The sequence below is a fragment of the Schistocerca cancellata genome, chromosome 5 (assembly GCF_023864275.1).
Source record: "Schistocerca cancellata isolate TAMUIC-IGC-003103 chromosome 5, iqSchCanc2.1, whole genome shotgun sequence".
Lineage (NCBI taxonomy): Eukaryota > Metazoa > Arthropoda > Insecta > Orthoptera > Acrididae > Schistocerca > Schistocerca cancellata.
Genome location: NC_064630.1, coordinates 395880318 through 396848967, shown reverse-complemented (window position 1 = coordinate 396848967; position 968650 = coordinate 395880318). Strand labels below are relative to the sequence as shown.

The following is a 968650-nucleotide window of genomic DNA, read 5'->3' as shown; positions in this document are numbered from 1 at the left end:
TTTTCCCATTAGCTGCAAAATATCACAACACACATTGCTCTCTGACTCCTGCTGCTTCTTGTCGTGTGGGTCTGTTTACAAGTAGGCTCACTGCGACAACCACCAACATCAACCCAGATAAGGCACCTCCATACCGTTTTCTAGTACACACGATCACCAATCACTGGTCTTCCAGCATTCGCTGCAACTATAACTTATGCCAGTAGGTGTTCCTCAGATGTCACAAGGGTCTTGTAAATCAAACTTTGATCCAACCCCACAGTGGATTCGTGTTGGGAGAACCTGCAGGCCAAGCAGTCAGGCCACTATGGCCTACCTACTGTTGCCCAACTCATTCGTTCAGATTATCTCAGACGGTATCTGCAAAATGAGGTGGTGTGCCATCATGCTGCCAATGGCCTTGCCACAGTGGTAACATCAGTTCCCATCACATCACCGAAGTTAAGTGCTGTCAGGCTTGGTTAGCTATTGGAAGGGTGGCTGTCTGGATCTGTGAAGCGCTGCTGGATGCACCCAGCCCTTGTGAGGCCAATTGAGAAACTACCTGAATGAGGCATAGTGGCTCCGGTCACGGAAACTGATAACAGCTGGAAGGGCAGTGTGCTGACCATATGGCCCTACATATTCACATCCAGTGACTCTTACCGACTGAGGATGGCACGGTGGTTGGTCGGTACCATTTGGATGGACTGCCATCATGCTGGAACCACACATTTTGATGCATCTGCAGTAACACAAGATGATTCCTTGATGGCATTCTGCATAGGCTCTCGGAAGATCGAAGAGCCAATGCACTGTGCCATCAAGGAATCTCAAGTACATGGCACCCATGAGATATGGTGAAAGAAGGTGTGGTCCAATCACACTTCAATCCAGGAACTGTACTCAAATGTTCAGACCATATTGTGCATGCAGCATGTAGATTTTTCATCAGCCCACATGTGACTTGTGGAATTTGAGAAAACCTTCCCTGGTGAACTTGGCTTCATGTGTGAAAAGAATCCGCCATGGGAAATTGGGCTCGTCTACACAACGGTGCAAGAACTACCTTTAGAAGCTGGCTTGTGACGCATTACCTGTATCTTTCGGGGGTGGTCCTGGTCTAGCTGCTGCTCATGCAGAACCCACCAGACAGTTTGGTGATCCACATTCATTCTGCCTGCTATGCGTCAGGTACTCACCATATCCTCTTCCGTTAGATGTAGTATAACCTCCTCAAACTGGTGTGTGGCACCACAGTCAGCCCTGCTGGTGGTTTGCACCACAGTCAGCCCTGCTGATGGTGAATGTACTCGTCTCCAAGGCCCACTGGTACACTCTAGCAAAGAGGGAGTGCAAAGGTTTCTGGTGGTCTGGAAAATGCTCCACATACTACTGATGAACAACCCTCCCATTGCACAGAGCTTCTCCATACAATAGCATCGTGTTGGCATGTTCTATGAACGTGTAGTTATCATGTTCAACAGCAACCCACTAAAAATGTACAAACACCTTGCATTCTGCACTGTGGTGTATGATTACCACTGTGCAGTAGTGTGTGGTATGAACAAAGACCACAAGCACAACAGGTGCAAACCTCTCTGGGCAGATCATAAACTCAACTGAATGGCATGTAAATCGGTAGGGAGTGTGAGCTTCAGATGATCAGTGAATGACATACGTAATAGGCCAGCCATCAGTGCTGAAAGTGCGAGAGATTTGAATGTGTGTTGCGTATTTTGAGTGTAGTGAGAAAGTGGTATGTTTACAGAAATGAATTCCTGTGCTAAACTTAATTGTCTTGGTCCCACTAAGAGTCCTCATAATCAGTAAATGGAATTTGGTCACCATCTTTTTCCTGGTGGCATTCGTGGAAGTTAGAGAACTCCATGTGTCTGTTCTAGCCATAATCCAGTTGCCCTTTTATTTGTAATTGTTAAATTGATATTCTTTGAGTTGCAGACAGACATAACAAAAAGATTGTTACACATTAATCTTTCAGCCTAAGCCTTCATCAGAAAAGGGAAACACACATGCATTCACACAAGAAAGCACACCTCTCACACATGAGCATGCTTGTTTGTGTGAACCTGTGTTTGTTTCTCATTTCTGATGAAGGCTTTGGCCAAAAGCTTAATTTGTAGCAGTCTTTTCATTGTGCCTGTCTGCATCTCATCGTGTCCTCTTTATGGTGAATAGCAACCTGTCCTCCCATACCTGTTGATATTTCCATTTGGAATTTCCATTGTTTAAATTGATACTCCACTACAGTTTGATGACAGAAGGTCTTGCTTTCAGTCAAGGAGTTGAATACATAATAAGTAATGTACTGAAAACAGTGCAATAATAAGTTGTCTTGCAGAAGTGTGACTAAGGCACTTCTCTGCATCAAGATCATCTCCTCATGGGATAAAAAACTGAATAACCACCTGTTCCAAGTTAGTTTGATGTGAATTGTGCTACATGATCTGTAATTTTAAGTACCGGGACTCTATTATTTTCAATTATTGTGAAGTCTGAAACAATTAACTCACTTGCAAAGTGACCACTTAACCTAACCTAATGCATACACCTTAAGAACTGCAGCACAAGCTCTTGTTTGGAGTTCAAGTAGCCATGTCAATAAAATAGGTATCCATCTAAACAATGTTACAAGAATCATGACAGTAACTTTTCGATCCTTGCCAACACCTTGGCTGTCGGTACTCGCCAATATTGCCCCTTCAAATCTCTGATGACATCAAGCAGTAACAAGTAAATGGATGAAATACGAAAGATCCAGAGACTTATCAATTCATGAAACATTTAAAGCTTGCCACACACCTGATTAATATCTAGAGGACCAGTCTGGGTAAAAACTGCCAAATTGCCACATAGAGCTATAATCTAAGAGATGAATGGAGAAAATTAGTGGACTTACTTCCATGGTCCTATGAAATTTGGTAATATAGAACTGACCAACTCCCAGGTGCTACACAACCGAGAAATATGTGGAGCTCTCTCATACATCAACATTTTTTTAGCTACCCATTCTCCAGCTTTCATTATTACCTACAAATACATATAAATAGATGTATCTGCTTGTTCTGATACATGTCAGCTTTATTGTATGTACTTGTAATACATAATGCTGTAAGCCATACACTAAATAAAACCTAACCAGTACTATTAACTGTTCCAGGAAATGAAATTGACAGAAATGTATTAAATAAATTTATTTTTAATGTAAAAACATTGTAAAAGTGCACTGCAACAGCATTTAGCTCTTAGTAATTGGTAGGCCAAATATAACTGATCAAATTTAAATAAAAAAGTCTTACTAAAAGCTGTATTCACTCATAACAATAACAGATGCAGGAAAAGATGGCAGAACTGCTGCAGGAACATTATTTTCTGAACCAACTCTTTAATTCTCATGGCTCAAAAGACTGGTCTATCACAGGTGAACACAGAAATCTGCTTCACCAAGTGTTTCATCATTGAGAGACATCATCCCTGCAGCTTCGCAACTTCAGCTAATTTTAGGAATGAAAGGAGATGGAACTGCGTGATACACTAGACCAGGCTGCCTTGTAGATACGAAGTGTCTGACCAGTATGATTTGGTAGCAAAGTATCACAGGCCTGAAACTTCAAAGGACCATATACAGCACTATTCAGAGGTGGCAGTTTATGGCTGCAGTGTGTCCGTAATGTTAATACAACTGTTGTTTTTCTTTGAGCAATGTTATTGTTCTTACTGACATTTGGCTCCACAATTATCTGTGGTGAGAAGTGTTGGTCTTCCTAAGCTTAGTCATTCACATTTGAAAAAAAAACTTGACAATTTGTCTCCAGTCATCCATCTTGAGATGTGAGCTGCCGCTGCAGTTCCAGGTGGTGTGATGAAAAGCATATGATAATGAAAATGAACATGTTGCAACATGAAAAATGGAGGAACTGTTTTCCTGTGCTCCCTATAATGCTACAACTAGCTACAAGCATGCCTCTCTGTGTCTTCTAGTCCATATTTGATTTTTTTGAAGGCGTTCTTTGGAGTTTGTGAAAAATTTACCAGCAACTGTCCTACTGAATTAGTGGCACGGCTCAAACTAGTCCCTTCAAGGTGTTAAAGAGGATGTATATGACTCTTCATAAAAGAGTGAAGCCATTGCTTCTCAAATACTTTTTATTGTTGTCAGTGTGCCACGAGCTTCTTGTTGTTAGTGCAGATCGTATTTTACCTTCCTCATAGCTGTGGATGATAGACTATAATACATACCAACAGTTTCGTTGAAGCAGGAACTGGCGTTAAAATCTTTTTGTTTGTGCTTTGATGGCATAAAGTTTACTTCATGACCATCAACAGGTTATTATTATGTTTTAGCATTGTTTGAAGAATGTTAAATTTAATAAACATTGCATGACGGCTAGTTCCTCTTTTTAATAGCTGTCTCTGGTAGTGTCAGATCGTACACTGAATACGTGTCAGATCGTACACTGAATACAACTGGTGGTTGGTTGTACAGTTATAAACTTGTGACAGCTGAAAATACCAACTTATAACTTATCTAAAATAGGTGTGAAGTTAACTCCATTGCAGTTTTTGCAGTGAAAGTTACTGCCAACAGTATTATATACAAGATTTTTAAAAGTAAAAAACAATACCAGTAAAATGCAAAGTAGTTAACTGACCCAGCCTAAATAACCTAACCGCATTTATGTCCTATTAATCTGAACACACCTTTTTTTCCTTCTAAGTCAGTAAAACAAGTACTCAACTGACATTAATAAGAAAACAAACTGCTGTATAGTGTCAGCACTTCCATTATTTTATGCAATTAGTTTCTTCAAAATGCTTATTTAAGTAACAAATATACTGAAAACAAAATGAGTAGGAAAAACTACTGACAAAAAAAGCCACTCATCATAATTTCTTGTTGCTCTTTAACTGTTTTTAATAGCTTAAATTGTTAGATATGAGCAGTTTTTTTAGCTGTCTAGTGGAAGACACTGGAAACTACTACTGCTGGAATTTAAAAGTGGGAATCAGTTAGCCTAACCTGTCCAGTTAACCTCACTCTCCCCTGTACACTGGTGACATCTGTCATGGGGTTCAAGAGACCAGTTTTTAGAGGCAGAAGACGCAATTATGCTATAGAGAACAAGTGTATAATGGTAAGTTTTATTGACTTGTTCAGTGGTGCCCGGTGCTAAGCAATATTAATCCCCTTTACACGAAAAGATGATAAGCACTTTGTTGAGTGTGGACAAGAATGCATAAGAACAAATTTTTCCCAAAGTACAATGTAACTGAGCAAAGTCCTCTGGCACAACTGAAATCTCATCAACCAACCATGTGCATGGTAGTGAGTGCTTTCAGTCTTATGGATGGCTTAAAGGAGGTTTTCAAACAATGGAAACTCCAAGTAGGAATATCAACAATGTAGGAAAAGATAGATTGCTACTTACCATAAAGAAGATTCATCAAATTGCAGATGAGCATAATTTAAAGACACTCACTTTGCTTCTGTCCACAGCCTTGTTATAAAAGAGGACCACACACACACACACACAAATATACCTCACGCACACACAACTTCCAACTCCAGCATCTCGGACCGGAATGTAACATCACGTGGGATGCAAGCAGCAATCTGGAGGGGTGGGGAAGTGGAAACGGAAGGGATAGTAGAGTACAGAGGGGGGGGGAATATGTGAACGCAACGCGTGCAGAAACTAGACAGCCACAGGCACATCGTCAGGAGGTTGTGGAACAGGGAGGTGCGGCAAAAAGCAACAAAAAAGGTGGGGAATGGGGAAAGACAGGCAGATACGTTGTCAGAGGGGTGCAAATAAACAGTGTGGGAGACAGGAATGGGGGGGGGGGGGGGGATGATAGGACAGCAGGTGTGGAAACTTGGTTTGAGGGTGTAGGGACAGTATGTTACCATAGGTTGAGGCTGAGATAATTGCAGGAGTAGAGAATGTGTTATAAGGATTACTCCCATCTGCACAATTAAGAAAAAATGGCTCGGCTAGTGAAGCAGCCATTGAATTCAAGTGTGCAATGATTGCAGCAGAGCTGGTAAATGACAAGCCTGCTTTCACAAGTGGCCCAGCCCCTGATGGGGCAGGATAAACCTGTGACAGGACTGGAATAGGAAGTGCTGAGTGGGTGGATTGGGCATGTTCCGCACTTTTCGTCTAGTCCCTGCACAATCCACCAGACGGTGTTTGTTTCTCTCCCCATTCATATTTTACTATCCCTTCCCCTTCCCCGCCTCCAGATTGCTGCTTGCATCCCAAGTGATGTTGAATTCCGGCCCGACATGCTGGAGTTTACGGTCGTGTGTGTGTGTGTGTGTGTGTGTGTGTGTGTGTGTGTGTGTGTCTTCTTTACAGTAAATAGCAATCTATCTTTTCCTAAATTGTTAAAGGAAATTTTCCTGGACTTGTTCTGAAGAAGTAGCATTATTGAGTAATTTTTTCCAGCTGTTATTGGTAGGCTATCATCACTGGATAGGTAGCAATAACAGGCAGAGATAGAGAATGGGTATGTTTACCGAAATAGCGTTTGATGTTGCAGAAGTGATGTCCTGAATTCACACTCTTGGCTAAGTATTTACTTCCTTAACAGTGGGAAGCCATGAAGCTGGAAGCCTCTAGCCATAATTTCTATTGAAATTATTCGCAGTCTTAGAGATCTTAATTGCTTCTCTGGCTTTCTTCTATAATTGTATCATGGCTAACAATTATACATTGTTGAAATGTGGCCGCAGTTCTCCTGACGTTCTGCTGTCACACATTTCATGCTCTGTTTTAAACAAGTGTGGTGTTAATGCTCTTTAATCTGCTCTTTTACTGTCTTCCCAGTTTTGCCTATACGTATACACTTTGTCACAGCTACATGTCACTTCATACTCTTGCTGCATAAAGATGAAAAGGTACATCTGTTTTGTGTTTGAGAAATTCTTTTATTTAGTACTGACTGAAAAAATTATCTTTATGCAACTTTTTTGAAGAATTTTACTTGTCTGGCCAGCAACTGTAGAAATGAGTGGTAACCTTACACAGTCAGAATTAATGCTACTTTCTTTGAAGATAAATTGTCATAACTGTTGACCTTCAGTCTCCTTTTGGAAATTCAATTCCAATTCCAAACTGTTACAAGCACTGAACACAGTGCTTTTTGGCAGGGTTCGGGATGAAGTGGTATCTAAATACCTATTTGTGTTTGTAGGTTTTCTATACACTGTGCGTCCTCTACGGACAGGAGTCCGACTCACTTTATCTCCAAGGTGAAGCTGATTTCGGGATGATGTCATGTAATAAACTGTAGAATCTCTGTAGTCTTTCCTGTGTAGTCATATAACAAATCAATGGTAGGCAATGAAAATGTCGTAACTCCATTTTGTTAAATTTTACAAGAGAATCAGAAACAGTTTCTTAAAAAATAATACAAAGTGATAACGAAAAATTTGCTACATGTGTAACTACATAGTAGTAGCCTATTTTTTTTTTTAAATACTCCATAAAAAAGCCAGCTTTTACTGCTGACAAAGCTGAACCAATAGCGACAATGTCAGGTTGTTTATAAACTTCATCCTTGTGTTTAAAATAGCTCAATTGTGGACATAATCTGATCAGCTCAGAAACAACTAGAGCAATTTTCTTCCATATGGTGTGCATAGTATCTGTTAAGCAGGTGTTGGTAAATAAAGATTTCATGCCACAGCTTACAAGAATGTCAGTCGCAAATAGACCGGAACTTTTCGACTCCGTGAATGTAGAAGAGGGTATCAGTGATCATAAGTCAGTGGTTGCATCAATGACTACAAGTGTAATAAGAAATGCCAAGAAAGGAAGGAAAATATATTTGCTTAACAAGAGTGATAGGGCACAAATCGCAGAATATCTGAGTGACCACCATCAAACGTTCATTTCTGAGGAAGAGGATGTGGAACAAAAATGGAAAAAATTCAGAAACATCGTCCAGTACGCCTTAGATAAGTTCGTACCGACTAAGGTCCAAAGCGAGGGGAAAGATCCACCGTGGTATAACAATCATGTACGAAAGGTACTACGGAAATAAAGAAAGCTTCATCATAGGTTTAAGAGTAGTCGAATCATAGCTGATAAGGAAAAGCTGAACGAAGCGAAAAAGAGCGTAAAGAGAGCAATGAGAGAAGCATTCAACGAATTCGAACATAAAACATTGGCAAACAATCTAAACAAGAACCCTAAAAAGTTTTGGTCATATGTAAAATCGGTAAGCGGATCTAAATCCCCTATTCAGTCACTCGTTGACCACGATGGCACCGAAACAGAGGACGACCGAAGAAAGGCAGAAATACTGAATTCAGTGTTCCGAAACTGTTTCACTGCGGAAAATCGTAACACGGTCCCTGACTTCAGCCGTCGCACGGACGCCAAAATGGAAAATATTGAAATAAACGATATCGGAATTGAAAAACAACTGCTATCACTTAGTAGCGGAAAAGCATCCGGACCAGACGAGATACCCTTAAGATTCTACAGTGATTATGCTAAAGAACTTGCCCCCTTTCTATCAGCAATTTATCGTAGATCGCTGGAAGAACGTAAAGTACCTAGCGACTGGAAGAAAGCGCAGGTCGTTCCCATTTTCAAGAAGGGTCATAAATCAGATGCGAATAATTATAGGCCTATTTCGCTTACGTCAATCTGTTGTAGAATAATGGAACATGTTTTGTGTTCTCGTATTATGACGTTCTTAGATAATACAAATCTCCTTCATCATAACCAACATGGATTCCGCAAACAGAGATCATGTGAAACTCAGCTCGCCCTATTTGCCCAAGAAATTCACAGTGCCGTAGACACTGGCGAGCAGATTGATGCCGTATTCCTGGACTTCAGGAAGGCATTTGATACGGTTCCGCACTTACGTTTAGTGAAAAAAATACGAGCTTACGGAATATCGGACCAGGTTTGTGATTGGATTCAGGATTTCCTAGAAGAAAGAACACAACATGTCATTCTTAACGGTTCAAAATCTGCAGATGTAGAGGTAATTTCGGGAGTACCGCAAGGAAGCGTGATAGGACCTTTATTGTTTACAATATACATAAATGACTTAGTTGACAACATCGGTAGCTCCGTGAGGCTATTTGCAGATGACACGGTTGTCTACAAGAAAGTAGCAACATCAGAAGACTCGTACGTACTCCAGGAAGACCTGCAGAGGATTAATGCATGGTGCGACAGCTGGCAGCTTTCCCTAAACGTAGATAAATGTAATATAATGCGCATACATAGGGGCAGAAATCCATTCCAGTACGATTATGCCATAGGTGGTAAATCATTGGAAGCGGTAACGACCGTAAAATACTTAGGAGTTACTATCCGGAGCGATCTGAAGTGGAATGATCACATAAAACAAATAGTGGGAAAAGCAGGCGCCAGGTTGAGATTCATAGGAAGAATTCTAAGAAAATGTGACTCATCAACGAAAGAAGTAGCTTACAAAACGCTTGTTCGTCCGATTCTTGAGTATTGCTCATCAGTATGGGACCCTTACCAGGTTTTGGATTAATAGAAGAGATAGACATAATCCAGCGAAAAGCAGCGCAATTCGTCATGGGGACATTTAGTCAGCGCGAGAGCGTTACGGAGATGCTGAACAAGCTCCAGTGGCGGACACTTCAAGAAAGGCGTTACGCAATACGGAGAGGTTTATTATCGAAATTACGAGAGAGCACATTCCGGGAAGAGATGGGCAACATATTACTACCGCCCACATATATCTCGCGTAATGATCACAACGAAAAGATCCGAGAAATTAGAGCAAATACGGAGACTTACAAGCAGTCGTTCTTCCCACGCACAATTCGTGAATGGAACAGGGAAGGGGGGATCAGATAGTGGTACAATAAGTACCCTCCGCCACACACCGTAAGGTGGCTCGCGGAGTATAGATGTAGATGTAGATATCTTCACCGTGCATAATATTTCTAAAAATGTTTTGAATCTTTCACTAAAATATAATTTTTTTTCTATCTAGACGTCTCAATTTCAACAACAAATCACACACTAGAAAGTACATTGAAGAGTTTTCATTTCTACTCAAGACAGCTGCCTGGGCGTGCCTGTTGCCAATGAAGCTATCCATTCTGTAGCTTGATCACAGATTTTTCAATTTTCTAATTATTCCCTTTGCCTGATCACTTTCTGACTTGCAGTACACAGGGTCAACCAATAATTGTTACATCTTCTTGTGGTGTTACACAGCATCAATAAAAACTGTTTCTACTCGTATCCACTTTGGTGGGTGACCACATTGCATTCACATTCCCCTTGCCATGAGGTGGTTGTGGCAACAGTGATTACCAAAGTACAAAAGCAACTAAAATAAGCAAAAAAATATATGTTCAGTAAACTAGGTAAGATAAACCAGTAGTGTCATATCAGTGAGGAACTTAAAACTTTCAACACAGGGTGGAAGCATGTAGAGGAACTACGACTCGAGTTTAAAAGTATAGTTGACCATACACTGGACAGATATGTACCCAGTGGAACAGTTCATAATGGGAGGGAATCTCCATGCTATACAGTCATTGTAAAGAAACTTCTAAAGAAACAGAGACTACTGCATAATAGGTGTCAAACACAGCATAGAGAGATGCCAAATGAAACGTATTTGGCTGTCAAGAGAGCAGTGTGCAAAGCCTTCAGTGACTACTGTAACAGAATATTGTTAAATGACATGACAAAATGCAGTATGTAAAGGCTGTTAACTAGTGGCAGCAAAGCTAGTGTTGAGTCACTAGCGAATGAAACAGGAACTGAAATTGAGAGTAGCAAAGCAAAAGCTGAAATGCTTAACTCTGTTTTCAAATGTTCCTTTACAAAAGAAAACCCAAGAGAATTGCCCCAATTTAATCCTCATACCACTGAAAAGATAAGTGAAATCAGTATTAGTGTCAGTAATGTTGAGAAACAGCTGAAATCATTTAATTTGAACAAAGCTCCAGGATCCACTATAATCTCTGTCATACTGTATACTAAATCTGAGGCTAAGTTAGCTCCTCTTCTAACTGTAATTTCTTTTAGATTCCTCAGACAAATAACTGTACCCAATAGTTGGAAGAAAGCACAATTACACCCGTCTACAAGAAGGTTAGTATAAGTAATCCCCAGAACTTCCATCCAAAATCCTTGACATTGATTTGTTCTACATCTCAGAACATAATATTCTGAGTTCAAACATAATGGGGCATCTTGAACAGAATGACCTCCTCTATGCCAAAAAGCATGAATTCCGAAAACATTAATCATGTGAAACCCAATTCGCACTTTTCTCACGATATACTGAAAGTTTTGGAATCAAGGCAACTGGGTACATGCAGAATTTCTTGATTTTTGAAAAGTATTTGACTCAGTACCACACCTATGCTTCTTGTCAAACGTATGGTCGTATGGGTAGGACACACCATGGAGAGTCAGCATCAGATGTAGAAGTAACTTCACGTGTACCCCAGGGATGTGTGCTGGAACCCTTGCTGTTCATGTTATGTATTGATGACCTTGCAGACAATATTAATACTAACTTTTTGCAGATGATGCAGTTATCTATAACTAAGATCTATCTGAATGAAGCTACATAAATATTCAGTCACATCTTGACAAGACTTCAAAGTGGAACAAATATTGGCAACTTGCTTCAATGCTCAGAAATGAAAAACTGTGCACATCAAAAAATGGAAAGTCAACGTATCCCATGACTATAATGTCAATAAGTCATAGTTGGAATCAGTCAACGCTTACAAATACCTGGATGTAACACTTTGTTGGCATACAAAATGGAATGACCACATACAGTCAGTCATGGGTAAAGCAAGAGGTAGACTTCGGTTTATTGGTAGAAAACTGGGCTGGGGAAGTGGCAATCTGTCTACAAAGCAGTTTGCTTACACATGACTTGTGCGGTCCTTTCTGTGTGTGGGACCCGTACAAAATACAACTAACAGGGGATATTGAACATATACAGAGGAGGTCAGTGTGAATGGTTACAGGTTTGTTTGGCCATGGGAGAGGCACAGAGCTGCTGAAGAATATGAAGTGGCAGACTCTTGAAGATAAACGTAAATTATCTGGAACAGGTCTACTAACAAAATTTCAAGAACTGGCTTTAAATTATGTCTCTAGGAATATACTACGACCCCTCTGTATCACTCACATAGGGATCGTGAGAACAAGACTGGAATAATTACAGCACGCACAGAGGTACCCAAGCAATCATTTTACCCACATTCCATATGTAAATAGAAATAAATCCTACTAATGGTACAAAGGAATGCACCCTCTGCCATGCACTTCACGGTGGTTTGCAGAGTATAGATGTGGATGTAGATCACACAGAGCTTTCCTGCACCAATATGTTGCTTGTGGATGATCTCATTGTCAAGAAAATTCTCTGAAAGTCCCGTCATTCTCCTTCTGCTTGAACCTACAAAAGGCGAGGATGCTTCGGCTGCACTGAAATTTTCTTCTACAGAAATTATATTGGCTATATTTGTGAAATTTAGGCCTCTGCCCAATTCTGAGATGGCCTGTTACCAAGTTCCTCTGACAAGATGTTTACAACCACTCGTTCTGGGTGCAGGATATAGTGCCTTTTATGTGCTTGATTCATCAGTTTTGTGGAAAGTTTATGAAATCTGTGGTACCTGTCTGACCAACTGTTCATATAACATTACTTACAGTATCAAATAATGGATAGCCCAGGTTGAAATGCCAATAACGGATTGATCGCTGCTCAGCTAAAGATAACACAGTGTATTGCTGAAGGGCAGAACAAAAGGATTGTTACACAGAGAGCTTTCGTCCAGTCTTTTTCACAAAAGTAAAAACACACACAAGCAAGCTCACATCACGCACATACAGGGTGTTTCAAAAATGACCGGTATATTTGAAACGGCAATACAAACTAAACGAGCAGCGATAGAAATACACCGTTTGTTGCAATATGCTTGGGACAACAGTACATTTTCAGGCAGACAAACTTTCGAAATTACAGTAGTTACAATTGTCAACAACAGATGGTGCTGCGGTCTGGGAAACTCTATAGTATGATATTTTCCACATATCCACCATGCGTAGCAATAATATGGCGTAGTCTCTGAATGAAATTACCCGATACCTTTGACAACGTGTCTGGCGGAATGGCTTCACATGCAGATGAGATGTACTGCTTCAGCTGTTCAATTGTTTCTGGATTCTGGCGGTACACCTGGTCTTTCACGTGTCCCCACAGAAAAAAGTCACAGGGGTTCATGTCTGGCGAATGGGGAGGCCAATCCACGCCGCCTCCTGTATGTTTCGGATAGCCCAAAGCAATCATCGAAATATTCATTCAGGAAATTAAAGACGTCGGCCGTGCGATGTGGCCGGGCACCATCTTGCATAAACCACGAGGTGTTCGCAGTGTCGTCTAAGGCAGTTTGTACCGCCACAAATTAACGAAGAATGTCCAGATAGCGAGATGCAGTAATCGTTTTGGATCTGAAAAATGGGCCAATGATTCCTTTGGAAGAAATGGCGGCCCAGACCAGTACTTTTTGAGAATGCAGGGACGATGGGACTGCAACATGGGGCTTTTCGGTTCCCCATATGCGCCAGTTCTGTTTATTGACGAAGCCATCCAGGTAAAAATAAGCTTCGTCAGTAAACCAAATGCTGCCCACATGCATATCGCCGTCATCAATCCTGTGCACTATATCGTTAGCGAATGTCTCTCGTGCAGCAATGGTAGCGGCGCTGAGGGGTTGCCGCGTTTGAATTTTGTATGGATAGAGGTGTAAACTCTGGCGCATGAGACGATACGTGGACGTTGGCGTCATTTGGACCGCAGCTGCAACACGGCGAACGGAAACCCGAGGCCGCTGTTGGATCACCTGCTGCACTAGCTGCGCGTTGCCCTCTGTGGTTGCCGTACGCAGTCGCCCTACCTTTCCAGCACGTTCATCCGTCACGTTCCCAGTCCGTTGAAATTTTTCAAACAGATCCTTTATTGTATCGCTTTTTGGTCCTTTGGTTACATTAAACCTCCGTTGAAAACTTCGTCTTGTTGCAACAACACTGTGTTCTAGGCGGTGGAATTCCAACACCAGAAAAATCCTCTGTTCTAAGGAATAAACCAAGTTGTCCACAACACACTTGCACGTTGTGAACAGCACACGCTTACAGCAGAAAGACGACGTACAGAATGGCGCACCCACAGACTGCGTTGTCTTCTATATCTTTCACATCACTTGCAGCGCCATCTGTTGTTGAAAATTGTAACTACTGTAATTTCGAAAGTTTGTCCGCCTGAAAATGTACTGTTGTCCCAAGCAAATTGCAACAAACGGTGTATTTCTATCGCTGCTCGTTTAGTTTTTATTGCCGTTTTAAATATACCGGTCATTTTTGAAACAACCTGTATGATCCCCAGGCACAGTGACGGGAGCATAGCTGGGCACAAGAGCGTTAATTAACGAAGTTAACTTTTCAAGGTAACAGATGAACTTGTAAATTAATGTGAAAAATGTTAATAGGCTCTTTAACTTATGTTAATTTTTTTGGGTCCGTTAATTTAGTACCTACTGTTTATCAGAAAAATAATGCCGCGCCGCCCGCGGAAATCGCGTTCTGACAAGGTTTGGTCAAGTAGGTTTGTGGCCATGCCAGGGTGGGTTGCACGTGGTTGACGTCAACAATCGAGTGCGAAGGAAAGAATAAATAGGTAGTGCCTGTTTATTGTTGTCTGTTTACTGAGTTTGTGATAAGTATTTTTGTTTGTGGAAACTAAGTTATGTAATCGGATTCTAACACCACAACTGACGAAAATCCGTGGCCGCGTTCAGTGACCGTGTCAAAGGGGAGGGGGGGGGGGGCTATAGACCCCTATTACACTGGATAAAATGATTTCAGAAAACACCAAATACATTACTTTAACAGATTCAATCATTCGTTTTATAACTATGTAGCAATATAGGCTGCAATGTACTTCAAACACATTTTAACAAAATAAGAGGGGCAATTAGCTTACTATCTAAACCAATTAATACAGGTATCATTTAACTTGAAACGGGCGTGGATGTATATTAATGTACCACTTACAATAATCAAAAAAGTTAAATATGCCAGGTATGCCTACCAGCATTTAAATTGCTGACCCAAGACAAAAAACTTCGAAATCGCCGGATATTTGAGTCAAATCGTATATTTTCCCGGGCACACGCATTCTGCAGGCGCGTTGCAGTCCTGGCAACGCCTGTAGACGCGCCACCTACCGACCAGTAGCCATAAACTATACACGAGAGTAACAGGAATTTGTGAAAGCGCATTATAGAGACGTTCAAGTTCAAGCGTAGTACGCTTTTGTAGTAAGGAATATGAAGGTCATTTATGTGCGTTTTAATACAGCTCAATGAGTAGAACGCAAATGACATTTAAACTATTCAGTTGCCTAGCGCGCGGGGTGACGTTGCGGTGCATACGATCGCTGATTGTTGGCGGCTTCTTATTGTCTCAATAAAGACGTACGGAAAATACAGAGTGTTCCAAAACGATCTTTACAACTCCGACCATAGATATTTTGAAACGTGTTAAAAAGTGTTGGTTAATTAATATATACATAAATTAACAGTGCAGCATCCGATATTAAACTTTAAAACCAACCAAAAATTGATAACCGAAAAGGCTGAAAGAGAACGTAAATAAAATAACTCAAGCCCGGAAACTGAGTGTAAACACCCTTATAGCGGCTGCAACCGAGGGAAGAAACCGACTAGACGAAAAAATAATCAACTGACCAATCGATTGTTAAAAACAGTAGGTTGTCCTGTCACTAGTTCCAACTCTTCCACATGCTGTCAGCGACCCCTTGTCTTCCGCTTACGATTATTGACATTGTTGAAGAGTGTAACTTGAGTAGTGTGACCGAATCGTGCGTAGTGAAGTGTCAATTTTTTCAGAAATAATAGTGTATTAGTGATTGGAGTCAGTGATTAAAGACGTTGCTGCAATTAATCGCAAGCAATTGCTGTCTGCTGTTTACGGTGAGGATGAAGTGATCCAGACATCCGAGAAATATGAAGTTTTTGGAGAGTTTTTCGCTTTTAATGAAAGGAGGATTGAAACTATAGAAGAAAAAGTGTGCTGACGAAAGTAAAAGACCTGAAATAGCAGCTGATGCTTTAAAGAACTGTGACAAGCAGTTTTTCCGAAATGTATGTTTTAGGCCTACTTCAAATATTTGGGACTGTATCTGTCACCGCAAGCACTCCAGAGCGAAGCTTCTCTACTTTGAGACGAATAAAGACTTATTTGCGTAACACAATGGAGCAGATGAGACTAAATGGATTGGTTCATGCAAACATCCATAACGAAAGAGATATGGACATTGAAAATATCATTGTATCATTGACATACTCAGTAAAAACGAACAGAGACGAATGAGCATGACAAATTGGACAGAAGACAGAAATATCCAGTGAATTTTGCTATAGAATCTTTTTTATATTCATATCGAGTTCAAGTTTTTACTTTAATGTCGTCTTCTGTATCCAGAAATTTAATAAAGACTTATTTGTTGTAAGTTGACCTTTTTATGGTTTATGTAATTTATAAAATTTCCCATGTTAAAATAAGTTTTCTTTTTACTTCGAACTCCAAAACACCCAACTACTTTAAACAACACCAAATTTTACCAATTTCTCTGTGAAGGACCCAACTCTCCTTTTATTAAACGATATTCCATTCCCCCAACCCCCCCCCCCCCCCCCAGTAGCCACTCCCTCCTTGAACACCTTCTAGTTCGCCCCTGGCCGCATTTAATTAATTACATTAATTTTGTATCCAGATCGAGAGAATAAATACTTCTCGTTTGTAAACTGATTTGTGTAAAAAATCAATATTGTTACATTCTATCCTGGATTTTTCATGCTTTGAAATCAACAATAAGGTTTCATTACAGAACTGGTTTGCAGATTACGGTAAGGTTAGTTTGGGTATGTGGGCCATGATTTTACAACGTGAGGACGTAGTTCCTAATGTAGTACTAGCCTGAGAAGCACTAATACGTTAAATTAATATCTGAAATATGTTTTCTTAAAATACAACATGCAGTCTTCGAACACTTTATAAAGGAATGAAATTTAAACTTAAAGGGAAAAAAAGCCTAATGGGCCCAGATACCCTTACAAAGTGGGGCAAATGAGCCACAAGTGCCTTAGATCCATACAAACTGTTGTTTGAATTGAGGTTACTGGGCCTGTTAGCAAACATGTAAACCCCATGAGTAAATTAATACAAGTCATTTCTGTGACCCTGTAGTTGAGTTACCGACAATGTAAGATAACACCTGCAAAGTGACTAGGTATGAAATTACCTCATATTTTCGAATAACACAACTGTTATTAAGGAACAGGAGTTACAATTACTAGTAAATATCAATCCAATTACAGATATTAATATTTAATTATTATACCATATGTGTAGTTAAAAAAATGTTAATAAATATGTGATAGGTCACTCAAACAATCAGTAAAGCTAATCAAGTCCTTGAATCTAGCAGAGCTGCGGTAATGTAAGCCTCTTCTGTTTCCATAAATTTCATTATTTGGTAATGACGTCTGCAAAACATGACACCATATCCAGTGTCTGACTGGTTTGTCACTTTTGCTATGTACGGCCTGAAATTCACTTCTAATTTTCTATAGACTCTGACAACGCAATATTCACCCACTTCTATTGAATTCACATCATGTTCATCTGCTTCTTCGTCAGCATAACTTATAAAAGCCTAATCATCATCACTGTCACATACAGAAAATTGATCACTTTTTTCACTTGTCTCTTCAGCGGTATTATTAAGTTTCTTCCTCCTTTTTTTTCTGGCAGCAGGCTTAGAAAGGTTGATCTATGCCATCTCTCTCTTCTTTTCTCTTGCAGCCTGTTTGAGTGTCTTTCTGTTCACTTCCTCCTATTTTTCTGTTTCCTCTTTTTCTTTCATTAATAAATATTGTTTTGATGTAATAATCTCACAGTTGGTCACAAGTCTTTTACGCTTCTTATCACCTGTTTCAGGTTTTTTCTCACTCTTAAGCATGTCTAATAATAGGTCTTCAAAACTTTTGTGGCATACTCCTGTGGATGTACTGGCTACTCCTGGTGGGTTTATAGCTGTGGATGCAGGGATAGCAACCATTCCCAGTGGCGCTGTGTCTATAGGGTTAGAAGCTGAAGTGATTTCTGAAGACACTATGTCTGTTGAGTGGAAGTCTTATTTCTTGACGGATGGTAGCTACCTGTGGTGGCACATTTGGATTTAGGCAAATTATTATTATTTTTTTTTTTTTACTTCATCAGATCAGTTGTCTTGAATACTGAAGTTGGGATTGCTTCTTTGTCAAACCCCTGTACTTCCCAATCATAAATTCCAGTAGTCTTAAATCCATTGATAATATTTGTTACGGGCACATCTTGGGCTAGTCTGGTTAAAAGTGAGATAAATGTCTGCTTACAGATTGTTTTGCATGGATTTCCCCATTTACGTAATTCACTGTCCCATTTGGTCTCGAGGCTTTTAAAAACTGGCTCATCGAGAGGCTGTAATAGGTGTGTAGTATGGGGAGGTAGCTTCATAATGGTGACTTGATATTGTTGGGCTAGTCTAATCAATTTAGTTGAAATATGTGTAGTATGACCATCATAGATTAACAGCACTGGCCTTTCTTCACCTATAATTGGTAGAATGAAGTCACAAAACCAATTGAAGAATAAAGTGGTTGCCATCCAACCACGTGCACTTGCTGAAACTGCTGTTTGTGAAGCAAGATCTGCATTAATCCAATTCACCATTATATTTTTGCCTCTTAATACGCACAGTAGTAGAAGCTTTTGTTATGCAGCATAACAGCGTAAAAGCACCAATGAACCGAGTGATCAAAAAGTCAGTATAAAATTGAAAACTTAATAAACCACGGAATAATGTAGATAGAGAGGTAAAACTTGACACACATGCTTGGAATGACATGGGGTTTTATCAGAACAAAAAAAAAAAAAAAAAAAAAAACGAAGTTCACAAAATGTATGACAGATAGAGCTGGACAGCAAAACGTCAGTGACTGCACATGACAATCGTGTATAAAAGGAGCTGTAATGAGAGAGAGAATCAGATGCGCCAGCAGTCGCAGCATGTTGATATTACCTGAAAAGGCGCTTTTAGTGAAGCTGTATTATTAGAATGGGGAATGTGCTAGTTCAGCGTTACGATCCCATCGCCATAGGAAGGGGATTCGAACGGGTAAAGGTCCGTTTACAAATGCAGCTGTGGCGAGAATGATTTCTAAGTTCGAAGCCACGGGTTGTTTAAACGATAGACCCCGTAGTGGGCGACCGAGCACAAGGCGTAATGCTGCTGAGACAGGTTCGTCTATGCATGGGAAGGTCAGCGCACGTGCAGTCTCACCGCCATTCCATACACTACTGTTTGGTAGGCACTTAGGCGTGACCTCCGATGCTATCCGTACAAAATCCATCGGCATCATGAACTGTTACCTGGCGATTTAGTGAAGCGGAGGGCATTTGCGGTGTGGCCGTTTCAAAAGATGGCGAAAGATAACGATTGGTTGAGTAACGTTTTGTGGACCGACGAAGCTCATTTCACGCTCCGAGGGTCTGTCAAGGCCCACAACTGCAGAATTTGAGCTACCGAAAATCCGAGAACTGTCGTGGAAACTCCATTGCACGACGAGAAAGTCACGGCATGAGTTGGATTTACCACATCTACCGTTATCGGATCTTTTTTCTTCGAGGAAATGCGTGATTCTCGTTTTGGAACTGCTACCGTGACGGGTGAGAGGTACGCCGATATGTTACAGAATCGCATCATCCCCAGCCTGGCTGATTAACACCTGCTGGAACGTACGATGTTTATGCAGGATGGCGCTCCACCCCATGTTGCTAGACGCGTAAAAGATCTCTTGTGCGCGTTGTTTGGTGATGATTGTGTGCTCAGCCGCCACTTCCGTCACGCTTGGCACCCAGGTCCCCAGACCTCAGTCCGTGTGATTATTGGCTTTGGGGTTACCTGAAGTCGCAAGTGTATTGTGATCGACCGACATCTCTACGGATGCTGAAAGACAACATCCGACGCCAATGCCTCACCATAACTCCGGACATGCTTTACAGTGCTGTTCACAAAATTATTCCTCGACTACAGCTATTGTTGAGGAATGATGGTGGACATATTGAACATTTCCTGTAAAAAACATCATCTTCGCTTTGTCTTACTTTGTTACGTTAATTACTGCTATTCTGATCAGATGAAGCGTCATCTGTCGGACATTTTTTGAACTTTTGTATTTTTTTGGTTCTAAATAAAACCCCATGTCTTTCCAAGAATGTGTGTCAATTTGTACCTCTCTATCTACATTATTCCGTTATTTATTCCGTTTTCAAATTTATACTGACTTTTTGATCACCCAGTATTTTCACACCCAGATGTACTTGTTTTGCGTCTACTTTTTGCGCCAAATGACCCCAACAATTCTGGTTTTCGATGGATCATGACTAAACGAGGTTTCATCACAATTTAAAATCCTCTCTGGTTTTCTATGAAGATTCAGTTCCCTTGCAGTTTTTTCTAAAACATCAAAGAAGTTGTGTACTACCCATGGGTTGACTTGGTCACACCTTACGTGTTCAATACTTTGTGGTTTCTTGAGAGACAAGTGGTGCCTAATTTTAAAATTTATAAACCAGTCTACACCAGGCCTCTGGTCTTTAAATCTACAAGGGATGCTGTTTTGTCTGATGTAACATTGAACTAAATCCAAAACTTCTTGTCGAGATAAGCCAAAATTACTTTCAAGTAGTTCACAATCTCTTCTTGTTCAGCAGCAGACAAGAACAATTCAACACCACCACCATCCGCCGCCTTTGCCGTCTCTTGGCGTGAATCCTTCACCACATGTGCCCAGAATACGGTGTTTCAGTGTAGATCTAGGAACACTGTAGAATGTAGCTGCTCGCTCCCCTGGTGGTTTTACTGCCATTCTGAACATCTTCAATAGCTTTTTCTAAATCCTTTTCACAGTAGTTAATGTCAGCTTCCCTCTGAGTTTTTCTGACGTGTGTCCTCAACATCATCTGCAAAAAAAAAAAAAAAAAGTTAGTGAGATTGTTAAAAGAAGTTTAGGCTAGGTTAAATTAAGGTCAGATTAGACAGTCGCCGTTAGAACTCAAATAGTAGACTTCAGGCAAAATTAATTTAACATAATTCACAAGGAAATAATAAAAACTGACTTAAGTTCTGAATTAAAGAATAACAATAATGATAATTAATGACTTGGGGTAAATGGATATACTTGGGGTAAATGGGTCCTAGGTGGGCCCAGATACCCCAAGCACCTGTCCCAATTGCCCCATTTTTGACAAACCTTAGGGGTAACTGGGCCACCCCCTCAAACTTATAACCTAAAGGATCACACATGCTGCCAGTAACATAACAAGTGTTTGTCATGCTTCTACTTTACGCTAAATTACTTGTAACATTGATAATACAGTGAACCAATAGATATTCTGTCAAATTGTGATGACACCACGTAGCTATAGAAATCCAGCACTACAAAATTGAAAACTTGCACACACGAAACCTAAAGCACTTAGAAATATGAGACTGCTTGCTCAAGGAAGACGCCATTGTCCTTCAGTGCTGCCAACCACTTGAAGTGAAATTCCTCTGACAACTGTTATGGAAAAAACCTATGGCCCAGTTACCCCCTGGGCCCACATACCGCAACTGACCTTACCGGTCTCTGGCGCCCTTGATCAAATTCAAGAAGAAGCTAAAGCTGTGTTCACACACGCATCTAATGTGGCGCCACAACTTGCGGCTTGGTGTAGTGGCCTCGTCAGCTACAGTACCATTCACACAGAACGCCACAAATCGTACTTAGTTGCACAACTTCCAGCATGGCGTCAGTTGAAAACATATGGCAAGGTGTATACGCTCTGGGACAACAGGGAAATGCGAGAATTTTTTTATTCAGGAGAAAACTGAGAAAAACCTGGAAGTTTCCCAGCATTCGAGGAATTTTTCATTGTTTTAGTTTTGGTTAAATTTTTGTAATTTTGACTGATAAAAACTGATAAACAGCAAAATGTGTCAAACGCTTTAGGACGAAGACTAGGAATACTTCATAACAGAAACTGCTTCCGATGAGCGTGACGTCACAACTGTTTACATTACGTTCGTTTTGAGCAGTTGCCAGCGGGCTCATGCGGATGCGCAGTTGAGTTGTGAGTGAGAAGTGCCTTCTCCCTCTTCTGGCTAGTTGAAGTGTGAATGTGTAGTCTAGGTTTTAGCAGGGAGGGAGCTAGTGACCTGTGTTTATGTTTAGTGATTTTTCTGTTTCCTGATGTCCTGTTTCCTCTTTATTCACAGTTCACACGTCAAATGAAAACAAAACGGATGTCTGTGGCCAGGAGGTATCAAGTAAATTTAAAATACATGCACATAATTACGGAAGGCTGTTATTAGTTCCAGTTTTCTGATTTCATTTTATTTCCATGTTTTTGGCAGTCAAGCATTAATCGCCTTGCACAACAATGAAGTTATTTTTGTCGCTTTGCTAAATAAATATGGCTTTGAATAATATTTTCCGCAGATGCAGTCGATTTATAAGAAACGATGTGTTTCATCCCACACTATTGGCTAGTTTCAACTGTTCACTGACTTTCAAGTGCACATTTTCATCTTCTGGCATGTATGACATTATGCCATAACAAATAATCAAACACGAGTACTGGTACTGGTACTCCAAGAAAATTTGCAACCTGGAAAGCGCACTGAAAATCTTAATATCAGGTTGGGGCCTACTTCATCGTGGCTCTGGACATATGAATGTGTCCCTTAAGACCAATTATGCATTTTAGTATGGTTTACGAAATTCCTATGCTCTTGGATTATCCTCTGATGTCCTATTTCTTTTATGACGCCATGCAAGATCTCTTAATACTATATGTGTACGGACATACGGGCTTCCTACGTTATCATAGCTGCCTACGCGCAGTAACGCGTGTTTTCTGGCGCTCTCTGGCAGCTACTAAAACGAACCCATGTGTAACAGGTCGCAGGAAAATATTGCGAATGCTTTATCGAAAGGCGTTACTTTCAAAGGTAATTTTCTTTTACGCAAGATGAATTATGTTACATGTGAGAATGTGCAATGATTTTCTTAAATCACAGAGCGTTTGACTCTCATTTAAAACTTAAAACTTTCAGGACCAGCCACTTGAATAATTTGGAGTCCTGAAGACCAGACATTATTATCGTTGTTTAAAATTTTACTGGCACATTTGTATGATGTATCATAAAGTGTAACACACATTAAAAACACCAATGTTATATGTGAAAGCTTAACTTTTCTTGTAGCGTACAAGGGAACCTCCCCATCGCACCCCCCTCAGATTTAGTCATAAGTTGGCATAGTGGATAGGCCTTGAAAAACTGAACACAGATCAATCGAGAAAACAGGAAGAAGTTGTGTGGAACTACGAAAAAAAGAAGCAAAATGTACAAACTGAGTAGTCCATGCGTAACATAAGCAACATCAAGGAGAGTCTGGGCACAGGAGCGACGTGGTCCCGTGGCTAGCGTAAGGAGCTGTGGAACAGGAGGTCCTTAGTTCAAATCTTCTATAAAGTGAAAACTTTTTATTTTCAGACAATTATTATCTGGCTGTCCGTCCGTCCGATGCAACTGCGCCGTAGTATGGGGACGCTACACCTAAACAACGCACGGAAGAGAAGAGTATTCCTGCTAACGAGGCTCCCTGGCTGGCAGTTGACTGTTCGCTACTTTGGACGAGAGTGCATTAAATACGTGAGATGTATTCCGTGGGCAATATGAATCCAGCAAATACAGCGGACGGACGGACAGATAATAATTGTCTGAAAATAAAAAATTAAACATTTCACTCAAGGGAAGACTTGAACCAAGGACCTCTCGTTCCGCAGCTGCTCACGCTAACCACGGGACCACGGCGCTCGTGGGCTTTCGTTATCCTTAATGTTGCTTATCTTGTGCATGGACTACTCAGTTTGTATATTTTGCTTATTTTTTCATAGTTCCACAGAACTACTTCCTGTTTTCTCGATTGTTCTGTGTTCAGCTTTTCAAGGCCTATCCACTGTGCCAACTAATAACTAAATATGAGGGGGGTGCGATGGGGAGGTTCCCTTGTTAGTAATCTTCAAGACCAGTATTATATGTGAACACTTAGCTTTTCTTATAGTTTAAACAATTAACTCTTCCTGTGTGTTCACGCTACTTAACAGTGATGTTGCTATTGGCTGGCTACATCACGTGTCCAATGCTAGGAATATCTGGTGACATTGGCTGACGAGATCACATGACATGAGCTATGATTGGCTTACAATAGCACCCTGCAATCTCTGTTTCAATGCTTCGGAAACTAACGTGCTGTGTTTGATGGAATTCGAATTTATGCTTTCATAATGCGAAAATATACAGCGTATCGTAATATGAAAATATGCAGCATACATGGTGCTGTACATCAAAGGTCTTACCAAAATGCGTTTCCTTCCTCCCCACCTTGCCGAGTTTCGTTTTCTGAAGTGCCTGGAAATTCTCGCTGGTGCGTAAAGCCTTTACCATTCAAAGGATTGATGTTTTCCTGCTCCAAGGAAAAGTACACTTTACTTATCATGGAAAAAGTGTATTTTCATCTTGAAAGAAGTATATTTGCACGTAGGAAAAAGTGCGTTTTTAACTGGGAGATCCGACGAAAATACGGTTGTTTTGTTTGTTTGTTTCTTGTCCGCATATACACCCTGAATGGGCGGGTATGAATGACATAGCGCAGGTTATGCTCTTAGAGCTGTGACAAGCGATAAATACAAGGAAGACGAAACCCAAATGTTGGATCCGAAAATAGATTTCGCACAGAGATAAATCAGGGGAAACAAACACACTTATAAAAGTAATAACACGCAGAGACGATAATGCTACCTGAAATGTCAAACCAACCAACCAACCAACCAACCCACCCACACACACACACACACACACACACACACACACACACACACACACACACACACACACACAGAGAGAGACAAATCAAACGTAGGCTGCTGTTCTTGTGGGTCTAGAAGCTGCGAAAGTTATCTGCCGACCACTGATTTCACTTTTTTCAGAAATAAAATAAAAAACACCGAAATCGAATGGCATACAGCAGCAATTACCCCACGATAACTGCAACAGAATACTGTGTTTCGAAATACTGCCACCAGGGAGCAGCGGTCGTAGGAAAATGGCGTAACAAAGTACATTGAACAACCAAGTTGAACTTTTTATGGTGTGACAAAAGTTAGGTCTCTTACGTTGCTCCACTATAAGTGGGAACTCGCACTAGTTGTGGCGACACTTTCGTTGAGTATGTGAACCCGGCTTGGCTTACTCCAACTTACAGCTGTGGCAACCATATTTAAATTGAATAATATAGAGGCAATGAGTCTTGTCAACTGTACAGATTTAGCCAGTGCCTTGTTAAGTGGCAGAGATAAAATGCTTGGATCTCCACTAGACAATAACCAGTGCTAACTTGCTGTGGCTTTTCATGCAAAGTTATGGGCGATATGACTGGAAACATATTATAACAACTGAGTGGAACTAGTAAGACAATGAATGGATAAAGTTGCAGAAGCGACTTTGAGGGAAACTGTCAAAAGTTCAAAGATCAGAGATACTTTAAGCGGTGGTAGAGGAGCCAGAACAACTAAGATGTATATTTTTTGTGTCTATCAGTCAAGCTAAAGAGGTGCCTAGTAGTAACACATCTGCAATAGGCAAAGCCCAGAGTCCAGTCAAAATATGGCTGGGGGTGAAATCAAAAGACTCATTCAACGATGCAGTAATTCTTGGGAAACAGGTTTTAGTTCATTTATCTATTACATGTAATATCCCAATAACCTCGAGTGTTGCAGTCGAACAACTTTTTTCTGTGGACAAAAACATTTTCTCTCCTAAACGAGTCTAGATCTCTGATTAAAACTTGAACATGTTCATGTTCATGAGGGAAACATGCACCTTACGTAAGATACAATTTGATCCTCCTGTATTTTGGTTCTCTTGTGATTTGCCGTAAACTGGAGTGTATAGGGACAGCAGTTCAAAAAAAAGTTTTATTTGTCACTAACTCATTGTGAAATGTGACTGTAGTACATTTGCTGTCCGAAATTCCCAAGAAGGTTGGAAACATCTTATGATTTTGTTTCTCTGTAATTGAAGATTTTTCTGGCAGCGAAACATGGGAAGTGACGTAATTGACAAAAGTTAACACATCCAACTAAAGGCACTGTAAAGTACTAACTTTGAAGACGAAATGTTGGCGGATGGAAAGGTCTGTGTTCTTTTCGTCAAGATTCCGCCATGCTGCACTGAACTGTAGTAGTAATTCAGCAAAAAACTTCAGGGTACGTTCAAACTCATCAGTTATTTTTGTTGTATTTATTTTGGTGGTAATACTTTTGCTGTACATGTAACATACTTTCGTGGAATCATTTCAAAAGTTTCCAGGTAAATACTATTTATAAGACACATGTGCAGAGATTTACGCTACAATTCTTTTTGTAGAAACTGTTAAGTTTTTTTTTCTTATACCTGTAATTATGTTTTACTTTCAGGAGTAAATAGGGACAGCATGGTTAGGAAGTATCAGTCTTATCCTACAGGTCATCAGCAGTGCGGTTTGAGGCGCCATGTCACGGACTGCACGGCCCCTCCCGCCGGAGGTTCGAGTCCTCCCTCGAGCATGGGTACGTGTGTTACTCTTGGCGTAAAAAGTTAGTTCAAGTAGTGTGTAACTCTAGGGAAGGACGACCTCAGCAGTTTGGTCCCTGAGGAATTTACACACATTTGAACTTTTTTTATCGGTCATCGCCACAAACATGCCGCACCAGAGCACCTGAGATGTAAGCAAATTTAAAACTTCGAAGTCTGCATTGAAAAATAACATCAAAATATCTAATGAAAAAGTTGAAAACGGGAAAAAGAAAGGAGGCCAAACAGTCCTTGATGTACCCATCGAAGTGAAGATTGGGAAAAGTATTGTTGTTACTTGTGCAAGACGGGGATATACACTAAGTATTTTTGACTTACAATACTTTGTGAAGTACCATTTGGACAGAGAAGGAATAATAATAAAAAAATTTCAAAACAGTCTTCCAGGCCCAGACTGGCTACAATGTTTCATCAAGCTAAAGTTAACTCACACGATGTTGTTTGTTATTTTGAAGAATTGAAAATAATTCTCGATAATGTTCCTCTAGAGCAGGGCTTAACAACTGGCCGGTTTTGAGCGCGAGTACTCGCGTCTGCTCACGCACGTGCTCGCGAGCAGGTGCAATGTCGCTTGAGTAGGGTCGGAGTGTTAGGGGGGAGGGAGGGGAAATGCGCGCGCACGTTTGAATAGGGCCGCAGCGTCCCTATTGAATTCGCGCCGACTGTGGAACTTTTGAAGTACTACGATCAGCTCTAACAGTCGCTTCGCTGGTTAAGAATCATGTCAAGTCGCCGTTGTGTAACCCCAACCATGCTTTCGCAGTTCAACCCCAATTGCGAGGAATTGTATCTGTTTACAGAAAAAGAGGGTGTTGCAAAATGTTTAGTATGTCACAAAACGCTGAATTCTTTTAGGAAATTTAATTTGCAGCGACATTATATGTCGTACCACGCGAAAGACTACGGAAGTGGAAAATGTGATGGACCAGATCGTGCACAGGAAGTTATTAAACTTAAAAGGAAGCTATCCGAAGAAGATCTGGACGACGAAGAAAAATCAACTGAGGGCAGAGTGTGTTACAAAGTTGCTTTGCTTTTGGCAAAATCCCTGCGCCCCTTCACTGATGGCGATTTAATAAAAGAATGAATGGTAGTTGCAGCGGAACATTTGTGTCCATCTTAAGTTGAACAGTTTCGGATTGTGCCATTATCTAACATGACCATTATGCGTCGCATACAGGACATGGCAGACGACGTCCAGAGCCAGCTTGCAAATATCTGTAAAGATTTTATGACGTATTCCCTAGCTCTGGACGAAAGTGTTGATATCACTGGAACAGCGCAGCTTGCCATATTTATTATTGAGATCTTCAGGTGAGTGAGGAGCTCCTCGATGTAGTAGCCATGAAGAACAGTACAACCGGAGGTGATATTTCAAGTAGTGTTGAAGAAAGTGTTGAAAATATGGAATTGTCGTGGAATTCTTTAGTTTCAGTGTCTACAGACGGTGCACCAGCGATGACAGGGAAAAAAATCTGGTTTCGTTGCGCTGTTGAAGGAGAAAACGCAAAAACTGACCGTGCCGAATGAAATAAGGGGCATTCACTGTGTGATCCACCAGGAAAACTTATGTGCAAAGAGTATCACTCTAAAAAATGTGATGAGTGTTGTTGTTCGTACAACCAATTATATAAGGAAGCATGGGCTACAACACAGGCAATTTGAAAGCTTTCTTGAGGATGTAGAAAGCCAGTATGGTAGCCTGCCTTATTACAGCGAGGTCCGCTGGATTAGTCGTGGCGAATTATTAAATCGATTTTTTTGCCTATTAGATGAGATAAATATGTTCATGGAAATAAATAACATGTGTGTTCCTGAATTGAAAAAGCCTTCGTGGAAATGTGATCTCGCGTTCTTAGCAGATTTAACTAGCCTTCTGAATGCTTTGAACATTTCACTACAAGGTAAAGATCTGCTAATTACTCAATTCATAGATTGAATACGAGCTTTTAAAATGAAATTGGCACTTTGGGTGAGTCAGCTGGAAACAGGAAATCTATCTCATTTTCCTAAATTATCATCCATGCAAGATGTTCACAAAGACTGTGAACGTTATTCACATAGTTTAGTTGCCCTTAAGGAAGAATTTGATCAACGCTTTCAAGATCTGACAGCACTAGAGAGTCATTTTTATCTGTTCTCCTCTCCATATTCAGCGAATATTGAAGAGATTCGTCCTGAGCTGCAACTAGAAATTATTGACCTGCAGTGTGACAGAGAATACAGAGACAACTTTCAGAACAAAAAAAAAAAAAAAAAAAACATTTTGGAATTCTACAGACACTTCCCTCGGGATAGATTTCCTCGCTTGCACAAACTGGCGGCTACAATAATATCAAAGTTCGGTTCCATGTATGTTTGTGAACAACTGTTCTCTGCAATGAAATGTAACAAGACGCGCCTGAGAAACGCTTTGTCTGATCGAAATTTAAACTGCACGCTCCGCTTACAATGCACAAGAACAATTACTCCGAACACAGACGCAATTGTAAAACGCAAAAAGTACAAGATCACCGAGAATCCCACACTTCAGTGACACATTTTATTGTATAACAGTTCACAAATGAATACGAATGTAGAGGCATACAACACTAAGCTAATAAAATTATGTGGCACGTGTACATTCTCCTTTATTTGTTTCATTTGTCGCAGTAATAATTCGTGAGTGATATCCCTGCAGGTGGCCGCGGATTTACATTGACTGGCGGCAGCTGTTGTGTGCCTCACGTGACTCTCCCCACTCTCCGCTCTGGTCCGGTAGTGGGGGTAGCATGCTCGCGCTGCTCCGTGCTCGCGCCTTGCTGCTCACAACTAGCTCCGCGAGCACGTATGTTGTGAAGCCCTGCTCTAGAGCAAATATTAAATTACGATGAGACGAGTCTGGGGGATCGCCATGGAAGGAGACAACCTCTGTACAAAAGAGGCTGCAACTACCCTGACAGAGTTAGGAGTCAAACAAAAGCCAACGTAAGTCTGATGTATGCTGCTAGTGGCGATGGCACATTATTGCCACCTTATGTAACATGTAAAACTAAACACCTAGACGATCTATGGAGTGAAGATTGTCCTGCTGGGGCAAGGCTTAACCTATGTAAATCAGGTTGGATGGGTGGCAGCTATTTCGAAGTTTATAATGATACCTTATTTTCGTTGCTTTGAGGGAAGAAAAGTCATTATTGGCGACAACTTGAGTTCTCATCTGTCTTCTGCTGTCTCTGACTTGTGAGACGTAGATATTGAGTGTGTTTTCTTACCTCCGAACTCAACAGATTACACAGCCTCTAGAGGGCGCCCTGTTTAGGCCAGTGAAACAGGTTAGGCGAAAGCTCCTGGAGAATTGGATGAGCAAACTAACAACAAATTTTCAGGAACTGATAAGAAGTACTTTCCTCGACTTTTGAAACAAGCTCCCGACATGTTATCACAAACCCCGAAGATAAATATTTTTTCATGTTTCAAGGGGACTGGTATTTATCCTCCGAATAAGGACCAAGTTCCTGAAATGTTACCATCTGAACAAAATGGGGATGGCTGCCTTATTAATGACAACTTAGTTGACTTCTTAAAGAATCAAAGGTGCCTTGATAATAATTTGCCCAAACCGGGTAGAGAAAGGAAACTGAATGTACCACATCGCAGGAGCATCTATGCGTATCTAATCAGAATGCAGAAGAACAGTCTCTTGGTTGGGCAATGGGTAAAAGTAAAATTTGAGAACCTTGAGGGAGCTGCAGAATATTTTATTGGGAGAATTATCAATGTTGTGAGTGAAGGAGAAACACATGTGACATCATTTTTGAGACAAACCTCCACAGACGATAAAAATGAGTCAGTATAAGTTTAAATGACGTTTTTATATTCTAAAGGTTAATTTGCATTTAAAAAAAGTGTTTTTGTCTCTCTATTGACCCCAATGTCTGTCGCAATAGGGTTCTGTGTTTACATTTGTGACTGTCCCTACTAATCCCATTCATGGGGTGGGCAGGGAACTTTTTAATTGCTAATTAGTACAAATTGTTTTAAGCATTACCAAATATACTTAGTTGAGAATGAGTACCAGTGAAACGTCCCCTTTGAACAATTTATACAAAACTGTGCTTAAACTGACACACAATATTTTTAGCGCAATGCAATCTGACTATCAAAGATCCCTGCAAAAGAATGGCCCTGAGTAACATTAGACTATACCTTTCAGAAATCACTTACCTCACAAAAATCTTCGTTACTCGAACTACTGCAATACAGCGAGCGCCACTACTGCCAGCTAAATAAAAGATTCAAACTATGGAAGGCATTAACTACAGATAGAGATAGTTAGCAAATGAAAGATATTAATAGAGAACAAACAATGTATTTACCTTAATATCATCGCAAGTCATAATATATGTAATTTCAAAACTCCGCCATCTCTCTCCTCACATCCACCACTGCTGGTGGCTCACCTCTAACTGCGCAACGCTACGCGCTGTTCACATCCAGTTATAGCAGTTCATGACAACAATGGCAGACAACAATGCAAACTAGCCACAGGCTGCACACAGCACAGCCAGTGATTTTCATACAGAGCGCTACGTGGCATTACCAATATAAAAATCTAAACAGCCTACTTACATAGCCCCCATGCTCCCCACAAAAAATTTTACAAATTATTGTGGGCAGTGGCCAATAATGATTTGATAAAATTTTTCATAATTACACTAACAAAGATATCCAATGCACACACTTATTGATACAATGTTGGTCAAAAGCTAAAATTTTCTCACAGTCCATAAAGACAGTCCTGATCATTCATCATAATAGTAATTACAGTTTTTGTTTTTCACAAAGTCTCATTAGTAAAAAAAATTGCACACAGAAGTAGTGGATTTCCATGCAGTCTTGAAGAAGTAGTGGTGTCCTTCCAACAGAAAGACAGTGCTGACTCTTGACATGCTGACAGGTAATGGGCCACAATGGAGCAAACCCACAGCAGAGTCAGTCAAAGTTGATGAATATTGGTAGGTAGGTCATCACAGAGTAGACCCACTGTAGTCCTGGTAGAGATTGTGGTAGTCCTTGTAGAAATAATGGTATTGGTGAGTCAGCAAAGATGCAGACCCACTGCAGTTCTTGTAGAGATGGCCAGCAGCCATCTGTTGTGACTGTGTGGGTGCTCAATCACCACTGAAGAATCTTGCAGTTAATATAGCAAGTCCATAACCACCACTTGTGCACTCGCAAAGTTTTTGGAATTGTCCTTAAAACCAGCAATGCTGTTATCCAGTCCCTTGCTGAATTATTAACACATGTGCAAACACTAACAGTCCCTACTTCTCACATATTGTGCATTACTATGACCAACAGAAATGTGTGCAGTGAAATGAATGCTTACAAGTTACTTAAATTGATGAACTGGTATCAATTACAATATTATAACATTAGAATACAATTACAAAGGTACAAAATACATCATTAAAAACATAACAATACAGATAACATTTGTAGTACAGGCTTTACAACAGAATAGAAATAAACATATACATCAGTGTTACAGGAATTATGAAATGAGTACAAAAATAAAAGATCAGAATCACTTTCGAAACATCAACTTCACACATGAGCATTAAAACAGAACAGGGTACCTAATGTCTAAACATCTTTACAAAGAAAATAACATATTATCAGAAAAATTCTACAACATGACTCTTATTAGCTAAACACATAAAGACAGGAGAAACACAAATACACACGGGTACACAAACATATAGAGGGATGACACAAAAGGAAAGGACAGGGTTTGTTTTACTGCAGTATTTTGCATGGAGATCTCCCTTCGTTCATCATTATTCCCAAAAAGTCCTATCTAAGCCTGCTTTCTGTATTCTGTTCACATCCTCTGTCAAAAATAGTTTTTCTCCACTGTACACTACTTTTTTTTGCCAAACCTTTTTTGTATAGCTTCTCAATGCGTTTCTTTCAATTCATCATAACTCATTGTCTTATAGGCTACCCCCTCTTAAGCTAACTTAAATCTACTGAGCTCAGATGCTACACTAAGGGACAAGGCAATGCAGCAGCACATAACAAATTAACACAAACAGCAATGCAAAAAAAATGGAAAATTGCAAAGCAAGCTACAGTAAATCTAAATTACCAAGCAATGCAACATTATAACTAATATGAGCCAATGTGCAGCAACAAGAAAACTAAATCCATAGTAAAACTGGCTTAACAGCGTAATACAAAGTCAAATTCTGTAACATTATGCCTGGCAAACAGCAGCAGCAAATATAAAAAATATAAAAAATATAAAACTTATATCTATACATGACAAAGCTCAAGCAGAAAAAATATTACACTAAAGACAACAATGCAGACAAGGGAAATGCATATTCACATCTTAATGTCTATGTAATTAAAGTGGTGCACCACAACAACTTATTGTAAAAAAAATATTACCATGTACTTGAAAAGAAAATTATGTGTCCAGTTACTGTTACTAGTCCCTTCTTATTGTTCTTTCCTTTCCAGGCGCTCCTTTTTTTAAAGAATGAGGATTACAAAATTATTATTTAATAGATCTGTTGACAGAAAGTGTTCACATTAGCAAATGCATTTTATTTTATAAAAGCAATGCTGCAACACAGCTGGAAACAAGATATCAAATGAAATAAGCAACTACGAAAAGCAAAGCATAAAAATATCATTCAATAGTCATGTGACATTTCATAAGTTAGTAGAAATTCTCTCAACTCTCGTAGAAAGACGCTTGTCATAATCAGGTGTGCAGATGTACGAATATTTCCCATCAGTTCATAAGCATTTCAGTAATTAGCACAAAGTACGAGTAATCATATGTTTTCAAGTAATGAGCGTGTTATATTTGCGATGCTTTCTACAAAGGAATGTCAACAGCGAGGTTAATGGCCTCCCTTTTTTTTTTTCTACCTGTGCCTCTGGAAAGGCACGCACTCTAATGGCTTGTTCTCCAGGTGTCTGACACAGCTGTGTGCCGACGACGCACGTGCAGGTGGTCACTTAACATTCTTATGGAAATATTTACGACATTTTTCCGCTACAGAGACAGTCTCATATACAAAATTTCACGGGTCGAGAATTAGCGTTGCAAATGTGTAGAAACCAAATCTTATGAATATAACAGTGACCAAAAAATTTTCGCCGGCATTGTGATACATTCACGCATCTACACACACATTTCATAACTCTTAAAGTACGATTCTCGGTTTCCAACATCCTTTTTCACAAGTCAAGAGTCCTTAACTTCTATTCATTATTCATATACATATAAACACGTAATCACATTCCTCATATATGGTAGCATCATCTTATTGACATAAACATACCTCAACAGCATAATACACATCGTCGTCATAAAAATAACATCATAACACCTCAGACAAATCTCAAAAACGTCGTAGCTTCCTCCAATAATTTCAAAATCTAAAGAAAATTCTCTGCTCATGTCAATAGTGTCATCTACCTCAAACATACTTTAAAAATCATGATCCCATACCAAATACATCATTCAAAGCTCTCATAGTATCACAATGGTTCTGAAAAAATATGAAAGTTCACACAGTAAAGACAGAATACAATTTCATAAGTGTGAAGTTACCCAACGGTGTAATTACGTAAACATGTGTCACTGACGTAGTAAAAAGATGTTTGTTTCTCTGTTAAATGATCAGATAGCTGTGTAATTTATGTGTTAGAGAAATATGGTACCGATGTGTTAAATTGTATAAGCAAATACTATATTAGCTAGGGCTCCTTGTGCTTGCCAAACACATGGTACACAAAGTAGGCGTGTACCCCCCTGAGGTTTAATGTAATTATACCCTTAGGTGTTACAGATTACAGCGATGGAATGAAATGTATCACGGAAAACTTTCTTTGTAATTCAAAAATCTGTAAAAATAAATATTTTAAGTACAAAATTAATCACTCAAATACGTGTCCTGTAGCGCTAAATATGCGTCTTGCTGTAAGCTAATCTCTGTGGAAGTGTCGTAGTTATCGTCCTCCGAAAGCTAAGTTCTGCAGAAGTCAATGTACTTACCTCATGATAAACAAAAGTGAAATGCTTTGCGTATAGATTTCTTAGTTATTACGCTTATTGTTGTGATGAAGAAATTACTGTGCTGTAACATATTGTTGTGCTACGGAAAAGGCTGTCTCATTGTAGCTATACCACAAAAGTTACTACTAAAACATGTTTTACTTTCCAGAAGAATTCAGAAAAACTGTGCAGATATAAAACAGAAACACCGCAAAAGCAACATTGTAAACTGTCACTCATTAGTAGCGTCGTGATAAAATCGTGTAGCTGTCACATAAACTAACCATTGTCTCATCTGGTATCTCACAGAAAGTACTTTAAATCCGGAATGTATTTTCAAGTAAACCAAAATGGTGCATTAGAATCTCATTAGCAGTACTGGTAAATGTTCTAATCGTGCAACTAACAAGCAAGAATGTACACACACAATTACACTGTGTCGTCTGTTCGCAATAACAATGCATTCGTAATTTCTGTTTAAATAAGTTCTCTTGGTTCTTGACTGGATATTTAACTTCAAACATTGTTGCATAGTAACAGTTTCTAAAGCATACTAGTAACGTGAAGTGAAAATTTTTATAGCAAAGACTAAATTAAAAAACAGTTTATCTCTCAATACACGGTTTTACATGTGAGATGTGGTGTAACCCTTTGTTCTTCTCAGTACACAGAGTTTCAACTTGAATGCAATTATCATGCGGTATTCATCCGTAAAGAATACTGGAATTTTGCTCAAGGTTAGCGTCAATGTTATTTTTCCCTTAGCCAGCGGGCGCAAGTGGCTGCCTGCGGTGCGAGTCATTGTCTGTTTCTTTGTTGGCGCGCGTCGTTATTGGGATTAGGAGGCCTAACTTCCACAAATTCGCCTTGCCGAGAGGGCCCAGTTCTGTTAGAAACCCGCCAGTTCTGATGGAATTCACGTCTGTCGTTACGATCATATCGTCTGTCGTCATGTCGGTAGATTCCATAGTTTCTTTCTTGTCAGTCACGTGGTGGAGAATTTCTCCCTGAGTCGTAACTGCCCGCTGGACCGTTGCATCTAAAGTTATTCTGTCTCCCTTGATAATAATTGTTTTGGTTCCCATATTGTCTGTTTCTCTGATTGTCTCTGTGATAGTCATTACCGCGGAAAGGTGATCTTTCCCTGTAACTATTACTCTGCCAGTGGTTGTCATATGGGTGGTGTCTGTTTTGGTCACGATTTACGTTGTAAGAATAGGTTTGTCGTGGCCATTTATTGTTTCTGTCGTCACGGAATTGTGACGGATGTGACCTGTAGTGATTGTTTTCCTGTTTTCGCATCCTGCGACTGTCTGTGTCAATTTCTAATTCTTGTAACAGTCCCTGAAAAGCTTCAATGTCGTCTTTGCAACGTCCTGCCAAAATAATATGCCGTAAATGTTCAGGTAATTTGATTAAGCAAATGCGGATGAGTTCTGAGGGGCTGTATGGGTTTGACAGGTACTGATTCTTGTGCAACATGTCTTCAAAATATTTGACAAGACTGGAAAATTCAGATTGTTCAAAGTGTTTCATCATCATGATGCTGTGTTTTACTCGGTCTTGTGTAGCTTGAGACCAATATGCTGAGAGGAACGCATGGTAAAATTCTCCTTCACTATGACAATCGTGAATGACCGATCGCATTCTTACAGCTGGTTCATTCTCTAAGTAGCCACACATAAATTCTAACCTGTGCTCCAATGACCAGTTGAGAGGAAAACAATGAGAGAACTGATGGAGCCACGCTTGTGGATGAATGTCATTGGCAGAGTTCTTAAACGTTTTGAATTTACGTGTAGTAATGAACAGCTTATAGTCAAAATCAACGTGTCGGCAAGTAGCATATTGGTCATTGTTACGTCGTGTCGGCGGTTCCATCTCAAAATTCGGTGTACCTTGCCAATTCCTTTCATAATTACCGAAATGCCCTGTGTTATTATTTTGTGGCTTTTCCGTATTTCTATGGCCCTCTTCCCGTATTGGGGCGCGAGTGTCCTCTGAAATACGTAATTCTTGTATTACCTGTGTCAGCTGATCTTGTACTTCCCGGATTTCTCTTTGGTGTTGCGTATTAATTTGATTCAGATTTTGTTTCAGTTTCCTAATTTGTTCGCACTCTTCTGTGTCATTAAAGACTACCAGTTTTGTGTCATTCAGATTATCATCTACCTTCGTAGATAAGTTAGTGACCTGATCCGAAAGTTCGGCTACTTTCTCTGATAATGAACTAATTTCCTCCATGTGTCTTTCTACTGTGTCCTTTAAGTTTTCCTGAGTTTTTGCAAGTTGCGTAACCGAATCGGTAGATGCAACTGAGTCAATTTTAGCCCACAAGGTCTCATGATTTCCATGAACAATAGTTTGGAGCTCTTTTATGGCTGCTTCATGATTCTGTAATGCATTTTCATGCCGCGAAAAAATAGGTTGAAAATGCTCACAAATTTGTGTTTTTACATCATTACAGACTTTTTGACATTTCGATTCAATGTTCTGTAACTCAGTAGTTAAATCTTCACGTGTTTGTTCAAGCTTATGTTCCACTGAATCTAACTTTTGAAGCTTTTGTTCCATTGTGTCTAACTTTTGAAGATTTTGTTCCATTGTGTCTAACTGTTGCTGTGTTTGTCTCTGATTTTGTTCCATTGTGTCTAACTTTTGAAGATTTTGTTCCATTGTGTCTAACTGTTGCTGTCTTTGTCTCTGATTTTGTTCCATTGTGTCTAACTTTTGAAGCTTTTGCTGTGTTTGTCCCATTTGTTGTATTAATTGTAATAACAATGCACTGGTGTCTGAAACATGTTCCTCAGTGCTTTTCGGCAGTGAATTTGCACCGGCAACATTCACATTTTGACAAGCGGAAAATGTGTCTTGACTCATTTGAAAAAACGGTGAGAACCCAAAACCTGAGTCTACAGTATTTGCAATATTGTGTTCTGTCATTCCCGATTCCTGAGGCGAGCTGTTGCCGACCGATCGATCGATAATGCTTCCCTGTTCACTACCTGTTTCACTGTCTACACCATTATTTGACGCCCGCTCCATTTCCCTGTGCACAGTTACCAAATTACTACTTTGAACATTAGTAAATTCATTACTCGGCGGCGCTGATAAGCTACGCTCGTCGTCACTATTATTTCTCAGTTTAGTTTGGAGCCTAGTGTTACGTTTTTCACACGCCATTATTGTCACAATATTTCACACGATAACACAGAAAAGCACAATTTGAAGTGCAAAAATAGGAGAACACATTAACATAGCACTGAAAATAATATCTAGTTACTTGCAAGCGTAGCTGCGAAATACTTGGTGCAAATCTATATGCATGCCACAACTGTTTTACTGTACAACAATGAAAGGCTACAACTACAAAGGAGATTCTCTCTACAATTACGCGCTAGCAATAAACAAAAGCTACACTAAATACACAAACTACAAGAAAAAATCAGAAGATTCCAGTGAGGTATCCTAGGCTAAGGGTCGACATATGAAACGTCCCCTTTGAACAATTTATACAAAACTGTGCTTAAACTGACACACAATATTTTTAGCGCAACGCAATTTGACTATCAAAGATCCCTGCAAAAGAATGGCCCTGAGTAACATTAGACTATACCTTTCAGAAATCACTTACCTCACAAAAATCTTCGTTACTCGAACTACTGCAATACAGCGAGCGCCACTACTGCCAGCTAAATAAAAGATTCAAACTATGGAAGGCACTAACTACTGATAGAGATAGTTAGCAAATGAAAGATATTAATAGAGCACAAACAATGTATTTACCTTAATATCATCACAAGTCATAATATATGTAATTTCAAAACTCCGCCATCTCTCTCCTCACATCCACCACTGCTGGCGGCTCACCTCTAACTCCGCAACGCTACGCGCTGTTCACATCCAGTTATAGCAGTTCATGACAACAATGGCAGACAACAATGCAAACTAGCCACAGGCTGCACACAGCACAGCCAGTGATTTTCATACAGAGCGCTACGTGGCATTACCAATATAAAAATCTAAACAGCCTACTTACACCAGTACCATCTTCCACCTGAATGATTAAAAAATCTGTTGCAATTTGCTTTCCTTGTTTTATTATTTAAAACCTGTAAAATCTGCCCCTATTCACCCCTGTTCATGGTAACATTGATACCTAAATAATTACAAAACTGAATTATTAAATTATTTTTTAAAATTTATCTCCATTATTCCACCTGGTCTTTCCCAACTAAAACATTTTCATTTAAGCACTGGTAATACATTTGATTCACATGCTTATTTCACAACACCCAAAGTTTACTATTATGAGTTAACAACTAACGATTTACTTCAGCTTACAATAAATCTCCTGGAAAGTGACTCTTTGACGTTTAACGAAGCTACCTTTTTAGTAATAGATTAATAATTAGCGAAATTAACTTTTTGATTAATGCTGCCCAAGTATAGGTGGGAAGCTGTGGCAGATGGGGCGCAGAGGGAGGAAAAAGGTAGGAGCAGAGAAGGCGTAAAGACCAGTGGCTGCGTTGGCAGAGTGTGGTGCGCAATGAGGGGATGTGAATTAGGAGGAGATTATACGAGGGTGAGTCAAATGAAAATCTTAAATATTTTTTAAAATATTATCTATTGTGCAGAAGTGGTACATTCTGTATCACTTTTCAACATAATCCCCCCCCCCCCACACACACACACACAATGCAAGTCCTCCAGCGCTCACAAAGTGCATAAATTCCTTTAGAAAAAAAGTCTTTTGGTAATCGTGCAACCACTCATGCATCGCATGACGTACCTCTTCATCAGAACGAAACTTCTTTCCTCCCATTGCGTCTTTGAGTGGTCCAAACATATGGAAATCACTTGGGACAACGTCTTGTGAGTATGGTGGATGAGGAAGACACTCAAAATGCAGGTGTGTGATTGTTGTAACTGTTGTACGGGCAGTGTGGGGCCTTGCATTGTCAAGTTGCAAAAGGACACCTGCTGACAGCAATCCATGTCACTTTGATTTGATTGCAGGCTGCAGATGATTTTTTAGGAGATCTGTGTATGATGCACTGGTGACAGTGATCCCTCTAGGCATGTAATGCTCCAAAATGACGCCTTTTTCGTCCCAAAAGAGAGTCAGCATAACCTTCCCTGCTGCTGATTCTGTTCGAAACTTCTTTGGTTTTGGTGATGAGGAACGGCGCCATTCCCTTGCTCACTCCCTTCGTTTCCGGTTGGTGGAAGTGAATCCAGGTTTCGTCCCCAGTAACGATTCTTGCAAGGAAGCCATCAGCTTCTCGTTCAGAGCGCCGAAGAAGGTCTTCACAAGCATCAACACGTTGTTATCTCATTTCAGGAGTCAGCAGCCGTGGCACCCATCTTGCAGACACTTTGTGAAACTGGAGCACATCGTGCACAATGTGGTGTGCTGACCCATGACTAATCTGTAAACATGCTGCAAGTCATTCAGTGTCACTCGGCAGTTTTCCTTCACTATGGCTTCAACAGCTGCAATGTTCTGTGGAGTCACAACTCGTTGTGCCTGACCTGGACGAGAAGCATCTTCCACTGAAGTCACTGCATTTGCGAACTTCCTACTCCATTCGTAGACTTGCTGCTGTGACAAACATGCATCACCATACTTAACCTTCATTCGTCGATGAATTTCAATGGGTTTCACACCTTCACTACGCAAAAACCGAATAACGGAAAGCTGTTCTTCCCTGGTGCAAGTCGCAAGTGGGGCGGCCATCTTTATACTGATACTGCGACGGTATGTGTGCATCTGCACTATGCTGCCACCTACAGGCCATTCTGCACGCTGTTTGTAGCACACTTACCAACTTACAGGATAACGGCGCAAAATTTCGATTTGTTATTACAAATTTGAAGTTTTCATTTGACTCACCTTCGTAGAACGGAGGGGTGAAAAATATTGGGTGGAGGGTATGGGGGACAATAGTATACTGTAGGTTGAAGCTAGGGTGATTTTGAGAGCAGAGAATGTGTTGCTAGAATAATTCCCTGCTCCACTCAGAAAAGCTGTTCGTGGAGGGGAGGATTCAGATGATCTGGGTAGTGAAGCAGCTATTGAAATCAAGCATGTTACGTTCAGCTGCATGTTGTGCCACAAGGTGGTTCACTTTACTCTTGGCCAAAGTTTGCCCATTCATTCTGGTAGACAGTTGGTTGGTAGTCGCAACAGTATAAAAATCTCTTTGCAGACGGTTCTTGGCAGGGGGGGGGGGGAGGAGGGGAAGGGGGACTGCATTCAACTCGTCGACTGAAAGCAAGAACCAATATAAACAACGGAAAGCCTTGGTTGAAATATCAACAATTATGGAAAGGCTAGATTGCTACGCACCACAGAGATGACATGCTGAGTCATAGATACACTGTGTGATCAAAAGTATCCGAACACCACGCTGAAAATGACTTACAAGTTCGTGGCGCCCTCCATCGGTAATGACGGAATTCAATTTGGTGTTGGCCCACCCTTAGCCTTGATGACAGCTTCCACTCTCGCAAGCCTACGTTCAATCAGGTGCTGGAACGGTTCTTGGAGAATGGCAGCCTATTCTTCACGGAGTGCTGCACTGAGGTAAGGTATTGATGTCAGTCGGTGAGGCCTGGCACAAAATCGGCGTTCCAAAACATCCCAAAGGTGTTCTATAGGATTCTGGTCAAGCCTCTGTGCAGGCCAGTCCATTACAGGGATTTTGTTGTGTAACCACTCCACCACAGACCGTGCATTATGAACAGGTGTTTGATCGTGTTGAAAGATGCAATAGCCAACCCCACATTGCTCTTCAACAGTGGGAAGCAAGAAGGTGCTTAAAACATCAATGTAGGTCTGTGCTGTGATAGTGCCACGCAAAATAACAAGGGGTGCAAGCCCCCTCCATGGAAAACATGACCACATCATAATACCACTGCCTCCGAATTTTACTGTTGGCACTACACACGCTGGCGGATGACGTTCACTGGGCATTCGCCATACCCACACCCTGCCATCGGATCGTCACACTCTGTACCGTGTTTCGTCAATCCACACAACGTTTTTCCACTGTTCAATCGTCCAATGTTTACGCTTCTTGCACCAAGCGAGGATTCGTTTGGCATTCACTGGCGTGGTGTGTGGCTTATGAGCAGCCGCTCGACCATGAAATTCAAGTTTTCTCACCTCCCACCTAACTGTCATAGTACTTGCAGTGGATCCTCATGCAGTTTGGAATTCCTGTGTGATGGTCTGGATAGATGTCCACCTATTACACATTACAACCCTCAACTGTCAGCGGTCTCTGTCAGTCAACAGACGAGGTCGGCCTGTACGCTTTTGTGCTGTACATGTCCCTCCACGTTCCCACTTCACTATCACATCGCAAACAGTGGACCCAGGGATGTTAAGGAGTGTGGAAATCTTGCGTGCAGACGTATGACACAAGTGACACCCTATCACCTGACCCCGTTTGAAGTCCGTTGGTTCCGTGGAGCACTTAATTCTGCTCTCTCACGATGTCTAATGACTACTGAGGTAACTGATACGGAGAACCTGGCAACAGGTGGCAGCACAATGCACTTAATATGAAAAAGGTATATTTCTGGGTCCGCAGCTCGTGGTCGTGCGGTAGCGTTCTCGCTTCCCACGCCCGGGTTCGATTCCCGGCGGGGTTAGGGATTTTCTCTGCCTCGTGATGACTGGGTGTTGTGTGATGTCCTTAGGTTAGTTAGTTTTAAGTAGTTCTAAGTTCTAGGGGTTGGTTCAAATGGCTCTGAGCACAATGGGACTTAACATCTGTGGTCATCAGTCCCCTAGAACTTAGAACTACTTAAACCTAACCAACCTAAGGACATCACACACATTCATGCCCGAGGCAGGATTCGAACCTGCGACTGTAGCGGTCACGCGGTTCCAGACTGAAGCGCCTAGAACCGCACAGCCACACAGGCCGGCTAAGTTCTAGGAGACTGATGACCATAGATGTTAAGTCCCTTAGTGCTCAGAGCCATTTGAACCATTTATATTTCTGGGGGTGTCCAGATACTTTTGATCACATAGTGTAGATGCATCGAAAAGACTGTTACACATTAAGCTTTGGACCGAAACCTTCATCATAAAAGGAAACACACACGTATTCACACAAACAAACACACCTTACACACAAAACCGCTATATCAGATCCTAATCTAGAAACATGCTTTACTTGCCCCCACAGAATCAACAGTGTCTGTATAGGTGCAAGTACTGTAGAGTCCTGTCTACATAGATACTCCGCAAGCCACCGTACAGTGCGTGTTTGAGGATATGCTGTACCACTACTAATCTTTTCTTTCCTGTTCCCCTCGCAAATTGAGCAAGGGAAGAACGACTACCTGTATGCCTGCAAAAGAGTCGTAATTTCTCATGTCTTATCTTCATGGTCCTTAAGCGCAAAGTAAGTTGGCGCCAGTAAAATCGTTCGGCAGTCAGCTTCAAATGCCGGTTGTCGAAATTTTCCCAACAGTGTTTCTCAAAAAAGTACGTCGCCTTCCGTCCAGAGATTCCCATTTGAATTCAAAATGGTTCAAATGGCTCTGAGCACTATGGGACTTAACATCTGTGGTCATCAGTCCCCTAGAACTTAGAAGTACTTAAACCTAACTAACCTAAGGACATCACACACATCCATGCCCGAGGCAGGATTCGAACCTGCGACCGTAGCATTCGCGCGGCTCCGGACTGAGCGCCTAGAACCGCGAGACCACCGCGGCCGGCCATTTGAATTCCCAAGTCATGTCCATAACACTTAGTGTTGGTCAAGCCTACCAGTAACAAATCTAGCAGCCCGCCTTTGAATAACTTCGACGTCTTCTTTCAACCGACCTGGTATGGATCCCGAACACCGAGCAGTACTCAAGAATAGGTCGCACCAGCATCCTCTTTGCGATCGTCTTTACAGGTGATCCATTCTTTCATAAAATTCTCCCAATAAACCGAAGTCGACCGTTCGCCTTCCCTGCCGCAGTTCTCACATGCTCGTTCCATCTCGTATCACTTTGCAACGTTGTGCCCAGATATTTAAATGACTTGACTGTGTCAAGCATGAAACTAGTAATACTGTATCCGAACATTACAGGTTTGTTCCTCCTACTCAGCCGCATTGACTTAAATTTTTCACACTGAAGACTAGCTGCCATTCATCACAACAGGAAATATTGTCTAAGTCGTCTTTTATCGCCCTACAGTCACTCAATTTCGACATCTTACTGTACACCATGGCATCATCACAAACAACCGCAGACTGACCCTCACCCTGTCCGCCAAATCATTTATGTATATAGTAAACAACATCGATCCTATAGCACTTCCCTGGGGCTCTACTGACAACATCCTTGTCTCTTATGAACAATCACTGTCAAGGACTACATACTAGGTTCTATTACTTAAGAAGTCTTCGGGCCACTCGCATATCTGTGAACTTATTCCATATGCTCGTATCTTTGTTAACAGCCTGCAATGAGGCAATGTGTCAAAAGCTTTCCGGAAATCTGGAAATATGGAATCTGCCATTTGCTATATACCATGTGAGAAAAGGGCAAGCTGAGTTTTGCACGAGCGATGCCATCTAAAGCCGAGTTGATTCGTGGACATAAGCTTCTCAGTATCAAGAAAGTTTATCATAATCGAACTGGGAATATGTTCAAGGATTCTGCAGCAAACAGAAGTTAGGTGTATTGGTCTGTAATTACGAAGGTCCGTTCTTTTACCCTTCTTATATACTGGACTCATCTGCGGCTTTTTCCAGTTACTAGGAACTTTGTGCTGGGTGAGAAATTCGCGATAAATGGAAGCTGGATAAGGGGCCAATGCCGTAGAGTAATCTTCGTAAAATCTAACTGGGATTCCTCGTGCACCTGTTGATTTATTTGCTTTCAAATCTTTCAGTTGTTTCTCTAAGCTAGGGACGCTTATTACAGTGTTATCCATACAGGAATCTGTTCGATGCTCAAATGATGGTATGTTTTTTGAACATGAAATTAAAACTTCGGCTTTCCTTTTGCTATCTTAAACTACCACACCAGATTGGTCAATAAGAGACTGAATGGAAGCCTTAGGCTCACTTAGCAATTTTACATAAGACCATAATTTCCTCGTGCTCTCTGCCGTCTGTTGCTAAGGTGTGACGGTGGTCAGTGGCAGATCTAAAAACTTTGTGCCCCTAGGCCCAGCATATTATAAGCGTCCCCCCCGCTCAAGAAAAAAAACATGTTTTAAATAATAACTATTACCCGATCACTTCACAACTGCCGTTTTGGGTGGGAGCACTGTGAGCTGCTTCCGTACTCTACTATTCGTTGTTCTGAAGGAAGCGTCAGCGGTCTATTCGCGCTCAATCAAAATGTAATATGGTTCCTGAACTGTACTTGGTGTTCGACAGCGAATGAAACAAACTTAAAACTTCATTGTGTGGTGTCACCGCCAGACACCACACTTGCTAGGTGGTAGCCTTTAAATCGGCCGCGGTCCGCTAGTATACGTCGGATCCGCGTGTCGCCACTGTCAGTGATTGCAGACCGAGCGCCGCCACACGGCAGGTCTAGTGAGACGTCCTAGCACTCGCCCCAGTTGTACAGCCGACTTTGCTAGCAAGGGTTCACTGACAAATTACGCTCTCATTTGCCGAGACGATAGTTAGCATAGCCTTCAGCTACGCCATTTGCTACGACCTAGCAAGGCGCCATAGCATTTGATATTTATCTTGTGAAGCCTGTACAGTCAGACCGATGTACACCAATTATGGATTAAAGTTAAGTATTCCAGAAGATCCGTACTTTGTTACCAGACTAAATTCCTATAACTGTTCTAGACCTCACGCCAGCCTGCGTGAGCTTAAACGCGTACCTTTCGGCTTCCTCCAAACCCCGTGAATTGGCTACTGCCAAAACATTCTTCTGTCGAAAGACAACAGAAACGAACACAAGAGTCCTATTTAACGTTTAGCTAGTCAAATGGCCTTTAGCTGCTGGAGGCCAAATAAATAAATGCCGATACATCTACACTCTCATCAAATCGCAAGACAAAATAAGAGGTTCTTCATTACATTACCATGGCAAGGAAATTCCCAGAGTAGTGCTAGGGTTCTAAGAGCTTCGATCTCTCTCACAGATGAGTTCAGTTTCTTATTCTAAAACTAGTAAAACTGTTTGACAATAAAAAAAGGATCATTGGCTAGAAATCACAATTTACGTTTTCAAGTAAACAAATGACATCGATACAGTAGACGATATACCATAAAAAACTAATGGCCAGCCGGCCAGTGTGGCCGTGCGGTTCTAGGCGCGTCAGTCTGGAACCCCGTGACCGCTACGGTCGCAGGTTCGAATCCTGCCTCGGGCATGGATGTGTGTGATGTACTTAGGTTAGTTAGGTTTAAGTGGTTCTAAGTTCGAGGGGACTGATGACCACAGATGTTGAGTCCCGTAGTGCTAAGAGCCATTTGAACCATTTTGAACTAATGGGCAAATCACTTTACTTGGACACGAGTTTTAGTTGTTTATGTATTGCTTTTAATCTAGATAAATGCAATCAGTGTCCAAATTTAATCTCTGTCCTAAAAACATTACAGAGTCATTACCAGAACACTGCAGTGATGAAGTGACTGTTCATGAACAGATTCACGCAATTGTGGGTCAACGTCTGCCCATGTACATTTCGTTTCATCTGGCTGGACCCCACCAACACACAAAAGAATGGTTTATGTACGCACTGCAGCATTCTATCCATGCCAAGTTACAGGACAGCTAATGACGACCATTTACACTTTCATACATACTCCACGAACCATTGTGAAGTGCATAGCAGAGGGTAGTTAGCATGACACCACAAGTGGTTTCTTCTCATTCCAGTCACAATTGAAGCAACGGAATATTTCCTGTGAGCAATCTAATGAGTCTAGTAATGTCTTCACAAGAGTGATACGTGGCTGAAGGCTGTCACCAATTCAGCCAGTTTGGGTTCTGTGACATACTCTTGCGTGTCAAAAAGACCTGTGATCATTCATGCTACTCTCCTTTGGGGGTATACACTGGAGCACTAAAGAAACTGTTACAGGCCTGTGTATTCAAATACAGAGATATATAAATAGGCAGAATATGGCACTGTGGTTAGCAACGTCTATGTAAGACATCAAGTGTCTGGCACGGTAGTTAGATCGATTACTGCTGCTACAATGGCAGGTTATAAACATTTAGGGGAGTCTGAACATGGTGTTATGGTTGGGGCACAAGCGATAGGACGAACCATCCCCGAGGCAGCGATGAAGTGGGGATTTTCCCATACAACCATTTCACAAGTATACCGTGAATATCAGGATCAAGTAAAACATCAAATCTCCACTATCGCTAACGCTGGAAAAAGATCCTGCAAGAACAGGACCAATGATGACTGAAGAGAATTGTTCAATGTGATAGAAGTGCAACCATTCTGCAATTTGCTGCAGGGTTCAGTGCTGGGCCATCAACAAGTATCAGCATGTGAAGAACTCAATAAAAATTTTTTGATATGGGCTTTCGGAGCCAAAGGCCCACTCGTGTACCCTTGCTGACTCCACGACACAAAGCTTTACACCTCGCCTAGACCTGTCAACACCGGCACTGGACACTTGATGACTAGAAACGTGTTGCCTGGTTGGACGAGTCTCGTTTCAAATTGTATCGAGCGGATGTACGTGTACGAGTTGGGAGACAACCTCATGGACCCTGCATGTCAGCAGTGGACTGTTCAAGATGGTGGAGGCTCTGTTATGATGTGTGGCATGTGCAGTAGTAGTGACGTGGGCCCCCTGATACGTCTAGATACGACTCTGATAGGTGACTCGTATGTAAGCATCCTGTCTGATCACCTGCTTCCATTCATGTCCATTGTACATTCCAATGAACATGGACAATTCCACCAGGACAATGCAACACCTCACACATCCAGAATTGCAGCAGAGTGGCTCCAGGAACATTCTTCTGGGTTTAAACACTTCCACTGCCCACCACACTCCCCAGACATAAACATTATTGAGCATATCTGTGATGCCTTACAACATGCTGTTCAGAAAACATCTCCACTGCCTCGTAATCTTACTGATTTATGGACAGCTCTGCAGGATTCATTGTGTCAGTTCCCTTTAACCCTACTTCAGACATTAGTCGAGTCCATGCCACATAATGTTGCGACATTTCTGCATGCTGGCGGGAGCCCTACATTATATTGGGCAGGTGTACGGTATCAGTTTCTTTGGCTCTTCAGTTTATATCTTCTCCTCGACATACATAAAATGAAGTTCTCTGCTCGCTTCTGTCCGTATGTAAAGGTTAATATTGGGAAGTACTATAGGGATTTTGATACAATGATTTGAGGCAGACTGGGTGGTGTAGTAGCTCACACCCTCCATCATTTCCATATAAATAACGAACACTTAGCAGTCATGTCTCTTGAGAACTTTCCTGCCTTGCAATGCTTAAATCGGCTTAGTTATATTAAAATGAAGTGATTCAGTCGTCTAATGATGTTCTCTGAACTTACATCATAACTCTATACAGTGGCCCTTATGCCAAACTAGTCATCAATATACAATAATGGCTCTTTCAACCTATGTGTACTGTTCTTTTAGGCCTCTCTCGTCCAACTCTTACTTGCATACAGCGTATTAACAATGGCTTTTACAACAAATCAACAATACCTGACCACTTCTACAGATATTATACATTCATACAGTATTTTCTTAGTTTTATAATTTTTATTTTTTTGGTCATCAGTCTACTGACTGGTTTGATGCGGCCCGCCACGAATTCCTTTCCTGTGCTAACCTCTTCATCTCAGAGTAGCACTTGCAACCTACGTCCTCAATTATTTGCTTGACGTATTCCAATATCTATCTTCCTCTACGGTTTTTGCCCTCTACAGCTCCCTCTAGTACCATGGAAGTCATTCCCTCATGTCTTAGCAGTTGTCCTATCATCCTGTCCCTTCTTCTTATCAGTGTTTTCCACATATTCCTTTCCTCTCCGATTCTGCGTAGAACCTCCTCATTCCTTACCTTATCAACCCACCTAATTTTCAACATTCGTCTATAGCACCACATATCAAATGCTTCGATTCTCTTCTGTTCCGGTTTTCCCACAGTCCAGGTTTCACTACCACACAATGCTGTACTCCAGACGTACATCCTCAGAAATTTCTTCCTCAAATTAAGGCCGGTTTTTGTTATTAGTAGACTTCTCTTGGCCAGAAATGCTTTTTTTGCCATAGCGAGTCTGCTTTTGATGTCCTCCTTGCTCCGTCCGTCATTGGTTATTTTACTGCCTAGGTAGCAGAATTCCTTAACTTCATTGACTTCGTGACCATCAATCCTGATGTTAAGTTTCTCGCTGTTCTCATTTCTACTACTTCTCATTACCTTCCTCTTTCTCCGATTTACTCTCAAACCATACTGTGTACTCGTTAGACTGTTCATTCCGTTCAGCAGATCATTGAATTCTTCTTCAGTTTCACTCAGGATAGCAATGTCATCAGCGAATCGTATCATTGATATCCTTTCACCTTGTATTTTAATTCCACTCCTGAACCTTTCTTTTATTTCCGTCATTGCTTCCTCGATGTACAGATTGAAGAGTAGGGGCGAAAGGCTACAGCCTTGTCTTACACCCTTCTTAATACGAGCACTTCGTTCTTGATCGTCCACTCTTATTATTCCCTCTTGGTTGTTGTCCATATTGTACATGACCCGTCTCTCCCTATAGCTTACCCCTACTTTTTCCAGAATCTCGAACAGCTTGCACCATTTTATATTGTCGAACGCTTTTGCCAGATTGACAAATCCTATGAAAGTGTCTTGATTTTTCTTTAGCCTTGCTTCCATTATTAGCCGTAACGTCAGAATTGCCTCTCTCGTCCCTTTACTTTTCCTAAAGCAAACTGATCGTCACCTAGCGAATTCTCAATTTTCTTTTCCATTCTTCTGTAGATTATTCTTGTAAGCAGCTTCGATGCATGAGCTGCTAAGCTGATTGTGCGATAATTCTCGCACTTGTCAGCTCTTGCCGTCTTCGGAATTCTGTGGATGATGCTTTTCCGAAAGTCAGATGGTATATCGCCAGACTCATATATTCTACACACCAACGTGAATAGTCGTTTTGTTGCCAATTCCCCCAATGATTTTAGAAATTCTGATGGAATGTTATCTATCCCTTCTGCCTTATTTGACCGTAAGTCCTCCAAAGCTCTTTTAAATTCCGATTCTAATACTGGATCCCCTATCTCTTCTAAATCGACTTCTGTTTCTTCTTCTATCACATCAGACACATCTTCACCCTCATAGAGGCTTTCAATGTATTCTTTCCACCTATCTGCTCTCTCCTCTGCATTTAACAGTGGAATTCCCGTTGCACTCTTAATGTTACCACCGTTGCTTTTAATGTCACCAAAGGTTCTTTTGACTTTCCTGTACTTTCCTGTATGCTGAGTCTGTCCTTCCGACAATAATATCTTTTTCGATGTCTTCACATTTTTCCTGCAGCCATTTCGTCTTAGCTTCCCTGCACTTCCTATTTATTTCATTCCTCTGCGACTTGTATTTCTGTATTCCTGATTTTCCCGGAACATGTTTGTACTTCCTCCTTTCATCAATCAACTGAAGTATTTCTTCTGTTACCCATGGTTTCTTCGCAGCTACCTTCTTTGTACCTATGTTTTCCTTCCCAACTTCTGGGATGGTCCTTTTTAGAGATGTCCATTCCTCTTCAACTGTACTGCCTACTGCGCTATTCCTTATTGCTGTATCTATAGCGTTAGAGAACTTCAAACATTATCACGTCATTCCTGAGTACTTCCATATCCCGCTTCTTTGCGTATTGATTCTTCCTGACAAATGTCTTGAACTTCAGCCTACTCTTCATCACTACTATATTGTGATCTGAGTCTATATCTGCTCCTGGGTACGCCTTACAATCCAGTATCTGATTTCGGAATCTCTGTCTGACCATGATGTAATCTAATTGAAATCTTCCCGTATCTCCCGGCCTTTTCCAAGTATACCTCCTCCTCTTGTGATTCTTGAACAGGATGTTCGCTATTACTAGCTGAAACTTGTTACAGAACTCAATTAGTCTTTCTCCTCTTTCATTCCTTGTCCCAAGCCCATACTCTCCTGTAACCTTTTCTTCTACTCCTTCCCCTACAACTGCATTCCAGTCGCCCATGACTATTAGATTTTCGTCCCCTTTTACATACTGCATTACCCTTTCAATATCCTCATACACTTTCTCTATCTGTTCATCTTCAGCTTGCGACGTCGGCATGTATACCTGAACTATCGTTGTCAGTGTTGGTCTGCTGTCGATTCTGATTAGAACAACCCAGTCACTGAACTGTTCACAGTAACACACCCTCTACCCTACCTTCCTATTCATAACGAATCCTACACCTGTTATACCATTTTCTGCTGCTGTTGATATTACCCGATACTCATCTGACCAGAAATCCTTGTCTTCCTTCCACTTCACTTCACTGACCCCTACTGTATCTAGATTGAGCCTTTGCATTTCCCTTTTCAGATTTTCTAGTTTCCCTACCACGTTCAAGCTTCTGACATTCCACGCCCCGACTCGTAGAACGTTATCCTTTCGTTGATTATTCAATCTTTTTCTCATGGTAACCTCCCCCTTGGCAGTCCCCTCCCGGAGATCCGAATGGGGGACTATTCCGGAATCTTTTGCCAATGGAGAGATCATCATGACACTTCTTCAAATACAGGCCACATGTTCTGTGGATACACGTTACGCGTCTTTAATGCAGTGGTTTCCATTGCCTTCTGCATCCTCATGTCGTTGATCATTGCTGATTCTTCCGCCTTTAGGGGCAATTTCCCACCCCTAGGACAAGAGAGTGCCCTGAACCTCTATCCGCTCCTCCGCTCTCTTTGACAAGACCATTGGCAGAATGAGGCTGACTTCTTATGCCGGAAGTCTTCGGCCACCAATGCTGATTATTTATCAAAATTTAGGCAGTGGCGGGGATCGAACGCGGGACCGAAGACATTTTGATTATGAATCAAAGACGCTACCCCTAGACCATGAGGAAAGTTTATAATGACATTAATGATATGTTATCTTCTGCAATTTACTATTTCATTACAAACCACAAATGCAAGGAAGCACAGAACATGTGTGTGATGTCCCGGGAAGCATACCACTATTTGCCTGCCCCCTTCTAGAGACTTCTGCCCCACAGAGAGCAGCTTTGCAGCAAAATTGGCATTCATTACCTGTGCAGATCATATGCATCATCATTAACAGCAACATAAACCATAGTCTACTAGTAATACACTAACCACCAACATGTGATGATGAAGTCTGGCTCAGCAACTCTGACTGCCCTTTTGTGGAATTAATGATTTTATTAGAACACCCTTTTGTATAGGGGTGTTTTTCCACTTTTTATTTACATTTTGTGTTCTACACATTGCCTCTTTCATTTTCCTTTCCTAGATTTTAGAAAACCAGTGTACATCATAACTTTATTTCTAGTGGCTACTAAGCTTTTGTGACCATATACTTACATTGTCCTACTGTCTCAATTATTTTCAACATTTCATCTATCACAAGCATAGAGAGAGAGAGAGAGAGAGAGGAGGGGGGGGGGGGGGTAAGAGGAAGTAGGGTATGAAGTGATCTTTACATGCGAAGGCAAACATTCTACACACAATTTACATAACTTCATGCAGTTATTTACGTCTCATTCAAGAGGTTTTTTATGTCTTATTGGTGCTGAAACCTAATTTTAATTTCTACTCATCTCTTTTCTTCTTTACATTAAATTATTATTTTGTTTTCTTTAAAGATTGCTTATTTCTGTAATGGAATATCTTGAGCCATAAGCACATCCTACTATTATTTCTTGTTTGTGGGCTTTCTTCCTTAGTTTATTTCTGTGGAAATAGTTGAAAACGTTTAGCTATCATATTGTTTCCATTCTGGATAAATGTCCACGTAACATCATCTCAGACACCTCAAAACTATCAGCCACCGATTCCCTTTCCATTTCACATACTTTAAAATTTATAAATTGAACCACTCAAGATGCTACCTTGTAACTACTTATTGTTCTCCATAGGTGTTTTCTGCTTATCATGAACACACCTTTCCTATGCACCTCTCTACAATGTCTGACACTTGGTTCTCTGTTTATCACTGTAAGTACTACAATCTTTTACACCGATATCTCCCATGGCGATGGTCTTACTACTGCTGAACAACATCCTGTTAAATCAAGATTTCTTCCCTATAAAGACGACACATAATATTACACACTTTTTCCTCTGAATGTAATGCATAGAAGCAGATACACACCATAGTCACAGGCAGTCAATATCAAACTGTTCTCAACCCACAAGTTGCTTTGAACACAACCATGTTTTACTGGGCACAGTCCTATGGGGTGTTCAGTTCATATTCACATTTCGACTGACACATCCAGCCAGTTATGCGAAAATTTACATTTTAATGTGGACACTGAACCATGATGCAACTTTTCATTTTTCACCTATACCAATAATTGTCAGAGTTGAAAGAAGACAGTGACAGGAACAAATGATGACTGAAATCTTATTCTTTACATGTATAGTCCAATACTAAGCCACTGATAGGCATTCCATCCATGCAACTATTCATGCCTATTTAATAAACTCTCAAAGAGCATTTAATTTCACTTGGTAGAAAGGAAGAGTGTCTTATCATTGTTCCCGATGAAGAGCCCTCAATCTACAGTTTACAGTTTGGAAGCACAGAAATGATTTTTCTCATTTGCTTACAATAGGAACTGAATTGGCACTCTGACCACCCAATTATTCAGATATGTTTGTAGCCTAGAAGAATCCTTAGATCTGGTTTAGATTAATTTATGGCATCATGTGGAAAAATAGTGAACACTTGCAACAACCATATTAAAATGCATACTACTCGACATTTAATTCCAATACCCTGGGGATGCCACCAATACCTAAAACACCTAAACTTTCCACATATAAAGCCTCCCACATACACTGAATTACTGTAGATGCTACATATGTGGCAACAATTATTTTGTATTTAAATATGGTGAACATCTTGCCAAGACCTTTAGTAACAGGAAGTGTTCTCCACGGCTGGTACTTACAAAATCTTCTGTATCAGATTCTCCCATTCCCAATACTCCCTGTACCATTCCTAACAGCCAAGAGACAGCAGCAATCTTCTCACAATGGACAACTCTGTGTATCTCAACAGATGAATCACGTCCTTCATGAAACTGTCACCAATTCTCAAGCCGCAGAACGAGGAATCCATATCAGCCTTCCCATATCCCAAGTGTATTCTTTAATCCAACCAGTCTATATAATACCCTGTCCTTTTTTACGTCAGATTTACAAATCTTGTCCAGTGCAATCCTCGACAACAAGTCTTTCTTTCTCATCCCATCTGGTAAGTTTCCCCTGTCTCACATTTCTGGCTGACTTTTCCGAATTCTCACCACTTCCTAAACCTCATCAATCCTTTCCCTTCTCCTTTCTACCTTCCCCTTCATCCCTTCTCCCAGAAGAACGAGTTACTGGTTCTGAAAACATGCAAATTTCAATAACTTTGTGTGTGTTTTCCACTGTCGCCACTTTGTGAGTAGGTTATTTATCTACCCAACTGTTGAAACTTCCTGGCAGATTAAAACTGTGTGCCGGACCGAGACTTTAACTCGGGATCTTTGCCTTTCGCGTGCAAGTGCTCTACCAACTGAGCTACCCAAGCACGGCTCATCCTCACAGCTTTACTTCTGCCAGTACCTCGCCTCCTACCTTCCAAACTTTACAGAAGCTCTCCTGCGAACCTTGCAGAACTAGCACTCCTGAAAGAAAGGATATTGCGGAGACATGGCTTAGCCACAGCCTAGGGGGTGTTTCCAGAATGAGATTTTCACTCTGCAGTGGAGTGTGCGCTGATATGAAACTTCCTGGCAGATTAAAACTGCGTGCCGGACCGAGACTCGAACTCAGGACCTTTGCCTTTCGCGGGCAAGCGCTCTACCAACTGAGTTACCCAAGCACGACTCACGCCCCGTCCTCACAGCTTTACTTCTACCAGTACCTCTTCTCCTACCTTCCAAACTTTACAGAAGCTCTCCTGCGAACCTTGCAGAACTAGCACTCCTGAAAGAAAGGATATTGCGGAGACATGGCTTAGCCACAGACTAGGGGATGTTTCCAGAATGAGATTTTTCACTCTGCAGCGGAGTATGCGCTGATATGAAACTTCCTGGCAGATTAAAACTGTTTGCCGGACCGAGACTACCCAACTGTTTTCCACAGTTGGTGAGTAGATTATTTACCTATCCAATTACATTCTATTTTTGGCAGTTGTGGGGATGGGCACTTCTATAATTTCTGTTCACGGCAGCTGACATTCTTGGGGAACTTTCTAGCTTTTTTCAATATCATTATCCATTACCGACATTCAAAGTTACCATACTTATGCACATAATACCCAGTCTGAACTGCACAGTAGTTGTAACTGGCATAGTGCACACATGGCAAGGGTTGTGAGGTCACAAAACTAGGTTTTAGTTAGCATTTTTTCACCAATGAAACTTTATGACACTCTTTCTCTATCTAATGGGCACTTCACTTCACACCGATACAGATTTGCCCAAAGTGGTACTGCAATAACAAAAAATGGGCTAAAAAGGGTCTTAACATGCCAAACATTATATAAAACTGGAAAGATTGCAAATTCAGTAAAATATTTCTAACAATATTTTTCTTCTTTTAACACACAAATCATAAGTCAGGCATTTTTGATTAACTGACTGATGAGCGAAGTATCCAGAAAAAATGATAGGCAAACGATTTTATGTTAACCTTATATTAGGCATAACTATTTTTTGTTTATATGTGTTGAAATATATAAATAAACAGTCAAAATTTACTAACCTATAGAATTTGTTTCATACAATCACAGCACATCCTGCTGTAACACAGAAAATGGAACCAGCAGAAAAATGCAAATACGTTCCTCTTTAAATGACTGACAGAAAAGTGGGGAACCAGTTGCCTCAATTATCATTCCACCTTTCACACCAAAAATTTTGACATGCAAACATATTATTGCTTTTTTGTGCTGAAAGAGTGTAGCAGAGAGAGAGAGAGAGAGAGAGAGAGAGAGAGAGAGAGAGAGAGTAGTAGGGACAGGAGACAGCATTAGTTGGAGAGAAACAGAGAGGACACACTGACAATGGGAAAGAGAAAGTGGCAGTGAAAGTGAGACGGATATGGACGATGACAATGGGAGCCACAGAGAGGAGATATAGATTGGTAATTGACACAGTGGCAGTAAAGAAGAAAGAGAGAAGGATGGAGATAGAAGCAGTGGGAGCAAAACAAAGGAAACAATGGAAATGAAATATACAGATGAATGGGGACCATACATGCACATCATCGACTTCTCCGCCTGCCTTTGACAAATGTACAGAAACATGCTAGATGACAACGGGGTATGGAACACCACTGGAGACAGGAATGGCATCAGATAGTGTTTTCAGATGAATTCAGGTTCTGTTTGTTTGAAAATGATTGTAATATTTTTGTTCATCACACACAGAGGGAACAGCATCACAGTGACTGCGTTCACAAAGACATACGGTGCCAACTGAAGGCCTTATGATGTGGGGTGCTATTGGGTACAACCACAAATCACAGCTGGTGTGTGTCCAAGGCACTGTAACCAGTGTGGCCTATGTTAAAGACATCCTGTAGCCATACACTCTCTGCACAGCACCCCAGACACCATTTTTCAGCAAGACAATGCACGATCACATGTTGCTGCATGAACACTTGCCTTCTTGGTGTCACAGGATGTCAGCCTTTTGCCCTGGCCTGCCATATTACCAGACTTGTCGCCAACCGAAAATGTATGGGCTATTATAAAATGATGGGTGCGACGCTGTGGCCCAATGCCAACTGACACAGATGAACTTTGGAACCATGTGGATGCAGCACGGATGGCTATACCACAGGTTGCCATTCACACCTAATATGCATTGATGCAATCACACATGGAACAAGTTATCAGGGCCCATGTTGGACCCTGTGCCTACTAGGCAACACCTAATCAATCGAGGTGTTCTGTTTTTCTGAACAAGAGTGTACAAACCAAAGAGCAATGATTAAGACAACAGTGAGAATAAACACCAAAGCTATGAAGAACAGCATTTGTCACCATAAAAGTAAAATTATAAATTTGACATTTACTTTATCACTGCTAGTTTGAAATTTTGAAGTACTTCTGATTGGTTACTTAATCGCTGACAGCTAGATAATGAGAGCACAACTCTGAAAATGCACAATTATATTTACCATTAATCTGCAGCATGCTAAATAAATACAACTGGTTGAGCAACCTATGTCTCAGTTAAGTCCCTAAAATGCTTAATATTAAAATGTATTTCATTTCCTTCGTTTCATATATTCAACTTCACTTGACAGGTCTGGAATTACATGACCAAGAGTCTGAGGAGAGTAAAAGAACACCTTTGAGGGCGTTTTAACTCCTACTTGAAGCTGAAAATACATGAAACATTCTTTTTTTTCTCAATCTTTTAAAACATTTCTATAAAATGGTGGGATCTTTACAGGAGATTTATATGAAGTCTTCATGCATGTGTAGGTAATTTAGGAAATCATATTTGTAATTTAAACACAGCCCACTACTGAGCTTTTCGTTTCAAAAGCTAGCTGCATGTCCAAACAAATGTTACCTTTTCTTTTGGTGGCAATCAAAACGACAGTGGAGAAAGCAATTTGCTATTAACAGCCTATTACAAACAGATCAATGATTATCGATATGGAAGTGCAGCATGGTCTGATAAGTCTCACCATGCTTCCATTACGCTGCATGAGTGTTTCTGCATTCCTTGTTAGTTTTCATTCCTAGTGAATTCCTCCTCTAGTTCCTTGACTCCACTGTTTGTCCCTTATCCATCCAACTGTCCCCACTCCTTCCCCGTTTCTTTTTTATCTATTCAAATAACAATCATCATTATGGTCTTCAGTTTGAAGCTTCATTTGATGCAGTTTTCCACAGTAGTCTACTCTGTGCAAGACTGTTCATCCCTTTGCAAGTGCTGTAACCCCATCCATCTGAACATGCTTATTGTAGCCAGTTCTCGGTCTCTCTATAGTTTTTACCTCCCCACCACCCACATCTTTGCTCCATTAACAAATGGAATACTCCTTAATGCCTTACGATACACCGTATCAGCTTATCCATTCTTTTAGGGAAGTTGTGTCATAAATTTCTTTCAAAACAGTATCTCTTCATTACTTACCTGATCTAGCCACTGACAAGTATTTGCCTCTAGCAACACATTTCGAAAGCTACTGTCTTCACCTTATATGTTTCATCTCCAAATATGGCTACACTCCACAAAAATATTTGCTATCACTTCAGTTTATATTGGATGTTAAAATATCTTTTTCAGAAATGCTTTTGCTACTTTGGCGTGTTCGTTTTATGTGCTCTCTACTTCAGTCATCATTATTGTTCTGCTGCCCAAATATTGATCTCATACTTTTGGGGTCTCATTTCCTAATCTGATGCCCTGAGCATCATAATTTTACTACACCTCCATTACCTTGGTTTTTAATTTTGTTGTTGTTCATCTCATACCTTCTTTTCAAGGCCCTATCCATTATTTTTAACTGATCTTCCGTATCCTTTGCCATTACTAAACAAATTAAAATGTCATCAGTTAACCTTGCAAGTTTTTACTCCTCTTTTTCCATAGCTTGTTTATTGTAAACTGAATAACATCCTGGATCATCTACAACTTCCCTTATCATAATATTGTTTTCTAATACCTTTCCTTCCCTGCCACATATTCATTTTACATTTCAGCCTTCCCTTCTTTGCTTAGTACTGGCTTTCCATTTAAACTTTTGATATTCATATGGCATTTCTTTTTCACCAAAGGTTTCATTAATTTTCCCATATATGACAGCTGTCTTTCCCATAGTCATAAACACTCACTCCTTCTCACCTACTGCTTTGGTTTCATAACCATCGACTGTTTTAACTGGTCTGGTTTCCGTATGTACTCTGAATAACCTTTTCCTCCCAGAGTTTTTTACCCTTCTACTATAAAAATGTCAATGAGTGTATTCCAGTCACAATCATCAAATGTTGTCTCAAACATAACAAATGCTGAAATGTAGATTTCCCTTTCTTTGGGCTAACCTCTAAGTTGCAGGCCCATTATTGACTGACATGTTTGTTAATTTGTGTTAGTATTTTGCAGCCATGGCTTATTAAACTGATCATTTGGTAATATTCACACCAGTTCTTGAAATTGGTATTACAACGTAAGCGTGGATGTATTTTGTCTGTCTTATATGTCTTGCATAAAACAGACAGAGAGAGAGAGAACCACTGTAGATGACAAGACTGACCTGGGCACACAGCAGTGGCTCTGTGTGTGTGTGTGTGTGTGTGTGTGTGTGTGTGTGTGTGTGTGTGGTGGGGAGGGGCAGCTGCAGAGAACTTAGTCCCATAGCTGATAATATCTAATAGTCTCCTTTCAATTTAACTGTTTGCCACCAAACACCCATACTATGTGGTGAGTACCAGTCTACGCTATTTAATAGGGTTAAAAAATAATGGAAATTCCTGGATGGAGCAATACGTAAAATAAGGGAAAGGTAACCACTCACCTTTTGCAGACCAGTCTGTGGAGCACATACTAAAGAAAAACGATGTTTTCATGCTAGCTTTCAAGCTCTTGCTCTTTTTCTAGCAAAGTACACTTATTCATACACACAACCACCTAAATGCACAATTGTGTGTGAATGTGTATACTTTTGCTAGAAAAGCTCGAAAGCCAATGTGAGTGCTGTATCCAGTTGTGTGTTTCTGTGTTCTATGCATAGATCCACTAGAGGTGAGTGGATGCCTTTCCCTTTTTCATTATTTTATCGTAGATTTTCCATTATTATATCTTGCAAAAAAGGTAGAAAAGCTTTGTCATGGCCAGTTCCCCCAAGGATCTCAATAACACTGAAGATATGTTACTGTTTCTATTGCCTTGTTCCTTCTTAGTTCGTTAATGATTTTGTCAAATTCCACTCACATAATCATACCTTCAATTTCATCTATATCTATGGCCTCTTCCCCTTCGATAATATTGTCTTGTGGTATCTTTCCTTCTCTTCTATATATTCCTCCCACCTTTTGGCCTTTCCTTCTCTGCTATTAGTGCTTGTCCACCTGAATCCCTGACATTAATTTACTACTACTTTTTTATTCAAAGCTTTCTTCTATTTTCCTATATTATGATAGAATCTTTCCCACAATCATGCATGCTTTTACAGCTTTGCAATTACCTTCTTGTCATTCCTACTTGGCCATTCTGCAGAGCATTTTTTGGATTTCTGATTCTCTTTCATCTTATTCATTATCTGCATTTTTATATTTTCCCCTTCTGCCAATTAAATTCAATATCTCTATCAACGAAAATAACCAATTTTTGAAAACATAATTGGATCCTCCTCCCATGAACCATGGACCTTGCCGTTGGTGGGGAGGCTTATGTCCTCAGTGATACAGGCAGCCATACCACAGACGCAACAACATAGGAGTATCTGTTGAGAGGCCAGACAAACATGTGGTTCCTTACGATGGGCAGCACCCTTTACAGTAATTGTAGGGGCAATAGTCTGGATGATTGACTGATCTGGCCTTGTAACATTAACCAAAACGGCCTTGCTGTTCTGATACTGCAAACGGCTGAAAGCAAGATGGGAATTACAGCCATAATTTTTCCAGAAAGCATGCAGCTTTACTGTATGGTCACATGATGATGGCGTCCTCTTAGGTAAAATATTCCAGAGGTAGAATAGTCCCCCATTTGGATCTCCAGGTAGGGACTACTGAGGAGGATTCTGTTATCGAGAGAGAGAGAGAGAGAGAGAGAGAGAGAGAGAGAGAGAGAGAGAGAGAGAGAGAGAGAGAAATGGTGTTCTATGGGTCAGAGCCTGGAATGTCAAATCCTTTAACCAGGTAGGCAGGTTAGAAAATTTAAAAAGGGAAGTGGATAGGTTGAAGTTAGATATAGTGGGAATTAGTGAAGTTTGGTGGCAGGAGATACAGGACTTCTGGTCACTTGAATACAGAGTTATATATACAAAATCAAATAAGGGTAATGCAGGAGTAGGTTTAATAATGAATAAAAAACTAGGAACAAGGGTAAGCTACTATGAACAGAATAGTGAACCCATTGTTGTAGTAAAGATAAACACAAAGCCCACACCTACCGCAGTAGTACAAGTTTGTATGCCAACTAGCTACCCAGATGATGAAGAGATTGAAGAAATGTATTATGAGATAAAAGAAATTATTCATATAGTGAAGGGAGACAAAAATTTAATAGTCATGAGGGACTGAAATTCAATACTAGGAAAATGAAGAGAAGGAAAACTGGTAGGTGACTATGGAATGGAGGTAAGGAATGAAAGAGGAAGCCACCTACTAGAATTTTGCATGGAGCTTAAGTTAAGAATCACAAGAGAAGGTTGCATACTTGGAAGAGGTCTGGAGACACTGGAAGGTTTCAGGTGGATTATATAATGGTAAGGCAGAGATTTAGGAGCCAGGTTTTAAATTTTAAGACATTTCCAGGGGCAGATGTGGACTCTGACCATAATCTATTGGTTATGAACTGTAGATTAGAACTGACGAAACAGCAAAAAGGTAGTAATTTAAGATGGGGCTTGGATAAACTGAAAGAACCAGATGTTGTAGATAGTTTCAGAAAAAGAACTTTAAGGAACAATTGACAAGAACAGGGGAAAGAAATACAGTAGAAGGAGAATGGGTAGTTTTGAGAGACGAAATAGTGAAGGCACCAGAGGATCAAGTAGGTTAAAAGATGAGGGCTAGTAGAAATCCTTGGGTAAAAGAAAAGAGATTGAATTTAATTGATGAAAGGAGAAAACATGAAAATGCAGCAAATGAATCAGGCAAAAAGGAATACAAACATCTCAAAAATGAGATCGACAGGAAGTGCAAAATGGCTAAGTAGGGATGGCTACAGGACAAATGTAAGGATGCAGAGGCATATATCACTTGGGGGTAAGATAGATACTGCCTATAGCAAAATTAAAGAGACTTTTAGAGAAAAGAGAACAACTTATATGAATATCAAGGACTCAGATGGAAAACCTGTTCTAAGCAAAGAAGGGAAGGCAGAAAGGAGGAAGGAGTATATAGAGGGTCTATACAAGGGCGATGTATTTGAGGAATGGAAATGGAAGAGGACGTAGATGAAGATGAAATGGGAGATATGATACTGCATGAAGAGTTTGACATAGTACTGAAAGACCGAAGTCGAAACGAGGCCCCGGGAGTCGGCATAATTCGATTAGAACTACTGATAGTCTTTGAAGAGCCAGCCATGGCAAAAGTCTACCATCTGGTGAGTAAGATGTACGAGTCAGGCGAAACAGCCTCAGACTTTGAGAAGAATATAATAATTGCAATCCCAAAGAAAGCAAGTGATGACAGTTGTGAAAATTAACAAACTATAGTTCAATAAGTCACGACTGCAAAATACCAACACGAATTCTTTACAGGCAAATGGAAAAGCTGGTAGGAGACGATCTCAGAAAAGATCAGTTTGGATTCCGTAGAAATGGTGGAACACGTGAGGCAATACTGACCCTATGTCTTATCTTAGAAGACAGATTAAGGAAAGGCAAACCTACTTTTCTTAGACTTGGAGAAAGCTTTTGACAATGTTGACTGGAATATTCTCTTTCAAATTGTGAAGATGGCAGGTGAAAAATACAGGTAGCGAAAGGCTATTTGCAATTTTCACAGAAAAGGAAGCAATGGTTGAGAAGGGAGTGAGACAGTCTGTCCCCGATGTTGTTCAATCTGTATACTGAGGAAGCAGTAAGGTTTGCCGATGACATTGTAATTCTGTCAGAGACAGGAAAGGACCTGGGAGAGGAACTGAACGGAATGGACAGTGCCTTGGAAGGAGGATATAAGAAGCAAAACAAAGATAATGGAATGTAGTCAAATTAAATCAGGTGATGCTGAGGGAATTAGATTAGGAAATGACACACTTAAAATAGTAGATGAGTTTTGTCGTTTGGGGCGCAAAATAACTGATGATCGTCAAAGTAGAGAGGATATAAAATGTAGACTGGCAATGGCAAGGAAAGCATTTCTGAATAAGAGACATTTGTATAAAAATTAAGTATAGATTTAAGTATCAGGAAGTCTTTTCTAGAAATATTTGTATGGAGTGCATCCATGTGTGGATGTGAAACATGGACAATAAATAGTTTAGACAAGAAGAGAATGGAAGCTTTCGAAATGCGGTGCTGCAGAAGAGCACTGAGGATTAGATGAGTAGATCACATAACTAATGAGGAGGTGCTGAATAGAATTGGGGAGAAGAGGAATTTGTGGGTCAACTTGACTAGAAGAAGGGATTGATTGGTAGGATACATTCTGAGGCATCAAGGTATCTTCCATTTAGTATTGGAGGGAACTGCGGAGGGTGAAAATCGTAGAGGGAGACCACAAGATGAATACACTAAACAGATTCAGAAAGATGTAGATTGCAGTAGTTACTCAGAAATGAAGAGGCTTGCATAGGATAGAGTAGTATAGAGAGCTGCATCAAACCACTCTCTTGACTGAAAACAACAACAATTGGATGGATAAAAAATTCTGCTCACAAAATGGTGGTCAGGGAAAAACATTACAGCTATGGAAATGTGCAAGTTTTTGGAGCCACTGGCTCCTTTTTCTGGCACAAGGGAAAGGAAAGGGTTGAAGGAAGAGGAGTGGCAATGTTCAGAACATGGGACAGCTATGGAAAAGTCACTCAGAAGCCCAGATCAACAGACTTACTGAATACGATAAGAAGGAAAGTGAATTATATTATAAATTCAATATCTAATACGTTATCCAAGAGTTTCTACTGGCCATTGCCTTGTTGCCCATGTGATCCTTGGCTGCCTTCTCAGAAAACTACCAATTTGTCCTCTTTTTCTGTTTCCATTAATCATTACACAATGTTCCCTGTGAAACTCTCAACCACCTCTGGGTCTCTGAATTTGTCCAGGTCACATCTTAATTTCCAAACTTTCTGTAATTTCTTTAGCTTTATCTGCAATTCATAACTGTTTCACTGCAGTCAAGAGTCCACAAATGCTCCTAGAAATGGGCCACTATTCAAAATTTGGTTTCTAAATCTGTCTTATCACTATATAATCTGCCCGGAACTTTTCACTATCTTCAGATTCAGGCCTATTCCATCAATACAACCTTCTTTAGTGGCTCTTAAGCCAAGTTTCTGCAATGAGTAAACTGTGCTCTGAGCATAATTCTATCATGCAGATTTTGCTTTCATTCCTTTCCCAAGGACCACATTTCCAAATATTTATCCCTTCCTTCTTTTTATACTACTTAATTCCAATCATCCATTACAATTAAATGTCTCCCTCCTTCAACCAAACAATATTTTCCTTACTTTAAAAATCTCATCATCTGTAGAGCTACTAGCCACATACACTTTAACCGCTGTGGTGGCTCTTGGGTTTGATAATGCATCTACAACACTTAAATTATCAGACCTACTCCTGTTCGATTTTATATTGACAATGCTATACTGACCTGACCAAAAGTCTGCCTTTTCCTGCTATTATACATCACTAATTATAACTTCAATCTATCTATTTCTCTCTTCATATTCTCCAATCTATCAATCTTTTTAAGACTTCTAATATACCAAGCTCTGACCCATAGAGTGCCAGTCTTTTTTTTTAAAACCTCGCTCAGAGGTTGAAATGGGGAATTATTTTAGTGAAGAGAAAGCAATCATCATTCAAACATACAGTAGAGCTGCATGTCCTCAGGAAATACAATTGCTGACTTTATCCTTACTTTTAGCTGTATACAGCATCAACAGAACATGGCCACGATGGCTATGTTACAAGGCCAGATTAGTCAATTATCCAGATTATTGTTACTGCAAGTACTATAAAGGCTGTGACAACAAGAACAAAATGTGTTCTTATGGTGAAACAGAATGAAACCGGTGGAAATGAGAAGAAGCTGACTGCCCTTCCACTTTAACCTTCCCATAACAAATCTCTCTCTCTCCCTCTGGAGAAGGAATGAATAATTCCAAAAGCTAGAATTATTTTCTTCCATATTTGGATATGTCTACTGGCAGTACAAGAATTACACCTACAGGGCAGCCACTCTGTCTCTTATTTCTGTTTTTCTCAAGGCATTTTTGATTCTGATACAATTAAGACATTTGGCTTCTCACTAATGAATACAAACTGAAGCATTTAACAGGCACTACTGCTAATTTTCTGCTAATTTTCATAAAAGTTAAAAACGTCCATTACATAACTGGCTGACTATGTCCACCTCGTTACATGAATAAATTTTTCATGTGCAAAATGAAGATGTCAGAAATTTAACTGGAGAAGAGCATGACCACTGCACTGAACTAACAAGCATGTTCAGTGTTATTTCACTCACCATACGACACAGAAATTTCTTTAATTTGAATACTTGGAACCAAGTAAGTGTGCTCCTGCAGATATTCTTTTCCAGACAGGCTCCTTAAGTGGCAACCAAAGTCACCTACCAAGTGCCGCTGATATAAAAGTAACTACACCCAAGCGCAAATTCTAACATACAATAATGAAAAGGAGATATAACACAAGCCCAACTAACAAAAACTTTGTATACATCAAATTTTGAATATCTCGGGAGTTTACAGCAGCAGTAATGGCAGTAAGTATGTCAAAGATCACAGGTCAGTCATCAATACAAGGGGACAGATGCAATACACTCTACCAACAGTAGGAAATTTCAAAGAGTTTAAAAACTACTTAAAGGCGAACCCTCAGGAAGTAAAAAAAAATAATACTGGCTAGTTCCACATGGATGACAAAAGAGAAAGCACGCAGACAACTTTTGGAAGAAAATACAGAAATGCCTACAAGGGGTAGGAAATAAAACAAGGGTGTACCCAGTGAGGAGCTAGGGAGGGAAGCAGGGAGAAAAGTAATTGGAAGCTAAACTCTAATTCTGCTTCACCACACACACACACACACACACACACACACACACACACACACACACACACACACTTATATATTTAGTATCAGTTTGAAGAAAGTCAGAAAATGTAATTGATTCTGACTAGCAGTAAAAAATATCATGGCCCATTTCTCATGTAATCTAAAAACTATTTCATCAGTCATAGCCAAACACTTCCTTTCTGTGACCTTGGATACTACCACCTTGAACCAAAATAATCTTTGCAGGCAATAATATCATACAGAGAGCCTGTAACACAGCATTTTCCAATACTTTTGTCTGTATAAGCAAGCTGAATTGGGATTAAAATTTCAGAACAAATTTTCAGCATCTCAATTTTGTAAGCCTCTGTCAAATATTACTTTAGAAAGGTATAGAAATTGTGGTGTAACAGGTTGTTTCATCTCTTCCTCACAATCAGATGAAAGATGTTCATGTAAAAACGTTTACATAGTTAGCGCATAAAAAATTTTTTCTGCACACACATAGCGTTTGCCAATGTACAGACTGTGACACAAGAGCACAGAATGTTACCAAGGAACATCATCAACTGAGTGCCTTCACTTCCTGTGAATGGGTCACATATGCTTTGGCAATGAGGCTTGGTAATGTTTTGGAAGGCAAAACGACATGACAGAAGCCAAACTGAGATATATGTCTTTCACCTGTGTTCTGTTCTGAGATTCACATAAGATATGTTGTTCTGGATAATAAGAGATTTGTCACCTAATGCTGTAACTGTTAAACACATGAACAACCAAATACAGAAAAGTTCTTCAGAAGTGGTTACATGATTTTGTAGCTAGTTTATATAGTCTGGAGCTCTCTTAGAACCCATGACCCTCTGCAGACAATGAAGTAGTCCCATAGTACAAGGAGCGGCACTGCATTGCAGGTCCACTGCACCCAGAAAACATGAGAAGTACTCCTGAACAATATTTGGGTGACAAATTGTTAATGAAGTTGTTGGTTCAGTTACACCTCTTAATTTGAGCCCATTAACACTTCACAGTGCTGTCAGCTGAATACCAAAAAAATTACATTATGAATGTAAACACTTGTACCAGACAAAGGCAGCACTCTAAAATTATGCAGTATTACATTTTAAGTACTTTCAGTTAGATATTGAGCTATAATGACACCAAAAGTAATTCCCTTTCATAAAAATGCTGAAATCTTGGTGGCTGAAGCAGAAATATATTGATCCAAACTCCCAAATTATGCTTCACTACAAAACCAACTATCCTATTTGTCATACAATTGAATTTTGCACAACTCAGTGGGTAAGTAGGTGTCAGTTTACAAATCCATAAGCTTGAGATTTGGTTTTCAGTGATTCCTACAAATTTTATCACTTACTTTACCTCTGGGAATACTTTATATACATGGAAGATGCCTAGCTGCACTGTGTCCCACATTAAGCTGTAAGTCTCTATTTAGTTGGATGTGCAAGTCAGTGAAAGCAAGAGCACTAGGTCCACACCTGGTGAAGATCACTTTCTTCAAACCAACTTCTGTATTAATAGGAGCTTTACACTTAGGCCTTCTTCCTCTATGAGTCTTCACATTTTCTAATTAACACAAAATAAATGTAATATGATAGGTTTCAGATATCTGATATTAACAACATTTATTTAATCAATATTTACAATGAGAATTAACACTAATCGAGTTGATTTCCATACAATTAGGACATGTTGATAGGATCAATCTTTGGATCTGAAACAAATAAAATAAAGTCAAATATAGTCACTGCTTAAAAGTACCTCAATTAATAACTAAAATGAATAAGTTTTTCTGCTTTTCATATGAAAGTTACAATTAACACAAACCTGTGAACTTGAAAGTTGGGAATTTTGTCATATCTTCACCAGGCTTGCCACCAAACTGCTTTGCTACCTTTTCCAGTTCTGCTTTCCATTCACGTTCTATTTCAGGAGTCATATCCACTAATTTTCCTCCTGCTGCCCTGTGGAAGTATCAAAAATTAAGAAATGCAATGACATAAAGCTATGAAAATCCTGGATGAGCTAAAATACACTAAATTCATTAATAAAATCTTACAAATGACTTGCACAATCAATAATAATCAAGCACATACAGGTGACAGATGGTGGTTTAAGTGTCAACTGGTCAAAAGAGACCCAGTTTTTATAAGAAATACTTCAGCAATGGTCAAAGCTTTTATGCAACTGAAAATTGTCATTCCACCTCTCTTCTTAATGCAATTATCTATTCCAAATTTGACACTGTCATTCATTGCTCTCAGCCTTGGTTTCATCTATGTCTTCCATTTTATCTGAAAGAATCAGGAACTGGCTATCAAAGTGCTGGAGGAAACATGTACATTCGCCTGAAGTTGTTTAAGGCAACCACAAAAAATGTTAACCAGAATGGTGAGATATAAATTTAAACATGAGTGCAATGTGTTAACTGCTGTGGCAATGAATGGTGAGAATGAATGATTTCAGACATTCATACTGTTGAAAGAACTGACTGGCACTGCTTGTAAATCCAGTACACTGAAGTTAAACTGATTAATATAGGGCAAAGCTGCACGACATTCCACATTCTTTGAGCACTAACATTGTGTCACTGGAGGATAAAAAACATGTGGCATCACAATGTTTGGACTGTTTTTGACCACGTTCCAGTTTTAAACTGCATGCTATTATAATTCAACAGAAAAAAAAAATCTACTGGCTTCACTGATGGATGCATGAGCCCTGGATGCACTAGATCTGATGCCTAACCTGTAGCACTGGGAGGACATTGTCAGGTAACTACTAATTCACAACTATTTAGAAAGTTGCTGCTCTTTACTTTTGTACATGAAAATTTACATTATTTATTTTACATAAAAATGTTTTTAAGTTACATTACTTTTATCTTTATTTTAGGAAATGGGTGTTCATTTGTTCAGTCCTCTCCAGATGTCTAATTACAGTAATGTTCAATAAACATCAGGATACGCTACTATTCCAAATGTTGTCCACTATGTGCAAGATGCCTGTGCTTGGTGTTAATGTCTCGGGAACTTCAGTAACCTGTAATTTACAAGCAACACACTGGCATAGGAACCTCTGGTAACCACCTTCCTGCATTAAAGACACAATGGACAATTATACCAGTCATCTTCATCTTCAACCCCAGTGAATATCTAATCTGGTAATCACACATAATGTATTGCCATAACTAAGTAACAAAATGAACCTCAGTAAAGGTTTTCAAAAATTATAAAGCATATAATGTATTAACAACACAACAAATAAGATTAAGAATCTCATTTGTGGAAATTTATAAGTATTGTGGAATTCTCTACACCGAAAACCAAAGCAAACCATGAAGGTAAGGTAAAGCTGTCATCAAACCAAAAAGCTGGTTTGAACATCACATTGCAATCATTACCCACGGATGGCCCTATTAAAACTGGCATGCTATCGCATTCCTCCGACCATTGAACTTACTTATCCAGGCCAGTTATTTGCCAACCAACAGCAAGATGTGGTCGTCAAACCACAGCCAAACTTGTCAACTTTCACATCCACAAATCCTTGTCAGAAGTGAAACAAATGATCAACAAAAAAGAATCCTAAGACCAACTGAGAGTATAAACACAGTTTTCTTTATCTGTAATCTGACACTTACCACCAAGTCACACTGATTTTTACAGAGTATTCATTGTATTTGAAACAAGATACATTTACAATCTAACAAGACATCACCTGCATGCAGTATCTGAGAACAGCCTTATTAAAAGAGGAAGGGTGTAGATGACCTGTTAACATGAGACAGGCTCTATTATTATAGGAATACCCAAATGAAAATTTATCAAGAATCAGGCTAGATCTGTAGTATATTCTGTGTTTAACAGGGATACCATCATTCACAGCCAGTTGAACTAAAGGTGCTATACCTACACCTTCCTGTTTTGCATAAAAATTACTCAATCCAGAAACAAGAAAATCACACACACACTACACACAAAGCAAGGGAAAATTTTTCACTGCCAGTATTTATTTGGCAAGGGGAAGAGAGGCAGTGGCATTCCTGATCACTAGACTTTGCGCCAATGATCTGGTTTAAATACCAAACATCTCCGCAGTGTCTCATGAAGTGAAGGCATATGACACTATTGGTGGTGGTCCTTCCTTCTTCTTCCACCACACACACACACACACACACACACACACACACACACACACACACACGTATGTAGTATTGCAAATATTGTAACAGAGCATGCTGCAAATAAATACACTAGAAAGAAAGTGTGACAAGAAGTAGTGAACATCATTATTATAGCATTTATGGTCCAATAATTCATTTCCATACTAGTAAAAGCAGCAGGGGACTGTCTTTGAGGCATTGCAGGATTGTACCTACAACTTGCTTGGTTTTTATAGCTGATTTGTGGCTTGTGTGTAGCTCTGGAATTCCTTGAAGTTTGAAGTCAAACTCTTCTTAAAGACATTTAACATTTGTCTGCAAGCCTGTTACTGCTTTTAAACCTGCGATATTATTCTCTCTTTTTAACAGCTTTTTAATTTCCTCCTTAAACTACAGTGAATCCCCCCTTCTTTTTTTTTACTGCGCTATTATTTTAGTCCATCACTAAACAGTAACATCTACAAATACCTCACAGTACTGACAGCTATAATCTGAATAATTGGAACTGCTGTATTGTTAATATTTTTACAAGATCTCACAGGCATTAAGAGACTTCAGTTTCTATTCAAAATGCTGCCAACTACCACAGTAACCATTACAGCTGACACACCTGCATTACCACTAGCCAATTTATCACCCTGCAGAGTGAACTGAAGGTCTAGATAGAGTGGTGGCACTGTCATATTTATTTCTAAGCAACAGGGATGGAAAGCATTAATGGCATACACTGAGGTATTCTTGCAAATGAGAAAGCACCACACACTACACAGTTATAAGTCAAAGCCTTCAACAGCACAATAATTAAACACTGACTGGCACTTTTGTTTGACAATACTCCCCTCAACACTTTAACATACCAACAGTGTAAAATCTGAGAGCCACTATTAACCACTGACTGCTTCCATTGTCATATTTCATTTTTCATAAAAAAAAAATGTACCATGCCCATTTTGAAGCATCTCGTTCATGGATGTGATGACTCATTTGTTCTGACATCTTTTAAGACCAGATATCACAGTCAGAATAATTTTTCTCAGAGTTCTCCTGTTAGCCTCGAAACACACTTCTGTGCAACAAAAGGTGTTGATTTTAAATACAAAACTAGTATTTCTTTGCACTGTTCAAAATATTGCAAATTAATGCCTAACACACTGGTCCACGTCATCAATGTAATTGATTTTGAATTTCGATCATATCCTACTCAGCATCATTATCTCATAATTTAATTTTGCACAACCCTGACTTACTCTACTTAAATATTTTTTCTACACCTAGATGTTAGTACACGCACCCCTTTCTCCTTGGTAATAAATGTAATAAAGTTAACAGAAAGTATTTTCTATGAACAGTTTTCGTCTTTGCATTGTAAGATAACAATGTGCGCTACTTTGAAATGGAACATGGTTTACCCTGTCACGTGACCACGTTAGTTCCAGATGTGGCATAGTCTACAGTTAGATTTATCGAGATGTGACAACACTGAGTGGAAGCTTATTCCTGAAAAGACTAGAAGTATTCTATTTCAAGAGTGTAGATAATCCTAGTCCCTAGTTCATAAAGTAAATTTCCCAAGACAAACTAAGATAGAGATTAAAGCACTCAGTCCAAAGGGATGCCTGTAGTTACGGGGTATTGTAATCGCATAACCCTAATTAGTATAGCAAATGCAGACTGAATCCACTATCTTAGCAATAGTTCTTTAACAATATATTCATCTAGTTTAACCACTTTTTCCTCACATACTATTTGTGTACTAGAATTTACTTCATCATATTTTCAGAAGAGAGAGTAGCTGAAGTAGTGTTGATGCAGAAAAATATGCAAATGGTTGCCAAGGATAAAGTACGTGATGCCACACATAAGTACAGATATTGTGCACTGAACATTGTGATCACATCTGCTGTCTTTAGGCAGTGATTCTGTGGTGGTGAACATTGTGTTATCAGTAGCCAGATAGTGAATTATGAAGACTTTCAATCCTGCCGATAGCTGTATCCTTTTGGGACTTGTTAGTGGAACAGAGGTGACAGGAAGTTAACCTATGCAATTGAAATGAGTTTTTCTAAGGAATCAGTGGAATTTTCTTGCAACACCTTTACTCTTACAATGAACAAATGTCCCAAACATTGGCTGCTTGGCATTCTTAAGCATGGTAATTCTAAAGACACGCCACCTAACTCCTAATCATCGCTAATTTGCAGCTTGTGCTTTACAGTGCTATCTGCATTTTATTTGTTATTTAGATAAATAAACTCTGGCCCAACATGCTGGGGCTGGCAGTCATGTGTGCGTGAGATGTGCTTGCTTGTGTGTGTGTGTTTTTACTGACAAACGCTGTGGCCGTTAGCTATATGTGAGTGTCTTAATTGTTCCTTTATGCAACTTGACATGTCTTCTTTATGGTAAGTAGCAATCTGTATTTTTTCACATCCTCTGTTATACATCTTAAACTTCAAAGTATACCATTGTTCAATACATGTTACGTGAAAATTAGAAGGCAGACTGGGCCTCAAACGAGAAACACTGTCTGTCGAGAGCAGTGCACTACCAGTCTACATCTTTTCTCCAAAAGCCACATTATAACGTATGACAGATGGTAGTTCATACACCACTGTCATTTCCCCAATTCCAGGCATGAATGTTTCACACAAAGATCAACTGTTGGCAAGCCTCAGTGTGAGCTCGAATGTCTACTTCAACCTTCATGGTCTTTTGTGATACGTTTGTATAAAACAAAGGAGGAAGCAAAATCAATTGTCACCTTTCAATTTTATCAAGACCTTGGGCTCAGTATGCCACTTCAATCGTCATTTAAAAACATAACACAGAGGCAACCAAATGAACATTGGGTTATTTCAATTTCTGTTTATGGATGTATGATATCAATGATCAATACGTTCTACAATATATTACTACACAAATGGCATACTTGTCACCACCCAAACAAAGATGTGTAAAGTAATACACAAGGTATTACATACAAACAAAGCATAATCTGTACATACCATACAAGTTAGTGTATACATATTCATTTTGAAGTTCTGTGTAGATTGTTTGGAAATACATTCAATACCTCTGCTAGTATCAAGTACATTGTAATTTGGTGGAGGTCACAAGGGAAAATCTCAACAGAGTGCCGCTAATGTAAGGTACTGGAGGGTGTAAGTCTAGCAAAGGAGGGCAGAGGTAAGCTACAAAATACAGCCCACGTAAAATCCGAATATATCAAAACTGCACAAAATTTAATCTGAGTAGCGCTTTGAGCAACCACAGGCATTTGCCTTACGCAAATGGAGTTAATTTCACTTAATCATAATTTTGCTGTGATCCTTGCACTCAAACTACACTCATGCTATTTTCTTGAAGTGGTTTCATATCTCGATACCCAAAAGGTAAGAACTTGACTCCTCTGCAGCTGTTGACACATTAACAAAACCTAAAGAAATCTGGACTTTTTCATATAGTACCTGGAAGTGATAGGATTTCTGTTGCTCCAAGAACTGGCTAAAAAGATTTGGTTGACCTGTCTGATAGCTTGGTTGTGGTGACAGACTGCCTGTAGCATATCTTGAGGTCTATGATAGGTTGCAAGATGATAATTTGGTTGAGAGTTGGAGTAGCCAACGAATGTGAAAGCTAGATTTTCGAAGTTCATGCCTTTACATCCTACAGAACGAAATGCTATTATATTCATTACGTTTCTAATTAATCACTACTCCAGGAACTTGATGCATTAGGGTGCAATGTAATACAAATACATAATCTAGCTCTTTTCTATTCTAAATTCGTTTAATTTTTAGTACTTACTGGCTTTTCTTGGCATAATCTCTAACTTTATCGATGAATAACTGCTGAATCGGATCTGTAGCCTTCTGTAGGGCAGGTGCAACTATACCAAAATTGCGCCGAAGCAGAAGGGGGATGGCTTTCTTTGAACGCTGCAGAAAATGAGATGTGAGCATTCTGAAAACGAGGGCAGAATTTTAAAGTTGGAACTCCTTAATACAGCCATTAGAGTGTAATAATACAAAAGAACGACAGGGAAAGACTTAAAAGTATATGAGCTTTATTTCTCAGTCTATTACACAATTTATGATATACAATCGATTTCAGATTGTATCCACTAAAACCCACATCAATATATTTTTTCTAGTACCATACTCTTATTAAACACAAACTAATTTTCTAATAAACTTCTTACGTGCACAACTTATTTATCGCGATCACTTCCACCGAGAACGACCGCTATCAGATGCTCAGGCGCTAATGGCGGACGGCGAGCGGAACCACTCGGTTAGTGGCGCAGCAATTGTAAGAAAGAAACAACAGCTTAAATGCATATGAAAACAAATACAGAAATATATATTATTATTTATAACTGCAAAAATGCGTTCAAAACTGTGAAGTTTTGCTATATTTAGTTACGTCACTGATGTTTATAGTGTTTTCCTACGTCACAAGCAGCGTGGTAGAGGCGACCAATAGGAAACGTTGTTTCCTTTCATTCATCCATTCATTCATTTACTGACTGCGCTCGGCAGCCATAATCTTTGCGTTTTATGTTGTGATCAGTACTACAGAGCAGTGTGTGTGAGTGTGTGTGCGTGCGCGAGCGTGACGTACAAAGGTGGCTGTCATTAGCTGTGAGGACGCGTAAACCTAGAACAGTTCGAGCGACTTGCTGTGTTTGCTACTGAAAGGTGAGGCCGTTAAAAATTAGAACTAATCGTACACAACGTTTGCCTGACCGGGAAAATGGTTGTCATCTATTAATAAATTGAAAAGCCCGTAAGAAACTCGTACCATCTCTGTAATTTCCCAACATTTACATCGCTTGTCTTGTGTGATACGTAGAACATGCCTTGCGCGAAGACACGCGGTTTCCGCGTCAACAATGAACATTGTTTATCTGTGCTTCCAGGCACCGGGCGGCACCGCATACTCTCATTGTCAAAGGAACTGTATTCATTTTAGTTTCTAATATGACTGTATAGATACCAATTGTAAAATCTGAGCTTGTTGTAAGAGGTTTTTTTTCCAGTTGTACACTTTTTTGTGACCTCTTCGAACTTTGGTATATCTCTATTTGTACTGACGCAGAATTGTAAAATAGATCGGCGAACGTCCACACAGCAATAAATGAAGTAATTTGGTTTTGTATCGCTGTTGGAAAAGCATGTCGTGCACATGACGTCAGAAAAACCTGTTATGTATGGGTCTGAATATGTAAGTTTTATATCTATACTTATATACGTGAAAACTGTTTTCTGACAATAATAATTGCCGGCTGGCGCTGTCCTCGAGACGCGGGGAATCATGTTCGTAGGAATCAGAGTACACATCTCAGTCCGGTCAATCTGAATTTTGTTTTCTGTGGTATCTGACTGATAAGTGGTAGGATTCCTTTATCAGCTACATGGGCGATTCGTTCCACTATTCTTGTCCAACAAATCCACGGAAGCATCGTTAAATATAATGTCGACTTCTTGTGTAAGATTCATAAAACTGCTAGGTAACTCGAATTTTCATCCCATGTCTTCTTCAATATATTAAAATTTAAATAAAAATAAATTCACAATAAGAAATCTAGAACACACTAATTTTGATGTGGCTAGAGAATTTGACATTTAGGAAACAACGAAAGGAAATGATTCGTCCCCGTAAATAAATAAATAAATAAATAAATGGCAGTTTCTAAGCAAACAGGAATTTATGAGGAAATAAGGTAATAACGACAATTCGGGATAGACAACTGCTGTACATCTGTGTATATTCAGAGTCATTTATATTGTATATTTATGCACGATATTAATTTTGTCTGTCGAATATTAATCACCATTAAAGTTAAAACAACGATACGCAAGTTCTTTTGAACAACAGTGTTTAATCAAATGTATAAATTTGTGAGAAACAACGGTAGCAGTATATGATGACTTGTAGGGACATACCATAGAGAAGTAAGAAACATGTTATGACCACGGTTTTTTTTACGTGAGGCCAGAAAACTTATTGAATTAGGTTACAATAGATATAACCATCGATAACTAAACTGTTGGACTACGGTGTCACGTTGCATAACTTTGGCGGTTTTACAATTATCAGGTCAAAAGTCACAGGTGGTGGTTGCTACTGCGTGGAATTCCGAAGAATGTCGATATTCGACGTGATAGAGTTACATCTGCCTACAATACTGCAAGCTTTCGGTGCGCACTCTGGAAGTAGGTTCTGACGCATTATAATTGCAGGAAGCTTTGAAGGGTGCACAACAACACTGATGTTTCTTCTAGCTAACACTCTATTTAAATAATGAATAGTAAAATTGTAATGTCATACAAGCGCAAATAGTGTGTGTGTGTGTGTGTGTGTGTGTGTGTGTGTGTGTGAGAGAGAGAGAGAGAGAGAGAGAGAGAGAGAAAATTCCCTATCCCTGATCACATTGGCTGAGATGTGGGGCGTACTAACGTCCAATCGCCAAAAAGTGAAAGTCTCTGGTGTTACCGAAGTTCCGAATATTAAATTACTGATATAGGGAACCGAATCTGTTATAGCATCACTGCAATCATTTTTATGAGCTAACGCTATGCAGCCAATTCGCCCTACCGTAGCCGAAGCTCGTAATGTCTTAACAGGCTTCCTTCCTACTATCATACCGTCTTCCAGTGAATTCAGTCGAAACATTCTGTGGCACAACTTTGATTTGCGGTGGGCCTGCTTCATATGTAAGGTAACACCTTACCAGTCTCTTGTAGTTGGCTGAAGAAATTGAGCTTCCGTTAAGTTTTCAAAGCTCACCTTCGAAATACCTTGCACTTCCAGCTGATGAATCATCTTATTTCGTTGTAACATGTTTGTTATCTTGCACCTTCATCTATATTCGCCGCCAATGTTTCATCGTAGAATGTCGATTCATTTCTCTGGCCCATCAATTTTTTCTCTCAGTTGCTCCTTCAATTTTTCACTTTAGAATCATTGTTCTTTTTGTAAGAAGTTTCCGATGATCTTCTTTCCTCAAACATTCTTTATAATTGTATAGGTTAAATGGCAACTGTCATTTTGCAACGGTAGCTGCTGTGGAAGAAAGAATCCGAGAAACGAAGATGACATGTATTCTGTGTAGTGTCTCTTAATTTCGAGCTTAACGCGCCCGCAAAGCTTTTAACATTATTTTCTACGACCACATTTCAAATATTTCCAGTGTTTCTTCTCCCTTTTTCATGTACACCACGTTTCACTTTTATATAAAGCTCCCCTCCAGGCGTAATTATAGCAACTTCTTACCGAGTTTGTAGTTAATATTTGATACAAACTGTCGTAGAGGCCGTTATCAGGTGGCAGCACTCATGATAAAAGGCATTCTTCATTTTGCTGATACTTCACTGTTTGTCTCTAGTACATATAAGCGGCAGTAACCAGTAAACTTCACAGAAAAATTTTGAAAGTAGGCCTGAAAATAAGATTTAAATAACGTGTAACCAATTACGGAAACCAAAAATTATACAAATTAACAATGGAGCCACAGACCAATAAAGAACTTTTTACATACTGTGCAGCTGTAGTTAACAACTTTGATCGTCAGCAAATTAAATAAACCAAAGAGAAAAAGTTGCCTGTAGTGGTTTCGGTACTCAAAGCGTTTGAAAAGGAAAGTTACAGTCGCTTCGTATTACCAACTGTGACTAGCCGCATTGAGACATGGACTTTTAATTCGAAAACCTTTCAAAATCTGAGAGCAGCGCAGCGAGAAATTGCGGGAATTATTAGAACTATGGACTTACCAGGAGAGAGAAGTAAGCAGAGAAATGGACTAGGGGACAGACTAGATGAAAATGTAATTAATACTAAAGTGAGCTGTGCATTTGGCCAACGAAAGGGTGGTAAATGGACCAAGCTTTTCTTCGCGGGATTCTAGCCTAGGAAATAAGAAATTAACAGAGATGCCAATCCAATGGATGGTGCGTGAATAACTACACACGTGGACGTGCGTAGCTAAGAGCATTATGCATGGAGATGTCTGAAGGGACAAGGGAGTCTTTATCTAACAATAGCTGAAAGACGTCTTAGCCACCATATTCAGTTTTCTACTTACCCAAAAGGAGCATAGTTACCTTGTGGACAAGGCAGAAGTTCTCTACATAGAGCAGTTTTCAAGAAAATTCTCACTTTTTTATGGAAATGGCGTAGGTCGCATGCAATACATACAGTACATTTAGTTTGTACTTCTGCCACGTGAAGAATGACGGCCGTGTTCTACAGCTGGTGTAAGAACATAAGTCTCCTTTCCGCAAGTGCCATTGTGCTATGTCACAAGTAATACTCCCGTTTCCAGTAAGTAATGTTATATCTCTGGAATGGCTTTCTTTGTACCCTTCTCTGAAGCTTTCACGTAGTTTGATATTCTACGTAGTAGCTCAAAATATTGCATATCCAATTTGAACTCGCATCGCGGAGTGTTCTTTTCGTGATTTAGTTTTCTACCAGCAGCGATGTTGTTGATGGCGAATTTCAAACATATGAATACCAGGTCAGTAGTCCACTTCAAGAAAGTTATCAGACTTTACCGAGAGTGATACCAACACGTCGCTCGGATTGAAAAACAGAGACGCTGCCTCAGGTATTCAAACTCAAGTTAATGCGGACCTTAGAGGATCCTAAAGTGTATGTTTTCATATGAAAAGCCAAAGTAAAATTTTGCCAAACGAACTTAAAAAGAAGAGCTAAGAAATTTTGTCGTAACATAATGTCAGAGAAGAGATCGAAACAGTCTGTTCAGTCGCTCAGTGCCCATATTGACACCGGAGTGGAGAACGACAGAAAAATGGTCGAAATACTGAATTATATCTCCCGAAAATGTTTCGTCGCAGAAGATCATAATACGGGTCTTCCTACCGCTGTCGCACTGACGCCGAAATGGCAGATAATGATGAGCGACCCCAAAATAGAAAATAAAGACCTCAGTAGTGGAAAGGCAGTTCATCTGAGAGGTTGTACAGTGGCCATGCGAAAGAACATGCCTCCCCTTCTAGCAGTTGTTTATGGTAGGCCACTGGAGCATCAAAGGATACTCAGCGGTTGGAAAAAAACAAAAACAAAAAAAAACAGATAAATCCCGTTTTCATGGAGGGTCATAGGGTAAATTATAGGCTTATACCGATGTCGTAGAATTATGGAACATTTGTCATCCTCACGCATTATGACGTTTTCTGCGAACGAAAATCTGCTGCCTAAAAGTCAACTTGAACTCCGGAAACAGAGGACCGCTCTGTTCGTCCATGATACCCAGAGCGCCGTAGATAAAGGCGATAAGGTGATCCCGTCTTCTTTCACTTCCGGAATGAATTCGATACAGTTTCGCGCAGTCGTTTAGTGAACAAAATGCGGCCATTTACCAAGTGGTGGAAGAGATTTGTGGCAAGAGTTCCTGACATACAACACGCCATTCTTGACGAAACAGAATCGACAGATGTGGCGGTAATTTCGGGAATACACTGAGCAAGTTTAAATATCTACATCAACATGTTTACTCTGCAAGTCACAATTACGTACGTGGCAGAGGGTTATCGAACCACCTTCAAGCTATTTCGCAACCGTTCCACTCGTAGAACAGCGCGCGGGAAAAATGAACGCTTAAATCTTTCCGAGCGAGCTCTGATTTCTCTTATTTTATTGTGATGATCCATCTTCCCTCTGTTGGTGGGCGCCAGCAAAATATATTTTCAGTCTGTGGACGAAGTTGTTGATAGAAATTTCATGAGATCTTGCCGCAACGAAATCGCTTTTGCTTTAATGATTACCACCCCAATTCGCTTATGATATCCGTGACATTCTTTTTCATATTTCGCGATGATACCAAACGCGATGCCCGTCTTTGAACTTTTTGGATGTCCTTTCTCAGTCCCATCCGCTGCGGATCCTACATAGCACAGTAATGCCCCAGAAATGGGCGGCCAGATGTGGTGTAAGCAGTCTCTGTAGTAGTCCTGTGGCATTTGCTGTGTGTTCAGTGAATAACTCGTAGTCCTTGATTTGCTTTCCACACAACATTATCTATGTGACAGCTCCAATTTAAATTATTCGTTATTGTAATCCCCAAGAATTTGGCAGAGCTTACAGCCTATAGATTTGTGTGATTTGTCTTGTAATCGAAATTTAGCGGGTTCGTTTGAGTAGTTATGTGGATGGACTCCACACTTCTCGTTATGTAGAATCAATTGCCAATTTCCGCAACATACCAGTATCTTGTTTGAATCGTTGTGCAATTTGTTGTGATCATCTGATGACTTTATAAGACGGTAAATGACAGTATCAACTACAAAAAATCTAAGAGGGCTGCTCAGATTGCCTCCTATATCGTTTATGTAGATCAGGGACGGCAGAGGGACTATAACACTTCTTTCGGAAACGCCAGATATTACCTCTATTTTACTCGATGACTTTCCGTCAATTACTACGAACTGCAACTTTTCTGACAGAAAATCACGAATCTAGTCGCACAACCGAGACATACTCCATAGGGACGCAATTTGGTTAGAAGTCGCATGTGAGAAATAGTGTCAAAAGCCTTCTGAAAATATATAAAAAAAGGAATCCATTTGACATCCACCGTCGATATCACTCATTACTTTGTGAGAATAAAGAGCTAGTTGAGTACCACAAGAACGAAACCCGCCCGGTTAACCGTTCGGTCTAACGCACTGCTTTCTGAGCGGCAAGGTCCCCGGCACGAATCCGTCCGGCGTATTAGTGTCTAGGTCCGGTGTGCCGGCCAGTCTGTAGATGGTTTTTAAGGCGGTTTTCCATCTGCCTCGGCGAATGCGGGACGGTTCCCCTTATTCCGCCTCAGTTACACTGCGCAAACACTTTCTCCGCGTACGCTTACACAATGATTACTCTACCATGCAAACATTGGGGGTTACACTCGTCTGGTGCGAGACGTCCCCGGGAGTGTCCACAGGGAGCCGAACCGCACAGTAACCCTGGGTTCGGTGTGGGGCGGCGGTGGGGTGAGTGGACTGTTGTGGGATTGTGGACCACTGAGGACTACGGCGGTGACGATGCCTCTCCGTCGTTTCTAGGTCCCCAGTTCCATACAATACAATACCACATGAACGATATTTTATGAATTAGTGTTGGCTGTTTGTCGATAAATCGTTCTGTTCGAGAGAACCCGTCATGTTCGAATACAGTATATGTTCCAAAGTCCTACTGCAAATCGACGTTAGAGATATGGATCTGTAATTCATCGGATTAATCCTATTTCATTTCCAATCTGTATGTAAGGAACTTTCGACGAGCGATCGGTTGTATATGATTGCTAAGTATTGGGCTGTTGTATCAACATACTCTGAAAGGAACTTAACTCGTGTACAATCTCAACCGGAGGCCTTGCCTTTAAGTGATTTAAGCTGCTTCGCTACACCGAAGATATCCTACTTAGAAATTACTCATGTTGACAGCTGTTCTTGACTCGAATTCGGGAATATTTTCTTTATATACTTTGGTGTAGGAATTTCGGATGGCCATTATTGTTTACAGTTTAATGAACTAGTGGATAACGTTGGAGGTTCTCTGAGGCTACTCGCGGGCGATGCTGCTGTCTGAAAATCGAGAAGGCTTCAGCGAAACGCTGGATGACTTGCCGAGGGTGGACGATTGGTGATGGGCATAAAGAGGCGAAGTAATAAACTACTGTTCGACGGAATGCCGTCTTTTTTTAGCCGCTTGCGTTCCCGTTTGTGTTTGCCGTCTGAGTTATCGGCCGTTTTTGCGAATGATGCGCGGACTGTCGATCGCGTTTTCTTTTTATCCGTCGTAGCAATATGGCGAAGGCCATTAAATTTTAGTTCTGAACCTCCGTTTTTCTATGGCGTATTTTATAGACCTTTCTCCACGTCCTTGTTTTACGCTGTCTTCTCTTCCATCGATTGGGATTGACATGTAGTCGTTCTTAACTCCCCTCTTCGTTTTCTACAATTTTGACATGGGCGCGTATGATCCTAGTTGTTTTTGCGCCCCAAAACAAAACAAAACTGTTTGATTACACAAATGCCGACATATCACTGGAAACAGTAACCACCGTAAAATGCCTAGGAGAAACAATCCGTATCCCCCTATAGTGAAATGACCACATAAATCAAAGCAGATTACAGGCTGAGATTCATTGTGAATCTTAAGCAAATGCAATTTATTCCCGAAAGAACTTGGTCAGTGGATTGCTGATTATTGCACCTCACCCTGGTACACTTCCCATATTAGATTCATAAAACAGGGAGAAGATCCAACGAGGAGCGGCGCGTTTCGTCAAGAGTTGGTTTAGTCGACAGTAGAGCGTTACAGGGATGTTCAGCGAACTCTAGCGGCAGACACAGAGAGAGAGAGAGAGAGGCGTGTGCATCACGGTGAGTTTTACTGTTAAAATTACGAGAGCGTCAATTTCAAGAAATTCCTCCCACGTACGTATCGCGAAATGGCCATTACAAAAAATAAATAAAAATTAACACGAAGGAATTAGAACTCATTCGGAGCTATATTGATCGCCTTTCTTTTCAGTATTCGTGGACAGAGTAGGGAAGGGTTCAAAGATAGTGGTTCCACAACAACCCTCCGCCACACATCGTAAATGTGGGTGATGTGTTACAAGAGCAGATGCAGAGATTCGGAACCGAATATTTGAGGCGCTACAAGGTCCTGAACAGCTTGTGTTTCATAACAAATAGCTGCTTGCCACATAGACATTGGTGTCTTTTCTTTGAAAATCGTCCGTGATGTGCCCATGGTGGAATTTACAACCTCTTACAGTTCGTGACTGCTTGTCGAACATGGAGCATTTCTCGTTACAGGAATTGCGGACATGCATGTAACAGAAGGTGTAGTGCCCAGGAAGTCCAACGAATGTAGGCCTATAGAGAAAAATTTGATTACAGAACACCCGTCAACTTGCCCATGAAAGACGCACTCCAAAGAATGCTGGATGGAGGATACTGGTGGACCGATAATTACACCACTGTCATAAAAAAATTGGTGCAACCAAAGAGGCTGACTAAATTTCAGCGTCCAAATCTGTCAACGGATCATGCAGCTCAATAATCCATTGACGAAATAACACAGTTTTTATTAATCACAGATTGCTTTTATTTTTCAAGTTAGATTTGCCGTACAGGATATGCTCAAGTGACGACGTTTTTGATGTCGCAATAGCCACATAGCCAAAATGATACGCCACGCTCGTCTCAGAAAACCAGCAACAATTCTCAATCAACTGAAGGGCAAGAATCTTAAAAGGTCAACTGACAGACCTTCTTAGCTAACACCTACCCGTTTCGTTGGTGCGGGTGACTTATATGTTCGTGAGCAATATGCTGTATCCGAAATATACTCTATGAGTAACAAATCAGGGGAGAGGACAGTTATGTCCAGGATCCGTACATTGCTGAAGGCTTTCTTTGCGGTTGATCTGCAGTGTGGGGTCTTGACCTGGTCAGGAAGGGTTTAGCATTCTTGCCACTTAACGTTAAACATTCAGCATATTTTCAACCAGTAGCAAGTCAAACGTACTGCCGTATCCAGTAGGATCCCACACCATAATTCCTTTGGATGAAACAGAGACCTGTCACCAGCTGGTTCATGGACACGTTGTCGCCGATCTGGGCACCATTAAAAAGCACAATTGATCGCTGAACGCCACAGAATGTGTGCCCAAGTCGACTCTCTCTACACCATGCCAGCTTATGTTGCCTGTAGTATGACATCAAAGGTAAACGTAGCATTGCAAGTCGAGATTCCAACCTAGCTTTCGGAAATATTTTCCCGGCGGGTCGTGGTGACACACTGCCTGTAACCTCCTCCCAAATTTCAGTTGTCATCTGTCTGCTCGTCAGTGCCATTCGAACAATCGTACTACATACGCGTGGTGTAGTCGTTCCTACTCTTATTAGCCCTCATTGGTCCTGAGTCCATCTCGTACCCACTCGGTTCGCAGTTTCTGCACCACAGCCAAATGTCTGTGCAGTCTGCTGTGTGATTCTCTCATATTACTCATGCCAGTGATTCGACTTTTCTAAAGTCCGGAAGATGGCGATGGCGTCCTCTGGGCCTGGACCAGAAAAGTTCCAGCAACGTTAGAACATACCAAACAGGCATCACATACACCATTAATCATCCGTAGGAATGGCTCTTTTTGTACCGAAAATAGCTCGCACTTTTTAAAAGTGACGAGACTTCTGACTGGTTCGATACGGCCTGTTACGAATTCCTCTCTGTGCCAGTCTCTTTTTCTCAGAGTAGCACTTACATCTGATGTCCTCAATTATTTTTTGGATACTTTCCAATCTCTGGCTTCTCCTATAGTTTTTACTCTCTGCAGCTCTTTCTACAGTACCAAGGAAGTTATTCCCTCATTTCTCTTAACACGTCCTATCATCGTGTCGCTTCTTGTTGTCAGTCCGATTCTGCGGAGAACCTCCTCATTCGGTATATGATGATCACCCAATTTTCAACATCACATCTCAGATGCATCGGTTTTTTATCTTTTCCGGTTTTCCCAAAGTCCATGATTCACTACCATATAATGCTGTGCTCCAAACGTTCGTTTGCTGAAATTCCTTCCTCAGATTAAGGTCCATGTTTGATACTAGCAGACTTCTCTTGTCCAAGAATCGTCTCTGCACGTGCTAATCTGCTTTTTATGTCCTCCATGCTTCATCCGTCACGTGTTATTTTACTTGAAGGGTAGCAGAATTACTTAATTTCGTCTACTTAGTGATCCCCAGTCTTGATCTTATGTTTGTCGGTAATCTCATTTTTGTAACCATTATTACTTTCTTATTCCTTCTATTTACTCTCAACCATGTTCTGTACACAGTAAACTGTCCATTCATTCAACACATCCTGTAATTCTTCTTCACTTTCACCGAGGGCAGCAATGTCATCAACGAATCTTTATCATTGATATCCTTTCACACTGATTTTAATCCCAGCACGGCAGCTTTCTTTCATTTCCGTCATTGCTTCTTCGATGTATAGACTGAATAATATGGGCAACAAACCGGATCCTCGTCATACTACCGTCTTGTTTCTTGTACATATTTTATATTACCCATCTTTCCTTATATCTTACTCCTATTTTTCTCAAAATTTCGAATATCTAGCACCATTTCACATTGTCGAGCGCTTTTACCTGGTCGACAAGTCTTTGATTCCATTATTAATCGCGGCAAAATTGCGTCTTTGATGCCCTTACCTTTCCGAAAGCCAAATTGATCGTCATCTAATAGATCCTCAGTTTTCTTTCCCATTCTTCTGCATATTATTCATATCAGCAACTCTGATGTGTGAGCTGTTAATGTGATAGTGCGATACTTCACGCTCATCTGCTCCTGCAACCTCACTAGTCGTTTGGTGTCCACTTCTCCCAGTGGAGTTAGCAATTTCGAAGGAATGGTATGTCCCTTCTGCTTTATTTGATCGCAAATCTTCCAAAGTTCTGTTGAATTTTGACTCTTATACTGGATCGCTCATGTCTCCCCCCCCCCCCCCCCCCCCCCGTTTCATCTCGCCGAAAGTCGCTTTGACGATTCTATGTAGTGAATCAGTCCTTCCGACGATCATTTCTTTTTAGATTTCTCCACGTTTTTCTTGTTGCCATTTCACTATGGCTTCCCTCCATTTGTTACTCATTTCATTGCTAAGTGACTTCTCCGAACATTTTTGTACTTCTTTTGTCGATCAATTGAAGCATTTCCTCTGTTACCCAAGGTTTCTTCGCAGTTACCTTCCTTGTACCTGTGTCTGCCTCCCCAACTCCTGTGATTGCCCTATTTAGAGATGTCCATTCTTCTTCAGTTGAACTGCCTACTGCGGGATTCATTCTCGCAATATATTTATAGTCTCAAAGAGCTTCAAACGCATCTCATGAATCCTCAGTACTTCGGTCCCCCCCCCTTTTTTTTCTCTCTCTTCGGATTTGTGAACTGTGTATTCGCTATTGCTAGCTGAAATTTATTGTAGAATTCAATTAGTCTTCCTACTCGCTCACTCCTGCTACCAATCTCATTTTCGTCTTCTCGTACCACGTTCCAATACCTCGTGACTTTAAGATTATCACGTCATTTTACATACCGAACCACCCGTTCAATATCCTCATACAATTTCTCTCCCTCTTCATCCTCTGCTTGTAACTTCGGCTCAAACATGTGTAGCTGAACTGCTATTTTTGGCCGTGGTTTGCTGTTGACTCGATGAGAACAATCCTATCGCTGCTTGCGTAAAGATGAAATTTTAATCAGTATATCTGATGAGTATAGAAATAACGGAGTGTTCGGTCGAGGTCATCATGGTGTATCACTCTATATTTCTGTCATTGTATATAGGGGAGAAATACAATAACGGCACATGCGAAACCTACACCACGATCGAAGCGGGATGCCAACGCGCAACCTCCAAATTACGAACCAGTGACTCCTTGAACACGGGGTAGTCACCCTCCAAGGGAGCGCTGCTGTAACAAGCCTCCCTCCAAAGAGAATAAAATATATTTTGTAGATTGGCTTGGAAGATCCTTTGCTTTTATACTTTTCTTAATGTAACACTAAAGCGTTAGTGAAAGACGAATTGCGATGACATGTATGCGAACGAACTCTCCTGCAGTCATAGCACGCTAGGAAGGTAACTAACCTCCCTCCATCCTTCCCCCAGCGACATGTGAGCGTTCAGTGCGTTTCAAAGAACGGCCCGAGTAGAGTTAACGTAGTTTTCCCAGTAAACATACGTAATATGTGGCATCATGTTGCTACGTGAAGAATTTCGCGAAAATTTTTCATTCTCGCATTCAGCGCGCAGTTTCATATCCCGCCGTGTCATTAAAGCTGTTAGGCTGGCAGTTTCCGTGTGCATCACAAAATAATGCCAAGATTCCTTCTGTTTTTAGGAGGAGCGGTGTGCTGCGAAAACTGCCAGTTGTTTTTGTGATTTAGTTTTTTCTTGCGGTTTCCCTCAATTTCACTTCAGGTTAATTGCGTCATGCTACTTTAAAAAGGCCGCCATAGACGTCGTATTGTCTGATTCTGTCTGGTCTATTAAGTCATTTTAATGTTTGGAGGAGGACAAATAGATATCATCTTCTGTGGCGCCAAGCCCAGTAAACCAGTAACGCTGTGTATGCCCATCTACATCTGTACACCGAAAAATGCACGAAAGAGGGTACTTACTATTGTACGACATATTAGGACTTCTCCTCGTATATAAATGATGTAGTAGAAAGTGTCGTATGCTCTTTAAGAATGTTCGCAGATGATGCGATTGTCTTCAACAAAGTAGCAACGTCAAGAGACAGTATCGATTTGCAGAATGATCTGCGGAGGATTGATGAATGGTGCAGGCTGTGCCAGTTGACCCTGAACGTAAATAAATGTATACATAGGAAAAGAAAGCCAATACTGTAAAACTACACTATTGATGACAAACTGCTGGAAATAGCATCTACCGTAAAATACGTAAGAGAAACTATCCAGTACGACCTTAAGCCCAATGACCACATAAAACGAACAGTAGGAAAAGCAGACGCCAACCTGAGATTCATAGGAAGAATCTTAAGATGTGATTCATCCACGAAGGAAGTGGAGTGGCGTATAAGGTGCTTGTTCGACCGATTCTTAAGTATTGTTCATCAGTAGGGGATCCTTGTTAGGTAGTACTGATAGCGGGGGGGGGGGGGGGGGGGGAGAAGCGAGAGGTGTGCGTTTCGTCACAGGATCGTTTAGTCAGCGCCAGAGCGTTTCCGAGATGGTCAACGAAGTTTATTCGCAGCCGTTACAAGATAGTTGTGCATCACGGAGAGGTATATTACCGAAATTTTGAGAGCGCTTTTTCCAGGAAGAGCATGTCGCGTAATGTCCACGACTTCAAAATTCTAGAAATTAGATTGAATAAGCCTCCGAATTAAGTCTTTCTTCCCACATCCATTCGTGAATGGAACAGGGCAGGGGGGATCAGTTAGTAGAATCAGAAGTATTCACGGCCACACACAATTAGATGGCTTGCGAAGTAAGACATGTGTAATGCTTAAACTCCTCCGTGTGCGTTATAATCGGTGTAACCTTCCCTTAGTGGACCCCTGCGAGAGCGAAATATTGGCAGCTGTGGTAAATCCCCAAATTCATTTCAGACATACGTGTGACCATTTTTGCTATCCCCTGTTGACCCTATTTGATGTACGTTCGCACATCCTTGAGCAATGTTGTAGGATGGGTCGCGCGAGTGTTCCGTGAGCCATCACCTTTGTATAAATAATTGATTGTTCCTAGTATTCTACAAATGAACTGAAGTACGACACTTACTTTACCCACTATTGATCCATTTCATTTCATATCCATGCAAATTGCAACACCCAAGTAGTTAAGAGGGCGTGCTGAAAAGAAATGCCTCTGAATTTTTTATGTGAAAACTCTTGAAACTTCTTGAATGAAACAAATTTTGCTAACGATGTACCTCTTTGTTCTTCATGTCTACATATTTATTTCTTAGCATAGTCACCCTTGGGACGAACACATGTCTTCTAAAGAGAGACCAGTTTGGCTTCGCTGACGGAACCACAACCTCACCTATGCTTGCACCGCTCCATCACTACCAAAATGAAGTCATCGAAGGTGTTAGAGTTCTGAAAACAGACGAAAATCAGGGGAGGCCATGTAGAGACTATGGAAGATGATCGATGACAGTGAACCTAAGGTGTACGACTGTTGCGGTTGTAACAGCTCTCATGTGTTGTTTGGCATTGTCATGAAGGAGAGGCTGCTCCTTCTGTGGACGAACTATTTAGAAGTTCTTTGGTTTCTGGCGCTCTCACAGGATCTTGCAGAGTTCATGGTGACGCCTTCAGGCATAAATTCCGAATGCACCACATCGTGAACATCCCAGAACACTGATCATGACGTTAGCTGCTCAGGTCATCAAATGGCTCTGAGCACTATGGGACTTAACTTCTGAGGTCACTAGTCCCCTAGAACTTAGAACTACTTAAACCTAACTAACCTAAGGACTTCACACACATCCATGCCTGAGGCGGGATTCGAACCTGCGACCGTAGCGGTCGCGCGGTTCCAGACTGTAGCGCCTAGAACCGCTCGGCCACCTCGGCCGGCTGAGGTCATCAGTCCCCTAGACGTAGAACTACTTAAACCTAACTAACCTAAGGACATCACACACATCCATGCCTGAGGCAGGATTCGAACCTGCGGCCGTAGCAGTAACGCGGTTCCGGACTGAAGAGTGAATAATGGGTGTACTGTGTGAATTGAGTTCGTTCATTCAAAATTTTAGTGGTATCGTGTTTCTTATACCCGTAGATCTGTTCCCTCCAGAAGGTTCAACTGGCGCTCCTTCGGCACAGTATGTACGACTTGCATATTGTTATCGATGTTGGTTAAACACTGGATCGCTGTAGTCTTAAAGGTGATCATGCCACCCATCCCAATCACAAATTACACTTCATACTCCGTACGATCGTACTCTCGGTAATAAACGTAGGTGTGGCACTGACGAGGGACCACGGCATGTGCCATCGCCCAATTTCTCTGGAACTACGCTCAGTGGAAGAGGAGTCAAAATAAGCAAAGACGTGTCTCGGCTTATCTGTAGGTACTCGACCGTTTCGAGAGAAACGAGCTTCAAGGTTTTCGGGATGTCTTCCAGGTACTCTGCGTGTCTTTCACCGCGCGATATCCTCAGACGAAATGGTGACTCAGTGGTCAGCGTTGTGACTTCTTAACTGTGCACCCAGTGTTCGAAACCCGATTGTTTTTATTTATTTTAGTTTGTTTGCATTTACCTAACCATATCTGTAAAAGGTTACTGCACGAACGTTTACTATTAAATTATAGCAGGCCTATACAAGAGCGTTATAGTAACTGTAAAATTACAACTGGCCTTCACAGTAAGTGTCACACATTGATTATCTAATATATATGTGTGTGTATGGTATATTGAGAGCTACAATCTCTTTTTTAAATTCTCGGATTCCGAGTTTCATTCTCTTCCTATATTTTATTCATATGTTTATTCTTCATGAAGATTTGGTGCATTCCGCCTTAGATGAGACCGATCGTAGACACATTCGAAGTACAGATATTTTCAACACCACGATCATCGCACCAAGGCAGGTTTGCCTCAGTGATGTTTCTTCGTATGATTCTCACTCGGGGAAGAAACACCGTCAACATTGGTGAAGATTTCGCGCGTTGGCAATAATTTCGCGGCAAGTTATGCATAACGGATCGCTTTTCTGGAAACTGAAGTTCACAGCTGATTATGAATAAAGGTATACTACAGGAATTAGACCGAAAACAATAATTTTCTCTTTTTAATTCGTTCATCTGACATACAATTAGTAGACGAATAAGGACAACGTTACCAGTGTATACTGGAAACCATTCCTGTGCTAACTTACGGAAGTACGTATATAAATGAAAAACAAATATAATGGTAATAATTGGATTTCGAACATAATGCGCAAAATTAAGAAGCCGCAACGCTACCCACTGAGCCTCCATTTCTCTGAAGATATCGCGGAGTAAGAGACACCTCAAAAAACTTTGAACATGGTTCTTTTTAGAAACTGTCGAGTATGTACGGATAAACCGAGATATGTTTGCTTATTTACTGAGCGAAGTTTCTGGAAAATAGGGTTATGGCATTTCCCTTGTTCTCCTCATGAGTCAAACGCCGGTATCCAAACGTCGTAGGCTTTTGTTCGCAATGTCACTGAACCTAGAGATGCAGTACTATGCAATATTACTGTCAGTTTCTTCATTTATGTATTCACACCTTCAATGTAACTTTCAAATGATGAATATATTTTAGAACACAGTACGCTGCCAATTTTGTTATGCATAGTTTCTTTATTGAACAATGTCTATACTTCATGTTACGGGCCAGTATCGGCCATCGGCCATGTTCAAATGTACACTGAGTGACAGAAGTCACGGGATAGCGACATGCATACACTAGGTATAAAGGGGCAGTGCATTGTCGGAGCTGTCTTTTGTACTCGGATGACTGATGTGAAAAAGTTCCCGACGTGATTATGGCCAGTTGTGGGGATTAACAGGTTGTGAACTGGAGTGATAGTTGGAGCTAGACGAATGGCACAATCCATTTCGGAAATGGTTGGGGAATTCAATATTTCGATAACCACAGTGTCAAGAGTGTACCAAGAGTACCAAAATTTCAGGCATTACTCCTTCTCCATGGATAACGCAGTGGCCGACGGCTTTCACTTAACGACCGAGAGCAGCGGCGTTCGCATAGAGTTGTCAGCGCTAAAAGACAAGCAGCGCTGCGTGAATGAAAGCGGAAATCATTGTGAAACTTTCGGCGAGCGTATCTATGAGGACAGTGCGCTGAAATGTGGCGTCAGTGGGCTAACAGCACGATATCGTCTGCAGCGTCCGTCCTGGGCTCGTGATCGTATCGGTTGGACCAGAGACGACTGGAAAACCGTGGCCTGGTCACATGACTCCCGATTTCAGTCGGTAAATCGGGTAATAGGGCTAGTGTGTGGCGCAGACCCCACGAAGCCATGGATCCAAGTTGTCAACAAGGTATTATGGAAGCTGGCGGCTGTTCCGTAATGATGTGAGCTGTGTTTACATGGAATAGGCCGGGTTGTCTTTCAGCCGAACCGGTCATTGACTTTAAATGGTTATGTTCGGCTGCTTGGAGACCATTTGCGGCTATTCGCGGACTTCGTTTCCAAACAATGATATCGTATCATCGGGCCACCATTGTTCGCGATTAGTTTGAAGAACGTTTTGGACATTTCGAGCTACTGATTTGGTCACCCAGAATGCCCAACATGGACCCCACGGAACACGTATGAGACATAATCGAGAGGTCAGTTCGTGCTAAAATCGTACACCGACAACACTTCCGCAATTATAGAGGCAACATGGCCCAAAATTACTGCAGGGGTCCTCCAACGACTTATTGAGTCCATGCCACGTAGAGCTGCTCCACTACGCTGCACAAAAGGAGGTCCGACACGATATTAGGAGGTATCCTGTGACTTTTGTCACCTCCATGTATAGCGTTGGTGATGTGTGTGTGTGTGTTTCACATTTGATGTCAGCCCCCCAGAGCACGAAATAGGTATTAAATGTGACACTCACTTCACCAACGCACATTGTGCAATAAAGGCACTTAACATAATAAAACTGACAGCGTGCGACGGTTTAAAATTGTTTCATCATTTAGAATCATATTACTGCTTCGAAGCAGATCTCTAGCAACGTTAGTTGTGACAGCAGCGTTTCACAGTATCTCGTATCTAGCCACAGGTCGTTGTTGCGCCTTTATTCCCGCGGGTGTCTGCGTCCTCACACCCTCGCCGATGAGACTGAGGGCGCCTCTCCGCCCCAGTGTTTCCAATTTGTGTGCGCGGCCGGCAGCTGTCTCGTAGCAGCGGGCCGGGCCGCTGGTGGGCGTGCTGCAGCGGAGCCACCAGCTACCGCTGCGGCGCGACGCGCTTGGCAACAGCGCCGGCCGACAGCTGGTCCAGCCCTTGACACCTGTTGCTATCATCCAGAGATCGCGGCCCTCCGCCCGCCAGCCACCCGTGACGTAACGGTGCAGGCGCAACCTCTGCCTCGCCACTGATAATCGTCTCGCAGAGGGTGGTGGCCGTCGCCTGGGGTGTATCGCGCCCCCGTAACGAGGAGTCACCCGTCACCACTATCTCTCTGGTGTAAATCTCCACCGAGGGCTACACAAATCCCGCCCCCATCTAACATTTGTTCTTTCCCGCTAGCTCCATCCTTCTGGCTGGCTAAGATTTCATCCCTGCCCCGCACATTCTCCCGATAAGGTCTCGGACCCTCCGCTTGTGAACTGGTCCTCGTCTTCGAGCCAACATTTGTTTTGGCCCGTTACTTCAAATAACGCAAAGTAAATGTTAATTCTTTTAGCCTTATTGCTTGGACGACTCTCAGAAAATTTCCTGCGATGGCTCGAGCTGGTCACTACCTGAAGCATACACAATGAACTCTTAACACCAGTGATAATGTTTCGGATGTTATTTTAAGTACAGCAATCTCCTGATTATCCGGGTACGGATTATCTGGCTGGCTGATTATCTGGATTTACCTAATTTTGGGGTGCTGAAGTCATTGGTATGATCAGTTTTCTGTCAAGTCACATTTTCTAAATAAACAGCAGAATCAAAAACGGTACTGGCGAACATAGACTGGATTAAGACAAACAGGAAATACGTATGCAAACGTTCGAAATAGACACCATTTAATGTACATAAGCAGTATATTAGGACATGACGCCAATAGACGCCAATTAGTTCACAACATTCTGTCAACTTATTTCTTCTTTGGTATTCGAAAACTGTGACAACGATGCTCTTCTTTTCTTTGTCATTCTTTTATCACGCTTACCATCTGACTTGTAGATCTACTACACCTGTACCCAAAAAACGAAAATTAAAAAAATTAAGCGTAGACGCAAAACAACATTCCAAGATCGAAATAAAGAAAATAAACAACAAAAACACAAAAAAACGTAAATATGTTGCGTGCTAGAACATTTTTAAACGTAGATTCGTATTCTACACAGTAAAGTACGTACTAGTTGACATATCTCAGTTGCAAAATGGCTGTTGTATAGTGTAATTAGAACGAATATTTTTGTTCGAAATACAGATTTATGGTTGTGAAGTGATAATGAGAAAACAAGTACGAGTCATTGAGCAGCGATGCCTGTGAACCGGGATTTGAGCCGCCAGCTGACGGAAAACAGTGGGAGAATACCACTGCGCAAGAGTGCCTTCCAAAATAAGAAACAGCTTCTGCTGAACAAGCCATCAGCTTTGACTCTAACGAAATATTCGTAAAGACCTCTCTGTGGAGTGACATACATACCGGGACATAGCAAGCGGCAGAAAGCCTGCCTCGAAGCTGCGGAAATGTGGTTCTGGAGGAGAACTGCTACAACTAGCTGGACTGACAGGAAAATGAATGAGCTAGTTGTACAAGAAACGGGAGACGAGAAGTAGTAAGAGCTGCAGCCAAAGCAAAGCAGAGCTCTTTGGACACTTAAATTAGACGTGACATTCTTCTGCAAAATGTTTTTGAAGTCAAGATCATAGGGAAGAAAAGCAGGGGACAACCGGGGCCATCCTATATAAGAAATACGATCAGTGAGATGGGACGTTCTTCACACATGGGGATGGAAAGGACAGCTGAAGAGAGGAAGCTGTGTCTGCAGAGACAGTGCTTGGCCTCTCGAAACAATTTGAAGTGACTCGGATACAATTAACGAAGTATCTTAGATAAAGAATGACAGCGAAGAAGGGCGATCGAGGAATTAGTTACAAGATACCGAGGCACTGACTGATACGTTATCAGAGTATTCTGCACAACATTCGGTTTACTTTACCATAATTTTGACTCCCTGCAAAACGAAGGCCGCCGTCAGGAAAACTGTGACTGAAAAACGACAGCAAAAGTTTGACTATCATTTACGAATAGTGAATTGAGAATAAATGATACGAAATATTGTGTGTTTTGGGTGTATTTTTTTTTAATAATAATCCGGGAAGTAATAAGTAATCCAGTGGGTTTCCAGCTGTGACATGTTTTGTAAATACAATAAACAGTGGTTTCCAGTAAAAAAAAGAGTATTAGGAGTAGCATGTTTTTTCGGTTATCCGTGCAGTCTCAGGTCCACACTAATCCGGCTCATCTGAAACATGATGCCTGCGGTTTCCGGTGAAGTGTTGGAGTAATTACATTTCATTCGATTTCTCCCTCCATTTCTCTTTGTATCTGTATCGCACTGAAAACATTTGCGCAACAGTACAAATGTCAACGATCTATGCTGTGTCTTGATTTGAAAAAAATTGTGATCTACACTTACGTTGCTTACTGTTTACAACTGTAACGCCCTCGAGCTTGCATTCAATACTGGGCGGTTCTGTCCCTGGTTTGGTTCTGCGACAGTGTTAGTCGTACAGTAGCAAACGGTATGGATAGATTTACTGCTGAAGGCATGCAAACGTTTCTGCCATGTGGTTAGTTTCCATATCAGACACAGCGCATATCGCCGACATTTATATTGTTGTGCCGATATTTCCAGTGCATAGCAAATACGGAGATAAATAAAGGTAAGAAATCAAACGAAATGCAATGACGAAATGTAATTATTCTGTAACGTACTACTGGAGACCGCGGGTCTCTTATACCAAAATACTCCGGAAATATCTTGAACAAATTCCGAAAAATCGTCTGTATGATCTGCAGAAACAGTTTACGGTTTGCGGACGGTGGTTCGCTACTTAACGCCTGTAACTATCGAAGTAACTCGGTGAATTTCTGCATTTTATCAGCCAACGGTCAGATTTGCGGATTTGCAATATCTTTTTAGTCTGTAAGAAGCAATTCCAATTTCGTGCTTCCGGTGACCATTATACACTGCAAAAAAAAAAAAAAAAAATGCAATGTTGTCAGAAACGTATGCTGTAACCTATTGCACCAACACAAATAGGAACTCAACTTTCGTTAGTAAACGAATAAACAATGTCTTTCTAGTTGAGTGTTCATGTTTACTTAACAAACCTAGGAAAAACTACTGTAAGGCTCCCATTAAGTCTGGCGAGTGCAGTCCTTGTAGCAAGACCGGAAGACTACTTAACTGTGGTGCATTAAATATGGATAGCGGACTTTTTGGAGAAGAGGAGGTCCCTCCCCCGGTGACGAGTTGTTCGTGGACTGTAGGGTGTTGATAAACGTTTTAATATCGAATTCGACTGTTACATTGATCTGCTACCGCTGCTTATGTGTTTGGGTGAGATTGGGTGGGAGAAACCGGGGGGGGGGGGGGGGGGGGCTAGAAATATGTGCTGCACACCTCACCCAGATTGCAGAGACCGCTCTGCAATGTCAACCTCACATTTGACAATGTCTGTGCTGTAAGAGAGCTGTGGAGTGTCTGAGCACCGGAGCAGAAACGTCATCACGATCTCCGCAAAATTTGATACTATCCAGGACACTTCCCCGGAAAACATTACGTAAGACCCCTCCAAATAATTGTTAAAAAAAACTCCTAATCTTTTAGTGTTTCTTCAGTAGAGAGAATACTATGAACTGACTGTTGCATTTTTATCTTCCTTGATTACGTGAATGATCAAATTCATTTTCTTGCATGGACTTGCTGTCGTCGTCTGGCTGTAAAGAAATTATTCTCATTATAAATGCAAATATTTACCCGAAAAATGGAATAACTATTGACTGTAACCGGGCTCTTTGGGTAATATTACCGAGTCATATTTTGACTTCACATAAACAAAATAGTGTGTGTGATGGTTTGCGTGTATGTGAATTTCTGCTCAGTGGAAGAGGGACTGTACGTGTAATTAGGTGACAAAATGCTATTTTCTAACATTGACGTATAAAAAATCTCAATTTATAGTATCCGATTGCAGTAAAACCTTAAAAAGACGACTGCAGGGCAAGAGAGGCAGAACAACACACAGGCAAACATGACATAAAATACTAATGTAAATATTTGCACTTGATATTGAGAATAAATTCTGGAAACACGTCGTACTAAGCAGTTTTTTTATCGCTTAAATGATCAAGTAACTGATTGACCGTGCTCCCTTTCTGTATGATGTAAAAAAAAAAAAGGTTGAAATCCTCTGAAGATTGGTTTGCCTAAGTGCTTTTACTGGGAATCTGGTAATATTGGACGTTCTACGCCGTTGTTTTCCTCAGATTTGGTAACAGTACTAGCGGGAGTACAGTTTGAATTCTGAATCCAGAACATGGAGCTACTTTCCGTTCTTCACTCATAGAAAGCACTATGAGGGGTGAAATAAGACTACTTGCGTTATTATGGCATCAGTCTGATCGAATATGTGCCTGCTCCATAAGCCTCTTACATTCTTTCTATTTCACTGAGCGTCTGTTTCGTGTTGATACCCATTCTTGCTAAGTATTTTTCATCGTCATCCCAACATCATCTTTTGGGTCTGCTTCTTCCTTGCCTTCTATTAATTTTTCTAGTGAACTTTAGGTTGTTTTTTTTCTGATATCCTTAGTACATGGCCTCGTTTGTTCAGTCTTCGCTTCTTTAGCGTTTTGACGACGCAGCAGTGTTTGTACAGCTTCAAATGTGTTATTTATTTATGATGATCCATTCCCTGTGATGTTAATTGATCACAGGCCCAAAAATAGTTCTTAGTTTTTTCTTCCAAATATTAATAGTTTTACCCTAAACCATTTCCCAAAATTTACTGCTTTAGATTTATATAATTCTGTTGGCCTTACACTTAGTAGACTAACACCGCGAAGTGCTGAGCAACTGTTTACCTAGGAATTTGATGTTGTATTAGCAGCTGCTAATATTTATTTTTAGATCGAGAAAAATATCTGTAACACTTCACCTTTGTTGTTTGTAGCGTCACATCCACAGAATTAGAAGACAGTAGTAATAGCGTTTTTACATGCTCGTACAAGTCCAACGAACTGTAGCGGCCTACACGCCAGCCGCCACGAACTAACGCGGTGTTTTGTACTATACGGTGCACTGGTGTTCTTGGCAAGCGGGTCGCGGTTGTATGTGCAGTTCCACGTCCAACCGACAGGGGCGCTGTGCTTCTTATATTGTATGTTTTCTGTGCGTTCTGTTTATTCTTTGTGAATTTGTTGGTACGGTACGCGCCTTGCCAGTGTTCTGTTGCCTTTAGTTGTGGCCCGTAATAAACTCCTTTTTGTGTCAAGATTTATTAGTTCCGTATTACAGCGTTATTTCTGCCCTGTCCACTTATAAGAGAGATGTCAGGCGTACATTCATAATAAAGTTTGAGTCACTAGATGTGTCGTTCACTTACGCACTACGAACACGTCAAGCGAAAGTCGGTTAACCATCAGTAGAGATGAAACCGACAAAACTGTTTAACTGGTTGTGGTCAAGCGTACGCTGTACAACGTATTATTCTATAGAAACACAATCTCGGTGGACTTCTAAACGTTACGTCGTTTCCGGATAAAACCGAAGCTTTGCAGATAGTGTATCGGCTGCTTACCCTCTTCAACAAAAAATGCTAACGTACTTTATGCGCAGATGATCATGTATGTCTTATTACTGCAACTGCCCCTAACCTTTCACTGATTTCATTAAAGACAGTTCTCCCTCCTCCTCCTCCTCCTCCTCCTCCTCCCCCCCCCCCCCCCGTAGCTGAATGGTCAGCGCGGCCGAATGTCAATCCTAAGGGCCCGGGTTCGATTCCCGTCTGGGTCGGAGATTTTCTTCGCTCAGGGACTGGGTGTTGTGTTGTCCTTATCGTCATCATTTCATCCCCATCGGCGCGCAAGTCGCCGAAGTGGCGTCAAATCGAAACACTTGCACCAGGCGAACATTCTACCCGACGGGGGCCCCTAGTTACACGATATTTACATTTACATTAAAGGCAGTTTACCTGAGTAACAGAGAAAGGCATCGAAAGAAACGCTTCATATAACAATGAAACACTGTAGAAAGAGATGACGTTTTGTAATCTAGAAATTTATCTCCACAGTATGTCATTATAGAATTGAATATTCAATGATATGTTAGAAATAGGATTATTAATTTTTAAAACATCATTGTTACTGGATGAAACACATTACATATTTCTGAGAAGTAAAATATTTTTGCGAAATCGATATCGACAAAGGAACAACGGAAGTAAATCAATGTGCTTGCCTTCACGGTTTTTTTATCTTTGCACTGTTCAGTTATTTCTGCAATAGGCTCTGCGACTGTTTTAAATTTTGGGAACTATTCCATCGGATTCTGCAGTCATCTCGGAAATGTCCCTATTTTCAATCGCGGAGCAAAAGAAGTATTTATTATATGTGAGGTCTAATTTCAGTTCATAACATAATTGAAATCAGACTTAAAATGCGAATGCTCATTTACAGAGAAGGTACGTACACAGCATCATTTCTTCGTTGAACGTTAATTTATCGATTAACTATGAAACTTATCCTAACTACCTGCTTATTGTAGTAAGTGGTAACGCAATAGTTCTATTAAAGGAAATAAAGTAGTAAACAGTAAAATTTCGGCGTAAACAGCTGCTAATAGGTAAAGTGAAATAAAAAAAGCCCACTTCTGCATTGGTTGGTTTATTGCAGCAGAATTAATGCAGCATTTAAAAATTTAATACGAAAGTGCAGTTGAGTAACAGAAGACGACAGGTGGATTTTCGGAATGGGATTTGTACATTGGTTAAATAGATAGAGCTCCATCGCCGGGCAGCACTGGTTTTACGAAGTAACGCCACTCCTCCCATGTAGTCAATATGTGATTAAAGATAGGTACAAGAAACTATCGGTTCTCAGTTGTTTAGGATACCGCCCTCGGAAACTAATTTTAATATATCCTTATCGTGGGTGCCATTAGTTGCGAACTGTGATGGGCCACAGTCTGCTGCAGTCCGTAATGTCTCACATAACGCGTTACGTGAATGTAAAATGTTTCTGCCACACCTTGTAACATCGGCAGTTTGCCTGCAGAAATAAGGGTATAGAATCAATGTAACATTAGACGAATAAAAAATAGCGAGCGTGTGCAAATAACAACAATGCGAACGGTCACTTATTTTTTTGGTCGCGCCTGATAGTCAAGAAATGCAAAAAAGTCAACTGACACACATTAAAATAAAAAAATTGGTGAATTTCAGGAACGGGCATACAACCGAAAAATCTTGCAACCTCGTGCTGCCGCGAATATAAGATTAAAATATAAAGGTGATACAATCGCTGCTTCCGTATCATATCCTACTCGTAACAGCCGTCTGGTTTCTTCACTAGTTGATAACCTTTCGCTGCACGTGTTTTATCCCTGCTACATTTTGAGTTTCAAAGGTTGTGTTGCTGAGAGTACTGTCGAAAGTTTTCTCCAATCTACAAATGCTGCAAATATTGTTTTCTTTTTCAATATATCTTCTAAAGTAAATCGTAGGACATTACTGCTTTGTGCTGACACACATTTCTCTGGAGTCTAAATTGATTTTCACCCAAGTCGGCTTCTACCACTCTCTACATTCCACTGTAAGTATTTTACGTGAGTGTATTGCTGTCATGTCCCATTACAGTGATGGTTGGGTAACATTAACACTTGTCAAGACTTTCATCTTTGGAATTATTACATTCTTCTTGAAGTCTGAGGAATAATTTCCCTGTATCATATATACTGCTTAGCAGGTGGAATAAAAAAATGGTACAAATGGCTCTGAGCACTAAGGGACTCAACTGCTGTGGTCATAAGTCCCCTAGAACTCAGAACTACTTAAACCTAACTAACCTAAGGACAGCACACAACACCCAGCCATCACGAGGCAGAGAAAATCCCTGACCCCGCCGGGAATCGAACTAGGGAACCCGGGCGTGGGAAGCGAGAACGCTACCGCACGACCACGAGATGCAGGCGCAGGTGGAATAGTTTTTCGTGAACTCTCTGTCCTCCGATACATCTTAATAACTGAGAGGGAATGTCGTCTACTCCTGTTGCCTTACCTCGACTTAGGTCAATCAGACCACTATCACATCTTCCATGTCTCCTCAACCACTTTTTCTTCCATTTCCATACCATATGCTTTCGTAATTCTTAATTGTAATTTTATCAAATGTATCAGTGGACAGTGTTTTCACATTTGTAGAAAAGTGCTTTCCATCACATGGCTGCGACAATGTCGATATCTCGGTCACACCCTCTTTTGAAGCTGTTGCTCCTTTGAAGCATCACGATGTCGATGTTCCATGTAAATACTTTTTGCGTGTGCACACCTTTTCGCCCAGCTTCTACAGCTTTTTGTGAAACTTTGTCAATTTCTTCAAAGTTTTAAACGATGATTATATTACTTGCATTTTGGTGTAACTATGTTTAGATTCAGTTTGATTGGAGCTAGGTCACTTTTATCTTTTAACATACTGTCTACAGTGAGCCCGTACTAAGTTGTATGAGGGGGGGGGGGAGGGGAAACTATCAAGAAGTTTCCGCTCGAAGGCCGTCCGTACAGACCAGAATCGGTATGGTTGTCACGCAAAATCACTGAGCATTGAGACAATCTTCGTCAAACATTTGATGTTATTGGGCAAATGATCAAAAGTTTTTGTTGCTGCATCTTGAACTCTTCTCTGGGTCACTGACTTCTTTAATAATGGGTAATGAAGGTCAGTTTCCCATGGAATGTTGTAGGTATGGATTTCACTGTTCTTGTCAAATTGTGATGGATTATTTATGAGAATATCATTAGCGAATGTATGTATTATGTATGACAGCGCAGTTAAAATGCCTAGCATCTTAAAGAGGCACCTCCTTACGTCTGTGGTTGAACACCATATATTATTCTTATTGCTGGTTTTTATGTAGTCAATACTCTTTCTAATTGACGAGTTATCCCAGAAAATTATTCCGTACGACATTACTGAGTGGCGATATGCAACATTGTGTCAGGATGTTAAGTTTGTTTCCAAGATTAGTAATTATACGAAGAGCAAAAGTAGCTGAACTTAATTGTTTGGGAAGCTCAGTAATATGCTTCTTCTAGTTTAAGCTTTCATCAATATTACACCCAAAAATTTAGAGCATTTACTCTATTTACTGACTTCTGCTGACGTGCTAGACCAATTATTTATATGATTATTTGTTGCACAGAACTGAATGTAATGTATTTTTTCAAAGTTTAGGGAGAGTCGATTTTCAGAGAACCACTGAATAATTCTCTGTGAAATATCATTTAATGACTCTTCTGTTGCTTTCTCTCGAATGGAATTTATTATAACACCAGTATCATCTGGAAAAAGTACCAATTTTGCTTGTTGAGTGTTAAGTGGAAGGTCATTCACATATATAAGGAATAGGAGTGGATCTAGAATTGAACCCTTTGGGTCTCCCTTTGTGATTCCATTTTCTTACCAATCACTAAAATTTTCTACCTTTCTGACAATGAATTATTAAAGCTCAACCTTTTGCATTTTGGGCGTTATGTATGATTCAAACCAGCTGTGTGCAAAGTACATAATGTACACAACAAACATCTTCGAAAGATCACAAAAAATACCAACTGGTGATGTACTATTATGTAAGGCTTGTACTGTTTGATGAATGAATGTATAAACAACATTCTCTGTCGAGCAACCCTTCTAGAATCCAAGCAGTGATATGCTAAGTAAATTGTTTCCACTTAAGTGTGCCACTACTCTTGAGTACATTACGTTTTTGGAAAATTAAAAAAATATATATATCAGTTAGGAAATTAGGCGATAAATGTTTAGCTCTGTCTTGTTTCCTTTCTTATAAAGTGGTTTAACAGCTGCATATTTTAACTTGTCTGGAAAAATTCTCTTGCCAGTGATGCATAGCATATATCACCAAGGACATTACTTATTAAATTGGCACAGATTTTCAGAAGTCTTTTCCATCACCTCCGCATGGACTTCTGTTTTTTAGGATTTTTATACTTGAAATAATTTCAGTGAAAGGTGTTGATGCCACTTCTAGTAAATTCTATTGTAACTGTTAGGTCCTTAATTCTGCGATTACATTTCAGCATTTTGTAAGAAGATTGGTCTCTCATAAACTCTCTTGCACAGCCCGGATGCCAAGCTGCAAAGCAGACAACTCTGGCGACAGATGCAAGTTTGGCGCCAACTTGATAAGGACCACTTGCGGCAGGCGTAACTCGAACACAAGAGTAATACGCCAGGGTCACTGCGATTGACTCTCTTGGCCATTTGCCACGAGTAGCAGGTAGAGACAAAATGTCGCTCCTGTAAAACGGGCTTAAAAATTCTAGTCTGGGAGTATCTGAATGATTTTAATTACACTAACGGTAATCTGTGTTGAGCTACAGCATAGTCCGCCGGGTATCGTGCAGCAGACTGTGTTCGTCTTCCTACAAGCCCTGTGGTCGTGTAAAACAGACTTTAGCCGTGCGCGTTGACAGGAACAAGATCTCGGCGCGGCTGTCAGACATCTGTTGTGGGGTTGGGAGGGCTGCGGCAGGTAGCGCGCGGCACCTGCAGGCCCATCCCGTGGGAACGCGCGCTGCCTCTGCCGGAGCCTCTCCGGTGTCTGCAGCCGCTGCACTTTCAGCTGCCACCCCCGCTTGCTCTGTGATTTCAAGAACGTCTGCGATGCACTTGACCACCTCAAACAACATTTTTGTCGAGAAGCAAAAATAAAAAACAACCGGTACTAAGTAAGTGTTGTTTAGCTACCAGGGAGTATAAATATCGTGGCTGCCTTTCTTCTAACACTGTTCAAACAGCAATACGCTTTTGTAACCAATTAAGTGACAAAATCTTTCATCCGACATGACAAACAAATACGTGCCAGTATGTAGTCTTTGGGAGTAGTAATAAGTAAAATCTCTCAAATTTATGTGTATGTCAAAGTCCACCGTGAGTTACTAGTCATACGAATGAATCAGGAGCACTAAATTTGTGCTCAAGAAGTTTCAAAAATGGACAAGAGGGTAGCAATGTCACTTTCCTTTAGTAAACAGATGCCCTCAGGAGGAAGTAGTTTCCCAAGGCGCTGGGGTTCACTACCAACGTTAGACAACAAAATATAGTCTTGGAAAATAGTATTCATACAGCGTTGTTCATGTAGAATAACTTGCCTATATATTAGAAATAAAGATGAAGACCAGAGATGTTACTTTGTAAACTAACAGTATAGGATCTGTACATAAAAATGGATCAACTAAGTTACCCTGCTGCAAAAAGTGAATAAAAATTCTGTAACGGCTTCACATAGTGGGGAAAAAAGTATTCGTACTTAATAGAAAATTTGAGTGTACATCGATGAATGATAATATTAATACTCTCTAATCATTCCTGTTCGATGTATCACTTATGTTAGCCTTTTTGGCATGGAATGAACCATTTTTTTGTTTTTTATTTTGTAGTCTCTGAGGAAAAATTTGGTCTTGTAGCAGACGTCATTTCAAAGCAGTCTTACCTCTTTAAATCATTACCGCCACATAGACTTTTTTTATTTACAGTGTTACATTTACACGATCATGATTTCGGCTTCAAAGTGCCATCATAAGGTGTTTTAAGTGTTATGCAGTGTCTAAGATGGCATACTGTCGTATTTAAAATACACTATTAGACACATTGTCTGCGGGTCGATATTTCTGGTAAAGCCTATTGCATTGTTTTATCATTGAGTATATCATCTTGACTGAAGATGATATACTCAGTGATAAAGCAGTAGGCTTTACCAGAAATATCGACCCTTAGACAATGTGTCTAATAGTGTATTTTAAATACGACTGTATGCTATCCTAGGCACTGTATAACACTTAAAACACTTGATAATGGCACTTTGAAGCCGAAATCTTGATCGTGTAAATGTAACACTGCAAATAAAGTCAATGGCGGTACTGACTTTAAAGAAATATGTTATGACTGTGGCCCCACATTATGAAAAAATTATCAGTCTTACTTCGTATTTCGCATTTTTTGATAATTCTTTCAAGCGTACACCAAGGATGGTAAACTGTATTAAGGTCTGCGCTCTGTGAAGGAAACTTCAGAACATGGGGAGTATGGTACAACAACCACAGCGAACAATTTCGGTTTTGTGATCATGGTCATTGTCTTGTTGAAAATAGTAATATGTGTCTAAACCACAGCTATCAACATTCATTTTGCCTATTTTCCTTTAGGTTATCTTCAACAAAAAGAAGCTGCCCAACACCAGATGTGACCATACACCCCTCCCCCCCCCCACCCCCAAATCACAGTTCCTCCGCCAACCTGCGTTACTGTGAGTTGAATGCGTTTGACATCCAGCTCAGTATTTGGTCGTCTCCATATCAAAATTCTGCCATCATTTAAAGATATGTTAAATTTACTTTAATCTGTACATTGTCCCAGAAACTTCTGTTCTTGCTTGTATGCTCTCGAGCAAATTCAAACTCAATGTTCTCATTCTTCTTGGTGATGTACGGTTTTCTTGTAGGTACCCTAGCTTAATAACCTACACTGCTTAAAATGTAGCGAACAGTCCGTGGTATGATTTTTTTTCCGAACTGATCATTAACATGAGCAGACAATTCAGAAGCTGTCAATTTAGGGTCTTTTCTGACCATCCTTATTAACACACTTAGTTCTTCTTGCGTTGTCTTCTGTGATCAGCCTCTTCTTTCGCTATTAAAGATAGTGTTTCTTTCTCTAAATCGTGATATTATGGCCTGCACAGTTGCCAGGCTTCTTTCAATATCACCTATTTCTGAAAATGATTTTCCTTTTCATATTGGGAGATAACTGTTTGGCTTTCCTCTACAGTTGTTTCCTTTCCTTTGCAACTCATTTCTCCGTTGCACGGCATTCACCTCGTATCAAAACTAACATGCGTGAGGTGCAATGTGCCACAGAAATCGTTCCTTGCTGCAAGCGGTTCGTCATTCGTTTCAGTGTTGACATTTGCAGTAACATATGAATACTTTTTTCACCACTGTGTGGAGCTAGCTGGTACAGAATTTTTATTTACTTCGTGTAGAATACTAATTTAGCTAATCCTTTTATATGTAGAGATTAGGAAGGAAACCCCATAATGTTAGTTTACCGAATAACAACTGTGGTTGTGATCTTTAGTTTTAATCAATAGTTATTACACATGAATAGCGAGCGGTATATGAATACTATTTTCAGTGACTGTAAATCCACATCTTGCAGCCACTTCAGCATCAGTCAGTTTTTCGACTTTAATGAAATGCTTCTTCAAGCACAGGCAAACAACCTGCCCTACCTGCTGCTTCTTGTACAAGACGCTTCATCCACTGGTCCACTTGACTAGAATTACTGTGACAGTATCTGGAACTGTAGAATCTGAGTCTCTTCTAAATTCTGTCTCTTGTGTGTGCTCTTCTGTAATCTATTCCCAGCACTTCGTTACACGATCAGCCAGACCTTCATCTGCTGTGGAACTATACCAGCTCCGTGACGTCATTCTTATAGAGCTAAAAAATATATTCACAAGTGTTAATAGGATCAATTTAATTATAAAAACCAACCGAAAAAGAGTAAATATATGCCTACTATATTCAAGTGTGTGCATAAACATGTTCTCATGTTCCACATTTTCAGTAATCATTGTTGCAGTACATATTATTTAACGGAAATCCTATATGTGCACTGCCAGCGGAAATAATTTATATTATTTTAGCGGCTAACATTTTCCAGATAATTTGTGAAACAATAATATCTGCAATGTTCATTCTTCATTAGAAGTAGCTAGGAACGGATTTACTAAAATCTTTTTATTGACATGTACGACGCGGAAGAAAACTAGCTGCAAATATGGTTGCAAACGACACCCATATTGATGTTATACTTTATAATACAGGAAATGGTACTGCTCATTGACCTTACTGTCGTTTTTATCAGACGAGTTAATCCACAGGTGACAAACGCTAACGCAACACAAATCCAGCTCTGAAGACGAGTGCCTAAAAGGGCATCGGTAAATATTCTTATTACTCACGTGTTCGCTGATACCGCAACTTACCGACATAGAAACAGTAAAGTTGTATTTATACTTGTCAGAGAAACTATTATGATTATATTTATACCAAGAAAATATATTCTTTGTTGTAAATAAAATGGTAGACGGCGTGTTTTTTATTCAATAATCCACATCCTCTCCTCAAGATCTATTCAAACATATATCATCTTCGCGTATACGTAACGTTATTAAAAACTTTGACTCTTCGCTAATAGCACCCAGTGCGGGTATCCGGGGTAACGTAACACCTCCACTTGCTGGATTGATAATAAACAAATGGAAACACAAGAAAAATGTACATTAGTCATTCAATCAACCGCCTTCAATTGAAGTTTCGTGTGATTACGGCATACACAAATGAAGATAAGCGAGAAATGGTACTCATTTATGGAGTATATAAGTTCCTTCTGTTTCCATTTGTTTACTGCCGACTACAGCAAATGAGAGTTCTGTTGGTTACCCCTGATACCTGCACGATGTGTGTAGGAAAGCCGGCCGCGGTGGTCTAGTGGTTCTAGGCGCGCAGTCCGGAACCGCGCGACTGCTACGGTCGCAGGTTCGAATCCTGCCTCGGGCATGGATGTGTGTGACGTCCTTAGGTTAGTTAGGTTTAATTAGCTCTAAGTTATAGGCGACTGATGACCTCAGAAGTTAAGTCGCATAGTGCTCAGAGCCATTTGAACCATTTGTGTAGGAAAGTCAAAGTGGATTTTGTGTTATGTTTTTAAGAATGTTGTATTTTCGTGAAAGCCACACTGTGATATGGTATTGAAGAGACCTTCAGAGAAAAAAGTGATCTTCCGAATAAAAAAATATAGGATGCTCATTAATAAAGACGCACTGCTCGTTCTATATTCGTAACAAAAAATTACAAGAACAACAATCGTGCTGATTAGCGTCACCCTTGTAGCTAAACGGCATTTGCATGATAGTTTTTTTTATTTTGCCTCTTGACAAAAAGTTATATGGATTGTTCAAGCCAATGGAGCACCTTGTATATTAACGTCCAAGACCTTGACGAGGGCGATGTGACACGTGGATGTCTATTTACCAGTCTGCAATGTTTTCGTCAGTTGCTTCTCCTGTGTCACATGCAAGTGGGAAAACTGAAATCGTTCTTTTCTTCTCTCGCCCCACCTTGAATTTCACTGCAATACCTCCTAAAATCCGTTTAACCTTTTGTTTGCCAGTAATAGTATTTTTCAAGTTCTGTCACATACACGTCGAATTAACTGAAGCAAAAGAATTTTTCGTAGAAAATGTTTTACAATCTTTTTGTGTAGCTTTAAAGGGAAACCACTGGTAAATCAGAGACTTTTTATGGTAATCTGCAAAACAGTTATTATTCGTGCAAAAGTTCAGCAACATAGGTCTCGCACATCCCATTCGGTACGATGGGGAAGTCTCAATGTTTTCACAGTACACACTTTTTTGATGTTCCCTTTGCAAGTATATGTGCTGCGTTGTTTACCAATTTAACTTGTGGATGATTTGTAACAGCTGATGCGCAGCGCTTTATTTGCTATTGTTGACGGAAACATTAATGTCCCCAAAAGGCCTGCAGTTCTTCCATAATAAGTTTTACGTCTTACGCTGGCAGAAATACGCACATCGTGTGTGGATACTGAGATCGGCAGCGAGGCCACAGTCTAAAATACAGTATCGTGCGACAGTTAAGACTGCAAATGTCGTAAGATTAAATCAGTACCGATGAACTACGCCAGAATCTTGCTAAACAGCAGCACACACAGTGAGAGTTTGAGTCAAATGCCCAGATCCAGAAAAGTGAATCAACAATTGTATTTGCATCGGTGTAAAGTAGGATTCGATGGCGACAGACGAACTGCCGATCAGTGACATAAACTGAAAATTGCCATTTTTTGACTTGTCTCTTTTCTTGACGGGGTAGGATGTATTCCCTGGTCACATTTAATGTGTACATAGCTTATCTTTAGCTATATATCAATAGGTCGCGAAAGACGACAATGTTTCTTCGACACCCCTGTGTTACAGGAGCTGAAATATGTAATAAACACTCTGGCAATGTATGACTGTTCTTCATCACGTTCTGGGCTGAAACACTATCACCCAACATCATAAATATTATGATTTTTTAAAATTACAAAATCGTACCTTAGCGCTTTACCTTTCGCCGTAATACATCAATTAATATAACTTTGTGATACGGTTTCAGCGATCGACTGGTATGGGCCGACCGCCAATTCTTTCTGGAGCACCACATGCTCTGTATTGCCAGTTTCAGTTACGTAAAACAGAGGCACGCATACAGTTACGGCTACGGTTCCAAGTTTTTGGGAACGTCAGCGTGGTTTGTACAGCTGATAACATCACGCGGTGGTATGACTCGCTGCTTTGAGGTCACTTTTTTTAAATACTAAAACAGTGCCTTGTCAAACCAGTTGTCAATTACAAAGTTATTCGTGTCGCAAAGTAGACTTATATCTTCTGCACCTTCAACCTAAAAAACAATAGTGATACTGATATTCATATTTGATTGTTACGAAGAAACATTCTGTCGTGCGGTCTAGGGCGCCTTGCCACGGTTCCCGCGGCTCCTCTCGTCGGAGGTTGGAGTCCTCCCTTGGGCATGGGTGTGTGTGTGTGTGTGTGTGTGTGTGTGTGTGTGTGTGTGTGTGTGTGTGTGTGTGTGTGTTTGTCCTTAACGTAAGTTGGTTTAACTTAGATTAAGTAGTGTGTAAGCCTAGGGACCGATGACCTTAGCAATTTGGTCCCATTGGTACTTACCACAAATTTCCAGTTTTTCTCCTGTTTTCACCGTAAGATAGTGAAATCGTAGTGCAACGTATATCTAAATGATAGCTTCAAAAGGTTTTAAAACAGAAAGCCTGCATAAGAGCAATATTCCCAAATAGGAAAGCCAGCTTAGGCACCATAGTCCTGTAATAATTATGATCCTGTTGGAGACTGCTTCCTGCTTCCTTTCTCTTGCCTGAATAACGTTTCACGCAGCCAATTGTAAGGCCTTCAGCTGAATGCGGTCAACACATCTGCAACAGTTATGACAACGGAATGGCGATTAACATACGTAAGTGCAAAAATAATTGACGCTTGCATCTCATGAAATGTCGGTTTTATTGATTCTCGGGTTTGGTACCAAGCGTAATGGCTCATTCTTGAAGATTGTGGACATGTTTCATCCTTAACGTAGTTAATTTTGACACCATCAGTCATATCCGCGTTTACACTAATTCTTCGATGACCTTAGAATGACAGGATGTCAAGCTCTTAATCTCCCTTCTCATTCGTTGTTGAGGGACAATGTTATTATTGATTTTTTAACATCTGTGCTCCTTATCATGTAAACAAATGTGTGAGGGAACAGATGTGTAAAACCACTGTTTCAGATATGCGAGCTCTCATATTCGCTCGTGCAACTTTTCGAGCGCTTGTGCTAATGTGGCCTCGACTGCAGCGAGTCAGACCACCGCCTAGTGGAACCAGCTGTGCAAACCACATTGACGTTCCAAGACTCTTGGAGCTGCAGCTGTAACTGCTTGCATGTCATTGTTTTATGCTACTGCCTCATCAGTTTTTCAGCACCCCTGTAGCACAAAAGAATAAACACTCTCGGATTAGGATATCCGTGTCGGACGTAAGACAAATCCCATTATTTGTTTCCCCAATGTGTTACGAAGTTGTGGCTGCACTTATTTGTAAAGATATACCTCTGATATATATGGATGTAACGGAATATAATGGATATGTACTGTAATGGAATGTAATCGAATTAAGTCAGGTGATGCTAACGGAATTAGATTAGGACAGGAGACATTGAAAGTAGTAGATGAGTTTTGTTATTTGGGCAGCAAAACAACAGATGGCCGAAGTAGAGTGGATATAAAGTATTGACTGGCAATGGCAAGAAAAGCAGTTCTGAAGAAGAAAAGTTTGTAAACATCGAATATAGGTTAAGTGGTAGGAAGGAAGTCGTTTCTGAAGGAATTTGTATGGAGTGTAGCCATGTATGAAAGTGAAACATGGACGGTAAACAGTTTAGATAAAAAGAGAGCAGAAGCTTTCGAAGTGGAGTGCTACATAAAAAGGCTGATTATTAAGTGTGTCGATCACGTGATCAGTGAGAAGGTACTGAATAGAATTGGGGAGACTAGGAATTTGTGGCACAACTTGACCAAAAGAAGGGATCGGTTGATAGGACACATTCTGAGACATCGAGGGATCACCAGTTTAGTACTGGAGGGACGTATGGGCGTTAAAAACCGCAGAGGAATAACAAGAGATGACTACAGCAAGCAAATTCAGAAGGATGTAGATTGTAATAGTTATTCGAAGATGAAGAGGCTCGCACAAGATAGAGTAGCGTGGAGAGCTGCATCAAACCAGTCTTCGGACTGAAGACCACAAGAACAACAACAACATCTCGTATCAAGTCTTTTTGGCGCATTTGCTTGTACTAGTAAAGAACTAGGTCTGCCTTGTTCAGATCACTTCATTGTCATATGTTCAATATGCTGTTATCGTGTAACTGTGACTCCACATGTTCAGTAACATGTGACTTTTACGGTCGGCGATTTTGGACACTAGAGCACTGGCATTATTAAACGAGATGGCACAGGTGAGGTAGGATGTAAATTATCCATTCGCACCTCCTGATTTTCTATAGCTGTACCAAGTTACTTTACGGGAGTACCGGAATGGAGCCGCAAACAAGGGCACGTTCGGTAACTTTCCTATCCTTCTTTAATGAGATAGTGCTGAATCTCATATATCCTAGATTCTGCTGAGACCTTAACAGGAGCATTGCATGGAAAGAATGGAAAGAGTTCACGTCGGGTGCCACTAAAGAACAACTGTTGTTTCCCTCCATACAGCCGCACGCGTGCGAGGTAAGTTGTGACAGAAAAGCAATGCCTAAATGAAAAGACAGACAGAAATATAGAATGGTGTGCCGCACATATTTCAGACGTACTTTTGTTCGCTAAATACCGATTTCATTCTTAGTGCTATGTTGTGAATGAGAAGCCACCACCGAGCGAGGTGGCGCAGTGGTTAGCACACGGGAGGACGACGGTTCAATCCCGCGTCCGGCCATCCTGATTTAGGTTTTCCGCGATTTCCCTAAATCGCTCCAGGCAAATGCCGGGATGTTTCCTTTGAAAGGGCACAGCCGATTTCCTTCCCCGTTCTTCCCTAATCCGATGAGAACGATGACTTCGCTGTTTGGTCTCCTCCCCTAAAACAACCCCCCTCCCTCCCCGAGAGCCGAGAAGCCACCTGTTAATTCCATTATGATACTGGGTTGTAGCTGTGGTAAAGGAAATTTTTTAATCCTTTCTCTCGAATATTTTGATGACCGCAGAAGATTTGTAAATATAACACTTTATCCTTCATCCTTTTTTTTCGTTTTCCTATTGAAGTGAAATTCTATTCTTATATTTTTACTTTGGCTGCTGGCCGTTACGTTCGCAGGCGACTGACTGGATGATGTAATCTTCCTTACAACCGTACTACCTTCTCTCCAGTCTTTTATTAAACATGATACGCCTTACTCTAACGACTTTATAATGGCAGAGCTTTAGCGTGGGTACTCCCTCCCGGTACAAATTTTAGAAGTTTCAACTCTTGCACATAAGAGAAGTGATAAATCACGACCGATAACATTTTCGAGGGCTGGTCGTGCCATCCTGATTTAAGTTAATCGTAGTTCTCCAAAGGACTTCAGTGGAAAGGACGTGGCCATTTATTTTGTTGGTTCCGACCGTTGTACTTAAATTCACACAGCTACGCCAAATTAATGCTCATGGTCGTGGTAAAGATAATCTCATTTGTCAGTAGTGGTCGTTCATGATTTCCATTCCTTTTGACGTTAAACATTGTCGCTTTCGAAATACGAAAAAAAAATGCATGGTGTAACGAAAGCAAATAAATAGAAAAGCAGTCACGCACGTGAGTCTGTCATTTTGAAAGAGTATTTCTTTCTGTGTGGAAGTTTATAACGAGTTCAGCCTGCCTCTTGCCCTAACAGTATGAGTCTGAGAACAATCGAATCTTACTACTAAATGGCTTTATTTCGATTGTCCATTTTCGGATAAAACGGTTGTTAAGTTATTAATCTTCTTTCCGGTTTATGTCTATTTACTTTCATTCGGACTACCACATTGTAATGTAGTATATTCCCGTTAACTTAGTTGCGCACTAGATGTACTGAGAGAGAGAGAGAGAGAGAGAGAGAGAGAGAGGGGGGGGGGGGGGGGAGGTTATGGAAGAAACAGTGTGAGAGTTCAAGGAAAGTCAGTGAGTTTACTGTAATAGTTAACGAAAACATATTCTTAAATCTGTGTTACAATTGATCTTACATTGTATTGAAACAATGGACTGTAGCACTATTTTTGCAGAAATTTACAGCTAAGTCCAGTTAGTTTGACATTCGATGACAGCATTTTTTTCAGAGACTTCGATTTAAAAAAAAACGGAAAAAAAGTTGAGAGATAGGGCAGAGATGTGGACAGTCACATCCAGAAGTTAAAATACCGCCTATTTATAACGTCCATGACGGATAAAAAGGCCAGCTTTGTGGTTTATTGAGTGACATAACTACTTATCACTATCCTGTTCTGTCAGAACCGAAGTGAGTAGCAGAAAAAGGAGGAAATCAGTCACTTGTACCCTATCATTACATCTTCCTCGCCTCTCCCCCCCCCCTCTCCCCCCGCCACTCCCGCCTCCGCGCCCATGGCCTAGAAGCAAGTAGCTGAATTACTGTGAAAGAGGTCGCCGCAAAATTGTGCTCCAGAAAAGAAAATGAACTGCATTCGGGGCACTTGCAGAGTAGCAGTTATACGGTTTCTGAAGCGCAACTCCAGACCAATCAGTATGCCGTCGTGAGCGAAGCCGGTCTGTTGCTCGCGAGATTGTCCGCTCTGTGGTGCCTGTTCTAATCAGATGCAGTAATCAAACGTAGTTACATCAGAGAAGCCGGACTGTTTGATGTATTTATTGTGAGCATGGGTCCCTCATGAGGATCCATTTGTTCAGTGGCTTTATTCGTAGTGAATGCAAGTTCTTCCTCAGCTGCAGCAAAGACTTTTTGAAAGTCGTCTGTGAGGTGTGAAACTAGCTTACGTTAATATGCATTTCCAACACGTTTACTGTAGTTTCCTTTAAACTTCCTGAAACAACTTAGCCTCGTCGAACATAATTTTGCTCACCAACGTTATAAAAGTTCACGGGTCGATTTGGAGGGCTTTAGGTTGTGTAGAACTGTTGCCAGACCGTCACGCGGCCTTCACCATTGACGCAAGTCATAACAGTGAAGTGTTATATATGTCAGTCGGTTGTATGGAGCCAGCACAGTAGGCTGGGTCGTCGTGACAAGCTTGCAGAAAAGAACTATCGTATTTTGACTTAACCATTGAACAAACCATGAATGAAGTAGCTCAATCTCGATTTGTCGGTGTATCAACGTGAACTGTCCATTGTATGTACAAGAAGCGGCGATTCACTCGCAGCCAGCTAACGTGGCGTAAGAACGGTAGTCGTGAAAATGTTCTGACCGTCAGGGACCGGAGACAAATGACGCGCCTTGTCAATGACACCGGCTTCAAAACCGAAAGGAATTGCTGCTGTCAGTGAATGCGGATCCATCTCAACGAGTTTCCTAGCGAACATTGAGAAAAGAACTGCACACAGTCGTTAGTTTGAAACATGTACTTCTCTTAAGGCCATTTCTCACAGCGGCACATGAAGCTGCACGTCTTCACAGGGTTAAACAACATAGAAACTGGACAGTACGTGTGTAGTGCGGTCCGACGAATTCCGATTTTACCTCCTTTCGAATGGTGCAATGCACTGAGTCCACAGACGGCCTTACACGCGCAGCGTTTGCAGGTCGTATATTTCAGGTCGGAAGTGGTTCTGTGATGTTTAGAGGGTGTTTTTCGTCACGTGGCGTGGGCTCATTCATTCAGGTTACCATGAACACGAAGCAGGATGTTTATTACAATATTCTCGGTGATCGTGTGTTGCCCTTCCGCCTACATCTTGACGAATATGCTGTGGACATTTCCGTCTTTCAAGATGTATCACAGGGCTGCACGCATACTTTCCTGCTTCGACGAACATTCGAGCACCCTACCGCACCTCGACTATCCCGCTAAATCGCCCGATCTTAATGCCTTAGAAAATGTCTGGAGCTATAGGGATTTGACAAAAATATGGAACACCGCGAAAAATGGATCCTTGAACTTAAATACAGATGCTAGCCAAGTCTGCAGCTTCCGCATTTGAATTTGATCACGAACGGCACATGTGCAATGTCCTCAATACGTTAAAAGTGTAAGTAGTGGTCGGAACAGTGTTCTGTGTAGTTGTGAATGCATTATGTCAGAGGTTAGTGCATTCAAACGTCGGCAGATTGTTGGTGGTCGCATAGTGGGTGTTTCCATAACGAAGATAGCTGAAGCGTTTGGAACAAAATCGAATGTTTATATCACTTACAGGAATGCGGAAAAACACCATCCGCTAAGGCACAATGCGTACAAACGTGTGCGTTGAGTGACAGTGACGGACGGTCATTGAAGACGATTGTGACGAAAAATAGAGAGGACGATTGCTGTAAAAGTCATTGCCGAACTGACTGTCGCACTCGCGAACCTTGTCAGCACCAAAACAACACGAACGGAGCTCCATAAGCATAGAACTGCAGGAAAGCTGAAATTCCAAAATCATTCATCAGTGGTGCAAATGCCTTTAACGGGAAAACATGGTGCCGAAGTCATAAATGGAGTAATGGAGTGTCTCGCTTGACACTGTTTCCACCTTCTGGCAGAGTTTACGTCCCAAGAGTGAAACATGGTTGAGGTTCGGTGCTGATTTAGGCAGCCATGTCGTGGAATTCCATTAGCCCCGCGGATACTCTGCAAGACCGCGTTTTCTGCTAAGGATTATGTGTATTTTGGCTGATAGGTCTACCCTATGGTGCAACGTTTGTCCCTCAACGGTGTTTCTGTGTTATAGACAGGGCTCCTGCTCAGATACCTTGCATCGTGTATGACTAATTTTGTGTGCACGAGAATGAACTGTCGCATCTGGCCTGACCATTATACACGATATCTAAGTATTACTGAGACTTGGAGGTCTACTTTGGAGAGAAGGGTGCGTGAACGCTGTCCACCTCTATGATCGCTACCTGAACTTGCCGGTATTTTGTTAGAAAGAATGATGTAAAATTCCCTTGAAAACCATACAGGACCCGTATTTACCCACTCCGAGAGGACTGGAATCTGTTTTGAATGCCAACGGCTTTCCTACGCCATATTAGGCATGGTAATATGTTGTGTTTTTGGTGTTCCAATAGTTTTGCCCATCCCCTGTATTTGGAACAGCGAGTGAAACGCAGTAATCGTCATCCCTGCAATAATGGTAATTTTACGGATTCTAATCATCAATGAGTGGCTTCAGTAGGCTGTGACATCCCCGAAGACTCCTGTGATCTTTCTTCCTCGCCGAACTGGGGCCATTATCAGGACTGGACGAGATGTTAATCATCATTAGCGTGATGTACCCTGGAAGTGACTAACATATTGTCCGATGTGCTTATATATCTTCGTCTCAAATGTACAATGTAGGTTGAATGCCATATTATGAATGCTGTTGAACTGTATAGAATGAATCAGAAAAAAAGAGTGCAAATCAAAGGCTGTATGAGCCCAAAGGTGGTCTTTTAATGTAGTTTATCTGTTGAAGGAACGGGCTAAAGATCGAATGAAATCCTCTACAAGCGAGAGACGCCTATCAAACTTCGACGCTGTCTAACGAAGTCTATGTTAAGGTATGCGGGATTGGGTTTTAATAAGGAAGAGCTGGCGGAACAGCCTCAGAGCAGCGGGCGCAAACGCCCAGTAGTATTAAAAGTTGTGTTGCGCCACTCCACCCGACTCCAAATCTGCCGTGCTGGGGTGTCGGGCTGCAGACTAGTCGTTCAGGCGCGATATCGAGATTGCCGGGCCGTGGCAAGCCGTCAATAAGCAATTTCCGAGTGGCTCTCGAGGGGCAGCAACGCGCACGGAAGCGCCGTTTCTTACTCCAGGGGACGGCCGTCGCCAGCTTTCTGTTTCACTCGCCTTCCTACTGCTTGTTTCAAACGAACGGAACTTCCGCTCACCCTCTCTCCTCTCAGTACTACAATCCAAACGCGTAATTGTGCGAAATAAAACATACAAAGTCAATATTGCCGCATGCCGAAAATAAAGCACTTAGTCGATAGATTGGGACGAAATCGGTGGGAATGGAATGACATCAAATGGTATCAATGCAAACCGTTCGGAAATGTCGTGTACATGAAAAACTAGTGCTGTAGTAAAAAGTGCACACTATGTGCACTTAATAACGAACGTATTACATTGCAGCAGTATGTACAAGTTACCGTGGAGTAGCATCACTTCATGCAGTCATCTTGGCCGTTGTTCTTGGATTGCGTCTCAGTTGTTAACAATAAATGTCAAACATCTCTAGGAAGCAAATCGTAGTACACCACACCGTCGCTGTTCCACCAGATCCATAACATCTTTTGTGGATGCACGCAGCTCTTTGTATGGGAAACTACTGTTTTGTTTGTGCTCAACCACTACTTTCTTTTCAATATGTTAGCATAAAGATACCAATTCATGCTCACCTCTAACGATACTGGATAGGAATGGTCGCTTTTGTTCACGAGTCGATTGGTGACGAGCGAACTGAGATGCACATATGACCACCCGCTGATTTTTGGGATTTTGGCTTAGAGCATGTGGTACCCAAACACCCTATTTTTGAACTTTCCTCATTGCATGCAAATGTCACACGATGGTGGAATGATTACAGTTCATCACATTTGCCATTTCTCGACTACACTGACGTGGGGCATTGTGGATTAATGCGTTTAAACAATCTTCATCAAACCTCGAAGGTCTTCCTGATCATGGAGAGTCACTAACGTTAAAATGACCCCCCCCCCCCCTTAAAACGAGAAAACCATTTTCTTCCCGTGCTCTGTCCAGTGGCATTATTCCCATACACGGCGCTAATGTTTGTCTGCCTACGCTGCTGTCACTCCTATACTGAAAACAAAAAGAAGAATGTGTCGGAAATGTTACGATTTCTCCAACTAGGCACTCTATTTTTAAGCAGTCCACAACTGCACTCACTATGTACAGATAACTAAATGACAATGCGTAGCAATAGTGAACTACAAAATGACAATCGATAAATAAACCCATAGCAACTGGATTACCAATATGCAAAAAAAAAAAAAAAAAAAGGTTAGGATCTTATGCATCAACCTAATAAAAACTAGACTCCCATTTGCGTTAAAGATATGACTAAAACATCTAACAAAGTAGCCGATATATTGCGAGCCTGGCAGGATGTAGTTACGATATCATGGAAGTGTAGTAATCGGTGTATTATCTATCATATCGAATTAGGAATTGAGACTTCACTATACGCACACACCCCCTGGGAGAATGTCTTGTAATAATGTTCGAAAATCATAGGTAGAAATATCAGTGACCGTAAATATTTGCCAGGGCTGCTGGTGTACTCAGATAACCAAATAATTAGGCGACTGTTCGCGATAGTTTTTACTCTGAACGTTGCGTGACTCCAGCACTATTAAATAGCAAACCACTCAGTGGGTGGAAGCTGATGTACGAGCATAAAAAGACAGTCAATTTTATTTGCCGTAAAGATAATGGACAGTGTTTTCTTAGACTAAATGAGATTGGCGCTGTTAATTTCCTAGCAAAGGGTAAAAAAAATCTGGCAAATACTACGAAAACCTTCGGGACCAGCGTGATGAAAAATTACGCGGGAGGAGACGTGGATTGCAAAATAATGAGGAAAAAACTTACTCCAGTTCAGTGGAAAAAGAGGGGGATTTGAAGTCAGAATTATTGGCGCATCCACTCTAGTCAGCAGATTTGTACCCTCTATTTCCTGCTACACGCCGTTTAAAGAAGTTTGTGGTTGGAAAACGTTTACAGTTCAGTGATAAGTTTATAGAATTCGTAGTTGGTTCTTTTGCAGACCTTACAGGATCTCTGTTCTGACGTAGAATATACTCAGCGGAAAAGGTACATTACATTTGGAGAATACGTGTACCCTCTTTTCTATATTTAATGGTTGGTTGGTTTGGTGAAGGAGACCAGACAGCGTGGTCATCGGTCTCATCGGATTAGGGAAGGATTGGGAAGGAATTCGGCCGTGCCCTTTCAGAGGAACCATCCCGGCATTTGCCTGGAGTGATTTAGGGAAATCACGGAAAACCTAAATCAGGATGGCCGGACGCGGGATTGAACCGTCGTCCTCCCGAATGCGAGTCCAGTGTCTAACCACTGCGCCACCCCGCTCGGTATATTTAATGAAACGACAGCTTAAAAAAAAAAAATTGTACATCAGATATCGTGTTCCACTGAGCACCATTATTGGAAGAGTTCGTAAATTTGTAGGACATGTTCACGAATCTAGCTACTAATGGTACCGCATGCGCTTCGCGTAGTATCAGCCAATGAGGATATTCATTTCTGCTTTACCGGCATATTACTTCCGAAATAAAAACGCAACAAATTTTTAGATAAGAGTTCTTTCCCGATACGCAGATGCCGCTTTCCGACGAAGTCGCCCTGTGGCCGTACTCTTTGACAATGCCTTGTAACCAGGGAGCAGCCCACCAATGAGAGACTCTCGGCGTCGTGGTTTTCCCCACGTTTATCCCTTAAGCGGCCGCGTTTGGGGATGCCAGTATGTGCCCTGACGGGGCACGTTGCTTGCCTTTTTCTTTTGGCCGTGGTGTTCGCTAGAGCCAGTGTGTGTTTGTGGGTTCGCCGCTGTGTGTAACATAGAAGACGACAAAAGTTCGTGCGAGTGGAATGTTTAAGATTTATTACTTGCTTTCTGTAGCAGTTGTAATCATAGTCGAAATTCGTTCGGCGTGTGCTACATGTTATACCTGTTCGAATTAGTTTGTCCGCAACCGTTAGTGTTTGCGACATTTCAACTTTTGTAGCCGTGTTTCTCCTCGAGTACTTTCATGGAACATTTATCTGCTTACTGTTTTTATCCACGTGTATTTTGTTGATGAAATAGATACTAATATCTATGTTGAAACCACGTTTCACGTTACTTCCTGGTAACCAGCTGGTATTTCACCCGAAGGCTGGTTTGATGCAGCTTTACACACAAGTGTATACTGCGTAAGTATTTTCATATTTCCATTAATGATGCATCCTACATAAATTTGAAACTGCTTCCTGTAATCTAGCCCCGGCCCCACTACACAATTTGTAACTCCCAGAGTGCCCCACATTACCTTATTGACTACTCCTTGATCCTTTGAGTAACATTCGATCTCTCTCTCTTCCTTTAGCCAATTTCTGACATAAATTTCCGTCCTCACTGATTAGATTCCGTAACGCTTCATTAGTTAAGTGAACTACCCGTCTATTCTTCAGTGTTCTCCTCTAGCACCACATTTCAAAAATTTCTATTCTCTGTCTATGCTTTTGATAGTCGACGTCTCACTTCCATGTAAGACGAAATTCCATATAAAAACGTTCCTAGTACTTCCTGACTCTTAAGTTTAAGTCTTGTACATGTGATGCTCTGCACCTCGCAAATACTATGTACTGTTACTGTATACTAACCTACTTAAGCTGCTCAGTAGATGGCACTAAAGATGGGCATCTGACAAATAGTAGTCTGGGAACAGATTGAAAAGAGTACATTGTAATGAACAGCGTAAGTCGTATGTATATTTACGTGATAATTTAAATTTGTATCTCATATAAAGATGTTCATTTCTTTAACTGAAACTTTACTTGCTATTGTCGATCTCCATTTTTATATACTCTTTACATCGGCCATCGTTAGTAATTTTGATGCTCGAAACCTAATCTAATTACCTCAGCGCTGTGTGATATAATTCGATTATCCTCCATAGGTCAACTATTAATGTCGCCTAGCGGTGGTGATTCACTGCTATTTAAAGTCGACAATTATGTATGTATGTAATAAGAAGAAATTAACCTCTCTTCGAAACTGAAGTGAGAAACAATTGAAAACCATTGCTTCAATGTGATGTCAAAGAAACCGCATTAACTGGACAACCGTTGTCTCCTGACCGCTTCTGTCGTCTGTGGGTGGGTGGGGAAACCCATAATCCGGAGAACTTGAATCACAAAACCCTTTAATAACTCCGATGATGATTTTAAATAGTGGAAAAACTGCGGCAGTTACGATTTATCATGCTTAGCAGAGATGCATTCCCAGTTTCCAGTGCAACTACTTTCATTCGTATTGTTTGCGTTGTCTGCGTGTGTGTTTTTAGACGCTAGTGTTAAAAAAATAGTACTTTCAAACGTTGGTATCTAAAACATCCCAAGATTTATATTTTCTGGTCATACTAAAAACTTAGCAAGGCGACTGCAGGGCAAGAGAAGCATGACAATATACAAGCAGATATCATGCAAAATACCAATAAATAATTGCACTTAGTTGGGAACGAACTGCTGAAACGACGCGTCGTTGGATGAAAAATCGTAACTGGTTCAGTGTTTTATTGTGTAAATCATTAATTCCTTAACTGCAGCCTCTATTATGATGAATTAAATTTAAAAAAGTTGATTTTAAACATGTTGTAGTAATACCAATTATAAGTTTTTATTTTATCCAGCTTGAGTAATTTGCTACTAAATAGAAATATAAAAATGAGAAATATGTAATTAATTTTGGCTGGTTATTGCGTTTTGTCACTGTTATCGTGTTCTTTTCCTTGTTTTTTGCTGTGACACTACTTCATCTCTTCTTTTGTTACCCCTCCGTATCTATCTTGTCCGCCAGTCAAAGCCGTTTAGAAGATCTCCTAGAAGAAAACATACTCAATTAAGCGAATGCGTTTTACTTACCGAGACAGAGAAACATAGCTATATGTATTATATGCAAACCGCTTAATGTATGTAGCGGAAGAAGCTTCTTATATCATGTTTTACTGCCTATTTCTCTACCACATATGAAGGAAACGTGGGGGCGAAGGGAGGAGACATTCAGTCATGGGCTGTACATGATTGTAACTTCTAGTATGCTCTGTCATATAGATAAGAAAAATTTGCCTTTTTTTGCAGCTGAATGTTTTGTGTGCCAGTTAACTGTAAGAGACGTATGGTATATGCATCTAGGACCTAAAAAAGATCATCACATGGAGACATGAAAAGAACGTAAAAATGAATCCCACTGAAAATGCCTAGCACGAATAGATGAAACAAATTTGGTTCAGACAGATAAATAATTCAGATGCGAAGACGTATTTTTTTCTTATCTCTGATTGCCTTTTGGAGGACTGGTAGGAACTTTCCATTAGTAGGAGGGTTGGAACAGGGTGTAGTCAGCCAGTTAATGCCAGCTGAGAAGTTACTCGAGCGAGTAGTGGCTGCTCCAGGTTTAAAAAAAACTAACAACGGCCGGGAGAGCGGTGTGCTGATTCCACGCCCCCTCCATACCGCACCCAATGACGCCATTGCCTGAGGATGACGCGGAGGTTGATGAGTACCGAAGGGGTCGCCGCAGCCTACGGATGGAGATAACGTTTACGCTTAATATAGCATAGCTGAAATAGCAACTGAAGAGAGATGGCTGCAGATATTAACGATACTGTGACTTCTAGATTAGGGTTACATTTTTTAACACTGTTTCGTCTTCAGTCACAATATTTTTATTTTCTAATTACTTTCCAACGGCTTTTGGAGCCACAGATCTATTTTCAATGACTGTAGAGACAGATTGGGCATTATGTCTTGTTGTTTTTCGCCTAACACAGTTGATAGTTTTAAGAGAACTGTCGTCTGTATTAACAAGAGAAACAAAGTATTATAACATATTACCTGCGTTTGACCACATTGCGCTGAAATGAGCTATTACACAAAAAATAAAGTAAGTCCTGCCTCACAGTTGCAACAAACTTGACAAACATAAAAACCAGGTGTTAACAATTGACGTGTTCAGACTGCCCCAGTTTTCAAATAGGCATATCATTTGTTAGACGATGTACTGAACACATGTCAGCTCTAAGTTTAAATGTACACCATAAATCTGCAGTGGCATCTGACTTTTGACAGCAAACCCATTCTTCCAGACATTAATAAAAATATCAAAATCTGCTCTAGACAACCCGCAGGCATAAGACTCAACATACTGAAAGCCATAGAAATACACAGACAACAGGTTTTCCAACCCACTGTGACAGGCTAAAGGAACAGATAGTGAATACAATTGATCATTTTCTGTCTCTTAAGACAAGAACCTCACAAAAAATGATAAACACAATTTCTTTATCTCTGTCCCAGCTCAGACATGAATACACCCGCCTTCTCATTCCACTATCGCGATCTCTCTCTCTCTCTCTCTCTCTCTCTCTCTCTCTCTCTCTCTCTCTCTCCCCCCTCCTGTCCCAATCCTTCCTCCCATTAAACACCCCCCCTCCCTCCATATCGTACACACTATCACTTTGCAGCGGATGACACTATCACTTTGCAGCGGATGTTTAAAAGCCACTTGTACGCATAAATTAAAGTAATATGTTATTACTAGGTTATAATCCCAACAAGTGCAAATTACACACTTTGCAAGAGAAGTAGTAAATTGTAACGAGTATTTTGAGTCACTCTTTGTTAATAAGTATGTTAAATCTCGTTTTGAATATGTACGAATAAAAAACATACATCTTTAGTTCCTGTAAGTAGTATTTTATTTCAACAAATAGTATGAAATTCAGTGTTGCACCACTTCGCTGTAACATAGGTTATACACTGAAGAGCCAAAGAAACTGATACACCTGTCTAATATCGTGTAGAGCCCCCGCCAGCACGTAGAAGTGCCGCAACACGACGTGGCATTTACTCGACTAATGTCTGAAGTAGTCCTGGAGGGAACTGGTTCAAATGGCTCTGAGCACTATGCGACTTAACTGCTGAGGTCATCAGTCGCCTATAACTTAGAACTAATTAAACCTAACTAACCTAAGGACGTCACACACATCCATGCCCGAGGCAGGATTCGAACCTGCGACCGTAGCGGTCACTCGGCTCCCGACTGTAGCGCCTAGAACCGCACGACCACTCCGGCCGGCTGGAGGGAACTGACACCATAAATTCTGCAGGGCTGTCCGTAAATCCGTAAGGGTACGAGGGGGGTGGAGATCTCTTCTGAACAGCAAGTTGCAAGGCATCCCAGATACGCTCAATTATGTTCATGTCTGGGGAGTTTGGTGGCCAGCGGAGGTGTTTATACTCAGAAGAGTGTGTCTGGAGCCACTTTGTAGCAATTCTGGACGTGTTTGGTGTCGTATTGTTCTGGTGGAATTTCCGAAGTCCGTCGGAATGCACAACAGACATAAATGGATGCAGGTGTTCAGACAGCATGCTTACGTACGTGTCACCTGTCAGTCGTATGTAGACGTATCATGGGTCCTATATCACTCCGATTGCACACGCCCCACACTATTACAGAGCCTCCGCCAGCTTGAATCGTCCCCTGTTGACATGCATGAGGTTGTCGCCATACGCGTCCATCCACTCGATACAATTTGAAACGAGATTCGTCCGAGCAGGCAACATGTTTCAAGTTGAACGATTCTCTTCAGTCGTCGTTGGTCCCGTTCTTGCGGGATCTTTTTCCGGCCACAGCGATGTCGGATATTTGATGTTTTACCGAATTCCTGATGTTTACGGCACACTCGTCAAATGGTCGTACGGGAAAATCCCCACTTCATCGCTACCTCGGAGATCCTGTGTCCCATCACTCGTGCGACGACTATAGACCACGTTCAAACTCAATTAAATCCTGATAACCGACCATTGTAGCAGCAGTAACCTAACAACTGCGCCAGACACCTGTTGTCTTTATATAGGCGTTGCCGACCGCAGCGCTGATTTTGCCTGTATTTGCCTCTGTATTTGAATACGCATGCCACACCAGTTTGTTCGGCGCTTCTGTGTGTATACCTCATTTGACCTACGTAGTGCACTCAAACTTCTGAATCGTTCAGAATGTAAGTGCATATGTGGAAGTTTCTCACCAGTGCAGAAGGCGAAAGGTAAAATGTAGCTAATATATTAAAATACTTTATTTCTGTTATTAAACCCGCCTGAGACACTTTTCTCGTAAAGTAAACTTCAGTTTCCTTCTGTTACTGTTAAGTGAGAAACTAACGATTGTAATGCCCATTACGTCTGCAGGGTCATTGAAAATGGAGCTGTAGCTCGTAAACACGTTGGACAGTAATTGCAAAATAAAACTATTGTGCTCAAGATGAAATGTTATTAATAATGTATCTCCAATTTAAACAGATTGTATGTACTATCTTGGAAACGAGCTGTTGAGTTCATCAAAAAAGACTCACAGTAATCGGCGTCTTTCTTAGGGTGTCCGGCAGTTCAGATTTTTTGACGATATTTCTGGTATTCTTGACTCCTCTAACAAACCAGTAACCGTGCACTCTCTCCCTTTGTATTCTACAATGCTCGATGACCCCATTGGTCCATCTTGTCCAAGATCTGCAAAGCTATGCGATATCCCAGTAATTATTGTGCATCCTCAGTTATAGACAACGTAATTCTGAAGAATAACATAAAAACTAAATGTGTAGTGGGAACAGTTCCATGTGGTTATTTAACTAGTGACTCGAGTGCCCATGGTGCGCTTGCTGTTAAATACCGTCATTTTGAATCCACTATGCAAAGAAATACGAATGCAGCTGTTTGTAGATATTGATCAATTTGCGTCTGAAAAATGATTATTGGTTTGGCTAACGCTTCACACAAGGGTAGTTTACAGTCATGATCTCTGTCAATATGACAAAAAAATGCTTACTCTCTTTATCTATGCAGTCTGTTCAGTGCTTGATTCTCCACGCAGGTGAAGCTCCACGAAAGTTTTGTAAAGAAGAGATTTCGAGTGAATTGGAATTGTTATAACATTGTTACATGAAAATGTGTCGTAGTTGCCGGTTTAGTTACCATGCAGAAAAAAATGCTAAATTGGAGAAAGGCAAAGAGAAAAAAGAAACAGTTTTGTATCACTCTCCCCCCTTGTGACATCAGACCTCCAAAAAGCTGAGATATACAGTACTTTTGGAAGCTGCACTTTTTTCAGTTAACATCGTACAAATTAATGTGCGGCAATTTCTGCATATTTCGCCGTTTCTCCACGCTATCGCGACCCCGAATATTCCGCCAAGAAAAACGCTTCCAACGCCCAAGTTGTAAGGAGCAAAACGTTCGGGCTCACCACGGGGAGTAGCTGTCGTCTCAGCGTTAGACTGACAGACAGAGCTTGTGCAAATAGCATAACTCTGTCGCTCAGTTCATTGAACGATACAACTACATGTGGCAGGACATACCGCAGTCCGCGAGCGCGCTTATCCCTTATCGCAGGGTTTATCAGGTAAAATGTTAGGCTGAGATAGGCGTTGCACAGTTTTGTTAGTGCGTCGCAGAGCTAACGTTCACCGCTTTTAGAACTGTTGCTATGGCGTACCAAGCGAAACAGAGAGGGAGCTATTTTATGGGCACGCCCAGTTCGTTCGAGAATATCGACGTCGATTCGGACACGCCCTTCATATTCCAGAAAAGCACCAACGATTCCACCACCCCTCCAGTCTTCGAGAATAACACTGTGAATACTGGAGAGAATCGAATGCTCTTTGCGTTGTAAGTTCCATTCTGTGCAGATGTTACGTTGGTTTTTTAGGAGACCTACCTTAACATCGCAAGTGTTCATCTGCAATAGCAAGAATGCTCAATAAAGTGTATGTGTGTGCGCGTATGCGTGTGTGGGTGCGTGCGTGCGTGCGAGCGCTTGGTAATGTGATGTCTCTTCTGTAAAAGGACATAAAATAGCGAATGAAATATATGGATATGTGTGCTTATTTCAAACTGCCATTATCCAGCGAAGATATTGATACCTTCTCTTACACCGAAGGGGGAGGGGGGGGGATATCTTACTCCGAATGAGTAGCGACTTGTGCCTAATAATTTAACTCGTAGAAGTCATAAAAATGGAGAGACACCGATATGTAACCCTTGAGGCTACTGACCTATGTCAAGGATGATACAAGGAAAACATCGTTTTATGCATTTAACGACTAGATCCAAAATTGATTATTGAATGGCTAAAAATGGTCTTGCGATGCTATCTTCGCTACGAATTGTGATTGCGCTGTTGAAGGATGGAGCGTCATTAAACATTAGACGTTCTATGTAGCGTAGGATATTTTGTTCTGAAGTCACAGTAAAAACAGTACTACAAAGGTAAGAAGAATATCACAAAGAGCCCAAAACGTGTTATTAATCTTTTTGCTGCATATAAATGATCTCTGTTATTCCTGGCATCCAAGCTATTAAAGATCTTCAGGTTATTTCCTAGCTGTGACCTGTTATTACTTTCTTGGGGCTGATTGTTTCAGATCGACTTACTTGATGTATTATATTTTGAATCCTAGATATAATTCCTTCTTTCGGCAGATTTTATAGTTAACTGACAACTGTTATCTTGTTTGCAGAGGTGGGAGGCCGGATATGGAGCTGGAGTCGTTGTACGGGGACTTCGCCATGGATGAAGAACAGGACTTCTACGCGTCCTCCAGCCCGCTCAAGAGCGCATCAGCCGTGGTACGTCTTGCTTGCTTGCTGCCCTTAAATTACTTCTCAAATAATTGTGTCCGTAACACGCAATCATTTGATGCACTGTCTTCGCGTTAAGCGTCAAGAAAGGTATTTCACCGTATTATCGTGTGCAGTGCATGCACAAAAAATAGAAAAAATGACTTACCACACATTTCTTCATATTTTTTTACACATCTCGTTGTTCTTAGGTTCGTTTGAGGAGTTGCCAGAAAATAAGGCGCTACTGCGCATGTGCAGCTGCGATGACGTAAAAGCCATGCTTGGCGATTGCTCTGCTCATACGCTTTTCGTGGCATTTCTTTTTGGTATTCATGCGTGGTGGGGCATCACGTATGCATGTGCACCACTGCGGCATGTTGTTGAGAGGACATACGGAGTTGTACTTCGAGCAACTGTTTTTTCGTATCCTACCCAGAAAAGGAATGCAAACAAGGAAGCGGTTATTGGCATCATATTCATTTCAAAACTAGACCCTACATCTCAAAGTACCCTACCATTCTGCTATGTGGTGACTGCATAATTTTTTTTACTCATACTCTGCAATATTGTTATGTAGCATTTCCAATCAGGTTTACATCTACACAGTACTGCAAAAAGCTAGTAAAGAGGAATACAAATTTCTTGCAAAAATAAAGTTCCTTGTGTAGCGAGCACAGGAGCAAACGACAACAAATTATTCCACGACTATTTCAAACTCTATAAAAAATAAACAGGTTATCTGTGAGGCCAAGAAACTGTACAGCTTGCAGTTTATATTCTACTCTAGGAATAAATATAAAGGCATGTGGCGAGTTAAAATGATAAAATCACAGTGTGCTGCCAGTCTAAAATTTACCGTTGAATGGCATTCCATGAATCTTAGATGTAAACACCAATCAAGAAATAACGTTAAGCCTAGTGGACGTACTAGTCAAATGTCTTGTGATCGAAAAACATTGTTTCACGGAAAGCAGATTTCTAAAATACTGCTAAAGCTGTCAATATATTTGAAACAAAATATTTAATGCAGTACTACTGACTAAATCTGCCTGTTTAGTCAGCTTCAAGTGCATAGCTACTTATGTTCCTACGTGTATAGCATTAAGAGATCTTACAATGTCGTAAAAGAAACAGAACATCAGACCCTACTTCAAGAACATCGGAATTTCGTAAACCGTACTAAAATACTTAATGCAGCTTAAAGTGCACATTTGTATGTCCAGGTTCAAAGTGAAGTACGTTTATGCAGCTTTTCTTAGTGACTTTCGGTATGCTAGTTTTCTTGGAGTACCAGTACTGTATTATCTCATGTTTGGTTCTTTATTACGTATAATGTCATACATGCCAGAAAATGAAATGTGCACTTGAAATTAAACGAGCAGTTGAAACTAGCCAATAAATATACCGACTGCCTCAGCAGAAAAGATTAATAGAACCAAATTTATCTAGGATACCGACAAAACAACTTCATTAGTATGCAAGATGATTAGTGGTTGATTGCTGATAACGTGGAAATAATACAAATTAGAACAGTGAAACTACTAACTTATTTTAGTCTTCCCTGGTTATGGGAATGTATATTAATTCAGTTGATGGCTCCCGGCCACAGAACTCTGTTTTGTTTTCATTTGACGTGTGAGCTGTAAACGGAGAGAACAGCTGTATCAGGAATCGTATACACGGTTCACGTGGAGAATGACCCTCACCCTCCTCCCCACAACAACTCAGATTGCTCTGCGCATGTGCAAATCTGACAGCTTGGACACACCAGAAACACTTTTCCGAGTAAAATGGTTCAAATGGCTCTGAGCACTATAGGACTTAACTGCTGAGGTCATCAGTCCCCTATAACTTAGAACTACTTAAACCTAACTAACCGAAGGACATCACACACATCCATGCCCAAGGCAGGATTCGAACCTGCGACCGTAGCGGTCGCGCGGTTCCAGACTGTAGCGCCTAGAACCGCTCGGCCACACCGGCCGGCTTTTTTTCCGAGTAAACACCTGGGTACTTGCTGCTACTGGTCATACGGCTAAAACTCACACTTAAAGTGGCCAGAAGCGGCAAAAGACAGTGCTAATGCGAGAATTCAGCTCTGCACATGCGCACGAGCCCGCTGGCAACTGCTCAAAAGAACCTTTTATCACGACATCGATGGACATTTGTTTATACTGCTAATGATTTTAAATACCATCTCAAGTACAGTGCATAGCTCACTTTTTACCGTTATGCTAGATGACAGAATATTCCTCATGTCGACACTGGTCGACACGGTTGGGCTAGTTGCTGAAGTTTGTTGTCATGTCCTTCAAACAGTGACTAAACGAGTTACCTAAAGCGTGTAGATTCTTTACCGTTTTAAACAATTTCTTGTTGGGGAATTTCGGGCGCATATATTCTTAGCGAAGCACTCATCATTCCGCAGCTGACGGCAGAAGTCATCCAGTCAAACGCATCAACTTCCTTGGGAGTTCCCTCAACATATATTTCCCATGTTCTAGTAAATACCAAAATACAGACTTAATCATAATCCTTTATATAAGGCCATCAACTGCCATGGTTCTGTCCGCAGTGCGCTCTTCACAGTTAAATGAAATATCACGATCGCTGAAAATTTAATTTTAGTGTTCATAACATTTTCGTAACCAAAATATATAAGTAGCGAACCTGTCCACAGTTTTATTACTGCGGTTTTCCTTACATGTGGCAAGGGCCTTACGAACGTACGCCTGCTATACAAACCTCTTCCAGTCATTTCTGCCGAGTGCGTTCTCGGTTGATGTTCAGCCTAGCTATATCATCTCGGATGTTGTCTCGCCACCGTTGTCTTCTTCCTCTCGTTTCCGCTATTGTACTAGAGGATGTTATTCTCAGACATTCTTGCTATGTGACCAGTCCAGCTGAGCCTTCTCTTCTTAGACAATGTCAGGATGTTTGTACGACTTCCGCATTTTTGAATTTTATTTTATTCTCCGTTCTTCGTTGTTATTGTCTATTACAGACCCAAAAAGTTTTGATAATATTCTTTCGAATATTAATAGTTTTTCTTCATCTTTCTTCTTGTACATTGAAGCTTAAGTGGTGTTGTTGTGGTCTTCAGTTGGAAGACTGATTTGATGCGCTGTCCATGTTAGTCTGTCTTTATCTCTGCATAACTAATGTAACCATTGGAACCTGCAGTTTTACACTCTATAATATTATTGATAAAATATTTGAAGTTAATAATTAGTAATCTTTTTCCTTGTTGTTTTTGTTACCCTCAGTCCATAAACTAGTTTGTTGCCACTCTTCACTCATTCTTAACCTGTGCAGTCTCTTCGTTTCTAAGTAACAACTGCAACCGACATCCTTCGAACCCACTTATCTTGGTCTCCCTCAACAGTTCTTACCAACTCACACTTCCCTCCATTAGCAAACGGATGATTTCATGATGCCTCACGATGTGTCCTGATCCCTTCTTTGTCAGGTTGTGCAGTAAATTACAATTTCCCTACTCGATTTTGCACCACATCATTAATTACATCATCTGCCCACCTATTTTCAGCATTCTTCTGTAGTATCACATACGGTAGCTTCTGTTCTTTTAATGTCTGAACTGTTTATCGTCCTCTTGTCAATTCCGTACAAGGGTACACTCCAAAAAAATATATAAGGGGCGTTAAAAAAATTTCCGTTCGAAGGCTATACAGTCCAGAATCGATTCGCCAATCGTGCAAAATCGCCGTGAACACTGAGGCAATCATCCCAACGACGCACACGCTTGAAGATAACCTTTTTGTTAAACACAGTGTCCTGTTGCGAGGAAAAGTCCATAACTGTATGCTATATATCCTCGTCCGACAGTTGTCGAGCTTTCAAGGTATTTTTCAAGGAACCGAAAGCACCACAGTCGCATGGGGAGGGATCAGTGTTACAGGGAGGGATCAGTGTTACAGAACGGGTGCTAGAGTTATCTTTCCACTAGAGTTGGCGTTAACTTCTGAGACATGATGCCTCATATACATCCTTCGCTATCCGACGGATGTCTGCCGGTATTTGTCCGTAGGCATCAAGGAAAGAATAACACGTTGGCCCTGTTTCAAAGCATTTGGTAATAACGTCTCCATACTTTGTTTCCGCATTTATCGCACGCACGTCGGAAAGACGCGAATGCCGTACTAATCCCTTGCCTCCATGTAGGTGCTTATATACCTGCATCGTAGACGTGCTACGTTGTATATACGCTGCAGCAACGCCCTCGAATGGAAATTCTTTGATCGCCCCGTATACCTTGAGAAAAGACTTCGCTAAACCTATATTTATCTTTTCCTCAAAATATTGATTGAAACATAAAGATCTCTCTTCGCTGCTGCTGGACAAGCGTGTATTTCTATATCCGCTCTGTTGTGTTTACTAGAAAAATTCCCTAAGTACTTGAAGCACTCAACTGGTGAGAATGAATCCATCTACAGTGAAAGGTGCGTCACTAAGATTTTCTTACTAATGACCAGTTATACTGTCTTCTGTTCAGTCTTCTCATCAGCTATTGCTGGTTAAATTTGATTAACTTGTAGCTCATTAATCTCAGTTTAATTAGCTAGAACTGTAGTGATAAAACTCGTTATTATCGGTATAAATTTTCTGTCCGGTATGCAGTTCAAAGGTGTCACATTCAGAAAATGCCAAGGAGTTCTAGAAGCACCAGCGTACTTATGTTTCTTGAGTCCACCAGCCGAATGTCTCAGCGCACTACCCACATTATGTACGCGCATTTATTGTCAACAATACTTCCCCTTCAATCCCGGACCTACGATATTTCCGAACCGGGGCAAAAACTTCATAGTGCCCCCGCCCCCTCCCCAGCGTTTGAGATAGGACGTCAAAACTTTAAAAACAAAATTGTCAAAAATTTTTCGTTTTGTAGCACACATCTTTCTGAAGCATTTGCTATATAAAACGTGTACGTTCCAGGAAATGTAAAACATGTTATTTGGTCTTAAATGTGCTAAAGTGCACTGCCACGCCTCTTCACACAACATTTTTCTATCGCACGTCGCTGTATTTCGCTCTGTGGAAATTCGACGTGTATATTTTGTAATGGAAGCCATCACAGTGGAAATTAAACTATCGTGTGATACCTCTCCTTCTCCCAAAGGGTCGGTTAGATATCCTACCCCCCCCCCCTCCACCCTTAAAAAAACCACAATTATTATTGGCTGGAATTGTTTGTGAACGGAAGAATAAGAATTCTTCAAAAAAAGTTGCACTCTTTAATGCCTGTTATCTAATAACTTTCTATTTTGCGTGGCATAAAATTAAATGTAGGAAACATAAAAGCAGTAAAGAGAAGAGGCAAGCAAAACAGTACACATTCCTTCAATCCTTAGGTCCCAGCATTTTTTTCTCTCTCTAATCTTGCTACAGCTCTACACGGCGTGCTTTCCTTTCTGCGAAAGAATCTATTACATCATCAGAGTTCGTCAAACACTTTGTTACATGAAAAATAAAAACGTCGTTGTCTAATACTGAAACAGCTGTTAGTACGAATAGTAGCCAAGACTGGTCTGGTTCCTCAACTTGATTACGTCTATTTTGTCAAACAATAGTTTTATATTAGGAAATAGTTTAGAATTTTATTCATATGCTCCAGTTGCTCAAGCACGACTTCAGAAAGAAGTAGTAGCAGTAGTAGTAGTAGTAGTAGTAGTAGTAGTAGTACGAAATTTATATAAAAATTTGAAATCCTCATATTCTTCCATGTAATTTGTGTGATGTCCCCCGTTTCTTCTCCTTCCTCCCTCTAACAAACAATCTTGTCATCACTAATTTTCTAACTATTCCTGCCCTTGTCAAAACTTATTGTCCGGTTAACTTCACTAGACTAGAATTAAGCGGTTGCTAACTGGGGACTGTACAACTGGCCCTTAGTAGTGTAGCGATCTGGCGCAAATTTTCTCTCAAAATTGCATTTTATTGGTTATGCCGAGAAGATAATAAGTAATCTTTCTTACCTGTGATTTCTGTTAGTCGTTTGTTTCCACTTTGTTAGTCTGAATGTACGGATTTCACTAATAATCACAACGACTCTTCTCATTCGCGCAGCCAATCAACCACATAAACAAATAGCGATTGGCATTCACCCGTTAAGGTTTATTTCTCACCGTCAGCTCCTATAGCCCCGTCCCCATTTGTCTGCGGGAAAGTTTACTTCTAGGTGCGAGGGGTTTCACCCGGCATAGACATTACTTACACTATGCAACGCATTCAAAAATCAATTTGTGATTCGTTCAGAAATCAACTTAGAATGTGCTCAAAAATCTTCGAAAACCAAAAGGAACGCGCTTCAAAATCAAATTAACAATCAGTAGACGAAGTGCGCTTGATGCTAGGCGCTTTGTGAAATAATTTTTTTATTTTTATTTATTTTTTTATTTTTTTTACTTCAAGAATACTACTTTGGCGCTCCATCTTAGATCCGGGCCCTTTCCCCTTTCCGCGCACTAAATCTCCTTAATATTTTCCCAGATTACAGAAATTACACTCGAATGTTCTGAAAAAAGAGTGTCGATGTGAAACACTTGCCGGCCGGAGTGGCCGAGCGGTTTTAGGCGCTACAGTCTGGAATCGCGCGACGCTACGGTCGCAGGTTCGAATCCTGCTTCGGGCATGGATGTGTGTGATGCCCTTAGGTTAGTTAGGTTTAAGTAGTTCTAAGTTCTAGGGGACTGATGACCACAGCAGTTAAGTCCCATAGTGCTCAGAGCCATTTGAACCATTTCTTTGTGAAACACTTAGTACTTTCACATACAGACGCTGAATTTATAAAACCGTCCTCGAACTGCCGTCATGGAGCCATTTCTTTGAAGTAATGTTGTTTTTCCTCTGTCATAAGCTCAGAAGTCGGAATTCGTAATCGTGTACAGTTTCCATCTTTTTCTGTCCTCAGACCCCTTCCTTTCCACTCTGTTCCAGCTCTCTTATTCACACATTCCTTCACACTAACGATCCATGTGTCTCTCGGTTTTCTTCTAGCTTGTTTCGGTATCTACTAACTCCCGTTCTTCTGACCATCTTATTCTTGTCTTTTCTGTGATACATTGCATGTGCTTCTATTTCATTATTATTTCTCTCGGCGTTTCATGCTGGTCAGTCCTGTCCTGCGTCTTTGGAATTCATGTTGCAATTCATACCCTGCAACCCTGCCTTTTTTCATTACCCAGTTCTCCGACGCTTACGTGTGTATTGGAATAAAATCTGCTCTGTATCACATTTGATATTTGTTTGCTTTTGGTGGCACATCCTTGCTCCAGTTCAGGATTCCTACACTCTGCAGGAATCCATGTGCTTGCCTTTTCATTTGACTTACCTCCTCCCGTAGTCTTCTATTACGCTCCTCAGGTAATTAAAACTTCCCACTCTCTTTAGTACTTGTCCTCTGATACTTATATCCGTTGCCACTCTCAGAAGTCGGATTTTTGTTACGTTCCAAAATATAACTGTATGAAAAACTAGCCAAGCCGACAGATCGGCGTCTCATTATATTTCTTCAGAATTCTATATTTACTACGGCATCATCACATTCAGTGAAACGAATTCGCCAGTGAAAAGTTTAGGTGATGGTTATTGAACAGAAATAGATTTGAAACTTCCTGGCAGATTAAAACTGTGTGCCGGACCGAGATTCGAACTCGGGACTTATGCCTTTCGCGGGCAAGTGCTCTACCAACTGAGCTACCCAAGCACGACTCACGCCCCGTCCTCACAGCTTTACTTCTGCCAGTACCTCGCCTCCTACCTTCCAAACTTTACAGAAGCTCTCCTGCGAACCATGCTGTGAGGACGGGGCGTGAGTCGTGCTTGGGTAGCTCAGTTGGTAGAGCACTTGCCCGCGAAAGGAAAAGGTCCCGAGTTCGAGTCTCGGTCCGGCACACAGTTTTAATCTGCCAGGAAGTTAAATATCAGCGCACACTCCGCTGCAGAGTGAAAATCTCATTCTGGAGAGATAGATTTGTTTGAAAGTAGAACGCACCCCGCTGGGGACAACGCTTTTCTAGTTGCGAAGATATTTCCCCCTCTGCCGCTGCCAGATGTTTGTGTGGAGGCGCCCGTCCCTCTTTGGCTTCCGAAAGTTGTCTCCACGCGGCATTGCCGTTCCGTCTCTGCGGGCGGGCGAGTCACGGAGTCGCCCTCTCAGCTCTCGTCCGCAGGCGCAACTGATTTATAGCGCGCTTAATCGGCCGCAGACGACTGAAAGTCGTCAACTTTTCGCTGGGCCCAAGCTATGTAATAGAGTTGGAGGACACTGCTGTTTTCGGCAGTATCTCTAAATCACTCCATGCGAATGCTGGGATGAATACTTTAACAAAACCATGGTGATACGGTTCTATATCCTTCCATCAGCGTTAATACCTTATCTCTACTGACCTTGACGAGATATTAAACATTAAGCTCCGTTAACATATAAACTTTTTCTAGCTGTAGTACCGCATCTTGGTTCTTTTTCCTGACAGTTATTCCTTATCTTCACGGGTCCGCATCTTAATTCTGGATTTGTTGCTGTTGTTGTTGTGGTCTTCAGTCCTGAGACTGGTTTGATGCAGCTCTCCATGCTACACTATCCTGTGCAAGCTTCATCTCCCAGTACCTACTACAGCGTACATCCTTCTGAATCTGCTTAGTGTATTCATCTCTTGGTCTCCCTCTACGATTTTTACCCATCACGCTGCCCTCCAGTACTAAATTGGTGATCCTTCGATGTCTCAGAACATGTCCTACCAACCGATCCCTTCTTCTAGTCAAGTTGTGCCACAAGCTCCTCTTCTCCCCAATTCTATTCAATACTTCATCATTAGTTATGTGATCTACCCATCGAATCTTCAGCATTCTTCTGTAGCACCACATTTTGAAAGCTTCTATTCTCTTCTTGTCCAAACTAGTTATCGTCCACGTTTCACTTCCATACATGGCTACACTCCATACAAATACTTTCAGAAACGATTTCCTGACACTTAAATCAATACTCGATGTTAACAAATTTCTCTTCTTCAGAAACGCTTTCCTTGCCATTGCCAGCCTACATTTTATGTCCTCTCTACTTCGACCATCAGCAAAACTCCTTTACTACTTTAAGTGTCTCATTTCCTAATCTAATACCCTCAGCATCACCCGACTTAATTCGACTACATTCCATTATCCTCGTTTTGCTTTTGTTGATGTTCATCTTATATCCTCCTTTCAAGACACTATCCATTCCGTTCAACTGCTCTTCCAAGTCCTTTGCTGTCTCTGACAGAATTACAATGTCATCGGCGAACCTGAAAGTTTTTATTTCTTCTCCATGGATTTTAATACCTACTCCGAATTTTTCTTTTGTTTCCCTTACTGCTTGCTCAATATACAGATTGAATAGCATCGGGGAGAGGCTACAACCCTGTCTCACTCCCTTCCCAACCACTGCTTCCCTTTCATGTCCCTCGACTCATAACTGCCATCTGGTTTCTGTGCAAATTGTAAATAGCCTTTCGCTCCCTGTATTTTACCCCTGCCACCTTCAGAATTTGAAAGAGAGTATTCCAGTCAACATTGTCAAAAGCTTTCTCTAAGTCTACAAATGCTAGAAACGTAGGTTTGCCTATCCTTAATCTTTCTTCTAAGATAAGTCGTAGGGTCAGTATTGCCTCACGTGTTCCAACATTTCTACGGAATCCAAACTGATCTTCCCCGAGGTCAGCTTCTACCAGTTTTTCTGGATTTGGCAGTGATAAAATGCTATAAAATCTAAACGAAGCTGGCTTATGGGATGAGGATCAACACAACAAAAACAAACAGTATGGTGATTGGTAGAGGGAGGAGACTGGCAAATATTAATGTAGGACAAGTTACGAACGGAACATGCTACGATTGAAAAATACGCGGTGTTCAAAAAGTCTCTCCGCAGTGCCGTATGATTGTTAGCTGCGCGTGCCGTATGATTGTTCGCCTGCACAACGATAGTGCAGTGTATTCTGTACCCATTCATAGGAGAACTTGTGTTAAGTAAAATACTGAACGGTTATTTTCAACAAGATGGTGCAACCGCGCATACAGCTCGCGTTTCAATGTCACTGCTTGCCGATGTTTTTTGGTGGTCGCATAATTTCACAGGGACTTTGGCCTCCACTATCGCCTGACCTAACATCACCTGACTTTTTCTTCTGGGGTGCAGCGAAAGCAACTGTCTATAAAAACCGTCCAAAATCCATCGATGAAGTGAAAACTGCAGTATCCACCTTCACTGCTTCTGTTACAGAAGAAATGGTACAACTTGTGTTTGGAAACATGATTAGACGAATTGAATTGTGTATTCAACAGGGGGGACACTTTCAACATTTAATGTGAAAATTTATAAAATGAATATTCAATAAATTAATAACTTGTATTTCACTGTGTTTCATTTCGGTATATTCACTGCGGCATACGACACGCGTGGCTAACAATCATACGGCAATGCGGAGAGACTTTTTGAACACCTCGTAGATCCGCAACAAATCTTGTAATTTACATAAATGGTTGTAGTTTCACCATCAGTTGCATTGAGAAGTGTCTATTTTTTATTTCTTTATGGTGACTAGTTTTGGGCACGTGTCAATTTTCAAACCACCCGTGCTGTAAGTGTGACAAATACAGGAGATATCCTATGTAGCCTACAGAAACTGCACCGACTTAACAACAGCTTAACAACTTTTAAGTCGGCCATATACGCTTTGATTACTGCAGGGATAGTTTCTGTACAAGGGCTATTGCCTGCATTTGTGTCCGAAACTAGTCACCATCAAGAAATAAAAAATATATACTTCTCAATGCAACTTACTACGAAGCTACGACCATTTATTTCAATTATAGGACAAATTGTTATTAGCCAAGTAAGAGTATTTGAATATCTTCGATGTACAATCAGTGAAGACTTGAGATTTCATCAGTAGGTAAACACTCGCGCATTACTATAGCGAAGGAGACATTCAGTGGAAAGAGGATATTATTATGTGTAGAAAAGGTATGAGGAAAATGCTTGGCAAGTGTTTTGTCTGGGAGTGGCATTATATAGGGCAGAAACATGGACACTGAGACGAGAAGTTGGAAAAAAAAATGCTTGAAGCGTTTGGGATGTGGATATGTAAGAGAATAGAGAGGATATAATCAGGATGGAGAGAGTAACGAAAGAGTGTTGGGTAGGGTTGATTAGAGGAGAAGGGTGTTACAGGCTATAAAAGAAAAGAACTGGATGGAACATTCGTTGAGACGGGAGTTCTTGCTAACATATGCGTTGAAAGTACTAGTTTGTGGGAAAAGATAGAGAGGAAGGAGGAGATACGAGATGATACACGACGTAACCGACCGGAAGCGGAAATTAGGTGGACCTGAATAGGATTATAGAAGACAGGAGGGTACGGACAGTCAACATATATAAACCCTGCCTTTGGGCAGAGCATTTGCGATGACTGGTAGAGGTTGGCTGTATGCTCTGTCAACGCTGCCTCCCGCCCCCCAACTCTCCTACCGGTAGGATTTATGTACCACATTTGCGTCTAGTGTTTGTGTGTATCCCATGTGAAGGTGAACGAACGTTTTCTAAATGTTAGCGAATCGTGTAACTGAGGCAGGGCTTGGGTTACCAGCCTGGTATTCACCGAGTCGGATGTGGAATACCGCCTAATAACCACATCCAGGGTGGCCGGCACAGCGGCTGCTATTGTTAATCCGTCGGTTGGATTCGATCGTGGCCGGCGCTCCTCCCCGAGTTCCAGAAGCGGCGAGTTAACGCGCTTGGCTATCCGGGAGGGTCTGATGTGGTACCGCGTCATATTGTGAAATAATTAACACTGGATAAAGCTGCCGTTTCAGTCACAGTGGCCTTTCTTGGCTGTACTGGTTACCAGGAGACCACTGTAGTCGTGACTCAAATATGTTTTATCCAGTGATACATATTTCAGAATATTGATACTTGTTTCAGAATGTGCAAACTTTCATGTTACCTGAGTCTGAAGGCGGAAGCCTACGCAATTATTTAAACACACACACACACACACACACACACACACACACACACACACACACACAGACAAACATGTGCACGCTCGCGTAAAAGTCGGAGCTCAGAACCCCCGAACGCTTTTCCGTAACTTTCTTCCGTAACTTTCTTCCGTAACTTTCTTCCGTAACTTTCTTCCGTAACTTTCTTCCGTAACTTTCTTCCGTAACTTTCTTCCGTAACTTTCTTCCGTAACTTTCTTCCGTAACTTTCTTCCGTAACTTTCTTCCGTAACTTTCTTCCGTAACTTTCTTCCGAAATGGTGCTCCTATCTTCCTAAGATATCCGAACAGTTCTTCCCTCTGTATTAGCGTGCCCTCTATCGCATTATAAGATCAGTGTGGTAAACGGAGCTCGGCGTATCATTTAACCCTTTAGATGTTATATTAGATGGGACGAACACGTGAAATCACTACTGTAGTAGGGAAGGCATGTGGAAGACCTCGAATTGTGGAAGGGCTACGGACAAGACTGACCAATGCTGCAGTACTGCGCCAGCGATTGGAGATTCTTACCGAGTATCCATGACAGCAGAAATCGAACGAATATAGGGACACGATGTTAGGATAGCATCAGGTCGCCATAGCTCATAGAAACACGTGACATATGCTCAAAGAACATAAGCTGGAATCTTTGGAGGAATGGGTACGTTTTTCTCGCGGGACTTTTCTGAGTTAGAGGATCGGCTTTCGAAGAAGATTGTGTGTTGATTCTGCCACTCCAATCGTTTATCACGTGTAGCGAGCACGAGAATAAGATAAGAGCAATTAGGCCACTGACCAAGGCAAAAAGACTGCACTTTTCCGTTCACTTCACACACGAATAGATTCAGATTGCTTCACGCACGAATGGACGGAACATCCTTAATATTGTTTCTAAGTGCCCTTCGCCACGCCCTGGACTGAATATTGTATGTGCAGACTGTAACACACCCCTTCAGTGTCGTCTATACAATGATTCGTCCTATGAACGGACTTTCGTCATTATTCCGAAGAAAATGTCACTGTAGGGAATGTTCACTTTACTAAAACAAAACTTCTTACTTAGCTGATTGTCGTGAAGTCGGTCTCGTTGTCGTCTAATCAGGAGTGTGACTATGGTCGCAGGTCTTGGTTGCGCAAAGAATGCGTATAGGTTCTAACATTAATGTTCGATTAATCACTGACAATGAAATAAAATAAGCTCTCTCCATTTACAACTTAGGTATTTTCATCTCTTCAAATATCATGTCAACAGTATTTAACATCAGTTGGCTCCCTTCAGCTTCTAATGCCAGTCTAAAGCATCAAAGCATGACTTGACTCTCTTACGCAACTACTTCCCGTCAAGTTCGAAGAAGGAGGAAGACAAATATTACGTTTGAGGCAATCAGATTTAAATAATGTACATTGTTGTTAAAGACAGTGTTTAGATTAATTGATACATAATTTAACAAGATTAGTACAAATTTACAGATTTTCAATTTAAAGCTTCAAAATTATCATAATTACGTAAAGTATAAATAGTTAAGCATGAAATAATGAATTCTAGAGATCAGTTTGTATAAAACTTTTCTACTCATAAATCAAATTACCGATAACCATTGGTATCGAACGTTTCAGAATATGTATGACCTGATTACGTCACAAGATACAGAAGCAGAAACAAGCGACAACGAATTTGAAAGAGCAGCTCTGTGATCTGTAGCAGGTCGGTCTGTTCTGGATTGATAGCGTCATTTCCAAGCAGTGTAGAACAGACGGGTGCCGTGGGGTAATACACGGAAGTCATAAGGGTGTAGAACATAGTGATATAAGCCTTGCCTATTGTTATTGTTTCTAGTAGTTCGAAAAATGATTCGTTGCAGCTCTCCATGTCGATCTATTTAACTGTCAGTCTTTTCGTATCTGCATGTACCCATTAGAACCTGGTTTCTGTATTTCAGCTTTGATCTCCCTCTAAGATTTTTAGCACCACATTTCCCTCTATCAGCAAATTAATTAGCTATTCCTTGATGATTTGGCATCCGTCCCATCAACTAATCCCATCTTCTAGTCAGCTCCTGCGTAGTAGTTATTAGGAACAGAGCGGTGCTTCTAGATTCCCTTAGAAAGATGTACTGACGTTTCGTTATAGGAAATCAGTGATATCTACGGTGAGACAGAAAACATCGCAAGAGCAGAAATCCGAATTAGTTGGTAAGTTGGCGAAAGTTTTCGTGTTATTTACTCGAGTGTTACTGAAAGCTAATTTGGGAGAATTGTGGTTTATGCGCTCTATGAAGTTTCTGTACGTTTACATTTACGAAGTTTTGAATAAATGATCATACTTTGAATCCTGCCTATGTTTTTTTCTTACATTTCAGCCGGACTCTGTTGGTAGATACGAAGGCACACAAATTCGTGGCATATACTTACCTTTGTTGGTGGTATTTCCTCCATAGTTAAAATTCTACAGGTTAACTTAATGTGTGAGGTGATAAAAATTGTTCGAATAACAAAGAAAAACATTACGAAATGATTCTTTTGTCTTGTCTTTATTTTCTGCACAAGTAAAAATATATCTGTATCACACCAGTCTGGTCACATCTATGTTGCCAGCATATAATTATTTAAAATGAAGATACAGAACCCTCTTCAGCGACACACACAATGTATTAACCGTCCATTTTGCTGTCGGACAACTGTTGCCGCTCCCTGTCCACCGTCAGCTGAGGCAATTAGTTTTATAATGGCGGCCTTTGACTGTTATGACGTCAACCGAGCCGTACATCGTAATTACACGTCCTATAATTCAAAGTAGTTTTTGTATAATTTTACATATAAACTGAACTGAAGGAAAATGTATGCAAGATGAAGTGCATCGTAAGCCCTCAGAGCATTGCCGGTTCTGTCCGCCTAGAAATGATGTTCATAGCATTTTGACTGAACTGGGTTGTCATGTGAATGATAAAACTTAAAACGTATGAGAGTCGCTACAAAAGTGCAAGATACAGATTGAGCAAAATGTTGTAATTCCAGCCTTGGGTCACAATATTTATTTGTAATCCGGTAATTAATTTTGACGGGTAATGACCATCTTCAGACCTGAGTAGAAACGTGTTGCATTACATTAGATACCACGCCATTAAATGTGATAGTACTGTCGTGTAATGGCATGTTATGTGTAATGCAACATGTCTCTACTCAGGTTTTATGATGGTCATTACCGACCAAAATTAATTACCTGATTACAAATAAACATTGTGGTCCAAGACGAGAATTATAATAAAAGACATATTTTCCTGGATCACTGAGAACTTCTTCGTGACTGTCACAACTTGTGAAAGAATGTTGTTACGTATATGAAATGCTTTAGTTTCATTAAGGGATTACAGACATGAAAATTTGTCGGAATTGATACGAAGTAAAAAATGCCAGAAAAAGTTGAGCAGTGGTCATTGAAGCTGCCGCCCAGAAAGCTTAATTATTTTACTGTGAGGAAGAGGTGGCGGTGAATTTCAGTAAATGTTAATAATGTCAGATATAAAACTTCCTGGCAGATTAAAACTGTGTGCCAGACCGAGACTCGAACTCGGGACCTTTGCCTTTCGCGGGCAGAAGTAAAGCTGTGAGGACGGGGCATGAGTCGTGCTTGGGTATCTCAGTTGGTAGAGCACTTGCCCGCGAAAGGCAAAGGTCCCGAGTTCGAGTCTCGGTCTGGCACACAGTTTTAATCTGCCAGGAAGTTTCATATCAGCGCACACTCCGCTGCAGAGTGAAAATCTCATTCTGGAATGTCAGATATAATTTCTCAAAAGGAACCCAAGAGCGGATACATGAATTAAACAATGTGAGTTGATGGAGTAAATATAATTTCAGTGACTGGTACGAAAAGAGACGGATAGTTCCAGCAGTTTCATTTTGTCGCTGAGAGTCTGCTATCTCCCATCAGAACGAACTTTGTTTGCGTTGTTATGAACGTAGATGTAGTGTTAGCACTCGATCTCAGATTCGTAAGAAGAACTGAGAATTAGTCACAACTTAATCATATAGCTGAATAATTGAAATTCTTGTGACTGCATGAGTTTTCTCGTGGTGTACCTGTAGTTGTTCAGCCGAGTTTTCTGTACGATATTTCGACGACCAACCTCAACAACTCGGCTGAACGCCCAAAACCACACCACTGAGTAAATTACGTATTTATACAGATGTGAAAGTGACTGGTATATTGCGTAGTGTGGAATTACAAACGGCGGATGCTTCGTGGAGGGCGCAGAAACCCTGTGAGTGCCCAGTGGTGCACAGGATAAGCAAATAGCCATTTCCGTGACACGGTATGGGTGTCGGCTGCGTGCCTGATGGCTGCTCGGTCAGGTGGCGAGCGACGAGCTGCAGAGTGCGTCCCCGGTAAGCAGATAGCTCGGCGCTACGCTCAGACAGGTGGGCGTCCCGTCCCGCAGCCGGGGAAGTGCGGCTCGCTGCCTCCTCCAGGAAGCAGCACGCACCGACACTCGCCTCTGGGAGGGTGCGCCGTCTTCCGTGTCGCCCAAATCCTCCTCCTGTCCCTCAGGTCCTACTATAGACTCGCCCTTCTTCCTCATTTACAGGCTATTCTCTTCTATCCTTTTCTGTGTGCTCCTCGTGTGTTGTGCAGTCGTCCAGGTCCCGCAGTACAATATCAGCTAGTTTATCGCACTGGCGGCTTAACATAAACCATTCCAAGACACATGCGATGATAACAAGATGAAGCGCTCGCAGCTTTAGCCTCGGCGACTTCTACGTAACCATTGACAGTTATCCTATCAAACTAATGAAGCTGTTTCCAGAATGAGATTTTCACTCTGCAGCGGAGTGTGCGCTGATATGAAACTTCGTGGCAGATTAAAACTGTGTGCCCGACCGAGACTCGAACTCGGGACCTTTGCTTGGGTAGCTCAGTTGGTAGAGCACTTTCCCGCGAAAGGCACTCTGTTTACCTCCAGAGAAGCAGGCTTTTAAGGAGGGGTGCCTAGCGTTCGCTGATCATTTGGCATCGTTAGCCAACGATAAAGAAGCAGCTCTAATAATGCTCGAAAAACTATGAGATACCAGAAAGAACAGAACTCATGATCTATGAAAGCACAGAGTACTCGGGATACCAGCACGATGGGGAAATTCATTTGAATGCAAGGTTTGGAAACACGAGGGGAACAGACAAATTCGAGTATCTTTGTGAATGGGTTCAACCGAATGGGCTAGATAAAGAAGCAAACAAAGGACGATCCAAGAAGATAGAACTGGTTTATACAGAATAGATATAATAATAGAACATTCTCCTACAAAACAAAGATTAGACACCGCAATACGGTTGTTAAGTCAGAATTACTTAACAGTTGACAATGCCTCATGCTAAATAAAAAAGGAGAAATGGAAGAAGAACAGAAGGAAAGAAATTCGGAGATTCTCGGACTGCAAAAAGAAACGACGGTACATGGGAGATGAACAAAAATGAGTATCTGTATAAACAAGCAGAGATCAGATACATTATGCAAGAGACGGCTCCTGTTCTAAATGAGTCGATGAATATAGACAAAGAAAATCTTCAACTGCGTGACCAAACAAAATGTGACCACAAAATGAGTAGAGGAAATAAGACATGGAAGAACATGGGATCAATCAGGAAGAGGTGTAGAACAGAGAGATATTTCGTATGTTGAAAAAATTCAGGGATTTGCAGGAAAACCAAAAGCAAAAGGACCAAGATCATCTGGACAGAGGAAAGGAGGAGGAACCTTAGTGAAAGAACGAATAGGTTCTGGGAAAAGACTAGGCAGAAAACCAGTTGTTTCCCGCTGTACGTAATAGGCCGAAGTCGTAAAAAAATTGTTAAAGGTGAAAGAAGTGACAGATGAAAATCCTAATATCAGTAGTCTCACTTCATCTAGCCAATGCAATTAACACACTTGGCCTCGTAACCGACGGAATGCTGGGTATTACAACGCACCTACAAATGCATTGCACACAATCGACTGCAACAAGCCACATAGTTCCCTTGTTTTCGCCTTAATTTCATATAACAGTATGCCACTGTACCTATCCTACATTTCTCGCTCCCCTATGCGATCCTACACTACACACGCTACATTTTCTGCCAGGGCATATAGACAGATTCCCATTCTTTGGCCGTGAAATCTGTCCTGAAAGCTATTATTGCTACTACATCAAAGACACTCCCTTTCAATCCTTTCCCTCGTCAGTCCCCTCCCGTCCCAGTCCCTTCTCCCCTTGAAGTTTCCTTTCATTTCCCTGACCAAGAACCGACTGCCTATCAGTTTTCTTACTCTAACTCTGATGGCGTGTTAATACAAATCCTACACATTACACCTGCTCCATCGTCACTTCCCCACCTTACTACCCCTCAAAACCATTCTGCCTCGGCGGCCTGTATGGCCGAGCGGTTCTAAGTGCTTCAGTCTGGAACCGCGGGACCGCTACGGTCGCAGGTTCGAATACTGCCTCGGGCATGGATGTGTGTGATGTCCTTAGGTTAGTTAGGTTTAAGTAGTTCTAAGTTCTAGGGGACTGATGACCACAGATGTCAAGTCCCATAGTGCTCAGTGCCATTTGAACCATTCTGCCTCCCCTCACATAATTTTCCCTATGCTAGAGCAGACCCTTCCTGTTACGTGCGTTGCTTCTTTTATCATCTTCCTCTCCTTTGCATTATTGTTTTTCAAAAGACAACAGTTAAAGCCTAGCTTTTAATTTCGTGTGTTCAAATTGTAACTGTAAATATATTTCCATTTTTGAATATTTCACATAATTCTTGCTATTTTAAAATTGCGTTAGCTGAAGAACGACAGACAGGACCGCCGCCAGCCACACTCGCACTGGGGAGAAAGTGAAACTATAGTAAAGGAGCATAATATTGATTTCTAACTGAGTGTGACGACTAGAAATCCGCGGGATGCGACACAAATGGCATCCGATGTTGAAAGTCGGATATCGATTTATCTGTGTAGCTGTGCTGTCGCACTGGAGGTTATTATTCTTCATTAAAAAACAAAAAAATAAAAACTAAATGAAGTTGGGAGCAGCGTAGGTTGTTGTCAGTGCAAGATGAAGTGGTTATTAGATTATACAAAATAGCATTTTCACACAAACAGGTCACTGCCAGAGATTAAAAGAAGCGCTAGATGGCAAAGCAAATCTGCGGACCTTGCCTTTTTAACTGGTAAACAAGTTAGCCACTGAGCTACATTCGCTGCAGAGAAAAGATGAAATGGGATTTTCTTATTTCGTGACTTTCACATCCTTTCCATAACAGCCACACTGAACAGGAAGTACCTCGGTAATACTGCTGATACCAGCATTCGCGAGAAGTGTAAGAGATTAATGATATGAGGAGAGAGTTTTCAGATTGACTTCTGCCCCGCCAGCAGACAGGTGCGTGGCGGAGTGGGGAACTACATCTCGACCTTGCTCCTAATTTTAGAGCCTGCGGTGGGGAGGGCGGGATGTGGTGCCAGTGAATGCGCGTTGCCAGCCTAGGTCCCAGTAGATCTTCACCCTTAGATGAGCGACGCTGAGGTGTACGGCTTTGCGGACTTCCGCCATTCTCACCCGTCGTGAGAGACTATTGAAAGCAACTCTGCGCGAGATCCAGTGAGAATCTCCAGTCCTCCCGTCCTTAATAATAAGACTATGATACGCGAATCGTAATTAGACGTACGTGCCTGGTGGAAGGATTTTAGTTGAATACGCATCCTCACCGTTTGGTAAACTCGTTCCCCCTATTTATGACAAATCTTTAAAGTTTCCCAGCGTTTTCATCATTAAGACTGCTGTCCAAGGTACATACAGGTGAGAAGATAGGTGTGCCCACTGAAAACCAGACCGTGTAAGTAGTAGAGAAGGGGGGATAATGCGAAGTCATTTAAACCAGTCATTTTGGTTTAAATTTAGTCACATTACTCCAAACAATGACATGTTTTCTAACGAGTTATATCATTTCTTTCTTAAGGTAATTTCACTTTGTCACTCATAATTTCGTGTTGATCTTTCGTGTAAAATTCGAACAAAGACTATTGCAAACTTTTTATTGAGAAAACCAAAAGTACTAAAAAACGTAGGCTGTGAAAAGAAAAAAAAGCAAATTGATAAGAATTCTTAGTTTTATATAAAATCCACGCTGTTTTCGTGAGTCGCAGCTGTTTGTGATTTCAAGAGCTTGTCCTAGCACCATAGCATTTTGTTTTAGAATAAATGCAACGCAGTAGTAACTATGACATATAGTTTAGCGTTAAAATCGAATTACTAATTCATCCTTGGCGGTTTCGTTGTATACAATGCCTGTGAACTATTTTAGGCTGTACATAACATCTTCGTATGTACCGAAGTGACGTTCATACTGGAGTCTGCGTTTCGTACTGTTCAACAGTATAAGCTCAAAGATATGCCCCTCTTCCACGACCGTCCTTATTTCCTGACGACTTTGTCACGCTCTCTTCATTCCCCTGTCCATTTCTATAGTTGTACTTGGATCCGTTTCTTTCTAAAATCTGACACACAACTTTTTCGTCCCAACTAACACAAACTAAAATCCCTAACACTAGCGAAAGTATATAGAAAGAAAGAAAATTTTGCTACAAATATATATGGAAAAAGCTAATTTTCTACCAGTTGAACCCACCTGATATGTAGAACGTAATGCCGATATTTGGTGCTTTTTGTTATGCTTTCTGCGCAACGTCTACTCAATTTACTATTAGTTTATGTGATGCGGTAAATTCATTGAAGTATACCGGTTTCAGTTGTGTTTAGCGTTTCTAAGGCAGGCAAAAGATTATTTTTAAGTATGGTTATCTTTGCTTCACTTGTGTAAGCTCTGCGAAGAATAACGTAGTTAGTTTTCAAAGGAGACGTAGCACTTGTATTTCCTCATTGAAAGTCCGTTAAAATTTCTTACAAATCACATACGACTAATTTGTGTGTACTGTGTATCATACAGAGATATTGCTATTAGGTTGTTATGTGAACGTCACGTGCTGTGGAAACGGTCTTTGCGTGTTAGTGCCGCTTCTCCATTATCCTGCTGTGACTATCAGCATATACTGGAAGGCTCTTCCCTTATCACCATTCTCAGATAAGTGCCAAAAGCAGACTTGGGCGGCAACGAACGACTCACTAAACGGAATATTCCACATTATTCTGCTTCTTCTCCAACAAACATTTCAATACTGATTGACAGCTGTGCGGAAAACAGGAATGCGTAACATGGGCTGTTTTCGGTGACGTCCTGTAACTCCAGATATTTAAACGAATACGTAGAATGTAGAAGAATTTGTTTCAGCTTGACTGTAGTTGTAAAGAGTCGCTGAACTACAGCGTGAGAGCACTGCAACACGAAATTATGACCTACAAAGTGAAATTGATCTTAAATAACATAAAAGTTGCTGAATGTAAAAGCAAGCTGAACTGAAAGAACCGAATTATTCTGCAAGAGCGCTCAGGTGAGCCAGTTAACATTCTTGAGCATCCCCTTACAATTTTTTGGTAAAGTATATTTATTATCCGTATAATTCTTTGATGTTTCACCACGTTCTCCTGTTGCCTGTGAGATCTGTTGTAAAACCACACACAAGACTGCCGAGTAGATACCGAATGGAAGTATTTTAGCTTGTTTCCGTACAGTGGACGTGTAGATTAAAATTGAAGTAAAAATCTGATGGCTCTTTTACCCACAGGTAAAGTTGTTGATGTGAAACATCAGTGGTACTGCCCCATTGGAGTTATGTTATCCCGTTATGATATGGTTGGCAAACAGCTGTATCTTGAACATATATAGCTGATAAACTGGTAACTTTTATTGCCATCTGCCGGCCGCGGTGGTCTCGCGGTTCTAGGCGCTCAGTCCGGAACTGCGCGAATGTTACGGTCGCAGGTTCGAATCCTGCCTCGGGCATGGATGTGTGTGATGTCCTTAGGTTAGTTAGGTTTAAGTAGTTCTAAGTTCTAGGGGACTGGTGACCACAGATGTTAAGTCCCATAGTGCTCAGAGCCATTTGAACCATTTTATTTCCATCTATCCTGGAAATAACTTAACCTTTCCTGCAACGGTGTTGCATTTCGCCCGTTATCGGAATTGGAAAGTTTATTTCTGACTCGCTACCAGTGCCCGTGTTTTTTTCCTTAAGCAGTCGATGTAATTTTGTTTTCCTAGGACTCACGGTACGCCATCGATCTTTCTCATTTGTCACTCTTTTGCTTTGATGGGATGTCACTTCCCGTTTCATAGATCATCCTGCTACGCACACTGCGTTTAGGAATCCTGAGGTTGTTACTTAAATAAAGACGCAATTTGCCGCGTAACTGTTTGCAGCCTATTAAGTTTTGCAGTTACACTACAGAGCTGTATGTTTGAAGCGTAAAGAAATGGGATAAGGCGCGGATGTACTGGCGCACTACGCCGCTTCTCGCTTGTTTTCCAACTCTGCAGGCTGCGGACACGGCACCGAGCCTGATTGGATTACCGTGCGCGCGCGCCAAGGTCGAGGCTTTTGTTAATCGATAACAGACACGGCACGTTAGCGACCGCGCACTTTTTTTTTTTCCTTCGTGTGCCTCAACTGTTTGCGAAATGGCTGCGTCTCGTGGCGGATCTTCTGCGCGGAGCGCTGAAAATGTCCTTGTGTCCACAAGCCAAGCGAAACGGTGCCCTTAAACTCGTCTGCGTCTTGGAGTGAGAGGTGGGAGCGTAGAATGATCGCTATTCGGAAAGCAGTTTGCTAAGTCAGTGGAAAATCAGCCACTTTGCTGTCACGGTAGACTGCCACCTGCATTGTCGGCCGCTGAGCTCCGGTTTCTTGAAACCTGCATCGGAGCGGGTCTCGAGTTGCATTCAGCGCGCTTTTTGTGGGAAAGTTAGCGCTGAACATCTTGTGAGGGCACCTGAGCCGTAGTACCGAGTGCACAGCAGTCTCCGTATACTGTTGATTAGAGCAATTTTGTTCAGGGCATTCCTTCGACAGCGTTGCCCTTTATGACGATGGAATGACCTTTCTAGTTAATGTCTGACGGCGATGGCAGCAATAGGTCTGTAACTTTTCGTAAAGATGATATACACAAGCTTCTGCCCATTCGTATGGCTTTCCCCATAGCGTAGGTCTTCGTGTTTGAATGAAACTTGTTAACTGAAGCGAAACATACAAGATTTTATACTTCATAAATATATTTCATGTATCGAGATCGTACAGAATAACAGCTTGAAGGTGACAGGTCCCGCCACGGTCGTCGCCTTGATCGAATACAAGTGTAGTGACGGTGATTACCTGCGTGCGAGCAGAGCCCTGTACAGCAACAGAGATGGACATTGGGTCCAAATTAAATAATAGAGCACCAGAGATTTGTAGATTAGATCAGAACAGAAACATGATATTACATGGTTGACATCAGTACGAATACTAGCAGTACCTTTTATGGGCGCGGTAATCCATTAACCGGGTCCTAGATGAAACCACAAACGTAACTGCAGTTTATGAATAGAGATTTCAGTTGGTACGAGTTAACGGTGTTTGCCAGACGTAAGGCAAACGTCTAGAAACCATCGATTTCAGTTTTCATCGTGGAACATGTTAGCACCTACCAGGTCTTCCGTACAGCAGAAAAGTAGTATACTAGCTGTCCCAGGAGGATTGATCAATGTTCAGCGATATTGACAGGAACGAACATTCGAAGAAGAAAAAACCCTAGTAAATGTGGGCTCCAAAATGCATGCCTTAAGAGCTATGAGCACTTGTTCATCTTCGTTACTGTAAAACAAAAAAATGGTTCAAATGGCTCTGAGCACTATGGGACTTAACATCTGAGGTCACCAGTCCCCTAGAACTTAGAACTACTTAAACCTAACTAACCTAAGGACATCACACACATCCATGCCCGAGGCAGGATTCGAACCTGCGACCGTAGCGGTCGCGCGGTTCCAGACTGAAGCGCCTAGAACCGCTCGGCCACCCCGGCTGGCCGCTGTAAAACACATCGCTTCAACTAAAAGCTAAAAGGTGCTTATAGTTTTGAAGGTATTTCAAGGTATGCATTTTAGAACCTACATTCAGTACACTTTATTTGCTTTTACTTTCAGTTGCTAGTCGGCTGAGTGCGCTGTCTGAACCTGATATACCCTGCAACGTGCGCCATTGCGCCGTGTCTCCTCTACCAACATCATTTGACACTGATGTAAAGAGCGTTCTGGCCTGTTTTGGATCATAATTTTGCTGTCTACAGCGTTGTGTGAATAAAGTCAAACATCTTTCTGAATATGAGAGTTTTTCATCCGTGTCCAAATATTAAGATTCAGAATGATGTCTTACGGGCTTGTTTCTTAACTGTATGGATTAATCTTCTTTTCACACCCTTACTACGACGGACCATGCTATTAGATAGCCTAAGCGACGTCGTGTACAATGTTGTTGCTGCAGTTTCAGTCCGAAGACGGGATTAACCAAATTCTCCACGCTAGTGCATGCTTTTGACCTGATTGCTATGTGCAAAGCTCGGTCTCTCTCTCTCTCTCTCTCTCTCTCTCTACAATTTTTGCCTGAAACTACCGTCAATTACCAAACTGACGATTCCTTAAGGCTTCAGAATGTGTGCTACCAATTAATCCCTTCCCCAAACCGATTCTGTACCTTGACTTTAGTTACTCGATCTACCAATCTAATCTTCAGCATTCTTCTGTAGCACATATCCAATGCTTGGTTTCTCGTCTGAACTGCCTATCGTCCACGTTTCATTGTCGTGCAAGGCTACACTTCGGATAAATACCTTTATAAAACACTTCTTAACTATTATATGTTAACAAATTTCTTTTTTACAGAAACGCTTTTCTTGGTATTGCCATTCTGTATGTTACATTCTGTCTGCTTCAACCATCATCAGTTACTTTGCCGTCCAAATAGTAAAACTTACGTTTTGCATACAATGTTTGGTAGGTATCCGATGTCTGACGCTATATTCTGCTTCGCCCGTTACTCCCATAACTCTCGACGTCCTTTGCTGTACATTGAAAAGTGTGTTTAAAACTCTACGTTCCGAATTTTGTCTTCGTCACATAAAAATACTTGGTGGCCCTGAGCATTAGTGGTTTATGTGCACGAAAATTCAAGTAAGGAAAAGAAAATTAGGGACATGTGTGCTCACAGGACAGGAGAGAAAACGTTGAAGTAGCGAGAAGGAATTCGTCATTGGCTGAAGTAATCTACAAAAACCGTAGTACACTATAATCTCGATGGGCATTGCAACACCGTCCCTCAGAATAAAGCTCCATTATCGTAATCAAAGTCCATACCTATTTGAGTGTGGAACTTCGAGCTTTTAGACGCTAATTGAATGGTCGCATTTGCGATTCGACCGTCCAGAATTTCATTTCGATTTTCCAGAGTAGTTTCAGCGAAATTCTGGATGATGATGTCAATAAGTCTTCCCTCTGCCAAGTTCATTGTCAAAACTGAGGTCTGTAAGAGTATTAAAGTAACCGTCGACGAATTGCTGATCATAACCAAAGTATTCAAATTAGACTCTCTGTAATCGATTGATAATGTTGACGACGTTTCAGGTTTTCTTTTCCTACAGAAATAATAAAAATAGTGGTAGTCAGGAAGGCGGCTATACCTCTGTACTTGGCAAACCACCTTCCGGTGTGTGGTGGAGTGTTGTTCTGGAGCCACTTTTTGACTTTGTTACACCGTAGGTGGCCGTGTAGGTATTCGCTAGTAAACGTTAAACAAGTCTACACTACAAGCCTTCATCGCTCAGATACATGAACCTACCTCGAGCTAACATTTACATGCGAACTGGCTCTGAAAATCTCGTTCAGATGTTGGAACTGCAACAGGTGTGACGAAGCATATATTTGGACGAAACCTAATGTAAGGAAGAGCTATTTGAGAAATTTAACGAAAACTCGTGGAGTATTTTCGAAAAGCGGAAGAAAACTGAAATAACTTGCCCTAAGTTTATAATATTGAGGGACTAATTTTAGTTTGTAGAGTGCAGATGTAGATGTGTTTGGTGGAATTCTGGAAAACGATTAGTTACGTCTAACGAAACAGAAACTGTTGTAATTGGCTGCAGAAAGACGGACAGAAGTGAGTCGACGATGCTTGAGTTACGGCGCCACACTAATTCTGTGACTCGGGCAAGCTGCGCCGTTGCGTTTCTTTCTGTTTTTTGTCGTAGTCCGCTGTACGCAGCGAGCACGGCGCTTGGCTGCGCCTGCGGTGTGTGGTCCGGTGACTAATCTTGTTGGACGCGCGCCACGCCTTGTGCCTCCTACAAAAGGGGCCGGGGGGAAGTTCGCCGTGGGGCACCCGCCTAAAATGCGTATCGCGCTTCCGTGCGTGTGGATGGCTTTTGATACTCATAACCGAACAGTCTGCCTAACAGAGCAGAGAGTTCATCACAGACGGGAACGAAAGGAATCGACGATTTGTCCGGTAAAACATATGACCAAAACGAGAAGACACTAAGTGTTATTACACTTGCCGACGATATTTCTGTTACACAAAATTATGCTGGATGCGAAAATGAAATCAATTTTTGGCTGTCGGGCGTAGTTTCCTTGTGACATGCTACCCTTCATCTATCAAAATCTCTGAAAACGGTGAATATTGGTTATTCTTTTGTAGAATTAATTTTCAAAAGTAATCTAAATATATGCAAAAATGTTAACACATTACCCGATGTTTAAAAATGCACCTCCAACAAATGACACATGGAGGCTCTTGGTCATGATTTCAGTGTAAATGAGTGGCCCGTATTTATATATTTCAGCAATAAGACTGAAAACGACACTTTTCCACAATAGGCACAAAGTTCCTTTCGTTCCGACTGCTCATGCAGTTAATTTGAAGGACAAATAAAAATGGCTTGTATGCGAAGACCTCAAGAAAATTGCAATTCTTGTCGTCATGCAGCTTGGCCACACAAAGCGCTGCTTTCTACGTTATATACAAAAAACGACTATTACGGGAAAAAATAACCAACCGAAATGAATTACGGTCTTGACAGAAGATAGTGATGAACATTCCTCTTGTTTTCTGTTGGTCCATCATGGACAGGAGAGGACATCGGCTGGTTAAGTAATTGTCAATGTTAGTGAGGTTCACCAACATTCGTGTAACTTAAGATGTTATTTTATTTTGAAGGCGACCAGTTTCAGCATTTCATTATGCCATCTTCAGGCCCCATGGTATCTCTCCAAACAAGCGAAAATGTTGTACAGAGCCATAAATCTCTGGATGTTGTGAATTCAATCGTTACACTAGTGCTTCATTCGCAGACATGATAGCAACAGTTCTTTGCGAATAACCTTGGCAAGAAAAGATATCTTTAACAGAACAATACGCATTTAGTATAGTCATGTTCTAATGACAATCATGCAGACTGCCTCTGTATAGGAGTCTTGAAAGGTGCCAGAGATCTGGTCCCACATATCAGGAAAGTTGACTATAAGGGCTGTAGGGAAAAGACCAAAGGGTCTGTTGATAATGTTTGGTTTGTGGGGCGCTCGACTGCGCAGTCATCAGTGCCCGTGGCCCAATCTTTACACAGTCCAATCTAACCACTTTCATGAAAGATGATGAAATGATAAGGACAACACAGATGCCCAGTCCCTGGGCAGAGAAAATCGTCAACCCGGCTAGGAAACGAACTCGGGATCCCGTGACCAGAGGCAGTAACGCTAACCACTAGACCACGAGCTGCGGACGAAAGGGTCTGTGAAATGTCACGCAAGTTGTGTTGGAAGATACGCTAGTAAGAGGCTCCTGAATTGTGTGGCTTATTGTTCAACAATAAAAAATAACATCGAACCAATAGACAATGAGACCAGGAAAGCGTCCAGAAGCAGTTTGAGGAAGAAACCTATCGAGACACATCCACACTGTCGGGAGGGGTGAAAATGAAAGTTTCCAATTTTATGCTTGTTTTGTCTCATTATCAGTTGTCTCATATTCACGTTTTAGGTGAATAAATAGGAAAGAGTATAGAGTATATTTTGTTCATGTTCAGAGATACCTGCATACAGATTACTAAGTTACGCTAAGTTACGTTAAATACTTTTGAAATAACAACGAATCTGCGGAACAAAGTATGTCCAATGTTATTAACGGCTGGCAAATTGAGGTCAAAGTAGAGGGAGAGGGGCAGGTGAGAAAATTGGTGTCAGTTGTCCAGCTGACACCCTAGCTAGAGAACATTTAACATAGCTGTAAGAGCAAAACGCTCACTAAAAACAATGCCATGTGCGAAAATTTAAGAACAAGATTATGAATGGTTTAACACAAGTAAATATTCCACAACAGTTCGGTATTTTACACTAAGCCACTATGGCAACTGTTACATACGTTTATCGAAATACATGTGATATGTATATGCACATTCTCAATTTTTTCCGTTCATGTTTATATTCGTGAAGACTCTTTTAACCGACTATAAGTGACTAACAACAAAATATTTACGATATAGAATTTTAGTGGGAGTTTTGTTACAGGTATATACACCGACGGAAAAAAATCGCAATGCCAAGAAGAACTAAGCGACATAGACGAAAGATGGTAGACGTTTTTATACATCTGAAAAATGATGTCTCTTCAGATTTCGCGCCAGTAGCGCCACTTTGAGGATGCAAATCAGAGATGCTTTAAATACACGCTGTAAGGGCCGTGAGCATTAGTTACCTTTGAGACTGATTGTGGTGAGTTGTTGATCGTCAGGAATGCGTTTAAGGCGACAAAGACGCCATTATAAACACCTCACTGTGTTTGAACGAGGTCGTGTAATAGGAGTACAAGAAGCTGGATGTTCCTGCGACATTGCACAAAGACTTGGCAGGTATGCAGCCACTCCACATGATTGCTGGCGGTGATGGTCACGAGAATGTACGGTCCCAAGAAGGCCAGGCTCCAGACGGCCACGTAGCACTACCGGGAGGAAAGACCATCGTGTTTGGCGTGTGGCTCTGACGCATCATACTGCATTTGCAGCAGCAATTTGCAAAGCAGTTGTTATCACAGTGACACAACGAACTGATACAAATCGGTTACTTCAAGGACAGCCCTGTAGCGTGCATTCCACTGACCCCAAAATCGCCATTTGCGAATTCACTGTTGTCAAGCGAGAGCTCATTCGAGGGCAGGGTGGCGGTTATTGTGTCTTCTGAAGGAAGCTGGCTCCGCCTCGGTGCCAGTGGTGGCCGTGTTTTGTTTATAAGGAGGCCAGTTGAGGACCTGCACGCAGCCTGTCTACGTGCTAGACACATTGGATCTATATCTGGAGTTATGGTGTGAGGCTGGTTCAAATGGCTGTGAGCACTATGGGACTTAACTTCTGAGGTCATCAGTCCCCTAGAACTTAGAACTACTTAAACCTAACTAACCTAAGGACATCACACACATCCATGCCCGAAGCAGGATTCGAATCTGCGACCGTAGCGGTCGCGCGGTTCCAGACTGTAGCGCCTAGAACAGCTCGGCCACCACGGCCGGCTATGGTGTGAGGGACGATTTCGTATGACAACAGGAGCACCCTCTCGGTAATGCCAAACAGCCTGACTGCAAGTTTGTACGTCAGTCAGGTGGTTCGACCTGTTGAGCTGCGTTCCTTGGGTTTTTTCCTAAAGGATGACGGTCGGCCACATGCCGCTGTTGTAACCCAACATGTTCCGTAGTGTGTCGACATGTTGCCTCGGCGTGCTGGATCACCAGATCTGTCCCCAATCGAGCTCATATGGACATCAACGGACGACAACTCCAGCGTCATCCACAACCAGCATTAACCGTCCCTGTATTGACCGACCAAGTGCAACAGGAATGGAACTCTATCCCACAAACTGGCACGGGGCACCTGTACAGCACGATACATTTACGTTGGAATTCTTACATTCAGCATTCTGGCAGTTACACCGGTTATTAACGTACCAGCATTACACATTAGCAGTGGCTTATCTCGCGCTGTGATCTTGCAATGTTAGTCACGTAAATACGTTACCTAGAGAAATGTATTCCATAAATTTCAGTACTCTACATAATTTTTTGGTGTTGCAGCTTTTTATAGTCAGTGTATAACTTCAAAGAAATAGTAAAAAATTTGAATATCTGTAGTATACCGCTGCAACGTGTGCTTTGTCGTATCGAAAATGCATGGAAATTTATGTCTAAAACCAACTTTTTCAGCGCTCATTATCAATTAATTTTCGGAGAATATTTACACTTCGACGTAGCTGTCAGCATGAAGCTGACATAATCTGAAACTTCTTAAAAAATGGTGAAGTTGCTCAGCGCCTGGTGCAGATGTTGACAGCTGATTCTAAACACAACTAACAGTAATGTAATGCGTGTAAATAGACAAAAGATCAGACTTGGCGCTGAAACACAATCGGCGACCAGGCACAGCAGTCAGTCACGACCTTAAAGTTTCTAAGACTTCCAGATCTAAGGAGCACATAATTCTAGACGCGTTGAAGGCAGATAGTAGGTTCAGATTTCTCTGGAGAATCTCGAGGAAGTTTAATTCCCGCACATAAGTTCCTCGGTGACCAACGTTGAGTACTGTTGTTCAGTCTGGGATCTTACAAAGTTGGATTAACGGAAGAGCTAGAAGATTGAAAAGAGGCAGACAGGATTCATCGCAAGTCAGCATGAGAGTGGTACGGAAATATTCAGTAAACTGCAGTGTGATACATAACAAGAGAGACGATGTGCAACGCGAATATCTCACGTTCCAAATATACTTTTTCTTCCAACATACATGTCCGTGTAATGACAACGCCATTATTTGGGAAATTCTGAGAGTATTTCGTAGTGTGTTTCATCGTTTAACTGAATAGGAAAAGGGGGAGAGAGATAAGTGTATTGTATATCCTCCTCCACACATTGCACATTGGCTTGCCGAGCTACAGATGTATTTACGTGTCTAACACGTGATACAGATCACTTAACTATGAAGTTTATACGAAGTAAAGATACCTCCAATACAAAGATATGTGTGGTCATTGGTACGATTTTTCTAAATATACTCGTATTTGGGGGTGATTTGTCATAGGACATGTAAACTAGATCATCCAGAGAAGTTACAGATGGTAAAGAGGTAAGATCATCCATTTTAACGTGGAACCCAAACCATAGTGATGGTCTGGGTATCTTCATCATGGTTTGGATTGGTTTGGTTGAACATCGCGGGCTACTGAGTGGCTGCTGTCAAGGGCTGGCGATATTTTTACAGCTATCATTTTGTTTGCGTGACGTGTCTGCATGAAAGTTAGTTTCAAGGATTTATTACCTGTTTAGAGAGACTTTGACACTGTCGATGAAAAGTTTATAGTTTCCCGAAACAGTTTAAAAAAGAGACTGGTAGCCCTTAATTTTCTTAATTTGTGCTTTGAGTATTGCTCTATAAAAGTATGACTGCCCCACCTACGTTGTCAAGAGGTTTTAGGAAGCCCCGGTTGACGAAGGGTAAAATCTTTAAAAGCAAGGCACAGATTTTCAGCGAGGCGTAGCATAAGTTTGCGTCACCGCTGTACTGAAAACTGCACTCAGAACTTGAGAACCGGAGACTGTTATAGAAAGGATATTTTCGAGGAACTGTGTAGATTTTGTTTAGTAAACAAAAGACGGCAACTATTGAGAATTTTCTCCAAATACTCTACCTCACTGTTCTATTTAAAGTTCTCAGAACAGCACGCTTTCTCTGCTTCAGTTTCACAATATCTTTCCTTGGTCTTCAGGCCATTTCGCTGGATATAATGCACGCTACTCTAGAATGTTTGACGATATAGAAGCTGTTTGTAATTAAAGCAGCTTCGGGGATTATTATTTTCCGAAACTGCAAAAGCAAAATTGTTTGTGTACAAATTTTGATTTATTATATGATGGACTGGTACATTCCAGTTGGCACTGAAACAGTAAAAACAACATGCTACTTGGTGTGTGTCGTGAATAGAGTGTTTGTAAGCTTGGCGAACAATCTGAGAGATAAAAAGCACCACAGAGAGAGAACCGGAAGTTACTGTAATGTAAAGAGTAATGGTAATAATTTAGGTTTTAGACCTGTAGGGCTTGATTAACGTAAACGTAGAAAAGCGACTCGGAATATTTCCTTAAGTCCACAAAGAGAGGTAAATGATCGTGGTTGGGAAATACAGGCAGCTTTGTATGAAACTATGTATTTCGGATTAAGCTTGTTTTTGTTTCTGAATGATGATACGTGATGAGTTGCCATCGTGGTGAGTTGCCATCAGAATGATCCAATAATGTTTAGAAGGTTTCTTATCAGAATCACTAGATTTTTAGGCTAGTTTTGGTGCGTTTGGAAACGATGCTAAGTACAAGAGTAACAAAGACGTAGAAAGGAAAAATAGCGTAGTTGCAATAATAACTGAACGCTACCATTAAAACTGTAACAGTATAAATGACCACCAACAGAGCAAAAACAGATTCCACTATCTCTCCGGAGAGAACCTCGCAGGGATTACTCTTACACATAAAATATTAAGACAGTTTAATACCAAAGTATTACATAACTGCACGAGAAATACTGCATAGAATTCAGAAACTATCAGATTTCTGGAGGAGATGTAGTTCGTACGTAGAAACTGAATAAAATTAGGTAATTACTGATTTTACACGCAGTCTACACTCAGTCACCACTTGTAGGATGGAACACACACTCCTTATAAAGAGAAGAAGGAAAGATTTAAGTAACAGAAACATGAGGGCTATGTAATAAAGCCAGAAAAAATGTTCCTGTTCCTCACGATGACGTATGCTCCAGTTGAATCAGCATTTCATGAGATTGAAGAGCTCCACAGCAAAAAAGAGCTACAGAATCGTAAAAGGAATAAGAAAAAGAACAACAACAAAACGTAAAAAGTGTCTGCGAAGCGTTGGTTGGGTAACAATGACTAGAACTAATGTTTTAGTTACTGAACAGCACGTGGAAAATCACCTCCTCTCACCTTCACAAATCCTTTCCAAGTGCCAATGCGGAGTTATCTACTCTCAATCTAGTCATGAATTCCCTTAAAACTTCTGTGGTAAAGACGCCTCTTCAGCTGTCTAATTGTAATTGTTAATGGAGTCAACTGATTGCCTTGTGCATGCCTCTTTGACGAAAGTACTTGTTGTAGAAATCACGAAATTACCGTCGTTTACTGTCGTAGTGCGCGCCCACCGTTTGACCAACCTCGTATTTTAGGGGCTCTCCTTACCGTCGGGATTACTATAACTGTTACCAAATGGTCCACCAGAACTTGAGAGCACAGCTATCACGTTGATCATCACAGAGAGATGCTTCCCAATAGGGGAATTAATGCTAAAATTATAGCTACTTTTACATAACTGTCAGGTACCGAAACAATGATGAGAATCTTGACTAATCCGACAAGAAAGTTAAGGGAGATATAGTCACACGATTTTAAAATCCACAACTTCCACATACTATCTAGCACTTGCAAGACTAAATAACTGTCACTTTGGCGTAATCATTGATTGAACCAGAATAGCTGAACTTGAACTTTCACTCAGTCTATACGATAATAAGTCGCTTCAAGAAATGCAATCTACCAATCACATTCGCAAATTATAATTGTAACACATTGACATATATACTTTAAAATCCATATATAGGCTTTTACAGCGCCATTTGTGTACATATCATTCAGTAGCGTAAATTATTCATAGGCAATTTCAATTCAATATGGCTAGGTGCTGAATAGTTCGAAGTAAAGCAGATCATACAAAACGGAACAGAACTGACAATACCATATAACTTTCCATAATATCCAGCCGGCCTCGATGGGGATTCGCTGACTCTCCACGCCTCTCGTTATCGTCATGCTGTCGGTTGCTCGCTGCCTTTGCCGGCTGCTGTCAGTTCCCGGTTGTATCATTGGAAGCGTACCTCAATTGAAGTATTCTGTATCATCAATAAATTAATTAATACCTGGACGATCGAAATAAGGCTATCCGTCACAACTGTCAGCTATTTTTAAGTCAATATTAATGTTTGGGTAGAAAATACGCGGACGCGTATTGAGTTTACAGAAGTACGCGTCGACTTGGCCGCTAGCTCGCAGCTTTATCGGGGTACGTCCTTTGACTGCTGGTTCGCCCACGCTTGTCATGTTCGTAACCTGCGAAGGATGCACGCCAACCTGCGCCTGCACGCCTCGCTAAGCACAGCCTTTGTTTTCCGATCTATAGTTTGCCACCGTGCCCGGAGCTAACTGCTGGGATGGCGTGTTCCTCCGAACTTCGTGCACTTGCCGCATCTCGGAGAAATGCGTTTGGTAATATGATTTAAAAGCCAAAACTTATTTATTAGGTAGTCATTTTCAGAGGCATAAATCCTCACACGGCGGGTCTGGATGTCGTCAGCTATGATTACATTAGCGCGAACTTTGTTTGTACTGTGCACGTATCTGTATCACGTGAGTCTTGACTGTAGGGTATGTGCTATAATGGACGATGATGGAAATTGAAATATGGGGAAAAAAGAAAACTCCCTAAAAGCACAAACCATAACCCCGCTTAAAATCACAGAGCGATCTGTACATCTTAACCCTCCCGTCTTTCGGGACCTCACCTTATGACTTCACTGTCTGGTGAGTTGTAACTTTCTGCAGCTACCTGTTGTACTTGTCTAACCAGCACCAACGATGAATACGTTCGTAGTAATAGAAAATATCATCAGCTAATGTCAGATTGAGTACCCGAAAGAAACTGCAATTTGGCAGTGTTAGAAATTGAGTTTATAACCACCTCACGATACCGAAACATAAACTACAAATTGTCGTTGTTTTTTGCCGCTGGATAGAAATTATTCATCAGGCAAAAGAAATATTAAATATGGAACTGATAGAAAACACAGTAATTACTTCCGTCTACTTTCTTTACAATAACTTGTTTTATTCGCCAATGTCGAAGCAAAGCGTCATCTTCAGGGCACATTTGGCTCACCATAACTCTTCGTTGTGATGTCATCGCGACAGAAACGACCGTGGAAGGTCAGATTGCAATTTTAATTGAAATTCTCGAAGTTACGATAGAATATACCCGCATTGGAGATAGAAAATATGTAGATTTCGTTGAAAAGCATATTTTAGTTGTCAGCTTACACGGTAAACACCACACACACACACACACACACACACACACACACACACACACACACATATATATATATATATATATATATATATATATATTGTGGTTGTAAGTTTATCATCTTTGAACAGTTAAAACATCCATTCGATTTGCGATGTTCTTTGAAACTTGTAGCGTCGTTTTTGAACACGCTGTGGATATATAAGACTGGAAGCACACGTAGACAATACTTAATTGCGAGGTCATATGCAATTGAAATAAGTAAAATGTACAGGTAATTATAAGTTTTTAAGGAAATTGTCATGAATTCTACCGTAATTTTTTATATATTTTACCGTAATTTGCGAATTTCATTTAAAACAGGGCTTTTACCTCCGATAGACACGTTTCTGACATCACAATGAAGGCTCTTTGATAGTCAACCGGACGCCGAAGATGACGCTATGCTTTGAAATCTGCGCTGGCCGGTAAAATACGTTACTGAATACAGTGTACAGCCTGTTTACTAAATATAATACTTTGCAAATAAGAGCCACTGTGGTTTCCATTAAATGAAACTTAGGGGTTGAGTGATTTATGATAATAAAGTTTTATAAATTAAGTCATTATCAGTTCACTGGTTTTAAAAAAATCAGTATTTTGTGTGGCGGACAGAAGTTTGCCTTAGAGATTTCATGCATTCTCTCTACAGATCAGTGAAGCTTGAGTCGTGTTCAATAATTATGTATTGTTCACCCACACATCAGCAGCAGTCAGCGATATCTGAAGGGCAATAGGTACAGACAGCAGCTCTTTGAAGACTTGGACATTCCTTGAAGCAAAGAGTTGGGCATTGTTTTATTGGAATACAGCGCAAGGAATCTACAGTGCTGACGCATGACGGCATATACCACTTTCTGCGATTCTTTATCCAAAATGAGTTCCTAAAATGCATTATAAAAGTTGAATCTAACGACTATAACATTTTATTCATGTATGCAGTTTAATTTAAAGCTGCATTTCGGCGGAAACATCACTAGTTGCCAACTCGCGTGCGCATATCCTAACGCGCTCACTGTCTCAAACGTCAATGGTGCAACATTATGCTATAGCATAAGTTTTGGAGTTTGGTAATCAGGTCTAGCGGTATAGAGTGGTCCAGGACATCAAAGGCGATCCCGACTTCCTTGATGTGTGGGAACTCTGGCGCGCAGTCTCAGCTCTAGTATACACTGATGAGCCAAAGTGTTTGTCACCTCTGGAACGCAATTCAGCAGTGATTCTGTACGCGCCACGGATCTGAAAAGTATTTGATAAGTTTCTAAAGGTTTGTGGAACCAGATGCTTACGCACAAGTCACACTCTTCCCGAAATTTACGGGCAGTTGGTTTGCGGGCGCCTAGCTGGTTCCCGATAGCGTCCCAGCTGGATTTCATCGGATTCAGATCAGCCGAATTTGATGGCCCGGACATCAACGTGAGTTCAACTATCGTGCTCCTCAAACAGTTGCAGCTCGATTCTGGCCTGGTGAAGACATCAAGCATAAGGAGGTACAGGGTGGTCCTTAATAATGTTCCCGTAGTCCACAGCTGTTATCGTGCCTTCGATTACTACCGCCGCTCAGTGGGTCAGAATCCCAAAAAGCTGGTCAAAATATAAGTTGTTGTTCAATTTGTACCAAACTTAGTATGTAAGGGTTTACGGAGTTTCTTATTTAGAATATGATATCAAAAAGTGAAAAAAAAACAAAATGGCGGACCCAAGATGGCAGGCTCTATGTACACTATCGTTTTTTACGTATAAAAGTAATTTTTAGGGAATTATCGACGTTACTGATGATGACAGAGTTCAAAAAATTTAAAAATGGTGGATCCAAGATGGCGGTCAAAATCTATGTCTTTTTATTTATTTATATTTATATATTTTTATTCATATAAAAGTCAGTATTTAGGGGTTATTGTAATTAATGCTTAAAAAATAAACCAAAAAAGTGGAAAACTCGAAGAAAGGACCAAATATAGGTTACAAGATGGTGTAAAATATTACAAAAAATTATTTCATTTTAATTACAATTATTTATTTTGTAAATTTTTTATAACTTAATTTACAAGTTTTCATTTTCTTATTCTTTTTCATCTTCTGCTTCAACTGAATCGTCATCATCCTCAAGCACTGTTTCCTCATTATCTGCATCTGCATCTGAATCTTCATAGTCTTCCGCCACAGGAACTAAGAGGGCAACGGCTTCTGGCGACAAACTCTTCAGTTTCTTCGGCGAAGATTTGCGTAAGGAAGAAACGTAGGGGTCTGTCGTTGCCAACAATCTCCTGAACACGTCTTCCATAGTCTTAACTCCTGAAAACTTTCGAGAAAAGCTCAGGCGATATTGCTTTATCAACTTATTGGTTGATTCCTGAGCATCCTCCGATAGTTGACCGATGGGTAAAATGGCCGAAGAAATAATGTCTGGACCGTGAATCAACAATCTATGGACTGCTGTTGGCATGTTGTACCAGGGGTATTCTTTCACGTAGTGCCTGGCAGTTGCTAAGGCGTATGCTCGAAACTTTTCAACGTCGATCTGACGTCCGCTCGAAATCGTCTGCAAAATTATATGGAAACGGTGGATTAGTTCTTCGGAAACTCCAGTTATCAGCGCTGATGTTGGAGTGTTTTCAAAAAAACGTCGAGCGGTGTTTGCGTCATTCGTACTGCCAAGCCCTTGTTTCCGCATGTCAATTACAATTCCAAGCTGCTCTTTGAAAGCTTTTTGAATGTTGGCTTTCAGTATTGCTTTTTCCTCTTTATCTTCTGCTTTACGTGCCTGCCACTTTTTTGTTTTCATTTGGTATGCCAAATGAATACAACATTCAAAACATCGAATCCAGGCGTGAAGAGTCCGTACTGCAGATAATCGGCGGTAACTTGTTTTTTTTCAAAACATCGTCAATGTTATTAAATTGGGCAGACGTAGCCTTGCAGAGATAGCACCGTTGCGCAGGTTTCGTGTTGGTGATAGCATTGCACACTTTACCATCTACCATGGTCATGCTTAAATTGTATTTAATGGAAATGTCTTTCCCATGAATAACTGTTTCGAATGACTGGAGTTGTTCGATCTGTTTGTCGTAATACGCTTTCTCATTTAAAGACGTTTGCTCTGTTTCCCTTGTAAACTCTAACTTCAGTGGTCTGCAAAAGAGGGTTGAAGACGGCTTCGGATTAATCCATAAGATCTTTTCTTCTTTAGTTTCTTCATTTACACCTGCAAGTTTCAGTGGAACAAGCGAAGTGAAAAATAAAGTTGCATCTGAAATACTCGAATCTTGAAAACTTCATTTTATACATGCTTTGCCGGAGGTTCCGTCAAAGCCCCACTTACAAATAAAGGGCCATATTAGACATTTCCGAATCACTCATATGTAAAATATCGTCTCGTTTCAGCAGTAGAACACGTTGAACAGTGTGGTCTAACAAAGCTTGCAACCGTACCTCAGCTTTTGATTCGGTAAAAGTGAGGGTTACGTCTGGAGGGCAGCAAGCTTTTTTTTTTTTGCTACCAAAACAGCTGAATACGGTGGATATAGTGTGTTTAAGCCTTTTCCTTTAGCCCCATTTCTCAAATGCTGGTAAGATTCTTTTGACAATTTCAAGTCGAAAAGGAGTGCTAGACCTTCATTTGCATCATATGAGGATGGCGATGATGTTGAAAATCGCAAGCCTGCCTTGTATTTTTTCTCCTTGGATGGACGAGTGTGACGTCTTTCACAATCTTCGCAGCATCTGGGTGCCTCGAAGATCGAAGACTCACTTGCGCGGCGAACGATAATTCGACAGGACTGAACTTCGTACGAATCTCCTCAGTTCTCCTTCTTTTAGACCTATCAGATAATGTTTCAAATTTTGTGGCATGTCGGCCTGTTGATTTAGTCACACTTGCAGGTTTCGAATCATTCGGAATATATACTATTGTATTTAACCAGGTTTCGTTCTTGAAAAAATATCCTTGTCGCCGAGTTGCTTCCTTATACTTGCTTCTTAACTTTGTTAACAAAATCGAAATGGTAGGCCTCATATCATAGGGAATTTTAATTGTATGTCCACTTTTTTCTGTCAACGACCTTTCCAAATGTCTATGACCCCTTCCAAATCATTTGACAAATACTCGTTTGTTATTAGAAAAATATCTTTCCTCGAAAATCCGATTCTGGAATACGCTGGATCAGATGAAACTGAAATAAAAAAAAATCTGTGTTACACTTTTCGTCATTTTTCTAATTATTTTATTCAATACAATGCTTCTACGTGTCGATTGTAATTTAAATTGTACAAATAAAACTCATAATTAATTGATTCTACTGTCATTTTTTGAAGATGTCTGAGCGATGACATTTTGCAAGTGTCGCTTAAAACGTGGCTCAAAGCCAGAGTCGCAACTAGTCGCAGGATTTGAAGCTTAATTTACAAAGGTAATAATATATACTTGCGTACACAGCGCAAAAGAAAGCGGAATGTCGTGGAATCCGTAACTTATCTCTATTTTTAAGCGCATTTTACGGTTTTGTCATTCATTTCCCTGTAGTACGTTAATTGAAATGTAAACGTGCATAATTGATGATTTAATAGTGATATAAGTGTTTTTCACTAGCATATACCTCCTGGAATACATTCCATATTGAAAGTATTGGTTTCACTTGCACAAAACATAAATAACTTCCTTCAACAACACGACTGTTTTTGTAGCCTGGCCAGCTGCGCGCACGCTAACAATGAACTGCCGCATTTGACCTGAGATATTACCGAACAAATGAACATCTGGTCGTCCGCACAGCCGGCATTCAGTTGTCCCAGCATTGCTGCTGCCAACCTGATAGTCCAAAATCCCCATCTTTAAACTTTTTTTCCCTTTTTGGCCACGTTTTCGAGATTCTGGCCCACTGTGCGCCGGTCCCATGGACGCCCCGGTGAATGTCCCCCATAACACAATACTGCTCCCACCGGCCTGCGTCCGTGGCGCGCTGCATGGTTCGAGCAGCCGTTCGCCTGGATGATGGCGCTTCTGGACACGACCATCGAACTAGTTTAACAATAAGCAAAATCCATCCAGTCAGGCGACAAGATTCCATTGTTCTGTGGTCCAATCTCGATGGCCCAGTGCCCACTGTAATCATAACTGACGATGTTGTTGGGTCGTTACCGGAACACCATGTTCTGCTGCGGAACACCATGTTCAACACTGTACGCTGAACGATGTGCTCCAAAACACTTGTGCCTGCGCCAGCACTGTTCTCCGTCGTCAGATCTGCCGCAGATCGGCCGCCGAGGCTGCTTTAGAGGGCAGGCAAGCCTCTGAGCCATATGTTCTGTCATGGGGTACGGACGTCCAACTTCTTGTCGCCTACTCGCGGTTTCAGCATTCTTCAACAACTTTCCATGAATACTCACCACAGAAGAACAGCCGACCAGCTTCGCCGTTTCCGAGATGCACGTTCCCATGCACTGGGCAACAACAATTTGGCTCTTGACAAAGCCTCTTAAATCGCGGATTTCCGCATTTGCCGCTCTTATCGTCGTTAGAATGATTCCCCGCTCGCCTATGCTCCGCTCATACACTTCTTACCGCGTCACGTTTCCTCAGCGCCATCAGGCAGCAAAGAGCCTCGCAGTGGTGGGCAGAGGCCATAATGTTTTTGCTCATAACTGTAGTACTTCCACTGCAAGGCCCTAACACTGTTGGTCGTTAAGCCCCAGTGTTGGTTGCTACACAGCGGATTTTACTTCTTCCCTGGACTCTTCGGTCACCATATTTGTAAGCGATCGTTCTCTTAAGGACTGTTACCAATCGGTAGTTGAGCCAACAGTTGTTATCGATGAACTACTGTTACCAATCCGTAGTTGAGCCTACAGTTGTTATCGATGAACTGCGAGTTGTGACCGCACGTACACATTTTGATGAATCGCTGCAAATTTATTGTAGAAACAAATTACTCATTTCGTAACATAAGCGTCAGTGTCGGTACATGAAAGTTTTTAACATTATCAGTGTGCCTGCTAATCGTATAGTAGACGAATTTCAGTATTTTACAGCGGTTCCGTAGTTTGTCTGCAATGTTTCTTCCCAGCTGCCTCTGTTAGTTCCACACTACAGAGAGAGGAAGATCTTATCTTAAAGATTAGGTTTGAAAATTTTCTTGTCCACTTTCGAGATCACCAACCTTCCAGCGCAGTCTTCCTCTTATCCTCGTGCGGCTTTTGTCTCATAATGGGGGCCTTGTGTAAATGACATGCGTAATCGGAAGAACTGGAAAAAAATGAGTCGCCACCTTATTTACATATTAAAACAACATATCGTCCAGTAATATAAAGGAAGATAGCGTAGTACGATGGTTCGGAGAATGTAAAATAAGACAACACCTTGTCATAGATCACTCGTTTCTCCACGTGAGCGCGAGATTTGTGGTTCCCGAGGAGAGCTAACGAGACGAAACGGCCTACGGATATAATGGGCTTCGCTGGACATCTCTTTCTCTCCAGTGCCTTGGGCTAAGGATGGCGGCACCGGGTCACGACTGTGTGACAGATTTACTGCCACAGCTGGCAGCTGCAGGACAGAGAGGCCTTGTGCCCAACAAATTTGTAGGCACCTGCGGACCACGTCTGAAATAACAGATATATTCCCACGACACTACGATACGTCCCGAGTTTTTTGTTGTTTCGTGGGCATCAGTTTAAAATTGCGATTTGCCTGAACTGATATATAAGAGAAGCATTTTAGCGCCCTCTTTCCCTTGGAATCGCAGTTTTTAGAATTTCCAAAAAATGTTGTCTGGAAATGGAAAAAAAAACAATGTTTTTTTCTTCTGTTTTACAAAATGTAAATTGTGTTTTACCTTTGCACTGTAGTAGTTTCTAAACGGTGTATACTACAGGGTGCTCTAAAACTCCCCTTACAAACTTCGATAACTTGTAGAGGTGACTGGGCCATTTGAAAACATGTTGTCAACGCGACCACTTTTAGAATTTATTCGTTAGGCGTGACCCAGTTCATCGCTTGTTTTACCAATCCACTCATTAATAACCAAAGCAACATAACACGGTTGTTTACAGTTAAACCGCTTCTGTCCTTTTAAACGAATGATTAACATTCTGATCAGCTACAAGTAAGGTTCGATGTGGCGATCACAAAGTTCGGTGCACACATTACACCTACGAATGATGTACTACACGCGCTCTGTCATACCTGGTGTCCCTACAATCTGTCCTGCAGCGACCACGACTTGTGCCAACCGTTCATCCATCTCTACAGGAGTCTCATAAACTAAACTCCTCATTCGATCCCGGAGTAGAAATCCAGTGGAGTCAATTCCGGTGATCGCGGAGGTCATACGATTATACCACGTCGGCCTATCCATCTCTGTGCGAATCGTTGGTCCAGATGTTGCCGAATATTACGTGAAAAGTGATAGGATGCGTCGTAATGCTGAAGCCACATGTCTTGACAGACCTTCAGTGGCAGAGCATTTAACAACACCCACGATACTCGTTGTAGGAAGGTCAAGTAGATCGGACGCTTGAGCTCCGGTGGAAGCATGTACGTCCCAGTCACATGACCATCCAGAATATCTGCCCACACATTTGTATCAAATCTGTGTTGGAATCCCTGGACATGCGTGACATGTGGGTTTTTGTTTGCCCAAAAGTGGCTGTTTCGAGAATTGACTAAACAATCCCTAGTAAATTTACAGTCTTATGTGAAAATAATGGACCGCAGTAATACTGGAGGCCCGTTCGTACAGCGGCGCAAAAACTGCCTACAGAAGTCAATGGGTGGTGCAAAACCAGCTGGCTTTAGTGACTGTAGTCTTTGCAGATGGAATAGATGTGCTTGTTGGTCACGCACAACATACCAGTCGGTGCTGAGAGCAACATCCATTGCACGCACAGTTGCTCGTTTACTTACTGATCGGCTCTTCAACGTGCTGACTACAGCCTCTTCCAATTCGGGTGTGCTGTGTCTCTTTGAAGCACCAGTCACGCCTGCTGATGGTGAAGCCATTGCGTAATTGTGGCGAAAAATCTATGCTATGGAGTCGGACGTTGTGGATAACGATCTGGATGAAGGCGACGAGCAGCTCTTCCATTACCGTGAGCTTCTCTGTACAGAAGGATCATGTCGGTGTGTTTTCCAAACACGTACTCAACCACTTTGCTCTAACACCCACAGATACGTGAATGAGGCTCGAATGACGTCAGAGGGGTAGAATAGACGTCAAATGATGTCAACTGATACGATGTAAGCACCCTCTCCCAACCGTCCCCACCCCCACCCCACCCCACTCCACCATAATTACCCTGTTGAATACCTATCTGGCAAACATGTTTCCAAACGGCTGTAGCACGGAAACGGTACGTTTCCGGACATGGATTCGATTTCAAAATATCATCTACTCAGTGCCCTGTAAAAGACACAGAAACTGCAAGGGGAGCTTTAGAGCGCCTACACCCACAATACTACGATACGTCCTGAATTTTCTGTTGTTTTGTGGGCATCACAGTTCAAAATTGCGATTTGCCTGAACTGATTTGTAGCAGGAGAAGCATTTTCTAGTGTCCTATTTCCCTCGGAATCGGTTTTTTGAAATTTCCAAAAAAAAAAAAAATAAATCTGGAAATGGAAAGAATTTTTTCTTGTGGCTTACTATAGGTAAACAGTTTTTTTTATCTCGGCGCTACAGTAGTTTGTAAACATTGGGTCCTATATTAAATATGATATTCTTATCATAATAAACTACATGTAAAACATGTAGAATGCTAGATTAGAAGTAAGAGGAGGTCTGAAGGCCTCGCTCTTGCCTTATTAAACAAATTACTTAATAAATAAAATAATTTTGACCAATGTAAACATTTTTGAAGTTGCTGTGGTTAAACTCAGCATGCCGCTCTACAACAAATGGGAATGAGAAACGTCTGTAAGTTGGATCTCAGACTCAGGAAGAGCAAAATTGTAATCCTAGATGGGCCACGATTTTCCTCGTTTATCCTATACATTAAGACTAATGTTTCCTTTAAACAGACCGCTACCGATTTCGTTTCTCGTCCCTGTGCAAATGAGCTTGGTTTCCCATCCTTCATTCATCCTTTGTGGCTCACAGTACTTCCTTCCATAATAGCATCTCCTGTTGTGGTTTACCTAGTTGTGTGAACCCTACTAACAAATAGTGTCTGTTTACCCCACCCCCCACCCCTTTCAACACACACAATGAGCTTTCCGGCCTTGGGCTAGACACGAAATACCTTCATAACTGACAATAGCTTGTTCTTGTGCACTACAGAAATCTGTTTTCTACTATGGTCCTTGTCTACGGTCTTACCTAAAAGTTCTTAAGTACAAGTATCTTATTTATCTCCAGCCGTTCATAAATTGTTTTGCCTACAAAACAATTGACACTCAGAAATACAGGCTTGTGGAACTCACCAGGAAACTGAGTTTTGACATCAGGGAGATTAAACGAGTGTCACCACGCTATCTATCACCTGCAAGATGCAATTAATGAATCACATTATTGACCTTTTGACAGTTGTATTGGATTCTCTTAGCCTTATCAATTTGCCACATTTCGTTTGGAGATGCCTTCATAAACGCTGTGAAAATATACCAGTGTATGATACTAACATTACGCTTCAGCGAGTCTTTTCTCTTCTTTGTGATGTACTATACTCATGGAACGAAGCTTCAAATTTCCTTGTGAGTTCCCGCGATTTCTTCAAGCACTGTTTAGCACCATGGACTCGTATTCGGGAGGGCGACGGTTCCAACCCGTGTCCGGCTATCCTGATTCAGGTTTTCTGTGCCTTCCCTTAATCGCATCAGGCAAATGCCGGGATGGTTCCTTTGAAAGGGCACGGCTGATTTCCTTCCCCATCCTTCCCTAATCCGAACTTGTTTTCCGTAAGCCGGCCGCTGTGGCAGAGCGGTTCTTGGCGATTCAGTCCGGAACCGCGCTGCTGCTACGGTCGCAGGTTCGAATCCTGCCTCGGGCATGGATGTGTGTGATGTCCTTAGGTTAGTTAGGTTTAAGTAGTTCTAAGTCCTAGGGGACTGATGACCTCGGATGTTAAGTCCCATAGTGCTTAGAGCCATTTGTTCTCCGTAGCTAATGACCTCGTTCTCGACCGGACGTTAAATGCTAACCTCCTTCTCCTCCTCCTGCACCAAGTTGAAAATTGTGTATGCTCAACGCAACCAGGCACAATGTTTGTGTTGTTGTTTACAATAGTTTATTTGCTACACATTTCGAGCCACTAGTGCTGATATTCAGGAACAAAAGGATTGCATAACTTTTAAATACTATCTACGCTAACTAAATGCAACAACTCGACTATAAACTGAGATATAACGTTGCGATTAATTTTATTTGCAGATTTGTTAATATATATCTTTTCTAATAGTTTTGCATATACTTCATGCCTGTCGATGACCACCATGCTCTTACCTTATCAGGTTGCTTTTTGTTAAACTGTAACACCACGACATGTCCAATATCATTCTAAAAATGATCCACGGATGAATAAAACTACTACTACTACTACCACCACCATCAAGGAGTCGACAAGCTACACGTTTCCATTCGATGGACGGATCACTGTGAACATTGTCACCACGTGCAGAGGCTGGTGGTATAGAACTATTTCTCAGACTGTCAGACCGATTTAAAAATGACTCTGCTATAAACTATGTCGCCACCTAAATGTGAATGGGCAACTCTGTTACCTGCCAATGAAACAAGTATTGATCAGTCCCTCCGCCGCTCTCACCAAACTATTCTCATCCAAAGTTGTACGTAATGGGGCACTGTAATAACAAACCGCAATAGTGCGGATAGAGAGAAGAAAAATAACCTTGCGTTGTTAGTGCAGTTTGGGCAGCTGAGTGCACAGAGGCGGGCGTCCGCTCCGCCCGCACCCGCGCATGCGCATCCGCGTTGGAACCTGTGACCCCAGCAGCCAGCCCCGCTGCTCGCTTCAATGGGCGCACGCGGCCACCAGATGCGCCTGTTGTAAACACTTCTTGTGGACCGCCCAGCACTGCCGCCGAATTTACTCCATCTCAGTCTTATAAACGAGTCGCCCGGAACCTTGCCTCAAGCACGAATGGATGGACACACACACACACACACACACACACACACACACACACACACACACCACACACACACAGTTTTGAGAGGTCGTTCATGTAAATGAAGTCATGAATCGCATTGAACCGTTAAGTCCATATCTATTACCACAGGAGCACAAAATTTACCATAGTACGTTTCAAGGACCTTTTTTCTTCTTCTCGTCCATCTGAAGACCACGATAATTCGGATCAACTTAATTCATTCTGGTCTTTATCCTTTTACAATACTCATTCTTTTGCATTATCCTTTTCCAGTACTCATTCTTTTGCAACCTTCTTCGCTCTTCTGTCCACTTTATACGTCTACATCTATACTCCCCAAGCCACATTACGGTGTGTGACGGAGGGTACCTCTAGTGACATTTTTCCCTTCTGATTTCTATTCGTTCGCGATGGTGCGACGGAAGAACGATAGTCTATAAACTACCGTATGGGCTCCAGTTTCTCTGATTTTTTTCGCTGTGATCATTTCGCGAAACATTTGGGCAACATACGTCTCGCGAAAAAAAATCAGAGAAATTGGAGCCCATATGGTAGTTTATAGATTGTTGTTCTCCCGACTCATCATCGCGAACGAATAGAAAAAAAGAAGGGGAGAATGATAGTGGCAGTAAAGGTACCCTCCGCCACACATTATAAGGTGGCTTGCGGAGTATAGATGTAGACGAACAACATGAATAGAAGAGCGAAGAAGGTAGCAAAGTATGAGAATGGAAGAATATTGGACAAGGATAAAGACCATAGAAATGAAGCTGTGAACGAACTCGGGAAAAACTCCAAACACCCATAATCGCTAGTAAAGTATTTACATAGAAAACAGACTAACTACCGAGGTAGTTTGTATTAGCTGTGGTATGGACATGAACACCGGCAGTCAGCGCGTTAATCTTGTTTTGTATATACAGCTATTTTAATTATGACTTGACACAAAGCGCAGATTGCGGATATTGCGTGAATTGTAAAGTTGAAGATCCCAAGATAGTAACATAGTCTCAGTGAAGCCGGTTACCTGAGTAAATACTTTGCTAGCGATCTTGGCTGTGTGGAGCTTTTCCGGAGTTCATTATACCACAGATCGCCTCCATTCTAGCAATGTAAGGAATATATTTCTTCCATGAACGTACGCTCTCAGAATTTCAGCATAACCTTGTAGTGACCGCCTTTGGAGTTCGTTGAGCTCTCGCGCGCGGATGAACTGAATTTCGCTAAGCCTCTACCAACGAATTTCTGCCTGCCATCTGCTTTTCCTACAGTTTGTTTTATGTGGTCATTCCAATTCAATTGGCTCCGGACTGTTAGTTCTAGGTATTTAAGGGTGTTAATGTCTCCAGCGCTTTTTCAGCAACAGCCGAACCGTAATGGGTATTGTAGCCTATTTAACACATTTAATATGTTATATTGATCTACGTTCAGGATCATGTGCCTGTTCCTGCACCAATCATCGAACCTCCACAGCGTTTCGCTACAGTGTTCTAGCGTTGCAGCCTTCCTGTAGACAACAGCATCGTCTGGAAAGAGCCCCATAGAGCTTCCTAGTCCATTGGTTCATTTATACATCGTGTACTGCACACCTACGACAATCATTTTTTTTTTAAATTGCTGTTTGGAAGTCACCATGTTATAAATTTGTTTCCCGTATTCTCCTTCTTCCAGATTCCTTTGTACTTCTTGGGTTCAGCGTACTTTCTTTCTCTTGTTCACAAAAACGCATTATCTGATGTGTCAATCTCCCCACGTCCATTCCAAGGATATGTCCCAATAATATTGTGCTTTGTTTCTCCCCAGACGGTGCCTGTGTGTCTCTGTCTCCGTATCGGTACACGGTACTTCTATCACTTGTCTTCTGTAATGACAGTTCTTCGAGGTCCCATTATGCCACTAGGACCCCTTCGTTCGCAAGTTGTACCATTTTAAGTAATCCTATTCTTAAGAGGTTCAGACTTTCCGCTGCGAATAAGGCTTCAGGGCGGATCGTTATCTGGTCATGACTAAATTTTTCATTGATACAAAAATTCTTAGTCTAGATGTTAATAGTGAGTTTGGGTGCTAACTTTATATTCTTCATTTTTGTTTTCATTCTTTTTTTTTCGCGTGAGACCTTTTTTTCAGAGCTTACTGAATTAGGGAGCACTTCATCATTGGTTGGATACCGGGAACTACGAAAAACATACATTTTTAAACTATCGAAAAATCAGTATTGCGATAAGCCTCTATCTTGGGGTATCCACTGCAGGTCGATCTAGTTGGGAATACAGAATGTATACCAAGAACAACAGCGTAAATGATAATAGGCAGGTTTGACTAGCTAGAGACAGTAACATAATTGCTGAAGGTCAGCTGGCCAACACACTCCGAAAAACACAGATTATCTCGGAGAAACGTTCTTAGGTAAACCAAAACCCTGTTTTTAGTATAAACTAAAATTGTCAGGTAGACATTAATCTCTCAGCAAGTGTGTAGTACTGGATGGGATAAGTCAGCTATATACAAAGACACCTGCATCCCAACATTGACCTATATCAATAACACTTAGTTTGTGAGTGCTGCTGGTGTAGTCATCAACTCAAAGACTGCATGGCTGTAGCTTACCACGCTTAACTATCTTCTGCAAAATTTTCCATATCTACATAACTACCACAGTCCATTTTAAGCTGCATAATGTACTCATTCTTCGATCTCCCTCTACAGTTTTTATCCTCACCTCTCTCTCCACCACCAAATTAACTATTCCTTGCCGTCTCAGAGTGAATCCATTCAACCTATCCCGACTTTTAGTCAAGATGTACCACAAAGCAATTTCGATAACAGTTAATCAGAACCTCTGCAATTGTTATTCGTACTACCGATATAATAGTCACCATTCTTCAGTAATGCCATATTTCAAAAGCTTCAATCCATTTCTTTTTTTAATTGTTTATCGCCCACGATTCACTTCCATATAAAACTACACTCCAAACAAATACGACCAAAAAAATTTTTTTTGTCGTTCTTATATTCCTCTTCCTAGGTATTTTCTTTGTCCTTTCGCAGAAGTTGTACAAAAGTCCAGATAATAGTGCTCAATACAAAACAGATAACTTTACGACACGTCTATTGATTGGGGATTATGTACAGGACTGCATTTCATACTGTAGACAAAATAAAGACGTAGCTATTAACGGACCCTGTGGTAACATCGCACGTACAGATTACCATATTTAAGGTGGAAAATTTCTGTCGATAAATTGTAATCAAAGGACCGTATCTGTTGATTCTTGCGTTAATGCAGCACATGTTGGGCTGTCGAGATAAGGTGTTATCACTTCAGATAGATATTTGTTCAGGACAACCTTGGAACGCCCTCCGTCGGGACTTCGCGATGTATCTTGATGCGTATTTTCCGATGACTCCATCCCCGTGGAAGAGACAAAAATGTAACAGCGAGTGAAACGTTATTTCCCGGGTATATCTTAAGAAAAGATCGGTGGTTGTAGAATTTCACTGGGCAAAATATCGCTGAAACAATAAATACTTCTACCCTTACTGTCAACACAGATACTTACAGATCCTATGATGAAATGTTCTCATTTCGACTTTCAGATATTAGTTTATTTAAAACTGATGCTTTCACGTTCATCAGCTTGTTTTCGAAGCTCCATTATTCTTTCTAATTTTGTAATTTTTTTCTCGAAAATAAATTTTTCGGGTTATATAGTGCGGTATTCTACATCAGTACTCACTGCAGATTATAACACGGCAAATATTAATACGCGGTCGTGACTATATAGCTATCTGTTTCGGGAAAGAGAAATTTTGTAATGTGCGGCTCATAGTTCGGGAATTCACAGCCTGTTCGCTACATGTACATAAAGTATTATCAAGAGTTGTCGCTTCTGGCCGGCACCTATGACCGAGCGGTTCTAGGCGCTTCAGCCCGGAGCCGCGTTGCTACTGCGGTCGCAGGTTCGAATCCGTCGAGCATGGATGTGTGTGATGTCCTTAGGTTAGTTACCTTTAAGTAGTTCTAAGTCTAGGGGACTGATGAACTCAAATGTTAAGTCCCATAGTGCTCAGAGCCATTTGAAGTTGTCGCGTTTGTTTGGTCCTTGTAGCAACTGGCGGTAACCGCCGTTCGACGTGTACCGAATTTTTGTTTTACACTGAAGAGCCAAAGAAACTGGTGCATCTGTCTAATATCGTGTTGGGCCCCTTGAGCACGCAAAAGTGCCGCAACACGACGTGGCATGGACTCGACTAATGTCTGAAGTAGTGGTGGAGGGAACTGACACCATGAATCCTGCAGGGCTGTCCATAAATCCATAAGGGTATGAGGCGGTGGAGATCTCTTCTGAACAGCACGTTGCAAAGCACCTCAGATATGCTCAATAATGTCAATGTCTGGGGAGTCTGGTGGCCAGCGGAAGTGTTTATACTCAAAAGAGCGTTCCAGGAGCCGCTCTACAGCAGTTCTGAACGCGGGTGGTGTCGCATTGTCCTACTGGAATTGCCAGAGTCCGTCGGAATGTACAATGGACATGACTTGATGCAGGTCATCAGACAGCATGCTTACGTACGTGTCACCTGTCAGGGTCGTATCTAGACGTATCAGGGGTCCCATATCACTCCGATTGCACATGCCCCACACCATTACAGAGCCTCCAACAGCTTGAATCGTCCCCTGCTGACATGCAGGGTCCATGGATTCATGAGGTTGTCTCCATACCCGCACGCGTCCATCCGCTCGATACAATTTGAAACGAGATTCGTCCGACCGGGCAACATGTTTCCAGTCATCGACGTCGTTGTTGACGGGCCCAGGCGATGCGTAAAGCTTTGTGTCGTGCAGTCATCAAGGGTACATGACTGGACCTTCGGCTCCGAAAGCCCATACCGATTATGTTCTGTTAAATGGTTCGCAAGCTGACACTTGGTGATGGCCCAGCATTGAAATCTGCAGCAATTTGCGGAAGGGTTGAACTTCTGTCACGTTGAACGATTCTCTTCAGTCGTCGCTGGTCCCGTTCTTGCAGGATCTTTTTCCGGCCGTAGCGATATCGGAGATTTGATGTTTTACCAGATTCCTACTATTCACGTTACACTCGTGAAATGGTCGTACGGGAAAATTCCCACTTCATCGCTATCTCGGAGATGTGTACAATCGCTCGTGCGCCGACTATAACACCACGTTCAAACTCACTTAAATCTTGATAACCTTTTGTTGTAACAGCAATAACCAATCTAACAGCTTCGCCAGACACTTGTTTTACATAGGTGCTGCCGAACGCAGCGCCGTATTCTGCCTGTTTCGATGTCACTGTATTTGAATACGTATGCTTGTAGCAATTTCATTTGCGCTTCAGTGCATTTCCTTTGAAAACCATGCGGAGGTAGACAGATTAAGGGGAGCCGGAGGTGGTCAGATTCAAAAAATTACGATTTTTTTGCCACCGAAAATTAATTGGAACATTCCTCTTTAATGTAAACTTTGAATTATTGTTGTACTCGCCCTAGAAGTGGAGGCCTGCAGAGGAAATGGGCGGCCGCTGAATGCATCTAACACCCTCTCGTGACTTCCTGGCGAACTGCTTGGGATTTTCTCGGCCTGTTACGCATACAGCGAGTGTGCAAGGGTTGGCTACATTGTTTTCTGTGACAAATGAAGCGCTAAGAGGGATTTGGTAGTGGCATTAGATGGTTCCTGGCAAAAGAGGGATCATAAATCCCTGAATGGGGTTGTAACTGCTACTTGTGGTGATAGTGCAAAAGTGATAGATGTTGCAGTATTATCAAAACATTGTAGGTGCAAAAATAAAATCAAAGGAGAGCACAGTGGAACTTGTGAGGCAAATTTTAGTGGATCAAGTGGAGCAATGGAAGTGGATGGAGTGAAACAAATTTTTGAACGTTTAGTTCCCAGATACAACGTTAGGTACAAATACTACCTTGTGGATGGCGACTCCAAAGGTTTCAAGACTATAGAGGAACTGAAACCATATGGAAATGAATTTGTAGTTGAAAAGTTGGAATGCATTGGGCATGTGCAAAAGCGTATTGGTGCACGGCTTCGAAGGCTCAAACAAACTTCGGGTTCAAGTAAGCTCAGTGATGGAAAGACAATAGGAGGGAGAGGCAGGCTTACTGATGAGGTGATTGAACGTCTACAGAGGTACGATGGGTATGCTATAAGGCAAAATACTAGTAATGTTAGTGACATGCGAAAAGCAGTGTGGGCATTGTTCCTTCATACTGCCTCTTCCAATGAATACTCTCAACACAGCCTGTGCCCAAAAGATTCCCGGTGCAAATATAATGCAAAAAAGGACTATGATCATAAACATGGTTTGTCAGCAGCTGTGATAAATGCAATAAAACCAATTTTTCATAACTTAGCACAGCCAGAATTGTTACACAAACGTCTACACGGAAAGACGCAGAATCCTAATGAGAGCGTAAACAATTTGATTTGGAAAGTGATTCCTAAAAGGGTGTTTGTAAGCATAAAAACACTGCACTTTGGCATTTATGATGCAATAGCAACCTACAAGCAAGGGAACAGTGCGAAGTGTGAAGTTCTGAAGGCATTAGGATTTACAGCTGGGATGAACACTGTACGAGCACTAAGAAATATTGACAGAAAGGATAAGAGGAGCAGAAAGAAGAGAGAGGCATATGAAGTATGATGGAACAACAGGCCAGAAAAGACAGAAGAGGAAGCTTTTGGAGGATGAAGAAGAAGACCCTGATAATCCATCCTATAGTGCAGGAATGTATTGAGAAACTTTGATAGCCATTTCCCGTAAATTAGAATTTTTCGAATAATAGGAACATTTTCTCAAAATCCACTCAAGCTAAGAGAGATGAAATTTTTATACAGCACTCCTAGTGGTCAAACTTACATTGTAACACAGCCATTTGGCAATATGTTCAGTAGTTTCATTTCAGTTTAATTATAAAGCAATTATTTGTAAAAAAAATTTGGGTCATTAATAAAAAAAAATAATTGGAAGGAAACTAGAAAAGATACTCCAAAATCCCTCTGTCATAACTGCAATATTAAACCACTCTATATGTAAAAAAAATTCAAATTTTTCTATTTGGTAGTTTATTCATAAATGTTCCTCAAACTTAGTGATTTTAACATGGGCAGCATAGGCACCTCCGGCTCCCCTTAAAGGGACTTTGAGTTGCCGAGATGGTGTGATGCTTCATGATACAGTGTTTCGCAAGAAATTAATTAGTAATCACTATTCAGGTCCACTGTACGCCCTTGTCTGAGCAAGACAGTAGACCAGGTCGGTAATAGTTGTTGTTCAGTGGTTTTATGTAATGTTGGTTTTAAATAGCGTACTGGATCTGTTTTGAATGACCTTTACCTCTCGTCATTGCATTCCTATCTTAAATAGTCACAGTGAATAACTGCACTGTACACGGAATCTTACTTTTAAAAAAGATTATTAGACAACAATCGGATATGTAGATTGCTTAGAGTACTTCCTGTCCTGTTTTAAGCGACATATGACTCGGATATCTTTCATTCCTGAGAAGCATAGATGCTCGTAATCTTCAGAAGTGAAGCATATGATATTCGGTTTGTACAATGAGCAAGCTGTACAAGAAACTAAGTAGGAATTTGGAAAACAAATTGAAGTTCAGGGAACAGAAATGAAAGTTTTATGAGGTTCGCCGGTGACACTGTAATGATGTCAGACTTGAAACAATCGGGAAGAACGCAACAGAGTAGAAAGTGTTTTGGAAAAACATAAGATAAGGCTAATGCAGTGAAGCTATTTAAGTTTGGTGATGCTGGGAGAATTAGATAAGGAAATGAAACGCTAAAATTGGTCGACGAGTTGTGCAATTTAGGCAGCAAAATAACTGATGACGGCCGAGGTGGAGGGGATAAAAATTGCGGACTTAGTGTAGGTACTTATGCTTTTCATAAAAAAAGAGATGTAAAGGTTTTCGGTACGCTGTGGGTTACAGCTCTCAAATACTGAGAAAAGACGTTTTTAATTGTTTACACCAAAGACGCTATTTATTTATTGGCTAACGAATTTCAGTTGCCCATTTTCACAAGCCACCTATTACAGAGAACAAAATTACTATGAGTGGATACCTCGAATGTGGACGATAAAGATATCGCTAATAATTTGCTCCTGATGGTCATTACTTACGCATTTTGTATTTGGGATATATTTGGTATGAAGGATCCTGTTTGTCACTACACTTTAGATGTAGCTCAGATCTGTGTTAAAACATTGCAGTTACCACAATAAGGTGTATGTCAGTGTATGAGTATAATGTATACGTGTCTTACATATACGAGTATAATGGAGCATTTTTTCACGTTGGGATAAACATTGTGTCACGCTGGCTTATTTTTCTTAGGTGTTATAGTGAATTTGTCAAGTGTTGATGCAAAGACTTTTCATTGAATTACATTGCAGCTGTATAAAAAAAAGTCCATTTTATTTCTAGCATTAATATCAGTCAAAATTACTATAGTCGTACTTATACTTACTCGTAAATTTATTTATTCGTAGCACCTAAGAAAAATAAGCGAGCGTGACGTATAGTATATTCCAACGTGGAGTAGTACACGAAATATCGTTGTCACATGGGTCAGGTCATACTGTATAATGAAGGTACCACAATTATGTCAGATATTATATTACGCTTCTACTTTGACATACCACAGTACGGTATGGCCACAATTGTGACATGTTTTAACGCAGAGCTGAGCTACATTTAAAGTTTAATGACATAAATACAACTGTCCGCACCAAATGTAACCCAAATACAAAATATTTAAGTAGTTACAATTTGCACCATATTATGACTGATACTATTATTATCCACATTCGACGCATAAAATCGTCGAATATTTCGTTCTTTGTAATATGTGACCTTTAAAAATGGGCAAAGCCTGAAACTTGTCATCCAATAAATAAATAAATAAATAAATAAATAAATAGTAGCTTTGGTATAAAAATTACAAATGCCTTTTCTTCAAAGACAAATGTGTTCATATCTAACTCAAATACAAGTGTTACGTAGTATTTTCTAAAATAAATTTTTGGAGCGTAGCCATATATGGGATTGAGAAGTGGACAATTAACATTACAGACAAGTTGAGACAGAAGCATTTGAAATGAGGTGCAAGAGAACAATAGTGATGATTAGATGAGTAGTTCAGAAAACTAATGCAACGGTGCTATATTCAGTCGGGGAGAAAATAAATTTATGCTACAACTTGAGGTAGAGAAGGGATGTGTTGATAGGACATACAAAGCATCAAGGAATAGTTAATTTCATGTTGTTTTTGTTATTGTATCAGTCCAGAGACTGGTTTGATGCAGCTCTCCATCCTACTCTATCCTGTGTAAGCTGCTGCTTCTCCGAAGAACAATTGCAAACTACATCCTTCAGAGTCTGCTTTCTGTATTCGTCTCTTGGTCTCCAATCTTTACTCTCCACACTTGCCTCCAATACTAAACTGGCGATTTCTTGATGTCTCAGAATGTGTCCTATCAATCGATATCTTCTTTGAGTCAAGTTGTGCCACAGATTTTTTTGTCTCCGCAGATCTATACAGCGCCTCCTCGTTAGTTACATGATCTCCCCATCTAATCTTCAGCATTCTTCTGTGGCACCACATTTCAAAACCTTCTTTTCTTATCCAATATGATCATGGAAGAAAAGTGTGTGTGTGTGTGTGTGTGTGTGTGTGTGTGTTTGTTTGTTTTTGTTTGGGGGGGTGGGGGTAGAGGGAGACCAATGTTTGACAATAATACACTGGTTCAAGTGTATGTAGGTTCTAATAGTGAGACACGTGCACAGGATAAACCGGTGTAGAAAGCTGCTTCAAAAAACCTGTCTTCAGCGTGAAGATGAGGATAAAAACTGTATGAACGAAGAATTCTTCCGGTCTTAAAATACACGTAGAGTACAAAAGTGGTCTACAATGAACGAGAATGACGAGTTTATGAAGTAAATTCTCGTAACTTTTACGTGGTGAAGTGACACTTTGAGCTGTGTGCATACCAAACGCGTGTTCACGTTGGTGTTGGAGCAGGTGTAGTATCTGGGGAGACGGCAGAGTACTTTCTTCTGCGCTGGGCTATCTTTCGCCTTATTCTGGCATGGTCGCTGACCAGATCTGTTCCGTGACTAACGTCGAAGTCTGTCCTCCAGAGGGCTGCAGGCGCCGGGCGTGCCCCACGAGGCAGATCGGAAGGCAAAAATAGCCATCAGCCGTGCGACAGCTGGGGGCCCTGCTGCACCCTGCGCCTGGACCTTCTGCTACTCGTAAGCGCTGCCCGCTTCTGCTCGTCCATCCAACTTCAACATATTCCTTGTCCCTATCAGTTGTTCCGATCGCTGGGAACCCCGGTGACCATACCACCGAGGAAGAGGCAGGTATTTTTCATGTTTGTGCTTTATTGCGGTATATTCCCCTACAAACTCATACAACTGGACCTCATATTTATACCTTACTTTTAAAATAAGGAGGGGGCACGCCTTAACTGCTTAGACAGTTGTTCTGAAACGAAGTGCGGCACTTCTAACAAAATTAGAACTACCTCCTTCCCGATTGTGTTGTGTCATACAGACATTGTCCTGTCTTCCTCAGACCTGTGAACAGACTTGCTCATTGAGTTAATGTAGAATCCAAAACATTAATTAACTTTGCATTTTTCACTTGCAGAAAGCATTGGAATGGCGAAACGAGTTAAAACACACAGAAATAATGACATGAGATCGAACATCGAACTAATGCATTTATCTGAAACTTAACTGTTGAGCCACAGAACCACAACCAGTTTAATTTTATACTAAATCAGGCGGTAGTTTTTGCAGTGAAACGTAATTTGTTATATCAATGCGTGGTGTCTGTTCTTTCGGACATGATCGAAAGAACAGATACCACGCATAATCCGTAGCTGCGATACATTTAATGTAACTATAGGTGGAGGACGGGGAGAAAGGACACGTACAATCAGTTTCATCCCTTTCCTTTCTCCCCACTCCACCTTTAGTTACATAAAAACACCTGTTTCAAGAGTTGGTTTGAAAATAAACAGTATTTTATTTCAGCGTTATCAACACTAATTTCAGAATTGTGGTGAAGAAGAATTGCTTTCAGTATTGTAAACAAAGAATTGGCGGATCAGTTGAACTTCAATTCGCTTTACTTTTGTTCGTCATCACAAAAGTTGTCTGGTAAAATATGATTGTTCTTGTACCTGATTTGCATTAAGCATAGTGCAGAATGCAAAACAATTATAGCTACAGTACAATTTTTATGATGCCAACTTTAGTAAAAGTTTTACGGAAGAGAAGTGCAAAGAAGACAATTGCAGAAAAAGGAAAAACGGGTTCTCAAAAGCCGAAAAATCACGAAGGCCGAAAGTATAATAAAGTTTCTTCAGTTTCTGATGACAAGGGAGGAAAACTTATCGAGTTCCGAACATGTAGAAAGAATAGTAAACACCAAGGACTACACCTGATGCTTTGTAAATATAAGCGAAACTTAACTGATGTAAAACACTCTTAAACTGCAGTAGGCTTAAGACGGAGAAAGTAATCGACATTTAACAGCTGCAGCTGAAGATGGCTATGCAACGAAGTTTTTTTCATAGAATGTCATCTATTTTGGGATTCCAGTATCGTTGAATTTTTTGAAAGGCAACATGTCCGCCATGAACAGCACCATTTATTATGACTTCCTAAATAGCAGCTTCGACTTTTAAATCATTTCCAAGTGATTAAGGTACTGAGAACAAAGCAGTTGTTAACGTTAGTAAAACAAGTAAAAAGTATAGCTCATGTTGGTCACATACACCAGCGGTACGTAGCAGATGAAATTAAATCTTGTGAAACTGGATTCATGGGTTTTTTTAAATGTCAGAACCGTACACTGTACTTGATAAGCACAAGCGAGAACCATCTTCAACCTATATATCACGTGCAAGGACAACAAAGTTTTCTTTATGTTTAGGATTACACGCGTGTGGAGCGGGAAGAAAACGTAATAAAAAACTGTCTGTAGCTGCATAAAATCGTCTTTATTTTTGACAACCGTGTTTGGCAGATACGAATGTCATCTTCTGGTCTTCAAGAAAATGTTGTTACTAAACATGTTCATTGTTAGAGCCTCATGTCATTGTCATTATGGTGGCTAAACCATAGCACTTCATGCTCAGGTTTGTCAGAAATAAAACATTTACAGTTAAAAAGCATCTCGTGTACATGGCCATGACCGTATATGTAGCGAATTAAGTCATCTGTGAGCGAACACATACGGACATAGCCATGTGCACAAGGTGCTTTTTAACTGAAAAGGTTTTTTTTCTTCTGACAAACCAGTGTATGAAATGCTATATTTTATACACCATAATGACAACATTGCGGGAGGCTCTAACTCACAATGAACACGTTTAGTAACAAAATCTTTTTGAAGAACAGGTGATGACAGCTATATCTGTCGAACACGGTTGTCAAAAATAAACACGAATTTACGCGATCTTGGTTACTGGAAGCTTTTTACCAAGTAAAACAGATCGCGCCTAATTTCTCAACATGAAAAAATTCAGTCAAGACTTAATACAATGGTAGGAAGTACACTCTGCCACGCAACTTATTGATGTGAGAAGAAAATTGGAGCTACAGAAGAAAGCTGAATCTTAGATTGTTGGATTGAATAATTAATGAAAAGGTACTAAATCGAATTGGGAAGAAGAGAGTTTTATGGCACGTCTTGACTAAAAGAAGGGAGCGGTTGATAGAACACATCGTGAGGCATGTAGTAATCGTCAGTTTGTTAATAAGGAAAATGAGGGGACTGAAAATTGTGGAGGGAGACCAAGGTGTGAGTTGTCAGCAAGTTCAAATGGACGTTGGTTGTAGCAGTTGTTGTTCGATGTAATGGCTCCCACGGGATGTAGTAGCGTGGAGGGCTGCGTCAAGAACACAACAGATGTAGAGGAGAAGCTTGCCGCAGAGGCGGATACGGGGCAGCAGCGGCGTTTTTCGCGCCGAGTCGGCCGGCGCCTTTGGGCGGGTGCAAAACAGGCCCGGCCGGTGGCCGTGCGGCACGAGTTTGCGGCGGTGGCGACCAGCCAGCCGAAACGGTCGCCGCTCGCCGGTCACTCGCGCTGGCCAGTGCGCGCGGCAAATCGACTCGCGGTGCCGGCCGCTCGAGACGCAGCTCATAGGCCAGCGGCCGTTGTTGCCAGCTCTGCAGCGCCGACCGGCCCAGCTGCAGCGGGGCATCTCCCGCCGGCGGCGTGGGCGTGGGCGGCCGGCGTGGGAGACGCGCCTAATTCATCGCCGCCGGCCAGCCTCAATTGCCCGCCCCTGTCACCGTGCCAATAGCTGCCGCAACTCTGACACATCGGCGCTTAAACGCAATTTTCTAGTCTCGGCGGGCGGTCGCTCGGCCTATGAGGTCATGCACGCGCAGTTAAAAGTGCTGGAGTAAGTATGTTTCGGAAAAGGATTCTGCCTCCACGAAACAGGTTTCTTCAGTTTTCACACATGTTTTGCTGAAGTTACACCGTCGTCATTATTTCCTTTATTTCCGTACTAGCACGTATTGTTGGTCACATAGTCACATGTCATCTACAGTAGAGCTAATATTTTGGCACAGTTTGTCCTCTGCAGTGCTTTTGGCCTCCACAGTACGGAGGCGATAATGCTTCACGTGTCCAACTGTCTCATTTATGTAACGTAAAAACACAAGTTTTGGGAAGACATGATCCCATTGTCAAAGTAATGTCTACGTTGCTATCATTATCAAACCGTACTCTCAAACACTCATTGTATCACTGTTAACGAAATATTCAATGAAGATCTCCTGCATTAGTGACAATAGTGTGAGTTAAATGTCGCAATCATCACCAAAATTTGCGTGGGTCAAATTTAAGCTAGTCCGCAGCTCGTGGTCGTGCGGTAGCGTTCTCGCTTCCCGCGCCCGGGTTCCCGGGTTCGATTCCCGGCGGAGTCAGGGATTTTCTCTGCCGCGTGATGACTGGGTGTTGTGTGATGTCCTTAGGTTAGTTACGTTTAAGTAGTTCTAAGTTCTAGGGGACTGATGACCATAGATGTTAAGTCCCATAGTGCTCAGAGCCAGCCATATTTAAGCTTGCAAATTAAAAAAGAGTTTTTGTACAATGATAGGCTTATTACACTTCTACAAAGTTTGGCTGGTCTCTTCCAATTTAATTACAAGGTTGCTGCATAAGTTCGTAGCGTTTTTGGTTGCTTGGTGGTATTCCGGTTTCTATGAGTTTATTTATCGATTGTCATTTTGTATTTGTGGTTCACTGTTGCAACATTCGCATGCAGCGGGGAGGTTTCAAAATCTGTTATACGGATATCGCCTGCTCTAAGCCATAACCACAAAAATCAGCGGGTGGGCCATATGTGTATCTCTCCTTGCTCGTCATCGATTGGCTCATGAATAAAAGCGACCGTTCCTATCCTGTGTCGTTGCTGGTGACGGGAAATAGTGTATTTACGCTAATGCAACGAAAAGAAAGAAAGGATAGAGCCCAAACAAAGCAGCAACTCTGTACAGACATGAGTGCAGCCACAATAGAGGCATTTGGTGGAATAGCGATAGTCCGATATACTAAGACTTGCTTCCGGAGGCTTTACCTTTGCTCATGACATTTATTGTCAACATCTGAGACTTCTTGCAGACGCAGTCCAAGAACAACGACCAGGAAAACTGCGTAAAGCGATACTACTCCGTGATAACGTTCGCTTGCATTCTGCTAGACAGACAAGACACTACACAGGAGTTCGGTTGGGAACCCATTCCGTACCCGCCTTATTCACCTGATCTTGCGCCCTCAGATTTTCCCCTATTCCTCTCTCTATCTAACAATCGTCGAGGAACGTCCTTCCCGAATGCAAATGCGAGACTGAACATGGCTCAAAGACTAGTTCTCCTCAGAATCACTTGCTTTTACAGTCGCGAAATCGAAAAGTTACCCCAGTGTTGGCAGACTGTTGTAAATAGTGGAGGAGAATGTGTTATTGACGACTAAAAACTCTGTCGTGTGCCTCTGTTGTGTATGTTAAACTCATGGAAAAACTCTCCTAACTTATGCACTAATCCAATACTTTACAGTTCGTGCTAGAAACCGTTCACCTGTAATAAAATAATAGGTAAAAGTAGTGCTACATGATACAAACAGTGCTGTCTCTAGCTCCACCTTGCGTGAGGTATTTTTATTTCGACCATCGTTAATCAGTGCATAACACTGTTTTTCGTACCAACAAATACGTATAACAACTGTGTTTCAGAATCATGTAGTCAATATTTTTCTTCGAGGTGATTTTAAACACTTTTTCGTGTATGTGGACGATGATTTCCCATATCAAGACTGTAAATCGGTATAAACTAGAATCTTTCCCAGGAGGTTATCCTAGTCACCAATCAACAAATCAAACTTGAACGATTCGATACAGGATTTTGTAACATCTCCCTTAGAAGACATGAAAAAAATTGTAAAATTCGCCAGACGATAGTAGAACACATTGTAGACACGCCACTTGTATTTTCGTACACATTGCTACAACACAAAGAAGTGACTCAGTCTGAGACTTTTACCTTCCACTGTAAAAATGTAAGTACAGAGGGTCTTCGTTGGTTTTTGCTTTTTTGAAATGTAAGCACATTCTCTTGGACACGGAAGATCAGTGTAACAGCCAGTTCGATAAGCGGAAAATCCAAGAGTTAAATGATGGGTAGAAAAGCGTTATCAGTTAAACCAGTTAGCGCACAGTGTTTGCTTACCATATCGCACATATCCAAGAACGAGGGTTTGCATTACGTCCGTTTGGTCTACGTCACTCATTTCACACGAACTAGATATACACGGAGGTGACAAGTCGACGTGTCATGGATTTAACGATTCATTGGAAATACCGTACAGATATATTGAGCCATCCTGCCTCTGTAGCCCTCCATAATACTAAGTGTTGCACGTGCAGGATTTTGTGCACGAAACGATCTCTGTTATGTCCGTGTTAGGTTGGATTCATGTCTGGCGATCTGGACCTTCATTCGCTCGAATTGCCCAGAATGTTTTTCAAACGAACCCGGTGACACGAAATTGCTTTTTTTGGGAGGGGGTGGGGGGGATGAAACCCATGAATGAGAGTAAATGGTCCCAAGTAGCCGAACATAACCATTCCCTGTCAATGATCGGTTCGGTTGGACCAGAGAACCCAATCCATTCCATGTAAACACAACCCTCACACCATTAAGGAACCGCCACCAGCTTGCCAAGTGACTTGTTGAGAACTTGGGTCCATGACTTCGTGGGATATTTACAGCACTCGAATCTTACCATCAGCTCTTACCAGTGGGAAATTGGGACTCATCTGACCAGGCCACGGTTTTCCAGTCGTCTAGAGCCAACCGATATGGTCAAAAGCCCAGGAGACGCGTTACAGGCGATGACGTACTGTTGGCAAAGGCACTCGCGTCGGTCATCTGGTGCTCTAGACCATTAACGACACATTTCGCCTCACTGTTATGACGGTGCTTTCGTCGTACGTTCTACATTGATTTCTGCGGTTATTTTACGCAGCTTTGCGTGTCTGTTAGCGATGACAACTCAACGCAAACTCCTATGTTCTTGGTTAAGTAAAGGCCGTGGTGAGAGGTGAGTCCCCTAACGATTTCTGAAATGGAATGCCCCATGCATCTAGCTCCAGCTACTATTCCACGTTCAAACTCTGTTAAATCCTCTCGTCAAAAACTTTTTCACATGAATCACCTGAGTACAAATGACAGCTCCGCCAATGCACACGGTTCAGATCTCTCATCCGCCCATGCAGTAGTACGTTTTCGATGATTTCCGTAAATCGCTCTAAGCAAATGTCCGGATGGTTCCCTTAAAAAGGGCATGAACGATTTTCTTCACCATCCTTTCGTAATCCGAGCTTGTGCTCAGTCCCTAATGACCAAACTGTCCACAGGACGTGTTCCTACCTTCATACGAAAACATCAGTTATGATTGGAGTGGGCACGGGACCACCTAGTTTGGACCACAGGTCCAAGGAGACGTGACGCCTGGTCGGATAACCGATGTATCTTGTTACACCAGGTTGATGGTCGTGTCCTGATAGGTCGCGTCGACGCCCAGGCAAACGCCAGCTTGAAACCTGTACTGCGCCACAGAGGCAGGCCAATGGGGGCACTCTGTTATTATGTCATGTGGAACTTTCAGAAGTTTGACATGGGAGCCGTCACACATTCACTATCTCTCCCCGTGCGATTTCCATATTTCTGCGGAACTACAGAAAGATATTCGTGGACGCCGATTTGCTTCGCACGAGGGAGGTGCACACCTTCGTACAATAATAGTTCCATAGGCAACGCCGGCCTGTGTGGCCGTGCGGTTCTAGGCGCTTCAGTCTGGAACCGCGTGAGCGCTACGGTCGCAGGTTCGAATCCTGCCTCGGGCAGGGATGTGTGTGATGTCCTTAGGTTAGTTAGGTTAAAGTATTTCTAAGTTCTAGGGGACTCATGACCTCAGAAGTTAAGTCCCATAGTGCTCAGAGCCATTTGAACCATAGGCAACCGCAAGCGTTTTTCCATGAAGGCATTGGCCATATTGTCTTAGTAGGTAAAATGTATTAAACTTATGGCGACTGCTTTTGAAATAACTATTTTCCCATCTGTCTCATTTTTAATTGACTGTCCCATACAGAAACCGTTTTAAAAAAGGAATTTTGTTATAATTGTTCGTTCTACGTTTCCACTACGTTTGTTGCTTTTTAAGTAGCGTTTCAGGATCACTGTCATTATTGATTGTAGTTTTACCTACTCACTTATGCTGTCTGGGCTCTTATGTGTCAAGTAATTTCAAGAACCCCGGATCGCATTCCCTAGAGAACGGCCATTTTCAGTCACGATTACGCTTATGACCTGAGCTGTTTTGCGCCCTAAAGCCCCAACAATCAAGTAGAAATAAAGGTCGAAGTAGAAGCCCAAAGGGTGTTTTTTTTTCCTACTAGTGGATCACGGGTGGCTGATAATGAGAAGCGTGAGGAGATGGTCCAGCAGGGAGGGGGTGTGGAGCTGCGGCCGTTCTCCTGGGCGGCAGCCAAGGCCGGCGCTGGCACTCTGGCTGGCCTTGCTGGACGGGACGGACGGCTCCATTCATGGCGGCCGCGACCAGCTCATTCAGCGGCGAGCGGCGCGTGGGACGCCGCGCGGCCCCCACCCCACCACGCCCCGCGCTGCGCCGCGCCGCCGGCGTCGGATTGCGTCGCACTGGCACGCGCTCTCACGCCCTGACACTCTCACTTTGCCGCCGGGCATCTGACTGCGAGCGCTCTGCTCACTCCGGGGTGAAATAGGCAAGAAAATGAGTGTTGCGAGCACAACTATAATAAAATGGTCGAAGAAACTGGTGGTTCTTCTCGCTGGTAATTGGCTACTCCAGTCTATATAAATAAAAATGTAAATGTTCGTTTGTTCAAAATCGAGTACCTCCGAACTTTCTTCACCGATTGCTTTGAAATTTTGACACAACCTGGCATTCGAATACGAAAATAAAACACTGGTAGACTTTGGGGATCTGTAGACCAGTAAGATGGCTCCACTTGGAGACGTGACAGAATGGCAGGAAGCTACTACCGTGTTTACATGTGGCATGGCAACACTGCGAATGAAGCATATACTGAAGCGCTGTACATATTTTCGTTTGTTCAAATCTTTAATCTTCGAAAGTGCTTCACCAGTTGCTTCGAAATTTTGACGGAACGCTGTGTTTTTATATACCAAATTTTGTAATATATATGTAATATATGAAGAAATATTTAAAACATACAGGGGAAATGTTGCAACCAAAAATCTCGAAAAGTTCCTGACAGATTTACTTAAAAATTTCACACAATTCTCTGAATATCGGAAGAGAAATAGGATTTATATTTTTAATATACAAGGTGATTCAAAATTAACTGTACACGCTTGAGTAGTGTAATGTATGCATCAAAGTATGACTAATATATTAAATAAAGTTTTGTCTGAAATTGCTTTGTTCCCGAGATATGCAACATAAACTTAATTATTCTCAAAAAGCAACGACACGAAGGAGACTGAAATTCACTATCACTACGTACTGTACATTTCCCTATAACTTGCTCGGAATGATGTCCGTGTGGATGAAGACAGTGCCGTGCTCGACGTCTCATCGTTTTCGAAATATTGCAGGCCCCATTCATCTCGTTCTGCACAGTTGCACAGCCATTTTCATTTCTCTGTTGTAGTTGTACTACATCCTCAGTTGCAACTCCATACGCGAACTCGTTGAGATGGCCCCAAAGGAGGAAAGAAGTCCAGGGCATTAAGATGCGGAGATATGGTGGACCAAGCAATTGGTCCTGCATGATGTATCTACAAATCGGGATAAGCAACATTGAGATACTATCTTGCCTCCCGAATGAAATGTGAAGGGGCGCCGTGGTGCATAAACCGTAAGTGGATTTGTGTAGCGAATGGCATATCATGAAGAAACTGTCGACACACTCTTCCAGTCAGGCGCTTTGGAATAACATGCGGTCCGAGTAACTGATTGTCCACTATACGACACCAAATGCTCACCGCAAAACGATGTTCATATCCTCTTACTGTAGTTACACAAGGATGTTCATGTGCATGTAACGAGCGTTCACTATACCTGCACAGGTAAAGAGGCCCTCATCCGTAGACAGTACCAGACGACTGAACAGTGGATCAGCAGCATGGTGCTAGAGTAACCACTGACAGAAATACTGACGTCTAGGTCAGTCGACAAGTGTCAACTCCTGTATCGCCTGCAGGGTTGACTTGTTGTCTCCCAAGTAGGCGCCATACAGTTGATTGAGGAACCTCTGCAGTGGCACTATTTACACGGCGGATACTTATGGTCGGATCATCTACCATTTCCAGGATGTTCTCAACACCCATGATATAATGCCTATCGCATATGACATTATGCGCCATAACTCGGAAATAAAGCAATTTCAGATTCTCTCTCTTTCTCTCTAAATCTGAATGACGAAACGGACAGAAAGACGGGGAAGGAGATTATGTATGTAAATAAAATTCAGATCACTGCATCACGTTTTTGTGACATATTCTATACAGCGACCTTTACGTCGCCGGTTTTCCTCATCTCTGGGTATCCACCTTCCCATCCATTTACATACCTATATGTCCCGTCTACTCCCGCAAACTTTTCACTACAATCGTGTTTCCTTCTTCCACGCTAATCTGTTCTGTTGTCGATTTATTTAGTTTCCTGTATCGCCAGATTCCCAATAGGTAATCCTCGGTTTATAAATGGTTTTCGCATAGAAAGTACGTGTGCACGTAGCCGTGAGTCAAAACTGGTAATGCTCTCGGAATCTGAAGAACACACCGGACAGAGAAACAAAGCAAACAGTAAAAATTAATCACTACTGTAGCGCTACTGGCTGCGGTCGTCGACTGCAAGTGACTGTGGTCACTGGCACTTCGGGAAACAGAACGATATGATAACTGTGAACATAGCACACACGTGATGCTCATTCTCTAATTGATTATTGCTTTGGTAAGTGTCCTGTAACAGACTGCTATCAATCACTTCGTTATTTTGATTCAAGCCATATATAAGACGGCAGGCAAAACATTAGCGCTCCCCGCCCCCCTTTTAAAATAACGCACTGGTAGATTTTGGGGCTCTGTAGTACAGTAAGATGGCTCCACATGAAGACGTGACAGAACAGCAGAGAGCTACTACCGTGCCATGGCCTCACTTCGAATGAAATTGACCGATTTGCTGGTGCTCCTACAGCGTAATGATCAAGTGTCTGCCATGAAAAGCAGAAAAACTGGGTTAGTCACAACCTGATACAAATTTTAAATTCTTATTACTTACGCATTTCATTTCTATTATTTGATAAACCGCGACACATTATTATGCAAATCTCGGTGGCACATTGCTTAACGACTCCACAAATCCATTTCTTACGTTTTGAGAAAAATGTGTTTTGCTAACGTCGGAGTTCATGTTCCCCATTTGTCAGCCATTTCATTTACGCTAAGGCGTGACAAAAGCAACAGAATAACGGAGTTACTCTTAAAGATAATTCGTTGCAGCACTCTGTACTACACACTTAACAATGATTTCACGTACGCCATAACGACACATAACGCTGTTGGCATGCCAAATGCACTGGAATACTGCTAGCATAGCAATGTGGGGTCTGCATTGCTGGTACTCGCTGTACTAAGTACTCAACAACGTCTGTAAGTGGCTTCAAGGAAACGTTACCAGAGATGTCATTTGTATCGCTGCTTTTTCTAAGACACTATGCGGCTTTGAAACGATGCACGTGTCGCAGAGTATCAGCGCTCCTTTCCGATTTTGATGTTGTAATTGAGGGAGAAGCTACTCGGACGGTTAAGCGCCCTCGGAAAGAACACGTGATTTCGTGTCACGTGCTGCGACCAAGTCTCAGATCGCTCAGTAAGCAACGCAGGCAGCTACTGTTGAGAGTAGTCGCTTGCCCTGTCCGGCAACGATCTCGCCCGCATTGTCCGTAGATTCGCCGACGCCCACCATGCAAGAAACAGATTCGAAGTTTACAAGAAAGCGGACGGAATTTGAGAACCCCACTGTTGGATGTTACGCTCATGTACGTTTTTCCTCTGTTGCTCTGCCCATTTCTGAGCTAATGAAAATGACGTTTTGGTTTTTCGGGTACGTAAGTTACAGATGTAACACTACTTGCTAACAGGGCTAATAGGTAATCCGAAATAATCGTTGAATTGCTGCTTTCAGTTCTGTTATTCACTGACCTGTTCGTTCGCTAGATTATCTCAAATAAACATTTATTTTTCGTTCGGTCCTTATAATGCCAAACATAGCAACTGATATTACTAACACAATGAGTGAACAATGATGTAGAAAATATATCAGCGGAAACTGCCTTAAAATCCTATATAGAAGCAAGCGCCAACGTTACATTTTCTTTCCGCTCAGTAGTTTCTGTTTGTGACTGGAAAAAGTCCAATTTAGATACATATATTATGTACGTAATAAACATTAAACGCTCAGTACGGTAGCTTCTTTTCCAGATTTACTGTGCACCGCTAAGAAATTGTAAGATATCTGATCTCGCTAGTAAAATCGTCGAATGTTCAGAGATGGAGGTGTTGGCCGATGTAGATGCCACGCGTAAAATGTGTCCCTTTGCGCAGTACGCGTCTTAAAAGGACACAAATTTTGTTTGTGGCATCTGAATCGCTAAGGCACTCTCCGAAGTTGGGTAAATTGAAAAGTATGCGCCGCAAAGCCTTCATTCATGTTTTCTGACGCTAGCGCCCTGTCTGAATGTTGACGCGTTATGTAATGTCCTGCTCAGACTATACTATATGTACATCGCCTATTGTTTGGCGCATGTACAGTTGTTAGGGTATATTTGTGCAGTTTGTCTTCAGGAAAAGTGTTTCTAGCAATTGGCTAGTGTGGCATCGAAGTTAATTTCAGTTTTCACTGAGGAGCAGTAACAGTATCCAAAACGAGAAACTGTCTACATCTACATGACTGCTCTGCAATTCACATTTAAGTGCTTGGCAGAGGGTTCATTGAACCACAATCATACTATCTCTCTACCATTCTACTTCCGAACAGCGCGCGGGGGAAACGAACACCTAAACCTTTCTGTTCGAGCTCTGATTTCTCTTATTTTGATGATCATTCCTACCTATGTAGGTTGGGCTCAACAAAATATTTTCGTATTCGGAAGAGAAAGTTGGTGACTGAAATTTCGTAAATAGATCTCGCCGCGACGAAAAACGTCTTTGCTTTAATGACTTCCATCCCAACGCGCGTATCATATCTGCCACACTCTCCCCCCTATTACGTGATAATACAAAACGAGCTGCCCTTTTTTGCACCCTTTCGATGTCCCCCGTCAATCCCACCTGGCAAGGATCCCACACCGCGCAGCAATATTCTAACAGAGGACGAACGAGTGTAGTGTAAGCTGTCTCTTTAGTGGACTTGTTGCATCTTCTAAGTGTCCTGCCAATGAAACGCAACCTTTGGCTCCCCTTCCCCACAATATTATCTATGTGGTCTTTCCAACTGAAGTTGTTTGTAATGTTAACGCCCAGGTACTTAGTTGAATTGACAGCCTTGAGAATTGTACTATTTATCGAGTAATCGAATTCCAGCGGATTTCTTTTGGAACTCGTGTGGATCACCTCACACTTTTCGTTATTTAGCGTCAACTGCCACCTGCCACACCATACAGCAATCTTTTCTAAATCGCTTTGCAACTGATACTGGTCTTCTGATGACCTTACTAGACGGTAAATTGCAGCATCATCTGCGAACAACCTAATACTTTCAGTACTTGTACCCTATTCACGAGCTACATATTAGATGCTGGACGCGACAAACACAGGAAGTCTTTCGCAATGTAGTTTTGTTTCTCAATGGCACAGAACGTACCAACGTCTTGTGGTACGAAGTAAGGAGTAGGTAATACTTGTTAAGTGACATTGTTCTCACCTAATTGTAACAGAGTTAGAGATGATTAACGTGCTGTGTTCGGTACCGTCATTAAAAGCTAACTAATTTCTTTTGAAGTGACCGCAGGAGTAGCTAAAACTGATAGCTTTGGCAAGCCATCAGAAGCGATAGTGCACACACAAATTCGAAAGCAGCAATTAGAATACTATAATCCATGATCCGCAGTTGAAAGGTTAAAAAACGCGGCAGTCTATGAAACTTTTATTACACCAACAGCTTTCGTAAAACTAGTCATTAGTTAGGCGTATGGTGTTGAGTTTATAGTTTCATGTTATGTAAATTCAATTCCTGACCGGTAACGTGAATATGGGCGTATTGTTAAAAATTATCAGCTACCGTTCTTAACTGCTATCGACTTTGGTACTTCACTGGAAAGCACATGACTCAGATTGTTGTCACCAGTTTCTGTGTATTTACTAACCAACAGATATACCGAATATCTGATCCTCTGTAAACTAGAGGCGGCTGGAAAGCCTCCAAGAGTCTCTTGCTGCCTCCCGTACCGTCAACATGATATCGAACTCCTGACGCAAAGTGAAATGTTTGGTTCATTGATACGGGTCAAGAAATTATAAGTTTCTTCGAAACTGATCTGTTTTAAACAGATCTAATGACAACAAACATCACGAAACTTCCCGGGCTTGCTCTGGATATTTAAGGATTCAGTTCCCCTAAAGAATAGCGAGGCAAGGAAAAGGTCAACGCTCTCTTCTCTACTTTACATATTATATTGATGCGAGTGTGTATTTCATGATTACTGTACCACATGGGTGAAACGAAACTCGATAGTTTGTAACAAAAGTATTACGCCAACCCTTTGTTTCCAAGAGAGATCTGTAAAACACTTGTAATGACTCTCTCATGCTAAGCAGCTTGCACGGTTCAGACATTAATAAAATGACGAAACAGGATAAATTGAGCCACCAAGTGTCTAACTTCCCAATCCGGATGTGAGAAATGTAAAAAAAGCGTCACTCGTAGATATGTCAAAAATTTAATAGTAGTCAGTAGATTCGAAAGATGAAGGGAGGGAGACTCAGTTGTCTTCACTCGCTAATGGAATGCATCCATTTATGCCGTTCTAATAATTTCTGTCATTAACACTGACGTGTTTCAGTTGGTCAACTCCGCGTGCCGTATTTTCAGAAAATTTAATAGTTTTCTGAAGCAGATCAGGTTAAATTCAAAAGATGTTTTAGGCGCCAGCGTCACGTGGATAATCTAATACACAAATTTTTATGTAGTGCCTAAGCAGTAGGCGAGGGTTTTTCGGAACTGTTGCAAGAATAACAGTGGGACGTGAACAAGTTTCATGCCACGTATTCTACACAGAGTTACGGGCCTGGCTGGGACATTACTGGTCACTTCACACTTCTTACACCTCCCAGCGTCAGCCAACCAGAAGTGATGCGCGAACCAGGTTTTTTTCATCTCGCGTAGTATCTCGATCAAAGTTGCTATCCCTTTGTGTCTGAGACTGCTTCGCTCATAGCGGGAGCGGGCAGAGCTCTGCGAGTTCTTAAAGGGAGAAAGGCAGTTGGTCCTCCCTTTCGTTCCCTTTCAGTTTTCCCGGGCTGACGGTGAATCTTTTCTCAGGAGCGATTCATATCAAGACTCACGGCCAGAAGAGAATAGGAGCACTTTGCGAAGAGTGCCTGTCACTGCATTTGGGACCACCTTTTGGGTTTTACCTTTCATCGTTACTACGGAAACAGATCTCTCTAAAGAACTTCGCGAATGAAATGCATCAGGCACTCGAAACCGCAATAGGAAAGCGATTGGGTTTTCCTATTTAATTTCTGCAGTTTCTTGATATCAGTTTCAATGGACAAAATTGACAGAAGTGAATCTGGTGCTACACTTTCTTCAGTGCGCTAATGGAAACACATTTTGTATGTATCGTAAATATTCAGAAAACAGTTCGCCGTTTAGTATTTACGAATCAGTTACTGTTATTCAGTGTTTGAAGAACTCAAAAGTTGAAGTTCCACGCTCATAATGAGTATGATTAACAACTTCCTCTTTTGCTTCTAGTTACTAATTTCCTTTGTAACCTGAAATTTGTGCGCTAGCTGTGTTCTTCGACATACAAATGTATGAACCAAGTAAGTACAGAAAACTATACATTCACTAACGGATTTGCTTCTTGCACGTATTCCACTGGGTGCGTCTTCCTGGCTACATTGTTTTGAATTGGTGTTTATTTACGCGAGCGCCACTGTTAAGACTACGAAAGAGCCTTCCGAATCCATAGCAACAAGGACTGAAGAAACAAACGGCTGAATCTCGTTTCCAGGCGTTTGCTACTACTGACGTGCGACCATGCTTCACTGCCCTCTGCTTTCACTATTTCACACGCAGATGCGTTACTCTTCGCGAGATCTGTACATCCCTTTCAGACCTGAATTTTTGCCTGGAAGAAGGAAAACTTTTTTTTGTGGTTATGCTCTTAGATGATTTTTAATGATGCAAGATTTATCCAAAAATATCTGTTTTCAAAACATACTTAGTACAATTGGCTTCATTTTATGGACTAAAATAGCCAATCAAGAAATATTCTTTATTGTAATAAATAAAGTGATCATTCAATAACTACCATGCAAAATAACAATTACGATATTCAATTACACTGCGGAATATTGCGAATAAACCACATTCGGTCACACGCTGCTACGCACTGCTGCATAGACTTACTGATATTTTGATAATTATCTACATCTACAGCACTTAGGCACGATGAAAACATTGAACATTCGCAGATGTGTTTTTCAGGTTTCCATTGGGGAAAAATTCTTCTATTTCAGCTAAGACAGAGTAAAAGTTAATGTACCCAATTATAACCAGAGGGATATCGTGATTATCGCGAGCACTTTCTGGAAAGTGTTCCCTTAGATTCCATTGATTTCATCACAGTAAATATAATTTAAGTCGCAACCCTGCGTCATATCCATTCTCTAATGGCGATATCCCAAAAGGAAAAAATTTTGATTGTTGTTCAGGAAAATTAGGAAGACAGTGGAAATAACGTGGAGAGTTTGGGTCACTTCTGACGGCGTGATATGATGCGTAACTCAGTAGTTTGCAAACTCATTAGTAAACAGAGCCAGATATGAGCAATACAACGACTGAAATTTCTTTTGGAACCACGTTTTATAAACTTAAGCCATATATGTAGGTACATAGGTACAGTGTTATTGACTTAATAGTCTACTCCTATGCTGTCCTTTGCTAAAAACGTCATCAGTTTGATAGAGTTACGCTCGCCGACGTCTTCCAACTTCCCCATCCAAACTTGCTTTGTATACTTGTTCCATCTGTCTCATTTCGTTCATTCTCTCTATATGTCCAAACCATCGAAATATACCTCGTTCGTTATTAATCACTGCATCTTCTTCACTACACAATGCCCACTAAAATTAACTTAATAAAATTTACTTAAAGTTTTAAGTCGTAGTTACATTGAATAAAAATTACTATATTTAAGAAAGATATTATTTATCGATATAAAATTAAATCATGACAGTGCTGACAAACACCACTGTGAAAAACGATCTTGAGTCTCCTTGGTAAGTTTGAGTAAGTCAAATTCAATGTTGTTGTGGCTAAAATTAAGACCGATTCCGGGTTCTTATCAATAACACGACTTCTTAATTTACTCTTGATAAGGTTTATGGTGAAAATGATTGTCTACATGACCATATAGATCCGACTTAGGAAAGAGCAGCAAATGGTAGATTTTTCAGCTGATTACGAATGTCAGTAATACCCTTAAAAATGAACATATCGTCCTTCTCCAGGTCTTTCAAAGCGGGCTCCTTGAGTTGCGAACAAAGTCCACATTTGGTTTTTCTCTACTATATCAGTACCAGAACAAAGACGTTTAAATTTCGAGCTCCAAAATTTTTCTTTTTTGAATCCAGTAATTGAATTTCAAAGTTTCTAATGTCAATATTAATTGTAGCGAAACTTAATTGTCACACTAACATCAATAGGTTTTTTTAGCAAAGGCTAACGTCTCGTTGGTGTTTCTGAATTCTTGGAAGCTTCCCTTATATTTGAAAGTATAAGCCGATTTCGATATCAGAATCATATTTTTAGCGACATTTCAACAGGCTTCGAAAGTGAATCAGTGTTTCTCTTTCAAAATCTTGAGTAAAAAGAGATAATTTGTTTTCGAATGAAATAGCTTATAAAATCGACAAAATTGTTTCATTTCCCTTGTAGTTTACAATTCCGTGATTTAGATGAGGCGAAACGTTCACAGTGAAGTAAACGGACTCGCCCAGACGTAGAAACGAGTTTTGTGCATGGACCACAAAGTCTCAGTATTTCTGAACATATTTCTCTGATATTTCATGTTATTGCGCTTCATTGATATCAGTTCCACTAATTTCATAAATTTTTATTCAGTGAATTTAGATCACTTGATACATTCTTCGCCAGTAACGAGGAGAAAAGTTCCACGAGAGCGATCAGCGCGATAGTAGGCCTAATAAGTGCCGGTAGACAAAACATCATTTAAAGTAGCAAATATGGAACGCTGCACTAAGCTTTAGATTTGGAAGTAGGTGACCAGGAATAACACATTAATAATAGTTGACATGTAATTGCACATTTCATTTGAAATTTTTTTTTTATCAAAGCGGCATGTCTCAGCAAACAACCTCAGCTTTTGTTCAAGAGACATATGCATAGTTCGACACGGTTAATATTACCAATCACTCATACTAAACGATTTGAGTAAAATGGTATTTAATTTATGGATTTCTACTGCATCTCGTGGCATTGTATCACTGTATTCACATAACAATGGAATGACCGAATAAAGTGAAAAAAGCAAAATCACTTTTCTGATCAGGCCGTCAGTGACTGAATCATATTAGAGGTTTTATATGATAGATGACAGATGAAAACTGATACTCTGTTTTGCACCAGTTCTCAAACAATCCATTTCGTTGTTCTCCAGGAATATGAAACACGTCATTTATGTGTGCGCAGACTAGGAAGGTATTTTCTTTTCATTTTCTAGGCTCACTTTATTTGTTGCACAACTATAAGATGATGACCACCGGAGTATAGGGCAATTCGTTTCGTCTGAAGAATTTTCTACAGCATCGAAATTCGCACAGATGGAATACTGAGGGTTGCTGCAATACCTCAAGCCCCTTTTACACGGACGACTCTCCTAACGTCAGTCGCCTGTTCGTGGCAAGTGAGTTCTGGCGTATTATTCCTGTACTGTGTCTCGTTTGTCACGAGTAAATATATTTTTGCTTACCTTTCAGCTCAATATTTGCGTTTAGTAGGATTGACGTTTGCAGTGCATTTTGGTACATGAAGGGCGGTTATGAGGATATGAGGAACAGTCCTTCCAAACAGTCGAAATGCGGGAACAGCAGTGATAAATGAGTTTATTAATGACCAAGCAAAATTCTCCTTAACAAACACCGTATGTTGAAATCTCCACACTGCTGGGAGTTGAACGAATAGGCAAGATGTCGTCCAAACATCAATATTTATTTGCTCGATAATATTTATACATAGAAACACATCAAACAATATTTAGAAGCGCCTTTTTATTTTATTCATTATATGTATATATTTTTTCCCTAAGGCCCACATTACACTCTGAAAGATTTTTGTCAAATATATTTTATAAAAGACATGTTGTAAAATATTTGATAGTGTACTGGAGTACTGTTATCCTATCTGTAATTGAAGTTAGACCCCATCCTAGCTTTAATAAAAAGTTAGTCATATAACTTTATCATTGTAATACGCGCTTGAGTGCCAAATAGCATCAAAAACCGTCTCGTTCACTAGATCTGACCAGTCTTTCATCTATTTGCGTTGATATGAAACTTCCTGGCAGATTAAAACTGTGTGCCCGACCGAGACTCGAACTCGGGACCTTTGCCTTTCGCGGGCAAGTGCTCTACCAACTGAGCTACCGAAGCACGACTCACGGCCGGTACTCTCAGCTTTACTTCTGCCAGTATCTCGTCTCCTACCTGCGTTCTTTTATATGCACAGTGTAGGCGTTTTCTTTGCCCAGGTGTTGCTCAACCTAAATGCTTTCATACTTTCAAGTATTTGATCTCTCTTTTGAGATAATACTAATAGCAAAAATATAAAGTTCACTTGCAACATATACTGTGGGTCAGAAAAACAATAAAATAGGTATCAAGGAGGCACAAAAGCGCAAAATACGTTGCCACAACGTGAGCGAGCGCTGAGGGATAGGTTAAATTCCATTTGTTAGCAGACGGCGCTGATGTCTCCTGTTACTGCACATGCGAGCTTACATTCGAGAGAGTCAGCTGATTGTTAACGCCAATGACCCACTCGCGACTGATTCACACGCAGGCACGTGACGCGCAGTCACTATGAGTGCGTTAGGGAATTTTGACCAGAAAGTTGCCCGTGAAAATGGTCTTTGGTGTCGCAGAGGTAGCTGCGCCTGCGCAGGTGCAGTTATTCTGACCCGCGGTGCAGCTCGCTGTCCACCCACCGCTCTGTTCATTGACTTCGCGCTCCAGCCGCTGGCTCGACGTGTGCGGAATGCCTCTCAACCGGTTGGTGACCACGCCGGACGCCGGTCTCCTCTCTGTAGTTGTTCTTATGATGTCTACTGTCGCGAACAACCCACTCGTATACACGAGCAAGTGTATGCTACCCTTTGTTCTAGAACTGGTCCCCACCCTGGCGTTAGTTGCTCCCTTGGGAGGGGAAGGGATTGAAATTTTCTGAAAGGTGAAAGAAAAACGGGTTTTATTATCGTACAGTCACGAAACTAAGTAATTATTAATAAATTATGCATGTTATCAATACTTCGTTAATCTAACACTTACTAAATAAGCAAACAGTAAATACCTAAAATTTACAGATTCAAGGACTGTAGCGAGATTTAATGCGAGAGAAGCCACATCCCTTGAAACGGATATGCGAAGGACGTTATTTGGAAATCGCATACAGTCAAAGATAACTACAGAAGTCATCAAAAGGTCAAAAAGAACTACAAAATGATTTAGACAAGATAATTGCGTGTTGCGAGAAGTGGCAGTTGCCCGTAAACAATAAAAAGTGGGATGTCGCCCACTCACAGTGCTAAAAAAAATGCCGTTAAATTTCGGTTAAACTATAGAGCACATAAATTTGAAGATTGTCGATTCAAGGGATTACAGTCGCAAACAACTAAAATCACCGACTTTTTCCTCCGAATACCAAAATATTTTATTGACTCCCACCCACACAAGGAGAAATGACGATGGTAATAAAATAAGAAAAAATGAGAGCTCGCACGAAAGGATTCAAGCGTTAGTCTCCCCCCCCCCCCCCTCCCTCTTGGCATTCGAGAATGCAGAATGCAGGATAGTATGAAATGTCTTCTATCAACCTTCTGCCAACGCAAGTGTGATTTATTGAGTAATCACGTAGATGTAGATACAGGTATTTGTATTCAGCTGCCAAGTTTTTGACAACAAATGGTAATTTAACCGTTGCCTTTCGTTTATCATTGAGCATAATTAGTTAAATTGGTAAGATACACCATTCGTAAACTCGAAGGAATCGAGCTCTTTATCCCTCAAGTGGTACAACCACTCCTTATGTACTCGTACGTAAGGAGAATCTACGAAAGTAAAAAGTGACACGAAAGTATAGAACACTTAAATATCTCTTGAAAAGGCTTACTTGTGGTTTATTCGAAAAACTGACAGTGGTGTCCAATTCAAGCAATGAAAACCACTCCTTCACATATCAAATACTTCAAACCCCAGTTATTAGTAATAAATTAAATTAGTATTATTGTTGTAAATTATCGAAGCTGTTTTGTGAAAGAACTAGAGTTCTAAACGCTAGTAGAACGCACTGAAGCTCAAATCGTTACAGATACTGAAAGCAGGCTACAGCCGGAGATGAGTTCAGCCGAAATTATTACTTGGGACCTAATGATATTCAGGGAGGGTAGATTGAATGCAGTTGGTGGTGGCATATTTGTTGCTGTTAGACGTAGTTAATCTTGCAGTGAAACTGAAGTAGATTGTTCCCATGCGTTAATGTAGGTATAAGTTATACTTCAGCCGGAATAAATAAACAATAGATTCCTTTTACTGACTCATCGGCTCGGATGATACAGTTGCCGAACAGTTCAAAGAAAACTCGAGTACCGTCTCAGATAGGTACCCCACTCATACAGTTAAAATTGGTGGCAACTTCCATCTACCCTCCATATGTTGGCGAAAATATATATTTAAAGTAGGTGGTAGGCATGAAACATCGGGTCGTAGACATAAAATATCGACTGAAATTATACAGGATGCTCTCTCCGAACATTAGAGCATTAAGTTAAGGAGTCCACTCGAAGAGTAAATGGTTGCGAAAACATATTTGACGTATTAACAACAATTAATTGTACCGAGACTTAATACAGGAACATCCAAATCCACCAAAAATAAATGCAAATATATATACAGTACTTCAAAAAGCATATAAAATTTCTCTTGACGCATTCTTAAGACAGTCTCCATTCTTTTCAATCGATGTAAACGTAGACCAGGTGTGGTTTGAATTCAAAGAAATAATCATGTTTGATTCCATGGCAATGATTGTGCCCCACGACTGTGATGTAATCCAGGACGGTGGTCAGCATCGGTCGTAATATCGCCTATCTTTTTTATTGCGTACCTACATTTCAGCTAACAGTGCAGCTATCATCAATGCATTATCGGTAATCGTGTTGACTCACTGCACTATAACAACACATATTCCAGTATAATTTAGGCTTGTACAGGCAGTACGTTGGACTAATGCTTGTGCATACCTAAGTCGTATTGGAATATGTGTCGTTATAATTACGTTGAGTACACATGGCTACCTGTAACGCGCTGATGATGGCTGAACTGTTAACTGAAATCTAAATCTGCAATAAAAAAGATAGATAATGTTACGACCGATGCTGACGTTCTTTCTGTTCTCAAACGATTACTATCGAAGGCAGTTAACAAATAAAAAGACGGAACTGATCCCTCAGCGAAAATAATGTTCCATATTTCAAATAAAGAACAGGCACCAACATGAGTAACTTTGTAGTAGATTCCTCGATGTAGTGAAGCAGTTAAATTACTTTTTAAAGGTAAGTCTTTCACTCCGAATTGTTTACCAGTTGGGTTCCTGTCAGAGTATGCTGACATAATAGCTCCATACTCAGCAATCGCTCACTCTACGTAAGATTCGTACCTAAAGACTGAAGTAGCACAGGTCACGCCAATACCCAAGAAATAAAATAGGAGTAATCCGTTAAATTACAGACCCATATCACTGACAACTATTTGCAGTAGGATTCTGGTACATATAATGTGTTGGATGTTGGAGCAGTTTGAACTGCCTCAAAGAAAATCATCTATTCACACACATTAAGTCACGTATTCAAAAAAGGTTTTTTTTTTTAACACAACTAACTCCTTATTCACACTTAGTAATGAGAGCTATGGACAGGAGATCTCAAATCGATTTAATATTTCTGCATTTCCAGATGGCGTCTGACAGCTTTGCTCACAAGACTCGTTATCAAATAGCGTGCCTATGGAGTATCGTGTCAGTTGTGCAACTGGATTCGAGATTCCCTGTCAGAAGTTCTTGGACGGAAAGTCATCGGGTAAAAGAGGAGTGATATCTGGTATTCCCCAAGGAAGTATTATAGGCCCTTTGCTGTTGCAAATCTAAACAAACAATTTAGAAGACAATCTGAGCAGCCCTCTTAGTTTGCGGATGATGCTGTCGTTTACCATCTATTAGTTTTAAAAAGACGAAAACCAATTTAAAAATGACTTAGATATCTGTATGATGCGAAAGGTGGCCATTGATTCTGAATAAAAAAAAATGTGAGGTCATTTACACTAGTACTACACGGTCCAGTGACATTAATTTTACCACCACTTATGTTCGACGTCAATGTGTAGTAGCCTTTCACAGACGGCAGATGGTAGCACCAGTAGTGGAAGGTACGTAAAATGTACCGGCGAACGCGGGAAACAGGGCAGCTGTTGTTTTAATGGCCACTGGAGCTATTTATCTGACGTCCAAGAGGGTATGATCATTGGCGTTCGGGCCAAGGGTGGAAGCATTTCCGAAACGGCTAAATTTGCAAACTGCATGGCAAAATGGCCCTAAGCAAAACCGGGGCTGAGGCGATTTTAGTGAAGCACGGGTCATAGATGACATAGGTGAACGACGGCAGCGGAGATGTGTACGGGCGAACAGAAGTGCAGCTGTTGAGCAACTGACCGCCCAGATGAACCAAGGAGTTACCGACTGTATCTCCTCGAAAGTTCAGCGAACATTGCTGCGTATGGGCGACCGCAGCAGGCACCTGGTTCGTACAGCCATGTTTATCGCTGTTCATTGGCGACAAAGGCTGGAATTTGCACGCCAATACCGCAACAGAGCTCGTTTCGGATGAATCACGTTTTACCTCCCACCGTGCAGATTGCCGTTGGCGTCTACGGCGTGAAGCACATGAAAGGAAACACCCTGCAGCAATTAGCCTGGGGAATGTTTTCGTGGAGTTCTCTGGGTGATCGTGTTATTCCAAAAGTAACAATGGATCAACAAAAGTACGCATTTATCCTTGGGGGACTATGTCCAACACATTCAGTTTATTTTTCCCTGGACACAATGGCATCTACCAATAGCACAACACAACGTGTCACACACTGGTATTTGTGTGTTTCGAAGAGCACCAGATTGATTTTATCGTACTCCTGTGATAACCAAACTCCCCGGATTTAAACCCAACCAAGAATCTGTGGGACCACCTTGACTGGGCTGTTCGCGCCATGGATCCTCAACTGAGAAACCTAGCGCAGCAATGGAGTCGACGTGAATCCACATCCCAGTCTATAGCTTCCGGAACCTCACTGACTTTTCTGGCACATCTCGCAGCGGTCCGCGCTGCAAACCGTGGTTATTCAGGCTTTTGACAAGTTGTCACATTAAAGTTACTGGACGGTGTAGATGAAGTCTGTTAAATATCGGTTACACGATCAATTAAACAGATCTGAAGGCTTTCAGTTCAGCTGAATACTTAGGGATTACAATTACGAATAACTTAAATTGGAGTGATCACGTAGGTAAGGGGGGGGGGCGAAACAAAGACTACATTTTATTGCAGAACACTTACCAGATGAAACAAATCCACTAAAGAGACGGCTTGCACTAAGCTTGTCCGTCCTCGGCTAGAATATTCGTGAACGGTATGAGATCCTTACCAGATTGGATTGACGGAGGACATAGAAAACAGCTCGTTTTGTATCATCACGAATTAGGGGCAAGAGTGTCACGATTACGATACGCGAATTGGGGTGGCAATCACTGAAACAAAGGCGTTTTTCGTTGCGGCGAGATGTTTTCACGAAAATTCAGTCACCAACTTCTTCTTCTGAATGCAACAATATTTTGTGTACGCCCCGTACATGAGGAGAAATGAGTCGTAATAAAATAAATCAGAGCAAGCGCGGAAATATGTGTTCCTCCACCCACCTCCTGCGCTGTTCGAGAGTGAACAGTAAAGAAATAGCTTGAAGGTGGTTCGTTGAACACACTGCCAGGCACTCAATTGTGAACTTTAAAATAGTCACGTAGATGTAGATCAACTATATTCATGACTTGGAAAAACTATAGGTTTTTCAGCGAAAGTAAGATTATGATAACAACCAGAAGGGAAGGGGTCAACCAACATCAAATGTACACTGAGAGAAACGAAACCTAATATAAAAAAATCATTGGAAAATACCAGTACTGACCACCTCATTCGCTCATTATTTGGCTCTGAGCACTATGGGACGTAACTGCTGAGGTCATCAATCCCCTAGAACTTAGAACTATTTAAACCTAACTAACCTAAGGACGCCACACACATCCATGCCCGAGGCAGGATTCGAACCTGCGACCGTAGCGGTCGCACGGTTCCAGACTGCAGCGCCTAGAACCGCTCGGCCACCCCGCGCTCATTATTTCTAACTTCAGTAAAACACGTACTGGAAGACGTTATTTTCATTTGTTTGAACGTTAGCTAAGTATTTCTTGATCTTCATCACTATAAACCTGAAATCTACAAAGAAAATGTTTCGAAGTTTGGTTATGCGATGAGCTTTGTTGGAGTTATTGACGGATAACTTACACCGTTTAGGGTTAAAGATCTGTGGTTGGTTGGGAAGCAGGATTCTAAAACGATCGTGGAAGCACTAGGTTTGCAGAACATGCGCTACAGTAGTGTGTTTCTGTGTTGTCAGAAAGTGAATTGATCTCGAATATTCAGTTGCGAACTTGGTCGCCTGACTCTTCCTCATTCTGAGAGCCAGAAGAGAGAATAGTTGCGAAAATACACGTCCTATAGATTGCAGTAGATCACATCAGTTTTAGCAGATCAGCAGTTGAGGATTCTTCTAAGAAGAACAAGGCACAGTGAGCGTCAATAATTTCTACAGAGAGCCATTACACTTAGAGAGTTGCAGACATAGTAGTGGTCGTTGTGGCTTTAGTTGTCCGAATGTCACTTACGTTATTTGCTGTATCAAAAAGATTGGAAGCAAATTATTATCAAAACTATGAAAACCTTACCACTCAGACGGTGTGGTGTATAAAGCGCTGTAAAGTATATGTGTCAGGCAACGATCTCAATTATGAAAGTACAAAACTTCGGAATCACAAGAGCAACTCTGTTATCGCTACTCCACCACAAATGGAACGGAAACAATGACAAGTATCCACTGCAATAAAGTCCAAAGTAAATGTATCCATATGAGTTTACAGGTAAATGGCAATAAACAAAGAATAGCCAGATTTTCGTAAACCATTTTAGTGTTGTCACCGTTGTGTTTTCCATTTGAGGACTTCATTTGCGAAAGATATGGTGACCCCAGTTTGATGTCTGTCACAATCATTTCTTGTTTAATCTGAAAATCTTTCAGAACAGGAAACCAGCAGTTGATTTTTAAAGTAACAAAAACAGAATACTCGAAATTGACAAGCGAAGTGGTGCCATGCATCCGTGCATTGAAGTGTGAGCAATCGTCAGAACGGTAAAAAAGCTAGTGTTGATTCCCGTCGTTAAGCAGATTTGCTGTCTGGCAATGACTGAAAATGACGGGTACCATCTATATTTGGGTACTGGAGCTATTTATCTGGCGTCCAAGAGGGTGTGAGCATTAGCGTGGAAGCATTTTCAAAACGGCTTTCCTTGCGTTTCTGTGTAAAAGCTGCATCTTGCTACTTCACAATGATTTTCGAATTAATATTTTTTGCCTTTTTGGATCACTCAGTATTTTGTGAGTTTCCTTTCATTACATTATCAAATAAAGCCAAAAAGGGACATATTCACTTATACATAGGTCAGCACTGGTGAATACAAATGCAGTACCAATAGAGTATATCCGCGCTGCACATATCTCTTTATTTTGTGAACAAAATAGTCTAGATTAGGTTATTACTTAAATGTTGCTCTAGGTTTCGGCCGAATCGGGCGATGTTTGGGAGTTACAACTGAAATACAGGAGCACTGTTGCTACCACAGGCGACAGCTCATTTCTTTTTGCGTACTAGAGCTCTAATTTTACGACAGCGGAATGAAATGTAACCTAATGTAACGTGTCAGGGCCAGCGAAAAATCGACACAGCTGGTGGTCTCTGTGGCCTGCCGTAATGCGGCGCTGTCATGGGTTACAAACAGTACTCTCCGAACGTGTGACCGAGATGTGACGGTCGCGAAACAATGCGTGCGCCATTTGTCAGCAGCAGAAAAGACGAGAGAGACTGATGGCGCGGAATAATGCGGAGGCCACTGTGCAGTGGGAGCAGTGACCGGGGCTCAGGTACAGCGCCGCAGGAGGCTGGCGCCGAGGGCGTGCGGGCTAACCGGGGGGTGTCTTGACGGACAGCTGGCCAAGTGTTCTTCCTACATCTACGAATATACCCAGCAAGCCTCTATTCACTGAAATCACAAAAGTCATGGGATAGAGATATGCACATACATACCCGGCAGGTAGTATCGCGTACACAAGGCATAAAAGGGCAGTGGATTGACGGAACTGTGATTTGGGATCAGGTCACTCACGTGATTATGGCTTCACGAAGGGAATTAACAGCCTTTCAGTGCGGAATGGTAGTTGGAGCTGGATGCATGGGACATTTCATTTCAGAAATTGTTAGAGGATTCACCTCTCACAGCGGACAGCGCAGTGGCCGACAGCCTTCACTTAACAACCGAGAGCAGCCACATTTGCGTAGGGTTATCTTTGCTAACAGACAAGCAACGCTGCGAGAAAAACCGCAGAAATCAATGTGGGACGTACGACGAACTTATCCGTCGGGACAGAGCGGCGAAATCTGGCGTTAATGGACTATGGCAGCCAACTACAGACGCGAGTGCCTTTGCTAATAGCAAGACGTCACCTGCAGCACCTCTCCTGGTCTCGTGGCCATATCGGTTGGACCCTATATGACTGGAAAACTGTGGCCTGGTCAAATGAGATCCGATTTCAGTTGGTAAGAGCTGATTGTAGGGTTCGAGTGTGGCGCACACCTTACCAAGCCATAGACGCAAGTTGTCGATGTTTCCTTGGTGGTGTGGGCTGTGCTTTCGTGGAATGGACTGGGTGCTCTGGTCCAACTGAACCTGTCACTGACTGACTGCAAACAGTTACGTTCGCTTACTTGCAGACCATTTGCAGCCATTCATTGACTTCATATTTCCACAACAACAATGGAATTTTTATGGATGACAATGCGCCATGTCACCGAGCCACAGTTGTTCGCGACTGGTTTCAAGAACATGCTGGGCAACTCGAGCGAATTATGTGACCTTCATATGGACCTCAGGACATGTAGGGATCCTGGGCGATGAACTTGCTGAGAGGCTGGCCAAACAGGCTACCGGTAAACCGACCCTAGAGATCGGCACACCGGTGACTGATCTTCGATTGGGCTTACATCGTAAAGGTTTTGGGATCCGGGATACTGAATGGCACACCCTCAGTGCACCAAAAAACTACTTGTTATCAACGAGGCAACGAATGTGTGGAGATCATTCATGCGAGCTACTCACAGGGACGCTGTTGTCCTTTGTCGGCTCCGCATCGGGCGTACGTGACTGACTCTTCGGTCACGTCATACGTCACGAGGACCCACCTCAGTGTCGCTTGACTGTGGTCCACATCTGGTTGGACCTTCCCGCCACACTGCCAACGGTGTTAGGAGATAATGCCTCAACAGCTGATATAGTTTCACGTTTTCTTCAAGAGGGAGGTTTTTATCACTCAGTCTAAGGGTGGGCGTCTGGCTTTATCTCCCATACCTTCACCCTCCCTCTTTAACTCGCTCTTTCTTTGCTGTTTGTTCGCCTTTTCCCTATTTGTGTTTCTCTAGTCTTGTGTGTTTCGGCAGGAGACTTTAGTGTGTTGCAGAGTAGTTGACTCATGCTGTTTTATTCTTGCAATCAACCAGCCCAGGCCATCTTCTGTGTGGTTTTAATATCTTCCACCGCTTTTTTTCCCTTTTAGTGCACGTTTCCCCCTTTTGATTTGCTTCTTTCGTTTTCTCTTTCAGTGTGGTTCCCAGTTAGTTTTACGCCTTTTCACTTTCCCCAATTCCTTTTGGGAATGGTTTAACCCGAGACCTGTTTGCATGAGGAAAAAGGGACTGATGATTGTTTAGTTTGAACCGTTTACTCTCCAAACCAACGAACCAAAGGATTTTTATCCATGAGCCTCATTCGCTACCACATCACGATTCTTAGTTGTTTTTCTACACTGGTAAGAATTTCCATAACATAACATATGTCCGGAAATTAATGTACAACCATGCATTGCTCTTGAATTACCTCCTTGTAAAAATGACGTTTTCTGTCGCACAGTAAGTTACTAAGTTCTACCTACATGATATTAATGCTCTAACTTGCTCTTTCTCTGCCTGCTTCATATTACGCGTTTCTAGGGTGTAATTAAATTATTCCACAAAATCAGTATTAGCTGCGTGCATGAAGCAAGGTAGCTGTACCGAAATGAGTATGTGAAGTTTGTTCAATAGACGTCAAACTACAAAATCAAAGGTCCACTATTCGATCCCTAGTTGGGTCTGATATTTTTTTCTGTTACCTGTTTCACCCTCGGCACTGGTTTATATTCGGCAACCTATACCGCCGGTGGAGCCCACTTCGAAATATAGATAAATCTATAACTGGCTCGATCTATTAGCTCATAGAGCAAAGGAAGGCAATAACGTACCACCTTCGACAAGGACATACCTAGTAAAGAACGATCACGTTCAAATCTATGTTCTGCGTGGGAATAATTCTATCTTAATTTTGAAAGCCCATTAATGTCTGTTGCTGCTTTCTAATTTCTGAATTTCTGAGGAAGTTTTAGTGGAAGAATTTGTAGCATGACAAAACACAGAACGAATCTGATATTCTGTGTGTGTGTGTGTGTGTGTGTGTGTGTGTGTGTGTGTGTGTGTGTTACGCTGTTGTAATGCCACTACAGAGAGTATCAGCATGCACGTAAAGGAAAATTTGATCAAATGCTATGACAGCAAAAGTACCTAATTTTGATGCAAAAACACGTTGTTTTTTTCAGTAGTTCTTTGTGCCCATTTTCCTTGTGGTTTTTAATGGCTGCACAGTGTCAACCGCACGCAGCTGACACAACAGTATGTATGTGGATGCAATTACCTTTGTTAGAAAACTATCGCTAATGAAATTAGTTCAACGGAAGTCCTTAGCAAGATGCTAGGGGGAAGTCGTATATTTGTTTTCACGCTGAGCTCTTTAGGAAAATGGTGCTCCTTTGTTCACAGCAGCACACGTTTCTATTATTAACATCAATAAACCCGTGAGATAAACTGAGAGAGAATGTTAATTTATTGCAACTGAACATTCAGCATGAAACAGTATTCTTGTCGCACACCGTCCCAACCAAGTGAGCTACTGTGGTGGTTAAAGCATTGGATTCTTGTTCAGGAGGAGATCATGCAAAGCATTCTGTGAGCATTGTGATATGTTAATTTTATCCATTATGGATGCTCTTGAACCCGTGACTTAAATACAGAAACCTGCAACCAGTCACTTTTTGACATCTTTGTTTATTGCCACAAACTAATTTTAGAGCCTTTTCAGGCTAATCTTCAGATGGCGCACATGGCATTTCATCTATAGTTCAGTAGCGTGATGATGGGTACTGGCTCTGTGACAACAAGATTAAAAAAAGATCATTAACGTATCACGACGCGACAGTATGGGCAACGTTGCAATTATTATCCACCTGGCATCTTCATTTTATAGTTTATTGGCACAGATTAAATATGTATTTCGGTTAGAAACGATTCCTTGGCTCTTGCGCATCTTATGCAGTCTGGTGGGGGAAAAGATACTGAATACTGACTTACATTTGTGTTAACGTTTATGCCAAGATGTAGTAATACAGTAACTAGGGGATCAAAAACTCAGTTGTTTATGGCTATTAAACTGACTGAACAAAACTTCAAAGTTAACTACCGCTTCATTACTAATCTTACATTAAAGTGGCCTGAAAGATGCATAGATTCAGTTTATTGCAGCTGCATGGGTATTAAGTCAAAATGTTTAGCATAGCTGTCAAGTCATTCATTTTTTTGTTTAACAGTGGAAAGATTAGTTATTTAGCTACATAGCACAGGAAGTATACACCTGTAAGTTACTACATGGTAATAACCATATAAGTGCAGTTAAGAAGTGAAGGGGAGAAACGAAGCTGGATGGGAGGCTTGACTGATTACCTGTCGCAAATCGGTAAATAATGGAAATTCTGTAGGACAAACAATGCTGCATGCAAAGTCACATGACTTTATGGAGTCAGTATCCAGCATCAGTACACAGAAATAAAGAGAACTAAATTTGCCTCATCAGAAGATAAGCCTCAAAAACATAAATATGGAAACATAATTCAAAAAGTGCCTGGACTGGGGTATAAAAGAGCGAACGATCTTATCTCAAGGTCACTGATACGATAATGCTTCTGTGAACTGTGTCCATGCACCTGAGACAACTGGGTTTGTTATCTTCCATGTCAGGATGTACCCCTATCCCATTGCCTGGCGTATCCCCATATGTCAGTGATCAGTACACAGTACATTCAACGTCACTGAACGACTGTGTCAGTTACGGCACAGATAAGGATTTAAGCCAACAGGAAAGTATGAAACCCCTCCTCCCTTTTTCTTTGGGGCAATAGGAATGTGGGGAAATCTGTCCCCCTCCTGCTTTTGGTTCTAGAGCATTTCTATGAGCCTAATCATTTGTACTCCATAGTGAAAAAATCGGGTTTGTTTGGGTTACATTATCATTTATAACAAGTACCCAAACAAAACCTGTTCCTATCATATAGGTACAAAATGAGGATTGTATTGATTTCAGCCACCTAGTTTCAACTACTTTTCAAAACCACCAAACTACCCATATCCTCCATTCGAAAGACACACTTGTACACAATCACAAATAGACGACTTTTTAGGATTTGTCAGCTTAGCAAATAAGAAAACAAATATTCATGTATGAAAACTTTTCATTTTTGAATGTAAATTTACATACAGAAAATAACTCTTCCTCTATTTGTGTTTGGGGTAGTTTTCACTTGTAATCTAAAACTACATTCAAATGTTTTAATTTGACAAGTACAGGAAAGGTATATTCTCAAATTCCAATACATACCTATTTTTTTTTCCTTTAAACCCTTGTTACAGCTTGAGCTATTACCCCCGTTCCTCCTTGCAATTCTCCTAGCATTTGGGAATTTTAATTTTGCCTCTTTTTTTAATTCATTCTCTTCCATTTCCAGTTTTCTTCTTCGTACACATAATTGCATTTAAAGAAGTAAGTTCTGTAATGAGGTATGGCTTAAGTCAGTGCGATACATTCACTTTATTTATTTATTTTTTATTACAATGTGTGGAATAACATTAGTTGCGGGAACCAGTCCTAATTTGGCAATATCTGTATCTTTGTTGGAGTCTGTGTTAAGGAACTCTACATAGTTTACCCAGGCAAATAGTTAAAACTATATGCAGACTGTCCATAGTTTAAAATCTTTCCTCAGTCCTGATTGCCTACAAAGGTTACGTGCACACCAATCAATCTTTTTGTATTCTTATTATCCCAGTAAATGAACCACAGAACACTATTAAACATGACGCAGCAGCTGTTCTGTAAGTTACTTTTTAGTTGATATGGCAGTGATTCGCATGGGGTGCAGTGCAGCACATTGTGTATACTGTATGTTAATATTCAAAACACTAATACAGTCTTAAACAGTGATCAGACACATGATCCATTCTGTGGTTGTATATTGTAGCCTCCAGCCTGGTAATACCATGTTCTTGAGCGAAGGAGGAAATAAGAATTTCTCGTAGATGCATGTGTGTATACTTTATAAAATCTATAAGGTTCTCTGATATCTTTGTTCACTTGTGGACTTGGGATTTGGGATATAAATTTGTTATATATCTTTGTGTGCAACTGTTCATCCATATTAAACAGCCTCTTACAAATGTCTTACCGTTATTTACAATCACATTTGTATTTCCTTGGTAGTCTCCTTGAACACAAGATTCATGGCTTGGTACTTGGCAGTCACACGTCTCCATTTTGTTAGAAACTCAAGAATGTCTTGCATTATATATGAACTGATAATGAAATAATCGTCTGCACAAAGCTGCTGCAATATTCCAAGCAGCTGGTCCATTGGAAAATTTTGACATCAGCCAGTTCCACATTATACATGGTGCAGCCACAGGATTTCTATATTTCCTCAAAATGGTTTCTTGCCAGTTTTTCTAATATTTCTCATGCTGCCACAATATTGCTCCCATTTAGTGGAAGTGGTAGCTGCACCTTGATGCCATATCTTGCAGAGGTGAACATTGGGAATTTACCATGTAGGCTGCCCATGAGGTGAGGATTTCCCGAGGGGGGCGGGAGGGCGGCTCCAGGGCGGGATGGAAGGGGAGGGGGTTCCTGCAGACCTTGAAGCTGAAGAGTTGCCTTGATATAAGATTATTTTTTTGTTTACAATCCTGATTACCAGATTTGGTCTTCAAGACTACTCTCAGAGAAAGGCACCAGATGACACAATGAGGCCAATACGTAATACCATCTGGTACCTGTCAGGAACTGCTCGAACTGCAGAATGGCTTTGTGCTCTTGCTCCTCATGTTGCCTGGAGCCATGGTCTCTGGATTCCTAGAAGACCGAAACTGGTAACCAGAATTAAAAATGAAAAAAAAATTGCCATCTAGAATGATTGTTACTAAAATATTAAGTACGATCCCAGTGTACCGTTAACGATGTCAGAAGTTATTAATGTTTAATTTTGCGATCCTAGTATATGGAAAATAGTAAACTGTCGAACTACTATAATGCTCACATAAATTGTCGATTGGCTATATTGGTTTCCAATATACCAATTATTATTAACAACCCGTAAAAATTCCTTCACCGATGGCTGACTCAGTGTGCTAGGAGGCAGTATTTCCCCTGAGGCTACATTGGGCGACTGACTGGCCTGTTAATAATGACTGATCAGTTGAAACCGGTATTTCCATTAACAGATGTGAACATTGACTGAAATAAACGTCTTAGTTAAAAATGTGGTCAGTGCTGCTTATCCTATATTTTCCTAAAACCTTCAACCTTTTTACTTCACCAGATCATACACTGAAGAGCCAAAGAAACTGTAACACCTGCGTAACATCGTGTAGGGTCTCCGCGAGCACGTAGAGGTGCCGCAACATGACGTGGCATGGACCCGACTATTGTTTGCAGTAGTGCTGGAGGAAACTGTCACCATAAATCCTGCAGGGCTGTCCATAAATCCTGGAACCACTCTGTAGCGATTCTGAACTTGTGTCACGTTGTCCTGCTGGAATTGCCCAAGTCTGTCGGAATGCACAATGGACATGAGTGGATGCAGGTGGATGCTTACGTACGTGTCACCTGTCAGAGTCGTATCTAGTCGCATCAGGCGACCCATATCGCTCCAACTGCACACGTCTCACACCATTACGAAGCCTCCAGGAGTTTGAGCAATCCACTGCTGACATGTGGGGTCCATGGAGTCATGAGGTTGTCTTCATACCCGTACATCTCCATCTGTTCAACACAATTTGAGACGAGACTCGTCCGACCAGGAAGTATGTTTCCAGTCATCAACAGTCCAATGTCGGTGTTGACGGGCCCAGGCGAGGCGTAAAGCCTTGTGTCGTGCAGTCATCAAGGGTACACAAGTGGGCCCTCGGCTCTGCAAGCCCATATCGATGATGTTTCGTTGAATTGTTCGCACGCGGACACTTGCTGATGGCCCAGCATTGAAATCTGCAGCAATTTGCGGAAGGGTTGCACTTCTTGGACCCGTTCTCGCAGGATCTTTTCCCGGCCGCAGCGATGTGGAGATTTGATGTTTTACCGGATTCGTGATGTTCACGGTACACCCAGGAAATGATCGTGCAGGAAAATCCCCACTTCATTTCTAACCGGGGGATGCTGTGTACCATCGCTCGTGTACCGACTATAAAACCACATTCAAACTCGCTTAAACCTTGATAACCTGCCATTGTAGCAGCAGTGATCGAATTGACAAGTGCGCCAGACACTTCTTGTGTTAAATAGGCGTTGCCGACCGCAGCGCCGTATTATGTCTGTTTACATATCTCCGTATTTGAATACGCATGCCTGTGCCAATTACTTTGGCGCATTAGTGTAGAATATCATTTGATTATACTCCGTTATAGTATAATCAAATGACCAGCTTTGCATTCATCTTATGAAAAATTCGCTTTATTAGTTTTTGTGAATGGTGTCGGCCCCGTGATACATTTAACTACAGACCGTATCACCACATAGCTTATTCTTCCATCTGCAGGAAGCAATTGATGGCGATGAAGGGTTTCCCTCGTGGATACTACGTTATCTCAGTAACGCCGTCGTGGACTATCCCGATATTCTCAAGAGGCTTAAAGCCACTGCGTATTATCCACCCCGTACTAGAGTGATAATTAAATCAGGCCTTTTCCGAGTCAAAGGCCACATTTTACCACATAGTCATTGCGTTCGTTGGGAAGAATTGCAGTGCGTTTTTGTAAGAGTAGAATTTTTCCCACGGTGGACACCACCGTGCGAGTTTGTTTACTGGACCCCAGACGACGTCACCCGGCAACCAGCCGTGGGAATAGCGACCGCTAACTCAATTACTGCTGTTTATGCGGTGGCACAGTGACACGCTAATTACCTACACAATGACTCGTTACCACCTGTCTCTTGCCGCTGCTGTTGCCACCTGAAGAGTAATGATCCGCGTCATTCATTTGCATTGAAATCGTATTCCCGGCATGCAACTGTTGGTATACAGCTGCAAGTGTCTCGAGGGCCTCTCGGCCCATAGCTCCCTGGCAGAGCACCCAACTGTTAATGTAGGTTCACTTATCATCATCGTCATCTTCAGTTTCATGCCTATTAACGGTGGCTGGTGGTGGTGGTGGTGGTGGTGGTGGTGGTGCTTGTTGTTGTTTAGTCTTCCAACTGTAGACTTTTCATCTCTGCAAATACCTGCAATCTACATCAATTTAAATCTGTATACTGTCGGCAAGACTTTGTCCCCCCGCCCCACACACACATTATATATAATCAGGATGATCTTTTCTCTAAGAGTCGTTTCAGTACGTCTTCGTTAATTATTTGATCTATCTGTCGTATCTTCGGCACTTTTTGGTACCCCTACAATTCAGAAACTTCTTGTTTGATCTTGTCTGTGCGGTTTATCGTCCACGTCTCACTTCAGTGCAGACAAATGCTTTCGAAAATAGTTTCTTACATTTTGTATTAGACGCTAACACATTTCTGTTTTCAGGGAAAACTATTCTTTCTTTCGTAGGTCTCACTTTGTATTAGATGCTTAACACATTTCTGCCTTCCACAGTTAGTTTGCATCCCACATTCAAAATTCGTCTGCCACTTACGGCGTCTTATTTCCTAGTTTAATTCTCTTATCACCTGACTTAATTCGTCGACAGTCGTAGCCCACTGAACTTGTAGAACTCACACCCCTTTACTGTCTAGCTAGTCGTCGTAGAAAACTTTCAGATCTTTGTCCTGAACACCTTTCGCAGTATTCTTCTATCAAATAGTAAACACCTCGAGATGGAAACGTTCTGTTTATCTGTGCGTCACTCCGAGGCAAGTACTTTGTTGGGGTGCTGCTACTACCATGAGTGTTGTGAACACTAGCGATTATACGTGTGATCCTTCTGCAGCATCGACCAATTTAAATTAAGAAAATATTTACGGGGGCCGGGGTGACGAGCGGTTCTAGGCGCTTCTGTCCGGAACCGCGTGACGTCTACGATCGCAGATTCGAATCTGCCTCGGACATGGATGTGTGTGATGTCCTTAGGTTAGTTAGGTTTAAGTAGTTCTAAGTTCTAGGGGTCTGATGACCTCAGCTGTTAAGTCCCATAGTGCTCAGAGCCATTTGAACCATCTTAGAGACACTCTGGCCTCGGCACCTAGAGACTGGTCGTGTGTGTGTGTGTGTGTGTGTGTGTGTGTGTGTGTGTGTTTTGTCAATTCTGAGGAAGGTCTTTCCGGCCGAAAGGTTACTGGCTTTGACTGTCTTCTTGTTGTGCCTCTCTGCGACTCAGCTTATCACCACTACGTGGTGGGTAGCAACTATTTTTTTCATAATATTGTTCAGTTATTTCAGATTCATTACGTGTTTTTTGTAGGGGATAGAAACTTTAAAGCAATTTTCTATTCCTACTGAGGTCGGAGCCCTAGCAATTCATTAGTAGCTGAACTATGGAAGCAAGCTGGAAGTAGGACTGTAATCAAGATGACAGGTATGCTACTAAGTATTTGGGAGACTAAAATGTTACCTAGTGATTGGCCTTCTTCTTTGATTTATGCCTTGCGCAAGAAATGAGACTGACTTCAATAACTATCGAGAGATCTCATTTACAACTTCACGTACAGTACTCCAACGTAATGTTAAACAGAGCTGAATGTCAACTGGACAAACACAGTAACAGAACGGATATCTCTAAGGAGAATACTTAACTTAATTTCCAGAACAAACCATCAAGAAAGAAGACAGGTGCTCTCTGAACAGAGGAAAGGAAGAAACAACGCGCCAGAGGACCCGCAATCACTGGACGAACATCAAAACAGACCGCAAACAAAATAGTTTAATGTCGTCTGCGTAGTTGACCAATACGAAAAAACAAGAAGAAATGACAGATTGTAAGACATACTTCATGCATCAAGAAATAGTTAATTTGGTAATGGAGGGAACTGTCGAGGGTAAAAATAGTTGGGGATCAAGACATGTGAATACATTAAGCAGGTTCAAACGGTTTTAGAGTGCAGATATAGAAGGGCTTGTTTCAGATAGGCTAGCAGGGAGAAGATACAACAAACCAATCTTCGGAATGATATCAAGAACTTCAAGAACAGACGTGCGGCACATAGTCCAGCATAACATGTAACAGGTCAGTGCTGTGGAACAAGGGTTTTTGAAGGCGGCTGGCTGCTTGCACAGGGCGAGCAAGTGAGTGGAAACAAAGACCGCCCTGAGGAAACCCAAGCAGCCCACATAACGGCGGCTGCGCTGGTCTGGCATGGGGATAGGGTGTCGCACGCCGTCCGAGTTGCGCTCACCGTGTGAACCTCTGTACACCGGACAACTGCCCCACTAACTCAGACACGCTCCCCCATCCTGAACATCTGAAACATGCCAGTGGGCTCTTGGCTCTTCGTCAGTCTGGGTGTAGTAGCTGTTAGTCTCCTCCTGAACTGAAATGGGAAAATGTGTCTCCTGAGGCATCGCTCGAAAGAAGCTATAGCGGGGGATTTTTGCAACACCGACATGTGATAGAATCATCTACTTTACATTCGCTACTGCCTGGGTGTCGCTGTATTCACGCGCAAAGCGATTCATATCCTTTATGCTCTGTCTCCAATGACATCAGAGCCAACTGGAAGTTTTTTCAATACTCTAACTCACTCTAGAAGGAAATAGAACTCATCTGTTACAAAACTAAAATCCAAGAAATGTACAATCCTCCTCAACTAATAACTTGAAAGACATACTGTCAAACTGATTATATTTATTACATGGAATTTACGTTTCAGCCATGTTCGTGTACGTCATTATCGCCACATTACGGAACAAAATTTCAGTTAAGCTAATGACTTACATTAGAGTCCTTTAGAATGAGGGCTCAGGCGCTATGAAAAGTGATCATCCATCGTAGTTGGACGTTTGGCCTTGTTGTAGGAACTGTACTTTACGAAATGGGAGGCAAGACGCTGTGGTGGAACACCACGCCTGCTCCCACACTTCCTCCAATAAGTGGAATCCAAAGAAGGTGATGCCATACTGTGAGCATCAAACTCTATCCTATTTACAGGCGTGGATCAGACAGGCACTTTGTACACTGATTATTGAAGGCTTATCGTGGGGTCACTGTGAATAGGAAGTGCCATTCCACGATTATAAAATGGGAGAGATTTATGTACCAACAGGAAACTAATATTATGCTTTCAAATCGGATAGAAAGTGTGCACTAATATTCAGTAAAATTTTGCAAATGTGATCAAGCATCAGTTAAAAAGAAAAGCTACAAAATAATACCAAGGAAGCTACTATACTGTTGAGAAGAGCGAGAGAGTTATACTAGCAACGAGGAACAACAGTGGAGCACGATGGCGCTTTATCTAGACTGTAGGATGCACAGTATCTCGCCGTGTTGTGCAGACAATCGGCCAGCGATGGTCTTCCGATCGTGTCAATCACATGGATTATTTACGCCTCCCGAATAGGGTGAAGTTCATTACCTCTCCTTACTGTGTTGATTACGTCGCTCTCCTCTACCTTTAGAACCAGTATAAAACTCTACAGGAATGTACTGCGTCAGTTATCAAAAATGTGTCCTGCGGAACACATTCACAGAATATTTCCCAGTTCCCACCCAACACGGATGGCACACGAGCTTTAAATTTCCACTCCAGCAGTGTGTGCAGATGAACCGCACGTTTGTTATTACTGAAAGAAAATACTGTGTTTTGAGCGATTCAGGGATTACTAGGCGCTCGTGACCAATTGACTCGTAACATCGTGGTCGAGTGCGCTCTTTTTTTCTTACCTATAACATCTGACCACGGGCTTGTTCTAATAGCGACTGCGCTTGTGGAGATATTTGAATATTGGCACAGTAGCTCTGTACCAAAATTTGACACAAGTTCATTGATCGGCGATAACTTCAGTGAAAGTGCGGCCGTGTGACACAGTTTTTTTTTTTTTTAAAAAAAAGGGGGGGACGGATGACGTTGTTGCATCGACAGCTCTCGCGGCAAGTGCAGGCTAATCAATCATTCTGTGGCAGTAATAACTCGTTGTAACTAGAAGTGGAAATAGTTGGATAAGAAAGCTAACTATGCACTCATATCTTTTTATGTTCACCACGGTATCAACATATGAGACAAGATACTGCGGAATGCACAAACAAACAGTAACGTTCTCGTTAGCTGTTACTTATAACGGGATGACCTCGAGCCATTGATACACCGAGTTAGGTGACGTAGCTTTAGCACACTGGACTCGTATTCGGAAGGACGACGGTTCAAATTCCAGTCCGGCCACCCAGAAATAATTTTCCCTGGTTTCCCTAAATGGCTTAAGGCAAATGCTGCGATGGTTCTTCTGAAAGGACATGGCTGATTTCCTTCCCCATCCTTTCCTAATCCAAGCTTGTGCTTAGTTTCTAATAAACCCGTTATCGACGACACGTTTCCTTCCTTCCTTCCTTCAAGCCGTTGGTAGGGCTTACCGTTAACAGGCACTAAGGATCCATCGCGCTTGGGAAGACCTATATTCAAGTCCCTGCCCAGCTATCCAGAATGAACTGCAGTTTCCGTAATTCGCTTAAGTCAGATACTAGGGATGGTTCCTTCGAAAATTACACAGCAGATTTCCTTCATCATCCCTGTACAATCGGAGTTTGTGCTTCGCCTCTAGCCACCTTGTCGCCGACAAGACATTAAACATTAATATTGCTTCCTTTACTAGATCATTTGCCTGAACTAACCTACCTACCTACCTACCTACCGTTGGGCTTCCTTTTCATAGGAGACAGTCAGTAGCAAGGGAGGCTTTGCGTTGGAAATTAAATTATATATTCCTTTTGTGCGGATGTGAGTGCCCAATTACTTCGTTTAAGAGTTCTATACTGACTTCAAAGCGGATCTAGGATTACCATGGAGAACACTCGTCTTTAAATTACAATTCCCAAAGGAGATAAAAATTGTTGTAATGACGGCATATCATCAAGTCTTCTGTACAAATGTCCGATTTTTAGGGTGTTCGGAAATACCCGTTACAAATTTCTAGGGCTTGTAGACGGGAGTGAGTATTTTGAATTGGAACCCACGTCCGGTAAAGTACAGTTCACAACCATTTGGAAACTTGTTTATAGCGCGACCATTTCTACAAGTAACTGATTTGGCGTAATCCAGTACATCACTTGTTTTACAGTTCCACTCATTAGTGGCTAAAGAAATTGCTCATGTACTCGTTGATGCAGTACCGGTACGGCCTCTTCCAAGTCGGGTGTGCGGCGTCTCCAAGTTGCACCAATAACGCCTGCTGACGATGAAGATACCCTTTCTCCAAGCCGCTGCGTAATTGTGGCGAAAAGCGTATGCGATGGAGTCGGATGTTGTGGAGAACAATTTTGATAAAGGTAACGAGCGGCAGTTCTGTTACAGTAAGCTTCACGTTTCAGAAGTATCATGTCGCTGTATTCTGTAGACGTGTACTCAACCATGTTGCTCTATCACTCAGGTCAGAGAGGTAGCGTAGACGTCAAATGGCATCAGCCGATCCGACGTAACCATGACTACCCCCTGCATACCTACCTATCAAACATGTTTTCAAACGGCTGTAGCACGGAAACGGTCTGTTTCCGGACATGGGTTCCTATTCACAATATTATTTTCTCTCTTCCTTCTACAAATCCTACAAGTTTGTAACGGGAATTTCCGAACACTCTGTATTACTGCAGCTGTAATGACATCAACCCTAGTATCTGAGTTTGTTGGTCTTCTTGCCTGCTCTACCACAGTTTTACGCAAGTGTGTATCCGGTCGCAGATGTGATTGTTTTATGAAGAACTACAGTCCACTCTTCAGGGAGAGCATTTGTTCCCTAGCTGACATATTTTGTAGAATGTTAGTAAGCGCATTGGACACGTCACAACATAGAAAACTAACATACGGTTCTTTGGAAACATCAAGTGCTACCAACTGCCGAAAAGTTACAACATTAGTATAATATTCGGTAATAATCTCGTGAACAGGGCTCGAAAGATGTTAAGAGTTACCCGTTACCTGAACATTACCCTACGCGCGAAGACCTCGATGTGGTAGTAAGGCGATATGGTTCCTGTCGCAGTACAAGAGAAAATGGTTCAAATTGCTCTGAGCACTATGGGACTCAACTGCTGTGGTCATAAGTCCCCTAGAACTTAGAACTACGTAAACCTAACTAACCTAAGGACAGCACACAACACCCAGCCGTCACGAGGCAGAGAAAATCCCTGACCCCGCCGGGAATCGAACCCGGGAACCCGGGCGTGGGAAGCGAGAACGCTACCGCAGCAGTACAAGAGAACGTAACTTCATCCACCATGGACACTCTCCCTCGCTCTTAGCATCAAGAGTGGAAGCCTGAGGCTGAAGCAGTAACAAAATCTTTCCCCAAAATGCAATATTAAAGACCAGAAAAAAACAGCCGTTCTTAAATTTTCCCTCTCTGCATGCTTCTAATTCACATTGTTTCGATTGTAGTTGGACATAATGAACGAAACTTCATCATTGAAATACGGAAATAAATGTCCTAAATAGAACGGGCATTTTTAATGAAAACGCAATACACGTAAGGTTCTTTGTGGTTTTGTCGCAGTAATGAGAGGACGGTTCCTGTGAGTTGTGTGTAGTTTTTTATATTCCACGGAAAGTTTACCTTGACGTCATCTTTCTGTAGAGGTCTTGTTTTAGTGAAGTGAAGCAAATGACATAGAACTATGTAACATTATGACAAATGGTTCTTGCGTAAACGCCATGAGCAGTTCACTATCGAATACAAAAATTATGGGAACATACAAAGTTGCAGTGAACACCCATACATAATTTTGGCTACACAGACTAACCTTTAAGAGTGATAAAGTGATGTAATGATATAGATTCAGTCATGGGAACAGCAAGCGAAGGGATTCGTAAGATGTTTCATTATGAATGAGATTGCTTATAAAACAGTTGTGGGCGTATTTTTGGAACATTGCAATCAGTCCATACCAAACACACACAGCATTCATCGTACACAAAGAATGTAGCAAGAACAGTCAGTGGCTCTTTTGATTCCTGTTAGTGTCACGGAACCGTATGAAAACCTCCACGGTCACAGTCGAGCGAAGCATCTTTCAACCTGTATGTCAACTTCATGAATTGCTCGAAACACACAATACGGTCTCTTGTGGAACACTGGTGTCCAAACAGAAACAATGAGATCATTCCGTGTACATGGTCGTCGAGATTTCGGTCATGACATTTGTCTGCGATGAAAAAATTATAATTTTCCATTGCACTGTTTTTATTTATTATGCTCGTTTGTCACACCGAATTTAAATTTAGGCCACGACTTACGTTGCACTAGGAACTTGCATCCACAATCATTGTCAATAAATGTAACCCTGTAAAGCTGATTTGAACGAACCCATTTGTGTTTCCAACTTGATCGCTTGTTGCCATAGACTTGGTTCCAATTTTGTTCACGATGTCACGTCGAGTCGCTGTCGCTTCGTCCGCAGTTGAAGAACTGGCACATGCTGTTAGCGTTCTTATTTATTTCTCGGCAAGCTTTCTGCCGCTCTCCTGGCGACATTTCAATATTCTTGCTGGAGTTATAATTATTTTTGGGCCCTTTCATTTATCATGTATGTCTTGTTTAGTATTCTTAATATATGTTGACAGAATTTCCATTTTTTGTGATAAGTTACACCTATGATACATACTGGTTAACGTGTTTACTGGTTTTATCACAGTAAAATAAATTAATCAGGTGTTCTTGTGTCAGTTCGCACACGTAAAGCTCACCACCTGACACGGGTAGTGGTTGCGGTAGCGACATTATGTAAAATGTACAGCGGGATTGTTTAGCTGAGACCTTTAGCTATCAAATGATATAACAATACTACGTGTATCACGTATAATTCGCCAACAATAGACGTGAATAGGTTGTTTTCGTGACATCAGCTTTTCAAACATGATATGTAACGATATGCAACATTATAGCGTAAGAGCTTCATTGGAATTCATATCTTGCTCACTTAAGCTGTTCAACACAGTCTGATGATCTGAGAGAGTAAGGTTTTAGCCGTTAAAAGCCTCTAACTGAATACCGCTCCATATTTTTCACGCCGACGTTCCTTCGAAGGAAGAATAGCGTCCGTAATCTTTGGGGGTATGCTGGCCGGGGTGGCCGAGCGGTTCTAGGCGCTACAGTTTGGAACGCGCGACCGCTACGGTCGCAGGTTCGAATCCTGCCTCGGGCATGGATGTGTGTGATGTCCTTAGGTTAGTTAGGTTTAAGTAGTTCTAAGTTCTAGTGCTCAGAGCCATTTGAACGATGTTGGTTGGTCTTTGGGGGTATGTATTTTCTGACGGTCTCATCTAGTCGTAGTCCAAGCGGGCATTAGCTTGGGCATAACTGTAGACAATTGTAATAATCAACAACACAGTGAACTCCGTCAAGAGACAAGAAATAATATGCTCAAATAGGTGCCTCGTGACGGGAACAGATATGAGCGAAATGGCATGGTAGGAAAGGCCTAACATTTAGCTGATTGTGTGTGTGGTTTGTGACCATTTGCAGTGCCTTTTGTGTGCTGTATTCGGACAGCTGTTAGTGGACGTTACTATGTGGTGGGTTCACCCTTCGCTTTATGACGGCTTGTAATCTGCTAGGGATACATTCAGCGAGATATCTGAACGTCTGTGGAGAAATAGCATTCTTCCTCAAGAGCCGAAAGCAGACAAGTTAGCAGTGTTGAACTCTGGGGGTCTGAAGCTAAGTTTACGTTCTTTCTCATCCCAAAGGTGTTCCGTTGAGTTCAGGTCGGTACTCTGGGCAGTGCTTTCCGTTTCAGGACTGTTGTTGTCCACAGACCAGTGGCTCACAGTTGCTGCTTCATGACAGTACACTGTCATGCTGGAACATCATTGACTCCGAACTTTTCTTCTATTGTACGCAGTACACTCAATTTTTTCCTATCGTAACACTGTTTCCTCCGTACTTCACTGTTAGCGCTTCATATGCTAACAGGCATTCGCCAAACCCAAACCCTTCCATGGATTTGTCAACGTTGTATAGCGTGATTCATCACTTCAAATCCCTCATTTCCGGTTATTCACTGTCCAGTAGCATCGCTCTTTACATCACCTCACGCATCGCTTTGCGTTGTCCGTAGAAACGTAAATTATGAGGTGCTTTTAGAGCATTGTATCACATTCTTCTTGCAATCATTGCGCTAGCTGGACTGCTGTTAGCGTTTTAGGTTTCTTACGATTTTTCGCATCCGCCCTCCGCTATGTTCAGCGATCCTTAGTCGTGTTTACACGAGGTCTGCTTGGGCTTCGTTAATCTGCGGTTGTTGATTCGAGTTTCCACTTCACAATCGCACCAACAGTCGACTTGCTCTGGTTTGGAAGGACTGAAATGTCTCTGATGGATTTGTTACACAGGTGACATCCTGTGACTAGTCCTCTTTCGAACTCACTGAGCTTTCCTAACTCACCCATTCTGTCTTTTCTGCTTCTGTACTGAAAGAACACAATACTCCACGCCTTCTTTTATACTGGTAGGTGGTTCTCTCGTGATATTTGGTGCTCAGTACCGCATTACAGAGGCGTATCCGGATACTTTCGATCAGGTACTGTAATTCGGACTGATTGCAGACACTTAGTTGTATTAGTCAACAAGATAGCGAACCACGTTAACAGGTAAAAAAAAGAAAAAAAAAGAAAGTTGGTGTGTCTTATCGTAAACACAGAGACGAACGAAATGACATAGTAGATAAAAAATTAACATTTTGAATTAGCGTGAAAAGTTTCGTTTGTGACAATTTGCACTGTCCTTTTTTGTATGTCCTCGCCGTCCCCTTTTATTCCGATCTGGTTCGGGCCCCCTACACTTGAGCACAGTACGCAAGTTTGTGTTCTACAGCTTTGCTAGCCAAACTTCAGCTTATGAACCGTATTCTGCCATTTGCTATGACTGTGAATGAGCCTATACGGTGTCCTACTTGCTGTCTTTACTCGTTGTTAGTTTATGGACGTGTGAGATACATTGGCAGCACGAATTGTTGTCCTAGAGGTAAGCGCGGAGTGTTGGTGGCAGCTGGCCGAGGGGCACGCCGGCCGGCTGCGACCAGGTGTCAGGCTCGGCTGGAGCGAGTCCGCCGCTCGTGGTCTCGCGGTAGCGTTCTCGCTTCCCGAGCACGGGGTCCCGGGTTCGATTCCCGGCGGGGTCAGGGATTTTCACCTGCCTCGAGATGACTGGGTGTTTGTGTTGTCCTCATCATTTCATCATCATCCAGGAAAGTGGCGCAATTGGACTGAGCAAAGATTGGGTAATTGTACGGGCGCTGATAACCACGCAGTTGAGCGCCCCACAAACCAAACATCACCTCGGCTGGAGCGTCCAGCACGGCGCCAGCGATGGAGGCTGCCGTGCGCTCGCGCTGGCCGCCGGCCGCTATTTCGGGGGAGGGTCCGCATTTAGCCCCGTGCTTGGCTCCGGGACCTGCTTCTTCTCACCGGCGCTCCGCACGCCCACGCCTACGCCGTAGGGGTAGCGCCTCCCCGCTCTGTTGCGCCAACACGACCTCGTGTGCTAGTAGACTTGTACCCGCCAAACGCCAGTTTCCGAATATGCGCAAAATCCAGACCACTGTTTCGATGATTCTGAGACTAATACGGGCTGCTAGTTGACCATAGCACTTCCCAACAACATATGCGACAAATGAGTAATCCTCTGTCACTAACAAGAGTATGAATTAATAAATCTACACCTATATCTGCAAATGACTGTCTAGTACGTGTCAGTGGTTTCTTCCCAGTGTACCACTTATTAGGGCTTTACCTCCCTTCCATTCCCGTATTGAGAGCAGTAAGAATAACGGCTTCAACGCCCCTTAACTGTCATTAGGCTAATCTTGTGTTCGCAATCCCTACGGGAGTGGCACACAAGGAGACGTAGTATAGTAATAGATTCCTCACTTAATGCTGGTTCTTAAAACTTTTTCTAAGCGGACACTTTTGGTGAAGAACGAAATCAGCCGCAAATAATTTTAAAAAGCTTCATTTCAGTTCCAGTAGCAATTTAGGGCTATCATGCCAATCTTCAGAAGGCCAACTTTTTTAATTGCAGTAACGTGTTACTCAGCAATATGACGTCCGCTTCTGCATTGCACGAGAATATTCGAGTTTTTAACACCACTTCATATGTTGTGTGGGTAGCAAAAACATGTTAATGTGCCTGCATTTTGTAAGATATAAAGAGACACAGTCACACGAACTTACTTACACTGACCTGACAAGTCATGGGATACCGCCTAACATTTTGCCCGTCGTAGTGCACCGACTCGACGTAGGATGGACTCAACAACTCGTTAGAAGTCCCCTGCAGAAATATTGAGCCATTCAGTTTTGTCCCATAGTTGTTTGATGGTGGACCGGGGAGGGGGGGGGGGCAAACCATTCGCTCGAGTTGTCCAGAATGTTCTTCAAACCAATCGCGAACAATTGTGGCTCAGTGACCTCGCGTATTGTCATCCATGAAAATTCCATTTTTCGGAACATGAACACCATGAATGGCTGCAAATGGCGTCCACGTAGCCGAACATAACCATTTCCAGTCAATGATCGGTTCAGTTGGACCAGAGGACCCACCCCGTTCCGTGTGAACACACTGCTCACACCATTATGGAGCCACCAACAGCTTGCTCAGTGCCTTGTTGACGGCTTCGGTCCATGGCTTCCTGATGTCTGCGCCTCACTTGAACCCTGCAATCAGCTCTTGCCAACTGAAATCGGGACTCGTCTGAAGAGGCCATTGTTTTCCAGTCGTCTAGGGTCCAATCTATATGGTTACGAGTCCAGGAGAGACGCTGCAGGTCATCTCGTGCTCTTAGCCAATGTCCCGATTGATCTCAATGGTGACTCGCAGATATTATATTCATGGTATACTACATTTTTTGTTTCGTAAATTTTATAATTTTACATTTTAGAAATTTAGAGCAAGTTGCCACCCTATTCAGCACATTGAAATTCTGTCAAGATCTGACCATGTTTGTACAGCTCCATTCAGACAGTAGTGTTAGATATCACGACCATCTGTTGCAAGTCTTAGGTTACTATTACTACTGTCTTCTATGCCATTAGTCACTAAATGGTATAGCGACATTAGCACCGCGAGTACAATCATGTACTTTATTTTATTCCAAAAAACTCCCCCTGCAAATTCAGGTATACCATCGTTTGACACTGTCAAGAAAGCCTAGACCAACTCACCCTATGAGTGACTTCTCGGGATACGGGCTCGTCGTTTTGAAAGAGCTGCCCCACCCAGCTGGTTTGTAAGGGCAGAAACAAATAAGTCACTTGGCGCTAAGTTTGGGTTGTACGGTGAATATTTCAGACGCTGATAGTGAAATGTTTGAAATAATCCCTGCGTTTATTTTTCTGTTTGAAGGCGGGTATTACCCAAACGTATCACGCTCACTGTCAGGAGTACAGGTCGTTGTAGTTCTCTCAAAGCAGTGCAGCAGGGTTGGGCATTAACAAACGTACCATAAGACTGGAATTTCAGCACTATACCAAAACAATCCTTGGCTAAACTGTTCTATCCTACCGGTAACAGGGTGAACGAGTTTGACCTAGGCGAAACTAGTCCATCCTAAAATCGGGTTACCGTTCGTAGCCCATTCAAACCATTAAGGTAATTTGTTTGTGATAATTATAGGTGCAAACACCTGAGTACACCACTATGTTTTTTCAGGTAATTATTGATACAAATATCAGGTGCAATGCTATTAAATCAAACATCTATGACACTCTTTATTGTTGATTATGATGTTTCCTAATGAAGAAAGAGTGTTTGCTTGAAAAACGTAGCACAAAGGTGGTTATAATTTAATAATAAATGAGTGGAATAATAATTGCAACACTGTTCTATCTATAGGGAAGGCTGTCTACAATTTAGGGAAAGCTTATGAGAAAAGTGGCCCTATAGCGGATTGCCACAGGGCAGGTAGGCCATCAATAAGTGATGAAACTAAGCTGAAAGGTATACAAGCGGTTATCCAGAGCCCTAAAAAGTCTATTAATAGGTTATTTCTCGAACTGGATATTTCTGGAACTCCTGTGGTGAGATGAAATTCAAACATGAGCTACTGGAAAAGCGATCCTGATCGCAGGCTTCAATGTTGCTAGACAATATCAACCAAATAAAGGGGTGGTGATAATGAGTTGTTTTCTAAGATAACTTGGAGTGATGAGGCAACTTCCAAATTATCAAGTTATGTCAACAGACACAACTGCGTCTATTGGTGTACAATTAGGTTACGATGAGTAGCGACTTTTGACCTATTCTGTATAATAAGGTAACTTGGACATGTAATGTTTTTAATATTGTTTATAAAAGGTGCAAACTTGAAGTCACAAAACCATTTAAAGTGAGTTTCAACATTGTTTTGTTTATTAATGTTCAAATTCACAATACTGTGTATTTATATTTTGTCTCGCTTTCATTCTAGAAGCGAGAAGTTTGCTACAGTCAGTGTCAGTAGAAGAGGTTTTTAGAGTGACATCGTCTATCCTAAGTTTGTGGGTTTCCTGTTTGCTATACATTGCAGGCGACGATTCCACGATTAACTCAAGCTGTCTTTTAAATTGATGACCCCACCCCTAAGAAAATGTTTTTGTAAGCGTTTCTATTTTTATGAATACCAGTTTTCAAATTTTTTAGCTAATATTCGGAGAATAAAATGGCACGAGCACTGAAGTCTAAAAAACAATATTTTTCAATGCTTTTCTGATAGTCGTCATGGATGGGTATGCGGCGTGACTGACAGCAGGAATCACTCCGTTCAGGTGCATACATCTATTCGGTGCCCATGTCTCCTACCATCAACGAAAGTGACAAGATTCGTCGGGACAGTGGCAGAAATGGAAAACCACAGGAAGTTAAGCAAGGAAGAACAGAAAGATTTAACGACGTTCTCAAAATTGTTAGAGTTTGTTGTTATTGTAGTTTTTAAATAAATTACACAACACACACATTTACCACACTTTCGGACAAATGCTTTCCAAATTATATACTACTCTGAATTTAAATTATTACATGGGCAGTTTTACTTTCTTCAGTCCACTTTGTTTATTATTTTTTTTATATCTCGTATTCTGGCGAAACTACGTAACAGTTTATCTTTAGACTGAACATATCCCTATCTGCTAGTTACACTGCTACTATCTGGACTTTTTCGAGACACACTAATTACTTGTTGAATCCATGCTATATTTAATTTTCATGTATACATATAAAATCTCGTGTGTAAAACTGATTGTTGGGAGGGCCAAGAATTTTTCTCATATCCTTCGACCTTCCTTCAGGATGTTTTCCACATCGCCTCTCTGTTGAGAATTAGTTATTCTGTCGTTCAGAATTTCAGGTTTCATCATCGTGTTGTAAAATCTAACCTTTACGCTTGTGCACTTGCATTTTTTGTTGTAGAACTCGTATGTTCTCCCGTACACTTTCCCGAGTTTTTGTAATCCAACTATATGTGCTTTCTTTTCTAGCCCCACGTCAGTCCTATGATCTCGCCGAGATGCTTGAAGTACCCGATCCTTTTGATTTGCCCGTAAATCGTGTTTAATTGTTGAATATTAAGTTTAGCGCAAGTGAACTCAGGTTTTTCAAGAGAGATTTGTAGGCCAGCTTTTACGGCACGTTCTTTGAAGACATCGGTTTGATTATTGTGATTTCACTGTCCGCTAGTATCGCTAACTCATCTGTGAAAGCAAGTAGGACATACTGTCACCTTTTCCTCGTCCAAGTTGATAAGGCTTGTAGAGATTTTGGTTATCATCATATTAAGACGTTTTATCATTTTGTCTTTATTATTAAAATCATAAGCTTCTGTGGCACGTTAAAAGCGGTGTTTATGGCAAGTTATTTTTGAAATTTGGAGGGGTGGTGGGGGCGGATTGGTGGGGGTGAGGTGGTGGTGGAGTGGGGGGGGGGGGAGGAGTGGCCGGGAGAACAACAAACTGTCTCTCCTCAGAACCGAACCCTGGATCTACTCTGGTGTATCGTGATGTTGTTTGAGGACAGCGGAGGGCCCTTAGGCCGAGTGCGGCAAACGCAGGGCGCCAGTCGCCACAGGTGTCGACCACTGCGAAACAAAGGCGCCATCTCCTCGCCGGCGAGGCGTCTGGCCGCCCGCCGCCGACAGCACGCGATCGCAGCTGGCGGTCGCACCGCGGCCTTGCCACCACGCGGCCCGCTTTTTTATCCGCCGCGCCGTCTGCAGATCGCTCATTCGACCGTGTCTCCCACTGTACAAAGACAGAGCAGCAACGCGTCTGCTCCTTGCCCCATTTCTTGTTCTACGGTCTTTCTGTGGCATAACACTACCCTTATCCCCCTCCCGTCTGCCTAAGCCTAAGAATAAATAAATACCTTATTGCGCTTAAGGAACCGACAAATGCGGAAGGATATGAAGACATTGTATGCCATTGTGTGCTGCGTACAGTATAGGAACAATTCGGAGGACGATCACTGTTTTGTCAGCATGACAATGCACCCTGTCATAAATCAGCATCTGTGAGTCACGTATTGGTGAAGAATAACAATCCTGAAATGGGCTGACCTGCCCAGAGGCTCTACCTGCACTATATGGTCGTCGACATCGCTCCCGACCCCAGAGTCCAACATTACTACCTTCTCAGGTTTCAGCTCGTGAGGAAGGAGGATTACCATTTTTATAGACACATTCAGACATCTCACTGAAAGTGTCTCCAGTAGGGTTTAAGCCGTCATAAAGGGTGGACACAGTCATATTAATATCCGCTATTGTGTGTCTGGGTACTTTCGTTCAGATAGTGTAACTGAATAAAAGACGGTCGCCAGATTAATGTTACTCGACGTCTGCTCCGTTAGAGTAACCCTCACACTACTAAAAATAGTATTGACGAAAATGTTTGGGATAGGAGGGTAGTAGGGGTGACACCATAAACCGTATTTATAAGTCTTAATTTATTTCCAATCGATTTCTGTGTCACGTAAAGCCATGTTCAGATCTCTGAATACAGTAAACATATCTTTGTCATAACGGTGCAAAATTCAGTATTAAATTGTTTCTAGTTACCTTTAAAGTTGATCATACATTAATTCCATTAAATTAAAAAGATTCTATTTTTATATGTGCACGTGACCAGCAAAATGTTTGCCCATACTGCATCATATTTATAATTATTACTCAGAGATCAAACAGCCTATGATATTAATACAATAATAGTTACGAGAAGTGATGGTACACAAAGTGATTTGGTGTACATGAGACTACTCATTAGGATGGAGAAACGTATAATGCTACATCGGCCTTGTATCAGTGACATAAAACAGTTGGTGTGGCTCATAACGCACAACCTACATGAGGTGGTACCTGAATGCATGTAAAGCAGAAATGTAACATACGGGCAATTTTGTTAAATTTTTTAATCGTTTGGTAAAACGAATCAGTGCAGAGCAGAGTCATTCGTATTCTAATGCCACAGAAAGACAGCGAAACAACCAATGGTTAGCACACACACGGCTATTTACACTGTTCAACACATTCACGTACATAAGCTAACATGAGATCTAGGAGCATAAGTGTGTGTGTGTGTGTGTGTGTGTGTGTGTGTGTGTGTGTGTGTGTGTGTGAATGAAGAAGGCATTTGTAACTTAAGAGGCAGATCATCTTTGTACACTTGACATCGGCAATACACCGCAGAGGCGTGTCCCAACTTACGCGTAACCTGTGCATGTATGAGTTGGTGTCTTACTTGAGCTAGTCATGCTTTGCTAATAAATGTCAGTGCTCCAATTATGATGATAAAAACGCACAGAATTCCACTTTTGAATTTTCTATTTTGACTGTCAATGAGGTCGTGGTTGTCAAATATTACTAAAATACTACAGTTCTTTGGGTCATCTACATAAAATTCATGATAAGATCACAAGTCACACTACCCGTTTCGAGAGTAGGCTCTGATCTTCAGCACTGCTTAAATCACGGTCGCTCCAGGGTGCCGATCAACGTCCCATAGTAAAGCCGTACGAGAATACCCGATGTGAGCTGGTTGTCAGCCACGCAAGAAGACGACGTGCAGGAGGAAACAAGTGTGTTGGTTCAGTAGCTGTTTAGCTCGACGCTTTTACTGTTATTTTAAGTTGTTGAATTATGAACCTTTTTAAAAGTTCTTGTATCGTATTTTACCTGACGATGAGAGCTTGCTCTCGAAACACGACGTTTGACTCGTGACTTTATCACGAATTTTATGTGGTTGTTCCAGATTTTAATATTTTAGTAGCACAGAATTGCACTGAGCGCGGGAGAAACTATAGGAATAATTGCGTCAGGGTTTTGATACGGCACGGAGAGTGTACCTGCACACTCCAACGTCGTTAGCCGGGGCGACAGTGGCCTTTTATGGCTCGCAGACTCGGCTTCGGAAGCAGACACTCATTCTTCACGGAGACGGCCGGACGACAAATCTCCTCTCCAGCACTGTCCGTCTAGAAGGAATCTTTTGTTCCACGACGAAAGCCGGTGGCCTTTCGGAGAAAGAAAAACGAATTTGTTTCCTGGTAAAGTCGAAGTTGCACGAGCACTTTGAGTAACATTTTCGCCATATTTTCCATCGAGTATGAACTTGTCGGCAATGCTCTCACTTCCTGTTCCCAGGAAGCGCCCATTTTGCAAAATCCTTCCAACGTGCAGCCAAGGATTGTATTTCGCCAATGTGTGTCATGCTGTTATATTTTATCTGCCTTGCTTACGTCATTGACTGTTTTAAAAATACATTTATAAGTGCATAATATTGCCTGATTAGCAGGCGTACGGCTGTGTGGTACGAATCCAGATGTTCGTATCACATCTTATTACTCTAAGCGTCCAAGAAAATTCGTCGGCACCTGAGATGAAAATCTGCAAGATCGATTTCGCGTTACCTGTTTCACTTACTCGTTAACTGTTTCCCAAACCATTTAACCATTTTTACCTCCTTTATTTTGGCAATAACATGCTCCCCAGTTGCTGTTTATTTTCGAAGTGAAACTGAATTACACGTCTATTTCAATAAGTTTCGCCAATATCATCATCTGTATAAAAAAAACTTTGAGGTATGCAAGTGGTCCTGGCGGAGGTTCGTGTCCTTCCTCGGGCATGGGTGTATGTGTTTGTCCTTAGGATAATTTAGGTTAAGTAGTGTGTAAGATTAGGAACTGATGACCTTAGCAGCTAAGTCCCATAAGATTTCACACACATTTGAACATAGATATGCATGTTTTATTGTTGCCCAAGAACTTTAAGAAGGTGTACAGGTACGAGAACATGATAAGATCGCCATCACGATAAATATTATAGATACATACGACGGTCTCCACATTATCGTCATGTCTTTCTTTGTCGCTAAGTTCAGATTCACTGAGTTTTATCACTGTATTGAAAATGAGATTCTGCTTATTCATTCCAGTCAGTAAATCCTCAGTATTTTCCAAAAGTCACTTTGCAGTACAATCTTCACTAATACGCGTTCTGCCTGCCACCTTTATACAAACGAAAGTCGCGCGAAAAGGAAATGACCAGTTGTGCACGTCTAAGTACACATTATATAGAATAGACAATTTGACGAAGTTATGCTGGAAGTGTGTACTAGATGACTTGACGGTGATGAGTATGCTGAACCAATGATACAGACACAAGATATTATAAAATCTGCATTTACACATTACAAATAACAGTGAAATTCATAACATTCGTTAAGGTCTCAATATACACGGACATAGCGCTAGAAGAAATAGCCCTTGCACTATATGTAGTCAATCAAAATCTTATCTTGCTCCTCTCTATACGATGTGTGTGTTCATAGCAGATGCATATTCTTGGAATCCTTATAGGAAACCCTCTCTTACAACTTTTTAAATTAAATTTAGGGAAATGTATGCTATATTCCTCCGAGTTTTTGATTTGGTTTTAACTATTTTTTTAGTTCATGTAGTGAGTGGAGCAAACTTATGACTTCTATTTTTCAGTCAGCTTTTCCGTGAATAGGCGCAAAGGGACGACTGAAGCACCTAAAGTGCCGAAGAGTCGCCTGGTGGCTTTCACGCAGTTGTGGCTTCCGATGCACCTGATATGGCCAGTTTTTCCAGACCGCATCCAGGTCTTGGACCACAGGATAGGAGGTCGTCGATGGTTCTACGAACCTACCAGCCCACACGTCCTCCTGACACCAAGCTCTGTCTTTTGTTCATATGATGCCTAAAACAGCTCGAACCCGCTCCAATACCGAGGACCCTTTTGCTCCAAAACCCGGGAATGGATAGAGTTCGGGCATCTTGCTAGTTTTTAGGACCTCCGAAATTATGCAGGTATTGATATGTCGGAGGGGACAATAGTCTTGTTATGACGAATGTGAGGCTTGTTGTCAACACTCATACCAGGTCCGATGCAGCGTGACAAGGCCTACTTAGTGCGCGGAGGACAGTCAACTACAGTACGGTTCATGGCACGATCTGTGACGCCAGCCGTCTGAGTTGTGATGATGATCTCAGATATTTCCAGCGGCTGGCCGAATTGGTGGACACAAATATGCTTCCACGTGTAGTGGAGACACAGATTACCATCTGCGTAGTGGTCTACGCTGTCAGTTAGAGGAGTGTGCAGAAGACCGCCGCGAATGTATTCGTTTAGCGAGAGGACGACACTGAATAGTTCGATGAACACGTACAAGCCTCTCAAGAAACGGCTCGTTCAGTTCTTTTTACAATTCCTAAAATATACTTTCCTTGAAGAATCAGCGCCATACACCAAGCGCGCGCACCGTCATTTCGTGAAAAATCTGTGGTTACTGCAGCATGGAATTTGAAGACACAGTGTTGACTTCATGTTATCTTCTCGCATAATCAATCTCGTGTAAGCATGTACATAACCTTCGGAGAAACTAATGCCTTGCTTCATGTTTCGTTCAACACTTTTTATTAGCACTTTACACAGGAGCACTTATCACGAAGTGGTTAGTTCCGTGGGAGAGGTCATCATATGCAATAAAAGTTCGCAGGCACAGATGCAACCGCGTCGGGCCCGTTCCCCGTTTCTGTGGTTCTATTTTCTTCTTTTTTTCAGTTTCCCACTGAAGTCTTTATCAGTTACCGGGACACACACGTCAAACAGCGACGGACGCCGTCTGCCGTCAGCATATGCATCATAATGTGCTTTGTTCTATGTTGGCACGAGTAGTAAAGCATCATTATAATCTACCTGCTAAAGTGAATTCAAATAATTGTTTCTTGTCAGTAGTCTCTAACTGCAGAGACGTGGGATAGTATTGATACTGTAACGTCGTAACCGCACTCAAGTCCAAATCTGTAAGCAGGGCCGTCAATGAGGTACAATACTTGATACTGAAATCACGTTCTATATTGCCACCAACTTTCAGACCGAACAAAACTGACTCCTAGATGGAGAGTGCTACTGTTACTACGAATCTGGAATTTGAGAATATAGAAACAAGAGAAACTTAAGAAATTTCGAGAACCTTCTGGAAATGATAGTAAATAACAAATAATTGGTGGTGGTCGGTTTTGAACTGGCGACCCACAGTACACGAGCCAGCAGCTCTAACCGTTACTCCATACGGCATGCAGCACAGCTCACAGCAGTATGCTCCACTGCCGCAAGCTATTGGTTTCTACAAATCTCGCTTCAGTGTAAGACTTTATTTTATTTATTTATTTATTTTGATCCTTAGCACCTTCGTGGTTCTGTATTCGTAAGGTGAATAATTCTGTCTCCTTTTTCTAGCACGCTAGCTTAAAATTTACGCGAAACTTATGCGTGCGAAATAACAAATGATTCTATTCCGTAACTGACAGATGGTGTAGTTCACGGGAAAGCAGCAGGGATCTACATCTACATTTATACTCCGCAAGCCACCCAACGGTGTGTGGCGGAGGGCACTTTACGTGCCACTGTCATTACCTCCCTTTCCTGTTCCAGTCGCGTATGGTTCGCGGAAGAACAACTGCCTGAAAGCCTCCGTGCGCGCTCGAATCTCTCTAATTTTACATTCGTGATCTCCTCGGGAGTATAAGTAGGGGGAAGCAATATATTCGATACCTCCTCCAGAAACGCACCCTCGCGAAACCTGGACAGCAAGCTACACCGCGATGCAGAGCGCCTCTCTTGCAGAGTCTGCCACTTGAGTTTGCTAAACATCTCCGTTACGCTATCACCCTTACCAAATAACCCTGTCACGAAACGCGCCGCTCTTCTTTGGATCTTCTCTATCTCTTCCGTCAACCCGAGCTGGTACGGATCCCACATTGATGAGCAATACTCAAGTATAGGTCGAACGAGTGTTTTGTAAGCCACCTCCTTTGTTGATGGACTACATTTTCTAAGGACTCTCCCAATGAATCTCAACCTGGCACCCGCCTTACCAACAATTAATTTTATATGATCATTCCACTTCAGATCGTTCCGTACTTCCAGATATTTTACAGAAGTAACTGCTACCAGTGTTTGTTCCGCTATCATATAATCAACAATAAAGGATCCTTCTATCTATGTATTCACAATACATTACATTTGTCTATGTTAAGGGTCAGTTGCCACTCCCTGCACCAAGTGCCAAGTGTCCAATCTTCCGGCGTATCGACAAGCGCCGGCGGGAAGATGAAGAACGCAAGAGCAGAGACGGCTGTGAGACGTCAGCCAATAGCCTGCTGACTAGAACCGCACCACAACAGGAGCGCCCTCTATGCGAAGAGAATATAAGCGCCGCTCCTGGCAGCCTCGGCCGGAGAGTAGAAGATGCATATTAGCAGAGAGGCCTAGAGAGCAGTGATGATTATTAACGATAGCAGTGACTTATGAGCGAGTGTGAATGCATACATGGACGTTGTATGTTGTGAAGGACACTGATAGTGTGCATGTCACCCATCGCTTGCGACAACACGTTGTAAATCCGAAGTAAAGTATTGTCAATCTTCTTTATTGTAATAAAAACTGTTAATGTGATTTGCTTGAATTGCTGTATAGCTATCCGAGAAGGCAGCATCCTTTAGGCGCCCCGTAAGAGACGAGTGGGCAGGACCCCACATTTAATAAAGCGATTTCCTGGAACAAAACTGCTATTACTGTCAGATGCTACACTTCTTTTTTGATACCTGATGTTTACTTAAAATGAGAACTGTTATCGTGTTACTTCAACCAAGATTGCATTCCATTACTATAGTTGTCGGCGTTTTATAGCTCTTTGGGGAAATTAACCTGAAACCTTGAGTTAATTGCAAACTGTACTTGTTATTTCTATGCTTCAGTAACGTTTTAGGTGCAGAGAACAAAAATGGTGCGCTTAACTGATCTGAATATACGGATTCCTGAGCATATGCTTCAGTACTTCACTCTCCGCAGTGATTCTTTGTGGGACCGCTATCTCCACTTACGGATAACTAAGATTATAGGGAAGATACGAGGGAAAGACGGCATGGCACAATAAGTTTACGCTGTTAAACAAAATTTTTAGTTACAAAGCCCTCAGAAAAAAGTTTAAAAACAGTATTCAAGTATTCTGTGCGGATCTGTTGCAAATATGGAGGCCAGCGCAATCTCTTTTCGGAGGCAAAAAATTTAAGTGTGTCGCAGACAATTCCCGAATCATTCATCATGTGCAATGCTTATAAAAAAAGAGAACTTCCTGAAAACAGTAGAAAGCGTCTATCTGCTGTTACGCAAGATGAGAAATGCTTCTTTGCTCCCGCATCCGTCAGCTCATAAATACTCAGGATTGGAAACTCAATTGAAGACTGCTTAATAGATTATTGTTAATGAAGAAGAATTCATTCAGGGGCCAGGTCGTGTGTAAGCAGTTCCACATGAGGCATTAGAACTGTAGTAACTCTTTGCAAATAAATGGGACGCAAGCCAACTCGTTAATGAAAGACATCGAAAGCACAAAAAAGCGGGGCCAGATAATAAGCAACGAAAGCTGCTGTGGGGTCACGCGCGCTGTATCGAGTGACTCATTCATTCAGAAGCATCTTGCCCTCGCTCGCTACGGACACTGATTTATCTGGGTCCACAAATTTACTTACCGACAAAAGCAAAGGGCACAAGCTTGTCCGGCCACTGATAGCGGTATATTTAGTCACGTACAGTAGAGCCGACAAAGCCTAGTTAATGAAGTGTTGCGGAAGGCCTTTCTTTCTTTTTCTGTGATTAGAATAAGATTGTATTCTTCAGATTGCTGTAAACACAAACGTTGAACGGAGCAGCAAGCGCATTAACATACAGGGAAGTGCGGATGTATCCACTAACATAAAAAAGAAATAAAAAAAGCTGTTCAAAGAGCTGAGATATTTGAAAGACAGGGAGGCTGGAAAAATCGCTGAAATCACATAGTAAGCTGTCTTTAATGAACATGGTATGCTTTTAACATTTGAATACAGCCGAAGGTTTTCGTATTGTATATCTGTATAGATTTTTTTCCATGGCTCGATCTCAATAAAGAGGGCGGAAGAGAGGTATTTATTCAACATCTTTCTGTCATATCGCTCAGAAACCATGGAAAGTGTATGAAATTAAGAATATTGCAATCAGTCAGTTCCAAAAAGAATTATGTTTGTCTTAGAGTGAACTCCCAGTAAGAGCCCAAAGCACCCTTGGCCAGTCGGCTACAAAACAATATTTTAGTAAGTCGTTCTCGTAGCACAGATCATTTGGGCTTCAGTAAAACATCGCTGTAGTATGGAATAGACTACTATTATCTTTAACTGGACTGGAGGTAGTTCGCATGTTTATTAACCCAAACATATTTTAGAATTACTGTCATACGAGAAATATTTTTAAAGTGTGTGTTCAACAGTACAGTGAAAGAGGATTGTAACTACACCGTATTGCAGTATGCACTATCAGGACTTCGCAAGGCAACTTCCTTGGCTTTCCTTATTTCTTTGGCATTCGTTATTTTCCCCCTCTAGATTCATTTATGATGTGTGAACAACATTGGTGCACTTATTCAGATCTAAATAGAGGTGTTCTTGCATCTAGCTTCTGAGAAGAGATGAGCAGCCGTAATTGGACAGTAAGGTACACAGTCTTTTATCAAATATGTTACACAACAGTTATAAATGAATTATGAAGAGAGCGCAAGTACATGCTTACTTTTTGCGCCTTTTACACCTCTGTTGATATATAAATGTCACGATGGAATCTCACGTGGGCTTTCCATATATGATTTCTTTTTCTTTCTTTATTCATCCTGACCACTGCTTGTTGCTTAGCGAAACCACAAACAGTTGTAAGAGAAGAGTATTATTTCGCGTATTAAAGGCACTTGTTATGCACATCAACTGAACATAATTCTTGCCCAAGCTATAAGTCAAAATAAACAAGTAAAACTGTTTCTCAGTACTACTGCAGAAGTACCAATGATCTTCTCTTATTAACCTCAGAGTGGTTGTTCTGTATGCAATTGTAAAACAAAAAGTCTCATGGATAAGCCACAAGATGGAACTCTGAATCCAGAACAATCTTCACCGATCTTAAGAATAAAGAAGCCATTCTAGATTGTCTTCAACACATTGAAGATTAACGACAAGCAGACGACAATTGTGAATCCAACACATGGCCTAAAATTGAAACTACAACAGCCAAAATTTTCCTGTTGGTTTGAGGTATTTTTTAAATTAATGCCCTTGGTACATATCTTGTATAGCGAAATACCCCATCTCAATAAAGCAAACAGTAGCATCATCAGAAAACGAAATTTTGAAAAATTAGGGCAGTATTGATAATATCATAAATGAGGAAGAACCAAATGTAGCAAAAAGGTAGGTTGGCTGATTCGGGGGAGGGGACCAAACAGTAATGTCATCGGTCCCATTAAATTAGTGAAGGATAGGGAAAGAAGTCGGCCGCGCCCTTTCAGAGGAACCATTCCCGGCATTTGTCTGAAGCGATTTAGGGAAATCACGGAAAACCTAAACTAGGATGGCGGGACGCGGGTTGGACCCGTCGTCCTCCCAAGTAAGAGTTCAGTGTGCCAACCACTGCGCTACCTCATTCGGCAGCAAAAAGGAGCGAGGGCATGTCTACAACAAGGAATGTAGCAGCAAAGGAAGTGTGTGATATAATAATTGAGCAGAGCAAATAGAGGTTTGAATTATCCAGCCACTTACTGGCGTCTAATTTAATTGACCAGCAGTTCTATTCTTCACTGAAAAATAAATTTTCTGCTGTTGTACAGACCTATCATTTTTAAACAAAGCTAAGTTAAAACAGAACTGTGGTATCGTACAGAGATCGCGTTGCCACACCGAAGTTTGCAACGAATATCGGTACCACAGGCACTAGCAAAGGGTCACTGCAATCCGCAGCTATGTATAGGAGGCGCTTCTGAAGACCACGCCTTCCCGCTCACTATAGCAGTGGTCATGCTGAGGTCAATATAGTGTCGGTCCAGCAAGAACTCTGCTCCCAGTGGGTGACTTCATCTGAAGGAGACATCATAGCATAGGACCAACGTGAAAAATTTCTGATGGTCTTGTTCATTTAAATGTGGAACGTTGTACTGAAAGACAACAGTTCGTTCATCTGTGCATCAAGTGATGCATAATAGTCAATAAAAGTTGTAACTTATCAAACACTCCTGTGCCAAAGTTAAGTAAATCTTTTATTCATTTATGTAATAAAGTAAACTAATATTTCATGTGTTACAGTATAATGCGCCAACTCGGCGAGCAAGCGAAGAACCCACAGCAATGGCCGGACGATTATAGTTTCGTCCGGTCGCAACAAGAATTGCAAATCATTTATTCTCGAAATGATTATCTAGAAATGTAAAGTGAAATAGTGTTCCTGAAGTTTCTGATTGAAAATAGCCTGCAAGAATCTTCTGGTAACGTTATGAAATTGTTGAAATTACTAACTACTATCCCAGTAACAACGTGCGAAGCAGAGAGAAGTTTATCCACTTTGTTGCGGATCAAGACGTTTCACAGAAGTACCATGTTTGAAGATAGGCTGTTTACGTTATGCGGTCTATTGAAAATGAAATGATCCACAGGCTTTCAAATTTTTAGCGGTAGAGCCATGGACAGATTCACCACGAAAAAGGAACCGGGGATGAACTTTCTCTTTAAATATATCTCCGCAGAAGAGTCAAACCTATTAACAGCGTCAGGTTCGTTTAACGGTAATTTTAGAGCTACAGAAATATTTTAAGTAATATAGAAAAATTAAATAACTTAGAAAAGTGAATTGCATAATGCAGTAAAAGTGGTGAACCCTCCTTTATTTTGGCACCAGATGTCACTGAAGGTGATAGATTTTTATCTCTGTATTTGAAAAGTTGACGCAAAATACTAAAGGCAACTTAACTTTTGTACCACTCAACAATGAACTCACTGTACTTCATTCGGTTAAAAGATTTAACTGATAAGACTTAAGAGCTAGTATGTTCACTGTTGTTTTTGTTGCCTTCAGTTCGAAGATTAATTTGGTATAACTCTTTCCAACAGTCTGTCCAGTGCAGGTCTCTTCATCTCTGCATAACTACAGAAACCTAGGTACCCCCACTCTTCCCCGAATTATCAAACTAACCATTTCTTGGTGCTCCAGGACGTGTTCCATCAACATATCCCTTCTTCTGGTCAAGTTGTGCCAAACAGTTCTTTTCTCCCCAGTTTGATGCTATACCTCTTCATGCCATCTAGCTCTGCAGATGATGGAGATTGGATAAATGTATGATGAGATGAAAGAGATTATTCAGCTGGTTAAGGGAGAAGAAAATGTAATTGTAGTGGCGGACTGAAATTCGATAGTTGGAAAAGGAGGAGAAGGAAGAATAGGTGAATATGGACTAGGGGAAAGGAATGAGACTACGCAGATTGGTACAGTTTTACACAGACCATATTTAACCATCGCTAACACTTGGTTTAATAATCATGAAAGAGACCTGGAGACTCCGGAAGGTTTAAAATTAAGTAAGTAATGGTAACACAGAGATCTCGGGACTAGATTTGAAACTGTAAGACACTTCCAGGTGCAAATGTGTATTCTGACCGCAATTTTTTATTTATGAGCTGTGGATTAAAACTGAAGAAATTACAAAAAGGTACTAAATTAAGAATATGGGAGACCTGGATAAGTTGAAAGAACCGGAAGTTGCTGAGAGTTTAAGGGAGCATTAGGCAACGATTGATTAAAACAGTGGAAAGGAATACAGTAAAAGATGAATTGGTAGCTTTGAGAGATGAAATGTTAAAGGCAGAAGAGGCTCAAATAGGTGAAACGACAAGGCTTAGTTGCATTGAATGGAAGTGAAACATGGGCGACAGAGTGTTCATACAAGAAGAGAGTAGGAGCTTTTGAAATTTCCTGTTCCAGAGGAACACCGAAGATTACATGGGTAGATCATGTGACCACTAAGAACGTACTGAATCGGAATGAGAAGGAAAAGAAGTTGGTGTCGTGACTTAACTAAAAGAAGGGATCTGTTGACTGAATACATTCTGAGACGTCGAGGTGGCCAGCAATTTAGTTCTAGTGGAAAGTGTGCCGGTTAAGAACTGAAGAGGGACACCGACAGATGAATAGAGTAAGCATGTTCAAACTGATGTGGATTGCAGTAGTTGTTCGGAGATGAAGAAGCTTGTGCAGGATAGACTAACGTGGAGAGCTGCATCAAACTAGTCATCGGACTGAAGACGACGATGACGACAACAACAACAACAACAACAACAACAACAACCATCTCGTCATTAGTCATCTGATCACATCTGATCCTCAGCGTTCTCCTATAATACAACATTCAGAACCTAGCCTTCTATTCCATTTAATATTCACAGTTTGCGTTTCCTTCTTACCTATTAGCCCAAAAAGTTTCGAGGGTGTACTAAAAAAGAGAAAAATTACGAATTTGGTTATAATGCTACAGGTGCTCTGCATAGGCCCCTAATCTCCACGTACTCCAGTGCAACGAACAAAACTTTCATAAGACAATGTGAAACTGTCAGAAATGTCTTCTTTGGGGCGTTGTTCAACTCGCGCGTCACGTTGGCATGAATATCGAGTATGTCGTCAAAGTGTTGTCTCTTCATGTGAATTCTGCACTTTATTCGCTTTGTGGTATGTTCGTGCTGGTAACATAGTCTCTCATCTGTGATGTTTTTCCAGTAAAGAATTATCCGCGTTTTGCATTTCAGTTAAATCGTTGATTTTGTTCTGGAGTCGAAGTGTACAGGACAAACCTGACCTAACACAATGCGTATTAAGCAGCGTGAACAGAGTTAATGAGACGTAGGAACCGTGGAACAACCAGTGTGTAGTTTCATGTTATTCGGGACCAATTTATTCTCTTTGGGAGCATTTACGAATCGAAAGTATGTCATACTATTTGATGTGCAGCAACAGGCACGAATAAATATGCTCCCTCATTGGTATTCCAGAAACCTTTTAGCTCGACAGTATACCGCCGTTAAAAGACTGAATTCCTTGCCTTAAAAGAGAAATGTGAATGAACGTTGGCGCCGCTTCGTGCCGCGGATTCCTGCACGTGTACCTGATGGATGGGCGACAAGGTGAAACCGGCTGCTGTGCCCGGCAACGGGCGATAAGAAGTCGAGCGGAAAAACCGGGCGCCGCGCTGCGACACGAGGAGACAGGAGACGGGACGAGGAGAGACGGCACGGCACGGCACGCGCCCGCCCGCCTGCCTGCCTGTCCCTAGCCTAGGGGTTGCGGCGGCGCGAGGGCAGTGAAGTTGGCAACGCTGGCAGCGCGGGGCCGCGCCCTCTGGTATCACGTGCGGCGCAACAAGTGAAGCCCGGCTGCGCTGCCGCAACGCGCTTGAATCGCCATCACACGAAATGATACGCTGCTGTAGACATAACCGACAGGTCATAAGTAATGACACGGGAGGGGAAAGGGGGGGGGGGAGACAGAGACGGACGGAGACTGTACTGTGATCAGGCGCGATTCACGGTGCAACTGCACTTCGAAACAGTGGTGAACACGCTTGTGTAGAGCGTCTACAGAACGTCTTTCATAAATGACATTTTCCACCTGGACTGTTATTAAATTCATTTGGGATCGTAGTTTCGGCCCTTGTACCATTCTCAAGTAACAGATCTAACAAAATAGATTACTTTTTCAATTTTGTGTTCCATCCGTTTGTCGAGTATTCTTACGATGATCTATGCCACGTGTGAAATCAGACTAATTGCTCTGTAATCACTGTATTTCTTGGCTTGTTGTTTCTTCTCAAGAGCAGCCGTTGTGACGTCCGAAAAGATCTTAGTCCACTCTTGAGTTACGTAGATTGTGTTGATGAGTTGAGTCAGTGCATTCAAACCTCCGTTTCCGATTTCTTTCAGCAAATCCACCGGCATGTCGTCGTCTTTGCTGTAGCTTCCCTCCTATTCATGTCGTTAATCGTCTTCTCTACTTACGCTGTCAGTATCTTGGGCCTTTGACGTCTTTCTCGATAGCTTCCTCTGCCTCTGTTTCGATGTCTTACGACGTTCCTTAACGTAGAGTTCCTTTACGTGTTCTTCCCATATTTTCAGCCCCTCCCCTGATTCAGTAACCATTTGTCCTCCGGAGTCCTCTATTCTGAGGTTCCTTACTCCCTTGCTGTCGCTCCGTTCCAGTTCCCTCGTTTCCTGGTACGTGAGGTCGTACCTTCCTCTTCTTTGTAGTTCTTCTATTTCATCGCATATTTCTCCTACGTACTTTTCCTTCGCTTTATCTGTTTCTCTGCTAAGTGCTTCGTTAAGTTTTCCAATTTAGTTTAATGGAACCATTCTATTCTCAAAAGTTTCTGAAATCCAAATTATTTTTTATTAGTTATTCCACATCCTGCCTCATTACGAAGCGCGTCGATACATCGTCATGCGTCCTAAGAGGACATCGTGTTCGTGTCAATCTTGTTAACCTCTACCATGTGCATAATAGAACTGGAGTTTATTATTTCAGTTGAACCAGAGGACCCAGCTCACACCATCATGGAGCCAACACAAGCTTGTACAGTGCCTTGTTGACAATTTGGGTCCATGGCTTCGTGAGGTCTGCGCCACACTCGAACCCTGCCATCAGCTCGTACCAACTGAAATCGGGATACATCTGACGATACCACGGTTTTCCGGTCGTATAGGGTTGCAACTGATATGTTCATGAGCCCAGGAGAGGCGCTGCAGACAGTCGTACTGTTAGCAAAGGCATTCGCGTCGGTCGTCTGCTACCGTAGCCCATAACGCCAAATTTTGCAGCACTGTCCTAACAGATACATTCGTCATACAGTGTTTCCTGTCTGTTAGCACTTACTACTCCACGCAAACGCCGCTGCACTCGGTCGTTAAGTGAAGGCTGTCGGCCACTGCGTTGTGCATGGTGAAAAGTAGTGTCTGAAATTTGGTATTCTCGGCAGACTCTTGACACTGTGTATCTCGGAATATACAATTCGTTAACGATTTCCGAAATGGGATCTCCCTTGCATCTAGTTTCATCTACCATTCCGCGTTCAAAATCTGTTAATTCCCGTCGTGCGTCCTTAATCGCGTCGGAAAGCTATTCACATGAATCATCTAAGTACAAATGACAACTCCGCCAATTCACTACCCTTTATACCTTGTGCACGAGATACTACCGTCACCTGTGCACATCGCTATCCCAAGACTTTGTCACCTCATTGCATATTATTTTTGAAACTTTGTACATGATTTAATATTACAGTTAAAATGTAATCTGATGATAATGTGAATGACGAGAGGGTGTAACGGTGGTGCAAGCATATGATGAGGGTTGTGGTAGCGGTGGAATGGTCGTTTGACTATGGGGCCCTGTGGAACGACAGGTAGCGACGAAAAGTCATTAACGTGTAGGTATTAAACTGGGAGGATGGTGTGAGGTGGGGCATTGTGACTAGGGCTAGGGAGAAGGGTATATCTCGTGCTGTATTTCATCGTTGGGTAGTAGGTGTTGGATGAGGTCACGACATGAGAGGATGGATAATGAACGCATTGAGGAGTGTTGAAAGTGGGATATGTAGTGGCGCAGCAGGCTGCCTGGATGATGATAGTGGGTAAGATATTCGGTGCCGGGACTGGGTTTTGCGATTAGTACATATATTGGGCTAGAAGGTGCTCCAGGTAGAGGCTGTGGGAAGTGGATCAGTTGGTATAGGACGTGAGTTGGTGAAGGTAGTCGGATGCAAAAGGCGAAGCCGAGTGCATGTCTTTTTAGAATTCAAAAGATTTATAAAATTTAGTTGAGGCGGAAGTCCAGGCAATCTTGGCAGGAGTTTGCATAGGGAGTATGAGGGATTTATAGTTCAGGATAATGGTAGAAAGATGTAAAACCCAGGTGCAATCTGTTGGTAGTTCGTGGTTATCGGATTTGTGCATTTCATGTTATTTTTCTATCAGTGATTAGTCCTAAACACGTTACTGTGTTAGAGAGTTCAGTTGGTTGTAGATTGAGCGATGGAAATCTGAAGTTCCCACATATTACTCCACTTGACGAGGAGACTCAAGTGCGGTTGGAGGAGGCTTAGGTGGAACAGGATTCGTTCATCTATATGGAAGTATATAGCACTTCACTAAAAACGAGAACGGTGTGTCAAACTAGGTGTTGGGACAGGAATTCACTAATCATATTTCAAATACGTTACTTACAATAGTGATTTCTGTCGAATTCACGTCACACTGCACTATCATCTATGTGCTTGCACCAGGTGGGACAAGGGACATTTGTAGTTGCAGCGCTGCACACTATATGTATAACGCTTTACATTGCGTTCTATACTAGGGAATTACTGGACTATATGGAGCCCATATGTAGTAGGTATTACACGAGATACCGAACGAATTCGGAGAGGTCGATATAGTTCATATTATATTGGAAGTGGGATATTCAGGGAACCTAATCTACATCTACATGGATACTCTGCAAGTCACATTAAAGTACCTGGCAGAGTGTTCATCGAACCACCTTCACAATTCTCTCTTATTCCAATTTCGTAAAGCGCACGGAAAGAACGAACGCCTATATCTTTCCGAACAAGCTCTGATTTCCCTTATTTTATCGTGGTGATCGTTTCTCCCTACGTAGGTCGGTGTCAACAAAATATTTTCGCATTCGGCGGAGAATGGTGCTGGTTGGAATTTCGTGAGAAGATTCTGTTGCAACGAAAAACGCCTTTCTTTTAATGATATCCAGCTAAAATCCTGTATCATTTCTGTGACACTCCCATATTTCGCGATAATACAAAACGTGCTGCCCTTCTTTGAACTTTTTCGATGTACTCCGTCAGTCCTATCTGGTAAGGATCCCACACCGCGCAGCAGTATTCTAAAAGAGGACGGACAAGCGTAATGTAGGAAGTCTCCTTAGCAGATCTGTTACATTTTCTAAGTGTCCTGCCAATAAAACGCAGTCTTTGGTTAGCCTTCCCCACAACATTTTCTGTGTGTTCCTTCCAATTGAAGTTGTTCGTAATTGTCATTTCTAGGTATGTAGTTGAATTTACGGCCTTTATATTTGACTGATTTGTCGTCTAACCGAAGTTTAATGAACTCCTTTTAGCACTCATGTGGATGAAATCACACTTTTCGTCAATGGTAATCTTTGATAGAAAGGCGACGGTGTTCTCGCGAAACCCTGTTTGGCAAATGTGGAGAACTAGTATTATAGGAAGACAGCAACATTTCAGCTCTCGTAATCGTATGACTCGCACAGACATCGTGAGAATAATACATCAGTGTGCGTATAAGGCATGCTAAGCCTTTGAGCTCGTCCCCCGACGTACTCAAATTGTACAGTTAGAAGACAGTAAAGGAAACAAAGGATAAATTTACAAAAATAATTGAAGTCCAGAGAGAACAAATTAAAAACTAAAGTTTATCGATGAAAAAGTTTACCGATGACATTGTAGAGAGACGCTCAATACGTAATGGAACACTTTTCTTTTTGCGGCCATTTTCAGATGAAAAATACAGAATTTATACGGGATATCTTGGAATATTCTCGCTTCTGCTTCTGTAGTTTCATGAAGTTGTGGTAGGTGGCGGTGCTATACGTAGCGTTTAAAATGGCATCTGTAACGTAGGTGTGTTTCAAGCAGAGGGCTGTCATTTATTTTCTTTTGGTGGAAAACCATAAATTTGCAGATATTCATCGGCGCTTGCAGAATGTCTACGGAGACCTGGCAGTGAACAAAAACATGATGAGGTGTCTGTCATCATCGCAACAAGTCTCGCAAACCTGACTGATCTCTCTCGTGTGCCGGGCGCACACAGCTCTGACTCCTGCAATGTTGGAACGTGCGGACTTTCTCATTCGGTGTGATCGACGGATCACAATCAAATATCTCGCTGCACAACTGGACTTCTCTGTTGGCAGTGCTGACACATTCATCCACAAGTTGGGGTACTAAAAGGTGTGTGACCGCTGGGTTTTTCGCCGGCTAACCCAAGAGCAACGAAGGACGTCTGTGCGGAATTGCTCACGTGTTACGAGGTTGATCGTGACAATTTTTTGTCGAAGATCGTCACTGGCGATGAAATGTGGCTTCATCACTTCGATCCGGAAACAAAATGGCAAGCCGGCCGCGCGTGGCCGAGCGGTTCTAGGCGCTTCAGTCTGGAACCGCGCGACCGCTACGGTCGCAGGTTCGAATCCTGCCTCGGGCATGGATGTGTGTGATGTCCTTAGGTTGGTTAGGTTTAAGTAGTTCTAAGTTCTAGGGGACTGATGACCTGAGATGTTAAGTCCCATAGTGCTCAGAGCCATTTGAACCACAAAATGGCAATATATGAAGTAGCGCCATATCTGCTCTCTTCCGAAGAAAAAGTTCAAAGCCGCACCCCGAGCCGGTCAAGTCATGGCGACGGTCTTTTGCGACTCTGAAGCGGCTGTTCTGCTTAATCGACTCTCTCATGGTGCAACGATCAACTCTCAAGTGTATTGTGCTACCCTCAAGAAACTGAAGAAATGACTTCAGCGTGTTCGTCGCCACAAGATTGCAAACGAATTTCTCCTTCTCCATGACAACTCACACAAATCTGCGCAGCCGAGAGGAGCTCACAAAACAATACTGGACTGTTCTTCCTCATCCACCGTAAAACCCCGATCAGCGCCTTCCATCCGCATGGCTCAATGAAGGATGCTCTCCGCGGGAAGCAGTAAGTGAATGATAGGGAGGTTATTGATTCAGCAAGACGTTGGCACCGATGTCGAGCAGTAGAGTGATATTATGCCGTCATAGAGGCCCTCCCAGTAAGATGGCGTAAGGCCGTCGCATTGAACGTAGATTATGTTAAAAAATGTGATTTTGTAGCCAGAAGAATTGGGACTATATGATGTACTGGAATCATGCTATATAGTAATACTTATTGAACACCCATCGTAATTCTTTCGGGGGCAACAAAAGACTTAAAAGATTAGTTTAACGGAATGGGTAGGATATTCAAAAGAAGTTGTAAGATGAATATCGACAAAATGAATCCGATTGTAATGGGAGCGGAGGTAAAGGAGAATGAAGTAGATTTAAGACACGAATGGTTACGGACTGTGGAATAGGTGAATAGGTGTACATGCTTGCACACACAGAAATCGAAGAAAGCGAAAACAAATATTTTCACGGTTTTGGCGTCCAGTTCTCCAAATAATCCGTATCGAATTTTGACTGGGCGTGTTTTGTGGCTACAAGGCCTAAGTCTGTGGAGGAGCGTGACGAACGGGTGCCACCAGGCGGCTTCAGAATGAGGTCGCGTCTGTGACGGTGCTCAGCTGGCGCGCCGTCGCCGTTGTGTGGTCCCGCGTGGGCGGACCGAAACGCATTCGCGCCGACGTTAACAAGGGCCCTCTGTTCCAGCAAAGGCGCGCCGCCGGCTGCGATAAGGCTGCACCCATAGCCTCGTGTTCCCGGCCTGTACAATTATCACACGGCCGCATTTTAGCAAACCTATGGACAAATTAAAACATTGGGTTACACCTGTTTATGCAAAACAGTTAATTATTCTTGTGTTCCTTTGCCTCCAAAACGTGTTTCAGCACACATGTGCGTCGTCAACGATTTCTTATTTGACTGAAATCTGAAAATAAAGGACGTTTGGCAACATAAACTACTGGCCATTAAAACTGCTACACCAAGAAGAAATACAGATGATAAACGGGTATTCATTGGACAAACATACTAGAACTGACATGTGATTACATTTCCACGCAATTTGGGTGCATAGATCCTGAGAAATCAGTACCCAGAACAACCACCTCTGGCCGTAATAACGGCCTTGATGCGTCTGGGCATTGAGTCAAATAGAGCTTGGATGGCCCATGCACCTTCAACACGATACCACAGTTCATCTAGAGTAGTGACTGGCGTATTGTGACGAGCCAGTTGCTCGGCCACCATTGACAAGACGTTTTCAATTGGTGAGAGATCTGGAGAACGTGCTGGCCAGGGCAGCAGTCGAACATTTTTTGTATCCAGAAAGGCCCGTACAGGACCTGCAACACGCGGTCGTGTATTATCCTGCTGAAATGTAGGGTTTCGCAGGGATCGAATGAAGGGTAGAGCCACGGGTCATAACACATCTGAAATGTAACGTCCACTGTTCAAAGTGCCGCCCATGCGAACAAGAGGTGACAGAGACGTGTAACCAATGGCACCCCATACCATCACGCAGGGTGATACGCCAGTATGACGATGACGAATACACACTTCCAATGTACGTTCACCGCAGTGTCGCCAAACACGGATGCGACCATCATGGTGCTGTAAACAGAACCTGGATTCATCCGAAAAAATGACGTTTTACCATTCGTGCACCCAGGTTCGTCGTTGAGTACACCATCGCAGGCACTCCTGTCTGTGATGCAGCGTCAAGGGTAACCGCAGCCATGGTCTCCGAGCTGCTAGTCCATGCTGCTGCAAACGTCGTCGAACTGTTCGTGCAGATTGTTGTTGTCTTGCAAACGTCCCCATCTGTTGACTCAGGGATCGAGACATGACTGCAGGCTGCACGATCCGTTACAGCCATGCGGATAAGATGCCTGTCATCTCGACTGCTGGTGATACGAGGCCGTTGGGATCCAGCATGGCGTTCCGTATTACCCTCATGAACCCACCGATTCCATATTCTGCTAACAGTCATTGGATCTCGACCAACGCGAGCAGCAATGTCGCGATACGATAAACCGCAATCGCAATAGGCTACAGTCCGACCTTTATCAAAGTCGGAAATATGATGGTACGCATTTCTCCTCCTCAGACGAGGCTTCACAACAACGTTTCACCAGGCAACGCCGGTCAACTGCTGTTTGTGTATGAGAAATCGGTTGGAAACTTTCCTCATGTCAGCACGTTGTAGGTGCCGCCACCGGCGCCAACCTTGTGCGAATGCTCTGAAAAGCTAATCATTTGCATATCACAGCATTTTCTTCCTGTCATCTTCGTGTTGTAGCAATCTTAATGGCCAGTAGTGTAATTTGCAAATGTAAAACAGGCTTAAAACAATTTCTATTTATTGCGGTCTTCTAGCTTAACTACTAGTTAGTCAGGCTTTGTAGGACATTCATTACTAGAAGATTGGACGACTATTAATTAAGATACAAGACCGCAACAGATAAAAAACATTTTAATGGTAATTGACAGTCGCAAATGTTATCACAAAACCTTTTTCTGTGGTGGGAGGGGATGTAGCCACGCAGTATTCAATTTTTCTATCGTTGTAGCAACGAATGGTAGATTTTTCCCGTGATTTCAAATTGAAGTCATTCGTTGGGCTGTTTCCTATAACACATACAAATTATAGCTCTACCTAATTATTAATTACAGAGAAATTTACAATTTAGCTAAAACAGATATTGCGGGTTAAACTCCCGCAGTGCGTGTCTTTTCCTCATTTGAGCTAAACATGGCCACAACACAACAGTGTCACAAAGGGCTATTTGAAGGGTTTGAACTGAAATGTCTCGTAAATTCATGCTTAAAAATACTTGCAAAAAAGACACTGTCTTCGTCACGAAAGGACGATTAGTAGGGCAACCTGAAAAGAGTTCAGTTACTGAAGCTAAGCTATCTAGGTACCTAGTAAATAGTGTACTTTGCTAGGTCCTCTGAGTCTTCCTTGAAGCGCCCGATTCTTCTTCTTTTTTTCTTCGTATTCGAATACTTCTTCGCCAAATGATAAGTCCATGTCTATATCTGAGCTGCTGCCATAATGTGATAAGTACGAAACTGACGCTGAAGAATAATTAGCTGGCTGTTCGATCAGTTTTGTGTTTTATTGGCATTGATATAATGAAAAACAGCTTACGTCGTTTTGTTTCTATGCCACACTCTTTTCTTTCATTGGCACGTCATTCCTTCTCAGTTACAAAGCTTTTCTTTTCTCATATCGTGCATTCTTCTTCCATTCGTTGATTATTGGGTGTCGACGTTAGAAACACAGATTTCAAAGCTTCGTCAAAAAGTTTCCACTAATTTTTTTTAGACAGCGGAATTACATCTTCAAGACAGGTAATCTTACTCAGTGCGTGCTGTCATCTTGGTTGGGGATTATCATTGAAGAATTGTTGTTGCATTGGAGCTGCAGGGATATATCCCCAAAATACCTGCGTGGATTTCCCCATTTCAGTATTTTCTGAGAAGTGTGCTATTCTTGATTTTGAGGAGCAACTGGAACAATTATTTCCATGCGAAAGTGAACCGTAAATGCAGTAGTGTCAACGAGTAAATCGTCGATTTTTCTTTTCAGACCCTACATCATACAGTTTTCAAGTAAAACTTCAGAAACGTTAAATGTAAGTCGTAAAAATCAGCGTCACCTAATTTTTCTCACCTTCGGGGCGACCTGCTGTAACTAACTTTCATGGAACAGCAAGTTGCAGTAAGACAAACATGACACCTGGTGGTCAACTCCTGAATCGATGGCAGTCAGTTCAAAAACTTGGTGTAGGTTTTTACCCAACACGGGGCTTTGCTCCCACCTAACCTACTTTCAGATTGCAACTTCATAAGAACCTACTGGTAATGCCAAACCATGTGTGCGCAAGAAAAGTAACACAGGAAGAATTTACGTTTCTTGCAGACATGTGGAACTCAACTGTGTAATTTGTTCTGCAAATCACACCGCCTACCATCGTAATGCTGTTGTGGTCTTCATTCGAAAGACACTTTTCATTCACCTCTGCACTTCAGTCTGTCTCATAAAAGCCTTCATCTCTGGATGACTAATGCAGTCTACATCCATTTGAACCTTTTTACTGTACTGAAACCTTGGTCTCTCCCCCCTCCCACGCTTCCTTCCATTACCAAATTCACGATTCCTTGATGCTTCTGAAGGTGTCTTATCAACGTGCCGCTTCCTTTAGTTGAGTTGTACCACAAATTTCTTTTCACCCCAGTTGGATTCAGTTTCGCTTCCGTCACCTGATATCACTGGAAGACGGGGGGCCCTAGCCATACGATTAAATAAATACTCAGAGATGCCGCTGAGAGATGCGATGTCTGACATGGGGTTTCAAGCGAAGAATGGTGAGCAGGAACTGTTCGTTCCTCTGCTGGCGAAATCCTTGCGATTCAAACATTTCCTTATCCAGTACTGAAACAGACTATCTTAGAGTTGGGCGCCACCGCTCAAGCATCCGCTCATCTAGTGGGAGCCTTTGGAGTCGTGCAGTGAAGCGAGTCCATAGCCTTGAGCAGATGAATTTTATTTTTAAAATGTTGTCTTGGGATGAAATAACGGAAGGATGCGTATATGCGAAGAAAATGATAATTTTCATGTATAACGTCGAACTGCCTCAAGAGATGTCATAGCTTGAAAAAAAAATGCGTTACTGATCGTATTACGACTACTAGCCATCCTCGAACTGCACGGAATAGTCATGGATCTCAGGAACTGCATCTGGCACGTGGTACAACTATTGTCTGTCTTTAGCTGGCAGCGCAGAATGCAGCTCGGCTGGCTGGTGCCGACAGGCAGAAGGCGGCGGAATGGCCTCGCAGTTCGCTTTTTGTAACCGCCTCCTCCGGTAACTGTTCGTAGCAGGGCGTTACGCCACGTCGGCTCTTATAGCTCTGCGTCTGGGCTTGCGTTTCTTCACTCGCCAGTGCCTGTCCCAGAGCTAAGTCCGAGTCGTCGGAGTCCTTTCCTGTGATCCCGAACCTACGAACTGTGTTGGGTGTCATCTTTGAAACGTTTCTTCCATTCGCCTTCGGAGCTCAAGTGACGATGCACGATCGCGTCCAGAATCCACGCACTCTCGGCGTCGTGCGACGCGCGAGGGAAATTATGCGATATACTGCTCTCGCAGATATAACTCAAAACGCGTTTATTGGCGGGCAGGGATTAATTATTTACTCTGCTACATTAACCGTCACTTTTGAAGCGTCACCAGCCTGAATTTGACGTGCGACACTACCCTGGGTTAAACTCTTTTGAAATCCAAAGACAGTTATTGAAAGCCCTGTAGCTGTGTTGCTTCCCATTTCTTCGGTAAGGCCTACTTTTACGCGACGGAAAATCAGTTGTCTCCTTTCACTGTATGGTTTAGATGTGGTGTTACAACATTCCGTCGGTACCTAGTGTTTTCGAGACAGACCTCAGACCAAGGTCCTGGTTAAACTTAATATTTGAATGAAATAAAGAATCAAAAGACAAAGCCACACTGAATCGAGATTTGTACTTCGATGCTTTCGAATAATACCAGTTCTTGTTTACATTAGCAGTATAGGGAAACGTAAAATTTTACTGATAATGCTAGAAGTTTGCCGTGCTAGGACTTTGGTAGAATAGGTACTCAGTTTTATGGATTGGACACTTGTTATCGGCTAAGGACGCAGCCGGCAGAGGTCTCGCCCATCCCGCGCGCGTGCAGTAATTGATTCTCGAATCGATGCTGCCGCCGGAGTTACTATGCGTGGTTCCAACCCATTATCGAAATATCAGTTATCTTCGTGCATGATGGCCACTTTTTGCTGTTAGCTCATTTCCTTCACTTTTATAGTTTCCTCGTTTCTATTAAGTAAACACACTGGCGTTCGTCATTTTTATGTCTTGCGTTGGTGATTCCATATAGAAATGAATCTGTGTGTCCATTTGTCTCTAAAATCAAGGGCGGATTAATAGGTTTCTTTTATAAAACACTAAAACAAAACAGGTTATCTAATTTCTGGAAGTACCGAATATGATGGCATTTCTCATTACGCAATTCAACATTTTAAGAACTATGGAAGTATATAATGTCGAAAGCTCCAAGTACATAGAGATGTGGTCGCACTAGTAAACTATTGCGAAATGCAGAAAGATCTGCAGAGGACGGGCGCTTTGTGTTGAGATTGTCAGTTTATCCTCGACATCAACAAAATGTATTTTGCATAAATAGGGGGAAAGACCTATTATTGTAAGATTAGACGATGTCCGAACAACCACTGGAATCAGTCACATCCATTAAATATCTGGAATTATGCGTGTGGAGCGATTTAAAGTGGAACGACCACTTAAAACTATTCGTAGATTGAGAGTCATTGGAAGAATTCTCTGGAAGTGAATACCCGCGAAGGCGGTATCTTACAAAGATATGGTTCGGCCAGGGCTTGAATATTGCTCCTCAACCTGAGACCCTTACCATGTAGGATTGAAAGAGGAAATATAGAAGATCCGATGAAAAGCCGCGCTGTTCGTCGTAGTTTCGTTTAGTTAAAGCGAAAGCTTCACGGAGATTCTCGTGCAACCCCAGTTCAGAGTGCAGGACAGGCGTTGCGTATCACGATGTGGTTTGTTGTTAAAATTCCGAGAGCTAACGGTCGTAGAAGAGCCGACCAATATATTATTTTCTCTTTCAGACGTCCTGCGAAAAGACCACGAACGTAAAATTAGAGGGCTTCCAACAGTAATTAGGCTTGTCTAAAACATTCTCGGACTTCTTGCTGTGTCAGTTCAAGGTAAACCCTCGAGCTATCGACGATTAGGTCCATCGTCTTCATCAGGAGCAACTGACTATCTAAACTGCTGCTGTGGTGGCCTTACATAGCCCATAGACGGCTTCTGATTGATCGATAATTACGTAGTGCTGTCGCAGTTGGTGTCAACGTCTGCACTGGTAGCGCCCCGCTCCCGTAGTGGCGTGAACATTGCGACGAATAGCTCTGCCTCTTCTCTGCATCGAGAGCTCGCTTCCATGCATTGCTAGGATTACATCACTGTCACCGTTGAAGTTCGTCTCGCGTATTCGTATTTTTATAATCTCTCTAATTATAGAATTTCATTATGTAGTACCCTGGGTCAATAATTTTGTTTTGTCAAACAGTATTTTTTGTTTGTTTGTGAGGCTGTGTTCAACTGCAGGTTTCTCTGGTTTTCGATTTTTAATATGTCGTTGATGTTCTGCACAACGGTCGGAAGCTGTACGGATTACTTAGTTACCCCCTGACGAATACGATGGAAGTAACCGTATAAAGCTCGAGGTATTTTCCTGAACTGACGCAGCAAAAAGTCTGAGAATGTCATATACAACAGTATCGTCGCGAACTACTTCGTACTGCAAATCAGCCTTAATCGTAGTTGTTGCTCCTTTCTACCATTGTCCATTGGCTTTACACTGCGCCGCCTCGCTCATTGGAATCATTCCTGTATTCACATATATGATTACGCATAATTTGAATTTCTGGATCAATATTTATTCCCAAGTAAGCATAAAACAGCGCACGAAACATTTCACATAATCCAAAATAACTGCAAACGTAATGTGTTCTCATCACAAAACCGTTTAACTCTTGTCACAGTTCCTTTGGTGTCAAGATGTTACGACATTATAAAACGTGGTTGCAGATATCTGCTCAGATAAGGCACACTAATCATGAGTTATCATGAGCCCACCAACAGATATGCGCGCAGATAACATTACTTCATTGCACTTTGTTCATTGCGTTATGAAGTTCAGTCGTCGGCAAGCTTTAGAAAGAAACTGTTGTCAAATTACTGTGTGCGCCTGCAAATACTACACGCTGGTAACTGCGTGGTGTGTACTATTTTCCCCTTTGTACCTTCGGGAATCGCGTGCGCTTTACTTACACAAGGTCATTATCAAGTGAAATTTCTTTCAGTAAACAGCGAAGGCGCATCGTTTGAGTGTCTATTCTGGAACCACTAATTGAACGTCTATTAGAGTTCAACAGACTGAAAAATGTTGAGTTTTGCCGACGAGGTCGCTGGTTTTTGGGTGAGTAAGCACAACAACGGATCACGTTTACCATAAATTTCAGTAAAATAAATTATGTGATTTCTTACTCACTAGGAGCCGTTAAGTCTACGTTAAGTGATGGATAGTAAACGTTATAGTTTATAAGGTTTCTCATAAAATTAAAGTATTTATTTTGAGTTGTGTCTAGTTCTGCGTTTAGCGAACAAGCTCGTTGTATGATGCGGATACACGTCTCCTTTCCTCTGATCTAACCTCCCTGTACACACACACACACACACACACACACACACAGTATTGATTTCCAAATGTCCTGTCATGTAAAACACAGACGTAGATGAATAGAGGCAGAAGATAGAATTTATCTTACGTTTCGTGGCTGTTCTAATGAGCATCACAATCTGGTGACGACTCCATCTAGTAACCGCATAGATTCTCAGAAAGCGAAAGCGAGAACCTGGAATATCCAGCATTGCTGAATTCCATCGTCATGCCCGGGAGAATGTAAAACTGTAACTATTGTCATGTGATTGTTACGAAAGCTAGCATACAACAGTTGGCATCGGTCCTTCATTGCTCTTCACTGCGACCAAGTAGCGGTGCAGGCGTGATCGGGCATAAATATTTGGGTGCTAGCTTCTTTCACCGCTCAACGCGGCTGTAATTGAAACCTGCGGCAGCCGCAAACAGAAGGGCGCTTCAGCGGTAATACTATCTGACGAGGCCGGTGCTGGCTGAAGCAGAAAAGTGACGCTGCTCCGCGAATACAGCGGGAAGCCAGTTGGCATGGCACGACTTCATTTCCATGTCCCAAGGCTCTTCCCACATGCTGCGACCACTTTTCCAACAAAGTAGTGATTTATGTAAGACGAACTACCTGAGTACTATTAAAGATCTTCAATACATTCAGAGCTCAAAACATCTAATGGAGTTAGATGTTACGGAATAATCTAGCATGGAGCATAAAAGAATTGAACTGACCACTGTGCGAGAACTTCGCAAATGCTTTTCTCGTGCAGCATTCTGAATTATGTTCGTGCCGAAAGCCCAAGGATACCCTCAGACGGCATTTGAACTCCCTTGCTAGAAATCATTGTATGTGTATCTGGCTCTGTTGGCGATGTATGCTTGTGCTGTTGGCACCGGACTCCGATAAAGCCGATTCGAATCATTGTAGCGGGAAAGAAAGGTATTATTTGGCTAGCAATAGGAGAAGTAACACAGTTCCCGACCACCAGAACTTGCAGCAATGCCCTGGTTTGAATTTTGAATCCCTCCGCAGTGTCTCATGGAGTGAGGGCTTGTGAGGCTGCTGATGGTGGTCGGTTCATTGCATGTGGACATTCAGCTTGGCGGCTGCCTTGGTGCTGTTCGCGACGGCAAGACTGTGTGCTAACACAGGGTTTCACACTCTTCGATCATCATCACACAACACAACACGACACTACAGTATACACACACCCATTGCAATCATAGATACATTTAAGAAACAACCTTCGGACTTCACGAAGGCTAGGAGCTATTGTGGGCAAGAGAGAAAAAAAGTTTTCAGTTAGACGACTCCCTTTGGATATGCAAGCCAACAACGCCAAAAGACTACACTGTTGTTGTATCTGTCAGTTTTTCAATACATGTCATCGAAGCCCAATAGAAATGAAAAGTAAACTGGTTGTATACGGTAGACACGTCTAATAAAATTCCGTCGATTGTGTGAAATTTAGCTTTATTCGCGAAAATCACATCTTCCGCCTGTTTCAGGAGCGGAATGAGCTTGTCATTTCGGTTCCTTAAGGTCATGCTGCTGCTGCTGCTACTACTACAATGAGTTATACGTTCCGCATATGATGTGCACGATTTTTATCGAAGTAATGTGGAGTGTTTCAGTTTATAGACTATGTATACATGATGTGTTTGTGACTTTGGCTCAGTGCGAACCACGTAAAACTTGGCATTGTTACAAAACTCCAAGCAAACTAAAATGTAATAAAAACGACTCATATAAGTAGTGATACACTTGAATGTAGTTTTCTTTATTTACACAGGCTACTAAGTTTTAATAAAAAATTCATCTGTTTTAGTAGAAGTTATTGTTCAGTATATTGATTAAGGCTGGATTTAAAATTTGATTTATTCCCTGTCAGGCATTTCATGTTGTGCAAATGATGAGAGATTTTTGTGGCTGCATACCGATCTCATTTCTGAGCAATTATTAGTTTGAAAAATAAAGGTAATTTTTGTTTATAGTTTTGTAGGTGCCGCACCACATTTCTTCTGCTTGTTTTTGCGCAATGACTACTTTCTTTGTAAGTGGTGACCAGCCTTAGAAAATTATACCATGAGACAGAAATGATTGGAAATATCCAAAATATGTTAAAATGTTGATTCGTTTGCTCCCTACCTACGAGTTATGCAAAGGGCAAAAGTTGCTGAACTTATTTGTTGCATTCAGTAATACGTTTCTTCCAGTTACAGATTTCATCTAAATATCCATCTGAAAAGCTCACAATATTCTACACTATTTACTGAATTCTGTTCATAAGCTACATTAATGGATGATGTTATTCTATTTGTTATACAGAATATACTGTTTTATTTATTATTACTAAAGGTGGGTCAACTCTTAGGAAACCAAGCGAATTCTTTGAAAAACAGTAACAACTTCTTCTGTTGCTTACTCTCTCTGTAACAAGATTAATTACAGAGCTTGTGCCGTCTGCAAAAACTGCAAACGCTGCTTGATGTGTGTTAATTGCAAACTCATTCACACATACAGAAAATATTTGTGGAACCAAAATGAGGCTGTGGGGCTCTCTTAGTGCTTTCCACTCACTCAGTAAATTTTTGTCTTCTTCCAGCATTGTTTCCAAGGGAAAGAAAGCCGTGGGCTATTTGGGTCGTATTGTAAGATCAGTAGTGATTTTCTTGCTGCCTGTTACAGGTCATGCAAGGGTAGGCTTGTGTTGGTAATGGGTATCATCCAGGCGGATACCTTTGACGTTATGGAGCAGTGTTACTCGGCAGCTGGGTACTGATGTTAGCTTCTCGGTCAGCATCAGCATGCCTGTAACAGTTGGGTTCATCATCTTTTAGTGTTCGATAAGTCATATATGAGATACACACAGTGTAGGGTGGTGTTGGTGGTTTGTTTGTGCGTTATGTGCGAGCTTGTCGGTTTCCTTCCTGTAGCCAATTGGTCGGCTTTAATAGCACTGGCATAGCCAGTCAATGTTGCTGTTTTGCAGGGGCATGCCGATGTAGCCCGTAGGTGTAATAAAATATGTTTTATATAAACGCATCTGTAGAGCACTACAGTGGGCATGGAAGTCTCTTTGTCTACTGTTCACTGAGGGCTGAACTGGTTGTAAGCAAGGCATCGCAAACGGCTCGAATTGTAATGGTCACGCGAACCCCAATGCTGGCAGGCTGCGTAGCGATGTGTAGTGACAGCATATGGGTACGATTTCAACTTGTCCTCCAGGGATGGCAGTAAGCGTATAAGAGGTTGTCACGATGGCAATAGTCAGGTAGTTTGCATTGTTGACGGCGATAACGGGCAAACACTAAGCGCAGTAGTTTAGGACACCACTGGATATAACATGCTATCTTTAATAGTGGTACTACTGATATATATTTATGGCGTTAATAGCAATCGCTCCGTCAAATAGGTTTTCGAAACGGAGTTACAGCCCCTGCTTCATATCACATGCTACGAGAGTTGACTGAAAAGTAATACCTCCACCTTCGTAACTCTTCAACAGTTGGCAGCCTTGGTACGTTGCAGGTACTGCCTTGTTGCCGGCCGAAGTGGCCGTGCGGTTCTAGGCGCTGCTGTCTGGAACCGCGAGACCGCTACGGTCGCAGGTTCGAATCCTGCCTCGGGCATGGATGTGTGTGATGTCCTTAGGTTAGTTAGGTTTAACTAGTTCTAAGTTCTAGGGGACTAATGACCTCAGAAGTTGAGTCCCATAGTGCTCAGGGCCATTTGAGCCATTTGAACTGCCTTGTTCCGTAGCCTCTTCTCTACAGCTCCAGTTGGCGGGAAGCCTTAGCATCTAACGATTGTGTTGTTAGAGTGTAAAGTATGGAACGCTGCGCAGACGGTCGGTCAACGCGATTTAAGCATCGTTCTGTCATTGAATTCTTGACAGCAGAAGGTGTTACCCCAAAGGACATTCATCAGAGAATGAAAGCAGTTTATGGTGAGTGCGTTGATGTGAGTACTGTGCGTCGTTGGGGGAGTAAGTTTAAAGATGTTGAGGCGGTAACTTCTAACCTGTGTGACAAACAAAAAGTTGGACGTCCTATGTCAGCAACCACAGTGTTTAACAAGCAAAATGTTGACAAATTGATTCAGGACGATCGTCGTATCACTAGAGAGAAATTGCAAGCACAATCGGCATTTCACAAGAATGTATGGATCACATTATTGTTTTGCTTGGCTATCGGAAGATCAGTGCACGATGGATACCCCGGATGCTGACTCCTGAAATGAAAGCGCACAGACTTGAAATTTGCCAGGAACTCCTCTCGCGTTACGAGAATGAAGATGCACAGTACTCACATCAACACAATCACCATAAACTGCTTTCAGTCTCTGATGAATGTCCTTTAGGGTGACACATTCTGTTGTCAAGAATTCAATGACTGCACGTTGCTTAAATCGCATTGACCGACCGTCTGCGCAGGGTTCCATACTTAACACTGTAACAGTACAACCGTTCAATGCTAGGCTTCCCACCAACTGGAGCTGTAGAGAAGAGGCTAGGGAACAAGCCAGTACCTGCCTCATACTAATGATGCAAATTGTTGAAGAGTTCCGAAGGTGGAGGAATTACTTTTCATTCGACCCTCCTTTTAGCAGGACAACATCCACCTACGTGTGGTAAGAAACGTGCAAGGCATCTTCGATAAACGAAGAGTATCGCTACTTCGTTGATGTGCATTTTTGCCTGACATCGACATTACCGAACCTATATGATTTACTGTATGCGCATTGAAAGGAGATTCTCACTGAAGCGGCTGACGGGTGTAGCTGAATAAATCAAAATCGAATTACATGGCCGATACTGATACGTTTCTGACCACTGACAACGTTAACTAGCAAACAATACTGTATTCCGTGCGTGTATATATCTACGAAAGCGGAAGTGACACGCGGAGTTAATGATCATAAATGTGTTATTTGAACTTAAGTTTAAAATAATCTTATTACTGATATTGTTGGACTCTTTGGATGTGGCCTGCTAGCTTAAGTTGATAGCAACCGGAAAGCATTCAGAACCGGTCAACCTAATTGAAAATACATCTAGTCGTGAGAGGGTGGGGCGGGGCGTGTCAGGTGTCATCTTACAATGTCAGTGGTGCAGTTGGTCGGCACCTCGTTCAGTATACTCTTCCACCAAGATCAGTCGATCCTTTACGGGTTCACACGCATTCTGAACGAAAGGAGATTCCGCTCGAAACTTAATTCAGTGCACGATATGCTTACGTTCTGATTGCAGCCCAAGACAAAGGCCACTTCACAGTCAATTTTAAAAGCCAGGGATCATGCACAGTTTTGAATCCCGAGCTTTTATATCTCATCATGTACCTTTGTTGCGGTCCATTGTCACACTATCGACTTGGTGTTGCGATTTTCGCAAATGTTAATGTATGAAGTTCATTCAGGATATATGACCTGTGCCTTATGTAAGCTATCTTCAGCTCGATGGCGTTTATAGTAGATCAGTCACGATATATTCTGAGGATGACGGGGACAACAATCGAAAGACATTGGCTGTATGTCAGCAAACGTGCCGATAAGACTCTTGTATTTGTTTGCTTTTTACCCGGACATTACGAAGAAACAATGTATGCAGAGATTATAATCGGGATCTGACTCTTGTCAGATATTTTCATTGCAAATTATTGTGGGACGGTGATAGGTCAGATGCATCAGATGTATAGTAACGCGATTGCCATTGACTCCTTAAATTCTGTGTATTTGTAATCTCTTCATGAAATTCGTAAATACATAAACCACAACTTATTTGTAATCGCAATTATAATCTGCGAGAATTCCATGAACATTTTAATTTTCATTTTTAGTATATTGTAATACATGTCTATCAGTTGCCTATAAGCGATCAAGTCTTGTACAACAATTAATGCATCACTCTCGCAATTTTTACGGTAGTTTTTTCAGCGTTTATAGAGAAGAGTGATGACGTCTAAGAAAACAGGAAAAAATGACTCAAAGAACCATTCATACAGCTATACCAACAGTAAATTTAAAAACCGTGCTGCCGTTGTGGTTTTTTTTTTTTTTATCTCCGCGTAAAAGTACAAGGCTCATCGCATCATTTGGTACTTCGTGTAGATTCGTAATGTATTCTTCTGAGTCCCCAGAACCCAGTTAACTTGTTTGATTCGGCATAAATTGAGCTACCGCATTTCTCATGGACCATGTCCCAGAAGTAAAAATATCACTAGAACACACAGATTAGAAGCAACCACATGTGGACTGGCAGGTACCCGTACGTAAAGAATGAGATCTTGAAACAAAACCATGTAAATTTTCTGCAGCAGGCTACATTTTGCAGGTACCCAAAAAGAAGCTTTCGACTATACTGATGCGAGTAAATCTTTACCTTGACATTTGAGCATGATTGTTGCTTGTTTCCATTCTTTTGCGCCATGAACATTCCTATGGATAGTTCCTATAATTATTGTAAAATCATGATTTTCGAGTGAGACAAGAACTAGATCTACTACATTACTACATCGAAGTGAATATTCGTATGGCACTGAAGTAATGTGAACTACATCTTTCCAACGCTAGCAAGCGTCAAATATGCTTTGCTGATGTTATGCAAATAAACAAAGTAAATTTCACGTTTAAAAACGAGAGTTGTGCTCCTAGTGGACTTTACGTAATGTCGTTATGGAGCATGTCGACAGTTCCAGATCAAATTTTCATTACGCTGATCTGAAACCACTTGGCAGATTACAACTGTATGCTAACCAGGTCTCGAACCTGGGACCTTTGCTTTCCCGGGCAATTGCTCTACCTACTGAGCACTCATTCCGGATACAACGTCCAGGCTGTGGCAAACTCGTGTCTCCGCATTATCCTTTATTCCAGACGTGCTAGTCCCGCAAGATAAGACTTCCATGAAGTTTCGAAGGCAGGAAATGGGGTACTGGCGGAAGTAAGGCTACGAGGGCGGGTCGGGGGCTGTGCTCGGTATCTCAGTCGGTAGAGAACTTCCCCGCTATAGTCAAAAGTATAGTCAAAAGTCCCAATTAGAGGGTTGGGTTGTTTGGGGGAGGAGACCAGACAGCGAGGTCATCGGTCTCATCGGATTAGGGAAGGAAGGGGAAGGAAGTCGGCCGTGCCCTTTCAAAGGAACCATCCCGGCATTTGCCTGGAGCGATTTAGGGAAATCACGGAAAACCTAAATCGGGATGGCCGGACACGGGATTGAACCGTCGTCCTCCCGAATGCGAGTCTAGTGTGCTAGCCACTCCCAATTAGAGACCCGGTCCAATACACAGTTTTAATTTGGCAAGAACTCTGATGTTGACAATTTCCCGTGCCTTGTTTGGTTGTCGAATACAGAAGCTGTTTACGCGAAAGTGGTCCGCTGCTTTCTTACTTTTGATCTACTTATAGTATGCAGCGTTGCACTACGAAGTCTAGGGAACGTTGTCTTCAGCTTTCTGTACGTCCCCGTTTTCTTAGTCGTGATGTATGAGGCAAGGTTCAGTGAGTAGCCTGAGGGCAACTGAGGAGCTTCATGAAAAAAGAAACTTAATTGGTGCCCAAGTAACCATATCCGATTTAACTGCTTCGTACTGAGATGACTACTTCGGTACCTTGTCTAACAGTAGCTGTAGTCTGGAATACGTAGCCATAAGGGCTTGGCTGAGTGTTGGCATTCTTGTGGCAGACGACGTGCTTGGCTACAGCTGGCGTAGGCGGATGGAACCACTTGAGATTACGGCGATGCTTTACGTAACGCTGTGTCCTCACAGGTGCCGCAGAGCAAGGGCATATTCAGTCTTCAAGCAGATACTATTTGTTGCCCGATGACTGCGTTTCTCGATAAAGCATATCCTGTCACACAATACCGCCGTTAAGTTACCATTTTCGCAATGTAACTAATCTAATAATAGTGACACAGTTTTCGCAAACAAATAAGATCTCCCGCGTCTTCTCTCACATGAGGCTGGACGACGAAAAATGACTTTTATGTCACACTGTTGCTTGAATGCATGTAACAATATCCGTGATCTGTTTCTTGCTGTTGCTGCTCGTTGTTTCCTAATGGCTTGCCACGTTACCTTTAATGATGGATTATATTAGAAATGAAATCTCCCGCTATCTTCGTGTGGTTTCAATTAAGTCGGTTACTAATCGTCGGTAGCCGCAGAGAAAAATTAATTTTAAAGGCACTGAAATGATTACTATATTAAACATTCCTATTTGTTCTTTCTACTCTTTTCAATAATTCGAGGGAAATCCTTACTCACGTTTATAACGGTGTGATGTTTAATGAGAAATTTGCATCGTATTGCCTTCACTTAGAAAATCGTCTCTAAAGTGCATTTAAAGTTTAAGTTGTTGCGTTAATATCAAGAAAACAATTACATAATGATGAGAGTTGATTGTACGGGTAATAGAAGCGTTACAAAGTGAAATAAATAATAAAATAAATAATAAGACTGTAGTATACGAAGCAGTACATGAAAGAAATATACTGGACAGGTCGTTGCTAAATATTTTTAAAAGAAAAACGTGTGGCTTACTTGAATACGTATTTCGTACATTGTTTTTAGATCTCGCATCCTACGTAATATTTTCACGACAATGCAATAACGGTTTGTTAAAATCGCTGTTTTTCTATGAGAGGGTACTTTTCATGGGACGTGCATCTTCGATATTCTCTCGTTTGATAAAATTGTGACAAAGGTGATACCTGGGCTTACCACTTATTGAGGCTTGCCGAGAACAGATACGAGAGTCGGTATCTACCACATCCTGTAGACGACAACAAGATACAAATTGTGTCCAGTTCTTGGGCTATGGTGGGGACATACACGATTTTTGAGTGGTTTTGTTGCGAATAAGAGACTCTTAGAATAGAAAGAGAATTACTAATTTACAAGCATGGCGGCTTGCGGAGTAAGTATGTAGATGTAGAACATAGCAGTCCTATGACACTGAAGCTCTTAGATCCGTTTACATCGCTAGCGCAGCCTCCACGGTCTTTCCTGCCAAGCACGGTGGTGTATCATGAAAGCGGTAGGCCCCTTTCCACGAGGAGCAGAGTTAAAATCTCTGTCCGGCTAGCATGGATTAGGTTACCATGGCTTTCCTAAATCATTTTCGCCGAATGTCGCAATGGTTCCTTCGAATAATGTCATTTCTTGTTTCTTTTCCGATCATCCTGCAGTTGGTACAGTCTCCGATGACGTCACAGCCGGCGGGACATTATTATTAGTTTCATATTTTCTTCCGAAATGCAGTGAAAATTAAAGGTACAGGAGAGTGAATGGGGATGAGAATTAGATGCTATCCAAACGCAACAAATATATACAGATACCTCAAACTCAAAAAACTCTAAGACGGAAGTAAAAATTTAAAAAAAAATATTTGAAGTACAATGCATGGAGTTTTCACTTCTGCTGGACAACCATGTACGGAGGAAATTAGTGCAGTTGACTTCCACATCATCGCTAAGTAAAATTAGTATACCCATCTTCATTCCCAGTTAAATTGATGAAAGTGAGTTTTGGCGAGGCAGAATCATTTGTTGACAAACTTGAGGCTGAGAAAGTTCTCAGATCAAGTTGCGCCAATTCCATCAGTTGCAAACATGTGGTATCTATGAACTCTCATGTAATATCGTGAAGATGTGGTCTCAAGAGTTGACAGATGCGCCGGGCATCCTCTTAAATTATTCACCAAGCGCAAGAGACGTATTCTCCTGTAACAGTTGTTTTTGGCGCTTGGACAAATTTTCAGTGTGAACACACATTCTTTTGTGCCTTAGCTTGTGAAATAAACGAAAGGCCAAGGCCACGACAGGAAAAAAGTCAAACTACAGTTGCTCGAGGCACTGTTTTACATTTCCCATGTAATCTTGAGAAATCTTCGTGCAGCAATGCTCTTGGGTTAGCCCAATGTCCCAATAACGACTGGACTGTGGGGCGCGATAATGGAGAATGTTCCGCCACAACTTAAGTAGCGCGTTGTTAAGCTCGCATTAGTGGATTTGATTGGATGCTGCTATCGATTTACGTTGTTGGATGTCCAACAGTCGATCGAAAGAAAGCCGTTCTTAAGACATGTCACAAGTCCCGACGGCTAATGAAATATATACCCTATCCATCGATGACCTATAGTTGATGGACCACCTAACGCTCCCATCTGCAGTAACTACATAAATTGTTGTCTCTAGGAAACGGTGGAGACAAATGTTGTTTGGATGCAAAAGCTCTATATTCTGACGCTATTGAAAATCACTTGAATGGCACATTGTAAATAATAAAAGGAGCAGTAACAGACATTTAAATGGAACTAAGGTATTTTTTACCATGGAATAGCAGAGATCTGTATGAGACAAATTGAGTGATACTCTTTTGTTGGTAGAACAAGAAATTATGGAATATACATACATTGATTACGAGGATTTTTGTCCTGTTGCTGCGGTCGTGTGAATAGCCAGATGTTAAACTCATCGCCGAGAGTAGCGTAAACGTCACATATCGCTTGCTCCGGCTACACCAATTTTCGTGAAGCGTTGGCAACATGGCATTGAAACGGCTCCAACGAACAGAAAAAATCACCAGTCAGTGTATTTTTACTCAGTATTGTTGCCAGAGCTACAAAAGTGTTATATCACAAAATCTGCCTCATACAAGTCTGATAATTTGGCGTAAAAAAGCGTAGCTCATCCTTTTTTAACAGAATGTCATTCAGGTGATACTCGGTAACGTAAGAAGATATGCCTTTCGGACCTAAACAACTTTTGTATGAGCCAGTTTCTTGCCACACCAAAATTAACATAAAAACTGGTTATTTATTTCAGCTCTTTTGAAATAAAATGCGTAAGCTTCATGGCTGCTAGTGACAGCCTTCGCATTTTAACGTTGAGGCAGCCATACACCAATGCGAAAACAAATGTAGATGGCCGAAACCGCTAATCAACTGTATTACATCATAATGATTTATAAATTCCCAACGATGGCTGCATCTCCTGTTTGCGCTCATAAAATTAACGCAATTCTTCCAGAAGTCAGAGTTAGATGGAGCATCTTGTATAAATGCACTCTCGAAAACAGATCGGTTTTTCCGAAACCGCGAGTGACCACATAGGTTCTCACACAGTATCAGAATTCAATAACGGAGGGAGGCACAGCCTCGTATTCTATCGGCATAACGTCGGCTGCGCACTTTTCTGAAGTTGGGACGTATCTGGTGCTACTGTGGCGCAGTAGTTTTCCGAGAAGAGGCGGGACTTATCGGCGCGATATTTAATTCATGTGCTCCCGAGACGCGCGCCGGTGTGCCGGGGTCATTAATCGCCGGTGACAGCGGACACAGGACACGGCGACGTGCGCGCGCCCAGCGGTGCGGCATTCGCCCGCGAGCTACGTCGCCATCCTTCCACAAATCCCACTCTCCGCAAAAGGCGCGACACACCAGCTGCAAAGTTTTGACCTCTTTGACCTCTTTTACCTCGGCAGCAATACTGGTGAGTACTGAAGCCACAGGGAACACGTAGAAAGGACACTATCACATACTGTCATTAGCACCGTTACTGGATACTGTAACACCTCCGTTTTTATCCCGACCTGATATGATGGAATAGCAGCCCAATATTTATTATCAACATGACCGTGAACCTAATGGGGCTGGTAATCGGAATTGACTGCTACGGAAGTTGTTACTTTCCAGTTCGTCCTGTTCAATACTATAATACTGAATGTCTGGTAATAAGGAACACCAACACAGTTTTACTAATTACGAACTTATATTCTTCTCAAAACACAAAAAGGAGACAGCCACTGCCTTCGTCATACATATCTAATTACGGCTAACCTCAGCACAGGCTTTCTTCATTTTCCATTATCGTCACACGCTATTCCATCACTGCATCCAACACTGCAATCCAAGGTTAGGCCGGCGCAGTAGACGCGAAACCAAATATTGGCACTAGTAACGTCACTGATCACTTTCATAATGATACGTCTTCACTTTCCCGGTGTTAATCTATTACTTATGGGTCTAACCACGGCGATGGTGACACCTTTCTCGGTTAAAGACCCTGTATTTCAACAATGGCCTTCACACACACCATTCTCGCCAACCACACTCGCGCATCTCCACTCGCTCTCGCAACACGTCACAATCGATTGTTCGCCCTATCGACCTGTGCCGAGTGCAAAGTTATAGTAAGGGCCTACGGACCCCTTACAATACGAATATGCACATCTCATGGCTTGAACGATGTCAGTGCTCACAAACTAAATTGCTGTCGGGCGTACACGTCATCGAGGTTCCGGTCGACTACGTCTGACACAAGGAGGATCGCCATATTGTGTACCAAGAACTTCACAAGCCCTTCACATATGCGCCTGCCATTCGAGGACAAAAATGCGCTCACTGCAACGTTGTGTGTCACCCTGCACCATTGGTCGGAGACAAGCAGCAGCGGACTAAGGAATTACAATCTCATTCGTAGGCTCCCATTAACACCACAACATAAACGGCTGCGACTGCAGTAGCGTCGCATTTGTATTCAGCGATGAATCGCGATTCTGCACTACGTCAACTGACCACTGTCGGCCAGTAGGTCCCATTCTTCCTGTGTTATTGAGAAGCATAGCGGTGTAATTTCTGGCGTCATTGTGTGGGGAGCCATTGGATACGACTTCATATCACGGTTGGTAGTGGCTGAGTGCACTCCGAAGGCACAATGGTACGACGTGGTCGTACTACACCATGCGTTACCTCTCCTGCGCTAGCATCGTGGTGCCATTTTTCACGAGGACAGTGCTCATCTACACATGGAACTTCTCTCTATGAACTGTCTGCGTGATGTTAAGGTACTTCCGTGCCCAGCAAGGTCTCGAGATCTGTCCTCGATACAATATGTAAGGGACCAACTCGGACATATAGTCTGTCCCAGTATCAGTAACCAGGATCTCAAGGACTAGCTACACAAGTTGTAGGCCAGCTTGCCTCAGGAGAGGATAAAACGGATTTACGACACCTATCCCAACCAAATGAATGCTAGCATCCATACCAGAGGGGGTGCAACGTCGTACTAATAAGTGGGCTCATACTGTCAAGTTATTTGTAAATTTTACTCGCTGTTGCAGTTACTGAAGTAATGTCAGTCACCCTATCAGCCCGTGAAGTTTTGTTTCCCTCCTCCTCTTATGTATGCTTTCGTTTTTTGTCAGGCGACGTATTTGCGAAAAAGGAGCTAAAAATGACGTAATAAAAGTGCGCCTGACTATGAACGAAACGTAAGTATACAACTCCAAAAACAGCTCAGCGTTCAAAATGCAGGCGTCAAAAACGTTGTATTGATGGAGATACAAATTTGTTTCGCCAGCTGACGTTGGGTGAAAACCCACAACATAAATCTATGTAAAAAGCAGCCAGTTCATGTATTTCTTAAAGATCTTACTCCACAGCCACTAAGCTCAACAATCATGATCACGGATTAATGTTTAAGATGTTCACGGAACGAGGGAGCTCTACTGAGACTCTTTAGGAGGTATTAAGTGATTATATTTCAGGGTCTTAATTTAAATAATCCACCATGCTCACAAACGCAGTGCAAAGTTATTTTGCTGGGTGGTTTTATTACTTTCTTTATTTTCTTGTTTCTAGCAATTTCAATCGTTAAACCATTACAGCATAGTAAGAGAGGAAACGTGGAGGATAATGGCAGAGTATGGGATACCTGAAAAGCTGATAAAGCTAACTAAAATGTTTATGATGGAATCAAAGTGTAGAGTGAAAGTACAAGGGCCGTTCTCAGAAGCATTTGAAGTAAAAACAGGAGTGAGACAGGGAGATATATCATCAACCCTGTTCAATTTGGCCCTCAATAACACGCCGAGGAGAGTAACATATGAAAGAGCAGGAGTCATCATAGGAAAAAAGATAAACGTCCTGGCTTTTGCGGATGATATTGTGCTGATAGGAAAGAACATGGAAGACCTGGAGAAAATGGGGACTGTGCTAATGGTAGAAAGTAGGTCTAAGTATAAATGAAAGTGAAACAAGGTTCATGGTAGTAGGAAGAAGAGCTCATTTAGGAGCAAACCATCTAAAAATCGGAAATCTAACAATACAGAAGACAGAGACATTCACGTACCTCGGTGTCAACATCAACCAACAAAACCTTGTAGAACAAGAGATAGTAACAAGAATTCAAGTTGGGGGAAGATGTGTAGGAGCTATACACATCGAAGTTAAAATAAGAATATATCAGACCACCATCAAGTGCTATGCAAGTGAGACAGAGAAAGAGCTCATCACTTTTGAAAATAAAGTACTGATAAAAATATATGGACCAGTGAAAGAAAATAAACAGTGAAGAATAAGGAAATAAAGAGAACTCAGACAATTATACACATTGCCTGACGTCGTAGCGAGTGTGAAAATTATGGGACTAAGATAATACGGACTAGTGAGGAGGAGGAGGAGAGGGGAGAGCACGGTAATAAAGGCTGTACTGGATGGAGAGGCTGCGCACCACTGGGACGGCCGAGAATGAGATGGAAGGACAATACCACGGGAGACATGCAGGTACCGGGTCTGGGTGGTGATGATGCTGGTGGCAGAAAAGTGTGGAAGGCTGGACTGAGTGAGGCCAAGCACCGGCTGCGTTTTGTGTGGCCAGTATAAGTAAGTAAGTAAACCATTACAAAACTCGGTGTTGAGTAAGCAAGCTCCTCCATGACAGAGTTTTAGTAAAAATGCACATCCCCCTACGCAGAGCCCATTTGACGACGTTTCAAATATACATGGCTTGTCAAAGATAGAACAACAGTATATAAAAGAGTACATAAAACTACAGCAAACAGTCTTTGCAGCAACACAGCGTAAAAAATTAGCATTGACCTGTCAACTAAACAGACATTCACTTAACTAATTCCGCAGCGTGTGTGAAACTCGCAGAATAAAAATGTTCTAAGAGGGCTGTTACATTGATGTAGTACAAAAGGCGGCAAACAGTGAACGATGCGGGAAACGGTACGAAGTGGAAGACCAGGTACTGTACGCAGAACGCTCCTCGGACCACCAGTGAATGAAAACGTAGCGTTAGTTGACCGAATGTTTAGCAATGCACGGAGAACGAAACACTTAAACAGCGCTTCAGTTGGAGGCGAACGTCTAACAAGAGGAATTCCCTAGCCTGTGTCACAGAACAGCAACCTTCTCTGCACTACTCATTCACTAGGGGAGTCACAGATCTGTAATTTATGTGATACCAGGCGAGTCACCGATCTGCAATTTATGATATATAGATTGTTTAGCAGCTAAGCCACATATATGTTCTCGCAGTAGCTAAATAATATACTGTGACTCGAATCCAAACGATACTATTTCAGGCGTCATCGTAACACAATCGCTCATATTGGAGCCGTTGCCAACTAATAAATACTTCGTGCCGTTTACGTTGTCGCCTGCTTGAAACTTTAATCTTTAATTTATATTGTACTAGTCTCATGGTGCACATACGACACACTTTTCTGAAATTTGCTTAGTGCCGTTCAGTTTTTCTAATTTTTTACTGTTTGACCAATGTAACTGCGAAATGCAATCTTAGCATCTCAAAACGCTGTAGCATAGGTAAGTAGGAAGTCGGTGTAATGAAGAAATGGTGTGACCTTCTATAACAACTGTTTTGACTGGATGCGCTGAAATCTGCCTTGAGATAGCGAGCTAAACAGCGCATTAAACTCGGAAAGTGAACATATTCGAAAAATAGCAATTGGGTGTGGAACCTACAAGAAGTGCAATGTGTCTTCATATCAGCCTTAATGAAAAGTACAAAGTCGAAAAATAAGAAACCATAAATTATTTATTTTGTAAGAAAAAAAAGAGTATTTCCACACGGTGAAGAGATCCAGGTACATTCAGTACCTGCATCACTAGTATCGAAGCACTTGAACTGTTGTTGGAGGAGCCTTTTAATGCCAGAAACTTAAACAAAAAATTGATCGGTGGGTGAGAGCCTGCTACGTGTCCTCTTCCTAAGGAAAAAAAACCATACTGTGGATGCCGTAGGGCCTTGTGTCAAACTCTCTCTAGGACAAATATCTTTGTACCGAATGAACACATGTCCAACAAATGCGGTAATATTTCTGTTCGTCGTGTGTCTGCACCTAAAATATAGTATTAAAAAAATTTCAGTCTTAGTCACTAGATTCTCCTTTATTCGTAAAAGCAAGCGCTGAAAATAATGAAACGACGTTGGAGAAGCGTGGAATATACTCCAGTAGTGTTATCTGATTGTCGCTTATCATTTTCCTCTAGTAATGTGCCCGAAAGACGTAGTCTCCATCATGAATCAGCAACTCCATATCAGTATCGTGAAGTTATGATAGACTGGTAGGTTATGCCAGGACTCTGTACACAGCCCGTTAGAGGGCGAACTTATATGTATACCTTTTTCAGGGAAATTAATAAAAAAAGCCCGGATTGTTACTTATTACTTACTTTAATCATGAGGGATGAATCACAGAATTTAGTACTGTTCACCGAGGATTTAATCAAGTTCCTAGTATAAACAGAGGTGGAGTACGTTTCAAACTTCCAGGACAGTAAAAGATATGGTAGCATTTCGTTGAGCGGTGACTGAAAAACCGTAGTTCGTTGAGGTCGCGCTTTGCTGTTAACTTGCTTCCGTTGGTTATCCAGCTTTCGGTGGAGATTTCAATCTACCCGGATGCTTAACAGGGTAGTAGGACACAGGAGTACTTTCTGTATTCGGAGTTGTCAAGTGTGAAAATATCGTCACACACTTTCATCTCTTTATCGATGCCGATATGTATCTTTATCACTTCCTGTGGAGATTATCATACAGGATGTGACACATAATCGTACACCGAGAATAAACTGTCTTGTATCTATGCTGAACGTATACCTTCATGTTTGTTAAATCGTTTCTAGAATATAGTAACCTACATTTTCAGTTTACTCCTAATAGCTCTGACATCAGTATTAGTACAGTCCAACACTAGCGTTCTGCAGTTGCTGTGTAAACAATGCTCGCTAATCACTTGCAGTGGAGAAATCCACTCCTGGAAACAAATGGCAGACTGTATATGCGTGAACGTGATTATTTCGCTTAATCACATGATAGAGGACTCTCCCAAGAATCATATTTCTGAGGGACGAGCTTATAAAATTGCGCCTTGGTGTCGTAAATAATTTAAGCTTCTGAGTCAATTCAGTAAAAAGATACTGCCATTTATGTCAGCTGTTACGGCACAAACTCACTCATCAAAAACCCAAAAGGTGAACTAGCTATGTTCATAGTTATGTATGTCCGAAACCCTCATAGCGCGAATTCTACCCGCATTTGTCTTTTAAATCGTGAAGCAGCGTCCTTTCACTGTTCCTGTGCTTGTTGTTTTTGAACCAATTGCCCTTAGAAAATGACATATTATGTTTTATTTCACTCCACTTATTGTGAGACAAGAGAGAACGAGCTCTGTACTTAGGTACAATATCTTGGTTCATGGTGGATTGGGTAAGACAGGACGTATTATGATCATGCAGTTCCCATTTAGAAGTAACTGTAGCTACTGGGCGAAACTATCTTTCGTCCTAACTTGTGTGTCATATACGATGATCAGTTACATGCTTCTGTGTAAAATCGGATAAGATGTTCAGAATTCGAGGGACTTCCGAAACAATACTCGTGTATAATATGTACGGAAATAACAATCTGGATTATCGGTGATATTAAGTGCTAGTTAGCGCATTTATGAAATTTATGATCACTACTACTTGATGGTACGTCGAAAAGATAGTGATTAAAATTAAGTTAAGATCAGGAGAAAAAAGTGAAAGGAAATGAACTGGTCTGTCAGCGCTCATGTGGCATTATGTGGCTGTCTAGAAGTTCAAACGACACGAAGCACGGAACTGGGCTTCATGACAATACCGAGAAAAGTTTAAAGATTAAAGAGGCAAAACAATAATCACGAAAGCACTGAAATTTGGAAATATCTAACAGAACAAACAAAATAATCGTGGTGCTAAAGGAGCAAGACTACGCAAGATCAACGAAACTATAATCACAAAAAAGCGCGGGAGACCAAGGGAAAGGTTATTATTTAACAACAGATGAAAGAAGAGGAACTAAAGAAATATGTTTCTGGAAACGAACAGTTGCATAGTCCCATGCATAATAAAATCAAAAAGACACGCGCGCGAAAGGACGAGGTTTGAACAGGCAGAGAAATAGTGTGTAGGTTGGGAAGCGTCTTTCCAAAGTGTAGATATAAAGTTCTCTCCAAGATTTTATTGGACAATGTAGAAAGTCAGTGTGATCAAACAGTTGGTGAATATCAAGGAGGATTTCGATGTGGAAGGTTCTGTACTGAGCAGATCTTCAATCTGAAAACCATTCTCCAACTAAAACAAAAAAGGAGTACGAACATCACCGTGGTTTTCGCCGACTTCACGAAAGCTTATGATTCCATCGACCGCCAAACACCCTTCTTAGTATTGCAAGAACGAGGTGTGGATTACGACACACACACACACACACACACACACACACACACACACACACACACACACACACACACACCCTCATCAGACTCTCACGGATACAGCCTCTAAGTTGAAGTTCAGGGGAGAACTACCTCAGAGTTTCAACATCAAAAAGGGAGTACGACAAGGCGATGGTGTATCACCCATTCTGTTTAATCTGGTGTTTGATAAAGTCATCAAAACCTGGGAATATACGCTGAGGAATCTAGGAATCAAACCAGTTACCATTGGAGCTGGGACCCGAAGAATCGATATAAGATGCCCTGCTTTCGCAGATGGTATTGTAATCTTAACCAACAACTCGAAGGACGCTGCCATTGCTGTCCAAGCCCTGCATGAGAGAGTGGTGAAGTCAGGGTTACAAACATCGTATGACAAGACCAAATACTTTGAGAACCGGCACTCCAGTAACACCCCTTTAACGACTATACATGGAACGATTGGGAGGGTCGATCGCTTTCGTTATCTTGGTGAATGGGTCCACCCCAATGGTGGAGACGACACCTTCATCTTAGAAAGGGGTAACAAACTCGACGCAGCGTACCATCTGTCCCACAATCAGTACAACAAGAAGTGCATTTCGAATAATGCTAAGGTCTGTCATTACAGAACTGCTGTCAGACCACAGTTTGTGCATGCCGCAGAGACCCTCTCGATGAACAGAAAAGGTGCGATGGATGACCTGGAGAAAGCCGAAAGACGTATTGTGAGAAAAATTCATGGCCCGAGATTGCTCCCAGATGTAACCTTCCGACTGAAGTCTAATTCTGAACTCTATCAACAGTTAGAGAACACCAGTATGCGACGTAGGAGGCTCAAGTTCTATGGGCACCTACAACGAATGAACAACAATAGGCTTACCAAGAAGATCTTCTCATTGGTTCAAAGTTACAAGACTGCAAGCCTGTGGCTTAATGAAGTGCTAAAGGGCTTGGATTCGGCTGGGATCTCTGAGCTTCAGGTAGAAGATAGTTGCAAATCTTGTGCTATGGTAGTCTTGGACACCACCTCCTAGAGTCCCTAAACTTCGGAAGCCCCTTTCACAGAAGAGGAAGGAGAAATTATCAGCAGGGCTCAAGACATATTGGGAACGGAAGAGATCATCGAAGAAGAACTAGTCATAAGCACTCCTTAGTGGGCGTAAATCAATATATATAACAAGCATGAGTTGTGAAAATGAACAGCCGCTTTGGCAGAGACCATAAAGTCATTCCCATCGTAAAAGGACTAGTTAGTACGTCGTATGTGATGGAAGTGGAACGAATGGCAGGTAGCGAGTGGAGGCAGCTGGTGCAACAGGTGGCAGACGCGGCGGTAGCCGTAGTTTTCGTGGCCGGCTGGCTGGACACACGAGTGGACGTCGGCAATCCGACACCCCGCTTGCCTGCCCGCCTGCCTGCCTCTCGCTCGCACCGCTTCTGTCGCCGCACGCATGCCGGGCTGGCCGTTGGGTTGGCCGCTCCGCTGCTCGCGCTGCGTCACGCACTCTGCGCCCGCCTTGTAACGTTCAAGTAGTGCCCCTTAGCAGCTGCATACCGCTATCGTATTCACTTCTCTCTAGCAGCTAAACGTGACGTCTACAGATTGCTGCTGGAGTATGAAGTGAGTTAATGTGTCGCACTGGGAGCCACAGCCGGGCTGTTGGCTTCACTGAGTGCAGCTTTTCGTCCGTTAGTCAGCCACATCGCCTCTCAGCTACATGGCTGTCTCAGTTAACAGCGAAATGACAGCCTATAGGGAAGTGGCACATTGCACCATGTGTTCATTGCAGGCCTTCTTAAAACAAACCTTGATGAAAGTTGCACCTGTGGCCGAAAGGAAATGATGGAAAATGTTACTAGTTGTTTATCATTCACAACATACGACAGTGATATAAAAGAAATGATTACACGCAAATGGATCGCAAATTGAGAAAATAATGTGGAAAAATAGTGCATCGTTCATACTGTCATGTACAATACAATCCACTTTTATTGCTGATTCTACGCGTAATAACATGTTTTGCAATGTTAATAGCCTCGTTATTTACCTTAAGTTATTCGTCAAGACTAAGTGACATTATTTATTTGAGAAGAACTAGTCACTCACTGAATTTCTGTTCAGAAAATATACACACACACACACACACACACACACACACACACACACACACAGAGAGAGAGAGAGAGAGAGAGAGAGAGAGAGAGAGAGAGAGAGAGAGGGGGGGGGGGGGGGAGTGGGGACAAAACTAAATCATTGAGGAGCAAAACCCCAAAATCATAAAAATTCTTCTTCGATTAGGCCTTAGGATATGACATCCTTGTAACGGTTTGGTCTCACAAGTACATGTTTCCTAGAACCATTCATATTATCAACTCTCTCTCTCTCTCTCTCTCTCTCTCTCTCTCTCTCTCGTGGTGCACAGTTATGGGGTGGTATCAGATTCGGCAGAGGGGGCGGGGTCCAAGCCCACCCCCCAGCACTCGAGGATAAGTCATTCCCCGTGAGTCAGTCGGGGTGTATGCTACGCGTGTGTTTCAAAAAACCGCGGTAGATTACTGCTTCACTGAAACATAGCTTGTTATTAGTCTTCAGTGACTTAATTACTGACGAGACGTTAAATCACAATATTTCATACTGCTTTTCTCACTTTGAATCCCGGGATTCGTTAAGTAACACGCACATCGGCAGTGTCGCAGAGTGTTTTAATTGCCTGTCCGGTACATCAACACATTCGTGTACACATGAGATGTGAGGCTCGAATGGTGTTCCAGTTACCCAACCACCTTGTTTGAGTATTGCTCGAAACATTTTCGTAAAACTTCACCAGGCAGTACCAGCGGAACATAAAGCCATTAATTCTTATTATTTAGTTTTTTTTATTCCTGTTTTCTATTAAAATAGTAACTTTTTTTTACTTTGCTGCTATGCTTCATTGACAATATAACACTTCGTGCGTAGCAAAGATTATAATGTAGATAGTAATTGATGATGATAGTAATGCTGAAATATTGTTATTTTTCTTTGTATCCTTTGCAGTTGCGTCCCGACAAGTGTAGACATGTAGATTATTCTGTTTCCGGTTAATAATTCTGTTAAATTTAGACTATTGCCGTTTACCTAGTGTAAACATTTGTATTAGCTGTATGGTCCATGCGTGTAGCGGTATAGTGATGGTGGTGTTCACGTTGCAGAAACGCGAACCCGTGCCCCTGGTGGTGAAGCAGGAGCGCGTCGATGGCGGAGACTCCTGTGTACCCGGCTCCGGCCCCAATTCGTGCTCCATGCAGAAGGTGCCTTCGCTGTCTGACCTCAGCGACCCCGAGAGCTCGCTTGGTGAGTACTTTGCTACCTACTCTGCATGTCGTATATACTAATTAGGTATTCTGCCAAGGGATGGAAGCGATCTCGTATGTGGAAACACAGTAGCCAGGAGATAAAAAGCAGCACCGGTTGCTTCAATTCCTCGTATGATTTGTGCTATTGTGTCATAAAACATGGGGGGGACAATCGGACTTCACCTTCGGGGTGACACAGTAGGAGAGCGTCTCCCGTAAACGTGAGTGGCGACGAGTCCAAAATGGGGCGTTCTACTTATGGACTTCCCATCGCGGTCCGTTGCTGGTCACACGGATGTCGTTCGACCGGCGCAAGACGATCCAAATTCGTACCTCAGCGTTTCTTAAGTTGCCGTACATACTTCGGAAAACAATGGAAAGTGCGTCGTGCGAGGTACTTAGAACGAGTATCAACCACTGACTTTTGTGTTACAGTAGCCAACGAAGCGTGCGAAAAATTACTGTATGTGTATTTCCACACGGCCCCTTACTCCTACTGACAGTTCGGTATACGTAAAAATACTTAGGCACATTTTGAGAACCGGATCACTCAATTCACAAAACTGAAAAAATGTCACTGAAAAAGGTTCCGAAATCTTCCGTTTTCGAGTTAATATCAAAAGATATTGATGTAATCATTAAGAGCCAATCTCGGTGGTCTTCATTGCACCGGAGTCGCAGCTGCGATGAATTATTTGTGATTTAGTGCCGCCAGCAGCAGTCTTTTTCCTTCATTGGTTCAATATATTAGTAAACACTTAAAAATTAAACATAAACAAGTCAGATATTAGAGTACGTTAGTGAAATATAACTTACTTTACAACAAATTCAGTGATGGCATATTATGCCATAAAAAAGTCTCTGCTCATGTCTAAATAGCGTTGCCTATGGTTGCAGATGTCGTAACTGTTATAAAAATGGAATCACTAACTCAGTTGTCGCGGAAGAACATCATAGTTTTAAAAACTATATGCATTTCGTGTTCCATCGCACTAAACAAAGATGTCAAGACCACACACTGTTCAACGTGGATATGAGACTACTAACCACAGATCTCTTCCAAAGATCTTACGCTTAAGCGTACACAGAGACGAAGTATTCAATGTACATAGATGGTGGACAAGGGTGTTATTCTGTCATGTACACACACAGGTTGTGAAATGGATAAAATTAAAATAAAAGCCGAGGTGTAAAGTTTAGCTGTCGAATATCTAAAATGCTAAAAATTATGCTCGTGTTCCATGAGCTGGTGACGTTGTGAACAGTTATTGTGGGCTGTAGTTTGTAAGTAGTCGACATGCCAAAGATCTTCAGATAGTGACTAAAACGAGTTTTTTTTGTCCTGCCTTTACATGTTTTTACTCTTAATTTTTGTACGAGAATCCCACCTCCAAATTTTGTTTGTGTGTTTTGGTGCACTGTGTGTATTGATATGGTGCTTACTTGATATAAAAACTGGAAGAGCAGAATCTATATAGTGTGTGGCTTGGATACTCTGAGTGTAACGAGAGATAGTTGTCCGGTTTCTAAGCTAGATATTTCTCAATGTATTTGAAAGTTTGGTGTCTGCTCTTCCAGACATGTCCGAAAGAACAGACATCACGCATTCATATAATTTGATTGGCCTAGCCGGGCAATGGATCGACATTCTTCAGTGCGAATGCACAAATACGTCCGACCTCCTGTGGGAATCTCAGAGAGCGAACATGGAGGAAGTAGACAGGGACTGCAGATAGGTGGCACTCGATGGGAATGTGAGTCGGCCGTGAGGCGTGCCGAGTTAGTCCGCGCCGATGCGATAACACTGTGTCCCAGATGGCACAGTGATTAACGCAACAGCCTCATAAGCAGGAGATCCTGTTTTCGAATCACGGTACGGTACACATTTTCATTCGTTGCCGCTGATTCCGCCTAATGTCCCCGTGCAACTGACAGCAGTGATCCTCTCCCCTCCCTTTCCTTTTCTTTATTTTCTTCCCCTCTTCACCCTCGCTTTACACTTTTCTCAACGTACTCGCGCCTCGCAGTAATACGTGCGCGTGGTTCCTTTGAAAGGGAATGATTGATTTCCTTTCATATCTTTTCTCAATCCGAGTTTGTCCCTCGTTTCTGAAGACTCCGCCATTGATTGAACATAATAACCCTTCGTTCTTCCAGTACCACGAATGTTCGGTGCGAGCTGGGCAACTTCGATTTCCATATCCCGCCATTGGTCCATAAGATGTTCATTGCACCATACCAGATACAGTATGCAGAACCACATTGGACTGTGGAGCAGTGGACGGTCGTCTTATGGTGATTACCTCATGGGATTCCGACTGAAGACTGTGATTCAACGGAGCCTACCGAGGAGATCAATTGGAATTTCTGCTGCGATACATGCATCCCCGTTCTCTTTCTCGAGGATTGGGCTTTACTCTTTTTGCTGCAAATGGAAAAGTGAAGGCAGATGGCTTACAGAAGTGACTGTGCCCGATAGCCGTGAGCGGTGCCTGTTCTAGTATGAACACTGCATGCGTCAGTTGGCCGCTGTGGCCGAGCGGTTGTAGGCGCTTCAGTGCGGAACCGCGCGACTGCTACGGTCGCAGGTTCGAATCCTGCCTCGGGCATGGATGTGTGTGATGTCCTTAGGTTAGTTAGGTTTAAGTAGGTCTAAGTTCTAGGGGACTGATGACCTCAGATGTTAAATCCCATAGTGCTCAGAGCCATTTGAACCATTTTGCAACCGTCAACTGGGTAATACTGATTGTGTTCACACAGGGAGGTTTGCTTTCATAGTTTCTTCTATCGAGTGTACACTTTGTCATGGGGAAAATTTTTGATACTAAAATTTCTTCGTTACGACATAAATTGTAATATGGGAATACGTAAGATACTGAGCATTAGTATTCATCTTAATTATCGTCATACGATTTTCAGTCGGAGGTGAAGATTAATTCTGAATTTCTATGAGATGGTTGACGTCGGATGTTTGCTAGATGGGAACAAGGATGTCCAAGACGAAAGTGGTGAATTATTCACTCTAAACTATGAGGCGATGCAGCTGCCGACGCACTATTAAGCATGTATTATTCCAAACAGATGCAGCTAAGACCGCGCGCTGCAAAGAGGGAAAGAGGGGCACTCGCGTATACCGATAGCTGTCAGGAACCGGTGCGCAGCTCAGTTCTTCAGCCAGCGAACCTTACACAATACTTCGGCTGAGTACGATCCTATAAACAGGGCACGTTTAGACAAGATAGCAATCCGCACACATTTAAATACCCAATTTTTGCGCTTTTGTAACTACATCATCTCATCGTCGAAATTATTCCAACAAAGATCAAACGCTGTTTAGAAATCTCACTTCTCTTCCATTTTGTGGAATTACCGATTCACCTGTGATATATTTTCTCCTTCATAACAGTACTTGTTAAATGTAGCATAATGCATTAAGAAGGGGAAATAATTGTAAAAGAACAGTATTTCGGTAGAAACGTCCTGAGGTAGAAAATTGGCGATTCGCAAATATTTAAATGTAGTTCTTTCTCGGTGTGTTGTTGTTATACCTTAGATAATATTCCCACGCAATAGAAACGAATGTGTGACAATATTAATAAAATTACGTTTATAAAATACTGTAAGCCCTGTAGCATACTAATTGTAAATCTTTCTTCAAAGAATAGGTTTTATACTAGTTTCTTACTGTGTACATGATTATTTCAACGACTGTCGTTGTATTATACGTGCCACGTGTCAGGTTGTCGCATTTTAACCGTCAGAATTGATAATGATATTTTCGAAAGCAGTTACGAAATTTTATTAATTAAAATGTTTATCAGACTACACGATACACTTCTCCCTACTTCTACTTACACATTATTAACAATTACGTAAGTAATAGACGTTATTGGCAGGAGAATCTTTCGGAAGTGCTATTAGCCAATTACTATGCAGGTGGACTGTTACAGTTCGGAGAATAATTTTAAATAATTGGTACGCTTATTGCTGAGATATCCGATGGTTAGGACAGCTTGTTAAGTGCCTGACCCTCCAAGCTGTTGGGGATTTTCCTCCACTGTTGTTCTCGCATAGTCATATTGTCGTGATGTAATAGAACATTTATAGCGAGCAGTGTGCACTAGTTACCTTACAGCGTTTTATGCACTTCTTCCAACAGCAATGTGTTTCTCGATTCGAATTCTGGAGGTTCAGATCCACATCAGACTATCACATTTTACTTCTTTTCACCTTTTCCGTCGTCTCTTGTAAAATACATACAATAAGTCATTGTCGAAAAGTGAGAGCCAATCAATAAATTTCAGCCTTTTCTTCGGATTTTGTGATCAAAAAACTGTGAACAATTCATATTCGTTCTTGTGTATATTATTATATATTATTATAGAATCAAAACCTTAGAGAGAAAAAGTCTTAGTGCCACTGACCGAACCAAAAGTAGCTACAAAAATAAATCAACGTCCAGTTAAGTCAAGAGACCTCATTGTTGCATAGTGATACAGCCAGAGGGCCTATATGCAGATGAACGGCTCTCTATGAATAGTAAAGATCAGCTCAAGAAATGAGGGAAAGACAGATCTAGAGGAGAATGTCAGGTGCATTCAGAGAGAAGATTCGTGAACTGTAGAGACACGTGGGAAAGATGATAGAGACCACTCCTAGGAGGTGGATTGCTTGTTTGAATTCTACATGGTTGTGCTTCCGATATATTCCTCTACTTTCCCAGCAAGAAAACGAAGGAGATAGAGTAGATATGTAGCAACGCACTCCGTTTAAGAAGAAACCCCGTGAGCACCACGCTTTCCAAGAAACTAAAAACAGGAGAATCGTGCAATGAAGCGAGGAAGGAACAGCACAGGAAAATGGCACTAGGTTAAAGTTATATCCCATGCACGAGGAAGAGGAACAGTACAATTGACACAGCTTGGTCTGTAAATGACGTATACGATAAGGAGAACAGCTTCTCAGAATTTCTAGAGCAAGGATACACATCTTCAAGATGCTACGTATTAAATAAAGTTTACGTAGTTTCACGCATTGTACCTTGTGGTGCATCTGAGCGTACGAACGTCCTCTGGACAGATCGTAGACAGTGTCTGAAGAAAAGCAAGCATCCAGCAGGTGCTGAGGCGTCGCGCAAAAACAAAAATTTCGTTGGCATAGCTATTTGCATGTGTTTTTTGCGCTCACGGTGCGGCAGGTGGCGCCGCTTGGCTAGAGCAGGCGAGGCGAGGCCAGGCGTAGCTGGCTGGCATTGATTTAGCGTGTCGCGGCCGCCTGATGAGGATGCTGGCGATTATTCTATTAGGCGGGCGCGGGGCGGCCCCTACCACAGGGCTGCCACCTCACCTACTCCCTGCACAAAACGACATCTCACAATTGTGGAACGCTACTGTCTAGCAGTATTCCGATCGGTACCTTTAACTACAATTTCTACTCCTATGAATGTAACGGTGCAATAGCCCTGTAGTTTCTGCCATCAGCGTTGTGACTGGTTTGTTGCAATTCCCTATTCCTTTAGCTTGCCAGCCATCCTCTTCATTCGGTATAGCTGCTGCGTGGTACGCTGTCAGAGGTCTTTTATATACAGTGACGGAGAAAAAATCGCAACACCAAGGAATTGTACGACATACGCGGAAGTAGGGAGGCGTGTTTCTACATTTGAAAGATGTCTATTCAAAATTCGCACCAGTTGCATAACAGTTGTGCTAGTAGTGCCACTTTGGGGATGCAGATCAAATTTGCTGTAAACACACGCTGTAACGGTCGTGAGCGTTAATTACCTTCGAGATTACACGTGGCGAGTTGATGTTAGTCAAGAATGCATTTAACACGACAAAGACGCTGTTATGAGAAGCACGCTGAGTTTGAACGATGTCGTGTAAAAGGGCTACGAGAAACTGGATGTTCCTTCTGCGATATTGCAGAAAGAATCGGCAGGAAAGTAGCCACTGTAAGTAATTGATGGCACGATGGTTACGAGAACGTACGGTCGCAAGAAGACCGGGTTCCGGACGGCCACGTGACAGTACCGAGAGAGAAGACACTCGTGTTACGCGTATGGCTCTGATCCATCGTATTGCATCTGCATCAGCAGTCTGAGCAGCAGTTGTCACCACAGTGACACAACGAACTGTTACTTCAAGGACAGCTCCGAACCAGGCGCCCTGTAGCATGCATTCCACTGACACCAAACCACCCCATTTGCGAATTCACTGGTGTAAAGCGAGAGCTCATTGGAGCTGAGTAGTCAGCGCGACGGAATGCTATACCTAACGGCCCGGGTTCGATTCCTGGCTGGATCGGAGGTTTTCTCCGCTCAGGGACTGGATGTTGTGTTGTCCTTATCATCGTTTCATCACCATCGACACGCAAGTCGCCCAAGTGGCGTCAACTTGAAAGACCTGCACCTTGCGAACGGTCTACCCGACGGGAGGCCCTAGCCACACGGCATAAAGAATATTGGAGGACAAGATGGAAGTCTGTTTTCTGATGAAAGCTGGTCTCCCTCGGTGGCAGTGATGGCCGTGTGTTGGTCAGGAGAGGAGGCCAGTTGAGGGCGTGCAACCAACCTGTGTGCGTGTTACACACAGAGGGCCTACACCTGCAGTTATGGTGTGGGAAGCGATTTCGTATGACAGCAGAAGCACTGTCGTGGTTTTCCCGCGTATACCCTGACTGTAAATCTGTACATCAGTCTGTTGATTCGACCTGTTCAGCTGCCGTTCATGGACAGCATTCCACGGTGTTTTTTCCAACAGGAAAACGCTCGCCCACATCCCGCTGTTGGAACCCAACACGCTCTACATAGTGTCGACACGTTGCGTTGGCCTGCTCCATCACCAGATTTGTTTCCAATCGAGCATCTATGGAACATCATCAGACGACAACTCCAGCATTATCCACAAACAGCATTAATCGTCCCTGTACTGACCGATCAAGTGTAAGAGGTATGGATCTCTTTTCAATAGACTGACATATTTTCTGCTGAAACCAGTGGCGACTCGTAACCATACATTTGCAATTATCTCGCAAACGGGTTACTTGGGGATCCATGTTTACTGGAACTTTTTCGCTTCTATTGTCGTATACTTCCACTCTTGTCGATTTTCGCCACTAATTATGATACATCCCGTCTACTCATATTAATGCGTGCCTCTCCAATAACGTTTTCGGCTAAGACTCTTGTAATGTCTGTCCAAACTTTCTCTCCGTTTCCTTATGTTCTAAACTGCACGTTTTTTTCTTTGACTCTCTGGAGAAAGTTTTCTATTCTTACTCGATCAGCCCATTTGATTTTCAACAGTCTCCTGTAATATCGCACTTCAGAGACTTTTCTTCGTTTCATTTATGTCGTCTCCATTGTCCATATTCCGCTCCGATACACAGCTTTGCTCCAGACATAGCTTTGGATGGCTATTTTTGCGGTTCAAGGTTTATTTTCGGATGTTAACAGGTGTTTCTGTTTACAGAAAGCTATTTTACCTTGTGCAGTTCTTACTATTATGTCCTCCTTGCATGTTCCGTCAATATCTGTTCTATTTCCTACATATAAAAGTTCATCCTTAAATAACCTTACGATCTCGTAATTGTGTAAGTGAAGGGTAAAATTTCCACCCGTTGTGATCAGACAATTGCCATATAATCAGTGCGTTCTCCTAATCAGTGTAGATTCATACAAATCGGGCAACGTCCCTACATCAGTAACTGCTCTGGTTTTGGAGCGAGGAGGCACGATCTTTCTTCGGCGTTCTCTTGGTTCTATTTTGCAAGTTATCGCCCCATCATACGTTTCCTGGAACGAAGAACTCTGTATTCCACGGAACAGAATATATCGCTTCATTCCTATCTTATCTGATGAGCTTACGTGTAGACAGTTTCAAATGTGGATCGGACTGTTACTGGGCAACAGGACCATCTGTACTGCCTAGACATCCTGTTCCAGACTAACTGAAACCGTAACATCTCAGAAACACATCAAATGCCTCCATGATCTTTTGACTCTTATTGCAGAGAGGGATAGGTCCACTTAATACATAAGTTCCGATTAGAGAGGACAATCGCCCCTTCTATTCTTTCTAAAGAACCGTCCACTATTCGCCTTAAGCGATTTATGGAAACCTCGGGAAACACAAATATGGACAGCTGTACGGATATTCGACCCTCCGTCCTCCCGAAAGCGAGTCCAGTGTCTTACCACTACGCAAACTCGCTGGTAATGCAAAAGAGGGGCATGAATTAATTTCATCTACAGTATTAACAGCTATGTTTAGCCATTTGTTACTCCTTTTGCTAAAGCTAATCCTTTTGGACTGGTTCAGTGCTGTCCTTCAAATCTTCTTGTCCTTTGTTAGTCTCTCCATTTCTACATAACTGTTTCACCTAACATCATTAACCTACATTAAATATACCAATCATTGTCGGTCTGCAGAAGTTTTCACCTGTGCTTATTCTTCCAGCGTCATGAGAACTATTATCCTTCCCGTTGTAAGATAATGTTTCCATAAAATTACTTTCCCTCTCATTCTTTGAGTATCTTTCTATTTCGTACCTTCTCTGTCCCTTAATTGTTGACAGTCTTTAAAAAGCATTACACTGAAAATGCTTCAAATTTCTCCTTCTCCAGATTAGTATTCCTGCGGTCATTGATATGCTTTAACGACGTTTGTTTCATTCTGATTTCCTTACTTTTTGTGTCTGTTGTTTACAAGAGTGCATTAAACTTAGCGTAACTAAAACTAGCCTTTCACTCTGCAGCGGAGTGAACACCTGGCACATTACAACTGCATGCCGTGTATGGATTCAAACTTGAATCATTGCCTTTGAGAGGCAATGCACTTACCGACTCAGCTATCGAGCCAAGAAACAATGTCCGCCCTCACTGAGAGCGTTGAAAGGTGAGGTTGCGGGTTCGAGTCCTAGTGCGACATAGAGATGTAATTTGCTAACAGTTTTAATTGTGAATATTCTGGTTGCTCAGTATGTCTGGGATGGATGACCAGATTTTGTTCCAGGAATTTTGTCTGTAATTTCATGACTGATTCACACATATTTACATATATCCATATACAGTAAATTGTGTCTTAAGACTAGGCTTTACAAACTGAACACTGATTTGAAGCGTTTGCACTATACTAACCATGATTATTATGGACCCAGCTGCTGAGAGGTTGCTTGTGTGTCTAAACGATACAGATAGCCGTACTGTGGCTGCAGCCACACTGGAGAGGTATCTTTGGAGAGGCGAGACTAACAACTAGAATTATTAATTTACCTTTAAATGCTTCCTTGAGCTCTTATATTTTGACTGTTAGCTCAAAAGAGAGAAATGCGTATAAGGTAAGGACACTTGGGATCTTATTTCTAAAGTAGTTTAAGTACTTAAGAGTTCGTGAACATTAGAATGCAGCAACAGTTTTGAATGATTTACGTGTGTTGAAAAAAATATTTCTTAACAGAGGACAACGCGAAATAATGCAAAATCTGATTAGATTTGCGAAAACAGGTCTTCAGTATTTGTAGTGATGAATAACATTCAAACATTGGTTATTCACTGCTATCAGCCGGAAATTTGAAGTCTTAACCTGTAGGATGGGCATAGCATGTAGGTTACATTGCTATATCAGTGTGAACTGCAAGCTTTTGGAACTTCGTATTAAGCGGCATTAAAACTAGGGAGGGTTCATGGTAAACAAATTGATGTTAGTGATGTGCGGTATAATTAACATAATTCATGAAGTTCAGAAGTTTTTCGTTACCTGCATCTGTTCCCGTAGCTACGTCAACATAAGTTGTTGCGCCCAAGGTACCGAACATTCTGCAAATTCTAGCAAGGAACGACTGGCTACAAATAATTTAGTACTGCTCTGCTCTCTCTCTCTCTCTCTCTCTCTCTCTCTCTCTCTCTCTCTCTCTCTGTGTGTGTGTGTGTGTGTGTGTGTGTGTGTGTGTGTGTGTGTGTGTGTGTGTGTTTTCTGCTACTCCTTCTTGTACAACTTCTTGTTGTTTTTCCTTGCGCAAAATAGTTGGTCGTTCTCGGTCAGACTGTTTTTGTGTCTTGTGGGTGTTCCCTTGTGTTTCTCTTTCTAATGCTTGTAGCTAACCGCCTAATAAAAGCGTTTGCTATGAAGACCTCAAAAGAAGAAATTGTGGACCGTTATTTGACTCACGCGATCAGAACACAAGTGCAGTTAGCGTGCACTGACAGCTGCTTTTGGTTCGACGTAAACATGTCGTGCCTTTGTTCTAGTCTGCAACATGTATTTTTCCTTTACTTGCGTGTCTCCTTGCCATAGACACGTCCATGCTCGCCGGATATTCAAGGTACCATATGGAGCCCATCAATACTGCGTTTGTAAAGGAGCGGGATCACGTGTATGTTAACAGAGGACGACGACGTCTCAAAGTTTCTTATCATTTCCACCAATGTTGCAAGCAACGAACCAGTTGAGTGAATCACATTTTTTTTTCCTTAGGAACTCTAGTTTTGCACCTTCTGTATTAGGCCTATTTTGTGTTTCTGGGAAACTGAAGTTGAACACGACTGGATTGCACGTTAAACGGCCGGCCCTCAGGCTGTATCATCCAGCTTACAGATCAAAGTAATCCAACATAAATACCTCCAAGATGTCAATATGCAGTGATGAACGAGTATTCCGGCCAATATTTGGACTAATGAACGCTTTAATTATTTCCCCATTAGCCACTGTCGTATGGTACAGGAAGTTTCCTTCTTAACTCAGCGAATTCTCTTATAATTCTGAATGAATTAAACTTCTTCGAATTCCTGCACTGCTCTTATTCTTAGCCATTTTCGAAGTATTATATGTGAAGTTCCTCCTTTTGGAAAACGTGTTTCACGACTGTATACGGCTATATACGATTCTGGATTTGCGATGAGCTTCTACACATCTATATTTGCACCTATACTCGCCAAGCCACCCTACAGTGAGTAGCGGAGGGTAGTCTTAATTCAGGGAAGCAAACGGTTCTGCCTTTAGAACGTGTGTATCATCTTTCGCTGGTCTCACCGACTGTCTTACATGGTTCGTCGTTTGTGTGTGTGTGTGTGTGTGTGTGTGTGTGTGTGTGTGTGTGTGTGTAGTGAGGGGGGGGGGGCAGGCAGTCTCCTTGCAATCAGCCATGGAAATGAGGTTTCTGCCCCAGGGGATGGCAAGCGATATGCGCTGAACACAAACCATCTCGCCACCTCTCAGGAAGTTTGATATTGACCGTATCTCGGCGGACACCAGTCTCATTCAAAAAGACAGTGAGGCTCGTTGTTCATCCACGTGTTAAAAGATACTCCTGTCGGACAGACTACACTTATTTAGGCGATTTAAATTGGCCGTTACTGATTATCCTTTCAGAACAATGATAAAATGTATACCCATCAATCCCACTGCCACTTAGATTTGTTGCCAAAGTAACAATAGTAACAATTTAACCTACGAAATTTAAGCGTCAAATATTCCCGAGAACAAGAAAACCATAACGTTGCCGTAATTAATGGTTGCAGACGTTCGGTTCTCTAGGTAACCGCAGATGTATGTGACACGTTTGAGTATATCTACACGCCACAGCTAATAACAGGTACCTACATGTCTACGTACAGTTAACGATTGGTTAGCGTTTTATGACTGAGTGCAGAATAGCTGGGAGAGCATTCATTAATTACAGGTATCGAGCGTTAAAGTGTCCAGTTGCGTATGAATAACATATAGTGGAAAAAAAACGGAAGGAAAGCAAAAGATTTCAATGTCTCACGGAGCTCATTAGACACAGAGGGTGGATAAAGATACGAATGTGAAGGAATTTACCTTGACGCTGTTGAAGTAATTATCTATACATTGACTGAAGTGTTACAAGGAAACCACAGTCAGGATAGCAAGGCGAAACTATGTTGAACCTTCCCCCACTTCTACTCACGGAAAATGTTTGTGTTTTAGCACGTCTTATTGTCGAAGATGGGTACGAGTGCGCAGTGGAAATTAAAAGAAATTGTATACTGTTCAACAGGTACAGAGTTGACTACAATGAGATTAGAAGTCCAGCAACGTAGTGGTATTAGATTTGCGCCAGGGTTTGTGGGACGTAAACTTATTGTTTTCGCGGAGTATTTATCGACAGAAGTGGCGAAGAGGTTAACGCAATGGATCTGCATTCTGGACAAGCAAGCTTCAAATCCTCCTCATTTCATCCTGCAGCCTACTAGAGCATATGCCCTATACATGATGTCGTCATCGACAGGATGTTAAACACAAAATGTTATTTCCTTTCGCGCCATACTGACCATTATTGACACAACCGACGTATTGAAGCTTCGTGTCCGGAGATGTTACATGTCGAGCATCGATGCTTCAGTTACCATCGTTCCCTCGTGTGGTTCGTAACGCTGCATGGACTCTTCCACCTAACTCCAACACCTGTCTCTATAAATAAAGTGTGACGAAGAATGTTTTAAGAATGAAGTCTAGGGTGCTGAGATTTAAGGAACCGTTACAACAGTGTATGTTTCACATTCAAATATGGTTCGTCATTTTGTGCCCAGTTGAGGTCACCTCTTCATAGCCGAATGAATATAACTTTTTCTGCTTCATGAAGAGAATAAAATGAGTAGATGGTGCCAAGGACTGATCTACATATGGACACCATCTGATTAAAGGTATCTGGACATTAGTTAGTGCGCACTGATGTGAGGTATGGCCACCCTTCGCCTCTATGATATCCTGAACTTCGCTGGGGATCCTTTCAATGATATGTCTGAATGTCTGTGTAGGAATGGTATTCCGTTCTACCTTAAGAGTCGAAACCAGAGAGGGGAGTGATATTGGACGCTGGAGTCTGGAGAAAAATGGACGTTCTAATTCATCCCAAAGGTATTCCATCGGGTTCAGGTCGGGACTTCGGGCATGCCACTACCCTTCTGGAATGTTCTTGTCCACGTATTATTGCCTCACAAATGGTGCTTTATGAGAGGATGCAATGTCGTGATGATACGAACAGTCAGCATTTTCGAACTGTCCCTCTGCTGCACGCAGTACACAGTGCTGTAAAATGTGTTAATATCCTTCCGAATATGGCGTTTCCTTAAGTCCAATAGGGGGGCCACATCCCAAACACGGAAGACACCCACATACCAGAACAGCACTTCCTCCTGCTTCAGTCTTGGCGTTACACGTGAGTCATCACTCCGTATCACTCGGTTACCAGTCCTGTCCAGTTCGTGTCGCTCTGTACACCACCTCAAGCGTCGCTTAGCGTTTACTTGTTATGAGGAGCTGCTCGATGATTATCAATTTTTTTAACTTCATACTCACGGTTATTGTTTTAGCAGGATTGCTGGTAGTACTTCGGAACTCACGAATGATTTCTCCCGCTGATTACATCATATTTTACAAACACCCTCCGCAGTGCTCGACGATCCCAGTATGCACGAAGTATGCCTGGTGGTGATTTACCTGTAGTTGTCCTTTCGCGTTTTCACTTCACAATCACATCACCAACAGTCGACTTGGGCAGCTTTAGAAGGGTTTAAATGCTTCTGATGGATTTTATACTCAGATGACATCTAATAAGTAGTCCACGTTCGAAATCACTGAGCTCTCCTAATTGACCCACTCTTTTGTTGCTGCTTCGTTATGGTACTCCCCGTCTCCTTTTTTACTGGCGGGTCCGCCTCTCGTGACATGTAATGGTCAGTTTCGCATGACGTATGGTTGTCTGGATACTTTTGATCATATTGTGTACATACATGCGTGCGTACATATTCCGGGAGCCATTGTACAGTGCGTGGCGGAGGATACATTTTACCATTGTTAGTAGTAGCCTCTACTATTCACTCGCAAACAAAACGAGGGAATGATGATTGCCTGTCTGAACCGTGATCTCCTTTTTGTGCTTATAATCCTTAATCGGAGACTGTAGACGGATGGCGCAGTGGGTAGCACACTGGACTCGCATTCGGGAGGACGACGGTTCAATCCCGCGTCTGACTATCCTGATTTAGGTTTTCCGTGATTTCCCTAAATCGCTCCAGGTAAATGCCGCGATGGTTCCTTTGAAAGGGCGCGGCTGACTTCCTTCCCCGTCGTTCCCTAATCCGATGACCTCGCTGTCTGGTCTCCTCTCCCAAACAACCCAACCCCCCAACTGTAGACAGAGGAATCGTGCTGGAATCTGTCGCAAACGCTGATTCTCTTAATTTCGTCAATTGGGAAAAAAACAGTCGTAAGATTCCCGTCTAAGGTTACGCAGCATTTCCATAATATTCGCGAACCGGTCGAAACGAGTGATAACAAATCGAGCAGTATACCTCTGAACTGTTTGGATGTCGTCCTTTGATCCCGCTTGATGGGTAACTACGAGCAGTGCTCGAGAATGGTTCCGTTACAGGTGCGCATTGCACTTTTTCTAGAGCTCCCTCCACACACTAGAGCCGACCAGTCAGTCGTCTTCCCTGCAATGACGTTTCCTGCTCGTTCTATTTAATGTTATTTTACAAAATCACACTGAAATATTTTTGCTCTACGTGGCTGAGTGATACATCACATGTATTCGTTACCTTGATAGTGCCTTAGAACATTCGTGCAATACTTCTTGTATTCATCCGCATTAACTTATATTTTCCGAATTTGAAGCGACCTGTTATTCATCACAATGACTACACTTTCCCTTACACAACAGCGTCATTAACAAACACTGAAAATAGCTGCTTACCGTTCCCAACAGATTATGTAAAAGGGAACAGGAGCGGTCCATCACGTCTGATGCCTGATGGATCTTACTGCTGCTATCAGAAATGCCACGCGGAAAGGGAATCTCATTTACAAAGAGGATAACAGCCGCGTCAGACGCGACACAAGATTAGAAAGCTTTGCCCTGGCTTGGGCCAACGAGCACGTCGGTGTTGCGTTGCGAAGTTGGCTGGCGATCGTCGCTGTGAGCACCGCCTCGGCCTTGTCGTGAGCAGCCTTGGCTCGTTAGCGCAGTTAGTGTGGGCCTGGAGATGCGCGCCAACGCCGCAGGCGGCTGCTGCTGCCACGGACCACTCCACGACGCAGTATGCCTTCCCCACTCTCTCACTCCCAACACACCATACGCATCTCCCCCTTCGCAAAAGTCATCCATACGGACAAAGAGAGAGACAGTGTCAGCCTGGAACAGAGGTGCCTGTTATGCCAATAGTTGTTTTTGTTTCCTTTTTGTTGGTAGGCCTCGCCAGGAAGTCCACCAGTCTCCGTCGAGGCCGGAACTAGTATACGAGGAGAGTGGTGTAAACTTCCGGGCAGCGCCATTCAAACGGAAACAACAATGCACAAAATTCCACAAATTTTTCACATTTTCTTGTCCATATTTTTTGAAATCAGTCTTCTGATTGGTTTGACGCGGCCCGCTCCGAATTCCTATCCCCCTGTGCAAATCTCTGCATCTGAGAGAAGCACTTTGGACCTACACCCAACGTCCTCAACTGACCCATGTATTTGTCTCCGTTGCCATACAAGTTTCACCAATTAGAGCTCCCTCGAGTACCACGGAAGCTATTCCTTGATGTCTTAACATATGCTATACCATGCTGTCCCTTCTGCTTATTCACATGTTCCTCCTATGGACGATTCTGCAGAGAAGCTCCTCGTTTCTTATCCTGATTTTCAACAACCTCTGATTTTCAACAACCTTCGAAACATCCTACGAACAAGTTACAGGACTTAGTCTTTCACAGGCTTGCTATTTTGGTGTAGAAAACACCAACAAAAAAAAGAGCATGGAAGCAAGTGATTACACATAATTGATCTCAGACATGCTTGTAACTGTATGGAGATCCGTTACTGCATTGCTGTGCTCTTCAGCATGTTGAATTGTCGCTGGCGGGAAACTATCAGTCCATCTCTATAAAGAAGAAGTTTATAGTTATTTCTCAGCATCGGCCCTCGGGTCACACAGACAGCATCACGACCGGTTTCGATTTCTTAGTAAGTCATCACCAAATGATGTGAATACGTTACACAATAACTCGCAATTGACGAGTTACTACATAAAGGATTCACATCATTTAATGGTGACTTTCTAAGAAATCGAAACAGGTCGTCACGGTACGTGCGACTTGCGACGTTCAGAAATACAGTAAAATAATTTCGTTACAGGATGGGCGCTGTGCTCCCTTCAGTCAGTCTGCCTAGCCTGTCAGCTCTGGAACGCACGCTCCTTCAAAACCGCAGCACTGAGCCGATCGACAAACTTGTTGCGTACTCCCTGAGCAGCAGTCAGGCGCACGCTTATTTTGAGGTTTGCAGTTTACGTCAGAGAGTAGTCGGTGCCACGATTCCGCGTGTACTGGAAGACGAGGCAGCAGTGTCGCGGCGGAGTCCGTGGAAACGAACGCGGCGATCGAGCCGCAGTGCTCCGCACGGGCTGCATGCCACGCCCGCCTGCGCCAGTGCACGCGCCGTCACGCAACTGCCGCGCTGCGAGCCAGCATTCAGCTCGCGGTCCTATCCATCGGCGACGACGGCTGCGCTATGCCTGCTCTCGTCATCCTCTAGCGCAACAAATTGTGACGAGGACAAATTTCAAAAGCGTCCAGGCACAGCGCCTTCTGTTGTCGTACGTGCCTCATTAGCCGCCGACGCAGAGCTTCATACTAGCAATTTTGGTTAATTGTTCGTTGCAAGGGACTCTCATCGGATGTAACAGTAGAGGTTGAACTCTGCGAGCCGCAGCAAAAAGAAAAACGAAAACTGAACTGATATCTAAGCGGTTATTGTTTGTCAGTCGTAACATCTACCGTGATAACGGCGCTTCACATATTGCTCTGGTGAGAAGTAATGAAATTACGAAATTCCTGCTGAGAAATGTTATCACAATTTCGCATGTTCCCCCAACATTGCTCTCCTTGCACAGTATAGATGCCCGCCAAACCTTTCGTAATGCCGGCTCGCCTGCAAATTTCTCATCTGTTAGGGCGCAAGTAATCATGCAACTGTTTCACCCCCTTCCCTTAGCTATCCGAGAAATAAGAGGTCAAACCAGATATAATCGCCACATTTCGCAGACTACAGCAAATAGCATTACATTTAATTTTCATAGTATACAGTTTATTAGTATATAAAGTAATGTAACTCGCCGTAACAACCTGCATTCCATTGTCGTAAATTCTCATAATCTTTTTACTTCAACGTTGCTGTTCAGATCCAGATTGGAATCATTTCTGGGCGTAGCATTCCATCGCGAACATTTATTTCACACAGCCAGCTGATTTTGGCGCTGTAGCATTTTCGAGTGCTTACACAAATCCTCGTCATTTTACCGTCACTCTGTGTACTTGTATACAATGCATGTCAGTCATTCAGATATTTTCAGATATTTAAATGACACATACACTATATACGCCTACCCAGTGTGACTGCGTAAAATAATGAGTAAGCACATCGCTGAAATCAGTTGATCGTGTGAAATGTTTCTGATTGATTTGTAAAATATCTTTCTCCACGTACGGTTTTGTTGCTGAAAGTCACTCGTATCGATTTACTGGGGTAATAGTACGCTACGGTCGCAGGTTCGAATCCTGCCTCGGGCATGGATGTGTGTGATGTCCTTAGGTTAGTCAGGTTTAAGTAGTTCTAAGTTCTAGGGCACTGATGTCCTCAGAACTTAAGTCCCATAGTGCTCAGACCCATTTTGAACCATCTGGTTACTAGACCCTACTAATTCGGTGAAATCTTGTCTCATGGCTGGCGCCGGGAACGTCCCTAGACCTTTGATATAAAGATTTTGAAGTAATCTGTATACTCCACAATCTAGTCTACTGTGTGTCGCGGAGGGTTTGTCATACCAGTTTTAGAGATTTTGTGTCGCGGTCTCTTCCCGAAATAAGCGAGTGAAAAAAGGACTTTATATGTATTTGCACGCGCCCGACCTCTCGTATCTTATTCTCATTATCCGTAGGGAAAATAAACACTGATGACAATGTTCTTCCTCAAATACAGGTTCTCAATAAAGGGGATTTTGGAAGAAAAACGTCGCCTTTCTTCGGAAGATCCACGTTTTAAGTTCGCCGAGTATCCCTGTTACACTTTTGTGTGGACTACACCGACTTGTAAAGATACAGAGTCCCTTACAAATTCACTACGCTTGCTCTTCCAACATATCATCGTAGGTGATTTCCAAAGTTAAACTGTATGCTCGCTCCACCTTACTGCTATACTCCTGCGACCTTTTGTTGTTGCATTAGTGAATGTTACTGGAGAAAGGAGGGGCCAGGGGAGGGAGGGTGTGGTAGTACGGTAGTATGGTTGTGTTATTCGAAGTTCTCTCTGCCATACACAGTAAAGTAGCTTGCTTAATGCGGAGGTAGATATGGTGAGGAACATTATCGTGCTGATACAGATAAGGTCCGACTCCAAGTTGCTGCTACAGTGCGGAAAACGCTCTGTTGTCAGAAATGTTATCTACGTTCGTTTCTCCTTTCATTTTAAATTTGATTGCATTTTGGCCTGTATAGGCCTGTATAGCTGGCGAAACTTCTTTTACCTTTTCGCTAGTGTAAATTGCCAGATCCACTATAAATTCGTATATATGAACTGAAGTTCTATCTGTGTAGCGACAAATTTAAAACATTCACCTATCCTCCAAACGGTACTAAACACTGCTTTTCGAGATCATGGAAACTGTCTGTTTTTGCTTGATTGTATTCCGCAACTTACTGTTTGAACCCTGTTCATACACACTCGGATAAACAACGTTTGCCGAGCATCCACGGGCTCCATGCACTTCCAGCAGAGTTCTGCATCGTCTATCACCGCTGATCACTCCATATGTTCCACAGATAAGACTTCTTTGTTTGTCACGCATCAAGCAACTTCGCTTACTATTTCGTGTAATCGCTGCCTTCTCGACAACAGCATGGCCGTGATAACCGGACCCTATCACCTCTTGGCCGATCGTTCTGTCACTGATCCCCTCTATCTGAGATGCGATGCAAGCCCTCTGAAACACTTGAGAATGATGTCCGGCATCTGGTCTGCGCAATACAATCTGAGGATTCGCGGTCTTTAGCAAATATTTCCAGGCCTACCGCTGCCATTATAGTGTTTAGTGCAGTTCGTAGTGACCCCATCAACAGTCGACCGCCACTTTTATGTACGTCCTGTGAAATGTCTCATACAACGCCCCCAGCTGAGTAAATCCCTTATGAAACCCAATTCTCTTCAACTGATTCAAGTGACTCACCCGGGATTGTAAACACACACTGTTGTCACGGTGTCATTTCGACAGTATAATTTCGTCCATACAGAATCATAAAGATGCGGCTATTATCGGACACACGTCTATCGCTGAAATGTTAATATGCCAACAGTGCCCTTACATCACCAGCTGCCTCCGGCACAGCTCTTTCACGTTCAGCAATGGAGTTCGGATTTTTACCGATTTGTACCAACTGAGGAATCGAGCTAGACGCAACGGTGGTGGGACCAAGCAAAAAACTGGCGGGGTTACATAGTCTTCCGCAAGGGTAGGGGGGTGGGACGAAAGGGGCACAGTGGTTTTGTGCATTACAGAATTCTGATACGCTATGGATAACCAGAAATTCACTGGGATATAACAACTTTTCAGTGTCACCTACAAAATTTAGTACCTGTGACACGACACGTCTTGAAAGTGACAAACGCACTTATATAAAAAAAATGGCAACTTTCGGTGCTGTCTACATAAAAAGAGATTCGGTAATAATCGTGCGTGCCTGATGAATAATATAACCAGAGTTGTCAGTCGTTGTGCCTACAGACAGCTATACTCTGCGTATCTAAGATGAACCCTGATTTTTAACAAAGCTATGCCTTGCCATTGGTGATAGGCTACACTGATCAAGCACCTGGTGTCGTAAGAATACTGACAATAGGCCTTAACCTATGTATTTGACATTTGGTTGTTATTCTAGCGCGAATGAAACTGACACATGAAGTTCATGTATGTTTCACTTTGATCCAGGTCACATCCCCCATGACACACACACACACACACACACACACACACACACACACACACACACACACCGACACTCTGCAGGCACTGTGAGATTCGGAGTTCCCTCTAGCGCGCCCCGTAGTTGGTGACGGGACGAGACGAAGCATCGCGCATGCGCGGGATGACAGCACACACCCGCGCATACTAAGACGGCCGGCCATTGTTCCGGACGGGACAGCCGCACAACGACCATCGACGCAACCACCGCCGCCACCATCGCCTCCGCCAACGGCCGCATCCTCACCAGCGGCAACACCGCCGGGCGTTCTGGCTGCCGCCTGCAGAAAAACACGCCCTGCCATAAGACAACGAAAGCAAACACTAGATGGTTCGGACGCGACTGGAAGATCTCCATTGTCCGCGGAAATTAAGATCCCTCATTTACTTCCCTATGGCCAGCTCCAGTTTGACTGCTTCCTTGTTATCAGTTTCGTCTTGCTAGCGGAATTTCTTATTGGAATTCAGGACGTGAGTTAAATAAAACACTCACTTTTCTGTCCTTGGCTTTTTGTTGTATTATTTGTTCTGAGGTTCTCTTTGCTTTGGCGGCATCTAGAATTGGAGGTTGGAGGTAGAGGCAGAGAGAGAGAGAGAGAGAGAGAGAGAGAGAGAGAGAGAGAGAGAGAGCTGGCGACTAACTGGTTGATTATTTTTCTCTATGATTTCGGAAGAATAGAAAGTGTAACGAGTTTGCAAAACCAAGCCTGATATTACGCCATCCATAACGACGCCAATAATAGTGGGTCCTAAAGCCTTCAGGTGGAGGGTACTTAACGTAAACGGCATTGAGACAGTAGTCTTCATACTATCAAATTTCATTCCATTTGCGTCTGCCATTGCTTGTACTATACCGATTACACGTCGATGAATTTAGTGGAATCGGTAGGTTCACAGTGAAAAGCAATAATCACAATAATCATGTATTGGGAATCTGTTGTGCTTTTACTTTGTAGGTCGTAAGAGCGATTTCCTTTGTTGTAACCGTAGGCCTTTTCTCAATGAACATTATTGCCCATTTTTTCTCAGCCAATAGGTTCCCAAAATGAGGACAGTGGAGGTAGAATATCGAACATTATTCAGCTTGAAACATGCTGTTGCCATGCATGATAAGTTCGCTCATACAACACAACATAAATGTTTCCATATATTCCTGTTCTGTTTAGGGCCTGCGGAATATTTCGTAATTTCTTGTTGTGTTCACAGGACGAGGAGTACAAGGGAAATTCAATAATTAAGGGAGAAGCAGGAAAACCACTGGGTATATACAAATCGTAATTTTTGTGGATCAATTTGTTAATCTTTGGGACAAATTCAGTCAGCTGCGTAAAACACGTAAAGTAAACTTGACTTCTTTTAGTTAATTATAAAAAAAATGGTTCAAATGGCTCTGAGCACTATGGGACTCAACTGCTGAGGTCATTAGTCCCCTAGAACTTAGAACTAGTTAAACCTAACTAACCTAAGGACATCACACACATCCATGCCCGAGGCAGGATTCGAACCTGCGACCGTAGCGGTCTAGCGGTTCCAGACTGCAGCGCCAGAACCGCGCGGCCACTTCGGCCGGCAGTTAATTATAAAACATCGCCCCTCTCGATATATGTACATCAGCGGTTCAACTTCTAGTAATATGTTTTCCACCATCGAAAGACCTGAAACCGTTCGAAATTTGCTCACAAATGTTTACACAGTGTGAATGAAAGCGTTTAATCCGCTGAAACGTATACTAGCTGATGTAAAAGTTTAAATCTGGCAGAAAGTATTAGCGATGTTCATCACACGCTTGATCGACTCATATATCAACCGTCGTGATACAAAATAGCGTAAATGACTTTTTTCAGAAGACACAAATATCAAAATGTCAACTGCCGGTGCGTGTAATGCTAGTTTCCGAAATGAATGTGTGTGTGTGTGTGTGTGTGTGTGTGTGTGTGTGTGTGTGTGTGTGTGTTTTTAAAGTTATTTTATAGTCTGCCATCTGTTAACGCCTGCATATGTTTGTCCTGATTTGCTGAAATACGTTCATTGACATGCTGTGACATTGTGCTTCTTCCTCACGCTGAGACATAAGCTGCGTGCGAGAGATTGTTCTTGTTTTCCAGCAGAGGCCCTCCCGAGGAGGCAGCAGTCGCGTTGAGCTCCTCATCTCCGGCCTCCCAGAACCACATCCGCTTCCTCTTCCTATAGTTAGCTGCTCCGCAATGCCCTTTCGTTCCCCCTTCCGCTCATCTCTAATTTGTTGCTGTGTCTGCTCTGCTGTTGTATTTGTCATTTCGGTGGCAGTAACCCAGTTTTCATCCATTATTAAAGTCTGTTGGCATGCTGCAGTCAGTTGCGAAGCATGTGACGTCGGAGTGAAGGACCAAGGAATCACTGCGAATACGGTCTTCATTTATATACCGTTATTCAAGGGAGGATAGGACATCAAATAGTCTCATTGACAGATTCACGTAAAACATGTTTCACTACTGCATGCCACTATTGGTCGCGCCTCACAGAATGAAGTGCCTGAATAACCCTCTGCTACAGCCATCCGGGTAAGTTTCGGTACGTAACAAATATTCTAACGTGTACAGGGATGTAGCCTCACGTGTGAATAAAGTGGACACTGACATATTTTAAAGCTTCATGCTGGCTTGAAGCAATCACCCTCATCAGTGCTGTACCATCCTGCATGTTTGTTTCGTAGGCAATCTACTTACATGCCGAGCTATTCAGACGTGCAGCATACGCGATGGTTCAGCTTGCCGCTTTCTCTCTCTTTGTTATACGAATTTCACATTTTGCCATTTCAAATTTTCTAAATGGTGATGATCAGCAGCACCATCATTGCTTGAATAACTTATCCTTTTATTTTCTTCACTACTTTATGGTTTCAGCTGTGTAGCCATTTTCACTTCTCTACTATAAACCATCAAACGGATATTTGGATTACAGTCAATACTTAACATTGATAAAATGCAGTGAACTGGAGACATTTTTTTTTAAATCCGGTCAACCCACTGCTTTTTAGCAACGTATCAATAAAGTAAATTACGAATATCCAAAATATATCCGTTGCGCAGATTGTACTATAAACGTATGATCAAAAGTGTTCATACACTCCTATACAATTGAGCGCTAGATGCTATGAGAGGCGGATCCGATAATATAAAAAGAGGCAGGGTGTATTGTGTTGTCAATAGAGAAGCAGTAACAATAAAAGGGGCGGTCAGAACAGATCAGTGACTTGCAACGTACAATGGTCATTGGATGTCACTTAACGTAACAGATCTATCAGACATTTCAGACCCTCTATAGCTACCAAAGTCGACTGTTGGTTATAAGAACGAGCGGTTCTAGGCGCTACAGTCTGGAGCCGCGCGACTGCTACGGTCGCAGGTTCGAATCCTGCCTCGGGCATGGATGTGTGTGATGTCCTTAGGTTAGGTAGGTTTAATTAGTTCTAAGTTCTAGGGGACTGATGACCTCAGAAGTTAAGTCCCATAGTGCTCAGAGCTATTTGAACCATTTTGGTGACAAGAATGTGAAGTAGAAACTGCGAAGAAACGAGTACAGCTAAACAAAACCAGGCAGACCTGTTGTACTGACAGACACGGACAGGCAAGTATTACGGAGGACACTTGTAAAAAGTTGCATGAAATCAGCGGAAGGACTTAATTGTGAGACTGCTACCAGCAATCTGGCTGTGTGTAGTACTTAAAAATAATAGGGTACAATGATCGAGCAACTCCTCATAAGCCACACATTTCCGTACTCGGTGCTACGCGACGCGTGAAGTGGTGTAAACATTGACGCCACTGGACAGTGGGTGATTGGAAACAAGTGCTTTGGAGCGATGAATAATAACTCTGTACCTTGTGGCATTCCGAGGGAAGGATTTGGGTGGGTCAAATGCCTGGAGGAAGTTACCTGCCGTCGTGTGTAGTACTAACAGCGAAGTACGAAAGAGGTGCATGGTATGGAGGTGCTGTTCGTAGTTAGTGTGAGGTGCCCGTATTGGGCATAAGATAACGCAAATGCCGAAGGATATGAACACATATTACAGCATTGTTTACAGCGTACAGTAGAGGAATTGTTCGGAGATGATGATTGTATCAGCGTGACTACGCTCTCTGTCATGAAGCATCATCTGTGAGTCAGTGGTTCGCTATCTTTTACGAGCATCATCTGTGAGTCGATGGTTTGTGGACGAAAACGTACCTGAAACGGAATGCTTTTCCCAGAATCCGGCCAGAACACAACTGAACACTTTCGGCATGAGTTAAAACATCGACTTCGCTCCATACTCCAGCGTCCAATATCAGTACCTTTTATGGTTTCATCTCTTGAGGAATAATAAGCTGTCATTCCTCCACAGGCTTTGACACCTCATTGAAAATGTCTCCAGCAGAGTAAGAGCCTCATAAAGGCGAAGGGTGGGCACACCTCGTATATGTGTCCACTGATGATATGTGTCTGGATACATTTGACGATCAGATAGCGTATGGTTAAAAACGGCTGTACAGCCAGAACTGTACAGTAATGAAGATGAAGAATTGTAATCCATGTAACGCCAATCGGTTCGGCAGATTGTCAGTCAAAGAAATTGTTGTGACTGTGGCCCCCACTGCAACTAAGGTATTAGAATCTTTGCAGAATTAATGGGAGAAAGAATGTCGCGTAGACTGATATTGGCAAGGTTTTGTACTGTGTGAAGTTTGGGAATTAATCAGACTTGAGAGCGTGTCTTGACATTTGATAGTTGAAAATGATCAATTTGTACTTGGTAACTGAGTTTTCTATAATTGGAAAAATCCATTTTAAAGTTCCTTGAAAAACATGAATAAATTAACATTTGTATGGTCACGACTCCCTTGTCCTGTAGCGTTGCTTGAGTGCAAGGATTTTTTAAAGTTTTAAATCAAATTTTGCTGGGATTTTCTTGTATTCGTTCACTAAAGACATGGTCAAAACACTGCCTATTATTCTACACGATAGTGGCAGTTTGAATGAAATTAATTTGTTACCTGGAATAGAGAAACTCGAGTTAAAGAGTGATTCAACTTCTGTTTAATATCGAGACTTTCACAGTATTTTGCAAATGGCTGCTCCCTTGGTGTCGGGCTAGACACAGTGACACCATGAAGTCGAACCACATACAATATATGCTTAGATTCTATGCCTACAGGGTGATTCCGTGATGATGATACAAATTTTCAGGGATGATGGAAAAAGGCAAATGAACCAGTTTGCGGTAATGGATCCCGATTCGGAAACGACATAGTCGAAAGCTACAAGCGAAAATCGATGTGATAGCTTTCACAGTGAACCTCTTCCACGGCAAGCTCTTTGGTTTCCATATTTTGAGTGGAAGTAGTATGATCCAAAACCAGAGAAAAAGTCCGGTAAACATGGGCTCTAAAATGCATAATTGCTACTGTAAAACATCACTTCTACTGAACAAATGCTCACATCCCTTAAGGTATGCATTTTAGAGTCCATGTCTATTGGACACTTCATCTTCTTTTCGTGTATGCTGTCTCCTCCCAGAATATGGAAAGCAAAGACCTTGCAGTAGAAGGCATGCGCTGTCCGAGTTAACGATTTTCCCTTGTAACTTAGGACTAGGTCGTTTCCGGACCACGGTTCCTTACCGCAATTTGATACATTTACCCTTCTCTATCGACCCTGAAACTTAGTAACATCATCACGGAATCGCCCTGTAGGTATCAAACAAGGCTCATAAGGCAAGCTAATTGACTACTGGCGACATTTTTCTGTGGGTGCAAAGCGAAGATATTGGCGACCAGTATTACGACCGTGTGGCGCACGTGAGACCTTGTGGGAAGCCCTGCGAAGAATGTGCAGAGGCTCGCAGGAGTGCGATTACGAGTTGTGCGTGGCGCCTCAGTGTGGTATCCTGAGACTATCGCAGTTATGCGCTTACGCTTCAGCGCCGGGGGGTGTAGGTACTTACGTCATGTATGGAAAAGCAAGATCAATGAGATATTACGAGTCTGTCCGAGCTTGCATTGTTGACGTTCCATTATAACGACTTTAGTTTGGAGCCACGTATGATGGCTCGGTGGCCAAATACGTAATTGTCATTAAGGGGAAGCAAACTTTTCGTACTGTGAAAAGTTGATGTCTTATAGCAAGTCGCAGACACGACGAAATTCCGAACTCGTCTCTGCCTCCGTGTCCTCAAGGCTTTCCGTTGATGCCTCTAACTCGTTTCAAACCAGTTCCATTACGGCTGCTAAAACAAATGTCGACTCCCTCGTCCATCTTTTCCAGATGAGATAGTGTTCTGTCTCTAGTTCCCTCTGTTTCAGGCAAGTAAACTCTTTAACACTACCCTCCTCTCGCTCTCGTTTCTCCACAACCACCCGAACAACTGCGCATTTGCGCAGATCGAGGAATGATCGGGCAGTAAAAGTTCAGAGATAAACTTCTCGAGTTACATAACTGATCGTCCATTTTATCTTTACTGTATAAAAAGAAGCGGCAACTGTATTAAGTATATGCTGTTTTAACACTTTCTACTACCAGAGGTAGACTAGTGTGTTCACAGACAAAACACAGAAAACATAGTCTACTCATACTTTCCGTACTCTACGTACTTATGCCCTCCATCGATACGTTCCATATGGGGCCCTTTCCGCGTAGAATAATCATGTGTCTTTGTTTTGCTGCGTCGTTGAATATATGCAGGAGCTCTGCAGGTCAGGTTTGTTTTCTGGAACGGGAGGACCTAGAGTTGCCACAAGAAGAAAAGAACTCCTTGTCAAGGACAATGTGTTCAGTATTTGTTTGCTTCTCTATAAAACTTCACGCGCAGCGATAAGAACTATTTTCTCTCCGCAATAAGATTAGAGATGTCGTCTCTGTTAGATAAGCTTAAGATATTTCACACCCGCAGCGAGATGCATACTGCAGCGTGGGTCAGACCAAGTGTTATGAATAATGTGCGAATTTTCTCCACTGAACTATTTCTTTACAAACCACCTCACATAAATGTCTCACTCACCATGCCAACAGCTGCAAGAACACTCTCTTCTCGGAGTATACTGAACTGCTAACGGCATGTGAAATATATATAGTCGAATATGTCCTCAATGAGTGAAAGTCTAATAACAGAGTTGTTTTAATATTACATTTCATTACCAAAATATCACAATGATGTCGCCTGTAGGAGCATGAAATAACGGTAACACGTACTCATGGGGCTACCTCGATTACAAGTTATGGATTATTTCGTGTTGATGAAAAGTGTTCAGGTTTCACAGGCTTGTTTCTGTTTGAACCTAACTGAGATACTACCAGTGATCTGTATTTCTGGTTTTGTCAGCTGTTGCGGGAGTAACGCACTAGTATTTGAAATTCAAATTTCGAACTAACGTGCAGCATCCAGTAATATTGCGGGAATTTGGAATGCGAATAAAGTACTAAATATTGTGGTTCAGTAAAAAGTATCTTTTTATTCTTATGTAGCTACGATAAAATAATCAGGAGCTATTTCGTAAAGTGTATAATAATTATTTTGCTGGTACACTGGTGGCATAACCTATTGAGACTACACTCACAAGAACGGTAAGGAAATATTCTTTATGTACAGACCTAATAAAATAACCCCGCGAACGACTTCTAAGCTTGATTCTGGAGGGAACCTTAAGTGCAGCTCAAGAGAAATAATGCACAAAACGTCTTTTAATGGTGCGTCCAATTTGAATTTCTCCAATTCTGTAGTAAGTTTACATTGTATCGGAAAAAAGTTGTACGGAAGTAGATAAAAGTACTTTCACAAAATTAGCTACTTCATTCGTTTACTGAGTCTGCAGTTCTCTCGCGTGATTTAAGTGTCAGCTTCTTATGATCCATATGTATTATATCTGATCAAAAATTTGCTGACACATGGTGGTGGACATAAATAGGCGGTGTGTCCGCCCTTCGCTTTCATTACGGCTTGAACTCTGCTATGAGGACCTCCATTGAGTTGACTGAATGTCTATGGAAGAATGACGGCTCATTCTTCTTCAGGAGTTGAAGCCAGAGAATGCAGTGGTATAGGACGCTGGGGTCTGAAGCTAGGTTTACGTTCTAAATCATCCCAAAAGGTGGTCCACGGTGTTCATGTTGGTACTCTGGGCAGGCCAGTCCATTTCAGGAATACAGCTGTTCAGAACCCATTGGCAGACAGATGCTGCTTTATGACGAAGTGCATTGTCATGCTGATACAATCAACCATCATATCCAAACTGTTCGTCTACTGCATGCAGTACAACATTCTGTAAAATGTTTTCATATCCTTCCACATTTAGCGTTTCCTTAAGCGCAATGAGGTGTCAACACTCTACGGAAAACACCCCCAAACCGTGCCGCCGCCGCCGCCGCCACCACCACCACCACCACCACCACCACCTCTTTACATCACTTTTGGAATTATACATGATGGCATGTAAAGTTCTCCAGGCTTTCTCGAAACTGCCACAGTAATTAATCACCTCAAATCACTCGTTTCCAGTCATTCACCGTCCAGTGTCGTCACTCTTTACAGCACCTCAAGCCTCACTGACTACAGAAATGTGTGCCTTATGAGGAGCTGCATGACAGTTGTATTTCATTCTCAACATAGGATTTATACAGACAACCGGTTTCAAATAACTATTTGGTACAGTGACCTAGGTTTCGACACCTACTAAGGGAATCTTCATCATAATGAAATGGATTGTGTGTAGGAGCAATTGTGGTCTTAAGATTGTGACTGAGACTTTTTTTTTTCTTTTTCGACTTATTGTTCGTGGAAAAACTAACTTTGACTCCATATTTTTAAATCAAAGATGACGAATTTTATGCAAAATAGGGCCTAAAAATGGAATCAAGAAAACATTTTTGTACGCGTTACTGTGAGAAGCCGCACTGCTGCCTAAAGCCTTTAGCGTCAGTTTTAACTTGGAAGGTGTCAACTAACGTGAGTTCTTTTTAACTTGCTACGCCCAGTCATTGTTTTACAAGGACTGCGGATAGCACTTTGGAACTAGCGAATGATCATTCATCTGATGTTATTTTTTAAAACCACTCGCCGCAATGCTCGACGATCCCTATCCGTCAGTACATGAAGTCTGTCTGGTATCGCTTTAGCTGTGGTTTGTTCCTTCGCGCTTCCACTGGTGATGTGCTCATCACCTGCAGTCTACTTGGGCAGTTTTAGAAGGTTTGAAACGTCATTGATGGATTTGTTGCTCAAGTGACATCTAACAACCAGTCCACATTCGAAACCACTAAGCTCTCCTGGCCGAGCTATTCTGCTGTTACTGCCTTTCTACTGACAACACAATACTTCTCTCCTCCATCGTCTCTCGTGACGTGGTCAGTCCCACATTATGTGAGGGTGTCCGGATACTTTTGATTAGAAATCGTACAGTTCGCTCCTAGCTCCTCACAGAATTGGTCCGTACTTGTCTTGGTGTCAGACACAGGAGACAGTAGTTGGTTTGTGGGACGATGTTGATCTTCCTGCAGATCTCGTCTTGAGAAAATTTCTCTCTGACCCAAAGCCACCGTGATATCAGTAACATCTCAGGGCTATAATGATGACGAGAAAGACACATTTATCCATCCCTGTACTGTGTGTGTTACCTTCCAGATGTGGCCGGGGTTATTTTGTGATCGTTATCATTTCTCTCCGTTCCCTGTTCTATTCGCAGTTGGCGCTTTTGAACATTGACTATCGATAAACGTACACATGAGCTCGGTTTTTTTTTCATCGTTTTTAAGATATCGTATCTCAGTTGGTAAAAACGGAACCCTTATAAGGATCACTTTGTTGTCTGTCTGTCTGTCTGTCTGTCTGTCTGCAGTATCACGATCAGGGTACAGGGAGAAATCCGAAGGCCCGTCAGCACCAGCCATAGAGGGCCATGAATTTCTGAACATGGCTTGTATGTAAGTCGAACCTGGTCAGTAAATGCGATCTCGTGTGTTCATTTTAACGTGTATATTTATTATCATATCAAACATCATCCCTGTGATGTATAAAACTGTTAAAGAGTTATTCCACAGCATTTTACGATTTTTGCTATTTGCCGTGATTTATTGCCAATAGTGTAATCGAGCCGTAATGGAATTATCCGTCTAGTTATTTGCAGTACGTTACATTTGTTTACGTTCCGCGTCAGCTCACAGCCTCCACACCACTTCATATATAATAGTATCGACCGCCAGCAGTGCTTCTTACATTACCCACTATATATAGTGAACCAGAACTGCACTGACAAACTTTCGGAGGTGGTGGTACAGGAAAAAAGTCAAATTTGGGCTCTAAAATGCAAGTGTGGAAAACGTCTCGTCTACTGAGCAAGTCCTCATGGTTCTTAGGGTATGCATTTTAGAGACCATGTTTACTGGACAGCTTTTTCTTGTCCTGGTCTGGAGAATCACCCCTGAAAGTTTGTCGGTGGTGTTACGGTTCATTCTGTATATTATATCGTGAACATTAATGGCCCTATAGCATCCCTCTGGAATACTCGTGAAGCCTTGTTCTCGCAGAGGGGCTGCCACAATAAGCATGCGTGTGATGCACACCACGATAGTGATGCGTCCCGCGTTATCGAATTTCCAGAGAAGTTAATGTGTCACCGGGAGCGGCGCCTAACGTCATTTCAGGGAACATCCTTGCTTCCGGTCTCTGCTCTGGTCGGCTCACAGCTACAAGTGCTGACTGAGCTGCGCCTCAGTAACGTTGCCATTGTTTCACGAGGACATTCTTGCCAGTTTGCGGCGCTACGTTGTCGAAGCAGACCATCTCCATAGTCCCAACAGCCCGAAGATTTTTATTGCAGTTTTTTATCCTTAAAAACGTTAAAAACCCACAAATTTAAGTAAAAGTGACGGCTGCATGTATGATCGTCAGGTAAGAAGATCACCGGTTCGATTCTAGCACCGCATATGTCCCTACTGTAACTTGATCTTCACAGAACAATAGTAAGCATACCATTCGGTGGTGCTGCAAACGCGTAAAATCAGTGAAATTGTATCCTAGATGCGTCTAACTGAAATGAGGAGTTGCAACATAAAGGTTAAAGGAGAGGTGCTAGGAGAAGGAAGGCCTCACACGTCCCTCTCATTGGTGACGTCGTACCTTCCATCCTCCATAATGCGGAAGGGCGCTTGAAAAGGGTACTGAATTAAGAAGGTATATCAAAGGATATCAACGAGTCGTTGCTGAAGATATTCTCGAACTTAAATGCCAGCTTTGAGTCGGAGAGCAGGGAAGCAAAACATGCCACTTACAGGAATAATAATTCAGGACCTTTAAAATAACGCTACTCATTAGAAATTTCAGAAGGGATGTGTGTAGCAATCCTGCATTTCTTACACGCTTTCGTAATTTAACCGTTAATGTTACCAATTATTGTTGTTCTGCGACTATTTTCTACGGGGGCAAATAATGCCACGCACGAAACTAGCGAAGATTATTTTACCTTACTATTTATTAAAATACATAGATCAGTTTATGTTACTTGTTTACTTTTCCACGAGATGTTAAAAGTGAAAAGATTACAAATATGCTGACCAAAAGGGCGATTGCGTGATGCAGTGGGTGGAGGACACGATGAACTTCAGTGTTGGAAAGATAACCTACTTAAACTGCTTCATCTAGCTGTACATCCATACTCTGGCTGCAGTAAAGTGCATGGCAGAGGGCAGTTCCCACTGTTACAGTTCTTACGGCTTCTTTCCGTTCTATTCACGTATGGGGCGGGGGGGATTGTTATTTAAGCACCACTATTCGCGCTGTAATGCACTTGGAGGAACAACGCATACTAGCCATAGCATGAGACATTAGACTATGAGCTATAAAATGTACACTGCTTTTGTTTGATGTTGAGATACTTATAAAAGAATATCTTACTTCATACATGTATAGGAAAGTTGCTGCTGTACCAGTCACACTATTCGCCTGCCATTCACAAACAGTTAGACGCAGTGAGTACTCACTCAACTCGTGGGTAACTATATGGGTTCTTGCGTGATTGAAATGTAAATAATAATGATAATTCAGTGTTCCGGGAGATTCCTTATCCTCATCATGTGAAGGTCAATGGACTAACAATGTAGATTTTTGAAAATAAAAATGTGAGTAGGCTTTTAAATATCCACTAATTTCACCTCGAGTGCGCGATTATCTCTAACATTATTTATTACACCCCTTTTGGAAGGACGAGTACATCCCAGAGCAGACATAAGAATTTTTATTTCGTGTCTTATATCCGCCATTTTAGTACTGCTGTGGTGTAAGCCGGTCGTGTCAGTCATGCGTACGAAACACTTGCTACTAACGGCGTCAAGTATAAGCCTCATAATGCTTAAATGTTCCGCGTTCACGATTGAGTGCAGCAATAAGGAAACGAAATGGCTGACATTACTAATGGTATTAGCGTTAGTGCATGGCTTGTGATATCGTTCAACAAAACAGATTCTCACTGGCGACGGACGAGCAGTTTGTAGTGCTGTGTTCTTGGTACCCGCCGATAGGCAAAAACGGCTCGACGCTTCCGCAACCTCACTATGAACAATACGCAGAAATGTTATGAGCAGTGAAAGTAACGAATACAGACGCCTACGTTAACTCGAACGTCACTAACTGAACGTATGTGGGCACGAATTTGCAGCATCAGTCTCGTTTTATTTGTGCTGGACCTCGTACACATTCTCTGGAGAAACGCAAATACACGTAGGAAATAAATTTTTCGCCCACCGACATTGATTTGATCGAGCAAGTTAAAACTTTTCACAGTGTGAGGACGACGACAACGACGACGGAGATGTGGGCTCACGAATGTCAGGTCCATGGCGCCTTTGCTTGAAAACATCTTAAGAGACGAGTGCGTAAAAAGATAAAACAATTTTAAAAATTAAACCAGTGTTTAAATAACCATCTTGAGTCACACTAAAAAAAACCAGCCTATGAGCTAAGGCGGTAGTCCACACGGTTCAAACGGTCGATTGGTAGTTCGATCCGACAATTCTGTAGTGACGCTAAAAGACTCGATCCTTTTTGTCGGTATAAGAATTACCGGGATTGTTGGAAAACTGTGACGCATACATTTAGTAACGACAATAACGTTGGAAGTTCCCATGTAGTGTAAATACTTGCGAAATATGGCACTGTTATGCACTAGAGAAATACGGAACTCATAGGCATTTCAGCTTTCGGTGAGCGACCTTTTATGGTTCGTGCGGCTTGCAGCTATCGCTTTATCGGAATACTGAGTTGGTCCCAAAACATGGGCACTAAATGGTCCTTGCGTTACCTTTTCAAACGATGTTGCTTTCCTTTCCTTATGGCACCGTTACTACTGCGGTATTTAACAGAAATAAAATTTAAGAACCTCATATCAAGGAAGAGCGAACGAAAAGGAACAGCACCTCAGTTCCACTACCAATGCACCTACTACATACGATACATGGAACTAAGAAAATAAGTTGTAATGAATGGTTTTCCCTTTTTAAAAAGAAATGGCTGAACATAGGCCGATTAACATCATCGTTATAGGCTCAAGTCTCTCATTGTTTTTTTTTAATAATCACTTAAGCGTGGTCTAAAAACTTTATTGCTGACTGAAATTCTGCGAGAATACGTAGTCTGTTGCTCCAATGTGCTGCAATGGAAGTAAATCACGAGCGCAGGTGATAACGTGAGCTCAGAACAGCTTCATCATTCTCTCCACTGCCTGCTTTAGCTTTCCTCTTCGTGTCCGAAAAGAGATTGCGCGTACATTTGTATTGTCATATTACACTAGATTATTTCGAAACATCTTCAGGGAAATCCTGTGATATTCTTTGTAATATATTATTTTTTATACTAAGAAAAAATATAGCAGAGTCGTCTTGGTAGCCGTTAAAGGTTAGGATCGAAGGTTTCTTCTTATTACTCCCTTGAACCAGAATTGGCAGGCTCGACGCAATAACGAATACCCCCGCATCATACATGGCGCCTCACTGATTTATAGTCACTGAGCGACTTATCAACAAGTGCCGAAGAAACGATGCACCTGGGAACGGGAATTCAGTAGCGTGCTTTATCCGAACTTCTTTTGCGGGAAGTAATTATTTAGACTTGCTTCACATTCGGAATATTCATGGGAACAAGATGCTCTGTGTATGCTCGTCTCCATCGCTAAATTTGTTGGCTACTCTACACATTTTGTCGTATTTCCTTTTTACAACGAACTCGCTGCCGAGACGTTAGCGCCGAGCGGCAGCTGGAGATTCCAAGTTTGGCTGCCAGAGGGCAGCAGGAGACGCGCAGGTAGCGAGGAGTTTCACAGAGGCACCGCCAGGTGGCACTGGCTGCTGCAACGCCAGTTGAGCGGACATTTACAGCGGGAGGCCGCAGATGAGGCAAAACGTTAATGCGATCTTCAGTCGCTTACGGCTCTCCTGACCTACAAACAGTGTGCCCGGTAACTAATTTTGGACTCCCAGGTGTCCACAGGGAAACGAGAGAGGCTGCCAAGTCTCCTCACTGTATCTCGCGTCGCCCTTATCTGCTTGGTCTTAAGACGTCATGCAATTCTCGAACAAACCAAATAGTTGCTGTCACAGATTTCTGTGTGTTTTGGTGTAGTATGTGTGTTTCTTCTTCGTCTAGCATCTACGCTGCAGTAGGGCTCCTGCTGCAAGTGGTACATTGTTTCGTTTGAGGATTAGCATATTCATGAAAACCTATGAATATGCAAGTGAACAAACCGCTTTCATGGCCTCTGTACTGCCGTGACCGTAAAACTGGAGCGTGGGAAACGAGCAAGTGGTATTATGTTAATGACTTGCCGTCCCTCACGACGCACTGTACTGCGCGAGACAGCTACGTTCGTGAAGAGAGACAATAGAGAAACTCTCCAGAAACAGTTACACGAATGTAGGAATCAATCGTGTTGTTGGTTCAGAGCAGTTTTCCATCTCCTCGAAAATAATACCAGAGAAAAAAGATTGTTCACTTATTTTCTCTGGCAGCAACGACACCGATCAACTGTCTCAAGTCCAAAAAAGCGAGAAATGTAATGGTGATGTTCAGACAGGAAGCACTGATAATTAAGAGAACTGAGAGATTATTTTGTTTCGAATAACTTATTGTGCCAGCGTTATCGGAATGGTATTTAGTTTTAACAACGTAAACATCCATTTTAAGTTAATAAAGAAAAGATGTTGCTACGATCGTTTTTTCGTTGTTGCTGCTCAACATGCTCAGTTACACATGATCTGGATTGTATAGAACGCCCCGGAGTATTTCCCAACGTTACGTTAGGCCAGGTGTAGATAGCAGGTACGTGAGATGTCATGGTCATTGTTAAGTCTTGGGACTATAGAATGAAGATAAATTTTTTACGTTAAGACTGGATATGTGATGCGCTCGGAATTCCTTCGATCTCAGGGCACTGACAAAATGTATGGGCTGTTAACTAATTCCTCTCAGTACGCAATACTGTACATTTTTTACTTTCTGAACATCTATCATTGCTGCCTCAGGATCACGGGGGCCCAGGTTCGATTCCCGGCCGGGTTAGGGATTTTGTCTGCCCGGGGAATGGGTGTTTGTGTTGTCCTCATTTCATCATCATCATCATCATCATCATCATCATCATTCGTGACAGTTGCTCGATTGGATAACGTGAAAAAATTGGACTGGGTAAAAATTGGGACTTTGTACGGGCTGATTACCGTGCAGTTGAACGCCCTAAAAACCAAATATCATCATCTGAACATCTCCACCTGAGTCATTAAAGCTTGCTTTTCCGTTTATAAACAACGTCAAATGCACGACTTTGCGAGAAACTCCTACAGGTCACTATGAGAAGCTAGTGGAATAGGTTGTTTGTATGTGTTAATTTAGAAAGTCTAAGCACGATTACACCTCTAACAAGGGAGAAAGGAATATTACCATTTAGCGTCCCATGTAAGAAGAGGTCATTGAGAGGAAATACTAGATCAGGTCCAAGCCCATGAATACTCTTTTGTTGGTACTAGGCATCCTTATTTTTTGTAAATCAGACCAGACAAAAGCTGAAGGCCATTCTTGTCCAGCTCGTTAGATACTTTGTGTGGACGTTGATGTGAGTAACTTGTCGTTTATTTCTTCTTTTTTTACGTCGTTGAAGTCATTGCCTCCTTGTAGTCTTCATGAAAACTTCCTAAAGGTGTATTCATTTTAGTGTTTTGTATTGGGTACTGTCTAGGAGCACTATAATTTTATTGAGTAACTCATGCGTCTACGCACAAATTCACGTTTGTGTCTTGACCAGGAATACTGTGGTATAACTTGTAACGACAAACACTGAAGCTTTCCTAGGATTGGCTGTTGATATACTTTCCGGGATGTGAGGTCGTGGTCCAAGAACTTTTCTGCTCCTTATGTTTCGTCCAGGACTGCGCTGGACTTCCTGAGAGGCGCTGCCCCGCTGAGTCTTGCCGACTCGGCAAGACTCAGCGGGGCAGCGCCTCTCAGGAAGTCCAGCGCAGTCCTGGACGAAACATAAGGAGCAGAAAAGTTCTTGGACCACGACCTCACATCCCGGAAAGTATATCAACAGCCATGTCACCCGGTCTTGAAAGCCTTCATTTCCTAGGATTGGCAATTGAAGAGTCATAGAATACGAAACGGTGTTGTTTGTCGAGCATCTAACATGTTCTGCAGCCACACAGCAATGCTGCAGTCTTTTGTTCCATATGAATAAGTATCTTCTTTAGAAACAGGGTGGGAGACTGTAAACGTACAGTAAGTAATTAACTGAAAGTATTCACTGCTTTCTTCCTGAGTCATAATTTAACTTGGATTTTGGCTGTTTCAGGCAACAAACCCAAACGATATGGTAGCAGTCGTCTGTCGACCATAGGAGTTTTTCTGGAATTTATCTACTCTGTCGCTCCTTATAATTTATGTGCAAAAAATCCCAAATTATATGTTCGTTTAAACTGTAATATCCAGTTGTATGTGTATGAAAAAACGCTGGAATTAGACGAAGCTTGCCATTGCAGATAAGTAAATAATCGATGTTCAGATGTGTGCGAAAATTATACCATTACAAAGGAATTTTTTGCAGCTAAAATCAAAAATTATACTGATACTCATTGTAAGTACAAATAGGGAGATATTATCCGTAGCTAGGTCAAGAACGAATACCTGGCGGTTATGCCGGAAGTTCATCGCGTTGTATTGTGATGTAGAGAGGAAGTTAGCCCCGTATTCAAAACAATTTGAAAATGGAGGAATCTCTTGTATTCTCTCTCACGAAAAAGAAATGCAAAGTTACAGTATGTTCCAAAGCTTTAGGATGAAAACCATACAGACGGTAGGGGATCCTATTTGGAGCAGTGGTAGGTAAGGAACTAATCTTCATAGTTGACTACTCGATTTCCTATTGACATAAACAGTCACAGCAACAACGAAACTTCAAATCAATTTATTGTTTCTTACTGAAGTCCGAAAAGTTGGCAGATGCTTGCTGGAGAAGCTTCTCCACACGATTCGACACTGACTCTCAAATTCTACAGTGCAAACACTTCTTCGTTGGCAACTATGGCCAGCTTCCTGTGGCGTAAACGAACGAGCTTCTTGTAAATTTCTGTTCACGGCGATGTCGTCCAGCTAGGAGGTGGTCTGCTGCAAAACGTTCCTCTGCAGACCTACATTCTTTCGGCTTTACGAGCAGTCCTACATACATTAAATGTTGTTGTTGTTGTTGTTGTCTTCAGTCCTGAGACTGGTTTGATGCAGCTCTCCATGCTCCTCTATCCTGTGCAAGGTTCTTCATCTCCCAGTACCTACTGCAACCTACATCCTTCTGAATCTGCTTAGTGTATTCATCTCTTGGTCTCCCCCTTCGATTTTTACCCTCCACGCTGCCTTCCAATACTAAACTGGTGATCCCTTGATGCCTCAGAACATGTCCTACCAACCGATCCCTTCTTCTGGTCAAGTTGTGCCACAAACTTCTCTTCTCCCCAATCCTATTCAATACTTCCTCATTAGTTATGTGATCTACCCATCTGATCTTCAGCATTCTTCTGTACCACCACATTTCAAAAGCTTCTATTCTCTTCTTGTCCAAACTATTTACCGTCCATGTTTCACTTCCATACACGGCTACACTCCATACAAATACTTTCAGAAATGACTTCCTGACACTTAAATCTATACTCGATGTTAACAAATTTCTCTTCTTCAGAAACGCTTTCCTTGCCATTGCCAGCCTACATTTTATGTCCTCTCTACTTCGACCATCAGCAAAACTCCTTTACTACTTTAAGTGTCTCATTTCCTAATCTAATACCCTCAGCATCACCCGACTTAATTCGACTACATTCCATTATCCTCGTTTTGCTTTTGTTGATGTTCATCTTATCTCCTCCTTTCAAGACACTATCCATTCCGTTCAACTGCTCTTCCAAGTCCTTTGCTGTCTCTGACAGAATTACAATGTCATCGGCGAACCTCAAAGTTTTTATTTCTTCTCCATGGATTTTAATACCTACTCCGAATTTTTCTTTTGTTTCCTTTACTGCTTGCTCAATATACAGATTGAATAACATTGGGGAGAGGCTACAACCCTGTCTCACTCCCTTCCCAACCGCTGCTTCCCTCTCATGCCCCTCGACTCATAACTGCCATCTGGTTTCTGTACAAATTGTAAATAGCCTTTCGCTCCCTGTATTTTACCCCTGCCACCTTTAGAATTTGAAAGAGAGTATTCCAGTCAACATTGTCAAAAGCTTTCTCTAAGTCTACAAATGCTAGAAACGTAGGTTTGCCTTTCCTTAATCTTTCTTCTAAGATAAGTCGTAAGGTCAGTATTGCCTCACGTGTTCCAGTATTTCTACGGAATCCAAACTGATCTTCCCCGAGGTCGGCTTCAACTAGTTTTTCCATTCGTATGTAAAGAACTCGTGTTAGTACTTTGCAGCTGTGGCTTATTAAACTGATAGTTCGGTAATTTTCACATCTGTCAACACCTGCTTTCTTTGGGATTGGAATTATTATATTCTTCTTGAAGTCTGAAGGTATTTCGCCTGTTTCATACATCTTGCTCACCAGATGGTAGAGTTTCGTCAGGACTGGCTCTCCCAAGGCCGTCAGTAGTTCCAATGGAATGTTGTCTACTCCGGGGGCCTTGTTTCGACTCAGTTCTTTCAGTGCTCTGTCAAACTCTTCACGCAGTATCGTATCTCCCATTTCATCTTCATCTACATCCTCTTCCATTTCCATAATAATGTCCTCAAGTACATCGCCCTTGTATAGACCCTCTATATACTCCTTCCACCTTTCTGCTTTCCCTTCTTTGCTTAGAACTGGGTTTCCATCTGAGGTCTTGATGTTCATACAAGTGGTTCTCTTATCTCCAAAGGTACCTTTAATTTTCCTGTAGGCAGTATCTATCTTACCCCTAGTGAGATAAGCCTCTACATCCTTACATTTGTCCTCTAGCTATACCTGCTTAGCCATTCTGCACTTCCTGTCAATCTCATTTTTGAGACGTTTGTATTCCTTTTTGCCTGCTTCATTTACTGCATTTTTATATTTTCTCCTTTCATCAATTATATTCAATATTTCTTCTGTTACCCAAGGATTTCTACTAGCCCTCGTCTTTTTACCTACTTGATCCTCTGCTGCCTTCACTACTTCATCCCTCAAAGCAACCCATTCTTCTTCTACTGTATTTCCTGCTGCCTTCACTACTTCATCCCTCAAAGCTACCCATTCTTCTTCTACTGTATTTCTTTCCCCCATTCCTGTCAATTGTTCCCTTATGCTCTCCCTGAAACTCTGTACAACCTCTGGTTCTTTCAGTTTATCCAGGTCCCATCTCCTTAAATTCCCACCTTTTTGCAGTTTCTTCAGTTTTAATCTACAGGTCATAACCAGTAGATTGTGGTCAGAGGCCACATCTGCCCCTGGAAATGTCTTACAATTTAGAACCTGGTTCCTAAATCTCTGTCTTACCATTATATAATCTATCTGATACCTTTTAGTATCTCCAGGGCTCTTCCATGTATACAACATATATAAATTAAATACGTATATACATTAAATACATGGTTAAAAATTTATGTAATGACTAATGTCTTCTTAGACTAGTTATGAACTGTAAACAGCGGTTAATTCGACCACGTATAATGTAAATATTTGGTTGCACGAGCTGATTCATGATGATAAATAAGTGATAACGTTGTAAGTTAAAATTAAGAATATCTTTGGAAAAACTCCCGAGAACATGTGGGTTCGTAAGTATAATTAAATGAAGGAACAAAAACAGGACAAGTGTAAGAGGGCGCCGTACAAACTTAATTAAGTAGATAGATAGTTAAGTTACAAAAGTACTTGGGAAGTCCCTATGACCTTTCTGATATGTATTCATTAATATCAGTTGAATTGTTTGAATGAAATAATTAGAATGTTGCGTATATTTATGTAGTACACCTTGTAGGACGAGTAATTTTTGGTACGATGCAGCTCAGAATATGATGTCACTCAAATATATATTCGGACTCTTTATCTGACAAGGACAAAATGGTGGTTTTTCAATAGAGCATTTTATTTTAATATATTTCATAATGGAATGAGGTAAAAGAAAAAAATGGAAATGTCGTGTGGCTAGGGCCTCCCGTCGGGTAGACCGTTCGCCTGGTGCAGGTCTTTCAATTTGACGCCACTTCGGCGACCTGCGCGTCGATAGGGATGAAATGATGATGATTAGGACAACACAACACCCAGTCCCTGAGCGGAGAAGGCTGACAGGGATTCAAAATCCACTCCCGAAGCGTCGAATTATAACAATCTCTACGGCAGACATTATTTTAAGCTTCCGGGATTCAGTTTAAGCGATGTTAAACATGGATACATGACTGAAGACTGCGTATTATTTTTCAAGGTAGCGCTACAATCATCTGTGTAGAAGTAGTTGTTCCAGGAGATATAAGCGTTTCATAAACACGTGCCTCGCAAGAATTTCTCATTCAGAACCACATACCACCTGAAATATTAATTTTAGGACATTGGTTCCCGATCTAAAAATACGCAGGTTAGAATCCGCTACCGTTCCTTTTACTTTGACCCTGACGATCTGTGACACCTTACATAAGTGACATGTGTTTTTGGAGTATGGAAGACACTATACCAGGGACCTAATGTATATTGTTGATGGCGCAGGGCTCCAGATGCAAGTTACGTGCTTTACAACTTCCGGCGGAGACAGAAATTTTATTTTCAGTGTTAAAACATTTAAAATGGTCTCGTAATCTACTTACTAACAGGTATAATATTCTGTTAAATGCATAACACAGTGAGAGAAGTACTTTAGTTGGAAACCGTGTGTATGGCGTGAGACAATATTATGCAAGCGGCGAAAAATCACAAAGATCGCGTTCATTCAGTATTTAAGAATGAGAGCACTTAGGCCCTGCAACAAACTTTACACATAATCTCATTCTCATACATTTTGGGAACTTTTTCTCACTGACACCCTCTACAAAAATGACTAAAGGAAAAAGTTTATCACTTATTACATTTCCGCTTTTCCTACAGTAAAACTGTCGCATTAGGCCTGTCTTTTTAATTTATTACTTCTTCAATACTAATTCTAATCGCAACACATTTTGCAGTCCCCTCATGATACCTACAAAAATTGTATCATTGTGCGACACATAGTTCAGGAGAAATAACGTCACAAACATTGAGATGCGTGAAAAACTAGCACAAATTAGCTAAACTATATTCATCCAGTGTTTGATAATGGGGACACTTAAATATTTCCATCAAACTTTAAACATAAGTTCAGGCCATTTCTATGAACTTCTCTTGTTTACATGCTTTAATATTTAAAACATTAACTCAATTTTAATCAGAAGTTTGAAGCTGTTTATACATGGGAGTTCGATCTTTTACAGAATCGGTGCTCTGCTGGTGTATACTGAATACACTAAAATGAAATGTTTCTGTATTGTTGTTTTGCATTTGCGCCTGCACATTAACAATTGTCCGTGAACTGTCTACAGCGGATGCGCATCAGCAAGCTGGTTTGAAGACGCACAGTCGTCACTACAGACACTATCTTCGCTCTGGCGTATCGTAAAAGAGGTTTAGAAACTGTGCAGAAGATGCGGTATTTGGTGGATGTCAACATGGTCGGTCACGCCGGTATATGAAGCACTTTATTTGCAGTTGTATGTTGTACACAGAAGAAGATTCAGCCTACACCCTGCTGTTCGCGCGCTCTGACAATACTTTGGCCTAGGTTACTCATAGGATTACCTAAATCGATAGGTATCGAATGACATCACTCGATAGAAATTGCTTTTCGTCGCTGTCAGCATTCAGTGTCGTGCAACACTGTGTTAAGTGTGTCAACGTCTACTAAACCCTAATTAACCATGGCCGAAGTGTTAAATGCAACGGAGATTATATCTTATTTATTTAATTTCAGACGAGTTAAAGGCTATTTTATATTCTGGGTAATGCCTGTACAGCTGGAAAGCATTCAATACCATTCACCGTATTTAGATTTCGGTCGATCCCCTATCCCTATTAGCCACGTCGTCGCAAGTCTTGGTAGAGTGCGCCGTGGTATCCAGACGGACAGCAACGATCGCTTAGTGGAATTTAGGCGAGAAAAATGAACCAACCATCGGTTTCCGCCATTTCAGGAGCACCACTTGTCTTACACTGCGTTCGAGGGTTGGCGTATTCTAAGTTAACGCAGGGGTCGGAGGATGAAGAGGCGCTGCACCGCGTGCGATCTTGGTGTGCGCAGGTTGGCACCCCTGGCGCGTCTTTTATGAATGGAGCCGGGCAGGCTGTTTCCCCGCTCCCCCTCCCCCGCCAATCCCCTCACGATGGGGTCACTCACCGGACGCGCTCGGATGAATGAACGTGGACCGCGTGGCGAAAGTTGTCGAGTCTGCATATGCATGAGCGTCCGCGCTGCCCTAATCTCCGCTTCCTGGTTCGCCACTCTGTCAAGAATGCCATCGATTTCGATGTTGCTAATAACACATCCGGTTCAAGTTTCACTCAGGTAATACAGGACGCGAACTAACGTTTCACTTTCCGCTGTAGAACAGCAAAGGGAGATAAATGGCTAAGTACTGCTTAATTGATAGTAGACATGGCCTTTGAATGTAATGTATGGGAAAATGAATAACAAACAAGAAATTGCAATTTAACAGCGACTGTAACATTAAGTGTTGAGTTGCTAAATCATAAATGTACTAGATATGTGTAATACTACAAATTATAAGGGGCAGTCAAATGAAAACGAGACAGATGGACAAAAAGTAAGTAAACTGTTCATTATTTCGAAAGTAATCGCCATAGTTGCAGATACATCCACCCCATTGTGAGAGAGGACTGTCAACGCCTTCATGGAAAAATGTTCGCTTTGGCTATGGAACCATGATTGTATCCAGGCGTGCATTTCTTCATCCGAAAAAAATGAATGTCTTTCTTCATATCTCTAAACCATATGGATATCGCTTGGGAGAGTTCAGGACTGTATAGAGGATGCGCAAGGGCTTCCCAGCGAAACTTCTGCAGACTAGTCGAAACAGCCTTGACAACATGTGGGCAGGCATTATCCTGCAGCAGAATGATGTCTTCTGTCAACATTCCTGGGCGTTTGAAATGATGTCGCGCTTAAATTTTTGCAAAGTTCCCACTTAAATGCATGTATGGACCGCATGACTAGCTACATAGAACTCATATGGAAACCTATATACCTTGAGAAACGAAATGATACTGACAGCTGGTATTATCTGCAGTGGAATGCACTGTGGTAACAGGGTGCAAACATATTCGTAGCAGGTAAGGTATATATTATCCTAAGATCGTATGAATCACATCGCAGAACTTCCATCCAGATAAGTTTTACTTAACTTTTCTAAATTATATCTGGCGAATATTAGGATAGGTTCTTTAATAGTGTCACGGCCGTTCCCTAACCCTTGTCAAACTCAGCTAGTGCTGCAAAACAAAGTGCTCACCCCTAGCAGTCCTTCCTTCGCCATCCTGTGGGAATGCTAGGCAATTAATATGGTACCGTTAAAGTCTGTGCAGGGTTTTAATCTGGTCTCAAAGCACGTGTGATTAGTTCATGTTTAGGCAGCCTGTTGATAAAATTGGGTAGAACCAACATTCAGCACGAACATTAGTTAGTGGAAACCAACGAACGATGTCGTTGATGGTGAAACGTAGGTCTGTCGCTAGGCTGCGAAATGTACACGTACGATTTTTCTTAAAAGTATTACAATTGCAGATAGTAGATGTTGAAATGTAAACAAACTTCTATGTGCTTCTTCAGTGGCATAGTAAACAGAAACGAACACGTTTCGTCAAAATCCATACAACGTATGTTCCCCAGGTTAATATGAATGGGCGATACGGTAACTGTTGTCTAGTCCTCTGCAAAAAGCATATCCAATTTTGCGTTGCGGTGCTATAAATCCGGGCTTCCTTGATCCGAATAACTCCGGAAACTATAACTGCAAAGGTCTCAAGTTGCAAAGTACTGGTGCAGGAAGCACGCCGTGCAGTTAATTCGGTGAGTCACGGGTTATTGCATAATTTCCGCAACGTTGCTGAGCGACCACTCAAAGCAGACACGTTTAGGAGTTGGAGAAAGGTTGTTTCTTCTGTTGTACATCCTCCTTCTTCCACTTCCCCCACCCCCTGATAATCTCGTGGAAACCTTTCACATTTTGGGTAGACCTTGGGCTTATAAAGACCTTAGGAACAGTATGATTTAAGTGATTCACCACAACCTTGCACTGCAGACAGAATTAGAGGTATCAATTAAGATCTAACGCTCTTCAAATGCACATGCTGTATTCGTCGTGATTCTAGCTGGGTGTGAAGAAGAATGTGAAAGAAACAAATCCTCGCTCTGTTTGTATTCGCGTGCTGTTATTAACAGATACACGCTTTCACGCCTAAAGCATTGTAGTTTCAGGGCTGCATTCCAGCATGTGGTGCCGAAATTGTACCTCTTCGTCGGTTCAGCTGTCATTTTACCCCGACAGGCAATAGCTAAGCACAGTTTTTGTTTCCCTTTGCAGCTGAATAGGTACTGCTTTTTATTCGGCCAAGCAGACTGCCAAACACAGCATCGTTTTCACCATTTCTTCGTGAGTAGAATATAGTCACGCACCAACCTTCCAGTAGGTGTTCTGAAATAGTCATTAGCTGCGCACTCAAGGCAGCCAGAACGGTGGAGGTCGTCAAGTTCAGGCAACATGATGCATATGGTCAGGGGGACTCTACGAAAGACTGTATCAGTTCATTTGTACCAGTGATGTGGTTGTGCTAGTCTTAACGTTTGTTTGTAATTCTGTATCTGATAATTCCATCATGGTGTAGCAGTACACATTTGTTTGGATTTATTGTTCTATCGACGCCGAACACCTTAGAGATTGAGCAGGGAATGAATATTCTTATTTAATTCGAGGAAAGTCTAAATCGAAATTAATGGAAGGAATTTGATTCACTACTGTGCCGTCAGTGTCCTTAGCACAACGCCGCCATCTGTCGGGAATGCTGTATTAGTGTTGGCAGAAGCAAGAGATTTCACTGAGGGTCAATGTTTATGGGATGCTGTCCCTAGATGGAACGCCTTAATATATTGATGGATGCTTGGCGTTTTTCTTGGGGATAATGGAACAAAAGTATGCATCTAGATGTGTCGATCCCAAGTTTCAATCTGAAGTCTAAAACACAATATTTTCGTGCTGTACTTTGTGTGGCAAAAGCTGGTTATCCAATTGATAAACATCACTGCAATAAAAAAAAGAATGGACAGACATACGTAAGGTATGTAGAGAAATAATAGTGTGAATTACCTTTAAGTGTAAGATTCATAAAATGAACTCCGTTTTCAAGGTACATTATAGTTGCTAAATCCTGTTGTCGTATATGTCTTAGTCTTTCACTCCACATTCTTTTCTTTTTGCGTAATATTGGACATTGCGATATCTTATATTTCCAAATTCGTTGCTTTACAGAACATTTACGATTCACTACTTTAACCTAATTTTAAAAAATATCTCTAAGCAAGAGATGATGTTTTATTTCTCTAAGACGCTATTTCCGTAATGTTGCACTCCTCGAGGTTAAGTTCTTCGAGAATATGCACACCTCATGCCATTGTATCATATGATTATATTTTGTACGAAGATCTCATTTTAGTAAAGCTGTCGTCGACACAAAGAATGTGTTGAGCACCATAATATTTTAGTAGACATGGTGCTATGAGAGGTGGTATATCCTTTTGTCTTCCTCGGAAAGTTGAATTGATTTAGCCAGTTACAGGGGAAGGAGTAGCGATAGTTTATCGTGGACTCCAAACCATTAACAAATAATTGACATAAGTTAAAGAAACGATAAGTAACAGACAAAATCCTTGCACTGAATGGGTATCGAACTCTAGATATTTCGGTTTGGAGTCTCGCGCTTACCAGTGAGCCACATCTATTAACCTTACTCTTTACTTCTTCTGGTAGTTATATAAGGCCTTTCATTTTTCCTGCTTTGCATTATTAGCCATTTTTGAAAACTGAAGTACGCAGTATTGATGTTACACAATAATATTTATTTCGTATTTCACGGTGAAACAGTTGCAGATTTTAGACCGCCCTCAGACAACTTAAGATCAAACAGATAATTCACGTATCATCATCGAAAGTTTTTAGCTGTAAAAAGACCATTTTTCAAAATAGACGTGACCTTTTGCGACTATATATCTACCCGAAAAAACACAGGCATAATGAAATACACGAAGCAGGCATGAACAAACACAAGATAAGATTTATTCCTTGTAACTACTTCGTGTATTTTCGTATGCTTGCGTTTCTCATATAGTTATGTATGTTAATCATAAAAGATCACATATCTTTGGAAAACCATATTTATACAGCTCTAAACAGTCCCTGATGTTGGGTAGACCGTCTGTCTAGGCTTAAGTTGTTTTTAGGGTAGCCTAAAAAGCCGAAAGCACGTCCACAATGAACTATGAAATACACATTGTTGTGGAACATCATCATTATGTCTTTATTATAATATAAAGGGGAGTCAACTGAAAAAGCCAGATGGGAAAAATTAGTAAGTTGTTTATTATTTTAAAAGTAATCAACATATCTGTTAATGCATTTATCTCATTGTGACACAAGACAACCAACTCCTTCGTGAAAAAACGTTTGCGGGTGCCTACAGAACGATGATTATTCCCAGGCGTGCACCTCTTCTTCCGAAGGAAAATCTACAGCCACGAATGTCTTTCTTCAAGGCTCCAAAAATTGGGAAATCGCATTTGGGGGGGGGGGGGAGGGGGAAGGAATCGGGACTGTACGGAGGATGTTTAAGAGCTGCGCTGCCCACCGAAACTTCTGCAGTCCCGTCGAAATATCTTTGGAACATACGGGCGGGCATTTCGTTGGCAGGTTGTTTAGACTACGCTGCAAAAGTCTCACAGGGAAACTCTTAGACGCCCTCTGTGAGGTCCCAATCTCTCCCCAAGCGTTTTCCATATTGTTTTGTATTCTAAAGAAATACATTCGTGGCAAGACGTGCATGCCAGGATACAATCATGGTTTGGCAGGCAACCGCAAATTTTTTTCCGTGAAGGCACTGACCGTCTTGTCCCACAGTGGGGTAAATGTAGTAAGAAATTATGGCGATTACTTCAGAAATAATGAACAGTTTACTTACTTTTCACTCACCTGTCTCGTTTTCATTTGATTGCCCCTTGTACGCCTGTGTTCCTCCAAGTGCCGACGAAATTTCCATAAGTGCTTAACCATTTGGCTTTACAACGAAGCTTTTTACATTCCGTTTCTTTAATGGAGACCACTATACAATCTTCTGTATTTATTCACGGAAAGAATTTCTTCAACGTCTTCTAATTAGGAGGTATCTTCATTGTTGCTCTTAAGTGGTTGCGACCCTGTGTCTCTCTTTCTTCGGCGTCATGTTCTTTCTATTCCTGTGTGTGTCAATCTTAATTCATCATTCAGTAGGTGATGCATTCATTGTAATGCTTCCAAAGGCTGACTACAGGAAAAGTTTCAAACAGCAATTTTCAGCCCTGATTTTGTTAATTGCTTCTGCCTGTAACGTCGTCTTGTACGATTCGGGTTGTAAGTCACTTATCACTGACAGGAAGCAAGAGGAGGTGCGAACATTTAGGGGCGAGTGTCTCGCAAAGGTGATTATTCACGACGCAGTGGCTGGCAGTAGGAAGCGGGCGCGGCCGGCAGTGGCCGCGGGGCTCGAAGCCGCGACCGGTCCGAGGCGGCGTGGAGGGGGCAGGCTGGAGGCTGGGCGGCCTGGCCTGGACAACACCTGACCGTGAGAACGGGCCGCCTTCCTGCCGCTGCCGCTCGCCAGAACAGGTTCAATTAGGCGCTTATAAATAGCAACAGCAGCGGCACCGCCGCGCGCTCACGTGACGTGCCGGAGATCCTCACCCTGTCTCCAGCTGGTGTGTTGTTGGCCATCCGAGGAGTTTCCGATCCAAACGTGATCTCGCCGTCTTCGAGAACTGCCTTCCAGTATGTGAGAACAAGGCGTCACGTCTCACGTTGGGTATCGGCTCATGCCGAAAGCACTCGAGAACAGTCTTGTACGTTGTTCTCGTGAAAGGTCTCGCTTCTGGAGTGTGTTTTGATTTCCATTTGCTTCTACCTCCTTCTTACCATGCGATATCTGCAACGGTTTTCATACGTTCACTTCTTGTACAAAAATACAATTCGAGCGGCTTGGCTGGAAAAATATTAGCTTTTATACACTGCCTTCAGTAGAAGATAGGGAATGTTGGCTTTACGACCGTGGCTTATACCATCCACCATCAACACACACACATTCACCTCTAAGTAATTGCTTTACCACTCAAATAGAGTTTTTATCTTGGAGTCCCACTCAAAGGTCTGACGAGCGACCCACTATTCCGTTACTTTACATCGGGGGATCCCAACACACACTCTTCGCGGCAGTCGCCATTGATCGCGCGCGCCAAAGCAACAATGACGACACAACGGCGGATTGTCCATGCGTACGATGTGCAGCTTACACACTGAAAGATGTATAAAAGCTTACAAAACACTCTTTTCACCAATATTTGAATACTGATTGTCGGTGTGGGTCCATACCACGCAGGATTTACACAGGAAAGAAGATCCAAAGAAGAGCAGCACGTTTCGTTACAGGTTGCATTAAGCAAGAGCGAAAGCGTCACGGAGATTCTCAGCCAATTCCAGTGGTAGAAGCTGCAAGAGATGCATTCTGTATCGCAGTATGGTCTACTGTTAAAAGTTCCGAGAGCGTTCGTTCCTAGAAGAGTTAGCAAATATATTGCTTCCTCCTACGTACATCTCGCGAAAAGGCCATGAAGATAAAATTAGAGATTCGAGCCCACACGGAGACTTGCCACCAACCAATGACTGGAACAGGAAAAGGGGAAGGTGACAGTGGTTTACGAAGTACCTTCCGCCACACACCGTAAGGTAACTTACGGAGTATAGAGGTAGACTATCTCAAGCAACTGTATATTTGCATTAACATAAAACAATGATACAATTTTGCTACGAACTGTTCCATTAAATTTCAAAAAATATTATGAAAACAAGAAGAAAAATATTTTGCAAACAAGATTTTATGAATATACTTTAATATTTCGGTATGGTAGCTATATTTTGTATGCGTCAGTGACTTACATAATGTGAACCGAACATGAAGTACTCAGTGGCTACGATTTTCATTACAGATTCTTCGTATTATGTGCAGTGAGGTACTTGGTTTGGGGGCATTATAATAACTATGACCAATAAGAAGAAGATTCATATGCAACTGGCGATGTGAGACTATAATCTGTTGTTGGTGTGGTCTTCAGACAGACTACTTGATTTCATGAGATTTATGGGCTCCTGGTGACATCATCCTGAGTAGTAGTCCGCGCCTGGAGAACCGAATAGGGGACTGTATTACTTCTGGAAAAGTTTACCCGGGAAGATACCATCATCATTAAGCTATACACTTGACATGCATGGCCTCGGAAAAAAATGAAAGCTGCAGTTTGCCCTTGCTTTCAGCCGTTCACCGTAACAAGGCCATTTCGGCTAATTCCTTGCGTTTGTCAGTCACTCAAACCGGTGGTCCTGCAGCTACTGAAAAGGCTGATGATGACTCTATTCAGAAAGAACAGTGTTGTGTGGCTTATCCACAGGTATCCCTCCGATGTGGGTGCACCTTCGGTACCGCTATCTGTACTGAACTGTAGAGGCACGCAAGCCATCGCACCTCGGCAAGGCCCATAGTTCGTAGACGGATAATAAGCTAAACACTCAGTTTCCTACCCTAATAATTTACTTATAAACACGCTAATCTAAAACAGCAAAAAGTAAAATATTATCTCAAAACTACATTTAGATAAAACTATTTTCATTAAAGGCTCAGCTGATGAAATGAAATCCCACATTATGGATGCAGACCCACTGGATACTATTCAGAAGACCGAGGACAATATCAAATACTGTATACTCAACCATGTGGTACCCATAGTAGCTAGCCTATAATTGTAAGAAAGTCTGAGTTCTTGAATGTTTGTTTTGGTTTTCGAGAACAGAGTTCTCGACACCTTGAAGTCCTCATTTTTGCCTAGCACTACCTCACAGTCAATCATACGACAGCCATATATGCGATAGATCATATTTAGGTCGAAGAAGGAAGTAGCGCATCACTTTTATCAAGTTGTTATTGAGGACAGCAATGACAGTTTCCATCATTCTTCCCAATTCTCATCGTCTGGGGCTTGCTGGACAAATTTTTATAAAAATCGGTAACCAACGTTGTCAGCGGTGTAGTTATTCTGTTTTGTACTCACAGACAGATGTCTACGTTCTAGACTCCAATCTGTCTCTAAGACGCGTAAGAAAACTTGATGCCCTTAGATTACTGCTAACAACGTTAGCGAAAATTCCATGTCGGACTCCCGTTGTTGATTAAATGAACAGTGTGTTTTACGCTGTAAAAGCCGCATTGAAATAAGAAACTATCTCTACGCAGGTAGTAACTCCAGTTTACCTCCTCTCCACGAAAATGCCACTGTCCTCCACACATGTTTTTCCTGGTAAATCCTGGTGGATCCAAAATGAAGATTATTCCTTTGAAAATGTAGGTCATACTCCTGGCATACTATGCAGATGTGGTTACCTGTTTATTGGAGGAAGGACGACTTCCAACAAGCATTGGCTAGACAGACTAATTTACTGATTAGCTGTGAAGAGGTTCCCTGACTGTGCAAGAGAAAGAAGGGTAACTTTCTATAGCCTAGTTGCAAGATTGCCTCCAAACAGATTGACCAACCGTATGTTCACCTTCTGGCAACACACGAAGTTTCGCGCCACCTGGCTGACAGAAACTGAAAAGCACATAACTGATCTCCAGAACAGACAGTCTGTGAGACATACCCTGAAGGAAGTTCGAGGATTTCAGGAAAAGTCACGAAGAAAAGTTACCCCTGGATAGAAGAAAGGGAGTAGTTAAATCGGCAGAGGATGCAACAGTACTGGGCAGAGATCAAAGCCCAACAGTTGAACAAGCGTGGTCCAAAGTAGGCCCATTCGAAACGAAGAAGAAGAAGAAGAAGAAGAAGAAGAAGAAGAAATGCCGGCCGCTGTGGCCGAGCGGTTCTAGGCGCTTCAGTCCGGAACCGCGCTGTTGCTACCGTCGAAGGTTCGAATCCTGCCTCGGGCATGGATGTGTGTGATGTCCTTAGGTTAGTTAGGCTTCAGTAGTTCTAAGTCTAGGGGACTGATGGAAGAAGAAATCACCATATCTGTAGATCCCATATGCAGTAAGAGCTGCAAGCTCGAACTAAATATGCGTTGGCTTTTAGCATTGAGCAGTGACTTAGAGATACATAACTGTTTATCATGAAACTCCGAAACGCAAAAGAGCGTCCATACTGGAGTGACGTAGCGAAAAGTAATATCCAGAGAAGGTAGTAGCAGACATGGTAATACGAAATACTGTTCCGACACAGCCCATAAAGTATACTCGACACGATGTCGTTGATAGTAACAAAGTATCTATACTTTCTCAGGTTTTTTGGGAAAGTCTCTTAAAATGGATGTGGATAACGTCACACACTTCACCAACAAAAGACTAAGGAGTTGTCAGCGGTTAGTCTGCTACGGACTTCTAGGTATATCGTTAACTTTATAGTTTCGTGACATGTCTAGAGGTGTTTACTGAAGACAGTATATTACAGCGTGCACAGAGATGAGCGGAGCTCTCCATCATTAGCATAGTCCATTTGCTCTAGGCGGAACAGTGAAACGCAGTCACTGACAAGGACTGCGAAGACAGTACCAAGCATGTTGCGGAAACGGAAACAGCAGTGGGAGAAATTAGAAGTCGTATTAGAGAGAGAGAGAGAGAGAGAGAGAGAGAGAGAGAGAGAGAGAGAGAGAACTGCGAACTGTGGAGGAGGAAAGGCTGGCAGGCGTTCAAATTTTCTGTGATGTAAGACAGAGACTGTTTCGCAACTATTTTAGCATGTGTACCTAGTATAAACAAATACATAGAAACGTCTGGAAATGATCAAAATATGCCTCAGAGATACAAATCTAAAATGCTTAGCAAGGAATTTCGATCGCGCTGTAACAGACTGTTGAAGCAGTTTACTGTGTTAAATGTTGTATTGGTAAACGTACTGCATTGTCGGTTAAGAAAGTTTAGAAAATTATGATGGAAAGGGGGCGGTGACTGAAATTAAATGTTATAAAAATTAAGTTAGCTACATCCTTTAACCTGTTTATTACTTCAATGCGGGAAAGGGATTACGGAAAAAATTCTTCTCCATTGCTCCGTTATTCTGCAGTCGGCGTAAAGGAAAATTATTATGATGAAATGCTTTCGACAAACTCAGATGTTACTTCTGCCTCTCTTTTAGAGGGGCTTATTAATGACTGTCTCACAACTCATGAATAGTGTCATTGAAATTTAACACGGCGTGGACTAATGAGAGCATCACATTAAGACTTCTTACAGGCAACAAATATGTCGTGACAAATGATATGTTTCATATTGGTTAAATTGCATTCAGAAGTATGGTATTGAATATGTCGTGACAGATCAAACTCTATGCTAGACCGGGAATCGAACCCGAATCACCTGCGTATCACGAGACATTTACGAAAATAATTTCCTTTGATTTCATTCACTTTATTTCAAAGAATTTGATTCAAGTGGAACAACCTTCACAGATGAGCCAAAAAATTATGAGAACCTGCGTAATAGCTTGTTTGTCCGTCTTTGGAACGAAATACATCACTGATTCTGCGTGTCAGGGATCCAACAGTTTCCTGGTAGGTTTATGGAGCTATATGGGACTAAGTGTGTACGCACAGGTCATGTAGTTCGCGTAAATAACGGGCCGCTGATTTGCGTACGCGGTGATGGCGCCAGATAGCGACCCAGATGGGTTCCATAGGATTTACTTCAGACGAATTTGGTTGCCCAGACATAAGCGCGAGTTCACTATAATGGTCGCTCTTCTTTCTGGTTTTTAGATTTGGTCCCACCTTTTATGCCTTTTACTGTGTGTCGTACTTCATTATTTTATAATTTGATTCCCCTGACTGAATCCGTCCATTTTTAGCGGACCCTCTTTCTTCTGTAACTTGGGAATTTCGGGACTGATGACCTCGCCGTTTGGTCCCATAAACCCACTGAATCAATCAATCACTATAATGCTTCTCATCCCAGTGTAACACGGTTGTGTCTCCGAGACACGGACAATTGTACTACTGAAAGATGACAACGCCGTCGAGAAAGACACCAAGCATGAAGGGATTCATATGATTCGCAGCTGTCAGTGTGTCTTCGATTACTACCACAGGTCCTGTGCAAGCGCAGGAGAACGTCTCCCATAGCATAATACTGCTCCCACCAGACTACGTCCGAGACGCGCTGCACGTTTCGAGAAGTCGTTCAACTCGATTGCGGCGATGAACAATGGTATAATGTAGCAAAAGTTTGATTCACCCGAAGAGGCAACACGTTTCAATTGATCGACGATCGAATCCCGATGGTCCCGCGTCCACTAAAATCGTATTTGACGATGTCGTTTGGCCAACATGTGAACACATTAGTTGTGATGTGCTGCGGAGCTCCAAGTTCAGCAGTGTACGATGAGAGATGCGAAACACTTGTGCATGCACCAGCATTGTGCTCTTTCGACAAAGATGCTACATATCACCATCTGTCCTTCTTTGCACAGCAGACATGCCTCCAAATCCACGTTCTGAGAATAGTCGTGAAAGTCCAGCGTTTTAGCGCCTAATGGTAGTTTCACTCTCCCTGTTTTGTAGATCGTCACGACAGTAGAACGTGGGCATTAGATCAACTTCACCGTTTTCGAGATTTTCGTTCACAGGCTCTGCGTAATAAAAATCTGCCCTTGGTCATAGTCGTTTGTCTCTACGCATTCCCCCTTTTCAGCCCGTATCTTCGCCAGGGTGATCACCCGTCCCTTTTTACCCACAGGCTGGGCCAAATAAAAGTAGCTCGGAGAACAGAGTTCCAGGGTACAAAGAAAGACAGCAGAGGAAAGGAAATACAGTACTAACAGGAGATGTTGAAAGTGACCACCATTCATCCCTTAGCACCTCTGGGCCATGTTTAGTAATTTGCCGAAGCCGGATCACGGCTGGACTACTGATATTGCTGCAGTCTCATCCGAAATGTCCGGCTCAGTTCTTGCAGACTTTGAGGACTGTTGCGATAAACCTGAGACTTGAGGCCTCCCCACACAAAGTGACTTCTACTATCAACTCTGTAAGGCGTGAAGATTGTGTAAATGTACTCAAAAGTTCGGCAGGCTGTAGGGGGATTGCTCCTCCATCCTGTTAGAAGTAACTGTAGGTCTTTTCCTCCTCCGTTAATGCTGCCCAAATGGTATTCACTCGTTCGGGTCGATTTCATGTGCCCCACCCTGTACGTTTGTCACCGCTTAACGTGTCGGCAATGCCACCAGGCGGCATCCAATATCGTTGTGGGCAGTGGTCATAATGTTTTAGCTGATCAGTGTGTATTCCTGCAGTAGGATAAATCACAGTACTCAGTCAAATCATTAGTGCTTCTATGGGAGTGTTTTTGATTCTAGTTTTTCGTAAAACATCATTGAGATTGGAAATTTAAATCAGGCTATGATGCCTGCTCAGATATTGGCTTGAAATCAGAGTTGGACTCCCGGTCTGGAGAAAAATTTCTTCATCACGATATATTTATTGCATTGTAAGTTCAGCATGTGATTTATAAAATTTCATCGCATTACGTTTAATTTACCACCGTTGATTCCATCTATTTCTTATCAGCGATTTTAATTCACATGGTCGGTCCCCGTTTCATCGTGGTGGAATTGCACTCAAGTACCAAAAATGGACGTCCACTGAGTGGCGACAGGTGGCCTTTTCAGCTGAATCAAGTTTTATGCTCCATCAAGTAGATGACCGTTGGCGTGTACGGTGTGAATCGTCTGAAAGCAAACTCCCTGCAACCAGGGGAGAGTGTTAGGGTCGGGGGGAATGTTTTCGTGGCATTCGCTGGGTGTTATCGTCATTCTGGAAGGCACAGTGGATCAACAATAGTGTGCATCTATCCTTTGGGACCATGTCCACCCCTACGTCCAGTTTATTTTTCCTTGACACGATGGCATCTACCTGCAGGCCAATGTAACTAGTAGCACGGTGCGTGGTTCGAAGCGCACTATGATTTGTGTACTGTACTCCATTGGCCAGCAGATCCCACGGAACTAAACCCAAATGAGAATCTGTAGGACCACTTCGTTCGGGCTGTACTCTCCATGGATCCTCAACCGAGAAACTAGCGCAGGTGGTCACGGCGCTGGAGTCAGCATGGTTCCACATCCTTGTCTGTATCTTCCAGAACCTCACTGCCTCTCTCTCTCTCTCTCTCTCTCTCTCTCTCTCTCTCCGCACGTCTCGCAGTGATCCGCGTTGCAAAAGGTGGTTATGCAGACTTTTGGCAGCTGGCCACATTAATGTGACTGGACGGTGTAGTTTATAAAAGATTCTCACATTTTTTGTTTATTTTGTTAATACCTCTGTTGTGTGACTCGAATAACTACGTTTCAGATGTCGACTCAGGAAATTTAAGTATGTATTGGGTACTCATCTCGTCTGCTCTGTAGTGGGAGACGCACTGAATATCGGACACTTTCTTTTCACTGAAAATAAATAAATAAATAAAGTTTTAAAGATCAACTGGAAATCAGGCTGGTAGTCTGATAGTGACGAACAACCACAGCACACCTGCTAACATAGGAGGGATGAGCAGCTGCTGCCGAAACAGTGGATTTATGTAACATCATGACGCTTCATTGTGTGCATGAGCATCGCACAGACGAGGAGCTTGTTGCTTTTGTAATGATACCTCACCTGCGGAAGGCACACATGATTTATGCGTTCGCCTTGCGTGCGCCGTGGCGCGCTGGTAGCGCCTTTAAAACTCCTGAAGTGGCCGGCGGCAAGACCACTTTTTGCGCCTGCTTACATCCTGGCCCGGCTTTGCGCAACGGGTCCACTCGCCTGCACCGCCGCCGCCGCAGCCGCACGCCGTCTCTCGCCCTGCTGTGCGTCTTCCTCCCATCCTTATTCCCACTTCTTCATCTTCATTCCTCCTCCTCCTCCCGTCTCTTCCCATTTGCCTCCATAGGTAAGGACCGTGGCCGATTAAGCAAGGCCCCAGCGAATTAATGGTAGTGAATGAGTTGTCCACTCCCTTCCCTTTCCTGTGCTTCTTTCTTGCTGGCGCGCCGTTTGAATGGGAGCTAGGAGGCTGCTTTCACGGCGCGGGCCGTACGTTGTGCTGGTCGCGGTGCGTCCGGCGGGCTCTCCCGACACAAACACCATTCATTTCAACGCTGCGAGTGACGTGTCCTTGGCACCAGCACCTCCGGATGAACTTCCCGCTGAAAGGTAATGTGATTTGGAGGAGTGAGCTTGCAGGGTGGCTAATTTTTCGCCAACAACGGAAGTGTAAAGCAGATCCAACTCTCAGCCGTGTGTGTGTGTGTGTGTGTGTGTGTGTGTGTGTGTGTAAAAAAAGTACCCACCTAAAAATAATTAAACGAAAAACAGAAAAAACCAACCACCTTACGGATAACAAAACTTTATCCGAAAACAAAAACTGATAATGAAACTTCTAATGCAAAATAAACTATCATATGAGCAGAAAACAAAAGAAGAAAAATCTAACCTACAGATTCCCCACCACCAACCCACTGATTATGTCCTGGAAAGAACTTCACATCAGCCCACACTCTCTCGCAAGAAGTCTACTCTTAGTGTTAGTAGCAGTGACTAAATCTGTTGTTAGTACAACTACGTCTAATACCAGTGGTATTTCATCAAATCCGTGGGATTTCCGAATGGTTTTTAAGCCAAACCACGACTCTAATACCACATGATCTACGATGACGTATTTTCTAGATGAACGAAACTGCTGCAACACGTTAAAAGCACAGTTACATTAAAATGTGAAGTCATGTAGAATCATGTTGTAAAATACTTTTCAGTTACTAATTCCGTTATTAAGAACTTCTGAAGCTTATTTAAGAAACCTCCGTCGGCAGCCATGATACGCCACGGCACCTCTGAATGAACCGTGAGACCCTCTTGGGCGATTTGCTACAAGCTTTTAGTCAGTGTTCTATCTTATGACATGAAAGGAAGGAAGGTAGTTGTACGTGAAAACTGTAGGCTAGTTCTAGACGTGTGTCTTGATTACGAAACCGAAAGTTAACTCTCCATATTAGATTCCTAGGTTTAGCCTGTGATGGACATTTCAGCACGGCGTATACTTTGCGAGACGTAAAATAAGTACTATGAGCTGTTTTATCTACTATCGCAAGTGCTCTGGTGATCTCACGAAGCTGGGGAAATTAACGACAAGACCTCATCGCACCAGAAAGCTCCTGAGCCTTTACATAGAATTAACTGCGAGTTAGGTGATCGCAACTAGCAGTAATAACAATCAGATCAGTAGGCAGTCAGGCAGTCACCTGACACTTGTACGTCCTCGTTCGGCCTCGGAAAACTTGCTTTAGGCGTAAGTCTCAACCATCGCCGTATCGTTGACGATTCGATTCGAAGACCGAAACGCTCTTCATACGAAAAGCAGGAAGGCATTATTCTAAAATAAGTGAGGCTGAATTGATAACTTAGTTTGCTGGAGAGTTAACCTGAAACAGCGAGAGCGGCTGTCAGGTTTACAGATGGTTCTGTAAGATTGAAGAACCGTCGGGCCTCCACTTATGGTCTATCTCGAGGCTGCTAACGGCAGAAAACTCGCTTTTCTTTTGGAATAAGTCTCTTCCGATTTAAGTGATCCATCGATTAATTATTCGTTTCCTCTTGTGAATGTTGGCGCCAGTGGATACCTGTTAAACACGATGTCATAAACGGTCAGTGGGAAACAGTGTTTACGTTACCTATGTAAAAGCAGATATAAAAACGGTAAGTAAGTAATCGCGTAATGAACTTCTGTGTTGCTACGTTCCCGAGTGTATTTGGATTGTTATAGCTGTAACGCAACAGCCACTTGCGAAAAACCTCGTAATCCCGTCTTCTTATCTTATCCTTCTAGGTCGTCAACAGCTGTTTGTGCGAAAGTAATTGCAGATAATGCGTACAGTTAATTTTCTCTGTTCCTTCTTCTAATGCTGAAACAGAGCATTTTTTAGTTCTCGAAAGAAACGATGGGCGCTAGCACATAGTATAATCCTCTCTAACAACGGGTAACCGCCGCACTTAACATCCACATTCAACGGGAAGATTCATCGTCAATGGTGTCTCGTACCCTATCTTCAAAGACACTTGCGATTTAACCCAGGAAATAGTTGCCAAGCCTCGCGACCAAGAGCTGACCCCACCAACCGTCCCCTCCCTCTTCCCCTTGCCTGCTGAAAAATGGTGACTAAAATTACTGTCAGCACCAGAGCTCGAACCGAATGTCATGTTCGTACGATAACTGGTTACAAACACGGGTTTCATCAGTAGTACGTTGAATTTTACGTTTATCTGATTGTTTTGAGTGATAGCACTGGCTATTTTGCTAGGACTAAACAATCATTTTATTTTATATTGTTCGCGACTACGTAATTTCATCGGCGTAGCTATTTTCAGGTGTATGCTAGTATATATCAAATGTAGCACAATTGAAATATGAAGCACAAAGCAACCATTAGTTGTTTGCTCGGCGTAATAAAAAGAGAATTCACGAGCCACACACTACGTGTTAAAGCCCGTATCACACAATGTTCACCTTTTCCCTTCCCGCCACTCATATATTCTAGAATGTTAGTTTTGTGGTTAAAGAATATAGTACTTCCACTCCTGTTTCTCACTGACCAAACAGGCACTAAGTGACTTTGTCCTAGTTCAGTATTCCCGTACACAGATTAGGTGACCGTGCTGTGTAACTATTGGTTTTTAACACCTGTAGTTATGTCTATAATTCTAGAGTCCAGTAATGTAACTAAATTTTTAGTTGTGGAAGTCGTTCCTGAAAGTATTTGTATGGAGTGTAGCCATGTATGGAAGTGAAGCATGGACGATAACTAGTTTAGACAAGAAGAGAATAGAAGCTTTCGAAATGTGGTGCTACAGAAGAATGCTGAAGATAAGGTGGGTAGATCACGTAACTAATGAGGAGGTATTGAATAGGATTGGGGAGAAGAGAAGTATGTGGCACAACTTGACTAGAAGAAGAGATCGGTTGGTAGGACATGTTTTGAGGCATCAAGGGATCACAAATTTAGCATTGGAGGGCAGTGTGGAGGGTAAAAATCGTAGAGGGAGACCAAGAGATGAATACACTAAGCAGATTCAGAAGGATGTAGGTTGCAGTAGATACTGGGAGATGAAGAAGCTTGCACAGGATAGAGTAGCATGGAGATCTGCATCAAACCAGTCTCAGGACTGAAGACCACAACAACAACAACAACAATGGTATCTTGCCTTTGTGTCTATTTGTTGTTTTAATTAATTATTTATTTTACTTAATTCCTGTTCATTTTGTTGTAGGACTAGATCAGGCCTCCCACGCTTTCATTCTAAAATTGTGTAACGTAAAGTATGCTGACAGTAACGCAAGTATGTGTGTTTAACGGTTTATACTCTACAAATTCTCTTGTTATTCTGTCGACTAAAGAACCAATGATTGCTGTATGCTTTGTGTTTTAATCACTGTATATATTATATGTATTGCAAATACTTCAGAATGACTGCACAGCCGAAACTACATATGAGTGAACAGTATAGGATAAAAGAACGGTTTAATTCTTACAATAACAGTTAGTGTGGCAGTCTGATACAATTTAAAAAAAATTGTAATGCCTGTAGGCCCCATTGCAACTAAAATGTTGGAATTTGTTCGTGGTGCATAATTTTGCTTACTAATTGACGAAATGCCGGCCTGAAATCGCAAATCGCCATTGCCTGTGAAATAAAACCACAACTAATTGCTAAGAGATCATGGTGCGCCGAGCGAGGCCTCTGATATAAATGCTGTATAGGGTCGAAAAAATTTTACGAGAATTTGATGGCAGCTAGGACCGGAGCGCCTTTTGTCTGACATTCCAGCCGACGGCCCGCCGGAATGAAGAATAGCTGCCCCGCCCCCGCAGCTGGCGTGAGGGGGTGCGCGGTGGCAGGGTTTTCTCGCGCGCATTGTGCTCGAAGCGGCGCGGAGAGCTCGTGACAAATCGCCGCATTGAATCCGCTCTTGTCGGCCGCCCCAGACGCAGACGAACCCCCTCTCAATGCAAACATCCGGCGCGCCGCGCCGCAGCAGCCCTTCCGTCTCTACACCTGCAGGCGGGGCCCGGGCACGGACAACCACCTAGCCCTCGCCAAGTGGATCTACTCCCCGTCGTCGTGCGCGCCCCTCTTCCCGGGGCACCCTTGAGACTCCCCCCCCCCCCCCTCCCTCTCCCACCAGTGGAAAAATATTTATTGGGGCTCTCGTCAAGTCACTTAACCTACAACGTAGATTACCACAATGTAAACGGGGTGATGTTTTCAACAAAGGCTAGGCTCTTGTCGACTGTGCTTGGGAAATGTAGTCACCGGCGATAATGGGAGTCTATAAAGCGTAAGCTGTAAGCGAATGAGGGACTGAGCGTTTTTGTGTATACAGGTGAAATTTAGGTTGTTCTTCAGATTTCTGCTCTCGAAGATGACAACGATGACCCGTGCAACCAAACCCATCTCCGAAATAGATGTCGCTAACGCATAGCTATGCGGTGTCACTCGACTCTGAGGCAGCTAGTTACAATCATGGTAGAGGAAGAAATTTTCATAGCCTGTATTTGGTCGATAATGGGATGAGAGTTAGTGGCGTAAAGTTCCTTATCACTATAGTTCGCGCCAGTGTTCTGAATTAAATTCACCTTTCCGGAGTGTCCCATGGCATGAGGGCGTGGGGATGTTCAGCACACGGTACCCTCGGTGCGACTGCAGTGGAGTAGGGCATGCTACTCGGGTGGACTAGTGGACTATAGTGTTTCGACATCGGGTTGCCGGCCGCTGTGGCCTCTACGGTCGCAGGTTCGAAACTGCCTCGGGCATGGATGTGTGTGATGTCCTTAGGTTAGTTAGGTTTAAGTAGTTCTAAGTTCTAGGGGACTGATGACCTCAGGGGACGCACACGCACACGCACACACCTACACCTACACGTAACTACGCTCACGCTCAACAGAACTACGTACGACACCACTAAGTGACATTCGCGTGAAGAGCAAAATTTCTTTGTTAGGTGTCCGAGCCGGAGTAAGTTAGACTTGCCTTAGAACAGAATATTACTCTACAGCCAAACCATGCCGGCCAGAGTGGCCGAGCGGTTAAAGGCGCTACAGTCTGGAACCGCACGACCACTACGGTCGCAGGTTCGAATCCTGCCTCGGGCATGGATGTGTGTGATGTCCTTAGGTTAGTTAGGTTTAAGTAGTTCTAAGTTCTAGGGGACTTATGACCACAGCAGTTGAGTCCCATAGTGCTCAGAGCCATTTGAACCACAGCCAAACCTTGTTCGTACTGTGACAGAAGAGCACACACAGAATTTGCTTATATCCCTTTAGTACACCAAGTGCTGAACAGGGTCTTTCTCCCCCCCCCCTCTCCTCACCTGGTGCTTTTTTATTATAGTCGGATGTCATTTCTGTCGCCACATAGTCTCTTTCAAAATACGCTGGAAGGAAAGTCTTTGGGATTATTGGGTTAAATGCTTTTTCGCTGTGTTAATGGCGTATGTGGTAAATCGTTGCCTGTTACATTGATACATTTTCTCCCGGAGTCCTGAGTAGCTGTTTGGAGATAATTCAAAGAAAAAAGTTGCGCGAAGTTAGTGAAAGAGTTGGGCAATATTATTATTAGTTAGATGCTCGAAAAACATTGGATATTTTGTAAGAAGTGCGTCGCGATAAGATCCATCTTTGAATTCTTTCCTGTCAAAATAAAAATTGATAGCCGCCGTCGCCTCCCCCTCTTTTGTAGTTACATCGCAAAGTTGTAGACGAGAAAAGTGGGCATATCTCAAAATGTCGAAGGGAAAACGAAGGCTTAGCTTCTGCAGCAAGACCATATTGAGTAACGAAGTGTTGCGTCCAGTCCCTAATTTCGGCTGATGCTTATGCGAATGGTGTGCATTGCACTGTGTTCAGCAGCCCAGTGTAGAAAGCTTAAATATTGGGGTTCAAAATCTCTCAAAGCGTTGTTCGGATACTCGTGAAAGGAACAGAGCTCCCCATGGCAACTTTTCGCCACGCTGCTGCTTATGTAATATGCCACCTGGCTCTCCGCCGGGGATTCGAACCCGCGCCGCCTGCTTGCGTAACTTGGCACCACTGCCCTCGCTCCACCTGTCCACTCGCGGGGCGTTTTGCGTAACGTTTAGCGCCACTCTCTACCGCTTACACTTTCTCCGCCCTCTCCAAAAGGTCATCATATGCCGCCAGTCTCCGAATTCAATTTTCTAAGTTTTGCTGTCGACTACTTTGCATCATACTAAGTGGGTCGCTGGCGCCCTCAAATTGGCGACCCCACGGACCAAGCTAATTATCTGGTGTTCTCTGCACGATGCTTCCGCCGCGGTGTTTCTTTTTGTGTGGCTGGTCTGCTCTGCGAAGGACAAGGAGGGCTGAAAAGAATGCTTAATTATATCTATGCTAGATGGATGTGAAAGGTACCAGTGAGTTCTGCGGATTTACGGAGGCGGCTACCATATAAAGTGATGAGTCATAACACTACACAGCAGTTGTTTGTTGCACTGATTACGTGTCTGAGACAGACGTCCGCAGGTAAAAAAAAAAAAAAAAAAAGTGGGGCAATCTACAACCTCATTTTCAGTTGGCAGTTAGCTGTCGATTGAAAACGTTGATATATTTCCGTGACTTATGTTTTTGGCCGTGACGAAGAGGATTTGATCAGTTGTAAATCAAATTTGTCCGCATTATAAATGAAATGAATGATTATCTCGTATTATTGCTCGGGAGATGCCGCCTGTTGCAATTCTTTCTATTTGCCACCACTTCGGAGGAGGCTTACGCGTTGCAAACACCCAGTCCACGAGTGAAGGAAATCGAACCTGGGACTCCGCGATTTAGAAGCAGCAACGCTAACCATTAGAACACAAACTGTGGACATTATAGATGAAAACATCTGTGGCGGCGTTCTCATCCTGTACAAATGAAAGAATCCGCAAGGAAAAATAGACATAAGCGCTAGGAAATTCCCAGTCATGGTTTGTAATCATGTATCTACGGTATTTATTAGTTTCTTTAAATTGTATCTCACTCAAAGTTATGAGTTCCAATCAATGTGTCCGATGTGCTTAGTTTTATTCTTCATCTGCGTGGCCATAAATTCATTTGTGTGGCCATAGTGCCCATAGTTGCTTTATAATTCGTGAGGGTATCTTTGTTCTGTCGTTGCAACTACAAAAATGCGTTATTATTTTCACAAGACGCGTTTCACTTTATCGAGGTAAAGCATCATTACTGGTCTGTAATTACGTTATTTACGTTTTGATTTGCTTTTAGATCGAAAAATAGTTCGTTAAGAAAAAATTGATTTGTACTTACTGTGACTTTCGGTTGATTTCTCGCTTACATCGGGAAATACCGTCTGCTAGGATGATGCTCGAAATTGTATACAGCAAATGAGGTGCGTCAGATGTTTGTCTAATCTATTCTATTTGTTGCTGTCGGATATGTCATTTCACAAAACTTTTGACCAACTTTTTCTAATTTTTTAAAATGTTTTCCTCTACTCTGCCTACCATTAGCATGGTTTCAGTACCTCGTTTCTGTCGTCGATAGTGTGCAAATAATACAGCCAAGGAAAGAGTCGGGCATTGGCTGTAGTAAGTCTTCAAAAATCTTATACGTGTTAGTCAAAATCGCAAACAAATCATCCCTGATACGTCCCGGACTCCAGAATGAGATTTTCACTCTGCAATCGAGTGTGCGCTGATATGAAACTTCCTGGCAGATTAAAACTGTGCCGGACCGGGACTCGAACTCGAGACCTTCGCCTTTCGCGGGCAAGTGTTCTGCCACTTGCCCGCGAAAGGCAAAGGTCCCGAGTTCGAGTCTCGGTCCGGCACACAGTTTTAATCTGCCAGGAAGTTTCACGTCCCGAACTATTCAGATAAACCAGCTCCCCAAATTTAAATGAACTTCCCTGCTTTACACCTTTCTTAATTTTGGCTCTGGGTGACTATTGAAGTAAAGAGAGTGGATCATACTGATCCGTCCGAAATGTCTCATAAGCTCTCTACGAAAGGATATGTGATAGCTTTCATTGGCTGTGAAGCGTTATCTGTGTCCCGCCAGTTTACTGGACGTGACGTCTCAGTTAGTGCTGTGTAACTTAATCAGTTCTCAAGGGAGTTGTCAGCAAGAGGACGTGTTGTTCCCCTCTGTGTGGCTGCGTGTGGGGACCACCCATCGGCCGACTGTCATAGGGGAAGAAGCCGTCTGTTTAGCTGGGGCTGGTGCCTGCAGATAGCGGCCGCTATCTGGCAGCATTGTGTGGGCTGCGCTCGCCGATTACCCACGGCCGCGCCTATCGCGGCCTTCTCGCCACTCTGACAGTGGCCTCAGATACCGCCAGCTGTCAACAGTTATGGCGCCACGCTGCAGCGGGACGGGTCAGGCGATTCTTTCTTCTCCCACTACACACACACACACACACACACACACACACACACACACACACACACAAGGGTAGGTCTGGAAAGATAGTTAAATTACAGGGAGGTATTAAATTACTATGAAGCGTAAGGCAGCGGTTGCTTTGAATGACCCCTCATGTTGGAGTCTCTTCTCATTCTAGTGGCGTTTGGAGCACGGGAAAAGTGACCACTTTAATTCCTCTTTGCGCATAGTAGTTGCGTTGTCTCCACAGTCCCTGCCGGACTACTAAGTAGTATATTCCTAGATTTATCACCTCAAGCTGGTTCTTAAAACTTTGTAAGCCGGCTTTCTCGGGATATCTTCAAGCAATTTCTATGACGTTCACCCATGGGTCAAACAAACCTGTTATCACTTGTGCTGTTTTTTTCTATTGTTCACCCTATTTGGTACGGTAGGATTGATCACATGAGCCTTTTAATCTCCTTTGTAGACAGACTGCGTTCCATTAGTGTTCTGCCAATGATCCAAGGGCTGCCACCTGCTTTACCAACGACTTAGCCTAGGTGATAGTTCCATCCCCCTACAAATTATCACACCTGTGTACTTGCATGAGTTGCCAGTTCACTGCCCAAACGTATGAAATCAAAGTTTTTGCTCTTTTGTTCGTCGAATTTCATTAAAAAGCGAACGTTTCAGGACATTAAAACCAGGCTCGTAGTGCCTAATGAACTCAGAGGTGGAAGTTTAATGTAGTGACAGGCTTCCAAAAACTGGAGGGAAAAACGATATGTTAAGAAAGTTTGAGGTTGCAAGAGGTTGATAATGGAGGGAAACGTGGGGAAATGGGTAAAAATAGTAGACGAAAATCGTCTTCGGAATGAAGATTGTAACAACAATCCAAATGATATTATTGTCTTATTGTCTTTGATTTAAACCACTGATCCATGAATTTTTCGAAATGACAGGTAACAGACAATGGCTGACAATGTGAGGTGCACGACCTTGGTTGTGAATGAGCAAAACTGAAAGATATTGCTGGATTCTCGAACGCTGTTTGCTTGAACAAATTTGTGTTACGTTTCAAAACACAGCTTGTGAATGTTTCATTGCGGTGATTTTTAGCATAAACCACACTGCCGTTTGCCGACACCAACATCAGAAAACAAAGAATGATCAATAGCGATATCAACACGAGTGGACTACTTTGTAAATAACGCCGAATATTCTTTCGTAAATGTGTAGAACTGAACTTAACATTGACATTGACAGTGATAAAATAACCGTAGAGGAATACATCGAAAACTAAATGAGGAAGAGAAATAGTAAGGATAACCACATGTTTGACGTTGCCATCTGGCGGACTAACAGCCACCAACAGTGGCAGATTATTTTACAGCTACAATGGAACGGAAGATGTTCTGAATACGAACGAAAGCAGTTATTATTGTGAATACGAATGCGAAAATTCACTGTACTAAATACTCCAAAACTTTCTTACTGGCTCCTGCGCGAAGAAGACTGTCTTCATTATAACTTCCCTTATTTTGCCGTGTTCATCATCACGTCCATTTTAGATCAATGTTGTCTTTCGCCGTTAATGTTCAGTCCATACATGGAAGAAGCAATAACGGATAGATTCAAAAGTGGGTTTATAATTGAGGGTGAAAGGATATCAATGATAAGACACACTGACAACATTGCAATCATTACTGAAAGTGAAGAAGAGTTACAGGATCTATCGAATGGAATGAACAGTCTAATGGGAACAGAAAATGGTTGAGAGAAATCTGATAAAAACAAAAAATAATGAGAACCAGCAGAAATGAGAATAGTGAGAAAGTTAGCATCAAACTTGGTGATCACGAAGTTGAGGAATTCTGTTACCCTGTAAGAAAAATAACCCAGGATGGTCAAAGCAAAGAAAACGTGAAAAGCAGTCTAGCACAGGCAAAGAGGGCACACCTGGACAAGACACATCTAATAGTATACAATACAGGCCTTAATTCGAGGAAGAAATTTCTGAGAATGTGTTTTTTTGAGCACAGCACAGTATTGTATGGTAATCATGAACACTGGGTAAACTGGGTAAGAAGAAAATCGAAGCGTTTGAGATGTGGTGCTACAGAAGAATGTTGAAAATTAGGGGGACTAATAAGATAGGAATGAAGTCGTTCTCCGCAGATTCGTCGAAGAAAGGAGCATAAGGAAAATAACACAAGAAGTGACAGGAGGTGATAGGTATTAAGACATCAGGGAAAAATGTCAGTGGTACTCGAGGGAGCTGTAGAGGGTAAAAACTGTAAGAAGACGGAGACTGGAATACATCCAACAAATAACTGAGGATGTAGGGTGCAAATGCTACTTTGAAATGAAGAGGTTATCGCAAGTAGAGAATTCTTGGAAGGTTGCAGCGAACCAGTCAGAAGACTGGTAACTCAAAAAACAAATTCTTTAAATATTGGGGAACTTGTTCATTATCGATGAGGGAGATGATTTTTCACTGTCAATTTTCGAAATTGGTACACTCACAGCACCAGGATGTAGCGGTGTCAGCGGCAGTGATTGGCATAGGGTTCGGTTTTTGTCTGTGAACAGTCTGGTAGTAATAATTACGAACACTTAGTCAATTTGTTGGAAGTAAGTGTATCCATATGTCGAGATGTTTTAGTATAAAAAGCGGAACGGGAGATACTCGAGTGTAGTTCTGGTTCCATTACGAACTGTGGGCTGCCTAACGCTCAGTATTATCAGGCTTATTCTCATATAGGGGAGAGGGATCGATAATATCGGAAATGACTAATAGCATTCAAGAAGTTTCAATTAAAACTGTCGATATATAATCTGTCAACAGAATAACGCCCGCAGCAAAGTAGCGCTTCAAGGAAATCAAAGAGGGTTTAATGCGGCTACTTTTGTTTCTAAATTCTACTGTATAACCCATGCGAGGGCATTGTTAAATTTCTTGTTTTATGCGACCTGAGTAAGTCTACGTAGCTGCAGCGTGCGATATAGCTGGCGTTTCCGTGTGATATGATACGGAAGGGATCAGGGCACTATTGTTACACTGCAAGAAAATTGACTATAGTTAATTTACATGGGACGGACTTTCGCCGTAAAGTCACGGACTAAGAATATCTGAGAAATTGTCTAGGCGAGAAAAAGTAGCGCTCAGTATTAACTTCTATTACATGCCGAATAACCGATGATGGGATCTGATCTATACGAAGGGACGTTAAATAGAATATAAGAACGGAATTGGACACTTAGTTTTGTGAAAGTAAAAGCGTACGAAGTGTATGACCGTATCGAAATGTTTTAATGGGCCATAGTCCTTGCTGTATCGTTGAGTGACGAACTAAAAAAAAAACACGGACATTTTAGTTGCCGTAATTGCTGAGAGTAACTGTAGGATCAACCCTCATTTTTCCTATATACAAAACACAATCATTCATGATTATTTAATTATTATTAAGTATTGTTAATAAAAAACTAGTGAGATTTCCATAATAGCGTGTGTATTAATCAACGATATTCATAATCAAGCTGCAAACTGTATCTCTGGATTCCGGAAGTAATGAATATGAAATATTACCAAACGTTAATTGTGAGTTAAAAGCTACTCAATATTTCATTTCCAATCGGACAGAAATAATACAAAACCAGAAACAGTGCGGATAAAAAGTAACGTTGGAAATAGGAATCCAAAGACGTTATTAACTATCTTGTCTTCGGTAACGCAGCAACAAATGAAGGGTAATCGACTGTGCAAAAAGCACAGCAGGTACCTGGAAACCCGTAATTTTGTCGCCGTTACAGTGAAGATGTTTGTGGCTGGCCCATCTGATGTGTAGATGTAACGAAACGTCGGACGTATAATGTAGGTAACATCAATGTCTTACGTCAGAGAAGTCGACGACAGCAGATCGACGGAAGGTGGCTACAAGATTTCTGGTCCAACTTGCTGAATGCAAGCCTCCAACTTGTCTCATCCCTAACCTCCACTGAGATTTTCCCTTTGTTTGACTAACTTTTAACAACCCGCGATATGTCGATACCTTGGCAGCAAGTGTGTGATTGCGTGTGTGTGCGCGCGCCAGAGCGCCTTTCAGAACCTCAATAACAGTTGTCATTCACGGTTCATACGATTTGTCTATTTGGTGATCTTAACGCGCATTGATTTGGCTCGAGAAACAGGAGGGCATTTCGTAATGCGTATACTACTCGCCCCGCTGCAGCCGTCGACTAATTGGAAACATCAAACATTTCGATCTGATCGGCGGCCGTATAGAATAGTTTAGATAGCAGAAAGCAGATGTTTTTTGAAAATGTTACGCTGATAGACAATAAGTCCATGAATAACACACCATAGCGGTAGGTGTTTAGGATGTAGTTTTCGCATTGTATTGATAACTAATATTGAAACTCGTGACGTGGTGAGGAAACCTGCTTTGCCAATGGTGGATTATGATTACGTTGCGTGTTGCTTGAAGAACTTCCTTTGTTTTACACTGATGGCATTTGTTTGTTTTAGTGTGCTTAACATATAAAGTACTGACGGAATCTTATCTGTGTCATCCTTTTTCGCTCTATTGAACGCATATGGCAGTCTACGTCTGCATACTCTGATGAACCAAAACATTACGACCACTTCCTTAGTAGCACGTTGTTCCACCTTAGGAATCCAATGCAGAAAGAATTTTGCGTCGCAGGATTTGAGTAAGTCCTTTATAAGGTTTCCGGAGGTATGTGGCACAAGACGTCTACGCAAAGATCATGCAATTCGAAAATTACGTGCGGCGTGCCAAATATGTCCCATCATGGTCATATAAAGGGAATCTGGTGGCCGAGACATAAATTTGAGTTCACTATCACGTTCCTCAAATCGCTATAACACTATTCTGGCTTTGTGACAGGGACAGCTAGTCTGCAGGAAGATACTATCGCCGTCTCGGGGGAAAGACATCAAGCAATAAGGAATGCAGGATGTCGTCAACGATGTTAACGTTGTCTAAATTAATGGTGCCTTCAGTTATTTTCACAATTTTCATGAAAGCCCAGCTGCATAAATCCCATAGGATAATACTGCGCGCACGCACGCCTGCATACGTGACGCGGCGCATGTGCATAGCCGCTGTTCGCTTGGATGTCCGCGTATCCGCACATTGCAATCGACCTGGTGTGATGAGACACGTGATTCATTCGACCAGGCGACACACTTCCATTGATCTGCCGTTCAATTTCGACGGTCCTGTCACCACTGCAATCGAAAATGACAGTGTCTTTGGTCAATCTGAGAACGCATAGCGGTCGTCTGCTGCGGAACCCCACGTTCAGTGTTGGTTTCTACCGAAAGAGCTATGCACCAGCATTGTACTCTGTCGTCACATCTGGTATAGACCGCTCTACATAGCGGGCAAGCCTCCGACTTCCATGTTCTGGGTTGAGGCGTGGACGTCTATCTTGCGGCCTACTCGTGTTTTCACCGTCATTTTACCATTTTCCGTAACCGATCAGGACAGTAGCACCGACCATCTTCGCCGTTTCCGAGATGTTCGTTTCCAGGAGGCCGGGACATAATAATCTACCGTTTGTAAAATCGCTTATGTCGATGGATTTCTCTATCCTAAAATGATTTCCATTTGTCTTTGCTCAGCGTATATATCTTCCTTACCGCGGCATGTGCATTCAGTCTCGCGGTAGGCGGTAGCAGTGTTCATAATGTGTTGTCTCATCAGTATAAATTACAGTGCTAATATCTCTGAATGCAAGTTAGCTGGAAGAGGAGAAGGGGGGGGGGGGGGAGAGAGAGAGAGAGGAAGGATTGGATATTTGTTGTAATAAAAGGAATAAAACGCCAGTTGCAAGCAGGTATCATACGTTGGTACACCTTATGCGGATAATTTCATGCCTCTGATTTTACAACGTACATTCCACTGAGACTGGTGTGCTTGCGGCTGGAAACGTTGGAAGTCCTGTACAGGGAGTTGGGAAATTCCCGTTACAAATTTCTAGTATTCTTAGAGGAGAGTGAGTACATAATTTTTTGAATAGGAACCCGTGCCCAGAAACGTTCGTTTCCATTCTACCAAGCTTTCAGTTTCGATGTATAACGCGTCCACATCTCCTGACGGAAAGAGAGAAATCTCCGAGTTACTTGTGTTGGTATACATTAGCGTAGACAGAATGACATGCACTACTTCTACGGGCTATTCTTGTGGGGTGGTATGCCAAGTCTAGTTTACGAAACTTCTGTAGAAACTGAGAAAGATCTGCTGGCATGAATTCTGACCGCTGCATTAGGAACTGGAGAGAGACCAGATGGGATGGAGAATGTGTTTCAGCACATGCTTCCTAGATACGCCACGTATGTGGTCGCCACATCGAGCCGCTGTTATAATGCAACTTGTTGTTTTGGAGTAATGTTAACACAAGACGTTAAAGTGTTAATACAAGCAAATGTGCTTGAGTAATTAATGGATTTGTCGTAACGCCAAATTCAGTTCCTCAAGCAGAAGTGGATGAGTAAATCATTTGAAAAGAAACTGTCGTCGAACGGAAACCGTACTTCCCGGATGTGGGTTCGATTTCAAAATATTACGTACTGAATCCCCTTTACAAGCCCTACAGGTTTGTAACGGGAATTTCCGAACACCCTGTGTATGCGAAATCAATGAAGAATGTGTTCTGTACATTTTTAGCAGTGGTTGATAATCTGTGAACATCCTGGTCTATATCTCCCGGCATCTGCTAACTTCCGAATATAACGGCAGATTCATTTTATTCAATAGCAGTAAGTATTGCATGTGGACGAAAGCACGTGCGTATGTGTTCTTGGGAAATTACTCATCCATGGTATCATTACTGTGTCGATTAACTAGCTCACAGTGTCTTGATTCTGGATACCATTCTATCCTAAAATAAATTTTTCACCGTACTCACCTGTGTGGGAAATACAAACTTGAGAAACTGGTCGAATGGTCTTGGAATCAGGAGTGATTGCAAGCAGTGTTGCTTTATAACGAAAGTTTGTGCACACCACTTTCTGCAAATTTCACAAGAATTTATAAATTATGGTTCCATACTAAAATTAAAAAAAAAAAACAGTTCAAAATAGGTGACAACTCAATTACGCCTTTATCGTTAACGCAGGGTTCTTGTTGAGTTGTTGGTGTCACTTCATATGAAAGAGTGGATTGTGTGTGGAAGGTGTCGTCGCTCAGGATGAGCGGGTGGGGGCTGGCGGTGACGTCATCCTGGCACTGCGGCTTTGTGAATGAAGCCCTGGCCGCGTGACGTCACATCCGGTGCCGGCTGGCGGGCGCTCGCGCCTCGCAGGCTGGCCGCCTGGCGCTGTAGGCGCTGCCATCTGTCAGCATCCCCAGCAACTAGGTCGCCGGCCGACATCCGGTGTGGGCACATAAACACGCAGAAATATCGCAGGATTGTTGTCGCTGCAAGCGGAGACGCCCGACCTGCAAGGGAACTGTTAGCGCGCGTAATGGGATACGCCCGCAGCGAACAAATATACCTTAGTCGCCGCTGCCGATTGGTATTCCCATTCTTCAAAGGCAGGCACGACTTGGGAGAGATCTCTCCCTGCATGTGGCCATTTATTTGCCAAGCACCGAACCGTGTCAAGGAGTGTGTAGTTATTTATTGTCATTGGCAAAATCGCATAGTTCTCTGCGACAGAGGTTATCTACTAATCTGATCTCACTGCCACTAACAAACAGACGCTAGAAATTGTATTCTTAAGTACATACCAAACGACGATTAAAAACAAGTTTGTTTGTGTGGCCATTTCCGAAAAGTTTGAAAGGAATCCACAAGCATGAGTGGAGTAATGTAATCGTACCAGGGGACTAAAGTTCAGTTCATTACCTGGAAAAAATTCTCTATTCGTAATACTGTGACACATTGGGTGTTTATGAGATACAGACAACGAAGAATGCTTATAATGTTAAATTATTTCAGCATTGTTTCTCACAAAACTATTTAGCTGTTTGCCAAAACTTTTTCCCGACTGCATACTCCGCTCATTTATTCACGATAATCCGGAATTAATTACGGTAGAAAGGATAGCGTCTTTCTAGGTAAGCGCACACAGTTTAGTAGAAAGAGGGAGGTGGGGGGCTGGTGCGGCTTGCACCTCATTACTTTTTCCATGTTTCTGTAGATTAACTGCAAGACACATTTCAGTTAATGTGACGCTTGGAGGCACTCAATGCATATTCTCCCGTAATGGCCGCACGTTCCATTCGAGGAGTAGCGACAGCAGCTGCATACTGCAAGATTTACATCTTTAAGCCCATCGCATCTCCGTACTTCTCGTCGAAAAGCTGCAATCTCAACAGGACAGTGACATGCCGTGCTGTAGTTGTATACCAGGAGAAACACTTCCTATTTGTTAAGTGACAGTACATTAACGGCACTGCACTGGAGTAGCCTAGCTCCACGTAAGGGATACCTGCCTGAAACTGCGCCTGACGCACCGTCGGATGCTACCCGCCGCACTGCTTTGTGCGCAAGTTTGCGGTTGACGCAGGCGCAGTGAATCGTCCAATAGATGTGTAGCGGGCGTGTGCTATTGTTCTTTCCGCTGATATGTAATTCGCCTGTACCTTGCGCATACTTCGACGATTCGGAATGTGAACATATTTAGGATGTAACATTCCATCATAAGTAATTCAACTGATTTGTGATTGTCACAGTGAAAGAATGCTATTTGTCATATATTAAATCACATTTTAAGCATCTCATGAAACAATGGATATTTTAAATGACGGTTACTGTAATTTCTGGGAACATTAACCATTTCTGAAAAGAAATCCATCTTCAATATAAGTAAAATTAAACAGACTTTCTATTTTCATTTATGCGGAGGAAAGAGCACATTTTACTGCCGACAATAACTGACTCGTAAAATAGTTAACACAATATCCTACTTGAAGGTCGAAATTTCAAAACCTAGGATTCACGGGCGTATTGTACCCTTACTGTCATTTAAGCTGTGTGCATCACGAACAAATGTGTGTATTGAAAAACATTCTGCTAGATTTTATTTGTTATGAAAAATATCTGATCTGTCTGCTTATTCAAATGCAGTTAAACGTATGAGGTTAAAAGACAGCGCAGAAAATTCGAAATTTATTTTTGAATTGGTCGAAAGAGTACGGATACGTCCACCTAATAGGAAATGACAAGTGTTATCTCCTGTGCGGGAATGTTAACTATTTATCGGAAGCAAATGAGGCTGTAACAACATAATACAGCAGCACATGGTATTGAATTTTTTTCGACTGTCGCATTACGCATCTCCAGTATCATGTCATCTGTTTCAAACGCAAAGCGATGGTGTCGGAAAACATAACCTCGCAAAAAATATACTGGCAGCCAACTCCTCAGAATACCAAAACACGTTGTAAACTATCAGTCCATAATTGTCGGTTGTTATTCCTCAATATGGCTCTCTCTTTCAGTGCCACAGTGGAAGAAAAAAGATTCATTTGTCATACACGCTGCGAGCGGTGTGCATGGAAGCTGGAGACGTGTGAAGCACTGTTTATTTCCTATGTCAATTAAGGCGAATGCATCGTTCATGAAATTCGCTGTTTTACGATAACTGCCACATGACATTGTAAATATGCCACAACCATTAATACCTATGTGCTTGAATCTGGAAGACAGAAGAACTCTAGCAATGAAAATTTTCGTTTCTTCAATCTTAGCGCGCAAACCGATGTACTTATAGCTCAGAACGAGTGAAGTATAGCCTTATTTGGTTTAACCACGTTGTAAACAACTTTAATATACTGCAACTCGGCATGTACATTTAACCAGTAAGAGTGAAAGTTAAGTACAAAAAACGCATTACAGTGACACGTTCAAAATGTATGACTCAACTTAGTCATATTGGATAGACCAGACGCGGACTGAACCTCAAATGTGGCGCGATGTCACACCTTGGCGGATAGATACTTGATAAGCAACAAGTTTCGTGTGATAGCAGTGGCCTACATTGTGTTCAAACGAAAAGTAGGACCGACTCTTACTCTATACGTACTGGAAGCTACTTCTCTCTCTCTCTCTCTCTCTCTCTCTCTCAGCAATGTTACTAATGGTACATATCATCAGAGCCGTAATTCTTTGTGTACTGTCTCAGTATTTCCATGTTTCTCCTTAAGTGTATGTAGCTACAGCATGCTACGTTGTTTCACAGATCAATCACTTTTTAAGATAATACGAAATTCCGAAGTGTTGTATGGAAAAGAGTGGGTGTGATAACCCATGAGCAGGGAATTTGTGAATATGTGTATCAGTCAGAGGTAAATCGTCGTTATTTTCTTTGGAGAAAAATCGTTTTTTCACGTCGTTTTTTTTTTGTGTGGTTTGCATTCGAGATCAACAGATTGGTTCTGAAGAGCTTATGTTATTTTGGTACGCCGAAGAATCAGTACAGTGTATGAAGTAATTCGATGAATGCCAAATACAAGCTTTATTTCATGTGCACCGAGCTAAAACGTGATAGTATATACTATTTAATGTGAGTGAGCATTTGCCGGAAGCCATTGTGAGTTTCATATGAACCTAAAATGCACAGCGATTGTAACAAATAACCGCTTCAGATCAGCTCATTTTCTCTAAAATGTTCGACGTAACCGTTTATTTAAGTGATACTGGTAAATATGTATACCATAGGTTTTAAATACTGCCAGCGGCCTTGACGCAGTGGTTACACAGTTTCCCGTCAGATCACCGAAGTTAAGAGCTGTCGGACTTGGCTAACACTTGGTTGGATGACCTTTCTGGTCTCCCGAGTGCTGTTGGCAAGCGGGGTGCACTCAGCCCTTGAGAGGCCAGCTAAGGAGCTACTTGACTGAGAATTAGCGACACCGGTCACGAAAACTGACTGCGGCCGGCAGAGCGGTGTACCAACGACATGCCCTCTGTATCTGCATCCGGCGACGCCTAGGGGCCGAGTATTACACGGCGGCCGGTCGGTACCGTTCGGCGTTCAATGCCTATTCGGACTGTGTTTGTTTGCTTTACTGGTTTTAATTTCTGTTGAGTACTTTATTTACAGCAGTCATTTTATTGGTATAAATATATTCACGATAGTTTCTCTGTAGCCTATACCATTTTTATTTTTCTAAGCCAGTAGGATTGAGATGTCTGCGAACAAGTGAGTTACGATGTGAACATTTACCGATGGCCTTTCGGCCACTGGTGTCCAGAGCTGGGTTTGTGTTCAGCTAGCTCTTCTCATCTGTGAATTCACTCTTCTGATATCTTCTGACATAAACGACGATAATTTCAATTCACAGAAACATTTTCTAAATTGCAAAGTATGAAATGAATGATGGAGTCGTTTGTAAGAATATTTACGCCTAGTTTCCATCATTGCTTTAAATGAAAGCAAATAGACTGTCGCGATTTCACGGGTTATATGCTGTGAAATCATTCTTTTAATGAAGAACAAACGTTGCAAATAATGTTGTTTCACAAATTATCTCGGAAATGTTAGCCGCTGAGATAGTATAAGTTATTTCCGCCGACAGTGCGCATTTAGGTGAGTTATTTCCGCCGACAGTGCGCATTTAGGATGATTATTGAAAATATGCAACATGGCGAAAACAGTTTATTCAAAAACTTGAATGTCATAGGCATATTATTTACTCATATTTGGTTGGATCTTGTAATTAGATGTATCATACTGATATTCGCGAATATTTCTTTTAGATCTGTAAGAGTGACTTCATGCGGTTGGCTTATTTCCGTGGCGTATGAAGTCAAAGCTGATAGTGTAATGGGACTTTTGGGAAGAGGCTTAAGAACAGAATGCAGACGATTCAGAATTTGGAGGTATTTCTAAACTTTCAAACATTACTAAATTAAATGAAGGCAGTCTCGGTAACACAGTGCCAAGTGTAAAAGTGGATGAAACGTTTAATACAGCTGCAGCTGGCAGGGCAGACTGCTTTTGAAGAGGCATTTCATGCAAGTCGTGAAACTGACGCAAATATGGAAGGGGCTGCAGAAGTGCATTTATGTGCTCGGTCTAAATTTGATTGTGAACCCCGAGCCCTTTGGGGAGCTGTTTTCCTTCTTATAGCTTATTCTGTAATTCGTGGTGGACTTGGAAATATATAATTAATTGAGCAGTTTTATTGATTACTATTCCCAAAGAGTACATACGGAATTACAAAAACAAAAAACAAAACAAAAAAACTGTTTGATGTAAGGTGCTAGTTTCCTCAGACTTCTCCAAGGGCAGGCAGCATTTCATTAGCATGTGTGGGCGTAAGGATGCAGTAAGGTGATTCTCGTCCCTTCTTTTTGTAGCAGTGAGTATAATTTTATCAAGTGTCTGGAGGTTTGGGACCCGAACGTCGCGAGATATCATGGTTAGAAAAGGCTAAGAAAAGGCGCGTGGTGCAGGCAGTAGCAGGTAGCTGGTAGCGGGTTGCAGGTAGCTGGTAGCGGGTTGCGAGCCAGATAGGATCGGGCGAGGTCCCAGTCTGCATTGGGCACGCTCCGTCAAGGATCTGCAGTTAGACGCGACGTATCCGGCCGACCTGGAAGCACGCCTCGTTACTCGCTTGGGCGCTCTCCCGGCCTTATCACCTGCGACCACTTGTTTCTGCGCTCACTCGGCTTGCAAGTTTTTCTTTCATGGCAATCTCCCTATCAGCCTCCCATGGCACCAAATTCTATGGACAAAGCATCCATCAATAAAGATCTGTCTCTGGAAAGAACGGCGAACGCTAACAAAAACGAAGGGGTAAGATCCTTCACCTTAAGGAACATCTTAGTAGCACAGTAGAGGATGGCTTAAATAGACCCACGGGAATCCTTGAGATCATATGTTCTACATGAATGAAGACTGAAAATCTGTATAATTTTTAACTTACACATAGGAGGGCTACAGCGCTTTTATTTTCAACAGAACAGTTCAATTTTAAAAGGATACACCTTTTACATGCACACACACATACAACATTCGGGTACATTTTGAAATTACCTTAGCGTTAAAATTTTCTTATCCTATTCACAATGTTCAGTGGGCACTACAACACACGCATGGCTAAAATCCGCACGGCACTTTCAGTGCTTTTGCTATTCGACGCCGCATTTCAGGCGGAGTATTTCACAAACTGCGGAGGAAAAAAGAGTCACTTATCGTGAGATCAGGCGAATCATAGATGAGCCAGCTCGTTAAGAAATGCTCTGACGTGAGGGTACGTGCACTGTTAACTAAATAAATATGGTATATTCTCACAATTGTGGAAGAATCCAGATCTCCAACACACTCCTAAACAGGTTCCTCTAAGCGTCTTAAAGAAAACAAAAAACTCCGTAATTTTTTCTGAGAAAATGATCCAGAATACACGAAGCTTTGTCGAGTCTCCGGTGCGCGGTTACCCATATGTAGCTGCTGTGCTCCCAGTATTCTTACTTCGTGATGGTTCTCTTTTTTGTAAACGAAACGAAGCTTCATCACTGAACACTAAACGTTAAAGGAAATCATCTACGATCTCCACGCCTAGAATGAATTCGCTGATCTCTGTGTTTTTGGTTCTCGCCATCGTAGAGGGATTGTAGCAGTTTGTAGCCTGTACTTTGTATGGTTCGAAACAGAAACGACAGCGCAAATTCTCCAGGCAGGCGCTTGAGAAATGGTTAGCATTGGACTTGGACAAAGAGTAGACTTCTGCTTACTATGTGGCAAACTCTGGTGAATGCGCAGTTCGTCGTGAACGGGCACAGGAGGTTCTTTGGATTTCGATATCTTGAAACTGATTGCGCCTCATTAGTCATGGCTGACTTGGATAATGTTGTAAGGTAACTGAGGACTGGAATGCTTGTTCACTTAGTGTCCATGATGGACATGATGAACCGCTTTCGTCCGAGAAAAATAATACGCTAGCCATCTCTCACCTATAAACTCGAATTACGATTCATAATTTATCACTGCTTTAATTACTCTAGCTAACCTTTTATTCCATTTGGATCTTTAGTGTACTTAGTCCATTTACAGCATCATATAAGGGAGCTACTTTAACAACCTGATTATTGTAATTAGAACGCTTTGGTTAAATTAAATAATTTTAGCGAAGTTCGTATATACGTCTGTATTCTGATATTAGAGGTAGACGTAATGAAGTAAATACAAACTGTATGAAAGATACCTTCAGTGAATCCTCTCTTAACTGCTGTGTGATCAGCGTTTCTCCATCAGCTCTTAGCCATTAGTGTCCTAGCTCTTCACGTCATATGGAAAACCTGCCTGGCTTGACTGATAATACTCTGCCTCAAAACGTCCCAGCCGCCATCTTAAGAGTACGATCTTTTGCGGCTTCATTTGTTCTAGACGCTTGTCTTAATGTTGCTAATGAGTTTTGGGAAGCTCTGACAAAACGAAAGTAGACATGGAAACAGCGTTATTCAAACAAGAAAGGAAACTAGTTTTTAAAATTAAAGGAAGTTCGACAACAAATAGCAAAAGTGATAAATGTTAAGCGTGTATATGATAAAGACAGACTCCGTCACACTAAAAATGATTTTCAGGAAAGCAAGACCCGAGACTACTACGAAATGTTTAAATGTAGCCTCGCAGGATATAAGTCTTCAAAACTTTGTTTTCAAAAAGAAAATCGAAAGGTGGCCTTATCCAACAAAGAAAACAAACGTTTCTAGAAAATATTAATCTCTGAGGAACTGAAAGAGAGATTTCTCACCTCAACTACTGAAGTGATGTTTTCAGAATCGAAGCCTCCAGATACGAAGGAACTTAATAGAAATCATTCAAGAGGTGAAAAACAAGAAAGCAGCAAGTGAAGATGGAATCGGCACAATCGTGGAAACTGGCTGATATAAATGTATCACAGACGTTGAAAGCGAATAATGCGGAATGTATGACCACCAGAAGTAATCGCAGAGGACTGAAAGTGCGCAGTAATCAGACCTTCATATAAAAAGAGATAAAACTGATACCAACAAATGCAGAGCAATATCACTACTACCAATTACAAGTTCATTTCCAAAGCGGTAGAGTCTAGAGAAGCAGGTACACAGCAAGATCGGGGAGTATCAAGGTGGAGTTCGGAAGGGAAGGTTGTGTGTTTAGCAGAGCCTAAGGCTTAATCCGAGAGTCCAAGATAGAAAAGTAAGATGCATGCCCGATGTCGCTTTGTTCGTAGACTTCAAAAGTGATTGCAAAAGTTGACAGAACGTCTCTGTTTCAAGTAGAGGAAGAGAGTTGTTTGGATTAAAAACAAATAAGTTGGCAAACAGTAATAAAAACAAAATATAAATTTTTGGGAGAGATATGATACTTTCTAGGTGCGAACGGGTATCATACAAGAAGTTCGTCTATCTTTTATTTTGTTCAATTCTTTCCTTGACAAGGTGATCCGAGGACGGGAAGTACAACTCAAAATATATGGAAATAAATGGCGAAGTGCAATGGGACTATGGAAACATTAATCGTAGCATTCAGTGTTTAGCTGTTACCGACGGTCTTGCAAAACTGTCCAGGGACATACCAGTGGAAAGAAGAAAAAAAAATCGATATTCTGAAAGAACTGTAGATAAAAACAGGTCCTCGGCGATGTAACACAGATGGACGGCTGTGACAGAGAGGATGGTAGATTCATTGTAGGCAAAATAGAAATGGCCCATCAGTTGATGTACACTTATAGAGATCTATCTCATCTCAAGCAAAGTTGCTACACTTAGTCGGGAATGGGCGTCTAGCTCTAAAGCGCCTGCCTGGAAACCGAGAGGTCACGGGGTCGAATGCCGGCCGGGCCATGGATTTTGTCAGTTGTCGTTTCAAACTAGCCTTCACCTTTTAACGATGTGACGAGTCGCCAGAAACGGTACGTGGTTCCAATTCCACGTTTCCCCGTTTCGATAACGGAGGTAGGCTAGGGACACGTTAAGTCGCTGAAGTGGCGTCCGTTTGAAAGACTTACACCAGGCCGTTGAGCCACACGAAATTATTATTACAATACTGTGTTGGAATAATAATGGTTCAAATGGCTCTAAGCACTATGGGACTCAACATCTGAGGTCATCAGTCCCCTATTAGAGTAATAAAACCAGAGTATTTGTACGCAGTCGGATGCATGGATTGACTAAGAAAAGAGAAATAGAAAACATGTAAAAGAGAGAGGAAAATCCTAAGAGAAATATGAGGGTAGTAAAGCACAACGGTGAATACAGGAATGGGAGCAGTGAAGGGAGATCCAAGAAAATTAAACAACTAAATGTAACGCTGAGAAGACGTAGGACGATGTTTCACGGTCTTGTGAAAACATGATATGCAAGAGAATTTCTTAACGTGTCAGCTGCAAGAAATCTCCTTGGTGCTAGTGGATCCAAGAAATCAGAAGTGACCTGAAAGAGATGAAGGGTGAAGAACATGTAATTATGAACAGAGGTAAGTTTCGAAAGAAGGCTTTAAATTTACATATACGGAGGAAATAGCTAAAGGAAACTTCAGCAAAGTAATCAGAAGTTCGGAAACAACGCTGCGACCGAATGAAAAATTATTGGAAAAACCGGAAGTTAAATCAGAAGTAGTTACTTACGTGGTGTGTCGGAAGCCTAGGTGTCGTACATAAATTTCATTTTTCTTAAGCAGCAGTCTCCCTTATCTACTTCTATAACAAACGTAAGCTCTTCTGAATGTGTTGGTTGATTTGAACATCACAGTACTGTACTAAACTTGGTCCTTTCGCCTTTCAGCGACCGTCCAACTCACCAATCCAGTTACAGAGGGAACTACAGTCTAAGGGACCCTGAACCAGAGTACAGTTTGCTCCTTTTGACCTTACAAACTCATTGCTGAAGCGAACGGAGCAATAAGTGATAGAAAAATATCTATATCTGATTGTGGTTCGAAGTCCGGACGTTTATATTTGTTTTCTAGCGCTGAAGCATTGAGCCACACATTACGTACTTTTTGGTATTTTACTTTTCTTGAAGATAGTCATTTCATTTCCTTTACCATCATTTCGATGTATACCTTTACTGGCGAGGGAACTGAGGCCTAGTGTGAGCGAGTTTTCGTAACACAGTCATTTTCTGTGCGAAATTGCGTAGCAACGGAAAAATTGCTCCAGCGTAACCAAGCGATTTGCGCTGCGGGTCGTTGCAGGTGAATGCATCGCAGCCGTCTTTTTTGCTGGCTTTTTCAATCGGAACTTCGGTTGGCAGGGAGCGGCTCTGCGATCTGCACTGCTAGCCTCCGCCTCCGCCTTTGCCGCCCGCCACGGCGAGAGGGGACAGGGGACGGGGAGGGCTTTCCCGGATGTTCACTTCAATTAGCGCTTTCTACGCCAGGAATGCGGACCCCGCCCCCGCTTGCGTTTCTTTATTGCAGACACTCAGCACGCGCCACTTCCGCCGCCCTTCTAGTACAGCTCTTGCGCGCAACCAGGCGATCTATGCGTCTCTCGTCTTAGCGCAGTTTCGAAGGAAAGTATTTAGCTTATAAACGAAAGAAGTGAAGGGAAACGGTATTCAGTGCAGATTCCTAATTACTGCCACTGTTTGTAGATTGGAGTTGATTACGTCTATTATTATTATTATTATTATTATATTCCTGCTGTTAAATCTACAGTAGGCTATTTTGCAAAACTTGACGAAAGTAACTTCCGCATGATGTATCACTGCCAAGTAACATAGCTCGATGAAACTCGGACCATGCAGCTACAGTATAGAGCAGTATGTAAGTGAAAGAAATAAGCGATGAGGCGAACAGAAATGACACTTTTATTCAATAATGTTCAGCAGTGAGTGTACCGTGTTCAAAGATTTGGAGGTTAGTATGTTCATGCAACATCACGCCTCCACACACAAGTACTCCGCAAGCCGCCGTACGGCGCATGGCGGAGGTTGCCCTAATACTAGTGATACCCTTTACTGTTCCAATCGCAAATAGAGCGAGAGAAAAAAGACACTCTATGCCTCCGTATGAGCCCTAATTACCTTGGTGGTCCTTATGCGCAATTTGCGTTGGCGGCGGTAGAATAGTTCGGCAGTCAGATTCAAATGCCGATTCTCTAAATTTTCTCAGTAGTGTTCCTCGAAAAGAAAGTCGTCTTTCCTCCAAGGTTTCCGATTTGAGTTCCCGTAGCATCTTCGTAGTACTTTTGCGTTGATGGAAACCTACCGGTAACAAACACAGCAGCCCTCCTCTGAATTGTTTCCATGCCTTCCTTTAACCCGAACTGATACGGACCCCAAACACTCGAGCAGCACTAAGTACAGGTCGCAACAGCTTCCTTTATGCGGTCTCCTTTACAGATGAACGACACTCCCCTAAAATTCTCCCAATAAACCGAAGTCGACCATTCGCCTTCTCTACCACTGTCCTCACACGCTCCTTCCATTTATTACCTCTTTGCAACGTTACGCCCAGATATTTAAACGACGTGACTGTAAACCAAGGACACTACTGATGCTGTATCCGAACAATACCGGTTTGTTTTTCCTACTCATCCGCATTACATTTTTCCACATTTAGAGCTGGCAGCCCTTCAACACACCAACTAGAAATTTTGTCTAAGTCATCTTGTATCCTCCTTCAGACACCTTACCATACGTCGCAACATCATCAGTAAGCAACCACTGATTGCTGCCCACCCTGCCCACCAAATCAGTTACGTATGTGGAGAACAACAGCGATCATATCACACTTCCTGGGGAGCAGTCCTGACGTAGGGTTGGAACATGTGCATTGAGTGACATTTGCACGGAGCCTGGTGCTGACTTTTCACAGGTACAAGCGCTCTAAGAAGTCTAGAAAGTCAGCACAGCTTGTCGCGCGAGCTGGCTCGCGCTCACATCACAGCAGTAAGCAACCACTATCGCTTCAGGGTGGTCTATTAACAGGTTTCGTGGCAAATTTATTTTTAAGACTGTTGTATTAATGAGAACTGCCAATGCAATTCAACATATCTTTTAACATTTTGCTATTGCAAGGAATGGATGGGGGACAGCAAAGTAAGAAACATGGTATTTCTTAAGGCGGTTGCAGCCTTATGACGACTGCCGTTTTAGGCCGAAATTTAAACAGACAAATTTATTTTTCATTGCCATTTTATTTAAACATAAAAACACAGAATGTCAATGAATATTAATTGTTTTGCTTTCCGTAAAAGGCTTAGTGTCTAATACCGTTTTGATTGATGCTAATTCGAGAACAAGCTCTTAAGGTGAAGTGTGCCCATGAGCTTATGTGGGTGGATTTGGTTCTCTTAGTTGCGAGAAAAAGCAGCTTGTACATGTGTGTCTAAACATCGACATAATCGTAGCTGCAGACTTATGAAGTCGTGAAAATTCACATTGAGGGAACAGAAGTCTCTGATTTGTGGTAAGTTCCTATGGGACCAAACTGCTAAGGTCATCGGTCCCTAGGCTTACACACTCCTTAATCTCGTTTAAACTAACGACAACACACACACACACACACACACACGCGCGCGCGCGAACCGCCCAGCCGACGGGGGGGGGGGGGGGGGGGGGGGGGGCGAACCGTGGCAAGGCGCCTTAGACGCAAACGTCACACAGTAGATGTATAAGTTCTAACTGTAGCAAGAGTTTCCTCACTGCCAACATAACCTGAAACTGCGGAGCCCTTTTCAAGCTGAAACTCAGCATGGTAATTTGAATTAACTGCAGATCCATTCTTTGAGTGTTCCTCTTGAAAACAAATGTGTTTTCTTAGTGAAAACGTTGGAAAATTATTGAGATATTTATTTCTCTACTCCCTTATGATAAATACTTTCTTCAGTGATATCACTGAAAAGTTTTCCACATCGGGTTCTCGCTGTTCATCTTCCAAGTGACTATAATCTTTTGCATGGAATCTGTTGTAATGTTGTTGTAAACTGAATATTTTCGTGATTTGAAGCACATTAATAGAACACTAAACGCATCAAGACAACACGTACAATAAAACACACAGACCCAACCACCATGCTGCTTTTCATCCCTTGCAAAACTACTACTCTTCATTTTAAGAGGACACTCGACCCTAAAACTTCAGTTTAAAAAAGGAAGAAAAAAGCGTAGTTCACATCTTTAGTGTGTGTAATCTTAAATCCCCGAACGATTTGGCTGTATTCGGATTACAAATACGTCTAAGTAATGTTTAAAATACAGATTGCGTAACGCACTGTCTCACACCGGAAGATCCCAAAGGTAATTTTTGATTTCTATCACCTTCAAACAGAACCATCTTTACTCCGAACTTGGCATAAAGTCAAATTGGGAAAAACAAGTTGCAAGATTTCCAGGAAGACTGAAGCGAAACAATTGGCGGCCAGTCGTTGGAAATCAATTGTTTTGCCTGTTGAGCAACAACAAGCTCTAAGGAACCAGACATTGGTTTGCAATCAGATATCCCTGCCACTGCACCTCCTCAAGAAGACGTTTAGAAAATTTGAGAAAAAGCCTACCCTGATACTGAAATTACAAGAAGCAGCCTCGTGTAAGCAGGAAGGGAAATCTTTATGGTGCCGGTGAATTTTAATGGATATTTGTCTTCTAGTAACACTCATTTTTTGATAAAATGTAAAATACATTTGTTTTCCTAAACTCGGTGCTAACATTTTTATTATAAATATTAACTTGTCTGAATGAAATTGTTGAAGGGTGGAGACTTGATATGTCTCCTTACTTACATTCATTAATATTATCGAAAATTTGTTTTGTTTATTTTATCATAAAGTTTATGTACTGGTAATTAAAGACTTACAAAGTTTATTTTTAAATAATCAGTGAAAACAAATTACTAATATTTCTCGTGAAATGAATGCACAGAACCATTGAACTATGTATGTCTTGTGAATGTATACTGAAGATCCAAAGAAAATGATACACCTGCCTAGTAATGTGTAGGGCCCCCACGAGCACGCAGAAGTCGCGCAACACGACGTGGCATGGACTCGACTAATGTCTGAAGTAGTGCTGGAGGGAATTGAAACCGTGAATCCTGCAAAGCTGTCCATATTTCCGTGAGTACGAGGTGGTAGAAATGTCTTCTGTACATCACGTTGTAAGGGATCCCAGATATGCTCAATATTGTTCATGTCTGGGGAGTTGGTGGCTATCGGAAGTGTTTAAACTCAGAATAGTGTTCCTGGAGCCACTCTGTAGCAATTCTGGATGTGTCGGGTGACGCATTGCCCTGCTGGAATTGCCCAAGTCCGACGGAATGCACACATCAACGGATGCAGGTGATCAGGCAGGATGTTTACGTTAGTGTCACGTGTCAGAATCGTAGCTAGTCCCATCGGGGGTCCCATATCACTCCAACTGCACATGCCTCACACCATTACAGAGCCTCCTCCAGCTTTAACAGTCCCCTGCTGACATGCAGGGTCCATGGATTCATGAGATTGTCTCCATAGCTGTACACCTTCATCCGCTCGATACAACTTGAAACAAGACTCGTCCGACCAGGCAACATGTTTCCAATCATCAGTAGTTCAGTGACGATGTTGACGGACCCAGGCGGGGCGTAAACCTGCTTGGATGATGGTAGTTTTGAAGCATCGTCAAAGAGGCAGGATTCCATCCAGGCACGTTAGTTTTATTGGCTTTAAAAATACTCGTATATTTTTCACTTTTTATATGGCAACAAAGCGTAAACAACAGAAATGGTGTTTGTTTCCTCCCAATAACTATTAAGGTCAGCAAGGAGTATTAACAACTGCCCAAACTGCTTGCTCGAACTCTTGAACGTTCCGTCCAGAAATTATAATACGCAGCTTTATACGCAGCTTTACAAACACGCTTTTCCTCTTTCACTGGCAAACGCCAGTATTCTGTCATTTGGTCCCCTGTTATCACCTGCAAGTTAAAAATTATTACGATTATTCATCAGTAAATTATTTTCTTGGAAGAATTTTCCTCCAGAATAAGTGGGATGTTGTGTACTTCCCATATATTTTTGCCTAATAATATGTAACGATTGTTTAATACTTCTGTGTGATGGTAACGATGTTACTAAGTCGTGGCCTCGACACAAGACCTGCCCTACTTCTTCAACGTACACTGATGTAGCGTCTGTTTCTTTTGCCCACATCTTTACCTGACAAAATGCTTTCGCACTTCATTTGCTGCTTCATCTGGAATACAAAAGTGGCTGCCTTCTCCTAAAACTGTTCTTTTTTGTGGATAGTTTTCCTTTGCATTTATTCTTTTTAAAGTTTACACAACGCCATTAAGTCATTTCTTGTTGTTTGTATAGTCTGCTGTATACTAATGTCCGCTGTAAATCAATAAAGGCTTCCCCTACGTGGTTTCGGTGAACTCAGTTATCTCAGCAGTAAAACACGAAACACTACTTGCGAGTCAGAGATCAGCTGCAGTACTAGCTCTGCGAGAAAGCCACTCACACTACGAACTGGTGCGGGGACAGGGAAGTGCAGAAAATGGGCTTTGGCCTCCTCCAGAATACGTCGCGGGTGGGTGCGGGTTGGCTGGTGTATCCTACTTCTGGAACACCACAGTGTCCTGGGCTCCGTGCAAATATCAACACATTCCCTCTCCGTACAAGTGTCACTCCGTGCAAGTGACACAAACTCCCTGACGATACCCGTGTCTCTGAACTCTCGCCGTCGAGGACAAAATATTGGATTCTGTAACTTAAAAATCTTTGGGCCACTCATATATATCTGTGAACCTGTTCTACCTGTTCGTAGTTTCGTTAACAGCCTGAAATGGGACACCGTGTCAAATCCTTTCCGAAAATATAGAAATTTGGAATCTGCCTGCTGCCCTGCTGATTCGTGGACATAAGCTTCTCAGTCTTAAAAATATTTAATATATTCGAACTGAGAATATGTTCAAGGATTATGCAGAAAACCGAAGTTAGAGATATTGGTCTGTAATTTTGTGGGTCCGTTCTTACACCCTTCTTATATATAGGACTAGAATTATCTTTTACAAATACTGCCTAATCTCTCTTATTTTCTTTTAAAAAAATTTGGTCACACTATATAGGGGCCACCAGGGATTTCTTTCCCAGTCGCTTGGGTTTTTGCGCAGGGCGAGAGATTCGTGATAAAAGCAAGCTAGGTAAGGGGCCAGTGTCGTCGAGTACTCATTGTAAAACTGAACTGTGATTCCATCCGGTCCTGGTGACTTACTTGCTTTCTAATGTTTCAGTTGTTTCTCTACTCCAGGAATGCTTATTACTATGTCGTACATACGATAGTCTGTTCGATGGTCAGACGACGATATGTTTGTACGTTTCTCCTGCGTCAACAATTTCTTGAAGGTGAAATTTAGAACTTCGGCTTCCCTTTTCTATATTCAGCTACCACACCAGATAGGTCAACAGAGGACTGAATGGAAGCCTTAAACTCGCTTAGCTATTTTGCACAGGACCAGAATTATGTCGGGCTGTCTGTCAGATCTTTTGCTAAGATATGACGGTGGTAATTGTTGGATACTTCGCGCTTAGGTATTTTCATACACACACGAATCCCGACTAATCATAACACCAGGACCACTAAAACAATCATATTCGACGATGTTGGATGTACTGTCACATGGCGAGAGGGGCGAACATGTAATGCACCTTGGAACATTGTCGTCTTAGGGGTCGTGATGTTACGGTGTGGGGAGACTTAATTTTGGATGGGCGTACTGACCTCCAAATCTTTCAGCACTGTACACTCACTGGTCAACTTTATTGTGACACTGTACTCCTTCCCCATCTGCGTCGTCGCAGGGATGCATCTGGCCGTGACTTTTATGGATGACGGTGCGCGATCGCATCAGACAACACAGGTGGAGAAGCTCTTGTACGAGAAGGTAATGAGGGAATGCACTGGCCTCCCGTTCCCCACATTTAATTTCCTTTGAGCAATTGTCTGATGCGCTGGGGATGCGAATCGCAGCAAGTACACATACATCGGTGACCATTCAGCAGTTGTCAACCGCTGTAAACCGAATGGAACGCCCTACCAATAGTAACCTTGCGGCCTGCGTGGGAGCACGTTGCAGAGCATGCCTTGCCGTTTGTCGTCCACGCACGCACGCACCCTCCCTCTCCCCCCCCCCCCCCCCTCTCTCTCTCTCTCTCTCTCTCTCTCTCTCTCTCTCTCTCTCTCTCTCTCTCTCTCTCTCTCTCTCTATTAAGAACCATTTCTCGCCTTTTGTAATTTTCGGGGGGGCATCATGAACTGAACTGCGGCGGCTTCAGTGTAATTATTGTCTTTGATTGAGTAAAATTGTCATGTCTGTTAGTTTCATCGAGCTATATTACTTGGCAATGACATATCATACTAAAGTTGCTTTTGTCCGAAAGTTTTGAACACCAGTGTAAATTTTAAGTGTCGTCGTTCCTGTTTCTGCATGGTCTAAACAGACATGCATTTGCTCGCTATCTGATTTGATACTTCGTTTTCCTTTGGTGGATGTCCATCTTCTCGCTGCAGCACATAATTAACCTGGTATATAAGGGAAAGGCGCACGGTGTAATGGTAGTATATAGCTTTTCGCCGAACCCTGCAGTCATACCTCAGGTGGTGTTTATAGATTCCTATATGTGGCACAGCCTATTCGGCAGAACATTAAACCACATTCAAGTTGATGGGTGTAGTAGATCCTTTGCCGATTGTCTTGTGGCCTGATTAAATCAGGATGTACTCTGGTTTTTATTGCCGACGCTCTGCACGTTTCTCATCACGAGGATCTCTTTGCTGTCGGGGAATTTTAGATGTCTCTGAGTGTTATGTGCTGTCGCGTAGTTCACGTAACTAAGACAAATGAAGCTGCAGGAAGTGGGGAAGAGAAGGTCGGCTCATGGTGATTGATACGAATATCTTGAGCTGTCTGTCTGGATATATGAATAAAGTAAGGATAGATAGCAACACGCTGGGCCATAGAGTGAATTGGGGGCAATATTTCGTTTGCTGGCGTGTCCGATATTTTGTCGTTTTAAGTGTGAACCTATTTATCTGGTTGCTAAAATTTACGTTGTAACAATTTATCGCTAGGGCTCCAAAAAATCTAAAAAAATGGTCTATTTTGCTCAGATGGTTCTCCACAGCTTCTAACAACGACATGACCACAGGTGTCAGGGAAGTGTTACAGACTGACGTGTCCGACGTATTAGTGCAATACTGTGGCATTCTGACATGTCAGTTCGCAACAACTCGCGCACAGCGGGTGAAGCTTCGACTTCACAGCCTTGGAGGCCGCAGCGGATCAGCTTGGTTTACGGTACTGTGTGAGATGGGACGACCACTGGCAGTAGTAGACTATTTTAATGTAAGATCCACAATTTATTTTTATACCACTTTACTTTGAGCTCCGCAAATATGTTGGTAACACGTTCTAGTATTTTGACCTTATGAGCTGAGTTTGACGGCTTTCGCAATTCTCTAGAAACGCTTTGTGGAGTTGTGTGTAGGGCATAAAACTGTTGAAGGCTACCAGTTACTCAACGAATAGTTTTCGTAACATGCCACAATCATCTGTACAGCGCAGCTGTGAGATACTGTCTAACTATGGCGCAACGCTATCATGTGCCATGAGCTATTAACAATTGCTTATAATGTGTAGTGACTGATGGTACGTCGTAATGACTCCGTTAATAACACTCACGCCACAACGTTTTTTCTGCAACTTCAGGAAACAATACGTGTCATATTGCGAAAGCAGGAAACAATACATGCCGTATTGCGAAAGCAGTGTGTGGTTGTGAGTGGATGCTTCGCGTATGTTTGAACACTTACGTCGTCTGAAGCTATTTTCAGTACTGGAGGATTCCAGGAGGGTACAGACTACAATGCAGTCTCACTTCAGGCCACCGGTGTTGCAATTTCTCTCAACATTCTTGAGCATACACAACACGAAAGCAAAGTAATGGACACTTTGAAAAAAAATGTGAGAGGTGACGATATGAGGACAATCATACATGAATTTAACGTGAAGCGTCAGCGAGGAGGCAACCTCTTCTGCCGGGTCAGCACTGGCAGAAATCAGAAGAAGTCGGTGACAGGAAATGACCCCAGAGTCCCGGTGTGAAGCTGCGAGCGGGCAAACGAGAGAAAAACCTGTTTAGACTTCCGCTCTCAATTGCTCGAGGCGGCGGCCTCTCGCTGGCGCCGGGATGTGCGTCACTGCCGCGGCGCGGCCAACCAGCACACACTGGTCAGGTGCTCCCCTCACATGTGCCTATCCTGTCAGTCACATAGGCCACACCACACACACACAGTTAGCCCGCGAGGAAGGATGGAAAGGACGAAGAGGTCACTAGAGACGCAGCACAAACTCGGACGGGGGAAAGAAATCGGCTTTGTGATTTCTAAGGTACTGTCCTGGGATTTGCCTTAAGCAGTTTACGGAAATAACGAAATCTTAAATCTGGATGGCTGGATAAGGATATGAAGTACCATCCTCGCTAATGAGTCAAATGTGCTAACCACAGCACCATCTCACTCGGTAGCTAGCTTGACGAAACTCCAAGATCCAGAATGAGTCTCTCACCCTGTGGTTGAAACTGATCTCCTTGAGAGATTATATCGGCATGACAAAAATGGGGCTGGGAACATTTGCATGGATTTGCGGAAGGTCGTCGCCCTGGCTAGTAGTTTACCCTCTCTTATCACGTTTTCCAATGCTACATTAAAGAGAAGATATGCCAGCGCCTTCTCTTTGCGTAAACCACTGTGAATATCCAGTGACTCCAACAACACTCCTCGAACGATGACTCTGCTTCTCACATTGCTCATCATCATAATCCTCACAACTCTCCCAGGGCAGCATATAATTTCTCCCGATTTACGCTATCATACACAGCTCTAAAGTCGATGAATAGATGACATGTGTCGATTCCAATTTTTTTTTTTTTTCCTAAGATTTATCTCAGGGTGAAAATGTGATCCACGGCTAACTTCAGTGGGAGAGGTCCACTTTTATATCGACCTGTGCCCATCTGAATGATTGGAAGGAGGCGATTAAACAGGAGATAGAACACCTTACACCACAAGTATCGGATTGTAAGCCCTTGATAATTCCCACACTCCATATGATCTCCTTTCTTGTAGCGTGTGAGTGTAACTCCTTTATTCCACTGTTCTGGCATTTTCTCGCCTTGTCAAATGAACGTCATTATTTTTAAAAGGAGCTGTTCGAATTTGTGCTTATTCCGTTTTTGTAACTCTGCAGGATTTTTGTCTTTTGCGGACGCCGTGTTGTCCTCCAGTCGTTCCATCTTCTTCTTACTTCTCCAGGTGTTGTAAGAACAAAAGTCTCTTCGCTTGCTTGTTCTTTCTTATCCATGGGAACTGTTTCTGTGAACTTGGAATTGAACAGGTTGTTAAAGTGCCTGCACTGTGGTTATTGTTGTGGTCTTCAGTCCTGAGACTGGTTTGATGCAGCTCTCCATGCTAATCTATCCTGTGCAAGCTTCTTCATCTGCCAGTACTTACTGCAACCTACATCCTTCTGAATCTGCTTAGTGTATTCATCTCTTGGTCTCCCTCTGCGATTTTTACCCTCCACGCTGCCTTCCAATCCTAAATTTGTGATCCCTTGATGCCTCAGAACATGTCCCTTCTTCTTGTCAAGTTGTGCCACAAACTCCTCCCCAATTCTATTCAATACCTCCTCACTAGTTACGTGATCTACCCATCTAATCTTCAGCATTCTTCTGTAGCACCACATTTCGAAAGCTTCTATTCTATTCTTGTCCAAACTATTTATCGTCCATGTTTCACTTCCATACATGGTTACACTCCATACAAATACTTTCAGAAACGACTTCCTGACACTTAAATCTATATAACTCGTATATACCTTTCTCTCCGCTTATGATGCGTCAACTAGCAAGTAATTTTAATGATACCGTAGTATCCAGTCTGTTAATGACCACGTCGTCGACGGGACAAAATCCTCATCCTCATCCTCGTCCCCCCTCCCTCAACCACTGATCTTTGCGATACTCGCAGATGTGGATACTTAGACTTTGGAAAAGGAGAGAGAGAGAAGTGCAGTGTCGATTGTATGGCGTGCTGAGAGTATTTGACCTGTAGCGCAGTGCCAGTGAAAGACAAAGCTAAAAGTTTGTTTTCACGTCTGTAACGTGCTTTAATCTGTAGGGAGATTCAATCGATGAATGCATTATTCCACTTATGTTGCTATATGTAACTAAGTATTAATGGGCAATTTACTTTTTAAGTAACTCATTAGTAATGCGTTTCTCAGCACTGGTATTTTCTGTACGAGGTAATTCTCCCATGGGCTTCTACTCTGAATGAATTGTACTCTATCGACGCTAAACCCTCCCTCTCACGAACACCTCACTGATCTGGTAATCAGACTTCTGGAATTACTCCGATCTGTTTCCTGGTACATTTCAGATTTTTCTGCTGTACGTTGCCTTGCAGTAGCAAGTATTCAGCCGCTGAGATAATGTATAATACTGGTTGAATATCCCGTGTTCCCATTTATTGGCTTAGTATTATTTCTCCACCAGTATGTATTTATTTAAAATTGACACCGCTTTCTGAAATTTCGATGACAGTGTGTGGAATAGACTTTAACAGCATGAATAGCTGGAAAATACAACGTGAAATAACTTCTCTTTGACATAAATTGTCTTTAATTCATTTTGTATTTACATCGTTTTTTGTCATCAATTCCCAGTTTCGTTCTGTCTCGTAATTACAGATGAAAGAAGACATCCCAAGACGACTAACGTTTTCCTTTAGAAATAGTATTTTGTAACTAGTCAGGTTAAAGAGTTACCAGTTACTTCTACGAAAAATTGTAAATATTCTTCTGCGTTTGTAACGCAATAAAATTTCAAATCATTTGCTTAATGCAAACTTTTTGTTCTCTTACTTCGGCTCAGACTTGGACGCTATTATTTCAGTTTCGTAAAGTGAATATATTTCTGCGGAAGAAGAAAGCAGTCTGTGTTAATTTTTTAAAAACAGTTTGTAGTACATTCATATTGAGTTTGCAGATAACTGTCACCAACTGACCAGCATAGATACAATATAAATATGAACTACATCTGTCAACAGGCCAGGAAATATTAACTTTTTCGTGCGTTGGCTAACGTTGAATATGTATGATTTCTTTTTTATTTTAACAGTAATGGTCGCAAGATAAGACAGCGCGTCTGCCATCATCTGGCGGCCGCTGGCTGTTAGCTAAAAGATCAGAGTTGTCCGGCGCTGCGAAAGGCCACATTACCTGAAAAAGACTATACCGCGTTTTCAGGAGTTCAGTTAACTTCTCATGAAACGAAGGTAGGCTGATCCACGGAATACATAGACACAAGAATATTGTAAATACATTAAAACATTACAATATGAAAATCTATCTACCTGTCATGGCTCGAACGAAAAAGAGAGCATTGTTGCCAGCAGTAATTCGTAACTTTACAAATACTGAAGGTGTGGCGTCCCATTTCGTGCATTGATAGTAAAAGCTTCAGGCTGCAGATTACGTTTTGTTATTGGCCTACCTGAAGGCACCAGCTCTGTTAAGATGTCCTCGCCTCATTTGTCCTAGCTCACTAGAAGGGGTAAGAGTGCGATTTTGCGCTGTCCGCTCCAGGCAGGGACATGGGCAGCCATGTGTAACGGTTCGCGGGCGGTGGGCGCCGGAAGCCACTGCGAGAAGCCGGGGCAGGTGTTGACCTCAGCTTGTTCCGCCTGCCCCAATGTTCCCCTATCGTTAACTTCTCCAGTATACGTGCGTTTCTAATACTCAAGTACTTCAGTTGACGTGTTCCAAAGGGGCACTTTATCAACGTGTTAGAAAGCCCAAACATTAGTCTTAGGTGGACGACTAGGAAGCAAAACGATGCGTACAGTGGACATTTATCAGATCGAGGAACATATTTTGGCAATTTAGCAGCGAAGGTGTCAATTAAGTATATATGTATATATAAGGTAAAAACGCTGAAAAATGCTTTTCGCTACTTAAAGACCGACGTGCCGTCGAGAATACACCCTAGTGCGCTGGAACACGAAACAAGATTACCCGAGTAACTCTTGATAATGGACGAAATTTTCGTCATCGGTATTTCGCCAAGAATGAAAGACGTGGTAGCGAAAAAGTTCTTGAGCACCACACCACACCTCGCATCACAGTGTCCCGTAGAGTGATACCACTTGATACTGTTGGTGTTCTTCCCGTCATATGGAGACGTTTACATTCAGAGGCCCACATGTTGCTATTGCAGAGGAGTAGGATATGTAGGAATCAGATTTGACTCTGTCGTTCCCTTCCTTTCATAGAAAGCTTATCCATGTCAAAGGAGAACTATAAGAAAAGGACAAATTATCTGTGCTTGGATTATAATACCGCCTAAATACTTCATGCACCCGAGGGTAGTTGACAACTTGGGAGATGGGATAGTGGTATAAGTGAAGAGGAAACGTAAAGCATCTATAAATCAGAAAGCGTCTTTGAACTGAAAACAGTTTTTCTTTGCCTGACTACGTTATCAGTCAGTCACAGTTGGATTTAGCTCATGCAAATTCCTGGTTGATACAATTTGTAGCAATGTGAAACAGATATTTCACATAAGCTCAATCGTAGGTGAAGCATTACACATATTTCGGTTCACTGTCAGGATACTGGGAAAATGCAATTCAAAGCGGAGATTCTTACAAAACGCAGTTAGGACTCTTCCTAAAATATTCCTCAAGTGTATGAGACCCATACAGAGTAGGACTTAGGGCGGATATTGAACACATACGAAGAAGGCAGCACGAATGCTCACAGGTATGTTCCACTCATGGGAGAGTGTCGCGGAGATGTTGGAAAGTGTGAATTGACAAACGGTGGAAGATAGACGGAAACTATCCCATGGAAATCTAAATCGAATGTTTCAAGAACTGGTTTTAAATGAGGATCCTAGGGAGATACTACAACCCCCTATGTACCGATAGCGTAGAACCGGAAAGACAAGTTTTGCCTAATCACAGCACGTAGAGGCATTTCATCCTATTCGCACATTGCTGTATAAGTGATGCCGCGCCGCGCCGACGTATACATCGCGTCTACAAATGGCGTCCTATTTTAAGACTGTTTTAGATGTTGAGACCGAGTATAGTATGAATGTTGATGCTGCTAAGCTTATGGGTATTTCGCATAGTCAAGACTAGTTTTTTGACTTTGCTTTGACTGGTTGTTAAATTGTTCGTAGACAGGCGTGGTTAACCATATTGTTCGTGTTGATTCAGCATTACGACATAGTGTTCCATGCGCGAATGGAACGGGAGGAAACTCTAAAATGTGCTGTAAATTCAAGGTACTCTCTACCATGCATTTCACAGTGGTCTGAAAAAGATTGTATATGGATGCAGAATTGTTAATAAAATAAAGTAAAAGACTATAAACATGTTGCAGGAAGTGACCCTACCCGTCAATGAGTGCAGCCACGGTGGTTTTTCAAGTCTGTTCTACGAAAGTGAAAGGAGCCTACCAAGTTTGTGCTGGGGCATGTCAGAAAGGAAAGTAGAGCTTATGGGAAGCGTGCACCGGGGTGGTTTGGTGTGGGTAGGAGTCAGTGTGTGGTGAGCAAAGTGCGAGTGTAGGAGGGAAGCGCCGGTGCGGGCGCGGGCAGCAGCAGCTGCGGCACCTGCGGCTGGGCCGGCAGCCGGCCTTGACACGGCGTTCAGTGACCGGCCGGCCGGCGCAGCGCTGCAGCCTCCGGTTCCCACGTCCGCTGAATGGACCGGCAGGTTCTCATGAATGGAGCGCCGCGGACCGGTCGCGTGGCGCTGCCCCCTCCCTCCGGCCGGCCACACGCGCCCGCCGCGCGGCCCGGCGTGGGCGACCGGGCCCGCTTCGCTTCGCCTCGCCTCGCCTGCTCCACTCCGCTCGTTAGCCGCACGGCTCGCCGCTTCCGGGGTACACACACACACACACACACACACACACACACCACACACACACACACACACACACACACACAGCAAAACGCAACTGCGCAACTTTCACCGTCTTCCTGATCACCACTTCACTCCCTCTGAAGCTTCACGGTATTGTTTTGAATGACACGTACTGCCTGACGAAAAATGAAACGCACAGAAGACATGATTGGATGTCAGTGTAATTTCGTAGACGTACACACTATCGCAGGGTATGTAAATAATTAGAAATGCAATTGTCTGTGACAGAACAGCTGCCAGGTTGGTAGGGTATATCAGGAGCGAACAGAGTTAGATGGTGAGTCATCACTGTGAAGGACGCAGAGATTCCGTGTACTCGTGTGAGGCAGCATTGTCTGCATGTAACAGTTCGAATAGGATCTCATTGTGGATCTCCATTTCGCCGACTGGTCGAATCGTGCAATGTGCGTATTTGTGGGGCTTTCGAATGTGGAAGTGGCACCATGTTGGACTGCCTGGAAATGTGAGAGAAGGGAAGTAGCCGCAAGCAACCTGACGGTGTGTGGCGGAGGGTACCTTGAGTACCTCTATCGGTTCTCCCTTCTATTCCAGTCTCGTATTGTTCGTGGAAAGAAGGATTGTCGGTATGCCTCTGTGTGGGCTCTAATCTCTCTGATTTTATCCTCATGGTCTCTTCGCGAGATATGCGTAGGAGGGAGCAATATACTGCTTGACTCCTCAGTGAAGGTATGTTCTCGAAACTTCAACAAAAAATGGTTCAAATAGCTCTGAGCACTATGGGACTTAACTTCTGAGGTCGTCAGTCCCCTAGAAAGTAGAACTACTTAAACCTAACTAACCTCAGGACATCACACACATCCATGCCCGAGGCAGGATTCGAACCTGCGACCGTAGCGGTCACGCGGTTACAAACTGAAGCGCTTAGAACCGCACGGCCACACCGGCCGGCAAACTTCAACAAAAGCCCACACCGAGCTACTGAGCCTCTCTCCTGCAGTGTCTTGCACTAGAGTTTATCTGTCATCTCCGTAATGCTTTCGCGATTATTAAATGATCCTGTAACGAAGCGCGCTGCTCTCCGTTGAATCTTCTCTACCTCTTCTGTCAACCCTATTTGGTACGGATCCCACACTGCTGAGCAGTATTCAAGCAGTGGGCGAACAAGCGTACTGTAACCTTCTTCCTTTGTTTTCGGATTGCGTTTCCTTAGGATTCTTCCAATGAATCTCAGTCTGGGATCTGCTTTACCGACGATCAACTTCATATGATCATTCCACTTTAAATCACTCCTAATGCGTACTCCCAGATAATTTATGGAATTAACTGCTTCCAGTTGCTGAGCTGCTATATTGTAGTGAATTGTGGTCCCTTTGACGGGTGGCGTCCTACTTTGTTCAGGGACGAATCGCTGTTCAGCAGTACCCTGCATGACAATGCTCGCAAGTATGGCGGCGACCTGGGAAGAGATCCCATCATCCTCCCTCTGTTTCGGAGAGGCATAGCGGTGTTACTCCTGGCGTCATGATGAGGTGACAGTTTAGTCGTGCCATTTTTCAAAAAGATAGAGCTTCTTCACATGTGGAAAGTGTCTCCGAACTCTCTGCGTGATCTTGAGGTCTCCAGTGGCCAGCTAGATCTCGCGATATGTCCCCAATAGTACAAGTGTGGGATCAGTTCGGACGTCTAGAAACTGTTCCGGGCCAGATTGCATAAGGAGAAGATGAAACAGCTTGCTGACACTATTCCCAGCCGAATTGTTGCACGAATCCAGACCACACTGGGTGCAACGTCATAGTAATAAGTCTGCATATACTTCAGAGTACTATGTAACTCTGACTCGATTTTGTAATCACTGCAGTAACATCATACAGCCCTACCCGCCCAATCCGTGGAGTTTCATTTCATTTTCCTTCTCCCATACTGGGTGCTTAATTTTCTTTGGCAGGCAGTGTAGTTCTTTTGAAACACATGAAACTTAATAAATATGTCTTAAAAGTGTACATTAATCAGTACGGAAATTCGGTTACGTCAGTTACAAAAACTCGGAGACATTAATCGCATTTCGCATTTGTGGAGGCCAGTAGTAAGATGAATTGAATATCAGCCAACATAAAACAAAACAAATGGCTACTAGAAAGCGCGCAGTGAGTACATGAAACCCACTACAACAGCTTTTGGCATTTATACTTTTGAGAGAGTTGGTCAATGTAAATACCTGGGATCGACAATCCCCCATTCAGATAAAGCCTTTTATGAAATTAAATAGAAAGTTATTGCATCCAACAAGCCTATTTTGCATTACAAATCTACTTTCCCTCAAGACTAACTTGTATCACCAAATTAACGATTTATGAAACTAAGAAAATTTCTACATATGTATCGGGAACTTGGTCATTAGCTTCTAAGGTGTTGGAATGCTAGGTGCCTGACAGAGGAAGGAACTTCGAAAAATCGGTGGCCCACGTCTTAAAGACGAAGCCGGAGGAGGAGAGACAGCATGATATATATAGTGTGGATGAAGATCCACCTATTACAACAATAGTGACTGAGAAGGGCAGGGCGCATGGCATGGATGAGCGATTCGGAAGTGTCTGCAATTGAACTAGATGGAAACCCAGGGGGAATTTGGCGGGGAGCTCAAAGAGAACTGGGTCGACAGAGAACCAGATTGTTGGCGGAGACGTGGAGGACCTGCAGAAAATGAGCTGTAGGCGATGAAACCTCGGGCATTTGTTATTGATAACTGGTGGAGAATTGTTGACGAGACCAAGGTTTACAGTGAACTGTAGAACCACCGGGATCGTCATTGTACATTAATCCTCAACAGTTCAGCCTCCTTTGAACAAGGCCTTTGCTCTAGTGCTGCATTATGATAAAACCACATCCACATTATGACAGGAGCAGATCATACAAAAAATTAGCCACCCCTAGAAGACATTATGCTAATATCGTCTGCCTCTAGCCTTCATAATGGCCTCAGTTCCTAGAGGAAGAGTGCCCACAAGTTGTTTCAGCTGAAGTCACTCAGTTGATGATTAGATCTTGTATCGCAACCAAATTACAGGGATGTCAATTGCTGCCTTTCACCCACTCTTCGGATTACCCCCTTACATTTTCTTTGGGGTTACGGTCAGGTGATACAGCGGGTCATTCGAGATGCGATAGAGTACCTGAGTGTTCCTCAAACCAGGAAGGCATGTGTGCAGTCCTGTGAACATCTTTGAAGACTACAGTGTACACGGCATACTCACCATGAATGTGTAGAAGGAAAGGCAACATTTTTTCACCGAGACTGTTGAAATATACAAGGGTTGCCCAGGAAAAAACGAATGCGAAACGTTACGTATGTATTATTTGAAGTCTCCTGAGTGAGCGCGCCAAGTTTCCGTCACTTCCGACAGATAGCGTAGCTACAGGACAGTTCCAAAACGGCCTCTGTAGATGATATACATTACAAGCAACGTGCCGTCATTGAATTTCTCACTGCAGAGAAAGAAACTGTGGGGAATATTCACAAACGCTTGTGCCAAACCTGTGGAGCATCTGCTGTCGATAGAAGTACAGTTAGTCGTTGGGCACTGAGGATGAGATCATCCTGAAGGCGGTTCGGCGGAGCTCCACGATTTGCAGCGGTCGGGGAAACCATCCGAGGCTGTCACACCTGACATGTAGCAGGGAGCTGATGCTGTCATTCGTGAGGACAGACGCATTACGACTCGGCAGTTGGCGCTCCATTTGTCAATCAGCAAAGGAAGTGTTGATGCATTTATCCGCACTCTCGGATATTCAAAAATGTGTACAAGATTGGTCCCGCGTAGTCTAACGGTGGATCACAAATCACACAGAAAAAACATTTTTCTTGATTTATTGCAACGTTTTGAAGCTGAGGGGGAAGCCTTCTTGACCCGAATTGTGACAGGTGACGATACGACAGTCGATGGAATGGCGCCAATTCCCACTCCCCACAGAAGAAAAAATTCAAAACAACTGCTTCCGTCGGTCATGGTCACCGTGTTCTGGGATGCGAAGGTGTGATCTCATTGATGTGATGCCGAGAGGCGGTACCATTAATACAGAAGCATATGTCAACGCATTAGCAAAACTCAAGACGCACTTCCGGCGATTTCGGCGCCATAGCAACCCAGAAGATGTTTTGCTGCAACACGATAACGCTCGGCCCTACACAAGTCTGAACACGTCGCAAAACAGCTTTGGACAGTGCTACCCCATCCACCATACAGCTCTGGCCTAGCCGTCTCGAACTTCTACTTGTGTGGGCTATTAAAGGATTGCATTCGTGGAAGACATTTGAGGACAATGAGGAGGTTATTCACACAATGAAGCACTGGATTGGTACCGACAGGCCATACAAGTCCTTGTATGCGTTGAGGCACACTGCCATCTGGAGTTTGTTTTATGTAGCTCTGTCGCCACTCACGAGTTACTTCCCAGCATATCTCACATAGAACTCCTTAACGTGTTGTTTGCAAGTCCACACAATATGCCCGCTAGACTGGCAGTTCCGCAGCGACATTCTCTTGTGGATGCCACTCTGTGTGTGCGTTGCATGTTGCTACTGAAACACAACAGAGGACTTTTTTGCCGCCTGGTGGCGCTTTGTGGCCAGCGGAACAGGCCTGAGAGAGTGGCTTGCGTAGAACCAAAGCTTACTAATGTTGCGAGAGCATGAAAGAATAGCTAAGTGTTACAGCTTTTGATTCGGGCAGTACCATAATGACACTTTAAGAAAATATTTCCCTATGCTATATCTAACAAGGTTTGCGACCAGGGAATTTGCTGACAAACAGAACACAACGCGTCATCTTTGATGGGAAGTCGTCTACAAACACTGAAGTAATAATATCTAATATCTTCCTGCGTACATCACCCACTAAGAACTTAGGGGGTAGTACTAACTGCAGTCTTAGAATTTTCGCACACGAGGACTTTTGTTTATGAGAATGTTCCATCCAGTACAAAGTTCAGTACGATCTTTACAAAAACCGGCCTGGTGCAAAGGCTGGGAACTTCTTCATGGCGTGGAGAAATGCAAAGATATGCACACCATGAAAAGTAAAAGCGTGGTCCTCTTTGACAGCTGGATTAATGAGTCACAGGCAGAATTAGTCGTGTCATACAACTGTATGAATTGGAGCAGCCATATATGTTCAGTTGTTGGCTGACGATGATACGTTAGTAATAGGCTGCAAAGATTCAGTTTGTCTATAAAAGAGACGGCATCCAAAATACTTGCACTCCTCATGCTTTATTACTGATAAAATGTGTGAGATTCATATAAGTCACACTAGCAGTGGTTATCGAGCATACACGTGGATGGGTAATAAGAATGGTCGCAAAAGAAAGAGTCTGACGGAACTGTTGAAAAATCTTAACGGCCAGGCACTCAAAGAAAGACACAGTACATCTGCATAGACATTTCTACTCTGCAAACCAGGTTGAAGAGCATGACAGAAGGTACGTCCCATTGTACCAGTTATTAGTGTTTCTTTCCATTTCACTCGTGTATGGAGCGCAGAAAGAATGACTGGTTAAAGGGCCCTGTACGCGCTGAAATTAATCTTAGGTGATTGTTGCATCCAGGTATTCATACGAGTTGAAAAATTCGAATTTTTTTACTCTTAAGATAACATATGTTTGCAACATGTGAAGAGCGCAGTTTTACATATCTGAATTTTTAAAGAAACTCTAAATCTTTGCACCCGTTTATGTTGTATTAAAATGGGACTATATATTTGATACACCTTACAGTTTTAGTTTCGTTAATAAGTGTTGGTTTAATATTTTATCTAATACTTTCCAAAGGGAGAAGTACCCTGTTGATTTGATGTATGGCTTTCAGGATGTCATCTGTGAAAAGCGTGGGTAGGATTTTTTTTAGAGAGAGAGAGAGAGAGAGAGAGAGAGAGAGAGAGAGAGAGAGGGAGAGAGGGAGAGAGAGAGAAAACATTTGTTTTGTCTAGAATTGATGCTAGAGGAAGCAAAGATACTCTACGTTACAGAGTTCCACATTTTGTCAAATATAACTTCAGGTATGCGAAGCTCTTGTCCTTTCCCATTCAGATTTTTACACAGAGCAATAAACTCGAATCTACTTAGAAAACTTCGAAAACAGAAGCCACATGCTTTAGTTGAACAAGAATTAGCCCCGGATTTTCTCTCTTTTTATTTAATCGAGTTACCAATCGGCCTTTTTTTAAATAACAATCGGCGCTCGGTTCTGCCATTGACTTCATACCTCGATGAACGTAATTCAATTACTGGTAAGCAGCCTCCATTTACGTTCTCATGTATAATCATGCTTATGCCCGGATACTCACTGGATGAATGCTGTAGTAACTACAAAACTTTCATCTCAACTTGACGTTAACGTCGGGAAAAAAAGTTCATAGTACTAATATTCAAGAATTTTTTGTTGTCGGGATATCATGGATATGTACACAACTGTATCTGGATTCGGCGAATGTTCTCCACTAATTTCCATTTTTTTGTGAGATACGGTACTCTGGTACTCAGCAGTTCAGCGCCAACGTAATTATTCCGTTATGTTACTGCCTTTGTCCCTATTTATGCTGTAGTTCAGGTTGGAGCAATATGAAATTAGACATAATGAACTGTTCTGAAAGCACCTACACCTGGCGATGTCGAAAGATACCACTCTGGGGCAAGAAAATGGTGACTAGGGGGAATAGCAACGATTTTGTGGTAAAAGTCAGTTTCAGTTTTATGGCTGTCGTAAAGGCCGCGAGGGGCAGAAATTGTCCTGTTGCAGGGAAAGGAAAAAGCTGGTATGTCTGACGTGACTTCACGCAACCAAGTGCTTCTCTCTCTCTCTCTCTCTCTCTCTCTCTCTCTCTCTCTCTCTCTCTCCCTCCCTCCCTCCCTCTCCCCCTCTTTCTTTCTTTCTTTTTTTACGAGTTCATATATCTGTTAGAATACTGCATAATGTTCGTTGACTATTCTTTTGAGGGACATTTCTATCACGATGAATATTTTGATCGCTTGACCAGTGCCAGTAAATTCGCAAAAAGACAGCGGAATAAATTGTAGTTTCCAGTATTTTATCCACAACTTTGTCTGATGCGGCTGCACGTAATTACTGTGGACCTGCAATACTTTGTTTTGGCCCTTCTAGAGGCGCGCTTCGATACTTCATATCAGTTCTGCAGACATGTACCTAGGATCAGCTCACAATGAATTACGTGACTTTATTTTTTTTTTTTTCGAGCTTACAATCAAAAGTTTGACTAACATCTACAGCTACATGATTCCAATTCACACTTAGGTGTTTGACAGTATGTTCACAAAACCAATTTAGACTCTTTCTCGACTATCCCACTATGGAATACAACGTGTGATTCCTGTTTTGTCTTAGTTTATTACAATGGTTATTTTTGTAGGAGAGAGTCATAAAATACTTTGACATGCCGAGGAAAAAATTTGTGATGAAATTTCATGAAAATACCTCGCCACGACTAAAACACCTTTAGCCTTAATTATTGCCTTCCCAACTTTCATATCTTATCCGTGACACACTCTCCCCTGGTTCGCGATGATATAAAACAGGCTGCCCTTCTTTGAACTTCGACGACGTTCTACTTCAATCCGGTCTAGTAAGGGTCCTAAACCGTGCATTAACACTCCAGAAGAGAACGGATAAGCGTATTGTTGGTAGTCTCTGTAGCAGATTCGTTGCACCTGTAAGAATTCTACCAATAAACACAGTCTTTGTTCGCCATCCCTACAATATTTTTATGTGATCTTTCCAATTCGGGGTTGTTCGCAATTGTAATCCGAATATATTTAGGGGAGAACTACGTACACTAAGTGATCAAAAGTATCCGGACACCTGGCCGAAAATGACTTAAAAGTTCGTGGCGCCCTCCATCGGTATTGCTGGAATTCAATATGGTGTTGGCCCACCCGTAGCCTTGATGACAGCTTCCTCTCTCGCAGGCGTACGTTCAATCAGGTGCTGGAAGGTATCTTGGGGAATGGCGGCCCATTCTTCACGGAGTACTGTACTGAGGAGAGGTATCGATGTCGGTCGGTGAGGCTTGGCACGAAGTCGGCGTTCCAAAATATCCCCAAGGATTCAAGCTAGGACTCAGTGCAGGCCAGTCCATTACAGGGATATTATTGTCGTGTAACCACTCCGCCACAGGCCGTGCGTTATGAACAGGTGTTCGATCGTGTTGAAAGATGCAATCGCCATCCCCGAATTGCTCTGCAACAGTGGGAAGCAAGATGGTGCTTAAAACATCAATGCAGGCCTGTGCTGTGATAGTGCCACGCAAAACAACAAGGGGTGCAAGCCCCCTCCACGAAAAACACGACCACTTTATAACACCACCGCCTCCGAATTTTACTGTTGGCACTACACACGCTGGCAGATGACGTTCACCGGGCATTCGCCATACCCACACACTGCAATCGGATCGCCACATTGTGTATCGGATTGGTCACTCCGCACAACGTTTTTCCACTGTTCAGTCGTCCAATATTTACGCTCCTTACATCAAGCGAGGCGTTTGGCATTTACCGGTATGATCTGTGGCTTATCAGCAGCTGCTCGACCATGAAATCCAGTTTTTCTCATCTCCCGCCTAACCCGTGTCATAGTACTTGCAGTGGATCCTGATGCAGTCTGGAATTCCTGTATGATGGTCTGGATAGCTGTCTACCTGTTACACATTACGACCCTCTTCAACTGTCGGCGGTCTCTGTCAGTCAACAGACGAGGTCGGCCTTTACGCTCTTGTGCTGTACGTGTCCCTTCACGTTTCCACTTCACTATAACAACGGAAACAGTGGACCTAGGGATGTTTAGGAGTGAGGAAATCTCGCGTACAGACGTAGGACACAAGTGACACCCAGTCAACTGACCACGTTCCAAGTCCGTGAGTTCCGCGGAGCGCCCCATTCTGCTCTCTCACGATGTCTAATGACTAATGGGGTCGCTGATAAGGACTACCTGGCAGTAGGTGACAGCACAATGCAGCTAATATGAAAACGTATGTTTTTGGGGTGTCCGAATACTTTTGATCTCATAGTGTGGAATAACTATATTGTACCGGCTCCTAATTTGTGCCACTACTATAAAATTCATACCTCTTGTACATCAGATATTTAGAGAAGTCAGCGTGAGCTACGTGTTTCTTGGTGCCATATTGCGAGCTGTAAGTTTTGTGTGTTGAGAAAAGGATCGTCTGAAGACAGCGTTTATTTTGTTGTAGTATTCATCTATCTTTTTGTGTACGTGGCGAAGAGAATTGCTTGTATAAGGTAAGTGGCAACATAAGGTTTTATTTACGGATGAATATGCTTGAAATAATCTTACTTTTCACAGAGTCACGAATCAGCATTCGTTGTGATTCGTTTGTAAACGATGACATTGCCTATAATATACCCCTCTAAGTTTCTGATATTGTATCGCCTTATGTTTCTGATATTGTACTGGTACAATTTAAGAAACTTATCGGTGTAGTGAGCTTCAGAAAATGCGTTTAGCATTATTAGTGCAACATAATAGTTAGAAAGAATACTGTGTATTTTCTAATGCATTCTTTATCCTAATTTACGAGGGTTGGAACTTTAATAGTGGCAAGTATTAATATACAGGTCGTACAAAATATATACGTGTTTCAAAGTTTTACTGACCTTCAAAGTAGTCACCAGCATTGTGCATAATCCGTTGTCAGCGATGTGCAAGTCGTAGCATACTCTTAGCAGTGCCAGTTGTGTTTACAGTTCGAGCGGCGCGGTCTATTGCCCGACGAATTTGTAACGGTTCTGAAGCGAATGCCGTGAAGTGTTTCTTTAGTTTAGAAATAGAGTTCAAGTCACGAGGGCTTATGTCAGGGGAGTGCAGTAGGTGGTACAGCACTTAGCAGCCCCAACAGTCAAACAATTCAGAAACAGCTTGCACTGTACGTGCTTGAGTACTGTCCTGTAAAATGATGGTCAGGTCCTGCAGAAAAAGTCATCACTTCTGTCTCTATGCTGTTCATTTTGGAACATTTAGAGTATCCTACTACTTCCACATCGTTGGCAACGGGTTTTGCACAATGCTGGTGACTACTTTGAAAGTCAGTAAAACTTTGAAACACGTATCTATTTTGTGAGAGCTGTAAATAAATAGTTGCACTATTAAAGTTCCAACCCTCGTATTAATTAAATCATTATTTTCTATTACAGTGTGGCAACACAAAGGAGTTATGGAAAGTGGAGCGCTGATGAACAGTATTTAGTTGTAACAGTATATCCAAATGGGGATCGTGGGTTAAATGAAAGTACATTATGTAAAAAGTGCCTTAGCCAACAATAAAAGGACATGCTGAAAATAACCGTGCAAACCAGGTTGCTTAAATTTTTGGCCGCAGAATGTGTTTCTCAACGAAGTTGAAAATGAATTGGAAGAGCATATTCTTACATTTGAAGAGATGATGTTGGGTTTATGTATATTGATACTTGCATTATATAAATTACATTCTCATCAACTACGCAGAAACAAATTCTATACAACCGCTTTAGCAATTGTTAAGCTTTCAATTCTCTGCAACCTTGGAGAAAGTCATATAAGTTATGTTCTTTATATTATTTGAAAAAGCGTTAGCAACTGTGTACCAATAATACTGTAATAATAATAAGTCTTTGCTGTTAGATTTAAAAGCATCCGACCCAACTTACATTTCAAGGCGGTGGGTTCATCTGTACTCTTAATGAAATAAATAAACATCAGACGTAAGAAAACTTGCTTACAACATTGCAGAAAGAAATGTATCGTCCCATAATTTCAATGCAGAATAAGCTTTGGCAGGAAAGAAGTGTCGATCCAAGAAATATCACGGTATCAGAGGAAAATGATAAAAGTCCCAAGCAAAACTTCAAGGCCTAGCCATGAAAAAAACTAGGGAGGGGGGGGGGGGGGGTTTAACCGATGCAAAGGAGAGAAAATCTATAACTAGAGTTTCGCATGTGAAAAGAAAGTCTTCAAGAGACTCTGGGGCGAAACCACCACAAAAAAACTCATCCTTAAAACAGAGGAATGGTATTGCGAGTTGTGCGAGGAAGATACACTCCTGGAAATGGAAAAAAGAACACATTGACACCGGTGTGTCAGACCCACCATACTTGCTCCGGACACTGCGAGAGGGCTGTACAAGCAATGATCACACGCACGGCACAGCGGACACACCAGGAACCGCGGTGTTGGCCGTCGAATGGCGCTAGCTGCGCAGCATTTGTGCACCGCCGCCGTCAGTGTCAGCCAGTTTGCCGTGGCATACGGAGCTCCATCGCAGTCTTTAACACTGGTAGCATGCCGCGACAGCGTGGACGTGAACCGTATGTGCAGTTGACGGACTTTGAGCGAGGGCGTATAGTGGGCATGCGGGAGGCCGGGTGGACGTACCGCCGAATTGCTCAACACGTGGGGCGTGAGGTCTCCACAGTACATCGATGTTGTCGCCAGTGGTCGGCGGAAGGTGCACGTGCCCGTCGACCTGGGACCGGACCGCAGCGACGCACGGATGCACGCCAAGACCGTAGGATCCTACGCAGTGCCGTAGGGGACCGCACCGCCACTTCCCAGCAAATTAGGGACACTGTTGCTCCTGGGGTATCGGCGAGGACCATTCGCAACCGTCTCCATGAAGCTGGGCTACGGTCCCGCACACCGTTAGGCCGTCTTCCGCTCACGCCCCAACATCGTGCAGCCCGCCTCCAGTGGTGTCGCGACAGGCGTGAATGGAGGGACGAATGGAGACGTGTCGTCTTCAGCGATGAGAGTCGCTTCTGCCTTGGTGCCAATGATGCTCGTATGCGTGTTTGGCACCGTGCAGGTGAGCGCCACAATCAGGACTGCATACGACTGAGGCACACAGGGCCAACACCCGGCATCATGGTGTGGGGAGCGATCTCCTACACTGGCCGTACACCACTGGTGATCGTCGAGGGGACACTGAATAGTGCACGGTACATCCAAACCGTCATCGAACCCATCGTTCTACCATTCCTAGACCGGCAAGGGAACTTGCTGTTCCAACAGGACAATGCACGTCCGCATGTATCCCGTGCCACCCAACGTGCTCTAGAAGGTGTAAGTCAACTACCCTGGCCAGCAAGATCTCCGGATCTGTCCCCCATTGAGCATGTTTGGGACTGGATGAAGCGTCGTCTCACGCGGTCTGCACGTCCAGCACGAACGCTGGTCCAACTGAGGCGCCAGGTGGAAATGGCATGGCAAGCCGTTCCACAGGACTACATCCAGCATCTCTACGATCGTCTCCATGGGAGAATAGCAGCCTGCATTGCTGCGAAAGGTGGATATACACTGTACTAGTGACGACATTGTGCATGCTCTGTTGCCTGTGTCTATGTGCCTGTGGTTCTGTCAGTGTGATCATGTGATGTATCTGACCCCAGGAATGTGTCAATAAAGTTTCCCCTTCCTGGGACAATGAATTCACGGTGTTCTTATTTCAATTTCCAGGAGTGTAGAATGGTGAAGAAAATGATCAGATGCATGTAATGTAAAACTGGAGTCGTAGAAAATGGTCAAACGTGAGGAAAGGGGTGAGAAAATTCTGTCACAGTTCCTGCAAATAGTGATGTAAGAGCTAAGATGAGGAACATTTGCTTAATCTTAGACTAATACATGTCTTTTAAGGTCAGGGACTTAGTTCATAAGAGTGGTATAATTTTAGGACCCACTGGTACAAATTAAGAAACCAGATTCTTAATTTGTACCGCTTGCAGATCTTTAGAAAATCATACGTAGCATGTTTACTTCTGTAAATGTCCATCCTTTTAATCTGATATCAAGAACAGCATCCTAACGTTGGGAATGGAATAGGGTAAATAATTCTGTAACTTACTGTTTACTAATCATATGCAGTTGATATTCCTGAGACATATTAAGTCTCACCTCTGTCTATGTTAATGGTGTAGACTGAAGAAGTGAATTAAAATTAGTACCAGAGTCAGGGTTCGAACTCTGGTCTCCTGCTTACTGACAAATACGCTATCAGCTGCACTACTCTGGCTGTTCTGCTACCTTGCAGCTCGACTACCATAGCGGCATGGAATAACGTCGTATATCTCCCTCGCTGATAATTAATTCCAATTCATGCTTTAGCCCATTGCTATTCCCCTTCTAAACATTCATCAGTGTTGCAGATGCTTTCCGACATTGGAATAGTACCTTAGCAATGAGCGAAAAGGGTTTAATCCTACCCGTGCCCCAGGTGTAAATGATATATTGATCATACACAGTTGATAGTCTGAGACATATTGAGTCTCACCTTCATCTACGATAGTGATGTAACCTGAAGCAATGAATTAAAATTTGTACTAGTGCCTAGATTCGAAGCCGGGTCTCGTGCTTGCTCTGGTATTCTGTACAGTTGTTGAAGGCAAAATGCCAGTGTGGCGCATCTGCCTAGTAAGCAGGAGACAAGGGTTCGTATCCTGGTGCTCGTACAAATTTTAAGTCATTGCTTCAGCGTGATAATTATCTGACTTACTGTTTCAGTTGTAACACATTAAATCTCAACAGTGGTACAATTTAGGCAACTCTCCTTTAGTTGAAATGACAACCGTTAGATTAGTGTGATTTTTTGTGTAACCAAAATTTAGCGGATTCCTTTTAATACTCATGTGGATGACCTCACATGTTTTGTTGTTTGGAGTCAGATGTCAGTTTTCTCACCATACAGACATCTAAATCATTTTACAATTTTAGTATTTTCATGGCTTTACAAGGCGGTAAACGACAACCTCACCTGCAACCCGTCGCTCGGTGAGATTGATTTTATTTGCTGGAACGAGTTATGCATTACTATTGGTTGGAATAATGCGTGCTCCGTTAGAAGCGGGGGCGCAAGACGAAACGGCCCAATTTCGACGCCGGGACGGGGAGGCGCGGCAGTGTCACCGGTCGCGGCCGCTGTCGCTGCCAGTATGCTAATGAGGGCCGCGTCCGGCGCCCGCGACGCGGCGTTCCCAGGCCGCGGTATCTCAGGCGTTTACACGGCGCCGCCTGTCAGCGCCAACGACGCCGCCACCGTTTCCGCCTCGCTCCCACCATTAAGCCGCGTCTTCGGTAATGCTGCCTTCCGACGCAACGGTCGCTTTAGTAATGCGATCGGCCAAGGAATGCAGCAGTGAAGTGCGTCCTCTGTTTTTCCATCTAAAGTTAATACGAGAAGACACCAAACAAATTACAAGCCGACATTGAATGAATGGACCGAGAGCGAGGAATTTCTAACTAAATGGCACCGGAAAGGCAGTGTCGATGGCGCTGTAAAATGTTAGGCGTCCTGGAACGCAATGCTTCTCTTTACATGTACCAGCCCGTATCTGGGCGTTTCTGCGCTACAGTTAATTCTGCCCGAACAGGCCTCGGAAGGCCGAACGGTACCGACCGACCGCCGCGTTATCCTCAGCCAATAGGCATCACTGGATTCGAATTGGAGGGGCACGTGATCAACACACTGCTCTCCCAGCCGTTGTTAGTTCTCGTGATGGGAGCCGCTACTTCTCAATCAAGTAGCTCCTCTATTGGCCTTACGACAGCGCTCGGCAGACCAAGACGCTCATCCATCCAAGTGTTAGCCAAGTCCGACAGCACTTAACTTCGATGATTCCGGCGGGAACCGGCGTTAGCAGTGCAGCAAGCCGTTGGCTGCACTAAAATTAAGGAGGGAGGAATTCCTTCACGCCGATGACATTGTAGTTCTGTCAGAAGACGCCGAAAGTATCGGAAGCTGAAGTGAACAAATAGATTGTCTTGAGAAGAAATGTCCGCGTCTCGCGGTCGCGTTCTCGCTTCCCGAGCACGGGGTCCCGGGTTCGATTCCCGGCGGGGTTAGGGATTTTCACCTGCCTTGAGATTACTGGGTGTTTGTGTTGTCCTTATCATGTCATCATCATTCATGAAAGTTGCGAGATTGGGCTGAGCAAAGGTTGGGAATTTGTATGGGCGCTGATAACCGCGCAGTTGAGCGCCCCACAAAACCAAACAACATCATCATTGAGAAGATGAACACCGACAAAAGTAAGACAAAGGTAATGCATCTGACACATTTAAGAGTTTTTCTAGTTTCGAGTTTCACTGGAGTTATATTGAAAATCGCTATGTCTCTATGCCCGTCTTTCATCAGCCTTTCTTGCATACAAAAGTTTTGTGCATGAGCACGAATGTGACATAGTACCTTCTGCTACAGATGAAAACGTGTGGAGATGTTGGTGTTTTAAGAAATGAAAAATGGAAGACGTAAGTATTGCATTTTACTATTTATTTATATCTCTGAGTGGACAGATGCCACGGACATACTCCACTCATGTGGTTTCAAAACGGTCGAAATGTCCTTGCAGCTCCACACTTCACTCGAGTGGGCTATTTTTCAGGTCACAAACTGGTAAGAGTACAGGATGTATCTTTGTGCCGGCCGGTGTGGCCGAGCGGTTTTAGGCGCTACAGCCTGGAACCGTGCGACCGCTACGGTCGCAGGTTCGAATCCTGCCTCGGGCATGGGTGTGTGTGATGTCCTTAGGTTAGTTAGGTTTAAGTAGTTCTAAATTCTAGGAGACTGATGACCTCAGATGTTAAGTCCCATAGTGCTCAGAGCCATTTGAACCATTTTTGTATCTTCGTGAGGTCAGTGTTATGGGAAGCCGCAATCAAAAGAATATGACGAACGTACGGCAATGTTTGCGCGAAAGATATGCAGATTAAAATTCTTGATACTGGAACCAACGAATCTTTTTTGACTGTCTGGTAACTGGGGCGTACCCACTGTTATGTTTCGGTTTGCAATTATAGAAAAATTGATTAGTTAGAAGAGAGCGTTACCAATGAAGCGTCTCGGAGGTAAATATGAGAGGGTGTTGAGTCTGCATCTGCATTTCTGTTTCCCAGACCATACTTGCTGAATCAGAATAGCTCTGTTTCCTATCAGCTAGACACCGGCATGATCTCATGTTCAGATACTTGTCAAAGTAATGGTAAACATGCTTCGTTCCTAACGGTACTGCTGCTGGCATAATACTCTCTAACACAAAGAAAAGAAAAAAAAGAATGGTACGAAAATTGGTAGATGTAATATAAATATACAGACAAACAAGTAATTACAATTTCAGGAAAACTGGATGATTTATTTAAGAGGGAGAACCTCTCAAATTTAGCAAGTCAGTAATGAGTTTGTCCACCTCTGGCCCTTAGTCAAGCAGTTATTTGGCTTGACATGATTTATAGTGTTCTTGAATCTTCTCCTGAGGGATATCGTGCCAAATTCGGTCCAATTGGCGCGTTAGATCGACAAAATCGCTAGATGTTTGGAGGGTCCTGCCCGTAATGCTCCAAACGTTTTGAGTTAGGAAGAAATCCGGCGAGCTTCCTGAACAAGGTAGGATTTGGCAAGGACGAAAACAAACAGTAGAACCTTTAGCCGTGTACAGACCGGCATTCTCTTGCAGAGACGTAAGCCCATATTGGCTTGCCATGAAGGGCAATAAAGCGGGACGTATAATATTGTTGACGTATTATGACTGTGCAGTAAGAGTGCCTTGGATGACAACCAAAGCGGTCCTGTTATGAAAAGAAATGGCATCCCAGACCATAACTCCTGGTTGTCGGTTCATATGGCGAGCGACAATGAGACTGGTGTTCGACCGCTGTCCAGGTCGTCCCCAAACACGTCTTTGGCCTGGAATCTCATTGACTGGAATATAATTGTCGTCAGTGGCGGGTTCCGCTTTGAGCTGAGCCCCGATGACGAGCGAAGAATTTGGCACGATATCCCTCCAGAGGACATCCAGCAACTAGACTGATCAATGCCAAGCTGAATAGCTGCTTGCATAAGGGTCAAAGGTGGAGCAACGCTTTATTGACTTGTTCAATTTGTGCGGCCTTTCTCTTTAATAAACCTGTTTTTCTTAAACTGTATTCTTTTGTTTGTCTGTGCATGTAATTAAATCACTTCTACTGATTGCTGTCTCTTTCGGAAAATTCCTTCGTAATACGTCGCATTTTTTGTTTTTTTTTTTTTGTTTTTCTTAGACTGTATTTCTCACTACTATCTAAATGTGGAGCCCACTACAGAGAAATCACGAAGGAAGATAAGCACACTGAACAAAAAGTTAGTCAGTCCCAAGAGACATCACGCTGTTACCGTGTAACACCACCTCTAGCCCTGATAATGGTCTCAGTTCGTCGAGGAAGAGTATCCACAAGCTTCTTCGGATGTGACATATCCAGCTGAAGCCACTCATTGATGATTAGATCCTACAGTGTTTCCAAACTACAGGATGTTGATTCCTTCGTTTCACCCGCTGTTCCAAATAGCCCAAGACATTTCTTTTGGGATTAAAAAAGTTCGAATGATTTAACGCGCCAGTAGAGGTGCGATAGGATGCCTTAGTTATAATCAGACCAGGAACGCTTAAGTGCAGCCCTGTAAACACGGGGTTTCCGTTCTTGGAAGATGGGAATACCCACAGCATACACATTACAAATATGTGGAAGGAAGAGCAAGACTTGATTCCCTAGAATGAAGTAAATTTCTTGCTTGATCTTCTCATCCTGAACGAGTCATGGTACGGAAAACACAACAAAATGTCACAGAAGCACCTGCACCATGAATTGCAGATGCCCCACCCTCTCCCTTTAATATGGGTTAAATGGTTCACTCGTCCAAATTGTCCTCGACACCTTGCACAATTTGCGGAGAAACACGGACCACACTACACGCTTCCAGTTGTCTAGTGTCGTGTGTTGTTCGGCCCATTTTGTTGTAAAGCTTCTTGTGTTGCGGGGAGCAACGGTTTCTGCAAGGTACCCGACTCCAAATGACCACTGCGAGTATTTCCTCTCTATGTTCACTTGTAAACTAGTTGAAATAATTTCGCATTTATTTACAGTTCGTTTCCGGTTTGGAAACTTTGTCATTGACAAGGTGTCACACACTTGGCCGGTTCCTGTCTGTCTGGATCTTCTCATCTCATTTCTTGTAGCCACGTTGAACAGCCCGCGTTGAAACACCAACAAGCAGGGCAACTTTATTCATGGTATAGTCATCGATACGTTCAGACACGATAGCTCCTCTCTGCCATCCTGTCACATCTCCAAGTGGACCCATGGGACTGAGCTGATTGCATTAAAGTGACTGGTACGTGCACACCACTTCACTACCTCGACGTAATTTAGCGGCGGTGGGTCGTATGACAGCCTGGTACCAGTTCTGCGATTGGAAAAGAGCACAGGTAGTCCCAGTCTTCAAGAAGGGTCGTCGAGCAGATGCGCAAAACTATAGACCTATATCTCTGACGTCGATCTGTCGTAGAATTTTAGAACATGTTTTTTGCTCGAGTATCATGTTTTTGGAAACCTAGAATCTACTCTGTAGGAATCAACATGGATTCCGGAAACAGCGATCGTGTGAGACCCAACTCGCTTTATTTGTTCATGAGACCCAGAAAATATTAGATACAGGCTCCCAGGTAGATGCTATTTTCCTTGACTTCTGGAAGGCGTTCGATACAGTTCCGCACTGTCGCCTGATAAAGTAAGAGCCTACGGAATATCAGACCAGCTGTGTGGCTGGATTGAAGAGTTTTTAGCAAACAGAACACAGCATGTTGTTATCAATGGAGAGACGTCTACAGACGTTAAAGTAACCTCTGGCGTGCCACAGGGGAGTGTTATGGGACCATTGCTTTTCACAATATATATATAAATGACCTAGTAGATAGTGTCGGAAGTTCCATGCAGCTTTTCACGGATGATGCTGTAGTATACAGAGAAGTTGCAGCATTAGAAAATTGTAGCGAAATGCAGGAAGATCAGCAGCGGACTTAACATAGACAAATGTAATATATTGCGAATACATGGAAAGAAGGATCCTTTATTGTATGATTATATGATAGCGGAACAATCACTGGTAGCAGTTACTTCTGTAAAATATCTGGGAGTATGCGTGCGGAACGATTTGAAGTGGAATGATCATATAAAATTAGTTGTTGGTAAGGCGGGTACCAGGTTAGATTCATTGGGAGAGTCCTTAGGAAATGTAGTCCATCAACAAAGGAGGTGGCTTACAAAACACTCGTTCGACCTATACTTGAGTATTGCTCATCAGTGTGGGATCCGTACCAGATCGGGTTGACGGAGGAGATAGAGAAGATCCAAAGAAGAGCGGCGCGTTTCGTGACAGGGTTATTTGGTAACCGTGATAGCGTTACGGAGATGTTTAGAAAACTCCAGTGGCAGACTCTGCAAGAGAGGCGCTCTGCATCGCGGTGTAGCTTGCTCGCCAGGTTTCGAGAGGGTGCGTTTCTGGATGAGGTATCGAATATATTGCTGCCCCCTACTTATACCTCCCGAGGAGATCACGAATGTAAAATTAGAGAGATTCGAGCGCGCACGGAGGCTTTCAGACAGTCGTTCTTCCCGCGAACCATACGCGACTGGAACAGAAAAGGGAGTTAATGACAGTGGCACGTAAAGTGCCCTCCGCCACACACCGTTGGGTGGCTTGCGGAGTATAAATGTAGATGTACAGCGTTCCAAAGTGACCAGTGTGCTGTTTTAAGTTGGAGACTAATGTTTTGTCCGGTGAGCTAACTAACTACGGCACGGGATAGAAAATCAAAAACTTCTTTACTTAGCGAATAAGAACTGTGGAGAACTAGTGTCCACTCACTCTACAAAACAATAAAACGAAGAGAAGAAAATACGGGAACTGCATAGGGCGGGTAAGTTAATCAGGTGATGTCACGTCCTGCAGCGCACAGCAGGCGGTAAGTGGGCCTGGGGCACAAGGCAAACAATCGCAGAGCGCCTGATGGTATCTGCGTGCTGTTAAACCTGGCGCGGGTGGCCTCGGGCGCGTGAGTCACGCCGTTGCCGCTGCCTCTGGTCTCTCGGACTGCCTCTCGTTAAAGCGTTTCATAACGCCTCGCCACAGTAAACAAGTACGAGCCGATGTTGGGCTTGCACACACTGCTCTCAGCTTGTCAGATATAAAGACGTCGCACCTCACAAAGTGCACTACCTGAAGACGAATTTCCGTCTCAGCTCGTTAACTATGAGCCTTATGTCACATATGTGCAGCCACTCTTGATTTCACTTATCGGTCTGTTTCTTTCTCATCCATTCGATGTTTGACTATTACTGTTACAAACGAAAGGGACAAGTAGAAAACAGTGAAACACGCAAATGAGGGGCTGAGAGTACATTGACAATTCACAAGAAATTGCCGTACACCGTGATGGTAAAGTCTGAGATCCAAGTCTGTCTGGACTGCATCTAGAATACGACTAGTATAAGTGAAATGGCGGACGCAAGGAGAATTGCTGTTATCATTAAGGCCAGGTTCTCATTCAAATGAGCAAAAAATAGGCAAAGTTTGTAATTTTTTTTAAAGAAAATGAAGAGAGAAAAAGGATGCATGGGGATTATGATTGCTCCTACTTTGAATTTTGTTAAGAATTTCAATACCAAAACAAAAGACTGACGCCCGTACTGATGATTTGATCAAGAACCTGCGAGTTTGAAGTACGAAGACTGCGTGCAGTGTAGCCCCTTAGGAGTCAGCTGAAATCAAAAATGGATAAATTCATTCGATACAACATTAAATTTGTGGTAGCTTATACGTAGTCACAATGAAATAACCTTAAATTTAACGATATGCTGCTAACTCGAACTTTGAGTTTTTTTACTATTCAGAGCTTTACAAAAAATAGTTAATATTAACATATGTAATATATTGTAGATATAAGATCTCAAGAAAAGTGATTACTTTTCGGGGTCAAAGGTAAAAGTTAATAGATTCATCGGTTTTTATTTTATGCTGCACGCAGTTTTGAAAATTCCTTTCTCGAGAAAAACCAGCCTGAAGTTCAGGAAAAACTTTTATACGTATTATTATTTTAATTTGCGTAAAAACTACATGTTATATATTTTTTTATGTCGCTAAACACAAATCTGAAGTTAGATATTCAAAATGGCTAATCCAGTACGGCGGACCAAAATTTACCAAAAAAGTATTTTCGTTACTAACGTTGAGTCCGCAGCTCCAGGACTGTATATCAACCCTTCCTCTAACTATAGTTGTTCCTGGAGAGTTGTTGTTCGTGGCGAGAAAAACTGATTCGACTGAGCTGGATATGCTACGTTAGAACCCTGCTCAGATTGTTCGTCAGCTGTTTCGGCGAATATGTTTGCAACCATACTGCAATGTAAATAGAGATTTATATGTGCGTATTATATACCATTTCTGTCGAAAATTTCTCTTCTTCATACCTCCTCTGTGTTGCCACAGATAACATGTCACTGATCTCATTTGTACTAAGATTGCAGTTACACGCGAGGTGCCTATTTGCTTCCACCGCCTTGAGTGGAATGCGTAAGTTCTAATTAATGTTCATCAACCTGCAGTCTTCTAATTGTTGTCCCCTGCGCAGAAAACAGCACTTAGATAATGAATCCGTTATCTTGAGGTTGTAAGAAACTCTTAGCGAGGAACTGATGTTATGTGAGAAATTAAATTTCGAATTAGCTTGTTTATATGGGATGCCACTCGCTTTATGTTGGCAGAACAGGAGAAACGGCAATTGCATTCCACTTCAGAGTCACAAATAATTTCCATTCTTCAACAAAATAATGAACTACGCATTTCCATGATTACTGTCACACTGTTTGTTCTCAACTGTATGTTCAAATAACCATAGACTACTAATAAAGTCTTAACTGACACAGACCACGGCGGACATCTCTCTTATGCTACACTGCCGAGCCATCTCTGATGTTCCAGCCGAACCACTTCGCCCGCCATCAAAGTTTAAGCCTTTTCGTTTAGCAGTTTTTTATCATTGTGCTGGTTATAAATACTTGTGAAATAACGGAATGACAGCACGCTGTTGAGAGATGCTTTAATATTAAATCCAAGTGAATACGCTTTATAGTTTGTCTAATATGTATAACAGAAGATTACCATTTTGGCGCGCATATCCCGAATGCAGCAGCCAATCGCGAAGAGAACCACAATTTAGGCGGTCTCACGATACCCATGCCGAATAAACCATCTGCCACGGGTACCTCACACCACATTACGTCATCTTACCACTGCTACCTTATCATCTGCTTTAAGAAGAGCTTCTTGTCGCCGTATAAGATGGCTGTCAAGGCAGAAATATTACACACGGCACGAAAAGTTTTCTACTTGAGGCAGGCGTCTCCGGCTGAGAGCGTCGTATGGCGGCTGAGACACTGCTACGTACAATGGACTCTAGAAACGTTTGTAACGCACGGATTAAGAAACCTTTTTGTCCCATCATTGTAGAAAAACATATCTTTGAAAAAGTGCAATAAGAATCGAATTTTCAACCATTTTGAATGAGAACCTGGCCTTACGTAAGGTTAGGGTATGTATTTTTTTAAAGTAATATGTGTGATTTTAAAAGTATTTACAGTAATATGTAATGGATGTTTAAGCAGACAATATTTTGAAATACCACTTTTACATCTCGACGCAAAATCAATATGGACCTTAGGATCTTGTATGTCGATGGTCTTAGATTGTGGCCTTACATACGTGGAATGTGATAAAGATTTTGGTCTCTCTGAAAAAGCAAAGAAACATGTTGAACATGCACTTGTTTCCCAAGACAGAATGTAAGCAGTGAAGCAGGTCGGCAGAAAATTCTCCTTTATAGAGATGCAAACAGAAAACTTTCTTCCAGTTATGGCATGGCTGCCATAGCAAAGAATAAGTAGCTAAAGACAGAAGAAAACAAAATACAGCGGAGAAGTACCAGATGGATCTGAATCAGCAAAGAAAATTCTCTAACAGTGTACTTCAAGTAGTCACTAAACAGTGTTCTTGAGTTTATATAAGCGGATTCGAGGAGACCAAATGTTGGTCCTTCATCTGTACCTCTTCTGTAGCCTTTGAATCAAGATGGGTTTGAAATAAAATTTGAGAAGTATATAAATCTGCAGAAGATGAAGAACTACATCCCTCCACTTTGTCATGGGTTTATAACATATTTCACTCCCAGGGACCAGTTACCACGGGTGTAACAAGAGGGAATGGAGAAAGACGAGGACGTGGTCAAAGAAGGTGACGAGGAAGACCGAAAAAGGAACAAGCAATGGTACAGCGTCATGAGTGTTGTCCGGGACGGACGTTCTTAAAGAGATGCCACAGAAGAAAATGTTAATGATTCTATAGACACTGAGTGTGAGGGGATTATAGAAAGCAACTATGGATACTGTGTCGTATGCGTTGGAACCACACCAATATATTTTCTTTTACGTATATTGTCTTTGCTATTTACCTACTGCTTTTCAGTTTTTATATTAATTTCGCTTTAATTACTCACATATCCTTGTTTCTATTATGAACATTTATATTACTATGCATGTCATTTGTGTTGTACCGAAAATTCTTCCAAATATAGCACAGTAAGTAAACGGTTTTTGCACTTGTACCTGTTTTACTTTACAAAGTTTTAAGACGCAAGGAGTTAAGAATTTAAAAAATAATACAGGAACCCTATGGTCTCTAACCATACCTACAAATATACACAGATTAACTGACAATTAGGAAAAAAATCTGGTAACTCAAATAATTTATAAACAGCGATTTACCTGAGGCAGTCATTTACTTAGTTTGTTTCGGCAAGTGCTTGTATCATCTGTACTGTCAGCCCCTCAAATAAACTTAGTATACAAAGGTTCGGAAACCAGTGGTTCCCGCTACTGCTCACACATTCCGTCATATTCGGTGCCCACCTTAAAATAAATGGCACGTAAAACGCTGCTAGGTCGGTGAATGTTATTCATAATGAAATTAATTGAACTGCATTGAAATGAAGTGACTGGACTGATGATGGGATGAAATCAGTGAAACTGGAATGACATGAAGTAACTTCAGTGCAAACCGTTCAAGTATGGTGCCGCTACTTATTCATTACATTCCAGGTTCATCACATCTGAACTGTCTGCACTGATATCATTTCGCGACTCTGCAGCTGCATTGCTTTCATCCATGTCGATACATCCGGTTCATTTCCATACATTTAATTCATTTCATATATTTCACTTGTGGCAGGGTATGCCCAAGGTCCTTCACAGACTTCGTTTACCTGGGTGCTGTTCTCTCAAACCCCCCTCCCGCGGATAGTGTTCATCAGATGGAAATATCGGTGACCAAGTTTGAGCCAGGCCTAGAGCTGTTCTCAAGTTGTTTAATGGTCCAGGCGACTGCTAGCATTGAGAGGGTGCAAATTTTAGATTACCACTATGTATTCGTTATTCATAATGTAGCCATCAATCCACTCAAAGTAACTTGTAGCAAACGTGCATACGAACTTAATTACCAAATTTTGGCTGCCATCCTCTCCCGTTTCGCGCGATCGTCCGTCCAGAAAGTCGATCACCATTCCTATCAATTCTCATAAATATCGAATTTTTCATTATAGTAAGAAGCAGCATGCAGACATGCTTCACCGGAGGATTTCGAAAGTGAACATTGCTTGATATACCCCTTGGACCTCACTGTGTTTGTTCATTATTTGGTGTAAAACAATTACTGTAACTTCATTATCACGCGCTTACTTTACCTCCATAATCACACGCCTCTTGTGGCGCTCAGTAGTGGTGATGCCATTCGGTCTTGAAATAAGTAACTGGTTTGAATCCGAATAAAATTTTCATCGGAAGAATATAGACAGCAAGGGAATAAGAGCTGGTTGGCGGCATACAGTAAATGAATACGCCATTTAGCACCAATCATTTCTCCTAAATTCCAACTTCGTAGTTTAGTGGAATGAAAGAATCTCTTAATATCTAGTACAAGACAGTTCTCCTCGACGATATGGGTGCTCTGCTACTGACAACTTGATGAAAGTTATTCAAGTTGTGCATTAACTGCCATCCTCCCTTACGCAAATCAGACCATCTGATTGAAATTTACATTTAGAGATTAGTAGGGTTTGTGCCAGCACCTGCTTTTACAATATCCTTCATTTTCATCTTATCTCATAAAAATATTCATGGAGAGCGCTTACTACAGTCAGCAGCGAACAGAATGTTTATGTGGTGGCAAGGCGGTCACCGTGGTCTGGAGGGCAGCGTCTTGTCTGAGTCTCGATTCGATTTCAGCCTCTGCTTATTTCAATAAAATCCCGCAACAACGGTAGCCGAAGACTTCCGGTACGAGGAGTCAATCTCATTCTGCCAGCGACTTTGTCAAAGAGGACAGAGGATCATGGTAACCTCTTCCCCTTGATTTGGGAAACTAGCCCTGACGGCGGAAGAATCAGCAACGGTCAATGACAGGAGGATGAGGAAGGCAATTGAAACCACTTTATTAAAGGCACATCATGTAGGCCTGTATTCACAAGACATGCCCTCTGTAACTAAAAAAAAGTGTTTCACAATGTTTTCTCCATTGGCAAATGACAGATTTGTCCCCCATTCGGATCAGAGGCAGTGGGCTGCCAAAGGAGAAGTGACAACCAGAAAAAGTTTGGAATACAAACGAATTAGCGGGCAGCATACACCAGTCAGAAGATTCACGATTTAAAAAAAAAAAAAAACAAAAAAAAAAAAAAAAAAACGCCACCACCACTTTAAAGCATGTGGAAGAACCTCGATCCGGAAACACTCTAGTCAATGGATTACACCAAAATCGCGTCCGACAGCTAGCAAGAGATGGCAGTAGCTTTCACACAAGCACTAGAAACACGTTTGTATTCATTACCTACTGAAAGCAAAGATAATGAGAGCGAAACGAGTATGCCCGTCGTTGGTCCCTGGCTGCTGCGCTGCCAATTAGCGAGGAGGGAGGCGTCCGCGTGGCGCGGCTGTCCTCGCCTGGCCGGGACACTGTCACAGCGGGCCTCGGCCCGCGCCAGAAAAACACCGCCTTCCGGCGCTTCCCAGAAACGGGCGCAAATAGCTTGTCCGGCGCATGCGGCTACACGCGTCTCGCCGTGCTCTGCCCTCCCGTGCCTCGACCGTCACCTAGCGGACACAGTCGCTGCCCGCCGACCGCTGTTCGTGCAGACTTCTCTTCTGTTATCGGCTAAGAGCATGTCGCAGAGTTACGCCGAGGTCATCACGTAAAAGTGACTACGAGCGAATGGCAAGAGAGTAAGGAAGTGTTGCAGGATTGTTACCGACCACAACACATTTATTTAAATATTTTGTGTAGGCGGTGTTAAAATTTGGTAGGGTTAAGAAATGCATTTTAAATACACAGCTGTACTGTTTCTATTGAAAACGATTTCGGTCCAACATCAGACCGCCTTCGGGTCTCTTGCACCAAAAGAAGAAAACCAAATAACAAGTGTGTACAATGTGTAACCATCTAGTATATAGACGGTGTTCCGAAACTATTCGCTCAAATTAATGCAGGAGACAGAGAACATAAAAACAAATATGTTTCGACAAGGAGAATTTGGTCTCTGATGTCAACTTGTAATGCTAGGGAACATTTTGTTAGTGTTTCTGACACTGAAAACTGCTCTTTGTACGGATGCTTGGCTCTGATGTGTCCTTGGAAACACAGATTCAGTCGCAGTCATTACCGCCTTGTGACAACAGTGAACATGAAGCGGTTTACGTACACTGAAATGGCTGACATACATCTGGTATACGGGTCTGTAAATGAAAATGGACGAACTGCGGTGAGACAGTATAGACTGCGCTTTCCCAACCTGCGGGTTCCACAACACCGAACACTCGGACGTCTACATCGCCTGGTATCTGAAACAGGCACTCTCCGTGCAAGTGAACATGATACAAGTCGGAATCAAACAGTGCGAACTCCCGAAATGGAAGATGAGATGCTGCGACGCTCTATCTACAAGTACACGACGTATTTCACACATCCTTGGCGTCAGACATAGCCTTGTTACACGACCAGAAATTTCATTCTTTCCAGCTTCAGCGCTTGTCAGCACTAGCACCTGCAGATTTTCCCCAGTGCGTGCCGTTCCCAAATTGGTTTTTGAAACAGACTACCCTGCACCCATAATATTCGGCCCATGCCCTGTACACCGACGAGGCTTTGTTTAATCGCGAAGGCTGTTTCAGTATATACAATTTGCATGTTAGGATACACGTAAGTCCACAACATACTCGATCCCGTGCTCATCAAAAGAGCACAGAAAGGTACTTTATGCAACTAATTTGTCCATTGTCACAGTTGAAATGCCAAATGTAGCTTATAGAATCTTCAATTACTATTATTAACTGTTGATAGCAGTTTCGCCTTGACAACATCAACGACGGTTATGACCAATCTTCTCACATTTTTAACTGAGTAGCCCAAAGACCCTACGATGGAGGTCCCAAACATTCCAGAGATATAATGACGATCGATTTAGTCACATATATAAATAACTTTGAATATCAGGTCAGAAGCTCCAGGAGTCTGTTGCACATAATGCTGCGGTATATAGAAAAGTATACTAAAAATTATACTGATATGAATGAACCTGCAAAAGACCAACGCTTGGTGCCGTGTTTGACACTTGATCCTCAACATAAACAGATGTCTTGTATGGCGCATAAATAGGAGAAAAGATACGTTATTGCTGAGCAGTCACTGAAAGCAGTGACATACATTAAATAGCTTGCAGAAATGTTTCAAACATTTTAAGCAAGGAGTATACACATGTGTGGATTGAAGAGAATGTTATTTTGAAATCGACCGCCATTAATTGAACATATTTTCTAAGTACAAAAATTTACTGCTTCATTCTCATGGTTTTTCCCCAGAGCTCCTACTTTTTTTCCATCTGCAAGAACGTCATATTTCTAGTGAATTTCTTGTACACAACTGCTGAACTGACGGAATATTTTGAAACGTGTAACAGTGTAAGGACGCAGCTCATGGAACAGAATCTGTCACAAATTTGCCTCATCAAATAGTCATAGTAATACGAAGTCTCGTTTCTTGCTTATTACAACTATACGACCCAGATGTGCTCTACTCGATCGATAAAAGCTTCGTGCATCGTGTAATATTAGCTTCAAATTTCCACTGTTCCAACCAGTTATATTGCAAGAATGCCTAGCTGAGAAACTACACGTAGAGCAGGTACCGACAGTTTCACCCAAACAGTAACGTATCGCCGGCCGGTGTGGCCGAGCGCTCCTAGGCGCTTCAGTCTGGAACCGCGAGACGCTACGGTCGCAGGTTCGAATCCTGCCTCGGGCATGGATGTGTGTGATGTCCTTGGGTTAGTTAGGTTTAATTAGTTATAAGTTCTAGAGGACTGATGACCTCAGATGTTAAGTCCCATAGTGCTCAGAGCCATTTGAACCATTTGAAGTAACGTATCGCGCGTAAGTAGGCGAAAAGACCAGTTATTTATGATTGCTTTCTTTTATTGTTCTGCAATTGTGTAGTCACAAGCGTTAAACACCCAGGAGTGTCCGTACGGAAAGATTTAAAGTCGAACGACCACATACATAAAACTAATCGAAGGACCGGCAGATGGCGAACACATCAATTGGAAGGATTCTTAGAGGTAGCAAGTAGCACTTTCTACCGATTACGTGAGCATTGCTCTTCAGACTGGGATCCTTAACAGACAGAAATGACACAAGAAATAAAGGGTATAAATGATATAGAAAATTAAGCAGACCCAAAGAAGAGCCACGTCCTTTGTCTCGTGTTTGTTTGGTAAACGCGAAAGCGTCCGGGCGGTGCTAATCCAACTTCAGTTTTACACACTACAAGAAGGGTCTCACCCACCAGTACATAGTTTACTGTTGAAGTCTGAGAGCATACATTCCTAGAAGAGTGGATCAATATGTATACTGAAAAAATGCCATGAATGTAAAATTGTATAATTTGAGCTGACACGGAGAGCTACCAACAATCGTTCTTCCCGCATAACATTCGTGACTGGAGCAGGAAACCGGGAAAGTAACTATAGCACACAAAGTACCCTCCGCAGCACATCAGAAGATTGTACATACAGATGCTCGAGACACCCCCCCCCCCCAAAAAAAAACGCTTAACATAATAACGTTTCCGTTAAATACTGTAGCTCTCTTACTTCGAGATTAGGGGCCAAGTCTGTAGTGGTGGCTGTATCTGGATGTTTAGTCGGCCTGTCCGCTACGCGGCCCGGAGATCATTAGGGCGACTGCCTGGGGAGCAACCTGTTGTGCGGGACTCCCTCGCTGTTTATGGCAGTGGCTCGCTGGGGGGTTGCTGTCACAACTGGCACCGCGCAGCGGGGAGCGCAGTCGCCCTACACAATTACCAGCCACTCTTTCCAGGGGGAAAACACCCCGACTGACACGGTTCTACTTCCTCTTTCGTCTAATCTTCACCCTCTCACACCACAGATTTGACTTCCCCGAGTTCTGAGATACGTGACGCAACTGCTAAAGTACTGGACTAATGTTTAGGAGGAACACTACTCAAACCCGATACGCTTATTCTTACTTCTTCCCTTACAAAATCATTTCAAAATATCGTTAATTTCTTCACACTTCAGTGTCCGTCGTAGTTGGCCTTATTTATTACCTCTACCTCCCTACATGCAACAATGACGTCGTCATCTTCCAGGACACATTATTTTACTCTTTTCGTAATGTCGCCCGTAACGTTACTTCTTCAACGATCCAGATTTTTGTTTCCGCCCACGCTGTCAAATTCTTATAAAACATGTTTCTCTTATATTTTTCAAGCATTCCAAATAGCTCTCCTGTCGCTTCCATTAACAATATTTAATTGTTGGTTAATGTACGTATGTAGCCCCACAGTTACTATTCAGCATCGTAGCTTGAACCACGACGCTCACACACCGTCTACAAATTTGCAGTTTAATTCTGAATTATGATGCACGCTATGGTTATCAGGAATGTAGCTGCGAACGTACCTCGATTGGCTGCTTCATCACCATCATCATGTTTACTTATTTCGTTTAGCTCCGCTAGCAGTCTGACGCTTTGGTCTTATCTTCACTCAGACGATGTTTTCCTTAGACGTATCAATTTGTCAACAGTGTGAAACTCGCAGCAGGCATTGCGTTAGTCTGTCGGAGGTGTTCCCTTGTGATGGAACTGCAAATGTGATTGTAGGACACACTTGTCGGCAGTTGTGACGGCCACGTAGCGGAAGCGTTGCGTAGCGTCTTACCACTCGCTGGGCTGAGTGTGTTCGTTAGCGGAGATGTGTCGCCACACGCCAGACGACCGAGAAGTCGTGTTATCGTTGTTGGCTTCCTGTTACTCCACTTCCTCAGCCTGCATCTTCAGTACCTGCAAGGGCCTCGCTGTTGCGGTATTAGCGTTGTGAAACAAACCTACTTTTTTCAGGTGTGATAAAAAGAATGTCTTAGCAGGAACCCGGCACTTGTGACAAAGTACTGTAATGTCCTTCAGATTCTAAACGAAAAAAAGGTCACAGATTAAACGTAGCTAGCCATTTGAAAATATGTTTACTTATGTGGCGATGAAAATGCATGGACGTAGTTTTCTCGTAAGATGTCCTAAGAACCATGGATGAAGGGAAACAGGGAGATTCCTAGATTTCCAGAAAACATTTGACATAGAGCCCTACTGCAAACTGTTAACGAAGGTTCAATCATATGGAAATACGCTCTCTGGCTGTGAGAGTCTTGTGAAAACATTTAACCGCGGAAACCAGTACGTTGTCTTGGACAGTGTATGTGTTCATCAGAGACAAGGGTATAGTGAGGAGCGTCCCAGCAAAGTTTGATAGCACTGCTCTTGTTCTTTATATACATAAACTATCTGACAGATATATTGAGCGGCGATATGGCAGTTGCGTCGTTGAGTAACTGTAGGAGGATGCAAGGTGAGTTAATATCTATTCCGTGTGACGAATAGCTTGCTCAAAATGTAGAAAAATGTAAGGTATTGCAGATGAGCAGGCAAAACAATCCTGTACTGTTCGAATATAGTTGCAGAGCTGTGCTGCAGACACAGTTACATCTACTAAATATCTAGAAGTAACTTTGCAAAGGGACATGAAATGGAACGAGCAGTTTAGATCGGTTGTAGGGAAGGCGAATTGTTGCCTTCAGTTGATTAGGGGAGTTCTAGAAAAACTTAGCGATTCCATAAACGAGAGCGTGTCCATTCTCGAATACTGCTAGAGTATTTCCGACCTCTGTAGGGTCTGATTAAAGGAAGACATCGAAGCTATTAAGAGGCAGCTGCTAGCTTTCTTACTGGTAGGTTTGGTCAATCAGCATTTACGACTGACGGTAGAGTGATTACACTGCCACCTATTGAGACGCCAGTTAGAAGCTATCGATAGGGGGAGGTGAAACGAGCCGCCACGGCTCAATGAGAATTGTCGGAAGAACGGCAACGGACTTTCTCAAAAGGTTACTGTGTAATTTTAAATATCCATATTGTCTATGAAACTATGCTGCAACCTCGATTGTGTACTTCACCTAAGGCCAATATAGATGTATAAAGCGAAGCTTACAGAATGTGTTATTCCCACCCACTCTGTAACTAGATAAATGTAATAAGAAAGGAAACGACTCGTAGCATTATTGATTTTCCCGGCCATGCACTGAACATAGAGATCTGAAGTAATCTCATGGATGTAGATGTTGGAATCTCACAAAACCAGACGACCAGCCTGTCGTTAACTGAAATATCCCAGATTTTTCTCTATGCATTCGAGCACTCTAATACATTAATAACGGCCCTGCATCGTTAAGTATTAAAAGTGTGTTTTTTTTTCATTTTAATCATTAAGTAACGTTCTGTATATGGAGGTTCTTTGATCCGAAATGGCTATGTATTTTCTTTCTTGGCTGGATTTTTGACTTTGACTCCTGTGACATTGAAACAGAGGAAATGGCAAGGAAGGAGCGTTCTGGAGAACAGTTTCGTAGTGGTTGTGTGCGTAAAGTAAAAAAATTTTTCCTCCGAGTGATGGGGAAGTAGGCGATACGGAAGACATCCATTCGAGGAGTCATCACCGATGAATTTGTTAGCAGACTTTGAGTCTCGTGGGTCGCTTCCACCCTCTACGTGTTTTCTTCGCTCGCCGGATACTCTGTCTGTGTGTGTGTCCCTTGCCCGGCCTGCCATTGGCCGGTGGCGCTCTAACGCCCTCTGTGATTGGCTTGTTGCAGGGGAGAACTCGCGGCGTGGCCCCTACCAAAGCGGTGGCGTGCAACAATTAAAAGGTAGGTAAAAGCTCGGGCGCCCACGGCTCCTCCCGGGGGCTTTTAAGAGCAATACAATTAACCCCTGCGCCCCGTTTATTAAGTTTGCTCGCGACTGGTAATTCTGTTTGTCTGTCCTCAGCGGCTAACGCAATATCGCAGACGGCGACGGAGACATTTTTTTTATCCCTCTCCTCCACGTCTCTCCACACGCAATTAGCAACGTAATGGAGTTTGGGCGGGTTCCGCACCACTTGCGGCCGATGGCGCTCCGCTGGCGATTCGGCCCACGGGCGACGCAGCTGGCGAGCTCTCCGCCGTTCACTAGGGCAAAGTCCCCACCCCCCAGTTCCTACTACTAGTTTCTCAACATTCCTCCAAAGTCGTCTCACGGAAAAAGATTATTGCGATTATTGCCCACTCCCAAGGAGTTTCCAAACTCTGTTGCCGTATACGAACGCATGCCGACGTCTCAGTGAACCTCTCTATACTGCACTTAAAACTTCAGCAAGTCCTTTATCCGGTAAACAGAGCGATTCATTTTTTTGATGGTAAAACGAGTCTCTCTTTCTTGACACCGAATCTTGATTTTTTTATGGACCTCTACTATTCAAGGAAACAGAAGGTAGAAGTAATTACTTTTTCTAATTATTATTAATAATATAGTAGAAATAGTGATGGTGATACAGGTAGTATCGTGTAGGTGGTAATATTGCATAAGTTATGTAAGAATCTGTATAAGGATGAGTACAGCTGAGTTTAAATTTTAAGTGACAGGATACAATGGGATAAATAAATGTTCAAGAAACACCGTGAAAAGTGACTGCAAGACACCAGTTTAGTATACATGAGGAATATTAAGGAAAATCCAGCTAGGTGTACAACGATAAATAAAAAAGTATGATTTTTCAGTTTGATTTCTGTAGTACAACCTGAGTTGAAAAGAAATAAGATAATACTGACACACTATTACGAATGTTGGCAACAGTTTAGAATTAATTTACTTCAGTAGTTATACGAGAGCATACTGTTATAGGTAGGTGATAAAAAAACTCGGTTGTGAGCACCAAATTACGAGTACGTTCTCGTGTTCAAGAAATATGGTAAACTCCTGAAGACTGAAGGAAAACTTTTATTGCGTACATTCATCTGAAACGCAACGCTGATGACTTGGGCACGAGCAGATTTGATTTTGCCTTCATTTTCTTGTCAAAGCTAGTCAATAAAATGAGCTCCATCAGTGATGGTGTTGTATTTGCATTAAGTGATTAAAAGATAGTATTTTATTGAGTGCACTGGAACTGAAGAATCTAAAATAGGTTGAAAATCTTTTGACTAGTTCGTAATGTTATTCACGTAGAATAGATGTAATCTCGGTTTTGTATCGTTAGATTGTCGTTGTCATGGGTGTGCCATGTACCTTATTCCCCACATACGGCAAACGACACTACTGTATATTCTTTCCACCTGCCTGTTTTTCTGTTTGATTTTGTATTGAAACATGTTTCCTTGACGGATCCGTGGCTAACTGAGCATGGATTACTTCTGGTAAGGGAAAGGAGTAAGAGGATAAGGTGAGAATTAATCCATAAACGGTAGTACCTTATTGTGATCTGTAGTAGTTAAGCGCAGCGGAGTTTCGGATTAACCTTAATCATAACATTCTTCACTCAGCCTGCAGTGCCACTCGCTAGATTCAAATGCAATATTATTTTGATTTATTAGCCCCAGGTTGTATCAGCGACGGTAATTTAATACAGGTGATACAGCCGATGAATGTTCCTAATAAGATGTATACTGTCAGCCCTCTACAAGCGCTCCATACCTAATACACTGCAGACAATAGTAGTTGATGTACATTTTCCTGCGAGATACATAAATAAATAAGTAGGTAGAAGAGACAGAGAGAGAGAGAGAGAGAGAGAGAGAGAGAGAGTTGCATTCGGCACTTTCTCAGTGTCTGGTACAAAGCGAACGAATGTTGGTGTACTACGGAAGAGGAGAAACCGAACAATTAAAAAGAGGCGCGTACACAAGACGTAAGAGTACAATCTGCTTGACGTCACTCATTGCTGATCTTCCGTTGCGTCGTTCGCCGACAGACTTTTACCAGGATAGCCATGCAGGGACCGCATTCTGTCTGCGATGAGCACTGTTTCGAACTACACATCAAAGTGCTTTCATGAAAGAATCAGCCCGTTGATGTTGAGGTCATTCTAGATGAAGCATTAGCGTGTTTTTGTAAGGTGGGGGAAGAACTGTGCGTGATCTCACTGAGCCAGTCATCTTGGGATTCGACTGGATTGGTTTTAGTAGTATCACAGAGAGTTACGTGAATGAAGAGTATGCTTTTAATCGACTCGGAGGTGCCGGCCTGTGTGGCCGAGCGGTTCTAGGCGCTTCGGTCTGGAACCGCGCTACCGCTCCGGTCACAGATTCGAATCCTGCCTCGGGAATGGATGTGTGTGATGTCCTTAGGTTAGTTAGGTTTAAGTAGTTCTAAGTTCTAGGGGACTGATGACCTCAGATGATAAGTCCGATAGTGCTGAGACACATTTGAACCATTTGACTCGGAGGTAGCAGATTGGAATCTTGGCGGAGGGAAGAATTATCATTGCCCGTATGTGGCTGGTGAAGAGAGGATAGGTGGTGTATAGGTGCTGCTTATCAGACATTGCGCCAGTATCCTCGGTTAAATTCCAGACCTGTCGGCAGTATTGTGGAATGAGGACATCCGACGCTGTTGATTGTATCCGTGCATCGGAAGGAAAGGCTAAGCTCGGGAGCTCCTTGGTCGTATTGGAGCAGACGAGACTATCTGCCCTTCCTTCACACATTCAGCAGTAACACAGATGCGACACAAGAGCGCCATACGCTTTCGTCACAGTCACCAGCAATTTGCGAAGGGAAGGTGTCAATGTGCGAGAGGAAGGGAAACCTTCCCAATTACGCGGCTGAATCTACCCCAAGGCGTTTCCTGGCCGACTTGCCATACGACTTCCTTGCGCATAATCACTGCGCTCTCTCTCTCTCTCTCTCTCTCTCTCTCTCTCTCTCTCTCACACACACACACACACACACACACACACACACACACACACACACACACACACACACACAGAGTCATTTTTACGTCTTTAATTTCTCTGTGGACACACTATCTGCAGTAGCTAACATACTTGTGGAGATGAGAAGGGGAAACCCCCTGCTTTTGGTATTTTCTTTTGCTCCAGAAAATGATGATTGAAGGGTGAGGGGGCGGAGGGGCTGCGGTCTTCAGTGTTTTCTTCTTACTCACGGAATTACTATACAGTTCGACCTGGACCCGCCGGGCATAAAGTCCAAATCTTACCTCCTTTCATTTGAAACCTATCCTTATCTACATGTTGTTCGTCCATATCACCCATAATACACAGAGTAACTTATTTCGTTTTTGTGTATCCTCTCCTGGTATCGGTACGGAGGAGGCAGAAAGAGGGAGTCACGGGGTACACATTTCTCTCCAATTCGTATTGGGAGGGGGGGGGGAGAACCTTTGTCACCCACTTCCTTCCGTTACTCAACCTTCACCTTCACATTTACTATATCTTCTTCTAACAAGACTCATAGTTCATCGTTATGTTTTTGTCAAAAAAAAAATGGCTCTGAGCACTATGGGACTTAACATCTATGTTCATCAGTCCCCTAGAACTTAGAACTACTTAAACCTAACTAACCTAATGACAGCACACAACACCCAGTCATCACGAGGCAGAGAAAATCCCTGACCCCGCCGGGAATCGAACCCGGGCGTGGGAAGCGAGAACGCTACCGCACGACCACGAGCTGCGGACTGTTTTTGTCATTTTATCTTCTATCGTCGCAGTATTGACCCGAGTGACTGTACATTAATCGTTCGTTGATTGTTAAGGTAAAGGGACTAATAACCACCCTATTGAATCCCGTATCATTATCACTATTATTATTATTTCTTTCCTTTCTCAGACGTTATGTCTGGTTAAAAATGGAAAGTGACGCAGACCTTGATCAACCGTGACTTCCTTTGAACTGTACGGTACGGTACGGTATATGTTACATTGCATTATTATTATTATTGTTATTAACTGTATATTTCAAATCTTGTTAGCTTTACCAGTGCATGAGGAGGGACTCGCACAGGTGATCTCCGCTTTTCGAGACAATATACTATCTTGAGGCGTTTGCTTAGTTCACGGGGGGGGGGGGGGGGGACTATAAACCATCAGTAAAGGACAAACTGAAACATGGATGTGGGATTATTATCCGCCAGCTGTTGAGTGGCTACTGACGAGATGTTAAGCCGTGATTTGAAGTAAGTGCGTCACCACGTCCTGGCTTGTTCACTGTAGTCGTCATAGTGAAGGCGCCTGTAGGGTGACAAAACTACGACCTGTGCAGCGTACGGAAACTCGGATGAGTGCGCGCTGGCAGCCGAGACGCGGTCGCGTGGCGTGCTGTGAGCAAGAGCAGCGCAACTCTCGGTTTCTGCGGCAGGAAGCGCTGCCGTTAGCGGCGCCGGAAACCCTGGGGCGGCCAGCGCGCGGGCCGCGCCTAGCTCCCGTTCTGCGCCGCCACACTGGCGCACACCTGCGCATGCGGGGCGTGCTCTGTCTGTGGTGTCGTGGCGCTGCTGCCGCACACTGTCTGATCAAAAGTATCCGGACTGACTGCTAGACGTCGCGAGAGGCGGCGAGTATTGTGTTGTCGGTAGAGGAGCAGTAACAGCACAGGAGAGCTCGATGACTCCGAACGTGGACTAGTCACCTGAGTAACAAATTCATTAGGGATATTTCAGCCCTTCTAAAGCTGCCCCTGTGTTGGTTTAGCTGTGGTTGTTCATTCGCGTTTCCTCTTAACAAATACGTCACCAAGACCAAGCAGATCTCATGTACTTGTCGAGGGTTATGGGGGGGGGGGGGGGGTTATAAAACGTCGCACAAAGTCAAACGGAATACGATTGACGAAACAGTCAAACGAATTCTGCAATGAGCGTCGCATGCGAAGTTTAACTTCGCAACTACTCAAATCATTTTTGCAGATCCATGTTTGCTTATTGCGATAACTTTCACAGCCGTGTACTTCAACGGGTATAATGTTGGTTATGACGTCTTTTCCAATTGCAGTAAATCTCGATTTCAGCAAATGCGTTTAACTTTATTCCAGCACGCTACTAACAATTGTAATTTCACAAACAATTTAGTATAATGAGCCCTAAAAGATGTAAAAGCCTTACAACTAATGCAGCAACCATCATACCGTGACTTCGTTCTCGGCTTCCGTGGAAGATATCACTATGTAAAATTGTTTCAATTTATGCAGCTATCATCATACCATGACTTCCTTCTCATCTTACTTGTAAGATGTCAGTCTTTTATGACAGAGAGTAACTTCCCACTTGTTTAAGGTCGAAGTTGTAAAACCTTGCATAATTTGACGAAAATGGCTGTCGTCGCACATAAATGAAGCATTTAGCTACTTTGATTGTATTGTTTGAAATTATTTTTATATTTTATCTGTGGCGTTAGTTAACTTTGTTAGACACAGACGACATATAAATGTGCACAGTAAAAAAGTTCGGCCGTATTACTAATTCCAACGACTACTGCGCTAGTCGTCTCGCACAAAAAACAATTCTGTTCTTGCTAATACTTGAGACGAGGGAACGCTGAAAAGAAATGCCTCCGATTTTTTTTTTGTGAAAACTCTTCGAGCTTTTTAAATAAAACAAACGTTATTAACATTTTACATCTTTATTTTTCATGTCTGCATATTTATTTCTCAACGTAGTCATCCTGGTGACGAACATACATCTTCCAACAAGAGATCAGTTTGCTGATACCGTCACTGTAGAATGTTTAAGTTTGTTGACGGAGCCACAACTTCGCCTCTACCTGCACCGATTCATCGTTATCGTAGTGAAGTCATCGAAGGTGTGTTCTTTAAATTTTGGAAACAGGTGAAAATCAGATGGGGCCAGGTTGGGATTGTATGGAGGATGGCCGATGACAGTCAACCCAAAGCGTCGGTTTGTTGCAGATGTCGCAGCCCTCGTGTCACGCTGAAGGAGAGGGAGTTCCATCTGTGGACGAACTCTTCAAAAACGAACCTCGATTACAGCACGCTGTTTCTCACGCACCGACACAGTTACTTTACACAACGCCATGTTCCACACTACAATTCGGAGCCCTCAAGCGATATAGGGCTCCAAATACTTAGACATGAAGAATAAATATGTTGAATGTTAATAGCGTTTGTTCTATTTAAAAAACATTAAAGAATTCTCATATAAAAATTCGGAGGCATTACTTTTCAGCGCGCCCTTGTATTCTATGACTTTTCAGGATACTCGAAAAGAGAATGTTCGTATTGTATATCAATGCTATCGTGAGTTGTTGATAAAAAATTACACTCATTGTAAGTTTTGTACCGGGTTGTTATGTATGACACAGATGTTTGTAGTGATAAAATGTAATAATGAGACTGCTAAGTGTTGCCGCGTTAGTTGTGCATGAGTTATTTATTATTCACCGTGTAGGGTAAAAACTGCTAGATATATCTCAATGTTCTTCAAAACTGTTAGGAAGCCAGCAGTGCTAGAGAATATAAGATAAATTGTCATTTGTCATTCGCGTAAAGTTCTCGCTTCTGCGTTGTGTTCGTTTCCGTCTGAAACCACCTGCCTCTTATTGCGAGAATTTGAATAACGGTTTTCACTTGTTATTCAGAGAAGATCGCTGCATTGAAAGATAAATTTAAAAAAGCATGGAGCGTGCATAGTATGTTATTTTTGTTGGTATATCCCCTTAGCAAAGGAAACATTGTAAACTAACAACTGTTTTTTCCACTTTCTTGCAAAAAATAAAATCTTCTCCAAAAACTAAATTTATCTTCCCATTTACACCTACACGCTTACTCTGCAATTCACACTTATGTGTTTGTCGTTGTGTTCTCAGAGCTATTTTCAAACTTTTTCTCGACCGTTCTGCTGTCGGATACAATGTGGGGAAAAATGAACACCTGAAACTTGTGTGTCAGCTTTGATTTCTCATATTTTATTACGATGGTTATTTCTCGGTATTTAGTTGGCAAAATACCTTTGGGAGCTGCAGGAGAAAGTTGGTCATTGAAATTCCGTAAAAAGGTCCCACTGCAAGGAAAGCGGCCTTTGTTTTAATGACAGCCATCCCATCTAGCTTACCATAATCGTCGCTCTCCCCCTTCTTTCGTGATACTGTAAAACAGCCGTGCGGGATTAGCCGAGCGGTCTCAGGCCCTGCAGTCGTGAACTGTGCGGCTGGTCCCGGCGGAGGTTCGAGTCCTCTCTCGGGCATGGGTGTGTGTGTTTGTCCTTAGGATAATTTAGGTTAATTAGTGTGTAAGCTTAGGAACTGATGAACTTAGCAGTTAAGTCCCATAAGATTTCACACACATTTAAAACATTTTACTGTAAAACAAGCTGCCGGCCGGTGTGGCCGTGCGGTTCTAAGCGCGTCAGTTTGGATCCGCGTGACCGCTACGGTCGCAGGTTCGAATCCTGCCTCGGGCATGGATGTGTGTGATGTCCTTTGGTTAGTTAGGTTTAAGTAGTTCTCGGTTCTAGGGGACTGATGACCTCAGTAGTTAAGTCCCATAGTGCTCAGAGCCATTTGAACCATTTTTTTTGTAAAACAAGCTGCCATTCTTCGGCCTTCTTTAATGTCCTCAGTCAATACTTAAATATGCCATACCGCTCAGCAATACTCGGGATGACAGACAAGCGTAGTGTAAACATTAATTTATCCATTTTACTGATTGTAAGCGTGGTGTTGGCAGTCTCTTAAGCAGATTTGTTGTCTGATCGAAGTGCTCCGGCAATAAAACATAATCCTTGATCTCCTTCTCCACGACAGTTTTAAGTGATGGTTCGTAATTGTAATCCCTAGATATTTAGTTGAATCGACAACCTGTAAACTTGTAATATTTAACGTGTAACCAAAATTTAACGTCTTTTTATCATTTTGCTATTTGTTTTGACCTTCCAGTGACTTCGCTGGAGGGTAAAGGGCCGCTGGAGGGTAAAGGGCAGCTTGATCTGCAAAAAGCCTAAGAGGTCTCATCGTATTGTCTCCTACATCGTTTATATAAATTAAGAACTGGAGACTGGCGAACAGCAGATATCACTTCGGTTTCACTAGCAGTTACGACGCGGATGTAGCTTTGTTTAATTTACATTTTTACGGTCGCAGTAGTGCAGTAGACACACATTCGAGAAACGCGAATTTTACAAGTACAGCCGGCTCCGTGGTTGAAGTGTTCAGTGCCCTTATCAGACAGGCTTTAATCCTAAAAAGTTTTCGGTAAGTATTTATTTTGTTTTGGTTCTTAGTAACAATGTTCTGGATTTTACAACTACTCTGTTCTTCGACCAATATCTTGAACGTTAAAAACATTCTCTTGCGATTTAGTTGGGCTGGAAAGTTACAGAGAATGTTGAACATTCCGTTGTCAGAAGCGACATACGATCTAATGTTAAATTTATTTAGCGCACGGAGACCTGCGGTCCCAAGTATAACACCTCACAAACTTTGACTGAGAGACGTTCTCTGATTTGCGAACACACAAGTGCGGTTTTCGCGATAAGTTACAGGAAAACTGCAGAGCTGACGTATGTTTTAATTACGGGCTGCTCGCCACCGCAAGTGGGGCCCCGGCTCTCTGCGGTGTGCCTCTATTTGTCTGTAGGGCGGGGGACACGTCATTACGCGTGACGTACTGGCGGGCCGCGTCCAAATTACCACTGCCGAGAAAAACACACGTCGGGCTGGTTTCACATTTCATTCTAACAGCTATTCCACCAGGGGCTGATCTGATAGCGGTGTCAGGAGGGACCGGAAAAAAAGAGGGTAGGCCGTGGGCGCTAGAGGCCGTTATCCGGCGCCTGTCGGCGTATTTCGTGGCGGCGCGAGGCGCTGACTGAGTTAGGAACTGTGGCGCGCTATCGGCCAGCCAGATGTGATTTACTCGCCGCTGCAGCCCGGCTGCCCCAGGCGTTTTTGCGTCAAGCCGCTGAGGAGCGAAGGCGTGCACACCACACCACACAACACAACACCGCTACCTTTGGGCCCTGCTTTCTGACAGCTACAAAACTAACCTGTGACATTCTTCTGATAGGTGTAATTACACCAAAAGTTGCGTTGCCCCGCATACCAGAAACATTGTTTGCATTGAGTTAAGTAAAGTTCAGTGGTACAAATAGGAGTTCCACAAATCTCAGTTCAGGGTTCACGTCTATTCCCTTTATTACCTTCAAATTTTCATACTTGCAAACAGAGTTAGCACTGAAAGTTCTTGGTAGGTAAGACAGCAGCACAGGCTCATGGCACGACGCGACCGAGTACTGTTTATATGAAATCGTATGAGAAGAACGTACTGCACGGCGCAGTACTGCGAAGCAAAATATTGACCAGCTGGCCGACAGTGACACCCCGTGCGGCGTCAAAAAAAAATGGCTCTGAGCACTATGGGACTTAACTTCCAAGGTCATCAGTCCCCTAGAACTTAGAACTAATTAAACCTAACTAACCTAAGGACATCACACACATCCATGCCCGAGGCAGGATTCGAACCTGCGACCGTAGCGGCCGCGCGGTTCGTGCGGCGTCGCGTATTTCTGTTTTCGCTAGTACGGTAAGTGACGCGACACTGCACGTCATTCAAATCTTAATTGTTTTGACATGCGAAACAAAAGTTTGTTTACCAAAATGGCGTTAGACGAGGAAAAGTTAACTGTATGTAACTGGATATCCAGAGTTATGACCTTCAAAATGAACATTATATGAATAGTACCAGAAAAAGCAACAACTGGAAAGAAATTGGCAAGGAAATGGGAGTAAGCATAACTTAGGACTATTAGGTCTCCATTTTTTATGAGTACATGCTTAGTATTACATTTTTACTAGTTATTTTCTCTTCGACGACATTCATTTTTACCTTGTCGTTTTTCCAGACCAAACTGTCGTACGCGAAATTGAAATAATCTTTGAATCCATCCCGTATCTGGATAGCATTATTTACGAAATTGCCTCCTATTTGAGGAAGGTCTCTTAATTGTGTATCTTCAGTCTCGTCATTGTCTAACAACACTACATCATGGGTTAGAAAATAATGCAAGACAGATGTGGCAAGATTCAAGTTCTCTACGTGTTCATTTGGCACAGTATCCCAAAAGCGTTTTGTGGAACTCCTCGGGCTCTGTTAAGTCTGTAATCGTATACTTTTCCGATTGATACCAGGGGTAAGGTCCTATCAATAGGTTTTTAATTAAAATATTCACACGAATCCAGCTCTCGTGCCTGGTAATTCTTTTGGCTCTGGTATGTTCAAGGTCTGTGTTTCCAGTTTGTTACTAAATCCTCGCATCACTTTCCTTTCCAAGGTCACCGACGTTCACACACACAAATTTATAGTCTTCATCCTCACGTAACAAAGAAAGTATTATCACATCCCCGTTATTTTCATCCATTTTACTCTGAGGTTGCTGAACGACCTACATATAAAATTTGCTACGTATTCTCGCGACACTGCAATTCACATGCGGCGTACTAAATAGGTCGGCGTTGTGCCGCGCTCCTCTGCTGGAGTGCAGTTCCTCTCGGTGCGGTATTATCTTCAAACAGTGTCACAGGCTGTGACTGAAACCCGGGACTTCTGCCTTTCACGTCAAAAGCTGCATCGACTGAACTATACAGCCCCGACTCGCTATCCACCCTTACATCTTCACTTCCGGCCGTTCTCCCTCTGCTATTTTCCAGACTTTGCCGGAGGTACCTCCGGAACTAGCACTTCTGGAAGAAAGGATATTGTGGAGCATTCGCTTAGACACAACCACTGACATTATCTACTGAAAAACTCCAAATTGACAAAACATATAGTTTGGAGAGGACTTACGATTATATTTTAGGAACTGAGGAATCTTGTAACTTTGATAATAACCGTTCATATAAAAAGGTACTACTTTTGGAGTAGTGGACTTCCATTGGACTTCATTAGAACAAAGTATACATCCGTTTCCAGACTAACATAAGCTCATTTTGTTTCACTGTTTTGTCTTTCGTTTAATTAACCACTGCTATACCGAAAAGTAAGGTGGTCATCAATGAAAGATGGCTATTTAGACAGACCAATTTTGGTTGGGGACGAGAGTTAAGAGTTGTCGGCGGGGGGGTTGGAGGGAGGGGGAGGGGGGACGCTCCTCGGCGATTGGGAATATTCGGCGTGTCACGTGATGCTAGGGATATCGGCAGACCTTGTACTAGATTTCGGCGCGACATAAGTCGTGCGCAGGATGGAACATGCGCCATCGCTACCAGATCATAACTCCCCGATGCGTGGGATAACTTTGAATCCGTGCAAGCACTGGGGTTTCCTCGTGGTATAGTCTAAAGGTCGTACTAGAAGATTAAACAGCTGCTGTCAACACCGTTCTGTTGACAGGGTTCGCCGTCGACCGGACCTGCGGAATGGCACGACACAATGCAGCAAGTCACTCACCAATATAACTCTGGAGCCGACAACAACAACAACAGTAACAATCAATCAATCAATCAATACCCTGCTATGTTACTCTGAACCACCACCTCCATATGACGTACTGAAGCGATCGCCCCAACTGTGCATTTCTGGTTACGCACATCACAGGACATAGGTAATATGAACGCTGTAACACCGCCATTGGAGGTGCCAACATGTGGAAAAAGATGTCTCGGCCTGACTAGGCGCAGTACACATTTATTACCAGGGTGCGACTACACTGAAAATCGATTGAGTCAATGCATCTAGCTTGCCAATAGGTCTCCATGGTACAGGTATTGTCGTGTGGGGAATGTTCACATGGCATGAAACGCAGGCCCTGATACATCTGCATTCGTCTGTCAGCACCGAGAGATGCAGAAAGATCCGAAACAGATGAAAGGCTATTACGTCTGATGGAATACCTATACGATTCTACATCGAGTATGTGGGTGAGTATGCTTCTCTTCTTGTAGCAGTGTACCATAGGTCGGTGGAGGAGCAAAGCGTTCCTAGTGATTCGAAGAAGTGCGGTCATTATCATTTTCAAGAAAGATTGTCGAACAGATGCACAAAACGATAGGCTTATGTTGCTGACAGTACTTAGTAGAATTTTGGAAAGTGACATTTCTTGAGACCGAAAATCTTCCCTATAGGAATCTTCATGGATTCCGAAAACAAGCCAGGACGCTCTACTCTAACACGAGACCCAGAAAACAGCAGACATACCAGCGCCAAGGTTAATGCCACGTTTCTGACTTGCAGAAGGCGGTCCATACGGTTCCACACTGCCACTTTGTGAATAAGAGCGCACGGAATATCAGACCATCCTTGTGACTGGACTGAAGAGTTCCTTGCAAACCGAACACAGCATGTCATTCTCAAAGGAGAGAAACTCTCAGACGTAAGTCAATCCGGTCGTACCCCAGTGGAGTGTTATGGAAGCAGTACCGTTCACAAAATGTATATAAATGAGCTTCTGGATGACTAGGATTTTCACGAATGTTGCTGTTGTACACAGAGAACTGCTGTTGTACACAGAGAACTCGCAACGCTATCGAACTGCAGCGGAATGCTGGAAGGAAGATGTGCAGATGTTAGATACTTGGTTCAGGGATGGCAGTTATCCCTCAACATCAACAAATGTAACACATTACGTATAAATAGACAGGAAGTCCTATTCTTGTTTGGTTAAACGATTGCAGAATAACCATTGGAAGCAGTCACATCCATTAAATATCAAGGAGTATACATACTCAGCAATTTAGAGTGGAATGTCCACATTAAACTAATTGCAGGTAAGGGCAATGCTGGACTGGTATGCATTGGAACAATCCTCGGGAAGTATAATCGACTCACGAAGGAGATAACTTACAAAACACTCGCTCGACCAATGCCTGAATATTGCTCGTCAGTCTGGGATCCGTACCAGATAGGATCGAGAACGAATAGAGCTGATCCAAAGAACAACAGCGCGTCTCGTTACAGGTTGTTTATTTTTTTAGTAACTGCGAAATCCTCACGGTGATGCTCAGCAACTGCAGTAGCAGACGTTAAGAGAGAGGCGTTGTGCATCATTATGTGAGTTACCGTCAAAATTCCGAGAACGTACGTTCCTAGAAGAGTCGTGAATATATATTTATTTCTCCTATATTTACCTAGCGAAAAGACTATGAAAGTAAAATTAGAGAGATTGTAGTTGAGACGACAGATTACCAGCAGTTCTTCCTACTGACCATTCGTGGATGGAACAGGAAAATTGCTAACTGACAGTTATACTCAAAGTACCCTCAACTACACACCATAAAATAGCTAGCGAGGTATACAGGTAGATGTGTGTCTTTTTGTTCGGCTATGCAGCATCCTGCAGGCGACCTGCACTTTCAACACTGTCCATTTCAGAACGGTTTGAGGAACATACCAGGGATGGTGGTTGTCTCTAGAGACCCGCCGCTCTCCTTAGTCTCCCTCTCGTCCTTCGACCACTTGATCAGAACCCTGTTGACAACAGATGAGAAGCTATCGGCGATATGTGTGTATATTAGACGTTGCTCCGGAAATTCTTCTTGCGTTGTGGGTGAAGGTTGTGCGCTAGTGGACATAGTATCTCCAACAAAGCATTCATCATCTTAGGGAGTCTATACTACAAAGCTTTGCCAGTCATCTTCAGGTCGAAACCCATTGCTACACGCTGGTAGGTGGGTGCGTTTAATTCAGCTGCTCCTAAGTCTGTGTGGAACGAAGCAGAAACAGTCGAAGGGGTGTTCGCCCTATGGGCTCAGGTCGAGGGAACCTATTTCCTACTGCTCGTTAATGACCCGCAGCATGTCACTATCGTTTACTGTCCTGACACAGTATTATTCTCCTTGAACAAGACGAGGCACCGGTAAATTCTGGAAACTTTTAAGTCGTATATTGAAGGAGATGGACTATGAAAAATTTTCGTTTGTGTGTTGTGGATGTCGTTCGTGTGTTTCATTTACAAAATGTTTACTTCTTCCGGATGGTAGGTTGCATCGTGTTGTTCACCAGACGTCTCTAGGATACTGAAGTAAGAGACCCATTAAGGAATAGATGACTAGGATCTTGTTGGATTTAAGAAATATACACGTCAATTAAGATGACATATACTTACATTGCAATACTGACATTCTGCATTGATCATTGGCATCACTGTAAGTATATACACAGACGGAAAAAAATCGCAACACCAAGGAGGAGCTGTGCGACATAAGTTGTTTTTCCACACTAATGAAAGATGATGTCTGTTCAGATTTCGCGCCAGTAGCATAAGAGTGGCGTTGGTAGCTCGACTGTGAGGATGAAAATGAGGTTTGCTTTAAATACACGCTGTAACGGTCGTGAGCGTTAGTTACCTTTGAGATTAGACGTGGTGACTTGATCTTAGTCCAAAATGCCTTTAAGGCGACATAGGCGCCATTATCAACACTTCACCGAGTTTGAATGACCATCGCCATTTGCCACTTCGGTGGTGTCAAGCGAGAGTTCATTGGAGGGTAGGTTGGGAGATCTGGTATGTTTTTTGATAAAATATGGTTCTACCTCGGTGCAAATGGGAATCTGCAACCAACCAGACTGCGTGCTAGACATAGTGGACCTACACCTGGAGTTGTAGTCTGGGCTGTGATATCCTAAGACAGCAGGAGCACTGTCGTGAGTATCCAACGCACAGTAACTGCAAATTGGTACGTCAATCATGTGATTCGACCTGTTGAGCTGCCATTAATGAGCAGCATTGCAGGGGGAGTTTTCCAACAGGATAAAGCTATTCAACATACCGCTTTGTAAACAAACATGCTCTACAGTGTGTCGACATACTGCCTTGGCCTGCTCGATCGCCAGATTTGTCACCAATCGAGCACATACGGGACGTCATCGGACAACCATTCCAGCGTCATCCGTCCTGTATCGAGCGACAGAGCGAAACAGTCATGGAAGTCCACCCTAAAAATTGACACCCGGCACCTGTAAAGCATAATGCATGCACCTTTGCATGCTTGCAATTAATTTTCTGGCGGTTGCACCGATTATGTACTAGCATCTCACATTTGGAATGGTTTATCTCGCCCTTACATGATTCACATTCAAAAATCACATATTAATGTATGTTACCTAGCCAAATGAATTCCCGAAATTTCATTACTCTAAATTTTTTTTTGTGTTGCGGTTTTTTTTCGTCAGTGTAATTGTAGTCTGTGTATTTATTTCATTTTATTTTTGTTTAATGGTGGTTGTGGTTACAGACTGATATGTAGCATAGCACGAAGTTTGTTGTATTTGAAAAGTCATAGTTTGGTTGTTAGTACCATGAAAATCGTTTTGTTTTTAATATGTTGCAGTTATATTTACGTGTCTGTTGAAAGTCCCTGGACTCCCATTTTAAAGTTTTTAATGTGTACGAAGGCGTTAAAAAAGACATCCATACTCCCGTGGAGGCCCGCTTAGTTTTTCAGCTGTTGTTTGGGTAATGTGTTCATATTCTTCGTTACGCCATCATCGATCGTATCTCGAGACTCTTGTACCCGTCAAGTTGACGGCATCATCGATCAGTCGAATCGGTATGGCGTTGGTTACTAATACCTTCACTTATTACCTTGTTGAAAGGAACTGTCGTTTCGATAGCTAGAGGGCTGTGTTTAGTTTATTGGGGATATTCTCGAATTAGAAGAAAAATAATTTTAGCTGTTACGGAAGTAGTACCTGTGGACAGCAGGTCGTGGTTACGGCGGCAGCGTGTTTGGCTTCCGCGAGACAAAGAGGTGCGGGCGGGGTCCAGCAGGTAGCCGGTGTTTTGGCTGGCGCCGCGCCGGCAGCATCCGGCCGGGCCCGGCCTGGCTGTTACGCAAAGCGCCGCCGGCGGGCCGGGTTTTTTGCGGCCGCTCTCGGAGCCCCGGCTGGTCCCCGCTCCCCCATCCCGCCCGGCCTGGCCTGCTCTGGTCTGGCTGGAGCTGCACCACGGAAATGTGACCCCGCAGCTCGGCCCGGCCCGTTCATTCATAAAGCCGTCCTGAGCGCCGCCCGTTACTCTAATGGACGTCCGGCGCGGCGGCTGCGCTGCGCTGCGCCGCGCCGTGCCGGCGGTCGTTCACCTGCGCCCGCCGCGGTCCCGGGTTCGTGCACCGCCGCTGCCTCTGACTCACACACCACTCCCCTTCGCTGTTAGCCACTTATCGCGCTTCCTGGGTACTTGCCCGGCGCTGTTTCGCTCGCGTCCGCGGCTGTGCAGTTGTCAGGTCCCTTCGGCGTAATCTTCTTAATCGACTTTGGCACATGTGACGGCAGCCACGTCCATCCATCAGACTGACTTGTCTTCCATGCGCGTCCGCCGCGCCCTAGCCGGCTTATCTGCTTACCGTCAAGTGACTCGTCGGTAACATCTCGCGTATTTACCGGCTACATCCTTTATTTATTTGTTATCTGTCCGTTTCACTTTACGTTGCTTCTTCTGCACCTACGTACACTCCCGCAAGCCACCATACGGAGCGTGCCAGATGTTACCTTGTACCACTGCTAGTCATTCCCTTTCCTGTTCTACTTGGAAATGGAACGAGGGAAATCAAGCCGTTACTTGTCTTACCCTGTCTTCACAGTCCTTACGCGATATGTTCGTTGATGGCAGAAGAATCGCTTTGCAGTCTGTCGCAAATGTCAACTATCTAAACTTTCTTGTGTTCCGCGAAAAGAGCATTCCGTAATATCGGCATGTTGTTCGAACATACTGGAAGCAATTTCGAAGCGCATGTTTGAATTGCTTCGATGTCTTCGTTTAATCCGATATGGTGGGGATTGAAACCACTCAACCAGTAGTCAAGAATGGGTCGCACAAATGTTCTGTATATGATCTCATTTGTAAATGAAGTATGACTCCTAGAATTCTCTTTATCAACCGAAGCCACAATTCGCAACCTACAACCGAGCTCACGTTGTCACTTCATGACAAGTGGTTTTGCAACGTTACACCTTGATATATTTAATCGATGTAACTGTGTCGGTAGCACAGCACTAAAACTGTATTCGAACAGTACAGGAACTTTTTCGTAATCATCTGCATTTGCTTCCATTTTTCTGCTCCCTTAGCTAAGTGTCAGCGTGTCTGGCTGCCATGCAGCAGGCCCGCGTTCGATTCCTGTCTGAGTCTGAGATTTTCTCCTCTCGGGGTGTGGATGTTGTGCTGTCATCATCATCATCATTTCGCCATCATCCACACGGAAGTCGCCCCACGTGGCGTCAACTCGGCAGTCGAACTTTCCTAGGTGGCGACTCCTGGCCATCAGTACCATTTCATTCCATTTTTTCTGCATTTAGAACAATGTCATTAATTACACCATATAGAGCTTGTGTACCTCCTACTGTACCCTCATACAGTCAATCAACAACGATACTTCACCGCACACTACAGCGTCATCATCAAACAGTCGCAGATTGTCGCTCACCCTTTCCGTCAGATCGAGGGAACAAGGAGTGGTCCTGTCACACTTCTGTGGGGTACTGCGACGAAGAGTTGTACGATGTGGTGTCGCTATGGATGAGATGTAGGAATCACCCTGGTACCAAACACATTTCTGTCGAAAAGCTGCAATGGCATTGCCGAGTGTGACGTCCCAATCTGACGTACAGAGCGAAGTTCATTGTTTCGGAAGACATGAGGCCAGAGAACCTCACCTTCTCCCCTGTATATTGCCCAAGAAACCTTCGCATATGGCAACAAGTCAAAACAAACTGTCGCACCAGGCCTATCACTCCTGTAATCGGTGAGCAGACACCTTCCACCCTTTCGAAAAAGGGCTCCAGATCATGGGCCTACCAGCTGTTACGCAGCTGTCTACAGGGGCCTTTGTGGACTCTATGATCAGACGGGCGATCTTAAGTGAATGATGCAGTAGATTACCTTTGGCAAGACCTTTTAGTACCCATAATGCCCACCTTTAACGCAGTGCGGATCCTCCCCCTTGTCTCTACTATGACCGACAGACTTTTCTTTGGATGTCTCCGTTCAGTCGTTTTCCGGAACTGTTGACAATGACACAAACTGTAGACCACAGAAAATTCAACCTATACCTCTGCGTAATTGACGATGTATATAGCGCTTAAACAATTTGCGCAAGTACCTCCCCCCCCCTCCCTTATGATTCCCGTACGCCTTCACATTACTAGAATCCCATGATGCTTTATTATTGTAGTGCAGTGACAGCTGCTCAGTGTAGATTGCCTTTCTAATATGTGTGCTCCAGCAAAGATTTTAATTTCAAGACTGAATTACCAAGCCTCTTATTACACTCCGATAAATCTGACATAATAATGTTTCCCCCAAACCCATTGCTATGGACTTCTTTCGACACTGAAGTAGTCCCTATTATAGTAGCATCTGTGTCATTTATCGGGGTAGGATATGTTTGAGCGTATGAGTGACTTAGGCGCTTTAGCAATGAGTTTTTGTAGCCATGGATTGTTGCGAAAAGTTAGGAAGCATCGACAAATAACCTTGTTTCGGTTTCCACCAAGCTTAACGTCTACGATATCGTACGTCCTTACTCCAAGAAACTGTAGAGAAGTTACTTATGTACATCTCACATTATTATCTACTTTGATTGTGTCAGCTTCTCCTCAGATAGACCGCTGATGATAATTACACACACTACGAGGAAGAGGCTGTTGCGACGTGCAAACAGTTCTTTGAAAAGTTGTATTCTGGGAATAACAACAGAATGGACAGCCAAGCAGTTGAGCAACTTACGCCGGCCGGTGTGGCCGTGCGGTTAAAGGCGCTTCAGTCTGGAACCGCGTGACCGCTACGGTCGCAGGTTCGAATCCTGCCTCGGGCATGGATGTGTGTGATGTCCTTAGGTTAGTTAGGTTTAATTAGTTCTAAGTTCTAGGCGACTGATGACCTCAGAAGTTAAGTCGCATAGTGCTCAGAGCCATTTGAACCATTTGAGCAACTTACACTGGAACCTACAGCGAAATATAGAACCCAGTTCAACATCTGAAGAATTTTAAATCCCCTGGTCTAGATAGTATCTTTGATGAGATGATCGAGGAAATGAGCAGGAAGATGTTGATGAGCTGCGTTCAACGTGCACAATAATATGGGGAACTGGAGAGCGGTCAGAAGACCGGAAGTTTCTGTTCACCTCACTTCAAAAGAAAGTGTCACACACAAATTACTCCAGCTACTGAACTATTGTTCTCATATTCCATGCAAGCTAACTTTTGCTCCACATCTTGAACCAGTGTTCGCATCCATGCATTCAGCCTCAAATATGCACAGAACAACCAGGTTTTGTTCAAGGAAAAGGAACTCGTGAACAGATACTCTACATAACACAAATATTCGAGAAATCGCCAGTTCTGTGTTCCTGTCTTTAGCTGCTTCCTTAGCTATAGGACAGCCTTGTCTGGGAAAAGTTGTGGCAGGTGCTTGCAAAGTTCTGTGCCCCACCACATTTTACAGCACACCAGAAGTCTATACAACAATCACCTCACAGTTGTGAAGACATGTGCTGGCGCGTCTGGTTGTGTTCTATCCCCCTCAACTGTAGAACATCTATGCAGAACTTGTCATTATGAAAGCTCTTTGTTTGGACTAAAGGCATCTCAATGGTAGTAGAATTCTCTGATTTGCTGATGACACAGTGCTTTTAATCAGCATCGAAGATGAACTTGCTGAGCTACTAACAAAAGTGAAGGACATTAGTCTATAGTGTGGACTGGATCTCAATTTCAGATCAATAATCGATAGAGGAGCATCGGTTCAACTCACAGATCGATTAAAGGAAACGGAAGTTGTGTATTCTTTCACCTAGCAGTGAAGATGGAACCAGTGAAGATGAGATAAGAACACGGATCACTCTAGGGCGAGTGGCTGTGAAGGAGCTCACCAGGATCTGGCAGAACAGAGCAATAGGAACACATCAGCACTCGAGTTTTCGTTCTTCTTTTATAGTTGCGAACATGAACCCTTCAGGGCACAGATGCTGCGCGTCCTAGCATTTGAACTTTGGTGCTGCCACAGTGTGCTGCGCATAAAACGGTGTGAAAGAACAGCAAATGTGTCCATTATTAGGCAACTCACTATCTCTAATCTCCTTTCTTCTCGTGTCACCCAAAAGATTCACAAGTTCTTTGGCCATATTATGAGAGAGAGAGAGAGAAAACCCAGAGAAAATAATCATGGAACGGAAAATCAAGGGCAAGAGACTGAGTGGAAGAGCAGCGAACTGGTGAATGCATCATGTCAAGATGATCTCTGATCGTCGTCTTCAGCAGGCTCTAAGAGAAAGTGGTAACCGTTCGGGATGGAGACGCTTGGTTCATGGGATCACGACGCTCAGCAATTAGCACGACTTGTGGTGGTGGTGGTGGCAGCGAAGCATTTGAAGTGACTGCCTCGAGGTGGGGCGCGACCGTGGTATTGTGTATTGGTGATTTGAGCATACGCTTACAAGACCACAACAACATGCAGAAAATTATTTCCACTTTCCAGAGCAAAATGTTTGAATTTCGTGGCACCTGCCTTTACGAAGACAAAACTGTCAAGATGACATAGTGTGGGCGTGGGTGTGTGTGTGTTCTGATAACTATTCATTGTTTATGCAACGATGAATAGAGAAGACAGAGCAAATTGCTACAAGTCAGGTGCCATGTGCTTAGTTTTACTCTTTGAGTTAAGCAGTATTTTGTTGGAAAATTCAACAGAATATGAAGAAGGGTCCATAGCAAGAGATAAGTGACAGCAGTCATGCGTTTGGTTTTAGTATGATCATTGGTTTATTTAAAATGTGAGGGAAAGACGTGGCGGTGGTGTTACAGAAGGCTGAAAGACTGGAGTTCTTCGGTCAAGTTACCGCACCGACAGAAGTCCTCCAGTACGATATTCCAGTGCCTGTGTTATTCTAATCAGGGTGCAAAGAAGCATGTCCAAAGGAACAGGCACTACTGCGACTACAGGCATTATGAAATACATTAAATGTTTTCGTAGTTGCGGATAAGGACAATCGTCAGCATAGAATGGAATGACAATGAAAATTGGTGCCGGAACTGGACTCGAAACCGGATTTCCCCCTTATCACGAGCGGATGCCTTACCATTTGACTATCTGTGCACGACTCATGGTCAGACCCAAACTTCCCTACGTCGTCAGTCATGCGTCTACGACCTCTACTCTTCCATCCATTACGTATATTCTCGTGCAGGTCAGACGTTGTACTGAAGTCTCTTGTCTGGTATCGGCAGATAAATACGATATTGTAGTGCTTGTGTTATTCTGATCACAATGCAAAGTTCGTTCGGACATGCATGCACCGTAATTCAGATTAACACGGGCACTGCAGTATCATATATATCTGCGGATACCGGGCAAGAGTCTTTAAAGTATAACATCTGACCTGCACGGGAATATACACGATGGAAATAAGAGTAGAAGTCCTAGGCGCATGGCTGACGACACGTGGAAGTTGGGGTCTGGCGTGAGTCGTGCACGGATAGCCAAATGGTAAGGCGACCGCTCGCGATAATCGGAAAATCCGGTTTAGAGTCCCGTTCCGGCACAAATTTTCATTGTCATTCCATTCTACAACTGGTGGTCGTCCTTATTCACAATTGCGAAAACATTTAATGAAGTCTTTCAGAGCTCTGCGGAATGTTTTCCTTGAAGTCAGCACAACGTGTGACGAAAATAAGACCTGCACGCTAGAAAGTTTTACCATTCCCCTTTCCTCAAATGTTTCCCAAACTGTGGTATGCGAAATATTTCTTTCGCCATACATCAAACACATCTCTCTATTCAGCTTGATTTGGTAGACACACAGAACATCCAACCATTGCAGCTGAGTAGTCGGAGGTTTGATTAAAAGAACCTCCATCTGCTTCGTTCCGCTGCAGAAGTCGCGCGACGTTGGGCGAAGCCAACAGATGGCAGCAGCGCAGCGATCTGAGCCGTAGCTCCGTCCGGTCGCGCCAGAAGTGCAATTACGTTTTTTCATCTGCCGTGTTATTAAAATAGCGAGTTCCATTCTATTCTTAGCAAGCACCATTCACAGCCCGCGTTGGCTATATATAGGTATTGTTTTAATGAATAATTTAATTAAAGCGCACCTGCTCCGCCCCCAGGCGGCCTGTTTTGTAAACAGGGTACTCACGGGACGCACTCGTTGGCTGGCTACTCAACATCGCCTTCCATTATCCCAGCCCTGTAACCAAAACACACAACAGCACCGTAGGTGAATGAGCGAGTAGACACGAGCAAGAGTCTGATTCCGTGTAAGAGTCCACTGTAACGAGCTCCTTAACTATTGCTCTGAGTTTACATTAAACGTCGAGTCTAAATTAACAGGAAATTGTTCCAACCGTTTGTTGTGGCTTTGGAGAGACGTCTCACGATATTGGTGCCAACGCTGGTGCGGCAGGCATTGGCACCGCGCTAGTAACGTCACGTAACGAAATACTTCCATTACCCTGCGGCACAAATTGGTCGCTGCGCTGGTGGCAGCTGGTTTGGCACAGCATGCACGTCATTTGTTTTCGCCGAAGTGCGCAGTGTTCCATATTAGTCGTCGCTGTCTTTTGTGTGTGTGTGTGTGTGTGTGTGTGTGTGTGTGTTTTCTCTGAAAACTGCTGTGCCACCCATCGTGCACAAAGGGCGTCCACAGTGATGACGTAATGTACGGAGAATAACGTGAAAGAATACAGATTAGTCAGGAAAACGCAGTAACACTTTTCACCTTCCACACCAGTTAGACTTGTCCGCGTTGCCTCTCCTTCCCGGCCAATTTCGTACAGTATATTGCTCACCACGGAACAGTCGGCCTTTTTTTGCGATGTGCTCGTTGCAGGCTTTTCCCTTCGTTAAATGTGCACTTAACAGAACTACTAACGCGCCTTGCAGGTGGAAACGCTTGCTGTTAAGATGCATACAGCTCTTCCCGCCACCACGGTAAGTTCTCGCAGTATGCATGATGTCGCAGATCTGATCTAAGTTTCGTATTTGACACAACCCTCGTTTCGCGACACGCTTCCCAAGGATCGCCTTACACATGACGCGGCAAGGAAGAAAAAAAAAAACTTTCGCTGCAGAAAAACTCAAACTGCAGGCTACAGTTTAACTATATCGAAGTATTTCCATAGTCAAACTTTACTTTTGCTGATAGCCTGAAGTTCGTAAATAGGGAATGAATTTGGTTCACGCATGGAATTTATTTTAGAAAGCTGTATTTTTTATTTCTTCTCAGTTAGCAATAAAACTTTTCTCTCTACTTTAAAGACATTATGCGATGACTATCTAACATATCGTTAACTGCAGTACCGTTACACGGAACACGCAAAGCCTGTTCCAGGCAATGAACTATGGTTGCAAAGTGGGACTTTGCAGTCCTTCCTTTGTAGATGGCACAGCATGACCTTCTTACTGGACGTTGGGGATGTGTCAAGAGCTCAACCCGAAATTCACACCCCTCCCTCCCCCACTCGCGTACGGAAAAGACATTTTGGAATATCTCAATTTTCCGTGCTATAAGCTACAACTTGGTTTATCGCGAAGTATCACTACTCCCTTCTCCTGAAATACGCTGCGAATACACCAGCTCCACCACAGAGGTGACACGACTACCACACCGAGCCGGCCGCGGTGGCTGTGCGGTTCTAGGCGCTCCAGTCCGGAGCCGCGCTGCTGCTACGGTCGCAGGTTCGAATCCTGCCTCGGGCATGGGTGTGTGTGATGTCCTTAGGTTAGTTAGGTTTAAGTAGTTCTAAGTTCTAGGGGACTGATGACCACAGCAGTTGAGTCCCATAATGCTCAGAGCCATTTGAACGACTACCACACCACATGAGGGCTGTCGGCCGACTCCTCGATGTCGCGGGCTCCCGAGCGCGCCACGAAATTGTTTAATATTACAGGCTTTCGGCCAGTCAGAATTAGCAGCGGCACACAGATAATTTCATTGGCCAATCCTCGCTCGCTATAATAACTCTACTGCAAAATACTGATTGCTGCCAGGGCTTTTATTTCCAACAGATGCTTCAAAAGACGTGCCATCCTAGGAAAGTCAATCGCAGCTCAGCCAGCGTAGTCTGTTCCGACCCATATCAATCTAGGAGACTTCAGGAAAGACCAGCTCATTATATCTTCAGGTCGGACAAAGACCCGCTTTCTCCTGCAAGAGGAAATTGGCCGTGGCGACCATAACAACGCCTCCTCGAAATATGTTATACGGTATCGTACGTGTAGCACACCGCTCAGTGAGTGCTAGTCGAGCTGAAGAAGTGCCACGTACCGCCAGGTGCTCCACCTAGACGCCAGAGGCATACCGACTAATGGCTGCGCTGCAGGAGCGAGGAGAGCGGGAACCTGGATGGCGGCGGCGGTGACTCACATATTCCGGCGCCCAGAGCGAAATAAAAAGTGGGCAGCATCAGCGCGTTTGTGTTTTGCTGCGACTTCCCACGGCGCCGCCGCCGAGCGGCGCCGCCGCCGAGCGGCGCGACGCGAGTGGTCAGAGAGGACAGGTGGCGCAGATGTTCCCACGCGTCGCGCTGACACACCTGCCGGCCGTCGCCTCCCGCGCCCGGCTCTACCACCACCTCTGCCGTCAGTCGCGTCATCACCAACACCGTCTCTACGGCAGTAAGATCGCGACAACCAAGTCCGTCTGGCAGAAAATCGCTCGTTGCTCCCACTAATAAAAGGTCAAGTTAGGTGCGATAGAGGGTGGCAGCATGCTAAAAACTCCACAAATTTCAACTGCTTTAGACAGCGTAGTCCGACAGATATTTGATTTTGTGTACGGTTGTAGTGAATAGTGTTGCCTATCAAACAAGACAAATCTAAAGGTACGTTTACATGGAGCGTAGAAATGGCATATAGCCGACAACATACCCGGCAATGTCGTCTGACAATATTGGTGGCCACAAGAATAGCAGTCATGTTCGGCAACATTAACAGCCGCTGTTGCCCAGAAATGTTCGGCAGTAATAAATTTTCGGGCCAGTTGTGTTAACAAGGGCCACAGTATCGCCGCGGAAAGTAAGTGCTGCTTTCTTCCATGAGGAATAAAAGTCAGTGATAAAAAGAGGAATTGGGCTTCCTGGATCAGTTCTTCTTTAAGTAGGCGAACTACTTCGGAAAGTTTAACTTGTGGACTGATATTAAATGCATACTTCTTTCACTTTGTTGAAACGCGAGTGTAAAATAAAGGCAACTGGACTGAGATGCGGTAGAATAAGAAAGACTGCACACTAGTTTAAAACTAGGTTGGTGATTTGGTTGCCAGCGATTCATACAAGAGTTTGATGCACAGTTCTTCAAAGGGTACTTTTCATCGTTATGCGTCATTGTACTAGACATTTGTAACGTTTTAGTGGAAGAACTCAAGGAATTCATAAAGCAGTTTGAAATAAAAATCAGGCGTTTATGTTAATATCTTATTGATTGTTTTTCGCGAGTACTATGAGAGAATTACGAATATCATAAATGCGATGCATCTACGATCAAAGATATGGGACGTGAAAAGTAATCTTTGCAAAGGTCGTAATAAAAAAGAGGACTATTTGAAAGTTGCAACCATGAACTATGAAACACGTAATGAAATTAAAACAAAAAGAGTATAGAAGTTTTATGAACCTGTCTAGAATACAGTTATGATTCAGTGCTCCAGATCTCCTCCTACGACGGTAGCATCCAGAATGTCATTCTTCTCCATTTTATTTATTGCTTTTCATGTCCCGTAGTTGTGGTAGTGGATATACGTACCACATTTATTTATTTATTTATTTACACGTAAAGTTCTGTAGGACCAAATTGGGAAGCAAATCTCCAAGGTCATGGAACGAGTCAGTACATGAAATTATAACATAAAAATAATAAGAGATAAAAATAAAATATTTATGAACCCAAAAAAAAGCCAAGCCAGAAGTTTAAGTAAACGCAGTCAACAATACAACAAGAATCAGCTTAATCTTTTAAGGAACTCCTCGACAGAATAGGAGGAGTGACCCGTGTAGATACTCTTCAGTTTCGGTTTGAAAACGCGTGGATTACTGCTAAGATTTTTGAATTAAAGTGTTAAATTATTGAAAATGGATGCAGCAGTATACTGCACACCTTTCTGCATTAGAGTTAAGGAAGTTCGATCCAAATGCAGGTTTGATTTCTGCCGAGTATTAACTGAGTGTATTCTTTGGAATAAGCTAATAATGTTAACAATAAATAACAGTAAGGAATATGTATATATATTGAGAGGTCAATATCAAAACACCCAGACTTGTGAACAGGGGTCGACAAGAGGTTCGTGAGCTTACGTCACGTATTGCCCAAACCGCCTGTCCAAAAATATCCTTTTCCAATGGGAAGAGTTACCCTAAAATATAATACCTTGCGACATAAGCGAATGAAAATAAGGAAAGTAGACTAATTTCCGTGTCGAGCGACCACTCACTTCAGATACCTTACGAATAGTAAAAATGGCAGCACTAAGTCTTTGAACAAGATCATAAACGTGGGCTTTCCACGACAGTTTACTATCTATCTGAACACCTAGAAATTTGAACTGTTTAGTTTCACTAATCATACGCCCATTCCGTGAAATTAAAACGTCAGGTTTTGTTGAATTGTATGTTAGAAACTGTAAAAACTGAGTCTTACTGTGATTTAGCGTTAGTTTACTTGCAACAAGCCATGAACTTAGGTCAAGAGCTGCACTATTTGAAACCGAGCCAATGTTGCACACAACATCCTTTCCCATCAAGCTAATCTCATAAGCAAAAAGAAATATTTTAGAGTTACCCGTGATACTATATTAAATAAGGAACAGGAGTGGCCCCAACACTGACTCCTGGGATTCAGTGGGATTAACTCATAATCAGGTGTACTATGCTTCCACATCTAACATACCACCTCGAGTGTACGTATACTTATTTGTTCTTTTGATGTTCAGCGTTTCTGATGGGGATGCATTAAAAACATTGCCATATGGATATGACGTGGTACATAAATAATGTATCAACCTCCGTAAGTATTAGGTTATATAACACCATGTATCAATTGCTTGTATTCCATGCATTTCTGGTTGTTATACATTGAGGCGCCAAAGAAAATGGTATTGGCATACGTATTCAAATACAGAGACATGTAAACAGGCAGAATACGGCTCTGCGATAGGCAACGCTTGTATAAGACAACAAGTGTCTGGCGCAGTTGTTAGATCGGTTACTGCTGCTACAATGGCAGGTTATCAAGATTTGAGTGAGTTTGAACGCGGTGTTATAAATGCGCACGAGCGATGGGACACAGCATCTCCAAGCCGGCCGATGTGGCCGAGCGGTTCTACACGCTTCAGTCTGAACCGTGCGACCGCTACGGTCGCAGGTTCTAATCCTGCTTCGGGCATGGATGTGTGTGATGTCCTTAGGTTAGTTAGGTTTAAGTAGTTCTAAGTTCTAGGGGATTGATGACCTCAGATGTTAAGTCCCATAGTGCTCAGAGCCATTTTGAACAGCATCTCCGAGGTAGCGATGAAGTGGGCATTTTCCCTTACGACAATTTCACTAGTGTGTAAATCTCCGACATCGCTGCGGCTGGAAGCAGATCCTGCAAGAAAGGGACCAATGACGACTGAAGAGAATCTTTCAACGTGACAGATGAACAGCCCTTTCGCAAATTGCTGCAGATTTCAATGCTGGGCCATCAACAAGTGTCAGCATGTGAACCATTCAATGAAACATCATCGATATGGGCTTTTGGAGCCGAAGGCCCACTCGTGTACCCTTGATGACTGCACGACACACAACTTTACGCCTCGCCTGGGCCCGTCAACACCGTCACTGAACTATTGATGACTGGAAACATGTTGCCTCATCGGTCGAGTCTTGTTTCAAGTTGTATCGAGCGGATGAAGGTGTACGGGTATGGAGACAAGCTCATGAATCCATGGACCCTGCATGTCAGCAGGGGACTGTTCAAGCTGGAGGAGGCTCTGTAATGGTGTGAGGCACGTGCAGTTGGAGTGATATGGGACCCCCGATGGGTCTAGATACGACTGTCACAGGTTACACGTACGTAAGCATCCTGTCTGATCACTTGCATCCATTCATGTCCATTGTGCATTCAGACAGACTTGGGCAATTCCAGGAGGGCAATGCGACACCCCACACATCCAGAATTGCTACAGAGTGGCTCCAGGATCGCTTTTCTGAGTTTAAACACTTCCGCTAGCCACCAACTACCCAGACATGAACAATATTGAGCATATCTGGGATCCCTTGCAACGTGCTGTTCAGAAGAGATCTCCACCCCCTCGTACTTTTACGGATATATGGACAGTCCTACAGGATTCATGGTGCCAGTTCGCTCCAGCACTAGTTCAGACACTAGTCGAGCCCATGCCGCGTAGTCTGGCGACACTTATGCGTGATCGCGGGGGTCCTACACGACATTACATTAGAATGGTGTACCAGTTTCTTTGGTTCTTCAGTGTAAAATATTTTTTATTTTTTATACAGACACCGAGAGGATGGCTGTTCGGCGCAACAGGTAATGACGGTAATTGAGATCTGCATGTCATGTTCTTCATAGAATACTTCATATTAGATTTCGGTAACCGCCTTCAAAAATGTTTAAAATTATTTTAAACTGTTGGTCTGCATAGTTCCGTTATTGTATTTTACGTAATCACCGAATAAGTCCGAAACTGATGGTTTTCGGACGTCCTAGAAATGTGATTCCGTAATTCCAATTTGCTAACCTGTGTGCAGTAGTTACGAGGCGTACTGTAGCTGAAAATCGGCAATAATATACCGAGCGCAACAGTAGAAGTGGATCCTAAACACCCAGACGGCGACTCTGATCTCGGGCGTTTGTTCAAAACCGCAAACTTGTAAACGGATCTGCTACACTCGGCTGCACGTAACCGCAAGACGAGTGGCGGAAGATAGGACTGGGCGGCTTAGCGCAGGCAACGGCCGCGGCGGCCTCTGGCTAGGACGTGTTAGCGCCGAAGACAACAGATGTGCACACTGCTTCATAACGGCGCGGCGCGCCGCTGTAAACACTGTAAAGCGGGTGGGACACAAAGCAACTGTTGCAGTATTTCTGTCTTGCGGGACAAGTGTGGCCGGACGCGCCTACAGCGGACACAGAACACGCTGCGCGAGAGGAAGTGTGCAGCCCGCCAGTTCGCTGTCTCTGCCTCGGGCCGTTGCCCCTATCCGTGCTACGTACGCAAACCGATCGGGTCCCTGCTTCCCTCTGTCATAATGAAGCACCATTAATAGATCTCTTTACACACGGTTCACTACTCGCCTAAAACATTGGCAGTTAAACAGGAGAAGTCTTCGACGTCACGTCACGATTTTGGGCGGAGGGTACGTCGTGTACAACTATAAAATGTCCCCTTTCTCGTTCCATGTTCAGCTTGTGCCTGGAAAGGAGGACTAATTTGTCTGATTTTTTTCCCCCGGCATGGTCATTTCACAAGATCTGTGTTGTAGGAAGTAATGTGACTACACGCATGGCGGATGGTACTTAGGACTGTACCACATCTCAGGATTTCTTCCTGTTCCATAGACGTATGGAGGGAGAAAAGATTCAATCTTTAAATACCTTTTTGCGCACTGTAATTACTCTAATCTTCTCTTGGCCGTCGCTGTGGGAGCGACACGTAAAGGGCTGAAAACATATCTATATTCTTTTCTTAAAACTATTTAACACGATGTAAGTAGGCTTCGCGGCGTAACTGGCGTATACACTGCGGTGACAAAAGTCATGGGATAACAATATGCACATGTACAGATGGGGATAGTATCGTATACACGAAGTGTAAAAATGTATTGCCTTTGCGGAGCTGTCATTTGTAGTCACGTGATTGGTGTGTAAAGGTTTCCGACGTGCTTATGGTCGCACGACGGGAATTAGCAGACTTTGAACGCGGAATGTTAGTTGTTGTTTGCAATCAATCATTTAATAATATATTTGTAATTCGTTTATTACATTAATTAATAGTATGTGTGCAGTTTTACTCTGTAGATGCCATACGCTAAATAAAATAAATAAAAAGTGGGAGCCGGCCGGAGTGGCCGAGCAGTTCTAGGCGCTACAGTCTGGAACCGCGCGACCGCTACGGCCGCAGGTTCGAATCCTGCCTCGGGCATGGATGTGTGTGATGTCCTTAGGTTAGTTAGGTTTAAGTAGTTCTCAGTTCTAGGGGACTGATGGCCTCAGAAGTTAAGTCTGATAGTGCTCAGAGCCGTTTTTTTTTACTAGACGCATGGCACATTCTATTTCGAAAACCGTCAGGGAATTCAATTGGAGCGAGAGCATCAGAGTTTCCGTAGAGGTGTCACTGTTAAAAGACAAGCAACACTGCGTGAAATTACCACAGAAATTGATAAGAGACGTACGACGAATTTGTCCGTTAGGACAGTGCGGCGAAATTTGGCGTTAATGGGCTATGGCAGCAGATGACCGACGCCAGTGCCTTTGCTAACAGCACGACATCGCCTGCTGCGCGTATCCTGGGCTCGTGACCGTATCAGTTGGAAGCTAGACGATTGTAAAATCGTGGCCTGATCAGATGAGTCCCGATTTCAGTTGGTAAGAGCTGATGGTAGGGTCAGAGTGTGGTACAGACCCTACGAAGCCATGGACCGAAGTTATCTAAAAGGCACTATGCAGGCTGGTAGTGGCTCGATAATTCTGTGGGCTGTGTGTGAGTGAGCGCTCTGAACCAGCTGAACTTCTTGGAGACCATTTGCAGCCATTTATAGACTTCATGCTCCCAAACAACGATGAATTTTTATGGATGACAATGTGCTATGTCAGTGGCCGCAAGTGTTAGCGAATAGTTTGAAGAATATTCTAGAAAATTCGAGCAAAGATTTGGCTACGCATATCACCCGAGATGGATACCATCGAGCATTTGTAGGACGAAATTGAGAGGTCAGTTCGTGCACAAAATGTTGCACCGTTAACACTTCCGCAATCGTAGACGGTTTTTATTTCTGCAGTGGACTTCCAGCAACTTGTTGAGTCGATGTCATATCGAGTTGCTGCGCTATTCCGGGCAAAAGAAGGTCCGATACGATTCACACGTCTGCCACTTAAGAGTTCTCAACATGTCCTTGACACTCTGTTGAGTCAGACAAACCTGTCACTGTTCTTGCTGCCTTTCTTTATATATAGTTAATATCGCCTGTTAGTCCTAAATCGTATGGAGCATTATTCTAAGATGAGACGCGCAAGTGATTTGCAAGCGGTCTTCGTTGTAGACTACCTTTTACCATTATACTGCCTATGAACCGAAGTCTGCCGTCTGCTTTACCTTCGATTGAGTCTATGTGATTATTCCATTCCATATCCCTATGCTGTCGTACTCTTCTTGGAACGCACTTTCTCGTAATGTTAACATCAGTTTTCTCCTTGATACACAAGCCCTCTCTTGCATTGTGTGCCACCGGAGATTGATGAGCATCTCGGTATCGCTACCACACAGCTTAAAATTCCTGTTGCAAAAGATGCCGCTTTTCTTCGAATATTTCGAATTTCCTCTGCTAATCCTACCTGACAAAGGCCCCAGACCGACAAGGAATATTCAAGCATCGGATCAAGTAGTGCTTTATAAGCCATTTTTTCTCATGAATAATTAGCATTTTTGTTCGACTCTTCTGAATAATTTCTGTTTGGCAACTGATTTTCCTAAAACTAGTTATATGTGACCGTTCCACTTTAAGTCGCACACACAGGATACCTCTAGATACTCTGCGATAGTTACTGGTTCAGTGATTTTACCGCCAGTAATGTAACAGAAAAAATAATTGGTCACTTTTCTTCCCTATCGTTACCCAATACGAGCTAGAACTTCGTCTACAATGGTCTCAGTCCAGATAGGGTGTTAAACTATAACCTTCCACTCATTCAAAATGATGCTTCATACCATAAAAATTCATTTAAAAATGTCTGTCTTTAACGACCATATTTTTCACTTCATTGGGTTGCGAAGATCACGATTCATTCTGTACAAGGGAATCTTCGCATTCATCAAGTTCATTACAACGCTGTAAAACATACTTCGCGTTTGCTTTCTGTGCGATATGTAATGTTAATACACTGGCGGAAATGGAAAGTGTTACTCCATGAACACGTCAGCCGAACGCTAACAGACTTAGTACTCCAGTGTTTGCTTGCCTTTGGGATACGTTGATTGCTTCATCCTTACGCCATCTTATTTTCATTACAGAAAAGATCCATTCTAGTATATGAGGAACGATTACATGATGCATATTGTGTGTGTCTAAAGTTACTGGTACTTTTCAGTTGAAAACCTTAACACATTATGCTCAGAACACGTGCAGGTGCAGCTTATCGTCATTTCTCAGACTTCGAGAAAGGAAAAATGGGTTGCATTAGAATAGAATGAAACTGCAGAACGAGTGGTGACGAGATGGGCGCAGGCCAACAGTGTGTCAAAGTAAGCGTAGGTCCTTCCAGAAGGACTAAAACAGGAGAAGATCGTAGGATTGTTCAACTGGCTCTGTCGAATAGATGGATGACGGCAGCTGGAATGCGGCAGTGCTCACAGTCAGTGTCACGACGAAACGTCTCAAACATGTTACTCGAAGCTGGCTTTTGATCTCGAGTCGCCACTCTTCGTTTATTGGTGAGAACATACCACAAGGAACATCTGGGACGTTTAGTGGGATACTGCGATTTTCAGGTATGAGTGCAGCTTCTGTCTGCTGCAGCCAGTAGCAGGCCACCTGGCTGAGGTGGCAGCAGCCATTTTTCGTGACCATACCTCTCCTACTCATGGAGTCATGGTCAGCGGGACTGATTAGATAACTTTTTAATTGGAGGCTGAATGTTGCCTGTGTATGATACTGTTGGTACAACCTGTTGTATAACCTTCTTGACAAGAGTACCAAATAGGATATTCTAGCAGGTTAATGCAAGACCCAACGCCACAGTTTCACACCACAGCCACTTTGAGGAATGTATGGATCCCAGATTGTCCTGCCTGGTTCCCTGAATTGTCACCCATGGAGCATGTCTGGGATGCGATGGGAAGATGTACACTTTCATACCATCCTCCACACAGCAGTCATCATGAACTGATACAGCATGTTTTTCAGGCATGGCAAGAAGTTCCTCAAGGTGAGGGTGTTTGATTGGATGCCATAACCAATAAAAGCGTGTGTCAGTCGACCACAGTATTATTGCACGTGGCAGTGAGGGCGTTTCGGACGGCTAATCGTGAGGTTTCATTCGGGAGGACACGCCGAACCACTTTATAATATATACACTAGTGTCCCGGAAGCAATCACAGCGCAATACGTTTCCGTTAAACACCACTGTACTTGTTTTCTGTGTAGTCATCGCGTGTTTCCCATAACAGTCACGGGAAGGCAACTGCAGTTGTATCGTGGTCGGGTCGTGCCTGTGTATGTCGCACCTCATGCCGATATTTACGATAGGCGTCAGTTCGGAATGAAATAAAAATTTATTCATTTAATGTCCGTTATGTGATGATATCTTCATGAAGTTTGATAAATATTGTATAGTTGCTTCATGGTGTAGCACTTTGTATCCCATCAGTTATGCGTAACGGGACTGCAACTGCATTATGTGATCTTGTACAGTTGTTACAGAATAACATTCAGATGATTGTAATACAACGTTGTGGGAGACAAGAGTTACGTTGTCGTAGTGTGCTGGTGGAGGAGCCAGCACACAACGGGCCGGGGACTGCATTTAGCGGTCGCGCGCCGCCCGGCCGCCGGCGCTGAACAAATACACGGAGGCGGGTAAACACCCGCTGATAGGGAGTTAACTGCTATTGGCGAAAATATTTACAGCCACTCTCGGCGCGGCGGCGCGGATTGCTCAAAACACTTTCATAAATCACCTGCGCCCGCCGCCGCACCCTCGGACACCTTACTAATGGCACTAAAACTTATTTTCGGCCGTCCTTTGTCCGGGTTCTTCTTTTTTTATTTACCTTTGCCCTTTTGCCAGTGTTTATTTGCACGGAATGGCGTATGTTTTGTGATGCAAAGAATAGCCGGCTTCGACGTTGGTGCTCTTTACTAACATCGTTTACGTTAGGCACGTGTTCTGCAGGCGTCGGTGTTGCTTTATCCACAAACGCCGACCAGCGTGGCGTCTCGTTAAAGTGCTCGTCTCTCCTCGTGCAGCAAGAGCTAAGTTTCACAGTTGCGGTGACAGGTCGCAGGGCGAGGCAGACTGACATCCATTTTTATTTCCGTTACGAAAACCGCTGCTTATAATACAACTCTAGTTACCGATCGCCAATGCTCCTTCCTCATTATTGCACGGTGACTCAGAGCGAGGTCATGCAGTAATTACCCACAAACGCTGAATGAAATCGCGTCCCGTAAGACGTTATCTGCAAACTGCCATTTTGTTCATTTGAATGCTTGTATACCAAGCAAAACAAATTTGGCAAGTCTATTGCGCTAAGTTTTCCGTTTCCATCGAAAATAAAAAGGCTTCATATAATTAGAAATACTGTGCTGACACATAGGTGGTTAACTGTAACTGAGTAATTCATCAGTTGCAGTATTGTTTCGAATGGTACCTTTTTTTTTTTTTTCGCAAGTTCATACAAGTATTTGAGTCTGAAGATTTTAATGTAAATCAGACATTCAAGTTGAACATAAACTAAAAATTACTGATAAACGATGGGTACGTCGCAAAATTTTCCCATGCTGCACGTGGTGTTCGTAATCGCGGTCTCTACACTGCGCCACAGGGGGAAATGTCGTCCGGGATCATTCTGTCTCAAATGACCAGAAAAACGGCAAAATGCAACCCATCAACTCAGATTTTCATGAAATTTGATACACATGGTTATTTACATGTGCGACATGTTTAAAATTTGAGACATCTGAAGCCATATCAGAACTGGAGCAGCCTGATTTTCAACCTAGAATACTAAAAAAAAAATTCATCCGTTACTGTCGCGAATTCAATAATTAATTTTAAATTTATTTAATGACTCCTGAAATTAAAGTAGGAAACATTTGAAATTTTACTTACTTACGTAAAATTCGTACCACATTTCTTCTAACCACATTCTGAAGGCTCATTTGAGCCTCCAGAATAGAAATATTGTTTTCTTTTAAACGTCCACAGCTTAATATACAAATTCCTATGTAGGGTAAAATTGTGTTAATCGTACCACGGCCTAAGTCGTACTCTAGTAGTATCAAATCCCACGTTCATAATATGGAGCATCAAGTGTTTTAAAATTGATAGTCGTGCGAGTAAGCAAAAACAAGTGAGCTGGCTGCTGGTTGTCCGTGACAGATAAATAATTAACAAGTAAGTTTGTCTGAATGTTTTTATAACATTCTTTTACTTAGTTTCAGAGAAGTACATGATGATAAAGTAATTGTTTTGTATCACGTCTACTGTCGTGGTTTTCTGATATTCACAGTTAACCGATAGAAGATTTACAGGTTATACCTGTAGTTCTGGCTTTAAACGGTAGAGGTCTAACTGCCTAAGTCGTACTTACAACATACATACAACTAATCTAGAGTCTAGTTTCTTCGGAGAAACCACTGTTGAATTAAGAAAACTTGCCTACAGACTTTCTAAGAAATATCATCTATCGCATCGCTCCAAAACAGAAAAAAAGTTAGTCGGTAAAAAATATAACAGGTTTATGAAAGATCATCGCACTTTCTCCTTGAGAGTTCCCGAAGCAATATCGATGACATGAATGAAGGGGTTTAATAAAGAGCATGTTAATGAGATTTTGAAAAATATAAAGAAATACTAGATGAACACAATTTCACTGCTGACCAAATATGTAACCTGGAAGAAACTGTATTATCCACTGTTAACAAACCATCTAAAGTAATTACACGAAAAGGCAAACACCAAAAGGGCGTAATCACAAGCGGAGAAAGGGGTCTTACAAAGACTGCAATGAATGTACAGGCGAATTCATATCTCCGATGTTAAATATTTAGCCCAGGGAAATGATGTGTCTAAAAGAGGAGCTCTATCAAACACATCGTTTGGACGCTCGACAAGTGAATGGATAACATCAGAAATGTTTGTACGATGGCAAGAACATTTTAAAACGTGTACAAAGTTAGCAAAAGGGACCAGAGACAAGTTTTACTTTTACTGGATGGAGATAGCGCGCACACCAGAAATTTAGAGACACTTCAGGTGAGTCGTCAGTATGAGATATTCATGCTATCATTTCCTGCCTCGCACGACTCATCGCCTACAGCCGTTGAACAGATCGTTCTTTAAAACACTAAAAAACAGCTACAATGACGCGGCACCTTCGTGGCTACGTTTAAATTGTGGCAGTGTTATGAAACCTGCTAACATTGCGCAACTTCTGGGTAATACATAACCCAGATCGGTTTGTATGCTAGTTTTGTGGCCATGTAATGGAAATGTTGTCAAAGAAGAGGCTTTTGTAGTGTCCATTGTAAATATTGCTGGTCACTCAGACCAAGAATAGCCTGATAGAACTGATGCAACAACGCGAAAATCAGAAAGGCCGTCTAACGTTGGATCTCCACTTCCTACAATGTCTCAAGAATGTGGATACAAAAACAATATTGCAACAGTTGCCGAAATTAACACAGTCTTACTTGAATACTTCATCTCTTACCCCATGTATAACAACGGTTACCAAGAAAAATACGAGATGACCTAAACCAACAATGGAATTAAGATCAAATCCTTACAGAAAAGAAATAGATATCAAAGAAAAAGCAAATAAAAAGAGTCCTTACAAGAAACCTATAAAAAAAGACAGGTGAAGCAAAACTTTAACAAGGATGAAAAATAAAGGACAGAGTTAATGGGCTACGTCAACTGTGTAAGGAAGATAGAGAAAAAGACGTAATAACTGCGTGGAAGGTAAAGATTTCATTATGCCAACTGAAATAGCTTAATTTGTTAAGAATTTATATTTTGTTTCATATACATAATAACATTATGTGTAACTGTGGAAGTAACATTACGTTTAGAATTTGTAATTTGTTGTTGCGATGTAACCAAACGTTATTCGATAGATATATTGCGTCGTCGCTGACTTCGTTTCTTAAGTACCATTTAGGTTCTAGGGTATACCTGCCAGAAAACCAGGCGCCTTGATCGTACAGAATGTACATATTTCAAAAACGTTGAAAACCCACCTTCAGAAAAGATTTTTGTGTTATTGTGGAAGCTGGTTGATAGCTTAAAAAATAAGAATTCTGTGTATGCAAAACAAGTTTTGTCATTTAAATTACCTTACCAAATACAGTAACTCTCCTGTAATGGGTAATGTTTGAACAGCCTTTGCCTACAGACTGCAGTTACAGTGTACCAGTATAATGGCTGATACCACCGTGAAGAAACATTCTGTAACATAGACTTTAAAAAATCTTTGGTGAAATGACAAGTACACTAGTAGTCATAAAAAGCTATATTTAGGGCATATTAACAAATTGATCCGCTTTTACATTGAGAAACAAGATTAATTCAAAATAATAAATAGAAATTTCGAAATCCCAATTTAATGATGGGATGAATTTGCTTAAATATTGCATACAACTCTTCTAAATTACTAAATATTAAACGTTCCTGAGCATGAACCTTCTTCTTTATGCTGACATAATATTTCGTACCGGGAATTAGTCAACTGTACTCATCATCGCCACAAAAATTCCTTACAAGTAATACAATTTCATTTCACAACTTTCTGCCTTGCTTTGGGTCAGGCAGTGAACAGATTCCTTTCGCATAAGAACCTCACTAACTTCACGCACCATTATTCGTGATGCACAAAACGTTCGTTAAATGGAGGAGCAAAAGTAAGAATACGAATACTTCCCTGCCTCTTTGCAGTTGGTAATTTTTCTTCAATTAATTAAACCAGTCTGTCTAAATTTTAATTCTTTCGTTTTTCCTCGTGCTTTCTTGGTATACTTTGAGTCGAATTTATTGTCTTCGCGTAGTTTTTCTTCTGGAAAATGAATCACACGAGCCGTATTCTGTAGGGGATTTTGCTTAGCTGCCTTTATTTTACATTTCCCGTGGCTTACTTTTTGGCGTGGAACAAGAGAATTCATTTTCATTGGTGAGTGTTCTATGCCTGTTAACCTAAATTAACTTTATCCAGTCCTTCTGTATTGTATCTTCTGCTGCTTCCCCTTTCTCACAGTCTTCATCGGATGTAGCCTTCTCTTCACTGTGGTGGCTCCTACTGATCTGGACTTAGTTTCACTTAAAACATGTTGAACACAACTTCGACCCCAAAATTACTGTGGGTCTTATATATGTAATATCTCGCGGAACTGCTTAGCGAAATCAAATGAAAGAACTCGCAAATGATGCTTTATTGCTTTTGTGTGCCTTTTTAAATCGATCACATCAAACGCACATGATCGTAATTTTCATTCTGATTTAGGTGCTAAATTTTATGACGACTGCAAACATTAGTTAAATCAACATGTTGCTCAATTCCTGTTCTCCAGAGCAACAGTTCATTGGATACAGCAGTGAAGGTATTAGCCACAAAGTTAAGTAGACAGTCTTAGGACAGGCACTCTCTCTGCAGAAAAGTACGAATGTTGCATGATGGGTAACTTGTGCCATCTACAGGTCTACTTGTCACACTCGTGCAAGTAAGTTAACTTTTTACATGGTTTACTTCTCCTATAAAATGAACACAATAAATTAGTCATGCTTCTTTATAGGTATTCAAATTGTGTACTAACCACACTAGCTGCAACTTCTCATGGCAGCTAGCTGGGAAGATGCACTATCAGTAGTGACTGCTGGTGTGGAAGAAAAATTTGAAAAGTCTCCTATGATGATTCTTTCCAATGATACCAGCCATAATATTGGGACATCGTATACAGTATGTACACGGAAATTTGCAATTTAAGCTGTGGACATTCAAAATAATGTAACATTTTCACTTTGGAGGCTCAAATGACCCTTCATATCGGATATATTTGCATTCTGCAGAAAATTTTACAGGAGTAAGGAAAATTTCAAATCTTTCCTACTTCATTTTTAGGAGAAATTAAATAAATTGTAAAACTATTTATTGAATTTGCGACAGCCACGGATGATTCATTCAAGTATTTTAATCTGAAAATCAAGATGTTCTATTTGTGAATTAACTTTTGAAACCATGTGTACCAATTTTCATAGAATTTCGGGTCGATGGACAGCGTGCCGTGGTTCACTTGATGTACCTTGACCCCTTTACGAATTAAACACGCAACACGCCTTTGTACACTAAGTTGCATAGACTCTGGAAGTACAGAATAGAAGTCAAGCCACTTGGAAATACTACCTAGGATCAAAATTCGAAGCTGTATAAGTGTATATATTGAAGAATAGTAGCATGATTCCGACGAGAGGGAAGTAATGCATTCAGTGAGAATGATCCTTGCCACCAGGCATAATACCGAATTGGTGGAGTACTGAATAAAGCTGCTCTTATTTTGTATATTCCAGTTTAAAATATTAGAAAGTTTTTTTCCTTAATCCTTTGGGGAGTTTTTTCCCCATTGTAACGAAGGGCTGAGTGGAGCTCTTGCCTAGATTTTGTCTGATGAAGGGGATATATCACGATGACGTCTGCATTAGAGTATGTAACTAAGCAAACAGGTATCTAATGAAGTCATTGTATTCACCCTTGTAAGTAGCACTGCAGCATACCGTAGCGCTTATTATCAATGAAACAAGTTATTACGTATCTTTTATATTGCCCGTTATTGCGAATACAGGTCAGACTCGGAGGAGGTGACTAGTGAAGTGTACTTGCTATTCCCATTCGCAATGTTTTTACGAATAATTTTTTCCCGTGCCACCGATTTTTAATTTGCGTCTGCTATGTAAGTGTAATCAAGCATTTTGTAACGTTGGTTTAGTTTAAAAAAATATTTATTCGTCCTGTGGTGTCTACGATTAACAAATGTTCAGATATGCAAAATTAACGGAAAATAGTCGACATGATGTAAAGATCCCTCTCAACGGCTTCGCTCACTCTGACATTGCTTCGAATGAAAGTTCGACGTATTGGTGTAATTACGTAGCAATTTCGGTAGGGCCCTACTTAGTAGATGAATTCTGCGCTTCTGTTTTCGTAGTATCGTTATTTGCTACTGGAATTCTGCAATCTTGTGCATACCTCTTATGTGTTCATATCATAGCGAGTCTTGGAGACAGCAGCTCCATTTGGGTGGGTGACACAATCAGCTACATTTTCAGCATACAATACCAGGCTCCTTTTTCTGCTCACTTTTCAACAAGACGGCCTATCATACTGTTTTTGTTCACGGGAACCAACATTTATTCTGTAGTGCTACTGTCCTGATGTATATTTCTATGCAAATCCTCTCCTCGCAGAACGAAAACGGCTTCTCTATGTACAATATAATAGTAACAGATTCTCTTACTTTGAGAACACGGCCGTTTTGCCGTTGTGTAGCTGTTTCGTAAGGAACTTTATACAGATCGACGAAATGACACGATAGTGAAAACCCATAAAAACATGAAGTAACCTTGATACACCAGCGTCGTATTGCGAGCAACGCTGTCCTGCATCGCAGAAAATCTACGTTTAGTACTAGGGATATGGTGAATGATAATGAGTCTTGATTAATATAGTGATAAATTGATAATTCTTCTACTTACAAGCGATTTTATGTTTTAATAATTATTTGAACTATTTCTTTAATTCACTAAAGACGAACTAATTACTTGTACTTCCAATGATTTCTTCAACAAAACCATGATTCCGCCTCTATTGATTTCGATGTCCTTCTGTAACTCAGGGTGTTGTGTTCCCTCCATAAAGACCATTTGGGTTCTTTAACCCACATCGCTCGTTTCCTGTGAAAGTGTAAAAAAAAGGCCGTACTGCAGGTCGATTGCGCGATAATGATTCTTAACAGCCACATTCCCCCCTCGGTTTTTATGAGCCATAGTTGTTGCACTGCTTCGGGTACGTAGCTGAGGACGTAATTATAATTGCCGTATAGCGTAGCAGAATTACGGTACAGCGTTGCATCGATGATTCGGAAAATATGGACCGGAAACCGACTACATGTTTTAGTTTAAGCCGCACTTTGTATAAGCGGCACTTAGTGTATCTCCGTTGATTATTCCCTTCAGATAAATCGTCTGCGTTTTACATGCTTGCCACCACAAAAAGTTTATCTATGACGTATTCTACAGCTGTGTCTGGTCGGTAAGGTTTTAAGGCATAATTTTATAAACTGTGAGAATACAATTTTTGTCATGTCAAGGATGAGGGAAACATTTCTACACTATATACTTCGCCAGTTACACCGACAAAATTTCATCAAACAAGTTGACACTATGGCTAAGATGTCCGCCATCACTATTCCGTCAGGACGTGCTTTATGGTCGCAATCTTAGATTGCTCGACTTACCTTCAACAGAGAATTCTCTTAGATTATCAAACCAATGTTGGGAAATTATGAAGTATTTTGGACCTTGAGAAGTTCCCACGAAAACCCCTACATCACAAAAACGTCATCTTAGGATTAATAAATTTACTTAAACTGAAATTCGTTTTTGCACATCAGACTTAAGATTGCTTTAATGCAACACGGCACAGTTTTTCTCTTTTGGACCAATTTTTGCATCTCCTAGTGCTACCTACACCCAATATTCTCAATTATTTGTTGTATGTATACTCCTCCTACAGTGTTTGCTCTTACTGCTCCATGCCGTGGAAGTTATTCCTTGATGTCTTAACACGATACCATCATGTCCCTTCTTATTGTCAAGGTTTTCCACATATTCCTTCCCCCGCCGATTCTGTGGAGAACACTTTCAGGTCTTACCTTATGAGTCCATTTAATTTAGAGCATTCTACTGCAACACCTCTTTTTCAGACGTTTTAATTCTCTTCCTATTATCCCACAGGCCATAATTCACTTCCACACCAATCCTTGTTCTTGACGTTCACTCTGAGAAATTTAATTCTCAAATAACGTCTTATGTTTAGTACTAGTGACTTCTTTTGGCTAGGAACATTCTCTTTGCTGTGTTAGTCTAATCGTCTTCTCGATTTGTCTGTCGTGCATTATTTTTCTTCCAAGGTTGCAGAATTAGTATAATTCCCATCTACTACGTGCTCCCCAGCTTGATGTTAAATTTGTTGCTAATCTCTTACCTGCTGCTGCTTAGTACTTCCATCTTTCTATGGTTGACATCCAGTCCGTATTCTATGAAAGATCCCGTAATCTTCTTCACTTTCAAAGAGGGTAGCAGTGTCATCAGCGAGTCTTATTATTGATATCATTTCACTCTGAACCTTAATACCATCTTTGAAATTTTCTTTCATTGCTTTCTCGATATACTGGGAGGACGACATAGGGGCACTACTTCATCCCTACATTACAAGCCTTTTTAATCCGGGAATTTGTCTTGGACTTTCATCTTATTACTCCCTTTTGGTTCTTGAACATATTCTGTTTTACCTGTCTTTCTCTGTAGCGTATATCTTTCTGACCATTACAGACATCTTGCAGCACTTTATGTAGTAGAACTCTTTTGTAGGTCGACAAATCCTTTGTTTCTTGAGTCTTACTTCAGTTTCCGACCATAACTTCAGAACTTTATAACACATCTTTAAAGCTACAGTTAATAGTGATTAACCCATCGTATTTGTAACTAGAACGCCCAGTTGATCCGGCACTAGGCTTGGCGTATTCATTTTTCAAAAGCAAAATATAGTATTTTACTGAGGAATTCAGTCAGCTGCAATACTCATCCACATGTATCCCACCAGATTAACCAAAGAGAATAATACAACATAATCTTCTGGCCAGGAATTAAATGTCAGAAAGCCGTAATTAAGTGTTGTGAATGTTTCTTAAGTGAACAAAGTTTTCTTGGCCGTTGCAATCACACGACATTCCTGCGACAGCATTCTCTGTCGCATTCTTCGGACCACACGGAGCAAAATGTGTTGTAAAGAGTAACATACATAAAAATTTTAGATGTAAATTATAATTATACCAATAGAGCTTCACAAATGTTTCAGAGGCATTCAGCGAGCCACACTGAAAATCTTTTTGCCGTGTTGCGCAGTGCCGCGAAACGCGTAGTGGGCCTACTGCTTCGGCGCGGATGACTGCACGCAATTACACAGAGGGTCTGCAGCCAAGGCCGATGAGTTGAGGAGGCCTCCCCCACATCCTTATCTGCTGCAGTCGAAAGGGGCCTGTCGTCAGTAGAGACGTCTGAGGACACACTCTGCCGACTTCAGCTTCAGCTCTTACCATATGTACACCAGTAACGGACACATACGTAGGAATGACGAGCAGAATGATCTTGTTGACCTACCGAAACACAGGAATCAGACCTGTGTTCGTAACTATGATGCACTGCTAGTGACTGATGACTGTTCAGTCATTGCCTAGAGACATAGATTAGTTACTGTACTGTCGAGGAGATACATGTACTTTACTGCTTAAAATTCTTCCCTTTACAGCCATTTTAGTAGTTATAAAGCAGGTTACAATGAGAAATTCAGCTTTTCAAGTGTCTGTAGTGAGTAAATTGACTGTAGAAACGTTAGCTGTTTACGACATGTTGATAAACAATAGTGACAGCAAAGAGTGCACTAAATCTTCTGTATCTGATCAGAAAGGTTAACATTGTTTGATAGCTAGTGGATACGTAAATACCAGGAAATCAAAAAGCATTTTGATCCAGTAGACCGGGCGAGGTGGCATAGTGGCGAGGTACTAGACTCGCATTCGGAAAGATAGCGACTGAAATTATCGCCTGGCCATTCAAATCTAGGTTTTTTGTGATATCCCTCCTTCACTGAGGACGAATGCCAGAATGGGAACTTTGAAAGGGCACAGCCAATTTTCTTTCCCGTGCTTTCACTTGGGGCCAGTCTCTAATGGCTTCGCCGTCGGAGGCATATTAAACCCTAAACTACCTTATATTGATTCCAGTAGAAGCGGCATCTAAATTTATAGTTAAGAAACTTAATGTTAGACTTATCTCTCGTTGCTCTAAATTAAGCGGCGATTGCTAGTATCAGCATGAAAACAAAAATAAGTAAGAATAAGGAGTTTAGTACGTTAACCACATTCATATCGACAAACGTCATCGTTTCAAAATCCGTCTGTGACTGCAAATCATGGATTCTGAAGCAAGTCAACTGGAAAAATTTGGTGCATTTGAAATTGAGTGGTGTCGACTTTTCTCAGAATGTAGTGCACTCTCGCAACCATTTTTAAGCTGTGCTGGAACATAATTTGCTAAAATATCCATTGTAGGCGTAGTGATTTGGTTAAATCTTCTGTGTTTCGGGAACATAATAATTTTGTCCTCGGAGAAGAATGTGAGCAACAGCAAAAGAGTAGAAGTATAAAAATAGCTTTGACAGGCAGCATCAATCATTGTAGTAGTTAATCTCGAGAGGGTACCTGAAATAGACAGGGATGAGAGATGCGCAATCCATAGAAAAGTCGCGTGACGTTCTCGATTGAATAGTGGAGCAGGTCCATTACAGAAGGCTGTCCGTTATATATGACATTGTATGCAACAACCCTAGGCTACCTTCTTCAGTCTGTTACTCATGAATGTCTAGGTATCCGGATCGAAAATCACCGGCTCAACTGCATTTCCAAAAGAAACCCTAACAAAGCACAATACAACTGACAGTCTCAATACAGATAGTATATAAGAACTTAAAAAAAAAGATCACTTACAAAAATTCAAATTTACATCATCGGCTATTTGACACATCAAGGTGGCATTGTTGGTGGTATCTCTGCAGTCGAGTTTAAGGACTTCGTTGGTGCTTCATTGTGTAAGATCACTTAAAAATTTCCGTCACGACTTTAATCTGTCATCTACAAAATATTGCTATTATCGATACCGTGAATCAGTTTCAGTTCTTTGCTTTTGTGAAAGAGAACCATGTGAGACCCTAAGGTGCTCAATGACCTGGTGTCACCGATGTTACAATACAGGGAAAGTGGCGTAGAAGTTAACATACTGGTCTCTTATTCAATAGTTAATTGATGTAATTCCCCAATATAACACACACAAAATAAGGGACGAAGGAAAAAAATACCAGCGCAACTTCAGATCTCTGGAAATCGGAATAATTTTTCGTCCTTATTGTTAGTGTGTTCATAATTGTTCTAACGACACGAAATGGTGTACGTCCTCATTCATTACTGAGAGTAGACCTTAATTACATATTTGTAACGCAATATGAAAGCATAGAAGTTGAGAACAAAATACCCAGAACTTCATGTATTTTATCCATAATGGATACCTTTGAACTGCGTGACTCTTTCTGTACAAAGTGTAGAATAAGATTAAGATCAGTTTCCAGTCACGAACGACGGTGATTTGTTAAAAATACGACGGGTTTTGGGCTTGGGGCCCATCTTCAGGTAATACATTCATTTCCATGTTTCCACAGTCTGTGTTAGTGATCATTGTTTACATAAAATGCAAATTGTATGATGTCGACTGAACAGAAACAAGTGAAAGAATTGGATGTAGCGAAATAACGTATGTTGAAAATATTAGTTTGCTTACATATAAGTGCAGTAACCAAATCGTAGTTACACATTTGTCACAAAGAAAATGTGATTTTCACACATTCACTGCGCGTTTGTCACCATTGTAATTATTTGAATTTCCATATTATGCTATTAACACAGTAATGGCACTTCATGTGTTAAGAAATGCATATGAGGCATAAAATCGCAAAATCAGATGTGTTTACATTGGAATACAAAGCTTATAATCAAATAACATAGTTATAAGAAGTACAGAGATGTTACACACATAGAAGCATAGCATCTGCTACAGAAATTCTTGGATTTTTTCATAAAAACAGCATCCATGAAATACAGAATGACCTCACTTTCAAAGTTTAGGCTCAGCTAAGGAAACAACTGAAATATTCTGAGTTCCTGTTATCTGACTCTGATGTCCTAAATTGCTTTGTCATGAACTGTTAGCACCAAAACTACATTCACAACCAAAAACTCTCCATCCAGATTGACCTATACATCGTGTAATTAACTGAAGAAACTGTCCTGCGCATTTTATCGCCAGAAAGAATAACGACATTCTCACAATTTCTATACTTACGAAAAAACGTTCTCAATTATGAATAGCACTGATTATATACAAGATATCAAAACATCAATAGCAGAGGGTGCCAAATTTGCATCAATAGAAATAGTAAACATTTACAACAACATACCTATTCATTACACAATTCCTACAATCAAAAATAACAGAGACAGCACAAAAAGTTATCCGAAGCTGATATACATGTACTCCGTGGATTGCCAGAACTAATCCTGTGACAATTTCCTGTGTTTTAACAACAACATTAATAATGAAGAAGATGGTCTTGCAATGAGCAGCAGTTTGACAGAAATCCTTGCAGATATTTAGATTACTCACACAAAAAATAACTTCCTCAGGTCAGATTGTTTATAAAGATGAAATAATTTATTGTAAAAGGTAAATGAATGATACCATTATCCTGTAATATGGCACAACTTATGAGATTGAAAACTTGATAATTCTCTCTGCACAACGTTGTTTGATCTTACAATCTCTAGCGTAAATAACAAACATGCTTCTCAAATTTACTGAAAATCCACCACCAATGATGTAGTCGTTAACAACTTCGCCTCTTATCCCACAGCCGGCCGCGGTGGCCAAGCGGTTCTAGGCGCTTTAGTCCGGAACCGCGCTGCTGCTACGGTCGCAGGTTCGAACCCTGCCTCGGGCATGGGTGTGTGTGATGTCCTTAGGTTAGTTAGGTTTAAGTAGTTCTAAGTCTAGGGGACTGATGACCTCAGATGTTAAGTCCCATAGTGCTTAGAGCCATTTGAACCATTTGTTATGACATTCTTCAGATCTATACTTAAACGTGTACACCAAGTCTCAAACAGAAAGAAGTCAAAACATTACAAAAAAACGCACACAGAACGGATACAACCCATATATAATTGATAAACTTCACAACAAAAGTAAACGACAACATTTCACTCTTTGTAAATGAGGCTCACAAGACCAAGTACACACATTTGGTCATATCTCCTTTACAAGAAAAAATTTCATACCAAGTTGCCAACCCTTTTCGTAGATGTGGTATTTAAAAATCCTTCAGCACAAACAACGAACTACAACAGGACGTGATTCACTGCAACAAGGCAAATCGCTATTGTCAGCACAAATCAGATATTTGCAAGCTCTTAGGTGACAATTTCCCACAGTTCTGCATAGTGCAGGCAGGCAGGAGTTTCACTGTACGATACTAGGCCTTCTGGCTAAATAACTTTGGTAAATCCACTTTTGCAACACATCCGAAACAACGTGGCCATTCTGTCACAGGTAATGAAGACAACCAGCAGATACTACCCATATTCAGCAAAAGAAAGACAGTGAGTCCCTTTTAAGAGCTCGAAATTTACATCAACACCTCATTCTTAATAAACAAATATGCGCTACAAAAAGTCATTACTAACATATTCCATTAAATATTTAGAAACAGACACTGTAACTCATTGCCCCCATCAAAAAATCCTGTATGATAACCGCCTTAAACGTAGAAGAATCATGCAAATACTTGGTTTTTATAAGTCTTATGAAAATCTGTTGTATGAAAATGGATTACTTTACACTCTCGACCCAGATATAATCGACATATGAAGGGCTCATTTCAGTAGTGGTGCAAGTCCATTTATGTTCATTTTGAGATACAGAGCCCTAAAGTTAAATGAGCGCTGAAAAATCGGCAGTTGAGATACTAGAAATATTGAAGCATATGGCTTCTTGCTAGAGATGACCCTTTCTTTCTGTTTGTTTGGATCATTAATTTCAGAAGCATTATAGGCAGAAAAGTGGAGGTAATGGACTTGTACCACTATTGAAATAAGCCCTTCATATATACTATTTGACAGTGACTATTTACTCTCACATAACTTGGCAGCAACCATTCTATAGATTATAAATGACAATGTGCATCCACAATCATGTAACAATTTTCGTTTTCGTATTTTGTAATATCTGCTGTGCTTCAGTGTGTGTATTCTCTCTGTACTTCTTAGGTCTATGTTTGTACGCATCCTTCTGCATGACTAAAGTGATTCCTTCCTAAGGTAATTTACAGTACCCCGTAACAGTGCTAACGATCACGCTTTCGACTAGGTGTTACAACCTTATAATGTCAAATATCCCTCCCAAAGAAAGTAACTACCTTTTCCACGTAGATATTCTTTATAGCAGATCAGTCACAGGTCTCAACAGTCGTGTTCCCTGAATGAGCACTTGAATTACAATCGAATCTTATGATAGACTGGAAGCAGTAGCAGCATCTTTTGTAATGATGGTGTATAACGAAAGCGAATGAATGATTTTTTTCCCCCTCAAGGTGTAAGAGCTTAGACGCAGCTTGTGAGTAGAAACAACAACTAACAACGTGCTGATTTCTCGGAAAGGATGTTCTGCACTTACTGAAAGCGCCATAAACTGACCACTGCATAAGCGAAATGTGGGTGTTCCTAGAACCTCGAAACCAGTCTGCGTGTACGCAGTTGGCAGGCTTGTCGCGGGTGCGATCGTAACCTTGAGGGGGTTCCCACGGCGCGCCGGCGAAGGTTTTCCCGGTCAGTGGAACGACCAGCTTAATTCGCGCATTAGGACAACGTGCCCCGAATCGTTATGCTAGTTCGGGAAGAGTGATGCGGGTTTCGCGCAGTTGTTCCCACGCCGCGAGGAAATGACCCTTTCCAAAGTCAGTGTCCTGTCATCAGTGACGTTGTGGAACACTCATTTTTATTCGTAAGTTGTTCAATAGAACTGACGTATTACTGCAATATAGTTATAGAAAGAGTACGGCTATGATGTGTGGTTTAGGATAGTCTGCGGACCAGATCTTGCAGGCCTTATCTTTCTAATTACATAAATTTTAATAAAACCTGACTTTCTGTATATCCTCTCTCTCTCTCTCTCTCATATATATAAAGAGAAATCGAATTTGTGTGTAATGGGAGTGATAAAAGATATCACCTCTGCTTTTTCAATATATTATGTTTTCCGATTGTAGTGTGAACATAAAAAGACGACTGGAGTGGAAAACACAGAATCAAACATTTGATTTAAAAAATGTAATATCCGAAAATGAGAAATTCTTGAAACTTGTTGCATTATTTGTAGCTCGGGCATTAATTATTTTATTCAAATGAGTACTGATATAGTTTCCGGAAGCAGAACCACTTCAGTCGAATGCCAGGATGGCACCACTTATTTTAATCCCCATACTTGATCAAACCGAGTTGCATCACCAACTGTCTCAACATGGTTGTTAGTGTTGTTGTTTTAGTGGTGGTGGTGGTGGTGGTGGTGGTTGTGGCAGCAGTGGCTCTCAACGCTAGTCTGTCTTGTGTAAGCCTTTTCATGTCTGAATAACTGCAGTTTGAACATTACTGCTACCTACATCCATTTGAAACTGGCTATTGCGTTTATGTCTAGATCTCCCTCTTCTGTGTTTATCCCCAAAGACACTTCACTCCATGACCAAACTGACTATTGCTTGATGCCTCACGATATGCCCTATCAAGCGGTCCCTTCTTTTAGGCGAGTTATGTCATATATTTCTTTTCTCCCTAATTAGATTCAGTAACTACTCATTAGTTATCCGAACCAGCCATCAGAATTCTCATGCAGCACCACACTTCATAAGTTGCTAATACTTTCCCTGTCTGAACTGTTCGTCACCAAACTTAACCTGCATGCAGTGATACGACCCAGGCAAATAACGCCAGAAAAGGCTTTCTGACCTTCAAATTTACATTCATTGTTAACAAATTCATCATTGTAATGTTTATTCCATTTCATTATTGCCTCTAGCCGCTTCTTCTTATAGTATTATGCCTAGATTAATTAAGTTTTACCACAATACCGCCTTCTGTTGTTTTACTGCACTATTAGCGCGGACAACATGGCCTTTCTCTGCACTCGAGTTTCAATGTGGCGATCTATTAGACCGTTTAGTCGCCTGATACCCATATTCATTCGATTACGTATGGCTCTATGCTGAGCTTCACATGGCGGCTCTCACTATTTTAAGGTATTTCCCCTTCCTCCGCTTTATGCTTGCCTTTATTTATCCTCTGTTTTATCCTTTTTAAGTATATACACTTGGTTTTGTTCCAGCATCCTGTTCGACGATACTTCCTTTAGACGGTCCGTTGCCATCGTTCTGACTAACCGTCCTACCACCCGGTGATTCGTATTACTTTGACAGTCTTTCGTTGGTGCTAATTATTTTCCTTAATTTTTTAAAATTTCCAATGACTTATAATTTTGTATAATTACGTCCTTGCTTTTCCTTTTCTCTTAGAGAACCCGAGGAAGCCTTAACCAGGTGCCCGCATCTCGTGGTCGTGCGGTAGCGTTCTCGCTTCCCGCGCCCGGGTTCCCGGGTTCGATTCCCGGCGGGGTCAGGGATTTTCTCTGCCTCGTGATGGCTGGGTGTTGTGTGCTGTCCTTAGGTTAGTTAGGTTTAAGTAGTTCTAAGTTCTAGGGGACTTCTGACCACAGCAGTTGAGTCCCATAGTGCTCAGAGCCATTTGAACCTTAACCAGGCGAAACGCGTTATATGTGGTAAAATAACTTTGTGACCGAAACTGTCACTTTATATAAATTCCTCATTTTCAGAAATAATTTTCTCGCTATTGACAGTATTTCATATTGTCTGTACTTCAAGCATCATCCTTTATTTTTGGCACCCAAATACCAAAATTAACGTGCTAATTGTAGTATCTCATTTTCTTATCTAATTTTGACAGCATCGACAGATCGAACTTGTCTGCACACCATTATCTTTTTATGATTCCTTATTGTTCAACGTATAAGGTTAGTGTGTGCGTTTTTTATCTGTAATATTTTAATTTTTGATTTCTAAACGTTGTATTACATGCTTACGGAAATAAATGTGATGTAAAATATGTAGAATGCATGTTAAGACGCAATATGCATCTTCCAGATTAAATAAAGACCCATTTCGTCCGTTCTCGGCGCGGAACGTACGTTAAATCCTCATCTTCTTTCCCTTTCCTTCGGTTCAAGTCTACAACAGTCTCAACAGCGAGACAAGTTGACCTGTGGCGACACAATAGCAGCCACGTGTGTCGTCTTCCCACGCTCCGCGGCCGCAGTAGCCGCGCGAAAGCATTGCCGGCGGTGGTTCGTCCGCGGTCCAGTCGAGCGCCAGCGCGGCGATTAAGATAGCTATCGGCTCCTCCCGCAGGCCGCGTTTTTATGCCTCGTAATTGGCCCCGAGCCGGCCGATAGGGAACAAATTGAAAGAGATGACGCGGCTGCCGTTACAGCGCCCTCGCGCTGTCCGCTCCACGTAGTCCTTCCGCACCTGTATGTGCCTCCAAACAAGTGTGCCAGCGGTAGCCTGTTTACTCCACAACTAGCAGGACCCTCTCTGAATACCTCGCACTGTCTACAAGTTTCTTCGAAATAACAAAGAGAGGTATAGTTTAGCAAGTCTGCAGTTATCTGCATTATGAGACCGCCAAAAGGCAACATAGTCCCATACTCCGGGAAGGATCGTAGGGGAGCAGAAGCAGGGATCGTACACCGCCCCCTCACGGCAACGTCCTTTGTAAGTGGTTTGCCATTACCTTCCTCTGACCTGTTAACAAGTGTCAGTTGTGTACCTTCGTCGTGTGGCTGAATGTGATGAGTTTTTGTACAGTGTAGAGCAGCGTTTCTATTGAAACTTCCTGGCAGATTAAATCTGTGTGCCGGACCGAGACTCGAACTTTGGACCTTTGCCTTTCGCGGGCAAGTGCACTACCAACTGAGCTGCCCAAGCACGACTCACGCCCCGTCCTCACAGCTTTTAATTCTACCAGTACCTCTCTCCGTAGCTCTTAAACTTATAGTACGCCCCAACTACAAGTCAGTCAGATGGGTTATAGAAAGAGGGAAAAATAAGAATCGAGAGCAAAGAGCGAAGTGGTCCGTTTAAAAATGGTGTAACGCGTGGATGCACTGTTTCGCCCCCCTGTTGTCCAGTCTATACATGGAAGAAGCAGTGACGGAGTAGAATTAAAATTCACGGCGATGGGATATCAATAATAAGACTACTTTGGTATTCTCAGTATGAATGAGTGTACGGGCCCTGTCTTGGGTAGTTCGACTGCCTGGCGCAAGTCTTTCTATTTGGTGCCACCTCAGTTACTTGAGCGTCGTTGTGGTGAAGATGAGATGAAATGAAATGTTTAGGACGACATAGTGCTGACTCACGGCGCGAAGTGGTGCCAACCGGGAATGGATGTCGGTACCTTGTGATCTAGAGGCAACGACGTTAATCGCTTCTTTCCCATTTTGTTAGTTATCGATCTCATCTTTTGGTCTGGGCGGACGTCACATTACACTCCTTCAAGTTCATTGTTGAATACTTCTCAGTTTTTTTTATTACAGCGTTATGCCCTCTGACCCATCACGCAGAGTTACCCTGCCGTCGCCACTAGACCACGAGCTGCGGCGCTATTCTCAGTGAAAGTAAATAAGAATTACGGGACCTGTTAACGGGAATGAACAGGTTGATGAGTGTAAATTTGATGAGAGTAAACGGAAGAAAGAAGAAAATAATGAAGGGGCATGTGAAATGAAGTTATTGGAAAACCTAACTTAAAAACGGATGACCAACAACTAAATGAAGTGAAGGGTGTTTGCTACCTTGGAAGCAAAATAACCCGTGACGGATGAAGCAAGGATGACATAAAAAGCAGATTAGATCAGGCAAAGAGAGCATTCCTGACTAAAAGAAAATTAATAGTATCAGACTCCGAATCGTGTCAAGGCTGGATCGAAAGCTCATTCCTAGACACAGAAAACCGACCCTCTGGTCCACAGTAGCCAACAAGGACGAGCTTACTTGCGCCGACATCAAAAAGGCTCCAGGTGCAAAAACTGTAACAATCCTGTAGCTCCATGCAGCAGCTGCTGTGACAAGTACGTCTGCCGACAAACGACAACGGTTGCACGTCGCACAAGGAGTACCTCAAATAAATAAATACAAAACAAACATATGAACTATACAAAATATCCTATATACAGAAATGACGCACATGGCCGGTATTTAAACAGTGTAACCTTTAAAATAAAATTAATTTTCGGCTTGCTTGCTCATTTATAGACGACCATGTTATAGAAAACTACACACGTCTACTGCTTATTGGAAAAACCTCGTATTTACAGGGTGACAGTTATTGAACTATATGGTAAAACGTAAGTTACTTGCTAACTACGGCGTGCATACACTTTATTCAACATGTAAACGTCGCTACAGATATTCGGATTTAGGTTAGGAGATGTTCGATGTGCCTACCTTCATTGGCGATGAAATGGCGCAGACGAATAGCGAAATTCTGCATAACCCACTGAAGGGTTGGAACATCGATGCAGGCGATGAACTCCTGAATGGCTGTTTCCTGCTCAGCAATGGTTTTGGGGTCATTGTTGTACACCTTGTGTTTAATAGAGTCCCACAAAATTGAGTCCCACGTGTTCAAATCGGAAGAATATGGTGGCCAATCGAGGCCCATGCCAGTGGTCTCTAGGTACGCCAGAGTCAGAATTTGGTCCCCGAAGTGCACCTCCAGTACATCAGATATTCTCCTGCTTCGATGGGTTCGAGCCCCGTCTTGCATGAACTACATCTTGTCGAATCAGGGTCACTTCGGATGATGGGGATGAAATCATCTAAAACCTTTATGTACCGTTCGGTAGTCACTGTGCCGTTAGGGAATATCACACCGATTATTTCGTAACTGGACATTGCACACCACACAATCACATGTTGAAGGTGAAGAGACTTGTCGATCGCGAAATGCGGATTCTAAGTCCCCCAAATGTGCTAATTTTGCTTATTGACGAAACCATCCAAATGAAAGTGGGCTACGCCGCTAAACCAAATCATACTAATTCCCGTCATATCCCGCGGCCAACCGAGCCTTCTGAACGTCCTAACGCAAGCGTTTCAGAAGTTGTGACGATTTTATTTCATATAATTCAATAATTGTCACCCTGTAAATCACCAAAAAATCGGTATTGTCACAATAGGAATGATGTGTTACACATATCATTGAGTACGTGAAATAAAACAGAATAGGAACAAGTTATTGCGGTACAAGTTACACTTCGATACCCAGGTTACAGTTATCAGATGTGCGTGAACGTGTGGTTTAACATTACGAATAAGTCCAGAACGAAATTTTCTCTTAAGTGCGCTGCTGTAAAACTTCCTGGCAGATTAAAACTGTGTGCCTGCAGCTAAAGGTAAAGGTCCAGAGTTCGAGTCTCGGTCAGAGTGAAAATTTAATTCTGGAAACATCCCGCAGGCTGTGGCTAAGACATGTCTCCGCAATATCCTTTCTTCCAGGAGAGCTAGTCTTGCAAGTTTTGCAGCAAAACTTGTGCTACATTTAGAAGGTGGCGTAAATCTGTTAGGACGGATCGTGAGTCGTGCATGGGTAGCTGAGTCGGTCAATGATTTACCCAGGAAAGGCAAACGTCCTAGTTCGAATATCGGTCCTGCGGACAAGTTTAATGTACCATGAAGTTTCACGAATGATAGTACAGTAGTCAACCGATGACAATGTAGAATCAGTGCTAAGACGACAGCATTATGAGGGTTGTTAGCGGAGATTACTTCACTTGGTTGAAGACAAAATGACCTTGAGCGCTTTTCAAAATGAGTTACTGTAGTCAGGTAGTGACGTGAAGTGCAGCCCGCTCGTCAGCGGGCGGCGGCCACGCCCATTGCCAGCGGGGTGCCAACCCCGCACAGGCGCACTGCCGCCTTCACCTCGTTGCCTGTGCGCGCTTCGCTTACTCTTTCACCTTTCTCCTATCTTTCATTAAACGCAACATTTAGCTGCGAACTCAGACTCAGCTCCATGTCGTCGTTCATACATGTCATCCCGACTAGATCCTAAACTAGACTGTCTCAACGATTACACTGCTTCAGTGTTGCTGTATTGCAGATAGCACCAGATATCAGTATATGGAGGTCACCTGCTTACATTCTAATGATTAGAACACTTTCTACATTCGATTTAACGAAAGTACGAAACCGATGGTAAACCACAAATGAAGAACTTACGAAAAAAAGTACTTATCTTTATGTCGACGACGAGGTCATAACAACAAACGGATCACGAGATCAAATTAGGGAAGGAAATCAATTGCACACTTTCAAAAGAACCATCCCGGCACTTACCGTAATCCATTTGCCGAAAACTCGAATTACCTTAATCTACACAGCCGGGGGGGAATTTGAGTCACTATTCTCCCGAATGTTGTCTTGACTACATCATCACATCCTGGTTCGCGAAAGTTTCCGTGTATGCAATGGCATGCACTATTCTGCAAGAAATACAGTTTCTTCGTGAACAGTTCGTACCTCGTTCTGTTTCAGCACCCTTCCCGCCTAAGGCAATAGAAATGAGGTGGAAATAGATAAGAATTCCTGGAAATCTTAGTAGTATATTAATTACATTACATATCTTTATGTGATGTTATTGAATAACTACTTTTAGAAGTTGTGTCTACACCTTCATATATACTCTATAATCCACCGTACACTTCTTTGTGATATGTCTTATTGGAACCCGCTCAAGGAGACAATCACTTTTCACAGACAGTGTACTTCATTCGCGACCAAACCAGCACTACCGCTAGGCTGTAGCCTCTTCAGTGATGCACTGCAGAGAATAGAAACTTTTGTAGTGTCTTTCCGCGTCATCTGAGTATCCTGCCGAGCAGGCAGCCACAGTCGTGGTAATCCTTCCAGCTTCCATTGCAATCAATCTTGCAACACTACCCAGCTTTTAGTGAGCATACCCCAAATTCTGGACATGCACATTCTGGAAATGTACATTGGTATCACTGGATCTACATGAAGACGAGAACATTTGTTAGATCGATACACGTCGACGCTAAACGTACCCAAAACAAATTAGATCATGACAACATCGCCCACTGCCGGTCTCTGGACTTTCTGATGACACTTAAGAATATTTACGAGTAGGTTTCGCCTTAATTGTCCTCTTCCTGACGACTATACTGTTTGGAACGTCATGTTTATAGTATACTGTGTGAAATAACGACGCCTGTAACGTCTCCAAGACTGTTCAGAGACAAACCACTGAAAGTAATTTTCGGCGAGGGAGCTAGGAGCAATAAATTGAGATAGTCGAGCGTTGATTGCCATTGAGAATGTTCTTACGGCCAGTTTGACTTTTACGTGTGGAGCATAGCCAGAAATTACCGCTCCATGCTTAATGTTAATGTGTCGTCGTTACCACGGTCGTTAAAGGCGGAACACTTACTCCGCACAGTCGGCAACTGTGAAAGGAACAACGGGGCCTTGCGTGAAGAAAAATACGTTCATTGGCATGGCGCAACGGTCGGGAACCATTAGCGGGCTATACCGAACGAAATTCTAACATCACGTGAAAGTATCACTCGTGTATTGAGGACGTGACCAGACTGCCTGCCAGCATCATACTCCAGATGGGTGCTCCAAATACAGTTAATTTCTTTTATCCTCTTGCTCTTGACCAGAGTACGTCATAGCGGAACTAGTCCATTCCAGACAGGAAGAATTTACTCTGCAACACTGTTTTCGTGATTTTATCTACAACACCGAAGTATTGATTGCTGTCTGAAAAGGTATTGAAATCTGGTGTATTAGTGTAGAGCTAACACACACACACACACACACACACACACACACACACACACACACACACGGATAGGGAGAGTGACTTGAAAAAACTTTGAAAATTAGATTTGCGACCACCGAGGATTACAAAACTTTTAGAGCTTATTATCATATTAGCCAGTAGCTGAGTGCAGCGTTTAATGTATGGACGCTGATACAGAAGATCCTCGCCTGTTAAGTTCGTGCCGTGGCTCTCACGATTGACACACGGCTCTCCTATGCCGGGAGAATACTTACTTCCCGACGGCCAAGACTCGCGCTCTTATAGGGTTTAAAGGCATGTTCATTTACTATGTATTAGCCCGCCCGGTTAGCCGTTCCGTCTAACGCATGGCTTTCCGGATTGGGAAGGAGCGCCTGGGCCCCGGCACGAATCCGCCCGGCGCCGGGGCCGGGGGCCGAACCGCACAATAACTCTGAAAGAGTGGTTCGGCGTGGGGCGGCGGAGGGGTGAAGTGGACTGCGGTAGTCGTCGTGGGGTTGTGGACCACTGCGGCTGCGGCGGGGACAAAGCGTCTCGGTCGTTTCTAGGCCCCCGGTTAACATGCAATACAATACTACTTATTGTGCCATGATGAGAGGTTGGTTCTTGACTATTGGTAATATGTCCAAGATAATCACAGCACACTTGAGCACACTCCTCGCTATCAACAACTAACTCCTCACAAATTACTTGCGCGGTATCTTCATAAACCCTGCTTACAGTTGGGATGTACCGGGCAGAAGACGACCGTCCTACTAATAGACGTTAACATAAGGCGAAATGGTTATCGACTTGGTACCAATCAACGTTGACCACAGTGGAGAAGCACGCGTGGAATGTTGTGAACGATTTGTTTTTCCTCATTATTTTGATTTTCTTTGATGGTGTGTTCGTTGTTTAAGCAATATAACTCTAGGAGTTTCCATTCACTTATTTGTTCTTAGATGTTTTGTGTTTAATCGTGTCTTGGAAGATGGACGAATGAAATAAATCTGATATTTTTCAATGTGAAGATCATTTATGTTATTTACTCGTAATTTGCTTACACTGCTTACTTACTAAGGGAAACAATTTGTGTTACGCTTATATCCCAACTTCTGGAGTTCATCTACCTGCCATTAATGATAATAGTATGTCCACAGATATTTAAATATGTTTCATGGTTTTTGAACAAAACTTGAAAATCGAAAAAATATTGAAAAAAAGGGTCATGTTTTGTCTAAAAGTAGGAAATAAAATAGATGAGAGAAACATTTAACGCGCCTTTGGATGATCAGCATCATCCAGAGGCACGTTAAACGTTTAAAGTTTAATGTTCAGTTTAGAATATCAGAAGTTTAAGGAGTACTTCAGGATGTTTGTCGGGTGAAAACTACCCAATTTTATCGTTACGTGATTGATGCATGAGCAACTCAGCTGCTATTCATGTTTCAGAACATCATTCCAATACTCTGTCTTACATTTATACAAATCATTTCACGAAACATTTGATGATTTTTCATAATTTTTATTTAGAGTTTTTTGTAGAATTTCAACGTACTTATTTAGGGAATGGATGTTCCGTCAGTGGCCTTCAAATCGTGATTAAGGCGCGTAGACAGAGAGCGACTTGCCACTAGCAGTGTCAATAACCTTCTATCGCCGATCATTCGGCAAATGATTTCTCCGACTAATACGGGTATCTCCAATAGTCTTACCTCACTAGCACTACATTCAAGTGGAGCTCAAACAGAAAAGTCGCATCAGATAATGTTACGTGGCAAGCCTTAGTAAAGGTGAATTGCACACAGAGGCGAGAGCGACGGACGTGCAGAGGTGATGTACAGCCCTCGACGCGAGCGTTTCGCTCTACGTACGTCACACGGCCATGAATCAACCGCGTTCGGAGAAGATCCCAAGGACGCTGCCGCGAAATGTAGCTCGAACCGAGACCAGCTGCAACATCACTGCGGCTTTGTCTCGCTACCTCGCGAGTCTAGTTACCGTAATTGCCTGTTCCTAGCAGCGGCATCTGCCTGCAGCACCTGGCGCTGGCGTCGACTCACTCAGTCCGGGGCAGATTCTCCCACGAGATATTCGTTACGAGCGCCCACACCTGGGCTGGTCTGGCCCCACTGCCGTGTAACTGCCAACTATGCAGCATGCTGCTACAGACCGTCTGCAGAAGAGTCGAAAACAACTTGACGTACCTGTACATTTACGTTAATTTCTTATAGTTACGGCATTGTTACTTAAGTTGTAACTTAACTGATTTTAAAACATATACTTATGAATATATTTTTTAGTCATTTGTGACGTAATTCTTTAAAATTCTAATAACAGATGAACTGGAACTACTGAATTTCTTAATCATCATCATCCTTAAAGTTTTTCTTTTTCATAAAGTAATATTTACTAATCGTAATACAAATGATAACTAGTTTCAGCTTCATCAGCACACAACTAGTTTCCGTTAAGAAATGGAATAGATATGCGTTGTAACAACTGTTTCTACACAACACATTATTGAATAGAGATAATTCTGGATTTATTGAAAACCTATAGTTTGTAGCTAGAGAGTGGCAGCAATGTCTAGCAAACGAATTCGTCGCATATTCAGTTGGCGACGAAACAACTGGCATACGATGCTTGCGGAGCGTGTCGTCAGTAATCTGCATAGTATTAAAGCGACCTCCACAATCATGCGGTTTGTTACTTTGTGGTTTTTAAATATAATGACATCGTTATGTTAATCATCGTTTCTCTTATCTAGTACTTAATTTGTGTTTACTTCTGCCTTCCCCCTCTCCGTAATATTTTACTGATACTCGTACTGACAGCAGATGAAGTCCTCCGCATCAGTTATAATAACACCAGTGAAAGACGGTGAACATCATATTTCTCGGCAACTGAAAGGCCTATGCATACGACGGTCTACCTGATAAGTAAAATTTATTCCAGTTCTTACAACGGAACGCTGCACGTTATTCAGTTTGCTGTCTGTATTTATATCGAGGGCAGGGACTCACTTTGACCACATACACCTACAGTACTCTAACAGACTGGTCTCGCTTTTGTGGAGGCCAGTGGCTCACATCGACTTCCCACCATCCATGTTTAGGTTTTTCCTGGTTTCCCTAAATCGACTGAGCCAAATGCCTGAATGTCCTTTGAAAAGGACGCAACTGATTTCCTTCACCATCTTTCCCCAATCCTGGCATGTGCTCCGTGTCTCACGAGTTTCTCCTGAACGGGACTTCAAACCTAGTCTTCCTCTGTTCCTTCCTCCAGTGTGACCATAGGCGGCAGGCGGAGGAGCGGTCGGACTGCATGCCAGTTTCCTACAGAGACGATAACTCCACAGAATTAAGGCAACTTACTGTGCTAATGTTTAACATAATCTCCATGTCGGTAAATGAAATTTTACTAGGTATTTGAACATGTATGAACTCGTACATAAGATATTGTTTGATTGGATACGCAACAGATTTTAATCCGCACGTCGCCGTCATTAAAATGAAAAGTTTTCCTCACTTAGATAACTTAAATCGGTATGTTTTGTGATATGAATACAGGCAATTGTTATTTAGATCATCTAAATATGACGTGCTATGCTAAGGAATACATTTTCCTAAGACGAAACCAGTCCATTTGGTGGCGATGAGTCGGACTAAGTCTACAGTGCTGCAAGAAAGCCGTCAAATTGTAGCGCTTACTGCCTACTGCCTACTGTCCACGTCGTTCTTGCAATTTAGGAGTCAGACAGATATTGCGACGTTATTGGCGAGACATTGTTAAGTTAGATCGTATGATGCACAAAATAAATTGACAAAGCATCATGACTTTAGTTTTAACATCGCCTTAGACTTACTGAATATTTTCTATAATTACGGCTTGAATCGCCGAATCTGTAGCATATGTCATAAGAATCGTACCAATTGCCAACTTGATTATTCCCTCTGTATACTTGCAGCTGTGGCTAATGTCATAATTGATGCTTAAAATCAGAGAAAATTTATAGTTTAACTGATAAATATTGGAGCAAGAAACATAATTAAATCGTGCACAGTGATAGCTTCATTTGTACTTCGTCTTTGCATGTACACTCTCCACTGCCAAGGGTACGAGGCACTTTCCATGTCTATCAACATTCAAATTTACTGGGTAAAAGCACGATGCCATTATTTTCTTAGAACCCAACATTTTCGTTAAACGTCTGTAATCATCTCACCTTTTGAAATATGTTAAATACACTGGAATGAAGTGAAATAAAATGGTAAATATGCATGAAATCGGTATAGAAGATATGACATGAAGTGGTATCAATGCCAACCGCCTAGATATGCCTAAATGCAATGCGATGAAATTGTAGTGAAAATTGAAAATTTGTATCAGGATGGGATTCACATCCAGATTTGCTGTTTATTGTGAGCAGTCGCCCTAACCTTTAAGCGTCCCTGGCACGCTTGTGCGCCTGACTCGAAACTTTCATTTTCACTGAAGTTCCCATCGTCGATTTCTGAGCACAAATACCAGAGGTTCTTCTAGGGGGCATGTGACAATAGCAGCACTGGGGCACAAGGTCGGTGGAGGATCGTGGCTTAACTTGCCTTAAGGGATCTCGATGAAATGAATTAAAGTCACTGAACCAAAATGAACTGATGGATAGGGTTCAAACCAATAAAAATTCAATCATATGAAATGTCAGCGCGAATATGCTGTCAGATACATTAAACCTACAGTGTAATAAATATGCAGTAGAGATGTGATGGTGGCAAATCATGTATGCTGATTTAGATTTCGTTGTCAACGTCTAACCATCTACAGCTGATAATAAATGACACCAAAAGCTCGATGTTTTTAACAACGATGTTAAATTTAGAATGTATTCAATGGCACAAAAGCAACGTGCAAATGCATGTAATATCTTTATTAATCGATAAATATAGCAATACTTAACGTTAAATTTCCCACAATTATGGACTGTAATGCTTTCCTGTTACATGTTGGTAGTTACAGTGATGCTTCAGTTACAAACTGTTTCTAACTGTTCACTCTACATTTCAAATAACTCGAAATCCTCTATGTTTAAAAGCGGGTTTCGTAACAACGTTAGTGTTAAAATATGAAAACGAAGTATCAACCGCTGACATCACTTGTCGGGAATACGGCTTCCTATATAGACATATAATGTCGATATCATACGTAATGTTAACAAGAACCGACTGAAAGTGAAAGCAGGTTAAAAGTGTTGATTACTCGTAATAAGTAACAAACGGAAATAGTAAAATAATACACAAACTGACAAAATGCGGAACTGCTGGAAAAACTTAACTGTGAATATGGTGTTTTCTCTTATATAAGCACTTAAATTTACCTGGAACAGATGTAGTCTTACGCATCACAAACGGAAAATGTAATTATAAAATTCGAAGTGTCATTTTTAGCAAATGGAAAAATAATTGCAGAGTTCAGAGAACAGAGGCGCACACCACTTCATACCACGAAGACAGTGATTGAATAAATAATGAGAGGCATTAGCCCACGTTGAGCTACAACGATATACATTGTTTCTGCCTTATTTGTTAAAGAAACACACCGCCATTTAACTGTCGTATTGTTTATTTAAGTACAACTCAGGTTTCGGTTTTTCATGCCATTTTCAAGCATTTGATTTTATGCCTTTAATATACACTCCTGGAAATTGAAATAAGAACACCGTGAATTCATTGTCCCAGGAAGGGGAAACTTTATTGACACATTCCTGGGGTCAGATACATCACATGATCACACTGACAGAACCACAGGCACATAGACACAGGCAACAGAGCATGCACAATGTCGGCACTAGTACAGTGTATATCCACCTTTCGCAGCAATGCAGGCTGCTATTCTCCCATGGAGACGATCGTAGAGATGCTGGATGTAGTCCTGTGGAACGGCTTGCCATGCCATTTCCACCTGGCGCCTCAGTTGGACCAGCGTTCGTGCTGGACGTGCAGACCGCGTGAGACGACGCTTCATCCAGTCCCAAACATGCTCAATGGGGGACAGATCCGGAGATCTTGCTGGCCAGGGTAGTTGACTTACACCTTCTAGAGCACGTTGGGTGGCACGGGATACATGCGGACGTGCATTGTCCTGTTGGAACAGCAAGTTCCCTTGCCGGTCTAGGAATGGTAGAACGATGGGTTCGATGACGGTTTGGATGTACCGTGCACTATTCAGTGTCCCCTCGACGATCACCAGTGGTGTACGGCCAGTGTAGGAGATCGCTCCCCACACCATGATGCCGGGTGTTGGCCCTGTGTGCCTCGGTCGTATGCAGTCCTGATTGTGGCGCTCACCTGCACGGCGCCAAACACGCATACGACCATCATTGGCACCAAGGCAGAAGCGACTCTCATCGCTGAAGACGACACGTCTCCATTCGTCCCTCCATTCACGCCTGTCGCGACACCACTGGAGGCGGGCTGCACGATGTTGGGGCGTAAGCGGAAGACGGCCTAACGGTGTGCGGGACCGTAGCCCAGCTTCATGGAGACGGTTGCGAATGGTCCTCGCCGATACCCCAGGAGCAACAGTGTCCCTAATTTGCTGGGAAGTGGCGGTGCGGTCCCCTACGGCACTGCGTAGGATCCTACGGTCTTGGCGTGCATCCGTGCGTCGCTGCGGTCCGGTCCCAGGTCGACGGGCACGTGCACCTTCCGCCGACCACTGGCGACAACATCGATGTACTGTGGAGACCTCACGCCCCACGTGTTGAGCAATTCGGCGGTACGTCCACCCGGCCTCCCGCATGCCCACTATACGCCCTCGCTCAAAGTCCGTCAACTGCACATACGGTTCACGTCCACGCTGTCGCGGCATGCTACCAGTGTTAAAGACTGCGATGGAGCTCCGTATGCCACGGCAAACTGGCTGACACTGACGGCGGCGGTGCACAAATGCTGCGCAGCTAGCGCCATTCGACGGCCAACACCGCGGTTCCTGGTGTGTCCGCTGTGCCGTGCGTGTGATCATTGCTTGTACAGCCCTCTCGCAGTGTCCGGAGCAAGTATGGTGGGTCTGACACACCGGTGTCAATGTGTTCTTTTTTCCATTTCCAGGAGTGTATATTGCAGGACACTTAACATGTTGTCAAGCTCAAAGTTGGCCAAATTAAGAAAAATATTGGCTCCCCAAGAAATGACAGATGTGAAATCACCATCTTGTAACAGAGTAACAACATCAAAAACTTTTTCTGGCTTAGTTTGTTCAAAAACATTGTACCCTCGCCCTCCTTTATGATCGCGTTTGTTAAGTAGCAAAAGTGTTCATTGCTGTTGTTGCCGAGATACATTTTCACCAAACGACTCGTGTAAAGGTCTAAAAAATTAACGGTGGTAACAAGACCCCGTTTTTTCTTTTCAGCAGCAAAAGTCTATGTTTTGTCTTTATCGTTTGGTATGATGTTTCAAAGACGCCTATATCGACATTAAAACATTGATTTTTACAATCCGAAAGGTAATATTGTGTGTATTTGATATGTAAATACCGATGATCATCGAACTTCCCTAATACGTAGCAACAACTGAAAATTCGTGACAATCCAGGACACGTAACCAGCCTTGGGGCATGGTCAGACTGGGTGTTGTGTGATGTCCTTAGGTTAGTTAGGTTTAAGTAGTTCTAAGTTATAGGGGACTGATGACCATAGATGTTAAGTCCCATAGTGCTCAGAGCCATTTGAACCATGGTCAGACTGCCCGGTATGTAATGCTGCTGTTCACGACAGGCAGTAAATCTTCGTTAGATTTCTCCGGTCTGGCGCAAATATCAGTTGATGATGATGATGTTTGGTTTGTGGGGCGCTCAACAGCGTGGTTATCAGCGCCCGTACAATTACCCAATCTTTGCTCAGTCCAATTGCGCCACTTTCCTGGATGATGATGAAATGATGAGGACAACACAAACACCCAGTCATCTCGAGGCAGGTGAAAATCCCTGACCCCGCCGGGAATCGAACCCGGGACCCCGTGCTCGGGAAGCGAGAACGCTACCGCGAGACCACGAGCGGCGGACGCAAATATCAGTTGTCTCTACACATCCGTTTCCTCGTATCGGCAGTGTCGAGTACGCTTGACATTTTGGGCTCTGTAAGTGGAACGTGACTATGGAGTGAGAAGAGCACGAGTTATTTTGAAAACAGCGTGAGCGCAACATTTAGTCCCTTCGAGACAGCAACAGCTGTCTGAATGATGGAGGCCCTCAGGAAGCGCGACTGCTGTGAGAACGCCGGCTTCGCAGATTTCACAGTGGACTCCGTAGACGAGCAGATGTCGGCCAGAGTCGTACCGACGCAGAGACGCAGATCACGCACTGCTGAAAGCTGACATTTTGCTCGCTGCGACGACGGACATGCGAGGGGGCCGGCCGGCCGTCTGTGGGAATTCCTACCAGGTGATGTGGGCTCGTCTGCGCTCGGCCGTGACTAGTTGCTACAGCCGTGAGGGGGAGGCGCCCGTGCGCGACCACAGCACAAGTGATGTTATCTCCTGCCTGGCACGAGCAAAACTGCGTTCCTCCAGCACCGCAACAACACTGCGTATTTATCCCTCCTGTGTGACGCAGTGCGTGAATTGCTGTGGGAACATGCACTGTTGACAATATTCTCTCTCTCTCTCTCTCTCTCTCTCTCTCTCTCTCTCTCTCTCTCCCCCTCCCTCCCTCCTCCATCCCTCCTGTTGAAACCGCATAACCGCATGGACAAACAGTTAACCTGAAGTTAATGTTCAGTAAGTAAATGCGACCTAAATAGGAACAATAATCAGAGATCGAACTATTAAATCACAAAGAAATATTACCTGATACTGTGACTGCAAGGTTGACGTAAAAGTGAAACAATACCCGGTTGGCAAGGCACTGCTTCCCGCCCATCGTGGAACTGTCACGTGCTGCGGGACGGTATCTGCTCCTGCGAAAGCTTGGCTCACCTTGCCTGCTTGCATCGGGCAGTGCTATTGAAAGCACCGTTGTTCCATCACGTTAGGCGGTTGATAACGGAGTGAGACACGGTTGTCCCCTATCCTCGATTTGTTCAGTCTGCATATTGAGCAAGCAATAAGGGAAACCAGAAATTTTGAAAGAGAATTAGAGGTCATGGAGGCGAAGTAAGAAGTTTAATGTTTGCTGATTGTAAACAAGTCAGAGATGGGAAAGAACTTGACAGAGTATTTCGAAAGATATTATAAGATGAACATCAGAATTAAATCAGGTGGTGCAATGGTACTTAGATTATAAGACGAGAGACTAAAAGCAGTAGATGAGTTTTATTATTTGCCAAAATAACTGTGCATGGCTGCAGCAGAAGAGATACAAAATGCGGACTATCTATGGCAAAAAATGCGTTCCTGAAACAGAAGACTTTAACATGGCCGGCCGAGGTGGCCAAGCGGTTAAAGGCGCTACAGTCTGGAACCGCGCGACCGCTACGGTCGCAGGTTCGAATCCTGCCTCGGGCATGGATGTGTGTGATGTCCTTAGGTTAGTTAGGTTTAAGTAGTTCTAAGTTCTAGGGGACTGATGACCACAGATGTTAAATCCCATAGTGCTCAGAGCCATTTGAACCATTTTGAACCACTTTAACATGTAACCTGAATTAGTGTTACGTATTCGCCGTATAATGTCAAAATCATATCTTTAACTACAGAGACTCTGAAGATTTCAGACGTCAGTTGCTTCCACCAGAAATATGAGCTCTTGGGCATTGTACCCATAGTCCACGCGGTTTGTGACCATGTTTGTATCCATGCGCCACTCCCTGTGGACGATTTTTCCCATTGAGCCTAAACAAAATAATTATATTTCTTTTAACAACAGATGAAATTGTCACTAAAATTCATACTAATCCGTTTTGAATTCCAGAGCGTATGAAATTTGCAAAAATGGTCATTTTGGAGGGGCCTACTTTCTGTGTTGGGACTGTTGCATAAGTAGCACGGATTTCGGAGGTCCCAGACATAGCATACTTGGCGTCTTCCCATTGGAGTCATGTAGAAATGTTCGGAATAAAGTAATTTTTTAACAGAGTTTTCTTTTCCCAGCTGGCTACTTATGTTGTAATAAACCAAGTTTTAACGCCATAACTGGCAAATCAAAGAAATGAACGTAAATAATCCCCTAGAGATCCAAGTAAACAATAACCTATGTAAAGATTTTGAAGCCAGCAGTATCGCACGGTGCTATAATCTGCATTGTGGCCTTGTACGGAAATGAAATGTGAACGATAAGCAGCTCAGACAAGAAGAGTATATGAAACTTCTTCAATATAATGCTACAGGAAAATGCTGAAGATTAGATAGGTGCAATGATTAATGATGTGGCTGTGAATGGGATTGGGGAGAAAGAAATTTGTGCCGTAACTTGACGAAAACAAGAGATTGGTTGATAGAACACAGCCTGCGACGTCGAGGGCTAGTCAGTTTGGTAACTAAGGGAAGTGTGGGAAATAAAAATTGTAGGGGGAGATCAAGTATCGAATACAGGATGCAGGTTCAAATGGGCGTAAATTCTAGTAGATGATCGGAGATGATAAGGCTTACACATTATAGATTAGCGTGGATAGCTGCGTCAAACAAGTCTTTGTACTGAAGACCACCACCACTAACAACAACAGCAAAAACAACGACGACGTCAGGCATCTACGAATTGTTCTTAGATTACCATTACAAAGGCGATTTTGACAGTCACAAAGGAAATTCTATCTTTGATGTATTTGAGAAATATAAGTGATCTGGCGCATAAAGTACGTAGTCCCGTGTGGCCGTTCGTAGACAATGTAGTCGTGTGCAGCGAACAGATAACCTTAAAACTATTATAGAAATCTGTGGGACTACCAGTGCCTGATGCAAAGATTGGCGGACCACCACCATCACCAATAAATGCAAATGGCTCTGAGCACTATGGGACTAAACATCTGTGGTCATCAGTCCCCTAGAACTTAGAACTACTGAAACCTAACTAACCTAAGGACATCACACACATCCATGCCCGAGGCAGGATTCGAACCTGCGACCGTAGCAGTCGCGCGGTTCCGGACTGAGCGCCTAGAACCGCCAGACTACCGCGGCCGGCCCAATAAATGCAATGAAATGCAGTTTAGTAGACAAAGGGATCCGATGTCGTTTGACATCGCTATCGGAGATTAGTTACTACAATCGGTCACAATCTTAAAATATTTCGAGAGTGTCTGTCCGCTGTGATTTAATGTTGAATGAGTACCTGCGAACAGCAAACATCAGCTTCGATTTTTTGGGAGAATCCTAAGGAAATGTAATCCACGCAGCAGGGAGGTACCTTTGAAACGGTTGTTCGACCCCAGTTCTTGAGTATTATTCGCTATGTGTGTGTGTGTGTGTGTGTGTGTGTGTGTGTGTGTGTGTGTGTGTGTGTTTTCGGCGGGGGGGGGGGGGGGGGGGGGGGTCAGCAGCGTGCTCCGCCGTGAACTGTAGATGTAGATTCGAAGAGGTGCGCGATTCGCCACGAGTTTGGTAATCAAACGTGAGAAATACTCTATTACTACTTCTTACTTGTACGTACCTCGATTAGACGCTAAAAGTAGAGAAATTCGGGGTCGGATCGAAGGGCGCTGGCAGTGTTTCTTTGTACCATCTGCGTATGGAGTACGAAAAATAGAAAAGAATACTCTGCACTATATAGCCTTCGTCACACTTCGTAGGATGGCTTTCGGAGCACAGATAAAAATACTCAGCAAGAACTACTTTAATGAAGCAACTACACACGTGTCTGCCGTATCCACGTAATAAACGGAGGTCTTAGTAGTGAATACCAGGCTATTGAATATGAATTTAAATGCACAGTGTCGACATATACATTGATAGTGAAAATATCAACGAACAGACGGTAACTTGTAAGATAATTACGAATCACCCGATATTTGCTCTGTAAAACCGGTCAATCGTACATTAGTCCTATGAATCAAACAGCTGTGAAGACGAACTGATTGTAAAGTGAGAAACACGTTGATTTTAATGAATCGATAAACTAATGCCGCTCAGCTCATGAAACCATTCAAAGAGCACATGAAAAATTTTAAAACTGATCAATCCATTCAGATTCTCGGTCACCGCCCCTCCCACTCATCTCCTTTTTAGAAGATTACTCGCGTTTAGGGATTGAAGGGAGAGACCGGTGGCGGGGACGGCGGGCAGGCGGGTTGAGATTGCATAAACAACATAGTTTTTTCTTGTGCAAACTAGGAGACAGTGGTTATGCGTCGCCATTTCTGTCTTCCAGAAAAAGATAGTCCCATTTGCAACATAACTCGCAATAATTTTTGCTGAACTGTTCCAATATTGTAGTGGAACTTCGAACTGCACAGTGATGGTAAGCGTGGAGAAAAATCAGTTAAGATGCCTTTTAAATGAAGCAACTTACTCGGTGTGTGAACTGAACGCCGTAACGTAGTGTGTGTGGTGGAGGGTACCACTGTTACTCACCCCTTTCTTTCCCTAGTCGCGAATAGTTTGCCGTGAGAATGATTGTTGGTCAGCCTGTTGTGAGCTCGAATGTTTTTAATTTTAGCTTCCAGTCTTTTTCGCGAGACATGCGTAGAGGGAAGCAATATATTGTTTGATACTTGTAGGTACGTATTTTAAAAGTAAACCACACCGTTGTCCACATCGCCACTCTTGAAGCGCCTGCTATTTATAACGAAACGCGCTGTTTTTCTCTGTATCCGCTATCAGTCCTATCTGATATGGATTTTACACTGACAGACAGTACTCAAATTATTGGGCGAAAGAGTACCTGTTTTGTGGCTGCACTACATATTCTGGGGATTCTTCCTGTGAGGCAGTCTGGCATATGCCTTTCCTGCGATTGGTTTTATGACGTGGACATAGCTGTAAGCCGGATTCATGTTAGGAAGCGACGACACGCATTTTGCACTTCGCCATTTACGATGTCTGCGCCCCGCCGAGCGTAGCGATGGTCGGCGTTGGACGGTGAAGGCATAGCGCCCGCATGGCGTTCCAGCAGTAGTATGGCCACCAGCTGCGGACCTTCCCATGGGGCCACACGTGCAGCTGCCTTCCACCTCCCCCATTTCCTCTCTCTCTCTCTCTCTCTCTCTCTCTCTCTCTCTCTCTCTCTCTCTCTCGTGTGTGTGTGTGTGTGTGTGTGTGTGTGTGTGTGTGTGTGTGTGTGTGTGTGTGTGTGTTGGGTCTTCCAACCTCTCGATATGAAGGTCATTGCAGAAATTAAGCAAATCATGACACTGACTTCCCTTCAGCAGTTCAATGGTATCTTACTACAATAAACAAGACATTTTTAGAAAAACAGATACTTTTCTCTTGTCTTCTTTGCTTTGCCCACAGACTGCTTATTTTACCAGGGCTCGGTTCCCTCTCACCAAAGGGACAAAGGGATTAGAAGGAAGATCATCCCTTATATTTTTCCTCTCTGTAAATAATGAACGAGCAGAGCTACACACTGTCCCAGGAATTTTTTCCTCAATCATAGTGGATGAAATTGTAGTTTTCGTGTTTGTGTATCAGTTTGAGCAAAACACAATATGTAGAATTAAGTACATGATAATTAAAATAAAAAATTGCCTCCATGATGCTATCAGAACTATAGCTGACGGGCTACTGACGCTTAACTCATATATGCAAATATCAAGGTGGATTTACAAAGAGCATAATTTAGTCTGAACTCTGAACCAGTTTAAACTATACCATTTAAATTCCTAATTCATTAGGGATTACCAGAAGCTAAGATCATAGTCAAAAGCCTTTTAACTTCGCTTAAAGTTAGGTACATTCACAAACATTATCTCAAATAGATATAAATGGAATATCAAATACTCGTACAATCAAAATAATTACAGGATCATGACAAGGTGATGATTAATTGATCTTCATTTCCCTTCACTTGTGCTCTGGAGAAAATCGTATTGAAAAATCAGAACATTAAATGATACAAGTGATACTGGGTAGCAAGAACATACATGTTAAACTGCCAGGTGTTGGCTAATAGCTTTGTATACTTTCTGGAAATCTAACAATAGACGCGATGTAAGTCAGTACGTTACTGGAGGTAGTAACCAAAACAGGTATATGGATCTCTGCACATTAAAAGGATCGATTCATTACGAACATTAAATATTCCCAAATTTTAATGTCTGATACTGGCCTGACAGCAATTGTCGTGAAGTATTTTGGAGAAAGAATACAAAAAATAGTTTACAAATATTTGCTAACGCTATGGTTTCACAAGGAATGCTTACAACAGAAATTGCTAATGCAAAGAATTTACAGTAAGGTTAACAGTTCGGTAATGAAAACAAAGCATTTGGTGCAGTTGAATTCATAGTATTGATTATTGTATATGTTACATTAATCAGAACTTTCGGAAAGTATTAGTTTCAAGACAGATACTGAATCCACTAAAATTGACAGACTTCTTGAAATTGAGAAGAAACATGAAAAAAAAGTTTTGAATGGGTTTCATTGCTATTTGTGTTGACATTATGCTATTTCCTCACCCATACGAAGTGCCCATAAATATCTGTAATGTGTTTGCACATGATGGGAACCTAACGGTGCATCGCCAAGTGGCGGATTGTTGCTACACGTAGAGCAACATCACTGAGCAGCTATGGCCCAGCGAGCTAGTGCAGTGGGCGGGACACTCGTCTCTCATGCGTGAGGATCGAGCATTCAATCCCAGTTCGACTACGCTGATTCAGCTTTCCACTTGTTTTAGTAAACTGCATCAAGTGAGCACTGTGGTAGTACTTAAAAACAAAGCAACGCCGCCTGCGTACCAAAGCCTTGTCCAACTCCATCTACTGATCCGTCTCTGCCTCTCGACCGTTTCCATCCAGTTGGCCGTACATAAACACCATCTTGGCTGGTTCTCGACATGAATACCGGAACATTCTGCTACTTACTACACGCTACGTCAAGCATACAGCTTGCATCACCCAAGGAATACATGACACGTGGTCAGAGTAACTTTCACTTGTCAGCGTCCTATACCGTGACAACGATGCATTTCCGGACATATGTTCATAGGACCTTTTTCTCTCCATTTCCAGTCATGAATCGTCCCTGCAGTTTGTGTTCATCAATGTTCACCCGGTATATTTATGTGTTTATTTAGTGAATGTACCTCGAAGTTAGCCATTCATCGCGAAAGTAATGAGAGTCGTCGTCATCGTCCCCCCCCCCCCCCCCCCCCCCCCCCCCCACACACACGCTCCACGCCCCACACCTTCTTGGGTAGGCTCTTGTAGGGATAGGTAAAGATTAGAATGTAGATGGTAGGCAATGAAGACATTGTAGTTCCAATAACCAGTAACTACATTATCAAAGAGAGTTTTGAAAGTGCATGGATATCTCTAATCTGTCAATAACCGGACTTCTGCTATATAGTTACACATGTAGCAATTTCATCTGTATTACTTTACATTATTTTTAAGAAACGGTTTTTGTTTCTCCTGCAAAATTTAACAAAATGGAATTACGAGGTTTTCATTACCTACTATCGATATGTAAAACAGTACATCGAAAAGTTTTGGGTCGAATGAAAATTTAGATATTAAACGATTAGCCCAAATTATTAAGGATGTAGGACGACACGAAATTAGCCAAAAGATTAATGACTAGGCTGTATAAAAAGAGAACGGTATTAAGAAGACGCGTCAGCGAACGCAATAAAAGTGTGGTCGAACCCTTTGTGAGGCAGTGCTTTAGTAAAGTTGGCCTGTGACGCGCGGGGTGCACACAAAGCGGGCAGGAATGCTCGTTCCCAGGACCGGCCTTTTGTCGGGAGCGCGCTCTCTGGCGAGTGATCCGCGATTACGCGCGTCCGGGCACAATGTCATTAGGCGCGCCTGCGCGGAAGGGGTGGCGAGCCGGCCGGCCGGAGCTGGCTGTGATTTTAGTGCCGCCACGCGTTAAGCGGCCAATATCGCAAATTAGCAACTCCGGCCGACCTGGCCAGGGGCCCGCATTTGGGAGATTACGGCTTTTTCCCGGGCTGCGGGCATCAGGCGATGCGCGCCAACTTCATTAAAGTGTCGCGCACGGGGCCAGGGTGCCGGCAAAAAGGCGGCGCACCCACAATGGCCGCGGAGGCAATTAGAGCACGCGTGCATGCGTGAGGCGCCGACCATTGTGGGGCCCGCCCTTTGTGGCCGCCACTGGCAGGTGGCGCCACGTCGTCCTCATCTCCTCCCCCCTTCGCCTGTTCTGTCCGGCTAAATATTGTCCCTTTTCAACTGGACTTCTTCCTTCTCCTTTGTTTGGTAACGAAACATGCGTCACAGCATCAGTTACGTTTTTCGCAGACTTCTACATCAACAACTTTCGTCTGTGCAACCTCTAGAGGGTTGTGTAGTGTAAGATAAATCGGAATACTTGACGTGGATACAAAACTACCAGGAGACGATTTGCAACGTTGGGAACGACTTATAATCTTGTAAAAATATCAGTTGTATGAAACTCTACGTCACGGAAGCGTTAGTTTCCAGAGTGAATCTTCACTCTGCATCGCAGTATCGACTGTTTTAAAACTTTCTGGAACATTAAAACTGTGTGCCGAACTGGAGTCGTTCCCAGAATGCTACTTTCTCGAGCTAAGACCTATATTTGATACTTACTAAACTTATTTTTTGCTTCTGATAACCTTCTCTTCAAATCTTACTTGAATCGTCCGCACTGCGTTATTTTGCTTCCGAGGTAGCAAAATGCCCTCACATCCTTGTAGCGGCAGGTTAGTATTGGAGTACGTAAACCAGAATATTTGATGCCATTAGAAGTATATAATCACCTCTATTTACGCGTGTCTCACATCTGACTACAAACCTTAGAATGCCCATGTCGTAGTTGTCTGCCGCCGTTTGTTTACAGCATTATTCAGCTCGGTATTACTTTTAGAACGTACCCCGCATAGGAACTCTTTTAAACTCTGTGAGAAGTAGAAAATAGCACCAGAGAGTGATTTACAATTTCCCAACCACATTGGTCCAGCAAGCCTCTCGTTGCAGCGGCTACGGTTGCTATGTACTATAGAGTTAAATGTTGCAAAGAGAGAATCCTGTATTATTTAATATGGTAGCCTGGACAAATTGCAACACAGCCCATTTATCCTCGATAATTAGAATAAATTGCAAAAGCTGGGCGCCTCCTGAGGTTTGTGTGACTTGCTATTCGGTAAATATTATCTATTGTACATATACATACAATTAATACCTCTTGTTTCTACCTTTAGACTTCCTAGTAATACGTCTGTCGTGATTAGAATCTCTCTCTCTCTCTCTCTCTCTCTCTCTCTCTCTCACACACACACACACACACACACACACACACACACACACACACACACACACACACACGTTTGTCTTGTATCGACAGCGAGGTGCGAACACCCCACCCCCACCCCCTCTCTCCTCCTTTGTCCCTGATGTTAACAGTTAGGTGCTCCACCAGCACTTGCCCGCGAAAGGCAAAGTTCCCGAGTTCGAGACTCGGTCCGGCACACAGTTTTAATCTGCCGGGAAGTTTCATATCAGCGCACACTCCGCTGCAGAGTGAAAATCTCATTCTGGAGGTGTTTCAATGTTCGTCCACTAGACGGAGGACCAAGGCAGGTAAAAAAACCTTTTGCTAATTCTGGTGAGCATAATCTGAAGTCTCAGGGAATGACATCGTTGTGCCACCCATAAAAAAAAGACTGCACTAGCTGAGTAACTTCGCCACACATAAACTAACATGAAAATCAACGCTAAATGTCCTAGACGTACCGCAAAGTACACGCTACAGCTAGACGCGTCAGAATGACACTACTGGCTGGAACATTACGTGGTACACTGCCCTTTGTCGCTGCGCATCGCCCCACCACTCGCCACCTTACTTGTCCACCACTATAACCTAAGGTCGTCGATTTTCTGATATAGATTATTTCGAGACTGGACACCGACACGAGAGTGGTAGCCATTGAAATGGCACCGCGCGAGGCCAGCGAGATCTCGCCGTCGAGTGGGCGTTGGCCTGAGTCACCAGAGTCGCTTCCTGGCAAACCTGCCGCCTTCCGGCCGCTCCCGCTGCACGCCGCCGCCATTACAGCTTCCGCCCTGCACTCAGCTCCTACCTGCTACGTGTACTTGCAGGTTTCAAGTAGCCAGGTGTGGCCACCTTAGCATGAGAGGGAGGTGGGGGTGTGGTGTACCTTTATACTTCTTGACACATTATTCTTATTTTAAATTAGGGATTTTCTGCAGGAATAAAGGCAGAGCGAAAGTCAATCAGCTGCACACGATATGTGCGCGTCCTCTTTCTCGTAGCTGTTGGGACTCGGTATGTGCGAGGCCGGAGGAGCCATCCTAATTTTCTTACCGAGCGTGACAGTGCAGCGATATATGCAGGAAATTTTGAAATTTGTGGTAAGCTGCTGTAGGATCAAACTGCTGAGGTCGTCGGTCCCTAGACTTACAGACTACTTACTAACTTACGCCAAGCACAAAACACGTGCGCTCGCACGCGCGCCCGAGGGAGGACTCGAACCTCCGACGGGGGTAGCCGCGCAAACCGTGACAAGGCGCCCTACGCCACGCGGCTGCGACGCGCGTCGATGTATGCAGGATTAACCCGAATCCCACCGACAATAGTCCGAAGGTTCGGCAGGGATTTCTTCTGAATATTTTGGTTAAGAGACTTGATGTCTCCGATGGTTCATTTCAGAAGTTTTGTATGGTACATACACGAAGAAAAGTACCGGTACTTTCGTATCTGTGCCTATTGTAACCCTTCATCAGAAAACCTATCCACACTGCCTTCTGTCACTGTTAACATGCAGTTGTCACTGCGGGACAAACAAACCAGAGACAGAACCAAGCAGTCCCGAACACAAGTTTCAGAGTGATTAGTAAAATGAGTATTACTGCTGTCAATAACAAGTGAATCGAACAAGTTTGTTTCCAAACAAGAGACACATAATTTGCACTGCTCTTCAGATACTTTTAGCACAAGACGGATACAAAGATAAATTTCGGTAAGAAATCTAACGGAATTGAAATGGGCCCCTTATACCAGAATGCTCAGAAAATACCGCTGGACAAATTCCAAAATTTTGTCGCAGAGTTTCGGTTCATACTGTAGATTTTGGTATTGCGTACTAGAGGAGAAAGATAAATTGATATCTGGTCTTCATTACTATGGTTTTACTAGCTACAAGTGAATCCAGATTGTCTCAACAACACTTTGAATTATTTGGCCCCCATAATTATGCCCGAATGAAATAGTCCTCTAGCAATAACTTCGGTATCTTCCACAACCTAAACAATAAACTTCCTTTTGTCGTTATTCGATTTTGACTGATAAGAGGATCATAAGAACACATCAGAGGGTTCCTAAGCTTTTGTCGCTGCCGTCCGTCGTCATTATTTGTTCTCCACCTGTCCTTCGTTTTTAATACTCCGTTTTTATCGTCGACATTATGCGTTGAAGCCAGCTAGGGATAGTGTGTGGCGTTGCCTTGGCATAACTTAAAAAAACGTCTACATGTTCGCCAGAACGATCAATGACACGCCCCGAACAGTTGGTATGTACTAGCTCTCCGAATACCGAGCAAGAGATGTTACATGATCAACTCAGCATCTGGTAATGTTGAAGCGTACATTGCTAAAATAGAAACTCTGCTGTTTATACACGAGTTTGTTTTTTAATCAGGGTAAGCAGCTGTATATCCTATTGCCGTATACTCGGTTTCCGTAGCTACCGTTTCAGTTACCTCTCGTAATATACTTCAATATTTGTGTACGGCTTCCGCCAAATGTAGAATTAGTTTTTAAAAGTTATCGAACTTCCTGTTCTGAGGGCCAGTCCTGTTTTCTCTTGACTTTTCACACGTCTCCTCGACGCGCCAAACATACCTAAATGTAAAAGAGTAAGTTAGTTTTCTTGCTATCTGTTTCGAATTTTGCTGTGGCTCTTCAAACCAACCTGCTACTTGATATATGGTTTATGGCAAAAAATTAAAAAAAGTTCTCGCTACGAACAATCGTTGTTCCATCCAACCAAACCTGGAAGAAAGTAGACGAAAAAATGAGTAGTCCCATTATATTCATAGGGTCAGTTGTATTTATCTACGCTTAGAGTAGATGGAATACCTACAGAATCAATAACTGAGAGAACATGGAATTCAATTACTGTCGCTGATTAAATGTTTGAGTGCAATGACATCAGACAAAACCGACTCAGGACGCGGTGTCTACATTATTTGTTTGCCATACGCACAATAATAAACTGAAGAAGTTCGTGGAAGCTCATAACAGACTCAAACTCTGCGTACGATCGTGTCTCTAAGATGGAACCTTACCTTCTGCAGGCAGTATGAGTGCTGGTCGTCACTAGTGCCTGGATAGCTGAGTCGGTAAGTACGCTGACTGCAAAAGACAAGGTCCGACACACGATTAGAATCTATCAGTTTCAAAACGGCACACATACCTTTAAAGACTTATTTGCCAAGTTCTTGTTCAGCTGTTTACAAATACACGGCAAGTTTTACATTTTCAATATGTCTCAGAAGTATTAAGCGGAAAATGAACTGCCGGCCATCGCAAGCAGGGGTGTGAACACATTGAAGATGAGATTGACTACACAAGTCTCTCTCTTGTTCGACATCTCTGAACTCGAACTCGCGCTGATCCGCCCGTGGGAAGAAGAAGCAATCAGCGTGCGGAGGATATGAAAGTGTGGGACAGGAAACCAGTAATGCTTATGTACAGCTGGATCAATCTGCTGTGCGTGGGAACTGGAAAAGCGGAGAAAGGGAAACGAATCAAATTACTCGAAAGTAAAATAATCATTACTGGAATGTCCGAAAACTCACTAACCTCTGACTGCCAGAGCGACTGCTATGTGTTGCATACTGTAGGTTTTTCAGTTCGAATCCTAAGGGACTCATACTAGTTTGATTACAGTAAAACAAACAGAAAAGCACCCGTGAATTCTGTTTTCCTTCGTTTCCTAGTTATCATTATAACTGAGTTGCAGAACTGCATGAGTTTCTGACAGTTAAAGACGACGTTCAGGGTGACCACCCGCAAATAGAGTGCTGTCACATGTTTGTCGCCCTGCAGAATCATGCAGTCACTTTAGCCAAGTAACTGCACGTGCATTTCCCTATTATATTGATAGATCGCACGAAACCAACCTTCAAATTCGTTAATGTGAATGTATGCTTTCCCGGCGTATACAGCTGGCGAAGAGTTCTCGGGCTTCCAGCCGGGTGGCGGTGTCTTCAAACTGCGACGTTTCGACGAGTGACATACTCATCATCTTCTGGCGAAGTTTATTATTTCTTGTGAAGGAAGCTACTCTGAATCCATTACCACGACTGAAATACTCCGTCAATGTTTTACGAGTATAACATCGTTCCCAGCGAATAAGACAAATGTTACTTTCGGAATCCGTTCCATTTAAATGCAGCGTGAAAGAGAGGAAGGAAGGAGAATTAAGAACTGTTGAGAGAGACCCTAATGAATCACATTAGTGTTTCTCTCAGCAATAAGTGAAATGGTTGGCAGTCCAGTGCTGCCAGATGAAACGACTAGTATCATAATCATGTGAAACAGAGAATCTCAAGATAAATTGAAGATACAGGAATGCAAATCAGTTATGAGGTAGAAAACAAGCATGCTTTTCAAGTACTTGTGACACCACAGCTAGAATGACAGCAGTAGGGCCAACGAAAGTTGAGTTGGACTTGACGCGGTTTGAGGGTGGTGGAGGGGGAGGGGGGGGGGGAGCGTCGTGTACTCTCTGGCCTGTCGATCGGCCGGAACTATCTTTCATGCAATTATTTATGTCTGGCATAAAAATTGCTCTCAACACTTCAATATTACCACACCTTTCTACTATCAGATTTCTATATCTGTGGTGTCTGTCCTTCGGAAATTTCCGAAAGAACAGTCGCTACGTATATAATAAATGCGAGAGCTGCCAATGATCCAGTCCGTGCTGGTGCTCACAGAGGGCTCGAACTCTTACGGGAATTGACGAAATGCCGCGAGTAATGAGGATACTGGGCAACGGCACATTAGTAGTGTGTGGATAAGTTGAGAACTTGTATCTGACGGAAGGCGTGCTAGGGTGGTCCGCATAGTAGCGATGACCACTGTATCTAGATTCCGCAGTGGTCAGCGCATCTGCCTGGTAAGGAGAAGACCCGGATTTGAATCCCGGCTCGGCACAAATTTTTAACTTTCCCCATTGATTTAAGTCAGTGCCCATTGGCAGCTTATGTCTTTAATTCCTTTGTGTCTTGAATCAAATTTCTAGCTGACGTCACTAATTCCAGATGGACTTGCCCATGAACGAGGGGCTAGACCTTGCTGTTTAGTTCCTTACTCCCAACTAATCAAACAAGAGGTGCGACTCGGTCGCTTTCGGCAGCGGCAGCGTCAGCGTCCACTTGCCCGAGGACGGCACGTCCAGCCAGCGTCGCAACGGCGCGATGCGCCTGTATAAGGCGGCGGGGGCGGGCGCGCTTGCTAGGCAGGCAGCGTGCGGCGCGCCGTGCGTCACCGCATTGTTCCGCTGCCGGTGCTTACCAGTGTCACGGCTGTCGCCGCCACGTGCGATCAGCATCCAGCCGCTGTGCTGGCCGCGCACGGTCACTGCGGCCAACAAATGTACCCAAGCGATGCGCAAGCCATTGTCGCCTGTCACATTACCGGAAATCCACAGCAGAACCGCTCTGTTCTGTTGTGCAGAATTTGAATCGAGCGTTCAGTGTCGTTGCAGTGCCTATGAATAACTCTATTTGTCTTCAGAGTGTTTGATTTAGCTTAAAATGGCGACTCATTACAGTTGTACAAGCTCCATCTACTGCCGACGTTGTGAAGTCAAACGTGATGAGTTCATACTTTATAAAATGATATATTCTACTTAATCGGAACACAGCGAACGTGTTGAAACGATATTATTTCGTTGTGTTATACGGCCTTGGCGCAACTAAGGTTTCACTTCTGGTTTCGACTTCTTGTCAAGCAATGATCAGATGACGTTTAAAAAGAAAGAAGGGAGATAGTGAAATACGTCTTGTTCCTAGCGTGGTCCCATTGAGGACGAGCTCCACCTTTTCAGTTTTGGCTAATTTTATTTATTGTTATTTCTTTTAATTTGAGGCCAGGTGCCCACGTGACCCCACAGAGGTCAAGGTAACCATCTGTCTCTTGAACGTGTAAACTTTGTTCTGTGTGTTACATTTTAACTGTATTGTATTCTCTGAGGCGAAATTCGAGAACCAGCACAGGAGCATTTGCCTAAATAAACGTGGAAACCGCCTAAAACGTACATTCAGAATGGCCGCTGTACCAGCGCACGGTCGTTAATCCGTCGCGAGGATTCCATCCTGATCTAGGTCTGGCTCACCTCCGTGTCTAGCAAATTAGCGCGCTGCGCGTTAAGCTTAATTAGCAGGTCGGACAATAAAATACTGTGAAAGTAAATTACAAATTAGACTGACTTCTACACACAACCAAACGCATCTGAGTACTTTAAATAGTAACTTGTCAACTTAACAGGCCAGGAAAGGCTCTCAGAACGAGACTGTATTTGCGATGTGGCCGTTGGAAGGAAATGGTAGCCGCCAGTTTCAGCAAGCAGAGCCCTGATCCGTTCACATTCTGGGCGGCTCTCCTGGCTTCTTCAGTTGACGAATTACTATGTAATGTATTCAAATGCGATTGCTTCTGTATAGAAGTTAGTCTCGTTTTTAATTTAATTTCCCGATTTATTAGTATACCGCCTTACAAAAAAATGAAACCAGCAGAATACATGGTCGGATGTCAATGTTAGCCGGCCGAAGTGGCCGTGCGGTTAAAGGCGCTGCAGTCTGGAACCGCAAGACCGCTACGGTCGCGGGTTCGAATCCTGCCTCGGGCATGGATGTTTGTGATGTCCTTAGGTTAGTTAGGTTTAACTAGTTCTAAGTTCTAGGGGACTAATGACCTCAGAAGTTGAGTCCCATGGTGCTCAGAGCCATTTGAACCATTTTGTCAATGTTAACTTCGCACATGTACACACCATCTGCTGGTGCGAAAATGATTGAAGTTCCAATGACCAGTGACAGAACGGCAACCAGGTTGCGTTGATGTGGTGCATGTTTATTGTCGTTGCCAAGTCCGGTAGGGAATGAAGGGGCGTCAACAGTGTCGGATGCTCATCATAGGAAAGGGCACGGAGTTACCGTGTGTCCGTGTGAGACAGCGTCATCAGCACATGACAGCGTCATCAGCACATGACAGCGTCACCAGCACATGATAGAGTTGAACAGGGTCTCATTGTGGATCTCCATTTGGTCGACTGGTCAAATCGTGGTATATCCAGACATGTGGGGCATTCGGATATGACATGGCCCGATGTAGGACTGCACGGGAGCGTGATGGCAGACATATTGTCACGGTTCTGCTAGATCATGTCCAATCACTGCAAGTGAGGATCGACTTGTGGTGCACCAAGCTCATCGTAACCCCTTCATGTATGCGTCTCCCGTCAGAGAATAAGAAATGGACTCCGTACCACATACTGCGTCACCCCACACCACTGGTCGGAGATAAGCAGCAGCCGGACTAGTGAATTACTGTACCTTGTGCAGGCTGCCATCAACATCACAGCACAAACGGCTGCGTTACGAGTGGTGCCATGACCGAGGAGCATCAACTGCTAACGAATGACGTCGCATTGTTTTTTCAGCGATGAATCGCGGTTGTGCACAACTCTGCATGACCATAGTCGGCGAGTATGGCGGCGACCAGGAGAAAGTTCCCTTTCTTCCAAAGTTTTGGAGAGGCAAATCTGCGTTAGTCCTTTCTTTATGGTGAGGGGAGCCATCGGATACGCCCTCAGGTCACGACTGACAGTGATTGAGGCCCGTAACGGACAGCGTGCGTCCTCGTGTGTCATGCGACAGAATCATAGTACCATTTATCAAAGGGACAGTGCTCGTCCACACTTGGCAGGTCTCTGTAACAACTATCTACGAAATGTTGAGGTACTCCTGTGGCCAGCAATCCCAGTTCTGTCCCCTGTCTGGAACCAGCTCAGACGTAAACTCCGTCCTAGTGCCAGTATCCAGGGAGCAGTGGGCCAGCTTCCCTCAGGAGATGATGAAGACGACATCATGACACACTTCCAAACTGAATCAGGTGTATGCATTCTGGCAATAGGGGGTGCAAAGTCATACAGATAACTAAGAACCTACGGCCAAGTAAATTGTAAATCTGACTCATTATTGTAATCACTGAAACAACATCGCATACCGTCTCAACACCTGAAGTTTCATTTCCTCCTTCCCATGTGGGTGCTTAACTTTTTTTAGCATGTATTATTATTATCATCATCATCATCATTATCTTTGAGATGTTTGCCGTCCAAGCAGATTCATTTGCCTTTTACTTCCTTTTATGAGGAAGCATCCATATATATGTATATTACTTTTCGTAAGTCTATTATTATTTGGTAAATAATAGCTTTGCCGTCAAAAAGCTCTTACTTATCTGACAATAAGAGAATAAGGAAAAATCTGTAAAATTGTAATATATATGGAAAGGCAATTGTAATATGCAAACAACAAACGTATTACAGGCCACTGAGGACACATAGAAAAAAATGAAAGTGCAATGCATATAGCGTAGAAAGAAAACTTTCATTTAGTTGCTTAAACGGGCCGCAACTCCAAGAAGCAACTAAGGAAGACAGAAAACAGTAAAATGACGATACTAGCCTAGAATTTTACTATGCTCCTCCCTAATTTTTAAACAGGTCAACAGTCGATGACTCGCTATGAATTCGGAACTGGCGGTCAACTTCTTTGTGTGACACGAGGCTGTAAAATTAATAAGACTGTCAATGTATTGAATATTTAGTACTGGAAGAGTATTTGTATATGAGGTGGCGGGGACGTGTGTGTGTGTGTGTGTGTGTGTGTGTGTGTGTGTGTGTGTGTGTGTGTGTGGGAGAGAGAGAGAGAGAGAGAGAGAGAGAGAGAGAGAGAGAAAGAAAGGGAAACACAGGGACAGTCTAAACTGATAAGTTACTTTTGCGTACAGTTTCTTACAGGTCGTTGGTTGCATGGGCATCTTCTACCAAAAATCATACTGGCTTCCCAGTTCACTGGTGTATTCGTTTGTGATATCTGTCGGCTCACGCTGCTCTGATAAAATTCCAATTAAAATTTTATTTAGAAAGCAGTTAGTGACATTTTTTAGCCACGTACACAGGAAGGGAGACGATAAAAATTACAGATCTTGATTTACGAAGATTATGCCTTTTTGAATTAACTACATTCTCCAATGACGCACTTAGTTTTGTCATTTGTAAAACTGAGTTTACTTGTGCCCTGTGAACGAACGCCGTTGCGGGGAATGTATTTTGTTAGCTGCATTTCCTGCTGTAACCTCTTTTGAACTTCGTGCGGCCGTGTGCATCCATTACGCTTACTTCACCGGCTACCTGTGTGTGTAAACAGGCACCTGCGCGTCAGTTGTGTAACGGCTGGCGACTAATTCTTGCCACGTGATACCTTAGGTCGGTGCATCGTTTCTACGCAGCTACCGTCTCTTTCTAGTCTTGGGCGTCCAGCTGATTCTTCCTAAAGTGTCTCACAATGAAATGTTCTCTTGCTTCGTCGAAACTAAAGATTTCACATCTGTTTGTGTTTCGATTTTAGTTTCAAGAAATACTGTGACTGTTGTTTTGTTATAATGAAATTCAAAGACAAGAAACTGAAGAACTTTTGTATCTGTTTCACTCCAGATCTGGAAATTTAATGACGTTTTTTGGTGTATTCTTAAACTGAGAATCGTTAATATTATATCTATTCTTCAGAAACTTCATCCGGCAATCTGCTGATAATTATCGTAGTTCTTGTTCATCTTAGCAGTGTTATCAGCGAAATTTTTGAACTCCTGGTGGAAAATTTGGAATCCTCATTTTATGTCTGCATGAGGAAGACTGAATAGTGAACCCTCACGGAATAACTTAGCAGATCTATGAGAAATATCGCAAAACAGCACGTATAAAAGGTGTGAGTAGCTAGAGCGAGAACATACATGAACTTTTTGATGATACACAGAAGTACCTACATTTATTGGCGAGGGAAAGGAGAAGTGACTTCCTTTTATGATATGCATAGAATATTACTATAACAGTTAAAACCGCTCACTCCATGAATTTGTTATTCTTGTTGATAATTGTAAATACTGTCGCCAAACTAAACGCCTTAGATTTTTCATGAGTAGTCCCACGTTTTCAGAATTTACGTAAAAATATCCAAGGGTAAACAACTCAGACCTATCGGGAAACTTAAGATATTTGTCGTATTCTTCGTCCGACATTGCTATAGCCATACACCTGAGAAATGATTATGGCGAGCGAAGTGTAGTTTCCTTTTGCAACGGCGTCTCTTCACTCTTGCTTGTGCAACTGAACAAATCTAGCAGTCGTTAATGGATACATCTCACGGTAAACACACAGTACATTTTTTTTTTTTTAATGTGAACAGGATTTCTTCAGTAGGAAATTCAGTTATACTATCGGAATACATTTATCTGGACGGATGAACACATATATAGATAAACACACGGATGTTAAAACCCGTGACCTTGCCTCTAATACCACTTCCATATTCCTTTTTCGATTTGAATACGGTACGACAATAACTCATATTAATTCAAAATAAAGGTTGTCAGAGAGGTGTATATTCTGTAATTCTGAACAACTGAAGTACCGAATACAGTCACTGTTCATTTTATAATAATAAAAGCTCAGTCTGAACAGTTTATGTTAACCCTCGCACTTTTCGGTTTCAAAATGGTTCAAATGGCTCTGAGCACTATGGGACTTAACATCCGAGTCATCAGTCCCCTAGAACTTTGAACTACTTAAACCTAACTAACATAAGGCCATCACACATATCCATGCCCGAGGCAGGATTCGAACCTGCATCAGTAGCGGTCGCGCGGTTCCAGACTGAATCGCCTAGAACCGCTCGGCCACATCGGCCGGCACTTTTCATTTTCTTTACAGTACAACTTTCACTGCGGGGTATGCCATTCTGGACTCTTACCAAATCATTTTTATAGAAGGTAGTTTACTATTCTTGTCTCATTAAATATTTACTTGCACGATTAAACCCACGGGGTTTAATTTAAATATTATATGTGACAACTTGCAGTGAGTTTATATTCATGCACTATTGCTAACCTTAATTATTTTTACTCAGTCGTAATTACATTGTTACTTCTTCGTACTTCGTATCACAATCTCTGCACTCGTTTTAATACTATTCCTTCCTCTCTTCCCAGTTTTCTCTTTTACACCCATCATCTACACACATAATCTAATATGCGATACTGCTCGACACTAACGCATCTGTCACGACGACTCAAAACTGACTAAAATTAGGAACGCGCACCTGTTCCTACCAGAAGTCCCCATCGTCAAAACTGCAATGACCAACGAATACTTGTCCAGTTACAAACTAACTTGGACGAGCAGATAAAATACCCTTGCATTGTCCATATGAACTAATGCGACGTACAAGTATTTTATTATGTCGACAAGACTTCAAGTGTTTAATCTTATTTCGTTCCTAAAACATATTATATCAAAGATGCAAAATAAGACATTGACATTGACATGAACGTAATTAGAATAACGTGTGATTCAAAACAAACTGTTTTCTCGGATGGAGAGACTATTTTATGCTCTGTTATAAAATGGGGAATGGCTTTTCGACGGGGTAGTCATTAAATTTTAACTATCACTCCTAAAAAAGATGAGTAGAGTTAGCTAGTAGATTTTTATTTAGTTGCAGGTGCGCGCGGAAGTTGCAGCGTACTACGATACTGTTGCTTAAGAATTTCATGTGTACTTAACTGCAGACATGTACCTACTAAAAAACAAAGAAATTAATTATAATTAAGTTTGTTTGTACGACGGACTGCCGGAACAGCTGTTAGCGTTTCGCTTTTATTTACAAGTCTTCAGTAATCGCTCTGGAAATATGGTATGGACAAAATGTTTCTACATTTTGCTGTTTATAGATTAAGATCAGTTTTCCTTTGCACGCTGTCCACTCACATTATTGTGAACACCTTTAAAAGACCTTTTGCAGCACGGACCGCCGCACACGCGCGCGCGCCGTCTGTGAGTAGTTATTGCAGGATGATGTCGAACATAAAAAGCGGCGGTCACATTAAAGTCACTGGGGCGTTATAATGCGGTGTGCGATTTGCTTACGGTATTTTTTTCCCCTTTTCACCTTCTTTTTCATTTTCATATTGACGAACTAGGATCACGTAGCAACTTCAGATCGTCATCTTTCCATGTTGTTATGTTTTTCTACAGTACGCCTTCATCTTCTCCCCGTGTTGTATTTTCCATTGTCCATGTCGTTCCCTATTTCTCTGGACTGAAAGCCTTCTAAATTTAGTATATTATTCTTAGAAAGGTTTGTCTGTTCACATTTTTTTAATGTTGTTTCTTTCTATTTTTTTCTAATTTCTGTAAGCCATGCTATTGTCGACTTCCTCTTCCAGAAATACATGGATATTCAGATGTTATTTTATCCGTGTTGGCCGGCCGCTGTGGCCGAGCGTTTCTAGGCACTTCAGTCCGGAACCGCGCTGCTACTGCGGTCGCAGGTTCGAATCCTGCCTCCGGCATGGATGTGTGTGATGTCCTTAGGTTAGTTAGGTTGAAGTAGTTCTCAGTTTTAGGGGCGACTTCAGATGTTAAGTCCCATAGTGCTTAAAGCCATTTGAACCATTTATCCGTGTTGGATCTTGTGAAATTCGCGGCCGTTAATGGTAGTTGGTGAATGTGGCTGGTTGCGTGTGTCACCCACAGGAATATTTGTTTCATGAATCTGTTCTCTTTCATCCGGTAGACGTGTCCAAAAAAGATAAATCTTTTAGCCGTTGCTTCTGATATTTTCTGTTTTCTGTTAATCTACTCATTACTTCTCATTTTCCAGCTGTCTTTAGTTTCTGTTACACCCTTTATTTTTCTAACAATTCGTCTTTCCAATACCTCTACTCTTTTCAGCTTATAGGCATTGTTAGGCATTCACACCCATATGACCATTCTCGGCGTACCACTGTGGTACAGTGTTTTAGTTTTGTTTCTTTAGATCTGCGTTTCTTGTTGTAAATTATCTTTGTCAAAGCATATGCGCTCTCCATTTTGTTAACTATTACATCTACATCACATTATTATTATTATTATTATTATTATTCTTTCTCTCTTTCCTCAGACATTATGTCTGGTCAAAAATGGAAAGTGACGCGGACCTTGATCAAGCGTGACTTTCTTTTAACTGTACGGTATATGTTATATTGCATTTAGGAACTTTCGAGTGATTGAACATGTATCAATAATTACGGATTTCTGTAGTTGTATATATAAGTTTGGATGTAGCTGTATTGCATTGATGTACTGGTGGATATTGTGTGGTATGACTCCTGTAGTTGATAGTTATAATGTCAACTTTATTATTATTATTATTATTACTATTTACCGGTTTCAGGCAAAATCCATTTCATGAGATACAATTATCTCACCTGTAAAAGATGCAGGACAATTATCCAACTTCATTACAAAATACTACTTTATTCTGCAAATAGTAAAATGTAGAAACATTATGTACAGACTATCGTCTTTACAGAATGAGCACTGAAGATGCTTTGTAAATAAAACCGATACTGGTCTTGTGAAAATCTGAAATTGCAGTAAATTTAAAAGGCGAAAAAACGATAACAGATGATAAAAATTAAATACTTAACGTTACTTTTTAGAGGTAATCAAAGCTCGATGACTGCCCCTCGTATTTGGTAGTAGAGTTCATAATTGACTCGACGTTGTATAATTTTGCGGATTCGACTGTGTATGTAAACTGGTCTCCAGGTGGTCGCAGGGCACACAGGCGGCAGTGATGCCTCGGGGGACGATGGGAGGGGTAGATACAGACAGTCGTGTAGGACAAGACGAAAGCCGGGCAACGCCCCTTTCTGGACTGCATCGGGTGAATGTGATTATGGAGGCGAGGCGAGACGCTCTCCTCGGGCAGCGGGTAGCGCGTGCTCGCGATTGGCGGAGCGGCGACCCGCGAGGCCCACCTGGGGCGGCGGCCGCCCACTTCCGGGCGCGCACAATGGACACCGGAGCGGCGCGCACGTGCAGGACCGGCAGATGCGCCTGCGGGGGGCGGGGCGGCCGGGCGCCTGCTCTTTCCAGGGGACCGCCGCCTCAGCTGCCGCCTTTGTCCTAGCGGAATCTCGAGCATCCACCCGCCCTGCTCTACCGGTTCGACTTCTAGCGTCGCACAGTCGCAGCCCCCAGCCCCTCCTGGTTTCGCGACGACAGCTGCACGAAATGAGTGCGGCGCGCTCGTTACGGACGTACAGCTAGCTTTGCCGCGAGCGCGCGCACACACGTAGGCCCTTCCTGTGATGCGAGTGACAGAAACGAGAAGTAATACTGTTGAGGCTGAAACTCTGATATCGGTTATCTTGTTGTGTTGGCGCCACCACATTTATGCACTGACAAAGAAAAAAAGGAAAGGAAAATCTCTCAACACCAAGAGGGAGGTGTACGATGTAAACGAATATGGATAATCATGTATCTACATCTGAAAGATGATGTCTATTTACATTTCGAGCCAGTCGCATAAGAGTGGCGCTAGAAGCGCCACTATGAGGATGCAAGCCATGTTTGCTTTAAATACACGCTGTAACGATCTTGAGCGTTTAGGCTGACGTGGTGTGTTGATGTTAGTCCAGTACACCTTTAAGGGGACAAGGTTGCCATTTTTAAGACTTCACTGAGATTGAATGACCACCGTCATTTGCTACTTCAGTGGTATCAAGCGAGAGCTCATTGGAGGACAGGGTGGAGGTCTGTTGAATTTTCTGATGAAAGCAGGTTCTGCCTCGGTGCCAGTGATGGCGTGTTGATTGGGCTCTGTAGAGCATGTTGTATTACAATAGCGGCATGTGGGCGAGGCGTTATGTTGTTGGAACACACCTCGTGGAATGTTGTTCATGAATGGCAGCAAACTTCAGGTAAGGGTCCCATGTGTCTAGCACACAGACATGTTGGTTGCAGGCCCCACTGTTCAGCCATACATACTTCGTAACTTTTACCACGTGCCTTTCATACAAACTGAAACATATTAACATTATCATCATACTTCGCCCACATACGAGTATGTCAAACATATTTCACATATATTCAACATGTTTTACACTTCCAAGTATTTGCTCCGACATTTCATCTATATCTACAATCCAACATACTTCCAAAGTATTAATGGTCAAGAACCAATGCATGCTTTGCCTCTGTGCCTGATCTTGAGTGGTTCAAGAGTAGGCCTATTAAACCATGAAGATCCACGTTACACGTTAAATAATTCTTTTTTAATTTCCAGACCCCAAGTTCCTGACAGTGAGTCCATGTTCAAAAGGAGCGGGGTTCGGATACATGTGCGGTCATCGAGATAAAGTTTTCCTGAAACCACTCCAAGCAAATTTCGGAAGGATACCTCGATCAAGGCAGATTTTTTTCCCGACTTTCTTCTCGAAATATCCTCGTAAGTTAAACTAGCTGTCATATTGTTACACATGGAAAAAAGGCTAACGAACTTAGTACGATGTAATGTCATATCGTGAAGAAGTAAGTATTTTGCGCTGTAGTGCTACAACCGCACTGAAAGCATCGAACAGTATTTGAGAAAAAAATGACTTGCCGTGTCTGGTGACATGAAATGGTCAGCAGTTGCTGGCCAGCGCGGCGGCGAAACCTCGGCCGCTGTAATGAAGTATTTGCAGGGAGGCGGAGCGTGACGTAGGCAGTGGGGTGCGGCGCGCCGAGCAACCCTCTGCTCGACAAGCGCTCTCTTATTAAGTCTGCTAAATCCTCTTGTTAGACTCTACATTAGTCACATGTAGCCAAGGGGCTGGCCGTCACGAAGTGGTGCCACTTTACCATAATTCCGTTGTTCTTATTTGCCCTATTTCAGTTTTCTGCAAATTTTCGTGAGAACAGGTTCTAAAAATTTTGAACATAATCTTACGACAGCTACATTAAATAGTCTACCAATAGGAGTTATTTGCAGTTGGGGTGTCTGAAAATGAGTTCTTTGTTTACGGTGAACTGAGAGCAGAGTATGTTCATTGACGCGAAATGTTTTGTGTGATGAGCCATTGCGGACAGTCTGTATAGCAGTGTACGTTTCCGTTTAACGCTACAACACCAGACTACGCTGTCACAATCTAACGGAGGCTGCTGTTTAGCTCTCTGAAACACTTTTGGTATCATAGAGTAGTGGAGGAGCAAACTTCTCGAAAATAATATTGTGCCACAGTTAAGTGCTATGAAAAACCTTTATTATTTCGACCAATTTACATTGAGACAGTTTATCTTCAGACACATCGGATACAAACCGGCGTAGACATTTTGATGAAAAAAGAAATTGATAAGAACTTCACAATTTCATAGCACTGAATGATGAACAGAAATTTTTCCAGTCACATTATTTTAATGTATTCATACGTGATATGCAACCAGTCGAAAACGCAATCTGAAAATAAGCACCTGACAGATAAAATCTAAAGAGTGTTCACAAGAAACAAACACCTGAACATCTTTAAAGCGTTGGAAGACATCTCCATCAGACGTCTGAATCATGACTGAAAGCACACGTACTGCTGTACTTGCGCACTGATTGCACAATTTTAATTTTTTTAAATGTTCTGTTCCTTTTTGGGTCGCAGGAACCTTAGTGTTTGTAATAATACAAATCGCTAACTATAATAAAAGTATTCATCTTCTGGTTGAAACTCCCTTTTTTCTCTTTCTTATATTTCCATAATAAAGTTTTTCATAGATGCCGATGAGTTCCAGGTACATCTGTGTTCAAATTTGCGCAGGACAGCCTGACTTTAGTTTCCAGTGTTTTCCTCTCAGTCATTTTAAGCTTCTGGAATGGACTCGTACATCAAAAGTGGCTTTAATTTCTTTCCATAATCACGTTCATGATGAACGTGGTAAGACCAGTCAGACGCTGATGGGTTGCATCTGAAAATAAGTTGTGAGTAGGACTCTGTTTTAGAAACATAACTCATTGCAAATCTCGGAGAGACATACCATGTTGACAGTAAATTCCGAGGGACGAATGCAGCATGCAAAAAAATCGTTAAATAGCAGTTGGACATAGTTACCGCACGGAGAGCGAGAGAACACCATTGATAAACGAGCTGTCGTGCGGGATGGATGCTACTAGGCGCGAGCAGAGTTCTTACGCGGAACTGGTCGCTGGCAGAGGCACTAGGTAGGCTCTGGGCAACCATAATACACGAGCGTTTTCGTTTTCTTTTTCTTTTTTTGTTACCGGAGTAACAGTGCACCACTGTATAGAACTTTTCCGACACTTAGAGGGAAGGGAGGTGGATTCCACTATAACGTACTGTTCAGGGCGAAATCATTACATTCGGAGCTCAAGCTCGAATACGTTATCAGGCTGCCAATGTTTTGTGTCTGACCGCAGCCACGAAAATAATAAGGATGGTGGTGGTGGTGGTGATAATGTTAATATGTTTCAGTTTGTATGAAAGACACGTGGTAAAAGTTACGAAGTATGTGTGGCTGAACAGTGTGAGGAAGATGTTGTTCATACATTCCTTTTAAATGCTCTAACCTCGCCGCACTTCGTTGTGCGTTAATGCCAGTACTTGAAATAAAAAACGTAATTATTGGTGACATATATAATCAGCATTACAGAGCTATGAAATAGTGATAATGTTAATGATCTTTTAAAAATATTGTAATTTCGTGATCGAAACACAGTCAAACCCTTTGGTGTTTACCGCTTCACAGAATTTCGTTTTACCCTTCAGGGCGTAATTACCACAGGTTGGGGTAAAGAACGTTTTCATCTGATGAACCATTCAATTGTTGCTTCCACCCCCGCCCCCTGTTATATATCTTCTTTATTGTTGGCGCCAGTATGACGCCATCAGCGAATAGGATCGTTGTTTACTGGTTATTTTTGCAATTATGTGTGACTGAATTAACGATCCCATCAAGTATTAGGTTCGCAGTGAAATATATTTTCCTTCTGACAAAAAATACCCTCTAGAAATTTACAGGCAGGAAGCCCAAGTTTTAGGAAATGTGATGAATCAGGCTTCACTTCGAAAGTGGTGTTTAATGGCGGACGAATGAATATTCATGAAGAAGAATGATCAGGTCGACCTTCAGTTGTGACTGACGAGCTCAGATCGAAGGTTGAGGAAAAAAAAATCAACAGGATAGACGTTTCATTACGGGCAGACTGAGACTGTGCTCTCCGGAAATTTCGCGATCAGTTCCTTTTCGAATTTTAACTGGTGATTTCGGTTATAGGAAACTGCTTGCCAAGTGCTTTTCGACGGATAAACACAAAGGGTGAAAACTGCGCTACTGTTCTCACTCGGGACAAGAATGGAGTGGAGTATTTGAACGACATTGTTACTGATGATGAGACCTCGGATTCGCGTAAAAGTCCATAAACAAAGCAATAACCATTGAAATGGCATGTCACGATCCCCACCAAACTAGAAAAAAAAAAAAAGACAAACGCTGAGCACCGAAAATATTATAGCCACAGTGTTTTCGGATTGAAACGGCGCCCTACTCGTCGTCTAAGTCTAGAGATCCATAAATACAGCGGCCTGCTGTCATACCCTTCACCGATTATGCCGCGCCGTTCAAAATACACGGTGTCGGTCGTTGTTCAGCGGCATTGTTCTTAAAGATAACGCTTCTTTCGCATTCTGCTGCGCTGACGAAGGATTTTCTTCGGCAGTTTAAGTGGGAAGTTCTTGAACATTTGTGTTAGTACTTGGCCCCCGAGTGATTACCTCCTTTTCCCGAAAGTAATGAACGGTGACTACGTTGGAAAACGGCTAAGGTATCAAAATATGTTTTAAAATATTTTCATCCCTTGCCTTGAAAATAAGTGTCTGTTGAAACAAAGGTTCTTCATCTTTAGGAAGACCCACATACCGTGGTGGAATTGAGCATACCTTGGTGACAGGTGGTCAGTAGCCGGTGTGGTGGGAGAGCACTGGCGGCCGGCTCATTGAGAAGAATCGCCCCCACGTGGGCCGCGCGCGTCGGCGGCGGATGCGGCCAGCGCCGCGTCGCGTCACGACACGCCACTGCAGGCGGCCACACGGCGCCTCTCTGTCGCTGCCCACAAATTAGCCTGCACCACGTACCTCCAGCGCAAGTCTCCTTGTTGCGAACTCTTTAAGCCTTACTTTGTGCACCAACAAAGCTGCAGACTGCATCGGAAATCGTTATGAAGTATATGGAACTGCTTCCTCAAACACGCTTCCGAAAACGCTTCATGAGGGTTCTGTGCATCGATTTGTAAAAAAGGAACCCCTATAGGATCGCTTTGTTGTCCTTGTGTTTATCTGTTCGACTGTCAAAACCCTTTTTCTCAGGAACGATTAGACGTGTCAAATTCAGATTTATGTCACATATTAAGGTATATCGTCCAATGACGGTGTAGAAATTTTAAGCTTCTAAGGCAGTGTAGCCCCCAATAGGGTACTTGACTTAGAATCATGAAATTTTGCAAGAAACAATATTTCACAGTACAAGTAAAGGGGAAAAACCAAAATCGTTAATTTATAATTATTTACACGGAAAACTTGAAATTAAAATATTCTCGGAAGTCTTGGAATCCCTGGGACTGACATCTTGCCAGTATCAATGTCGATAACAGGCAAAAATCGTCAATATCATCGATTCCCGAAATGGATAAACTGTCTGTATACTTAATTCGTTTGAACGGAACCCTCATGGCAAGGGTCTTGCTCACACCTGGAGAGCTTTTTTTTTTTATTGAAAGAACCTTTTATGCGATGATGAAGTTCATTGTTCGACATCTACACGAAGTGTTCGTGGCAGTAAGATGATTCATGTGGTTGTGCTTGATGGCTCTTCACCACACACTGATCACTTTGTTTGAAGGAAGGAAGGATTAGGGTTTAATGTCTCGTCGACGACGGACACACAAACTCTAATTTGGAGAAGAACATCACATCGTATATCTAGCCAGTATATGGGCTGGACCAGAACTCCACCCTACAAAATTTCGGAGGTTGTTCCCGGACACTTTGTCTGTTTCGGTGTAAGGGACCTGTGGTCTTCGGTGGTCACGGTTTATTCGGCTTTGTTGCAGAATTATCTTTGTTTGTGTCAACATACTTTCATAACAGTTGAAATGCCTGTAGTACACAACCACCAAAACGTAGTAACACCAAAAGATCCAGTTACTCATCGGCGCATAAGGACACGTGCAACACTGCTGTAATGTAGTTGCAGTCGCTGCGAGAACAGCTGAACACAGCGTAGTCGTGGCGCTTTTCCATTGCATTCAGTCAAACAATACACGAGCAGCATATCGGTCAACTACTCGCCAGTTATTTGCATGCTGTTGTTTATTTCTACAGCTAATGCTACCGTAAAAACAAACGCAAGACACAACCGAACAGTACTGGATGCAGTCTTGAGGACAAAGAGTAAAGTAAGCATTGCTGTTGTCAGCAGCAAGTACTTTGAGTGAATGGAACAAATTTCTTTCCAGACAAGACACGCAAAACATTTGCACTGTTCTACACGTATTTTCAATGCAACAACGACATGAGGCAGTAAGAAATCAAACGAAAACTAATTACTCTCTAATGAGACACCAGAGGCAACAGGTCTCTAATAATGAAGTACTTAGAAAATGTCCATGAACAAGCTCCGAAATTTTGTCGCTGGAGTTGTGGTTTACACTGAATATAGAAGCGATATAAAAAGGGTACGCGAACAGAAGACAAAGATTTGTTGTAAGGGTTCTGGGGAAAATGCAACACACCTGTTAGGAAAATCCCAATCGCATACCGAGCGAGGTGGCGCAGTGGTTAGCACACTGGACTCGCATTCGGGAGGACGACGGTTCAATCCCGTCTCCGGCCATCCTGATTTAGGTTTTCCGTGATTTCCCTAAATCGCTTCAGGCAAATGCCGGGATGGTTCCTTTGCAAGGGCACGGCCGATTTCCTTCCCCATCTACATCTACATTCTACATCTACATTTATACTCCGCAAGCCACCCAACGGTGTGTGGCGGAGGGCACTTTACGTGCCACTGTCATTATCTCCCTTTCCTGTTCCAGTCGCGTATGGTTCGCGGGAAGAACGACTGTCTGAAAGCCTCTGTGCGCGCTCTAATCTCTCTAATTTTACATTCGTGATCTCCTCGGGAGGTATAAGTAGGGGGAAGCAATATATTCGATACCTCATCCAGAAACGCACCCTCTCGAAACCTGGCGAGCAAGCTACACCGCGATGCAGAGCGCCTCTCTTGCAGGGTCTGCCACTTGAGTTTGTTAAACATCTCCGTAACGCTATCACGGTTACCAAATAACCCTGTGACGAAACGCGCCGCTCTTCTTTGGATCTTCTCTATCTCCTCCGTCAACCCGATCTGGTACGGATCCCACACTGATGAGCAATACTCAAGTATAGGTCGAACGAGTGTTTTGTAAGCCACCTCCTTTGTTGATGGACTACATTTTCTAAGGACTCTCCCAATGAATCTCAACCTGGTACCCGCCTTACCAACAATTAATTTTATATGATCATTCCACTTCAAATCGTTCCGCACGCATACTCCCAGATATTTTACAGAAGTAACTGCTACCAGTGTTTGTTCCGCTATCATATAATCATACAATAAAGGATCCTTCTTTCTATGTATTCGCAATACATTACATTTGTCTATGTTAAGGGTCAGTTGCCACTCCCTGCACCAAGTGCCTATCCGCTGCAGATCTTCCTGCATTTCGCTACAATTTTCTAATGCTGCAACTTCTCTGTATACTACAGCATCATCCGCGAAAAGCCGCATGGAACTTCCGACACTATCTACTAGGTCATTTATATATATTGTGAAAAGCAATGGTCCCATAACACTCCCCTGTGGCACGCCAGAGGTTACTTTAACGTCTGTAGATGTCTCTCCATTGAGAACAACATGCTGTGTTCTGTTTGCTAAAAACTCTTCAATCCAGCCACACAGCTGGTCTGATATTCCGTAGGCTCTTACTTTGTTTATCAGGCGACAGTGCGGAACTGTATCGAACGCCTTCCGGAAGTCAAGGAAAATGGCATCTACCTGGGAGCCTGTATCTAATATTTTCTGGGTCTCATGAACAAATAAAGCGAGTTGGGTTTCACACGATCGCTGTTTCCTGAATCCATGTTGATTCCTACATAGTAGATTCTGAGTTTCCAAAAACGACATGATACTCGAGCAAAAGACATGTTCTAAAATTCTACAACAGATCGACGTCAGAGAGATAGGTCTATAGTTTTGCGCATCTGCTCGACGACCCTTCTTGAAGACTGGGACTACCTGTGCTCTTTTCCAATCATTTGGAACCTTCTGTTCCTCTAGAGACTTGCGGTACACGCTGTTAGAAGGGGGGCAAGTTCTTTCGCGTACTCTGTGTAGAATCGAATTGGTATCCCGTCAGGTCCAGTGGACTTCCCTCTGTTGAGTGATTCCAGTTGCTTTTCTATTCCTTGGACACTTATTTCAATGTCAGCCATTTTTTCGTTGGTGCGAGGATTTAGAGAAGGAACTGCAGTGCGGTCTTCCTCTGTGAAACAGCTTTGGAAAAAGGTGTTTAGTATTTCAGTTTTACGCTTGTCATCCTCTGTTTCAATGCCATCATCATCCCGGAGTGTCTGCACATGATGTTTCGAGCCACTTACTGATTTAACGTAAGACCAGAACTTCCTAGGATTTTCTGTCAAGTCGGTACCTAGTATTTTACTTTCGAATTCACTGAACGCTTCACGCATAGCCCTCCTTACGCTAACTTTGACATCGGTTAGCTTCTGTTTGTCTGAGAGGTTTTGGCTGCGTTTAAACTTGGAGTGAAGCTCTCTTTGCTTTCGCAGTAGTTTCCTAACTTTGTTGTTGTACCACGGTGGGTTTTTCCCGTCCCTCACAGTTTTGCTCGGCACGTACCTGTCTAAAACGCATTTTACGATTGCCTTGAACTTTTTCCATAAACACTCAACATTGTCAGTGTCGGAACAGAAATTTTCGTTTTGATCTGTTAGGTAGTCTGAAATCTGCCTTCTATTACTCTTGCTAAACAGATAAACCTTCCTCCCTTTTTTTATATTCCTATTAACTTCCATATTCAGGGATGCTGCAACGGCCTTATGATCACTGATTCCCTGTTCTGCACTTACAGAGTCGAAAAGTTCGGGTCTGTTTGTTATCAGTAGGTCCAAGATGTTATCTCCACGAGTCGGTTCTCTGTTTAATTGCTCGAGGTAATTTTCGGATAGTGCACTCAGTATAATGTCACTCGATGCTCTGTCCCTACCACCCGTCCTAAACATCTGAGTGTCCCAGTCTATATCTGGTAAATTGAAATCTCCACCTAAGACCATAACATGCTGAGAAAATTTATGTGAAATGTATTCCAAATTTTCTCTCAGTTGTTCTGCCACTAATGCTGCTGAGTCGGGGGGTCGGTAAAAGGAGCCAATTATTATCCTAGCTCGGTTGTTGAGTGTAACCTCCACCCATAATAATTCACAGGAACTATCCACTTCTACTTCACTACAGGATAAACTACTACTAACAGCGACGAACACTCCACCACCGGTTGCATGCAATCTATCCTTTCTAAACACCGTCTGTGCCTTTGTAAAAATTTCGGCAGAATTTATCTCTGGCTTCAGCCAGCTTTCTGTACCTATAACGATTTCAGCTTCGGTGCTTTCTATCAGCGCTTGAAGTTCCGGTACTTTACCAACGCAGCTTCGACAGTTTACAATTACAATACCGATTGCTGCTTGGTCCCCGCATGTCCTGACTTTGCCCCGCACCCGTTGAGGCTGTTGCCCTTTCTGCACTTGCCCGAGGCCATCTAACCTAAAAAACCGCCCAGCCCACGCCACACAACCCCTGCTACCCGTGTAGCCGCTTGTTGCATGTAGTGGACTCCTGACCTATCCAGCGGAACTCGAAACCCCACCACCCTATGGCGCAAGTCGAGGAATCTGCAGCCCACATGGTCGCAGAACCGTCTCAACCTCTGATTCAGACCCTCCACTCGGCTCTGTACCAAAGGTCCCTCACCCGAGCTTGCGCTCCGTCTCTAATGACCTCGTTGTCGACGGGACGTTAAACACTAATATCCTCCTCCTCCTCCCAATCGCATACAAGGCGTTTGTGCTTCTGATACGCGCTGCTAGGAACGTAACAGATTGATGTAACTAGTATCAAAGTATAACATAGATATTCGTGGAACTAGGATGGAAATTCTTGGAAGAAAGACAATTCAGTTCTTGTTAACATAACATTGATGTTAGTTCGAGTTACCTGCTAGAAGATTCCAGCATGTTTCGGCTGTTTAGAACTAGAGTGCTATTTTCTATCGCTCCAAAGCGCTCGTCGTACCACCCTCTCGAACGGGTTGCAATCATTCTTTTTTTTGTCACAGACTTTTCTTGAATATGGAACGGGCGAGGGGCGAGTCGCTAATTGTCTACGACAGATTGATACTTTAAACACTGTAAAGCTGTTACATTTTTCAAGGATTAATTTAAAGAATGTAAAGCTGGCCGCTGTAGTCGAGCGGTTCTAGGCGCTTCAGTCCGGAACCGCGCGCCTGCTACGGTCGCTGGTTCGAATCCTGCCTCAGCCATGGGTGTGTGTGACGTCCTTTGGTTAGTTATGTTTAAGTAGTTGTAAGTCTAGGGGACTGATGACCTCAGATGTTAAGCCCCATAGCGCTCAGAGCCATTTGCTTCAGAAAGAAAGTCTCCTGTTGTTATAATCATGAAGTAGCGTAAGAATAAAGGTCACAAGGCTTCTATTGAGCGAATGGGTGAAAGCCAATGGGAATTTTTTTAAATAATCTTTTCCTGCAACTAGAATCTTGTTTTGCAAATGGTACACCTTATTATGTAACCCTTTCATGGTTAAAACTCATTCTATGTATATTTCAAAAATAAATTACACTTTTCGTAACAAAGATACGTTAGACGTCCACCAATCGTCGTGGTGGGACACATGTGTCCCACGTCCTAACCAAGTCCATGTTTTCATTTCACCCTAGGATCTTCAAAGTCACCTTTCTCTCTTTAGAAGGACTTTACCAGAATGGTAAACGTGGTAAAAGTGTTACAAATATGTGTCAAAACATATTTATTCTCATGACAATGAAAACCATGAATAATATGAATGTGTCGTGTCTGCTCTTTCGGGCATGTCCGAAAACAGACACCAAAAATTAATATAATCGATTCGCCTCGATGGACTGTGAATCCACGACCTTCAGTGCGGATGTGCACTTGCGTTCGACCTCCAGCGGGAATCTAAAATTAGCGAGCATGGGGACATTATCGGGGACTGCGGATAGGTGGCACTAGGTGGGAGTCTGGGTCAGCCGGGGAGAATGCCGAGATAGCCCGCGCATTTGCGGTAAACAGTGTGCCTGGGTGGCGCAGTGGATAACACAGCTGCCGGGTAAGCAGGAGATTCCGGGTTCGAGTCCCCGTTTGGCACACACATTTACTCGTCGCTGCTGACACCGCGTGAAGTCCTGAAGCAGCTGATATCATTAGTTCCTTTCCATTCCCTTTTCTTCCCCATTCCGTTTGCATGAGAGAACAATTAATTTTGAACATAAAATGACTGACGTAAAATATTACTTTTTTTTCATTGTAACAAATATACTAAGACATATACATCCCACTAACAACAAATCATGTTCAAACACGCACAGTTACTTGAGGTTGTGATAATGTTTCAAGATAATGCCAGCAATGCTTGAAGGAACCTACACACAGAAGACATTCCTGTAGCAAAGAAGATAGTGATTCGATTCGTATTCTTGAGAAAGCTGAACTATGCGTATTCTAAACACACACCGTACCACTTGCTCGCTCTTAGCGTTCTATACATCCAGCCTATGGTCCACAGTATTTTCTCCAAGTTCTGAAAGGTACTCGCAAGACGGTAGCACTAGATAGATATAGAACATAGACGTTCCAACACTCAAAATCGCATATTCCTTTGGTAAACCCGGAAAGGGTTGAATAAACAGTGTAAAGAAATACAGTTGCACATACTGACAGCACGCAGAGACGGGGAAGTAAATGAGGCTGGGCCACCCTTTAAATGTAGACCGGGCGACTGCGCTGGCGCTGCACCGGCTGCAGGCGCTCGCGCCGCCTCTTCCTGCCCGCTCCGCGCGGCTCCCGCGTGCCACGCCGTGGCGCATCTCTCTACTCCCGCCTCCCGCCTCTCGCCGACTCATGAATGAAGCCGCCCGTGTGGCGTGGGCGGAATGCGGCCTTGGACGCCGAAGAATGTGTGTCGCGGATCGCTCATTCCGCTCACACGCATCGCCGCCTCCCTCGCGCCTCCTTCCTGCCCCCCCCCCCCCCCCCCTTGGTGTCGCCGGACGACTTGGCCAGGCACAGCACTCCTCCACGTCGCCGGTCCAGCAGGGGGCATACACTGTCTGATCAAAAGTATCCGGACATTATTACGGAGTGTGTCCCTCTTCCCCCTTCAATTCTGCTGGAGACACTTTCAGCGAGTAGTCTGAATGTCTTGGAGCAATGGCAGGCCATTATTCCTCGCGAGTCGAGGCCCGAGAAGGTAGTGATGTTGCATACTCTAGTCTGGAGCGAAGCCCACATCCTGACTCATCCCAAAGGTGTTATATTGGGTTCAGACCAGGACTTCGAAGAGGCAGTCCATTTCAGGAATGTTATTGTCCACAGACCAGTGCCTCAAAGATGCACCTTATGACAGGGTGCAATATCATGCTTGTATAATGAACGTCTCCGAATAGTTTCTCTACTGTACGTAGTAAAGACTGCTGTAAAATTTGTTCGTGTCCTTTCGCATTTAGCACACACGCTAACCACGAAAAACACTCCTACACCGTAACATCACCTTCTCCATACTTCACTGTTGGCACTACCGGTGATGGCAGGTAATGTTCTCCAGGCGTTTGCCAAAACGAAAACCTCTGTCGGATTGCCACAGCATGCGTGATTCACCATTCCAAATCACTCTTTTCCTATTGTCCGCTGTCCAGTGGCGTCGCAATTCATGACACCTCAAGCATCGCTTAGCGTTTTCTACAGCAATGTGTGGCTTATGAAGAGCATTGCACCTTATTCTTTTTAACTCTCTACGCGCGGTCGTTGTCGTAGCTGGACTGCCTGTAGCTCTTTGGAACTCAAAGAGTGATTGCTTCCGCTGATTTCATGTGATTCTCTTACTACCACGATCCACAATGATCAACGGTGCCTGTGCGTCAGCGCATGACGTCTGTCTAGTTTTGGTTTAGCTGTGGTTGCCCCTTCACGTTTCCACTTTACAGTCACATTACCAATTGTATACTTGGGCAGCTTTAGAAGGATTCAGGTTTCCCTGAAGTCAATCAACTCTCCTGACAGACCCATTCTGCTGTTACTGCTTCCCTAGCGACAATAAAATAGTCCCCGCCTCCTTTTATAGTGGATGTTCCAGATCTCTTGACATCTGTTTGTCGATTCCGCATTCCGCAGAGTTATCTGGTTGTTTTTGATTGGCTAATGTACGATGCCTTACATCTGCCTACACAAACCCATATCGCAACGACCTCTGCCGTTCTCAGGCCGTCCGCACTCGGAGCGACTCCAGAGCATCGGAACGGGCTACCGATCTCAATCGGTCACTGGTTGCCCGGATACACAGTTCTGCACGCGGCGACAACTCTGAAGTAACAAACCGTTGTTGTCATTTGTGAGCGCGGAAGAATATCGTTTCTTGCGGCCGGCATCCTTTTATTTCATTCGACATGTACAGTATAGATAAAGATGTGGTACTCTGTTATGATTACAGACGAATGTGAAAACAAAGAAAATTCTAAAGGCATCCATACGTCTAGAGAAACATAAGCTGCGGAATGTTCGTAGCAGACAAGGAGCTGACATAGGCACATTCGAAATTCTCTCTCTTGGTCTATGAACACAATTTGCTGTACACTTAAGAGGTTTCTGCCTTTTCTGTCATTTTCCCGCCGTTTTCACCGTTCGTTTGGACACGATAATGTAAGTTTACAGAACGTGACCACCGTTACTCACACAAAATAATACTCCCGGTATGATTTTAGTTTTTCTTGTGTACTTACTTGCATCGACGTATTTTTTTTTTTCAAACAATAAATGCTCAGTATATTACATACCTGTCATTTGAACTTATTTTCCCCTCTACAAACAACATTGTGTGTCAAATCCTTGCTACAGTAGCCTGAGAATAAATAATTGTATAAAACGGATGTTTTTTTTTCCACTTCCGTACAAAGTTACTATTCAAAACCTGCTCATCCATATTCAAAATAAAACAATACAGCACTTGCTCGAGGAGATGACGCATTTCATTGTAAGTTCGTTTTACAACGCAGACGCCCAAATCGTTGGCAATTGGTCGATAACACACTGCGAAAATGTACTTTTGAGTCTGTACAAGGACGCACAGACTACGGACACCTATCCAGCTGCTTGGGAAATCGTTCACAAGTGACCAGTTACCACCCATATCGTGTACGAGCCTGAGTTGTTTCTCGTGCGGAAGGCCTTACCTAATGAGTCAATGCTTTTACTTATCTTTCGCACTTAAATGCTTTAATCTGATCTGGCGAATGTTGACGCACTTGTAAACCACCCTTCTCCCGATAAACCTGACACCCACGAATGAACCCACTCAGTGGTGACACCAACTACACCATACAGTATGATATTGCTCTAACAGAGGAATATTTTTTCCATGAAAAATAAATTCGATTTCACACAAAATGTTAGACCAGATTTATTACTAAGTGGGAAATATTCCCAGGACATCGTGTTTTAATCTTCCATGACGGCTAATAACCCGTAAGTGCAACTTGGTTCAAAGTAAATTAAATATAATGGTCATATGGCATGAAGCTTCTAATGTGTTACATGCAGTTGCGTCAGTGCTAAAGATTCTCTTACTGATTGTGAGAAAGCTAAATAAACTTGTATTTTTCTTTTCAGGTGAGTAGCAGCCTGCCCAGACTGAAAGTATTTGCGGTACGTGATTCGTCACAGTAGAGAACTGTCTACCACTTAATTAATTCATTGCACGAGGTACAGTGCATTTTCGCATAGCTTTGCACGTTGGAATGAATCATGTGTAGATGTTGATTTGGTATTAGTTTGGTTCATGCCCTTAGCACAGCTCTGTCACTTGATTTAATGTCGACGCCTTAGCCGGCCGGTGTGGCCAAGCGGTTCTAGGCGCTTCAGTTTGGAACCGCGCGACTGCTATGGTACATGTTCGAATCCTGCCTCGGGCATGGATGTGTGTGATGTCCTTAGGTTAGTTATGTTTAAGTAGTTCTAAGTTCTAGGGGACTGATGACCTCAGATGTTACGTCCCATAGTGCTCAGAGCCATTTGAACCATTTTTTTTCGACGCCTTCTTGTTTAAGTGTCTTTTAAGTTACGCTAATGCGGCTTTGGGCTCGTTTTATAATATTTATAGGCAGGGTCGATTCGCTGAACTACTGAGACACAAGAGTTGAAGTTAAGAGTGACTTGCAAATTGTAGGTACTGCGCTGTCTCACGAGGTCATTAAATTGGAAGACGTGGCTGGACGGAAGACCTCTGAAATAAAACGATATGCATCAGTTTAAAAATATATGTTCATGGTTTGTTGGTACCTGTAGATTGAACATAAGGGGCTCAAATACATACATTCCCACCAACACTAAAAGTGCTACATTGCGTTCGCTCTATCCGAATGTAGAACTGCGGCATGAACAGAATTTCTGCAGAAAATTCATAACAAGAAGTTTCTGCATTTTTTTTGTTTTTTGTTTTGTTTTAGCAGCTGAGCGATTAGCATGTGTGACGGCCTCGCTGAAGAGCTGATTTCAGTCCATAGGAGCAGTGATTTTCCTTAGTAGGAGGACTGGAATGCTGCCTCTACTATGGGATGAACCGTTATCGGCAATGTAGGGTCTCCTGACCCCTAAGAAGACATCGGAGACGTTCGAATTTTAACCCAAAACACTAGCGTAATCTAATTACTGTGCTTCTATGGGTCGAGCGTCGCAGCACTAGCGTTTATAGGTGATTATGACTACGAAGGAATCTGATACTGTGGCTATATACCAGAACTCGAAAATACTGACCGGTTTCACGGTAGTTCAGTTTGGTTTCCGGAGAAATGTTGGAACTACTTATCCTGTGACGTACTTTCGAAGATAGGTTTAACAGAGACAAACCTATATTTACAACGTTTATAGAGTGAGTAAAATTTTTTGACCTTGGTGACTAATACACAAATTGTAATTCTGAAGGGAGAGGGTATGAAATACATAGTGGAAGGTTATTTACAACTTGTACAGCAACCAAACTACGGTTATAAGAGCCGAAAGACATGAAAGGGAAGAAATGGTTGAGAAGGATTGAGACGTGTTAGTACCATACCCCAACGTTATTCAGTGTGTACAATGAGGGGGCAGTAAAGGAAACAAAAGAGAAATTTGGAAAGTGATTTAAAGTTCAGTCAGAAGAAATAAAATCTTTGAGATTTTCCGATGAGATTGTAATTCTGACAGACGGTAAAGGACTTGGATGAGCAGTTGAACGGAATGGATATAATCTCAAAAAGATAAGTAAAGCGAAGAGTAGTGGAATCGAGTCGAATTAAATTCAGTTATACTGAGGAAATTAGTTAGGGACAGACACGCTAAAAGTAGAAGCGTTTTGAAATTTGGGTCACAAAATAACTGAAGACAAGAGCAAGGAGGATATAAAATATTGGCTGGCAATAGGAACTAATGCGTACCTAAAAATGAGAAATATCAGAACATCTCGTGCAAATTTAAGCGCCAGTATTTGTTTGTAGTGTAGTCTTACATGGGAGCGAAAGGTGGAATATAAATAGAACAGACAAGAAGATGATAGAAGCTTTTCATATGCGGTGTTATAGAAGAACGCTGAAATTCCGATCTGTCAGTCGAGTAACTAATGAAGAGGTACTGAGTCTAACTGAAAAGGGGTTTATGATAAATCTTCACTACGAGAGCAGTAGGTGGACAGGACATATCCTTGGGCGTCAGAGAATAGCCAATTTGATGATGAAGGGAAAGAGAGGGACGGTAAAAACTGAAGAGGCAGATCATAGCTTGCATACAGTAAGAAGGTTCAAAGGGATATAGATGACAGTAGTAACGCAGATAAGAAAGTCTGGCACAAGGTAGACTAAAATGCAGAGATGCATGAAGTAAGTCATCGAACTTGAAGACCACAACAACAATCAGTGTGGAACACCTGAATAGCTGCTTGGGAGGCCCCGAGGTGTCCTTGAGGACGGCGTGGACGTAGCGTTTGGGTGTGGGCAGAGGCAGGGACCAGTGACCGGCGGAACCGGGCACTTCTGCCCATTACCCGCGTGTGCCGTCTGCCGCGTTAATGGGCGGATGCGCCCGTCGCCACGGCCCGCGCCCCAGACTGCTCGACACACTCAGATTTATTCACACACGCACATGCGGAGCTTAGATCGTGGGTCATTCACTCATCTAGCCCAACACAGCTGCTGTACGTTGTTCAGTTCCAAAGTTCGTAACGGATATAGTAACACAAATAAAACTATGCAGCAGTTCGTGTATGGTAAATGAAGTCTCACCTGTAGTCTACCCCCCCCCCCCCCCCCTTTCCTCCCTGGTCACCCTTCCCAGCCACCGATATGTCATAAACGCTGAAAGTACCCGAACCACCGAAACAGGGTTTTCAGCCTATCGTAGAGTGCAGAGGGCGAGTATTTTGATGTTTGATTATTAGCTAGAATTCTCTCGTGTATGTACTTACCCAAGCGAACCCTAAGTATACAGTGACTGCATGTGCAGAATGCCTGTTGTTGTTGTTGTTGTTGTTGTTGTTGTTGTGGTGGTGGTGGTGGTGGTGGTGGTGGTGGTGGTCGTCGTCGTCGTCGTCAACATGAAAATTTGTTTAATGCAGCTGCCCACGTAAGTCTTTCCTCCGTGAGCCTCTTCATAATTATTGCAACCTACGTCTACTTGTACCTCCTTACTATAGTCAAATCTTGATCTCCCTATACAATTTTTACCCTCCACACTTCAGTTCATCCCAAATTGACAGTTTCTTGATGATTCAGGAGGCGTCCTATGCACTGATCACATCTTGTAGTGCCATAATTTTTTCTCCCCTTTTCGATTCATTGGTTATTCGATATACCTGCCCAGTCTTCGGCATTCTCCTGCAGCATCAAATTTCAAAATCTTCTATTCTCTTCATTTCTGAACTGTTTATCGTTCACGTTTCATTTCCATACAAGGCTAAACTCCGTACAAATCTATACAAATATCTCCAGGAAAGAATTTCTACCACTTAAATTCGTATTCGATGTTAACAAATTTATTTATTCACAAACACTTTTCTTTCTATCACCAATCGGCATTTTACATCGTGCGCAGTTTGGCCATTGTAATTTTTTTGCTGTAGTAAAACTCGTATACTGCCATTGATTATGTATAGATCGGCAACAGGCAAAAAGAGTAACATGGCTCAGAGGAACAACTCCAAGACAGAGAAAATTCTGTGACTAGGGTAATAGAACTAGTGCGTTGGAGTTGACACACTGTTCACTAGACGTGTCGGTATTTGGTATCAGACGCACGTACGATGAAGTACTGTGCCGAAGCAAAACGCAGTTAGTTTCAGATCTGTGAACCAGTCCTCGTTTCATCATAACAAAAAGGTGACCATAAAAGCTTCCACGGCAATGGTGTTCGAAATGGATAAGGACTTGCTTATATATCTGTTACTTTCTGATTAAACTGTGAGCAGCCAACCGTAGAAGTGTATATATTGTGTGTGTGTGCGTGCGTGTGTGTGTGTGTGTGTGTGTGTGTGTGTGTGTGTGTGTGTGCGCGCGCGCAATAGAAGCAAATTACGAACTGACTCTTGGAATGTTCACTTCATGATTTAGTTTGATCATCTCCATTAATTCGCCGTAGAATTCGCAATTCAAGTACAGCCTATGATTCCACAATCAAAAACACATCACCTTCCCTTTCGATTAAATTGTTTATAGTCAGATATATTACTGTACATAACACTTTTCCCCTTTTTATGTCAATGAAATATTCTTCTCCCTTCCTGAGCGTCTAATTCTCTTCCTATGTTGAATTAACTTTCAATTAATTAGAAGAATTAATCTCTCCTAAATATTCAGTCTCAGATTACTGAACTTTCTAGTTTAGATTCCGATAACGTCTAAATATTCCTCAGAAATCGTCGTAAGAGCTTTATATTTACAGCCAGCATATATCGACACAGTTCGAGCTAATAACACGCAGTTTAATGTTCATAGTATGGTCATCTCTACAGAAGTGGTTATAACATTAATTCTTACTGTACACATTAGGTTTGGCGTGTCAATCAGCGAGCAATTACGGCGCACTGTGGTTAGATTCTTCATTATAACATGGCTCAGAGACGATATTTGGATGACGTCTCACGGGGCACGGGGAAGAATCATCGGGAAACCGGACTAAGGACGAGGTGCAAGGGGTGTAGTCCAGGAGTGTGGTATTGCACACAGGTTTGTTCCACGGGCATGGAAAACGCTGCGAACCACAGGCACTGCTGCCGGGAAGAGCAGATGACCGCTAGATTGTGCAACAGGCAAAAAGGATCCTACGTCAAACAACGTGGGAACTGCAACCACATTTAACAGGACTACAAAGCATGCAATCTCACCCTCCAGAGTGGCATGGCGACCGCACGGGGACGGTCTCTTTGCCTGAGGTACGTTGTTTTCCGTTGCCACCCGCACCGTTTGCAATTGTGCCAAGAGCGTAGGTGCTGGAGCACTGCTCGCGTGCTCTGCTCGATTGAGAGCAGGTTCTGTCTGAGTAGTGATTCTGGAGGTACTGGCGTATGGCGGGAAGAGCGAACACACAACACACCCAGGAACATTGTCAAAATTACCGTTTTGGTGGACGAGATGTTATCGTATTGGGAGGTATAATATTTCGTGGCCACACTGATCTCCAAAGCTTCGAACCCGTACACCCACCGGTGAACGTTAATTGAGACACAGCATTCCTTCCCCACGTGCGTCTTTTCAGGGGTGCATTCGGCCGTCACTTAAATTTTGTGGATGACAATGAGACCGCATCGAACACACCAGATGGAGGTGCTGTTGGAACGGGAGGATATTTGTCGAGTGGACTGGTCTGCCCGTTTTCCCCCCCTCCACCTCCTCCCCCCCCCCACTTGAATCCTATCAAGCATATGTTGAATGCATTGGGGAAATGTATTACAGCACATTTACGTGCACTAACCATCGTCTAGCAGTTGTCCGCCGAGTTTGTGGAGGAGTTGAACGCCTTACGACAAGAAATCTTTGCCAGCCTTGTCCCGTCATTGGTGATCACGCATCCTATTAAGAACCATGTCCCGCCATTTGTATCGTCCACGGGACCATCGTAGATCGCGGAGACTTTAGTGTAACTATTGCCTTTCAATAAAAATCTCATTTCTTGATAATCTCATTGCGCACTTCTCAGTTACCTTGTGTACTACACTGTAGCAATTCGTTCAGTGTATGGTCCAAGTTCTATCAAACTACGTTAGTTCGCAGTGACACATCATACGAAAGCTACTTTCGTCCCTATGTTTCGCACATTAGTGTAGTTCCGTCATGCAGACCTCTGACGAGGTCAGAGGCGTGGCAACTGCCTCGCGCGGCACGCTCCCGCCAACAGGCAAACTGCCATGGCGCGGCGCGGCACGGCGCGCAAGTGCGTCGCCAGTTGGCCACATTAGCGTCGGCGGCCGGCTGATGGAATACCCTTGTAGGAGCGCGGGCATGCGGGAACGGGAATTTTTCGCGGCTGCGCGACTGCGGCAGCAGGTGCGGCGGCGCAGGTGCGGGTCAGCGCCAGACGCTTCCCACCGCCGCCGCCATCGCCGGCGGCCGCCACCTGCGCAGCCGCCGCCGCCGCCGCCGCCGGAAGCCCCCGCCGATCAGTATCTGCAGCGCCCTCTACCAACTAGGTTCGCTACTTTATTGCGGGCCGCGCTGCCCTGCCCAGGGTAGCAGGGGAGCATAGGTAATTTCCTCCCCCTCGTTTCAATTTACCGTCCAAATATTGGGCCTCTTTTTGTGCCGCCCCTATACCCGGTCCGTAAACTTTGCTGGCTGGTGATCGCGTGGGAATGCTAGCTAGGGTCGCGAGGTCTCTGCTGGTACCCTGTTCACTTTTTGTGTAGTACATCTGAGCTCTCTGGAAACAAGTAAGGTTGGACTGTAAAGTACCAACAATGGGTCCCTATTTTCCATAGCTGAGGTGCCCCGACAGTCATGGCTCTGGGTGAGAGTTCAATGAAAAGAATCACCTCTATTGTGGTGCTGAACAAGTGATTAACCTGCATCGAGGTTGGCTTGAGTTTCGTGAGGATTTACCATTTATCGTTTCTAAATATGTTATTGTACATAATGGAGTGCCTCTTAAGGGCCGCGACTGATGTGGATACAAACAGTTATTGGTAAACTGCTTCAGTCACTTTCATTTTAGCGCAACAACGTTTTTCGATGATAATGCCATCATAATGAGATGGATTAGGTCGAATTTGTTTGTTGCATAAATCTGCGTTTTTTTCTATTTGGGAGATAGTACTCTGGCAGGGAGGTTATGTGTCATCTTGCATTTGTGGAGAAGCATTAGCGTTATTTACAGCGCTGAAATGGTTTACACACTTTTCTCTATATATGTGACAGCTAAACCTGCTGCATATCTGAGCGAACATATTTCTTGTGCACTACCATACATGTGTTCGTGACCCGCCTACCTCCACGCGTATAGTAGTATACAGCAAATATATGCACTCGGATATGCAGAAAGTACCGCTTCCATGTATGGATTGAAAAGAGTGTGAATTATTTCACTGCTGTAAATAAAGCTAACGTTTCTGCACTAATCCACCACGACACATTACTTCCCAGTCACAGAGCTGTTTGCCAAGTAAACGACGTAGGTATATGTCACAAAGAAGTTCAAAGATCTGAAAGACACCATCTGATGATTATGATACGATAATCGAAATGCTTTTTAGACTAGAATAAGTGTGACTAAAGCAGTAGAACAGTTGTTAATAATTATCTGGGTCGATGACCAGCGACAGAAGGAATTTGGCTGGGAAATGATCCATTTTTTGGTCGCCTCCACCGAGTAAAGAAATGGGCAACCTATCGGGTCTCCATGTGTTAATGAGTAGCAATAAACTTTTACCTTGATAAACAACGGTAACTTTTTCTTTCAACTACTATTTACACCATTACACATTATGAACTAATAAAACAGCTTAGATTCTGCTACAGACTTAACTTTATGCATCTCAATCAATCGTTCCAATGAATGTAAATAAATAGTAATCCGTTACGAAATGTCATCTGTTAGGTACTGCGAGCTATTATGAGTACGCGTGCATTATCAGTGCTTAAATTTGGCGGATCCTGTTAGGGTAATGATCGTTAGTCATACTATCCGCCAGTATCACAGAGTTGGCTAAATTACGTTAACTTGTAGGCACTCTGGAACGGCCTTAACTGTTCCTGAAACTGCCGAAATAAATCTAGTGCGGAAATTAGGTTGGCAAGGAGAGATCTTGTGTCGTGCTGTTGCTCATACTTAGATTACAAACACGTCATTATTCTGAAAGGGAAAATACCATCACGGAGACAGACACTAACACAGTGGGACCAGGTTCTTGTGTTATTACCAGTTTAATTCCTGGGATGTGGATCGTTCTGTCTTTCTTCCAAGGATTCAGTAATAAAACACATTAAGCTCAATCGTGTAGCTTCTGTGCTTGCCATGAGTGCATGTAGAACACGTGATGGTAACGTAAAATCATTTTGTTCACTGCATAAGCGCAAATGGTGATACGCTTTTAACTCTGTGCTTTCATAACTGTGGTTAAAAACACGCAAAGTAGTGACACCGGCATATTTATTCAATATAATATTTCCCGCTACGCGGACTAAATGTTAACCTTAAAAGAAACTAGGACACATTCACTGGCACCATGGTATTCGAACCATTCAGCAGCTGAATAACTGTTCGTTCTTAAAATACAATGCACCGATCTGATCATCAGCAAAACGTTCGAAACTTGTAATGGCAAGAAACAATAAAGTATATTAAAGAAAGATATTACGTTAGTGGTTGGAAGCTGTTTTACGACGTAATACGGCCACGGAACCTTATACACTGAAATAACAAAAGTCTTGGGATAGGGAATGCACATATGCAGATGGTAGCAGTATCGCGAACAAAAGGTATAAAAGGGCAGTGAATTGGCGGAGCTCTTATTTATACTCAGGTAGTTCATGTGAAAAGGTTTTGCGACGTGATTGTGGCCGCGCTGTGGGTATTAACAGACTTTGAACATGGAGTGGTAGTTCAAGCTAGATGTATGGGACATTCCATTTCGGAAATTAAGAAATTCAGTATTCCGAGAACCACAGTGTCAAGAGTTTGCCGAGAACACCAAATTTCAGGCATTATCTCTCGCCACGGAAGACACAGTGGCCCATGGCCTTCACTTAACGATCGAGAGCAGCGACGTTTGCGTATAGTTGTCAGTGCTGACAGACAAGCAACACTGCGTGAACTAACCGTAGAAATCGACGTGGGAACTATGACGGACGTCATGCAGTGAAATTTGGCGTTAATGGGCTGTGGCAGTAGACGACTGACGCGAGTGCCGTTGCTAACAGCACGACATCGCCTGCAGTGCATCCCCTGGGCTCGTGACCGTATCGGTTGGACCCTAGACTGAAAAACTGTAGCCTGGTCAGATGAGTCTCGATTTTCCATTGGTAAGAGCTGATGGTAGGTTTCGAATGTGGCGCAGACTCCACGAAGCCAGGGATCCAATTGTCAAGAACGCACCATGCAAACCGGTGGTGGCTCCTTAATGGTGTGGGAATGGAATGGACTGGTGCTGGTTATATTCAGCTACTTGGGGGCCATCTGCAGCAATTCATGAACTCCATGTTCCCAAACAACAAAAACAGAATTTTTTGGATGACAGACACAGTCATTCGCAATTTGTCTGAAGAACATTCTGGACAATTCAAGTGAATGAATTGGGCATTGACATCGCCCTTCATCAGTCCCATCGAATAGTTATGTGACATAATCGAGAGGTCAGTTCGTTCACAAATTGCTTCACCAACAATATTTCTACAATTATAGACGGCTATAGAGGCAACATGGTTCATTATTTCCTCAGGGAACTTGCAACGACTTGTTGAATCCTGACACGTCGAGTTGCTGCACTACGCCGCCAAAAAGGAGATTCGTCACCATATTATAAGCATCCCATGACTTTTGTCATCTCGGAGTAATGTCATGTACTAAGAAATAGCTTTAAAACACAAGTCTTGGTATTCATATGGAGGGAACAACGTACTTCGGTGTTACTGTATGCGTTCTGTTACAACCAGAACAACTGCAAATTCTATACTGTCTCTCAAGGAAGTATTCAGTATATTCCATATACTACGTGATCTTACATTCTGTTTAAATAAATTGAGCGACTACTACTGAATTTTCTGACTCGTGATTGCGACACTGTTGCGATATATACTGGATTCCTTTCCGAGGGGGGTGAAAAATCTCACAATAGGGAACGAATGCAACGTGGGGCGCGCATGGGGACCTTTACCTATTGCTTTACAAATCGAGAGCAGGAGTGTTGCTGTTCGGTTGTGCGTTACCGGTATTGTGTCTTCAATTGGACGACTATTCCTCAAGGTCGACAATATTGAGTTTACGGCAATTTGTACATGGCAGGCGCGACTCGAGATCGAAGATGCAAAATCGCATTTCCTACGGCTCTGGAAGTAAGCCGCCCTCTGACAGGGCGGAAGGCTACAATCCGATTGGCGCCCTAGCGTGTAGGCACTTGCGTTGACGTGATTCAGGGCGCTCGTCTGCCTACTGACCTACCTGCTTCCTGTGGGAAGCTGCTCTCGCGTCTTCCCATAACGTGGCGCTGAGTCGAACATTTAGAAATATTGATACCGGTTCTCTCTTTTTTATCTAAAACTTTTACTCTTTCTTTTACGTCTTGGTAATATTTTAGAGTTCTGTATGTTTCTATTTTAATTTTTAAATCCCTTCTGACAGAGCTAAGTGATCGAAAAAGAATGTAATTTTTCTCTGTACATAGAGGCATGTCATTTTTAGTCCGATGTAGATTACACATTCCCGTAATCACATACACATAGATGTAGTTGGTGATCAATATATTGGGATACTACATTTATTTGTTTAGGGAATTAAGTTATAAATTTAAATAAAAGGACCTCGATTAGAGATTGTGTGTGTCCCCAAGACAAGAGTGAGTTGGGATTTAAATACGAGGGGCGTTCAATCAGTAATGCAACAATTTTATTTTCTCTAAGCAGGTAGGTTTGTTTCAGGATACCAGTACACCAAATTATTCCCCACTCTTCTGGCTACAAAATCTCTTTTCAACATAATCACTGTTCATGTATCTTGCTTTGGTTAATAATTGAAATTAAATTATTCAACTGCTGACAGACCAAATATCAACACCGTGAAGGAATCTCGAGAGAAATGTGAGTTATCACACGTGACCAGTTATAATCAACATGTGTTCTCGAGTCATTTGTTTCAAAGACGCGTGGTCATGCCAAATACTGAAGTCCAGTCTCTCTTATTTTTACTATGCGTAGTGTGTGGAGTAAGAACATGTGCTTGATGAACGACTGTGGTATACCGGTTGATCAAAAGGTCAGCATAAATTTGAAAACTGAATAAATCAAGGAATAATGTGGATATAAAAAATTGACACATATGCTTGGAATGACATGGGGGTTTATCAGAACAAAAAAAAAAAAACGAAGTTCACAAAATGTCCGACATATGGCGCTGGACAGCAAAACGTCAGTGACTGCGCATGACAATCGTCATGCTTGGCCTCCCAGGTCCCCAGACACCAGCCCGTGCGATTATTGGCTTTGGGGTTACCTGAAGTCGCAAGTGTATCGTGATCGACCGACATCTCTAGGGATGCTGAAAGACAACATCCGACGCCAATGACTCACCATAATTCCGGACATGATTTACAGTGCTGTTCATAACATTATTCCTCGGCTACAGCTATTGTTGACGAATGATGGTGGACATATTGAGCATTTCCTGTAAAGAACATCATCTTTGCTTTGTCTTACTTTGTTATGCTAATTATTGCTATTCTGATCAGATGAAGCGCCATCTGTCGGACATTTTTTAACTTTTGTATTTTTTTGGTTCTAATAAAACCCCGTGTCATTCCAAGCTTGTGTGTCAATTTGTACCTCTCTATCTACATTATTCCGTGATTTATTCAGTTTTCAAATTTATACTGACTTTTTGATCACCCGGTATATTTGTACAGAGAAGCACTGTTCAGTGGATTGCTGTGTTTGTATTTTAATGGGTGCCAATTTGACAGAAAGCTAGTCAGAGTTAAACATGAACTAGTACGTAGTCATCTGTTCTTGTAGCGGCCGGACTAGCGTCCCACCTTTCGGACGGATCACCATAAGTAGTGACCCTTGCCCTCACTCAGAAAGACACTAAGGAGAAGATTCAGATTTAACCCCTGTCATCTGCGCTCTGTTGGGTGATCAAAAATTGTCTAGCTCTCTTTCGATTGCCGTTCAAAGGAAAATTTGTTCCACTGCCAGGACCTGACAGGGCTACATCAGAACCGCACGCGACCGTGTTTTAGCTACATCCGCTGCTGAGCTATGCTGTGGCACAGGTCAGACTGATGTACTCGCTTACTGGCATGAAATCGATGTTCGACACATTTACAGCTTCCTGCAGCGATATTCGCAGCTGTGAATGTGGTGTATAGGGATACAGCCTAGCGTAATTGAGTATAGGTGTGAGGCTCGTGGAAGTTCTACACTAAAACCGCATGCATTTCTGGACCAGAACCCGTGCAATGACTTGGGAGACGGTATCTTTTTTTCTGATAGCACATTAGAGCAACTTTTGATTTACTACCCTTACTAAGTATTTGTCAGAATTTTTGTACGTTATAGGGTCTTCATACAATCGATCATTGGCAAGTTCTCGACTGTATACTTCATATCACGCGTGCAAACTGCTAATATACAGACATTTCCGATGTGCTATAGATAATGAGCTTTTTATCATTCCGGTTTACCTGATGGAACTTTCATCCGAGACAAGGAAAAAGGCAACAATCAAGGTTTACAGAAGAACATGAATGCACCCAACAGACGGCTTCGTCGAAGTCTTGCCACAAGAATAATTTTTATTTACCTTTACCAGTCATGGGCCAGTTCCTGAAGACGGACATACGCACTTGCGCGCTTCCGTTTCACCGCTTTCAGCATATGTTGCATGGGTTACGGGTGGCCCGCAGACTAACATCGGCAAGTGAGTCACGGCTGCGCAAACGCCGTTGCTACAGCCTAGCTGTCTGGAGTCGTGGCGTGGCCAGGCTGTCGTGCAGATGGTACACATTCGCTGAGTTACGGCAAACTCCCATAACGACGCCCTCCCCTGCTCGCACCCCGCTTCTCCAATCAGTTACCTTGTAAGTAAGAGCAATCTCTCTCCCTGCTCCTCAACTTTGTTTTCTTTCGTAGTTGATTAGTTGTAAAGCTGTGTTAGTCTAGCAGTTGCGTGGAAATGTCATAACGCAGATAATGTGTAGCGTCGTACCATTTTGTAACTCTCGTCGCTAAGCTGCCATGATTTTAGGTCACTTACTTACGAGGACACGAGTGAAGGTGCTCTAGATGTTCGCCCTTCTAATTTGTTGCTGCACTGAGTGAGATAGTAAGTGGGTAATGTGAACTCCTTGACAATTACATCGTAAAAAGCACCTGCAACACGAAGCACTGGACTCAGTGCAAACAAGAGATTTTGTGATGCTTCAAGAAAAATCAGATCTCCTAAATGAAAGGTTACTAATTTGGATTTTACAGCAAGAGAAAAGATAGTAAAATATTTGTACTCTAGAAGTCGACTGTGTGGTACGAGGTGCATTAAAGTTCTAAGGCCTCCGATTGTTTTTCTCCGGACTGGAAAGAGATAGAAACATGCGCATTGTTTTAAAATAAGGCCGCGTTCATTGTCAATACGTCCCAGAGATGGCAGCACCGTACGGCAGATGGAATTTTACCGCCAGCGGCGAGAATGAGAACTGTTTTAAATACTCAAAATGGCAATGTTTTCCTTACTTGAACAGCGTGCAATCATTCGTTTTCTGAATTTGCGTGCTGTGAAACCAATTGAAATTGATCGACAGTTGAAGGAGACATGTGGTGATGGAGTTATGGATGTGTCGAAAGTGCATTCGTGGGTGCAACAGTTTAATGAAGGCAGAAAATTGTGTGACAACAAACCGAAACAACCTCGGGCTCGCACAAGCAGGTCTGACGACATGATCGAGAAAGTGGAGAGAATTGTTTTGGGGGATCGCTGAATGACTGTTGAACAGATCGCCTCCAGAGTTGGCATTTCTGTGGGTTCTGTGCACACAATCCTGCATGACGACCTGAAAATGTGAAAAGTGTCATCCAGGTGGGTGCCACGAATGCTGTCGGACGACCACATGGCTGCCCGTGTGGCATGTTGCCAAGCAATGTTGATGCACAACGACAGCACGAATGCGACTTTCTTTTCGTCGGTTGTGACAATGGAAGAGACGTGGATGCCATTTTTCAATCCAGAAACAAAGCACCAGTCAGCTCAATGGAAGCACACAGATTCACCGCCACCAAAAAAATTTCGGGTAACCGCCAGTGCTGAAAAAATGGTGTCCATGTTCTGGGACAGTGAGGGCGTAATCCTTACCCATTGCGTTCCAAAGGGCACTACGGTAACAGGTGCATCCTACGAAAATGTTTTGAAGAACAAATTCCTTCCTGCACTGCAACAAAAAGTCCGGGAAGGGCAGCGCGTGTGGTGTTTCACCAAGACAACGCACCCGCACATCGAGCTAACGTTACGCAACAGTTTCTTCGTGATAACAACTTTGAAGTGATTCCTCATGCTCCCTACTCATCTGACCTGGCTCCTAGTGACTTTTGGCTTTTCCCAACAATGAAAGACACTCTCCGTGGCCGCACATTCACCAGCCGTGCTGCTATTGCCTCAGCCATTTTCCAGTGGTCAAAACAGACTCCTAAAGAAGCCTTCGCCGCTGCCATGGAATCATGGCGTCAGCGTTGTGAAAAATGTGTACGTCTGCAGGGCGATTACGTCGAGAAGTAACGCCAGTTTCATCGATTTCGGGTGACTAGTTAATTAGAAATAAAATCGGAGGCCTTAGAACTTGAATGCACCTCGTAAGAGACATGTTGCTGTCAAGAATGACGGTCTGATTACTTCACAAAGTTTTGAGGAGAATTTCAGGTCCCAGAGAATCGTCAGAGGCGTTAGGAATGCCTCCACTTTTATTAGGTTACAAGAAAAAGGGGACTGTTTGTGTGGGACATATTAAAGCTATGTGCTGGAAACTCTGTCGTTGTCCTGTGTCCACACGTATGGCTCGTGTAACAAGCTTCACGATGAGTGTAGAAGTGCACTAAGAAAATTATTTTTCCTGTTTTTGTATACTGTGTGTTACATATGGTCGCAAATTTGTGTTCGTTGCACTGTGAGTGATCCAGACATTTCATTCGAAGTAAATGTATCAAAATGTTAGGGACAGTCAGATGTACGTCTGATGTATTTTAATGTTGTTGTTCTCAGTCTGAAGACTAATGCCCCTCTCCGTATTAATCTATACTATGGAAGTATCTTCACCTCTGCATAAATATTGTATTGTGTCGTTAGTGGAGGTGGTCAACAAACACATACATCTACAAAAAGGTAACATGTTAATAAGTGTATTTTCAATGTGTATAAATAACTTTGAATGCTAAAGGTTCTTCCCTGGTTCTGAGGTATATACAAAGAGAGTAACGTTCTTGGTTCTAACAAGTAGCCTTGATGTCACTGGATATTAGTAATGTATAGCAGCGTAGTGCTACGACGATTTATTGTCCTCACTGCAGTCCGCGATACTAATGTTTATAAATCTAAAGATACACTAAATCTGGGTACAAAGCCCTGGAGTACGGCTGCTTAAAAACATACGCCGGACAATCGAAGTCGCACGCAGCGAGCTTATGTCAATTTATCTTTCTCTGGTAGCGTGCATGCGTGGCGCTATCGCGACGAGAACTGTGAGCGATGCTCGCCCGGCGGTGCTCTAGCGGGAGATCTAAAAGCGCCGCCTCACGCTTAGCTGTTAAGCGGCGCACCGGGTGTGGTCGACGACGATGCCGTCGATACCACATAATGTGCCTTACATCCGTTTCATCCTGCTTCTTGTTTTGAAGCCTTGGTGTCCATCCACAGCCGGCCGTTGTGACCGAGCGGTTCTAGGCGCTTCAGTCCGGAACCCTGCTGCTGCGGTCGCAGGTTCGAATCCTGCCTCGGGCATGGATGTGTATGATGTCCTTAGGTTAGTTAGGTTTAAGTAGTTCTAAGTCTAGGAGACTGGTGACCTCAGATTAGCCCCATAGTGCTCAGAGCCTTTTGAACTATTTTTGTCCATCTACAACTTCTCGACACTTCTGTCATTCACTAAATTAACTATTATTTGCTGCGTCAAGATGTGTCTTGTCAACCTTTATGATCTTTCGGTCAGTTTGGGTCACAAAGCAGTTTTCTCTCCATTTCGATTGAGCACGTCTTCATTATTTACTTGATCTACTCGTCTGATGTTACGCATTTTTTCTGTTGTACTGATTTGAAAACTTTCTTTTGGTTTCTGTAGTGTTGATCATTAATTTCTGTATAAGGCTACACTCGAAAAAACTAATTTCTGAAAGAAAAAAACTCCTTAAATTTATATTTCCTAGATTATATTCGACTTAAAAATGTTTTCTTTTATTTCTGGAACGTTTCCCTTGTTATTTCCTTTCTACCTTTTATATCCTTTTTACTTCTATCATCATCAGTTATTTTGCTGTCAGAATAACAAAAACTATCTAGCACTTTCATTGTCTCAGTTCCTAATCAAGCCATATCCTCATAACCTGGTTTAATTCGATTGCTGCCTGTAACTCCTGTTTTACTTTATTTATGTTATCCTTTAACCTCTCTTCAAACCACTATCCGTCCTTTGCTGCCACAGCCAGAATAATAATGTCTCGGGTAAGCTCAAAGTTCTTGTTTCTTTTCCCTGAATTTTAATTGCTTGATGTGTTACGGTTTAGTTTCCTGTGTTCCCATTAATAAGAGTTATCCACGAGATGCCGTTTTGGTGGGGAATGAAATCAATGAGTGAGGTGGGCAGCTGTTGACGTATCGGACCCGCAACAGAAATTTTCTAATCTGCACTGAGTCATACTGATTAATGCTTTCCCCATTTTCCTAAATCACTTCAGATAAAAACCTTGACGGTCCTTTCAAGAAGGCAATATCCGACACTCTTCCCCCTACGGCTGCCCGAGGCAGAGTCGGGGTTGATGTGATCTAGTGGTAAAGTTGGAGCCTGCAAACCATTAGCTCACGCGATCGAACCTAATTTTTCAATGTGGCTTTACGCAGCCCTCAACCTCTCAGTAAGGTGAAAATATACCAGGAAAGACAGGTGGATCAGTTCAAGCTTAAACTTAGACCTTATTTCCCTGATAGGATTGTTGGGGAAGGCCAAGGGTGTGCAAGTCGCCGAAGTTAAATCCAATTGAAAGAACTTGCAGACAGGCGGCTGCTGAGTCACCGAAGTGACATCCAATTGAAAGAACTTGCAGACAGGCAGCTGAACATCCATCTTAAAGTACTCCCAGCCGATCTAGCAATATTAATTTCTTTTACGTGAAACAGAGCTGCGTTCATCATGAGCGGGACGCAGACAGGAACGTAATTTTTAACGTTCGTCGGTGCCCCGAGAGCGGGTGGACGCGGCTTTCCCACGACCTGCGGCAGCACAGGTGCATCTGCAGCGGCTGATAGGCGCGCTGAGCCGGCGGGCCCGCCGTGTCCGGCTTGCGTGTGGAGTGCGCGCCGCTGGCGGGAGGCGCGCTTGTTGGAGCGCGCTTCCGGCTGGGCCGACCTTTGTGCTTGCGCTGCCGTGACGACGCGCCCTGCCCTGCCGTGACGTCACCCGGCCACCCCGCTCATCCCGTCACCACCGTCTCTGAAGCTCCTAAAAGCCGTCAGCGCAGTAAACACCACTCGATCTTCCATTTTCCACCCAACTGCCGGCGTGCACCGAGGACCTGCCTAGTCATCGCTCCATTATATTCTACAGATAGACGACTTTCTCAAACTATCCCCTTCTGCATTTAGCTCGGAATACGAATCACTGAACTACCGGCTCACAATCTTCTATCAGCCCAGAGGGTCGGATCGAGCTTTCACTACTTCTACGGGCTTTTCCCATTTGACTGCGTTAACGTAGCTCTCCTGACCCTACGACTTATCTTAGAAGCTAGATTAAGGGAAGGCGAACGTACGTTTCTAGCATTTGTAGACTTAGAGAAAGCTTTTGACAACGTTGACTGGAATACTCTCTTTCAAATTCTGAAGGTGGTAGGGGTAAAATACAGGGAGCGAAAGGCTATTTGTAATTTTTACAGAAACCAGATGGCAGTTATAAGAGTCTAGGGAATGAAAGGGAAGCAGTGGTTGCGAAGGGAGTGAGACAGGGTTGTAGCCTCTCCCCGATGCTATTCAATCTGTATATTGAGCAAACAGTAAAGGAAACAAAAGAAAAATTCGGAGTAGGTATTAAAATCCATGGAGAGGAAATGAAAACTTAGAGGTTCGCCGATGACATTGTAGTTCTGTCAGATACAGCAAAGGACTTAGAAGAGCAGTTGAACGGAATGGACAGTGTCATGAAAGGAGGGTATAAGATGAACATCAACAAAAGCAAAACGAGGATAATGGAATGTAGTCGAATTAAGTCGGGTGATGCTGAGGGAATTAGATTAGGAAATGAGACACTTAAAGTAGCAAAGGAGTTCTGCTATTTGGGGAGCAAAATAACTGATGATGGTCGAAGTAGAGAGGATACAAAATGTAGACTGGCAATGGCAAGGAAAGCGTTTCTGAAGAAGAGAAATTTGTTAACATCGAGTATAGATTTAAGTGTCCGGAAGTCGTTTCTGAAAGTATTTGTATGGAGTGTAGTATGGAAAGGGTACATGGACGGTAACTAGTTTGGACAAGAAGAGGATAGAAGCTTTCGAAATGTGGTGCTACAGAAGAATGCTGACGATTAGATGGGTAGATCATATAACTAATGAGGAGGTATTGAATAGGATTGGGGAGAAGAGAAGTTTGTGGCACAACTTGACTAGAAGAAGGGATCGGTTGGTAGAACATGTTCTGAGGCATCAAGGGATCACCAATTTAGTATTGGAGGTCAGCGTGCAGGGTAAAAATCGTAGAGGGAGACCAAGAGATGAATACACTAAACAGATTCAGAAGGATGTAAGTTGAAGTAGGTGCTGGGAGATGAAGCTTGTACAGGATAGAGTAGCATGGAGAGATGCATCAAACCAGTCTCAGCACTGAAGACAACAACAACAACAAACGTAGCTATCGTCGGTCAGAATATTCACTGACTGCTCCAAAACAAGAGAGAGCACCGAATATGCTTGCTCCTGCGGAGATTCACTGTCTTTAGCTGTGTGTCGGCTTCCGACAGAAGGCAGCCTCTGCACTGCCGAAGTTCTTGCAATGAAGGAGACCCTTTGATATGCCGCAAATCAGTTCGATGACGTTCTTATTGTCACAGATTTGATGAGTGCACTAGAAAACCTGGAGAAGCAGCAGTGGGGCTCCAACACTAACCGTTAAGTGCTTCATGTAAGTAAGTTAATCTATCAGTGTCAAAGTCAACATAAACGTGTCCAGTTATAATGGATCAATGGACACACTAGTAGCTCATGCGGACCACCTGGCGAAACAAAGTGTGATTAATGGCCCACCTTACTACAATTCCCTTCCACCTACAGATTTTGTTACTGGCGTAGAGAAAGAGGTCCATCAAAAATGGTCACAGACATAGGAGATCGCACAGCAGTCCAAAGGAAGAAATTATGCCGCAATACAGCCGAGTATTCCGCGAGAAACCTGTTTCTCCGATATCAAGCTATGTAGACTTCATACCACTGCTATAACGCTCATCCAGCGGTCTATCTGGATCACGGTCATTATTCTTCACATCTTTATGGGATGAAAGTTTAGCCATCTCCTTACTGCGAAGTCTGAGATTGCAGACCTCAAGCGTGTGATTCATTTAATTTAATCATATGGCTAGGTCCCCCCATCGGGCAGACCGTTCGCCGGGAGCCGGTCTTTCAATTTGACGCCACTTCGGTGACCTGCAGTCGATGAGGATGATAGGAGGATGATGATGATGATGATGATGATGATGATGATGATGATGATGACAGCACAACACCCAGTGCCTGGGCGGAGAAAATTCCCTGACCCAGCCGGAAATCGAACCCGGGCCCAGAGGCTTGACAATCCGTCACGCTGACCATTCAGCTATCGGGGGCGGACAAGCGTGTGACACTAGGTTGTCACGCTATGACAGACAACGCCGCAAGTTTATTAAGGCGTTGATCAGAGCAGGAATTCCCAACCCACATCTCTGAGGGACCGATTTCGACAGCTGTCCACAGTGGACTATGTCAGTAGTGCCCGATTTCTGCAAGAAGCTGACATCCAATTATAGACCTGACAAAAGGATCCAGCGTGAGGAGTTGTGTTATAGAACTGTGTTGAGTGTGTGAATGTACAAAGTGTACCATGAACTTTACCTGGAATTAATCTAATTTTTAGTTCCTATGCTGTATATGTGATATTGTATACCAGATCTTTAGTCACTCACTTCTCTGGCTAAACAGTTAATGCCATAGTCCAATAAATTTAAAAAAAAGCCTGTTGTGTGTTCCTAATGATTACTTCATCATGCAGACAACACATCTTTCTTTGCTGTACAGCCCAGTCTCCATTCGTCTCGACGATTACTCCGTCTGGTATAACCAGTGATAATTCTCTATCAACCCTCAAGCAGACACAACTGCAGACATCGAACGAATTCATAGACGGGCTGCTAGGATCGTTATAAGTGGATGTAGCCCATACGAAAGTGTATCTCCACGGGCTCTTTAATAATGGAATCATAAAAAGAATTCGTTGCTTGCAAAAATCGTTATTTATCGTAGCGGCAACCCACCGAACTGCTTTAGCATTTCCGCTGGCCAGGCCGCTGGCTGCAGACAGTGTGGTTAGTTCTGTAATACAGTCAGGAGACGGGGGCGAAATTTACAGACCGTGTTACTAACTTTTGCGATGTGGGTAGCCGATGCCGATGTCAGTCGTCTACGGCTCACCTGCAGATGTCTGGCAGGCGCCGAGGTGAAATATTGTGCGTGGCTAGAGAGGGACGACTTAAGTTTCAGCCTGGGCTATAATATAGGAATATCCACATGAACTTTCCGTCGCCAACATCTTTAAATCATGCCCCAAAACTGTCCAATTCACTTAACGAAAACGCTCCAATATTTTACACTTGATCAGAAGCTAACTTTGAACCCCTACCTACTAATTATCCAAGAGAAAACCCACAGTTGACTAAAACTACTGACCGAATGAACTTGAGGATCAATCTCACGACTATCATAGATACTTAAGACCCTCACCGATCTCATGTGTACCTATGAAAATGAAAATGTTGAATGTCCCTCCGCTGTCACCCCCCCTCTCTCTCTCTCTCTCTCTCTCTCTCTCTCTCTCTCTCTCTCTCTCTCTCTCTCTCTATCCTACAACCCCTTCTCAGTCATCGCATGTCAAGCCCTTCACCTACCATTCCATATACGTTTACCCTTTCCCACCAGAATCATTTACCAGCTGATAAGGGCCCCATATTTTCTCTGTAATACCCATGTCAGTCTCATATTGCTCGTACGATCAAATCCCAACACCGCACTGTATCGCCTATCCTTGGTAACCACATCCAACCGTCATTATATCTTCAGACATTCGTGTCCATTCCCTGGTAATTTCAACCGCCTTTCCAGGCTATTTAATCGTTTATGCAGTCTAGTCATTCTGTTAACTAACCCTATCGTACCTCTTACATCCCAAACGAGAGCTCCAGTGAGTCCACTATCTGCTTCACCGCGATCGTATCCACCTATATTACCACGTTCATCCTTCCTCTTGAAACTTCGCAACACTCGTCTCACATCCATTTATCGTACAGGGTGGGTCAAATAAAAGTGACTCGGAGAACAGAGTTCCAGGGTACAAGGAAACAGAGCAGATCGAGGTTGGACAGCTGGGATTGCTGCAATTTCATTTGAGATGTTCTACTGCAGTTCTTGAAGGCCGAAGGTTGTTGCGAACACCTTAAACTCGAGAGTTCCCCACACAGAGTAATCGCAAACTGACAGATCAGGTGATCTGGGTGGGCGGCTTTGGCCGCGACCAGACTGTCCTCTGCTTACAACTCTGTAAAGCATGAAGCTTGTGCAAATGTACTCGAAGGAACCGATGTGGATCACATGGTGGGCGTGCACATGTGCGTGTCACGGGGCGTTGTTATATGCATCATCTACGTCCAATCGTGTCCACTCGTCCGGACTACTTTTATTTGTCCCCACCTTGTATATCTTCTACCTTTAAAATCCAGTCTGAATCCGTATTCCTTACCCAGAATGTTACCAGGAGCTCAAAGCACCAATGTCTTCACATTACCAACCTGCCACAAAGCTTCAAATCATTTTAATTATTATTGATTTTAAGTATTTTTAAATACTTTATTCCAAAGCTGAAAGGTACAACAAAGCACTTGCCAGCCGGCCTTCATCACTAATGTGGAAAAAAACCTACCTTGAGTTGATGTCAACAGTAACTACACCAAAGTGAATCATTCGCGGTTAAATTCATACTCGACTTGTGTGTGTGTGTGTGTGTGTGTGTGTGTGTGTGTGTGTGTGTGAGAGAGAGAGAGAGAGAGAGAGAGAGAGAGAGAGAGAGAGAGAGAGATAATTGTAGGTGTGACATTAGAAAAGCTTCGGGGGATGATGTGTTCGCGGTGATTTCTTATCTCCTTACTGCTTGTTACACGGAACTGTCGAGTACGCTCGCCCTACCTCCTAGTTACGACACTTTCTCTCAGTACTAGCGTCCCGGCCGGGGTAGCACAGCGAATAACCGATCTGGTATCAAATAAGACGGCATCGAGCTCAGTCGACAACTGAAGTATCGTGATTAATGTAGTATCGACTGGACAAGCGCAGTGTCCAGTTGAGGGCTGTTACGAGGGCTTGGATCCTCAGACTCTACTGGCGTACAGCAGATGGATGAGAGTGGAAACTGCACGAGCGCAGCTCTCGACGACATTTTAGAAGTAATTTCTTCACAGCAAGGTTGCCGCGCTGAAGAATATGTCCAAGGTACGACCACGTTTTTAAGAAGTTAGGCTTGTATTTAGAAACACTGCAACTTATTTAAGTCAAAGTTATTAAAGTTCAGTGCTTGTAAGTTATCAGCAAGTGTGACACGCTTGTAAATAAATTGTAAATAACATTCGTGGTCCAGAAACTCAAATTTTTGTAACTGACTTCAGTAAAAGCAGTTTTGCATACATATGTAACAGAAGCGTCATGGATAAACTGCAGTAGTAGCTCACAGAAATTTACTTACGGGAATATGTTGTAGATGTCCCAGGAAGTGTAACTGACGACTTTGAGATGACTTCATGAAATGACGACTAGAGCTTGCCAGCATTTTGTTTTCAGAATGATGCCAGTTCACTCTACAAGCGGTACCACACATTTGGTGTCTATTAATGCGGTGAACGTATAGATCTGTAACTCCGGGTGTTTATGATCTGACTAACGATGCTAAGTCTCGGCGCTCGATACCCCGTTGTTTTAATTATTTTGTTTGTCAGAATAACGTGATTTTTGTCCGTCACTTTAGGTTGAACGCATGAATAACGTCATCAGTGTGATTTGGAAGCAACATTAAAATAAAGTTGTCACTTCACATCCCACACTTCCCTCAGTAGTTGAGGTCCAGTAGTCAGAGGAACGCAACACAGTACGATGCTCAGTAGGACCATGAAAAGTAGTATCTATGTTACGACACACAGCCGTTGCTGTCGTAGGATGAAATGCAGTATAAATAATGTTAACGTGGGCCTGGTGCTATCATTACATTCGCTGATACATTCTGAAAAAAACATTCCCTTTGAGCATTATGATACAAGCAGTTAATCGAAGAGTGGCTAAAGTAAGTTGTTAATGAGAGTTTCTGTTGTGTCCTCTGGCAGTGTTGTAGATAAAATTTTCCTAAACAAATGTAAACTTCTATTATTTAGTAATCAATATAGTTTCAATTTTTGCCCATAAAGCGTAGACTAAATTAACAACTCAAAAGTTTCCGTGCAGGCCTATTAAATATACTTTTCATCGTCCGTGCATATATTGTAATTACTTAGCCTGATTGTCCTCAGGGTCACATACCGAGCGAGATAGCGCAGTGGTTACCACACTGGACTCGCCTTCGGGAGGACGACGGTTCAAGCCCGCCTCCGGCCATCCTGATTTAGGTTTTCCGTGATTCCCCTAAATCGCTCCAGGCAACTGCCGAGATGGTTCCTTTGACAGGGCACGGCCGACTTCCTTCCCCGTCCTTCCCTAATCCGATGAGACCGATGACCTCGCTGTTTGGTCTCTTCCCTCAAACAATCCAATCCAATCAGGGTCACAAAACACTGAAATCGACTAAGATTTCAAGAATATGATTATACGGTAAAATTGCTTTCAGCTGAGAACAAAACACTTTTCACATCATCAAGAGGGGTGGCGCAGTGGTTAGCACACTTGACTCGCATTCGGGAGGACGACGGTTCAAACATCATGAATTAGGATTTCCGTGATTTCCTTAAACCAGTTCATGCAAATGCCAGGATGGCATGGCCGACTTCCTTTCCCATCCTTCCTTAATCCGATGGGACCGATGACCTTGCTATTTGGTCCCCTCCCCCAAATCAACCAACCAACCTTCCACGTCGAAGCAACAGCAATGTTGAGATCAAATTTTCACGATTCTGAGAAAAAAAGAAAACACGTAATGTGCAGAGTTATTCGAACTGTGAAAAGTAAAATGTTCAGTAAAATATAGTAGTGTATGCAGTACCATTTTCAACATTGGCTGAATGTGTGTCAGTAAATGAACATGACGTTGCCGTCATTTACCCGCAGAAGCTTTATTGAAGATGAGAGTGAACATTCACCAATATTACGTCTTTTTCGTTACACCTAAATTTAATTGTTTTATAATATTGCGTGAGATCGCTTTAGCTTGAAAAATAATAGTTGTGAGACTTTGACGGCAAATATTAGTATCGGAAAGGAACTAATGTACATCAGGTTTAAAATACCAGAAAACACCTGTTGTTTATTGTTTGCTTGTGTTGGACGTTTTTTGTTTTATTCTGTGCATAGTATGATTTAAAAAGCCTTAAATGTCAATACAATTTTCCGTAATTGATTGTTCTCATGTGTAACATTATTGTTTGTGGCTGGTCGTATATTTCATTGCTTTTGTCATCCATAATTGTGGTGATATTATTCGAGAAAAAAAAGATAGAAAATAATACTGTTCACACTTCTAACTACTGATGATGATGATAGTCATCGACAGCCTGTTCATAGACTACAGTTCTCTCTCAGTTTTCTGATCATTAATTCGTTTCTTTTGTCAACCTCTTGATATCAAAGTAGTACTTGAATTTTACGTCCCCAATTGTTTGCTGAATATATTCCAATATCTGTCCTTCCCCATAGTTTTTATGCTCCACAGATCCCTTTGGTACCAAACAAGTTTTTCCCTGGCGTCTTAACGTATGTTCTATCATTCTGTTCCTTAAGTGTTTTCAACGTACCCCTATCTTAACAGGTTCTGCAGCTCCTAATTCCTTACCTTATTTTCGACATCATGACATAGCACCACATCCCAAACGCTTTGATTCTCTTCTTTTCCGTTTTTCCCACTGTCGATGAGTCACAACCATTCAACGCTGTGCTTCAAACGAATATTCTTAGAAATTTATTCCACAAAATTTTGTCCTATTTTTTTGTCTCCTAGCTTCGTCTTTCATATGTTATTTTGCTTCTAAGTTAGCAAAGTTCCTTAACTTCCTCTCTTTGGTGGTCACCAATTTTGATCCCAAGTTTATCGGTAGTCTCATTTCTGCGACTCCTCATAAGGTTCATCTTTCTTTGGTACTCTCAATCCATGTTTTATAGTCGATAATTCCATTCCATTCAACAGGTCCTGCAGTTCTTCTCCACTTTCACTGAGAATAATATCGTCAGCGAATATTATCACTGATATCCTTTCAACCTGAATTTTAATCCGTCTCCTTAACCTCGCTATGTTTCTATACGAGTGAAACAAAAATTCCATCACAAACGGCTTCATGGCTAGTGAACGACGAATTGCACTATCATTGCCACATCGAGTTCGTGGCAACTGCGACTGGCCTTGCGGGGGCCGGGGCCGTCACCTCACCTCTGCTCGCCACGGCTGTCCCCCGCGGGGGCGGCTTCGGCTTCCGGCGTGCCAGCGGCATTTCCGCGCGACGCTCGATCTGTACAGAGGGCGCGTAACCCGAGCCTGTTGGGGTAGGTTCGTGGCCGAAACACCTGGTGAGCCGACCACGTGCGGAAGTCTATTGATCCCGGGAAGCGGGACACTCGAAACTGCGAGCCGCTGACGGAGACAGAGCACTCGCGGGCCGCGAGCGAACGCACGCACGTCCTTTGCGCACGCCACGGGCACGTGTACTGTTTGCCTTCCTGCTGCGTCTTACGCGCTCGACGTTCTTAACTCTGCGCTGTACGTCGAGACCAGCATATTGTGCGATAGGAGGGGGTAGCTGCGTTTCTTCTATTATCCCGAACAGTCTGGCAGTCGTCCCCCTAACGCCAACTCGTCGAGTGCCCCTGTACGGAGCACGAGTACGGTAATAGAGTGCCTCTGAATTAAAGTACGGTCGTCCTTAACTGTATGACACACTGCCTTGTTGCATTGGGCGCCACAGGTTCTTGTTTTGAATCAGTGATCTGCCACTAAACGTGACAGATGGCTCATAAATTTTTCGCTTTTCATATGACGCAATTGTAATTACGAACGATGTGGAACGGAATATAAATGATGTAGATAACAGGGTAATGCAACGCAGGTTTCTTTGGGACTGGTAGGTGGCCGTAGATGTGGTGTCGTAAATACTTACCAACTTCAGTACTTTATTATTTATTAATTATAGTGACGTTCCGATAGTGGAGGTGGTCAATAAACACAGACATATACAAAAAGATAACACATTAAAAAGTTTATTCACACTATGTACTCTTTTTGAAAATTGCGTTTGAATGCTGTTGATTCTTCTGTGGAGCTGGGTTATACAGGGTGAGTCACGTAACACTTAAATATTTCGGGCATGGAGAGCACTGTCGATAAGCGGTTTCTACAAAAAATGGAAATGTAGGCAAGGGCGTGTATTTGCGGCCAGTACACAGTTTGAGACGTTGATGAAATTGCTGTATTTTACAATAGCTACAAAATTTTAAATAGTTCGATGCTTATTGACAATAAAATCTTAAAACTAGCTTCAATGAGAATGTCAGTGGCGTTTGTTGCAGGAAGCAAGTGCAAGTAGTTGAAGAGTTATCGTATTGTGGACATTGTAAACGCTGAAAGCTGTTTGTTTCGTCCTACTGCATAGATGCTAGGCGACGACGTTACGTTCGTTTACAATATGTTGTGTGTACACTGCAACTGCATTGCGGCGCTCCTATCACTTATTGTATGATAGTGGACATAGTAGGACGTGCTTGGAAGATGGTATTTCCCAATGCGAAAAAAGCGGACATGTTCATAGTTTATGATGAATGTAAGAAGTTTGCCGTTCGTTCGTGTACCATGTACGCCGAAAGATATCCCAGTTCACGTCAACCTCTTCAAACAATTATGGCGTAGTACTGCTGCCTGCGCCACAGTTTCAGCTGAAATGCTAGAACGTGTGCAGCAGTCATTGTATAGCAAACTGCAAGCTTGTAGTGACGCTGTTGGTGGTCATTTGAGCAAAGGCGTTCAGGACACGTTAGTTCTTTACGTGTCAGATCCTATAGAGGTACTGTATTCGCCTTTGTTTGTCTTTCGTTTGTTGTAGGCAATGTTCAGTTTAACAACACGACACCTCCGGAGACGTATTAACTTCTGTGTAGGGCTGCACACACGCACCCTTCTGAAGTTCACATTCGTTTGTACTAAAACTTGGAACAAACAGCTGTCGTTGCTTACAATGTTCAAAGTACGATATCTCGTAAACTATTTGCACTAGACTCCTGCAGCAAACACGTTGTAAATTAGTTTACTTTGATTGCGATATTGTCAGTAGGCATTGTTCCATTAAAATATTGTTTGTATATAAACACATATTTGGAACTAAACACTTTGTATACGCGCTACAAAGGTGGGCCCCTACCTACCAGTCCTACCTGTGAAATCCGCATATCAATGGCGTCTTTCATTATAGAAATATTTGCGGTGCAAGTTTTAGCTGATTCTCCTCTTGTACAATGAGAGTAATGTTCTTGATAGGAATAGATGGTCTTAAATGCTGACATAGTCTTTCAACATTAGCAACGCTTAGTAGCGTCGTGCTATGACGATGTATTGTCCTCAGTGCAGTCTTTCGTAGTAATGTCGGTAAGTCTACAGATGGATTGAATCTGCTTAAAAAGACGCACCGGCCAATGAGGGTCGCAAGCAGAGGGGTCATGTGAATTTAGCGCCCTCTGGTGGTGTGTATGCGTACCGCCACCCATCGGAGAGCAGCGACCGATAGAACAGCGACATCGCCCGCGGCGGATTGGCGGGAGGTTTAAAAGAACCGTCTCCCGTGTAGCTGTGAGCGGCACGCCGGTTGCGGTTGAATAAGACGTCGCCGATGCCGCAAATACAACCCAGATAATCAGAGCACATGAGCTTGAATAACAAAATAAGGAAATATTATTTGCGCTCGCTTCCAACAAACAAAACTTGAACAGTGTATCTTACATTAAACGTCAACTTGACAGAGTCTGGTCACTTTAAACAGACGTTGCTTTAACAGTAAAAGAAGAGCACATTGTAAATCCACGAGGCTATAACTAAATAACTGCACAGTCTGGAAAAGAACAACAATAAATCAAGGTTTCTGAATATGAGCTCAGGCACTATTTCCCAAATAAACTAGAGATGAGAGATTAAGACATGTTACAGCGAACGCTAATTCTGCAAATCGAAACCAAAAACAGCAAGAAACATTCAATTTAAGCAACATAGAAAAACGCCTGCATGCTCCTAGAATATGGCGGAAAACTGTTCACGAATGCAAAGACGCTAAGTCCACAAACAATATATGTAAAAGTAACCAATTACACATAATAATAATAATAATAATAATAATGCAAGAACACTCCAACAAGGGGCTAATTTAAGATGAAACCTTCCACAGCAGCAATATATTTCAGGGAAGCACAATGTAATCTTCCAAGACAGTAGTAAACAAGGAAACCCTATAACGGCTTAAAGGTGAGTCACAGTCTGACCACAGGCGACTGCACAACCGATGTTTTTGTTGAGCACCACCGGAACGACATTGTTACACGGGTACAGCCAGCACGGTCTTCAGTCGAGCCAAGATGTTAGGCACTGTCCACTCACTCGGACCAGGAGCCAGTGACCTTCTGTTGATAAGTTGTCGCTCGTTCAGACCTGGACTAGACCCCAGGCTGCCCCCTGCTGGCCATGTGAACCTGTAGCTCCGTCCGTACTGCCCACACTGCCGTCTCTGTTGCTCTCTTCCTGGTTGGTTTTCCAAAAATTCACTCACTGTTCCATTCCTTCTTACATATGTGACTACTATCATAGGTTGCCATGAGCCAAAGCCAGTGTTTTTCGCAGGCCCATGTTACCAGACTTGGCGGCTCCACTGGTACCGCCAAACAAACAACGCCGGTCGGCCCGTACTCCTTGCAAGTGAAACAGAGGGACGTTCGCTTCTATTTCAGCTGCTGACCGCGATTCGTCTGCCCAGGCATACACTCAAAGAGCAGTGTTGCTGCTTGCCTACCCACTCCAGTGCCAAGCCATTCCTGGACTGAACACCGGGTAGCGGACACCTTCCATAAATTGACGTCACTCACAAAGTGTTGTCCCGCCGTTGCTGCCCACGGACCGCGGCGCTGGCTCCAGTTTGTGACCACTTCCCTATCACACACCAGACCGCCTGCGGTTGTCTTTCAGGGCCATTCGTCGCCTCGCTGTTGCGTTGCGCTCGGTTACTTTGATGTTTCGTGTGTCGCAGCGAGGGAAGAGATCTGCGGGACTTAAATTGTATAGTATGCAGCTAAATCATGGTACAGTAGTCAGTATGATCAGAACGTTGCTTCGAGAGAACAGATTAACAAAACGCATCCATGCATGCATGCTATTTCTGACACGGAACTCGTGAAAGCGAAATGTTACTGTCCAATTTAGTCAGTTAGTGAAGTCGAGAATTTTAAATTCTTCGGACTAAGATAAGATGGAAGACTTTTTTGAAAATAACGCATTCAAGACTTCATGCAGAAACTGAATACTGCGGTCTTCATTATAAGAAGGACCTCTACTGCCTCTGACACTGAAAAAGCGAACGGTTGTTTACTTCGCTTACTTTCGCTCTGTTGTCTCGTGTAGTGTTATATTTCTGGACAATACTGTTCACTCCACAAGAACATTCGTAGCCCAGAAAGAAGGCATTAAGATTGCTATGTTGTGTCAGTTCGCGAACTTCGCATAGTCCGTTGCTCAGGTGTCTCGCAATTCCTACTCTGCCAATCCTACACATATTCCACCATGCGGTTTTTTGTTGTCAGTAGTGACTTACACAGAAGAAACTGCAATATTCATTCAGAAAAAACTTGGACAACACTTCCGTAAACATTGTACAGAAGGCTGTGCACGATTCAGCAGTTTCCATTTTCAGTAAGCTTCCAGCTTACAGTGAGTGATAAAACCAATGTATTCAAGTCAAAATTGAAAAGTTCCCTTGTATCTCGATCCTTGTATTTTGTACTGGAGTTTCTCGAAATAGTTGAAATCTTGTCTGTTAATTGTTATTTATCTGTATACTATCTCTTTATTCTTTCCGTCTTTGGTTCAAATGGCTCTGAGCACTTTGCGACTTAACTTCTGAGGTCATCAGTCGCCTAGAACTTAGAACTAATTAAACCTAACTAACCTAAGGACATCACACACATCCATGCCCGAGGCAGGATTTGAACCTGCGACCGTAGCGGTCGCTCGGTTCCAGACTGTAGCGCCTAGAACCGCAGGGCCACTCCAGCCGTCATTCCGTCTTTTATTAAATCTTTAATTATTTGCTTATAAACTTTCTAAGAAGAATTCTATAAATTGAGTACTGACCCGTTCCATTACCAAGTAGCTTTGGCTTACATGATCTCAAGGAATCTGATAAATAAGTAAACGATCATATACTGACATTTTCGGAATGGAATATGCGACTCATGTAGTACGTTCCAAATGTATTCTCTCTCGAACTTAATCATATTTTACAGTCATTATTTCTTCATTTATTCTGTATTACACACTTTTTTCTACGTATGTTTTCAAACATTTGGTAGCTATGTTAGTCCAGTCAAGCCTACCGTTTCAAAATGAACTTAAGTGAAAAGAAGTTGTTTTACATTTGCATCAATATTCTCGAGATTCTTAGCGTCCAAAGTGTGCTACGGCTTCTAGTTTACTTCTCTTCAACGTAAGTTTTGACTTGTCTAGTACAGTTGTTACTTATAGAGCTTTATATGCTGTAAATATCTTTTGTAATGATATACGATGTCCACGTCGTGTCTTTGTCGTTTTCTACATCTACATCCATACTCCGCAAGCCACCTGACGGTATGTGGCGGAGGGTACCTTGAGTACCTCTATCGGTTCTCCCTTCTATTCCAGTCTCGTATGGTTCGTGGAAAGAAGGATTGTCGGTATGCCTCTGTGTGGGCTCTAATCTCTCTGATTTTATCCTCATGGTCTCTTCGCGAGATATACGTAGGTGGGAGCAATATACTGCTTGACTCTTCGGTGAAGGTATTTTCTCGAAACTTTGACAAAAGCCCGTACCGAGCTACTGAGCGTCTCTCCTGCAGAGTCTTCCACTGGAGTTTATCTATCATCTCCGTAACGCTTTCGCGATTACTAAATGATCCTGTAACGAAGCGCGCTGCTCTCCGTTGGATCTTCTCTATGTCTTGTATCAACCCTATCTGGTACGGATCCCACACTGCTGAGCAGTATTCAAGCAGTGGGCGAACAAGCGTACTGTAACCTACTTCCTTTGTTTTCGGATTGCATTTCCTTAGGATTCTTCCAATGAATCTCAGTCTGGCATCTGCTTTACCGACAATCAACATTATATGATCATTCCATTTTAAATCACTCCTAATGCGTACTCCCAGATAATTTATGGTATTAACTGCTTCCAGTTGCTGACCTGCTATTTTGTAGCTAAATGATAAAGGATCTATCTTTCTGTGTATCCGCAGCACATTACACTTGTCTACATTGAGATTCAGTTGCCATTCCCTGCACCATGCGTCAATTCGCTGCAGATCCTCCTGCATTTCAGTACAATTTTCCATTGTTACAACCTCTCGATACACCACAGCATCATCTGCAAAAAGCCTCGGTGAACTTCCGATGTCATCCCCCAGGTCATTTATGTATATTGTGAATAGCAACGGTCCTATGACACTCCCCTGCGGCACACCTGAAATCACTCTTACTTCGGAAGACTTCTCTCCGTTGAGAATGACATGCTGCGTCCTGTTATCTAGGAACTCCTCAATCCAATCACACAATTGGTCTGATAGTCCATATGCTCTTACTTTGTTCATTAAACGACTGTGGGGAACTGTATCGAACGCCTTGCGGAAGTCAAGAAACACGGCATCTACCTGTGAACCCGTGTCTATGGCCCTCTGAGTCTCGTGGACGAATAGCGCGAGCTGGGTTTCACATGACCGTCTTTTTAGAAATCCATGCTGATTCCTACAGAGTAGATTTCTAGTCTCCAGAAAAGTCATTATACTCGAACACAATACGTGTTCCAAAATTCTACAACTGATCGACGTTAGAGATATAGGTCTATAGTTCTGCACATCTGTTCGACGTCCCTTCTTGAAAACGGGGATGACCTGTGCCCTTTCCCAATCCTTTGGAACGCTACGCTCTTCTAGAGACCTACGGTACACCGCTGCAAGAAGGGGAGCAAGTTCCTTCGCGTACTCTGTGTAAAATTGAACTGGTATCCCATCAGGTCCAGAGGCCTTTCCTCTTTTGAGCGATTTTAATTGTTTCTCTATCCTTCTGTCGTCTATTTCGATATCTACCATTTTGTCATCTTTGCGACAATCCAGAGAAGGAACTACAGTGCAATCTTCCTCTGTGAAACAACTTTGGAAAAGACATTTAGTATTTCGGCCTTTAGTCTGTCATCCTCTGTTTCAGTACCATTTTGGTCACAGAGCGTCTGGACATTTTGTTTCGATCCACCTACCGCTTTGACATAAGACCAATTTCTTAGGATTTTCTGCCAAGTCAGTACATAGAACTTTACTTTCGAATTCATTGAACGCCTCTCGCATAGCCCTCCTCACACTACATTTCGCTTCGCGTAATTTTTGTTTGTCTGCAAGGCTTTGGCTATGTTTATGTTTGCTGTGAAGTTCCCTTTGCTTCCGCAGCAGTTTTCTAACTCGGTTGTTGTACCACGGTGGCTCTTTTCCATCTCTTACGATCTTGCTTGGCACATACTCATCTAACGCATTATGTACGACGGTTTTGAACTTTGTCCACTGATCCTCAACACTATCTGTACTTGAGACAAAACTTTTGTGTTGAGCCAACAGGTAATCTGAAATCTGCTTTTTGTCATTTTTTCTAAACAGAAAAATCTTCCTACCATTTTTAATATTCCTATTTACGGCTGAAATCATCGATAGGTTTTAACAGTTGTATTCAAGTAATAAGTATTAATGCTCACCGTCCGCAGCTCGTGGTCGTGCGGTAGCGTTTTCGCTTCCCGCGCCCGGGTTCCCGGGTTCGATTCCCGGCGGGGTCAGGGATTTTCTCTGCCTCGTGATGACTGGGTGTTGTGTGATGTCCTTAGGTTAGTTAGGTTTAAGTAGTTCTAAGTTCTAGGGGACTGATGACCATAGATGTTAAGTCCCATAGTGCTCAGAGCCATTTTTAAATGGTCACCAGTACTGCTACCTGGTGGTCTAGTTGTTTGCCGCGTGGGATTAGCCGATCGATCTAAGCGCTGCAGTCATGGACTGTGTGGCTGATCCCGGCGGAGGTTTTAGTCATCCCTCGGGCATGCGTGTGTGTGTTTGTCGTTAGGATAATTTAGGTTAAGTAGTGTGTAAGCTTAGGGACTGATGACCTTAGCAGTTAAGTCCTATAAGATTTCACACACATTTTAGATTTTGTAGCAGTGTTCCTGAACGGGGCAAGTATCGCAATGAAACAGTTTTGCGTAATCTCATGAACGAGACAGGTGACGTGTCACCCAAACCCTGGTATGATTTCGTATTGTACTTTCATAGGTTTCCTGTGTTTGTTTATTGGTCTATAACTATTATTTTGCGCTATATATTATTTGTGGTATTTTAAGGATTTTTTCAGATTAATCTGATGATATATAAATAGATAAGCGTAACTAACGAAAGTAGTCACCAAACGACCTGTGACTTCCTTGTATTTTTTATAATGTCTGTTACTGCACTGATACAACCTTCAAATTATATGAAAATCGATTCATACCTCTTAAGTTATTTTGTCACACCTCTTACTTATTAAGTAGGCATGACAACAGAGACCGAACGAATCTGGAGATGCGCTGCTAGGATCAAAATTGCTTGGTAACTTGAATGGGAGTCCAACGAAGAATGACGACATAGTTTCCCCCGAGGTTTAAATGTTCAAAATCTGCATTATTCCAAGAAGACTGTGCGACGATTCTATTGCCACCATCGTATATCTTCTGCAGAAAGTTTCTCATTGAACTTTCGGAGAATAAAGTAGCATTAAAATTAAGAGTATTGAAAATACTTTTAAATGATATGCAGTATTTCTCTGAACCGCAATTTCTTGGAAGTGATGCTACATCCATTACTGTAAATAAAAATTTCAAGTAGTAAGAGGAATCACAAACAGTCTCTAACAAAGTCCATTTGGGACTAGTGCATGTACAAGTGGTCTTAATGCGTTAACTTAACATTTACTGCACTGTAAATGGCCACACAGGACCGAAATCTAGATATGCAATGAACATCATTTACGACTGATAGCTGTACCCTGTACTACTTGAACACAGCCGACGGGCACAATTGTTGCCGTATGGAATCAAACCTGAATATTCTATGTATTTCGTTGTTACTGTTATTAAAAAACCTAAACCTGGACCGTACATGATCTCGCATAGTAAATACAGTATGCGAGAGCTTAAGACATACACACAGAAACGCAGACGGTTATTTTTTTTCTCACTCAATACGCGAACACGGTAGGAGAAAAATCGATAATAGGCGTACACTGTACCCTCCGCTATCCACTATGCAGTGACTTGAGTAGTGTGTGTGTGGGGGGGGGGGCTGTAGATGTGGAATCTTCAGATGGATGACCTGTCAGCTTTCATCCGATGGACACTCTGTGCGTTTCTGAGATGTTTAGCAAGACAGCAATAGGAAAAGGTCATGGAGCAGCAGGTATCAGTGCGCTACCCGCCGCACATGGCACTGCCGCAGGGTTTGGCACCGCGAGCGCGGGCCCAGCCATTGTGTCCGATCGCGGGCCGAGGGGCCCTGAGCTTCCGGTCACCTGACCGCCGCTGCCGCACGGCGCGGAGCCGCTTCCGCCTTTATTCTGCGCGCACCACAAAACATCCACTCGTAATTGCGCTTTATGAGCAGCTGCACCTTTGCGTCTCCTTTTGTGGCTGTCACGAGTTCTAAGGAAAACGTCGTCGCGGGGCCTTAGTCCGCCGCCTAGTGCGTCTCTCGTCACCAGTGACCGCACCGCCTGCTCCCGTTGCCTAACGCTCGGGACTTCGCAGTACCGCTGTTCCAGCCACCGCTCGTCTTCATATCGTGTAGCGCCGCATAGAATTCAGCAGTCGATGGCAAACAGGACAGCCAGTGTCCTTACATCACTTTTGATCACTCAGCGTACATCTGCAACAAAAAATTAATATCATCTCGTCAATATTCAGAGATGTGGCAGAAACGCTCTTGAAGCAAAATACTTGATATGGACATACGCACTATTCCGAGTGGTCCGCAGGATAGAACACATTAAATGTACATTTGTTTTTCGAGTAGGAGTGCGCACGTATATGTCTTACCCATCCGACCTCCGTGACGTTTTATTCTAGCCCAACCTCCTCGTTGCTTTCAACCTCTTTACTCGGAATGTCTTTCTGCAGTTAAAATAGCCTGTTGAACGCGCTCTTGACAGTGCTATTCTGACACTGAAGTAGCGGAAGGGATTGAACGAGTATCAGAGAGAAGTTAACTGTGTTCGTACTCGAGCTGGGTAAAATGCCACAAAAAAAATGGTTCAAATGGCTCTGAGCACTATGGGACTTAACATAAGGCATATGTCTATATTAAATTTCGTGCTTCATATTGTCATTTTTGTCATGTCCTTGAATTCTGACCATTCCCCCTCGGACACCCTGCTTAGAACTAATTGCGTAAAATATTCAGTAGCCTATAATTTCACGCTGAAACGAGCAACTCGACGTCGTACATGCCAAGATAAGCCAGAATAAGTACGTTTGGCATTAGTAAGTAGTGCTGCGATCATGCCAGTTTAGATGTAGCAATCGGCTCTACACATTGTTTTCATCTTGCCACGGTAGATAGTGGGCAGCGGTCATTTTAGTAAAGCTACTTTGTTGACGCAGTTAGGGGAAATAATCAGCGCTTAGACAAGGTTACAAGAGCTTTGAGCAATGTACTGGAGCATTCATAGCACCAGAAACAGATATTTATTACCGCCAGTTCTTGCATTAAAATAAATATTAACTAGGTTTGTTATCGCTGTAGTTTAAACTTTAATAACGAGCAGTAGTTAATTATAATTTCCCCCAACTCATAATGTATAGCTAATAAATAAATTGAAACGTCAATTATTGTGATGTGTAGTTTATATAATTTTGTGTCTACCGTGCACATAAAATCAAATTAAAATTCGCAATTAGTATGTTAATTAATTCGTTCTCACAATTGAAAATCTGTACCAGAACGGGACTCAAACTCGATTTCCGGCATTTCGCGAGCAGTGTATTTAATTCATATCAAATGCGACACTTACTAATTTTGTATCCAGCAACGATTCGGTTCCTTTGAAAGCCGCACTACGTGTACTAAATGGTCAAAAGTATCCGGACATCTGTTGGTGAAGTTCAATACGGGGTGTCGCTAGCCTTCCCCTCTGTGACTCTACCGCGCACATTTTCAGTGAGCCGCCTGAGTGTTTGTGGACGGTTGGCAGCCCGTTCTTCCCTAAGAACCGAAGCGATAGGAGCTGTGGCGAAGTCTACTTTGTGCCTCACCCCAAACTTTGGCAGGTAGGTACTATGGAAAGGCCAAGTCCGTCTCAGGAATGTCATTGTCCGCAAAACAGTTGCCTCACAGATGCTGCTTTGTGACAGGTTGTATTGTCGTGCTGATACAATCAGCATAGTCTTCGAATTGTTCCTTTGTTCTGTCAGTACACCGTGCTGTGAAACATCCTTTCCTCATTTAGGGTTTTCTTAAGCGCCATAAGGGAACCAAGCCCTAACCACGATAAACACCCTCATACCGCTATACCACCTCCTCTATACGTCACTGTTGGCACCACACATTACGGCAGGTAGCGTTCTCCAGGTATTTGCCAAAACCCAAACCCTTCCATGGGACTGACACAGCATATCGCGTGATTCATCGCTCCAAATCACTCGTTTCCAGTCATCCGTTGCCCAAGGAGTCGCTCTTTACATCACCTCAAGCGTCGCGTAGCACTGACAACAGAAACAGAGTATACGTTTGGGTGAAAAACAGCATATCTACGTATAAACAAGTGATAAAAGACTCAGTACCTACATTTGCAGGTGCACCTTATAAAGTGAGAAGACAATGCCACTCGCAATTATTTACGCTCAAATCGGACGAATTACATAATCGCTTCCGCTCAGAAACATTTTCATTACTCTATCTTTTTCCAATTGTTATGGAACCAGAGAAATTAGATTACGTTACCGAAGACGGCAGCTCTGTTAAATGTCGCACTGTAATCATACACGTCGAACACGGGTCCCTGGAAGCGCGGCAGTAGCCTCGAGCGTGCGCGATCCCCTACTGCTTCCGGTCGATGGAAAGGGTGGGTGGCAGGCGGGGAGGGGAGGAACTTCCGGCGCGCGAGTGGGGACGCCACGCAATTAAGCGCGCACCTGTGACAGCGTGCGCCGCTCCATGGGAATGCCGGCGCCGGGCCTCCACCTGCCTAATGTGCTGAGCGTGTTGCTGCAGTGCCCGTTCACACAGGCCAGTCGTTGTGGCGGGAGCTGCTGCCGTGCCAGGAATCGGCAGAACGACGACGAAGGCTGACAGGGACATTTTTATTCAGTGGTTTACGTTGGCACAATTAGGGCCGTCAGGCCCTCTCTTTACAGTTAACCAGCCATTCTGTGCGTTTTACATCACATTCATTACATGAATCACCCTTTAACTTCCGTATAGTGAACACGGAGGTTACAAAAGTCATAGGTTAGCGATGTGCACATATACAGATGGCGGTACTAGCGCGTACACAAGCTATAAAAGGGCAGTGCATTGTGTGAAAAGGTTTCCGACGTGAACATGGCCACACAACGGAAATTTACAGACTTTGAACGCGGAATGATTGTTGGAGATAGATGTATGGTTCATTCCATTTCTGAAATCGTTTGAGGATTCAATATACCTACATCCGCAGTGTCTAGAGTGTGCCGAGAATACCACATTTTACGCATTACGTCTCACCGCATACAACGGAGTAGCCTATGGACTTACTTAACAACCGAGAGCATCGGCGTTTGCGTAGAGTTGTCAGTGCAAATGGAAAGCAACATTGCTTGAAATAACCGCTGAAATCAAAGTAGGACGTACGACGAAAGTGTATCCGTTAGGACTGTGCTGCGAAAATTGGCGTTAGTGGGCTATGGCAGCAGATGACCGACGTGAGTGCCTTTGCTAACAGCACGACATCGTCTGCAGCGCCTCTCTTGGTCTTGTGCCTATATTTCAGTTGGCAAGAGCTGATGGTAGGGTTCGAGTGTGGCACAAACCCCACGAAGCAGTGGACTCAAGTTGTTGTCAAGGCACTGTGGAAGCTGGCAGTGGCTCCATAGTCGTGTGGGCTGTGTTTATATGGAATGGACTGGGTCCTCTGGTTCAGCTGAACCAACTGAGACTATTTGCAGCCATTCGTGGACTTCATGTTCCCAAACAACGATGGAATTTTTATGGACGACAATGCTCCGCGTCACCGCTCCTCAGTTGTTCGCGATTGGTTTGAATAACATTCTGGATAATTCGAGCGAATCAGTTGGGAATCCAGATCGTCCGACGTGAATCCCATCGAACATTTATTGGACATGATAGAGATGACATTTCGTTCAGAAAATCCTACACCGGCCACACACGCAATTACGAACGACTATAGAGGCAGCATGGACCAGTATTTCTTCAAAAAATGTTCAAATGTGTGTGAAATCTTATGGGACTTAACTGCTAAGGTCATCAGTCCCTAAGCTTACATACTAGGCAACCTAAATTATCCTAAGGACACACACAAACGAACCTCCGCCGGGACCAGCCGCTCAGTCCATAACTGCAGCGCCCCCCCCCCCTTTTTTTTGTACGTTATTGTTCGTTATTGATCGTTGTGTTTGGTCGTTGCGGACGTCGCAAGACACCCTGTTCAAGTTTGGTGGTTGATCTTCCACTCAGTTTTTTATTACAGAGGCGAACAGGCTCTCTGGCCGAACACGCTGAGCTACCGTGCCGGCACCCTAGACCGCTCGGCTAGTATTTCTTCCACGACTTGTTAAGTCCACGCCACATTGAGTTGCTGCACTATGCCGGGCAAAAGGAGGTCCGACATATTATTAGGAGGTATCACGTGATTTTGTCACCTCAGTGTAGAATACAACAAGTGGAAATTAGTATGACATAATTATCGCAGGAAAACGCAGTTATGAGATTGACAGCTATTTTTAAATGCAGCAGAGTATTGGACTGCGCTCAGAGTGCAGGGTAGCTTGTTCCAGAGGCGTGCCGAGAAGAAGTTTGTGAATGTGTTTATGGAAGCCTACAGCTGAGATAAGTGAGACATTGAGCTGCGATTTTTGTGGAACGGTAGGTAAATCTCTGATGCCAGATACTGAGGTGGGTGCGCAGTTTGTTTTCAGCTTACAATTATTTGATTTCTCTAAGAGATAGTGGGCGGAGGTGAGGAGTCTACAGGGTGGTCCATTGATAGTGATTGGAAAGAAAAGGAATAGCCCCTGTGTGAAATCAACTTAAGATCCACAGCCGAAATCACTCATTACTTCGCGCGAATAAAGAGCCAGTTCGGTTCACAAGAATGTTATTCTCTGAAAACGTGATAGTTGTGTGTCAACACATGGTTTTCTTAGAAGTATTACAATATTTTGAGACCCATGTTCCTAAGTCCTGTGGTTGTCGTGTTTCCGCATATTCGGAATGAAGTGGTTGTTCATCTTCGTGTACATTGGTGCTTACCTACGGATTGGAACTGGACGATTGAATGAGGGCAGGGCTGCGTGGAGTCGTGTGGCTGTGCTCAGTAGTCTGTATGCCCGCGGCGACTGCAGTCAGTCATTGAGCGCGGCTCGCGGCTAGCAGCTAGGAATAGCCTTGGGACGCGCGACGCTCTCCGCACATCCGGCGGCGGTGCCAGCGCCAGCCCAGTCGTCGCAAAACAAACACCGCCGCCCGCGCAACGCCTTGTTCCTCCGCGCTCACCTGCCCCCCGCCCCCACACACACTCTAACAGGCAACACGGACTGACCAACCTGCTATAAAGACGGTCTTAAAAGAGAGACGTCCTGATCAAAATCGGCTACTCGTGGTGGCTGCGCTTAGCAAGTGGGAAGTTGCGCTGCACAAGATCGAAAGCGAACATCGACGCCATGGTCCAGCTCTCAGCTGAAAGTTTGTCATATTACATTATGAAATAATGTGTTCGTAGCTTGTACAGTGATTGCTATTGCGAAATGAATCAACAGTGTGACACTGGCTTTCTACATTATTAAATACCTTCTTCGTAAGTCTGTGATGTACACTAGGGATAAACTGACTGTTTTGATCAGACAGGCCTTGTATCCGGCCATCCCGATTTATTTTTTTCGTGGATTTCCTGAATTTCTTCGGCAAATGCCGGAATGTTTGCCGGCCGGAGTGGCTGAGCAGTTCTAGGCGCGACCGCTATGGTGCAGGTTCGAATCCTGTCTCGGGCATGGATGTGTGTGATGTCCTTAGGTTAGTTAGGTTTAAGTAGTTCTAAGTTCTAGGGGACTGATGACCTTAGATGTTAAGTCCCATAGTGCTCAGAGCCATTTTAACCATTTGAACCGGAATGTTTCCTACTACAAGGCCATGACCGCTTACCTCTCCGACCGTTGTCAGACTAGACCTACAAATACTTAATACCCAGGAATATGAATTATGTTTTCTAACTCTTAAACTGTAATATTGTAAGATGTTTAAAAGTCCTTGTAAAACTGATTCACAGACGAACAGTATCCTTGTAAAAGTGATCCACGGAAATTACTAGTAATCCTAATATCGACGACGACGACGATGATAATTCATGCCTGCTTCTAAATCAACTGCTAACGATGTCAAATATAGGTCATTGGGGGTCAATGCTGAATTGGCTGTGCCAAGGGTAGAGTTCTATGATTCTACACATTCACAGAAGCAGGGAAATATGCCATCGTCTGCTAACGTCGGAAATTAACCTATCGTGACCGCCATACTTACGTTGCAGTAACTGATTTTGTGGACAGTGTAATTAATATTTACTTACCTTCGTGGTATGTTTTTGGTAGTATTGTTAATATTTTGTCAGAGCACCATGGTTCGGAGTTAGACATTAGTATCTCAAACAAGGAAGACCGAAACTTCGCTTATGGTTCACATTCTGTTGTTGTAAGAATGATATCTGATCAAGCAGCACCATTGCGAGACGGGTGTGATGGTGAAATTCGTTATCTGCAGCCTTAATGGACTCTTTAACCGTTAATAGCTTGCGAGAACGTCATCAGAGGCTCTCGGATCCTACGGAAGTTACATTTTGTAATGTTCAGTAATTAACCCGAGGCATCGTTCCATTGTAACATAATCTTCATAAAACATTACAATACAATGCTTCCTTTCACAATCGAGGCACCCATTTAGAGTAATTAATACTCTTCGTTTTGTAGATGATGCAGATACCAGCACGAAAAAAGGATACAATTGCTGTGGAATGGTATTAGGGAACCTCCTGCTTGCTCTGTTTCTAGAAAGAAAGATGGCCATTCCATTATTGAAACGTATTGGCTCCAGAACTTATGACTCCATTGCAGGTGCTGCAGAGAGTAAATACTGCAGGTTCCTAGTGCAACTCAGTCCAGAGCCTTAGAAGAGTGTCAGCTGTTATTACACCTACATTTTTTATGATTCCATAATACATTTCTCTAGGTCTCTCGAAATTAGTAACATTGTAGGGTATTTTCTAAAGCTCGATTAAAAAAAAAAAAAAAAAGGGAAGAAGACGAATTCATACAGTCGTGGAAGGAATGTCTGTTTTACATTTAACATGGTATTTCTGCATTACTGAGAAAGGTAAGATCTCATCCGATCCACGATGTGCAGATCGTCTGGTTCAACTCACATATTGTACACATCTCCTCCCCTTTTTCTGTGTACACCTCTTCCTCCAACCATCTCTTTGTCCAACTCACCCTCCACTCTATCTGTCCATCATCCCTCTCTCTCTCTCTCTCTCTCTCTCTCTCTCTCTCTCTCTCTCTCTCTCTCTCCCACCCATTCCCTCCCTCCCTCCCCTCTATATCCACCTCCTCCTGTCTTTGCCCATCTCCCCCTCTCCTTCTGTTCATACCCTTTTCCCCTCTCTCTGTCGATCTCTCTCCCCTCTCTTCCTTTTACATGGGCCCATTATCCCTATAAACCTTTCACTTCCCTTCTGCATCTCTCCCTATTCCTCATCTCTCCATACATCTCCTCTACCCTGTCTCACTGTCTGTCCCCCCCCCCCCCGACTTTCTCTCTATCTATCCATCCATCCCCCCCTATCCATATATCTGTCCATTCACCCCACTGTCTGTCCAACTCCTCCTTTCCCGTTTCTCTGTCCCTACCAGTCTTCCCCCTTCCCATTCCTATACTCTATCCATCTCAACTTTCCCCCAGCCATGACCATCTGTACATATAGTCCCCCCAAGACAAGTCAATAAAGCAGGGCAGCCAGCACTACTCCAACACAACACTCCTGTCATGCAGGGCAACCTACACATCAGAGATTTGAAACTGTTTTCTCCCTGACTTGTACGCTGCCCTGCAAAGCAGGTCAATAAAGTAAGCTGATAATATGCCAACACAACATGCCTATCATGCTGGACAATATATAGGGCAGAAGCTCAAAAAAGACGTTTTTGCCTGTATGACGCACCTATTTTACTGTGTGCTGTCAGGTGCATTTTGTACACAGATTCACTATTTCTCATTCCTGTATTGAAACGAAAGCAGACATTTTATTTTTATGGTTGACACTGTGCTCTGTGATCATCAGAGCACTACTCTACAGTAATGAGTTCATGATGAGTAAACTTCTTAGACGGTGCGTTCTCTCATAAGCGCGCGTGTGATCCAGTGGTAGTCTACTGTAAACGAGCCGTCGACGTTTCTGGTGCGAGAGGTACGTGCCATTGCGGCGGCAAGTGTGCTGACGTGGCGTCGCCGCCAGGGGCTTCTTGGGTGTCGTTTGATGTGGCGGCGACTGTGGCGCTCATTAAAAGTATCGACTCGACTTGACCGCCGCGGGCCGCAATTACCGTCCGCAATTAGGGGCCTCTCTGCAGTTCTCTCCTTGCGGCGTCGACGGCGACGCCAAATCTCGGCAAACAGGCCGTAGCTTCGCTTCACGGCGCCCCCTTTATTGGCAGGGGCTTCTGCGCTGCGGGGAGCAATTAAACTTGCAGGATTGTCTCGGCCGATCAAACAGCGCCGCCCGATCCCCTCGGCGGTTAGCGCTGCTGTCGACCTCAGCCTTGTCGCTGGCTCAACCCGAAGAGAACCCTGTCTTCGGCGCACTTTAAAAGTTCCTCACATCTTCCAAACTTCTGCCTGTCTTCAGACCTTTATTGCTTGAATAAACTGGTTTTTTATTCAATTAGTCGCATCTTACATCCTTCTAACTTCTTTACTTTGCGCCCGAGTACTGCCCTTCCTGTCCTGTATCGATCGACTGTAGGAACGAAGCAAGTAGCGTCTGCAGCAGAGTGCGACTGTAGTCATAGCGCTCACGAATCGGCCTGCCTAGCTACTTCTCATCCTTTCACACCTTACCAGGCTTCTCTTCAGTCTCACCTAAACCTTTTAATAGGATGTTCGGATCCTGCAGTAAGCGACCAAGGAAAAGTCCAGTCTTCCTCTTTAACCTCATCTCGTGACTTTTCCTTTGCTCAGACTTTCCACCCCTCTATTTTATTTCCATGAATATTTCTATTTTAACGAAGATTAAAAAGTCATCGAAGTGCTTGTGTTAAAAAAAATACATTTAATTTATCGATGAATGTGTAATAGATACCATGATAAAAACGAGTAAGTTATCGCCAGTGGAAGTACTACATGAACGTGGGACAAAGTTGGTGAATGAAATAAATTTTAAATGGTTATGATGAAATAATTCGACAAGCAAGTAAGGATTCTATGTAGAAAGTACGATTTCTGTAGCTCTGCAAAAGGAATTTAGTGCATTCAAAGGGAAACTAGCTTCATTCTTGTTGAGAGCAACACTGTACATTGTCGTTGTTTGGAAAAGACTTTTCATTTGTTGAGAAAAACTGAAAAAATAGAACGTCTAGCAAGAAATTTGAAAGCGCATATTATTCTCCTTTCTGCAGAATGAATGTAAAATAGTAAGAGGCAAATACATCCTGTGCACACTGCTTCTCAAGTAGCTCCAAATTGCACCGCTATTCTTACAAACACACACGTTGCCTGCTCGTACTCTTGCTCTGCATGTCACGAGCAACAACTACATACGATGCAAGACGCCTACTTTACGCTGTAAATCAATAATACCATCGGCTGCCTGTGAACGTAGTTCCCCTTGATCCCATGTACTGTTCTTACATATAATATCAGCACCTTTGTGGTGGACGGTGAATATGACAATTTTGTAAGAATCGCCGTGATACTCGAATCCTTGGAATCAGCTGACATAACAGCTGTGTAAGTATGGTTACTATATTCAGAGTATTCTAACCAGAAAGAAATTGCACACTCAGAATACAGCTTACGGTGAGCAGCTATTCCTGAAGAGAAAAGTTCTGTCGAGGGTGCTCTCAACAGCCTGTTCGTTGCATGTACTGGAGCGGAACCATATTCTTCCGTAGATGACAGGTATAACTTTTTTGACTGGTTATTGAGAGAACTGCAGATGGACGGGGAATAGAATTGGTTAATCTGGAGAGGCAGTGTTATAAGCATAGCAGCTAACTCGTGATTGCATTACTCATTCGCAGTAATGACAGTATAGAATCCGGTGCATTGTCGTCCTTTTACATCTGATTGATTTCCTCCACGATAAACTGTCGGTAAGCTACCCTTCACAATACTCCTCCGCGTGATGACTCTAGGCTGAACCCAGGAATCGCTCATAGAATCGTGACAACTCACTTTTGCCAACTGATCTTTAGTGGTACCAAAGTAACAGGACAGTTAAAATAGCAGCAAACGACCTGAGAATGAGATTGATCACGCCTTCGCTTCAGTTTAATACTGTCAATCGCTCTGCTACCTGAAGTACTAGTTGCCACACTTAGTGGCAGACGCCGCTTGCTGCCGGCGACGTAACATTCGTAACTCGTTTCCGTTATTCGCATCGTTTCCTGTGCGGCATGTTTATTTTACGCTACATAATTTCATATACATACACTAGTTGCAAAAGTTCTAGAAAAGTAATGGGTTTTACTACTGTGAAGCAAATCCTGTATTGCTTGTTAAATGGCTGCGCGTCCAGCTGTTGCTGCCAAGGACACATTGTGTGCGCAGCCAAACGTGAACCGACATCAACGGCCCCTCCTATTCGCATCTTTCATATACTTTGTTAATGTGATTGAGGAATAGTACTCATTCGGAATCTGCCAGTAGCTGCGACAAAGAGCAGACAGACTCTTCTTTTAGACTGTGTAACAGCCAGCGAAGTCTTATTTCATTGTGGATGTGTCACTGGTGTTCGCCTCCGTAACCGAGGGGCCGATGACGGAGTTTGTTCAAAATGCGTGTGAAATCTTATGGGACTTAACTGCTAAAGTCATCAGTCCCTAAGCTTACTCACTACTTAACCTAAATTATCCTAAGGACAAACACAAACACACACACCCATGCCCGAGGGAGGACTCGAACCTCCGCCGGGACCAGCCGCACAGTCCGTGACTGCAGCGCCCTAGACCGCTTGGCTAATCCTGCGCGGCTGGCGAAGTTTGGTTTTAGTTTTTGTGTAATAGGTGATGGCCAGAAAAGATTTAGTGAGACGGTTACAGAAGTGCTGAACTGTTGATCTTCAACAAAAATTGAGAACTTTCAAACCGCAGTACTACTCTGCGTAAGGAATGTTTTATAACATTTGGTATAATTCATTGATGAAATAGTGAAACAAGCTTTCGTACAACCAACCGATGGTGAAATAAATAAAATTAGTGTATGCCGATTCATATGGAAAATAATGTGCGATTGAGGGCAAAAAAACTAAAAGCATGTTGTCTAGTGTATGCTGCAGCATGTAAGAAACAAATGGAAAAGAATAATCGCATGTGTTGAGATTGAATCTTACAGAAAGTTGGTGCTCGTCATACAGATCGCACTGTTGTCGCTCTCATGTGGTACCAGGGTGTTAACAAATGAAGAAATATTACAATACTGTATTCAGAACAACTGAGAATTCGAATCTAACACAAAGGTAACATCTCACATGAGTAATGGAATAGCAAATTTGACGTAATTGTATTGATTACACTTTCGTAATATTAATGAACACTATGTTGCTGTCAGTAAAAGCAACAACCGTACCACTAACGCAAGATCACTGCTTTGAAATGTAAACCCCTTCACTGTGAGATGACATGCAGTGTGCATATTTTGGTGCTGTGTACCTTCTTTACCGAGCGTGGTGATGCAGTGGTGGGACACCAGACTCTGATTTATGAGAACGGCCAGACAGGTTTTAAGTTCTCTGCGATTTCCTAAATCGCTTAAGGAGAATGCCGGAACGATTCCTCAGAAAGGGTATGCCCGCTTCTATCCCTATTCTCCCCAAACCGATGTTGTTCTCCGTCGCTAACGACCTTGTCGTAGACGTGACAATAGACTATTAGTCTTCTGTCTTGTACCGATTTGAGGGCAGTCTGTGTACTTCCTGAGCATTTGCTCTCCGTTTTGAGTAACGGTACGCAAAGTTTCAAACGCATTTTCATTTCATTATAAGATTGGTTCTATTACGTGAACCACTAAAATTTTTCCATACAGCAGCTATCTGTACATTTATGTGTACTTCTTATGCACTTCTGTAGTTCACCGTTTTAATTTACGTCATTAGTGCTGGTACGTTTGGATAGTATTAATGTACTATGTATATCACTAGCAATGTTTTTACTCTGTTGTGATCCTGAAACCGAACACTGGGAAGCATTAATGCAGCACGGCATCTCGTTGTGTCTGTCCTCTTCAGAACCAGGGGCGGTGAATTTCTGAGGCTATCTTGAATTTCTGAGGCTATCTGTGTGCCGCGGGGAGACTCGTTCGCGACGTTCCAGAGAGGCTGCCAGGGCCTTCTGGGAACGCCCGGCCGGCGGCCACGTGCGATTTCTCTGAATTTCTATTTTGTGCCGACTCCGCTTCGGAAGAGAGGTACTGCCAGATACCGCGCGTGTTTGAAGTATTGGGAACGGAATGCTAGGCGGCCGTTTTGGGTGATTTAACATGTTTTCTGACCCTAAACTGCTGGCGGCGGTGATCCACTGGTGCAGCTAGTGGCTGGGCGGCGGAACTTCAAAGGGACGCGTCAGCTCGCTTGTTCCTGTAACTGGATCGCAACGTTGCCACATTACTGTTGTTTTTGAACCTCCATCACTGCGGCGCAGGTGCTGCCGTGTGAACTCCCATGTCTGCGACGGCGCAGTGGAATGAGAACAGTTCGCCGAAGGGACTGAATTACGTCCCCAATGGGGCATTTTTATACTGTATCCAGATATGCCTTGAGCACTGTCTGCCCTAATAAATATAGCGAGCATTATACTCTGTCCGTACAGAGTATGTCGTTATCTGCTATTTTTAATTTATGGGCGTTTGTTGATCTACACATACAACTCAAAGCGTTCATTTCCGGTTGGAAAACTGTTCAGGAACAGATTTGTTCAGCGTGGACTCGATGGATACTTGGTGGGAAGTTGTAAGAGTGATAGATAAACAAGTAAATGGATGATGGAGCAGACTGAAAAGGAAGATATAATTATGATATTACGTTGACAATTATTACTTTGGATCCGTCGAATTACAACTGAATATAACGAATTTTTTCTGCACTGCATGTTTCGCCTTTATTATTTGCAGCCGGCCGGTGTGGCCGTGCGGTTCTAAGCGCTACAGTTTGGAACCGAGCGACCGCTACGGTCGCAGGTTCGAATCCTGCCTCGGGCATGGATGTGTGTGATGTCCTTAGGTTAGTTAGGTTTAATTAGTTCTAAGTTCTAGGCGACTGATGACCTCAGAAGTTAAGTCGCATAGTGCTCAGAGCTATTTGAACCATTTTTATTATTTGCACGGCATCTTCAGTGATCTGACGTATACGCGTATTTGTGTTAATACTATTTTGTTTTGTGTATTGCACATTCTAAGAGATAAGACAAGACCTGGAAAAGCACTTGAAGGATGGTGAATGGATAACAGTGGACAAGAGAATATCCAGGGCCGAGATGGGTATGTATATCTGAAGAGTGTGGTTTGTGGAGTCTTGTGAGAAATTGCTAAATAATATGATGATGATGATGATTCATTTTCGTTGTTCATAACGCAAAGTGATCCCTAACGTCTTCGACTTGTCCCGAGTTTTACGTCACTTGGAGGTAAAATGGCTGAATGTCTATTCATGGATCCCGATTCAGTGCACAAGAGCAGTTTTCGAACGGATAATGACATCCCAGTACTAATTGTTCGCCTTTCAGACTTTGAGTTCATCGGTGCCCCATACATCTTATCTACAGTTTAGACGAAAGAGGGAACAAATTTTCACTGTGAATTTATCAAGTACTGTATGATCAGTTTCTGTGTACACTCCATGTGCTAAGAAAATAATATGCCGTGTAGCTTCCTTCGATATTCAATTTCGGCGATGATGAGCGACAACCAGCTGTAGTTCCTCTTCAGTATACTTTCATGGAACGTTTTTTAGATCGAAGTGGCTAAGCAAGCTGCAAGCACTATTTGTAAGCACTCATCACGAGATAATGGTTTCGCCTTTATAGCTGTTATAATTATTTGAAATTTTTTTCTTGTAGTGCAAAGTGAGGAACTTTTCTGCCGATTAGTCGACTCCTTTGTGAGTAGACATTTTACAAACGAAAATGACAACATATACGATAACACATCAACTAGTTCCCTCTTTAGTCTAAACTGTAGGAAAGATATGTGGGGGCACCGATGAACTCAAAGTCTGAGAGACGGAAATACAGTACTGGTATCTGTCATCATTTCTTCGAAAGCTGCGCTTTTGCACTACTGCTGTTACTTTTGGCCTCCTAATATATTTGTATTGGGAATAAATTAACAAAACGTAGAACGCGTGGTTACCGAATGCGCTGCGTCTATGGAGTTACGAAAAGAGGGGGGAGAGACTTATTTAGTAGAATACTGTTTTGAAGTTTGCCTATGTAGCTCTGTTCGTAAGAACATTGCCCGCGTGAGACAAAGGTTAGGTTCAGAGTCTCGCCAGTATGCTGTTTCAGTCCGCCAAAAAATTGCGATAAACAAATAGTGGGTACTGGATGACAGGCGAAAGTGTTGAACAAATGGATGCATGATGTAGAACACAACCTTTCACGTTACGTCCTGCTGTTCCACACGTACAGCCATAGTGTTACCTTTCCGATCACGGAAATCAAATCGTTAAATTGCCCGGACAGTAGATAAACAGTCAAAATGATTTGTATTACATCGTTATTGTAAGGCATATACTATACAGTCCTTCAGGCAAGAAAGGTGCTTAAAGCATGGGCACTCGTTGTAAATACCGATCCAGCAGCGACTTTATGTCCAGTTGATTTGCTACTGGGCGATAACTGAGACTCAGGAGGGTGGGAAAGCAATTGGCTGTGATCATACTGGCATTCGTTTGGTCTGATCATCGAAATCACGGGAAACGACCATCTTGATGTCCGAGGCATGAGATTACAGATCGAAAGAAAGAGGTGAATACAAGTTGTGGGATGGAGCAGAAAAGTACATTTAGAGACTTTGTGACACTTTTCGACAAACAACAGGAAAAGGGCAATACGGATTATGAGACACTTGTTATATTCATTTTAAGAAATTAGCTGTGGTTCGTACAGCTCATGTTCGTAATCTTTTAAGAAATTTGGAGACCACCCAGTTTTCGAGATGGTTGATAACATTTACGCATTAGGCAGCGTTTGTTAGTTAGTCCATAGCTGCTCTGGGAAAGTTGTCTCTTGTATTTAGGCTTCGGTTAATATTCGAATTCCAGTTCAGCAGATGGTCTCGCACGTGGAAGACTTCATGAAAAGCATAGTGCCTAACCGCCATACTGATCAGCGCGAGTGAGTCGCAGCGCCTGCTGCACGACGTTCACCTCCAATCTGGAGCCCATCTCTATCTCACAGCCATGGGATTTCCTGAGACTAAAAAGTGAGAGCTATATTTCCTCACCCTGGAAATTTTTTTGGTGTGAAATAATTAATACTACGAATTACAGTTTATTTTAGTACAGATATCCATCTTTGAAGCTTGAACGCTTGACGCAAGCCGTATTTGAGACCAGGAATGAACTGGTGTTAGCTGTTGATGTAGCTGGTATGTTTGTCCTTCACACTTACGCTGTTCTCGTTACTCTATTAATTGGCATCTATTGCTACGATCGGTACGTTTACGGTTAAGCCTTCAGACAGAGGCGAATTGTTGAGTGAGGTGCTGGAGCTATTAAAGGGCCATCTGCTGTATTGGCTTTGGGGAGGCGCCGGGGTGTGGTGTAATTAGTCCCCCCTTTGTGGCGGCGAGCTTGTTAATTAGGCAGCCGACGGGCGCACAGCCACAGGCAGAGGCAGGGGGAGAAAAGCCAGTCACGCGGCGCAGACTTGCCACGTGCGTTCTGCCCTCCTCGCTCCATCCACTCGGATTCGCGAGCTGTGTTTCGTGCTCAGGTGACTACGGTCGAGCTTAGCTGTTTCGGTGTGCGTGTGCGCTTATAGTAAGCTAAGACTCGGCTTGATCATAGGCGGTTCGGACTCTCTGGTAAGAATCGTGCAAAATCTAAATCGACAGACACGAAAAAGTCTAACAGTTCGCGGAGACCGTTGTAGAAGATAACAAGAACCAGAGTGATGCCGTCATAGGATCATGTGGAGCCGGCCCGTAGTGGCCGTGCGGTTCTAGGCGCTGCAGTCTGGAACCGCGAGACCGCTACTGTCGCAGGTTCGAAACCTGCCTTGGGCATGGATGTATGTGATGTCCTTAGGTTAGTTGGGTTTAACTAGTTCTAAGTTCTAGGGGGCTAATAACCTCAGAAGTTGAGTCCCATAGTGCTCAGAGCCATTTGAACCATTTGATCATGTGGAAGATGGAATGGCGCGCCGTGGTCTTCAGAGATAAAAGCAGACTCTGCCTGCACACAAGTGATGGTCGTTTGCGCGTGCGACGTAAACTTAGTTAACACTCTCTCGTAGAGTGCGTTTCTCCAGGGCACGCTGGCCCCACCCAGGCCTTATGGCTTGGACTGGGATGAGCTACACCTCCCGTTCACCTTCGTTGTTTCCGGAGGGGACACTAACCAGCACCCAGTACGTGCAGAATGTTGTTGGACCCATTATCTTGCTGTTATTGCAACTGGAAAGTAATGCGATGTTCTAATAGGATAATGCTCACCAACACACTGCCTGTGACGCTCAACGTACTTTGAAGGCATGAAGCAACGTCCTTGGCCAGCACGCTCTCCGTGTTGGATATGGTTTGGCTCGTCAACCAATAACTCTTACAGAACTACATGCACAGGTCGAGCAGGCGTGGCATAACATATCCCAGGGCAGTGTACGCCATCTTTACGATCGACTGGATGCCAGAGTCACCGCCTGCATTGCCGCCGGTGGAGACCGCATCAGTTACTAATATGGGTGCTGGTGCTTCAGCTTCGGTCGATACCTGATACCTCATAACTGCTTGTATTATTGATCTGTAAGTGTAATCATTACGTGTTTTCCATATGCACTATTGCAACAATAAATATTGAGTGAAATGGAAACCTCTACAAGGGTAAACTATTTTTTTCCGACTGTGTATGTTAACATCTATACCAATGATTCCCAACTTGGGGTAATTATCCCTTGAGAGGTAACATCTGATTTCCTGAGTAGTAAAAACAAAAGGGGTCAGTCTTGATTTAGTTGTGAAACTAAATTATTTTTGAAAAATCGTTAGCACAAGGAGTGTTCAAATGGAGACTTCGCGACAACCACACAGGTTGAAATTTGCATATCCCGCTTTGGGATAAGATAGTGAGTTATTTAGGGACGCGATGTAGCGTTTTCATCTCCCCCTAAAAACTTCAAAGCTGTGCTCTTAGCAGGCAAGGCAAGGTGATGCTCACCGTCTTTTTCGTCGTCTGAGATCCGATCGCATCGAATTTCTCGAACACGTAGAAACCATTAACAGCGACGTGTACTGTGAGACCCTCCTTAGCCTACGTGCAAGTCCGTCAAGAACAGACAACTTGGACAGCTCACATAAAGAGTGATTATGCTCCACGATAACGCGTGTCCGCACGTCCTCAAGGTCACAAAAAATATAATGGCAAAGTTCAAGTGGGACCATGAGCCCTACAGCGAGGACATGTCGCACTGAGATTTTCATACGTTTGATCCGCTAAGGAAACATCTCAAAGCGAAGCGCTTTAACTCGGACGACGAATTGAAGGACACAATGGAGGACTGGGTCTTGTAGCCACAAGAATTCTGAGAAAAGGGACTCCATCGGCTCGTGAAAGAGTGAGATAGTGGTGCTCAGATCTTCGGTGTCTTTTGAATAGAGACTTCATTTACGCTCAGTGTTGTTTCGTAGTTTTCTTTTGAACACCCTTTTAGTATTATTACTTCGAAAGACAGTAGTACTCATTACAAAGGTTACCAGTAATTACATTTTTTTTCCAAGTACTAACGTTCACAGGCGACACGGTGTGATGGGCGTTACAGTTTATAAAACAAAAGTTTGACATTCATTTTCCTCACATTGTCCACCGCCTACACGTATACTTTCTACTTTGTACACGTATCACATATGCTTAAATATCTCACGAAAATACTTTCTCCAATTTATACGTAGTTCTCACAGAAGACCAGAAATTGCTTCTGTATGATCTTCGCAACAATAAATGAACTAATTGACGGCATAAAACAACAGTATGTATGTAATGGATACTAGACTTCTGTATGGCTTACACTATATTTTATTATTATTATTATTATTATTGCCAGTAGCGAAATGCAAACCGCTGGCAGCCTGAAGCCTTCCAGTTTCCGCTAGTTCAAAAGCGAAAAGTCCAGCAGTCAAGTGATTTACAAACACAAGGCCACATTTTAAATTGCTTGACTTTAAATGAGGATGAAGCCTGTGGGTGAAGCAAATGTCGCTGGAGACAGGAGTGGCACAGAGGAAGTATGTTTTGTAACAAGCGTCTACCCTCGATGTAGATAATCAGCTCTCTTTCTGAGCAGAAGTTGTAGGTAGGACTCGTGATGCACTGAAAATTACTTGATCATACTATAAAAAGATTATTAGAAATAAGTTGCACCAACTGTCTCATTGACTCATTAGTTCGTGAGTTAATAAAACATCTACAAAAAATTGATATTATTTATCTTTCGTCATTTTAAAACTGAAGTGTTGAAAGAATTTTTTTTTTTTTCATCGCGAAGTTTAGTTTCGTTAGACGCTAATGATGATGGGGAAGGCGTGGGATGGGGGTAACATCTCATTACACTAAGAGGTAATGGTCTCAAAACGTTGGGAACCACTTGTCTATACATACTGGAAATGATTCATGAAGGTGGTTTGTACGCATAGCTTATTATTTCGACGGCAGATGGGTGTACTTAGTGGTACCCGTGCGAAGCCGGGGCAGGTCGTTAGTCGTATATTAATTCAAGGGTTAAGGATAGTTGCTCTATATGGAAGTGAAACCTGGACGAGGAGCAGTACAGACAAGAAGAGAACAAACGTTAGCTTTTGACTTGGGGTGCCACAAAAAAAACCATAAAAATCTGGCAGATCCAGTAATCAATTAAAAGAATAAAACTGCCAAGAAAAGGGCTTTAGGATAAACCCCACTAAAAGCGGGGTAGGTTGATGGGACACAAGCTGTGGGGTAAAGGAGTAGTTGGTAACAGAAGGAAGTCTGTATTTCTGGGGGAGGGGAGGGGGGGGTTAACAGTTACAGAGGGACGACAAATGGCGCGTTCAAATGGATGTACTGTAGTCTGCAGTTGTTATGCAGACAGGAAGAGACTTGCGCGGGATCAACTAGCGCTACCGCATGCAGCAGCCCAGTCTTGGGACCCATGAGCACGTCACTCACTCTGTCCGAAGCCATATGAGCATAGATTCTTTCCACTTTCCATCCGAAAGTGTAACTGGAAAGAACTTCTACAACCTTACATGACTCAATAAAATCTTTGAGTTATTTATTTGCGTTGTTCGCGTTTTACAAGATATATTGCTTCATGCCATAGACAAACATGTTAACAAAAAGTAATGGTACAAAATTTTTTGGCTGTTTGTGCTAAGCAGTATAACGCGAATATCAACCCGGCTGTTATTAACCTTCGTTAGAATAAAAGCCTACGACTGTTATTTCAGAGGAAATGACACTTCTGTAAAGAGGCAGCTATTTGTCGCTGTCCAGTTACAGGTATGAGAAATGGATAAACGTGGCCCTGGTTACATCGATTGTTAGGCAGTGTTGATGGAGGCTTCTTTCTAAGCAAGTAAAGTAAACGTCGCAACCGTAAGTTGCAAACTGCTTGAGAGACATTGACACGGGATTGCTGATTTACCTTAGGAAAATTATTTTGTGGATCTGTTTTATATTGTTTGCTGTAGTTCATGTGACTTCGACAGTTGCATTCGTTGCGCGGCACTCGAGAACTTCCAGAAGTTCAAATAGCATATTTGTAGCATATGAAAATTCAAATCTGAATTTATTTGATTTTGTTAACTATCTTAGATATTCGGGGATGAAAATGGGCCATTAATTTACACATGTATTCGAAATTAAATTTTAATGGGAAAAAACCATTAACGTTCTTGTAACCTAGCGTTACAATATTCATCGTAGATAGGGGCCGGAATGGTCGTTTTGGCGAAACTATTGCGTTATTTATTCCTGTACACGTGTTCCCAGTCTTTGTTGGCTCTCGAGAAAATCTATAATGGTATCCTGTTAACATTTTACACGAAACGAAAGATAAAAGAAAGCACGTCAATTTATTAGTCGCTTTCAGGTGTCTGCTCCTTTAAATATTGAAATATTATCCATTTTAAATAAATTGCTTGCAATTTAAGTTAGCTATGTAATTTGGTTGGGTAAGCTGCAGATCTTCGTTTATCAATCTACTTTCCAATTTGTGGCGCTTCCGAACGGACTCTGCAGCTTTGGAAGAAAGTCAACAAGGCGGAACCGTAACGGTCGGCGGAGGGCTTTTGCAGCTGCTCATCGGCTGTCGGATGAACGAACGCCCCCTGTTGCACGCCGCTTCGTAAGGGTCGGGGGGGGGGGGGGGAATGGGCCAACGGCTGGGTGTCTATCTATATTTCACAAGAACACTTCAGCACTTTTTTTTTTTTTTTTTTTTTTTGCTAGGCGCTCTTCGTCGTTGGATACATGTCTTTGGATTCTCACCATGGACGTCTCTATTACAAGATGCCAGCCAAGGTATTCAGACTCCATTTCATTCCCTCGCCTGTGAGAACGATGAACGGGAAGTCGCCTTTTCATAGATTCGTCTGTCAGCCAATTAAGAGTTTCTGAATTGCAATATTTCAGCAGAACACTGGCTGTCACAGATTGAAGTAAAAATTCCCTTTATTTTGCTTCCATTACTGTACCGTGTCGGCTATGAGGCCATTTCCAATTGTATGCTTAATAACAGTCCGTCAGAATCGCCATACTTGGATCGGAGTGGAGCAACTTACCAGTTCACGGATGTAATATTTTAATCATACGTGGCTAGCGACATTGGTAGACAGTTTGTGGTGGCCATGCTTCCTTTCGCATCAAAATAATTAAAAACCTACTTTTATAAGTAAACACATCATGTGAACCTCTTAAAGTGCAAACTTCGCGAAATAGGTGCTTGATATGAACATAGAAGTCAAAATCCTGACATAGAATCCAATGCAATATGGAGAAAAGACAACAATGGACGTGTCTGATTATAAAGGTGGTATGTAGCGTCGTAATGTTCCCCCCCTCCTCCCCCCCCCCCCAAAAAAAAAATGGAGGGGTCGGTTTCAACTGCTCTGCTGGTCAGACTTTAATGCACTAATGAAGACCTAGATTGTGTAAGGGATGGCAGATGTCACTCGCAACAATCCTACGTGCAGAAATACAGAAAATGTCGTTTTGATTAGCCTCAGTCATGCAGCAGTTTCAGATGTTGGAAACTGAGGGTTTGCTCTGTTGGACTAGTAGACGGGAGTAATCAACTATATACATCTTAAAGAAACCGCTCCTGCATTAGTATAAAGTTGTTTAAGAATAATACGCAGTTTGTTTGGGTGGTTATCTTCCGCATCGGCTATTATATATAAAATTATTATTGTTTTCTGCGGTCTTAGGTTTATTGCGGTTTGAGAGTGTTTTTCACCATATGCGTTTCACTTTTATTTACAGAGCATCTTCTGTGGTCATTATAAATATGGTATACCGAATTTGTTTGTTGTTTATAGATTATTAAGAAAAAACTGTGCTTAATCTATAAATAGCAAAATGTAGAAACACATTTTGTATACCATATTTCAGAATTACAACAGAAGATGCTCTGTAATAACAATAAACGCGCCAGGTGAAACACACTTAAGACGAAAAAGCAATGATTTTTTACTTTCTTTGCACATGTTGCAATATTTATTACCGTAGAGAGAGGAGATCCTGAGACAAGCAGAAGTGGGCAGTAAGAGATTTGTATGATCTTTTGCTCAAAGAAAACGGACCCGAATGATGCATTTGTTGCAATAATTTTTATTTCCAGACACTACCACATATTACCGGTTAGACCTTGGCAAACGGTCAACTTTATATTAGTGTACTGTCCAGTTGGACCATGCATTTGATTGACGGTCGAAATCGGAAATTAAATCCATGCACGTGACTGTGTCTCGGAATAAAAATTGTTATACCAAAAACTGGTAGCCTACCCACAAAACTGCGGCCTTGTTAATTTTGGTATCTCTGAAAGAGGAGTTGTGAAGATTGCATATATTAAGACTGACGGCTAACGTGCTGTTGCATCAGTGGGGATATGTCGTTGACTTCGCGCCGTCCTCGAACCGGTGCGTGCGAATAGGCGGAGATAGACGCGCCACCTGTTGCCGCGGCCGCTCTCCACACGGCGCCGCCGTGATCAGCAGCAGCCGCACACGTGATTGGAGGCTCAAGACACCTAGTTAATAGACTGCTGCTAAGCGTGTGGCACTTGTTTACTTCACGTGTACAGCACAAGCAGTCAGATAGTTGTTACGTACAAACCGTGCGCACTCCTTCGTGGCTTGTACAGCCAGGTCGCACGATTCCGCTGTCCTCTACCCTGAAGTGTCCATGGGTAGGATGTTCTTAGCTGGAGAGAGGTTGTGGTAGGAAACTGTTCTCAATTACCAGATGCTTGACACTCTTTAAATTCCAAATTTCCCCCGCAGTACAGTGCTGAGTGAAAACGTACACTGATGAGCCAAAATATTATGACCACCTGCTTAACTTGTTTGCCCCTCTCTGGAACGAAATGCATCACTGATCCTGTGTATCAGGGATCCGGCAGTTTGTTGGTATGTTTTGGGGGGGGGGGGCGGCATTAGATGTAGACGCACAGGCCTTGTAATTCGCGTAAATAACTGGCCGCTCATTTGCGTACGAGGTGATGGCGCCGGTTAGCGACCGCGATGGATTCCATAGGATTTAAATCAGGCGAATTTGGTCGCCGAGACATCAGCGTGAGTTCACTATAATGATTCTCAAACCACTGTGGCACGATCGTGGCTTCGAGAAACGGACAATTACATTGCTGCAAGATGACATCACCGTCGGGGAAGACATCAAGCGTAAAAGTATGCAGGTCGCTCGTATCGGCCAGCGTGTCTCTGATTTCTGCCACAGATCCCACGCAGACGCAAGAGAACGTTTCCCATAGCACAATACTGCTCCCACCACCCTGCGCCTGTGACGCGCTGCACCTTTCGAGGCGTCTTTTACCTCGGTGACGGCATTCGTGGAGACGACCAGCGACCTAGTGTAGCAAAAATTTGATACACCCGAAGAGCCGACACGTTTCCATCGATCGCCGGATGAATCCCGATGATCCCGTGTCCACTGCAGTCGTAACTGAAGATGTCGTTGGATCAATATGTGAATACATAGGGGTGGTCTGCCGCGAAGCACCATGCTCATCAATGTACGGTGTACTCCGAAATAGTTGTGAGCGCACCAGCATTGTGCTCTTTCGGCAGAGATGCCACAGATCACGTTCTATCGTACTTTTACAGCGCAGAGAAGGCTCCGAACCTCACGGTCTGTGAAGAGTCGTGGATGTTCAACCATTTAGCGCCTAGTAGTTTCACTGTCCTACGAAAAGAAATGTCGTGTGACTAGGGCCTCCCATCGGGTAGACAGTTCACCTGGTGCAAGCCTTCTGTGTTGACACCACTTCGGCGACTTTAATTTCATTTCACTGTCCTACACATCTTTCCATAGATGCCCACGACAGTAGCATGTGAAAATTCGATCAGGTTCGCCGTTTTCGAGATACTAGTTCATAGGCTCTGCGTAATAATAATCTGCCTTTTGTCGAAGTCGCTTATGTCAAGGGGTTTCCCCATTTGCAGCCCGTATCTCGCTATTGTGATCCCCGCGCGCGTTTGCTCCGCTTACATACTTTTGCTATCGCGTCAGGTGGCCGCAACGCAACCAGACGGCACTCAACGTCGCGGTGGGCCGCGGTCAGAATGTTTGGGCTTATCAGTGTAATTCTGATAAGACTGCACCGTCTGTTAATTTCCAATTTTAATCGCCCTCGATACTTCTGAATAAGAGCGGCTCTGTAGCTGTGGTGATGAAGTAACGGACATTCTGCAGGCGCCTATGAATATCTGCGATGGTCCGATTTTCTGCCAAAAGAAACTTAATGATAGCTCTCTGCTTGGAAGGCACCTGCGCTACAGACATTTTGAAGGTTAAATACAGCGCCGCCGCCTATCGGAGCTTCATGAAACTTTTAGGGCTTATGCGGGAATATTCCACATCGTCCCACAGAATCGAAATTGGGCGAGAAAGAAAGTGTGTTGCATTAGTTAGTGAACGCCCCTCGCTACTTCTGGAACGGAGTTAGTGCGGACCCAGTCCGAAATGACACAGGAATCGAGTCTCGGAAAGATCGTGCAGTGGGTGTTAAGATCATCCTTCCCCCGCATCGCCTTCCGCGTGGCTGTAGCTGTAGCCGTTGGTAGGCGGGCCAGACTGTCAGTCGGCGAGGAGCGTCAGCGCGGTGCGCGAGTGGTGCCGGCGATAGCGCGCGTGGCGTGGGCGCGGACAGCCGCCGCCGCCTCCTGTGGCTGCAGATAGACCGCCGCTTCCGGCCTCGGGGTGTCACCAGCCTCGCATTCGCTGCATCTTGTCCGCCGCTACCACCGCCTCTCGAGATAGCGATACACTGCCTCGTGCTACTAAACGCCCATCCAAGTGATAAACTTCTCCATTTGTCTAAAGCTAATTATCTTATACACTGAAGAGCCAACGACATTGGTACACCTATCTAATATCGTGTAGGGCCCTAGCGAGCACGCAACACGACGTTGCATGCGCTTGACTGATACCTGAAGTAGTGCAGGAGGAAATTGAATCCATGAATCCTGCAGGACTGTCCATAAATACGTAAGAGTGCGAGGGAGTGGAGATCTCTTCTGAACAGCACGTTGCAAGGCATCCCAGATATGCTCAATAGTGTTTATGTCTGGGGAATTTGGTGGCCAGCGCAAGTACGTAAACTCAGAAGACTGTTCCTGGAGCCACTCTGTAGCAATTCTGGACGTGTGGGGTGTCACATCGTCCTGCTGGAATTCCCCAGTCCGTCCAAATGTACAATGGACATGAATGGATGCAAGTGATCAGACGTGATGCTTACGTACGTGTCATCTATCAGAGTCGTATTTAGACGTCTCAGGGGTGCCATATCACTGCTCACGTTCCACACCAGCTTGAACTGCCCCCTGCTGACATTCAGGGTCCATGGATTCAAGAGGTTGTCTCCATACCCATCCGCTCGATACAATTTGAAACGACACGCCCGACCAGGCAACAAGTTTCCAGTCATCAACAGTCCAATGTCGGTGTTGACGGGCCCAGACGAGGCGTAAAGCTTTGTGTCGTGCAGTCGTGAAGGGTACACGAGTGGACCTTTGGCTCTGAAGACCGTATCGATGATGTGTCGTTGAATAACTCGCACGCTGACACTTGTTGGCGGCCCAGCATTGAAATCTGCAACAATTTGTGGAATGGTTGCACTTCTGTCGCGTTGAAAGATTCTCTTCAGTCGTTGTTGGTCCCGTTCTTGCGATCTTTATCCGGCCGCAGCGATGTCGGAGAATTGATGTTTTACCGGGTTCCTGATATTCGTTTTACACTCGTGAATAAAATCGCCACTTCATCGCCACCTCGGAGATGCTGTATCCATCTCCCGTGCGCCGGCTATAACACCACGTTCAAACTCACTTATATCTGGATAAACTGTCATTGTGGCAGCAATAATCGATCTAACAACTGTGTCAGACATTTGTTATCTTATGTAGGCGTTCCCGACGGCAGCGCTGCGTTCTGCGTGTTTACATATCTCTGTAGTTGAATACGCATGCCTGTACCAGTTTCTTTGGCGCTTCAGTGTATATAAGGCAGTGTCCTGACTGACTGACGAACTCACACTCACTCACTCACTCACTCACTCACTATCGACTAGCCCAAACCGCTGACGATAGAAACCTGATATTTGGAAAGGGTATTCATCTTATACTGTAGGCGTCGTTTATGAAGCGATTTTACGAAATTCCACCCCTAGGGAGAGGTGTTAAATAGTGCATGAAATGTTTTTTGAATGTATGTTAAGGCAATTTTGAAGCTGTAACTACGAAAATTAGTTTTTGGCTTGTCCGTTAGAAGTAAAAATACGTGTTTCACTGTTTTTGGAAATTCAACCCCTGTCAGGGTGAAACAGGGGATGAAAGTTTTGAAAACATTTCATTGTGAAAGCCTTTTTGAAGCTAAATCTGTGAGAACTGGTATTTCACTTCTCTGTTAGATATAAAGAAATGTCTTACAGGATGATAGTTTGCCGGCCGAAGTGGCCGTGCGGTTCTAGGCGCTGCAGTCTGGAACCGCGAGACCGCTACGGTCGCAGGTTCGAATCCTGCCTCGGGCATGGATGTGTGTGATGTCCTTACGTTAGTTAGGTTTAACTAGTTCTAAGTTCCAGGGGACTAATGACCTCAGAAGTTGAGTCCTATAGTGCTCAGAGCCATTTGAACCATTTTTGATGATAGTTTCTGTGCAAATACCACCACAACAACGCAAAATGCATGATTAACAAAGACGTTGCATTCGAATTACCAGAAACGCTTTTTGGTTAATTGGAAAATGCCATGGCTCTACGGTCTTCATTGCCGTGCAAAGTTTAGAAACTGTTGCAATTTGTTAACAACATAAAAATTCGATTATTGGGAAACAAAACAAAAAAAAAACTTTTCAGATCATATAGTCTACGCCTGCGAAGCAGCAGGCGTTGAGCTAGTAGTTAATATAGATCGCCTCTGGTGCAATGTCTTTCATTGAAGTCGTACCTGTTCCGGTAGATTAATCTTCCATCTGTAGTCATCTATCATATATGAAAACACAGTTCAACAGTCGAGCCAGAAAGTTAAAAAAAAATTAATGTTAAACGATAATGAAATATATTTACCCAATTATAATTCACTATACCGTGCATAATTATAATTACGCGGCATAGTGCTGGTTTCTAGCCTGCAATAATGCAAGTCGTACAAACTGTTAAGAACAATCACTGTGCCAGTTAATCTTCAACCTCTGTGACGTGCCGACACCTTTGAACATAAAAAACGGAGTAATCCCACCCGTACACAGTATTAAAATGTTCCAATTGAACGGTATGTCTAAAACATTCATACCCGAACTGCACAAGCCTAAGGGACAACCCCAAAAGGACCTAGTGCTTAAATTGATCGTAATTACTCGCTGACAAGTATAACTGCATATAAAACGCCATCTATCTAAAAACGTGGTCAAACCACTCGAAAGCCATTCTTTTGTCAAACATGACAAATAAAAGGTTAGTGGCAGATTAAAACTGTGTACAGGAGCTGGACCCAAACCTGGACCTCTTGCTTCTCGCGGGCAAATGTTTTACCGTCATAGCTACCCAGACACGACTGATGACTCGCTCTCACAGCTTTACTTCCAGAGTACCTCTTCTCCAATCTTCTAAACATCACAGAACGCCTGCTGCATTCCTTGCGGAACTAGCAATTCAGGGAGAAAGAATACGGCAGAGAAATCACTTCGCCACATTTAGGGAATTACCTGCACAATGAATTTTCACTCTGCAGTGGAGTATGCTCGTATCTGAATCATCCTGGAAGACTAAAACTATGCCGCACCTGCAATAAAGCGCTTTGCCTTTCGCGGGCAAATGCTGTACCTATTGATCTACGTACGCTCAGTTTGTCCAGTATGAGCGTAAACATTTATACGTTTCGGTAACATGGCACAAAGCGGTATGATACGGATTTTAAGGCACTAGGGTCACGGCATTCCATGAACATTCTTTCCCATGGTTTTCGTACATCAAATGTGGCTAATGCTGGAATCTTTCTTTGAAAGAGCTGGTCCCGGCGGAGGTTCGAGTCCTCCCTCGGGCATGGGTGTGTGTGTTTGTCCTTAGGATAATTTAGGTTAAGTAGAGTGTAAGCTTAGGGACTGATGGCCTTAGCAGTTAAGTCCCATAAGACTTCACACACATTTGAACATCTCTTTGAAAGAACCTATGATTTCTTATTGTTTCCTTGTTCAGTGGTAAAGCTTGTACCTAGTCTTTCCTGTTCTCGTTGTCAACATGACATTAAATACTGACCTCCCTCTTCCCCTTTGAGAAAGCAGCTATGTGCGTCAGCTCGTTATTACTTTCCAAGCGCACTGTTTTTGACTAGTGTTCTCTCTTAATAGTACTGTGTCCCACTGCTCAGAAACAATTACTGTTTTCTATCTTTATATTCGACACACTTATCACTGGTTTTGCACTGTGACTAATACTTCATACTTCGTTTGATAGTTGTTCTAAAGAATATCAGGAAGATACCAAAATCTTGCTTCAAATGCACTTGGTTTGATCGGTTACTAATATAAGAACCTTGTGCCACATCGGCGCCACCTTTTTCTACAGCATGCATATTTGTATCAGTTTGTCTGACATGGGAAAGCCATTTTTCTAGGTAAATACGCAAACAAAACAGCTGTAGGATCTACCTGACTTGAAATCGCAACAAATATTCAAGATTTCTAATTTGTTTATGATGGTGGTCTGTCTCTCCTGGCCCAGCACAAAAAAGAACATCTCTGCTCTGTGTTCCCTTAATGAGATAAAACCAGAATGGTATGATGAAAGTTTTATGACTAATCACAGCGGTAATTAAATCCAGCCTTTAATATCGCAGTGGTGACCACATTAAGCGTCTGAAACAGAGAACAGGCTTTAGAGATCTGCTATAAAGCGTCTCCCACACGACCAGCTGTTTTGGAATATTCAATGGCTCTTCACCCTGCACGAGCATGAAGACTGTTACCTCTTTGTTAGTAGTTATTGAACGTTTGTTTCAGGTTAGCATCTAATAAGTAAGTGGTAAAAAATAAACCAATACAAATAAAACAAAAGAGATTGTCCAGCGAGTTTTCCTATTCTTATCAGACATTGCGAAAATTCGTAATATATAGACGTGACTCATTTCGTGATGCAAGAGCACTTTTGGCACAGAAAAACTTGGTAAAACTTAGCGAAAATTCTGTGAGTCTGCGAAATGTATTTTCGTACCATCTAAAATTCATTCATTTTCCTTCTTAATCGTAGTACAGCCTACAAACCATGGAGCACCTGGCATACGAGATGACATTGTGTGTCAAAAGCCACTGGTGACCTAATTTCAGCCGCCCCTGTCACCACCGAACGAGTTTGTGGGTCCGTATACCGACAAGCTCATTCTAGATAATTGTATGGCTGAAAGAGGCAACGGAGTGAGGTGGCGCAGTGGATAGCACACTGGACTCGTATTTTGGAGGAAGACGGTTCAAATCCCCGTTTGGGCGTCCAGGTTTAGGTTTTCCGTGATTTCCCTAAATCGCTTAAGGCAAGTGTGAGGATGCTTCCGTTGAAAGAACACGCCTGATTTCTTTCCTCTCCTTTCCTAATCCGAACTTGTATTCCGTTTCTAACGATCTCGTTGTCGACGAGACGATAAACTCTATTCTTCCTTTCTTTGTCCCCAGTTCTCCTATTTTCATTTACCTTCAACTTCCCAGTTTATGTTCCACGACGATGGTGACGCAATTTTCGGAAAATCGAGCTATCCCTCAATACCTGCACGAGTATCATACTTATTGGATCAACTGTAAGTTTGATGTTCCTCTTCCAGAGACGGGTCTTGTGAAACTGGGGTTTTATAGGCATAAAAATAATAAATTCGACGTCTTTTAGAGGGAACGCACGAAACTGATGCTTTGTCACTGTTGACTAACGGAGCAGAAAAATTTGGATTTCACACAACTCCCATCTAATAATAAAAATGTGATCGAAGTGCATGAGATTCAAGATGCATTCTCTGCGTTATATTTCTTTCCGGGCGGTAATGAGATTTTCATGTAGGAAGACGTGTACTCGAAAAACGCAAAATCACGCCATCGTTCGGTTTCCTTGCTACACCGGCTTCCTTTAAGTCGGGAATAAGACAAGGCCACACCACATCCAGAATGTCCATGACGAGTAAAGCACTGTGGTGTTCATTTGAGCAGACTGGTGACGGTTTTGCTTGGTACACCACACGCATACACATGCTCAGCTGTGACCGACATATCGGTTAGGTGGATCCCCAGTGTCGTTTGATGCTTGCTCGTTTCAAGGCGCGAGACGGCGCCGGTGACGACGCGCTGGCGCTGGCGTCCCGTCTCGTTGCGCTGCGCCTTCCTGTTTCTGACCCGGCAGCGCGCACCTTGTGTTGGCGCAGTGACGTCACGCGGAGAGCGGCGTGGCGAGGAAGCGGGAGAGAGCGGAGTGCGCTGATGGATCGCTTCCGGCCGGCCGGCCCGACCGCCGTCAGCTGGAGCCGCGCGGCGCCGTCGACGTGCGCGCTGCCAGCGTCGCCGTAGCGCGCCCAGCCCTGGCATCTGTAGAACTGAAACGTATTGTGTAGTGTTAAGCAGCACATTCAGTCAACAAGGACACTATGATACAGGCACAAATGCCTGAAATTCGGACCTCCTGAGTACGTTAGAGTTGCAAATGACTGGTTAAATATATAGGGGAGGCAAGAGGAGTTGTCAGGCTGTGACCCATTTCGAGACTTCTAATCAGAAACAGCATTTACTTATTGTCTGTCGGGTCTATACTTGCCAGATCAGAATGACGAGAGAGACAGAGGAAATTCAAGGAAGATGACAAAATTCGTGATGAGATTTCGGTCAGTTAGAAATTCCTACCGAGATACACAGTAAACTCTCGATACATGCAATTCGTCAGTCGTCACTATCGTTGCTCATCAGAGTTGAAGAAAGTATGTTCAGAGAAGAACTGAAAGAGTGTTGATATGTACTACGTGCTATCCGCACACCTGACACACTGATAATATATAAGAAATAGAGATACGTCTACAAACTTAGAGACAATCGTCTTCTCTGAGTACTTTGCTCAGTTACAAATGGCACTAACAAAATGAGTACTATGTACCTGCCGTCTTGGACGCACCATTGTGAGATGGAATATAGTACTTCATCATCATTTTCTAGAGTTTCCACTCCTGGCTGTGTCTGCTTGTAACATAAACCTCTCGTCTTTTCCTGACCTCCCATCATCTTTGCGTCTCCACTCCGTCACAGTCGTCTACTCTCTTCTTCGCCCGTTCCTTCACCCCAACGATCTGTGTGTTTCTCGGTGATTCTCTAGGTCTCTTGCCTCCTGTCGTCGTTTCATTAGCCTGTCCCCGGTATCCTGCCAACTCCCATTCTTCTCACACTCCCATACCATCTTAATCTTGTCTTTCCTATCGTCCCTTTTCCTTACTGTCCATTCCCGTTAGTCCTATCCTGCGTCTTTCAAAATTCATCTCGCAAATCTGGATCCTGCTCACATGTTTTTTTCTTCATTACCGACGTTTCCGATGCATACGTGAATGTTGGAGCATCATATGCACGATATAACGTACGTTTATTGTTTGGTGGTACATGGTGGGGCAAATAAGTGACCAGGACGCGTGGGTGTGATTGGACGTGAATGTATGCGTATAACCGCAGCCCGTGACACGTACACTGTGTGTACGCTCGCCACGAGATCCACACCGGTCCAGAGCGTAGTGCGGACTGTGTCGGTGTGAGGGGAACAGTGCAAAGGGGACGCTGGTACTCACACTGGATCAGTGGGTATTCGTTGTGAAACGTTGTGTGGCAACAAAGTGGTGGAAACAGTGTGATCAGTTATTTGCTGAGAAGTTCAATGATGATTAAGTGCCAGCAAGGCAACGCTTAGTCTGAAAATAGAGTCAGACAGGAGCTGTTTTGAACAAGTCAAAAACATTCCGAAACGTGTCCAAAAGTGCCAAGAGATGAATGGCGGTCGCTTTCAACATGTGCTATAGTCAGTATTTTATTTTCTTTCCTCTGCTGTGTTCCTGTGTATCCTGGAACTCTGTTCTCCGTGCCACTTTTATTTGCCCCACCCTGTACATCCTTGTTCCAGATTAGACTTCTTACGCTCTTCAGGACTCCATGTGCTTTCCATCTCCTTTCACTAATCTTATCATCCCCAGGTAATTCAGACTTCCCCTTTTCTCTAATACTTGTCCTCTGATACTTACAGTATTATTCCTCGTAGCCAATCAAAACAAAAAAGTGAAACAGTCTACTATCAACAGCGTATCTGAAACGTAAAATCTACTGTGAAAAGTCCGCATAAGAGACAGCAACATAGTAAAATCCAAAGTTCGATAATGAGGACGAGAAAACGAAAGCGAGAGTGTTACAAATACGCTATACAATTTATAAATAGCAAACTGCGCCAAATAGTTTTGTAAACCAAAACTCGACGAAATTTTACCGATGCCGACAGGTAAATTTAAACATAAAAAATTACACATTTAGCAGGCAAATAATAACCAAGAACAGTTCAAGACAGATCAGTTACAGCAATGGCAAAAGTCTGCACGGGGAAAATGCCACGATTTTACTTGAATGCGTAGTGTAGAGAATACATTGTAAACAAAATTAAAGTTAGACGCTGGCCTAACATCACTGTATTTCAAATAACATACTACATTAATATACACTTCTGTGATTGATTTCTGTTACCTGTACAAGGCATAAATAATGTTAAAAAAGGGTAAATACGTATGTAACCAAAGAAATAAGAATCCTGTGTCAGAATATTGTTGACATACATAAAAATTTGTATGTACAGTTTTCAGAAACAGTACAAGAAAAACCGTATGAAGATGCCACAGTTGTAGTGAAAAATGTTTGCGGGTTAAACAAAACAAAAAAAAGTGTTCTAGTAAGAAGACAGGACCCTATTTAATTCCTTATCAGATAGCTGTTATTTTACACATCGGATGTGTTCCGTCTTGCATTCTTAAGGGAGCTGATGAAGTGAGTGAGTTGTTTCAGTGGTTTAGCAAAGCGCGTGATTCTGAGAACTACCACTGAATATATCAGATTGATTAGAGCGAATAGAACTATGGAAAAAGTTCTCTTTCACACACTGTCCTTCGTTGCAGTTACGTGATGCTAACGAATAATGCAGAAAAGTGCTAAAACAACAGATTGATATTTGGAAGCAGTCCCAAAGACATCCTGGCTCCGACATAGGTTCCCAGCCAGCTCCCTAAGTGATTTCAGACTAATGCCGGGATGTATGTTTCTAGGTGGCTCTGACCGGTTTATTATGACCTCGACGACAGTGAGAGCTTGTGTTCGACGCCGAGCAGCGTCGCCGCCGGCGTAGCTAGCTAACTCTTCAAGAAGAGGAAAGAGATCGTTTGATAGGCTAGTTGGCTGTACTAGCGGAGAAGGATGTTGCCACCCGCGACGTGTGTACGTGCGTGTCGTTGCATTGCGAGCGGCTGGTCCATAAAATCAGCCGGTGGCTATTCATAGCGGCAGCGGCAGCAGAAATAGTGCGCGCACGCGAGCCCAGCCTCTGTGGGACGACTTGGCGACATCCGTCACTCAGTCGCTGCGGCGCGACCTGCTCATACTCCAGAGCCAAAGTTCGCAGCCGCCAGCAGCCCTTCGCCCTCGAAAGCTGCCGGCAGATCTTGTGTGCCACTCTCCTCTCCTACTAACATTTCACTGAATGCCTGGCGTGAAGTGTTTCCGCTAATTTGTGTGTTTTTTTTTTTTTTTTGCAGGATTTCTCGGAACACTCGTAACTTCCAAATAAAGATGAGGTTTACTTACATTCCCTTGAAAAGGAAAAAAGAACGAAAGAGGCCTCTGCAATGAATCAGAAGAGTAAATAAGTTCGACGCTCGACCTTGCGACGCGACACAGGTTATAACGACCGTCAGAACCTTGTTGTGTGAAATTAATACTTTGGTGGAAAAAAGGAAATATGCACGAAAAAGCGTAGGAGACTGGAAAATCAACTGTAATGCAATTTGCTGATGACACGCTACTGCTTGGAGATTAAATAATATCTCTTCAAAGAACGCAAACTACTCTCTACGGATTCGATGAGTGCGGAATGAAAATCAACGCAAAGAAAACTGAATTTATGGGAGAGCATGTGACAAAGAAGATACGAAAATGAAAACAACAGAAGGTCAAATTGAACAAGTTGCACAGTACATTTTCGGGGAGCGTGCTAAGAAATAAGATAAAGAATTGCAATGGCAAAGAAAGCTTTCGAGAAACAGAAACCGTTATTATGCAGAAAATTGGGGTTTGGGTTAAGGAAAAGGCTGTTTAAATGCTTTGTGTGGAGTGTTTAATTGATGGAGCTTGAAGAAAATAGAATGGGTGGCTAAAGTAACGAAAAGTGAAGCAATGGAGATGGTAAACGAACGAACGGCACCCGTGAATCTGTTTAAGGAAAGGAAAGCAGGCTGGGTGGGACATATTCTGCGACGAAAACGAATTATAGCAACATCTGTTGAAGGTACAATAGAAAGACAGAAGAAAATAGAAAGAAAAAATTCTAGATGAAGTGAAAAGAGGAAGATACCACAATACGAAGCAGCTGGCCTGGAATAGCATCGGACGGAAACAGCAGTGGCGTCAGGAGTCGTCCAGTACGAGGAATGCTGTAATGATGTATGTGGTGGTGTTGATTAAATCGAGTTTCTGAATTACACGAATTTGGTTAATTTTTTAGGTGTAACACTCTGTGGCTTCTGTAAGCATTCAAATTTGTCTCGGGATTATCCAACTCCGTGTGTTCCGCGTCGGGCACCCTGTTATCAGTTTATGCAAAGCTGGACGCTATTGCGAGAAAGGAAAATGGTTGTGCTATATTTGGATTTTAAAGCTACAGCGAGGGTGAAAATGGAGTTCTGGGGATGTATCTGAATATTGTCGATCTCGTTACCCCATCCTTCTCCTCATAATATTTCCGTGTTTGTATCCTCCTAACAGTAATAGTGATCTCAAGAAAAAGACTTAATTGCGTCATTATCTCGGTTTTACTTAGCTTTTTACGTCGTTGCCGCAATTTCTCTCCCTCAATTATACACCAGTTTCAGTGTTAGGCCCGATTTGCACAGCTGGGTAGGCTTTCGGGAGTCTTTCAGATAGCCGATGTTAGGATGCCGAAAGTGAATACGTAGAAGATATAACTTTATGTAAAAAATTAGCATACGGCCATATTTTCTCTGTCAACAGAATAAAACAAATCGTTCCGTTTTTCTCCAGTTACGCTTCGTTCTCTTTTCGTATCACAGTGAATTATACTATTTCTTTCCCCCTCCCCTCATAACCTGTGTTCTGTCACGTACCTCTCTCTTCCTCTCTCCTACACCTTGTCTCACTAACATTTCTGTCAGTGTCCTCAGCTTAAATCTACCAACATATAACTTACTTATTTCTATCTTCATGAACTAACATGCACTCTATTTTTTCCCTACTACAACTGCTACTATTTTCCTCTGTTTATATAATAGTTATTTCTAAATGTTGTATCCCATATTAAAATTTTTTGAAGAAATGTGTGTTCCACTGAATAAAATACAAAATAAGTAGAATGCTTGGTCAGAGGTAAGGGAGGGCTTTATGATCTTAATCTTGCCGGGATAAATAAACAAATTAGAATTTAGTGTAACCAAATTTTTGTAGGCTGTTTCCGTAACTGTTTAAAATACAAATAAAACTCAACATAATCAGCCACTAAATTTAGTTTTTAAATTTACGACGCATTCCTATGCATCTTCGTTACGTACTTTTCTCAAGAGCGCTGCACTTTGTGCGCGCGCACGCGCATTGCGAGGGGGGGAGGGGTAGGCGGTGGGAGTGTGTGTGGGGCGTGAAGGAGGTACTAAGAGACAGAAAAGACAGAAAGTACCGTCTGAAAGACGGTGTCGCGCTGTTCGACGTTTAAGAAATTTCGTCACTGTGTTTAACCGCCGGAGAAGTGTGTTGGCGGCTGGTGGGCGTTGCTGCATCAGGGGTGTGAGGCGGCTCGGCTGTCTTCAGTGGCTGTTGCCTCACCACCTGCGCAGCTGACAGCGGTGTCCAGCTTTTCATTGCCAGCTGCTGCAAGCGACGAAACAAGCAGTCTCGCCGCTCCCCGCCGCCTATTCCGTTGTGACACTAGCGATGTTTGCCGGCCTGTGCTTACGTTCGGTCTCACAGGGCCTCACAGAAGCGTCCCCTCTGAGCGCCAGCTTCCAGTGGCCATGAGCCGCTTACCTACCACCTTACGCCTAGTTCACAGTTGTCCTGCACTTCACAAAAACGCGTTGCTCACACTCCAACCTCTTCACATTTCAGATATATCTCCTTTTTTAAACTTTTAGAAAGCACTTTACTGTACTACTAAGGAAGGGAGCAGGAACCGTAAAAAAAAGTACTTAAATTAGGAACTGGCGACCGGATTATACCTTATGATTCCTTCATGAAATATATTTTAAAATATATTTTATTCACGACGTCCGAGTAGAGGGCGCTAACTGTGCCTTACAGAAACCAAATACATAGGCAACCGCGAGGGCAGTGGCGGTACTAGAGATCAAGCTGCGACTTTCTCACGCAGTGTTGGCACTACGCACGTGCTTATTGGTTCCGCACGGCAGGACACTACACGGCAATCTTTGCTTAATGACTACGGTACGCATAGATACTTTATTTTTAGATCGTCGGTGTTGGCAGCGGCCGGGCACAAATTTGATAAGTAGAATTCTCTCTGAAATATTAGTTAACAGTTAACAGTGGAGGCAAATGATTAATATTTTCGCACTTTGATTTTTGTTTTATGTATTTGAAGTTAATATGTCTAATGAACCGGATGTTGTTCCGGAAGCCAAGCCAAGGCAAGGAGACTGGGATGCGCTGGCCATGTCTGTAGAAGAGAGGAGGGATTAATACTGAGAGAAATGCCAGAAGAAACCCTAAGGACGAAAGGCTGTAGAGGAAGCCAAAAATCGATTGCGGTTTGTGGGGCCAGGAGAATAAAGGTAATAGTAAGAAGATCACATAAATAAACTGAATGTCACACCAGTTTTTCAGACTAAATAGCCAAAAGGAGAGATTTCCCGTACTTTCTCGTTTATGGACTTTATGGAATTAGTAGCGCCACGCAAACTGGTGCTACAATTTACGTTTAAATTGTTGTTGTGGATGTGCTACGTATCTGTCGGATGTTATCGCAGTATCCTTAGAGATATCTAGGCAAGTCTACTGTTACCACTCTAACACTCTTCACACCTCCGTTTCGTCTTCACAGACAACTCCTAAAGAATTCCCACGAGAGCAAAATGTTTTGCACAAATCTTGCCAACTTTCGTGTTCAGGAGATTAGCATTGAAAAGAAAGGAAAAATTCTGCTAGCAGGACAGTACTACCAATACAAATAAGGCTAATCGGATGAACATTCAGTTTTCAGTAGAAGATTGTGCGAGTTACTACGATTGATCTGCAGCGTAGGATGAATTTTTCTTGCACGTGTAAAACTCAACTGACCCAATAAGTAGACAGCTGCAGGAAAAATATAATTATGTCGAAGTCCTGAGTAGATTCCGCAGAACTACAGGGGGCTGAGAAAGCAACGTACGTACTCACGTCAAAAATTTTATATTCTTACAAATAATTATCTTCTAACTACAACTATAGTATCTCCAACATTATCGGATACCACAGGTACACAAGCTATTCCATTCTAGCTTGGCTTCTCATAAGCTGAAATCTGTTTCGTGCATTCATGCGCCACCGTTGAACTTCAACACGAAAGAGGAAGTAGCCTCCAGAATTTCTCACAAATCGCCTCCGTGCCGGTCCCTGAGAACTGCATCATTAGGAAGGTAAAATACGAACGCCTGGAGCCTTTTGAAAAAGTAATAAGTTTCTACTCCACCGGATAATACGAACTTTTAAAATGAGAAACGAGATATACAGTAGCCCAGAAAAAATAAATACAGGATGCGGCGCTAAATGTGTAGGGCAGTTCTGGATAACAATAGTAAAGATCAAGTACAAATGCTGAGTTGGATCGCTTTATACAAGGACCAGTCGCAGATTAACAAAATATAAAAGAGCCTTTCTTGGACATGTTCAGATGCGTGCCGGAATAACAATAAAAAAATTATGACTGAATGCCAACTTGGAGGGGGAGAGAGAGAGAGAGAGAGAGAGAGAGAGAGAGAGAGAGAGAGAGAGAGAGAGAGAGAGAGAGAGAGAGAGGGGGGGGGGGGGTCCACAAAAGCGGGAGATACACGTCTGAAGGAGGGTATGAGAACTATTCCTGTCACCGTCAGATCCATGCCCATTTAATGGTTGCCAGTTTCACCCCTTATTGCTTCTCCAGATCACAAAATAAAATCTGCAAATTCATAAAAATGGTAGATCCCATAAGGACTTGTTTAGAAATAATACTGTCCACAATCCACCAGGTATTCGCCTGACATCACGCTAACCACTTTGGGTCGACCTGAGTATCAGAAACTTCTTCGACACCAAATAGTGGAAAGAACGCTGTAATGAACAGCCATACCAGATGCTTGCCTAATTCGAAACTTAACGACGGAGGTGGCAGAGTTGATCTTCCCTGTCACTATTGGTCGAGACTGAATTGCACTTAAAGCGAACGCAGGTATGGCAACAGCTTGAATTGAGTTATTGTGAAAGTGCTGCGTATGACTGGTGCTTAAAAATTGACAGCAGGACCCATTGTACCCACTTTTAAAGGTGGTCTGAAAGACTTGCATGAAATGACAAGAGTTCTAGGCGATCTGGCTGTCAGTTTTAAACACTAAACTGTACTCTCATTGCTTATGTACACTATCTGGACACCTAGAAGTGGACATCAATATGAACTGTGTTCACCCTTCACCTGTATGACTGTTTGAACTCTGCCAGGAACACGTTGAAGGACGTGTCTGAATATCTGTGTAGGAATGTGAGCCCGTTCTCCCTCAAGAGCAGAAACCAGTGAAGGTGTCTGCGTTCTGGAGCGAAGTCGATGTTCCAACTCATCCCATAGCTGGTCCATTTGGTTCAGATTGGTACACTGTGCTGGCTAGTGCACTTCAGGTATGCTGTTGTTCAGAAACCTTTGCGTCAGAGATGCTGCTTTATGACAGGCTGCATTTTCATGCTGAGACACGTCAGTCATCGTCTCGGGATTCTCCATGGGCGCCGTACGCAATGTTGCAGAATGGGTTCATATCCTTCCACATTCAGTGTTTTCTTGAGTGCGATAACTAACCACACCCTAACCTTGAAAAACGCCTCTATACCGTAAACCCACCTCCTCTGTACTTCATTGTTGGCACTACACGTGATGTTCTCCATGCGTTCACCTTTCCATCGCATTGCCCCATGGTACAGCGCGATTCATCACACCAAATCATTCGTTTCCAGGTATCCACCGTCCACTGGCGTCGCTCTTTACACTGCCTGAATCGTTGCTTGGCACTGACTACAGAAATGTATGGCTTATGAAGAGCAGTTCGACCATTTTGTCCGCGTCCGGCCATCGAGTTCAAGATTTTCCGTGATTTCCCTGAATCGCTACAAGCAAATGCCGGGATGATTCCTTTAAAGGGCACGGCCAATTTCGTTCCCTATCCTTGAAGCATTCCGAGCGTGCACTTCGTGGGACCTCGATGTCGAAGGGGCGTTAAACTTTAATCTCCCTCCCTTCGACCGTTTTACCCCACTTTTTTTTTAACTCCCTATGGACAACAATTGTTGTGGTTTGATAGCTGGTAGCACTCTGGAACTCGGGAGCGATCCTATCCGATGATTTCGTGCTATTTTTTATAAACATACTCCGCAATGCTCGACGGTCCCTGTTCGTCAGTACATGATGTGTGCCCGTTAGTTTAGCTATGGCTGCTTTTTCGCGTTCCCACTTCACAGTCGCATCACCAATAGTAAACTTGCGCAGCTTTGGAGGAGCTGAAATTTCCCTGAAGGATTTCTCAGGTGAAATCCAGTGACTACTTCACAGTAGGGGTCACAGAGCTCTCGCGATCGACCCTTTCCACTATTACACCTTCTCTATTAACAACAGAGTACTCCTCGCCTCCATTTATATTGGTGGGTCCACGGCTCGTGACATTTGCTGATCAATTCCGCACTACATAGGAGTGTTTGGATACTTTCGATCAGATAGTATATACGTGTATGTTCTGTAATGCCATACTTTAGTACTAACACCTTTATTCTTTTGACACCCACATTTAATTGTGCATTACTTTGATCTTATATAATTTACAAGCCTATTGTCGTAGTTGATCTGTTCACCAGTGCGTGTAGAATATAGCACTACATCTCCAGCAGCGAGGAAACTATTAGTCTAGGATACGTGAATTCCGTAGCGAGCTCTCCTAGGTGGTTCCCTGCCGCTAGATAGGAGTACTTTCTGACGGGCGATGACAGCAGAGGATCGAGGCCACCAACCTGGCGAAAGTCTTTCTCGAGCGTGGCCGAGCGGTTGCGGGAGTTGGAGCTGGTGTGGGTGTGTAGGAGAGGAGAGGAGGCTATTGAATCAGCTGGTGCGGCGACGCGGCCGGATGCGGCCCAAGGACAGCCCACAAAAACTGTTCGCTAGCCTCGCGCGGGGCTCCGGCCGCTTCCGGTGCCCGGCTTCCGGCCGCTGCCGCACCACGCCAGCCAGCTCTACCTGCTGAAGCCGCGCCGCGCCAGCCGGGACTTCCCCGTACTGCGAGCGTGTAGCAAAAGTTGCTGCCAGCAGGTTGTCCCGTGCAGAGAAAGATAGTGATCCCTCATTAATCCCGGGTTGGGAGAGCGTATCGGAATTCCTTCAGAAAGTCCGTAGGATCAACCGTTCAAACAAGAGATTAGAAGCTTTTGGAATGTGACGCTACAGAGGAATGTTAATGAGTAGACGGGTAGAGAGAATAACAGCTAGACTACAACAAGGGATCCATTGATACGACGCACCCTGATGGATTGAGGAATCAATTTGATAATGGAAGAGGGAAATGTGGGGGTATAGATTATAAAGGGAGGCCAACGCTCGAATACAGTAAGGAGCATCAAATAGAGATTGGTTATAGCAACTATGCAGATATAAAGAAAATTGCACATGATGGACAAGCGTGGAGAAATGCCTTCTCACAAAACCTGTAGAGTAAGTTTAGAGGACCAGCGTTTGTGATAGACCGGAGATAGTCTGTTGCCTACGACGTTCGTCTTGGGTAAGTGGAAAGTAAGGGATATTATGGCTCGTGCAGATACATAGAGCCAACCACGCTCCATTTGCGAGTGGAGCAGGAAAAAGGACTGACTAGCTGTGGTACAAACCACGCTCCACCAAACGCTGAACAGTGACATGTAGAGTACGTATCTAAGAGGTAGTTAACTCACTGGAGTAACCTGAGGATTATCAGTATTCCAGTCCTCAACAGACTATCCTGGCGTAAGTCTTCAGCGATTTCCCTATACTTTCATATGCGCAAGCTATAACAATTGCTTAAAAAAGGCCGTCACTTCCTAGTAGAGTCGAACTGAACTTACGCTTCACACATAATGCCATCTTCAGTACGTGAAACTTCCTGCTCGATCTGGAGCCATATCTACCGAATGGATAGATCACATAACTAATGAGGAGGTATTGAATAGAATTGGGGAGAAGAAGAGTTTGTGGCACAACTTGACAAGAAGAAGGGACCGGTTGGTAGGACATGTTGTGAGGCATCAAGGGATCACAAATTTAGCATTGGAGGGCAGCGTGGAGGGTAAAAATCGTAGAGGGAGGCCAAGAGATGAATACACTAAGCAGATTCAGAAGGATGTAGGTTGCAGTAAGTACGGGGAGATGATGAAGTTTGCACAGGATAGAGTAGCATGGAGAGCTGCATCAAACCAGTCTCAGCACTGAAGACAACAACAACAACAACAACCGAAAGACAGCATTGTTTCCCAATCATCAGTTGTGCAACCCTGCACGTATCAATAACTGCACAGGTAAATTAAAATCATGGTTGTACAAATTAAATTCAGTGTATAGAAACTATTAATAAAATTGTCGTGTCACTTCAGCCTATGGCTCAGTAGCATGGTCGATTACTTGTAAAAGCAATAAGCTAAGGTTATTACAAAATAAATGGCTAAATAGGAACCAAATTTTCTCCAGATTCACCAAAATATAGTCAAAATGCTCGATGCCTATACGTAGAAGCATTAGAATAGAGCTAAGACACACGCATCTTCACATCAAAATAGAAACATTAAAACTCTCAAAAAGACATTAGAATACGCAGGCTAAGTCTTCCTTGTGAAATGGAACTAAAGAGCAGCGCAGTACGAACAGGGAAGGCAGAAATAACGGAAAACGAGGAAAACTAAAACATTTATTCAAAAAAGAGACATCTTTAAAGGCGATTCATCACTGTCAAAACAACGGCCAATTTATGGTTTTTATGCAACAAGGAAGTCGTGAAACCTCTGTCCAACCCAGAAAAAAATAAAGCTTTCGTAACGTATGTAGGGTAACGATGCAGCTAAATGCGATAAAATTCGATGTCTCCTTTATATGCATTCTTAGCAGCCAGCACTATTGAAGAGTTCACTTTAGAATGATGTATAGTAATCCACTCCCTAATAATAGAAAGTGGAACCCTCTTCATTGAGTCACGTATTATTTCGTGATTGCAGCTTCACATACTTCATAAGAATCGCCCAAAAAGGTTTCAATAAATATGGTCTTTGCCCTTTCCCGATGTTGAAGCCAACATTTCGTAAACTGGTGTCTGAGGCGTGCGACTAGCTTTAATGTCGTGCCACCCTTTCTCCACGACTGCTCGTTCGGCAGACTCCCCGTTTCGAGTGTGGCACTGTGCCAAGCTTCTCATTCACCAACTTTTGCACCTGCGCTCAATTTGTCGGTGGTACTACAAATTATCTAATAAATATTTGCAACTGTGCTGCGTGTTTCAGCAGTAATAGGGACAAGAGAGCCTACTAACAAACTTAAAACTACAAGGAAATTCATCACATATTACTAACGCGGGCACCACAGTAGAAAATTGGTGTGCTACTAGGCTTTCGAAAGCACCATAGTACAGCAACTGCATTAATCAAAGTAACTGATGACATTAAACATGCTATGGACAGACGTGAAGCTACCATCCTAACACTGCTTGACTTTAGCAAGGCTTCGATACGGTTGACTTTGATATATTACTAATTAAAATGAAGCAGCTGAATTTCTCAAACAGCGCAATACACTGGTTCGACAGCTACCTCAAAAACAGAAGTCAACAAGTCATTTGTGGGTCGGAAAAGTCATCATGGAAAAACGTGCGCTCTGGAGTTCCCCAAGGCTCCGTCCTTGGTCCATTACTCTTCTCACTGTACATTAATGATATTTCTTCAGTGATTCACTCCTGCAACTATCATCTATATGCCGACGACATCCAACTGTACATAAGTGCAAGCCCCAAGAACATTGCTGACGCAGTAGCGAGTATGAACGCAGATCTTTGCTCTGTTTCTCGATGGGCACAGAACCTAGGTCTGAAACTAAACCCCAAGAAATCCCAGGTCATACTTATATCTCAACCAAAGTTAATCAGTCGGTACTTTCGCGAAACAGTCCCTCAAATACTCCTCAATGGTACCCAACTACCATACCAAAAAACAGTAAAAGACCTTGGAATAATCTTGGATGAACACCTAAACTGGGAAGAACAAACAGTCACAGCTTGCCGGAAATCGCTCTCCTCCCTACATGTAATTCAAAAATTTAGAAAAATATTTCCACCCCATGTTAAACAAAAATTAGTCCAAACACTAGTCTTGTCTAATCTTTACTACTGTGATGTGGTTCAACACGGCACAAATAGTGAAAATTAGAGATGCCTCGAGCTAGTGATGAATGCTTGCGTTAGATACGTATGCAATATACGGTTGTATGATCATATCAGTCCTTCATACTCCCAGCTAGGTTGGATACGCCCACATAAGGCACGCGATCTCCACACGATGTGCTTACTTCATCGATTTCTTAGCCACTGGTGCCCCCAATACTTATCTTCTCACATTAAACACCTATCATCATTCCACAACCGCAATACCAGATCGGATACGTCTAGCATCTTGGCTGTACCTTTATATAACACAAAATCTTTCTCCGTGTCATTCTCCATCTCAGCCATACGACTATGGAACGCGCTCCCCTGTGATCTGCGTCTTATCCAGAACCACTCAACATTCAAGAGGGAACTCAAGACTTACATATTAGGGACGGTATAGCCACCATTGTTGTGCCCCTCTCATCTTTTTCTTTCTCCTCTCCATCATAGCTTCGAATTTTACCATTCTATTTCTCTTCCTCTAACCTATCTACCTCTTCTATATCTCTTTCACCCCATTCTATCGTCTTATGTCTCTGCTTGATGAGAATAACTCACAAGCTGCAAGAATATAACGAGAAAATTCCCAACTAGCAATAGGACTGACAATCATAAAAGAAAAATATGTTTACTTTCATATACATAGTCATTATTATTATTATTATTATTCTTGATTGTTATAATTATTTTTTGATTGTTATAATTATCATTGTACTACTTTTATAATCTCTATTTTTTTTCTTTAACATTAATACTGTATAGCCGGCCGCGGTGGTCGTGCGGTTCTAGGCGCTCCAGTCCGGAGCCGCGCTGCTGCTACGGTCGCAGGTTCGAATCCTGCCTCGGGCATGGATGTGTGTGATGTCCTTAGGTTAGTTAGGTTTAATTAGTTCTAAGTTCTAGGGGACTGATGACCACAGCAGTTGAGTCCCATAGTGCTCAGAGCCATTAATACTGTATAACATGTTATATCTCCTTAATGTTCTGTAGAAACTGAAATTTGTTGAATCTGAGTATGCCTGGTTAGGTGTAAGAGAGGGCCTGAAGGCCCTAATCTTGCCAGGTAAAATAAATGCATAAATAAGTAAATAAATATTTTCTATATTTGCCGAGCTTACAGAATGTCATCTGCTCCCTTTCATGACTAGTAGCTCCAGACGCCTTTCTGGATTCTTTCTAGTGTCCCTATATGAAGCTGCGAGGGCGTGCTGAAAAGTATGGCCTCCGAATTTTTTATGTGAAAACTCTTCAGACATTATTAACATTCTGCATCTTTATTCGTCACGTCTATAGATTTTCAGCCTTCCTGCGTGTCACGTGTCACTGTGTAACGTAACTCCGTCGGTGCGCGAGAAACAGCGTGCTGTAATCGGTTTTAGAACTCGAAGAATTCTTCAACACATGGACACCCTCTCCCTGAGCATGGCAGTGCGCAAGATCACACACGAGCGTTGCGACATCTGCAACAATCCGACGCCCTGTGTTCGCTGCCATCCGATTTTCATTCGTTTCCAGAACTTAAAGAACGCCTTAGTGAACTTCAGTTTGATAGTGATGAAGCGGTGCAAGCAGAGATAAGGTGCAGCTCTGTCAACTACATTAATCATTCTACGGTGACGGTAACAACAACCTGAAACTTCCTGGCAGATTAAAACTGTGTGCCCGACCGAGACTCGAGCTCGGGACCTTTGCCTTTCGCGGGCAAGGTAGGAGACGAGAGGCAGAAGTAAAGCTGTGAGTACCGGGCGTGATTCGTGCTTCGGTAGCTCAGTTGGTAGAGCACTTGCCCGCGAAAGGCAAAGGTCCCGAGTTCGAGTCTCGGTCGGGCACACAGTTTTAATCTGCCAGAAAGTTTCATATCAGCGCACACTCCGCTGCAGAGTGAAAATCTCATTCTGAAAAACAACCTGGTCTGGTTGGGAGAAATTTGTTCATTGTCAGGGTGACTGTTGAGAAATAAGTATGTAGACAGGAAGAATTAAGAAGCGGAATGCTAATAACTTTTGCTTTCTTTAAAGAAGATTCCTGAGTTTTCACAGAAAATTCGGGATATTACTTTCCACTACGGCTTCGTAATTGACTATCTCCACGATGAGATGTTTGTGTCGCATAGGATACGTCTCGAATACAAAGGCCGCAAGAATCACCTAGCGTGATCAATGTATGTCCAGAGATATTTCGCCCACTCACTGAATAAATGCCATATGGACTTCAAGCACTTCATCGTGTTGGAAGGGGCATATACACGATGTTACGCATCTGAATCTTTACTCGTACCCTACACATAGAGTAGGAATACCTAAGGAGGCAGCGTTCAGATGCACAGAATTGAATTTTTGTCGGAAACACACAGCAGATACAACAGTGACGTGTCTGTGGTGCAGCGTAAAATTTGTCCGTAAGTGTTATGTCACCACTAGCATAAATGAATACCGATCAAAAGTACCTTGTAACGTGTACACCCATTTCACAGGCATTTTAAAAACTGTTGTTAGACATCTTGACTCTACTTGGGTTAGTGCCATACGTTCAGTATTTGCTCATCCTTAAATAAGCTAAACTATGAGACGCACATACTTATTTTAGTGTCATAGACACTTTAACTAAAGTCTTCCTGTTAGTTTCAAACAAATGTAATGTTTCGGTGATCTTTATAATCGGCAGGTAGTGACTCAGACTTCCATAAACAAATCTTACATGCTGGCGAAAATTGCTCGAAATGTATATACATTAGACTGATTGACTGGCAGCTACGCCATCGTAAATATAGCGAGATACAATCGCGTAGATTAGCCCTACAATATTAACTCTATTTTACTTATTTATTTAATCGTATGGCTAGGGGGCCCCCCGTTGCGCAGGCCTTTCGCCGGGTGCCGGTCTTTCAGTCTGACGCCACTTCGGTGACCTGCAGTCGATGAGGATGATAGGATGATGATGATGATGACAGCACAATACCCAATCCCTGAGCGGAGAAAATTCCCCGAGGCAGCCGGGAATCGAAGCCGGGCCCAGAGATTGACAATCCGTCACGCTACCATTAAGGTACCGGGGCGGACTTTATTATAATGGGTCTCGATAGTAATCAATACATAAACGCCTCTTACTACTACGATAACAATAGTTACAGCTTCGTGGCACTACCTGTGAAAAGTAAATTTTCCTCCTTTGACAAATTTCGATTTGCATGTGTTGCAGCGACATTTCATTACTGTTACTTTCACTAATAAATAAATGTGTGAAAAACGGACAAGTGCGTGTAACATGAAAGTTCCGGTCCTGACGCAAAACGTCAACAGCGCCATTTGAACGTCACATGTGACTACTTTAGCTTGATGTTGGCGACATGCGCAGTAAGCTGTACTTACGTCATATATATTCCTATTTTTTGACCCTGAAAGTTATCCGTTAAACGAAGGCCGGCTTCCGCGTTCGCCGAAATAACTGTCGCGGCCAGGTGTATACCTCCTCCCAGCACACTACCGCTGCACACTACGTATGTGAGTTGTGAATTACGCAGCTCTCTGCCGTAACCGGTTCAGCGACGCAGTGCTGGCGCCTGGATTACGAGTCGCACTGTCGCCTGCTATCGCGTGCGATGTTGCGCCACCTTATTTTTCTCCTTTACCCTTTACCTGCGTGTCGGGTTTCGTCAGACACTCGGGCTGTGGAAGCAGGAGAGGCCCTTCTAATACGAATCCGGCCGTTGTGCGATACACCTGCTCCTTTCAGCATACCGCGTGGATTAGTGTTCGTGCACTCTCTCCTGTAAACTGAAACAACAGCTTCACTGCCGTTATGTTATGCTTCTAAGTCATTTTGCTGCATTACTTTTGAGAGACGTACAGTACGGCTCACATTTGCAGCACCATTCCCTCTTGTTAAACACGATGGAGAGCATCCTTCTGTTTTGTCCTTTGCTTCACATTAGTTACTTGCGCTCGCCAATAAACTGACGCGGAGTCTAGACTGAGAGCACCAATGCCACGTACGAGTAAACAGCGTGGCAGCGGCCCTAATGAGGCAGTAGCTGTGTCTCGCCCAGGCAGCAGGTTTTCTCGCAATTACTGATGATAGGAGGAAAGGGAGGTGGAGGAGCCCTTGATGGCGTCGGCAGCACTAATGACGCGGACGTGCCCTGCACAGCCTGCGATCATGCCGCTACCGACTTCGTTTTTTCGCGTGCCTCCACGCGGTAGCCGCGCTCTGCCGGGCCCACGTGGAGCGACTAATGGGATTTCACCTGCCACCTGTAGCCAGGCACATTTCTGTTGTAGGCGCAACAAAAAAATGGTTCAAATGGCTCTGAGCACTATGGGACTTAACATCTGTGGTCATCAGTCCCATAGAACTTAGAACTACTTAAACCTAACTAACCTAAGGACATCACACACATCCATGCCCGAGGCAGGATTCGAACCTGCGACCGTAGCGGTCACGCGGTTCCAGACTGAAGCGCCTAGAACCGCACAGCCACACCGGCCGGCTAGGCGCAACAGCCACTGTTACATGAAAGTACAGTTCCCGGTTTCTCACCCTCTCCTGAGACAGTGTGCAGTATCTAACGCTCATAAGTAGATGTAGAACACCAGACACTTTTGTACCTGCATCCGTCTTAGTATACTAAACGTCAGGAGTCGCTTAGCTTTTCGTGTCGAACTAAAAGCAGCGTGTGATCGGGATTGAAATGATAGCGGAATAGCGCGGCAGCCTACTGCACGAATTAAAATACCATTCAGCACTACGCTTACAAGAACCACGGACCACTAAGGCTTAAAATCAACTCATAATCCTTTTCAAAAGACAGTGTCAACTATCAACGCTGATTGCAATATTTTCTCTTAGTAGGAAAGACGCCAACACTAATGTACCACAACAGCGCACGTTGTAGACGGTGGCTAACATTCGAGTAAGCAATAACGACTCATACATTTTATGACCAGTTTTTATTGTTATACTGCATTGGCACGGTCTCCATTTAAAAAGTACTCCCGTATTCGAGATAGTTTAGTGTCTGTGTCTGCTTCAGAAAGTCCTTGAGAGATGAGGCGTAAGACACTGGACTGACGCTCAATGGTTAGGTGGTTTTTAACACCGCCCGATCATTCACACTCAAGTTGTCCTTGTTTTCCGTAGAGTACTTACGTTCGATGCCGAGATAGTTACTTAAGCGAACCGACATTCGAATTTATTTCCATCCTCGTCCAATCTAAATGAGTACAGTCATTAATGACTTCGATGTGAAATCTTTGATTCTTCATTTAGATGCTCCTTCATTAGAAACAAAATTGTTTCATGCTTCGCGTTGCCCCTTGTTTACTCAGTGTACTTCTCAAACGAAACAAATTTAAAATAACCAAAACACGCGTGGCAAAGAAACAAAGAGCCTTCTTTATAGACATACTTTGGACGCTAGCAAGGTATCCATAATTAAGTTATCGACTAAGGAACAACAAAACATATTTTGTAATTGGGTTGGCCTACTGGGAAATTCATGAAAAAATTTGAAGTCGTCTGTTTTTTCTCCTTTGTTTCTGTCCAGTAGTTTTTCATCCTTTCCCTGCGTTGTTCTCTTCTTTCTTCTGTCCATATTGCGCGTCTATTTCTTTGTTTTTCTCCTGGAAGCCCTTGAAACTTTTTAATTTTGTTCTGAATTTCTCTGTTTCTCCTATTTCTTCCCCCATTATTTCCATTTCCGTCAGGTCCGCCTTAACTTTCGTCATCCACGTCGTATATGTTTTAGGATTTCTGTTAAAAAAGTTAAAAATTCTTGACGTTATTCTTTTTTTCATCTGGCTTTTCTTGGTGTCCATAGAATACAACTCTTCCTCATTGTGTCTAGTATTCGTTTTATTTTATCATAAACTTCTTTACCACTTCTTATTTTCCATTTCCTGGTGTCATATTTTGGTCCCAAGAATTTCCTCATTGTTTTCCTCCTTTTGTTTTCTATTTCACCTAATTGTTTGGCTTTATTTGTAGAAAGGCATTCCGGTCTAATGACAATGGTGAAGTGCTGCAGTTTTGTGTTTATGGACGATTTCTTGTTATTGAATAGCCACTGTCATTTTCCTTGCCCTTGGCGCAGTTTACATTTTTGTCCAAAATATTTGGTTTTATGGTTTCATCTACATATTTCAGTTATATAGCCTTTCTTTATTCTTCCATAATCAGTACCTATGTATTCTGGTGCCTCTTTGCATCTGTCGTATACTCTTTCCTCTCTTAAGATGACACGTAGGTCTGCTTTTGAAGCTGTCTGTTGTAGGAGATTTATATGCATGTTACATATTCTATAGATTCAGCTAAGATGGCAAGATCGTCTGGAAAGCCAATCAATCAGTTCTCAGATTATCCCCTCTCCTCCCAGTTATGCTTTTGTTGTTGTCTTCATGGTCTTCAGTCAGAAGACTGGTTTGATGCAGCTTCCCATCCTATTCTGCCTTGTGCAAACCTCTTCATCCCCAAATAGCTACTGCAACCTATATACTCCTGAATGTGCTTACTTTATTCATCGTTTGGTTTCCCTCTACTATTTTTACTCACTCCTTCCCCCCCTACACACACACACACACACACACACACACACACACACACACACACACACACACACCTCAACATCACATCTTCTCATTAGTTATGCGATCTATCCATCTAATCCTCAGCAATCTCTTGTAGCACCACACTTCGAAAACCTCTGTTCTCTTCTTGTCTGGACTTATCATCCATATTACACTTCCATACGTGACTATAATCCAGACAAATATCTTCAGAAAGATTTCCTAACACTTAAATCTATATTGGATATTAACAAATTTCTCTTCTTCAGGAATGCTTTTCTTGCCAATGTCAGTCTACATTTTTAATGCTATTACATTCCATTACCCTTTTTTTGCTTTTGTTGTTATTAATTTTATATCACCCTTTCAAAACACTGTACGTTCGGTTAAACTGCTTTCAGTATATAAATGAGTAATATTGGTTTTTGTACATAAAGTCCCCGAATGGCAGCGACAAACTTTCCGTAAAATGATCGAAACTCTGTTTGTAACAGAATTTTTTCCCTTATGATTGCCGTATACATTTCCTTGCGTTGTTCTGAATACTTGGAGCACACGAGTAATAAATGATACAGGTCTGCAGTTTGTAGGTGATATTCTTCAGTGCTGCGTGTGGTTCCTGACCAAAACGCAGATATACAAACGTTAAAATGTGTGGACAGAAAAATGTTTTACAAAAAGAAATCTGTCTGTAAACTTCTTTATTGTACTATTTTGGTATGATTCTTCATTTTTATTCTATTCCTGTTTTCTTCCCTGTTTAAATGCTACATTGCACGTTCTCATTAAACTTTACTTCATCTGTCAGTCTTTGACATCTTCAGGGATACTAGTTAATTACGAACATCATACGTTATATCTCTGCAACACGTCATGATTTCAAATAATTTTCTCGTCATCATTATTGCATTGAATTTCTTCCTCCCTGTCATAGCCTCGAGTCGGTTGCTGCCAAACCATACCCCAGTGGGGGGCTGTTTTGTAAGGTGCAACCACACCGCATCTTTCGCCCTAGGAAATAAAAGAAGTGATATTTACTATAGCCAAGGCCGCTACAGCCTCATTCTGAAGATTATCTGACACTTTTGCAAACTCTGCGTTTTGCACGGCAGTCATGGCTTCGTCGCTCTTACATCGTTTTGCACGTTACGCAACACAAGAACGCTCCCACAAGACGTGGACGGTGAACTATGTGAGTGCCGTTTAGTGGTTGTTCTATACACTAGCTTTACGTTATCTAGAGTTTCGTGACGTGTGGCAAGCATCGTCAGCGCGTTGCCGCTTCCAGTGCGCACAATATCGCCAACAACAGATGAAACAAAGTCAACAGCCAGGAGTCGAATCAATTATTATTCATCCGTGCACGGGTAAATCTCGCCGTGCAGCTGGTTGTAGCATGTAGTATCAACTAAAGGTAATCATCTCATCGAATCGTGTGGTTATTCAGTTCGTCATTTCTGGTAGATGCAAACACTCGTCTGCGACACATTTTGACTGTAGTTTTTGTCCAGTTACGTCTTTGGATCCTTCACATTTAACGGGTAAGTAGCCTGTGAACTTCACGTAAGTCCGATACATAATATATTCCTCTCTTATGACTGAGTTGATGATGAATTATTAATAAATAGAAACACAAAACTTGTCAGTTCTAATAACGAAAAATTTTGGTAGAGACGATAGTGGTTACCTGGAAATCGTGCGTGGATGTCGGCACAATGCTGCTAAACAACAAAACTGTAACATTAAAACAAGGGAACTAATAAATAAACTCATCCTGTGGTAACATTAATTTGGAATGCAGCTAATTTCAGTAGTGAATTTGTTTGCCATTTTCTGTGCTGTAGTACTTATCCGCCAACAGAAGACATGTTGCGAAAATGATAAATATCAGAAATATTTTAGACCTTTTCCGTGGTTATAGGTTCGTAATTATTTCCTTTATAGTAGTTTTACATCCATCTAGTTTTACCATACCAAACTTTAGTATAACATTTCACTTTTTCCCGAATAAACACAAGTTACCCAAACACCAGAGACAAGTTTGTATGTGTACAAGTACATTCCATATAGTATAAGAGTATGACTCGGTATTGCTTTTTTCGGTGTACAAGCATAAAAGATGTAATTTTTGCGTTCTATGTGTGTAGCAAGTGTCAGATATTTGCAAAGAGTTTGATGTAATCCTTTGACGAACCGCCTTACTTGAAGTAGAGGTATTCCTGCGAATAAGAGAGACAAGAAAACTGCGAAAGTCTCTGCCAAATATGTTGCCAAGTGCTGCCACGCCTTGGGATCAGCGTCATTACTATAACAGTGACCACAGCAGGAGCAAAATAAAGAAATATATATCATCAAGCAAGAGTTCAATTTTTATTAAGCTCAAAACCTCCCGCTTGGTCAAAATAAAACTCCTGTGTTACCTATTTTCTTTGTATTCAGGTGCAGAGTCGTCGATTGGGAGCAGAAAAGCTTGGTGACGACGGACCCTGATAATCTGATGTATTGCAACGGAAAACATAGACTTAGATTGCAAGGTTTGACTTTCGAAAAATACGAATGTGCATCTAATGGCGCGCAATGGACACGTCATCCAACCAATCGCCTTCCAACATTATTAAAAAGCTGAAACAGAGACAAATTCAGAACACATCACTAGTAAAAGGACTTGTACTGGATTATTATGAAATAAAGGTGTAAATAAATTTAAATACTATCATTATTATTCGTAAAATTATAATTAACAGAAATGCGTACTTACATGAAGGCAGACGGAAGAAGAAATAAGATGCGAGCGTCAATTATTTTTTAAGTCGGAGAACAAAATTTAATCGACGATTTTAAGCAGTGACAGTAATGTAAATTATAAGTGGATTCTTCACTTATCGCACCAGGTTAATTTATTACAGTAAGGCACAGTCATTAGAAGCTTCAGTTTGGTAATGTGTGTGTGTGTGTGTGTGTGTGTGTGTGTGTGTGTCAGTCGATTATCTACGTCGGGAATAGCATATCAGAGTGAATAAATAAAAAAAAAGCATCCTAGCAGCCAGTCACATGTCAGAGTTCAGTTGCCAAGTTCTAGATTCCCAAGAGAATGAAGGAGAGGTATAATGGGATACTGAGTCTTTGATAATGAGGTCTTTTCATAGACTTCATTGGTCTCATACTGGTCGTTTAATGCAGCATGGTGAGCGCGTGCTATTTCGATCTTGAGGGAATAAGGCATTTCATGCCTACATCAGACGGATGTCCGTCCTTCAGAAGCATCTCCTGAAACTGACGAACTGGTTTCGTGACGTGTACAAGGCTAATAGGGAGTGTGACAGGTACCTGATTGATGTCTCTTCATCAAGACACAACTTGCATCTTCTGTTTCCAGTTCCCGGGTCGGTGGATCTCTGTTAGCTATTCGAAAATAATACAACCTCGCTTCTTAATTTGAGTCCATTTGTCTATTTAATGCGACACAAAATGCAAATTACGTGGGAATTTTGTGTAACATGTGACTGAATAAGAGATGCGGCTGCTAAATTACGCAAGCTGTTTCTTCGGGCTACTTACCATAAAATTTCTCCTCATTTATCTTCCTGACGGCCGACAGCTACGTTTTGTTTACCATATCACCGCCCTGTAGCCATAGGGGGTTAATCTTTGTGAAGCACAGTTGCTAGAACAGTCTTGTAGTACAACTGCACTACTTACCTTTCAGTTTTATAATCCTGGTCTCTAGGAATAATCAGCACAAATTGACTTTTTCAGTCGTTATAGTTGTATAACTGAATTTATTGCAGTGCGGTCTAGCGTCATGTCCCTATCGTCGTCGATCTAACTTTCGTGAGATACAACATTCACACCAGAATGACAATATCTGCTCACTTAGGCTGTACAGATATTGTCATGCTGATGTCAAATATTGCATCTAACGCAGGGAAGATATCCTCGGGACTGCCCAAGGGAAATGTGTTAGGACCGCTCATGCTCTGTATACAAACTATCTGACAGATAGGATGAGTAGGAAGCTGGGAATGTTTAGTAGTGATGGCGCTGCAGTGTACGGGAAAGTGGTCGTCGAGTGACTGTAGAAGGATACAAAATGATCAAGGCAGAATTTCTGTTTGCTATGATGAATGGCAGCTTGCTCTAAATATGGAAAAAAAAGTTAAATGCATATGAGTAGGAAAAACGATCCTGTAGTGTTCGAATACAATATTAGTGGTGTGCTTTTTGACACAGTCACGACTATTAAATATCCTGGAGCACTGTTAGAAAGCCAGATGAAATGGGACGAGCACGTAAGGTCGGTACTGGGGAAGGTGAATGGTAGATTGCAGAGTTTTAGGGAAGTGTAACTCATCTATAAAGAGATCCATTCTTGAGTGCTGATTATGATTGGGATACCCACGAGGTGCGATTAAAGGAAGACATCGAGGCAGTTCAGAGACGTGCTGCTAGATTTGTTAACGGTAGGTTCGATGCGAGTATTACGGAAATGTTCCGTGAACTCACATGGAAGATTTTCTTTCTGCGAAACACTGTGAGAAAGTTAAGAAAACTGCCATTTGCGACAGAATGTAGAACGATTCTACCACCACTCAATCACTTCTCGCCCAAGGATCGGGGAAGAGAAGGCAAGAGAAACCATGGCTCATGCGGAAGCACATAGACACTCGTGTTTCACTCGCTGCATTTGCGAGTGAAACAAGGTACTCCCCGCCATGCAGCGTTTGGTTCGCGAACTATATATGTAGATGTGGATTATGACTCCATGGCGTCGAAACTGATATAATTAGCGAAAGGTATTGACTAACATACCAAAATGTGATCATTTCTTGCCGGCTGTAAAAGCGGTCGCGATCCTCCATTCTGTGATTTGTAAGACATCTAAAACGAAGTCGGCGATACAGCGGTCGACGGCCGTCTCCTCCGACGCATCCGGTGATTCATCTGGAAGCGCTATTTATAAAGCCATCCACGGGTCACCTGGACAGTCCCCCACATACTTTCCATGTTGCACCGTTCTGCCTAGATTTTCCGGCTAGTACTATTTTGTGCTGGCATTTTCAGTCTTTCTGCAGTGCTTTTAATACTTTTTCTTGTTCAGTAGCACTCACTGAAAGAACTGAATACGTACTGCTCTGCTTTAAGAGACAAAGACATGGTGCGTTTTTTATGTGAACTGGCATGTTTATACTGAGAGCAGATGGTACAATTTATAGTTCACGCAAAATTGTCATATTTTAATAGTATTATCTAAAAAAGACACAAGAATCTTCAGCGTTTTTTTAAAAAAGAAAACCTCTATGCCCTTTGTAGTTTTAACTTCTTTGCCGATATCTACCCTGTTAGCGAAAAAACTTTGGAGACTGCGTTAGTAAAGAATAGAGAAGTTGGCGTTCTCCCCACTTGAGTACAAAGCACAGAACGTTCATACGTACAGAAAAGTACTGTTTTTGGAAATTGCTCAACTCGCGCGTCCCTTTGGCTTGAATACCAGTTATGTCGTCTAAGCGTTGATCCTTCATGTGAATTTCTGCACATTATACTTTTTTGGTAGGCTCGTACTGATAAAGCCAAGCTTCGATTTTTTGAGAAAAAAAGCTGTCCACTTTCTGTACTTCAGTCATGTCGTGTAAGGCGTCCGTGCGTCGTTGTTTTTGTCTGGTAGTACAGGGATGCGGGAAAAACTTTGCACACACACTTTCCTCTTCTTCAAAGCATTCTGGAGTATGTTTTGAACACTTGGCTCTGAGCGCTACGCGACTTAACTTCTTAGGTCATCAGTCGCCTAGAACTTAGAACTAATTAAACCTAACTAACCTAAGGACACCACACACATCCATGCCCGAGGCAGGATTCGAACCTGCGACCGTAGCGGTCGCTCGGTTCCAGACTGCAGCACGTAGAACCGCGCGGCCACTCCGGCCGGCTTGAACACTTGATTTAGAGATATTCGTGTCGTTGCCCGATTGCGATCTGTGATAACAACATTGCGAAAGGATGGCCTCACGTGCACTATTTAACACTGCCTGCTCACAACTAACTGCTCGAATGAACATTTGTCGTTTACAGTTGTTAGTTCAAGCTAGTACTTCAGTGACTGTACTGACGTCGCTTACACGCAAGGGATAAACTCGGCCTCTGAACCTTTTGGATGGACGGAGTGTGTTACGAGTATATCGCTGCATCTTCAATAGGAATGAAATACGTTCGATAAAGCAAAAAAAAAAAAAAAGTGATATTCCATACTTTATCTCTGGAGAAGAACATCTCCGTCAAGTGCGTCCCCTTCTGATGGTTATGATCATATCGGTTTTGTGGCGAGTGAGGGAGACATTTTTGTGCAAGTTGTATTACATATTCGTCACGAATGTGCAATAAATGAGAAAAACACATTTTATAATTGCTGCCTTTGAATAAACTCATTAGCTACTCATGACAGATTACACATCATGCCCACTAAAGAGTTGAGAGCGTCTATAGTGATATTCACGGGCTGGTGCAATGCCCTTAACGATCTTGCAACTACAGACGCTGCCCTGCAGTCCGTGTGCTTTCCGCAACATCTAGTTACCTGTGTTAGCGACAAGTGTTAGTCAAAAAGAGAGCACGCGTCTGTGGTTTCTCAGGAACAAGACTGTGCCGTGCCTTACTGTGCTCTGGGAGGGAACGCCGTCGGCTCTACCAGGAAGGTGCGTGTAGGCCCTTCTGAGAATAGCTCGCCGCCGCTTCTTGTGAGGGACCTGCTGTTGACTGCGTAATGCATTACTGCGCAGCGTTTCAAGGTTATCACTTGCGCCAACCGTCCCGAAAAAATCCAGTCCCTGCCAGTTGCTATGGGCTGTAAGAGTAAAAGCAGCTGAGGAGTCAGCTGATCTTTTATGATTGTCTTGGTGCTCTAACTAGCTAGTGGGCGGAGAGCAACTGAATCAGATAAAGAAAGGCGTTACGAATGACGGAGCGTTCGGGGAACTCGTGCGAAGTAATTCGACCCGAATTGATTCCGCGGGGCGTCACGGCGCTTATGCCCGGTCTGGTGTCCATGAATCGCTCCTTGTGTGTTGAAACACTTCACAAATTAACGGAAAATTGGGTTAGTTATTTTTTTTCAGGCATCGGCCATTTCTATTCCACATCCATGGTGGTACACTGTGAATGATACGATGGACTGTTCTACAAGAAGTGGAACTCTATGGAGACAACATAGCAACACATGGGTACTCTCTAACTTCTTTTCTACAGTGTTTTGGTGGACACACTCTGTCAGAGTACAAATACAGAGATTCGTGATTTAGCCTTTGGTGTTTTTTCATACTGTAGTTCTCAAGCTAGACTGATTTGATAACAGCTTTACCTTTAATGTCTTGGCGTTACTGCTAAGTCGTCAGTGAACGTTCATAATTGACTAAGAGATTAAGCTCGTGCAGTGTACTTCTAATATTTGGTAAACTCTTTGAAATATGTAAACAGTGTTTCCGGACTGATTTCTGTAACATCGGGGCAATGACACACACAGCTGAGGTCGTGGGTTCGAATCCAGCATTTGTCATTGGTGTGTTTTGAGCGTTCTGTTACTTCGCGTGCGTCATTTTAGTTCAGTCTACCCATTTGACTCTTTGTAACGGATCGGTGTGTTGGAATTAGTACGGCGTAACTATTTCCATTGGTGTTCTGCTCTGACACCCGCTGTTGGTGCTCCATTGCAGTCAAGAACTTGTTCGAAGGTCATGTTGAGCTTTTTACCTGTGGAGCATCCCGACAGCTTGAGACGAGTCAGCCTCCACCTTCCGCCTCACGCCATTGTCTGGGCCACGGAAATTCCGTGAGCGTTGCACGCGACACGTGTCTGGAGCCGGGAGCTGTTTACCAAATTTCTCCGTGGGGCAGACATCCCATTGAGGCGGCTGACGTAGTACACGCGGTCTCTCGCCGCCTCTCCGTTGCTCTCCCGCGTATTGTATCGCGTGGCCTCGTTCCAACCTGCCGTGTGGCGGCTTTTGTTCCATCTACGTGACAGAAAGATCACTTCAATGTTTCTGGTACTAACGAGAAAACAAGCGACATCTGTCTTCTGATGCAAACCGTACCGATGTTTCAAGCTTTTCCTCGTGGCACTGTTTCATTAATTGACGGAAAGTTTTTGATGAAGGGCTACTTCTACACAGTAACTTTTAAGACAACATACACGGTACGATCAGTTAGTATTTCAATCATATTCTTCCATCATCCGTGCCATTTATCAGTAACTGTAGGATCTGTGCACGAAGGATGAAAATTAAAACAAGTAGTGTCACAACATCTAAAGACATTCCTTTTTCCCATTCTCTTTGATGAAATAAAAACCAAAAAGTTACACATAAAATTACACTGCATGAAAAAAGTGAAGCACCAACAAGGGGAGGAAGACACAGATTCACAGGGTATGTTACGTTGTTTCATTGATTACAAAATCAAGTCAGGTTGACTAATAGTTGCCCACTATGGGCCACCTTATCATTATGTAGTTTTACCCCTCCAACCCTTCTGTGCTGGATGTTGTTACTTGACCGTTTTTTTCAATACTGACCAGTAAATTACATGAAATCCATAAGAAAGCGTCAAATCTAATCGGAATAAATTACGCCCCACTGGACAGTGAAATGTGAATCAGTATCAGCGAATGCCAACACTTTGCTGCATAGATCACAATTTCTTGTGTTATGTTGCATGCATAGCTAATGAGAAGCCATTGTGGAAACAAGTTGGACTCCACGGAGAGCAAGGGAAGCGCGGCAGGGCCATAAATGCAGGGAGTCAGTTCCCCACCCCCATTCGCAGAATAGCTGCTCGCCGCCGTCTGAAGGGACCTGCCAGACATTTATCAGAGTCGGACCCGGCTGTGTTTTGAAAGGAAGCCGCCCTGGTACCGACCGGCCAAAGTCATACAATGCAGATTACAGCTCCAGGACGTGCGGGGACAGCAGAGACTGTTTTTAGCGAATGGTGCAGCCACGGGGTGCGTACTGCTTAGCGGCAGACTCCCGGAACATTTACCATTGTGGAGACAATCAGCGGGCAGTCAAAATTCGCTCAGAAACACGTGCTCCTAAGATAAAATCTTAGAAAGTGGAATGCGAACAGGCCCCCTCTGAAGATCCTGGGATGCCGAGAGCTCGCCCAGGTACCACAAAGAAAAGTAATTAAAGAAATGTAAAAACTGGCCACTGACTGACGTAAATAATTTAGATCTGAGAGTGGGGAGTGTGACTGTGCTTATAGAAATCTGTCAGATCGGCTAGTCCACAAAAGTAGGCAGACAGAGAGAGATAGAGAGAGAGAAATTCGAATACATTTTGTAGCGCCAAGACCAACAATTTTTTTAACTGGTTAACCACCTGAAACGTGAATACGGGAGGGAGACCAGTTTCTTGTAAGTTAACATAACTTATTACCTGTTGGCACTCACAAAATTTATTATTTCGCCAATCACAAATTACGCGAGACTGAAAAACTCGTAGCTCAAAATTTGTCTTGTCGGAAGTGCACTGCAGAAAGTTACTTCTGGGCCATGTTTAATCCCAGCAGCCATCTTGGTGGGCAGACTTCACTTCTAGACGACTTCCTCAGTCTCATCTGGGACGAGGTGAACACAGACAGGCAGTGAGGCGTTCTTGGTACAGAGCCAGTGGACGATTGATTTTTCAAAGCGAACCGTAGGGAAAGACGAAATATTTGTAACGATGTACAATAATTTCAAGCTTCATTCTTAAGACTAGTTCGCATTTAGAGGTTCAACATGCGTTCATCTGCGGCAACTGATGTACACACACATCCTTCTGTATTATTTTCTAACTTTATACACTAACCTTCGGCAGTCACGGCATGACTCCCGCATATGCAAATGTTTTGTCCAGAAAAGTGTTCACTTGAAAGACATTCCAAATCCCCTGTCCAAATTGCCGGGTCATTAGTCTATTCATGTAATGTTTGTTCCATTTGTTTACTGTGAACGTGTAATAAACTGAATTCATTCAAATCCTTGTCTAATTTCATAGTCAGATGAATTCCTTTATCATTTTTTTGCTGGGTGATGATTTACTTGTCAAATATACAGGGCTACTTTAAGATATTTAATTAAAGATTCCGATCATAGTACTCCAGCCATAAGGCACACGAAAGGTGTAAACTTACAACGCACACACTGACTGGGTTGGGAAGGATTTCATAAGGCTGTAACTCATCTTTGTTATGCAGGATACTGGCACTGGAACAGAGGTCATCAGAGATGGCCCGACACACGTTATGTGGGAGACAGATATCCGGATCTTACTGGCGATGGGAGAACATCATGATCACTCGAGACAGTTCGTAGAGGCATGTGCAGAGGAGCATTGTCCTGTTGGAAAACGGTATCACGATACTGTCGCATGAGAGGAAACACAAGAGAAAACAGGGTGTTCGTGACGTACTGTTGTGCCGTCAGTTCCCTCAGTCACTATCACCCATGGCATGAACTCTTACGCGATGGCTCCCCTCACCTTGATGTTAGGAGTAACACTGTGGTGCCTATCCAAAACTTTGGAAGGAGGAGACCTCTTTCTTGTCGCCGCTATACTCGCCGAAGATGGTCATCGGGGGGGGGGGGGGGGGGGGGCCGAACGGTACTTTATCGCTGAACACAGTGCGACGCTATTCATCAGCTGTCCGTGCTTCCCGGTCGCGGCACCACTCCAAAACGAAGCTGTGTGTTGTGGCGTTAATGTCACCCTACGCAAGGGATGGTAATTTCCTTTTCCGCTTCTGCTAATTTCGGACATGTGAGATGACACAGAATGTTGCAGGGAGTCCATAACTTGTTCTCGGATGACAGGCGGAGATGTGCAATGATTAGGATGTGCTTGGTGCTCAAGAAGGCGATCCTTTCTTGTGATGGTCCGACGTGGTCGAGAAGAACCTTGACGACGAATATGCATGCCCTCACTTTCCCTTGCAGTCCAATATTGAGGCACTATCACATCCAAATTCCCCACAAATCACAATATTGTACGTTTCGATCAGGCGACGAAATGGAGACCCACAATGAAGTCTCTTTCAATCCCTGTCAGGTACTGACAACGCTGTCTCACACGGATATGCGGCATATTCGTGACTTCTATAGTAACCACTTAACATCTGACGCAGTTCACGTTCCTGACTTTTCGCGGATGATGCTACAATACGTAGAGAAGTCGCAACGCTAGAAAATTGTAGCGAAATTCAGGAAGACCTACAGGGGATCGACGCTTGGTAAAGGGAGTGGCAATTGGCCCGAAATGTAAAGTACAACGGATACATACACAAAGATCCTTTATTTTGTGAATACACGATTGCAGAACAATTACTGGAACCAGTTACTTCCATAAAATATCTAAGAGTATACGTATGGAGCGACTTGAGGTGGAACGACTACATAAAATAAATCGCGGGTAAAGCAGATACCGGACTGATTCATTGGAAGAGTTCTCAGAAAACGTAATCCGTCAACAAAGGAAGTAGTTTACGATTTACAGAACACTCGTTCGACCAACACTTGAATATTCTTCGTCTATGTGGGATCTCTACCGGATAGGATTGACAGAGGAAATAGAAAAGATCCAAAGAGCAGCAGCACATTTCTTGACAGGTTAATTTAATAACCATGAAAGCTTTACTGCAGAAATTCCGAAAACGTGCGTTCGTAGAAGAGTCAACGAATACATTTCTGCTTCCTATTTCGCGAAAAGAAAATGAAGATAAAATCAGAGGGATTCGAGTCCACACGGGGAATTACCAGAAACAGTTCAACGAACCATAAGCGACCGGAACAAGAAAAGGAGGAAGTGACACTGGTATATTGGTACACACCTGTAAGGTGGCTTGCTGAGTACAAGATGGGATGTGGAGGTGTAGGCCGTTATACCTGTCACAGAAAAATACAGCTCTAATCATTCACATAATCGCCGATGGCGTTTAGTGTACGGAGTTACGTTGACATGCGACCATGTTTTCTAGGTGCTTCACTTTTCTTGATGAGGCAGCGTATTTGTGTCCTGGTTGCAATAAATGGCTTAGTCTGCAGGTACTCGTACGTCGTTTTGGTTGCTATCTTCCTATCGGCATTAGCATAACCGGAGGAGTTATTCAGACTGAGTAAGTACTGTAGCTGACATCAGCAACTGCATCTATTTAGCAACCATTTCCGCATTTTCATGGACGGAGTTTAGTGTAGGAACGAACTTCTTTCGCGACTCATTGATCACTGGCCTAGTTACTTGGTTTCAAGATATGTGCATGTTGTCATACAAATTCCTATAGAATTCTATTGAAATACCTGAATACTGTTGTTGATGCTGGTCGGTTGAAAGGCTAAATGTTAAACAACTTCGTTAAATAAGGAATCGTCCAGCAGTCCTTGTGGGGTGTAGAAGGTCTGTGGCCCCTGGGGCAGATGTGGTGTATTCGTAGTGTAGTTGGTGATACTTTGTGGTCAACAAAGTTGTTTCGTGCCGTGCGGAAAACTGAGAGACCTTTGTTCCTCTGCGCGGGCGTGGATTTCTGGTTGGGTCACTTTTGGTATTCTAAGCGAGTGCAGGCAGAGACCTCAGCATTGGTTGTGGATTCAAGTAGCTAACTAGACGCAGGTGTTACTGAACGAGACGCACGTGGCAAGGGTTAGTTGATGTCAACAAATCATTTCCCTTTCCCTAGAAATTTGTGTACAGTAATATGACCTTCTTCCTATTGACTTTAAATTGTAATCCTGTTTTGTTGTTGTGGAGCTTAAAGGCGGTAGTTGCTGGAGCCAGTGTATGAACTGTTAACGGTGTGAATTTTTCGTCGAGTGGTCCGATCTTGGAATTTTTCTGGAAGTAGTTAGTTACTGGGTTTTAATTATTTAAACTGGAGTAATGCGAAGTTTAGCTCTGTGTCACGGCTCCAAACGAGGTTAGCGTCTCCCGCCCGACCCCCCCCCCCCCCTCCAATATTCGGACTGAAGAAGGTTAATTCGGATCCGACAATAAACATTTCAGTGTAAATCTTGCGGATCGATACATCGCGTAATTTGTCTCTGGCGCCGCACGTTGCTAGAGATGCGAGTCCAATGCGACGGCCAAAGATGTCTACAGCCACGCGATCCGGTACATCTGATCAGAGCCGCGCGTTCCGAGCCGACTGGTCAGCTTCCTGCTTCGCGACTTCTATTCGCGGCACACTGCCTCAAAAACAATAAGCAGGCCGCGGGACTGCAGCATTTGAAACATACGCAGGTAAATAATAATAGAACTGACGATGAAATGACTGTGCAATACAGTATGCACATTTAGAGACTGAAACTGTCCAGAATGTTCATCAAACCACTCGCGAACAACTGTGGCTCCAAGACATGGTGTATTGTCATCCATAAAAATTCCATCGTTATTTGGGAACATAAAACCAGTGAATGGCAAATGGTCACCAAGTAGCCGGTGTGGGATCCGTGGGATCCGTACCAGATCGGGTTGACGGAGGAGATAGAGAAGATACAAAGAAGAGCGGCGCGTTTCGTCACAGGGTTATTTGGTAACCGTGATAGCGTTACGGAGATGTTTAACAAACTCAAGTGGCAGACTCTGCAAGAGAGGCGCTCTGCATCGCGGTGTAGCTTGCTCGCCAGGTTTCGAGATGGTGCGTTTCTGGATGAGGTATCGAATATATTGCTTCCCCCTACTTATACCTCCCGAGGAGATCACGAATGTAAAATTAGAGAGATTATTGCGCGCACGGAGGCTTTCAGACAGTCGTTCTTCCCGCGAACCATACGCGACTGGAACAGGAAAGGGAGGTAATGACAATGGCACGTAAAGTGCCCTCCGCCACACACCGTTGGGTGGCTTGCGGAGTATAAATGTAGATGTAGATGTTCAGTTGAATCTGAGAACCCCGTCCTTTCCACTTAAATTCAGTCCACAGCATTATGGAGCCACCACCCGCTTTCATAGTGACATGTTGACAACTTGGGTCCATTGCTTCGTGGGGTGTGTGCCAGACTTGAACATTACCATCAGTTTTTACCAACTGAAATCAGGACTCGCCTGACCAGGCGACGGTTTTCCTGTCGTCTAGTGTCCAACCTGTATGGTCACGGGCCCAGGAGAGGCGCTGCAGGGGATGTGCTCTTAGCAAAGGCGCTCGCGTCGATCTCTGCTGCCATAGTCCATTAACGCTAAATTTCGCCGCACTGTCCTAACGGACACCTCCGTCGTACGTCCCACATTGATTTCTTCGGTTATTTCACACAGTATTGCTTGTCTGTTAGCACTGAGACCTCTGCGCAAACGCCGGTGCTCTCGGTCGTTCGGTGAAGGCTGTCAGTCACTACGTTGTCCGTGGTGAGAGCTAATGCCTAAAATTTGGTATTCTCGGCACACCCTGGCGCTGTGGATCTCGCAGTATTGATTTCCCTAACGACTTCCGAAGTGAAATGTTCCATGCGTCTAGCTCCAACTACCATTCCGCGTTAAAAACCTGTTAATTCCTGTCTTACAGGCATAATCACGTCGGAAACCTTTTCACGTGAATCACCTTAGTACAAACGACTGCTCCGCCAATGGATTGCCCTTTTATACTTTGTGTACGTCATACTGCGGTCATATGTATAGGTGCATATCCCTATCACAAGACTTTGTCACTTCTTTGTAATTTTGGGACAAAAACGGAAAGCGTATTTTATGAGAATTTTTTCGTATCTTATGAGTGCGCGAAGTTCAGCGACAGCTGCCAGTGCCATTTCGTACCACACTACGTTAGCTCCGAGGGCAGACGAAAGGAAAGTTTCAATTTTTCGTGAGGTTTGTAGGTTGTCATAATGAACGAAAATAATAGTTTTAATCGGATTAGGATTAAACCCGTCTTCCAAACAGTACCCACGGAAGCTAGCGAGTGCTTGCCGTAAGTGTGAGAACGCGGCGCGATGAGAAATTGGCTGCTGTCGACCGGTGACCAGACGCGGCGCCGCGAATGGCCAGGCTGCGCGATGCTGGGAGACTCCAGGGAGGGGTGGGGTGGGGGGATAATAGCGGAGCAACTGCGCGTCGCGATCTGTGCGCCGCCGCGCAGCGCCGACCCCTTCTCCCAGGGCCGGCTGCCGGCGGCTCAATTGAAGGGCGTTACGACACGCCGCCCCGGGCAAATGCCCTCCGCCAGGACTTTCATTGAGTGCGCCGGAGACAATGAGCGAGCGCCGCGCAGCGCCGCCAAGAGAGCAGCTCGCGGGCCGGCCTCTGGCCAGCTGCTGCTGACGCCGCCGCTGCTCCTGTCGCTCTACTTCTTGAAAGCCTCTACCCCGCACTGTCCTTCTCGTCCACATATGGCGTCACTCTACTGCAACCGTACCAAAATGATCTAGCACCCGTGACAGAACTGTCCAAGTTGCCCTCTCCCTTCCCCTAAAATTATGTTTATGCAATTTTTATGCGCAGATTTAGCATATTTTGTGTGTCTTTTTAAGTAGGCTTACTAAAAAAATGATGCAGTATTGAGCAATATTATTTGAATTATAATATCGATAAAAATATTGCACACAGAAAATTCTGTACCTTTTTGTTCATGGCAGCTACTGTACATAGTTTTTAGTATCAAGTTACGAAGGTAAGGCACTGGTTACTTTTTGACAAGATTGAGTGAAATTATGGCTTCGGTTACTGAAGGGATTGTTTTATCCACCGTGTGAGAAGGAGGAGTGGTGAAGATATATGTAGTAGAAAAAAGGATGGAATCTCTGTTTGTCCTTGAAACAGGCTTTCTCTGCTTTCTCCGTCCGTACTAAGTCAATTCGACAAATGTTAAATTTCTAATGAGTATGATGTTGTCGTGACACTAACACTCTTTCCTTCCTTCCATTTCTTCATATGGCTAAAATGTTTCGAGAAAAATTTGGAAACCTTAACCCGAAATCACTTGATGAGCTACAGAAACATCCTCATATGGTTTTGATTCTTGTAGAATTTCCAAAACTCCAAATGTAAACCGTCGCTTTCCGTACGGACCTCGTCATCGACGGGTTGTCGTACATCTGAATAAAACACGTAAAACAGTTATTTATAGACTGCCTATGAATGTAGTACTTTTCATGGTTACCTTCTGAAGAAACCAAGTAAAGTATCGCAGTTGTAAGACATTGGACTCGCATTTGGGAGGACTAGGCCTCAATTTCCAATTCGCGTATTCAGATTTCCGCGTTCTTCCTAAAACCACATGATGAAAACTTAGGGATTCCTAAAACGACTTAACATGAGTACGGTTCCCTCGAAAAGGACCCAGGCAATTTCCTTCCTCAATCCGGGGGTTTGTCTCTAATTACCTCGTCATCGACGGAAACTTAAATCCTTATCTTCTTTCTTTCCTTCTTTCCTTCCTTCCTTCCTTCCTTCTTCAGAAACCACTTGGTCAGAGACGGCGGAATGTGTCCGCTGCTACGTATGGGAGTCAATGGCTGAAAGCCTCCAGCCGATTTGAAGACCCATTACTGTATGATTACAATGCTGCAGAGCAATCGCTCACAGCAGTCATATCTATAAAACATCAACAAGTATGCTTACAGAGCGACTAGATATGGAACGACCACATAAAGCTAATTGCCGATAAGGCAGATCAAAGACCGAGATTCATTGGAAGAATTCTCAGGATTCCATTCACAGCTGTAACAGGAAAGTGACGTTTGTACACAAGCCCACAAGGTACTCTGTGCCATACACCATGAGGTGGCTTCGGAGTAAAGATGTAGATATAATATAGTAACTTGTTCGTTGCTCACTGTTTTGAAACAAAATCGTGATTAGTTTTTTAAATCGACCTACCACTGTTTGTATGGTGGTAAATGACATGCGTCTAACAAGAAATAGAAAAGTTAATGTATCAGTAGAAGTTTCTGATGAGTCTGCCTTTCTTCAACAAAGCGCTGTTTTGACCAGTTTTACACTCTTACGGTCTCTGCCTTGCTAATCGTGTAAAGTCTTAGAGAGCGAGAAGTGCTTGCAACTGCCTTGGATGTTAATCCCTGTCTTTTACATGAATTGTATCTACACTCTACCCTCGTTATCTTCTGTACCCTCCCGACTCCCTTACACACTTGTCCCTGGGCGGCAGATATTATTTACTTGTAATATAACCGTCCACAGGAAAATTATTTGACCTCTGGCTTGAATTCAGTTTCACTAGTTTGAGCTTACTCCGTGCATTATTGCCTGAGCCTTCTGAAGGGTCTTCGGAGAACAGTTGTACAACTTATGTTTCAATGATTGTTTAGAGTGCGCAGTCACAGTTCGCGTGTTGTTCCAGCGAGTTCCGCCAGCGCTCTCGGCAGCACACGCACTGCGCAGCCGCTCTCCCACCTCGTCCCGTCGCGTCCAGTTTTGTTTTGTTTCGCCGCTGATGAGGCATTATCATGTGACTCACCCACTGCCAGAGCGAAAAACAAAAGCAACAACTATTGTCCGCGCCGCTTTCATTCCACTTCCTGCCATCTCTCAATCGTCCACAGTGGATGCGGTCCTGTTGCCGTGACGGGATCGTTAGAATAGATTGTACTCATTATTTGCCACTTAGCCTTTTCAGATGGGTAATCTGATGACAGTAGTTTCCAGGGACTTTTTCCCCCTTGCAGGTATTTGTTCATTTGTTACGGGATTTGCACGTGGTAATTTTGCAGTTGCGTCATGTAGTCTAGTACCGAATAGAGCCCGTTCTTGTACTGCATTGCTCTTGCAAGAACGATCATCATTTTTTGAGTGTTTTTTTAAGTGTGGGGACTGGCTAGTTGATCTGTTTTGAAGTGTAGTGACGAGTGGTAACGGTGCTCGTTGTGGAAAATTCGCAAGTATTTCTGACATCAATATTTTACATTTCACGCATATATGGCCTGTTTGAGTTGACTCTCAACATGGGATGCGTGGAGGTTCTTTCCATTTCTGGCGATCTTGAGCTTCTCGTTGCCAATTTAATCCGGCTGTCTTTAAGTCCCTGTCTCATCTGTCTTCCCGTGGATTGGCAAACTGGGCTCCATTCTGGTACTTCTTTTGACCAACTGCCATTTTTCTTTGAACGATATGACGAGCCCAGAGCCATTCCTTATGTCACTGACCTTTGTTGTCGTATATGAAACAGCTATTGAGTGGTCCTCATATTGTTAAAAAATGCTATTTTCTATCGGTTCTGTGTCAGTTCATCAGCTTCGCTAAAAAGTTTTAGGATTTGAGAAAACTACTAGATAAGTCTATAAAATTTTGTAATCAGTAAATATATTAAAATGTATATGGTTGTAAGGATAATTCGAAAGTATCCTCGGAGTCTTTCGCTGTCCCATGCTTCAGTAAAATCTTCTCGGTTTACAAGCGGCGTTATGTGGAATAAAACACTCAAGCTTTCGATAACTATCTCCTCCATCGTCATCAGGAATTGAACTCACTCACTACTGGGGCTGCAACGGTTTTCTACTTATATAACGGGTGGTTATAATTAAACTTTCCCTTTAAAACACGTTATAACACGGAAACTAGTTACCGTACGAGCACCAAACTTAGTAGCATTGATGTCAAGAACATGGAGAAGAGAGATAATGCAGATTTAATTTAATTGAAACACTTTCAGTGTGGTGCTACGGTACATCATACTACTACATACCGGTATCATTACTGCTACAAAAGGGACACAAGATGGCGCCCGTCAGTGTCCAGAAGAGTCTGAAAGCGCAGGATTGCATTCTGCACAGCAGAAGGAAGCATGTCCGTAGGTATGCCCTCTTGATATGCTGTGCTTCAGATCAGCACATTTGTGAATGTTTCCCTGGTAAACCCTTTCCTTCAGGTAGTCCCACAACCAGGAATCATAGGGAGTGAGGTGGGGTCATCGTGGCCAAGCATTTGGAAACGACCGGCTGATAATTCGATCGTTTACAAATACGTTTTGAAGAAGCAGGTGGACGTCACGAACGACGTGAGGTGGAGCCCCATATAGCATGAAAACTGTTGCGTTCAATGCGTCTCTCTCCTGTAGGGCGGCTATGACGTGCTGGCGAAGGATATCGCAGTAACGCTAGCCAGTCACACTGCACGTCTTTGGTGCTTGAGCGCCAACCTGTTCAGAAAAGAATGGGCCAATGATGAACGTAGCTGTGAAACGACGCCATGCGGCGACACGTTCACCATACAGAGGAACTTCATGCTCGGTGAATGGAGCTGAAGATCCCCGCACGCGGCAATTCTGCGTTTTCACCTCACTCGTCAGAGAAAAATGCACTTCTGCTCATAGGACTTAGGAGAAACTGGAGAGCGAAGTCAGCACGTCGTTGTGCGTCCTGTGGTGCAAGCTGCTGTATTATATGGATCTTCTACAGATACCATTTGAGAATGGTTCGATGCACTTTCCGTACAGTGGGCACGGGATATTCAACTGTCGTGACACAGCACGCCCACTGCGTGACGACCGGGAATTGCGCGCAGCGTTGTCTGCCTTAGCAACAGCGATTTCATCAACCACCTGTGGTGCAACCGGTCGTCGGCCTCTTCCTGGAGGGACGCCCAGTTCTCCAGTTGATTTGGACTTCATAATCACGCTCCGCACAGCAGGCGGAGAAAGATGACCCTTCCGTAATCCTTTCAGCCGGAGATATTCTCGAAGTGCAGCTGCAGCGTTAGTGTTGTTTTGATAACAGAGCTTCATCAATAATACCGTGCCGCTTTTGTCCAAGCTCATGTTGACACGTCAACAAGTGCACTGCGACTGGTCAGGTGTGAGAGACTGTGAATCATGATGACTGATCACGACACCTGGTGGCCATAGTCGGAACTGCACGGTGGCGCTGGAAATCATGTACCCCACACCCTGGACATTAATGCTACGAAGTTTGGTACTCGTACGGAAATTAGTTTCCGTGTTATAACGTGTTAAGTTATAGATCTACCACGCGGTAGATCTAATGCCAGCATCTGGAACGTTCCAGAGAGGACTGGAGTCGCATATATCTGTGACATTTAAAAAGTACTCGTCCTCGAGCATTAAATTCATAGCGAGACGTTTTAGCAGTAGTTGTTCATCGTTTAGGTTACTCTTGCATAGCAGCCACCCACAGTCCGTCAGTACTATCTGTAGAACGTATATGTTTCCAACGTATGGCTAAAACGGAAAGTAGTAGCTCATTTAATACGAATTGTTGTCAACTTTCTACGCTAATGCATCTTTTTTGGTGTTGTACTACAGAAAACTTTTACTTCTTGGCTTCTGTAGAAATTATATAAAGCATAAATGCCCTTTAGCAATCTACTGCTTTAATTTCAGCCTCATGTTAAGGACTATTCGGAAAGCCCTTACTGGTTCTGTGTTCTGCAAGTCACAATTTACGGATATGTCGGCGCGGAGAGAAAATTAGCGAAGCAACTACATTCGTGAATCACCTGTAAGCGTCTGTCTGCTGAATGAGTTAATCGCTTTGGTTGTTTTGCGCTTACAACCTGAACTCAGGAAATGAAGACACAAGATTACAGTAGTTAACTTCCTTGCCATCCATTACGCCGTTGTCTGTTTAAAGCGTAACCAAGAGCGCGAGAGGCAATTGAAAAACTTGCTTTTAATGTCTTGAAAGTCTTGGGACGGCTGTTTGTCAGTTGTAGTGTTGGAATTCTGCGGCATAAATTCATGGCTTCCTTTCGCAATTTCCTAGCGGATGAGCAGTCCACCGCTGGGCTAGTGCACGTTTACTGCCGATTCACCCAGTATCAGGTGATATCACACGAGTGTGATGAAATTCTCTTTCGTCTGAGATGGCCTTTTTCTTACTATTTTTGCTCATACATCTGTTGCATCATTCTTGAACGATAAACAGTTGCGTTAATTGCTACATGAAATATGTGTTTGTCAGGAAGTTGCAGCATGAAGAGAACTTTTGATTCATAGGACGTTAGCGTTAGGGTAATTTCTTGCTTCTTATCATTCACCTCGTTCCATCTCCGCAACTCCATCCTACAACAGGTCCCCTCTCGTATTTTCGTAAAGAACGTTTTCTTAATGCACCGTTTTTTTTTTACTTTATTAATAATGTGACTAAAGCATGGGACACGGTTACGTTCAGTGAATTTATTTTAATGATTTAAATTTATAAGTTCACGTGATTGTCAACGTAATACACTCGCAAAGTTCAGTACGTCATCCATTAAAGTGTTTCAAAATTCTCATATTTTTGTGGTCGTTAATAATAAATAAGAATTAACAGTGAAAATGTGACTTGATTCATTCGCCGTGAAACACTATGACGTGTAGGTAATGAAAATGTACCAGTCAGATTTACGTCAGTTCTTCTGTTTTATATGTATGCCCATGTTTACCTTTCTATCGATGTTAAAACTCTAGACGTGTTGGAATAAAGTGTTTTAGTCTAGTCAACGCCTGTTCTTGTCTGTATTGAATTAATCATCTGATGAGGAAAATCGGTAGTATTTAAAAATCTAAAATTTCTTGCTGTCCTCTTCCAGAATACTGATTCAATACATAGACCATTTTGATTGTTACCATTTGATACTGATTTTTCTTTTAGTCACATTCTTGCTCTTAACCTGAACAAATTTTGTTCGGGTATAAGTACGCTCTAGTCTTAAGTTTACCGGTTAATGCTGCCTTGTACGGGCAGATAGAAGTTAGATTGTTTGGGATGTACTGAGGGAAACACTGGCAAGTCATCACACCTCTCTGCTTTCGTAGCGTTTTCAGATGCCTGATGATGTCTCTTGGTCAAGGAATCGCAGAACCAATACCCGAGCCAATTTGTTACATGTGCACGTGACTTGGTTCAAAATGGCTCTGAGCACTATGGGACTCAACTGCTGTGGTCATAAGTCCCCTAGAACTTAGAACTACTTAAACCTAACTAACCTAAGGACAGCACACAACACCCAGCCATCACGAGGCAGAGAAAATCCCTGACCCCGCCGAGAATCGAACCCGGGAACCCGGGCGTGGGAAGCGAGGACGCTACCGCACGAACACGAGATGCGGGCACGTGACTTGAAGCCCTCGGAATAAGAGGCAAATGGAACACTAATATTGAGAAACTCAGGAAGTGCTTGTCCATACTCCACAATTTTTTCTGTGAACTTCTTGTTTATGAAATGTCTTGCTTTAAGGTCCGGTGCATCAGAGGTAAGGCGATCGTATGTTTCAGTAGCCAAGGCATTTCATTGCTCGTGACACTTCCTTGTTATCGCCCGCATTTGTATTCATACATTATCGATTATTTTTCGGCCGGAACGTGTTCATCAGTTTATTGGGTGCCGCAGAAAAAATAGGACACGTCTCAAGAAAAAATGTTTCGATGGTGATCAAAGGTCCAGTTCTTGTCATTGCCACGAGATGAAAGTTTCCCGTAGCGGCTGCCTTTGAGCATAGATACAGTATGTGCCTGTTTCGACGCGTCCAATGCAGCAGTTCCTCGTGTGTTCGTCGTATGCTCTCACGAAATAACCAGGTATTTTTTTGACGGTGAAATGTTCAACGTTTGCACCTGATTTACGTCTTCGTAATCTACGTCTCCCTTTTGCATTATAGACAGGTAGTGCTGTAAAGGCAACGCAGGTTATGTTTACAGTTGATACAGTTTGTCCTTTGAGGACAGATTTCTGCCTCAGCAACGTCCGAACAGTTCTGGCACAGCTGTTTGAGAAGTCACATTGGCAACGAAAGGGACCTAGATATGAACGTAACTAGTGATTTTGCACAGACAAGTTGTCGAGTCCCCCAATACACTCATCGCGCCAGCTCACAGTACGTGACATACGTCATCGGCTACGCGAGGCTGATGCCAAGTGCGAGGAGGTACTGGTAATGACGAGACTGTTCTGTGCTTTTGATCTTGGAAGCGAAGTGTTGCCACTCTGTCGGAGATAAACCCCCCTCCCCCGCTCTCCCTCTCTCCTGCATTTGTCGGGCGACAAAGTTGCGGCACCGACGGTTCCGTTCCAAAGTAGCGAATACTGCGAGACGCGGCGTGAGCCCAGGCCCCCGCCCCCGCCATCGGAATGCGCGCGCCGTCACGCGTCTGCCTCGCGCTTCGCCAGGTGTCGGCCAGCCGGCCACTGCTAATAGCAGCACGTACTCCGTGACGCTTCTCTGCGCCTGCGTGTTAGGCCGCTCAGTCGACGCGCCGCTGGGCGCAGGCCAAGTGAGCGGCGTGCCCGGCCCGCTGCCTTCCCCATATCGCTGTGTGAATGCGGCGCGCACACACTTCAGGAGAAGTGACTCAGCCGAGCACTTTACATCGGAAAGATGCTTGAAATATGCCTCGTACGAAGCGATCCATCTCCGTTGTGGAGTTTCTTTGCGAATAGCCGAGTTCCCGTAACGTATATCTGCAAATGGTAAGATTTGGCATCGCTGATAATCGAGGGAGGTGTATCTTGGGGGCTACCAACCTGTCGCTGTTGAAGAGTTGCAATTCTCAGAATTGTCCTACACATCTGTTCATCCTTTCACAAACAGTCAAAAATGATCTGGTTGTGAGGTTAACTCGCAGCTTCCTAGACGGACAGGTGAGCCAGACCTGGGTCGAATCGGCGCGGCGGATTGACGAGTCTTTGTCCGGAACACTAACCAGCCTGAGTGTGGTTTCTGAATGGTCTTCCATGCGTTTAGGCAAATGCAGGTCTGACTCCTAAACTTCACCTAAGAAAATATGATACACAAACACTTAAAATACGAGTGCAGCACTAAATAAACTGTATTCACGTCCTAAGTATATAAGAAAACAGAACGCAAATTACATCCACGTAGACTCCTTAATAAAAAATTCATGTATTAGTGACTTAAATTTTTTGAAAGTTCGCATAAATACTGTGTGTGAAATGTTTTTTTCATCGTGTAAATTCGCCTCGGAAGCAACGTAATAAAGGTATGTATTTTTAATTAAAGATGAGTTATCATTCTTTAGTATGTTGTCGTATTCATTCTGAATACGGTTCTAGGCGCTTCAGTCTGGAACCGCGAGACCGCTACGGTCGCAGGTTCGAATCCTGCCTCGGGCATGGATGTGTGTGATGTCCTTAGGTTAGTTAGTTAGGTTGAAGTAGTTCTAAGTTCTAGGGGACTTATGACCTCAGATGGTAAGTCCCATAGTGCTCAGAGCCAAGCCATTCTGAATATTTATGATAAAAATTCAAAGAAGAGAGCACGAAATTACTGAGAGCTGCTGATGTAGGTCTATTTCACGCACACGTATGAACGAAAATATTTCAGTTTACCATATGTTGCCTGCTACTGCAACAAATTATGTATTCACTAAGAAACTTTGTTTTTACTGCTATAATTAGAAATTTTTGAACTTGGTGTATAGATAAAAAAGAATATTTTGCAGAAAAATACGGGAACTGGCTGTTTGTACGTCAGTTTACAAGTAAAGTAACCATCATCGTGCCTCGTTCGGTCTATGTTATTCCATTTCTCTGTAAGACAGTAATATGACCACAACTTGAGGCTGGTTGAACGTAGCCCTTATTACAATGTGTGGCGGAGCAGGTTCGACACTATGATCGCTAGCACTGAGTGAAGCAAGCTGCAAAATTAATGCCCACCTACCTGAGTATAGCCTTCGTTCACCATCCGTTACTCTGCACTCGTAGGTATTATGCAGACGATGTTAAAAGCAGCGTTGAACAAAACCATCGTCCATACTTACGATTGCACAGTCCGCGTGACTCAGGTAACAAAATAAACCTGAGAATCTCTAGTAATAACGGCAGAAGGGTATGTTTCCTTCCTTTCTTAACTGAAAATGTCCGCTTATCGATACTAATGTTTTTGTATTCTCTTTTAGCTGTGGTGTGTCCGCCCCCGGTAGCGGAGTGGTCAGCGCGACAGAATGTCAATCTTAAGAGCCCGGGTTCGATTCCCGGCTGGGTCGGAGATTTTCTCCGCTCAGGGACTGGGTGTTGTGTTGTCTTAATCATGATTATTTCATCCCCATCGACGCGTAAGTCGCCGAAGTGGCGTCAACTCGAAAGACTTGCACCCGGCGACGGTCTGCTCGACTGGAGGCCCTAGTCACACATGTACGTTTAGCTATGGTGTCAACAAGCCCACATTTATGTCGATAGCACATCGACTACTAGTTCATGCAGCTTATGTCACACGCAAGACAGCCAGAAAATCCAACCGGAAATATTACGAGATTAATACAGTCAATACTCTGCTACGAAATGAATTTCACACTAGGTCCTTTTCAGTAGATTCTTCAAATGAAGATGCTCGCCAAAAATGTTCTGTAAGTGCATACTGAACACGCCACGCAGAATTCTTTAGAGACCGACAGTTTAACACGCAGTTTTCTCTACAACAAACACTCCAAAATCTCCCAAACTTCACAGAACTGTTCGTAATTGCATCTACTTGCACGGCGATACAAACCGAACGCGATATAACAGTCTTTTCTTCATTTTACAAATAATTTTTTTGGACACGTCTAACATGACCTCGTCCGGCAGCTAGTCCACGACTGACTGACTGACTGACTGACTGCCATTGCTTTCAGGGCGTATAACTCATCCCAGTGCGCGGCAAAGACTTTCCTGTCATTGGTTGATCAAAACGAACAGCCAATCACATTAATCTTTCATGATATATTCGCGCTCAAACTACTTCACTCCAATCAATTTTCGCAGATGCATCTACGTCGTTTCATGCTGCAAGTATTAACAAAATGTTTCACCGAACCAAACCAAACGAAAAACTAAGAGAAAACTATGCTTGAAATATACTTTAGAACTCATTATCCTCTTACTACCTTTCTGGCTGCCTTATTACAAAAGCAAACGCTCATAGACATACGTCTTCCACCAGTTAGGGGGATTCACAGTTTTTCATGGCATCCTGGTGGCGTAACACTTGCTAGTTACGTAAGGTGTAATATAATATAGAATTGAAATTTGACGTATGTCCCACATACATACTCACACTCACTCTCATTTACTCTCACCCTAACACAAAATATAAATATTAGCTTTTAAACTGTTATTACCATCACGAATGAAAATTTATCGAAAGTTTAGAACTGAAAATCTTTATAAATTAAATCATCACACTAAGAATGATATTACTGTTTTCAAATAACAAAAGAAATATAAACTGTTGCTATTACTATCCGAATTTATTTTGTTAAGTGTCGGTTAAGTACTTTATTAATATGTTTTTTATATCTCTGAAACTATTATAGTTAGCGGTATCAAATTTCGACACAAAGCTCATCTGAATAACAAAAGGTCATGTACCATATTTGGAATAAAACAGCTAATATTTAACGTAGTTATTTAGTTTTTTTAGGTGAGGTGAATAAGTGATTTTAGTACGCACCACAATGAGCATTTTCACGGTCCGTCTTAGCGACAGGCGGACCTATGACGCTTACGGCAGACCACATGCCGCCCGCCACCGAACGCTACTATACTGCAGGCTCCCAAAACAGCTTGCCATAACGTAACAAACTTACTACAAAAATCTGCAGTCGCGTAATAGCTGCGACGCTGCAAATGTACTTGTAGGGGCCTGTGTCGAGCGCGCTTGTGGACACCACTTCGCAGCGTGTCGGGGGACGGGATGAATGAAGACGGTCTCCCTACCTGCCTCGCCGCAACAATGCAAAGGTTCTTGACCCACCTACCGGCGGGGACACCCGGGCTATTTGACACTTGCTACATCCGGAGACATCCGTTCGTCGTCGCATTCGTATTCATGCCTCCACTTTCGGAGCTTCTGGAACGCTGTTCTCCTGTGTGAATCAGCCCTTATTCGGAGTGCCGTGGTTCCCATGTTTTAAATTTGTTCACGAACATTTATACCTGTGAAAGGATGAGGAACACATTTGCGGGAACTGCGAGGAGTCTAATCCTTGCATTCCCGGTGGCGGCAACGTAAATGGAAACGAAGAAAAGAAATAAGTAACTGGTGGCACTATCACTTCGTCTCTGTGTACAACGTTCATTTTCTGGATTCGACATCGAACTCGATACTTAAGAGACCACATTCCAGCGATTTATTTTCCTTCTTTATGTTGATACATTATGAAGTATCGGAAAAACTGAAAGTTTTCCCGCTTTTGATCTTCTATAACCTTCGTTTCCGTCGCGCGTTAAAAGTTGGAAGTTCCTATTTTGTAGCGTGCACCTAAATAGCTAAATGCAGGAATACTTCATTGTATGCAGAACTGTGCAGCAAATTTTGTTTGCTTGTAGTCTTGGCACAAAGCTAAGAGTCCACTATACGTTATGTGCAGAAGAAGAGAGCTATCTAGATATTATCCTTTCTTGTTCCACTCGGAAATGAAGCAAGTAAATATTAATCATTTTGCGCCTCTTCCTTCTTGTTACCGAAAAAGCGTAAACATTTATGCGACACCTTCATATTGTAAAAGGTAGTAGATTTTTATACTTCCGGTGTTCCTTTACTGATGTCCATATTGTCCCTTCGGAATAGGGATACGAGTGCCGCAATAGCTCACAAGCGCGATCAGTAGAACAGTTTCTAAGGTGTAACTTCGCAGTTGATCTTCGACGTCCTAAAATTCACGCTTTTCACGTCACACCAGTTTGGCTGGATCTTTCCACTTCATGTCGGGAAGTACAAACGGTGATGTTCTGACAGAAAGCTTTGTACTTCTAGACGTAGTTGCCTTCGTGTGCACAGCGCATGGATCTTTCTTCTGGATAAATCGTAATTGTTATTCGACATTTTGCCGGCGGGATCATTTTAGACTGTATCAGAACACAAAGTGAATAATGTAGTAATTCTGTCTCTCTGACAGAACAGATAGGAACTTGGCGTCCTGAGCCACATACTAAATTCAGTATGCTAAATGGACTTCGGTTCTGCCAGACGTGAGGGTAGCTACAGATAAGGGCATGAAAGGCCCAAACGATGCAAGCAGCCGCTTGGGGCGCCAGACTGAGAGGAGCGCCAGAGGCTCCCCTAGTACAAAATGCGTATATAGGGTAAAAAATAACTAGTAGCGCCGCGCGGTTTGAGGCGTCAGGTCACGGACTGCGCGGCACCTCCCGCCGGAGGTTCGAATCCCCCCTCGTGTGTGTGTGTGTGTGTGTGTGTGTGTGTGTGTGTGTGTGTGTGTGTGTGTGTGTGTTTTGTTGTTAGCATAAGTTAATTTAAGTAGTATGTAAGTCTAGGGACTGACGGCCTAAGCTGTTTGGTGCCTTGGGAATTCACACACATTTGAACACTTTTTAATTAGTAGCGAAAACTGACGGGATTGAAAGTAAACGATAGTATTCGCTGAAGCAAACATATTCCAATGAACATGGGCCAGCGAAAGAGCCGTTGGCGAAATAATTGCGGATGTGGGCTGCTGAAATATTTCTGTATAAAATATGAACACTTCGTGGATGTATCCTCATCCAATCGGGCTCAAATTTCGCCTAGGGCTTACCTCGACAAGGAACAAAATGTTAAATCAGCACGTTGCACTCATGTCCCCGGATCGTAGCGTAAAGCTTGACAAAAGTTTGCAACTCACTGCTCCAGTTCCTCAGCCGTATCAGCGGTAGTGCTTTACACTTCACTTTTGAGATGAACACAGACAGAAAAATCTAAAGAATTGAGATCAGATGGCCTTGAAGGCCAAGGTACATGCTGCATTCGACCTATCCGTCTTGGACCGTATTGGCGTTAAAAGTCAGTAACAAAATGTCCCTGTGGTGTACCATGCACGTACCACATTCACCAACGTTGGGCAACGTAAGGTAGTTCTAGGGTGAAACTGGAGTCCAATTAAATGTGGACTTACTGGAAAAGTTTCGTTTCAGGTAGTTTTGTACTAACTAGGACAATGCTGCGTGGTGGCACATGCATAATTTTCTCGAAAACCGCTTGTTTGCAGACCCATGTTTACTGGAAAGCTTTTCCTTGTGTTGTCGCATACTTCCACAGTGTCAGTTTTCACTATTAAATGTGATCCTCCTACGTAGCGGGGTAGATAATAACAGAATTTTATTCAGTAAAAGCTGTTAAAGATCTCAGGGTTTACCTTAAATATAAATGGTTTCTTCTCGTAATATTTAGCACTGGACGCAGATTTTTTTTTTAAAATTCTGTTAGAGGGAAACGTCTGTGTAGTACTTATTTTAAAACAAACAACTCACTTTCACGACCACTGTATTTAGAGTTTTTTTAAAGGTTTTATGAAGAACCCTCTTGGAGTTGGGGGGGGGGGTGGAGGAGGTCGCAAAATGACACATAGCTTTTGGGGAAAAATGTTCTCGAACTTGCCCTGAGTACAGAATATGATAGTACTTCCAGTTGGCAATGAGGGGTACGTCCCAGACACGTATCTAGAAACCTAGGGTTACATGACAGACGAATGAATGAATGAACGAGCGATCAAACGACACAACAAGGGTACTATTCCTAGTTTATAAACTGAACAGCGGATGCGCGCACTCCGAAGACTATGGGCTTGTATTCTGGAGGAAACACATGTAATCCTTATCCAGCCATCCTCATTTAAGTTTCTGTGGTTTATTTAAATCATTTCTTTCTCCGAGGCGGTAACAGTCCCATTTTCTCAATCTCTAGGTGCACAGTGCTCCGTCTTGTATGGCACCTACGTTCACGCGACGTTAAATTTTTACCTTCCTTCCAACAGATGTATAGTTTGAGCTCATACATGCTTGGTAGTTGCTGTCCGCCTGTGCTAGGCCTGTGACAAGAATATGTAAGTAGATGCATTAAAGACTAGTGAAATCGCGCACACAGTTCACTCTCCGAGATAGCAAATAACGGCCCAGACGCACACTGGGGTAACTGGAGAGACACGGGCACATAGACCTCAGGGTGGTGCGGAAGCATACGCACCGCTTGGCGACGTATTTAAATTGGAGAGAGGCGGGCGGGCATGCTTCGCTGTGAGCGGGGCCGGGGTGCAAGGTCGAGTTACAGCGAGTTAAGATACTTCCGGCGGCGGCAGGGTAGCGCCCGCGCCTGCGCCCTCCCACGCACCGCGCCGCCGCCGCCGCCACGGCAGGTGCGTCCTCCGTCCACTCTTTGTTAACTGCTGCTGCTCACTGCTCGCTCCCAGCCATCGTCCCCACCTCTAGTCCGCAAAAAACTTTTTTTTATCGCATAGCGAACTTGTCTCCGAATCCATGGCCTCTACCTTCCTCGCCCACTCATGACTTGGGCTTACCTCACACGACGATCAAGGTAGTATTGCTTGACTTCCGAAAAGCATTTGACTCAGGCCCATGCCTATGTTTGTTGCTGAAAGCATGACCATAAGGAATATGGAGCGAAGTTACGACCGGATTCAGAATTTATTATTAGAAAGTACACAGCTTGTGTTCTTAGATGTAGTCGTAGAGAGATGTAGAAGTAGCTTCAGATGTGCCCAGAGAAGTGTTTCGGTGCCCTTGTTCATGTTATATACGAGAGGCGTTCAGTGAGTCGTGTAACACACATTTTCAGAAGGCAGAAGCACGCATCGAACCACTCTACTGGTCGACGTCGGTGCCAACGTCTTTGCTGCATCAGTAACTTCCCCTTGATCCATGTACTGCTTGCCACGGAAGGCATCCTTCATTGGACCAAACAGATGGAAGTCGGAAGATGAGAGATCCGGGCTATAGGGTGGACAGGGAAGAACAGTACAGTGAAATTTTGTGAGCTTCCTTCTGGTAAACAGACTTGTTTGATGCCTTGCGTTGTCACGGAGAAGGAGCAGATCGTTTGTATTTTGCTGGCTCCGAACACACTGAAGTCAACTTCCTGAGGGTGCGCCATATACTTCAGAGTTTATCGTTCCACCACGAGGGAGGACATCAAATAGAATAAGCCCTTCGTAGTCTCAGAAGATCGTCGCTATAACTTTATTGGCTGAGGGTGCGGCCTTGAGGTTTCTCTTCTGACAGGTGTCACTCCTTGGATTGCCGTTTTATTTCCGGTTCGAAGTGATGAACATGTGTTCCATCGCCTGTGACAATGTTCGAGAAGAAAAGTCACATGCAAGGAATTTTGCACAGACTGTTCTTGGTTAGTCTTCATGGTCTTCTGTTAGCGGCAAGGAACCACATTTCTTGAGTGCCCCAACTGGTGGACGAGTGTGTCAGCACTACCAATACAGCCGCGCGGAGTGGCCGCGCGGTTTGAGGCACCATGTCGCGGACTGCGCCGCCCCTCCCGCCGGAGGTTCGAGTCCTCCCTCGGACGTGTGTGTGTGTGTGTGTGTGTGTGTGTGTGTGTGTGTGTGTGTTTTCGTAGCATAAGTTAGTTTAAGTAGTGCGTAAGTACCGATGACCTCAGCAGTTTGGTGTCTTCGGAATTCATACATATTTTAACATTTGAAATACCAATAGAGATGTCCAGTTGAGCAGTGAGGTCTTTGATTGTAATCATTCGATCACCTCGAATGAGAGACCGAGCGAGGTGGCGCAGTGGCTAGCACACTGGACTCGCATTCGGGAGGACGACGGTTCAAGCCCGCGTCCGGCCATCCTCATTTAGGTTTTCCGTGATTTCCCTAAATCGCTCCAGGCAAATGCTGGGATGGTTCCTCTGAAAGGGCACGGCCGACTTCCTTTCCCGGCCTTCCCTAATCCGATGAGACCGATGACCTCGCTGTCTGGTCTCCTCCCCCAAAACAAGCCCCAACAGAAGTCACGGCGGTCGGCACGCGGAAGATGACAGAGGTTTGCTCGACCGTGCTGCGATGATGACTGACACCTCACCCAACGATATACCGTACTTTTGTTCACTGCAAGGTCTCCGTATACATTCTGGAAGCGCCTATGAATATCTGCGATGCTCTAGTTTTCCGCCAAAAGCAACTCTGCTTGGAACGCTCCTCTATTACAGACACCACTTCGAAGGCTACGAATAGTGCCACCATTTATAGAAACTTTACCGGATTGGGGGAGGAGGGCTAACAGAATTTAGCCATATGTAAGGGTCTGTTCGTATTTTTCTCAAGCTGCCCATAAAAATTTAAATGTGGTCCCACCCGAACGAAGAGTTAAAACGGGGAGGAAGATTCTCATACGGCGCAGTTGCCGTTCTCTAAAGCGCAGAGCACTCATCTGTGAAAGAATATATAAGCGGTCTTATATTTTTTTATTGTTATTATCTCAGGCTCGTATTCAGTTTGTGTACTGCAGCGGCTTGGAAGCGAAATAAAAAAAAAAAGATAGCCAAGAAGATAATTATATGTGGTCGTATAATCGATTACTGTGAGGAGTGCGTCTGCTTAGTGATGGGCCACGCCGGGACAATGAACGTTGGCGTGTGGAGGGAAGGCCGGCGGTGTGCCGGGAGCTAGGAGGGGCGAGTGCGGCCCGTGAATACCTGAACGTGCGGGCCCGTCTGTCCGCGCCCGGGCCCGGGCCCGGATGCTGCTCCTCCGCGCCTGCCACTTCACGCGGCCGCTCATTCACCGCTGAGGCGGCCAGGGCGGGCGCCAGCCAGCCGCCACTGCCAACTCAACGAGATTAACGGAGTCCGCCAGATTAAAACCGTGAGCTATGAGTGTGAATCGTGCCTGCTCAGTCGGCGTCAGAAAACTAGGCGAATTACAAAAAATAAAGCTAGTGAATGTCTATCTAATACCTAAAATTAAGTGGCCCGTATCCTCTCACCACCCCGCAACACCGCCAAAAGAATTATGTCGGCGCTAGGTCACTTTACAAGCTATTGTCCTATTTTTAAAGTATAATAAAACAGGCTGACGCTAGCAACTAAAAAAAGGCGGTTCAACCTCACCGACGTCTACTACAGACCATTGGTCTTGTACATCGGCAACATGCTTAACAGTGGAGAAATGTGCCTCCTAGCCTCACCGTACGTTTACTAAATGAGATACCACTGGCTAGCCTTCTCAAATTATCAACATTAACCATATACGGAACGGATTCTTGTCATTTAAAGTACTTTCTCTTCGTATACAGTCCGCAGCTCGTGGTCGTGCGGTAGCGTTCTCGCTTCCCACGCCCTGGTTCCCGGGTTCGATTCCCAGCGGGATCAGGGATTTTCTCTGCCTCGTGATGACTGGGTGTTGTGTGATGTCCTTAGGTTAGTTAGGTTTAAGTAGTTCTAAGTTCTAGGGGACTGATGACCATAGATGTTAAGTCCCATAGTGCTCAGAGCTATTTCTTCGCATACAATTATAAACAGGTGACAGAAGTCATAGCGTACCCTCTAATATTTTGTCGAACTTCTTTTTGCCAGGCGTACTGCAGCAACTCGACGTGGCATGACCTCAACATATCGCTGGAAGTCCTCTACAGAAATATTGAGCCTTGCTGCCTTCGTAGCCGTATATAACTGTGAATGTGTTGCCTGTGCAGGATTTTGTCCCTTAAAATGACCGATGGAGTTGATGTCGGACGATCTGACCAAATCATTCGCTTGAACTGTCCAGAACGTTCTTCAAACCATTCGCAGACGATATGACCTGGTGACATGACGTATCGTTGCATCGTTCTTTGGGAGCGTGAATTCCGTGATTGACCGCCAATAGTCTGTGTTGCCGGGCATAACTATTTCCATTCAATGATCGGTTCAGGTGGACCACAGGACGCAGTCCATTCCATGTAAGCATAGCCCACACAATTCTGGGTCCATGGCTTTGTGGAGTCTGCGCACACCTCCACCCTACCACCAGCTCTTATCAGCTGATATCGAATCACCGAGCGAGATGGTGCAGTGGTTACGATACAGGACGAAGTTTCAAACCCGCGTCCGGCCATCCTTATTTATAATTTCCGCGATTTCCCTAAGTCGCTTCAGGCAGATATCTGGAGGATTCCTTTGAAAGGATAGGGCCGAGTCCCTTCCCCATCCTTCCCTAATCCGATCTTGTGCTCCGTCTTTAATGACCTCGTTGTTAACGGAACGTCAAATTTGAGTCATCTCCTACTCCTACTCCACGGTTTTCCACCCGTCTAGATTCCGACCTATGTGGTTACGAGCCACGAGAGGCGCTGCAGGCGATGTCGTTTGATACCATAGCCCCTCATCATCAGATTTCACCAAACTGTCCATACGGATGAGTTCGTCATATCTCTCACATTGACTTCTGCGGTTATTTCACTCAGTGTTGCTTGTCTATCAGCACTGACAACACTACGCAAATGTCACTGCTCTCGGTCGTTAAACGAAGGTTGTCGGCCACTGCGTTGTCAGTGGTGAGAGATAATGCCTGAAATTTGGAATTCTCGGCACACTCTTGATACTGTGGATCTGAGAATATTGCATTCATTAACGATTTCCGAAATGGAATGTCCCATGCGTCTAGCTCCAACTACCGTTTTGCTTTCAAAGTCTGTTAGTCCCGTCGTGCGGCTATAATCACGTCGGAAACCTGAGTACAAATGCCAGCTCCGCCAATACGCTGCCCTTCTATACCTTGAGTACACGATACTACCGCTATCTGTATACATGTAAGTCGCTACCTCATGACTTTTGTCACTTCCGTGTGTGTAACTGACAACGTCCGATAGAAACTAACATAGGTAAATCAATTACAGTATAAGTTAATGGAGCACAAAGCTGAGAACATGATAGAACGTAAATATAAGACCACAAACTGGCAAGGGATATGGAACAAGATTCGTAACAGACATTTACCCACGGGAGTGGGAATCCAGTTTATACACCACGGTCAATTCGAAAATTCCAACGGATTCCAAACTATACACAGTACATCTCACCGACTAACCCTTGTGTTCCTCATGTACCGCTATCGACAGTGAGGAGCACAGATTTACATATACAAACGCAAGAGCAATATGAACCACAAACAGAACGATGGTGTCGAGCATCAAAGGGACTGCACCTCATACCATGAAAACAGCGGACTTCCTCAACCAACTATGCCCCTTTTCCCAAAATGAAGAGAAACTCAATGAACTGGCTAAAAGGTCACACCGTATATTACATTCCGGGGAACGACAAAAAAAAGTGAACAGGACCGATGAGAGTGCCTCACGACAATGCACCATAGACTTCAGCGGACGGGACACTTAAGGAAGAATTTGGCGGGTTTTTTTTCTTACTCATTGTCTTAAGGAATAGGTTTAGGTAATATCAATGTTAAAGACAAATGTCCTTTATGTTGCATGAAAAAAAAAACTGTAAGAGAATTTCCGACAGAAGGCAAGGTTCTGGGTTCGAGTGCCGGTACGGTACACACTTTTAAATTATAGTGTTAATAAAAACTACCACATCTATATTTCAGATGCGTTTATAACACCACAACCAGTTCGTGACCTGCAGTTAAACAAGCGAGACACACAAGCGAGGAACTAAATGGATGATAAAGGGAAAGACTGGGAGAGGAAGAAAAAGACACCAACTAACAAACAGTTGAGGCAGGAAAGCAATGACTACGTGGAACTAAACAGGAAAACACAAGACAGCAAGCGAGGGCGAAGTGCCATGTCTGAACAACTAATATTGATGTTCTCTCCAAGGAACGAAGATTAGGTTTCAATGTCTCGTCGACGACGAGGTCATTGGGGACGAAGCACAATCTTTGATAGGGCAAGGATGTCAACCAATGTTTACCGATAAACCATTCCGGCATTTGGCTTAAACGATTTACGGAATTCATAGGAAACTGGATAGCGGAACTGAAAAGGGGACTGTCCAATCCGACATATTGAAACTAACCATGAATTTTTTTATGCAGGAAAAATGCACCGAAAGATCCAGTGTCAAAATTTTACCTGCTAAGAACTCACTGCAATGAACGCCTATTTATGTGTTACTTATTAGTTAATTTCTTGGACGTTCATTCGAATAATGTCGACATTCCGTTAGAAATTGTGGAAACATCAGAAGAAACAGGAAATAAATGGAGTGATTCCGTGAACTGTGGCTCTAACGATGATTGTTGAGCTAATTGAAGTCCAGAACAAAAACACAAACACAGTACCTTTCAAGCCTAAGAAAACATGCACTCCATTTCCAGTCATGCACTCTCCATTTCCAGTCATTCCACCAGGACGGAGGTACTCGGCTCGTGTTGTCTGTAGTTCAACCATGCCTAGACAGTCAATACCGCGGTTCGATCGCATCCGCATTGTTAGTTTGTGCCAGGAAGGACTCTCAACAAGGGAAGTGTCCAGGCGTCTCTGAGTGAACCAAAGCGATGTTGTTCGGACATGAAGGAGATACAGAGAGACAGGAACTGTCGATGACATGCCTCGCTCAGGCAGCTAAGGGCTACTACTGCAGTGGATGACCGCTGTCTACAGACGATGGCTCGGAGGAACTCTGACAGCAACGCCACCATGTTGAATAATGTTTTTCGTCCACCCACAGGACGTTGTGTTACGACTCAAACTGTGCGCATGATGCGAAACTTCACTCCCAACGTCCATGGCGAGGTCCATCGTTGCAGCAACGACACCATGCAGGGCGGTACAGATGGGCCCAGCAACATGCCAAATGGACCGCTCAGGATTGGCATCACGTTCTCTTCACCGATGAGTGTCGCAAATGCCTCCAACCCGACAATCGTCGGAGAAGTGTATGGAGGCAATCCGGTCAAGCTGAACGCCTTAGACACACTGTCCAGCGAGTGCAGCAAGGTGGAGTTCTCTGCTGTTTTGGGGTGGCATTATGTGGGGTCGACGTACGCCGCTGGTGGTCATGGAAGGCGCCGTACGATACGGGAAAGCCAACCTCCGACCGATAGTGCAATCATATCGGCAGCATATTGACGAGGCACTCTCAGCGAGCAATAAGACTGTCAATTTTTTGGTTGAACGAAATCGGGGGAAAACGTTTAAATTCGAGCAATGTGCAAATCCGGTTAGATTTCGTAAAATCTGAAACTGAATTTACAAGTGGAAGAAAGATGTTCACAAAGTACTAAATGCGCGACAAACTGAAACTCGCAAAAGTCTGAAAGAGAAACTTAGAGCAAATTGAAAAAGAGGCAGCGAGAAGCGTGTGAGATATATACGTGCGTGTGATGAACCCCTTCTCTGGAAAATTGCTCTCCTTCATGCCTCCTCTGTGTTACCACAGATGACGTGTCACCGATCTCGCTTGTACCAAGATTGCAATATGGGTAAGGTGCCTATTCCCTTCCACCACTCTTCGCAGAAAGCAGCACGTATGTCGTTAATCCGTTATCTTGAGGCTATAATAAATTCTTAGTGAGGAACTGAGATTTTATAAATAAATTAATTGCCAATTAGTTTGTTTATACTAGATGCCACACGTTTTTTATTAGCAGAATACAAGAAACTGCACAATTATATTCCACTTTATGAGTCACAAATAATCTCCAATCTTCACACTTTCAAACGAACAAAACACTGAACTGCGTATCTACGTGATTACTATCATATTGTTCTCAGTTATATGTCCACATAACCAGAAATTGCTAATAAAATCTTAATTGACACCGACCGCGGCAGACAACATGTCTGTCCCCCGAGGCTGCCGAACCAGCTCCAATTTACAGGTAGACATTGCTAATTAAGTCTCAACTGATACCGACCGCAGCAGACAACATGTCTGTCCTCCGTCACTGTCGAACCAGCTCTGATCTTAGCCGAACCACTTCGCCCGCCATCCAAGTTAGGCGCGATCCGAAGATTTCCGAAGTGCTTCGTCTGCCTTTTTATTTAGCTGTTTTTTTATACTGATGGTAATTAACGCTTTTGAAATAATGGAATGATAGGCTGCTGTTGAGAGATACTTTTACATGAAATACTAGTATATTCACTGTTTAGTTTCTTTAGTATTAATAACAGAAGATTATAATTTCGGCACGCAACTTCCGAAAGCAGCAGCCGATCGCGGAGAAAGACCACAATTTAGGCGGTCTTTCTCACGATATCCGTGCCGAACAAACTATCTGTCATCGGTACCTCACACCACATGACGTAATCTTCCACTGCTGCCTCCTCAACTGCTCTAAGAAGAGATTCAGGTACCTGAATATGATGAATGCATAACGAGAAATATTACAAACTATTCGAAAGATCTAGCACTGCTCATGAGTCAATGCGCCATTACTGAGGACACTGGGCGCTCTGAATTTCAAGTGAGCTGAACATTACTGATTTCCAGGGATCTCAGACGTGATTAAACAGGTTAAGGAAATTATAAGGAAAAGGAAGTCGCAAAATTACGAAGTTTACTTGAGGTAAACGTGTCGATGAGATGTCAATAAATAATACTACAGAGAAATCCATAGCTGACGTAAAATGAAGCTTCTTATTATCTTCTAAGATGCTGTGAATAAAGCCAGTCAGTCACGTTTCGAGGAACGCGCAGTTTATCATTTCGAGTGAAAGAGAGAGAGAATCGCTTGTGTAGTCGATGACTGCTCACACATTCGTATACTGCTATGACATTCGTATACAACAGTGCCAGTGGTAAGCATCAGTGGATTACTGTTTCCACAGCTTTCTCTCTGTTTCCACGAACATCAACGCAAATTAGGACCAAAAACGAAAAATAAAGGACTGTTTACTTACAAAAATCTTATAACCGACTTAGCAAATGTTCAAATGTGTGTGAATTTCTATGGGACCAAACTGCTGACGTCATCGGTTCCTAGACTTCCACACCACTTAAACTAACTTATGCTAAGAATAACACACACACACACACACACACACACACACACACACACACACACACACAGTGGCGACAATCTGGAAAAAATGGAAGAGAATAATGTTGAATCTTATATCCGACATGTCCTCTTACCATTTGCGGGCAATAATGTCATGTTTTTGTTGGTCTTTTGGCCTGGACATAACGACATCCCTGTCATTATGAGGACGACGAAATACACACACATCAAAAAAAGTTCTGCATCATCTCGGTTCCGAGAATTCCGGATCCTGTACAGAAAATTGGAATAGAGATCAACATAAAGATCATTTCCGCCCTTTTTATTGCTCATGAAAACAACACATTGCTTGATGGACCACCATACAGCGAGACCTTCAGAGGGGGTGGTTCAGACTGCTAGATCCCTCAAAGTGGTTGGTGGGTCACGTCTTCCAAAAAACAACCCTTTTCAATCAATCCCAGGCATGTTCGACAGGGTTCAGGCCTGGAGAACATGCTGGTCACTCTAGTCGAGCGATGTCGTTATCCTGAAGGAAGTCATGTGGACGATGGGGGGGGGGGGGGGCGCTAATTGTCGTCCATGAAGACGAATGCCTCGTCAATATGCTGCCGATATGATTGCACTATCGGTCGGAGGTTGGCTTTCCCGTATCGTACGGCGCCTTCCATGACCACCAGCGGCGTACGTCGACCCCACATAATGCCACCCCAAAACAGCAGAGAACTCCACCTTGCTGCACTCGCTGGACAGTGTGTCTAAGGCGTTCAGCTTGACCGGATTGCCTCCATACACTTCTCCGACGATTGTCGGGTTGGAGGCATTTGCGACACTCATCGGTGAAGAGAACGTGATGCCAATCCTGAGCGGTCCATTTGGCATGTTGCTGGGCCCATCTGTACCGCCCTGCATGGTGTCGTTGCTGCAACGATGGACCTCGCCATGGACGTTGGGAGTGAAGTTTCGCATCATGCGCACAGTTTGAGTCGTAACACAACGTCCTGTGGGTGGACGAAAAACATTATTCAACATGGTGGCGTTGCCGTCAGAGTTCCTCCGAGCCATCGTCTGTAGACAGCGGTCAGCCACTGCAGTAGTAGCCCTTAGCTGCCTGAGCGAGGCATGTCATCGACAGTTCCTGTCTCTCTGTATCTCCTCCATGTCCGAACAACATCGCTTTGGTTCACTCAGAGACGCCTGGACACTTTCCTTGTTGAGAGTCCTTCCTGGCACAAACTAACAATGCGGATCCGATCGAACCGCGGTATTGACTGTCTAGGCATGGTTGAACTACAGACAACACGAGCCGAGTACCTCCGTCCTGGTGGAATGACTGGAAATCTTTGGGCGGGTTTAGTGACATCTCTGAGCAGTCAAAGGGACTGTGTCTGTGATAAAATATCGACAGCCAACGTCTATCTTCAGGAGTTCTGGGAACTGGTGTGATGGAGAACTTTCTTGATGTGTGTATATAATTCGGATTCCACCAGAAACTAATAGTGCGATTCAGCCCCTCGATAAAAAAATTTTCAACAGTGTAAAGAATTTTTCAGAAAATTCTCTGGCTATATAATTTGCAACAGCTCTTTGTCACTTCATATTTATTTGTGGAATAGAATTGTTTAACTTCCGTCTTTTCTGCAGTGCCAGTATCCATCATAGCTGTCCATATGAACTGCAAGTTACTCAAAACGGTTATTATTTGAGTGTTTTTATTACGGTTTATGTGCTTAAAATTCACGTGTGTGATTTGGACTTCGCGGCGCCACGTCCTCTTGTCACGGCTGAGTCTGCTTATCCGCCAATCCGCGCACTGGACAGGAAGGCCTGTACAAAGTGCTGTTATAAGTGGTTCTTCGTGCGGCAAAAATTAATAACTTTAATTTTTTTACATACTCATAGTGCGCCTTAGGAGCTACAATTTTGACAGTGCATTTGTTTCTGTGTATTCTGCCTGCTTCAAAAATTTCGGGGTAAGTTGCGACATGTCGGACTGGACCATTCCGTTGTGAGTGCAAGTCCAGTGTCTCAACTGCACCACGTCGCTCTGTTTTGCCTCGAATAATCTGTCTAGAGGTCTTTCGAAATTATGCGATTTTTTATACACAATTAGGTAGTTACTACATTTGTCACATGTAGATTTTCGTCCTGGTATTTGGCTGAATTAACATGACTAATTAGATAGAGAGGAACTAATTTCTAAAAACTATTACACCTAATATTATTCAGTAAGAAGCTGTTGTAATGCCACTGGTCCCAGATAGCTGCCCGTTCAAAAACAGCTGAAATAAGGATTTGTTTACAATTGTCTGTTGTTCTCACTCCCGAAATTATCTTCTAGACCCACACCAAACACTACTGCCTGCGTATAGTGGTTTCATTATTAGGTTAATGCGAAAGTGCAGTCACTCTACAGAAGAAACTGCTCACTATACATTTCTGCGAACCATTATAGAATATTGCTCAAGTGTGTGAGGTCCTTAGCAGGTAAGGCTTTTGGTGGAGATTGAACGTATACGAAGAAGAGTGACGTTAATGCCCACAAGTTTATTTGACCATCGGGAGGGCCTCAGCACCCAGACGCATAAAGGGAGACACGCTCTCGTGAAAGCTTGCTTACTAAGTTTCGCGAGCCGGTATTGAGCGAGGAAAAAATGGGTCAAATGGCTCTGAGCACTATGGGACTCAACTGCTGTGGTCATAAGTCCCCTAGAACTTAGAACTACTTAAACCTAACTAACCTAAGGACATCACACACATCCATGCCCGAGGCAGGATTCGAACCTGCGACCGTAGCGGTCGTGCGGTTCCAGACTGTAGCGCCTTTAACCGCTCGGCCACTGCGGCCGGCTATTGAGCGTGGAACCCTGTACGTAACGCTTCTTTAGGGTCTGCGACCACAATATTAAGCAAATTACAGCACGCACAGAGATATGTAGGCAATCGTTTTTTTTTTTTTTTTCCTCACGTGTTGTACGCGTTTGGACGGAAAAAAAATGCTGATACGTTGCCCACTGGGAACCACCACGCCATACCCTTGACAGTGGTGTGCAGAGTGTTATTGTGGATGTAGATGTAGGTGTATAATGTCCGAAAAAATGCATAAACGAGGGGCATCTCATAATAAAAAAAAAAACAAAAAAAACGCCACTGCTAGAGTGACCTCGAAGCAGCTAATCACGGTGCAAGTTTTAGGATTGCCGGTGATGGTTCCCTGTCGTATCACAAAACAACTTGATACCCTCGCGTGGCAGGTATCGTAGCGAGCAGCGGCCCGATCTGCGATGGTGCAGTGTAAATTTACTGGTAAGATTCAGTGGGCTATGGCGGCGATGGTCTAGCAGCCATATTGCAACATATATTTAAATTTGGCGTGGATTTATTAAGCCATATTGCCAACAGCTCGCTACAAATATACCATCATATATATAGAGAAATCACAATGTAAAAAATTCGAACAGTTATTAGGATTATTTTACCATGTCCACGGAGGTACAATATTTATAGCTAAGGGTTCTTGACGTATCAACTGGATACAAAATAGAATGTAAGAAAGACTCAACAGCAATTGGGAGATTAGAATGTTTTACAACCACAGTTAGTACACCAAATTTCATTACATTTGCTACCATCTGGTATAAAATAAAAAAGAGGCTTTGTATATCTGAAGATATTCATCACATAATAACACAGAAGCAGTTGTTGGAAAGGATACCTTACGTTTCGGAATGTTTCGTAGTAAATGAGTTTATCGAGCTTTGAAGAAACTGCAGGAAAACAACAAACAGTTTACACCTCTTTCTTTTTCTTCTGCCACGCAGAAAGGGATGTCCTTGATGCTCATCGGAAGTAGGTAGGAAAGAGTTGAACCACGGTTGATACACATTCGTACCATGGTAGTTATCAGCTTCCTGCTTGCCTGAACTTTTCAAAACCAAGGAGAACTTGTAAGCAGCGGTTGGATCGGAGTGTAGTATTGTTCTTCGTGGCAGATGGAAAAGCGCCTATCCTCTGCCCATAGGTTGCAGCATAAACGTAACGTAAGACAGAATAGGACATGTATTACATCAAGAAATAACTTCCGTGGTTCTTGTAGCAGTTGTAGGAGGTAAAAACTCTAAGGGAAGGCAGAGATTGGCAGTCGTCGTCGGTGGTGGTGGTGGTGGTGGTGGTGATCTTAAGTCTGAAGGCTGGTTTTATACAGTTCTACGCGCTAGTCCATCCTAAGCAAGCCTCTTCGTCGCATCGTAATGTACATCCATTTCAGTCTGTTACCTGTACTCGAGCATTGGTCTCCCTCTAAAACATTCCCCTCGCCCCCACCCACTTCCATTACCAAACTGACGATTCCTTGATGCCTCAGGACCTGTCCTATTAAACGATTCCTTGTTTTAGTCAGGCTGTGCCATAAATTTCATTTTTCACCAATTCGATTCAATACCTGTCCGCTGTAGCCGACGTTTGATCGATGATTTTTCTGAAGTTTTTGCCTGCACGAGTAGCCGGCATTGATAAAACTTCACAAATTGCCTGTAGGCCTCTGTCTCGGGTTCTTCAGCCGACGTTTATTTGAAGGTTTTTGAGACGTTTCTTTAGCACGAGTGACTGGCAGTCGTAAGCTCGACTAGGTCCACCACCAGCAGTGGAGGGATGAAAGTTTGAGAATGCCAGCCACTCGTGCTGGAGAAACGTCAGAAAAATCATGGAACAAACATCGGCCTAAGAGCGCGAGATAGGAGGCAACAGGCACTTTCTCAAGAAGTGGCCACGAAAGCGTTACCAGTTTTGTACGTTCTCGTTAGTTATTCTCTTGCATGAACTCTTCATCGGTCGCTTTTCACTGGTGAGTCATCAGACCACTGAGATGAATGATGAATGGCCCAAAAGATGAATCATCGCCGTACATCTTCATCGCAAACAACTGTGGCAGCAGCAACAAGAAGGGGCTGTTGTGGTACGCCTTTAATGAGCAGTCCCGGCAAGGAAGGCCGCATCCTCACGGCCGCTGTGAGTGGCGGCAGGCTCCCCCGCGGAGTGCGAGCAGCGGGAAGGCAGCGGCCCAAAGGCGCAGCACATCTGAATGGGCTGCAGCCCGGCGCGGCGTGGTGCGGCCAGCGCTACGTCGCGCCTCCCCACGGCGGCGCCAGGTACTGAGCGCTGCAGCCCATTCATGGCGGCGGCTGGGGGCGGGCGCTGGCGGTAGCCGCCGCCGCGCCGCCAGTCTGCCGCGGAGCGCGCTGCCGAGCGGACCTCTCCACGGCCGGCATGTGGGTCAACCTCGTCGACCTCTACCGGCAGCTACGCATCGCATGAGCCGGACACGCACAGCCGCAGCATGGGAATTAAAACGATGAAGTCGTTCGCCAGGCCTAGAGGTGAGACTGGAGACGACTGCGACAGATGCCTCGGCGGACACGTGCCGCGCCACGGAAGCCGCAACTCCGCACGTGTGCCGCCAGCCGTTTTCGGCTTCTCCCTTTTTTCCTTACGCTTCGGAAAGACCGGCTGACGCCGCCGTTTAAAGGTCGCGCGCGCTGTTTTCGTAGTGACACATGGCGCTCGTGTGTTCGGTGCTGGTGCGCGGAAGCTGAGCGAAGCCGACGGCGCGGCGTGTGCGAAGCTTGATGGCGTAGTGGTGTTCTGTCCTTGCTGCGTTACATTCAGCCCCAGGACGGATGCGTTGGAAATTATAGTGTGCTTGTGCGTTCTATGATTTATGTGCGGCGTTGTAAAATTTATGTTAAGTGCCGATTTTCTTTTTTCTTTTTTTTCTTTTTTTTTCTTTCTTTTATACACCCGTTGCAATTTCAAGACGTCTGAATCACATGTGGACTTTATCTAGCGTTTGTTGACACTCGTTGTGTTTGGTCCTTTTACCATGATGTGTCTTCCACGAAACACGTCATAGCTCTGTGTGACTGCGTTGTATTCCTCTGGCTCACAGCGTATCTCATTCATTGCCACCCAAATTCTCCCACTCCTAGTTTCAACAATACTGTGCAGATGTAGGCCGTACACAGCGTCAGTCCTTCAAAACTGTTTCGTATGAGGGGCTTTCTTCAGATGTATTCGACACTTGTACTTTGTACAAGAAAGGAGAACACGGATACTGTAGTCAGCATCTTGGCTGTTACGGTACAACACAATTTATTTACTTGTTTTTGAAATCTGTTGTCTGTACGATAAAGTTTTGTTTGTTATCATTGTCGAACCTGCACTTCATGCGTCACATATGTCTTTTTTTTTTATTTCCAGTGCTTTTGTAAAGAATCAGTGACTCGGTATATTATAGTGCCCAATGCGCTGTCGGATTACGTGGCTTCACTACAGTTTGCTTTACTGAAGATGGTTGCTGCCATGACATATTTTATACAGAGCGCTGCTGTTTCGTTCTTCTTCTCGCTGCCGTACACCCGCGCGAGAAGACTTTGTGCTTCTGAAAGTGTGATAACATTTTTGTAGGTTGTGCAAATACCGTTTTTAAAGTGAGCCCCTCATAATAGCGTAGACCTTTTGGGATTGATCGGTATGTAGAAATAATGAGAACCAAAATAAAGTGAGGTAGTGTGCGTGTACCTAGAAGTCACACGGTATTATTATTATTTGTTTGTACTGGGTGATAGAAATTATCTATCACAATGTAGACTGTTAGTTAAGTGATGACTTTATATCTATTGGCCGTTTCGGTTTCAAGTAAACGATTAGTGTGCAATACCTTGTAGAATAGTACCACAATTGAAAGTACTTACGGATGAGGTGTATTGTTGCTAGTCGAGATGCCGCTGTACGGCAGTAACAGAGCTAAACGTTGTCAAAGCCTAGTGATTGGCAGATCCTCTTTTCCACTGAGGGAGAACTTGCTGTTTAGAGCGTCTGCAGCAGTGCACGTAGCCCACAGCGTGGTGGGCTGGTCTCGCATCAGCGTGGATGCGTACGGAAAATCCCCACAGGCCCGGTTGCGAAAGCGGCGAGCAGAACATCTGGCCGGTCGGCTGTGCTGAGCGCTTCCGCCGAAAACGTGTGGACGCCGCGAAGTGGCCGGTGCACGCAGCGCTGGCGGCGGCGCGAGTGCGGGCAGTTTTTGGCCTAGGCGACGGCGGAGGCGGCGGTGGTCGACGCCGTGGCGTGGCGTGCGGCAGCCGCACGGCGCAGCGAGGGCGGCCGCAGCCGCAGCCACAGACACAGCCGGCCATTACCTAGCAATTGCCCTGAGAGGGTAATTGGGGCCCGGCCGGGGTCGCTGATTACGCCGTCGCCTCGCCTCGCGGCACACATTCGCCGTCGCCTTTGACGCGCCTGCGCCGCCGATTTGCGAGACCGCGCGCCTCTTAACCTGCCTGCACTCCCACACTCGCAGGGGAGCACAACTGCACTGCACGCTCACTCCGTCAGTTTCCTCCAGACGCTACATCCGTGTCTATGCATGGACAGCAAAATAATAGACAATGTCCGTAATAGAAAGGATGTAAAATGCAGGCATGTAAAAGAAAGAAAAAGTTTCTGAAAAGAGGTATTTCTTAACATCGAATATAAATATTGGGAAATATTTATCTGGAGGTTAGCCTTCCACAGAAGTGCAATGTCAGTGGTAAACAGTACAGACATGGTGAGAATAGAATTTGAAGTGAGGTCCCACAAGAGAGTGCTGATGATAACTACATCGGTGGACTGGATACTTAATGACGCGGCATCGAATCGTATAGGGGAGAATAGAGCTTTGGAGCACAACGAGATCCAAGAGAAGGGATAGGTTGAATGGGCACGTCTTGATGCATTTACGAATATATTATTTTTTAATGAAGGGAACTGTGGAGGGTAAAAATTGTAGAGGGAGACCAAGGTTTGAATACAGCAAAACAGGGGCAGATGGATGTAGTTTCCTCAAGCGCGACAGCACACTCTCGGCGTAATTTTAGAGTGCAAATACCATTTTTTATGTCAGTCGTAGATTGTCGGAAATGTACATTACTGGCTAGTTTCGGCGTGCGACTCTTTTCAGTTCTTGCCATGTCAAATGTCAACGATCTTATACCAGGTAAAAAGGTAACACTTTTGTAACATGGTTATACTTTATGCAGATTTTCGACGTGTATCAGGTGAACGAGTGTCAGTTCCCAATTAGCATTAACTCTATCAATGTTATAAATTAAAGTCCGCTGCCGCGTTTTTATGTCTGTACGTCAAGGCTAATCTCGGGAAGTTCTGCTGGGATTTTGATTCGGTTTTCACTGATAGATAGACCGAATCACGAGAAAGGTTTCTGTGTATAATTTATCATCACTGCGCCTGACAAGTCGGCCGGCCAAAAGTACTTAATGCTAACCGATCAAAGCCGTGGCAGATCGCTAATAAATATTTGATATAACGACATAATTTACTGACCCAACTGTAAATAATGTAACACCAGTTGTAATTTCCGAAGTGTGACAACGTGAAAGAAAGTACTGCCTTTTTCCCTTGTATCAGCTCGCTGATATTTGATGTTGCGGAATTTGAAAGTGGCCACAGCCTGAAACTGGCCATTAATGTGATACTTGATGTGATTAAGGTCATGTGTTAAAAATTTCCTACAACCTCTGGTGGACATAAAATATGGTTTCAGCGCTTAGAAAGTCGATGTTTCGGTAGGTATCCAGAGATGATGTCTGCACAGGGTAGACAATCGTGGAGAGCTGCATCAAACCGCTCTTCGGACTGAAAACGTCGTCGTCCTCAACAACGACAACAACAACAACGTCTGTGATTACATTTTGTCACCGTACACGTTCTCGTCTTTCGACAAGAAAATTCACCAGTATGTAGTGTTTACGGAATAACACTCACATGCATCATGGTTTAACGTCTTACGTTTTGTATCCTAACATTAGAGAGAGGCATTTGGTTTAGCAGTGATTATGAGACGTTACCAATTAATTTGTTCATATTTTGTGTAGCATCAGTACTGCTACCCCGATTCGATCGGACGGATTATTTAGTGTGTTTCAGAACGGCTATTCATTTACGTACACATATGTGCTTAGTTGTTCTGTATTGTTCAACTTGTCTTGACCGAATTAGATTTTTAATAGGCGCTTTGTTCGTGGGACTCATTACTAACTCGGTGCATCGCCGTTTGTAGAATGAGTATCTTTGGTAAAATGCTGTTATAACGTAGAAAATCCAATAATTAAAAGATTATATATGGTACTAGAAGAAGGGTGCTTCATGTGTTTCTGAATTTTCAGAACGCTGAGGAAGAGTAACTGTTAACAGTGTGTCAAGTTATGTTGACATTTCTATGAAGGAAAAGTAATTAGAATTAACTCATTTCAATTTTAGTTATTAATGTAAGAATATTTAATAGTGGCACTGGCAAAGCGTGATTATTATCTGTGCAACCTTCTGTTTACCAAAACTACGAAAATATTTTCACACATATTTTCGTGTTCGGGTACAAGTTCGATGTGATAGAAATGCAGCGTGCCATTGGTTACCACTGAAAACATTGGGCCGTAATAAAATCAACTTGAAAAAATTGCTTACTTTTAGATTTTTTCTTTGTACGAGTATGTGTTTTATGTTCGCCACGGCGTACGACCTGTAAGTCTTAACGTTATATTACATTTCTCTAAATAAGATTTTGTGTTTAAGGGAAATGATTTTTTCGCAGTCTTCAGTAGCAATAAACTCATTAGCCTGCGAAGCTACATTTTGTAGAAGTGTAGTTCAGTGTAGAAGAGCTTCACATTCACTTTCGATTACCGGTAATTTTTTTTTCACCTTTACGAAAGGCAATAGTAGCAAGTGATAAAAGCGAAACAGAAAAAAGTGAAAGAGATTGTGGATAAATTACCGCTGAAATGAATAAAACCATAGAAAGAACTTTGTGTCATTTGCCAGAGAGTGAAAAAGGAAAATGAGACACTTGCCGAGGGTTTCAAGAAAAATTTTGGAGAAGAATTCTAAAAGAAAACAAATTTTAGAGTATGTCCGAAGGAATATTTGAGTGTAATAAGCGAAACTCGAGGTCTGGAAAGGGATAGGAAGCTCGCGAAGAATAACAGTAAAACAGTCAAAATGCAGTATGCAATACAATGAAGTTAAAATAGTTACGGATGTTTCGGAAGCACTGTAAAACAGAACTCCCTATCAAGCATCGGTGACCTGGCTGTAAAAGGCTTCGGCTACCCAACCGTTAACCTGCGTGGTCGGAAATTTTAACATTAAATGCATTGCGGAATCCTGGGGACTTAAAAACAAAAGAAATGTATTGTAGCTGGTAATGTTATTTTATTGTTGTTGTTTTAGTAAGTATAGGAAATCAAAGACGTATAAGAAACATTTTTTTTATTTGCATCCAATTTATAAACAAACAAGAGTGCCACGGGGGGTAGCCGTGCGGTCTGAGGCGGCACCTTGCCACGGTTCGAGTCCTCCCTTGGGCGTGTGTGTGTGTGTGTGTGTGTGTGTGTGTGTGTGTGTGTGTGTGTGTGTGTGTGTGTGTTGTCCGTAGCGTAAGTTAGTTTTAGATTAAGTAGTGTGTGAGCCGAGGGACCGATGACCTTCGCAGTTTGGTCCCATAAACCTTACCACCACAAACTAGAGCGGAAAAATCTGAAACTAAAGCTATTACGAAAGTAGCAGAGTCTTTTTGTTATATCTATTTTCCAAGAAAAAACTGACAAACTTTTTTTCTTCAAATACACACTTGGTAAAGCCTAAACTATAAGAAACGAGCATACATTTACTTCCATGGGAAAACTATGAAATATTGACAACGCATCTAAAAAGAAGTAAAATTTAGGAGTCTTGTAGATTTGCACTGCATTGACACACAAGTTTCGTCTTCACTTTCAGTAACCTACATCTCGTAAAGTTTACTTGGTGTTTCGTGGTCACTTGGTATACTATTTTCGATGGTAATGTTGTTCTCGGGATCTAAAAACTCAGCATTACATTCCTCAGTCCTTCTTAATACACGTTCCTCAAAGTTAGGATCAGTAACGTTAACTTCTTTTTGCAATCGCCGACATATTCACTAAACTGAAAATATTACACTAACTCCTCCGCGGTGTCCGGGGGACTCCATAAGATCGTTGTTTACAATGGTTGTCTAGATAACAACTGCAGTCGCCTGAGCACGCGATGTGCCTCGCTACCATAGGAAGGTACCGAACAGAGCACGCTCCCTGATCAACAAATACGAAAGTTTGTACAACTCTATACTTTCCCGGAGTCCCAGAGACTTCGTAGCGCCGGTCAAGAGTTGATACGGAATGCTACTCGCCAATCATAGCTGATCTACACACCCAACAGGCATGACATCACGTTGGGGCCGAATCGTACCACGCAGTAATTAAATTTGCAGTATTATCTGTAACACGCTGTTGCTTCGTAGTGATAGTTGAAGGTAAACTCGCTTCCATTGCCTATGCTAGCTGAGACAGCCGGACTGGTCAACGCACCCCCGACAGCTACGTTAGCGGGGACTTTCGGTGTTTGCAAAACAGCGTGAAACGGACATTCCGAGATACGGCGGTGGGCACGGGCTGTCCGCGGCGTCGTGCGCGTTAAACGGCCGGCACTGTGGACAGCGCCCTATCTTTACGAGACGTAATAGGCCATTTGTCGCCGGCTGTGGCTGCTATCGCCGCCCAGATGGGATTTGCGCGTCTGCTGTGGCAGGCCGGCTGCGGCCCCAGCCCCAGCGCCCACACCGATTGCCTCAAGTGCCCTTAATCTAGAGGCTCGGCATTTAGCAACCCGCTCGCAGCCCGCTCAGCGGATCGTCTGCCCGCTTTCGGTTTCGAAATCACTGCCTAATGAGCTGCCGTCGGCACCCACTGGCTACGTTGCGTGCGCTGGGGCGGCCACTTCGCGGTACTTCTTTTTCACTCCCGGAGAGCCTTATATGAAGCCAAAACGTTGTCTTAGCGAATGTTGCTAATGGCCGGCCGGAGTGGCCGAGCGGTTAAAGGCGCTACAGTCTGGAACCGCACGACCGCTACGGTCGCAGGTTTGAATCCTGCCTCGGGCATGGGTGTGTGTGATGTCCTTAGGTTAGTTAGGTTTAAGTAGTTCTAAGTTCTAGGGGACTTATGACCACAGCAGTTGAGTCCCATAGTGCTCAGAGCCATTTGACCCATTTTTGTTGCTAATGAGTTTTGCGACTGTTTCGATCTTTTCAAGCCGTAACATCATCGTAATGTTTAACTCAAATGATAACGTGTCCTTTTCCAGCAGAGACTTCCAATTGGCTTCTACATTCTCACGAACGACCGCAAAAATATATCTGCCGAGGGATGGGGGACAGGACTCTTTCTTTATATATAAATGAAATGGTCAGATCGCAACGTACCATGCCACAAGAACTAATTTTGTCGTTGAGACTCTCACTTCCAGAAGTGTGTGAAATTTCTCTAATGAATAAAAACTGTACTCCAAATTTCGGATGGGGGAGGGTGAGGAGGGAGGTGCAGGCATTGCGGGCGTCTATATACATTTTCATGCAGAATAGCGCAGAAAATTGCTCACATTGCTACGAACTACACTCCGCCACGTTGTACAGTGGCTTGCAGAGTGAACTAGACGCATACACCCAGTTCTGTTCCACAAACCACCGTAGAGTGTACATTAGAGGATTCCTGCTACCGAAATCTTTTCCATACAAACTTATTTCTGACGTGCGACTGAAAGAACCGATATTTTAATCTTTTCTCATCCTATGTTTTATAAAATTTTCTGAGTTACTCTGTCGCATCTCTGTTTCTGATAAACTTGTCGAAATATTTAACTACCTTCTGTTAGGCAATGTTTCAAACTTCCTCTGCATTTGTAACACTCTTACAAATTACGAGCTCACATAGCATTTTATTTCAAATACTTCAGTTTCATTAATCACCATTTTCCTTATGTTACTTCCCTAATTTCATCACGATAAGATCTAGTGCTACATACGCCAAAGAAAGAGCGTTCTTAGAGTATCTCCCATACAAGGACTTGACGTTGTGTATTTCATGTGCCAGAATTCTGCAGTATTTGCAGAACATCGGAACAGGTTTCCCAGTTAATGTTATTGTTACGTTCTGTCAAGCACCGACTAACAATTCAGGAAAAATTTTGACAAAAGACCGAGATTTGAGCCTATTTTCCTCTTACAGTCAGACACGCGTCTGATTCCCTATTTGTCTTGTTACATGGGTGGTTCGGGTTCTTTAAATATATCGCTGAGACAACACACTTGTAGCGTTAACCCAGCAGTGGCTGAGCTGCATGTTCGATTACACACTGAAAGCTGTGCCACTAAACCACACACAACACCAGCCCGCCCACACACACTCTGATCAGCCGAACTGGAAAAGCCCTCAGTGCGCGGTGCATTCAGTGAATCAGCTAGTCGATTTGCTTCTACTTTCCGCAACACCGCCTCTTCACCAACACCTCTCCTTCCACCACCTTGTTTTAGTGTTCCTCTCATTTGAGAGCAATTAAAACAGATCATAACGTGTCGATGGTTTATTACCGTGATAAGTTAATACCAGATAGAGACTCCAACAACCATTTTTAACTTTTGCTCGTTTTCGAGTCTTCGTGTCTTCGTTCTGGTGCTGATTTTTCTTATAACTATTCTCAATCTGTAGATTCATGTTGAAGCAGTATAGCAGTTTTTTTTTCTAAGAAAATAGTCCCTTTCCATTATAAAATATTTGCTTAAGCTATGGGTATTTTGGCCAGTTGCAGTCGTTTTGAATACAGTATAGGTTGTATTGGCTTTGACGCCAGTATTGTGTTAGTGAAATTTTAAAACAAAATAGCAACAAGGACTTCTTATCAATTGCGAATGTATAACGAATAGTCTTTGCCCATATTTACTGGACTTCTCACGGCGAATATAAAGAATTTTTAGTGTTTTGATATACAGTGACAAGTTTCCTTAGTTACACAGTTTTGTCAGTCGTGTTAGATAATGACTGGAAATATTCATATGCTTCAGCGAAAATGATCATGACCGTTTTTAGCTTATAGTGCTTTTATGATAAATTGGCGGAGACCATTTATGGAACTGTTTGCCCTGCCAGTCCTCCGTAGATTTCGTATGGAGGATTAGAACATACAAAAACACTGCATTCACTGTTCATCTCATTAACCAGAATCCCTTGTAAAATCCGGTTTGTTTGTAGTTTTTCTTACTGTATCATTTTTCTCTACTGTTAAAGACTGAAATAATTCTGAAATTGTACTAAGGAAAGTGTTCAACATATTCGTTCAAAAGGTAATATGATGTAAAGAAGTGGTTTCACGCAAAAGTGTGCTGCTTGATTCGACCGATTTGAATTTTTGGTCTTAATAAGTACACATGTTTTACGATGTGTTGTTCTATTATACAAATACGAAAAATTAGCTAAAATTAAACATTTTAGTTGTGTTCCTGCTTCAATTGATTGCCTGATTTATATACAAAGTTCTATTTAGACCGTTGAAAAATTAAGCCTACTGCTTGAGTTGATAATTGCGATCTCACTGCTCTTATAATACATTTATTGCGAAGGTATTAAAAATTATTCTTTGAAATTTTACACTTTTCAATGTACCTCTGAGAGGAAAAGCAGGAACTGAATGGATATTCGGTGTTCACAAAAATTTGTCTGAAACACTTCAACATTAATTTGCGATTGCTCTTGGAAAGCGCACCCTGTTAAATTTATCAAGTAACTCAAAAATTTCTCAACGGCTTGCGGTTAGTGTCTTGCATTGTCGTTATCTTATAAGGAACATGCTTCACATAAATATACTTTGTTTCTAATCTCACTTACCTGTTGCATCCGAGACAGAAATTTATTTGCGAAAAATTACGTTTATCGGGATGCAGCGTCTCTGATACACGTAATTGTATTTGAGAAATGGTGTTCTGAGCCTGAATTGATTGTAAATTGACATGTTTCGACCTGTCTGTGGCAAAGTGTTGGTTTCGTTTCAGAAGAAAAGCGTGTAGACTAAATATTCTCACATTACTTTCTTAACTGAAGGCTTATTTTTATTTCACGTTTTTGTGTAACAAGGAGTTGCCATTTTACTACATATTCTTCTACCTAATGTTAAGGAGTGTTAATCGCACAGAATCAGTTACGTAACGACAGCACTGAGTTTTTCGTCTTGGTGTGCAAGTGAACTGGCAGTCAAAGTTACTTGCCTGCTGGTCTGCGAAGGGATGTTGGTGGACTATGATTATAAACCATTGAACTTGAGAATATAGTAAAGTCTGCTAGTGGCTTATTTCAGTAGTATAGAGGGCAATTATTTGTTGTTATTGTGAGCAATACATGGGGCTGAATTCTTTTCGGGCTAGCCTACCTGTCCTGTTGTTGCTGTTGCTCTAAAACTGCGTCATAGTTACTCGCCAGATATCGATGCTTTTGTCTAACTCTGTTGGTAGTTAAGGATTTTCAGCTGCCAATTTGTTTTTATTTTCTCTTACATTTTTTTTCTTTCTGGATGATTGTTACGAGTCACCTGTTGTTATTAAGTGATCATCTAGCCACAGTAATCTTTACCATAAAAAAGAAATTGTCCTGCTATTTTGTAACAGATTTTACGGAGAGCAATACTGCGCCCTTTTTCAGTACGTATTCGCGTTTTGTTTTTATGGCTGCTTTCGGGTCGAGTTTTTTTCTAAATCGTGTTCGTTATATTTCTTAGCTGTTCCTGTTTGGTTTTAGGGTTTATTATTGTTCAACCGATTTTAATCACACTGATCACCAGTTTATTTTTATTGTTAATGACCTCTCTCCCTAAAATAACCATTAACTTTTGAGACATACGCAATATACGTAAACGCTGTTGAATATTTCTTCTAGAAGTGGCTACCTTTTAAATATAGTTCTTTATCTCGAGAAATAACTTTCCTAAAATCAACTCCATACTCTTGTAACATCTAAATACTCTGCTGCACTTTGACACACTTTGCTAGATTGGTACTCCTCATCGATCTTCCTTAATCTATTCATAGCGTAATAGCTATTTCGAAATCTATTCATAGCGTAATAGCTATTTCGAATAGTAAACCGCGCATTACTGTAATACACTCGTCAAGGTCCAACAAGGGATGGTTGCTGTGTGGCCATCTTTGTGATGCTTCATTTAAAAATAAATTCCCTATTTTAGTGTGTATTACCATTTACGACAGGAACTAAACATCAAATACAAGATAGAATTTTTTTTATAGTGACGTGAGGGGAATCCCTGTTGCATTTTGACTGGCTTTCCTCACTCGCAGATTACTGACATAGATTTGGAATAAATTTTGATCTGCTTAATCATCACGCTCATCATTCAACACATCGCCCCATACGGAACCACATGCGCACATACAAAACATGAACGACATTGTCTCAAGAATAAATTAAAATAGTACAAATAGCCCAGTTCCGAGAGTTTCCAGGAGGTTTTCCTTGGACCAGTTCGTCTGGTATTGGCTGAAAGATAACCGCGACTTCGCAATGGAACGGATTCTAAACAGCCCGTTCTATTCCCTGTAATGAAAAATGTTTCTTTTTTTCCGGACATATATTGTACCCGTACCATCCAGACTTCTGCGCCATCTATTCATAATCGGGCATACATCTCAACACAAAAAAAAAACAGAAAAAATAGTTACAGCACGTCTTTACGCTTTTTGCTCCAGATGGACGGAGATAATCAAATTTTGAATTACTGTTGTAGGAAGTGGGTGGTGTTGCTGCTCTCCAGGCATTGCGTGTGAATGATCGCCCAACCTCTTGCAGCCGCGCGCTCCATTTCGTCAGTCGCAAAAGATTATTTCGGGAAGTTGGCCTCATTGGCAACTCTGATGTTTATAGACGACGAGTGGAAGGGAGAAAATGAGAGCGTTCCGCTCTTTTAATTTGCAGTGGGGAGAAAATTGCCAAGGTGCTGTGTTTTTGTTTCATACGAGAGAGAAAGTGGTTCGCCGGGAAGGCTTGAGCTCACACAACAGAATTTCTCGAATTTGGATGACACGTTTCTCGAATTGTGTTTCCATGTGACGTATCTACCTACATACATCCAGACTGCCGTGTGGCTGATTCTAAGGAGCTTCCAAGAGTGTAGGGGCGCGTGGTACAGTCGCGTGCTTAGTGAAGAAGCGACATGCCCGTTCTGGACTGTAGACAGCTTGACAGCGGCGTTACTTACAAGGTAGTGTACAGGCGGGACGCCCTGCAGACCCCTCGACACCACCTCTGCATCGGCCGCCATTTTGCGAGATGAAAACCTGCTGCCACCCTGTTCCATGACCTACTGTCTCCGCTTCCTAGGACCAGCGGAGAACCTGACCGTCGTCCTGCTACACAACAGGCTACTACTCTTCACTTTACAGTAAGGTAACTTCCATTGCGTGAATATGGTTCGAGTCTTCCATTCAAATGACTGTGGCCGTGCAGTTACCAAACCACTATCGCTAATTTAGGGTTTTGCCTATGGAATCTTTCTGTCTATCCTGAACAGCGGAGATAACCACCATGTCGATTACCCTTTTGCATGTTTTATATAACATCACGTAGATTTATGCAACGTGATTGATAAAACACTAACAAATATGCAGTGAAAATTTTATTACGTAGATAATATCAACTCTTCCACAGTACGTTTATGTCACGAGATAGGGTATGAACTATTATTCAGTCTCGAGAATAAAACCAATCTCCTTGTGGCTTCGAACGAAACTGATTGGTGGTCTTTTGTTTGCCATCTATGTTCGACAGACGACAACCCTTCTATAGCAGAAATATAAACCCATTCGAAAAAATGACAGAGTAACGGACAACGGGACATACAGAGCAACTAGATACATTGTGTGTGTGTGTGTGTGTGTGTGTGTGTGTGTGTGTGTGTGTGTGTGAGAGAGAGAGAGAGAGAGAGAGAGAGAGTTCTGTAAAAAAGTCTAGGTGTTGGTAGTAGTAATCGGGGCTTTTATACTTGTAATTTTTGCGTTGTTTGTCATAGTACATGCTGTTGTATTAGCACTAATAGCAGTAGCTGGTAGAAGTAATTGTAAAATTGTTCAAAATAGATTGAAATAACGAAAACCTATTGTTCTTTTTTCTGTCGCAATAGAGGAACACCGACTGAGAGTGCAAAAAGATACGATAGGACAACTACATGTAGAGTAAACTATAGATAGCCATATAAAAGTTAGAGGGATAGTAATTGAAACAGAGTTTAAAAAAAGTATAGGCACTGTAAACTGCTTTCCATTTTCAGAATAGAAAATAAAATCGTTTGTCATAAAGATACACATAAACGTAATTTTGTGTATAACGTCCATTATTGTCATCAAGAGAGTGGATCCTAGTTAATAGATAAAATAATAAAATAAAAGAACAGGGGCCAATTGTCATCCAGGGGCCCGCAGTGTGGAGGTGGACTCTCGGATGTGAAGCAGCTTGAAAATATGCTACATAGTATGTAGGTTGCTCCTGAGCGCGCGTTTCCGAGAACTTTACCGAAATTAAATCTGCAGTTTGTGTCGTTCCCAGGATAGACTTACCATAACATTTCTTCCTTTTTAGTGCTGTCAAAACATTTACAACAAGGGATATCAATGAGAAATCTACACCCCTATGGAACAGCGTAATCAACAATAGTTTCTTGAGAAGCAATTATATCTCGTCTATTTCCATTCAGCCTATCAAAAAGGCTTCTTGGGATAGAGATCGTCACAGCTGATCATAAAATGGTCATCGAAACTTTATCTAAATCTGCCTGCCTCCTCTTACGGATGGCGGTGATGTTAAAGAACCGACGGAATATTTTCTGATTAGAACCCTTAATACCTTCACCTCACTCAGCAAGACATTTCTTGAAGACTGGTACAGAATTGTCCGAATACTTCAGTTTTATGATAAACTGACGCTTGAAATATCTACTGGACAGGTACTACAAACACTGCTATCTGCTCAATGTTGAAATATCAAAAGTATTTTGTTTGCTCCCTCAGGTATCACTTATTTTAAAATGGTCCTTTCCTACTTACTATGGACACGTCATGTGTGTGAAACTCGATCCTGCAGCGTGCAGCATACCTGTTGCTTTCGCTTTGTGACCCGCCTGTGTTTAAATTCGTAATATGCAGCGCTTCTAGGAAAATACGGAAATAATGTGCGCTTGACGTGAAAAAGAAGTTGATTAAGCGGGACGTCAGTGGCATGCTACAAGAAAAAAAGTGTTTTGTAGATAAATGTGCTCGCAATAAATTCGACTTAGGGATATCTCAAACTCACCGAAAGTTATGTAATAGTACTCTTTCATATAGAGTAACTCACTAATAACGTGAACAGTATAGAGTATATCTTGTGATCCCACAAGTTATCTGAGGGATGTGAACAGAGTAGCCGTGTAACTATGTGACTTAAGTTATGCAAGTGTGCCGGCCGGAGTGACCGAGCGGTTTCAGGCGCTACAGTCTGGAACCGCGCGACCGCTATGGTCGCAGGTCCGAATCCTGCCTCGGACGTGGATGTGTGTGATGTCCTTAAATTAGTTAGGTTTAAGTAGTTCTAAGTTCAAGGGGACTGATGACCTCAGCTGTTAAGTCCCATAGTGCTCAGAGCCATTTTTTATGCAAGTGTCTGCATAAATAAAAATTTCAAGCATTAAAAGATGGTGTGGTTTAGCGGTTTAGTTCATGCTTGATTAGCGTGCCGCCTCCATTTTACGCGTGTGCTCACACTGGTTTGCGCACGTCTCCCAGATTACTGCTCCACGGCAGCGAAGCCATCGCAGATACGCTCTTTACGTAACAGCAACAAGTATCAGAATCGATCACGGCCGCTCGCTCACCTGTGGATGTTGCTTCCTCGGCTTCACGTTTACTGCCGCGAAACTTTTCATCTGGGTGGAATAGCGTTGTATTTCCTGTACTGCCGCCGAAACAACGCAACTAGCGTTCGTAGCGGGTACTCGGTGATTATGTAGACAAAACAGGCTTCCGTTATTTGAATCTACAATTGTACAGTTACCTTCATCAGCTACTGCTATTAGTGCTATTACAGCGGCATGTACTATGAGTACAATAACAAACAACACAACTATTATATGAATGTTTGGAGTCTGTTCTTTCGGACATGTTCAACAGAGCAGACACCACGCATTCATGTAAGTGAGTCGCCTCAATGGGCTAGGAATCCACCACCTTCAGTTGGAATGCACAATCACGCTCGACCTCCTGCAGGAATCTCAAAGCAGCGAGCACGGAGGACATGGAAGAGGACTGCAGATAGGTGTGGATGTGGGTCGGCGGTGAGGCGTACCCAGATACTTAGCGCAGTTGTAATAATCACCGTGTCCAGGTGGCGCAGTGGTCAACGCAAATGCCTAGCAAGCAGGAGATCCCGGGTTCGAGTCTTGGTCCGGCACACATTTTCACTAGTCGCCGCTGACTCCGCATCTAGTCCCTATGCAGCTGAAATCATGAGTTCCTCCCCTTTCATTTCCTTTCTCCCTCTCCGCCTTCAATTTACATAATACGGACTAATTTCTCTATATTTCATTTTCCGTCTCCGACGATATTATCCTCAGCTGAAATCGAAAGGCAGTGAAATGAGAAGAAGATAAATACAGAACACATTCCTAAATACAAAAGCTTTGACTGTGTAATCCTTTAAGAAGTTTCCATTAGAGATGCGGTACTCAACTTAAGTATGTCCATTTTTTTCAGCATTAAGAAGCGTATGAGTGATATCTTCGCACAATATCGTGATTCATGTTAGTAATTCGGAAGGCAGGGAACAGTTAACGCCACAGATGTAGCGAATTTAAATGCGAATCATGGCAGAGAAGAAGAAAAATCAAGCAGCCATATTAGCTGTAGGAACATTTGCAGGCTGTTGGCTATTTCCAATGTTCAACACATAAGACGATAAAAAATGGTTCAAATGGCTCTGAGCACTATGGGACTTAACAGCTGAGGTCATCAGCCCCTAGACTTAGAACTACTTAAACGCAACTAACCTAAGGACGTCACATACATCCATGCCCGAGGCAGGATTCGAACCTGCGACCGTAGCAGTCGCGCGGTTCCAGACTGAGGCGCCTAGAGCCGCTCGGCCACACTGGCCGGCATAAGACGATCCTTCCAGAATCATGACACAATCTATGTAGCGTAATGCTGACTGAGGCAGTTACACAAGTCAGTGGGTAAGGCCAGACTATAAAGTTAATGGTTCGGGGTTCAAATATGCTCATCCAAATAGAGTGAATCATATGACACACAGTAAATCGATCAGAAAACTAAGTCTTGTATCAAAGTTAGTTTGAGAAAACTTCCTTGCGCAGTTCGCACAGCTCTCATGCAGCAGTCAACATAACAGGGTGTACTTATCGCAGGTATCAAACCCGAATGTGCTAAGTCGCTCCAAACGATACAGCAACAATAGCAGCTGAGCCATTTTATGTGATGGCGAGGTTGTTATCGCCTCAGAACACGAGCAGCCGTATAGATGGTGCGCATTGTTCGGCGCCTGGTTGTGTGCGAGCGCGCGCTCCCATACGGCCGCGTATAGCGCAGCGTAAAATGCCCCGTGTTGCGTTCATTACGGCGATGACTTGGGACGTAATAGCGGTAAAAATATAGTCTCCTCTTTCAGTACCGTTTTTAACCTGTCTCAGAACAATCGATCTTAACCATTTGTTGATTCGCGGAGCACCAGAAACAAGAGAAATAGTAACTGGAGTATGGCTTTCGCTAATACAAGTTTTGTACAGAAAAGTCAAGGATGCCAGTAGTGCCGGCAGGGGCATAAGAGAACATCAAATGAGGCTGCGCTGAGCATCTCGTGTTCTTTGAGTCTACGTCAATTCTTTTCGAAGTATCTCCAATGTCTGCCTCAAGCTGCAAATAATATTCGTATAATTGATTTTACCCTAGTCTAACCGAAGACTGGTCTGATGAATCTCTCCACACTTAATCTGTCGTGTACAAGCCTCTTCTATTGCATCCACTTGGAACTTGGTTGTTGTAGTTCTGTCTTGATCTTGCTGTACAATTTTTACTCTCACAGATACCTCTGTAACCAAATTACGTATTTCTCGGTGCCTCGGGGTGTCTCCTGTCAGCCGATCCCTTCTTATTTTAGTCAGTTTGCGTATAAATTTCTTTTTACCCCTGTTCCATTCAGTGTCGTTGATTATTGAATCTAATTATCTGATGTTCAGCATCCATCTGCAGCACCGATTTCCAATATCTTCTGTTCTCTCTTTGTACATACTGTTTATTATTTCAGTTTCACTTCCATCTGACGCTACATTCCAGGCAGTTATTTTTATGAAAAACTGTTCCTAGCATTTAAATTTATATTCGACGCTAACATTTTTTCTTTCTTTTTTCTAAAATCCTTTTCTACTGTTGCCAGTCTGGATTTTATATCCTTCGTGCTTCGGCTATTACCACTTACTTTGCTTTCCAAATATCTGAACTAGTTGACTATATCTACACCTTAATTTAATTTCCCCCACATTACCGAACCTAACTCGAATGCATTTCATAATCCTCGGTTTCCTTTTATTGACGTTCATTCCACAGCCTCTTCTCAAGACCACCATCAGTTCCGTTCAACTGTTCGAAATCCTTTGCGGTCTCAGAAAGAATTACAATGTCATCGGCAGATCTTAATTTCTTATTTCTTCTCTTTGTAATTTAATTTCTCTGCCAATTTTATCCTAGGATTCCGTCGCACGATGAACGAAATGTATTTCTCGAGTGAAGATTTAGAACCGCGTGAGTAAAAATATGCGTGAATATTAATTCGCCACACAGTTTTCTTTTAACTGCTTTCAATTCTTTCCGCTCTAATTGTTATCGTATACTTCTGAAACGGTGGAGATAAGAATTCTATAAAATGTATGTGCCGGATATAAATTTTTAGTGGCATATTACGCACAGAAGCGTTAAAAATGGTTCAAATGGCTCTGAGCACTATGGGACTTAACATTGGAGTTCATCAGTCCCCTAGAACTTAGAACTACTTAAACCTAACTAATGGACATCACACACATCCATGCCTGAGGTAGGATTCGAACCTGCGACCGTTGCAGCAGCGCGGTTCTAGACTGATGCGCCTAGAACCGCACGGCCACAAGGCCCGGCCTGAAGCGTTAAAGAAAAGTGATGTTGCGTTGTAAAACACTAGAATGGTTTATGGTAGGTTGTCTGTCTCTGCATCGATTGCGACGCGCGGTATGGGCAAATGTTAATGGAATAAATGCAAGGTTGAATACAACCAACCACTCCTCTCCTGGAGCTAGGTAGCTGGCAACGGGAGGGCCGAACATGTACTGTGCTGGCCACGGGCCTAGCATTTTAATGCTGCATCATCTGTGGCTGTCGCGCGGCGCTGCCGTCCCCACTACAGTCGTGGTCGTTCGTTGTATCTCACTACGAATCTGAGTGCCCGCGTAAGAATCTTTTGTATTCGTACGGTGTTGTACGTAATGAGGTGTTCTTTCTCTGAAATAATTGTTCCTCTCTGTTTCCGTTCCTTGCAAAGTTTAGTGCGGCAAGTGGAAACTACTTTTTTGTTTGTATCTATGGGTCACAGTTCTTCAGCTGCCTGCCGTATGTTCATGCAGCTTAATAATAACGATCCAAGACTGCGATCTGTCTCATGTAACGGAGGTAGCTGCCGGGAAGGGGGCGGGACATGATACTCTATCCCTCATATTATCCAAGTTGGCCATACAGCGAACAGTAAACTACAGAGAAATTTGGAAAAAGAAATTAAAGTTCAGGTAGAAGAAATAAAGAACTTGTAAACTTTGTCGATGACATTGTAAGTAACGTAAAGAATCTTTTGAATGGAATGGGTAGTGTCTTCAAACGATGTTATAAAAAAAATGGTTCAAATGGCTCTGAGCACTATGGGACTTAACATCTGTGGTCATCAGTCCCCTAGAACTTAGAACTACTTAAACCTAACTAACCTAAGGACATCACACACATCCATGCCCGAGGCAGGATTCGAACCTGCGACCGTAGCAGTCGCGCGATTCCGGACTGAGCGCCTAGAACCGCTAGATCACCGCGGCCGGCAAACGATGTTATAAGATGAACGTAAACATATACCAGGGTAATGGACAATTTTTAAATCTGATGATGCCGAGGAAAAAGGTTGGTAAATGTACGCTGAAAGGAGTAACTTGTTGTTCTGTTTGTGTAACAAATTAACTAACGACAGCAGGAGTGACACAGCATAAAATGGAAGCTACCAATAACAAGAAAACATTATCGAAGAAAAGGAATACGTTAACGTCGAATACCAATTTAATTGAAAATATTTGTGATGTTCAACGTTATGTGAAAGTGAAACGTGGACAATAAACAGAAAGGGCAAGGACAGAAGGGAAGAATTTGAAATAAAATGCTACAGTAGGAATCTGAAAGTTGTATGGGTACGCTAATTAGGGGTCAGAGAGAAAAGAGCTTTGTCACAGATTCAATAGAAAAAGGGTTTCCTTGATAACGCCAATCCTGTTTCATCAGCGCCGGCCGGTGTGGCCGTGCGGTTAAAGGCGCTTCAGTCTGGAACCGCGTGACCGCTACGGTCGCAGGTTCGAATCCTGCCTCGGGCATGGATGTGTGTGATGTCCTTAGGTTAGTTAGGTTTAATTAGTTCTAAGTTCTAGGCGACTGATGACCTCAGAAGTTAAGTCGCATAGTGCTCAGAGCCATTTGAACCATTTTTTTTTGTTTCATCAGCAAATAGTTAATTTTATAATGGCGGGAAGTATGGCTGATAAACATCGGTGAGGAAGATCAAGTTTCGTATATGGCTAACACCTTCAAATATATATAACTTGCAGAAGTTAGGCAGACGTGATGAGACTTGCACAGGATACATTAGCGTGAAGAGCTACTTTAACAGATCTTCTTACAGAAGACGAGAACGACGACGACGACGACCCAGCCTTGTGATAAGGATGGTTTTTAAATTTTTGTATTTGCTCTTGTATTCATCATGGACTGAAAATAATAGATCTTCATAGTACATAACACTGCGGATAATTCTTGTGAGAGTTGAGAGTTCGTAAAATATCGCGTTGTTTCAGAATTGATTACTACTTCCTCATCCTTCAGTGTTTGCCCCGTCATGACAGGGCCTGCTTCCCAGCCGTGATGCGACAAATGTTATAATTCTGTTTCTGGATATCCTTCCCGTTGCTTTAGCCGTCTTTTGCTCCAAGGCAGGAATGCGCTACATATCTGTGAATGGTGAAAACAATCCTTTATTTGCTGTTTATATGGTATGTTGCTGAGGCGGAAATGTGAAGCTGGCCAGCGTTTGTGTAGACTTGTGTAGTTAACCGTTTGAAATCTACACGCAAACTGACCGCTGTTAATCTAGAGCGCGGATTCGATTAGTTGGCTGCTTCACCTCCCTGTTCCTGCCCAACAGCTATTATCGACTTTAATTCCTTTACCAAAGAAAAACAATGTGCGAAAATATGAAGATCCTAAACTCATTAGTCTTACTAGTTATTCCTTAAAAATATTTCTCAGTCATCCATCAGAGGTTATACGAAGAATTTGGGAAATTCATTGTTCAGACACAGTTTGAGTTTAGGTAAAACACAAGCAATAGTTGCACTAAAACTTCAAGTACAAAACTGCTTTGATCAGGGTAAAGATGCAGGCCTTCCTTTTATTGATTATGAAAATACATTTGATAGAGTACATCATCATAAACTTAAGGAAATTGTAGAAAAGGTGGATGTAGGTCAAAAAGACAGACATTCTATAGAGAATTTATTATGGAATCAGACAGCACAGCTAAGTTTGTTAAAGAGGACACAGACTTGGTTATATTTGTAGAGGAGGCCGACAAGTATGCATTTAGTCACCTCTACTGTTGAATTTCTATTCACAGAATGTCTTTCAGGATGCATTTGGTGGTACAGAAAATGGCATAAAGTTTAATATAGTGTTTACCAACAACATTCGCTTTGATGATGATACAATTTTTATTGCTTATAATTTGGATGATAATCAGCAACTAGCAAACCTAGGAGGATACTACAACAACTGTCGTGAATATCAACATCAGAAAGATGCATTATATAATTGTCACACGACAACCGACTCCTTTACAAATGCAAGTCTGCCATTAAATGGCTTCTTTACAAAACGTAGACAAGTTTCAATACAGGGAGAAGACACGTTTAAGCACATAGGGACGTAGCAGTGTGAATATTGTAGATCAAACACTGAGATAAAATATCTCAAAGAGGACATACGTAATGCTTTCATAAAATTTTTACAAGTAGGACCAGACCTAAACCTTAGAGCTCGATTTGTAAGATGTCACATCTGATCTGTCCTTCTATATGGTTCTGAAGGATGGACGCTAAATATGACAACAGCGAAGAATATCGAGGCCTTTGAAACGTGGATTGACTGCAGAATGTTTAAATACCGTGGAGAGCAAGAATAATTAACACAAAAGTACTGTGACGAATACACCATCAGCGAGAAATATTAACCACTTTTAAAAGAAATAAATTGCATATCAGGAGATCTCTCGCGGAACGCAAAATACATACTTCTACTGTTGATAATAGGTGGGTGGTTGTTGTTTTGGCGTTGCTTCGCTGTTATCATTTAATAGCATTACATGTTCACTGATTTCATCCCGTTACTGTAAGGAACTTATAAAGGCATTCCATCAGCATGAAATATTGTGTTCAGTTGGGACCATGGGGAAGAAAGGAGGAAAGAAACAAAGAGAGACGTATGATAGCATCACGCCAAAGTTGTCCACAAGTGTAAGTTCATTGACTGATAACGCGTGTTAACTTGGCTCACCGTGTTAACTTGGCGATTAGCGGTTTCGTGTGACTAATCAGTATCGCTGACAGCCCGGAGATACCTCTTTACTGGGTAACGGGAGTGTCAGGTGACAAGAAATGCAAATATGCAACCAGCGAAACGAGCTTTAATCGGTGCTGGTGAGATTTGCTTGTGGAGACTGCTAGTTCCCAGTTTCTGCATAAAGCACAAAAGGTTTTGTTACGAATCATTCGTGGAGAAGCCGATGGGGGTGGGAGAGAGGGGGAGAAAAGAAGAAAAAAACTGACGAACTGTTGTAAGGAACTTTGTAAAGACGTTAAGGTAATTTGGTATAGGTGAAATGGCGTGCAGCGGCTAGTCGGCACGTGCTAATGATGGCATTCATAAGGGAGTGATTACCGTCTGACACAGGCGTGCTAATGGCATCACGTAACGGGGACTTTTGTGCTGTAGGCGGTGAGGCGCATAGGGCGTAAGATTTCACGTATTAAGAATTAGATGATTATAATCACTTGCGACAATTTCTTACATTATTTCAAGAGAGATTGAGGGTAGTATCGCGATGTCTAAATCGTTGGACGAGATTTGGCGAGAAACGGGTTTTGAGTCACTATGGGGCTATCCTAATCAGTTTTAAAATGTTTTCCCAAAATAACTCAGGCGAATGCCCGAATATCTTCTGCAATGACACTGAAACACGATTTCTCCGTACGTGTAGAACCGTGGTATTTTTTGGTTTCCAATTATCCTGCTGTTAAGTGAAACTTAAATGATAATAAACGTTTAGTACGTAAATGGCAAAGCTTGCGCACACCCTCATTATGACGCACACCCTCATTATTTTACGCGAAAATTACAGGAACAAACGTCTCTTGTTAGCACAGAATATTGTCAGCCTCGTAGCTGGAGTTCTCGTCTCATGTTTCGATTTGTTTTGTATATACATATCTTTCTGATTTTTATTTATTCTCTTAACTGCTCTTATTAAATTTGTTGTATTAATTATAGTGAAAACTACGTGGTGTAAGTCTTTAATTAAAATTAAAATGTATAATCTACCTCCATGGTGAGCGTGAAAATTAGTCTTACGACTGCAAGTCAAACAGTGGTGGATGTCGATACGAAAGTGACAGCATGCGCTACCTAATATGTTCGAAAACGTCGCGCATAAAAAGGGGATTCTTCCGGGGCTCATACCTAAGGGTCTGTTGGTGACAGAAAGGTAGGACCAAGTGTTTCTGATAACTATCGTGCTAGGCGCCATTTGTATACCCAACAGAAGTATCGTCTTAGTAGCGCTATCCTACAGTATAGGGTCAAAGTACGAATAGCATACTTCCTCATTTTTAGGCAAATGGAGCAAATCGTTTGGTTCTTTCTTCCTTTCTTTTCTTTTTTCCATTTGACATGGTCTTTGGTGAGTCTTGGGTCTTCAGGGACTATGGAGGCACAATTAGTCCTGGGGCAGTTGTGTAGAAAACCCCCACAAAAAGAAATTTTTACCACTTTTTCGAAGCAAAACCGAGGGTCGGATTCCAAGACGGCTATGCACAGCAATTGGCTGAAATATAGACAATATATGTCTCTAAAAACCTTGAAAATTTTCTTGATATCTTTATGCTTTTCGGAGATACAGAGGTACAAAGTTACCTTATATGTACACGTAAAATACGCACACAAAAACTCAGTGTAAGGCGAAAACGTAGTTTATGAAGTGACGTAGCTGTAACATGTCACCGTTTTCACCAGAATGGTTCTGGGATCCCTGTATTGTAGTACTGAAGCATATGCAAAATTTCTGTGCACATAAAATCTGGTCTGCGGTGTAAAATTACTTTTGCGTTGTTTTAATGTTCCGTAAGTAAACTATCAAAATCTTTCTGACCCATAAAGTTCTTTTCATATGAGTTACGTGCTGTGCTGTGGTAGGAAAAAGAAGGGAACCAGCGGAAAAATGCTCGTATCGGAGCACAAAAAAGGCTGATATGCTCCTGTTTAAAAGACTAATTGAAAAATGGGAAACCAGCTGTCGCATTCTACCTTCCTCAGCACTTTAAAAAAATTTTCCCAAAAATTGTGACATGCAGAAATGTTCATGCTTTTTTATGCTGAAATAGGAGGAGACAGTGAAACAGGGAAAGAGACGGACAAGTAATGAATACTGGACAGTAGTAGACGGCGGCTGTGGTATAGAAAGAGCGATGGAAAAAATGGCAATGTGAGAGCACACACACACACACACACACACACACACACAGTGGCATTAAATGCAGTGGACAGTGACAGAACAGTACGAAGGAAAGAGACTGTGGGCGAGAGCTAGTGTTAGACAGTCTATGACAATCACAACTGAATTTTGCTGCTGTTGGAAGTAGTTATGTTCCATAGTTAGACATTATCTGGGTTATCTTCTTGATTTTTCAATATACCTGTACTGTGTATGTCTTGTGCACAAATTAGAGCATCATTCATATTCTACGTTGGCTTTGAACCTCATATTATATGTACAATACACACACAAAATTTACAAATGACAAAATTTTCTTAGGATTTCATCTTTCATATGCTGGGTATATGGTCCGAGTGATAAAGGAAAAACTCATTAGTTCTGAATAATCCAGAAAAAATTAGTGTCGTCCGCAGCCTGGTCCTAGGTTTTCCATTTGACGCCTTTGCTTGTAAAGTTTACCCCGTTACTTGCAGTTGCGCCACGACATGGCGTAAGCGTCAGGAAATGTTGCATGGACGTTGTAGCAACAGGGGTTACCCCTATGTGGCGAGTCGCATCTGTCAGTTTTTATCGACACGTTTGTACATAATCGTACGCAATTCTTTCTTTAGTTGTAGTGAGTTAGTTTTCAGAAGTGCTTAAGACGTTTTTCACCTGACGTGGAGAATCGTGCAAAACATTTCTTTCTTGTTTGTTATCCAAGATCAGATGCGAGAGTTAGTATCAACAACATTCATCAGCCAACTAGGGACGATGATTCTATGAATTTCTATTGTCGAGAACGATTTTTGAGAGTGGTATTGGGCACATTCAGATAACATGCGGATACCATCGATCATACTGAAGTCGATTCTACCTCTACAAGAATTTGTATTTTCTGAACTGAGTGCGGCCCAAGATTAATATTAGATCTTGGTGTATTTTCGATTTGATTACCCGATAGTTAAATAACTGTATTTTAATTACGCCTCGTCCACTACCTAAAATATTGTGTTTCATAAAAGCTATAGAACATTGTTTAAAAATTTTGTTCTTAGGAGACACCGTTTTGCACATTATTATGGGTAACTCGCTTGCCGCATTGTATTTTTGACGCTACTAGCTAGAAAGTTGGCCATGTTAGTTTTGGGATTAGGACCCGCAACTGCTAGGTTATTAGCACAGGGCTGAAAGGTTACCCTTTTTAACACTTGGTTAACAGTAAGCAGAGGCACGTGGTGGTGGCGGCACAACTTACCAACGATTGCGGCTATTACAGATATTGTTGCACATACTAGAAATTTTCCTTTACGATTATTGATATTGGTAACAATGGCATCATGGGACTACCAAAAGCTGTAGTATTCACAGAAAGCTTCGGCTAAGGAACCATCTTCAAGTACACGCTATGTCGAGTTAAAGGATGTTTCTCGGCAACCAGTTCGTACATTAAGTTTTTTTTCCGTTGCAGTAATTTACGTACATTAAGACGGAATGGAGAGGTGCGCTAAAACACACACAATATCTAATTTGTTTGTCATCTCCCTCGTTTTTGCAGCTGAGTTGTCTTTCTTAATGATGATCGCCTAAGAGGACGGAAAAACCAGAAACATCCTATGCTTGAAAGTTGTGCATTGTTTACATATTTGTTTACCGTAGTTCCTTCCTTTGTGGCGATTGTACTGGGCTAGGAAATTAGAAATCTATCAGTAGCTTAATTAGCAGTATTGTGCTCATCGAACGTGAAGGAGAAATGGAAAAAGTATCACAATTCGTTACTATAAACTACAGTTACCGACAACATTCTAGAAGTAACTGCCAGTTAATGCCACGGAAAGTCATTCTGTCATTTCGTTTATTATTACTTCGAAGGGAAGCGTCAAAGCTTGTTTCACTGGTACCTCCATACTAGCATACAAAAGCAGCGTTTTCGCTTCCGTTTCTTGAGACCAAAGCTAAATTTAAAAGGAGTTTAATGATTAGCCGTTAATTCGTACTGTGTTGCTATAACGCTTTTTTCGGGAGTGGCGGTTCTTCCTGTTTCGTCTGCGGCGCGGAAATTAAGTGTCTGTTTTTTCGGCGAGGCAGCCTGTTTTTAAACGTCACAGAATAATTCACTTTAAGCAGGGGCCGGTGAGGACGTGTCAAAACAGCGCCTGCTGCGGCTGTGCCGAGCGGCATTGTGAACGAGCGGGAAATATATGGGGCAGCGCAGCAGGAGCGGGGCAGGTACGGGCAGATGACAAGTCCTTGTGGGCTGGAGAGGCCTGGAGGCCTGCTGCCGGCCCGTGTCGCTTGCCAGATGGCGACTGCGGGGGCTGGACACAGCTGGAGGGGAGAGGCATTCCCTGCTGCGCCTCACCTGCGCCTTCCCGCGCTCTTATATCCTAATTACCAAACACTTACTCTGCAAGCTCTGCGCCCTTTGTTGCTGAGTGATGGGGCACAGCTCGCCTTGTTCATGAGGGCCAGTCTATCGGTATGCTGCTCCTTACATAAGTCTGAATTCCTCAAATACTAGCCAAGACGCTGGATGTTTATCGTTGATATCTTTAGTGTTAGTTGGACAGCAACCTGGGTTCCACTGAGGTAATTACTCTGATCTGGGAAGGTAACTGGAAGACATCAACTTTCGCTCCCTCTCAATTAGCAGAATAGCATTCCCTTGCACAAATGGAAAATTAGGATTAGGGACTGCATCTAGACGCAGGCTTTGATCCATGACATGGTGGCGTGCGTCGTCATACATGAGCAAACGTAGGTCAAAACTAAGATTTTTTTTAACTTGATTGTGCAGGCATACTTGATCTGCAACGTAGGAAGAGGTCTAGATTAGTTTGGAAGGTGACAGCTTTGTAGTGAGTTCGCAAAGTCAATAACCGTCAGGGAATAACTAAAATTATTGTTGTGCTGGGTATTTTAAGCATATTAGATTTCGACGAGCGGTTTACAGCCGCCATGTCGTGGATCAAAGTAGGCGGGTGGTACCGACCAGTTCAATATTTCTCCTTTTCCTACCTGGTATGCACCCTCATGCACGATAGTGCTTTGTAATTTTCAAGTTAATGTAAAGTGCCAATCCGTGAAAAAAAAAGTTGCATTAAAAGTTTACTGAATTTCGAAATATACGTGAAGATCAATGCTGATGCTATCTTTTAAATAACTATAAATTGGAGTATAACAGAAAATGTTAAAAATATTTTCGTTGATGCTGCAAGGCAAATGTTATGCTAAAAACTAAACAGTAACTTACACAGAACCACTCTGTCTTTCTCTTAAGCTGATTTGACTTACAGCTGAAGTCACAAATCGTCTTCTGTGTACATCAGACAGCGACTTAACCGACGAATATGGTGGGAGGTGAAATAGGCACCATACACAATATCAGCAGAATGCAGTCATATGTAAAACTAAAAGAGCTGGCATCCTGAATGGAGGAAAAAATGCTTCTCATTCAACAGCTTTTCTGATTTTCATCGACGAAATTCTTCGTGATTAGAGTAGTGATGTATTCTAATAGTATCGTGGTAATGTTATTTCACTTTTAAGTTTGAAAATGGAAAAATTCACTGTTCCTTATGAATTCTAATTCTGATTTTTGCCTACCTGGTACCTAAGTGTAGGTTACGTAGGGGTTACAAGTTTTGTTGCTAGATTCCTCAGTGAACACGTATTCTGACATTTTGTTAGTAGATCTATATTGTTTGGTTGAGATTCCTACTAGGTTGGTTTAAATTTTACAAATTTTGGACAACTATTTTCCAGTCCACCGCAGATCAGTTGACTTCATAACGCTTCGTGATTGTAAACACACCATTTGGGTAACCTACGAATAATCTGTTTGAATGCTGCATTTCACATCTCCACGAATGTATGCACATAATTTCATATACCTTTATATAACTATGGTACGTAGTTTCAGAATGCTGAGAAAAAGCCTTGGGGGAGTAATAAGGAAAGTCGATGTTTGTTTTATTTTTAATTCTTTAATTTTATGTTAGACCCCAAGCTGTAACAGTCACTGAATATTTTTTATAACACTGACAAATCTTCCAGTGACGATGCAGCAGTAATCGTCCCCCTTAGGGCTAGAGATACTCTTCCAGTTTATGGCTGAACCTTTGGTATGAATAATGAGTGGATTTTTCACTAGACCACGCTGAAATAAATTTTTATTAAAGATAGTTTATAAACGACCTTTTATAAATATTTGTCTGTGTGTTGAAGCGCTTTTATCTTGCCTTTTATTATCGTTTTGGTGGAGATGTCACCAAATTTGAGATGTTCTTTACAAAATAGTTTATCTGGACCCGTGTACCTTTTCGCATATACATTTCTGCCATTTGCAGTGTAGTACTAAGTAGTTATTCGACAGCGAGACGAGACGAGAAGACAGAAGAGTATATGATTGTATATGCAACGACCTACGAAGAACAGCCGAGAAGAAACAATGGGTGGCAGGCAGTGCTGTGATTGGAAACGAAATGAAGCTGTGGGAACGGAGCCGGTCTCACGTGCGGACCGTCCCAGCAGAGCACAGCACGCCGGCTGACGGCCGCTGTGGAACATTCCTCCCTGTCGCACTAGTCTACGCTGCTGCAGAGCCGTGAACCCCGTAAACGCTGCATACAGCGATGCTGTCTAAACTGAGTTTACTGTTGATCACAAGCCACGATTGCGTCATTTAATGTCGTTTGCCAGCTAAGAGCAATAACGATACGTAGTACTTTCCCCATTCTTAGCAGTTTGTATAAATGTATCGATGTAGATGAGCGAAATACCTAATCAAAAAGGTATATGACCGATAAAATATTGAACTAATAATAATGAATGTTTCCGTCAGTGAGCAACAGATTTCACGAAATACTCTTACATTGTGTGTGTATTGTGTATTGAACCGGGGCCCTAGAAATAACGGAGAGACTTCGTCCCGCCGTAGCTCTCAGTGGTCCATAACCCCACAACAGGCTACAGCGGTCCACCTGCCCCCACACTGAACCCAGGGTTATATACTCCTACATAGTATAATAGTTTACTAGCTTCACAAAAAGAAATTATCGACTATCAATGATGTACGTACATTGTTCTGAATTTTACTCTTATAGGCCTACATTGTTTTGTCTTTATTTTTCTGCGCTAGCAGAATAATTCAGGGATGTAACTGTATGCACAGTTATGACGAATTGAACAAGTTAAGAATGAAGACACGCATACACAGCCCAGAACAGTCCACCAGACATAAACGGAGCAGTGGAAGAAACTATGTCGGGGAAGTTAACAGGTAGAAGAGAAAAGAAAATTGCATGGAAAGGTGAAAATTGTGCTAGGAATGGAACTGCTTCCATCCACATTAGATGAGCATTCTCAGAACGAGGCTCTGTTCCAAACTGAGTAAAGTGCAGCACACTATGATATTCAACAGTTAGTGCTTCATCGATTTACGTTTTCTTCGTAATGTTGTCTCTCATTATCGTTATTCAATTTACCAGACGTATAACAAAGTTACTGAATCCGTAAAGTAAACAAGAAGATTAAACACTTCGAAACTTGCCACTATGGGTGTGAAAGAAGAAAGCTATCGGAGGTATGAAGGAGAAATTCACTTCTGACACATTAGGAAAGGAGGACAGGGAATAGTATATGCTTGTTCATTTATTTAAAAAAAGGTGTAAGTGTAGCGAAGGTGCAAGTCTGAAAATACATTATAAGAGTTAAAAAATAAGTTAGTTTCTAACTGGTGCCGCGCGGCGTAGCCGCGCGGTCTAGGGCGTCTTGTCACGGTTCGCGAGGCTCTCCCCGTCGGAGGTTAGAGTCCTCCTTCGGCTATGGGTGTGTGTGTGTGTGTGTGTGTGTGTGTGTGTGTGTGTGTGTGTGTGTCGTCCTTAGAGTAAGTTAGTTTAAAGTTAGATCAAGTGGTGTGTAAGCTTAGGGGCCGATGACCTCAGCAGTTTGTTCACATACGACCTTAACACGAATTTTCTAACTGGTAAATGTTAGTTTCTAACTGGAGAAAGCAGCGACTGTGAGGAATGAAGAAGGTAAGGTAAGAGGGTTCAAATGGCTCTGAGCACTATGGGACTTGACATCTGAGGTCATCAGTTCCCTAGAACTTAGAACTACTTAAACCTAACTAACCTAAGGACGACACACACATCCATGCCCGAAGCAGGATTCGAACCTGCGACCGTAGCTGTCGCGCGGTTCCAGACTGAAGCACCTAGAACCGCTCGGCCACTCCGGCCGGCTAAGGTAAGAGGGAAGCGTTTCGTTGGCGTAGGGAACATCAGGCGGAAATTCGATACCGGATCTCCCAAAGTATGAGTACAGTATCTGGAAGCACATGGCGACAAAGGAAACCTAGTTATTGTGTTCATAAGTATAGATAACAGAGGATGTAGTCTTTTGTGTGCAGCCAGAATTTTACGCCGTACCCTGCTGAAAATGCTAAACGCAACGATTGGTGTAGTGCGAACACATGAGGTAACGTCCATGCACCAACGGATCCAGCTGATTTGCGTTATTGTGTTCTACGAGTCATTGGTATTGAAGGTGCTTCCACAATATTCACAGGTCGTTATAATTAACCTTTCGCTATTTGCAACGACCCCTATGGAAAACGGGCGATCATAGGGCAATGAAACTTTGTGAAAACATTTGACAAGCAGAAGAGAAATATCGAATAAACCACTGAAAGAAACACACTTTGATTTCCACATGAGAGGGTAACATTTGTTAATTGCACACTATGTTTACGTTCCAGGTTACATACATTGCTCAATGTGACGACCATCTGCAACCATGACAGCTTGGAACCACATTAGAGATACCATTTCACAATTACTCGTAGCCATTTTAGAACGGCGGACCATCCAATGTTCAGCCGTTACGACACAGCTCGTACACTGTTTGGAAGTTCGAGCACTGCATCAAGCAATTTCAGCCATAGGAACAGTAAACTCTCCAACAATTTGTGTCGCAGCTGACCATCGGACTCTGCCAGGAGTAATTTTCAAGTCGCCAGTTAATTCGATCCTCCGAATCATCTTCCTCAACCCTGTTGCCGAAAGAGGACCTCTCAGTATTGTTTTAAGGGGGGTAGGACTTCAAACGGGCCGACCTGGAGCAGGAGAGGCACCACAGGACATTTTAATTTCCACTGTCTATACTTTTACAAATAAATTCATAAAATTTTAACAGCATGACCAGGAAGGATTCGGGATTCATACTCATAGCAGTGGAAGCTCAAAAACGTAACAAAACACATTTTTTTTACATGAGAAGTTTCATCATTTTTTCACTTACTACTGGCTGCATTTGTTGCTATAGGTACACTTTACTTCCTAAGTAAGAGATATTCTTCGATGTCTTTTGCACAGTATACAAACCATAGTTACAGGTGTATGAAACTCTAGAAGTTATTTAATTCATGAAAAAATGAATGAACTGTTACATTTTAAACTTCATGTTTAGAAAAAATTCAAGTTTTATAGTTAATTATCTCAATTTTTCCATAGCTTTTAATAGATTTGGAAAATTCTAGAGTTTCATACACCTGTAACTACTGTTTGTATGCTATGAAAAATTCATCGAAGAATCTCTCTTGCTTAGGAACAAAAGTGTACCTATAGCAACAAATGCAGCCAGTAATAAGTGAAAAAATGATGAAATTTCACATGTAAAAAAAGGTATTTTGCTATGTTTTTGAACTTCCACTGCGATGAGCGTGAGTTCTCAATCCTTCCTGGTCATGGTGACAAAGTTTTATGAATTTATTTGTAAAAGTATAGACAGTAGAAATTAAAATGTCCTGTGGTGACTCTCCTGCACGAAGTCGGCTCGTTTGACGTCCTACCCCCCTTAATGCGTCGATACTGGCAAAGACGAACAGCAGTATTGCTGCTGTTTTGATAAAACAGCTTCACGAGTAAAGACCAGATCACCCCTTCCAGACACATCTTGACTGTCTGCAACTGTAATGCATATTCATGCTTGAGTTTCAACGTTACTTAGCCGTACCAGGGCGGCCGCCTAACGGCAAGTCATGAAACTACCGCTACTAACAACGCAAATCCTGCACAACCTTGTCTGAACATCATGCCTAGAAAGTTGGGCACTCCTACTGCAAATTATTTTTCCGTCTACACTGGCTCAAGTAACGAAGGTTTACTTATAACTCCATGTATACAGCGTTTGAACTGCGACGGCGATATTCTCAAAAATGGTAGCATTAACACGGTAGCCCAAGCCGAGATTTGTAAAGCGTTTCTATTGTGTCTCGATCACTTTCGCCACTTATGAGCAATGGTTGGGGTAAACAGTATCAAGAGCCACGGTGCCGGTGTGCTCGCTGGAGGCTTGTGCACGCCTGATGCAATAGCGGCAGACGGCAGCAGTCTGCAGGCGACACGCACGTTGCGTGCTGTTCTTCGCTCTGCCGCAGCTGCTTTCAAAATGAAACGTCGCTCTCACTGACTGATGTCAGCTGACCAGGTGGCTCTGGCGATCGGAATTACATTACTCAGAGACAACAGTTCTTTGTAACATCTGTCGTCGTTGACTGTCCTATAAACATTTATTCGCCGTTAATTTCTACAGTAAACCGGGATCAGCTGATATCTTCGTTGTTATCTTTTGTACACTGTGAGTTTCACCCTGTTCTGTCTGTGGTTGTTACTTACATGTTTCATGTCGAATTCGTAAGAAGTGAAATACGGCGTTAAATAATTTTCATTTAGTGTACAGTGAAGTGACAGTCATGGCTGGCGATATGCACACATACAGATGCCGCTGCTATCGCGTACACAACGTGTAAGTGCATTGGCGGAGCTTGTGAGTTGTACTCGGGTGATTCATGTGAAAAGATTTCCGACGCGAGATGGGAATTAACAGACCGAACGCGGAATAGTGGTTGGAGCTAGACGCATGGGACTTCCGTTGCGGAGATATTTAAGCAATTCAGTATTCTGAGATCCACCGTGTCAAGTGTGTCGAGAATACCAAATTTCAGGCATTACGTCTCACCACGGGAACGCAGTGGCCGACGGACTTCACTTAAAGACCGAAAGCAGTGGCGTTTGCATTGAGGTGTTAGTGCTAACACATACGCAACAGTGTATGATTTTTCTCCAGGGGACTTCCAACGACTTGTTGAGTCCAAGCCACGTCGTGTTGCTGCACTACGTCGGGCAAAATGACGTACGATACCATATTAGGAGGTATCCCTTGACTTTTGTCACCTCAGTGTACTTCTGTCATATTCTGACAAAAGTTTTCTACCGAAATTTGTCGTGCTAATATATTACCATTATTGTACTGGTAGCCAATGGGCGCATTTATTACAATCCAGGAACAGTCACAGAATGCTACAGATAGATTTTCGAAATTTGAAGATTCTGCCATGTTTACAACGGTGCCGAAGGAGATATATAAATGCCTATAGCACTTATCTCCAAGAGATGTCACAGCATTATGTGAACGTTTCCTTTTCGGCTATTTTTCACAATTTTGAATTACAATACGCTTTTGTCGTTCTATGTACTTAATGGGTCGTACGTGAATACAGCTCTGGCAGTCATTAGACATCGTGAGAGAGCAGAATGGGGCGCTCCGCGGAACTCGGACTTCGAACGTGGGCAAGTGACTGGGTGTCATTTGTGTCATACGTCTGTACGCGAGATTTCCACACTCCTAAACATCCCTAGGTCCACTGTTTCCGATGTTATAGTGAAGTGGAAACGTGAAGGGACACTTACAGCTCAAAAGCGTACAGGCCGACCTCGTCTGTTGACTGACAGAGACCGCCGACAGTTGAAGAGGGTCGTAATGTGTAATAGGCAGACATCTATCCAGACCATCACTCAGGAATTACAAACTGCATCAGGATCCACTGCAAGTACTATGACAGTTAGGCGGGAGGTGATAAAACTTGGATTTCATGGTCGAGCGGCTGCTCATAAGCCGTACACCACGCCGGTAAATGCCAAACGACGCCTCGATTGGTGTAAGGAGCGTAAACATTGGACGATTGAAGAGTGGAAAAACGTTGTGTGGAGTGTACACAATGTGGCGATCCGATGGCAGGGTGTGGGTATGGCGAATGCCCGGTGAACATCATCTGCCAGCGTGTGTAGTGCCAACAGTAAAATTCGAAGGCGGTGGTGTCGTGGTGAGGTCGTGTTTTTCCTAGAGTGGGCTTGCACCCCTTATTGTTTTGCGTGGCACTATCATAGCACAGGCCTACATCGACGTTTTAATCACCTTCTTGCTTCCCACTTTTGAAGAGCAATTCTGGGATGGCGATTGCATCTTTCAACACGATCGAGTACCTGTTCATAATGCACGATATGTGGCGGAGTCGTTACGCTAACATCCCTGTAATGGACTGGCCTGCACAGTGTCCTGACCTGAATCCTATAGAACACCTTCGGGATGCTTTGGAACGCCCGAATTCGTGCCAGGGCTCACCGACCGACATCGATACCTCTCCTCAGTGCAGCACTTCGTGAAGAATGGTCTGCCATTCACCAAGACACCTTCGAGCACCTGAGGGAATGTATGCTTGCGAGACTGGAAGCTGTCATCAAGGCTAAAGGTGGGCCAACACCATATTGAATTCCAGCATTACCAATGAAGGGCGCCAAGAGAGACAGATACTTGCCCCCCCTGAGAGACAGATACTTGCCCTCCCCCCGAGAGACAGATACTGGCCCCCCTTCCGAGAGACATATTACTTCCCCCCCGAGAGAAAGATACTTGTCTCACCCCGAGAGACAGATACTTGCCCCCCCCCCCCTCCCCCGAGAGACAGATACTTGCCCCCCCCCCCCCGAGAGACAACTACTTGCCCCCCCCCCCCCCAAGTCATTTTCAGCGAGGTGTCCGGATACTTTTGCTCACATTGTGTACCTCCTTGGGAAAGTTCTTCCGTCATTAGTTACAACTCATCAGAAGTAAGTAAACGTGAAAAAGAAGTATATCTAAGTAACAAAAGGATGACAAAAGCGACAAAAAAGGATAATTGATGTTATTTCAGTGACTACAAAATTACGAAAGTCAAATTTACGAAGAACTTCGAATTATAATAAGACCACTTAGCAGTATGGCGTTTCACTCTCTCTGACCTTCGTGGATCGGTTGGGAAGTGTGTCATAAAGCAGTTGCATCCTCTCGTGAGACAAGATGGCTCACGTTTGTTGCAACTGGTCGTTGATACTGGCACTGCGGCGGAGTTGACGTGCGAGCTAGTTGCCGATATGTTCTGTCGCGGATAGATCTGGGGCTCTTGGTGGCCAAGGGAGTACCTCAGTAAGACGACGACACTTCATAGATACACGTGCCATGTGTGGAAGAGTATTTTCCTGTTAAAAAATCGGACCACAATTCTGTCGCTTGAGAGGTGACAAATGCGGACACAGGGTGTCCGTGACGTATCGTTCTGTCTGCAGTCCTTCAGTCACTGCTAGCCGTAACCTGAAGTCATACCCGATGGCTCCCCACACCGTGACGCCAAGAGTAACATCTCTGTGCCTCTCCAGAACACAGGAGGAATGGGACGTTACCGCAGGGCGCCGCTATAAACGCCGACTATGGTCGTGCGGGTTACTGCAAAACCGAGATTTCTGAAAACCTTTAGACGCCATTCCTCAGCAGCCCATGCTTCCAGATCATATCACCGTTCCAGACACAGAAGTTTGTGGAGCGTTATGTGCTTGGTGCACAGTAGGGCGATCTTCCCCTGAGGTGGTCAGATGTGGTCGACTGCAATCTTGTCGAAGAGTGTGTCTGACCTGACGCATTTGAATGCCTCACAAGTCTGGATCTTTCATGATTCGACCAGCCGGCCAAATGGAGAGCGACAATGAGGCTTCTTTTTAAGTCAGTCAGACGCTAATAACGCTGTCTCACACGAGTATGCAGCATCTCGGTGTCAGGGAGTAATCACTCAACATTTGACGTTGTTCACGCCGCTTATCTACCCTGCCAGTCCCAGAAACAACTCAGAACACGAGCAACACTAATACACTGGTAGCCGTTCTACCTGTCACAGAATTGTAATTCTAATCATTCACATACCCGCAGTGGTGTGCACGTGTACGAAGTTGCAATGACTTCTGACCATGTCTATGGGTGCTCCACTTTTCTTGTCAAGCGGTATATATTTCCTTATTCACTATCCTGTAGCTGTTATCTGTCCTGTTGGATTTTGTCGCAATCGTTGACCTGAGTTCGTCAGTCACAACTGTAGGTCGGCCTATTCATTCATCATCCTGAATATTCTTTCGTTCGCCACTAAACATGATGCACCATTCCCAGACTGGAATCGAACTCTTGAACTCAAGTATTGTAGCGGAACACTCCGCTCACTGCGCTAACTAGGTAGCACAGGTCTGGCCTATTGAGTGAAGATACGCGATCGACAGTGTTGCCAAATTTCTTTGCTTTGACACCCCATTCTCTACCGAAAATAGGCTGGATGAAGTTTTGTAAGAGATTTTTTTCGTACTATTACTGTGCAGAGAATCGCGCACTGGTGTCAAAGAGTCGCGAATTTTTGTTCATACTGGATTAGATCTCAAACCTGTATAATCACGCAATTACATAATACGGAATTGGCATTTGTACTGCGAATTAGAGAGAGACCGTGTTGAGAGTTATTGTGGGCGTGACCGCGTTCCGCCAGAAACAGTGCGCCTTTACCGGGCCGCTTTTCTGACGGGCACTTGGAGAGTGAAGGCGGCTTATCTGCCAGTTAAAACAGTTAATGACAGGCGGTTACTGGGGCGTTCAGGCGCGCGAATTACCCTTCCGTGCAGTACGTCTGCAGTTTACTCCTCTTTAACGCCTCACCGCTGTCGTGAAGCGCCAGGTAGGGAAAGAACATAAGAAGTTTTGCAACGGCGCCCAACATAAAATTTACTCCGTTATTTGTAGGTTACTGGCGTCAGAATGCCGGAGTTGGGAAGTACAAGAATATGATTTTCATTTCACAAATGCTTTAAATCAACAGAAACTCCAATTTACTGTTTTTACGAAAGGTACGGCAGATTAGATTAGAGATAAATTCACGTAGATGTCATTAACTACCTCTAAGTAATGTTGAATTCCACATGGTATTTTGCTCTACGTTTTTCCTTATAATGGCTCACCTGGGCGAGATGCACAAACCAGTGTTTAGTAACGGATAATAACGTTATCAATATTATTCGCTCTTTTTTTATTTTGTTATTTCGCCAAACTATGTGAAATGAAACTGGCACGTCGTCTGTATCATCTTCTCTTTACATTATTGTCGTCGTAAATATATAACCAGCAGAATTCGTTCGACGCCGGGTTTTCGTAGAGTACTTGGAAATCTTTCATGAAAGAAACGTTGCGTCACCACCTTAATTTCCCTTTTCCTATAATTTCTTCAGACTTACTGCGATCGGATACAAATATAGTTGCACATAGTATAGTCATCTCGATCTGCTCCTTGAGTCTGAACTAATAATACATCGATTGCACTGTAACATCATTCAAAATGAGTTCGTGCGTTTGTACCTAATGGTCCCTCTGACACTGTCCCACAGTTACTGTTTCCTCTAGAAGCGATTTCCTGTGCTCGGTGTACTTAATACTCTAATGTACCTATTTAATTGTTATACTGAAGTATAGGCGCTAAAACGTCCACCAGGAGAAATGATATGGCAGATAGGACTGAAATTTCTCACAAACGTCAACGATGGTTCGGCTTGAGCGATTAGATAGTGATGGCTAAATAGGTTAACTGGGAGAAACTGTTCAAAACGAGGACTACAGTCCCTTGTTTCTTGTGCGTACTGAAAGCTTAACAGTATAACAAGCTGGATAGCACGCCCTTCAACTGGTAAAGCACAGATATTATCAGTCAGTTGAGGAGTTGGTATCTAGCTTCTTCCGCAAAAGCTGTGGTAGTTATCCGGTTTACGTACCTGCCATTGGTGTGAGATGAACTTGATCTGCAACAGAGGAAACAATTTCCTCGTAGTTCATGTTCCGCCGACGCCGTGGCCCATTTGGTCTGGACTAGAATGTGAAAGAAACCCGGCAGTAGCTCGCTGAAAGGAACTGTCGCGACATTCGCTTCATTGATTTACGAAAAGAAGGTGAGTTGTAAATCTGGATACTAGAGGGATTACAGCAGAGGAGCAATCATGAGTGAGCTCTCCACAAACGTGTGACGATCGATGCAGATTCCCCTTATTCTACAATAATTGCTTTGTTCATAAGTGTTCATTATCTAAGACGCCACACATTGTAGTGTTGTCATAAGCTTACTCTTACTTGCATGAAAGTGATCGAAATCATTAGAAGGGGGGGGGGGGGATATGCAACAGAACGAACGACGTAATGTACAGGTAAGTTATCTTTCTGGCCAGTTCACGATTGCTAGTTGGTGCTAAAAATATGTCACAAATAAGTACTTACGGTGGCTACCTGGTCACATAGCTCCCACGCACACTCTAGACCTCCAATGGGGACCGTATTGGTCTATCGTTGAAGCTCGCCACTGCAGCTGACTAACGTCCGACACGTGGCCAGCCGCTAGTCTTTCGCCTGGCAGGTGAACTGCTTCATTAGGCGATGGACTGTGAGATATACTTCCCAGAAAATGTGTACCACATCAGGTAAAGAAGCCAGCGAAAGCGAAAATTCTTAGTACTATGTAAGTCTATTACTCACAATACGAAGCAGACGAGGAGAATTTCATGACCTATTTCAAGAATTGAAGAAGGACAGAGCAAAAATTCTACTGTTATACGTCGAACGAGGAAACATTTCAGTATATCGTTATAGCAATTCAGCACGCGATTACGAAGTTAACGAATCTCACCTGACGAATGTCTGGCATTAACGTTGAGGTAAGCTTGACACGTGGTTCGGTACACAATGATTCGTGAACACAAATGAAAAAAATTGTCCACAGAGCTAGTAGTATTATTTTAATGTTCCCAAACCTGCATTACAAAATAGCTTGGGAAAAAAGTGTAATAATGTAGAGCTTGTTGTGTTACCTATGCAGACTGCACACAAAACAAAGGAAACGTTTCGTCGTAGAGGTTGTACTACAGGCTGAGAAACGTGTCAAGTAAGTGGCTGCAGTGCACATATGGGCTATTGCATTTAGGTCTGTGGTAGTATTAATCAAGTAAATGTTTATTGTATTTCTATTGCTATATCGTTGAGAACGAAAAGAACTGTTTCCAGATAACACACAGCCAGAACATTCAGCGCACTACGATCGATTAGATGTAATGTGAATTAAGATCGTGGTAGTTATAGCTCTTAATTATTCCTCAAGAACAACTTTTTGTAAATTACATCCGTAACCACATTTTCTGTGGTTAGGGACATAATTTAAGGAAAGGTAGGAGGCTGATGAGAAATTGACAGTCACTATTTTTCGCAACATAGTTGCTGCCAAGTAATTTCAACTCATCCTTTCGTACTGCAAGAAATGAGACAGCGCATGTAGCTATACAAGCTTGCATAATAACACAAGGACGCACCGACGCAAACAGCAACAGCCGCCCGCTTCGGACAGAATAGTCGGATTAAAGTATCCGCCAGCCGTCCGTGTTCGGCAGAGTTGACCGCGTGCAGTTGACGCTTAACAATGCCTGTACCTACCTTTCGATTCGGCAGTCTTTTGGTGACCAGTGAGTCAGGCTATCGGGATTGTGGTTAGGAGCGTAATATCTTACGCGGTATTGGCGGCGACGAGTCGGTAAGTAGGAGATGTGGGCGAGACGGGGCAGACTGCGGAGTGTTTGAGGAGGCAGCTGGTGGTCAGCGCAGGTGGCGGCGCGTGCTGCGGCGGCGGCGGCGGCGGCCAGATGACGGCGACAGGTGCCTGCCCACAGACACGCGACCGCCGCGGTCGCCGCTCTCTTTCATTTCGACCGCGCATCCACGGCAAGAATAACTATCCTATCGAGCTGCCGAAACAGACTTGCACCTAGCCTGGACCACATGTCTCGTGGCTTTTCACGTTCTTGTCCAGTACTGCCAACGCCTCGAAACGCTCGTCCGACAAACTGTGAATTCATAAACCCGAAATATCTGGAGTTCGAATCTCGGCTGAGTTTCTCAAATGGCGTAGTGAGGCAACTTGTAGCTAGACTGAACACAGAAACGTGACGAATAGGGCCATGCATACTACGTGACAGCTGTGTACTAAGTCGGTTAATCACTGCTTTATTTAATTATTTACGTGCTCTCTAGTAGTTCAGATTGCATTTTCTGTAGGGATCAGCATTGCTCGTACTAGAATTAATACATCTCCTGACAGCGTCTGTTTGGCAGTACGTTGGATACGATGAACCCCAAACTGAACTGGATAGATAAAAGTGTAACATTTCAGAATACAGAATTAACGCTCTTAACAAAAGAGAAAAGTGACCTCTTCTGCTTCTTCGCTGGTCTCGTAACGTGTATCTCCGAGGCTGACCCAGTTTGCGCCGAAAATGAGTCATGTCTGTGCGGTAGTTCTGTTTCCTTAAATACCTAGATAAAAATCACCTGTGATTGTTGTCGTCGTAGCCGTCAGTCCGAAGGCTGGTTTGATGCAGATCAATCGTATGTCACTGTTTCCATAATTCAAGGCTTGATTTCTTCGTACAAGTTTCACCGCCCAAACTTCCCTTCGTTATCAAATTAACTGTTCCTTGATATCTCACGATGTGTTCTACCAGTCTGTCCCTCCTTTTACCAAATTGCGCTCTGAAGGTCGTGTCACTCCGATCGAAGCATTTCTCCTCTCTGTCGTCATACGATACACTGCTGCCCAGATTGCAAAACTCATCTACTACTAATTTCCACAGAATCAGTTTTCTTAAATTGACCACACTCCACTACCTTTATTTTTCCGGTATTCAATTCAATCATTTCACGATACTTATTAGTTAGACTACTCTTTTGAGTCCTTTGCCGTCTTTGACCATAACACAGAGTCTCAGACAACTCTCTTCTATTTTTTTCTCCCATATTTTCCATTACCTTTCAGAATTTGACTATAGTTTTCTTTAATGCTTGCGGTGCTTTCTCAGTGTAGAGATGGAATAGCAGAGGTAATACACAACACTGTCGCACTCACTTCTCAATTACATTTCATACTCTTTACTTCTTGGATAACTGCAGTCTGGTTTTTGTACAAATTGTTGGTAAACTTCCACCTACTCTATTTTTGACACCTGATAACTACCGAATTCCGAAGTGTATGTTCCAATCAATGGCTTACACAGGCCAAAATAAAGAACAAGAGTTTTAAAAAAGTACGTACGTTCTCAAGCAACGATATCTGAAATTAAATTCAGGTGACGAGTTGATACACATACAGATGGCGGTAGTATCGCGAATACAAGTTATAAAAGGGCAGTACGATGACGGAGGTGTCATTTGTACTCAGGTGTGTCACGTGCAAACGTTTCCGGCGTGATTGTGGCTGCACAACGGGAATTAACAGACTTTGATCCATTTTTAGTAGTTGGAGCTACACGCATGGGACATCCCATTTTGGAAATCGTTAGGTAATTCAATAATCCGAGATACGGAGCGTCAAGAAGGTGCCGAGAATAGCAAATTTCAGGCATTACCTCTCGTCACGGACAACGCAATACCGATGGCCTTCACCTGACGACCGAGAGCAGCGGCGTTTCCGTACAGCTGTGAGTGCTAACAGACCAGCATCACTCCGTGAAACAATGGCAGAAGTCAATCTGGGTCGTACGACGAACGTATCCGTTAGGCGTTGGCTTTGATGAGCTATGGCAGCAGACGACCGACGCGAGTGCTTGTGATAGGAGGACGGCATCTCCTGCAGTGTCCAAACCGTGGCCTGGTCAGATGAGTCGCGATTTCAGTTGGTAAACCTGATGGTAGGGTTTGAGTGTCGAGCAGACCGCAGGAAGTCGTGCACGCAAGTTGTCAACAAGGCACTGTGAAAGCCGGTGGTGGCTCCAAAATGGTGTGGGCTATGTTTACAGGGAATGGGCTGCGTCCTACGGTCCAAGTGAACCTATCATTGATTGGAAATGGTTATGCTCAGATACTTGGAGACTATTTGCAGATAGTCATAGACTTCATATTTCCAAACAGCGGTGGAATTTTATGGCTGACAATGCGCTGTGTTTTGAATGACGAAGTGCCATGTCACCGGGCCATAATTTTTCGTAACTGGTTTGAAGAAAATTCTGGACAGTTCGAGCGAATGATTACGTCGCCCATCGAACATTTATGGGACATAATCGAGAAGTCAGTTCGCAAAAGAAAAAGAGTATCCTGCACTGCCTTAGAAGCAGCATGGCTTAATTACTCTACAGGAGATTTCAATGACTTGTTGGGTCTATGCCGTGTCGAGGTGCTATACGGCAGCGGGCAAAAGGAGTCCGACACAATACTAGGTCCCTGCCTTTTGTCACCTCAGTGTACCACCTACATGAAATAAGAACCAAGCGAACGAGCTGTAAAAACAACTTAGTGTAGTGCTCCTGAGACGTGTCAGCGGAAAACGTGAACCGAGCAAGTAGGCAAGGACGCGAGTGCAGTGTGGTGCAGTAGACGGAGGCAGTGGCAGAGGTACGCGGTGGAGCGGCGCGTGCCCACGCCGGCGCGGGCCGCAGCTGGATGCGTCTGTGCTAGCCACCTGCCGGCACACACCTGCCGTAATTAACGATACACTCCCCCGGCAACCGTTCCAGACGTGACGGCCCTTCCTCCAACTGGCCCCCTCCGTAACGGAAACACCCGACACCTACGTTCGCGCCTTTTCTCGCTCACGTTTCGTGAGTAAGAATTGTCGTCCTTTCAGTAGACAGCGAGTCTGGCTGTAGGACCTCTAACAGCATTTCTCTGTATTAGTCCACAAGAATGTCCAATTTACGATGGAAGTGTGAAAATGAGGCTTAGTGGGAACTGGATGGGTTTGTGGGGCATTTCGTTTATCGTAAGCCCACACAGACAGACAGTCGCCGAGAAGTCATCACTCTTGGGCCGGCCGGAGTGGCCTTGCGGTTCTAGGCGCTGCAGTCTGGAACCGAGCGACCGCTACGGTCGCAGGTTCGAAGCCTGCCTCGGGCATGGATGTGTGTGATGTCCTTAGGTTAGTTCGGTTTAACTAGTTCTAAGTTCTAGAGGACTGATGACCTCAGAAGTTTAGTCGCATAGTGCTCAGAGCCATTTGAACCATTTCATGACTCTTCACAAACTATGGATGTCCTACAAAGGTACACCGGGCACATGTTGTGTCTGATGGAGACAGCCCTGCAAAAGGAGCTGGAACACTTGCAATTTGTGTTCGAAGATTATCGATATTCTCCACATAGCATTAGCGCAGCTTTAACCCTTAGATTAATAACAGGGGTCTTTGAGACCCGGAAACGTTTAGCTTTTCTGGGGAATTCCTTTATTTGATGTTCTATGTAACAGATTTTCTTCAGCTGGAACAATATTTGCGTCAAGTCAAAGTAATTACATTACATTATGAGTTTGGTAATCCTACATATATTACCTGAATGAAGCGTTAAAGTACCTAAATTACTGTTAACAGGTATCAGTCTGGCACAGTTATACGCTTTGATGAGAAGTCAGAAACAGTGTACAAGCAACATCCCAGTATGAAACGTGTTGACAGATTGAAGCTATTTGCCGGACCGAGACTGGAACTCGGGACCTTTGCATTTCGCTTGGGAACTCAGTTGGAGATCACTTCCCGCGAAATACAAACGTCCCTAGTTCGAGTCTCAGTACTGCATACAGATTGAAGTTGCCAGGAAGTTTTAAATCCGCGCGCACTCCGCTGCAGGGTGAAAATTTTAATCTGGGAACATCCCAGTACTCAGGTGAATATGTGTTTCGCAAAGCCAAATTACTTTCTGATGATGATCATGTGTTTTGTCACAAACAGAATAAGTACTTAAGATAATCATTCCTTGCTTTAGAAAATACATGCCGAAGTACTTGTAAAAAACAGAACAACAAAATCTGAAGGTAGCTCAAATGATCAAAACTTTAAATCATCTAATACTGAATGGCTCGAAGGGGAAGCTCAATTTGACAAAGGAGATGACAGAGTTTCAGACAACGACGATCACCAGTATAGGGAACCCACGTCTTCTAGTGTCCTTAGTGAAGCAAGCAGTGAATAATTAGATGCTACAGACGTCGGAATTAATGATTTCCTTATCGGTCATGACTGAACTCAGTAGAGTAAGTCACTGCCACCAATGAGCAGAATAGGAATACACACTATCATGAAAATTGAAAGTTGACAGTTGTGCCTTGTGTGACCAAAAAGAACAAATGTGCGATATTGCTAAGTCTCTGCAAAACACCAGCACTGTAGATGGACGTAAAAATATTATTTTGTAATGAATGTAAATCAGGAGTTGAATTTATTGACTAGAAGGCACGTACATACTTGAAATGGACAGTCAGAAAGATGGTTTTTTGTCTTGTGGACAAACGTATTGGATATAGTAGCAATAAGAATTCTGTGCTTATTTTCACAGTAACATCCAACTATATGGCAGGCAGATCTGACGAAAGCAGAACTTTTATCATATAGAGAGGAGAATCAACAAGCCACGCCCCCAAAATGGTCTACAATCCACGGCACGTTGTGGAATTACTAGCCAACAGACGAAGATTGTGGCAAGTGAAAGACCACTTAAAAGAAGATGCTTCATGCGCCGACGTCGACTTGACAGAAAAGAGGTCAATCATTCTGCAAATAAATAAAAATTCATGCAGAAAACATTGTGAAATTATTTGTGAAGAGCAAGTATTCCACTGTGGATCAGTAAAATTGACAGTTAGGTATTGAACTCTTGAAAACTATTACGTAATTTTAAAGCCACACTACCGTAATAACACTGTATGTCATCAACCCCTTCAAAACTTCGTAACATCCCTTTTAATACTAACAATTAGTACTTGTTTTAAGGTACAGGTCTTACAGACATCTCTCATGCGTTTTTGTTTCTACAGCCACTTATGAATGCTAGCAATAGGAACTGTTGAAGTCCAGGGCGTTCCATGCGTTGATATCATTTCATCGACACTATGTAGGCTCCTAAGGAAACATTATGTTGTAAATACCTTCTAGCCACATACAAGACTTGTGCTCTTCTCGGTTCGGTTTGCGGATGGCTGAAGTTTACGGAACACAATGTCAGTGTGACAAAGCTTACATTGATCAGACCACACGCACAATGCGGGAAAAGTGCGTAGAAAAAGATCGCCACACGTGTTTCACAGGCGAGTAAGTAGGCTATAGCCGAGTATTGTATCCCCACATTCCGTGGATTATTCTACGGAAGTCCTCCTGTTATTCAATTATTAAAGGATCTGTCGAAATACATTTAGTGGAATATCTTATTAATCATGATAGCAGCTTTCTACTGGGTAAGGCATGGGGCGCAATGAGTTCTTTAGTGTGTCCAGAAAGAAAACATCTTGCGTCTAATGACGCGTAGTGACTATTAATTGTATTTGTTGATTCCAGGATTTTGTCTCCACCGCCGCGGCGAAGATGAACAAGTGCTCATAGTTTTTCTAGTTCCATTGTAGAGCCCATGTTTACTGGACTTTTTTTTCGTGCTTTCGTCCATACTAACACCTCGCAAAGTTGCTTATCCTACAATCTTAGCAACAACAATTCCGGAAGAAGTATTCTACTGTCAGAGTAATCAGAACGATTTTCGTTTATAATTTTAGACTCGTTCGTTTCCGCACCAGGGTCCCTCAACTCAAATTGTTATATTTATCGTTCGCCATCATCCCTGAAACTTTCTGACATCACGGAAGCAGCCTTTATATGCACACATTGTCAGCCTCCAGCGCCTATAACTTCGACGCTCTGTAGCGTAGTTGGATGGCGTTTCTGGAAACGGGTTCCTATCCCCATTTTGTTCCTCGAGATACCTTCTACACCTCCTCGAAGTGTGTCGATGTAATTTTGAAACACCCTGTATATAATCAGGAAATGACATACGGGGGGCCGACCGTGGTGGCCAAGCGGTTAAAGGCGCTACAGTCTGGAACCGCGCGGCCGCTACGGTCGCAGGTTCGAATCCTGCCTCGGGCATGGATGTGTGTGATGTCCTTAGGTTAGTTAGGTTTAAGTAGTTCTAAGTTCTAGGGGACTGATGACCTCAGAAGTTAAGTCCCATAGTGCTCAGAGCCAGCCACATACGGGGGGCGATATGACGCGACATTTTACCCAGTACTGCATTCGTCTGCGCTAAGCAAATGCAGCCTGGTGGAATCCCTCTCATAATGAGTACAGAAGCCCTCCATGCAGTTACTCCTTCGTTGTGGCTAAGCACACGACGTTATCTGCCGGTACCGCCGGGCAGATTCGCTTACGGAAGTTTCGCTTCTGTTGGAGGCACGATGGTTTTCACCACTGGCAAAGCTCCGTTTGTCTGTCAACAAAGCACGCGACAGCAGCGCGACGCCTGCTTTCGCACGCTAAATGAAAGAAAAGAAGGGCGGTGGTCGTGGGAAGCAGAGGTGAGGTGAGGTAGGATAGGGGAGGAGAGGAGAGGCGCAACGAACACTCTGCCTTCCCGAGCCAAGTGGGAACTGGGCGAGACGTCACTTCAGCACGGTCATTCTTATGTACGACCACCACAAAGCTGCTAAAATGTCTTATTGTCCGCATTACTGTCAGCAGTTTGTCGCCATCTGGTAGACTTCAGAATTTCGAACTGGTGTATATCGTACGTCTTTAATGCTAAAAAACATCCACTTACCACTGTTACAGCAAGAGGGCCTGGAGTATGGCATAATATCATGTACTCTCACAGTGCTAAATAGATATTATTTAAAATTACAGATACATGACAGAACCATTTTAAATTTTCAGAGTCTGTCAGACGATGGCGTACTGTCGAAACTAGTTGCAGAACAATAGAGATTTTGTTAGATTTTTAGCGGTTATATATAGAAAATTTCTTATATAAAGGCTGCCGAGTACAGCTTCATCAATACTTCAACACAGTGCTTTAGATTACGCCGATTAATTTCTCCTCCTTGTCGTTCTTTCAGAAACTGTAAAGTGTGTCACTGTCATGGTGAAACTTCTTAGTTTGTGAGTGGTGCTTTAGAATATGTACATATAAAAAAATAAAAAAAGTGCATCATACACTTTTCGATGCTGTAAGATGACAAGCAGTCTGCACTGGAACGTACTGGGGCGGATTTGAAAATCGGCACCACTATTCCAAGGAAATTTTATTAGTTGGGAAAACAGAAAGCGAAATCTGATGTAAAATTCATCTTAACTTGAACGGACTATTTAAATAAATAAATAGCATTGTAAAATGTGGCTGGTTGCTGTTACCTTCTATGTTAGAGTCAAGCTGTATCAAGTAGCCTCAGTTTTTATTACATGTCAGAGCGCCAGAAGCTGCAGATAACATCTCTAAATGTGTCTAACGTTGGAAGTGCAGACAGCTTGTTCGCTGACTGCCAAGTCGTTCAGTAAAATTATCTCCACGTTGGTTCTCTCTTCTCTTTCTAATGCATTGCTGAAGTACTTTGTTCGATAATTATTTCGTTCGTTTCTGTTGAAGCTGTGTTCGTAACAAGTAGGTTCTTGCCAATTCGTACGATTCTAATAGGTTGTTTTGCAAAGCTTTCCCCAGCACCTTGACTAAGGAAATAATGATACACGTCAAAATTAATGTAAAAGTAAGAGAAAATCCTGTAAACAACTTTTAAATTTAACTTAACTCACGAAGTTATCTTTACTGCTGTTGCATTTGTATTTATTGCAAGAGCAGTTCTACATGGCAATCTCCTTCCTGTCTGCGAATTCATCGGATTGCTTCAAAGGCTTACTATTACTTGCTGGAACGCTTATTAGCTCTCTCTTCTTTCATTATTTGACAGTATGTTATAAAATTTCGGTTAATCAGAATCTGGCGATATCTCTACTTGAAAGTCATTTGACACAGTTGTAATGTGCCAGATAGTTTCACATCAGCGAACACTCCTGCTCAGAGTGAAAATTCATTCAGCAAATTATCCCCCAGGCTGTGGCTAAGCCATGTCTCCGCAATATCCTTTGTTTCAGGAATCCTAGTCCCGCAAGTTGTGCAGAATTTCTGTGACGTTTGAAGGTAGGTGATGAGATACTGACGGAAGTAAAGGCGTGAGGAATGGTCGTGACTGATACTTGGATACCTTAGTAGCTAGAGCACTTACCCGCTAAAGGCAAAGGTCCTAGATTCGAGTCCTAGTATTCCACAGTTTTAATCTGTCAGTAAGTTTCAAATCGGCGCACATTTTGCTTCAGAGTGTACGTTCATTCTGGTAAGTTTACAGAATGAGGAGGCGTTGGTAGGTAGCTCTCTTTAATGATAATCTACTAGGAAATGAGATACGTCAATTTATTCAGTTAGTAAGTATGTTACATTGATGCCGCTCAAAGCAGATGGCTTGCGTGGACGCACCGAAAAGGATCGCCACGCTAGTTTTGCAGGTAAAATGCACTAAAAACGCTAAAGTTGAGAAACAATTCAAGGATATGGTGGTTATACAGTTAGTATTGGCTACAAAAGCCCTTTTCTTTTAGAAGACAATGTGATGAACTTTACGGAGTGCTTTTTTGTCATTAGGATAAGTAGTAGTCTGCTGAAGTAGAGTATTATCCGTTTGCAGCGGTTATTTATCTGATGTCAAGGTCAAATTTCATATTTATTACATACAATGACAGTTTGAAAGTGCTCTTACTACACGAAACGCGGTAATTGTGGGATACATGGTGGGATCGGTTCTTTTTCCACACTATGCACTCATTTCAGTGCTTTGCCGAGTGAAGAACGCTTCTGAGCTGTCCGTTGACGTCATGTTCACTTGCGTCATAAATAAGGCAGCTGACACATTTCCAAAGAACTCGTGTTTATAAATAGAGGTTCTCTGTGAGGCGCACAGTGTTTTTATTCACCGGTTTGGGGCGGTGTCAAACAGACCGCTCTGTTCGAGCACTCGCAAGTTACTGACTGCGGTTTGCGGCGTCTTCTTTCGCACTCAACCCTGCTAGAGCGCTCCCTGACTACTTTTATGATGTCTTATATTACTGTCACTCTTAGTTAGGACCTCCCAAAAGTTTTAGGAATATACTCGATTCTTAACAGCAGCTATCATTTTGGACAGTTGTCCAAAACCCAATAATGGTTTCATCACAGGAAAAGGTACCAACCTTAGAAAAAAGTTTCGTTCCTTTCAGAGTGATTCAGATGTTTAACGCAGTCCTTGCCTCTTCCTGAAAATGTAATGTGTACCTACAGTTAAATGCTAGCGAGCAGTTGTTTGTCACAATTTCGGCATCAGTCGTTTACAACTCGTAGCATTTCTGTTTACCCTTGACCGTGATGTCTAGTAGACGATTATTGATGTTAACTCTGGAGGACGGGAACGCAGACAGTGCTTCTTCCCTATAATATACTATCGTAGAAAGGCCAGCAATTATTCAGATAAAGTTGTGAAGCTCCTTTGTAGCTTAGTGTCCATACCACCTAGTGAACCAGATACTACATTATATTTAAAATTTTATGGGTTCAAAGTATTACGGAAGAAATGAAATGATGAAGAGACTGTATTAAAATTACATTTGTGTACATACTGTCCACGAGGGAGAAATGAAACAAATAGGCAGTGCTAAACCCTGTGTCTCACTGGCAGAAAACAGTGGTACAACTTTTACGCCGTAAATATGTGAAGGTGCTGTGTAATTGTGTTGCCCAGTGAACGCATCACCCCACATACCCCACTCTCCAAATCGTCATGTTCTAATATTCAGTCAACAGTTAGTTATTGAGGTGAGAGTGGTGCAATAAAAAGTCTGAGAACGTGTGTGAAGTTTTTGCCATACGAAATGTATTAAGTGACAGAACAGTTACTCACACGCCGTTTACAGGTTTACTGGTTTTGGACCCCACCCTCTACGAACTTATGAACCTGAACTGTTGCATGAAAGTGAAGTGGTATTTGGGCGGTGTCAGCTGGAAACCTGGAGCCGGCCCCGTTCTGCGAGAGTTTTAAGCAGGCGGTGGGAGGCATTCTGTGCCCCGTGCCAAGTACGTTATTTTGGTTTCCTGACATTCGGCATTACGATACAGCCGTACACACGAGAGAGATGGGGCCCGGCCGCCGGCCGCCGGCCGCTTCTGGGCGGATGCCCGAGGCGCGCCTGCTCGCCCCACCCGCCGACTCGACGTAGGCCCATCAACTTACCTCTGACCTGACAATACTGTCACGTAGCTAGTTTTGGGGCGACATATTTTTTAACGGGAACTGCGCAGCACCATGCGACATCTACATCTATATCCAGATTCCGAATGCCATAGTGAAATATGTAGCAGAAGGTACTGCCCGTATCAGTTATTAGGTCATAATTCCCATTCCATTCACGAAAGGAGCGGGAAGAATGGTCAAATGGTTCAAAAGGTTCTGAACACTATGGGACTTAACATCTATGGTCATCAGTCCCCTAGAACTTAGAACTACTTAAACCTAACTAACCTAAGGACATCACACAACACCCAGTCATCACGAGGCAGAGAAAATCCCCGACCCCGCCGGGAATCGAACCCGGGAACCCGGGCGTGGGAAGCGAGAACGCTACCGCACGACCACGAGCTGCGGACAGGGAAGAATGGTCGCTTAGACGCCTTAGTGCGCGCTGTACTTACGTAGGGGTTTGTAGTATATTCCTAAATTTGCCAGTTAAAGCTGGTTGTTGAAGTTTTGTAAGTAGGCATTCACGGGATATTTTGCGTCCACGTTCAAGCGCCTGGCATTACAGTTTTTTCAGCATGTCCGCGACGACCTCCCATCGGTCTAACAAACTGGCGACAATTCGTTCTGCTCTTCTTTACCTGCTTTCCGTATCCCCCGTTAGTCCTATTTGGTGTGGGTAAGTCGTACGACTGTTTTGCGAGCAATCTTTGTTGACAGATTGCACTTTGTAGTATCCTACCAATGAACAAAAGTCTTCTACGCTTTATCTACGACTTAGTCAATGTGATTGCTCCATTTGTTACATACAGGTGTTTGTATGAGATGACCAATTCGAATTGTGGCTCACTAATATTGTAGCCATAGGATATAAAATTTGTTGAGTTTTTTTCGTTTCTGAACATTCAAAGCAAGTTGCCAATCTTTGTATCACTTCTAAATCCTTATCAAGATCCGACTGAGTATTTATGCAGTTTTTTTTTTCAGACAAGACTTCATTATAGTAGCATCATTTGCGAAAGTCTGAGGTTTCTTTCAATATTGTCTCCAAGGTTATTAACATATAACACGAACGGCAAGGGTCCATCACCTGAAACTACTTTGACATCTGTCGAACACTCTATATTCAATATAACATTCTGCGTCCTCTCTACAAAGAAATCTTCAGTCCTGTCACAAACTTCGCTCGATACCCCATATAATCGTATTTTCGATAATAATCGTAGGTGTGCTGCTGAGTCGAACTAAATTTTTTTCACACGGCAACCATGACCAGAGCTAAAGTATACTATGACCGGTTTCAGTTTCATCGAACCATTATCAGATCTTATTTCGTCCGGTATAAAGACGGTTTCACTGAACGGAAACCGGTCAAAAAAATCAGAGATATATACAATCGTGACGGACAACGAAATTTATTGTACAGCCATTTATGACAGATTTTCTCCAAAAATGGCAGTATGTCAATTTTGCATAGCTAAAGTCCCGCTAAAAAAAAATCATTGGACCTTTTGGATTGCTTACCTAATATCTAGCACCGCGACATCCGCTTTATATTTTGTCGTCTTAGCTGTGATGCCCAACACTCATCTCTTTTCAACATTTGGAAGACAATAGGCCTATATTAGTAAGTAAAATGAAGTTGTTTGTGATTCTTGTTTGGAAGACACCGAGAGGTATGCTCTGACGTCTAATTCTTCCTTCGCGAACAGTGGTACCTTTTCTCATTCCCGAAGAGTGGGAGTTCTGTTTTAAGTGTATCTGTTGTGCGTAGGTCATATGCAGAGTGTTTCATGTATGGGAATTTTCCCTGTAATTTACAAAATAAGTGAAAGAAATATTTGAATTACTGCAGAAAGGCAACATGTCCACGTTTCCTACTTTTACGTTGCATACGCAGTTGATCTCCTGGCAGGTATCTGAATAATATTTGAGGTTTTACATGATTGCATTTCTTAGTTATTTCAGCTACATGACGAGATGCCGTTGTTGTCAGTCATGGGATGACTGAATTCCAAAACTGCTTCTTGTCTTGAGGAAATAGACCAAAGATTTCTTGATGTCATCCATTATTTATAAGCAGTACAGATATGTAGGCTCTTACTAAAGGGAGTTCCAAAGGTTATACAGCTTTTCTCAGCCTGAAAGTGTCCGTCGTCAAGCCAGCAATATGAATGTTGCACTATGCAGATTTTCAGCTGAAAATGTTATCTCACTGTATTTTGAAGTAGTGGGAACCCTTTTCAGGCATCTAGGAACAAACTTACCATGCAAATCATCGCTCAGTTGTAAGAGGTATGAAAGGCGATATCACTGTTCAAAGTGTATGCATAAGTGCTTTTTTTACATACCGGTACATTTCTACGTCTGCAATTATGCTGTATGTAAAACTGCAAAATGAAAGCTCTGGGTTTCGTTGTAGATAACTCTGGTCTAGGCTTCTGTCTTTCTCCCGGACAATGTCGCTGACTAGTTCCTTACCTGCAGTAAACAGAAAACTGACGTCGTTGCTAGACCCTTGTTACAGCGCAAACAGGTTTCCTATTTGCGGTAAACAATGCGCTAACCCACTCAGAACAATAATCATCAAAAAATAGAAATCTGTAAATTTCGGACTAGTAGCCTTTCTACAGTAAACGATTCATTTATTTAGACAGGTTAACGGAATAAACGTTTTTTATGTGGAGTTAGGAAAATACTTTTAGTTCCTTTCCAAAGTGTTAACGACATAGAGTTATGTTTTAAATAGAATTTTTTGTTAAATCGTGCCCCTGATTAATTTAAACCAGCAGTGTAGAAATCAATTTAAATCAAATTACTATCAGTTTTAGTTACGGAGTTTGAAACGTTGGAAGGTTTAGGTATGGATGCAACATCCTGTGTATGATTAGCTATGTTCTATAGGTGTACTGGTGGTGGAATGTTCATTTATTCCAGGTGCTCAAATGATTGTACAATTTCCTGAACGCACATTTCATTTACGCACACTGACTTAAAGCTGATACCAGTGACTGCAACAACTTCTCGTACGCTGACGTTTGGATCATGGTGTATTGCAGGTAAAACGCACATTTCCTTATCGTCACTTCTTGCTCGTCTTCGTCTGTTACCGTCGCGCCTTCTTAATCGTAGCGTTGATAGAGCTATTGAACCACGATAACTCAGGGCATTATCGACGGATGCTTCATTGGTATCGTGCCGGTTGAAATGCCTGGGCTAGCAGGACAGAGCGGATTAGGTTGTAGAAAGGGGCCAAAATGAGTTCCTGTCAGTTGCACTGAACATACAATATTACACACAATATCACAACAAGGGTGCAAAACACTTAAAACTTTAATCGACCTCATTTGATTAACTTTAGATCAGCTGCAGGCCACGTTCAAAATCCAAGACACAAGGCTTAAGCAAAATTGAAATACAAGGTTCTTCTGGAGGTTTCACCCAAGAATATTTTCTAAATCTTCAATCTAATCGGGTGAAGGCCTTAGCAATTTAATTTTAATGGAGATAGGTTGGAGGTCCCATTCAAAGCGTAACAATCTTATGGCTTAAGGGCAAGACAAGGACATTAATTTAAGAGATATTGATACTCGGCTGAAAGTCACACATCAAACAAATAACTAAAATCCAAACAGGGAAATTACTACGTAACACACAAGGAACGGCGCTCAGAAGTTTCCAGGGTCAACCTGGGATTGTAACACTAACTCCCGTTTAGGGGAAACAGGCAGCCTGACCCACGATCTCTTAATCGGAAGGCAACCCAACCGACAGACAGCCGACGAACGAACCAACTACCTGATTTTGGTCACCAGACCAAACGGCACTACAACCAAAATGCCAGCGAGGCGAAGAGACGAGTAACACTCGTCATCAAATATTGGTGTGTCAATAAGCCAAGGCACAATAACTACTGACATACTTGAACATCGCAACGGCTGTGGAACTACACGCCGTGGCGGACAGCATCAACACGATAAGAAAACACTCACTCGCTGCTCTGTCGCAACCGACCAACTGGCTACTGCAGTACGCAGACAGCATTACAGCATTTAAAGCATTGCTCAGTGGAACTGTCATCGGCTACACAGTGTTGCACGAAACACTGCCACAAGAAACTCGAACACTCGTAAGACGAATCACTGATGAACAACTGGAACAAATCACCTGCGGACACACACGAACACACACACACACACACACACACACACACACACACACGAAGGAAGGTCTGTGACGTAACACACGTCATCTGACCAGATGACCGACCAACAACCAACCAAGGTCGTTGGCACTCAAACCATGAGCGTCCGTTGTCCGCCGGGAACTGGGAGACACGGCGATCTGGGCACACTGGCTCGGACCCAATCATCCGCACAAGAAGGAACCAAGCCACGTCCAGCAAGATGATCCAGTAACGCGGCCCAGAAACGGTCAAAAGACCAAACAAACGTCGCCCAAACAGGCGACCCACTGAACCCGCTGCCATCTCCGTTCATCGGACAGTTCATCCTGTGTCGCGAGCGGTCGGAGAGTACTTGCTGCCCGCGCCTCCCTAGCGCTCCATCTCCGAGTGCTGCTACGTCTCGACTGCACTTCTGCTGCGTTCCAACTCCAGCCGCTCCAGGTGCGATCTCTCTTCACAACACAACCGGGAAGTAATAACCGTCCAGCAAAGATAATACGACAAGGAAAATATCGATACGTTCTGCTGCTGCTGCTGCTGCCACTCACGGGCAGGCAAGACAGTAATTCAGTGACACCAGTAATTGAAATTTAAAATGACGTAGCGGCCGTACGGTAAAAACAAGATAGTAAATAATAGATGGCATGAACATGAGCCACACACGGCTCACCGGTATTCACCGAGCATCAGCAAAACAGTGTCAGATTAAAAGCATCCGGACACCGCTATGTAACTCGGAATTGACCACTAGTTGTCACGAGAGACGAACGTCCGCAGCTCGTGGTCTCGTGGTCGCGTTTTCTCTTCCCTAGCACGGGGTCCCGCGTTCGATTCCCGGCAGGGTCGGGGATTTTCACCGAGATGACTGGATGTTTGTGTTGTCCTCATCATTCATGAAAGTGGCGAGTTTGGATTGAGCAAAGGTTGGGAATTTGTACGGGCGCTGATACCCGCGCAGTTGGGGGCCCCACAAACCAATCATCATCATCACGAGAGACGAAACCGGCACTATAAAACGAGGCGGAGTGTAAGGTATTGACATCAGAGAAGCAGCAGCAGCAGCAGAATTAATCTGCCAGGAAGACTCAGTGGCTTCGAACGTGGACTATTCATTGGATGTCACTGATTAACAAATCCATCAAGGACATGTCAACCCTTCTAAAGCTGCCCAAGTCCATCGTTGATGGTATGATTGTAAAGTGGAAAGAGCGAAAGAACAACCACAGTTAAAGAAAGGCCAGATAGACCTCGTGTAATGTAATTGAGCATTGCGGAGGGTGCAGCAGAAGGAATCTCCCGTGAGCTCCCAAGTGCTGCCAGCAGTCCAGCTAGCACAATGATGGCGCATAGGGTGTTGCAGAGAGTGGAGTACAATGATCGAGCAGCTCCTCATATTTCTGTAGTCTAAGCGACACTTGAGGTGGTGTACTGAACGAAGCAGCTGGACAATGGAGGGCTCGAAATGAGTGATGTGAAGTGACGAATCACCCTATATGGTGCGTCAATGTGATGGAGGGGTTTGGTTGGAGAACATTAGCTGCCATCACGTATAGTGCCAACACTGAAGACTGAAGGAGGCGGTTTTACGGTATGTGGGTGTTTTTTGTGTGTAGGGCGTGGTCCCCTTATTGCTCTAAAGAAAACGCAAAATGGCAAAGATATAAACATCTTTTGCAACATTATGAACTGCAGACGCTAGACGAACAGTTCGGAGATGAGGACTGTATCGCCATGACAATACATACTGTATTGGGTATCCCACTGATTACAGAGCGCTGCTCCAGTGCGATGCAGGTCGACAGTGGGGCGGCCGTCTTTGCTGTGACACAGGCTGTCAACTGTTGGTCATTTTTCACAACTCCTGCCAACTGCCAAAACGGTAGTATAATGTTTTAGGAATTTTATTGCACTTTTAAGATTTTCATATGACGCTCTCGTATAATCTCTCAAAGGATGTCTCCAGATAAGACATCGATAAAAACTTATCGATACCTTTCAGCAGCCTTCAAAAATCTAATTTTTATTCTTGAGGTGAAAGTCTTTGATGAATCAAATGAAAAAAGGTACACAGCAGTACGACAGACTAAATTATGCAACATTATTCACTCGGTTCATGCTTGAAGATGTTTCTGCTCAAACAACCGTGATGCTGTGACTGCTGCCTGAGAAATGTTTTATTCTTCTAACGATGCCATCAGCTATCCTGAGACGCTTCTCACCCTACACAGATTCGCCAGCTGTTTCGGAATCCCTACTGTTAATCCGCCACCCTCAAATGCGGCGTTTATCATGAATACGAAGCTGGTGGAAAGCGCCTGATGTGATTTTAAACTGTCGATTAGCTTGGCCGTGACGTCACCGCGCCGGTTATTTATACCTAGCGCGTTGTGCCGCCGCCATGTTGGAGGAGAGGAGAGTTGCGCTAGGGAGTCCCCATCCTGTGCTAGACGGCGCACGTCTAGGGGGCTGGGAGGCGGCGACTTGTCCACGGTATTGGCGCTCCCAGCTACACGAATTTGGCGTACTTTTGACAGTCTGGAATAAACTTGTTTCATGCAGTACATTTAACACAGGGTCAAGTAAAATGGAACTGCTGAGACGTAATGATTACCGTATGTACCTGAATATTCTTCGTATTATCCACGAGGTGTGTCAAATGCACGGAGGCGTCCCTTTCCCAAGTTATCGATTAATTGTGCCTTTATGTACCATGCGGATTCCTGCTTCGCTCGTGTTTTTCTAAACAGATAATTAAATGTTAGTAATTTGACGTTTCATGTCAATGTTGCGAATTTTCTTCATTGATTTAGGTGTTTCTGGTTTTTGCAACAACACTATTCTAGCTTGCGTACAGTTTCTGATGCTGTGAATGATTTTGCGGGACTAGGAATTCACTGAAAGGAACTGTTATGAAGTTCTTTAAATTTGTGCTTTAAGCTTCGTATGATTTATTTTGTGACTGAAAACACGAGAGCTGTTATTCCATATCAGTATCAGAAATATCTGGTTTCAGACTCTGATAGCAAGAGGAGACACCACGTACGCGAAGGCGCGTATTTGTCCGTCAGATCAGCATTTATATTGTTGGAGAAACAGGTTTAACTGTTGCTTAACTTTAGGGAGAGAAAGCAGATACCCCATTCCTGATAACGTAATGAATTATCCACTTTATATTCTTTTGCTCGGCTGAGTTGACTAAGATTAATGGATGATGTATGAACTGAAGGGAAAAGCTGCGTTAATTGAATAACCGGCAACAGTGAATATTGAATACGTTTGCTGTATAGGCAGTACAGCTAAGTGTGCTCCAGTATCGAAACACTTATTTGCCATGGATATTTATCACATCAATTTCGCAGTATTTATGTACGTGTGGAGCGATGGGAAACCGGAATCATCAGTTGGAAACTATGCAGAATCGCGGATAAGGAGCTACATTTTCAGCGCTGCCCTCTGTGGGAATATCTTCTTGTAGCAGTCTTCAGTCACAATCGATTGTTTACGAATCGAACTTTTTTAGACTGACCTGAGCCGTAAAAAAAAAAAAAAAAGCCGTATATAACCGTTAAACGTCCTTAACAATACAGCAACGACAATACAAGTCAACACAAAGTGCAATATCGTATGTTCCCAGTACCCAAACTCTTAACAGACACAAACAAATTGTGCAGTTGTGGTAGGTGAGTGATTAATGTGTGACTAGAATCTCTTCATAGTAACTATCTCATGACATTGTAATGAAAAGTTAACATAGGAAAGTATCCGATAGCGCTGGAACACGCTTCCCAAGCAGCCGATCGCTGATTCCTGTCTCATGAGCCAAGTAATTGACCTTCAATGTAACTCACAGCGATGATGGAAATGTAACAGTGTTTACTAAGGTGGTCAGTCAGTTTCAAAATGCAATGAATAAAAAAGTCCTACGTGTTTTCTTAAATTTTTAAACGTCGTTAGTGTTGTAGTCTGTGATGGCAGTTCACGTTTTCCGTAATGTTAATGATTGGCACAGGGTTTGATTTCCAACATTACTGATGGTAAATATAAGATCCAAGCTGTGTTTTTACGATTGTTGTGAATTCTTTGAGACCAGCTGCTAATCTTTGTTGCATACGACGTTAGTTCAGTTACAGAAATAGTAAGCTGAGGTGCATCGTACAGAAAAAATTTCCTTGTATGAAGGTTCTAGAGATAATAGCGGACATATTTGATGTAACAACTTTTTTTTAGTATGAAACGTATCTATGACTGACCTTGAAACAGAAAGCTGCTTGTCTGTTCACTCAAAAGATTCGTTAGGAGCTATAGTACTGACGTTTAGAACGAAGGGACGATAAAGCTGGCCCAAGAAGGCACAGTGATTGACCCAAGGGGAAAAAAAGGAAACGAGGTCTGCCGGCTAGAAGATGGTTGACAGATGTCAAGGAAGCTACGCACACAAGCAGTCTTCAAGAGGGGCATTGGAAGACGAGAAACTATGAAGTTGGGAAGGGAGAAGCACAATCAGCTGTAAACTTCTAAAACTAAATAAATATACGCGCTTGTTGAGTTTAAATGCGGCTCGAAGTTCCAGTACTATATCGTATTTTAAGGGACGTAATTTAATTTGTCTACTCGACGCCTTATTGACGTTTAGGTTACATTGCTTTGGTGTCTTATTTGTGACAGGCAAATTAAGCAGAGGGACGGAGCTAAAATTAATTTCGTGAAGAGATTCATTCTCTAAATCTTTGTGTTAGAGAATTGAACAGTGATACAATTGATTGTAGTAGTTGTTTACATTGCATTGTGTTACTTGCTGCTGTTGTTTTTGTTGTCCTAGTGGCTTCCTGTGCAAGCTTCTTCACATCCGCAAAACAACTACAGCCTACATCCATTGAACCTGCTTACCGATATCGAGCATTGGACTCCCATATGCGGTTTTTAACCCCACATTTCCCTCCGTTACCAAACCGACGATTCGTAGATAGTCCAGGATGTGTCCTATCAACCGATCCCTTGTTTTATCAGTTGTGCCCAAGCTTTTCTTTTCAAATTCGATTCGGTTCCTTCTCATTCGTTATTCGATGTACCTGTCTAGTCTTCAGCCTTCATCTGTAGCGCCACATTTCAAAAGTTTCTATTTTCTTCTTGCCTGAACTGCTTATCGTCCATGTTTAACTTCCGTACAGTTCTATATTCCTGCCGGCCAATGTGGCCGAGCGGTTCTAGGCGCTACAGTCTGGAACCGCGCGACCGCTACGGTCGCAGGTTCGAATCCTGCCTCGGGCATGGATGTTTGTGATGTCCTTAGGTTACTTAGGTTTAAGTATTTCTAAGTTCTAGGGGGCTGATGACCCCAGATGTTAAGTCCCGTAGTGCTCAGAGCCATTTGAACCATTTTCTATAGTCCAGACAAATAGTGTGCTTCAGAAAAGACATCTGAATATTTAGCTTTATATTAGATAAAAAATATCTCCCTTTTTCGTACTATTGTCAGTCTCCATTTTATACCCTATCTACTTCCGCCTTTTTTGCTACCCGAATAGCAAAACTGATGTATTACTTTGTGTCTCATCGAAACCAATTTCCTCAGCATCACCTGAGATTTGATTCAACTGCATTCAACTACCGTAGTCTTAATTTTGGTCCTGTTCACTTTGTAGTCTGTTTTCACAGTTACCAGTAATGGATTCTAGTATCTAAAGGACCTCACTGTGGTTAGGCTACTGGGCCACAGAGATGTATCTTCATCGTATCTTGTCATTCTACTAATGAGTGAGCAGCACGCAAACACCACGCTGGTCGCTGCAGGATTCACTTATCCTCGCGTGACACTTAATTGGCGTCGAGGTTGCCCACAATAACCAGCACTCACGTATAGCGTGCGGCAGAGGGCGAGCCACAGGTGGCCAGGAGAGCGAGCAAGCGGGCAAGGGGAATTTGTTTGCTGCCGAAACGTAGCGCGGGCGCCTCCTGTGTCACCGGCAATTACCCGCTGTCGCTGCCAGGATTATCCGGCGCCGCGGCCATAAAAATGCGTCTTTACTAGGCGGGTGCCAGGGGCGCGCCCCCCGTCAGCCGTGGGAAGGGAGCGGGCAGGGCCACTGGTTGGCAGGCGCCCGCCCTCCCCGCCCAAAATGCCCCGTCCGCGTGGGAAGTTTGGGCAGACGCCGGCGGTTGGCAGCGCTGGCTCGTCCAGCCAGTCGCCGCTGCCGCCGCCATGTTGCGTCCTTGGTCGAAAGCAATTTGGCTGCGCAGCGGAGCGCAACCGGCAGTCGGCCGCCCACGAATGCTAGAAACAACGGCGGGCACGTATCATCCTGCGACTTAGCCAGACAATCCTCCTTACGCCATCTCAAAACTGTGCTGAGACAAAGTGTCTTACGCCAAGGGACAACATATAGCTCGGTTTGTCCCCTTACGCACTTATATAGGGTGAATTACACGGAGACAACCCCAAATTTACATCCCTGTACGTCGCTTATGTTGGTAGTTTCATCTGAAGGCAGTAGACGTCACTGATAGATCACCAACATTTTCTTCTGCATTTGGATGGAAAAATATTTTTCTCGAGAAATTTTTTGTGTAGTATCTTTCTAAATATGCAGAGCATATGACGTGCAGTGGCCGAAGAAAGACGAAAAAATAGTTATCCTACTCCCAAAGTTCAAAGTATTTCTGGTTTCAATTGTATAAGCCAATAGAACGACATTTCGTATCGCTTCAGTGGGCTATTACAGAACATTACATGTAGAATATCCTCTTCCCCCACCGTCCGTAGCTTGCTATGCAAATAGTAAAACTTATCTACTGCTTTTTAGATTCCATTTCCTAATCGAATTCCTCTCTAAGTCACCTGCTGTAATTAGACTACACTCCATTGCCCTTGTTTTGCTTCTTTCGGTTTCCATCTTATAAGCTGTTTTCTACCATCTGGTGAGCACGATGTATGAGACAGGCGAAATACCCTCAGACTTCAAGAAGAATATAATAATTCCAATCCCAAAGAAAGCAGGTGTTGACAGATGTGAAAATTACCGAACTATCAGTTTAATAAGTCACAGCTGCAAAATACTAACGCGAATTCTTTACAGACGAATGGAAAAACTGGTAGAAGCCGACCTCGGGGAAGATCAGTTTGGATTCCGTAGAAATGTTGGAACACGTGAGGCAATACTGACCTTACGACTTATCTTAGAAGAAAGATTAAGAAAAGGCAAACCTACGTTTCTAGCATTTGTAGACTTAGAGAAAGCTTTTGACAATGTTAACTGGAATACTCTTTTTCAAATTCTGAAGGTGGCAGGGGTAAAATACAGGGAGCGAAAGGCTATTTACAGTTTGTACAGAAACCAGAGGGCAGTTATAAGAGTCGAGGGGCATGAAAGGGAAGCAGTGGTTGGGAAAGGAGTAAGACAGGGTTGTAGCCTCTCCCCGATGTTATTCAATCTGTATATTGAGCAAGCAGTAAAGGAAACAAAAGAAAAATTCGGAGTAGGTATTAAAATTCATGGAGAAGAAGTAAAAACCTTGAGGTTCGCTGATGACATTGTAATTCTGTCAGAGACAGCAAAGGACTTGGAAGAGCAGTTGAATGGAATGGACAGTGTCTTGAAAGGAGGATATAAGATGAACATCAACAAAAGCAAAACGAGGATAATGGAATGTAGTCGAATTAAGTCGGGTGATGCTGAGGGAATTAGATTAGGAAATGAGACACTTAAAGTTGTAAAGGAGTTTTGCTATTTAGGGAGTAAAATAACCGATGATGGTCGAAGTAGAGAGGATATAAAATGTAGACTGGCAATGGCAAGGAAAGCGTTTCTCAAGAAGAGAAATTTGTTAACATCGAGTATAGATTTAAGGGTCAGGAAGTCGTTTCTGAAAGTATTTGTATGGAGTGTAGCCATGTATGGAAGTGAAACATGGACGATAACTAGTTTGGACAAGAAGAGAATAGAAGCTTTCGAAATGTGGTGCTACAGAAGAATGCTGAAGATAAGGTGGGTAGATCACGTAACTAATGAGGAGGTATTGAATAGGATTGGGGAGAAGAGAAGTTTGTGGCACAACTTGACTAGAAGAAGGGATCGGTTGGTAGGACATGTTTTGAGGCATCAAGGGATCACAAATTTAGCATTGGAGGGCAGTGTGGAGGGTAAAAATCGTAGAGGGAGACCAAGAGATGAATACACTAAGCAGATTCAGAAGGATGTAGGTTGCAGTAGATACTGGGAGATGAAGAAGCTTGCACAGGATAGAGTAGCATGGAGAGCTGCATCAAACCAGTCTCAGGACTGAAGACCACAACAACAACAACAACAAGCTGTTTTCAAAACATTATCCAATCTGTTCTTTTGCAGTCTCTGACAAAATAATAATGTCAACGGGAAACCTGAAACATGTTACTTCTTGTCCCTCAATTCTCTTTCCAAATTTTGCTTTGGTTTCCTTTAATGTTTGCTAAAAGTGCCGTCTCCTTAATCCGTGGTATTAATATATAAATCCCGCTCTTAATTGCTGTTTACAAGGCTACGAACTGCATGTAGCCAAGAGATTTTAAATCTAAATTATTTCCACTATGATACCAAGACGATTTGTTTTTCAAGGGTGCAGTTCAACGAGTTACTCCATTTATTCTAATATTCGCTGTTTTATGTGGCTTTCGTAGCTGCGTGTAAGTTTTCATCAATTTCAGTGCTGCTTGATGCTGAGATTGCGACGGATGTCCTCCATTCTCTGAGAGTAACCTACTGTGCCCTGTTCTGGCCATGGAGTTGATTTGCGAGGAAACCCAGTAAGAACTGTCTTATATCTTGTGCTGAATTCTATAGTGGAACCGCTGTTCATTATTTTAAGACATTCATATTTCGATCATTCGTTTACAATCTGATGGGAATCAAGCATTGTCAATTTCAGCCAACTTTTCAACTGTTGTAACACTTCACTAGTTTGCTTCATATCAACTTGGTTCGGTTGTTTATCTGTTTCGCTGTTTTTGAGTTGAGAAATACGTTTTTTTAATATTCTAGTTGTGTTCCAAACGCAACACTGAATATGTTTATCTAGCGACTATTTTCCTTCTAAAAACATTCTAAGATTGTTACTTCACGTCGTTCTTTTCAGTCTGGGAATTTCGACTCCTTACCTTTCGTAATTTGCGCTGCTTTGTGTGTAATTCCAGCATTCTAGTTCTATGGGCCTTTGAAGAGTTTTGTTGTGTGGTCGTTCTTGCTGGAAACGATGGCAGTAGTATTCTAAACGACATCCTCATCGGTATGTGAGGCGTAAACTGTGACAAAGCGTAGCTCGCGATGAGTAATGTGTACGCCCGTGCGGGCTCATTTGCTGCATAAAGTATTACCTTAGGATGACACTGCAAGCGTTTGCATTATTCAGCTGCTTTCTTCCACGATGAAAATATTACATGGCCTTATATTGAGCTTGCAGTACTTGGTAAACATTCTCTTTCAGATACTGAGTGTCTCATAATTTCCGGGTAAACGCAATATAATGCTCTATATTTGTATAAATATTAGACAACTCTGCGGGAAATGAGTGTAGGCTCACATCATCTGGGCAGTTCTTATATGTAGACTTCCACTAGTACGTTTGGTGTTGCTTGCTGAACTTATCGACGAGACTTTTTCGTTAACTAGCCTTCGACTAAAAAATGCTCTTGGCAGTCGTTAATATTAGACTCTTCAGACAGACGCATATTTCCGTATTTCACGTTTGTGTGTACTGTAAATGCCTTTGTATAGTTTTGAAGGAAGTACTTCGTATGAGATCTTTGTTAATAATATTTATTATGCCTGCGTTGTAGAGGCGTCTTTGAGACCTACCGCAATCTGTCATTATTAAAAGTTATCTCATTAGTTTTAGACATAAAGTCCACACCGGAAGGACCAAAACATGTACTGATGAATTTAAATGACATACATTCCGAATGGAAAATATAAATGACTAAGGCAAACTGATATTGACTATAACAAATAATTGAGTCTGGAGTTTCCTTTCAGCCATATCTGGTAAGTTAGGGAATTGTTATAGTATAAGAGTGCCTGTCAGACTCGTCTCCGTTTCTCTGGTGAAGTGAATTCGCAGTTTTGTACGCACAATTGGGATATTCCCAGCGCAGCAGCTCGCCGTGTTACTGACCAGTTGTTTTGTTTGGTTTTTGCAGACATGCCGACTCAAGTGCCCCCCTTGACGCCGGGCACGAACAAGAAGATGACGGAGGCGCTCAAGGCGTCCTTCGCGTCCTGGGAGAAGGAGCAACTGCGCCTCAGCATCGTCAAAGGTAGGCTGCCCGCACAGCGCATGTGCTAGCGCCTGAGCCAGCGGTGGAAGCAGTAAGAGACTGGAGCAGCTATAACAATTTGGTTGCCTCCCTACAGCCTTTTTGTGGTCCCCGTTGTAATGAACTACTTTGCCTTTTAATTAGGTGGAATTAACCACAGTGTCCGCCAGTTATATATGAAGTGCTTTTCCACTTACAGCCACGTACTCACACAAACCAGCATGACAGTCTCTTATTTAAGCGAGTAAACAAAGAGAGGCAATGAATTGCATAGCTGTTCAAATCGAGCATTTCTATTCCTCCTTGTCTGGACAAAATTTTGTCAAATTGCCAGCAGTTCATATCAATTATACACTGGTGAGTTGCTGTATAGTTTTGAAGCTCTTACACGATTAATACTTCAATATTTACCTCAGGAATTGCGAATTACTGTGCACCTAATTTTGGAAAGACATGTCACAGTCACTTATCTTGTGCTAGAAAAGGTAGAATGGTGATCATATGTCTAGAAGGTGACAGTGGCTTATTGTGGAAAAGTGAATTTCAGGTAGTTGTTAATGCTGAAAATTGTTGTATCTTTTTCTGTTGTTCAGCTTAAAACGTTAATCCCGTGGCCGCTGTTTATGATGTTACGCCAATATTCTCAGCTATTCGCATCACATAGACTTCAGCAGATATATATATATATATATATATATCTTTTTCAATTTGATAATCTGCCGATGGCTGGAACAGGAAGGTGCAGTGCATGGATTTGAGTGACTTACCGTCGGTTTTTAGTGCTCCTGGGCCGATTCCCTGTCGGCTCGCAGATTTTTTTCGCTCGGGGACCAGATATTTGTGTTGTCCTAATCATCATCATCGACATGCAAACTTCCGATGTTGGATCAAATAGAAATATTTGCACCAGGTAGCCGAACAACCCAGGCAGGGACGCCCGGGCAATAACGCTATAAGACCATTTCATTTTTTCTCTGTTTTAACTAGAAAGAGACATGGTTCGTCGATATCAAACAACTTCTCTGTTGAATTCAAGAGAACTATGTATCTCGGTGACTCAGAAGTAAAGTGCCAGACTAACAATTCAAAGACCGAACGAGATGTCACGTCTGGGAGGACAGCGGTTCAAATTGTCCACTGGTCAACCAGGTTAAGGTTTTCTGTGTTCTTCCTTAATTTCGTAAGACAAAAGGACGTAACAGAATTCCTTTCCCATCCTTTCCCATCCTTTACAACCGAGCTTTTGATCCGTTCCTAATGACCTCGTTAACGACGCGACGTTAAATCCTAATATTCCTTCCTTCTTTCCTTCAAATGAAACTGTCAGAAGGTTCGAGCCCTAGTCTGGACGAGAATCTGATCCATCGTGTACAGTGTCTTCCACTTCTGACAGTGATTTATTATTGAATAAAATACAAAGTTGGACCGTGATTCCGGGTCCATGTTAAAATATAGTTGCCAGCCGCTGTGGTCGAGCGGTTCTAGGCGCTTCAGTCTGGAAGGGCACGACCGCTACGGTCGCAGGTTCGAATCCTGCCTCGGTCATGGATGTGTGTGATGTCCTTAGGTTAGTTAGGTTTAAGTAGTTCTGATGCCCTCAGATGTTAAGTCCCATAGTGCTCAGAGCCATTTTAAAATATAGCTCCTCCTATAACTGGCTGAGTCAGTTAGTTCAAAGGCCAGAGGAAAGCAATACACCGTCTGATAAGAAGTATGCGGTCATTAGTTGACATTAATATGGGGTGCGTCCACCCTTCACTTTTAGGATGGGTTCAACTCCGCCGAGGAAACTTTGGGTGAGGTGTCTGGAATCCTGTGGAGTAATGGTAGCTCACCGTCCAGTGGCGTTACTCTTTCCACCGCTTAAAGCGTCGTTTAGCTTGAGTGTCGCGTTTGAGGAGCTGCTCGACCATTGCGTCATTGTTCTAGCTAGACTGCTCGTAGTAGTTCGCATCTCACCAGGGATCCTTCCGCTAGTTTCATGCGATATTTTACAACCACCCTCCGCAACTTTCGACGCGCCCTGATCTTTGCTGAGCTGTCACCAACACTATACTTGGGCAGCTTTAGGTGGTTTGAAATGTCCGATATGAATTGTTACTCAGGTGATATTCAACGGCTAGTCCACGTTCAAAGTCAATGAGCGCTCCTGACTTATCGATTCTGCTGTTGCTTCTTCTCTATTGACAAGACGATATCCCTCCCTCCCCTCCTTTTATACTGACTGGTCCGCTTCTCGTGACATCTGGTTGTCAGTTTCTCATTACGTAGGGATGTCTTGATACTTTTGATGAGATACTGTATCTGTCTTACTTCACCCCGTCATCCAATTGCAAATAGTTGCTAACACAGAATTTATTTATTTTTTTAAACTTTCGTTATGTATTTTCGAAAATCTGATAACAAATGTGCGATATTCATGTAAATATCACACTCATTGTCGAAGAAAGTGCGAAGACTTAATTGGAATCCACATTACCTTGATAACTGAGCAGAAATTCTGTTGTCACACTTGTGCCCAACTCATAAACGCACGTCAGTAGTTTCGAACTCTGCGCCGTTACGTGTAGCTCTCTCTGTGCTACTTCCCTTCATACATTGACTATAATTTAAGTTGTACACTAGTTTAGTTATTCGTCGGTAAACTGTCCTTGACAAGAATTGTGATCCTACAAAAAGCCTACTTTATTTACGCTCCGATGTAGATTCCGCCCAGTGATGACCTCCCGCAGCACGGCAGTGTTTTAGGGAAACAGGTGCATAAAGTGGCGGCAGGCGAACGTGCCCTCCTTGCGGCCAGAGCTCGCGTGCGGCAGGCGCCGTGCGCCGGGCCCTTCGCTCAGTCATTGTTGACAGGACAATACGCGGCTCCCCGGCCTCCGGCGAACACAATTACAGGAAGTGCCGCGAGTCAAAGCTGATCCCACTAGACCAGAAACACATCTCGCTGGCGCCACACTTTGCAGCTCCGAGCGGCGGATCCGCTCCGCCAGAGGCGCGACACGCTCTCTGCCGGGCCAGACGTGTGGGTTTTCAGTGGGTCCACACTGGACCAGCCCTGGCGCTTTCGGGTAGAGCTTGCGGTATTCGCTGATCGAGCTGGAAACTACGGTGTACAAGGCGAGGGCATGGCGGGCAGCTGTTTCCCCCTCGCCTTTTTTCTAACCCTCTGCTTCTAACAGAAAGAAAAGTAGTCTTCACAAACCGAGCTCATGTTCTGCTACACCGCACAGGCAAAAGTCTCATTTCAGTATCATTACATTCAATTTACTCTCGATGTAGAAAAGCACGGATGCCTTCCGTTCTTGGATGTACTGGTTCCTTATAAGAAAAACGGCACCTTGAGACATAGGGTCTTCCGCAAGCCAGTAGATACGGATCTCTATCAGTGAGCGGACAGCTGTTATCATCCAGCACAGTCCATTGGTGTCCTCAGTACACTTGAACACAGAGCACGTATGATTGCTGACGAGAACCGTCTTCAGGAAGAACTCTAACATCTCAAGAAAGTTTTTGATAATAATCGTTATCTACATTGAAAAACCCGGAAGGCTTTGTAGTTCAAACCACAGATTAGTATTATACCTCAAGAAGCTGAAGGGGAAAGATTAAAGTCTATGGCATTCGTACCATTCCTAAAACCGCATGAGCATTTACAGATTTATCTTCGTCATACGACACGTCTCGAAAAAGTGGATGATATGCAAACCACAACAAGCAATTCCATGTAAAAAGATGACCAGATTAGCCCATAATATGCTTCGTGAAAGAATAATTACAGTGAATTTTAATGAAAGTTCCAGTTCTACGCGTTCTCTCAAAAAAATTAATATATATATATATATATATATATATATATATATATATATATATATATATATATATATATTCTCTACCCCCAGGGGGTCAGTGCTGGCACCAGTTCTTTTTAATATATAAGCATGAAGCATCACCTAGAACATCAATGAAATTTACCTATGCTGATGATATGGCACTGACAACCCAATATCAAAATTGGAGGAAGGAAGTGACGAGCTATCGGAAGACCTAGAGATAATGTACAAATAGTACATGAAATGCTGACTCGAACCTAATCCCCAAAAATCAGAAGTAAGTGCTTTCCATCTTAGTTGGCTCACAAAAGACTTTGTTTACTTTGGCGGAGAAAGAGTACGGCGCAACACCTGCCTCACGTACGTAGAAGTCACTCTGGACAGATCATTGCAGTAGAAGCAACATCTGACAAAAAGTACTCTTCAAGTGGTTGAAATGGCTCTGAGCACTATGGGTCTGATGTCATCAGTCCCCTAGAACTTAGAACTATTTAAACCTCACTAACCTAAGCACAACACACACATCCATGCCGCCGCGCGGGATTAGCCGAGCGGTTTAGGCGCTGCAGTCGTGGACTGTGCGGCTGGCCCCGGCGGAGGTGTGTGTGTTTGTCCTTAGGATAATTTAGGTTAGGTAGTGTGTAAGCTTAGGGACTGATGACCTTAGCAGTTAAGTCCCATAAGATTTCACACACATTTGAACATTTTTGAACATCCATGCCCGAGGCAAGATTCGAACCTGCAACCGTAGCAGTCGCGCAGTTCCGGACTGAAGCGCCTAGAACCGCTCGGCCACAACGGACGACGACAAAAAGTGCCGAGAATATAAAGTTTAGGAATAAAATTCTCAGGAAACTAAATGGAACCTCATGGGGAACAAAGCGCTGCGTTGGCCTTTAACCTACTACGCCGAAGAACACTGCGCTCCGGTGTGGTATAGGAGCCGTCATGCCAACAAAGTCGACGTCCGGCTAAACGAAACAATGTGGATAGTAACAGGCACATTGAAATCCATTCCCGTTGCGTGGCTTCCGACCCCAGTCCGTATCGCACCACCTCAAGTCCGCAGAACGGCCACGGCTCAAAAGGAGTCGTTAAATGTAACCAACCAGGAGATGTACTTTTATCTTTGTTCTTTTACTGCACTTGTTCAGACTAGGTGTATTTCATTTCCAAAAGTTTACATTTTAATTGTCTTAACAGAGTCTGTTCATTTTAATTGTCATAACAGAGTCTGTGCATTTTAATTGTCATATGTTTCATGTAACGTCTATGTCCTTTACGTGCACCTGCTTGGTGCTAGTCATTCTTGTTATGTAATGTTTTGTGTATTGTAATTTATTTATGCTTCTCACAATAAGTATAAAGTTAAGGTCATTTTTCTGCTCGTTCGTTCTGTGAAGTCAGGAGTGTATAAGAGTCCCTGTCGGTACTTCACATACAGCTGAAGATTGCACGTAACATAGACGTTACATCCGCCTGTTACAGCCTGATAACTCTGCCGTGGCTGAGCGCTGTATACTGTATAAAGGCAGGTTGCGCAATATGGACAACGCGAACGTCCAGATTTTAACATCTGTTCCATCCTACTGGGATAGCGTTTTCAGGGCAGGTATTGAAATAAGTTTGGCGAATGATTTAATTAATCTTGATCATGGTTTTGAGCTCGACAGACTTTGGAATCTGACATTGGCAGTAGTTAATTCTCATAGACTACGGACCTGATCCCCCTGTCTGCCAGAATATGTAAAAAAAGAGCTGTCACAGAGGGATCACGGTAGCATATATCTCTGTCGTCTCTGTTTTATTTTTCCCACTGTGAGTTGCCCTGTCCACAAATGCAGTTGGCTCGCTCTACTGTTGTATCAGGTGAACGGCAGCGCTTTACCGTCGGTCTGTTCCAGCTCGCTCCGAAAATGACTATTGGTCTGCAGCCGAAATGTTAGCAGCAAGCAAAGTTTGGTTACGACTGAACTCCTACAATTGTATGAGTCGATACAGTATCAGTCTGAAGAAAGACTGACTAGTAGCAAGTGTACTTTGAAGCATTTGTCGTGTAATCCCAAAACTATTTCGCTATCCAACGCGAAATTGGGATTGGTGTGTAGCGTACAGGTAGGATCTTGGGGTCCGGCTACGCTCTTCAACCATCACCTTAAACTGGACGGCGAATGCACAACAGGAATGGAAGTAACATCGTGTGCCGACCAAAAAAGTATAATAGGATCTCTTATAGTCTCGCTGTACATAAACGATTCATCAGACAGTGTCAGTAGCATCATCAGATAGTTCGCCTACCATGCCATTGTCTACGGGGAAGTACCATGCTCGTAATTATACGATCGTAAGGAAATGAAGACATCGGGAAAACGTGACATCTTTTAAATATTTTGAAGTAGCATTAAGAAGTGGGAACGCGAATGGAAGATTTAAGACGCGTTGCAGGATTTCTAGGAAAGTGCAGTGAATCTGTTAAGGCAATACGCGTAGAAGTCGCTTGTTGGTTCAAATGGCTCTGAGCACTATGGAACTTAACATCAGAGATCATCAGACCCCTAGAACTTAGAACTACTTAAACCTAACTAACCTAAGGACATCATACATCCATGCCCGAGGCAGGATTCGAACCTGCGACCGTAGAAGTCGCGCGTTTCCAGACTGGAGCGCCTAGAACCGCTCGGCCGCTCCGGCCGGCGAAGTCGCTCGTGCGACCAGTTCAAGAGAACTGTACTAGCGTTTGGAGTCTTCTTCAAGTAGGCATGACAAGCAGACACTGAACGAATTCAGAGCTGCAAACCAGTGTAGCCCAAAACAATGTGTAATAAGAATGTTCGGAGAAGTTAAATGGGGAATCTTAAGAAGAATTCAGAGCTGTTAGTTAAATTTAGAGAAGCGGTAGTCAAAGAAAATTGTGCAACTGTTAATCTGCAACCTTCGCATATCCTATGTAGGGATAATTTTGTCAAAAGAGAGAGAAACGAGGCTGCCAGGGAGTGGATTAAAGTGCTTACAGAGACAGATAGGCAGGCATTTTTCCTCGGTCAAAACCGAACGGGTTAGGACAGTAAATCTCAAATACTGGTACAAAGTGCCCTCGGCCAACACTAGACAGTGGCGTAAGGAGTATTTATGTACATCTCAACCAAGCAACGCGCAAAAGCACTTACCGATGAACTGTAAATCCGTTTCTGCGTACTCCAGTATGCTGAACCCATAAATATCGTTTGACAGTGACTGTGTCAAAGAGTTTCGGTGACAAACAAAAAGCTGCTTCAATCACGGAATATATATTTTCCCTATACGCGTGCCATTTCCTACTCAATACTGCACGTTTTTCTTAAAACGAACCCGTTTATATTCAAAAAGTTTGTGTAATTGATCCGTTCGCTTTTCTGTTCTCTTTTCCAGAAATTTTCAGTTGTAGAGATGAGTCTTATTATACAGCATATATTTTAATAAACTTTGAGTCCTGGACGACCACGTTTTGAACAGGTCGATATTAAACATCTATAACTGAGAGATCATACAGCCTTTTAGAGCACTGTATTTTTAAAAAAAATAATTAGATACCTGCAGTGCAATCTTGTATCAGTTCGTATTTTATTTTGGAGTATCACTTACCTTCAGCTCTTGCAGCAAAATGATGACTCCGTAACTTGTGATTTCTCTACATTTTGTGTGTGTCTAATTGAAGATTGTTTCCTTATTGAAAACGACAGTCTTAAATATTTATTTTCGGAAGTAAAGAAAGCGAAAGACATTTGCGAACCATTTCACCTGAAGGGTTCTGTACGACTTGAGTTGCAATTATTACTGCCAAGCACATAGTTACAAGCTTTGTTGCAGTCCTTGAAGTCCCGGTGTAGCACAATGCGCGCTGTTTAACACACCCTACAGTTGCGAGTAATGCATCGTTTCCGGCAATTGGGGGCAGTGCCAAGTGGAATTCCACGCGCTGTCGGGAAAGCTGTCCGACGCCGGACACGGCAGGGTCGGCGTTGATGCGTGGCGCTGCTTTACGGCCCGGCAATGCGGCCCAAAGTAAACTGTGCGTAATCTGCGTTTTACGACCGTTTGTGCATTGAGTAGCTCGCAGCCGCCGTGACTCAGATCAAGTGGCAGGAAGCAGCAGGTCGTTGACCCGACATCCGAGCAGGTAACCTACAACATTCAGAGCGCAGTACCTGTCTCCTAGAACCGAACGAGGCCCCACTGGACACGGGTAGTGTAGGCTGTGACATGAGCTGCAGACTTCCGTATGACATCTCATAGAAAATTCCAGGTGTGGAGACTCGGTGCAGTATTTAATGACAAATACGTTCAGGCTGCCAACGAAAGCCACTGAACTTTGGCCGTGGGTCTGGGTGACATGCGACCCCTGTAACGAACGCTGATGCAATGGTCTGGACCCAACATTCCATGATGCCACCGCTGCCTTTAGTTTGATTTAAATTGGTTGCATCTGATTTTTAGGTCCAACGTCGTCAAGACCGCTTCATAGACTGTATCTCCTGCAAAGATCATGTGAAAGAGCTGAAATTCATACACATAATTTATCTGTAAAGTGCCTCTAAGAATGTAAAAAGAAATTCTTCTTGATTTTAATTAGGACCACAGTTGTGTTAATTATTTTTAAACATGATAAATTTTCCCATCCGAGAAAGAAGGTCAAACTTATCATGTGACGTCTTGGAAACCATTGAACTCGCTGAAATAAAAAGGAAAGGAAACGCCACAATCAGGCCCTGGAGACCACGCGACAATCTACCGATCACCATGTGCTTCTCAGTCAATCATCATCGGATGCTGTATGGAAGTGCACGAAGTCAGCACACCGCACGCCCTGCCATTGTCGACGTTTCGACCTTGGAGCCGCTACCTCTCAATTAGGTAGCTCTTCAATTGGCATCTCGAGGCTGAGTACACGCCGGTCCAGTCCTTCTACCAAGGAAACATCCCTAGCTAGCAGTACCGGGAACCAAATCCGTGTCCCCCTACTGGAGGTCTATCGCTTCGACCACTCGGCTATGGAGCGTACACTGAATTCACTGAAATACTTTTTTTCTTCCGTTGATCACCAATATATCTTGCTCTTCACTTGATGTCTCGAATGTTGCGTACCACATTGTGTTTGCTATGTACGACAATAAGCTTCGGAGAACGCAGTGTTCTTTGTAAATCTGTCAGCGTTTAATTCTTAACAGTTATGAAGATTAAGGCCTTTCTTTCCTACAGTGACGTAATTTTTCCGGAGTTTACACATGTTAGCCGGCCGCTGTGCCCGAGCGGTTCTAGTCGCTCCAGTCTGGAAACGCGCGACTTCTACGGTCGCAGGTTCGAATCCTGCCTCGGGCTCGGATGTGTATGATGTCCTTAGGTTAGTTACGTTTAAGTAGTTCTAAGTTCTAGGGGACTGATGACCGCAGATGTCAAGTCCCGTAGTGCTCAGAGCCATTTGAACCATTACACATGTTATGTACAGCGTCTCTACACCCACGAAAATTTTGCTCTTAATTTTAATTACTTTTCTAATTAGGTTTCTTTCTTGAAATAGGCTAGAGTTTACTCTTTCGGACCTGACAGGCACGAGCTGTGCACAGTGAAAGTGGCAATCCAATGGGACCCTATAATGCCTGGCTCCCATTGGTGTATCGCTGACGGAAGTAGAGCTATCAAAACATAAATATAATGGACAGTCAAATGAAAACGAGACAGATGGGAGAAAAGTGAGTAAACTGTTAAATATTTCAGAAGTAATCGCCATAACTGTTCATACATCTGTCCTACTGTGAGAAAAGACTGTCGCTCCCTGCATGGGAAAATGTTCATTGTTGTCTACGAAACCATCATTGCACCTAGGTGTATACCTCTTCGGTCGGAGCAAATCGACGACCACGAATGTCTTTCTTCAGGGCTCCAAAAATATGGAAATCGCATGGGGTCAGAGCGGGACTAGATGGGTACACCCACGTGATGCCAAGCTTGTTTAGACTACGCTGCAGGAGTTTCACCGGAAAGCCCTTGCGCATTCTCCATATCTGGCCCAGAGTGCTACGTATCATTCTAAATAATATTGTATTTGTATTAATATACCGTGCATACATTGTCAGTTCTCCAACAAGGTGTGATTGTAGTGCGTAGCGGAAATTACTTAAAATCTTTTTTAAGTACATTGATTTATGTGGGTGTCGAAACGCACAATGTAGGCATATTGGCAGTGAAATACAGTGCACTAAGCATTAGTTGTTGTATATGATTTTTATCTTTCTGTTCGTTCATCAGTGGAATATTTCATAATTCATGTGCTTCTTTCTTTCATTAGAAAATAACTAAACGCACTAGAGTCAAATACTATTATACTGTCAAAATTAAACAAATCAGTGACAGAAAAGGGATGATTAATACAATTTTGAGACTCTGGAACTACCTCGACAGCTATTTTCAGACCGTTTTTATTTAACCAAAAAAAGAAAAACAAGCCATAAGACAGTTCGTAATGTCTAATCGGTCCTTCGATGACATTGTGGCAAGTCTACCTCTGTGACTTCCCAAGTACTTTACCTTTCTTTTTCCATCATTGGACGCTAACTACATGTGAGGTATAAAGATGTAGCTGAGGGGATCTCGCTGAAAGTCTTTCTCAATTCTGCGATATGACTTGTCGCCTTCAACAGTTCATGTTATCTTCCACCCAAAACTATTATGAAAGGAGAAACTCTTCTTTGCACTTTATTTGGACACTTCAGACTATTTGACTAAGGAAAATATAAATTCTGTATTTCGATTCCTTAACGTTTCTATTTTAGTTGAAAAGAAACACTAACACTGGTAAAATACGACAGATACGCTCCGAAATAAACCCTGCCGTTCACTGTTCTGTTCCAGCAGATGAATAGTATTGGTAGAGAATATTTTCGTAGCGAACTTTCAACAGATATAAACATAACCCATTCATACCTTGTCATAGCGTGACGTAAGGTAGTAGGTACATTGCCTCACCGACTTTTGCGGATGGTAAAAAGCTGTGTGCCGTTGCAGACAGACACCTTTAGTTTTCTTCAGAAGCTGAAGAATCTGCAATCAGATTCCTGTAAATTTCGTAACGTGATATTCCTTGAAACTGCGTATGTTCTTGTATGTTTTTAATGTCCACTACAGATCTCAGTTGTGCTGTTACAAACAATACGGAATCTGTTCGCCGGGTAGCCGCCAGCCAAGGGGCGCAGCGACGAGGTTCGGTCTCCGGCGTGCGCCACGGCTGTGGTCTGTTCTGCAGGCAACCTATACGTTATTGGCCAAATTCAGTACGACTTTGCTGTTAGCAGTGGATGCAAGATACGAAAGATTATATCGGCACGTACGTGTGATGCGACACAGAGTTCTCTCTGACAAGGCTTTGAGACCTTCATATTTGTTCATAGTTACCGGACTCTGAAGATGGTAGCCGTCTTAATGCTAGATTGTCGTTCGTTATTTGGCGCTGGCGACTTTCTGCTTCACGGAACTGTAGCAAATCCTATCAGGAGTAAATGTAACTGCGTTCTCTCAGAGAGAGAGAGAGAGAGAGAGAGAGAGAGAGAGAGAGAGAGATGGCTGGGCTATAGGACGGCCACGGCCACGTTTCGTGCGGCGACCGTTATGTTAGCAGCTCTAGGAGTCTGCTTCCGGTCCACTTCCTCGCGGCGCAGCACGCGCCCTCGGACACGGAATCAGTGGACGCCGCCAGCGCAGTCACCACACGAGCACTATACTGACGGGAACGTATCGTAAACTAAGCAATCACAACATTTGCGTCGAAAAATCCACCCGTCACAGTGCTTGTATTTTGCCACCTTATCTCGCAAAAATTAAGTTATCTCTTGCTTCTCACCTTCATGCTTTATTCCTTTAGTTGATCTATCCCAGAACTTTGCATCAAACCTCTCTTACAAGCTTGTTCATACTGTACTTGATTGCCGGTTAGCGTCTTAATTTTCAGTTAATTTATTTCTCTTTGTAACATGTCCTTTTCATTTTGTGGCTTTCTGTATAATGGATTTTCCTACAAAGATGAAAAAGTTCATCGGCTCAGTCGGCAATAAAATTCATTCATGAGGAAGTCGAACATGATTATAGTAAAAAATATAATGACCTAATTTTTAAGAAATATTGGAATGCAGTACAGTCTTGAACACAATTTTTTTCCCTTTATTTTATGACCCAGTTCAATCTGTGAGCTTATCATCAGATGCGTCGGTTTTCCCAAACTAGTATTCAGAACACAGAACACTTGTAACTAGGATGGACATCAACAAAAGATGTAAAAACAATACCATACTTTGATAAACACAAATGACCCATTGTGAAGGGTCGCCGTCAGCGTACTGTCTATATCAAAGTATTATAATGTTCTTATATTTTTGACGACGCCCATATTGGCTTCAAGCCTTTTCGTTTTGTTTACAGGTTTAAGAAGAAAGGCGTATCTGATGATGATCTAACTGATCGAAACCGGTCGTAAAATAAAATAAAAAATTACGATCAAAGATTGTTTTGAATTCCAGGAGAATTTATTCAAATAAAACTTGTCTTTTTCCATTTAAGTCTTCAATTCAACGGCGGAGAAGTCTTCCTTTAAGCCTTAGTTCTGCATTTTTATGTGAAAAGGTTTTTCCGCTTGTATATTTTCTGACCTGCGCAAAACGCCTAGATTATCCTGTGGGATTTTTGGTGGTAGCTTCCCGTTGTCCGTTCAGAAAGATTATAAAACTCTTAGATTATGAGTATTTTTGGCTGAGTTATAGGAAATTTGTAAATTGTAATCTGTTGTGTTTGAGCTGAGGCCGGATGACACACACTTCTTTTTTATCACGTGGCGATATGATTTACATTCCTTTAAATATTTTAGTTGACTTTATGACGTCCGAAGTGCCTAATTGTTTTTTTTTATATGTCAGTAAAAAGCTTTTTGTAGTTTTTCACATCTCATGATCGCAGATATTGCCGAAACCGTTTTTTTATATCTATATTCTGATCAGCCAAAACATTACAATCACTGCCTGCCGCCACGCTGGTTATATGTAAGTAGAGCAGACACGGACGGGAGCTCACACTACCGAAGATATGGGCTACATATGGGGAAATCCATTGAGATAAGCTACTTTCACAAAGGGCAGATTATTGTTACGCAGAGCCTGTAAACTAGTGTCTCGAAAACGGCAAAGCTGGTCGAATGTTAACGTGCTATTGTCGTGAGCATCTATGGAAAGAGGTAGAGCGACAGTGAAACCACCACTAGGCGCTGAATGGTTGAACGTCCACGACTCTTCACAGAACGTGCGGTCCATAGGCTTGTCTGCTCTCCAAAGCAGGATGGAGCTGTGGCATCTCGCCGAAAGAGAGACAAAGTGTTTCAGAGCACATCGTACATTTTAACATGGAGCTCCGTGGAAGACCCACCCCTACGTGTTCGATCGTCAGTTACGATTGAGTGGGCACGAGACCATCGGGATTCGACCGTCGATCAGTGAAAACGCGCCGGCTCTTCGAATGAATCATATTTTTGCTACACTAAGTGGGTGATCGTCTCCACAAACTCTGTCATCGAGATGAACGACGGCTCGAAACGTGCAGCATACCGTGGACGCAGGCTGCTGGGAGCACTATGGAGACATTCTCCTGCGTTTGAATGGGACCAGTGGTAGTGATCGAAGACACGCTGACAGCTACGAGCCGCCTGCATCCCTTCATGCTTGATGTCTTCCCCGAAGACGATGTCATTCTTCAGCAGTATAATTGCCAGTGTTTCGGAGCCAGAGCCAAGCTACATTGGTGTGAAGAGAATTAAAATGAACTCAAGTTGATGTCTCAGCGACCAAATTCGACTCATGTAAATCCTATGGAACCCATCTGGGTCGCTATCAGGCGCTATCACCGCGTACGCAAATCAGCGGCCCGTTATTTACGCGAATTACATGACATCTTCGTAGACATCTAATGCCACATACTTCCACAAAGCTACGAGCAAACTGTCAGATCCCTGATACGCAGAATCAATTATGTATTTCGTTCCAAAGACGGACAAAAATGGCTCTGAGCACTATGGGACTCAACTGCTGAGGTCATTAGTCCCCTAGAACTTAGAACTAGTTAAACCTAACTAACCTAAAGACATCACACACATCCATGCCCGAGGCAGGATTCGAACCTGCGACCGTAGCGGTCCCGCGGTTCCAGACTGCAGCGCCAGAACCGCGCGGCCACTTCGGCCGGCAAAGACGGACAGACAAGCTATTAAGCAGGTGGTCATAATGTTTTGGCTCTAAGCACTATGGGACTTAACATCTGAGGTCATCAGTCCCCTAGACTTAGAACTGCTTAAACCTAACTAACCTAAGGACAACACTCACATCCATGCCCGAGGTAGGATTCCAACCTGCGACCGTAGCAGCAGTGCGGTTCCGGACTGAAGCGCCTAGAACCGCTCGGTCACAGTGGCCGGCTCATAATGTTTTGGCTCATCAGTGTTTATATATAAGCGATCATGACGTGATAAATTGTAGTAAAAACATTTACGAAGGACGCTTTCTTCCTGTTGACAAAAAGTCAATTTTATAAAAAAAAAATCAACGTGCTGATTGTTTTCGACCTAGCAAAAAGAGCAATTAATGCATCATTGGGACACTCGTTTTTAAACTGGTGAATCCATATGAAATATGTGCGATTATTTGCGCCATGTCGTATTGGACTGCCTTAAGAATCAAATTTGTTTGTCGTGAAACAGTGAGGTGACCTGGTTTTAGCCCCGCACGCCGAGAACAGACGAGAACACGGGCGCGCCTACCTGGTCCTTGTCGCATGTGGCGCTCTTGCGTCACGCGGCGTCTTCCCAGCATTCCCCGTCCAGGAGTTGAACAAAGGGCACGTGTCGGGGCACCGTAAGTGTGGCCCCGTATGTGACGCAATGCCCCGAAGCGGCGTTCGCAGCGTCACGGAGCGCGGTCGCTTCTGTCTCACAATCGGTGGTAACATTTCCCACCTTAGCTTCGGCGCACGTTCCGAACTGCATAACCCCTCCAGATTTCTGATACACACCATTGCATCTGTGTTCCACTCGTGTCCTGTATACGTGAGCGAGAAGTATAACATTTCAGTTCACACCAGGCTATATGAGTTTGTGCTTGAACTTCAGTTCTTGAAGTATCCGTTGCTGTGCCAGTTTTACTATGAGACTGCGTAGTTCTGAACTGCAGTAAAATAACGTGTGTTATCCATAAATGTCAGATTTTGTGCTGTATTAGTAAACAAATCGGCAATCGCATGACACGCTTATTTCACCAATTGTGCAAGTATCTGAAATTCTGTCGCCGTAGATACAAGTGGGGAACTGAAGCACTGCTCGGTCTTTAGCTGCAGTAGCAGTCTAGTTAATCATCGTGAACATCGGCACTAAAATCAGTTTCGTTTTTCGCCGCGAAGGAAGTATCGTAAAGTTTGAATTACCACCGCGAAATAACCAGTCTGCGATCATGGAAGCTGGTGATGGTTTTATTCCTTCTCTACGTAATCACCCTTCAGTGCGACAAATTTTTCCTGATAATGGATGACTTAGCGTAGAGCTAGGTCATAGAAGTTTACATTTTGACAGTACAAGAAACATTGCAGCTAGAAAATGTTAATCGTCAACGCCTGCCACGCAACAGTTTCTTCATCTGAGTAAAGAATAAGAAGTTACCGGGTCCCATGTCTGGAGAAAATGGAACGGAGAATGCAGTCGTGCAAACTGATTAATAATTGATTTTCAGTTTTTCCGCTCTCGCCTCTAATGCGTCACGTCGGTATCGTATACCAGTGCCCCCCCTCCTCTTGCTGTCCCTGGTTCTTCGAAAAGAGATGCTCTGTCGCTTCGTTCCCTGCCATTTAGATTATTTTGGTGGCAATAGAAGCGTCTGCGTCGCCTAACCATAGCGCCATATGTTGGTGCATTGATTCTGTACATTTCACCATTTCGTGTGGGTTGTTACAGTGTTGTTTTCCTTCAGATTCAGAAAGCGGATTATCAGACGATACTCGACTTCTATCAGCGTGCCGCACCAATTTGGGTTTTGGGTCCTCTAGCGGCGTGTTGCGGTACTGTGTCGCAGGGATTTCAGTGTGCTTCAGGATTGCAGTTACATACCTGGAAACAAACAAAAATAATAACGCAACTTCATTTTTTCGAGGTGATAATTAGAACCCGCCTGTGTGCGATTAACACTGTGTTGCATTCAGGCTAACGTGATTTGGTTTTTCAGATTTTCATGTCTGCGTGGTTCTTTGAACAAAGCCAGAACGGCTGAATACCTCATTCATTCGAGATCAAGCACTCCTATCACTTTTAAGTTGTCAGTGTGTTAAACATCACCTTTCTCTCGTTCAGTTACCACAACTTAGCTTTTTTAGGGTTCCTAAATCAGTATACGCGAATGATCACTGCTGATTCTCCACCAGTCGTTTCCATGCTTTAAGCTTTCCCTATCATAGAGGAGTTAATGGTGTTGATGTTTCTTGTGGGCTTCATACAACGTAACCAGTTTGGCGAAAATTCTAAGAAGACGCAAGAGAAACAATTTAGAGACGAATGAATCCATACTGACACATTAAACAAATAATGAGCGAAAGAGTATTACCTCTGTGTTTGGAGTCCTTATGAAGCAGGCATAAAAACAGACAGCGAACGAATACAGAGACGCATTGATATCATCGTAACAGACCGGTACGGCCCATACAAAAGTTTAATTAAAATGCACGGGGAACTTTTGGAAGATTTGGAAAGTAGTTACAGCGAAACTCTACCCCGTTAATTTACAGAACCTGCGTTCGAAATAGACTATGCGACCATTAGCTCGCAACCATTGTATATCTCGCACAGGGGCCAGAAGAATAAGATAAAACTCAGCATGTGCACACGCATTTTCTCCTCACTTAGTACGCGAATGGGACAGGACAAGTGTTCACTTATATAGGTACGAGCTAATCTCCGACTATACAGTGGCTTTCGGAGGATATATGCAGCTGCGTAGCCACTCTTTTCCATCTCCGGGGACAACTGCTGCAGAAATCTCAAACAAATACTAGGTATTGTGTAACGACACGATAAAACAAGTTTGTGCCTCTAAAAAAAGGGACAGGCAACACACTGGGTATTGGTCCGTCAGTATGAAGAAATTGTTCGTAAACTGTGGTGTTATACGGATGACTGTTCCACTTTTACGTAAAAAGCGAGCGCGCGCGCCCGCTGAGCCACAGTGTGTGTTCAGAAGCTGTGACGTCACGGGAGAGGCACGGGCGCAGTCCCGAAAGCGAGCGCATGCAGCTTGACGCTCTCGCAATTACGCCACTTTCGCCTAATTAAGAAGGTGCGTTGCGAAACTCGCGAGCTCTGTATTGTTTGGCGCCTCAACTGGGCTACCAGAGCATCCCCGTCGCAGCTCCTCTCTGCAAACTAACGTTGCGGGTGAAGCGTTCCACACCTCTTTCTCCCGGTCTAGTCTATACGAATGACGCCCACTGTGGGAACAGCAGTCCTTTCTGGGTGCAATATGACACATTTATCTGTCCAGTTCGCTGCTTCTGGTTGCTAATATAATAACAGCGTATCATTTTATTTGCAAGGCTATGGTGCTCAGTGGATGGCCAGTAAATAGAAGTGCATAGCATCGACCTTAAGCAGTTCCTATAAGTAATAGGTTTTGGTGCAAGTGAGAAGTGAGGCGTAGGTTATGTTCGGGGAGGACGGCAATAATCATAGTGTTGAGCGTGAAAGTAATAAAATACAAACTTTCGCAGCGGGAAAAGTCTCACTTATTAAAATATTATGGGATATTATGCCGTACTTGTGTGACTTTCTTGGAGCAGCCTGACGTTCAGTCTTCATTTGTGGAGGGCATCTTCAAGGGGGTGGGGGCTGCGGGGACGGGGGTTGCAGCTACTATGAAGGTCTGATGTAACTGCGAGTCAGGGTGTGCATCGAATCTTCACAGAAATAACACCCACGCTCACCTGACCCCTTCCTCCCCTGAACAACATCCTCCACGGAGAAATGTTGTATTTCTTCAAGAAATTCATTCGGTCACGAAATAGTATCCCGTATTATTTTAATGTTTATGTTCCATTAACAGACGACGATTTTACGATTTGCACGATTAACACTATAATTATTGATGCTTTTCCATAACATAATCTACGCTTCAAGGTCTCACTTGTATCAGGAGCGGTTACTTACAGTGCTCATTTAACGTCCATGATGATGTCCTCTGGTTCAAGATTTCTTGACCTTTCTATATTAACTGAAGTATCTGGATGTACTCGAAACTATAGCAAACACTGTAGAATCACGAGGACCATGCAGCTGAATGTTTCCAGCTCACTGCAGTGGAAATATTGGTGAATACCATTTGGCATTTAAATACTCGTGTTTTGGTGCCACACAGTAAGGAGCATTACGATAGGAAAGGGTTCGTATGACTCGATAAATGTCTCGGGAATGTACAAGAATGTGAACAGCCTAGACGATAGGAGGAGGACGGTGAGCATCTTGCGGAAATCTGTCTAAACATTTAAAGGATGAATATTTCCGGAGGAGAGTTTAGGAAAATTTTTGTTTGAGCACCGTTACGAGTATTAATTTAAAATTGCTGTAACGAGTGACATTTAATGTGTTACACTTATTCCTTCATCAGGTAGATTACGTTAGTTAATACGACATCGGTGTATTGCCAAGTGCGACTTTTGGGTACACTGTTGCACTGCCTGGCGGCAGAAGACAAACAAGAAATACAGTTTTAGTGCAAAGTTCAATGTCATGTGGATGTTTTGATTACATTGCTTGAACAGTTGTATTAATGTAAACACCTTTTAGTGGCCAAGGCTCGTTTTTATTTTACTGTTCATCTATGTAATCAAACGATCCACATAACTTCGAGCTTTTAGCTAAAGTAATTCTTCTTTCGTGTTATGCTATTACACAGTGCCAAAGGTTACCCATTGTCGTACATTACCATACTACTTGACAAAAGTCTACGTGATGATGAAGGGCGTGTAGTGGGAAGTTGAATGTAATAAATCTAACTGGTTACAACAACTAGTATTTTTGAAGGAGTCTACGAAAACTGCGCACTTCCTTCCCTCGCCCCGTCTTCCTCTTCCCGCCCATTCTTCTTAGCAATCTAGCAGTATGGCAAATTGATCTTGAATAAAACGGCAAACAACTATTAATTGATGATTATCCACACGACCGGTTTCGCTGCTTTAAAGCAAACTCTTCAGCTGATAATTAGTATCACCTACATTAGCACAAGGAGACAGCCCAAACGTTCATAGTCACCGGAATCCAGCCCATGAGGAGGGGAAGTAGTCGGCAGAGCACTGGGGGCGAACGGTGTAGGGGACGAGGCACCTGTAGTTGGTTATCACGTGGGTAAAGCACTGGAAGCGACCAGCTGTATACCCTCTCGTGGGCTGGATTCCGGTGACTACGTCTCCATGTGCTAGTAGAAGTGATAATGCTTATCAATTGATGAGGCTGCTATAAAGCAGCGAAACCGGTCATGTGGATAGTCTTCAATTAACAGTTGTTTGCCGTTTTATTGAAGTTCATTATCATGAACTTCAAGGGCTGTGACTGCCCTTGTTATGAATAATATAGTAGTTATCCTCAAGACAAGTTGAGGCTTATTTTAGTATGGCTCACTCGTTCCGCGAACTATCTCGTGGAAGATACGCTTTGTACAACGATTCTCAGAGTTAACACAAAAATGTAGGTGAGTGCTAATTGCTGTTCCTGCCGCTAGCTCCTCCCACTGAAACACCTGGCGACGGACTCGGAAACTGCGCGTCTGTTGTGTGGCGAGGCCCGCCCCGGCACTGTCACTCAGCCGACAGGTAGAGTCGCGTGCGTGAACTGTGTTGACTGAGATCGGCAAATACCGTTCGCCCTGAGCAAACATTAAACACGACCGCCGCTGTTGACACTTCTCCCTGAAGAGGGGCGCTCTCCTCAATGGGTTGCCATCACTCAATGAGGGGACTCTCTCTCTCTCTCTCTCTCTCTCTCTCTCTCTCTCACACACACACACACACACACACACACACACACACACACACACACCTTAATGGTGTATGAAGGGTATATGTCCCTGCACACCACCAGACCTACATGGCTCATACTCGTTCGTCTGATTCCACCTCCCCCCTCCCCCTCCCCGTTCCTCACTCGTTCCTAGTCGTTCGAGAGGAATACGTGGAGCAACTATTCCCATGATTCTGAACTATCAGTAACGTGGATTGATGACGTTAGATAATTCGAGTACTTTCCAAATTTTACAATATGTGATAGGCAGTTCTTTTGCTTTTTAACAGCAAAATGAAATGTATTTCATAATATACGCAATAAATTGATCGAAGTATAGCTTTGTATTCTACCTTCCAGTAGCTGTTTCGCCCATTGTAGATTCCTTTTAACAATTCATTATGCTTAGCGTCTATATCCGGTGAATACTGACGACAGTGCAAAGCGACTTAAAAATTCCCATGGTGCTGTGAATGATTTACGTTATTGTGGTAAAAAACAACTTCCTTCTTATTCCGCAATACTGGCTTTCAAAAATGGTTCGTATGGCTCTGAGCACTATGGGACTTAACTACTGAGGTCATCAGTCCCCTAGAACTTAGAACTACTTAAACCTAACTAACCTAATGACATCACACACATCCATGCCCGAGGCAGGATTCGAACCTGCGACCGTAGCGGTCACGCGTTTCCAAACTGAAGCGCTTAGAACCGCACGGCCACACCGGCCGGCTACTGGCTTTCGTGCGAAATATGTTGGAAATTCGTGATAAGTTCCTATGGGAATAAACTGCTGAGGTCATCAGTCCCTAGGCTTACATACTGCTTAAACTAACTTACGCTAAGGACAACACATACAGCAGAATCTACGAAAATAGTAAATAACAATGATGAAATACAGATTTGAATACTCTTTTTTGTAGTCAACTGCGTAATAAAATTTGATACGCATTTCACGTTCGCAAAGGAATTAAATGAATGTGGGGCGAGACGCTTCATTTAAATAAAAATCCACCAAATAATACACGGTACGTACTTTCTTGTGTAACAGTGCAAATTTTCATCTGTGCCAATAATTGTAATGTGTAAGTGTAATGATTTGGCATTACTTTTGAATTAACCTGCAATATTTGTATCAGGATGATATGAGACACCATTATTTCATTTTTTCTTGTCCATCGAACCCTGTTGAACATTTGAAGTGTCTTTTTAGACAGTGGACTAATGTTTGGAACGTCATTTCGTACCTAGACAATATTACCGACGATAGTGAATTTTCGACGTAGCAGTAACACTAAGATGTATAACATGTAGGATTTCTAAAGTACTTGGCAGTGGCAGTCCCTGCCTGTCACCTAATATTGTCGATATTCCACATTTTGAAACTTGCAAACGTTCGTTTCAGTTTCTCTCGCATTTTCCATAGCATTACTAAAGTCAGTCGACCACGAAAAGTATGTCGCTTCGCTTCCAACCTTTATGTGACATACAACCATAATTATCGCGCAGTTCTACTGTACGTGTTATAATTATGCGTTCCTCGCGTATCGCGATAGTCATAACTGGTAACATTGATCTGATGATAAACTAATTGCCGTTAGCTGCATATTGTATAGCTTTCGCACAACAAATCCGATTGTCATGTTCAGAAGGCAAATCTTCATATGAGACAGACCGAGTCCAGTAGATACGGAATACGGTGAAACAGCAGACTTTACTGAGTGCTACATCCAGTCGTCGCTTTGCCCTTCTCAACCACGACAAATGCTGCTTTCGACCAACCATCTGGTCATGCTTTCCGTAGAACGGAGCAAATAAAACGTAAAACAAATGAGTTGGCCACTCAGGATGATGGTGTTCCTTCGGCCCGCTAGAATTTTATTTTGTGCCTACCTGTATACGCCAAGTTTTGTGGAATGTGGTGCGGGCGCCCTTGGCGATGTCGTAACCACCTGTTCAAGTTTTCTGAAGCCACGCCGCGACCGAGGAGAACCGATATTCGCGAAGTCATGCCGGTCAGGCGATGAGATTATAAAATAAAATGCAGGAACTAATTGTGTATATTTCCTTGTTTCGGGGAAGATGATGTCAGTACTGACTACGGTTGTTGATGAAAAAACCTTTTGTAGAAGCGAAATAAAGCTCGTAATTAGTCATGCATTTAATATTTTTTGACAGTAATGTGTGTAATCTCCGAAAGAGTACCAAACTTGAGATAAGAGGAGGGAAGTCAGATTTCAGAGAAAAATTTCAGATTTCAGAGAAAAAATCACGCATGGTCTTTCAAAAGAACTCCCCCTTTACACATTCTATGGTGGTTTGGGAAAAGAAAAAACAGGAAATCTGAATCATAACTTCAGTTTTACATTGTCATTCTTTCCATAGTTCACTTACACTATTCTGTGTTCGTGGTCTCTGAGAATAACTGAGAGAGTCCAGGGCATCTTGCGCAAGCACGAACATTAGGTAGTGAAGGTAGATTATAAAATTTTAGAATCTAACCTGACACCGCAACAAAACAATTGTTAAGCAAAACTTGTAACAATAATACAGTAAGTGAGAAGAATGTCAAGCATGACAAAATCATTAACGGAAGCCACTTCACATCGGAATGTCTTCTATAACTGAGTGTGATTATCAAGTGTAACGCAATTATCAATGTTTAGCGACGTATAGACCTCCCGGATGTGACTGATCTTTGATTTCATTTAGGGTGATGACGAGGTTACCAAAACCAATGGATTTTTTTGAGACGAGCTTCTAACTGCGCGTAGCATTTATTACCTGTACTAAGTTTGTCAAGAAGCGACCGTTACATCTTTACATCGTTACATCGAGGGCCTGTTAGGAGTATAGTATCAGTTGTGTGTCAGTTCTAATATTTTCTAGGTGCCTTTACTGTAAAGATGAAAGCAACGAAGTATCAATAGTAATAATTAAAATAGTGTGTTCTTGAAGCTGACGATGTTGGTAATATATCACATTACTTTGGAACATATACCTCATAACTGTTCTTGTTTCTATCATCAACTGGAACTATGGTATAATATAGCCCCGTGTTCACGTCCCTTACAAACTATCCTCTGTATTTCAGCGTGAATGCTGTACCATATTTACCTATTTGTCTAACTTACGTACCTCTAGGACTGCTCCTGCGAGTCTTTAATGTAACCAAATATAAGTTATGGTAATGTTGTTATTAGGGTATACATTGTGTGACACACGGATTTTAATACATTATCAATATTTAAATTAGACCAAATAAAAGTACGAATAAACAAAAGTGAACCCTCATGATATTCGTTCTTGCTACCTTCTCGTTTGTTTTGAGTGATTTTAAATACTTACCGTAGTCCATTACTACGCTAGCGAAAAATTTCCACATCTGCAGTATCTCTTATGTCACAGAAATTGCAAATAAAAGATAAAATAATACCAAGGTTTTAACTTCATTTGTGACAGAACATGGATGGATGAATTTTTTGCTTGGACATAGCGCTTGGAACGTGATAAATTACAATTTTACCGTAGTAAAGACGATTTATAGATTCAACGGATTATTTTCTGTGAATCGTTGTGCTAAATGATTGAACTGATAAAATACAATTCCTTTATATGTGTCCTGCATAGGGTACATTTGCCAGCACAGGTAGAAAAGAATTTGGAAGCGTAATAGCTTTGGTGCTTCATGTTATTCCAGTTACAGTTGAAAAAACACAAAGCGCTTCACGATTAATCGATGTGTGAAAATTTCATCCCGATATTTGCCTGCCTATGTGCTGTGTCAGAGAAGACGCCTGTTGGAGTTTCCAGCTTTTTAAAACAAAAAAGGCCGTCCACGTGCCGGCGCGATCTGTTCGTTTTGCGGGCACCTGCATTGTCGGAACGACAGCGCGTGCAGTCGCCGCCACGGCGGGCAGTGGTGCGGTCCAGCGCTCTCGTCGGACCCAGTCAAAGGCGGCTGCAGTGAAAGAGGAATGCACGGCCAGAAATATTTCACGGCCGGCGTCCGTCAAAGAGGATCATCCCCAGGGCCAGGGCCACTTTTGTGTGTCGCAAGCGACCGGTGAAGCCAGAAGCCGGTTGCCCCGGTGACGCGTCCAATTATGGCGTCACTACTGCCCACCACAAAGGTTCGCTGTAACTCTGTGTAGATCTATACGAGTGTCAACCTCCTTCGCGGTTTTTTATCCTCACTTTCCCTCTAGCTTTTCCCGCTCCCCTCTTCCCCCTTTCGCTTTCCAGGGAAAAAATGGCTTCCACACATCGGTGTACTAGTATCAAGATCGATACACAACGTGTCCAGTCTCACTGGAAACATTTGGAAAGTCGTTCTCAGCACTTTCGGGCTGAGAAATAAAAGTTGATAATTTGTCCGTAACTAATGAAACCTGATGATGTATTAGTTATGACTTCGTTGTGTATTTACTTAGGTCTGACGTCGTTCCCAGCTGGGCACACGTGGTAAAGGCTAGAACGTTTCATTTTACGATTTATCATAATTTCATTCTGATGAAGACTCCCCCCCCCCCCCCCCAATAGGTCTCGAAACCTAGGTAATATACCTACTAGTTACATGCAACCGTTTGGCTGTGTAATCCTATGGTGAAAAATTAACTTAGGTCTTTGAAATTTCAGTGTTATAGCTGGTAAATTCAGTATCAATGAACAGTAATCGTTTGTGTCAATATTGTAAACGACACGACTTTATTCTCCTTTTTTAAAAACTTGATTTGTTGTTTAAGACAGGATGTAGCAATAATCTCGATATCGTGTAATAAATCTGTAATTTGTGCTGATCGTAAGGTAGACGAAAATATTCATAATTACTATACAGGAATACGACGAAACATTACACATCCTTAACAGAAATCTTCAGGGCATTTGTTCTCATCTTGTTGTAAACTGTTCCACCGTTTGTCATTTACCGCCATCCAGAAATCTTTTATCAGATTGATAACTGCAGCGCAACGCATAGTTCACAAAATACTACATGTGTGAGAAAAGTAGTAAGACCGAGAACGCTGCGAGCGATCTGGCAACGCTGCGTAGTGCCACTTCGTACACCGGTGTCTTCATCCCTTCCGGACGCTCAGTAGGAGTTTCAGCTCCGTACAGCCATCACGTGATTTTTGAGAGCGCCATCAGTGAAGTTGTTTTTTTATGGAACTGGAATAGCGGAATTTAGAGCAACATTATGCCATCAAGTTTTGTACTAAACTTGGGGTATCCAAGAGTGTGACCTTCTAAAAGTTGAAACAGGCTTGTGGGGAACATCTTGTAACAACAGCACAAGTTTTTCGCTGGCTCAAATCATTTTTCTAAGGTAGAGGGTACGTTGAACGTGGACCTCACTCAGGGTGAACTCCAGTTTCAAAAACTGACGAAAACGTCGAAAGGGTACGTGAGAGATTGTTCCTCTAGGACAAACTGTCAACCAACTGTTTCATAAAGACGTCGTTGAAAAGCCAAGGAAAAGGGTGAATCGAGTGAGACTGGACATTCTAGACAAATGGATGCTGCATCATGACAACGTCCCATGTCATACTGACACTTCCACCACGGAATTTTTGACCTCAAAAGGTAGTCCTGTGGGTCCAAAGCCCCCCCCCCGCCCCCTCCCTATTCATCTGATCTGAATCTTTGAAAGATTTTTTCCCCGAAATTAAAAAATGTCTTAAAAGGACGTCATTGTGGAACTCTGGAGAACATTCAACAGAATGTAACAGACACGTAAAAGGCCCTACAGGTTGAAGCATTTCAGCGCTGCTTCCAAGGCTGAGAACAATGATTCCGCCGCTGTATAACTGCTACAAGGAACTACTATGAAGGAGACAATAATGTTGTTTGAAAAAAAATGAAATGTCTCGTACACTGACGAGCCAAAATATTATGAGCACTTGCATGATAAAGTTTGGTCCACCTATAAAACGCATTACGGCAGCGATTCTTCGTGACATGGATTAAACACGTTCTTGGTAGGTTTCTGTTGGTATGGGGTCAGATGTCCATGCAGAGCCACGCAATTCACGCACACAGCATCCCAGATGTGTTCCCATCAGACTCAGGTCAGGAGAATTTGGTGGTCTAGATCTCAACGTGAATTCACTATCATCGTCCTCAAAACACGGAAGCGCCATCGCTGACGGGGAAGATATGGAGTGAGAAGATATGCATGTGGCCTGCAATAATGGTAATGCTGTCCACAGCTGTCATGGTGTCTTCGATTACGACCACAGATCAGGTGGAAGCCCAGACTAATGACCCCCTTAGCATAATATAATAATGCACGAACTGGTCTGCGACCTTAATGCAGTGGGTGTTTCAAGGAGCTGTTCGGCTAGATGACGACGTATCTTGACACGGCCATCGACCTGCTGTAACGCGAAACGTGATCTGGTCGATCAGGTAACACATGTCCATCGATCCATGGTCTCATCTCAAAGATTTCGCGCCTACTGCAATCGTAATTGAGGATTTGGTTGGTTCAGCATGGGAACATACACAGACCGTATGCTACGGATCCCCTTGTTCAACAACGTGCGCTGAACGGTGTGCTTTGAAACACTTGTAGGATAAGTTGGCTGATGCGCAGTGACCAGTTTACGTCGAATGCGCTGCACGAGTTCATAAAATTTGTTCGGAAAGGGAGGCCGACAGTATTTTCCCTCTATCGGCCAGTCGGTGACACGCTGCGATGACAGAGTCGAGGCGCACGCCCTGCAGCCTTTCTCGAATGATTTTACAGACACTATCTGGTAAAAAAAATTTTGCGTTAGTTACAGCTTTATATGTCGGCTTCATGATGACGAGACCATCGTTTCGTTAATAGCCATAGTTACTGCGATATTTGCACTTAAATAAGACACCGCGAAATTCGAAATAAATTGCAATGAAAAAAAGAGGTCGCTGTAATTTTGCGTTCGGTGTAGATTGCATGATATGTTGCTGTGTACGAAATTTAGCTAACATATTGAATTTCGCTATAGACGTGTGTGGCTGTCCCTGTCTGTCATCAATATCAAGAAAACTGAGCTGATGCAGTACACTCATTTGCGATCTCACGCGCCAACGATAAAGCCAGACTGAAATATCCACTACATTCCTTCTATTCTCTTCTTCCATAAACTGTTTATCGTTCACGTTTCACTACCGTCCAAGGCTAAACTTCAGACAGTTGCCTTATATTCGACATTAATAAAATTCTCTTTTCCAGAAACAGTCCGCGTGCTATTGCCAGTGTGCGTTTATATGCCCTCTACCCAAACAGCAGGACTGGTCTAGTGTCTCATTTCCTAATCCAATTCCCGCAGTATAGCCTGATTTAATTTGCTATCATTCCGTTACCCTTGATAATGATCATCTTATATCCCTTTTTGGAGACAATATCCATTCCTTTCGCCGGCCGCGGTGGTCTAGCGGTTCTAGGCGCTTAGTCCGGAACCGCGCGACTGCTACGGTCGCAGGTTCGAATCCTGCCTCGGGCATGGATGTGTGTGATGTCCTTAGGTTAGTTAGGTTTAAGTAGCTCTAAGTTCTAGGGGACTGATGACCACAGATGTTAAGTCCCATAGTGCTCAGAGCCATTTTCCATTCCTTTCAACTTCCGTTTACGACGTTAAGTACAATTTCATCGGCAGACCTGAGATTTTCGCCTTCCTCTCCCTGTAATTTAATTTCCTTTTCCAATTTCTCCGCGATCTCTACTTGGGAAATGACGTGCATGAAGTGTTGTTACTTCTACCTTACTGTATCTGACCCTCAAATGAAAGCAGCATTCAACATAGAAGACAGTGTTAAGAGTTCTGTCTGTCCGTGTGTGACACTTGGATTTCTACAGGACAGTCGCGGACGCACATTCGCTGTCGACAGCTAGTTCCAGCCGCATAGTCTGTGAATGCCAGTGCCGCGTTATTCTCCAAACGCTGTGTCGTAGTGTAGTGGACGAAAGGCGTCGCCGCTGAAAGGAGGCCGGCGTGACCTGGGGTATGGGACAGTGGGAGAGCGCCCCGCCGCGTACCTGCCAGATACGACACTTCCGAGAAGTCTCCGGCCGGCGCTGTTTGCTCCCTCGACCCGGCAGACATCAAAAACCCTGAGCCGCCCGTGCTTGTCAGCTCGCGAACACATCTGGGTTCTTGCGTGTCTGTCGCCTTCAGGCTGGGGCCGCTTGAGCGGTCTAAGCGTTTGTCGTTCTCTTCGAGGATTCAGCTCACTCTGTGCTCACCACGTGGGGGTGCGTATTCGTAACTGTCCAGTCCAGTCCGTGCAGGTGTTAGAAGGGAGTGAAAGTGCAGGCTGGAGCAATGATTTCTGTTTACCAGGAAATCTCCGTCCCCTTGCGCTACTGTCGCTTGACTAATATTCCGTATACAAACAAGGCAAGCACATTGTCAGGATCGAGGAATATGGGAGTGGGGGGGGGGGGGGTGGAGGAACAGCTCATGGTAGTTTCGCGGTGAATGACGAAATACTTTGGAGTCTTCACGGCAAATGGCTCTGGGTACACTTGCTACTAATGAGTATCTAATACTGGTAATGTGTACGCCCTTGACACAGAGTGAGATTGAAATAAGTGTCCCCATCACTCGTTCAACCTACACACTATAACGAAATCTGCTTAGTTTGATTCGCAGTGCTGTACTGAAAAATGAATCTCCGCAAAGTGTATGACCGAGCACAGTCTCGGTTTCTCTTTCTTTTCCAACAGCAACAACACTGTTACCCCCAGTTGCCCTTTTGCTCGTTGATATACCAGTACTTTCGTTGTATGACGGGCGTACGGTTCCAAGCGTTCGCACTTTCACTGACAAGAGCTTGTCCAGATTTTGTCATCGGCGCCCAGTCTTCCGCTTCACACACTACAGTTCAGCACTACAGCAAGTTGCTGCTCTACTTACCGCAACAAAAGAAGTAAAGCAGTGACTTGGTGTAATGCAAACAAAAGTGTGTAAGTAGACATCTGGTCTGACACTTTATGATCGGGTGAAAAATGACGAAATTCGTAGACTCTACGGAGTTTAACTATCATTGAGAGGTTGAGCCGTCTACGACGTATCGGCAGGTATTTCGAACAAATGAAGAAAGATAGTGGAACACTGGTTTTCTTTGTTGTAAACGTACTAAATTAGCTAGATACCCACCCTCCACGCATATCACAAGATAGTGGGTCTCCTCTCTGACAACGCACAAGATGACGTCAAGTGGGGACAGAGCCAAAAGTATGGACCGGAGGAGGAGGAGGAAGAGGAGGAGGAGACGACGACGCCGCACGACAGTTCACCAACAGTCCCACAGTTCTTTTCTTTAAAATTTTATGTACCCGAAAACTATTAACCATCGCTGATCCGTTCACGTTGTGTTGACTCTGTCATACAAAGTGATTGACGCAAGATACTGAAACATTTTTGTCTTCTCGTGTGCTTCATCGTCTTCGTCCATCGGATTTAGATAGTAGTTAGACATTTGCCATGTTTTGATTTCCTAGATATCTCCGTTGCTCTGTAGTGGGATGCTCCTCAGTGGTAGCTGTCGTTACACTTTCAGGCAGCTGTTGCATTCAAGGACATCATTAGTGTAAAACGACAAGTGTAGGTTGGCACTCACTATACAGGGTGATTCAAAAAGAATACCACAACTTTAAAAATGTTTAATGATGTTTAACCTTCTGTTAAACATCATTACAAAGAGTATTTAAAAAGGTTTTTTTTACTCAAAAACACGTTCAGAGATGTTCAATATGGCCCCCTCCAGACACTCGAGCAATATCAACCCGATACTCCAACTCGTTCCACACTCTCTGTGGCATATCAGGCGTAACAGTTTGGATAGCTGCTGTTATTTCTCGTTTCAAATCATCAATGGTGGCTGGGAGAGGTGGCCGAAACACCATATCCTTGACATACCCCCATAAGAAAAAATCGCAGGGGTAAGATCAGGGCTTCTTGGAGGCCAGTGATGAAGTGCTCTGTCACGGGCTGCCTGGCGGCCGATCCATCGCCTCGGGTAGTTGACGTTCAGGTACTTACGGACAAATAAGTGCCAATGTGGTAGCGCCCCATCCTGCTGAAATATGAATTGTTGTGCTTCTTGTTCGTGCTGAGGGAACAGCCAATTCTCTAACATCTCCAGATACTGTAGTCCAGTTACAGTAGCACCTTCGAAGAAAAAGGGACCAAAAACTTTATTGGCTGAAATGGCACAGAAAACGTTCACCTTAGGCGAGTCACGTTCATACTGAGTTGTTTCCCGCGGATTCTCAGTGCACGCTGAACAACTGTCGTCGATTCACTTCTGCCGTACTCAATAACACAAAAAGCTTTCTGTTGAGCGGTCGCCATCTTAGCATCAACTGACGCTGACGCCTAGTCAACAGCGCCTCAAGCGAACAAATGTACAACTAAATGAAACTTTATAGCTCCCTTAATTCGCCGACAGATAGTGCTTAGCTCTGCCTTCTGTCGTTGCAGAGTTTTAAATTCTTAAAGTTGTGGTATTCTTTTTGAATCACCCTGTATTATACAAAGGGCGTTAAAAATGTTTTGCACAGTCGTCTCTTTTTTATTTTCTGCAGGAGGAGAGTGATATTTTTTGTGAACATACTAGGAACATTTAGCTGGAGATTGAGCCTACTCAATGTAGCCTCCATCGGCTGTGGCGCATCTGGCCTAACGTTCTTTCCGTTATGTAAATGCACTGTGGTATAATTCTGGGAAATGACTTTTACACCATCGCTTGACACAGGAAATAAGGTATTTCTCACTATGAAATGTTTTACCGCGCAGGTGGGCCTTCAGACTACCAAAGAGGTAAAAATCAGACGGAGCCAAGTCCGGACTGTAGGGAGGATGAGGAAAAATTTTCCAACCCATTTTCCTGATTTTTCTCCTGCGTCAGAAGGGCTGTATGTGGTTTGGCATTGTCATGGTGTAGTCTGATGAGCTGATCCTTAAGCTGTGGTCTGTGGGTCTTGATGGCACGTCGCAGCTTGTCCAATGTCAAACAGTAACGGTCCCGGTTAATTGTGGAGCCAGGTTCCAAAAATTCAATGAAAATGACACCACACTGATCCCAGAAGACGGGGGCCATCACCTTTCGTCCTGCTGTTAGTGAAAGTCTTGGTTTTTTCTTCCGAGGGGAACCCGGGTGACGCCACTCCATGGATTGGGCTTTGCTCTCAGGTTCGGACAAAAACAACCATATTTCATCCTGGGTGATGACGCCTTCAAAACACTTTTCCACTCTTCAGTAAAAGTCTTCATGAGACCCACACACTTATTCTTCCTCGTCGTTTTCATTTCTCTTGCCAATAATCTAGGCACCCAACGTGCACAGATTTTTCTGTACCCTAGTGACCATACCAGTGATACCACACTACCCAATGACAAACGAGTTATTTCAGCAAGCTGCCGTGTCGTCACACATTTGTCATTTTGTATGATTTGATCGATGGTCTCGTTATTCACATCACTCACTGCCGTCGATGGTCTACCGCATCATGGATTGTACAGTAGAGAGAAATCACCTTCTTTAAATCCTCTGCAACCACCGCTGGATACTGCTGCGATCCACCGTGTCCGCCCCATAAATAGGGAGCAACTTCCTGTGAATCGATATGGCAGTCATCGCCGGTCTTGAAGAGGAACTCCATCACTGACCGTTGTCGCAACCTGACATCTACTTCACGGTCCACTATGGCGCACCTGTAAATAAAAGAAAATACTTTTATATACCAACTTATAGGTGAATGTTCCTAGTATGTTAACAAAAAATTTCATTGTCCTCCTGCAAAAAATAAAAAAAAATTAGAGACGACTGTGCAAAACTCTTTGTAACGCCCTTTGTACAAACGCTAAAAACCAGTGAAGAGAGACAACACCGTTGGTGGAACAACTCTTAGATATATTTGTCGGTTTGTACACAAGCGTTGGCATCGCTTTGGTTTCTGGACTCTCAAGGGCGTCGAGTTGGCGGGTTCCAAGTGGAAACCGATTTGTACGTCCGAGCACGAATCGTGATATGCTAGCGATCCTCGGCAACGTGGACTCGCTGGTCACGGGCCATGCGCCGTGGGCTGGTTCCGAAGGGGGCGTTGCGCCTCTGAGTGGAATGAGTCGTAGACTGGCGGTCTCCTTGACGAGATAACTGCAACAAGGCGGCACTCCGGCGAACCTGGCTACAAGCGCGCCGACCGCTCCGGCGCTGACGTCACCTGCGGGGGAACAAAGGCAGATAGCGTGGCGTGACTAATTCGCCGGCAGCACGAGGACAGGCCCAGCCAGCTCTGTTGACAGCCGAATTTTGCCAATCCCCCCACGGCATTCTTCTAGCCCTGCACCACGTACCGAGTAACAAAGTTCTACTGGGTGCAATTTTGGAGGAAGATTAAATAATCTCTCAATTGTTGTTCCTTAGCATTTAATATCTCAGATAAAACGAGAGTAGTTCGCGGGTGACATATATTGACGACACAAAACATTATGATCACTGCCCGCTACGAGACTGAATGGCGCCTGGTGGCGTTGCGGACACGTGTCGCAGTAAGAAGTCAGACTTGCTTTGAGTCGGTTCCTTCGCCAGTTGTGAGAAGAAAGCTCATCTGGCGGAGCACTATTGACGTAAATTAGAGGCTTAGCTTTGACTCAAGAGTGCGAACACATCTTTCGTTTCATACCAAATAGTCTTTTTTGGAGTGACTTGATATAGCTGGATCGGTTAACCGTGCTATATTGGCTATTTGTAACCACCAGTAGTAGTGACCTACTGTGTGTGCGTGTGTGTGTGTGTGTGTGTGTGTGTGTGTGTGTGTGTGTGTGTGTGTGCGCGCGCGCGCGTAGGAATGGGGCATTTTACGCCCTTGGTCTTTAATGTGTTATGTCTCCGATTACCTTCCAGTGGAGGCTACGCGTAATGTAGCGAACATTATCATAAATTTTAGATAACACTGGGGCTACCATAAGTAAGCTCAGATTACGGTAGGTTTCCTAGTAGCATTGGTTCAAATGGCTCTGAGCACTATGGGACTTAACTTCTTAGGTCATCAGTCCCCTAGAGCTTAGAACTACTTAAACCTACTAACCTAAGGACATCACACACATCCATGCCCGAGGCAGGATTCGAACCTGCGACCGTAGCGATCGCGCGGTTCCGGACTGTAGAGCCTAGAACCGCTCGGCCATTCCGGCCGGCCTAGTAGCATTGGTCAGTTAAAGTTGTATCTTCGGTACCTGTACGTTAGGTGTGTTGCATACCTATAGGGCGGTTCTTCGCTCTCTTCATGTATGCGATTAGTGTCTTAAAAGATTTCCCAAAAACCTGGAAGCAGTGAACAGTCTAGAAACTGAGTGGTGATATATGAAGCGCTAGGTAACCTACAGAACATTTTTGTTCTACATAGCTATCCTCCGGGCTGTTACTTAAAAATAAACAGTACTTACAGCAAAATTGAAACTCTCGGTGCTTAATTCAGGTGTTATTCGAAAATCATTGTTTTGTAATGTGAAACGGAGGGATGATGCTGTAAAAATAAACGATACAGATTTATTATACAGCACTAGAAAACTCATTTCCTCAACAAAAAGGTAAAATTTAAAAAAAACTCAAAACAAAAATGTAGCTTCAACACTTTGTCGAACTTACATAAATTTGTTAATATTACCCATAAACAACTTTCGCATCCATCAATAATACCAAGAAACTCTTGCCTTTTCTCATGATGAACAGTCTACTGAGTACAAAATGACAATAATAATTACGTTATATTATTACTGTAAACTCTACTTGTATCAAAAGTCATTGCTTTTGGTACATAAAAGTGCGGAAGTTAGGTGACAACTAATTTTTATACTCATAAAATGCAGTTTATATTCTGTAAGGATATAAATTACACAATGGACTAACATTAAATAAAGTGCGGCTCTAATTAATTACATGCAAAACAAACAAAAGAGTCGTCGGCTCCCAGTTTCTCTCTTACACATCCATTTATGTGCTTTTCTGTCAACCGCAGTTTTTGCAGAGCACAGCTCTAGTTAACGCCAAAGTAAATCAAGCTGTCGGTATCGAAAAATGCGAAGCGAGATGACGAAAGTTGATGATTGGGCAGGTATCGCACTCATTAAAAACTTTACGGCTGCAAGGACTGATTTGGAGGTAAAGTTACAGAAAAAGTTCTTTGACACTTTGCATGGTGCAGGATATAACATTCTAGTAACATTTTCTGTAGTCATGAGTGTGTTGCGTAAAAACTCGGGAAAGCAAGCACACGTTTTCTCATTAAAAGTTGTTTCGCGATTCTACCAACGTACGACTTGTTATTCTGAAGAGATGATCTTTGGAAAAATTGATGAAGTCCTGTTAATACAGTCTAGCAAAGCCCGGAACTTTCATGATGGAAACAAGGTCGTCGTCTGTGTGCAGATCACAAGACAACTCATCTAACGACGCTTTCCAAATGCTGCAGTCAGCCGAAAGAATATGCTGAGTTTCAAGAGCGGAATCATGCTTGTAGCACGAGTATGCTGGCGAGCAGGACGACTCGCCGTAAGGAATGCCCTGAAATATCTATTTGTTCACAAAAATAGAATAAAAAGCGTCAGAGAGGCTTTTTTTAATCGCTGAGAGCGTAACTAGTGTTTTTCTCGACACCAATAGAATACTGAGCTGTATCAAGATGAGTTGATGTAAAGAGGTATTTGTTGCCGTTTTCCTCGTGATCGTACGATGACATTAGATTTTACACCTACATGACTACTGTGCAAGTCACATCTTAGTGCTTGACAGAGGGTTCATTGAGCCAGTTTGACTATTTTTCCACCTGTCCACTCTCTAATAGCATGTGGAAAAACGAACACCCGCAACCTTCCGTATTCACACAACAACATATGCCACAAGCCACTCTTCCCTTCTACGGGAAAGGCAATTCCTGGTGCCAATACCCGGCAGGTAAAACTAGAAGCTGGACGGCAAATCGTGTATGTCATGGGTATAAACAGTTTTTCTGCACCTGCAAAAGTTCGCAACAGGTACTAAAGAAGATCATTCTTTCCATTCACAGATGTGTATAATGCGACGTGCAGTTACGCACCCTCACATTTCGCTGTCTGCTGTACTTCTTTAAAGCTTTCTTAATCCGTCTCATATGATTCTGCTGTCGACGAGACGTTAAATGCAACGGAAGACGTGGGAAAATAAATTTCTTCCGCAGTAGGATTACCCCTGACGCAAGCTGTCCTGCGGGACACTATGTAAATGGCGAGCCTTGACCGTCGCCTGTGTTGCGACGTTAGCCAGCTAAATATATCGCCATTTATCTTACTCCGTATAAGAAACTGCCTTCAACCTTTGTTTTATTTGGACGGAAACGAAAATTTTGTTTAATATCCGTTGAGTAATATCTTCCAATGAACATATTCAAATGTTATAAACCCAATTCTGTTAGGACTTCACAGTAGAATATTATTTTCGCACGATAATAAATAATGTATGCAGATGTAGTTCTTGACTATTTGACATTTGCAAAAGTCTTATTATTCGCAAAGTTAATGTTATAGCGCCAAAGTAAGATTAATTCAAGCAAACTAGTAGTGTAGATAAAGAAGGGAGTCCGTAGTATTTTTTGCTGTAGCCTACACATCGTGAATGACTTTACGAAAAGGCAGCATCAGTGTATGCAGCTGCTATTTACTCTCCTGCTCACTTTCTGCTAACTGTATCTGAATTCGGTACAAGTGCTATAGTGAGTTACCATCTTTTCATGCCTAAATTATACCGTACAATATTTGTCGATTTCCACTCTTTCGTGCGTAGATCAGTCTAAAAAATTGAGTATCTAGCGTTTCGGCAGTTCGCTGTTTCTTTGTTTAGTTCCTTACAAGGCACCGACGTTACAACCATGCAAGTCTTCTTTAAGGAATCCTACGGCGCGAGGTGGAGCAGTGGTGAGACACTGTAAGGGAAAGTGGAGGAATGGTTCACAGTTAAGCAAAGTTATTATTTTGAAACAGTCACAGTAAGTAACCTAAAGCTAAGGCTAAGAAAATTTGCTGTATTTTCTCTACTCTTACTATACTAAATCAATTTAACTGCAACTAAAAACAGTACAATGAAATATAACTGCAAATATCACAAAGATGCGATTACGCACGATTTCCAGCCGCGTGGTAGGGGAATTCTGCGAGAAGGGAAGCTTATATAAAATATACAGGAATTAATATAATCGCCACTTAAATTATCTGCCAATATCTGTAGTGGATTGTATTAAACAATAAGAAATGTGTAGTTACTTTCATTTTCACATTTCACCAAGTTTTCGTTCCTTGAATAAGAAGTCATCAGTAACATAGTCTTGCGGTGAGAGTATATGCAGCATGATTCCCAACACACGTTACCACTCTTCTTTGTCTTTACATATACTTCTCCCCAGATGCAAACGACTCAGCAGGTTCTTTACCTCTTTCAGCTAGTGATTTTAGTGCTCCAGTAAACTGGTCGGCGTAATCTGCTGGAAACAGCAGGCACGTCCGATGACTGGTGTTTCGTCCTTTCTTCTTTCCTATTTGTTCAGTAAAGCACCTACGAACAGCTTTCTTCTTCTTCGTCCCAGTCTATTGGTTCTGTTCATTTTTTGGCTTATTTTTCACAGGTTTGTGCACATGTTCTCTTTCAGCACTCCATTACCCCAATGTAATATTACGTACTAACTCGATCAGATTCTCTATATTGAACGGTTGTATTTAGCAAGCAAAGCAATGCAGATAAAAAGAAATCTGTAATAACTGTAAGCTTACCTTCTTATTTGCTTCCTGTTGAACATAACTGAAATTGTCCTGTTTCACACGCATTCCACAATTCAAATAGGTTCTGTCTTCTTGTTCCAGTTTGTTACTTGTATGAAACATAAGAGGGCAAGAGTAGTCGCAAGTCGTCATTTTTGTCGCAAGCTTCAAGTATTGAATGCGTGCGATTACCCGCTTCCCACAATTACTTAACTCCCCCTTACTTGCTTTCGAGGACGGCGGTTCAAATCCTCGTCCACCGTCCCGTATTAAAGTTTTCCTGGTTTCTCTAAACCGTTTACAGGAAATTTCGAACTGCCTCGTTCCCTTCTCCATCTTTACCAAAGGCAAGACTGTGTTCCATCTCTAATGACCTCCCCATCGACGGGACGTGAAACACTAATCTCTCTCCCGTCCTTTAACGAAACCCAAAACCCCACAAGCATAAAATATTATAGTTACCTCCACATTATGCTAACAATAAGATTCCCGTTCCAATGTGTATGACCACAGCAGGAGTATCTGAAAATGTCACCTGTGCGTGTGATTTGTCAGATTGTTGCCATGAATGGCTAAGGTCTGACTTCAGTCTCATTTCTTAGTTCTTCGTCTCCACCGACACTTTAATACTGTAGTGTTTGTTCCTTCTTTTAGAAGCAATGGAATGTGGCACGGCTAGTGAGGCAGTTTGATATGTCGTACTTTGGGTCTACTGTGCCGGCGATTGTCGATGTCTCATTGGTTACGTTCCGCTTCTCAAGTCCTTCGATCTCTTCTCAGAAAATTGGTTTTTCTACATAGCTTAACAAATTTGCAGACGGCGTAGGTGTTCCCTCATCTAGTAGAGGCTAATGTTCTGAACATGTGGAAATACGGGATTTCAAAGCAATACGCTTTGCGCAGTTTTCTTAAATGTAAAGTATTTACGCCGGAGCGTTATTTTTCGTCTTAATACGGTTGTGTCTTTTGCAAAGAAAGGAACAGTATACGTCCAGCGTGAGTTATAGTACGTTAAAAAAATGTCTTGCACAGCCCCCCTGCTACTGTCCCTGAGTACCAAAACTAAGAGGGCTGTCTCGTCGTACAGCGAACTAAAATGCTACTGCTCATGCCGCCAGCTATGTTGTTCGGTTCCGCATTCTTAAGCAGACAATTAACTTCACCTTTTAGAGTCTCTCAGCGTAGCTGCAAAACGTAATTGGTACTCAGGTAGCCTTTATGACAGTTTATGTGCTGCAGAATGCTGCCCTGCGACCGATTTCGCAAAACCGTGGTAGTGCAGTGGTGCTCACTCGGATGTAGCGGCTGAAAGAAATTTCCTTGCTCGGAATTTGCCATACAGGGCGAGAGGTTGCCGCCGTACATTTCCAGATGAACGCTCCGCTCCCCGAGTTGTCAGTGGTAGGTAGGGAAGAAGTTTGTACATTCAGAATTGTACAACAACAATATCTGCATCCCGCACCTTTCGAGTTGTGCCGTAATTATTCTTCGCGGCGCTCGCATTCCCGAGTACATACGCTACTGTGAACTTATTTTGCGGAAAATGTTGCCGACGCGATTGAGCAGTTACGGCTCGCGAGGTTTGGGGAAGGCGAGCTCGCACCTCTGTGTGATGTGCCAAGCGCGTCCCGCGGCTGACAGGCGGCTTTTAACAATAGGCGGCGGCGGAGGCGGAGGCGGCAGGTAACTCGAGCCGCTGGCAGGCGCCCGCGGACCGCACCGCACCGCGCCGCGCGCCGGAAGTACGACGCCCGTAGACGGGATGGCCGCCTGGCTCTGCCCCCACAAATACGCGCGCGCCAGCATCGCCCAAAACTGAACCCACCTCTGTCATCAGAAACGTCTCCAGGCACGTTGACAATATTTCGTGGATGCGTAGTCCTCTCAGTAGCACCTGTGTTAGAAGTGTGTCTCGAGCCACTGTTTGTGCACGCGTTTTCGGTTAACGAAGCAGTTACTAGTTAAATACGTATCAACAATTTATTTCCTGCTGTGGAGCCTTCTGTGGCGTAACCTTTAAAATATCCCTTACTTGCGACGTAAGAGCATCCGCTGTACCTCAAGCCAAAATTATTTTCCAAATCCATGGAAATATACACTGATAAATAATCGTCCCCTAATTTCAGTTCTCTTCCACAGCTTCATCTTTGCAGACAACACCCGAATGAAACTACGAGGGTCGTTCAATAACTAATGTCCCATTTCTTTTCTCAGAACACACTTACTGTTAAGCCAGAATTTGGTGAAAATATACACCAACATGTCTTGTCCAAGTCCTGTGTTCCTACGTAGTCTCCACCACGTTCTATGGCCGTACGCAAACGTTGTGGAAGATCATGTATTCCCTGCTGGTAAAAGCTCTTGTCCTGTAGGCGTAGCTATATTTTCACTGCATGACTGACACTCTCGTCATCTTCGAAGTGTGTTCCCCGTAGAGAATCTTTAAGCGGCCCAAAGAGATGGAAGTCCGAGCGTGCCAGGTCTGGACTGTACGATGGATGAGCCAATGATGTCCAACCGAATTTGACGATGTGTCCCCGTGTTCTTAGACTTACATGTGGGCGTGCATTATCGTGTTGGAGCAAGATTTCTCCTGGATTCTTGTCCGACAACTGTAGAGCCAATTGTCGAACTGTGATGCACCGGTCGGCACGAATAACGGCGCCCGCATGATTCAGCATGTCTGGAGCAGTGGCTCTAACAGGACGTCCCGAACGTGGCTGATCATGGAGCTCTGTTTCTGCATTTCCTGAGGCTGTAACTTTCTTTACCCATCGCCAAACAGTTCTCCTATCAAGTGCAGAATCACCATACACTGCACACAAACGGTTAAGGATGTTCACCACGGTTTCTTTTTCTGCACACAAGAATGCAATACAGCATGCTGCTTGTAACGTGATTCGTAAGTAGGCGCCATTTTGACGCTGTACTACGGTTCTGCCAACCGTCAGAACGGTTCGAAACTTCACCGGCGCGCAGAGAAAACATCAAATGTGAAGCACCAACAAGGATGTTTGCCTATGTATATTAATGGCTTTTTAAAAAAATGTGGGACAGTACTTATTGAACGACCCTCGTAAGATGATGTACAAATCTGAACATTATTACTGACACTGGTCACGTGCAAGCATGAACAGTTCCTGGCAGTCTCCTTCGTTTTGCTGTCGGATCCTTAAATCAACACGAGTCGGTATTGCAGCGATCCATCTGCCGCCACATTTTAGGCGTCAGTTTTCAGTGGAACTCGGCGGCGGTGGCGGCGGCAGCAGCAGCGACAGCAGCGTCTCTCCTGAAGATGGCGAGCTGGTTGATAGCCGAAATATCGAGTTATGTTGATTTTAGGATCCGGCAGCAAACCCGAGGGGGTTACCATTGATTACTATGCCTCATTATTGTCAAACACGGGGCCATTTTTTAATTTTTTTTACGAACATCAGATCGGTTGCGAAATTCAAACCAAAGCGAAAATTGGGTGAAGCTTTGCGGAGATGAGTTGCACAGTGTCTCTAGTACGCCCGTCTGTAGCGTCACGTGTGAAGTCCTGCTGAGCGCGCGCGCGCACACACACACACACACACACACACACACACACACACACACACACACACACACCACAAAACGTAACCGTCGTGCGTTTCCTTCTCCACGGCAATTATCGGCCTCATACTGCAGGTGCAGCTAAGACACTCCTGCAGCGTTTACGGTGGGAAGTGTTTCATCACCCACCACACCTTCTGGACTTAGCACCCTCTGATTTTCATCTCTTCGCTCACATGAACCGCTGGCCAAGAGGGCAGTACTTCGGCACAGACAGTGAGCTGCAGACCAGCGTAGTGAATTGACGAAAATCACACGAGTTCTATGATGAGGTTATCGGAAAGTTGGTACCACGCGCTACGACGTATGTCGTAAGTCGAAGCGGCGACTATGTAGATGGATAGCAGAAAGATGTAGCTAAATGTCGCAAATATTTATTTTTCTGTGGTTTCCTTTCCGCGACCAGTTGGAGTTTGGAAAAAAATACCACTCGTTTATTAACTTCAGCAATTAATATATTTTTACTGAAATAAAAAGGCTTAATTGTTTTTCTTTGCGATGATTAACTTCTTGTCTAGTTGCCACTAAGTGATGTAAAAGTGTGTGTGTGTGTGTTCAACATTGGTAACTAATTCCTATTCCCATGCCTGTATGGCCTGTTTAACAACCAAAATTGTGTAGATAGTTTTTATTGCCATCATTTCGTAGGACTCACTTCCTAGAAATAAACTTACTTCTCAACTTTCACAATAGTTTGCGCCATCTCTAATTACGTCGTTCTGCGACACTGCTAGCGCTGAAGGCTTACAAGGATTTCACTAAATCCAGACATCGGCCATCGTATGAAAACAGTCTCCGTGCATACTGAGTTGACTCGACAGAGACATGCACTACCACGAGCCATAAAAATTTCCATCAACTACACCAACTCAGGCGACGACATTCAGGATACGGCATTCAGAAGTTTCATCCTCCTTTCCCTCCTCCTCGTACCTACCTCCCTCCCCCCCTCCCCCCCCCCGGCCCCCGTCCCAAAAAAATTGGAAGACTCAGAACTAACACCAGAATAAAATTTCAAATGTCCAATTGCTGGAATCTTCACACATGCATTCGAATACCCCTAGATCTTCATTGCAGACTTACCTAATGTCAGTGTTACCCATCGTAAATCTCACTTTGCACATAAAAATTAAGTTTTGAGTACGTTCGTTGGACTTCTGTGTCTGGCACATCAACTGACAACTGCAGCGACATTAGGCCTGTGCGATAAAACCTCGCGTACTGTACGCGCATTTGTCAAAGTCACGCCGCGTTAACTGAGGGGCTGTGATTCACGCGCTCCAGTAACCAGCCGCTCCCGCGTGATAACAACGGTTTGTTTGTTACGTGCTGCCGGGCGGGAGCTGACGTGCCGGCGGCGTTATCGCCATTCCTCGGGCCGTCCCGTAAGGCTGGCGCTGCCGATAACGCCGCAGATTTCCAGCCCTTGGCCGCATCAGGTAGCAGCAGGCCATCTGTGGCTTAGTCGACGGTTTCTTCGGAACGAGAACTTTCAAAGGAATTTCTTTTGTCGTGGAAGCTTCTCATCCTAAACGAAAACTTCGATGTGGTTGCAGCTTGCAACATCGGTTTCACCGCAAAAGATGCGGGAATAATGGTTCTTGCTCCTTGCGTCATTAGTAGACTAATAAGACTTGACCATTAGTAGGATCTTCAGAAAGGGGCAAACCAAGCATTAAAAAAAGCCATCAATATTCCCGTTCGGCGGTCCTGGTTGACATTTTCTATATATATATAATCTCTTAGTAAACCGCCGCTGGCCCGTTCTTACCCTTTTTGCCTTTCCTTTAACTTTTGTAGGAATTAATGCTTTATCTTATTGCTTCCATGGCGCTGGAAATTGAGGATGTTAGCTGCGAAATATTCGTATTTTGCTACGCAGCACAAAGGTTACTCTCGCACTGCTTTTCCACTCACAGTCAGCTGCGTTTATTGCTGTAATTTGTCTGCAACCGATTTCGGAGCGCCGGCCGGAGTGGCCAAGCGGTCCTAGGCGCTACAGTTTGGAACCGCGCGACCGCCACTGTCGCAGGTTCGAATCCTGCCTCGGGCATGTATGCGTGTGATGTCCGTAGGTTAGTTAGGTTTAAGTAGTTCTAAGTTCTAGGGGACTGATGACCTCAGCAGTTAAGTCCCTCACCCCTGTAATCGATGTAATATCCCTCTACAAATGTATCCTGTCAATGTGTCTCAGCAACCTCTTCTAGTTCCCACGTTTAGCAGATGATGGGATGCATCGACAGGATGTACTGTAATACAGTCGAACACTTAACATAGAGGTTGCTGGAGTATATTAAGATAAACAAAGGTGAATAACTGGAAGTCATAAGAGAGTAACTTTTGAGCTCCATAACAGAATTAATGCTTTGTCTTTAACGACATGAATATCAACAGAAAGTTCATTCTTCCAAATAAATATCCGACAACCGAACACACGTACTGACAGACCTGATTCTTTAAGTCGAGGCAGATACACGAATTACACAATATCGACATTATTGCTGGGCTGTCGTTTAAACGAGTGTTTCCGGATGGCCTCGTCGTCTTCCAACAGTGATTTCGCTCCATTTATAGCAATTAATTTTATTGTAAAGAATTAAATTGGTGTCGTAAATGATTAAAATGAAACTAACTCAACAAGACTTTGTTGCTGCTGCTGCTCCTGCTGCTTCTGCTGCTTCAGATTGCGAAATTCCACCGAAGTACTATAAAAAAGCCGTAGCAAATATCACACAGCGAATAGACCTCAGACCTGTAACCTGATCAACTGCTTTCCACTGTGTAGCCAAAAGTATGAGGACTCTCTCGCTTCCCCTGCAGTTAATTATCTTACAGTTGTCATTATACTACGCAACATTCTCTATAGATGATGTTGCATTTAATTTTGGTACTATGTTCCAAAGTGAGAATACTTTGCAAATAAACACAGTTAATTATCTTCATTAAATGGGTGATGCATCCGGAAGACGACCACACTCCGCTGTAAACTATTGTTCAGATTTCTTAAGCAGTATGAACTCGGTAGCCTTCCCAGTAGATAGTTAATGACTCTGTGGAAGGAGGGTCAAGATCAAAAAGATATGCAATAAAAGTATAGGACCAGGGAACTACAAAACCAAATAGTAGTTGTTGATTTCACCAATAAGGAGGTCGTCATAATATTTTTTTTTCCCACCCTTGCGGAATCTACAAGAATTTGGACTCAGGGTATGTTAAGTTATTAACTGTGGACGCATTAGCCATAATACTATTTAATTTCAGTTATAATATCTAACAATGTATTTCTTCATAAACGTACTCCCTGTCAAAAGTAGTACTTGAATGTGCGTAACACAATATTCTCCAGACATCGTCGACAGTGCCTTTAAAGAGAAGGCTAGAACGACCCTAGAGTTAATCACATAGAGTGTACAGTATATTCCTGCGCGGTAAAATATAAACGATTAGTTACGTGTAGGAGATGAAATATTCATTAACAAGCAGAGGAAAAAAAAGCAACACTGCATGTTAGGACAACGTGCAGCACACCGCTCGAAGTTCACTTCCATCTGTGTAGAAAAGTTTCTCATGGTTTCGTCACGTATGGTTTTTTCCTATTGTGAAAATGCATTCAAGTATCGAGCGCGTGATGGAAGGACGGAAGACAGGGAGTTATTGGAACGGTGAATTGCACGTCCGACCGGCCGGTATGTTTATCAAATTTTAATGAGTTTTTCACTTTATCGCTTAGATCAATAACGGTTCTATCCGTAACTGTTAGGTTTAATTGTAGGAGAAGGCTGAAGCTTTGGCTTCAAAATGGGATCAAGGTACTTAATACTGGTAACATGAAATGTAGACTACACTTACAGATTAGAAGTGTAGCTATCGTCTGAATTACGCAAGCATGACGCTGTATTTGGTGCGCTTAGACAAGGTGAAATTAAATGATAATACAAAAAATAAGCAATTCGCTTCGTAGTTGCCGGACATGTCCTCAAGGGCAACCTAGCAGCAAACGTACAAGCAACCGTGTGGCCTAACAAAAGTGTGTACGCTACGACCTTTACGCGGACGTGGACGAGTGGCACCTTTTAATCTCCTTGCTTTCGTTTTCTGCAGCGGAATTGGGTGGCACTTTTATTTGCACAGCTGCGTTACTTAAGTCGCCTTGTGACAGGCTACCCTACGCAGGACAATCTGTCGCCAGCACAGATAACAATTTGATGGTACCAGTACTACTGTGCCGTCAACCTGCGCTTGATGGCAGTGTTGTGTTCCTGTTGGTAACCTTCACTTTGAATGATGAAGTACTCATGTGAAGGCAAGTGGGAAACTGCTTGGCTTGCTGGCAGCCACAACCAGGCCACAAAAACGCGTATTTCTCCACAATTCAGAGGGGTCCCAGCAAGTGAAAGTCTCCAGTCCAAGCGATTTTCCGCATTCGTGCGAGCGACAATTTTATGTTCTCCACATTAACTTCACATGACCTTCTCGGTAATACACTTAATCAGATTTACATTTCACAGGCAGTAACAACGCTTCCTTACTGTATTAAACTTATGTCATAATATCTTTGTCAAGCTATATAGATATTAAGGATAAAATGCGTAACAAGAATTGCTTCTGTTACAGAAGAATATATATAGCGTTCTTCAGTATTTAATGCAGCTGTATTCATATCTATAATGTGTAACGTTTGTTGAAGGGAATGAAAGGAAAGCCATAGTTTAGAAAGGAGACCAACGGAGCTGCAGCCTATCCCCGATGTTATTTAGTCTGCGTATTGAGCAAGCAGTAAAAGAAGCCAAGGAGAAATGTGTAAAGGGAATTAAAGTACAAGGAGAAGTAACTAAAACTTTGAGGTTTGTCGCTGAGATCGTAATTCTGTCAGACAGCAAAGCAACTGCATAGTGCTTTGGGAAACAAGAAACTAGAATGTAGTCGAAATAAATGAGGCGATGCTGAAGGAGTTAGATTAGGAAATGAGATAATAAAAGTAGTAGACGAGTTAATAAAGTGATAGAAGAGTTTTAGTATTTGGGTAACATAATAACTGTCGATGGTCTATATAGAGAAGATGTGAAACGCAGTCTGGCAATAGCAAGCAATGCATTTCTGAAAGAGACAGCTTTTTCACCACGAATATGCATTTAAAATTAGGAAGCCTCTTTTTGAAGATATTTGCCTGAACTGTAACCGCGGCAGTGAAATGTGGAGGATAAACAGTTCAGACAAGTAGCATGCCGATGATGATTAGATAGGTAAGTCGGATAACTAATGAGGAGGCACTGATTCGAACTGGAGTGTGAAAGGCGGAAGAAATTGATGGCATAACTCGACTAAAGAAGATATCTGTTGATAGGACACATTCTGAGATATCAAGGAACCGTCAGAAGGGAAACGTGTTGGGTAAACATGTGCCATTGCATCATGCAGCTACTATATTTCGCCAACTAGATCTTCTACTTTCACCAACAATAAAAGCATGGGCGGAACATATTTTAGGAAACTTGATTTAGCTTTACATGAAGAAAGTATTGGCATGTCATAAAAAAAACAAGGCAGCAACATTTGATACATGATAACGATTTTTCTAATGTTTCCCTTATACGTAGTTGAACAGTGTTCGGGTAAAAATTCTCTTTTGTTGGACTGATAGCCAAATTACTATGTTTACATGAAATTGAGCTCACATCGAAACTAAAATATGAATTTCTGTATATTTAGAACCATCCACTTTTGTTCAAATGTTTGGTTTATTTATTCAATTAATGATATGATACCTCGCTGGCTAAGGAAGCAGGAGCACTGTGTTTGCTGTTATCGGCTCGCAGTCATTCCTCACCACACCGACTACGAGTATCTTCAGTATCTTTGCTACAACTGGATCTGTTTACCCACTTCCTTTAGCTCAGCTTGACAGCAACTTGGGCTAGTGTTAGAATCGCATGCTAGCTTGTTACTGAGACGTTGGTTGCGCTGTGTTGCAGACCCGAGGCAATGGTCGGAGGCGCAGGTGGCTCACTGGTTGTCGTGGGCCATCCGCGAGTTCTCGCTGGAGGGCGTCACCATGCAGCACCTGCACATGCGCGGCAAGGACATCTGCAACATGGGCAAGGAGGCCTTCCTCGCCAGAACGCCGCCCTTCATGGGCGACATCCTCTGGGAGCACCTCGAGATCCTCCAGAAAGGTATTCGTCTGAAACACACAACCAACAATACCTCTTCAACATCCACAGCCAGAAACATTCACTTGCTACATTGCTCTCCATTTGAATCCTGCCTCGCGTATGGATGTTTGTGATGTCCTTAGGTTAGTTAGGTTTACGTAGTTCTAAGTCTAGGGGACCGATGACCTCAGATGTTAAGTCCCCTAGTGCTTAGAGCCATTTGAACCTTTTTGAGCGTCCGTACCAAAACAGCACTGGAGCTTCAGCCAAGCATACCGAAAGCCGCACATATTCTATCCTCTTAAACGTTATACAGTATTTCATGATAAATGCTGACGAGTAATGATATAAAATTTTATTTTAGGGAAAGCGTACACTCAGTGGATCGTCGATTTTAGCCATGTTCCCTACGACTATTGTATATGCTTTGGTGCAACAAATTCTGCTCTAGCGTTTTCGAGAAATGGCGCTTTACAGTTTTACGAGACGGTTGAATCCCATACCAGAGAGGCTAGTGCAGTAGGTCTGCTCGTATTGCGTTCAAGTCTTGCCTTTTTTCTCCAATCTTCTACCAAATACAGTGAAACATATTTCTTCGTAAAGGAACAACAATAAAAATGGCAATCATAGAAGTAAAATTTTATCGAAGTATCATAAGAAATCGGTACTCCGTTATGTCTGCTGTGCAATGTATACTTTTATAAAAGCCAAAACTTTTCTGAAGCGATTCCAGAATGCGTCTGCATTGAAGTAGAGCCAGAGTGATATCATTGATCGGAAAAGCTTCGCACACGTTCTCAGCGACTCCTTTAAATCAAGTTTGAGATTTTGTTAGCGTATTCACAATGTGGTATGGAACCAAAAACCCCCCAGGGGCTCAGCATTCATTTTCTGGGTACGGGCTTGGCGACCCCGGGGTCCTGAGCTAGGGACTGGTCAGCGCCGCCAGTCTCCTGTCACCGTAACCCCCGGACATGCTTCAGCGACCACCGTATGGCGCGGCGGTGGAATGTTGTGTGCTGCGGGGAATGGTAATCTTGGCTTGACCGCCTGGATTGCGAGGAAGGCCAACCTCTATAAAAACCCCTCAATCTTCCGGTGTGCTCCGCGCCTATGAGATGCATGGCTGTTGAGGTGGAACAGTCGCAAGCGGGCAACCTCTGGGGCACCTGCCACACCCCAGTTGTATAAGGCTTACTCAGGCACGCGGGGCTCTGTCTGAGCGGACCTTTAGTTCCCTAGCTGCTCGTGGGATCGAGATGGAACCCTCGAACTTTTCTTCTTTTCCTCCCAGCGGAACGGTTGGGCCGCTGGTAGGGTCTAACACCCAGTCTAACAAGAGGGCTCGTGTAGCCAGTCTTCCTGATTCAGGTACTAGTAACAGAACGCATTCTGCTTCTCAGAATGTGTTTCTCATAATTAAAAGAAAAGATGGGAGTTTTGAAAAAGTTTCGCCATTTTATATACAGAAGGGCTTAGAGGGTATTGCTGGCACGTTAAAGTCTGTAAAGCGCTTGCGCAATGGCACCTTGCTGGTTGAAACATCTAGCTTCCAGCAAGTCCAGAACCTTCATAAGGCACAATTTCTTGGGGAGTTTGCGATAGAGACTGAATTTCACAACACCTTGAACTACAGCAAGGGTGTTGTGACTTGCAGAGATCTCGTCGACATTCCCCAAGACGAACTGAAGTCTGAATGGTCCCGGGAAGGAATTGTCGACGTGCAACACGTTATGAAACGGGTGGATGGTGCTCTCATAAAAACTGACTCATTTATTCTTACGTTTAACAGCACCAAATTGCCAGAGCATGTGAAGGCAGGTTTCCTACGTCTCAGTGTACGGCCTTATTACCCCAACCCCATGCGGTGTTTTAAATGCCAACACTTTGGCCACATTACTCTCGGCTGTAAAGGGGAAGCCACTTGCGGGAAATGTGGTAAAGCCGCTCATGAGGGAGTTGATTGCTCCTTTCCTCCCAAGTGTGTCAACTGCTCTGGGGATCACCCTGTGTGGAGTAGGGAATGCAGAGTTTTCCTTGAGGAACGGCCGGCCGGTGTGGCCGTGGGGTTAAAGGCGCTTCAGTCTGGAACCGCGTGACCGCTACAGTCGCAGGTTCGAATCCTGCCTCGGGCATGGATGTGTGTGATGTCCTTAGGTTAGTTAGGTTTAATTAGTTCTAAGTTCTAGGCGACTGATGACCTCAGCAGTTAAGTCGCATAGTGCTCAGAGCCATTTTTGAACCTTGAGGAACGGAAGATCCAGGAACTTAAAACCACTAAACGCATCCCGTATGGTGAGGCAAAGAAAATCTAAAAGTCCATGCAGCCGCCCACGTTCGCTGCCTCCTTTTCTTCCGTTCTGAAACAGCCTGTCTTGAAAACCGATGCCGCTACCCAAACGGAGGTTGCTACTGTCAGCACTAGCACCTGCGTTTGTCAGTGTACATGTGCTGCTGCCATTCCTGTGAAGCCTGCTGCTCCCCCCCGGCCTTCTGACCAGGCTGTGGTAGCTGACATCATGGAACTTCCTGCCCCTTCCCGGGTCCAGTCTTGTGTACTGCCCAGTGCTGCTACACCCCGTCCTGCTTCTGAGATTTTGGCTCCAATGCCACCTCAGGCCAGAAAATCGAAGCCAAATACAAAGGTGAAGACTCGCCCACTAAAGGAGACTGAAGTTCTACAGTCTGCTGATGTGGATGTCATTCTCTCTGACGTCTCTCTCGACTCCTCTTCTGAGGCGATGGAGGTAGATGTCAGACTGGGGCAATCATCTCGCCCCAAAACTGAGCCTCCACCTGTTGTGGGCTCTCCTCCCCGACAGAAAGTGCGACTGAAGGTACTCCCGCCCTGATAGATGGCTCCCATTATTCAGTGGAACATGAATGGATTCCGGGCACATGTGGAGGAACTGCACCTCCTAGCACGGCAACGCCCCCTGTGCTTGTGTTTACAGGAAACACATCTACAACAATCTGATGCTCCTGTACTCAGGGGCTATAGGTTGTATCGCAAAGATGACCTGACTGGAGACAGGGCCAAAGGCGGAGTCGCCGTGTTTGTCGATAATGACCACCACTCCTCTGCTCTCCCCCTGGATACTGACCTGCAAGCAGTTGCAGTTGCAATTTATTCCGGTCGGAGGCTTACCGTTTGCTCCGCTTATTTACCCCCTCTGGATGCAGTGAACTTAGAGGCTCTCACAAACCTTATCGACCAACTCCCCCGCCCGTTTCTCCTCCTGGGAGACTTCAGTGCCCATCATGTCCTGTGGGGCTCCACTTCTATTTGCGCTCGAGGTCGAATTTTGGAGAGCCTCCTAACATCTCAAGTGTTGTGCATCCTCAACACAGGTACTCCGACTCATGTCTCTAGTGCTACAGGGTCATTCTCAGCCATTGACCTATCTTTCTGCTCTCCAACCCTCACTGACTCCGTTCACTGGGAGGTCATTGACGACCTACATTCCAGCGATCACTTTCCTATCCGCATTCATCTCCTGGATGGTGTATTGCTGGAGCAGCGGCCGCCATCGTGGATGATTGGCAGGGCTAACTGGCCACTGTTCACTCGGTTGGCTGTCTTTGACCGCCACAACAGCGTACAGGAATAGGTGGATCACATCACGCTTGTGATCCACCATGCTGCTGACCTGTCCATACCACAGTCTTCTGGCACTCTTAAGCGGCGCCTTGCGCCTTGGTGGACAGAAGAGTGCCGTTCAGCCATCCGTGACAGGCGTGCGGCTCTTCGCCGATTTAAATGCCGCCCAACAGCGGTCAATCTTACCGCCTTTCGTATCGCGAGAGCCAGGGCACGCCGTGTCATTAAAGAGAGCAAGAAAAGGTCATGGCAGGAGTTTCTGGACTCCATCAACCGTTCCACTTGTTCCACAAAGGTATGGGAAGCCATCCGGAGGATTTCCGGTAAACGCAGCCGTTTACCAATAGCTGCAGTCCTGAACCAGGGATGCCTCCAAACGACACCCAGTGCCATAGCTCAGTCGCTGGCAGAGCGTTTTGCACAAGGTACTGCCACTGCAACCCAGGATCCAGCGTTTCGTCGCTACCGTGCGACTGTCGGAAGAGCGAATTTGAACTTTCGGTCGAACGGTTCTGAGGCCTACAACTCACCTTTCTCCATGTGGGAACTTGAGTCGGCTCTTACTGAGACTTCTGACACTGCACCAGGTTACGACCGCATCCGGTACTCCATGCTTAGACATCTGCCAGCGGCGTCAAAGGAAATCCTCCTTGAATGTTTTAATCTCATATGGCACACAGGAGTGTTCCCAACCTCGTGGAGGGAGGCAATCCTCATCCCTCTCCTCAAACCAGGAAAGGACCGCACATGTCCCAGTAGTTATCGTAGTATCGCCTTGACAAGCTGTGTCGGAAAGACCCTGGAACGGATGGTTAACCGTCGTCTGGTCTGGCTGCTAGAGACCAGACAGCTCCTTAGCCGCTTTCAGTGTGGATTCCGAAAATTTCGATCCACAGTCGACAACCTGACCCTCCTCGAGGCGGCTATTCAGCAGGCTTTCCTCCGTCAGCATCACTGTATCGGTATCTTCTTTGATATCAATAAGGCATATGATACTACTTGGAGACACTGTATTCTTGCACAACTGCATCAATGGGGCTTTCGTGGCCGCCTCCCTATTTTCATTCGGTCTTTCCTGTCTCAGCGGTTTTTTCGGACCCGCGTTGGTAACACACTGTCTGATCGCTTTGAGCAAGAGAACGGTGTCCCCCAGGGCAGTGTTTTAAGCGTTACCCTCTTTGCCATAGCAATCAACAGTATAACGTCTACAGTGAGGAGTCCAGTACAGTGCTCCTTGTTTGTGGACGACTTTGCTGCTTTCTGTTCCTCCTCTAGTGTTGCATCCGCGAGCCTCAATTGCAACTACCGGTGCGGCGGTTAGAGGAGTGGGCTGCAAAGACGGGTTTTAGGTTTTTCTGCCGATAAGTGTGTTTGTGTTCATTTTAATCGTTCTCGTCGTCTTTTTACGTTGCCTGCCTTGCATATGGGGGATACTGTCCTACAGTTTGGAGACACAGTGCGGTTTCTGGGCCTAATTTTTGACTCCAGGTTGTCATGGTTGCCACACCTACGTGACTTGAAAGCCAGAACGCTGAAGCCACTGAACATCCTCAAGTGCCTCAGCCACAGGTCTTGGGGAGCGGACAGGGCGCGTCTCCTTCAGTTTTATCGAGCTTTCGTGCGCTCACGGCTGGACTAAGGCTGCACAGTATATGGGTCAGCGAGGCCGTCTTATTTGCGGATCCTTGACGCTGTTTACCATGCTGGGATTCGACTGGCTACGGGTGCTTATCGGACCAGTCCCGTACCCAGCCTCTGTGCTGAGGCTGGCGAACCGCCACGTACCATCCGGCGGCAGCTCCTGCTGGTGCGCCAAGCTTGTAAGTTTCTTGCAGCTCCCAGCTCGCCTGCTCACCATCTTGTTGCCCATCCACCTCTGGATCGCCTTTTTTCCCGCCGTCCCCGGGCTACGTTGCCGTTTGGGATCAGAGTGCACCGTGTGCTTGAGTCCCTCGGTGTGGAGCCTGTACAACCCCAAATCCTGGGTTTTAACCGCCTGCCACCCTGGTTACTGAAGAGGCCACGTGTGATTTTAGATTTATTGCAGTACAAGAGAGATTGCACTCCTGCCACCGTTTTTAATGCAGCATTTTCTGCTATTTTATCTGCGCACCACGACTATGTAGCTGTTTTTACGGATGGGTCGAAACAAGGGGATTCCGTGGGTTGCTCAGTTGTTTCTCCGGATCGTGTCCTCAAGGTCCGCCTGCCTCAGACTTTTACTGTCTTTGATGCAGAATTGTCTGCGATCTTGCGGGCACTGGAGCCGATGAGACTTTCTTCCTCCCTTAATTTTCTTGTCTGTTCCGATTCACTCAGTGCCCTTCAATCATTGCACCATTTGTATCCGGCGGATAAAGTAGTCCAGACCATCCAGGATGCCCTCCGACTACAGCAACTGGGGAAGGGTGTAGCTTTCTGCTGGGTTCCGGGGCATGTCGGCATTGCTGGGAATGAAAGGGCAGATCTCGCAGCCAAGGAGGCGTGTCTTGATCCACACGTATCTCAGTGTGCTATTCCGTTGCACGCACTCACCTCGCTGTTGAGCTCACGGGTCATGCGTCGGTGGGAGGATGAGTGGCTGGAAGTGACTGACAGCTCCGTCTAGTCAAGCCCACAACGCGTGTGTGGTGTACTTCCTTTCAGCCCCATCGACGGGACGAGGTTCTCCTCACTCGGCTTCGAATAGGCCACAGCCCTATGACGGCTTCCTGCTCCGGCGAGAAGACCCTCCATTGTGTGGTGCTTGCGGCGTCCAGGTCACTGTGAGCCACATTTTACTGGATTGCGTTTTATTTTCTGACCAGCGGGCCTCGGCTGATTTACCAGCGGACCTGCCAACTCTTTTAGGCAACACTCGGACGAATGTGGTTAAAGTTTTAAAGTTCTGTGCCTTGTCAAATGTTTTTACAAAGATTTTAGGGAGAGGATTTTAATTTGCTCACTGTGTGACAAGCTCGCCCATCTTTTATGTAAGTGGCCAGCCAATGACACTTTCCTGTGTCATTCTTGTTGCTATTTTTTCCCTTCCCTTAGGTTTTACTTTCTTATGTAGTATTTTCCCTCTTTTCCTGCTTTCTTTGAATGTGTTTTTCAGTTTTATTAGGTCTCTCCACATTCGTTCCTTTTAATGTGTGTCAGGGCGCTGATGACCTCGATGTTGAGCGCCCATAAACCCCAACACACACACACTAGAACCAAAAAATTCCGTATGTAGGACTGTCGTCCCCCCCCTCCCCATTTGTTCTTCCGATAAGCGGACTTGCTGCTAATTATCGCCAAAGATTTTCTTCAGTTCGGTCTGGAATTTACCCTATCTACTGAGTGCTCTTCGTTGTTCTTGAACCACTACTCAACTGTGCTGTCTCAAGTAAAAGTACACATTTTCCAAACACATCATGTCGTCCCAACTGCTGTATTTGACGATCCGGGCGAATCCCTTGTCATTTCGCCATGTCATGACTAGCATCTCGAGACAACACTGGTGGATGCCTGATGTGCAGCTGACTTTCTGCTGGCTTGGAATGTATTGGTGTCCTGAATATACCGACCATGGGAACAAGGTACTGCTTGTATTCCGGGTCGCGTCCGTGTATGCGGCGGCTGTTACCTTACCTAAGTGAAGCCACGGCGATGGTAGATGTTTTTGAAGTGAAGTGCCCGGCGTCTCCGGCAAACAATGTCATTTCTTAACCAGAATGGAGTGCAAATGCGAAAGTACAGCCAGAACATAAATCAACTGAACGGAGGGTACTGCTGTTTATATAGACATCAAATATTCCGGAATATGCAAACATAACAGCCGAGAACCTCTCAGAAACGACAAGTACTAAATAACAAATAATTGCCGCCGGTCGGATTTGGACTGGCGTCCCGTAGCACATGAGCCTTGCGGCGCTGCATACGTCACACCTCGCGGCAGTATCAACTGTATGAAGACTGCCTTAGTCTTCACCCCCTGGTGCTGTATCAGTTGATAACTCCAGAATTCCTGCTATTCGTACCTACATTGAAACGGCCACGTACATTCAAGTGTTAATGAGGTGTTTGTTTTCCTCTATTATTATAGAAAATAAAATGTTGGTGTCAAGAAATGGCATACATAAAATTTTTTTGGTGCTAGTCTGTACCATGTTTTTCATGTTTTTAGAATTATATTCCATTCCAAAGGTTGTCGGTCTACCAGTGACTACGAAGAATTGAAAGTGTAATGACGTAACTGCGATAACTTTGTAAGATAAAAAAATGTTAATTTCACCACTATTCCTTATTACATCTCAATTGTGCCTCGCCACGTATGTACCAAAACGATTATTTTTTTATCTGTTTCCGAAGAAACGGGATTCGTTGTTACGATATAAGTATTTGGGGAAAGATTATAAAGGAAAAAGATTCATGTCTCGAACGCAGTTCGGGTAGACTTCCGATCTGCTGCCTTACCCGGTTATGCAAACGCCACTCGTCGAAGGCTGGCTCTCTCTTGTGGCACTGAAAAGGCTCGTAAAATTTTGAACCTTGATTTCTCGTAAACGCTAGAGAAGCGTATCGTATTAGAGCAGTTGCCTTTTACGTCGATGCATAGGTACGTACTAACATGATACGAAATACGACCGAACTCGCCGAGCCTTTTGAGTATATGCTTCCTTTGTTAGAGATGGCAAATGTCAATTGAAGAATTTTGTACTCTTCTGTTTCAGGCACAGAACTGTGCCTATCGAGAACGAAATTAAAGGAATACATGTAATTAACTAATTAGATCCGTAGCCCTGGTTGAACAGAAATCCTGCTTGTGTGTGAATATTGCAAACTTAGAGAGCACTACTGTAAACAGATAAACAGCCTACTTCCGACAGTATGCTTAAGTTAAGTTACTGAGAGCACATAACATGGTCATTATTAACTCCAGATTTATGTTCTCCAGACATTGGCCAGGAGTACCTTAAAAGATAGTTCAGCGTTAGTGACCAATCAAATGGCAGACGATAAGTAGCTTCACTACTCATAAAGAAACTTAATTATAAAACTGATGCTTGATTGAATACCGTAACTACAATTTCGCCCTGTGCTATGTTGCAGCATGACACTTTATTTGAATTATGTGGTTACCTCCCATAACAGAACCTTGTGAAGCAGCATGAGATACGTGCAGTTTGTGATAATTAATCCCAAGTCAAAAGCATCGTGTTTAAAATACGTGTCCGGCGGGTCGTTATACGCGAACGTAAAATTAAGAGCACAATCTTCTTCCCCACAGCTGGTTGTGAATGAGTGCTGAACAACACTGTAGCACACGAATTTATGGAAGTAATTATTATGAAAATGACCACGGACAAAAAGAGGAGATTTTACAGCCCTGCGTCTCCACAGTGTTTTATTTTGCATCCCGGCATAGGCTGCTGCAGCCACACGACTTGCTCGCCAACGAGAACAGTAAAGCAGTGGGCTGTAGTTGTTCCCGAGCACTACAACTCTAGAAGGCGATCCGACAGCTACTGGTGTAATTGCGGTTACAGGAAGGCTGCAATCTTTTGTTATTGAGGACCGCAACCGAGTATCAGCTTCAGGCAGTTATTACTGCCCGGCGCGGCGTGCGGCCGTCTGACGTGGGGTAAGCCAACTTTCTCTCCTGCTGATCTACTTCCCTGCCCAGGGTGATGTCCCGCCACACAAGAGCGCGCTGTAGGTCTTAATTTATTTGTTTCCGCCGATGTCGTACCAGCTCTACAAAAACCGCACCTGCATGTAGCACACTGACGGTGTCCTGTTAGAGCAGTTTTAAGCAGAATGTTATATCTCACTTTGAGGATCGCCATAATTATATTTGATTAACATCCAGTGAGCCAGATCTACTGCAAAATGAATGTGATAAAGGAAGCACTAGGTGGAATACTTTATACAGGATCTACAGAAACACTTCCAAAAATTCTGTGAATAGTTCACATGAAACTTCCAACGTGTGTCCACGGAGACTACATATGTAGGTGTTTGTGATGACTTCATACTAGTTTGAAATATCGGCACTAGAGAATTTTGTTGTAAAAAAAATAGAAGAGATGAGTATCATCTGTTAATAAAAGTATTTATGAATTATTACAATTTTCAACTTGCCGGTGTGCTAATTTCCTTTGTTGGTAACTTCTTTTAAAATAAAAAGAATATGACAAATGTGTGTTTACTAATACTCCCTACCCCCTATAATTTATCTTCTGTAACATTATGGTAACATCTGCTGACTAAAATACTTAGTAGAGATTTAACTGCTATCTAGAGCTCCGATGAGAAAATTTATTAGACACCATTGTTAGTATTTTTAATTGAAGATTCAAACAAAAAATAGTTGAAAGGAACAGCAAGAGGGAAAATGAAACTAATAGAAAACAGATTGTGTTTCCTGAATGATCTGAAATCATTCATCACTACTGGTAGAGGCTTCCTGTGATAAGTACGTCCACGAAAAATGTATACTATTGACAACCGCCTTTTCAAGCTGACTACAGAACAATTCTTCTGACACCAATCCATATTTCGCGCAAGGACCAAGAAGATAGGAGAAATTAGGGCTTGTACGGAGGCATATACATAGTTGTTTTTGCCTCGGTCCATTTGTGAGTGGACCAGAAAAGGAAATGACTAGTACTGGTACATGGTACCCACCACCATGCACCACAAGGTGGCTTGTTGAGTACGTATTTAGATGAACATGTATCGCCCCGCATTACACGATGTCTTGCGGATAATCTAATGTACTTCTTATTCATAGTTTGTACCAAAATCAGTTACTCCCATTCATGTCCGTAGCGAAGAAAAAACGCTGCCTAGTCTCATTTTATTCTCATGGACCAAAGGGGGATATACGAGGGTCACTCCAAAAGAAATGCACACTATTTTTTTAATCCTCCTTTAATTCTACATGTTTGAAAGTTTTACAGTGTGTAGATACATCCTTTAGGAACAATATTTTCATTTCTCCACATAATTTCCATCCCTCTCAACTGCCTTACGCCATCTTGGAACCAGCGCCTGTATACCCGCACGATAAAATTCTGGATCAACCTGTTGGAGCCACTGTTTGGCAGCGTGCACAAGGGAGTCATCATCTTCAAACCTTGTTCGACGAATAGTCTCTTTCAGTTTCCCAAAGAGATGGTAGTCACATGGAGCCAGGTCAGGACTGTAAGGCGGGAGTTTCAATGTTGTCCACCCAAGTTTTGTGATCGCTTCCATGGTTTTTTGACTGACATATGGCCGTGCATTGTCGTGCAACAGCGAAACATCCTGATTTTGCCGACGTGGTCGAACACGACTCAGTCGAGCTTGAAGTTTCTTCAGTGTCGTCACATATGCATCAGAATTTATGGTGGTTCCACTTGGCATGATGTCCACAAGCAAGAGTCCTTCGGAATCGAAAAACACCATAGCCATAACTTTTCCAGCAGAAGGTGTGGTTTTGAATTTTTTTTTCTTGGTTGAATTTGCATGGTGCCACTCCATTGATTGCCTCTTCGTCTCTGGTGAAAAATGATGGAGCCATGTTTCATCACCTGTCACAATTCTTCCAAGAAATTCATCTCCACCATTCTCGTACTGTTCCAAAAGTTAGCTGCATTCAGTTTTTCTTGTTCCTTTGTGAGCCACTGTCAACATCCTGGGAACCCACATGGCACAAACCTTTTTTAAAGCCAACACTTCCTTCCACTATCCCAACGTAGCGTGACAATTCGTCCACTGTGATGCGTCTGTCAGCAGTCAACAATTCGTTAACTCTCTGCACATTGGCTGGACTGTGTGCAGTACGAGGCCTGCCGCTGCGAGGACAATCCTCAATATTACCGTGCCCGCTTTTATCACGTAACCTGCTTGCCCACCGACTAACTGTACGGCGATAGACAGCAGCATCTCCATACACCTTTTTTCAACCTCTTGTGGATGTTTCCCACTGTCTCGTTTTCACAGCACAGAAATTCTATGACAGCACGTTGCTTCTGACGAACGTTAAGTGTAGCAGCCATCTTGAAGACATGCTGTGACGGCGCCACTCACGGGAACTGGTTGAACTAAGTTTGAAAACAAACTGGAAGGATGTATCTACACACTGTAAAACTTTCACACATGCAGAATGAAAACTGTATCTTTACAAAAATAGTGTGCATTTCTTTTGGAGTGACCCTCGTACCTAGGAGGCACCAGAATTGGTGCCCAGTCCACTTCGAGTAACTGTTCTCTAAAGTTATGCGACTTAAGTTTTAACCACAGCATTGACACCTTTCTTCCTTGTCTGCTATACAGACTTCTTGCGATCCGTGCAGCGAATTTTTTCCACGCCTCCCTTCGACCCCATAAATGGATCCGGAAATTACAACAGAAACTTAAAAAAAATCGCACTAGAAATGCAGAGCAATCTATTAGCCTTCCCTGCAATTCATTTTAGTGTTCGTGCCGCTTCGTGTCTTTCGTAGGTAATTAAATCCGTAGCTGATGCAGATATTTCTCACCTAATACGTAAGCTGATACTATGTGGCTCTTGCTGTTGTTAAACACGCAGGTTGTTTTATTATGTATCAGTGGTACTGCGATGGCTCGAGCTGCGGTGCTCACCTTGAAGCGGAGTACAATCAACCCTGCGACGTGCCGTGTCTAGCGGGACCGGCAAGTGGGCTCCCGAATAAGGGCTGCGGCGCTGACGTCAGTATGTGGCGAGTCGTTCAACTGTGCGGCGGCGGGGGCGGCGGTGAGCCGCCGCACCTGCACGGAATAGCAAGCCGTCGCCAACGTATCACTACTTTCATATTTTTGCTGGGAGCCAAATTTTAAGACAACATTCCAACTGATAAATCTCCTTAATAGCTTCAAATATTATGCTCGTAATTGTAGACTTTAAAGTAAGACCTGAGTATATAAGGTCCTACTTACACAGCGATTTCAGCTTTTTACAGGATTTGTATCTGGAATGCTAATTTTTAAAAAAAAATCATTCTATAATTAGCCAAGGCATCGGTTCCAAGTCATCCTATGAAACACCGTCACGCACGAACTCAAGTTCTGGGATATATGGCGTATTATGTCTACTTCGGCTATCAGATTCTCCTTCTTAATTATTAGATCAAATTTATCGTTGCACGCGCGCACACACACACACACACACACACACACACACACACACACACCTCTGCTGTTTTCGTGTGCAAATTTTACAGTCGCTTGATTAAGCGCTCTCCTTGGTGCAGAAGTATTGCAGTGACCATCACTTTCGCATGGTGACATGCGCCAGTATGGAGAAAGAAGAATTGCCTACACTATCATTATTAAATAAACAGCAACGCCTTCACGATGGAAGGATATAGGGATCCAGGACGTGGCCTGGAAACACTCAAAGAGTCGTTGGAAAGAACAGCGACTGTACAGTGGTACAACAAGCTTGTCCCCAACTGTACCCGCGCCTTCCGGCGACAAGGCGCACTTCCCGAGACCACCGCGGATTGCGATACTGTGCGATAGCAGACCACCGCTATCTGTCCAGTTCCGCCGCAGTCAGGGACCGCTGCAGCACACGCTCGCTACAGCTTCACCACAGTTCTGCACTCGTCAAACACCATTACCCAACCGTTGTAACTGTAGAATAGCCAGGCCACTTTGATCAAGTGAAACATGTACACACACTCAGAAACCATTTTGACTCCTAACCAGTTTACATTCTCCGGATGCGACCTAATTATTGTTGTTACCATCATTAACAGATGCCATTTAATGCCTGGGAAATCAATAACTGCAACACGATCGTGGCAAGTGTTTCTTCTGAGTCACTCGGTTTCTCTCTGAAGCTCACAGGAAATAACAGAATGAATGCTTCTACGCTCTAAATTATACACTAAACTATAATATTTCTTCAACATGTGAATATCGATTCTCCGATGAGTGAGTACTGGACTGTTCAAATCACAACGCACCAATGGCTCTCGCATTTCGGTATGAAGTTTAATAACAAGTTTGGTAAATACCTTTATAGAATAAAAGACAAAACAAAGAACAGAAAGTTATAGACCGCTAAGAAGTACAGGGATTCGCGTTGTCCCTTCTTTTGACTGCTTTCAAAACCCATCTTTTAGTTGTTGCAAAATGCCTAATCAAAAATTATTCGGAGGCGTGCTAAAAGCAATAATGCACACTTAGATAATGAAAAAAATCAATGTTGGTGAAAATAAAAATATATCTATGATGACAAATTATGTTGAAGTGGCACCATCTGTTTGCGTCGTGAAAATAGTTATTTTCTGGCAGTATTGTAAAATTACTGTTATTTTATTAAGGACGTAACTCAAACTCCTGATCACCCAGTGGGAATTAGCGGAGAACAAACAAGGAAAAGTTATAATAGAATGTTGTAGAACGCCGAATCGTCTGGAAGACAGCTACTGCTGTTAACACACATCGTCTATAAATGTGTATAAACCTGAAGGCGCTAAGAATGGGTTGCAAGACTGTAATACAGAGCTACGTTACGGCTGCACCATTGGCTGTTGTCTGCCGCCCATTAATCACAGAGGCGTGAAGGCTTCTGCCTATTCGGTACAGCCAATGTCACATCGAACGCGCGTAGCTCGCTTTGCTTGCTAATAGCCGTAGCCTACAAGAAAGACGTGCGTTTTATTGTTCCACTCATTTCTGTTCTGCTTGTTGCCATTTTACATGAAGTACAAACGTCATTTATATCATGAAATTTAATTTTATAAAAGTTATTGTCTGGTATGCGGAATGTTTACATGGAATAGGAGGGGGGGGGGATTAAGTTTCACTTAATACAAGACTAGCAGTTATCCGTGCTGTTGTCTAATTTCCAAATTACCCACGTACCGAGAGAAGTGTCTTAGAAACAACGAAGAAACCTGACATGTTTTATTTATTTATTTAACCTACATCAATGCGGCGTTCAAGCAGTCATGCTATAAATAGTTTAATAGTTATTGAGTTTGTTTACTTATGTACTTAGTTTCTGCGTGTTTTTTATCTGAATATCATCACTGACTTTTTAAACTGGTGATATTTGTTAAAACATTTGCTTGTATTTTTGCAGTGTAGGAAGAAGGAAATGTGCAACATAAGCTACCTGTCACGACTGGCGACTATTGGAAATCAGCGTTGGGAACGGAGGTGCACCGTGAGTTCGAACCGGTTGCATGTAGACATCTGCGGGTACCGCGTCTTCCGACGCAAGCCGGCAGCTGTTTGCCGTGGGTGTTGGAAACGTTCATGAACCTGCAAATGAAGATAAAACAATATGACAGACTGATTCAAAAACATTGTTATTGGCAGTCAGGTTGCAGTAACAGATGCTAAACTGTAGAGGAAAAAGTAGATGTACATAATGGATGCGTTAAAACAATAACTAGCGAGTGGGGGACCGTTTGTGGTAGGAAGAATTTGAATGCAGTGGCCTCCATACAAAGCAACAGAGATCTGCTCTGTGACATAAAGCGACCAGCTAAAGCCGTCGTCACTGGGGACGATGCAGTTAACATTGACATACACACGGACGGTATATCCAACGTCATAAGAAACAGCGCCGTCGCCACATGGGACTAGCTGGTTAAGGTGATTTTGCGATCTCCAGCGGCAGTTGTCTGCTTTATTTGGCTCGTAAAATATTGTTTGTTCACGAAAATTTACGAATGTAGAATTTCTACTTCAACTCTGTTAAAACGAACATTTCCTTTCATGTCCATATGCTAGTCATGTCGTTCTGTCTGTGGTATCCATAAATAAAAACTGCGATGTCCGTGAACATGTAATAAGAGGAAAAGATACACGTCCAGTCAGTAGGGGCATCAGCTTATAGAATTTCACAAAATCGAACAAACTACTACTCACAGAGAGCGCACTTATATTTACGTAACATCAAACGTTACAGAAATTATTTCTAGTAATTTCATAAGAAAGCTCCACAACCTTTTATAAAATACGAAAGTGAAGAAAAAATTGAATGTAGAGGAACGCTAACCCTCTACCCACTGTTCAGTAATTTGGCGCCCCTGCAAACTACGCTACACTGAAACTCTGCAACGAGCGACCTCGTATTTTACGTTACGAGCTCCCAAAAACTTTAATCGCCGATACATAATTAATTGACGTTTAATTAAAACAAATCCTAACAAGAACGACATGTTTTTCATGAATCTTCAATGTGTCGTTGCCTTAAAATGGCGTACTGTCAAAAATACGGGTTATAATATAAAAATAACGGAACATTAAAATTCTTTAACTATTAATATGACGCTTCGCATCATTTCTTTTTTGCAACAAATCGTACCAATAACAGCGAGACAATCAATATGCGGATGCTTAGAAACAGCATATATTCATAAGGTGTAAGTTAGAACGTAAAACCCAACGAATATGGGCTTCTACTGAACATGAAAAATACAATGTGACATCTCGCAAGCTCCGCTTGTTATACAGGGAGCGTTCTCTCTTCTTGTAGGTTCTACTGCACGTGGCACTTTGCCGAAATATTTTGCGTTTTACCTGACAAAATGTCTTCGCAGCGTGATATAGCAGGAAGTGACGTCACAAAACTTGTAGATCACCACGTCAGCTTTAGCTTTAGCTAAGACGTTACACGTGACGACCGCTTTAGTCGTTGCCCAGAACTAAGTCACTATTCCTTGCGGTGCCCGGCTTTCAAAAAGTAGTCAGAGTGAATTGCCGCTCTATAGCGAGTGCTACATCTAAAAGAAGTAAAGTTCTTCAAAAACTGCTCATTCCAGTCTCTAGGAAACAGCTTCTGTTTGTCACAGTTGCATTCTTAGTTTCAGAACTGCTCTCCGAGGCTGACTTTGGAACCGTATAAATGTTGTTTCTGAATTGATGGGTACATTGTCCATCCTGTTAACAAAAATGCGGAATTAATTATAATTACGTCATAAAGGGACTAACAAAATGGGAACCTTTGGCTATAAACGGTATTCACATTGTTCAATAAAGTAAATGTTCTTTCCCTCTTTCCAAAGAAATTAATGGACACTTCAGTAAATTGCACTTTCTATTGAAACACATTTGCGTACAAGAGAGTGCCGCTCATAAATGTGCATTGCATACTGAACCTGTTGGTAAAATGATGTCGACACGGAGTTGTCGTACCGGTAGCAGACTTTGAGTGCCTGGCAATACAGTGAGAGGCAGTGTGAGAACGTACAGTGAGTGGTGGGTGTGGTGTGTGCGACCGGTTGGCTCCACCCGGCATTCGTAGCCAGTCACAGTGCGACAGCCAGGTGAAAGCGTGCGGAAACCACCTACCTGAGGCATAGCGCACTTCCATCCCGTCAGCAGCTTTCGTTATTTGCTGTTATCATCGTTATGGTTCGAGTAGGGTACATCTGACGGTTTGCATTTCACTACTTACGGGACTACTCTCAATCTTTCTCTTTTGTTTCTTATTTTAACTCTTCTTTCACCCTCACTCCTCGCAACCACCCACTTCTCTCGCCATATTAAAGTATTTCTTTCCCTTTTATTCAGCCGGGAACGCTGGTATTCCGTGCGGATAGCTAGCTGGCTTTGATAAGGATCCCAATGAAACGCGTGACATAATTTAGGTATAACAGCGACGATTCATATTGCAGATGGAGGCACCATAATACGAAGCAAACGTTTGCCGCATTTGATTTAAGTACCTTAACAGCAGCAACGTAGTGTTTTTCCTCAATTTTCAAGCCATACATTTCTCCACCACTTGTAGATATCTTGCTCTCAATTCTGGCCGAATTTATTGCTTCATGTAATTTATTTTCGTCATACCGACTAGTACTCATTAATTATAACTAAACTTAGTGATTTCTACTTCAGTTATCTGCGGGCGTGCTGAGAGTAGGACATACTTTCCTCCCAAACTTCTATATCGACACGCCGTAAGTCAGCCCTTGTTCTCGTTTGTTCTTATTGCAACTTGTCAACTGTAAGAGTGTCGCCATTGCAGATAGATATTCCTTTCGGACTTCAACGATTTGATTACTACCCGTAGTGTGACGTTATTTATAATTCTACAATATTTAATGTCCATATCATACTGGGAATTTTCTTCTTACCACAGCGTTTAATACTCTCGAAGTTCATTAAGTTAAAAGATATTGGGAATATGTCTCCACCCGGAGACCGTTTGCTATTTTACTGCGTACGGATTATGATACAGTTACGTCTCAAGTTCAGATTATCTCAGCCTTGGCAGCCGAATACAAAATAACTGTGAAGCGATTATCGGAAAAAAGAAGACAACGAGAAGAGAGTCTACACACTGAATCCAAACTGCTCAGTGGGTTCATGGCTTCTACGTCTACCAGACACAAAGACGAATGCAGATCTCTGCGTTCTTGGCATCCAAGAACAACTGCCGTCGCAGCTACCTTCCTGGCTAACATTTTTCTGCTTCTCCTTCAGCTCCAAACGTTTCTCGATTTTGGGAAAGAAAGCAGTGTAATAATGGTTTCAGAACTCTTAGTAAATCCTGTAAAACACTTTTTTTTTCATTTCGAGAAGTGGACAACCACTGGCTTGGCGCCCACGTGGTGGTTGCAGAATTAAAACCGCGAGACTCGTGTTCCTAGATATTATTTCCTTAGAAACCTGGAGTGACCCCAGAGAAGCTGGATGTGACAAAGGCAGGCGGTGGCGTTCGTTAGCGCCGGCGTCGGCGTGTGGGGCGTGTCGGTAACGAGCTGGCTGCTCGCCTTGTTACGCGGGGCAGTGGGCGTGCCTAATACGCCGCCGGACATCGATCGCTATTGTTCATCTTCGGTAGATCTGCAGGGGTCTCCGGTCGGAGAGGCCTGGTGCTGGCGCCGCAGCTCGTCATTGTACCACACGTTGAAGATGCCGCACCTCAGCAAAATGCGCAGTTCACACAAGGCACAGTAATTATACGATCGTAATAATAAACTAAAAGGGTTTGAGTTTGATTAGTTTCCTGGAATGGAGAAAAGCTATACTGAGATCACTTTCTGTTTGCGTGCTCCTGATTAGTGGCAGTCTGTGCCAATGGCAGCTACTCCGCCCCGAATGAAGCACGGAGAATACGTCTGTTGTCTAAACTACGCCACGGGGCGGTTGCTTCATTAAGACCCAGCTACACGGTTAATGGACGCGTAAGTCACTAATGCGATCTTTTTCTCAATTCAAGTCAGAAGGGGTAATTCTGAAACGCTGTATGATGTTTGATGAAGATTCTACTGTCATTAAGAACATTTCCCATTTATTCTGATGATTGTGGCTAAAGTTTTGAAAATTGGGAATGTTTCGCCGAAGCTATTTGCAGTTTGCTTTACAGTAAGGTACGTATCAATATTATGTAGTGATTCAGACACCAAACTGCTAATCGACATAAGTGTCTTCAAAATTTCCGTCACGAACCTTACTTTGGATTTTGTTACTCACTTGCGGTTAATTCTTGGATCCATCATTCTAAGTAATAACAATCCATATCCATATCCTTGTCCAGCGAGGACAGCGTTCCGTGCGCAATGTACGCGGTACCAGACGGAGAAACCTGACTAGCCACAATGCCCTTGTTAACGTGTAAGGGGTAGCCGTGCGGTCTAAGGCGCCTTGTCACGGCTCGCGCGGTTGCCCCCGTCGGAGGTTGGAGTCCTCCCTTGGGCATGGGTGTGTGTCGTGTCGTTAGCGTAAGTCAGTTTAAGTTAGATTAAATAGTGTGTAAGCCTAGGGTCCGATGACCTTAGGGTCCCATAGGAACTTACCACACATTTAAAACAAATTTTAACGTGTCAACTTGAGATTGGACAAAAGGTTAAAATGGCTCTGAGCACCATGGGACTCAACTGCTGAGGTCATTAGTCCCCTAGAACTTAGAACTAGTTAAACCTAACTAACCTAAGGATATCACACACATCCATGCCCGAGGCAGGATTCGAACCTGCGACCGTAGCGGTCTCGCGGTTCCAGACTGCAGCGCCAGAACCGCGCGGCCACTTCGGCCGGCCTTGGACAAAAGGAGCAGGGCATTATTATTCAGCTACGTTATCAAAACAACAGTACTGCTGCAGCTGCACTTCGAAAATATCGACAGCTGAAAGGATTACGAAAGGATCCTCTTTCTCCACCTGCTGTGCGGAGCATGATGATGAATTTCGAAAAAAACTGGAGAACTGGGCATCGCTCCGGGAAGAGGCCGATGACTGGTTGCACCACAGGTGGTTGATGAAATTGGTGTTGTGATTCTTCAATTTCTCCAGGCGTATTTCATGATGAAATAAATCTGGTGTTGCTATACTGCGCGCAATTCCTGATCTTCAGGCAGTGCGCGTGGTGTGTCAATACAGTTGAACATTCTGTGGTACGCGGTACGGAAAATGCTTCGAACCATTCACGAATGGTATCCGTACAATATTCATATCGTACAGCAACCTGCACCACTGGACGCACAACGACGTATTGACTTCGCTCTCCATTTTCTCGCAAGGACTGAAGTTGACGAGGGCTATCCCTAGGCCGTCCTGTGGACAGACGGCTGTGCTGAACACACACAATTGCTGAGTGTGAGGATCTTCACCTCCTGTCACTGTTCATAAAGTTCCTCTGTATGGTGAATTTGGCACCGTTTGGTGTGGCTTCATGGCTACGTTCATCAGTGGCCCACTCTTGTTTGAACAGGTTGGCGCTCAAGGAGCAAAGACGTGCAGTGTGACTGGCTAGCGTTACTGCGAAATTCGTCGCCAGCATTTCATTTAAAGCAGAGAGAGGCACTGAACTCAACAGTTTTCGTGCAAGGTGGGGCCCCACCGCACGTCGCTCGTGAAGTTCACCTGCTTCTTAAAAACACATTTGGAAACGATCGACTTATCAGCCGACTGTTTCCAAATGCTTGGCCAGCACGATCCTGTGTTTCCTGGCTGTGGAGCTACCTGAAGGATGGGGTTTACCAGGGAAACATTCACACAAGTGCTGATATGAAGCGCAGCATATCAAGAGAGGTAGCCAGCATAGCTACGGACATGCTTCGTTCTGCTTTGCAGAATGTAATCCTGCTCTTTCTGACTGCTCTGGACACTGACGGATGCAATATTGAGCGATTTGTGTAACAGTAATGGTACCGGTATGTAGTAGCATGATGTACCGTAGCAGCACATTAAAAGTGTTTCAGTTGCCGTTGCGCCGAGAAGGTGGATGTGTATTTACATACGTTCCTTCCTGTTTACAGCAGGGTTGGCGTGTCTCTAGACAACCAAACCAACTTCACTGTTCGCTCTAAGCAGATATAAGAAATATGAGTGTTAGTTTATCAGATCAGATGAATCCTCCTGATATCACACAGGAAGATAGGGCTCTTTAGCTACTGGATTTAGTAATATCCGTATACGTTAACGAAAACAATACGAAACAAGATTAGAAACATCAGTGCACTCAGAATAATGTCCTTTTACGTAGGCAAGGTCCGTACTTCGTTATGATGAAATGAAAACACAGTGTGTCGTTGTTTTCTGTCATCTGTGGACAGATATATTGAATTCTCACAACCAAAGAGTTTTCTGTACCACATTAATGATAGACAGGCGTCCAGACAGGATGATAGTACAAGAATTCAACTTCATGCTGTTTTATGACTCCAGAAAATGAACGGGACTTTTAAGTCCTGTCGGGCAGCAAAGATTTAAAAGTACCCTGCAACAATTCACAAAGATTTTTAGTAAACGCTTTGATGTAAACACATCTTCCGATTACTGCCTATGTATAAATTTTGTGCATATTTCAAGCCTTGGCTGCTTATGTTATGCCGTCCGGGAAGGAAGAAGATGCAGAAGACCGTGCTTCGAAACTTTTACCTCAGATTTTGCCACACTCTGTACACTAGTTTCGTAAAGCAGATCACGCTGCTTTGTGGATTATAAGCGAAACTGTACACCTCAGTGCCGAGAGACAAATGTGGATATGTATTGGCGCTCAGCAATATGTCGCCGTAAATTGGACTTCAAACTCCTGTTTGTTGGGAGTGAAGTACAAATCCCTTCGTGTCCACAAAGTTTTGATTTTCTACTGTTTCAAGCAAGTGTGGAGATGGTTCAAAGAGTGTTTCAAAGCATTTTCTACAAATATCTAGTGGTGACAGATAAAGTCAAGGGGAAAAAATTTTGTTAGAGATAAAATTTTCACTGACTCCTTCCAGCAACGCTCGGAGCCCTTTAGTATTCCCCAGCCATGTGTCGACGAGATTTCACCAAACTAGCAGGGTCTTCTGTACAGAATACTACCTACTCCAAAAAATTGATAATGATTTTCAACGGGAAATGCATAAGAATGTATGTCTCTAACTGGAGGAAGATATTTTAGAAGCGAATCAAGAACTTCAATTTTGCTTAGCTTACCGGCTATCACAAGGAGCAAGTGACTGGGTGATAGGCAACGTACATGCATACGAAAGCCCCAGAGTACCTACGGCCTGCCGCCTCTTAGAGGCCTAAACAGTCTTAAACGACGCCACAGCAATCATCTTATCTCTAACAAAAGTTGTTTCCCATGACGTGATATATTAAGAGACATTTGTCGCACAGCTTTGAAACATCGTGTATGTGTTTAAAGCGCGCTTTCGAACGTATACAAGGACTTCAGAGAGTAAGTTACACAATATTATGGCAGGCCGACCAAGTAGCTTTTATTGAATGCTGCACTGTAGTTTAAAGTGATACAGATATGATACTATTTCACTTGATAGTCACCATGTCTCTGCAACAACAGTTGGAACTTTCTACCAGTCATTCTAATTCCTTGACGACAGAAATCCACTCCCTGGTCACGTAGCGGTGCCATTCGAGAACCACTGTGACAATGCCGTCATCGTTGGAAAACATCTGTCCCCAACAAGTTATTTCAGATTGCCGAAAAGATGGAAACCGGGTGATATCTGGACCTCCTGATCGGCACCACCCAGTCCTGTGCAGCCCTGGTAAAGCTGTTGGCACGATTTCACCACGGCTTTGCGTGATATTGCATTTGGTCTATATACCGGCAGAATTTCACGGCGAATCTGTGTGCAATTTAGACGTTTTGCCCACGAGAATCGTGCTGTTCCACCAAGTACAGCTTTGGAATACGTTTCCAGTTGTCGCGCCATTTCAGTCGCGCGCCTTATACTCGGTCTGCAGCAGAACTGTCTGTGCAGGAAACCCGAAACATGTAAACTCTTCTGACAGTGCGCCACTCCTGAAGCGCAATGGTCGTAGCGTGTCACGACGTTTATAACTTAACTGTTTGAAGTCCTTACGTCAGTGCACCATTCTCTCTCTCTCTCTCTCTCTCTCTCTCTCTCTCTCTGACACATACACACACACACACACACACACACACACACACACCTGTATACTTGTCCCACATCACTTGCCAACTAATTGTAGAGCAATATATAAAAAATAAACAATCTTTTATGGGAAGCTGTGGCAAACAGCCACAATTGTTGTGTTCTTGTCACTCAGAAGTCTGCTAATATTCCGTTTCCTGTACAGAAATTAAGCGGAGAAACATGTTAGTGGGTGTACCCGCAAGTGGAAGCTTGACGGCCTTTAGACAGTAAGAGGCACAGGAGTGAAAATTTCGCATAAATAAGCAGAAAAAAGTGTGTTAAGAACTCTTGAACGCGGCAGCTCCTGTGTGGTAACTTCTAAGCGTTCCATAAAATAAATGCCCTACGAAACTAAAAATTCAGACAATAAACGGATTTTCTTATTAGTGAGTTTCCCATTTATTTCACTGTCTCTATTTTGCCAAGAACAGGCACTGTTGAACCCTGCTGGGGACACTTTCTATGAGGTGGGCGACTGACTGTGATGGAATGATAGACCATTCTTCCTCAAGAGCCGAAACTAGAGAATGCAGTGATGTTAGAAGTTGGGATCTGGAGTGAAGTTGACGTTCTAACTCATACCAAAGCTACTCCATTGTATTCAAGTTTGTACTCTGGGCAGGCCATTCCACTTCAGGTTGTTGTTGTCCACAAAATGGTTCAAATTGCTCTGAGCACTGTGGGACTTAACTGCTGTGGTCATCAGTCCCCTAGAACTTAGAACTACTTAAACCTAACTAACCTAAGGACATCACACACATCCATGCCCGAGGCAGGATTCGAACCTGCGACCGTAGCGGTCGCGCGGTTCCAGACTGTAGCGCCTAGAACCGCTCAGCCACTCTGGCCGGCTGTTGTCCACAGACTGGTGCCTCACACATGCTGCTTTATGACAGGATGCATTGTCATACGGATACAATCTCAGAATTCTTCTTATGAAGAGCTGCTCGACCATCGTACCCCATACAATGGTGTGCCAGTTGGCCTTCTGGTATCACTTGGAACTCGCGCGTGATTGCTTCCTTTGATTTCATGCTGTTTTTTCACAACCTCCTCAGCGCCCGATCGTTCCTGTTCGTCAGTACATGATGTCTACCTGATCCTGGTATAACTGTGGTCGTCCCTTCGCTTTTTTACTTCAGAATCGCATCATCAACAGTCAGTTTGGGGAGCTTCAGGACGGTTGAAGTATCCCTGATGTGTTTGTTTCTCAGGTGACATCCAACGACTAGTCTACGTTCAAAGTCACTGAGCTCTCCAGACTGACCCATTGCGCTGTACTGCTTCTCTACTGCCAACACAGTATCCCCCCCCCCTCACCCCCGTTTCCTTTTATATTGGAGTGTCCGTCTCTCGTGAGATCTAGTGGTCAGTTCTGCATTACGTAGGGGTGGCCAGATCCTTTCGGTCGGACAGTGTATAATCAGTCAAGCGATTAACTTGCATTCAGCGGAAGCACCAATTACACACTTTGTTTGAGTTGTGGCCGTAACAAAGTGTTGACGAGGTGAGGAGACAGGATAGGCACCAGAGCTGAAGGGCGAGGAGCGGGGCTGGGATGACCTCGACCGCGGGGAAACGACCGCGGAACACGCCGGCGGCTCCCACGCCTGCGGCAGCGGCACCGCTGCGCCCGGGTCAGGGTGGGGCGCATCGCTCCTGTAGCGCACATGTCGTCCAGCAAAGGCAAAGGACTGCTCTACGCGTATTACATCAGATCACCCGCCTTGTTAACCATCAGTGTCGCTCTGCATATTAACGGCCAGAAGAAATTACCGTTTCCATTTGATCGAAACGTCACCTCTTCATGGTGCGCCATTATATGCAAAATATTTATTTTCTTCCACGTTGACACCGGCTGCAATCGCCTACTCATTTACCGGCAGATACATCATGTTCTGTTAGTTTGGCAGTCTCATTGAAGACAGGTAAAGCCTATGAGAGTGTTTTTAGTACACCTATAGACAGTTCAGAAAGAGTCGTCTAAAGGCAGGCGTTAACGTGTTGGTATTTAGCGGATATTTGAAGCAGCAGTATCAGCTCATAAAACAGAGAAAATGCACAAAAAAATTTAAGAGTGAATCACGCTTGCATACATGAACATCAAATGGAGTGTCCGATTTGTTTTCACTCTTAACACTGAGGATTCTTGTCACAATGTTACGACCGATGACCCATCAGACTTTCCATTTTATGTGCCTGTTTACAGTCATGAGTGTTGACCGTGTCAAACATATGGCGCATCAGCTGTTCCTCTCAGTCTGTGACATGCTCTAAGGCGCCTCAGAACCACTTGAAAACGGTGGCAGGCTGAAATCAATGTTGGAATAAATATAATATAGCACAAACTGTGGCTCGGTGAAAATATTGTCATTTCATGAGTACAGTTCAACTGTGTCATCTAGTGCGCCATAAACTACTCATCTAGTGCGCCATAAACTACTGGTTTTACTTAATTACACTTCGTATGAAAACATAACTCAAGTATTTTTTTTAAAAATCTGTCAAGCAGGACAGCTAGCACTGAACATATTGAATTATAGAGTAATTTGAGGACGAACTAAAGTACTGTACGTCAGTGTCAAGAAAATAGTATACTACAGCAAGATAGCTCTTTTTCTACGGCAATGAGGGGACTCATTCCAGACAGCTTATTTACAAAACTAACAGGGACGCTCATATCTCGACGTGCCCACTGTCGTTCCGAATGTCAGAAGTTTCTGTCTTTTATTTGTCCAAATGCCGGATTGTTACTGCCAGTTCGAGGTGTCGTGTTGTCGTTCCCAATTTGCATCACGGATGTCCGGAAAAGGCCAGAATCGGGAACTCAACTAAAACGAATGGTTAATCAGTAGGTAATTGATGTCATTCTGTAGATTTTAATCCTGGTTACGTAAAGTCAAATCAAAACACGATGCAGATGTAATTGTACATGACACAAAGTTTAAAAGCAAGATATTATGGTTTTGAATGTAAATAGCTCGTGGCTTACTATACTGACGATTGAAAACTTCAGGGAATTGTGTGTGTGTGTGTGTGTGTGTGTGTGTGTGTGTGTGTGTGTGTAAAAGATCGCATGACTATTCGCACTAGTGCTTGAAATTTAGTCTTCATGTTGGTTCTGTCACACGAAAATAATAAACGAAAACTTTTGATACTTTTTTCCTTTAGGCGAGAATCCGTTCAAAATCTTTGTTGTCGTTAAGACATTACGTATTATAATCTGACCATTTATAATGAAGGCAGTTGCGGCGTAGTCGTTAGTTAACTCACAACGTCGATCGTGACGTACGGTATAGTTCCTTCTTCGCTTTTGCCTTTGAACTTCGCATTAGTCCAATTTATGTCTCAAATATCTCAGAGAATGGCATGGTTTACAAAGCAAAAGTATCAGAATATCAACGTAGCAAAGGTTTCTTCGCTGCTGAATTGAAATGAAAAAGAAAAAAGATTCGAGTTATCTGTTGTACGTACGCGAAGACAAAAATTGTTAACGGAAGAAATTTTCATCAGTCAAAGAGTACGGCCAGGTTGAAAACTCTCAACGCTCTTCAATACATACAGAGACTCTATAAGTAGGAACTGGTAGGAAAATGTGCACCCTGGAAACAAATTTAATAACAATGTGTACATAAATACTTAGCTTTTTGCAGAAGATCAGTTAATCCTACAAGGCGGTGAAGATAAGTTTCATAAATCATTACTTATGATAAATGTCAGTTGTAATTTTTCGGACATCTAGGAGAAAAACGAAAGTTATGCCATGGTAAGGAAAATACTGAATCATGCCAAGGGAGTAATTGCCGATCAATCAACAGAAAAAAATTTCAAGCTAGACTCATCGTGGATGTGATTTATCTTTTAACGATGGTGACGTAATGAAGAAAAGCGTTTGTCCATTTCAATATATGCTTGGAACAATTGTGCGAACACTGAAGAGTGAGGTGGGAGAAGAGACTTTAATTTTGTTAGGACTGTGACTGTGCCAACATTGATGTGTGTAAGCGTCGATGGATAAAACGTATGTTCGTCGACCCATTAAAGTGTTGGTAGGAAAACTGAGGTCGGAATAGGCTAATATCCTAATCCTGAAAGAAGACGTGAGTATAACTGCTGTGTTATTAAATGAGTTCGTACGAACTGTTCATATCTTCTAACTCAATCTGTTTCCAAAGTATAGTCGTGACGTCACTTTTGTATACAGTACATAATTGATTTCAGAATGGATTCGATAATCGATATCATAGGCTAGGAATAGTGCATAGATGATGAGCTTGATAAGCCTTTCACGAATATGCAAACAACAAATAATTGAGAAATACCAATAAAATGCACCATGAATTCTCATTCCTTCAGTTACTGCTTCAGAAACTAGTCTTGTTGAAACACTTACTTGTTACCGAGTCGCTAGCTTGGATCCTGCTACCATTTTTGCCACAACATCGGCGTTCTGCCAACATCTTAAAGTTCTTTGAGCGCCAAATTTTGATTATTCCCTGTAGGGGTGTCAAGAATGCTTCGACGCGGAAAGGTACACCTGGTTTATAAAATTAGTGTTTGGCTTAAAAAACATGACAGTTCATCCAAACGACGATCCGTGGCTAGTACCAGCATCGCACATTCGAATAAAAAGACGACAGTGTGGAGAGCTGTAGTGAGGTCAGTGTCGGCCATTGCAGCGTTGTAGAGAAATGTGGTGCAGCGGTGGCCGGCGTGGAGGGAACGCGTCAGACGGTCTGGGAATGGCCACCGTAAATTAGGAGGGCTGCATTGTGTGTCGGCCGGCGGACACCTGCGCGTTCCCACGGCGCTACCTTTAACCTGCATAATGACGGGGCCTGCCGCGCCGCGCCGGCCTGCGAGCTGCTCGGCCTTCGCCGCGTACGCGCTTACACGCCACTCGACCAACGCCGGTCTACACAAAATACATGCCCACTCGTCACACGCAGACGCACACAGTCGTTCCACTGTAAGAACGACCACGCTACAAATAAATCATTTCCTGTTTCTCGTCGCTTTCGTACACCCTCTGATGACAGCACCTTCACGGCAGTACTACTCGTATTCGAAATTTACATTACGTGGTCTACAGTCCCAATTGGGAGACATTAGTAAAAATCCACCCCCCCTCCCCTCAGTGAATAAAGATGTGAAACTATACAACCTTACCCCGTTGGCTGAAAATGCCACATCTTCAGCCTCTAGTAAGGCCCGACCTCCCTTCTCAGGGGAGGGAATGAATTTGCCAAAAAAAATTGCATTTCATTATTAAATATAAATCAATAATTTTGTGATCGAACAACAGCCCATTATCGCGCATAAAAACTGACAGATTGCCGGCCGAAGTGGCCGTGCGGTGAAAGGCGCTGCAGTCTGGAACCGCAAGACCGCTACGGTCGCAGGTTCGAATCCTGCCTCGGGCATGGATGTTTGTGATGTCCTTAGGTTAGTTCGGTTTAACTAGTTCTAAGTACTAGGGGACTAATGACCTCAGCAGTTGAGTCCCATAGTGCTCAGAGCCCTTTGAACCAAAACTGACAGAACGTCCGTCCAATGATGATCGTTTGCATGTAGACCAACGTCATACATTAAGGGCATCAGAATTATAGCAGGCAGGAAAGTACTTGATTTATACGTTAGACAATATGTTAACAGCGCGAAGAACATTGCTAGACTGTTATTTTGGCCATGCCCTCCAGCCTATTAAGTACAACATAAATCGGATATTTTCCAGAATTCTAAATTTTTGACGCAGTTTATATATAAAGTTCGTGTAGATACAAATGCTAATGGATTGACGCATCTCCTCTAATTAATGTCGTTTTTTTATATCTGAAGATGGTTTATTATCTGACCGAAAATAATAGTTTTAATACAGCGACATACAGTTATTCTATCCAATCATTATTTCTGAAAAATATTTAAAAGCTACAAAGCACCTACTCCTTACACATACATAAATCATGTAATGTTAGTATGCCGTTTATTACGCCCCCTTTTGAGCATTTCTCTTTACGATGTAATTTCATTTGTGAGCAGCAATGGCAGTGACCAAGAAGCCGCTTACTGGTAACAAACCATTCGAATCGTTTGGTTACTTGAGATGAAAGTGTCGGCAAAAGCCGTTATTAGTGAAGTACGGTTTGACATCACAATCACTCGCGAATGAAACGGGTTTTCACGGACGTCACGTAAGGTAATCGGGCTGAATCCTCTCTTACAGATCGATTTCTGTTGTTAGTGTTTCTCCGAAGCTCTGCTTTTACCTTTTGCCATTACGCTCACCTACTCGCCTTTAAAAAGATTTATGAAAATCCAGTGCCTGCTATAAAGTAACATTACCAGTTACTTGGTACATGATGGTCTAGAACGTGGAAGTTAGACACGGTCATGCAATACATACAATTTTGTTCATTCGTTGTTCCCATATTGGTTGAATGTAAGGAAGGATACGCTTTTGTCGACAACAACTTACGGCAAGTATTGGGAAGTGTTTGAAACATCTCGGTGCAAGATACAGGTTCCCATCACACATCAAAAAATATATGCCACAAAGTTAACCAGCGGATTTCGGTCAGTGAAAGTTCATGGTCCTTTCGTTAACTTGTTTTAAAGTACTGTTTCCTTTTCTGATTTCTGTGCAAAAGAAGCTGAGAGATCCAATAGCTCCATTGTAAAACTAGGGTACTCGTAATTCTTCTGAACAAGCTTCGGCTGAGTTCGCTTCCCCGTCCTAGTCTGACTGAAAGAGTGCGCTCTCTCTGTGATCACACCATCGGCGGGATACAAAATTTTAGCTCACATTCCTCTCTTCCAGTGTGGTGTATTGAATAATGAATGTCCGTACTTCAGTAAACCAACAAATGTAGTATTACTCTTTGTAATGGAGCATGTTAATAAACATAATAACATGAAAACCAGGTACGTACGACAGCACACAGAGAGGCTTGAGGCAGCAAAGCAACAGGTAAGCTCGCTTTAAGCAAAAGAAATACGATCTGCAAGTCTGTATGTCCAGGTATCTGCAGCACCAAAATAAGATGGATAATTTTTATGTGGTTTCATGTCTAGAATGTTACAGTATACTACTGTGATGCCTTTTGTGTAGCGGTAAAGGCTAAATTACCAACGTCGTGAATTACTGATCAAGTTATAATTGAATACTAAGGTCTATCTATATCTCTCGGTTGTAAGTAATGGCAAGGGACACTCGCTGAGAAACAGAGTTATTGTAGGCAAAACTTGGCACATGGTGTGCTTTATTCATATCAGCTGATGGCTCCACGGTAAACCGAGAAATATCAACTGTATCTTCAATTTCAGATTCGCACTGTTGGTAACTTCGTCAGGAAGAGAGCATGTAAACACTGGTGCCAAAAACATGGCTTCCAGTACGTGAAATTATACGATGTTCTTCGTGCAGAAAAATGCTTTTCAGGGACGATTTGTACAATTTTGAGGAAGATGGCGATGACGACGACTCAGATAAAGATCCTGAGTATGGTTCTGAATTCAAATGCGTTTCAAAAGTCTATGCTAAGGTAAATACGAATAATTCTTTAAATAAGTACACAATGTAGTGTCCTTTGCCACTGTTTATATAAATTTACGCGATAGTGCGATGGCAGGGCCATCCTTAACATTCTTCATGTGCTGTAGTAATGCAGCAAGTTAATGTTTATATTATGCTAAATTATAGTTTTCATAGGTCGTTATACGTCATTGTTTTAAAAATTGGTTTATGTTAATCTTAGTATCATAAATTGAAACAGTTCGGGCCTTTTAAATTTGTAAAGTTTCGTTAACTCATCCAGCAAGTAAACAGTGGTAAGTTCGAGTTAAAACACATTAAGTGCACGCAGATTGCAAGTAAACAACGTAAAGTACCCATTGGCGTATTTATAAAAATAAAGATTTGGATAAAATAAACGATTTTAAACGGATGTCATTACCCTAGAAATATTTGAAAACAATGACACACACAATAGTGAGCAGAATCAGACAGCTCTAGGTGATTTAGCGAATTCCCGCAAACATGAATTGCTGTAAGTATCAATGATTGTTATCATCGCATTTTTCTACGACCATTTACAATTTCTTTTAATGCGCCGTGAAAATTCAGATAATTAATTTGGGAGAATTCAGATGATTAATTTGGCGCTCAGAGAGAGAATTTTCGATTTCATTGAGTAAGCGCATAATCTACCAACATTAAAATTATCTGTTTGCGAGCTGTATCTTCTGTTTCATTATTGTACCACAGAACGACGCTCAAATGGCACTGAAATTATGTAATACGGGGTGTTCAAAAAGTCTCTCCGCAGTGCCGTATGATTGTTAGTCTCGCGTGCCGCATACCGCAGTGAATATACCGAAATGAAACTCAGTGAAATACAAGTTATTAATTTATTGAATATTTATTTTTAATGAGATACACGAAACAGTGGAATTTTGGGAGAGTCCGCTTGATGGGAAGTAACCCAGGCAGGCGAACAATCATACGGCACGCGCGGCTAACAATCATACGGCACTCAGGAGCGACTTTTTGAACACCCCGTAATGACATATTGCGTGCAGCAGCCTCACGCACAATTTCACACACACGCAAAAAAGGTGTCTGTCGTCTTCTATTTTCTCGGAAGAAGACTTGCCTTTTAAACCTTTGATTGAATGCCCTGTTTATTTTTTCGTTTCTTCTTTAAGCTGTAATGTACATATGTAACTTTTACTACTGTATAGAGTACTTTTGTAAGTCTTTTTGTCTTTACTTCTCCTTTTGTTCTTCTTGCTGTAGGCCTTAAAGGCCCGATAAGGCAATAAAAGATGATGATGATGAAGACTTAAAAAATAGAGGGGAGGACAGCATGGGTGGAAATTCGTCAGCAGGGTTAGTCTAAATGAGCGCAGGGTCAGGGCTGGCCCAAGTTCGTGTTCTTTTAGGTGCCATTCCATTCCCGAAAAGAAATGTGCTGCTGGTACTTAAAGTATGCGTAACTCGAAATCTGCGCATACCGAAGCACTGGAAGAATGCTAATAAACAAAACTGACTCATTCCATTCGAAGCTACAATGACAAAGATTAGTTCTTGTATGTTTCAAGGTTCCTCCTGTAAGAATGAAGTTGTCGTCCAGTAACTGTAAGAAATTTTTCCGATTTCTTCTGAAAATGTTTTGTAAGAAAAATGCATATATTAGTTTCTTTCACTCTAAAATGTTGTTCGGCGATCCTTAACTTTTACATCAGTGGAACCTTTTCGGCTTAATGAAGTTAACTGGTTTTTTCTTTCTTGTAGACTTAATGACGTACTACTTTTTTTTAACTGAGTATTCCATATATTTCTTATTACTGGTCTTTCAAAAATACTTTTACAAATTTTGGGGACAGGTTGTTTACATAAAACAAGAAAAAAGTTTCTATAAACGTATGTGCGAAAATTCTTCGTCTTCGCGTCATTAATGAAAGTTTACTGGTTAAGTGACTGGAGCACATCAACACACAAACTCTCATAATAAATGCTCAAAATTCACTGCTCTTGCTTCCAAACACGCATGCATTCGTCGATCCCGGACTGTCGCACTATTTCAAATAGTCCCTGATGGTTCAAATGGTTTCGCGGGCTTCCATGCGAAGTCGATGAAGAGTTTCGGGATCCGGATGGTCTGCTGCATAGATAAATGGTTTGAGGCACCTCCAGAGATAAAATGCAAAGGATTGAGATCGGAGGAACGTGCAGGCAGGGAACTGGTCTTGGTCTACGTATCCATCGGTGATTGTAGATACCACCCAGTGCATCTCGCACACTGAGACTGAAATATGGTGGAGCTCCATCACACACAAACCATATGTTTCTTGATGAGACTGAAAATATCCGCTTCAGTTGTGACTTTGTTGTATTATAAACACGACCTATTTCGACAAAATTGTATTCCCATCTTCAAATGCACTGTAACGTCCGCCTGTTCTACAGTGCAGTCTGATCTCTACGGTATGCAAACACCACGCAGCTGACTACTAAATTTGTATACCTGAAAATGGGAATATAATTTTCCCGCAAAAAGGCGTGTTTATAGTAAAACAAAGTTACAACTGAAGCGGATATTTTCAGTTTCACCGTGCAGCTCAGTTGCGGATGTTATGTTGTGTGCAAAAAATCACATTTTCCTTCCTATTTGCAAAGGCACATCTTGTGGTAGATCTTGTGGTAGATCTTGCAGGGTGTTTGGAGTACCTACAATTCCAGCACACACATTAATCGTAAAATGATGCTGCTGTCTAGTGTGCGCTGTAGCAAGAGGATTACGATCGGCCAATAGGTGTAGGCTGTGCAGATTTATTGTCATGTCTCTTCATACGTTGTTTCGACCGTAGATAAAGCTGAAGTGACTAACAATGGATTGGCAGTTTGCGTAACAAATCATCGGCAATAATTCTCCCATGGTGGATGATCGGCAGACATAAAGCTCTGCACACATTGATGACGGTATGGATACACGAGTTGCTCGTGAAGTATCCCCCATGCTGAACTTGGAGGTGGACGACACGTCAGGGGCATTGTCTAGCGCTAATACCTGGCTCTCCTTCAACAGCCAGTACTCTTCAAGGTCAGGCGTACGAGCAACACGTGGTCATCTCGATCAATAGTCTGCGGTGCTACGGATTCTATCTCAGCAACGTGACGATAAACAGCACCGAAGATTGGATGACTCGGCTGTCTTCGGTATGAAAACACCGACTGATACAGCCGTGCTGCCTCGTGTCCATTACCATTCGCACCGCTGTACATAAAAATCATGTCTGCCAGCTCACGAAATGAATATCCTGCCATGTTTGAACGGTGCACTTTTAGTTAACGCATTGCCTGTAGTACAAGTACACAATGGAAACCTTGAATACAGACGAATGACGAATGTAAACAAGTTCCCTTGGCAACACAGCACCATATAGCATACGATTAGTCAAACGGGTACAAATATAAATAAAGTTGTTGGGTTGCACTTGAAACGCCATTAACGTCGACTCTAAAACGAACACTGACCCAACTCAAAAATGCAATACTTCAGGAAAACTCGGCTTAATGACTTCTATGAAACTTAGCTACAATGAAACAGTGTCAGCTTCCTTTAAATTTGAAGTAAGTATCGTTGGCAGTTAATTCCAATACATATTTCATGTATGTTGGGGCACTTTACACGAATTTTCGTATTTTTCAGTTAGATAAAGATAAAACTGCCATTTTTCAACTTGGGTCACTTTTCGTGCCGGGGTAGGATACGTTTATATCGGGGCCGGCCACGGCGTGCCAAACCGCATGCGAGCTGGACGAGAGGGCCGAGACTTGCCCTGCCTCGGCTTTGCTAGGCCCTTCCCAGAAGTACCTCGTGCAGTGCGACATGTCATTTAGAATTGCGGTGTGGCAGTACTCTCTTCAGTACGGCAGAATCGTGGTGTGAACGCTGTTTACCCTTCGCTGTTTGTTCTTTGTATGGTGGACGTTCCCAGGTTCAGTGGCTGTTTGCGCAAAAAGAGGCAGTCTACTGATCTTTACAAATAAATGGGAATGGCAGAGGAGACGGACGGGAACTCTCAATATCTATTATACAGTCACATAATCGACGCGTTCTCTAAATTTGCTATCAAACGACATGGAAATACCATGCAAAAAGAATTTTAAGAGTTAGTTGAAAATAGAAGAGCAAAAAAAAATTACAACAATCGACAGACGCGATTCATTGTTCTGTACATCAAGAAGCATTCTGTGCTAAATTTAGAGGCATGGAGCATATGAAGAAACTGGTAGTACGAATAGTAAAATTTCTGAAGTTGCACACATTATTTCACTATCAGTTGCCATAGTTTTCGATGTAACTGAACGAAGAGTATGCAGGCATTACGTATTGCTGTAAAGTATGTTGGTTAAGTTAAGACGCGTGGTTGGAACTACTTGTAAAAAAAAAAAAAAAAAAAAAAGGCGTTAGACAATGGCGAGAAGCCGTTAAAAGTAAGCAAGTTAAGAATCAACTCGGTTACACAGGGTCGAATGGTTGTCACGATGGAGAGTGCCTGTCATTTGTGTTCGATATTACTATGTTAACACTCTTAGAAAAAGATAAATAAAATCAAAGCTGCAAAGAAAACCGGAAAAAGGAAAGGAAAGAAAGAGATCTGTTCAAAAAATACCGGTACATTCGTAATTGCGAGCCAATGGTGCACTGGAAAGGAATACTGTTGACATCTCTGTACACGTCTGTGTTTATCGTGTAACTGCCGGAAGTTACATTGTTGTATGTCTGTCATTGTTCAGTGCTGCATTGAGTAGAACATTGTGTCACAAAGTTTGATAATTTCGAGATGACATAGTTAGAGGAGCAACGCGTCTGCATTAAATTTGCGTGAAACTCGGGAAAACGTTTACAGAAAGGCGACAAATGATGCAGGAAGACTACGGTGATGAGTGCTTAAGCCGTACTCGGTGTTGCGAATGGTTCGCATCGTTTAAAAATGGCCGGACGGAAGTTAAAGATGACGCTCGTTTAGAGCTTCCGCCGATGGCTACCGACGACGCTCCTGTCAGGAATGTCAACGAAACTGCTCGTGCCAGTCGAAGACTGACTGTCCACGAGGTTCCAAAAGAATGTAACATTTCAGTTGGATCATGTCATGAAATCCTCACAGCACCTTGGAATCCATCGTATTGCCGCCAAGTTCGTCCCACGGCTCGTGAGTCAGGATCGGAAAGACCTTCGCCTAGCAATCTGTGAAGAGCCTTTGGATCACGCAAATGAGAACGAGATGTTCCTTAAGAGAATCATAAACGGTGATAAGCAGAGGACCTACGTGTATGATGTAGGTCTACGGTTATGATGTTGAGACCAAGGTTCGATCTTCACAATGGGTCGGGAAAGGTTCTGCAAGACCAAAAAAGCTCGTCAGAGCAGGTCAGGTGTCAAAGCCACGCTGATAGTTTTCCTTGACTTTGAAGGATTAGTTAATTCATCATGAATTCGTGTCACAGGGATAAACTGTTAATCGATGGTACTATCGGGATGTGTTGCGACGCCTGCAAGAATCTATGAGAAGGAAACGACATGAAGGGTGGCGAGGCAATTCATGGCTTTTGCACCAAGATAACGCACACACACATGCGTCCCTGTTGGTGCGTGAGTACTGCACAAGAAACGAAATCACTATTTTGCCTCATCCTCCGTACTCGCCGAACGTGGCTCCTCTAGCCTTCTTTTTTATTTCCAAAGTTGAAAACCTCGTTCAAAGGACGAAGATTTGCAACAATAGATCAGTTACAAGAAAATTCGCAGACGGCGCTTCACACGATCCAGCAAAAGGCTTAGCAATACTGCTTCCGGAACTAGAAACTGCCGTGGTAGTGGTGGTGGTGTGTCAATTGCAGAGGAAAGTATTTCGAAGTAATCATGCACAATAAGTGAAAGGTAAGCGTAGAAAAATTTTGTGGTAAAAGTTACGGAATTTTTTGAACAGACGTCGTATATAGGACCAACATCAGGGACAGTTTGAGCAAATAACAACGCAGGGTGACATTCCACTAATTGAAGCCTTCACTACATAGGAGAGTAGCTGGGCATAAGGAAAACCGAGGAGCTAGGCATGAATGAGAGAATAAATAAAATAAACTTTTGCATATATCTACAATATACATATATCTACAATATACATATATCTACAATAAGAAATCACTATCAGTGGAACAGAGATGTGACGATACCAGGCCGTTTTAAAGCTAGATGTGCATCAGAAACACAAAGCTTGAAGTGCAAAACTGAACAATGTTTTAAAACATAAGAATGACGAACTACATAACAAAGTAGTAAAGGTAACAGATACCATCAAGAAAAGATTGGTTTCCTTCGGCCATACATTTCACATGATTGCAGCAGGCTGACAAAACTTGACACGTTTGACGGAAAGACCTGGTTGCTGTTCAGGGGCCAAAAATATATTTAAACGTAAAGTAATTGACTGAATATGACATCAAGACTGTCAACTGACAACCATTGACAGAGGATAGTAGGTATGTCGCACAGGCGAAGAAAGATAGGCAGACCTTACTCTGAACTGAAATAAACCCAATAGAACGATAAAATCGGAAGAAATAACTGAATTCTGTTGACTAATTGCCACGTAATTTGTGTTTGTTTCTCACGCTTCGTGCTTGAAAGTCAGACGTACGGTTACTTCCTCCGAGGTTCGATATTGAGCCATAATGCCATTACTGCTCCACGCTACAACGGAAACGGAAGTGTATCAGGACGCGATTTACGTGCCGAAAGAAGGCGCCGATCAGTGGAATGAGAGAAGTGAGACGGAGGTGCAGTAGTGCGGCGGCAGACGCGCGATAAGCCGGGAGCAGGTGGCGGGTGGCGGGTGTTGCGCGCGAGTGCCGCCAGGCGGCTGGGGCCCGGCCAGTGCGAGGCCTGCCGGCGTCCAGATGGCCGCCGACGGCTCTGGTGAGTACGTGCACCGCGCCTCCACCTGTTGCTGCTCCGGGGGCCCGCTACCTGTTGATCACGCACACCACGTGCCAACTGCGTTGACCAAGTCGTTTGGCAGTTCCTGTCGCAGGATAAGCCTGGCAGTGGAGCTACAGAAGGCTTCGGGGAACTTATATCTCGTGACTGCAGCTAGGAACACCCTAAATAAATACCTCAAAAAACTTTTTGCGGCGGAGAAGAAGACTAACATCAAATGTTGACACAGTGCCTAAAAAGTAACCACCTACGTTAGGCATAATTTCGCAACGTATTGGAGACACAGGTGCTAAGCTTAATGCAGTAATTGCCAGGAGATAGTGTCACATCTCACATGATCTGACAACTTTTATATTTCCGAATTCCTCGCCAGCGAGACGTTGTGCCATATTACTCTAGCTTCTGTTTGCCATTTTTCCTCTCAAGCACCGCACAGTCCTCTCTGCTGCTTGTATGTACATAGATGCAGTTCTTCTCGAGGCACGGTTCAACCATTCATCCTAAGAGAGCAAACACTGTACTGGGTCTTTGACGTTGGTGGGGGCACTGAGAGGGAACGAGAACAGGAGCTGATATATCAGAAAATACTATTGTAAGAAGAAAGTGTGGTACATCAGTTATGTGACTTGATATTCTGTAGCGCTTAATACAAAGCTCTAAAAGAAATGAATTCGTCCGTTAACGTACTAGCCTGCCAGAGGCTTTACCGTCAGGCTCTTCCTACACACCACACAAGATGGAGATAACTCAGACATTTGCTTTGGAAGTTGCTACTTACCCGCCTGCTTTCTATAAGCAGCTAAACAGTCACGTCTCACATCTGTGTGAGTCAATACGCTGAGACAAGCCGCATGTATTCTCCTCGAGCCACTGTGTGTAACGGAGGGATTCATTACAATTCGCGCGATTTAGTATTAATGCTTGCAACAAATTTTGTCTCCATTTATTTTTTGGAATAGAACTCTACGTTCAGATATTTCATCTTTTTTCCGTACATTGTTTTAGTATTATAGGAAGGTCACAAATTGTGCATTTTATCGTTTTACTACAGTATCTGAAAAATACGTAGATGGACGCTTGCAAGTGTCAAAAATCTTCGTGTCCTTCCATACGAAGTCAAAGCGACGCGAGTCGAACCAAAATGCTTCCGAAATATATTCAAACAATCTGATGGTCGACATTTTCGAACATTTAAGGCACCAGATAGCAAAAAATTAACTGTAGAAAAATTCCATATAACAGCAGACAGACGAAATAAGCCATTATCTGAGTTATAAAGAAGTAAATTGTGATTTTGTGTGTGCGTGTGCGTGTGAAAGCACATCATTCGGTCAAAGAGTTTTCGAATGACGCAAGATACGGTTACGTATTAAGTATTGCGGGAATCGGGGATTGCGCGTATTTCGTATCAACAGAAAGACGTTTTTCAGAGCGTGCGAATCAGGAACTGTCGCAGTCTTTTAGTGGATTATAATTGCAAGAGAAGCAGCACCTGATACTGTGAGCGCACTGTGGCTGCGTGCTGCTGGCGGCGCGGCAGAAGCGCGTCACTCACCCCGCCGCGACCGGCGTCCCTCGCCGCTCGCACCGTGCGTGACCTGCGGCGCGGGATCTCCCACGTCGCGTCCGTCTGGGCAGAGTGTCGGGCCACAACTGCGTGCTGGCGGCGCGCACCACGCTGACACACATCCCCCGTATTGACTGCAGGATTTCCTGCGGGGCTCAATAGCAATCGGCAATGCCGGTCGGATGCTGGCCGTCCGGCCGGACGGAGCGGCTGCCGCTGCTGCTGCCGGCGGCGCCTAATGAGAGGAAACGCCGCGACAATGACGCTTCCGTCGCACCGCGGAAGTGTCGCAGCAGCAGCAGGAGCCGGCACGGGAAGCCGGCCCCGGTCCCGCCGGCGGCCGGACGCCACCCCGGGCAGCCGGCAGCCGCCGCTGTGCTGCTGCTGCTACTGCTGTCAGTCGTTCGCCGTGTCTACGGCCGCGAGTGCGGTTGTCGCTACGGAATACACGGTGCAAGCTCCTATATCGCAAGGTTGCAGCTAACACTGGCTGCCCCCCGTGGGACTGCGAGAACACCGGAATGTACCCTTCTGACAAATTGTCACCAGTGTACGAATGCGTCAGTGGGGAATACACTGTGATGGCCACTGTGTGTCCGGCTTCTATACTCCACAGGTGGATCAAATACAGGCTGGCTCGTGACTGACTACAAGCACACCGCAATGTATCCTTCTGCCTACGATGCACCGTGGAAATGTAACGGGAAAATCGTAGATAACGAATTGTGTGCGTTGGACACTCCCCCACCCATCTCTCGCGAATAGCCACAAGGAACCGCCGTTCAAGCTCCCCGCCATCGTGTGTTTTCGAGTGAGCGTCCATTCTTCGTCGACTACACGACCCGAGCTGCACTCTGTGACCCAACAGGAAGGCTTCTTTCAACTCTCCGAGCACGCTAACTGGTGCCCCTGAATATGTGCCTCGTGTTACTTCGTGTGTTTGTGATAGGACACGTGCAAATTCCTTATTGGACGTGTGGGCGCTCGTGCAGCAGCCTTGCTTGACGACATGGACTGAATGGAAATTATGCTACCTCGACAGCAACGTCGTCCGATGTGGTTATTCTCTGCAGGCGTCACTAAAACTGAAAGTTCATTACGTATATTAGGAGCTCCACTACATGGCTACAGTTTTTCATTGTTCCCGTCAATCAGTCACCATAACTTTCGCGAAGTGATAATTGTTGTGTAACACGGAAACTGAGTGAATGAGCTTTTGTTGGTGATGACTACAAGAATGAAAACGGAGAACCTCGGCGCCGCTACGTAGCCCACTCCTGTCGAATAGCACCGTGGGTGTCACCCAGATTCAGGTCATCAGCAGGTGGACAGATCACCAACATGTACCTTACCTACACGAGACATTGCAGAGAATATCTGGATTTATTCCGGACTCTGCATTCAGTCTTTTGGTCAAGAATGCTGGTGAAGAATTTTTCTTCTGCTACAAGGATTCGAATCGACTGCGTCCAGCTCGAGCTTCAACGCACTAGTCAAGTCGTCACGGCTATGGCATGTGTTTGGAATAGGTGAAGTTTCAGCTGGCTATTACTTTGACTATTCATTGCTATAGTTATGTATGTAACCCTCTTGAGTAAATTTATAGAACCTGTATTCAATGAATAGTGTTGCCACTACCATATACCTCGCGTGGGAATTATGAAAAAGGAAAGAGCTAATGTTAGTACGAAGCACCCTCCGACGTGCACTATGCTCTGGCTTGCGGAAGGTCTGTATACCTGTATGTTTTAAATCAAAATTTTCATACATAGTTCATGGGACAGTCAATACGTTCCTGCTTCCATGTCCTCCAAACAAACTTACTTCAGCCATTACCGTAAATACCACTCTTGCGGTATCACCTTACCAATTTTGGGGCACCTTGCTCGAATGATACATTTTCAGCATGAGCAAGACTTGTATTTCTTCGACGCGGTACTAACGGCCCGGTTGTAGTAGAAGAGCCACGAGCTACGTGCTGAGCTACTCTTCTCTCGGTTGTGTGGAATGACGTGCCCTTTCCGCTTTGACTTCAGTTAAGCATTCAGCAACGATAGTGGTAACCTATTCAACCTATGCAGAAAACGGTTTCCATAATTTTTTCCGCTTCGATACTGTAGGCATAAGATACCAGTGTGACACAGTAGACGAGCTTTCAGCTCGTGTTAGCGTCCGAAATTGCCACAGTACGATGACAAGAAAACATTTTCATTTCGTTGCATAGAATGTGAATGGTTATCCTATTAGTACACATGACGGCTGTACATAGAGAATAAAAGCAGCGTGTTCAGGTCAGATGACCTTGAGGCACGTTAATAGCGCAGCCGTGCTCATACAAGGTGTTGTCGCCTTATAAAAGCTTTCCTGTCATTTGCATTATGTGGCAGCTCAATTTTTTTCACTAGTCTTCTGGTTCCATGTGGCCCGCCGATATTTCCTACCCTGTGCCATTCTCTTCGTTTCAGAGTATCATTTACACTCAACTTCCTCAATTATTTTATTAAATATATTCCACTCTGTTTCTTCCCTTAAAATTCTTCCCCGCTACAGCTCCACCTAGTGCCATGGAAATTATTCCCTGGTGTCTTAACACTTGGCCTATCATACTGTATGTTCTTCTAGTTAGTTCTTTTCGTCCAGAGATCGCATCCTCCCATACATCTGAAACGCTCCGATTACTTGTTTTTTTTCCGCAGTCCATGGCCCACACTTACAGTGCTGTGCTCCAGACGTGCATCCTCGAAAATTTCTGAAACGAATTAAACCAGGTATCACATACAGTTTTGACGTGTTTTGGTCAACAATGCTCTCTTTGCCTGTGCTAGTCTGATTATTATGTCTTCGTTTCTTCGTCCGTCATGGGTTGTTTTGCTTCCAAGATACAGAATTCTTTCCGTTCGTCTACTACATGGTCCCCATTTTGAAGTTTGTCTCTGATGATCTCATTTGTGCTACTCCTCTTTAACATGAATTAACTTATGCTCGATATGTACTGATCCCACGGAATCGTCTAATAAATCGAGAAAGTGCAGGAGTTCGATCCCTTGTAAGCTTGAAAGCAATTTACGTGTCCACAGCGTTATTCGAAACAAGCTGAGTAACAGACATTGCCCCTGTATGTATTTATTCCAATCTTATGTTAGTCTGTCTCCTCCTTCCCCTCTCCCTGTCAATCTCCTCTTTCGCCCTCTCTCACTCCACGTTATCACACTCACACGAATAGAACTCTGATAGTTCTTACTTCCTCAATATTTCTTTCCATATCGTAACTAATACGTGTACTAACTTTAGTTGAAATCGTTCCAGGGGTCCAGGATGAGCTGATTACTCGTGACTTTTCCCGCCTGTGCGTATGTAAAATATAACACATTTCAGAGATAAAGGTGAAATACGTGTACAAATACGTCTATCAAATTTCTCTCTGCAGTTTTATTTTCAGGCAGCTCGATGTGTATGGCGTCGTATCTCCTGAACTATTGTGTTGTATAACGGTATATTTTTTAGAAACATTCTAGTTTAATTTACGCATCGCAGTATCTGACGTCATACCTTCTCAACTGTGCGTCGTAAAATGATACAATTTTGATGGTACATTCAGTGGTAAATGTGAGTACTGTCTGCAAAATGTGTCGCGAATACTGTTAGTAAAATTAAAACGCCGTGCTTCATGCAGCATCTTTACTGCACTAACAGTGAGAATGAAGAAAGCGGTAAACTTTTTTCCTTTCCTCATTGTGTAGGAGCCGTCGCCGAGGAAAAGTTTTGTAAATGTTTGCAATTATGTGCAAAGTGCACTGAGTGCCCCCATTCTCAAGTACTGGACGACTAATGTGCGGGTAGCCGCGCTTCGTGGGCTGCAATGCTTTTCCACTCCACCCCGACCCCTTTGATATACAGTGTGGTCAGAAAATGTCTGAAACGCTTGTAGGGATGTTTCAGGGCAGGTCGTACTGAGATATGAATGTTACAAAAAAAATTCGATACGTTGCGCCGTTTCCGAGCTATTTAGCATTGAAGTTAGCCAATCGGATCGTCGCGCGCGTAAATTCAAGTTTCAGTTAACGAGTCAAAGCTTTCGTTGGGCAACAACGCCCTGGCAGGCCGCTTGAATGCGAGCGCGCGACGCCCCGATTGGCTAAATTCTATGCTAAATAACTCTGAAACGGAGCAACGTATCGAATTCCTTTCTTAACATTTATGTCTCAGTACAACCTGCCCTGTAACATCCCTACAAGCATTTCACACATTTTCTGACCACCCTGTATAAGTTGTACTTACCCACATAGCGATTCTTTCCAGGCAGGAAGTGATACACGTGTACCAAGTTTGGTCGAAATCGGTCCAGTGTTTAGGAGATGATGTGGAACATACATGCATATATACGTACATCCATTTTTATAATATGTATGCACGCGCGCTCGTGTGTGTGTGTGTGTGTGTGTGTGTGTGTGTGTGTGTGTGTGTGAGAGAGAGAGAGAGAGAGAGAGAGAGAGAGAGAGAGAGAGCACTTAATATAAGTGCTAAATACCTCTCAAGAACACGGAGAAGGTTGTAAGATGTCACGAGAAGATTGCTTTGTGAAAGTTGGTTACATCTATGGACGTCTGCGAGTATTTTGGGCATAAGAGTAGAAGGTAACACTGGAGGCTTTGCGGGGACACGTTGTTTTGTCGGAGGAGTGACGTGGTGGCGCGCTGTGTTGCAGAGGTGGAGAAGGAGCGGTCGCTGGGCACGGCGCCGGCCGGCCTGTACGAGTCGGTGTGCGTGCCGGACCTGAGCGAGTACCTGGGCAACGCCGTCGCGGGCGGCGCGTACGGCGCCAACACCCCGCACGGCCAGCAGGCGGCCTTCCTGCACGACGGTGAGTACCCGGCCAGGCGCCAACTCCACTCTGCCTCGTGTTTTACCGCATTTAAACCTCTTGCTGAAGCTATCTGATCTAAAGCATCCGGACTCTGGGGTATGTCCACTTTTCGCCTTCACCGCATATACTTTCAGAAGACGTCTGAATGCCTGTGGAGGAACTGCAGACCATTCCTCCACAAGAGCTTCTTTTTCTTCTTCTTCTTCTTCTTCTTCTTCTTCCGTATCCGGATGCACCAATTATATCTTTCCTTCCCAGTTTATTTATTTATCGTATGGCTAATACAGACATATCATGAAATTACATATACATATGTACATATTGACACACAAGAAACTTAAGTTTGTCTTTACATCTGAATATCCAGTCCTTCAATCCAGCGCACTACATCTGGAGTTGCTAGCAGGAAGTTCTCTTTGGCGCCGTGATAGGCTCGAATCCTGCATTCACTGACAATGTGGTGAACAGTCAGGCATGGAGCCCCGCAGTCACAAGCTGGATCAGGCAGCTTCTTCCACTTAAAGAGAGCATCCCTGCATCGCCCGTGGCTGCTACGGATTCTGTTGAGAGTAGACCAGGTCTTGCGTGGTAAGTCGAATCCAGTTGGAAGTTTAGCACCTGAGAAGATGTTATGCAGGTGCACATCTGTCACTGTTTCCCACCGACCTTTCCATTCTTCAAGAGGTTTGAAATTCTTAGCAACCATGCCAGCAGCATCGCACAGAGTTGGATGACGTGATTTCAGTCTCTTGCGATTTAAATGTGGCAGGTCGCTATGCACGGGTAGGTTAGAATTCCTGGAGATCTTGTGGAATTCTCTCATAAGGGCAGTACATCTGCGTAGATCAGGAAGCATTATGCCGGTTAACAGTGGAAGCCAATAAACTGGAGTAGATCTGATTGTGCCAGATATTATGCGCATTGTCGTATTCAGCTGGGTACCAACAAGCCTTGTATGGTGACTATTCATCCAAACAGGTGCACAATACTCAGCACTTGAGTATACCAAGCCCAGAGCTGAAGTTCGCAGGGTGGTTGCTGAAGATCCCCAGGTAGTTCCGCATAGCTTATGGAGGACGTTGTTTCGAGTCCTCAGCTTTTGAACTAAGTTAAGAAAGTGTGGTTTGAAGCATAGTGTACGATCCAGGATGACACCAAGATGTTTTGGGTTCCAATTGTGACGAAGAATTCTGCCTCTGAAACTTACTTCCAGTTTTACGTACGCCAACTGGTTATTTAGATGAAAGCAACACACTTCTGTTTTACTCACACTGGGTTGGAGTCTCCAGATTTTGAAGTTATTGTCTAATGCAGACAGGTCATTGGCTAAAACTCTTCTGTTGTCTTCATTTCCTGGTGTTTGACGGCTAGAGCCAGGTCATCGGCATAGCAGTATTTTCTGGACGAAGTATCAGGTAGATCAGATAGATATAGGTTGAACAGTAAGGGTGAGAGAGCTGATCCTTGAGGCAATCCGTTGTTCAGCTTTCTCTCCTTACTTATGTTACTTCCAGTGATTACCTGGAACTTCCGATCACTTAGCATGCTGTTAATCAGTCGAGCCATTGTTCTGCAGGGTATGATGCGGAGAAATTTGTAGATAAGGACTTCCCTCCGCACAGTGTCGAAGGCGGCAGTTAGATCAACAAATGCCACAGATGTTTTCTGCTTCATTTGGTATCCTGACTCTATGAAGGATGTGAGAGACAATACTTGGTCGCAGCAGCTGCGCCCTGGTCTGAAGCCTGCCTGATAAACTGGAACGTTCTCTAAGATAGCGCTATTTATTCTGTTATATACATGCCTTTCAAAAAGCTTGTAGCAGCAGCTGAGTAGGGAAATGGGGCGATAGTTTTCTACCTTGTTGCCGGGTTTGCCAGGTTTCAGAACAGATATTATCTTCACCTTTTTAAACTCAGATGGATGTTGACCAGTCAGCAGGATGTCAGTGAAGAATTCTGCCAGCCATTTCTTAGCTTTTCCTCCCATATGGATCAGGAATTCTGGATGGATACCATCGAATCCAGGTGCCTTAAGAGGTTTGAGGTCCTTCAGTCCAGAGTCAATATCTGAAACTGTGAAGGGATGGGTATACTCAGATGAGGGAGATGCCTTCTTTTTCAGGTCACGAAGCTGTCGTCTGATATGTCTTGTATGTTTCTTGCCAGGAGGTACTCTTGAGGTAGTAATGATGTGGCAAACAATTTGGTCTGGTGTTACTTCGGAATTTTTTCTGCATGCTGGTGCACTTCCTCCCAGTTTTCTCAGAAGACTCCATGCTTTCCTGCTCGAGTGGGTAAAGTCCATAGTTTTGACTGTTTCTGCCCATTTTTGCCTCCGAGACATGTCCAAGCTGGACAATAGTTCCGTAGCTATCTCTGGGTCACCACTTTGCTGGAAGTATTGGTACAGTGTTTCACTTTCCTCATTCCATCCTGGAACATATTCTTTTCGGTATCCTCTTGGCATACACTTTTTAGCTGTTGCTGTTACTGCACCAATGAAGCGTTGATAGTTATTACGTGATGGAGGTATCCATCGAATGGTCTTATCCAGTTCCGTTGAAAACTTCATCCAGTCGGCTTTCTGGAAATTCCATCGAGCATGCGGAGTTGATCGTATGACAGGAACAGTGCAGCCAATATGTATTATTACAGGTCAGTGTTGGCTGTGAGGAAAGGCATCTACACTTTCCTTGTGGTGTTGATGGGAAAGCCAGTTTCGTTGCAGCTAACAAAGCATAAGTCAGGTTTTGAATCCTTGTCCCAAGCAGCTGACTTGAAAGTGCCTTGATCTTTGGCATCAAACACTAGATGAAGATTATTCTCTTCGATCCATTCTGCAAGCATGCTCCCATTTTCATCATTTTGTGAGTACTTCCAAAGTTCATGGTGACTATTGAAGTCTCCTATGTAAATTGCAGGATGTTCTGCTGTGTGTAGGACAAAATCGGGCCATGTTGTTTTGGGTGGTTTGTAAACATTTGTAATAGTAATGCCGTGCAATTGTATGACAACTGTATGTATATCTGCCTCCACACGTACAGAAATCAGTGAAGCTTCGTTTATGATGTTACGGACATACGTAGCAATTCCATACACCTCGTGGTAAGTTACACCAAGTGCAGAATATCCAGGAATTCGACCTCGGCTTCGGAATATTTCTTCGCTGGAAACACGAGTTTCTTGAATGGCGACGACATCGATATTGTTGTCCAGCAAAAATTTTGACAGGTAGTCACACTTTGCCCTGCTAATGCTTTCGATATTCAGTTGAAGGAGTCTGATAGTTGGTCCAATGTTTCTTGTTAATGAGCTCTGAAAAGAACTGTTTCTGCTATTTAGTTGATATGTCATTGCCAGGAGATCCTATGGATAGTCTGGCTGCCTGTAATCACTGTTGCTCAATTAGCACCACCCAGGAGGCACGTGTAGGGTATTTTAAGGTTAAACCTAAGGACGTGAGCAACGCTACCTCCCAGTAATTAGCAACGTAGGTTGATTTGTCATTGACTTTCAAAATATCGTCTTTAGTGCATGTTATAGACATATCTGGGCAAATCAATAGCTGGTCCAAGTCCTGTATTGCTCCGCATTCACACCTATCGCTATCGCTCCATTTAAAAATGGTTCATGGCTCTGAGCACTATGGGACTTAGCATCTGAGGTCACCAGTCCCCTAGAACTTAGAACTATTTAAACCTAACTAACCGAAGGACATCACACATATCCACGCCCGAGGCAGGATTCGAACCTGCGACCGTAGCGGTCGCGCGGTTCCAGACTGAAGCGCCTAGAACCGCTCGGCCACACCGGCCGGCTTCGCTCCATTTAAGTAGGTTTGATTTGCACCCAGTTACTCCAGTGCGCAGCCGGTTTAATGACCGCCAAGTTGTAAAAGGTAGTTGAAATTCTGCAGATCCTTCCTCAAGTAGTTCAGTTGTGGAGTGTGGCACCATTTCTTCCCAAAGAGATAGCCGCCTTGCGACGGGCTTGGTGGCGAGCTCTTCGGTAGTTTCAATGAAACTCCTGCGGGATTTCAGCCGGACACGTTGTTTTCGGTGCATATGCATCGGGTGTCGAGGATCATTCTTTTGTTTTGACCTTTCGATCCCGGCGGCTACTTGTCTGCAGATAGTGGGTGGTGCTATGCCTACGATGGGATAAATTTTGTCTTTGGGAGTTGATTTGAGGCATCCTGTGGCAATACGTACAGTTTCGTTTACGGCGACGTCAACTTCCTTAGTGTGAGCAGAGTTACTTCAAACTGGTGCCGCGTTTTCCGCTGCAGGAGCCTCCACGAAGATTGCATTCACCACACGAACAACAAGCAATCGGGCGTCTCCTGGAAACGACCTAGTCGGCCAATCCTGCAAACACCGGAGCACCAAAATCAAAGATGCCAAAACAGCTCTCCACATGTGCTGAAACTAGAGAAAGTAGCGATGTTGGACGGTGGGATCTGAAGCGAAGTTGACGTTCTAACTCATCCCTAAAATGTTGGGACTCCAGGCAGGCCAGCTCGTTTCAGGAATGTTGTTGTCCACTAACTATTGCCCCATAGGTGCCGCCTTATGACAGGGCGCATTGGCATGCTGAAGCAGTCGTCGTCTACAAACTGATTCTGGCTGTACGCAGTTCACAATACTGTAAAAGAAATTCACATCCTTCCTCTTAAACGTAATAAGATCACATCCTAACCTTGAAAAATACCGCCATATTGTAACATCACTTCGTCTGTACCTCACTGTATTGGCTTTTGCCAATCCCAAACTCTTCCATAGGATTTCCACAGGGTATATAGATTCGCCACTCCAAATTACTCATTTCCAGTCGTCCACTGTCCAGTGACGTGACACTCTACACTATCTCTTACGTCACTTAACACTGACGACAGGAATGTGTCGCTTATGAGGAGCTGATCGACAGTGTGCCCCATTCTAACTCCTTGCGGACACTAGTTGTGCTAGCTGGACTGCTGGTAGCACTTCGGAACTCACGATTGGTAGCCTACCTTTCTGCTGATTTCGTGCGATCTTTTACAACCACCCTCTGCAACGCTCGACGGTGCCTGTCCGTCAGTACACGAGGTCTGCCTGGTTTTGGTTATAGTAGCTCTTTCGCGTTTCCACTTCTCATTCACGTCACCAATGGTCGAATTGGGCAGCTTTAGGAGGATTGAAATGCCCCAGATGGATTTGTTACTCAGGTGACATCCAATGACTACTCCACGTTCGATGTCGGCGAGCTGTCCTCACGTACCCTATCTGCTGGTATTGCTTTCCTACAGTCAACACAATACTCCTCGCCTGCTTGTATAGTAACAAGCTCACCTCTCGTGACATTTAGTGGTTAATTCCGCATTGCCGGCCGCTGGGGCCGCGCGGTTCTAGGCGCTTCAGTGCGGAACTGCGGTGCTGCTACGGTCGCAGGTTGGAATCCTGCCTCAGGCATAGATGTATGTGATAGGTTAGTTAGGTTTAAATAGTTCTAAGTGTAGGGGACTGATGACCTCAGATGTTTAGAGCCATTTGAACCATTTTTGATTCCTCATTTCATAAGCCTAAGGGCTTCCGGACATTGTTGATCAGTGTACGTTAGAAATAACACATAGCGGAGGAGTGCAGCAATTCCTAAGTTTTTAAGAAACTGATTGTATGGAAAAGAGTAAATACACTCAAGATCTTGCACCAGTGAGCACAACATATTCTTTACCTGTGGACTCTCAAGACTACAATCTCATATCAAGTCACTACCGTAGGAAATTTAAATACGCGAACCGCAGTCACTGACTGTCAGTTATTTTAGTTCAGCGGTATTTCGTACATTTTCCGCTGCTATGTCTATTTGACATGATTACTACTGTCTCCTAACTTTGATTACTGAACACTCTCAACATCGAACGGAATATTTCTTCCATTGAAGCCAAGCCAGTAGCTTGTGTTTGGACATCAAATAAGAAAACGGAAAAGAAAATTCGAAATGTTTCCATGTTTAGTGTTCTCGTTTCGTTTTTCAGTGAGATACAGACCGGCTGGATAGGTCGAGAGTAATGTGACACGTATATTTCATTTAGTGGCAGAAGGTATGACAGGTTTTCGAGATGGGTTGTTTTCCAGTGGAACATTCTGTAAGCTGCCGGAAAAATCCGGAGGATGTATAGTGAAATTTTCTAAGTATTTTGGAATGATGTACACATGGTGTCATTGGACATATTTCAGGGTAATGATTTCTTAATGCAGTTTAGCTTTGTAATTGTATTGAACTGGAAATGTCTGCACAATAGTGCAAAAGTAGTGTCTTTCTTGAAACAAACTTGTTTTATTTGCTTACGATTCTTGCTGTTGACAACAGTAATGCCTTCGGCCGTGCATATAGTACTGATCAGATCTCTCTCGGACTATTTTTTTCAGTGGTGTTGGTTTACTTTAAGTGATACAACTCGTAATCAGTAGGCTAAACCTGTCCTCCTTGTTATGTAGCGCTGTTGGCGTACAGGTAACTCTGCCGGAAAACAACCAAACCGTAAACAGATCGTAGCACCATTGAGTGCAAGGTTGAGGACGAAGCGTAAAGTGAACGGAAGTGGCCACGTCAAGTATCGTGAGTGAATGGAACCAGTCTGCAAATAACGCATGCATACCGCATAATGCCAACAGGTGACTGTTTTGTAGGTATTTTCAGTGCACTAAAGATACCAAGATAAAGGGGACAAGAAACTGAACGAAATGCAGTCGCCCTGGAACAAGCAACCGGAGACATCGCGTCACTTATTCCGAGATACTGGAAAAAATGTCCCTGAGCAACTTGCGAAATTTTGTCGGTGGAACTGGGCTTCACCCTGTAAATGTGGTTACCGAGAGGCGGTGACAGGTCTGGAATTCCGCTTTAGATTCATGCACTAGTATCTCGGCTACAGATACTGACGTTGCGTGGATCTGTGGTGAGGAACAGCTTGGTGACTTCCTAAGACACCTGAACAGTCTCCATGCACGTAAAATTTACCGTGGAATGGAAATGACCAACAGCTGCCCTTTTTGGATGTTCTGTTCATGACATATGGTGAAAACCTGGGACACAGCGTGTATCGGAAACAGACACAGAGGGACCGATACCTGCAACAAACAGTTCAGTCATCACCGGAGCCAGATGAGAGGCATGATTAATACGCTAGTAACGCGAGAAAGACCAATATGTCCACAACACCGCAGATAAAAGATGCAAGAACTGGAAAGTGATATGAGGAGCAATGGGTACGCCACCAGTTAGTCTACATAAGAAGTGTCACAGAATCAAACAAGCGAACTGACGTTGTATCGTTTAAAAAAAAAAGTGTCGGGTACTGCCTTTCTGTCACACATTCGCAGGATAATGGACAGAATAGGTTGTATATTAAAGACTAATTATAAACCGACAAATAAGATGAAAGTGTGTCTCAGATCGGCAGAGGAGAAAAGGCACCCACTTGTAATGTCGGGAATATTACCGAATACTGTGGACATGCGGAAAAGTGTATATTGGAATGACTGGACGATCAATCAGAACAAAACTGCCGGCATTGCAGATTGGGGCAGGTGGAGAAATCGACCGTGGTGGAGCACGCCTTACGTGAGACAGACCATACAGTAAAATTCGCCGACACGCTGGGGAAGAGCTATCATATCAGCTTGTTCAGTGAAGCTATAGAAATACACAAACATGACAGAGAAGAAAACCTTAAGATGAACGGATCCTGGATCCCCGTGCTGCAACGAACGACCGCTGTAGGTAGCAGGGGAAGAACAGCTCCGGAAATGACCACGGAAAAACCCTTGGCTGTAGAGTGCCAGGTATATATAATCTGTGGCCGCGAGTCCACCACCACTAATGGAGGGTGAAGCTGTGACAATGGCCGCGAGTCCACCACCAGTAATGGAGGGTGAAGCTGTGACAATGCCAGCCACTCGTGCTGGCGAAACGTCAGAAAAATTTTGAGTCTCACTTTGGCCGAAGAACCCGAGACAGAAGCCAAGAGAAAGTCTTTTAACAAGCTCTAACAATATTGTAGAGGGTTGTTTCTTTTGGGTTAGCGCGACCGGGGAGTGCGTGGTACAGTAGAGTAGGCCGATTATTGGGCATGAAGGAAGAGCAGTCTGGAGTGGAGCAGTAAGTGCAGCGGAGCGTGCGCGGCATGCCGTGCGGGTAAGGCGCGGGCCGGCGAAAGTCCGCAGTCTGGCGCAGCCGCAGCCGCGGCCACCTCGCCGCCACGCATGCTCTTCACAGGTAGGCCCGCTATGTAGTGCTCGCGCTCAAGCTCACCTCAGCCGCCTGCTCCCCGGAAAACTGCCGACGCCGCAGATTAGTAGCTCAAATTATGTGCAGCAGTCGCTCTTAAGACGCTTTTGATATTAAGCTGTTGTCTACAGTTTTAGCCGATTCTCACCGACCAAATGACTGTACACGGTAGTTATCATCTAGTGGTGCATCAAGTTGAAGAGCTACAGCTCATTTGTGATGCATTATGGCTCTAATGGCTCTGAGCACTATGGGAATTAACATCTGAGGTCATCAGTCCCCTAGAACTTAAAACTACTTAAACCTAACTAACCTAAGGACATCACAAACATCCATGCCCGAGGCAGGATTCGAACCTGCGACTGTAGCGGTCGCGTGGTTCCAGACCGAAGCGCCTAGAACCGCTCGACAACAACGGCCGGCTGTGATGCCTTATTTCTTAGGTGCATCCTCACACGTACGTTGAGAATTTTGTATCTTTTGGTCACTATTTAGTCAGTCGGACGTTGGCAAACCGCTTCTTAATATGATGGGAAGTTTAACTGGGAAATCTACAGCATATCCACGTCCCTTAACCCTTTCGTTGGTGAGTCTGTGGCAGCAGTACACTTTCTGTGCGCGCCTTACGCTAGCCCTGGCTGTGCAGTGCTGGTCGTTTCTGCCCGTTCCCTACCACCGGAAACTATCCACAGACATAAAGAGGATCTCTTTCACAGTCGTCATTGTCTTCCTCAACATCGTCATCAGTTTCACTCCTGGAATTCGAGCGCGGGAAACGCGAGGAACGATTTTCTGGGCCCTGAGATGCAGAAAGGGCAAGATCGACGATACTAACAATATCCTCACTATGAGACGAAGGAAAATTAAAGTAATCCTCTTTAAATTCATCCTCAGTATCAATATTCATAAAAATCGACCTTTCCACCTCCGCGTTCGATAACCCGCGCCTGGACATCTTCTAACTGCTTCGTAACACGCCTCTACACTGTAATCTCCCAAAATGTGCCATGTTGCATTAAAACATCCCCTGGCGCTTTTGGGCGCTGCCGCATATAGTCGTCGTTAGCACTGAGCCCGCACAGGTTTTCGATGGATATCTGCGTCGTAACTAATCGTCCCAACTAATATGCTTCCATAAAAAAAATTAGCTGTAAGTGGAAGCTATGAGCTGTATATAAACACTGTTTCTAATGATCATTCACCAATTACCTGCTGTAAACTGGCTAGCACAGTGAAGTACCCACCTCGTACGTAATGTTTCTCGGCACATTTCTGCTTCCATTAATTCCTTTGGAAGTGTTTCAAGTGCGAAATCACATTCAGTAACTGTTCAACATGAATGTTCTCTCGTGTTCATGTAGTATTTTAGAGTGCTTCGTTTCCATTTCTGCAATGATTTATGCTATTTGTGCCTGTGATAACAGACTGTATCATTCTCCAAGTCTGCATGTCGCCTCCACAATCTTTCGCCATTTCCTATTCCCTCTCCAGTACGTAAAGTATCACGTGTTGTTCCGTTCCGCTCATGGTGCTGATGGTTATCTTTCCTGGTAGCCCGTAGTTTCTCCTGTTATTAAGGCTTGGAATTGTTCCTCGTATTTTTTCTTTTTTTTTTGTGTGTAATGTCTGTTGTAAGGTCCATGTAACGTGCAGCATTGCGTCATTGTAGCTAATCCGAAGAAAAAGATATCTGATTATAGCGTACAAGTATCTCTATAACTTTTCTGCCTTCTGCTTGTTTTTTGAAATTTGATCAACCGTGTTTCTCTGTGGTACTTGAATTACTAGGCGATGACGTGTAGATTCGACCCGCTCGAATAGTATTATGCTCTGACCGCTTATTCCCGAAAATTCTTCGATAGACACACAAAGATCGTTCTCGCATGTCGTACTTATGACCAGTGGTCTGCAAAACTGCTCTCCTGGTTCTTTTATTCCGTGCCATATTGATAATGCCCAGTCTGCGCTCAAATCTCCTCAGAAACAGCTTAATGGAATACATGAACTTCGGGCAACATTCATTTAGTTCAAGTATACCTTTGCTAACTCCATTGTTTCTGAAAGAATGTTTTGTGACATAAACCACTGCTGAACATTACGCAAAGGCTTCGTTGGTAAAATACTCGTCGGTTCAAAACTGTTATTACATGTTAGGAAGAAAACACAAGATAGAATTTAGCTTAAAACTTATCTATGTCACTGGTTCTGGGAACAACTGTAATGTAATTCTTAGTGTTTACATTGTTTCCTTGTCGGCAAGTAGCAGCTTCCTTCTCCGTATGAAGGTCGATTGGGACAGCTGTCATAGTTCGTCTCACTCCTCTTCGTACTCTTCTTTTAACAATCACATTGTTTTCACGAAACATTATCATTCGCGAATTGCCACCATTAGTTATATAGCTTCCTCACATAACGTGCATCTCCAACTTCTAGCAACGCTCAGTAGATGCTACCGGAAAATTCCTCTTGACCATGCCAAGTTTGATCTTCCATCGGAACGTAGTAAATACTATTTTGGCTACTCTTCTACAACACATATTTAAATCAATAAAAAATGAAATCATTTATTTTTCTGCTTTTTGAGAAGATCCTGTCTATTTTGACACACTGTCTATAATATCAGCAAAATATTTTCTTATAATAATTAATAACAGAGAGGCTCACTACGGCATTTTATCGGAATGCAGCATTTTTGACTAACAAATATAAGAGTTCAGGCAGATTCTTCCGTGACATGCGGCTGATCGTTGCCGTCAGCTGATCTTCTCCCCTCCCCCCCTCCTTTGTGTGTGTGTGTGTGTGTGTGTGTGTGTGTGTGTGTGTGTAACTCTAATTCACTCTATTCACAACGCACAACTGTCTCGCCAATCCCTTAGATACTCGCAGTGTTTGGAGCTAAGAGTTAATACCAGTTCGAGTCTCAGTCTCACGTGCCGGAAAAAGAGGAAAACCGTACATGTGCAAGTACGTTAGTCCAATCCAAAAGAGAGAAACGACGTTCATGTTCCAGTTTGTTTCGGTCTCCCCACTAAGAACCGGTTACACCTGCTATGTAAATACGTTCACTTAACGCAAGTCACCAGTTTACATTAAGAGTTCTGCTGCAACACTATATAGGTACTAGATCAATGTTTTAGTCGATATATTGTCCCACGTGTTGCCGCCCACTGTGGTGTCAGCGTGGGAATAAATTCATCGTCCGGCAAAGTGACGAGTTTGTTTCTAATGTCGCTTAATCATTGAAACAGATTACGTTACTTGTCAGCAATTCCTCGACGTGGGCTTTACAAAACAATGTGTTCCCTGAAATAACATAACAAATTTCAGTCACGTTATTAATAATGAGTTCTTAAAGATTTGTATAGTTTTTGAAAACAAATTAAGCCGTAACTTTCGAAAGTTGTTGGATGTTATAGACGTATACATGGAGTCCCTCGTAACAGTCGTCAGATGATTTTTCTCTGGTATTTCGGTATATATTTGCAATATGGTTTTTGCGATGTGCTCATGGAGTCAGCTCAAACAAATACTGATCATCACGTTTTTCTTGCGACGCCCAGTGTCGACCGAAAACGACGGTTTGTTTCCCGTTACAAACAAAATGATTTTTAAATCGAAATTTTATGTGCCGATTCGATATAGCGGTCTCAAATTAGTGACGTGCGATATTCATTTTGTCGGTATGACTACAGCATTGGCAGTAATAGCAGACGGCGCGGGCCATGGCGGTGCTACTGGAGTACTGGTTATTTCTCGTGTTTTACTGTCCCTGTTAACACACGTCGACATACATCCCACTAGACTACCAACTTAACATTGCAAAAACGGAATTGCAAGTACCTGTCGAAACATCACAGAAAATTCGCTTGGAACAAAAAAGATGCTGGAGTCACACGTGATCTTCGTCAATGTATGTAGATGTGGAGAAACTGAGTCCGTGTACTGTAACGGCTGCGTGCAAGCAACCTGAATAATCTACTTTAGTTGCATATGCAATGTTATTTCTAGAGATTTTATTAAACCATCGCTCACTATTCCTATCAGACCAAATTATACTGAAGAGGTCTTCATTTGCCATGTGTCTGTGTTAACACCAGCACTGCTTATGCGTACCTGTTTCATCGCTCCCTTCCCTTCCCCTCCCCTACACACACACACACACACACACACACACACACACACACAAATCAAACGAATTTTTCGAAAACTGTGTGGCCACACACTTAGGGGTTCAAACTAGACCATAACCTCTGTCTTCTCATGTGGGCAAAGACATAAACGCCACATAAAGATAAACGGTAACATTAATTTTATAGCTACCGTTTATTGACTCGTTAGAGATATTTATCTGAGCACAGGTAACACGGATCCCCTCCGGATCTATTTCCCTCCATCAACGCTCCGAGACGGCTCCTTGGGAACGGACGCCGGAAGCTCAAAAGGAGACTACATTTTACTGCCAGGTCTCGTTTCTTCCTTTTATTGGCGCCATAAACTACTGCTTACAAATAAAATCACTCGCTCATGTAAACCGGTTATATAATTTCGTAGCAAATAACTAACTTTCCTCAAGATATGACTCACTTGTTGCCTGCAAATAAAAGGTGTAAAATTGTGTTGTGCAACCGATTTCAAGTTCACATGAAATTAATGCTTCACTTCTATTCCCGTAGAAATGAACGAGAGACAAAATTAACGATGTCGTGTTTAGAGTGGGCTTCATCTCACGTATATATCTTTGATGCTGCTTCAGTCGATTTTAAACAAACACACAAACAAATGTTTCGCGAATATTAACTGTTCCTCTACCTATCGAATGTCACGCCCTGACAGGAGCGCTACCTACGGGCAGAACGCCGCCCTTGAATGTATTACAGCATTTCAGTTGAAAGTAAAACACCAGTAGGGACGTATTAGTCACCTGTGGAACAGTATAGTGAACATCCATCATGCTATGAATGACAATCGCGACCAATTGTCGGATCCACTTCGTAACATTAAGCGCAGAAGACTTGCCAAACAGAGTCGCACTACATGTGCACTGGAGTCAAGGTAATATACTGACATGAATCGGTTCCGGTTGACAGGTAGTGTGGAAGACTTACAGGCCGTCTACATTCTATGTTCCACAGGTCTACAGGGTGATTGATATCTACGACTTTTGAGTCAAAGGAGCCGTGGGCGGAGTGCTTGAAAAATTTAATTTTGTGCGAAGAGGATCTCCATTCACAACGACCACGGCGAGCATCATGTCGTACATCATTATACCACGTACTTCGTTATGGATGGACAACAAATTATTCAATCCCCAAGATTGGCGTCGGGTGGTGTTTACGGATGAAACTCCGATTTGTTTGTAACATGATAACCGCAGACATGGTGTCTGGAGACAAGCAGGTATATTAAACGCCTCCACATCTGTGCCTCACATGTGCAACAAGGTGGTGTGGAGTGATGTTCTGGGGTGAAATTACATGGGCTCACCGTAGACTTAACGTGGTCGTTTAGGGCAGTCTCAATGTTCCGTGGTACAGGGACGCGATTCTGCAGTAAAAAAAAATTATTTAAAAATCATTACATCTACGTCTAGGATTCTGGGCCAAAATGACAAAGTTAAATTTATGTCCAACTCAAATCAATGAAACTGTACTGATATGTGTACATATTAATCCGCGTATTTACGCTCCAAAATCAACACAACAGTCATGCGTTCCTTAAAAGTCACCGCCCTAACACTGGATTGTTCAGTCGTCGAAAAATTGGTTCTCCCATAGCAAAGATACAGATTCAGGAATGTATTGACTCCCTAGAGCTATACCTTTGCAATTGTAAACAATTTAATCTGTCGATGGTTAAGAAATTCGACTGTTCCTCAGGATGTCCGCTGTTAAATTTTTTGATCCATTTAAACCTGAGACGAAAAATAAGACTAGAGACTAGACTGGGAATTTGCAATTTTCGAGAACTTGAACTGCTTTTCGTGTGCTCAAGTTAACAAGCCGAATTTCGCCTGTTTATGTAGATCGTCCTTACTGGGCAGTGGACCTACTTGAATGCGACAGAGGACGAAGTTTGTAATTAGCTTACAGGCTTAAAAATATAGCTCTGGATTGTAAAAGGAATAATAAATAAATAAACGAGTGATGATGGCGATGGTGCTAATACTCGTAAAAGCGAGCAAATCGAAAGCCGCTTACGAAGAAAACTGTAAAAAACAAAAAAATTGAACGTAAAGGCAGTATAGAAGTGATGATGTATGCCGTCGTTTTAATTAAGTGCGCGTCTTTATATGGACAAGTATAGATAATTCTTTGGTCGGTCTTCTAGGCGGGAAGTATTTTCCTATCGATTTATTCACGGTTTGTACTACTCCTGCAACTAAAATATAAGATTATAAACTTGAGGGGCTCTCCTCTCTGCCAAAATCGATATAGTGAAGTTCATGACTTGATACTGTTTCTCCCCTGTACGAGATAAATCGTGTCGATGTCATTTGTTTCCGTACCGCTATTCAGGACCGCTACATCCAGCTAGTGACGCGCCAGTTTAGCGGCCTCTGTTGCAGGGACTGCTATAGATACTGTGGTTTTAGTCTTGCGGCCCTTACCAAAACCTCTTTGTAGTCATTTGCTTTTGACATACTGTAGCCGCTGATGAGCCATAAGCTTTGGCAGCGGCGATGTAGAGAGGCGCCGGAATAATGAGTGAGCTACGCGTAAATGCAGATGAAATGTGGGAAAATTGAGGATTCGCCTGTCGGCAGAGTCGCGCGGCAGACGAGCGGAGTGTTGCACAAGCGCGGCACGGCACGCGCCCTTTGCGGCGCGGCTCATCCAATAAAAGAGAAACAAGACAGCGCGGTGCGCGGTTCACGCTTTCTAGGCGCCGCGCCGGCTTATTACGAGTATAACGCAAGCGCCTCGCCGTTGCCGGTTCCGGGGCGCGACCCGCTCGCCAGCGCCCGGACCACCTCCCCCGAACCACGCCTGCGTCACTTCCGGCCGCGCCGACGCGCTTCCGCCGACGCCCGCCGTCGCGCTGGGGTCAGTTGGCGTCCGTCTGCGGGCACCAACCTGTCGACCACTGCTCCTCCGGGGAGGCGTAACGGCTGCCGCCAGTCTCCTACCACAATGTTTTCACATAATATGCAAATTTTCTTCTGCACGCTGTTATAAGCTTTGTTTAGTACGTTTATTTATTAATTTATTAGCCTACAATTCCGTTTCGAACAAAATTATCGTCCCCGAAACGTAATATGTTTCCTCTAAAATAAAAAAAATAAAAAACGCGCATACACAGAGACAAACAATACGAATATAAGTGGTTGGCAACAAAGCGCTAACTCTCAACTTTGTAACGAATAGTCTGATGACGAATCTGTTCTGTTTTCGAATGCATCATATGCTGATAACAAGAAGTTTCCATACATACTGCTAGCAACCGCTGTCTACTACATTAATTGTTTTGCGTTAATATGTCTACGTCATTGTCTTAGAACTGGCTGCAGTGGCCGAGCGGTTCTAGGCGCTTCAGTCTGGAACCGCGCGACCGCTACGGTCCTGCCTCGGGCATGAATGTGTGTGATGTCCTTAGGCTAGTCACGTTTAAGTAATTCTGAGTTCTAGGGGACTGATGATCTGAAAAGTTAAGTCCCATAGTGCTCAGAGCCATTTGAACCATTGTCTTAGAATTTGATAACTCAAAATACGCTCTTGAGCGACATCGCTGATCCCTGCAGTTCTACTGCCTTATCTCAGTGGGTTCTTGGTGTCTTAAATCCGTACTAATCAGAATACCTGTTCATTGTGACTGTGGTTCTTTCTTCATTTTTTTTTATTCTCATAGCCCTAACAACAAATGCGTTCGTATATTTTTGTAGCTTGTAACGATGTCGCTATCGGGGAAAACGGAATTACTCTTGGTGAGTGATCTATGAGTGCATCAACCTGCCCAGCCCTAACCTGAATGCAGTAAGATTTTGTCATCGATCCAGGCCGAATACCAGACGAAGGGGGCCTAAATTAAATCCCCTCATATCCGCTATTTTCAGCATCTAATAAGCCCTGAGACGTTCTGGTATCTGGCTGCGTGCAGTTGGAAAAGGATAGATGGCGAATGTTAAAATATCAGCTTCCTACAGGTCGTACAGGAGCTCAAAAGAATAAACAACCAACACAAATATTTCACACACCAAAACAAAATCAAAATGCTCGATATTAAACTTTGTATCCAGTAAACACACTGATAAATACACTCCGATAAACTTCAAGCCACTAATCACAAGTCACAAAATTCTGTAACTCAAGCACGATATGTTGTTTCGAATTCCAAACAAATGTTGCACCCCTTGGCATCCTTAATCCACATTAATTTCATTCCATTAACACATTGAGCAAACCTGACCTGGAGCATACATGTTTCTATTGTACTCGTACATTTCAGTACAGGAACTGACGTAAAATAATATTGTAAGAAATTTCATTTCTTCGGCGCGCTTAGGCTGGCGCTCCTTGGCTGCCGTCACCGTCTGAGAACACGGTGCCAACGGCAAATTGCTTTATGTACGCCGGTCGCATCGAGGACAGCGTGACTCGAGCAAGTAACAGAATCCTGCAACATTTTCGTCTTTATAAGCATACTTAAAATCCGCCATACCGCTAGACCGGTTGCCCCTCGGCAGTGATGTTACACAAAAATCCTGGTAAGTAGACCGTACTCGAGAAATAACCCTTTAACGGCGAGCACCGGGGGCGTAGGGCGTGACGCTGTCGACGGGAGGCACGGCTTGCAGTTTGTTCCCGCTGAATGGCTGGTTAGCGGCCACGTGCAGCTCAGTTTGATTTTGTCAGTCATTACCATAATGATCGCTGGACTATTTGCTAGTTGTTTGGTATTTTATGTTGGTTTACTTTTAGTCTCCCTTTGAACAGAAGGAGTGATTCTTCCACGTAAAGGTTTTCACATCGGCATAAGTGCTTTTTGGAAACAATACGAAAGTGATCCAAAATAGGATGAAGTCTGAGCAAGTTGTCTGTTGTATTCACAGTGTTATCATTGAAGTGTAAAAATCGTAGGACAAATATGTATCTCGAGAAAGCAATAGTGAGAAAATCGGTGTTTACAGAAGTGGATGTTTTGATCAGTACTCCGATAAAGACAACGTTTTTACTCTTGTCATAATTTGAGACATAGCTTGCAAAAATAAAGAATTCATTTGGTGTCGCACGGCCCACTCTTTCTTCATCTGCCTGTTAGATGTTCAAAGCGTTTAGTAAAATACCTATTTGTTTCGTTACAAATATGAGCTACAATTTCTTCACTTACAAACATGGAAAACAAGCTAAAGAAACTTGCTGTATCAACTACACTTTTCAGTCCAGGATCTGATGTAACATTATTACTTGTCCATACCAGGTTCTGTTTTATATCCAAAGCGTGGTTACTTCTTCATCGTTCTCCTCGTCTTCTGATGAGTCATCTGATATTGCGTCTGGTATTGTTGAAGGGGCAGGAAACACCGATGTACCTGAAGACGTCGGTATATCTCAAGTCATCGACCGGCCTACAGAAGGTAACTTGTGCTGAAACACTTGGTCGTGGTAATGAATCATTGTCAGATCCACTTTCACTGCTGAGCTCGAAATCACTAATAGCAACTTCAGGTATTCTTCGGCTGAGTAAACAAGTTGCTCACTTTCAACTAAAAAACCTTACACAAAGTGAAACACCTGCAGCCAAGAAAGCAGACAATACAGATTGTATATATTGACAGCAAAAGTGTCTCCGCTCGCATTGTTCTGCTAACTGAATGCCCAGATCCTTTGCCGGTAACACAATGCAATGTGAAACCCCTTGACAGCTCGCTAGATAGCGCTAGGGATGTTCTTTCAATAACACTTTAACTTAGCAAAACGGTAAACACGCAAAGTAGGCTGGAGGGAACGTCTGTTACCCAGCCAATTTCAATAGCAGTTCACCGTATGCAAGGTCCGATTACTGACGTCATGCTGTCGAAAAGTTGAAGATAAATTGCTATACCATGAACAGATCACAGGTAATGAAACGGCTTCCCATCACTATCTTAACTGTTGACCTATCATTCACTTCGTGAGAGAGATGACCCTGTAGGTATCTGGAATTCAAATGGCGGCAGAATATCAGCAGCGGCAGAAGTGGGCATGTGCGACGTTGTTAGGTATTAAACCTCATACCTCTCGCAATGACTCACATTGTAGTTGTTGTAGATGCTGATAATGACGAGCCACTTGTCGTATGTAGGGGTTACGGAGTTTCTATATTGCTGCTCAAGGTGTGTATGAAATAGCAAAGGGGTGCCTACCGTTTCTAAATCCACATCACTGGAGCCCTATGTTTCGTAGAGTTTGATACCAGACATACCAGAATACGTGGAGCCAGAACTGTTCCAATTGGACGTAGCCCAGCGGCATAGTCCCCAGCGCTTCACTGATGAGTACGGTAGCAAACAATGTATGTTTTGACGTTGGTTCAAATGGTTCACATGGCTCAGAGCACAATGGGACTTAACTTCTGAGGTCATCAGTCCCCTAGAACCTAACTAACCTAAGGACATCACACACATCCATGCCCGAGGCAGGATTCGAACATGCGACCGTGCGGGCACGCAGTTCCAAACTGAAGCGCTTAGAACCGCACGGCCACACCGGCGGGCTTATGACGTTGGCCACCGTCCTGGGTGAATTAGGTGTAAGTTATTAAAGGCACTTTAATGGCCTCGCTTCCTATTAGGCATGGTTGTGGGAAGAACTACGTTCCATTGTAGCCCTGTGCTCAGAAGGCTGCGATATGTCTTTCACTTACTTGACTTAATTCCTTTGGCCCCTTGGGATCATAGGGCATCAGGACAACTCGTCATCTGTCTTTGGTCAATTTCCTCGGTTTCAACCAGGTCTTGCCAACTCACCTTGCTTCCCCTTCCAGCATTCTTCTCCATGGGCCTTTGGGCCTGCCTCACATCCCGGTTTCCTTGGGATTCCACCCCAGTGCCTTCTTTACGATTGTTCCTTCTGATTTTCTCGATGTGCGACATATCTTTCGTGTCCCCAAAGCTATTTTTGTCGTGAGAAGCGAATTCCTACCCTTTCATCCCTCTACTCCATCACCCTTCCCATCCTTTGTCAAGGGCCGTTTTATGCGTATAAAAGGCTTTATAAAGCTGATGTCACTGTCTTCCCCCGAAATTAACTGCCGACGACCCACGAATCATGAAAGCTTTGCGGTCTTGTTTTCTCATTCATGCCTGTCTCACGTGTGTCTTCATAAGTGTGTGTGTGTGTGTGTGTGTGTGTGTGTGTGTGTGTGTGTGTGTGTGTGTGTGTTTAGTCGGGGAAGGGGAGGATACATATGACGTTATATGTGTATGAGGGGAGGAAGGATAATACGTGTAACGTGTGTGTGGGTGGGGAGGGGGGGAGAGGGGGAGCGGGGAGAGTATACCAGAAACGGCTGAGGTGGAAACAATCGAAGCATCTACAAAGATAGAGGAAGAGGCGAATAGATTGGCCAACATTTATTATTTGGTGGTACCGTAAGATGGAGGTTCAAACTTCAAAACTGGACGTGTAGCACAAGAAATTACTGGTAACTGAAACTGGTTTTTATTATATTAGTAGTCGGTAAAAAGTTCATATATGGATGCTGATTTTTCAGTTCGGAGCTATGACTTTAGGTTCCTGATTCCATTGGTCTCACGTGTTCTTCTGCCAACAGAATGAGGAGCCAAGCCAGGGCGTAAAACAAAAAGCGACAAATAGAACAGGGGGAAGACCGACACAAAGAGAATAACACGCAGCAGGGGTTGGTGCGTTCGGTGGTAAGGGGTTTATCTCGTATCGCCGACGCAGAGCTGAGAAGTCTGGCGCAAGCGGAAACTCGTATCTCGCACTCCAACCGCCGAGGAAGCGGAAGTGGAGACCAGCTGCGGCACATGTTTTCGTCGTGTCCCTGGGACGTTTATCTAGTGGTCAGCAGATTTCACAAACAGTTCCGCGGGTACGTCTTATTTTAATCCGACTGCGGTGAACTGCACGGTGTACTTCTGGGACTTGTTTCTTATATCCGGTTAACGTTTCTTCCTTATGCCCTCGCCCTTAGGTCGACGTGAGTTAAAATTCATCATTCGCTCGCTGATGTTACAGTTTGCATTTTCTTGTTTAAGGTGGCTTTAGTTAGTGTACACCTGCCTTCTGGTCGACGTTCACACTAATCGACGAATGTTACTGAGAACATTCGCGGGCGTGCGTGCGTGCTTTGGTGTATCGGAATTTGCAACCATTTGTTACGTCCTCTGTGGCTGAGATGGCACGGTTTTGGCTCCCCTCAACGTGATTGTTGTTTGGCTTATGGCGAAGGGAAGCGACGAAACACGAATTCTGTGCAGTACGAATTTTCGGGAGTCTTGTTAAAGTGGCAACAGCAGCGTATGAACCCAAAGACGCGAAGTGGCAGCGGGACGATGTGTGCGGCTGGTTTGGGGCAGAGCGCGTCCACCCAGCGCTAGCCACCGCGCACGCCGGCAACCAACAGCCGACAGCGGCAGCCGCGTTCCGCACCGCCGGAAACAATGGCAGGCTGAAAGCCGCGCGGTCCAGTTGGCGCAGTTTCCATTACGGCCGCTCTATCAGATGCCGCCCCTTGTGTTGCCCGGCGACGCCATTTCCATACGCCCGGCTCCGCGCCCGTTTATTAACATCCTTTTGTGTCCGTCCTGCTATCTGCCAGAAGACGGGGGTAATGATGGAGTACGGGTGAAAGCAGTGCACGAATAACGGACCGGCGTCGGCGAACCGAGCCCGTTCCCGTGCTCCGTACAGTCAGCAAGGAGTTCGGATTCGCCGGCTTAGGATTCGCGTGTTTTTCTCAGACTGTCATGGGAAAGTACACACCGCGCTATTCAGTATGCAGTTTCCCAGTCGATCGGGGATGCGATTCCTACTTTCTTTCGAATCTCTTGGTGGATCAAACATGAGTCTTAATCGGCTTTCCGCATGCACTTCAGCTGACTCTGTAGCTCTTCAAATGCCGAACATGTATCATATATTCTTCATGTAACATTTCCTTAATAAGCTACTATCTGGGTTAATTTTGTTCATTTCATGTAATTTCAACAATGAAGTGACAGAAAATTCCAAGAATAAAGAAAAAGAAAACTACATGAAATGGGCGACGCTTCAGTCTCTTCCATCGCTAATGCTTGGTGTACTCAATTTTATGTGCAATAAATCGGTATTGGTTATGCCTTCAGTCCGAAGACTGGGTTGATGCATCTCTCCACGTCTGTTCTGTGCAAGTCTCTTTACCCCACATCGAGCTGAACCTGCTTACTGTAGTCAAGATTTTGTTTCTTTCTACAGTTTTTACCTCGCACACTTTAATCACAAACTCAACTATTCCTTGATGCCTTAGGTGTTTCCTACAAGCTCATCCCTCCTCCTAGTAAAATTCTGCCTTAAGTGTTTTTTGTGCAGTATTTGATATAGTGGCTCTTCATTAGTTATCCGGTCTACCGATATAGTCTTCAGCATTCTCTTGAAACATCACATTTCAAAAACTTCCGTTCTCTGCTATGTTTACCAGTTAACGACGTTACTGTAACAGTTGGACGTTCGGCTTTATTACGAGCAGTTTATGTTTTATTTTTCCTTTGTATATAAATTTTTTAACGAACTGTTTGGCCACTGAAAACATTTTTTCCAATAGAGTGCATATAGAGCCTAAGTTACTACTTTTGAAATGAGACGAATCTCCGATTTATCGTCTTTGAGTTAATTGTGGGCAGCAGTGGGTCCAGTTGATGATGTAATGTCTGGAACCGATGCTGATTGTGTTAATATTATGTGTAATCTAGGTTCGATTTTCTCTACGCCCTGAGGACCAACAACTTTCACACAATTTTTGCAGGGCGAGATCAAAAGATGCTATTGCCCACAAAGCACTCTTAATTTCATATTTGAGCGAAAATAATAAAATACTGGGAGTAAATTTTGCAATAAAGTCTGCCGCGTAAGGATGCGAGTAGAAACGAAATTCAATGACCTCTACAAGGCCCAAGGTCGCGGGAGGCGGCAGACCATACGTTTGATAAGGCGTCTACAGTTTGAACTCCTCGAATTCGCTTTTACTGTTTGCGATGCACAGTGCAAGATAAGAGACAGGGACGTCGACTCGTGACTGACGCCTTAGAGAGATTTGGAGCAAGGCGGCAAAATTCGTAATAGACATTAGAGTGTGGTCCTAGACGGCGACACGTAGAAGACGCGTTTCGCCAGAAGCGCCCTCTCGCTGGAGGTGTGGAAACGGCGTCCGGTGGCCGGGCGGCGGCGTCGTTGACGCAAGCGGAGCGGCGGCCGAGGAGCGGGCAGAGCGCGCGCCGCGCACAGTGCGGCCGCGCCGGCGTGCGATGCTGGCGCTACACGAGCTGCGCTGCGACCCCTACGGCTGCCTCTGCTGCGCCGACGGTAAGCGCCTGCAGCCGCGCTTCGTTTTTGTTCTCTCAACATCGCTCGAGAATATCAGCGCAACAGGTGGTAGGCAACAATCGAACGGAAACATCGATCTGCTCGTAATCGGAATTCTTCTTCTTCTTCCAGCGTATCCTCAACTCCCCCCCCCCCCCCAAATCATCATCTGATTTATCTTCGTTTAACGTTAACGGCCATAACAGCTTTTTTATGACCTTTTTTAAGTTATAGAAATTTCTCGGTCTCCCCCCCCCCTAAAAAAGTAGTTTTACCTATGTTTGACTCATTGCTTTCCTCTTGTTTGTCGTTTTGTCTCGTATTTCTTCGTAGTGAATTTTTGAAAATAAAAACTGATGGCAGTGATGTCAGTCTTCGTGCTTGTCTTACGTTTTTAGCTAATTTACAAGCATTTTTAAAGTAACGAGTTTGTTGGTGTATATTTCGTTCCTGTAAAAACTACTGCTGAGTAAATTGTGCATAAAATACGTTCATTTTTTTCCTTGCGCTAAACTCTATGTTCTGTAAACTGATTAATGATACGGATTCTGGAATGTTACGTTGTGTTACGTGTGCTGCTTCTTCTTGTGTTAATTGTGAAAGGTTTATGACCCGTTTGCTTCGTAAGGCAGAGTGAAAATAATTTTGTAACATTTATTTCCCTTGCTTTGAAGGGAAATACTCCGTTCATAAAGAACGTTTCGGCATGGCCTGAGACTGATTAGAAAATAGATAAACAAAATCATCGATCTGCTGCTTCAGCCACTTTTATTTTGCCTTTAAAATCAACTACGCGTTTCAGTAGTCACGGCATTAATATCATCAGGCAGATTTTGTTTTCTTTGCACCATGCAATATACTTTTAGTATGTACGTCTCCCGTCTATTTGTCAAACAGCGATCTGTGAAGAAAGAAGTAGAAGTGATTAGAGTAAGAAAGCGATGACTTTTGTTTGCGTGTATTCACTGACATACACTCGCCCTGACATTGGAAAATCGTTGACCAGAACAACAGACAGGCCCTTCCCTTAGGGAAGCAGCAGTTGTTTGTCGCTTACTGTGGAGTGCAGACCGTTACATAGTGCCGTGTCACGCTGACGTGCCGGGAGGCCCCTCGGGTAGCCTCTGGTCACCCACGGCTCCCGTACATCACGCTCTGCTGATCGCGACAGTATCGTTCACTACTCAGCGTACAACGGAATTTCTGCACAGCCGGACCAGACACGACTTTGCTTAGCGACGAACACACGGGAGGTTTGTTATTTTGCCTCGCCTATCGTTGCTGAAGTGCATTTTCAGGTTAGACCGCAAATTGCCGCCATACCTGTGAAACCTTGCGTGATAAACTTTACTGTATTCATCATTGAAGTGAAATTAACCGTAATATGGTTGAATGATTTTTACTAGAATGGAATGGCGCTAAACTGGATCGATATTTTGTTAAGTCCCTTTTGACAGCAATGAAATACATGTGCAAATTGATTTTGTTTATTTTTTTCTATATTATTACGAAACAATAAGAACGAACGATTAACACACATTAATTCATACGTTCTCCATTGCTAATTCGTTTCCGAAAATGTTTTGAGAAGTTGTACTATAGAATGATATTTTCACTCTGCAGCGGAGTGTGCGCTGATATGAAACTTCCTGGCAGATTAAAACTGTGTACTCGACCGAGACTCGAACTCGGACCTTTGCCTTTCGCGGGCAAGTGCTCTACCATCTGAGCTACCGAAGCACGACTCACGCCCGGACATCACAGCTTTACTTCTGCCAGTATCTCGTCTCTTACCTTCCAAACTTTACAGAAGCTCTCCTGCAAACCTTGTCTCCGCAGTATCCTTTCTTTCAGGAGTGCTAGTTCTGCAAGGTATGCAGGAGAGCTTCTGTAAAGTTTGGAAGGTAGGAGACGAGATACTGGCAGAAGTAAAGCTGTGATGTCCGGGCGTGAGTCGTGCTTCGGTAGCTCAGATGGTAGAGCACTTGCCCGCGAAAGGCAAAGGTCCCGAGTTCGAGTCTCGGTCGGGCACACAGTTTTAATCTGCCAGGAAGTTTCAAGTTGTACTATACTTTTTTAACCATTTCTTTATCCTTAGCAGCTGAAGAACAGATACTTCGCCAAGGACTGAACTTGCAAATGAACTGTACTAAGCTTTGGTACCACAAATGTGATTTGGATTAGAGTAGGATGAAGACACGCATGTAAAACAATGGTGCGTCCGTGCGTTGCTTCTGCACGTGCAACACTCATCGACACTTCCCGGATGCTGATAGTGGCGTAGCCATTCAGCTGCGGGAAATAGTGGGACGGTTGCGCGCTGTGACCAATTTTATCGCCTTCACAAACTTCCAGTTCCGCGTGAAAGACGCAGCGACATCTCCACATTGCCCCGGCGGTCCGCTGATATGACAGTATAATATCTCTACTGTACCATAGTTTGATGTGCAGAAACTGATTATCCTCCGTAACAGGTTAATAAATACAGCTCCAGCGCTGCCTTGGCTGCTTAGTCACGTTAAGGACTTCTAATACTGACATGACGGCAGAATAGTTGATCAGTTAACAAATTTTGATATTTTCGTTTCATCGTAGACTATCTATGTTAACCAGTGAGGCGGTTCAGTAGTAAAACAGCGGACTTGGGTTCAAGAGGACGGCCATTCAGATGCTTGTCCAAGCCAGTCAGATTTCGGTTTTCTGTAAATTATTTAAGGCAAATGTCGTGACGGGTCCTTGGAATAAAAGGACACGATCGATTTTGTTCCCCATCCAGAACTCCGTCTCTAACGATCTGGTCGTTCACGGAGCGTTAAAAACCCTGTTGCCTTCGGTTTTGTCGATTGGTGAATCGCAGTGACAGGGATTTGTAGCTTCGGACGTCCCAGTCTCCTGGGTGTTTAATCAGCAGAATGGAGCAAGCAAGAGACTTTTGCAACAACAAACATCACTGTTAATTCACCACTCCCACAGTACAGCGTCGAGGTGTATGTAAATGATTAGAGTTGCAATTTCCTGTGACGGGCGACCAGAGCGCACAATTTTGTTCGTGTTTAGTATTTTTAGCAGGCCTGGTAGGGTATGTAAGGGGCGTGAAGAGAGTGGCATGTTGAGCGATCACAGTGAAGAACACGGAGGCATCCCGTACTCGTGTGAGGCAGCGTTCTCGGCATCTGACAGTTTGAAGGTGGCCTCATTGTGTGTCTGCATTTAGCCGGCGCGTCTTGCAGTGTCCAGATTTGTGAGGTATTCGGGTGTGACAGTTGCCCTTTATTGGAATGCATGGGAACGTGAGGGCAGTCATACCCGTCGACAAGGTTCCAGTCGAGTATGTTTGACCACTACAGTGAAGGAGCGCCATATTCTGCACCAAGCACGTCATAATCCCTCCACGTGTGCGCCTGCCATCAGAAAAGAACTAACGGACTCCTTGTAACGTACGGGTCATCCTGTACCATTGGTCGGAGACTGGCTGAAGTTCGGAGTCGGGAATTACCGTACCATGCTTAGGCTGCTGTTAACACCACATCTAGGCGCTACAGTCTGGAACCGCGCTACCGCTACGGCCGCAGGTTCGAATCCTGCCTCGGGCATGGATGTGTGTGATGTCCTTTGGTTAGTTAGGTTTAAGTAGTTCTAAATTCTAGGGGATTGATAACAAATGGCTCTGAGCACTATGGGACTTAACATCTGTGGTCATCAGTCCCCTAGAACTTAGAACTACTTAAACCTAACTAACCTAAGGACATCACACGCATCCATGCCCGAGGCAGGATTCGCACTTGCGACCGTAGCGGTCGCGCGGCTCCAGACTGAAGCGCCTAGAACCGCTAGGCCACCAGCGGCCGGCATCGATGTAACAGCCCAGGATCGGTAGGGAAAAGGGAGGTCATTGCCGCTTTGCCCGATCGCCGAGATGCAGGAGCGACGAGAAATTCCTCCCGTTCGGACAAGGCCGCCCCGGTCGCGAAGGCGGCTGTGACCTGTGCGACGACGACGACGGCGGCCCGTGGAACCCGAGCCGAGCCGAGCCGAGCCGTGCCGCCGGCGGCCGGCCGGAAGCGCGCACAAAGCGCCGCTGGACCATATATAGGCTTCCGGTGGGCCTCCCCCTCCCCCCACCCGCTTTTGTCTGCCACCGGCACGCACGCCACTTATCAGCTGTACCACTGCCACCTGTATGTGTGTGTGGCCACGGTCCGCCGCTGCGGAAAGGAATTTCTCTGCACTCGTGTAATCACTCGCCGGGCCAACAAAGGAATGCGACCTCGCCGTGCCTGGACACGAAACGAAATGCTCGGCTTTCCGGCTACGTGCTACTCGTACTACTCTGGGGGCTACGTGTAGATTTTTTTTTTTTATATAGTTGCTTTCCAACTGGTGGTACCTAATGAGTTTTCCAGGCACGTGGAAACATGGTAAAGTTGTAGCTTTTTTCAGCGATAGATTCTTACTTCTCTAGCTTGCACTGAAATTGACGTGAATTGAATTTCATTCTTTTAAGCTCTTTCTGAGGGAAATATAAACAGACTATGTCGTGGAAGCTGATGCAAAGCAATTACTAGAAAAATGAGTTAGCGCGCTGCACCGTTCCCGGAACATCGCCTATCTGCAAGTTGAAGGGCCAAGTGCAAGTTGAAGGGCCAAGTGATACTTCCGGATAATCATTTTCCCGTGAAAGGGAGAGTAATGAATGACTAGTTACCCGACTTGCATAGGCCTAATGAGTGGAAATTGTCTATATTATTTAACTACTTTTACACCTGTGACTTTCGTGTTCATTGCCGCTGATTAAATTGACATAAGAAAATGTACACCGCAGAGAGCAGTGGTTCCCAATCTGGGGGTAACTGTCCCCTGAGGGGTAAAATGACATTTTCTGCGGGGTAAAAACTAAGCGATTCGATTCTGTTTCAGTCACGAAACTAAGTAATTTTCAAAATATCAGTACTATTATGATAATTTTCTAATAATAATTATGTAAGTTATCAATAATTAGTTTCTCTCAGTTAGTAGCATTAATGCGGTGGGAGTTAAAAGTTCCTCGCATACTCCACCCACTAAACACCTATGTTGTAGTTTGTCCCGTACATCGCTGATGATAAAAGTGAGACATGTACCTAATAAATGCTAAATATCTCAAGAAAATGTCTTCTCCCTGTTGTAGATGGTACCTGCAGTAGTCCATAAAGTGCTTCATTTCACGCTTCGAAACAGATAAATCAATTAACAGCACGACGCAGCAGTAACTACATGAGGGCTACTACAGTGTTGTGCAAATTATTATTATATTCATCATTATTATTATTATTATTTCTTTCTTTTCTCAGATGTTATGTCTGGTCAAAAATGGAAAGTGACGCGGACCTTGATCAAGCGTGACTTCCTTTTAACTGTACGGTATATGTTATATTGCATTTAGGAACTTTCGGGTAATTGAACATGTATCAATAATTACGGATTTCTGTAGTTTTATATATAAGTTTGGATGTAGCTGTATTGCATTGATGTACTGGTGGATATTGTGTGGTATGACTCCTGTAGTTGATAGTATAATTGGTATAATGTCAACTTTATCCTGATGCCACATGTCCTTGACTTCCTCAGCCAGTTGATGTATTTTTCAATTTATTCTCCTGTTCTGTATATTTGTTGTATTGGGTATGGACATTTCGATTAGTTGTGTTAATTTCTTCTTTTTATTGGTGAGTATGATGTCAGGTTTGTTATGTGGTGTTGTTTTATCTGTTATAATCGTTCTGTTCCAGTATAATTTGTATTCATCATTCTCCAGTACATTTTGTGGTGCATACGTTTATGTGGGAACGTGTTGTTTTATAAGTTTATGTTGTCAGGCAAGCTGTTGATGTATTATTTTTGCTACATTGTCATGTCTTCTGGGGTATTCTGTATTCGCTAGTATTGTACATCCGCTTGTGATGTGATCTACTGTTTCTATTTGTTGTTTGCAAAGTCTGCATTTATCTGTTGTGGTATTGGGATCTTTAATAATATGCTTGCTGTAATATCTGGTGTTTATTGTTTGATCCTGTATTGCAATCATGAATCCTTCCGTCTCACTGTATATATTACCTTTTCTTAGGCATGTGTTGGATGCGTCTTGATCGATGTGTGGCTGTGTTAGATGATACGGGTGCTTGCCATGTAGTGTTTTCTTTTTCCAATTTACTTTCTTCGTATCTGTTGATGTTATGTGATCTAAAGCGTTGTAGAAGTGGTTATGAAATTGCAGTGGTGTAGCCGATGTATTTATATGAGTGATTGCTTTGTGTATTTTGCTAGTTTCTGCTCGTTCTAGAAAGAATTTTCTTGAATTGTCTACCTGTCCATAATGTAGGTTTTTATGTCGATAAATCCCCTTCCTCCTTCCTTTCTGCTTAATGTGAATCTTTCAGTTGCTGAATGTATGTGATGTATTCTATATTTATGGCATTGCGATCGTGTAAGTGTATTGAGTGCTTCTAGGTCGGTGTTACTCCATTTCACTACTCCAAATGAGTAGGTCAATATTGGTATAGCATAATAATAATAATAATAATAATAATAATAATAATAATAATAATTGCTATTATTATTATTATTATTATTAGTGGCTGTGGTCAGACACAGCTTTAACAGCCTGAAATCTCCAGTTTCTGCCAGTTCAGAAGTAAGGACCGCAGCAGTCTAGTGATTTACGACACTAAGTATAGTGCACACGTTTTAACGTGCTTGACTTTAAATTGGGTTGCAGAGTGCAGATCAAGCAAGTGCTAGAATAGAGAGGAGTAATGCAGGGGAAGTATGTTTTGTAACAAGTGTCTACCCTCACCGCGGATAGTTAGCTTTCATATCTGGGAAGAAGTTGTGGGTAGCATTTGCGACGCACCACGAATTCCTTCGTCATTCATTCATTCATTCATTCATTCATTCATTCTCTCTCTCTCTCTCTCTCTCTCTCTCTCTCTCTCTCTCTCTCTCTCTCTCTCTCACTCACTCACACACACACACACACATACACATACACGTACGTTCACAAACTAAATACTAAATGTCATTCATCTTCCATCATTTTAAAAATAAAAGTGTTCCAACTAAAGTCTTTCATTGTACAGTTTAGTTTGGTACTAAAGTTGGTGATAATGTGGGATGTGGGATGTGGGGGACGGCGGGGGCGGGGGGAGGGGGGATAGTGACCAGACAGCGGTGGGGGAGGGGGGCACTAGCTAATGCTTAATTGCTCTCAGGGGTAATGGTCTAAGAAAGGTTGGTAACCACTGACATAAAGGGCACAGGGACACGTGGATTCTTCTGCAACACAATCATTATGTAATAGATCACTATTTTTCGATTATTCCTTTTATTATAACGCAGCAGCGAACTTTTCATTTCGTTGAGTATTTGAACGGTTCTCATCATTACTACAGTTGTTGCCGTAACATCAATTGATCACACAAAATACGATATCATGTACGTTTCATATTCCACACATTTTTTCAGATGCATTTATTTTAACGTACGCATTTTGACGTAGTTACCCATAATAACTGTTCCCTAGCACACTGGTGCTGAAATATAGTGCATCATATTATACGTGAAATTTTTAGTCAGACGTATTCGTACTTGTGCATAAGTGAAATCCTGTGAGTGAAGAAATTTGGAAGCAGATGGTGTATAGAAAATTTTGCACGCGCAATAATTAGTGCAGGCCTAATCCTCGCATGTAATAAAAATTCCAGAAATTGCGATTATCGCTACTCGTAATGTAACGTTCACGGTGAGGACTTTACTGTAGCTTCGAAAACTCTGACCATTTCTCGCAACCAACGACTTTCTTAAATGCATTTTATTTATTTATTTTTTCTTTTTTTTTTAGTCGTCAGTTTCCTGACGGTATGTTACAAATCGTGTAACAGCTAAAGTATTGACACATATTAGCATTCTCAAAGCATATTTCAATTGTAGAAGTTGTATGAAAAGTGGTTTATAGATCCTTTGTGGCTGACAAGATAGGTTAATGAAAAACTAGAATTTGGAAGCCTTTTTCGTAAATGGTTTACAGCTGACAGTTACACACCTGTGCTGAGTAAGGCGTCTCTCGGATTAGCCATCTGTAGTAACAGGAATCGCTACGTAACAGCTACTTACATGTGCATCCGTTAAAATAATCGATGGTTCGAAAGTCGCACAGGTTGAGCCTTCTATTAAGTTTAATCGTATTCCTGCCTTTCCTGGTAGTGTTTAAAATAACTTAAAAATAGTTTTGCTCAATTTAGTTAAAAATTTATATCCCGTGTATTGACGACACGAATTTATGGTGCGAGCTGTATTGTATCATCAGATGACAATAGCACAATATATCTAATTTTTTTTTTAAGAATAAGGTGCCCTACTGCTCTGTGAGTGCATAACAAATAGTAGTTTCATTTCAGAATATTTCAGCAATAGCAGGTAGATGGGACTGAACTTTGGAACATGCGCCTGTCAGCAAGTTTGAGGATGTGAAGAATAAACTTGTAATAACATTGAGCAGCAGGGAGCCCCATGTAGCATCGTGTTCTTTGGACCTCATTCGTACCAGAGACGAAAATACAACCCAGAGAAGGAACAGGCCACCATTGCCTAGTTGTTGGAACCTCTCTGACATCCGCGAGGAGCGATTTATCGAAGATACGGGAAACTACGGGTCGGGATTTGGCACCGAGATCCGAAAGCGTTCACTAAGTGTTTGAGTGGTTGCGGTTGTAGAGCCCGGTGGCAGCGGTGGGCCGGAGGCTGCAGCGGCAGCTCCCAGCTTCCGGAGGCGGCGCGCTGACGGGTGTCAGCTGGGCGCGGCACCTGCGCCCTGTGCGCCGCGCCGACAGCCTGACAAACTTGTGCGCCTGAGTTACGGGCCCTCCTTACAAATGGCTGCTCACCTCCCTGTGGCCGACCTGGCCGAACCCAAATAAACGCCCCCGCATAACCGGAAGGGCTCTCTCACTGGCCGCGCCATTGTTTTCCGTTCCGTCACGCTGCCCCGTTCGGCATAAACACGCGGCTGCCCTGGCCATCCGGCAGCTGACGGATCGTCGCTTTTGAGCTCTGGCTTTCACACGCGCACAAACCACAAGCGGGCGCAATGCGTGTCCCATCACGGCTGCCGCTCTTCTCGCATGCTCTGCTCGCGTCGAATTGACTGCGACTCTGACAGCCTCAACGAACTACTACAAAAACGGCGCGGAGGCATACGAACGGAGTAGTACACGTACAAAATTCTTATACCGCAATCGGAATTATCGGATGACATATCTAATCAGCCATACGACATCACGTTTCCACGCACCGGAATGATTAGTTCATCGAACTCGTAGCCTATTCTCTCTCTCTCTCTGTCTGTCTGTCTGTCTGTCTGTGTGTGTGTGTGTGTGTGTGTGTGTGTGTGTGTGTGTGAGAGAGAGAGAGAGAGAGAGTTGGGTCTCTACTATGACCACCTCTACGAGGTGCTTAAAATGACACTGGAAAACTCTTTAGGGAAATTCCTGGGGTACCTGTGATCACGAGAATGTAGAATTATAGTGTGTTTACTTGAGTGTATGAAATCTGATCCACAGGTAGTGAGGGAAAACCTTAAACTGTAATTTTTTTGCCATTTTCTCAGTTAGCATCAGTTTACAAGAAACCTATGTCTGCACGAGTACTCTGCAGTTCACAATTAAGTGCCTAGCAGAGGGTTCATCCAACCTGCTTCAAGTTATTCCTTTACTGTCCCACTCCCGAACAGCATGCGAGAAAGATGAACACACAATATTTTTGGGCCCGCATCTCGTGGTCGTGCGGTAGCGTTCTCGCTTCCCACGCCCGGGTTCCCGGGTTCGATTCCCGGCGGGGTCAGGGATTTTCTCTGCCTCGTGATGGCTGGGTGTTGTGTGCTGTCCTTAGGTTAGTTAGGTTTAAGTAGTTCTAAGTTCTAGGGGACTTATGACCACAGCAGTTGAGTCCCATAGTGCTCAGAGCCATTTGAACCATTTGAATATTTTTGTGCGAGCTCTGCTTTATTTTATTATGATCATTATTTCTCTACGTAGGTGAGCGCCAACAAAATATTTTCGCACCCTATGAAGGTTGTTGGTTGAAATTTCATGAGAAGATTCGATCCTAACAAAAAAGTCATTCTTTTAATGATTTCCACCTCAACTCGCGTATCATTTCCGTCGCACTCTCCCCTATTTCGCGAGCTGTCCTGCGAACTTTTTCGATGTTCTCCGTCTACCCTATCTGATGCGGGTCGCTCACCGCACAGCAATACTCCAGAAGAGTAAACAGTCTCTTTAGCCGACCTGTTGCATTTTCTGAGTGTTCTGCCAATAAATCGTAATCTTTGGTTTGCTTTTTTATCTATGTGATCGTTCCAATTTAAGTTACTCGTTATTTTAATCTCTAAGTATTTCGCTGAATTTGCAGCCGTTAGATTTTTATGATTTTTCGTGTAACCGAAATTATGCAGATTCCTTTTAGTACTCATGTGGATGACTTTACACGTTTCAGTTTTTAGAGTTCATCAGTGTATTACGACCTAAGAATTGCGTCGCCATAAGTCTGACACACCTGTAAAGTTACTAGAAATATCAAATTTGATATGACAAATACAGCGACATTAGCAAGTAGTCACATAGTCATTTCTTTCTGTCTTGGTATTTGTGAAAATGCTCTGTCGCACGGCCGATTTCTTCAGTACGTTGCTTAAGAAGTCATAGCAGGACGCTTGCGGTTGTTTTATCTTCTTGTGCGGTACAGGGAAGTCGCAGGAAGTGGGACACCGAGCGGAAAGTCTTGTGAGCCGGTTTACTGTAACTAAGCTCTTTTTTTATTGTACCTTGTAATAATGAAACGAATTGGCTGCACTGAAATGAAGTGCATGCATCGATGGGGATGAAATCTCCGGAGATGCAACGATACAAAGTAGGATCACTGCAGACCGTTCATATATGCTGCACTTGATTTGTAGTAAATATGTAATAACAATTGAAAAATTTGACTCACACCTGGAGGTGGACTCAGATAACTTAATAGTTATGACGGCTGCTCGCGATCAGCAGCAAATCTGGGTTCGAGTCCCGGTCTGGCACAAATTTTCTGTTCACTACATATTCCTTGTAATAATTTTCGATTTTGCTTCAATATTTTCCTTACTGTTCGATTACAAGACCGTTCTTTAAGTTATTACTGTAGACAGATTGCCAAAAATTCACGTTAGCTGTTTCAGTAACATGTTTCTCACGATATTGTTACCTTCAAAATCGAATAGCTCGTGGTACTTTATACGGAACTGTCGTACTTACTTGTAAACTCCTAGTGAAACGCGCTCTTCAGTCTACAAGCTAAATTTCACCGTATTCATATCGGACAATGCCTCCTTTATTTAAAGATCCAAGCTGTACATTTTCTGTGTTCACAGTTTTATTTTCTGTTATCTCCGCGTAAAGATGTCAATCAATCACATTCGTTACGTTATCTGAATTAATTACACATCGTTTCCCAGTAAGTAAGTCATTTGGTCAAGAAATTTGAGACATCTGTAGCGCTCTCATAGTCCGTACTACCTTATTTGGTCTACCTGACATTGTCACGTCTGACTTTTCCTTTTCATGTACCTCATAGCATGGTTTGTTTTGTGCGTTTAATCTAAAAGTTCTGATCATCTGAATTACGAAAGCGCGTTTGTTGCTTTCCGAGTCAGACAGATACCTTATACACAGTTTCAGATAACACAGCAGACGTTACCCTGTATCTCCATACGGGCCTACTGCAGGGCGCCTTGTGGTGGGTGGCAAAGAGTACTTCATTTACCGCTACCATCCGCTCTTCTTCTCTTCTCTCCTCTTATCTTTCATCGTCCGTTTGCGAATCGTGTCCAGGAGGAAGTCGGTAAACCTCCGTTAGCGTTCGTATTTCCTTCATTTCACACTTATGGTCATTTCTTTTATGAAATATTTTGCTCTTAGCTTAATAATGTAGCCTGTACAGACTGCATTTGAGGTGGCAACGTGGAGAAAAGGAAACTACAGTGCTGCACATTCTCTCAGCAAATTAACGCATCGATCGAGGTAGCTGGGTTGAAGTGTAGTCGCCCATTTGTGAGGTTTAGGCTTCCCGTTGTTCCTTCTGGCTGTCTACAGGACTAAAGCACAAGTGAACGCTCTGAACAAGATTGCAGGAACTGATTCCACGAATGAAAATGCCTTTCTTAACACAATTTTAGATAAGCATCTCTCTCTCTCTCTCTCTCTCTCTCTCTCTCTCTCTTTCTCTGTGGGTGGGATCGTATCAGCGTGCTGAAGCGACGCTAACGGTTCTTGACGCATTAATCTGATAACTATCTGCATATTATTATGTTTTAGCTCGTAAACGTACACACAATACTTTTACGAACTGATGTTTGCTTGGAGAGATTTAGTGGCAGTAACTTACATCTGAACAAAATAATGAATATGATAAATGTGTGGCTCATGTAGTACTATTGGAGGGTGACCTACTTTACGGTTTATCGTGCATTGTGCAAACCGTTTTAATTTCTGTCATATTTTCTTCCATATGCCTTAGCCACAACGCAAAGTTGATTCTTAGATCATACAGTTTGGCCGCAACATACGAGTCTTGAAAAGTTATGAAGTTAATGTGAATTTCTTTGCTCTCACCGTTGTGCATGTACTGTGAGGCTCTGCTGACTGCGCCGTGCGTGTTCTTATTTCGGAAAACAGTGGAGGGGAAATCTCCGGAAGGCGTGGGAGTCCCTTCTAAGAGATTCATGACGCGCGTCATATTACAGTTTCATCACCACAGGAAGCCAAAGACAACGTTTTTACAGCAGAGCACCACTTCCATTCATTCCTCGTTTCCAGTTATTATTAAAGGGTTCTCGTTTTAGATTTATGAATTGTAAGTGACTTCTTACCTTAGTTTTACTTCAGCTATGATGGAGATAGTGAGAACTAGTTTTACTGTTTGAATGTGAGCTTAATATACAATTCACAGTTGTTATCTACAGCCATTAACTACCGACTTCTTCACAAACATGTTCTGATATTTCGGAATATAACACAGCAAAAGGCTGTGGAGGATGTGGCCATACGAGACTGAGTTAAATAATGTAAGCCGAATTTGAGGGAAAACTTTTGTTTTCGTTGCTGATACACTGACTGGACCGTGCAACAGAGGAAACTCTTGTCCCGAAATTACTAACCAATGAGTTGGTACTGAAGTAGGCCATATCGCTACCTATCGTAATGCGCAAAATTTTCCGAAGTAGCCAGCTTAGGGCTGTCTTTTATAATGTCATATATCCTCTCACATAAGCATTGGTGTATAGTCGATAGGAGTATCCCCCAGTGTTTTGTCACAACGTAAATAGCTGGCACATGTCTAATTAGTTATATTTCAGGTGTTTTCTGGAAACAGTCGTCCCATTTGGGGCTGCGGCACGACAGTTGGCTACATCCCATGGCACGTGAGGTGTCCGTTTCTTATGGGTGCTCTCGCCGACACTAATATACGGTGTTCCGAGGCGAAGGCCAAATAACGCTTGACGCGGCGCAGCGCCCCCCCCCCCCCCCCAACAAAGTCGCTGAGAGCAGCGCCACCTTGTTAGTTAGGTCCTCCGCCGCGTGAGGCGCTGCCGGTGTAGCGTCCCCTCCCGCCCGCCGCCAGCCAAGGACTGGGTGCTCCCTGGCTTCAGTTGCGAGTTCGGCCCCGAGGCGGAAGGCCGCCGTTAGTCGCCATGGTGCTTCAAGTTATAGACCTGGTCGCTGCGGCGCATGAAGCCTTCTACGCGGATAGTCCTACGTTCGAACATCCAGACACAGGTACGCTTCGTGTGATAGCAAAAAAATTTTGCTTATTAGCCTGATTCTTTCCGTAGTTTTGCGATTGGAATAGCGTGTTTCTCACGAGCTTGCTGTGCCTCTGCAACAATGCTAGTTTAGCATAACTGTTTTATTGTGATTAGTGTCTATGTGGTTGCATTTCGTTAGCAGTTTCGTTACTACATCACATTTAGAGAGATCACTGGAGAAGAATAAATTACAGAAGATAGAGTAGTATAGCATATTACTGCAAAATTACACGTCAAGTTTTCGGACTGCTAAGATACGGGCTAGATGTTAAGAGAGAGGTTAGATGCGTGTTACGAAAAATCAACATTGTTTCTGCCTCTTTTTTTGCCAAAATGTAGGATACGTGTGAATGTTTCAGAAGCTTAAAGTCTGTATGTCATATATCCAGTACAGTAAGAGGACCATTCGTACAGGAATGGTTGCCACTTCGCCAATGGGTGGCAGCATTGAAGAATGCATTTCTGTTATGTGACAGGTGGCAGCATTGAAAAAATGCATTTCTGTTGTGTGACAGGTGGCAGCAACGAAGATTGCATATCGATTGTGTGACAGGCGGTAGAATTGAAGAATGCATTTCTGTTGTGTGGCTAGTGGCAACATTGAAGAATTCGGGTCTGTTGCGATACAGTTCACTAGTGCATTACTGATTTGAACTGTACCGAAGGCAGTGGATCTATGTACTGCAGAGGTTTTAAAGAAGAAAACTGAAAAAGAAAAGCAAGAAGGTAACCGGAGAAACTGACATCAGAGAAGCCATAATATTTTGGTGTAACACGGACCCAGAGAGAAGTTGCAAAAGACAGAATAGCAACAGAAACATTCTCTCAAGAAAGTAAATACACTACTACACTGTGTAAGTTGTTACTTGACTGCCTGTTGCCCGAAAGGACATACCTTAAAAATTATATGATTCAAAAGAAGCTCGATATTATTAGAAAATTCCTGTTTTCAGTTCATTCTGTTCTCCCTTTTTCGAATCTACATCACTTAGTCTGGATTCAAAGGGCGGGGTGTATAGACTACCGATTGTAGAAGAAAGCGCGGATAAGATTAGACCCAGTCGAGTTGCAGTTGGAATGAATTGAACACAGTAGGGTTTCATTCGAAAGGGGATAACAACCACCCAATCCATTTTCATTGCGTAACACTGCATGCTGAAGAAGTAGCTGTCAGATAAAGATGTTGTTACGTATTTGTTAACTGCGAAGGCATAAGGAGCCGTGTTTATTGTATGTTATGTTAAGGGATAAATATTGGGAATCGACAAATGTGTGGCTCTCGGTGCGATTATCCATTTCGCAGTACGTCCTTTGGTAGATGGGTGGAAGACAGAAGCCTGCTTGGTGAAAAATTCAGGTCATACAATACTAATAAAACCGATGCTTTCGAACGTCTCGAGCAGATTGTTCAGGAAGAGTGCTGTTATTTTCTGAAGTCTGTGACGGTCCCAGAAAAAGTAAGCCACTAAAGGGTTGGCGATACGAATGGTGTGTTGTGAGGTAGGAGAAGAGCAGCGGCAGCAGCAGTGGAGAAGGGAACAGGTGGCGGGCGCCGGGAACAAAGGTGAGCCAGCGGCCACTCGTAATTGTAGCAGTTGGCGCCGCACCTGCCCGCCTTGCCACGCGTCGCCTGCATCTGCCGCCCCGTGTCTCCGACTAACCGCCGGCCTCCAGTCATACACCACGGCGCCAGCTCGATGCGCAAAAACTGCAACACTCGAATCGTGTCGGTTTTAGTTTTTCCCGTTCCCGATAATCGCTAGACATCTTTTGCGAGATGTTCCTCCGTCCTTGGCGTCTCTAATGCTCTAAGTGAAGGCGGGAGCTAATTTGTTTTAGTGTAACACCTCAACACTTTTTTAATTTCACGTTTGAACGCTCATTGCCACAGAACTTCATTATCTAAAATTTTTGAAATACGTGTATGAACGGTTTTTTCCATGGAGTTCATTTTAAGTAGCATCGTGAAATAATAAATTAATGTGCAAGGTGGTCAGTATATTCAGCTGAAATTGGCTCATAATGCAGATGCTTGTTGGTTTTTAATACAGATCAATTCGAGATAGTTGTAAGTCGGCTTTGACAAAGCCGTTTATTGCTTCGGCATCGCGAAAATGTGCAACGTCAATATAATGACTCGTACTAATGGAGAAACTGGTTGTCTCGTGACTATTACTGACGAAGCAGCACGAGCAAGCTTCGATAACTTCTGATTATTACACGTATTTTGCGTAATAATTGCAAACGTTCATTGCGCAGCGAATGGGAGATTTTTTCCCCAATTATGGTTCATAAAAGCAGCGAGCTGTATCAGCCGCAAGTATGAAGTATGTCCTTTCACTTGAGTTGTTCAGCTATGAGCTAGAGACCACATGTGCAGAGCATGAGGGTGTGTTAACAGACTAACCGAAATAAGAGAGCGAAAGGGCTATAATACAATTTAACAGTCAAGCCACGCATACCGCTACAGAGACAAATTACGGTCGTAAACTGAACTACGGAGTTTGTGTTTTTTTGCAGCGTAATGGGATTTTAGAGGATGGAATACGAAACGGAACTGATAATGTTGATAGCTAAAAAACTACAACCTAACACCAACTGGCGACGTTTTGAGATATATAAACACGTAATATTACAGATAAAGACGAAGGATGCAATTTGCTATTTGTCTCTGCAGCGTCATTCGTGAGGTGAAAATTAGTATCAAACTACTCCAGTGACCCCTTACCTTACGTAATTGGTCTGGGGACCAACCGTCACGCAACTTAGCGGCCTTATTTTAGCAGGACGGAGTGAAGAGTCAATTTCCCCTCTTTCATATTTAGGGCACGCGACAGTCATTGGAGCAGTACTTTTTCCGGAAGCGCCGCCATTCAGCATCCTCCATCACCTCCTTCATCGGACCACACCCACTAGACCTGACTACGTCATCAGTGTTTAGGCAGGCTCCAGGGAACAGCTTTTCCCAAATTGAATTAGCTTTAGGGAACAGCAGCTAGCATTTCTATCAATGCTGTGATTTCTGACACTTCTGATTTAATGTCGTCCAATTGCGTCATTAAAAACCACACTTAGGAAGAAAAATTAATCGCTGAGTAAGAGAAACTGAAAATTTTAGATTTTGAATCAGTTGTCACTAAACGAAAATATCGCGTTCTGATTGATTCCTTACAGGTACAGTACGTTATGTTTCATTAATCGTATTGAAAAACGAAAGCAAATCCGTCCAATTCATTTGGCGGCATTTAGATCAGTAGGGTAATATTAGCACTCGAAGAAGCGCATTAAAAGAGGAAATAAGCCGCAAGGCAAAATATCAACGAGAATATGGATTAGAGATTTGTGAAGTCTTAATATAAACATAATTGCAGTCCTGTTTCATAACGTTCCGACGCTGCAAATAACGGATGCTGAAAGTACGCTGCACACCTGAATCCGGAAATTATACTTTGTCGTGGAATTCGTCGCATCTTAACTACTCAACCAAGCGAAAAGAAAGATGTCTCGGTGTAATTTACCGGAGAACAGGAGCTTAATTGTATCGGGGTATCATCGCGAATAAACAGCGAGCAAGAGTAATACGAAAATAAAGCTAAAAATTGATTGGTGGTACACTCGGTGTATGACAATGTTGCAATTAAGTTTGCAGACAATACGGCCAGAAGTGGTGGGACGTTTGCTACAGCGCTAACATGAGGGGCAGCTGACGCCGCAGGGAGCAAGGCGAGTCAAGGTGAGGGCGGGTGCCCGCATGGGCCGTGAACTCGGGGCCCGCATCGGCCGGCTCAGCCTCGCGCTCTGACCACGTGCTCAGCACGCCGCCGACACTTCCCGGCACACTAACCTTCCTACTAGCCCAGACCGGCAGACGTCTCCTCCAGCCGATTAGCCGAGCGGTCTAAGGCGCAGCAGTCATCGACTTTGTGGCTGGTCCCGGCGGAGGTTCGAGTCCTCCCTCGAGCATGGTTTTGTGTGTGTGCGTGTGTGCGTGTGTGTGTGTGTGTGTGTGTGTGTGTGTGTGTGTGTTCTTAGGATAATTTAGGTTAAGTAGTGTGTAAGCTTATGGACTGATTACCTTAGCAGTTAAGTCCCATCAGATTTCACACACATTTGAACATTTTGTCTCCTCCATCCGTTCTGCAACAGCCTACACGTTGCTCGTGAAATACGCCCTCGTACGCAAGTGCTGTCTTGAAATGTAATCGGCGCGAAATATTGATGGGCACTTTTGTTCCGAAAATGTCCGTGGCGTGTCACTTCGTATGAAACTGCGCTCGTTAAAAAAGGTATGTACTATGCTGACGCCAATATTCGCTCTCTAGAAGTGAACGTCTATCAAGCAGACGATTGTCGCGATGACTCAAATAGGAACCCAACTGTTCAGTACCGGTACATCTGATTGGTGTTGGTCGGCACGCAGTGGTGTTGGAAGGCCTCTCAGGATTTCATTTGGCGATGTCACCAGAAATGGGGAACAAATCAACAAGCATCAGTAGTCCGAAGGTCACACTCGAACCACTCCCTCACCCCTTCCTCCCTCCACAAAATCCCTTTACGCTGCAAAAAAGTTTGCTACAATCACGAGCATCTCAAATCGTGAATGGAATCGACAAGGGCTGGCTGTTCTACTTCGTGAGCTACGAAAAAAAAATTCAAGGCGGTTGGGGAAACGAAAGACACAGACAATAAGGAAAAAGTTTAAAACTTACGATGTACGTTTCAAGACGAGTCAACAAACATGTTACAGTCATCATCTCGCGTGTAAGGATGGCAGTAAAATTACGAAATATTTTGGTCTTATTCAAAGCTTTAACTGGCCCTCACGATAAGTGCCAGTGTACAAATCGAAAGATTCTGGGCTACATCGGCAGTCGGTTTTTTTACCTTTGGCAATGACTTGAAAAACGCTGCTTTAATACCTCGGTACGAAGTGCAGATGGAACTGTATATACTTCTCTAACTCTTTGCTCAAGTCAGTGCAAACGACGGAAGAATGGTATGGCATACCACCTCCAAAAGGAGCGTGTCTAGTAAAGTACTGCGGTATTCGGGCTTAGCACAGATTTACCTTCTTTTTACAGAGGTGGATGGCTTTCCTGTGTTCAGTCGGTGACCGAAATAGAAACTGAACTGAAACAGGCACAGTGTGCGTGCTCGGTGCCACTCACTGTATCACATTGCTTCACGGTTTGTTGCAATAATATCTGACGGGAAGGCTCCTTCTCGGTACACCACCATCAGTCCATTACATTCGTGTAGGATCTGCTCAGTGCTATGCAAAACATGGCAGAACGTGATGCAAGCTATAAAAGTCTGCGTTTCCTCTGAATCGATATACAGTCACGACCGGGGAAAGTTTAGTTGAGGAGGAGGCCACCACTTCCATTTCAGTGTTAGTGTTGGAAGAGTCTTGTTTCGGGGTGCGCGTGACTCTTCTTTCACTTACCGTCGTGCCGCTTTTCTGTGGCGAGCGGCCTCGTGCCGGAGAACGGCGTGGGCCAGCCGGGCAGCAGCGGGCGGCGGGCGGCCGCCATCTGTTGGCGGGCAGGTGCGCCTCCACCTGCCACCTCCCGGCCCTTTATTTGTTCCCTCTTAGCGCCGCCTCATCTCACCTCTTCGTCATCGTCATTACAAGACAACAAACTGTTTTGGCGAGCAGTCAAGTGATCTCCAACTTGTAAGTGGATCGACTGCCGAGGAGATGCCTGAATAGAATTACGAGCGGCAAAAGGATTTGCTCTGTGACTAGGCGTACATTACACCAAACGATAGACCGTCAGCAAAGAGAGTAATGAGAAATAAAGCTCCGAGGATTCGTACCGTCTCACCGAGCGAGGTGGCGCAGTGGTTAGCACACTTGACTCGCATTCGGGAGGACCACGGTTCAAACACGCGTCTGGCCATCCTGACTTAGGTTTTCCGTGATTTACTTAAAATCGCTCCAGGTAAATACTGGGATGGTTCCTTTGAAAGAGCACGGCCGGTTTTCTGCCCTATCCTTCCCTAATCCGAGCTTGTGCTCCGTCTCTAATGACCTCGTTGTGGACGGGACGCTAAACACTAATCTCCTCCTCCTCGTACCGCCTCATTCTCCAGGCGAAATCGCCTTCATATCGTGCCCTTGTGTAATTGCTTTGGGAGCTTCTACAAAATGTAGTAGTCAGTGTGAGTGTGGTGTTGAGTCGGGCTCAACTTGTGTCATTAATTGGCGCCGCATCAAGTGGACGACCGCCCCATCTTTCTCCAACTGTGATGGTGCTCCGCCTACGATTTCTTTGACGGATTGCTAAACTGTAACGTACGTTCATTAGTTATTTATTTTTCCAGAGAACTGCGCTTAAGAGTCAGTGATCGGTGAGCTGCTTCAGTCTAGACACGCCTTCGTCTCCCACATTATTACCCCCCTCCCCCCCCCCCTCCCCAGTTCTCATCAGATCAGTTGCTCCTTCATGCCTCGGGATATGTTGAATCAACGTATATCTTCTTTGAGGTACTTGTGCCACAAATTTCATTTCCGGATTCGATTCAGTACCTCTTCATCAGCTATCAATATTCTACTAAATGAACCAAATGTCAGAAAACAATTGTTGGAAATTGTCTATGTAAACTAGTGGGTTGGTGCCCCTGTTAGCACAGAACATTTGTGTTGGGAAGCAATGGTCTTCACGTCAACTACCAGTCATCTTCATATTATTTTCACCTTTGTGTTTTTTTTTAATCACTTCAGGTGAATATCAGGATAATTCCTGCTACAAGTTCATGAACGGTTTCAGTCCCCCCTTCTCCATTGAGAGTTCTTGTTCTGCATCTAATGATAAAGTCGTCGACGGAACGGTAAACCTCGAATATTCGTTCCTTCAAGGGTGCCTATACGATATTTTGCATGGGGGTGGGATTGACCTGGGGATGTAGAGTATTTTTAGTATTTTGGAAGACGAATGGCGACTTGTAAGTAGCCATAAAAAAATTCTAGTTCCAGTTAAAAACCTGCATAATAACGACTTTTAAAACATATTCTTGCCCCCAGGTATGGGGCGCCCTTGTCGTTCTTCATTTCTCTAGAGGCCCATATTTTTACTGACCCCCTGCCAGTAAGTCCAGAGTATTATGTGCTTCTGCAGTGAAAACCAGTCCTCAGTGTCACTAAGAATCATTTCTAAACACTGTAAATTCTGCCTGATGGGCGCATTCGCATCAGGAGAGACTCTGCTACTTAGACAGCCGCATCTTCTGTCTGTATCCGTGACGTTCCTTATGATTTAGACATCGTTCTGGCAGACCGCAGTAACCTTGAAGCATTCTATTTCTCTTTTTCGTTCTTGTAGCAGCAGTCGTTTTTGCTGAAAATTTGCCCTTTTAGACGGCATAAATTTTGTCTTCCTACGGGTTATGACGACAAAATGCTTGGCTATGGCTTGTAACGACAACATTACGTACCTTGTACGAGCGAGATGACGCAGTGGTCAAGATACTTAACTCGCGTCGTGGTTCCTCACACGAGGCTGTCAGTTTTCTTTACATGTAATGACAGGAAGTAACTCGTCCGCCAATCAGCGTCTTCCTTTTCAATAAGATTAACGGACACTGAAAGTTGTAAAAAAAATTGATAGCTGTAACATGGAAAAATTTAATAGGTTTTGGCAGTAAATAATTTATTTCAGTTATGGTTATGAAACTAAAAGAATACTCATTCGAATTCTCAACTAATAATGATATTTCTATAACTGCAAACAGAAATGTAAAATGGACCAAGAAGACATATCGCGAAAACCCAGCATAGTCGGGCTTGCGCCCCCCTCTCTCCTCACCCCTGCCTCTGCTGTTTCCATGACTTGCAGATGACACCATCGATAATAGTATTGCGCTTCCTTACAGCAACTCATTAGTATAGCAATATCTTAGAGACACCCACATGAGGGTAGGTTAGATTTTTTCGTTTAATTTGGCTTAGCCTGGTCCATGTCACTTCCATTCTTTAGCGCCTTGTAATGCTCTGTTTGCGCAGCGTTGAATAATATATATTTTAGGCTCCATTCAAGTGCCTGCTTATAGAGCCGTTCATTTCGGTACCTAAAAGCGTTCCCTATCTCCTGTCCCATGTTTCTGGCGTACTGTACTGCCCTCCTGCGCTAACATGAACCACTAAAAATGTGCGACCGACTATTATTGGGAAAGATGTGGGTTTCGGATCGTCGTCCGGTCATCCTTACCATGGTGTTCCTGAATCTCTCCAAGTGGCTCCAAGAATGAGAATTTATTTAATAAGGTTACCGACAATATTTTGTCTCACTGTAATCGAAAAGTGACGGGACGTTTGAAATTTCTTCCAAAATTGTGCCCTTTTTACCTGTCAGTCTGTCCCAACGTTGAATAACTCGCTGACAGGAAACGAACATTTGTTCGTGACTCAAAGACTTCTCAGGCTGACTTCCTGTTGGACGAAGAGGATTCATACCACGCTACGCGCTTCAAAAAATTAGGTCACTGTTCGTGGTTTCGGGATCTCCATCTCCATTGACGTTTGTGCGGCTTTTTCGCCGCAGAATGAAATCCTTCCTTCCGCCAGGTCACTAACAGAGGTGAGGAAATGTGAACTATGCGTAGGCACTACAGCCTTATTGTGGCAATGGAAAAAGGAACCGGGGTGAAGCCTGGCATTTTCTCTACTTGCCGTCCGGCGATGAAACGTTCGGCACCCTTGCAGGAATCGGAAATACAACGTACGGTCTTACTCATGACACTAAACAAATCTCTTATTAATTGCTTAGTTAATGTTGCGATTACCATGTGAACATGTTGTCCAGATTTTACGAATATCGCATCTTCAAATCATTGGGGCCTTGTGCTAGCCTAACATAGAGTTCAACGTGTCAGGTGTGTGCCTGGGTAAACATGTTTCAACCAGTTGGATACGAGGGCGAGTAACTACTAGACAAGGGCACAGATCTCGCTGCGAACTGCGCTCGACTGGCATGCCTGGCAAACATCACAAGAAACTTACGAGAAGATGTCAGTATTATTGCTCCCTTATAATACAAAATAATTCCTTTTGTTCGTACTTAGAGACTTCAATTTATCAATAGTGAAAAAGAGATGTAAGGCGTATATCAGTTAAAACACACACACACACACACACACACACACACACACACACACGTGGATGCGAATTAAGGAAAGATCGATTTTGCTATACTGAACTGCCCAAGTGCAGTCCATTTTATAACTGTGTGTATTCCATGCTCCCTTTACAATTTTGTACCACCTTTCTCACAGGGAACATTAAGTGCAGTCCGCATTATCTGAGTAAGTGCACCTAAGTCACAGCTTCAGCAATACAACAATTATGAGTTCAGTAAAAAGGCGTAAAAATTTGCAGTTTGCAACATTTACATCTCTCTCTCATGTGTAGAACAATAACACGTAAATGACGACGCATAGGATCCTTGCTTCTGGGAGAGTATCATTCGTATGTTTTTTTAGTGCCGCATCACTCGATGTTAGGTGACTTTCAGCGCGTATCTCTGTCACAACAGCTCCTTTTTTCGTGCCAGCATGTAGCGGAGGGGAGCGTGGTAAGGCACTGGCCTCGTATTCGTGAGGACGGCGAATCACATCTCCGTCCGGTCATCCAGAATTAGGTTTTCCGGTCTTTCGTAAATTGCTTAATGCAAACGCCAGGGTTCGCAAAACCGAGCTCGTCCCCCCGGCTCTAATGAAGTCGTCGTCGACGGAACGTCAGTCTTTAATCTTCCTTCCTTCCTTCCTTCCTTCCTTCCTTCCTTATTGGCAGCACGTGCAGCAGGGGACCCACAAGTAGCTTTTGTCGTGCGACCCTCCCCTCAAGTAGCCCTTGAGCTGTGGCGTCGCCCACCTTATTGATCGCGTACAGAAAACAGCAAGCCACTGACACCTGTGGCGCAATAGCGCTCCTGCCTCGACTCGTGGAAAAGCATAGCTTAATTCTAGCAAATCCACAGTTTTGCCTGTCGCTAGCAGATATGAATTTCAACGAAGTTGCTTTGTTGCTGTCGCTGTTGTCTGCAACCCGTGTCTAAAATAATGGAACAGCAGTTTGTTTTCCTTATTCCTGAGAGAAAAAGGTTTAATTTAATTACGATTAATTCAGTTAGGAATAAAGTTTCAATAGTTAATACTAATACGTTTCTTCACTTAGTATAAGTACAAAGCTTTTTTGATGCTGGAGAATACAAAATGTTTGACAAAACAAAATTGACACAGCTTTACTGCAGGGGGAGAGCGTAAGATTTTAATGCCCTACTAACAAGGACTGTTGAGGGGATTGTCCTCGTACACGCCTGCAGTTACTTAGAGATATCCGAATTTTTAAACTCGCGCACTAGTCGAGTTCTGATAACTGGGCCCTGTCGTTATGCTTCACAGCTAGTGAAGGAAAACGCCGACTGAATTAACTTTAAGCTCCATCTCTTATAGATCGTAACAGTTTTCTTTGGCATAACCGCGCAGGTGGCGGGCTACTTGAGTATCTTGGTAAACCTGGAAATAGGACAGTACCTTAAGGACGTTGTTTAAATGTGGCACAGGGATAATATTTCAAATCGTACATTAAGTGCTAATGCTAGTATTTCCTCTGCATGCACAGAGAGCGGACAAAAATATGGAAGCGCGACAAATGTGACACATTACCATGTCTAATACGGCGCAGGAAAACCGTTGGTGTTCAAAACCTCCAAATTAGCAAGTTCATGTAACGATGTTGGAGCTGATTAGCGATGACGCATCCTTCTCTCCAAAGTAGACGACAAAGGCTCAACAATGTCGTGATGTGGTGACGGTGGTGGCCAGAGGACATGCGACAGTTCACCCTCGTGCTGACAAAACCACTTCTGGACGATGAGAGATGTGATACCGGGGCTCCTGTCGTTCCAAAACACGGCAAACTTCGAATCGTGGGATAGATTTGATCAGCTAAAACGGTCTCACAACCCTTGGCAGTAACTATACCTTGCACAGTAACCGTGTGACCCATGGAATACCACGATATGGCTCTGCCTAAATTGGCACCCAACCCCAGCCATGTTTCACTCTTGGGAAGTAACCCCGGCCCGGAAGTAGGACCAAATGACATTCCTCCACTGTTCCGTATTCCCCTTTTGACCGTCTGTCACGACCACTCAACACTCACTTTCGTCCGCCTTGTGACTTACAGATGATGATCGTGTTCCCCTGTGGGTGGTATAAATCTGCTATATGGTGCCTCTTCAAACACAGAACATTTCGGCTACCTCAGTTACGGAATCGTCCACCATTCAAGCACCAGCAATTTGCCCACGTTAGAATCCATTCAGGTCGGACTTAATGGACTCCCAGCTACACAAAACACACTTCTGACCACAACTGACATTTGCAACAAATAGACCGAGCGGTTCTAGGCGCTTCAGTCCGGAACCGCGCGACCGCTACGGTCGCAGGTTCGAATCCTGCCTCGGGCATGTATGTGTGTGATATCCTTAGGTTAGTTAGGTTTAATTAGTTCTACGTTCTAGGCGACTGTTGACCTTAGAAGTTAAGTCGCATAGTGCTCAGAGCCATTTGAACCATTTTGCAACGCATTGAGGACATTGCACAGGTTCGTTGTCAAATACAAGAGCGCAACCTGCCGGGTTAGCTAGCATTGCGTTTACTCGTAAGTTTATGCACGTATTTCTCGCGGTGTTTTCGTGATTTTGTCCTATTCCTGTACTTCCACCAGTTCAACGACGTAGGCGCCTGTTCGTGCTCTAGTACGCCTGCTTATAGATGTAGCTTTAGGATTCGCCAGCACGCAATTAGGATATTTTTTGCTGCATCGAGGGACTTGTAAGAAGACGTCTATCCGAATTCCGCATCTCGCCCGCCCCCCCCCCCCCCCCCTCACTTAGAAGAGCGTGTACAAATTTGGGCAGAAGAATCCTCCGAGCATTTGGAGAGTGCGCGCAAGAATTTCCATTGTCGTTGTTTGAATCTGCTCAACCAGACATCTATATTTTATGAGTATTTTGAAAAGAGTACACACGGATTATTACATTGGAGTAAATGGTGCCGGCTGTAGTTTCGTACCAAAATTGGTAAGACTAAAGAAAGACAGGTATCAACCCAGATCAAAAATGTGCTATTGCAAAATCGTAAAATGTGGGATTATACTCACTGAAGTGTTTCGTGCAAAGTTTAAATGGTATAGTATGCTTAAAAATAAATTTCCAATAAAATTAGCTAGAAATGAAGCTCGTTTAGGTAGTTTTTCGTCATCTCTCTCATTGCAATAAAATTGTAACAGTATTGTTTAGCTTAACATTGCTAGAGTCGTACAACATTGCTTACCGACGTGTTACGGAGAGTGATCAAGAGAAAACCACGGGTCTGCTGTGAGTTGCGGGGTCGGTGTGTATTGGTGTACTGGAGGAGTACGGACACTGAGCAGGTGTAAGTGGCGGATTCGGTGCGAGGTAGTCTGGGTAGTGGGAGGGCTCGCGATGGGCCTCGGCGCCCTTTGTCCGCTGTAGCCGGAAGCCGGCCGGCGCTCGGGCGTTCATGGAGAACACACACTATTTAAAAAATCCAACAAATCCACTATTCTGAAGATACGGCAATGACATTTTGTACCATGCTTTACGTGAAACTGACACTTTACTGTTACGTTATACACCTTTTTCTCAGAAACTATGTGAGAGATTTCTACAAATTTTCTCTATTTAATCTCTTTGCATGTAGTAAGCTTCTGGAATGAGATTTTTTGAACATATCGAATAGAAGTATTGTAAAAATTTTTAATTATAGTTCTGTAAGTATAATATAAAATTCATGCAAAATTCCTAGCACTTTGCCCCATATCTCAGCTTACACTCAGAATTTCAAAATTTGCTCTTGAGGTAACATCCATTTGGTTTATAGAAATAAGTGTACAAAATCTCATAATTGTAACCTTTACAGACTGTGAGAAAAAGGTACATAAACTTTAAAAACGTATTTTTTAGAAAATGCAATTTAACGTTTAACCCAACGTTATTTTCTTTTGCCACCTCTTCAGAAGGCCCCAGATTTGCACTCAGCGCCCTCTTTAAGGCTTCTCTTCTGGTTTCTTGTTTTCTGCCTTCTTTCCTTTACCAGGTGTACAACTGACTTCTCAGCTGCAGAGAGGCGCTGTAAATCTACTTTTCTCAAGATGTCTTGAGTGAAATTTCCTATCTTAAAGCCCATTCTTTCTGATATCTTCAGCCTCCCTAGGGTCCATCATTAAATATAGCAACTGCATCGTAAGTTCTAATTGTGACAACTGTAGCAAATAAAATGTGGTTTTTAGAGAATCGCTTCCATACGAAACACATTTGCATTCTGAGTTTTGCTACGAACACACTTTTTTAGAAGTTCAGGTTCGTCCAGAAACCTGTACGTGGGACTGTCAACATCTAGGATACAATTTGGAAGGCTTTCCTAGTGAATGTAGGGGTTGTTATCCTTCTGAGACTGTAGACATTAACAGCAGCTAATATGGCACAGATGATGAATAGGATGTTCATCTCTTGACACCATATGGAAGTATGTAGCCCATACTGCACTTTTCATGTCGCATACACTGAATACGTTCTGTCTAATAGCTTTGTCATAACAACTTGAAGATTGTCTATCATCTTCTTTATGAGTGTGTTTTATCACCAATATCCTTTCCATCTTCCTACATCTTGCCCTTCTTGTCACTAACAAATCGGAGATGATCCATAAAGCCAAAGAGTACATATCATGGCCTTCTAGATATATCCGTAAGCTTGCTTTCAAGTAATCAACAGAATCGTTGTTAGCTGAGCTAACACTGAAGTGTTATTTCAAAAAGTCGGCGTGGCAGGTAGGTCGCGTCACACATCTCACTATTTTTCAGGCACTTCGGATGCGATTTCATCATTGAAACTTTGGGAACTTGTTGTCCACGAGTGCTACTAATAAATAAAAAAAAATTTGAAGATTGACATTTTCGCTCAATTTCATGACACATTCTAGACGAGCGCTGATCCATGGCCATAAACAACCTCTCTCTTGAACTATGAGTCGAAAAATGATGTATTTTGGAGGTCCAAGTAGTAGTATATGTGGAAACTGTTTGCAAACTGTGTTGCAGGTAATGTCATACTTTGAGACTCGGGCTTCGTCTCGGAAATATTAACTGAAAACAAATAATCTGCAAGGGACACATCCTGTTGGATTGTGTACTACACTTTTATAGTACAGGCATGCGTAGATATACTGGCGGCACAGTTAATTTACTGATTCGACGAATAACTTACCGCAGAACACTGTACTTACAAGTTTGATTCTGCTGTGAAACAACACATCACAGCGTGTAGGATAGAACATCACGGCTGAACATTGCGAACATTTTCAGAAAACTGCTCACGTAATTTTCTGCCGCATAATTCCCCCTGAGCTCCCTTTCAAACTTTAGAGCGTTGAAATGCAAGAGCGTATATAGTATGGTAGCGTGTTCAAACAGTATGGATTCAGCGTTACCATAATTTTAAATTTAAGAGTATAGCGCAGTGGATTAGCGATTCGTGATTTACCTTGATTATCTCCTCCATATCGAAGTCCGAGCATTCTGTCGTACATTCCAATTTTTGAAATCATGTTACTTGGTCTTACGACTAGGGATTCGAGGAGAAATGCGGAGCCTCCTACATTGAAAGCGTCTCTGGTTTCTCTCACGTAACATGCAACAGTTTTCTGCAGTGGTTAGAGCAGCACGAAGTCGACAGACACGTACGAATAACTGTAACAGGCAGGGGTCTGGCTGACAACAGGTATCGCTCATAATATCCTCGCCCTTTTCCCCTATAGCGCTCCCTAAGATTGGCAAGAAGAACATGTTTCAGCCATGTCTTCTTTTACGGTAAAACAATACCTAAGTGCAATACACAGTGGCAGTGTTAAACGCAGCGAAGTTTCGTTTCGCGGTTTTGCGAGAATAGATTTTTATGTTGAGCAATGTACACGATTACGCAAAACTGTTAGTTCAAGACTCTTTCAGTTTTGGATAAGTGAAATATTTAAGATCTGTGTGTCATTTATGCTGTTCTCAACTGTTCCTCGCGAAGTGAGAGACAAGAGTCTCGTTTCCATTACCGAAACTCGTCTCGTCTCTCATCTATCAGCACTCCCTTCGGAAGCACCGGGTTAAATGTTTGCAAACTGTACCTTTGTCCAATGGCTGTTAATGATTGCAATATGATCAGCTCAGATACTGCACAACCCTGTTCCTGAAGAATGTGATAAATCTGTCAGTGTACAGTGCCACATGCCCACTCCCAAACAAAATCTTTAGTTTAAAAGCTACCTTAATCGCAAAAAAGTTTATCTATATAACGAGCCACTCTGATGAAGCACGTTTGCAGAATGTTTCATTTACGCAAAGCCTTAATGCAGGTCACACCAAGTGCTAAGAAGGTTTGAGTTATTTACGCGTTATAAAACCAATTACCACACAGGCAATTTATTTTTCTGAAGAGATAAAAAGTTTTCCTCAACCTCGGCGTCAAAACGCAATGCTGCAAGTTGCCGCAGTGATATGAAATGATACAGATGTGTAACTCAGTCAGAAATTAAATGTACCGGCAGCTACTTCTTTGCACTTTATTACGTATCAGAAGCATGGAGTTGTTCACTTATTTCCACGCTATCCAAACCGAAAGAACTATTGTCATGATTTACATCGAAATCCTGTAGGGTCTTCAACAGATTAGTGCCCACCAACTACTATCTCGAAGCGTAGTTGGCATAACATCGCGATGCATAATGTGACCTAGAGTCGAATGACATTATTGATGTAAAGTGCCTGCAATCAAAAAAACTGCTAACTCCGTGGTTATATCCACCATACGCGTTAGAAATTTTGTTCCAGATCTTGTTTTATCCGGAACATATTTTCGACTTGGTGAGCAATTGTAGTAGTCAGAAAGAATGACTGTACTCACAGGATATCTTGTTTGTTCCTCTTTTGATCTGCAGAAATCGCCAAACCAGAATTACAGTCATGTACATTGATCAAAGTGAGGAGTAGTTTTCTATTTCTTACGACACTAATACAGCGATGGAAACGTGATGTGGCCGGAAGACGCGTTAAAACGACAAACTTCAAGTTGCGGAGCAGCAGATTTGCTCTTTTGACTGGGAAAGAGAATACAAAACACCCCATAAGTTTAATGACGATTTATTTTTCTGTAGAACGATCCCATTGACGACCACTTAATTAAAACTGCAGTTTCGTCGGCCCGAAGAGCAGCTTAGCAAACCGATCGAAGCTCGACTCTTTGTTTCGTAGTTATTTAGTTTTCCCGAATGGCGCAACCTAACTCTCGACAGGAGGCCGAAGGCTAATATACAGTTTTCTTACGGAGGGATAAAATGAGAAAGTGCGCCTTCCCCAGTACGTAAGTCTGTCAGCACAGCAGACGCGCGCTATGATAATAAATCCTACATCGGAGTCTATTTCAGGCATGAACTTCGCAGGCATATGATGACCTCCCTTTGGTAACGATAAATATATACATTCTCTGTAAGACACTGTTCAGCGCGTGACATTTTGTAGAGCACACGGGGAAGTAACTTATCCGTTTGAGAATTCAACAAGGAGAAAACCGTTTATGTGACGGCGGTTCAAAGTCTTTAAACCTGTGTAGACTCAAAAGTCTGTAGCAGTTTCTCCTTGTACAGAAAGAATCTCGTTTCTTTCTTATTTTTTCCCTGTGTTGATTACTCAGTAATGGGTCAAATGACTAAGTGGTTGTGACGCGTCTTCGAATCCTTTCGATCTCTTTACACTCATCCCGTAAGGTTCATACACAAGCTATAATATACGTCGAGAAGGATCACATGATATCATTACACATAACAGACGAGGTGCCGTATTACTTCGTGTACTACCCAATTTTTCTCGTAGACAAGTAATTATGCCCTTTAATTAGGTAAAGACACTGCGCAGAGGCGACGCAACCGTTTCGCAGAATTCGACGACGCGATCCCTACTTCGTTTCCTTTGTTCTGTGCTGTGTGAGTTGTCTTCGCAAGAAACTTTTGCTTTAGGTGAGGCGGGTGCGAGGAAAGGCATGAGGTCGCGCGGCTGTGGAACTTCACCGGTCGGAGGCCGTTCCAGGCGAGCGCGCGCCAGTCCCCGCCTTCCACTCCGCCGTCTGTTTACACTTTCCCGCCCGAGCTGTTGTCCGGTCGGGCGGGGCAGGACGCTATTGGGGGGAGGCGTGACACTGCCAGCCAATTGGCGCGCCGTGGGCTCCGCCCTGGCCTCCATTGGCCGCCGCTGTTGCGTAGCCACGCCTCCCGCTGTCCCACCCGGCCGCGGGTCCAGGGAACAATGGGCTGGACACGAGGTGGGCGCAGTCGGCCGCCCGTGTGCCATTAATCTGGCCACTGATGCGGCCAGTTTTAATTAACATCGCTCGGCCACTAACGAGCAACCGGCACACAATGAGCGGTCGCATTGAGCCGATACACTGAAACTGTGCGCTCTCCAAATAGGGTCACTCATTAGCGGGTAAGCTTGTTTCTGGTGATTAGATAATTGCGACAATGATCGGATTACGCTACACGCGTGCTGTGATTTCGTTTGCCCATTTCACTGTACGACGCTTAGTCCGTGTACGTTGTTATCATATTATTCGATATACACACATTTTCGTTGCCATAGGCTGTAACTGTCACACTAATTCGAGTTAACGTAAGTGTAATTGAATAAATGTGGATGAGGAGCCACAACATACTTCTCTTCTTAGTTTCCACAGTTGGTTTTATGATATCGATGATACTTGGGGAAAAAAGAATGTCTGTTGTCAGCGAAGCAATAGCTAATTCTCCTACTTGCAAAGATGTATGTCGCATGTTCATAAAGTGACACATCCTACAATGTTATTACATTACACTAGCTGAATTTTCGCTTGCGTGTAGGCAGCTGTATGTTGCGAAGGTGAAGGAGGACTCTAATGAGCCCCGCGTCGTTTTGAGTGGTAGGCCCCTGATTAAATTTATATCATTGCTTTAGTTTGTCACCCAGCGTCGAAAAGTTCGCGGAGGATATTAACTCATGGAAGGTCTCTGGCAGTCAGAAACTTGCCCATATACTAATTTTAGCTTTCACCAGGTCGACTTGCTGATTCTCGGACAGAACAGATAAGCATCTGATAAACCACCCGTTTTCTTTTTCGTAAATCACTTGTCTTGCTTTTTGCAGCACACTGATCCACATGTCTCATAGTCTCATACGTCAATTGTACAGGTGAGCTGACTGTCATTCGGGTGTCGTATCACCCAATTTACCACGGTATTTCGAAATTTGCAGCGGCTTTAGCCCATTATTCGTTTATATGGTAACCTCTACGAGTCACTACGCATTCTTGCGAACTTCAAACTCTCAGCCATCTCCTTGTTGGTCTTAGTACACCATAAATACTGTTCGGGGCAGTGCACGGTCTTGGAAGCCACACGAGACATTTACAGGCGCAAGAAATTACCTGTGTCGCTTGTCGACATACGTACACCACATCATATAAGTATAATACTAATGAGCGATATGAAATAGGACGATCATGCAGAATTCAAAGCCATTATTGGTGAAAGCAAATGGAAGACCAAATTTTCTTGGGAGCGTTCTGGGAAAATACGACTGATCTGTAATAGAGATCGCATACGAGATGCTGGTGTGACGAGTTGCGGAGTTCTGTTCCAGTGTTGGTGTCCTCATCAAGTAGGCACGACAACAGACATCAAAAGATCACGGTGACACGCTACTAGGACTGTAATACGTTGGTAGGATCCATGCGAATGTGTAACAGAAAAGCTGAGGAACCCAGTAAATTTACAGGACATTTATTCAAAGAAGACTGTGCGACCGCTATGCTGCTACGAGCATATATCTTGCGCAGGGACCCTCAGTATACACTACACGATTAAAAGTATCTGGACGCCTATTAGTGGACATTAATATGGGGTGTGTCCAGCCTTCAACTTTTTGGCGGCTTGAACTCAGTCAAGGACACTTTTAGTGAGGTGTCTGAATGTTTGTGGAGGAGTGACAGCCCATTCTTCATCACGAATGAGACCAGGACCCTGGGGTTTGGAGAGAAATCGTTCCAACTCATCCCAAAGGTAGTGGGTTCAGGTCGTGATTCTGGGCAAGCCAGTCCATTTAAGGAATGTTATTGTCCACAAACAACTGCCTCACAGACAGTGCTTTATGAAAGGGTGCATTATCATGCTGATCACAATCATCGACTCCGAACTGTTCCTCTACTGAACGCTGTAAAATGTGCTCATGTTCTTCCGCATTTAGCGTGCACTATGAGAGGACAACGTCTTAACCTCAAAAATATACCATTACATCACATCCTTCGTACTTTCCTGCTAGCACTACACATGATGGAAGGTGAAGTTTTCGAAGCACTCTCCAAAGCCAAACCCCTCCATCGGACTGCTGCAGGGTATAGCGTCATTCAACACTCCAAGTACCTCTTTCCAGTCATTCACTGTCCAGCGGCGTCCCTCACATCAAGCGTCGTTTAGCATAGACTATAGAACTGTGTGGCTGTAGAGGGGCTGACCTGCCATTCGGCTCGGTGGGACTTTTACGAGTGATTGCTTTCGCCGATTTGATGCGATTTTGTACAACCACGTTTCGCAATGCTAAGCGGTCCTTCTCCGTCAGTAGATGAGGTCTGCCTGGTGTTGGTTCAACTGTGGCTGGTTACATTTCACACCACATCAACAACAGTCTACTTGGACGGCTTTAGAAGGGTTGAGATGTCCCTGACGGGTTTGTTACTCAGGTCCACCTTCGAAAACACTTATCTCTCCTGACCGACCCATTCTGCTGTTCCTGCTACTCTGCTGACAACACAGTACTCCGCGTCATCCTTTTATCCTGGCGTCCGCCGCCAGTGACATCTAGTACTCAGTTCCAAATTACATAGGTGTGTCCGGTTACTTTGATCAGACAGTGTAAGAGAGGACAGAGTAGGGCGCGTACAGAGACGGTATTTTTCCCTTGCTCATCACGCAAATAGAGCAAATAAGAAAATCGATAATAATGGTACTCCGTGCCATGCACCGACGGTAGTTTGCGGAGTACGTAGACGTACAGTCCTTCGGTATGATCTCGATGCTGCCGCACAGTTCTCTGTCGCCAGCCAGAATGCCATTCCCCTTGGTTGAATTAGAGACCTCTCTGCAACGTCCTACAGAAAAATTCTGAAGGTATTATCCGTCGAAGGTCCCGTGATGATGCTGAAAAGGTGCAGGTTATTTGTCGACACAGACATTTGCCACCGGTCTATACGTCATTCTTGTCACGTGAGGAACAACTGACATAAGGTGTGAGGAGCTCAGTGAGCGCGTTGTGAGCAGTTGCACATTGCTGCCAGACTTTGGCACTGATAAAGTCACTCCCTCACAGTTTTTGACTCAAGTGCGGAGACCAACCTGGCTCTCTTGTTACAGCATCCAGTACGGAGTATACCTTCTTGTTGTCCCCGTGTAACAGCTTCCCGGCCGAACACAATGAATAACGGAATTTCTGCAACTGTCTTCACAGCGGAAGCTCAAAAGCAAACGTCATTTCGACAGTTCCATTCTGTAACGAGGTGTTTTATGTGGTGCACTATATGTCTGGCCCTCGGCTTTCCGCGTTTGCAGTAAGACAAGCGCGTTACAGAGCAGTGTTACGCGGCGTCTGTGTTACGAAACGCGCAATTAATGGTGGCAGGCAGAGCGAGGAGGCAGCCGGGAGAAAGCCGCGTGTGGGCGCGCGCCTCGCTGCCCATATGGAACGCCGAGCGACCACCGAACTTGGACGCACCGAGGCAGTTTTTCCCAGTTTGCGAAATATACGTTGTATGTACTCAGAATTCTCTAATTTTGGACTAATCTTTGCCACGTTTGAAGCAGACAGCACAAGAATGTTACGAAGTAATACGTTCTCGTTGGCTAGATGATAAATAGTGCACGCCTTTTAAGCGCTTTGAAACTTGTAAATATCTTCTGGCACACGAGTACATAACATCTGGGATTTCTTTCCGTAGGATTAGACGCTTAAAAATTGTGTGGGGTGGTGAGAACAAGCATGGAGTGGAAATATCTGTGGAGTGAGCACTCGGATACGCAGAATAGGACTTCTGTCGCCAGCCTACATTGTCACCCACGTCACGTGACAGTGTGACCTGTGAAAAATAAGTGTTCCTTCTTTCAAGTATTTCGATGTCCACCCCTAGCATTGAAGGTGATTTTAAAGTTTCATGTGAACAACGGTGCTATACCAAAAGTCATGTGGCATTTCTCGTTTGAAGTTGGCGACAGCGCATGCTCCTACTCTGTGGGCACAAGTGCAAATATTGCAGTTTTCTATAAGTTGTGTATTGATTTAGAATCTCACTGTTGTAGTTAAGAATGTGGAGATGTGTGTAATCATTCAGTACCACCATTTTTGAAGATATTTTTTTTAAATTTAGCTTTATCGATATGCCAGAACACCCAGCGGCAAAACGTGATGAACTTATATTTTCTGTAGGCTTATTTTTTCCATGGGTTTTTCTTGTATTAGTAATTCATGTCCGAACTTTTCCCAAGTGTTGAAATCAACCTTTTTTCGCTGCGAAAGCCATTGTAGTAAACAATCCTTACAAGATGTTTTTAGCATGGATAATGGAGCGCAAGGGACGTATTAAACTTATTGGACGTCTTATAACCGATTGTCCATATATGAGCGATAATGTTTCCGTGAAGTGAGCACTGGCGAGGTCCTGATAGTTATTTATTTGCCGCTGTGTAAGCAGGTCAACGCGACCATATTACAAGTGCAAACAGTGGGCATGGATTATTTAGATGACGCTAATTGTGAAGACTTGGCATGCGTAAGCTGCCATAGGTCTTAGCACTTTACATCACTGACTTATTCTCGACGAAACACCACATTGTCTTTTACCTTGTGCTTACAACGTCTTTATTTTCCACTACAAGTTCAGGGCCATATTCTTGACAGCAGGTTACTCTCAGTTGCAAAATTCAGCTATCTTCTCTCTTGTAAGAGAAATTTTTCTGCTACAGCAAAAGTTTCCCAGCGGCTGATCCGTGTGGGCGATACCTTATTTGTAACATACACTCATCGATTGATACATTACTCTTTACATAATGTCTACATTTCGGCTTTTTATCAAAGAAAACCTGATTGAGAGTAAACTCAGCATTTGAACAACCCAAGTGAGACTAGTAAAATATCTAATAATTCGATAATTGTAAAATAAATTATTACTTGTCTCAAAACATTACAAATTATGTAAAAGTATATAGTTAGGGGTTTGCGAGAAATGAGTGTTTTATTACAAGTTCCATAACTACGGCAAGAGTCTGAAAATTGTTGGTGTGCAATCTTATTGTGGAAATCCTCGTTTTGTATCACTAATATATTTTCACTGTTAGATACAGCAATAGTTGCATTTTACTAGACTGCATCGTTCTCCCAAAGTATATGATTTGATCTGTGTAGCACTAGGTGTTAGCTGTCGAGATAGGATTGGGCGCGGCAGAGGCGGCGAAAATGCGAGAGATCAGCCGCTTAGTCAGGGTATAATTTTAGGCGGACTTTCACACCCGTTGAGCCAAATGCCATCATAGTTTCTTCTTTCCGTCTTACATACCCAATCTCCTTACAATTCCAAAACATACACCCCATTGATGGAATAAGATACTTTGGCAGTGAAAACGAACAGGGTGCTTTCGTCACCAAGAAGTAGTAGGATTGAGTAGATGGGAAGAGTTTGGAATACACGTCTAGCAAAAGATGGAAAATCGTAGGCAGTCAGCGTTACATGCTTTATCTCGGAATAGTCCCTTTGTAGTCTGAAGTGCAAATGGCAGATAGGAAATTGAGATATCTGGCTTAATAAAGAAAGAAGCATTTAAAGTAAAATTCGTACGTCTGTTTTATGAGTGTATTTCGCCTATCGGGCATTGTTAGCATTTCGAGATTGACGAGGGCTTTTGATTGACGAGAGTGGAAGCGTTATATAGTTCCAAGAAACTCGCCTGTGAGAGCGTACAGTAAAATCATTACGAAGGACATCTGATTTCACAGTAGGATGTAAAATGATGTTATCGTGCTGGCGCAGGTCACACGAGAATCACTCAGAGTAGGAATATCTATGCAATGAGCAGATAATTGCTATTATCAACCATCGCTGTTATTAATAAATAAATGTGTAAAAACAGGATACTTACAATACTGAAGTTGGCTTTAGAGCAAAATGTAAACACAGTGTCGAGATTTCGATCTAATATCGGCGACAAGCGTAATTCTGTGTGTTCGCTCCTACTGTATAATCAATCATAACGATAGAATTTGAAAATTATGATACCAACAAAAGCCTATCTAGACGTACACTCCGCAAGTAACGTCTGCAACATACGTGCAGTCGTTCGTCTTCTCGTAACACGCGTGAATGAACGGGGAAACGAGGTACAATTCGCCTTGTGTGCGTTAGTGGTAAACGACAATGGCACCGCTGTGGAAAGCGTTCATTTACATTCGGGGGGAAAAGTAGCGTCGTTACTGGTGGGATGACAAACTAGACGCAAGTGCCGTTGTGCTAAACGCCGGTGTTGTGTTGTGTGCAGGCGGGTACAGCCACCTGAGGTCGCCGGCGGTGCCGCCGCGCGACGCCGACTGCGGCCGCGACGAACCGACGCCGCCGCCCGCCTTCATACACCTCCGCCCGCCCGCCGGATACCACATCAAAGACGGTGAGTGCTGCGGCCGCCACCTCCACCTCATTACTGCTCGCTTCCGCTTACCATTACCTCCTCCTCGTCTTCCTGAAATCCAGAAACCGTTGGCGGTTCTGGTCATACTACCACAATGTGACACCTTGACCGCTCAGCCAGTGACACTGACAATATATTATACGACAAGCTAAACGATATTGATCTCAAAAGTTTTGAACGTATTTTACGTCAGTTTGATTCCTCAGTTGCAACAAAACTGGACTAATGGTCGTTCCAAAACGGGCAGAACTGGTTAAACAGACAAAAGTCAACGATAGCTGGCAACGTATATCCATGATTGTGTACTTAATTCTTGCTAGTTGTTAAAAACTTTTATGGTATAAACTGATAGTGGGAACGAGTGATTTTTATATCACGAATATGAATAGAAACGGCCGTGACGTCTTCCAACACGTATCACTATTAGGCACTACTATGAAACGGTTAGGTCCTGCACATAATTACGAAGTTCATACTTTTAGTGTCATGTTGTGAATGCTGGGAAATATTGTCAGTGTACTTCGCAGTATTTAATAACATTTTGTTTGTGCAATAAACCTCTGCCGTTGCAGGCCTAATTCAGGAATCATATACCTGGTAGAATCATATTACTTGGCAATCTGTGTCTTAATGTTCTCAACTCCTTTTGCGTCTATTAGTCTTGTAGTTTAACTGAAAGTATTGACACAGTCTCCTTGCCATCTGTGTGTTTCCACAGAAAGGTTATCAACAGCACCACTGCTCGTTTCCATAACTCTTGTAAAATGTATGACGGAGTGTATGAAATGCCAAGGGAGTGTTGTATATCTGTAGAATAGTACGCCCCAAGCACTTAAATTAAAGGGGCCATTTAATATTATCTCATTCTGTTTAGAAGTTAAAATTTTTAATAACATGTTTAATCGTTCGATAAGTAACTAAAAATCACCGTCTGGAGCTCAGAATATCGAATTACCAAGAACTTCCCCATGAATTTCTACTTTACGGATCAGCTTCAATGTGGTAATAACTGTAATATCTAAGGGTATCAGTGCTTTCAGATTTTGATTTCTTCGTAATGTGACAGCACTGCATTCGAGTTCACTTTTCAGAGTGGCCAGTCCTCCCTAAGTAATTATAAATTCCGACGTAAAGACCTTACTCCGCTTGCACATAGCGAAACGAAACAAAACTACACAATTACGCTCAATGAATAGACAAATGACTCGCAGCCATATTGCCACACACGGATGATTCGTCACATGCGATTCATCACACTTTACGAGAATTCCGAACTATCAACAGTCGATCGCTGCAATCGGCTGTTTTTCCACATACATGCAATTTGCCCACGTAGTGCAATCTATGGGCAGATCGCACTCCAGATTAAACGAGTACTGCGATCTGTCACTCTCGTATGGGGCCTATTAGAGTACAGTAGTATCTTCGTCGTAGACTTATCCTTTCGTTCTGGAATTTTAAACGGTTACTAGGAGAGTTCGTGCAGAGATTTGAACGTAAGAGGGCCGCACCTTTGCGTTTGACTTCGTGAGGCTTTGTCAGGCGGCTCACACGAAGAACCGGGCTTGCAAAAGAAGTGTGAATGTCGAACTGAGTCGGCCAGCACGGAGCGTCACGAGTGTCCCCGTTTGCGCAGGCGGCGCATTCGGTCCTCTGGAGCCGACGCTGGGGCAGGCGCAGGCGCAGGCGGCGGCGCTGGGCAGCGCCGACGACGGGTTCGGCGCCCCGCAGCAGCCTCCGCCCCCGCAGGCGTCGCAGCAGCCGCCCCCCTCGTCGCAGCCGCCCCCGCAGGGCCAGCAGCCGCCGTCCGGTCCCGCGCACTTCGATCACGACCAGGACTACCACTCGCTGGACGCCCACCAACCACCGCCCTACCTCGAGTCTTCCCCGGAGTTCTACTCTGCTGCGCCTCCGCTCTTCGACAAGTACCAGCAGTACGTCAAGAACTTCAGCCGCGGTGAGTAACGTTGTGGCACTTCTTTATCTAACTGCCTCTCCGAGGAGGAACGCTGCTAGGATCCGTGTAGTCTGTTTCTGTAGATGAACGTTATCGTATGGGATACAGCACACTTCCTCTCGAGTAGTGAATAACAGTGCTTGGCTTGGCACTCGCAACTAGCATCTTCAAGTTTTCACTTGGTCTGCTTTTGTGTCCTTTGCACTGTCTTTAAATCGCAGAAATGTAACAATTTGCTGGTTAAAGCAGTTTCTGGGTTCCAGCTGAGACAGACGGCAGATTGTTAGGTAATTTTACATGCACTGGGTGAAATGTCTCTTACCCTTAAAAGTCCAGCTCTTCTCTTTTATTCGTTGAAATAACTACCATTCCAAGTGAAGACCTCCCGTGAGTCTGGCTACATCATCAGTGATGCAACAACGTAAATTCACGATTATCAGCTGTTTCCGTTGCAGTTAAATCACCTATTAATTTAGTATTTGATTGTAGAAATTGCTTAAATTATACGTAAGGCGTGATTCCTTGTCGTGTTTAGGCTAGTGCCGTGCATCTCTCCGTGTTAGTGTATTTGTGCACGTATTTTCATATCTATTTACACTAACTGATCGACATTCAATACATTTGAACCTGCTTATTATATTTTATCTTTGGCCTTCCTCTACAATCACCCACTAGCCAGTCACCAAATTATTCTATGAGATCTCAGGATTTGTCCTACTAATCGATCCATCGTAGCTGAGCCGCAAATTTCTTTTCTCCCCAGTCTCATTCAGTATCCTTTCATTAGTTATTCAATCGAGCACCCAATCTTCAGTATTCTTCTGTAGCAGCACATTGGAAATGCTTTTCGTTATTGTTTGCAACGTTTATCGTTCACATTTCACTGCCATATAATGCTACACTCGAGTTGAATGCTTCCAGAAAACACTTATTTGTATCCGACTTCATCGTACTACTACTTTCCAGAAAATCTTTTCTTGCTTTTGCCAGTCTGCATTTTATATTCTCTTTACCTTTTGCATCGTTCATCATTTTGTTGCCCAAATAGGAAAACATTTCTATTGCCTTTCGTGTTTGCTTTTGCCGTTATCCCGCATTGTGCGCAGGGTCGGCAGGGTTAAGAACGGAGTTGGCACGGTGAACTTTAACGGGTGGCCGGATGCCCTTTCTGCCGCCACCCCATACCCCCCGGGACGGAATTAGTGTACCCCAGCTGTCTGCGTCTAGTGTAAATCGTGAAATAGTGTGAAAGTTTCAAATGTCTGCGAGTCGTGTAACTGAGGCGGGACGTCGGGACCAGCCCGGTATTCACCTAGTAGGATGTGGAAAACCGCCTGAAAACCACATCCAGGCTGGCCGGCACACCGGCCGTAGTCGTTAATCCGCCGGGCGGATTCGTTCCGAGGCCGGCGCGCCTACCCGAGTCCAGGAAGCAGCGCGTTAGCGCTGTCGGCTACCCTGGCGGGTCCTATTGCATTTCGTGTCTCATGTGTTAATAATTTCCCTCCATATATATTTTAATTCGACTACCTTCCATTACCTTTGATTTACTTCTGTTGTTCGTCTTATAACTTCTTTTCATGACACTATCTATTCCGCTCAGCTGGTATTCCAAATCCTTTGCCATCTCTGACAGAATTACTGTGTCATCAGAAAATAACGGAATCTTTTGTTCGTTCTGTCTAAACTTGACTTACATTTCAAAATTTCTCCTCGGTTTCCTCTACAGCCTGCTCAGTGTACAGACTGAATAACTTAGAGGAGGGGCTATAATCCTTCGCTACTACTGCTTCTCTTTTCGTGTCCTCCTTCTCTTATAACTGCACTCCATCGTCCGTAATAACCAGAGAATCTCGAAGGGTGTGTTCCAGTCAACATTATCAAAAGATATGACCCGTAATCGTAGAGCGTGTGGCGCGACGGAGGCTTCATCTCGACTTCCGTCTTCGGTTCCAGCTCGCTACGGCGGCCACCACGACGGGTATGCCGACGCGTACGGGTCGCCGTACGACGCTTTCCAGACGGTGCCGACGAGCGGCGACCACTGGGGCGGCGGGGGAGGCCCTGGCGGCGAGCACGCCGCCTTCCTGCAGCACGCCCACGCACACGCGCACCACGCGGCCGCGGCGCGCGGCCCGCAGGACCTGGCGCACAGCGCGCCAGACACCAAGCCCGTGCTCCAGCCCTCCATGCTCGCCGGATACTCAGGTCAGTGTCTAGCCGCTCACACGATGCCCTGCGGGGTTCTGTTTTGGGTCCTCCGACCTTTCTTCTACGAGGTGTGATCAAAAAGTAACGGGAATTTCTTAATTTCGCGGGCTTTACATATCTCATTTCCAAATTTTTTTTCATCTCGTTGCTGCACGTGTCCCCGATGTGTGTGTCTGTTTTTTCAGCTGTTTTGAATATTCAGTTTATTGTTGTCGGTTATATGCGTTTTCGAGTGTTCGGAGAATTTTTAATTTCGAAAAAGATGGATCAAAGCGGTTGCATTAAATTTTGCTTGAAAAATGGAATTAAGTGCAGAACCGCAACCGGAATGTTGACTGTGGCTTTTGGCAAACCTACTATAAGTAAGACAAGAGTTTACGAGTGTTATAAACGTTTCAAAGAGAGTCGAGAAGACATTGACGACGAGACGATCGTCCTGGATGTCCTACCACAACATGTTTAAAATCTTGAAATTACTGGCGACAGTGTGGAAGAAGTAAAGAAAATGGTTCTCGAAAATAGCCAAATCACCACTAGAGGGGTCGCTGATGATGTCAGCATATCCCTTCCCTCTTTTTCTTTTTTTTCTTCTCTCTCTCTCTCTCTCTCTCTCTCTTAATGTTTTGGGTATTGGACACACAGCAGCAAAGTATGTTCCGAAATTGTTGCATTTCGATCAAACGAGACGTCACATAGACATCGCGCGGAAATTGCCGAATGAACTCCACGACGACCCAGAACCCGTGAAGAAGATTATAAAAGGTGACAAAACGTGGGTATACGGGTATGACGCTGAAACAGAGGCCCAAACGTCCCGATGGAAACTGGCTGAAGAGCCGAGACTGAAAAAAAGTCGACAGGTTTGAGTGCAAGTGAAGGTGCTTCTCAATGTTTTCTTCTGTTTCAGTGGGATAGTGCATCGTGAGTTCTCGCATTTAGTCATATGGTCAGCAAGAAACACTAAGTGGAAGTTATGCTACATTTGCTTGAGGCAGTCCAAAGAAAACGGCCAAAATTGTGGCAAAACAGCTTGTGGAAATTGGATCACTGTAATGGTCCTACTGACACCTCAGTGCTTTTTCGTGATTTTTTGGCAACGAAACAAAACCACTACGTTGACTCGGTAACCGTATTCGCCGGACGTGTCGCCCCACAACTTCTTACTATTCCCGAGGCAGAATAGAACCTCGAAAGAATGTCATTTTCTTACTATTGGTGACGTAAAAACAGAATAGCGGTAGGAGCTGAACACCGTAACAAAAAGTTGAGTTCCAGAAGTGCTTCTGAGATTGTAAAGAGCACTAGCACAAGTGTATTATATCTGAGGGGGATTACTTTGAAGGGCACAAAGTGATGTTGATCAATAAATAAAGATTCTTTAAGGAAAACGAAAATTCCTGTTACTTTTTGTTCACACCTCCTATATGTAAATGATCTTCAGCTTACAAATTTTGCCTCTTTTCGAGGGAATACGAGAACAGGAATAAAAAGTAGTACCAGTACACTTACTGAGAAAAAAAGACAGGTAATGACATATCTAAATCATTAACAGACTGTTCAAGGCAAACGCATTACTGTTAAAATTTGACAAGACGCGGTACGTACAACCCAGTACTTGTCATTGAACTCCAAAAGCTGTAAAAAAAGTCTACTCAAAACATGAAATGCAAAAAGTATGTAAATAATGTTTTTGGAGCTACTTGTACATCAGAACTTTAACAGGAAAACCCACTGCCTTGAATTCATAGAGATGTAGTTCAGCTACATTTACACTGCATGATATGCTATAGGCAATTTATACATGGAGAAATAAGTTTATTCTGCATATTCCCTTTTACTAATGGGTTGTGGAATACTTTTCTTGTGAATGTGAACGTAAAGGGAGAGCAATTTCATTATCTTGTGCCTGTTATAAGAATTATATCTGGCATCAGTTGCAGAAACTTCTTCCAAAAACTTAATTTTACAAATGCTTTATGATACATTTTTTTGGTTTTAAAGTCCATTGTCAATAGCAATATTTTTCTTTTCACAAAATCAATAGTGGAAAACATGAATACAACACTATAATAAAAAAACACACACTACAAACACTTACAGAGTTTATCATTAGTACACACGTATTCAGCATTCTACCAGAGCATGTTGCAGTTGGTGCAGTGGGTTTTGAGACTGAATTAAAGAGTTTTCTGTTGGCTACTCCATTAAAGAGCATCTTCACAGAAACTATAACACAATAATATTTCATAAAGTTGAGTGTGTTCACTGTATTGCATTTATAACATCTACATCTGTCCACAATCCGGAGAGCCCACTTCATAAGATCTATAGCAACTATGTAATGTAATGTAATAGCCGTTCATGTCTGCTCTTCATAGACAAAGTTGCAATTCCAGGAGGTGGCAGGATGTTAATTGGGGGTGGGGGGGGGGGGGGTGTTCATCAGTGAATACATCTCTTGGGCCATAGAGGCTACACCAGGTTCTTATAAGACTTTTAGAGATTGCACACAGCTCATTAACAAATACCCAACAAGACAAGCCAGTCTGCAGTGCTTGCAATGTAAGTCACATTTGGAGAGTGCTCACATAAAACTAATGGGGCCAGTCTGTGATGTTCTTCTGAACCTGCCCACATCTTATTGTCTAGCATTTACTAAATATTTGTTCACCATGACAGCTTTTACACAGTGTTGAGAAGTGCACTAAGTTGGTTTGACTAATGCTAACTTTCCTTTTTCTCTAAATAGCAGCTTTGAACTCTCGATTTTTTTTAAAAGCAGCTTTAGAACTTTTAAAACATCCTTTTGAGCACAGCTATAGCATTTTCACCAATGACTGATTTTATTGCTGTCTTTGGCTAATTTAATTTAATCTGATTACACATATAAACTCAGTTAGGGATTAATGACAGAACTTTTGTGCATCTGTAACTCAGATGATAACTAGAAAAATGATTGGGTCATAGTCACATGCAGTTCTCCATTTCTTGGCCCTCTTCATTATTACAGACACTGAGAGCAATAATTCAACTCTTGTATTCCATTTTCTATGACCATTCCTTTTGTTACTCATTAATATCCTGAATAAACAGCCACAATCTTAATGATGTGTTAAAATGTAAACTGTTGTGGAATAAATGTGGCTTTCTGTCGGAGTATCGGGAACTTTCATTTTCGCGGCAACTAATAGCTTTCCTTGAGAGCCTGAGAAGGTTAAATTATATGTTAAATGTGACAAATGCAATTGGCTGTCTTAAAAATTAAACTTTGTCAGTTGACTGTCAGCGTATATCGTTAACAGCTCCATCACCGTGCTTCACATTACTATGGAAGAACTTCAGTTCAGTGCCAAAGTGACAGTAACATTTGTCTGTAGAGACAGTGTGTAGAGAATTCCATCTGTAGATATCAGCTAAGTACAAAACAACAAAAGAATTATTTGCTGTGAGAATGGCTTAAACTTTAAAAATTTCACAGTACGTGCTGCAGTGTTTGCATTAATCCTGTAATGTTCCAATGGAAACTTCTTATGAAAATATTTTATTAAAACTGTTTGACTCCTGCAGAAACACCCCTCATTTGCTGATGAAAGTAAGAATGTATTCTCCTAACACACTGTTGGAAATGAATATTCCTTCATGCCGCATAATCGCATGTGGAAGTAATATGACAATAATGGTCAGCATTTAGAAAAATAAAAGTTAAAACGTGCAGTTCATAATGATTACAGTATTATCAAAAGCTTTAGAACAACTGGACAGTTTGTGTATAAAGTGAAGTTCTTTGAAGCTGTATGATTACCTTTGACTGAATATATGTACATATCTGGTGCATACAACTGATAAGTAATAGAGAAAACAATGTCTAAATGTGGCTGTACATTTACATATTTTAATTTCACTATAATATTTTTCTTTCATTTCTAGTTAATGGATTTTGCTCTGATGTTGCCATTACATCCCCTCCATAGTGAACTAAATATTTGATAATAGAGCTTTGCTTTGAAATGTCCACTGCCTACCAACAACAAAGTTAATTTTGAAAACAGCTTACTCTATTTGGCATGAACATCTTAACTACTGTTTCTGCATTATGCTAATACCCACAACCTTTCTTTTTGTGCTATATGTGAAACAACCTTTCTTTATGTGCTTGAAGTGGAACAAATCCCAGTTCACAAGAATCTCAATGTCAAAAAATGAATTAATTGTAAAATATGACTCAGAACTGAGTTGATATTATCATTTTCACAAATTTCTTCTGGTATCTTTGGAATCTGGTGCTACTGGTAATACAGAGGGGACACAATGAACTATATAAGGAAAAGACAGGTTGCTACTCAATGTAAAGACGATACATTGAGTTGCAGATAGGCACAACAAAAAGACACTTACACATTAGCTTTTGGCCAAAGCCTCCTTCAGAAAAAAAACCACACACACACACACACACACACACACACACACACACAATAACCAAAAACTATTTTTGGCATCAAGAAAGTTCAAATTGATATCATGGTGATACTTTTTGGAACCTCACAATCAGACTGTTAGCTTAATTATCAAAGAAGTGAAAGCTGTATATGTAAGGGTTTCCTTTAGGGCAAATGGAATGTATGGAAGGAACTGATTGTGATTTTTCTAGTAATTTTTTTTAAACATGTTGTGCGATGGTTTTGTCTCCTGTTTCTTACTGCATTGTGTGTAATATTAACTGCCATAACACGACTCTGTGTAAAGTGTTTACTTGGGTAGTAAGTATTGGTTTGCGCAATGATGGCATGCAAAGTTTATTGTAACAATTTGTGCATTACCCTTTACAGCACACTGCAGTTTACAAATACAGTTACAAATATTAATATGTCAGAATAGTAGGTTGTTGTTGTGTTGTTTTTCTAATGAGTAATTTGTTGTTGTCAGGTGGAGGCCCTTGTTTCACTGGCTCAGGTCCAATCCAGTTGTGGCAATTCTTACTGGAGCTGCTTACTGACAAATCGTGTCAAACATTTATCTCATGGACCGGAGACGGTTGGGAGTTCAAGCTGACAGATCCTGATGAAGTTGCTCGTCGCTGGGGCATTCGCAAAAATAAGCCCAAAATGAATTACGAGAAGCTGAGCCGAGGCCTGCGTTACTACTATGACAAGAACATCATACACAAGACAGCAGGAAAGCGCTACGTGTATCGCTTTGTGTGTGATTTACAGTCTCTTCTTGGGTTAGTGTTTGTACATATGATACTATAACTCGAGTAGTTTTGCAAATGGTCAGATGAATTCAGTGATTTAATTCAGTTTTAAAGTAGTTGGTAAAATGTGTACAATACAGTAGATTTAAATTTTTGTAGTGTTTCTACACCCTGAAATATTGGAAGTATATGCTTGTGATTCATATTAATGAAGACTGTTGGATATTTATGTTTCCTTCTTCTTCAGCTCCATTTAATATTCCAATAAACTTTTGTCCACTTATGTTATAAGATTGCCTGCCATTTAATGAAATAATTTTGCAATTTCAGATGCTCTCCTGAGGAAGTCCATGCTGCTGTAGAGTTGAAGCCAGAGAAAAAGGATGATGACTGAACATTTGGAAAGGATATACAGAGTCAATTTGAAGGTTGCTGGTGTAGCAGTAAATTAGGGAGCAAAGAAGTGTACATATCCAATCAATCAGTAATTTAAAATAATTGTGTCAGTCATAGTATTTGCTATGTCTGTCCTGAAGGTGTCTCGTTTTAAGAGATACCGAACTCCGGCTTGTTCTTTAAATTTCTCCGAGGATATGTACAATGGGAATTATCAATGCTTGTGTTGACTACGCTCTCTCCTGACAACACGTAATGAATCATGTGGCACAGATACCAGAGGTATACTGCGAGTGAACTAATCGTATGTAAGTTGTTCGAACTGCTGTTGTGTTGTTAGGTAAGAAGAATTACACAGTTTGTTATTAAATGTTTCTAATTAAGTGGTCACAAATAATTGTGAGTGTTTCAGTTTTATCAATAAGTGCCTTGTAAATATTCAATAAACAGTTTTTACTCCCCTGATGCGGGATGCTAACAGATTTTTCTTGTGATTTTACGCGATGATAAATATTGTGGTATCAACTTTTTTAATTGTAAGTTGTAATTTTTCATTAATAGAGGAAATGTAATATATTGTTATGCACACTGTAACTGTTATGATTGTGCAAATAGGAAAAATGTAAATTCAGCAATTTTTTAGCTGATATGGAGTGATGACTCCCAAGGTGCAACACATTAAGTCTGATGGCACAGCTAAAAAACAGCTGTTTTGCCTACACTATTTTCGTAACTTTTACCTGTTGCATACTTCTTTAAGTAATATATGGATGAATTGCTTTTAGAAGAAAAATGAAAATGTTGACGTCTTGTGTATGATGTTTTTACAAGTGATCATTATACCAAATACAGATTCCATTTAGGCTAATGTTGCACTGTCAAATTTGTATGCTATTATGAGCATATCTTTTTAGATGTACCCTGTGATCTAGTAGCTATCGTCATCAACCAGGATGGTGCTACTGTTCTTTTATGCTGAAGTATAGCAAAATCACAAAAACAAATCATTCAGTTTATATCTTGTATTAGTAATAGAACGTTCATTCTCTTAGTTTTCCAAACATGGCAGATATAGTGATCTATCTTTGATATCAAAATTTTTCTAAACTGCATGGTACTATGTAATTTAATTATGCAATTTCTCTGATTATCAGTTCACTCATGTATACATAACATTATGAAAAACATCTTTGTGAAATTATTTTCTCCAGAAATAATACTATAAAACTGTTTTGCTAGCAAAAGTATTTATGAATTCAGACTTACTTTAGAAGGATTCTCATTGAGGACTGGACTTTTATTCTGCCTTTATGAAATGCCCATTAAGCAAAGTATTTACTTTTTTTTTTGTGGATATTCTTCAAAAGGTGATGCAAATTTTCCTATGCTGTATGTGTTGTTAACATATGTGACCCTCTATATTATCACCATTAAAAAAATGCTGATGATTTTTTGGAAATGCCAGGTGATGAAAATTCATTCACTTGCCTGTCATGTCTGAAGGGGGTTCAAAAGTAATACAGTTTCAACTAAATTTGTGTCATTTCTGCTAAATATATACCTTAAAGTATAGAAGGCAAAGCATCAGTTTTGTATTCATTTAGAAATTCACTTCTGTATGTTAAGATGTTACTTACACGCAAAAGAATATAGGTATGTAATGTCAGTACAGAAACTGTCTAGGAGAAAAATACTTTCGACATATGAATATTTTTAATATCATATGATTGCATTTTCCTCAATGAAAATCTTATTTTTATTGTTGCATGCACAAGAGGCCAAGTATTATCATAAAATTTAAATTATTAACCCACCTATTCCAGCCAAGAATGGAAAAATATCCTCTGTACTATTAGAGCTAAATCAGTATTTGGTTTTTTTGTGATTTTATATAAATGAAGACAAACTATGCGCAGAAGTCATAGTTGCTGCCTCAATTCTTTTTTTACACCAAAGTAATGAAAAATATATATTGGTAAATTCAAATTATAAATATTATCTGAATGTTTGAGAGAATGACTGTGCTTGATTGAAAGGTTAGAGTAAAGCTATTTGGGACAGCATTGTAAATTTCTATATATGATGGTTAGAAATAAATTATATTCATTTAAAAAAGCTCTGTACTTACAAACTGAAGAGCAAAATAAAGTTGTTTCTGCAGCTAAAAATCTGATGTTCATTGGAGCCTGAATTACAGCCATATTCCCTTTAATTAGGCTTGCTTTTTTATCCATGAAAATCAAAGAATATCAGAATACTTTTATTGTATTTTTATCTTTCTCTGCTGCCTGCAAGTCCTGTAAAAACATTGTTAACAGTAAGATAACTACAAGAATCATGAATATCTTTAATTATTCATTTATGTTCTATTTTTAAAATAGTTTGTTCCAATTCAGTTTAAACAGAAATACAAAATAGTTGCAAAGACTGCGCGTGAATAGAAAGCCAAGTTGGACAAGCATGTAGAAAATTAATCACTGCTCTTGAGACTGCATGGTCACTCTATATTGTGAAAGAACAAGAATAGTAAGAAGTTGTATAGTACAAAATCCTGAAATATAAATGTATGCATTCTTACAACTTTTTTTTAGTATTTTTTTCCAAAACTGCTTTACCTGGAGATGCTGAAGGCAGATCTATAAACTACACAGACAAGCAGTCGTCTGCAGTAATTTATTACAATATTTTTAGAAATGTTACCACTTAATTCAAAATTATATGCTGCACTAGTGGAAAGCATCACATAAAGAATATAGCTAAATTAATATACGAGTTTATGAGAAAAATGTGAAAACATGTACAGACAAATTGAAGTTACCTAGAGCAAGGCAGTGAAATGGTAAATTAAACTTATTACAGATACCACCAAAAATTTGAAGAATGTTAAATAATTGCAAGTTATTGCAGATTAGTCAAGTCTGAATATCTCTTATGCGATCAAGTGTACACAAAAACTGGAGTAATAAGAGGTACATGAGTATCAGTTAAATAATCTCTTATGTAACATTTTGCTGTGGACAGCTCATTTATTAGAGTCCTTCTGGTAAGGACTCTATGAAAGAAACAAAAACAAGGTCATATCACTATAATGCTGCAGTATGGATTCACATGTTAACAAAGGAGAGTACACCAATGGAAAATGAAAGCTAAGTTTTGCATGAACAAAATTTTATCTTGTTGCCCAGTGTAACTGAAGAACAACTCGGAAAGGGCATTGGGTAATGCGCGAAGACTGTGTATGAGTATTGTTTTTCAGGTGCAGCACATCTCTGTAACATTGTAGAAATGGAAAAAAAAAATTTGATTGGCAGGATATCGCAGCTGAGCATCATGGAATCTGATAATAAACTGCTTCAGTTGTAAAAGATTTATTTGTTCAATCATCACCAGTTTTGGGTGATTATAAGGCCATCTTCAGGCGAAACAAGACTGTGTGTAATGAAACATGGAGAAACTATAACAAAAGATCATAAACCACATAACACTTGGTTAGTTATAATAACAGGAATTCATTTCCCAACTGTAAACATGAAGTTGATAAGGTCAGATTCGTCAGAATGGAACATGGGTTATGTTTCATATAATCAACAAAATTACCTGAACAAATGGGTGGTCGAAGGGGGAACTTACACAATAAGATGAGTAGCCACTGCACTGTAAACTCCTGCCTGAGGGTTGGTGACAGCTGCACACGAAGATGAGATAGAGGATGATGCAGCAGCAGAAGGTAGGCGCGCACAAAAAAAGTGACCGTTTTATTCCAGGGGAAAGTAAAGTCGTCTAGTGGCGAATAGTGCCAGGGCTGACTAGCCCAATCGTTAACAAAGATGGATACTTGTTATGTAACTGATAAAAATGCTAAACTGTCCACATCAAAATATATTTTTAAAAAAATGCAATAATTGTGTGCTGGGGCAAAATCATTGAGTGCCCAACCATCTGTTAAAAATAATATAATGGTTAAATTTAAAAATCCACAAATTGGCTAACAGTGGAATGTTAGATAAAATACTTAATACAGTGCCATTTGAGTATCCATAAGGAGAAATAGTACCAGTTGGTGATTAAAATTAAAGGGATAAAAAAAATTACAATTCTTCCAAGAGGAATGTTTGAAATTGTTGAGGTCTGAGCACTATTTAAAACAAGAATAACTATTTAGAAGGTACATGTGCTTCAGTGTGGTTCCCTTATTTAGGGCTGTTGAGGGGTTCTTGTTCAGGCTGTGCATAATATCCATTTCCCCTAATAAATTAAGGACATGACATTCGTAGTGATGATGAAGGATACTCAGATTGGTATTTGTTACCAATAGAGTGCCCATTGACTTGCAAATGACCAGAAAAAGTGGCTTTTAGAATTATTAAGACCTTGATATTCCTCAAATCAGATGTTAAAAGTGTGCCCTGTCTGCCCAATGTAGAGGCACTGGCAATCACTGCACTTAATTTGATAAATGCCTGAGACCATGTTGTACTTGTGGGTTCTGGCTTCATAACGCCTATACTGAAACCCAACTTTAGCTGGAATACTACCTAAATAGGATATTTCACTGTGCAAATTACATTAAATGTCTACATCAATGGGTGTCAGGGTAATTCCATGGTGAATGCAGGGTGACAATTATTGAACTGTATGAAAAAAAAAAACATAAATTAATTACAAACTACAGCATGCACATACTTTGTTCAACATGTAAAAATCACTACAGATATTCGGATTTACTTTATGACATGTTCAATATACCTGCCATCATTGGTGATGATGTGGTGCAGACAAATAGCAAAATTCTGCATGACTCACTAAAGTGACGGACCATCGATGCTGTCAATTGCCTCCTGAGTGGCTGTTTTCAGCTCAGCAATGGTTTTGGGGTTGTTGTACACCTAGTCCTTATATCCATGCAAAGGAGTCACATGTATTCATCCGGAGAATATGGTGGAAAATTAAGGCCCGTGCCAGTGGCCTCTGGCTACCCCAGAACCAGAATACGGTCCCCAAAGTGCTCCTTCAGGATCAAACTCACTCCTGCTTCGATGGGGTCAAGCTCCGTCTTGTGTAAATCACATCTTGTCAAAATCAGGGTCACTGTGGATAATGGGAATGAAATCATCTTCCAAAATCTTCACGTACCATTCAGTAATCACCATGCCATCAAAGAATATTGCACCACTTATTCCGTGACTGAACATTACACACCACGTAGTCACCTGTTGAGGGTGAAGAGACTTCTCGATCGTGAAATGCGGATTCTCAGCCCCCCAAATCTGCCTGTTTTGCTTATTGATGAACCATCCAAATGAAAGTGGGCTTTGTCGCTAAACCCCCATCGTGTCCTGTGGCCAAGTTTGCAGTTTGAATGTTGTTGTTGTTGTTGTTGTGGTCTTCAGTCCTGAGACTGGTTTGATGCAGCTCTCCATGCTACTCTATATCCTGTGCAAGCTTCTTCATCTCCCAGTACCTACTGCAACTTACATCCTTCTGAATCTGCTTAGTGTATTCATCTCTTGGTCTCCTTCTATGATTTTTACCCTCCACGCTACTCTCCAATACTAAATTGGTGATCCCTTGATGCCTCGGAACATGTCCTACCAACCGATCCCTTCTTCTGGTCAAGTTGTGCCACAAACTTTTCTTCTCTCCAATCCTATTCAATACTTCCTCATTAGTTATGTGATCTACCCATCTAATCTTCAGCATTCTTCTGTAGCACCACATTTCGAAAGCTTCTATTCTCTTCTTGTCCAAACTATTTATCGTCCATGTTTCACTTCCATACATGGCTACACTCCATACAAATACTTTCAGAAATGACTTCCTGACACTTAAATCTATACTCGATGTTAATAAATTTCTCTTCTTCAGAAACGCTTTCCTTGCCATTGCCAGTCTACATTTTATATCCTCTCTACTTCGACCATCATCAGTTATTTTGCTCCCCAAATAGCAAAACTCCTTTTACTACTTTAAGTGTCTCATTTCCTAATCTAATTCCCTCAGCATCACCCGACTTAATTCGACTATGTTCCATTATCCTTGTTTTTCTTTTGTTGATGTTCATCTTATATCCTCCTTTCAAGACACTGTCTATTCCATGCAGTTTGAATGTCCTAATGCAAACCCTTCAGAAGTTATGACAATTTTATTCCATATAGTTCAATAATTGTTGCCAGGTACTAATAAGTCCTTAACATGTCATTTGCTGCATAAGAATGCCCACAGCTTGAATTGTGTAGCCATTAGGACTTGCGATGTACCTGATAATTTCAAGTTCATTTTTATATCTCTGTGTGCTAAGGTGCACTTTAGTGGCATGATGCACACTTGCGTGCAATGCAGCCATCTTATATTTCTGTGGGTGATTCGATAAGCTGTGAGTTATATTGCCAGTTGTGGTCTCTTTCCTAAAAGTATGATAGGCAATGTTATTGTTCTACAAAATGATTTCTGATCTAAAAATGGTAAAGCAATATTAGTGTGGTGCTCTAACATAAATTGAATATTATGGTGCATCATATTAAGATTTTTGTGAAGCTGCTGGGCTTGTTCTTTAGTACCACTGTAGAGAACTGAGACATCATAGGCATAATGTTTATAGCAAACAACATTCTGAAGGTGTTGGAAGAAACAATTGGAAGAAATTATATTCAATGCGGCTGACAAAAATATTGACAGTAACACTAACTACAGGTGATCTCATGGCTAACCCTTCTGTCTGTCTGTAAATGACATTATTGAAATTAAAGAAATTGTGGTTTAGAACCATCTTTAGGAGAGCAAGAAGTTCATCAGTTATTTGGAAATATAAATTAGCATGTTGCCTTAATTGGATTTTGTAATCAATATTACTTCTTTATTCAGGATATTTGTAAGCATATTGGTGACAGAGAAGCTAGCTAGATAGTTATCATGGGAATCTGGTTTAAAAGTCTCATGAATTCATCCCTGTTTTTCACAGTATAAGAGGTTGGAAAATAAAAATGCCTCCATGGGAAACTATTTAACTCTTTAGCTAAAAGTTAATCACGAGAATCAATTGTGTTAACAACCACGTGTTAAGTTGGCCACGCAAAGTGCATTTTTGAGTACTCATAGGCACATGGGTTCATTTTTTTTTTTTTTTTACGGGGTTAAGAAAGTTCTTATTTTTAATTACTTTTTTATTTCAGCAACAAATTTAGCTAGGATTAAGCACAATGATGGCCAGGACTCTACATCAGGTGGACGGGGCATACTTGTAACATCAATTTAAGGAACATCGGAACCTTAATAATTCTAAATCCAGTTTGTTGATCCATTTGAAAAACAATGGAGGGTAAAAATCATAGAGGGAGACCAAGAGATGAATACACTAAGCAGATTCAGAAGGATGTAGGTCGCAGTAGGTACTGGGAGATGAAGCAGCTTGCATTGGATAGAGTAGCGTGGAGAGCTGCATCAAACCAGTCTCAGGACTGAAGACCACAACAACTCTATTGGTGACATAAAAACCAATTTGAGGTAAGATTAGATTAGATTAGATTTACTTTCATTCCAATTGATCCATAGTGAGGAGGTCCTCCAGGATGTAGAATATGTCAGAAAAACAATAATACATGACAAATATTTACAACTGAAACAAATAAGATAATATACCTTCCACAGGCCCTAAGTGGAGTGATCATCATTTTTTTTAATGAACACTATATGAAAGACCCATTTTACAAACACTCATTTACTAAGATCGCATTGATGCACTGAATTTAAAATTTAAAAAAAAATGTTTTTTTTACTTATAAGGTAATCAACATATAATAGAACTACAACAATACTTATTTACAGTGAACACATTACTGCACTGAAATGGTGCAGAAGTTAAATTGTACTTCACACACACACACACACACACACACACACACACACACACACACACACACACACACACACACACACACACAAATCAGTTGGTTTTACTGAGAAATTCATCAATGGAGTAGAAAGAACTGGCCACCAACAAAACCCTTAGGCTTCTCTTGAACAGAATTTGATTGGTTGTTAAGGTTTTTATGGCTGCTGGCAAGTTATTGAAAATGTGTGTTCCTGAATAATGCACACCTTTTTGTACAATAGTAAGTGACTTTAAATCCTTGTAAAGATTATTCTTATTTCTAGTACTGATTCCATGAATTGAGCTGTTGGTTTGAAAAAGTGATATATTTTTAATGACAAATTTCATTAAGGTATAAATATATTGGGAAGCAGTAGTTAGTATCCCTAGTTCCCTAAACAGGCTTCTGCAGGATGTTCTTGAGTTCACACTACATATAACTCTTATTGCAAGTTTTTGTGCCCGGAAAACTTTAGCTTGGCTTGATGAATTACCCCAAAAAAATAATCGCATATGACATATGGAATGAAAGTAAGCATAATATGCCAGCTTTCTCATTTTTATGTCCCCTATGTCTGACACAATTCGCTTTGAAAATAGAGATTTGTTAAGACGCTTAAGCAGTTCTGTGGTGTGCTTTTCCCAGTTGAATTTATTATCAAGCTGTAATCCCAAGAATCTAACACTGTCCACTTCTTCTATCTGCTTGTCATCATTTGTTAGGCATATACTCGTGGGACACCCATTACAAGTTCTGAACTGCATGTAGTGTGTTTTTTCAAAGTTTAGTGACAAAGAATTGGCTAGGAGCCAGTGATTAATGTCCACAAATATTTTATTAGCTGATATTTCTAAGACTACACTTGATTAGCTATTTATTGCAATGTCTGTAGCATTGGCAAACAAACTTGGCATCTGGTAATGTTATTGATGAAAGGTATTTGATACACACGAGAAAAGTAAGGGCCCTAAGATGGAACCTTGTGGGACCCCACTTGTAATTAGTCCCCAGTTGGATGATGCCTAATAACACAAAATATACCAGTTGCCTGCAATTTTTTGTCTAATGAATTAAGTACATTTTCACTATAAGTATAAATAGTCTTCTCAATATCAGAACCCTTTAGAAATCCGAACAGCTGTTTATGCTAATGTAATAAGCTAGAATTATGTTTTTTGGTTTCTTTCTCAAACTGAAGGTTTGTCTCAATCCTAACCCCTCTTAAAACTTGGTTTCTTTCTGTCTGTCCTCCCTACCCGAGAAAAGGGTATTTTCTGAACCCAGTAACCACTGGTATTTTATCACTCATGACAGTGCCTCCCCCCTTTAACTTTCCTGCTATTTTCCCAGACAGTTTCCCCTGCCCTTTCCCGCTGAGGTGAAGGCTATGCCTACTATAATCCCACCTATTGAGAGAACCAACAGGAACCACACCAATGTATGACCCTGCACCCAACATAAGTAGCCATTCCAACTCCAAATTAACTCCCTTGACAGAAGAGCTCAAATGAGGTCAGTCATGGCGCTCAAGAACCGATACATGCTTCGATGCTAAAGCAATCTTTGCCAGGTCACACTCTATACTGTACCCAGGATCTCTGTCAATACTATCACCTGGCCCACCCACTATAACCATGGTGTCTTCCTTAGCGAAATCTTTGCAAAGTGATCCTAAAACCTCTGTCACATGCTCCAGACCAGCACTAGGTTTAAAAAAGTTGATGACCTGGTATTCTGATCCTAGTTCATCCTGCAAAAGTTGGCCAACATCTCCTCCATGGGAACTACCTAACAACAACAGTTTCTTTCTCTTTGCTGATTTCCCTACGTTCTTACTTTTCAATTTGCTGCTGAAAGTTTGTTGTGCCCTGTCTACACCTGCAACTGCTTGAGGGTCACCAGCTTCTAACTGAAGCAACAGGTCAAATCTATTTTCCACATTCACCATCAAGCTGTCAGACAAAGTTCTAGGCCTGTTCCTCCTGTTGCCTGTTGCCACTTCCCACCTCTCTTTACCCTTCTCCCTCCTTAGCCTGTCAAGCTCTCTTGTGGCCTTGTCTAACTCAGCCTGAAGGGCAGCACTTTTCCCCTCCTGTTCTAGTATCTTCCTATTTCTACTACATATCGTACAAAACCACTAATGAGTCTCATTTACTTCCCCTATTCCCATGCCACTACAGTCACCCACATGAAAAAAAACTACAGCACCCGTCACACCAAAGCCCTGACCTAACAATTCTACAGCAAGTCAAGCACTTTTCACTCATGATAAATGTAATAGTTTATTAAGGATAAGTCAGTTAAATTACAGATAAACATGAAAATATGGTTCCACAAATTTGGCCTATACACAGCTGTATTTAAACAAAAACAACACCGCAAAGTTCCAGAAATGTGAGTTAAATAATGAAGAGGTATTCTACAGTTAAAGCAAAGAACAATTAAACAAAATTCTATAGATTTGCTGTGGCAAAACGTAAAAGAAAATATGACTGTAACCCAACTGTACAATCTTTTCACGTTTTCTGCTATATTACGTAAAGAAAAATGAAAACTTTACTGGCATGCTTAAAAAGCACACTAATACACCTATTTACCATGTAATCACTACTAAAATAAATGTTGTTATAATCTAAAATTACTTATCTTTACGAGAACACCAAAACTCGCGCTAGTCGCCTGGCTCAATCAGTGTCAGTATCCTTCATCATTACCACAAAGTTCACATCCTTAATTTATTAGAGGAAATAGAAATTATGCACAGCCTAAACAAAAACCCTTCAAAATGGTTCAAATTACTCTAAGCACTATGGGACTGAACATCTAGGGTCATCAGTCCCCTAGACATAGAACTACGTAAACCTAACTAACCTGAGGACATCACACACATCCACGACCAAGGCAGGATTCGAACCTGTGACCGTAGCAGCCGCGTGGTTCCGGACTGAAGCACCTAGAACCGATCGGCCACAGAGGCTGGCTCAAAAACCCTTCAACAGCCCTAAATGAGCAAATCACGCTGAAGCATGAATATCTTCTAAATAGTTATTCTTTTCTGGTACAGCACTCAGACCTCAGCAATATTCTTTTCAAAATTCTCTCTGCAAAGAATTGTAATTTTTTTTTGTATCCCTTTAATTTTAATCACCAACTGGCACTGTTTCTTCTTGTGGACACTCATATGTCACTATATTAAGTTTTTTTGTACAACTTGCCACTAGTGGCAATTTGTGGCTTTTTAAAATTTAAATTTTACCTTTATATCATTTTTAACAGATGGTTGGGCACTCACTATTTGTGTCCAGTTCATAATTTATACATAATTTTGTTTTAATATATTTTGACGATATACATCTAACCATTTATAATTTATATATCCATCTCTGATGTTATTCACAACTACATTGCTTTACTTTTTTTCTGCAATATGATGGTCACTAGTTTTTGGGCACATCTGCACTCTACCACCACATCATACCATATCTAGACTTCACATGTGGCTGTCACCAGCCCACAGCTTGGAGTTCAGTGTGCAGTGGCCACACAGCTCATTGTGCAAGTTATCTCACAGTGTTCATTTTTCTTGTTTCCCTCTTTTAACTGCCCATTTGTTTAAGTAATTTTGTTGATTATGTGACACATAACCTGTGTTCCATTCTGACTAACCTAATCGTATCAGCTTCATATTTATAGTTGGGCATGTGTTCCTATTATTATAACTAAGCAGATGTTAGACTGCTGACAATCTTTTATTACAGTTTCTCCATGCTCCTACTGCAGTCTTCTTTCACCTGAAGATCGGATTCTAATTGACCAGAACTAGTTGTGATTGAACAAATAAATCTTTTACAACTGAAGTGGTGTATTATCTGATTCCACTGTAGAAAAGGCTACAGAATGAGCTACACAATGTTCCACATGCCCTTCATACCGCCGTGTCCTCTCAACAAACATCGGAAGTTAATGTTGTAGACGATGACTCCCCTAGTTCATGATGCTCTGAGTTGGTCTGCTGCATCATGGTATGACACACTTCCACAGTTCTTGCTTTGCTGGTCAACAGTTACTGCTGATGCCAAGGCAGAATCTCCTCTCATCATTAGACTTGGCATCATTCGTCCTCCCTAATTTGTGCTGGTGTTACTGTGTGATCAGCAATCAGATTGCCTGATGTGGAGGTCTTGGCTGAATGTATTCCATTGGCACCTGGAACTAGGATTATTTGCAAATACACAGTCAACCTTTTCGTATCCAATGTGTTGAGCAATTCTTCAGACTGACCTTGCAGCTAAGTTTACTGAAAATATGTTGACTGCATACTGTGAAGGAAGATTAGGATTTAATGCCACGTCGATGATTTCATTAGAGTCAGGTCACAATCTCAGATAGATAAGGATGGGGAAGAAAGTAAGCCACAACCTTTTCAAATGAACCATCCTAACATTTACCTTAACTGATTTAGAGAAATTGTATTGAACCTAACCCTCGGACTATGTAACTCATTAGCTAAAAGGTAATGTAGAGAATCGATTGTGTTAAAAAGAGTTTTGCATGCCATTCCTTCAAAATGTGAATGCAGTGTCTTAATTACTGCCCTAGCTTGCTCACTGCATGAATTGGGCTCATAGAATCTCTCTTGACATGTCGACATCATTGCTGTTCCAAAATGGTGTCTGAAACAATGAAGCACTGTTCAGAGTTTTCATGCTCCCACTGCATTCAGAGCACAGTACTGTTAATCATTGCTCTTTCTGTCATTAATCAGCACTCTTTCGTAATATCGTGGTCCTATGTCACACCTTTGAAAGTTTTATTTTCCCACAAGTATGTTCCATTACACACAGTACCATAAACATTTTATATTAAGTACTGGATCATCAGAAGGGAAGTTAGCTCTCATCCTTTTGCTTTCACTTGCTCTCTGAAAAGAGCTGTGACTACTAAATATTTTTTGTGTAAGTTAGGCATTTGGCTTCACATACTATTGCCTAATATATTATAAAACTATAAATTAGTATATAATGGGACAGGAGGGGTGTCATATTGTTTGGTTTCAGTCCTACAAACAGTCATCTCATACAGCCATGAAACAAAACAGTGGGTGCTGTGTTACACATAAAAGACTGCTTTACTTGATGTGTGTTCATGATATATCAGTGAGAGCAACCAAGGCTCGACCTCTTTTTTTATCTGCAGGCTATACTGCTTTATTTTCCAATGATAATAAAAAAAAAACAAAAAAAACTGGATTACATAAATAGGACATTCAAGGAAATCTCTACTTTGTTTGCAGATACAACTGAATGCAACAATCTTCAAAGGAAATCTCATAGTGGTAATACTATACTAACATTTAGAAATGAATTCTCCTGTAAAATGTGGGTAGTAGCTTAGGATTGAATAAAGGTCTGAATGTTATGTGGAAGAAACACACTCATTACCCTTCTTAGAAGTTGAATACAGTAGCCCCACTGTTGTGGGAGTACTTTACCCTCGCCAACATGGGAGTAGTTTTAGCTGGTTAAATTTGGTTATGTTCATTCTTTTAAAGTACTGTCACAAATTCAAGAACAAATACTATTTTTATTGCTAAGTGAGTAAAACGGTTGCTAGAACTGCCTGTATTCTTCAACAGACTTAATCAATTAACTGTTGAAAGCATCTGTCCAAACACAACTCTGAATTTATTAAGGAACCATAAAAAATAAATGGTCTTTTAGGAACAATTTTTAAGAGCAATTCAAAAACATAAGCAGTGTCTTGCATCCCCTGTCCGCTCTAAATGGAGATAATCAGTTAATAGCAATCACAGATTTTGAACCCAAGCTGGAACCTTTTACTTTCCTGCATTTCAGTTATTTGTACTATAGCTGAAATTTCTCCTCGTCAGTTTAATAATATTGCTTGCTGGTCTTTTAGTAACAATTTTTAAGAGCAATTCAAAAACATAAGCAGTGTCTTGCATCCCCTGTCCGCTCTAAATGGAGATAATCAGTTAATAGCAATCACAGATTTTGAACCCAAGCTGGAACCTTTTACTTTCCTGCACTTCAGTTATTTGTACTATAGCTGAAATTTCTCCTGGTCAGTTTAATAATATTGCTTGCGGAATTGTTAATGCAATCCGAGACAAATGCATCATTGTAGATTAATGGGAATGAAGTTTCTTGTGATAACATCCTTGTACAACAGTCACCCAGAAAGTAATGCAGCACATTTTTTCCCTCCAACAATTCTTTATTGAACATAATGAGAATTACACACACGAAAGAATGGTGTTTTATCTACACACCCTATTTTTCCACATAATCTCCATCCCGTTCTATGGCCTTCCTCCAGCTGAAATGAAGGCGTGTATGCCCTGTTGGTACCAATCCTTGTCCTCGTGGTGGAGCCAGTGCTTCGCTGTGTGACTCACCTCCCCATTATCCTGAAAATGTCTTCCACAAATGGCATTCTTTAATGGCCCGAACAAGTCGAAGCTCACTGCAACATGTCTGGTGTGACAGCCACGGATGGTCTCCCTGACTGCTGAAATCGTGGAGCTCCGTTGAACTGCCTTCTGATGGCCTCGCCCTCTGTGCCCAGTGACTGACTGTACTTCTGTTGACAGCAGATGCTCCACAGACTTTGAACAAGCATTTGTGAACATTCCCCTCAGTTTCTTTCTCTGTAGTGAAAAATTCAATGACAGTACATTGCTTGTAACATACCTCAGTTACAGACGCCATTTTGAAACTGTCCTGCAGCTATGCTACCTGTCGGAAGTGACAGAAACTTGGTGCGCTCACTCAGGAGACTTCAAATAATACATATGTAATATTTCACATTCATAGCATTGTTTTCGGTTGAGAAGAAAATGTGGTGCATTACTTTCTGGGCAGCCCTCGTATAAGAGTGTCACTGATCAGATGGGTAACCACCTGCAGTGGTTTGGTATCCAGCCCATGCTCTACAACAGCAGCAGCAGTAAGATCCAGGATGTGCTAGGTTCCACCTAGAACAAGGTAGATGCTCTGCACACTGCAGGCATGTACAAGATGGAATGAGAGTATGGAGAAGTCAACATCAGAGAAACTGTCAGACCAGTAGCAATATGCATACAGGAGCACAAGTATTATATTCAACTTGGGTAGCACAACAAGTCTCTAGTGGCCAAACACCAAAAAAGTGCAGAAATGAAACCAGTATACTTGCCATGCCATGGTGAAATGTGATATGAGAGAGCCAATTGAAATACTGAAACACACAGTACTATACCCAAAAAACTTTCATGTCAGCTGACTCTGGCCATGGGAGCCTATAACTTCTACCCAGCTAACAATTTGAGTCTTAGTCTCATTAACACAACAGAATAGACACCATGCACAAATTTACTGCATAACAACACAATAGGAGCCCATACATAAGAAAACCAACTGAGAAACTGCATTTCTTGCACTTAGTAGAATTTTTAATTGTGTTGAGTTGAAGATCAGAGTGATGGCTTATTTTGTATATTTCCTCTCACTGTTGCTTTTTGGAATTACTTCTTACATCATTCAGTTAAAGTACTGAAAATATTTAGGTAGGAAAAACAAGCAGTAATAAGCATGTGTAAAATTAAAAAAAAACTTCGAACATAGCTGCTAAGGTTCAGTGACCATGTCAGAATTATATTGGAACAAATAAGACCTCGGTCACAAATATTAAGTCAAAATTGACCTGGTTTCGATGCTACTATGAGTGTCGTCTTCAGAATTAGACTAACTGTTCTAAAGCATATTAGGTATATAGTAGATTAATAAAATTAAAGTTTCTAACTGTTCTAAAGCATATTAGATATACAGTACATTAATAAAATTAAAGTTTGTACTGACTGGAAAAGATGTGACTTGTAAGTATTGTATCTTTTCCAGTCAGTACAAAACTTTAATTTTATTAATGTACTATATACCTAATACGTTTTAGAACAGTTAGTCTAATACTGAAGATGATGCTCATAGTAGTGTCGAAACCAGGTCAATTTTGACTTAATATTTGTGACCGAGGGCTTATTTATTCCAATATAATGTGTAAAATAGATAGCTTCCCATTTTGCAGAAACTTCTTGAAACATCTTGGAATTCTTACAACCACTTTCCAGTAAATTTATTCTGTAGTAGTATTCATTGCTGATAATATAAAACAGTCTCAGTCAGTTCATTATTAATGCATTCACAATGAAAGATGCAAAACTTATTTTCATTTAGAGTTTGATTCATTGTTTAGGGTTCAGATTAGAATTCTACATTATGGTACAAAGTTGTTCTTCATGCTTCCACTAAACATTTGGAATCTTTACATATTCAAAAGAGAATTTAAAAAGTCACTTATTAGTCACTCCTACAAATTATCTGATTATCTAGATGCAATGATTGAATATTCCTACTGGCTGCATGCAAGAAGTAACAATGATCACTGTAAACAGGCTTCTCTTGTTACAAATGTATAAGGTGTACAACATTGCTTCCACTGTTTGCCAATAGGTGGTGACAACGGTAAACAGCGGTCTAAAAAAACAGATCGCAGACATCAGGCAGTTAGCTTGGACCTCGGTCAACATAACATCATTCAAACATTAGTCGATTTTAGTCTGCATCATAAAGCTGTTCTTGATTGAAAATGTCAGTTTACGAGCCTAATTCTCATCATTTGCGGGAGGTGTTACTGTTTTGTTTCAATATGATGAAAACAGCAGCTGAGTCTCATCGAATGCTCTCAAGTACGTATGGTAAGGATGCTACTAGTGAAAGAATGTGTCATGAGAGGTTTCAACACTTCACGAGCAGTGATTTTAAAGTCGTAGACTGGCATAGTGGTGGAAGAGAGAATGTTATCAAAGATGCAGAACTGGAGACATTGCTGAGTGAAGACTCACATCAAACTCAAGAAGAATTGGCATGATTAGTGGGACTGATACAGCAAGCCATTTCGAAATGTCTCAAGGCTATGGGCATGATTCAGAAAGAAGAAACTTGGGTCCCGTGTGAGCTGAAACCAAGAGATGTTGAACTGTGTCTGTGTGTTTGTGAACAATTGCTTCAGAGGCAAAAATGGAAGGGACTTCTGCATCGCATTGTGACCGGGGAAAAAAAATGGGTTCATTACGATAAACCTAAATGCAAAAAATCATGGAGATATCCCAGCCATGCTTCCATGTTGACGGTCAAACCATATATTGACAGCTCCGAGATCATACTCTGCATTTGGTGGGAGCAGCTCGGCATCGTGTACTATGGGGGATTAAAACCAAGTGAAACAATCACAGGTGCTCTTCATCAAATGCAATTAATGTGTAGGAGCAGAGCATTAAAAGACAAATGGCCGCAATACAGTGAGAGGCATGAAAGAGTGGTTTTGTAGCACGACAACGCTCGACCCCACGTTGCAAAACTACTTGGAAACATTAAAATGGGAAGTCCTACCCTAGCTGCCATATTCTCCAGACATTGCTCCCTCTGACTATCACCTGTTTAGATCAATGGTGCATGGCCTGGCTGACCAACACTTCCAATCTCATGAAGAAGTCACAAATTTGATCGATTTGTGGATCGATTCAAAAGATGAACAGTTTTTTTGACAGAGGATTCATACACTGCCTGAAAGATGGGAGAAAGTAGTGGCCAGCAATGGAAAATACTTTGAATTATACATGTGCAGCCAGTTTCTTTCATTAAAGCCTCAAATGCTGGGGAAAAAATGGTGGAAGCAAAGTTGTACATCTTGTAGATAATCATTATTTTTGAGAAATATGAACATGGTCAAATGAAACTGCTGCATTTTTTTTTCTTTTTTTTTTTTTAGGCCTGTGTATGCCTAGGTCACTTGCACTAACATAGTGATGTTTAGTGCAGCATGTGAATTTAATTTCTATCTGCTATTTGATGTAGTCCTTTATTCATACAACACCTATGCCATTTCTCTACAGTGAGATGCATGGAAGATAGAACATGACCTGATGAACTTAACTCAGTATATTTCTTGAGGTTTTGGAATTGCAGCTGACAACCATTCGACCATAATCAGGTGAGTGTTTTACATTAGAGATGTTGGTGCATGTTACTAAGTTTATGCCAGAAATAGGAACAGAGGTTCATGCTTACAGGTTACCACTGTATGGGCACCCACTGTCAAGCATAGCAACCTGTTTGATGATAACTCCATCTAAGGTTCTCAGATACATGTGTAATGGTGATATTATGCCATGTGTTGAATTACTTGCCCACAGAGTTAAAACAGTTGGTTCCAGGGAGACCGATGGAAGTAGAAAAGAGTGGGCATCATTTTTCAGTTGTCGCCTAAGCCAACAAAATACCTATCAATGGTCCTGGTCGAAACACATAAATTATTTGAGAAGTTAGTTGAGTATTTGCAGCCACTGATGATTGAACTGAATAGAAAGAAGGAAATTACAGGCACTCAGTGCCAAGGTTATCAGCATTGAATAGAAAGAAATGTTTCCACTCTCACATCCAGGTCCATAACAGGAGTGAGTTATATCTGGTTTTTTTTATTTCTATAAATATTAATGATGTAAGCAGCTCTCTACAGCTACATTCAGTAACTGATAATTTATCAAAATTGTGAGAGCAGACGTCCAACCTCTCTAGGAATTGCTAGAGTTTGGTGCAGGACTCATCTGGCATAATTGCTTATATTAGTGAGTGACACAAAAACTATTCTATTTGTACTGTATTCCATTATTAGTTGCAACCCTCATGACACAGTCCATTAGGAATAAAAAAGTTATGAAGGAAAGAAAGAGAATCCTTCAACATTTTACAAAAAATCTTTTACTGCCTATAGGCCCTACTCTGATAGCATGATGAAAATGTCTCAAACGACTTCCAGTGCCAGTGCCACAGTAAATGTTCTAAGTGATATAGAAAGCCACCAGAATTCTAATGCTGGAAAAATTGAAGATGCATTAGCTTGTCTTTATTTGAACCATAACCCGCCCATGTATCTCTTTTTGAAAAACACTGGATTGCCATCACAGGCACCCCTAACTTTGCTGCTTGACTATGCTAAACAATTTGCCAGATGACCACTAAACCTTCAGAAGTATGAAATTATTAAGTTTTAAATACTCACTACCATCTGATATATTCCAACAAAGGTAATTCACAAAATCCTTTTTATACTGACCATCCTGATGCACTCAGTTACATTTCTTAAGATGTAAGGTGGCATTTGTTGCTCCATTCTGAAATACATTTTGGGGATTAGCAAGAATTATGATTCAGACTCAGAAAGTTCCACAAATACATGTCGTGTTGTTTGTAATAGTGATTAATAGAATAACATCCAGGAGCCCTGTACAAAATCAATATTCACAGACAACTTCACTACTTCTTCTTTTTTGTTTTGCAGCTACTACCAGGCAGTTGTGACTCACTATTATGAAGTTGACAGAGTGGCTGAATGCTAGTTGTTTAATGTATTCTTTGGAGAAAACAGATTGTAAACAATTTTATGTAATGTGTTATCTGGTTGAATTAGTGATGAGGTCACTATCAGATCTTAGTCTAACATGACAGCCTTGTTAAAGGAAAATTTGGAATTGGGGTAGTCTGCTCAAGTTCTTTTTTTTTTTTTTTTTTTTGGTCATCATCAGTCTACTGACTGGTCTGATGCGGCCCGCCACGAATTCCTTTCCTGTGCTAACCTCTTCATCTCAGAGTAGCACTTGCAACCTGCGTCCTCATTTATTTGCTTTACGTATTCCAATCTCTGTCTTCCTCTACAGTTTTTGCCCTCTACAGCTCCCTCTAGTACCATGGAAGTCATTCCCTCATGTCTTAGCAGATGTCATATCATCCTGTCCCTTCTCCTTATCAGTGTTTTCCACATATTCCTTTCCTCTCCGATTCTGCGTAGAACCTCCTCAAGTTCTACAACCTTTCAAAACAGTACCTGTTTGATTATAGATATGAATGGTATATGAGTTGGTGATCATTAAAATCATTTGACAATGAGATGAACAGGTTGCCAACATGAGCATTTAAGACCAGTACTACATCCTGACTCTTTACCAAATCTGGTAAGCTTCTGCTTGTCCTGTGAAAGCCCCTCATTTTGTGACAGGCATACAAACCATCAGTCAGCCTGCATCCACTATTATTGCATATCCTGTAAGAGAGTGCACCTTGTCAAGCCAACCATGAATAATCCATTTACATAGTTGTCTTGACTATGTTGATAATATTTGACACTTTGCTTTGGGGAGCAGGAGAACGGAGCACAAACTGAAGCAGAGAAAATGGAATTATGAAGTGCTAACAGTTAGTAAGCATTCCTGTTTAGTACCAATCACTATTAAGCAGAGCATTTTTCTTTCTTTCTTTTTATCAAAAGAGAAATGATGATCATCTGTAGCTCAACTAATGTCTGTAGAAGGAAGGTCTCCAGAGATTGGATTCCTTGAAACATAAATGTATCCACCATAAGGTGGTGTTCACAATGGACATGCATCTATACTGCTTCCAAGAGCAGAGCATTGATTGGTCTGGTACCGCGCGCTGCGGAATTTGAATCCCCGCCAGTTGTCATGGACGTCGAAGACCCCTAGAGGTCTCTGCACCATCGCGCCGGAAGCTGTGGCGGCGCGCGCCTCCTGGCCCGCACTTAGTGTGAGGGCGCCACAGTGGAACACGTGGTTCCAGCGGCCAATAGCAACGCCCCCGATAAAGTATTTAAGCGCCTGCCTCTCGCTCAGCCAGCACCACGCGGATCCTGTACAGCCTAATTCCGTTAACCCACCTCCTCCTTTTCCTCGAACGGATACAGATCCTCTACACCACCCGTAAACTCGATCCTCCTCACCCGCTTGTCTCATTCATCCTCTCCCACCCTCGCCCGCTGCCACGCCTGTATTCCCACGTCCCACCTGCTCTCCATCTCTCGACCCTCCTTACCCACTTGCAAGGTGGCTTCCACCAGCTCCCCCTCCCTGATGATGCCCTCCTCCCCTCCATCTACCCCTCCTATCAACTTTGATCCTCCCCTCCCACTTCCTGTGTTTTTTCCTTTGGGCACCCTCCCTCCCTTCTATCTCCTTTTCCCTTCGTGCCCACTTCCTCCACCCCTCTTCCCCCGGCTTCAGCCCCCCCCTCCTCCCTCCCTTTTCTCCCCAGCCCTTGGCATCTCTGCTCTCCCCTCTTCCTCTCCCACCCCCCTCCTCTCTTGGCAGGTCCCCAGACTCGTTCACGCTCAGTGGACTTTCGCGCACCGGAGATCATCGCCTAGTGTTTCTGTGTGTGACGTCGTTCGTGCTCAAGTGTTCCAGTGTTATTCGTTTTGTGCTCCAACGTTCGCATGTGACAATTATCATCTCTGTGTGTGTCCACGTGTCTGCACAATTTTATCTTGGACTCTACGCCCGTGAACGGCTCCATGTTTTTTAAAAGTGTCTGTCTCCGTCTATGTATCCACCATGTTTATTCTTTGATTGTCTTCAATTGTATCTTTCGTTTCCTCTGTGGCCGAAGAGCAGCGTACTGTGCTGCTGATGGCCTACCTGTAACAGGTATAAAAATAACAATAAAGAAAAAAAAAAGCTCAGCCAGCGAGTATAATCCTTGCGTGAGTCTTGACATATCGCCTCGACAACAGACAGCATGTTTACTGTTCTTTGTTTTCATTAATAGTGGACATCTCATGTTCGTTTGGTTGTCTCTGTCACTCAGTTGCTTTCTGCGTGTTGTAGTCATAAGGTCTCTATCCATCGTCCGTCATTGTTTCGTGTCCATCCTTTCCGTTTATTTGTTTGTTCGCGGGCCGCTCTCTGTTTGGTCCCACCGCGCTTTCTCGGGCACCCCGCGACTGTTCCAGTCGCGGTTACAACAGTTGGTGTTGACAGTATCACTATGATACAGATTTTAATGCGGGCGTAACACATTAGTCACAGTTCTAGCTTAGTTCCATAACCCTAGGTTACTGAACTCTCAGGGTCTCCTAAATCTATATGCGGAACTAAATGCTGCACACATTTGTACTGTTTGTTATTTGTAAGACAATATTGAAACTCCAGTTTTATAGCCCAATCATCAAGATGTATGCCAACATAATCTATACTGGAGAGACATGGTCTACATGTTCTGTTTTCAGTTGGCAGCAGATATGTTTCAAAATCAGCAATACACATGGTGATTATAATTAAACTTTCAAAACACCGTATAAATAACATCACTGGTCAGAATGACATCAAATTGCAAGAGAATATTATCAGAGAAGGGGGGGGGGGGGGGGAACTTATGGCTGAAGAAAGAAAATAGTGTGAAAATTGATGACTGTTTCGTAGAAAGGGTAATGCAGTTCATAAAATGACAAAACGTTGTGGTGCTTCTGTATCGACTGTATATACAAACAGTGCAGTAACATCAGAACAGTCCCAGCACCTGATTCCCGCAGAAGAGCATAGAAATCTATGATATTTGACGACTTTTACAAAAAGTTAGAACGTAGAACTGTATTACTTTAGTATTACAGAGGATAGTATCCGATGGCTAGAGAAATACTGAGTAATGTCCGTGATAAAATTGATTATTCTCGCCAGTCACTGCAATCCACTGTCTACTCCGCCCACTTGGTTTTTAATTCAGAAACTGTAATGATGGACGAAATTTGTGACAGAAGACAGGGACATTGCAGTAGTAAGAACGGGGTTTTGTGCACCAAGCGCGTATTGCATGCTGAGAATAATAGGCTTACAGAAAATTTAGATAAAACTTGGGTTTCACAAAACCTTTCGAACAAATATTTTGCTCGACTTCAGTGAAAATATTGGCTTCAAACTAATTACAATTACTTTTGCGTAGCGTATATTGGCATTTTGATTGATGGATGCAATGACGAAGGATACGTATTAACAGTTAGTAAAATATTTTCGAGAATTAGGGAATATTCTCGGTCAAATTAAAGCGAGCCGTCCGAACAAAACTCTTGCCCACGGCCTACAACGACACGCGCGCTACTGCGCACAGAATATCGCCGAAGTAATTTGCCTCTGTCCGTGATACGATACAATAATGATGTCTGAAATGCTACTGATGAAAAATATTATTTTAAGGGCAAGAGATCATTTTATTAACTTTATAATTACACCCTGGATGCGAAAAAAACACATTTACTGAAAAAACACATAGAAGTTACACAAAAGCAAAGAATAAAGATATTGACAGCAGAGTCATGGAGCAGCACATAAACATAGACGTCAAGGATTTTTTTCTTTTCTTTTAACACTTCCTCCAAAAGAAAAAAAAAATCATGAAATTATTGCTTTGTCTCTTGCAAGCCAATTTCTGAACATAGAAAATTCTTCCTTCTCGTTTGACCGTAGGGTACAGATGACGAAACTTCTTCGTTTTGATTATTGTCCTCACGTCCAATAGGAGTTGAGATTGTATTGCATTCTGCCATTCGAAATCTTTGCAAAATTTCTTCTGTGTATTTCTCTTGACTTATCATTATTGCTCCATCTTCATATTGCTTTATTTTTATGCCAAGAAAATTGTCAAGACTGCCAGTTGTTATTTCGAATTCATGTTGTAAAACATCCATAAAACAGCAATTTCTTTCTTGTTACTGCCGACAATCATGCCATCATCAACGTAGATTGCCACATAAAGGCTATTTCCATTTTGTCTACGATAAAATAGGTATGGGTCTCCATCACTGTTTGAAAAACCAGTTTTCTTCATGAACTCAACAAAACGTTTGTTCCAGCAACGTGGCGCTTGCTTCAAACTATAAAGACTTTTTTAAAGAAACATACTCGGCCTGTACCATCTTCGAAACCTTCTGGTTGTTCCACATATACTTCATCTTCAAGTATTCCATTCAAAAAAGCTGTCTTTACATCTAATTGTTCTAGCAGCATTTTCTTTGAAGCAGCTACAGCCAGCAGAGTTCGTATGGTGTCATAATGTGCCACAGGGCTAAAGGCTTCGTCATAATCAATTCCTGCTTTCTGAATACAGCCTTTTGCAACCAATCTGGCTTTAAAGCGAATACCTCCATTGACTGCGACCTTTCGCCGTAGAACCCAGCGGTTTTGCAATACTTTGGCATTCTTTGGACGGTCAACCAGCACCCAGGTATTGTTTTTCTTTAGTGATTGAAGTTCTTCACTAATAGCTTGCATCCATTCTTCCTTCTCGTTTGACTGCAACATTTCTGAAAAACAGTTTGGATCTTTGTATTCAAGTGCATCAACTTTTGTTGCCATACAAAATTCACCACTTTCCGTCCAGGTTGGTTTTCTTTGTTGTCTTTTATTCTTCTGTTTCTCTACATTAGAAGATTCAGCAGCTTCTGCTTTTAGAAATTCTGTTAATTCTTTATTTTCATCAGATTCACTCGACTCTTGACTTTCTCTAGAATCGAGTGTGCCAAATTTTTCTTGAGTTTGACTTCCTCCAGAAGTGTACAGCCTAGGAGATGCACATTGGTCATCTTTAGATGAATTCAGATCATTAAATTCTTCCTGAGGGACGTCAAATTCAACATGATCACCATGTAATCATCATCATCATCATTTAAGACTGATTATGCCTTTCAGCGTTCAGTCTGGAGCATAGCCCCCCTTATACAGTTCCTCCATGTTTGTGATTTACATAGTGATGCTCTGATACAATCAGAGCATCACTATGTAAATCACTAACAATTTCTGGCTTAAATTTCACATCGTGACTCTACACCACTTTTCTTTTAGATGGAATCCAAACTCTAAACCCATCCTTGTCATTAACATATCCAACCAGTCGTTCAAAAACTGCCTGATCATCAAACTTGGAACGGAATTAGTTGTTAATGTGAACATAGCAGCCTGTGCCAAAAATTCTGAGATGATCAAGTCGTCCTACTGGTCGATTAAACCATAGTTTATAAGGGGTTTTATTTTCAACTGAAGATTTTCCAATACGATTTATTAGGTAGATTCCTGTGTTACATGCTTCTGCTCACATTCCTTTAGGTAATTTACTCGGATTTAGCGTTGACCGGGCAGATTCGTCAATGCTCCTATTTTCCCATTCAGCCACACCATTTTGTTCAGGAGCGTAAGGAGGAGGAATCAGAAGCTCTATTCCCCTGTCTGCAAGCAGTTCACTGACATTCTTATTGTGAAATTCTTTGCCACCATCACATCTAAATTGTTTGGCAACATGTCCATTAGTTCGTGCTTCATTTAAAAACTGCTTAAACACAGTACACACTTCACTTTTGTGTCTTAAACAGAAAATTCGACGAAATTTACTAAAATCGTCTTTGAAACATACATAATAATGCTTATCTGCAAAAGATTTCGTGCTCATTGGTCCATTGACATCTGCGTGGATTAATTCACCAGTACTGGTAGTGCATATTGTTCGTGTTTTGAATGGCAGCCTATGCATCTTTCCAACTGCACAGCCATCACAAAATTCACTCTTGGCATCTTCCACATTAATGTTCATTCCTTTTCATGGTACACTTGCAATGTTTCGGATGAAGTCATCAAGCTCATACAATTCATTTTTGCATTTCTAACAACACGCATGATCAACACATAAAGTCCATTTTTCACGTAACCTGTCATAACAATATTGCCATTGACTTGTTTTCGAGCACAGACATTATTATAACTAAAATTAGTACTGTAGCCTCTGCAGGCAATGGCTCTCACAGAGAACAGATTGGCACTTGCATCAGGGATGTACAAAACATTGTCCATTCTAGCATTGTACCATTTATTGTTTCGTCGAATTTTGATGTAAACTGTTCCTTGACCGTACGCACACATTTTGACATCTTGTTTTCCCAATGAAATTACTTGAGGAGCATCGAAACAAAATACTATTCGTTGGGAGTGATATGATTTGTAGCGCCACTGTCGCAATACCATTTATTTGGGTCGCTGTGATTACTGGTACACAAATCCATAGCGTATGAAGTAAATGCAGTGTGTTCACTTTCTCGCTTCTTCTCTTTTCTTTTATTGCTGTCTCGAGTGTTCTGTGGACACCATACTGCCCAGTGACTTAATTGTTTGCATATATTACACGGAAACTTCTGTTTTAATTATGACTTCGTCATCTTTACTTGCTGATTACTTGTTTGCCGTTTTCTTGTTTTAGAAACGACAAAAGCTGCACTTCCATTAATGTCTTGTTCACACAGTTCAATAGTTCAAGGTTTTTGAATTAATAAATTCAAGCTTTGCTTTTCTGTCGGTATCATATCCCCAAGATCCTTAAAATTGTCATAGTCTTTTACTAGTGTAGACAAAATTCGACCAATTAAGATTCTTTCAGATAGCGTATTTTCTTCATGTTTTGCTAATTCATCGTTCAGGGCCACAAATAACTTTTGCAGTTTGGCCATATGTGCACTAATATCTTACGTTTCATCTCGTTTAACACGGAAAAATGTTTCAATCAACATATTCAAACGCTGAGTATTGCTACATTCAAATCGGGCGCGTAATTTGTCCCAGATTTCGGATAAATTCTAATGTCCGATACCACCCGTCGGCTTTGACCAATGACGTCAACGTAAGGCAAAGATGCTACAATGGACAATCTATGAATGGAACAGCTCATACTCGTGAACGAACAAATGTAGCATGCCATAAAATAATACATTTAATGCGACTATTATTTACTCGCGAATTTCATTTAAACGAGTTGAAGATGACTGAAACAAATAAGAACACGAGAGCAATTACGAGTGCATATATCATATTACTGCAAAAACATTCTAAATAATGAACTGTCGAATAGTTGGTATCGGTAACTAGAAGCAACCTATGTATGAGGTCATTTCTAGTTACCAATTGCAATATTACTGGTTGTTGCGCAAAAATCTTATATCGGAAACGTGCTTAAAAATGACGTTGTTAGTGAACTACAGAATACGACTAGACTTTCAAAAATTAAAATCTTTTGACACATTATTGCAACACAAAGAAATAAAACGAGAAAATGACCAAATATTGCAACCAATAACTATACTACACAAAAGTCACGCCAGCTACAGCAGCCCCAAATAACACTCAGTAAAATCGATACACCAGGAGTGACAGTAAAAATAAGAGAAGTGTAGTAGAAACATGGAAAACATAAAAGTGGGTGAATAAAAAGAAACTTAACGCATATGAACTTCAAAGGCGTCAAAGATCGAGGCTGACAATAACGAAATAAGGACATAACAAGAAATAATTAATGTTAGGTCAAACTGTAATGAAAGAAGCAAAATCCAGAATAACTAATGAAAACATAATAAGAAACACAAACTGCCAGGCACGAATGGGGTATTACCCATATCAGTTCTTCCCTACCACCTGTCCTCAATCAAACGCAAAATTTTCAAATAATAAAAAAAGAAACCACGAGTCAATCACACAGCCCCTTCGGCAAAGGCACAGCAATACCCCTCGGCCCAGCATTGTAACCAGAAAATATTAAAACGACAAAAAACCTCCCTCCATGAAAACCAAAAATAAGCACTCGCACAATACAGTAAGATAAAAAAACACAACGTAAAACAAGATGATGAAAAATATTATTTAAAGGCAAGAAAACATTTTATTAGCTTTGTAATTACACCCTGGATACGAAAAAGAACCACATTTACTGGAAGAAAAACACAGAAGTTACACACAAGCCAAGAATAAAGATATTGACAGCAGAGTCATGGAGCAGCACATAAATATAGACGTCAAGGAATTTTTCTTTTCTTTTAACACTTCCTCCAAAAGCAAAAATCATGAAATTATTGCTTTGTCTCTTGCATGCCAATTTCTGAACATAGAAAGTTAAATCGAACTCGTTCAAGGGGTTTCGTCAAAATATCTGCCAACTGGTTGTGTCCATCAATGTGTTCCAAGAAAATCTCACCATTCAGATATCTTTCACGAACATAGAAATGTCGGACCTCTATATGTTTAGAACGTCGATGATATTCTGGATTTTTTGCCAACTTCAATGCACTAGCATTGTCAATGTAAAGAACTGGAGGCTTCCCCGACATTTCCACTAATTCTGATAGCAGACGACGTAACCAAACTAACTCTTTCGTTCCTTCACTAGCTGCAATTATTTCCGCCTCGGTTGTGGATGTGGCCACTACTTTCTGCAACAGACTTGTCCATGACACTGCACCACCTGAGTACTTTGCAAGAATTCCAGTTGTTGAGCGCCTTGTCCGGTTATCACCTGCGAAATCTGCATCAGCGTAAATCCTTAACTCTTCTTTTTAATTATATACAATTCCAAAATTTAAGGTTCCTTTCAAATACCAGAAAATGCGCTTTACTCTATTCCAGTCTTCAGTGGTTGGTTTCTCCATAGCTCGAGCAGCTGTACTGACTGCAAAAGTGATGTCTGGACGAGTTCCTGTTGAAAAATACATGAGACAACCAATTGCTTCACGGTAGGGTACAGATGACGAAACTTCTTCCTTTTGATTATTGTCCTCACGTCCAATAGGAGTTGAGATTGTATTGCATTCAGCCATTCGAAATCTTTGCAGAATTTCTTCTGTGTATTTCTCTTGACTTATCATTATTGCTCCATCTTCATATTGCTTTATTTTTGTGCCAAGAAAATTGTCAAGACTGCCAGTTGTTATTTCGAATTCATGTTGTAAAACATCCATAAAAACAGCAATTTCTTTCTTGTTACTGCCGACAATCATGCCATCATCAACGTAGATTGCCACATAAAGGCTATTTCCATTTTGTCTACGATAAAATAGGTATGGGTCTGCATCACTGTTTGAAAAACCAGCTTTCTTCATGAACTTAACAAAACGTTTGTTCCAGCAACGTGGCGCTTGCTTCAAACTATAAAGACTTTTTTTTAAGAAACATACTCGGCCTGTACCATCTTCGAAACCTTCTGATTGTTCCACATATACTTCATCTTCAAGTATTCCATTCAAAAAAGCTGTCTTTACATCTAATTGTTCTAGCAGCATTTACTTTGAAGCAGCTACAGCCAGCAGAGTTCGCATGGTGTCATAACGTGCCACAGAGCTAAAGGCGTCGTCATAATTAATTCCTGCTTTCTGAATACAGCCTTTTGCAACCAATCTGGCTTTAAAGCGAATACCTCCATTGACTGCGACCTTTCACTGTAGAACCCAGCGGTTTTGCAATACTTTGGCATTCTTTGGACGGTCAACCAGCACCCAGGTATTGTTTTTCTTTAGTGATTGAAGTTCTTCACTAATAGCTTGCATCCATTCTTCCTTCTCGTTTGACTGCAATATTTCTGAAAAACAGTTTGGATCTTTGTATTCAAGTGCATCAACTTTCGTTGCCATACAGAATTCACCACTTTCCATCCAGGTTGGTTTTCTTTGTTGTCTTTTATTCTTCTGTTTCTCTACATTAGAAGATTCAGCAGCTTCTGCTTTTAGAAATTCTGTTAATTCTTTATTTTCATCAGATTCACTCAACTCTTGACTTTCTCTAGAATCGAGAGTGCCAACTTTTTCTTGAGTTTGGCTTCCTCCAGAAGTGTACAGCCTAGGAGATTTACATTGGTCGAGTTTAGATGAATTCGGATCATTAAATTCTTCCTCAGGGACTTCAAATTCAACATGATCACTATATTCAACATGATCACTATGTAAATGACAAACAGTTTCTGGCTTAAATTTCACATCGTGACTCAACAGCACTTTTCTTTTAGATGGAATCCAAACTCTAAACCCATCTTTATCATTAACTTATCCAACAAGTCGTCCAAAAACTGCTTTATCATCAAACATGGAACCGAATTGTTTGTTAATGTGATCATAGCAGCCTGTACCAAAAATTCTGAGATGATCAAGTCGTCCTACTGGTCGATTAAACCATAGTTCATAAAGGGTTTTATTTTCTACTGAAGATTTTCCAGTACGATTTATTAGGTTGACTGCTGCATTACATGCCTCTGCCCACAACCCTTTAGGTAATTTACTCGGATTTAGCATTGGCTGGGCAGCTTCAACTATGGTCCTATTTGCCCGTTCAACCACACCATTTTGTTCAGGAGTGTAAGGAGGAGGAATCAGTAGCTCTATTCCCCTGTCTGCAAGCAGTTCACTGACATTCTTATTGTGAAATTATTTGCCACCATCACATCTAAATTGTGTGGTGCTTCATTTAAAAACTGCTTAAGCACAGTACACACTTCACTTTTGTGTCTTAAAAAGAAAATTCGGCGAAATTTACTAAAATCGTCTTTGAAACATACATAATAAAGCTTACCTCCAAAAGATTTCGTGCTCATTGGTCCATTGACATCCGCGTGGATTAATTCACCAGTACTGGTAGCGCGTATTGTTCGTGTTTTGAATGGCAGCCTATGCATCTTTCCAACCGCACAGCCATCACAAAATTCACTCTTGGCATTTTCCACATTAATGTTCATTCCTTTTAAAATATTCTTCACATGTTGTTTATTCTAATGACCTAACCTTTCATGGTGCACTTGCAATGTTTCGGATGAAGTCATCAAGCTCATACAATTCATTTTTGCATTTCTAACAACACGCATGTTCAACACATAAAGTCCATTTTTCACATAACCTGTCATAACAATATTGCCACTGACTTGTTTTCGAACACAGACATTATTATAACTAAAATTAGTGCTGTAGCCTCTGCAGGCAATGGCTCTCACAGAGAACAGATTGGCACTTGCATCAGGGATGTACAAAACATTGTCCATTCTAGCATTGTACCATTTATTGTTTCGTCGAATTTTGATGTAAACTGTTCCTTGACCGTACGCACACATTTTGACATCTTGTTTTCCCAATTAAATTACTTGAGGAGCATCAAATTCACTATACGAAACAAAATACTGTTCCTTGGGAGTGATATGATTTGTAGCGCCGCTGTCGCAATACCATTTATTTGGGTCGCTGTGATTACTGGTACACAAATATATAGTGTATGAAGTAAATGCAGTGTGTTCACTTTCTCGCTTCTTTTCTTCTCTTTTATTGCTGTCTCGAGTGTTCTGTGGACACTCTGCTGCGCAGTGACTTAATTGTTTGCATATATTACACGGAAACTTCTGTTTTAATTGTCACTTCGTCATCTTTACTTGCTGATTACTTGTTTGCCGTTTTCTTGTTTTAGAAACGACAAAAGCTGCACTTCCATTAATGTCTTGTTCACACAGTTCAATAGTACAGAGTTTTTCAATCAATAGATTCAAGCTTTGCTTTTCTGTCGGTATCATATCCCATAGATCCTTAAATTGTCGTAGTCTTTTACTAGTGTAGACGAAATTCGACCAATTAAGATTCTTTCAGATAGCGTATTTTCTTCATGTTTTGCTAATTCATCGTTCAGGTCCACAAATAACTTTTGCAGTTTGGCCACATGTGCACTAATATCTTCCGTTTCATCACGTTTAACACGGAAAAATGTTTCAATCAACATATTCAAACGCTGAGTACTGCTATGTTCAAATCGGGCGCGTAATTTGTCCCAGATTTCTTTAGCATTTTTGCATGTTAAGACGAGTTCTGCAACAGGTTTACTTAGCGCACTTGCTATAAGACTTGCTGCCTTTGCGTCGTCCTTGTGCCATTGCACATACGCTTCTTTTTGTGCACTTGTCGCAGCTTGCGGCAACTCTACACGTTCACGTGTACCGTTAATAATATCTTCTAGCCCATATGAACGCAGCACCATAGAAATATGCCATTTCCATTAGGCCGAGTCGTCAGGTCCTTCAAGCTTATCAATGCTGATAATCGCCGCTAGCAGTCATGTTTCTTTACAGACATTGGCTCATTTCCAATATTGTTTTAATTAAACTATGTTGTTTGCCTTTACACGTGTACTGGGCCCATAAACTGATGAAAAATATTATTTTAAAGGCAAGAAAACGTTTTATTAACTTTATAATTACACCCTGGATACGAAAAAGAACCACATTTACTGAAAGAAAAGCACAGAAGTTAGACACAAGCCAAGAATAAAGATATTGACAGCAGAGTCACGGAGCAGCTCATAAATATAGACGTCAAGGATTTTTTCTTTTCTTTTAGCACAAGGAAAAAAGTATCAGACCCATCAACACCTAAATAACTAAACGAGGCTTTTACATTTTGCTGACTACTTTCATGAATGCAAAAAATAAACAATAACCTTTAGGAATACTCTTCCTCCAACAGTATTCATCTAAATGGCCTTGCAACACTGAAATCCTTCTCTTTCCCCTCCCGACAACAGATTTTACAGCCCCCCAGTACCCTCTGATAGTACATGCCCCCGTCTTATTTTTAAACTGAATATTGAGATTCACGACCAATTGCCGGCCGGTGTGGCCGAGCGGTTCTTGGCGCATCAGTCTGGAACCGCGCGACCGCTATGGTTGCAGGTTCGAATCCTGCCTTGGGCATGGATGTGTGTTATGTCCTTAGGTTAGTTAGGTTTAAGTAGTTCTAAGTTCTAGGGGACTGATGAACTCAGATGTTAGTCCCATAGTGCTCAGAGCCATTTGAAACATTTGAACCACGACCAATTGATGATAACCACTTTCAACCAACCCCTCGTAAGAAGCAAACCCATTCGACGTGACTACAGAACCTTCTTCCTCATATTCTACTAAAGATGTCAAGACTTCCTTTGTCCAATTTGGTACAACCCTAAATACAACATCAGCGCAATTTCCTCCAGAAACTACAACTCCAAAAACCCAAAGCCCAACAACCTCGTGCCCCCTTTCGTACTTTCTCTTTACAAAGTGTGACTCATTTACTTCAACTAAAACCCCTGCCCCCCCCCCCCCCAAATGACCGCAATACTTTATAAAATCCCCGCAGACTTCTCTACAAACCGAGAACCAGTTGACTACAATGCCACACGAAGCCCCTGCTTCGTGCATGACAGATTTGCAGGAATATTCATAGCAAAAATAGTAGGTTGGCATGACAATTACTTCTAAATTCAGCCTCGATCTTTCGAACCACGTCCCCCTGCGTATGGATCTCCAAATGTTATTTTTTTGCACCTCCACATGTATTCGTCGGAAGTACGTGATAACGCAACCTTCGTCAAAACCATATAATTTCCACAGACACTGCACTTTCAAAATGCAATGACACCCAATGATTACAAAAATTTTATAGATGATTTACAGTTACTCATTTTCTGAACCAGAATTTTCGCAGTAAAAACAACTGACTTATCCATAACGAACAGCGTGATAAATCAAGACCTCATAAATCACGACCACTTATAAATCACGACTACTTTCATTAACAAAAGATACCAGAAACAAATTACGAGATGGAAACAAAACAATCTACATCGAATTTTTAATATACGCGCATGGTTCATGGTGTGGGTTCCTGTAGTCATGTCCTAGTTCATGAACCACAGGCAACGTATGAGTGGCCAAGTAAGTGGTCCCGACAGTCGGGATACCAGTTACTCTGGAATAAGGCTGGGCATCTCGGACATATTCTGAGTCGTGGTCACCTTTTTGCTCATACAGCAAAGACTACCAAATCCACCAGTTAGTCCCTCAGCCGTTAGGGGTAAAACCCAATGGGACTCGGGGCAAGTAAGGCTAGCAACCTTCTTCCCTGGTACTTTAAATATGATGCTGGCAACAATCAGAGCAAAATGTCTCGGACCTTTGGAGGTGACGGAGTCCCACCTCTAACTGACAAACCAGGGACTCCTAAGATATGACTTGGCAAACAAATGATAATGAGATGGGGAGCTATTAATATCAGTGGGGGCTACTCTGGGAAGAAGGTAGAGCTGGCAGAGGCTGCAAGTAAGATGGGGCTGGACGTTTTAGCTGTTAGTGACATTCGGGTAAGGGGTGAGAAAGAAGAGGAAGTGGGAGAACACAAGGTCTACCTGTCAGGAGTCAAAGCAGGAATAGCACAATGAGGTGTAGGGCTTTACATCAGGAAAGAAATGGAACCCAGCGTAGTTGCAATAAGGTATGTAAACGAACGACTGATGTGGATAGATTTGACAGTGTCTAGCAAGAAAATTAGGATTGTGTCAGTATATTCGCATTGTGAAGGGACCGATCAAGATAAGATGGATAGTTTTTATGAGGCACTCAGTGATGTAGTTGTTAGAGTAAAGGACAAGGACAGTGTTCTGCTCATGGGTGATTTTAACGCCAGGATGGGAAATCGAACAGAAGGGTATGAAAAGGTTATGGGTAAATTTGGGGAGGATATGGAGGCCAACAGGAACGGGAAACAACTCTTGGATTTCTGTGCCAGTATGGGCTTAGTAATCACAAACTCCTTTTTTAAACATAAGAACATTCACCGGTATACTTGGGAAGGCAGGGGAACCAGATCTGTCATTGACTATATAATAACAGATCAGGAATTCAGGAAGGCTGTGAGGGACACACGTGTATTCAGGGGATTCTTTGATGACACTGATCATTATTTAATCTGCAGTGAAATTGGGATTGTGAGGCCGAAAGTGCAGGAGGTCAGGTCCATTTGTAGGAGGATAAGAGTGGAGAAACTTCAGGATAAGGAAATCAGGCACAAGTACATAACAGCGATCTCAGAAAGGTACCAGTTAGTTGAATGTAGTCAATTACAGTCATTGGAAAAGGAATGGACAAGGTACAGGAACACAGTACTAGAAGTGGCTAAATAATGTCTTGGAACAGTAGTGTGTAAAAGTAGGATGAAGCAAACAGCTTGGTGGAATGATACAGTCAAGGTAGCCTGTAAAAGGAAAAAGAAGGCGTATCAAAAATGGCTACATACCAGAACCCAGGTAGACAGAGAAAGCTATGTTGAAGAAAGAAACAAAGCCAAACAGATAATTGCAGCATCCAAGAAGAAATCGTGGGAAGACTTTGGAAACAGGTTGGAGACTATGGGTCAAGCTGCTGGAAAACCATTCTGGAGTGTAATTAGCAGTCTTCGAAAGGGAGGTAAGAAGGAAATGACAAGTATTTTGGACAGGTCAGGAAAACTGCTGGTGAATCCTGTGGATGCCTTGGGCAGATGGAGGGAATATTTTGAAGAGTTGCTCAATGTAGGTGAAAATGCGATCAGTAATGTTTCAGATTTCGAGGTAGAATGGGATAGGAATGATGATGGAAATAGGATCACATTTGAGGAAGTGGAAAAAATGGTCAATAGATTGCAGTGCAATAAAGCAGCTGGGGTGGATGAAATTAAGTCGGAACTCATCAAATACAGTGGAATGTCAGGTCTTAAATGGCTACACAGGATAATTGAAATGGCCTGGGAGTCGGGACAGGTTCCATCAGACTGGACAAAAGCAGTAATCATACCAATCTTTAAACATGGAAACAGAAAAGATTGTAACAACTAAAGAGGTATCTCTTTAATCAGCGTTGTGGGTAAAATCTTCTCAGGTATTGTTGAAAGGAAAGTGCGAGTATTAGTTGAGGACCAATTGGATGAAAATCAGTGTGTGTTTAGGCCTCTTAGAGGTTGTCAGGACCAGATCTTTAGTTTACAGCAAATAACGGAGAAGTGTTATGAGTGGAACAGGGAATTGTTTCTATGCTTTATAGATCTAGAAAAGGCATATGACCGGGTTCCTAGGAGGAAGTTATTGTCTGTTCTACAAGATTATGGAATAGGAGGCAAACTTTTGCAAGCAATTAAAGGTGGATAGTCAGGCAGCAGTTAGAGTTGACGGTAAATTGAGTTCATGGTTCAGAGTAGTTTCAGGGGTAAGACAAGGCTGCAACCTGTCTCCACTGTTGTTCATATTATTTATGGATCATATGTTGAAAACAATAGACTGTCTGGGTGATATTAAGATATGTGAACACAAAATAAGCAGTCTTGCATATGCGGATGACCTAGTTGTGATGGCAGATTCGATTGAAAGTTTGCAAAGTAATATTTCAGAGCTAGATCAGAACTGTAAGGACTATGGTATGAAGATTAGCATCTCCAAAACGAAAGTAATGTCAGTGGGAAAGAAATATAAACGGATTGAGTGCCAAATAGGAGGAACAAAGTTAGAACAGGTGGACGGTTTCAAGTAATTAGGATGCATATTCTCACAGGACGGCAACATAGTGAAAGAACTGGAAGCGAGGTGTAGCAAAGCTAATGCAGTGAGCGCTCAGCTACGATCTACTCTCTTCTGCAAGAAGGAAGTCAGTACCAAGACTAAGTTATGTGTGCACCGTTCAATCTTTCGACCAACTTTGTTGTATGGGAGTGAAAGCTGGGTGGATGCAGGTTACCTTATCAACAAGGTTGAGGTTACGGATATGAAAGTAGCTAGGATGATTGCAGGTACTAGTAGATGGGAACAATGGCAGGAGGGTGTCCACAACGAGGAAATCAAAGAAAAACTGGGAATGAACTCTATAGATGTAGCAGTCAGGGCGAACAGGCTTAGATGGTGGGGTCATGTTACACGTATGGGAGAAGCAAGGTTACCCAAGAGACTCATGGATTCAGCAGTAGAGGGTAGAAGGAGTCGGGGCAGACCGAGGAGAAGGTACCTGGATTCGGTTAAGAATGATTTTGAAGTAATAGGTTTAACATCAGAAGAGGCACCAATGTTAGCACTGAATAGGGGATCATGGAGGAACTGTATAAGGGGGGCTATGCTCCAGACTGAACGCTGAAAGGCATAATCAGTCTTAAATGATGATGATGATGATGATAATGATGATGATGATAATGATCGATAAAATCCAAAGAAATCATTTAACGTTCATCGACAGCAATCTGCGGCACAAACAAAATAACATCACACATTACGTCATTGGTCAAAGCAGATGGGTGGTATCGGACACTAGAATTGACCCCAGATTTCTTTAGCATTCTTGCACGTTAAGACGAGTTCTGCAACAGGTTTACTTAGCGCACTTGCTATAAGACTTGCTTCCTTTGCGGCGTCCTTGTGCCATTCCACATACGCTTCTTTTTGTGCACTTGTCGCATCTTGCGGCAAGTCTACACGTTCATGTGTACCGTTAATAATATCTTTTAGTCCATATGAATGCAGCACCATAGAAATATGTCATTTCTATTTGGCCCAGTCCTCACGTCCTTCAAGCTTATCAATGCTGACCTTATAATCGCCGCTAGCAATCATATTTCTTTACAGACATAGGCTCATTTCAAATATTGTTTGAATTAAACTATGTTGTTTGCGTTTACACGTGTACTGGGCCCATAAACTGATGAAAAATATTATTTTAAAGGCAAGAAAACGTTTTATTAACTTTATAATTACACCCTGGATACGAAAAAACACATTTACTGAAAAAAACACAGAAGTTACACAAAAGCAAAGAATAAAGATATTGACAGCAGAGTTATGAAGCAGCACATAAACATAGACCTCAAAGATTTTTTTATTTTCTTTTAACAGTTACCAAAAATAATTTTGTAGTTGTCTTAACAACTTTCTCATGGGAAGTCTCTTTGCAGTCCTTCAGAACGAAAAATTCATCAGGGACTACATTTTTCGCTACGCAGCTGGCACAGTTTCACACCTCTTATAATATTTTATTTTTTATCTCGGAATACTTTTATGTTTCCAAAACAAAGGACGCAGCATATGCATATTTAAACTTTGAGGATGTTCTTTTTTTCCCAGTCCAATTACATTAGTGATTCTGTTACCACCACAGATTGAAGTAAAAAATTATTTTTCTCCAAAATTACTTGTAATGTTAGTTTACATTTTTTCATAGCAGCTAGTGAGAATTTTCTTTTGGAAAGTACTCCATCATATTCTAGAACAAAAATAAACTTGCCCAATATCTTTTTTAAAATTTTTACAAACATTTGAAATTATCGCTACAAAAGAACTGGCAATGCTGTAAGATGGAGAGATGACGTTGAAGTCCTATTTTCGTGCCAGACATTATAGCTGATATGGGCGCAATAACTCCTTTATCTTGCAATTCTTTAAGTTCAGCAGCGACTTTGTCCCATAACGCAGTGGGAACAGTTCTGGCCCAGCAAAACTTTGGCTGAGCATTGTCTTTCAGCGTAATATGTGTAACAAAATTGTTAGCTTTGCCTAAACCTTCAGAAAAGAGTTCTGGGAATTCTTTTAGCAAGCTAACTACACTGTCTTTTGCATTGAATTCAAACACTGACAACATATTGTCCTGAATGTTAAAGTCGAACAAACCAAGTGAATGAAGACCAAAGATATTCTCACACTCGCATGATTGTAGCACTGTAAAAGTCACTGTTCACATATGCGAGCGATACATAGCACGCAATGTACATGTTCCGAGAACGGAAATGTCTTGTCCATTATAAGCCATCAGTCGTGTACTAGTTTTAGGCAGGCATGGGGAGCCTAACAGTTCACATGTGTGATGATTTAGCGATGTGGCAGAGGCACGCTTGTCCAACTTAAATATCACGTTTCCCACAAAGAAGTAAATGAACAAAAAGTTTGTTTGACTAGCATATCACCAAAGAAACTGCACACTTGCTAGTTTTGCTAATGTCTGTTGCAGGCTTGGAATATACTACATTAATGGCATGGGCCTTGTGATGAGAGTTTTGTGATTGGGCTGAATTCTTATGTTTGTTCCTTTGCAAACATACGGATTGCACATGACCTTTCCTACCACAAGCTTAACACTGAGCTTGTTGGTAGGGGCAGTCTAGGCGTCTGTGCCGCGAATAACACCTAGAGCAAGACTTAATTCTGTTTGCCTGTGAAGCCTCCTGTTTAGCAAACTACTTACGCGATGTGGAAAGTTGTTTACTCGGCATGGCTAGCATACGCCGCCGGTGCAGAATGGGGCAATCGGAAGCAAGAGACTCAACCCGGCAAATAGCTGAATGCACAAATGTATGAGCCGATAAGGCACCAGAATCGTGCTGATGTACTATTTGCACTACCTGCTGAAATGATGGATTGGACTGTTCTCTGAGTTTTAAATCAGGTACATTGTACACAATCACATCACACAACATAACATCTGAATATAAAACACCACAACCACATCTGAATTTACATTTCCTTGTCATACCCTGCCAATATGTTACCCATTCGCGATACGTTTGTTCTCATCGTTTTTTGCAATTGAAGAATTGATACCTAGCTGCTACCATATTCACTTGTTGTTCATAGCAGTTAGTTAGCGAAGCAATAATCTGTTCATAACTAAGTTCACTCGGAGTGGCGTTAGGAAAAAGTTTTTGAATTAATCTGAACACTTCACTTCCTACCGTGGACAGTAGGTAGGGAAGTTTCACAGTGCCAGCAACACTGTGGGCTAGTAGGTGTGCCTCAAATTGGTGTAACCACTCGAGCCATTCTTCTTCTTGTTCACAATACTGTCCAAAAGATGGTTAGCAGCTGTAGTAGGCAGTGCTTGTTCCATCGGGCATGTTGCGTTGATTAGTAGCTGCTGCACTATGTTGAGTGGTGCAGAAATATGCTGCATCTGAAACTGAAACATCTGCATTAGCTGTGTGTCATCTAATGCTTGTGGCTGTGGTGCATGAGCAGGGGGCGGGACAGGTTGGGTGGCCATGTTGGAAGACAGAAATGTAACAAATAGACAAAAATATGCGCAAAGAAAGTTCCTGCAACTCCTACCTGAAAACACTGATTAGCAAAAACGACAAGAGACTGTTAATGCAAATGAGTGCTCCTGAAAGTAAAGACAAGAGAGAATTAAGGCGCCAGCACATTAAAAAAAAAATGTCCGTGGCCATCGGGCACGGGGTTCAGAGGAGACTCGTCACCAAATGTTGAGTCCTCGTCGCCAAATCTGGGGTCCTGCCCATTCATCTCGTATAGGGTGCCTAAAGGATGTTGCATTCTCGAAATGCTATACAACAATTCAAGCAGATAACATTAACAGTTTTATTTAAATAAGCAGATTGACAATACTTAACTTCATATTTAGAACAAGTGTCGCAAGTGATGGGCGACATACAAACAGTAATGTTCTTCGCTATAAACAAAGTCCAAACAAGCAGTGGATATGGATCACTAATAACTGATTTTGTAGCACTCTCTGCTAGGCTGTGCTAATACTGTCCCTTAACGTCTGTCTGAGGCTGGCAGCAATAGCGCTTATATTCACTTCAGTTAGATGCCACTTCTATTGTGGTGATGTCCTGGTCAGTGCACTATTGGCCAACATCGTTTCACCTCCTTCTCTGGTCTTGCATTCTTCTTCTTCCTTCCAGCGCTTGTTGTTACGCCAGAACAGACAGAATCATATTTTCATTTTTTCCATGCTGTACCGCTTGTTACTGGACCATGTAGAACGGCATAGCACAGGCCATAGCAATAGTACTTTGTTGAGGATGAAATAATGTTTTTTTTAAACGTGTGGAAGACTGCGTACATTGGCAGAATAATGATATTGTCTAACCATTCTGTCTATGAATATTTAAAAAAAAATCACTATTCTTTAACACGGGTCAGGAGGCGTTAAGATCATAGTGTAATCATAGCTATCGTATTAAGAGGAGACCTAAGTTTGACTGAAGTAGTAAAGAACATGTTCTGAGGCATCAAGGGATCACCAATTTAGTATTGGAGGGCAGTGTGGAGGGTAAAAATCGTAGAGGGAGACCAAGAGATGAATACACTAAGCAGATTCAGAAGGATGTAGGTTGCAGTAGGTACTGGGAGATGAAGAAGCTTGCACAGGATAGAGTAGCATGGAGAGCTGCATCAAACCAGCCTCCGGACTGAAGACCACAACAACAACAACAGTAAAAAACAAGGAAAAACGCTTTTAGCAACAATGCTTCATTTTTCACAATGTGTATTAACAGTGTATAAAAATAGACCATAAAGTAATAGTATTTCTTACAACATCGCTGGTTTCATAAAAAAAGCTCTTCCTCTATCTAAAACAGATCTCTGACACACAGCATACAAGGAAAGGGGAGATTCATATTTAACATGAGCAGCAATATATATGTAGGGTAAAACAGTACTCCCATTTCTTACCAGAAGCAGATTTACACAGGTGAGGATTATCATAAGCTCTCACAATATTATGGGTTACTGTGCTGCTGTCAGAACACGTGATGGATGTTTAATACAGTTGCATACATTGCAGTAACTTTTGCATCTCTGATCTGACAAATATTAGCCACAAAATCCCTAACCTTCACAAGATGCCCAAACAGGCATTTGGAAAACCACACAGCATGTTCAACCCATGGTTTAAGAATTTCATCCCAGTATTTCAACCCTCCACCCAGTGGAAGGACACATTGGTGTTTGTTTAAATATACATGTTGCAATTATTCGCATACTACCCCAGTAGTTTGCATCCCTAAAATGCAGAGCAATGACATGAGCTGGAAGTGATGTCTATATGCTAGGTACATGCGAACACACACATAGGCTCACCCCCCACCCTCAGCCTAATGCAGTCTTTGTGAGTGAACATACATTCCTCTGTAGAAAAGTTTCAGCAGTTTTTTTGGCATAATCACATAATTTAGGGGACCTGATGGTGATGTCATGCACAAACAATGTGGGGAATAAATTGTCTAATGCTGAATGTCCGTATAATTTATTATATTACCGCAATGTGGCAATTGATTGAGTGACATTTTTATGTTGGTCTTCCTGGAAAGGGTAGCTATTTGTGGACTACTAGGAAAAAATTTTTAAACTATACATAGCAATGGTGTGCTTACAGAAGATATATTGCAGAAATTTTTATAGATTCACAGCTAAATTTTTACGTGTGTCCTCTCGAAAAATCGGATAAATTACCCCAGAAATGTAAATAGTGTCATACATTGAGGTGCCAGCTAGAAATGTATGGTGGTGGTATTCTGAAGACCCATATCAGTGAAATATCCGCAAAACTTGTATTTATGTGTATCTTATTGGAAAATCGATAAAATTGTCCCAAACATGCAAATAGCATCATGCACTGAGGTGCCTGTAGGATATGTATCGTGGTGGTATTCAGAAACCTATTATTCACTCGTATATTGTTAAAAAGTGTGGAGAATCGGTAATCTAGCGATGAAATGTGTGTCTTCCTAGAAAATCGGTAAAAATTAGCCATGAAACCGTAAATACCATCGTGTGTTGCAGAAATAAGGGGGTTGCCGAAAATTCGTGAAAACTAGGCCAATTCCCCTGGGTGCTTTTACCATGCTGGAAATGTGAAATAGTACTTGAATTTACTGATGATGCTGCGGCTCCAGTGAGGTACTGATGAAGAATGACTGTCAAGGGATGGCGGGAGGACACTAAGAGGTGGTTGGGGTGGTGTTGGGGACATGGCCGATAGATGGTGGTGAGCTTCATAAATTACCAACATAAAAATGACTGCTATCACTTTAAGCTAAAAGCTTTGAACACCTGAGTAAACATGAACCAACACCGCCCTCTTGCTTATAAATTACAATAATTGTCTTAACAGTTATTGACCATTAACTGACATTATCATGACAGTCCTTGGCATTAATTATGTCATAAATAAACAAGACAGAAACTAGGGCAACTGAACAGTTTGTTTACCTGAGGAGAACAGTAGGCTCTTTGTTCTGAAATGCATTTATGTCCACTACTAAGAGTGACCTAGAAGCAGAAAATAAAGAAAGAGAAGAAAAAATAAGAAGAAGGAAACATGGAAAGCAGCAGAAGAAAAGGAAGGCAGTAAAAAGAACAGTGTGAAGAGCATGGATCCCAATCCTGGAAAAGCTCATTTCAATGATAACAGTGAAGACAGAGTGTGCGTGTACTGCGAAGAAAAATTTTAAAATTCAGGGTCAGAAGAGCAGTGGATTCATTGCTAATTGTGTTCCCTTTTGGCCGTACAGGCATTGAGAAACACAGTTTCACTTTTATTTGTGAAAAGTGTAAATAATTTAATTTGAATCATTTTTACAATAAAATTTATACAGTTCTTTGTTAAAATCATATTTATCCCTCATTTTTGAGTTTAAATCAGAATGGCCACTTTGCCCACTCATGTTGGATAAAGTGGCCATTTTGCCACTTTCTGAAAACTGAATTGTGTAAAGTACTTAATTTGGTCCTCAAGTAATTAAGGTGTTCGATATTATACTTCAGCAGTTACAGATTATATCACTGACTTCTATGCATTTCTGTCTATTGTAATTCAGGTTAAAAAAGAGTAATATATTAGCCTGGCAGCTTTGCGTGGCTGTCCCCTACATTAATGTTTGCAAAACATACTCAAAGAGCACAGTCAAGATCCCTAGTTCTTAAATACCTCAAGTGAATGATCTCACTTATGATTTTTCGTTTTTATTATAAGGACTTTCTTTCATAATTTGATAATTTTTCCTACATTCTGTCTGTTTGATGCCCAAAAAATTATACCTAGTAACTGAGTAAACATATGTGTGATAAGTTACTTTAAGGCTATTATTGTTACATTCTTGTGCTAGAACCCTTAGATCGAGCTCTTCCAACAAGTGCCCTATGGGCTGTAGCACTCAAGCTTTCTGAGGGAGCTGTGATAGTGAAGAGAGTTGGCATCAAGCACGCTAGTATTCTGTGGACACAAGTAGACAATGGTACCTCTGTCTTCTCGTGGATTTGTAGTTGTGAAGTCAGCAAAAATGTCTAGTCACGGAAGCCTGCTGCCTGCATGATTAGAAGGAACATATCTCTTCAGTGAAAGTGATAGTGTGTCATGAAACACAATTCAAACCGTAACTGCAATCACCTTCATGCATCTGATTGCAATCGTATTTAAGACAAAGCTCGCCACAAACTTCTTTCCAGTTTGAAGAGCAACATACAGTAAGTTAAAAAAATACTGCAATACTGCGATTGAGGATTATTTAGGGCTGTAAAAATACTTCTGTACTACTGTAACACGTTTATTCATTTAATCTCAATTCTGCTGAAAAAAAAACCTGAATGAAAATGTAATTTGTGCAAGTTATAAAGTAGCTCATGTCGTAGCACTGAGTGGCAAACCATTCTCTTTGATACCTCTAGATAAGTCATGTTTGGCAGCAGAAGCAGAATGCTTAGTTCCACAGAGTTTGTAACCTTTGAAGGCATTCGTCTCTCAAAGAAAACGTCTTTCTGTCGAACCCCAAACATGGGAGCTTGTTTAGAGGCAAAAATGGAAATGAGCGTATGGCATCGTTGGCCAGGAGGCCCCGTTCGGGGAAGTTCGGCCGCCAAGTGCAAGTCTTATTTCAGTTGACGCCACATTGGGCGACTTGCGCGCCTGTGATGAAAATTAAATGAAACGATGATGAGGGCAACACAACACCGCAAAACTCAGTAATAAAACCAGAAGTTTAATAGCATGTTCCCTCGCACTCTAGAAGAGCAGTGATAAATTTGATTGTGTGGAACTCATTGTTTATGTACATAGTATGGACAAGAAAATGCAAGTTATGGAGTTGCAGCTAGCATGGTACCACTGGATTACACTAAAACAGGGCTCATTTTTTGAAGCTGTGATGTGGACAGAATGAACTTGCGTGGGAAAACCCTCATTCTGTGGCCACAGGTGGTGCGCCACAAATAATTGGACCTTATAAAGGTTTCGTATCTTGCTTAAAAATACACTTAAAGGCGCCTTTGGAAAGAATACCTACAATTCACACTGTTTCCCTCATCGGGAGGCAATGCGCACCGAAACTATGGACCTTTGTCACGCAGTGGACATTGTGATGAAGTGTGCGAATTTTGCATGAAGGCTCAGTGTCAACTGTCGTCGGTTCAAAGAGTTTCTTCGAGATACTGAAGGAAGTTGTATATTGAGATATGCCTTACCACAGCATTGTTCAGTGCACCAGCAGATTAAGGTTCTTGACCCTTTTTCAATTCGTGAGGAAATTCGTTCCTAGACAGAAAAAGAAAAGAAACTCCTTGCCTCAGAGAACCAAAATGAATATCAGATCTTGCTTTTCTTGCTGCTATAACGATGCACCTAAACACACCAATTGTGTCATTGCAGTCGAAAGATTTGTTGATAGTAAAAAAAGTAAAGTTGTATGACTTGGATGGCTGTAAGACCCTGAAGGGCAGCAGGTTCAACTGAATGAGTGGAAAGATTTTTCCTACCCTCCACGCCCACAGGCACATTTGTTCACAAATTATGAGAGTTGTATTCATGCATGACAAACTCAGGGCGTTCGGAGATTAGCTCCATTTATTTGAGATGCAAAGAGGGAAGAGAAATATGAAATTCTTCGCCCACCTTCGTTCTCTAAATTAATCTGCTGATATCTCGATTGTAAATTACCAACCTATAATTAATCAGATAATAAATAATTTCGAGTCACAGCTCGAAGAACAGATTTTTTTAGAGAAAGAATAGCAGTTTCTTAGTATTCTTTTACCTGACTTACAAAATTCAATGTTGCTAAAGGACAGGTACTGCAATTATTTGAATTTGTCCCAGTAGTATCCTAATTTAAACACAGAAACATATCTGAGGCCATGTAGGAATTCAGCTGGTGTTATGACCACATTCGAGTCAACATACTACTGTGAGCAGCCATTCTCTGCAATAAAGACGATTGAAAACAAGGAATGGTCATAGCTTCAGGAAACTTATGTGAAGAGTATGCTGCAGCAAATAAGATAACAGCTAACATAAGTGCACTTACCTCACAAATAGTTCTGTAAAAAAAAAAGCATCAATAAATTATTTGACATTTTTGCATCCTGATGCTTCCCCCTTTGCATCAGCAGAACTCCACGAAAAGAATAACTAACAACGTAGACATGGGAAAGGAGCTCCAGACAGTGCACCAATACACCAAACTGAAAATGGAATTCAAAGGACACTTATAATAGTGAGTGTGGACCACAGAGGGAACATCTAAGAGTAGAACTCCTCCAGGGCGAAAACTGAACAATAGTGCACAAATGGGTGCACTGGACTAAAGAGGGAGCACTTAAGAACGTTCCTGATGGGACTGCACCACAGCGAGAACACCTGCAGCAACATGGACCGAAAATAGAACGCTAGTACATGGACAGATGCACTGGACTGAATACAAAACGACTAAGGACACTACAAGTGGGACTGGACTGCAGCCGGTATGCCTGGAACTGGCCATGGTGGGGCCCGGACTGTAGATATAAATACTGTACCTGTTCTACTTTGCAAACGTCGCCAGACACTCTTGGGCAGCGGTAGCTAGGGCATCTTTGCTGCTGAGTGTTCCACTGTTTTATGCTGAGAGATGTGTTTGCCCAGTGATGTGTGCATGACTCTAGCAAATTTTCGTGTTGCTGTTCTAGCAGTGAAAAGTAAATTTGTTATATTGACACTGTGCTTACCATCATGCGCAAGGGCAGATGCAACGTTAAGAGGAGAAAGTTCAAGTAGATGAAATGTCCCTCGCTGACTCTGCCTGGGTCTACCAAATCACTGGACGATCGATGAACAGTCACCGGCGGAGACGCTATAGTTAGCGTCTTCCGAGTTTCGTCTATCATCGGGTGACCATCTAGTGATTTGGTAGATGGCTCTGAGCACTATGGGACTTAACTGCTGTGGTCATGAGTCCCCTAGAAGTTAGAACTACTTAAACCTAACTAACCTAAGGACATCACACACATCCACGCCCGAGGCAGGATTCGAACCTGCGACCGTAGCAGTCGCGCGGTTCCAGACTGTAGCGCCTAGAACCGCTCAGCCATCCCGGCCGGCAGTGATTTGGTAGACTCTGTCACTATGCCTGCGATGATGACGAACCACTGCACACAGAGACGTTGATTCCCCTTCTCTCTTTCTAAATCCAATACCATGTTGAGAAATGCATGGAACTCCTTGGCACAATGTAGGGTATTGCAAGTAGTGATATCGCCATAAAGTGCCCAGATAACGACACTCTTCACGAGGTGCAAGTCGAAAACTGTAGCGATTATAAGGCCTTCTCCCCTCTCCTCGACTAATACGTCCCTGCACAGGAGAACTTGTGGGAGAAGAAGAAGATGGTGATGATGTCAAGTAGGGTACTCCTCAGAGGGTTTCTGTGGCTATGCAACGAAGAAATGGTCAGCAAAGGATTGCTCCAGGCTGGATTCAGAGATGTGCTAGTCCAGTTACACAACAGGGCAGTAAGCAGAAGCCATTGCTGTTCATCTTGGCGGTGAACAGAACGGAGAACCGACGACGTGCTGCACAAGCTGCGTGGCTGCCATGTGCAAGTAGAACCGCCCCCTGTGGGACTTGATGAGAAGCCTCAGTGTTTCAGGCCTCAAAAAGAGAGGCATATGGCCAAATATTGCGACAATCAGGCAAACAGAGCAGTCACGGTTGCTCACTGAAGAAGGATGATTGACCAACGTGTGCTCGCTGTTGTAAACCCCATTTTATAAACTGGTGCAGTTGCGAGGCCTTCTCAAGCCTGATTAGCACCAGTAAAATGACGCAGTGTACGTCCCAGGAGAGATCAGCAGAAGCTGATCAAACCGAGAAGAAATGTTCACGAAGACTAGGAAGACGAGGCAAAACTGCAGCTTTGCCCCCCGAGAAGTGCAATGGCAAGCCGACAGTTTCGTGTTGCTGATATTGCGACTATGGTTCTGATTACTTAGTTTTATGTTCCAGTTGCAATCTAATTAAAAAAAGTCATCATCCTCCTAGATTCAAAAAGAAATGTTGGACCACATTTATGTGGATATGGACGACTAAGTAGTGGTATAATATCTACCCTTTTCCGTTCGTTGTATAATCCAGTGATTTCGCCACTGTTGATCAAAGTGGCGAGTAAAAGTTATTTATTTTGGGTGCCCTGAGATGAATATGTAGACAACTGGAAAACTTATAAAGAGCCTCTGTTACGATTTTAGTAAATTCCGCTATTGATGTTGCATGGGGGCTTAATTAAATATAATGCAAATAATTTTAATTTTATTTTTTAGTAGCCATCTGTCCAGTTACTCAGTCTCGTAACCAGTTGGCCCTGACTGGTATTAGTACGCACTCTGACTGCATAGAATAACAACAAGAAATGAAAGAAAACTTCTGTTAACACAATTAATTAATTAAGTCCCCAGCAACTATAAAAGCTACGAAACAACAAAGCACAAGTGTAACTGTTCTGTGTGTGGAAGTGTGATTCAACGTACACATCTGGCATGGTTCTTCCTCAATAAGACAAGGTATTTTAAGCACCATTTTCACTGAAGTAATTAAAAAAACCAGAAATACTATAACTGCACATAGAAACCAGAATTACACTCTAATACATGAACACAAGCCAGATAGCCAGATGCTTTGTTGACTGAACCTGTGACCAAGAGACATTGTTAGTTAGGACATTTGAAATAAAAAAAATTGTCTTTACCTTCATATACGTTGACGAAACATACACTCTGATCATTACAACATCCGCAATCGAACAGCATCGGCTGTCTAGCCCATCAGAACAACTGCACACAACATGCTCATAACTAGTCACGGCTACATCAGAACTACAACTGCCCACGGCAACTTCTCAATAAGCACTCTCCACGACAACTTCTCAACAAGCACTGCCAGTGGAGGCGGCTGAATAATACTCTTTGGCGCAATCTCTGGCGCTGTGACTCAGTATAGGCACATTTCAATGTTTCTATACTACTTCTATATCTGAATATAGATTGGGATTTCATAACCGTTTCTGTCTCTGAAAACGAAGATACTAAATTATGTTTTCTATGTCTTCAGTACCACACTGACAACACTCTGACTTGCTTCAAGCACTCAGGAAAGATGCCTGATCTGAATGACTCGTTTATAATATCTTATGCTATCTATGCATTTCTTGGGCATACACATTGGATTTTTATATAAACCTGAGGATTTTTTATTATTTAGCCTGCACACTATGCTTCTGACTTCCTGCTCTTTTAGCGGGTAACAAAACCATTGAGTTATTCAAGTTGCTTCTGACATGCAATTTATATGATTCTGGAAAATTTTACTGTAGTTTTGTTGCTGTTTTGGTGAAATACCTGTTTGTACTATTGATCAGTTTTTTGGGTTACAAATTATTGCTCCTCTATCTTTTATTTGGAATTTATTTCCTTCTGTTGCAAGTTAGCAGAACAGCAATTGCAATTATCTTCTCTTATTTAAAGTATGGGGACATGTGGAAGAGTACTGTTGTACTTTTAAGCTACATGTTATGTACATTAAAGGCAGCCCTGTTTAAAATCTACAGCATCATAACTTTTCTTTAATTGTGGTTGAAGGTAGGCATAATGTTGCTCAGTCAGAGGAACTCTGTAGAGTGTGATATTAATTTTCTTTGGTAAGTAACACAATGTCATGTGACCTGGAAGGAAATGTTGAAGGTGTTCCTCCATGATTGAAGGCAATAATTCTGTTCTGTGCACCTGAACACTCACTCCATATATATATTCCTATCCGTCACTTACCATGCGGTTTGATATTAAAGAGCCATGATGTGCTAAAAATTTACCCCCATGTAGCTGACTTTCTTCTTGAAATAAATGAATTCACTAAACGGAAGATACAAATCTAGCATTCAGGGATATTTTTATGTCTTTGATGTTTTTAGCTACTATTCTAGAGTTCCTTATTGTATGTTTTTTTTGTTATATGTATAAATATTACTAATTTTATTAAATTTTTAATTTCTTGCTTATGTAGTATGTGGGATGATTAACGTTGTCTACTATGGGATGTGTAGGAACAAATTGTTTGTGTATGTTAGGGTGTCCACAGAGCTTTGGTGTTCTAGGGTTCATTGGGATGCATGTCCTTTTTTCATATTCTGTAAGCACTGTGTGACATCTTTTTATGGTTTTATTGGTGGGGGCTACAAATTTGTTTGTGGCATTTCTATTGATTTTTGTGATAACATTACTACCAAAGAAATCGTTAACTTTTTGTATGCAGACATTTTTATTTATGATAGCTAGACTGGGCCACTGTTATTCATTAATAGTAGCTTTTACCAATTTTGAGCTCTCTTTATGATGTGTTCACTATTGTGAGAGTGACTTCACTCTGTTGCTATATACGTAAGTTTGTTATGTCTAGTGATACTTTTGCAGATGCAATTAGTTGTTTTTGTTGAGTATTGTGTAATCTAGGTTCGATGGTATGATAAAAATGGAAAGGAGATATTATGTTGTTAGTTTTTGAAATGGGGTATTATTTTTCCATGAGGCATTTTATTTTATTTTTGTATGTGGATCTGATCTTAGGCTGATCTTATGAACATAGATATTTATAAAATGTGACATAATGTGAAAAATTAATAGAGTAGTATTGTTACTTAATTTTAGGTGAGCGACATACATGTCTTGATTTAGGTGTTCCTTATAAGACAGTTTACTGCAGATTTCTTGTTGCATCCATAATTTTGTTCCATATTGTCTGATGTGAGGTATCAACCTTGGTTCTGCTGAAATCTTGATGTTGATGTAGGCCGGGATGAGCTTCTTCTTTAGTCAAACCTTACTGAAATTCACACTTTCGATGAATTTTACCATTTTTATTCTTATCCTTAAGTATTTCAAAAAGTTACCCATATTGGTGTATGACATTTAAGCCCGTAACTTTTGTTCTTTGGGTTTGCAGTGCAAAATATCTCCTCTAATGACATGATTATTATGAGTATCAGGCAGCTACACTACTCTTTAAATGGTTTATATTTTATAAATTACTCACAATGAATGGGAGTTTTCCAATTGCCTATATATTCATCTCAGGGCACCCAAAATAAATAATTTTTACTCGTTTTTACTGCATTACACAACGAACACAAAAGGGTGGATGTTATACTTAGTCATCCATATCCATTTAAATGTGGTCCAATAGTTTTTTTTAATCTAGAAGGATGATGACTTTTTTAATTAGATTGCAACTGGAACATGAAACTGCATAATCAGAACCAGAGCTGCAATATCACCAATACAGTAAAGACAATTATTAAAAACCAGCAGAGTCCTCTAACTGGGGAAGTATCAAGAATGGAGTCCCACAGGGTTCAGAGTTGGGTCCTTTATTGTTCTTAATAAAAATTAACGACTTGCCACTCTATATTCATGAAGATGCAAAGCTAGTTCTTTTTGCTGATGATACAAGTACAGTATTCACACCCAACAAGGAAGAATCAGCTGAGGAAATTGCAAATAATGTCTTTCAGAAAATTATTAAATGGTTCTGGGAAAACGAATTTTATACAATTCTGTACAGTAAATGGCATAATACCATTGATAAATATAGACTATGAACGGAAGTCTGTTGCTAAGGCAGAATACTCAAAATTTCTAGGTGTGTGCATTGATGAGAAATTGAATTGGAAGAAACACATCGATGATCTGCTGAAACGGTTCGGTTCAGCTACTTATTCTGTTAGGGTTGTTGCAAATTCATATCAGTAAATTAGTCTACTATGCCTATTTTCATTCATTGCTTTCATATGGCATCGTATTTTGGGGTAATTCGTCATTAAGGGAGAAAATATTCATTTCACAAAAGTGTGTAATCAGAATAATAGCTGAAGCCCACCCAATATTACCTTGCAGACATTTATTCAAGGAAATCCGGATATTCACAATACCTTCGCAATACATATATCCACTTATGAAATTTGTCATTAATAACCCATCGCAATTCAAAAATAGCAGCGAAGTGCATAGCTACAGCACTAGAAGAAAGGATGATATTCACTATTCTGGATTAAATCTCACTTCGGCACAGAAAGGAATGAATTATGCTACCACAAAAATCTTTGATCTTTTGCTAAATAGAATTAAAAGTCTAGCAGATAGTCAACGAATATTTAAAAGAAAGAAAGGGGTGAATTATGCCATCACAAAAATCTTTGGTCTTTTGCCAAATAGAATTAAAAGTCTGTCAGATAGTCAACCAACATTTAAAAGCAAATTAAAAGTATTTCTGAATGACAACTCCATCTACTCAATAGATAAAATTTTAGATATGAAGTAGTAACAGTAAAAAAATTAATCAATTAATTTGTGTAACGAAAACTTATGTTAAATGAGACGTTCTGCATCATTGCACAATGTCGCATTCATGATCTATGGAATAAGGTTTAATGTATGTATCTACGAAACTGTCGATCTGAACCAGACGTCTTGGGAGCTCCAGGTATTCAGAATAACGCAAGGGACGGTATACAGTAATAATAGTAAGCAAAACTTTGCTACCGATCAGAGTCTTGGATGTTTAGAGACTGTTTAATGCTGCTATTTATTCTACACGTATCTACATGTGCTCTGCATATACAACCCAATCTAGGCAGAAATAAGAAAGTGTCATTGGGAAATGTGACGTAATGAGTAAAGAACAATATTATTTACTTATGCACTAAAAACAATACACTGTAATGGATAAATTGGAGCATTCAAGGGCCAATAATAATAATATTAATAATAAATACAAATTTGAAAAAACATGTCCAAATGTATCTTCCGTTCTATCGATACCGATCGTTGTTTTGGCTATCGATTCAAGCGTTACCGCGCGTTTTTCGCGCCAAATCTAGTGTTGCTTTCAATGTGGATGTGGAACTGTGTGTGCTACCAAATCAACGGCATAATCCCGGTGTCCGCTATACGCTTATCAGTTTGTCTGCTTACGAACTGAACCAGAAAACGAAGTTTCACAAAAATGGCAATGGTACAGACGAATCTGAGATTTAAGGTGAGAAAGAATCCCCAGAAAACCTTGGTTGTGAAAGATTTCTACGGTTCGTGCAAAGAAAATACTGATGCATCACGAACGAATGTATGTGGAGATGATAACAGTAACTCAAAGACAGGAATTGCTAGTGAAAATCCGCAGCAAGATACAGAGAATCGTATTGCGGCAAGGAAACGCTGTACTAGTAATGAAGTGAAATCAGCTGGTAAGTTCTTCCCTTCTCTTTTTTTTTTTTTTTTAAAAAAAAAAGTGATTTATATGTTTGAAAGACGTTAGCCTTAACATGTGAATTTTTCAGGTAATCAAATTGATGGCGGGAGTCCTCCAAAGAGAGAGAAATATGTATCAGCAACAACCCCATCTACTACTCCATCCCAACTACTGATGAAACTGAACTTAACTAGTCCAAAAGCCAGAAGTGATTCACAAGACGAGAAACACTTAACCCCAAAAAAATTGTTCGATTCAGGTATGTTATTATACTTTTCCTTTTCATTGTGTTCCGTATACACCATCAAGAACCTTCAGGATTGTGTAACGAGTCAAGATATACATTATCACGAGAGCAGGTCGACATAGAATCAATAAAATATAACTCCTGTTCTTTTCTTTTCGCACACATCTGAGTGTAAATTTGTATGATTCCTGCGTCAGTTTCATCGTGTAGCTGATTATTTGTTGCTAGTAGCCTAATATTTACCTGATCAGAATGGTATTTTTCAAAGAAAAATTTTTGTACATCTAAAAATTTTCGTTTCATCTTTCAGTACTTGTATGCTAGTCTTCAAGTTTCATAATAAAACACTACTCTCCATGTAGCTCGACAATAATTTTCAATCCACGAATCTAGATTTGCGATAATTTATTGAAACAGTGATTAGTGAAAATGTGTTTTTATTTTTCTTTAAATTTGCTAGCATTTTCCAATGTCTTACTTTGTTAGATGTTATCTTCATGATCTTTACACGAAATTTATGTTGTCAGCAGTAGAATGCCCTGCAGTCAGCTTCAAATGCGGGGGTCCACATTTTCTCAATAGTGTTTATCTAAAAGAAAATCTTCCCTCCACGGATTCCCATTTGAGTTCCTGAAACATCTCCATAATACTTGTTTGTTGATTGAACGTACTGGTAACAAGTCTAGCAGCCTGGCCTCTGAAATGCTTTGATGTCTTCGTTTAATTTGACCTGATGGGGATTCCAAACATGTGAGCATTACTCCAGAACAGGCTACTCTAGTGTTCTAGATGTGGTCTCTTTTACTGATGGAACATGCTTTCCTAAAATTCCCTGAAGAAACCAAAGCTGTCCATTCACAATCCTTACATGATTGTTTCATTTAATATCGCTTCGCAGCATTGCGCCTAGATATTTAGTTGTGATTTGTCAAGTACAACACTGCTAATGCTGTATGCAAACATTACAGGATTGTTTTTCATACTTACCTGCATAACTTACATTTTTCTACATTTAGAGCTAGCTGCCCTTCGCTTGACACAAATTAGAAATAGTCTGTCATTGTGAATCCTCCAAGAGCTGCAGAATTGCTGCTTTCTCTGTCCATCTGATCATTTATGTATATAGAGAATATGTAGCCCTATCACACTTTCCTGTGCTCTCATGACGATATCTTTTGTTGAGGAACACTCGATGTCGTGGTTGAGGCGCTAGATTCTGTTACTTAATCTTTGAGTCTCTCGCACGCCTGGGAACTTATTCGGTGTGTCCGTACATTCATTAAGTCTGCAGTGGGGCATGTCACTTTTCAGAAATCTAACAATATGAAGTCTAAATGTTTCCTTTCATCTGTTCTTCTGCAGGATATCAAATGATAAAAGGGCAAGCTGAGTTAGATGGTCACTTGCTGAATAGCACTATCTTACTACCATGAACTCATGATAAGAAGTGTAATGTTTAGATAAGACATATACGACCTTTGGTGACAAGCTGGCCTGATTCACATACTTAAGCTCTTGAGTGAACTTGGCATTTGACACAGCAGTGCGCCTAGTAAATAAAATCAAAATGTAAATGTTTGTGGGTTAACGCACCAATATGAATGGCACCCCTAGTGCCTTATAGGGCACATTCATTGCGTGTTCACCCGGAATATCTTCCACAGGCTGGATTGGAACCAATCTTGGACCACCACATGCCCACCCTTGGTTTAGGTAGTCCTATGGTTGTAGCCACACAACAGCTGGATTAATCGACAATCTTTTATTGTGTATGGGGTTGGTTTCAAACACACAAAATTCCGTCATCTAGTGTATAAAGTAAAATCATTTGACCATCTGAGGTCATCCTCACCCCATTAGCTCAGCTGATAGAGACAAGTAAGGGGTAGAACCACAATCTAAAATAAGCTACCAACACAGAGTGCTTGCTATGGATCATCTTCAACTGTATAAGTTCATTTTGTAAAATGAAGAAACCGTGCAATATTCAGTTTTGGAACACTTTAATTTCGTCATCTGGTGTAAGAAGTAAAATTGCTTATCTGACATTATCCTCACCCACTGTTGCCATGGGACCAATAGTTCAATATCAAAAGAATAAAAGGGTCATACATTCCATAAAAACCATTCCCTTGTGCTGTGCAATTGGATGCGTTCCCCCTCACGCAACACAGGAGAACTGAATGTGGGAAGCTATTTGCATGGAATGTAGCACTCTTGTTAGTAGCTTACTTTATATTGTTCTACACCTTACTTGTCATGATCAGCTGAGCTAATGCTGTATGGCAGAACAATAAACATGTGTTCTCTTCTTGTTTGTTTGGTTTTGAATGGTTTGCATTTTGATTTTGTTGAAATGCAGCAGCAGGGCAGAGAAAGGTGTTTGTGGTGTTAATGTGAAAGTAACAGGAGTGTGATTATCTTCTGGATAGTGGTTACTGTCATTCTGCTTGGTATTTTCCATTTTCCTTCCAGTCGTAGTCAGCATTATGAAAAAACTTAAATGTCAACGTTATCTTACACCCTCATGACGATATGGCAGGTCAGCTCAGGCTAATAAAGGATCTTTGATTGGGAGAAGTGGGAATGTATTAAATTCTATGGGAATGTGGTAAATAAAACATGCAGCAAACTATATGTGTGGCATGAGAACATTAAACACAAATGCTATAAATGTAATTTTTAATTTCTTCATTATATCTTTTGAAATAATCCCTGGGGTCTACTTTTTTTTGAGACCCACCAAACTGATTTTCTTAAAGGTCCTCTTCCACCAGTTTTTCCACCCTTCTATAAAAAAAGTCGCTATTTTGCATCCATTACTTATGAAACTGATAATTTGGTAATATTCACCCCTGTCTTTGGAAATATTACTCTCTTCTTTAAGGCTAGGTTCTCATTTGAGTGAGCAAAAAATTGGCAAAGTTTGGAAATGTTTTTGAGGCAATGGAAAGACATTCAAAGGATCTGTTTGTGGATTATGATTGATCATACTTTATTTTCTCTTAGATTTTCAGTACAGGAAAAAAGCCCTTGTAATTACAGTTTGAGCAAGGGCCTGTGAGTTTTAAGTATGCAGACTGCGTGCAGTGTAACCCCTCAGGAGTTATCTGAAATCTAATATGGATATCAGTTGATATTACATTAAATTTATGGGAGTATATATGCCTAACCACAATGAAATGACCTTAAATTTAAGGATTTGGTGCTACCTTGAACTTCAATTTTGATTTTTTGGGGGATTTTTTTTCACTCATTATGGCTTTACAAAAAATTTAGTGTTAATAAATCTCATATCCTATACATATAAGCTCCCAAGAAAAATGTTTACTTGGTTGAATCATTTGTATTTTATGCAGCATGCAGTGTTGAAAATTTTTTCTTGAGAAAAACCTGCTCCTGATAAAACTGAAGTGCCATGTATTTATGAAATGCTTGGAAAAACTGTAAAGACATATATCATACCTGTATAAAAGATATTTTATGTGGATCTTGTGAGAGGCTTTAGTGATTTTGTATTGCCATCAAGATGGCTGCCTGTAGACAATGTTTGCTATAGCATCACAACTATTTTAAATCGGACTATACAGGGAAACCTACTTGCTGTGGACATTGTTGCAGCAAATGATGTCACTTCCTCTCATGGACATGAAACTCCAAAAATTTAAAGTGATTGTAATCATTCTACACCCCCACCCCACCCCCTTGCGGATCCGGTTGTTAGTATAGGCCCGAGGTATTTCTGCTTGTCGTAAGAGGCGACTAAAAGGAGTCTCACATGTTTCAGCCTTTGCGATGGTCCCTTGTAGGGTTTGACCTTCATTTTTCGAAATTTTTTTCCCAAAGAGTGGGCTAATTGGGGAAGGGCGCCTTACGTGGTGCATCAAGATCTTTAGCCAACTTTCTTGTCATCACATTGCAGTCATGCCCATTCTCCATCTCTTTGGTGAGGACACCTTCCTGGGTACGTTTTCCACCAATCATATTCAGCACGGTAGCCAGTCCATTGTGGTGGGGCCGCCATGTACCCTGTTGGTTATGACCCCCTGACAACACAGGGATCACTCTGCTGATGGCTGTGCTGTTAACTCCCCACATACGCAAAGGAGAAGATGCCTGTCACCCTGGGGCATCGGGACCCTCGACAACGGGCATCCTGCCAGGTGGCCTTTGCTGCAGCTGGGTGGTGCCCATGGGGAGTCCCCCCAGTCGGAGTGGGTGGCATCAAGGCAGATAACATGCCACGAAGCGTAGTACATCATCTCTTGCTGGTGGTCTGCCGCCATCAGTCTCTTAAGCGGGCAAAATCTAAGAGCTAAGAAACATGTCCCCAAGTCGTCCGCCTCCCTGGCCACACCATGGGAGGAACGCCAGGCTGAGGATGGCAGTGAAGCTTATTTGTCCCTGTACCTCATATGTGCGAGAGTTGATGGGAATCTTCAATGTCCATGAAGCCTCAGTTTTTTGTCGAGCATTTGGAGGACAAGTTTGGGGAGGTGGAGAGATTGTCCAAAATGCGCTCTGGATCACTTTTGATAAAAACAGCATTCTCTGCCCAGTCACGGCACTACTTGCTTGTGGCAAGTTGAGAGAAGTTCTGTTACCATCATGCCTCATAAGAGCTTAAAAACAATCCAGGGTAATATATACCACAGGGACCTTCTTTTGCAGTCTGACGACGAGCTACGCGCCAATTTAGACTGGCGAGTTGTTCATTTCATACGTCGGGGTCTGAGGGATAACCAGGTTGCCACGGGTGCCTTCATCTTGGCCTTTGAGGGTGACACATTGCCCGAGAAGGTCAATGCGATGGTCTAACGCTGTGACGTCAAGCCATATATCCCTCCCCCGATAAGGTGCTTTAAGTGCTGGAAGTTCATCCCTTGTCCCAGTTACTGATTCAGTGAAGTCCTCCCAGCCAGGAAACCCAAGGAAAAGTGTGAGAAATTGAAAAAGACCCGTAAGAACCATGAACTTCAAGGGGCACCCACAGCTCTGCTACCTACAAGCTCTGCATCTTAGGATGGGGTGGAGATTCTGGCGTCTGTTGAGGACCTGGAGATCTGGATCTCACCGAACCCTCAGACACAATGGATGTAGACTGCTCAGACAAAAAGTTGGTGGCAGCAGGTAACCCTGAGGTGTAAACTGCCTCATTGAATATTCCATGCCTTCCCAGTCTCACAATTATGTCTCCCGCCAGTGGAATTGCGGCGGTTTTTTCCACTGCCTGGCTGAGCTACGGCAACTGTTAAGCTTTACACCTGCTTTCTGCCTTGCCTTCCAGGAAACCTGGTTCCTGGCAATGAGGACCTCTGCCCTCCAAGGCTATAAGGGATATTACAGGGACCATAGCAACTGTAATCGAGTGTCAGGTGGAGTTTGCGCTTATGTCCTAAACTCAATCTGTAGTGAAACTGTGCCCCTTCAAACCCCTCTTCAAGCTGTGGCTGTCAGAATACGGACAGCTCAGGAAATAAGTGTGCAATGAATGTCTTCCTCCATATAGTGCAGTACCCCAGAATGTATTAGCTGCACTAATTGATCAACACCCTAAACCTTTCCTACTTTTGGGAGTTTTTAATATCCATAACCCCTTGTCGGGTGACACCGTGCTTACTGGCCGAGGCAGAGATGTCGAAACTTTACCGTCTCAGTTCGACCTCTGCCTCTTTAAGTATTGGGGCTGCCACACATTTCATTGTGGCTCGAGGTAGTTACTTAGCCATTGATTAATCAATTTGCAGCCCAGGATTTCTCTCATCTATCTGCTGGAGAGCATTTGACGACCTGTGTGGTAGTGACCACTTGCCCATCTTCCTGTCACTGCTCCAGTGCCACGCCCTCAGACACCTGCCCAAATCCCCCCCAGGGGCTCAGCATTCATTTGCTGAGTACGGGCTTGGCGACCCCGGGGTCCTGAGCTGGGGACTGGTCGGCGCCGCCAGTTTCCTGTCACCGTAACCCCCGGACATGCTTCAGCGACCACTGTATGGCGCGGCAGTGGAATGTTGTGTGCTGCGGGGAATGGTAATCTTGGCTTGACCGCCTGGATTGCAAGGAAGGACAACCTCTATAAAAACCCCTCAATCTTCCGGTGTGCTCCGCACCTATGAGATGCATGGCTATTGGGGTGGAACAGTCGCAAGCGGGCAACCTCTGGGGCCCCTGCCGCACCCCAGTTGTATCAGGCTTACTCAGGCACGCGGGGCTCTGTCTGAGCGGACCTTTTGTTCCCTAGCTGCTCGTGGGACCGCAGTGGACCCTTCGACCTCTACATTTCCCCCTACCAGTGGCTTGGGTGGGCCACTGGTAGGAAAACACACCCCATCAAAGAAGCGACTTCGTGCTGCGAGTCCTCCAGCGCCTGGTGTTGATAGAGATTTATCAGACTGTCGTAACAGAGCACATGCTGATAATCAGAATGTGTTTTTGATTATTCAACGGAAGGAGGGTAGCTTTGAGAGGGTTTCTCCCTTTTACATCCACAAGGGTCTTGAGGGGATTGCAGGAACACTTAAATCTGTGAAGCGACTTCGCAATGGGACTCTGTTAGTTGAGACTTCTAGTTCCCGTCAAGTCGCTTCTCTTAGGAAAGCAACCTGTCTCGGAGAGTACGCTATCGAGGCCGAGCTCCACTCCACTCTGAACTATAGTAAGGGTGTTGTGACATGTAGGGACTTGGTGGATATCCCCACAGATGAGTTAAAATCTGAATGGGCTGATGACGGTATTGTTGACGTGCAGCATATTATGAAAAGAGTCGATGGGAACCTAGTCAAATCAGACTCGTTTATTCTCACGTTCAGTTGCCCGAGACTCCCAGAGCATGTTAAAGCGGGGTTCTTATGTTTGCCAGTAAGCCCATATTTCCCCACCCCAATGCACTGTGTTAAATGGTAGCGCTTTGGGCATACTACGTTGGGGTGCAATGGGATAGCCACTTGTGGTAAATGTGGTCAGCCTGCCCATGAAGGAGCCGATTGTTCATCGCCTGTGAAGTGCGTGAATTGCTCTGGGAGTCACCCTGTCTGGAGCCGAGTCTGCCCCATCTATCTCGAAGATACAGGAGATTAAAACATCTAAGCGCATCCCCTATGGTGAGGCCAAGAAGCTCTTTAAGGCCATGCAACCTCCTGTGTTTACAACATCTTTCGCTTCCGCTCTGAAGAAATCGGTACCAATGGCCACTGTTGCTACGCAAACGGAGGTTGCTAGTGTTAGCACTAATACCTGCGTTTGCCAGTGCACTTGTGCTGCTGCGGTTGTTTTGCAACCTGCGGCTCTCCCTGCAACGTCGGACAAGGCTGTGGTTGCTGACATTGGGGTACTTCCTGCCTCTCCCCCTATGGCGCCTTCTGCCCCGGCGAGTAAAGCTCCTCCTGTAGACAAGGCTCTGCATTCTAAGCCCTCGAAGACAAAGGCGCCGAAGGTGAAGGTTTTGCCACCTGAGGAGACTAGTCAGGGTCGGTCCGATGACGAGGCCATCGTACTGTCTGACATCTCCCGTGGGTCGTCATCGGAGCTGATCGACATTGATGTCGACCGGGGGCGATCTTCTCGCCCCAGGAATAAATCTCCGGCGGGTATGGGCTCTCCTCCGAAGCACAGAGGAAGGGTGAAAGTTCAGCCACCCTAATCACTGGCTCCCACATTACAGTGGAACCTGAATGGGTTCAGGACGCATGTGGCCGAATTACAACTCCTTGTACAAGAGTGCCCTTTGTGCTTATGTCTCCAAGAGACACATTTTCGGGCCACTGATGCTCCTTCTTTACGGGGCTGTACCGTATATCGGAAAGATGATCTGACGGGGCAAAGGGCAAAGGGTGGTGTTGCAGTTTTTGTCCGTGACATGCACCCCTCATCTGAGCTCCCTCTCGTTACAGACTTGCAAGCAGTTGCAGTTGACCTTCTTGTGGGTCGGAGGCTCACAGTCTGTTCAGTCTACTTACCACCTCAGGATGTGATAGACTCTGAGGCTCTCACAGACCTTATTAGCCAACTCCCCCGCCCATTTCTTCTGCTGGGGGACTTCAATGCTCATAATGTCTTATGGGGCTCTCGGACTACTTGCCCCAGGGGTCGCATTCTGGAAAGCCTCATGATGTCTGAAGAACTGTGCATCCTCAACTCTGGTGCTCCCACTCAGTTCTGTACTGCTTCCGGGTCATCATCGGCTATTGACCTTTCCTTTTGCTCTCCAGCACTCGCGGATTCTGCTCTGTGGGAGGTTGTTGCTGACCTCCATTCTAGTGACCACTTCCCCCTTTGGATTCGCCTCCTGGATGAGGCTGTGGCATTATCAGTGCTGCCTCGGTGGCACCTCTGCAGAGCTGACTGGACACTTTTCAGCCAACTGGCTGTTTTGGAACACCGTGCCAGCGTCCACGAATGGGTAGACCATGTTACAGCCATGATCTCCATTGCTGCTGACTTGTCCATTCCACGGTCATCCGGTAATCCCAAGAGGCGTCCTGTCCCCTGGTGGACCACTGAGTGCCGCTCCGCCATCCGAGCCCGCCGTGCAGCTCTGCGCTGCTTCAAGTGCCGTCCCTCAGCTGACAATCTTGCGGCCTTTCGGGTGTCAAGGGCCAAAGCGCGGCGAGTGATTAAAGAGAGCAAACGACGGTCATGTCAATTGTTCTTGAACTCCATCTCCCGCTCCACTAATTCTACGAAAGTATGGGAAGCCATCAGGAGGATTTCCGGGAAACGCAGCCAACTACCTGTCACGGCATTGCTGCATCAGGGATGTCTCCTCACGGCGCCGAGAGACATTGCCCAGACATTGGCCATGCATTTTGCGGAATCCACCGCCACTATTAACTGTGATCCAGCTTTCTGCCACTACCGAACTGCCATCGAGAGGGGTCACTTGGACTTTCGGTCTCCAAATTCTGAACCCTACAACTGCCCCTTCACAATGTGGGAACTGGATTCGGCGCTGTCTGTGGCTCATGATACTGCGCCTGGTCATGATCAAATCCGGTACAGCATGCTGCAGCACTTGTTGCTGCCATCCAAGGAAGTTCTCCTGCATTGTTTTTATATGATATGGTTATCCGGCACATACCCTGACTCGTGGAGGGAGGCGATTTTGATTTCTCTCCTCAAACCGGGGAAGGACCGCACGCATCCCAGCAGTTATCGAAGTATTGCTTTGATGAGCTGTGTCGGGAAGACGTTGGAACGCATGGTCAACCGTCGCCTGGTTTGGCTGCTCGAGACCAGGCAGCTCCTTAGCCCCTCTGTGTGGCTTTCAGAGATGTCGTTCGACTGTAGACAACTTAACCCTGCTTGAGGCGGCCATCCAGCAGGCCTTCCTACGTAACCAGCATTGTCTTGGTGTCTTCTTTGACATTCATAAGGCGTATGACACTACTTGGTGCCGCCAGATCCTCAATCAACTCCATGAGTGGGGCTTTCGTGGCCCTCTCCCCATCTTCATTCAGTCCTTTCTTTCCCACCGCCTCTTTCGTTATAGGGTTGGTAATGTGCTATCTGATTTGTATGTGCAGGAGAATGGTGTTCCTCAGGGAAGCGTTTTAAGTGTCACCCTCTTTGCTGTCGCCATTAACAGTATCACGTCCACTATCTGGAGTCCTGTCCAATGCTCCTTGTTTGTGGACGATTTTGCTGTTTTCTGTTCTTCCTCCAGTCTTGTCACTGCTAGTCGGCAGTTGCAGCTTATGATACAGCGATTAGAGGCATGGACCTCCCCTGAATTGCGTCTGAGGGACACCATTCTTCCTTTTAGCGACACTGTGCGGTTCCTGGGCCTCACTTTTGATTCCAAGTTGTCGTGGTTGCCTCACCTTAAAGACATCAAGGTGCGGGCCCTGAAGGCACTGAATATTTTGAAGTGTCTGAGCCATCGGTCCTGGGGAGCAGATCGGGCGCGTCTGCTGCAGTTCTATAGGGCTTTCGTCCGCTCGCGTCTTGACTATGGTTGCACCGTGTATGGGTCAGCAAGGCCTTCGTATCTGAAGATTCTTGATGCAGTACACCATGAGGGTATCAGGCTGGCCACTGGTGCCTTCCGTACCAGTCCCATCCCCAGCCTGTGTGCTGAGGCAGGGGAACCGCCGCTCGCCATCCGGCGGAAACTCCTCGTCGTGCGACGGGTGTTTCAATTCCTTGCCTGTCCTACCTCCCCTGCGTACCCTACCGTTGCCCGACCGCCTATGGAACGTCTCTTTTCCAGTCGTCCCAGGGCAACGAGACCATTTGGGATTCGTGCCAAGCATTTGCTTGAGTCCCTTGGTGTGGAGTGTGTGGCCCCCCAACGACAAGGTTTTACTCTCCTGCCTCCCTGGTTGCTCCAGAGGCCCAGCGTCCTTTTAGACTTGTCGGAGTACCGGAGGAGCTGCACTCCTGCGTTTGTTTTTACCTCCTTATTTTATGATATTTTAAACCAGCATCCCGACCATGTACCAGTATTTACGGATGGCTCTAAACTGGGGGACTCTGTTGGTTGTGCTGTTGTTTTCCCTGATCGAGTCGTCAAGTTACGGCTTCCTGCGGCGTTTACCATCTTTGATGCCGAATTGTTTGCGATCTTGCGGGCATTGGAGCAGATGAGGTGTGTTCCCAGTCTTAAGTTCCTCATCTGTTCTGACTCCCTGAGTGCCTTTCAGACCATGCAACACTTGTACCCAGCGGATACGGTCGTCCAGAACATCCATGATGCCCTCCTCCACCTGCAACGGCAAGGGAAGGAGGTTTCCTTCTGCTGGGTGCCGGGGCACGTGGGTATTAGGGGAAACGAACTGGTGGATGTGGCTGCCAAAGATGCATGTTCCCTCCCTCACATTGTTGAATGTGCCGTCCCCCTCCATGCTGTTACCTCCCTCCTGCGTTTTCACGTTATGCGTCAGTGGGAAGAGGAGTGGCTGGCAGTCGGTGAAAATAAGCTGCGTCTGGTCAAGGCTACCACGTGGCCATGGCGTACGTCCTACCAGTCATGCAGGTGGGATGAGGTTCTCCTCACTCGCCTCCGCATCGGGCACAGTCCCTTAACGCATGGTTTTTTACTCCGGCGGGAGGACCCCCCAATCTGCAGTTCTTGTGGCGTCCAGATTACTGTCCGCCACATTTTACTTGAATGTATTTTACTCTCTGACCAGAGGGCGGTGGTTTCTTTGCCACCAGATGTGCCCTGTATTTTACAAGATGACGCAACGACTGTAGTTAAGGTCCTACGGTTTTGTCTCCTGTCCAATTTGTTGCCTCGGATTTTAGGGAGAGGGTTATAATGTGCTGCTGGGTCACTGGCTCACCCAGGTTTTAGGTAAGAGGTCAGCCAGTCACGATTACGTCCTTGTTTCCCTTCGGTTTCTGTTATCTTTTCCTTGTGTTTCCTTTCCATTTTAGTGTGTTCCTTCTCTTGTTTTGCCTCTGTATGTGAGGATTTGGAACTGCGTCAGGTCTGTGTCTTTTAGCCGTTCTCCTTGTTCGCTGTTTGTCTTAGTCCCTTCACTGCCTGTGTTCCTGTTTTTATGCGTTTGGGTGCTGATGACCACGCTGTTTAGCGCCCGTAACCTTCAAACACACACACACACACACACACACACACACACACACACACACACACACACACACACACACACACACACACACCTGCCCAGATGGGCTTAAAGAAGGCGGACTGGGAAACTTTCACCTCTGATGTCACCGTTGACTCTCGCCTCTCCATGGTAACATTGATGTGATGGTTGAGGAGGTGACTACCACAATCGTTTCTGCTGCATAAATGTGACCCCTCACTCTTTAGGGTGCCCCCAGCAAAAAATAGTCCATTGGTAGTTGCCTGAAGTCGCTGAGGCAATTACAGAGTGTCAGCAAGTTCTCCAGCAACATAAGTGGCACTGTTCCATAGAGCATGTTATAGCCTTGAAATGGCTCCATGCCTGTGTATGCAAGCTTATAAAATGACAGAAACAGGAGTGTTGGGAGAGGTACATGTTGATCACGGGGTGCTGTACGTCACCTTCCGAATTCTGGACAAAGATCAGACGCCTTTTTGGGTACCAGACCCCGACAGGTTTCCCTGGCATTACCATCAGTGGCGTACTATGTACCGACGCAAACGTGATTTCTGAGTACTTTCCTGAGCACTATGCTCGAACCTCTGCATTGGGGAACTACCCCCGAGCCCTTCGCACCCTCAAAACAGCTGATGGAAAGGAAAGTTCGTTCACTACATGCCACCGTGAATCCTATAAGGCCCCATTTACGGAGTGGGAGCTCCTCAGTGCACTTGCACATTGCCCCGACACAGCTCCTGGGCCGGATCGAATCCACAGTCAGATGATTAAACATCTCTCGCCTGACTAAAAGTGCCATCTCATCATCTTTAACTGGATCTGGTGCGATGCCATCTTTCCCTTGCAGTGGCGGGAGAATACCATCGTTCCGGTGCTCAAACCTGGTAAAAACCCCCTTGATGTGGATAGCTCCATGTCAGGGCAGCTTCCGCCAGGGTCGCTCTACCAGTGATAATCTTGTGTCCCTCTAGTCTGCCATACAAACAGCCTTTTTCAGATGCTAACACCTTGTTGCCATCTTTTTTATCTACGCAAAGTGTATGACACCACCTGGTGACATCATATCCTTGACACATTATACATCTTGGGGTATCAGAGGTCCAATCCAGATTTTTATCCAGAATTTCCTGTCGGTCCGTACTTTTTGTATCCAAGTTGGTGCTTCCCATAGTTCCCCCCATATCCACAAGAATGGGGTCCTGCAGTGCTCTGTATTGAGTGTATCGCTATTTTTAGTGGCCATTAACAGTCTAGCAGCAGCTATAGGGCCGTCCAGCTCACCATCTCTGTATGCAGACGACTTCTACATTTTGTACTGCTCCACCAGTACTGGTGTTGTTGAGCAGCACCTACAGGGAGCCATCCACAAGGCGCAGTCATGGGCTCTTGCCCACGGCTTCCAGTTTTCGGCCAAAAAAGTAGTGTGTTATGCACTTGTATCGGCATCGTACTATTCATCCAGAAACAGAACTTTACCTTCATGTCGATCCACTAACTGTAGTGGAGACATATCGATTCTTAGGACTGGTTTTCGATGCCCGAATGACTTGGCTTCCTCACCTTCGTCGGCTTAAGCGGAACTGCTGGCAGGATCTTAATGCCCTCCACTGCGTGAACAACACCAACTGGGTTGCTGATTACTTTACGTGCTGCTGCAGCTATACAGAGCTCTTGTTCAATACTGCCTTGACTATGGGAGTCTGGTTTATGGTTCGGTGGCACCCTCAGCATTGCATTTACTCAACCCAGTGCACCATTGTGGCGTTCAACTAGCGATGGAAGCTTTTAGCATGAGTCCGGTGACCAGCGTCCTTGTGGAGGCCGAATCCCACCATTGCAGGTCAGGCGTGCACAACTGTTCACCAGTTACGTTTCACACGTTCGTAGTTCTCTGCGCATCCAAATTACTGTCTCCTTTTCCCACCCACGGCGGTTCATCTCTCCTCTCGCATCGGTGCCCCAGGTCTGGGCTTACAATTGCAGTTTGCCTGCGATCCCTTCTGTCTGAACCGGAGTCCTTGCCTTTACCACGTATACTCGAGGTCCAATTGTGTAGACCTCCACGGTGTACACCTAGGCCGCGGATTCGCCTGGACCTTTCACATAGCCCAAAGGACTCAGTTCACCCCGCAGCTTTCTGCAGTCACTTCATCTCAATTCTTGACATTTACTGAGGCCATGAAGTGGTTTCGACCGACAGCTCGATGGTTTATGGTCACGTCAGCTTTGCATATGTCCATGGAGGACTTACTGAATAGCATTCCTTGCCCGATGACTGCAGTATTTTCACTGCAGAGCTGGTGGCTGTATCTCGTGCTCTTGAGCACATCTGTTCATGCCCTGAGGAGTAATTTCTTCTGTGTACTGACTCCGTGAGCATCCTACAAGCCATCGACCAATGCTACTCTCGTCATTCTTTGGTAGTGACCATCCAGGGGTCCATCTATGCCCTGGAATGGTCCGGTTGTTCAGTGGTGTTTGTGTGGACCCCAAGATATGCCGGAATCCCAGGCAACGAACTTGCTGACAAGCTGGCCAAACAGGCTACACGGAAACTGCTTATGGAGATCGTCATTCCAATAACTGACCTGCATTCGTTTTTACATCGCCAGGTTTTTCAGCTGTGGGAGATGGAATGGTGTAGTCTCAGTACGCATAATAAACTGCGTGCCGTTAAGAAGACTACGAATGTGTGCCAGTCCTCCACGCTGGCCTCTCGCAGGGACTCTTTGGTTCTCTTCCGGCTCCGAATTGGCCACGCTTGGGTGACCCACGGCTATCTCGTGTGCCGTGAAGACCTGCCTCAGTGTCGATGCGTCATCCAGTTGACAGTGGCCCATTTTCTGGTGCATTGTCTCACTTTGACTGCCCTGCGACGAAATCTTGGGTTACCAGACTCATTGCCGCTAATGTTATCTGATAACGCTTCACCTTCTGATTTAATTTTTCGTTTTATTTGTGAGGGTGGGTTTTATCATTTGACCTAAATTTTAGTGTATGTCCTTCCTTCACCCTAATGCTTTTAGGGTGGAGGTTTTAATGTGTTTCAGAGTTCAAAATTCCAAAATTTTGGAACAAATTTTTGCTGTCCCAAGTCCCATACCGAAAACACCTGTAGCTCGAGCCAGTTGATTGTCAACATTGTCAGAAACTTCACGAATTGTGATTCAGTCATAGATCATAACCATTTTTCAGAAGAGTTACTGCTGTTGATGTGGTACATGTATGGTCTTTTTCTGCCATTCCATTGGAGACATGAATACTCGAGTGTGTTTCAAAACATCCTCACTAATTCAAAGTTCAAATAAAGAAAATAAAAAACAGGTGGATCAAAATAATATTAACATAAATGATATCTATGAGTGAGTGAGAAGTTTTGTTCTTGCACTTTGTTATAATGAAAGGTTGACATAATTATATCAAAATGACGACTAAGACATCGAATTGACATTAAGCTAGTGCGTTCTGTAATCTTGACAAATTCCAACTGTGGAGGGATGAAGATTGTGCTTATGCTGTGGAATCATTTCTGGCAAATGGTTATTCTGTTGTTGCTGCCCAGCATGCTTTCTGGAGATGCTTCCAGATTCCCCCTGTGCGAAGAGAAGGAAGGCCACATAACATCCATACCCCAAACAACATTAACACGGTAAGGTGTTTATTTCAGCTGTCAGTAAAGAGATCTGCTCAGAACATGTTACACCTCTTCAGTTGATTAGAAGGTGCATCAAATTTTTCTACACGACTTGAGATTTTACCTGTACTGGAGTGGACAGAACGGTTTTGAACTTCTTGGAAAAAACGCTACATAATGACCTTATTACTGCTATTTCATGTGTGGTTGGAAGATTTGGGATGATTTGTATTTGCTTTTTTGAAGAGCGAGTGAGACAGTAAACTCTTCAATCGTACATGCTTGATTAACACCTTTTTTTCCCCCACTAAGTCTCAGTCTGCTGCAGATTTACCAGATCTGGTTTTAGCAAGATTGAGCCACTGCCTATGCAATTCAGAATTCTCTCAAAGTGCTGAGAGAAGTTTCCTAGATGCTTAATTTCTTCATGTAACTTCATCTGGCCAGCATGATCGCCAGACCTTACACCCTGTGAGCCTTTTGTATTATGGCATCTGATGGCTGAGCTGTTGAGAACATCAGCTGAGGTCTTCGCTTCCCTAAAAACTGCAGTACAGGAAGAAACTAGTCTTACTGCTAAAGAAATAGTCATTAGTTATGGAGAATTTCCAAAGTGCATTTGATAATACATTGATGTGGAGGATACTATTTGAGTGAAACACTGTTCAAAAAATGAAATTACCACTGTATATATAGCATTCAATTTAATATAGTTTCTTTATCCTGATCCATCTGTTTTTTATTTGAAATTGAAATTAGGTGTTTTGCTCCACTGTGTGTATAACCCAAAAGATGATCCTTTTCCCCAACCCACCTCTCAGTGAGTCTAACTTTAGTATATTACCAGGGAGTTGAGCTTGCCTCTGTAACCATGGCCTCATTAAAAGCTATGTGTAAGTGTAAGATGCTTTGTGGTGGTGGTGCACTTGCGTGAGGTTAAATAATTGCATTATTTTAAATTATTGCAATTTTTGCATTCCCAATATTCTTGTATTTTCTATAGTTTTGTTTCTAGGGCTTCATCCCCACAGTATCCATGTGTCACATCACTAAAGTTTGACCTTCTTTGCATAATTTTAGACTCAAATTTTGAAGAAATGTAGTAATTTGTATTAGTTCATTATACCCTGGCATACTAACAGGTACAAATCTACTTATATTCATTCATTTCCCCCCTTTTCAGATCCTGCCTTTCATCAAGCAAGAAAGGCTCTCCATTGCACGTCCTGTAATGGATTACCTGGAAGGGAAGAGCAGCTGGAATTTTTCCAAAATTATCTGCAGGACCACTTACTTAAGAGAAAGCCAGGAACTGTTTATGTGTCTGGTCCTCCAGGTACAGGAAAGTCAGCTTGCCTGAAAAAGATAATGGGACTGAAAGAGGTGGGGCTAAAAGCAGTGTGCATTTTTAGATTAATAGTACTGCTTTTATCACATGATTTGAGTTAATGATGGTAACATGTTTAACTGCTCTGTTAGTTTTCCTAAAATTCCTTCCTTTTTTGTAGATTAATGAAGGTTACAGAACAGTTTACATAAACTGCACGGCATTAAAAACTTCACAAACAATATATTCACGAATATGTTCTGAGCTGAATCTGAAGACCTCAACAAAAACTGTTAAGGAATATGTAAAGATCATTGAAAAGTTGCTCTGCAGCAGCAGGAAAATGATGTGAGTAAGATGTAATGAGAAAATAACCTATTATTTTTTGGTTGTGTGTTGATTTAACATCTGTTTTTCTATTGCAGATTATTTATTTTGGATGAAATAGACCAGTTGGATAGTCGAAATCAGTCCGTTCTGTATACATTGTTTGAATGGCCATCAAAACCTGATTCAAAACTTGTCTTAATAGGTATTGCAAATGCACTTGATTTAACTGACAGAGTACTTCCTAGGTTACAAGCTCGTGTGGAATTGAAGCCAACGCTTGTTCATTTCCCACCATATACAAAACAGCAGATTGTAACTATACTGTCTTCAAGGTTATCAGAGGTAAGATTTTAATATTACACAAATTTAGTTAAGTTAGTAGGATAAAAACAAAAGAAGTGATTATTTGACTGAGAGTAAGCTCTTTAATGGGTTGACTCCCCTCATCAATGGCTTATGTCGTTGATGTGCACATCTGAGCCCCAAGTAAATTAAGACTAATCATGCAGTAGGATCATTAAAAGATTGGGTATCAATGTTTCCCATATATTTATTAATAAATTCGTTTAATAACAGCTGATTCAGCAAGAAGTGATTTAATTATTTGAAAATAAAGTGGATGTAACATATTAGCTAAAATTTACTGTAGATCATTTGACCAAAAAGTTCTGCTGAGTAGTTGGAAGAAACCACAGGTCACATTAGTCTACAAGAAGAATGGCAAAGGTGTTGCACAAAACTACAATCCAGTATCCTTGGCATCTGTTTGTTGTAGAGTCGTAGAATATATTACATGCTTATGTGTAATAAGGTATCTGAAACAGAATGAGTGTAATTGTGCTCATAGAGCAAATGTGTTAATTTATTGGAAAATTTCAGGAATTTGAGTGTATATAAACTCGGAAGAATTTAACATGATTTTCAAGGAGTCCTCGTGGTTGTGCAAAAGTTTCTATGATGTCCTCCAGATGTGTAAACATAAAGGAGAAATGTGTAGAGTAGAAATGAGGATGTACAGTGCAAATGGGGGTGGCAAAACAAGGAGATAGGAAAAAGAAATGAGCAAGAGCAAGACAAACTAATATAATTGTGGACACCTGTGTTTTTGAGATTGTGTTGTTGAAAAGAGGAATATGAAGCACCTGCATTATGAAACTACCAGATCTTCTACATGATACTCTTCAGAGCTAAGTGTTTCAAGAATTCCATATTGATATACAACACTACGCCCTCTTTATCTAGCTGTTTCTGCTTGTTATAAGTGCCCTTTGTGCTTTAGTAATCATTGTTGCTGCAGCTGCCTCATGGTTACTGACACAGTTCTGCATGGATATTGGGGAAGAGGTCGCGTCTGTTGCTATTAGATCCAAAGTATTTGAATCAGGAGTGGGATTCTGAACAATCTGTTAAAGGTAGTTATCAGGGAATGCTTTAGTATTGTTTCATGGGACATCTTGGCACATCCACCACTTACAAAACTGTTATTACCCCAGTTGATGGCTGGACAAAACTGTTATTACCCCAGTTGATGGCTGGATTGTGAATCTCCTGTAATGGCATTGGTTGGAGTGGGGAAGGTACATGCTAGTGAACTTGGATTTCCTCTAAAGTTTTTGTTACACATGGAGGTGAGTCTGGTGGTAGACAGAAGGATCAAATTAAATTTTTATGCACACCCATTGTATTGAGTTTTGCCCAGACAGTCGCACGTACAGTTTCAGTTATTGTCTTGGTGGATTTGTGTTTGTCTGCTGTGACAAATACACCACCTCTGTTTACCATTAGCCTATCTTTCCACTATATGATGAAAATTTCCCCAAAAATCTCACTGTTGTCAATTTATGGTTTTAAGCAGCTTTCTTTCACATCAAATAGCAGGAGTACAGTTGCTTGATGAGTTATTGTATCATTACTACTACTGCACTAGGTACTTCTGAGTAAGGAAATGAAATGCTTATGATACAGATTCAACCCAAATGCTTATGATACAGATTCAACTCAACATTTGTGCTGATTGCTTATTAACAGATATGTAATTTTTTAAAGTATTATTTTATGTAATCTCTCAAAGCTTTGAAGCAAACATTATTTTGTGGTCATGTAAGTGTCATTGTGTTTCTTTTTAATTACGGTTTGAAATCATCTACTGTGAGCCAGGCATGTTTATTTTTCTGTGTTCTAATGTCCACATTTCTCTTCTTTCAGTTCAATGTAAACCAGATATTTAGTCCTGCTGTAGTGCATCTTCTAGCTGCAAAAGTTGCATCAGTGTCAGGAGATGCAAGACGTGCTTTAGACATTGGACGGCGAGTAATTGAAATTGCAGAATCTAGACTTCAGGTAGACCCATTGCCATTACAGCCAATTGCACAAAATGGTATGTAGTACTGAAAACACACCTCACATTTGAAAATGCAAATAATTTTCATGTTCTAAACTAAGATGTCTTCCAACAGAATCAACTTCAGTCAATCCAAGATCACCACGTAAAAGCACTGGAGGTGTTGATACTAAACTAGTTATGGATGTTTTGAATAACATTTATGGGACATCACAAACCCTTAATGAAGAAAGTGCATTTCCTATACAACAAAAGGTTCTTGTTTGCACATTGTTACTATTGTTGAAAAGTGGACCAAAAAAGGACATTTCTTTAGCAAAGGTAAGCATGTAATATTTATATACCCACAGTAATTCTAAATTAAACAATGTGTTGTGCTCTTAAACAGCACTGGTAGTAATCTGTAGATACTTCTTTGTTGCTACTGAAAAATAGGCAATTTTTGTAGGGAAAAGTGATGCAAGTGCATTCCTTTATATTACCTTCATCTTGACAATTAAATATTTTGTGATCTGCGGTTTTGTATTTAATAAATCAAGTAAAATTGTCATACAAAGCAAGCAATATTTTGCTAGTAGTAAACATTGTCAAGTGACAAAGTGATACTTTTGTTATATGGTGATTAAAAATAACATTTGCTGTTACTAACTTAACACACAGTGCAGTTAAGTGCCAAGTTCTTGCTTTAAGCCAAAATAATTTTTTGAATTATATTGCACACTTAAAATGCTAAACTGTAGACCTGATTTGCAGCACATATGTAAGTGTTAATTCTCTTGTTGCAATGAATCGGACAAGGAGTGGTGTGTGAAGATTGATGGTTGGAGTTCTATTGGGGCAGTTGTAGTGGGGAATTAAATGGGAACTCAATGAGGCTCATGCATGGAAATGTGAGCTCTGCAAAAAAGACAAGAGAATTGCTGAACAGAAAGTAAAGATTCGTGCCTTCATGCTGAATTAGATTTTGTTAAATTTGAGGGGGGCGGGGAGTAGGAACTGGATAAAGGTAACCAGTAATGGGCAAAAGGGAACAGCTATATACTTGAGCTTCCAATATCCAATAAGTTCGACCTGTTGCCTGTATTAGGAGGGGAAAAGCATCTCATACCTGCAGATGACATTAGGGTGCAGAAGACTTCCAGCAAAGAAACTTAGTGCCGAATGATATCAAGAGATAGGGAAGAAGAATCGTGCTACTATGTGGTAGTCGAAGCAAGGGAGTAGACCAGATGGTACAGAAAGCATTAGGGACATGGTACTGCATCAACAGTATTGTAAAGCAGATTGCTAGTCTTATTTAGATGATGGAGGACATACAAAATTTTTGTAAGGATTTTGTTTGTGGGGTGGATGATCGTAGTTGGAGCAGGGAACAGCCTGACTAAAGACAAAAAAAAAAACTGCTTTCGGGGGTTACATTGATTGAATAAGAGTAGCAACTGCACCCACACGTGAGTTCCGTAGAGGTCTGCAGCACAATGACCAGTCCTGGCTCAGCACTGCTGTGAGCCATATGACATAAAATAGAGTAGTCTGCTGTTAACTGAAATGAAATCTTAAGTGCAGTGCCTGTTTCTACAATCGGAGGTGGGATGTGTTATTGGTGATAGAGATGTCAACCTTGTTCACTAGCTACATTTTGTCAAAGTGTTTGAGAAGATGGTGTACTCTAGAATAGTAACCCTCCTGAGCAACAATTTCCTAGTAAATCAGCGTCGATTTTAGAAGAGTTGCTCAACTGAGAATGCCATTTACATATTTGCACATGACATTTTACAAGCATTAAATAATAAAACAGCACCTATTGGTATTTTCTGTGACCTATCTAAGGCATTTGTGAGTCGCAATAGCCTCCTAGATGAACTGATGTTCTATTTTATGGAATTGGTGGTATAGCCAACTAGTGTCATACCTAATCAAAAGAATGCAGAAAGTTGTACTGGATAATTCAACCTATTTAAGTAGGGGACTTCTCTTCTGGCTGGGGAGAACTTCCGGGTTCCACAAGGCTCAATATTAGAAGCACCAATGTTTCTCGTATATATAAATGACCTTCCACCTTTTGTTTGCAGATGATACTAGTACTGTAATTAATTCGGACAATTTTAAACCCAGTGATGAGAAGACATGCAGAATATATTAATTCAGATTTGTACAGAGTAATAGTAATTTTTAGTAATTAAGTACTGAAGGATGCTAATTGGGCAGGTTGCTTGCGATACACAACCCACAAACTTCATTGCCATGCAACCATGAATATACAAATACTGTGAAAGATCTGTAGAATTGACTATTGTGTAGTTAACTGGTTATTGTAAATGGATATATAAGTGTCAGTTATGTTTTATGTGACTGTTATGCATTGAGAAAGTGAATAGAGATGACATACAGCAGTGGAAGAAATGTTAATAATATCCTTTAAAGCATTATTGAGTGCTTTTCTGCAAATAGTGTCCCAGTTTCAAAAAGACACAACATGTTCACTTCTGCCCCTCCCCCCACCTAGATGTACTACACTAATGACAAATGTAACACATTGTGAGGAAATACCTTGCGTGGAAATTTCAAATTTGTTTTTGATGTGGAATAGGTGACAACTGTCAGGGGAGGTACTGTTGGTGGTTGGTGCACTTGATATGAAAATATTAATTAACCTGAATCATGCAAGGGGCTTTAGGTGTTGACTGAATGGGAAGGATTCCTCCAGGTGCCACATGAAAAATTTGGCATAGGATGGTGCCATGCAAGTAACCATGGCAGCACAACAGATTTCTTTATAGATTTGCCCTTTGAAAGTGAAATAATTATGGATCAGGATGTGGTTAACTAAGGACAACATTGTGAAAGATAGTATTCCATCACTGTGGCACAATGGGTATGGGAATGTTGGTGTAAAAAGATGTTGAAACCAGACATCTGGTGGTAACAGGACAGGATCTGGGCAAAGGAAGTGAGCAGTGTCTTGAATGTATGTTGGATGTTACAGACAATGGTTTGGAAATGTTGGACAATGAATGCAGAGGTTGTTCAGCAGGAGTTTTGAACCCAGCCACAATGGGATGACCAGAGGGGAGATATTTGGAGCTGGGTTTACGGCGTTGAGGAGTAGGCAAAAGGTAAGACTGGGAGGAGGGGGGGGGGGTTGCTGGTATGAGGAGGGAGATTGATTCATGTGGAATTGCTTGTGATCCTGATCATAATAATTTGTATGCAAAAGTGTCAGAGAGTTGGTGGAGATCTGCAGCCACATTGTTACCATAATTCATGACCACTGTGGTGTAGCCTTTGTCTGTAAGAAGGAACAGGTCTGGATTGATTTTGAGGTTACAGATAGCTGTGTGTACAATAGGGGTGATGTTGGACACACTGGGAAAGGGTTTAGAATGGAAGGCGAGGCCAGGTGTGAAGTGAAGAATTCCTATAAGATAACTGGTGCATGGTTGGGTGGAAGCAGAGAGGATCAAGTTTCGTTGGAGTTTTGAACTATTTTAAGCAACACTGTGGGATTTTGGTTGGCTGTTGTCAGTGGGATATGTGGCAAAGAAATGTTTCCTCTGCAGAGAACGGGTGAAGGAAAGATCTTTTATAATTATGGAATGGTTAAATTCAGTTTTTGGGAAGATTTGAGGCCTTTGCAAGGTACCAGGACTTCTGCAGGGATCAGTACTTCCACTTTGACAGCTGTCACCCATTTGACGTCAAAAAGTCTCAATTCAGCCTTGCCACTTGTGGACTCCACATCTGCAGTGGACAGCAGTTGTTGAAATATAATAACCTTACTGACAGTGTCCTATCCAGCTCATCCATAAATGTAGAGCAGAACACAGTTGCTTCTCTCATGTGATGCAGATCTAGAGTAGAACAGGCATCTTTCTTGGGAGACAGTGTGTCTGGCTCTGCGCTCGATGACTGACCACAAACAGATCTTCACGTGAACTGCCTCCTCTTCCACTGCCTCTCTAGTCATTCAACATCAGAGACTGATCTACACTTGGTAATTTCCTACCTTAGACATGCCCCATGTAAAATATATATATAATGTTTCCTTCTATTATAACTATATATATATATATATATATATATATATATATATATATATATATATATATATATATATATATATATATATAGAAGGAAACATTCCACGAAGGAAAAATATACCTAAAAACAAAGACGATGTGACTTACCAAATGAAAGTGCTGGCAGGTCGACAGACACACAAACGAACACAAACATACACACAAAATTCAAGCTTTCGCAACAAACTGTTGCCTCATCAGGAAAGAGGGAAGGAGAGGGAAAGACGAAAGGATGTGGGTTTTAAGGGAGAGGGTAAGGAGTCATTCCAGTCCCGGGAGCGGAAAGACTTACCTTATGGGGAAAAAAGGACGGGTATACACTCGCGCACACACACATATATCCATCCACACATATACAGACACAAGATGTCTGCTTGTGTCTGTATATGTGTGGATGGATATATGTGTGTGTGCGTGAGTGTATACCCGTCCTTTTTTCCCCATAAGGTAAGTCTTTCCGCTCCCGGGACTGGAATGACTCCTTACCCTCTCCCTTAAAACCCACATCCTTTCGTCTTTCCCTCTCCTTCCCTCTTTCCTGATGAGGCAACAGTTTGTTGCCAAAGCTTGAATTTTGTGTGTATGTTTGTGTTCGTTTGTGTGTCTGTCGACCTGCCAGCACTTTCATTTGGTAAGTCACATCATCTTTGTTTTTATGTATATTTTTCCTTCATGGAATGTTTCCTTCTATTATAGCCTATCTGAGTTCCTTTTCTATCATTGAACATCAGCCCTGGACACCCACTTGATCAGTCCTGACTGCTCGACCACCTGCGTATTCTCAGAAGCTGAATATGACACCACCTTCCCTCTCCCCGCAGATATACAGGCAATAATCGAATGCGCATATTAAAATAATTTTCATGGACTAGGGCTGTCTAATAAAAGAATTACTGAAACTAACTTCTTCTTTGGAGATTCATCAGGATGAGTATTTGTGAACTTGAAGAGTCTCGTTAGCAGCTTGCTTTCTTGCTGAGCAAGTGGATGTAGCAAATTCATCTGCTGTTTTTCCTTGTCGCATATTTAACAACATTCACCACCATTGTGTGCGTGTGGCTGCAAATTGCTGTTCTTTCCATGAAGAGGACTGGAAGGAGTTGAAGGTGCCACCATCATTGAAGCAGCATCCTCAGACTCACTCGTTTTTGAAGCAGTAAATTGTATTGCAAATCGCAAGTCACAGCACAGCGAAATTAAGCTGGAAACAATATGACTGCTAGAATATCAGAACTATGGTTGTTGGTAACGATCGAAAAAAAGTGAATATTCTGGAATGAGAGTTTCACTCTGCAGTGGTATGGACACTGATATGAAACTTTCTGGCAGATTAAAACTGTGTGCTGGACCGAGACTTGAACTTGGGACCTTTGACTTTCACAGGCAAGTGCTCTACCATCTGAGCTACCCAAGCAAGATTCACGACCTGCCCTCACAGCTTCAGTTCTGCCAGTACCTGCCAATCTTCCAAACTTCGCAGAAGCTCATCTGTGAAGGAGGTAGGAGACGAGAAGAGTTTGTGAAGTTTGGAAGTTAGGAGACGAGGTACTGGCAGAATTTCTGCTGTGAGGACAGGTTGTGAGTCATGCTTGGGTAGCTCAGATGGTAGAGCACTTGCCTGCAAAAGGCAAAGGTCCCAATTTCTGGTCTCAGTCTGGCACAAAGTTTTAATCTGCCAGGAAGCTTCAAGTGAGTACTGTTCCAAAGACGTACAGTTTTTAGAGGTAATATCGAAACAGTGGCTGTTGACAGTCACTGCCCATGGCTCTTTAGAAAGTAAACAGACAATAGCTAAACTTCATTTCCCTTGATATTATACAGTCCAGACTACTTTGTGCTGCTGCAATGCACTAAACAATATTTTAAAATGCAGAAGGCCTCACCTACATTACTAATTCCTTCTGGCAGCTGTCCTGTTTTATTGTGCCTCAAGATGATTCTTACACTTTAGGTATTGGAATCCATAAAATGAAGTGGGCTCACTTAAGTGATGCTGAACAATTAGTACTCCATTTCAATTGTCAGATGGTAGTATTACAGGAATTTCTTAAGTAAACTGTTTCATGATGAGCACTTGAACTGAAATTTTTCGTTCTTGAATAGATTGTTTGTGTTAAGTTTTTTGATAATGGTTACCACCAGAGTACCTGAATGAGACAATAAAGATCCATAAATAGCAGAAATAGCATACAGGTTATTCACATAGATTCATTTTAATTAATGTATTAATATTGAGCATCATGTGTTTGTTGTTATTGTGTGAGCATCATGTGTTTGTTGTTATTGTGTAAGCCAACCTTAATTTCTTTTAATATGTTGTGAGTTGCTCCTGTGTTTGTTGAATTGTATGATAAGATCTCAATAAAATGCCAGAATAGCAGCATTAGTCACACAGCATTCTGTTATGCTTCTTGAGATCTGGAATTTGTATGACAAAGTTTTTCCTTTTTGTAAATCATATTTTCAACATAATATTTCAATTGCAGCTACATGAAGTGTACCGTCGTGTTTGTAGTAGAAGAAATATTTTAGCTGTGGATCAGGCTGAGTTCAGGAGTTTGTGTCAGATGGTTGAAATACGTGGTATTATCCGGTTACAAGGTGCTCGTAAAGAAGCGCGGCTCACAAAGGTAACTTGAACATCTTTAGTATGTCGTAAGAGTTTTGCTGGGTACAGACTAACAATCTTGTTTCTACTTTTTCTCTGTTGAAAATTTTATATGCTATTATTTTTTCAGTCTTTTGCTTTATACTAACTTTTCAGGTGTTACAAAGTCTTCACGTCCCTCTCCCACACTCTCCCACACTCTCCCACACTCTCCCACACTCTCCCACACTCTCCCACACTCTCCCACACTCTCCCACACTCTCCCACACTCTCCCACACTCTCCCACACTCTCCCACACTCTCCCACACTCTCCCACACTCTCCCACACTCTCCCACACTCTCCCACACTCTCCCACACTCTCCCACACTCTCCCACACTCTCCCACACTCTCCCACACTCTCCCACACTCTCCCACACTCTCCCACACTCTCCCACACTCTCCCACACTCTCCCACACTCTCCCACACTCTCCCACACTCTCCCACACTCTCCCACACTCTCCCACACTCTCCCACACTCTCCCACACTCTCCCACACTCTCCCACACTCTCCCACACTCTCCCACACTCTCCCACACTCTCCCACACTCTCCCACACTCTCCCACACTCTCCCACACTCTCCCACACTCTCCCACACTCTCCCACACTCTCCCACACTCTCCCACACTCTCCCACACTCTCCCACACTCTCCCACACTCTCCCACACTCTCCCACACTCTCCCACACTCTCCCACACTCTCCCACACTCTCCCACACTCTCCCACACTCTCCCACACTCTCCCACACTCTCCCACACTCTCCCACACTCTCCCACACTCTCCCACACTCTCCCACACTCTCCCACACTCTCCCACACTCTCCCACACTCTCCCACACTCTCCCACACTCTCCCACACTCTCCCACACTCTCCCACACTCTCCCACACTCTCCCACACTCTCCCACACTCTCCCACACTCTCCCACACTCTCCCACACTCTCCCACACTCTCCCACACTCTCCCACACTCTCCCACACTCTCCCACACTCTCCCACACTCTCCCACACTCTCCCACACTCTCCCACACTCTCCCACACTCTCCCACACTCTCCCACACTCTCCCACACTCTCCCACACTCTCCCACACTCTCCCACACTCTCCCACTCTCTCCCACACTCTCCCACACTCTCCCACACTCTCTCACACTCTCCCACACTCTCCCACACTCTCCCTGTGTGTGTGTGTGTGTGTGTGTGTGTGTGTGTGTGTGTGTGTGTGTAATATAACTTCCAAGTTTACAACACAGAAATGTTACTCTGGGATGACAGGCATCAGTATATAGTTAAAAGAAACCTTTTTATGTTCAACTTTATTTTCCTGTGCGAAAAATGTTTTGTAATTTGTGACCTGCACTTGTAAGTATTGCTGCAATTCCTTCAAATGTCTGATGTTTTGAGGGGGGCTAAAATTTGTTCACACATTAATTATGAAGTTAATCCTTCAGATTGTAAAATAACACTAATTTATCTGTAGAATTTAATAGCATAATTCACAAGTATAATACACTTTATTTGTATTTTTCTGCTAGTAGTCATTTATTTATTTTATGTTTAATTTAACACATTCAATATATTTAAAGCATGTTTTGCTCATCAGGTGTTCATGCATACAGATGTCACATAAAGACAACATCGTAGTATAAAATTACCTAGAACAGTTGTCTTCACTCTTCTGTTGCTGTAGTGATTATTGGGATATTGGAGGTGGGTGGGGGGAGGGGCAGAGGGTGGCCAGAAATCTGTCAAGTGTTGAAGTATGCTGGAATCCCATCAAGCTGGAACCATAAGGTGCTTTGTATTGCAACTGGTACCATGTAAAGTTTTCCAAGCAGGAACTGATTCTAGTGCCTGCATATTCTAGTGGTGTACCTTGCAGATGCCCATTACCGGTTCCACAACATGTATGTGGATGAAAATCTATTGGGAAAGCTATATCATAACATCCTCAGAATCTGATGTATGTTTATGGTTTTATTTCATCAACCAAACTAGTTCAGTTGATATTATAAAGTTAATATTGTAATACTGTAGTGCTTGAGAATCACATAATATATATTGTAACGAATATAAAATATTTTAGAAATGTCAGTGTAATTAATGCTGTGTTTTTACATTTTTATGAATGTGAGTAATCACAGCCAGAAAATTCATGGCAGCACTATAGTGTGAAACAAATTATGAGAAGTTGACTGGTTGGAAAACAATGAGAAGTAATGAGATAAGATTAGGAGATGAATAGGAGGAAATTGATAGGGATGTGATCTCTGGAATGGACAGAATCTGGAAGAAGACCAGGAGAAGTGTAATTTTAATTGGAGAAGACTATAGTGGGAACAAATGCTATACAATTGACTGTGGGAGAAAGTGAATGACTTGACTAAGCAGAATCATATCAGGGAGAAGAAGATAGGAATTAATTTAATCACATGTCATCCAATGCCAACAGGCTTACGTCTAAGACTCACAATTTCACAAATTTACGGTAGTGATGTCTACTGTGAAGAGACAAATGCTTTTAGATAAGAAAAAACCTGTCTTCCTTTGCCTCCTTGTTTCATGATAACATATCTTAATGAGCTCAAACTTCCCAAAATTTTTCTGGACATCGGATCTTGGATGCAACCAGCTGATATTGTCCTTTGTGACAAAAGGTTTTTTCCATTATAACAATGGTATATGTCAGCATGTGCTCTTTGGGAATAGCAGAGAATAAACTTGCTCAGTTTTGTTTTTATATTTATGGGGTAGTAAACATTCATACCATTGAATGAGGAGAGTACCAGTTAAACATTTATTTACAAGTTTTGTGTGTGTGTGTGTGTGTGTGTGTGTGTGTGTGTGTGTGTGTGTGTGTGTGTGTGTGTGTGTACACACCAGTGACACTCAATGATCCAGCAGTGAATTTCAAATGGCAGATAGAAAGTGGTGGTATAACAAATTTATCTTGGGAAATAATTTTATTTCCTCTTAGGCAAGCAAGACTCGTCATGTATTTAAATGTTTCAATAGTTACCTCTCTATCACCCTTTCTCCCCTTTTCCTCCCCTTCATTGCCCCTTCTTCCTTTCCCCTCCTCAGCGCCCTTTTTTTTTTTGCAGCATTTGTATTATCTACTAAAGTTCATTCTCAACTTAATATTTTGTTTTTCACCTTCCAGGTTTGCTTACAGTGGGATGAGGAAGAAGTTGCTGCTGCTCTAAAGGACAAACAACTTCTTGCAGCAATTATGAATGACAAGTCTGCTGTCTTACCATAACAGCAATATTAGCATTAACAGAAAATGCATTGTAATTTATTTGTTGAGACTTCCTTGTATTTTTTGTGCCTGAAAATTATTGGACAGGCAGCCAATGATAAAAGTGATTGTTAAAGCAATCATTGTGTATAAATTAAAGAGTAAACTTCATGTTGAAGTTGTCCCAAATATTGTCTGGAATAACTTATTTTGTGATGTTGGGAGAAATGAAGTTGGCTAAATTTGTATCATGAAAATCATTCATAATTTTCATTGCACGAGATTTTATTTTATTTCAAGGTTGTGTGTTTTGTACATGGACTTTTCCTGTCAACGAAGGAAATTAAAAATATGTTGATCTTTTTTAATTTATTTTTTCTTAAGTCTTCATCCTTTTAACAATACTATAATTACCAAATCTGACCACTCTGACCACAACTGACTACATCATTTCTTTCAGCAAATGGATCTACAAAATAGGAAGCTATTTCTTTTTAAATCCTGTAAAAAAGTTCAAAATGCTATATTTTGAACTGAGGAAATTGAAGGGATTAAAAAGACAACATGTGCCATATTTCTTCTATTAAGTACAGTTAGTTGGGGTAACATTGGCACTTTGCAGGTAGCATTGGCCCAGAGGAAAACAATATTCTGTGCTATGCATCTCTAACAGATTAAATTACAAAATGCTACTTATAGCCATGTTTTTTGTGCACTGTTTCCATAGTTCACCAGTCTGCTGCCACAGGAGCACTTAATGTGACTGGTGTGTCAATCAGTGTAGGAAATAGTGATGGTCCAATTTGCATCTGTCACAGAAGTGAAGATCATCTAGGTGTAAAACAAGAAATTTCAATTTCTGACAATGGAAAGTGCAGAACTGAATTAAAACAATATGAATGGAAGGTGTGCATGTGCATGATATTTCAGGACAACTTTGTCCAAAAGCTTAAATATTTAGCAGTGATTTCATACTGCCTGTCTGCAACTCAGCACCTCTTGTATGTCATTGGTATGAAATACAGGCTATATTTCCATTGGGGTAATTTTGTACAATGTTTTGGGATAGCTCCGGCCCAAACAGTTTTAGGCGTATGTTTTGTTAATTTTGTTACCTACTAGTGCTTATTTTTTTAAATCTTATTCGTTTAAACAGTTTTTCTATCTAGGCTGACAAGTGTTTCTTGCACTACTAAATGAACGGAAGGTCTTAAAAGAAACCATGCTCCAAAACCTTATCTCTTGGTTCAACATGTGCGGAGCTGTCCTGCTAAGCAGACAAAAGCTTCTTGAATGCTTGTCAATGAATAAAAATTGACATGGTAAGAGGGGCTGTCTTAGAAAAGTTAGAGGTAGAAAAAAGAAGTGACTTTAACATTAGTAGCTGATGCTAAGAGGAGGAGACAGAAGTTAGACCTCAAACTGCTTGCAGCAGGTACCTGTCTCCTCTCCATTGTCCAAGCCTAACAAAAGAAGACAAAATTAATTGCCAAGTTGCTCAGAAGATGGTAATCCTGGTCTACATCCATACTCTGCAAATGACTGTGAAGTGAATGGCAGATGGGTGTCCCATTGTACTAGTTAATGACACTTTTTCTGTTCCTTTCATACATGGAGCTTGGGTAGAATTACTGTTCAGATGTCTCTGCGCATGCTGTAATTAATCTTGCCCTCTGTCACTATGAGAGTGATATGCAGAGGGTTGTAGTATATTCCTAGTAATTTAAGAGCCAGTGCTTGAAATCGTGTGTAAGTTGACTTTCTCAGGCTGTTCATGTTTCATCTCCAAGTTGCCAGTTCAATTCTGTCAGTCATATCCACGACATTACCAGTAAACCAAAGTCTGCTACCTGGTTTACCAATGACAGCCTGTGTGTGTGTGTGTGTGTGTGTGTGTGTGTGTTAAATCTTGGTATTTGTATGAGCTGACATTCCAACTGATACTCATTGACTTTGGAGTCATAAGTTTTTCTCATTTTGTGAAGTGCACAATTTTTCATTTTTGAACATTTAAATTGGATTGCCAATCTTTGCGCTACTTTGAAGTTTTACCACAATTAATTTGTGCAGATTTTTTCAGACTACGTCATTATAATTAACTGCATCATCTGTGAAGAGTCGGAGGTTACTATTAATATTGTCCCCAAGGTCATTAATATACAGCAAGGGACCTAACATACTTCCCTGTGGCACATCCAAACTCACTTTGTCTGTCAATGACTCTCCATCCAAAATAACTTCCTACATTCACACTACAAACAATTCTCTATTAATTTTGCATGATACGCCATTTGATCTAATTTTTGACAATAAGCTAAGGTGTGGTACTAAGACAAAAGCTGTCTGGTAATAGAGAACTACTGCACCTAGAGATTTCTTTGATCAGGGGCTTTCAGTATGTCGTGATAAAAGTGCAGCTTGCGTTTCACATGATTGAAGTTTTCAAAATCCATGCTGGTTGGCAAGGAGAAAGTTATGTTAGTTATACCTCATTATATTTTAGCTCAGAATATGTTCTAAGATTCTGCAACAGGTGGACGTCATGGATATTGGACAGTGGTTTTGTGGATCACTTCTGTTATCCTTGTAGACAGGTATAGCCTGTGCTTTCCTTCCAACTACTGACCACAATTTTTTGTTGAGGGATCTGTGATGTGCCACTGGAAGAATCAGCAGAACAAAGCAAAGAGCTTGCAGATCCTGAGCAGTATCATTGAGCTCTAGTGGGAAAATAAACACTGAAGACTGTGCTATTAACGATTCTCCTTTTTAATGGGGGAAAAGTACCCAGGAAAAACAAGAGGTTAACAACACTGGCTGTGTTGTTGACAGGATGGAGAAAAGGTAGCCTGAAAGCCCAGATCAAGTCATATATTGCTAGAAATCTGTTTGTTTCTAAACTGAGCAACACTGTATAATCAATTTTGTTAGAATTTGTAATGCTGTGCTTTTAAAGTAAACTAATTAGTACTTTCCTTGTTCATTTTCTCTCTTTCATTTGGAAATAAGCAATTCATTGAACTGCAGTAACAATCTATTAAAAATGTAATTGTTTTTGGTTGGACTCAGTGCATTTTAACTTCTGAAAATAGATTTGAACATGAGGGACAGTCATCTCAAAGATAACATTGGAATAATTTTTCAAAAATATTGCAGTCATAAACAGTTGTCAAAAAATGGTAGCACCACATGGATTTAGTAACACATGAGATATGCATCCTAAAATAAATATTACAGTTTATGAGCACTCTAAGTAATCAGAGCTTAACATGTGAAAGAAGATGGAAAAGTGGGCCACCACAGCTGGCAGTACGATTTGTGATGAACATTTAAGATGGGTTAAAAGTTTGTTTCAGAATAAAATTGTCGTCACTTGCACAGATATTTTTATTTCGATTTACTAGTTTCAACAGATTATTTTGTCATCTATCAAAGTTTACAACATTAGGGATGTTGCATCACAGTTTGTGCCAGACTGGGACTCAGGCCCGAGCCAGAATGTAATTTGGAACACTTACTGTGTAAGCTGCAAAAGATCATTAAAACTGACATACTAATGAATAAAGAAATATATAACTTATGAGGTGTGACAAAGAATGAGACTGATTTTCTTTGCAAGATGTGGCAACCCTGCAGGTTTGCGTAGGCACAGTATCTTTGACCGTGGTCTATAAGCTGCTTCTAGTCCAACGGCACATCGATGCAACTGCTCAGTCATGAGTTGTGCTGTAATATGTTAACACATGTTTGTGTCTCTCGCCACGGAAATGGAACCGCATAATATTGCCCAACAGTATGCCATTTCTTTTTGCGTTAAATTGGGTGAAAACGTGCCGACAACTTACGGTAAGCTTCAGAAGGCTTCAACTTGGCCAGGTTGCGTGGACTTGTATGATCTGATCGAAAATTATCCATGAAAATGATTGCAGAAAAACTGAACTTCTGTCAAGAAATGGGTCGTCTAACAATAACTGAAGATCTTGGTATGAGAAAGATTTGTGCAAAAATGGTGCCCAAAAATCTCAAACTGCAACAACAAGAAACACGGGAAAAGATGGGAGCCGATCTGTTAGAGCAAACGGAAATCAATCCAGAATTGAGCAGTTTTATCACTGGTGATGAAAGTTCGTTTTTTAGTACAATCCAGAGAAAAAACTCCAAAGTTCGCAATGGTGCTCAAAGACCAGTAAAAACTCACATGTCAAAGTCAAAAGTGAAATGCATGATTGTGCACTGCTTTGATTCCAAGGGAATTGTTCATAAAGAGTGGGTGCCTCCTGGACAAACAGTTAACCAATATTACTACAAAGAAATTGTAGAAGTACTTCGTAAAAGAGTTCCTTGTGTCTGTGCCAACATTGCTGATAATTGGATACGCCACTTATTATAAAAATTTTATGTATGAATAAAACATTGAAGCTCAACGGGGGTGCAAAAATCGGCGAAAAAGAAAACAGTTTAAGAATTAACTGGGACAGATGAGTGAATTGTATCCTTTGTGTTGCTAGTTTCTGCCCACACTTTTAACCTCGGGCTGCCACAGTAAACATACACTGTTCCAACTGTCATTTCACAATAAACATACACTGTTCTCACTATCATTTCACCCCCGTAGCATCATAAAGATATGATTATTATGCTTGGTGTCCACTGGATGCTTAAATATGTGATGGACCGTTGCAGGATGTAATCTGTCACATCCTCACGGGATGACGCCACTTACTCATGATGTCATTCGACAAATCAATGCAGTCGGCCTTGTAGCTAGTAAGGCTGTCATGTCTTTCTACAGAGGCAGATAGCAATATTCATATCTATGGATATGCAGCTTTAAATTTGAATTAATCAACACAGAAGGCAGAATTATTTATTATTTCATGATTCCAATGATTTGTTATTGTGTCTTTCAAACACATACACCATACAAGAATGATAAGAATTCGTGTGTTTTATTCAACATGTGATTTCCCATAAAACGTTACCTTACCTTATCATATAAGTATTCAAATGAGCCCTATGATACATTAGTAAACACAGTAAATGGTGGAAATGTTGACTTTTGTAGCTTCCGAACTCTTTCGCATCCAATGTCATACAAGCAAGTTCAGCTGCTAATGGCCACAGTCCACATTGGGCAAAAAGGAAGAGAGATGACCCTGGAGGAGAGAACAATCATCTTGCATCTGCATGAACTTGTAAAGAAATTGGGAAATATGTACAGAGATATCTGACACTGTGTGGTATGTCATCCAACACTATAAAATGAATATCATCATAGTGAATCAGCATAGGGCAAATGCTACATTGAAACTTATTCCTAGAGTCAACAGGTGCTGAAAATGGTGGAGTTAAATCCCTGAGTAACAGGAACAGAAATCAGAGCACATATGGAAGAACATCTTGGGAGGTGGTTCATGAAAGAAGAATTTCTGGGGTTCTGAACAGTACAGGGTACAATTCCACAACAGATAGAAGGAAACCATATGTAAGTTAAGTAAACATGAACAAGTGTTTAGTATTTGTCAGTGAGTATGTAATGAAGAAAGTCCAGTGGACTTCTGGGATTGTGTGTTGTGGCCAGATGAGAGCAAGTTCATGGTATATCAGAGTAGGAGAAATGTGTTCACAGTTACATGAGTTGCAGTTTTAAACAGATTTGCTTTACTGCAATGTTAAACACCATAACTGTAACTAGGCATTTCAGTTCAAGCAACTTGAGCTCGGTTGTTTTGTTTTGTTAATCAGTTCAGTTCTTATGCTTGCAGTTGAATTTTACGTAAATGCTGCCGTTTATTGCTTTTGTTCTATGTTGTTGCAATAGTTTCTAATTACAGGTAAGTGTGTAACAAGAATGAAGAGAAAAACCAATTTTGATTTGTTCACTTGTGTTATGATAAGTTAAAAATATGTACGTGCTACTATAGTAGTCTAATTACTTATCTATAGCACTGGAGTCTTTATTTGGAGACTGGTTTGCAATGTTTCAGTATTTCAGAAGGCAGTGGAGCAATAAACATAACTACAAATAATGTTAAATTAAAATCAGTGCAAAAAAACGCATTCGTATTTGCCTGTATCGCCCAAAAATTGCTTTGATTAACAAAAATGTCACCCAAACGGCAATGGTTCCATTTCTTTAGAAAATGTGCTCAAAATTCTATCATTAGTATCCCTAACAGCAAAATATTGTCCAGTCTAGCCACAGAGGCGATACTTAATTAGGAAAACCAGTCACAGCATAGAACAATGGGAAGGGGTTTGCAGACAGCGGAAGGGGTATATGATGGCAGCATACTCTATAGTTTGCTTGTTTATAAAGATTTTTTCAACAGGTTGCTTGAATTTGTCCAAGTTGACTGCGTCTTGCATCCCCACCCCCCACCCATCCCTTTCATCCATAGTTTATTTGCACTCTTGTAACACTATGCTAATCAAAGTATTTCCAGATGTTCTATGACTATCTTCAAACTGTAATGTTTTTAAGTTGTAGAAACAGTTATATAAAAATACTTTTTCATTGCTTTGTACCAGTACTTATCCTGATTTGGGGAATAGTTGTATATTTCTCAGACAAACAGTATTCAATTTTAATGTTAGTTTGAGTAAGATTTTGGCAATATGCTGAGCTAAGTGATATTTACACTGGAAGGTAGCTGGCAATTTTCATTTTGTACTATTTGTTTGTGCATAAAGAAGGCTCACTAGTGGATTGGTGATATATTATATCTTCAAGTTTTACTACAAGAAAGATGTTCTACTGTGAAATGTCTTATTCATAATATCTTAGGAACAATGAGTCCAAACCTCACGACTTAATGTATTTGTAAATAAACATCATACAACCAATAACATATGTTGTACATCACAGAGGAGTTTATTAGCATCAAAGACATTATAACCATTTTATCATGGATAAATCCAAACTCATTTGTTGTGTCTCATACAATACAAATCTAGTTGAAATCAATGTTAAGGTCCCAAACTGTAGCCCGGAATACTGGTGTATTCTGTTTTCTTTTATAAATAAATCTTGGTTGCTATAGACTGTTGAAATAATAATTTTAAAGGAAGTTCTTGATCATTTAAGGAAATTGAAGGATTTTAATTTCAGATTCAATTGAGGAACTTGGGATGCTTCGATGTGTTGAAGAAATTCCGACTTGATTTCAGACAAGTGGAAATTTAAGTACATGAGTGTTTTAGGAGAAAGATAGCTATTCTCAAAAGAGGTTTAAACCCTTTAACTTCAATATCCAACCCAACTTTAGCAAATTTTGGGAATTTGTGATAAGTTCCTATGGGACCAAACTGCTGAGTTCATCAGTCCCTAGGGCTACACTCTACTTAATCTAACTTAAACTAACTTACACTAAGGACTACACACACATGCCCGAGGGTGGACTCAAACCTCTGATGGGGGGAACCGTGCGAACCGTGGCAAGGTGTCTCAAACTGCTCGGCTACACCGTGCGGCCAATGTTAGGGTTAGTCTGCGCCTCAATAGTGAACTTTATATTAGAAGACCGAGCTGTGTATTGTTAGCAAAGAGACAATACATTATATTAGAGTTTTACTCTCTCTCTCTCTCTCTCTCTCTCTCTCTCTCTGTGTCTCTGTCTCTCTCTCCCTGTTGAGAATAAATATTATACTTAGTTATGAAAAGTCTTTCTTGCCTAATTTTACAGACCACATACTTTCTGTATGAAGCAAATTATGTACATAACATCAAGAAATAAATAAATTTTGTACCAGAATGAATAAAAACAAGAGAATTTTTAAGGAGCTCTTTACAACTTGAACCATCCCTTTGACAAACTCTGAATCGTCAGTGTAAGCATAGGACATCCGTTGCCACTGGTCCATGACGGGTGGTGGAGCGGCAGGCGAGTCAGTCCTGTCTGTGGAAAGTCTATCCAGTGATGCATTTGTACCAGTGTAGGAGGTGCTGAAGGCGGGTTTGAATTGGTCAATAGATATGGTGGTTGGTGTTTCCATAACATTGACCTTAATCATCTTCTCCCTGGTGATAAGTGGATATGGTCTGTCATATGGTGGCTGCAATGGCTTGCGTACCACATCGTGTTGGACTTGATTACAGTTCCAAAGGTCATTGAAAATGGAGGGACAGCAAGTCTTGGCACTCAGAGCAACAGAATACAGCTGCTAAATTCGTGAATGCAGCTTGTGGACTAAATCTGATGCCTCATCTAGGTCATTCGGCACAATGCCGAGGACCTCAGTGGGCAGCCAGTTCAGTTGGCCATAGACAAGCTCTGTGGTTGTTGCTAATAGGTCTTCCTCAACGGACGTGCGGAGGTCCAGGGGCAGAATGGTATTGATTCTGTCAACTATAGTGAGTCATGACACCAAAGGGATACTTTTAATTTTCTGAGCAGGCATTCTACTAATAAGATCACTGCCATATGGTACGCTGTAGTCCTAATACACTTCATGCCCAATAGGATGACGAGTGTTTTGAATAGGTACAACTCGAATTGTCTGCCCTAGTCAGTTGTAAGACTGAGCGGTGCTCCAAAATGGATTATCCATCCTCTGAAGAATGTGATCGCAACTGTTTTGATGTTTATGTCAACCGTGGGGAAAACTTCAGGCCAGGGAGTAAAGCAAACAGTAGCTTCGGATAGTGGGAGGGGGCTGACGAGTGCACTGGCATGATGGTAAATCTTATTCCATTGACAAGCCACACACTGATGGAGAAATGTCTGGCAATCTTTGTCCGTGCTTGCCCACACAAAAACTCGCTTCACTAGGTGCATCATACTATGTAACGCAGGATGAGACATATCGTGCAATGATGCTATTGCATGTTGACGAAAGTCACTGGTCACAAATGGTCATGGTTTCACTGTAGCAACTGCATAGTATAACAGTGAGCTTTACAGCAGTACTGGGACGTGACAGAGTTGCAGACCTGATTGTTGTATCAGCAAATCTCTCAGGTCAGTGTTAGATTGCTGTGCCAAAGCAAGTGCTTCAAGATCTGTTGCATCTGTGATCACTTCTATTTGAAGGAGAGCATCCACTCGCACATTCAGTTCCCCCTCAATGTGGATAATGCAGTTGGTGAACAGTCCTATGTAATCAGGGTGGCACACTTGGCATGGTGATACTTTGTCTGGTCACTGACAGAAAACACATATTCTACATCTACATCTACATCCATACTCCGCAAGCCACCTGACGGTGTGTGGCGGAGGGTACCTTCAGTACCTCTATCGGTTCTCCCTTCTGTTCCAGTCTCGTATTGTTCGTGGAAAGAAGGATTGTCGGTATGCCTCTGTGTGGGCTCTAATCTCTCTGATTTTATCCTCATGGTCTCTTCGCGAGATATACGTAGGAGGGAGCAATATACTGCTTGACTCTTCGGTGAAGGTATGTTCTCGAAACTTTGACAAAAGCCCATACCGAGCTACTGAGCGTCTCTCCTGCAGAGTCTTCCACTGGAGTTTATCTATCATCTCCGTAACGCTTTCGCGATTACTAAATGATCCTGTAACGAAGCGCGCTGCTCTCCGTTGGATCTTCTCTATGTCTTGTATCAACCCTATCTGGTACGGATCCCACACTGCTGAGCAGTATTCAAGCAGTGGGCGAACAAGCGTACTGTAACCTACTTCCTTTGTTTTCGGATTGCATTTCCTTAGGATTCTTCCAATGAATCTCAGTCTGGCATCTGCTTTACCGACAATCAACATTATATGATCATTCCATTTTAAATCACTCCTAATGCGTACTCCCAGATAATTTATGGTATTAACTGCTTCCAGTTGCTGACCTGCTATTTTGTAGCTAAATGATAAAGGATCTATCTTTCTGTGTATTCGCAGCACATTACACTTGTCTACATTGAGATTCAGTTGCCATTCCCTGCACCATGCGTCAATTCACTGCAGATCCTCCTGCATTTCAGTACAATTTTCCATTGTTACAACCTCTCGATACACCACAGCATCATCTGCAAAAAGCCTCAGTGAACTTCCGATGTCATCCACCAGGTCATTTATGTATATTGTGAATAGCAACGGTCCTATGACACTCCCCTGCGGCACACCTGAAATTACTCTTACTTCGGAAGACTTCTCTCCATTGAGAATAACATGCTGCGTCCTGTTATCTAGGAACTCCTCAATCCAATCACACAATTGGTCTGATAGTCCATATGCTCTTACTTTGTTCAATAAACGACTGTGGGGAACTGTATCGAACGCCTTGTGGAAGTCAAGAAACACGGCATCTACCTGGGAACCCGTGTCTATGGCCCTCTGAGTCTCGTGGCCGAATAGCGCGAGCTGGGTTTCACATGACCGTCTTTTTCGAAACCCATGCTGATTCCTACAGAGTAGATTTCTAGTCTCCAGAAAAGTCATTATACTCGAACACAATACGTGTTCCAAAATTCTACAACTGATCGACGTTAGAGATATAGGTCTATAGTTGTGCACATCTGTTCGACGTCCCTTCTTGAAAACGGGGATGACCTGTGCCCTTTTCCAATCCTTTGGAACGCTACGCTCTTCTAGAGACCTACGGTACACCGCTGCAAGAAGGGGGGCAAGTTCCTTCGCGTACTCTGTGTAAAATTGAACTGGTATCCCATCAGGTCCAGAGGCCTTTCCTCTTTTGAGCGATTTTAATTGTTTCTCTATCCCTCTGTCGTCTATTTCGATATCTACCATTTTGTCATCTGTGCGACAATCTAGAGAAGGAGCTGCAGTGCAATCTTCCTCTGAGAAACAACTTTGGAAAAAGACATTTAGTATTTCGGCCTTTAGTCTGTCATCCTCTGTTTCAGTACCATTTTGGTCACAGAGTGTCTGGACATTTTGTTTTGATCCACCTACCGCTTTGACATAAGACCAAAATTTCTTAGGATTTTCTGCCAAGTCAGTACATAGAACTTTACTTTCGAATTCATTGAACGCCTCTCGCATAGCTCTCTTCACATTACATTTCGCTTCGCGTAATTTTTGTTTGTCTGCAAGGCTTTGGCTATGTTTATGTTTGCTGTGAAGTTCCCTTTGCTTCCGCAGCAGTTTTCTAACTCGGTTGTTGAACCACGGTGGCTCTTTTCCATCCCTTACGATCTTGCTTGGCACATACTCATCTAACGCATATTGTACGATGGTTTTGAACTTTGTCCACTGATCCTCAACACTATCAGTACTTGAGACAAAACTTTTGTGTTGAGCCAACAGGTACTCTGAAATCTGCTTTTTGTCACTTTTTCTAAACAGAAAAATCTTCCTACCCTTTTTAATATTCCTATTTACGGCTGAAATCATCGATGCCGTAACCGCTTTATGATCACTGATTCCCTGTTCTGCGTTAACTTTTTCAAATAGTTCGGGTCTGTTTGTCACCAGAAGGTCTAATATGTTATCGCCACGAGTCGGTTCTCTGTTTAACTGCTCAAGGTAGTTTTCAGATAAAGCACTTAAAAAAATTTCACTGGATTCTTTGTCCCTGCCACCCGTTATGAACGTCTGAGTCTCCCAGTCTATATCCGGCAAATTAAAATCTCCACCCATAACTATAACATGGTGGGGAAATCTACTCGAAATATTTTCCAAATTATCCTTCAGGTGCTCAGCCACAACCGCTGCTGAGCCAGGGGGCCTATAGAGACATCCAATTACCATGTCTGAGCCTGCTTTAACCGCGACCTTCACCCAAATCATTTCACATTTCGGATCTCCGTCAATTTCCTTCGATACTATTGCACTTCTTACCGCTATAAACACGCCTCCCCCTTCACTGTTCAGCCTGTCTCTGCGGTATACATTCCAATCTGAGTTTAGGATTTCGTTACTGTTTACGTCTGGTTTCAGCCAACTTTCTGTCCCTAGTACTATATGGGCGTTGTGATCGTTTATTAATGAGAGCAGTTCTGGGACCTTTCTATAGACGCTCCTGCAGTTTACTATTAGCACATTAATATTGTTATTCCCTGTTGCATTTTGCCTACTCCTATCTTGCCGCGTCTCAGGAGGCGTCTTGTCGGGCCTAGGGAGGGGATTCTCTAACCTAAAAAACCCCCATGTGCACTCCACACGTACTCCGCTACCCTTGTAGCCACTTCCGGCGTGTAGTGCACGCCTGACCTATTCAGGGGGACCCTACATTTCTCCACCCGATAGCGGAGGTCGAGAAATTTGCACCCCAGATCTCCGCAGAATCGTCTGAGCCTCTGGTTTAAGCCTTCCACTCGGCTCCAAACCAGAGGACCGCGATCGGTTCTGGGAACGATACTACAAATAGTTAGCTCTGATTCCACCCCGCGAGCGAGGCTTTCCGCCTTCACCAATTCCGCCAACCGCCTGTACGAACTGAGGATGACCTCTGAACCCAGACGGCAGGAGTCATTGGTGCCGACATGAGCAACAATTTGCAGTCGGGTGCACCCAGTGCTCTCTATCGCCGCCGGTAGGGCCTCCTCCACATCTCGGATGAGACCCCCCGGCAAGCAGACAGAGTGAACACTGGCCTTCTTCCCCGACCTTCTCGCTATTTCCCTAAGGGGCTCCATCACCCGCCTAACGTTGGAGCTCCCAATAACTAATAAACCCCTCCCCCCGTGTGCCTTGTGATCCATAACCTATGTAAATTGCTGCCCCTAAAGCATGTAGTGGTGCAACGTTTGCATGCTTTATTTCCTCATTGATGGTCCTCGGTGTCGATGTACTGTGTTGCTATACTGTCAGAAAAATGGGGGGTGGAAGTCAAACATCGACTATAAATGATGTAGCCAACAGGTGCACATTTGCGTTTCACAGTTCTTTACTTTCACGGTTCACAACCTCCCCAATAATACACAGTTATAGGGCCAGTGCACTATTGTTTAACTTTTGATAAGCCTCATTAATAGTTTGCAGGTAAACATCCACAGACTGCTACAATAGTTTACTGTTGAACATCTATGAGTAGTAAAAGCCTAACCACATATTTCACGGTTCTTGAAGAATAAAAAGGTACGTATGTAACAGACACTGTCATTTTTTTAACACACAGCCTAATTGTGTTACACTTATTTCACAGTTAAGTTGAGACATTGCTGCTGATGTAAGCATTATGGGTTTCTCGTCTGTAATTCAGCTCTGGACAGACTGTCTCATGACCAAAAAGTGGGCCTTTATATATTGGCACAAAAATAGGCACTGAAACTACACTTTGTTTGAGGTTTAATTTACAGAAATTACAATTAAAACTTAGCTCATTAAATCAACCGCATACATAAAAAAAATTGGTTCTTTTTAACAGTTTCTTCCACCACAAGGGTTAGGTCAAATTATTTGTTTAAATGATAAAATTAACAGATAATAGTTACGCAAACAATACTTTTGATGAAACTATGGATTTAATTAAGGGTTGACTTTGCTAACATGTTTTCAAATAGATCCTTTAAGAATACTATGAGTTGTTCCTCCAAATTTTTATAATTAGTACAGAATTTATATTTGCTTATAAGTGAACAATAGAATTTAAGTTACAAAACATTTACTGATTTCAGCCTATAACAAAAGATACTAACTAGCAATAGTCAAAATAAATTAGAAAATCAATTACAGACATAAACTAAGCACAAAATTAGATCTGGTGTTATATTCTTTAAAACTGAGGTCCAACCTTCCTCTTGTACAAAAATGCAGATTATACTCACGTATGTTAATGATAATTGGTTAAAACTGAAAAACTGAATTTTAAGGAGGCAGATGGCAAAACAAAAGGGGAAGTAAAATTATCCCAGCTTGCTTCGTCACAGCGGAACTTCTTGATAGCAGCATGTGCTGCATACAATTCATGTGTGCAGGTTGCCCAGCTCTGTTGTGATGGGGGATAACTTCCTACTGAAAAACGCCAATGGCTGCCTGTTTTCATCTACTTGTTGTTGCATTATAGCACCAAATACAGCAGCACATACGTCGACCATTGGAGCAGAACTACATGCGCTAACAGGGTAGCCTCCACAGTGGCGTTCTTCACTTTGGTAAATACCATATTGGCCTCGCTAGACCACAGTAGTTTAATATTACATTTTGCTGAACCTCATAGGAAGTCGTTACGTGGAGTGGCTAAGGGTGAATGGTGGTGCACAAAATGGCAATAAAAGCTGATGGTGCCAAAAAATCATCACAACTCTCAAACTGTTGAAGGCTGTGGAAAGTTAGTTATTGTGACCTGGTAGTCAAGGGAAGGCAGGATTCAGTTACGGTTGTGGATGGGGCCGTAATCAGTTACTATTGGTTGCCTTTTACAGTTACACACATTTATTTTTAAAACAATTATTCCAGACTCAACAATACATAAAAAAATATCCACATATTATTAATGAAGGAATACACAACACTGTAAATAATAGTGTTTTCAGTGCGTTACAATTTAGCAAATCACCATACAATACAGATACACATAATGTCTTTTTTTTAATAAAAAAAAAAAAAAAGAAAAGAAGAAGAAGCAATTCTGATCACGGCTGAAGGCCTTACATGCCAAGAATGGCAATAAATTAAGAATGTTTAAGAACTCGCTAAAATTACAACTTACTGAAATATTAAAAGGTAAGTGGCCACAAACACAGCAGAAGGTATCAGATGCCAGGAATGGCAGTAAATAAGGTTTTAATGCTTACTGCTAAAATACAAATATCGAATTATATTTTTAAAGCAAATGAACACAATCATGGCTGGAGGCCTACCACACCAGGAAAGTCAACTATACAAAAAATTTAGAAACCTGCTCTAAAACAGCAAATACAAGCAAAGGTTAATTAAAAGAAACAAGCAACTGACCACCAAACAGGTGAAATAAGATGATGGTAACCTTGTAACACAACCCTTACACTGCTAGATTTATTCCAGAAGGTGATCGGAACTATTAACTAGATGTACATAACCTTTAATGTAGGCATTACAAGGTATGGTAATAAATAATAGCCGGCCGCGGTGGTCTAGCGGTTCTAGGCGCTCAGTCCGGAACCGCGCGACTGCTACGGTCGCAGGTTCGAATTCTGCCTCGGGCATGGATGTGCGTGATGTCCTTAGGTTAGTTAGGTTTAAGTAGTTCTAAGTTCTAGGGGACTGATGACCACAGATGTTAAGTCCCATAGTGCTCAGAGCCAATAAATAATACAATAATAAAACACCAGGACCAGTCACAGATGGTGCTCCAAGAATCGACCTCTGAGAAGGTCCAGCAACAAACACTTTCGCGAGCGATGAGATAGGCAGCCAAGAGCTGCATTCACTTTACAAGATGGCAACTCAGACTAGTGGCAGTCTAAAAATATGACTAATGATAATCTTGGTGAAGCTACCTGACGTCCAATAAACCAAATGCAAGAATGGAACAACACGCGAATGCCGGAACTGGAGGACTGCACTACGCTCCCAGAATACTGTGCGTAGAGTGCCCGGAACGAGAAAGGAATCACTACCACCAGAGTAGAAGAATCACAAATGGCCTACAATCAAGAAAGCTGTCAAAACTACATGCCTTACTGGACAGCTGTGACAAGGTGAGGAAACGTACACTGCCGTTACATACACTAACGCCCAGGGCAGGTAACCGGGGTGTTAGCGGCTACCAGGCCGGAAAAATACCACTGGTTGAACTTAACAAATTGTAACAAGCTGTACGCAGTA

At 42.7% G+C, this 968650-nt stretch overlaps 3 protein-coding genes and 1 long non-coding RNA gene across 6 annotated transcripts; 2 read left to right on the top strand and 2 right to left on the bottom strand.

The window, feature by feature from the left end:
• Positions 1 to 67692: 67692 nt before the first annotated feature.
• Positions 67693 to 74562, bottom strand: LOC126188944 (ATP synthase-coupling factor 6, mitochondrial). Its single transcript, XM_049930687.1, has 4 exons — positions 74451 to 74562; positions 74057 to 74212; positions 67912 to 68048; positions 67693 to 67798 (listed from the first exon to the last, which is right to left on the bottom strand). The coding sequence occupies exons 2-4, from the start codon at positions 74209 to 74211 to the stop codon at positions 67767 to 67769; spliced, it is 324 nt and encodes a 107-aa protein (XP_049786644.1). The 5' UTR covers position 74212; positions 74451 to 74562; the 3' UTR covers positions 67693 to 67766.
• A 216-nt stretch (positions 74563 to 74778) lies between these two features.
• Positions 74779 to 873077, top strand: LOC126188941 (ETS-like protein pointed). Of its 3 annotated transcripts, XM_049930684.1 has the most exons (12): positions 74779 to 74949; positions 127395 to 127503; positions 284016 to 284157; positions 413500 to 413553; positions 710270 to 710386; positions 756651 to 756851; positions 800538 to 800693; positions 861008 to 861133; positions 862791 to 863111; positions 865068 to 865319; positions 870246 to 870543; positions 870844 to 873077. In XM_049930684.1, the coding sequence occupies exons 2-12, from the start codon at positions 127411 to 127413 to the stop codon at positions 870905 to 870907; spliced, it is 1824 nt and encodes a 607-aa protein (XP_049786641.1). In that variant the 5' UTR covers positions 74779 to 74949; positions 127395 to 127410; the 3' UTR covers positions 870908 to 873077. The 3 variants fall into 3 exon arrangements, with proteins under 3 accessions (XP_049786641.1, XP_049786642.1, XP_049786643.1); XM_049930685.1 differs by lacking the exon at positions 413500 to 413553 and having other exon boundaries at positions 74780 to 74949; XM_049930686.1 differs by lacking the exons at positions 74779 to 74949; positions 127395 to 127503; positions 284016 to 284157; positions 413500 to 413553 and adding an exon at positions 645864 to 646007.
• Positions 756723 to 795928, bottom strand: LOC126188943 (uncharacterized). Its single transcript, XR_007537883.1, has 3 exons — positions 795821 to 795928; positions 771533 to 771681; positions 756723 to 756859 (listed from the first exon to the last, which is right to left on the bottom strand). It is a non-coding gene; the product is annotated as an uncharacterized LOC126188943 (long non-coding RNA).
• Positions 873078 to 923215: 50138 nt separating the features above from the next.
• Positions 923216 to 953359, top strand: LOC126188186 (cell division control protein 6 homolog). The gene is made up of 9 exons (XM_049929718.1): positions 923216 to 923594; positions 923688 to 923858; positions 940213 to 940412; positions 940538 to 940704; positions 940782 to 941028; positions 942892 to 943063; positions 943143 to 943348; positions 949593 to 949736; positions 952914 to 953359. Exons 1-9 carry the CDS (start codon positions 923357 to 923359, stop codon positions 953010 to 953012), a joined length of 1644 nt encoding a protein of 547 aa, XP_049785675.1. The 5' UTR covers positions 923216 to 923356; the 3' UTR covers positions 953013 to 953359.
• The last annotated feature ends 15291 nt before the right edge of the window (positions 953360 to 968650 follow it).

Excerpts from the sequence above, each read along its gene's own strand:
- LOC126188186 (XM_049929718.1), top strand. The coding sequence starts at position 923,357 with ATGGCAATGGTACAGACGAATCTGAGATTTAAGGTGAGAAAGAATCCC. Across the intron at positions 940,413-940,537 it reads AGATAATGGGACTGAAAGAG|ATTAATGAAGGTTACAGAAC; the intron begins GTGGGGCTAAAA and ends CCTTTTTTGTAG. Across the intron at positions 941,029-942,891 it reads TGTCTTCAAGGTTATCAGAG|TTCAATGTAAACCAGATATT; the intron begins GTAAGATTTTAA and ends CTCTTCTTTCAG.
- LOC126188944 (XM_049930687.1), bottom strand. The coding sequence starts at position 74,211 with ATGCTCACATCTCATTTTCTGCAGCGTTCAAAGAAAGCCATCCCCCTT. Across the intron at positions 68,049-74,056 it reads GATTATGCCAAGAAAAGCCA|GGCAGCAGGAGGAAAATTAG; the intron begins GTAAGTACTAAA and ends ATACTTCCACAG. Across the intron at positions 67,799-67,911 it reads CCCAACTTTCAAGTTCACAG|ATCCAAAGATTGATCCTATC; the intron begins GTTTGTGTTAAT and ends TATTTGTTTCAG.
- LOC126188941 (XM_049930684.1), top strand. The coding sequence starts at position 127,411 with ATGGAGCTGGAGTCGTTGTACGGGGACTTCGCCATGGATGAAGAACAG. Across the intron at positions 127,504-284,015 it reads TCAAGAGCGCATCAGCCGTG|AAACGCGAACCCGTGCCCCT; the intron begins GTACGTCTTGCT and ends TTCACGTTGCAG. Across the intron at positions 863,112-865,067 it reads CGTCAAGAACTTCAGCCGCG|CTCGCTACGGCGGCCACCAC; the intron begins GTGAGTAACGTT and ends CTTCGGTTCCAG.